At 34.6% G+C, this 1,052,139-nt stretch overlaps 84 protein-coding genes, 5 long non-coding RNA genes and 3 pseudogenes across 169 annotated transcripts; 43 read left to right on the top strand and 49 right to left on the bottom strand.

Moving 5' to 3' along the window:
- The first annotated feature begins 10,484 nt into the window (after positions 1-10,484).
- LOC114940853 (glucose dehydrogenase [FAD, quinone]) lies at positions 10,485-14,413 on the top strand. The gene is made up of 5 exons (XM_029315605.2): positions 10,485-12,039; positions 12,185-12,540; positions 12,889-13,239; positions 13,372-13,742; positions 13,887-14,413. The coding sequence occupies exons 1-5, from the start codon at positions 11,375-11,377 to the stop codon at positions 14,238-14,240; spliced, it is 2,097 nt and encodes a 698-aa protein (XP_029171438.2). The 5' UTR covers positions 10,485-11,374; the 3' UTR covers positions 14,241-14,413.
- A 57-nt stretch (positions 14,414-14,470) lies between these two features.
- LOC114940854 (uncharacterized) lies at positions 14,471-22,829 on the bottom strand. Of its 4 annotated transcripts, none has more exons than XM_029315608.2 (10): positions 22,627-22,829; positions 21,567-21,629; positions 19,078-19,625; positions 17,433-17,561; positions 16,671-16,811; positions 16,183-16,311; positions 15,632-15,892; positions 15,330-15,425; positions 15,168-15,239; positions 14,471-15,044 (listed from the first exon to the last, which is right to left on the bottom strand). In XM_029315608.2, the coding sequence occupies exons 3-10, from the start codon at positions 19,220-19,222 to the stop codon at positions 14,977-14,979; spliced, it is 1,041 nt and encodes a 346-aa protein (XP_029171441.1). In that variant the 5' UTR covers positions 19,223-19,625; positions 21,567-21,629; positions 22,627-22,829; the 3' UTR covers positions 14,471-14,976. The 4 variants fall into 4 exon arrangements, with proteins under 4 accessions (XP_029171441.1, XP_029171442.1, XP_029171440.1 ...); XM_029315609.2 differs by having other exon boundaries at positions 21,572-21,629; XM_029315607.2 differs by lacking the exon at positions 21,567-21,629.
- A 1,373-nt stretch (positions 22,830-24,202) lies between these two features.
- Positions 24,203-28,338, bottom strand: LOC114940881 (uncharacterized). Its single transcript, XM_029315651.2, has 7 exons — positions 27,971-28,338; positions 26,575-26,736; positions 26,301-26,435; positions 25,800-25,937; positions 25,304-25,573; positions 24,993-25,145; positions 24,203-24,878 (listed from the first exon to the last, which is right to left on the bottom strand). Exons 1-7 carry the CDS (start codon positions 28,098-28,100, stop codon positions 24,808-24,810), a joined length of 1,059 nt encoding a protein of 352 aa, XP_029171484.1. The 5' UTR covers positions 28,101-28,338; the 3' UTR covers positions 24,203-24,807.
- Positions 28,339-29,842: 1,504 nt separating this feature from the next.
- On the top strand, positions 29,843-32,191 carry LOC114940855 (uncharacterized). The gene is made up of 6 exons (XM_029315610.2): positions 29,843-30,009; positions 30,626-30,769; positions 31,156-31,284; positions 31,391-31,534; positions 31,808-31,927; positions 32,010-32,191. The coding sequence occupies exons 1-6, from the start codon at positions 29,940-29,942 to the stop codon at positions 32,084-32,086; spliced, it is 684 nt and encodes a 227-aa protein (XP_029171443.1). The 5' UTR covers positions 29,843-29,939; the 3' UTR covers positions 32,087-32,191.
- A 799-nt stretch (positions 32,192-32,990) lies between these two features.
- On the top strand, positions 32,991-33,929 carry mRpL51 (mitochondrial ribosomal protein L51). The gene is made up of 2 exons (XM_029315570.2): positions 32,991-33,124; positions 33,367-33,929. The coding sequence occupies exon 2, from the start codon at positions 33,368-33,370 to the stop codon at positions 33,842-33,844; it is 477 nt and encodes a 158-aa protein (XP_029171403.1). The 5' UTR covers positions 32,991-33,124; position 33,367; the 3' UTR covers positions 33,845-33,929.
- A 118-nt stretch (positions 33,930-34,047) lies between these two features.
- LOC114940823 (dipeptidyl peptidase 9) lies at positions 34,048-38,601 on the bottom strand. Its single transcript, XM_029315566.2, has 10 exons — positions 37,784-38,601; positions 37,559-37,693; positions 37,314-37,476; positions 37,004-37,245; positions 36,618-36,929; positions 36,253-36,539; positions 35,843-36,171; positions 35,512-35,763; positions 35,153-35,425; positions 34,048-35,087 (listed from the first exon to the last, which is right to left on the bottom strand). The coding sequence occupies exons 1-10, from the start codon at positions 38,398-38,400 to the stop codon at positions 34,740-34,742; spliced, it is 2,958 nt and encodes a 985-aa protein (XP_029171399.2). The 5' UTR covers positions 38,401-38,601; the 3' UTR covers positions 34,048-34,739.
- LOC114940826 (uncharacterized) lies at positions 38,402-102,030 on the top strand. Its single transcript, XM_029315571.2, has 5 exons — positions 38,402-38,875; positions 42,079-42,180; positions 73,799-73,890; positions 74,572-74,647; positions 101,704-102,030. The coding sequence occupies exons 2-5, from the start codon at positions 42,091-42,093 to the stop codon at positions 101,827-101,829; spliced, it is 384 nt and encodes a 127-aa protein (XP_029171404.2). The 5' UTR covers positions 38,402-38,875; positions 42,079-42,090; the 3' UTR covers positions 101,830-102,030.
- On the bottom strand, positions 50,448-172,870 carry msi (RNA-binding protein musashi). 6 transcript variants are annotated; one of them, XM_029315568.2, is made up of 6 exons: positions 141,130-141,757; positions 140,184-140,366; positions 128,334-128,456; positions 73,156-73,396; positions 57,458-71,318; positions 50,448-56,254 (listed from the first exon to the last, which is right to left on the bottom strand). In XM_029315568.2, exons 3-5 carry the CDS (start codon positions 128,387-128,389, stop codon positions 70,416-70,418), a joined length of 1,200 nt encoding a protein of 399 aa, XP_029171401.1. In that variant the 5' UTR covers positions 128,390-128,456; positions 140,184-140,366; positions 141,130-141,757; the 3' UTR covers positions 50,448-56,254; positions 57,458-70,415. The 6 variants fall into 6 exon arrangements, with proteins under 6 accessions (XP_029171401.1, XP_085344684.1, XP_029171400.1 ...); XM_085488558.1 differs by having other exon boundaries at positions 141,618-141,757; XM_029315567.2 differs by lacking the exons at positions 140,184-140,366; positions 141,130-141,757 and adding an exon at positions 172,057-172,870.
- Positions 172,871-173,993: 1,123 nt separating this feature from the next.
- Positions 173,994-175,438, bottom strand: Prosalpha2 (proteasome alpha2 subunit). Its single transcript, XM_029315600.2, has 3 exons — positions 175,338-175,438; positions 174,540-174,872; positions 173,994-174,386 (listed from the first exon to the last, which is right to left on the bottom strand). The coding sequence occupies exons 1-3, from the start codon at positions 175,376-175,378 to the stop codon at positions 174,056-174,058; spliced, it is 705 nt and encodes a 234-aa protein (XP_029171433.1). The 5' UTR covers positions 175,379-175,438; the 3' UTR covers positions 173,994-174,055.
- Positions 175,439-175,648: 210 nt separating this feature from the next.
- LOC114940847 (uncharacterized) lies at positions 175,649-177,427 on the top strand. Of its 3 annotated transcripts, none has more exons than XM_029315598.2 (4): positions 175,649-176,041; positions 176,145-176,414; positions 176,640-176,858; positions 176,947-177,427. In XM_029315598.2, the coding sequence occupies exons 1-4, from the start codon at positions 175,906-175,908 to the stop codon at positions 177,243-177,245; spliced, it is 924 nt and encodes a 307-aa protein (XP_029171431.1). In that variant the 5' UTR covers positions 175,649-175,905; the 3' UTR covers positions 177,246-177,427. The 3 variants fall into 3 exon arrangements, with proteins under 3 accessions (XP_029171431.1, XP_085344711.1, XP_029171432.1); XM_085488585.1 differs by having other exon boundaries at positions 176,145-176,447; XM_029315599.2 differs by having other exon boundaries at positions 176,132-176,414.
- A 351-nt stretch (positions 177,428-177,778) lies between these two features.
- On the top strand, positions 177,779-183,676 carry LOC114940835 (retinol dehydrogenase 14). Of its 3 annotated transcripts, none has more exons than XM_029315579.2 (5): positions 177,779-178,135; positions 179,932-180,201; positions 180,838-181,077; positions 181,519-181,901; positions 181,967-183,676. In XM_029315579.2, exons 2-5 carry the CDS (start codon positions 179,937-179,939, stop codon positions 182,069-182,071), a joined length of 993 nt encoding a protein of 330 aa, XP_029171412.1. In that variant the 5' UTR covers positions 177,779-178,135; positions 179,932-179,936; the 3' UTR covers positions 182,072-183,676. The 3 variants fall into 3 exon arrangements, with proteins under 3 accessions (XP_029171412.1, XP_029171414.1, XP_029171413.1); XM_029315581.2 differs by lacking the exon at positions 177,779-178,135 and adding an exon at positions 178,755-178,812; XM_029315580.2 differs by lacking the exon at positions 177,779-178,135 and adding an exon at positions 178,832-178,958.
- On the bottom strand, positions 182,244-185,549 carry LOC114940834 (esterase E4). Its single transcript, XM_029315578.2, has 9 exons — positions 185,442-185,549; positions 185,029-185,352; positions 184,676-184,801; positions 184,430-184,589; positions 183,900-184,273; positions 183,506-183,677; positions 183,219-183,412; positions 182,862-183,006; positions 182,244-182,734 (listed from the first exon to the last, which is right to left on the bottom strand). The coding sequence occupies exons 2-9, from the start codon at positions 185,296-185,298 to the stop codon at positions 182,439-182,441; spliced, it is 1,737 nt and encodes a 578-aa protein (XP_029171411.1). The 5' UTR covers positions 185,299-185,352; positions 185,442-185,549; the 3' UTR covers positions 182,244-182,438.
- On the top strand, positions 183,688-186,423 carry LOC114940837 (uncharacterized). Its single transcript, XR_003821545.2, has 3 exons — positions 183,688-184,585; positions 184,645-184,836; positions 185,004-186,423. It is a non-coding gene; the product is annotated as an uncharacterized LOC114940837 (long non-coding RNA).
- LOC146720421 (uncharacterized) lies at positions 186,101-186,990 on the bottom strand. The gene is made up of 3 exons (XM_085488479.1): positions 186,706-186,990; positions 186,522-186,618; positions 186,101-186,342 (listed from the first exon to the last, which is right to left on the bottom strand). Exons 1-3 carry the CDS (start codon positions 186,808-186,810, stop codon positions 186,104-186,106), a joined length of 441 nt encoding a protein of 146 aa, XP_085344605.1. The 5' UTR covers positions 186,811-186,990; the 3' UTR covers positions 186,101-186,103.
- A 422-nt stretch (positions 186,991-187,412) lies between these two features.
- Tsf2 (transferrin 2) lies at positions 187,413-191,728 on the bottom strand. Its single transcript, XM_029315582.2, has 9 exons — positions 191,515-191,728; positions 190,807-191,219; positions 190,576-190,693; positions 190,267-190,446; positions 189,512-190,185; positions 189,254-189,418; positions 189,056-189,144; positions 188,632-188,972; positions 187,413-188,512 (listed from the first exon to the last, which is right to left on the bottom strand). The coding sequence occupies exons 1-9, from the start codon at positions 191,576-191,578 to the stop codon at positions 187,869-187,871; spliced, it is 2,688 nt and encodes an 895-aa protein (XP_029171415.1). The 5' UTR covers positions 191,579-191,728; the 3' UTR covers positions 187,413-187,868.
- A 308-nt stretch (positions 191,729-192,036) lies between these two features.
- Positions 192,037-199,082, top strand: SF2 (splicing factor 2). The gene is made up of 3 exons (XM_029315596.2): positions 192,037-192,556; positions 193,214-193,598; positions 193,764-199,082. Exons 1-3 carry the CDS (start codon positions 192,387-192,389, stop codon positions 193,953-193,955), a joined length of 747 nt encoding a protein of 248 aa, XP_029171429.1. The 5' UTR covers positions 192,037-192,386; the 3' UTR covers positions 193,956-199,082.
- A 768-nt stretch (positions 199,083-199,850) lies between these two features.
- On the bottom strand, positions 199,851-202,311 carry LOC146720420 (dehydrogenase/reductase SDR family member 11-like). Its single transcript, XM_085488535.1, has 4 exons — positions 201,154-202,311; positions 200,777-201,041; positions 200,488-200,663; positions 199,851-200,126 (listed from the first exon to the last, which is right to left on the bottom strand). The coding sequence occupies exons 1-4, from the start codon at positions 201,283-201,285 to the stop codon at positions 199,953-199,955; spliced, it is 747 nt and encodes a 248-aa protein (XP_085344661.1). The 5' UTR covers positions 201,286-202,311; the 3' UTR covers positions 199,851-199,952.
- A 489-nt stretch (positions 202,312-202,800) lies between these two features.
- On the bottom strand, positions 202,801-204,709 carry LOC114940830 (dehydrogenase/reductase SDR family member 11-like). The gene is made up of 5 exons (XM_085488536.1): positions 204,285-204,709; positions 203,783-203,995; positions 203,341-203,594; positions 202,987-203,133; positions 202,801-202,885 (listed from the first exon to the last, which is right to left on the bottom strand). Exons 1-5 carry the CDS (start codon positions 204,370-204,372, stop codon positions 202,844-202,846), a joined length of 744 nt encoding a protein of 247 aa, XP_085344662.1. The 5' UTR covers positions 204,373-204,709; the 3' UTR covers positions 202,801-202,843.
- A 584-nt stretch (positions 204,710-205,293) lies between these two features.
- Positions 205,294-231,283, bottom strand: Rab3-GEF (Rab3 GDP-GTP exchange factor). 8 transcript variants are annotated; one of them, XM_085488534.1, is made up of 34 exons: positions 230,925-231,283; positions 228,522-228,746; positions 227,694-227,862; positions 227,144-227,309; positions 226,702-226,882; positions 226,290-226,447; positions 225,903-226,203; positions 225,419-225,751; positions 225,271-225,303; positions 224,797-224,909; positions 223,800-224,524; positions 222,938-223,176; positions 222,307-222,498; positions 220,693-221,076; positions 220,472-220,540; positions 220,184-220,384; positions 219,873-220,071; positions 219,508-219,603; positions 219,281-219,420; positions 219,041-219,199; positions 218,717-218,908; positions 218,469-218,556; positions 218,120-218,256; positions 217,639-217,779; positions 216,701-216,845; positions 216,323-216,452; positions 215,891-216,107; positions 215,553-215,825; positions 215,070-215,249; positions 212,311-212,319; positions 208,525-208,597; positions 208,316-208,362; positions 207,740-207,891; positions 207,428-207,494 (listed from the first exon to the last, which is right to left on the bottom strand). In XM_085488534.1, exons 2-33 carry the CDS (start codon positions 228,615-228,617, stop codon positions 207,781-207,783), a joined length of 5,697 nt encoding a protein of 1,898 aa, XP_085344660.1. In that variant the 5' UTR covers positions 228,618-228,746; positions 230,925-231,283; the 3' UTR covers positions 207,428-207,494; positions 207,740-207,780. The 8 variants fall into 8 exon arrangements, 7 of the variants coding, with proteins under 7 accessions (XP_029171543.1, XP_029171542.1, XP_029171545.1 ...); XM_029315710.2 differs by lacking the exon at positions 207,740-207,891 and having other exon boundaries at positions 205,294-207,494; positions 226,702-226,873; positions 230,925-231,280; XM_029315709.2 differs by lacking the exon at positions 207,740-207,891 and having other exon boundaries at positions 205,294-207,494; positions 230,925-231,279.
- Positions 231,284-233,113: 1,830 nt separating this feature from the next.
- Positions 233,114-246,327, bottom strand: bbc (choline/ethanolaminephosphotransferase 1 bbc). Of its 5 annotated transcripts, XM_029315588.2 has the most exons (11): positions 245,886-246,327; positions 244,932-245,079; positions 244,731-244,853; positions 244,542-244,645; positions 243,550-243,684; positions 241,385-241,519; positions 239,845-239,976; positions 238,354-238,512; positions 238,147-238,272; positions 237,920-238,061; positions 233,114-234,583 (listed from the first exon to the last, which is right to left on the bottom strand). In XM_029315588.2, exons 1-11 carry the CDS (start codon positions 246,120-246,122, stop codon positions 234,507-234,509), a joined length of 1,518 nt encoding a protein of 505 aa, XP_029171421.1. In that variant the 5' UTR covers positions 246,123-246,327; the 3' UTR covers positions 233,114-234,506. The 5 variants fall into 5 exon arrangements, with proteins under 5 accessions (XP_029171421.1, XP_029171417.1, XP_029171416.1 ...); XM_029315584.2 differs by lacking the exon at positions 243,550-243,684; XM_029315583.2 differs by lacking the exons at positions 239,845-239,976; positions 241,385-241,519 and having other exon boundaries at positions 245,886-246,326.
- A 560-nt stretch (positions 246,328-246,887) lies between these two features.
- mRpL21 (mitochondrial ribosomal protein L21) lies at positions 246,888-248,442 on the top strand. Its single transcript, XM_029315623.2, has 4 exons — positions 246,888-247,224; positions 247,564-247,689; positions 247,907-248,227; positions 248,298-248,442. Exons 1-4 carry the CDS (start codon positions 247,125-247,127, stop codon positions 248,396-248,398), a joined length of 648 nt encoding a protein of 215 aa, XP_029171456.1. The 5' UTR covers positions 246,888-247,124; the 3' UTR covers positions 248,399-248,442.
- Positions 248,443-251,361: 2,919 nt separating this feature from the next.
- Positions 251,362-256,785, top strand: Nagk (N-acetylglucosamine kinase). The gene is made up of 6 exons (XM_029315688.2): positions 251,362-251,561; positions 253,517-253,601; positions 253,843-253,941; positions 254,420-254,672; positions 255,284-255,582; positions 255,683-256,785. The coding sequence occupies exons 1-6, from the start codon at positions 251,362-251,364 to the stop codon at positions 256,016-256,018; spliced, it is 1,272 nt and encodes a 423-aa protein (XP_029171521.1). The 3' UTR covers positions 256,019-256,785.
- Positions 256,786-256,789: 4 nt separating this feature from the next.
- Positions 256,790-262,175, bottom strand: Hr96 (Nuclear hormone receptor HR96). Of its 2 annotated transcripts, XM_029315690.2 has the most exons (6): positions 261,480-262,170; positions 259,866-260,350; positions 259,008-259,787; positions 258,703-258,919; positions 258,194-258,613; positions 256,790-257,886 (listed from the first exon to the last, which is right to left on the bottom strand). In XM_029315690.2, the coding sequence occupies exons 1-6, from the start codon at positions 261,615-261,617 to the stop codon at positions 257,689-257,691; spliced, it is 2,238 nt and encodes a 745-aa protein (XP_029171523.2). In that variant the 5' UTR covers positions 261,618-262,170; the 3' UTR covers positions 256,790-257,688. The 2 variants fall into 2 exon arrangements, with proteins under 2 accessions (XP_029171523.2, XP_029171522.2); XM_029315689.2 differs by having other exon boundaries at positions 259,008-260,350; positions 261,480-262,175.
- On the top strand, positions 261,368-264,096 carry LOC146720419 (uncharacterized). The gene is made up of 2 exons (XR_014926095.1): positions 261,368-261,971; positions 263,976-264,096. It is a non-coding gene; the product is annotated as an uncharacterized LOC146720419 (long non-coding RNA).
- Positions 263,256-274,345, bottom strand: LOC114940908 (uncharacterized). 2 transcript variants are annotated; one of them, XM_029315691.2, is made up of 11 exons: positions 273,996-274,345; positions 273,316-273,415; positions 272,690-273,018; positions 270,476-270,538; positions 269,809-269,867; positions 268,518-269,122; positions 267,991-268,343; positions 267,769-267,901; positions 264,952-265,125; positions 264,453-264,588; positions 263,256-264,147 (listed from the first exon to the last, which is right to left on the bottom strand). In XM_029315691.2, the coding sequence occupies exons 3-11, from the start codon at positions 272,771-272,773 to the stop codon at positions 264,000-264,002; spliced, it is 1,755 nt and encodes a 584-aa protein (XP_029171524.1). In that variant the 5' UTR covers positions 272,774-273,018; positions 273,316-273,415; positions 273,996-274,345; the 3' UTR covers positions 263,256-263,999. The 2 variants fall into 2 exon arrangements, with proteins under 2 accessions (XP_029171524.1, XP_029171525.1); XM_029315692.2 differs by having other exon boundaries at positions 264,453-264,591; positions 273,996-274,344.
- Positions 274,166-275,900, top strand: Grx3 (Glutaredoxin 3). Its single transcript, XM_029315693.2, has 2 exons — positions 274,166-274,352; positions 274,853-275,900. The coding sequence occupies exons 1-2, from the start codon at positions 274,303-274,305 to the stop codon at positions 275,487-275,489; spliced, it is 687 nt and encodes a 228-aa protein (XP_029171526.2). The 5' UTR covers positions 274,166-274,302; the 3' UTR covers positions 275,490-275,900.
- A 1,009-nt stretch (positions 275,901-276,909) lies between these two features.
- Positions 276,910-309,587, top strand: LOC114940911 (Y+L amino acid transporter 2). Of its 4 annotated transcripts, XM_029315698.2 has the most exons (12): positions 284,260-284,614; positions 292,369-292,625; positions 292,870-293,116; positions 298,696-298,821; positions 300,442-300,580; positions 300,705-300,828; positions 301,208-301,408; positions 301,960-302,034; positions 302,799-302,958; positions 303,037-303,129; positions 303,437-303,495; positions 304,433-304,495. In XM_029315698.2, the coding sequence occupies exons 2-12, from the start codon at positions 292,374-292,376 to the stop codon at positions 304,433-304,435; spliced, it is 1,479 nt and encodes a 492-aa protein (XP_029171531.1). In that variant the 5' UTR covers positions 284,260-284,614; positions 292,369-292,373; the 3' UTR covers positions 304,436-304,495. The 4 variants fall into 4 exon arrangements, with proteins under 4 accessions (XP_029171528.1, XP_029171531.1, XP_029171530.1 ...); XM_029315695.2 differs by lacking the exon at positions 284,260-284,614 and adding an exon at positions 276,910-277,496 and having other exon boundaries at positions 303,437-304,500; XM_029315697.2 differs by lacking the exon at positions 303,437-303,495 and having other exon boundaries at positions 304,433-309,587.
- On the bottom strand, positions 307,712-333,309 carry Gprk2 (G protein-coupled receptor kinase 2). Its single transcript, XM_029315637.2, has 7 exons — positions 333,135-333,309; positions 321,303-321,398; positions 320,005-320,362; positions 318,716-319,622; positions 318,283-318,420; positions 317,517-317,645; positions 307,712-317,204 (listed from the first exon to the last, which is right to left on the bottom strand). The coding sequence occupies exons 1-7, from the start codon at positions 333,184-333,186 to the stop codon at positions 317,109-317,111; spliced, it is 1,776 nt and encodes a 591-aa protein (XP_029171470.2). The 5' UTR covers positions 333,187-333,309; the 3' UTR covers positions 307,712-317,108.
- Positions 333,310-349,758: 16,449 nt separating this feature from the next.
- On the top strand, positions 349,759-360,743 carry LOC114940867 (lysyl oxidase homolog 3A). Of its 5 annotated transcripts, none has more exons than XM_085488461.1 (9): positions 349,759-350,058; positions 350,394-350,749; positions 353,611-353,757; positions 354,501-354,779; positions 355,141-355,350; positions 356,127-356,424; positions 357,166-357,294; positions 357,471-357,594; positions 359,220-360,743. In XM_085488461.1, the coding sequence occupies exons 2-9, from the start codon at positions 350,539-350,541 to the stop codon at positions 359,250-359,252; spliced, it is 1,431 nt and encodes a 476-aa protein (XP_085344587.1). In that variant the 5' UTR covers positions 349,759-350,058; positions 350,394-350,538; the 3' UTR covers positions 359,253-360,743. The 5 variants fall into 5 exon arrangements, with proteins under 5 accessions (XP_085344587.1, XP_029171469.1, XP_029171468.1 ...); XM_029315636.2 differs by lacking the exon at positions 359,220-360,743 and adding an exon at positions 357,743-358,974 and having other exon boundaries at positions 349,761-349,995; XM_029315635.2 differs by lacking the exon at positions 359,220-360,743 and adding an exon at positions 357,743-358,974 and having other exon boundaries at positions 349,761-349,995; positions 350,363-350,749.
- Positions 360,744-360,921: 178 nt separating this feature from the next.
- On the top strand, positions 360,922-370,196 carry boss (G protein coupled receptor bride of sevenless). 2 transcript variants are annotated; one of them, XM_085488462.1, is made up of 9 exons: positions 360,922-362,806; positions 363,171-363,299; positions 363,982-364,461; positions 365,132-365,659; positions 366,718-367,206; positions 367,534-367,862; positions 368,057-368,278; positions 369,290-369,566; positions 369,879-370,196. In XM_085488462.1, the coding sequence occupies exons 1-9, from the start codon at positions 362,674-362,676 to the stop codon at positions 369,971-369,973; spliced, it is 2,682 nt and encodes an 893-aa protein (XP_085344588.1). In that variant the 5' UTR covers positions 360,922-362,673; the 3' UTR covers positions 369,974-370,196. The 2 variants fall into 2 exon arrangements, with proteins under 2 accessions (XP_085344588.1, XP_085344589.1); XM_085488463.1 differs by lacking the exon at positions 369,879-370,196 and having other exon boundaries at positions 360,927-362,806; positions 369,290-369,686.
- A 1,117-nt stretch (positions 370,197-371,313) lies between these two features.
- On the top strand, positions 371,314-375,784 carry LOC114940869 (synaptic vesicular amine transporter). The gene is made up of 8 exons (XM_029315638.2): positions 371,314-371,496; positions 371,574-371,783; positions 372,420-372,686; positions 372,789-372,829; positions 373,279-373,425; positions 373,727-374,048; positions 374,319-374,538; positions 375,259-375,784. The coding sequence occupies exons 1-7, from the start codon at positions 371,403-371,405 to the stop codon at positions 374,534-374,536; spliced, it is 1,299 nt and encodes a 432-aa protein (XP_029171471.2). The 5' UTR covers positions 371,314-371,402; the 3' UTR covers positions 374,537-374,538; positions 375,259-375,784.
- Positions 375,785-383,076: 7,292 nt separating this feature from the next.
- Pde6 (phosphodiesterase 6) lies at positions 383,077-397,678 on the top strand. 6 transcript variants are annotated; one of them, XM_085488575.1, is made up of 14 exons: positions 383,077-383,623; positions 383,738-384,815; positions 386,846-387,054; positions 387,612-387,940; positions 388,455-388,691; positions 388,941-389,298; positions 389,478-389,647; positions 389,902-390,124; positions 391,102-391,176; positions 391,248-391,286; positions 391,666-391,947; positions 392,681-393,057; positions 393,558-393,994; positions 394,325-397,678. In XM_085488575.1, the coding sequence occupies exons 3-14, from the start codon at positions 387,001-387,003 to the stop codon at positions 394,960-394,962; spliced, it is 3,219 nt and encodes a 1,072-aa protein (XP_085344701.1). In that variant the 5' UTR covers positions 383,077-383,623; positions 383,738-384,815; positions 386,846-387,000; the 3' UTR covers positions 394,963-397,678. The 6 variants fall into 6 exon arrangements, with proteins under 6 accessions (XP_085344701.1, XP_085344697.1, XP_029171462.1 ...); XM_085488571.1 differs by having other exon boundaries at positions 383,077-384,815; positions 386,862-387,054; XM_029315629.2 differs by having other exon boundaries at positions 383,077-384,815.
- Positions 397,679-400,573: 2,895 nt separating this feature from the next.
- On the bottom strand, positions 400,574-404,594 carry LOC114940886 (golgin subfamily A member 7). 3 transcript variants are annotated; one of them, XM_029315661.2, is made up of 4 exons: positions 404,372-404,592; positions 403,665-403,721; positions 403,244-403,408; positions 400,574-403,112 (listed from the first exon to the last, which is right to left on the bottom strand). In XM_029315661.2, exons 1-4 carry the CDS (start codon positions 404,576-404,578, stop codon positions 402,822-402,824), a joined length of 720 nt encoding a protein of 239 aa, XP_029171494.1. In that variant the 5' UTR covers positions 404,579-404,592; the 3' UTR covers positions 400,574-402,821. The 3 variants fall into 3 exon arrangements, with proteins under 3 accessions (XP_029171494.1, XP_085344710.1, XP_085344709.1); XM_085488584.1 differs by lacking the exon at positions 404,372-404,592 and adding an exon at positions 403,797-404,332; XM_085488583.1 differs by lacking the exon at positions 403,665-403,721 and having other exon boundaries at positions 404,372-404,594.
- A 48-nt stretch (positions 404,595-404,642) lies between these two features.
- LOC146720418 (uncharacterized) lies at positions 404,643-407,057 on the top strand. The gene is made up of 3 exons (XR_014926086.1): positions 404,643-404,756; positions 406,039-406,178; positions 406,776-407,057. It is a non-coding gene; the product is annotated as an uncharacterized LOC146720418 (long non-coding RNA).
- LOC114940887 (uncharacterized) lies at positions 406,746-409,949 on the bottom strand. The gene is made up of 4 exons (XM_029315662.2): positions 409,584-409,949; positions 408,487-408,816; positions 408,028-408,186; positions 406,746-407,333 (listed from the first exon to the last, which is right to left on the bottom strand). Exons 1-4 carry the CDS (start codon positions 409,910-409,912, stop codon positions 406,820-406,822), a joined length of 1,332 nt encoding a protein of 443 aa, XP_029171495.1. The 5' UTR covers positions 409,913-409,949; the 3' UTR covers positions 406,746-406,819.
- Positions 409,950-410,702: 753 nt separating this feature from the next.
- abs (ATP-dependent RNA helicase abstrakt) lies at positions 410,703-414,381 on the bottom strand. The gene is made up of 10 exons (XM_029315663.2): positions 413,966-414,381; positions 413,431-413,698; positions 412,988-413,333; positions 412,775-412,908; positions 412,461-412,617; positions 412,197-412,359; positions 411,782-412,082; positions 411,392-411,541; positions 411,127-411,309; positions 410,703-410,997 (listed from the first exon to the last, which is right to left on the bottom strand). The coding sequence occupies exons 1-10, from the start codon at positions 413,990-413,992 to the stop codon at positions 410,861-410,863; spliced, it is 1,866 nt and encodes a 621-aa protein (XP_029171496.1). The 5' UTR covers positions 413,993-414,381; the 3' UTR covers positions 410,703-410,860.
- LOC114940892 (TGF-beta-activated kinase 1 and MAP3K7-binding protein 1) lies at positions 413,939-416,978 on the top strand. 2 transcript variants are annotated; one of them, XM_029315667.2, is made up of 7 exons: positions 413,939-414,006; positions 414,101-414,399; positions 414,745-414,982; positions 415,198-415,330; positions 415,421-415,661; positions 415,737-415,993; positions 416,074-416,978. In XM_029315667.2, the coding sequence occupies exons 2-7, from the start codon at positions 414,312-414,314 to the stop codon at positions 416,530-416,532; spliced, it is 1,416 nt and encodes a 471-aa protein (XP_029171500.1). In that variant the 5' UTR covers positions 413,939-414,006; positions 414,101-414,311; the 3' UTR covers positions 416,533-416,978. The 2 variants fall into 2 exon arrangements, with proteins under 2 accessions (XP_029171500.1, XP_085344708.1); XM_085488582.1 differs by having other exon boundaries at positions 413,962-414,399.
- Positions 416,724-419,556, bottom strand: LOC114940891 (succinyl-CoA:acetate/propanoyl-CoA:succinate CoA transferase). The gene is made up of 6 exons (XM_029315666.2): positions 419,098-419,556; positions 418,627-418,779; positions 418,300-418,539; positions 417,714-418,118; positions 417,358-417,624; positions 416,724-417,204 (listed from the first exon to the last, which is right to left on the bottom strand). Exons 1-6 carry the CDS (start codon positions 419,264-419,266, stop codon positions 417,014-417,016), a joined length of 1,425 nt encoding a protein of 474 aa, XP_029171499.1. The 5' UTR covers positions 419,267-419,556; the 3' UTR covers positions 416,724-417,013.
- Positions 419,557-419,757: 201 nt separating this feature from the next.
- On the bottom strand, positions 419,758-429,478 carry LOC114940890 (succinyl-CoA:acetate/propanoyl-CoA:succinate CoA transferase). The gene is made up of 6 exons (XM_029315665.2): positions 429,073-429,478; positions 422,146-422,298; positions 421,546-421,785; positions 421,056-421,460; positions 420,693-420,959; positions 419,758-420,339 (listed from the first exon to the last, which is right to left on the bottom strand). The coding sequence occupies exons 1-6, from the start codon at positions 429,269-429,271 to the stop codon at positions 420,155-420,157; spliced, it is 1,449 nt and encodes a 482-aa protein (XP_029171498.1). The 5' UTR covers positions 429,272-429,478; the 3' UTR covers positions 419,758-420,154.
- Positions 422,472-424,764, bottom strand: LOC146720417 (uncharacterized). The gene has a single exon (XM_085488581.1). The coding sequence runs from the start codon at positions 424,456-424,458 to the stop codon at positions 422,713-422,715; it is 1,746 nt and encodes a 581-aa protein (XP_085344707.1). The 5' UTR covers positions 424,459-424,764; the 3' UTR covers positions 422,472-422,712.
- Vha55 (V-type proton ATPase subunit Vha55) lies at positions 429,457-433,975 on the top strand. The gene is made up of 5 exons (XM_029315664.2): positions 429,457-429,536; positions 429,965-430,470; positions 431,506-431,972; positions 432,090-432,755; positions 432,899-433,975. The coding sequence occupies exons 2-5, from the start codon at positions 430,383-430,385 to the stop codon at positions 433,163-433,165; spliced, it is 1,488 nt and encodes a 495-aa protein (XP_029171497.1). The 5' UTR covers positions 429,457-429,536; positions 429,965-430,382; the 3' UTR covers positions 433,166-433,975.
- A 357-nt stretch (positions 433,976-434,332) lies between these two features.
- okr (DNA repair and recombination protein RAD54-like okr) lies at positions 434,333-438,279 on the top strand. Its single transcript, XM_029315639.2, has 10 exons — positions 434,333-434,538; positions 434,767-434,988; positions 435,067-435,257; positions 435,373-435,575; positions 435,655-436,097; positions 436,170-436,431; positions 436,570-436,732; positions 436,801-437,206; positions 437,317-437,480; positions 437,564-438,279. The coding sequence occupies exons 1-10, from the start codon at positions 434,536-434,538 to the stop codon at positions 437,754-437,756; spliced, it is 2,250 nt and encodes a 749-aa protein (XP_029171472.2). The 5' UTR covers positions 434,333-434,535; the 3' UTR covers positions 437,757-438,279.
- An 815-nt stretch (positions 438,280-439,094) lies between these two features.
- su(sable) (suppressor of sable) lies at positions 439,095-450,798 on the top strand. Of its 4 annotated transcripts, none has more exons than XM_085488589.1 (9): positions 439,096-439,187; positions 440,467-440,721; positions 444,173-444,542; positions 444,689-444,950; positions 445,108-445,454; positions 445,575-445,779; positions 445,898-446,199; positions 446,321-446,519; positions 446,815-450,798. In XM_085488589.1, the coding sequence occupies exons 2-9, from the start codon at positions 440,678-440,680 to the stop codon at positions 448,638-448,640; spliced, it is 3,555 nt and encodes a 1,184-aa protein (XP_085344715.1). In that variant the 5' UTR covers positions 439,096-439,187; positions 440,467-440,677; the 3' UTR covers positions 448,641-450,798. The 4 variants fall into 4 exon arrangements, with proteins under 4 accessions (XP_085344713.1, XP_085344715.1, XP_085344714.1 ...); XM_085488588.1 differs by having other exon boundaries at positions 440,361-440,721; XM_085488587.1 differs by having other exon boundaries at positions 439,095-440,721.
- LOC114940874 (U6 snRNA-associated Sm-like protein LSm8) lies at positions 449,932-451,469 on the bottom strand. The gene is made up of 4 exons (XM_029315645.2): positions 451,247-451,469; positions 451,137-451,177; positions 450,671-450,798; positions 449,932-450,460 (listed from the first exon to the last, which is right to left on the bottom strand). Exons 1-4 carry the CDS (start codon positions 451,275-451,277, stop codon positions 450,370-450,372), a joined length of 291 nt encoding a protein of 96 aa, XP_029171478.1. The 5' UTR covers positions 451,278-451,469; the 3' UTR covers positions 449,932-450,369.
- Positions 451,470-451,630: 161 nt separating this feature from the next.
- Positions 451,631-454,512, top strand: LOC114940873 (uncharacterized). Of its 5 annotated transcripts, none has more exons than XM_029315643.2 (10): positions 451,631-451,651; positions 451,879-452,090; positions 452,188-452,392; positions 452,488-452,785; positions 452,862-453,015; positions 453,086-453,228; positions 453,299-453,477; positions 453,544-453,955; positions 454,032-454,226; positions 454,314-454,512. In XM_029315643.2, exons 3-10 carry the CDS (start codon positions 452,276-452,278, stop codon positions 454,394-454,396), a joined length of 1,581 nt encoding a protein of 526 aa, XP_029171476.2. In that variant the 5' UTR covers positions 451,631-451,651; positions 451,879-452,090; positions 452,188-452,275; the 3' UTR covers positions 454,397-454,512. The 5 variants fall into 5 exon arrangements, with proteins under 5 accessions (XP_029171476.2, XP_029171475.2, XP_029171473.2 ...); XM_029315642.2 differs by having other exon boundaries at positions 451,644-451,662; XM_029315640.2 differs by lacking the exon at positions 451,631-451,651 and having other exon boundaries at positions 451,658-452,090.
- Positions 454,513-455,107: 595 nt separating this feature from the next.
- On the top strand, positions 455,108-458,483 carry Pi4KIIalpha (phosphatidylinositol 4-kinase II alpha). The gene is made up of 6 exons (XM_085488594.1): positions 455,108-455,903; positions 456,057-456,175; positions 456,270-456,762; positions 456,893-457,158; positions 457,259-457,398; positions 457,517-458,483. Exons 1-6 carry the CDS (start codon positions 455,534-455,536, stop codon positions 457,608-457,610), a joined length of 1,482 nt encoding a protein of 493 aa, XP_085344720.1. The 5' UTR covers positions 455,108-455,533; the 3' UTR covers positions 457,611-458,483.
- An 80-nt stretch (positions 458,484-458,563) lies between these two features.
- Positions 458,564-463,165, top strand: LOC146720416 (uncharacterized). The gene is made up of 6 exons (XM_085488597.1): positions 458,564-458,923; positions 459,177-459,448; positions 460,535-460,855; positions 461,157-461,406; positions 461,510-461,784; positions 461,998-463,165. The coding sequence occupies exons 1-6, from the start codon at positions 458,846-458,848 to the stop codon at positions 462,248-462,250; spliced, it is 1,449 nt and encodes a 482-aa protein (XP_085344723.1). The 5' UTR covers positions 458,564-458,845; the 3' UTR covers positions 462,251-463,165.
- On the bottom strand, positions 462,660-474,865 carry Stat92E (Signal transducer and transcription activator Stat92E). Of its 3 annotated transcripts, none has more exons than XM_029315589.2 (10): positions 474,665-474,865; positions 473,181-473,332; positions 471,467-471,620; positions 471,033-471,364; positions 470,777-470,920; positions 470,239-470,707; positions 469,472-470,135; positions 469,211-469,369; positions 468,916-469,129; positions 462,660-465,680 (listed from the first exon to the last, which is right to left on the bottom strand). In XM_029315589.2, exons 2-10 carry the CDS (start codon positions 473,309-473,311, stop codon positions 465,488-465,490), a joined length of 2,460 nt encoding a protein of 819 aa, XP_029171422.1. In that variant the 5' UTR covers positions 473,312-473,332; positions 474,665-474,865; the 3' UTR covers positions 462,660-465,487. The 3 variants fall into 3 exon arrangements, with proteins under 3 accessions (XP_029171422.1, XP_029171423.1, XP_085344718.1); XM_029315590.2 differs by lacking the exon at positions 474,665-474,865 and adding an exon at positions 474,149-474,358; XM_085488592.1 differs by lacking the exon at positions 474,665-474,865 and adding an exon at positions 474,015-474,119.
- Positions 474,866-475,019: 154 nt separating this feature from the next.
- On the bottom strand, positions 475,020-501,871 carry rtet (major facilitator superfamily domain-containing protein rtet). 4 transcript variants are annotated; one of them, XM_029315676.2, is made up of 10 exons: positions 501,593-501,871; positions 500,908-501,104; positions 500,010-500,160; positions 477,913-478,068; positions 477,511-477,773; positions 477,138-477,429; positions 476,724-476,944; positions 476,533-476,623; positions 476,264-476,401; positions 475,857-476,179 (listed from the first exon to the last, which is right to left on the bottom strand). In XM_029315676.2, the coding sequence occupies exons 4-10, from the start codon at positions 478,058-478,060 to the stop codon at positions 476,085-476,087; spliced, it is 1,248 nt and encodes a 415-aa protein (XP_029171509.1). In that variant the 5' UTR covers positions 478,061-478,068; positions 500,010-500,160; positions 500,908-501,104; positions 501,593-501,871; the 3' UTR covers positions 475,857-476,084. The 4 variants fall into 4 exon arrangements, with proteins under 4 accessions (XP_085344721.1, XP_029171509.1, XP_029171508.1 ...); XM_029315675.2 differs by having other exon boundaries at positions 500,010-500,157; XM_085488595.1 differs by lacking the exons at positions 500,010-500,160; positions 500,908-501,104; positions 501,593-501,871 and adding an exon at positions 475,020-475,278 and having other exon boundaries at positions 476,102-476,179; positions 477,913-480,609.
- On the top strand, positions 475,841-477,726 carry LOC146720415 (uncharacterized). The gene is made up of 2 exons (XR_014926087.1): positions 475,841-475,906; positions 475,980-477,726. It is a non-coding gene; the product is annotated as an uncharacterized LOC146720415 (long non-coding RNA).
- LOC114940896 (small ribosomal subunit protein mS39) lies at positions 501,773-505,804 on the top strand. Its single transcript, XM_029315673.2, has 10 exons — positions 501,773-501,908; positions 502,230-502,344; positions 502,446-502,643; positions 502,863-503,113; positions 503,211-503,319; positions 503,451-503,784; positions 503,863-504,068; positions 504,250-504,588; positions 504,970-505,188; positions 505,305-505,804. Exons 1-10 carry the CDS (start codon positions 501,880-501,882, stop codon positions 505,455-505,457), a joined length of 1,953 nt encoding a protein of 650 aa, XP_029171506.1. The 5' UTR covers positions 501,773-501,879; the 3' UTR covers positions 505,458-505,804.
- Positions 505,805-506,004: 200 nt separating this feature from the next.
- Positions 506,005-508,960, top strand: LOC114940898 (uncharacterized). Its single transcript, XM_029315677.2, has 4 exons — positions 506,005-506,666; positions 506,912-507,242; positions 508,006-508,211; positions 508,454-508,960. The coding sequence occupies exons 1-4, from the start codon at positions 506,140-506,142 to the stop codon at positions 508,686-508,688; spliced, it is 1,299 nt and encodes a 432-aa protein (XP_029171510.1). The 5' UTR covers positions 506,005-506,139; the 3' UTR covers positions 508,689-508,960.
- mor (SWI/SNF- related protein mor) lies at positions 506,715-514,166 on the bottom strand. Of its 2 annotated transcripts, none has more exons than XM_029315670.2 (11): positions 513,708-514,166; positions 513,100-513,219; positions 512,894-513,007; positions 512,381-512,745; positions 511,979-512,203; positions 511,611-511,900; positions 511,143-511,449; positions 510,203-510,954; positions 509,792-510,093; positions 509,199-509,667; positions 506,715-508,195 (listed from the first exon to the last, which is right to left on the bottom strand). In XM_029315670.2, exons 1-10 carry the CDS (start codon positions 513,822-513,824, stop codon positions 509,206-509,208), a joined length of 3,054 nt encoding a protein of 1,017 aa, XP_029171503.1. In that variant the 5' UTR covers positions 513,825-514,166; the 3' UTR covers positions 506,715-508,195; positions 509,199-509,205. The 2 variants fall into 2 exon arrangements, with proteins under 2 accessions (XP_029171503.1, XP_029171505.1); XM_029315672.2 differs by having other exon boundaries at positions 511,611-511,897.
- Positions 514,167-516,252: 2,086 nt separating this feature from the next.
- D1 (D1 chromosomal protein) lies at positions 516,253-520,004 on the top strand. Of its 4 annotated transcripts, none has more exons than XM_029315729.2 (3): positions 516,253-516,336; positions 518,685-518,924; positions 519,079-520,004. In XM_029315729.2, the coding sequence occupies exons 2-3, from the start codon at positions 518,703-518,705 to the stop codon at positions 519,205-519,207; spliced, it is 351 nt and encodes a 116-aa protein (XP_029171562.2). In that variant the 5' UTR covers positions 516,253-516,336; positions 518,685-518,702; the 3' UTR covers positions 519,208-520,004. The 4 variants fall into 4 exon arrangements, with proteins under 4 accessions (XP_029171562.2, XP_029171563.2, XP_029171561.2 ...); XM_029315730.2 differs by lacking the exon at positions 516,253-516,336 and adding an exon at positions 516,377-516,553; XM_029315728.2 differs by lacking the exon at positions 516,253-516,336 and adding an exon at positions 516,661-517,021.
- On the bottom strand, positions 518,398-522,568 carry LOC114940922 (uncharacterized). 6 transcript variants are annotated; one of them, XM_029315719.2, is made up of 4 exons: positions 521,950-522,568; positions 521,296-521,803; positions 520,811-520,958; positions 518,398-518,626 (listed from the first exon to the last, which is right to left on the bottom strand). In XM_029315719.2, the coding sequence occupies exons 2-4, from the start codon at positions 521,683-521,685 to the stop codon at positions 518,541-518,543; spliced, it is 624 nt and encodes a 207-aa protein (XP_029171552.1). In that variant the 5' UTR covers positions 521,686-521,803; positions 521,950-522,568; the 3' UTR covers positions 518,398-518,540. The 6 variants fall into 6 exon arrangements, with proteins under 6 accessions (XP_029171552.1, XP_029171553.1, XP_029171554.1 ...); XM_029315720.2 differs by having other exon boundaries at positions 521,296-522,068; positions 522,156-522,568; XM_029315721.2 differs by having other exon boundaries at positions 521,296-522,059; positions 522,156-522,568.
- On the top strand, positions 522,153-525,597 carry LOC114940921 (mitochondrial S-adenosylmethionine carrier protein). Its single transcript, XM_029315717.2, has 6 exons — positions 522,153-523,288; positions 523,619-523,775; positions 523,864-523,973; positions 524,127-524,367; positions 524,466-524,604; positions 524,689-525,597. The coding sequence occupies exons 1-6, from the start codon at positions 523,220-523,222 to the stop codon at positions 524,798-524,800; spliced, it is 828 nt and encodes a 275-aa protein (XP_029171550.2). The 5' UTR covers positions 522,153-523,219; the 3' UTR covers positions 524,801-525,597.
- LOC114940923 (ras-related protein Rab-24) lies at positions 524,948-527,262 on the bottom strand. Its single transcript, XM_029315726.2, has 4 exons — positions 526,810-527,262; positions 526,017-526,105; positions 525,628-525,908; positions 524,948-525,553 (listed from the first exon to the last, which is right to left on the bottom strand). The coding sequence occupies exons 1-4, from the start codon at positions 526,921-526,923 to the stop codon at positions 525,432-525,434; spliced, it is 606 nt and encodes a 201-aa protein (XP_029171559.2). The 5' UTR covers positions 526,924-527,262; the 3' UTR covers positions 524,948-525,431.
- Positions 527,263-527,336: 74 nt separating this feature from the next.
- On the bottom strand, positions 527,337-528,731 carry Pglym78 (phosphoglyceromutase 78). The gene is made up of 3 exons (XM_029315731.2): positions 528,566-528,731; positions 527,816-528,313; positions 527,337-527,739 (listed from the first exon to the last, which is right to left on the bottom strand). The coding sequence occupies exons 1-3, from the start codon at positions 528,663-528,665 to the stop codon at positions 527,573-527,575; spliced, it is 765 nt and encodes a 254-aa protein (XP_029171564.1). The 5' UTR covers positions 528,666-528,731; the 3' UTR covers positions 527,337-527,572.
- Positions 528,732-529,765: 1,034 nt separating this feature from the next.
- LOC114940846 (uncharacterized) lies at positions 529,766-532,523 on the top strand. The gene is made up of 3 exons (XM_029315597.2): positions 529,766-530,588; positions 530,695-530,965; positions 531,052-532,523. The coding sequence occupies exons 1-3, from the start codon at positions 530,428-530,430 to the stop codon at positions 532,006-532,008; spliced, it is 1,389 nt and encodes a 462-aa protein (XP_029171430.1). The 5' UTR covers positions 529,766-530,427; the 3' UTR covers positions 532,009-532,523.
- Slbp (Stem-loop binding protein) lies at positions 532,206-533,939 on the bottom strand. Its single transcript, XM_029305269.2, has 3 exons — positions 533,682-533,939; positions 532,997-533,575; positions 532,206-532,845 (listed from the first exon to the last, which is right to left on the bottom strand). Exons 2-3 carry the CDS (start codon positions 533,530-533,532, stop codon positions 532,707-532,709), a joined length of 675 nt encoding a protein of 224 aa, XP_029161102.2. The 5' UTR covers positions 533,533-533,575; positions 533,682-533,939; the 3' UTR covers positions 532,206-532,706.
- mms4 (Methyl methanesulfonate sensitivity 4) lies at positions 533,331-544,432 on the top strand. 3 transcript variants are annotated; one of them, XM_085488447.1, is made up of 3 exons: positions 533,331-535,599; positions 535,709-535,762; positions 536,029-536,115. In XM_085488447.1, the coding sequence occupies exons 1-3, from the start codon at positions 534,388-534,390 to the stop codon at positions 536,044-536,046; spliced, it is 1,284 nt and encodes a 427-aa protein (XP_085344573.1). In that variant the 5' UTR covers positions 533,331-534,387; the 3' UTR covers positions 536,047-536,115. The 3 variants fall into 3 exon arrangements, with proteins under 3 accessions (XP_085344573.1, XP_029171395.1, XP_029171394.1); XM_029315562.2 differs by lacking the exon at positions 536,029-536,115 and adding an exon at positions 544,367-544,432 and having other exon boundaries at positions 533,333-535,599; XM_029315561.2 differs by lacking the exon at positions 536,029-536,115 and adding an exon at positions 536,241-536,373 and having other exon boundaries at positions 533,334-535,599.
- Rcd1 (Reduction in Cnn dots 1) lies at positions 537,317-544,202 on the bottom strand. The gene is made up of 8 exons (XM_085488446.1): positions 543,934-544,202; positions 543,550-543,842; positions 542,870-543,455; positions 542,515-542,796; positions 541,755-542,441; positions 541,194-541,542; positions 540,908-541,096; positions 537,317-538,563 (listed from the first exon to the last, which is right to left on the bottom strand). The coding sequence occupies exons 2-8, from the start codon at positions 543,801-543,803 to the stop codon at positions 537,491-537,493; spliced, it is 3,420 nt and encodes a 1,139-aa protein (XP_085344572.1). The 5' UTR covers positions 543,804-543,842; positions 543,934-544,202; the 3' UTR covers positions 537,317-537,490.
- LOC114940820 (phospholipid phosphatase 5) lies at positions 544,240-546,160 on the top strand. The gene is made up of 6 exons (XM_029315563.2): positions 544,240-544,488; positions 544,876-544,981; positions 545,063-545,210; positions 545,310-545,438; positions 545,601-545,771; positions 545,836-546,160. The coding sequence occupies exons 1-6, from the start codon at positions 544,406-544,408 to the stop codon at positions 546,000-546,002; spliced, it is 804 nt and encodes a 267-aa protein (XP_029171396.2). The 5' UTR covers positions 544,240-544,405; the 3' UTR covers positions 546,003-546,160.
- A 417-nt stretch (positions 546,161-546,577) lies between these two features.
- Positions 546,578-562,718, top strand: slmb (beta-transducin repeat containing E3 ubiquitin protein ligase slmb). The gene is made up of 9 exons (XM_029315648.2): positions 546,578-547,542; positions 557,201-557,435; positions 557,563-557,749; positions 557,883-558,339; positions 558,427-558,800; positions 559,158-559,236; positions 559,329-559,509; positions 559,614-559,661; positions 559,795-562,718. Exons 1-8 carry the CDS (start codon positions 547,489-547,491, stop codon positions 559,622-559,624), a joined length of 1,578 nt encoding a protein of 525 aa, XP_029171481.1. The 5' UTR covers positions 546,578-547,488; the 3' UTR covers positions 559,625-559,661; positions 559,795-562,718.
- A 1,999-nt stretch (positions 562,719-564,717) lies between these two features.
- LOC114940884 (uncharacterized) lies at positions 564,718-566,709 on the top strand. 7 transcript variants are annotated; one of them, XM_085488452.1, is made up of 5 exons: positions 564,718-565,005; positions 565,277-565,340; positions 565,799-565,817; positions 565,899-566,219; positions 566,564-566,709. In XM_085488452.1, exons 4-5 carry the CDS (start codon positions 566,003-566,005, stop codon positions 566,638-566,640), a joined length of 294 nt encoding a protein of 97 aa, XP_085344578.1. In that variant the 5' UTR covers positions 564,718-565,005; positions 565,277-565,340; positions 565,799-565,817; positions 565,899-566,002; the 3' UTR covers positions 566,641-566,709. The 7 variants fall into 7 exon arrangements, with proteins under 7 accessions (XP_085344578.1, XP_085344579.1, XP_085344577.1 ...); XM_085488453.1 differs by lacking the exon at positions 565,277-565,340; XM_085488451.1 differs by lacking the exon at positions 565,277-565,340 and having other exon boundaries at positions 565,664-565,817.
- A 6,258-nt stretch (positions 566,710-572,967) lies between these two features.
- Positions 572,968-659,756, top strand: LOC114940882 (atrial natriuretic peptide receptor 1). 3 transcript variants are annotated; one of them, XM_029315652.2, is made up of 22 exons: positions 572,968-573,248; positions 582,973-584,138; positions 600,903-601,298; positions 607,560-607,674; positions 610,825-611,162; positions 612,731-612,822; positions 613,080-613,218; positions 613,569-613,650; positions 617,022-617,157; positions 618,102-618,179; positions 618,902-618,979; positions 619,207-619,311; positions 620,205-620,442; positions 620,991-621,149; positions 630,151-630,227; positions 630,569-630,660; positions 644,600-644,749; positions 646,959-647,151; positions 648,703-648,877; positions 650,212-650,310; positions 654,261-654,352; positions 656,517-659,756. In XM_029315652.2, exons 2-22 carry the CDS (start codon positions 583,685-583,687, stop codon positions 657,120-657,122), a joined length of 3,894 nt encoding a protein of 1,297 aa, XP_029171485.2. In that variant the 5' UTR covers positions 572,968-573,248; positions 582,973-583,684; the 3' UTR covers positions 657,123-659,756. The 3 variants fall into 3 exon arrangements, with proteins under 3 accessions (XP_029171485.2, XP_085344570.1, XP_085344571.1); XM_085488444.1 differs by having other exon boundaries at positions 572,968-573,489; XM_085488445.1 differs by lacking the exon at positions 600,903-601,298 and having other exon boundaries at positions 572,968-573,489.
- On the bottom strand, positions 658,992-662,838 carry LOC114940883 (trypsin-1). Its single transcript, XM_029315653.1, has 8 exons — positions 662,635-662,838; positions 661,874-662,013; positions 661,630-661,760; positions 661,474-661,568; positions 660,865-661,174; positions 660,066-660,310; positions 659,553-659,713; positions 658,992-659,310 (listed from the first exon to the last, which is right to left on the bottom strand). Exons 1-8 carry the CDS (start codon positions 662,735-662,737, stop codon positions 659,149-659,151), a joined length of 1,347 nt encoding a protein of 448 aa, XP_029171486.1. The 5' UTR covers positions 662,738-662,838; the 3' UTR covers positions 658,992-659,148.
- An 11,374-nt stretch (positions 662,839-674,212) lies between these two features.
- Positions 674,213-676,931, bottom strand: LOC114940893 (uncharacterized). Its single transcript, XM_029315668.2, has 3 exons — positions 676,676-676,931; positions 676,141-676,307; positions 674,213-674,831 (listed from the first exon to the last, which is right to left on the bottom strand). Exons 1-3 carry the CDS (start codon positions 676,723-676,725, stop codon positions 674,518-674,520), a joined length of 531 nt encoding a protein of 176 aa, XP_029171501.1. The 5' UTR covers positions 676,726-676,931; the 3' UTR covers positions 674,213-674,517.
- A 7,940-nt stretch (positions 676,932-684,871) lies between these two features.
- Sema5c (Semaphorin 5c) lies at positions 684,872-787,492 on the top strand. 3 transcript variants are annotated; one of them, XM_029315572.2, is made up of 15 exons: positions 684,872-685,241; positions 723,702-723,814; positions 761,302-761,398; positions 779,255-779,462; positions 779,700-779,905; positions 781,097-781,196; positions 781,784-781,983; positions 782,485-782,970; positions 783,233-783,521; positions 783,698-784,064; positions 784,222-784,301; positions 784,429-784,737; positions 784,952-785,360; positions 785,516-785,721; positions 785,802-787,492. In XM_029315572.2, the coding sequence occupies exons 2-15, from the start codon at positions 723,724-723,726 to the stop codon at positions 786,003-786,005; spliced, it is 3,252 nt and encodes a 1,083-aa protein (XP_029171405.2). In that variant the 5' UTR covers positions 684,872-685,241; positions 723,702-723,723; the 3' UTR covers positions 786,006-787,492. The 3 variants fall into 3 exon arrangements, with proteins under 3 accessions (XP_029171405.2, XP_085344564.1, XP_085344565.1); XM_085488438.1 differs by lacking the exon at positions 684,872-685,241 and adding an exon at positions 700,528-700,593; XM_085488439.1 differs by lacking the exon at positions 684,872-685,241 and adding an exon at positions 703,669-703,748.
- LOC114940829 (cysteine sulfinic acid decarboxylase) lies at positions 786,939-791,829 on the bottom strand. The gene is made up of 8 exons (XM_029315573.2): positions 791,597-791,829; positions 790,234-790,418; positions 789,556-789,850; positions 789,014-789,202; positions 788,880-788,944; positions 788,297-788,489; positions 787,907-788,076; positions 786,939-787,847 (listed from the first exon to the last, which is right to left on the bottom strand). Exons 1-8 carry the CDS (start codon positions 791,738-791,740, stop codon positions 787,601-787,603), a joined length of 1,488 nt encoding a protein of 495 aa, XP_029171406.1. The 5' UTR covers positions 791,741-791,829; the 3' UTR covers positions 786,939-787,600.
- A 1,445-nt stretch (positions 791,830-793,274) lies between these two features.
- LOC114934452 (uncharacterized) lies at positions 793,275-796,548 on the bottom strand. The gene is made up of 8 exons (XM_029307113.2): positions 796,365-796,548; positions 795,900-795,989; positions 795,681-795,831; positions 795,423-795,494; positions 795,221-795,364; positions 794,552-794,939; positions 794,076-794,335; positions 793,275-793,826 (listed from the first exon to the last, which is right to left on the bottom strand). The coding sequence occupies exons 1-8, from the start codon at positions 796,513-796,515 to the stop codon at positions 793,412-793,414; spliced, it is 1,671 nt and encodes a 556-aa protein (XP_029162946.2). The 5' UTR covers positions 796,516-796,548; the 3' UTR covers positions 793,275-793,411.
- Positions 796,549-797,310: 762 nt separating this feature from the next.
- On the bottom strand, positions 797,311-798,582 carry LOC114934442 (uncharacterized; annotated as a pseudogene).
- A 260-nt stretch (positions 798,583-798,842) lies between these two features.
- On the bottom strand, positions 798,843-800,696 carry LOC114934457 (odorant receptor 13a-like). The gene is made up of 4 exons (XM_029307118.2): positions 800,556-800,696; positions 799,956-800,310; positions 799,456-799,824; positions 798,843-799,186 (listed from the first exon to the last, which is right to left on the bottom strand). The coding sequence occupies exons 1-4, from the start codon at positions 800,694-800,696 to the stop codon at positions 798,843-798,845; spliced, it is 1,209 nt and encodes a 402-aa protein (XP_029162951.2).
- Positions 800,697-804,043: 3,347 nt separating this feature from the next.
- On the bottom strand, positions 804,044-805,912 carry LOC114934451 (odorant receptor 13a-like). Its single transcript, XM_029307112.2, has 4 exons — positions 805,758-805,912; positions 805,156-805,507; positions 804,654-805,022; positions 804,044-804,387 (listed from the first exon to the last, which is right to left on the bottom strand). Exons 1-4 carry the CDS (start codon positions 805,899-805,901, stop codon positions 804,044-804,046), a joined length of 1,209 nt encoding a protein of 402 aa, XP_029162945.2. The 5' UTR covers positions 805,902-805,912.
- A 2,253-nt stretch (positions 805,913-808,165) lies between these two features.
- Positions 808,166-810,036, bottom strand: LOC114934458 (uncharacterized; annotated as a pseudogene).
- Positions 810,037-811,035: 999 nt separating this feature from the next.
- On the bottom strand, positions 811,036-812,527 carry LOC146720414 (acidic amino acid decarboxylase GADL1-like). The gene is made up of 3 exons (XM_085488566.1): positions 812,519-812,527; positions 811,841-812,135; positions 811,036-811,489 (listed from the first exon to the last, which is right to left on the bottom strand). The coding sequence occupies exons 2-3, from the start codon at positions 812,102-812,104 to the stop codon at positions 811,256-811,258; spliced, it is 498 nt and encodes a 165-aa protein (XP_085344692.1). The 5' UTR covers positions 812,105-812,135; positions 812,519-812,527; the 3' UTR covers positions 811,036-811,255.
- Positions 812,528-814,696: 2,169 nt separating this feature from the next.
- LOC114934459 (uncharacterized) lies at positions 814,697-815,995 on the bottom strand (annotated as a pseudogene).
- A 255-nt stretch (positions 815,996-816,250) lies between these two features.
- On the bottom strand, positions 816,251-818,087 carry LOC114934461 (uncharacterized). Its single transcript, XM_029307119.1, has 4 exons — positions 817,947-818,087; positions 817,348-817,702; positions 816,848-817,216; positions 816,251-816,594 (listed from the first exon to the last, which is right to left on the bottom strand). The coding sequence occupies exons 1-4, from the start codon at positions 818,085-818,087 to the stop codon at positions 816,251-816,253; spliced, it is 1,209 nt and encodes a 402-aa protein (XP_029162952.1).
- Positions 818,088-825,351: 7,264 nt separating this feature from the next.
- Positions 825,352-827,493, bottom strand: LOC114941505 (odorant receptor 13a-like). The gene is made up of 4 exons (XM_085488570.1): positions 827,120-827,493; positions 826,520-826,874; positions 826,020-826,388; positions 825,352-825,784 (listed from the first exon to the last, which is right to left on the bottom strand). Exons 1-4 carry the CDS (start codon positions 827,258-827,260, stop codon positions 825,441-825,443), a joined length of 1,209 nt encoding a protein of 402 aa, XP_085344696.1. The 5' UTR covers positions 827,261-827,493; the 3' UTR covers positions 825,352-825,440.
- A 577-nt stretch (positions 827,494-828,070) lies between these two features.
- On the bottom strand, positions 828,071-830,037 carry LOC114934443 (uncharacterized). The gene is made up of 3 exons (XM_029307101.2): positions 829,916-830,037; positions 828,503-828,811; positions 828,071-828,406 (listed from the first exon to the last, which is right to left on the bottom strand). Exons 1-3 carry the CDS (start codon positions 829,935-829,937, stop codon positions 828,348-828,350), a joined length of 390 nt encoding a protein of 129 aa, XP_029162934.1. The 5' UTR covers positions 829,938-830,037; the 3' UTR covers positions 828,071-828,347.
- A 310-nt stretch (positions 830,038-830,347) lies between these two features.
- Positions 830,348-843,993, bottom strand: LOC114934446 (uncharacterized). Of its 5 annotated transcripts, none has more exons than XM_085488634.1 (6): positions 843,303-843,993; positions 842,876-842,935; positions 842,370-842,788; positions 831,989-832,829; positions 831,311-831,604; positions 830,348-831,145 (listed from the first exon to the last, which is right to left on the bottom strand). In XM_085488634.1, the coding sequence occupies exons 4-6, from the start codon at positions 832,788-832,790 to the stop codon at positions 830,916-830,918; spliced, it is 1,326 nt and encodes a 441-aa protein (XP_085344760.1). In that variant the 5' UTR covers positions 832,791-832,829; positions 842,370-842,788; positions 842,876-842,935; positions 843,303-843,993; the 3' UTR covers positions 830,348-830,915. The 5 variants fall into 5 exon arrangements, with proteins under 5 accessions (XP_085344760.1, XP_085344759.1, XP_085344761.1 ...); XM_085488633.1 differs by having other exon boundaries at positions 843,665-843,993; XM_085488635.1 differs by having other exon boundaries at positions 832,001-832,829; positions 843,665-843,992.
- On the top strand, positions 834,781-845,364 carry LOC114934436 (cilia- and flagella-associated protein 43). The gene is made up of 18 exons (XM_029307098.2): positions 834,781-835,184; positions 835,261-835,432; positions 835,541-835,800; positions 835,878-836,208; positions 836,431-836,767; positions 838,192-838,457; positions 838,641-838,901; positions 839,114-839,385; positions 839,474-839,693; positions 839,771-840,117; positions 840,292-840,598; positions 840,789-841,138; positions 841,262-841,443; positions 841,584-842,182; positions 842,396-842,812; positions 842,885-842,986; positions 843,046-844,376; positions 844,949-845,364. The coding sequence occupies exons 1-17, from the start codon at positions 835,159-835,161 to the stop codon at positions 843,367-843,369; spliced, it is 4,773 nt and encodes a 1,590-aa protein (XP_029162931.1). The 5' UTR covers positions 834,781-835,158; the 3' UTR covers positions 843,370-844,376; positions 844,949-845,364.
- A 636-nt stretch (positions 845,365-846,000) lies between these two features.
- Tsf1 (transferrin 1) lies at positions 846,001-851,530 on the top strand. Its single transcript, XM_029307099.2, has 10 exons — positions 846,001-846,239; positions 846,676-846,902; positions 847,396-847,699; positions 848,227-848,570; positions 848,827-849,077; positions 849,344-849,579; positions 849,869-850,148; positions 850,361-850,422; positions 850,524-850,786; positions 851,281-851,530. The coding sequence occupies exons 1-10, from the start codon at positions 846,167-846,169 to the stop codon at positions 851,371-851,373; spliced, it is 2,133 nt and encodes a 710-aa protein (XP_029162932.2). The 5' UTR covers positions 846,001-846,166; the 3' UTR covers positions 851,374-851,530.
- Positions 851,531-853,088: 1,558 nt separating this feature from the next.
- Positions 853,089-858,093, bottom strand: LOC114934455 (uncharacterized). Its single transcript, XM_029307115.2, has 11 exons — positions 857,890-858,093; positions 857,297-857,640; positions 856,980-857,054; positions 856,146-856,312; positions 855,723-855,996; positions 855,312-855,411; positions 854,857-855,072; positions 854,422-854,583; positions 854,088-854,306; positions 853,832-853,995; positions 853,089-853,485 (listed from the first exon to the last, which is right to left on the bottom strand). The coding sequence occupies exons 2-11, from the start codon at positions 857,635-857,637 to the stop codon at positions 853,308-853,310; spliced, it is 1,896 nt and encodes a 631-aa protein (XP_029162948.1). The 5' UTR covers positions 857,638-857,640; positions 857,890-858,093; the 3' UTR covers positions 853,089-853,307.
- Positions 858,094-858,750: 657 nt separating this feature from the next.
- Positions 858,751-863,598, bottom strand: LOC114934462 (putative glutamate receptor). The gene is made up of 11 exons (XM_029307120.2): positions 863,351-863,598; positions 863,176-863,276; positions 862,848-862,931; positions 862,182-862,490; positions 861,895-862,001; positions 860,721-860,891; positions 860,177-860,412; positions 859,859-860,073; positions 859,316-859,581; positions 859,132-859,204; positions 858,751-859,019 (listed from the first exon to the last, which is right to left on the bottom strand). Exons 1-11 carry the CDS (start codon positions 863,541-863,543, stop codon positions 858,795-858,797), a joined length of 1,980 nt encoding a protein of 659 aa, XP_029162953.2. The 5' UTR covers positions 863,544-863,598; the 3' UTR covers positions 858,751-858,794.
- Positions 863,599-865,471: 1,873 nt separating this feature from the next.
- On the top strand, positions 865,472-866,464 carry LOC114934454 (uncharacterized). The gene is made up of 2 exons (XR_003820294.2): positions 865,472-865,588; positions 866,205-866,464. It is a non-coding gene; the product is annotated as an uncharacterized LOC114934454 (long non-coding RNA).
- A 4,219-nt stretch (positions 866,465-870,683) lies between these two features.
- Positions 870,684-872,395, top strand: LOC114934445 (uncharacterized). Of its 2 annotated transcripts, none has more exons than XM_029307103.2 (3): positions 870,684-870,910; positions 871,087-871,318; positions 871,680-872,395. In XM_029307103.2, the coding sequence occupies exons 2-3, from the start codon at positions 871,216-871,218 to the stop codon at positions 872,159-872,161; spliced, it is 585 nt and encodes a 194-aa protein (XP_029162936.2). In that variant the 5' UTR covers positions 870,684-870,910; positions 871,087-871,215; the 3' UTR covers positions 872,162-872,395. The 2 variants fall into 2 exon arrangements, with proteins under 2 accessions (XP_029162936.2, XP_085344563.1); XM_085488437.1 differs by having other exon boundaries at positions 871,023-871,318.
- Positions 872,396-873,154: 759 nt separating this feature from the next.
- Positions 873,155-876,855, bottom strand: Nemp (Nuclear envelope integral membrane protein). Of its 2 annotated transcripts, none has more exons than XM_029307111.2 (8): positions 876,664-876,855; positions 875,938-876,050; positions 875,561-875,780; positions 875,328-875,494; positions 875,018-875,227; positions 874,783-874,907; positions 873,729-873,881; positions 873,155-873,646 (listed from the first exon to the last, which is right to left on the bottom strand). In XM_029307111.2, the coding sequence occupies exons 1-8, from the start codon at positions 876,752-876,754 to the stop codon at positions 873,526-873,528; spliced, it is 1,200 nt and encodes a 399-aa protein (XP_029162944.2). In that variant the 5' UTR covers positions 876,755-876,855; the 3' UTR covers positions 873,155-873,525. The 2 variants fall into 2 exon arrangements, with proteins under 2 accessions (XP_029162944.2, XP_029162943.2); XM_029307110.2 differs by having other exon boundaries at positions 873,729-873,890; positions 876,664-876,854.
- A 216-nt stretch (positions 876,856-877,071) lies between these two features.
- On the top strand, positions 877,072-879,839 carry LOC114934448 (tubulin epsilon chain). The gene is made up of 9 exons (XM_029307109.2): positions 877,072-877,266; positions 877,398-877,630; positions 877,717-877,832; positions 877,913-878,101; positions 878,202-878,453; positions 878,520-878,666; positions 878,752-878,901; positions 878,985-879,159; positions 879,351-879,839. The coding sequence occupies exons 1-9, from the start codon at positions 877,242-877,244 to the stop codon at positions 879,495-879,497; spliced, it is 1,434 nt and encodes a 477-aa protein (XP_029162942.2). The 5' UTR covers positions 877,072-877,241; the 3' UTR covers positions 879,498-879,839.
- Vps60 (vacuolar protein sorting 60) lies at positions 879,574-881,099 on the bottom strand. Its single transcript, XM_029307100.2, has 4 exons — positions 880,889-881,099; positions 880,379-880,696; positions 880,064-880,291; positions 879,574-879,921 (listed from the first exon to the last, which is right to left on the bottom strand). The coding sequence occupies exons 1-4, from the start codon at positions 880,955-880,957 to the stop codon at positions 879,871-879,873; spliced, it is 666 nt and encodes a 221-aa protein (XP_029162933.1). The 5' UTR covers positions 880,958-881,099; the 3' UTR covers positions 879,574-879,870.
- A 1,661-nt stretch (positions 881,100-882,760) lies between these two features.
- orb2 (cytoplasmic polyadenylation element-binding protein orb2) lies at positions 882,761-1,032,158 on the top strand. Its single transcript, XM_029307117.2, has 8 exons — positions 882,761-886,048; positions 898,961-899,072; positions 965,679-965,732; positions 1,010,033-1,010,287; positions 1,010,381-1,010,493; positions 1,010,583-1,010,975; positions 1,011,259-1,011,369; positions 1,011,627-1,032,158. Exons 1-8 carry the CDS (start codon positions 884,903-884,905, stop codon positions 1,011,741-1,011,743), a joined length of 2,301 nt encoding a protein of 766 aa, XP_029162950.2. The 5' UTR covers positions 882,761-884,902; the 3' UTR covers positions 1,011,744-1,032,158.
- An 866-nt stretch (positions 1,032,159-1,033,024) lies between these two features.
- Positions 1,033,025-1,049,907, bottom strand: LOC114934463 (proto-oncogene tyrosine-protein kinase ROS-like). Its single transcript, XM_085488527.1, has 21 exons — positions 1,049,318-1,049,907; positions 1,047,470-1,047,560; positions 1,046,840-1,046,918; positions 1,046,658-1,046,707; positions 1,045,334-1,045,961; positions 1,043,686-1,045,083; positions 1,043,408-1,043,506; positions 1,043,020-1,043,234; positions 1,042,262-1,042,732; positions 1,041,645-1,041,999; positions 1,040,897-1,040,924; positions 1,040,062-1,040,266; positions 1,038,859-1,038,997; positions 1,038,327-1,038,408; positions 1,037,751-1,038,197; positions 1,036,925-1,037,191; positions 1,035,198-1,036,648; positions 1,034,922-1,035,020; positions 1,034,534-1,034,748; positions 1,033,777-1,034,247; positions 1,033,025-1,033,514 (listed from the first exon to the last, which is right to left on the bottom strand). Exons 6-21 carry the CDS (start codon positions 1,043,969-1,043,971, stop codon positions 1,033,152-1,033,154), a joined length of 5,193 nt encoding a protein of 1,730 aa, XP_085344653.1. The 5' UTR covers positions 1,043,972-1,045,083; positions 1,045,334-1,045,961; positions 1,046,658-1,046,707; positions 1,046,840-1,046,918; positions 1,047,470-1,047,560; positions 1,049,318-1,049,907; the 3' UTR covers positions 1,033,025-1,033,151.
- Positions 1,049,908-1,052,139: the final 2,232 nt, after the last annotated feature.

The raw sequence follows: 1,052,139 nt of genomic DNA, 5'->3' as shown, positions 1-1,052,139 counted from the left end.
GCTGCGGAGGAGACCGCGTTGGAGAGGACTGCGGCGAGACGGGATGCGGCGGTGCGAGGGCACGAGGGCGCCTCGTCCGCTCTCCTCGGAAATTTAGAACGCGCCGAGTTAAATCTTTTGCGGAGAGAGAAGGATCTGTGGGAGAGAGAGAGAGATCATTTTTTCAAAGGGAGAGAGAGCTGTTTCGCGGCTCTTCGGTGGCATCAGCGGGATCGTCCGGTGGTGAAAGTTTTAGGGGTGTCAAGGAGTTGTTGCCGGAATTCGACGGAAGTGAGAATACGTTTTGGAGGTGGAGGAGTCAGCTCGGACTTCTCAGGGACACCTATCGTCTTGACGAAGGCGCTACCAGGATCCTGATCGGCTCTCGTTTGAAGGGACGGGCATTGACCTGGTTCTACTCCAAAACCGAACACCTTGCATTGGGAATGGAGGAGCTGCTGGAAGAAATGGCGCGAATGTTCGACTTGCGTCCGGCGAGGATCACGCTCCGGAGAAAATTTGAGGCTCGCATGTGGAGGGGCGACGAGCCATTTAGCAATTATTATCACGAAAAGGTGATTCTTGCTAATCGTGTCCCGGTGGCTGAGGACGAGCTTCTTGATCATGTGATTGAGGGCATTACGAACGTGCAATTGCGGAACCAGGCGCGTCTGATGAGGTTCCGGTCGGGAGCGGAACTGCTGGAGGCCTTCGAGAGCATCGTGTTCGAGCGCAGAGACAGGATGATGGGGCCGCCCGGAAGGAGCGAGACCCGCTGTCGGCGAGGGACTAGGAGCGGCGTTGGGCCCGGGACGGGCGGAGAGCCGGGGAGGCAGGGTGAGGCCAGATGCGGATGGTGGAGCCGGGCGACCGGGATTAGAGCGGACGCGGTGTTTCCGCTGCGGTGAGGTAGGCCATATCGCGGCACGTTGCGGGCGGCCGCCGACGGGTCGCGCGTGTTATGTTTGCGGGGCGTCGGGACACTTGGCGGCGGGGTGCCCTGGGCGTGGACGGCCGGCGGTGGCGGGTCCGACGGCGGGATCGACGGAGATCGTGTTGGCGGACGCGGTTCGGCCCTGCCGCGCTTCCTGGACCGTACATTGTAAGTGTGGATATTTTAGCGGCGGATGAGGGCGCAGATTTTAATTATACCGACGGCGCGGTGGTTGATTCGGAATCACCGGTCAGCCTAATAAAAGTAGTAGCGTCCCAGAAAAATTGTGTTCACTGGTCGATCAGAGCGCAAGTCAATTTCGCGGTATTAACGGCTCTTTACTCCGCATAAATAGTATTTTTTATAGTATTGTAAAAGTCTGTGGCGTCCAAATCAAAATAAAGTTTTACACAGTACCGGACGACGCAATGACGTATAATGTTCTTCTCGGAAGAGATTTTTTGATGTGTCCGTCGATACGAGTTACGCTCGGAGAAACAGTAGAAATCGTAGCGATTGAGGAGCCGAGTATTTTTGGAGAAATTATGACGATTGAGAGTGGTGACGATTCAGTCAATATGTGTGGCGAACTCCGAATCGACGAAGATATTGGCGAAAAGAGCGTTAGAGAGATCAGCGAGGCGCAGACAGGCTCTTGAGTGATGGAACCATACGACACAGCGATTCCCCGTATGCGAGTCCCATCGTGCTCGTTAGGAAAAAAGACGGAAGTATTCGTTTGTGTATCGATTATCGCGAACTAAACAAAATCACGGTGCGAGATAATTTCCCTACGGAATTGATCGACGATAATATTGATCGCTTGAGAAGCAAAAAATATTTCTCGATTTTGGATTTAAAGGATGGATTCCATCACGTCAGGATGCATCCCGCGTCGATAAAATATACGTCATTTGTGACGCCGCTGGGGCAGTTTGAATGGCTACGTATGCCGTTCGGACTGACGAACGCGCGGCTCTGTGAAGTTGGCACGGCTTTTTTCGATTTTCAAAAAAAACATATGAGTTCTAGTAGCACTTTTAAGAGTTCTAGAGTTCCTGATAGGTTTCGCAAATAGTTCTGTCAATTTGAGGTCAAAAAACGAATTTTTTAAAAATGTCGTGCTAACTTCCCGTAGCACGACACTTATGCAAAAAAAATTTTTTATTCGTGTATATCGATAGATTTCGACGAGATCTAGAGTTCCTGATAGATTTTAACAATAGTTCCGGCGAACTATGCATTCTACGAGTTAAAAAACAAAATTTAAACGATATTTGTAAAAATTTTATCTTGTTGTGCTAATAGAAATATTCATTTCTCACGGCGCAATTTGCGAGCTCTAGGATAGTTCTGACCTCCAAAATAATGTTCGACAATAGTTCTGTCGATTAACCATAATTAACTTAATTAATTAAATTAAAAATAAATGTGAGACGACCCAACTGGCTTAAATTAATTCTTATTATTATTAGTTTGATGCCATGTACAAGAAAAGACAACGTTTCGACCTTAGGTTTAGGTCCTTATCAAGTCTAAAATTAACATTAAAAAATACAATAGATGTACATACAAGAATTTTTTAACTTAGTTCGTCTTTACCATCCATACCGAACGTTTACGTGACACAATATTTATATTGAAATATGTAAAATGGAACAAAATTAATTATATATTGCACTTAAGAATTTGTAAGGTACGTTTAAATTGTTATTATAATCTTGGTTTGCGCTTTACTTTCTTAAAAATCAAAATTCTTGTATGTACATCTATTGTATTTTTTAATGTTAATTTTAGACTTGATAAGGACCTAAACCTAAGGTCGAAACGTTGTCTTTTCTTGTACATGGCATCAAACTAATAATAATAAGAATCAATTTAAGCCAGTTGGGTCGTCTCACATTTATTTTTAATTTTATTCATCACTGGCGATACAAGATATCTACTATTAATTAATTAATAAGCTATTATAGCACGACATCGCGGAAGAGTGTCGTGCTGGAAGAAATATCTATTTCTCTGGGCGCATTTTACGAGTTCTAGGATAGTTCTGACCTCCAAAATAATTTTCGATAATAGTTCTGTCGATTAACAGTAATTAACTTAAATAATTAATAAGATAATTATAGCACGACACTCGAGCAAAGGGTGTCGTGCTGAGTATATATCGCAGTTCTAGGGGGAGTTTTGGCTAGTTCTCGTAGAGTTCTATGCTCTGCAATTATTTTTAAAAATAGTTCCGGCGATTAAACGTTTTTTAATAATTTTTAAAATTTTTTAATGTCCGATTTCAGCACGACACTCGAGCAAAGTATTTCTACCAGCACGACACTTTTCCACGATGTTGTGCTGGTATCGTACATTTTAAAAAATGTTTACCCGCCGGAACTATTTTTAAATATTCTTACTATTAACTTCTTTAGCTTCGAAATATTTAATTGTTTTTACTTTGAATTATTTGTTTTAATATTTTTTTTTTACCTTTTTAAAAAAATTCTATTAGAAATTTTTATTTAAAGTCTCAATATATTAAGTTTTTTAGTATTTAATGTTTTTTATATTTTTATAATTTTAAATTTTGAAGCAATAAAATAATGAACTTGTATAAAAAAACCTAAATAATTTAATCGTAGATTACAGTATGCAATTATAACAATATATAGTATTAGAATTTCTTGGATATATGTATATTTCATTAAATTGCATTGAAGGTGTTTTACTTTTTTTTACTTTTTTTATCCATTTTTAACCTTTTACGGTTTAATTCAATTAAAATTGCATATTTGTTATGTACTTTAATGATAGTTTATTTATATAAAAAAATGTAGCTCGATATCTTAATATTTATGGAGTTAGAGTCCCCATTTTTAAAAAAATTTAAATTGCATTAAAATTTAAAACAACATACAAATTTTTATAAAAATGACAGTAAATAAGTACGTTGTATTGTTTTAATTGTTATTCAAATTGGAGCGCTGTAAGTAAAAGACTTTTTTAGATATTTTCCACCAGATATTATGTTTAAAAAAATATATTACAAAAAATATTATAAAATTAAAGAAAAACTGAGTTATTGTTTGAATAATAATAAGTATAAATATCTGAGTTTGATAATTTATGTGCCTATGAATAAATTTAGACATAAATATAATAAATAAATAACAAGAATCAATTTTTTTTAATTGAACGGTGCAAATGCGAAATAATTAACATCAACTAAATAATTTTAAAATATCTAAATTACTACTTGAAGAAGTGCATGTCTCAAAAATATTTTAATTAAATATTTGCATTCTTTACAATATAAATCCTTATATTAACATTGCTTTCTACATCACAGAAAAAACAATATCCTTGAAAGAATGCAAATATTTATCCTTAAAACAAAGTGCAAAATATTCTTGGTTAAAGCTGAAATTTAAGAAATATTTTATTGTTTAGAGGTTCCGTTTTGATTCTAGAGGATTTGACTCTTATATACGGTCTCAAGAAGATACTCTACAATCTAGCAAAATATCCTCTGATCAAGAGATACTGGATTTAAGATTATAATTCTCTTAATGCTAGAGTATGTCTTCTTTTTATTAATTTAATAATATTTTTATGTAAAACATTTAAAACAATACTTTAAGACAAGTATCCTCTACTTTCAACCTTACTGAGTATTAATTTAAAACTCAAATAATTTTAACAATAAAATATTTAATTTCGTTCGCCAGGAATGAAATACTAAGGTAGTAGATATTAAACTGACTACACTGGCTGTCTATTAGATTTGTTAAACTATATTTATTGACGTTTCGACCATACGGGCCACTTATTTTGAAAAGGACCACAGCCCGTATGGTCGAAACGTCAATAAATATAGTTTAACAAATCTAATAGACAGCCAGTGTAGTCAGTTTAATAGCTACTACCTTATCAAATAATTTTATTTATAGAATATTAGTTTTTTTTCAAGAGGAATCTTCTCTCTCTTTCTCTCTCTCTCTCTCTCTTTGTTTCACACATACACACGTATAAATTTTTAAATATTTTTCAGTTACTTTTTTAAACCACGTAATCTTGAAATAAAAATTATTTCAAGCAGTTACGTAGTTTTTAAAAGTAATTAAAAAAATACATATATGTATCGTAAAAAATCATATAATTAAGCATATAATTTTACAAGAATATATATGAAATAGGTATATTTGTTTTTTTAATGAAAAATATTTGAAAATTACATGTTTACAAAAAAATTACATGTACTTCTACATTAAATAATAAATTTCTAGAAGTATTGATTTCCAAAGTATTTCTTCTGCTAAAAAATTCAGCTTAATCACCCCATTTAGGCAATAGTTCCTCAGCTTTTTTAGTTGATACTAAAAGTAATCGATCTATGGTGGTTCCCCTATTATTGCTTCCCCTAAAGACACAGAGCATCATATATAATTATAAAGTATTAATTATAAAAAGTTAAAAAAAAATAGAAGACTCAAAACCTGTGTGTGTGTGTGTGTGTGTGTGTGTGTCTTATGTTTAATTATACACTCGCTTCGTGTGCCAAACTTTCGCGGCATCATTGTTTCGCGATTAACGTAGAAAAATTTTCCACCAGTAAACCGAATGCTTGACTTTATTATTGCGAAGTGCATGTCCTTCATCAACGTTAAAGGAAGCGTAAACCAGCACAGAAAAAAAGGAATCATTGATTCAAGTATATTTTTATTCTTGAACGCTATTTGATTGATTTAAGCATAGAATGCTCTTTGTAATCACAAATTTTCATTTGCCTTAATAATAAATAAGTTTGTGTAAAGTATATTTTATTCTTAAGATATATTCTTGTTTTAAAAATCGCATATGGTAAAAACAAACTTAGTCACATTTGAACTAAGAATTATTATATATATTTGAAAGTACCGCTTATATCCGATGCACACTTGTCACTTGTCTTTGCAATATTTATAAGTAAATTTCAGCTTCAACTAACAATAAGAATATTTTGCACTTTGTTTTAAGTTTAAATTATCTTTTAGAAAGACAGGGCCAACTATAACGAGCATATTAAATTAGTGAGAGATGTAATGTCAACACATAATTGATTTATTTCTTAGTAGATACAATGATAATAAAAATAATAAAACGTTTCGGCTGTTACCTCAGCCTTCTTCAGTAAATATAAAAACAATAAAAATTCTTTTAAGAAAAATTATGACATATTACGCATTAGAGTCTATTTTTTAATGAACATTTTGGTTTAATAAGTCGATGAATTTAAATTGGGTTACGCTTATAACATTTATTAAATTAGATATTTTTTCTAATCGGCTAACCATTTTTTAGTTAAGATGGTAAACTTTTTGATTATGTCAAAAAACATGTAAACGAATTCCCTGTTGTTAGTAGAACAGGTTGACGGCCCATTCCACGTCATCAATTCTTTTGAACATTATTAGTTAAAATTATCGTCAGAACCGCTTGATATGAGAATTGAAAACAATTAGATGTTATCCAGCATCAAAAAGTTAGTCCCCATCATCAAGGATATTTCCGAGTAAGTTCGTCATTGCAGTATATTTCACCGTGATTGTCTAAGTATATTTTTATTTTTTCGGTATATTAATTTATATTAATAAGTTATTTTTTTATGTGAAAGATCTTAATTGTGTTTAGAATTGCTTACTTAAATTGATGAGTAGTCAAGATTCCACCAAGTTGATGTGTTCACTTTACAAAGTCACAGTATGATGTGTCGAGTTCAAACTGTGACTCCTATTATTATTATTATTTATTTATTAGATAATTCTTCTAGAATGTCAAAATATGACTCGTCAAGCATATCGGTATCTTTTTTTAGGTTTAGACCGTTTTTTTGTTCCTTTATATGGATCATTTCAGAAACATTTCTCTTCTGGAAATTAGATTCGGAATCTAAAATTTTTATGTCTTCCCAATTAAATGAGTGTTGGTAATTAAGGATATGTTCCGAGATGACCGAATGCTTTGACGAATCTAACTTTATATTATTTACATGTTCTTTAACTCTCGTTTTAAGATGTCTTTTGGTTTGGCCAACAAATTTTCCTAAGTCCTCTATTGATCCTAAGTCCTCTATTATTAATGATATTGACCCATTAAACAAAACTAATAATAAATGGTTCATTAATTTAACGAACACAGAAATCCCACTAAAAGTATCCAATCTTTTACAAATGGGTAGTAATTTCAATCTTCCCATCTCCAACAAAAAAACTGCCATACATGAATTTATCAAAGATTTGGAAGCTAATGGAAAAAGAAATAATTTACAAAACCTCAGAACTATTAGGAATATTGCAATCCCCCAATTTAATCATTATCTACATAATTTTCACAAAAAGAATTTAATAAACGAAAAAATTACTGATATGTACAATACCACAGTAAAATTTTGCAGAGAAAACAACAATATAATATTTACGCGATCTGACAAGGGTAATGTGACAGTTGCAATGGAGAGGGATTTTTACAATAATAAAGTGACTGAACTTCTTACAGATGTTAACACTTACTGCGTGGTCAATAAGAATCCAATCTTAAAAATTGAAAGAGAACTCAATTACACTATCAAAAATTTGCTAACAAAAGGATATATTTCAAAAAAAGAATATTATTTTATGCACTCTAGTGATTCCATACTACCGAAAGCTTACGGTCTCCCTAAAATTCACAAACAGAACATTCCTTTTAGAATTATTGTATCATCTATTAATACGGCTCTTTACAATATAGCCACATATATTCACAATGTATTGTCACGAAGCCTTCCCCCACCAAAAAGCCATATAAATAATAGTTTTGAATTGTGCAGGATTCTTACGGGAAAAAAGTTAAGGAATTCAGAAATAATGATATCATTAGATGTTATCTCTCTCTTCACTAATGTACCTATCAACCTTGCGATTAACAGTGTTAATAATAGATGGGAGTATATTAAGTCACAGACAAAAATTCCAAAAGAACAATTTATTAAATGTATAGAATTTGTTCTGTCATCTACATATTTTACATTTAACAATATAATTTATAAACAAATTTTCGGCACCCCCATGGGATCACCATTATCGCCCATAATAGCTGACTTAATAATGGAAGATTTGGAAAATTCTGTTCTTGACTTGATTAATATCGACATCCCATTTTATTATAGATACGTTGATGATATCATTATGACAGTTCCTGAAGAGAAGGTTGATTTGATTGTGGATTCTTTTAACAAATACCATGACAGACTCAAATTCACATTGGAATATGAGGATAACCGTTGTTTAAATTTCTTAGATGTATCATTGAAATTAATTAACAATACCATTTTTGTTGATTGGTTTCAGAAAAAAACATTTACTTACTCGGAAATATCCTTGATGATGGGGACTAACTTTTTGATGCTGGATAACATCTAATTGTTTTCAATTCTCATATCAAGCGGTTCTGACGATAATTTTAACTAATAATGTTCAAAAGAATTGATGACGTGGAATGGGCCGTCAACCTGTTCTACTAACAACAGGGAATTCGTTTACATGTTTTTTGACATAATCAAAAAGTTTACCATCTTAACTAAAAAAATGGTTAGCCGATTAGAAAAAATATCTAATTTAATAAATGTTATAAGCGTAACCCAATTTAAATTCATCGACTTATTAAACCAAAATGTTCATTAAAAAATAGACTCTAATGCGTAATATGTCATAATTTTTCTTAAAAGAATTTTTATTGTTTTTATATTTACTGAAGAAGGCTGAGGTAACAGCCGAAACGTTTTATTATTTTTATTATCATTGTATCTACTAAGAAATAAATCAATTATGTGTTGACATTACATCTCTCACTAATTTAATATGCTCGTTATAGTTGGCCCTGTCTTTCTAAAAGATAATTTATACTTAAAACAAAGTGCAAAATATTAAATATAAATTATCTTTTATCCAAAATTATTTATATTTGACGCTATTATAAGGATAAAATATACTTGAATCAAGGCATATTTGCATTCTCTCAAGGATACTGTTTTTTCTGTGAATATAACTATACAATGTAATATATGTTATATTAAAATGTTACATCTATGAGTGGGAAATTACAACTAACATGGATGTTACATGTAACGTACACGTTATATTACCTTGTTATATTCCGTTTTATTATAGCAATGTAACAATTATATATCGGTGTTTGCTGGGTTTTTTCCTTTTCTTTGTCGTGACAATGCGAGAATCGTATCAAAATTTAAATTTTTTTCTTGACGAAAACTGTAAATTAATTTTAATTTCCATACATGGACGTCCGCATAGGGGAATCAAAAAGTTTAGCATTTATTGCTTCTCCTTTTGAATATACACTGGAATTTGTTTGCATATTTAATATAAAAAAATAACAAAAAAATTAAGTTAAAAAAAATTTTTTATGAATTTAAAAAATAGAATAAAATATATAAGAAAAAAATTTTGCGGACACCCATACCTCCATACGATATTGAATCTCGACATCACTGCACATTATGTAACTTTGTTATCGTCTTCGTACAGTATAGGTGAAAATACAGAAACGCTCCAACATGTACCATATATTTCGTAATTGCTTATGTAGGTCACACGAAACTGGTTTCTTCGTAATTTTACATTGCATACCTTCGATAATTTCGTCACATTTAATCCGATGTAATGCCTCGGTCGAACATTCATCTGACATTGCCATTGGAATTTGCCCTCAATTACTCGAAATGAGAATATTTCCTAGATATTATAATTATCTAAAAAAATTTAATTGTGGAATTTTATTCTGAAATATTAGCATTAAAATTTGCAGTAACTTATATGGTTTAATTAATATTTTTTTTCAAATATTTTACAATTGTCACAATTATTATTTATTTTACAACTTTTCCAATTTTCTTATTTGTATTTTAAAATTGATCAGATAAAGGAAAGTAACAACTCTTAAATAGAATTAATTAAATTTTTATTACAGAATAACATCAAAACACTTGAGAAATGTACACATTTCACAGCAAAAGTTTATAAATATATTTTATACTTTATGTACGCTTCAGTTTAAATCAAGTTACATCGATTACATTTACATATTGCATATCGTAAGCATACGTGTATTTCTAAAGATTACGTCAATTGATATCGTAGAAAACATATATATATTTACAATTTGTGTATACATAACAAGTTAACATCGACAATTTGTATATACATAAATTGACATTATAACAAATTATCATAAAGACAACAATTTTAACATCAACAAATTGCAATGGTACTTTCTATTTTTTATTAAACACGCATGACAAGCGGTCGACCTTGTCGATTTTTCTTTCAATCACTTTAGCAAGTCAGAAGAGACCACAGAGATCGAATAATTCGATCTCACGATTAGTAGTTAAGTGAATTTTCGAGCAATAAACACGAATCGATATATCTCTCTTCGAATCATTTCATTAAAATTTTACTTTATCACTCAAGTATCAGCTCGCATTTTCAACAAATTTTGTTAAAAGCGAAAAGCAACAACGCCATTAAAAGCACGATCCATAACAAGTATTTTTATTTATTAAATAAAAAAAAGGATATAGGATTGATTTTTAGTGATCATCTATAATAAGTGTCCCATTTAAATTAGTTCGTCTATTTCAATTTCGTATACAATCGAAGATGTTTCAAAAATATAGGTACATATAATAGAAAGATTTGAATGATAAAAAAATATATAAGTTTGAAACGCATGAAAAAGCATGAGAAAACTTTTCGACTATCCTACATCTGTTGAAGATTTCTTTAAGATTACGTCTTAAAAGAGTGAGATTGAAGATTATGTCTTTGAAGAGTGAGATAATCAAGTTAAATGACCGAAGATAAGAATCGCGTCGGGACAGTTGAAAGAAAGTTCGGTACATGCGATTATAACAAGATCTTCTTGTCAGGACTTTTTCAATTGTGACTTTAAATGCGCAAAAAAAGTGTTGTTATTTTATTTTAAAAACCGCTGATTAGTATTCACCTTGCATTCTTTCATTTTATATTATTTACGTCACGCAACCGTGATCGGAAAAATGATACCACAGCTGACTTAGTTGACCCTGATGTTATTTAAATCTATTGTATAATCTTAAAATACTTGTATTACTCATCTCAATTGCATTCTATAAAAATGTGACAAAATGCTGTAAACAGTTTTTCTTTGTGCCAGTCGGATCGTGTGTCTTTGTGATATAAATTGTGTCTTATTTAAAATAAGCAACTGCATAAGATCTTTCAAACCAAAAATTCTCGAAGAACGTCAAGAAGTCATCTGTATTATCCTATACTTCGACTGTGTTTAATATCAAAATTCTATAGCTATCTATAGAGAAAGAAGTCGACAAACTACAGTACAGACAAGATTGATAGAATGCGAATAATGTATTAAAACTAGAAAAATATCGGCATGTATATATTTGAAAGAAGATCTGAAGATTTGAAGAAGACCAGAAGCAAAGATTTATATCTCACACGTGATAAGCACAGTTTTACGATGCTCAGGTTCTGCTTGACGATCATGTTCCTGGGATACGCCGGTGGAATGTCACTGGGTATTCTCGAGATGATCTATCACTTCTCAGGCTTCCCGACACTACCAAGGAGTTGGACGTGGCAAAACGAGGTACCCGATCACTCTGTTCCCTTCGACTTCCTGGTGATCGGCGCCGGCTCGGCGGGATCCGTCCTCGTGAATCGCCTGACCGAGAATCCCGACTGGAGGATTTTGGTCCTCGAGCAGGGTAACGACGAGATCTTCCTCACGGATATTCCTTTTCTGGCGCCGATCCTCTACAAGACGGACTACGCTCGCTTGTACAAGAGCGAACCGCGACCGCAGGACGCGAATGGCCAAGGTGGATACTGCATTTCGATGGTCGACGGCCAGTGCAACGTGATGTCTGGGAGGGCAGTCGGCGGCACCTCGGTGGTGAACTTCATGATCTACTCGAGAGGAGCACCGGCCGATTACGATGCCTGGCAGGCACTCGGTAATCCCGGCTGGAGTTACGAGGACGTGCTGCCGTATTTCATCAAGTCCGAGAGGTGCAAGCTGACCGATAAAGACGTCAGGTATATATTTTCAAGTCAGAAACAATTAATTAATTTTTTTTACACCTCACATAATTTTATAATCGTATGAAATTTTTTAACAATATTTGTAATATTATTTATTTCTGTATTACACATTTCTCTTATTTACGTTTCTCCTCATTAGATATCATGGATACAATGGATATCTGGATGTGACGATTCCTCCTTACTCTACTCCGTTGAAGGAATCTTTCTTGAAGGCCGGTCAGGAACTCGGTTACGATCTGGTAGACTACAACAGCGACAGACTTATAGGCTTCTCGGGCGTGCAATCAACTCTGCGAAACGGACGCAGAGTTAGCGCCGGCAAAGCCTTCCTCAGACCGATCCGCGACAGACCAAACTTTTATTTATCTAAATTTGCGACGGTCACGAAAATTGTTATTAATCCAAAGACGAAAACAGCCGTCGGCGTTGAATTCATAAAGAATCATAGAACGTACTTTGTCTCCGCCACTAAGGAGATTATACTCTGTGCAGGTATATACGTTTTGAATATCGTTATGGAATAAAAATACGTGATTTTTAATTACAAAGTAAATTTACTTTAGAAATATATTTAATAAAATATTTGGTAAAGAAAATTAATTTATATTAAAAAGTAAATTTTAGATCAAATTAGAGAAAGAAATATTTATTTTTCAAATATATTTCAAAATTTATATTAATATATATTTATATATATTTTAATAATTATATTTATATTTATAATATATATTTAAAAATTAAAGTTTATTTTATTAATAAATAAAAAGCTATTTTATAAATTAGTTTGTTACTTATACCATATTTACGCAGATAAATAGAGGCTTCTTTTTTATTATACAGGTGCTCTTAATTCACCACAATTACTGATGCTGTCTGGAATAGGCCCAAAGGACCACTTGAGCTCCTTAGGCATCCATGTAATCGAGGATCTTCCAGTGGGGTTTAATTTACAGGATCACGTGAGCATGTCAGCTTTAACGTTTCTAGTCAACGAGAGCGTGACTATTGACGAACCACGTCTAAGTTCTAATCCGTCCATTTTTCTGGACTACCTGATACAAGGCACAGGTCCTCTGACGATACCCGCAGGCGCCGAAGCATTAGCTTTCTTTAATACTAAGGCTCATTTGAATATGAAAAAGTCCAAGTTTAATTCCATTGTCCAGGATGAAAATATATACGGATATAGCGGTAAGCTTTTTATATTACTGATTATTTTTAAAATTTTTACAAAATTTCTACAAAATATATTAATAAATAATTGCAAAAATTTTCTCTTTAAACTTAAACGAAAAAATGCAAAAGTCACGTTATTTCTTGCAGCTTGGACTGTTCCCGATATAACTTCCATCACCGTCGATCGTGACATCTTTAAAACATATCCTAACGGGAACAAATTATTGACAGAAGACGATTATCCCGACATCGAGGTGGTGTTAGGCGTATCCTCGTTAGCCGGTGATGTTTCCGGGGTTTATCGCAATTTGCTTGGATTATCGGACAATTTTTATAAAGAAGTTTTTAGCAATTACGACGGATTCAACGCTTTCACACTCGTGCCTGTGCTTCTGCGACCCAAGAGTCGCGGCAGAATCACCTTGAGAAGCACCAACCCGTTGGATTTGCCTATCGTGGACCTCAATTATTATGATAACGAGGATGATCTGAATAAAATGGTGCAAGCTATAAAGATAGTAAGAATCTTTATGTACATTTATATATTCTACGTTACATCTATCGTTATACATTTTTTTATTTTTAATTTATTCTTAATTATATTATACTCGCTAATTATTATATTTCTCATATTTTTTTGTCGCATTTTTTTCAATTTCCAGGCGATGGAAATTGCTTCCACGAGAGCGTTTAAACGTTACAACGTCACGCTGCTACCAGTATCGTTTCCAGGATGCAAACACATTGCTTTTAAGAGCGACGCATATTGGGCCTGCGTCGCCCGTCACGTAACGACGAACGTAGGCCATTACTCAGGTACGTGTAAGATGTCCACGCGGAAAAATTCGGGCGTGGTGGACCACAGATTGCGAGTGCATGGGATCAATGGTCTCAGGGTCGTGGACATCAGCATTATGCCGACCATAATAGCCGGTCACACGACCGCGCCCGCGTACATGATCGGCGAGAAAGCCAGCGACATGATCAAGGAGGATTGGAAAGATTTTGCTCCGTGAATCACACACACACAAACACACACGTATACATCTACATACAAGGTGTGGGAAGCAAGGAAGTGGAGGATGTTACGAAGTAAAACATGTGGGACGCGTTATCGTGAAAGTGCGTAGACTGTGATTAAATGAAAATCATTTTTAGGTTCAAAGCGAAGCGCGATAAATACATTGATCTTTGCGCCACAAAAAATCGTTGAATTTTTAAGGGGACTTAAAGGAAGCGCTGCGTATTTACATAATAGAGATATATTCAAATATTATACACACAAACTTGTTGTAGAATTTTTCTACTTTTCGAGTAGAATATTGTTTTCTATAGGAATATAGAACCTAATTACGCAAAATTATTATACGTTTAAATTAAAAGTGTAGAAATGACGTTCTGCTCTCAAGTGTATAGTCCTAGTGTATAGTCAAGTGTATAGTTCAATGACTATATATAATATTATTCAGTTAATATATGTCGGAAGTAAAAAAAGAACAATGTCGTTATTGCGGTTTTCTCAAGTTGAAGAAAACACGCTGATTCTCTTTGGCTGCTTATAGTTGAATTGCTAGTTAAAATATCGGATTTACATTGAACAATCACAATTTAAATAAATACAGCGATACACCCACGTTTAAACTATAGAGATAAATTATTAAAGCTCTACGATTATATATTTAAATATCTTAAGTTAATAAATCGATGAGTTTATAGATTTATGGAAAACGCTGTTGGACAGATCCATTATACTTAGCACATAAAAAATTTCGCGATAAAGATGATGAAGAGTATTCCGTACGCTTGCCATCTTGTTGCACCTATAAAAAAATGAGACGAGTCAAAGTAAATTAATTTTAACATTAATAATTAAAATAAAATAAATAAAATTAATTTGAGACAAAATATTGATTCAAAATGTTAAAAATAAAGTATAGATATACCATTATCACTGAATTGAACGCAGTCCTGCAGCTCCTCCATTAATGTATAACCATCGGTACAAGTGCAGAAACCTGCGCATGAATAAAATCACGTTTATTTTACGTTGTTGCATAATAAATCGCGATTAAATAATCGCGTGTATTTAACAAGCAATTACGTACCGTCGACACAATCCACTTTCAACTTCCACGTCGAATTGGAATCCCTCAAACTTCCGGTGATACAATGATGGTGAGTCTCGCAATGACCGCCAAGTTCTAAAATTGCAAAATTTTTCATGCGTTAGTATAAAATCAGCTTGAATGATATAAAACTTGCAAATATATTTTTTTCTCTCATTTAATCATAATTTTAATTTTAAACTGTATTTATGTCGCACGGAAGATGTCAAGCTCTGTGATCTGTTTCGCTTCAAATTAAGGTAAATCAAGATCGAATCAACGTTTAGGACAAATATACTCGCCGACATCAACGTAACATCGACGGCCACGTCTGTGAGAACCGGCGACGCAATCGCACGTCCCATTTGCACATCGGCTGTGCTTTAGGATCAGCTGGCACTGGGACTGCTGCTCGCATTCCTCGCCGATCCAGGAAGCGGCCTTCAGACATCGTCGACTGCCCTCGACCAGCACGTAGTCCACTTTGCAGTCGCATCTGTTGTGCATGCACTTCGAATTCTCCACGATGCATTCGTCATCGTTGTTGCAGTATTCGTCCAATTCTAAAAAAGAAGACAATATTATATAGGTGCGTTCCAAATCTTATACATGCTTTTTATTTTACAAAGTAGTTGCATAGTAGATGCGTAATTCCATTTTTTATTTTACAAAGTAGTTACATAGTAGATTGGCTATCTTTTGTTTTATACTTTATGTATGTATGTTATATTTTACTTCGCGTGTCATCGTTAAGGAATAAAAGGTAAGCACGAGCACGGTTTGACGAGCTTGAAGAATTCTCGCAAAAAGTTGAATTTATAGTAGTTTCTATCGATTGAATTATGATACTTACTAGCGCTTGGTAGACAGCCGGTGTTGTCAGGATTCGCGTGATGACGCAAACCGCAAGTGCAGAAACCGTACTCGCAAAAAGTATTCCTGATGTAGCAATTGCGATTCGATCGGCAACGTTTACCCAAACCTACGATCGAATAGAAGACGATACTTTTGATTAATCGATCAACTATACGTATGCGCATATACGTATATGGATATTTATTTTAATCAATTCTAATTACATCATAAAATATGCACAGACATTAGACAAATAAATAATAGGTGCTTCACCTGTGTAAAAATATCGGTAAAAAACAGGCAAGCCATATATTATTTAGAATAATCAGTCATATAGTTTCTTCTCTGCTTGCACACCGAATAAACTTTTCCCCATTGTTGTCTCCTCCACCCTATTATTCTCGGGATATTTATTTTTCCCATAAATATGCATAATGAGAAGGGGGATCGGCTTGAAACGTTTCTCAGGAAAGAAGCAACACTCACCGACGGACTCGTAACACCTTCCATCCGTGAAGTGAGAATCGTGGGCGCATTGACAAGTGCCTTCTCGACATTCCGACTGCGATGTAAATGTAAACTCGCATTGGATGTCTTCCTCGCAGGGATCACCGATACTAGTAGCCACTGTCAAAATAAGATTTTTCCCATGGGTATCCGTTCACAAATTTACATGTTTCACGTTACGTACTCGTTAAAAGTTTCTTATATATAGATAAAAATTTCTAAATGCATAGCTTTCTTATTTACATCTCGGAAATCTATGACATTTGATGAACGATAATTTAGCGAAATTTCGAGAGCGCAATTCAGATATTATTCGTCGAAGAAATATCTGTAGAAGGTTTCGCAATTCGCGATGTTAATTTTCACGATCTGGAATTTTTAATTTAAATTTCAATGAATTTTAATTTAATTTAAATTAAACTGCACGTTTCGTTGCACGCCGAAAGGGCAGTATCTAGGGACGGATTTACGCCGTTCTGACTCATTCATAGAAATTATTCGTGATCTCTGTCGGCTCAACGAGCACGACGAACGACACGCTCCGGGTGAGACGGGATCGTGAGAAAGGAATAGGGATGGACGAGTATCTTCGCGGGATCTCTCGTTTCTCGAGGTCGATGACATCGCTCCCGAATATTCAAGTAATTACATTTGAAAAGAGGTGTTTATCTTATCTTTAATTTTTTTCATTTTTTTATACGCAATATAGAAAATTGCTATATTATTGTTAAGAAGTAGTACCTTTTAAACATCTGTAGTTGTTGTTAATCCTAAACTCGATGTGATTTTCTTTGCACGAGCAGGTTTGTTGGTTCTGGCAATATGCATTCGCGATACAGTCGACATCGTATTTACACAGTGAGAAAGTTTCTGGAAAATATTCATTTCACTTACATAAAGCGATATTTATTATTTTACGTTGTAATACTAAAAATAATTATCAAAATTTATGTTTCTATGTAAAAGACTCCACATCAAATACATAGGATTTTGACTTTCAGTGTAATTGGCTGTTTGTTTTTCATATGTTATAGCTGAATAAAATATGTAATAGACTCAAAGTTAAATAATAGATTGTTTACTGAGTTATAGCCCAGTCAAACAATTCGTATATAGAATCCAAGTTTTTCGTATTTGACTGGCTGTAAATCAGTATTTGTTAATTTAGTTTTGAATCTATATTACATTTTTTGTTCAACAGATTAAGCTATAACATGTGAAAAAATCAGCCGATCTTATCAAGATTTAATTTTATATGATTAGTACGGGGTTCTTGAACCTATATAAAACCTAGATGAAATTGAACCCCTAATTGAAAATTTGCTGATTTTTTTTACATGTTGTGACTTATGACTTGCTGAAAAAATGTAATAGGTTTAAAACTAACTAATAGATGGTTACTGATTTACAGCCAGTTAAACACGAAAAATTACGACTTTGTGAGTTGTTTGACCATGGCTGTAACTCATTGTCAGTAACTATCGATTATTTAGCTTAAGACTATTACATTTTTTGTTCAGCAAGTCCTAAGCTACAACATATGAAAAAAAACAGAGGACATCCAGAAGACATCTAGAGAATATAAAATATCATCCGGATGTTTCTGGATGTCCTCTGAATGTCTTTCGGACATGGATGTTGGGGGATCCTTTTTAACTTAAATTAAAGTGTGAGAAGATAAAAAAAGAGACACTAACCATTTTATATATTAGATCAAATTGACTGTGACATACTAAATGTTCCTCAATTAAAAGCAATTGAAGAATGCGTGGGAGGAAAAGATCTACGTTACGTATGTCGTTTCAATTTGTTACTTTCATTGTTAATTCGTACAATGAAATGTCAATCGCGGAATATCGCTGATCGCAAATGTCATTGACAGGGTTACGTAAGTTAATGAATTTTAAAACCATGTTAAGTTAAAGTTAATTGTTTATAAAATTAATTTAATTAAGTTAAAAGTTGCATGAACAAAAAGTTAAGATTAAATTAACTGAAGTTAAATCAAAAGTTAATTTTTAAAAACATTTATACATAATTAAATTAGAATTTTGTTTGTTAATTCTTTAAAAATTTATAATAACACACAACAAAGAAATTTTAATTTTTATATAGAAATATATTTTTTTGGTAATTACAATTAATGACAAATGGACATAAAAATTAATAATACTTTATTTTAAAAATAATAAAAAAAAAACAATAATGGTATTCAGAGATAAAAGAAATTTAACTTGAGAAAAAAGTTAATAAGTTTAAGGATAAAAATAACTAGTTGAAATTAAAAATTAATACAATTGAAATGAACTAAGCTAAGTTAAAAGTTTTTAACTAATTAACTAGTTATTACCCAACCCTGGTCATTGAAATGGTAAATGTTGCTTACTATTGCTAGAGCGATTATTATTACTGCGATCGTTGCATCGCGACGGGTCCTCGTTGCTGTTGACGTAGGTGATCGTCGCGCAGACGGTAACGGGTACGAGGACGAGGAGCCCCGTGAAGCCGCTTACCGTCCACGTCTTCGTCATCCTCGCGATGACGGCGGACAAGCACCGCGTCCGGAAGGTTTCATCACCAAAACCGCCGCTCGACTTATTGTCATTTTCGGTCCCCGTCACGGGACGATCCGATCCGATCGCTCGAAGGCCGCCACGTCACGATCGAGCAGCGGGACCCCGTTTAGCTTTTACGACGATGTTCTCATTGTTTCCTCTCGATGCCCGATGCTACACGTTGCGCAATCGCAATATAGGCAGAAAACAAGCTACACCCTCGGAACGGATATCATCGAGGCGTATCCCGCATAATCATCCTCTCTATGCCTGTGTATCCGCCTGTGTGTCCGATCGCTTCTTCGTCCGTTCGAGGCGAGACAAATCGAGGTGAACGAAAAAAATACTTGAGCGTTTAGTCGAGCTTGGATGAATCAATCTGGAAATTTTGTCCGAATCATCATACGTTGTTATAAGAGTATTCGAGAAAAATTACGAGATCCTGTTAATTTCAACTCGCGATTAATTCATTTTTCACACATTTGTTCGCGGATTCGCGAATTTTTTTTTTTTTTTTAATTAATTGTTTTCGATATATCGAATTCAAAATTCGTTTCGTCGAACTTCAACCTTGTTTCTACGAACGACTCGATTAATTTTCCGCGCACCAAGAGACCTTTCTTTCGTCACAATGAAAAAAGTACGTCTTTTATTTCAAGTTTAAAAGTTAAAGATCACGATATTTTTCAATCTTATTGTACTGTGATTCGTTCTTTCTTCTGGTCACACGCACAAGCCTAATTTGAGACGTTCTAGTTTACAAATGATCGCGTGTGAGCGAGCTCGTCGCTATAGAATCGCCTTGTTTCGTCGATTTCTCGACAGGAAGTTGCAGTTGAACACGCACCCCGTAGAGAATTGACTCCGATTGAAAAAAATTATGTGCAAATAGTTGCGCATTCATATGCGGAAATCATTATGAATAATTTTATGCGCTGACTTGTCATCGGCGAATAACAGATGCTAAACCGTTCTAATACAATCTTGCGATCCCGTTCGACTTCCGAGTTAAAATAGCGTCTAATCAAATAACATCCTCTAATACAGTAACCTCCTCTATGGTAACATCCTCTAATAGTAGTTCTAATATTTATTATTAGAGCATGTAAATTAAGATAACAGCTCTTCGATACCGATTTAAAAATCTAAAGCAGATTTTATTATTAGAGCATGTAAATTAAGATAACAGCTCTTCAAAAAATCTGCTTTAGATTTTTAAATCGATATCGAAGAGCTGTTATCTTAATTTACATGCTCTAATAATAAATATTAGAACTACTATTAGAGAATGTTATTATAGAGAAGGTTACTATATTAGAGGATGTTATTTCATTATATATATATATATATATATATATGTGTGTGTGTGTGTGTGTGAGTGAATTTATGCGCGCGCGATTTAATTTAATTTTCAAAATCTATATCTTGTTTCGTCGCTAACTTTATTTCGACTTACTATGCAAATTCATTCTTTTTTTTTCAAACAATGACCCATTGTAGCATTGAGCGGCGATTTAAACCGTGGTGAGTCCACGTCATAAAATCGTGGGCGAAGTTTCCCGCTTTGGATTTCAACAACGATCCCGTAAATGCTCGAAGGTCGATCGTGGTGAACACATACAAACACACACATACAAACGAGTTTAGCGCCCTTTCTATAGTTTCAGTTTGGTTGCGCAACACACGCGGTGCCTATAACAGCAGAAGCCATTGTTGTGTGTCGATTTACAGTGCCGTATTTAGGGAAAGCTATATTCAAACCCGAATTGGGTATTTGTTGCATACATCTCCTTATTCTCGTTCGAAACTACCCAAATAGCACAGCGAATTCAAAAAGAATTCATTTGTATGTCACCAATTTTAAGTCCTTTTTTATAAAATGAATTCTATATGTATTTGAAAAAGGACTCAAAATTGATGACATACAAATGAATTCTTTTTGAATTCGTTGTGCTACCTGGGTACGCAATTGACACCAAAATACGAGACCTATCGATTGAATAAAGCGATTGTCTTCGAAGGAACATGCGCATCTTTCACGCAAATTGCAATTAAATGTGATAATTATGATAATGAATTTGAATGGCGATGTTAATGAATGTGTAATTATGATGTCGTTTGAAGTGATAACGCGTCTGGCGTTATTTGCACAGAGCGGGAGAAGTCTGTGCAACTGTAATCTTTTGTCGAGGACTCGGAATGTTGTAATCCCTCTCGCGTCCAAAACGCATTGTTAAATCGGAATAACAGAGACGAGCGAAGGAAACGGGGCCCCCTTTGTTCTTTAATTATGATCGCGTATTCTCCACTCGACATTCACCTAACTGTGAGAACCAGGAGCGTAGATCCGGTCTCCGTGACTCGCCACGATCTTCGCGATTCCCTACGAAGGAGAAGAACAAATTACTGGGTCATAAAAATGCTATCCTTCAAACATTCCGCGACGTGCTTGTGATCATCTTTAACGTGACAGAGAACGCGCGATTATATATTTGCTTCAGCAGTTAAATATCGATTAATCGATTATCTCTAACACGCGTGATTCGATGCTTTTTTTCAGTTAAAGCGATATTATATTATTATTATTATATCTTCACGCGTTTCTATAGAGTTAAAACGTAAACAGCTCCGATATCGATTCGGAAAATAGGACTAGATATTGAAAATTTTATTAAGACACTCTCTTTTTTGTTGCACTTGATTCATGATTATACGAGATAATTTTATGACACTTTACTATTATATAAAATAATAACTTGAATTATAATTCGATAATTATAATAGGATGAAACACTATTCTTCATTTACATTTTACATTTGTTATTAATAATGTTACATTGCGTTAACAAACGTAACGTTATATTATAATTTCATTAATTTTGAAAATGTGGAAATGACGCTCGGCACGATGAATTCTTCAAGCTCGCATGCTCTTTAGACTTGTGATTACGGTTTTAATTTTAATCTGCATAATTTTCACTGAAAATGTCTTTCAATATTTAACATTTTGCTCAGTTTATACACCACCGTTATTGTATTATTAATATTCATTGTGCATCAAAGCATAATTTAATTATGTCCTCGCTAAAGAAATTCTCTCGGCTATATCTTTTTTTAACTCACGATATCTCGATATTTTCCATATTTAATGAACTTGTTTCACGTGATGATTTTATATCGTTTAAAAATAAAATCCTCCATCTTTTTAATTGTTTTTAAACGTTTTAACTTCGATACTCTTCAATCATATTTATTTTATGACGCTGCGGATACTTTTTTTAAAATAAATTTAATTTTTTGGTCAAAAATCTCGATATTTTCCTTCGCTTGCTCGCAAAATATCCCGCGTGTCGTACACTCGAATTTGATTTGACACTCACGTTGACGATGCTTGCGCTGGCCGTGCGCAACGGCAACTGCGAGGCAAAGCGCGATTGACAGCACAACGAGCCGCAGCTCCCTCACTGGGGGCCTCCTCAGCTCTCCCGCCATTTCTTCAAGATTTTGCTCCTTATATCTCAGAATTCGAGGGAACTCTTCCTCTTCAGACGCAATCGCTCTAGAGACTCTTATCACGCAGCGGCTCAATCGCGTCTTTTAACTTTCTGGAAAATAACTCTTATTTATATCCTTTCAGCGATTGAATGAATAAGATCCGTATGTGATGACAGTGTGAAGCTAGAAGAATTGGACCTTCCCTCAATGGATGGCATTGTACGATAAAATGACAAATAAAGGTGCGTAGATGTCTTTCGTAAGAATTTTTTTAACGCGTCATTCTATTATTATGCTTTTTTCAGCCAAATTACAAATTGTTAAGGTTGTCTCTTTGCTCGAATTTTCTATCGGAAATGTGTGATTTGAATGTCTCTAAACAGCAAAATTATGAGTTAAAGATAATGCAGAACACATGACAAATATATATTTTATGCTGTAGTAAAAATGATGGGATTTTACAATTGCATTAATAATTATTATAGAATTCCGGGCTTAATCAATTTTATAGTTTCATCATATATGTATAACCGTACTTGATGATATTGGCTATTTGTTTGAGTAAAAGAAAAAGAAAAGCGAGATTTATACAGAAAAAGATTTCATATGAAAAAATAAACAAAAAATGTTTTTAATATTTTTAATGCCAAAAATCGTGCGTGCTATATAATAAAAATACAATTTTATTTTTAATAATCTTTCAGTAAAATACTTATTAATGCGTAAGAGAAATTTTACTCAATGCATTTAATTGAAGATGTTATCATTTTCAAATAATAACTCGAGAGAATATCTTGATATATATTGGATAAACTTCACAAAAGAGAACTTCAAAATTCACATTTATCGTTTAATTCTATTATAAAAAAACCAATACCAAAATCTTCCTGATACACAATTTATATTATTGCGTATTATGTGTAAAAGAAACTTATACATATAATATGCAATATATATAATCTATTCTGCACAAAGATTTGGCATTTGACTTTTTAGAACCGAGTTTATTTTCCTGATTAATTATTATTTTCTGAATTTTTAATAAAAGAAAAAATGTAAAAAATGTAATAAAAAATTATCGAGATATTGGATATACACATATCTGTGACTCGAGTTCAAATGGGCGGAAAAAAATTAAGATGTCAAGTTAGAAGCTTTCTTACACGCGCTCGTGAATTTTATCCAATTTAAGAGGCAGCAAGAAGCGCTGTAAAGCTATACTGTCAGCATCTGCATTTTAATAACCGCGTTAATTAAATGCACGCTAGAGTGGAAGGCTTTAAAACACGCCGGTACGGCTAGCTCAAGCTGTCGCCTTCGCTGAGTTTCGCTGCGCAATTACACAACGACGTTTAATATTGCAATTCCATTTTCACGCCATTTTCTCTTACACCCCTTGTTTCTCTGTAATTATTTTAGAAAATGAAGCCTTTGGGTTTAACGTGAAAATAAAAACAACCCTTAAAAACAGCTGAGTTTTATATTATGCGCTTAAAGGAAAATCGCGATTTATAAATATATAAATATGTTACTATATTCTAAAAAATATCACAACTCACTAAAAATACAATCATCTAAATCTAATATGTAACATGATCTTCTCTTATCCAAAGAGCGACATCATATGTGAATTTTTTTGGTCTTACTATTTTTTTTTATCTTTCTTTCTCATTCTTGAACTGTCATCACGACAGTTCTACGAACACGTATACACGCATACTTTATATACAAAATCCGTGCAATCGCATGAATCTTGATTTGTGAGGTATAGTAGTGTTGTGACCCAAATTTGGCGCACGTTAAAGCAATATTTCTGTTATTTGTAAGAAATTTGCGACTCTCCTCAATAATACAAATAATCGCAACCCTCGCAATAAAGAACGCGAAAATATTAGCCGTATACGTACAACACATATCTTTTTGCGTTTCGCAAAAATAATTTATATATTATTTTCTTTAAATTTTTCTTACAAATATACATAACGTTATCATAAGTTTATCTGTTGACTTGCAACAATACCTCGTGGTTTTTTGCGAGGAAATTGTACTTTGCGGCTAACAGCGCTTTACAAGATTAAAATGCTACAAAATAGCATTATCACAGTGAAAATTATTGATATTCCGAGCGACGACGAACCTGCAAATAAAATCAAAGCAAAGTCTCCTGTACGCAAAATTAATTTAATTATTAAACTAATTAATAATTAATTTTCATCTTATATCTAGGATACATTAAAGATCATTCACTTACCGGCGCTGACGCATTTGTTATCTTGCCTGACATAATTTTCGGCGCACGTGCATCTATTAGCCTCGCACATTATAGACTTGATCGGCGGATTGTTCTCCTCGTAATCCTCGGCCTGATAACACTCGTAATTATTTGCGCAATCGTCGTCGATCGCTATAAAATAATGTAAACGATTTTCTTTGGTATACAATAATTTTTTTGTATACAATAATTGTTTCTTTTCGACACAATTATTTTATAATCACTTGTGATATCTTGCGGCAAAGCGCGAACGCAAGTTCATCAAAAGTGAATGAAAGATGTGTGATTACCTTTGTTGGGAAAACACCTCGCTAAATCGTGCTCGTAATGATAATCCGATTCACACTGACATGCATTGTCGAGGCACGACGAATGCTCGAATGTCACTGTGCACTGGATTGATTCCGTGCATTCGCTCTGAATCTTTTCCACGGCCATCAGACATCTCTTGCTATCCGAATTCAGCACCATTCCTATCGCGCATTCGCACTTCATATTGCTGCAAATCACGCCCTCAATATGCGAGCATTCCTGATTTTTCGTGCAAGCTTGGTTGTATCCTGCGAAAATAATTGCGTCAAAAAGAAAATTTCTAAAGAATCTCTTTCTCTTGCGATTACGTTGCATTCTGTGAACAAAGCACGAATGCTCGACGCAATCGGAAAGATACGAGAAATTGAATATTGTTAAAGTTCCGGATCATACAAAAATTCATAACTTTTATACTGTCGCTTTCCGTATAATATAATTTTATAATAAATAGATGAATTATTAAATAGTACTTACCAGCCTTTTTCCAACATGCATTGTCTGCGTAATGATATCCGGATATGCAAGCGCATTTGTTATTCTCACAAGTGGTGTTTGCCAGAAACGCTAAACACTGATTTTCATCATTGCAAAAAGCGTCGATCGAATGAGCCTCTATTATATTTAAAAAATCAATGAAAATCAATAATATCAATAGGTATTAGAACAAATAAAGTCTACTTTAGATAGTCTTTAATTCACGACAGAATTTAAGATAGAGTTCTATTTACAATTTTATATGCAGTATATGTATTCTAATTATTCTAATATATGAATAATTTTGCAGATTTATTTATTCTATTTTTTCAAATGTTTTTATTGTAAATAGAATCTTCTATCATGAAATATAGCTTGTTTAAAGCGGGCTCAGTATCAAGATATTATAAAAATTTGTACTCAATTTGAAAGAATTACCAGAATATTTATTCTTATTTTTATTTTTTTTCCAAAATTTTTATACTATTCTTCTACACTTACTTTTGACACAATGTTGCTTGTTCTTTGAAGATACATAATCTTTTATGCAATCGCACTGACTAATAGTTTTGTTGCAAAATCCGCCCTCAAATTTGCAATCCTGATCGTGTTTGCACGTTCGATAGACCAGCGGACCTAAAAGAAAATACTTTATTTATTATTTACACAGTTATTTAATCGGAGAGTTCGGTAAAAAAAAAGAAAAAGTGCAAAAACATGAATACACATCCCTTTCTAAAAAAGGTATATTAAAATCGTGCCAATTATATATCACCTGGTACTTTAGTCTGGTGCATGAATGCATTAATGCTAGAACAGATTTTAATTCCGGTATCTTCTTTCGGGCACATGCAATATCCATCCTCGCAAAAAGCATCTTTCGAAAGTGTCAGCGTGCTCCTACAATCTGACGTGTTTCCGCACGGGATAGGTGTGTCTGCAACCGGATCGTTTCAGAAAGGACGTGCGTCATAAACGAGGAAATTTGTCAAGGATAAGATAAAGCTTCCATCGGGTTGCCCATTATTATATTCTTCGTTTTAGGAAAATCATTACAAACTAAGCACGTGGATATTCTTGGCCAGTTTGTGTTTTCTGATTTGATTGAGACAATACGCGCGTTTCTAGAAAGGGATAAATTAATTGCTCCGATTTGTTCATAAAACTCACACTTGCAAAAGACAAAAGTTCAATCAGAAGCTTACGCGATCGCAGATTTGGAGAAGTCAAGAAAGACTTTCGGCAGCAAATAAGATAAATAACACCGTCTTATAGGTATTCGACGAAGGAAAAATATTTGTCTGAATATTCTACACAGATGTTGTCAAGTATGAAATAATAAATTTTAAAGATACGCGTCAGTATTTTAATAAACGACTGTGCTATAATTAAGATGTGTACGTGTCGTGATTAGAGCAATGTGGACAAATTTAATTAACATATGTGCCAATAATGTATTATTCTGCGACATGTTAAGAAGTCTCGAAAAGTATAATTAATATATCTACCTGCGTAGAGGAAGCAAGTTATTTATTTGACGGCTACTTAATTAATAAGGAAATGCGAAATTGGAAAGGTAAACATACTTGACGACGAGATGAGCAGAAGCTTTATATATGTATAAGAAAGTATGTTATTATGATTCACGTACCTAAAGTCAAAACCGTTAAACATATATCAAGTATTATGCTTGAATAATTCAAATGTGACTAAAAATTATTTGAAGAATCTCAGATTTAATCTTCAAAATTCATTAGTCGACTCGAAGTCGCTTTTTCCTTAGATAAATAAATCAAAGTCTAATGTAGTACAATTTTTTTTAATTACATATAGAAACATTCTAAATTCTTATTGCTTTAATATCATAATACAATCAATTAGTTATTTAATAATTATAACACATTACGCAAAGTGTATGACATTCAAATATAGAAAAAAAGAAGAAAAGAGAGGCAAATTCCATGAGATCTCTCTTTCTCTCTCTTTCGAAAGAAGAGGTCACTTTGGTCGTTACATGATGTTTACATGGCAGCGTAAATGTTATACTTTATCATTCCACATAATTACATACCAAGCGTGAACGCGAGAAATCTGAGCGTGCTCAAACTAAATTAAAATTAGCAGAGCGAATTAATAGGCGTGATTAAAACAAGTGATTCATTCAAACTCACCGATTTTGAATTGTATGACTTCATCCGCATTGATGAGACCAATCATCAGCATAATCGCGCTTGCAATTAGAATTTCGTACGTTCTCATGCCGAATGGATTCTTTCCTCTTCTGGTCGAGGTCGATGTCATTATGATACGTCTTCGCTCTCACCGAGAATCCTTATTGTTAGCTCAGTCTGTCTTCGTCCGGACTGTCAGACTTGGATCATCGGTCCGCGATCAGCTTGTGTTCGAGCCTTCGCGCGCGACTGGCGAACGCGAAACCGAAACGCCGAAGGCCTCCTTGTCCCGTTTATTGTTGTCTCTCAACCCCGCGACCATCCTCGCACAAACACATTCTGGAGATTCGTCCCTCTCTGACTCTATCTCTGCACACTCCCCACTACGAAGTCGCTAATTTTCTCACGACTTCGAAGCGATCCAGTGATCGGTCTTTACATAAATATACCATTGTATTATTTAAACTTCTGACATCATTGACTGTTGCTATACAATTGCGTCGTTTTATATAGGCGTCTATTACGTCCTTACTCCGTATGTAATTCTTTTTTTTTATCACGGTAAATACGCGCGCGTTTTTAACTATCCTGCTGATTTATTAAGTCGTATCTTTATAAGAAGCTATAGAAATAATTTTGAAGTAAACGTACGAAGCGGAAGCATATCTGTATGTTTGTACAAATAAACGCTTTGTATTTCAAAATATTTAATTATTATTAATTTATGTTGTTATATGTATTTATTAACTTGCTTACTTCATCATTCGCAGTTCTTCTTCTTTAATCAATTTTAATTCTTATATTGCAAAAACCAGACGAAACTAGATTTTAATGAAATTATAAGTTGCCACGTCTCGTGATTGTCATGTTGCTAACTATAAATTAATAATTATTACATAACAAATGTTATATCATAAAAATTGTTTCTAAATAATAAATATATATTTTAGATATGTATATATATTATATATTGTTTGTAAAAATTCTAAGTGTACAATATGCCAAAGTATTTATTTATCATACTTTATTTTCTCGTAATTTTTGCATTTTAGTAGGATGCATTTGATATACATATATTTTACGAGTTATCAATAAAGTAAGAGCATGCTTTTGTAGAAAAATGAATGCTTGTGTGTTAAGAATCGCAAGAGTATGAATGAGTACGTAAGGCCACATTTCACATAGTAATCATAATGATAATGATAATGTAAAAGAACAAAGGTAATACGATGAGGTTGAATTCGCAAAATTATCGCTATCACGGCACGAAATTTCGTTGAATGAACTTAGCCAATCATTTCAACGTAAAATTAATAAATGTGTTACTCGATTATGACATATCTTATTTCAACATAAACACTTTCTTAATTAACGAAAAAGAAGTTTCATTAATTAAAATTTAATTAGAAAATAATATTATACACAGTAATATCACTTATAATATAAATTCATACAAATAATATGTTAATTAAACGCGAATATTTTTCGCTGTTTTCAGCTTTATCGTAAGATATGCCTTCGCAAATTCGATAAATCTATGATGTGACATATTTTATGTTTTTATATAGTATATAATAACTAGAAATGTGACAACGATAGGCGGTTTGATATATCTCATAAGGCGCAATTTATTGCGATTCGAAGAATAGATTATCAATGGAGAAATAAGAGATAATTTATTAAATATAGAGAGAATAAGAGAAATAATTTTTCCCTTGTTTCTCCCTTAATTAAAAATAAATTAATGCCTCTAATTATATATTGGCCACTCTTAATGCCAACGACGAGAGCGTTTCACTCAATAAATGAAACCTGTGATTCATTTTCACTTGCGATATCGCTATAGATAGGCTTAGAGATAAGACGTTTATCTGACGAAGGTGTCGTAGTACGAAAATGTATCATAAGTTCTCTATCTCGTTCAGTCACCTGGATATGTTTCACGTTTGCATGTGATTTTGGATCTCCAATGACGACTCTCCTTCGCATCTCTCTCATCCTGTGCGCGCTCTCCGGTTATTCCCGTTGTCAGCAGCCTCGTGAGTGGTCTCTTCACGTAATTTATCGCCTTTGTAAATATTCTCCGACATGAAACACGTCGACGTAGCAGAGTCACAGGAGATAACGTTGCGTTCGACGATATAACAAAAAATGTTTGAAAGAGCAGATGTAAAAGACATCTAATTACGTAGACTTTCATCTTTTCAAATGTTCCTTCAGAAATGTTTAAAAGATAAATAATAATTTGGATGTCGTTCTTCCTCGCTCAGCATTTTTTAAAAGTTTTTTTTAATCTTTTACATGTTTATATAACAATTTAGACGGTGTTCTTTCTCGTTTGATATTTTTACAAAAGCATTTTATTAATTCTTTACATGTTTCTCATACACTTGAAAAAAAATTGAAATTTTCCAGGTATCCTTTATTCTAATCTTTTGGCCATGTTTCAGATATCTATTTATTAGATACTCCTTTTAGAATATATGAAATCAATATCAAAATATCTATGTGTGTGCACTGATAGCTAATCGCGTATTAAGAGTAAATAAAGCTCTGTCGCGTCATTTTTAATAATCCGTGACTAATTTCCCCTCAACTAATTGATTAATTGATTAATCGTTTCTTTTTGCTAATTAGAACTATTACTCGTTTTAGCGGAGCCAGCTATAAATGTTCAAGTAGGCGGCAACTGCGAGAGAGACGCCGAATGCATCGAGAATGCATTCTGCCGCTGGCAGCAAAACTGTTTGTGCGAACTATATTACTCGCCGAGTCCCGATAAATCGATGTGCATCGCCAGTGAGTGTTTGTTAAAACATCTTTTTCGCGTAAAGCTATGTCCTCATTGGACATCAACAACGAGCAATTTTTTTAAGAAACATGGAACATCAACAAAAGGTTGCTCGTTGTTGCTCCAGTGAAGACGCAGCTTAAGAAACTTTCGGCAACAACTATAGCAACTTTTTATATTAAAGAACCGTGGAACATTAACAAAAAATTGCTCGTTGTTGATGTTTTTCGAGTTTTCCAGATTTTTGCGTAAATTTGTACAATTACATGCGTGAAGATAAACTGCGTTCTATTAAATCTATTGAATATGTGCGCACTGATCTTATATGTATATCCATTTATCATATCTCGTTCGTCGGCGCTTATATAGAACTTCTTTTTTTTTATTCTTCTAGCTGTGGGGTTGCGCTGCGAGAACGATGACACCTGTCGAACTATGGCGAATGGCGAATGCAGACAAGGCACATGCACCTGCAAGGACGAGTTCTTTTTAGACAACTTGAATAGATCGAATTGCATTCCCAGTGAGTGATTTTTATCGTTACGAAAAATTACAAAAATGAAGAGACATCGAAAATTATATCTTGTGATTTCAAATTCGACAAACTATTGAAAAAAAAAGTATTACAGGACCTTCCCAAATCGGCGATCGCTGTACGATTACGACGATATGTCAGGAGAGTTTCAATTTTGCGACGTGCGTCAACGAAAAATGTCAATGTTACACGGGATATCATTTTGTAAATGAGACGAAAACTTGCGTTCCGAATCAAGGTAATGTACAGATTTGATTCTTATGAAAGAAGGAAAAACGTACATTAAAATATTAGAGATCCTATAACAGCATATCCGAAAGACGTTCAAAGGACAGCCAGAGAACATTCAGAATCCAGAGGTTGCTGAAATGTCTTCTGAACGTCTATCGGATATATATTACGCTATTAGGGGAAAGAGAGAAAGAAATATTAAAAAAAGAAAATATCAAAACGCTAGAAAAAAATTAATAAGTTAACAGTTTTTCGAGATTTTTAACGCACATTGTTTCAGCCTTGTACAATACTTGTACCAGCGACCACGAATGCTACGAAGACAACAAGAACCCGGATATCTTGGAGTGTAAGAATGGTCAATGCGTGTGCAAGGAAGGAGAGCCGCAATGTGCCGGAGGTTAATTGCGCTTAATTGTATCGTTACAAAAGCTAATTCGGCGAAGCCCGCGAATTGTTTTTACCTCTTTTTTTGTTTGCAGGTTCGAGAAGCAAAATCGCCGAAATGATGACAATTTTGTTAGTGCTCTGGATATTGTTAATGAATCCATCAATATAGCAAATTAATATCAAATGTCTATAAATATCTATAAATATTTAATTGTTCGTTTGATTTTACAATGGCATTATTTAACGCGCAAAATAAACAAACTCACATAAGTCATTTGCTTACACACTTTCAAATTTATACATATGTATATCATTATATCTAATAAGATTTCAATATATTTTTTTTTGTATTGTATTTGTACTTCTAATAAATTAATTTTACAGTCAGAGAGAGAAATAAAGCACACGTAAATATGATCTTGTAAAAAACTTTAAGATTGTTTTTAAAACAAGATAAGAAATAAAATGTGTGAAATATCTATTTGCATATATATATATATATATATATATATATATATATATATATTTGACGATTGTTTTTTTCAGTTGTATTCTTTTTATACTTTCTCTATAGTCTATAAACTCAGAGTATTCTGCAATTTTCTAATTGCAAATAAAAAAAGAGAAAAAATAGATATAAGAGATACACATCTGATCGGAATGATTGTGTAAATGTAATAATAGATAGATATAAATTAAAATAAATTTAAATTTTCTTGCATTTATTATATTAATAATTTATTTCATATGATCTTGAAACTTTGATGAAAGAAAAAGAAAAAAGGCTTATACGTTTCGATATAAACCGCCATTATTAAGAAAAATCATAATTATAAAAAATATGTAAAATTACATAAATAATATATAATAAGCGTAAAATTACACGATAATTAATGAAAATGTATACATTGTGTAATTTTATATTTATTATTTATGTAATTTTATATTTTTATGTAATATATAGTAAACATTTTTTTATAGCGTATGTTCATTCATTTATACGTCACAAATCATTGATATATCGCCAGCTGAAGAAAGTACAGTCACATTACACCGCGCACGCGCATTTAACCTTCTTCCTTGGCTACTAATCAGCTGATAGCTGGTGACCTAACCATACCGAATATACTCGGAGACTCGTAGTCGCAAAACCGAATGTATCACATAAATAACCAATTCTAGCGCATGCAGTATATAATAAAAGAAGGTAAGCTTTGACGTTTAATGAATAATTTATAAAAATCGGCAAGCAATATATATTCTACGCTCAATGAAGAATATATAATGAAAAACTCAGATTATGTTAAAATAGAATTGTACATATTTTTCTCTATTATTATCGGCACATTTCTGCATCACAATTGAAAGAAATTGTATGACAGATTATCTGCCAAAGCGTGTTTGTTCGTTATCAGTTTATTTCCTTTCAATATATATTTCTCTTCTCAGGATGTCTTGGATCGTGAATTCTGTGCGCGCCGTTGTAAACACATGGACACCGCAGGTGACGCCGGTGCGATTTCGCTATTACGCGGACAAGGTGGCCAAGGGCCCTTTCATAAGGCGACATGGATACGAGGATCCTATAGATATGCGGGGCCTTTTACCGCGTCTAAAGAACGCTGAAAGACTACCGATGCCGGTCTATCGGCCGAGAGACGTCTGGTCCGAGAAGAGGGCACTCTTCGGACAAAATGATTATATTGATATATTAGGCTCCGATAAACTCCATCCGACGAAAATTCTTTACAACGTGCCCGCGTGGTTACGCGGTGTCAGGGGTAATGAGTATCAAGTCTTGCTGAGAAAAAGAAAGATATGGTCGAAAGGGATATTCCCAATCGCGAGACCAACAAAGTGGAAAGAGCTAAGTAAGAGAATAACATACTTGTACAAATTCCTAAATCGTAAAACGAAACAAAAGTAAAAAGTAAAGTTAATTTAATCGTGATATAATTGTGTAATTAAATCTTAATTTGTCTGAAAATATATACAATTGCTGTGTTTTGCAACCGTTTCTGAATATTCTATCAGCTTTCTACGTTTCCTTTATGATCCACTTTACGACATATACTTAATATTAATTATAAATATAATTCATAATTTCTCAATAATGTTATTATGAAAAAATATAAAATAATGAATTTATTTATTGGCAAATAATTATCCATCGGATATACGATTATTTCACAACATTGAAGAACGCAAATACTTTTTCTCGCTGTAGAAAGATGAGAGAGGTACGTGATTGCGATCACGTATTATGTACATAGTCACAGTTGGGGTATTCATAGTTTAATAATTCAACATATATTGCGGAACAGAAACGCAATGTCTCTGAAATAGTCTTTCTGATTAACTATTGTCAATAAATTGAGTATTGTCCATTCCCTTAAAAAATAGTCACGAGTAACCAATATTATCATGGTTGTAAACTTCAACAATAGCTGATTAAAAAGGCTGTTTCGAATGTATGTTATTACGCGCATGAGTTTTTTTTACATTGCCATTGAAAATTTGCATAGCTCAGTACACATGTGTGCTAGTTACACATTATAAATTCCTCACTAGAAGTTCGTCCCAATATTACTTATATGTTAACAATTCACATCGCGCTACCGCGAATACCCTTTGCATTGAAGTTGTAATACTATCTTAAAAACCTCATATAGAGGTACATATTTTTTGTACAGAAATTAATACAGATACTATTTGAAAGTATCTTTTGGTTAGTTTAAGTTTTCTGTGTGTACATAAATTAATGGCAGTAAACTTTGAATGACTACTACCAAACGCTTATAAGAGAAAAAAAAATGATCGGTTCATAAGTGATTTTGCAAGAAGGACAGCAAAGTTGTCTCGTAATGTTTGCTAGCATCCAGATTTCTCAAACTGTGCCTCTCGTTAGGATAAATCTGCAACTGATATGGTTTGCCGATCTTCACGAGGGCATTAATTAGCTGGCTAGTGTGATAGAAATGTACATTCTCGTCTATGAGACCATGAATGATCAACAATCGATTCTCTTCGTCGGGAAATTTGTTAACATATGTTAGGATTGATCCGGCCATGTAACCATGAAGATTGTTCTGCGGCAAATCCATATAACGCTCGGTATATCCGGTATCGTAAAAATTCCACGAGGTAACCGGAGCACCAGCAATGGCCAGCTGTGCAGAATAAAAATATTTTTCAATATATACATTTTTTAATAATATGTAATAGAATTCCATACCTTGAAGACGTCGGGATACTGTATTAAACCCATGAGACTTAAGTATCCGCCGTAAGACCAGCCGTGAAGAGCCACACGATTTAGATTTATGTATCCGGTAGTTTCTGCTAACCATCTTAACACTTCTACTTGATCGTTTAGCTCTACGGTTCCCATTCTGCGTCGTAAGTGACTTTCGAATATCAGACCTCTATGCTGTGATCCACGAGAATCGATTAAAACTACACAATAACCTTGAGCAGCTAACATATGCATCCGTAAATGCCTTAATCCCTGCAAGAAGCATTAAATTAAATCTTTATTTTACATATTATATACCTCATACAACACGCATCTATTTATAACTAAAACATATTTACCTTAAATGTATTTGATACAAGTTGTACTTCGGGTCCTCCGTAAACGTTCAATATCGTAGGATACTTAACACCAGGTTGGAAATTATGAGGTTTGAATATCATTGAGTAGATCGTATCACCTGATTTTATTCTATGCGTAAAGATCTCTGGCGCGAACAACTCGGATTCAGGGGCCGATGGTTCTAGAAGGTAGCCTACAGGTGTGAGCGATATACTTTCCACCGTCCAATCGGTTTGCGATATTTTAAATACCTGCAACGATAAAAAGAATAATTACTAAAAAATAGTAATAAATGTAAATTGGCGGAAATTTGTTCGATGAAAGACGTACTTGGCAAGTAGGCAACGTTTTAATGGAACTATAAACAGTGACCAACATCGTGCATTCTTTATTAAAATAAACACTGTTGTAACTGTAACCCGGCCGCGTTAAGAGCCGTATCTCTAATGGTCGTCGCAGGGAAACCGCGTAAACATGTTGCTCCAAAGGTCCTTCTCGTAATCCGCAAAAGTACACGATAGAATTGACTTCGTCGACCCAGATTTTCTTCCCCAACACTTCCCAATCGCCTTGTGTCAGGGCCACCTTAGAAGTGATACGCGGCCGAAGAAATATGCTGTCCATCCTGTCCAAAGGTTCTTCCACACCATTACTCAAGCCTACAATGAGAAAGATAGTTATATTAAATATACAGAATGTGTCGGAGAATGCGAAAAGAATAACGGTAATCCCATTATAACCTGCTATACTGGATGCTATAAAGTATAAATGTCGAAATTCGGATTCTTCGCTGCCCCAGATAAATTTCACTTCGTTCGCATCGTCGGACTTGAGAAAGTATAACAGATCGTTCACATTGATCCAAGTTGGATTCTGTTCCGAATAGATCACTTGAACGCTCGCTGACGTGGGCGTAAAATGATTTTCCGTATTATACGTATTCGGTGGCGGTTCGCAAAAGTTGTCTATCGACAATAGGACTAACTCGAGTTTCTGTTGCTTTCTGTCCAACAGTTGCACCCAGACGCTACGCATCAAATAAAATAACGCATTACCAACTCTTATCAATTAATACAACATAGTTTTTTTCGTTCTTTGAACTTACTATTGAGCGTCGGGAGTCCAACCCACTCTCACCATGTATTCCATCCAAGGGAACATTATGTGAAGAGGATACTGAAGCTCTAGTATTTCGATATCGACGATCTGTAACGATTCCGTCAAACGAAACTGCACCATCTTCAACTTACTTCTAGCATTCGGCATACCGGCTCTAGGAAATCTAAATTCGTCCACCTCATACGAATTCGCCGAAGGGAAACAATATATCTTAACGTCACTCTCATCCACTTCTTCGTACACTATTCTGTAGATGCCATCGTACATGGACTTTGGCTGCCACCAATAGCCGATATACCTAAGGCAAACGAAACAGTTTATCTAATTTTCGCATTTTTTAGTATGCGAGTGTCCAGTAATAAAGGGACCAACCTTGTAAATTCTTCCTGCATGACGTAAGAAGGAGTGCCGGCCGAAAGTGGATCATCCATGAGATTCTTACCTCCTTTCTTAGCATGAGTTAATCGAACTGAGGATCCTGTGATGCTGTGAGATAAATATAGATCTCCCGAACATGTGTGAGCAATCAAAGCGTTGTTCCAGGGACATATCTGAGGACATAGTTTTGCTCCTGTGGTAGACATTCTGATCTCCGATGGAAAAAGTGGTCCAGGCTGGTGGAAAGATACATATGGTTTAGATGTTTTGTTCTATTATATAATCACAATAATACATATATTACCATGAATCCAGTGTCCACACATTGATAAAGACTGCTAGCAGCTGGAAAGACTAATTTTCCACTCTCCGCATGAATCTCATAACTGGTTATGCCCCATGTAGCAAGCCTTTTCCTTTCCCACAACAATTGTTCCTCCTTCGATAGTCTATTTGTGCTTGATACACTGAAATTATTGCACGACAAACTCTATTATCTCTATACGATAGATAATACAGTCAAATGTCTTAATCTATAACAGTATATACCTTTGGAAATTTGCTTCGATGACAGGCTGCCAGTGTAGACGATAACCATTGGCATGATCCGCATGTGCAATGTCTACATACAAAAGCGTGGTCTCCCATCCATTACTCGGAGTACTAAGGAAATAGATTCTAGTTCTGAAAAAAAAAAAAAAAAAACAAGAATGAGTGCGTTGCGAAACTTAAACTTCTAGGCTTCTAGAAAGGATCTCTACGCGGATTCCTCACCGGCCATCCGGAAGTGAACGGAAAGTTATGGACCCAGGCACGGAGCCAGCGGACACGCCGGACAGTTTCCTCCTGAGATCGCTGACAACAGCGCGGAGCTCGGACCAGGACTTCCTCGGTACCGTGCTGTCGGGAGTAGCTTGCTCCCCGCCCGCCTCGTTGCCGCTCGTGGTCTCCATATTCTCCATACGTTGCCGCCCGGTCTTTATCGCGAGGTCCCTCGTCGTCGAGCCGGCACGTCCGTCATGTCGAGCGAGTCGGACGTCTCTCCTGACGGAGGAGTCGACGTTGGGAACGGGAAAAAAATGTCTCGAGCGCTGTCGAGCGCGAGATGTGTATTTGATTTTTAGGTTATGCACCGTGCGTTGCCGCGCCGTGACAAAAGGCTCGCTTTCACCGTCTTCTCGCCCGGCCTCACGCTGGCCTCCTCGCTGGCCTCCTCGGCGCTCCGTCTCTCCCTTCTCTTTTGCTTCAGCGCGCGACGTAAAATTCCCAAAATCGAGTGCTCGCACCGAATCGCCGTCGTCGTCGTCGTCGTCGTCACCACCACCACCATCGGCATCACTACCACCACCTCCTTCACTATGTGTATCCACCACCACTATTATTGTCATCATCGCCACCGCGCCGCCACCGCGCGATTTCTCGCGTGCCAAGAGCGGCGAAGCGAAGATTCGTCAAAGATCGAACTGTCATATCGCAGATATGACAGCGGCATGACCCACGTCGTCATCCTCGGTTCATATCAGTCGAGGAGGTGGTGCGTCGCGACGCAGCTGATTCGCGTATGTCGCGGGCGGCGAAACACGTGAGACGGCGAAGCACGTGAGGAAGCGAAGCATGTGACAGATGTGTATGTGTGTACGTACACATGTGACGCATCGCGACGCCGCACGAGCGGAAGTGATAACGGAGGGAATAAGCATTCTGATCGCGCGCAATATTAATGCATTCGTGTAAATCATCTTGAAAGAATATATGTTTTTTTAAAATGTTATTAACGTTCCGGTTCACATCGATCTATGCGAAGCTAACCGCCTTGCTGCTCCTTTCGGCATATTCGTAAGATTCAGAAGCTCCTCCATTATTCTGGTTAGTAAATTGTATATTAATTCGTATATATCGATTTTTGCGATTAGGATTGACGCAAAATTTATTGGGTATTAATTATATACGCATTGATTTATGGCCACTCGATATATATGCTACTGACGTGCATTTGATTTATTGTAATTGTGTATGTAGCCGTAAAGATATCCATCTTTAAAGAATAAAAAAAGTTTTTATTATTTAATAATATTAATATATAAATATGTATATATATATATACAGTTGAAAATTTTGTATTCTCTTGTTAAAAACGGTCCCCTTTGAAATTTTTGTGTTAAATAATAATTAATACATTCATGTTTTTCATTTTATTGCTGTTGTGTTTATTAAACTCAATTATTAAAACAATTAAAAAAAAGTATAAAAAGAACACGTATAGTGCATCTATTTTTAATTTTACACTATAAATATGTTCTATATTTTAGTGTCAAGATTTATCTGTTAAAATTTATAAAAAAAATCTTAATTTTAATTTTATATAAGTATAGGGATGATAAAAAATATAAAATTAACATTTTTTAGTTTATTTTTACATTACAATCATGTCAATTTTACACAAAACTTATTTTAAGTTTACTTGAAATTTGCATTTATTTTATGTTAAAATATTAACACTTTAACATATTCGTATGTTAAATTATTCGTATGTTAAAACACGCAAATTTCTGTGAACCGTTTATACATCTGATATTTATTTTTAACACTTTAACTGTGTACAGAATATACATATGTAATGTTTTGACTTTACGGATCACGTAAATGCATTTTTACGAGAATAATATAATGATATTTAAACGAGAAAAGACTTTGCATGCAGAGAAGTATTTTAATTAATTTTAGATTACAATTAGATTAAAAAGAAGATAAAATACAATTGCAGATATTTTTTTAATCGTAATCTCTAAAGAGAGAATTCTCCACGAGATATCAAATTTTTATTTACATAAGAGTTTATTTAAGCGAAATTAATATGACAGTTATCTCGATTAAATTTATACTAAAATCTCTGATAACATGTGTAATAAGATTAAAAAGTAATAGTATTTTTTTCTTATTTAAGGGAGGCGTCTGCTTTAGGAAGCTAAATATAAGACATTTTTTGAGAATTTTTAAAATAAAAACTGCATAGCGGATTATTCTAAAACTTTTAAGGATTTATTATTAAATATTTATAGATACAAAAATTTTTTTAAATTAAAAGTATAGTTCTATAGAGATCGCTCTATGAAAATCTTCTTGCAGCCTCATTGCCGGAGCAAATTTACGAACATTCTTATATTTCTAAATTTTACTTGAAATTAAAAAACCAAAAATTTTATTGTTATTTATGAAATTATATCGTCGATGAACCAATAAAATAAGACAAAAGTATAAAATTGTGATACCATATAATGAAACTTACAATTAGAACAAAAAATAGTATGATTTTCACACTTTTTACTTATTTATGCAAAAAAATTGTTTAAATTAATTTTTTTATTACTGTTAAAGGTTTATCGACAATATAATTTTATATAAGTAATAAGAAAATTAGTTTTTTAAATTTCAGACGAGATTTGGAGATATAAAAATGCTCGTCAATTTGCAACTTTGACGGCGAGAAGATTCTTCAAAGGCGATCTTTGCAATCTATATTTTCAACTAAAAAAAATTTTTATACTTGCAAATATTGAATAATAGATGCCTAAAAGTTTCCAAATAATTCGCTGTAAAGTTTTGCCAGAAAAATTCTTAAAAATCAATCATATTATTTGGTTCTCTAAAGCAGGCTTTCTCCTTAATAAAATCGCATTATTATGTTAGAATGTCACGAATTCATGACGTATGTTTGAGGAAAAAAACATTTCCAAGGAGAGGACAACTTTTGAACTCTGTACGCGCTCGCGCAGTCACGTTGGCATTATTCTTACATATTTTAATAACTAGTCGGTGGCGGCCTTTCTTTGTCGTCCCCGCGTGTTTTTGAATAATTTTCCTCGTCGGCAGCAACCTTTCGCGCGATTACGTGAAAAATCCAGTCGCTACAATATACTAGATTGGTTTTTCCTCGCGCGCGCATCTTTAAAGATAAAATTTCTTCTTGAGCAGGAAAAAACCATGATGATTAACGACGAAAGAGAGAGCGTTAAGTTTCCTATAAATCTATCCAGGTCACTATATTTGTGGACTATTTCGATCCGAGTACAGAACGATAAATACTGTCGAGTCGTCTGATAAACGACAGCTGAAATGTATGCGTGTACGTTTCTCGTTACATGTTGTTTCATAGAATATTCACAAAGATACTTCTCAGATGCGTGTATGTATGTGCACGTGTATCTCTTATATATTTTATAAAATATTTAATTTTAAATCTTATCATAGCTTCCTCTCGGGAACTTTTTTCTCTATTATTTGCAATAAAAATTTTATTTTTTTTTATTTTGAAAAAATTCGCTCTTTTTGTATCTGAAGTTTATCTCTTCTTGTTTTGAAGAAGATATACTAGAGAAATTGGAATAAAGAAATATCTATGTTCTGAAATGAATTGGTATATAACAAATGATCGAGCAAATTCCTTTCGCGCTGCAATCGAGAATTTACTTTGCATCTAATGCGGTTTCATTATTACTTATTACTACATTCATTATCGTAAATATACGCAAGTTATATACATATACCGCGAACACGTGCGAATTGAGGATAACCGCGACAGAGAAGAGTCGCGATTAACAAACGAGAAATGCGCAATCTCTTTGACAAGGCGTATGTATTCGACGTATCCAACATTCGTGGATATCTATCAGTTTATATCAATTTTATCGAAATTCATTCGTCTACGTCATCACGCAAGCGTGACATTAAAAACTCTCCACTAACAACTCATTCCGGGTAAGCAAAATATTATATTTCGATATCTCATCACTTTACATTTCACAGAAAATATATATGTATTGGTGCAATAAACAACAAATTATTAAGTCTGTTTCGGTGCAAAACCGCTGTTTATGAGATGAGAAAATATTTTTTGAATAAAGATTATAATTGAACGTTAAGACTTGTCATAAAGTTATATTTAAAGGCTGAATTAGAAATTTAACGATTATATACATCGTGTACATATGTCAATTTACATTTTCTAATATTAATAAATAATTTTAGTAGATTATTTCCAATCAATTTTGATACTTCATTTTTTTTACCAGAAACACGGTGAAATGTTTGGTGGTTCTGGATTATCGAGATGTGGTCGCGAAGCTGTTAAATCCAAGCTGTTTACATTCGAAGGTTTGAAGAAAAATTGGGAGGTGAGCCGCGTTAATACGATTTATTATTATCTCATCACTAATTTAAGAATAGAAATTGGATATTGAATTGAACTTTTAAAGAATGTAATTCTAAAATCTGCCACTTTCTTTCTTTGCCAAAAATATATCCATTTAAAATAGCAATTTGCATCAATGTTAAAGCAATATTTTTATTTTTAACGTTGTTTTGCACTAAAAAAGTGTATATATATTTATAAATCCATTCTTAATTTTCCGAAAGTTCGCTTTCATATAAAAGTATGCCTTTTAACGTTAATCAATTTAATTCTAATTCACATTCACGCCGATAATTAACAGAATATTCACTTACCTTAATCTTCTTCCCTCATCGCGGGAGACGGGGATAATTGGATTATCGGGAGATTTACCTAACAGGGGATTTAATCGCTCAAATATACGACATGTATGTACATATATATTATATAGTCCGCTCGCGCGCAAAACTGTCTCTCTTTCCTTCCTCAATTTTTATCCCTAAATGAAATTTTTATTTTAGAGAATTGTTTCGCTCTATACTCTGCACGTAACGGGATCGAATGTCTCGCTCCACACGTAGGTAGAATTCTCCGAGCAACTCCCTCGTTTGCACGAGGCCCGTATCTTTCCTGAGATACGTTCCGGCGGTGCCAAGCACCGTCCAGAATTCTCCCGGGATAGGCCGAATCCCTTTTTCTCCCTTGTCCTTTAAGTATTAACGTGGCGAATTTCGTAGGTGGTGCGGTGAAATTTTCATGAATTAATTCGATATGTAACTAACGCCTCTTTCTTTGATTCTATATAGCGATTCTGTGTTTGACAGATGACAAATAAATGTATTTTTGGATCCTTTTTGATCGAACGAAAAAATAACACGATCTCATAATAATAAAAAGATATGTTTTTATATATAATTATTTCAGAACGTCGACTCGCACAATAATTCAACGGTGAAAAAGTATCGAGCTTGAAACTAGATATCGGCCGTATTTCTCGATTGAAACGATCAAACATTTAGTATGCGTATTTCGCTATCCCTGTCGCGTATTCTTTACTCACGGAGAGAAAATCACTTGGCGTTTCTACATCACACCTTCTTTTTATTTCGTTTTCCATTGGAGAAATCGTGGAGCGAAACTATTCGACGGAAATACGAGGAGAATTACAGCGGTTGTTTAGTTGGAAAATAAATAGACAGGTGCATTTTAAAAGCAATATCGTTCTTTCCAAGAGCGCGCATTTACGAGATAATCCGATGAAACCAGAGAATCTACAAAAAAAAAGGAAGAAAAAAAAATTGAAAAGAGTAGAAAGAGGTAACTCTTGCGCAATGGTACGTAAGTGATCAATATCGACGATACGCGATATTTTTTTCGTTGAAAAAAGGAAAAAAGAAAAGGGGAATTATTAGTCGCTTTCCGATTCTCGAGGAATGCTCGCAGTCCTCCGGAATCACTGGCTTTTGGCCTCCAGCGAGGGATCTCACGTAGTAGTTGGCATGCAGAGCCGACCCGCGGGCGTACTTTACTCACTTCAACTTTTTCCCCATCCCTTTCTCATCGTCCCCGTCGCTCGAACACCCTGTCCGAGCCCGCTGTGTAATGCAGCCAGCGCTTTATTGAATATTTCGCCGCGGTAAAATGATAAAGAAATCCTCGGCAAGCTTCCTCGGACTTATGTGGATATAGAGCCGCCACGGCTTCCGAAACGAAGAGATGGAGCGTGCTTCCGGTGTCGGCGAACAGCTGCCGTGAGACCTCGATCGTTGATTACGAGTCTAGGAGAAAAGCGTTTTGTGTGCCGCTTTATGCATGACAAAATCAGTTCTTATATATTTTATATATAAATTCGAGATAAATAATTTAGTCTGAAATTTTTAGCCACTCATCACATGGATTGTTTGGAAGATACGCGATTAAACAATTAATTTCTCAGGAACATGAAAATCTCTGTTTGTTACATGTATCTCTGCAACCGCACACGCGCGATTAAAAAATTAATTCCTCAGGAACATGAAAATCTCTTGTTACATGTATCTTTAATAAGACGTATATTTGACGCGTGTTATTATATAAAAGTAAAAAATGTATACAAAGTAAAAATTTTATACGAATCTCTGAATATATAAAAGTAAATTTCTTCGTCATAAAATTTTGATATCTTTGACACGCACGTTTCATTTTTTGTGTAAAGAATATTCTTTTTATATAGACTGTAGTTTCGTTATTGTTTGGTATCTGTGCAGTTGTTGATAAATTTCATTTCTTTCTCTCCATATAAATGTATAAATAATATTCTCTCGCATAGATAATATTCCTTATACCTTCCAAGATGTAACGTGAGTGGAATGATAGCAAAAGAAATTTCTCCTATAAGTCTTTACGATTATGGCTGCAAGACCATTCGAATGATGTGGCGGTGCAAATTTTTCCAACGTAATTGTTGATACAAAATTTAATATTATCAACATGATGTATATTTTTAATGCTTTCGGTGTCGCATATCAATTGATTACATTTGTGACATATTATATGTATACTTATCAAGGTATTATACATATGTAAATCTCGAGACGAAATCAACTCTTAAATTCTGATATCTTCCTTGACTTGAAAATATTATTACTGATTATACTTTGGTAATTTAGACAATCTCCAATATAAAATACGAAAGAATATTTTCGCATTGTATGACATTCTAATTATATCCATGGCCACTTGGAATCGTCTCATTATTCTAATGAACCAGCTACTCGCTGCGATGTCGGCGTACGTCCAAAGAGAATATATTATGTGAAAATTTCAAGGGTCTGGACGATGCTGTAGAGAAGACGACATTTTCCGCAGCACAGCGAAACGTTTCAAGCGCCTAGACTCCCAACGGTATCCACTTCAGGTATAACACGTATAGTCTCGTGTGTAAAGCGATTTCAATATCGAAGGATACAGACACTCGTGCGCCAAATTAGAAATTCGTCCCATTCTTCTTGCACCATTGTTCCTCGATCTACCTGTAATTTTTTCTGACGAAAAGGAGAACTCATAAAAAAAAAAAAAAAAAAAAACAACTTGAGGTAACAATCAAATATGGGGCTGGCGTCGATTTTCTGTTTAAGGGGAGACGGAATTTCCGGAATAGCTTTTGGGTACGGAATAGGATAGGGGCTGCACTTTAGTTGACACGGGCGTATGTAACGCGTGCCCCTAGGGAGTCGCAATATCGATCTCTCTTCTTTCCCTCGCAGCTTCCCTCCTCCTGCATCCGTTCGTTCCGCGGCATATCAACAGCGGACAGCTAGAATTGTGCAAACCTAATGGAATATATGCCTTCCGAGAAGCCTGTCGTTCTTTCAGCGAGTATGCTAGCTGGAAATCCGCGCATCCATCGATTAAATATTCAGGTCTAAAAGGAAAAAGAGGAACCTTTTTGATTAAAAAAGAACATGTACATTTTTCAATAACTGGGGATTTTTTTTTTTATCCTTTTGAATCTCCATTTATGATATTCGAGTAACAATAATGAGAGGAAAATTAAGGGATGTTTTAAACTGGATGAATCTGGCTCTGAATTTTCATGAAATTTTTGACGTAAACCTGCAAAGCTTTTCTCGATTACAAAAGTTCCCTGAGTGTTCCAAATTGAAAAATCGAGCGTATCTTCAAAATCTACCAAATAATACAATTTCATTCAATTTCATCGGATTCAAAGGATCGTGGGAGCATAATAAAGGATTTTACACGACATATGTTGATTAAAATATATGTATATGTATATATGTACATATTATTTATAGCGATAATAATAATATTATTGGTATAATAAAATTAATATACGGTATAATAGGATAATATCAAGTGATTCCCTCACGAAAAGGGAACAGTTGACGATTCGTTGCTACTGTGATACCTCCCGAAGACGACTTATAGGTGTGCTTTAGCTAGCTCTTGCTCTTCTCGTTGTTCTTCACTTTCGTCGCGTTGTAGAATCCTTGGAAAGGGTAGACAGGTAGGTGTCTTTTTTTGCGACACTTACAGCCTCTCTGCGACGTACGCTGTTACGATTTTGAAAAAAGCCCTTGATCATCTCCAGGCAGCTAAAACTTTGATTAAACTTGCAAAAGGTATCGATCTCGCCGGCGATATATATTTATATCATTTAGAGAATTAAATATCACTATTGTATAGAGCCCAAGACCTCGCAGGGTTCGATATGCCGTGATCTGTACAGTTAACACGTCGACTATCCGCGATCGCAATTTACGGGAGAATTTTGCTCCTCCTTATATAAACAATCCTGAATGTTCTTGCGGGATTCGTTCTGCTGAACACGAATACACATATCGGGATAGTCGACGTATCAATGGAGACACAACCACACGCGCGCACAAGCAAAGACTACTATTACATATTACAGTCTATCATTACAATTACTTTCCGTCGTTTTAGAGTCAACGAGCTCGGAATCTCTTTTGTATCGGGTACGGTAATATTACCGGCCCTCTACGAGGTTTCAGTTTATTCAACTTAGTTAGTATATCATCTAATCTAAAATCATCTCATTCTCATATGCGCGAGTCTTATGAGTATGGTATATTACTATTGTATATGCACGATTTGTACTTGGAATAAATATATCAAAGCGTTCATCTATCACTAGCTCCCCTAGTGCTTGTGAACATGATGCACACGACGGATGCATCGAGAAAATATTTAGAATCCTTGGAGATTGTTCTTTTTCCGCGCGTCTCGGGTCTCTGGCGCCGTTTTTATCCGTGAAAATACAATATAACTGAGTAATACATAGTTTTCTACTTGGTGGTTCACAACGCGCTTTTCCTTTTCCCCGATGCGTTCTTAAGCGTGATATGGAAAATACAATGCAATTCCTGTGACAGACGTCGTGGTGATTAACAAGAATAGGATTACTACACTGAAAAACAAATTTATTCATTTCGAATATTTATTTCAATACTGCCTAATAAATAACTTATTTGAAACTAATAATATTGATTTGATGTGAAAAATATTTATTCGATATAAGAAAATCCCTTTCAAAACAGATCAATATTTACTTGTTTCAAATAAATGATTTATTAGGTAGTATTGAAATGAATATTTATTAATTTGTTTTCAGTGTAGAATATAAAGTATCCAACTACGAGTATTTATCGATATCTCGCAGAATCTATCACAGGCAGACGACGCGTCTTTGATTTTTCTTCGACATCGAAGACGATTCTTCTCGATTAGAGATACGAATAAAAAATGTCAAATCTCGTTGTACAATTTTCCAAGTATCCAGGTAATTAAACGCTATTGATCAAATTTAGTAATCGAAGTTAGATCATAGAAATCTGCCGGATAAAAAATTTAGCATCTTATGTGTTTCTCTATTTTTATGGATTCTTTAAATGTATATATATATATATATTTGTATATATCACATTGTTTTTGTCTCAATAAGAATTCCTCAAACATGCTACTTCTGCTCAATTTAAATTTCTAATTGTCTACTGCTTGTCTACTAATCTACTATTGAAAATTCTGTAAACCTTGCACAAATGTTACACCGATCATGTTGACCTTCACATATATTATAATTTAGTGCTTTCCCCGCAATCTCACCGAAAACATTATAATTTAACCCAAATTATATGTAATTTCTGTTTCTAAAAAAAATTATTTAGATAAGGTAAAAATTTTTTTGTAGTAGACATGCAGGAAAAATTTTCATTTGGAATAAAGTGTTGCAAATTTATATGAAATAATATACAATTATAATACTGAACATTAATATTTTTGAACATATGTCAATATCCAAGTTATTAAAGCTGATAACTTAAATTTACATACATTTTACATATAATCTATTTTTTGGGGTTTAAAAGGTACAAAACTTGAAAGTGTCATATATCTCACAAACTAGAAGAGTTTGCAACAGGATTCAAAGTGCGTGCGTATGTGTGATTCAGAACTCTATCCATTATAATATGTATTGAAAATCAAAGTGATCGGTGTAAATTTTTCGCAACTTTTTTACCAAAGTCTTATAAAACGTTTACTTTACACAAAAAATTCTACTAATTCGTCCTAATGTTGGGAATTCTTGTTTTGCATTAGGCCACGTCATAAATGACGATATCGGCGATATAAAAACTTGACTGATAGTTCATTAAATTTGCTTCATTTTGGTCTTATTAAAATAATTCTTCCTGATTTGCACTTATTCATAATCGTTCGTTGACAAGTTCGCAACATTATGCGATTCTCATTCCACTCTATCGCAATTTAGCTTCGGTGATCTCGATCTTTTCTTCATTCGAGATTTGTTATCTCGTAACGCGCAAACGCTGATACACGAAAATCGATACGTGGCGCAAAAGGTGCTGGTCAACGAAGGGATTATTTCAACATTAATTAAACATCGAGTCGTATCAAATCCTGATATTATACACGGTGCTGATGTTTTTCATACGTCTATATATACCATTGAAATGTCAACGTTATTAGCGGTACATTATATCAGTGTAAACGCTAAAATGTGAACAACAACAACGCGCGATCAAGTGTCGCGATATATTTGTTCGAATAATTCGAAATTATATATACGGGTCAGCCATTAATGAAAATTACGTGCATCAAAGGCGCTCGGAGCCGCATCATGAATAATCGTTCTCGTGGAATTATCATCGCATCGTGACGAATGAATTTCGCGCGAATGAATTTCTGTGACTTCTCGAAAGTACCGTACAACAATATTCGATAATGCGACGGGAGCACCGGCTGCCGCGAATAATTTGCGCGATCGCAATTTGCGTGTGTTCGATCGATCTTAACGACGAGCGTAAGGAGGGGAGAATTGCGCCGAGGTGTCGATGAGAGAGAAAAAAAATTATGTCAAAAAAGAAAAAGAAATTTTCATCTATCCCGCCTCTTCTCTGACGTCGACACTCACCTCTGATGTTCCTCGCTGCTTCGGAGCACCCGCGAGACAGTAATACGTACTCTCTTTTTTTCTATATACTCTCGCATATATATATATATATATATATATATATATATATATATGAAGTAAAAAACATATCTCTCTCTACTATATCAGAAATCTACTTAGATATATCTTGTAAAAAAATGAAGTACAATATAATTGAAATATAATTACATTAAAAGAGAGACATGCTCCTCGAATAATTACTCCGATTTATACTCGGATGTTCGCAGAACGAAGATCTATATAAGGCGGAAAGGGAGGTAGGAGTGGATAATAATATACGATATACAGGATATTAATTAGCTACTACAGCAAGAGATATACTGATATTTATATATGTAATGTATGTACATATAGCGAATCGATCGATCCACACGTGTTGCTATGCGAATTCACACGCAACTTCATTTGCTTTTATATATAGGTAAATTTAACTCTCGTTTTAAGGTTCGACACATTATTCCCGGAATAAAGTCGATCAACCTAATCCCAAAGACATTTTCTCTCTCTCGGAGGACTTTACCGGGAATAGACGCACGTAACAAACAAGCCGATATATATCTACATGTACAAGTTCGATAGGCACGATTTCAAAGATACGATGGGACACTGTAAAGTGTAAAGATACTATATATGTTGGTACGAATATATCTTACTCCAGGCGCTATAATAGTAAAATTATTTCAAAAAATCTATGTAGGATTTATATAAATATAAATATAGATAAATATATATATATATATATATGTAAGATCACTGTGTCTACTTAGCTACGAAGAATACTCTCTACAATACTCCGGATACACGGAATAAACGCGTTGACCGTTCCAAAAAAATTAATTGTACCGTACATATTTCTTACGTTGTTCATAATGCAGTTAATTCGAGAAAATTGATAAAAATGTTTATTTATTCATTAGAGTTAATTTTATTTATACATTCAAGGTTATATAAAAAAAAGTTTGTTGAATATTTAACATAAAAACAAGTTTTTCCTTATTAATATTTTATACCAGCAAGATCTTGTTTTAATCAGTTGTTAATAAATCTGGGTTAAATTTAAATATAATATCAGATAAAATAGCGTAAAAAAATTATGCCAGAAAAATTTTCTTATTTATCAAGAAATTATTTCAGGTTGATTTATTCGCATTTATTTCATGACCCGGTTTCGATTGTTCAAGTTTGATTTTAATTGTAGGACAATCACTTGTATATATAAGATGTGGACAACAGTGAGGGGTAGGGATGAGGGGAGAAACAAAGTTTTAGTAAAGCAATTAGCGTGGAATAAGAGTATTTTTAATGATTTCAACAACAACAGGTACAGTAACCAGTGTTTACCTGCAGTAAATACGTTGGTAATTATTTTCTTTCTCACAATTCTCTCTTTTTCTCTCTCTCTCACTCTCTTTCTCTTTCTCTCTCGCACGATGTTTGTCTCGCAATTATTCTACTGTCGCTTAAATCTAATCTTTATTACCGTCTTTTGCGCTTACCCATCTATATATTACGGATAACCAAATTATTTACGTGATTAACTACGTATCTTTACTAGTCGGCTGTCTAGCTAGCTAATCAAACTATTCTAGTTTGTGTGTACGTATGTGTGTTTTGCATAGTTCGGATTTTTCTACTGGCAATGATCTTATCATTTTTCTTAGTCTTTTTGTCTCGTTTTATATGTGATCTGCTCGATGATAAGATATATTATTCAAAAGATGCATCTCTCGTTCGAAATAAAATGAGTGTATTTAGTACCATGCGGATCAATAACTGTGTTTCATCCTTTTCGCGTTAAAGTCGTATCTTTTTTTTTTTTTTACGAACACGTAGCGAGATTCGCGAAAGAAAATAATGAAATCATTGTCAGTGGACTGGATGAAAAGAGAATGCGCTGCATCGAAGCTTTTCCGAAAAAAAAAAAAAAAAAAAAAAAAAAAACGAGAGATCGACACAGAAATATATCAATCTCAAATTTACTTTCCTCTGCACAATTAATTAATTTACTACGGAATTCGATTCCTTCTCAAACTAAACAAATAAATAATGATGAAATGATCATTGCGAACGTGCGATATCGCGCACACATCGCATCACCTATTCACTTCGATCTTCTTGAATCGATATCGAAACACGATATCGAACATACAACGATCGTTGAACAATACTATTAATAATAATCATAATAATAATAATAATCAACGGATATATCCGATGGAAGAATATATGCTGGAGGCTGTTTGATCGATAACAGAGTATATATGCCTCGTACAGAGCTAATGATATAGTTGATGAAGTAGATCTTTTCAATTTATATCACGTAAGATATATTGCTACTAAGCTACACGCTACAAAGTACCAAAGCAAATCCGGATTTCGAAACGTCTTTTGTCGCCATCGACACGTGAACACGCAACCCATATATATATATATATATATTTTTTTTTTTATTCGAAGAGGAAAAGAAGGGCTTTGCCTCTCCTCTGGAAGAAGATATAATCGACGTTCACGTCGCGTTAAAAGCGACAGAAAGATTTTCGAAGATTCGGATTTCGCCCCCCTGGTTATTTCGTCACCTGTCATCACTTGTTGTCACGATACGACACGTATGTGAAAAAGTCGATCGACCCGACACACAATGTGTTTGCGTCCCAGTTTCGTAATATGTATATATTGCTGATTATACTGCGTCCCTTAAGGAGAGACTCTTGCCAAAACGTGTGTGTATGAGTGTGTGTGTGTGTGTCGCAATAATTTCGTTCGATATTTTTCGAATTGAATAAAAGAGAAGAAAATTGACGTATATAGCGAGCAGCAGCTCGAAAGTCCGATCGCGAGATTCGGTGCACTGAACAACAAGTTTGTCAACTTGACTAAGTCTCTTCCAACTAAATGTTATTTCGTTAATTGAACATATAAAAACAAGATAGTAATTTAGTTGAAAGGTTTGGTCAAGTTGACAAATTTGTTTTCAGTATTCCGACTGCTACGTATCACGTTCTTATAACGCCTTACAAAATTAACAAATCTTACTAATGCTCCCTCTCTCACCTGATTCTTTCTCACTCATCTCTAAATACCTAAATATTGTTCAGTATCACGAGAGGAAAATATTTACACCTTGTCCCTCGTATAATATTCGAAGAGAAAAAGAGTATTTACAAGTGTGAATCATATATAAAAGAATAATACTTCTCTCTCTATAATGCTCTCTATATAATCACGTGTACGAAAAATTCAACGTGTGAAAGTTAAGGCGGTGCGATAGGATAAACGTAAAGCCGTTCTTGTCGTGTTTCTTTTTTTCTCTTTTTTTTTCTGGAAGACCGCGTTTTTTGATTGATTTCCGAATATTGCGCGACGAATCGTACCGACTCGTCATTCGAGATAAATGTATAATAGTTTGATATTGTATATGTAAAATGTTTTATGCGTAACACTCTTATGATATATATATATATATGATTCGCAGATAAAATTACAATCACGGTAAAAAAAATGTCTTATGAAAACGAGATTGTCAAAGTGACTTGGTGGATTATCACGCAAACATTAGTATTGTAGTAATTCAAATATAATGAGAATTAAATAATTACATAAATGACACAAAAGCGCAAAAGTATCAATAAATGTCTTTTTAAACTTGCAATTGTTTATGCACGTCGTCGTATCGATTATTAATGCATCGTTTTCTTTAATGTAGAGCGTGAAAAATTGATCGATAACATTATATGAAGATATGCCGTATCATTTAATATTTTCGCGTTTATTTCTATTGATTTTTATAAATGCTTTCGCAACAAGATAGCGAGTAATAAATTAGACAGAAGGTAAGTAATTCTTCGCGAGAAAATTATTCCTTCGAATTTGTTGCTTGTTCTCATTTTTTTTCAAAACTATAAGATGATAAAAACTCGAGTTAAAATTATGATTCGGAGCGAATTATTCATCGCGCCGAGAAAACTAATCTGACAATGAGTTATGTAATTCATTGTCAGATGTCGAGTAGACGAGCAAATGTCGGAAATCTCCGAAAATCATAAATCTGTAATTTTAAAAGTATCGTGTCGCGAGCATCATTAAAATCGCGCGCGACGCTTCGTCAATTTAATCACAACACGCCTTAGTTACTTTTATCTCGCTTATTAAAATTTATTTCGCCCCAAATCTACGATGCGCCAGTATCTATCGATACTTACAGTTATATGAAATTCTAAATTGTAAATGTATTCAATATTACGACACTATTAACGACACTATACGTGTGTGTGTGAACGTGTCAGAATATATTATCACAATATTAGATATCATTAATATCGACCTTATACTGACCTTCATTTACGTTATTAAGACACATCTCTTCGCGTATATAACGGAACAGCAGTGAAATCGCTGATGTGAATGTATCAATCGGTGATTCGTACCAACAAATGCTCCAAATTTCCCAGGGAACAATCTCTAAATACTTGTAATCTTGCAAGAAATATTCACGTAAAAATATTCAACATGTTTCGAATGAACTACTGCATACTTTTGATATATCCTTATGGATTTTTATCGGTCGATTAATGCATAGAATGCTTTAGTATCACCGAACTAGAGTTTTATGAGACGAACAAAGAAGCACAATGTCGATTTGTTGGCGAAGCGTCGCGTATAACAAGACGATGTTGACACTTTATTTTTATGAAAAATCGAAGAACCAAATTCTCTTTCGTGAAATCTACATTTACGTTCTAACGCACACTCGGCTTCTTCGCCTTTTTATTAATCGTAAAACTGTTATATACGCATAAAAGTGTATATATATATATATATATATAGATCGATTTTTATAATATATCTTATATACTTTATATATTTTTGTTTTTATAAATATACTTGTGTGTATTTGTAATGTATATGCTAATGTTTGTGTGTGCATGCATATGCAGATGTGTATGTATGTATATATAATATATATACGTATTGGAAGAACAAGACGCCGTCACGACGCACGTGTCCGGCCTTTAAAAAAGCGCTATGAAAAACGCGTGGGTCCCATTTCGAAAAAGTCACTCGAAAAGTAAAAGAGCAGTCATGGTGCACGCTCTCGTGTCACACGATTCGATGCTCTTTCTCGCGCTTTTTATTGTCGTGTATTGCGACAATACGTCTTCGTCGGTCTCTCGCGTCTCCTCCTCGCCGAAGCGTAAAATGCAATAAACACTCTTGATTCGCGCATCATTCTTACAGGGTGATTCGTCATAGGAATTCCGTCTCTCGATCGCTGCTCGGCATATCTGCGTATCGCGCGATAAATCGATCGAGCCGCCCGTTCAATCGGTCGGTCTATGAATCAATATATCGTACACTGAACAAAATTTGTTAACCTTTCGACTAAATATTATTTTGTTAATTGTACATAGAAAAATATTTGAATTAAAACATAACATTAAATCTGATAAAATGTATATTTGACTTAAATACTAATATATGTTCAATTAACGTAATAGTAATTTAGTTGAAAGCTTTTAGTCAAGCTAACAAATAGTTTTTTCAGTATGTATGAGTTTCTTCTCACGTTTAAGCGCTTTAATAGGATTTTCATTATCGTAGGAAATCTAGGAGTCTTTGATTTTTTTTGCGTAGATATATGACGAAATAATATAGATTATATTTTTTTTTTTAGATTTACACGAGAGGTACTTAAAATAAAATTATTTAAAAAAAAGAGATTAGAATCACGTCCGATCACCCATGTAAAAATCGATGTGTGAGTGCACCACGTGAGTCTTTCACACGAGATTTTAAAATCGATTTCTCCGACAATCCCTTTTGCTAGTAAATGTATCAGTGATAATGAGACTGACGATGATGATGATGATGATGACAATGATGGTGAGAGTGTTGGATAACGATGAACCATTACAGATATTCAATGATATATATTTTGGTTTAAATCACACATGCGATTATGTAAGGCCTCATTGCCTCTTACGACGCGACTGTCTCACATCGTGCAATAGAATGCAATTATTATGGCTTTATGACACATACATTATTCGTCAAGTTTTTTTTTAATAAATTAAAAATTCTCGTAACAATTTACGTGAAAGACTATTCGAAAATGTTCGAAATCGTAATTTTTGATAATTGCACTTTATTATCATGCGGATATAATATAGTGATGGAAGAAAAAAATAAATATATATATATATATAATTCTCTAAAACTCGTCTCCAAAATTATTCCAACAAAATGCAAACAGTTTCCGTGATCAAACTTTTGAGACAATATTATATTGTGATATGAACAAAGTACGACATTGATTATTTATATATTGACAGGTTAATCGCGAACGCGAGACAGCCGCTCAGAAATATGTTAATATATACAAATCGTTACACATGCACGGTACATTCTCGTATAACCTCGATATAGACGTCTCTCCGTCAACGAGAATAACTTTCCGACATTGTATATTATAATAGTAGACTATCGGCGTAGGAACGATATACGTCTCGATCGATTATCGTATATGAATCACAAAACTGTCGAATCGTGCTGATAGCGCGACAAAAAATTCAATTATAAATATATATAGATGTTATACGTCTCACATTCCGATTGAAATTTAATGCCCTGCATTTATTTAAGCAGATAATATTGCGATGCAAAATTTAACAAAATTATTACACGTTTTACTTGTACGAAGTCACGATTGAAACGCAGTCGTCTCCACGTTGTATCAGTCAATAATGTAATACCCAGAATCGGATTCGAAAAAAGTCAGATCCTATTTTTTTTCTAAATATGTCTTTCGCGATTGAGAGATCATTTTATCACAAAGAGGTATTCTTTGGTAGGTATTTTTCGACGAAGAATCTTCGCGATTCACGTCCACGCGTAACTTTTCTCTCTCCGACGACTTTCGAGTCCGATCCTGCCGGATTACTTCAAAAGTCGCACATAATAATTCTGCACATAACTACGCCTACACCATCGACGATTCTATATATCGCTAGTGCTACAAACGACATTTATATACTATACAATACGTGATACATCTTCTCTTCGTGTTAACAGCGAGGAGTAAGGTACACTGGAAACGATATTGTTATTCGATAACACCAATACTCGCTATAGAGAGGCCCGCGCGTGCATCGCATCCGTCCTTACGACTTCCGGAAGATATGTACGCTACTTTATACGATATTCGAGTTTACCGAGTACACCAGACATCCGTTGATCAACAATGCCGAGCATTAAAAGGAAGAAAAAATACGATCTATTTTTACGAAGAAAACAAATATATATATATATATATATATATATACAGTGTCCCAGAATTGGCGAAAGTTTTTAATAGCAGATTCCTGGTATCATTCGGAGACGATTTTTCCTCCGCGAAAATGTCGAGACACCAATAATTTTCGAATTATTAGCAGTTGAAGATAAAGGCTTTTTTGGAAACTAAGCCTTGTGAAAATAAAATGTAACAGATAGAGAGTTTGCTTTAATAGAATTTTAATATAAGGCTTAGTTACTTATAAAGATATATAATAACAAAAATTAGAAACATGCTGAAAATGATGGCTTTCCTCAACATTTTCACTAAGGAAAAATCGTCTCCAAATGATACCAGGAATCTGCGATTAAAAACATTTCCGCCGATTCTGGGACACCCTGTATATCAGAGAGATATTTCATGTTCAGCACTTTGCAGGGAATTAAATTACATGATTAAAAAATGTTATTCGAAAATTACATTAGTGAGAGGCTCTTTGTCTTTGCGTAAAAAAACTTGGAACGGAACGCGAAATAAAATTGTATGATGTATATATGCGAAACGGCGCCTCTGGCGAGACGTGACGTACTGACGGATGCAATGTTCTTTCAGAACTCCAAACACATTAGTTCCGTAATGTCCGAACGCAGTGTTTTTCAAACAACTATTCCCCCGCACGAGAGAACTCTTCGTTTTCAAGTAGTCCGGGTAGATAACAATTCCGCCGCTCGTTCCACTTTACACAATTCGCGTTATTATTTTGATACCGTGTAATTTCATGCTTTTACATCGTTCGTTACACAAACAAGAGCGTCGAATATCTATCTTGAAAAATAAATCAATATTTTGTTTCAAACGTGGATTTAAAAAAGTTTCGATTGAAAAACACCAAGCTCGCGACCTGTGTGTCTATAGGATAAGATCTACGAGGATAATATCCAAGTATAAGATGAAACACAAAACAAGATACGCGAAGGAGGAATAAGAAAGAGAATGAAAAGTGAAAAGTAGTCTTACCTGATTCCGCCGTCAGCATCCCTTTGGTCCTCTCCTCCGGAAACAGGTCCTGGTTCTCCAGCCTTATGTTCTCGCGCGTTCTCTCTAGCAATCGACACTCAATTCTACTGCCTATAGAAATTAATATGCGTCTAAATCGCGGGCGTTCCGAAGCTTTCCTTTCCATTTCTTTTCTCTCGTTGGATATGTGTATGTGTGTGTGTGTGTGTTATATATGTGGGTGTAAAGGTATGTATGGAGAGGAAGATGGGCATAGAGATCGGATTAAGGCACTCGGGTTATATCAAATCGATTATTACAATCGGGAAGAGTGGGAAAGAAGAGAAGAGGGTGAAGGTAATTGCACGGAGAAAGTGGTTCGAGTGAAACGGGAGATGTAATAAAGGGGAGGATGTTATATACTTTCCAGTGATGGGTAAAAGATACATTTAAAGTGTATCTCGAGACAGATACAGAGATACGTGTAAAAAATTAAAATGTATGTACATACAGATACTTTAAATACTATTTCGCCATGGTATATTAAAATTTGACCAATGTTTAATAATCGCTCAACCAGTGTCGATGACGATATATGTTGATAACTTGCAGTTTTGATTATTTAAAATTTCAAGAATTGGACTGTTCAAAAAAAGATGTGAAAAATAATGTATTTGAAAAAAGCAATTCAGATACCATGTTTTGTATCTCGATACAGATATTTCAATTCGAATATATCTCAGATGCACAAAATGTATCTAGACACCCAACACTCGTTTATTTCTACCCTGGATACGCTTCTCAAAAAATCACACTATAAAGGAAGAGATATAAGGAGGCGAGTGGAAAGAATAATCGTGGGAGAAGAATATAGCCGCTTCCTCGATTCTTCAAACATACCTCTCTCTCTCTCTCTTTTCGGCGAATAATAAATCTTTCTTTTTTCTTCCCCCTTCGGATGAAGAAGTGAATCGAGGTCGATAAGCATACGGATAAAGCAGTCGCTTTAATCCTCGGCTCGCTGCCTTCGGCTCGCTTTTTATTGCTTCTACAACGTCCGTCGAAGAGGATAGACTCACTCTACTATCACATTTAGCGAGAATATTCTTGGCTCTCGCGTGCCCGTACCCCCTATAAACGGGGGAAGGAAGGGGGGAAAGAAGTGATACGGAGTATATCATCGTATGTTATATCGACACGCGCGCGTGTGTAAAAAATTCATTACAATCTATTTAGAGTATCCCCGGGTCGACTAATTATTTTTTTTCTTTCTCTCTTTTTTTTCCGCTAGTTGTTCTACTTACGATTAATACAAGATTGACGAGATCGCGGTGTACGCGTGAGATCACTCTTTTTTTTTTTTTAAAGGCAAGATATATGTATATGTATGTACGATCTCTCTGTGATATATCGTGTCTGCTCTTGATCGTCGAGGAAGACACGAGGACTCGCGTAAAGTATCGCGACAACTGAAGGAAAAAAAAACGCAGTCGCTTCGCGAGTAAATTGTGTTCCCTTTGTGTTCGGAAAACAATTTAGACTCTCTCATTCTGTCTTGTTCAAAGTGATACTCGGGAACTTGGAAGAGTTCTTTCTCCGTGCTGTGGTGGAGCTTCGTATCGGCAAAGCGCATCTCACGATGGGCGGATTCATCATCCTTTCTCTCTCGCTAACATCGAATAATGAAATATTTATATATTCGCTGCTCTTCTCGATTCCGCGCCGTTCTAAGGATTGCAACTGCGGTTCTCACCTCAGACAGCTAATCGATTATGTCTGTCATATTAAAAGAGAAGACAAAAAATTTCATCGTATTTTCTTCATAAATTGTAAGAAATGTTTTATTAACAAAATACAAAAAAAAAATATATATATATATGTACGAAATAAATCATCTGTATAAAAAATATATTAATTTTGGTTTGGCAAAGAACAAATTTTTATCGAAAAAAAATAAAATATTTCGCACTCATCGACAGAGACGCTTTTCTGATCGAGCTTAAGTGAGAATCCGTGATTCGAGGGTTGGAATGTTTGAGGGATAATCTCTGGCCTTTTCATATAATGAAAATTCATACGCCTACGCGCCTCCAAAAGCTGTAGAACGCACATCTACTTTTATATAATGTTGCAAACTGTATACGCGTCATCCGGCTATATGGACACGTATTTATACTCGTTAAGGGAGAAAGGAAATTGGATACGTATTTTATTTATTTATACCCGTTAGGGGAGAAAATAGGAAAAAGGAAAAATATGGGAAAAAACTGGGACAGAGAAACGACAATATGAGGAATATGCGTATAGCTGCGTATAGCATAAATCGATTAATTCTGTATTTTTTCGTACAGAATATTCTACGTATGTTTTTTTTAAAACAAAGTAGATTTGTTTATATCATTGCAATATTCACGTTAATATATATTCGTCCTCTTTTCTTTTCAGATTTTAATTCTATATTTGTTTTTATATATCCATTTATTTCACTGTAATTTAATTTTTATCAAAGTTCTATTAACGCATTTTATTCTAGGCAATTTTTTACACAGGATTTAATTAAATTTGCAAAATTTCATTAAGTTTGCAAAATTTAATTAAATCGTTTTTACGTGATAAAGACAATTTCATATGTATGTATGTATGTATAAATACTGATTTTTCTACTACTAAAATTTTATAAAATTTTGAAATAGATATGTGAACAATTAGTTACATCTCGTTGCAACTATATCAGTTTTTTTTTCCAGAAAAGAAGGATGATTCTTTGCTTGCAATCGGTATTAATGTTATGAAAGAGCGAGATGAAAAACTATAGTTAACTGCGTTATTTTCACGCAGGAAAACTAATGGGAAATCAAAAAGGGATTTTAATAAAAATACGTCGAAAGATATACTCTTACTTGCCGATTAGAGTGCGCCAGAGGTGGTCTAGCTAAGATGCATGCGCTACAACAAATTCGCCGACTGTTTTAAACCACTTAAGAAGCGTAAGGGATGACAGGGAAACGGGAGACATAATCATCAAAATGACTATCTAGAGAAAAAAATGAACGCTATTCTCTGGTTGGCCGAAACAGACATGGGAAAATTTTCGCAAACAACTTTTCTCTTTGATCAAGTCCCTTTGATCGTAAAAACAATGTATTACGTGTGTCATACATGTGAATCAATCAATATGTACAGAATGTTCCAAAACCATCCTATGACTTTTTTTCGCCGGAAATTCTTCAGCAACAATTTAAAATCAATTTCATTGAAAAAGAAAAATATAATTAAAACTTGTAATTTTTTGGTAATTAACTAAATGGCTTCTAGCGAAATAAATTTCAACGGCGAAAAAATACATGACGAAATTAAATTTTCGGTTATCAATGAATCAAATTTTAAACTTTAAATTTAATTACAAAGATTAGATTTAAAAAATTAGAAAATTATATGCGAGGTAAATGATAATTTTTTCTAATGTTGTCGCTGAGGAAAAGTTTTACGGACGAAGCTAAGATTGAAAGATATTCTGGAACACGCTGTGTAGCTTGCACGTCGGTAGTCCTCTTTACACACGGAACAGCAAATAAAGCAACAAGTGATACCAAAGTTGAAAGTCGGTCGGTGTTACCGAAGTAAATGTAATATTCTTCTTTACGAGATCTACGAGGGTTTTTGATATTTCTCATATATTTTCAGAAATATTTCATGACAGAGAAAAGTCGCGATCGAAAATACAGGAAAATTTATTTTCCACAAAGTCTAATATTTCAGAGGTGCAACACACGTCGCGAGATGATAAATTCAATAATTAAATAAATTTTACATCATCTCGTTATATATAGCAATCGTATAAATTTATATTGCTATGTATTTCGACAAAGTATAGAATGCCGATCGCGTAATTAGATGATCGAAGCCACAAAGTACCAAATATATAGCTTGTGTTTTTCGACAAGATTCAACATTTTAATTCCACAGAAATTATCTGAATTTTTAATAGCTATTTGTGAAGAATTTATTAAAAACAAATATTATTATATTTCGGAAGAGTTAAAAATCACTAAAAAAAAAATTAAATAAAATTAGACCACATATAATCTATATTTAAAAAATTATTTTTTGCAATGTACTAAAAAATTTCATTTTTTATTCATGCACCTCAGTTGCGAAAATTGAATAAACCTGCGCTTTGCACTTGAGAGTGCTTCGATCCGGATTCCGTTTCCGGAGAGAAACAATTTTCATCCTTCAGTCTTGACCTCTTGACGAGAAACGCGAACGTACCACGAGAATTTGGACCAACCAGAGAGCGGCTTGAAACGAGCGCCCAGCGGGGTTAACGAGACTATAATTACGATTTAATATTAATTAGCCAATTAACGAGTTGCCACCCCCGCGGGGCGCGCGAAGCCGCATGTTCTACCGGGTCGTAAAAAAAAAAAAAAAACACAGGCGTTTGATTGAGCGAGTTAGTGATAAGAATTCAAAACACAATGATTATTACGAGGAGTAGTAATAAAGAAGGCCGATATTTGTACAATGTGTATACGCTATATGTATAATACACACATACATATATAGGTATAGGTATGTATGTATGTATGCGATGTAACTCTCTATATATGTATATATGTATATTCGACTAATAAGAAGACAGTAGGAAAAGGAATATAATAATATATAATAAATAAAAACGTATATACGTATATAAGTAGATAGAATAATCAAGTATATATATACAGCACCAACGTAATTACTTTTTGCCAACAAGTTAGGCAAGAGAGATACGAGGTTTATCAATAATAAATTACAAGGGCTGGAATTTGCCAATATGGACCGGGAATTCCTGGGGAGATCTATATAGTTAAAAATGGCGGAGGATATTTTTGGGGGGCGGCAGGGAGGGGGAAGACCAAGTGAGAAAATACACAAAGGAGAAATACACAAATAGAGTTAGCTACAAGTTTTAAATGACTACTTTATTGGCAATTTTTCTAGGCATCAACCTATACTAATTTTTACGTTACGTTTTCGTTCGTGTTGCTGTCATTCTTGGCGCGCGCCATCGAGCGTACTCTTGCGTTTAACGTCGTATATTTTCCTGTCCTTGTGATGTAATGTGTGTATGTGTGTGTGTGTGTGTGTGTGTCGATGTACACGCGTGTTCATCGCGCACGTGCTCTGACGCAAACGTAAAAATCATCGATAACGTATCGAAGATAAATCAGAATAAACGAATCGAAAGGAGGAAACGAGAGTAAACAAAATAGAAACGCAAATATAAAATGATAGAACTTAAGCGTTACGTTTACATCAGTCTCGCAATTATAAATGATGATTCTCACGCACCCTCTTTTCGTCCTTTTCCTTTCTCTCTTTTTCGAGAAACGATAAAGTCGATTTACATCCGACAGCGATGCGTTTTTCTCAGCACAGCAGCCCAACAATTATCCCCTTTTTATGGCACGCACGTGTGTAGCTGGCACTAAGAATATAACAACGATAACACAAAGTAACGATAAATAAGGGAACAACATTTTCAGAAAACTGCAGTTCACGGGCACGCACGTGATGCGCCACGTATCTGTCGGTGTGAAGATGAGTGTATATGTGTGTGTGTGTATATATATGTTTTGCATTTATGTAAGAATCGCTAATAATAATAATAATAATCATAATCGTAATAATAATGACAAGCACAATAATGATGCTGATGCGTAATAATAATAATAATAATAATCAATAATAATAATAGTAGTAATAATAATAATTGTGAGATAATGGCGATACTGATAATGAGTAGTAGTAGTAATAGTAATGCGATTCGAGTATCGAGTATCAGCGCTTACGCAATTAGACGTTGGGAGAGTTCAGAGGCGTATATGTATATTTTTATATACATTACACAAGTTTCGGTTTCGTTTTCCGTCTTCCTCTCTCTCTCCCTCTCACACACACTCTCTCTCTCTCTTCCCTTAAATTCTTTTCCCGCACTTGATGTATATCGATCTTTCGCGAGACAATCGAAACGACAAGTTTTGCTGCGATCGTCTCGCGAGTATACTTCTCAATTTTTCGGTTCGTTTTTCGATCCACGGAAGTTGCTTGGGAGTTTTTCACGGATTTCGGGGAAGGGAAAATTAATTAATCAGATAGGAAGTGAAAAGATCGCGAAGCTATACTCTGCGCTGAGATATCCGGATCTCCTTCAACGATTTATCGCTGTGACCGAAAATATAATCTCGTCGTCGACGACCCGTTGATCGATTGAATCTTGCGCGAGAAAATTAAACGAGAGGCAAGAAAGAAGGTTCAAGAACGCGCTCGTAATTTCCGAAGAGTGCCGAAATCTCGCGATTAATCGATAAAGAGCGAGAGATGACGATGAAAGGCAAATTTTGATGATGGAAAATCGACGAAAAGATCGAAGAAATCGCGCGATTACGAGTTTTAAATACCGAGAGGATATATATCACTGGCAGTTCGTTATCTTCTTTTTTTTTATTTTGCCATTTTTTATTTTTTTTTCTCCCTCCAAAATATATTCAAGCAATTGTTGACGTTGTTATCGAATGGGGAAAGCGGAGAATTGCAAAACGAATCGTAATGAGAAAAGCGGAAGGCGGGAGAAGGAAGGGTCAAAAAAAGAGATGGATGACAATCAGGAGGAAAGATATTTCAACCAGCATGCTTCACCTACGTTTCATACACAACTAGTGATGGTTAGAGCGCTCATCAAAAAATACCAGCTACGCTAATAATTACTAACAACATTCGCAATATATATATATATGTATGAGATACACAATTGTCAGACTGAGATACAAATATATATATATATATATATATATATATATATATATATATATTATGTATGTATATATACATATATACTAAGGGTTATTATGTGGAACTGGAACAAATCGGGAGAGATCGAAAAAGGGAAGGAGTTCTAATCGGGAAGAGAAGAGGTGGCTTTTGCTGTGATGACATTTTCTTCTTCTTCGATAATGAAGATGTTATCTTTGCCACTGAGCAGATATATTAATTAGAGATAAAAACACCAGACAAGGCGAGAGAGACTCGATCATATTCGATATCGACGTTGATTTCGCCGCGCGAAAATCGCGGAACTTATTTGTCTCAATGACGACGGTGAAAATTGCAAGAATTTTTACACGGAGAAGGAAAATACGCGACAATTCGCGAGACGAGATTATCGGCAGACATAAAAATCCTCAACCCTTTATAAGACATCGATATATAATTATATTATTTAATTACGAATCATTTTCTTTGCCAGTTGCGACAAAAAAAAAGTGCTACATAAAGCAATTATAATATAAATTAAACATAAAGAAATTAATTATATATTTTTTCCTCAAATAAAATATTTTTAATTTCTCTCAAAATTATTCTCGATTTTCTGCCCTTTAAAGAGTCATATTACTGAAGCTACGATCAATCTCGTCTCTAGAGCTTTGATGCCCCAGACTTGTTTGCATCTCAACAACGTCACAATACATCGTACGTTATGGGCTATAATGGATTAGACTACATATGATTTGACTCTAGGTCGATTGTACGATTATGATTTCATATACTTATGATTTAATTATAATTGCATATTCAAAATGCAAGGAATACTAGCGCGTGTCGCGCGGAACGAATTGACATGAGTGCGATATCAACTTCTCGCGAGTTTTGCGAAAGCGATATATCGGATTGAAAACTCCTTATTATCATAACGCTCATAACGCTTCGCTGTTAAGATCCGCGAGATCGTTACGGGAAACGCCCGGAAAAATCATTTCTATTACACGTGCAGGCAATGTGGCACTTTCGGTGTAGGTTTTCTGTGCCGAAAGCAACCGATTTCCCTCGCCGCCATCTAGCGGCGACTGTGCGGTGAGTGAATAAGCCGGTTTCAAAGCCATTATCTACGACTGAGCCGCGTTAAAAGTCATTGTATACGTCTCAAGCCGTAGGCAATGTATTGAACACGGCTATTCCCCCACCGTGCCGCGGCAAGATGGCGGCGTGCGATCGGCCGCCTCGCGCACAGAAAACGCGCTGAAACAGCCACTTTGCCTGCACTTGCAATACAAAATAGTATGTGTATCAAGTGCGGATTGACAATTGTTCACTCGTGTGGGGTGGTCCCTCCCCCCTCCCCCCCCCAGTCCATCCCCCACACTCGAGACCAATTGTCAACTTTCCGCACTTGATACACAATATACTATTCTTTCTCTCTCGTCGGGGTACTGGTGATAAGATTCTATTCCGAAATATGAACGTGACCAGAAACGTCGTACTTGAATGTTTCACGACGCGACTCGTACGGCTAAATTTATTGCTGAGAAATTCGACGAGAAACCTTCCTTCGCTCCCTCTCTTCGTCGAGCTGAGAGGAGTAAATCGCGTTATTTAATAATACCGGATATACGTCGCCCTGAATTTCCGAGTTGAGGCTTGTTTCAACCCGTAATGGAACATATATGGAAACTATAGACGGGATACTTGATTTTCGGGGAGGAAAATACGGTGCAAAAATCTCGAAGATGAAAAAATCTCGATTTTGAGTAAGTGGTGGGGATCCACAGGTGGTTTATCGTGTTGAAAAAGATTGAACCTACCGAATGAAACCTCGATCCCCGGTTCTCGTATTTCGAAAAAGTTTCGCAGAACGCGAGACGTCGAGAATCCGCCTGGAAATTTCTTCTCTTCCAAAAGACAACTTTGAAAATAAATAAGGTCGCGTTTGACGACACCGACTCGGAAAAAGGGAAAAACACCCCCAAAATAGGGCTCCTCTTTCTCTCTCCATCCTTTTCTCCATTCATGAAAATGCTAAAAGGAATACTGTAAACGTTCGAACGGATGTTCGCGAAATTTGGTTTTCCATTTTCCGCGAGAAAAAAAAGAGAGAAAGAGAGAGAGAAAGAATGGAAGAAGAGGTACGATGGATCGAAGACGGAGAAGGAAGGCGGGTGATGTTGTTCGCGTCGATATCGCGGAGATATCTACCCATGGGGGAGAGGTTCGTCAAATACGCACCCATTCCGCACGTTATTGACGTACACAGAGATTTAGCGAGAAAATGAAAAACTGCAACAAGACGTACGCCTCTCAAGCCGATCCTCTCGCTCGTCATCGTGGCTCGCGCTCGCGACTTTTACTGTCTTACTTGTCATCGTTTCGTGTTTCGTCCGTTTCTCTCTACGTGCACTTAAAATGTTACTCGTTCTCTCACTTTTCGTTCTTATTATTTTTTTTTTGTATAATTATTCCCTTAATACGTCATAAATATCACTCGCGAGTTTTGTTATCCTTAACGTATTACGGTGTATGTATATAATTATATTTTTTTTGTTCATATATATATATATATATATATATATATATGTATATTAAAGTATATATATGTAGTATCACTAGAGAATATTACTTGTTTCGGAAGGATCGGATCCTTCCAATCCCCAATGCGCTCTCGGAACCTTCCTCGCGCTTTTACCACTCGTTTATTATTATCCAAATCCTTTCGCATCTCGAGTATTCGTTTGCGTATATTTATTTATATATATATATATATATATATATATATATATATATAAATATATATATATATACCTAGGAGATTATCTCTCTATCGATTACGTGCGCAAATAAGCGCAGACGCACTTTTGTAGTTTCGTTTAATAATACTCGTAATAATAGTGTAGTTTAAAGTTTGAGTCAATCGCTTATTGCTCGAAATTTCTCACATCCTTCATACGACTCCCTCGTTAAAGGGTCGCCCCGTGTTCGTCTCGCCCCGGCGATCATCTTCTCTCCTCATTCTAATTCACTCTGAATTCTACCCGGAAAAACAGACTATTGAAAATATTCGCGCGAAGATATTCGGGATTCGTCGATCGCGTCGATCGACGAAATGAGATCATTTGGGGCAAATAAATGGCCCACTCGCATCGCATTCAACACTCTTACAAACTATCGATAATATACGAAATAAAAAATGTGATAGAGAGTAAAGAAAATAAATTAAGCAAAAAAAAAAACTATTGAAAAGTTTCTTACAGACTAAAAATACAAATCGACAATTTTCGTAGTAATACGAATAATTTAAATAAAAGCAAAAAAATGTAAAAGGGACGGGATAGATACTGATCGAAACTTGTATTTACACGAAAGCTTGGCTTGAATGACGAATACCCTAACGCAAATAAAAAATATTAAATGTTAATTGTCGCGGCGAGTCGATCTCGGGGCGAATAAATTAAATATCCATCTCTCTCTTTCTTTTCCTCTCTTTCGCGAATTCCTTAACGAATATCTTTATAATACCTTCCTCACACGAATGTGACTTAACTTACGCGATTACTTAAAATTTAATCCCTATTTTTATCGCTTGAGTTACACGTGAGCTAATCTCAATCTTGAATTCCCGTTTTCTCGCAATTTAACGCACAGTCGCACAAATTCTCTTAAGTAAGTATTTTTATAAAGATGCGTAATATATATATATAATATCTCTTAAGTATCTGTCTCTTTCTCTCGCGCACTTGCCGAGACCCTCCCTCCACGTTTCTGGAGGGAAAGGAGTCCCCTTGTATTCCTTATTGTTACGAATTTATTCGCTCATTAAGTATCTATATCCGCTATCATCAATATAATGCTATCTGCTTAAGATTAACTTAAATCAAACTGCCGACTCGCCTTCTCTCTACTCTCTTAGGAGCTCATTAAGTGACGTCGACGTCGATCGCCCGCGGCGTAACGTATTTATATAAATAAATAAATAATACGTTACGTCGCGGGATAGTACGTGTGATACTGTCAATCAATTCTTAACACAACTACGTAGCGCAATTTTTCTTTTTTTTTTCTTGCGCAGATTATACATTATATCGCGTTATACACTCGTATGTCGCTAAAAGTCTTATTTGTTAACGCAATTCGAACTGAATCGAATTACGCTCGTATGTATGTGTGTGTGTCGCTAGTCTTATTTTTTATTTAACGCGATGGAGAGCGGAGAAATATTGTCTTCCATTATTTGAAGAAAAATATATATGTATATATATACGTGTGTATATATCTATACATTATACATAGTTATATACGTGTTCCTCTCGTGTTTCTTACTCGTGTGTATATAATATCGTACGTATGTAATCTCGAGAGAGTCTGCTCGCTCGCGGATACCGCCGCGCAAAATGGATTGTATGTATTGACCTGTTGCCTCTGGAAAGGCGAGAGCCCGGCCTAGAGAAAAGCGACGAAGCTTCGGAAGCGCGATGCAACGAAGAGGAGATAAGGTTGGTTCGTCGCCCGGACCTTTTGGAAAAAGATGCGAGACAAAGTGAAATGCGCCCTCTTCCGTTTCGTTTGGCACTTGACGCGAATCTAGTCTTTCTAACGTTACGTCATTCACTAATGATTCGACTCGCGCTGACGAGAGGAAAGAGGGTCCGAGCGAGTTTGGGTTTTCCTTGGAGAATTCCGATACGAAAGTGACAGTTCTCGGAATATTCTGTTTATTAAACGCCTATCTCTCGTTCGATGCATCGCGATACTTTCGCTAGGTCGAAGGCGACTCGACAATGTATTGGGCGAATATGTATATATGTATGTGTACCGTTATCATTAAGGCATGAGAAAATAGATAAAAAAAAAAAGGTGTATGTAACTCGCGAGAGGCAAGAACGGAAATAAAGAAGGTAAACGACCGAATTTTTTGTCTCGAAACTTTGCGTGGCGGAATAAATTGTTCGCGTCGTTTTTCACCGCCTCTCCTTTTATTGCTTCGTGGCCGAGAAAACAGCCGTTGGGAAAACAAGTAGAAAACTAAGGAACTATCGCGAACGTCATATGTGTATATGTGTGCATGTATGCATGCGTGTGTGTATTTGTGTCGAAACAAACGTCGCTGATGGATCGCGTTAATTAATCGGTAATTAACGTAACGGGCGCGGCGACGTAGATAAAGCGTGATGATTCGTTCAAGTCTATAATGCGTACGCGTTAATCTAAATAGGAACCAAAGTGTATGCTGAAACGCAAATGACTTGTGTGATAATGAGAAATGTATGTGCGCGGAGAGAATCTTTTCTTACAATTTAACCAGAAAATCATGATAATCGTGGGACAATATTGAATTTTTAAGAATTCCTTAACTGATTAATATTTATCGCAATAAAAAAATATTAATATCTCATTGTGGTAAATATTAATCAGAGAAACTCTTACCACATATCGTCTCACGATTATCATGATTTCGGAGGTAAATTCTAAGAGAAAATGATCTCGATGTATGAATCCGAGCGCGCGATAACCGAAAGACAAAAGGGATTTCAAAGAATAATAATAACGCATGTAGTAATGAGGTTTCGTTAGCCTCGATCCTGCGACGCTCGTAAATAAATTATTTAAGTAATTAAGTATAAGTGAACCCAAAATCCATATGTTCGATGTGGGAAAAAACGATCGAACAGAATATACAATTACACACAGATTACTCTCCTTATCCTCCTGCTTATAGAGCTTCGCCTCGCTCGTACAATCTTATTCATCGTTTCGTTAAATTTTCACACAGTCGGATAATCGTTCATTCGCTCGACAATATTTGCGCTCTTCGCTCGAAATTTCAGCCTTCTTCATTGGATCCATTCTCCCTTTGTCCGTGTATGTGTGTGTATATATATATATAGATATATATATATATATAAGTATGTGTGATTCCATTCCGTAACAAAAGAGTATCGAAGAATCCATTTCTACTAACATCGCTTCCCGGGGTGATGCGAGAACGACTGGTGGTGAAATGGCGAATCGGAAGCATCAAGTCGGAAGTTATCTTCGTCGAGTATCATCTCATATTTGCAGGGGAAGAAGAGGGGGAAGATGGGCCATTTTCCAGAGACACTTTCGAATTCTTCTAGGTATCCCAAGTGCCAAGGTCGTGGTGGTAGGGGCAGGGAAGATGCGGCATTTAAACGTACATTCCCATCCCGTACATGGATCCCCAGTCGACGCCCTGGAAGCTCGACATGTCGACGTTGGTGAGCGAGTAACCCTGATAAGGATTGCCGGGCGCCGCGGCGGCGGCGGCGGCCGCGGCCGGCGAGGAGGCCGCCGCTGCGGCAGCCGCCGCGGCCGCGGCCGCACCGGGTGTCGGAGCCGGTGCCGGCGGTGCGGCCGGCGCCGCCGCGGCAGCGGCCGCCGCGACCGCCGCGGCCGGTATCGGATATGGCGCGTATCGATACGCCGAGAGGGCCGGATAACCGCCGGTAGCGGCGAACAGCTTGCCGTAACCCGCCACCGCGTTCTGCACCTGCGCCGCCGCGGCCGCGGCCGCGGCCGCCTGCACCTGCGCGGCCTGGGCCTGCGCGGCCACCAGCTGCGAGGCGGCCGCCGCGACCGGCAGCGGCGGTTGTGGCGCGATTCTCACGCCGAGGGCGCCCAGCACCACCCGCTTGCCGAGGGCGAGCGCGCCCGGTTGCACCGCCTCCTTCGGCTGCGCCTTCTTGCACTCGACCTTCTTGTTCTTGATCGTGTGGAAGTGTATCTCGCACACACGGTCGACCACGTCTTCGTTCTCGAACGTCACGAAGCCGAAACCGCGATGACGCTTCGTCTGCTGATCCATCAGCATCACCGTCTCCTCCACCTTGCCGAATTGATTGAAGTAGACCTTGACCTCGTCGCTGCTCGTGTCTTGACTGACACCGCCCACGAAGATCTTCTTGGTGCGATTGGCCTGTTTCGCGCGGTTCTTCGGCGTCGCGTGCTTCGGATCGATCTTCTTGCCATCCAGGGTGTGGATGGGACACTTGAGGACTTTGTCCACGCTGCCGGGCTCGGCGAACGTGATGAAACCGAAACCGCGGCTACGCTGTAACCGAACAAGCCGAGAACCGGCACGATGCACATGGACCGTCTACTGCGTTTCGCCCTCTTTCTCTTGCGTTGTTTTTTTTCTTATATTTTTGCTCTCTCGCTCTCGCGATCAAACCGCATTTCACATCCGACGTGTGGGTGGGATACCGCGCGTCTACATCTCCACCTTTGCTCGTTTAAGGGCGAGTTTTCATGACCACGTAAAAAATCATTTCAGTTTCGCGTTACAACGCAGTTTAATTTTCATCGTTATTCGAAATAAGAGTACTTATTTATTGTTTTAGTTTTTATTTTTAGCTTGTCAGAATGGTCACTAAAACTGATCCGTCTATCTCTTCTCCTAACGTAGCGCTTTCGCTTCCTGATTTCTATTGCAAAATTATCCTAATCTTCGAAATCTTTATCCTGTCATTGGTGATCTCGTAGCTCTTGTTATGAACGGTTAACTAGTGCTACCAAACTACCATTTGCATGCAAGACTGTCCAAGCCAATGTTTAAGACAAACATTCTAATGTTACGTGAAACAAAGACTGCGATAAGATTCAAATCCATTACGAACGTTAAGGAGCTACTGATATATATATAAATATATATATATGTATACGTATTACATCTTTCTCTCTCTCTCTCTCTCTCTGCCCCACCCTCTCGTCGCGAGAAATCTCCTTTATTCTACCCGCATTCGACATTTTCTCCCGCCCGCAAATCCGACAAGAAAAAGAAAAAAAGGAACTTCTTCTTGCCTTTCCCAACTTCTTTTAATATAAAATGCGATTAATGCGATTAATAAATACCTAATACAATCTACTCTTTTTTCTCTTGATACTTTATATCAGCAATTAATTACACCGATTAGTACAACTTCTCATCTACTACGGTCTACTACGGATATATAGTTTCGTGCAAAAAGTGGAAGGAGAGATTGCTTGGTGCATCGAATCCTGTCGAGGTTAAAACTCCTTTCTCTCGCGACTTCCTCGCGACCGTGCCCCGCCGAAGACCGTCTTTATACCGGCACAAATCAGCTGATACGCGACATAGATACGCGATTTGGAAACGCGTGGGCAACGTGTGTGTATACGAGGCTGTTTTTCCTAATCAATTTTAATAATGCAAACTTAATTATCTTGAAAGCAACGCGCGTTTTGTTTTATCAATCATCTCCAAGCATATAAATTGTACCAAACATTTGATAACTCTCTGACAAATATTAAATTAATTAAGAGAGAACCGCCTTTATAGAGAACCAAAAAGTAAGATTGGTTTTTGAAAATTTTTTGGGAAAAAACTTTGCACTTAATCATTCCGAAACTTTTGGCCATCTGTTATTAAATATTTACAAGTATAAAATTTTTTTAGATAAAAATATGGAATGTCGCCTTTGATGACAAGAAAATTTTTAGTTTTTTAATTTCAAACAAGATTTGGAGATACGAGAATGCTCGCAAATTTGCAATCGGCGGTGCGGCTTTTTATAGAGCGATCTCTACAGAAGCTATATTTTTAAATAAAAAAATTTGTTTCATGTTTATAAATATTTAATAGTAAATGCCTAAAAGTTTTAGAATAATCCGCTATATGCAGTTTTTATTTTAAAAACATTCAAAAAAAACACCTTATTTTTAGCTTTCTAGCGGCCCTCTTAAAAAATATCAAATAATCTCCCGAAAAATAGCGAAAAAACTAGAAAATTGCAAGAAATAATTCTGAGATAATATAATAAACACGTCGACCAAGCATTGGCAACAGCCTCGTACGATGAAATAATAAAACCGTAAATTGATCGGGCGAGCAAGCCGAGAGTTGTGCTCTAGGATTTTGGTAGACCGACCTGCGTAACCGGATCCTTCATGATGAGAACATCGGTAACGGTGCCGAACATGCCAAAGTACTCCCGCAGCTTCTCGCTGCTTGTCTGCCAGGAGAGGCCGCCCACGAAGAGTTTGCCCGGCGCCGGGTCGCCGCCGTTCGGCGTACTCCTGCCGGAGCTGCCCGAATGGCTACCGTTTATCGGCACCAGGGTGTTGTGGAAGTCGTGCTCGATCGCGCCGTTCGTCGCCTCCATGCCGGCGCTGCAACAATCAAAGACAGATCGATCGATTAGGGAGAGTCATGAGATCCCGGATGAGATTTTTCAGAAAAATTACAAGCGACTACTTTTACTGCGATTTTTTCGCAAATAAAATATGCAAAAAAAAATGTAATTAATTTTACTAACAAAAATGTTATACATTTTTCAATTTTATGACAAAGAGATTTATATTTAATTTAGCAAAGCACCTGCGTTAGTAATTAACGTAGAGAGCTAGGCAATATTCATGCGCGATTACATCGCATTGCACAACAGCTGTGACAACTCTCTACTTATCACGTAACTAGTTTGTGAGAAAAGTGTTACGTGTGTACGGCGATAAGCATCTGACAAATATCGGCAACTTTATTAAGAGTTTGTGCATTTTTTTTCTCTGTTTCAGTTAATACCGCTCGCCTTCGTATCAACTTGCGTGATGCTCGCCATACCTTTCATGACCTACCATAGATTGTTCGTTACCACGATTGACGTTCAGTAAGTTTCTCTTCTAGTACTTTTCTACTACCAAGTTTTCTCCCGCCAACGATAAAGTGAAATATAAAAGTCCGTCTCGCGGTAAGACGTAAAAATAATATATATCGTCATTTCGCGGAATGAAATGTACGCCAAAACTTGAATAAAAAATAGCACTCGGTCAGTTTATTCTTGAAAATAATCTACATATAATATCTTAAGGTCACTACATCCACCGAGACAGGGTTAACGACCTTGGCATTCCATTTTACATCCGCTAAATTTTACTTATGCCACGTGTTACAGAAAATCGCCCGCTTGTTAAAAAAACGCGAATAATTTCGTAAAAATGAGCAAGTTTTGCAAATTGTATACATTTTCTCGTTAACATATTTACATCGTCAAGCCATTATTCCAATTAATCTTTCATTTACGCCGATGGAATTATTTTATATTAGTTAAAATTTACATGTGTAATATCGCACGTGTAATTATTTTTAAAATGTTAAATAAAAATATTAATTTTTATAATTTTACTAATGTATATTTTGTTCTGTTACGCTTTTCTGTTATTAACCATAGTCATAATTTTGCAAATGTAATTAAAAATATTGTACATATTATATCGATAACACATCATATCGATACGATGGCGCTGCTGAACGTGTCGTAAGTAAGCGTGAAAAAAATGTCGCCTTTCAGACTAACCGATTATCAGAGATTCGAGATTCCGTCTATTCCGAGATTTTTCGATCTACGAAATCCACGTTCTTTAAAGGTAAGATGCTTTTCTTATTCATGTCGTAAAAATTTCAAAAAATATTTTTTTATTATTTCTCAAGATTATATCGATTATTCTGTAGCTTGAACGAAACAAGAAGTGTGTATATGTACGATCTTATCTTATGAAATAGAATTATTTATATCTAGAATAATCATAAAAAAATTATATTTTACAAGATAAGATCCTATACACATACACACACATTGCGTTTCGTTCAGCTACAAAATATATAATCCTTAAAAAAATGCAATATCTATATCTATCCACCTTGTCTCTTATAAATGTCCGAACCAATCTCAGTGTGACCCCGAATGCACTTACTTTAATGCAATTAATTAAAAGGCAACATTGATAAGTATCCTTATTTTTATTCATACGCACGGAAAAAGGGAGACAAGATCCCGACGATACCTAATCGTCCTTAACCTGTATTAATTATTTTTACAATTATATTGATTTATCGCGTATCGCCGTTATCGTTGCCTTGCCTACGTTCGTTTATATTTGGCGTCGCTAAATAATTCACGTTACGACTGCGTTTCGCGAATTGCGGCAGCCGCGTAATAAAATCGCGCCGAAAAATCCGCCGTATGCATATGTTTTACTTGGAAAGCACATCCTCTTTCGGGAAGAAGCTTTCGCTGTAATTTTCCAAATTGAACGCAAAATGTGCGACGAGACATCGGTCGACAACGCGACGACTTTGTCCTTCGCGTGTATATATACAATCTATATATATATTGTGCTACGTTCGCAATGACAATGACAAATGTTATTATACATGTCGCTGCTCGCCGCAAAGTGAGACAATCCGCGCCGGATATCCCGCGCGCGCATTACACGCGTCGGATGGTACATCATCCTCCTTTCTCGGTCAGAGATCTCTCGTAGACAGAGAAAGAGAGAAAGAGAGAGAGGGAGCAAAGGTAACAAACCAATACCACCATCTAAGACAGCTCGCAAGAGGGATAGGCAAACGTAACCAAGAGAGAAGCTACGGTCGTTTCTCGTCCGTGTATATCTAACCGGAGATATATACCGTGCCGTCGCGATGCCTTTTCCCTCAGGATCCACAACGCGTCGTACATTCACCAGCACCAGCGGCGGTGGCTGTGCGCGCGGAAAGGGGGTTGGCGAATGGCGAGTGGATGAGACGCGGCAGGTCGGGAGAGAAGCAGGAAAAGAGAGAAGAGAGAGAGAGAGGATTGTGCGTTAGCCCGGTTCGGATATATCGCCGCGAGCGGCATGGTCGACATGCGCTGTAAAGGGGTGTCGCAGGGGGTATCGGACAAGGGGGTGGCAGAGAGAGAGAGAGAGAGAGAGAGGGAGAGGTCGAAGCGAAACGAGCGAGTCGTTTGGGGTTGGGAGTGGCGCGGTGGGGCGCGTCGCCGACGAGAACGCGCAGCTGGTGGATCAATACACTCCTCCGCGAGTCCTCTCTCGCGGCTCGGCTCCGCTCCGCTCCGCTCGGCTCGGCTCGACTCGCTCGTGTTGTTGACTACCCTTCGCGAGCGATCCCTCCTCCCCATGTGCGAATCTCAAAAAGGCTCAATACTGGTGCCAGTACTGGCTGAGGTTTTGGGCCAGTATAAGTTGAGATCGGGGTCATTACTGGGACAATGTCGGAATGATAACACGGGTCCCAGTCTCGGCCCTACACAGAGTAATTAGTACAGAGGCAACGTTGATTGCCAATGTTGGGCCAACTCTTGATGCCAACTTTGGCCCGACACAAAGTATACTGGGACAACATTCATTAGTATCAGTATTGGGCCAAATCTAACATTAGAATAACCGATATGTTTAAAATCATTATAAATTAATGTTTCAAAATAAAAATATTTGTTGTCATACACCAACGTATGGCCCAATGTATCTCCAGTGCTGATCCAATATATACGATTTTATCCAACATAACTTTTCTCATCTCAGTACTGTTTCACGTCTCGCCCCCAGTGCACGCCCAGTACTGATACGATATTTGACTCGGTATAGAAAATATTTTGTGTCAGTACGATACACAAACATTGGCCCAATTTTCTTCCAGTATACTTGAACCGGTACTCGTGCTGCAGACAAAGTTGCTTGCTTCCCAATAATCCGACACGAGTCGACTCTCAATACATGCCCAGTACTAAGACGATTCTCGGCCATCGATTAATACCATTTTCGGCCTTATACACGATCAGTACTGAGACTCGGCTCGGAACAGAATATGATTGCATGGGAGTATTGGTACAGTACCAATTACCGAGACTGGTACAGTATTGATCTGGTGGTTTATCCGTATACTGGGGCAGTACCACCTATCAAGTCTTGGCAGCCAATATTGTGCCACTTCTGGGCCATGTTGACAACTCTGGCAGAAGCCCGACATTCGCACATGGGTTCGCGATCGGCGCGGAAAACGTCTTACGACGCCGCCGTCTGTCACCGGGTCCTCCATGCCTTCTACGACGTGATTATTAAACTCTTTCTTCTCCCCCTTTCTCGTTTATCGTCGGAGATATCGGGAAATTTCTCTAGACATTTTTTTTACTAAATCTGCAGATCGGAGAAGAACAGTTTCGAGGACGTCAGAAAAAAAAAATCAATCGATGAATTCATCCGTTCCGTCTGCAAGAAATGTGGAATAAAGTTCGAAAAAAATCACGGTTCCATTCATGTTGTATCATTTTCATCGATGAACGGAGCTGTAAAATTTCCGTGATTTTTCCATTTTTTTTTAATCGCGTTCTCTCTCGATCACGACATCCGGCATGCATTTCGCTCGGACCCTCGTTATCGGATCGTTACACCTCGTTGTTTTACGCCGTTTACGAATTTAAACTCGCGCTGCGCGAGGTAATAATTCCACGGTTGCGCAGATTTAATTTTCCCGTTGTAAAGCGTTGCGCGCTTCGCGGTTATCGAACGTCGCGAAATTGAGATATCTCGCCCCGTAAACTGCGAGATTAAAAAACGTTTAACGCCGGGGTAGGCGCTCCGGAATGCGAGTGAGCAATCAGCTGGCGCGATGCGGCTCGTTGATTGTTTAATCAAACCGCATCGTTATCGCGAGAAATCGATACACATATATAATACATAAATACATCAGTCAAATAAATCGCCCCCGTGAGACGAAACACGTGATCGCAGTTATCGAAACGCGCGCATCAATTCCGCGAAATTCGCGAATGTCCCCGACAAGTATCCTCTTTCTCCTCCATTTCCACCGATGACCTCGATCGTCTTACACATCACAACGAGGACGAGGCGTACAGGTGTAACGTGTAAAAGCAAACGATAGAGACAAAAACAACGGTGGAGAAAAGACAAAAAATAAAAGAAAGAGAGAAGGGGGTTGGGGGGTTGCGAAGGGAGGATGGCGGCTGGGCATTGTGAAAGGGAGCGCGTGTAGTTTCAGTATTTTCAGTATCGCCAGACATATCCCAGTACCTAGCAGCAGCAGCAGCAGCAGCAGTCTCCGCGTCCGCCCCCAGCAACGTCGAGGGGTTGTACTCTCTCGGTTCCCCTCTCGCGCCAATGCTATTCTTCTCCGCGCCCTGAACCCCCCTTGTTTCACCCTGATACACGTACGAGTACACACACGCGCATCATCGTCTCTCCGCGCATGCGTACGTACACGCGACCGAGAGAGTCATATCGAAGGGGGCAAGTTTTCCCCACTAGGTAGGAGAGGGCTCCAAGAGCCCCAGTTCTAGTGGGGGTGGGGGGGGGCGAGTGGGTGGACGGAGAGAGGGTGCGGAGGCGCCGCCGCCACCGAGCGACGCAGTGCCGTCGGGACGCTCGACCGAATGATACGGCCTTCGCAAAGGGGTGTTTTTCGCCGGCCGTCATATCTCGCTCGGCGACCCGCTCTCGACGGTCGCAGCCGAGAGTCGTCGCGGGAAAAGGAAAGAGGGAGACAGAGACCCCCTCGCCAGAGGGGGTGAGGACAGCGGAGGGAGAAGAGCGCAATATCGCAACCTGCTGCGGTCGAGGAAGGAAGATATCTGGCGAAAAGAAATCAGCCCATCGGCCGGGGATATTGTCCTGTCACAGCAGTACGCCTTTAAAGAGTTACTGGTGTGATGGGACATTGTCCTCGTCCTGGTGCTCCACTTCCGATTTTTCGTCGATGGTACAGAATGTGGAAAGTGTGTCCCGGTTTATTATATATATATATATATATATGTCGTCGATATCTCGGTGTCGCGCGCTTGCTTCGACGTGAGTCGCGGTCGCAGGAAGAGGTCGGAAAGGGTGAAGAACCGGATAGTGGGGCGACGTGGACGAGGGATTTTGCAAACGACGATGACGATTACGATGACGGTGGATTATCGCGGCCGGAAACGCCCGATTTTAGCTATTGTGCCACGTCGCTTCGACGACCCCCGAGAAAGGATTAAGGGGGTTGAAAAAAAGGTCGAAAAAGCGAGTCCGGAGCGTGGATACGCCATGGTGGCATATACGAGCGATGGTGTTTCCAGTCGATAAAGCAGCCTCCGAGAGGCGCGGCTGCTGCTCGCCACCGTGGTCGATTGAAGGACTCTCTTTTCTCGTCGTCAGCTTCATCATCATCCCTCTTTTTCTCTTTCTTTTCGTTTCCCTTTCCCGGCAACTTGAAACGCGGGACTAGCGAAATCATCTTCGCGATTACTCGCTCGGCTCTCGCAGGTGGATCCTTCGAACTGTCAGAAATAAAAACAAATCACGGCGACCCGGAATGACAGAGGCGTTTCGTTATCGGGAGACGCATCTACGTTGTGCCTCTACGTAGCCCGCAAAATGGCCGGAGCGCGTCCGCGAATATTCCTGCGCGCGTTATCGTCGCGCAGTCACCCCCTCGTCGAGAGTAATACACGTATCGCGTGTTTAAAAAAAAAGCAGGGAAAAAATCGCAGCTTCGTCGCGACCCGAAAGCTTCCTGAAATCGCGCCGCCTTGGAAATTCTCGGCCGTCGTCGATCGTCAACGTAGGAAAAACCATCGTCGATCGAAAGTCGAAAGACCGGAGGAAGAAGTTTGTAATATAGTTTCGGTGGAGGTCGAATATGTCTACTCGCGCCTCCTCGTGCGAGATCGATACCCAAATAGACGGAGGATTTCACGAGGGACAATATATATCTTACCGATTGGTGATTCGCGTGAAAAAAACGAAAAATGAACCCAAGATCGTGTGAAATTCATCGGCAAATTTTTACCTCCAATTATTTAATTATTGCACACGCTCTCTCTTGCTCATTCGTATGCGCGTTCGATACTTATTCGCCGCTAATTGCGATTAAAAAAGGCAGTACGGCCTATATAGTTTGTGCACGCGCGCGAAGTTATTTGTCTTCTTCTATTAATTCCGCGCCTACAATAACCGCGCGACCATTTACTGAGTAATGAATCGGCCTTGTTTCCGTTTACGACTTAGCACACGGAATTAGAACGACGCTACGCGAAGGGGTGGCAACAACGGGGTCGATGAAAAGGTTAACGCTGGGTTGAGGTCGATTGTAGGCCTTCTATCTCTCCTCCTCCTCCTTCCTCGTGTCTCTCTCTCTCTCTCTCTTTCTTCTGTTTACTATCTTTTCCGTCTTAATTAAATTATTTCAATTTTGATGAGGAAGAGTGTGTTTAGTTTTTTTTGTCTCTTCGATCCGAGTTTCTCACCTCGTAGCCTATTTATTCTCAAAGTGTTTCTGAATTGCTTGATAGCGTCATGGAAAAAGAAGAACGAAAATATCATCAGACACTGTAAATAATAAGCCTTGGCACAGGTTTACTGGTGAAACCGAAGCGGCAAAGCAGACTGTATCTTCTCGTTTAACGCGACTTGGTCGTTCTTCTTGTTCTAGAACGTCGTGAAATCGAGATATTTTTCATCGCTCTACCGAAAATATCATTGATTATCCAATTTAGTTCGTAACCTTTCAGTGTTCTAGAAAGTTTCTGTCGATCGAGTTAGAAAACAGTAAATATTGATTGTTACATTTCCATAAGTGTCGCTGTAAAATGGGTTAACGCGAAGGAAAATATTGTTCTTTAATAATGCAAAGATACGAAAAAAAGTATCCTCTCTTCAAACCAGAACTCATTCAATTTAATCGGATGGAAATTTTTTTTTTTTTTTTCGTGATCCATTTGAGACGAAACTTGGAAAAGAAATTTCTAAGATCACAGAAAGAAGCCCCGGTTCATAAATTCGAATATCCGCGCAAATTACTTTAGCTTCTATCGCGCGAATTCAACACGATCATCAATCTTGCTTTACATAATCCTTGATATCGTATACAATATTTTTACGATAATTCAAAAACACTTATACGATTCTCTCGGATGATGTATCTAATCTCATTTTTTATTCAGTAGTATCGAAGTGTTCCGTCGTGTGTCAGATATTCATATGTACAGGGAAATCGAAGTTATTAAGGTCGATTCGACATAAAGTAGAAGGTCGGAAGGGCTAAATTGGAAGAAAAAGAGCCGGCCAAGCCCTTGTCGTTTCACGCAACTCGCTCGTTCGTCGTCCACCAAATGTGCGGCTTCGACATTCGCTCGTACTTGCCGTGGTTACATTAATAGCTGGTCGCATTAGTCGAACGAAGCGTGTCAGCTCCGGTCGAAGGAATCGAGCAACTCGTCATCGTCATCGTCGTCGTCGTCGTCGTCGTGACGCGCCGGTGGAGCTGAATTTCGTACGGTAGTGGTGACGCGATAGTGTGTTCGTTCATGATGCAAGTGGGGGTCGTGGAGCGACGGGGTGGGTTTACAACCCTCCGCGGAGGGAAGGGCGCGAAGGCTCAGGGCACCGCCGCTAGACGGCGCCACTGCCTCCGTCCACGAAGGGAACGCGTGGAACTCCAGGAAGCGGAGAATCGCCGCTCTCTCGTCGGAGAGACATTCGGGGGATGAATTCCAAGGGGACGAATTCTCTCTTTCGGGCGGAGAAAGCGGATAGGAGTCCAGGAAGAGCAGAGAAACGGTGATGAAGGATCGATCAAGGATGGTGGACTCCCGGCATCGCATCCTCATCGGGAGAGAACGCGGGAAAAGAAAGACAGGGGGAGAATGCCTCGCCATGTTTAAATCCTCGTGAGAACCTTTAGATAGAGAATCCTATAAGTGTGTAGCGTATAGAGTACATCACTATCTGGCATTCGCAGATGTGTTTTTTGTGTAGCCTCTTAGATTACTATTATATATATATATATATATTTATATTAGATATTCTTCGCTGTAAAAAAAAGTTCTGTACTATATTGAATAAATTTTAATCGATCGGAATTTTTGTTGCTCACTAAGGCGCTTTATAACACCGGCCGCTCCAATTCCGCTTTCGATTAAACTCGATCGAATTATCGATAACTCGTTATCTCTTAACTCGATTTCATCAATCGAGCAAACTTGATCCGCTACTAGAGAAAGTTACTCGTTTCGCGAATTATAGTCTTTATTTTTAATATAGGTAATTTTAAGCGTAATGTCACAAAATTCTCTGTGAAAATTTTCAAGATTCGTGTTTCGAAATATATATATGTTTCTCTGAAAGTTTATGCACATAATAAAAGAATAGGTTCAAGATGGATAATATATAGATGATAAATAATCTCGATGAACGAAACAAGCAAACGATGTTAGAACAATTAATATGTTCACCTTCGAGCAATATGCATGCTTGCACGTTGCGATCAAAGTTGCAATTAGACTGTGCACATTCCATAAATATGTCCGACACCATATTCTAAAGCAATGCACATAACCCCTCTCATTTTACTTTACATTTCTTACCTGCATATTTCGCTAATCGTCTTTCTATTCGATAGAAAAAGAATTATACCGCTGGTTATTTAACAGGAAAGAGTCGGACCATAAACGCACGAAATATCACAAGAAATTCCACAAATTTTAATAAGAAAAAAAAGAGAGAAGGAAAGAGCGAGATTGAGAAAAAAATTTCGGGGGTGATCTTCGAAGCGTGAAAAAATGCAAGAGCGATTACAGACTAATGTAGATCTCTCTCGTGTGTGACAACTCGCGCGTGAAAATGTCACGTACCTGCATGTTCTTCAGCGCCGGTTCTTTTAAAAAGACGGTCTTGAAAAAAAAAAAAATAAAAAAAATAAAATAAAATAAACGACCGAGTGCAGCGGAAACGTGGAGCGAAGAGCCGCCGACGGCGCGTCTCAATTTATTTTAATTTGGGGCGATATTAGTTTTAATTACGACGTGAAATTAACGCGAAACGTGTCGCCGGCTCGCGACACGATGCGAGAGACGAAGATAATTCTGGCATTACGGAAGAGCTTCGAGGGAAGTCGTGTCCGAGGGGTTCAGAGAGCGTAAATACTAATTGCGCTACGCGCACTCGTTAGGACGAAACATTAAAATTCGATCGTTTTTATATCACATTTTAACACTCGATCCTATTGAAATTTCCTAGGAATTTGTGCGACGATTATCGGCGTATGAAAAAAAAAAATGGTTAAAACGCGAGAGACGTGTCGACTAATATCTCGAAAATGAATTTTACTTTAAAAGACACGATGACGCGAAATTTTATTACACGAGAGGAAGAATCGGTGAAAAAAGAGATTAGATCGAAATGATATATAGCTTCTTTCTCTGTTACCATCGCAAGACTTTGCATGCGTCAACTCGATCTCTTTCGCGTGTAACAATAATTTAATAAACTTATTCGGTCCATTTCTATTTCTCTGGAGTAATCGCGTTATAGTCTCTTTTTCTTACATACTTTGCGCGAACGTAACTTAACGCAGTAACGTCGAGAACTCGTTCCGAAGAGTTTCCGTATCTTTTTTTCCACCTTTCTCCCGGGTATATCCCTCTTCCCAAGTTTTTCCCTCTCTCGTGTATCCGGCACTCACGTTATTGGATCAATACGCGAGGTTCCAATTAATCCACGGGGGGTATTCCCCTCGACAGATGGCCAACGGAAAACACTATAGCTTGCCATACCAACCCTCCCAAAACCACATTATCGTCTTACGCGTTACTCAGTCCACGGTATATATGTCTCGAAAAAAAATATCTTCGTGTCGAATTATATATGCAAAAATTGATAGACAGCTTAATGCACGATATATGTATATTGATATACCTCATTTTTCTGCCTTTATAAACTTAAACAGCGAAGTAGAGCGTAACATTCGATAAGCAGAATAAAATATTACAGAGTAATATATATTACTTGTATTGTTGTATGATTGATGTTCTCTGTTTGATGTTTTTTTTTCTACTTGATCCGTGTTGTTTTTATAAAAATGTTTCAAAACTGTTTCGAGTTTGGATATAATGTGACGTGTGCGACTGGAAAAACTTTCGCGTGAAAGAACTGGTGCTTAAATAAATAACATGAGAGGAGCTGAATTTAAATACTAAAAATTATTCGCAGTCGCAATTTAAATCGCCCATTTTTGTATTTTAAGGGAATAAAATTTGCGAAAGAGATTCTCTCTTTTTCTCTCTTTCTCTCTCTAGATAAATTTTATAGATAAATGCGAGGTAGATTTTGATCATTATAGTTGACTGGCGCGAATGCAAATCGCGAGAAATGCTTCGATTCTTTTTCAACCGAAATTGGCAACAATCTCGTGCTAATGGCATCATTAAGCAAATCGATCTGAGACGATTTTCATCCGCAATTCTCCGTCCTTCTATTAGCGGCTCTTCCATCTAGGCGAATCTCATGATCGAGTACTTAAATACATTATTTTTTTTTAACCGAATAATCATCGAGAAAATTCTCCGGAATCCGCATATTATAATGCGAAAAAATGATCGTTCAAAGATATTTGCCTTCCCTTTTCTTCTCATATTTCGCGTATCTGCTCTCTACGTACACGGAGAGAATTTACCCTGAAAGTCATGGTAAGTAAATTTTCTATCTTATTGTGGTAAAAATATTAATCAGAGAAACTCTTATAAAATTCTTCCAATACCACGATTACCATACAATTTTCAGGGTAAATTCTATAAGAAAAAAATTCTCTCTACGTATATATATAAAATTTGCACAGAAATCTCAAACTATGTTTATTACTCCAGTCTAGTTAAAATTTCGCGGTATCACTTTTCATTTGAACGGCGAGATTTCATTCACGCGGCAGGGCGTGCATTTTAAGACTGATAAGGAGCAAAAAGGGAAAGTCAGTCACTCCCTCGAAATGACACGATACCGGCCCACATTTAACGCGAGATCACGCGTGTCCCTCGGAGAATCGCGGTGGCATCACGTGTCGCCAAGCAGTTAATACGACCGCGCACGGTTACATGTATATCATCCACCACTCGCCGTACGTGGGCGTGGCAGTGTTTGCATTTAATTAATCATCTTGGCGCGGCACAATACCACCGGCGTAATTCTATCGATCCGCCGCGTCTGTCTCGAAATCATTTATTATCCGGCATTATACACACCAGCTCGCATCCGCGGGTATTTTGCGGCTAAATTTAATTTGCCACGTATACGTATATATATATTATATATGTCTTAAATAACTTAAATTTCCGAATAACTACTTTCAAATTTATATTTAGCAAAAACGAAATAATTAAAATAATTATTGCGTACGATACTTTTCAATCTTCTTCCAGATTTTATGTATTCTTTTTTTTTTTTTAATTTTGTATCTCGCTATTGAAAAATAATGTCATATTTATTCTCTCGTACTTCAATTATCCTCTAAAAAAAATCTATTCTAAAAGCAGATGTTTATATAAATATCAATGCATCAAAATAGATCTTGATTCAGCTTATATTAATATACTCTCCGCATCCTGAGAGAATCGTGCATCTATATTAATTATGTCATCAAAGTAATACCGATCGCAACGAACGATTTGTGGTAAAAGGAAACAGATGCGTGTTGCGGACATTCGATAAATAAAGATACTTAAAAAAAAAAGAGAAAGAAACGCGCGACAGGAAACAGGTAATAAAATTATCCGTAGCAGGTAAGGTATAACGCCGGCAACGCGTTGCTGCGGTCTTCCTACGTTGCCGACGTAGTTCCGTTTTTGTTGACGTAGTTCCGTTTGTATATACCAACCGAGCGATCCTGATAAACATCGAATGATATAAAAGTTTTTTTTTTTATTGTATTTAGATACGCACCCATTCGCACACAAGTGATAATGCGTGTGACAGCGTATACATATATGTATTGTTATATTAATAGAATATTACCGTAGCAATGAAAAATTTATTTTTACACTATTTTGAAAATTAATGTCCCAATTAATTTGATGATTAATATATTAATTCCATAAGTTAATGTATATAACTATAAATTTGTTATAGATTATTTATAGATACAGAATAATTTATTTGCGATTCGATTAAAACTATATTAACCGAGCTAGAAATCACTGATTGATAAACATCTGGAACAAACGCGCAGTGGCAGGATTAATACAAGTTATTCGAAATAGTTTCCCTCAAAGGAGATTAATATCGGATACCACTGCGGGAAACTGTAAGCTGCTGTAGCTACCCCAATAGTCATTCGACTATTTTGGTTATATCGATTCGGTTATAGGCATTCTTCGGCTGTTATTGACGAGAGAATTACGAGAATGCAATTTAATTAAGATTCGATTTGAGCTTGAAGAGGTCGTATTAAAAATGTCTAATTTACAAAAGAAATTTTCTGTATTATTTTACATTATTTAACAAAAATTCCCCTTCCTGCTCTTTACGAAAGAAAATTGATTTGATTGACTGTAAATGATGACATCAGATTATTAAGACTGTCGCATCGTTGATGAAATTCTTTTCATCTTTATGTAAAATACCTGTCAAATTTAAATTCTTGAACTCTTTGATATGTAATTTCACATAAGCCGCATTTTTTCTTAAAAATAAAAAAAAAATTTATTGGATGAAAGCTTTTAAATATTTTTCTAAGGATTTTTTTCTCTTATAATAAACATATTTTCAGTTTTTGTTATTGTATTATATTAGCATTGTGTCATTGAAGGCAAATATTGACGCTAGTCCCGGGGAGGAACCCGAGCACAAAAAGGGATAATCTCTGTTGCTCTAATTGGATGTATAAACATTTACATTCCTCGGAAAATCGTTATCACAAATGGGTTAATAAAAATAATGCTGAATCACTGAAGCAGAAGATATACGCCAGAGTTACCTACCACTTTTTAGACAGAAACAATAAAACTCGTATTAATTAACGCAATGCTTGATCAGGATTGGTTAACATTCATTGATCGACTCGCAGCGCGTCGCACTGGTGTGTATTTATGTGTAACTAGAACACACACAAAGAAATTTCAGCGTTATCTGTTTTCCTTTCCTCTCCACGTCGCTATTAATTGTTACTATGTTCTTGTTTTTAATGTGATAATTGTCATTAAATTATTTTCGAGAACGCACATTATTATTATTAATTTTAGAGTACTTATTAAGTATTAGTAATATTTTCACCTTTATTTATTTCTGCACAATTAAATTAAAATAATTTTTTTTATAGATGAGAAGTTTCTCGTATAAAAAAAATGAAATGTTAAGATTAAGTATGTTGAAAAAGAACGTTAAGGTTTCAAACAGGCTACTCATTCATACAGTATACATAACTATTTTCACCTAACGATCTAATTTATAAATAAACTTTTGTTCGACTAATTCAACTAACGATCTAAGAGAATCAACCAATTCTTTGAGATTCATCTCTCGCACAGCTTAAATATTACTCGCTACGAAGCCTACATGAACGTGGACTTTGTGACAGATAATAAGGAAATGACAATTAAATGTATTGCTGCATATTCCACTTACTGTATATAAAAATTGAATCTATCTAAAATACGATATTCGATAATAGGAGCAAAGAAAGAAAAAGAGAGAGAGGAAGGTAATAAAATAAATGGGAAAATTAAAAAGAAAGGAAAATCGATGTTAAAACCATTCATAGCAAAATCAAACAATGCGAACCAGATATACAAGAGAGAACATATAAAAAAAAGAATGAGATAGACTACTCGATGTACGGTATTATAATTAGTCTGTTGAAATCGATGGAGCTACTGTTCAAACCTAAAACTCTGCGAAACAGAGAAAGAAAGAATGATACAATTGCTACAACTGCCAAGTCATTTGCCTGCCTGCTTGCTATGATGCTTTTACTGACCTACCCGATGATGCTCTTTCGGCCAATACAAGTATTCGTATACCCGTGTCATCGTCCTCTTCATCTTGTCTTTTTACACAAAGAGAATTTTCCTTTAGAATTTATCCTAAAAATCACATGGTAATCGTAGGACAATATAGAAGAACTTTATGAGTTTCTCCGAGTATTATTTACCACAATAAAAAAGATTAATGTTTACCACAATAAGATATAAATATGTTCGATTAATTTTACTATGTACATACATTAATATTTTTTATTGTGCATGATAAATATTAATCAGAGAAACTTATAAAACTCTTCCAATACCATATTGCTTCACGATTGCCATGATTTTCAGGGTGAATTCTTAGAGAAAATTCTCTCCGAGTACTACACGTGATCTTCGACTCTCGATCGAGCGCGCAAAAAAAACGTCCTCTCTCTTTTTTATGAAGATCGGGAAAGAAGGGTGTGTCTTCGTGTCTGCTCAATCGTGGATCTCTCGACAATCGTTTCCGTGCTTTATCACGCCGATCTACAACTCCCTCCCTTCTCGCATTCACTCGAGTTCTCGAATTTGCCCGGGCTATTTCGTGCGTATCGAGAAGATTCGAACTTTGTCTTTTCTTTCTCGCGCGTCCTTCTTTCTTTTACAATCCGGTGAAGCGAAGTGTGCAAGTCGTGAGAGATAGAGAGGGAAGGAGGCCTTGTGTCAACCCTCTTACAGGGAGTAGAAGGAAATGAGTCGCGCACGAACACCTTCTCTTTTTCTTACAACAGACTTTGTGTACCTTTCTCTCTCTTATATAGCGCGTCCTTCATCAAGTCCAAATAGAAAATCCCTTTATTGGATACTAAAAGTTAATAGCTAATTATGTGCCGTGAGAACTTTGCTTGTTTTTCGAAAAAATAAATAGATTTAGAAGGGTTATTTCGACACACCTATAACATGCTTCGATCCATGTATTGTGTAAGACGAGACGCATAAATGTGAACATCTGTGTATATCATCTCCTGTGTCACTTATATATTATAAATATAAATGTTTATAAAAAGCTGCTCGGGGAAAGAGACAGAGTCGCTCAAAGAGATAATTATAGCGATGGAAAAATCTTGTTGAATATTACACAACATATTTTGAGAACTTTTCTTACGTAAAGTCTATATAGAGTTAATCTTGAAATTTTATAAAAAATACGCGATGTTTTGGAAAATTGAGACGACTGTGCGACGCATAATGTCGATTTCGAATTGATCGAGGAATGTTATTCAACGATATTAAAATAGAAACAAATCACCAATCTAACTGTCGAATGAAAATTATATTCTCACGCGTCTATTGAAAAAAAAATCATAATAGGTGCTCCTTCGATTTTCCCGCTTGAAACTGATTATCGGTTTAAATCACGCGGATCGAAGCGGGTCGAGTACGGAAATCGTGCGACTTTCTACGATCTCAGTATTTTTCCTTGATCTCTCATCAAACTCGCGATAGTCGACGTGCACAGCGCAGTGGCCTTTGAAGAGAAGCTATCGTTACGATCTAATTGCTCGGCACGAAAGAATCGATTCTCAGAGGGAGATTTTATAGAGATATAACGCTAAATGAGAGATTAGAAAGAGAAAGAGAAAAGGAGAAAATCAATTGACGTGACAGGAAATGTCAGACGCGCGAATATATGATTTTTGCATTTCTAAGTATACTGCTGTCCAAGCTTTCTCAGCGGAATTCAATAAAAATGAACGAAGACGGACAAAGGTAATAATGAAAGACGACATGATGCGCGTGTTGTTAATAATGAATTAATAATATTGATAGTTAAGAGAGGCGCGCTATTATATTTCACCTTTGGATAAGGAGCGGACGGCGTACTAATCCGCTTTGAAAGTCGCTTAAGGGAGAATTAGCTTTTCCATGCGTGAACTCAGAAATAACATTTGCAAAAGTCGGGGACGCGTCGCGCCGGAAACTCGCTCTCTCGCACGGTTCCCGCGTTTCGCAGTTTCCCCGCTCGTGGATATTGTAGACAAACTCGTTATCGGAGAGCCAATTAAACATACTCGCGCGCTCTCTGTGTAAATTTTGTGAGTGTGGGTGCGCGCGTATGTGCATAAATGTTTGCGCTGGCACGTGCAAGCACATACAGCGCGCAATGTACTACATACTCTGTTCGATCAGATCTAACGGTCCATAATCTGGGTCACTCCAAGATGATTCTCATCGCTATTTTATGTACACGGTGTCCCGGACCTATCAAGCGCGATCTAATATATATTTATCGATTCCGCGATTAATTGCGAGTCGAATTGATCGCGGAGAGTCGGGGGACCAGAGAGTTCTTTAAGCGACTGATTAAATTGATCGATCGGTCCCCGAGACTTTGAAAAACGGATGGTATAAAGTTATCAGACACTAAAGAGTTAAAATTTAGTTTATTAAAATAATTAGTATATATATATATATATATATATATATTGCGATAAATGATAAATCTTGGTAGATAAAAATGATCTCGCTAGATCTGAGACACCTTATATATCTAAATAATCGTAATTTTTTCTACGTTATTAAAACATTAGCCTACTTCGAGGATCACGATAAAGAGGAAAATAAGAAAAAGGAACAGGAGAAAAAGATATAGAACGGGGGAACCAGGAAATTTAGTGCACGTACATACGCGAATTTATGTGAGGGTCAAAGATATAACTGCGACAAACTGCAAGAAAGCAGATGAAGAGAGAAAGGCAAAGAAGGAAATTAAAGAGAGGACAAAGACTAGTGTGAAAGCGATCAATATGGCGATAAGAGCAATTGGAATCCTGATATATTGCTCACCTAGCTATTGTAGAAAAAAAAAAAAAAAAATTGGCACTAATCAAATTCGGTCGAGTGTGCGATCTCATCGAGAGATACTCTATATATCCTATACTTTATTCAAGTATAATTAACGTTTCGTGCTGCAAAAATTTCAAGTTCGCATCGGCGAATGAACTAAATCGCGGTCAACTAATAATCCTTCCATTCATTTACACTTTCGACGCAACAATGCAATAATACTTGGCGCAGTTTAGAATGTACATTTCACAACGTAGAATGTACATTCCAATCTACATAGGTTGCGATACAGACTCCGATTCGACTGATGTATAAAACTTATATAAATGTCTTCAACCGCGCGTATATATAAACGAAAATTCTCATTAATTAAAATTAATTTTCATTATTGATATTTAACGAGAATTTCTTGCACGTGTAGCGGGGGTTAAGCAAGGTTACAAAATGTTGATAAAATCTCAAACATGCTCGCGTATATATATATCCGCCTGCACATAACGGAATAACGTGCACGCGAGATGAGAGAAACATCGACGACGCGGCGGATGAACAGCAAATTACAATGTTGCATAGACGAGATTTGAATCCGCAGAGCGGTCAAAGGATTACAAACGCGCGTGTATGATAATCGGTGTGCAATTTGGAGCGAATTCGTTTGCATCTAATTGCTTCCGAGTGTCCAAGCGTTCTCCGCGACGATCCCACCCCGACTTGCCTTTCTCTCTTTACCTGGGATATAGATCAAGAGTCCGGGGGTCTCTTGGCACACAATGAATTAGGGAACTCACGAGAGTTAATGCACCGCGTCCCGATGGTCACCGATGATCCGTCGCCCGTTGTCGCACCTGATGGTCCACCGGCACGACTTTACCAGCAGGCCCGGCGACCGGGAATCGTACCTGCATCCTTAAAAAAGAAGAGACAACAGGGATTCTCAGCGACTTTTCAGTGCGGTGCCTCGTTTTGGTGTCTTCTACGTCGCGTCGCCGTCGCCTCTCCTCTTTTCGCCAAAAAAAGAAAGCGAGGACAAGACAAGAGAGTATTTTCCTCTTGCGCGCAAAATCATCGAGCGATAATAATTCGCGACACGCGTGGAAAAATCGTCGAAAAGAGTGCGGCTCTAAAATATATACATATATGTATATCATGAGAAAGAGACAGAGAGAGAGAGAGAGAGAGATGCTAATAAAGTGGCTGCGCTGAATTAATAAACACATCGATCGCTAATCAACTACTCAATATACGGCACGTATTCAACAGTATCACGCGAAAACAATAGCTTCAATGCCAAGCGATATATTGTTTCTCTATACCATTTTGCCGCACTACCAGACATATAGTTTGTGTACACAGGGTGTCCCAGAATTGGCGGAAAAGATTGTAATGGCAGATTCCTGGTACCATTCAGAGACGATTTTTCTTCAGCGAAAATGTCGGGACACCAATCATTTTCAAATTATAAGCAGTTGAAAATAAAGATTTTTTTTTTGGAAACTAAGCCTTATGGAAATAAAGTATTAACAGAACTGTATTCTTCAGTTAATTTTAGGTAGTTTGCAGACTTTAATAGAATTTTAATATAAGGCTTAGTTATATAAAGATACGTATGATAACAAAAATTGGGAACATGCTAAAAATGATGACCTCTTTCAACATTTTCACTAAGGAAAAATCGTCTCCAAATGATACCAGAAATCTGCCATTGAAAACTTTTCCGCCAGTTCTGGGAGACACCTATTTCTATATATATATATGTATTATATGTGCATAATTTCGCCAATACTAAATTACCAAGGAGACTCGCAGATCAAAAAGTAAAACACAATTCTCTCAGCTACAAGCGATATTTCTACAGCAGCGACTGTCCTTTTTTCGTATCTTCATCGCTTACAGTCACATTGAAATGTTTTTTCTCGCTATAGTTTTCGTCAGTCGGTCTTTTCTCGCTGGACAAAGCTAACAGATCGTATACTAAACACTCACGATCGCAGCACGCATATGCAAACTAATCAGCGTTCTACAAGAAGGAATTTTCGTCAAAATTACTGTACTAATGGACCTATTTCTAGAAACCCGCCTCCTCCTCGTCTTCCTCTGGCAATCGTTCAACTCGATATGCTTATATTGATTTGTGTGCGCGCTTGTGTATGTATATACGTGTCTGTATGTGCACCCAAAATTATACTACGACAATTTTTGCCTAGTCTCTAAACTACATAAAAAAACGATGACCACAGAGATTAGAAAGAAAAAAAAACAAAGAGAAAGAGAGAGATCTTAAAATAATTCATCAAAATCCTAAATAGATTCAAATAGAGTTTCGTGCGAAAATCGATGGGGAAAGGTCAACCGTTCGCGTTGCCAAATCTCTGAAACATGTATAAAGCATAAATAATGTCGTCCAAGTGTATTAAACGTACGCGAGAGCGGAATGAAATCAATATATTCCTAATAAGGTCGGGTGGATTGCGAAGCAACGGGACAAATTACGGCGAAATAAATCGCGATCGCGTTTCCCACCGACCCTGGAATAATACCGTCGACGTTTCCCGGAAAATCGGGGTCATCCGGGAGAGAAGGATTTTCCCGGACTCTCTCTCTCTCTCTCTCTCTCTCCCGCCGCCGATGCAAGGTCGGAGGAGGCGAATAATGCACGTGGAGCGGCAAACCCACGCGCCGCTGCTGCCTACGCGGCCGGTTATTCCCGGTGGTGGCTAAGGTGGAGGAGAGGGTGCAGAAGGGGTTCAGACCGCACCGTCGGTCGGGTCGATACTCCTCGGGATCGAGGAAATTCCAGTCCGTGACTTGGCTAATCCACCGTCCGACCGACGGAACCGACTTCTGGCCTCCCGACAGTGTCCGTCAAACTAGCTCCTAAAAGGACTTCCGATTAACTGACATCGAATCTCGCGTTTCGCGATCTGCCCGCGCGCAATCTTGCGGGATTAAGGTGCCTTCTCATATATACGCAGCGTGCTGCAGCAAATCAGTCACGTGGTCAAAAATTATCAGAGCATATTTCTTTGCTCTCTTATTATGTCAAGATTAAAATTACAACTTTTGCTTTTATATTCTCATATAGTAATCTATCTTCGAGTATTAATTTTGACACTTACAACAATTGTTCGTCTCTGTTAAAAAAAAATTAACCGACATGAAAAATTTATAATCTATGTTAAATTTGCAATCACCAATGATCTGATTCTATCTGCGTTTGATAAGGGGATCACAAGCAGTGGTTGAAACGTTATGTAATTTGTCATACAATAAAGTGATGCCGGTTTTAGTCAACTGAATAAATTAAAAAATAATCTATTTTATTATTAAAATCCATTATTTAATTAATATAATATAATAATAATAATAATAATTAGAATCAACTAGTTGCGTGTGTTCTTCTGCTTTGCTGTTCGTTCTGCACATGAAATGGTACCTTTAAGCGATCAAGCGTTTATTTAAGGGAATCCTAAACGCCGTCGTTCTCTTTTATCGATAAACATCATTTTTGCGCACCCTTTTCTTTTTATTGACTGAATAGTATAATATAAATGCTTTTCCATGATTAAGATAAGTGTGAACAAAGCGCGAACCTACCGATTTTATGTTAAGAACAAACAAAAATTTTTAATTTAATTTTGTAATTTAAAAAGTCACCAATCAAAAGTAAAAGGATGCGTAAAATCGCGAGAATCGATTCCTATTCACAATTGGATTTCAGAAACGAAATGTGATTCATTTTGTGATATTATTAAATTCTATTAAAATGAATAGTAGAAGTAAGGTTTCATATATATGATTGAAGAGAAAGAGAGAGAAAGAGAAAGAGAGATATAAAGAGATCTTACATTATAAAAATGAAAAACTAAGCGTTTAAACCACCTATAAAGTCGACTGAAAGGATGAGATAAGTTTTTATTCGTACTAAACTATTTATTGAACGTTGAATCGCCTTATCGGTAAATTTCGCAATGATAAAATTCCATACACGCACAGCCAATGACGTTGATCATTTCCTTGCTATACGTATATGTTAATGGATCTCATAAACTTGCAAACGAGTATACGCAAGTTTGCTGCGCGCGAGTGCTTAAATTATTTTATAGAAAGAAAGAATTTAATTATGTTTAACATTAAAATGGAAAACGACTTGTGCGAAATAATTTAATTTTAAACTCGTGTTATACACTTTTTGCTGCAGAACTCGCAAAGTTTTTGTTTTCCCTTAGGAAAACAAATGTATGTAAAATAAAATAAGTCATCAGATATTAAAATATAAATCGTATATTTTCACCGTTCGCAGAGAAATTCTGCGGGAGAAGAAAAAAAAACAGTTTTTCACGATGTAATGTATATTTCATCAACACATTCGACTGAAAATAATTACGCTCGCGCATGTATAGTTAATTCGAAAGCTCGTTATCGCTAATTTACGAGTCCATCGTAATTCAACATATATCCAATTTAATAAAGTGAACAAACACAATTAAATGGCACGTGTAATTCAAAATTTACCCGGCGAGAGTGCGGCGACTGCTGGGAAATACATCAGGACATTATAAATTATGCACCGTTTAACGTTATATCGATCACAAAAATACAAGGCGAATGCATCGTGGATCGCATATATGAACGAACTTGCGCGATCGCGGCTGATTTCTTGCATTATACAGTTCTTTCGTTCTTTTTGCGAAAAGAATCGCGCGCGAAATAAGAACAAGCGCAAATACAGTCTCACGAAGAGAGGCGGCGTTTTCTCGTGTACTTGAGATCTTCGCGATTCGAAACGTGACGTACACGCAAGATACGACGGTGGATTGAGAACCACCTGCGGATCTGTCTGATTCCACCCTCTGCTCCCTTATTCGCCCTCTGGCAACAAAACGTTTCCATTCCCCGCGTGCTTCCTTCCAAGGCGAAAGCAAATACATGTGAACACACGAACACACACAGAGATAATATGTACAGTTGTGTGTACGAACCGCCATGCAAAAGGGAACGGCGACTGTATTGCAGATCTGTAATACTCCTACTACCCCTTCTGAGAGAACAGCGGGCGAACTCGGTTTGCTACCTCTTCGTTCTCGTCCTCCTCCTTCTCGACCTCCACCCACCCTGGTTTCGAACCACCCCCATCGTCGACACCGCCGACACCGCCTTTCCACCCTCCAACCTCCTGACGAGAAGCCGACTTCCTGGTCAATAACCTCGGCGGCGATATACGCGACATAATCGTCAACGTTCGCGATCGGGATAAGTATGTCTTTCGGAAACTTACCCCATGTTTTAATCCGACGGTTCTTCGAAAGTGACAATAGCCGCGTTCAGCGGAAAAAGCTGCGTATTTACAACTGTTGCAAAATTCGTGAATCTGATTATTGATGAATGAATGCTCTTGGATTCAGCTATAACCGCAGTATTGTGCTTAGATGATTTTAAAATTATAGTTAAATAAAGATGAGATGAAAATATGTCAATTTATCTTAGAGAAGATGAAGATGATTTTGTTTTAAATATATCTAGATAAATAATAAAATTATTTGGCGGTATTCAGCTAGATAACAATTTGTAAAACTGCTTGTATCAACACAGGTATTACAATCGTGTAAATGATGATAAAAGGGATATAAAAGTATATTATATGTGTTCATATTTTTATTTAGAAATTTTTACCTACTGTTTAAGTTTTACTATTTAAGTATTTTTATGTGCTATGAGTTTCTAAACCAAAATTATCTGAGAATTATTTTAGATAATTTGATAAAGAGAATACTTTTTTTCATCTATAAGATGCAGATATAGAAAATAAAAATGACGCCACAAAGAAATTCATCTAGATGATCATCTATATAATTTTAGTTAGACAACAGCAAACACTGCAGCTAACAATAAGATCACTGGAAAAAAAATTTTGTTGGATTAACAAAAATTCTGTACGAAAATGGACGAAACGGAATTACTGGTTGAATCTACCAGAATTCCTTTTAATGCAACAAGCATTATGTTCTTGTTATCTTGTTTGTACAACAAATCGGTTTGTCGGTGCAAACAAGATATTTGTTGTATTAAAAGGAATTCTGGTAGATTCAATCAAAATTCCGTTTCGTCCATTTTCGAACAGAACTTTTGTTAATCCAACAAAATTTTTGTTTCAGTGCGGATTCACGAATGCTACAACAGTTGCAAAGCAGCTTTTGCTGCTGAACACAGCCAGTCTTCGTACATTTGACGCTGCAAAAATTACGCGTCTCATCGGTCTCGGGGGTTGTCGGTTAAATAAACACGTAGGGATTATTCCTGTCCGTTTATAGCATCGAATTATGAACTTGCGAGATATAACGGCGCTGTGTGTGCGTTTCGCGCAACCATCGTTTTTCTCGTTCTCCCATATTTTTATCGCGCGACGTACAATAAGGACCTCTCCTCGGAACTTTGTAATATCGTGCCATGCGAGAAGATAATAAAAACGGCTTCTCGCAAGGTGAGCTTTCGAAAGTTTGCGCGGTACATTCGGAAAGTTTTCTTATTTATGTCTGTCTCTTATTAATTATTATAGAATGTAAGCACGAAGTTAATACAAAGTTGGCCGCGAAGAGCTCGTAGTAAAGCGCCGACGAGAATTTTATACAAGATAAACACTTTTCGTTTTTTCTTTTTTTAATACCTCCAAGTACAAAGTGCTACCGTATTCTCCAAATCCGATAGGACATAAACTCTCTTTCTCTCTCTCTCTCTCTTTCTCCGCATAAAATCTACTGCGATCAATTAGAAGCACGATGAAGAGAGATATATTCACGTTGAAGAAAAATTCGTACACTTGAAAATGATTTTCAAGTAACATTTATATTTACACGATATTCAACCCGGAAAAATGTGCAACATTTCGGATCCGCGGCAACGCAATAAATTCGAGGGTTTTCCTACTAGGGAACCGTAGTTCGGTTGCAAGGTGATGCCATCTGTGGCACTTGGCGGGAAACTCGTCTTAAAAATCATCCCCCCTGAGATCAATACGCCGTAGGGGTAGACAGCGGGTCTGCGAAATACAACGTACCGCTGCTGCACTCCAGGAATCCAGGAGGCGCGCGTTTAATCCTTCGCGCAAACGAAGGAGCGAGGGATCAAAATATCGCCTATATAATTCTCATTATTTATTCAATTAAATACACCCTTCGGTCAAATATTTTTTCTCTCCCTCCCTCTTTCGAGCGAACGCTTCTCGCAGTCTCTCTCTCTCTCTGCGAGACACGTCTCTCTTATTGGCTCTCTGGAGATTAAAAACTTACCGCGCGCGATAGAACCAGCCTGACAGGCGTCGGGACTGCATCGAGTTTTCAAGTACGTCGCACGTGTATTATAAAGCAACGCGACTTATCGGGAGAGGGTGTATGTGCATTTGGGTGTAACGAGGCGGGTACACTTGGGGACACCCCGAAAGTACGCAGTCTCATATCTTGGCTTCTCTCTCGACGGATATTAGATATTTAGTAGAGTCTATCGGAATCTGATCGGCCGATTCGGGACACACGTGTACACGTCATCGAATCTCTTACGAAGTGTGCGTTAGATTTTATGCAGGGAGCAAACAACGAATCGACCGCGTGCATATACGTTATTGTGTGTGTGTGTGTGTGCATAAGCGTCCGCAGGATTTTTTCCAGGAGAGAGCATTATTAAATTTTGTTAATTTCATTGTTTTTTTATTTTCATTTTTTTTTTTTAATGTGAAATATACAAATAAATTCCAATGTTTATTCAAAAGGAGCGCTTAATTTGTTTTATCGATTTCTCTTGCTCTCCTCTGCGGACACCCATGTGTATGTGTGTGTATGATTACACAATTTACACAAGATAGTACTGTTTTCCGCATACTTTAAATGAGTTGGAAAAAATTTTATAATATATTGTACGCCTATCCTCGAATCCGAGCCATTCTCATAAATATTAATTAACGTTAATCATGATTTTTCAGCGATTTTCCGCTGGAATATAAACGGAAACCAAACAGAGAGAGAGAGAGAGAGATTGATTAAATCCCAATTAACTTAAACTAAAATTTATGGAAACGCAAGCCGGAATAAGGGAGAAAGTCGCGCGATTTCCGCGTATTATACGCGAGCCTTTAAGACTTTAATTGCGAAAACAGATTAAGTACGAAGGTGGGCAAGGTTACGCGATCAACGGGGATCGATTAAGACCCCGCTTTCGAGAAAATATGCTAAATTCTCGCGACACTCCGCGGATATTTGTCATTAATTTAATAAGAGTTGAAAAATTAAGTCTACCCCGCGATTTAATTCTCGGAGGAGAAAATAATTTAGATCGTACTGTAGTCCGATCGGAGCGAAGGAAACCATAAAAAAAAAAGAAAAGAAAAGAAAAAAAAAAATATAACAGCGATCGAATGACTCGGCGAAGACCCGGTGTGTATTCGGGTCAGGCATTCGGCTTACGAGCAAGGGTTTTGCAAAGGTTTCCACACGAATGATGTCTCCTTTGTGGCTTCTAATGAGATAATTCGATTTCCGCCGTGCCGCATTAAATCCATATTCGGCGATGTTGCGCGTGCGCGCGCCTTTCGCCATGCTTCTCTCTCTCTCTCTGAAACTACCTCGCTAAAAACGCCTTTCACCAAACGCAAATCCGCATTTACGCGAATCTCGCTCCTCCTCTTCCGCCGATCTATGATCGTGCTTCCGAGCTCCGGGTTTCGACAAACGATCGCCGGTCACGCTTTCGAAAAAATTCATTCTCCGCCCGTGACAAAAGTAGGACGCGTGTGCGCGCTTCGATCGCTCCGTTCCTCTTGATTTGCGTCGAAGTAAACTTCGCGGAATTAATTAACGCCCGCAAAAACGGCAATGGCGCTCTCCCTCTCTCTCTCTCTTTTTCCTTCCAAACTGCGCGCGAAAAGCTCGAGCTTCGACTACTGTCATTATTTCAACAATAAAGACAAGCCTTTTCGTGACGATGAAACTCGACGATGAGAGAGCAGGCTACAACGAATCTCGTTTAGAGAGAGGGGTCCCCGACGCGAAGTCGGCGGCGGCCATTGCTCCGACTCCGGGGATGGCTTTTGTGCTTTTTGTTCGACCGGGGGCCCTCTTTCACACCGCGCCATCCCTTCGCGCGCACAAAAGAACTCGAGTAAATACGAGAAACGCCGCGCGGGCACGTCGCTCGCACGTCGAACTCGAAAAAATCTCTTATCGATAACGAATGTCGATGCTTTTAAAAAGAGGGCTGCGACCCCCGCTGATGCGATCGCGAGATAAACAAGACTTTCGATGATGTGCAACGGAAGAGAGAGAGAGAGAGAACAGACAGGGTGTCCAGCAGACTCAATGAAAAATTTCCCCGACCTTTTTTCAGATTTTCCAAGACCAGAAATTCATTTTTTCCCTGACTTTTTAGTATTATTTTTTTCCAAATATATACATATATGATAAATCATGAAATCTCTGAGATATTTTTGTCAATGAAAAGGTAATTCGAAAGGTAAAAAAACAAAAATTTTAATCAATTAATCTGCATTGTGTGCGATAATCGAAACAAACATGTCACTATAAACTATTTAAATAATCACCTCTTTTATTTATATTATTTCAAATTTTTTTAGTTTTATCTCTATGGAACATATTGAAATAAAATAACACGACGATGAAAATATAAATTAATGAACATGCTGTAGATGAATCGAATTTTAATACAAAAAATTAGCGTGCTGAGAGTCAAGGAGAAGTTTATATTTATTTAATAAAAAAATTTCAAATTATTGAGACACAAATGTATAGAATAATGTGAAAAAATTCAGATAAATAGTAAAATTTCCTGACTTTTCCCTGACAATTCCAAATTTATAAAATTCCCTGACAATGCCGATACAGAGAGAATTTTAGAATTTACCCTGAAAATCATATGGTAATCGTACGACAATATGGTATTGGAAGAATCTTATGAGAGTTTCTCTGATTAATATTTACCACGATGAAAATATTAACATGTAGTAAAATTTACTACGTACATATTAATATTTTTTTTGTGGTAAATATTAATCAGAGAAACTCTTATAAGATTCTCCCAATACCATATTGTCGCACGATTACCACGATTTTCAGGGTAAATTTTAAGAGGAAATTCTCTCCTTGCATAGTTTTCCAGATTTCCCTGACCGCTAGACAGCCTACGAACAAATTCACGAAAAAAAAAAAAATAAATAAAGTAGAAGAAATATGGTGGCATTTGCGACAGCTTTCACTTCGCAAACAACCATCCGATTATCATGCAACATTTCTGTTCGATCCCACGACGAGTTAATACGCGCGAGAGACTGTAGAGAAATTCGCGATGATTTTTTTCCGCGCGTTCGCGACTGCCGAGCGATTAATGTCGCTTAGGTCATAATGGCCCTCGTAACTATTGTCGCCATCGGCGCACGAGACGCGCGGGTCGGTTTAATATTGACAGCCGCAGCAACGAGAAAGTTCATAGCCTGGAGGGATAGGACGGTTTGCAAGAGAGGATGGGAGATACACGAGGTAAGCGGCTTATTGCGAGCGACGTCGCCGGGATTTTCGGTAACGAAACTGCATGACTCTGTCACGTCGACTTTTCAACGATAATGCGCCTCTCGATGCTCTTTTCCCCGTCTTTCATTAAGAATCTTCAGCGTCACATCGCAAGATGGAACATAAATATATTCAACATATTTCAAAGATGAACGGACGATGATATTATATATAATCGTATCGACAACCGAGCGATTTAATTATTAAAAGAGGTTGATTTTAAAAAGTTACATTTTTAATTAATCGGTTTCTTATATTCTCTCCGTTGTTATATAATTGTATAACAATTCTGTCTGCAGTCGCGTTAAAAATGAAATAGCGTACATATAATCATTGTTAGAGACGCGAGCTGACATAAAGAATAAAATTAAATCTGCATAATTTATTGCGAGAAATGTTTGCTCTCGCACGTTGCTGCTAATTATTTCAACACGTTGACATTATAAAGTATAATAAATCTTACGTGATTTAAACGTTCATAAAAAAAAAAATATATATATATATATATCTTCTCGTATCTCTGTTTCAGCTGATAACATTCACCGAGTACAAACCGGCCATCCATTTGGACAATCGGTATAGATTAATGAGGCACGAACCGATGTTAGACGCCGATGGCAATAAGACCGATAAAATTGGAAAAGATCGTGAATAATCAAGCAACGAGAAAACATAAAAAAAAAAAAAAGTCGCAAAACAAGAAGAGACCTCGAATTAAATACCTACATACATGTATGTTTGCGTTTGTTGAAACTATTCAATAATTAATAGCATTTAACAACAATAACAATCAAATTAAGCACTTAACAATAACATGTGATGGGAATTTTTTTAAACGAATAAAACGAGATTTGCAACCTATTGAGATGTATCGTTTATTCCTCATCTATATCTCTCTCTCTTTCTCTCGTTCTGCGCATATATCGAATATTATTTGCAAAGGACGTCAATCGAACGCGATACCACGTGAGTCGTCTCTTTGACTACCGTTTGAGTTTGTTTATGAATCGATTCGTCCCTACCCTCAGCCGCGCCCCATTGCCCTCCCTCTTACGAAAGATACGATGCAAAAATACCGCATACCACTTTCAGGATATTACGAATTTTAGCGATCACTCGCCCTCATAAGCGGATAAAGTATTTCACAGGTAATTGTGCGAATAATACCGCGCGCATGTAACATATAATATTTATATTAGTATTTAAACTGACATATTTTACTCTTCATACACTTAATGTGAAATATAATTTCAGTCTCGCATTCTCTCTGCAGCTCAAAATAATATATATATATATATCCGTGCTCCATTTCTAATTATTAAAATAATTATTTTAATTGTATTTTAATAAGAGTTTGCTCTCTCTTCCTCCGGCATATTCGCCACGTTCGTTTCGAAGCTAAAATTGAGAATTCATCGCTCGCCTAGGAAAAAAACTTGATATAATTCGCTGTTACCACTTCTTGAAAAACAATGACGACATTGCTTGGTCTAGCTCGCAGTACAGTTGGTTGACATACACGTTATACACCCGAGAGAGCGAGGGAATAAGGCGCGAAAGCGCGACCGGGATCGAATCGAATCTCCGACGATAACCACCACGTGCTAATGGAAGCCTGGTGGTCTGCGTCGAGGGCCAGCTGGGTAAGTTCATGCGGATCCAGTCGTCGTGCGACCCTTACTGCTCTCCCCTAATATAATACACGGACAGCCACGCGACAGCTGTTGATCGTCGTTCAACACACATACAGCTAGTGAGAGAGAGAGAGAAAGCGAAAGGGAGACTGTATGTCGCGCACGGATTTACTTACAATTAGAGAACGAAAAGGATCGGGCTTCTCCAGGGTGTCAATAAAAAAATTCCCCCATTTTTTCAGATTTTCCAAAACCAGACATTCATTTTTTTCCTTGACTTTTTAGTGTTATTTTTTTCCAAATATATGATTTGCATATATATCTATATCATAAATCAATGAAATGTTGAATCGTGAAAAGGTTCGGAAGTTAAAACAAAAATTTAAATCTGCATTATGCGCGATAATCGAAACAAACATGTCACTATAAACTATTTAAATAAGTACCTTTTTTATTTAGATTATATCAAATTTTTTAATTTTGTCTAACACAGAAAATGGAAGTCGAGGAAAAGTTTATATATTTATTTAATAAAAAATTTCAAATTATTGAGACAAATGTAAAAAAATCCAGATATAAATAGTAAAACTTCTTGACAATGCCCGGTTTTCCAGATTTCCCTGACCGCTAGACACCCTATGAATTTACTTACAATAATTAGAGGAGAGATCGGTACTTCTCCGGGATCGCGGGCTTCTCCAACTACTGTAACGACTTGTCCCCTTGAAACCCTTCTTCCTTGCCCCCTTACTCCCGGTTTCCCTCGATACACGGGAGAGACACGAAACTCCGAGTGTGTGTGGAAGGAAGTCGGTGTCGGCGCCATCGCGCGGTGTTCATCATCGAACGGGCCGACACAAAGGGCCCATTCAACGACGTACAACGATCCTCTCTGGGGACTGTTCTGCCGACCAGGCCACCGCCTGTTCTTGCTCAGCCACAATGCGGCCTTTGGCAGATGCAGCGCGATGCACTGGGATGCATTTTCATAAAACTCCGCTTCTTCGCGGAACGCGTTCCATTCCGACGATTTCGTTTGCTTAACGATTAACAATCATATCGTGTCTCTAACACGTGTGTTTGAATCCTTATAAAAATATTATCCACTCAACAAACGCATGGTAAAAGCGTATGCCGCGATTAATAAACTTCTGCGGATTTGTTATATTCTCGTGTTAATCGCCGTGGAATTAAATGTGATTTCGTGAATTAATCTGCTCGCGGTAAAAGAAAGTGCTAAATGATTAATCGCGCAAAATTCTGGTCTCTAGCTAAAAGAAGCTTTTCAAGAATAATTTGCGGTGCTATGCATTTGCTCGCAAATATATTTGCAGAGAGCAAAAATAAAGAAAGAATGGAATGAGATAAAAAAAAACGCTCTATGAGGGAGAAAGTAGCAGATTTAACTGTGGATAGGACAGATTAAATGCAGTCGATGTGTGTTAGCTTAATCAGCGATAGCGCGGAATAGAATCGCGGCTGTGCAATCGCAAGTTACGTACCTCGTATAAAAAACGAATACGTTTAATGACCGAGGAAAAAAATAGCGCGCTTTCCTCTCTCTTTCTTTTGTAAATGTGTGTCAGGTAATATTATCTCACGATTCAACGTGAAATTCGCAGTAATTTGATTTAGCAGATCGATTTAATTCAATTATTAGTTGGTAATAAATTGTTAATTAATGACTGCATCGATGCAGTTACACACGCAGGCAGGATACGGAAATTAGGAAATACGAATATCCCTGTTTCCTCTTAATGATGTAATCGATTCGATTTACAACGGATTTCCCTCGGAGTCATCGCGGTATATCTCCCGACAGACACGATTTAGGCACTTTCCGGAGCAACCGTACGCTCCTGCACCGGAAGAGACCGTGCCAGCTAACGAGTAAACGAGGCAGGTACGCGGTTCGTGTTCAACATCGAGGATTGGTAGACTTTCGTTGTAATTCAGAAACATTCGCGTGGTTTATTGGATCTCGAAATTTTCTATCGAGAAAAAAATTTTTTTTAAATTATTTTAATCTCATTATTTTTACGTAGCGTATTTTCCAGAAAACGGGAATATGAGAAAAGAGATTATATATGATAGTCATATCGTCCTTATTTTTAGAAAAACCACGAGAAAATTATTTAGTAGACTAAAATATTTAAAATAAAAAAAGAGATTGATAAAAATAAGTCTTATAAAACAAATGTCATGCCGATAACTTTGCATATTTTATATATAATTAAGAAAAATTGTGCGAATTAATATTCCATAGCATCCAATATTTTCCTCATACATATGATTTGTACACATATAAATCGTTAAATTTAAATCTTATAAAGCAAAATTAGAACACGGGGAATATTTTCTCTTAGAATTTACCCCAAAAATCATGGTAATCATGGGACAATATGGTATTGAAAGAATTTTATAAGAGTTTCTCCGATTATTATTTATTACAATAAAAAAATATTAATATGTGCATATATAGTAAATTTTACTATGCACATAGTAAAATCAATCAAACATATTTTACCATACATCTTATTGTGGTAGATATTAATATTTTCTATTGTAGTAAATAATAAGAAAAACTCATAAAATTCTTCAATTAACGTCATTTTCAGGGTAAATTCTAAGAGAAAATTCTCTCTCTATGTATTTTATATGTATATTTTTTTATATATTCTACAATTAAAAAAGAAAAGATAGAGAATTCAAGTATTTTGTAGAAATGAGATGTATATTTCCTTCTTCGTGATTTATGCAAACGACGAATGGTTCGCATCGCAATGACTGTATCATTACGTTTGGGTGGAAAAATGAGCAAACGGCTGCGGCGAAGTGCGGCGCCTCGGTGGGGCGATAAATCTATTTCGCATTCGTCATCTTTAAATAAAATGCATCTCGCGCGCCAGCGAGTTCAGAAAGAAGTTTTGCACGTATCCCCAACGCGGCGAGAGAGAGAGCAGCTGTTCCCGCACACCTGGCAGAGATTTTGGAGCCCCCGGGGCCGACCACTGGTTGGCTGCTCGTAATTCCTCCGGAACCCACCGCCGAAATTCTGCACGCGCCTCGAGCTTTCCGGAGAGCGAATCGCTTGTATATCGTATCCCCCAATACCCGTCTCTAATCATGGCACGAAATGTATTAATCCGCGTATACATTTTTCATCGTGTTGTATCCGCTTACTATATAAGTCTGCGCTAGCATCAAATGTTTCCGTCAATACAATTCGCATTATTTCGTTGCAGTGTCTTATAAGAATAATTGTGGTGTATAAATTTATTAAGTATATTAATTATATATTACATATATAATAAATATATATAAATTATATATACAGAGTGTCCGGTAACTAACGGACCAATGATTAAGGGCGGATTCTCTGGCTAATTTGGAGACGATTTTTCCTTAGCAAAAATGTTGAGAAGTCAACAATTTTCGAGTTATAAGCGATTGAAAAAAATGGGTTTTTTGAAAACTAAACGTTTTGGAGTTAAAAGTCTAACATAATTACATTTTTCAGTTAATTTCAGGTAGAGTTTACTATAATAAAATTTTAATTTGAGGCTCAGTTATAAAGATACATAATGACAAATATTGGAAAGTTGTAAAAAATGATGACCTTTTTCGACATTTTCGCTGAGGAAAAATCGTTCTCAAATTGACCAAAGAATCTATTAGTAATCGTTGGTCCGTTAGTCACCAGACACCCTGTATATATATATATTAATATATATTATATATTATACGTTATATAATATATTTTATATTATCAAAGAATATTAAAAAAATATAATATTAATTTTATTGTAGTCACTTAAAACAGCAAAAGCCGTATATATAATATTAATACTTTTGCGAAGATATACATATATGTATATAAAATAAAGTTTACATCGCGTCCACTGTCTCAAGATACGATTTTTATAAAGTAATAAAAGTAACTCTCCAAAGATCGATTATTCTGCGCGCATCGTCGCATAAGAGAGACTTGGAAATTATTAACAAAGTGCATAAATAATAGAGAGCGATTAATCTACGCTAATTGAGAATCCTTCATAAACGCGAAATCCGAACGCGCGGTTCGTTTCGATGTACGCACGCGGACTTATAATCCACGTCCCAGGGAATAATTCGCCATAATTGGCAGCCATCAAGTATCACAATGAGAAATCGGATTATCGTTAATTACGAGAATATAATTGACACAAAGCGATTGGGCGAATTTTCTTTGACGACGATAGCGACATTAAAAGAGATACTTATTGCTCATTCGCTGCTTATCGGATTAAAATCGCCGATCACTCTCGCAGCAAAAAAGCTCTTGCGAATAGTTATCGCATTCATGTAAATTAAGTAAGAACTTATCAATTCATTAAGATCCGAGAATAAAAAAGAACAGTTAAATCCGTGTCTTCAGCACGATTTTATAAATACTCGTTCAAAAGGTAAAGATCCAGTTTCGGTCTCTGATTCGGATGTTATTTCTCGCAATATTAAATTCTCACGATAATATTTAATAGCTGGAACATAAGATTAGTCTGTGCAACAATATAATCGCATTACGCTCGAATTAATCTATTCTCCCTTTCGGACAAAGTTGTCGTCTTTGTTAGGAGAACGAAACGAGATCTCATTGTTTCAGATATCGATTCATCGAGAAACGGCTCGGAAGGAAAGGAAACGCTAAATAAAAGAAAAATCGGTGAGAAGCGAGGACCGTCTTATGGTGAATCGAACAGAGAGATGAGGAAAGAAACGAAGAAACGAGAGACGGAGAAAGAGAGAGAGAAAGAGACAAAGGAAAGAGACGATGAGAGAAACCGGCGCGCCGCAAGAGAGGCAAATAAAGCAAAAATCGAGCGAGGTGAAGGAATGCTCGACCTTGGCGTCTCGTTCGCGAAGACTATGGCACCTCTCCTCAACGAAAGACCAGATGAAATCGAGAGAAAGACAATGCTTTTTTATTGCGATATATCTCGCTTTTCAGCATTTTATTACGATTGTCCAGTACAGATTGCATTAACGATCTTTTATATAAGTTTTGCTTATTCAAGTATATTTCTCTGTAAGCAGCAAGCACTTGCATTATAATTTATAAGTGAATTTTATTTTTATAAATATTCGTTCACACATCTCTAAATTGAGATATTATTTCTCGCGATATTAAATTTTCATAACATTTATAATAACTGGAACATAAGATTTTATGCAACAATAATAGCATTACATCGAATTAATAATCTATTGAATTATATTTCTGAATACGAGAGCAATATCGAGGGTCCTCGGCAGTTATTAAATTTTGGTTAAACTTTTGATATATTTACATATCTCTTCTCCACTTATATGCAAGGTACAATTTTTTCCATTTTATTAATTAGCAATATTTTTGTTTATGCCACACACGGTGTCCGCTGCGAATTAATTAAAACTGTTGATGCAACTGGGCTAAATTCCAACGAGAGGAACGGTGAATGTTTACACGTGCACGTCGGTTGTTTTTCGCGCCGCGCCGTATATACGATTCTTGCAATTGTACAGACATATGTATATAATGTATATATAATAATTTCGACGAATCTCGCGCGAGATATTTCGATATTAAAAACGGCCACATTTTCGGCGACGATTACGCGATTTAATTTGCCGTTGATGCAAAATATCAGCGCGCGTGGGAAGCGATTGCGCGATGGACAAAGTGTGGCGAAATGTAACACATATGCGTGCATATACATATATATATATATATATTTGTGTGCGTGTATGTATGTATGTGCGTGCATGATCAGTGCACGTGTCGTTTTTGACCAGCTGTACGCATCACTCCGCGAACTAATCTCTCCCACAAGTGGACACGTGGGGAAAAAAAACCGCGTAGCTTCATAAATCATTTGACATATGCGAAATAGTTCAAACATAGGCCATGCACGGGGCCCTCTTTACCCAGTTCGCTCGTTAAAATGCCACATTTTTGCAGACGCGACAAATGCAAATTGCATCGTCGGAAAAGCGTGGGAGGATAAAAACGCGGCCGAAAATTTCCTTTCAGGGATACACGCATATGCAGATTCTGGGTTTTTCTCAAAAGAGTATCGATCGCGCGATTCTCACTTTCTGCAAATAAAAAATAAAACGTCTTCGCTGCAAATAAAAAACGCAAAGATCTCTGGCAAAGCTCCGGTCGATGTAAAAAAAAAGTTGTTAGCGATTTCAAAAGCGCATACAATTCAGAAAGATAAAAAGAGACTAGAAGGAAAAAGAGAGTACTGTAATACGCACTCGCTATTCGACATAATTCGAACGATGAAAAAAAAATGTGCCTTCGTCGAATGATTTTTGACGATATTTATATGCCGCGCAAAAATGCTATCTCGATAGTTGACGCGAAAAACATTTATCAATTATTAATTCCGCTTATTATATGTTGTTTCCGCAACATTGTTTTAATTTATTACAAGTTAATAATTATTCATTATTGGACATTGCATTATTTCTTAGTATAAGCCGCATCGTTAATCAAGACGATCGCGCGCTTCGAAATAAACTGGAGTGTAGAAAACACAACGAAGAAGTATGAAGCAAATTCGTAGTTAAAATATATACGAATGCGAAAACGCCAAGGAATTTTGCAGTACGAAACAGTGCTCGTCACGTGATTGCATAATATCGATCTGCTCCGTGTAGTGTAAGATTGTGGAACGTACGTGCAAGTTACCGAAGCCGTGCCGAGTAACCCGATGCTCGGTAAAGGTACCATACCATCGAGTCATGTTTCCAAGTGGCATTACGCAAGAAGCGACGTCGTCGTCATGACAGCTTTATGATCGATAAAACGAATTCGATCAAATAAACATTCAAACTATGCCGGTCCTGGACTCGACTAATTTCAACTGGGTCGCGAAGCGAGTTTACAAGGAAATTATCCAAGTCAGTCGAGTAGAAGTGACACGAGGGAGAAAGAGAGAAAACTCTGCCTGTCACGCGTGCTTCGCTGAATAACGATATAAATCTTCGTTAATCGATCGCGATTGCGGACATTTCTCTCGAAATGTAGCTCGATGGAGAAAAATTCTCCATCCCAAGGTAAGTCAATAAATAAATAAATGTGGTTTGAGCAATACGTATATTACTTCCGCGCGTATATCTATTCATTCTACACTGGAAAAGTTGACTAAATCGGTCAACTATAAATATTATTTTGTTAATTGAACATATATAGAAATATTGAAATTCAATCTAACAAAATGTATATTTGACTCAAAACCATATATGTTCAATTAACAAAATAGTAAGTTAATTGAACGGTTTAATTAACAATTTTTTTCAGTGCATACAACGTACAAGTTTTGCAAAATGCGAAATTATTTTTAGGAAAAAATTTGTACAAGACATTAAAAATTTTTAAATACATTTTTTAAAATACTTTTCATGATTGTGACTGCCTATTTTCAATATTTAATTTTCAGATTAATTTATCTTAATCAGAATCTTAATCAGACGAGAAATCGTATATATATATATAAAAACCTGTTTCGTGCGGATAATGTTTTGCGGTAAGATATTGAAGGAAAGAACGTTGCGTATATGTATATAAAAGAGTGCGCATTTATTAAAATCGTGCTTTGTGTCGCGAATAAAACGATAAAATAGTTTAGTGGATCGACATATTTTGTCGAGCGCTTGTTACAACTCCAATTAGTCATGGGGGTGTCCTACGACTAAAATACAATTAGAGATTAACCGCGCGATTGTAACGTTATATGTAACACCGACGCATATAAGCCGATTAAATGACAAAATCTCATATGTCAATTATAATTTAGCGTCCTTGATATACAACAACGTAATTTCAACGTGTATGAGCACATCAGGTAAATGCGTTGCAACTCTCCCATGATATTCAGGGTATTAACGTTTAGCTAATTGCTGCTTCCCAATTCACGGCTTAATCATATATGTATACACGCACGTATAAAATTCGATGCAAGTTTAAGATACAACTAATGTACTAATATTAGGTGTTATTTAATTATTATCGGTGAAGCATTGTTTTCGATACGGGCAGATCGCGTCTTGTAGATCGTAAAAAAATAAAAAAAAATAAAAAAATAGCAAGAGGAAGCAATCAACGGAAGAAGCAAGTAGAAGCGAAACTCCTGAAAGTGGAGGAAGGAAAAGAGAAGCCGCAGAAAAAGAAGCCCCAATAATGTTGCGCATCGACCAAGGTCTATGTCATTGGAAACTGATGAGATCGATTTCCCCGCCCTGTATTCTTTTTTTCTTTTTGCACGGTGAATTCTTTCTCTCTGTTGAGAATAGCCGAGAATATCGCATTTCGAAGGACTCTTCTTCGATGCCGGGCAAAAGTCATCGAGACGAGAAGCGTCTTTTGTCGCGCGATAGAACGAGCTCGCGAAATATCGTTCGCATTCAATTTTCAGTATCCATATCACGTATATAAAAATCATGCGCGCAAAACCCTGCTCAACAGTCGAAACCGTGAAATGCAAAATATATTTTCTGTAAGATTATATATAAATTGCGCGTATCGTGCTCCGTATTCACTGCATCTCTTTCAAAATTACAAGAAATGTTTTCTTATTTAAAAGAGATATTACTCGTAAAAGAGATGTTACATTATTTTAGCTTAATATTATTTTTAACTAAAAAGTAGAATATCATATTCAATGGTTTGTTGTGTATGCTTATTCACAAAACATATAACAAGCTTGACAACAACAAAAAATCCGCTCAACAATCGAAACCGTGAAATGCAAAATATATTTTCTGTAAGATTATATATAAATTACGTATATTGTGCTTCGTATGCAATATTATCATCTCTTTCAAAATTACAAGAAATTTTTTCTTATCTATTCATAAAAGAAATATTACATAATTTTAGCTTAATATTATTTTTAACTGAAAAGTAGATTATTATATTCAATAGTATCATTATGTATGCATATTCACATAACATAAGCTCGATAACAAAAAATCCGCTCAGTAGTCGAAGTCGTGAAATACAAAATATATTTTCTGTAAGATTATATATACATTTTGCATATCGCGCTCCGTATTCAGTGCATCTCCTTCAAAATTACAAGAAATTTTTTTCTATCTATTCATAAAATAAATATTACATTAGTTTAGCTTAACATTTTTTTTGACTGAAAAGTAGATATTATATTCAATGCTTTGTTGTGTATGCTTATTCACAAAACATAACAAGTTCGACGATAAAAAAAACCCCGTTCGAGAGAAAAAAGACGAAAGCGTTGCCTATCTGATTTGAATTGCTAGTAAGACTGGTGGAGAAAAATAAAAATATAAAAAAAAAATGTGTTAAGGAGTTTACAGACCCGATGTGATGAGTGAATCAAATGTGATATTAACAAAATATTTTTTCCAATTCGTAAAGTAAGCGCTAAGGTTATTCGTTATCACTGAATATTCCGTGTCAAGCGTCTTGTTTTGACATCGCCATGACGACCCGATCTCGCAATGAACAGGAGAGAGAAAGAGAAGAATGAAAGGAGTTGCCGACCTAACCTAACCTAACGTGATCGTGACAGCTCGTAGTCTCGTGCTCACCTCCCCCTTTCTCCCGTCACCAAGCGACGTCGCGTTCCCATGACAACGAAGGAAGCTTTCGACGAAAAGAAGCGAATGTCGAGAAGAGAGCAATCGCCGGCGTCCGGCAAAAGAGAGAGATAATATATGTGTGTGTCACACTTTTTCTCCCTTTTTTCCTCTTTTTTGTACAGAGATCAGCATGACGACTGAACGATTCGATCCCTGTTTCCTATCAAATCGATTTAATCACGATTCGCTTACGAAGCGCGATTCTTCGAGGAAGAGCATCGTTGAGAAAACGAGCCGCGCGTGCAAGAAAAAAGCGTATGTTGGCAAAAAGACGAAGAAAAAACAGACGAATATTGCCAAGATGAGGAAAAAACAGGCAAGAGAAGCAAGGACATGAATTCCGAATTACGAAGCATATACAGACCGGAGAGCGCTTTAATATTATTATTATTTTGCCGTATATTAATTAAAAATGATTTCTATATATTTTTTCATTTCTTTGAAATCGCCCAAGAAAATTCACGATTAATCGAAAGCTCACAGCAGAATTTAAATAATTGTCAGTTTTAAGTGCAAGAAAAAAAAAACAAGCGGATTCTTCAAATACGATAATAAATAAGATGTGTTTATATCTCGCAGATAATCTTAATTGAAATGCGGTAAATTTGTAAAAAGGTTCAGCAGCGGAACATGCTCGAAGACTAACGTACTTCTCGAAGAAAGTAAGCTGTATGAGCGAAATACATCGACAATGAGCGGAAACGTAAACAAAGCCGGGGATTCGAGAGCGTGACAACGCGATAAAAACAAAGCAAAGAAAGGTCGAGGGGAATTTCAAGGAAAGCGAGCGACTACGTCTCGTCTTACGAACGCTACAACACGACGTTAAATACGTGATTCGTGTGTTTAAACTTTTTTTTTTTTTTTTATTTAACAAAATGCCGTGTTTAACCAGTTCTCCTCTTTCTCTCCGTCATCTTATTCCGCCAACATCACGCTCTCGGACCGGCCAGCGGGAGTGGTCCATTGTTTCCGAACAAAATATATAGAAACGCGTCTCTCGCCCGAAGAGAGACACGAACGTTTCACATTCCGGAGAAATAATTTCCGAAAATTCCATATATTATCCTTGTGCGAAAAAATAATATTTATCAAAGTTGGCTCGCCTGGGCGGACGAGAAATCGGTGAAACAAAAAAAAAAAAAAAAAAAAAAAAAAAAACTGATAAACGTGAAACGAACCTCTTTCGTCGAAATCGGAAAAGAATCCTTGTCCCGAAACGCACCTGGTCGTCCGACGTGATATTAAAAAAAACGCGCGCATCGAATATTTCGTCAGGCGGCGCGAAAATACGTCGCTGCCGCGAAAAATATCCCCGCGGAGAATATAAAAAAAAATATCCGCCGAATATCGCGGATACAGAGAAATCGAAGAAAATTATCTCCGAAACATTTCCGCGGAACGAAATTAAAGAGGAACTTGCGCGAGATTGCTTACCCCACTGGGAAGGTTGCGTAGGAAAACATCCTTGTTCACATCCAGAATCCGACGTCGCCGAGTCTCTCTTTCTCTCTCTCTCTCTCCCTCGTTCTCCCACCCTAAGCTGTCTCGTCTCGAGGAGAGGGCGATCGGCCGTGGAATAGGCACACAAGTTCAAGGTCACAGTAGGCTAAGTAAATCGTTTACCGTTCGCACGAGATACTCGGAGAAAAATTAAAAAAAAAAAGTTGAACGGAGAAGGTACACCGGTTCTAACAAGCGATTTGGACGCGAGGCGTCGCGGCAAACAAAGGATCGTTCTCTCAACTCAGAGCACCACCACCACTGTCAAGCGACGCACCACAAACACGTTAGACGCCGGGGTGGTCCACGCCGGCCGATGGCGTCTCGTCCGGATTTTTAGGTTAGCGGCCGACCGGCCTAGACAGTCGGGAACGACGACGACGACGGCGTCGATGCGCGGTCTCGCGTCTCTCGCGACAGGCTTCGCGCACTCCGCGACGTAACAGCAGCTGTAAACGCTCTCCAGACGTCCGTACGGTGCGATGGTGGGGCGGCGACTGAGGGGAGCGGCGGGGATCAGCCGGCCGAAGGGACTCCGGTCGCGTGGTGGGGGTAGGGTTAGGTTGGGTGGGGGAGATCAGCGCGCCCTTACGCGAGAGCGGCAGTCGAGCGTACTACGCTGCGAATGGCACACGTGTGTGTGTGTGTGTGTGTGTGTGTAGGTAGGTAGGCTTGTTGCATCGCTCTCGTCGATCTATTTGTGCATGCGCGCGTTCGCTTCGGATATATATATATATATATATATATATCTGTATGCGTGCAAACGGAATAGAATGTGTGCCGATACCTATATGCCGACAACGGTTTGCACAATTTCGCTGCTCTGCCCTTCGCTCCGGTAAAAAGACTGGCGCGCGCGAACCTAAACCCAAGGAGCCCTCGCAGTGGTGCTCAGTCCTGAATTTTCGGTCAATGTCACGCAAGATCGAATTTTCGTCTTTCAAATACCCCGGAAAATAAGTCAACTTGACCAAACCTTTCGACTAAAAATTATTTTGTTAATTGCACATATATATATAAATATATTTTATTTTTTTAATTAAATATAACATCCCAGCACCCCAAATCCAAAATCGGTGCGTAAGATATCTTTAAGCTGTCTTGGATATCATGTAATAAGATTTCTTATATGTAAAACTGTCTTAAATATTTCTTCATGATATCTAATGCATTATTTTGGACTTGGTGCTGTCTGGGATATTGAATCTAATAAAATGTACACACATTTAATTTAAATACTAATAAATGTTCAATTAATAAAATAATAATTTAGTTGAAAGATAGAGAATTTTCTCCTAGAATTTACCCTGAAAATCATGGTAATCATGGGACAGTATGGCACTGGAATAATTTTATGAGTTTCTTTGATAAAATATTTACCACAATAAAAAATAATATGTACATAGTAAATTTACTAAAAACTACATAGTAAAATTAATCGAACATATTTAAATATTAATATTTTTTATTAATACATATTTTTTATCGAATTTTAAAAGAAAATTCTCTGTGTATACTTAAGTTAAAAATGTTTTTTCAATGTACATCTCTTTAATTTCCTTTTAGATATTACTATTAATGGAAATAAATATATAATCTTTTAAAATAAATAAGGTTTTTGATGTTAATGTAGAAATTAAATTTTACCTCTCTGTCTCTCTTTCTAACGTGCGTTTTTATATACAAGAACGTAAAATATTGCGACGTTTCTGTATAAAAGCGTAACACAAATATATCTCATAATATTTGCTAATTAATAACAGGCTTCAATTAACCGGCCTGCGGCCACACCTGCCTTCTTCCCCCTTTCTGCTCGATTACATACTAGAAAATCGATAGTGGATAAAATCTCCAATATCCCTCCTAGAGCATAATCAATTTTACAATATCGAATGCTTAATTAGGGCGAGCACAAATCTATATAGGATATTTTCAAGTAAAGTTATTCCATAAAGAGCTCTCGCTTGTATCGTCTTGGAGTTAAAAAATACTCGATCGTACGGTGTAATATTTAATTAAGCCCAATTAAGAAAATAGCCGTTTGAAAATACTAAAGTTCAACAACTTATACCGTCCGTTATGTAGCTCACGATAGTTTTCACGAAGCAACGACTCGAGAAAATTGCCGCCACCTCGGTGTTGTTGCAAATCCGGATATGCGTGCGAACACAAAGGGACGTGGGCCCGACGAGTATAAGAAACCAGTATGGAAACCATGAAGCGAAAGGATATTGCCAGTCTGACACCATTCGTTATGCAACTACGAATGTACACATTGCACGATATATAAACGACAAACGCCGGAAACGTCGAATCGAAAATTATACGATCAACGTCAAGACCGAAACCAATTTTCCGAAAGTATTTTTAACTTAATTAATCAACATTGTTCTCGGTGTAAGAATCTCATCCGTTCTTCTTAAAATGGATAACATAATATAATCATTCTTCACTACTAATTAATTTGTAGTCTCTGCAAAGTGTATTTACAACGTAAACTTTAAATTACAACACTACGCAAACTGTCGATCTTTGTTTAATCTCTGGTTTTGATAACGACTTTATCTGTATCTTCTTCATTCATACACGGAGAGAATTTTCTCTTACAATTTATCTTGAAAATCATTATTCGTATTATATAAATTCAGGATTGAGAACTCGTTACTTGTAACAAAGTTACAGTGACAGTTAAATTTTTTGGTAACTATATAATTTAACTTCGCTCCTTTTTCTGTATCTATATAACTATAAGTTAACTTTGTTACATATTTTCGTAACTAGTAACTAGTTTAATAGTTTATTTAAAACTTAAGGCTAACAATTTTTCGGAAAGTTACGACTGTCTGAAATTTTATAATTTTTTTAACTGAAAAATCTGAATCCCATATATGGGATAATAAAAAGTATACTTTTTATTCTAAGTAAATATTAATTATTATGTTAGAAGAAGTTAATTCATTACAAATTATTAATTTAATATATTAAATACATTTTCATTTTTAATTTAAAACAGTTATAATTTATTGCATATAAAATAATATAGCACATAATCAAGTACGTAATATATAATTTAGTAAAATTTGAAATACATAAGATTATTATATTTAAAATATAATAGAGACTGATTGCAAAAAAAGCAACTGAAAAGTAACGATTCGTTACTTCTTGAGTTATCACAACTGTAACTTGTTATTTTTCAGAGTCGTAACTGCTAACTGTAGTTACCTTTTCAGTGAAGAAAAGCTAACTAGATACTTTTATAAAATAACTTTCTCAACCCTGTATAAATCATATTTATCACAATAAAAATATTATTTAATATCCACTACAATAAGATATAAAATATGTTCGATTAATTTTACTGTATATGTATATAGTAAAATTTACTATGTACATAATAATATTTTTAATTGTGGTAAATATTAATTAGAGAAACTTTTATCAAATTCCTTCAACACATCCTATTGTCCCGCGATGATTTTCAGGGTAAAAGTTCTAAGAGAAAATTCTCTCCGTGTATAAAAGCAAGTTTGAAAAATCTGTACCGCATTTTCCCCACGTGTTTCAGTAGATAAGAACGAGAAAGAGTTATATACGTTTTACGAAAGTGTCACTTTGCTCGCTCGGGCGATTTTGCATAATCGGGAACGTAAAAACCGGAGCAAAGGAAGAAGAGGAAGGATGATAGCACCCGGTATGAACATGTTCGTAGATGCAGGACATGGAACAACAATGACTTTATGCGAACAACCGGCCTGCCGTTGTAGACAGGCGGTTATATCGGTTTGACTGGCCGTTTTTCCGCAAAACACACCCACGTAATCGCTTTCGCGCGTCTCTCTCTCTCTCTCTCTCTCTCTCTCTCTCTCTCTCGTTGCTATTTCTCCTCGCGGGCAAACTCGCGTGGCACGGGATCGTACGAGAGAATGTAACGTACGAAATGTGTTGCGCGCTACACGGGAGCAGGTCAGGATTCAGCCCAGTGTTGGCTCCCGTCCAAATCGCTGCGCCGATCAGATTCTGGACGTGAATGTATCGTATATGGTAGACTAAGAAACCGAGAAGCAAATGAGCCACCCTCGTTGAATTGAACGGAGTGTGTGTGTGTGTGTGTGTATATAACCGCGGTCAAGACATTTAAATTCTTTCGTATATATACAGAGAGAATTTTCTCTTAGAATTTACCCTGAAACTCATGTAATTGTGGGACAATGGTATATTGGAAGAATTTTATAAGAGTTTTAATTATTAATATTTACTACAATATATAACAAATATTAATATGTACATAATAAAATTAATCGAATATATTTTATATTTTATTGTGGTAGATAATAATATTTTTTATTATGGTAAGTATATATAGTAAGTATAGAATTTTTACCCTGAAAATCTTGTTATCGTATAGGACAATGGTATATTGGACGAATTTTATAAGAGTTTTGATTATTAATATTTATACCACAATATATAAAAATTATTAATATGTATATAATAAAATTAATCGAATATATTTTATTGTGGTAGATATATTAATATTTTTGTTATGTATGGTAAATATATAATTCTAATATAGTGTCCCACGATTACCATGATTTTCAGGGTAAATTTTAAGAGAAAATTCTCTCTGTGTAGGATAATATTTACGAATATATTTCCATACATATAAATTAAAGGAACGACGAATAATAATTGTCGTATTAAGTGGAGTGGCATTTCGCTGTTTCGGAGTAAACATTCGGTATGTTTCAAATTTGACTTGTTAAATAGAAAGTGTCTCGCGATTATTCCAGACGTCGATTATGAAACAGTGCGCAAACGATGACTGTTTCTCGAGGAAATATCGTTTCTTGCAAAATAACATTTTGCCAACGTCATTACGACGAAGAAACGCGATCAAGTGTCTCGTTGTAACAATATTTTCGCAACATCCAATAACGTAATAGCTTATGCGAAAAACGCGTTATATAAAATATAACCGAAATGTTTATAAAAAAAAAAAAAAAGAAAAGAAAATGAAGAAACAGATATTTCGCTCGCTGGGTTGATGTCTGTATAACTTATATATAAATCTTGGAACGCGGCGCTTTCGGCTCTGACTTTCCTCTATTTTACATCTCGCAGACGCATCTGCAGCACGAATCGCGGAAGGTTTCCCCAGTCGAAGGCGGAGTCCGCATGCAGCGAAAGGATTTCGCGGATCGCATCACGCGGCTAACAGACTCGCGAACACGCGACGGCGGTTTGCCCGCAAACGATTTCCGCGCGAATCGTCGAAGACAAAGAGCCGGAAATGCCGGCTCCTCCGTCAGCCCTTCGCAGCCCTCGTAACACGACGCCAGTCGAGATGAGGTAGACACCTGGGATTTACTTCAGCAGCACTCGTAGCGCTTCCACGGTTCGTTCAAGAGGGAAGAGAAGAGAAAGAGGGTTTGCGACGTAACGCGAAGAGAGAGAGAGAGAAAGAGAGAGTCTGCTTCCGTAAAGGGCGCTTCTCTTCCCGCGAGTTTGCGAGTTCCGAGTTCTGAGCTCCGCGACTCCGGGACAACGGAATCGCGCAATTTTATTACGTAAATTCAATTTGCATAGCGCGACCGGCAGTACGGATAGCTCCTTGAGAAGAGGTTCCCGATGTCGCTATATATAACAACCGGTTCTTTCCTCCGGGAGATAACAACGCGCGTCGAACTAACGAACTATACTTAAATTGATTTTAGTGAAACGAGAGAGAGAGAGAGAAAGAGAGGATGCACCTCATTAGAGAAATATCGGATTGCTGGCCACGAAGTGGCAGTCGCGAAACGTTAAAAAAAAAACGCGATTTTAAAATCCTTATCCGATATACATGTTTTCACAAAATTATATATATCATTGTCTCCGAGTCCAAATATTTCGAATTACACTGAAAAAAAAAAATTATCAAACTCAAATAAATATTTACTTAAATAGTTCCACTTACACATTTCTTTGATACAAATAAATATTTATATGTTTTGAAAAAGGATTTTTTTATATCAAATAAAATTTTTTCACAGAAAATCAATATTATTAGTTTCAAAATAATGATGTATGATATAAAATAGTATTGAAATAAATATTGATTTGAATAATTAAATAATTTTTGTTCAGTGCTTTTACTCACTTTAATCACGCCTACACTCTGCTCTTAAATATCGTATATAGGACATGTATGTGTATATATGAAATATAATATTAGTTTTTGAATTAATATTCTACCGCTCTGCAGGCACACAAGTAATATGCTGTAGGTATATTTGGCAAGAATTGTGTGCCGTATTGTGTACGTACTCGCTTCACGAAAACTCCATCGATATCGTTTCTAGGACGCGCACAGTCCGGACTACAATGTTTTGATAAATATCACGACCCGTGCGCGCGAGAAAAGTGGAGAAAAGCGACAATTATCAAAGATATACAAAACTGGTGGACTGTAAATTCAAACAAAATTAATTCCACAATAAACATTCATTTGTGCGATTTAATTTTTTATGTGTATAACTGCAGATATTTAATAAAAATATATAAAAATTCACGATTTAAAATCATTATTCAATAACAGAGTATACGAGAGGAGAAAAAAAATACGTTTTATTGTTAATTTTATTATTAATGCATTCAAACCGATGTGTGTATATACACTCACAATTTTCTAGATTTTCAAAATAGTTTGCATAACAAATTAGAATGCGCGCAAATAATAACAATGGCACGGTTATTTTATTATGCCACGTTCCGGAATAATAAAAAAAATAAAAATAAAAAAATCGGCAAAAATTGTCGCGCATGCGCGTAAGCAAACTATAGACGACGAGTGGCGAGGATTTTAAGCCGTCGAGTCGTTTAAATATCGCGGAAATTGAACCTATAAATTTCTGAGTGCCATAAATTGGCCGACTTACCGCCCGTAAACGCAGAAAGGCCCTCTCTCTTTCATCTTTCTACCTATACGTTTCCTACCTTCGAGAACAGATCGCAAGATGTGCCGAGATACCAAGGCGAGAAATACGAAGGCGATGTGTCGTGTACGGGTACCGCAAGCAAACCGAGTAAGAGACCCACAAATATCGCAAAGTAACAAATATAGAAGCTGACATCAAGGTAAATGTGCATACAATACTTAGAAATGTTTATTATCTTTCGCACGTTTCTCCCAAGTTACGTTACAACGCTTACATTACAAGGAATTCGAGACTTTTTCAAAGTACGGCTTTATAAAATTTCTTTCAGTTTCAATAAAATATACATAATAAAAATTTGAAATAAGGCGCGCGCAGAAAAATATATTATGCGATTTTCTAAAATAGTTTTAAAAAATGCCATCATACAAATTGCGTAAATAATTCAGAAAAATAAATTGCAAAAATATCGTCCGTTGAAATAGAATATCATAGTCGTATTTCATTCATTGAAATACGACAGATATTTGAAAAAAAATAAGATGTTAAAAAAGGCATAAACTGATCGTGAGAAAAGAGCTATTAGCAAAGAGAAAAACAGGAGTTTGTTAAGTGCATTGAAGAAAAAAAAACGAATAAGACGCGCGTGCTTAGTCTCTTGGCAATAATACAGAGTGGTTCGTTCGCGCATCTCTCTCGTAAAACAATTATTTTTCGAAATTGGAGCTAGTTCGCTATTGTCGTTATTTAACAAGTGTTCTTGAGAGAGAAAACTCGCACTTGATGGCAAATCCTGAGGAAACGTTTTAATTTTTTAGAGATAGAAAAACGAGTATTACAAATAAAAAATGAGTTAAAGAAGTTTCGAATATTTTCTAGAGCAAGTCTCTATACGTCGTTTTGCATTAAATTGGATTTGATATATCGGATCTTGCGAAACTCTCCAAATTTAAATAGCGATCATTCTGGAACCGGACGCGATAATGATCTGTGACACTTCGCAATATTAACTAGGCTAGATTAGTTGGCAGAGATTTGGTACTACACGTCGTTATAATCAATTTAACGACTCGCTCGTAGTGTGAGATATGTACATAAATTAAACGTAAAACGTAAGGCGGTAAATTTATTGAAAGAGATTCTTTTTATATTGTCGCATCTTACTCTCTCCTTACACTGAAAAAAATCCATGTACTTTTACGTAGAAATTATTTGTTCAAAACCGGAAAAATTACTTAATTATCACTGTAATTTTTCCCCCATGTTTTTTAAAGTAAAAATACATATTAGTATAAAATATACGTAAAATTACTATTTTAATGCAAATCACTTGTAATTTTAAATTTAGTATATTTTCATCTTATTAGAACTTTATTTTATATAAGCATTGTCCATTTTATTCATATTATTTGATAGCATTTATATATTAGCTAGCACTTCGTAGGTGTAATTCTATGTTCAGTAGGATATTTTCAATCCTGAAAATATATTTCATATGACATTACATATAATTTGTAATCTTCTATATAGGTAGCAATGAAAAAACCCAGCATAATCACGTACTTTCACGCAAATATTTTTTTCAGTGCAGTTAAACGCAAAAGTAAGGCGTAATAATGGGTTTTCAATAATGAAGAGAGAAAAGAAACGATCACGAGCGAAGTATATAGCGAAGGAGATGCTCGCAAGTAGTACAACCATGTGCCTGGCGTGCCAGCTGGTACACATCGCGGCGAGTTTTCCCTTAGGGACAGCTATTCATCGCGTTCTGGTATCTTCATTGTATGAAGAAACGAAAAAAACATAATTAACGGTGCCGTGACACGAAACAAATAGACGATTTATGCTTAAGTGGAATGTTTTTAGTTTGCGATTTCATTTATAGAAGCGTTCATCAATAGCACAATATTAAAAGTCGATAACCGAGACTAAAGATCAAATGGCTAGAGAATGAATTCCCGAAATACTTTGCCGAAATCCAGAAACTAAATATGGATGCCGTGTATTTTTGTAGAAAAAAAAATAAACAAGTTTTATTATTGTCATACTTAAATTCACTTGTTCTGTGTAACTCTTTTTAAATTACATTCAATAAGTCAATTTAAATTATAATTTATATTTAAATGGAAAAGATAATAATTTTAATACACAGAACGTGTATTAATAACAGAAAGACGATATATTGAAAACGGATAACGCTCCTGTTAATTAAGAGGCATCATAGAACACAATATAGTTTAACGTCTTATTTTTCGAATTTTTTAAAATAAAATCCTTTATTATTAACAACGTCATCGAGGCGGATTATTCGCGTGTATCACGGCTACCATCGGTTTTTGATATCCTGGCACCGATATCACTCGACGAAAAATCGTTACCAAAAGCTCGTCGTAACACGGACTCCTTGTTTCACTTGTCAAGCTTGAGATATCGTATCGACCTGAAAGGTCACCGCAAGAAATCGGAACGGATATTCTGGAACTTCCGTGATATTCTTACGGAACATGACACGATAGTCTCTAATTTATTTTTACTCGGCACTCTAATGCGATATGTAGTGCGCGCGTTTGCAATATTAAGAGTATTCGAGATATATTAATGTAACAGCTGTCTTATTTATTATGGACAATTTTTGGAACATAAATATACATATATATATATATATATATATATATATGTATCATATAAATTCGATTAAGAAAGATATAAGTTGTTTTCCATTTAGGTACATCAAAACTCAGATAAATCTCACTTCTGTCTGTCTTCAACATCCATCTTAAAAAAAAAAGACAGAAATGAGCTTTATACGAGTTTTGATGTAAATGGAAAGCAACTATAATTTCGAAGCAAGCAATTTCTAATATAATAAACGGCAAAGATGATTTATGATTACTTGATTTAATATGTGAAACGAGCTCGTTAAATGATAACGAGGCAATTAAAATCCCGATTGGAACGTCAATTATAGACAGGCGACACGAATAAAACATCGAGATATCGTATATCGAGTGTATCGATTATGTTCATCGGTGATTTTAGACACCGGGGGATAATGCAGAACAGATGCGGTGTCATGCGGTGTACCGTAGCAAAGGCGTTACCGGCTACGGCAATCCTGCAATACCGGAAACTCGTGGGTTGCGAGCCACTTCTACCGAAACTCGTTTATACGACCCTGCCGTGCGGTATGTAGGGCCATCGCTGTGGTTTCTACGCCGGGGTGGAACGAGAGTGCACGATACAAGAGAGGCGGGATTCACCCTCCATCTTGAGCCACAAAGATAGTCCCGAGGATTGTCCCAGTGCGCACGGATTACTCAATAAAAGTGATTTTACGCAATTTGCCCACAATCTTGATATAAGATTATATTAGAAATATCGTATCTTTACATATACCTCATTTATTAACATCGTAGAGATTACATGCTTATTTCATGCTTATTTTTTATCGAAATTTGGATTCTTCCTATTTATTTGTTAAACACAAAAGGATGGTTATACATTAAAGTATATTTAGCTACTTATTTTTGCGATAAATTTTAATTGTTATAAATTGTCGTTGTTCTCTCTCTCTCTCTCTCTCTCTCTCTCTCTCTCTCTCTCTCTCTCTCTCTCTCTCTGCGAACATATTGAGCTATCAGGCGTGGTACCTCCATTAAAACATAGCTTTATTTTCACGGTAATAAATTTCTTTGGCTAGTCAACGCACGGAGAGTGCTCCATTTGGCTACCGGGAATTCTTGTTCCGGATTTGCTTTCGAGCTTTTGAGGGATTACAAATGGGCTTGTATAAAATTCAAGATAATGATACCGCGATGTGCAAATCATAGTCGAGCGCGAATTAATCTCATCGCGCTAATAGAATTCCTGACGAAGATCTTATACTCCGATATGGAACAAAAATCGATCGAGAGATAAAGACTTTATCTATTAAATATTCCAGATATGCGAAAAATGTTCTCCTTTCGAAAGTATTAAAATCATACGTTATTCAATATTAGATAATATTTCATTTAATATGTTACACAGATATTATTAGATATTATTTTAATATTAAATATTAATACTTCGCAAGAAGTCTCCTAAAATATCAATATCCTAAATAATCTCAACAATTTGCTTTATATAAATTAATGTGTCTACGTCAATAATAGTTGTCAGAATAAAATTGGCAGCAGAAATTGGCACTGAAAAAAAGTGGCATAAAAACAGACGAATAAAAAAAGGAAACGGAAACAAACATCTACATATATCGTGCATTTTGTCGATACGAGATAGCCGTAATAGATTTAAATAAAAAAAAAGACTATGCAACGGAAAATAGCGCGCAATATACATACATATATATATAAATATATATATCTGCGAATTTAGCAAATATTTAAACTCGTTTAAAAGTTCCTCGACCGAGTTCGAATGCGAGACGTCGAGTTCGGCTGACATCGCAACACGACTGACCGCTTCCAGTCGCCTCCGTCGCGTCGCGCGCGATCTCTCTGGAAAACTCGGCCACGGCAGATATTTCAATCTCCATTTCCGCCCGCCGTCGCGCAAATTAATTCCACGCGCCCGGTAACAAAAAAAAAAAAAGAGAAAGAAAAAATCCGAACGGTTTGTCACCCACATGACACGGCGAGAGACGCGCGTACGTCTCTCGCCGTTGGCGTAATATCAATTTATGACGTACGCACGCGCTAACATCGTCTAATTGTGGCCGCCACCCACTCTATCTCGTCGACCAATATACGTCGCGTGGGCGACCTCGCACCTGCCGTCATTTCGCGTGCACATATGCATACGCAAATACGTGCGTATACGCAGTCTCGAAGTCGCGAAGGAACCGTCAACGCACCCGCGGACTGTCAACGGCGAGCGCCGATTGTCACCTTTCTCTGAATGAACTGTCCGAAAATACGAGCAAGCGTTACCTCTTCCCTCGAAACTCGCCTCTGTATATATATTTTGCGTTCGTCATTTAATATCCAGTCATTATATCTACGTTCGTAACGAGGAAGCACTCAAATGCTAAATGTACCAACCCACGTGGGAGGATGCTGTTGTAAATAGAAACGCAGTTCGCAAATGGACTGCTATTTGAGGTCTGAAGAATGTTTTAAGCCAGATAACGCCATTTTAAAACATAACGTGACTAAAAATACATTACAATATCGTAGAATATAATGTCGCGAAAATATAAGGGTGTCGTCATTGTTGGGAAAAGTAGAAATAGCAATTATAGAACGCGTTTAAATACATCACGTTCGCTTATTTTTTCTTTTTTTTTTTTTTCGTTATTATACCCATCCCCGAACGGCAGATAAATCTGCGAGGCGTATTACGCGAAATCTATTATTAAATTCTTTTAACGAGAGATACCGACTCGATATATAGCGGAATTCGAATCACCGCGAATCAATCGCGGTGAATGATATATATAATCCTCCACGCTAATTCAGCTAATCGATATTCGAATGATCGTTATGGCATTTCATCTAGAATGAAAAGTGAAGCTGCACATATATAACTATTATAAATATCGCATGCATATTTCATGCGATATTTATACCACACATAATGTGTATCCGTACAATTAAACACTCGCGATATTCTCTGCCCTCTTCTCGAATCCTATTTCGAGACTTTCAATTAATGTGCCAAAGCGTTGACATTTTGTGTGTAATATTGATGCCTCCTACTTGTATAGATGACTTCTGAATTATCAATAATCCACGCGCTCTCGCGAGGGCGAATCGCCATATGGTTCTAGTTCGCGAAAGATGTTCCTGATACACAAAGCGAGCCTGGCTTCTGATTATTATTTCCCCTGTTCGATCTTAGGCGTGCAAGGTTCACGGGTCAGGAACAAAGGACGCGCAAGAAAGATTTGTAATCGCAAATACCGCGGACTTGCCTATTTCCCTTTCGGCTAGAGGAATCGCGGAAATATAATGGGAGAAAAGACTGCGAAAGTACGTGCGTGGCACGCGAATTCTCATCTCGGTACGGATGTGTGTGTGCAAAGAATCGCTATGTGTGCTCGCTCTCTTCCTAAAAGGAACTTTAATCAAAACTGGAAAATAGAAGAAACCTACTTTTCATTCCCCGCCGGTGCAACCATTCCATTCCGGCCGTGACGGGCGGACGATAATACGGCATCTGACCTTCCGTGCAAGATATCTTGCACGGAAACGTGTATACAACAATGCCGCATTGTCTAAGCCACTTTATTGTGCCTGACGACGTACAAATATCACGCTCGAATCTCAGACTCGCGCGCGATGATACGCGGGATGATTTGCGACGAGTAACGTACAAAACGTGCGACGCGACGGGTAGATTCTTTAATTAAGATTAAAGAACGAAATTAATGGGAAATGAAAATAAATTCTTCGCGAGTTCGAGATTGCTCACGCGCGCGCGCAAATTAAGCGGCGGAATTTTATTCCTCGATTAAATTCGAATAGAGATTTCGCACTTTAGTTCAATTTTAATTCGCAGAGTTCTCAACCACCGACATATTTAACGTCGAAAGTTGAATATAGTTTCAATGTAAGATAAAATGATGATGATGATGATGATGATGATGATGATGATTAATGATCTCTCGCAACATTCTTGGCAAAGTGTCAGAGAAATGGTTCGCTTAATATTATAGATGCTTGCATATTACATATACATATAAAGATAATGTGACACGTCTACGACGTGTTTGATTAGGATAATATTCAATAGATTGAGATAATATTCAACATGGTAACGCGAAGATGCAAATTGAATGATCTCGTTAAGCTGGTTGAAACTCAATATCGCCATCTCATCGTTGACACGAATGTATATTTTTACAGTGTATATCGTGCACTGTGTATACAACGATCGTAAAACAGCTTGAAACAGGAAGTACAGGTTTACGCATTACCGACATGCAGTGAGACATATAGCATAAGCCTACTCTATTTGCTCGATTAAAGCACTGAGTTATCATGCATACGAATTAATTATATCCTCGGTGACCGCGTTTACAAATTGATATGGCTCTAAATACCATATTATTAATAATATAATATAACTATTTATCGCTACACAACACGAGACAAATTTCGAGTCAATTTATCATTTATTGCAACTCTTTCTTTATCCAGTGTTAAGCATGGAGACGATCGAGGGCAATTTAAATAAATAAAAATAAGTTGATTCAAAAATAGAAATCTGTTTTAGCAAAAATTCCGCTAATAATTTATTATAATAAAAAACTCAGTTATTGATGTGTCGAAGCTTAATATTTTTAGAGCATTAACTTTATAAAATTGTATGACATAAGTAGGCAATATCAAAACAACCTACTAATTTATGAAACCGCGTCCAGACAAAAACTTTTTCAATATTCACAGACTCGATTTGTAGTGAATTCGATTGATATATCTATGTATATATAATGAGCGATATACAGAAATAAAACTTACCAATTCTCTAATACACCAACGTTGGAGAAGTTTGGAGGAAAACTCGCGGCCGCCATCGATGGTCGCGATTAATGCCCGCTAGTTTCGTCACTTTCGGATCCTCTTCACAGCCTTAACACGTCACTGAAATAGATAAAGATGGCCTGATTTAAAATAAGAATTCAAAGTTTAAAAACATGTTAAAGTGTCGTTGAATTACGACTTCGAATAGAATAATAATAAATTGTCACATTTAGCCATGGCTGATGAAAATAAAAGCGTACAGTAATATAATAATGTAAAAACAGTATAGATTTCGCGTTTATAAAAAAAAATAAAATAATTAGAAGAAAAAAAGTAGAACTTTATATTCGCCTCTTTCATGCTCGATATTTTAATGCGCATCCATTTATAACTGCTCAGTATTCAATACTAATGATCCCCTTTTCACGTTCTATGTTTTTTCAATGTATATGTATGAAGCGTGCGCGTATGATCGCTATGATTAAATTGTCGAGCGAAGCGATTAAAAGAAGCGGGCGAGCGATTTTACATTTAGAGCCATCGGTTACGCGATTTCGCCCGTAATTGTGATCCGAATAAGATATGGAGATCCGAAGCACCGCCACCTCTTTTTACGCCCGTCTTTTTCGCGATACTATGCCGTGTATGCATAACCGCGTTTGCGAAACACACATACACGCGAATGCAACCCTGCACGCACATATCTCACTCACACCCTCTTTCTCACATTACTATCTTTCCGCTTTTCGGGCTCCGGTATCGGTAATGAACGATCTATTGTGCCGGTGGATGCTCTTTCAAGGAGGAAGACGAGAAAGGAGACAGAGAGAGGGATGCATAGTCGGCTAAGAGTGGGTGGCGAGGATTGAAAAGGAGAAAGAAAGGAGAAGCACACGAGTGCACGAGAGAGTGGAGCATGGAAAAGATATGAAACGGCACTCGTTAATGGATTCCCGGGACTACTACTTTACTCTCTCTCTCCTTACACTGTCTTCTTCCTCTTCCCATTCCTATATCACTCTTTCTTCCCGTACCATTTCGCTGGTTTTTAACCACTCACGGCGGTAAAAAGAGAGAAAGGGATTGAGCTCTCGTTAAACGCGTAAATTCTGGAAGTTTCGTGGAACATACATTGCCACGTTGTATTTCTGACTCGCGACAATCGTAAGACAAACGGCCGAACAATTCTTGACAAGCCATAGATCTCAATGCCCGGGGAATATAACGGGGCGAATTATTCGACCGTCTATTCCACCCTCTTCATATATTAATAACGAAGGGGATCATGTCTGCCGCGCGGAAATCTCGTTGAGGCTTCCCTGATTTCCTGAAGCAAGGGTTAACTCTCGATTAGTTGAATTAGTAGGGACCACCGCGTACATATATTGTTTCATGTCACAGAGCGAGATACAAAAGATAAAATCGCCATGAGATATTTGAATAGAATTGCGGAGGAAATTATCCGAGCGAGAGATACCTCTGAAATTTTCAAGCGGCACTCGAAGGAATTTTAGAGCGAATGATGAAAAAAAAAGTTGCGCTCTAGCTTCGACTTCATTGAATGCAAACGCTTGTGGTGCGCGCGATTCGACGTGCAGAAGCATCATCATCCATCCCGCAGTTGGAAAACGTCATATTCTTGCTAATTAGCGAGAGACGTGGATTAGAGAATGCGACAAAATCCATTGTCGTCGATCGAGCACTGCCATTGTCCGCCGCCATTGTTACCGGTTTATACGGTAATGATAAGGAGCAGGATTCCGCCGGCTCGCAAATAACGACATCCATTATCTCCGCAAAATGCCTGACGAAGGAAGGAAGATGCAATCCGCGCGTCGTCGTCGCCGTGGAAATAGATTTTCGACGACAAAACATTTCGAATATAATTGGCGGCGCAAAAAACAGCAAGAGAGAGTCAAACTCTCTCTCTGCTCCGTAAATCGCCGCGAAATTGATTTCCCACAGACTAGAAACTTAAAGAAAGATAGATCGAGGTATGTTTTTGCCTTTAGGAAATTAAGAAATATGAACGGGAAAAAATTTTTAGAGATATTTCTAAATTATATAAATTTGAAAATAAAAATGATAACTAATATTTTTACTATAATTTAACAGCAAATTCTTTATTAAATTATAGCTTAAAAATATTAGTGACCGTATCTAAAATTTGGCAAAGCATGAGAATCAAATTTCAGGTATGTAATATAGGGATACCAAAAAAATGTAGCTATATTATGGTAACTGTGGTATTTTTTTCCATAAAGGAGAAAGCATTCGCGCGTTTATTTTCAGTTCCGGAAATGCAATATCCCGTGACGAACGTCCATTAAAGCCACCGACCGTCATAATTCGACGTATTCCTCGCCGAATGGATAATTTCCAACCCGCATGATTATCCGCGTTTATCAATTTTGTATAGGAATAGCTCGCCCAAGTTCCACGCTGCGGACTTTGCTGACTGGCGAACGGAAATCTCAATGCGAAACGTATGCACGTGCGAGAAACATAAGCTCGGAGCGTTCTAATCAACATTGACAGTATCAAAGTGCTCTAATTAATGCAGCCGGTGCGCACCTCGTATGTATACATACATACATACATACACATATATATATATATATATATATATATATATATATATATATATATATATATATACAGGGTGTCCGGTAACTAACGGACCAACGATTACAAATGGATTCTTTGGTCAATTTGTGAACGATTTTTCCTCAGCGAAAATGTCGAAAAAGGTCATCATTTTTTACAACTTTCCAATATTTGTCATTATGTATCTTTATAACTAAACCTCAAATTAAAATTTTATTATAGTAAACTTTACCTGAAATTGACTGAAGAATGTAATTATGTTAGACTTTTAACTCCAAAACGTTTAGTTTTCAAAAGACCCATTTTTTTCAATCGCTTATAACTCGAAAATTATTGACTTCTCAACATTTTTGCTAAGGAAAAATCGTCTCCAAATTGGCCAGAGAATCCGCTCTTAATCATTGGTCCGTTAGTTACCGGACAGCCTGTATATATATATATATATATATATTAAAAATATCTCTCCGCGTCGATTCGCCAGCGAAAATCGATCTCGATGCGAAACATCGACAGTCAAGGACGGAGACAATATCTTTTCAATCGTGACAAAATTCAGCGCGACAAAATAGAAACGATCGACACGCTTGGATTGTAACGTTTCGACGGGAATAGACAAAAACGGACACCGTGAGAAAAAAATAGCGATAAAAGAGCCGGCGGCTGCGCGTCGATATTATAGTCGTTAAGACGAAACAGCCATTACAAGCCGGCAGGTCCGCTCGCTTGACTATAAACGGAAGACGGTGCGAAACAGCGCGCCCGCGTCTGCTACCACTACTTTCTCCATCTCTCTGGGTTCGACTAGGAAGTCGTAAATCCTCTTTTGCCATTTGCGCGAGACGCAGACATTTTATGCAGTGTATACCGCGGGGCAATAAAGCGAACGAATGCAATTCGAGAATCAGTACCAGGACACGAACGACGCGCCGTTCTTTCTCCCTCTCTCTCTCTTTTGCAATCTTGTATCGCGTGTCTCGCAACTTTTCCGTAGACAAGAACGGATACGGTGAAAGAACGATAAGTCGAGATCGACTCTCGCGCAATTCAGTAACTTTCGGGTGAAATTTCACGCTGTCGCGATTCATCATCTCGCGTGAAATAATATAAATGCACGCGACTCTGTCGGGAGATTAAAATGTGTTAAAAACTATCGTGAGAATTTATACATGGAGCGAACGCGAAGTTGCATTTTTCTCATGCGCGCATATAGATCTTTACAGCCGAGCGCGCGAAGTCGTTCGCTTGCGGATAACCGTATAAATGCCTCCCTTTTCGAAAAATCCCTGCGACTATAAATAACGACAGTCGTGGGAATCCGTTACGAATTTACAGACGCTCTTGCGAGCACCCTTTTCATCGAACATAAAACCTCGCGATACGACAAAATTGATTTTATTTTACGTAACTGAGATTCTTTCGCCGTATGAAGTTCTATGAAGTTTTCACAGATACGGATGATCTCTCAAATCCTCCCCTAGACCATTTCACCCCCTCGGTAATCGCCTTTGTCGGCATTCTCATCCCCATCCATCGGCGGAGATGGACGTACGCAAGCTTGGAGAGCTCCGCTAGATCGCTCATTGCTCCAAATTAGCGTAGCGAGTATATTTGGATTTAATCTTCTGCTGTTTGAACGGAATCGAGTGCCGCCGCTGCCGGCGATCCATCATTGGCGTCGCGAAAGTCAACGACAAACGTTCGGTCGCGGTCGGATACCGTGCCAGAATCATCATCGTCGTCGTCGCTTTGTCACGTGGGCGAACCAGAATGGGCACGGTTTCTCGTTGGTCATGGTCCACGTACCACGCGGCCCAATTAAACGTCACTCCCGATCGTAGAGACACGCTCTCTCTTGCCCAAGCTTCCTCCTCTCCTTCCTCTCCTACCCTCTTCTTTTCCTCATCTTTCGCGCATATAATTATTTCTACTCGGCAGCATCGCGACGCAGCTATTGCAGTTCGGAGGGACGCCTGCTTTATACAGGGTGTCCGGTAACTAACGGATTAATGATTAAGGGCGGATTCTCTGGCCAATTTGGAGACGATTTTTCCTTAGCAAAAATGTTGAGAAGTCAATAATTTTCGAGTTATAAGCGATTGAAAAAAATGGGTTTTGGAATTAAAAGTCTAACATAATTACATTCTTCAGTTAATTTCAGGTAGAGTTTACTATAATAAAATTTTAATTTGAGGCTTAGTTATAAAGATACATAATGACAAATATTGGAAAGTTGTAAAAAAATGATGACCTTTTTTGACATTTTCGCTGAGGAAAAATCCCAAATTCCCAAATTGACCAAAGAATCCATTTGTAATCGTTGGTCCGTTAGTTACCGGACACCTTGTAGAGAACTAAAATATAAGATTTTGGAGAATTTTCTTTGGAAAAACTTCACAGCGAATCATTCCGAAACTTTTAGGCATCTATTATTCAATATTTGCAAGTATAACAAATTTTTTTTAGTTAAAAATATGAACTGTGAAGGCCGAGCCTTTGAGGAATCTTTTCTCGCTGTCAGAGTTGCAAATTAGTGGAGCATTCTTATATCTCCAAATCTCGTTTAAAGTTGAAAACTTGTAAAAATTGTTTTTAACAATTAAATTTAACCATTTTTTTGCATGAATCAGTAAAAAAATGTACTTGCAAATCATACTATTTCGTTCCAAGCTTCACCATATTGTCAATTTTATACTTTTTTTTATTTTGTTGGTTCATCGCTAATATAATTTCTTAATTTCAAACGAGATATGGTTTCTTAATTTCAAACGAGATATGGTTTCTTAATTTCAAACGAGATTTGGAGATATGAGAATGCTCGTAAATTTGCAACTCCGACAATGAGGCTGCAAGATTTTCATAGAGCAATCTCTCCAAAACTATACTTTTAACTAAAAAAAATTTTTTTGTATTTATAAATATTTAATAATAAATACCTAACAAAAAGTTTCTAAAATAATGCAACCGCTATATGCAGTTTTTATTTTAAAAACATTTTCAAAAAACACCTTATTTTTAGCTTTTAAAAGCAGGTGCCCCCTTTAATATACGAGTAATGAATATCAAATGGATATCAAATAGAAATAATTAAAATGCTTTAAATTAACTGAATACTAATTATTTCAATTAACGAATAGCGAAATTTGAAGTTTCTGCGTATTATATTATAACATTTACGCTTGATTTATCTTTCGATTCGCAAGAGAACAAAAAGGCTTTTTCGGATAAAAACATATTTAAATATGTTGCGTAAAATGTGTGCAATTTGAAAAAAAAAAAAGTAGATTGTATACATATTTGCGAATAAATTCTGGCATGTGGCACAGAGAAAATTGCGGCCGCAAGTTTCGCGGCTAAACGGCCAAGGGACACCCCCAACTGAGGGAATCGTGTGAGTAATATTTAATTTTAGAAAATTTGAAAAGCCGCAGGAACTTTAATGGATTTCTCGGGTGCGCGCACTTTCGCCCGCCGTTTTACCTCCGCAAATTGGGTTAGTCTCCTTGGTCGCTCGCGCGAGCAACTCCCCGAGTCCCACCTGTCGTCTTCGCGACGTCGTTCGCCGTCGACGTAACGAAGTGGACGCGACGAACGGGTAAAGCGAGAGAAAAAGAAGATCGGAGAGAAGATCCGCCGACGATCCACGCCGATTTTTAATCCGGTAGCCGTCCCGCGACGTCTATTAAAGATGAGCGATTAAGACCATTTAACGAGGCTTATATAAATGAATGAACGAGCAAAAAATGAGAGCTATGCCAGTCTGATTTCCTGATCTCTTCCTCGTATTTGACGCGACACTCGTGTCTTTCTTGTATCGCGAAACATCGATATATAGAGAGACTTTCTTCTCTAATTAACATCTTAATCTCATCTCGCTCGGAACTTGAGAATTAATGAGATTCGACAAAGTGATAACCTTTGATGAACTTGATTAAGTGCTTTTTGTTCTTACCTCGGAATAGAGAGCGCGTAAAATGAAACACACGATCCGCGTATAAAGTAATTGCTCTTCAGTAATAAAACCTGAATTTATGAAATGTTACTTGAACGGGAGGAGACGCGTAAATAGAGATAAATAAGAAATTGGCAAGACCGATAAAGCCATCATAAATTTCCCGGTCTCGGTAAGCCGCATCGTATCGTAGCGTCAAATAGTAGCTCTTATAGAGCTATTAAGCGCGGATAATAATTATGAAAGCGTGTCATTTGCACTCGATCGAAAACGACACCGACGGTATATCGATCCGATATTCGCGTCTTCCCTCTTATCGAAATATCATCCGAACGATTCACGTTCGAATCGGGCGTTCTCTGTATATTTATGAATATGTTTTCTCGTTTTAGTGGCATAAAGAAATTCCTACGGATTTATCGTCGCGAATCTAGGCTCGCGGGAAACGCGAGTAGTCGCTGGAGAAAAAAAAAATTGGCACAAGCCAAGAAACTGTTCAAATGCCAGGTCGAACTGGATAATCCCGCCGTTTTTGAATATCTGCCAAATCTTTCGTCCAATGCACAAGCGCGCATTTAATTTATACAGATTAAAAAGAGATAGTCGCTCCCTCTCCGTTTGCCCCCAATAGTTTCCCCATTATTTTTCGTCCTAATAAGATATCGAAGGAGTACGAGCTTATATGTCACGGGTCTGTGGCTGGCTACTACTAATTTAAACTTCATCGGTTCGCGGAATCTCTCTGTTCGAAATGACACACGAAACTCCGTCTCAAGGTAGGAAACAAGACGAGGCAGGAACTCGATGACGTAATATTGACACTTTGTAACCTCGTTTTAGTTACGTTCAATCTCAGCAGAGAGATATGACCGAACAGGAATGGCGGAGGAAACAAGAGAGAGAGAGAGAGAGTGCACAACTATAGAGGCGGAAAACTCTTCCTTTTTCCAAGAATCTACGCGACGAAAAAATCGTCGTTGTGTCGAGCATTGTCAGTACTCATCGCGGAACAATCGCGATAATGAGAAAGCTACGCAGTCGAAGATTGTTTCGCTCTTCCGCTCCCTTTTTTTTTTTCACCCTCTCAACTTCTTCACTCGAGCATCCATCTGCAACCCATCTTTCTCGCGTTGCTTTTGTCCTCGAAAACCGACAACTTTCATCACGAGCACGTCATTGGAAACTGCAAGAAACTAACTATTGCATTACCGCGGCGCGCATTTAATAACGATCGTAAAAGACGAAATGACTCCCGCGAGATTCTTTACTTCTAACGCGATATATATCTCTACGGGATTCAGGAATGCTCTATCAAATATTGCATACTTGATGATAAGAATTAAAAATGTCGCTCATAATTAAAGATTCGTGTGTAAAATTATACATTATGAATTTATTATTTGGTCAAATAGATATGTAACGTGAAAGTTCATGAATCTCAAAAAAAAATTTTTTTTTTTCAACGAATAAACTTTGCTTTATAAAAGCTTTAATAAATAATTGACATACATAATAATAAATAAAACACATTCTACAATTTCTGAATAAGTATGTATTGTGAGAAATACTTGCTTTGAGAAAGATAAATAACCAATTGTCTCGAATTTTATCAATCGCAAAATTATTTCGCGATCTCTAGTCGTTCGTGAAGAATAATCGCGTTCGGTGTCTCCTGATACATACTTGTCGCGATCATATTTCAAAAGTTAATGCGACAACATATCGAGCCATGTTCCCTTGAGTGTCGCCAAGCAAATGACAATGAGATGTACATTAACAACAATATATCGGAAAATCCAGAGCTCGCTTTTTACGGTGCTGTTGTTTATGAAAATTGAAGTTTATCGTCCAAAGCGATTCACTCTCGCGATCCATAAAGATTTACTGCGACAATGATTATTTATTTTAAAATAAATATTTATGCCGAAATATAGTCACATTTGAAGTAGACAATCAAAACGACAGTAACGCGTTTTGAATATTTCGCCGATTTAAATGTAATTTGCCTGATCAAAGTTTTGCAATCATATATGAATTGCGCTGAATTGAAAGAAAAACCGTCGTTTATAAATAATTAATTTAAAATTCAAAGAAAATAAGTTATTTGCATTTTGTTACATAAAATAATGTTTAAATATTTCATACAAACGATGAATAATTATTATACAATATCCGATGTAAAAATTTGCGTGCTATTATTTACGTGTCTTGGTTTCGTTATCATTATTCGAACGGCGAGACTCGAGCAGCGAAGTCACAAACATGTCGAGCTCCGTCTATCGTCGCATTATCCTTTGGAACGTGATCGCGATAAGTATGGAATGATACTAAACGCGTTGTCATACGATTATTCAATGGCCAAACCGATTATCAATCGGCGTGATTAATTCTCGTGACTAATTCGCGTAGGCGTGTCGAGACACGACAAAGAAATCGAGGTAATAGGCAACAGAAATTATAAATCAGCGTTTTATTTTACTTGTCTTTACGCGGGAAAAATATTTATTATTTATTAATAACGAAAGTAACGTCGCGATCAATGACGCGTGAATTTCGCGCGAATTGTAGCTTTGTAGCGGAGATAATTCGCCATTGTAATGTAATAAGAGTCATGTGTGCATTGGATATCATCGATAATGCAGTGGCAAAGTGTCATATATTCTGCTAATTAGTGCGCGATTGTAATTAACTATGTTTTCGCAAGCGAGTGTCGAGTGCTCAAAACAAAAAACCGCAAAGAATGAAGAGAAGAACAAGAGAGAAGAGATCGAAGGGGCAACGAACGATGATGGAGCCAACCATGAGGCAAGCAATTAATAATTTATTCAGTTTATTATTTGTGAAATTAATTACTCGGTATTCCTGCGGTAATGATCCATTTTACATCATTACGTAATATAATATATGTAAAATATATTCTAGGTTTTTTATTATAAAATATATGTATTGCTATAATTTATTATAAAATTTATTATAAAATATACATAAAGCATGAAATATTTATAATAAATCTCCAAATATTTATAGTACTAAATATTTATTTGTCATATAATATTTTTAATATTTTTATGTATAAATATGTATAACATACTTCAACATATTGTGTTTAGATTTATGATATATTGAAAATGATATTATCTGTATCATTTACATAACAATTAAATTCTTGTTTATTATATTGTATAAAGTTTATTTATTAAAAAAAAAAAGATCTGAATTTACAAACTTTCGTATTAAATAGCTACTTAAAAAACAAATAATAAATTTGAATAAGAGAATAATAATTATTGTTTAATGTATTAATTATTGTGAGTACTGCTTCATAATTTAAATATATTCATATTTTGTGCATGTATTTCAACTCTCTGCCGATCAGTGAGTTTAAAAGGTATTTTTATATTAATCTCGTGTAATGCATAAAGTTGATTTGTCGTTTCGTGTAACAATAAACTTGAACGTTCGATTCGACCGATTTTATCGGTAAAATACCAAAACGGCAATAATCGTCTCTCGACTTGGCATCGCCAAGATTCGGCCCGGGGTTGGCGGCCTTGCACGCACATATAAATACCTAGGAAACAAAATTGCAGCGAGCTTTTCATTACTCTTTGTTTTATCTGAGCTTAACAAGGCCCGGTCTTTCGGCGTAAGATAAATGATAATTGAATAAATGCAAGAAGACGCGACGAGACTGACAATTCGCATGCGCAAAAATGTAAAAAAAAGAGAGAGAACCAAATTCACAAATTGAACGAACATCATATCGAATCACTTCCTATTGTTATTTGTTCGCATCGTGTCGATAAATATTTTATATAAAACAAAAAATAAATCAATACAATTTTTCAAAAAAAACTTTATCTAATGGGTTATCTAAATCTAAATAAACGATCCTTTTATAGCTCGTTATCGATCTATGACGCTAAACTGAAATGCGAAGGTTTGACATATATGTCGCGTCAATTTTTCGATGAAAAATAATGACACATGTGTCAACAATGATTATCGTAATTTTAGTGTACATTTTCCCATCCCTTAGAGATCTTCAATATAGCTAGAGAGAGCTTAAATATAGCTTCGTTCCCTTTAAAAGAGACGATAAAAATTTCGAAATAGGAATATATAAAAAAATCATCGATTCACTATTCGAATCCCTAGAAATTCGACCTTTTCGAGGCGCCGAGAGTACGGAGCTCTCTCTCTCTCTCTCTCTCTTAACCGCTTTAAGAAATACTTCTTATGCCACTTGACGTTCCGCCAGAAATATACACGCGCTGTCCGTCGTCACCGCACGCGCGCGGTTTTACATTGCAAATGCGGCGAATAAGCAGCGAGATGAAGCGCGATAGATCCGTCAGAATCCATAATGATCCGCTGTTATTCCTTTAATACCACGCGTTTGCACGATCGAAATACTTTTACTTTTGCGTTTTGCACAATTCGAAAAAATCAAGCGCAAAATAAAGATGACAAAATTGATAAACAATAAGGTTGTTCCTCCATTCTCTTGCTCTATAAAAATCTTGAAATGTGTTTTGTCGATACACATCTTAGTTTAGATAGAAGGATAGGAGTCTTTGGATATGTTTTGGCGATGACAGCCATCAGTAGTAATAAGAGTGGTAGTAGTATAGTAGTAGTAGTAGTAATAATAGTAGTAGGGGATAGAAAATGGCGTTGTGCATGGTGGTACCGAGAAACGCAAAGGAGGAGGAAGGGCAAGAGGAAAGGATCCATGTCGGCGGATGGTACGGATTTAGACAACATCTGGTCCAGTCTGTTTCGCCGGTTCGGCGGGCAAAGCACCACCGATCGGATTCGAAATAACTATCATCTCGTCTTCGTGTGTCCCGCGATTCCGCCGGTCTGTGTGTATACGCGCGAACCAATCCAATAAGACACGTCCGTCCCAACGGAGGATACACTTCCTTAATCGGAAATACCGAATGCACCGAAAAGCTTGTCCTCGGCCGAACGAAGCGGCGAGAGAAGAGAGAGAGAGAGAGAGAGAGAGAGAGAGAATTTGACATTTCATTAAGCTCGTCTCTCTTGCACAATGTAAAAATTTATTTTTAGCTGTCAAATAAAAACTCGTGGCTTTTTATATAAATAAAAATGAGTTTTGTACATATATATATCTATAAAAATTTTTTTATACACGTGAAACGTGCGGCAAACGGCAATCAAACAATTACACAATTGCAAAATTCAATCTCCTTTCAAAGAGGTCCACATATATACATACATATATGCGCGCGCATTATAACGAGTGGCTTATATTATATACCTACATAGGGATGATAGAACGATGTTGGAACAACGTGGTGGCGACTCTCGGAGCGCCGAGATGCATCGGAGCAACTGGGATTGCACCCGGGTTACGATCTCTCTGTGTATGCGTTGTACACGTCGCATGCTTCTCCCTCGTGATTCTCAGTTATGCGGACCGATATCCGCGATCGTCATACGCATTCCTGGGAAATCACACGCCTTTCTGTTACCTTCCTAGTTTATCGCCCGTATTTCCGCTCTTCTATTTATTCGGCACATCAATCGGATCTTTGTGATCTAATAGATCGTTGCACGTACAAACTTCGTTATCCTATATCGATCGAACACGTGACTCGTTATCTTTCTCTCTCTCTCTCTCTTACTAGGGTGCATCAACAAAAACCGGAGGCAATTTAGCATGTCACAACGCGAAGCCTCGCCGAGATTTGCATAGTGTTCAGGTGTCAGACTGCAAAGTTGATTTTTGCGTTTATATTTAGTCCTTGCATAATTACATATTACATAGCGATACAGCAATTTCGCGTTAACCAATCAAAAGGCAAACATTATCGATAAAATTGCGCGTTTGAACCCTTAGATTTGTAATAATCTGTCGTGTACATAATTTTCGAAACAATGTCCGCTCGATTCTGGAATAACTCATGCAAAGTTAATTAATATAAATAATTAATGCACGAAATAAAATTATATAAAATTAATTAATATGAATAAAACCGCGTATTTTAGTATATTAATTATTGTATAATCGCTTGAAATAGAGAGATGTAAAATGTAAAATAGGGAGAAATATAATCTTTATTTGAAATCTCTGAAATATATATTATATTTGCACGAGCAAAGAGAGAGAGAGAGAGATAAATGTTCTTCCGTGTTTCATCTTCTCCTGATCTCTGCTCGATATTAGAGTTCTCATTAAAAATTGAAAAGGGTTAAACGTATACGTACAACGATCCGGTGTCGCGACTCGTGGCGTCGCGTCGCGTCGTGTCTGCCAGAACGTTTCGTGTGTCTGCCCCCACAGGTTATCGATTTCGGGCTCACGCACGTATACGAATCTTCCGTATATATATATCCCCCGGCTCGCGAGATTGGAAAAGGACGAAAGCGCGTTTTCTCGTCGAGAATTCAGCGTCTCGGGGCTGGATCATCGATATCGGATACCTCGAAGTTTCCGAATACTCGCGACTAACCGCCGGCGTGAGTAAGGTATCGCGGAAACGTTACATACATATATATGTACATATATACACACACGTATACACGAGGAAATCGCGATATACAATATCGAGATATCGCGGGAAAAACCCGTTCATAGGGATATAACGATTTTTATGTTGCGAGGGAGACCGAACGATCGCAAAAATGGAAATAAAACGAATTTTTCGAAGGGAGGAGAGGATCTATAAATGATGAGAGATGAATCTGTGACGTGCCTCTTTCTCCTTCTCTCTCTCTCTCTCTCTCTTTGTCCAGCGTTCTTATTTTTCGTCTTATCGTATCGCCCGCGCGATACGATGATAACGCGCGACGTCACGTCACACGAAACTACAAGCGCGCACGAGCGACACGATATTCGGCTCGCGACTGAGTTTGACATCATCGTCGTCGCCGAGGGTGTCCCACGGAAGAGGAGATAGAGAGAGAGAGAGAGAGAGAGAGAGAGTTCTACCCCCACCGGCATCGCGCTCAGGCGCCACATGGAGCCTGGCGCTGGAGTGAGAGAGCCCGGGGGTGGAGACCACCCTTTCGATAGAGAGTATGTATAAAGCCTCCCCCTATCCACCCACCCACCCCTCGTTACTCCGTCGAGAATGATATAACGTTACGTTGGCGCGCTTGCGCACTCGCGTGCGTACTCTCGCTTGTCTCGCACGTCCGCTCGCTCGCTCGCTCGCTTCGCTTTGCTACAAAGTGGCAACCGGTGGGTAACGGGCCGCAAAACGTCGCCGGGTATTTATGTAGACGATGCACATCGACGTCACGCTAATGGGCCCGGCCGCAAACCGATACAGTCGCGAAGCTCCCTTGTGTAGCTGCTGCTGAAGACGCCACAACTACTTAACCCTTTATTTGATAACGTTGCTCTCGGGTTTCTTATCTATACCTTGTCTACCGCCCGCTGCGAGCTGTCGCGCTCGAATTTTGATCCATGTTGCTGCCAAGTTACAAGCTATTACAAGCGTACGCCGCTAGACAGTCGGTTCTCTAGCTCGAAAAATAGCGCGTTTTTAGGTCGACTATACATCATATTCTTGTATGTATAATTAACAGGCGTGATAAATTGAAGTGGGAATTTTCAAGGATGTCAAAAAGCGTTGCCCTTTACTTATTAATCCCACACGGGGAGAGCATTTTCTCTTAGAATTTGCCCTCAAAATCATGGTAATCCAATATAGGGTTGGAAGAATTTTATAAATAATATATGTACGCGTAGTAAAATTAATCGAATATGTTTCATATGTCTTATTGTGGTATAGATATTAATATTTTTTATTAGAATTGTCCCAATTTTAAGAGAAAAACATATTTTTATTCGAAAGAGAAAATTTTCGAGGCAAACTTGAAGATCGGAATCTGAGCGAGGGATACGAGCAAAAAAAGAAAAAAAATGATTTCAGCACCTATTGGCGGACAGTCTGTATATCATAATATATCGAGCAAGTATGACGTTACCACATGGCGTGCGTATACCGTATTAATAAATCAATGCGCGAGCATCGATTTGCTGTCCCCGTCTAGCTGCCAACGACGTGCAACACGACGTCGGCAGCTTCACGCACAACAAACTCATTCGTTACTTGCTGAGAGAGAGGAATGCGACTTGGACTCGCGTAGAGACAGAGTGAAACAGATAAAACGGCCGCGAAGATAAGTGCGAGCGTTTCGACGCTGCCAAACACGTGGAACTTTAAGCAGTGAAACCGGGAGAAGAGGCCGACCGTTTGGCACAGCCTCGTCGCCGTCGACGTCATCGTGGCCGTATAAATAATGAGAAACGGGGATGAGAGAGGTGCATCAACGCTTTTTCGATTCCCCGCGTCACAAGAGCGTTACAAATGACGCCGTTTATTTTTCCGAGAATTGCGACACCTCTCTTGCGCATCACGATGATATTTTTCCCTTAACGGTTTGCATTCGCCGTTCTCTCTCTTTTTCTTCTTTTCGTACGACAGACAACGCAAAGCGAAACATTTACAAATTCCAAGAAAACGCAGCTGCAATTTCCCATGTCGAAAATTGTCGGGCCCTTTAGTACGATAATATCAGTTTTGAGTAACTAATTTAATGTATGGTATGAAAAAGGAAACCAAAAAGGATCCTGATAACACTTGATAAAGGTAGCAGTTATTAAAATAAATTATGATATTTTTAACTTATTATTTATCAAAACTCGACTAAGTTTTAAAATAAATATCACAATACATATATATATATATATTAATATATTATAGGGCCATCTTAGGGTAATATAAAGGATTTCATAAGGCAACACTCAAGGCCCTGATTACTTAACCTTTAAGGGCCCTCGAAAAGCGTGACCGATCTTAAAGGGTTCTTATTGGGCTTCCACGTTAGGACCCTAACAAAATTAGGAAAAATTAACAGAGGCCTTATCAAAGCCTTAACACGATTTCCACATGGGTTACAGCGGTCGGTGCGCGTCGAGTAAAATTGCAGCCAATCGTCGTCGAGAAATTTCATCCCTCCACTAGTCCCTTCCCTTCCCGCCGGGGAAATACGTCGTTTCTCTCGACGCAACGTCGACCATACACGCCAATAACATCCCTATACGTGCCATGTCCGTATTCCCGATTACGCCGTTATCGCGGATGCAGCATTTCGTCGTTGCAGCGCGATGTTGCGTCGAGGGCGGCTTCTCGCTGCCGTTATCGGTCTTCCACTCAATAAACCGCCGCTCGCTGTTGAACGCGTGTGCGTGCGATATTATATAGGCTCCGAGTCTCGCCAAGTGTTAAAAGGCTTATCTGTCGCCCGATGGATATACGCACTTAACGATCGCTAACAAAAAAAAAGCTCGCAAAAAACGCAATGTCGACGAACGGGGCACGATCGATGAGCGCGAATGACCCGCGGATACGCTACTTGCTAAAGGAAATTAATATTTAATTTTCTCTGGAAAATATAAGTGAAATTTATAGTAAAACTCCTCTCTCGGGAATCAGATATACGAGAACGAAATTCATGTTCTTTTCAGTTCTGAAACTGTATTTAGGAGTGCGACCTTGTTTCGTGGGTATCTTACTGCGTAAACTTTTCACATATAAGGCATGTAACAAATCTATACAAATAAATTTTGATAATTCTATTTCGAGTAAAAAAAGAGGTAATAAATTGAAAAAGCTTTGATATATAAATAGAAATTCTGATATAAAAAGGAAATAAAAGCCAAGCACCAAATTATTTTTAAATATTTTCTCTATATATACTTATTTTATTGCAAATAAATATAGAGGAATTTAGAAATAATTTTACTGTGCACCTGTAATATTTAGCTTTTATTAATTCTTTTCATAACTGAATTTGTAAAAAAAAATAACAACAGTAAAAAAAATTTCAGTTAATAAAATTTAATTTTTAAAAATAAAAGTTTGTTTTACATGTATGATTGAATTTATACGTGTGAGAATTTTCAACTTTATCGCAAATACCTAAAAAAAAAGAGTTTCATTTCTACGTCATTAGATTCGACAATCAACATTTTCTTTTAGTATAGTACCAATCTGCTGTGCCGAAAGAGTTTCGTCGAAAGACGCTCGATACGCGACGTAATTTTCCTCTTCCTTTTTTTGCGAGAGATTTTCTAGACGATCTTCCAAGAGCGCAATAGTGCAATAAAGGTGAATACTCTCTCTGGCTTGACGACCGTGTGAAGTACCCTACGAGGCGTGTACATAAGTTGCCGCGTTGTTGCAACAGGTGCACTCAATTTGTAACCCTTCGCGCGACCTGCTTTTATATACATATAACTTCTATACGACGCTCGCCCTGTATAGGGAAAAAAAATATCGAAGCGCGCGTGTTATTTTTGAAAAATCGCGAAGATCAAATTTACGTCTCTTTTTTTCCCTCCCGGCAGAGACGTGACGGAAATCGCATCTCTCGCAGGAATCTCGCGTTTTTATTCCCCTCTATTCCGAAGAAGCTCGCCATTATAATAAAGCGAGCGCTTTCGATATCACATTTGTCGCTCCCATATTATATAAAGCGCATTCCGACCGACGGCGTTAAAATTCTCGCGAAGACGCAAGATGGGAAACGAGAGCGAAACGCGCGAGGGTTCGCGAGCGTAAAAGAGAGACAGAGAGAGAGAGAGGGAGAGACCACCTGAATACCGCATACATCACGCATATTCTTACATACGCAACGCGTGCCGGTAATTCCGTGATTCGGTGGTACAGGAACCCGCCCGCGTTCGGGTATTGTTGCCGCGTTAATTTACGAGCCAATTAATTAGCGCCGCCGCTGTGCTGAGATATTTCGTGGTCGTCGGAACGCGCGTTCTATACGCGTACGAACGGGGGAAGAGGGATGCTGTATTTTCGGATGAATCCGCCGTTCGTGTGATATATATTTTAACATTGTAGGATAATATCGACGTTTCGGCCAGTAACTCTTGGAAAGTTTCTCGGCTGAGAGAGGAATATCGGAAAGAGCCGCACTTAGGCGACGTCGAATCGGCTACATTAATATCGTTTATGTGTGAGTGCGCGCGTGTGTAGAGTTCACTTTGATTCATCAATTTTCTTCTTCATCTATATCATCGATGAGAGAATTACAATTTGGAAGAAAAACAGCGAGTGGGCAGACTCAAGTTTATTTAATCCAAGACACTTCTCGCCCCAATTATTCTTACACCGAATGAGAGCTAAAGTAATTTTCGCGCGCGGCGAAAAAAAGGTCGCGTAAAAGTTCTCCGGAAGAGAGGGCGAGGTGAGTGAAATTCTTTCGCGGAAAGAACGTCGAGGGTGCAAATGTCACTCGCGCTCGTTGCGGACATTATGGATGACACTGTCAGCGGCAGAGGGTCGACACGGTAGACAGGATAACGTGGCGTCAGTGTCCGAGGGTGCAGAGTGCAAGAGACAACGAATAATTCATCCCTTGCCCCACCCACCCACCTACCCTTCTTCGTCCTCTTCCTGCCCTCCGCTGTCTCGAAAAATGTGCTGCACATGCCGTCGCGGTGATGTAGCACGCATCACGGCGCGTGCATCACCGTATTAAAGTACAATCAGTCGCAGCGATTTTTTTCCACCAGACAATTTTAATCAACTGTCCTCATTTAAGATACTCTCTCTCTCTCTCTCTCTCGCGAGATTAGCCGACACATTCATAGATACGGTGACCATACTTTCTCAGAGAAAATAAAGGATAAATGTATAAAAGTTTTAGGATTTTGTTTCAATATGTTTTCAAATTAATTTGTGAACAAATTACAAATCGACGAGTAACAAAAAAAATTAATTCTGTGACTATCAGAAATCTACACGGAGAGAATTTTCTGTGAAAATTTATCTTGAAAATGGTAATCGCGAGACAATGTAGTATTGATACAACCAAAAATATTAATATGTATACGTAGTAAAATATTAATCGAACATATTTTATACCTTATTGTGGTAGATAAAAGAAAATTATCTTGTGTTCTTATAATTTGAAATTGATTCGATTATATGTTGAAACAAATCCTTGGTTTCTTAAATAAGTTCCGTTATTTTCGTACTAATTCTCTGTAAATAAAAAATTAAGGACAAAATTGTAACATAAAATACATTTTTAAAATAAAGCACAAAATTGAGTTTTAAGAAAATAAATAAATTTAAAGCACAGCTGCTTGAAATAAAGGACTATTCTTTAAAATAAAGGGCGGATGGTCACCGTACTTGCAAATGAAAGAAGACAAAAAGCAAGTCTCTCGTCGACGCTCTTTATCATTAATTTAATCCGATCAAGTACGTTTTATCTCGAGATCGCTCGTTTGCTCGTCGACAAATATTCTTCGATCGACATGTCATACACTTTTCGGGAAAATAAATCTCGCGATCCATTAATCACAAAATTCGCGATCGATTTACCTTCGCGTTTATAAAACGACGACACGCAGGTCAGGAAATCAGATCGCTAAATTTTGACTATCTGACAGGCAGAGGCGCGTATATACACGTGAATTTGAATAAATTCTCAGTTGCAATTCTTCTTCATCCCCAATCTCACCCCCCCCACCCCACCCCCTCTTGTTCCATCCTGTTCTAACGGATTAATTTTCGACAATGGCGAGCGTGGTCGAGCGCGTCAAAGGTCGTAAGCGCGAGCAGATAAGCGGAAGATAAGCGATAACGCTCGCGGGCCGATAACGACGGCTGCCGAGCATGATTATTAATCATGTGCAGGTTGCGCGTGCAACTGTCAGCGCTGCTACGTAGGGTGATCTGACTAATCGTTTCGCCATTACGGAATAATATACTCGCGCCGCCGATATGGTCCTTTTACTCTCGCCTCCCGCATTCGTTCCTCACTCGCGTTGGCTCTATATAATACTAATCGACGCGCGGCGACGTGCGTCATTTTGCGCGTCGCTGCCCTCGAGAATCATTTTACCGTTTTCATGAAAATTGCGTCGTCGAGCTCGCATATGTGATGAGTGCATAAAAAATGGAGATGGAATTTGAGGTCGAAAAATTGGAAATAATTTGAACTTTTTTTTTTCCGTGGGCGAATGGCATAACGAAACGCTGCGCACGTGAAATATAATTATATGAATATTTTCACGCGTTTTCAAAAGCAAATTTTGGAATTTTTTAAAATAATTTGTTAAATAAGCTATCGCTTTAAATTTCGGGAGTGCGATTGAATTGTGCATTTCTTCAAGAAACAACGTGGTTCTCTTAAAACGATTGTTCCGTAGATTTCCTATTCTTGCTATTCAAAGTATGTTGTGAATCAACAATAATGTACTTGAATAGCAAAATTCTTTGAAGAAAGAATTTCACTGTTTTCATTTTGTGAAAGCTATGCAAAGAGAAAGAGAGTCTTTTCATATAATTGAACCGTTATCATAAAAGAAAACAAGTGCATTTTGGTGTAGTTTGCAGAAAACTATCTATGAAGATGCTTCATTGCTCATTTTTACGAAAATCGAAATATTGTGTTGCGAAAGAGGAAAGGAAGAATAGACGGAGAAAGGGAACGGAAAAAGTTCAAGCCTAGGGGATCTCGGTCGTTTCCAGTAATGCGAAAACGCGAACGACGAGCAGATCCTCGAGACAGGATATTTCACGGAGAAAGAGAGAGAACAGAGAATCCTCCGGTAAACCAACAGAATCCAACCCCGGCACCTCTCGTCGGAAAGTACATATATGTATGCGTGTTTGTGTATATATATATGTGTGTGTGTGTGTGTGTGTACGGGGTAGTTTTAACCCCTCCTACTCGTCTCTCGCACTAATGCGGCAATAAACATGCATCTACATGAGGCACGGGACCGTAAACTGCACGCCACCATTTCAGGGATGGAAAGAGAAAATGACACGTGGTACGAAGCAACCGCGAGACTTTGCGCCACATTCGGAGGGTCTCTCTAAATTCACCCCCGCACCTGTAGTCATGGGCGAGCCCCTCTTAGAATCAGTAAAAAAATTAAGCATTTTTATTTAATACACAAATATTAAAATAACAAAATAATAAAAAAATTGAAAAAAATAATAAGAAACAAAAATGTTAATCGGATGCCTATGGTCAACGCTCGTTTGTCATTGAAAAGAAAAAGATATTAATATTATATAATAGCAAAATGTAAAATTAATAGAAGAAAAAATAAACTAAAATTCTATCTCTCTATGAGGGAGCGAAGAAGAAAGAGAAATCTAAGAGCAAAGAGAAAAATTGATGAGTTTACAGTTTAAAGCTCTCCGGGACGTCATATATGTAAGGGGAACGTACAAAAGGGAAATATCAGTCAGCTTGATAAATAAGATTGCAGGGATTCTTGTGATGCAACGCATTTCTGCCGATAATGGCGACCGCTTTAATATAAAAATTGCTTTCGCGTGGCGTTCGCGACGAACTGCCGGAATCGGGGCTGTTCCCTTCCGGCCCGATGGACGACTTTGTCGACGAGGCTCTGCGTGCCGAGCATTTCAATCCTCGCGCGACTTGCAAAACGCGCAGACAGCTACGAGCACGTCCCGTCCGCTCCTCTTGCAAATTACACGCGGACGCGCGGTTATTTTAAAAGACTGTCTACTCCAGACCGACGTCTTTAATCTCGTGATGCGAGCGCGCCCGTTTCCACTTACGAGAAGCCCTTCTTCTCTTTCTCTATCCCTCTCGAATAAGCGCGACGATCCGAGAACATCCATATCCTTGTTTTCCGTCAGCGACAAACGTCATCTCGTATATATCCCGAAATTGCATTCTCGAATGTTCATATCGAAATTAAATTGTAAAGAATAAAAAGTTTTACAGAGAAAGCTGAATCCAAAGCGCTTAATAAATTATTATATTTTCAAAAAGGGTCCACTAAAGTATAAAAGTATATAGGAATATTCTGTCAGAGGTATTTTGTCGATATATATATATATATATATATATATATATATCTGATTTTTCACTTTTATCTTATTTCTATTATTCATTTCAGATAATTAATTGAATAAACGCTTTTCTCCATTCATATAAAATGTCATCTGAAAATATTGCATTCCTGACATCTAAAGATATTGCATTCGTATGACGTTATTCAAAATAAATGATTTTTTCTCTATAACCAAGAACTCGAATTATCTCGAATTTACGTGAATAAATCAAATGTACAATAAAGGTTCAACAATTCGTGAAAAGATTAATGGACATCAACGCGATATAGCTATATCGCACAATGTGTTATCGCGCTCGATTTCGTTAATTCTGCGTTAAGCGACAAACTGCCGTTGTGCGTTTCTTCTTGCTTTCTTTTTGCGGTTTGTCACGACTGGTCCGGTTTGCGAGATCTCTCCATCGGCGTCGTGTGGCGAACCGTGGCACTGCGTCCGACAGGCGTGTAATTCACCTACCACGAAAAGTCATCACACCGGAAAAAAAAAGAACGGCCCGACGAGAGTTCCCGCGAAACTGGCGAAAGAAGAGAGAAGAACAACGAGTATTCTCGCCCGATTTCACGAACATTATTAGAACGACGGGAAAATCGGTCTCTGTCGGATAAAGTAGTTTATTTCAGGCGTAATAGCTGTTGAAAATACGCGTCATCTCGATATTAATCCTTTAAAAAATTCTTCAAAGTATGGCTATAGATTTATAATAGTTTTTCATCTACATAGATATTTTAGATTTATAATTCAGCTAATTTTTTTTTTTTTTACATTAAAAGCTCTGTAATAGAGTAACGAGTTAAACGATTAATTAAAAAAAAAGGTCGTTTGTATAATTTTTTTTCTTTTGTATAATGTATATATTTGTAAAAATTTTTAGACGTACGAGAGTCCGTCTTTGTCCGGTGTCTTTGCCACGACTAATCTTCGCATAATACTCGGTTTTCCTAATAGATAGATTGGGAGATTTATACATCGACCGCTACCGAAATTAATCTAGCGAAAAGCTGAGACCCGCGGCAAAAGGTCAGCAAGGTTAATATAAGTTGCGGCCTTCCGCGCCGCGGAAAAACGAGCACCTGCGGCTACGTCGAGAAATTCCGTCCGAGATGGAATTGGATCTAGATGCGAGTGCTGCATATCCAGGCATATACATAGCTATGTACCTATCTACTACGTTTAGCGTTCCTCGGTATATATATATGTCTAATTTCGGTGGTAAGTTCCACCGAAAGTTGCGCGGAATTGCGAGAATGCAGGTGTAAATTTGCACATTTTTATTAAAAAAAAAAGATACGATATTAATAAGAATTATTAATTCATCTCTCATAGCGTTATTAATTTTTTGTAATTGCAACTTTTGCGTTTGAAATTGTTGCTGTCTAAAATTTATGACAACACACATTTTTTTTAATATAAATTAAACGCAATCTAAATATAAAAATATATCTAATTACACAGAATGCAAGATTAATCAACCGCGGTTTTATTCTTCTATCCGCGTAAATAAATAAATATTTTTAATTTGAAAACGGAACTGTTGTATCTAATCATCGGAACGACGTCTCTTTCCTCTATAAAAAGAAAAAATTCTCTGGTCTGATTCGAAAAAATGTTGCGGTGTCCCATAACAGACCCCGTTCAACAACGCGGAACAATCTTCGTTTCCACCTCGATCATTGAACGGCCATTAAAATTCGCCTCAGTGATATCCCACATGTAATCCGACATTCCCGCGGGAACAAATAATCGTTTTTGGTCGATTCAATTGATTCGAATGCCAGAATAATTTATCCGAATAATCTCTTGGTTGGACACAATCCTATTTCTAGCCAAAAGAGCATGTCGTTCGCATTTTTTATAACGAATCGAGCATGTAAAAAGCAAAAGACACTTGTTTAGTATAACAGCGTCGTCGTTTATAAAAAATTGAGCGTCCCGAGAGTGTTAAAAACACGAAAATGCCGCGAACCCATGAACAAGCAAGATTTCTCGAAGCAAGCCGAATCACCTCGAGAAATTATATAAAAACCATTATTTCTATTCGAAATATCCGCTGACCCGTATTATTCTCACTTGCGAAGTCGACCGCAAATTGGCCAGCGGTTTTTCGTCAGTCGATATCGGTTTCTCTCAATCTCTCTCTCTCACCCCTCTCACTTTTCTTGCAATATTTCATACCGCAATGCCCTAACGACCGTCTTTGACCATGTGTCCAATATCCGTGGACGGATAGAACGATAACAAAGAAAAAAAAGACGGTGAAAAAGGAGAGCCTGAGCCTGACGGCTTCTCGCACGGTTGATTGAGCCGGATAGCTCGTATACGATTTAATGGATGACACAAAAATTATCGTCACTTTTCCCGCAACCGCGTAGCTCATTGTCCCCAAAAGGCCGAATTTATCGATCGGATCGAATCGGTCGTTCGGTCGGGATAACCACATCAAGGTAAATAGATGGATGCATTCCCGTATACCATAGTGAAGAGAGACTTCGATTTTCGATGCGCTTGACGCTACCTTTTTCCCTCCCTTGCGCGAGCTAACAAATATTTTTCGATTCTGTCGTGTAATCTACTTACGATTTAACGTCGTTTCGCTCGTTCGCTTCGAACAAAGCTTTGTAAAATAGATCGTTACGGCGCGTTTATTGCGAACGCAAATGTTTCCATTCGGGACTTAGAGCGTACGGTAATTATTAAATTCTTCGTGACAAATGGAAAATCATTGTGGAATTCCATAGTAAAATTTACGGAAAACCAGAATTGCCCCGGACTTTTGCGTTGCGCATTACACGTCACGTATATAGATATCTCTCTTCCGCCTGTGACGCGATTTTCACGGACATGTTCGTCCGCGCCTAAAAGCCGCGCACATTTTTTTTCGGAAGTACCGGTAAGTCCTAAGCGGCGCGCTTAGATTGGAACTTTGCCAGGAACAAATAACTCGCGTCCGCGCGCGTGCGATAGCTTTGTAACGTGAGTGATTTTCGGTATTTCGAGAACATTGTATGCGCCTCTTTTGGCCCTCCGGCGAGCCCAGCGAGCCCTGCAAGTTCCACAAGCTTCGCCGTGGTCGTGGTACACGTACACGTATGTATACGTATATGCATATATATATATATATCTCTCTCTCTCTCACAAAGCTGCAACAGAGAGCAGCATGCAAATTGCGTTCTCCTCCCCCATCCGTGGGAAACGTATGACAACGCGCGCACGTATCGCTCGTGAGTGGCTTTTATGGTAGCTCAATAATTGAAACAATGTTTCATTACGGAATAAGAATCGATTAACATTGGAAAACGGGGATGAAACTGTGACGTGTGCGAAAATTTTGGACCAAGTCGAGCAGTGTTGGGTAGTATCTATAGATACATTTTGTGTATCTGAGATATATTCGAATTAAAGTATCTATATCTGTATGGTATATCTGAATTGCTTTTTTCAAATACATTTGCAGATACATTTTCACATATTTTTTTTAATAGCCAAATCCTTTAAATTTTTAAAAAATCAAGATTGCAAGTTAGAAACACATCGTCATCAACGCCGATTGAGCAACTATTAAGCATTAGTCAAATTTTAGTACCATATGGCGAAATAGTTTGAGTGACGATATCTTTGAGGCATTTTTATATATATAAAGTCGTAATATAAACAAAAATATTAATAAAGATCAAAGAATTCAGTACATTTTGTGCAAATTACCATTATTACACGGAGAGAATTTTCTCTTAAAATTTACTACCCTGAAAATCATGGTAATCGTGCGACAATATGATACTGGAAGAATTTTATAAGAGTTTCTCTTATTAATATTTACCACAAAAAATATTAATATGTACATAGTAAATTTTACTAAAAATTTACTATGTATACATATTACAATATTTTTATTGTAGTAAATATTAATCAGAGAAACTCGTAAGATTCTTCCAGTACCATATTTTCGCACGATTACCATGATTTTCAGGGTAAATTCTAAGAGAAAATTCTCTCTGTATATATATAATAAAATATAATTTAAAAGTATCTGATATGTATCTGAGATATTTTTAAAGTATCTGAGTATATGTATTTATATACATTCTAATTTGTGTATCTGTATCTGTATCTAGATATATTTTTTTTACACGTATCTGTATCGAGATACATTTTAAATCTTATACCCATCACTGAAGTCGAGTTTGGGTCCAAGTGTATTTCGTGTTGTCAATATCGTTTCGAAATTCATATTTCTGTTTTTTTTGCAGAAAATATGAGACATTCCATATAACATTATTAACTTGACGTAAAAAAAAAAAAAAAAAAAAAAAAAATTGCCACTGCCACCCCGTTCTGTTATTGTTGTTCTGCATTAATATAATAGAATTTTTCTCGCACGTTCACGCAAACGTGCGTTTGTATATACAGAAGAGAAAGCTAGGCGAGATATTTTTGACATTTTCAGTCTTTTCTAAAATAAAATTGAGTCAATTTATATCTAAATGCGTTCCCCGTCAAAAACCACGCAATATTGCAAAAAATAAAACACAACGAAAAATACGGTATTTTTAGTACATGAAAAACTATATCTCTTCGGCAGTCTCCGAATAGACAAGGAAACAATGATGAATTGACAATTCTCCCGTTTGTTAATCTAATTAAACGGTCGTTTGCAATTGGCCGTTTTATCCGGCTCGGCGAATAAAAGCCACCAAAAATGCTCTATACTATACCTATATTCGCCGAGTGGATTCGAAAATGCTGGAGAAGAGAATGGAAGAGGCGAAATCGTGCCTAATCTACGACAAGCATGTTTAAAGCCAAGAGTCATTCCCGTGAAAACTCACGAAGCGCAAACAGAGATCGGTTACGTCGGTATCTAACTATTCTTTACAAACGACGAGGAGTAGGAAAGAAGCAGAAGAGGAAGATGAGAAGTATAAGAAGGAGGAAAAAAGGAAAGAGTCGGAGAGCGCCGAAAAGCTTCGTGAAATTGCTCGTAAAAATCGACTGTTTCGTCGCGTTGCAGAATTTATGTGTACACCTACATGCGATATACTCTTTTACGAGCGTCAAATTTTACGGCATCTATGCGACGCGTTATATAGAATTCGTGAACGTATCTGTATAAGAGAAAATGTAATTCCTTCTATACATATACGCGCGATAATACCTTGATTGAAAACTCGACTGAAAAGTTTTGCTGCGCGAGCAGATTATTTCGCGCGTCAACGCGATGATTCATTCAAAAAACGGCATTACGCAATCGAGAACAAGTTCGGAACAACTTTTTTCTCGAGCGATAAAAATATTAGCAAGTCGTCTTACAAGCATAATGTTTATTTGAGATATTTATATATGAACTCGAAAAAATATACAGGGTGTATCTAAGCAAGTGCGAAACATTTTAGGAGATGATTCTTTGTCGAAAATTAAAGGGAGTTTCTTACATCTCTCCCTGCGAAGTTACACTTTTCTAAAGAGGGATGTAAAACTTGGGTTTTTATTTTATCTAAAATATTAATAAATATTCTCTTTAATAGTGGAAAATATCCACTTTCATTTTTTAACTTGTCTGAAATTTGAGAAAAAAAAATAAAAACTTAATTAAAATTAACATAGATAATAATAAGAGTATATGTTTATATATAAGAAACCCTCTTTAATTTTCGACAAAGAATCATCTAAAATTTTTCGCACTTATTTAGATACACCCTATATATATATGTGTGTATGTGTGACGTAAACGATTACTTCATACGCGGAACTTCGAAAATAGTCGCAAGCGGAACATTTGAGTGGTGGGCCATATTTCGGCATTCTTCCTCTCTCTCTCATCCAAACGTAGCAATTTCTCGCGGCGAAATTGCGCCACGCGTTCTCTCTCTTTCTTTCTTTGCTCTTCTTTAATGGATCGCGCGGTGAGATACGACCGTGGTACCGGTCGAGGGCCCGGCCGGAAGGGAAAAAAAAAGTACCGTGTAAAGAGTCTTTGTGGATGACGTAATAAAATCTTCCTGTCTCTCCTCGAGTATAATGAGGGCGACGTTCCGGCTACGGGAGTAAGAAAGGAGACGAGAGACGAGGATGACGCGACTGGGAATTAGATTTAGCCTCGCGCGACCCGGGAGATAAAGGACCGACTCGGAATGGAAGGGGAAGAAGGGTTTTATCTCCTCGCGTGATTAAGCCGCGAGGTAGTATATCATCGATTATATTCTCGTTAGACTAAGTAGTCTAACGGACGGGTGTAACCCCCCAACGCAGACGGAACCCGAGCGGAGATTCGCCTTTTCCCGCGCGTGTGCTCACGCGGAAAGATACGCGTCTCGGTTCGCACCCTTCGAACGGGCTGGCTGCGTATCATATCTCGATTTACGCTGCGGATAATCGACGAAACCGAGAGACGGTGTATTTATTTACTCGTTTATTACGACGCGGCGTCCCATTTCCATTTCCGAGGAAAAAAACTATAACTCTTCTTCCCGACCCCCTTTCGACGCTACGAAAAAATTGATATTAAACGGTGTCGACTGTAAAACATTTTAAAATATGCGCGCTGAAATGTAACTAAATTTTTTTCAAGCTCCGAAACAATGCCAGGTATTTAATAATTTTGTAATATAGGTACTTGTGAACGTGGAATTAATTTTTGTTGTTAGGTTTTTCATCTAGAAATATTTTTTTTCAACGCGCAAGATCGAATCCATCGCGTAACGTTGATAAAATTTTGTTCGTGTTACGTGTTACGAAAGTCGATTGAATTTTACGCGAGTTAAGATTCGACCGACGATGACGCGTTGCGGGAAATCAAAGAGGAAGAAATCGCACGAGAGACCGAAGAACCCTTCGAGACTTAAGCACTTTGCTTCTCCCCCAATGCATGCGGTACTTATGGAATCCATGGCTCAGCATTTTCACTTACAGCATTACTTTTCCGAAGAGTCCTTCAACGCGGTGAATAACGAACGATGGTGCTGATGAAACGATGACGCAAGACATATTATTAATATGTAGAATTTTGAAAATTTTCCGAAGAATTTATGCGAAGCCTAAAATACGCCCGAATAATTATAAATATATAATTTTAATCACGATGCGGCAGTTATTCATAAGTTTATTTATTTAACGTTTCCATCGATCATCAGGCTTGATTGACTGATATATTAATATGTAGAATTTCGAAAATTTTTGGAAAAATTTATGCAGAGTCTAAAATATGCCCGAAATTAAAATTTTAATCACGACACGCCAGTTATTCACATGCTTATTTAACGTTTTCATCGATCATCAGGCTGTATGTATTTCTTGTAACATTTAAGATCTGAAAAAGCATAGGAGTTCGCTCTTTTTACAATGGATACTTCAGCTTTTCACAGAGAAGTCGAGATAAAGAATAAGGGAAACTTTTCATTCTGTACTCGAAACTTTTTTTTTTCCATTTATTACGATACAACCGGCATCGTTTATCCGTCTTCGTGGAAAGACGAAGTTGCGTCGAGACAAGTTTCCCAACTGGATTAGTCGCGAGACGGATTAAGTGGCGAAGTCTATTGTATGACAAGATTCACCAAACTACCCGGAGAGTGGCAGAACCGTCCGTAGAAAGAACCGGAGCAAAATTCATCGCGACGTATCACGCTCGACGATTAGAAATGCGCTTTGTCATTTATTACCCCCATTATGTGCTAATGATGAAAATATTAATGTAATAATGACCAATATTGATTTTCGAGTTTCAATATAATTGCCTTTTTAAATAGATTTTTATTATTTTTTTGCAATAAATTTTATCAACAGATTCTACACGGAGAGAATTTTTCATTATATTTTACCGCAAAATTCACTACAAATTTTATCATGTTTGGTAATAGGTCGAACATTGCCATGCTGTAAAATGTTGTTAAAATTATCACGAGCGATTAAGTCGGATTGAAAATATTTTGCTGCATTGTAAAATTTATATAAAATATGTATTTTGTTTACCATTTTTTGCATCTATTTTATTTTAAATACTTCAAAATAATAAATTTTTAATATATTTTAAAATTGAAATTTTACTATTTCAGTAAAATTAATCAAACATATATATTTTATTGCAGTATAAATATTTTTTATTGTAATAAATATTAATCAGAGAAACTCATAAAATTCTTCCAATATTAAATTATCTTACTATGCATAATTTTCAGGATAAATTTTAAAAGAAAATTCTCTCCGTACGTGTCCTAGAAAAAAAGTGTACCTTTTTTGTCGAAAAAATTATTTTTATATTTCTCTCGTACAAATCGATAAAATGTCATAAAACGAATTCTCTTTTTCATTAGTTTATTTAAAAAGACAATACCTCCTGGAAAATTCTGTTCTGCGAAGGTAAGACCTTTTCGAAACATTCATTAGGGACATTCTTGAATCGTGTTGAATCGTATAACGGAATTCAGAGGACGCGTTCGTCAAGATAAATCAGGTGACGAGAACAGAGCGAGTATACTCGATGAAAGAGACAACCGTGGAGGCGAAAGAGGGTGCGTGCTTCATATAAATTCTCCTTCTGTTGCTTTTTCTGTCGTCGGAGCGGACATCGAACGCGAAAGGGGCGGCGATAAACTTCACAAACAGATTGCACGCACGATCGTTTGTGATATACGTTCCAAGTTAGCGGCGCCAATAAACGCGAGACGACAGAAAATTGATGTCTCGTAACGGCTATATTATTATATTATAATTTTACGCGCTTATATTATATCAAAGCGAACGAGTGACAAGCCCGTCAAGCTCGAAATTAATTATCACGTTCGTTAAATAAAACGAGCGATCACCGATCTTGCATCAATATTATTAGCGTCATTACCGTAAATCGAAGACAATATCAATATTGCTATCGCGATCGTGTCACGCTCGTAGGCGATTTATCTGAAATTTTTACGAGTTCTATTATATTGCATGACCGACACGTATCTCGAATGTGTTTACGACACATTCGCACGGCAATTTTGCGCTAATTGTAAGACAAACATTTATGTTCATAATTTATTTTACTTTAATCCTGCACGCCCACACAAACTTTCCGTAAGATGCGCAAATATATTATTATGCCACTTTTAATTGTCTTTTTTTTTCAATTACTTTTTCTTCCTACCGTTGAGGAACTTTACATCTCGAATAGCCAATCGATATCATCAATAATTAGAGATGCTCGGGATAATAATAAATTCAGTAAATTCCATCGTATTTGTACACGATACGATCATGTTTTAAGAAAGTTAATGCAGCCCAGAATAACAAACTGTTCCCTATATATAATTAAATCGGTAATTAGCTTAAAATTAAAATTCTATAAACGCGCTCGTTTATATTAAAACATTAGTGCAACGGATATAGAGACTAGAATTTAGACACGAGCATGTAATTTCATTCGGCGAAGGGATCATTTTTAACGGTCGAAGTCAATTCACAGACCGTTATATATAATAATCGCGTGTGGCCGCACTTTTAATAACATTTTTCCCTAGATATGGGACCGGTATCCACCTCTCTCTCTCTCTCTCTCTCACTCCCTCACTTCTACCTTCCCGTCCCACCAAACCGCTTCCCACTTTTTACATATTTTCCCAACAGCTCTGGAATTTTTATGAAAGTAAGTCGAAGGGCTTTTATACAATACGGCCTTCGTACGATAAATTGTTATATTAATTACAAGGGTATATCGATCTCCGCGTTCCGAATTTTTCGCCGGAAAAAAAAAAGAATAATCGTTTCGCATGATCGATAGCTCTTGTAACTTTCGAAGCATTTTACACACTCGATCGTATTTTCGATCCTGCATACATAAAACCGCGACGATAAGTCCTAACTAATTTACCGCTAATATCGAGAGTATAATATCATTTAACTGCGACACGACAACTCCAATCGACACCGGCGATGGCGACCGATGAACAACACTTGCCGCCGCGAGTTTGCGTGTAAACCGTCGAGTTCGCCAGCTGATTACGCGCCGATTACGCTAATCTCGCACGCTAATCTACTTTTGCGCGAAATCGCATGTCACACGCATCGTCCCGAGCAAGAGCGAGAGTACGATTATTTCTATATAACACTATAAATACGCGTTCCACGACGGTGATTTGTTTGATACGCATCATCGGAGATTTTTTGTTGCATCGACGAGAGGGATGGATAAATCGGGATAAGGAGAAAGATGGACAGGGTGTCCAGCAGACTCAATGAAAAACATTCCCTGACTTTTTCAGATTTTCCAAGACCAGAAATTAATTTTTTCCCTGACTTGTTAGTATTATTTTTTCTAAATATATAATTTGCATATATATCTATATGATAAATCAAATAAATGTTAAATCATAAGATCTTTAAGATATATTTTTGTCTACAATGAAAAGGTTCAAAAGTTAAAAAAAAAACAAAAATTTAAATCAATTATATAATCTGTAAACTATTTAAATAATCACCTTTTTTATTTATATTATATGAAATTTTTTAGTTTTGTCTCTATCAAACGCGTTGAAATAAAATATAACACGACGATGAAAATAAAAATTAACAAACACGCTGTAGATGAATCGATTTTTAACAACACAGAGAATTAGCGAGCTGGGAGTCACGGAAAAGTTTATATTTATTTAATAAAAAATTTCAAATTATTAAGACAAATGTAGAATAATGTTAAAAAAAATCCAAATAAATAGTAAAATTTCCTGACTTTTCCCTGACAATTCCAGATTTATAAAATTCCCTGACAATACCCGGGTTTCCAGATTTCCCTGATCGCTAGACAGCCTGGCATCATCGAAGACTTTTCGTTGCATCGATGAGAGGGATAGATAAATCGGGATAAGGAGAAAGATGGACAGGGTGTCCAGCAGACTCAATGAAAAACATTCCCTGACTTTTTCAGATTTTCCAAGACCAGAAATTAATTTTTTCCCTGACTTGTTGGTATTATTTTTTCCAAATATATAATTTGCATATATATCTATATGATAAATCAAATAAATGTTAAAACATAAGATCTTTAAGATATATTTTTGTCTACAATAAAAAGGTTCAAAAGTTAAAAAAACAAAAATTTAAATCAATTATATAATCTATAAACTATTTAAATAATCACTTTTTTAATTTATATTATATCAATTTTTTTAGTTTTACCTCTATCAAACACATTGAAATAAAATAACACGATAATAAAAATAAAAATTAACAAACACGCTGTAGATGAATCGATTTTTAACAACACAGAGAATTAGCGAGCTGGGAGTCACGGAAAAGTTTATATTTATTTAATAAAAAATTTCAAATTATTGAGACAAATGTAGAATAATATGAAAAAATCCAAATAAATCGTAAAATTTCCTGACTTTTCCCTGACAATTCCAAATTTATAAAATTCCCTGACAATACCCGGGTTTCCAGATTTCCCTGATCGCTAGACAGCCTGGCATCATCGAAGACTTTTCGTTGCATCGATGAGAGGGATAGATAAATCGGGATAAGGAGAAAGATGGAAGGAGAGAGAGAGAGAGAGAGAGAGGGAATATCCGGCCAGCTAGAAAGGAAACTTGGCGATTCTCAATTTGCGAAGCTTATATAGAGTTCTCTCCGCGAGAGTAGCGGCCAAAGACACCTGGGTACCTTCGGTAAACGGGTGAAAACTTTAGCCAACTTCCGCTCTGTGTGTACTCAACGAGAACAATCGAGACGCATAATATCTACGTTAGCGAATACACGGGAGTGTATTCTCAAAAATGCACGGAAGATGGTAAACTCGGAAAATCGCGAGGAATTTATAGTAAGACTTTCCGCGTTGTGAGTTATTCGCCGCGAGCAACGCCGGAAATGCGAAGAAGAGAGAAAAAGAGAGAGAGAGAGAGAGAAGGAAATTCGGTATCAAATCCGCTATATATCACGATGATGGAGTTCTCTGAGCGTGCATTTTATCGATGTAACTCAATATATACACGGTATGTTACTCGCGTCAAAGTATAAACTCCACCCGTCCAAGAAGTATGTACCAACTACGTACTTGACACACTGTATATCCCGCCTCTCGTGTTTTAACGTCAAACAAGCTTGTCTTGATTCTCGGCCTGAGTCTTCACTCCCGGCCAAAAGTGTTAAGAGACAGCGAGTAAACTCTCGTACGTTGTTGCAGTTTATATAACGTGGAGACTTACAACGGGAAAACGCGCGGATCTCACCCTCGCGATCCTCTTCCGTTTCCTCGATCTCTCGTCGGATCCGCCTTTCATTGTTTCCATCCCCTTCTTTCATTCTTTGGTCCCTCGCTTTTTGTCTCACCGTGTTACGTTTTATACTAACATTACACGTCGCGGGCGTAACTTACACGTAGCGTGTCTCGCGTCTCTATTTTTCCCCGAAACGCGCATCCTCCTTCCTGAGGATTCGAGGCCCGAGGAGAGAAACGCGTGGAAATAAGTCGATGCGGATACGTTCCGGAGGACGCCAGCGCGGCCGTAACTCACGATTTCGCGAGGATTCGCGGATCGGTAAGCCGATAAGATCCGCCCCGGTAATACTCTGGAGGATCGAACGCAAGAAAAGAATATATATGTGTAAAGCATATGTGGGACAGAGTCGAAGTGTCGGAGGATTTCAACGCCGCCGCGCGTTCCTCGTACATTATTTTCGAGGCCTACCTTTTTCTCATTTTTGGTCTTTCTCTCTCTTTCTTTATACAGATATAATATATAATTCTTCTCCTCTCTCTTTCGTTTAGTTTCGTTCGATAGTTTCATTATATTTCCTGATGCTAACGGCTTCCGTCTTCACGCGGAATAAGATGCAATCGATACAACAAAAATGTAATTCTACGATATTAAGAAGAAATATCGCGTTGTCTCATTATAAAAGATATACTTCTCCAATTCATACGCGGAGAGAATTTTCTCTAAGAATTTATGAAAATGAAAATCATGATAATCGTGGGACAATTGGAAAAATTTTATAAGCGTTTCTCTGATATTTACCATGCACGATAAAAAATATTAATATGTACATAGTAAAATTAATCGAATATATATCTTATTGTGATAAATATTAACATTTTTATATAGTTATATTTATACTTTGATACACGAATTAACAAATATAGTACACTGTGTGTAAATATACGACAAAAAGCAATAAATAATAAAAATTAATAAAAAATTTTATCATTTGACAAGAAGGTGTATTGACAAGAACGCGGTGCTATCGAATTTTTTTCTTTATTTTTACACGAGATATGTTATTTCTGCTTTTTTTCGCGCGAAACGCTTTCTCGAAAGTACAATTTTTACACCAGTTGCAAAATTTATTATTTTTAATAAAAGCGAATGCAATATATCGCGACAAATTAAAAAATATAAATCGGATTAGAAAAACGAAGGACGATGAATCTCAAAAGCAGACGCAATTTCCTAGATTCACTCGGATATGGGAAAGCGGGAATACGGTGACTGATTAAGAATGCCTGCGAGGTGCTCGCCATAAAGACTCCGCACGGCGAGTGGCGGAAAATTAATCTCACACGTGGTACGCGTCACGAGATGGGGAAGGAAACTCGGCTCAATTACGAGGGTCAAGTCCCGGAGGGGATGATCGGACGGTGAATATGTCACGATCGAGTCCGCCTGCAAATTGTTTCCCGCCAATTGAATCTTCCTCCTTACCCCAGCACGATTCGACACTTCCGTAACACACATCGTGCCAAGTGTTTCTAAAAATTCTATTTCATCGAAAACGGATTTGCGAATGATCGAAATATAGTGCGTGCATTTCCATTCCAATATAGAAGGACACCGATTATTTAAAAAACCGAGTTTTAAACTGATAAAATATATCTTACGCGGTTTCAAACGCATGTCGATTCTATTTGAAATGCCGATAATATTGATCAGTTCGTTTAATTTATTATTCTCTCTCTTAAAAAAATAATACTAAAAAATATGGACTATATAAATAACAGTATATAATACGATATTAAAAAAAAAAAATTCGATGTACACTCATCTGGTTATTAGATATCGACAAACTCGTTGGCGAATATATATTGAAATTCAAAAAACGACAAGATATGTAACTATGTTGGACCGTTTTCGGCTACATTTGTGGACGAAAGCATTCGGGTTGTCGTCAAGGAAGCAAGGTGCGCACGAGGGGCAGATGGCTTTAACGACAGCTCGAGTTACTAAAGGGTTTGGGTTTTAGCGTCGTCGACCTTTCGCCCTGTCGCATCATCGTGCGCGGGTTCTCTAAACAATAAAGTAGCCGACTAATCGTTCCTACGCGACTATACCATATCTCGTGCGGAAAGGAGATAATGCACCGATGTGCCACGTGATGCAGAAGCGGCATACAGAATAACTGAGTGCAATATCCCAGGATACCCGCAAATACACAAGATATTCGAGAACTGTGAGAGCACGTTATGTCATATCTTGGAGTATATTTGGAGTCTGGATGCTTTTATCGGTGACAGTAATATTAATCCTTTCCATTATGATTTAGATCGAGAGCGAATTAAACTTTAGAAAATTAAGTAATAAAATACAACTCACTTGCAATTAGTTGAAAGTAGGTTAATTTAATCAAATTCTATTTCGAAATTATTGGTAAGAAATCAAAATCAAATTTTCAATTTAATTAAATTTGATACCATATTTGGCAAATATAGGCATCAAATTTTAGCAAAGAGACGACCATAATTATCGTCACAAATATTCTGTTATTCTTGGAGATTCTATGTAAAGTTCAAAATACGTTTATTTGAATAATGTTTAGTGGACAATTATTTTCAAGTAACTGAGGAACAAAACATAAATGCGTACTTAATATATTTAGAGAACAAACATTTGCTACCGGAAATTATATATAAACGATATTTGATTTTGCTCACGCTTTTAACACGATTGCGCTCCGCTTTTTTTATGAAAGAAATAAAAACAAGCATTCCTACTTTGACAATAGTCGTAAAACGGCAAAATTTACCATATATCCTGGATTTTCATCTCCTCATATACGTGGACATCGAAAACATTCTCCGCGAGCGATGCTTGGTGCTCGGTCCGAACTTTCGCGACCCGAAATGCTATAATTTAGAATCGCAGAGAACAGTTTACTGCACGCGGACTTTCCGTCGCCCCATCGTCGGTTGTGAAAAATCAATCGCGCTCTCTGAGATGCGACTCTCTGGCAATTTAATAACTGATTTACTGAAATATAATCGCCGTTTAAAATAGCGTTGCACAAATTAAAGAATAATGAATTAACATATTTAAATCGTCTGCCGTTATTGTATTTCCTGCTGTTAGTTTCCCTTTTAATATACGATATATATATATGTATATATACATGTATATATATATATATATATATATATGTATATATATATATATATGACAATCACATATCATTTGCATATATCTACATGATAAATCAATTAAATGTTAAATCATGAAATCCTTGAGATATTTTTGTCTACAATGAAAAGGTTCAAAAGTTAAAAAAACAAAAATTTAAATCAATTATATAATCTGTAAACTATTTAAATAATCACTTTTTTTTATTTATATTATATCAATTTTTTTAGTTTTACCTCTATCAAATACATTGAAATAATATAACAGAATAATAAAAATATAAATTAACGAACACACTGTAGACGAATCGATTTTTAACAACACAGAAAATTAGCGTGCTGGGAGTCAAAGAAAAGTTTATATTTATTTAATAAAAAATTTCAAATTATTGAGACAAATATAGAATAATGTGAAAAAATCCAGATACCTAAATAGTCAAATTTCCTGACTTTTTACTGACAATTTCAGGTTTATAAAATTCCCTGACAATGTCCGGTTTTCCAGATTTCCCTGACCGTTAGACACCCTGCATTAAACTGAAGCCAGGAGTCGTAACAAGATTGAATAGTGGCAGGTAAATCGTTTGACAAGAGCGACAGGCAAGGGAGAGATGAACGGAAGAGAGAACGGGTTACGGAGGAAGAGAGAGAGAGAGAGAAAGTGGTGGCCATTAACGTTCCTTGTAATTTGACATTAGCTGTCTCCCATCAGCAACGCTAGCTTAATTACATTCCACAATGCTCTGACCGCTTATTGTATTTCTTGGACGAAGTTATGTTTCCAACCAACGTCGCTGGCATTACGACACGACAATGACGTGTGCGGACCCGACGTATCTACATAGATATGTCATGTGCGATATCTCCAAAGGAGAAAATCCAAACGAATTATATATACTTAACGGACAAACGTATGGAGAGTTGAAGTGTGCATAAAACTCGTTGGTTAAAATTACGAGTTAAATGGCTTTATAAGAAACGCGCCAGTCTGTCGTCTCTTATTAAACTTATTGTATCTCTAAGAATAGCAAAAGCCCACGGTTTCTCATTAGGTAGGATTACGTAACAAATGTGAATTTGGCTAATACAGTAACACTACGTAGATTTTCTGGGAAGCACGGTTTATAAAATAAAATAGATCATATAGAATAAACAAACAAATATTTTAGCAAATAGTATTATTATCGGAAATGTATATCGTAATAATATATTTTATATTTTAAAAATGTGTTGCAATTACATATTTAAGCAGATAGTATATATTATCGATAAATATGTAAATATATATTGTTGTGTAATTTTATTAATATAAATAAACATAAAAAGAAAGGACAGGCTAATAAGAGCTACAACGCTATAATTAATACCCGCAAATAAAAGTATATTTTCGAATCAAAAAATCGATATCGGCTCCAATTCAGGACTAATTACAGCAGCTCTTATTAGTCTCTTATTAGTCTGTCCTTTCTTTTTAATATTCGTTAATTTATGGCAGAGTCCATAATGTCTTTTAACATAAATCGTTATAATCTTTAAAAAAAATTATTATAATCTTTAAAAAAATTATTAATTTAAAAAAAAAATTAATTTTTTAAATGCGCAATTTTTGAAATACCGTCTTTCTTCTTGATATAAATTTTATAATTAAAACAATCATATTGAAAAGTAATTGCTTTTTGAAATCAGTATGAAGGAACATATCTGCTTCGATCAGCGCAAAAAGTATAATTCAATTTTCTTCGACATAAATACAGGAGGAGTTTAGCTCCGTAAGCTTGATTAAAAAAATGTCACGAAAGAGTCTTTAGCTCGTCACGCGCGTCTCGCCAAATTGTCTGATAATGTAGAAAAGGAAAAGGATAGGAGGTCTAGAAAAAAAATGACACGTAGTGAGAAGAGAAACGGATAGATCGGATCGGTAGCGTCGTCGATCTAATTTTATCCGTGTCACGGTGGACCGAACCCGAAGAGGGAAAATTCTCTCGCTATCTATCTATCTCTATCTCTCTCCTACACCATGAAAAGGGAAAACCCCCGTGCTTTTGCGCGATCTGCCCACAGCGGGCCGGGATGGAAAAAGCTGCTCATCGAAGCTTGCGACGACGACGGAAAACAGAAGCGATCGACGTCATCCAGAGGCTCGTTAGGCCTCTGGAAGGCTTTGATCGCTCGGCCGGAGCTCGGCCATTTCTCACCGAAGAGAGACAAAGAGATGCCCTGCCGTGTGTACATAGTGTCATCATCCGTGTATCGGCGTAAGAGGATGTGAAAGTTTAAATTCGGTCAAAATTTCCTACAAATTATTTCCCATATAAATCTCTTGTTTTACATTTAATACAATTTAATTTTTTTGTCACGCGCGCACAGAGACAGCTATAAAATTTATCAATCTCGCGAAAATATAATTACGGCTTCGTGCAATCGAATACTTAATTCGCCCGTGATTAAAAAATAAATCTTATTATTCGAGCTCTTATCGAGTTACCTGCTAAATCACGTCAAACTGATAGATTGAAATCTAGAGATATAAAGCAAAATATGAGAGACAACTAATGACTAAAAGTACACGACGCGTCGCGATAAATTGCTCCGTCCATTCCAGTTTTTGTTCATGAAATCAAGAACGATGGAAGAGCGCGCCGGATCGTTTTCCGTGACCGCGCGGATGCTTTTTGCGACGCTCAGGATGATTAGGATCAGAGATAGGAGGAGTTCGAGAACAGGGGGATACGATAAACGCGAAGACGTTCTCTCCCCGTGTAACCTAGCAAAAAAACTCTCGCAAATTACGAGAGGAAAAACGGCGAAGCGCGTCGTTTCGCGGTCGCGAGAAACTCGCGGTGTGAGTAATCGGGGAATGAATGCGACAGATTTCCGCGAAAATGTCAGCTGGCCTCGAGATGGCCATGTCCATCTACATTTCCGATATATATTATGCGACTGTCTGAGTCAGTCGTTTCGGAAAAAAAAAGTATATAAGAGAGTCATCACCAGAGAGAGGTAGGTATAATCTTTTAAGGAGAGAAAAATTGCAGCAATTATGCGCTACTGAATTTACGCAAGTTATTCTAATGCGATGAAAGAATAGCTGTTACGCGGGGGAAATCTTGTTTTACATCGAAACTTTACCGCGTAGAGATTCATGAAGCTATTTCAATTTTCCCGACTCTTTACGACATGATTCTTTACTTCGTAAAAAAAAAAAAAATAAAAAATAAAAAAATAAAAAAAGGTGAATATCGCATCCTTTTCGAAATGACCGACACGCGGCGATGTGAGAAAATCTCGCGGATATTTATACAATGTATGGGAGGGTCGGTCATCAAAACGACCCGCCACACGCTCCTTTAGCCTTTTAATCGTCGCCGACGCATCTCCGCGGCTACGCGAATCGCATGACCAGCACGTAATTAGCCCGTCTGTAATTTCGTCTCGCCATAAAGCGCATAAAGGCCGTGGACGAAGGACCAGATGGTGGCCCTAAAATAAAGAGACGGAGCGAGAGAAAAGAGGGACGAAAAAAAGCGACGAAGAATACCGGCGGGAAAAGGAGGTAGATATGCTAATATGGTAATTAGACTCGAGCGATGTTAGACTGACGCGATTCTTTCGCGAAACGGTAAACACGGCCGTTTAACGTTCGTATCGTGAATTAAAACGGCGAAAAATGCAAAGTGCAACGCGAATCCATCTTCTTCGATGCTACTACTTGTCGACAAGTAATTTCATTCTTGTTTTCTTTATCATATTATTTTTGCGCCACGCAAACATTTTATTATTTCCGAATCTTACTATAGAATATTGCTCGACATCTACAACACGCGGAGAGAATATTTATATTAATATGCACATAGTAAAATTAATCAAACATATTTTATATCTTATTGTGGTAGATATTAATATTTTTTATTGTATTTTATCTTATAAAATTCTTCCAATATTGTCCCATGATTACCATGATTTTTAGAGTAAATTCTAAAAATTCTCTCTGTGTAAGAATCGGATTTCAATCGCGGAAAAAAAATGATAGAGACAACTGAAAAAAATGTGTTAACATGACTTTCAACTAAATTATACTTACTATTTTATTCATTAAACATTTATTAGTATTTCAATAAAATATACGTTTTGTTAGATTTAACATGTTATATTTAATTTAAATATTTTTGCACGTTCAATTAATAAAATAATATTTAGTTCAAAGAGGTTTAGTCTCAAGTTAACAATATTTTTTCAGTGAAAGCGTGTCTATCGCGTTTTTATGAAAAGGATGAATCATCGATTACGAATTTACGATTGCCTCTTAGAATTTTTAATAAGCGATATCGATTTTTTTGCAATAGGAAGATACGTAAATCTGCAGGTGTTTGCTCCGATTTGAACACAAGAACGGGGGAGGAAAAATAGTCGCTCGCAATGTCGAAATTAAAATTGCAAAGCGCGCGCGAGCAGAGATGTCCTGCGCTCCGCTTTTCTTCGATATCTTTCCTCTTTTTCTCTCTTTCTTTCTTTCTCTCTTGACGTTGTTGGTCGCGATTGTCCCCGGAGATCCGCTTCGACAAGTAACACTAAATGAAAAACCCACCGTCTGTTGTTAAGACGCGTTTGCGTTCGCGGATGCGTTATATTAAAATCCACCATTGTTCGACAATGGTACTGGATGCGCGAAATGCGGAGGAATGAGAAGGAGAGAGAGACCAGAGGAATATTCCTTTATATACCTCGCGAAATCGTTTCTCTGACGAAGAAACGCCGAGTCGCACGCGGGCGCGAGAAATTCAGACGTAATAAAGATAATGAAGACCGATAAGTCGATAAAGCCGAAAAGGCTGATAAACCAAACGGCGCGGACAAGAGAGTTATTCGGCGGAATATAAAGTTTCACTTTGAAATTTCCTTAGGAATTGCTTGAGATATATATCTAACGCCAGTCTTGAAGTGAATTTTGATTATAATAGTTAAGGGGGATTGTGCGGGTGACTGACTACTCGACTTCCGCCAAAAGTTACGAATACAAGAAGAAAAATGAAGGGAGTCGCACCCGCGAGTAAGGATTAGAGTAGAGTCCATAATTTGTAAAGTCCTTTTCGAGATATATCTTTCTGTATTTAAAATAAACTCGAGCAATTTCGGAGTTGCTCTCGCTCTCGCTTCCAACTCGTCGAGTACGACTCGAAAATATTAAACGGATATAAATCGATCATATATTAGCTGCATATTCATGAATGCAATGTAGAACTAAAAGATTGCTAAGTATGCGTAAAAATTGAGAGATGCAGATATCGTAATGGGAGAAAAAAAATTATGTACATAAAAACATATAAATTACGTCACTTTTAAAAAAGACAGTAAATTCTAAAAGGTAAAAAGTACAACAATAAGAATCTCTGTCGTAAAACAATCACAATCAAGTGAAAGTCCTTATAAAACTATTATTGTAAAAACCAAGTAATAGTGATATAATTTCTAAATCGTTGTTATATTTATAATCGTTTATTTTCGGGAAAATAAAATATGAAATTCGAGCAGCTATTTTTTAATTAAATTAAATTCTGATTGTTAAATAAAAAAATTTAATTTTTAAATTTATGTAGAATAAAAATCTGATCTTTGCACAATACATTTTGCGCAATTCACGATATTTCAACAGCCTGAATTTTATGATGATTCATCGAACAGGATCGCGAATTTTCCGATCGCGTAGCGTTTACCATAGTAGCCTCTCGCCCCGCGATTACACCGGGGCTCGCTTGTCGGACCTGAGAGAGAAAGATCGATGAAATTTCGCGCAGAGTGCCGAGTTCCGGCATACCGAGTCCGCGAAACGGACGAGCCGTTGCGTATTTCGGATAGTATCGGCGATCGAAATTTATGGCACGCTTAGAATTGGGCCGCATCGATCGCGAGCGATTCGCTGCCTGTCGCTTCGAGAGATGAGATTAGATCGTTGATCGAGATCTCACCCACAACGAACACGTTTTATCCCGATCGAGAGATATCAATCATATTTTTGCGCGGATCAATTCATTTTGGTCATCGGATTATTTATATACGCTCTACTTTTTTATTTTTATTATTGTTATTATATTATCCAATCGTGATTATATTATCCAATTCAAGAGATGGCTATTTTCTAATTATCGCCATTAATTATTGTTATAAATAAATAATTCTAAATTCTATGAAACTAAATTGTTCATATATTTGATATACCTATGTATATTTAATAATTAATCTGAAGTTAATTAATACCTTTTCTCTATGGTGCAGGCAGAATTAAAATATGAAAAGGTAGGTAACGCACACGTACAATTCGCTAATCTAGCGTTAATTAATTCGCTTTATTGTCGGTGTACCAACGCGTTAATTACTTTTCTCGTTCGCCCAAATATATACGGTGGAACATTATATTAGTTGAATTTAAAAAATAAGAAGTACGAAGCAAAGTGAATGACGCGCGCGCATGTATGTGTGCTAATTAAAATTCCACAAGATTGCATATTATCATACGAAATGTAAAAGGAAGAGAGAGAGAGAGAGAGTATCACGATATAAAATGTCATCTGACATTTGACAGTTTCAGTTTTCCAGGGGCAGCTAAACGGTCAATAATCGAACTAAACTAGCAAATTTGGATTTTCATCGCGATAAGAGGCTCGTTATAAATTGTCAAGTCGATGGCAATCGACTATCGGAATATATGCTAGTGACAGGAGAGTCGCTTGTAGATTCAAATCTGTCCATTCCAGTTACACACTTTTATACGACACTCGTTATCTCCTCGCCATTTCTCTCTCTCTCTCTCCCTCTCTCGTTATTTTCCTTTACACGTAGAAACATGTATACATACATGCGCCTCGCGAAACCGAGGGTTGATCGCGTAAGTAAGGACGTGGGTCCTACCTTTTACGAACATTCGTCCCTCCAGGATGCGAGGATCCGAGGCGAGCCGCCTGTCAAAGAGGCTCGGCGAGCGGGCGAATCAGTACGAGCGATGCGATGACAGGTGCATGGTAGCAGTCTGATGACAGCGCGGGGTGACAACGCGACGACGCAGGTAGATGTGGACGAGCCGGTAGGCCAGACAGCCGCGTACCAACTGCAATAGTCGCGGCAGAGGCAGCGACATCCCCGCGACACTCGTCGCCCACCTCCAATCACTTGTCACTTCGCGCGCGCGACTCGCCGAGCATCGCTCGATCGATACACTCGCGCACTTCGCCGTATGTGGCGGTCTCTGCTAAACGCGGCGGGTAAGTCGTTCGACAATATGGCGACAATATGGCATTACCGACCGGAGTGTCGAGTGTGACGTCACGACAAAAAAAATTCGGAAGAGCTAAAGATGCTGAAAATATGTTAATTATGCGTCCTAATTAGAGTCCCCGTACGTCAGACGCGCGCGATACTGTAGATTTGACGTATGACGCGACCCAATCGCGCATCCACGACGAGAAAATCCGCCACGACGATCTCGATTCTGAGTCCTCGCCGGGCAGTCAAGGTCGAAGGCCGACTCGCGTCGAAAGCCAAGTTGGGGGTATAACGACGATTATACGCGACGACGACACGTTACTCGACCAACACTCGACCCTTTCGCGATACACTCGCGATATTTCGTCTCACTTTTCACTTACGAACGACAATTAATCGCGAACAAAGGTGGATCGACGCGGAGCGATTCGGAGACGCTGTGTAATCCACCGGCGCGTTTCACTAACTGAGGCGATTCAAACTGCTTGCGATTCTCGAAGTACTATATCGATACAATCGACGCGTCGTGTCTCGAACTCTCGTCGATGCGCGCGGGCTATTTGAAATTATTTAAGAAATATATTACATATATATATATAAAATATATATTACATATTATAAGTATAACAATAAAATAAAACGTTAAAAAAGATTCTAAAGATTTATATTCTCTTGTCATGATTAATAAATATCATGATCTAATATCTTTCTGAATAATTGGAATGCAAATATTGATTTTTTTTATAGTTCTTGTATGGATTATAAATATGATAATAAAATAATGTTAACGATGAATTATTAGTTTAAGACAAAAATGGCCCTGCCAGGCTCGCAATAATGTCTTTAACTTTCACTTGCCATTGTAACAGTGTAGCAAAGAATCGCTGACAAGCTTGTTTTACGTAGCATTGACATTTCGCTATGATTAATTTGTTTTGATACATGGTAGTCATATTTTGGTAAATGTATTCTAATGCCTATATTATAAAAATGATTAAAATAGTATGAAAAAATTAATAGTGCAATAATTTATATAATTTAATATAATTTCAATATTGAAAATATTATTAAAATATTAAAACGTATAATAAAATTCGATATTTATCTATTATTTTATATATGTACTTCAAAAGTAAAATAATGAAAAATCATGATACATATGTATATATATATATATATATATATATAAGAAAGTAAAAGAATATATATATATATATATATATATATATATATATGTGCAAACATGACTTTTCTTTTCGATTTGTATAATTATGTTATTACACTTTGCCTAAATTTCATATTGTTCAATTATACTTGTATTAATTTTCAGAAATAACATAATTTTACTATAAATTTTAAATATGTTGCAGACTTTCTAAATTTAACTTTTTTTACAAAAAGTCTAGAGTGTTCATAAAAAGCTAATCATTCAAGATTCAATGTTATATAAAAAGATTAAGTTTTCAAAAACCTGCAGCATATGTATGCATTATAATAGATAATTGTTATAAAGTTTAAAATGGTTTTTATTGAAAAAACTTTGCATTTTTTTATATTGGATAAGAGAATTTATTACAAGAATCTGATTTGAATCCATTAACGTCTGCAAAGCTTTTACTTCCATAATACATTTTTAAAAAACTTAAATTTAAGGGATATTAGCGAGATAATCTTTAACGTTGGAGGGATCCAACTTTCTGAATCCGTTTGCATCACAAATGCCAACTTCGATATTGTCTGCTGTCATTTGACCTTCAAAACCTTCTTTCAGCGTCAGAATGGCAGTGTGAACAGCATCATCCAATTCCAGATCCTCGCTATACCTCTTTTCGAGGAATGTTTTGCCATTGATGAAATTTTTACCCATTGCAGTTGCTTTCCATGCGAAATACGTGCCAGATGGATCACATTGGAATAGATAGGGCCTGTCATTGTCCCAACCACAAATCAGAAGGGACACTCCAAAGGGCCTGACACCTCTGTAAAATAACAAGTCTATATTACCTCTTTGTAACTATATCTCTTTATTTTTATATCAATTTAAATATATCTTGAACAATTAAAAGCCTGTATAATTCTTAATTTAAAATAAATTACAAACTGCAGCGATCAAAAACAAGGTAATAACTCACCCAGATTGTGTGTATTCTTGCATGACCATCGCAACACGTTGCACCAGCTGCGCAGTTGGGATAGGTTCCCGATAAACCAGAAGATACTGTTGTGCCATTTTTCGTGCTTGTTTCACCAATAATCTATAGTCTGGACCCATGCCGCTATAGACCATGCCAATGTGCTTTGTGATCATTTCAACCTTACTAACGCTGTGCTCATCATAGAGGATAGATTTGTGCTTATTCTCAGTAGCCAGAACGACGCCGTTCAACGCCTTGATACCCACACTTGGTGCACCAGCTGCTACAGCGGCCAAGGCATATTCTATCTGTACTAATTTGCCCGATGGACTGCAAAATACAAAATTTTCATTAATCGATACATTGCACATATCTGAATATATTATATCTGAATTATTATAAATAATTATAATAATTATATCTAAATTATTATAAATAATTATTATGAATAATATATTATTATACTTGTTTTGACATTTGACAAATATACATCACAAATTTGACGAGTCATTCTGTCATGTTATCCAACGTTATACATATTTCAGATAAAATTTATTCGTGATTATTAATTGTGTATTGATTGACAATGTATTATTATTAACAAGATATTATTGATTAAACTAAACATTTTCATTCACAATGATGGAAAAATATGCCGAGTGTTAGACGGACATAGAGGTTAGATTATCGTTCCATTCATTTCCAATGATATCCATCTCTTATTACAAACACAAAATATTGCTTGAAAATTTATTGATTCACGCGCGATTATTACGTGGCTGCAAATATATTCACCTGAAAGTCGTTAACGAAAAACTGTACCGCTCCGAAGCCATGACTATTACTTTGCAACAATACGAAGCACTCGCGAAACGAATGTCGAGAAGGCTCGTCAACTTGTGACAATCAGACACGAAATGTCCCTAGATGGATTTCTAGAAATAAAGCAAGAGAGATTATAAAATAAATATATAAATAATCAATTATTTTCTAAAAAATGCTTGTTTATTATTCATATATTTAAATCGAAATATTTTAACCCACATTCCTATGCACGACTTCTTTTTATTTGCACTTTTTAAATACGAAAGGTGCAATATATATTGTGTTGCACCTGTGTCGGGGTCACGTGTTTTCTTGAAGTTCGATTTTTTCGAGATTGATTGATTGATGGACAACTTCAGTTTGAACTGAAAATAAATGAAGATTTTGCAATCGAGGTCGAGATTACATCGCTCAGGTCTCGATGAAAGGTTTTGTGTCGCAAGAGAAATCAGATGACAGCATGGTTCCAAATTTCTTCATCGGTGCATTGAAACGCGAAGAATAATAATTATTATATAGGAATAATATATAATGACAGATGATCATTCATAAAAGGGAAAACATGATTGGCGACACGACGCAGAGTCAAATGGACAAGGAGCTGATCGCGTGGATTGACAGCATCCCTTTCTCGAAACCTGCGAGGAACTTGACAAGAGACTTTTCGGACGCCGGTATAAATAAATTATAAATTTCTCCTCTTTTTCATATTTTTCATACTTTTCGTGTTTTTTTTTCTTAATAAATAAATTAAATATTATCAGTGCGAATTTTTAGTTCTCATGGCGGAGATTTTAAAAGTATACTATCCTCGATACGTGGAACTGCATAATTACGTGCCAGCGAGTAATTTGAACACGAAGAAGGAGAATTGGAACACGCTGAATCGGAAGGTACTCGCGAAGATGGATATGAAATTGAGCAGGGATACGATTCATCAATTGGCGAACGCGTCACAAGGCGCGATCGAGAAGCTCTTGCTGGAGCTGAGGATGAGAATTCTGCGAGACGACGAAGAAATGCACAAGCTGAAGGCCAAAGTGGAAGGTATTCGTCGCAAAGATATATCCCAGGTAGCAAGCATACGTCATTTATTTATGATATCGTTTGACGTCATTAAATGTCAAAATAGTATGTCATTTAACACAATTTAATTGTCGTTAGGTGTAAAGATGATTACTCGACATATCTCAAATAACATAAACTGTGACGTACTAAACGTCAAAATGACAATTAAATATTGTATTTATTTCTAAATATATTCGCACACAGAAGAGAAAATTGGAGATTCGTCAACGAACGGCCAATTGAATTCATCGGCAGAAAATTCAAATAAACTCAAGACCGATAAGAAAATTATTGAAATAAATCCGTCGAAATTTGTGCGTCTCAAACGAGGATTTCTCCTCGTCTTCAGTTGGATTATTTGTCTTTTTTACATATGGAAAATATTTAGCTACTGCAAACTTCCACGTTTTGGCAAATACAAACGTGAGATATTTAAATGAATATAATTTGCATTCTTTGATTTTATTATTGCGTTAAATTGATAAGTTTTTGTTTCAATTTTTATATACAGGCAATGAGCTTGCGGACATCGCGACAGAGCAAATTCAGGATGTACATGATGAAACCGTGCATCGTGCAATTTATACACAGCTGAAACAAGAGTTACGCGAAAAAGAGGAAATAATATGCACTTTAAACCATAAAATTGCCTATCTAGAAAGTTCGATGAAACTGAAAGATCTACGCATCTCCAGCTTAACTATGCAAATCCTGCAAAACGCTGTCGAGATGGAGCAATCGACGAGCGATGATAGTCGTGTTAAATTACGCTCGCGATTCCATAATTTTCACGAAACCAAATCAAATTAGAAATTCGTAGCAATTGCACGGAAAATTGCATCATTATGAAAAATTGCATGTCACGTTAATTTTACTATATCGCATATATAGTAGCAACACTTTCCTTTCTTTTTCTTTTACATTTACATCGTAATTATAGCAAATAAAATTAAAATATGTCAAAATTGAATATTAAATTGAATTGAATTTTACGCGTACTTCAATTTTTTAAATAGTCAATTTCACAGATAAATAAACGGTCTTAATGAAACATTTTTTGAAACTTCTATCTTTTTTAATGGAGAAATATCGCTTATTTTTCGCGTATTAAATTGTCATTCATTTTTTTTGTAATTTGATTAATTATAATTAATAATGTAAATTTCAATCGAGAGAAGATTTCATAATGTGAGCGTATACTATACAGTTTAAACTTTATACATTTTATACTATATATTTTATATACTACTTTATTATTATAATATGTACTAACATCAACTGTCTAAACACTTATTATTCTTTGCGTCATGGTTTCAAAAATTGCGACGTATTAATAATAGCATTTATGGATATTTCAAACTTTATTATTATTTGTTTTTCAAGGAGATAAAAAATTACTGACGCATTTATAGATATTTCAAATTTTCTTGTTATATATTTCTTTCAAGGAGATAAAAAACTATACTGACGATCTTATCTTTCATTGGATGTAGAGATGCTAAGATAAAATTACATAAAATTAAATATTAAAATGCATCAAGGCCACTTTGCTGATCATCATTCTTCATCGCGAAAAGTGGGGGTATAGTTGTCTGCTCACTCTCACCTGGAAGACTCTGAAGAAAGAACTAACATCAGTAGTGCATTGGCATGTGGATTGTAACGGCATGCGAGAGCTGGTAATGAGGACTCTGTTATATGTGAGTAAGCAAGTCTATAAAATCAATTAATGTAACTTTCTAATTTATCCTTGCATTTTACTATCAAATTTATAAGAAATTTTTATTGTACAAAAATTTAAAAAAAATATATAGACATAATTTCATTAATGGCGAATATATATCATTTTTAATCACAACATTAAAAAACTATCATTATTAAAATCGTATCTGCAATACGACTTTAATCATGGTATTTGAAAATAAAGTATATTATAAAAAATATCAAAAGCATTGGAAATTATAGGTTTGTTCTCTATTCTTATGCTATAATGACAACTGATGACATATAACATATATAAATATATTTTATCGCAATTTAACTTATATGACACCAGTATGTGCATGCATTCAGCTAGTGCAGGAATAGAAGCCTCTATGAATAATATAGGTGCACAAAGCTCTATGAATAATATAATAAGTGTACGATGCATACGTATAGCAGAAAACTTCTGCTGTAAATCAATTTATAGGTGTAATGTAGCTCACAGCAAAACTAGAAATAAATTCACATCTGAAAGAGAAACACTGATGCGATTATGAAGTCGGGGAACAGGGTACAAGGTGGGAGAAAAATTCCGCGAGAGAGGAGCCAGACTAGTCCAAATAATTCAGTGACTGCTTTTAGGCTTCAGTTCGGCAAGGTCGTGTTTAGTCGTGTCAGTTTTACAGCTCTGTAATACAATATAAGATTATCATATTTTCAAATTGTTTATACTTATTAATTTTTATCGACTAATGAATCTTAAGAGTGTATAATAAGTTATCGGAAAACGTGCCATACCACACGAAGAAAATCAATTCAGTAAATCAGTATTAAAATTCATGTTAAACTGTTTGTCGACTTAGAATTAATTTTTTGCGAATTTTATTATTACGCATAAGTACGCATAATTATAGACTATATTATAGTTATCTGATGATACAATATGCATCTTTTTCAAAGCTTAATTGTTCACATTTCACATGTTCCTATTTATAAATGTTTATTACTTTGTATCATCCGTTATTAAATAATATTGTTTAAAATGATTTTATGTATTATGTGATTTTGCTTTAAATTTGTGAAATTTATAAGCTTTAATGAGAGAAACATTACGTGAGAGAATCAATTGTTCTTGATAAAATTACATATTTATCACGAGAAATCGGTTTTAATATCATGCATACATATTTTTGTGCGTTTCAAATACAATTGTTTCAATTCATTTTGTCTGGTTTCTAAGCTTTCCGGAAGAAACACGATGTAAAGAACAAGTTCAATATCTAACAAACGGTATGCATGGTCAATGACCTTCGTATACACGCTTCAGTCGTCGGAGAATCCGGACATCATACTTTCGAGTTCTCTTGGCTGCAAAAATTGTGAAGATGCGTCTTCTTGAAAAACAGAGAATCTATATATATATATATATATATATATATATATATATATATATATATATATATATAGTGAAATTTAAAGATTTTTAAGAAGCGCACCTTCAAATTTTTTCTAAATAAATGAAGCTTATTAATCGAAGAATTAAAAAAGTTAACATAAGTTTAATACATTTTGTTATATTAATTATCATTTAATTTAATTGTTATTATAATTAATTTAATTGTTTTGTTGATTTGTGTCGTTTTAGAAATGTATATTTTTCCAATTATTATTTTTCTTTGTTTTCTGTTTTTTATATTTAATTGAAAAAAATATACTCTTAAGTAATATTATATATGATGTTCTAAAGAACATAAAAATTCACATTATATATACTCTTATTTAATTTTTTTAGATAATATGATAAACATCCACTGTACAACAGTGCTTTTTTTGGCTGCGGCAATTGTCCTCGGCGGTGCGCTTTTGCTTTTGGTGGCTCTTCGTCTTTATCTTACCTACACTTCAGGCGTTTGTAAAAGTAAGAGTAAAATGAACGGAAAAACGGTGATAATCACTGGATGCACTTCCGGCATCGGCAAGGAGACAGCAAGGGATCTCGCAAAGAGAGGAGCTAGAGTGATTATGGCCTGCAGAAACACGGATGCCGCTAATCAATTGAAAGGTGCGTTTTTGCTACTATATATATATATATATATATATATATATATATATATATAATGGATTATTATTGGCGCACAACTATAAATTACATTTTACTTGATTTAATGATTTGATTATATACATTCTGTTGCAAATAAATCGATCTAGGACTGTGGGGTTCACATACGTATATATTTTTATAACATATAATTATAAACAATGAGATCACTTTTATAATTGCAAATGTTATTTTGTCATCAAATAAGACATTGCTATGACTATATATACCTTTGTTATATGTATATGCTGATTCTTCGAATCATATTATCTCGATCGCTAATGCATTTCCTGACATATATATAAATGCCTTAGGATACATATAATAATTATATAAATCAAATAATTTTTACAACACTAAAATAAATACAAAATATTACATTTTTTAATATTATATTTATTTATTTAAAACAAAAAAAATTTTGCAATCTTTATCTATTCCAAAAGCATATAACTATTCATATTCAGTTGTTTTTTCAATATTTAAATTCAAAAATATAAAAATGTTTAATATATAAAATAATAAATATTCTACATTTTTTGGCGAAGACAAATTTTTTATTTATTTTTCTCTAATATACAAATATTTTTTTATATATAGACGAATTTGTGAAAGAATCGAACAACAACAATATCGCAATCCGAAAATTGGATTTGTCATCGTTGCAATCAGTCAGAGAGTTTGCACAACAAATAAATCAAGAGGAAAGCAGATTGGACGTATTGATTCATAATGCTGGGACTGCGGAGACTTTCAGGAAAAAAGTCACTGAAGATGGATTAGAAATGACTATGGCTACCAATTACTTTGGTCCCTTTTTGCTGACGCATCTTTTAATCGGTAAGAAATTATAATGTGTAAAAGATATATGCTAATTAATTTACTTGTTGCAACATATACGACAAATGTAAGTGGAACAAAGATTATCTTATTCAATCCATTGTTGCTAGCAGAATTAATTTAGATAAATGATTAGTTCGGAATAGTACAATATTAAATAATGAGAACAAGAGAGTTTAAAATAGTGTGTGATTTTTAAATTTAAATCTTGAAATTATATTCAATTTGATTTATACTTTATTATTTATGTATGTAACATGCATATATCACTCTTAACAAAATGGATGATGCATGTATTCAAATGCTAATTGCACAATTAAGTTTTTTCATGAAGTTTTTTCTATGCTTATAAGGTTTTTATAAAAAATATCAGAGATACGTTTGTGTAGAGTACAGTTAGCAAGAATAATGCAAATAAAAAAATCTCGTCCGTATTTACAGACTTATTAAGACGATCGAAACCGAGTCGTATTGTAGTAGTTGCGTCAGAGCTCTATCGACTCGCAAGTTTAAATCTCAACAATATCAATCCTACATCAAGCCTGCCAGCGTATCTGTATTACGTGTCAAAGTACGCGGATATAGTCTTTACGTTGGAGCTGGCGCGACGATTGGAAGGCTCGGGGGTGACCGCAAATTGCCTGCATCCTGGAATGATCGACAGCGGAATCTGGCGAAACGTGCCCGCCCCGTTATCCTGGTTTGTGTATCTAATCACCAAAGCGTTCTTCAAGACACCCGTGCAAGGCGCGCAGACGACTATTCATGTTGCGGTTTCCGAGGAACTTAATGGAGTCTCGGGAAAATATTTCATGGATTGTGCTGTAAGAATCATTTTTTAATCCTTTTCAAAACTAAATTTGTATTTTAATTATATCACATATTTTAGGAACATAGGCTATCGAATGCCGCAAAAGATCCTGCTAAGGGCAAGAAATTATGGGAATTAAGCGAACCTCTGGTGAAGTTGGAACCATCGGATCCGATGATCTAAATATATATATCCTTCTTTTATGAATTTTTTTAAAACTTTTGTATTTTGTTATACGTGTGATGGCACTTCATTTTCTTACAATTAACATTTAATTATAATTGTATAACTTATCGTTCTTAAGAGAGTATTACTTTATCTTTTATATTAACAAATAATTTTATAAGTTGTAGTATTATAGCATATTTGAAGATATATCTTTTATTAGAAAAAAGACATTTTTTTTATTAAACATGATACTTATATATAATTGCTTGCATTTGCTCGAATAGTAGATTTGATATATACATTTTTTGTTCAACAAGCTTGACATGATCATATTTATTACAACTTATAGTATCGCGATTTTGGATATTATATAAATCGGTTGCTATTTTGAATTCAAAGGAAACAGGCTCTCCCACTTTTGCATTCTATTGGGATAAAGTCCTGTCTTCATTCCCGGTATCTCGGAAATTTCTAAGTAGTTGTCAGTTTCTAATAAGTATGGTTCCCATGTGACGTTGTTTGCTAAAGCCGATGGTATTGGTTGTCCAGTTGCAGCGAAGTTCGACCACATACTTGTCATAAGTTCCACCGTAGGTATTTCCGGAGCATCGTTCTCGAAGAAGGGAAATTTGAATCTCATCAAGAATAGATATTGCAAATCATCATGATGCACCACTCCTAAAATGATAAAATAAACAACGAATTAACTCAATATAATTCATTGTGCAATTACAATTTTTTTCGCAATTCGGATGGATTATATAAAATAATTTTTTAAATAATTAAAGAAGAATAAAAGTCTTACCGTACGGCGTAGTTTCGTTCCACATGACGAAGCTGTATCGTCCTTGATAAGAAAATACGTAAAAGTAGATTGGTTGATCAGTATTTTCTGCGAACAATTTTACGGTGCGATGCAAAGGAAATATAATTACACTATCGGCTTTGCTCTGCAAGAAGAATTATACAAGATATAGTCGCACAATTAATTTTATCCTCCATTAAATCGATATTTTGCAATATGTACTTAACATATATTGTCACAAATTTGCTAATAATTAATATACTTATTTATTATACTATATATTATTATTTGTATATATACTTATTTGTTATATGTATCTACATATATGTAATACTTTTCAGAGCAATTTTTACTAACATGTGCGATACCGTCATACATGTCTGGACCGATTGATTGGTTGCCAAAGTAAAATTGACGTAGTTCGGTGCTTATGTATCTGGAACGGGGTGTATCCCGTTCGTACATGAAATTGATGGGTGCGAGTTTGTACCAGTCATTGTTTAAGTCGTCCAAGATTGAGTTATTTCCGAGTTCACGTTGCTTTTCGATAACTAGAATTATGTAGAATGTATTAGCGCATTCTATTTCGTGTAATTTCAGCAATCATTCTTTTCATTTGGAAAAAAATTAAATAGATTTGTTACAAGCGACCACGCCGCCGAATTCGTCCTTGGTGACTCCTGCGATCAGCGGAACCTTGTGGAACTTTCCCTTTTTAATAAGATCAATGGGCTGTTCAGGCAAGAATCTCTCCACGCCGTGAACCTCGGGTTCCACTACGGGTGTCCATACCAATATCGGATTCCCATACCATTCCTGAAACGTGCTGCGGTGTGTTTAACATCTTCTCTTTTTAATCTTAATTTTTTTTATCTAATTGTTTTTTCTAATAATTTTCAAAGATTCCTCATCTCTCTTAAATTTAATTTTCTATATCTATAGAGAATTTATTTTCTATATATACATATATGTATTTATTAATAATAACTTTGTAATTATAATTTCTTTTTGAATGTACAATATGTTTATCAAACTCACAAAAAACTTGGGAATAGTGTCTGTGAAGTTCTCCACCGGTTTAGAATTCAAGCAGATCAACATAGATCCCGTGGTATCGGTCGGGCAGTTCAATAGCTCGGCTTGCTTCTTCGCCAAGTGTGATTGTTCGGTAGGAAACTGTTCTAACATCGTCGAGCCACTCATCATGATTGCGCGATGGAATAATCCTTCGGACATCGGCGAAACCATGTGCAGCATCACGCTCAATCCACCAACGCTGTAGCCGGATATCGTCACGCTGTCAGGATCGCCACCGAAGGTGACTATGTTTCTCTGAATCCATCGAAGAGCCACGACTTGATCTTTCAAGCCCAAATTGCCTGGTGCCTTCGAGTCACCGGTGCTTAGAAAACCTGAAAAGCACAATATTTTTTTTCTTTTAGGAAAAACATTATACTTTGATATAAAAAGCTGTATTTGGCTTGTATATTTTTCTTCAAGCTTCAAAAATTTATCGTTCATGATTTAAATTATCTATATGAAGAATAATGAAACGTCCGGAGATTCACCTAGAGACGCGAGACGATAATTAACGATGACGAGAACGATATCTTTGTCCAGCAAGTATTCAGGTCCAAAATTAGAACTTTGACCTGAGAATACATAAAAGCCACCAGGATGAAAGAATACCAATACGGGTCTCTTTACAGGATCGCTCGCTGATGGTAACTATATATATATATGATCGAGACAATTGTTCAATTAGTAACTTTATTCCTTTCAGCGAGAATACGGAACGCATTAGTAAAGCTCACTTTCGTGGTGTAGACATTCACACGAAGACAATCCTCCATTATATTTTCCGCGTGTATTGCTGGACAAGAGGGTCCTTCTTTGGTCGCATCAAAGACACCATTCCAATCCGCCGCTGGAATGGCAACCTACGAGAAATGGAATTAAAAGGATACAAAATAACGTTTGTATTATGCAAAAGCTTATTTTACTATACATATAACAAATCTTGTTTAATTTTTAAAATTATTGTGGACTAAATTTTTGCGCAACAAGTATATATCAATACTGACTGAATTTTAAAACACATGTATGATAACTTTAGCTTTAATTGTTGTATTTCATTTTTAGGTGTGATAAAATTGCATTGCTTTACCTGGAAACGTTGCTGTCCGGTCGGTGGCTCGGCATATCTCACACCACGAAAGGAATAGATCTCTTTTCCGAGTCTGGAGGTCAAGATGGAACCGCGAATTCTCCCGATGGGTGCGATCACCTCAGGTAGCTGTTCGCCAACGGGATCGCCGCTGGCGAACGCAAGGACGACGCTCAGAAGGACAATGAATAATGGACAACGTTTCATGGCAGCGAGAGGATAGCTCGTATATTTTGTCGAGCTTAACACACGAGAGCGGAGGAATCTCATTAGCAGTGAAACTGGTTAAGAAGGAACGTTGAGCGCGTGCGTTACACCGGAATACTAAAAGCATTTCAAGGACGATACGAGGCTTTTTATACTCATCAGTACAGGCGCACTATACAGTCGCTAGGAGGAAGAAGCGCAATTACCTTTCTGGAAAACTCAAGTGTGTCATATACACGTGTGTGTATTTTCTCAGACGATCATCAGATGTGTGGTAAGGTCACGCGTAGTTTTGTAATTTAAATCTACGCGTGAACGGGATTTTTTGAATCGAGATAAGGAAACGCGCGCGCGTGTTACTATTTATTACTCAACGAGAGATACAGATCTATCTGACGTACAAAACTGAACTGTTTACAACATGATCGCGGATATTTTCGTTCTTTTCCCAGACAGCACCAAGCAGAAAATTGGCGCATAAGATATCATTAAGAAATCTTTAAGACAGCTTAAGAAATCTTATGATATGATATCCGAAAGACATCTTAAACATATTTTAAAGATATCTTATGCGACGATTTTGGATTTGGTGCTGCCTGGATTCTTCAATGCATTTTTCAAACGCTATATATACAGCTGACTATGCAAATTAATTTTGTCGAGTAGTGATGTAGGTCATACATTTTTCTCATTACGAGAAAAACGCAAGACTTGCTATGCAGAAAAGATACCAAGAATATACATAAAAAAATATAGTTCCTTCTTTCATAATTTTATAGAGAGAAAGATTTGTATATTTGATATTTCATAGAAAAGATTTTAAATGTTGTTTATAACAATCTATAATTTTTCAAGCATTGTTTAAATTTTAGTTACATCTTTTCTCTATATGACCATAGTTTAGATCAAAATTCACTAAGCAATCATTTTGATTGCTACGAACTTGTCTCTTCGGTTTAGCAAGTTCACGCAATCGTTTAGGACATCGTTTATTATTCGTAGCGACGATACGGGCATAAGTATCGAGAAGAAATGCCTTTTTATCAGATTGATGAAATGGCCCTGAGACTTGTTTACTGTCCACTAATTTACGGATCTGATGTTTACCTGAAAATTTTAAATATATGCATATATAGTTGCGATACTGGAAATGGCTTAATTCACAATAGAACGAATAATAAATTAATAATCGATAATTAATTATAATATATTAATGACTATAATGTATTATTATGATGTATATATTTTAGATAATATATAAATTAAAATTATTCGCTAGATTTTACCTGAATTTATATTTTTCGTGGACGTCGATGCCAAAAAACTAGAACTAGGTTTCTGTTCAGTAGATTGATTCAAATTGTTAAATACTTGACGAATTACCTGAAACATATCATATGATTACTTAAATTTTAACGTTATTTTTCGTTTTTTCTATTTCTTAGGATTATTATAATATATATATATTACCTTTGAATCATCGGTATTATTACCCTTATATATTTGTGCGTTATGTTCTTTTTTCAGGTTTTCGCGTTTAGACGTGTTATTTTTCATTAAAATGTCACTATTCATATCGCAATTGCGCGGACTCTATCTCTTTTCCTTTAATAACACAAACTTTATTTTCTCTGATTAATAGAAATGTCTTAATGTACCGCGTGAAAATTTCAATTAAAATTAGATTATTCGAATGATTAGATTGAGTATTATTAACTTAAAAAATTTTGATTCAGATTTAAGATTTGACGTGAGTTTTGGAAAGCCAAAGCAATGATCTTTTTTCTCACGTTCGTTATTCAATTGTAATTTCGATTCTTCCTGTTATCGTGTGACAATCTATTTCCGGCGAATTATCTCGTCAGCGAATGCTGTCGTTGCGACTTATTTGTCAATCTTTTTTATCAGAACAATTATTTATCAATTGCTTTATCAGAACAAGTATTTTAACATTAATTATTTCAAAGTAGATTCGTTTAATGAAAATAATGATTGAAGTAGTTAATAGGCTTCTAACGAGGTAATGTAATGACATTTATTTAAAGATGTAAAATTTTCTATATATAAAAAACTTCTAATTGAAGAACTATACGTATTAGCTACCTTAATATAACAATTATTTTATTAACAATTATTTTATAATAATATATAAGATAATAGGATAATAGGAATGCGCATTAAAAACTTGATAAAGATTTATTTCTATAAAAGTTGTTAATGTGTGGACGGTATATAAAATATTCAATTTATAAAAGTATTAAATACAATAATTCTTAAAATTAACATATTGCTAAAATTCTTATATAGATATATGGACGGAAACATTTAGAGACAGATCGTTCCGTTGGACGGACGCAAAGGCAGCCATGAAATTTATTAATATATCTAGATTCTATCTCTCAGCACTTTGTACTGTTAAATATATATAGACATAAAATATAAAATATTTATAAAACAATATTTAGAATAAATTTCAGTTTACAACTTAGCGATGAAATATATATTATCATTATAATAAAATGTAGTCTATCAGATTTCTTATCAGATCTCTAGTTTTTCTTTTATAATAGCTTAATATGAATTATTCAAATATTTATGTAAAAGTAAGTAAAAATTGTGCTATAGCAATATACTTATCTACCAAATGCGAAAGTGAATGTTATCATAATTATCGTAGCTAGCAACGAATACCTTAAGGCTGACGCTCCAGCGTTACAATCTACAATTCTCCTAGCTCTCATAAAATCTGGTCCAAGATACGCGCTATACTCTCGCTTTTCCGGCGGAATGACTATCAACTGCTGAGTGGCGTCCTGAAAAATGAGATCGCTATAAGGGGACACGCTGTAGTACATGCTGAAGCTGAACTCGTCCTGCTCTTTCCGGCCGTAAAACTGTTGCGCGTATATGAACAGATTAATGTACGCGTTGATCTGCGTCTCGTTGTAACCGTAATCGTTACCGCCGCGCGTGACTATAGCGTTGGCGGCGACTTTGCCCAAGTTGCAATTCTCGTAGTCTGCGGTACGACGACGCGTACCATCCGGACAGAGCAATTCGAAATCCTTCGTGAAGGTGTTGCGCGCCCAAAATTCCTTGCGTTTGCCGTCAGTGTTCTCCGCAACCGTCGTGTGCTTGACAAAAGATACGTCTCCGCCGCCTTCTACCAGACATCTGAAGGCGCCCGTGTACCCGAAATAATCCTCAGAAGCGTCTCTTCGGCAATACCTATAGCTCACCCCGTGACACAAATCGCACATATTATCATAAGGCACGCCTGTAATCAGAGGAAAAAAGTTTTGTAAATGTTTTATGAAAGCTTGTTCCATTTTTATTAATTAATTTTAAAACCGCTAAAAATTTAGAATGAATTTAAAATTACTTAATTTTTTATACCTATATTATATTCGGTACTAAGCGCGCCCGGCACGCAGGATTTGCTAAAGTATTCTGCGGCGGCGCGCACAGAATCGCAACCGTAGCCTCTGATCCACTTGTTAGAAATAAGATAGGCCAATGGATAGACCCAGCCCGCAGCAGTGTTAATACCAGTGTGACAAGTGTTTTTGTTTTTCAGATATGTCAGATCTGTGTTGTCGTCCTCCTCCTTAGCAACAGCGACGACATAATAATCCGGTGTGCCGAGATTATATACTTCGGATATGAACGGAATCAGATTAAAACGTAATCCAGCAGTATAAACGTCACTGGCGTCCAACACAGTTACATCGGCAATCCTATAAAAAAAGATAATGCATGTGATTTCATCAAGAAATATATATATATATGCAAGTATATTTGAACATATTTTTATACGTACCCGCTCTGTATCGCCTGCATACAATTTATTTGGCTGTGGCCTCTGTGACAAAGTAATTCTGGTTTCAGCAGTTGAGCTTTCAAAGCAATCTGCAATAAATATGAAGGATATTAAAATTCTCTCAATGTATTTAAATAATTTTTAAAATAGATATAAATATAGTTTTTCAAATATATACATATGTAGTATAAATCGTACCTTCATCTTCACACATTTTTCCATTTCCGGATCGGATGTAACGCATAAAGTCATCCGATTTACGGGGCAATGACGTACTTCTAATATGTGATCCATGGATCTTCCTAAGTATCCTGTGTACGTTTGATCTTTTTCAGGTAGTTGCACGAAATCGCGAGACGAATCCTGGAAGAATAGAGTACATAACACATCCATTATTATATTTACATCAGGCATATATATAACAATGAGAAATAAATTTAAAAAAATAAGTCTTACTGAAAATATTAAATTATGCTGTATGCCATATCTAGGCGCTGACTCGTACAAATCGAACACTTCTATCGGTTGTATATTCGTAGATTCGGTGTGGTCTCTATTGTAATAATCGAACGTGTCGTTGATCGCGGGTTTCTCCCACGAGTTGAATCCGCCGCCGCCGCCGAAACTTCGATCGTATCCATTGCGATCCCAGTTATCTGTGTTATATTCGTTCGGATTGTTAACGCCATCCCTATTAAAGCCATCCTTACTGAAGCCATCTTTACTGAAGCCATCCCTATTGAAGCCATCCCTATTGAAGCCATCTCTATTAAAACCATCTCTATTAAATTCATCTCTATTAAATTCATCTCTATTAAATCCATCTCTATTAAAGTCATCCCTGTTAAAGCCACTCTCGCCGAATCTGTTGTTGTAACCTGAGCGATTTTCATAGTTTCTCTGAGTATTATCAAAACGATTAAAGCTCGTCGTGTCATTTTTCTTGTGGAATATTCGAGCCGCTTTCTCCAGAAATCTTTGATACATTCGACGAATCTCGAAACTGGTCGCTGAAGATGTTACTATTGCACGCGATGGCACATTACCCCAATTACAGACTTTATACTCGTCCACGGATTTGCGAGTACCATCCTTGCAGAGGAGTTCGAATTGCTCCTTCTTCACGGTACCTAACAGCAAAAATTGAATAATAAATACTTTATCATCTTCTTTTTGTTACAGATTTAATTCATTAGTTGCCGACTGCATACTAAAGTCAAATGTCGTTGAAGTCATCTCTTGTACAGTTGTATGCACCAGGAAAGCAATTTCACCAGCTTCGACCAAACATCGAAAAGCCCCTTCGTATCCTGCATAAGGATCTTGATATGTGCACTTGCCACCAGGTATTTTGCCAATACATAAATTACATAATTGATCAGAATTATCACCTGTAATTTAATTCGTGAGAAATTACAATTATAAAAAATGGTAATTATCGTCTGGTGACCTTGCAGTTTTGTATCGTTACAATTATAAAAGTCAAACTATGCCTATATATTCTATTATAATAAACTTACCAAGTGGATTGTATTTGTCAATCAAAGAGTTTACTGCGCAACTAGGACCAAAGTATTTAATTGTTGACTTTACATGATTGTTACAATCAATGACTTCCATTCCTCCATATCTCATAAGCTGAAAGATTTTTTATTATATATAAATATATATATATATATATATATATATATAATTTCTCTCAGATTAAATATATAGTAATTATTTAGGAAAAATCCATAAATTTTACTCACAGTATTAATTGGAATAACCCAACCCGCTAAAGTTCCAACACCAGCAAAACAGGCTTTCCTGTATCTAAGATCATGTAAACTGTTTACATCTTGTAAAGAGCCTTTCTTAATCACTGCAACGGCATATTGATAATTCAGCCCACTTTCATATATCTCTTGCATTATTGGTACAAGACTATGATATCGTCCAGCAATAAAGACCTCTCCAGCGTCTAATGTTGTTATCTGAGCCTTTTCATGATCCAGCATAGTCATACATTCTTCCTTGTTGAAAGCTTGCTTGCAATGTACTGAAAAGTAGTTAAACCCAAAAGATCCTATCTCACGGTCAATCGCCCTGGAAAAGGCTTTGCATTTATTCTGTTCGCCATCGGAAACTGTACACCATGTGACTGTGTTGTTGAGACGTTGACCTATCAAGAATTATAATTAACAAATCATTAACTGTATCTTATAATATCTTCTACAGTGCAAATAAAAAAATTAAAGTAACAGTGCAATAAAAAAAAAAAAATAATAATTGGATAAAGAAATTAAATTTATAATTTAAAAAATTGTAATGTCACTTTGGTATGATTATTTCGAGAATTAAAGTTTCCTCTGCAGCGAAGAAGAACTATTTCCAATTTAACGCAATTTATGTTTTGACATGCAAACGAAATTTTATAAGATAATTATTAATTCCGCGCGAATAAAAACATGCAGTACCCTGAATATGAAGTAACGCAAAACTGCACAGGGATAGCAGTATCGCGTAATGCTCGAGCCACATTTTAAATACAATCTTTTTAAAATCAATCAAGCACAGACAACACCCTTCTTGACATGACTACTCCGAATTGTAACCGAACTACACCCAACGAAGAGTAGTGCGTACAAACGCGTGACGTAATCCATTCATTGAATAAAGATAGAATGAGCGGTATGACGCGCTACGAGATACGCTAGAGTTTGTTCATTTTAACTGCACCTTCGTGCATCAAATTGTCACAGCCTTTATTACAAACACACCGCATCCCACCATAATAATAATTTATATGTGGATATTTATATGTGTGTTTTTATTTACTTATAAATATTTATGAATTGATTAAATAATTAATTATAATTTATTTAATTATTTAATAATAAATAATAATATTTCTAGGAACTCTAGTCCGCTATCCAATGGGAGAGCTCGTTTTCTAGTAAATTTTCCAACAATGTTTTCGATTGGACGTCGTGACGTAATATGTACGTCAAATATCGGAGAGTGAACTTATCTGCATTTAGAGTTCACGCATTTTCCATTGAATATCGATTTAGAAATGTCTTCGTTTTCCGATGTGATATTTTTGAATCGGACGTAAATGTGAATTTCCCTGGTTTTCAAAGTCGGAAGATCCTCTCGGCCTCGATTACGAGTCACTCTCCCTCCTACCCGGTCTCTCCAATATCTCCATTTTGTTTGTGTTTCTCCGGCAGAACGCGCAGAAGAACGGAACGTAACTTTTATTCCGCTCTGAAATCACGTTGCCTCGCAAGAATTTCTTTTCGGTGTATATCAGGTAGTTCCTCAGTACGGCGAGAAAATCGATATTATGTCTCACGGAGGTAGAAACGAGTGTAGAATATACGTGGGAAATTTGCCACCCGACATCCGTACGAAGGACATCCAAGATCTTTTCTACAAGTTCGGTAAAGTTACTTTCGTTGACTTGAAAAATCGCCGCGGGCCGCCCTTCGCTTTCGTTGAATTTGACGATCCAAGGTGAGCTTCTAGTTTCTAGACTGGAAAATTATTTACACGTTGAAAATTCGACGTATCATTCACACACACAACATACAGTATATACACACAGACACGCATATATATGTACATGATTACATGCATGAATATACATATACATTTTATTGTAATATTGCCACTCTGATCTTTATTATATATGTATGACACTGTGAATTTAAAATGTGTTTTATTGTAGAGAAGAAAAGATAAAAATTTATTTTTTGTTTACGAGCTATAAAAGATAATCAAAACGGATATTATTAAATTATAGGAAAATAATAAAAAAAAAAAAAACGATTATTATTTTTTTGTGATAAAAATATTTAAACATTCATCTTTTATTATTTACTAGAGAAGAATATTTTTCTTAAAAAAATGTGTAAATCTAAATATTTACTGGTCTTTACTTCCTGTGTATAGAATTTTAACTGATATTTGTACAATTTCTTTTGCTTTTATATAATATTTATTATATAATAATATATATATTTAATGTTATAAATATCATTTTTATAAATTCTATATTGTGCATAGATTTATAATTAAGCATTCTATTTTCAAGACATATTACATAATAGCATTATTACAGAAAAGAAAGTTGTATATAAGCATATTTCTAATCTAAACATTCACTTTCAGAGATGCGGAAGATGCGGTACACGCGAGAGATGGTTATGACTACGACGGTTATAGATTAAGAGTTGAGTTTCCACGAGGTGGAGGCCCCAGTAATAATTTTCGGGGTGGACGCGGAGCTGGGGACAGCGGGAGAGGTGGCCGCGGTGAAATGAGCAACTCTCGCGGTCGTGGTCCTCCAGCACGACGATCACAATATAGAGTATTGGTAAGCGGTTTGCCACCGACTGGAAGCTGGCAAGACCTTAAAGATCACATGCGCGAAGCTGGTGACGTATGCTTCGCAGACGTTTATAAAGATGGTACTGGTGTCGTTGAGTTTCTGCGGCATGATGACATGAAGTATGCTGTGAAGAAGTTAGATGATTCACGATTTAGATCGCATGAGGTACGATCTGCTCTTGTTATCCTTAAATTTATGTCTACTGCTACTCTCACATTGAACTGTTTTTAATATATATAATTTAATATATATACATGTATATTGCTTGTATTGTCTATTGTTGTACGTTGCTTTTAATATTCTTTGATTGTTTAATTTAACGTGATTCAGGGTGAAGTAGCTTACATTCGTGTCAAGGAAGATCATAATGGTGGCGATAGAGGACGCAGCGAAGACAGAGAAAGAGGCCGTAGCCGTTCTCGTAGCTACAGCCCGCGACGTCGTGGCTCTCCTACTTACTCGCCGTTGCGGCGTAATTATTCGCGATCAAGATCTCGCTCCAGATCTCGCTCATACGACTAGTGTGTACGTATGTGTTTCACATGATAACATAAGTACAGGTTTATATTGCCATTTGCCCCTTTACCACGTTTCATTATTGCTGATTTCAATTCTACTTGATGAGAAATTTTTTTTACAATCCAAGATCATAGACTTTGTAAAAAAATTCAAATTGTTTCTTTACATTGTTTAAATTAATTTTCATTGTATTTGATATATAGTTAGAGAGAAGCACTTGTGGCATATATATATATATATGTATATATATGTATATATGTATGTATGCTATAGTTATTCTTCACGTTTTTGTTTTTAAAGTAACTATATCTATCATTTGGCTTATAACCAAGTTAATGGTTTCACTTTTTAGTCATTAATAAAAATTTTGTAACATTGAATTTTTAAAGCTGATTGCCTAATACAATAATTCTATTGAATTTTATTATTCTTCGAAAAAATATCATACTTGTGAACGCTTGTGACTGTTTATTTTATCCAAACTGTTAGAATTATTCTTCTACATTTAAAAATACATTCCTCCACATATTTGCCAATTTGTTTTGTCATCACTACCACTTGTAAAATGTGTAACAATTTTGAAGTATTATTAATGAGATTTTTGGCAAAATACTAGATTTCAAGCTTTAATGTATCTATCAATCCATTTTGGCTTGGCTGTAATATAAGCACTAATATCATTGACATCTATTGTGAATATTTTTCATTGACAATAATATATTCTGATTCACTTTCTACTAAGAGATATGATACAAAATGGTGATCCTGAATGATCGCATTGAAATCAGCGTTTCCTGTAAATATCTTGGTTTATTTGAGTCTATATTTAGATACAAAACTCGAAATTTTACATAGTGAAACATTATATTTTAAAACTTGCCTAACAAAGATTTTTTTATTATAAGCTACATATTACATATTACTGCTACACATTATATAATACTTTTTCTTTACTTTCTCTTTCTCTATAACACATTTTTATAATCAAAATTATCTTCATGAATTTGTTAATATTTTACCTGGCATAGATCGTACATCAAATTTTATCATACAATAAACGTGTATAAGAATAAAATATGTTACAGGCAAATTCTTATATATATTATAAGCAAACTCTTATCTACGAATATATTTATATAACATATAAAACAGGGCTTAAATTTTAAGATACTTTATCTTACAATTAGCTAAAAAAATGCCTTTCTCTTGTCATAAGTTTTAAAATTACTAATATAATGATAATTATACTAAAGAGAGTACTGTTTGTTTTTATACTGTATATTGCTAAACTAACAGATATATCTAATATTGCTCGTATTGTCATAATACTACATAGTTAAGTAACTTTTGCTTAATATGCAGTAAAGTTATTCATTCTATCTCTTAGTTACAAATTGTTTGTGGGGGATATTAGAGTCAACTTTTCTATATTATATCTTAACTTTTAACTGTTAAGTCTATTGGTAAATCTGTACTTTCAAGAGGATATGCAACATTTGATACATAATACATCCTATTTACACGCGCCGTTAACAATAATAAAAGTATATAAATTTAAAAACATGCTATATATATATATATATATATATATATATATATATATATATATATATATATTTACTATATAACATTTTTTTTTTTTTTTACTTAGATTATAACAGATAATTCCTCTATGTACAGATAAATACCTCAGGATTGTTTACACCGTTTAATTTATTGTTTGAATCAAAATAATTCCGGATCGTGAATACGTAGTGATGACAATATATCGCGCATACTCTATAATAAAATATATGAGCATGTGACAGAGTTTATTATATAATATACACAATTATATTGGCGTAAAATTCTTGCTACGATCACATTTTCATACACACTTTCTAATTTGCTTTACGAATAACATGTATTTAATAATAGATTTGAGTGATCTTTAATTAATGATGATTTATAAATCTTGAGTAATCTTTAATTAATAATGATTTATAGATTATTTTCTGATTTTGCGTTGAATATTACTTTATATTACTTCTTAGAACAAAAGAATAACTCGTTCAAAATTCTTTAATACTTGTCAGTATGAAAACATACGATATAATATTATGAGTATAAATCTGGATATATTAACAATATATTCAAATTAAAATAAATTTCAAATGTGATACATAAGATAAACTCAATCAGATATATATTATATACACAAAATAGCGTTAATGGGTTACTACTTGAGAACGCAGTAATCAAGACCAAAATAACTTTTTTTCTTCAAATATGATTAATTAATAATACCATCTTCGACATCAATCTTTTTGATAACCAATTAATAAATCATATTTTAAAAAATGTATTATTTTATGTCTTGATTATCGCGCTTCAATTAACTCGTTTCTCTTATTTTGTGCATATTTTTTGCCAGAGTCTTCAACTTTATTTCAGATATATGAGTTACGATGGAATAATTATTAATTACTGATATATTGTCTTTTGTATTTCTCTGCGTGTTTTCCTTTCTCGTATATTTCGGCATTATGTGTATAATTATTAAAACTGTATTTTTAAAACTTATTATATTCTATAACTGCACATTTGAAAGGAAAACATTTGATATCGTGTATTTTATCCTATTTTTGCAAATTAATCCTGTGATTTTGCTTTATTTTGTATATTATTTTATAAATTTTATATTACAACTGGATTGGAATGTTTATTTCTTGATAATGGAATGTTTAAAATCTCTTGTTATATATAAAAAACAAATCTATGTATTTATTATATATGGATCTCTTTACTCACAAGGATTACATTTGCATTGATAAATTGTATATCTAACATTAATTTACATCATATAAGAAACTAATGTATTTTTTCTTCTTTTGTATATTGGATTGGATTGTAACACAATGAATGAAAAACTGAAATCAACACGATCTTTCTTCTTGGATGGATATAATACACATTCGCTTGACGTTGGGATGAGATGGATTGCGTTTTGGAGAACATAAATTAAAAAAGGATTAAAAGACATAAATGAAAATGAGAATAGCGAAACGGGATACTTTCAAGAGGAAATTCAGGATCAGGAGAGAATTTTGGAGAGAGAGAGAGAGATATGAAAAGTGATTCGTTCAAGGATTCTCGATTGCTGGATCAGGAAATGTTGGCAAGTCCATTACGAGGAGGCGAAAAATCATTAATATTTTTTTAAACTAGTAGAATTCCAGTTTGAAGCTCGACATTTTTGTGTGTCGCTGTTTTAAACGAAAAACATAACAAAAGAGTGGGACTTCCTCATTATATGTGCTTATCAGGATAAAGTGCTTCGAGCGAGTAATTATTTCTACGTAATGTTAATTGATAAATAAACATGCCGCGGTTATTAATTCATTTATAATCTGAACAGTCAAACTAGTAATGGATTGTCAACTGCATGGTCAACTGGATTCTGTTGGAAGGATTTTGTTTATAGTTTCAAAGTTTCTTGAATTAAGAAGATTAATTTTTCGGATTGCTCATCTTGAGGATGGATTTTCAATATTTATCTTATTGATAATGCAACAGATGACTTTAACACTAGATTCGATTTTGTTAAGTTTTTTTGTTCAGTTATTATATACGCATATAAAATAATTCGCATTTAGTGTTAATTTCAAAGGTGGAAGTGATTCTTTGAAAAAACTGTTGCATCTCTAATATCGTATATTTTATAACATCGGATGATTTAAAGTCCAATTATCAGAAAAAAAACGTATCTCGCAATAACTACGGCCATTTTTCCGATCGTGTCCGCCGAGTGTACATCTTTTCGTTGCGTACATTGTAATCCACACAGTGCGAGTCTTCAGGATTTAACTGGCAGGATAAACAAGAGGATGGTACGCGTTTGAGTATAAAGCAAACTCTCTCTGTCATCTTGACGAGAAACTGGCTCCATAGTTTTAGAGGAACGATACAAATGGTACGACGGACAGGATTCCGGATTATGTCCGGATTAGGACGCTGACAGGATTCGGATACGGGATAAATTATAGTATGCATGGACGGATATTTTTGGATAAGGATAAAAGAGTTGCCTACATCGTATTCATCGGATCGTATCGAACGGATCACTCGGATTCATTAAGATGAACGATATGCGCAATATGGATAAGGATATGGATTTGGATATATCGTTCGCGCTTCATAGGGTTCACCGATTTCTCTCCTAGGTCGGATACGGAATTTGGATTCGTATTTAGCGGGGAAAAACAAGATGGATCGGATGTGTCATTTTTCTCACGGAGAGATGAAAATATGGATATGATGATAAGGTATTTGTAAACAGTTTATATCTGAGATATACTATCGATATTTATTTCTCTGCATGCTCTTTTTGAAAATATTCTTATTATTCGTATTTTCATTTTTGTCATCACAAGGCAAACGCAATTTAGTAACACGCCTGTGCCTCGAAAAAGTCTTAATATTATATATTTGCATTAATAATCTTTTCTGTGTTCAGCTTTGTGCACATTGTTATGAAATTCATCTTTAATGCAAGAGAGATTTCGTAACAATAGCAATAACTAGTTGATAACAGTTTTGCATTTTTGTTCAATTAACATTATTCTTTTCTTATTTTCCTTGAGTTATATCGTTCTTCTATATATTTGTTATACGAATGAAATATAATTAATATATAAGGAAACATAAATACAGCGTCGAATCTATAACGTTCTCGCATAGTGTGTATTTATCCACAAATACCCGATTGTCGAAATTGATAACAATTTCTATTGTTATTATTATTCCTATACACACATCCAATTTTAGGTATGTTTATATATTATATATACATATATGAATATATATATATATATATATATATATATATATATATATGTACAAAATTATCATTTGCTGATTTTATTTATTTATTCTGTACAATATCATGTACCTAAGTGTGCTACGTTATACAGGATTATATTTCCTCACATTTAGGCACTAAATAACACCGATTGCTTCACACCTTCATTAAATAGAACTGTCCTAACATATTACTTTTTTTTACAATCTTTTTCTTAATATAATATAGGTTTTGTGAATTATTAGATTGGTAAATGGAATAATTAAAAATAAATACTACGTCAATGTAAACATATGGCGTTGTTTTATACAATCTACCTTCAATCATTTGTGAGCAAGCAACTTTTGCGATCTATATGTTCGGGTGTATATAAAAAACTTATTTAGTCAAATGCAACATCACGCATTTAAAACATATTCTCTCTATTGTTTTTGTAGACTTTTTAAATTTACAAAAGAAATATTATAAATGTTTTCAGATAAACGTTATGGTGAAATGGAGATCTTAAATAGAAATGTTAATTATGTCTTATTCTTATAGCCTACAAGCAATAGAGAAGCGAACTACTTAAAGGTCAAGCACGAGAAATGTAAATTTTTCTTGTTAAATATTATTTATTATGTACGTTTCAATTATTATCTGATTTTAGATCATTATCAGTAATTGTTAGATACAGGAAAAATTTTATGTGTATATTATGAACTCAAAAGTTCATATGCAGATTATATTTTTGTCTCTTAATACATGTTATCTTCGACAGACACTCCTCAATTGCTGGTTAAATATTCAATATTAGAATTTTCTATTTTGATTTTAATTATTTATGTTATCTATCTTTTATTTGACTTGTTACTAATTAATAAGTTTCTTAAAGATGCAAAGTTACAAAAAAAAACATAATTTATTACGAAAATTTGTAAATAATGACATTAATCGTTCTCATAATAAAAGATTTGAGAGAGATTTTCTTATTTGAGAGAGATTAACGCTTTCTATAAATAAAGCGTTAATCTATTATTAAGAGGATCTATTATTAAGGAATTTATGTACAATATACATTATTTTTGAAAAATGCAAAGTGTTTTATTTGATTTGCCACTCAATATGTATACTAAATGTTACAATATTCATCGTAGGCAACGATTTCGTCCGGTATTTGCTTAAATAATCTCACGAATGGGCGTAATGATGAGATCCTTAATAAGCACGTTATCTGGAGTTTGCAGCGAGAAGAGAATAGCATCTGCCACATTCTTTGGTTTCAGGGCCAATCGAGGATTTTCTTTTAGCCACTGCTGGGTCAACTCAGTCTCCACCAAACCCGGGCAAATATTCTGTCATACGAGAAAATAAAAAAAAAACAATTAATACCCTATTTTTCGAAGAAAGCACGTTAAAATAATTTCATTGTTTTATGTGGATTTTTCCTCCAAAGTGTTTTTTTTCGCAAAAATTTCAAAAGTTATAATTATCAAGTAAAATGTGATTTTTGCAATATTTCATTTAAAAAATTTTAATATTGTCACAAAGAAACTAGAATAGGAAGTCTACAAACTATGTTTTAGTTGTGGAATGTAAAAAAGTCGCAATTTAAAGAAAATTATAACTTTATGGTATAATAATAAAATTAGGAAATTAGGAATAATTATTTTATAATTATATGTTATTATGCAATTTCTTTTCAAAATTACTTACGATTATTTTAATGTTAGACTCGTTTTGCGCCAGTTCATAACGAAGAGACTCTGTTAATGCGGTCAACGCTGATTTACTGGCAGCATATGCCGGGGAAATAGGACGATCGGAAGCAAGAGGCAAACTCTTAATTCCGCATATGTCATTAATATTAACAATGGCACCGTTATCGAGTCCTGCAATTATTTCATTTGTATGTCAGCGATATAAAAATAATTTTTTATAAGTTATTTAATATAATATATGTATCTGCGTGCTTCTCTCCAAAAACACGCACATTAAAACTTACCCTTATTCTTCAATAACTGCAAAATTCCTTTAGTGATACATGTTAAACCGAGCAAGTTAATGTCGAGAGTCTTCTTAAACTCCTCTATTCCGCCGCTGATGGTGGACCAATCGAGATTGATAGCCGCATTATTTATCAGAATGTCTGCAGCTCCCAAATTTTTTTCTATCCACTCCAACACGACCTCGATATCATTCTGAAGGCTCAAGTCGCATTGAAGGGGATAGAATTTACCGGGTTTGCCCTTTAATTCTTCCGCGAGCAACTACCAAATTTTACAAGTTTTATACATTCTTGTTTTTCTAAATAATACTTTTATTCAGTCTTCAGCTTTACATATTTTTTAATTGTTAATAGCTTATTTAAACAATGTATACCTTCAGCTGATTCATGTCGCGGCCGAGACCGATGACTTTGAGACCCTTCGACATCAACTCTTCTATGATTGCCTTGCCGATTCCGTCGCAGGCGCTGGTGATGAGAGCGGTCTTGTTCAACAGAGGATTCATTTTTTGGCTGACAACAATTGAAGAATCGCAAGAGAGAAAATACTGCTTGCACCGCTTCTGGGAAGCTTCTGCATGCCAAACCTCGTCCACGACACCTTTTTATACCGCGCTGAAATTGTGGCTCTCGCCGATTAAGGGGTCGGTCGCGCGTAATCTATCAGACGTCTAGATAGTTCGTTGTGTTTTGTTGAATACTTTCTGGATGAGATGATGCATACCCGCGCGATTATTGCATATTATTTGCACCGATATTACCGCTTGTTTTTTTGGCGTACAAATCTCCGGATGATATTTAACACTACCGCCACGCTCGCTCGCAGATAATGAGTAATCGTGTTTCATGTTGTTAACGCGAAACGAATTAATAAAAAAGATAATTAATTAAAGGACGCGATATATTGTTTGTCGACGTATAATTTATATATGCACAATGAAGCTAAATTATCATCTATATATATATAGCGTTTTCTTTTTCTTTGACTTTTGCATTCTTTAATTGACGCAAGATTATTTATAATGAAAAAATTATAATTGTCAGTTAGTTGTAGAAAAAACTATAATATGATACACATCAAGAATTAATTGTATTAATATTGAAATTAATGAGATATCTCGATATGTTTAGCATCTTTGATACTCGACATATAATAATAATTAAATATACTTTCTCGCAGTATATTAGAATTATGAAAATAAAAATTAAATAATAACGCTAACGCTTATAAGAGAATCAATTATTCAAAGTTAAATTTTAAATTGCTATAGCTATTTTCCGGTGCAGTTGATGTGGCTATTAAAATGTTCTGTTGTCTCTCTCTGTAATTATATATATCATACCTCTTATTGAGCTTCCTAAAATAATTTATTAGTGCAGATTACACGTAATCAAAATAATATTTAAAATATAAGATGTACAGCATTGTTGCTATAAGAATATTTAAATTAGAAAATACTATTTGTTATTTTATAATTCGAATTAAATTTTCTAAATTATTTATAGATTATAAAATAGAAAAATTACTTATTTTATTTAAAAAATATGAAATGAAAAAAATAAAAAATTTTTCAAAGAAAATGTTATGTTTAATAATATATTGTTGTAATACTCTAAAAAAATAGAAGAGAGAGAGAGATAGAGACGCAAAAATCTATACAGTTTTCTTCGACTAATTATCTACGTAATGTAACATTATTAAACATTAAAATTTAATCTATATTTATAGAATAAATTATATATCACAAATTCGAGAGAAATTGAAAAAATACAAATTAAAGAAGTTTTGAATTTGATTCTATTTAAATTTTCTGCAATCATAACTAAACCTTTATTGCGAAAATCTAATTTGAATACAATATTGTATAATAACACTTTTGAATAAATATAATTAAGCTGAATATATATATGTAAATAAATCTTTATAATTATTTAAATGCTTAAATGTAGAGCACTAAAATTTTTGTTATTTTCTGGGAGCCAATTACTGCAGTGACTTTTCTTTTTTTTAATTAACTAATATTAAATATAATTCATTATGCATGTAATTAACTTGAAAAATGATTACCACGATTCGCCCAGAGGTCTCAGCACGATATCTTGTATCTATTGGAGAAAGATCATTTTTTAATTTACAAATTTTTATATTTTCTTTCATAAATATGAAAGGAATGTTTCAGAAACATATACATGTACAGATGACATACCAGAACGTGAGGAGGATTGGATAGCACATAAATCGCAGCTGCCGCAACATCATTCGGATCCAAAGTCAGCATCATCGCCATTGCTTCTGGAGAGAACATGCTGTAAGAGGCCATGAAATCGGTCGCGACTAAACCGGGACTGATGTTCTGTAATAAATAAAAAATGTAAGTAAAAACAAAGAAAGAAAAATCTGTCAATTATCTTTAAACTCATATTTTAAAATATATATTATTTATACGTATAAGGATTAAATCATCATGTATAATTAATAATAAAATATAATTGTACATTAAATATATCACTTACAGTATTAATAATACAGTTATATATTAATATTATATCGAGTATCTCACCGTGATCCGTATATGCGTGCCTGCAAGCTCGTGTCGCAAAGTCTGGGCAAGGCCGGTGACAGCGCGTTTCGACCCAGGATATACACTGAATCCTGGTACGAAAGGTATCCTCTCGGCAGCCAAACTATTCACGTGGATCACCACGGCATCCTCAGCAGCAGTTTCACGCATCGTACGAACGGCTTCGCGCGTGCAGAGGCAAAGTCCCAAAACATTCACGTCGAATACAGACTGCCACTCGTCCAAAGTGCCGTCTGTAAAAAATGCATTAATTTTTTAGCACATTGAAAAAAATTATTCTTGCAATCGCGTATTCAACATTTAAAAACAATTTTTTAATGCGTTTTAATAAAAAAAAATTATTATTCTTGTCTATTGAAAAATAAACGTAAAAGTTCATATTTTTATCGGACGTAAAATTTTGTTAAGACTTGTCAGGTACCTATAAGCGAGGATTCCTTAATGATACCGGCGCTATTCACGAGAACGCTTAATGGTCCAAGATCAGCATTAACCTTTGCAAAAGCCGCGATTACACTCTCTTCCTTAGTGACGTCGCATTCCACGGGATAGAGTTTTCCCGGGGAATCTTCTAAGTTGTCAGCAATTTCCTTAATTCTCTCCACTCTCCTTGCGAGACCCGCCACTATCATACCTAATACAATAAAGCAATAATACGTAAGAATGCTTAAAAAAACTAGAAAATTAATTTTTTTATATTACATAATTTTTTGCTAATATTTTAATGCATTATTTTACAAATAGGACGAATAATATCAGATCTCATTTTCTTACGAATATAATGCAATTATTTTTCAATTAGCAAATGATATTATGACAAATTATTTCGCGCCGCGCAAATTGAAATAAATTGCGAAAAAATCTGTCTCTCAATCAAAGTAAATTTTAATGCATTTATTTCTAAAATTCCAGTTCTGACTTACCTTGTTTAACGAAACTTCGAGCGATTGCTGCACCGATTCCAGCACTGGCTCCAGTAACCACAGCCACTTTTCCAATCCATCGTTCCATCCTTGTGCAATGAGATTCCAAACGCGACTACAGACCACAATCCTGAAGTAATAAAATCACGCTAATGTGTTCCAGACAGTGAAAGAAAAAAAACAGACGTCCGATCAGGTATGTAATCCAATAGTCCTTATATACAACTGACATTATGTGGTCTTAAATCAAATACGATTACAACTGTTCGATTACATCATGTTAGATTGAATCTCAATCTTTCCGATGAAATAAAAGATCGAATATATTATTACTAGAAACTTAAAACTTAATACGAGAATTTGATCTGAATAAACTTGATTAATCATCTTCTTATATTGTCACGGAAGATAAGTAATTATCTGTATGCTAGTTACAGATAGAAATTTTAATCAACTTAATGACATTTCTTAATTTATTTATTTATATCGATTATTTCATTAATTGATATATTTATTTTTATTTGTTAATTTATTGGTCAATTTTTAAAAATTCATATATTTATTGATGTTAGAAAATTTAAAGATTAATTTCTCAACTAATTAAGTTGCATATATAAATTAGTTTTTAATATTTTCTCTCGAGATATTAATTAGATTGCAAAGATAATTATTGCGAAGATGATAAACATAATACAAACAAACGCAAACATTTTCTGCCATCACTTTAAACATATGTCTCGAGTGTATTTATCAAAATTGAGCTTAATAAACGGTTATTAACGTCGACATAATTATTAGACCACATGCGTCCATATATGTATATATATAGTCTGTTAATCTTTATTGAATGACACGAGTGTGTCATTTGTTAAATTACACAATCGAATGTAATCTTCAAATGCATTCTCTTTTTCACGTAAGAAATTTATATTTATGCTAAAAATTCAAAATTATTCGATCATCAAAGATTTCGCAGTTAGGTGAAGGTAAATATAAATATCAATTAATATCGATTTGGCTACAAGTATATTTTGGGTATAAGGCGTCTACATGGATGAGTACTATACAATGCGAGGTAATAATTTCTCTTCTAGAGGTCTAAAGTTCCTTTATAACCATGATATATCTCGGAATGACTATCAATCAATCGACGTATCGTCTAAACGTGTCATCGACGACGGAACTTCTAAACATCGGGATTTAGACAAATTTGGTACCAAGGATCGTGTACATGTTTTTTAGATGTTTAGAAGAGAACATATCCTCTCTTTCTCTCTCTCTCTCTCTCTCTCTCTCTCTCTTCCTCTCTTTCTCTCTTTCTTTCGCTCTCTCTTATTCTTAAAAATGCACTTCTCTCCAACTCAGCTGGTGAACGAGCTCTAATATATATAATCGTATTAAAAGACGAGAAATCAAAAGAGATGCTGGTCGTACCGCTTACTATATATCGCCAATTATTATTTACAAATCCTATACCTTTTTACAAATATCTATACGCTTCTTACGTTACAAGAAAATATATCATTTCTTCTGATATCTGTGTGTAACGTACACTACACGGTCTATTTCACGCTGAGTTTGCGACTAGTGTATCTATCTTCTTTCCTAGACTGGTCTTTCGTTTCTTCTTATATTTGTCTTTTTTTACGCGTATACCTAATGTAACGAATATAGAAAAATGCGGCAGAGAAAAAAATGCAGTAATAATTTTCGCGAGACATATCTTCGCACTCTTAGTGCCGATTCCAAATATCGCAATCGCGATTTCGTTGCAGATCCACAGTTTCGATATACCTAACTAACGTTTCGAGTCGTAGGAAAAACGCAGGATGTAAATCTTCACGGTATCAGAGATGTGTCAGCTTACGTTTCGAGAGCTTTCTTTCATAGAATTACATTATATTACATATAATGCCTACTTTGGGAACATTACATGTACCCTAAAACGAGCTCTACGAGCTACCGAGAGAAATTCGCTTTTTCTTCTGTATTCGAAACCGTACAAAACAACCGTACATGACCACCCGTGCAAGTTATGCGAGAAGACAGAACGACAGTACGTTTTTCTACACATCCTACACACACGACAGTTTTTCCCTAACATTGCGACATTTCATTCAGTACATTCGATTTAAACGAAAGAAAGTATAAATTACCGGCTAAATTCGATTACAGACATAAAAGAAAGAGAGATAGCGAACAGATAAAGCCACTTTCTGTTATCTATGTTTCAGTCACGATGTTCAAGTACCTAAAAACGACAGGAATATTTCGTATGCGCAGTAATGAAAAAGTTTGCAAATTAATCGTGCATTAATTTGTCAATCGACATGAATCGCACTCTTACTTTGACACGAGCTAAAATAAATAATTATTTACCATCGTGAACAATCATAATTATAATCTCTGTACGCGGTGTTTTATATAAAATTGTACCGCCAATTACGAATAGTTATTGTATTTAATTGCTTTAGGTGTGACGTGTACACGTGTGTGTCCACGTGTACTCGAATGAATACAAGAATACCGCACAAAATATCACTATCACATTGACTACACAAGACTATAACCACCGAATAAAAATTTGCGCCGTAAGTCTATATTAACGAATTAAATTCAGAATAGATATGATTCTTTTCGTATATTCTAAGTAGTTACCATTTTTTTGCAAAGCGATTTCACTTCCGTAAAGGAAGAGCGTTAATACGGCGCGTTTGAACAAGAAAAAGAGATCAAATTATTTCTTCGAAAGGAATAGAACGTTACTATTTTTTTTTACCCACATCCGATCGCGTCTCCAAACTAAATCTCTCAGAAAGTATAGCGCACTTATACCCAGGGTAGACAGGCGTAAGGGGCGCAACTATTCTTGTTGTGGATGCTAACGAAGGGAAGCGAGTGTCTTTGCCTGTGTCAGTGTTGACGGGGATAAGGATCCAGCTGTGTATTTTTGTGCATTTGGGTTGTTACATTGCTCGATTGGGGTTGCTCTTGTCTGTGTTGCTGATGGGGATGCCGGCCTTGATAGTGTTGCTGTTGCTGCTGACGCTGTTGTTCATTCGGTTGCAAGGTGTGCTGCTGCTGTTGCTGTTGGCGTTGTATGTGTTGTTGCTGTTGCGATTGCTGCTGTTGGCCTTGTTGCTTTCGTTGCTCCGAACCTGCCGCCACGTAAGAAAATACGCACAGAACAGCGTAGCAGATATCAGATGCCTGTGAACGAAAAAATATTATACGTCGTTATATAAATATTACGCAATTTTTTCAGAAAAAAAAAGTTTGAAACTAATTTGTTTTGAGAAAAAAAAATTCAAAGAAATATGTATTAATATTTATTATTTTATTTTTTTTTAAACAAATTTTAAATCATGCAATATGTTTAGAAAATTGATTTATAAAAAGCACTCTTCTCAACATAATTTATAAAATTGTAAATAAAGGTTTCAAAAAGAACTTACGTGAAGTGTAAAAAATGATAAATAATTTAGAAATTAGAGCTTCATGCGGTGTCATTTTCGTGTTTATGTTTTTGATGACTCTCCGACGGGAGTTTATGAAGAGTAAATGCAACAGAAAATATTCTATGCAAGCAGCGAACCGCTTCTTCAGCCTGTCACATAATATGTCACAGATATATGATAAATGCAAACAAAATTAAAAGCATAATTTTATTTAAAGCCATTTATATAATCAATTAAAAAGCTCCTATATAACTTTACATATAATCATATTACGATATCGATATATTTTACGTATTTATTAAATGCTCTTTGACATACAAAATATCACGAAGTTGCAAAGTAATGTTGTATGCACTCAATAAAATAAATGTTAATTAATAATGTTAGTCGATTAATTCGAATAAAATAAATACGACTCTGAAATAATTAAATTGCAATTTTCTCTTAATAAAAATGCAGACATTTTATTTTACTTTTTTTCTTTAAACGCAAATATCTTTATTTTTCTTATTCTCTTTTATCGCGATAATTATTCTATATTTTTGCAAAAAGAAATATGAAATGCGTACTCACCATTTGTGACTTATATTTACGTTGAATTACTTGTCTAGTTTTAGGATCTGTAACAGAAATGTACTGATAACATATCGATGCACCGAGACTAAAATTAAATTGCAGCGGAAGCGTAAATCGCTATCGTGAATCTCTATTTTTCACGAGATATCTCTACGGCGTATGTAAAAGCGTATGTTAATCGAAACAATATTCGATGTGTCACTTACTGAATTCTTCCAAAACAAAGATTCCATCCTTTTGAGTAAAGCACTTGCGGATATGATCGAGTCTTACAAAAAACTGCAAATAACACAATCGGTTTGCGTTAGTGTTCTGCGCATCGCGCATTACGGATCTACTCGATCATGCACACTTCTGACGATTCTCTATGACCTATTTTATTATTATGCGCCGATATCAATTGTGTGTGCAAACAGCTCTTGAAAAGGCGTGACGACGATTGCTGTAGAGATTGTGACGATAAGCTCATTCGACGACAGAAGCGTCTGCTTCACCCTTCGAGCGCTATTTTTTTAAATTGATTATTCTATGTAATATTTAGTAGATTTATACATTTTTGTAATTGAGATTTCTTTATTATGCAGTTTAATTTTAAATAACTTTTTAATGAGAATTTAAACGCGCTCGATGGATGTTGCACAAAAAGTGTTTCACATACTCTCATATTATTTGTCTTATTTAATGTGCGTCATCATACAAAATTACATGTTATTCTTGTATATAATTTTCTTAATTTAATTTAAAAATTCTTAATTCAATTTACAAAAATTGCCTTTTTTAATATATTGTTTTTTTTTAAATATATAGTATTATATAATAAACCAAAGTTATCTTTTATTTATTTACTAATGTATTAAGTACGGTGACGTACATCGAACAAACAATCACTTATTATACGTCGCTTATACGAGACACAATAATTAAATGTGACTTGCACAGATTAAACGCGAAGCAAAATACTCGTATAACATTATTGCCGCGAAGAAAAAAAAATTACGTTTCTTCCATTTTTCTAATAAAATATACGGATGCTTTGTTCTCAAATAAATTTAAATTCTTGCATATAATTTTACTTCAAAGATATCGTTTTCTCTCTGTGCAGAACAAACGTTTTAAATTTCATAAAAGATTCTCATTTTCCTTACACATTATAATATTCTTTTCGAAGAATTTGACTATCTCAACAATTCGCGTTCTTGATTTCAAGCACACATAACTCTATTTTCTCGAGCTATCTTGATTACAAAAGGTCTTTGTAAAGACAAAGAATATTAAAAGATAATCTCGTGACAAGAACGGCTACACGTGACAGACATCGAATCGCGTTTTACGTAGAGAAAACTGTAGAAAATTATAAATGTTACATTTAATATTAAAATATTAACATTAAATCGAAATATACCCATTACATATGCAAAAATATACGAGTTCCAACTGTAAACGAAAGAAACGAAATTGCAAAACTTAAATCTTAAATATATTTTTTAGCAAACGTATATATTTTTATTACGATAGCAGTATAATCGTTCTATAACAGCATGCTCAATGTCGCTACATTATAATCGCAAATTTAGCAGCAAGCAATAAATAATAATTTCTCACAAAACTCAGTTTTTGCATATATATATATATAATAATTTTAAAAAATATATTTTACGACTTATCTTAAAAAACGAAAAATGAAACAAGATTAAAACTAAATAACATACAATATTAAAAAAGAATTTGAAGAAAAAATATATTCAAAATTCTACGTTTATATATAAAATAGAGTAACAATAGTATAATCATATCATATAAAAATATTGACACAAGTGTATATTCTTGTGTCAATTATTTCTACAGAAAAATTAAGCAGATTAATAAAGTAAATTAATATATACCACAAAATATAAAATTCAACAACAAGAAAATTATGCTACTACTGAGTTTTGCAAAAATAACTTATGGTGAAAGAGCCAAAGCGACGTATAAGCGATCTAAGATTTATTCTACGAGTAAAAATGCGTCAAAGACACCATGCATCATTTAGTAGTCATAATCTCGATATATTCGATTTGTAAAGAAGAGATTAGCAGCAGAGCAGCAACGACGACAAACAGCAGCATCAGCGGCGGCAGGCGCAACATCAGCGAAATATAGCGGCAGGCAACTCTGGAGATGGCCTAAACTCAATCGTAAAATGTCACTGATTGCTTAGCATCGATAACTTGCTAAATGTGCAATTGTATCATCTAATACAGACCGACGTGGACGTGGTTCGATCGACAATGATGCACGGTTGTGATTTACATATCGATCGTGGGTTGGGGGATGTCAATAGAGATCGAGAGAAAAGGGGTGAGAGAGATGATATAGAGTGATAACGAAATGTTCACTCTTGTCGACAGGGATATATATATATATATATCAGAGAGACTCTCGGTATAAAATGTCGTAAACAAGAAACATTATGTTAACAGTGCCATGCCAGAGAAGTGTCATAATATCGAGATTGAGAGGCTAACGCGAGTTTTCGTTACGATGATCTCGAAGATGATCCCCTTTCGATACGATGTGTTGACCACTGTACAACACGAGGAAAACCATTGCTCTACTATACATAACTAGCAGTATGTAGGTAGATTCTGAGCGATATACGTAATCACGACCTTATAAATCGGGTAGCATATATTCTCTATTTTATTGTCTCATTTATTTTGCATATCTTTAACATATACAGCTGAATTTAAAGTTCTAAATTATTTTTTTACTATTTTGGAAGCCGCGGTTTTCAAATCCACGCAAAAAGACGTGGAAGATTCTCTCGCAATCATAATTATTTAAATTATATATGTTATCAAATTAGGCAAAAATTATTTGTATCTCGAATAATTATCTTAAATCTCTTTCTTCACATTGCATTCTTTTATTATGTAATTCATTTCTTTTGTGTAATTAATTTTAACGAGCCAATTTAATTTTACGTAACTCTCTCGGAGACATCTAAATTTCTCTTGAGAAATATCACCCCCGATTCTGCTGGTCGACTACGACATACGTAAAAGATGGTTGAGAGGCACTACGGGTATATATATTGCTAAAGTGTGAAGTTTATGGTCTCTGAAATCTTACACAAAAAGTAGCTTTTATAGACCATAAATTCTACAACTTGCCCTTACGAGCACAGATCGATTTTTACACGCATCTACTTGCGATCTCGTTTCGCTTGTCCTCTATTTCAACTCCAAGTTTCAATTGAAAAAAAAAAACAGAGATTCGTCGAGCAGAATTATTTTCAGAAATTTGGTAAAAAAAAAATAAACCAGAATGTATTTTAGCGTTATTGATCTACCGATCTTTTTTCTGGACATATTAATCTGCGAATACCGAACGATACGGTGTGTAAAAATATAGGTGGAAGCTGTAAATGATGATCGTGACATAATGACTGTGTATACTTTCATGTACGAGTGATTAGGCTATATAGATATATATATAGTTGCATTGTGTGTGCAAATCGAACATCGCTCTACAAGTTGCACTAAACACTACTTACAAATATTTCATCTAAACGATATACAATATATAAAGTATGTTGTCGGACTTTTGATATATATGCGGCAAACACTGTTCTGCATTTCATCGTTCATTACTGATTACCTGAATTTAGGTATCAGCGCTTTACGATATATATATATATATATATATCGTAACGAAGATACATATACGTATATATATATATTACAACTAACACCGATCGATCGTAGAAAAAACAGTAAAGATAGACAGAGCAGATCAGTGAATTCGAATGCAATTTAAGAATGTAGGTAGATATATATAGTATATAATGATAATAATAATAATAATAATAATAATAATAATAATAATAATATACGGCCAAAAGTAATGGTAAAAATAAATAAGCATCTCCGGAACACGGCCAACATTGAGTATATTAGTCATATATACTGAATTTATATAACAAACAATGATTTATTGTGATTTGATACCTCGAAATCCTGTTTGCCCAGCCGCGCAGGGCAATGTCGATGGACGGGGACAAGAAAACAGAAAACAGAAAAACAGAAAATTAAAACCCTTGGTAACAGCAGTTATCCACTCAGTTAAGATATAGTATATATATATGTAGTATAAGAGAGATAGAGATAGAATAGATAGATAGAGCTGTACACGATGATATTACAGCTACATTTTATCACCTAACGTCATGGCCAATCGGATAAACAGCAAGGGTATATATATATATATTCATTGTTCAAGGACCATCTCAAAAGTTCCCCAAGCTGAGAAAAGTCTATCATCCCGATCATCCAGAGAATGAATATATGGTATAATCGAATCCCGAGCGCGTAATATCCCACGGATATTTCGTCATTCGCGCGAGAGATTCTGCCAAATATATATATATATGTATATAAATGTGCATTTTTAATGAGATCCGCGATCCTTTTATCGGACGCGATAAATTAAGCAGTCGAAGTAAACAGCGATCTGTGTATGGTCGCAATATTTTGTCGCTACTTTACATCTTCTGTTCTCTTCTTCTTTTCTTTTTTTTTTTTTCTTCATCACGAATAGACTTTCCTCGCGTTATTATATATGACCACGACAGATAAAAGAGTTGTTAGACTTATGGAAAAAATATAATAGCATCCAACATTCAATACAAATGATAAGATATAGGAGTATAGTGTTCAAAAAAGACAATCTTATATATAATATCGCCCTATACCTTATTTCCTATATATATTCATATATATATATATATAAATGTATAATGATATATAAATATAATATAATATATAATTATATATATAATATACAGATAAAAGAGTCTGCAACTGCACATCGAGCTTCCATGCAAGAAAACATTGATTATATAACGCCTGAACACAATATTAAAATAACCGCGTGGATATCAGTGTCGTTATATCAATCACGAAAGATTAATTAAAGATTAATCAGAGATTATTCCGGAATGTTTAACGACAAGTAAAACAACTGTTTTTCCCGCTGAAGAGTTGCATGTGTGTGTGTGTATATATATGAAACGCGTTATGTGCGTGTAAATAGATAATCAGACTTGTAGATGATCCAATAGAGCCTATTTTTATATATGATTTGTGATTTTTCTGCCATCTATGAGATAATTACAATCATATTGTTTCGTCTAAATTATACAATTAATTGAATATTTTTATTAAAAGCAAAATAAAATAAATTTGCAAAGCTTAGGTGGACCATATTCAAGTGAGATATCTTGACGTGCATATACAGAATATATACCAAAATAAGCGTGCTTTCGTTCAAAATTATAGATTCCTTGATCAATTTTGAATCAATTTTTTCTTTCATAATTTCTGCATTTCTAGATCACTTTTATAATCTTCTCCTTTTCAAGACAAGTTAGACATTTTAATGTCAACTAGACTTGAAAATTAAATTTTATTAAAATAAGTGTACCAAAAAACATTAACAAATTCAAGAGACTTTAATTGGTTGAAAAGACTTTCATTATTTATCGCGTGCATAATTAAGAAATAAGTGATATACAACACATACATTTTTATAAGAAAAAAATTGACTCATTAAATCTGCTCGAGGAATCTGCAATTAAAAGAAAACACGCGATCATTGTGCAACATTCTGTATATACGCGTAATTATATGTTTGTAGTGTCCGTTTCTCTTACTAAAATAAGAAAAGTTCTGCTATCTCTTCATTTCTTGTACACAGTCTCTCTAATTGTATCGATACAGATTTATATTACAAGTACGTGCGTACGTAATTTTCGCGGATTATTTCTTCATGAGATATACTGGTAAAAATCCTGATATCACACACATGAACTTTTTTTTTTTTACGAATTTGGGAATAAATCAAGTGAATATTTTTGCCGGGTATAAACTACCTTTCGACGAGCCCAATTTGTCCTATCACCGACCACGCGATAAATCACAGTACAGAGATACAAATTAATTAAGCAGATTGTAATGGGTAGCAGTGGGAGATAATATTGAGTGGTCCTTGCATCAATGCAATAATGAAAAAAAAAAACACAGAGAGAGAATATTCAATGATCGAGAGAATATGAATGGCAAAAAGAGCGGTACAGAAACGACGACGAGATCTATTCAATTCGAGATTTAACGTTGTCGCGTGTTTGCACATTTTTTCCCCTTGATAAAAAACTGTGCCATTTAAATATTTATTCAGTATCGTTATCGAGCCGAGACAAAGGATATGTTTTCTCTCTTTTTTTCGAACCCGTAGCTCGTGGAAACATAACATATTCTCTGACATATATTCGATCTGGCTGAAATAAATATATCATATATATTATACGCATTGATAAAAAGAGTAAAACGTTAAAACATCGGCCAGAGAAAATACATTTTATATATATATAATTGAAATATGGTATTTTATTATGCGCGAAAAATGATATAATAATTGTCAAATCAAAGTCCTAAATAAGATGTCAAATGCGATTCAACATGACACAAACAATTGGACGTAAAAAAATTATATATATATATGTATAAATATATATAAATATATATATATATATATTTATATATATATTTATTTATATATATATATATATATATATATATATTTATAAATGTGAGTTTGCACAATCCTCGTGAAAGAGAAAGAGAGAAAGAACCGAACCTTTCAATTCTCCTCGCAATAATCACAGCCGTAAGAGGAGTGTGCGAATTTTACACGAATGTGCGGGTCATACCTTGCTGTTCGCGAAGAGGAGACCAACGCCTTCCATGCAAACCTGCAGGAGTCCACCCTCGCCCGTTCGCATGTCCTGCACCGGAAATTCGCCCCCGAGTTCGTAGCCTACATTCGGGCCTCGTCCGCGAGCCGCCGCCTTTTCCATAGCATCCTTTATGCAATAGTACACATCCTTACACTGCAAAACAATCGTTGCATCTTCATTACACATCTAATATTCTATAGACAGCATCAGGTGCAATCAGTCTTGACAGCAAACATTCATCTAACTTGAAGTTTCATATATATATATTTATTGTATATTTTATTTTTTTTCTACGTATTTAGAAAAAATTATACACGTCTTTAGGAAATTTTATACTTTAATTTTTTTTTATTTTTTGTTCCCACAAATAGATATTTAAAATTATTAAAAAAATGTTATACGCGAGGTATAGAATTAATTTCTTCTTTTGTTTAATCTCTTTTTCAGAGACCGTACCTTCTTGGTGTAATATTTGTGTAATTCCGTATCGCCTCCGCTTCTCCTCCACAAGCACAAAACCTTATTCTTTGGGCTATATGTCATATTGACAACGCGTTCGTACCACCAGCGTTCAACTATCACACCGTTCACCGATCTCAGGACGAGACCATCGTGGCGGACCTCGAGAAATCGCAGTTCACCCTCAGCGTCGACACCCGAATGTACGGTAAACGACTGCCGATGCATTTGTCGTGACGTCAGAGGCTTCAGATCGATGTCATTTCCGTGCTGCGAAAAAAGAAGAAAGGTACGTTGATGACAGTTTTTTTGACAGTCGCTGACAGAACACTTACGAGATTATTTATTTGATCGAGAAGTAGATTCAATTCCTGGCTGTAGATGAGGCCGATGTGACTCTTGCCCAACAATCTGCGTACTTTCCGTTTCAATTCGTTCTTTTCAACGTTCAGCATTACCAGAACGGCGGTGAGATTGTGCAGCAGAGTGCATAATAGTCTATCTTCCTCGTGCTCCAATCGTCGTCTTTCGCTTTCGCTTAAAGTCTTGTATCTGTGTCGCACATGTAATATTTTAAAAATATTTTTGATTATTTTTTATCTTTTTTATTGTACCATTATAATATTTTCCTTAACAGAAATGTTGAACAAAATCAACATTTTTTTACCGCAATTTTCTAATCTTTTATTTTAAATTAATCGAAGAATTTTTTTTCAGAATTTATGTTGTCTCTTATTTTTGTGAAATATTTTATGGATGCTTCTTACCTCTCCACCATCTCTCCGGGTCCTTGATCCATGCCCATCATATCGCGTTCCTGCGACACCGCATCTAAAAAGGCGTCCTCCCAGAATTGCATTTCGTCCCATAAAGACGATCTCTCCTTTCCAAGCAGACCTAAAAAATTGCGATAATAATTTTGATTTCAAAGTTTATTAATACGCAAGAAAATGATTAGCTAAATATAGAGTGTAGAAAAAAAATATTTTAAGCGCATTTAGTATGCTCAAAAGTAAGTTGAAAAGTCTTAATAAACATAAGTTCGCGCAAATAAACTGTTTAATAAATCTTAAAATATTTTACCTTTTTTCAACACTCTGTATTTGTCTGAGATACTTTTATTCGGTTAAAAAAAAAATGTATACCTTCGAAGAGATACGTTCTCGCAGCTTCTGGGCTTGGTAAGTTTGTAGTAGGTATCAAACTTCCGCCATGATAACGGAATCCCGTACTCAGAGATGATTTGCTAGACCATACGCTGCCGGAACGCTGCTTACCTTGCCGAGGAAACTAGAATCACAGAATCGAGTAAAAACGACATTAATATAGCCGTGACAAGGATAAAGATTTTTAAATAGAAATCTATAAAAATTTTAATGAAGCAATAATATATTTTTCAAAGAGAAATATCTCTTTGTTCTTGACTTGTTTGTTCGATTGACATTCACCATAAAACATTCAAGCTAGAAATTTATTTAAATATTTATTATAGCTAATTGCGACGTAATGCCATCTCTCTAAGGTCAAAGGGTAACTTGTAATGAACGGAAGAGACACCTAACTGTGCATACAAACAAAATTTTTTTTTTTTTTGATATCATAATTTTTATTATAATTTAAATTGCAATGAACACGTCAGCATTACCCTTCGATAATTCTCTATGCGATCTATCAGCGTCCATTCGTGTTCCTATCTGAGAAATGCCGAGATTGGTGCGACTCGAGTGCTCGAAACTACGGGAAGCTCGTGTTGCATCAAGTGCATCGACTACACATCCGAGATGGTCCAATGTCAAAGGACGAAGAAACTCTATACTTATTTTTTTTCTTGAAGTGCTTATAGGCATTCGAGTGTCATACAATTTCATTAATTTCGCTAACACACAAAATCAACATACATGACACATTCGAGATTTACGTTACACGATCTGGATATATGGATCGAGTTGAACTCTATCGTTGATTAATTTTACGGGAATGGACGATGCTAATTAGCGTTGCGTTGCATTGCGCACTACGAGATAATTACATAACAACTATATAAATGTACAACTATATGTAACTAATTCAGTAGATAATTTACATTGCCTTGCTCGACCTCGCTATCAGACACGGTGCTTCGAAAGGAAGCTTGGTGTGCTTGCCGAAAAGCAGGATTAGTGATAATGCTACCTCCATCTGTGGATAAAGCTTCGCTGCTTCCCGTTCCACCACCCCGCCCACTCTAAAAAACACATGACACGTGTGCGTTGCAATCAAACGTTAAACATTTATTGTATTTTTTCTTTTTTTTTTTTTTTTTTTGTTACTGATTGTAGGAGAAATTGCGCTAAAAAAAGCCGATAGCGTGTACAATTCTATTAAAAATAATAATTATTCTCGTCTGTTTTAGGACGGGCGGAGGCGTGTTTTTTTTTTTTACCAGTTTCAAAAAACCGCGCCCTTGCGGTATTATTGCGACGTCTATTATACTATGGATCAACTTGAAACTCGAGCTTAAAATAAGGATTAAAATAATATCGTCCGAATAGGTTTGAAATATATGAATCGGAAATTCTTTCTACCTCCGAATCGAACGAGGTGAGTTTGCTTAGAAATTTTCCCTTCTTCGTAAACATGTCCAGAAATATGTCCGTAGTCGATTGGCCCGTATCCCCTGTCGACGGTGCTTGCGGCATGTCCAGATGCACTTGCGGCGGTTCTGATGTTTCCCGAAAAATATTATCAATTATCAATTCGTTTATAATATGCATTTATTTAAGATGCGTGTCAAGCATCTTTCAAATCGACAAAGTCGATGTTTATTCCAAAAATTTAACAGAAATATATAATTAGTCCCAATTTATAGCAGTGCAATGAGAATTAATAAAAATTTTCTCGCAATTCTCTTATATATTTAAAAAAAAAACATACCCGATTTTTGCGAAGTATCCGTAAAATCTGGCTGATTTGGAGATTGCGGTGACTTCAAGTTTTCTCTACTGCCGAATGGGCTAGATGCCTGTGCAAAACACAAGTGTACGTGTACCTTCTTAATAATAAAAAATTGTATATATGCAAAAATATAAAAAATGAAATTTTAATTGTTAAATTCTTAAATTATAAATTTAAAAATTAAAAACTTTTTATTTTAAATTAAATTATCATATTCAAAATTATACCTGCGACATCAAAGAACCGTCGAAACCACCTTCGGACAGATCTTTGCTCCAGTAGTGAGTGTGAGCGATTTCCATCAGTTGGAAGACAGAGGCCATCCCGCCTAATCCGAAATTATTATACGTATGCGCAAGACCATGCGTTACTGCTTGAAGGCACTTTAACATTCCCTTATACACGGGTTTCGATATGGGCTATAAAAGATTAAAGCAAATAGTATTTAATTGCGCGTTTAATGCGAGAATGAATACAAATTAATTTGACAAACGCGATAATTCACTCTTGGATAATTTGTATCTAAAAATTAATAGTAATTAAAAGTTTACCACATCATCAATATGATCATCTGGGCTAATCTTTCTATTTAGACCCTTATTCAGCTTTGTCACGACCAAATCCCTATAATTTTCATCCTCCATTAGCTTCTTTAATCTGTTCAATTTTAACCAACCAACGCCTTCGCCGGCCAACACTTGGGTTACCACCTGAAAAAGATTCGTCAGAAGAGCGTAAAATTGAGTGGAATTGTTATATCACGAATTAAAATAACATTTACGAATACTTGCATCGTTTAAGAAGGCTTGATTGTCACTATTTGTGCTAGAACGTTCCGCGTTTTGCATTCTCTGCGCGTCTTCCTGATTAACTTTGTGCGAAGAATGCTTTATTAACGAGGAACGTTCTACCAATCCCGTCTTTCCTGCAACTGTTAATATACATTTATATTATATCATGCTGAACTTTATTTTCAGATTCAACAAATTAATCGGAAACGTCTCAACATTGCTCGTACCTTTAGGAAATGGTGCAAGAATCGGATTTATCTTCTCTTTTGACTTCTGATTCTGCGGGAAGAAGCTACTGCCTCGATTAGAATTATTTTTGCTACCTGTAAGTTAAATATCATTTATTGTTCTTTCTTTGAATGATCTTCTTCCTCGATGCATTAAATCTAAGGATACAATTTTTTTAAACACAAGAAGGGAGTCTCAAAAAAATTAGTAACGGAATAGCACAAATTTTAATTTTTCTTTCCTAGGAAAATATATATTTTCTTTTTCTAAATTTCATAGAGGCCTATCACGGAATATTTGACATTACAAATTCTTAATTATTATAATAGTATAAAAAATAAAAATAGAAAAATATAGAACATACCGAACAAATCGCTGAACATGCTACTAGTCTGTGCGGCAAAGCCATTCAGATCGCTACTAATATTGCTGAAGAAATCCCGTCCGACGCCGCTTCGCGTATCTGATGCGACCAGCTGATTGCTGACCGAATCTTTTCGCTGCTGCGTCATATTGGGAGACTGTGGTGTATGTATTGGCGCTTGTTGCGTTTCTCCGAGGCCCTAATTAAAAATAAATAGCGATTATACGGCTAGATATCTTAGATAAGATAGATTTCTCTTCTCGTATATTTTATAGCGCGAGTCTAAAATTTTAGATTCATCTTTCCTGTACCTTGAGCAAACCCTTCTTCGCGGCGACTTCTTTGGCACTTTTCGTCAAATCTCCGAACGTACTCTTGCCGACATACGTCAAATCGTCCAAAGTATTTTTACTGACACCCGCAGCAGTTTTGCTCGCCTCTAGCGCGGTCTTAGACGCTTCTTGCACCGACTTGGTGGCCTCGCCCATTGCTTTCTTAGTTTGTTGCGTTAACTAATTAAAATTAGAATGTAAAAAAATCGCAATTAAACATATATTAATTTTATCAACGTTATGTAGAAATGTTAAAGAAAGACATACTTGCTCCAGCGGCGCAAACAGACTATCTTCGCCTGCCTCCGTAATTTTTTCTTTTGCCTGATGCTTGAGCTACAGTAAAAAAATAAATGATAAATTAAATGACTTATATTACATCAAGATAAAAAAAAGGTATAACTGTAGTCATTTGATAAAATTTTAGAAAATGAACAGTTTGCACCAGGATATCTCATCTCATCAGCCCACATCTTCCCAGTAAATACCTTGTCCATGTGCGCGAGTAGCCCATCCTGACTGCTCTGCCTGGTGGTCTCGCGTACCAAGTCCTTGGCTTGGCTGGCAATCTGCTCGAACAGGGAACCTTGCGAGCCCTGTCGAAGAACACCGTTTCCGGTAGTGGTGCTGGTGCTGGTGCTGCTGCCGCCGCTGTTCTGCCGTTGCACCATGCTACCGTCGTTCTGTTTCTGCGCAACTGGCGATCCCGCCGACGTCTGACGTTGAAGCTGAAGCGATTCATGATGATGATCGGTGACGGCGCTTATCTGCCGCGGCAGAAGAGGCCCGCTCGTGGTGCTGAAACTAGAGGCTCTCGCCAGGACATTGCCAACGCTCGGCTGACGTTGTAGACCTGGTCCGGTGGGTGGTACCTGAAAAAAAGTACACGAGCATTCACGACTGTTATTTTTTCTCTTGAAGAGAGCAAACATTCTTCTTAAGCAATCGGTTACGAAAGTCTTTTCTCACCCCGCGTAGCTGGAAAATTTTTATATTGTCGAGAGAGAATGCAAGACAGAAAAATATATCCTGAAAATTTTATTATTAATAAATTAATATTAATATATAAATGTTATTAATAGTAAATTTTTAAGCACACAAGATTTTATAATAGAAGACTCGAAAATTTTTATAAATGAACTTTCTTTTTCTCTCTCTGAAACGTTATGCATTAATTAACGTGTAACACTTATAAAATATTTATACGTGATATCTTCAAAGTATAATAATGTTTAGTTTCATGCTTCAACAAAAAACGTCACGTTAAAACGTACAAGCTTAATATCACTATAAGAAAAATATATCGCACTTAATAATATATAAATTATATTTTTTACTGTAGCTTAAACAGTGCATCAGTGCATCATTTGTGTATGTGTATGTATATATATCGAAAATATCGATCGTGTTTCTGGAAATTATATATATTTAACTCATAATAATCGAATTTACACATAACAGTTTTAATTTGTGAACCTGTATCGTTAACGGAGAGATGAGAAAATGTATATGTAAATGTACCTGTATATTTCATGTGTAGATGGCATTTACGTGAGAAAAATGTGCACCTCTTAATATGCAATAACATCACACAAATATCTTGAAAAAATAAAATAAAAAAATATGTGCAGTTTAATAAATTGTATTCAGGCTGAGGAAGAAATTGTGGTGCGATCACACAATACTAGAAATCAAAGACAACTCAAATTTATACAAAACTACATTTAGTGCCGAATATGATACGCGAGTAAGATCTGATACGATCTTAAAAGACGAGCGTGCAAAGGATAAGAAATGATAAAGGTGTCTAGAAAAACGTCTCGAAGCAAATGTAAAAATGACTTACAAACGACGATCATGGAAATAAAACGCAAATCAAGGATAGAGAAGCTAACATTCTCTTCAAATAATATATCCTTGATTAAAAATACGCAAGAAGAAGAAGAGACGAGACGAGGACAAGCATTCCACATACTTTCACAAATTCCATTTACCCCGCTGTTCAATTCATCTATCATGCATCGCAGCCCGGAGTGTAAAACTCGAGCGTAGAGACATTCGAATGACAGAGTAGTTAAAGGTAACATGAAGATGAGACTCACAGGAGTGACATATCTACTGACACGTGAGGTCCTGTGAGGAGCGGCAGGACGTTCAGTGTCGTTGAGCGAAGATTGAGTGCTTAAAGATCCCATCCCTGTGAACTGTCCTACCGAACTTTGTGCGCTCAGGATTGTGCGCGGTGTTATTGTCGACGCGGAGTCTGACTCAAAGCTACCACCCTCCTCTTTATCCTATGATCAAGTAATTCGTTAGCGTACTAATCCGATTTATTATTTCGTAAATTACTCGCTTACGCTATGTATCTTTTTTATAGCCATCGCATTTATATATGAATCACCTATTATGCGTGTGCCGATTGAGCGATTTAAAAAATGGAGCAATTACGATGGAAATTATTCTGATGAATATATTATTTTAAAATTGTTGATGAATAAAAATTACTGTTATGTGTTTTTTATAACAATAATTATGAAATCGATTATTTTTAATTTTTAGATTTTGATGTCGCATGTGTGTATATATATACGATTGCACAATGTAAATCGTAATTACATATACATAAGTTATTCGTAATGTATTATTAAGCAAAAGGTAGTGCATATATAGAAAAAGAGGAGAGACAGATAGAGAAACAAGAGAGATTGCAAAGAAAGAAGCTGATACACTTACATTAGTAGACTGCGAGCCTTCGTGAACTTTCGGATTTAATTCAAGTTCGGAATCCCTGTTAAAGCTCGGACTGCTCAGATCGCTGTGACTAGAAGAAGTGCTCGGTGGACTCTCGGGTCGTGCCGGTGAATCTTCTTCCACTCCCGGATATTGGAGGGAACTCGGAGGGTTGTAGACATTCTTCGGATCTACCGAAAGCGACATTTGTTGAGGCTGGGTCGCTTGCGGACAATTGTAACCTACGTGCAAAAAAGTAATCAATATATTAAAATACTAAATAATTATAGTATTAAAAAATTTTTAATATTTAATCATATATAATTTTCAAACATTTATATCGGTAATATGTACAAATATATACATTTTATTAAAAGTATTGTACACGAAGGGAATTTTTCGTTATACCACAAAATTCACTACAAATTATTGAATCATGTTTAGTAATAAGAAAATTACCATACTACATAAATTATCGTCAGCGATTAAGCTGGGTAGAAAAGATGCTGCATTTTAAAATTTATATAACATATTTTATGTTTATCACTTTTTTGGCATCTATTCTATTTAAAAACATTTAACGAATAATATGTTTTTAACATAGTTTTTAATATATCTTAAAATTGAAATTTTACTATATATTTTAGTAAAATTAATCAAATGTATTTTTTATATCTTATTGTGCTAAAAATATTAATCAGAGAAACTCTTATAAAATTCTTTCGATACCATATATTGTCCCACGATTACCATGATTTTTTTCAGGTCAAATTCTAAGAAAAAATTCTTTCTGTATAAAATTAAAATAAAAATGTTTACAAATTTTATTACAGAAGAAAAAAGGACTTCCCATGGAAATACTCGCCTGGCGATAGATCGGAAGAGGCCATCTCAGAGACGAAGTCGCTCAAGGAGGAATATGAGGAACTCGTGCTCTCAGCACCCTCCGAATCGGAGCCACTTTCATCCGTAGGTTGACTCTCGTGCTCCCTCATCGCCTTCAAGGCGTTCGCCAGGGAGCTACCGGAGTCCCAAACGGGAAAGTAGATCGGTTCGAGGTTCGTCGCGTACCAGCGCGGCTTATCGCCGATCTGCGCGGGATCAAACACCCCCGTTTGCACCCGGAGAAAGGCCACATTGCTCGGCGTGAGGGACCACTCGGCCAGGAACTCGACCGCCTGCGTGCGCGCGAACTTGTTGAGGAAACTGCTCTTCCTGGGTCGCGAGCGGAGGAACGAGTTGATCTGGAAGGCGACCACCGGCCGGGGATACAGCCTCAAGGTGCGCGTGTGCTCGGTAAAGTTGGCCAATAAATTTTGCGAATTAAAGAATCGCACTATGGCGACTCGCGTGGCAATGTCGACCGAGTCCACGTCATTTCCGTAGATGAACGGATTGAAGGGTGCCGGACTTTGTCCGACTGCCTTCAACGGATGCGGGCCGGATGCCGGCCCGGATCCTCCGACCGTTGGTGACATCGACGGCCTACGAGGAGGACTCGACGACGAGCTCACGCTCGGCGAATTCAGCGGACTATGCTGAACATGCGCGCACTGATCGATGCTGGGTCTGTGTTTCGTCGAAGCTACGCTGTAAGGTATTATTGACATCAAACATATTTTAGTAATCGCTGCAAAAGTATTAATGAGATTACAAATAGTAATATATAGCACAACTACAATATACAGCCTTTTACAATTAGTAATACACATAATAATTAGTAATATAATAGTTTCCCAGACATGTCCAAAATTAATGCGTAAGATATCTTTAAGATTTTTTTGATATTATAAGATTTGTTAAAGATGTCTTATGTTACTCTAATAAAAATGTTTTAAGTTGACGAGGAAATTAAATCGTACCTTAAGGTAGAGTGATGCGATGCCACGCTTTCTCTTCTACTTGGTGCTTGAAAAGAGAGACGTGGCGAGATGTCCTGCGGGAGCAATGGTGGGCCTGCCATACTGGCCATTGCCTGGAAAATGCATTAAATGGAATCAATTGAATCAATGAAACTGCAGCTTGTTGCAATGCTCATTGCTTTATTGCGGTTTTACTGCTCTAAATTCTACTTTCATTAATCTACAAACAAAAAGCGGTGAGGGCCATTACGAAATAAAATTTTTATTTAACATTGTGAAACAATTTTCAACTTTTAAAAAAAAAAGAAACTACAAATTTATTCTTTCTACTATTGCTATTTACAATTTTTATTTTAATACTTTGGTGAATGCGTGTGGCGAATTCGACTCTTTACGTGATAAATCATGCATGCCGTTAACTACAAAATAAAGAATATGCCACCAAGCGGACTGAGAATTGTAATAAATATTTACACTAGAGCCAACTTGATCCATCAGTTGCATTGCCTGCGGTGAGGGTAACGAGTCATTAAATTACATCATTTTATTCTTCATCGTTTAATTTTGTAATTACGAAAGTTTACGACCTTGGTATCGTCAATTACTGCCGATATTATATTACCTGTTTCAGATGATTCTTCAATATGGTACCCTCCGGTTCCGGCAACGGCGGCAGACAGTCCTCGTTCAAAGAGCTCGGTGCCGTTATTTTATTGCTATCCAAATCCACCAGCCAGATATCGTCGGGCATCTTGAAGTTCTTCTTGTACAGCAAGAAGGACGCGGGTATCCCGATCACGAAGGGCGTTGGCGCGAGCAATAATTGTTCCGCGCAACTCATGCATGTGGGTAACAAGGGTATCGCGGGAAACATATATTCTAAGGGATAGATCATCGTGACAAACGCCATCACTGACATGGACAGAGCGTTGTAATCTCGAGATTGAAGTACGATCTGAAAATCAAAAGTGTCAATCGTGATTCTGCCCACTATCTATATAGGTGTGTGATTTTTAATATAATCATGCATATCCAAAGTACATGTATATTTTTTATTAGATGTGTTCAATGATATATTTCTTCAATTTATATCTGCGTGTTCGCACCTTGTTCTCCAGGAGGATCAGCGTGAGGACCTTCAGACATATATCGACGCCGAGTAACTCTAAGGGTAGATGCAGAGGAAAGTCGACCAGGGTGAACCTGGTATGATCCGGCAAGGCGAAGCAGAGTGGGGGCTGCAAATTGGGCGATATTATCTCGACCTCGACGCGCGTCTTCGCCGGAACAGGAACGGGACTGCTGAGCAAGCGCAATATCCACGTCTCGATCTCGCGAACGTCGTGAAGCACGATGGACGGCGTGTCTCCCAGAGCCTGACCCGTAAGAACGCTCCACACCGTGTCTCTGTAAGGTAGGATTCAATATGAATACTTTCGTAAATTCCCTCAAAAGATTATACATCGGAAAATAAAAATAAGATCTCGACGCACCTGTTGGTTTGTCGAGAGGCTCCCACTTTTTGCGGTGAGAAACTCTCGTTGCACGCGTCGATGATCTTCTTCAGAACGAAAAGACATTCCCGGAACATCGTGAAGAACGGATGATGCGAGATGATGCAGAGCGAAGTCAAGGAATGATTGCGAACCCTCTGTCGAAGACATTATAAAGAATTGATGTTAATACAACTTTAGTAGAAAATTATTGACACTAATGCATTACTGAAGCATTAGTTAGACAAGAATTTAATTAAAAACTTGTCTTTAATTATTCTGACATTTTCTAAATTAATTAAATTGGAATTTAAATGATTAATTATAAGGATATTGATAAAAAATTATTTCAAGCGCAAAAAAAAATATATATATATATATAAATCGATAAAAATAATTAAGAAATATCGACCTGACGTCTTCGAGAAGCGCGTGGCGATGGGGAATGACTGCCTCCGCTTTCGCTGTCTCCGCTCGGTGCGATGAATTCCAATCTCGGAGCGTGGGGGACTTGTGGGGTGTCCGAATCCCTTCTGCTGCTGGAGCAATCTCTCTCAGAATCACTAGGACCTACTGCACTGCTCCTATAGTCGCTATAACGAACGGCTAGAGATACAGTCTTATAAACGGAACTCTCTATCGAGTGTGTATTATTACACCCTGGTCATTTAAATCATTTTTTTTTCGTGTCAACGAACTTTTAATTTTTAATTTTGGGAAGTGAGAGGGATTTTTTATTGTTATTATATGTCGGAAATATATTTGGCAGGAATACTGATTTTTATACTGATTTTCGTCAATCTCAATTATAGAGATTAAACGAAGAAGAAACAAATAATTATAAGCCATTTCACCTAGAAAAAGCGGAATCCGTGCTTCTCTCCATACTCTTCCTCCAACTCTCCCTTCGAAACGTGGTGTTGTATTTTTCCCTTTTGAGCGGAATTCCTCCGCCAGCCATCATCCCCGCTTTTTCGATAGGTCGATAAAAATTCACACAGATCCCGTAACGCGTTTTTCCTGCATTTTATCGAATAATTTTTATAGTATTTTAACAATTTTATACAATGTATATACAGGGTGTATCTAAATAAGCGAAAAATTTTAGGAGATGATTCTTTGTCAATAATTAAGGGAGGTTTCTTTAAATTAAGTTTAAAAAAATATTAATAAATATCCTTTTTATTAGTGGAAAATATCCATCAAGTTTCATTTTTTTTTAATTTGTCTGAAATATTGAGAAAAAAATAAAAACTTGATTTTGATCTCCCTCTTTAAAAAAGTGTAACTCCTCAGGGAGGGATGTAAGAAACCCTTCTTAATTTTCTACAAACGTTTCTTAAAATTTTTCGCATTTATCTAGATACACCCTGTATGTACGTATGTGTGTGAGAGATTCCGCACCTGAATCTTTATCAGTGAGGGTGAAGGTGAATGATGTCGCCTCTCGTAAGGCCGTGCGTTTTGGTCCCATGTTACTGCAACCTTCCGGTTGGCAGAAATACACCATATCCAGAGGCAGAGGAAAATCCTTGTGATCCTCCACCGGATATCTGCGCAGCAATTCCGGGACCTATCAAAGAGCGAAGTTATTATATACATCTTCTCTTTTTCAATCAAATTCTTTTTTTATACATTCTAATTTTTTAAGAGATTAACTGTATAGATTTAGTGTAAGCTTCATCGCGATATCGATGGATGTAAAACCTTGCAAACGAGTTTATTCCTATAGGTGCGTTGTCGCAGTGTTTGCTGTTATCTAAATAAAATTATATAGATGATCATCCAGATGAAATTTTGGTGTCATTTTATTTTTATGTAGATAATAAAAATATATATTATTTATATCTGCATCGCGTAGATAAAAAAAAGTGTTATCTTTATTAAATTATGTAGAATATTTGGTTTAGGGTCATAGCACATAAAAATACTTAAATATTTTTGTCAAGTAGCAGAAGTAAGCACTAAAAAAAAAACTTACAAATAAAAACAGAAATATATATTTTTATATCTCTTCTATAATTTATATTTTTTAAATAAATGTGTTTACGTGAATCTTAAAAATAATATTATTTGGAAGGTTATCTGGATGTGAATCGCCATATAATTTTATCTAGATATATTTAAAACAAAGTCATCTTCATCTTGTCTACGATAAATTGACATATTTTTATCTCATCTCCAGCTAATTTTAAAATCATCTAAGCACAACACTGGGTATATTTATTGTACCTGTACGGGCTGACGAGAGGCAGCGGGCGTCCTGGCCCCCACAATGGCGAGATAATCCACCAAACGGGGGCACAGGAACTTCTTCTGTATATCCATGATTGTGATCTGTACGGCTGTGTCACCGCTCTACACAGTGTATATAGGACAGCCGAGCCTCTAAACTCTCTTCAGGATCGTTTTCAACTTGAATCATGATTGCACCATTCTCTCGCTTATTTATTCCACCTGCGAATAAATAAATTTGAATGTTTGCCTAGTTAATTAACGCTCCCGTTTTTTATTTGCATTTCAACTTTTCCGACTAATTAAAATTTTTGCCCACCCACAGGTAGAAATTAAATTTTCACAAAGAGATGTCCCGCTTTTTTTAACGTCTTGTGATTATTTTATTTATTATCTTTATAAATTCTATATAAAAATTTTATCAAAGTCAGGTCGAGAGATTAATAAAAAAAATTGTAATTATTTCAGAATTGCCGGGACGTGAGTTGATTTTTTGAATCACGAAGAAGAGGGCAGAGCCACGAAGGGAGGCCGTAGGGCAGTAGTCGGAAGGAGAGATCGATGATTCCGAAGACCCAAAAGGATATCTGTGTCACCGTGTCGAGAGAGCGAGGCCGCTTATTGCACGCGCGCCCCGTTTTTTAATGTGCGAGATATCGAGCCTTCTCTCGTATTTTCGCGCCGCGGCATAACGCGAGGAAACGAACGTACGTCATGTGTGCAGACGAAGCCACGTACTTCCGTGTGATTACATTGCACGTCAGGCGATTAACGGCAGGGACAATGCATATGTATGTCGACTCAACGTCTTTGACAACGCAAAATCTCTAAAGAATGTGTCTCTTCAGCGTGTTTCGCGTTCTTAAACAATTCAACTACTTGACTGAAGAATTGGCTAGTAATATTTAGATTCTTTTCAGTTTTTCTCGTTTTTTTAATCTTAGTTTTTCTGTATTATTTGCTTGGATGCACTCGTTTGAAAATTCAGTGCGACAGTGTAATTCTTTTCTCGAGGAAGAAACTCGAGAAATTTTAAAATTCGAGAGCAATATTTGAAATTTGAGAAGTTGAGAAAGTTACATTTAAAATTCATTTCTTCGAGTTTCTAAAAGTAGACTACATCATTATAAATCTTTCAGTTTTAGAACGATAAAAAATTTGAAAAGGTCAAGTTTTTAAATTTATATGATGGTGACATTAAAATTTCCAATCTTGACGAGACATTTATGCATCATTGATACAGCTTTTGCCTATATAAATTATTTATTCGTGATACTTGAAATCAATATACAACATTAAAAGGGCTTCTAATCTCATGATTAAAAGTTGAATACGAGCTTTCACACATTAATCTGAAAGATTATACAACATTCTATAAACGGAAACGATACATTGACACGAAAGAAATAAATTACATATATTTTTATATATGAGCTATATAAATATATATATATTATATATTTGTATGTATAAACCATATAAATATACAGCAAAACTGACTATAAAATTGATCGAGATAAAAGTCTTCGAGAAAAGTTTGTTATTAAGTTACAAATTACATTGAATTATTCATAAACATTTCGCAAAATTTTCCAACTTCTCGAGCGCACTTTATTTACAATTACTCGATCCACGTTTCTGAAATACGAATGGAATCGCCGAAAGAGGTGCGAAGACACCTAATTATGTTATCCAGAATTTATTTCCTCTCGTAGGTCGTAAATTTACACTCAGCTGCGATATTAAATAATACCATCTGCGACCAATCTGTTTTGATAAGACACACACGATAGTACTGACCTTGTCAAGCAGCTACTCCGAAGTGAATTCGATTGTAATATCGACTCGAAGTACGTCGATTTTAATAAAATCTACGTGGAAAATTTGATTAATTAATTTGGAAAAATCTTAATTTTCGAAAGAGCAAGAAAAGCATAGTCGCAAATATATCGATAATTTTTTATCTCGCGATTCGAAGGAAAAAATATCGATTATTTTGGAGATCTTACCTCAATCACTTGCGCGCGAAAAAATTATTTATTAAAATGAACTTCGAGTTCCCCCCAAAAATACACGACGTCAATTAAACTATCGATCCCGAACCACGAACGAGTTCTATCAGGGAGAAGAAATTTTATCTTTCCGATATACCCGGGAAAAGCTTTTCAATCGAATCGATCGCACCTCGATCGATTTTTGAGTACGAGAAAAAAGAGACGCGTTAAATTTACGTCGAGCTTCATTTCGAAGTTTTTTTCTGAAAATCTCTCTCATCCTCGCCGAAGAAGAACGTCCACTCGTTACTCCCCAAAAGTAGCAAACCGACGCGATTGAACGTGAAAATGACGTCATTAGACGTGAAAATGACGTCAGTTTGCTGCTTGGGTCGCTTCCACTTACATTTTGCAGCGCACGTTAACGTGGAGAACGACCGCACAACGTCCTCGTCCGACCAGCATGTCCGCACGCCGACGATATTCCGCCCGTATCAGTCGAATGGCGATATCGCACTGGCGCGCCCCGGAGATCCCGCAGCCGCGTCGACGTCGGCGCCGTCGCCGATCGTTCGCCGGAGATGGTTCGCCAGGCAGGCGCAGACGTCTTCCTCCGCAGGACCGGCGCTAAACGCCCCCGATTCCGTTCTTCGGATAGTGAATTTCCGTTCTCGGCATTTTTATCCTTTTTTTTCTCATTATCGTCGCGTTTCCCGATATCTCTTTCCCTTTCCGTCACCTGAGTCCACCGAAGCGCGACTGATTAATGAATAGGGCACGTTGGCTCAAAGCCAGCTTTCAGTTCTGTGAATTGCCTTGAACTCTCTCCTTCGTGTATATATATATATATATATATATATATATATATATATATATATGTGTATATAATAGACCATATATTGATTTTTTCGTATAGAATATATAGAATGTATGTAATATACAGATCGTACATTTCTTCGTATAAAATGCACAATATGTAGAAAAATATATGGACCACATCCATCATTTTGCATATTTTAGATTACGAAATTTTTATCTCCTATAAAAGATTATATATCAATTTGCTTGGTGATACTAAGGATTTTAAAAGCACAATATTTCATACGACCCTACACTAAAAAAAATTTGTTATATTTAATTTAAATATTTTTACAATTTGCTTGTGGTGATACTAAGGATTTTAAAAGCACAATATTCCATACGACCCTACACTAAAAAAATTTGTTATATTTAATTTAAATATTTTTACACGTTCAATTAATAAAATAATATTTAATTGAAAGGTTTAGTCAAGAGTTAACAAATTTTTTTCAATGTAGCTTTCGCATAATATATATCTTTAGTTGATATGATTATCTAAAAAATTTTTTAAATATCAAGTCCAATTTTTTTCCAAGTTTATTTTCACGAGGGAATAAATGTACTATATCTCATTTTTCGTCTTGTTATTTTTTTTGCAGGAGCATTTCATCTCAATCTACCAGTCATCCATGCAGTAAGATCAAATAAAGTCGGCAAATCATATTTCTCGTATTTCTTATATATATATATATCATTGGCTAATATTTCATATCATATTTCCACTTGACATTTGAACAGAATAAAATCCGACGAGGTCTCTAGATCTCATCAACATCATAATTTTTTTTTTTTTTTTTTCGTTTCCTCGTTTGAAGAGTTAACTCTCAAATCACCACCTAAATCCAATCTACTCAATAAAAAAAATTAAAGTTCCATCAACACGTGTCAGAAAATTAGAGCAAACTCGTAACGAATTGAAAAGCGCGTTGTCTTGATTTTTTCTCCTCAATATCGCTTTGAACGTCTCCAATTATGAAAGCTTAAGAGAAGCTTTAGACAAAGCTTCTTAATTTGGCCCTGCGTATCCAGAAATACGTCCCTTGGCCCGGTTGGCGTACTCCCGCGGCGTCACCAGCCGGATCAATAACGCCCCGTCAGGTTCAGCTGAATGTCTGGGGGTGCGTGGAGGAAGACCGAGGGTGCGGAAATGGGGCCAGAACCTTGCGGGCGTCGTCGACTGGATATCGAGTCTGACGATACGTAGAGACGTGCGGCCGAAGGCAGATGACGAAGGACAAGGTTGCCGTCCTTTGACGTTTGCTTTCAGCTGTGTACAGAATAACTCCACGTGGAAATTCTTTAACGGAGGGTCGACGGGTCGTGACCTGGTTCCGAAGCTTATGCTAATGACGCGACGAATAATAACAGCTCGCTCATTTCTGTGCGATAATTTGTAGACATTAGTAAATTTACCTCGCTACCTCCGTTTTAATTTAATATAATTTAATATATTATTTAATATATATATATATATATATATATATGTATATCTCTTATATATTCGATGTAACGCATATATAAGCGAGAGATTAGAGAGATTAAAAGTACACGTGTGGAATTAAAAAATCCATACAAAAGAGTGGAATAAAATATATTTCTCTCTGTTACGAGACTTAACAAATTTTTCTGAAAAAAAAAAAAAAACAAACTACTAGAAACTAATTTGGAAAATTAATATATTCTTTCGCTTTCCCTTCTTGGATATATTTTGAGGAAAATCCTTAAAAGAGAAAATTCATTATTACATTCGTATAAACTTTATTAAATAGTGTATCAATTATCAATAATAAATTACGACTTGCGTTAAGATAAAAATATCTTAGTACCTGTATTTACAACGCGACAGCAAATTATCTTACGCTGTGCGAACACCACAGATTAGGTCGCAAATATTTCATTATTTCGCCGATGAGAAATAAAAATCTAACGTTCGTTTGTTAGATTTAATTTTTGTAACTATAAGAAGAAAATTTTCACGTGCAAATATAATCAAAATAGAGATAGAGATAGATATATTGCTATATATAGATTCGCAAAGTAATTAAAAACTATAATTAATACATATAATACTGTAGTGTTCGTTCATTTTACCAGCTTACATAAATATTTAACGATCTCCTGCAAGCTTTCGGAGAAAGCTTACTTTTCCTTACGCACATTACTATATTATTTGTATAAAATATATGTGATCTATTAACAATTCTCTCTACATGATCGCTGCCTAAAAGATTAATCCTGCATTACAAGCGATCATATTAAAACGGCGAATCACTAAATCAAATATTGTTTTAATATTTAGTCAAAATACTAATATTTCCATTTAGTCTTATGTAATATTATATATATCATCACACTTAATTTTTAAATTTCAATTAATTCATCTAAGAGACTAAATATCGATAATATTTTATCTCAAAGATTTAACAAATCTCTTTTTTTTAATATAATATCAACGCGACAATTATTCATTCATATATACATTTTCCTCAGAATACAAATGCAATATTCCTGCAAGTTTCTTCAAATACCGCATGTTACGCGAAAAGATTGCACCTATATTTGAAAGCGAGTATATATGAAATACATCTCTTTTTGCTCCTATACAATAGTTTAGGTAGTATCCTTTAAGTATAATACCGATTCAACAAATGCAAAAAGCGATTTTAATTGCAGCTCATAAATGCAAACTCGGTACAATTGTTACAAACACGTCGGAGAGTATCATATCATTGTCATCGACGACGATTCAATTGTATTGCTAAACTTGCGCACTTTGTACTGTTTTCGTTAAAAATTTCATTTCTAATCTGCATATATTATATATATCATTTAAATAATGTACAAAAAATATTGCGATATAAAAAAGATGCGAGATAATCTTTCTTCTTTTTATACGCAAATACGTATGCAAAATATGCGTCGTACATTCGTAAGACGAGACAGATAAATCTTTCCTTCATGTATCGTCGAGTATTCCTATTTCGGTGATCATTTGTAACATCGTTTGTAACATTATCGGACGATAATCGCGCGCGAAATGAACGCGCTTTATTAATCCGCCGATTACAATCAATCTAATGTTATTGCAGTTTAAGTCGTGTAGAACCGAGTAACAATAATTAATGTATCAGAGGTCTACGGTCGTATCGGATCCATAATGATGATCCTCGTCTAATAGCGGCTCTTCCTCCACCATCATGTGAACTGCGAACAAAACTTGTCATGCATACCAACGAATACAAACATATTACGACACATATATCCTAAAATATGTTCTCTATATCTAATATCTTTGACAACATTTTTTGGCAGATATTTAAATTTGGCGGACTTGAGAATATGTTCACATAACGATACAGAATTGAAGCGTTATAGAAACGAAATTCTCCGCTTTTCAGATTTCGCGATAAAACTGCAATATTATTTCCGCAAAAATTTGCGTGAACATTTTTTTAATGAAGAATTAGCTCGTTTCTTACAAAAAGTATAAAAGAATAAAAATAAAAATGGAACATTCTTAAATGCAATAAAATCGGAGAATATAAATTTCTTTCATCTCATAAACGCTTCTATAATTCTCAATTCCAGATACGTTCATCTAATCAATTTTAATTTTTCTGCAAAACACATGGAAATATACACCACTCTATTGTATCAATATTATACACCATTTCTGGAATCTTTCATATGTATTGTTCTCGCAATAACTTGAAAAAAAAATCCAAGCAGCAGGCAGAACAACATGCAAAAAATAATTCTGACATGTATAACATGCTACATAAAAAGCCATGCAAAAATTCTTCGTATTTTTATACGAGGTAGAAAATTTATAATTTATTCATAATATTAAAGAAAATATATTAAAATAAAAAAAAAGAATTTCTTTTAATTAAAGAAATGAAAAAAATAAACTTTGCCATGCAACTATCAACATAACTATCATTGTTTATTTTACATTGATTAAAACTAAGATAATATTATTTATAATATAAAATGAATAAGATAATTTATAATATAAAATTTATAATATGTCAACTTTTAATTTGCAATTTTCTAGTATTTTTTTATTCGTATTGAAAAAATAATATATAATAGTAAATGTAAAACATTAGTTGCCCGCATTAATTTTATTTTGCAGATGTATTTTTGCGAATTAACTGAAGTTAATCGTTCAAAAAAAAACAAAAAACTTAATAGCACATGCAAATAACAATGAGAACAAGAAGCTGGTAACAGTTCACTATTCGTAACGTGCACACATAATACATACTGATATTACATTAATATATATAAGATATTTATATCAGTAATGCATTTTCCTAATATAAAAGGAAATATTTATATTTGAATCCCAATATATAGATCCCAATATATAGATTCTCATAACGATAATCACATTACCTTCTCATGTTACGTCTTAAGCGAGTTTTGCAGAAATAACAAAGATTTTAGATGAAGCAGAAGAGCAGAAGACATGCACACATTAACTTTTCGTGTGATATTTATGTATAATAATTTTATATTTGTTTCTTTTATTTTTACCAATTTTTTCTTTTTTTAAGCATGAAATACACCGCAATATTAAATTTTTTTGTTGTTAGTACATATCCAGCGAATAAATTTATTATTTTTTAATAACACTATTTTCTGGACATGGCGTGATACAACAGATTAGATTTGTTGCGCGAGTAAGACTTGAATAAATTCATTCTTCCAAAAAAAGTTTTTAACGAGTCTGGTTAAATTAGAATAAAAAATAATATATCACACAGTATAAATTCATTTATCCAAAATATATAATACAGTGAAGAAACAAAACTCGACAAATATGGTACAGTTTGCTAAAATTACACATTTCATTCAATGTAACGTTTACAGTACTGTCTTCAAAGGAACATAATTATAGTTAGAGTAGTCATTTATATCTGCTCCACTTCATCTATTTACAACAATAATTTGTTTAAATGAAAAAATAAGATTTTAATCTTAAAGAAAAGCTATCACAATAGAGATTTTGTCAATAAAAAACCATTCCCTTTGTTATATTATTTCCTCCTAAAGTAATATTTCTTTAGAGAAAGGAATACTACAATAGAAAAATTATTAACATTTCACATTTTGAATATCTATCATACACTAAATTTTTGCAGTTTATAATATCTAATAAATTTAATATTATAAAAATTTAGGTACTTATTATTTAGCACAAGAGGAAATATTCTAATAAAATTACACATGTAATATAATATATAAATAATAATTAAGCATGTATCTGCCATTTGCTTGTAACGTTTCGTGTAAAATGTATATTTATACACGCTTCTCAGAATGTGACAATTACGTAAAGAATCTCTTAATAAAAGATTCATCTTAATCGTATCTATTGTCGTAAAGAAGTAAACAAACGTATCTAGTGCAAAACCGTGACTCTCTTTAGCCTCTTTGCATTAATCTGACATATCTCGCACAATTCAGTACCCTTTCTTCATTTTAAATTGTTCTTTTTATCAAATACACAGACACACGCATAAAAGCAGAAATAGAAAATGTTCATGACGCATTTCACGTTATCAAGATATAGATTTTGAAAGAAAATTTGTACAATTTGTTATACTTAATAAACATCATATTTTGAAAAAAGCTGTTTGTATTCTCTACAAATACAAGTAAATTTATATATTCCCAAACATATTAATTCTTTCTTATTAATTACATTCTTTGATAAACTGAAGTAAAAAATTTAATATTTAATAGACATCTTTAAAAACGTATTTTATAAAATTGTTATCAAATGATGAAAATAACTCCATAAATCTCTTTCATCATCTTGTTAAAAAAAAGAAAAAAACAAACAAATTATTGATCTAGCATTTAGAAAACAATCTGACCTTAATTTTCGAACGACTAGAGTTATTTATAAATGATGTTTTCATTTTGATTTTGAATCTTGCATTTGATGCATAATTTCTATTATGTTATAACGAGTATCCTACAGCAATAAAGAAGGTACATATATCAAAATGAAATAATTAATCGATATTTAAAAATCTTTGATTAATAATAATCAATAATGCAATTGATATAAAAAAAACATCTCATAACATCCTCATCTAGATGTACATCGTGCCTCTTTGCATATGGGATATAGAAGTGATATAATTTATCACTTTCTTATCTTAGATGAGTACGAAGTGAATACTATTCTTGTTACACCATCGAGCGACGTTTTCTTAATTTGATCATACATTGTATTGAAAGTTCATGATAATTGCTCTAATCAGTTTCAATCAAGACTTTAATCATAAATATTATTCGTACTAGTCTGTGTGAAACGCGATAGATCATAAATTAAACGTGATAATAAATGAACTGTACTATTCGAATATCTATATACACGAACTTGTCAAATGTTTATATATGTTTGTTACAATCTCTTTTATACAATACACGCGTCAGACGAATCATACAGAGCATTCATTATCACTAGTTAACTCTAGTGATGTTTCTTATGCAATCTGTTACGTTGTGACCTATTAGTACCATTTTTCTCGGCGGCGTTAGAAATCTGCATAGTGCTTGTATGATGATCGCATGGTATCCTGAATAGCTTGATCTTCATGTGATCGCATATTTCAAGACATACTTGAGCACTATAGCGGAAGAGATCCAGAGTAACCCAGATCTAAACATGTATAGTACATTACTTTAAAAAAATCGACATGTTTTGTAAAATCGAATCGTCAACAGATGTAAAATGCACAACTTACGAAGCACAGCCAAAGAACGTAATACTCCTTGATAAAAAAATTGAAATATTGATTGAGGAACAGCATAGCTGGGCCAATCAGGGAACTGTCCAAATATTGCATCTCATTTTTGGTCATATGAGCAACCTGATAAAAAAGCAAGAAATATAAATTAATGATATTCATATAAATATTATTCAATAAAACAAAATATCAATATATACATACCACTAATCTATTGGTAACTTTAGCCGCAACCATTCCAAACGCAAGTATGTACAAGGCTGGATGATTTTCATAGACGTGTTCAGCACTTTTTCTATATATTATAAAAGCTGGTACTATCACGAAACTAAATGGTATAATTGGTGATAAGACAGATGTTCCCTGAAACAAAATTGAACTTATGCAGAAAAGTTCTAAAGCAAATAATATCTGTATACAAAGATTATTTTATATTGTGTAAAAAACGACGAAAGAGTCGGTGTTTGGATCAAATAATATTGTTAATTAAAAATATCTTTAAAGTTAATATCTGCCGATTATAATATGTTTATATCTACATCTATATAATATACATAAATATATATAATATTAAAATTTTTTATTTTATACATTGCTTATAAATGTATATTTAATATATATTAATCAAGAAAAATACATACATATCCTACCATATTATTTTATATTCAAAAAAATTTCTTTAAAAATATAATGTAACATATTGGTGCTATACAATTAATACAATTATAGTGTCAACAATACTCTACTAAAATACTCTACTGTTGCATGTGCATTCAACAAGAAAAAAATGTTGCCAATATGAAGAAAGAAAAATACGTTAGTTAATGTTAAATCTAATATATATAGAAATTAATATAGTATTTACTTAAATTTTAGTGCAATAGAAAAATTATTCTAAATAAATACATTTAAAAATGTATTAAATAAAAATTGTTGAAGAAAAATATATATAGAAAGAAAAGATTTTTAATTATCTTTATACGATATAAAATATTAGCTTCATTTGATGCATGCAATACATTCTAATAAACATTAAAAATAAATTCGCAATATCGAAATATTGTGATATTAATATTTTAATTATAGCAATAAGCGATACATAGTACTTTTTATTATCAATTTTTAATCTATATTTTTTCTACAGCTTTGTAACATGCATGCAAGAGAATTTGGCCTGGAATAAAACTTGAAAACACAATAAAATTAAATATTATATATATATATATATATATATATATATATATAATTGTATATACATATATATATATATTGTATATATTTCAATATAACTGCAAAATATAATAGAGGAAGCAACAGGTAGGGATGTACATCTCTGTAAGGAAGAATGTAGTATAACAAATATATCAACAAAAGTGTAAAAATAATGTGATAAATAATTTTATACGACACTGTTAGATTTAGACCCATCATAATACATATATTTATAGGAATAAAATTCTACTATAATATTATTTTTACGTGTCTTACAATTTGCCATTTAATCAAAGAATATTTATATGTAGGTATATATATATACACATATACATACATATATATATATATATATAAAATAATAATATTATATATATATATATATGTAAAATATATTATTAATTTACATGGGCCTAAATCATATACTAAACGAAAAAAAGTGCACTACACAATGTGATCCCACTACTTTTTCAGCTGACTTACTGCGACGGTGGAGCCATTTTTTCCGACACCACCGGCGAGAATGACGGATATGCTGCTCTGTGCAAGTAAAATAGCGATGCCCACAGCAGCCCATAACGGAAACACCTTCACCTCTGTGCCAGTGTATGGCAACTGTATAAGCGACACGAAAGATCTTTCGATTAGAGTTGTCAAAGAGGCTACCCTCATAGGACTTTCTATAATACTCCGCATCCTTGACACTTTAGTTAAGTTTACTAATGATTGTCAAGTTACAACTCAGGAACTATACGTTGTTCGCTTTTGAAACAATTTCTTTTCTTTTATATTGTTAATTAATCACAATTTATGTTATCACAAAACACAACAGGAACATGTACAATAAAAAGATTGTTATATATCCCATATTAATTAAAATATATTCATAGCTAAACGTGTCGATACACATCCTCATTCTATAGTTTCTTATACTACTTTGTACTCTTTCATTTTGTGTGTGCAATATAAAGTACTTTCTCTTTTGTTAGTCAGAAAATCTAGACTAATAGATTCTGTAGAGAATTTACATATGGAAACTTAAGAGTTTTTTTCTTTTTATTACATCAAGGGATTACCTAACGCTACAAAATGTAGTTAATCTTTTAACAACCTCTTGATCGAAAATAAAAAGAAAATATTTCTTCATAGAGATTTATCTATAAAAAATAAAGGTGCGAGTGTGAGAAAAAATTCACTGTTGTTTTACGAATATGTGATTTGGATAAGTGCGAGGAACAATATACGGTGACGCGAAACCTAAATTTTCTGCACGTGTGATCCAAGAAGAGAATCGAAGAGATTAAAATTCTATCACTGTGCGGCATTCGATCATACACAAACATGTGTTTGCTATTTTCTTGTTTTACATATGATGTAATACACACACCCACCACACGTTCCTTTGCAGGCATCGCTACTCTTCATAAAAAAAAGGAAAAACTACATATAACAAGTTTCAATGAACAAATTCGCACATATGTGAATATCTCATTCTTGCTTAAACGTAGCTAATGTCATCTACTCATTGAAATCAGTCATTTAAAAATGCTGTCTCGTACAATTAAATGTAATCTTATTTCATAAAAAAACTAGTAACTTGACATTTTTTCTCTTAAAATTAATTACTTTAATGCAGATTACAATTATATATTCTGGCATCAACAGTACGTAATAGCAAGTAACAATAAATGTTTCGAACAAAAAAAATTGACAGAGTTTGTTATATGTTAAGCTTTTGATATATTAGACAAAACATAAGCATTTATAAAAATTGTGCGAAATATCGAAATATAATCACTCTGGTAGCTTAATATGCAGATGGGCCATACATCGATATTGTTTTAGTAACAACAACCGTACACCCAACGTGTAAGTTTCCCAGTACAAGAGATCAATAGAGAGGACAGCAAGCAAGAAGAGAAGAAATGTAGGAAACAGACAACATTTCTACTGTAATATAAAATGGCAAAAGATATAAGAATGTATTGCTCTATATTTTCAACGCCATTTCTTGGGGACTTACTGCAATTGTGGAACCATTTTTTCCAATCCCACCAGATTCAAAGACTTTACAGAATTCAAGGAACACCTGAACGTAGCCTGCATAAAAGAGCACTGCTACGAAGTTATTGAGTGTGCCTACACCGAGCACAGGGATCTAAACAAAGCCACAAGATCTTCGTTCGTGATGAAAATTGTTCGTTACAAATGTTCTCACATGTATATACATGTATGAGTATATAATATCTATTTTATATAAATCTGTAAAGTTATATCTCTCGATACCATTGCCGCAGTATAATACTGCTACAGGTGGGCTTAGTTCTATCTGTGGTCGTATTTATTGCACATATCAGGATGTCTACTCAAATTTGATAAAAAAATTCCCTGATGTTCAAAAAATTTTTGTTCAAATTCAGAGAATATTTTAAAGATATTTTTTATGCAATTTTTCTAAAATAAGTTTTTTGTAGTATGCATTTATAGCCTGCATTTTTAATTTTTTTATAGTCGTATGAAAAAAACTATTAAAATTTTAAGTGCTACGTTAGATTTGCAAATGTACTGAAAAAACTAAATTGCTTTCGTAAGATAAACTTTTTTACTGACATAACATTTTCATTTTTTTATCATTAAAAATTACAATGAAGAATATGTATTGTATATTCAATATTTTATTAAAACGCTGAATATACGCAAAGATAAATATATATTTATATTTTATCATAATTCACAATTTGGCTTATATTATCGCGAATGCTTATAATATAAAAGCAAAATTAACAGATAATTTTTCAAATTTCTCGAGTCCTAATAAAATTTTATAAGAATTTCATAATTTTTCCAGATACAAAAGAAATTCCTGAAAATTCCAGGTTTTTTATGTGTTTTTTATGTGAGAGTAGACACTCTGATATAAAAATAAAACATGCTTTTCTTTTTCGTTGTAACGAAAACAGATGGTGAGGCACGAGGGAGCAGCTGATTAGTGTATCATGAATCACGAATGGTGAAGATTATCTTACTTTTTTTATATATTTAATGCACCACAGTATCCGTCAGCAAGAAAAATAAATTCTTTGTGTAAAAACCAATGTCCACGATGCTAGAAATCGATCCGAGTTCTCGGATCGAAAAATGTGTAGCTAATAAAATTGCTGCCTTTCCGTAAAAACTGCATATTAATGGGCTACACATTTCTCGATCCGAGAACTAGAACTCATTTTTAGTATCGTGGACATTAGCTTTTATACCTCATGCACAAGTCTCGCACAAACTTAGTATATTATCTCTATATATAAATGTACTGTATATATATGTAAACTATATATATATATATATATATACTGCTACAGGTATATACATATATATATATATATATAGAAATATGCTTACTAATTTCTTTAAAAAGTATAATGTAAAAAAATATCATGTATATTTTTGTTATAAATTATTATTGTAAATGTAAAAATTTTTTGCGTAATTTGTTTGCAATTTTTATTTACACAATAAAAAAATATATTTGATATATAAATATATAAATTATTTATTGTAAATACATATGCAAACAAATATTGCAGTTTTATTACTCGTAATTTGTTCTATAAATCTTTTAAGCAACATCACACTATATTTACACCTTTTGTTAAAATTTTGCTAAAATTTCTAAAATATATTTTTGTAATTTTGAAATTATTCCAATTTTGAAATTGTTTCAAAAGAGCATTGTTATGCATTTATAAAAAAATTGATTGACCACGCGATTTTTTATCATAAACATAACATCAAAATAACTACAGAGAACTACATCTACTTTTTACATTGAAAAATAATAAAGATTTGCATTACCGAAAGTTTTTACAATTCCGTGTTTTTGTACAATGTACTGAAATAACTAACGACTTGTTGAAAATTTTAGAAATGTGAATTTACATATAAAACAAATATAATTATCAATCATATAATGGCACATACAATCCATTATGAAAATTGCAGGAGATGTAGGGGTTGTCAAAAATGAGGGGGCGTAGAGGGGAATGTAATTTAGTAAGGGATATAGAAGTAAAAATGCGTGTTAAAAATCAGTAAATATTTTGCAGTAAAGAAGTAATCTTAGCGCCGCTCCTCATGCCATGCTGCTCCCATTTCTGCATGTTCAACAAAAAACAATCTAATTTACGAACTTACAGCCACAGTGGAACCATTCTTGCCCACTCCTCCGGTGAAAATCACCGAAAATATGGAATACAAATTTGCCAGTGCACACACCACTGTCATAACTCCTAATAAATACTTAAACATAAAACCATCTAAGAATGGTATCTGCAAAAAATACCCTTATTAAACTTGTGTAAAAAAATAACAAAAATTTTATTGCAACTTTATATGTGTATCAGGGAGGCCAAGTTTAAAGATAAAATCTTTTGATTAAGAAAACAAATTTCTTTTTTAAAGCGTCCAGTATAACTTGTCAATTGTTATGTATCTGTGTGAACTTGAAGCATGAAAAAGAGATATTGTGCGAGATGTAAATTGTGAAAAATCAAATTTAAAACACATAAACGCGATGTTATTATAAATAATGCAATTTTTCCGTTGTAGATTTTTAATATAATTAAATAGAAGATATATTAAAAATTCGAACAGAAAAAATAATTTTCTATATTAGTCATATGGAATCAGCAAATGTAACAAAAATAATTTTGAAAATTATGTTGTATTATTTTGGTCAAGTAGTAAAGAGAGTTTACTACTTTTTTATACATATTTCATAATAAAATAAATATGTTGTAAACATCAATAAATATAAGCTATTAAGAATTTACTTACCAAGTAAAATGTGAAACGCATGGTAACATAAATTACAAATTTATACTTTTATTTTGTACCATGAGTAACACAGTTTAAATAAAAATATACAGGACTATTCAATTGTTTTCGATAAAAAAATGCCACCATACAAATCATTTTCATAGAAATTGAATCGTCCTATATACTGCAAGAAGCTATAATAGCATAATTGCGGAAAGTTGAAATTTATGATTATGATTTAAAAGAAACAAAATATATGGAATAGATTGGCAAACTATAATCATATAGAATGCTAAAAAGTTATGTAAAACATGATTTACTACTACACAAGATATTTCTATAATAAGCGTAATTAAAAATGATACAACCTCCAACATCCAGATCTCAGGACCAAAGATAGCAGAAATCAGGTGAATAGCTATGATAGTAAATTGTGCTTCCGTTACATCCACCTTACCAAATCTCAAGGAACCTATTTAAAAATGAAATAATGAAGTTTTACATAATTAAATTCATTATATAGAAGTTTTAACAACTACACCACTTTATTGAAGTACCTGAAACATAGGTTTGCCAATGGGCACAGTAAAACAACGTCATTGCGCAGAAACACTGGAAAAACATCCACGTTGGATAGTATCCTAATTGTACTGCTATACATGCCGACAAAGCAACAAACACTGAAAAAATACAATACATATTATATATTTAAATGTTTGTACAAAGCAAAAATAAAATAATATAAAAATGTTATCTACCTGTTGATATCGAATCACATCCATGATCAAACAATTCACCCAATGGTGTAGATGTCCCAGTTCTCCTGGCTTGTTTACCATCAATAGCATCTAAACTTTGATATATAAATAGACCAAGTGCACATAAAAAACATGCCCATCTAGGTGCCTGAAAAAATAATGCAATGTCATTCAATTCCTATCAAAAATTGTTTTGTATATATCATATGAGTTAAGGTATTTTAAAATTAAAGATGTTTTATGTTTCTTTAATGATTTCAAGATTAAAGTATGTTTGATAACATTTGTATATATTTATAAAGAAAGAGAGAGAAAACATTGTTTTATAGTATAATGTAGTCAGGTCAGATGGTTATATAAGATCAAACCACAAACACACATGTCTCTGTTGCAATAACAATTGATGAATCATCATATATTCATATACTTTTACATTTTGCATTGCATTGCTTTAAAAAACAATGATACTGCAAATGTGTCACTCGTAAAAAAAAAATTAAAACTCGTAAGAAAATTAATTCAACCAATCTTTCATAAGCGTTCTAAAACATATCTCTCCTTTTTATATATTGAATAAAATTAAGATTTTCTTTATAGCATCAAAAATGTGGCAACCTTACTAAACAAAGTAGCCTTTAAATATACAGAATATTTTTACTGACAGTTTATCAAATTTGACAGTACAGAACATTCGTGTTATTCAAGACATTGAAATATCAATTTGTAAAATTTTAAAATTAAAACAAAAAAAGATTCTTACAACATATACAAATTTTGACATTGGACATAACGGAGAAATCAGCTGTAAACTTTGCTAGCGAAGAAACGATGAAAATAAGCTCAGAGGATGTTATAGTAGTACGCAAAGTGTTCTCATGTTTTCTTTCAAGCAACGTATTCCTCCAGTTCATCGCTGAACTTTCAATGAAGCAAGGTTAGACTTCCACGACCTACCTCGGCCCTCGCATCCGGACTATAGTAGACGAGGATGAGGGTGGTGGCGATGTTGACGATGAGCCCGAGCACGGTGATGAGATTGGGCGCGAGCCAGAGCGGCACTTTGCTGACCAGCCAGTCCCACCAGGGTTGCAAGAGGCCGTCTAGGAGGCTTTTGCTCGTGCAACTGTACTTGTGCTCGCTCAACCGTTTCAGCTGGCCCGGCGACAGCAGCTTCTCTTTGTAGAACTGCATACCTTACGTGGGTACGGAGCGCGCGCGCGCCGTTTTAACACCGCTGAAACCGAGAAGAGGGTCGCGAGGATCGGTCCTTGCGAGGAGACGCGACGATACGCTATCACCGAATCGTGAATACAACCGCGGCGGTACAGTCAAACATGACAAGCGATCGTCGTCGCGTACACGTACGTCTCTGCGCGCCCGGCCTCCCCACCACATCGCTCCGGCTCGCCGGAAACTGGCCACCGCGCGACTGTTCCGCCGTCCGATGCGCATGCGCGAGAACACATTTCAAAATAATGTTATTACGAGAATTTTAATAATAATGTATAATAAAAATCATATAATAATAATAACGTATAATGTAAATAGATGTATATAATAAATAAATATAATATATTATTATATATAATAATAATATTTATTATTATTATATTACTACTATTATTATATATCACTATAATCACTATTATTATATAACTATTATTACTAATACTATTATTATTACTACTACTACTATTATTATTATTTTATTATATTTTATTTTACTATTTTTACTGCTACTATTATTAATGTTATTACTATTACTATATTATTATTATTATTATTATATAATAAAATATATACATATAATAATATATGTAATAATTAACGTATACAATAATACATAATATAATTATATATGTAGAGGAAGAAGATAAACGGGGTATTTTACTCAAGAATCAAGAGATTAGAGGAATCGAAAACGATGATTTGAATATTCCCGCCAATTGGTTTCAACATCCGCAAGTAGGGCGCATCGCTCCCTACTTGCGGAATATATAGTGTGTTTACTTCAAATCTAATTTATATAAATAATTATTTTTTTTTATTTAATGATCGCCGTTTCGCGGATAACAAACCGTTTTCCGTGCACTAGAGATTGACTATTGATATATATATTTTTTGTATACTTGTAAATACATAAAAAAGTGGAATTACTTGCGCGTGTGTTTTCGAACAATCGCTGCGTGCGCGATGGCAACTCTACTTAGTTTTTCAAGACTTTTTTATTACGCCGCGAGTAATTGTTTGAGAAGAGTGACACCGATCGCAATTTGCAAGCAACACAATCCGAGTATGTAATTTTAATGCAATTATATCTGACGATTTTGCACAAACGGCGCAGCCGGATTTAGATGTAAACTTAACCTCTCCCTCTCCCACATTTATTCTGATATATTTTTAAAAACTTACATTTTTAATTTCGATAAATAATATCGATGTGTATCTCTTTATATTTATAATATAATTTATAATATAGATTCTGTATAACAAAATTTTTGTATAATAGAGAAAAAGTACATGACATATTTCTCAGCAGAATTTTCTACTTGGCATAAAGTTAAGTTAACAAGAAGAAAAATGTTTGCTAGCTTATATCAAGAAATAACAACTCTTCCAATCTTTTGTTCAGCATTAAAATTATGGGACATACCAGTAGCAGAATATCGGACAGTTAGGCCACCATGGATGGCAAAAATCCCAGATTACCAAACAGAGGTGCGAGAGTGGGATGAAGAGAAAGATAAAATATGCGCAGGTTGTTAACATAATTTTATATATATATATACACAAATGTGTATAACTATTATTTCTACATTTATGTAACTGTTATATACTTTATTTTAAATCTTAATTAAGATTTATTTTTTTCTTTACATATATATACAAATGTGTATAACTATTATTTCTACATTTATGTAACTGTTATATACTCTATTTTAAATCTTAATTAAGATTTATTTTTTTCTTTACAGATGTGACAAATGAAATAAATAATCAGATAGCAATGGATAGAATCGGTCGTATGTTTGCGGTTGTTCAAGTATGTGGAAAGCAGTTTAAAGTAACAGAAAACGACATTATCATTATTGAGGGATTCTGGCCACCAAATATAGGCGATCGTTTGAAGTTGGAGAAAGTGTTGCTCGTCGGCAGCACAGATTTCACTCTTATAGGAAGACCGCTCTTAAATAGAGAATTGATCTCGGTGGACGCAACAGTTATTGAGAAAACTTTATCTCACACGAAAACTCGCTTCAGGTTTCGACCGAGGAAACAATATCGCCGTATAAACTGTAAGATACTAAATGATATTCTTTTTTCTCTATCTTGTTTGTCTCCATACACCTAATTTCTTTTCTTCAGTTTACAGAATACAGCATACAATGTTGCGAATTAACTGTATAAATATAAATGGAAATATTGATGAAAAGAAAGAAGTTGAAGGGTTAGATAGAGTGTATTAACAATATAATATGTATATATAAATAAAACAATACAAAGAAGTTTATATATATATATATATATTTTTTTTTTTTTATATATTAAGAAACATGAAAGGAAAAATTATTTAATTTAAAATACATCACATCAAAACAAAAGTTCTATCAAAAGTAATATTTTAAAAAGACATGAATGTTCTTGTGTTTTATTATATATGTTTTATTATATATTCTTGAGCTTGAATGAATCTCTATATCTCTTTTTATACATATGATCAGAACTAAAAATATTTTTCATTAGATATATATTTAATATATTAAAAGTGATACAGGTGATACACGTAGCTCCCAGGAAATGTCATTTTATTTATAAAAAACAATAAAATTGAGAACAAGTGTCAATTATTCTTCTTTTAATTCATATGAAAGTCAATCATTAAAGCAAAAGATACACATATATAAAATATGAAACCAATGTTTTTGATTCTGACACTAGAATAGCATCAACCAATCAGCGAATTCTTGACACAGTAGCTGACAAAGATAGCACTCCAACCAGCATTTAAACATATCCTTTTCTACGAATTGAGTCCATTCTCTTACCCTTGAAGTTGAAGATTGTGAAAACTGCGAGATTGCGCGATCAGTCGAAGTAGTGACGTCGCGCGGTGCGGTCGATTGTTTTCTCTCCCGCCGTAGATCGATCGGCAATTATTGCTGTCGACATTCCTATAATTCCTACAGCTGGACTCGCACACACTCCGTTCAGAAAAATATAATTTCTCACGGAATTTTTGCAAATCGCGTGAAAATGTTTTTCACCATCGGCACACATACCTGAACGTTTTTTCAACCTGTACCTTCGACGCCGAGGAAAAGCGGGAATTTTATAGTAAGTTAATGAACCCGGATAAAGACGTTGCCGGAAAATCGAGATAGCATCGCGGGCATGTTATTTCTTCGAGAGATTTTTCATCGAAAAAATTTCAAACTGGTTTCAAGGACGCGTGATTGTTCTCAAACAGATTTTATTAAATACTTTCGCCACGCTTATATTGGCCAATCCGCTTCAGACACTGAGATAAAGCGAGAAAAATTTGTAAGGAAAAAAAATTATTTCAAGTTTATCGCGAGATATCTATCTATTCTACAACTTGCTTAAGTATTTTCTATTCTATATGTCACAGCGCAAGAAATTACACTTACGATAAAAATATTGAAAATTTACTTTTAAATTAATATTATTCATATAATAATTTTTGATATTGTAATATATAGATTAATTTGATGTGTTATTTCTTGTTAGTCTTATTTCAAGTTTGAGGATATAACTATATATATTATTTAATTATCACGTATAAATGAGCGAAGTATAAATATATTTGTCAGAAAACACTGACATTCGCAAATTTATCACGTGGAAAAAAGATCGATAAAAGTATTTTATAATACGAAAATTAATTAAAATTATATACCTGTGCATAATCAAATAATTATGTTATTTATCTTTGTACAGTAGAGCCTCCTTAAAATTCGGTCTCATATTAATTTTGGTACCTCTCCATGTACTTTCACAAATGTCAATTCTTTATGTTATAATATAATGGTCCACTGGATCATTATGCACGCATCTGTATTATTTACACTTGACTGCTCGTAGTGAAGTACTTTATTCAAAGTACTAATCTGCATGCACACGTGGGACGACTGTTCCGTGTGTATACAAGATATTTGATCATATATATAGTTTTTCTTTTCCAAAATTTTTCTCCTTTTGTCCCATTCGCAACCAAAATTGTCGAGACTATATACTATATTTTTTTATCTATACAGCGGAAATATTTATCTCATTTGTCTCTTTTATTTCAGATAAGGCTGAATTTTTTGATTCATGATTTGCAAAATAAATGATAATATTATTTAATAATATTATTAATATTATTTAAGTTGTTATTATATCATGCTTCAATATAATTTATTAAGAATGATATAATATCCCAGATAGCACAAGCTATTCGAAAAGAATTCATTTGTATGTCACCAGTATGTCACCAATTTTGAGTCCCTTTTCAAATATAGAACATATAGAATTCATTTTTATAAAATTTTATCTATAAACTCTATTTTTTAAAATGAATTCTATATGTATTTGAAAAGGGACTCAAAATTGGTGACATACAAATAAATTCTTTTCGAATATGCTATCGGGGATTTCATTAAGTCAGCAAATTTTAATGATTATATAATATCACTACCTAATAAGCAAGAAATATTTAATCAACATTTTAAAATATTGATTTTATATACATTTTTCAAACGTTATGATATAATGTTTTATAAATATGTTTAAAATATTATTAATAAATATTTAAGAAAATATTTTAACTAGTGTGTTATAAATGTTTTAAAAATATTATTTAATAACATATTGTTCTCAAAATATTAATAAAATATTTTAGAAACGTTAATTTCAACATTACCGAAACTTCTAAATCGATGTCAAGGTTTATTCATAATGATGTTGCATACAATGTTAAAAACTACATACTTGATAACAATAATAACGTTGTAGCAATGATTTTTTGCTTACTGGGTAAAGATAATATAATTATTATAATGTTGTAAAAATAGTTGAAGATTAATGTTGCTAAAATGCATATTAAAATAGTGCAGTTTGAATTATAATCTTATAAAAACCAAATAATGAAAAGCTAATATATAATTAAAGTTTCAAATTGATTTTAAATACATCTGAAATCATAATATTTAGAGCGTTATTTTTTCTAATTACATGATTAATTTGCTAATTATATGATTAATCTACTAATTACAAATTTATCAACTAGTGATAATAAATTGTATGCGTATACATTTTCCTATAAATCATCCTATTTCATCCAGATCCTGTCGAATCCTTGCAAAACATCTTGCAAAAAAAGAGTTTTAAAAGTTCTCCTCGCACGACTCTGAAAAAAAAATTTTGAAAAATGGCAGGAAAAAGGAAGACCAAGAAGACAAAGAAGACGAAGATCAAGAAGCAGAAGATCGTAGATGAATTTCAATTACGCAGGGATCTGAGGGATCTGACAAAAATGACGGAGTCCACGGACCTAGTGCAAGAAACTGCGATACTCGCGCAGGACGAACCAAAGTATTCCGAAAATATTAGAATCGGTGGCATAGAAGGGTAAGTCCGATCCCTTTGTAATCAAACATTAACTATATCGCATTTCAATAAATGAGCAAGTTAAAATTAAAGAAATATTTGCGGATTATAATTTTAGAGAATATAATTAGATTTGCCAATTGTTTTCCACATGATAGATTTTGATTGAATTAATCTCACGATAAACAATAATAATATACTATATCTATAATAATTTTTATAGCATACCAAATTAAATGAGCGTTAAATATCTATAGTAAGATAAATTAATTCATTGCTGTCGCATTTTAATACAATATATAAAATAAATTTATGCGAAAAATATTTTTGTGTATTTTAAATTTGATATTAAATAATTAATTAAACGATTGATAAATTATTACTATTACTATAATCTGTTTAATTTAATTACTTTAATTGATCTTTGATTGATCTGTATTAGTATGCAATCTTAATCCAAATGTGACAAATTATATTTAGAATGAAAAACTTGAAATATCCAAATATATTTGATTTCAAATTGTTAGAGAAACAATTATTGTTCATAAAAGAAATCACAACGAAATGATAATTTACAATTTTTATCTTGTTTTAATTTTTATTTGAATTAATAAAATGATCGCGTATATATGTGCTTCGATAAAAATCTATCATCACAATATAATTAACATGTTTATCAAAAATTGATTAATTATCAAATATGCAAGTAATGTAATTATCAATTGTAATAATTATGGAAAATTATTTTCCGATTTGATCGCATTTTGAATAGTAATTTAACAATATATATGAATCATATTGCAACTTTTACTGCTCAAGTGTTGTCCAGTGTCGTCCAGTGAATGATATCGAGGTCATGATACATGTATAATAAGCAATAATGCGTTATACGTTATCGAGGCCGAACACAAATTAATTTCAATGGACCAACATCGCATGTATATAAAGTCTGACGTTTATACAAAAATATATTTTATCTTAGCTTGATCGAGAATATTTATCCAATTAATTTAATATTATATGTTATGCTAAATATTTTCATATTCATAAGAAGATCTTTATATAAATTTAACATTTTTTAAGCTATTTTTGTAGCTCATTAAATAATATGTGACATAAGAAAATAAATGAGGTGCGCTTTAGAATATTTTAGTGTAATCAAATCTTAAATAAAAATTCTGCTAAATATATATGCATATATATATAATAAACATTTTAATAAATATATAATCTTAAGATATTATTGCAAGTAAACATGATGCTCTTTGAGAATTTAAAGTTTCGTTTTCGTCTTTGTTATGACATATTTATATCTTATCGTAATGCGATTCTGCTAATTTAAATAAAGTGGCCGTTTCCGTTTAAATGATGAATTGTGAATCGATTTTATTTATGAATCGATTATATCTAAATATTAAAAAAATATAAAGTGCAAATTTGATATATTTTTCTATCTTATCTGATTTAAAATAAAATCTTATATTACACAATCAGAAATCTGGCTTTAGTAGTGAAAATTTTAAGATAAAAAATATTCTCAGCAATGTGAATATTTGAGATTTATTATTTTTTTATTATATAATATTTTATAATTTTTATGTAATTATGTAATATTTCATAATTCTTATGTAATTTGTGATTATTACTAGTTGTTGTAGACAGAGAAACAGAGCTTAGGCAATTGATAACAGTAATCACATTAAACTGCGAACTTAACTTTGATAAGTCACATGCATTTTTTAACTGAACCAAGATAGCTCTCAATATGTACATGCTTTCTTTCACTAGAAATGAGTCACTTAAATAGAAGAAAAGATAAACAAATGATCATATAAATTAACACGCTGTACATGCAGAGTGATTTATAAAGAAGAGAAATTTAGCAGCATTATAATATTCATTCGATGAAATATATTTAGAAGAATTTGCATTACTGTTGTATTTTAAATAATTCTTATAAAATAATTTATTTTCAGAGGTGGTACACATTCTACGCTTGTAATACTCGACGGAAAAGGTGCGAAACTAACGGAAATTAAAGGACCAAACACTAATCATTGGGTGATTAAAAAGAAAAAAAAATTATACAAAATGAGCCGTTTATATCTTTAAAGTGCTGCGAGTCCAATTTAAAAAAATACATTATAAATCTCGATGAGATACACGAAAAACATTAGAAAATCTTAACAAAATTTAACTGCACTCACAGCGCTTTGAAGATAAAAGAATATGAATAATTAAAAAAAAATTTTGCTCGTTTTGGAGGAAATGATAGATTACCTAAATAATTTGCTTCTTCTAGCAACTTGGGATAGATGAAACAGTTGCTAGACTCAGCGCGATGATAGAAAAGGGAAAACAAGCATTAGATATACCAGAATCCGTTCCTTTAGATTGCGTAGTGAGTATAGAGATATAATTATTTTTATTATATTACATAACATTACTATAAAATATATACATCTATCTCGGCTAATAGAGCCAAACGCGATGTTATTGTGAAAATTAAGAAACTTAGGAATTCGTATCTTATGAGATACGAATTCCCAAGTTTAATTTTCACAATAACATCGCGTTTGACTCTATTGACCGAGATCGATGTATATATTTATTTATTTCGAGAGCTGACTAAATATTCTTAATATTATTACTATAAAATGTATACTTTTTTAATTATGAATATAATTAAAATAATCAAAATAAAATAAGAATGTACAGTAATGATGAGTTCGAGATAAATGAGACATAATTTTTATTTTATATTTTTTGTTCCAAAGTTAAATAATTTTTGATTATTATTATTAATTGACGTTGCTATAATATTGAAATGCTTTTCGAAAGAAAGAGAAAAGGTTTAAAATTGTTTCTTTCATTGATAGGGGCTCAGTTTAAGTGGTTGCGAAGAGGAAACCACTAATCGTCAGCTCGTAGAAACTTTGCTGCAAAAATATCCAAACTCTGCTAAAGATTACGTTGTCAATTCGGATACTCTTGGTAGTCTTCGAACTGGTTTAGAATCTGGTGGAATTGTGTTAATCGCCGGAACAGGTAGCAATGCTTTGCTCATTAATCCTGACGGGAAGAGTCATGGATGCGGAGGATGGGGACACATGATGGGCGACGAGGGAAGTGGTACGTATTTTTTTTTGATTGTAAGAAGAATAGTGAATTTTAAAAAAGTCACAAAAACTTTACATGAACAAATAGCTTTAAAAATTAATTTTTATTTTAAATCAAATAAAATTTTTGAATGTAATTTTATTTTTTTCAGACTTCTCTGATTTTAGATAAAAATTCTTTAAATAAATTGTGAGTTTTTTTTCGCTTTTGTTAGAACGTAATATTAAATCTGAAAAATTAGCAGTTATCTATTTTGTGAAAAAGTTGAAAAACTCTTTGATATACTTATCTCTGCATGTAAAAGATGTTGTATCTATGTAAAAGATTTACTGATAAAATTTATTGCGTCTATATATCTTTGCATTCTTTTACAATAGGCTTGTTTAGCTTTCTCTTTTCCTTATTTTGTAAGCATTTGAGAGTTATATTTTCTCGTATCTGAAAGAATTTATTTCAGAATAAATCACGCTTAATAAATAATATTAATAAATTTTTAAATTAAAAATCTGATTACAGAGATAAAAAAATGTAACACACATATAAAATTAGACTTAAAATCTAAATACGTTAATTAATTTCTTATAAGCTACGATTAACTAATTTGCTCTTGTTAATTTTCCTAGCTTACGGGATCGCTCATCGCGCCTGCAAATATGTATTTGATGATATTGATGACTTAGCGAAAGCACCAGAACCCATAAGCTACGTATGGCCGGCGATGAGAAGTTATTTCAACGTGACCGACAGAAATGGCATATTGCCGTATCTCTACGCGAATTTTGCCAAGAATGTCATCGCCAATTTCGCCAAAGAAGTCGCGGTCGGTTGCGAGAGAGATGATCCTCTCTGCCTGAAGATCTTTGAAGAAGCTGGTCATCTTCTGGCGAAGCACATTATTGCTCTCTCGAAAAAGGCACATAACGTCAGTATATACTAACGATTAGATTTATTATATATATATATATATATGTATATAAAAAAAATGCATAATGGTTTCATCATTATCGTTCAATTTTTTTCAGGACCTTAAGTTAGCTCATGGTGGATTAAAAGTGATCTGCGTCGGATCTGTGTGGAAGTCGTGGAAATTCATGAAGAGTGGTTTTGTGAATGAGATTCATAACAAGCGCGTCATAGAAGAATTGAGTCTATTGCGTTTGACGACAACGTCGGCATTGGGCGCCTGTTATTTAGCCGCAGAAAAAATCAATTGTCCATTCGTTAAACCGTACGACAGCAACGTTGAAATCTTCTTTCATTATAAGCGCGACAATTATCTGGAAAAACAAATGACGGAGTCAAAAAATCATACGCTAGCTTCCGATGTCCCTGTTTGCGAAAACGGAGGGAGTACATGATAAAACATAAATAAATATTTTATATAATACTAAAGAATATCTGTTTTACTCTGTGCTGAAAGAAGAAAGCTTTATCTATAAATATCGCGCATTGTAAAAATTAGATTATCTCTGAATGATTAAAAATTCTTTAAATCTTAATATCATTAATTGACGATTATAATACGTCGTTGTAATACGAATATTATAATATATGACGAGCTAAATAAATCTGCAAAAATATAATAAAAATATCAATATAAAACTTATAGACTTTATATAAATATCGATTTATAATGTGTATATAATTTTTATGAAAATTGTGTAATAAAATCATGAATATTTCTACACTAAAACTAAAACAAAGAAGTATTTTTTAACCAGAACTATAATCGAGTTATAATCGAAACGTGAATTTTGTTTCCTTCCAAAATGTGTATAAAACTTCATACAGTATTGAAAGAATGGGATTGAAAGCAATCTGCAGTGTGGCATGCGGTTGCATATTATGGGTCTTCTCTCTAATCGTTAAAATTATATTATATTTGCTTATATCTCTCTTCAGTCTACTAATCTTGGGAGGTTGTGCCTTTGCAATAGTAATTCTTATTTTGTATGCTCTTGGCCTCCTGCCTACAGACGAACGCAGATGATTAACGGGCCCGAAGATGTATCCAGTAAGTGACGTAACAATTATCATTAATCATAAATTGAACAGATATATAGTATGAGATAAACTTCATTTGGACATCCTAAGGAAATTATCGTCAATGTGAAATTACATATGGCACATATCTTTGAAAAATATATTTATATCAGGATATATCACAATATTTATCTCATATACATTGCAACAGTAACATGCGTACATACAACATGCGCACAAATATAATATTCTTCTTATCTCACTTAATTATGGCTAAAATTTATAATCACCTTAATTCATATAAGGTCAGGTTTGCATTGAATCTTGTTTTTTCAATACATCCCTCAAAGCACAAACTTTTAACAACACTTACATGATCTTATATATACATATATAGATTTGTGAGATGCACAGGCCTTGCCATATAAATAACATATAATTATTTAAATTGTAAAATTTGATTGTTAAAAAAAATATATATATATTTTTAATATATATTAACTATCCCCCGAGAAAAAACATGAAACTCACTTAGAAGTTATTATGCTGTCGTTGTACGCGTACATTTATTGTTGGTACGCGAAGAGAATGATATAAATTGAAAGGATATTTTGCGAAATGCGTTTAATGATATAACATTATATGCCTATTACGAAGCAAAATATTGCTATATTAATTATATTTTTATCCCATTCTTAATCAACATTATTTATTTAAATTGACTGCGATAAGAGCTACTACTAAATTGTCATAAAATGTTGATATCACTTCCATATAGTCATGCAGAATGTCTACATTGTATATTGGCTTTATTTCTTCCTGTTGTAATTTTTTTATATCGATTATTTCGATATTGTATTAAACTATTTTTATATTCTATATGTGTAGAGTCTTCGTTTTATCACTCAAAGATATTTAAAATTGTATTGCTATACAGCTACATTACATTTTTATAAACAGGCAATGCAGAGAAGTTCAATTTTATTTTCCATTAACAGATATTCGTAAATTTCTAAACAATAGTATAGCTGATGATAATTAATCATCAGTGCTTTAAGTCAAATATTTCTATAAGGAGTGGCTCTACGCTGGATGGATTGACATTCAAGTAAACTCCCACAACCTCATCATTCAATTTATGGAGTTCCGAAATCTTCTGTATCAACTTGAGAAACGTGGATTTAGCCTCACAGCCAGGATAAACACTTTCCAGATACCGTCTGAGCAGATAATAATATGAATTCTAAAAAGAAAGGAAGAAATACATTGCAATGGAAAATATAATTTAAATACAAAATCTGTTTTGTTTTAAATTTACATGATATCTCAAAAAATATAAAAAAGAAGTCTATTAATATTTTATGAACTAATTATTGACTTTTAATTCTGTTTATATACATATATTGTAATGTAAATAAACTTAAAAAATTATAAGAGAATCGTTCAAAGATTGTATTTTTGATAGTTAATTGACACTATTATAAAAAAATCGTGCTAAAAATTGCAACCCCATTTTAATATATTTTAAACTTTAAAAACATTCTACTGACCTGCTCCAATTTAATAACATCACCATGCACAACCCTCGGTCTATCGGGAGTAAACAAAGCGATCGCACTTAAAATTAGGATGATGTTTTCGTCCCGCCATCGCGGATCGAATGTTCTGACGAATCTCGCGTGCTCCGCATACAAATTTCCTTTGGCTTCCTTCAAAACGTCAACTTTGATATTGGACATACTTTCTTGGCTATGAGGTATCTTCCACATATCTTTATCTGGATCGTAATTAATGGCCGATCTTAGAATCATCATTTCCGTACAACCGCCTTTCAGTAGAGCCAACTGATCCTCCTGACACATGTTTTTGAAGGCATTTATTTTCTTGGACATCTTTATCAAGCGTCTAATCGCTATCGCCGTTAAATTTATAACATCCAACAACATTGGATCAGATTGCCCAAAATTATTCTGCAAATAGATATCTCCTATTATATATAATTTACTCATCTTTAACAAATGCAATTCTGCATATAAAATTGAAAATTTCAGCCTTATACCTTAAATTTACATTCCTCGCCAACCAAATTTGTTATGTCATCGTCTAATGGAGCCAATAATGCCTTATTAGCAACTATCAGTTCATTTAATTTCGCTCTTTCGGCGTCATTTAATTCTCTACTGCTTTGATTACCACCAAAACTAGAAAATGCTGAATATTCCAATTTGATAGCTTCGCATAAGATAGACTCTATAGAATTGGCAGCGATGGGTATCCTGAAACAGATATTTAATTTCGATAACGACTTTCATAACATTATGTAAACATATATTAATATATACTTATTATTAAATAGTCTCATACCTTTGAACATCTTGAAGAACATCTCTAGTAACATCGGCTGTATTCTTATTCCAATCCGTGCTTACGCTAGGTTCTGAATTTTGATTTTTACACTCTTCCGTATTACGATTCGTAATCAGATCTGTCAGGATTGGATTTTCGATGTGACCCTTTTTGGATTTAGGCGTATATCTAGCGATATTATTATTCGAGCTATTATTCCACGGAGTTTCTTTCTGAGACTGATTTTCTGTTTTGTTGTCACGACCACGCCCGTCGCTCGTATCAGTCGCGCCATTCTCCTCTAAGAATTGCGTGATATGCGGATCCGCCGCCAAGCACGTGGCCATATCGGGATCCGTCATAATCTTCATTATTACCCTTTGATCCTGAAGTATCTTGGCGACTAAATTTGGATTGTTGATGAATTTTGTGAACAGATTGGGATCTTGCTTGAACTTGGCGACTAGATTGCTTCCGCTCGAACACGTCTCCTTCGACTTCTGACATATCGTCGTTTCTGCCTTTGCTTGTGAACTCGGATCAGATCGACTCGTCCCGCTGTTCGACATGCAATCGACGAAGACGAAGGAATTGTGCTCGTTGCTTTGCTCAAATTTGGAATAATTGGGCGCGTTTTCGTCGAACGAAGGACTGTATCTCGGTTCGTTATTAACCGAGTTTACAAACTCAGAACTTAGTTCTAAATTCTGTTCGTATTCCTCTGAATTTGATGGCACACTCTTATCCTTTCCTGTGTCCGGAAGTGCTACGTTGAAGTCAGTGAATGATCTCGTGCGGCTACAAACAGACAATTTCAATTTAATCTTTATTGATTCTATCTCGTTATTCTCTACGTATAAAATAGTTTGATTGTACCTTGCGACATTAGACCTTGAACCATGACCGGATTCCTTCAACATGTCCAACGTTTTCGTTTCAGCGATATTCGTGCTCTCCGGAGGACTCGAAGGACTAGGTACGCTAGCTGCTGTCACTGGGCTCATACTTTCGACGACATTCTGCCTGTTACCGTCCAGATCTGTGTATTTCCTGTCCGACTCCCAGAAATACGTCTCCGACATCGGTGACGCGACAGAGTTGACCGACATCGACGTGTCTTCAAACGTACATTCATCCACGCAATCCTTCTTGATCTTGGATGCTTTAGCATTGTCGGATTGAGATCGTTTCTTTGCACGATTCTTCTCGATCTTCTTACGCTTCAGAACTTTGTCCTCTTCAGACATAATATAATCCTTGCGCATACCAATACTGAAGCATTTGTCCAGACGACATTTTTGACAAAAGCGTCTGGTTACAGATGTGATGTTACAGTTTTGCGTAAAGGGGCATCTAAAGTCCTGCAAAGAAAAAATGTTTCTTATGTTAATCGAATCTTTTTTTTTAAGTTTATGCAATTTTATTTTTAATAATAATACTGTTATAAATTCCTTACAAATAAATTACAATATATTCTAAATTAAATAAGTAAAAAATGCTTTTAAAAAATTGAACACATTGGTCTCTTTATCTAACATTCTTAACAGTCCATTCAATCAATAAATTTCAATATATAGATATCACTTTCAAACTTGATAACAGCAGGTAAAAACAATCAATCATACATAATTAAAAAACTCGACATTAATAGTCTTATTCTCCTAAGAACTTTTATAAAAATTAGATACAAATTCAAAGTTCATCTACATGTTAAAATTCATGATGCAGATTGAAATTGATTTCTTCTCAAGGAAAGTTTATCGGAAGTTTACAAGTTACAAAGAAGAATTATAAAGTTCAGTACAACAATCTGATTCGTTTCTTTAAAAACTCAAACAATTAAAAAATACTCTACACTAATCTTATGTAACATAGATTATTGTTGAATCAGCTGATTTTCAATTGGTGATCTACAGCCAGTTAAACACGAAAAACTCGGATTCTGCGAGTTGTTTGACTAGCTGTAGCTCAGTAACTGTCCATTATTTAGTTTTGAGTCTATTACATTTTTTGTTCAGCAGATCATAAACTACAACACGTGAGAAAATCAGCAGATCTTAGTAAGATTCAATTTTATATAGAAAATTAATGGAATTTTGGAATTTATATGAAATCCTAGATGAAATGGAATCCTGATAAAATCAGCCGGTTTCCTCATATGTTATAGCTTTTGATCTATTGAAAAAAATGTACTAAGCTAAATGATACAGTTAGCAATTTACAATCAATCAAACCTAAAAAATTGGAGCTTTGCGAGCTGTTTGACTGACTGTAACTCGATAATTGTCCATTATTTAGCTCCAAGGCTATAGAATCTTTCTCAAGAGTATTTCATAAGCTTACAACAGATGAAATCAAAGTCCATTTCACACAAGATTAGTACAAGGTACATTAAACTTCAGATTCTCTTAATTTATCAATCTTCCCCAAGGTGTGCATCAATCAGCTGGGAGTTAGAATCGAGGCAGAAGTGACAGAGAGAGAGTTCACCTTATTCTTCAGCGCGTTCCTCCTGAAGAAGGCCTTGCAGCTCTCGCAGGAGACGGCGTTGAAGTTGTAGCCAAGCGCGCGGTCGCCGCAGACACCGCAGATCTTGGTGGCCTCCCTCGCCGGCTGTTCATCGTCCATTGCTCCTGGGGCGGCGTTCTGGCGAGCGGCGATTAGCACGTCGTTATCTAACGCAGGCGGAGTAACATCGTCTCTCTCCCTTTTTTCTCTTTCTCCCGTTGCGCTTTCGCTCTCCCTCCGTGACTCACGTCAACATTGTTTATCTGCATTCACGAGCAGGAATCCGTCCGCCTGGGGATCGACTATTTATCGTCCGCAGCATCGTCATCTTCTCTCACTGCAAACGGCGACCTCCTCTCCGCGGTCCAACGCCCCTTCGAAGATATTCCGCGCATACAAAGGCTCCTTAAGTGACCACCGGACCGCGTTCAATTGACAGCTCGGTCAATTGACGACAGTTAACTGCGAGGCACGGTGCGTATATGTAGAATTCGTCGTAAAACCCGTTCATGCCGTTCGTCTCTCTTGTCCCCTCCTTCTGCTCCCTCCATGTCGCTTACTACGACGCTGAAATTGTAGCTAGGGACCAGCGACTGCTCGCCCACGTGACAGCTGAGAGAACTCCCGCGTGTGACGTCACGTCTTCAAAAGCGTTTCGGAGGAGATTCATTTTTTCTCTTATTCGACAAATGCGTCGAAAGTTTTCCAGCTGTAACATTTTTCAGATACTCCTATAGTTTTTAGATAATTTATATTTTTTGCTAAATTTTGTATTCAAATAACATTATTATATCTCAAGCAAACTGATATATGTGTATATCACATTTAACGTCAAAATGATATACACTTATTGCTATCTGAGATACAATAATCGAAAATTTGCAACAAACAATGCAATATTTTCAGCAAAATTAAAATACAAGTTAGTTGAAGACTCTGTCTCAATCTTTAAATTAAAATTCTTCATGTAAAATAAATAAACGGAATATAACATCAGCTGATCAGCTTTTGCAAGCACTCGATTTTTTATCGAATAAAAATTATTGTCGAGTAACATTTGATAACACACTCGAAATTGATTGACTACTTTTCAATAATTACTTTATGATAGAAATTTTTTACTAACAAATGTTATTCAGTTAATTATTGCAAATATTTTGTTTTCGAGCTTATTGAAGTTTTATGCAATTTTTTAAAGAGCTATGTTTAAAAATATACTGCTAAAGGCAGAATTAAAATGCAAAACAAGAAGAATATATATAGAATATATTAACGAACTCGTAATATCATGCATAAAGAATGTCCTATTTTAATTTTATCAATTAATATAGATTCAAAGTTCAATTACATCTATATTGCAATCGATATCGGCACGAGAACAAAATATGTACATTAAACGACTATGATCAATCGTAAAAGATTTCTCATTCAGAAATCAAATTCGCATATTATATATTGCTCTGCTGGAGACGTCGCGGTCATGACTTTAAAAATCATTTATCAATTTGGTCGGCTGGTCAGTTGACATTATCATTCGTATTCTCGTAAGATAATCGTGGTATCGAGATGCGTGTGCGTGTGATGATTCATGTTTACAAAAGTGGATCGCGCGTAAACTTGATTAACGCATCGGGGTGGAGGGAAAAGGAAAGAGCGCGACTAAGGAATATAAACAGTCGCATAAGAAGAAAGTGATAAGACTCGTAATATTGCGTGTGCTATTCATAGGCGTGTACGTATAAGAAAATACAAATCTCGTTTTCTAAAAAAAGATTTAATTAAGTCTTGCAATATATACACACATATATGTCATCACATTGATGCTTTCATGGGCCAAGAGGCTCATAGAGATAACCCACACGAACGATGGATCACCACACAGTCACTTTTATATCTTAGATTAAAGAACGATATATCTTAACTATTTTTGTGCACAAAAATATATAAATACTGATACAGAAGAGTAACGATACACAATGGTATCTCCGCTCAAAAGAATATTCTCCATTCTATCATATAAGATTATTCTCTTAGAAGCATAAATCAGCCATAAATATATATATTCTACATTAGTAAAAGATTGAATGTATGTATATATATTTAAAAATATATTAAATTCCACAAAAGAGAGATCCGTTGCTCAATAATTGAGCTTATTATATCACTTTATCAAAGGCACATATGTAATTATTATAATAAATTGTAGATGAACAGAAAATTTATCTTAGCATGATAAAAAGAGATATCTCGCACTAAATGTGATTTATATTATTTTAAATATATGAAAATATCCAAGAGGCACCGTTTAAAATTTTGTTCGTCAGTCTATCTTTCTAATTATCCATCTGTCCTATATTAATCTATCTATCTACGTATTTGGATAGATTTGCAATATCTAGTAAAAATGTTTGCTCGGCAGTGTTGATATCGCATAAAATTCTTATATACAACGAGATTGACAAATATTTCTCCTTCCAGTAGTAGAATTGATCATAGCGGAAATTACTTTGGTGGAGTGTCAGTCAACTTCGTGCTTCCGGTCTGCACACCACCGCTGTGAAGCATCAATTCCTCCTTCGTATAAAACGCCACGATCTCTTCGACTGTCGAAAAAGACAGCTCGTTCACCTTCGCGGAGCCCAGTGCGTATCTAAATAAGTTAGCAAATATTTTTTATACCGAACTTTGTTAACAACGAGTTAATAAAATATATTTTTGTATACGAGTTATTTTTTCATATTTTTCTTTTGTTAACAAAATAAAAAAATAAGTGGAAGTATTAATTTTCCTATAAAAAATCCTATAAAAAAACGATGATTCCATACAAATTGATATCCAATTGTTAAAGAGAGGAAAGGAAATTAAATTAATATATTTTTCTCAAACATAATGTGGAACTTAGACAAAAAATATTTTAACAAAGTTATTAAGTTCGATAAAAATCAAAATGTGTACCTGTTGTCGTTTCTCTTTCTAACTGGAACATTGTAAACTCTGTCCCTATACCAAAGGACCAAAGCTAAGGGATTGCCGATATTCGTTGTCGATGGTCTCATTAAAAAATATCCATCTTGCGGATTACTGTAAGTACCTTCTGAAAACATAGTGTTACATATCTATTAAACAGTTGCTTCATATCAAATACTATATTTGTATTTTATATTATCAAATATTATTATATTTGTATTTTATATTATCTTTCCATAAGTAAAGAAGCATAAGATATACATATTTTAACAAGAGATATTTCTATTCTTATGAAACATAATATGTCTAAACTCATATTTACTAAATATAAAACTAAATATAAAATTTTATATAAATTCAGAATATTCTGTAACTATAACGATTTCTCTTATTTGCGATAATTTTCTATCAAAATTTGGAAAATTTTTTAATAATATATTTTATTTTTAAATATAATTTTTATTTAACAGAATGGTCTAATACGTACGTTCTTTGATGAGTGTAGCCGCTTGCTCCCTCGTTACATTATGGTACCAGGGTTTATCGACAAAAGATTGTGTGTCAGGCGGCGGTGGTAGCGGTCTCGTGGCTCTTTCAGTTGACAGTGAAGTGCTACTGCCAGCATGAGGTAATGTGGCTGATTTTTTATCTGGTGATCGTTCTGTAAATATATAAGCAAACCAAGATTAATACAATGTTATAAATTAATACAACAAATATTTTCAACGGCTATATATCAATAAATTTTTACATTCATTATAATAAAAATAGCTCGAGACATTTTATATGTAATGAAAATACAATGTGGAAAGTATTACATCTTTTATACAAATTAATTATATAAAAGAAATATAATTCAATATTATAATATAAAAAAATATTAATTTATATAAATGAGAGAAAGAAACACTCGCATATAAAATATATAATTCTAAGCGATTATACAGAGAGATAATTTATTTTCATTGAAACGAATGGATCGAAATCGCGTTACTAACTTGCTAAATTAAGTCGAGCTTGCGTAAGGGCCGCCTGTGTCAAACATTCTGAGAGACTCGCTTGTCGACGTACTGACGTATTGAGCGACATATTTCGCTTCGTATCACTCATTAAATTTGCCATTATCGAATTCGTCGCGTATTTCTCGGAGGATCGCGAATACTATCGAGAGTACAACTGTATCATTGATTTCTCTTTATCCTTCATTCTATAATTAATCTAATTCTATAATAAATATAATTTATAAACTGTTTCCAACTATTTCGTACGATAACAATATTATATTGCAGCTACTAAAACTCGAACGAACGTAAATGAAATAATATTATATAATAAAATCAACGCTTATCCTCTCCGCGTGATTCACTGAAACAGCTGCGAGTCTTTGGAGCCGCACTAATACATGATGAAGAACGCGACGTGATCGTTGCAAGAATTTTGACGAAACTGAGATTGAACTCTCTGAGGCGCGTCTTTTAAATCGTCGCGAAAAAAAAAGAGCTTTGGTCAATCCGTTGGTCTCTCGGCGTGAGACGTAGATGAATCCAAATAGCGCATTTAAGAATACCTTCCGTAAATCAGAAGGGTCAATGATCTCTTATAAGCAACACAGAAAATATGATAAAAATATCTTTTACAAAAGAAAAGCGAAATTTTTAGTATCCTAGTTATTTTGATAATTATTTTTATTTTGAACATTGTCGAAATGTCATGTTTTCAGAGAATTTAGATATAATATATATCTATAAATTAATATAAAAAATTGACATTTCTGTCTCATATATTATAAAAAAAAATTTAACAACGCTAATTAATCATTAATACAATATTTTAGTGTGTAAATGTTTTAGATATTTAAATAGCAGCTTTATACGAAATAAAATATATTGCAACATATTATAAATTATAAGATATTGAAAATTGATGTATGCAAAAAGCGCAATGGATTCATTCCCCAAATCTATTCCCGTCTCTCATCGGAGTTCGACGACCTTCGACGAGCAAAAAAAGAACAGATGTTCTATTAGCGCACATTCACGTTGTGAGTGCACATATAATCGCATAAATACATACCACCGTATCAAAGCAAATGCAGTATATCACCGAACAATGCGTTTTATATCTACCTGGCGGCTCAGGTGGCTGCGAATAACAACATGTGGACAGACCTCTCTTCATTCGCACGATCATATCGGCAATCTCATCGATCAAACGTGTGCCCAGACCACTTAAGAGCTGTTTGCTCAGCCGTAAATAAAAACAGGAACACATTCCATTACCCGCTTTTCGCTCTCTATCGTCCTTTTAACAGTAATCGTTATCGTGCCTTGTCACACACGTGCGCTTTATCTTCAGACACGTCGCTTGAATCGCTTAGAAGTAATGTATCCTATGTAAAAATTTATATTCCACTTTATCATTCGTCTTCGCTCTTTGTCTTTCTTCTCTTAAAATTCTGCAAATGTTATTCCAATTAGAGAGATTATTCCAATCTTGAGCACGATATTCCTTTTCTTTCCCTGTTGCTACGACACTTTACCGGAAATAAACTCTATTTCTTCGCATCCTAGTCGAAACCCTTAGGCGATTTATTTCATCGATCTATAATATATCGATCGATATTATATCGATCTATATATATCGAAAGTTAAAGATCTGGCCCCAATTTCCGCATATGAAAAATATTGCGAGCATCGTGAAAAATTACAATGTCGGGACATTGTTCTGCGTTCGATTCTATCGCGAACAGTGATATTTATACAATTTATAAGAATCGGACATCAATGGCGGCGGCCAGTACGCAACTACACGCAATAACGCAATAGCAAGGCGCATCAGGTTGCATGAGAACTAACGAAACAAGCAGCATTTGCCAAACACATGGTTCGTGAGAAGTTCCTACGAGTGATTCTGCACTTGTCACAAGCCCAGAGTAAGCTTGCACTTTTTTTTTCATTCATTGGACCGCATGTTTGGCAACGTCTTACTGTCTGGTTTCGCTTAAATATCCTATCAGCTTCGTTTGATATAGCAATTAGACGAATCACGTCCGAGCAAATAGTTTGTGTCTAATCGTTTCTCGTTCTTTCCTTCATTCGGCAGAGTGTATAAAGTTTTCCAATCGATTTTAGATTTAGAGAGATAATTACAAGAATTTAATCTAATACACAACACAATTATCATATCCAATAATCAAGATAATATTCTTATACTTAATATTACACTATTTGTTATATTTTTTAATCGTGCGAGGTAGATTATAAGCCACTATTGATAATTTTCGATAATGAAAGATTACATATACCTTTGTGTTTCTCTTTGGTTCTACTAGGAAGAGTCGAGGGTTTAGTCGGCGATGGTTTGGCGGGTAAGGGAGGCGGTTCTTGTTGAACAGCGCTCGTCCTTCGAATGGGACTCAAGTAACCATTATCCTCTGGCTAACGCAATAATATGTCATAAATAATTCTCAGAGTCTCTCTCATGATTAATTACAATTCCAAAAGTACATTCATCGATAAAAACTCACCGTTTCCGTAATAGATTCATAAATCTCATAATCCTCCTCCTCTTCCTCATGACTCGCGGCGCTGAGCGCCTTATAAACACTCTCGACTGATCCCTGGCGACCGCTGTGTAACGACTGTTTGCTGTCGACCCGCGAGATCTCGCTCTTCTGTACTTGCTCGATGATGTTCTCGTCGAACGTCTCATACTCGTCCTCGCTTTCCTCCGTTCGCGCCGGCAAATTCGCCACGAGATCGAAATTTCTTATGGTGGCCGGCGGTTTCGGTAACTCCTTGTCGGACCCTTTCTTGATTTCCACGGACGTATAATCCTTGTTCTTCTTAGGTTCCGGCGGTGGTGGCACGGTCATCCTTCCTAGAGACATGATTCATAATATACATATATTACTTAGATATCGCTATTTGTTTAATCCTTTCGTCGCAAAGGAATTCGAACAATGCAATATTTATTAACATCGTGTTACTATCGATCAAAGAATCGCACGTCGAAAGGATTAGTAAAAGCGACGCGTTAATCTAATGAACTAACTTTGCGCTTTGCTTTGATCATTGGGAATTTGTTGATGCGTCGTCGGCGCATTGTGTAGAAAAGATTTCTGCGGGGGTCTTTTGCCAGTTATTCGCGACTGTATTGTCTCCGGTTTCGGACCAATCGCTGGTTTCTGTGTCGGCTGGGGATTCCTACGCTTCAACTCCTCCTTCAGTTTCTCGGCCAGAGTTTTTTCTAGCTGGCTATGCAATCTCGAGATATTTCTCGTCGGTGATATCTTCGTCTCCTGAAAGTTCGCATACATATTTTCCCCTTCAACTTGGCAGGAAGACTCGCAATTAGCGTAAGTCTCTTCCTCCTTTGGTTTTGCCATTTTCTTCGACGATCGTGTTGGTATTCTGCTAATTGGAATCCTATTGTTCTGCAAAAACGGAGTTTGCTTGTTCTTGATCAGACTCGGTTTTACCATCTCTTGCGTATCGTCCAAGGAATTGTTTTCTTCGGTCGCCTCATCATCGAAATCGGTGCCCCAGGAACCGCTGTCGCTTAAGTGATCATCGTTCTGTAATTGCGTTTCTGTAATTTTATTCGGTAAATATTTCTCCGGACACTTGTTTAATTCTTGCACAAAGGCCCACAATTGTCTGCAACATACAAATTTATTTTCGATTAATAATTAACAAGAGATCTTAAAATTAAAATGTTAATATTATATAATAAAAAATTAACTGTTAATATAACAAAATAATAAACTATAATAGGCAATATTTTGAAATATACGATCCTACGCAAGATTAAATCATAAGGCGGCCGTAGAGTGAAATGATCAAACGCGACCTACGCGGTAAAATTATGCACGATATGCAGTCATCAAGTAATTAAGTAGTGAAACGATGAATATTCTCGCGAATGGAGAACTCTTACAATGGTATATTTCTAGAAAACGCAGAAGTTTGTCCGTATCATTAGCCACGTAACACATTCTTCACCGTCTCATCATGTGTCAGCATTTTTTTCAACAGAAATTTATTTCGAGAAATATACAGACAGATTAAAAAATGTAAAAAAATTTTTAAATGTAAAATTTTTAAAAAGACAAGACAATATATAATTATAATCATAAAACCGTTAATTATTATATTACGTGATGCTTTTCATTTACTCGACTCTAACATACATATACGAACACAAGGAGCTATTGAAGTACTGAATAATCAGATACCGTTAAGAACATGCTATGGGACACGATTCCGCGAAGAGAAGAACAGAAGAGATACATATATAGTATAATGCGGACAGAAATAAAGCTGGATTTGCCTCGTTCTCTCACCCTATCAGCGGACGCGTGAGGTCACTCTTCCAGAGAGCCAGCTTCCCATCCGTCAAGTGCTGGAATAATTACAATTAATTAAAGCACGGTTTAGGAGCGCACGCGCCGCGGTCGGTCGTCTCGAAATATTGCTGCTACAGCCGGAAAAAAAGCAACCGGCAGCGCGTTATCAATGGAAGTGGGTAGATAACTATTGTTGGTGTCAACGAGTATCTCTCTTATTGCAATCGAATCAGCGATTTCGAAACATTATGTCAACGGTATATTTTTTAACTCGATAAAAAATATTTCTTCCAATCGCGTTAAAAGAATACTTTACATAAATAAATTTAGAAATCTTGTATTATAAATCAAAATCAATATATCTTTGTTAAAAAATTGAATAATGAGTGAAACGATTAATACTCAATAATAAAAAAATTACGTGTATTATTTATAGCAGAGTTAAGTTATTTTAACAACTATGTTAAAATATAACCGATTACATCGCGAATAACGTGAAATTCTACTATCGCAAGACGCAGCTCCATTTTTAAGACACCCTATACATTCAGAGCTACTCAGGGGTCATCGACAGAAACATCAGTGAGGCATCGCGAGCCACCAAATGAGACGTAACCGGGAAATCGCTCGCTCCAACGTCTTCATATAATAATAATTCACTCACTAGCAACTCATCGCCGTCGATTTGCCGTTTCACCACTGCGTTGCAACATTCCTCCAGTCCGTTCTGTAAAGAGGAAATATTTTTAGTTGACAGGATGTGTAGGCATATGGCTGATAGTGAATAAACATAAACGCATATAGAGTCTGGTATCTCTCACGTATCAAATGAGACCGTAACAACCGATAAAAAAAGGAAACGACTAAGTTATTAGTGATAATAATGTATCAGCATAAAATGTCTGAACACGAATATATATATATATATATATATATATATATCTTCTTGATGTAACAAAGGAAGATAAACCAAAAGACTTAATAAGATAAAATAAACGAAACAATAATCTTTTAGTTGTATGTTTGTTTTAGACAGATTTCAGTTAATGTTACATCTTTCTCGTGACTCTCTCGGAAACTAATGGGGAAAATAAAATGACAATTAAGAAATGATGTCGATAAGTGGCACTTAATTGCGATGTTGAGAAATTCGAGAAAGTTACGTAGAATCCAGAGCGTACATGAAGAAATGTAAAAAAAACGTCCCTTTCGCCGGCCGCGTTCTTGGAAAATAAGTATTTCTAACTTTCAATAGTACAGAATAAATTGCTTTCGTTATATGTAAAAAAAACTTTTATACGTTCATGTATCAGGAAATTTTTTATATAATTTTTATAATTATATATTTATATTAAATATTACGACCGTCTTGTGATCGTATATTATTTTATAGCAAAAGAGAAATTTCAAAATACCTTTATCTGCATTTCAAAATATACCTCGTTAAAATTTAAAACTCATTAAACACGAGATAAACATTAAATTTTTCATTCAAAAATTAATTATTAACCGCAACTCTCTCCTGCATACATTTTCGTACATCAAATAAATGGAGTGGACATGTTTCTACTTTGGGAATAGATAAAAAGTTATTGATGTAGAAGAAAATGTAGAAGCGAGTGAGAAGAACAAACAGAAAAGCTGAAAATTCAATCGCCAAAAAGGCTCTCTTTCCACTACATAGAGAGCATTTTCTCTTACTTATTGTTAGTAGGACAATATGGTATTGGAAGAATTTTTTAAGAGTTCCTCTGTGATTAAATATATTTACCACAATAAAAATATTAATGTCTATCAATAAAATATAAAATATGTTCGATTAATTTTACTAAAATATATAGAAATTTCAATAATTTTAAATATATTAGAAACTATACTAAAAACTTATGATTCTTTAACTGTTTTAAATAAAATAGATGCCAAAAAATGATAAACATATATAATATTATATATATATATATATTTTTTTTAATGCAATATATTTTCAATCCAGCTTAATCGCTCCTAATAATTTTAACATATAGCACAGAAATTTTCAGCTTATTACCAAATATGATAAAGAACCTTTAAAATTTAATTTCATATGATTGGTATACGAGATTTTTGAATCTTTAATCTTAAAATCTCAGATGAAATTGAATCCCAGTAAAATCAGCTAATTTTTTTTCTCACATGTTGTAACTTATGACTTACTGAACAAATAAGGTAATAAGCTCAAAGCTAAATAACAGATGGTTTCTGATTTACAGCCAGTCAAACGTGAAAATTGAGGACTATGCGAGTTGTTTAACTAATATTTAGCTTGAAGCTATTACATCTTTTGTTCAACGAGTCATAAACTACAATATATGGAAAAAAAGTCAATTCTATCGAAATCCTATGTAATTTGGTGCGGAGTTCTTTGTAATAAATTTTGCGATAAAATATAACGAAAAATTCTCTCCGAGTAGAAATCCTGGATCCGCGCTTTTTCGGCCAATGACATTCTCCTGGCTATAGAGAACACCGCGCTATAAATACACGCACCTCGTGTAATTTACCGCTAACACACGCACGTGCGTCTTACGTCTTTCGTGCCGTGTCTAGGTGTTCCCCAGGCATTCCCCGCGATTCACCACGTCGCGCCTTTGACAGTCGGTGGTCGCCACGAAGCTGTCTCCCTGTTTTCACGTTCCACACTCTATACATCTTTCTTTTACATTTTTCCACATTTTTTTCCCATACTTCTTACTCATATTCCTCATCTTGTACGTGGATACTACTATGTTTATACCTTTTTAAAGTACAATAACAAGGTATGAAAGGTGTATAAGTTGCGACGTGACTGTCATTCATATGATTCACGACGACGTCAGTCGTCGAAGAACTTTTGGCTCACCTTGCGCAGCAGGCACAGCACCTCTTCCGTGTCCCAGACGGAGATGTCGTCGAGGGCCTCGCTCCGCGACGGCTTCTTGGACATTGCAGAGAAAAAAAAAGGGGAAAAAAACCATCACACGTGCGCGCTCGCTGCCTCGCGGCATCTGTATCGGCTGTTTTTGCGGCCGTGCAGCCGTCTGTCAGACGATTCCCCCATCCTCTTGGCTGGCAGCCACCACCCTCGCGAGAGTTAATGGTCGTTCGTGCGATTGGTCACTTTCTCATGGCGTACCTGCGCGCCAGGTCTCAGTTTCCAGATCAGATAGGAGAAGCCCGCGTTTCACATTCCTGTAAAAATGATGATCCAGAGTCAGTATTGCAAATTTTATGCAAAATATAAAGAAACATTTGCTTTATTTTTGTCTTCGACGTATATAGAGAATACTCCACGAATTGCGACTTTAATTTATTGTCTTTTGATAAGAATGTCGAGATTGCAAATTTTATGCAGAATATAAAGAAATGTCTGTTTGCATGATTTCTACCTTCAATATACAGAATATTCCATAAATTGTGGCCTTAATTTTTCTTTTGATAAAAATATCAAGATTGCAAAATATAAAGAAATGTCTGCTTGATTTTTACCTTCAATATCCAGGATATCTCACGAATTGCGACCTCAATTCCAACAAATTTCGTCAATTTGGAGTCGATTTTTCTTTTGATAAGAATATCAATTATGATACTGAAATTAATATAAAATAAATGAATAAATGTTAGTTTATTTTGGAGCAAAATAAATGTTCTATTTTACAGAATGTATTTTTTTTAACTACTGAAAATAAAGAAAAAATTTTTTTTAAAACAGGTTATAATTCTTATTATTATCGCTAGCAAAAATGTGAATTTCTCTTAATTGTTATCAAATAACCATGAAGCGATGACCTTCGTATAGTATATTAGCATTATATATATATATATATATATATATATATATATATATATATTAAAAGTTAAGATTATATGATCTTATAAAAATAAAATTACGATTAACAGATAAAATGCATATATATTGATATATACTCCAAAAAAAGTCTATATAAAAAAAATATATATCTAGCAATTAGTTCTTATTCTAATAAATAAAATCTTGGAAAAAATGAAATAAAATGAAATGATTTTAGCGACAACATGCGAAAAAAGGTTATAAATTGTATATTCATTTCCTTCTAAAATTTTTAGTCGAGCAAATCTTAACCTATATAACTATGTGAGATCCATAATTTTAAGTAAGATTCCGTATCTAGCATAAGTGAATTTCTTACAGACGATGAATATGTAATTCCTCTCAAATATCTGGAGAGCCTGCGGCAAACATTTTCCCTCTAATCTCCATTGAATTCCTTCACATCTCGGGACTCATATTCATTCGGAATTTCCCTCCGCGAGATCTCGATGACTGCGACTGCGCCTGCGCCGAAAAGCAATGGAAAAATTCTGCAGCCATGAGTGCAAAGCCGGAGGTCGCGTAGACGCCAGAATTCGCTGTCCGTGCGACGACAGTCTCGTCTGCGAATATCGTTTTCCGGTTTAATATCGCACGAGAAACGATCCACGAGGAAGGGTGACGCGATGGCTGTCACCGAGTTGACCACGCTGCAAGAATTCGACGACTTCGTCAAGTGAGTAATCGGAAATACTGCAAAAGTTTTATAACCTCCTTTCGCACGTTGCCTCTAATAAAATTGGTTGAAGGCACATTAAATTAAAAAAAAAAAAAAAAAGTTGCCTCTAATATAATTTTATTACATTTCACGCATTTTTCAAAGATTTTTAATCGTTCAAAGAGCTCTAACTGCTAGATATTCATATATCCTTACGGTTTTATAAAAGAAAAATTTATCCTCAGAATAGTTTTTTTTTTAATGATATAAATCACAATATATATTGTAATTTTTGTTTTACTTCATGTATTTATCTTTGTCAAAGTTCAAAATTAGCATATTTTTCTGTTTAGGAACTGACTTTTCTTTTGATAAGAATATCAATATATGAAATTAATATAAAGTAGATGAATAAATAGTTCAGTTTCCTATTGTGTGCTAATAAATTTATTGGTATGTGAGAGAGATGCCCTCTGATCTTCCATGAATTTTTACGATATCTATTTTTGTTCTTTAAGGTCCAAGGAACTTACTGTCGTTCACTTTTTCGCACCATGGGCACAGCAATGTTCCCACGTGAATGACGTGCTCAACGAGATGACTAAGCTGGAGCAGTACAAGGATGTTAAATTTGGTAAAATCGAAGCAGAGAATGTGCCCGAGGTGTCTCTAAAGTCTGGAGTAGCTGTCGTACCTACCGTTCTTTTACTGAAGAGCAGCAACATTGTAGATAGAGTGGATGGTGCTAACGCCCCTGCGTTGACTGAGAAAATCAAACATCATTTGAATAACAAAGACGCTCTATTAGTGGATGTGGCCAAGACAAAGGAATCCCTCGAGGAAAGACTGAAGAAACTGATAAATCAAGAATCTTGCATGCTCTTCATGAAAGGAAATCCCGCGAATCCACGATGTGGTTTCTCCAGAACAATTGTTTCCCTCCTAGACAATTACAATACAGATTATAAGACATTTGATATATTACAAGACAACGATGTTAGGGAAGGACTTAAAAAATTTAGTAACTGGCCAACGTATCCACAATTGTATCTGAATGGAGAACTAATCGGTGGATTGGACATAGTGAAAGAGATGGATGAGTCGGGCGAACTAGAAAGTATGCTCCCGAAAAAAGATAGTGCGGAGAAAAAGTGAATAGTTAAATATAATTATAAGAAAATAAAATTTAAGTTATATTTCTAATTTAAATATCCGTGTTAATTATGGGAAATAAATTTTACATAGAGGTAAAAATTATTTTCTGTAGAGATATATTATTTGTGAAATGTGTAATTAAATATATTACATTATTTATAATGATTCGAAATAATGGATTTTTTTATTCACAAATCATAAGTTCAATTTAATATTGAAATATTAAAAATTTTGTTGCAAAGTATAGTAATTATAATTAGTATGCTGCTATTATTTTAACATATAAAACAATAATAAAAAGTGCTCAACGGACTAAACATTTGTTTATATAAATTTTGCATAAAAGAACGATGTATCATCGGAATTGCAAATAAACAGTCTTTGATTAAATAATAAAAATAATTTGCTCTATTTCTCTTTTTATATTAAATTCTTTAGTAAAATACTCTTATTGCTTATCTTAATTTATTGTATGCATAATCTGTCACCTTTAACCTTATATTAATGACGTATGTGACAACTCTCTCTCTGACAACACTTGACAGATGACAGATATCGAATAGTCACTGTGTATAAATATCTAGACTGGCACCACGTGATAGTAACTTTGAAATACAGCGTACAGATGTCGCTGCAAATCAATATTTACAGCAAACAATCTTTCAATATTATTATTATAAGAATTGTCATCGTGAACGTTAACAGTTTGACAGTTGTGAAATAAAAAATAAAAATAATATCCAATGGCGGCGCACGCTTGTGTCGTTTAGTACATAACAAAAATTTAGGCATTAAAATAATATACACAACAAATTCGGCAAAATAAAATTATGTACATAATAGAAATTTGGAAATTAAAATTACATACGTAAGGGCCATTCTACTTAGGCTACAAATATTCTCGTTGCTAGTTGATAGTTGCGAATTAACCGATCAGCTGACAAGTTGCTTTGCTCTGATCAATCGGCAATTGTCAGCTGGCAACTAAGATATTTGCAACTTATTGTAGAAATTCGATGAATTCGACCGACCAATCGGAGACCGAGGATCTTTGTCCTGATTGGTCAATCAGACGTTTCACTCTAGGTGAGTATATTCCGAACACAATCTAGATCGATAGATGCTGCCCTCTAGTGGACTTTCGTATTGTTCGTGGTCAACGGTCGTACGCTTATTATTGTCCAGTTCATGAAAGTACGAGTATGAATTGTGAATATTAATATTATTAATTAGTGCCGTTAATTATTGTACAAATGCGATCGCGTCGCGTGCACCGACATCGTGATCGCGATCGTACGCGCGAGATTGATCTCGTTTGCCGCGAATTTGGAATCATCTCAACGTTTGTTTCTCCGAAAGAATCACGTGAAGTTGGCTGCGACTCGAGACTTACGCCGACACTTCGTTCACACAAGTTTACGGAGGCGGATCGCGAGTGTGACCGGGCGCTTTCGACGCGAAAATTTTGCGGGTTTTTCGGCGTTGTCGATCGTATACTAAGCGGGCGATTGCGTGTTTCCGGTAGTACTTTCGCGTCATTGTATCGAAGTGTCGCTTCGCGACGAATTAAACTCGTAATCTTCGTATAAAAATCGTAGATCGACCACGACAAGGTAACGCCGTCATATTGTTTTATTTCTCTTTCTCTTTTTCTTCTCTCTCTTTCTCTCTCACTTTTCTTATTGTTTCACTAAGCGCCGGGATTCTCGGAATCGTGTCAAGCGAACCTGGACAATCTTTCTCCGAACGAAGTGACTTTCGTGACGCCTCCGAAATACGCGCTTGACAATAAATAGTCGTCGAAAATGTGATATTTAAAACCCGGGGGTCGCCGTTCGTCGCGAATGAAAAAATAACGCGAGTGCAAAGTGTTTGTGTGCGAGCACAAGTATGCAAAGTTTTTCTGAGAATAGTTCCCGGACGCAGAGGTTGGTCTCCTACAGGAAAAATGGATGGTACCGGCGAGGAATTCGGAGTACACCGAGATCGGAGAAGAATCTTCGAAATGTAAGTCGAATTATTTATTTCATTATTTATTTTGATGAAGCGATAGAAATATAAGTATAGTGACTGGATTTCGTGTCAAAATAAACTCGATATAGCACGTGGCAGTCGCTTTTCAGGCATTGAAAGATTTTCCTTAAATATCTATGAAGGTTAAGTTATGTTAAAAGTTAAAATAAAATTAAAGTTCAAATAAAATTATTTAAATTATGTTAAAAGTTATTCAAACTTAATATTTATAAATATATGTATATTTATATTTTTTATACTTTTTTTGTAAAAAGACTTCAATTTTTAATCGATTACAATTCTAAAACTATTGGAGTTTCTCCGTTTTCTCAAACCAAAATGTCTTCAATATTTTCGAGATGTTTCTAATTCCAAAAGAAAATCAAAATGAGTTTATACTTATAACCATTTCTACCTTTAAAAAATTATATTTTAATTAACATGTGTGTAAGTTGTGTGTGAAGTAGGTGTCTCATTTAGTTTGTTCGTTTCGTTTGTTAGTTACATATCAATTTAAAAAAAAAAAATGTTTAAAGTGACCAGCACCCCACTTTGCGCAGTTTATTTCAGAATCGTTTTTAGTGATTTTCGTTTCATTTGTAGTTTATAAATTGCACTTGTCTAAAAAAATGGTCAATTGTGAAATATGTCAATTTTAAAGATCTTTTAAATCTACTTTTTTCAGGAGATTTAGACTCGTTTGTAGCAATCGCAATCGAAATTTATATATTGATGGAAAAAGCAGATTTTAAAAATCTTTAAAATATATTGACGAACATCACTTTTGACAATTTTTTTAAACGATTGTAATTTTTAAACAGTGCAATTAAAAACGATACGAAAATAACTAAAACCAAATACAAATGATTCTAAAAGAGACTGCTCAGTCAAATTTGAGATATTTTAAATTTGAGCACTGATCATTTTTTCAATTATTTTATTTCTTAATTAACAATAGCCAAGATGCGAATACGGAAATATATACATAATTAGAAGATATAATTTATCTCTTGTTACATTAATCTATTTATCGCAATCACGCTGAACGGCTTGTAAAAAATAAAGTTATCACACGCGATGAAAGTGAAACCGATAATTGAATTTTTTGACTTTTCTGCGAAAGAGACGATAAAATACGCGGGAACGAAGCATTAAGTTTTCGCCAACAGTCGTGCGAGAGGTTTCCTTCTAGAAGTTAGAACAGATAATTTCATAAGTAAAAGTTTACTGCTTCTTAAAATTATCTCATAATTTATTAAGTACGGAAAACTATCGAGTTAATAAAAATTGAAATAAAATATAGAATAATTGAATGAATAATTGTATTTTGTTCATATAAATTTTAAAATCAACTGTAGGCATACAAATTTAACATTTGATAAATATTAAATATACATAAAATATCAAAATTAAGAGATATGATTTTTAAACAAAAATTTTTTATCTATAGAATTAAATATTAACTTTTAAATTAAATATATATATATATATATTTTTTTTTTAAAGGAAATTAAAATTTTATTTTTAAAGATACTCTCAGTAAAAATATATAACCTTTTTAATATAAAAATTTCGATCATTTTTGCATGTGCAAAATCTCTTTAACTCTTTATTCATATTTTGTGTAATCTTGTGTGTCGCGTCAGTAATTTAATGACAACGACATAATTACATTGCTGGCCTTATTTTATTGAGGGAATTCAACCTTTACCGTAAATTGAAAAATTGCCATGTCATAAAGAAAGCGTAATTTACTCGCGTTCCTCGAGTATATTACTCATGTTGAAAACTGTCAAAAAATTAGCGGTTTTAGTCTCAATATTCTCATTTAATTAATTGTCATTTAAATGACGGATATTTTCTCTCGATTGTGCGCAATCGGAATCAATTCGAAAATTAATAATTCATTCGTAACGTTTCTTATACGTCTAGATTTATTCAGCTGACTTCTCTTGCGGTTATTTACCCCTTGAATTGCACAATTGTGCGTGTTATCGTTCGTCACTAAAATGTATATATGAAATCGACTAAATTTCTTCTTATTTCCTGTTATATCCAGTTGGAACTCGCCAGATAGTGAGTAAATTCGCCTTCGTTTATTTATTTCATTATTATAGCAATCGACGAGTAATCGCAAAGATTTATCGCTGTTTAAATATACAGTATGACAGTACGAAAATATTTCAATTAGATTTTTTACAAAATTTGTAAAGAGATAAAAAGAGAAAAGAATGTTAACAAGTTATAATCCCAAAAAAGCGTTATTTTTTTGAAATTCTATGTATAGTATATTTATAAAGATTTATAAATATTATTATTATTATTATTAGAATTATTAATTTAGCAAAATATATAATAAATAAATAAATTATTTAAGATAAAGAAATGCTTCTTATTGTTAGAGAAATAATTTTCATCGCGACCCGATAATCTGAATTTCCCCGTCATTTACATTTCTCTGAAAAGAGAGAGAAAGAGATAGAGAGAGAAGAAGATGACTATGTCATTACGATGACGCAAGTGTATTTTGCCTCCGCCTTTCGCTATTGATTCTCTGACGTCATTGAAGGACATCCTACGCAACAGGAGTCTTTAATTCAGGAAGGGATTACTCTAAATTCTGCTCTCGCATACAGAATGCTCCGAAAAATTTGAACTATGATAGTGAGAATATTTACGTCCTTTTGTAAAATGTTTGGTATGTGTTTCTTTTAAAAATCGAATAACTCGTAAATAGCTTATACAATTGACTATTATGTCCTCGCTAAAATATAGATAGGTATTATTATCGTTTTGAAAGGCAATATTTGATATGCAATTAATTCAGACTATGTACCACTTTACATAGTAATAATACGTTTCTGATCGAAACGATGGTAAAGCATCGTGAGAATGCTTATTATCACATTTCTTTTCTTTCATCGTTAATGTCATCGTGTACATTTCCATATTCAATGATCCATTCCAATGTCTATAAAAACGATATAATAATGTTAGAGACTAAACATGTACGAGCTTAAGGATTACTGTTACGGCGCAAACACATTATTATTATTAATATCGATTTTATCTTGTACTCTCTCGTTCCGTATCTGATGAATTTTTAAATAATATTTCGTCATCTAACTCATTCGATTTATTTTTCTGCAAAGTATAATTCATTCAATTGTTGTAACATAATTTATAAAAAAAATCAAATCACGTTTGCTTATATCTTTATTTTTTTAATTTAACATATAATAAAATATAAAATTAAGAAGCAAAAAATAAAATTAGCTAGCAAGAAAAATTAGAATTAGTATGAGAAAAATTACTATATTAATTTATAATAGTTATAACATGCATAAATTTTGATTTTAATTTAATTTTTATAATCATCTCACACACAAACAAGTTGCAGATGAATCAGTTATTCATTTCATGTAACGACGTAAATATTAAATTGTTTTAATATCGCAAAAGTATTTTAACGGCTATAAATAATTACTTTCCATTTCCTCTTGTTTTGTCTAACTCTTGACAATTTTGGGAATTAATTTCATATATATACGAATTTTTACATTTAAGCAACTATTAGAGCCATTGCAGTATGTAATAAAATATATTTCTTTTCATTTTCTTATTTATTATAAATATAATTAATAATAGACTTTTCAACAATAATCGATTTTTCTATATCAAAAAATTTTCAATCAATTTGCTTATTTGTCTCATACGTACACAACTTATGTAATTATTGATTATAAATTTGTTAAAAACGCAACAAAAAGACATATAAAGATATATATTTCGAAAAATGCTGATTATGATCTTTTCATGTTATATAATAGGATAGGTACATATTAATAGCTCCCTTTTTTTTCTTTGTCTTATCTTCGGAATATATTTATAAAATATTTATATATAATATTTGAAAGCAAAATTAACAATATCGCATGAATAAAATGCAATAAGATATCCTGAAAAATGTAGATTAATAAATATCTTATTATTTGATCGCTTGTAAAGTCTCGCTTTACTAACGCAAGAGTATCACTAAAAGTAATTGATGCAACGAGATTGTGCAACCTACGAATAATTTATTTCGTGACATGAGAGATATGATAAATATATACTCACGATTACCATTCAATCGTCACGCGATATACCGAGTCTTTTAATTGTTTGATCTATGTGACATTTCTCGATTTTTTCGCGCGAGACTTGTTCTTTAAATCACTTGCATCAACGAATCGATCGGCGATTCGATGACAGTTTACTTAATCAGCAAATAAAAGCAGAATATTTTAAAAAGATAAGAAATTTATTTATGGTCATCGGGACGAAGAAGGATTGCTTCCTAAGAAGATAAAGTGATTATCTGTGCACGAGTGGAGTTGATCTTTTAATTTTTTATTGTTATGTTAATCGTGACACCCCAACAGCTATAAAATATCTTTAATATGTGCAATAATAATAATTTAATCTTTTAGACGCGATTTATCGTCGCCACGAGAACGAAGAACATAAATGTTGCGTAAAGCTCAGAATTGATGACTCGCATGTTTAATAATATTATAAAACTATTTTATGCAGAGAATAATACAAAGTAGCACATTTACTGCTGAAATAAAAACAAAATTGCTAGTATATCTCAAGAAAAATCAAATAAAATTGATACAGCTTATTTTTAATTCGTCTTCTCTTTATTACCTCATAATTATATATAGTAACATATTTTATTATACCCAAATAAAAAAAATGTAATTCTAAAAGAAATATTTATATATACGAATATATATATATATATATATATATATATATATTATATCCGTATATACATATATATTAGAATTGCAATTAATATATAAAATGAAAATACACGCATATATATATTTATATTTATATTTACGTGTTTCTCATAAATATGTATTTTCATTTCTTATATTACATCACAAGATTGCAAATTATGGAATGTGGATTTATGAATAATAGGAAATGTGATGCCCCTCTGCAAGGATGTGTCGAAATTTAACACTCTATGCGATCAGAAAAAACAACACAACAATATATATTGCATCATCGAAACGCAATAAGTTTTAATGAGAACCGAGAAAAGGGGAAAGAAATCGAAGAATCACATTTCCAGCAAGAAAAAGATACGTATCGTTTATTCGTAACAATGTCAATCTTGGATTTTTCGTTCGAGAAACTTTCCAATCTCGTTACTCGTAAATTGTGTTAATGTATAGTTTTGAACGAATAATGAAAGGACAACATAGCGTCAGCGAAATATAAATGTTCGCTTGTAAATTATTATTATCTCGCAAAATTTGAATTTACGTCACAACGCTTTATCTCTAAAGAAACCAAACACGGAAGTTTAATGAATGATAGAGTTAATGAACTATGAAGGGACCGTTAAACTAGAAAGGAACCCACGTCGACTATTCGTTAGGTCGCTCTCGCTTCGCACTGAATAAATCGTGTTAACGTTAATTTTCACAGGCGCATGTCAAGTTAATTCATAATTCGACACTTAAAAAATTGAATAAACGAGAAACATGAACAAACGTGGGTATCCTTATTTATTTTGTGCAAAGATTTATTTCATTTTTATTTTCGAAAAGTTTATGTTAATAATTACATAAATACTTCCTCTAGGAATAAATTAAAGTGTTAATTTTTATAATTATATATTATTATTAGAGCATATATATTTTTATCGAGAACCAAAAAATATATATATACAACATAGTAAATATATATAATTTAATAAATATTATAATTTTTTATCTAAAAAATAAATAAAATTAAATAGATAATCGTAGAATCTTTGGAAAAATCTCAATGTGTGAGAAAATGGTATAAATAAATTTTACCCCTCTAACGCGCGAAGTTATCTTACAGCAGATCAAATTAAATCGAATTGTGAAAGAAATCACTTGTTACCGTACATTATTATCTTGTTTTCGAGGTATATGTTGATTCTTGTCAAGGGATCATAATCATATCAACTGATCGTTATCAAACTCCATAATCGAGCAACAACATATGTACCGATCTCGCATGTACAATGTATTTGCACATAACAAAGATGTGATACACAACTGCAACTTTGCATTTTAATGAAATACAGACTAACTTCTGTAAACAATCCGATTGCAAAGAGAGTAAATCAAATGTACAGAAGTTAAAAACATTTTATAAGCATATTATCAATCATTCATATCATTAAAATCTTTTTTCTCTTGAAATATATAAATACGTAAAAGTTCTAAGAATATTAAGATGATTAATGACTCTTATCGTTCTAGTTTTTACGAAACTAGAGCAAATTATGAAATGCTATTATCAGTTTAGCCTTATTTAAGACGAAAATATACGAGTTGTAGGAAAAATATGCCGTTGTCATCAAATATAGTAAGCAAAAATAACTTGGTTTATTTTTTTAATTAAGTTTATATAAGATATGCGACTTTTTTAAAAAAATATCAAGATCTCTTTCGATTAATTTCGATTTTTTCGATTAGCTTAATGAAACATATCTTAAACATTTTTTTCTTTATTCTACATTTAATTTACCCCTTCTTCCATTTATATACTCATTTAAGTTATATACTTCTAAAGGGGAGAATGACGCTTCAGGGGCGGCCGATAGGCCGCTCGATACGTCGGTCCGGGGGTGGCACCGTCTGGATTTCCCTCACGCTCACGCACACACACATACACATATATAATCACACACCCGTATATTCGCGAGCGCGAGACTACGGATCGGAGCAAACGAAGAGCGGCAGTCATTCAGCGTCCGACTATCGCGCCGCGCGCACTTCCGCTCAGGCTCGCGGTTTCGCGCTTATACTTTTCGTGCGAGATCGCTGTTCAAATCATAAAACGAGAAGCGACATATTCGCGGTTGTGCTAGAGTTTCATCCAAGACCGGAGGGAAAAAAATAGGACGGGGAGAAACAGTGACTCCGGAAGAGGAATTCGCGCCATGGTCGGTGTCTGAGATCGATCCTCCGAGTGTGTAGTGAACGCGCGCGCGAATTTTTTCCCCGATTTCGTTCATAATTCTACATCTTGCGATCTTGCTGCGAGAACCCGCCACACGGAAAGCCGCGAAACAGGTGAGATATATAAGTGACACCGCGACGAACTCCGGAGCCATATCGCGCGCCGCCTGTTTCGCAACCCTCGAATGTTGAATGAAAAGTCTCGCGAAATTCCTCGCCACCGTGAGAAAACGTTAGGACGCGGGATGGAGTGGATACGCGATTGGAATGTTCGTGATATTCGCTCGGTGGAATCACGAAAAATGTATGACGGAGTCGACGGTTCCGTGCTCCATATGCAGTATGGCCGCCCTCGGAGGGTGCGTTTCGCAAGGGCGGGTTAGAACGGGGAAGGTTAAGGGGTGAATCCTGCTGTGTTGCATCAGGCGAGGTGATAAAGGCGTGTAGACAACGTATATATTTGTGAAACACGAAAGCCGCGAATGCAATTTGCGTCAGTACCTTGCAACTTTGTTATTAAGTTAGCCGGTAACTTCTTACGACGACGAGATATTTTTTAATCCAGAAAATCTTTTTTTTTTTAAGAATATATTTTAATTTATTAAAGTCGTGTGAGTTAATTTTTTTGATAAATATCGTTCTTTTTTTAAGGCTTGTTTCGAGAACACACACATTATATCAGAAAGAATATATAATTATTAATGAAAATAATTAGAAAATTAAATTATATAACTCGCAGTTTTATGCTGATTAAATGTGTGTGTGAGTGTCATTTAGATTAATTTAAAATAATAACATTAAACGTCTATATCTAAATTTTTGATAAAATAGACCTATACTTTGAAAGATCGCGAATACTTAATTTTCATTAATTTTTGCAAGCCGATTCCAGGATGCTTGGATGAAACACGTGTTAACAACGTTATATCGATCATATATTATAAATAGTAAACTTCGCAGTAGCAGTATCAAATATTTACCGTGTCTTAGATAGAAGGTAGAAGCGCGTTCATTAACCTAATTCCATAATTATTTTTTTATTAAAAATTACAAAATTTTTTTAGCTCTAAATTCGAACACAATTTAATTCTATTAATTATTTTTCTTTCTCTATAAACTTATAATTAAACTTATAATTCTTAATTCAAAAAAATTAAAGATATTTATTTTTACTGAGTTTTAATTTTAATAATAATTTTCTAATTTAGAGTGCAAATGGGGAAATAAATTTTAAATTCACGAAAACATGCATTTTAAAAAAAACAAAAACATTCAGAAAGTAAATTATTCAAATTTTTAAAGAGGGCATAAAATAAGTATTGTCAATTGTCAGTTGAGAAACGATAAAAGCGACAAATTAGCATTTAACAACGATCCTCTTTAAGGAGGATCTCGCAAACACTCGAATCTTCGTCATTCGCAAAAAATGTCTCAATAATTTGTTTTTTTATCACGTACGTACTCGATTCTTTTTGCAATATGTATCCGCATGTGACATCACACGAGTTCTTTATCGACATAAAGCGCGAATAATAATAGGCGTTCTCTTCTATTTGGTCGATTCGGTGCGGTTATCTTGCGACATTATCACAGGGTTGAAAAGTAGATTCGGAAAACCCGGTCGGCGACCCACGTGGCTTATTGATTTTCTCGTCGCGGCCACTGCCGCTGCTGCTGTATAAAACTGGCCCTTTCGCTTAAACGTCGTACTCGAGTACGTAGTATGTACACGAGATTCGATGGTACTCGAGAAGCGAGAGCGATATGCGAAATTGCGAACGGGAAGTCCGTCGCGCATTTAATATCGCTTATTAAATCGAGCAAAGAGATCTGCTCTCTTGCACTTTAGGCCCGTAATTTTCCTTGACGAATACAGCTCAATCGTCTTTGAATCTTGCGAAATCTTATCGCGATCTTATGTAAACGTTGCCCAAAATAATTTTTTTCTATTTGTACAGTTATAATTTTTTAATGATATTTAACAGCTGCATATAGAGATAGATTTAATAAGAGGTAAAGGTAATATTTGATACAATATTTTCGTCATAATATGGCGAAAATCAAATTAGTTTAATTTTCACGCATAATTTATGCAGATATTAATTTATTAATAGCAAGATAATTCAATCCTCAATTTTATCATAACGAGAAACCTCTTGTTTACTCTAACTTTAGAGTTACAAGTACATAATATTGTGCAATTCTAAAACCACATTTCACATACACACAAATATTTTCAATAATTTCTCTCTTTATTAATAACTATAAAAATAAATCCCACATCGAAGAAGCATATCAATTATATCTCGCTTTTAATAATATAGAAAAATTTTATTTATAAATCCTTCCAGAATAATAACTAGTTTTTTAAAGGCAATCTAAAAATACTCCTGAAAATTTACAATATTTATAATCATTTTTCATAGAAATTTTACACAAAAGTCTGAAAAATAAAAATGACCAAAAAATAAATTAATTCTAATTTGATTAGAATCAAAAATTAAAATCAATCTGTATTTTATGTTATTTTATTTAAATATTTTTAAGACGAATTTTTTGCGACAATCGATACATATACATTTATCCCAGAAAAATATTTTTTATATAATAACAATATAAAATTATATAGAAATATATATAATAAATAAGTATTTCTTCATATATATATAAATATGTTCCATATATAATTTGACATGATTATATATAAACCCTTATAATTTATATATACATTTATACAATTATTTATATGTATATAATTATAAATAAAAAAATTTCACCTGGATGATTGGACTATTTTAGATCTTTTATATAATATTGCATAATATTGATGTAAAAGGTGGTGGATTAATGGGCAACGAGGCAATTCATCATTCTCAAATCGCGATGTCGTTATGTCATCGTTCAATCTATCAAGAAAGGCAATCGATTTGGCATCGGTATCTTTGCTCTTGCCGCAGGTGCCGTTAAGTACAGTTCGTTCTAGACCAACGCGCGACCAGCAAACACGGAGGTCGGTTTAGGATCGATATAAAGCAATGATGCAACATTGGCGGGACTTTCATGGGTACCATGATATGGTCGTTTTGTCGCAAGCTTAGTCAGCACGCACCGAAACTTCAACCGAGATATCTTGTGTCTGATAAAATCACACGTGTGTGGTTCTTATTTATTATGTAATACCCTCTCGTTGCCCCTTTCCAAGCAATGCGAATTTAAAATTTTTTCATATAAAATTACGCGAAGAAGTTAGAAAATGAAAAATTTAACAATAAATTAATATTATAATTAATTAACGAATAAAAATAAATAAAAATCTGTATGAAAAGACATGACGATTAGAATTTAAATATTATATTGTATTTTATAATTTTTTAAAATTTTAATAAATTGGAAAGACATACAATGTGGGATTTTTAAATAAAATTTACGTGTGAAACGCGGTACGATAGATTTCGTGGAACGCTGTCGGGATGTCTGGTTCAAACCAGCAGTCATTTAAGAACCGGTATTGGAGGAAGGGTCCTAGATAATGCCTCTACGTTTGGACAAAGCGCTTTTTCGTATGTTTCTTTATGAATACTCATATACACACACGGTTGAGAAACGGAAGGGGAACTTTGCCGGTAGACAAAGTTGTATATATGTATATATACACAATTTCACGATGCATGTCACGTGTGCGTTTCGACAGCTGAAGCGGTACGAATGCTAGACTCACGCAAAAGATTAAGGGGGATTTGGAGTAAGGGGACTCTACGGTGTGCATAGAATTTGTAAAACATCGCGATAGAATTATTCTGTGTGAAAAAAATGTCGCCGCCAGTATATAAACACATTTATAAAACGAAAATTTTTGTAGATATTAATAAAAAATTATTCGCCGAAAAAATTATTTTATTACTATAATTAGGGGATTTTATTTTTAGCAAGACATGTAATTATTCTCAAAAAAAAAATAAGACAAAAATCTCTATTTTAATAAACATCAGTCTCTTTTCTCTGTCGTGTTATACGATTTTATCATCTTATCATGACATGGATATCTTTTTCTTCTTATAATTCTCACATTCCATTTTTTCATTACCCTGAAGAAGCTTTCTGAGAAAAAAAATGGAGCATGCAGAATGTATATGCAAACCCCTGCAGGATTTGTTTGAGTTGTAACAATACTCGAGATATGATAGACGACGCTAAATACTATACATCATATGATGAACAAGACGAAACATACGATGTGATTAAGGATAGACCCACGTGCCTTAGAGATGGGAACGAATTGTTTTTTTTAATGCTCAATTTGATACATTAGGATTGTAAATGCATTGATTTTGGAACAAGCATTAACAAGTCCAAATCAATTCTGTTTTAAGAATAGCTGAATATATATATATATATATATATATATATATATTAAATATAATTGTACATATAATCTTGTGACATGCACATACTTTCCTTACATTAAAAAAATAGATGTGTACGTGATCCTTATAAGTATATAAATGAACTGTCAGTTCTCTCTCAAATTATCCTGTAATCTTCTTATTAATTTTCTATAATCTTCTTTTTATTATTAAGAAAAAAATTGAATACATATATATTTAGAAAATTAATAATTTGTTATTTACTTAAACAATTTATACGTAGAATGAATATCAAGATAATATATTGTATACATTGTATAATATCGATGTGTTATATAATATGTTAATTAACGTATTTGCGTTCAAATTTATTCTAAAAAATATATGAAAAAAAATCCTGGAAATAAACTAGTACATATATGGTATATTCTTACCTCGCGTACAGATGTGTTAGGCATCTACGGAAAGAGAAGCTTCGCAATTTTCTTCGCGGGTCAGCTATTTTATTCGCTTTAGGACAATTTAAGCTTATCCTTCGTCGTCGTATATCTGCTACGTAAATTGCTCAATATGTCTTTCGAAACTGCTTGAATTCGTGTGACTTATTGTTAGTTATTATTTCTCACATTCGAGAAACTGTATCCAACTCTATTTCAACATTTAATTAATAAATATTAATGATAAGAAAGACATAATTTCTAAAACATGCATAAAATAAACAAAAATTAAGAGTAGTATCTGTTAATATAATCGCTAGTTAATTATTAGCGATATATTATTATGCCGACCTTACATTATCTTTCATAATGTATTATAAGCTTAATTGTTTTTTAATGTTTCCGTCAATATATTTAAGACACAATTTTAATTATAATTTTATATGTGATATATTTTAACATATTATATTATGTGTCCTGATATTTTTTTGCACATTTTCATCAAAGTTTTCTCTATTACACATAAAATATAAATAAACTTTTATCGTAAATTATGTTTACCGTTTAAAACGAGTTTAAAATTACCTCGAATATATTTTGGAGCAAGCAATGAAATTGAAGTGAGCGATAAACGTTCAAAATCAAGGTATGACTAAAATAATATCAAAGCGGTATGATACGGTAATCGATCGATAAACCGGAAACGATACTTGTCAGATAAACATGATATTGCTTTTTTTCGGTATTTTATTACTAATAAGAAACGATTAAAGAGCGCACAATCGAGAACAGATCTGTTACCGGCTCGAAATAAGTTGTTCACCAGGTGATCGTAAGGTGTATATCGATGATCGCATACGATTGGTCGAGATCACGTCCTCGATACAGGCGCATGACGCAGAATTCAAATTAATTCACGGTTGCTGAAACTCACTTTTTTCGTCAGTTTCATAACTATGTCCGCGACGTAACATTGATCCAACTGATCAAATAAAACGGAGCATGTATTAATAATATATGATAAAAATAAATGATAAAGTTATACGTTCGTAAAAGTGTGATAACGACATATCTAGTCATTTTTTTAATGATACAGAGTGACAAAATTTGTAAGTGAACATGATCGATAAATATATAATAATATTGACTATAAGTAACGTTCGTTATAAAATATAATAATATATAACTTAAAAAATAATATATAATAAAAAAATTCTCTATAATAATATATTTATATTACAAGTGTTAAAATATATATTACTATTTTATAATATTAATTATTATTATTATATATAATCAATATTATGAAATAGTAATATATATTTTGACACTTGTAATGTAAGCATTATTTTACAGTGAATTTGTTTACAATTTTCTCTTTCTAAATGCGACTTCTTTTTAAATACAGGCGCCTTTGTTATCTCTTATACATATATATTGCTATTCTCGCAAATTGTAATTTTTTTAATGATATTTAACGACGCGCGTTTAATAGCTAAATTGTGTTTTAATGGATTAATCGCTCTTCTGATTGATATCAATGGGAAAATTCAGTAAACTTTGTCGCAAGACAAACCTGTTGCCGACAAATGGAAAACATCTCATGCACACTATAAAAGTCGCCGCAGTTTTCTGTGAGTAACGAGGAATAAAAGCGATATTCCTCCTACGCAAAATTCTTATCCTCACATATATACCCTCGCACGAAAGAAGCTTTTTCTTGCTCTCGAGATAAATCAATGCCGTTAGCTGCGAAAAGTCATTCACTTTGCGCGATTGTCGAATGCATTATTCAAGCCAAGAATGGAAAATTCTCCTTCAGGAGATAGCGCTGGCCACGAAGTGCAGCTTTATATACATTTGTTTCGCTTTTCTCGCATCATTTAGAACTGATGAGAGGAAACTTGGAGATGCAGAGATAGATTTTCCTCTGTGCTTTATGGCCGCATTAAATCGCGCTCTCTTGATTTTGTGAGAATAAATAATCCTGTAAAATGTTGATCTTCAAATTGATATTTTAAATATACAAGCAATATCAAAAAATTCTTTATTAAATGAAAACAGAACTTTGATTTTTGTTTGCTAAAATTAAAGCCTGTTTGGATTTTATTATATAATATTTTATTATATTTGAAATATTTGATATTAAAAATTATTAAGTAAGCTTAATGAATTTCAGGAGTAGAAAAAATACGCGAAAAATAATTATACGATTTTATCATAAAGCGAATATATGTATAAAGATATAAAAATTGTAAAAAGCATGTGCAAAAAGATATTTATAGAAAAAGGAAGAATTCAATAAGAAATTTACATAACGTTGCAGAGTGTTGCATGACTGAATGCAACCGCTTCAATATGATAATCAATTCACTATTCTTGGTGAACTTTACAATAATAAATTCAAGTGAATATAAGTATAAGTAATCACACAAATGCACCAAAGCTGCTTCCTCTCACGGTTATTTTGTTACGAAACTGAAAAAGTCGAGTTGATAAGATACATTGCGCAGATATATGTAAATACATTGTGATTCTTTCATCGCAGCAGTTTTCAAATTGCTCATGTATATATATATATATATACTATATATGTGTGTGTATATACATCCGCATATATATGCAAATGAACTGTCAAATCAAACGATTCGATGGAATTTTCATCATCACGGTAGAATAATTGCTTGGCAATAAGATAATGTTTGTTTATTTGTAAACAAAAAAAAATAATATGATAGTAGCGGATTATTAATAATAAAAGCATATCTTATCATGAATATCACTTTCTTTAATTTTTTAAAACAAAAAAGCTGAAAATCACATTTTTAATTTAATGATTTATATTAAATTTTATGATCTTATTATCAAAATGCTCGATACATAAAAAATTAACAAATATATCTTAACAAACAAATGTATAAACAAATTAATAACACTATAATATAGATAAGTCTATCTCGTTTTAGTAATAGAAAACATTTATTTTGTTATAACGCAACATGAATTAATATAAATATAAAAAAATTTGATAAGTTAATAATAAATTACCTTTCGTTGTGCATTTCAGAAAAAATGTCGAAGTCAGGGAGCATCAAAGATGGCGAGAAGGGTCCCTACGACCCGGTTCCTACTAGCGAAAAAGGTGAAAAGGGCAACGACGAGATCAAGTTGGAGGCGAAAATGTCGCTTCTCAACGGCGTTACCGTCATCGTCGGTTCCATCATTGGTTCCGGCATTTTTGTCAGTCCTACAGGTGTACTCAAGTACACGGGAAGCGTAAACGCGAGTCTTCTCGTATGGACGGCGTCTGGGATTTATTCCATGGTATTTAATTTTTTTCTCGTTATTTCAAAAGATAATTTCGATTATTGTCAATGATTTTTTTTTCGTAAAAGATATAAGAAATTTATTCTATTTCATTATTATATCAGGCAGAACATAATGAAATAATAAATTGAAAGAGAGACATATAAATGCAAATTAATCTTTTGATAAAACTATTTTAATTTAACAAATATTTGTGTATTAAAATATTACATAATTCCTTTTCTCTCATGTCTTTCGATAGGTAGGAGCTTATTGCTACGCCGAGCTCGGGTGTATGATCAGGAAGTCGGGCGCAGATTATGCATACATCATGGAAACCTTCGGGCCTTTCTTAGCCTTCGTCAGACTATGGGTCGAGTGCATGATAGTGCGTCCTTGCAGTCAGGCCATCGTGGCCTTGACTTTCAGCGTCTACGTCCTCAAACCGCTCTTCCCGGACTGTACGCCACCAGATGAGTCTGTAAGAATGCTGGCTGTCTGCTGCATATGTAAGTACACGACTAAAAGTCGTATCTCCCTGATGAATTGAATAGATGACACACAAATCAGTAAATCTTAGAAAACACGAAACAAGTAGAAAATGAAGTAGCGAACAAGAGAAAATTATGCTTCTTTAAATTCGTGTGGGAGGAATCGAATAAAAATTTCAATCTATTTTACACAAAGTAAAATTAATATTAAATATTTGATCAATTAAAAATTATAACATAGAGTTATTTAATATAAAATTAAATTAATTATTTTCTTTTTTCGCATTTGACAAAAATAATAAATGACATTTATAATATGATTTAACGTATATAAATCGAGTATGGCACATATACAGATAGAAACTTTCTCTGTTCGTTATTCTTAGTTGTTATAAGCACGACTCTACGAGAGGATTTCGTGGTCCATATGTAAAAGAATATAATGTAACAGCAATTAAGCTTATCTGCCGAGACACTTATTGTACGTAATTGCAATCAAACAAGATCAATGTCACGATCCTCTATAACGAATAATCGTGATACAATACCGAGACCGGGAGAATTGAACTTCATTGGCTCGCTCGTTCATCGTACACTAACTATTTCAAACGGGCCGACAATGTGACCCTTAGAAAATTTGTCTTTCTCACAGCAATCGTGTCTTAGAATGTCATTTTCAAGGACTTTAATTCTCGTCTTGACGATTCTCTGCGGTGATAATATTTTAGCTTTATCATAGAGAGCGAACAGAATTAGCTCATTTGTCTCATCTTCATGTAAAACATTTATTTATAATTTAAAATATATAAAGAATTTATTATTATTATTTAAAATATATAAAGAATTTATTATTATTATTTAAAATATATAAAGAAATTATAAACGTATTTATAATACCAGAACTATAAAATTTTAGCTGGCCCTATGTTACAACCTGAAATTTAATTATCATGCCTAAATTTTATGTATAATATAGGGATATAATAAACTTTAGCTATGGTGACTAATTTTTTTCGGCGTACGATAACTAATTTTGTAATTCTTATTGTTGAAGATAAAAATTAGAGTCTCCGCAGTATTTTCTCGATTCCATTAGAAAAGTCTTTATAAGAAAATACGATCGAACGTCTTAAATTGCAAGAAAAGCACCTTTTCTCATGCGGAAAGGAAAATAATGCCTTGTCAGAAATATTCCTTCTTAGTGTAGCTACTATATTTCTATGTTGGACTATATATATATATTTTTGCGAAATTCCCAGAGCAGTATGATCAACAATAATCTCACAGTTGCGAGCAACTTTCTTATGCCATATTTTATCCTTGACGTTTTGTTTCCTCCGTGCTAATCTTCTAGAGAAGATTCAACTATTCTTTCCTCCTAACAAACAAGACATATATCGCAGTTATTAACCTAATGAGTTACTAAAAAAACCAATAATAAGAAGTCTTTTTTTCGAGAAATAATCTTCTTTCTTAAAATATAATAATAAAAAGAAGAAACTGGAGGAGAAAAATTAAATTACATTGAAAATAAATACTGAGTTAAAAAGCGCAAAAATGTTTCTGATTTTTAAACAATGAAATAATAATTTTACGTGAAACATTTGCATTTTGTGCAAGAATATATTTGCTCGAAGATCTCTTTAAAGACGTGAGTATGAAGAATAATGTCGCGAATCTGAAAGAATAAAAAATGGCCTTCAAATTAATATCTTCTTTTTACTTAATATTTTAAACAGCATATCGGAGCGTAACAAAGTAAAAGTACACATTGTAACACGTATCTTCGAGTATTCCGAGTATTTAATCCTAGTATTCCGACGTTTTTTTATCGGTATGCGACAATAAAAACGCTTCGCATTTCCTTCCCGTGCGGCAAGAAAATTATAGACGATTATATATTTGTATCATGATTTTCAATTTTTACCTATAAAGCCGATCTATGAGGGGAAATCTCTGTGCTGAATGTCTATGTAAATAATGAAAAAAATTCGTCCATGGTCGTCGATAGAAATAAATAGCTGGCAATCATGTCACGGAACGAGACGGGACGTATTCTCGTGGAAATTCGAGGACGCACGCAATTTTTCACGTGCTTTCCGCGATGTAACATTCACGTGTGTCCGTGTTGGCAAACTTGATAAAATATGTGCACTCTGATTGAGTATCGCACTGACATGATAAAGAAATCCCATAAAATGTCTAAATATGCTCAAGAAGGAAAAAAGAAAAAAATAATAAATAATAAAAAATATAATTGTTTAAATGTTTGCAATAAAAATAGTAATATTGATAAATATAAAAAATACTAATAAATAAATAACTATTAATAATATTAATCCAATGAGTTTTTTTAAATTGCATTAATTATCAGAGATATGATTTTTATGTAGAATAGACATGCGATGCGGGTTTTTTGCGCGTGAAAGAAAGTTATTTTTGACAAATTCAAAGTGCGGATAAGAATGCAACCACGAGGGCATATCGCCTTCCTTGCGGTTTAACTGTGCACTTTTTTTTGCTTCGATATCACTCCTGCTTGCTATGGATCGTTTTACAGATACGTAAACCCAACCGCATTTTAGCCCTCAAGAAACCATTGACGAAGCACTATCCTTGTGAATAATTACGCGAGAGATCCAGTTTCATTCTTTTTTTGCAAAACATGCTGCAAAAATAATAGCTTGAAATAGTTATAAAAATTAAAGATTAAATATATAATCTATTATATAAATTCTCGACTTAAATATTGTTGTAACGCGCGATTTGAATAAAATCCACTTATCAAATCGTGAAAATCGATTTACAATGAATTATTAAGTAACATGAGATATTCATGCACGCGTCTCGAGTGAAAAATTTAATCTCATTAACATATTAAAATGTCGCGTTAAGATAATAAGCACGACACAGTTCCGGGCTACTGGACCATAACATAAAAAAATCTCTTACATTTTTTTGGAGCGGAGATCTTTGAGAAAACACTACAAGCAATTGCAAACTAGTCAATTGTTCATTATGCATGACTTAATTTTCCTACCCGGAATAATTAATTTTTAAAAGAGTATTTTGCATATAGGATTAAACTTTATTTAAATCTGCCATATGAGAAAAATATGATACCTATATGCAAAGCAGCGAACAGCCGTCGGCGACAGTTCGTAAAAAACTCATCTGTCATTTTAAATAAGATTTTGCAATATATACACACATATATATATATATATATAGAGCTCCATTTATTCTTTCCGATAAATCGCTCGACGAACCGGAAATGGGTTTTTCTAAGAAGGAAAATGAAATACGAACACATTCGATCAATGGCGACGATGTCATTTGCGAATAAATGAACATTATGCATTTTCAGTATTCACGAAATCTATTATCAGATGTCTATTCTAAAAAAAATTAGCAATTAATAATAGAAAACTTCGCTTTTTTTTTAATAATTTACGGATCTCCGGTTTCTTGAAAAAATTCGCGATTCATATATTATTATTTTATCTCTAATCATTTGATATCAATAGTTAAATTTCAAGATAAATATTTCAAACATAACAAACTTCTCCCGATTCATTTAGTATTATCTCAATATTTAATATTGATGATTAAAGGTCAAAGTAAAGATAGAAAGATCAATTAAACTTCATACATAATTGCGAAAAATATTACGCTAAATCATATTATTCAATTAAGAAATTTGTATCACGCTAAACGTTTCATTAATTAAACTGGTGATTAAGATATTCGTAAAAATTCAAATTTTTTAATTATTCCATATGTAATTATGTTAAGTATATTCGATTTAATTTTGTTTCTTTCATATAGTGACAATTCGTTTCTATTCCATTCTACTTCAAGTGATAAAGATCGACGACCACGCGAACAAATCCGTAATATTTTCTCGATTTGTGCGCGATGCATTTCGCGACTAATTAATATTCTTCTAATTATCATAACATTCGCTAATTATGCGTTACAGTTTTATAATACATACTTATTATTTTTTAATTAATATTTAATTAGTAATTAATTAAGATTTCTATTTCCATTATATAGAAATGTTTCGATCTTATAGGTACAATTTAAATAACTTTTATATAATAGTATACTTTATTTGAAAAGATTCAAATATGTGAAATGTCACACATTTGCCGGGCACGTGACCACATAAATGGCCATGCGACACATGACACATGAACGGCCAGTGGAAAGTGACAATCGACGCAGACCGACTGGAAATGTCGAGATGTTCGTGGAGTCCTGCGAGTCAAAAGCCCGATGGCAATCACGCCTCATTGTGAACAAATGTAATTTAATAACGTGACAATTGGCCGCAACAGCATAATTCGCCGGTAGGGGGAAAACGATGACGCGAAAAGGAAGGATAAAACGGGTGAACGAAGGGAGAAAGAAAAGGAGATGAAGAAGTCTGAGGAAGAAAGGCAAAGAGGAAAGGGCATGGATTCTCGAAAAGTCTCGTGATATTTCTTCAAGATGTTGCATCAGTTTTCTTCTCTCTTTCCCTCTCTCGACATTTCTTCTTCCTTTTTATTATCTATCAAGGACAGCTCTAAAGTGATGTTGTAATATTAAAGTTTAATTAATCAGGACAAATCTTCATCTAATCTCAATATCTAGTTCAGCTACTAATTCTTAGTTAGTACTGAAAGAAACCGAGTTCCACAAAAATTAGCTGATTATAAAGCCTCTTATATAAAAATGTAAGATATCACAAATTTCAAAAATATTACACTAGATTATACATACTTGTCTAGTGCAATTTTATTAATTCCATTGCAATCATCCTGATCTATTCACTTTTCAAAATGAGGATTTATTTTTCACTTAATTTCCGTAATAAAGTAATCAATGGAAACGTATATAGAATCCATTACTGACTCTTAGCAATTATTCTGTTAAAAAAAATATTATGGGTGATCAACTTTGCCATTGTAAAGTTATATGTAAATCATTACTACGCCTCATGACTATGTTACATCAATGAGAAACCATGAATATATATTGCAACAATTTTCATTTTCATGGAATCCTTAATGGAAGAGAAATTATTGACTATCTCTCTCTCTCTCTATACTCACAATCATAAATGTTCTTCGTAAATTACGAAGACGTTTTTCTCAAAAGGATCGATAAATTGACGTGTTCTTATATACCCTCTTCGCCCTAAATGACTAGGTTGTTGAATTGGTGCCAGTTATAGTCTGAAAAGGAGAAATCGCACGTGCAATCGGTTCTATTGAAATTGGCACGTTAGAAAACTATAACGGATTCTAGTTATTATATAAAATTATGGCAAGATGCATTTCAAAATAAATGACACATGTGGAATCAGGTGGGGCCAAGTGACATGCGTGACTACGCATAATTCTTAATTAAAGTACGTACTTGATGTTATTCATGCGAGTCGTAATGGATTAATATCACTATTCTTGATGTAATATATGACAATAAAATATCATTTTTATTCGTTCTCATCAATTACAAAAAACCATATCTTTTAAATTTTTATAAAATATATTGTATACATTTTAATTGCACGATAATTAACAGCACTATTTACGTTGATGTTACAGGCATTCTCACTTTCATAAATTGCTGGGACGTCAAATGGGCGACGAGAGTGCAGGATATTTTCACGTATGCGAAACTACTCGCGCTTTTCATCATAATCTTCACGGGAGCCTATCAGCTGTGCACTGGTAAGTTTTATCGTTGAATACTTAAATTATTAACAAACAAAAGAAAATTTCACAAGAACTAGTCCAAGTGTATGAGTTTGAAGAAAATAAAGATATAAAGAAAAAAAATATAATATATATGTAGAAATTTATATATATGTATATATTAATAAAAAGGAAGAAGTATCGATATAAAAAATTATATGTTAAAAAATATATGTAAATATAATTAATAATTAAAAAAAAATTTTATTAAAATGTGATAATTTCACACGTTTTCAAAGAATTATAATTCAGAACAGAATGTTGCTGCATATATTTTCATATTGCATGTGCGTTCTCATAAAGACAAAATAACATTTTCGATAATCTGGTATCTCCGAAGTGGGGTAATTTAATTATACAAAACGGATAGGCTTGCTTAGAGTGCGTTACGTGATTAAGGGTTAATGACACTGTTGTAGAAGAGAACGATCGCGTGCAGTTTGGTGTGATTTCTAACGATCCCGACTAATGCTAATCGGTGCCGCGTGATTGCATTCTAACAATAAGTCTCTTATGCACCATACATTTTTGTTTCGTGTAACACGAACAGATTTCACAAAAAACGTGACAAAGTTTCCATGTATTTTCGATCAAGTAAAAAGAATCGACCTTGTGTCAGAAAAAAACTTTCTCTCCGTAGATGAATTGTCTATTCAGTTTGAACTTTTTTTCAACATAGTGACTTTTCATCTCTCCTTTCATATACTTGCTGTGTCATGGTGTTAAATTATATTGAAAGATAAAATCACGAATAAAAAATTAAGAAAGGAATTAAGAAACAAAACGGATAAAAATGAATCGTTCTATTGTCGAGGTAAAAATTAAATGTAAACCAAGAAAAAATTTTAAACAATTATAGAGATTATTCGTAGAATATTTTAAAAACAAAATAGATATAAACTTAAAGTTGAATATTTTCTTATCTCAATTGCAGAAATATTTTTAACATTAAACCTCTTGCAAAAAAAATACTTCTAAATCAATTTTCGTTCAAAAGTGGATCAATATCTCAAATCATTCGAGAAACACTTTATTGTCCATTTATACGGGTGAAACTGAAGAAAAGGACCGTCCAACCGGAAGTTGGACGTCTTTTCAGCATTGTACATTGCCGGACGAGACAATTACCCAATCAAAAAGGTGGGTTAAATACGCAGACGATGCGACGTGTAGTCGGTGTGCGTGCAAGGAATCGCTTAAATTAGACTATTCAGCGAACCAAATGGTTCCTTGACCGTGGCGTGTATACGACAATCATCTCGATTCTGACGACACATTTCACTGACCTTGCAAAATCGTACGCTCACCTTTAGTCAGCGACTTCGCTCTCATTTTTTTCTAAAAAATGAAATTGATTTAAAAGAAATTAAAAATAAATAAAATACCATAGTATCATAGTTGCATTTGTATTTTATGCACAGTTAAAATAAATTAATTAAATATTAATAAAAAAAATATATTAATATAAAAAATATTGATACTAAAATAATTAATATCATAAAAAATTGAGAATTATATAATTATTTATCTATCATGTTTATTTATGTCCTAGTTAATGAAACAATAATTCTACATCGACAATGTCTCTTTTCTTAGGACACACGCAGCATTTCACGTTCGACAATACTAACACGGAAGTTACATCTATAGCCCTTAGCTTTTATTCAGGCTTATTCGCTTACAACGGCTGGAACTACTTGAACTTCATCATCGAGGAATTAAAGGATCCCGTTAGGTGAGAAAATTTTTTACATCGCGGAGGAAACTAAACACAATATGCCAAGCATATTATAATTAAACTATAATCTAGTGATACAATAATTGTTACAAAATCGTTGTACAACCATGTATCTATTTAGAAATCTACCGAGGGCAATTGGCATTTCGTGCACTCTTGTTACGGTTGTCTACGTCTTCACGAATATGGCTTTCTATACGACCCTTAGCCCTGTCGAAGTGCTCGGCAGCGAAGCTGTGGCAGTGGTAATTAATCATAAATATGCTTTTCCAATTTTAAAACCGAATCTCTTCATTTTTGTCAAAAGAAATAATTAATTTTCAATTGTTAATAATTCATTAATCTATTTTAATCACATAATATACACATATACATATATGTACAAATATAATTTTTCTTTTTCTAATCTTTTTTCTTTTCATCTTTCTATTTATTATTTTTTTCTTTATTATCAAATAATTAAATATTAAATAATATTATTAAATATTTATTATTAAAATATCTTTATATTTAAATTTATCAATTATTTACTGTAGTCATTATTTTCTATGCAGATCGATACGATATTTTTCCAATTAATTCTTTTGCTCTTTAAAATTTCGAAATTACCCTCGTTTTTCGCAGACATATGCAAACAGATTGTTCGGCGTGATGGCATGGACGATACCAGTTTTTGTGGCTCTGTCCACGTTCGGTGCGGTCAATGGTATTTTGCTCACGTCCTCGCGGCTCTTCTACGCGGGTGCCTGCGAGGGTCAGATGCCGGAAATATTGACGATGATCCAAATTTCTAGGCTCACGCCCACACCCGCCATACTGTGCATGGTAAAAATCACTTTTCTCTTTCCGTAAATATCTTAGCCCTCCACCTGTTGAGATAAACTTGCTAAAGATATATAAATTGGTCGAAAAGACCGCGCTAACATTAAGTACATTATATAAAATGTATACATTAATATACTATTAATAACATTGATTAATAACATATTGAAAATTATAATATTAAAAAAAATATAATTTTTGTCGAATATAACATGGTGGAAACAGATAAATTTTTGTTAGTAAATAAGAGATTCATTTATTTTTCAAAAAGCTTAATGCAAAAGTGTTAATAATCTTTGTTGGAAATTATGTCATATTAAATAATATATCATGTCTTCTGTGAAATTATGAAACAATATAGATTTCGTGTCGCATCACAAGCGGATTTTCTTGTTTATTGATCATTGATTGCTGTCAGAGTCGGCAAACAAAAAAACAATGTAACTGGTAGATTGCTTCGAATCTTTATCTATAGTCAAACCAACTCTGTCGATTCAAGACCATCACATAGATCAAACAGCGTTACTTGAAAACTTGTTTGCAATCTTTTCTAGGCATTGCTCTCCATGCTGTATCTATGCTCTTCCGACATCTCCGCTCTCATCAATTATGTTGGCTTCGCCACTTGGGTACGTACAACGATTTTCGCATTTTGCTCTATCTCTTAGGAAACAATGCACGTATAAAGTCTTAAGGAATAATTTCACATTTGATTGACAATCAGATAAAAAAATGGATATCAGAAGAGATGGCTATTATATCTTATCGCCGCTAATGTAATTTCTATGTTCGAATTTTAATTTGCCGTAAACGCTAACGCGAAGCAGCAAGCTAATTTTTCCCGACATTATTATGCAAAAAAAGCCGAATGATGTTTCGTCACGAAGGTCATGCAACATCATGATCGCATGATCACTGCGAATTTATGTACCTGTCCTTAACGAAACATTAGCTCGTCCGGATGAATAATTTTTCAATTGCTCATACTACTCATCGTCAGAATAATTGGCTTTGAGTCACCGTAGAATTAATATCTCGTTGTGTACACATAAGTGCCTTTCTATTAAAAAATAATCACTTTGTAACGCCGCGCCGAGCCGATCCATTAATTTAGAATCAATTTTTGCGCGATGTATTTACTTGTCCTCTGTCAATAATTTTTTTAAACATTTTTTTAGTTTAAATATATATGTTATTATATATTAAATTAATATAACAAATTAATATAAGTTATATATTAAATTAAATATATAATTTAGTTTAATAATAGTATTTATTTTCAGCATCTTTTGCTAATATATTATTTTTCTAATTAATACTGTCAACCATCTAAATTCTTTTAATTTCTAAGATTTTCAATATAAAAATAATATCTTTTTAATTTGATTTGTAGCTCAGCATAGGCGTATCCGTGCTATGCCTTCCTTGGCTCAGATGGAGTCAACCGAACTTGCAGAGGCCGATCAAGGTGAATCTTTTCTTTCCGATCATCTACATCTTGGCCACTCTTTTCGTTACTATAGTTCCGATGTATGCCAGTCCCGTTGAAACAGGTAAAGATCTGTCATCGACAAATCGCATCGTGATTGTTATCATGAAGAACATTTTGTAAAAATAATTTCATCTTTCAGGATACGGCTGTCTGATGATACTCTCTTCTGTACCTGTTTATTTTGTGTTCATCGCGTGGAAGAACAAGCCGAAATTCTTCCAAGAAGGAGTCGGTAAGTCTAACAAGCATAATATGATTGCATACAATATGTTATCCATTAAAATAAATTATTATGTCGAAATATGTGGAAACTATAACAAATATCAGATCAGATGACTTTCTTTGCTTTACTTTGAGTAGTGTCGCGTTTAAGAATGAGAAGACAGAAATGAAGGAAAAAATATTGCGTCGGCTATTATGTCTCTCTTTCGTAAAATTTTAGTTATAGAATAATTTAAGAAATTTTTCATTGATGCGAGTTTGTGATTTTGCAATTTTGCATTTTCGTACATTTCTGTTTAATTAATTTATTCCCGCAGGCACCATCACCAAAACTTTGCAGAAGCTAATGGTAGTCGTGGGACCACAAAAGACAAAGGTTCAAAACACACTGTAACAATTTTACTCTTGCCATATGTCACGCATGCTTAGCATTCATCCATTTTTGTTGCACTTTCATCTAATCTATATATAATCTATATATAACGTTTACTCGTCTCTCTCGTCTTTCGAAATCACTCTCGATGCATTGCATGCCTTAATCAAGATTTTCTCTTGTTATATTATGCATCTACATTTTATTGCACAACATCTCTATTTGAACTATCAATATCATATATTAATATTTTGTGTTTGAACAAAATATAACAATCGAACTTTTGTTTGCCATCTATTCATCCTGCTTTTCATATATTTCTTCAGTTTAAAATACGACTCAATTTTTAGTGCATCACTGCACAATCGGATAATCCGTTAATTGAAATAGAATATTTCTTATATATATCTCTCTGAAATTTTGAAGATAAATTTTGAGTGCTTTGAAAATGACAAAAGAAAAAATTTTTCTTCAAAATTAATTTTTTTTATATTATCAAATTCTTAAAAATATTTTTTGTTGCACATTTTGCCGGAAATACTGATTCTCAAATTCAACCAAATTTTTCTCAGTTTCTCTTGAATCGGAGGAAGATGTACTTTCCAAAATATTCTCGTAAACAACATGAAAATGCCATCAATTTTATTTGAGAAAAATGTGTTTTATAGCTCTTATATAATCATCAATTTCACTTGAGTTGATTAGAACATTGTTGAGATTTGATTTTGCACATCTCACACACCAACACCGACACAAACATGCCGACACATATATTAACTCGAATCTCTCTTAAAGCTGTAACAACCCAAATATCAAAAGCAACCTATAACAACAGATCTGTCGATTAACTATGATTCCTTGCTAGAACCGCATTTGCATCCGAAGACTGGAACCACCGTAAGTCGAGTGTTTGTAACGTGTCATTCTTTTCCTGTTTCAGTAAGCGCGACGAAGTTGCTGCAAAAGATATTGTTGGTAGTCGGCAAATCGAAACCCGCTCAGGTGTAATCAGTTAAGACAAGTCGAATCGAGGTCGATGACGGACGATGACGAGCTCTCTTCGAAACAGAAGATCGGGAAGGATTTTCGTCAATCTTCGAATCGGTGAAGGATGTACCGGTTTGACAGATCGATTATTTCTTCTCTTCAAGGGAACGGTGTCCTAGGCAACAAGAGACAGCCATATTGTGTCAGGGCACCGACAGGGTAGGGAAATGTCAAAGTGCAGCTCGTCTAGATCCGGATCCGCCCGTTCGACTACAAAGTTTCGAAATAAGGCTGTTGTCTCTCGTTCCACGGCGAAGGGATATACGCGATGACACGACTGCACGCTTTTAAATTATATATTTTTGTTTAAAAGTTTGCAGTAAGAGAAATTTTTGAGCTCTTTGATGTAAAATATTAATTATATAATCTCAATATCGTCATTATATATAGATTATATTAATATTGTCGATATGGGACAGAGATGATTTCGATACAGTATCATGACGTAAATGTTACTTGTTTTCTAAGCAACAAATAACATTCGAATATTTCAACGCTTTACTCGAATAACAGGATAGAATAATTGTAAAAAATGGAAATGATTTATTATTTAAATATTTTTGAGATGTGTTATAACATATTGAATTTCCGCGTTAAACACCGATCATGCTATCACTACTAAATATATAAAATATTTTATTTATTGTACATATGTATATCACATTCGCGCCTGTGTGCGCGAATTCGACTGCAAATTTAAAAAAGATCGCTGGTATAAAAATAATTACGATCGTGATTAAATTTTACTTATTCATCTCATATTATAAAGATTTTAATTTAAAAATCATGATTCTATTTATCAAATCAATTTTTTGAATGAATTTTAAATAAGGAATTTATGCACATATATGAATTATATTTATTATATAAGCTTTTTCCCTCAAATTAAACTAATTGAGCAAAAGACTCATACTAATTATAAATTATACACAATCTGATGTATACATGTAAACATTATGACTTAAAAATTCACGTTTAAGATGCGTGTAAACTTCGAAATAACTTACGCGCGAGACACATATCGTTCTGAGATGGAAGGGAAATACGAGTCTCATCGCGATTATATCTCTCTCCGTGAGATGAATTCTGCGTTAGAACTAGAACGGAAGAGCCGAATTGTAGAAAGTCCGATTAGAACGCGCGCCAGAAAGTGGTTGAGATAACGATTAAAGCGTCACTGTAATTAATTATTAATTAAGCGCTGTTTAAGCTATTAGTTTTACTCATTGTTAGTCCTGAAGTGTTTCTTCGACTAGACGATGTTTGCTGTAAGTGTATCGCGATCCTCGCGTTATCTCAACTTCGTTAATTTCTGGCACTCGTGCGCAATTTGTAATTTGTGAACTTTACAACCTTTGAGAGATTCTACCATCTGGTTCCATATTTACAGGATATCGCTTCTTTTAGTTTCACAAACATCGATATTTAATTTTATAGTCAAACTAGGGATGCAAATATCCAAAAACGATATCGATATATTCGATATTAAAACGCTCGTGGAAGAACTATATTTGCAGAGACATTAGTGTTGTTTTTAATTAATGAAAATGCTAAAATATATATCGCAATAATCTTAAAAAGAGCAAGGACTTTAGAAGATTAAATTATTAAAAAAAGAATATATATAATACGTAACAAAACTGTGATTATATATAGATGCTGACAGCTACTTTTATTTCTCTGACATATTTTTAGCCAATTTATTGAAAACATTATAGAGAAAATGTCTGTTTATAATGTTTTATGAAAGTTTTACTAAGAAAAAATTTATTTATTTTATCTAACTTAATTTATTATTTATTTTATGAAAAAGAAAACGATTTGATGCGATAGTCGTTGCAGAAATAAATGCCTCGTGTCTTATTGCAAGGGATGTAGAAAATATTTTGATATATCGTTAATAATATCTTGCATCCCTAATAGAGAGAGAAAAATCTGTGCGCGAATCACGTGCGTGGAAGAGATTTAGACTCTTCGTTTCGGCAAAACGCACTTTTAACACACACGATCGTCTTTTCCGTTTAAGTTAATTCCTAATTTTAATTTAATCGTAATAATACGTCACGTTTCTTCTGTAAGACAGACAGGTTAAAAGTGCATTTGTTACGCGCTGACACTCGATTGTCAACGTCGCATAATAGTTTTACATTTTACTGCCACTGGTGAAAAAATTATATGCGTGTGTGTGCGAGTATGTGTGCAAGTATATGTGCTGTAATATGGAAAAACGTACGTGGATCAATCGAGTGAAGTCGGTTGGCGCGTTTGATACAGGGCGAAGAAAATAAATAGGGATTAAAAAAGGATCAAGAAAAATATTAATCTTCTGCTATTTGGAAGGAGGAATAAATAAGATTAATTTTAATGGAGGCAAACTCTTGTAGAGAAAAAAAAATTCTAAGAAAACGTTCTATACGTTTAATGCGAGTCGAAGAAAAAAAGTGACGTTTGCAGGCAAATTAATGAATGAAGAAGTAACTTGAAAAAATAATTATTAGATGAGTCTATAAGTTCATGCATGCTTTTGATAAACTTCAACAATAAATAAAAAGATGAAATACAATTTATTTTTTAAATCATGATATATATCTTCATTTTCGACAATTAATTATTTTCAATCGCATGAACTTATAAACGTTACCATAACGATTATATTATTTATCGAGTCTTTAAAACCCTCATCTACTCCAAGATTAATTACGAAAGAATCAAAGAGAAGAAAGAAAGAGAGAAAGAAAAGAAAAAATTTCGTCATCACATCGATTGCATGAAAATGTGTTTCCGTTGACAGGAATAATTTGTATGCATATTGCTCGATCTTTGGGCGCGTTTGTGCCTCTCAAGACGTGATTATACTTAAGTAGAGTCTCGATTTTGGTATATGATATTGATGGAAGCAGATAATAACGCTTAAAGTGATCGGGGAGCAAAATTCATTGAATAGAATTTCGTTTTTTCGACCGCTTTACCGTGATTAGCCATTTTCATTCTTAAATGACGCTTTGTTCTCTTTGGTGAAAGATCTCTTTTTTTTATTCGATGTAATATTGTATACTTTGTATATGCTTAGATCTTTGTTTCTCAGAGCAGAAGATAATCTAAGCGCAAGAAACTACACTGTTGCACATATCCGTAGTAAAATTTTTCTAAGACCAAGCTTTTTCTCAGGATGTTCTCGAGACGAAAAATCTCGCCTAATTGAAAAGAGCCGTCTTAACTTCCTACATAGTTTTAGTTATCGCAGTATCGTATTTAAGAGAGCAGCTCGGCGATTCGTCCGCTTTAAAATTTAAAAAAATTTTGGACATTTAAATTATATAAAATAGTTCCTAGCATATTAATCAAATATTAATAAATTTTTTATGACAAAATTCTCAAAACACTTAAGGCATTAACTTTCTTTCGCGAGCTTGAATTGTTTCGTCATAATGATCAGACGGATCGTTGATGTTACTCGTCATAAGAAGTGATAATTATATAATTCTTCGTCATTTAGCTATATTTTTATGGGACACATGTTTCGAGAATCACAAACACTCATCAACGCTCCTCAGGATGCCTGTGGGTACGAAATTACATAACAAAAATGAACTTTAGACTGAAGACTGTTGAACTTTCTCAGCTAGAATGTATTTAAGCAAACGTCCTTGATTATATTCTTAATATTTGAAACTTTGCCAGTTTTGTTGCCTTTTACTATGACGATAATGATTCAATATCATATTAAAGAGCGTGCACACGAATATTATTATTAACGAGAGTAAGAATAAGAATAATTTTAATGTTAAAATAAATTTTAGAGAACATTTTTAATTAAATTATAAATAATCGTTGTAATTAACTCAATTTTGATAAAAATATTAAATATTAACAGATACCAACAGGCATTCTGACTTGTGACAATAAAAGGCATCAATGAATTGATCGATGTAAAATTAAGTGAAAAAAGAGAAAACGACAGTGTGCGCGCGAGAAAGATGGGGAAGAATATTATTAATATGTGAGTGCATTTTTTATATTCGTTTTTATGTTGAAGCCTGTAATATGAGTGTGCGTTTGGGTCGATTTTCCGAGATTGACCTATCGATTAACAATGAACTGTGTAAAGTAATGCATCATTTTCTCGCATAATGCGTTACGGATTTAACAATCGAATCTAAGAATTGTAGCTTAGGATCTGAGCACGTGAAAAAAATGGAAAAGAGGAAAAAAATATATATATATATATAAAGAACGAACTGTGACAATATATATATTATATTGTGTATAAATACCGTGTATTAATTATGCAACACCCTCCTCTCACATTTACGACTGAAGAAAAATAAACAAGCTCGTCGAAAAGTATCGATGTTCTGATTTTTTCGCGAATGCGAGTGAATGAAAGAAAATCAAATGAAGACAAAATTAACAAGATCACGATGAGTCTGGTTATATACGTATCTATATATTTTGCATGTATAAACATATAAGTTATAAATACAGTAGGCCCGTGCGTATTTATAACTTACACACGATAATATATATGTATATATTTATAATATTTATATAATCTTTCTTTTTTTTCGCAGCAAAGTTGTACAACGTATCGAAGTTGTAAAAAACGAAAATATTCATTTGGCTCTCTCCGTGTAGAACAGAATACTATTTTACATTATCTCATTCGATATTCCCTTTCCAGGATTGTCCGTTTGCGTAACAAATCGTTTTCATCTACTTAGAAACTAATAAAAATCCGAATTTAAAAACATTAAATTATTTTACATCGCAGATTAATAATAATTAAAGAAAAAACATCGAAATCTGTCTCGCGTAAAGATTTCTCTGTACGTATATAAAACGAATGAATACCTGGCCTGTCGAATTATTAATTAATCACTGACTAACGTTCATTGATCCGATATATATTCTTTTTTTTTCCTGAAGCGGATAAATCGGAAGAATATAAAGCGTACAAATAATTGTGCGCGCGCATATACATCATTAATGAATAATTTAAGACGCTTAATTAGGCTCTCGTATTTTTACAATTTGTCCTTCCGTCGACGGGCTTGCGCGAAAAATTCGCGACTAATGATCAACTAAACACCTCTAACGTGTCTCCGCGTGTGTGTATGTATGTGTGTTTGTATATTTGTATGCATGTGTGAGCGCGCGAGAGTTCATTGAAACTCGCCTCGTTAAAGTATCATACGCTATAATCTACAATGGGACGACGTCGCAAGTAATTAGAATTACATACTAACTCTGCAGCGAGTTGATTCGCGATAATCTCCCGTTGCAATGACGCCACCTTTATCGTATAACGATAAAGATCTAGGCCCGCTTCGAGTGTGACGTCATATGGCGCGAAAATAGCTTACGCAATTAATCGCGAGATATAATTTGTAACATCGAAATGCGAAAGTATAAAACTAACGAGGGAAGTTAGGCAACCCGAAAATTTAAAAAAATTTGGAAACTTTGTCTACAAGTAGAGTAAGAGTTCATCCGTAATACAAAACTATTTTTTGTTCGTGCTAAAGGGGTGAAACCATCCCTCATAAGTAGAATGACTGTTTGCTTTTTTCAATATATCTCGAAAATTATTATAAGATATCAAAAAAATGTTGTAGACAAAAATTTTATGATAAAACGGACTTCTATTTAATCACGTTAATAAAATTTTTCAATATTATTAATCCTCAAAAATCAGCAGGAACAAAAAATAGTTTTGCGTCACGGATGAACCACTCCTACACAAAGTTCTGTAAGCAAGAGAAATATTTTTGGATAATAGAATTAAATGATAGAATGAAAATACACGCGCAACACACCGGTTCTCTTTTAAAATACGAAACGCGATCATCGTTATCATTTTCCAATAGTACTATAATTATCAATTTTTATCGCTGTGTAAAACATCGCGGTGTCACAATTATCTTATGTCGCATTCAACACTTGTCGAGACTCCCAGCTATACTTATATGTATACATTCGCTACTACTAACTACTATTACACGCGTTAATGCGCCACCGCGATAAGTCAATCAACGCCAAAGTGACGCTCCGTTATCTTGGCATGATGAATACGACATCACAACTGAAGCAACGAGGCGTTTATTACAGGTGATGTTGACACGGCAACGGATCGAGGATGAGAGAGGAAAGATGAATGAGGAGACGAGATACGCATAGAGCGATAAAAGCGTCGCTCCGTTTTTCGCGAATATACACGCGATCTTACATTCGCGCCTTACATTACTATAATATTCATATACAAGTATCTATTAGTCTGTGTGTCCCGTGCGCTTAATTAGTTCCTATCGATATTACTCACTGACGTATTTACACAGAGAACTGTCGGCCTCCTCTCGCGTATAACATAATGTTACTCATATATTATTTCCTATATATATATATATATATATATATATATAAATCCTTCGAGGATGGACGCTGAAAAATTATGCACGACAAATCATCTCAAGTCATCATTCGCGCGAAAAAATCCTTATACATTCTCGAAGCTTGACAATTTATTACTTTTATACTAATCTGTGAAATCCGAAATTTTTCATTCGGATTGCGTTGTATACAAAATTACAGGGCAGATCTCTTACAGGAGAAATAATTGTATCTGATATAAAATATAATCTAAAATCATAAAAAAATTGTCCATACAATCTGTTATCTATCTCTATGTCAATCAGTTCTAAATTATATACTGGCATATTTTGGAGACCGCGTGATAATTGAATCTGTCATTGTCTGTCATCGAAATTACAACCGACGACACGTAGAATCGGACGACTAATGAAAATATATCATCGCGATAATTTCACTCGCTTTCGAATTCACTCTCTTCGAAAATGTGAGTGCTCTGTCTAATACTTTCAATCTGTTTCAAAATACAGTCTCCTCTCGTACAACAGACATGACAAACTGGCACAGGCAAGCGTTACCTGCTCAGGCTACTTAGCTATCATCTAATTATCCTTCCAGGACCTTTCAGAATCCTGCAAAGGTATCATAGAAAAAAAATTAGCTACCATAGCTAAACTTTAGCTGTTCCTATATCACACATGAAATTTAATTACCATGCTTAAATTTTATGTTAACTAATCATTTTCTAGCTGTAAACTGTGGATAAAAAATATTAGTAACCATAGCTAAGCGTGATAACTAAATTTCAGATTATAATATACAGCTAAAATTGAGCTATGGTGGTGAATTTTTGTTCCGTGTCCGGACGAAGACTCGCGTTTCACACAATGACGAAATGGAATGGAACTACTACATGTTAGTACGACAAATATTAGTTGCTTTCCATTTACATCAAAACTCAGATAAATCTCACTTCTGTCTTTCTTTAACATAGATGTTGAAGAAAGACAGAAGTGAGATTTATCTGAGTTTTGATGTAAATGGAAAGCAACTATCAACGCGGAGGATATATCCACATTTCTTCTTAGGTCAAACATTTTTTTCCATTATTATCCATTAATTAATCTATCATCACTAGAGAAGATTTGGCCTCAAATTTGCTCGACGAGAATTTGCGTGCGAGTTTAATTATGTACAGGCAACAAGAACGATATATATATATACATATATAATCCGGTTTCCAAATAAGTTGTCTTCTCCTCTTTCGATGAGATTTTAATTACAGAATACCTAATCCATATCGCGTATGTAATCGCGTCGACGAAATGTTTACATACAGATTCATAATTTATATACGAATTGTACAGGAGAAGCGAATGCTAAATTTGCAAAAGTATATTCAGCAATCTATCGTTTATATATACCTATTTATATATCTACGTTACATACATAGGCAAAAAAATATATATATGTATATATGTGTACCTATATGTGAATAAGTTACGCGCTTATTAGAAAAATTATTAAATAATTTGGTATTTCGTGAATATATGTATATAATAATCGGACATCATCGTCTACAGTTTACGGTAGACTGTAACAGATCTCGCAATGGATCTCTTTAGATCGAAATATCTTATACCCGTGTTGTTATAAAACGATGAATGCGCGATAGGAAGTAACGTCTTAAAAGTATTTCTGAACCATTCGGTATAAATTAACAATGTAGCGTGATTAAACAGAAGACGCTTCGAGAAATCACAGTTGAAAGATGACGAGAAATTCTATACGCTAAAGTGTGAGTTCGTGAAGAAAGAGTTGTCGACGCGGAAAGAATTAATTCACAAATGATCACAAATTATATTGTTAAGTAAAATTTTTGCAAATTAAACATATTGTTGAATATCTAGCAACTTAAAGTATCTCCTCGCAAGAGTAGACGAAGATTCAATTCTGTATGAAACTATAATTAATTAATTTACGATTTATTGTACTAATAAAAAATCGATCTTTAGATTTCAAGATAAATTTCAAGTTCACAGAATTTTACAGAAAATTTAAGAAAAAAACTTTTTCTGTTTACATTTCAACGAATAATAAATGCTTTTGCGTCTACATCGATGAAAGAATCGTGTGACATGAACGAGTGGGTATATTTATTCAATGAGAGGGGTTTTTCACATCTGCTTTATCACACATCGATCTCGAGCCGATTGACATAATCGTTACATGCGATAGAACATAATAATATGTTTACCACATAAATTATGTATATCACTGATAAGAATCGAAATTTAACTTAAAAACCATTATTCTGTATATATCCTGTCATTTCAATGTCCGATATTACGTGCGCGTTAAAAAATGGACGTCAAATATCAGCCGAATAAAAAATAATGCCCATAGTTGTGAGAGAAAGAGATCTCGAATTTTTTGCCAAAATTTATTATTGCTTCTTAGGCCGGTGTTTTAAATTATCTGTGCACATAAAAAAAGGAGAGAATTTTCTCTAAAATAAAATAACATTTTTTTCAAATACAATATGTTAATATTTTAAATCCATATGTACGTCAAAAAAGAAAATATCTAAATATAAGACGAGAAATGATCAATTCTCCTGGTACTTAATCGAAAGACATTTGACCTCCATTCTTCAATCAGTCTCGCGGTCTCGGTAAATTAGTCTTACTTATTTCAGCATATAATCATCGTAAAGAGTAATTATCTTGACAATACATAGAGCCATGAGAGGAAGTTTGTTCGGACTATTGTTCGCGTACGATTGCTAGACACAATTTGTGCTTTGTTCCATCCTAATAAATATTTATATTCGGTTCATCAAGAGCAAAATTACTCAATTAAATTATATGAATGGGCAATTTGTAATTCGACTCATAAAAATTTATCCAAGTCCTTGCTTATCAATACAAAATTTAAAAAATTCGACTTAGAATGAAATATATACCTTTAATTCACATTAATGTGCGTTTGTGTGCGTGAGCCTGTTTGTACGATCTCGTTTGTGCACATCTTTCTTTCTAACAATAATTTCTTTACAAATGAAAATGAGACAAGAAATTACTTAAACACTTTTTGTGCCACTTGTAAATCTAGAAAAAGCTCCTCAAACATTAGCCTTAATTTAATAATTTCGTTCTAATTATCTCTCTTTGCAGCTTCTCTCTCCCTCTCTCTCTCTCTCACTTTCTCGAGAAAAAGCTATACTGTGACTGACAGCAGATTTTCAAGACTAATTACTATGTGTTCACACAACAATCATTGAGTCAATCCTTTAATAAATGACGGAGTTTCACATTATTATGTTAAATAAACGCGTTTCGCGTATAAAAAAATGTGAAAATAAAAATAAAATCTATTTTTTTAATTACTATTATTTTTAATATGTCGATCGATATTATTCTCCGTGCGAATCTGTCGGCGATATCGATACTTTTGTAACAGAGATTCTCTCAACGAGATTAAGAAGCACAATTTCGGATACATCGAGAGTTTACGAGATGCATTAAAAGGAGAAGCCACCAGACATTCTCGACACGATGGACCGCGACGACTATCTGCCAGATATGTAATACCCGAGGACTTCGACGAGGAAACTCCAATCGTTGGCAGGCAAAGATTGGAGAACCGCCAAAGTGCTCGCAAAACTGTCCGAAAGTGCATCGTTAATCCGATCCGTCGCGCGATTCGCGAAATCTTCTCGCTCGTTTCTCGGACTGTGTCGCGTCGCAGGGATTTATCTGTCACGCGATAGAAAATAAATCGTCAAAATTTGAGGTACCTACTTTGTAATGAAAATAAAATGCGCGCGCACGCTTTTAGCATATTATAACAGTAACCGTGTCTCCTTTCGATAAGTGGGATGGCCTGGAATCTTCGATTTTAATCTAATTTTAACGACAGAATTCTGCGAAAGATTTAAAACTCGACTTCCCTCTCGATACTCTGCGAAAACTTTGTGTCTGACTCTTTATTTTAGCATTAAAATTATATCTAATCATTATATATTCAGGTCGACTTTAATACTGGATTAACTTATCGTGAGATGTTTTTTTCTTTGAGAGATAAAAGAAGATTCTAAAAAAAACGCAATTATTATAATTTGAAAAACATGATTAAATTAAAGAATATCGGATATCGTCGAAAAATGCAATTTTTGTTTATTATCGTACACTCCTTGTTTTCTGATTATATCAAATAAATGAACCAAAATTGTATAGTGTGTTAAAAGCATCCGAGTAGACGAGCGAATTGTTATTTAACAAAACCGAAAACATTCGGTCAGTTTATTTTCATTCGTCAATTTAATTAATTCGACAAAGTCGCAACATTTGTGGCAATATCGCATCAATATACATAATACATACGCTTCTCGGCGCCATCAACTCGGTTGTCATCGTTTTCACATTACACGCACGTGCCTTCGACCTCTGAATATACAGGGTGTTAAAGAAAAGGATAAAATATTTAGTATGCCCAAAAACAAGTTAAAAAGTCTTAATAAATATGGATCCGCAAATAAATTATTTTTTATATTTTTATTTTTATTACTTCTTTTTATTTTTTATTATTTTATTCATGTAAATTTAGGTAGATTAAATGAAATTATAAGTAAGTTAAGTTATATTTTGAAAATGGGCTCATTTGCAGTCCCAGATTTATTAAGACCTTTCTTTTGACTTCTTTCTAGACATACTAAATCCTCTTAAAATATTTCAACTTTTTTTTCAACACCCTGTACGTATCGGGTTAACGTTTATAAACGGTGCACGCGAGCGTTTATTTGCTTCACTTTCCTGGTGTCGGGTGTCCGCATTTACCGGTAGCTTAACGTCGCAATACACCATCGCGGGAACGAGCGAGCTCACGTGCACTTTTATGACCTGTCGGTTCCACGTGCGAGCCCGCGTTATCGCGCTCACTCGTCTACGCACGAATATCTCTCCTATATTCTATTTCGACGAATCTCAGATCCCAGATCCCTCTATATCGAGCGCGAGATTCATAAATCATAAAAGCCATTCGCGCGCGAACGAGATCCCAAGTTTACGAGCCGAAGTTCTTGGCCATCTAGTTTAATCGCTTCCGACACAATACGACCTTATAAACTGCATATCGGGGTTGTCGTCGACGACCGAAAACTAGACCGGAGCGATTGCGATTGCCTCGAGATTCTCGGAAAGTACTTGAAACGATTCGAATATGAAATGAAGTTATACTGCGGTATACTCATACATATACGATTCCCCGTACTTGATTGAGCGCCAAGATGCTCTTCGATACGGTTCTCCGAATCGTTGAAAATAAAAAGATCTATCGTCTAAGTGCGACGAGAAAATTTTAAAAAATCAATCGTATCGTATAAACTAATTATATATAAATACGTAGTCTCAATTTAAAAAAATTTCGTAAGTACATATAAACATTTTTTACGTACACAAATATATGATTGCACATCCGCTTGCAGTTTTCTACACCTAAATGTATACTTGTTTTTCTCATCCCTCCTAAGTTGCTTCTCAACTTAAAATACGGCCGAAACACGAGATTGAAAATTTCGAGCATTTTATGATTCAACGAAAAATAAAATGCTCTTCGCTGCTGCACATTTTGAAAACTAAATTTCCCGTATTCTCGGAAAATGACACGTACCTCGTAATCACGTCGAATAAGATAATCATCTATCCATATGCCGCTCTGAATCCTCATCTGTCATTCATAAATCGAAACACATCGAGGCTCAATAAAGCAGGTCGATATACGCACAAAAGTGCGTGTCGTACTCGAGGAAGATATATTTGGTAACGAACGTATACCTACCACCTGACTGTATTCAATACTGGCGTATGTCGTGTATGGCTATGTATATGCGTGTAGAATCGCGAATTTCCGATCGCGCGAATTGCAGATCCGATCTAGTGAATCCAAGAGAATATGTCGGGGATTATGACACTTTCGACAGTTCGCAGTTGATTTCCTATTAAACGAGCCGTGTAACCGCGTTCGTACAACGATTACCGAGAAGTCGGATGCCGAGGGGAAAAATCGGAAAGATCGGCTTGCTTTTATCACAGCAGCCGCTGGCAACAGCAGCATCTGGACACACGTCATCGTCAGCCGCGGCAACAGTGTCGAAACGGCGACGACGTCGATCGATTCAGGCTGTTATTTGCATTCATCCTGGATCAGCTGGCCGGCATTTCCGAGCTCTGCGTCTGCGACAACTCTTGCAGATAACATTCCGACAACGGGACTTCCCTTGTGCGAGCGCTCTGCTTTCTCTGCGCAACATAATTATAATATATATAATATTGAACATTTTAATAACTTTTCGCAGCAGTTAAAAAATGAATTTTAATAACGCGTAAAAAATATGTCAAACAATTCTTCAATTATTCCTTCAGTATTTTAAATTGCAAATATAATATAAATACAAAATATAATGTAAAAAATATTTTAAATTCTTTAAACGAAGCATCTAAAAGATATCCGAATCTTTCCGATATATTTTAGATACCCTTTGCGTTGTTGTTCAAAATTACATTGAAATAAATTGAAAAAAATTTCTCAAGGATTCGTAAAACATAAATTACCTTTCTCCGAAAGGGAAAACATCCTCTGTCCTCATTGTTGGGCGGAGTATGATTTACCAATAAGTCTGCGGTGGGCGTGTTGTTAGGACCTAGTACGTTCAGCTCCTTAAAACACTCAGTCTCTATCATCTGCAAGAGAAGGAAACGAAGACGAGCGCGTCAGAGATTGCAGCTCAACGATCTCAGTTGGCGAGGTGCGTGATGAGTGATTTAAGATCGACAGAAGCTAAAGGTGGCACGTGTGTAACGCGTCCATCGTGGCGTGTACGCAGCATCGCGGCTTTAAATACACCCAGCCCGAATAACGCCAGTGATAACGAGTGCCTCTTGCGCTACCTCTGACGTAGGAAAACACTTTACTACGTATTTTTCGATCCAAGTGTTTGCATCGTTCATCCAGATGTTGCGATGCGTGTAATATTTTCGAAAAGTGAAACCGACACTTTCTTCTTTGAGTTGATCAGAGAACGAAGCTTCTAAATTCCAATTACAATAAATAACAAATTTTTATCGTTACATGGCTTTAAGTTCACGTGTAAAAAATTAATCTTTTAAATTTGTCAAGAAATTTGCGCATGGGCAGTCGACGAATACAATTTACATTCACATTACACTGAAGATGTTGTTAAGTGATCGTCTGCCGAGTGCCGTGTAGGATTGATATTATTTTTATGAGAAGGGTCAAAGGCCGTCGTGAGGCGCAACGTGTCTTATAATTGGTGATTACGATATGAATGTGTGATGTCTAGCACGGTGTGTCACTTACCTCATTTTGCCATGGAATGGACACGCTGCCGGTGTTGAACTTGCTATAGAAGGTATCGTCCGTGGCGTCTAAATTGACACCTTTTACTGTGGAGAACTGCTCGATGTCTAGAACGTCTTTGGCGTAAACCGCGCGAGGCTGTGACAATAGAGCGCAATGATTATTGATTTTAATTCACTTTTAAATCAGTATTTTTATTAGAAAATAGATTCGATATAACGATAATATATGTATTTTCAATGAAAAATTCCTCGATATTATCGTCACTAACTTGACGTGATTATTTATTCGTCGAAATTAAACTTGAATTTTCATAAGTAAATAAGTAAATGTTCAGCGCAAAAACATGCATTAATGAGCGCGAAACGAGAATAAAGCCAAAGAAGAGAAACCCAAAGTTTCGATAAGATAATCGATCACAACGCCTACTTACATCCGGCACAAATGGCGGTTCCCACATACCGGCCTCGACCCTCTTCCAGTTCAAACACTGAAAGAAACCATGGAGCTTCACCTCTTTCGCCCCGTGTCGGCCGCACTTGCAGCCGAGTCTGTTCTTCGGGCTCTTCTTCAGCAACTGCTGACACAGACTCTTGGCATCCTCGCTGAACTTGGACGAATACCTCTCCTGATCCTCCTTGACGCGTCTGTCGACCTCCTCCCGCTTGACCTTCTCCTTACGAGCACGAAACGGTGCTTGACCTTCGATCATCTCGTATAACAGGCACCCGAAGCTGAACCAGTCCGGCGAGAAGGTGTACTTCTCGTTGTCGATCACTTCAGGCGCCATGTAACCCACCGTGCCAACCCTACCGCGTACCATATCGCCCTCGGTGATCTCCACCGCGAGACCGAGATCGGATATCCTCACGTGACCGTGATCGTCCAGCAGTATGTTCTCTGGCTTGCAATCCCTGTAGACGATACCCTGAAGATGAAGATGCTCCAAGCCGCACACCACCTCGGCCGCATAGAATCGGGCGCGATTGATGTCGAAACCTGGCTCGCCGCCCATGTTGTAAATGTGGAACTTGAGATCGCCGCCGTTCATGATTGTCAGCACGAGACAGAGCGCGTCCTTCGTCTCATACGCATACGCGAGCGAGACGACGAACTTGGAGTTGATCTTCTGTAGGATATTCTTCTCGATCAGCACCATCGACTCACCCTTCCGCTTCTTGATACGCTTCTTCTCCAGCTTCTTGCACGCGTACATTTTACCGGTGGCGCGCACTTGGCAAGCGCAGACCTCACCGAAACCGCCCTTGCCCAGCACCCGATACATCCGGAAGGTCTTGTACGTTACTGGCTGCGCCTCCAGCCATTTCCACTGGAGATACCTGAAGAAACATAAGAAAGAGATGCTTTCAAAATATAGAAATTTTATCAAAAATCTCAAAAATTATATATTTAAATTATTGTCTTCATTAAATTTTCATGGAGACAAATTCACTCATTTCTTACAAATATAATAATACTAGGTGTTGGAAGAAAAGGATATAATGTTTTAAAGGGATGTCTCAAAATAAATTAAAAAGTCTTAATTAGCACAAGCCCGCAAATGAGCCATTTTTTAGATATTTGCAATATCTTAACTTACCTATAATTTAATTTAATAAAATAATAACAAATAAAAATAATAAAAATAAAAATTTAAAACAAACAAAAAAAAAAATAAAAATGATAAAAAATTAAAAAAGAAGACTTTTCGACTATTGTTACCTGTAGAAGTAAAAACTGCTGAGAAAGGCCGAGAACGGCTCGCCGGCCAAGAAGTTCTTCACGGTCTGCGCGACCTCGACGAAGAGCTCCTTACCACCGGTACTAAGTCGTTCCTCGCATTGGGAAATCAAGGAGTCGTTCAGAATGTCGACCACTTCCGAGCCTTCTCGCTTCAGATATTGCTCGAACAACTCCTTCGCCAGCTCGATGCGAGTTTCATCTAGCTCGATCTCGTACTTCTCGATCGCGTCCAGAAACAGGTTGTAACGATGATAGGCCGGTTCCTTGTCCTGGCAGAACTGTCGAAAGAGCAGCCGCCCGATCGGCTGCTGGTCCACCACATAGCCGTACCTGATGTCTGTTCGATATCACGAATTATATGATGGAAAAGCTAATAATATTTTAGGAAAAATAAGACTTGCACTTCCAATTGCAGATTTCATTCAATCGAAAATTTGATATTTGATTTTTCTTCTTTCTTTTTACTTGGTCCTTATGTAAAAGCGGATTACGTAAATCCTGGAACTCATCCCCAAAGAGATTTCATCTTATCTTTTTTCAAAAGTAGATGAAAATATATTTCTAGATATATTATACTTCCAAATATAAAAGGTAATTTCAAATTGAATGCTTTTTGAATATTTAATTTGAATATTATTTAATTATTTTATTTTAATTCCTTGTGATATCAAAATTTATATATTAATTCTATATATCGTAAAGCAATATCTATTATTTTCCGTAAAAAGTATTTAGACTTCTACATTTTCATTTCAAGTTTAAATTAGAGAAATGTCATATTTAAATGTCATAATTTTAAAAAATCATTAATATTCTGTTAACGATATATGTTTTACTGTAAAATAATAATCTATTGTAAAATAATTTGTCAAAGTTTTGCAATATTACAGATAATTTAAAATGATGATATGTGCAGAGAAATCATTTCATTGAATATTTCAGAGTAGTGGCTTATTTACATATATGAGCGCATAAGTGAGATATATTCATCCGCGAGTTTCGATTAGTTGGAAGAGCGTTATCGGAGTAGGTTAACGGGACACGCAACGAGCGATTGTCTCGTTTCCTCACCCCTTGCAATTTTTTTTCCAACAACTACGCTGCGTGTCGAGACTCTATAACGACGATGCTATCAAGCGACCCTTGCACGGGACGTTCATTGTCGCGAAAATCGCCAAATAAAAAAAAGATTTATAGAGAGGTAAAATAGTTTCTCCTCTAAGACTTCTCCATCTTCCAACTTCTATAATCTCTAATTTGATTTCTGAAAGACTCACCTAGTTTATCTTTTAGGCCGATGCATTGGGAAATATGCGGGAACTGAAGTATCTTCCGCCATTTCTTACTCTTGCCCTTGTTGCTGTCACCACCGCCTATGCAGAAAGAAGTGTGGAAATGTTTAAAAATGCAAAAGCAAAATCAAAATATATGCGAAATACATAATAATATATGCGATTGTAATAAGTCTTATCATCGTTTATATGAATATATATTATGATAACAACTTGTTTTATTTATTGTTTTATTCATCTTCTCGCTGTCAATTTTTTTTCTGCGTCACCGCAAGCCGTCTCAAACTCATCAGAAATTTTATCATCGTGCAGATTAAAAAAATTTCCAATTTCCATATCTGCGCCGCTGACGTTAATTAAAAACGAATACGCATGCATGGTTTACTCGTATGATAGCCATTAATTAGAGATCGAGCGGAATTTATAGTAATCCCCAATGTGCGACTATATGCGTGCGTCATATTGATAGATTCCGAGCCTTCAAAGGCAGATTAAATATAAAATAAAATCATTGTTTTATTCACAACGTAATTTTTATTCGATGATAAAGTGACGAGAATCTAGAAACACAATCGTCTACTTCGACAAATCTGTATTTTGTATATAGGATAAAATTATTTTGCTAAATGTTTTTTCGCTGCTAATTATTTATTAACATTAACAGCACACAACATGTACATGTATATACATACGTAATAAAAATATTTACGAAAGCACACAGAAAAAGATGTGTCAAATCAATACTTATGTATATACGCAGCAATTTGCTTGAATGAAAATATTTTGTATTCAACCAAGAAAAATACATGAAAAGAATTTTCTTCTCTAATTAATATTTACCACGATAGAAAATATTAATATGCACATCGCAAATTTTACTATATACGTAGTAAAATTAATCGAACATATTTTATATTTTATCGTGGTAGATATTAATATTTTAAAATTGTGGTAAATATAATCAGAAACTATTATATGAAATTCTTAAAAATCCAATATTGTCATGATTGCCATGATTTTCAGGGTAAATTCTAAGAGAAAATTTTCTCTGTATATTAATCTTATTATATATTTAAGAATAATTTTTCTTCAATGAAAAAGAAAAATGTTGGATAGCAAATAACTTATCTTCACATAAAATAATATATTTCATTATATTCTTCAGATGACAATATATAATACTAAAATAAGATTATAATATTGTTGAAATTTATATTTGACAAATATAAAAAGATTATAGAAAAAATAAAAAAAATAAAAATAAAATAAAAAAATAAAAATAAAATAAAAATAAAATAATAAAATAAAAATGCAATTTAAGGAGAAAATTGTACGCGCGAAGATCCTTTACGTCTATTCGATACTGGAGCAGGTGCTTCGCAATCGTCTTCACGGCGGATGGACAACGAAATACCGGATTGAAAAGTGCCGGAAGTTACGGAATTCGCTCAGACAGAGATAACGGTATATTGGATCAGCATTACGAGATTTATCCCAGCATTTTGTAGAATTCGAAACGACATTCAACGCGAAACCTGTCACAGTGAAGAAGCTAAACGAGCAAAAAGTTATTTCATCTCGCTATTCATATAATTCGTCATCTTAAATACATACGCAATATTCCCGCATTTTCTCCTATGGAAAAAAGTTCGTCTCTTCATTCAATAAAAGATCATAAAAATTTCACGTGTTATTTCTTAACAAAATTAAATTTTTATATATCTCTGATAAAATAATAAATAATAAAATAAATCGCTAAAATTTAGACCTTTACGTATAAAGACAAATTAGCTAAATTAATGTATTTCTTTAAATGCACACATATATTTTAATTTAATAAAGAGACAGTTGTTTAACAAATATACAATTTAAAAAATCGTAAATATTCGGATATCAGTCTACACAATTGTGATTTTTAAAACTGTAACTTATCTATGATGTTTTAAAAGAGAAAAACCGATATTGTCCGAGTTATGAACGATCGACAGGCTTTCAACAAACTAAACTTCTGATACGTTTCATCCTTTTTCAACCACGAACCGTGAATTGCCTCATGTACAAGGCGTTACTTGCGACGGTAAACTCTGACAGCAAAATACTATCGTTCGAGCTAACAAAAACTTATTAATATCTTCAACGTGAACATCATAACGTTAGATAATGCATCGCAATATTTTACGCGATTTTATGCATTTGCAGATTTTTTTTTTAAATATACGATCTCTTTAAATATCCATTACTTTACCTACCGGATAAGAATTTACATTGCAAATAAATACAATGGTTTTATATTTTGCTTTAATCAATCTTTGAACATGTTAATGCATTGCGAAATTGTGCATTGCGATGCATGTTTTACGCGATATTACCCTTGATATGCAGAAATAATGATTTATGGCATACTTATATATCATCACATTGAGAGATTTATTATCGAATAAGCTATAAAAATAGCATGACAAATTTGAAGAATTTATTACCGAGAACTAAAATGCGAGAATTAGTCTTGGAAATCGATAGCATACAAAATATTCATTTGTATAAACACTTGTTTTCTATATGCATTTCTTTAATCAAGTTACAATCAATTTATTCTTAAGATAAAGTATAAGTAATTGAAACATTAATATAACGTTTTAATACTTCTTGTTGTACATATATTTAGAAATCTTTAGAGAGTTACTAGTAAAATGCAAATGAATGACAAAAGTTTACCTATAATTTCAAGTAAATTTTGATGCATTATAGAGTTCAAAATTTAAGGGTTAATTTGAAATATGAAACCGATGGAAGTATATATAGAAAATTTCCAAAAACTCGGTATTTTCTGTGTTTGCGTAAACGCATTCCAGGAACAACGTATAGCCTTCATCGCGGAAAATCTCCCGCGCGACGACGGCGGTATCGATCGTGCGGAAAAACGAAAAGCATACGATTAAGCGAAGGAAAATGTACGGGGGAGAGATGCATGATGCTAGATTCCAAGTTTTTCGCTTCCGTGAACGCCTCATTGTCCACACATATACACACGCACACATTTCAAGAAGGCTAGATTTCTGTTGTGCCGAGATAATAAATTATCTGACGGAAAGTCGATTATATATATACAATATATATATATATAGAACCATATATCAAGGTAAAAACTTTCTTCTATATTTATATCCGCGAAGTGCGTTTGACGATACGTTAAAAACTTTGACGAATAATAAACGGAAATGTCCATTCGAACGATAAAAATGCACCGGATAAATTCCAATTCCATGCAATCAATACCATTTACTTTTATTGTATTATTTTATGAATAATGCATGAGAAATAATTACTAACGCAATCTAGGATAAAATTGTACTTTTCTCGTTTTGGTGAAGAAAAAAAACAAAAAAAAAAAATAAATAAATAAATAAATAAATTGTACATTGATAAATAAATATTCATTCTTGAGAGATAAAAAAAAAGGTGGCACTCGCACAGAGTGCCTCGAATATGGAACATTCGTTAAGATCGACGCGAAAGAGTCAAGTAGAGAGTCCGGAGTATATCGGTTTATGCTCTCGAAGAAAAAAAACGAAAAAAAAATAATAAATAAAAATTGTACATCGATAAATAAATATTCATTCTTGAGAGATAAAAAAAAAGGTGGCACTCGCACAGAGTGCCTCGAATATGGAACATTCGTTAAGATCGACGCGAAAGAGTCAAGTAGAGAGTCCGGAGTATATCGGTTTATGCTCTCAAAGAAAAAAAAACAAAAAAAAAAATTATAAATAAATTGTACATCGATAAATAAATATTCATTCTTGAGAGATAAAAAAAAAAGGTGGCACTCGCACATAGTGCCTCGAATATGGAACATTCCTTAAGATCGACGCGAAAGAGTCAAGTAGAGAGTCCGGAGTATATCGGTTTATGCTCTCGAAGAAAAAAAAAACGAAAAAAAAATAATAAATAAATTGTACATCGATAAATAAATATTCATTCTTGAGAGATTAAAAAAAAAGGTGGCACTCGCACAGAGTGCCTCGAATATGGAACATTCGTTAAGATCGACGCGAAAGAGTCAAGTAGAGAGTCCGGAGTATATCGGTTTATGCTCTCGAAGAAAAAAAAACGAAAAAAAAATAATAAATAAATTGTACATCGATGAATAAATATTCATTCTTGAGAGATAAAAAAAAAGATGGCACTCGCACAGAGTGCCTCGAATATGGAACATTCGTTAAGATCGACGCGAAAGAGTCAAGTAGAGAGTCCGGAGTATATCGGTTTATGCTCTCGAAGAAAAAAAAATAATAAATAAATTGTACATCGATAAATAAATATTCATTCTTGAGATAAAAAAAAAAAAGGTGGCACTCGCACAGAGTGCCTCGAATATGGAACATTCGTTAAGATCGACGCGAAAGAGTCAAGTAGAGAGTCCGGAGTATATCGGTTTATGCTCTCGAAGAAAAAAAAATAATAAATAAATTGTACATCGATAAATAAATATTCATTCTTGAGAGATAAAAAAAAAAGGTGGCACTCGCACATAGTGCCTCGAATATGGAACATTCGTTAAGATCGACGCGAAAGAGTCAAGTAGAGAGTCCGGAGTATATCGGTTTATGCTCTCTCTTCACGAGACACCCTGTACTTTGTCGACGTGCCACGGGCCCGCTCGTTCGATCCCCAACGAGCGGAAGTCGGGGGTCGCGTAGCTCCACCTTCTCTTCCACATCGCGGTGGAGGAAAAGGGAGGAAAACGGGGGAGGAAACGCGCGACGCGGTGCTCCGATGCGTGTGAATTGCATTGCGCGGAACGAGGGCCTCCTGTCCGATGCACGCGCTGCATCCTGCCTACGCGGAACGAATCTGTCGTATTTCACCGTCAATCGCTAAATACGGTCCGTGAAAAATATTCGTGATAATAGTGCGTGAGTTGTGGTAGAACAATGCCCGCATATTTTTTATCATCGAGTCAAATCTTTTAATTAAAATTTTATTTCAATTTTTTATTTTAATTTTTTTTTAATTAATAACGCGGAAAAAATTACCCATAGCTCAATTTTATAGCTATCACTCTATATATATTTCGACCTGAAATTTAGTTACCTAATGCCTAAATTTTTGTTATTTTTTAGCTATGGTTTAACGAAGAATTCTATACCTAAAAATTTAACTATCATAGCTAAAATCATGTGTAATATAGAGACAGCTAAAATTTAACTATATGGTAGCTATTTTTCCGTGAAGGCTAACAAATAAATTTTAAATAATTATTTTAAGTAGCATCTTAAGAAGATAAAAACTTAATTTTTCACTAATTATTTCAATCTCAATTATCAAAGGAAAAATAGCATGATTCCTTTGAAAAAACAATACTAGAGATCGTTGAAAAAAATTCTATATCATATCTTTTGTAATTAAGATGCAATTATTTTATTTATAATGTACCAACTTATGCAACTGTTGATGTTATCTAACGAATATGTAGTCACGTTGTTAATGTCACAAAATAAATTTTTATTTGATTAATTGCATGAGAAGAAAAATAAAATAATCGATCATTTGTGCGCATCTTCGAAAAATACACAAAAAAAGATATCTGATAAAATTATATAACTAAAAACAATGTTGCAGAATTGTCGAAGCAAGACTGCCTGTACTTAAAATAAATTAATAAAATGAGTTCCGATCTTGTGTTCTGATATTTTCTCGATTCAATTCATTAACTTGAATAATTTCCTGACATTTTCACGAAAAATAGACAAACGCGTCGTGTCGCGCATTTATATAAATATTTACACTCGTTCGCTTTAAAATTTTATCAAAACACTCGCGATTAAGTATACAGAGCGCGATTTACATCATTACAATGTAAAGTATAATTGTTGTTACTCCAAGCACGTGATAATTTATTCGCGATAACTCGTGTTCCGGTCGTGGAATTTTCTCATGCTTGCCGTCATCACGTAATTATGTCAGTGTGCGACAGCTATTCTCGCGTAATTTCATTTATGATAATTGCATTGCGCGTATCTTCTTTGCTATCATTATGATAATTGAGGTTCCCGGAACTCGATCCGAAACGTAACTTTCGATTATACGAACGCGGGTATGTATTCTATGTATACATCCATCTCGTGAAATACATCTTCCCGCAGACAGCCGTATAATGTATCATCTCGTTATTGCATTTTTTAACTTGATGTTACATTTTATCCACAAATAGCATCCCGTATTTATTACATCATAAATTATGGCTTCGAAGAGGTTGTATGTGTATATTGAAATTTTTTTTAAATTTTTTATTACCAGTTTCTTGGAAATTATTCATGAATAAACATGCATGATTATTAATCTCGTCAGAATTATTATATAAAATCTAAAATTAAACTTCAACATTTTTTCCTGCAATGCTAACATTTTCTTTAATTGTTAAGAATCCGAGAATTTTCTCTTTACCTTGAAAAAACTCGCGGCAATCGTGAGACAATATGGTATTGGAAGAATTTGATAAGAATTTTTCTTATTAAATATTTACCGCAATAAAAAATATCATAATAAAATTAATCGAACATATTTTACATCTTATTGTGATAGATATTAATCCAAAGAAACTCATAAAATTCTCCCAATACCATATTGCGTCGCGATAATTTTCAGATTAAATTCTAAAAGAAAATTCTCTGCGTAGTATCTCCGAAGAACAAAAAATAAACTGTTGAAAATAAAATATAAATTCGATAATGGACGCGTTGACGTTTCATTCTGTAAAGGCGCTTTCGTCTATAGGTATCAATCCCTACAGTTGGTGAAAAGAAAGCCGGAACTCTAATTGGCACTCAAATCGGACTTCGAGGAGCTTTGCGTATGCAAAAACGGCGTGTCCTTTATATGGTTAATCCGAGATTAACAACATGTCGGGACACACCTCTCGACACGCGAACGCTTTGGGACGCGACGGTTTCGCAGACGCGACAAAGAGGCCGCGCGCGATAAAATTGACATTTCGTAAGCTGGAAAGTTTTTCGCCGACGCAACAGATTGATTACAGTCATTTGTCGATCGAGCGCTCCCGTTAATTACGTCGCCGCACGATAGACCGCTAATTAACCCGTTACCCCTGTAACTATCGGCTCTCCCTGTATATTTACGTAATTCGCGCGGCTCCTCCCGAGGCTTTCATTTGTAAAGTTTATCAAGGCGATGAGATTACAAGGCTGTTGACGTAGTTGGTTCTTTCTCTCGCTATCACGCGAATCCATTTACCTACTTTCCGATTAACATCATATGGCGCGCCTGCACTCTCTTCGACAGGACGTCGTTCGTAATTTGCTAATTAAACGCCGGCCGGTGGTGGTAACCCTCGGCCTGGGCTGGTTGCCAGCCGATCGTAATTTGCGGTGATCGACAGAACTCCAGTTTCGAGTTAGGAGAGAACGTAATCATTTCTATGCAAATTTTATTCCGAAAACTCCCGGAAAGCCTTCAATCCTAAGAATTTAATTTTCTTTCGGCGAAATCAAATTCATTTCAAGATTTTAAAATACTGAGCCATTGTCGTCTGTTTTTATCTCTGAAATTTAACGTGAGATTTTTTTAGATTCTTTAATTAAACTCTGACGTGATTAAAAAAATTTTTTATTTAATCTTCAAGAAAAGTTTTTTCTTCGATCGGAAGATAATTTTTTTTTTTCTCAAAAATAATTATTAGCACACAAAATAAAATCTTCAAACATTATCCTTTTTTTTTACGACATACATTTTTTATAATTATCAGAACTTTTTTATAATTACAACAAATCTTTTGTAATTATCAGAAATTTCGTTGCGTAAGAAAAAATCGTTGTTAAAGGAAAAATCGAATTCTCACGTGAAAAACACAACGTGGGAAATTTCGAAATGCCTATACTTATATGACATATCCTGCGGGATGCGTACGCGAAGCATAACGAGAGGTGAAACGTCACGTTTCCCTGTCAGCGGCAAAGTTCATTGTACCCTGTGACGAAGCTAAAAATAAACGGCAACAGAATCGAATCGAGCATTTGACCCTGCAAAAAATCTCTCGAGTCCCTACCTTTTTGGTGTACACGTCAGAGGTGCGCGAAAGATGCTATTTTCGTCGGCTCAAATTTCCCAAGTAATCGCGAAATGCCACTAATTATATGAGAAATCGAGCTCTCATCATGTACAATTTTTTATAATAACATAATTATAAAAAAGAGGAGATCTTGTGAGTCGAGATGAATCAAGATAATTATGATCTTTTCTTTATTCCATAGATGAATCCTACATCCCTATATTCAATTCAAAATTAATAATGCTAGCTATTGAAATGGATATTTTTTTTTATAACCTTTTATATAAAATACGTCAAAGTATAGTTTAACATATAAAAGTGGAAAAATTATTTAATAAAAAAACTCTCTCTGTCTGGACAATTCTGATGCCAATTATAGATTAATTAGTACAATTATACACGAAAATCATAGAAAAGGAATAATTAGTTTAGAAATGAGGATGTTTTCCAAATTATTTCAAAGGAGTATGTTAAAAAGTAAATGATTTTTGCCCCCAAGCCGGCAAGTAAAATTGACATTGCAAATTTGGCTAATCTGATGTGAGGATTACACAATTCAATGGTGGATCTAATATGACGACCGCTAATCAGCTAAAAATTTAAGGCCATTTTGTCACAATCAAATGTCATCACATCATTCTATAGTTAAAAAAGTTATAAGAAATTCGACGAATTTTACTTCCTGATTGTGACAAATTGCCTTAATTTTTAGCTGATTAACGGCCGCTATATTGGATCCATCATTGAATTGTGTAATCAAATTAGCCAAATTCGTATTCAACTACCTTGACAATACACCCCTCACTTTTTTTGTAACAAATTATGTTGAATTAGAAGAAAAACTGGGAGTCACAAATGAGCCATTTTTTAGATTTTTATTTATTTTTCCTTCACTTTGAGAGCAAACAAATATTACTATGTCATTCTACGGCCAAAAAACTATAAGAAATAATGTCAATTTTACTTGCCGGCTTGGGAGCAAAAATCGGCTTCTTTTTAATATACTTTGTCATATTGTTCTACAACTGTAAATATATATATATAATCTTTTGATATTGCTGTCAAAGAAAAAATACACGCAAAGTGCTGTCATAAAAAACTTTGAAGCAAACTCACGCGACTGACATATCGCACCAGTGATATTTCATACACAATTCGCTTTCTCTTTCTTTTCTCTTTCTCTCACTCTGTATATTAATTAAGTACCAAATATACAACGAGTGATATCGGCGCGATACACAACGTAATTTCGCTTTTAGTTTACCAACGTTAGAGTTCGTGTTTGTCCCATGGGCGTCGCAACGCTTATGGATGCTTGAATTAAATATGACTATCGCTTACTTTTATCTCTTTGTATTTTGTAAGTAGTCAATATTTATTGTCTTGCAATCTATCACATCTATTTTTTTATTTCAAAAATATTTGACCTTCCAAAGCAATAAATTAAAAATAAACAAAAATAAACATATTTTTCTTCAATTTTTTAAAATCTCGTAGTTTTCTCTTGTACGTTGAATTTTGTAATTTTTTCTGATTTTTCAGAATTTTTCATTTGTAAATCCTATTATATTTTTTCCATATTTTTTAGACATGTGTATAACATTCGTAAAAAGAAGAAACGAAAGATGTCCGATTAAACGTAGGTCCACAAATCAATTTTGATGGGGATAGAGCGAAATAAGAACCGATGTTTATTTTATTTCGTGTTTCACCGACGCCTTATGACGAGAGATAGGTGTGCTAAAACATGCGCGGCCGAAAGCGAAGAGTGAAGGAAAAAAAACGATTTTCTCTCTTTCTCTTTCTTTCTCGCTGTGAAGATTTTTTACTTCAATCTATCGCCCGCGTTACGACGTTTAAGCTGTCGACGCGAGCATCACGATCATTTTTACACGCGCATTAAAATACGGACACCTACACAAAGCCGTCATAAACGCCTTCGCCTCCTCCCCGGATAGGCGTTCTTCGATTCAACGTCATGTCTAAACATGTATAATGACAACTGCAAAATCCTGCCGTCTTTCAGTTAGCGACATTATTATAAATGCCTCCGACGGATTTCTTTTTTAACAATAACAATGACCCAAATTACACACGCAACAAAAATATCAAACGCGCAAGTTTCTCTCGCTATTCTTGATCAACAATTTTTTTCTGTTGACGTAAATTTCAAGTAGAAATTGAAAAAAAAATTACAAAAAAACAAATTTTATTCCGCGAATGTAAATTTACATTTAAATATCCTCGAGAGATATAAGTAATTACTATTATGTAAATATCATGTTTATTCTCGTCTACGTCGAAATAAGTTTAATTTTCTCAATGATAGCGAGATGCATTTTAAAGTAAGCAGAAGTAACGATTATGAGAATAAATATTGCGCGTTAAACCTGAACGCTCAATCTCGCGGTTAAAATTACGGGACGATTTTACACGCCTATAATAAATATCGCCCAGCCGAGCAATAATAACATTGTACAGAGTGTTCCGAAAAGATTGTATATATATGCATACGTGGGTACACAACACCGAAATTGAATGTTGTGCACTAATCGAGCGAACTCGATAACTGCTTTTGACATGGTAAGTGACGCGACATTAATTATTATGTGTCATAAAGCGATTCATGCAACTACATAATAAACATCCACAGAGTCGTCATTTTCAACAATAATCTCGCGATAAAACGATAAAGTTCAGAGCACTCATGAACTCAGCGTGTATCAATTGATTAAAGTCAAAAGAGTTTTCAACGTTGTTATTTTACCCATTACAATTCGTATACCGCTAATTACTGTGTCGTAAAAAAGCACATTTAAATGAAAGTTACACCAATTTTTCGATTACGTAATATTTTCCACTTTCAATAGATCGATCGACATAATTTATTTATTCACTTATTATTCGAGATAGCTCATTATATGTGTATATAAAAGAGAAAATTAATAAAGCGAGACTGTCAACACGTTGTTTGTTTAAAATTTTTCGTATACCGTATAATTATTGTGTCGTAAAAAAGCACATTTATATATACAGAGAGAATTTTCTCTTAGAATTTACCCTGAAAATCATGGTAATCGTGGGACAATATTGAATTTTTAAAAATTTATAACAGTTTCTCTAATTAAATATTTACCACAATAAAAAATATTAATATGTACGTTGTAAAATTAATCAAACATATTTTTTATATCTTATTGTAGTAGATATCAATATTTTTTATGGTAGTAAATATTAATCGGAGAAACTCTTATAAAATTATTCCAATACGATATTGTCCTACGATTATCATGATTTCAGGGTAAATTCTAAAAAAAAAATCTTTTCGTGTATGAAAATTACATTAATTTTTACGTAATATTTTTCTACTTTCGATATATGCGAATGTCAATGGACGTATATCATTTATTCATTTTTTTCATTTCTTATTTTTCTCTAGATTTCTTATTATATTAAGAGAAAACAAAATTATTCCGATCGGAAAGTTTTCCGAACAGTTTCATAAGAGATACCCAAAATAGCTCATTTATATGTATAAAAAAGAATATAAAAGAGAAAAATAGCCAAGCGAGATAGTCAACACACACATTGTACGTTTAAGATTGATGCGATTGCAGGATAATTAGTTGTTTAGAATTGAATCGTCATTGCGCTTGGCGAAGCGTTACTTCTCCGATAAATAGACACAGGTAAAAAGAAAAAAGGCAATAGCGATGCAAATAAATGGCGACAATAAAGTTAAGGCTCACCTTCTCTCGCTTTCAGGTACACAGTGTTCGCGACGATGTTCTCCAACTCCATCAATTCCAGCTTGATCGGATTTGCGCGGCCGAATCGGGTGGGAGAAGAAGGAACCTCGTGGTCGACGACGACGTCGGCGGGCGACGTCGATGGGGAGGAGCTCGTCCGATTGTTGTCTCTGCTGCTGCACGGGGTTGATCACCCTGCCGGGTCCTAGCAGACCAGCTCCCATCTGCGGCCCCGGAACACCACCACCTGGGTCCACGATTGGTCCCCTTTCGCCAAGGACCAACGAGCGAGGAATCCGAGGTTTTTGCTCAAGAGTCTTCTCGTTCGGTTTCACTTGCTCGGACGACTCTGTTTATTAATTTCTCCAAAAAAAATGGCACCTGCGATCAGATGACGCGAACAAGGATGCTGATGACTATAACTTCGAGGTTGTTTTCCCTCGTTAATGAAGCCAATCGACGACAGTTTAGATGTACAATCTCATGAAAGGCGACGTTTTGCTGAACTTTGATCAAGATTGCATCGATGGCGTTGGAACAAACGTTGTTGAAGTGAAATCCGGCGTCACGGCGGATTCCGTTTCAATCGGTCGGTCGGATATTTTATATCAGTCTAGGATCTCTTCTATCTGTTAATAGGCGAGGTCAACGGGGGTCGAACGGCTGTGCGTGCAGATGCGAAAGAGAAGCTTCAGATCTTCCAATCCGACCGGATCTCGCTCGACGTTATTCAGGCTCGTCGTACGCGTTGATCGCATAATCGACGCTCGTCAACCGGCGGATTCCGCGCGATCATCCTCGGTGTCGAGCCGCGATTCACGATCGACCGCAATCGTCGACGATATATTCCTTCCTCAATCGAACATTCCATCAATTCCTCCCTCGACGAGGGCGTCCCGACAAACACGGCGCTCTTCCGCTGTCGTCATCCAGATAGAATTTGTCCTCGCTGTCTATAGTCGCAGTCGGATGAATCGGGCTGTAAACAAGTTTCACGAAGAACGACGATCGATCGAGAGTGATTTCTGTATTCCCGCGCATCCGCGAGAGAATGTCACAAATGACGCAAAGGCTGTCTTTTATAGAATCAGACGGCGAAATGCGAGGCGTTAATGGACGACGAGAAGTCTTCGAAGATATATATACGTGGATGTTGCGCTCCTTTAAGTGTGACCTCGCGAAAATATCCGAGATGCGCTCGCTCGGAGAGAGGCGCCACGTGTGGCGAAGTGCCTTTCACTCTTCTAGCGGAGCCGAAACGACGAGATGAAACGAAGCGCGCTGGCTGCTGCTCGCCGAAACACGAGGATTCGGAACGACGACGAATTACGCGGGAATGTGCCGATTTCACTTCACTTCTCTCTGACTCGATCTTCTTCCGCGCCGATTCCCTCTCCTTCTCCTTCTGCGCGCCTCTGTTTCTTCTTTTGCTTTTTTTCTTCTTACGGTGCGCGCGAAGGGTGAATGACATTCGTCGAGGGCGGTGGATTCCTAGTGGCTCCTCTCGCGCATTTCATTTCTTTCTCGCGTTCACCGACGCGTTACTCTCGCGCATCGCCTCCTGGATCCGCTCCCGTGCACGGGCATGCTGAAAAACAATCACGGATTCGATTACTTTACACAATTGCGAGAACGCGAAGAGTTTCGGGCTCTGATCGCAAAGTCAAGTCGGCCATATCATACGCAAAAAAAATATATTAGCTATCACAGCTTAAATGTAATTATGGTAACATAATTATGGTAATTAATTTTTTTAACTATATATAATTTAATCGGGATATCTATACTAAATTATAACTTACAAATATATTTATTTACAAATTTTAGGCATGGTAATTAAATCGTGATAATCGTGGGACAATATAGTATTGAAAAATTTTATAAAAGTTTCTCTGATTAATATTTACCACAATAAAAAATATTAATATGTACATAGTAAAATTAATCGAACATATTTTTTATATCTTTTTGTGGTAGATATTAATATTTTTATTGTGACTATTTTGTGGTAAATATTAATCCGGGAAACTCTTATAATAAAATTCTTTGTCCCATGATCGTCATGATTTTCAGTTTTAAGAGAAAATTCTCTGTGTATTACACCTAAAATTTAATTATCATGTATCTAAATTTTAATTATGATATTTCTTTTAAGTATGGTAATTAAAATTCCAATAATATACAAGAATACCTGCAATTTAATTAATATTTTTCCGCGTATTAATATTAAATACAATTTATTTTATATTATTGTCATTGTTATTATATTATTATTATGCAAAAATATAATAAAGAGTAATGACTTTGTTTACTATTCCGAGAAATCACTTCATCTACCAAATTTATTCGATATTCAAACAAATATGATACTTAAAATGATAATTATTTGCGTAATCGCAGTATAATAAAAAAATATATATATATACGCATCAGCTAATTTTAGACAGGCTATTTTGTATACATATATTAATAATCCTCAATTAACTTTCAAAAGCGGACACAAACCGGATCACATCTCAGCATCCACATCACGCAGTTCAATAAATATTCTCTCGGAAAGATGTGTAAACTTGGCGAGGGTATCTATATACGTTTCTCGCCGGCGGTGTGCACTCATTAGCACGACACCGCCGTCACTGACGCACATGTGCGTATACGCGCGTGAATGGCGGTGCTTGGGAGCGAACAGGTGCATCGAGGGAGAAGGGACGATGAACGAAGGAGAGAAGAGAGATGGAGATAACGACGTGCCGCGTCGACGACGGTAATCTAATAAGCATCGAGCAGAACACACGCGTTATTTCCACGTTATTCATATCCGGCCGAGGCTTTTAATGGGCGATCCGCTTCCATACACACACATATATAGGGATATAAATTCCGAATAACCGCGGAAACGCGAGGATTAGAACGCCGTGGAATTAGATGGACTCTCTCTTTCTCGCTGCCGCAAATTGAACTCGCGCCCCGTCCTTTTCAATTATCCCGCGAGAGTCGACCGGCCGAGATCTTTTTAATTCTCTCGATATCGCGCGCGCTCGTCTCTCGCTGAAAGCCGGTTCGATTAATTTCTCGCGTAACGAATCGCCCGAAGCTAGACGAGCCACATCCGAGAAAGGCGCTTTTAACCCCGGAGTATAAGAACGATTCGACGTTAACGTAAATACCGACTTTTTCATACCATGCAAGCCTTTTTAATACATCGAAAGAATTTGTAAATTATTTTTATTTTATTTTATTGCATAAATTATATATATATATATATATATATATTTATTATATAAATTATATATAAATTTATATAATGACAATATTTATTAATTATATATATATATATATATATTTTTTTTTTAAGTATAATTGTATTATTTTACATTTATAATTTTTAAAACGAGACATCGTCACATATATGTATGTTACGCTCATTAAATGTCATGAAATTAAATGACGTTTGGCGCGAGGATGGCGAACCGCGCTTTATCACGTTACCTGCTGCGAGAAGAATTGTTTTCGAAGAAATGTGATTGGCGGAATAATTTCTGAATGGCAAAGACTGTGTGTCAACCACTTGCGAGAACGCACCGCGTCTCCTCGCGCACGCACTGGAATGCGAGCGCGGTTTTCGTGCTATTGTTCGAGATATACCGCAATATACGCGGCTGCAAATTGACGACGCGACGATGCGCAACGTGTCCGGGGGTCTGGATTCCCGACCACGCCAACACGCAGTATCTCGCGCTATTAATCGCGCGATCGCATTCCCTTTCAGAACCGTTCAATCCGCAATGCAATTTCGTTTAATTGCCCCTTTCAAACATAATTCCATTTCACCGCTGATATTTGCCTCGTCGAAAAAGAGAGCCGCCTAGGGCATATTACGTATATACCTGTACGTTTATCCCCGTTTTTTACAGATCTTTTTATACCGATCAACATTTCTCAGAATTATTTTCGTCAAAATCGCCGCTGTCGATTTTTTCATCATTTTTTTATCGCGTTTACCGCAATTGCGTGCGTTTTTATTTATATATAAAATGAGGACCAAAGGATTCACATAGCAAAACGAAGAGACAGAGAGAGATGTTTGCAACTCGATGCGAGTTTGCACGTAACCCGCAGCACATCGGTACGATAAATCAATTTGAACGCTGGGATGACCGCAAAAACGAGAAAACAATTTCAACGAAAAGAAAGACAGAATAGAAAAAAAATAATCAGAGAAAGAGAGACACCTTTGAAATCTTCGTGCCTGCTAAAACCGAGAACGCGACGATTCGCAATATATACATACACATATATATACATATATATATATATGTATATATACATACAGCGAAATAGAAATTGCCAATAACGACGCGACGAACAATACACGCGCCGCTGACGTTGATATGCATTAGAGGCGTTCGCATTGTGTCAATCAGTAATGCAGTTTATACGTGATTGACACAGTATCATAGTAGGTACGTACGTATATAGGATGTCCCAGATATAGTGAATGTTTTTCACCATTATTCGATTTAATTTCGAATCGAATATTCCTGTACAAAAATATGTCGATACGATTTTAAATTAATAGCGATTAAAGATAAGGAATATTTTACATATGATTTTCTGACGATCTCAAATCGATCTTATTTTATCACAGAAAAATAGGTTTGAAAATTTATTTTATCGAGATTAAAAATTATAAAATTATAAAAGGAATTTTTGGTTTTGCCAAAATTTTGAAAGTTTAAAATTGGCCAAAGAATTCACATAGCAAAAAAATAGTTTTAAAATTTGATTTCTCGAGATTCAAAATTTATAAAAGGAATTTTCGAATTTAGAGATTAAAAATCGAGATTAAAAAATTATAAAAGGAATTTTTGAATTTAGAAATGATTTTTGAATTAAAAATGATATAAAAGAAATTTTGGTTCCGTCAAATTTTCGATAAACTCAAAAGTGGTCAAATTCGCTGGAATTTGATAAAAGAAATATATGGTTAACATGGAACACTGTATATGTATATATATACGTGACATGATACATACGTATTATATATTTATATACCTATATGTAGGTACGATGTATCATGTGCGAAAAAGGGGGCGAGAAAGAGAGCGTAGGAGGAGAATTCAAGAGGGATGGAAAAAGCAATTCCGCCGTATCAGCGTAAATGGCTATTGGCCGACAGGAAGGAACGCGCCGTGCGCGCTTCTCCGCAGAAGACGATAATAATAAACGTTTACGATCGGCGAGCTTCAAATTGGAGCGCGCGGACCAAGGGTTCCTTACACAATGGGCCTTAACCCCCGCGGTACGATATTTCAATATCCGGTCCCCTTTTTCGCCCGAGTTATGGATCACCTCCGTCGTCATCTCTCTCTCTTTCTTTCTTTTTCGTCCGATAATTCGTAACGCGCGGAAGATGAATTTTTAGAGGAATTTTTACCGAAGCTTTCAGCGAGATAAATTATCGGTAGCTTAAATTCATTGCGAAACTTTACGATTGTACACGTGCGAAATAAGGCTACTGCTATAAAAAAATTACCAACATTTTAAATTATTGCAACGGTCTAACATTATTAATCATACTTTCACGAGATGTAAAAATGTAATCATACTTTAATGAAAGCGTCTTTCAAACGCAAAGACGCTTTCATTAAAAACTTGCGCGTATGTACCTTATCTAAATCTCTCTCCACATTTTTTTTCAACAGCCTACTTTCGTCGACATACTTGAAAATAATTAAGCCTTTTAACTTCGTCTACTTTTAGAGATCTTAATAAATATTTTATTAATCTCGTGAGTATTTAATTAATCTTATATTTTTATATTTTTTTCGGACAAATAAAATCTCTCTAAAATTTAATAAATATCAAGCTCACATTAAGAACAAGGAATGGCCTCGATGCAACAAAATAAAGTGACTTTTTGAATGAACACGCGCTATTGTTGTGCACGGGATGCACAGCTTGCTTTATTTTCGGCTGACAAGTGCTCGATATATACGCGAAGAGAACGTTGCGAAATTAGTTTAAGCTAGACGAAAGTTGCACGCTTCAACGCGAGCGACAACCATCTCGACCAAGTATTGCGATATAACGTAGATTTGTGTGTTTCATTTACGTTATGTGCTAGAAGAACATAAATTAAATTTATTTTCAATTCTTTTCTTTCACGCCAGACTCAATCTACACTGCAAATAATATGTAAAATTACATAAAAAATATTGTAAAATAAATTTAAATTACATATAAATAATTTAATAAGGTTTATATTATAAGTGTAAAATTACACGATAAATAATGAAGCTATGTATATATATTTTCATTATTTATCGTGCAATTTTACATTTATTATTTGTAATTTTACATACTTTTGTGTAATATATTACACATTTTTTTAAAATGTTTAATTAAAAAATTATGTCGAAAGAAAAAGATGTTATTTATTTTATTGAATTATATGAAATTAATCAACGTTTAGAATTTAAATATATTATAAAATTATTTAATTGTTGACTGCACTTTAATATTTTAATTATTATTAGAATACAATTTGCAAATACATTCTACGTTTCAATGGCATTTTAAAAAAAAAAACTAAAGAGTTCGTCTGAGAAGGGTTTTACATCGTGCAATTTACGTTAACGAGGACAGTTAGGAACATTTTGCCGATATCGAAATACAGTATTCGAGATACGATAACGGATATCTCTGACACCGATATTTTAACTCCGGCGAGTTAGTTAGCGATGTCTGGGAAAAAGTAGAGTCGATTTTCGTACGATATTCCGTAACTGCATTCAATTTCAATCACGCGTCGTAGCAGCTGGAAGTTTCGAGTTCCACAATCTCAGATTCCAGCCCCTAATTTGCAATCTGTGACGTCCGAAGACTTTATTAAAATAACTTTAAGACGGTATATATTATCGTGCAACGATTTGTGTTTCGTCATTCAGAATATTAGCGTTATATACTCGACGGCAATTTATGACAGAGACCGGTCGTGATGCGGAATCGTGAAAAATTATTTTTCTCATTTGTAGCTCGTCCACATATCTGACTGCGTGAGTCGACGTTTCTCGATATCGAATTTACATACGTAATATCCACGTAACACGAATGAAAAAAAAGCATACGCAGATATATGAGAATACTTAATACAAAATCCGGTTTCTTTATTACAATATTTTTTCTCTCACAACGATGAGGAGAAAAATTTTATATTACGAAACAACATAAGTGGTATGCGCACAAAAAAAAACGTGTAATTAAAAACCTTGAATCATCCGTTATGATTATTAAATCTATCTCGAGTTTCACGGCATGCGCGCGTCTTTCCTTTTACACATATTTCCGTTTTCCTGCAAATATATAGATTTCCTCTGCACATTATTATTGTATATCAAATTATACACGGAGACTCGGAGTTCTGTCGCGAATTACACGCTGCTCAAAACGGATTGCAGAGAGAGAGAACGGGATTTACTTCATGTGTACTCCGTATAATCCCCATCAACGTGTTCGCAGAGAAGAATAAGAGCGCTTTTGCGTTGACAACTGGCCGGTTGGCCGGCACGTGCGCGCGGAAATATGTACATAGTACGTTCTTCCGTATTACAACGCGGCAGTGAGCGCACTTTAGAATGTAAATGAATATTGCAAGTTCCTGTCCCTTCCTTCCCTCCCCTTCTCTGACTTCATCAACACGTCATGCGTCGATTGTATAGAAAAAAGAAAATATTTAAATATATAAAATATATATAAAAAGAAATGTTTTTTATTTATTTCATTGAATTATACACAGAACTTTTTCTTAGAATTTTTCTTAGAAACCCCGAAAAAAATATATATACAGTGTTTCTAAATAAGTGCCAAAAATTTTAAAAGATGATTCTTTGTCAAAAATTAAGAGGAGGATTTTTATATAAATATATGATTCCATATCTTTTCCACCAAATTCCATTTTTTAATTTGTTCAAAATTTGAGAAAAAAAATTAAAAACCTCATTTTCACCTCCTCTTTTAGAGAAGTATAACTTCTCAGGGAGAGATGTTTATGTGAAAAGTTCCCTTTAATTTTCGATAAAGAATCATTTCTTAAAATGGTTCGCACTTATTTCAAAATACTCTACATACATATATATGTATTTCCGTACTATATTATTTAAAATAAAGTTCAGAAAAAGCTTTCGTTAATAAATATTTAATTATATATACATATATACATCTTCTACCTATCGCTCGAGAAATTTTGTTCGACGATCTTACGAGGCTCTCTTTTCTCTCTCGATCCATCCGCGCTTTTCTCTCTTTCTCGCCGAATAAAAATCAAATTTTCAAACTAACATTTGAGTATCGCAATTTATTACCCGCCCCTGACTTTCGTCTCGTGTGTCATGATGAGTGTCGCGGACAAAGTTACGTGTCGAGTTGCTGCAAAATATCATTGCAACACGACGATTGCACTTAATATTAAACGTGCAGCGAAGATAAATAGCTTTTGGCGGACTTCGAAATTCCTATTCACTATTTAAATCGGAGATCCGTCCAATTGCAATAACATTCTGATTTTCCTCCTAAATGTGAAAAAGCTTGAAGCAAAAATTTGCACAGTTTGAAGTATTTTTTTTCCGTACAATATTATTTAATAAAATAAAATTCAGAAAAAAGAGCTTTTAATAGATATATAAAAATTTATATCAATCTGTTCTCTTACTATTTTGAATTTATTTTATGTATATGTCTGGTTTAAACTCTTATAAATATATTCTTCAAAAAATGTGTGTATCTCTACATTGCGCTTTAACATGTTATGCAGATTTCTATGTGTGTGCTTGGTAAATTAGCATAAAGGCAGATAGATAAACAAAGGTGGAACGACGAATTAATCGCGCAATCACAACCGATAAATAGAGTTATCAACCAATGAAATATTCGACTCTCTCTCGCGTTCTCTAAAGATCCGATCGGATTCTCTCTTTACGTGGCAAACACTCGGGGAATCGTATCTAATGACAGCTTAATATGCCTCCTATTTGTTCTCGTCGGCAGCAAATAGAGGAAGAAACGCGCGCATGAATCGAACACATGTCGTGCTAAAATCCCTTGTTAAACCCTCGAAAAATTTAAATACGTTTAAATGTTTGTCCATCATTACGTGTTCCTTTCATTATAGATTCTACGACCGATTTAAAATCGATTTTTCGATTTATAGAGCCTTTTGATCAAAATATCAAAAGGCTCTATAAATTAATTAATGGCTGGAGTAATTAATTTTGAAGTAATTAACTATTAAATAAGAAAAATATAATAAATAGAATTATAAATTTAATTTCTAGGAAACTACATTTCAGAAGAAAAATAAATAGAAAGTTATTTTTCAATTAATTATATCGTTGGATTAACAAAGTTTTTAATTTGATGTTTGATAAAGATATTTAACTTAAAGATATATGTAATATATTGAAAAACTTCGATGAAATATAACTCTTCTCGACATTTTTATTAGAAAAAAGATCTTTAAATTTATCTTCAAAGAAGTTATGTAGCGTAAAAGATAACATTCGTGACTTTATATATGACCTTCTGTAAAAGCTATTACGATAATAAAGATATCGATTTCAATAAATTATTGTATTTGATCAAATATTGCTGAATGAACATAAAGGCTCGTTATATATATATATATGTGTATATATTTTTAAGTAAGTTACATCTCTAAAAACTTTTATGTGAAAATCGAAAATATAAACGATACATTGAGTATTTATCTCGGAACATGTGTAAACAAAACACTCGTGTATACATACACATATTGAATAAAATCTGTTGTTATACTCAATGTTGATATTTGATGCGATAATTGAAATATATGAATGACCTTGCTCCAACGTCACAATACACTGTATATATAAAAAAAAATATGTAAAATTACACTTGTATATTATTTATGTAATTTTACATATTTTTATGTAACATATTACAAATTTTGTCGCACCGTGTACAATACTTATATAGTCTGTGCCAGAGAATTCGGAAATGAACTCCCTCCGAGACAAGCACCTGCACTCGACAACCGTGAACTTGAGGAAACACGCGTCCGTGCGTAAGTCGCGGGAAACGCGGGAGCGATCACTCCCAGAGTCGCGCTCGTGATCGAAACGTGAGCTTTCGTTCCCCTTCCTCTCTTCCCAAAACTTGGTGTCGAGCCCTCGACGCCGGCTCGAGATCTGTCACGCCGGCCGCGAGCGAGCCTCGAGGTTCTCGTCGAGTAAGACGGAATAAATGTGAGCGACACGGAAACGTGTCATCCGTGATGTCAAAAAAAAAAAAAAAAAAAAAAAAAAAAATCCCAGACAAAGAGAGAAGAAGGGGAAAGAGAGAGAGAGAGGGAAAATGGCATCGCTTTACCGATCGAGTCTCTCGTTGCGTGTCACGCGAGGAGAGACGCAGGGACGGGAACGTGAGAAGCCGAAACTCGTGTCTGACTTACCTCGATACTGGGCGACCGTGAAAGAAGACGACGGTGACAGGGGAAGGAAGGAGGAGATTGTGTTCGGCAGAGATGACGAGATGAAGCTCCGATATAGTAGCCGGCGTCGCGCTCTCTCTCTCTCCTTCGTAGATACCCGGTATAAGCCGACGCACAGAAGCAAGAGCACACACCGCGAGAGATTGACAAGCGGTCCTATCGGCGCGACACGCGAAGAAAGCACAATGGCCGACCGCGCACCTCCGGTCTCGCGGTCACGATCCGCCGCACGGGGTCCACGAGGCCGCGCTTCTTCCTCTTCCTCCTCCTCCAACGCTCTTCTCCGAGTAAGAGAGAAAGAAAGAGACACGCGCTCTTCTTCCTTCCGGGACGCGCGAATTTGCGACGCGATATTATTATTATTTATTATTATTATTATTATTATTATTATTATTATTATTATCAATCGCGACGCGAGATACCGAACGAACGTCTGCGAGACACGAGGGTTCGTCAATGTGTCCGATCGCGTTCTCTGTCGCTGTCTTTCTCTCTCGCGCGCGCCGAATCACCGCGCACCGTCACGCCCGATGGACAAGAACCGACTGACTGCCGCTCCGCGGCGCGGCGCCAAGAATTCGCGCCGGAGTGGGGCGCGCGAGTGGTGGGGGAAGAGAGATGACGTAGGGGAAGGGAGACGCGGTCGTGCTTACTGCTAACTTCGCGCGTGGCGCGGGTCGCTGCGATTGGGTGTGGTAGAGTCCCTAGACTCGTGCTCGTATCGACCGGCCGAAGGCTGTTCGCCATTGTTCGTCACGTGACTGGCGCGCGAAATTCAATCGTGCGCTGATAAAGCAGTTTAAGAAACGATACAATTGACAGTTGGTGCAATTGTTTATCACTCGAGTTTCCTTCAATCATTTTTCAAATCGAAGGTTTTTCATTGTTATACGGGACTTCAATCAATTTTCGTAATAATTACTTGAATTTTTGATTTACAAAGTAAACTGTAAAAGTGTATATATATTGTATATAATGTATATGTTAGTTAATGTAATGATAATTGTTATTAAGATATTATTGAAGGCGCACGCATAATGTAAAATTATAATTAATGGATTATAATATTGTTATATTAAAAATAAATAATTATTACTACTTTATTACACACACCATATATAAAGTAGTACTAATTATTTTATTTTAATATAATAATATAATAATCTATTAAATATAATTTTGTATTATGCTTGCGATTACAATAATTATTTTAATAATTATTATTATTACATTAACCAACGTATGACAATGTCTAAATATTTAAATTAAAATAATAATAATTTCTAGATATGTTGTATATTGAAAAGTTTTATAAAAAACTAGCGAGGTGTTAATAATGATAGCCACTAAAAATTCTTTCTCTGTAATAACACGCAAGAAATGCGAAATAAGAAATGTTTGCACGACAAAACGCTTGGAATGTCCGGAAGAAATCACCCAAATAGCACCATGTCCAAAATGCACCCATAAGACATATTTAAGATGTTTAAAGATGTCTTCGAGATATCATAACATAAGATTTCTTAAAGACGTCTTAAAGATTTCTTAATTATGTTTTATTGGCATTTTGGATATGGTGCTATCAGGGCAAGATTTTTTTCAGGTTTCTTAGCAGATTTCAAGCATAATAAAACGAGTGAACTGTATTGAAAAATCGCTCACAGTTGGAAATATGTCGCGAAATATTAATACGACAATGATTTAATATAATAAATGTCTAATGTAATATAATAAATGTCGTAATAAAAAAGAGATACATATATTTACGCAAAAAAGTTCAATAACGAATAAAAATAAAATAATGCGTAAAAATGATATACTTCACTTCAAAGGCTAAAACTCGACATAAATATTAAATTATATCGCACATATATCTACGTTCTATACAAATATACATACGCAGAGTGAGAGATTTATGCAACAAAATAAATTTACGTAAACTTTAACCTTTTTTTATTTTGTTATTTATTTCGTTAATTTTACGAAATAAAATTAAAGAAAACAATTTTTTAATGTAAGACAGATTTATACAACGAAACAGATAATAAATTCTTAATTGTTCACAGTAGATAAATACTTGAAAATTTTTTAAACAACTCCTCAATCCTCCAATTTTAATTTAAGTGCACTTTAATTTAAAATAAAATGCTTTAATTTAGATTAGTCTCGCGATAAAACATAACGATTAGTGTTTGGAATTACGAGCAAATTTTAATTTGCAAAAAAAGCTATTAAATAAAAACAATGTCTAATTACAATATAATTAATTATAGTTAAAGATTTTTTAATTGCACTTTTCAATATCCAGTTATTCGCTTCCGATCTTTATGAAATCGAGCGCAATTATTAAATTAATTATTAATTACTCGTCAAGTGGACAAATTGAACGACAATCGCGTGCTTAATCGAGTGCATCGGCGAGACGATGCGATCAGAAGAAGACCGCCAATCGCATCCACACCTGCCGCATATACACACGATTTATGATGTCCATATTGTCGTCGTGGGCGCGACAAAAAAGCGCTCCACTTTCGCTTCTCCATATTCAACTCTTTGTTACATCAACCCGATACTCACACACAACATTGCTCTCACCAGCCGAATAGGCTCTAGTGCCTGTATCGATTGGATTAATAATTCAGCCGGGGAATGCTGATATATTTAGTAAACTTTTACTTATTCATTCCGCGTGACACTTTTTTGCTCGTCTTTGATTCACCGAATGATAAATCGATATTTAATTCTAGTATTTGCAAGAGTATGCATTAACAAGAAAAAATACAAAAATACGTGTAATCAATAAATAGTTTTTTTCATTTTATGAATAATATTCCATCAATTTGTTTATGAAAAATATAGATATAAAAGTATGTATAATTATGTAAATAGAATCGCGTAAATCAAATATTTGTTTTAAGATATGTCATATCGATTTGTGCGCGCTCTCTCTTTATAATGTGTGCGATATTATTGAATATCTGATTATATATTTTACATGTATAATTAGACTATCAAATATTAAATTGAGTACTTTTTATTAAAAAAACTTAATTTATTGTTATAGAAATATAAATAGAAAAATATAAAAAATTTGTATATTTATAACACCTTTGTTCTATATACATACAATTAATTATCGTCTAGTAAAAAAATTAAATAAAAAATCGAATGATTACGTTTGAATTTAATGACGAAAACGACGGCTATTTGTGGACTGTGCGAGAAAAAATATTTTTTTTATCGCAAGAATCCGTTTGAGATAACGTCCTCTCATCCCTTCATCCCTCGACATTAGAGGCGTCTCACGACAGAAGTATGTCAAGAATTTAGCTGTGGGTCGTTTTCTCTAATAGCACGTGATAATTACTTCGCCACGCGTTCATTCACGCGATTACGCCATAGAATGAAGCGTGTCAAAAACGCGGACTTACATGAATTATATAATTTTTCTTTATGTTGGCCTCGAATCAACCACAATGATCAAGTCATGATCAATCGGCCAAGGTAGATAGAGAAAAAATAATACACGCACATAAAAGCTTCCAATTTGCTCGAATTATCATGCCCGATATATATATATATATATATATATATATATATATATAGCAGTTTTAATCGAGAAATAAATAATATAATAAAATACTCTCGAAAAATAGAAATCTCAAATGTAATATAAACTATAATAAAATATAAAATTTCAATTTATAATTGAATAATCAATAAAGCTTTACACAGTATAAAAACGTATTGTACATATATAACGTAAGAGAATTATCGTGTTAATTAAAATGTTATTTAGAATTAATAATGAATCGCGAAGATATCTACTTACGATACTTCGCGTACGCTGAAATGCCACTCAAGAGGCGACTTAATTAGGTCGATTAATGCAGTAACGAATTTGATAGTTTCTTCGCGGCGTTTCACTTGATAAAATAAACATGTTATCCGATGATGCTTGCGCAATGATTACGAATGATACGGAACCGATGTATCGGATGACCGGGACCGTAGGCTCATCTCACCGAAGGCTTTCTAAACTGCTTTTTCTCGAGATGAAGCCATCTCTCTACTCGACAATAAATGACGACACTTAAACTCGCGTTCGATTCATCGGTGAGCAAAGAATTGAAAAAAAAATCCCATGAGTGCACTTACTCATTTCCACGGAACGCGCGTCATTATCACAAAAACCTACTGATAAAATGAAGAAATGGGAGGTAGGACGAAAAACGTCCGTATGCGCGATAAGAACGTTCGATACAGCACAATTAGATCACATAATTCGAGAAAGAAAATTCCTCGGAAAATTCCTAAATAAAGTATAACTAAATAACTATACTAATTTGTTTTTTTTTTTTTTTTTTTTTTTTTATTAAACATAAATAATTAATAGATAACATTAAAATATACTGTTGGAAATAATGATATGAAGTATATAGCAGATTCTCTGCTTTGTTACTTCACAGATTATTACATCTGTCTTGAATTTTTTTGTTGTTTCTTTTTCTTTCTTTCCACACCTATAAATTTTAATGCTCTTCAAACTGAAGCAATGATAAATTGCGGAATATAAAATATCCTATCTTGAGAAGCCGTTGCAATGTAAGTATATAAACCTGACGGCTTACTATATAACGGGGTCAAAGCTATTGCGAAATTTTGCAAAGATTATCAGAATGAATGCCTGAGTCATTAGAGCTTGTTAATTTTTCTTTCTTTCTTTCCTCAGACCTTCGTACAAAAAAAATAACGTTCTCCTACCAAAGGTAAATAATGAGTTGAAATTGCTTTCCATACACAGACACACACAATTAACGTAATTTATTATTAGGCTGAATGTGATCTCATCATATAGTTACCCAAATTTAACCGTGGTAATTGAGGGTTAATCTAGTTGATTCTCATCTAGAAGCACGACGAAGCAATATGCCGCGAGTTTCCGGCAACGCTCGAGTACCGAAACGTTATAAATGGCCGATTTCAACCGCACGCAAGCCAGTATATTAATCATCACGGTAGATCACATCGTTCAAAATCAGGAAGGTCCGTCGAAACGACTTCTGCCGATACGAGTGAACGCATAGTGGTTCGGTAAATCCTAAATGTCTCTCAATTAATAAGCAGCGCTGACCTTTTCCTCCGAAATGAAATGTGATAGAGATTCGTAGAAAAATAATTTTAACGCGTGCCAGTTTTAATTCCGCTGTTATTAAAATTTAGCTCGTTGAACAAGATCGCTCTCTAAATTTACACTCGATACCAAAAAGAATCTCTGCGGTAAAAATATTTGAAAGCCTTATTATTATTTAATCTCAATAAAGATCTATATATAAGAAATGTGCGTATTTCTTTTGGAATATTATTTCATTGTTATAGACTTATTCAAGTCACAGTAGACAAATTTGTTTTCTTGTTAAAAACGATTTCCGTTGAAATTCTTGTGTTAAATATTTAACACGTTCATTTAAGTTATTGCTGTTATTGTGTGTTAATTGAACTTAAATGTTAAATTAAAGCAACTGAAAAAAGATTTAAAAATAAGACAATAGTGCATCTGCTTTTAATTTTGCACAATAAATATGTTCTATTTTGTTAGTGACAAGTTTATCTGTTAAAATTTACAGAAAAAACGTTGATTTTATTTTATAATATAAGTAGGAATGATAAAATGTAAAATTAACATGTTTTAGTTAATTTTTACATTAAAACTATGTTAATTTAACATAAAATTTATTTTAAATTATTCGTGTCTCTATTTAACATATTCATATTATGTCAAATTAACACAGAAATTTCTGTGGATGCGGACAAGTATAATATCTATTAAATTTAACACAAATTTTTCAACTGTGCACAAAATAAAAAAATGAGAAAAAATTATCATTATCCAGTTGAAACTTCTTTTTAATTGTTTGACCATCTTTCCGTATGGCAAATTAATCGCACGTCAACGAGAATAAGGAAAGAAAGATTGTGAAATGAGCCGAAAATCCCGAGATGAGGAGAGAAATTCTCTGCCGAAAATAAATTGGATATCATCGTGGGTATTCTAATCGCCCCGACAGCAGGCTTAAGCGGGTCATCGAGGCTAATGAATCGTTCGGGAAGAGATCGACGATGCGGAAACGAAGCAATCCGCCATCTGGATCGCTGATGATCTTATAAGCCAAGGCGATATGTGCGTTAAGTCATCGCGTTGCGTGCTGCGCGATCAGTAGAACCCGCGGAATCGTATGCGAAATGCTAATGCATCACTGCGTATGCATTCGGTACGATGTGACTTTTCGATTCTTCTTGAGGATCCGGAACAAGAGAACAGTCTGTGATTAAATCGTAAGTGTTCGCGAAACACTCCAATGTGATACACCGAATGTACACAGACAGTATACATACAGGGTATTGAAAAAATATATAATATGAATTGAATTTTTTAAATTGAACTTTTCGCGATTGATTCTTTTTTAATAAAAATACTATTCAACGTCATTTTTTACAATCTTTTCATTTTTGTGAAATAAGTTAAAATAAATAAAATTAAATGTATTTTAAATTTTTTTTTTAAATATACGTGAAATTAAATAAATTTGTAAATTACAAATTGCTTATCACTTAAAAATAAAATACTTTTAGATCTATCTTTTAACACAGTTTTAAATTTCAATAGAATTATAGTCTGTATATTATTTTATTAATTTTTCAGCGTCCTGTATAGCATATTTGGTGATTTTCAGATACATTTGTTAAACAGAATAATGTGCGTCGAAAATCCTAACAATCCTTTTGCATTAATTTTTTCACAAAAAATAGACAACAAACTGCAATAATTGTGTTCGGTCCCGTAACTGGGAACATTAAAGTTTTCATAACGCAAGCAAAATGGGAGTGCAACTACGACGAATTAGAATCGCGTTTAGTTTGATAGTGCTGTTATCCGTATTTGAGTTTTGTATGAGCAACAACGACACCTGGACCAGGAACCGCGACGGGAAGATACGCGTAATCAAGAAGTTAAAGAAGGATTTCCGGAAGCTGAAAAAGCAGGAGGGAGCATTACAGTTGATAGGAAGCGAGAATGGCAGTTACGAAGGTGCTACCATTAACTTTTTTATACATAAAATTTAATTCTCGAAAAATGGGAAAGAGTAAAAACGACAACGTCGAAAGTTACACAGAGAGAATTTTCTCTTAGAATTTAAATCATAGTGATCATAGGACAATATAAAAAAATTTATAAGAGTTTCTCTAATTAATATTTACTACAATAAAAAATATTAATATCCACCATAATAAGAGATATAAAATATATTCGATTAATATTTTACTGTGTATTAATATTTCTCATTGTGATAAATATTTAATCAGAGAAACTCATAAGATTCTAAAAAATCCAGCATGATTTTTAGGGTAAAAGCTAGAAGAGAAAAAATTCTCTCCGCGTATATGAATGAGAGAAAAATGAATTTCCAATTTGTCTTACAATAAATAGTACTAATAAAATGATAACAAAGTGCATCGTATGAAAAAAAATTTTATCGCGCAGCATCCCGCGTGTCGCATAAAGTCACATGGAACAAGAGAACTTTATTGTTCAAGTCGGATCAATTGATCAGAATTTTTTCTTAGAATTTAAATAGTGATCATAGGACAATATAAAAAAATTTATAAGAGTTTCTCTAATTAATATTTACTACAATAAAAAATATTAATATCCACCATAATAAGAGATATAAAATATATTCGATTAATATTTTACTGTGTATTAATATTTCTCATTGTGATAAATATTTAATCAGAGAAACTCATAAGATTCTAAAAAATCCAGCATGATTTTTAGGGTAAAAGCTAAGAGAAAAAATTCTCTCCGCGTACATATATGAATGAGAGAAAAATGAATTTCCAATTTGTCTTACAATAAATAGTACTAATAAAATGGTAACAAAGTGCATCGTATGAAAAAAAAGTTTTATCGCGCAGCATCCCGCGTGTCGCATAAAGTCACATGGAACAAGAGAACTTTATTGTTCAAGTCGGATCAATTGATGCGACAATCAATTACGCGCAGCATCCTCTCTCGATTTTTCTTACCACGACAAACCGAGCGATGCGGCGAGCGTATCGATTGCGTGCACCGCAACCAGTGCGCTGCCGCGCGACGCATGTCGTCTCGTAAATCCGGCCGGGATAAAAGCTCGACTCTCGTTCGGGGTTGATATTTTCCCCGCGATAAAGCGCGACTGCAATATAAACGGGTTATAAATCTCGCTCCTCCTCTCTCTCTCTCTCTCTCTCTCCCTTTTTTCTCGCGGAGATAAAGAACGAAGCGCGAGTTTTATCACGCGGTTGTGTGCAGCGATGAGTCTGCGCGCACGTGTGCACGATGACGATTAAAAAGGGGTCAATTCGGGGAAGATTTATGTCAACAACCATTTGTCAGCGCGTATATGCGATACCGGGAATCGGTCATCGGATAGCATGGTCAACCGTGAAACCAGACTGTAAAATAGGGTCGCGATCCGACCGGTTTGTCGCTTTACTTCACGTATATGTATATTGTTGTTATTAAGACAGAAGGCCGCGCGCGTAAGTCACGTTTTTCCGCACGATTTTCTCTTCCTGTGTAACGCGACTTTTATTGAGTCGAGTATATCTTGGTATATGATATCGTATGTAGTAACTGTTATGCAGTTACTGACGCACAAACTGTTATGGCTAAAGTTTGTCACAGCTAAAGTGTTTAAATTCAGCAATTTTAAAAATCACTTATAATGGTGTATTAAAAGAAATGATTTCTTGCAACACATAAATATATCTAATAAAAAAAGATATTGAGCACATCTTTTCTTTAATTAATTTTTATTAATTAAAATTATTTTATATATAGGATGTCCGATAATAATCGCCCTATCTGTCGCGTGCAGATAGAGCAGATTAAACTGATTGTGAGCAGAAAAGTCCTCTATTGTTTTACGATCTTCGCAGTAATTAATGTAAAATTAATTATAAAAGATCGACCAATCTGCGCGAAGTAAAAAGAGACAGTCCATTGTTTTATTATTGCTAGAGGTGCACTAAATAATTAAATTTGATTATTAATTCCAACACTTTGTCGCACTCCTGTCAACCGTGAAATATTGAGCTGTCTCTTCTCGCTAGTGCTCGCGCAAGTCGACCGATCTTTTTTAATTAATTGCTCATTAATTACTGCGAACGATAGAGCACTTTCCTATACTCGGCTTAACTTGCTCTACCTGTATAACACGATAAGTGGGGCAATTATTACCTGCCAGCCTGAATACAAATATATCTCTTCACAAATTAATTAATTTTATATCTAAAAATAATATATTTTAAGAGACAGAAGAAAATATACACAAAGAAAATTTTCTCTTAGAATTTACCCTGAAAATTATTTATATTTTCTCTGATTAATATTTATCACAATAACAAATATTAATATGACACAATACACAATCTTTTACGGGATGTTTATAATTTATGTGCATATTAAAATTAATCGAACATATTTTATATCTTATTGTGGTAGATAATAATATTTTTTATTATGGTAAAAATATTAATCAGAGGAACTCATAAAATGCTTCCAATACCATATTGTCCCATGATTACCATGATTTTCAGGGTAAATTCTAAGAGGAAATTGTCTCTGTGTATAATTTAAAATTTAAGAAATAGTTATATAAATCGTTACATTTATGTGTACATAATTTCTTATGCAAGATATATCTTAATTGGTTTTGAAAACGTGAATTTTTTCGAGAAATGTTAAACGTTGTATAAATGTCATTTTGATATTGTGTTATCTGGATGTAATAGTTTCCGTATGGCAAGTCGGAAGTTTGTAAATCGATCGTTTCCCCTTTGTTGAACCGAGTCACCGCAACAGGAAAAAGTACGTATAAGTACGAGATTTTATTGCTATATGTGCAGGAAACGTGGAAATACTTCACGACGGAAAGTGGGGTGGTATATGCGACGACGAATGGGACGACTTGGAGGCACGTGTGGTTTGCAGGCAATTAGGTTTCAACGGTGCAATTAAAGCGACATCGTACGGCCACTTCGGTCAGGCCAGAAGTGAGACGAGATATTATTGTCTTTTCATCTTAAACCGCTGATCTCTTTCACGGTCGAGTGCAATCATTCGCATGAGACGAGCAATCTATGTGTATTAACAAGCTATTCATTTACTCTAATTTATCTTCAAACGCGTGTCATATTTTTAGCGCGTTACGCGTCACTTTATTATTCTCTGCAAATCCATAGTAATAATGTCATCTATATTATATATCTATCTTCTTTCAATTGAATTTATTTTATATTATTTTATTTCGTACTCTATATTTATTTTCCTTCACACAGAGGGAATTCTTTTCTCTTAGAATTTACTCTGAAAATCGTGATAATCGTGGGACAATATATGGTATTGGAAGAATTTTATAAAATTCCTCTGATTAATATTTACCACAATAAAAATATTAATAATGAAAATATAATATCTTACAATAATAAGAATAAAAATATATATTAATATCTACCACAATAAAATAAAATAAGATAAAAAATGTTCGATTGATTTTACTAATGTATATATATATAAATATTTTTTAGTAGTAAAATATTAATAAAAAAATCTTATAAAAGTCTTCCCACACCATATATCGTCCTACGATTACCATGATTTTCAGGGTAAATATTCTAAAAGAAAATTCTCTCTGTGCATATACGCATGTGCGACATTATCTTTTCACAGTGGACAATTAGAAATTAGAACAAATATAAGTGCATAACTTTTTTTTATGATCGAAAACACTTCGAAGGAAGATACTGGATGGACAACGTTTACTGCGACGGATCCGAGGACGAAATCGCGAAATGTCGTTTCGACGGATGGGGTGTCTCCGATTGCGGCAACAATGAAGCGGCCGGAGTCGTTTGCTTGCACGAGGAAAAAACAGAAGCATCATCGTCATCGATCTCGCAGGAAGAATTGCCGAAAGCCAAAATAAAGGACGTGCATAAGCAAGGCATAGCGTTGCGATTATTCGGAGGACGCGTGCATTCCGAGGGTCAGGTGGAGATTAAATTGGGCAGTGGAGGTAACGCGAGAAAATTAGAATACGAAGATGGAAAAGTTCATTGCAATATTTTTTTAAATATAATCTGTCTCTTCATCCATTATAAAATTTCCGAGAGCTTGTAATAAAACGCGTAGATAGGATAGAGGAATTAATAAAAAGAAGATAATGTTAATACAAATGGATAAAACAAATGTTTTTTCTCACAAATTTTGCACAACCCGCTAAAATCATCAAAATATTCATGTAAAATACGATATTTTTAAATTTTCATCGCAGTTTAAATATCGCGACTTTTAAATGTCATTCACAAGATTATGAATTTGACATTAAATTTCCGCGAGATACATAAAGTTGACGCAGCCAGATCTCTCGATTTCAGATTGGAGTACCATCTGCGGCGACAGTTGGTCCATTCTCGAAGCTGCTGTGGTTTGCCGTCAATTGGGTCTCGGTTACGCATCCGACGCGATACAGACTAATTTTTTCGATAATCGGGAGTCAATGCCAATGTCGATCAGCGGAATAGAATGCAATGGAAACGAGGAAAATCTGGCTGAGTGCTTGCACGACAAGGTTGTAGACTGTCCAGGTATCTCTCACACAATCTTTAACGAGATATTTATGAATTATTAATAATATTCATGGAAGAGGAATATAATAGCATTATTACGAGATCATTATCTTATTCATAGGAAGTATAATGTTTTCATGGAAATTAGTAGCAGCTCTACAGATTTTAATTATCTATCGGAGAAATATTTCATGAATTATATATATATATATATAAGAAAAATAAGAAAAGTTTACGAAAATCGATTCTTTATTATCGGATTTGCGTGAGCAATCAACTGTGACACAGAAAAGAGAAAAAAATGTGAATCTGTAAACAAAGCGGATATACAAACAGTGTCCCTTCCAATCTATGTCCTAATCCATCTTTTATGGAAATAAGCCTTGTCCCAATCTTTCTTTATCTAGGACACCCTCATACAATATACAATGCTCCCTTTTAAAGATATACTATCATGTACTATAAATTTCAACATAAGTTCGAAATAAGAAATAATGCGACACATAGTCAGTTGATAGAGCGACTACTTTACCATATTTATAATATTACACTGAAAAAAAAATTATTTATTTATTTAAAATAAATATTATTTCTTTTAATGAAACTACTTTTTATATACATCATTGATTTGCTGTGAAAAAAATATTTATTTGATATAAGAAATCGTTTTTTAAAACGAAAGATAAATATTTGTTCGTTTCAAACGAAGGTGTAAATGGAACTATTTAAAGAAATATTTCTTCAATAATTTTTTTTCGATGTACGTGTATCGCGCGAATGTGACGATTTTTTAGGAACGGTGGAAAACGTGGCAGGAGTGATATGTCAACGGGAGATGGCCGATCTCGTGTTCGATCACCTCGAGCTGATGCGCACCGCGCATCTCGAGGACCGTCAGCTTTACTGGCTGCAGTGCGCGATGGAGGAGAATTGCGTGGCCTCGCAGGCCTATAAAGTGCAACGGGAAACCGAAAATTGGCATCTAGAAACGAGGCGATTATTGCGTTTTACGGCGAGGATCTTGAACGCGGGTACCGCAGACTTCCGTCCGTCTATACCCAAACACTTGTGGGAATGGCACATGTGTCACATGTGAGTGACGTTATATATTGATAACGGCGCAAGATAAAGCGATGATTATCATCTTTGATCAATACCAGTGAATTCATTGTTCTTGCTCGTTAACGTAATAGTAACTAATTATATTAGATTAAAATGGCAGATTCTAAAATAACATTTTACTTAAAGTTCACAATAGTTAGATTTATATGCAAAATGTAAAATATCTTTCTTAAAGTAAAATAAGTTAAACGAAAAAATGAATCTTGTAATAAATGATTTTTTAATGAATTTTTTTAATTTAATCGTTTATTGCATAGTTGAAATATTTGTGTTAAATTTAACAGATATCATACCCGTTCTAAACAGTCCACAGAAATTTTTGATAAAATAAAAAAATCAACATTGTTTTTGTTTTAACAGATAAATCTTGTCACTAATAAAACAGAACATATTTATTGTGTAAAATTAGAAACAGATGTACATATTGTGTTATTTTTACATCTTTTTTCAGTTGTTTTAATAATTTGACATATAAATTCAATAAATACAACAGCAATATGTTAAATTAACACATGAATGTGTTAAATATTTAACACAAATATTTAACGGGGTTTTTTTTTACCAAGAAAACACAAGTTTTTCTACAGTATATGATCAGTTAAAATATTGAAATAAAAATATCGACAATAATGTTTTGCATAATTATTGTAAGACACATTTTGACGAGAGACCGAATAAATAAACAGTAACATGATTGTTTTCCCTTTACAGGCATTATCACTCGATGGAAGTATTTGCTACTTTCGATGTAATCGATTCAAGCGGCAATAAAGTAGCCGAAGGCCACAAAGCGTCCTTCTGCCTCGAGGACAATCAATGTATTCCCGGTGTACAACCCAGGTGAAAATCCTGATGGCGCTTAATCGATCACGTTTCCCTTTTTCACGTGACACGCAATTTGTTGATTTAATTCGCTTGATTTTATCATCCTCTTTCTACGCGCTTGTAATTACACGACTGCGCGCCCGTAATCCTATTAATAAAGTTTATAATTTGACACGTCGTTGCTATTTCAGATACAAATGCGCCAATTACGGGGACCAAGGTATTTCCGTTAATTGCAGTGACATTTACAAGCATAATATCGACTGCCAGTGGGTGGACATTTCCGAGCTGGAACCAGGACATTACACGCTCAAGGTACAGTCGTAATAAAGCTACATTTCGCGCGAATGCAAGAAGCAAGAGATTTCCCATTAGCCCTATCCTCCTTTCCTTCGATTTTGCGGATATCGCGAGTTCCTCGAATCCGGAAAATTTCGCGAGAAAGAGATTTCCTTATTTTCAGGTCGCAGTAAATCCCGAATTCAAAGTTGGCGAGATGTCGTTTGATAACAACGCGGCGATCTGCAGCCTGCTTTATACACAAACTTTTGCAACTGTCCACAGTTGCATAATGGGACGTCCTTGACACGCTGCGCACGATTGCGGGGATTTTTCTGTAGACAAATCTACGGGGGTGAGAGATTAATGCCGACATCGGCTGTGTGAGCATGAACAAGAAGCGAGAACGCATTGCGAATTTAATAGGACAATTTTGCAATGTAGAATAGATTTTTTGCGTGAGTGAATTCAAGAAGAATTCAAACACGATATGCAAGATACATTATTATGAGATTTCAAAAATCATTTTTAAAATGGATGGAAGAAAAATCTGAATGTTGTTTTAACATTATTATGCTCTAGTAAAAATCCAATATGTAGAAGTATACAGTATAATGTTATAATATATTTTTACGACAAATATTTCCATAATAAGATTATAAATTTTAAGAAAGAAAAGGTAATATCTTTATGACATTATTTCTAAACTGCTATTAAGAATTTAGTAGATTTGAATCTAACAATAAGAACTATACACAGTTGAAAAATTTGTGTTTTCTTGTTAAAAACATTCCCCGTTAAAATTTTTGTGTTAAATATTTAACACATTTATGTGTTAATTTAACATATTGCTGTTGTGTTAATTGAACTTAAATGTTGAATTGTTAAAACTATAAAAAGGTGTAAAAATTATAACACGATGTGTATCTATATCTAATTTTACACAAAAAATATGTTTTATTTTCTTAGTGACAATATTTATCTGTTAAAATTTACAGAAAGACTTGTTGATTTTTTAATTTATAATATATAAGTGAGGATGATAAAATCCAAGATTAACATATTTTTAATTAATTTTTACAGTAAAACTATGTTAATCTTACACAAAATTTATTTTAAATTATTTGAAGTTTTGCAGTTGTTTCATGTTAAAATATTAACACAGTATTCGTGTCTCCATTTAACATATCCGTATTATATTAAATCAACACGAAAATTTCTGTGAACCGTTTGGAACATGTGAAATCTGTTAAAATTAACACAAATGTTTCAACTGTGTATTTTATTTCATTAAATAACTATATTTTACAATAACACGAAAATATAACATTTTGCAAAGTGCAAAAATTACAGAAATGTATTATATAATCATATAATAGATTTAAGGACTCTTCATCCTTCATATTTTACAATTTATATCTTCCATCTGACATTTCTCTCTCTCTTTAATACATTATATTTCACATTTTCATATTATGTATCATGTTTTATTATTCCACGTATATTGTATTATATTTTTATTATTCCCGCACTAAAATCGGACGATGCTGCGACGAGAGACGATAAATCTGCGAAGAGACACTCTTCGGCCATTGGAAGCATATCTCTGCTTTCCAAACCCTATATCGTCTCCATTCACACGACTTTTCGGATAATTACAGAGCACCGTGAGGCGGCCCGGGGATAATTACTAACCCGGCCTGCGGTTCCATAGACGTCTAGACCTGCGCGCCTAGCGTAAAGCAACCCGGTGTGAAGCAGATCGAAGCTGCTTGCCGCTCCGGTCGGCCGGAGCTACCTCCTCGGCTGTCATGTTGGCCGCGTACGGAATCTCAAGTTTTGGAGTCTAGGACCAAATTTATAGAGCGGTTCCACGTTCCGACCGCGAACGTGGAACCGCTTGTCGCTCTAGATTCGCCGCGGTGGGGATCGATAGCAAAGTTCCTCCTAGACGAATAGACGAATTTTCGAAAAGGATGCCTCGATGCGGGATTCGAGGAACGTTTGAGTGCCGTCCCGATGGCACTCTCGCTCGCTCGCTCGCTCGAGAGAGAGAGATTATTGCCTAATCTCGCGTGCACGCAACGTTAATTATGGAGAACGTCTTCGTAGACTATCGCAGGTGTAGCGAGGCTTTCAAACTCACACACTCTCTATAGGCCTAGAATATAGAGGCGCGTTATGACATCACGCCCGAGTGCCTGCCTAGTCGGCTACCTGTTCGCAGGTGTTCATATGCAGGTATATAGCTAAGCTAACTAGTTCTCGTTCCTGGGTGCAGTCTCTCGATATTATCATTGGGTTGGTTATAAGAATAGCAAATGATCAAAAACACACACAAATATTTTTACACTGCGTGAATATCTTATTGTTAATAATATCGTTATTAATGAATAAGAATTGTTATAGTGATTAGGAACACTCAAATGAAGTAAGATTAATTTATATGTGTGTGCGTTAGATTTAAAATTTGTATGACTTGCATACAAATTATTTCGTATTTGTCTGATACTTGAGAAAAAAATTGAAGTTTCAGATTTCTTCGTCGCATTTATAAAACTATCACACTGAAAAAAAAAATTATTGGATTCGGATAAATATTTATTTCAATACCGCTTAATAAATTATTTATTTGAAACTAATAATATTGATTTGATGTGAAAAATATTTATTTCATATAAGAAAATTCTTTTCAAAACTGATAAATATTTATTTGTTTCAAATAAATGATTTATTAGGCACTATTGAAATAAATATTTATTAATTTAATAATTTTTTTCAGTGTTATGCATTTGAAAAAGAGAAAAAACGTGATATATACCGAATACATATGTAACAGAGCTCGAAGAATGAATCGACAAAAAGGCTTCCTTGAAGACATGTCATGTTCATTTGCAGAAAAATAACAGATTGTCTCGAGGCGTATAAAATATTTATAATGACCGTCGTATAATTTGTCCCATATTTCAGACAAACTAAACCCGCGATCACGAAAATGCAATGTCGGAAAATGTGCTCGCGAAAATTAAGTTAACTTTCGTCGATTCTCGATCTTCTCTGTCACGAAATTCTTTCTCGAGATTCGATCTACAAACAATTTTACGGCTCAAAGTGTAATCAAATCGATGTCAAAAAATCAAATAAAATTAAAACACAAAAAACCAAAAAAAGTTACATAATGTTTTGATTATTAAATTACTGTCGAGCAAATAAATAAATTGCATTAAATATTAAAATAATTATTATAACAGATAGTCGGATAATTAGATTCATGTAAATGATCCGAAAATTATAGTTTACTTATTATGAATTTTGGTATGATAGTAAAATCTAATGACAGAGTATTTGCCAAGTTCGATCTTGAAATTCTCATTTATTTTTCTTCGCGCGACGTTTCGCATCTCAAAAGAAGCCGACTGTCAACTGTCAATTATATTGTACTTTGCGTCCAACAGCAACGTGACCGATCACGTAATTCGTTTAAAAAAATATGGGGATGATCCGACAAGAGTACGGCTTCCGTCGACTTCGCGTCGTACATCGCGCAGTATCGCGGCGACTTTTATCCTCTATATCACAGAAAGAAAGAGCGCGCGAAACCTGAAGCTCGAAATTGCTGAAGAAAGTATTATTCGACAAAAGCGTCTAGAACTTTTAACAAACACATACTTGAGTGGTAAAATGTCTCGAAATATCGAAACTTTTCAAAAAACTTTTCGACGACATCATTCGAAGGATAATCAGTCCCAAGGATCTCAGCAAGAAGATCGCGTTAGCGGAAAGTGGAATTTTTCCGAGTGATAAAATTTCTCCGAAGGATAAGGATCGATAATGGACTTGAGACTTCTGGAGCTTTAAAGTACATCAGCGAGCGCGAGATAGGCCTTGACGTACGTCGTAAAATCGTAAAAATTGGAACAGCAGAGAGGTGACAGAAAAGAGGAGCGCGTGCTTCGTGCCGATTGTTAAACACCGAAGTGGCGCTTGTCACGCAATTTAATAAATGCCATCAAAATTAATGGCCAGGAGAGACTTTCACGGACGAGACTTTCGTGAAGCCCTATGCGTGCTAACGACGCGTTACGCCCTGACATGATGTCATCTAGAATCATGATTACTAGATTACCTATATCGTTATAGTTAATTACAGAAGTTACCAAATTAAGTTTTTAAAAATATATATAAAAAGTGAAATACTAAAAAAAATAAATTGCGAAATAAAATTAATAAAATAAATTAATTAATATTAAGGAGCTTCTTTTTAGAAATCTTATATAAATCGAGAATTATTGATTTCTTTGTCAGTTTACGAAAAAATCTCAATAATACAAATAGTATCGCAAACACTAATTGAGATGCAGCTATCGTGAAAAAATCGCACATGTAGAGTAACTTGGCAGATATATAACAATAAATTCTTATTAATTTGTATCAATATGTGACAGATTTGACCTATATAATATGTTGTACAGAAAAGTGGACGGACCGCATTGTCCTGGAACAGGCATTAAAGTTGAGTAAAGCAAGTAGAGAGACCCGAGCAATTAATATTTCCATTAATAATGTTACGAAGAAAGACACAGGATCAAATACGTGCCAACGATTTTTCAAAGAAAGCAATTTAAGAGAGTGCATCAGACGCGAATAATCATGGTCATATCTGTGTTCATGGAAAACCCCATTTAAAAAAAAATCTATTTTAAAAACTTATGCTGCACAGATTCAATCTGTTTAAAATACTTGGAATAAAAAAAGGACACAGACATATCCAAGATGAGATCTAACAAGAGATATAATAAAACGAGTGTGATAGAATCTTTAAATTCATTAAAGACTCGTTTAATAAATTTTTAGGGCAAAGAGAATTTTTAAGATAATATTAATTATATACGTTGTTTATATGGATTGCATAAGATAAGGATAAAATTCAATAAACTAATATAATAATGACTAATATAATATGCCAAGATAATAATGACTAATAATGATAATAAAACGTGTACAGAAAAAAGAAGCAAAAAATTTCGAACACTCTTGTCAAAGTTTAGACATAAATAAATTAATTAATTATACATAAATTATTTAATTAATTATATTTTAGAAATAAATTAAATAATGGCGAGTAGTATAATGATAAAAATTTCATTCTTGTTGAATATCGTTTTGTTAACTTTGAACAAAAGCGAGCAAATTCTATGCTCTGAAAATAATACGTTATTGGAGACCATGGGTGATGCTATTTTAACTGGTAAGTCGTTAATTAATAAGATTCCAGTCATTTGAACAGAATCTGAAAATTATTATGCATAATTTATATTTACAATAAAATTAGTTTTCTATTTACAACATTTGTATAATTTTTAAACGATAAAAAGTAATACATATTTAAAGAATTTTAAATAATATTAGGCAATTAATTGCCCAATCAAACTAATATTATTTCCTCGACAAATTCATATAAATCTCACTCTGTACATTCAAACTGTATATTTTTATATATGTTATGAGTCAAAAAATTTTATATCAAAACTTTTATTTTGACAAGAGTGATTGAAAAGAAAACTTGCATGATATTTTCTAATTTTTAATGACAATTATCGACATTTTATCAGTCTTCGTAGACGTCAATTACGGACAATATTGCAATATATCGTCATCCAAGGGTCTCCAGCAAATCTCGACGGTACTGGATGTGGTACGAACTTTAAATCAATATGATTATGTACCGGATATGAAGTTGGGTAAGTAAATTAAATTATTTTGCTTAAGTGTATATTAGTTCGTGAATATTATATCGTGCACATATTACTTGTAATAATTATTATAATTATATCATGTAACAATAAGCAAACATTATTGCATATAAAAATAAGTATGATAATCTAAAATTAATCAGCTAAAACTCAATATAAAAAATTAATAGTATTTGTATTTTTATTAAGAATTTAGTAATTACCGAATCCATTACTACACAATTTTTTCTTATTTATTTATTTTTCAATAATCGGTTGCAATCATTAAAAATAGCTGACTATATATTAAATATTAACTATCCAGTTTGAGTTACGAAATAGTCAAATATAAATATCACAAGTAAAGAGTAGTAGGTTAATTAAGAGTCTAACACGGTAAGCAAATTATTCTTTCTATTTCGACGAAATAAATAATATTTTAACAAAAAGTATTATTTGCACACTGTTTACTGTACTTAGGTTCTTAATTAACCTGCTACTTTTTACTTGTAATATTTAATACTGAGAACCTTCTACCTCGATCTAGTATAAATATATTGTGTAAAATAATTTTAATATTATATTTTAATGTAAATTGTAGTAATGCATTTATGTCTTTTAAAATCAAGGTAATTTTTGTCAAGACACACCTATAAATTCCCGTAAATAAATACATGATTTCTTTACACAGGGGTAAGAGTACTCGACACGTGTCACGACAAGATTATAGTGTTCAAACAAATCTTGAGACTGATACTCGAGCAAAATTGTGCAAACTATGAAATGGGTGTACTGGTGCCATCCGAGTACAGTTCCATGGTGAATTTTTTTCACGATTATTCAGACGATCTACCGATCGTCGCTTACGGGGAACCAAATTTCACGATGCCCACGATCGACATCTTGGCGCACTATCTGAGTACCGAGTACGAGGTCATCGATCTGGTCCACGCCAACCTAAGTTCAATTCTCAAGCGTTTTCTGGAAGTCACCAGAGATGTTGGTGTATGCGTGAAGCGACATGACAGGTACGAGAACATTGCGGAAGAGGTGGTAGTAGCGATCGGCGAGAGAGATGACATACAACGATGGCTGGGAGAGAGCGAGGACTCGAAGGATATCAGTGGGAAAACGTGGCTCCTGCTGCCGCTCGATAACTCGGATATTGATGGCAAGTAATTTTATACGTATCGACAGACGAGACGATAGAGATATTGCAAGCACGAAACAGTTTGATCCCTGCGCGGCTATTTTATGTAAAAAGTGAGAGAAGATAAAAAGAATATCTTCTCTTTCCTTATTTTATTCAAAAATTTTCCTTTTCCGATATCTCTACTATAATTCTACAAGAGTGGAGTCTATTTATTTGCTGTAAGCGTAGATAAGTCGATCATTTCCTGAATTACAACAGCTACGTTTAAATGTCGGAATCGGAGATTGGGACTTCGTAACAATAGTTACGTTACTCGAGTTTAACCGTAGTAGTTGGGAGTTAAGAGGGTAGTTTCTCACCGATGTCGCTTAACTTCTTAGTCTTGGTTTGCACGACCCTTTATTTCTGTCCATAATTATAGCTAAGTCGAGACAACGGGACAATTAAACTATAATTAGAGTCGACCGATGTTGTTAAAGCCATTAAATAGATTAACTTGCGCAAATTTCAACATAAAATTTAAAGAACTTTTGACAAATGTATACCAGAAATTTTTTTTATTTTTGCTAAAAATTAATCCTACACCAACTTAAACGATAAAAATCTGAATATTAAAATTAAAATAAATTCGAATATGACAAGTATCAATCTAATTTTAAACCTGACAACGTCTCTGAAATGTTTGCAGATCTTTTACCACCTGGATCGTACGTTGTCAAACCGAAAACATCTGACTTCGATCTCAATAAATTCTCAAACGTAAACGAATTCCTAGAGAAGACCGGAGACTCCATGAACAACTCGCCGTATCTCCTGGGCATTGGCAAGGCTATCGTCGAGCTAGCAGAAGTTTTCCAGGAAGTTCAGAAAAGAGGTTGCCCAACTGACGATGATAATGACGGGAGCTACGAGGAAAACTGCGTTACGACGCCATTTCGTTCGCAATCGCAGCGGGAAATACGCGATTCCGATGTCTACGAGGCTTTGCGGATGCAACCGAGCTCGCACTCGGTGAGATACGCGATCGCCATGAAGACGCGTCAACACGAGCTAGTCGACGTCGCTCTCTACGAGATCGAGGTGTCCGAGTTGCGCATACTTCCCGCGAAACTGACATCCGGAATGCCGGGTCTCTGTCTAGAGAGTCTCATCGAGAATTGTGAGAACTGCGCGAATTTCCAGAAACGCTCCGAGGAACGAAAGGTCATCACGAAAGGTAGAAATAATATAAATATGAATAATGTAATATGAATTTTTTAAAACTCCATCTTATTTATGAGTTGCTCATCCAGCTGCAGAAAAATAGAAGCAAGAGAGGAATATAAATTTTATGTACGATGTGTATACGATGTTAATTACTTGTGAAGTATTATTTAAAAAAAATCTCGATGATTATAATTATCTGTGCATGTATATTAGATCCTATATTACTTTCCGAAATTTTTTAAAATTCTTATCAATCTAATTGTGTCACTTTTATGAATTTTGCACCGCGAATATTTAACATCAGTAGTTATCCAAATTTACTCACATATCTCTAAAATGCAGTGATGGGTAAGATACATTTAAAATGTATCTCGATACAGATACAGATACGTGTAAAAAAATATATCTAGATACAGATAAAATGTATATAGATATAGATACTCAGATACTTCAAAAATATCTCAGATACATATCAGATACTTTTAAATTATATTTTATCATAATAATGGTGATATGCACAAAATGTACTGAATAATTCTTTTATTTTTATTAATATTTTTGTTTATATTATGACTTTATTTGTTAATCTTAACACGTGAAAATGATATCGTCATTTAAACTATTTCGCCATGGTACTAAAATTTGACCAATGCTTAATAATCAGTCAACCGGTGTTAATAACTTGCAGTCTTGATCTTTTATAAATTTAAAGAATTGGACTATTCAAAAAAAATATGTGAAAATGTATCTGAAAAAAGCAATTCAGTTACCATGTTTTGTATCTAGACATAAATATAGATACTTCAATTCAAATATATCTCAGATACAGACTCAGATACACACGGTACACAGATTAATATCTAGATACATTTTGTGTATCTGAGTCTTGAGATATATTCGAATTGAAGTCTATATCTGTATCTACGTACATAGATACAAAACATGGTATCAGAATTGCTTTTGTATCTAGATACATGTATCTAGATACACTATCCAACACTGCTAAAATGTATAATTTCTTGAAAAAATGATAAACGCGTGAGAAAATTAATCCGATCATTTTGACAGATGTCATCAGTAGAAACATCTTGAAGAACAGCGTTTACGTTCCTATTTTCCTGATCGCCGTCGTATGCGGCACGCTTGTATGCTGCATCATTGTGATCCTCATCGTTCGTCGTTTCGGAACGGAAGAGACTTTCGATGGCAATCCGACCTTCACGATCGTCCTCGTCCTGGCAAATATATTTACCCTGCTGACGGTGCTACCCTTCTGCTTCGCGGACGATTATTTCGGCGCGCAGAAGCTGAACGCCCGAAAAATTCTTCACGCCACTCTCGCGTTCGGCTTCACATTCTCGATCATGCTCTCGAGAGCACTCTTTCTGGCCCTGTCCGCGAATGATATTTTCGTCGCTCACATCAACGGATATCTACACAGTCTCATGGCATTCTTCATGTTCGGCGTGCAAGTTGCCATTTCTGTCACGTATTTCGTTTTGAACACGAGAAACTCAGCTGTGATTGCCAGGAGTCCAATTTTTATTGCATTATTGGGTAGGTACATAGATGTTTCTTTATTAGCTTCGAAATATAATAATATGTATAATGTATATAATTCCTAAGTCTCTATAAATAAATAAGCTGTGATATATATTTATTCAAAAAGTTATAATAATTTCTCGTATATATAGATTGCATTCTGTGTACATACATGGAAATTTTTATTTTTTAAATTTTATTTTAAATTTTTATTTTGGTTCTTTATTTATCTTAATATTGTTCATCTTCTTACAGCTTCATATTTTGTGTATTTCACATTACAACATTCTACTAAAATTATTCAGAGTCAATTATAATATTAAAGTTCTAATATGTTCCCAGGATATGATATATTCCTATTACTCTCATTGTTTATCGCTTCCTGCTCCATCATCCAAATACAACGCAATTATTATGAGGGAAAGTGCTTCTTCAGCACTGCTATCGGTCTGCTGGTAGTATGGACGATATGGCTAATCTGTTTTATAGTGATGCAGTCAAAGAATCGTGACACAGTTGTCTGCTTCGGCATAATTGGCACGGCCTATTCTATAATTTTTGGTATTTTAATACCAAAAATTTATTATATGATCACACCCCTATTTAGGAAGAAAGATATCGTGCAAAGATTCAATCATGTCAATCTACCGACCGATTCGATCGCCAAGCAGGTTAGAACATTGCGTTTCTATTATTTTTTTTAATCATTCAAAGAAAAAAAAATTCTGTGAATTGTCGGCTATTATAATTTTAATTAAAAATTTTTAATTAATTTTTTATAATTGATTATATGATGTGACGAAATAATTTACTATATATCAAGTAATAATTTTATAAATAATAAAAGAATTTTTGTTCTTTACAGTCATGTTCCTCCTACGAGTATATTCATCCAGTTCGAGAAAATCAGATTTTACGGATGTCAACATATTCAGATTATTACGGCAATCTAAATCCTAACTCGAAACGTCTCGATCGATGTGAAGGTCCACATCACCGTGAAATGTCTGGATATGGTAATCATGGATTTCAGACGGAAATGAAGGAGACCGATGCTGTTCATGTCGCACCGCGAATATGCATCGAGGTGAATAATCATTAAATTGCGCTAGTTTAATTGAATATGCATTTTACAGATGTAGCTGGTAAATAAAAAGATAAAACATTGTTTTTTTATAACATATACGGAATTTCTCTTTGCATAAAATAGAAAAAAAATAATAAAATTATTAAATGATAAAAATACTGCAAAAATACTGTTTCAGTCTCTAAGAAATCTCGAAGTAGCATCAAATAATGTCATCTACGCGCAGCCAAGGATCTATAAGTCTCGGAGGATAGCTCTAGGAGAAAAGAGCAATGCAGAAGCCATTTGTGATAGAGATAATTCCTCACCTACTCTCAGAATATACAACGAAATTTATCCCATGAGATACGCCAGTCCAACGAATATGATAAGGGAGCAAAAAGATCGATGAGGAGGGACGAGAATGAAGACGAAAAAATGAAGAACAAAAGTATCCAGAGAGGACGAAGATTCATGTTTACTAAAAAAATTCTGTGAATTGTCGGCTATTATAATTTTAATTAAAAACTTTTAATTAATTTTTTATAATTGATTATATGATGTGACGAAATAATTTACTATATATCAAGTAATAATTTTATAAATAATAAAAGAATTTTGTGTTCTTTACAGTCATGTTCCTCCTACGAGTATATTCATCCAGTTCGAGAAAATCAGATTTTACGGAGTCAACATATTCAGATTATTACGGCAATCTAAATCCTAACTCGAAACGTCTCGATCGATGTGAAGGTCCACATCACCGTGAAATGTCTGGATATGGTAATCATGGATTTCAGACGGAAATGAAGGAGACCGATGCTGTTCATGTCGCACCGCGAATATGCATCGAGGTGAATAATCATTAAATTGCGCTAGTTTAATTGAATATGCATTTTACAGATGTAGCTGGTAAATAAAAAGATAAAACATTGTTTTTTTATAACATATACGGAATTTCTCTTTGCATAAAATAGAAAAAAAATAATAAAATTATTAAATGATAAAAATACTGCAAAAATACTGTTCCAGTCTCTAAGAAATCTCGAAGTAGCATCAAATAATGTCATCTACGCGCAGCCAAGGATCTATAAGTCTCGGAGGATAGCTCTAGGAGAAAAGAGCAATGCAGAAGCCATTTGTGATAGAGATAATTCCTCACCTACTCTCAGAATATACAACGAAATTTATCCCATGAGATACGCCAGTCCAACGAATATGATAAGGGAGCAAAAGATCGATGAGGAGGACGAGAATGAAGACGAAGAAAATGAAGAACAAAAGTATCCAAGAGAGGACGAAGATTTCAGTTTTACTCGGCTTTGATAAATTTATTTAATTTAGTATTCATACTGTGCTATATATGAAAAATTTATAGAATTTATACAAATGTATAAATTTTTCATAAAATAAATAACTAATGCAGAGATATATTTTTGAAATAATTGATAGATTTAAAAATGATAAAGTTGTGACTAAATAAGGATATTTTAGATGTGACTCTTTGTTATTTATTCTTATTTTTTTAATGACTTGACATTTTGCTAAACATCGAATTCTGTAATAATTATTGGCGAGCTCGGTGGCCAATTGCACGACGGAAGTTCCTCGTTACATTAAGCGAGGAGAGACACGAGCGGAAAGCTGCACCGTGTGCGGCGCAGAATCAATTTGGCATGTACCTCAACCCCGAAATTGCATTATGGTCGATCGTAATTTCGCAAGCAGGGCACAGGTGTGTGCTTCGCGGGAATATCGATGACGAGATAGCGAGATAGCGGGTACACAACAAAGGGACTCGCGAAAATGAAGTTTGCGTTCACCACAGTGCGACGTATGAGAGAACAATTCACCTTTTGGACGAATTATTATCTTTTTTTCTCATTTTTTATTTTTATTTTTTTTTTAACATAGCCATATAAAATAATTTATATTTTGCTTTATAGATCTGTATATATATATATATATTATCCCAATCTCTCAAGTTTTAATAAACTCTGAACAACAATAAATTATGTCATACATAAAATATCAATATTAATAATATACCAATTATTCATAAGTTATAAGTTATTCATAAAATATCTAATTCAATAATGTTAGAATTATAAAAAAAAATAAATAAATAAATAAATAGTTGCATAAGAGCAGACAGAGTTTCTGCAATTTAATAATAACATTTAACTTATTTATAAATTCACGTAAATTTTATTTTCCATGGAATTTTATTTCAACAGAAATTTGCAATGACTGAGATATAAAATATATGTAATAAATAATTTTAATCTAGAGAAATCGGGTGCACTTGTGCTTGTATAAAAAAAAAATACGTAACCCTCTCGAAAAATTCTATCAAACGCACGCAGCCCCTTCACCTCGATCTCGTTGACGATGTTCTTCCACGGTTTACGACCACCGTTCGCCATGGTTTATTTCCACATCATGAGACCACCATAAAAACCGCTAAAATCAGGTCGGCTGGCGACGACCGATAAGCCACCATAATGGAGATAAATCGAAAAGTGCATCGGCTCGTGAAAGGATGCGCCATCCGGACCAATCTTCGCGTTGCCCCCCATGAAAAAGCTTCTGCGCAAGAACGAGCTTCAAGCGACTATAAAAGCCCGCACGAAACTCGTCCGCTTTCCAGTCACGTTTAGAGCCGTCTTTCAAGTGACGAAAAAAAAGAAAAGAGAAATACGGGGGACTTACTTGAATTACGTGCGCTTATCATACCGATAAAGAAAGAGAAAAAGAGAGGATCAATCACGGAATTTTTTTGACGTTTGAAGAAAAGAGATTCGCCTTAAATAAAAAAAACTGAAAAATATACGTTGTTATAAATAGCACAGTTCTGGAAAAACAGGGCCTTCTTTCTCCATTTGGATTTTGATCTTTTTCTTATCGTGAAATCTATATTCGAAATTTAATTATTAAATCATGCAAAATTCCAAATTTTGATTTATATTTTATTTTAGCACTTGATCTCTCTTAACAACATTATTTGGCATATCAAGATATATTCTCTCATTATCGAGAATTAAGTATTTAAGTTACGACGCGTAAAATTTCGCTAAAAACGGAGCTCCGCTAATAGTAACTTTCGATTTTTCTTTACTCTATCCGTCGAGATCGATGATCAAGGATGAGTTTGGGCGATTTGAGAAACAGTCGCGCGATCACCATCGCGGTAGTCTATCTCAGTCTCTTCCTGGATAATGTCCTCTTGACTGTAGTTGGTAATTAAAATAAAAGAGAAAGAGAGAGAGAGAGAGAGACTCGAATCGAACAATTTGCTAATCCGGACATGTTTCAGTGCCGATTATTCCCGATTATCTGTGCACGCTCGATGCGAACACAACTACGAACGCCGAGAAAGACGAGAACGGTCGAGTGGGATTACTATTAAGCTCGAAGGCTCTGGTCCAATTAATTTTGAATCCCGCCGTGGGCACCCTCACTGGCACCCTGGGCTACGCCAGACCCCTCTTCCTGGGAAATCTGAGCCTCTTGCTGGCTGCTTTACGTAAGTTACGGACGCGATACTTTTATACGCATTAGCGTTTTTCTTCGACAAACAATCGGAGTCTTTTTCTCGTTTGTGCTTCAGGAGATGTTATCAAAATAAAAGTTAAAATTTTAGATCCCGGGAAAAAATTTTTATATATAATTACATATAAATAATTGTACAATTATACATATAATCGTAAAATTATATGTGAAATATGTCCATTTTTATACATAATTATATAAATAATTATATAAAATATATATATATATATATAAAGAAATATTTATTATATATATATATATATATATATTTATATAATTATATATAAAAAGCAATTTATCTAATTATGTATGGACATATTTCATATATAATTTTGCGATTATATGTATAATTTTATATATTTCTGTATAATTTTATATTGTTACATATAAAATTTTTTTTCCCGGGAAGTATTACAATAGTATGAATGAAATGATATAAATATTTTTACTAAAATATTTATCAAATTATGCAGTTGTTTTTAATTTCTTGTTTTATTTGTTGTTTAATTTGTTGAATTTTGGTATGAATTGTGTTCGCGAAACTATCGTTTGTTAATTTAGTATGTGAAAACATAATTAAAGGCGCAATATATCTCCGTTGTTGTGACAGTGTTCGCTTTTGGACAAACATACGAGGTACTGTTCTTGGCTCGGAGTATTCAAGGTGTAGCCTCAGCATGTATAGCGGTCTCCGGCATGTCTCTGGTCGCCTCTCAGTATTCCAAAGAGGACGAAAGATCCAAGATTATGGGTTTCGTCCTCGGCAGCATCGCTCTGGGCGTGCTCCTGGGTTATCCGATCGGTTCCGTGCTTTATGATCTCGAGGGAAAAATGGCACCTTTTTTATTAGTATCTTGCCTCATCGTTGTAATAATTTGTGAGTACCTAATTTTCCGAAATTATAATTGTATGAAAACAAATTTCTCCATGCGCAAGAATATAATAAAATATTGATGATGAATGTATTTCACTTTTTCAGGTTTGCAAATTTTGACGTTAGACGTTCAAACAACCGCCGAAGTGAGTGCAGTGTTTTATCATTTGATGAATAAAATTTACTTGAATACTATATTGCTAATTACGGTATACCAAATATTTCAAATGACGATAGATTCATCATTTTTAATATTTCACATGAAAATGCATGATTTCATGTTTATTAATTTTCGAGAGGGTTACGTATTTTTTTGTACATGCTTAAGTGTACGCGATTGCTCTAGATTAAAATTATTTATTACGTATTATTTTATATTTTAGTCACTGCAAATTTCTCTTAAAATAAAATATGGGAAATAAAATTTACGTGAATTTATAAATTAAATGTTATTATTAAATTGCCAGAAACTTTCTTTGTTCTTCTGCAATAATGATAGATTTATTTTTAATATTTTATATGAAAACGCATGTGTGATTTCATGTTTATTAATGTCAAATAATTTAATTAAATTTTCCCATTCCGTACATATCAGCCGAACGAGCAACAAAGTACATGGATGCATTTATTATCTAATCCACATATCCTCATCATCTCCGGTGCTATCTGGTGTTCGACATCGCCGATGGCGATACTAGAGCCGTGTCTGCCCATTTGGCTTCGAACCCACATAAAACCCGAGGTTCGTATAACAAAGAACTATTTTTTTATAAAATGATAAATATCAATAAAATAAAAATTGTCCTAAATTTGATTATCACAATTCATCGCGTGTAACTGACACTTTATTACAATGAGTCATTATAATATGTTGAATCAATTTAATTAAACAACAATTTAAATTAATTAACATCGACTTGAAATCAAGTATGAGAAAAGTTAGAAATTCAAATAAACAGTTTGATAAGCTAAATTGACATCATCGATTCCAGAAATTTTCATGAAAAAAAGAAGATTAATTTTGTAATAAATTTATCTGGCAGAAATGGCAACTGGGCACGGTATTCATACCAGACAGCGTAGGCTACTTAATCGGGACCAACTTCTTCGGCGTGATCGCGTATCGTTACGGACGCAGCAAAGTGGCGATTCTGGCTGTGTTCGTGGTTGGAGTTAGCGCCATTCTCATCCCGTCAGCCAACACAATGTCAGAATTGATATTACCGCATCTGGGAATGGGTTTGGGTATCGGCGTCGCCGATGCAGCTCTCGTGCCGCTGCTGGCCAGTTTGGTGGACCGAAATGGCAATTACGGACCAGTTTACTCGATTCAACAAGTAGCTGTCAGTTTAGCTTACTCCTTAGGTAAAGCGAAATTAAATTGGTTATTGGTATATAAATGAATTAAAGTAAATCAAGAGAAAAGAGGGATAAAATATACAAGGCAAAACTGCCTTTACATGCGCTATTTATGATTAAAGCTATAGAACACACAATCAAGAGAAAAGAGGGATAAAATATACAAGGCAAAACTGCCTTTACATGCGCTATTTACGATTAAAGCTATAGAACATTATAGAGATTATATGTATGTCGTGTATGATTCATTAAATAAATGACGTAATCTTTTTTAAGGTCCCATTGTGGGCAGCGAAATGGTCAGAGCTATTGGATTCCCATGGGTGATGCGAGTCGTGGGTATCGCGAACATGGCGTACTGTCCACTGCTTATATACCTCACGTTGGAACGAAGAAAGTTGTTGACTAAGATAGAGGAAAAAAAGGATTACGACACGTTTCGGAAATCCATCGCGCCCTACGAAAGATTTCACGATTCCGACGACGATCTTTGACGGTAAATCAAAATACTCATTTAGCAACGATCATATAATAAATCATATACACAGTGTTGTGCTTAGACGATTTTCAAATTAGCTATAAGTAAAGATGAGATAAAAATATGTAAATCTTAGATAAGATGAAGATGATTTTGTTTGAAATATATATCTAGATAAAAGATGAAATTATATGGCGATTCATGTAGATAATTTTCTAGATAATAATTGTTAAGACTGCTTATATAAACACAGTTATAAAAAAATGTAAATTATAAAAAAGATATAAAAATATATGTATGCATTCATATTTTTATTTATAAATTTTAAGTATTTTTATGTGCTATGATTCTAAATCAAAATTATTTGAAAATTATTCTAGATATAATTTAGTAAAAATAATACTTTTTTTTCATCTAAGATGCAGATATAGATAATACATATTTTTATTATCTGTATAAAGATAAGATGACACCAAAGTTTCATCTAAATAATCCTCTGTATAATTTTATTTAGATAACAGCACACACTGCGTATAAATATATCTAGAATAGCTTCGCTCTTCAAAATTCGAATTCTTCTAAATTCTATAAGAAAAATATCGTCGCTATCATTAGCTAATTATCACAAGCCATTATTTCTCGCTTCAATAGACAACCGCGTGGTGCGAAATATCGTTAAATCCGCTTTCAGACACTTCGGGGGTAGCGTCTAGTAATGTTATTGTGTCCTCAATTAAGCGCGTCATGCAGAAACGGGTCCTCGTCGTAACTGATGAACCGAAGTGAATTATTGATGGAACAGCGTCCCCGGGACCGTCATCCGTGGCATGGCGACGTTCCTCGGATCAGAGAGGGCAGGAATCCGCTGAATTCGGAGACACAGCGAATGCACGAGACGGACAAGAAGCGCGCGCTCCCGATAATGGAAAACGACCGATCGATCGATCGAACTGCGCGACGCAGTCCTCTGAAAGCTTATTAATGCACTCAATCTACAGTAAAATTCATTTACGTTGCATTAACGGTCTCGCCATCTGCCGCAGGCATTGACTCGTCATATTAAGTTTACGTAGATCGCAGTAGCACTTGATCGATGCGCATCTCACGATCGGTTGTGCCCAAAATCAAATGTTATTAGAATCCCGAGAAAAACATTTTTATATAAATAATTGTATCATTTTTTCTACTGACCAGTCAGGTCGAATTTTAATAAATCACTTCGAAATTGTATAATTATACATATAATCGTAAAATTATATGTAAAATATATCCATTTTTATACATAATTATATAAATTTATATATAAATTATAAGGATTCATATATAATCGTGTCAAATTATATATGAAATTTATATATTTATATATATAAAGAAATATTTATTATATACATATATATTTTATATAATTATATATAAAAAAGCACTTTTATCTAATTATGTATGAACATATTTTATATATAATTTTGCGATTATATGTATAAAATTTTATATATTTCTATATAATTTTATATTGTTATTTTTAAAAATATTTTTTTCCGGGATTCGAACGTGGAATTTCAAGATCGGGAATAAAATCTAAGAATTAATTATTCATTTGCATCTGCAAACGCAGATAAAGAAATTCTACAAAAATTTGTATATTTATTAAATATTTATATCTTCTGTGTTTAAGTATTCGATTTGCTAAAATAATTTTAATTGCGCATGCGAAGCTTTCTCGTAACAACATTCATGTAAGACAGAGAACCATTTTATATATATAAAATACATATATACGTATACATATATACGTTTTCTATCAGATTTCTCCGAGGATAATGGAATTATTCGTAACAAAAATATAAACTTGCTCTTTCGTTTATTGTTATTTATCGTCGGTGAATTTAAACACCGCGCTCTATTGGGATATAAATTGAATTGTGATGTTATTTCCGATCTCTCTAAAGTGAAATTATATCCCGACCGTATTTATCCGTCGAACGGCCTAATGATTTTTCGACTTGTCCGATAAAGGAACGTAAATATTGATCGTAGAAAAGCTCAAACGCATAGATAAATCCCACGGTTGTTTTCTTCGAGAAAATCGGAGGCAGTGGCGTAAACAGGATAGCAAGGACGGTGGTGCCGTCATTGTTCGGAGAAATTTCTAAACGGAGAGATGAGGCGCGAGAGAGGAGACGAAATGGGGACGTAACTTTGCGCCCTGGGGTTTATTCGGTGAACAACACCGATCGTCATTAGTAGGGTTGTTGGATTAATCGCGTCGCGAGGGAAGCTAAATGCGACCCTGTCAACGACGCACACGCGGATCTTTCTAAAAATGAAGTGTCCCCTCATTGGGAACTTTGTACATCAATTTGTGTGCACGATATTGAATTATTAATAGCGTACAATTAATCAATATTGAGAGTTATTGTTAACAAATTGTATGCCATTATAACAAGCATTCTCTAAAACATAATCCTATAATTCCCCATTCATTCTCTCGAAGAACAAATATCTATTTCTGTTGCGAAGTAGATAATAAAACGGATTTTACTAGTAAAAAAATATGAATGTAACAATAACTTTTGTACATCGCAGATCGCGTGTCAAAAATTGAGGAGATATAATATAATTGATATAATTCTGTTTGTTCTCTTTTTTGAAGTTATGTATAAAAGTCGAATCTTTGTTTTATTCTTACTTCATCCGCAAATTCACAATCCTATTCTTAATTTTGTATAAAATTAATAATATCACTCTCTCTTTTATTTATGGCAGAAATTTCTCTTTAAGGATAATAGGAATATTTATATTATATAAAATGAATACTCTTTTCCATTTATTGTTCTTATTGTTTGAAAGCTCACGCTTTGCTCTGTTTAAAATCAATAATAGACATACTTTCGTAATTGACCGAAGAAGTAAAATCCCGCATGGTTCTCCGCGGCGAGTCAATAATTAAGGCTGGTTAAATTATACCCTATAGATAGAAAATCGATACGTATATCGTTTCTGGGCGACTCTAATTCCGCACGAAATAAAACGCGTCAGGCAAAGCTTGTGCGTCGCACAAAGCTCTCGGTTGCGTCGTTAGGCAGTGAGGATTAGGTAAAGAGAACCGTGATAAAAGAAAAACAATGACGAAGAAAAGTCAACAACTGAAAGGACGAAAAAGCGTCACGTATATTTAATGGAAGAGCACGATGATGATCCGGTAATTTTCGACCGCCTCCGCGCAACGTTGATGGTCCTCATCTCGTGACGCAAAACTTCGAAGTAACATCGAGATAACACGGTAAGGTAAATAGTAAATATTGCAAGCTATAATCATCGCATTAAATGAGAAATTATCGTTTTTCTTCTATAATCTTAACAGATAATTATAGGATAATTCCCTTGCAAAAAATTTCACTATAGTAGATTTTTATAGTGGATTTATAGTAGATTTTATAGCAGATTTTTTATAGTAGATTTTATAGTAGATTTGTAGTAGATTCTTTTAATAAATAATTTTGGTACGTATTACAAAATTCGTTCATATATTTACTTTGGCATAAAATTAGAAGCTCTGTTTAATTATAGGATAATTCCCTTGCAAAAAATTTCACTATAATAGATTTTTATAGTGGATTTATAGTAGATTTTATAGCAGATTTTTTATAGTAGATTTTATAGTAGATTTGTAGTAGATTATTTTAATAAATAATTTTGGTACGTATTACAAAATTCGTACATCTATTTACTTTACATAAAATTAGAAGCTCTGTTTAATACAAACTAATTATAATGATTTTTACGTGTATTCTTGTAGCCTAAGTTCTTACATATGCATAGATATGTGTATATATGCATACAACACGCGCGTCGTGCTCGTTTGACCTTCGCGAGCGACGTCTTCATTATCTTTTCCTCCAGCAAAGGAGCCTTTTCAAGCTTTAAACATCCATTGCTCTCTCGCGCGCTGTCCCAATTCCACCATCTTTGTATTCGGTGATGTGGCAGAGATTAGTTGCGCGACGTTGCATGAAAGATCGCGGAGCAAACCCCGCGATAAAGCTCGCCAGAGACCTCGTCGTCGACCCTGAGCGAAATTTAACACCCGTCCGCCAGACTGCCGACCTTTTTCTCCTCGTCATCACTAACGAGTCATTCAGCGTCCATCAAATCTCGATGGCCCTTCTCGCGCTTTTTTCCTCCCCAGTTATTTTTTTTTTCTCTCTCTCTCTCTCTCCGTTTTCATCCTATTTTCGAAACCATAACCCTGGCGGGAATCCAACGAGACCTTTCACCTTCCGTTTCTCCACGATATCGGCGTCCCTGGCATTTCGTCCACTTATGTTGACTATATTACATATATATATATTTTATCATGACGCGCAGGCTTGATCGGCTGACACGCACAAATCAAAATTAAACTTGAAATATATATAAGTATATATACATACGTATATACATATATACATATTACATGAGTATCCTCGGAATATCAAATTCTCCTCCATATTTTAGCATCATTAAGGAAAAAGCAGAGAAAATACTAGAGAGATACAAGGCACGTATTACGTTCCATTGTCCAAAACGATTGAAGCATCATTTTTATGAAAATATGGCAATTCAAGAAAATTTTACATTTTTAGATCAAATATAAAAATTTTACAGAAAAAAATCGAAGCTCGTTTGCGTGGTTGAATCTTTAATAACGAATCGTGCACGTCAATATCTTTATTATTTTTAAATTGCGAATTAATATCGGAATATTTCCTTTTATTTATTTTTATGTAAACAGGCTAAAATATGTTAAATCTTTATTCTTAAAAAACAAAGGGAAAAATATATCGCATAAATGATAATTTAAATGTCTCTCTTTGTTTTCATATTTAATAAACGCGTTGGTAGAAAACAGGTATTTAACAAGCTTTTCAAATGTCAACAGGAGTTTGTCCAAGTGTACAGTTAAGATTGTAAGTTTGTGCGTGAAAATGAGAGAGACATTAGATCTCTCATTTTAGAGAGATCTCTCATCTTAGGAAAAAAAATTCTTTTTATACTTTTATTCATTTATTCCTTTTCCAGTACCACTTGTATTACGAAGTGTTCTCGCTATATCGAATCTACTTTTATATTGCAGTACCGTCGCAAAGTAAGCTTCTTTGTTTTAATATTAAAAATAAAGAAAATATTTTGATATAATTTTGCAAGCAAGAATCAGCTTTTGCAAACTTTCGTAAAGGGAACGCTTCGTCGAACCTTTATCTGTGCTATCTATTGATTTCCGTAACGTGACAGAGAGCAATTCAATCCCGTTGCATTAATTTCGTATATTACGAAGAAAATTAGAATTGAAATTAAAATCGAATTACGGATAAACTGCGCGGATAATAAAAAGGGGAAAACAAAAACAGACTCGTAACAGCTAGATGACCTCGATGTTCCTGTTATTCGCGAAGCTCGCGCTTTAAATAAGGACAGTCAATCGTCGACAATCGTCCTAAAAAGGATCCCGAGAAACGGAAATGCAAAAACGCATCATTCGAATTCTCTCATTTCAATAAACTTTGTGAAAAGATTACACCTGATCGATCGCTTTAATTTTCATATATATTGTAGTGAATAGAGTTGTTTTTATACGCACTTTGAATCACGCAAATTCTTCTAGTTTCTGAAATATATCAGTCTTTAAAGTTTTATATTTTTCAATCTAAAAGTAATATACATGTTTTAAGTGTAATGCATGTAAATAATTCGATTATCAGCTTTAATAACTTTGACCTTTATCATGTTCAAAAATATTAGTACTCTCAGTATTATAATTGCATAATTTCACACATGTTTGCAATAATATTTTATTCAAAACGAGGATTACATATAAAGAAAAGTAAACTTACAAATGTGAAAAATGATGCATTTTAATGTTTTATTTTATTGTAAAATACAAGCGTAGGCAGGGAAGAGGCTTTATTTTCTCTCCTTGCACTTTTCCCTCACTCCAAAAAAATTTTAATTTAACTCAATCTCTAATTTTTATTTAAAAAATAGAAATCTAATTATTATTTAAAAAATAGAAATTAGTTTGCAGTAAAGTAAAACGAACAAAATACAATTTTTTTGTACGAAGGAACGAATGATAAACACTATATATATATGCAGGTATTTTACTTCCATGAATAACTTTCCAATAAATAAGAAACTCTGTATTAATTTATCTTTATCCTTAACAAATTTCAAAAACTTGTGTAGTCGTATGTCGAAAGCTGTCTAAGAACTCGCAGAAATAGATGGAATGTTGACAATAGTGTAACAGTCATAAACAAAAGATGTCAACAAAGAGGCATGAATAACACAAAATACGAAAAGCAGAATATAATCAGGAATAAAAATACAATATTTTAAAGTGTCATATTTCAGAAACTAGAAAAGTCCGTAACGTAAATCACAGTGTGCCTGATTCAAGACTCTCTATCCACTATAATGTATGTATATGAAAATTAAAGTGATTGGTGAGATGAAACCTTTTTGCAAGGTTTATCCTCATTTCGTGGGCATTTACATAAATACATGGATTTCGATGGCAAATTATGTCACATAGGTCTCACAACAGAAATTGGAGCTGATGTGTAAGATACAATGTCAAAACATCGTTGCATCGATCTATTTTCGTAAAGGAACGAGCAAGACGTTCATTATCTTAAAATCTTTGTGAGGATAAAAGTTTTAACTTGCAGATAACAATAATAATAATAATAATAATGAGAAAACAGATTATGCAACAGTGTTTAGCTGCGTATAATCTTTATTACATTTTATTCAAAATCGCTTCAAGAAAGAACACATGTTTTCGGTTAGCATATCAACATTGTTCGGAAAAGGATCAAGTACCATGTGACATCTGTATATATAGAGTGTTCAAGAAAAATGCATTTTCTCGTAACTGCTCGAACTATTTCAAATTTTCTAACGAATTCACAAATGATATTTTTCAGATACAACTTTAAGAAATCTGTAAATATCTAAAATATGTATAAAAGATTTTAAAAAATATATTAAAATATTTAAATAGTAAAAAAATATATTAACATTTAACAGAAAAATAAAATTTTAATCTCTTTATCAAAAATTTTAATTTTAATTTCTTTATCAAAATATCGAAAATTTTAATGCTTTGCCCAGTGATGGTTCCAATTAATTTTTTTACGGTTCGAAGAAAGATAAAAGTAGCAATCGCAACTTGAAGAATCTGTAGAGAAAAACATAGCACACCTTGTATAATACATCGATGTAATCCGATTTTACTTTGGAATAGTGGACATACGTTCCACGTATGTTGCATAATGAAACATGAAACGATTGTCAATTAGCATTGATAAGGGTTTAAACGTAATACCGGATGATTATAAGATACCAAGAGCGACGAAGAGAAATACAATATACTCATTAGCCGATATAAGTACAAAGAACATACCGATACTGCTTGTTCCGTCGACAATACCGAAACTAATTGAAAGTTCGTAATCCCCAAGATTTGCTTTTAATGTCCTATAGATGGTTTCTATTAGAATATATTTGTGGAATTTCTTTATAATATCAAAAAAAAAAAAATTGATTATATATAAATTTATTTTCCCCTCGCTCATATATTTCCCAATATTTTACGACATATTAAAAAGAAATTCCCATCGATATATCCCTCATAAGCGCGCGACCAAGATTTATTAAAGTCTAGAAACAATCCCCATATTGGTGAACGAAGAATTAACGTTTAAGAGACCATTACAAGGTATCTCTATACCCAATTATTATATCCCATATTATATATCCAATATGAAAGGGCATACACGTGTGTGAAGGAGTATCTCATTAATTTTGATACTCCATAATATCAATACTCGATGATATCGCGCAGTAACTGCGGCAATTGCACGAATATATATTCCAACAAAAATATCGTCGATCGCTGCTATCGCGCGCCGACTCGCTCAAGGGTTGAAAATCCAATCGTGCGCGTATACATTGATCGCATTAATAACGTTCATACGTGTATATATATTTGTTCTCGAAACACGCATTAGACCCAGGTGTTCGATATTATCGGAGAGGGTGGAGAGAAAGGGACGGTTTTTCCGCGCTCGTTAGTTTCCGCAAAAGCGCGCGCGGCTATAACAGCGAGAAAGGAAACGGGTCGATCGATCGAGCGCGGCATCATCGGCATATCGCCGCGCCGGCCGGCGCTCGCGAAATTCCGAAGCCGAAAATCTCTCATCAGGGGATGCTGCCTCTCTATGGCCTGCCTGCCTGCCTGCCTGTCCGGGATACACTCTCTCTCCGCCGGCCGCTATCGATCTTTCCCGGAGGGTTGAGAACGAGAGCGCGCGAGAGAGAGAAGACGTCTCTCTCCTCGGCGTCCCTGCCGCACGTGCGCGCACACATACAGCATATCGGAGATATATACATATACACACGGAGAGATGTACATACGCGCGCGCACAGCATCACCCACACCAGCTGTGGGGAAGATAAGCGCACACGCGCACATCGAGCGTGGTGCTGTACCTCTTATATACCACGAAGACGCGAAGGCACCACGAGAGAAGACAACTATATTCGCGAGTACGATAAAACGTCACGTGTCCCGGTACAGAGAGAAAGAGAGAGAGAGAGAGAGAGAGGTATATATTCGCGTGATAACGCGCTCTCTCGGGTTCGATGCGACGTGATAGTACACCCCAAGACGGTCGACGGACGTGGAGAAACCGTGGGAGGCTCGGACGCGTAGCCAGCCAGAACCAGCCAGCTAGCCAGCCGAGCTCCGCGCCGCGCCACTCTCCTCCTCGAATATACCCGCGTCCGCCTGACCCGAGAGGGAGACTCCAGTAAGCTCGGAGCTTTCAACCGGTCCGCATCATATCCCGCGCTTGATAACACCGCGGTCGCGTCTCGCGTCCCGGCGCGAAACGCAGCCGTCACGCGATTATAATATAGTACACCTGCGTGATCCTCTTTCGCGAAATTATCCTCTTCTCCGGACTTGTTCTGAAATTAGAATGAGAAAGCTCGAGTGGGGTCTCTTCAGGACACAATTTGCGGAGCTGGGGATCTTGCAACGTGACATTAACAAGACGGGGTGACTCCAGGGGGATGATTCCAAGATCTCGAAGAGATCGATTCTAGACGTCGGTCGCCAGCTGACCTGTGCAAAGATCCAAGACCTTCGTCTCTAGATATTTTTCTCTTATAGGCGAGCAATATTGTGATTCGATGACGGGAGAAGGATGAGAACGAAGAGGAGCAGTTCGCGAGGAAGATGCGCCGACGATCGCGCGAGAGATCGGAGCGATTCTACGATAAATAACTCATCGTGGAGAGAAGGAGCGAGGGTAGGGCTTTTCTATTTGTGAGGCCGACGACGTGGGGACGATCGAAGCCGCGTGCGGAGGAGGCGATGATCTCGCTCCCGGAAGCGCTCGGAGATCTTCTCGTTTAGAGTTCACAGCGATCACGCGCGATCGCGACGATCTGCCTTTGATGGAGGATAAAAGGGGATTTTTCAATCAGCTGATCAGTTTCGCACGTAATACGCTTAAAAGGAAATTAATTGACAGAGCGAAGGAGCGAAGATTAAAATTTAATTAATTTCGGAAAATAATGCAATAAGTAGGTGGCTTTAAGGGAAGATCGCGATTTGGCGAACGACATCGGATCGAGATGGAGAACACGCCGTAACGCGGATATAATATATCGAACGTTGCGACGAACTTGAACGTGAAAAAAAAAAAAAAAAATACGCGAGTCACACGAGTATATGCGTCTGCGTGTTCGCACGACGGCGTTTCGCGTCTCCGAATTTCGCTAAACGGTGAGACGGTCGCGCTTTCAATTCGGTCGATCGCGATTCAATGCCTTCGGCAACGAGAGGAAAACGTTACGAAAATACAGTACTTCCACACGCTTGCCAAGAGAGGAATATCGACGCGACTACAGGAATATATGCTTGCTATAAGAGGAAATTTCAAATAAAAATGAAACAAGTGCGCGACTTTTGTGCGACATTCCATGTGCGTTCGATGACGCTTATTTAAAAAATTAATTAATTAATTAATTAATAGTGAGTTGAATTTTTCCCCGGAAAATGGTCACGGTCCGCTGAAATATAATGTCCCTTCGACGAAGGACTCGCGATTGTATGTGAAGAGGAACGAGCTTTCACGTGCAACGGGAAACCACGAGTGACATTTTGCAGGAGTGATGGCTATTTCGGGCCAGACACGCGGGTGTACTGCATTTATAAGACGATCCTCACGAACGGTTTACCGCAGGTGAGCGATGCAGGTGTCTGTGTTTGCGTTTTGCGGTCGAGTTGGCGTATTTACTCTCGGTATTATGTAAGTAAGCAATCAAACTCGCGTCCCAGAGGAATTGATTCTCGCAAGTCCTTCAATGCATATTAAATGTATAGAAAAAATATATGTTAGATATCTCAAAATTATTACATATTTTATATTTATACATATATGTATATATATTTTTTTTTATTTACATTTATATTTCTTGCAAATTAATTTGAAAAAATTAACCAATAGCCCTTTCAAATATAATGATATCGACGATATATAAAAAAATATATTATATCGGAATAAACATATTATGAGGTACATTGTAACATGTAATCCGCTAATAGCTTTCGAGAGTTATAAGTTATAAAGGGCTTTTATTAGATCAAACTTTATGACGCAAATAAGCCGCGAAACGTGCACTATTTGTCATTTAAATATAATTTTAAGAGAAATATCTATATATACATATATTGCATATAAAAATATGTATTTTTGTTTGGTTTTTTTTTTTTTTCAAAAAAATTGAGTTAAATCGTAATATAAATTTAAAGCGCGTTCAAATATACTACGTGTTTTAAATATCATAATGGCTTATTTATCGAAATGGCTTATTTATATATATCAAAGTGTAACTCGATTTCATGCGACGCATTTCATAAGAAAAAAAAATAATCGAGGTGCTTGAATATAATAACAAATTCCATATATATATATACGTATATATATATATGCATTGAGTTCATACATACGCATGTCGCTATGACATTCCAATTATCCGCAGTCTCGGTTCCAATTTAGCGGCTAAAATGTCGGAGTTATGAGAGCGAGAGATGCGCGCGGGAAGGATAATCATCGACAGGAAACGTATTAACAAGGGACTTAATGCGAAGCGGTTATTCTCGTTGAGAATTGCAGACGACGACAGCAGCGGCGGCGGCGGCTGGGCGGCTTCTTCATGAATATTGAATCGCATAATTTCATAATTCAGTGATTAGACGTGGATTTCCCCGGTGGGTCGTTGCCTTCGATCCCCCCCGCGAGAAAGAGAAAGGTGAAAGAGAACGAAAACACGCGAGAGAAAGAATTAAGAAGATGCTCGATATCATATGCGAATTGCACAAGTCGCAAAAGACCGATTAAACATGAAATTCGTACGAGAAACTCGCCCTCGATTCTTGAAATCCCTATAGACCACACATTGGCATATCATAACAATTTTTTATATATAATTATATATAAATAATTGTATAATATATTATATACATATATAATCGTAAAATTATATGTGAAATACGTCGATTTTTATATATAATTATATAAATTTATATATAAATTATAAGGGTTCATATATAATCATGTCAAATTATATATATTTATATATGTATATGAAGAAATATTTATTTATTATATGTATATATATATATATAATAAAGCACTTTTATCTAATTATGTATGGACATATTTCATATATAATTTTGCGATTATATATACATATAATTTTATATTGTTATATATAAAAATTGTTTTCCCGGCAAAGCCTTCTGAAACGTTTCTTTCAACAGTTGTATAAAATTTGATTATACCTGACGGATTATTCGAGACGAATGAGAAGTCGCGAATTATATACGATAGCGTTAAATTATTGTATGTTATGATCAAACGCAAAGCGATAATATGGAAAATTGAATTCTCTACGTATTATCACTGCGTATACATATTCATATATTAAAAATCGATATGAATTGTTGAGAAGAGCATTCGTCTATAAATAAAGTAGCAGCTTTGCGCTACACAACAATAACAATCATGTGGTTGGTGGTCGCGTATAATGTAGCGAATTGTTTATCAAAGTTAATTTAAATTACGTTACTCGATATGTTTCTATATTTACTGATAAATCACAAAGAAACAAAGAATAATACGACATCATCAAGTAGACTATATATTGTGGATATAAAATATTCAAAGGAAGATATTTTGCGTTACAAAGAAACTATGAACTTTTTTTTCAGATTCGAATTTTTTCAGATTCAAATTTTCGGGACTCGCAAAGATAACACCGGAAAACGATGAGATGTGAAGCCTTTTCATTCGCACGGCTCTCGCGGCAGACATAACTGAACGTTCCTATTGCGCTCGATGCACGTTACATTAAGCTCAAGGTGATATGGAAGCGGAAGACGAAGTGGATGACGAGTTGTCGGAGGCTGCCGACACGGAAGTAATTAAACAAATTGCATTAATGCTTTTGTCGTCATAACCGTACAATTGAGTTTAGATAATGCTTCAATAAATCGAGAATATTTTGTGATCAGAGCCTGAATATTTTAACAAATGATTAAAATTATTAAAAGAAAATGTATTAAGGATAAAAATGTTTGAGTATCGTTTTAAATACTTTGAACAATTAGCCTAAAAATATAAATAAATATTACTATTTATTTTTTAAGAATTATGTAAATCTGTATGATGTACAACAAGCTCACTTTAATATGTAAAAATTCTCCAAAATTACACATGTTAAAATAATATCCAAATAATTAAAAAAAATAAAGAGAATTAATTCGGAAAATAGCTTTAAAATTGTTTCTTTGAAAAGTATATTATGAAACTACAGGTTTTGCTCGCGTAACAACAGAGTCAATATTGAGTGCAATTTTTATATATTTTTCATTTCATATCGCAAAATAATTTGAAATATGTTACAGATTAAAAATAAATTTTATATCGCGTAGGAACAAATAATTTCTTTTACAGGCGTTATAATACCTTTTACAGGCGAATCACAACAACAATCTCGAGAATTTCGAGACGATGAAGATCTCTACAAAACCGGTGTCCGAGAGGACACCGGAGAAAAACGACTGTCTTTTAGTGCGCTCGTCCAATCCCGAACAATCGGAAAACGTCGATTCCGTCGACGATAGTCCCGGAAAGTTAAAAACGTCCGCGCGACCAAAATCAAAAGTATCTCTAAGTACAAGCACAAAGACTGACGTAAAGGAGGCTGAAATTGTCAAGCTGTGCAGAAGCAAGAAAGTCAGCTGTCAGGACACCATACACGAGTACGATGAGGACGACAACCTCACTATGGATAGAGTTGGAAGGTAATCAACTTATATATTAACTTAGCTTGTCTTCCCTCCTCAAGAATGGCAATATTATTCAATTAATTATTTCTAATAAAAAAGAATTTTAAAAATAAATGTTGTCAAAATATTAACGTAAGTTTTATCAACACATATTAGGTTTCTCACAGATTATTTTTAATGGTTTTACTCTTTTAAATTATTTATGAAATATGTAACTCATATGTTTCATTATTTTAAAATATTGTAAAAATATAGATATGATATATCACAGAAATATTTAATATTTAACTTTTATATGTGGATGAATTTGCATATATAAAATTTCACGAAGAGTACTCTAGTTTGACAAATCTTTATTACTTTTTTATATATTTATAATATCATATTATCTCATTAATATAGCATATTATATAAGCAAGATTAATGAAGATTTGTCAAACTTGAATACTTTCAGATTTTATGTATGCAAATTCGTCGAAAACTTCCATATTTCACACACATTACGAAATGACATTTTTCAATTACAAAGGTACCTGGAGGCGAATCCCGCTCTAGTCGAAACGTGGATGCGGGAGAAAGCGAGCCTTCAGCTTCGGCAAAGATTACAAAACACGTATATGCTGCAACCGATAACACCAAGCGCGCCGCGCGTGCAGCAAGAGGAGAGTCTTCTCAATCGGGGCAAACGCAACAGCGTTACCTCCGATCTCTTTCAAACATGGTTGGCCTCGAGTTCACCTGCGAAGCGCAGCAGGAGTCCCAACAGGTAATCCGTGTAATAATGATAAGATAATATATCACAATATTATCTCACATCTTCATGTTACACTATTAAATTGCTGCACGTGTATATTAAAATAAATACTTCCATAATGGGTCTCTATATATTTTTTCATATATATATTTTTTAATGAATTATAATCGACATTTAATATTATAAAAATTGTTTTCGGATCTCCATAATACAAGACACGCTTTACAATGATTTAAATCACGTATTACGTATCTTTTATAGAACTCATACGTCGATGAAGGGTCGTCGCGAGGAGCTTGGCAAGCTGGACGAGAGCGATTTGTTTATGGAACTAATAAGGGACGTGGCGAACGAGCTGGACATAAATATCCTCTGTCATAAGATTTTGGTGAATGTCGGCCTACTCACTCATGCCGATCGCGGCAGTTTATTCCTGGCTAAGGGACCCCTGGACGAGCGATACCTCGTGGCAAAACTGTTTGACGTCAGACAGGACACAGAGCTGGAGGAAGCCATTCAACGGGCGAAGAACGAGGAGATCAAAATACCGTTCGGAGTCGGTATCGCCGGTTACGTGGCGCATACCAAGGAAATTATCAACATTAAGGATGCTTATAAGGTCTCTCGCATCTCCGAATTACTAAATTCTTCTTCGGCAACAATGATTACGAGCGATAAAAAAGAATCGCGATTAAGCTCTCTGAATAATTCCATCTAATGGCCGATTAATCGATAATGAGTCCTACGCCTTCGACGTTGAGATTAAAATATGAATATTTCTGTTCACATTTCACATAGGATCCGAGATTCAACAGCGCCATCGACATGCGAACCGGATATAAAACGACGTTGATCCTATCGATGCCGATCTGTAATTACGAAGGCGACGTCATCGGAGTCGCTCAAATCATCAACAAGACAAACGGCAGCAACGAATTCACCGACAGAGACGTCGAGGTGTTTCAAAGGTAAGGCAACAGAGGCGAGATTCGTGTAGAAAATACATAATCGCATTTGTAATTATAATTAAGTATCAGACGCTTAAGCCCTCGTTCGGAGCAAAAGCATTAACTGATTGCATAAGTGATGTAAGGCCAGTTGACAAGAACTATGTTGTAATTGCCGGGTATATACGCAATTATAATGGGCGCCGTGCACGATCAATGTGTTTATTAATACGATCGCGCATCTAATTTTACCCAACATATATCGATTGTCGTAGATACCTCACGTTCTGCGGTATCGGCATACAGAACGCGCAATTATTCGAGCTGTCCGTGCAGGAATACCGGCGCAATCAGATACTTCTCAATCTGGCGAGAAACATATTCGAGGAGCAAAACAATCTCGAGTGTCTTGTCACGAAGATCATGACCGAGGCGAAGGAGCTCCTCAAGTGCGAAAGATGCGCCGTTTATTTGCTCGACTTGGATTGCGGCGAAGCAGTAAGTGTGCTTTCTGTTTGTGAGATAGATTTTAAACCCTTGCGCGATATGTGGAATATATACGGCGTCGTTGAACCGAGATGGTGAAGTAAATCTAGAGAATGATTCTCGAAACCATCTATATGCAGGGTTAGCATAAACAGAGTGTCCAGCAGATTCGATGAAAATAATTCCCTTTTTCAGATTTTCCAAAACCAGAAATTAATGTTTTCCCTGACTTTTTAGTATTATTTTTTCCAAATATATAATTTGCACATATTTATACGATAAATCAATTAAATGTTAAACAATGAAAAGGTTCGAAGTTAAAACAAAAATTTAAATCAATTATACAATCTGCATTATGTACGATAATCGAAACAAACATGTCACTATAAACTATTTAAATAATCACCTTTTTTATTTGAAATAAAATAACACGATAAAAATATAAATTAACGAACACGCTGCAGATGAATCGATTTTTAACAATACAAAAAATTAGCGTGCTGGGAGTTAAAGAAAAGTTTATATTTATTTAATAAAAAATTTCAAATTATTGAGACAAATGTAGAATAATGTGAAAAAATTCAGATAAATAGTATTTCCTGACTCTTCACTGACAATTCCAGATTTATAAAATTCCCTGACGATACCCGGTTTTCCAGATTTCCCTGACCGCTGATAAATGATTCATCAGCAGACACCCTAATAATTGATTCATCGGGTTTCAAAACACTTTTTATGTAGAAGTATACATCTTTTCATGCGTATCACCCATCTTTGTAAGTCTTATACTTCTAAATAAAAAGTAAGTATTATGAGAAGTTTTGAAACTCGATGAATACATGTATGCTAACCCTCGATTTATGCTAACCCTGTATATATATGTATCGGAAAAAATAGACGTACGTTCAATTAGTTGGATATGTTAATATTCGATTAACTAAACGCTGCTATTAAGAGCACAATAAGAGATGCTAAGTTTCGCGTTCTAGGGGCATCTCGAGAAAATCGTCGAGCGGCCCGGGAAATCGGTGCAAGAGAGCAGAAAGCCGTTGTCGAGAAGAGAGGTGAGTGGCACCGTCACGTGTTACTCGAATTCGTAAGTCTGATGATCTTTTTCTCTTTCCTGGCGGCTCAGAGCAACAACATCGACATGGAGGACATTTTTCAACAACACGTAAGTGATCAAATTAATTTTACAAAGAGATACACGTGAATAAAAATCAAAATGTGCGCAGTTATTTTTCAGCATTCCCGATGAAATGACCGTATTTCACCCGTACTTGCGTGACGTTAATCAAATTAATTTAAAAATTGAACCTTTCCAATAACAGGAAAATCTATAAATTATTTTTTTCTAGAGAATATCTTCAAGCTTTTAATTTTATCTTGTTAAATATGACTTGTTAAGCTTTAAAACATATTCCCATCAAGCTCTTAAAAATAACACTATTTGAAAATAACGTTGACGGGATATAAAAATGAAAGCGACAAAAAAATATTGTTAAATATTTTTTTTATATAAGATGCAATTATATTATTCTTATTTTTCTCAGACATCGACCGAAGGCACCAAATTCACTATGGTCTTCGAGATGGAGAACGAAACGCAAGAGGCCCGAGTCTATCGACCAAGCAACAACGACCTATCGAGTCCCTTGGGACAGATCGCGAGATACGTCGCCGCGACGGGGCAGATTCTCAATATTGGTGACGTCGCCACGTGGTTGAAGAAAGACGTAACGGAGAGCGGGAGGAAACCCATTAGGAGTATCCTGTGCATGCCGATCGTTAACGGACAGAGAATCGTCATCGGAGTTGCTCAATTGATCAACAAGGTCTGAATTGATAATCTACTTCGCAATTTATAAATAATACTTGGTAATAATCTTGAATAATCTATATAATCTGTTGTTGATAATTTGCATGCATCAAGATACTTTGCATTTATAATCCTTAATAATCTGTTAATATAATCTGCACTCTATGTTACGCAATTATTATGTTCCTGATTTTTTAAAATAATATATGGCTTGAGTGTGCAAATCGCTAAGTATCAAACGATAATTTATTGCGCATATACGTATATATTTCCATATTTTTGCGCGCATGTGCAATTAAAATTATATAAAAACAGTTTTTAAGGCAATTTATTCATACTAGTAATATTACTATTATCGAATAGATTTCTCTAAAAAAACATTCATCTCATTTCAAAAATGACATAAATATATAATATCATACATGTAGAGAATTTTCTTTTAGAATTTACCCTGAAAATCATGGTAATCGTGGGACAATATGATATTGAAGAATTTTATAAGAGTTTCTCTGATTAATATTTACCATAATAAAAAATATTAATATGTATACTTAGCAAATTTTATTTTAGTAAAATTAATAGTATACGTATTTTATATCTTATTGTGATAGATATTAATATTTTTATTGCAGTCCCACAATTACTATGATTTTCAAAATATAAATTCTAAGAGAAAATTTTCTGTGTACATGGTAAGAGAATTGTCGCACGAGTGTCTAATTATTAATGATGTAAAAAATTGTTTGCAGGATAACGGCACGTCTTTCACCGATTCGGATGTGTCGATATTCGAGGCGTTCGCCATCTTCTGCGGTCTCGGCATTCATAATACACAAATGTACGAGTCCGCGTGCAAGCTGATGGCGAAGCAAAAGGTGGCCCTCGAGTGTCTGAGTTATCACGCGACCGCCAACAACGATGACGCCCTGCGACTTGTCTCCGACACTATACCGTCCGCAGAAATATATAATCTCTACAGTTTCACGTTCATCGACTTTGATCTCACCGACGACGACACGTGTCGCGCCACCATCAGAATGTTCAAACAGTGCGATCTCATACAGAAGTTTCACATACCATACGACGTCTTATGCAGATGGATTCTTAGTGTGAAGAAAAATTATAGGTGAAAATATCATTTCATTCTTGTTTTTCATCTCGTAGATTTTTCCTTGTCTTTTGATTACGTTCGTCATGCTAAATTTGATTTTATCAAAACAATGTTTTTAAAGGTACTAAATGCATTAATGCAAATTTAAAAAAAAAGAAAACAAGTAGTGACAAAAAATAATAATATAAGTAAATGTTGCAACTTGTAAAAAATAAAGACACGAAAAAAAAACTTCAATTAAATTTGAAAAAAAACAAGCTGCATTAAGTCAAAGAATATCTTAAAAGAATAGTAAAGATCGTAAGATAGAAAAAATAGTAAAGATAATAGAAAAAAAATAATTTTTAATAATAAAATAAATGTTTTCAAAGACCGATTGTTTCACAATCGCTCGCTTCATATTTACGAAAATAAAATCTAATTAAACATCTCAACATTATTTGATCGAATTGGACACAAATTCAAATGCACGATTTTAAATAAAATTGTGAGAGTAGAAATGATATTTTTGACAGGCCAGTAAAGTATCACAATTGGCGGCACGCGCTAAACGTCGCGCAGACAATGTTCGCGATGCTGAAGACGGGCAAGATGGAGCAATTCATGACCGATCTGGAAATTCTCGGCCTTCTGGTCGCCTGTCTCTGTCACGATCTGGACCATCGCGGTACCAACAACGCATTCCAGACGAAAACGGAATCGCCATTGGCGATTCTGTACTCGACTAGCACGATGGAACACCATCACTTCGATCAGTGCGTCATGATCCTGAATTCGGACAGCAACAATATCTTTCAGAGTTTGTCTATGGAGGACTACAGACGCGTAATGAAGGTCGTAGAAAGCGCTATCCTATCAACCGATCTGGCGATGTATTTCAAGAAGAGGAATCGTTTCATGGAAGTGATCGACGAGGGTGAATTCGATTGGCAGAGCGAGGAGAAGAAAGAGCGTAAGATAATTTTATATTTAATTTACGAGGTACGATCAAAAAGTTCGTGCAATTTTTGTTTATTTGAAAAAGTATCTTTTCATTCATCTATATTAATTGAGAATATAAAATGAACATAAAAGAGTAGAATCTCACTCTTTTGGAGAAAAATTCCACTCTTTTGGAATGAGATTGTTCAGTTTTCACTCCAAGAAATTTAGAGAGTAGACGAATAAAGACATATTTTTTCAAATAAACCAAAATTGCAGCAACTTTTTGATCCCACCTCGTATTCCAAAATCTTTCGTCGTCTGAAAATACGACTAATTAATCCTGACTGTTCCTTTGCAGTACTATGCGGCATGATGATGACAGCGTGCGACGTGAGCGCGATAGCGAAGCCCTGGGACGTGCAGCATCGCGTCGCGAAGCTGGTTGCCGACGAGTTCTTCGACCAAGGCGATCTAGAGCGTTTACAGCTCAATCAGCAACCGGTGGCGATGATGGACCGCGAGAGACGGGATGAATTACCGCAGATGCAGGTCGGCTTCATCGATGTCATTTGCCTGCCGCTCTACAAGGTCCTGGCGGAGACGTTCCCGTGGATATTACCGCTTTACGAAGGTACCATGGAGAACCGGAAGCACTGGCAGGACTTGGCGGAGAAGGTCGAGATGGGACTGACGTGGATCGATCGCGACACAATCGAGGAACCGGTGGAGGAATTTGTCTCTTACGAACCCAGGGATATCGAATTCACGGTAACGACACTGAACTGCGCTCACCCCGACAAAAGGGAACAAGTGCCGGAGAAGTCGACGCTCGGTAGATTCGCTTCATTGAGGAAGAGCGGGCGTACTCTGAGCAAAGGAGTCCGACATCGCATCAGCAGATCTCTCTACGCTAGAAGTAGCTCGGAGGACGCCGGTAAATCGAAAGCTTTGCTTCCGGAAAGAAAGAATCGGAACAAACTGTGCCTGCTCATTTGACGGCTAACTTCAACGACGCTCGAAAGTATTCCCGAATGATGCCATGTTAATGGCCGATGATATGTATTCCCAAAGACATATTTCAATACACGTCGCAGCTTCCAGATTGTGGAAAATGATATCTGTCGGTGCGACTGTTTGGAAGAAATTTGACAGATACTCTATGGATTAATGTGACTATCCTTGAGAAAAAAGCTTTAGAATGAACTTCTTAGAAATTGCTTTTAAGGGGATAAGACTATCTGCTCCAATAACGCAATCGAATTACTCTCGATGAGTGAATAATGCCGAAAAAATTGTTTTAAAAAATGTTTAAGCTACTTTTGTAGTAGCGAGATATATTTATGGGAAATGAATCCTTTTCAAAAACTTGCAAAAAAGAAAAGAATATAAATATAAAAGAATGTCGATATCTGCAAAGTTGTCATTTACTTTACTTATATTTTTGCAATTTAAAATAATCGTTTAATAAATTTAAAATTGATCAATATAAAAAAAATTTTTTAAAAAGAGAGAAAACAAGTAATGACAAAAAATAATGATGTAAATGTTGCAACTTGTAAAAATTAAAAACACGAGAAAAGAGGCTTTAATTAAATTTGAAAAAAACAAACTGTATCACGTCAAAAAATATCTCAAAAGAATAGTAAAGGCCAAAAAATAAATAAGAAAATTTAAATTTCTTATCAGAAAAGAATATTCTAATTTTTTAAAGATCAATTGTTTCACAATCGCTCGCTTCATATTTACGAAAATAAAAACTAATTAAACATCTTGATATTATTTGATCGAATTGGACACAAATTCAAATAATCGAAGAAAAGCTGGGCATATAATAATACGAAAATAACACGAAAAAGAGACAAGATTATATAACAAGAGGGACAAATGCAAATTGACGTAATTATATGAGGAAGGAAATATATATTCTGAAAAAGTATCTTATATTGACTTTAACTTCTTCGCTATGCCTTTGTCAGATGACGAATCAAAATCTGCAGTAATAATATTAATGACGAAAAAAAAGAAGACAGAAGAGAGACGAGAAGAATATCCGAAGTGATATCTTACGCAAAAAAAAAACCGGATCTTGAGAGAAGACTGTTGTCCGTAGATCTTAAGGCGATAATACATAGACACGGTATTACGTAAATATGTACATTTAGTCGATGGCTAGATAGTTAGAGAACTTGACGGTCGGTCGTTGCACCTCACAACGACATTGCTCATAATCGCAATTCCGTAGAGCGCGAGGGAGTGTGCTATGTGTATGCATGTGAAAACGTTGGACGTCGTCGGATAATGATAACACGATGATGACGAAGAATTCAATTTTGACAATCTTTTTGTATCACATCTCGATGATATTCTAGGCTATATGTATTATTCGGCGGGCGAAGGGATCGATGACGTGATGCTTTGCAGATCAAGGACGTGCAAAGTCGGACTCGCGGACACGCTGCTCCACGATATGCAATTCAAATTACTAACGAGTGCAATTTTTAATGCTTGTGTTATTCGGATCTCTCCTTGCAAAGCGATCTCCGCGATAATGAAGATGAGAATTAAAAATTGATACAGTTAAATAAAAAAAAAATGAATTTCTTAATTTGAATTGAATTTGGTGTTCTTCAATATTTTAGCAGTGTTTCAAGTAAATAAATTTAAAATATTTTAAATTCTACACATAAAAAAGTCTTAAGTAAAAATGCGTTAAAATATTTTAAATTCTGCAAGTAGCAAAAAGCATTTCGCGTTTACAATTTTGTAAACACAGAATCCGAAGTAAGTAGAGAATTAAAGTGTTTAAAAATCGTGTAGATAAAGAATTTTAACTCTAACAATAAGCGCAAAAATTTCAACGATTTTAAATATTTTGTAAGAATATAAAGAATATATATTTTAAAAAAAAGAGTAAAGCACACACAAATTACGCGCAACATTTTCAATTTCGTATGTGAGAAAATAAAAAATTCCATCTTGCGAGAAAGAATTCTTCTTTTATGGAACTTACAGCTAGCTTGAATATAGTTGCGAACACGATCGCATAAATATTCATCATCAAATCTCGTCACACACACACACACACATATATATATATATATATATATATATGTATGTACATAACGAATCATATATATGGGTACATAGCAAGAGGCGGCACTTTGGTATCGCGGTTAATCAGCGCTCGTAAACGGAGGCAATGATAGGATTAAATCGTACATGCATGCACGCATGCACATATAATCCGTGACGCAAGCATGAACGCGAGTCCACCGCGATTATTTCCAGTTCGAGTTTTGTACATTGACCCTTCGAAAGATCGCGACAAACGCGAATATTACGTTCACTCATTCATTAGCATTTCCGTTTATTCGGCCGTTTACACATATATGGACATACCGATCGGAAGATAACTCCGATCTCAAGGCAATATTTCAGTACGCCGTAAATTTTTTCTCTCTTTTTTTATTTATTCAAATTATCGCATCGATTAAATTAAAGGTCAGATATCTTGAATGGAAAATTTGCGCGCACAAAATCGGTGTTATTTCCTAACAGAATTTCTCAAGCGCATTGCGTTTTTGGATGTGAGTCTGAGAGTTAAGCAACATGAGAGTGAGACTGGTTTCTAGTCTTTTGATATAGCTGCGAATCAATATGCCTATCAGAAATTGTTGCACACGGTCAAATAAAATCTGGATGTGCTCAAACAGCCGCTCAAATGTGCCGCATTATTTTACCCTTTCAAAATTACTATTTAAGCCCTTTTATCAAATTTAAAAACAAATTTTTAAACATGATTCTTCAAAATATGATTCTTAGAAAAATGTAATTCTTATAAATTTATTATTTTTATTTAAATCTTGTTTTAAGCAAAATTAGATATTATTCGAAAATTATTATGTTTATAGAAACGTATTATTTTAATATAAAAACTTTAATATGACATAATCAGACAAAATATCGTTAAAAAATTTATTTTAGGAATATTAATTTGTCTCTATCATTATTTTAATTAAAAAATTCAATATTACAATCTGAAGAAAATATCGTTAAAACTCATTGTAAAAAATTGTCAATTTTTTTCCTATAATTAAGTATTATAATTTATGAACCTCATAAGAGCTTAGATCTTGATTTGTTTATTAGGCACTAAAAGTAAAATATTATCCAAAATTCCTATCAAATATTTTTTTTCCTCTCCTTTACAGAGGAAAGATATCACTTTGATATCACCGATTATCGGTAATTAATGAGTATTGATGCAAGTTTGCCACGCAAAGTATAAATTTAATGCATCCATCACAATTCACGGCTTCATTGCCGACATGAAAGATACATAATTATAACACTTACTTGGTGATGACACTTACTTAGTGACGATACAAGGTGCAGTCATTGCACTTTCACCATGTATTTCGGCAAATGGAAGATTCGAAGACGAGAGATTTCAGCGAATCTTGATGAACTCCACAAAGGATGAACACAGGAACAGATCTCGATGCTGAAATAAAAAAATATATATATGATAATAATTTCAAGCGACACTTGGTGTCCGACTTTATAAAAAACATTCACAATAATATAATTTTTCTCTTTCAAACAGTAATAATCGCGAAGAAAAATATAGGACGAATTGAAGACGACTATTTTGCAATTGATTCTTTAGAATCTATAGATTCTATAGAATTCTATAGAATCTATAGATTCTATAGAATTCTATAGAAAACTCAATATTGCAATTCTTGGATATTAATGAGTCAATACTTCGATCGCGATAATGACACAAAGTAATGAATCATTTGAAAAAATATAATCGTTGCTGCTTATTATGAAAAATCTTACCTAATAATAATTTTGTTGCGTCTTGGCGGGAAAATGGCGCGATGAAGTGATATGTGACATCGAAGCAATATTCGCCAATGTACGAGATCACGATACTATATTGACGAGTAATAGCGATCGTACGTAATATTCATATGACAAACGCCTCATCAAACACTCCCGATAATTCTTCGCGCGCGAGATTCACTTGTAAATAACAACAATTGCGGAAAACATGCAGATCTTCGTTGCGATACGCCGTGCCCGTTCCGTGACTGACTACGATTTGAAGTCCGTCGAGAATAAATGATGCTTGCGATTCTCGAAGTATCGAAGGGAGATGCGAGACTACGATGTTCAGATGAGAGGGCGTAGTGCACGGTAAATTTTTACGCGGGCTTTTTAAATGTTGTTGTCGGTACGATACCTTCATAGACTACACATGTACATGTATAGTTACAAATTTTGTGTGTGTGTGTGTGTGTGTATACCTATATAATTTGTAATTATATGTATAAATTACATATTATTAATAAATATATAATTTATAAATGAACATATATAAATATAAATATATATAAATATATCAATTTATAAATAAATATATAAATAAATATATAAATATGGAGAATATATATATATATATATATATATATATGTGTGTGTGTGTATAATTTCCATATTTATATGCCTATATAATTAGACAAAATAATGAATCATTCGAAAAAATATAATCACTGCAGCTTATTGTGAAAAACCTTACCTAATAATGATCCAAGTAGTTTCTATGTGTCTTGGTAAGAACATAGCGCGATGAAATGATATGTGAGATCAAAGCGATTAGCCGATTTACCGTTTGCGATATTATACTAACGAGTAAAAATGGTCGCATGTAATATTCATGTAACAAACGGTTTATAAAACACTTCCGATAGTTTCACGCGCGCAAAATTCACCTTTTAATAACAATAATCGTGGAAAATATACGGACATTCCTTGCGATCTGCCGCGACACGTTCCCTGACTCTACGATTTGAAGTTTGTCAATGAGAAGCAATTCTTGCAATTCTCGAAGTATCGAAGCGAGACTCCAGTGCGCGGTAAATTTTTTACGCGGTTTTTTTAAATATGAATTTAGTACAGTACTATTATAAATTATATATGTACAGTTATAGATTGTATATATATATAAATCTGTAACTATACATATAGATTACATACATATACATACATATATATAATAAAGTCTTCATATTTATACATTATGTTTATATACCTATATATAAATATATAAATATAAAGACTAAATTCTTTATTACTATATTATATATTGTATTGTTTATATATGTAGAAAAATCAACATGTCTATATTGTGTAGGTACATATTTCATATATATATATATATATATATATACATATATATATATATATGTATATATAATAAATTCTCTACATTTATGTGTTATATTTATATAAAATATAACATAATATAAATATATTATTATATATTTATATTATCTTATATATTATTTTATATATATACATATATAAAATAAATTCTCCGCATTTATATGTTTATATTTATATCTATAAACATATAAATATTAAAACTATATTTTATATATACATAATACATATTTACATATTATATATATAATCTGTAACTGTACATATAAACTACATAATATATGTCTATTATATTTATGTGCTACCATACTTATATCGATGCCACGCGTGAAATAATCGACGAGGAATTAAAAACAAATTTCTCCAAAGCAAGATATACGAGCTCTTACGCCGGTTTAATTATTAAAACATTTAGAAATTACACTCGTAACACGATGGTGTCCTTTACAATTTACGGATCATCAATCCAATATTGGTCCTACTAAATTAAATTAAGTATAACAAACGATTTGCTTCCTTTTCTTTTATACTCTTCGTGTGTCGACGATTAATCCGCTATATATACATTATATGCACAAACATGCGCATGTTGCATGTAATCAGAGCACCGTGTACGTGATATTGCGACGTGCAAAAGAATTGGATAACAAAAAAAATCCTTTCCCTAATGTCACTTCCTGTTTCAAAAATCATCTTTCTTTCGTTTGAGAAAATTGGCAGATTTCCTTCAGTCATTTCTCTTTCTCTTTCTCTCTTCAATTTTCTCTAGCTTGTACAAGGATTTTTTTTTCTATCCGTTCGTCCACACTAGGATATCGTACGCCGAGGCAGTGACACGCTGATTTGGCAAGATTCTTTTAGCAATACGTCGCATTACAACGTCGAACAGGCGCTCCGCAGCATTGTGATCAAGAATGAAAGAGATCGTTCACCATTTGTATGCGAAATACCGCGATAAGTATATATCATAAATCGAAAATCGTAATCTAAACTTGGTTCAACACGTTCGCGATTTATGTCAATACCTGACAAAGTGATGCTATGCAAAAAAAGTGTGTTGTTCCTGACTTATTGCGACACTTTAGGCTCCCAAAGTGCGAGTAAGAAAAAGTAAATGTAGACATGGTGTTGCGTCGTTGTATCGTTTGAGATCATCATTTACAACTAATTAACAGAGTAGAGAAAATATCCAGTGTATCGCGAGCAGATCTCGAGGACTCACGAACAGAGATCGGCGACGATAGCCAACGGGCGTTCCAGTTTTCACTAAGAGAGCGTACTAAAGTGACGTAAGAAATTTTTCATGTAGCATAGCAAATGGTTTCGGCTTATCCTTGATCACAATGCCAATCGATTTGAATTCGTAATCTATCTCTTGTATCACTGTGTTTATGCATTTTTTTAAAGCCAATCCTCGGGTTTCTTTATAGCGCAACGAGTGCTTGTGTTAGTAATTTCGATCGAATTCTATTTTCTTTTGTTGTCGAGAGACATTTTTCGCGCCGAAACACCACAACCGATGTATATACGTAAATATGCGAAATTACTTGTTTTTTTTTGTTTTTGCACGCGGACACATAAGCGCAATGGAAGATATATCGCGGAAGATAGAAGAATTCGGAATCTCATTCGTTTGAGCGTTCATCGAGAACGAAATTCATTAAAGTTTTCGGTTAGGTTTTTCGGTGGAATCTCTCTGAACAAAACGCACGTATCATAGACGATTAAAATCGAATGCCATCTTTTCGCTAAATAATTCACGCAAACACGCATTTTTCATTCACGTCTCATTAATTAAATGCAGATGATACGATAAAGTCATAAATGAACAGTAAAAAAATATGTAGACCCCATCGTATACATGACGAATCAACGTAGTGGCTCGCGGTAAACAATTCGATTATTTAAATCACATTTACGATTTTATTTTCCTTCTCCGCAATCCTTGATTCGCCACATATACTTCATATATACTTTCGTATGTTACATGTTCTGTACGCATATAGAAAATTGAACTTATAGAAGTGCCACGGTTTCGTTACACATCCACGCGCTTCGATGCATGCTCTTTCTCGCCTTTGAGAAGCTGCCACTTTAGGATCGAGACACCACGAACGCCAATGAACGTGAGACTCTCTCGTCGCAATTAGGCCAACTTTGTGTAAGCTTGTTATTATAATTAGATTGACAAGTAAATCTACGACAACAAAATCTCCGACGAATTATTTGCCTCTGTAATACATATCTCCGTTTCCTGCGAATTTCGACGCACGTATTTTATCGTTATTTACGATATTTTACTTTTTAGGGCTAAGTACGACTAAGTTTGACCCGATAACAAGAGAGTTTCAGCTCATTCGCGCATATTCGGCAAGATTAATCGTACAAGATACACCTGAGCGACCTACGGCCTGCAAGATATCATCGTTGATGTAAAACTGATTCCCTTCAGCCTCGCGCAGGGTTCCTGCACACTGCGTAACCGGCTCAAACCAACCGATATGCCTCGTAATCGTGCCGACAGGCACTCACGAGCGCGTGCATGTCCGTGATTCTAACGAGGTAATGTCCAGAGTGCTGCGCGGGGGTCACATGAAGAACTCCCTGGATCGGCTAATATGCAGTCACGACGCAGGTCTATCCAGTACCGAGATCTCTATTAGCCTAAGTCCGCGGGTCGTTGGATCTGTCAGTAGGAGGCCGCGCGGCTTGTACACCCGATCATTCTGCTCGCTGACAAATTTGGCGACTTTGCGTAGACATTTTTCATAGTGCGTCTCGGTGCATATGCTTATCAGATAACCCGTGAGACAGTATAGACAGCTCTCGCAGTAAGTGGAACAGCTCGCACGCTCCGCTTCCGCGAAATAATTGTTCAACTGATTGATGGTGTACTCGAACAATTGTCTATCCAGCTAAATGGGAAGATATACCGTAATAAATATATTTTAATATCTTATTTTAGAAAAAAAGTTTCTTTTCCCCACAATCTCCAGAAATTATATATCATAGAAAATAAAATATTTGACTTATTTAAAATACTCACCCTACTTTCCAATTCTGTTGGAAATCGTGTTTGAAACTTAACCATTGTTCCTTCGCTGTAGTCACGCTGTATAAAAACCTTCTGACAATTCTGAGGAGGCCCTCCACCTGCTTGCCCTCGTCCTGCAGACATATCTTCCAATGGTGTGAGGGCAGCATGATTGCTCTGAAAATATGATATAAACATTTTTATTTTCATATTATGCTAAAAGTATATGATTATATCTGTATTTTACTACTAATTTGTAGTTTATTTAATTTTTGACAGACATAATAATATATATATGTAATAAATTTTTATTCATATTAAGAAATAATCTATATTAACTTATAACAAATAATAAATATTAAAAATGATGCTGCGTATGATTTCTGATTTTGATAATAATATTAATATTAGATTCTTTTGTACACTAACGTACTTTTCTCTCGTGAACATCTTCAGGCAGTACGCATAATGACTTCTTCGAACTTGTGCTCTATAAAATAAAATTTAACAATGATGCATCGTAAACAATCCACTTTCAAATCTTTTTGTATAAAAATTCAATTACTTTAATCGATCCCCTTTCTTTCGCAGACATCATAACATGGCATATCCCTGATATCTTTTCTCACATATTAATTACTATAAACTAATCAGTATTACTAATATTATACATATAATATTGTACATATATTACTGATATTGAAAATAGTCATTATTTTGACATTAGCATCATTTGCATACATTGACATACTTTTCTCTCATTGTTGACCCATTTAAACTGTACTCTCGACAAACACTTGAAATCGTATCGTTCACAAAGTGCAACTTAACATAAACTCTTGGAGGTCAGATTCTCGCTCGGAAAGACTCGTAATTTCCTTTATTTTGCTTCGGACTAACCACAAAAACCGCACCCAGGTCTCATTTTCGACAACCGCGAGGACGAACAGTGACATTCTCGCTCGTTGATTAAGAACCCGAATCGAGGGGTATAATGACATTTTCGAGAAAGAAATTGTCAAGAAAAGAGCAGAGCGGAGAGCTCAAGGAACGAGGAGCATTCTCGAGCGAGAGACTTGACAGTCAGGATGTGCAATGAGAAGCTTCCGAGCGAGAGGGAGCAAAGGACAGAGGACTCACCAGTGGCATTTTAAGCTTCGTCTTGCCGGCTGTGCGCTGAACGCCTTCGACGAGAATCGAGCTCGACCCCTGGTCGTCGCGCTCGCGGTTTCCCGGTGGACCGGGTTCCTCGGATCGACGATTGTCCGCCGAGATAGCCGCGTAGGACCAGCACCGCGCACACAAACGGATCCACACGACTGGCGATCGCCATTGAGCAGCGCGCATGCGCGCGCAGATAAGCCGTGCGGTCGGACCGGACCAGCTGTGCGACAGTGCGACTCCACTTTGCTCATTTGCTCGCTGCTCCTTTTTCCTCCACGGCACTCTTAGATTTATATTTATATTTATATATAAATATATATTTATATATATATATTTATATTACTTTGTTAATTGTCATGAGGTAAGCATGTATTTTACAAGAACGCGAAGAAAGCGTTGAAATTGTAGAACGGTATGGAAAATATATAACTAAATCAATTCTACTTCTCTCTATAATAATATTTCTAATATATATATATATATATATATATATATATATATATATATATATTCTTTTCTGTATTTAAAATGAATTTATAAGACTAAGGGCCGGTTGTTCCAACTCTTGATAAGTTTTACCCAACAAGTATAGCATATCTTTGTCTCTTTTTTTAGAAATTATCTGAAAAGAGACGAAGCTATACCTATCAGGTAAAACTTATAGCGAGAAGTTGGAAAATCGGCCCTAAAGCGTTTTAATGCAATAATTTATATGCACTTTCGAGGAAGAAAAAGAAGAAAAGATATTGCAGAGGGAGAAAAGATTGGACTTGTGAGGCTTTTTATTCTATTATTATTAATGTTGTTGACACAGAAAAAAGTATATCTAATTGTAAAGTTTGCAAAGTTGGTGCCGTCATATTTGATAAAATATTCGAACTTACTCAGTCGATAAAATCGTTTAGTTATCAATAATCGATCATATACCGGTGACATTTATCGTATAATGAATAAATAATGCAGCTATACTGACTCGAAGTAAAAAGGGTTGCATAACAAAGGAGTAAATAAATAAATAAATAAATTGTAAAAATAGTGAAAAGGAACTGTTTAAATAAACTTCTAAATTGCATTATTGAATAAAGTCGTTTCCTGTACTACATTTTATTGATAATGAGATCAAACAAAGATCGAAACTATAATTACAAGTATAGTACTACATATGTATAGCCAGAAAGTTGATGTTAAAAATAAAAATAATAATATGTTAATCTTTTAGCTTTACGACAATATCTTTCCTCCGTTTGTGTTAAAATATTATTCAGTTGATTTTAAACATATATATTCTGATGCTCGAATAAAAAGTCGAGAGTTATTCTTCAAAATTTTGAAAAATAACGAAATAAGAATATAAAGTTTATTTACAAGAAATAAATTAAATTTTGCACGATTAATATTTAGAAATATCACTATTTAAAATATTGTACAGGTACTGATTTTAATTATAAAGTATCATATGATGTGGGGAAGTATCGTATAAATATAAGTATGAGGATGTGATGAAGGACTTTTCGCGCTTTATTTGCAATCGTTTGACGATCGTCCTCTGCTCATTAGATCTCATCTATTTTGCGTCCCTGCAAACAAATTGTTCCCAATATAATATATTCGCAAGAATGATCTCTTTTAATCTGTTTATATAGGAATTTGATCGTACCATTTTCTCTTCTCTCGAACATCTCGGAAACGAAGGTCTATAAGTCCGTCTACAAGTCTACGACAAACATACACAGAGAGAATTTTCTCTTGGAATTTACCCTCCTGAAAATCATGGAACAATATGGTATTGGAAGAATTAGAAAATTTTATTAGAGATTTCTCTGATTAATATTTACCAGTGTTTGTGCTATATAGATGATTTTAAAATTTGATAAAGATGAGATGAAAAAATGTAAATTCATTGATAAAAGATAAAATTATATGGTGATTCATCTAGATAATTTTCCAGATAATACTTTTTAAGATTGCTTATGTAAACACAATTATAAAAAACGTAAATTATAAAAGGGATACATATCTATCCATATTTTTATCGCTTACTGCTTAAGTTCTACTATTTAAGTATTTTTATGTGCTATGATTGTAAATCAAAATTATCTGAAAATTATTCTAGATCATTTATAGTAAAGATAATACCTTTTATCTAAGATGCAGATATAGATAATACATATTTTTATTATCTATATATAAAAATAAGATGACGTCAAAATTTTATCTAGATGATCATCTATATATAATTTTAATTAGAACACTGTTAACACGCCACAATAAAAATATTAATATCCACAATAAGATATAAAAAATGTTCGATTAATTTTATTATATGTAATTTACTATGTGCTATGTACATATTAATATTTTTATTTACCATGATTTTCAGAGTAAAATCTAAGAGAAAATTCTCTCCGCGTATGAGTCAAAGGATCAAGGACTCTCGAGACGAATGAGATCGGATACATCTGGCTCCGGACAAATTCCTACTCCGCACGGGGCCCAAGGATCCTCCAGCTCCCAGAGATCCGGCGGCAGATGCTCACGACCCGGTGGAGGTCCGCGTGGAGGACTCGGTGGATATCCTTCCACGTCGAAGAATCTCTCGAGCTCCTCTGGATCGAAGGTGGGATATCTGTAAGGCGCCTCGCGCCTCGGTATATCATGCAGAATTGTTCTCATCCTGGACGTGACCGGCATGTCCTCTTCCTCCTCCCAGGATATATCGCCCTCGCGTAAAAACTCTTCCTCGAACGGCATGTCGAAGAGCAGATCCTGCGGCAACGGTTCCCTAGCTATTCTCTCGAACTCCTGTTCGGTCCTGCGAGCTGCCTCACGTTCTCTGATGCCGGCCATGCTTCTTTGGGCGAATTCGCGAGCCGCCACGACACTCGGATGTTCCAGACCGTATTCGACGCGGAACATTTCGCTTTCAATGTCGGGAACTCTGCATTAAATGCAAATGTTATTTCCAACCGTAAGCCTAACTCTCTCACTATCTATATACAGGTTTCTTAAACATATGTCAAAAGTTCAAAGAGCGATTCCTTATTAGGTCATTTTATGAAAATTTATACCTCTGATAATTTTTTGAAAATTGCTTCGTTTTGAAGATATACGTATAGGCGATAAAAATTTATAAGAAAATAATTATTACCTATAAAAGTTATTAATGTAATGTACAAAGAACTTTGTTGTTACCAGTGATGCCAGAATAAAAATGTATTTCTTGTAAATTTTTATCGCTCTGTATCTTCGAAACGAAGTGATTTTCGAAAAATCATCAGAGATATTTTCATAAAATGACCCAAAGAATCACTCCTTGAATTTTTGACATATGTTTAAGAAATACCCTGTATATAAAAGCAATGAAATATTTTCGGAAAATGTCTCTTTCTCATATTTTTTAATTTGCATAATTCTTTGCAATCAACAAATTTTATTATAAATAGAATTCTTTGACACACTGATTGTTTTTATATTCTAGGTTTTTTCTATTTAAGTTTTTAATTTTATTTCAATTCATCTTTCAAAACTTGACTAAAGTCGATCGAAGATTATTGATTTATATTGATTGCATGTTTCAAAATTGTAATTCTTTATCTTTTCTTATTTTCATAATATTTTAATATTATGTATGCCTGTGTATATATCTAGGCCTCTCTTCTTCCGCGAGTTGTACAGCGTTACCACCAACATTTGCCACTGCCATGACAAAGTCCCGTCTTGCCTGTTGCAATCCCTCTAGCTTAGTATTCACTGTAACTGCTTCCGCTGCATCTTGCTCGTCAAGAGTTTCACTACCGAACAATATTCATCATTAATTCATACAAGAAATAGAGAAATTAAACAAAAATATATAAGAATTATTTATTTTGTAACAAATAAAATTCTCAATATTTAAGTCAAAGATTTAGCATCAACAAAAAAGCTCGTTTCTACTGAAATTCTAACTAGAAGTGTATAACATTGATTCTTCGACGCAAATCTTGAAATATGTATCAAAATAAATTATTTTTTATATTTTACATTTTTTCAGAAATCTTGAAACTAAAAAGAAATAAAAGAGAAAACTCTTCAGTTCCAGAAAATTAAGTCACCTAATCACTCTGATCGAGCGGTTCGCCACTTCGGACATCGGTGCCTCGGCAGATGGTTGCGGGATGGTGACGATGGTCATGCGATTTTCGTTCACCGATTTCGGTGGTATCACGACGCTGTCGATCGGACCCTCACCAACCGGTTCGGCTAGGATCACCTGGGCATTCATGCTTCTCGCTAATTCTCTGGTTCTCTCTGGAATAGTCGGAAGTGATTCCGGTGGCCGTCTATCCGGTGCGACTCTCCTCTCCAGCGGAGGAGGCCTCCTCACCGGCCTGATAGGCGGTGGAGACGTCGGAGCTCGTCGTGATACCCTCTCTCTACCAAACCTAACACAGATGCAGATATATAAAAAAAATTTAGAATGTTAGAATGTTTAAGGTATTAAATTTTGACAAAGGACTGTGCACCATACATATATATAGGATTTTGGCTTTCGGTGAAATTGGTTGCTTTTTTATATGTTGTAGATTGCAACTTGCTGAACAAAAGATGTAATAGTCTCAAATATTGGAGAAATAGTTACTGAATTATAATTAGTCAAACAACTTGTGTTTTTCGTGTGAGTTTTCGTTGACTGACTGTAAATCAGTAACTATATCTATTATTTAGTTTTTTGAGCTTATTACATTTTTGTTCAGCACATTATAAGCTAAAACACTAAAATAAGAAAACCAACTGATTTTATCGGAATTCAATTTTATTAGGATTTTATATATCAAAAACCTCACGCATTAATCTTGTATAAAATTAAATCTTCGTAAGATCATTTCAACCACGAAAAACTCGGGCTGTGCGAGTTGTTTAACTAACTGCATATGCATAACTCAGTAACTACTCAATATTTAGCTTTGAAGCTATTACATTTTTTGTTCAGCAAGACATAAGCTACAATATATATAATTAAAAGAAACAGTCAATTCTATCGAAAGCTAAAGTCTTACGTATTTGGTGTAGGATCCTTTACTTCAGAAATTTTATAACGCGTAAAAAAAATGACCATTCCGAATCGTTTGGAAAATTCTTTTTAAATAACAAAACACTTTTTAAATAACGACAACAATAACGCAAAAATCGCATAATTTTGAAAATTCACCTAGGATCGCCGCCGATTGGCGCGGGTGTCCTCCTTGGCATCCTTTGAATCGGCATTGTTTCTTCACGCTTACGCTCATACTCCTGCTTGAACTTCTCCGCCTGCTTCACTCGTGCCATCATCGCCTTTGTCACTCCCGGTTTGGTAAATTCGACCTTTTTCGGTTCAGCCGGGGTATATCTGCGCCTTCTACTAGGATCTATGCCAGGCTGTGGCTGTGGCTGTGGCTGTGTTTGCATTTCCTGCTTTCGCCCAAGCTCCTTCACCAAAGCGGCACTCCTCGCCTGTCTTAGTGCTTGGGTCTTCGTAAGTCGCGGCTGGCTCGCCATCGTCAATCGTCGTCGATGTCAGATAATTCTTGACATTTCATAAAATTAATACGTAATACATATTATTTTTAATTTCACATAAAATTTTATTTTACCATAAAAATAATATACGAGCTCTATACACTTCTTTCCATATTAGGCTTATGAAAGATTCCTTAATTAAACAATTTTTTTCAATAAAAATATCGAAGCAAGGATAATGTTTTGCACTTAATGATTGCAAAGTAGCTGGGTGTCATATTAAAAACGCGATAGAAAATTGAGCACGCTTTATACATATTTATACGTATTAACAATAGAAACGATGATTATTTATAGCTTACAACACTTTGCACTATAACAGATAGCTTAATGACATTTTAGAAAATAATTAGAAATAAACAATAACTTTAAGATAAATAACTATAAAAAGAGCATAAAAAACCTCTTAAAAATGTATTTTCTAAAATCTCTGAAGAATAAGCTTTTTCGATCAGCGCGATGATTTCCCTTGGCGCCTGAATAATGGATCCAGTACTTTTTCATGTTTCGAAACTTGCGATGTTAATAACCCATTCTGGGCAATACGCCCGGCACTTGATTAAGGCCGGGTAGATTAATTCATCATTATTAACAAGAATTTTGAATTATTTTGGGCCTGAAAGGTTTATGTGAAAAAGTCACCGGTGACAGATCTGCGGTAGCTTTTGTTTCACTTTCGCGAAATGAATGAATCTCTGAAGTTAGCAAAGAAAAATAATTTAATAAAGTAAAATAATTTAATTTTTATAATGATTGAGAGTTTATACTGTTGTTTAATTTAAATATTTATTTTATTTAATATTTTTTAAATATGTTTTCATTGCTATTCTAACTATAAGACACATTTATTATCGTGGAAATTGAATCTCGATATGTATATATATTTACAATGAATACATAAAAATTATTTTGTCTAAAACATGCTGCTTAATAATCAGCAGCATTGCTGGCCAAATAATCGCGACGTCCGATATTGGACGCCTGCTTGTTTTGCACAGCCTCTAGTTTCGGACACTCTGTAATTCTGTGTCCGAGCCCACCGCAATAACTGCAACCGCGTTCGTCTGCAATAAAGCAAAAAGAATATTAAAGTTCGCAAGAATATGAATAATATAAATATAAATATAAATAACGACATAAGAGAGGAAATAAACACCAATTAAAAATAGATAAATTGATGATTATTATTTTACCTCCTAAATTGAGGTATTTTTCGTTCTCCGAGCAAAGTTCCAGCAAGAACGGCGGCACCTTCTGCTTTGCTTCCATCAGCAGATGTTTAAGGTCAAGTAATACAGATTCATCGTTCGCTTTATTGATAAAAGTCGTCGCTATTCCGGTACGTCCGGAACGACCGGTTCGTCCTATCCTGTGCACTGAAAGTATATATAATACATTAAACATCTATTTCACATTTCTTCATCCAATATTATAATTTTGCGTATCATGATATATTACCATAATTTTCTACGTCATCTGGCATGTCGTAATTGATAACGTGTTGCACATCGGCGAAATCAAGACCTTTCGATGCGACGTCTGTCGCGACAAGCACATCTTTTCGACCCGCACGAAACGCTTCCACCGAACGTGATCTTTCTTCTTGATCTGAAAATTTTAAAAATGAACGATACATTTAATTCATTTTAACAATATTCAAATATTCTCTCCGAAATACTAATACGATTTATTTGTTTTTAATGCTAGATCATTTTTTAGCATTGAAACTGTATTACATTGTATAAAAAATATATAAAATCATGAATATGTTAATATATTTAATACGTTTAATAATATTAGATTACCATGTTATAATTGAAAAATTATATTCGCGAAAAATAACTATACCTATTCCTCCATGTATCGCGACAGCTTCCACTCCTTTTATAAGTAGATATTCGTGAATAGCGTCCACATCGCGCTTCTTTTCCGCGAATATTAAAACCGGTGGCGCAGTCTTTTGAAGGCATTCCAAGAGGTAAACAATTTTAGCCTCTTGTTTGACGTACTCTACTTCCTGTATCACGTTCATCGATGCAGCACCGGCACGACCGACATTTATTGTCACGGGTTTTACCAACGCCGAACGTGCAAAATTTTGAATTCTTTTTGGCATAGTAGCAGAGAACAATAGCGTTTGCCTCTGTCCCTGTAATACAAAATATATACAATAAGCAATTTTTATTATTCTACTAAATAAATACTAAAAATACTTGATATTTTTTTCGCGGATTTTCGTATAGATATTGAGATAAATAATTACCCTAAAGAATGAAAATATTGTTCGCACATCCTCCTCAAATCCCATGTCTATCATACGATCTGCCTCGTCCATGCAAAGATAACGACATACGCTTAAAGTGACCATCTTTTTATGCAACATATCCATCAGTCGTCCCGGTGTCGCTACCATTATGTGCACGCCTCTATAAATATAGAATTTATATTATAAATTTATGTATATGACACATACATATATATTAGAAATAGAAATATCGAAAATTAAATGACAATAAAAAATATTAACTTGTTGATTATAGCTAATGATTCCGAAACTGGTACACCTCCAATGGCCAAGCAGCAACGTATTTCTGGGCAGTCCACTTGCCTTAAGCTATTGGTATAATGTCGGATTATGTCGTAAGTTTGCTTAGCTAATTCTCTTGAAGGACATATTATCAAGCCTGTGAATTGAAATATATTAATATTAATATATACATAGTATAATACGATATTATCTAATATTATACAAATATTAATATCATATATGTGATATGTATGTGATATTAATATTTGTCAATAAAATATCAACTCTACCTATTTACTGTTATAAATATTTACCATAAGGTCCCTCTTTCTTAATGAATGGCATGTCGAGCTCTTGTTCCAAACAAAATTCAATAATAGGTAAAACAAACACCAAAGTTTTACCACTACCAGTAGAAGCTATACCGATCATGTCGCGACCAGACAACCTGTAATGATATAACATTTGTACTTTTTGCTCAATTATATAATTATATAATTCGTCAAAATGATAATATGAAAACTAACACTGTAGGTATTCCTTGAACTTGAATTGGAGTTGGCTTGATAATGCCTTTTTGGTCCAATCCATACAAGATTCCTTTATGAAATTTCATTTCCTTGAAAGTTTTTAAAGGTGGTGGTACTTCGTCGCCCTCCACAAGTATCCTAAGCTTCCTTCTTACTCTTTCATGACGTATCTCGCCAAAACTGAGTATCGCTCTCGGTGGTTGCCAATTAGTCTTGATAGGATCTTTGTATTGGATACCCTTGGCTAATTCAGCCACACCCATTAGAGCTTTATTCTCAGCAACGCTTTCTAGAATTTTCTCTTCCTCTTTCAATTGCTTCTCCATAGCACTCTCTTTCTTGGCTGGAATATTACAATAAGAATTTTACATAAACAATTTCTCTAAAATTAAATTACATTGTTTCTTTGTTTGCATAAACTCATAGAACAGGTTTCACACCTTCAGCCAACTTTTTTAATTCAGTATGTTGATCGAGAAGAGAGATGTTAGACTTTCTCCCCCAAACTTGTCCGTCATCATTGTCAGCATCATCTTTTTCATTCTCACTGCTACTCTTTCCAACACCATTAGCACCTTCTTCTTTTAACTCTCCGAGTTTACCCAATTTTGCCAGCAATTGCTTTTTACGATGTTTGACAGATACGTATGGCACATAATCATCATCTGTATCCAAAGGACTGTCCTCTTGCTCCTCCCTTCTATATCTCTGCATTTAAAATAATTACTCAACATCAGTAAAGATAGACATATATTGGTATGACAAAAAAATATGTACGTATTCAAAAATTGAATATAATAGAATCTATTATAATAAACAATTTATGTTGACAAACAATTTTTAAATAATTACTCAATGTCAGTAAAGATAGACATACATTGGTATGACAAAAAGTATGTACATATTAAAAATTTAATACAACAGAATATATTATAATAAACAAGTTTGACAAAAAGTGCATCTAGGTTTACTAACCTTTACCAAAGGCTCGTTGTTGTCCATTGGAACACTGATCAGTAACTATTGTTTACTACTGCTTTTCACCAAGTATAATTGAGTTTTAGTATTGGTTGCTCTTCGATTCCTTATAGTTTATCCATTTCTCGACAGCCTGGAAATTGCGTTTCTCTCAGAGGATAAAAATCTGCGGAGATCCGTGGAAAAAGAAGTCCATTCACTATTTCTTTTGCGCTGCTCGCGCCATTTATGTAAACCTACGCATACGTGTTTTTCGCTGCCTCGTGCGATGTATCCAGGACCAACGATGCAAAATAATTATCTATCAAGTTTTGTCGATTGTTAGTTGAAGTGGGGAAAAAAAATGTCTGCGGGGGAACGTCCAGCTTCGATGCTCTTTCAGGACAGTCAGTATAATTGGACAGATGATTTGCCAGTCTGCAAACAGTCCGGTATATTTTTCATTCATTATTTTGATAGTAATGATCTAAAATCTCAATAAAAATATATATATTGATATTATTGATTATAGAATTAATTTTAAAAATTATATATGTAAAATAAACACAAATCCATTTATTATCTTATATTTCTTTTAATTGAATAAATTAGAATAATAAGTAGTTTTTTTTTTCAAAAACAATTGTATCTCTTTTAAGTAATCTCCTTCAATTTTTTATATAATACTTTACAACATTGCAAATTTATTATTATTTGATGGATATGTATATTAAATAATAATGAGATAAATGTAGAAGAGAAAGAGAGAGAGTTATTGAGATTCAGTGATATTTTAGGAGTGGGCTTTTCCACTAACCAGATCTATCGAGAGGATGGATATCGACAAGAGGAGCATCTATTTGAAGATCGTAGTTTTCACTGTAAATATGACGACTCCACATTTCTTTACGCAGTATTTGATGGTCACGAAGGCACTAAAGCAGCCAATTTTGCTATGCAAAGAGTGACTGCAGAAATCCTGCTGGGACAATTAAACGGGAAATCAACTGATGAGGAAGTAAAAGAAGTTCTTAGGTAAAAATTCTATTAACATGATATAGTATAAAAATGAATAAAATTAAAAATTGATTTGATGCAAATTTTATGCATATTTTATGCTCCAATTTACAAATATATTAATTATGCAAAAATACTGAATATATGACAGTTATATATATATATATATATATACACACATATAAATTGCAAGTAATTATAAGTTCTCTACATACAAAGTATTTATTCTATAGACAAGCCTTCATAGCAGTTGAAAAAGGATATCTGGAATCAATTGGTGATTTGTTAGCAGAACGAGCTAGTCTACAGTTTGACATACCTGATGGACTGAATTCTTATGAAACTTATCAAAAATTTCCAGACCTGGTTAGTCATATATCATATTAAAAAGTATATTTTTATTAAAGGTTATTATATTAAAGGTATATTTTTTTAATATATATAATTTTTTTGCAGGTTGACAAGCTAAATGCGTTAAATTGCGAGCTTTCAGCTGGGACCAGTGCGGTAGTGGCTTTGGTTTATAGAGGAAAACTATACGTCGCGAATGTCGGCGACAGCAGAGCACTGTTGTGCAAAACAGACAGCAATCAAGTTTTACGAGTCATACAATTAAGCGTGGATCATGACTTGAGGAACGAAGATGAGCTTTTACGATTATCCCAACTTGGCTTGGACGTCGAATCGATCAGGCAAGGTACATTTCATTTACCGACATTTATCTTACTAGGAAGAGATTTTGGTAAATAAGAACAGATTACACATCTTGCAGGTTCTCATCTTGGAAATCAGGAGAACACACGCTGCCTTGGCAACTATCTTGTCAAGGGAGGCTACAGAGAGTTTGAGGAGTTAACAGCTTCCATAGCGGAACCGATCATCGCCGAACCGGAGATTCACGGTAGTATCGAGCTGGACGATTCCTGCAGATTTCTAATGCTCATGTCACGCGGCCTATACAAGTCGTTGGAGGAAGCGACCGGTACCGATCAAGTTAATAAGGAGCTAGCTTTGATAGCAGTCGAACAGGTAGTATACTTTGACCTAAATAATGTTGAACTAAGCAGTTTCCACATACAAAATCTCATTTCTCTCTTTGCTTGTTTCAGTTTCGAGTGCAATCAACTTTAACCGGCGTCGCCCAAGCAGTTGTTGATAAAGTTGTGAGGATCCATCATGATGTGAATATGAGTAATACGCAAAATACCATGATCACCAGTAAGCGCGACGACATAACTCTCCTTGTGCGAAACTTCAACTTCCCATTATCGCATGCCTTGAAGAGTCCTACTAGTCAGTCTGTCAGATTCAATCCTGTAGTGCAAACCGCGTCGATCAGCATACCGGATAACGAAGATCTCTCGAGCACTAGCACCGGCATTACTGACGACAACTTTGACGACGCGTCAACGACTGAAACATCAACTACGTCGGACATGTGTCCGTCTGGTGCCAGAATAACGGATCCAAACGCCAGAATCAAGCCTTATGTAGATTTTTCAGAGTATTACGAGAATGTCGAGAAGAGAAGAAAAGAGGGAACTCTGCCGGAAGGTATAGATTTCTAGCACATGTTTAGTTTATTTATTGTGAATATATTTGAACTATCTATATATATCAACTATATATATCAAAAGATTGATATTACAGTCATGTTACATGTGAATGTCTACGAGTGTGGTATTTTTAATGAACTTTTTATTCATTAAAAATTAAAAATTTGTTAAATTATAATGCAGTACTAGTCTTTTTTCATCAAAATATATTTATTATTCTCCCATTATTAATTTAGAAATTTTGTATTATGTCATTATATCAAAATTAATTTATTATTTTAGCTTGTTTGATATAAAGCTAATAATATAAACAATTAATACACATATTTAAAATATCTTTGACACAGCATATTTATGTGACATTAATTTAATGGATTCGAAACTAAATTAAGCTTGGACATGTACTTGAATATCTACCTCTCTCTTGTGTATGCACTTAATACAGAACTTGAACATTATTATATAATTTGTATATATTTACACATCACAAACGTTACAGATATTTCGTCGGGTTAGATTTTAAGCGATCGAACGCGGCTTTTTCGAGGCATTCTCTATGATCGGGATGCGCAATTTGAATCAATGCATTCGCTCTTTGTCGTAAGGTTTTACCGAAGAGATTTGCCACCCCGTGTTCCGTGACTACGTAATGCACGTGAGCTCTTGTAACCACAACTCCAGCTCCTAAAAGATCAGGATATATATAATTTTACCAAATAATTATTATTTAATTATATACCATATAATTATTAATTAATTAGTATTCAAAATTATATACTAAAATACAAAATTTATTTGCAGCAACAATTTCTAATTAAATCTAATCTCGCTTCGTACCGAGTTTAAGCACTGGTTGTATTTTACTCTCTCCTTTGCTGGTGACCGAAGGGAACGCGATGATGGCCTTTCCACGACCGTCCTGACTAATCGCCGCACCTCGAAGAAAATCCAACTGACCGCCGAAGCCAGAATACATCTTGCAGCCTAAACTGTCGGAGCACACCTGGCCGGTGAGATCCATCTCGATGCAAGAGTTAATAGCCGTCATCTTCGGCTGCATCGAAATCACTCGTGGATCGTTAACATAATTGATCGCTAACATCTCTAGATGATGAAGCAATACAAAATAATTTACAAATTGCAAAACAATACAGGGGCGCAATCAATCAAGATAAACCCATTGTCATAATTACCGACAAACGGATTGTTGTGCAGAAAGTCGTACAATCGTTTCGTGCCGATGCCGAAAGAACCGATCATACGTCCTCTATGCTTGACTTTGCATTTATTCGTGATGTTGCCGTGCTCGACGAGGTCGACCATCGCGTCGCAAAGGATCTCCGAATGTATTCCCAAGTCCTTGTGATTAACCAGGGCGCAGAGCACCGCGTCAGGAATATTACCGATGCCGAGTTGCAATGTCGCTCCATCCTCGATCAAGCGTTGCGCGATGATCTTGCCGATTTCAGTCTCGAGCTCGTTAGGTGGTGGACAGACCACGCAAGGTAGAGGACAATCGTATCTCACCGCCCAGTCAAAATGACTCGAGTGGATGACCGTGTCACCGAAGGACCTTGGCATGTGTTCGTTTACTTGCGCTGAAGAAAGAGAAACATCTGTTTAGTTTTGCAATTAACGATTATACATAAAAGCAATTATTTTATTAATCAAAAATCTGAACTATCTCGCTGACCGAGATGGGTCAGGATAGCATAGTTTTTTTCCATCTTGTTATCACATCTTAGTATTGCCGTTATCACATTATTAATGATTCGGTACCAATGAGAACTTTAGCGGTGCAAATAGCCGCGCGGGTACAATCCGCGCTCACGCCGAGCGAGCAGAATCCACGTACATCCGGCATGCTGACGTGAATCAGGGCGATGTCCGGCACGATTTTCTTCTCGAAGAACAATCTCGGCGCCTCGTGCAGGAATACCGGAATGCAGTCCGCCCGTCCCTCGTTCACCGCCTCCCTGAGATTGGTACCCACGTACAGGCTGATAGATCTGAAGTGCTCTTCAATGTAACATCATCGTAGAGTGTTATTTTCCATCATCAGATATGGGTGTTATGAATGGAGATTGCAATTACGCGAACACTTACTCTCAAACTCGGGATTAGCGAACGGTGTATCACCCTCGAGGCTCATATGCACCAACCTGACGCCGCGTAGATTGTTGCATACCCCGTGTTCGGTCATGGCACGTACGAGCTCCATCGGCGTGGCCGCACCACCTTGTATGAAAACCAAATGTTCTGAAAAAGAAACGGTTGGTTTGTAAAAACATATATTCAGAATAACGATTTATATTCATCGGATATTTAATGAAAAATCATTCTGCTTTATGAAATTTTCTGATATATCTATGACATATGTACGATATTTTTAGAAAAAATTCCAAACTATAATTCATTCACATCAGGAAGAACTAATTAAGTTAAAAATGTTATATATTTTTAACTCTTAATGAATTTAAATCGATTAAAAAATTTATAAGACAATTTCATATTTTTTCATTGAAAAATACAGAGTTTAAATATCAGTCTGAACTATAATAGAGCTGTAATAAATACCTGAATTTATGATCTTTACCGCGTCTTCTACGCAAACCCATTTTGGACATCGTTTTAAAGGTTGAGAAGGTTCCCTTAAACTTTGAAAATACCGCTGTCCGCATAAATGGAAAGATTTTGTTGTATTTTGTCGAATTTTGCCAAAGACTAATTTCAGATTTCGGAACATTATTCCGAAACTGTCAACACCAAATCAGCAACAAGCTCTCGTACGATAATAAATGTATAAACGATCGTATAAAAACTTATATGATACATAATCTAAAAGAGATTTCGCTGAACGTATACGTCAAACGATATGAATCCGTTGCCATCTCCACGAACTGTTATTTGAACATCTGATTTGGCGGCGTTCGATTTTTCGAGATAACATTTAATATAAGTAATTGGCGGATGCACTATATCGATTTGAATTTTTGTAATATATTCGTAATTCGAATATATTTTAAATATAGATATATAAATACAAGTGCACTATATAATTATCCCATTTCTTTTAACATAAAAAATATATCATGCAATGAAATATCAACAATATCAATTGTCTTATATATATATTTTTTTTTGATTTGCGTATTTATATTTCGAATTTGTCGTACAATGCGGTAACATACGGAAAATTATACAAAGGAACGTTAAAAGATTTAATATAAAAAATGCTTACATCTCGGAATGGCACTGAATAATGCCATTTTTATTTATCGGAACTGTGTTCGAAAACGCGAACACATCTCTTTCTCTCTGACAATATAAAACGTATGACTTAATTAGTATCTATATCTATGAATTCTCGCATTACGAACTTCTATATACGTAATGTTACAATTTAGCATATTAAGTTCTCGGTCTAATTAATTAGCACGTTTTATTCACCATTTCTCTCTTATTCTAGGAGGCCGACAATTGTCTTCCGGCAAGAGAGCGCGTATATCGTATAAGAAGACACGACGTGACTCTTCGACGATTGGTCGTTATACACGCGACCAAAACACGCGGACGACCGATTGTAAAATGCTATTGAATATGATTTTTCTGCGTTGCGTTGTTGTTTTCAGGCTTATGGCGCGGGCATCATTTTCAAACGTTCGAACGCCGCTTTTTCGAGCGCCTCTCTGTGATCGGGATGAGCCACCTGGATCAACTCATACGCTCGTTGTTGAAGAGTTTTGCCAAACAAGCTGGCGATTCCTTGTTCGGTCACGACGTATCGCGCCACCGCTCTGTTGGTGACTACTCCAGCACCTATTAACAATATATAGCGTAATGAAATAACGATTCGTATATATATATATATATATATATATATATATGCGAACACGTTGGATCAATACAGAAGTAAATTCAAAACTAAATTTGATATTAAATTTGATATGTTTAAATTAAGAAAAACTGAGTGTACACAATTTATAATACATTAAAACAGTATGTATTGTAATTCTTCAAATTATAGATTTCTTGCATATTTTTCAGCATGATGTGTTAAGCATATAGTAACTTTAAAAATTGCAATTACTTAAAGATTTATACTTCAATATTATACTAATTATTGAATTGTGAAATTATAGGATTATTTCGATAGATATCTGTCTATTTACCTAACGTTAAAACTGGCTGTATTTTGCTCTGACCCTTAGCGGTGACCGATTGAAGAGCTATGATCGGCTTTCCTTGTCGATCTTCACTCATTGCAGCGCCTGTTATGAAGTCCAATTGTCCACCGAAACCGGAATACATTCTTGTACCAATGCTATCTGAAGAAATCTGACCGGTGATATCCACTTCGATACACGAGTTGATGGCGGTCATCTTAGGTTGCTTGGCGACTATTCTAGGATCATTGACGTAATCCACAACCAACATCTCTGTTAGAAACAAGAAAAACAAACCATTGAAACTTAAAACTATCGATAATCAACCAAATAATTTCAAACACGTGACAAATGCAGACGCGAACCGACCTATGAATGGATTGTTGTGCATGAAATCGTAAAGCTTCTCCGAGCCTACGCAAAACGAACCGACGATCCGGCCCCGGTGCATCGTCTTTTGATTATTTGTGATACAGCCCTTGTTCACGAGATCCACTACACCGTCGCTGAACATCTCGGAATGGATTCCCAAGTCTTTATGATTTCCCAACAGCGACAGCACGGCGTCAGGAATACTGCCGATTCCAAGTTGCAACGTGGCGCCGTCCACTACTAGATTCTCAGCGATATTCTTGCCGATCTGCTGTTCGGCTTTAGATGGTGGCTTCACCGGGTGAACCGGTAACGGTTCATGATGCTCCACAGCGAAGTCCAGATGACTTTCGTGAATAATAGCATCGCCGAAGGTCCTGGGCATATATTTATTGACTAGCGCTGCGAAAAATTAGTCTTCCTTTAAATCTTGCCTTCATACGACGAAGAATGTAAGTAGTATTCGCGAGATTCTTCCGAGATTTACCTACGATGCGTTTTGAATGGCTCACGGCGGACCGAACGGAGTCTACGCTAGTGCCAAGCGAGCAGTAACCCTTTTCGTCTGGCGGAGACACGTGGATGAGCGAGAGGTCGGGTTTCAGGTAGCCTTCCTTGAAGAGACGCGGGATTTCGTGCAGGAAAATGGGAATGCAATCTGCAGTGCCTGCATTCACCGCAGGCCGTACATTACCGCCAATGAACAAGCTGATAGATCTGAAATGTTCTGAACAGAAACATAAATTTAAGTATTTAAGTAGTACAAGTTTTTCTTGAATTTTCGTTCGATTAATTTAAAATTAATTCTTTTTTAAAAAAATGTAGTTTTTTATTTCATATCCAATTTTATGAAAATTGATATTATATTCGTATTCAATTTTATGAAAATCTTAGGACAATTAAGCTTCTATTGAAACAAAACGAAAAATGCAACTACAAAAAGAAACTAAAGTAGCCTCTTCAAATAGAAACAAAGGGAAGCGGGAAGCGAATCGTATGGCGCAAAAGAACGCGAAGAGCAAAACAACACTTGTTATTGAAATACTTTGAAAGACGGAAGATTACGTCGAGTTTCACCGTAACGTACTTGCGTTTTCTGGTTTAGCAAACGGAGCCGCCCCCTCGAGATGCATATGATACAAACGGACGTTTCTCACATCGCATCGTACCCCATAATCAGTCATCGCCCTCAGCAATTCAACGGGGGTCGCCGCCGCGCCTTGGACATAAACCAGCTGATCTGCAAATAATTAATTGTAAGTGAGAGTTGAAAAAACATCTTTGTACAATATTTACTTCTTGAACTTAAGATTTTAAAAAAATTTTAAATCTACATACTATTGCCTATAGAAGTACGTAGGGATTTTTTATTTTATCAAATTTTGCAGAAACGGTGCACTTTTGAAAAAAAAATTCAATTTTATGCCAAAAAATAAGCAGTAAATTGTTTATAAAATAAAAAGTTTACATCGAATCGAAAAACCCCTACGTACTTCTATAAAGGATGTAATTGTGAAGCTACTGTCAAATTTTCAAACTGATCCATGCAACCGTGTTGAAGTAATGTGTTCGCTAAGATTGAAAAAAGTGGTTTCGAGAAAAACGCGTTTAAAGTTTCACGAGCACTTAAAATGCTTGAAATTTATGTTTACCTTTAATCAGCGATGCCTGCACCATACATTTGGCCATCCAGATTAATACTCGCCTCTTCTTCTTCCTTCCTGGATGATTTTAAAAGCAATCGGGCCTCTTTTGCAGCATTAGTCAGCGATCGCTCCGAATACTTGATGCGGCGCTCGTCCGTTTCGACGCAGAAATTGTAGCAATTCGTCCCAATTTTCATGCCTAAATTTTGCATGAGCCTCATAACACTTGATAGGCCATCATTATATATACCTACAGCGATATATATGGCAGTATCAAGCACATGCTTGCCACTGGAGGTCGATTTCGGAGCCATTGACCAAACTGTCGAATTGAAACTCTCGTTGCTATTTTGAATATAGCCGCCGATGCAACGAGTAAGCAGATCGTCGCTGCTTAATTCTTTATAAATTGGTAAAATTGCTTCAAAAACTGAAGTCGAGAGAGGTGGTTTATGCTTGTAATCGACATTACCAATGGCCTGTGCTTTTTGCCATGAACACCACGAATTTTCTCCGGACGGGCATTTTTCGTGCTGCGGTTTTTCGTCGGTTGATATTTTATGGAATAGCGTCGCATAAATTTCATTCCGCATTTTTTCTACGGAATCATGATTGCGGCGTATAGCTAATCCATAATAAATTGACAACTCGTCGATCAATTTACCTGTCAACTTGCCTTTTCCTCCGAGTCCTTTTGTATTTTTTTTTAAATTGCGAAGGCGAGTACCCATTCGCTTTTGTACGTGGTCGATGCACTCTTTCTTCATAACTGTGAAATCAGCATAAGGCTCTGAATCCATGATACCTTTAAAAGTTTTAGAATCTCCGTCCCCCACGTAATTTGCATATTTTAAATTGTGCAAAGAATTTGAGCGCTGGAACATTTCTATGACGGCGTCCACCTCCATCTTTCCGGCGGAGCCCTCGTGGTTAGCTTGGCATTCGTTTTCATGCGTTTCGATCCATTCCTTGTACTTCTCAGTGTCTTCTTGTTTCTCCCAAAATTCACAAGATTTACAATATTTTGATTTTATAACAACATCAACCACTTTGCCGCTAAGCCATCCAATAAGCGATACGAATCCGAAAAGTGACGAAAAACCCCGCTTTCTCCACGAACCATCACCAGATACAGTAATACCATCTGTATTCTCTTTCTCATCACTTTTTTTCTTCTCTTCCTGAGCTGCAGTTTTCATACTGAGCTGACAAACCGCCTCTGCTCCAATAGCGATTCTTTTAACGACTCTGTCGTAGAATGATTGAAAAATTGGTCGCGGGAGATCCATAAACGCGCAAAATTTCATTATTCCATTTAGTCCTACTCCGAGTAGCCGCATAGCAAGTACAATTCGACGATTAATCTCGTATCCTTTTTCAATAAATGGAGAACTAGGAATATAAATTTTGTCACATTTTTGACACGAAATCACAATTTTAAAACCCAAGCCACGCTTTGCAGATTCGGTGAATGTCACTTCAGATTTGCATTTTTTACAGACAACAGCTTGCGATATAGCGGAGAAAACGGCTAAAAAGTTTAAAATTCGGTATCCAAATCCTTCTTCTACTTCAAATTCTTCAAGATCTATTTCTGATAATTTGCGAGCCGATGTGCCAGCCTTCTCGAGATCCGGCATCTCCAATTCGTAACGGTTCAACGGTCGCCGCTTTGAAATTCTCGGTCTCTTCGAATCGTTAGCACTCCCCATTGAGCCTTTCTTCTCCTTATATATTTTTCTTTTATTACTCATCTTGTTAAGCACTCAGAAACAACTAAATGTATGTATAGAAAACAGAGAAAGCAATGAAAAAATCAAAAATGTGCGTGTGCTTGGCGTCACATTGCCAGCTGTACTGAAATACAAGTTTATTTTGGCAGTAGCGTACCCTGGTGATCTTTTGAGTAACTCAAGCATCTTCTGCACTATAAATAACAGGGCCACTTATTATCCTGAAAGGTAAAACAGGATGACAAAAGCGATGAATCCGAACGCGCCGCGTTAAGGCTCAAGCGGCGCTCCGAGGCGCTGCGGAAAAATCGTTGGTAGAGGCTTTTAAAAAATTTTTTTTACTATAAAACCAAGTGCATGTTATTTTATGATGTTAAAGCATTGTTTAAAGCAAAAAAAAAAAATTGATTTTTTCAAAATCCTAGAGTGGTGTTAAGGGGTAAACTCAAAATAGAAATTGCTCGAGATTAAATTAATATTGAAATTATAAATAGTATCCTTTTGTAATCAATTTGCATACATCAAGTTTAAACGGTTTCCTATTTCAATTGTTTCTAATTTAATAATCTTAATTTTTTTTTAATGCATTTTCTGCTGTGTGGAATATCAATATATATATATATATATATATATAAAATTCTAAAATAAATTGAACATAACATTTGTAATTTCTCGATCCTACTTTAATATTGTTTAATATTGTTAATGTTTAGACAAAAAGATGATTTAAATCGTTAATTTATACTATATAATTTTAATTGTATCCCAATTTAGAAATGGACGATAAATATTTATGCAATAAATCAATTCTCTCCAAAATATTATTATGTTTCTGTGTACTATATTATTGTTGAATATTATTAATACATGTAATCATATGCAACTACAAAAGTCAAGAAGAAAATTTTTTTGCCGCGCTGATAGGAAAAGTTGACACGATTCAGAAACTTTTGTACTTTGTACTTTGTAGTATTTCACAACAACATATTACAGAAAATGACATGCATTGCTTAATGTTTACACTGTTTATCACACATCATATATATATATATATGTTAGTAAATATACGAAAATATCTCGACGATTTCATGCATACTATTTATCTCATTCATTATTTACGATACTAGACTAGGTTTGATTTTCCATCTATATTTCCCACTGTGAAAGATTTCTAAAAATTTTACAGGGGCAATAAGGCCATATTATAAAATGTTAGAGTTATCTATGTGCGAAAAAATACGTCTGTCTTATCAAATCAACTCTAATTAACTAATACAGACGTTCTTACTGCATTTTATCCGAATTCTTATTAAACACAAAAACATAATTTTTGTTTATGTTGCCTATAACATTCTAACTACACACATTGATATATTATGCGTTATTATTATTATTATTATTCGATGCACTTAAAATGTATATTAAATATACAAAATTATTATTACCGTATAATCAAAGTAATCTTCAAAATAGCAATTCTTATATTATTCATATTACAACTGCAATTTTATAATAGTATAATAGTAATAATAGCTGTAATGTTAGCTCTCTTAATTTGCATTATATAACTAAAGATACAGTTAAAAAATATACTATATGCAGTTTTTAGGAAAACATTTTTAAAATACAGAAATTCAAAATCATATAGAAATTATTATAAAAGTGAATTTTTTTATTCTTCCATGTAGAAGATATTTTATCCAATAAAAAATAGTAGGTAATAGAAGATATTTTTATCCAATCTCTTATCAGAAAGTGCTTGTTACACAATATGTTATATATGATGATATTTCTCTATCTATTTATATCGTTCAATATGTTTTATTTATTCATTTACTAACACAGGAATTTATTAAAAATATCATAAAAAATCGTGAGATTGAGAAGATAAAAATTACAATTCCGTGTATAAAAAAAGCGTAGCATATATTTTTATATAAAATACTGCAAATATGTTAACATCACAGGGGGAGAATCGGGAAAATATTTACAACGCGAAAATCTTTCTAATCGAAAATAATTCAGTTTATTGTGTTGGCAAATTTTTAGTTGATGCTATAGTGGCGGACTATATTTAAACACGAGAGCTAGATTCAATATGTGTGTATACATATACATAGATTTGCGTATCGAGGTCAATGTTGGTAGTTGGAATTCGTTCACTATTTTATCATCTCCACAGCTGCCAGCTGTGTGAAATTTTTTTTTTATCAATTCCATTCGAAAAACATAAAATTGATGTTCGACCGAGACGAGAAGGTCATTTGTAAATTTAGTAATGAGAAACAATGGGAAGACAATCGAAAAGATAAGATTTGAAAGCTTATTTAGTTTAACGGGAATCATTATAGAAGAGACATTAAGTCACAAGGACATCTTACATCATTCTACACATCTTATATCACAAGGACGAGACCCAGTGTCGTGAATGAATTATTAAATTGACTCTACACGTGCTTCACATTTATATTATTTGCGTAAACTTATCTTGTAGATTTTTTCCTATATATTAGTGAGATGAATAAAGGGTAAAATTATTGTTTTCAATGCTTTATGATTGTATAAACAAATAATTTTGTACCAAAGTCATGTGTTATTAACAACTAAGGAGTTGCAGCTGCTTAAGTCGTCAGTCGATTATCAGTTTTCTTGACTGGCAAAAAAACAAGTGTTTCATGCCTCTTGTGACGAATAAAGCAGCATAAATTAAATACACACGATGATCGTACGCGTCGAATCAATTTTTATCAAGCTTATCAAATAGCTGTGTAAATACGTAAGTCATAAACTTGTATAACACAACGTTAGCAGAATTCTGTTTCAATTTGTTAATCGATGATAAAAGTATGAAAAAGGAAAAATATATCCAATATAAACCGGTATTTAAATCAGCAGGAATAAATAAAAAAAAAACTCTGCAAAACAATATTTTGTTTTTATGGCTGTTAAATATGGTTGTTAAATTTCTTTATTAAGTTTAAATTAATAATAAACCTATTAAGTTTAAATTATCTTTGAAAGAATTTTAATTTTCCCTAATGACTGATTTTTATCAATTAAAATTCTTAATATTTATGTTTTGGATGGCTAAAAAATGCAGCTCTAAAACCTATTTGTAATATGCTTAGGAAACAATTATTTTAATTAAAATTAAAATTAAAAATTTATTCAATAACATTTTCTAAGCTTTATTTTTTAAGCATATATAAGTATTAGCATTATATGCGATATAATTAATTCATAATGAATACTAATCTAAATGATAAAATATTATTATGCAGTTTGTTATTACTAATTAGAATATATGCAGAATAGTTCGATTGTGAAAAATAATCGCTAGAATAATATCGAGTTCATTTTTTCGGCACGCTTATCTGGAAATAATTCTATAAGAATTCTGTGAGAATTGTACGGCAAAACTAATGCCCTTAATTCAAGACGATTTGACTAAAAGTATATGTTATATTCCTGGCTATAGTACTAGCAATCAATTACCTTGTAAGTGGGCTTTTGACGTGGCGCGAAATTTGGCTGAGTATAAATATATCGATCGACCGAATTGTTTTGCGAAGAGGTAATAAACAACAATATTTTGCATTAAACTTCCACACAAATTCATTCGATCATATATCGATCTATCTTAAGATTTAAATATTTATATGCTATGATAAGATTTAAACTATTTGTTTTTTTTTAATAAAAATATAGAATTAATTATAAAATATGTATTATGTCTGTGTAATTTTATATGCATACTTGCTCCTAGTCAAAATTTTATTCTACATAGATGTAAAATGTTTGCTTGAGATATGTATGTAAATTTCCGAATCAAATCAAAGAAGAAACTTGCACAAATATTTATAAAAATTAGATATATGTAAAAAGAAACTTCGCAACGTACACCTCGTCGCTTATACGTAGCTCATATTCAATCGCGGGCGATAAATAGCTTGGTTAAAAGGGAGTGAAATTTAATAGAATTCACTCTTGCAAATAGTCAATGAAGTGCGTATCTGCATAACTGCTCTAGTAGTAATTTACATTATCCGCCTCAGAGTTAGAGGCTGTATTTCACTATAAAATATTTATGGAGAAAAACAAATATATGATAAACCATATTATTGTTTACCATATGGTTCAACTGTTGTGTAAAAAAAGTAAATCCTATTGAAGTAATATAAGGTGAAATATAAGTGAAATATATAATATTTTTAGGATAGTAGAAATACTAAATAATGATAAATATTTTTTAACGTCAAAAAAATCAATTTTTAAACAATTCCTAAATTGATTTTCCAGAAATTTCCCAAGCTCTTAAAGAAATGATAATGCACATCCGTGACGTTCAAACCACACGTCATCAAGGCCCACAATCAAGATTTAGTTACGTCAACAATGTGCGCTTGTATAATACAAGCCTCTGATTCAGCGATTTGCTATCTTCTATTTCAAGTCATAGTCTCACCTATGATACTGACAGGAAAATAAAGGTGGAATAATATTAAATCAATCGGTGCATTCGACCATAAAAATAAATTCGATAAATCCACGAAATATCGCGCTGCTCTATTTCGGCAAAAGACGAAAGAGCGAGAGAGAGAGAGAGAGAGAGCGAAAGAGACTGTCATCGATTACCTGAGTCAAGTTCCGCTTGCTCGATAGCTTCGTCGGCGGTCTTCAGCCAGCAGGGCTCCTTGCCGGGGATCGGCATGGACGGTTCGTTCACGTACGTGAAGTAGGTGTTCCTCGAGGCGCGCTGGAAGCAGGGCCGCGACGCGGACGTCGCCGTCGCGAGCGCCCGGGTTAGGCTGGTGATTCTCTTAAGGGCCGCCATCGCTTCTTTTCTCTTCGACCGACGTCGTCCAGCGGTTAATTGTCACCCTGCCGCTCTCGACCGACTGACGAGATTCTTTCGCGCCGAGAAGGAGTCGTCCTGTCCGCGGGAAACGTGGCCGACCACTACCGCCACTGCCCCACCGCTCTCGGCCGCGCGCGCCTGTCACAAGAACTGTCAGTGGCGGAGCCGCCTGAACGTAGCGTCGTACCGCGTGACTCGCGCCTGACTTCTCGCGACAGCCGCGCCACTGTGGATTAGTAAGGTTAGTTCCTGCATCTCCTGCAATATATATCCAAATTTTCATCTATTTTCAGTCAAAATTAATAAAAATATACATTTTTATATCATATATATAAATATTGCATATAAGAAATATTTTTATGTTGTAAGAAATGTCATAAGAAATATTTTTAGAAATTAAGATATAGATTTTTATTACATTCGAGAAAATAATTTATTACATTCGAGAAATACATACTTGTATGTAAATAAGTGTCGATAGAATAATTTTCTCACCGAAATAATTTTATCAGAATCCGGCAATTAGACTATATCTATCTATATAATCGAAAAAGCTGCCATCTTTCATCACTCGATGTCGAGAAGTATCGAAAAATCGCGGACATTATTTCGAATTTTATGAATAATTTTATCAAAACTTGTCTTAATTTCACGTGACTTTATTTACAGGTCGAAAATAGCTCCTAATCACCTCGAGCTTCGTTCAAAACGAACGTTCAACGACTCACGTAGTCCAAGCCACGTGATTGCACGTGCCTTTCGTCTTCCATCCTTCTCTCCCTCTTCCAAAGCGCGCATCGCGTTACGATAATTCCGCAATTTACTCGAAAAAAAACGATTTATCCGAAGACGCGAGTCTTCATATCGTCGAAGGACAAAAATTCTTTCTCTCTCGTCTTGCGTTGTTAAATATTTCCCATTTCGCGTCTATAATATTTTCCGATCATCCCTTCTCTTCATCTTCTCTCCTTCTCTCTCCCTCCTGTCGCGACGCAGAGTCAGTAGTTTCCTCCGCTGTTCGTCGGAGTGACAGTAGCGGATAAGGTGCGAGTGTGAGATTACCGAGTCGGAATATCAGGTATCCGAGATGTATTCCAAGAGCATTAGCAATCACCAGGCGAACAAGGAACACGTGCTCGCCGTGTCCCGGGACTTCATCGCGCAGCCTCGTCTCAGTAAGTAGATAAATCCGTTGACGACGAAAACGAGGGAAGAATATCGTGACTCGAGAACTCGGGACTCAATTGGGCGTAGCATCTGATCGATCCTCCTGACCGCATCAGCTGATCCCCGAAATTCACCTGCGATTCCTCGAATTGTTCAGCGAGGGATCCCGGACGACGATCCAGTCGTCCCGGTTTTCTCGCGGATTTTCCCGGGGAACGAGAACCTCTTTCCCGAGAACGTCCCCGGATATTTGTCACTCTCGAGATCTCGTCATGTGACTGCAGACGACGATTTGCGTTCGCGCGAATGCTTTTTGTACAAACGCGTATTTTTGCTTTTACATGCTTTTAGGAAATGTCGAGATAGCTTCTCGATTAATATTGAGAATTATAGAAATTACCGAGATGTTTTTTTAATCCGATTATTTCAATATTTCATGATATTTTCGCCTACGGGCGTAACTTGTGTCGTCGGTATCTGGGATATTATGACATAATATAGTGCAAAAGAGGTATAAACGATGAACAATATGAATGTTACATAATTTACCTAAAGTTTTAATCATTATTTAATTGATAATGCAAGTTCTTTAAGAAGTCATGAATGTAGATCAAAATTCTTACAAATTTATTTTGTTAAGAAATGTGAAACAAAATTTATTCTGTTTACATAAATGTTAAATATAAAAAAAAATATATATATATATATATGTATTTTATGGATTATTTATTGTATTTAAGTATTGCACATATATCAATTTTCCTTTCTTTTTTATACATATTTTACATATTTATATAAAAGACATTTGTAAAGTACAAAAATATAATCTTATATATTTAAAGATATTATCAACTTTAAAAAGTCAATTAATACATATAATTCTCTATCTTTTCACATGTTCCTATTTTTCTATTTAAAATATAATTACAATTTTACCTTAGAATATAATCATAATTTTATCTTACTTGAAAAAGAATAAACATATTGATATAATAGAAAACATCAAGTTCAATAATTAATTTTCTATTATTTGCTTCTTCTAGCTTACAAGACAGTGTCTGGAGTAAATGGTCCCTTGGTCATATTGGATGAAGTAAAATTTCCAAAGTATGCTGAAATCGTACAACTAAAACTTGCCGATGGTTCTCTACGTTCTGGACAAGTATTGGAGGTCTCTGGCTCCAAAGCTGTGGTTCAAGTCTTTGAGGGCACATCTGGCATCGATGCAAAAAACACTCACTGCGAATTCACTGGTGACATCCTGCGGACACCAGTGTCTGAGGACATGTTGGGCCGTGTATTCAATGGATCAGGAAAACCAATTGACAAGGGACCGCCAATCTTGGCGGAAGATTATTTGGATATTCAGGGACAGCCTATTAATCCATGGTCTCGTATTTATCCAGAGGAAATGATTCAAACTGGAATATCAGCCATTGATGTGATGAATTCTATTGCTCGCGGTCAGAAAATTCCCATCTTCTCTGCCGCTGGTTTGCCGCATAATGAGGTATTATTTAAATTACGTGTATAATTTTACTCTGTATAATAAAAGTGTTTTTTTTTTTTTTTTTTTTTTTTTTTTTTAGATATTTTTAATCTAAATTTTATTTTTATTTTCTGACAGATCGCCGCGCAAATCTGCCGTCAAGCAGGACTCGTAAAGTTGCCAGGTAAATCCGTCCTCGACTCACACGAGGACAACTTCGCCATTGTATTTGCGGCCATGGGTGTCAACATGGAGACTGCACGTTTCTTCAAGCAGGACTTTGAAGAAAATGGTTCTATGGAGAATGTATGCTTGTTCTTGAATCTGGCCAACGATCCAACTATTGAAAGAATTATCACGCCACGTCTCGCTCTGACGGCTGCCGAATTCTTGGCGTATCAATGCGAAAAACACGTGCTGGTCATCCTCACGGACATGTCCTCCTATGCTGAGGCATTGCGCGAAGTCTCGGCCGCTCGCGAGGAAGTACCGGGTAGACGTGGTTTCCCCGGTTACATGTACACCGATCTGGCCACCATCTACGAGCGAGCCGGTCGTGTAGAGGGTCGCAACGGCTCCATCACGCAGATTCCGATTCTTACTATGCCCAACGATGATATCACTCATCCGATTCCCGATCTCACTGGCTACATCACCGAGGGTCAGATCTACGTAGATCGTCAGCTGCACAACAGACAAATCTATCCGCCTGTGAACGTGTTACCGTCCTTGTCGCGTCTCATGAAGTCCGCCATCGGCGAGGGCATGACGCGAAAGGATCACTCTGATGTGTCTAATCAATTGGTGAGTTATTATATTAAATTAGAAAAAAAAAATAATTTATTATTAAATTGCGAAATCGAATTATTATATATACTTTTTTATATATCTCATCTTTTTTCTATAATTATTTTTTATAGATATTTTATATAAATATATCTTTCTAGTACGCTTGCTACGCCATTGGAAAAGATGTACAGGCAATGAAAGCCGTTGTGGGAGAGGAGGCATTGACGCCGGATGATCTACTGTACTTGGAATTCCTGTCAAAATTCGAGAAGAACTTTATTTCACAGGGTAGCTACGAAAACCGCACCGTCTTTGAATCATTAGATATCGGCTGGCAACTGCTGCGTATCTTCCCCAAGGAGATGCTCAAGCGAATTCCAGCCAGCACCCTTGCGGAATTCTATCCGAGGGATTCCCGTCACTAATCACCTTTTTATTTATGTGTCTCGCCTTACGCGTAAGCTTGTTTCAATTATTATTAAATGTCAAAAATCGTGCGTATAATGATATATCTTTTTATTGACATTAATTGGAAAAATATATATCTCTATTCTCGCGTATTTGCGAGAATAAGATTGACAAAAAGATTGACATGACGTGACAACAAAATAGTTTAGCGACGTGTCGAAGGGAAGGAAAAAAGAATGGAAGAGTATATCTTATTTACGCTCTATAAATATTAACGTTACAAGCTTACAAGGATCGTACACGTTTTTTGATGTTGTGCAATGAGAGTGTAAAGTAAATAACAGTGATACTGATATGTAAAGTAAATTAAAAATTATAACAGATTTATTATGGAATCTTGCGTGTGCAAATGTGCAAGTTGCAGATTCAAAACTACGCATGTTATTTATCATGAAAATAATAAATTGTGAATATATATTGTTTCAACATTTGACGCATATATCTCTCGTGCTTTAGAGCAACAGTGCTCACTCACACCAAGCGACCATTGTAAAGTGTAATATATCATTCAGTATTATACATAGACAAAAAACATAGAGAAGTACATCTATAATCACACTGTATTTTTGCGTTCCCTACATTCCATTGTGAAATTCACATATATAAGATTCTTAATATGTTTAATTGAAATGAGAGAAACGTTTAACATAATATGTACAGTTATTTCTAGAGAATATTTTGAGCCAACCATTATATCATGTATTGTCTTGCGAGAGACAAAATGTACATGTTAGAAATAGAAAATTAAAGAAGAATTGTTGTTTGAAGCACTTTGTTTGTCTAAATGGTGCTATTTAATCCATCACCATGATGCAATTATTATTCTGCTTCACTAATTGTATCTCAATATATTAACGTATGATTAACAATTTCATAGTTTTTTTTTTTGTAATTAAATGTTTTAAGTTCACACATTCTGATAAGCAAAGATTTTCATTTAATAATATGTCATTTCTCTATTTATATTTTTAATATAAATAGAGAATATATATTAAATTTATGTATATATAAATATATATTTATATGTTTAATATATATTAAATTTATATATATAAATTATATACATTAAATATGTATATTTAATATATATTTAATATTGAAAAAAAGAGAATTTTATTAAATGTGATTTGAATTTGGCGCCTAAACCATATTCACTGTGTTCAAAAAACACAACGTTGTGTTGCATCTAGCATCGTTTTATAGTTTGTGATCATTTAATTTTTTTAGTCGAGGTTGGTTTTGTTAGCGGTTCGCGCCATTTTCGTATTCGGCAATAATTACGAGATATTTCGTTGATTTTCCAATAAAATGAATAATTGAAAGTGAAATGGTAATAATTATAAAATATTTCCATTTTGTTTGTAAATGTACTCTCTTGAAAAATGATGTATCTCAACGTATGGAGTATCATAGAATTATGTCATTCACGTTGCGTGTGTTTACATTGTGTTTATTGATAAAACGAACTTCAGTTTACTTGACAAAATAGATTGAAGTATCCATTTGTCTTACGAAAAATTAAAAATATAATAATGTGTGTACCTTTGCGTATTTTAAGATTCGGTCACTGGCTCCTAGTCAACGAGGGAAACGTCCTTTACTCTTGGATATACCGGACGATATAGCAGCATTAACTCTGTCTCGATCTGAAAATTGTCCACCAGAATCAAAAAGAAGGACTTCCAAAAAAAATGTCAAAAATATACAAATATCGGAACGCAAAGCTATTCTTCTTTCTGATGATGGCATCCACACAATGCAAAAAATAGTATCCGAACATGTAAGTTTATTTGTAAAAGATTTTATTTATTAAACTTTTTGCTATATATAAATATGATATATAAGTGATATTAAACAGGAAGAAAGAGTGAGAAAACTTCTTAGCAAACCATTTAAAATACCAGTACCTGGTTATCAATTATCTGGACGAGTTCTTGGGTTACGTTTAGCAGGACCACGTAGACCATTACACGATCCTAATGATGCCAATGCATTAATCGTTTATTCACCGCCAGAATTATCCGAACATGAAAGACTGAAAATTGACCCGTATGTACATATGTATATTTCTAAATATAGCATATTTTTTAATGTTTTGATCCAATCTATCATAATATGTATAGTTTTTAAGATAGTTATAATTATATTTGTATAATTTTTGCAGATGCAAACAACTTGTACATGTAGTTGTGGATCCTTTATTGTGTAATGTATTAAGGCCGCATCAACGTGAAGGCGTGAAATTTATGTATGAATGTGTAACGGGTAAACGAATAGAAGATGCATATGGTTGTATTATGGCAGATGAAATGGGTCTTGGCAAGACATTGCAGTGCATAACACTATTATGGACATTATTGAAGCAGGGTGAGATATCTGTAAAATTATTTTTTTTTTAAATTTAGACTAGAAAAAATGCAAATATAATTTCAAAATGTTTATACAGGACCAGAAGCTAAACCATTAATAGACAAAGCAATTATCGTCGCACCCAGCTCTTTGGTAAAGAATTGGTATAATGAAATTAATAAATGGTTGAATAATATGGTGAACACCCTTGCTATTGATGGAGGCAAGAAAGCAGATATTGACACACAACTCCTCAGGTTTATGAAAACTTACGGCGGTAGATGTGTAACTCCTATTCTCATTATAAGTTATGAAACATTTCGCTTACACTCACATGTATTACATCAAGATGAAGTAGGCCTTTTACTATGCGATGAAGGTCATCGTTTAAAGAATTCCGAAAATCAAACATATCAATCTCTGATGGGTTTGAAGGCTAAGAGAAGAGTGTTGCTCAGTGGAACGCCTATACAAAATGATCTTCTAGAATACTTTTCTCTCGTACACTTTGTGAATCAAGGATTACTGGGAACTGCACAGGTAAATGGAAGAATGTATATTAATATAAAGGATGATATAATTTTCTAAATTATTCTAACTTTATGTTTTTAGGAATTCCGGAGAAAGTTCGAAACGCCCATATTACGTGGTCAAGACGCAGATGCAACAGACGAACAACGTAAACTCGCCCAGGAACGATTGGCCGATTTAGTATCAAACGTTAATAAATGTCTTATTAGACGTACGGCCGCTTTACTTTCGAAATATCTGCCACTGAAACACGAACTCGTGGTATGCATAAAAATGGGAGAACTGCAAACGCGTCTCTACAAGAATTTCATACAAAGTGATAGTATAAAAAGGTCTATGGAAGGTATGTTTTTAAATTAAATTTTAAATTAAATCAAAATTAAATTACATTTTAAGAGAAAGAAAAAGTAACATCTCAATATGTAGACTCACATAATATATAATAAAGTATATATTTTATATCCTTAAATATTTTATACAGACAGTGACAATCCAAAGAATGGAGGCCGTTTATCCGCTTTGGCTGCCATAACTCTTTTAAAAAAACTGTGCAATCATCCTGACTTAATATATGATAAAATAATGGAAAAGGCTGAGGGATTTGAGAAAGCTGCACAATTGTTGCCGCCGCATTACTCCACAAAGTAATATTAAATTTTACTTTAAGAACTAAATGGAAATTTATCATTTGATGACAGAATCTTTGTTACAGGCAGCTGCTACCAGAATTATCCGGCAAATTGATGGTTCTGGATTGTTTGTTGGCATCCATTAAAACCACAACAAATGACAAAATAGTACTAGTTTCTAACTATACACAGACCCTCGATTTATTCGAGAAACTGTGCCATAAACGTGGCTACAATTACGTAAGACTCGATGGTACGATGAGTATCAAGAAGAGAGCAAAAGTGGTCGATAATTTTAATAGCGAGAGCAGTAACGATTTCATCTTCATGCTCAGTTCGAAAGCCGGTGGCTGCGGCCTGAATCTCATTGGTGCGAATCGTCTCGTCATGTTCGATCCGGATTGGAATCCCGCAAATGACGACCAAGCGATGGCCCGAGTTTGGAGAGATGGCCAAAAGAAGCCGTGCTTCGTCTATCGTTTTCTTTCTGTCAGTAGACTATACTTATATCTCTAATAAATTTTTTTTTTTAATTTATATTTTAAATCATGTCTTCAAATTATTTTTTTCTAATTTTATATAAATTTGTTTTCTCTCAGACGGGGACGATAGAAGAAAAGATATTTCAAAGACAAGCTCATAAAAAAGCATTGAGTTCCACGGTGGTTGATCAAGAGGATGATGTAGCGAGGCATTTTACTATAAACGATCTTCGCGATTTATTCAAAATAGAAGAAAATACTGTTTCAGACACGCACGATAAGTAAGTGTGATAGGATTGTTTTTAATATTTAGAATGATTGGTGGAACAAGAGTAATATTTTATTATTCGTATTATTTATTTAGATTCAAATGCAGACGCTGCGTTAATAGAATCGAGGTGAAAGGTCCACCGGAGCAATCCGATTGCAATTCCGATTTATCCGAATGGCGACACTCGTATAATCCGCGGAATTTACCGGATATACCGTTACGTCAATGCTGGGCTAGCGGTATTTCATTCGTTTTTCATCATCGTTCACATGAACATGTAAAGTGATTCTGATTAATAATTAATTGATTAATATTTTGTTTCAAAGTTATTTTGCAACAGTATTTTGATAAATTTGCAATATTTTTTCACTAAAGCCATTAACACGAAGGTGCCAAATATAATAACTGCAGAAAATTATTTTATGAAATTTGTGTACCAAATTTATTTACAATAATTTTTTTCTAAAAGTAAAAATATAAGAGCTTGAACTTTCAAATGCATATGGAAATAAAATATTTTTATTTATATATATAATTATTTAATCAACTATGCGAAAGACTGTTGCAAAATATTTTTGCTTCAAGAAGCAATTACAAATCTAATGTGATAAATTATAAATGTGCCTCAACTTGTTTAGAAATGAAGGTAAATTAGATACATATGAAACGCATAGTTATTAATAATTATTTTTAATATCTTCAGGTATGTGTACATAGATGCTAAAGTAATACAATACCTAGGATGTTAAAAAAAATTAATAGAGAAATATTGAATTTATAAGAACATAAAAAAAAAACTGATATATTTATTAGATCATCAGAATCACAAATTTCCCGATAACTGATCGTTTCCTCTTATCAGTTCTACAGTTCGATAAAACTGTTTTTTTACACGCACACACATGTGCGTTTATCTAATCAAGGAGAAAACAAATTTATCATCACACAAGACACGCTTGTTAATCATTTTAATAATAAGTAAGAAAGGAAAATATCAAAATTTTTATTTAAATAATATTGAGCGTCCGTAGGATATTTTTTCCAGAAGGGGGCATAATAATGTTTTTTCATCTCTTATCTGTTGTTCTTATTTTTTTATATTTAATACGCAAATAAATTCCAGTATTTATTCAAAAGGAGAGCAATTGCCCCCCGGACGCTCACGTAATGTCATATACAAAATCAATAAGTATTTGAAAATATTTGACAGCGAGCGCCGTATATTACATATACAAGTTTATACATAATTTATCAAAACTTTCCGAGAAGGCATCCCTACATTTCAAGCCGAGCCCGACGTTTTCAACTCGGTTAGTAGTCGACGCATCGCATCTCTCTCTTGTAGAAGTTCCCGCGCTAATAGGCTACTATAGCGAATATATATTCAGGAATCTCTTGGCGCGACGCGCCAAGAAATCGCGCACGAAGAAAGAGAGAGAGAGAGAGAGAGAGAGGTGGGAGATGACAGGTGACAGGTGAACGGGACGTAGGGCGTGCGAGTCACGTGGTCCCGCGGCGGCGCGCGCGATTGGCCGACGAGCGTCATTTTATCCCTCCTAAGCCGCTGCTAGCTTGTTCTGGCCGCCGCCATCCGAAGGTTTCCGGTGACGGGCGTCTGGCTCAGAGGCTCAGAATAGTTCCAGATGTGGCCATGTTTAGTTTGATCTCCGAAGTTTCGCTCACCGTCATTGACTGGCAACATTTTTATATTCTACTTGTATAGTAAACACGCATCTTGACCGATCGCGTACTCTGCGTCGTCTTTGCTTTGCGGCTAAAATAATCTCGTTTTCTTTCGCTGCAACCATATGTTTTATTGTTTATAAACGCTTCTTGCCGAGAGATCAAAGTCGAGCTGAGAGAACGACGCGTGCGAGAAAGAGAGAAAAGCACGCGCGTTCGCACGGACGTTTTTCTACGTTTCACGCGTTTTCTCATCGTTCAGGGAAAAAGGGTGCGCTTGACAATCCGTGATTTGGACATTCAGAAACCCGTCTCATTTTCCGAGCTAACGCTAAAAATCTCTCGCATCATCCTCCGTCTCATCGATCTCTCGGCAAAAAAGGGTCGCGCATTAAACGAAAAAAAAGCTCCCTGGTATCTCTGTCTCTCTCTCTGTCAAACGAAACAAAAAAAAAAGAGGAAAAAATATAAACCGTTCGTCGTCGTTATTCGAGGGAAACCATATTCGTCGTTGCCGAAGAATATAATCGTGCGGTTGAAAAATCGCCAGGAGTGAAAGCGTCGTTATCAAGAGGGTTGAGGCAGAGAGAGAGGGGGAGAATTGCGCCTCTCTCTCTCTCTCTCTCTCTTCGAGAGACTACTCCCGAGGTTTCTTTTTTTATTCCCCTCTTTTTTCCGCCGAAGTACGCAGGCGCGAGCGCGCTCCCATTTTCATCGCGTCGCACTTCCGGTTCGGGCTGCACAACGACGTAACAAACACAGAGACACACACACGAACGGTGGGAGGCAGGCAGATGGGTGGGTAGGTAAAGAGAGAGAGAGAGAGAGAGACGCCTGGGTCAGCCATATGCCACGTCAGCCAGAATGACGTCGTTCTCGCGACGAGAAAAGGAGGATCGCGCGATCTGACCGAATTCCATTCTGCTTGTCACGGGCTTTTTGGGAGAGAGAGATCGCGAGGTCGCTCGCACTTAGTGAAAAATAATATATATCCGCCGCCCTCTCGGCGAGAGAGAAAGAGAGAGGAAAAAGGAGGGTAAAAGAGTGCAAGATAATTCCGCAGATTTCATTCAGTTCGGTAGGAAAAACTTTTTCCAACAAGGACCTCCCGCGAGAGGTCCTTTTGTGACAGAGAGACAGAGATTAAAGAAACGAGCGATAAAAAGGGCGTTGACTGTCTGTACATAAAGTTCTTTTCGGGATTTAGCGTGAGAAAACGAGAGACAAGGAGAGAGAGAGACACGTATATATAGTCGGTTCGTTCTCCACACGAACCGGCGGGTTTGATTAAAAAAGCTCTCCTCGAATGCTAGCGTCCATTCGGGCAGCGCGATTATTCCGCCAGAGCAAAGACCTGTCGAGTGCGGTCGGTCGAATCGATCGTACGATCGCCGATCGGATGACATATCGGCGGATCCAGTGCTGATATAGAGAGAACTCGCTCATACTTGTTATTGTTCGCTTCGAGAGAGCCGAGAGACACGAAACAGATCGTGATCGATCTGCGGAACCGAATTACCGAAAATGGCTGTAGAGAGTGTTTCCGCGCCTGAGACTCTAATCCAAAGGTTTGCCTTCCTATATATATATACATATACTACTATGTATACATATCTCTTTCTATTTTTTATTTTTTTTTTATTTATTTTTTTTTTTTATTCGCTAATGGGACGGAAACGAGGAGGAAATATTTCGCGAGTGACCACACATCATCGTTTGACAAATCGTAACGAAACTTCCTCTGCGCTCCCTCCATCGCCATTCTTTTCTTCACCTAGCCCCTCTCGTTCTTCCTTCTTCCCTCCCCCTCCCCTTTCCTCCCCTCTTCACTGCTTTCGACCGATTTCGCAAGAGACCGGAGATCGTTACTCCGATTTTTGACGCATCGTTTTTTTTTTTTTTTTTTTTTTTCTTTTTCGAAAGCTCTCGTATAGAATCTCGTAGTTTTTCATCATCCGGGTTCGAGAGAAGAATGTATTTATTTATTTATTTATTTTTTTTTTTTTTTTTTCATGCGTTATCGAGTCGATCTTCGGACGAGAAGAGGGGATCAAGGCTGTTCTCTCTTATGACGTTTCGAATGACGCCGCAATTATTTCCGAATCGATATTCCCAGATGACTTATTTTCGGATTTCAGATCGGAGATGTTTTGGCTCTTTTCTATTTATAGAAAATGATCGGGACGAGAATTGAGAGAGCATATTTGAGCTTTATTTTATTGCGAACGTATGTGCGATATAAAAGTAATTTATGCAAAATTAGATATCCGTGCTTGAATTATTTGATTCGTGAATCGAGACGATAAAACGTCGCGGTAATACGAATCGATTGTTTGCGGTCGAGATAAGAACCTTTAGCTTTTTTCCCTCCTTTACGACAGACCGATTACATTCACGGACACGATATAATGGATGTAAGCAGGACGGAAAGATATACACAATCCTTCAATTTCTTTCTCCTATGACATATATATCGGATTTATCGCGCTTTATTTTTCCGACGAATATTCCGATTAAAATAAATTCTTTCTTAGAGGGAATAAGAAATATCAGTATATTTGAGATATTAAAAAATCGATCGATGATAAAGAATTTAATAAATGATTTACAAAAGAATTAAGAATGCTTTAAATTAAGTTCGGAGCAAATCGTGTTTAAATCTCTTGTCTGAGAGAACAATTATATATTTTATTGCAAGAGAATTTTAATTATCGCGATATCGATAAATTAAATTAATCGAAAAAAGAGAAATCAATTATAAAAAAAATTATATAAAATTATTCCATTCGCATTCTACATGAAAGAGAAAATTTTCTTAAAGGTCACGGATGAAGCGCGATAGATCTGAGTCACTCTGTATAAACATCTCTCCTACGCCGGAATAATCAGACGCTCGCGAGACCTTTTAGTCTTTTCCCTCTTGACACACGAGACGCGCACATATATACAGCTGACAGAAAGAAAGAAAGCGACAGAGAGAGAGAGAGAGAGAAACCCTTCAATGAACGAGAGTCGACACGCGAAGAGCTTTTGGACATAATGTCCCCCATTTGGCGTCATCCGCTTTAATGTCACCCTTTAAATCGACAATGCTGCAACGACGACGATGTTGGAAAATGTGAAACGGTTTCTCTTCGATGCATATAATACTATGATGATTATGACGATTCGTCGTAATGACGAAGCTATGAATATGATGATGATGATGATCATGATCTGATGATGATGATGATAATTTATAATGATATGATGATGACCCGATGAGATGCGGTAAGGCAACTCCAATCTTTTATTTCCATTCCGAGATCCGCCATTTTTACGCGGCGACGTATCTCCTATGCATAAAAATTGAGATTCGGTACAATTAATCGATGATTAATAAGTAATTTTATATTATTAAGGGTTTAAGGAAGGATCACGGTATTGATCTTGGTGAATTCAATCTCCGATGTACTATATAAATATTCCAAGTAGCAAGCATACGTCATTTTGACGTCGTAAGATGTCAAAATAACATCATTTTGACATTTAATGACATTAGTTTGCTACTTGAGATGCGAGACCTCTTTTGTCGCAAATTTTCATATTATAAATCAATTCATAGTTTCCAAAGGTGTATCTATTTTTACAATGAAATTTTATAGTCAACTTTGATTGAAATAGAGAATCGTTTCTCTTTTTTTCAGAGCTTGAAAACTCTTCAAATTTTCGATATACCATTATTATATCGAGATATCTTATATCCTCGATCATTAACATATGTTAATTTGATCGGAGTTTGGACTCATTCTCGATTTGATACCGATATCGCTATATTTTTTTGTTCTCTTCGTTCACGATCGGATATATATTTACGTAAAACTGTGATTTCGACGCGTCTCTTTACGCGACCTTTACGTATACGTATATAGCTGCATGATGTTTCCCCACCGGAGATTGTCATCGATCGGCTTCTAACGGGTGCGCAACTTGGTTTCGCGCTGAATATGCGCGGTCTCTTTTTTTCTTCCCCGAAGACCCCACGTTTTCGACACGGTCAATAGCTTCGGATACCGTCACGTTATAGTCCACTCGAGTCGAGTTTCACCTCTCGAAAGAGAGAGAGAGAGAGAGATATAGAATTCTCCACGATGTATATAGCACTACTGCGCTATCAGTTTGTCCTTGACGAGTCAATGACGAGTCTGCCCTCTTCGCGATCTCCCTTTTTAGCTCATTAATAAGACGCAAAACACGCGCGATATCTCGGCAGGCTATTATGAATTGTGATGAGATAACGTAGCGTCTCGAGGGATGCGTTTCTTTCTCGTTTAGAGCTTTACAATAGGATTATTGTCTCCATATGGGAAAGTTTGATGCAATGCGGAAAATCCATGCCTCAATTTTGTAATAAAACGTTTGTTTTCTCTAATGTATTTTATAGTATTCTCAGAAATAAACATCATCAGATCTTGCTTATCTTCATCTTACATAGAGATATTAAACAATGCAATGAAACCATGACAAAAATTTGCATCTCTTATTTTAGAAGCTATATATATATATATATATATATGTATGTGTGTGTGTTTAATAATTCATTATTATTATTATATGCATTAAAAAGTCGCAATTATATGATATATATATATTGCAGACTATATCTATATTTTATTAATTATGTAGCTTACAATAAAAATATGCATACATCCTCTCATATAGAACAAAAAATAATTTGATATCTCAAAGTAAAAAAAAAAAACTTAGTTTTTAAATGAAAAAGGTAGTATTGTCTTCGTTGCAGCCATTGAATTTAAATATCTCGTTATTTAAATTCCACAATAGATATCAGTTTATGATTTATACATATAATTAGTAAAATATTTTATATAATTTGTAAACATTAACATAATTATATTATTAATAACGTAAATCAGTACGCAAGGAATAAGTTACAATCTCATATTTCAGAGATTAATAATACTTATTAAGTTAAAATTAATACTTTTATTAATTCTAAATAATTTTTTAAATATACAGCAATGATAACGATTTGGAAGATGGAGAAATTCCATCAGATGAAGACGACGAGCCAGTCGTCCGGGCAGCAAATGATGCATCAGAGGCTGCTAAACCAACACCCAAGTCAGATTCTGCAAAGAATAAAAATTTCGATGCAAAGTTTAACAAGAATAAAAAGCAGCAGCCTACACAGGCAGCTGGTAAACATTTTTTGAAGTACAAAGGTCCAACTGAAGATTGGGCTGGAGATGTTGAAAAGGCCATCAAGGCTGCTATGGAAGAGGATGGAGGGAAAAATCAGGAATCCAAAGCAAAGAACAAGAGTAACAGGAATAAAGTTCGAAAAAGAACTCGTGATGAGAAAGAAGTGGATCGCAATAAAGAAAAGGTATGTAAAAAAAGTGCACGAGATAAATTTTATTTATACAAATGTATTAAATATTATTTTTATCGACTTCTTGAGATTGCTTTTAAAGCTTGGCTATCATGTTGTCCTTATTTTATAACTTAATTAGTTTTTATGATACTTTACAGAAACGAAAATTGAGCGAGGACGAAAACACCAACGAGGATGAAGATGAAATGCTATTCGTACGAGGAGCGTCGCCGATCAGGAAAGATTCTCAAGAGAATAATAATTCTCCCAGACGTACAAATGAGCACGAAAATTTCGATAGTAATTCAGATTATGAGGAAAGACCTAATATAAATCGACACAGAGAAAATGATAGCAAACGCGGCACTGGACGTGGAGGAGGAGGAGGAGGGGGTGGCGGAGGGGGAGGGGGAGGAGGAGGTGCAAAAATATTTAATTTCTATTTTTCTCAATTGTTATATAACTAACACTATATAATCCTTCTTATTTTCATTGCATATAAAATATCTAATTTATAATTTTTAGAAATTTTATTATGTTAGATCGTGCTTCTAACACTTTTGTGAATGTATAATAGGACGTCGCGGTGGTAAAAATGAACGTGGTGGTAAAAACAAAACTCGAGGCCAAATCCGAAACGAGCGAAATGGTCGTCGACAGCAAAATAACGACCAGGAGACAGATACAATTTGCGTATATTATATGCAAGGAAAGTGTCATAGGGGAGACGATTGTCCATATTCGCACAACGCTTTACCACCGAGAAAGATGGAATTGTGCAAGTTTTATCTTATGGATTGTTGTGCTAAACGTGACAAGTGCTTGTACATGCATCACGATTTCCCTTGCAAGTTCTTCCATACTGGTCTGAAATGTAATCAAGGCGACAATTGTAAATTTTCACATCAGCCTTTAAATGAACAGGTATATTTTATACAATTATTTATAATTGCACGTAAAAATTGAACAACGCAAAAAAAAATTAAGTAAGATATGTCTAAATTGTTTGCGAAAAATATTTTATTTATATGTATTGTGTTTCAGGTAAAAAATATTCTTCTGAAACATTTAGAAACTGCTCCAAAGGAAATTCTTGGTGATTTTCCAAGATTAAGTAGAGAGGGTGCAATGTTAATGATAAATAATACTGCACGTTCTCTAGCGCAAGGCCAAGATGCGACAAATCAAAAAATTCCCAGTCTTTTCGAATTGAATCTGTCAGCACCTACTGACGAAAAAGAAGACAAAGGTAAATTATATATATGAAAATTTTAATGCATTTTTGTTATTAAAATTTTTTTAATGTGTTTTATTGTGTAATATTTCAATCTTTATATTAAACTTGAAATTTAAAATTTATTAAATAGAAACAAGTTCACAAAAACAAGCCAATATGAGGGAGAGGAAACCTTCTGGAAAGAAGACGCGATGGGGTTCGGATGAGGATCGAGTTCCTTTCGAGCAGATTATGCTACTACAGTCGGCAACTAAAATGAATCTTCAGCTTCCAAACGCTGCATTAGGTTTAGCTACGCAACAACAAGCGCAGGAGCAATCTGCTGTACAATTAGATTTCTATAGCGAAAGAAATGTAGAATCAAATAAAACTGTACAAAAGACGAAAGAAGACTTTACGAAGGATGTAGGAGAAGATGATATAGTAGACAAGGTATAACATTATATATGAATTTATATTATAACAAGTTATTATTATGATAAATTATATTGGAAAATTTAAATTAAAAGTTTCTTTTAATATATCATGATTTATTCTATTTCTAATATTGTAGTCGAAAAAGAGAAAAGACGTTGATTTGAGGCAATTACTGAATAAGAAGAAACCACCACCTGTTTATCTAGCCGATGAAGTAGCGAGTATATCGAAAAATAAACCCGATGATGAGAGCGATCAAGACGAAGAAGCGGAACTCATTATCGAAGTACCAACTGAAGATGAAGAGAAAGAAAAGCATCTCGATAGCGAGCAAAGTAAGAATAATTACTTTTTCTTTTTTACTTATATATATATATATATATATATATATATATATATATATATACAAAATATATATTCGATTTTATGAAAGAATGATTAATCTCCTAATTTTTTGTTTAGTAATATTTCTTATCTTATGTATGCATTCTTCCTTACTTCTATTTATAATTATAATATATTTTAAAAAACGTGTGTATAACATGAATTATGAATGATCGAAAAACTTAATCAAACATGATATAAAATAATGGCATAGAGCAATTATTATTTATACTTGTATTTAAACAGATGAACATGACTGTTCCTTTTCCTCTACGGACGAACATGAAGCGGTACCGTCTCATTTGCCGAAGAAGGCGCAAGAGTTATTCATGCGAATACAGCAGCAGCAACGCGCGGCGCAAGACAGTTTCAAGAACATGGAAAATGATTCCAGTGCACGAACCGATCAGATCGTCGAGGATTGGTATTCGGATGACGAGGACGTTGATGACGACGATGACGAGGAAGGTGGCAATCTTACTATAGTGGACAGTTCGAAGGAAGAGATCGAGATCTTGGAGAAAAAGCCGAACGTCGTTGTCAAGGAAGAGTTTCCGTCCCCGCCACCCGCGCCCAACGTGCCCCAACCGGCCGCTATTGTGGACAAATTGGGCGACTTGAGCAAATTCGACATCAGTGCCCAGGTGTCCAAGTTATTATCCACTATAAAAGCTCAGAGCTCAACGAGCAACAAAGCGCAAGTGGCCAACTCGAGCCAAGACGCATCCAAAACTAAATCGGCGCAAGATCCCAAACAGCCGGACAGCGAGTTGTCGTCGAGCCCGAGACTATCACCGGGCTTGAGTTCGGTCGCCGCGCCCGTGTCTAGGGATCCGCGCATGTCTCGAGATCCCAGACAACGCCGAGAAGTAGAACAGAAGCCGAGCAGTCCGAGCATATCCGACGCTAAGAGGGAATCGCAGAAGCCTCTTAGGCTGGAAACGAGTATCTACAGTTCCGGTATCACCGCGATGGACGCGAATATGGACACCGATCTTCGGACCAGAGCGGATCAGGATCTTAGGCGGCAGGACATGGACTTTCGACAGCGTTTTCAGGCCAGCGAGTTCGGCGACACAGATCTTCGCGTGAAATCCGACGTGGATCTGCGACAGATACTGAGTCTGCCGTTCAAACCGGCGCCCGCGCACAAGCCATGTACCGAGATCGACGCGAGTATCGCGTCGCATCCGCCAATGCCGTACAAAGTTTACGTAGTGGACATACCTAGGCCGGATTATACCGGTCTCAAGCTAACAAAGGAGGACGCGCAGGTCAAGTACGATCCGCGCCTTCGTAAGATCTTCCGTATCGTCAAACCCGAGTTGGCCGACTCACCAATGTCGCCGCCGCCGCAACAGATCAAGCAGGAGACACCAAAATCGCCGCCGCAATGCGCCGTTCGTACGGATCCGCGACGGAAAACGCTCGAGGCAGCCGCTTCCAGTCAGCAGTCATCTTCGCAAAACGTGATTAACGTTTCCAAGGGAATGCAGCCGATGGAAACGATGGGACCCAATATGGGTCTCGGTCCAGGCATGCAAGTGGGACCACCTGGCATGCCCGGACCGCCACCTGGTCCCGGAATGCCGGGTCCACCACAGGGCATGATGGGCCCGATGGGTCCGAATTACCCGATGCCTATGGGCCCGATGAGGCCCATGATGAATGCCGGACCGATGCCGCCGCCTATGGGGATGCCGCATGGTATGAACGGGCCTGTTCCGATGCCGTCCCAGAATCAGATGAATTTTGATCCGCGTTTCAATGTGCAACGTAACAACGGAGCTGGACTGTTGGGTCCCGCACCCGTTACCTTTGGGCCGGACAATTCCTATGAAGGGGGTCCACCCCCTTATCCCTGCGCTGGCAGCTACAACAATTTCGGAGGACCCGGCGGTGGCGGAAGTGGCGAGTCCGGTATGATGGGATTTAATCCAAACGGATCGAATGGACCCAGTTTTGGTCCTCCTATGGGCGATGATTGGGGTCCGGGCAGCAATAGACAGCGTGGTGGTCGTCTTCGTCGCAACAGAAATCGCAATAGGACCAATATGGTGACTAATAATTAAAAGAACCAGCAGAGTGAATGAATATAGATTGTGAACACCTGATAAAATAATTCTCATGAGCGATCAAGCTGCATGTATGTGTGTATACATATATACATATACATATGTGCGTTCATGCAACGTACTCGACTGTTTATTAGTCTTTCCATTTTGTTTTAACGCTATCGATACGATGATTATAGATTTATTATTGCTACAGATTTATTCTTAAATTATAAATATTTATGTAAATATATATATATATATAAATATTCGTCATTTTTGTTACTCACTTTTCGTTTATATAGAAATAAATCTGTAACTGCTATATTTTTGAAGAAAGTTTTGATTCTGAAGATTACTGTATTAGTAATGATTACAATCGACAAATTAGAAACTAGTGATGAAAGGAAATCGAGTAGTAAGTCATGTTGAACGTAATTCATTTCAAATCATTTTAATAAATACAGCAGGAGAAAACTGCATCACATGCAATGCTTATAACAATACGCGATTTTCTTGTCTGAAAATCTGCACGTTCTAAGCATTCAAAAACACTACCATCACTTTGATTGTAATGTTCTGCATAAAGTTTTCAACAAGTTGCTAGTGAAATATATAATATAATTATAATAGTAAAATAAAGGATATATATAGATATATATTCGATGCGTATCCGCTAGTTTATAAATATAGAGTCCATAAAAAAAGACACTTAGCATAAGTTATATCGAAATAAGAGCAAACGAGTTGATAAAGACGTTAATCAAGTTGATAGTTTTGTTGTCTTCCATGCAAATATGGCACGTAAAGTGCCTGCGTCCATTATTGTCTCTTCATACAACTTGCATCCATTATTGTCTCTTCATACAACTTGCGATCTCATGTATCAAGTAACTCATCGTAAAGATTGATGCACGATCTTTAATCGCGGAATTATAAAAAATCTAACGTGAAATGCAATATTTTGTAAAGAAATTGATATATAGCACTCGATAGAAAAAGACTTTGTGGCATGTATGACACGAAATACTTTTCTACATTTAAAAGAAAAAAAAAGAAATATGCGCAAGCATGTAAATTCCGGTATTGAATCGATTCATGTTCAAAATGACGCGACATTCAATAACATTATATTCTTACGCATTTTCGACGTAAATTATTATTTAGCGTCTTCACTAATTTCTTCTTATAAATTTGCGTGTGACTTTAAATAATAATAATGATAAACTCTAAATATATAATGCTGCGAGAAAGCAGACCAATTTCTCTAGGTGTACGTATTTTCTTTAGGATAAATTTAGAAATAAAATACGAAATAATTAAATCTTTATTGAATTATTTAGATGTTATTCGATGTTAATCTATGATGCAATTATATTTTCATCTATCGCTATAATATTATATTATACAGAGCAAAATTACATTTGTAAAGAATAAGTTTACTAATATATAGTAAGTTTTTTGTACAGATGACAATTGTTTCAAACGCAAATTCTTACTGCTTTATCTCGATGATGTAAATATTACTATATTAATTCTGTGCACTTTTTGAAATACAACTATATGATAACTTATGTATATATGTATATATATATCTCATATATATATGAGAAATGACAAATTTTTATATGATATACAACTTCTAAGAAGAGTTGTAATCTTCTTTTTTTTCTAATGCCATCAATAGTTATTTCAAAATTAGAATGAAAATGAGCGTCGATTATAATTACAATTCCAGGTACATTTATCAATGTATAATAGAACTTAGAGGATCAGCACGTATCGATGATAGATCCAATCGTGCATCCATCTCGTCATCTAACTCTCCTACTATTGCTCTGAAAAGAAGAAAATACTTTATAATTAAGCAATATTTTTTACAAATATGTTTTATGTCCATTATTTATTTTCTTACAACCAATAATATAAAATAAAATTATTTTTCTATTTATATTGTGAATATTGGTGTATCAATAAAAGAAATAATCGCATTATAACACGATTATTGGAGCTACTGTTTGTGAAATTTATTTCAAGAGACTACTAACACATTATCTCCTCTGATAATATGTAAACCCAAGACAACTTGTTCCACCCCCTGTGTTGTACTATATACCCGTTCATGTGATTCATCAAGAATTATGTTGATAGTCTGATCGAAACCTTTTAATGTGCCCTGAAATAAAAGCTCGATTAAAAAATTAAGCCAAATTATTAATTGCATGGAAGATGCAATATCTTGATAATAGAAATTTAGAGTATATTAATTACCTAGTATAGTATAATTACGATTAATTTCTTAAAATATAAAATAATTACTATATAAAAGTAAAATATTATAAAAGAATTATTAAATTTAATAATTTTAATACATAAGGGAGCAATATAAATATACGACACTAAGGTCTACTATATTTATTATAATCGAGAATATACATTTCCATGCAGTTTAAGATAATTGCAGATTACTTATTCATAATTTCCGTAAATTCGTTCAAATATTTGTATACTTACAATAAAATTTCTACCATCCGAAGTGATAATTGAAACCGTATCTATAGATGGTGCTTAGGTTAATAAATTTTTTTGTGCTTTTGAGAGGTAAATAATATAAAAAAGGATACGATTCATGTAGCTTTCCAATCCTGACGCCATTATATATTAACAATTGTTTAGTAAAATATTAATATAAAACCACATAAGTAAATTAGCGAGTCATCGGCTTCTTCGACAGATGCAAAAATTCGTGACAATCATAACAAGCTTCCGCAGAAACTCTAACTATAAAATGCACGCAGAACGCAAACCGCATTCAAACCAGACCGTAGCATGTAGCAGAGAGAAACAAGAGAGCGGCCACCGGGATTCAGCGGCCGCGTGTGTGCCCCCTGTCAAAGTGGACATAAACTACGTCGTGACGCTCGGTAAAAAGCACGATAAATAGTTTGATTCCGTGATATGGTTAACGTTTACTTTCTCAGTGGGCGCATTAGTACACGCGTTCACTGAATCGCGGTGGCCGCTCTCAGGTTTCTCTCTGGTTTACATCGATTGCTTTAAATTTATTTGGCTTCATCAATCTAAAAATTATAATTGTTATTAAAAAATTACACGGTCATGCATTGTGTTTTTTTACAGCCTGATATTTGCGAAAAGGATAAAAATATGAATAATTATTTTTAAAAAGATCATTTTAAATGATAACAAATGGGAGTTTAGGGTTATCTGTTTATTATTTATGGTTTTTTTTGCACAGGTATAACAATGGATCTATTGTTGCTGAGAAAATTTCGTAGAGAAGACATGAAGTTATTTCGCATTATGCATTATGTAAAAAAATTACACGAAAATTCTATGTAGAATTTTCCTTGAAATTACCAACGTTTTGTATACAAGAGCTAAATATGTTATTTGAGGAAAGAATTTCCAGTTCCACAGTTGGAAGAAAATTCTTCTATAATCCAATCTGTATGTAAAAAAAAATTACCGTTGTAGAAAAAGTTTACCGTTATATTTGTGTGTATATAAATATACAATTTTTTAGATAATCAAATGTTTTGTATAGGTCAAACACACATATTGCCACTTGTGTAATGTAAATAGATCATTGATGAAACAAACTCGAATCGAATTTTTATCTCTACGTAATTATAATGAACAGATTGGAAGATAGTCATATTAGATTCATTAGATCATCCTTTTATAAAAATGTATGTTTGCTCACACAAATGGTACTACCGTCCAATGCATTTCAACAACACTTTAGACAGGTATGGTCATATGTTGCAGAGAAAAATTTTTCTTTTGTTGATTTTATATAATGTAAGTTACAAATTTTTAATACAAGTATTTTTTCTCCTGAAAGGGTATGTTTGATAAACCGAATACGGCTGGTTTCCTGCATGTATCTCATTATCTGTCAATTGTATACGACACAACACTTTTTAACCAAATCGTCAATTGGCCGATATTGTGCAAAAAGGATGAAGTAACATATCGTTTTGAGATAAAGAACTTTCTTTCCATTCTTTCGCAAGACAACCCTGACATCAACTTCCCATCAATATTGCTATCTCATCTGATTCAATCAGGAGGGAGCAAGTTTCTGATTATCATGTGGAAGCTGTCGCAAGTCGCGCTTAAAAGTTACCTTAAACGAGAATGTAAGCAATATGATAAACATGTATGAAAACCAATAGTTCCTATATAATCACAATTTATCTAACCCACATTTTTCAGTTCAAGGAGAATTGTGCGATGCACCACGCACAGGTCCAGTGGATGATGTAACTGTAACATACTTTAATAATGTAATTGCTAAAAAATGTAGTATTATAACAGAAACTCATGAGGAAACACAGAAAATTCTTGATACTGCAACTACCTTTTACAAGTAAATTCTATATCAATTATTATCGAAAAATAGATATATATCAATTTATATATATCAATATATATTTCAGGAACGAGATTGAAATATTAAATACGTATAAATCGGAGATTTTCGATAGAAAAGAAGACATAGAAAGACTAGCTCTTAATACACTAATGTCATCATTCATTCAAAAACGATTGATAGATGTAGAAGATATAAATATCATAAGTTGTCAGTACTCAAAACATTTCTGTATACAGTCTGTATTTATTAATAATTATCACAATATTTTATATTGCAGTATGGAGAAGAAACATTTCTGAGAAAATGCAATATATATACAAAGAGAATAAAAAATTAATTATATTAAAAGAATCCTGCAATCGTTTGTACAAACTTGTCCTGAAGATGAATACAAATTCTGGAATACTTGATGCAAATAAGTTTCCCAAAATTAACTACAATAATTTCTTATTAGAGGTAAGATAGAAATCATATGAAAATCTGAAATATGCAAAATAATTTTTTTTAATTTTTAAATTTAAGCAATCAACAATTAATACAATCAACAATTTATATACGGATGGTTCCACTATTTCATTCTTCACTTTACTTACATTGCTCTATCTAACATTTATACGAATGTTATATCATATAAACGCTGCTGATTTCTCAGATCTATCGCCATGTTTATTATTTATTCAGAATGTTTGCTATCAGACAAAATTTCTGCAAATGCTGTTTAATGCACTGAACAATAGAATTAATAGTATATATAGGGACGAACAATATTATTCTCGAGAAAATAAAAATGCTTATACCAATGCTGATACAATTAACAAATTAGTATCTGCAAATTGCAAAATATTGCAATCTCCCAAAATTAATTTTAACTTGAATAAATGTGTGGATGATAATCTTTTATATGAAAAATTGTGCTCATCTGTTAAAGAAAAAGGTGTTGTTTGTAAGAATGCTATTATTTTAGAAATGAACATCTGAACATTTGTCATAAAATTGTTAATAATTTCCAGATAAGGATTTATTTAAAAGATATCGTGCACAAAAATATCGTCCATCCCACGAGTTGTCTACAGCATTATCAGACTTCAACAATTCTTGGAGCAATATGAGTGGATGGCTATCTCCCTGTAAACATTCCATTAAGCGTAAGCAGGTTTTGGTGAATGGAAAACCATTGTCGCCCTTGAATCTAAAACGTTCAAGAGGTTTGTTGCAATTTTCAATATTTTAAGATGTTAAAATTCTCATTGCTCAATTGTAATTTAAAACTAAATTAGCATGTTTGCTTTCAGAAAACATATTGTACAGCTCGAGTGTGAGCTATGAAGGACTGAATTTAACACCAAGGAAACGACGCTCGATATCTAAAATCTAAAGATGAAATAGTGTATAACTGATCCTCTGCTTCGCCCGTTTTCGCTCTTCGTATAGGTGCTCGGATTGAGAAAATTGAAAGAAAAACTGAAAATATATTATTTTTGTCGAAAATAATATCGAATATTTTTAGTTACTTTTTTTTTAACAAACAATTTTAAAGTTTGAGAAAGAAATTGATGGTAACATAAATTTTTAAAATATAAACATTGTTATAGTTGTTTGAGTTTATTAAGAGTAATTTATATAGTTATATGCATGTGATAAACTGTTTCATGATAATTTAACTTGATGATTAATTTCACTATCGTTCTTCCATATTTATTTACATTTAGTTTGAATTTTCACGAACACATGAAACAGCCCTATATCTTATTGTTAGTCTTGCTTATATAATGTGGACAAAAAAAAATAAATTTGTAATCTGTAAAACTGTTTGAGGATATAATATCTTCTACGATTCCCGAAAAAAATATATATATCCACATTGAACCATAACCCTTCCAATATCTCCGACACACGTGTTCTCACCGGAAGATAATCTTTAATCTATTCTCAAAGTGCACTCGCACTTGTCAACATATCTTGTCATATCTTTATTCTCTGGCATTAAAAAATTCCCGCGGTTGAAGATCAATGATAATTTCGCAATGACGTTAAGAGTATACCGCAGTATATACACATATAACATAAGAAAGAGAGAGAGAGAGAGAGAAAAGTGCATACGCGTCGTACAAGTATGGCGGTAATCCTATCAGCTGATAGTGTCCGCGGTTGGGATGACGGATGAAAATTTGGTTAATCAGTCAAATCGGAGCAAGTGTCCCCTTCCCTGTCAACATCGATGACCACAAGTCGCGTATTCCTCTAGTCCACAATACGTACGTACATACACAATACATGAGACAGTGATCTGGATGACGCATAGACGCATAGGATATGCTGATGCATCTGTCATTACGTTGGCACGAGACGGAACTGCGTTATCGAGGTAGAAGAACCGAGGACGAGGAACACGCGGAAACGAGGAGAGCTCGCGGGCATGTCGCAAGGTATAGACAGGCTCGAGTCGTCGAGGTGGTAAACTGAAAGATTAAGAAGGTCGTCGACTTCGGCACCGATCAGGATCAATCCTGTAATGAGCGACTCGGAACAGCGGCAATTGCACGTGCCTTATCGAGAGTACCAGAGTCAGAACAGCATCACCGGTCCCGCGGTCACTCTCGTGGAGACCGATGCCCTGGTGGATCTGTCCATCGGCAACAGCAGCAGCAGCCATCACCATCAGCAGCAGCAACCGCGTCTGTCGTCGCAGAACGAGCGACAGTTAACGCCACCTCCACCGCCTCCGCCGCCGCCACCGCCTGCGGATCTTCTGCCTGACGTCGAGTTCATTCCCGGTCTGAGCAACGACCAAACCCTAGCCATAGATTCCTCCGGGATCGACCGGGAGAGCCAGCCTCTCCTGGGTCGCTTGGAGCTCGATGTTACCTTCAACAGATTTCCAGGTTCGTCGAATTATCTTTTGTTTCTTTTTTTTTTTTCAAACAGTTTGTGCGTTCTATATATGTTTTGTGTGCATATTGATGCGTGACTCATTATCTGAGTGATAGTGTCACCTTGTATGCAGATATTAAGTTTCTGTATGTTTTGCATTGTAGATGACCCTCAGTTCACGGAATTGGTGTGGCAGGCTGAGTGTGCGATAGACAATGGGGTTTATCCGGAGAGGATATATCAGGGTTCCAGTGGTAGTTACTTTGTCAAAAATCCTGCAGGGGTAAGATGTTTTTTTCTCGTCTTCTTACAAAAGTAAGGAGCTTGCGCAACAAAGAGATGTACAAGTATCGCTGATCTTGTACTGTTCTTATTAGAAAATAATAGGTGTATTCAAGCCAAAGGACGAGGAACCTTACGGCAGGCTGAATCCAAAGTGGACGAAATGGATGCACAAGCTCTGCTGTCCCTGTTGCTTCGGTAGGAGCTGTCTGATCCCGAATCAGGGATACTTGAGCGAGGCAGGCGCGAGTCTAGTCGATCGCAAACTAGGTCTTGGCATTGTACCAAACACCAGAGTAGTGAAACTCGTCAGCGAGGTGTTCAATTATCCACGTCTGGATCGTCAGAAGGCGCGCATGAAACAGGCTATCATGGATCAGTTTCCTACAGTAGGATCGCATTTCAATCGCATCGGTCTGCCGCCGAAGGTCGGCTCCTTCCAAGTCTTCGTGGACAGCTACAAGGACGCCGATTATTGGCTGAGGCGATGGGAAAACGAATCGATGCCGGCGCGTCTGAGCCGAGAATTTCAACTTCAGTTCGAGCGTTTAGTCATTCTGGATTATATCATCAGGAATACAGACAGAGGTAAAGCCGATTGAGCCGCTTGCTTGATATCATATCTTTCCAAGCAGCAAACTGACGTCATTAGACGTCAAAATAACGTATGCTTGCTACCTGGATTGTTTGTATATACAAGATAATCTCGATCTCGTAGGTAATGACAATTGGCTGATCAAGTATGATACTAGTGTCAGTAAAAACGGGTCCGAGCAGGGTGAAGTGAAGATCGCGGCGATAGACAACGGCCTGGCCTTTCCTTTCAAGCATCCGGATTCTTGGCGGGCGTATCCTTATCATTGGGCTTGGTTGACTCAGGCGAAACAACCGTTCAGCGAAGTCACGAGAGAACTAGTCCTGCCGCAACTCTCGGACCAGAACTTTGTACAAGATCTCTGCGATGATTTATATCAATTGTTTAAAGTAAGTTACATTTATTATTTGCAGAAATTGTTTTATATCGTGTGTATGTGTCTGTCTCAATTATATGCAACAATTAGTCTAATTTATTCATCTATTTCAGCAAGATAAGGGTTTTGATCGGCATCACTTTGATAGGCAAATGAGTGTGATGCGTGGTCAAATCTTGAATCTGCAACAGGCTCTGAAAGACGCCAAGAGCCCCGTACAATTGGTACAAATGCCGGCTGTAATCGTGGAAAAGTATATACTTTTATTTATGTTTATTTAAAAAATGCAACAAATTATTATATATTAGATATATATAATGCTTGTCAGCTTGATCTTCTTGCAGAATTTCACACGCGTTATTTTATTCCAGGGCCAAAGGAAACGGCGCCCCCAGATTGTTTTCATTCTCTGACACGTTTACTCAGCGCTTCCAGAACAAGAGTCCGTTTTTCTCCTGGTGTTGAAGATGGGGGAATTAAATCGAATGCTTGTGAATCAGTGTCAGTCAGACGATGGAACTGTCCTGCGAATAATGTGTAATTAATTATTTTTCTAAGTTTATTCTATTACACATTTCTACCTCTCTTCTTAAGTTTTATTTCTGTGCGGCTGCAGATCGATCGGGAGGAGATGGTTATCCCTTTTAGGCTGTCTTATATATTTATAATTTCTCCTTTTCTCTCAGTTTTGAATTGAGATATAAGATATTCGTATAATTATATATTGTATACAGTAAATACATACATATATATATAATGTTAAAAAAAATCACAAATTCTTTTAATGCGCTTAATGTGCGAGGAAAGTATAAATTAGGCGCGTGTGAAATTTAGGTATACATAATATATAACTCATAACGAAAACAAGGCATAAGCCAAATTGCACGCTTGAAATACATCTCTCGTGTCTTCCACATACACGTGCATACACAAAAGTAGTTTGTGCCAAGAATCGATGAAAAGAATAATGCATAAATCAACGTCTAAAAAATGACTAATGGCATACAGCTACAGTTTAGAGAAGTTGAAAGATAAAATATCCTATATTCTTTTATATTTGAATATACGATATTTTCTTTTTTTTTCATCTTTCGCATCATAATGTGACATCAGTTTGTCACACACAAGAGGTGTCGATTATTAGATACATAAAACGCTGTATACAATTTTTTAAAATTAAACTGTGATCTTTCGTGGCAGACATGTCGTGTCACATATGTAATTTGGTGAAAAATTCCACGTAATTATAATAATATGCTCTAACAATTAAGTACAAATTAAATTGCTACTGAAATACATGAACGAAATAGAGTTTCTAGTGCAATTTTTGACATCGTATTCTTGCCTATTTTCTTTTTTTCTATTACAAACATTTTATCCACGAGAGAAAAAGAATCATGCACGGTCGTATTCGAATCTAAATTGATATCTCGAGCAAATCTCGAAGATATATTTTTCTCGGCGAGAATATCACGAAGTTAGTTTCTGTACCATGTTGTGTTGTATGTCAAACATATTGTATTAGATTTTTACAATGTTATGAAAAACTTTGACTCTATGAGATATATAATATTATTTAAAAATTTTTTACATTTATTACAATATCGTTTTTTATGCAAAAGAATATTAATGTAATTCTGCATTGCATGCATACATATACATATATGATACGGTGACAAGGGAATTCAAAGCTGATAAATATGGAGGTTGTTGAATCGTGTTCAAAGAGGAAAGCCTTATCATTTGCCAAAACAATAATGTGCCCATGCAAGGCTAAAGTAATGTTCACCTCATCTTGCAAATAATTATTACTAATCATTCTTATACACAAAGCTAAAATCACGATTGACATTCCGTATGCTATGTTGAATTTTTCATTACAACAATTCAATCGATAGATTGCCTATCCAATCATTAATAATGTATATTTATAATTTAAATTATTAATAATTATTATTGCACAATATCATATGTAATTTATATACTATTTTATATTTACGATTATTATATAATATTCGTACGCGAATTCAGTATGCGCGTAAAAGATACGTGCAGCCTCCGCGTACAAAGTCCTTCGCACCAGAACGTTTGTACGAGGCGCCGTCAAAGCGACTCGACACCAGCACAACTTATCACTTGTCTTATCTGAATGCGGATCGACGTTACGCGCGACCTCAACCGATTCGGCCCATTCACAGTCTTCAGAGAAGTACCGGAAGATTTGTCGATGAGACGACGAACCAATTATCCTACAAGCCTATATGGCAGATCGTTAAAGCGGAGTCTATTGTACCAAAATGTAGGTGGGTAAGAGAAAAGGATGGAGAAATGTCTTATATCTTTTTGCACCGTTACAATATATTCCAAGTGTATAAAAGAAGGAAATTATTTTTAATGTCGAGTACGAACATGTTTATTAATGAATAAAAATACCAAAATTTTACTATATTTTTGTATTTTTTTTAAACAAAATTTCAATTATTTTAATTAATTTTTGCTAGTATTATTACGATACTTTAATTTTATTATTTTTATACTTTTACTCTATACTGTATATTAAAATTATCATAAATTCTAATATATAAAAATAAAGATTGAAGATAATAATTATTAATTATGTATACATAGTTATTAGTACTTTTAATATAAAAACAAAATTTAAAGAAAAAATCAAATTTACTAATGATTTATTAATTATACATATAATTATACATATAATTATTAATTTCCTAAAATATATATAGTCTTTGATATATTAAGATATTATATATTATATCTCTCTAATTCTAATAAATATACAGACTGATTAATTATTTAATAGTTATTAATTATATAATATAAATTAAAAAATAAATATTAAAAATTACAATTCTGAGCATACAAATATCTTATTTCTTCAATAGATCAAATATGAGTCATGTTAAAATAAAAAAAGTCGTTTCTAATAATAGCAAAGTGGAACTGAAGTATATTGCTACGACTTTTATCAATCCAGATACACCAATGCAAAAAGAATCCCGCACTAATCATAGAGTAAAATCTATCCCGGTCAAATCAATTGGTTTTTTCATAAGCTACAACATATGAAAAAACCAATTAATTTGACCGGGATAGATTTTACCCTATGATTAGTGCAGGGTTCTTTATAGATCAAATTAATAATTATATTTTAATCAATTTTGTTATATATTCTATATATATAATAATTATCTAAATTTTATATAATAATTTTTGGATTATAATTATAATAATATAATTATATATAACATTAAATATAATCATCATATAATTATTAAAATAATATTTAAATATTTATTATATATTCAGATGCGTTATTAATTAAAATTAATCAATTAATTAATAATATTAAATATTATTTTGTTTATCAGGCTGATATCGCATCCGGGTACAATGGAAACTGTAACAACAGTTCGTCACGATTACATGGCAAAACATGTTGAAAAACCAGACATGATTATACCTTGCGGAAGTATCCGCACAAGTTCAGCGCCTTTGGATGACAGAACGATGATGAGACTGTCATACATGTCTCCTGGACCTATTGAACCTGCAATCAGCTTTAAACCGATAACAAAATACTGCCCATCAAGTCAGCCGCTGTTCAAAGAGACGACGCACAAGTTGAGCTATCAGCCCTTCGTCGTTGACAAGAAAGAATTATATCCTTGGACGCAGAAAGGAGTATATAAGTATGTAATCACGCGCAAAAAATCTGATTCTTATAATTTTGTGATACAGTAATAATATGAATTTAATCGTCATAATATAAATTATTCTTCATTCAACATGTGTATCTGTGTAAAAAAATATCGATTTAAATCTTTACACACAAAAAAAACTCTCTTGAGAATATATCAAGTAGCACAAACAATATATTCTCTATAAAAAAATATTATAATTATATATTCTCTCTCTACGTTAATTTTGTTCTCTTTCTGTGTGTTTGTATGATATAACAAATATTAACGTATTAAATTCGGCTTTATTCAGATCGCCTGATGTTGCAATGTGTGGCAAAACCACTTATTCCGAGAGCTATATGGAGAACGACGCAGTTTCCGTGGAAAAGCCGTTTCTTCCTACGACAGGATACGTTTTACCTTACGGCGCCAAATTCGCGGATAAAACCATTTACAAAGAGAGTTATTTGCCGGGTGACGCGAAGCGCATGGAGCCGTTTCTTCCCCGCGGCAGCATTTCTATCCCTGACGTAAAGATGTCCGCTGATACAACCAGTAAGGTGATATCTCTTCTCTTCGATTAATCTTGAATAAAAACGAATAATCGTTTTTTTTTTATCTCGACATGATTTATATCTTCTAATGAGCGGTGTCGCCTTGCAGCTGAGCTATCAACGAGTCTGGACCGAGAGACGGAGGCCGTTCGTGCCGCCACGTGCTAGGGGTGTAACAGCCGGCAAAATGCAATCGGAGACGACGACTCGTCGCGAATACATGGTGAAAACGACGTCGCGTCCGGACCTCGTCGTCCCATTCGACAACATCCGCATCGTCGACGTACCGTTTGAGGGAGACACCACCACCAGGTTGTCTTACGTAAAGCCTGATGCGATAAAACCTGTTCACAGTTACAAGCCCATAGTTATGCAATATCGCAGGTAAGAAGGAGAAGCGCGAAGAGAGACGTCGAATAAAAAATAAGACCACAATCGTTTATAAAATATAAAGACAAAAAAAAGAGAATAATCTCTTTTCTCTCGGAGAAGAAATCTGTTCTTTCTATAAAACGAGACGTTTAATTAAATGATATTCTTACGACAATGCTTAGCTCATTTTTTCAGATGCAATACATTTCATTTTATGTTCCACAGGCCGGAAATTAAGATCGACTCCGAAACGATAAATAAATTATCGTATCAGGCGTGGACGTCGATACCTAAGGAAGAACTCTCGTGGGCCCAGAAGAGTAAATATCGGTCGCCCGAACATCCGATGGCCGGCGACACGGTCTACCACATGAGCTATCCCGCACCAGGTCACTACGTCGAGGACGATACGTGTCCGTGTCCAATCGATCAGCAAGATGACATCTCTTCATCTACTCCGGCAGGAGTAGAATCTTAAACGCTCTTAAATTAGATACAATGTACACTTGTTGATATATTATACAATATATTATTTTAATTCATTACCTTTCTTGGTGACAAAAATTTTATACATTAAAAATAAAATTACTTTAGAATGAGACAAAATAATCAAAATTTTTTATAAATCTTCTAAAGGAAAATATCCATGTATGTTTTTCAAATGTACTAAGAGATTTGTGGAAAAAATGTAGGAACAACTGCTCCAATTAGAATTGTTCAATTAGAACTGATACTAATTCTTATTATATTTACATCGTAAAGATTCTAACGAGTTAATATCAGAGATGAATGAAAGAGCAAGAATGAGCAGGTTTATACATTTTGCTCTTTGATAATAATCGTATGATAATTCTATTCTAAATACATGGCAATAAATAGCCGGTATATTGATTTACAACGTACTTTATTGCGTAAACATGCATGTTATGTCAAATTTACGTAGTAATATAGTAAACAAGATGTGCATAGCAATAATATAATAGTTATTTCTCGCTTAAACGTTCTTGATAAAATAAACTCTAATTTTCGATAAAAAGATCAATAGATGATTACGTCTACATTTACTCGAAACACACATACTCGTATAATAATATATAAGGACGATGTGTGTGTATATATTTCTATTCCTGACGAATTCGTGTTTTACATTATGGGTACATAAGTATATATAACAATTGACAGATTTTCTCTTGTTAAAATATGTGCATAAGACACATATGTATATAAGGAAGAAAATAGACATCATAGTAAGTTTAACTCTAAGCTTACGATGTGTATACGTGTGTCCAAAGTTAGGCATATGCTCTGTTTACATCTCCTTTACTTTTTATATTTTTTATTCTTTCTTTCTTTTCTAAAAATTAGATTATTTCTTAAATAACGTACATATAAATCTCCGCGAAAAATAGTTTTTTTCCGATAAAATCATGTATATGTATATATAATAAATCATATGTGTGTGTGTATATATATAAAATAATCTAATATTGCGGAGAATAACGCTTAAGATATACATAAAATAAGAACTAATTAAAAATTTGATATTCTTTTATACCGGCTAGAATCTTGAAAAATTTAGTACAAGGTTTAAAGAATTGTAAGGCACTTAAAAGATCATATCACATTGCACTCTTTTCGCGATTTGATCTCTTTTCCTAAAACTCAAACCAAATGCGTCTACAAATCAGATATTTTTAACTAGTTCTTTTTTTTTCATTCGATATCCTTTTCAAAAAATCTGAAAGACACATTCAAATGTAATTTGACTATGTGATCATGTATTATGTGAAGGTGATTGTCTATTTCTTGTTTAACATCTTGTACTCTCAAAATCTCTTCGATTAATATCTAGTTTCTATATCTAATTCTTAAACATATTTAAATTTGAACGTAACAGTAACTTTGCTTTTTTTTACAGTTCTCTAAAAGTATAAAGAATTAATTTGTCAAACCTACGAATTATTATTATTTAAAAAAAGAGAAAAAATGAGCACGTTTCACAGATTATCTGCTAATTTTTCCTACGATGTAAGCATTTGATAAAAATAATTGTTATATATATATATATATATTATATGTCATACAATGTATAGATATTAATTAAATCGCTATTTTTATATATATATATATATAAGTGTGCAATTATATTTATAATTACACAAGTCCTCTTAATGCTTTGTATATCGTAGATAATTCAATAACAATCTTTGTACGTAGATTTCTTTATAGACTACAAAATTTAAGCTAAAATTGTTAAATGATAAATGGAGGTGACATGAAGAAGTCAAGAGAAAACAAAGATTTGATAAAATATCATCAAAACGTCAACTATAGTGCGAACACAAAGAAATAGTTTTTGGTCGCTTTCTCACTAATATAAATTCATTATATATAAAGTGTAAGAAATAAAAAAAGAAAAAGATTAGACGTAGTAGAAAGAAAACATTGACCCAACGCCGAAGGATCCTCCGTTTTTCAATCCAGAAAGTTACATTTACGGGAAGAATTCACAATTTTCGTTTACGAAATATTGTGTAAAAATAAATACAAAGATATATTTTCGTACATTCACGCGTATCAGTATGTTGTGCAAAGATCCTCGGCCTTTATTGCACTTATGCTACTATTTTATGTAAATATATATACACAGTGATTCCCGATTGTAAGCACACATTGCTTGGCCACTTTCCATTAATAAAGCAGTGGCTATTTTCAATCTTCAGAAATTGTTTCTCATTGTTATCAAAGCTTAAGCATCTCTCGATCGAGAATCCGAGACTCGTTTGCTTACAACGGGATCAAAAATCGTATCTGCAACCGGGAGTTTCTCACTGTATATATAAATATATATATATATATATATGTGTGTGTAATAGAACACCCTTCTAATTCTGGAATGATCGAATTCTCCTTTTAATTTGAAATCTTCCCTCAACTCTAAATGGCACATGTGTAGAACGAAAATACCAACGTTCCGCGTTTTTTATCTTTTATTCGCTTTCTCGCTTTACGCATAATTAGATGACGAATGCGTAGCGGGAGAACAGCGTAAGAGGGAAATTCCAAATCACGGCTGATTCAAAATAATGTGAAATTTAGAATAAAGAAGATGATTGAGAATAGCGGGGTTCTAATATATAACAACTCTCTGCTTTTTACAATTTTCTAAAAATGTAAAAAAGCCAAACTTCTCTCGTAATTATGTGATTGTGTGTCTGTGTGTGTATGAGTACAGTGAAAAATATTATTAAATTAATAAATATTTATTTCAATACCTATACCTAATGAATCATTTATTTGAAACAAATAAATATATTTCATATTAAATCAATATTAGTTTCAAATAAATGATTTATTACGCAGTATTGAAATATTTATTCCAATTCAGTAATTTTTTCAGTGTACCAATTGTATTATTATTTTTAAAAAGCGAAAAAAAAGAACGTAGTTTACATATTTTATTTTAGGATACATTAGTATCCCTCTCTTTAAATAATAATTAACATATCACTGTATATATATATATATATATATATATATATATATATATATATATATATCCTGTTGTTTCATCAATTTGTGTAAACCGTCTTGTTTGTGTAAAAGTAAAATAACAGAGATCGAAGAAAAATAAAAAATTAAGATCGCATTTTGCGACCATCATAATTCATCGGATCTTTCTCAAACGATAAAAGATATACATTTCGCATACCTCTTACTGCGGCTTAATAGCGTTGTACGACTGCATGAAGTCATTAAAATTCATCTGTTGTATATTTTCAAACTGGTTCATATTTCCCATCTGTATTTCCATCGGCAGATTCATGTGATCCATGGAATCCATGGGTTCCAACTCCAAGTTGGTCGATGGTCCGATGCTTGACAGGCCGAGACCCGTAGCGTAATCACTATCACAGATCAAAACACATCTCCAATCACTGGCAATTCGTTGGTAATAAAGTATTACAAGCTTAAAAATCTCTCCCTTTCTTTCATATTTCTTTCTATTTACAAGTCCGAGAGAAGTGCGTGAGCTTCTATCTACTACTTTTTCTTTTGGAGGTGACCGATTATAGCCGGTATAGCCGGTACAACACGGCAAAAAGGGGAATATGAATGACAATCACAAGAGAACCCACCCGAACCAAAGTAATTGGTTGTTAGATCGGCCATTTGTTCTTAAGAAAAGCAAAAGAGGAAGTCGTGTGAGTGGTTTGTTTTTTTTTTCCTTCAATTCCTTGACTCGTGCGTAGCACGAGGCAACGAAATGACGATACACGTATATTCCGATGAGTTTGCAAATAACGACGTTACTCAATTGCCAGCTGCGAGTGATTGGAGCTGTATTTCGCAGGATAGTATCAAATTTTTCGTTGGTGTTGTACCGGCCGGTGTAAAAGCCGGTGCTTTTGCTCCGGCTTTTTCGGACACAATAATTAAATTAATACTAAAATTGGGAGGTTCATCATCTATTCATATTCTATTCATCATAAATGTGCATTATTTTTCAACATACAAATATTTATACTGTATGCACTTTATATATACAACATCATATGAGCTAGTAATGCGCAAAAGTTCATAATACAAAAGCTATATATTATATATTAAGCCATAACATGCCGTTGCATTCAAAAAGTGAATCATAGAAAAATACTTGGCAGTCGAAAAATTAATTACGTATTAATTAATTAATAATATTTCTGATTGGTCCGCAATTTAGATACACAATTGTACGAGTTTTATACAATGCAATGATACAAATACAATCGATTCTTTTTCTATTCTATATATGTACATATATGTACATATCATCAGAAGGTCGATTGTGTATCTTGGGTGAGTTATTCACGAGGTGAAAATTATAAAAATGAGCAAATTCCTAGAGTATCTACGGTTTCATTCGAATCTAGTAAATCTGTTCCATTGTAATTTTCATCTCGTGAGCAAACTCATCCAAGATACATACTCGACCCCTAGAACCGATTTTCCTCTATTCTAAAACATTCCCTAAAATGTCATTGAACACACTCTGTAATTTTCACATAGTTATATAATTACAAGGTAAATTTGACAATGAGTAATAAGAGAACAGCACGAAAAGAGAATTCTAGAGTTTGGAAGAAATTCTAGATTTTAGAAGAAAGCGACTGATTCGTAATAAGGGAAAGACCGAGAATAGAGGAATGCTAGAAGAGAGAAGAAATCGATGTGTCAATTCCATCTGTTAAAATGAAGTATATATCTTCACAATAATTCACAAGAAACGGACTAACGAGAGCTAAGCTCAGAAAATAAGGCAAATAATTATTTTCGAAAAATTCCTTTAATTATTCCGAAAAGAGATCGAAATGTTAATCTGAATAATTAAAGTAATTTATTTGAAGATAATTAGCTATTCTATCTTCTATGCTTAGCACTGATTAGATTGTTTTCTTCTTGTTTTAATATTATTTATTAGAGCCTCACACATTTTAGTTTTCTGCATAATATAAATTTATTTATAAATTTGAATTTCTTGTTATAAATCTAATTATTCGTACAACACAGATATTTATACATATTAACGTTAAAAAATAAACAATAATAAAAATTTCAGTAGAAAATCAGAGATCGAATTTTTAATTTATCAATTACACAACCTAATGCATTAATTGCTAATAATATCTAAAGTTAAAATATAATTGTATATAAAGGCACTTATATTTGTAATAATGTATAGAATATATTCATTTTTTGTGCAAATACTACAACAGTTTGATAAATTAATATTTAATGTACGTGCCACTGGCCTAATACTGACTTAATATTGCCCGTTAATACTAAATTTATAGATAGTTGATTCAATTACTGTAACTATTGGACGAAAATACTAGGACAATAAATAATCATCATGAAAAATATACAAAAAAAAATAACAAAAAAAAGAGAGAAAGATAAATATTAACAATTTAACATGATTGTCATTATGTTGAATAACCGAATCATATATATTCATACATTCTACATATTTTGTATATTTTCAAAAATAATTGTTATTTGTATCAATACTTGCGTTAATGAGAATGCAAATAACGGTTATGCTTATATATATATAGGGAATAATCTCGTCCAATATATACAGTATTATTCATAAAATCAATTAGATATGACTTGTATATTTTGATGTATATAGATTTCTTCTGTCATAGCTGAATTATAAAATATAAATGTAAAAATGTCTATACAAAAAGTATCCGTGCGCGTACGTAATTACCACTACATTTATTTCTCTACAAAGCTTTGTCAAAAAATATTTACGAAAAAAAGAAAAAATGAAAGAATGATTATTTCTGTATGTAATAGAGATCCAGAAGATATGCAGAGTATGAGCTAGTCGCAAGGAATGTTTCACAATTCTTGTTTTCAACTTTAAAGATTATGCATTTTGAAATAAGCTCACACACATATCATTGTCTTCGATAGTGCAGCTTTTAGGACACATTTTGCATATTCTGGTATTACGTAAAATGCATTTACTAATAAAACAAAAAATGAAATCTTCTTTGTCATCAAAACAATTCACAAACAATATTAATTAACGTCTCTTACATATTTAACTATTTAAGTATAATACATATGTATAATGTATTTGTGAATATGCACACAATACATATGTATATGTATTTATAAATATGTATTATACATAAAATACATATTTATACATATATACGTTTTTATATTTATTTAATTATACTGCGCATTTTTTAGAGCGGCAATTCAAAGATATCGAATTTCTATCTTAGATTATTGTTCACAAAATATAAATAATGGACCATTCGGGAATTCATATTAAATTTCACAACCAACGAAAGGCGATTTATCGAAAATACAAAAAGTGAAAAACATAGACTATTTTTCCTATCCATATAAAAAAAAATTATTTTTTTCGAAAAGTGCACAACTAGTAAAAAAAAAGTTCTACTTTTTATTCGATTACTAAACATCTCGTGCAACTTGAGATTCGTTAAAAAAATCGAACATGCGTTTCAATAAACGTATCTATATTATATATCTATCTTAACATACGATTAAGTTATCAATCGGAATCAATTTGAAAAATTGAATCAAGATTGTCGATTAGATAATTGCCAAGGAACTGACCTTGGTGCTACAGACGACGTGTCCCTTACAGAAGGATCGGGGCTGTGTGCTTGAAACATATTTGGGGTGGCGGGATAGCTTCCTGGTCCAGTCTGGCCATTATTATTCATGCCCGCTAAGGAGGAATGAGATGGCGTTTGACTGCCTGTGAAACAAGCTGGCACTTGCACGACTAACTGTGGCTTGATATACCCGTTCGTCGATGTTTGGGTGTCTGTGGAAACCAATTAATTATTATTAATTGACTTATTCAATAAGATAAATAAATTGATTCATTGTAAAATTCAAAACCTACCATTCGGTGGTGTGCAGTATCTGGCAAAAACTTGGTCTTTTATTTGATTTGGATAGAGATATAACAAGTGCTGTAGATCGTAAACGCGATCGCCCAAGCTACGAATGGCAAAGTCTTTGCTCGTAAACGGCTGCAGCATAAAAACTTGATCCGTTTGATCTAGAAAAGATTAAGATACAAGAAATTAACATAATATTCCTATCAGCGTAAACATCACACAATATAACGTAATATAGTTTCGAGTTTTCAATAATATTTTACCTCCAACCCATGCAATAGTAATACCACCGAGTTCAGAATCAGAAAATCGCATCAAGAAAGTGCCTGGTGGACAGGTTGCCAGTATTTCTTCCGCTTTCTTCTTCCGAATAAATCCAAGAATGCACCCATCCATCCATGGATTTTTTAAATGTTCCCTGGTCAACTTCATGATAGCATAAAACCATTCCCAGAACGTAAAGCTTCTCTCGGGCAATGGTTCCTTACAAAATTGTGCCCAACTCAGAGGTGTATTCGAGTAATCTGGCAGGACAGTGCGAAATGCCTTTTCCGCAAGAAATTTGAGATTTTCTCCGGTCAAAGCGCGACCGGTCGCCGAGCGAAATTTCATATTTAAGGCTTCTGCTACTTGTCGCCATAATACTTTGTCAGGCACAACAAATGGCACTCTGCCTGCTTCAGCGAAAGCATTGTCCCAAGTAACTGTAGCCCAAGCATGTGGTTCCTGATTCCCATGTACAATTACGACCACAGGTAAACTTAGAGTCCAAACTTGGAATACTAATTCGCCGCCGCCGACACTGAATTGCGATTGGAACAATAACGAAAATTTCTCGTCCATCACGGATTCTGTGCCCTTCTTCTCAGCTCGCTTAATCTTTTTCAACTGCATGTTGCGAAAACTCACTGAAAGTTGTCCAGCCGCCTATTAAAGCATTACAAAATTATCGTCATATTATTTAATTATCTGTTTTATATTATTACATTTATAAAAAAAAATATATTTTTGTCTCGTTAAATATTCAAACCTGATGATACTCCATCGTGCCAGTGTTATTTAAAATCTCGCCGCTGGCTTCGCCATTCTTCGCCATTTTGTCGTTCTTCAACAAAGCATTCGCTTGCGATTCGCTGATTATGCTCACTTTTACTTGCGGCGGTGTCATGTGAACGTTTAATTTGGCGCCAACGAGAAGACGTACTGTGCTCGTAAAACGAGTATTGGTTTTCATAACTTGAGGCGGTTGTTTTTCTATGATAAAAGTACTCGTAACTAACGAACTGAGTAGTTGCGTAATTTGGGTGTTTAAACTTGGGAAAATGTCGGGTATCATTGATTGTTCATACGAGAACTTGTTCTTCAGAATTTCCGCCTCTTTGATTTGTTGCCGAGTATGCCAAATTATATCAGCAAGACTCTCGCACCAGTTCTGAATGATATCCAAATTACTGCTGAAAGTTGCTCCATTGCCCGCTAACTGTTGATCTCTCTTCCAACTGAGTAAAATATTAAAATTATATCAAAATTTGATAAAACACACATATTTTATATATGTTATATTTTACCTAATAAGTTCTTCATCAAGGACTTTCGATTGCAATGAATTCAAACTATTAATGGTCTCTTTCATTTTATCGATAAAGTCCATGCGTAAGTGTAATACAAGAGCTAATTTGCTACTCAATTGCTGCTCCATAAGTTCTTTTTGTCTGTAATTTAATCAATATATTTATATAAAATATCTAATAACAAGATTTGACAAGTACTTTGCAAAATATGAATCTGAATATCTGAATAGAATAACTGTTTGGATTATTTTACCTTAGGAGTTTTTCCTTTACGTCCATATTTTGGTGATTCTGTGGCTGTGTATTAAGATGCTGCAAAGTAGCATTTAGCTTTGTACATTCATGATAATGAAGAGCAAAAGCTTCTTGTTCCTCTTCAATCTTTCGTAAACTATGCATGTTCTCGCAAAGTCTTTGCTTCAAGAATCCGAGTACGTGACTTATTTCAGGATTTGTGGGCATCTTCTTGTCGTTACTTACAAATGTGTTTCCTAAATTTTCAGCTTGTGCCACAAGTTTCATCTCCGTCCCAAGGCAATACCTAATGGTATGAAACAGCCTGAGGGGATCTTCATCATATTTTTGCTGCAATGCAAATATAATTATTTAAGAACAAATATAACATTTTCATTCGATTAAATTATGAGATATAACACAAGACGACGTGAGAAAAGATATGTTACTTACCCGAAATAGTTTAACAGCCTCTTGTAACTTTAATTTCATCAAAAACAGATCTCCACCGTGTATATTATTTATTTTTGTTTCTAACTCTTGGATCAAAGATCCAATAAGACCAGTTATATATTGTTCGTTTTGAATATTTGGTTCTACAATATTTCTATAAAGTATAACTAAAGTTATATATATGTATACATGTATGTATTCAGTGCTTTAATTTAAAAAATAAATTTAAAGAAAAATTAAAAATCGATATTAAAGTGTATACATATGTGTATAATGTAAACTAAATCAAATAATTCATTTTTTAATTAACTATTAACTAATAGTTATTAATATGTCATTCATACTATCATTCATTCATACTATGTCATACTATCATTATTATTTTAATTGTAAAATATTAAGATAATGATCTAATATATATAAATATAACATGTATAAACGACATACAGCATGTATAAAATACACAGTTGCAGCCAGTTATCTCAGATCACTTCTTATAGTTTAGGAAACAAATATGTATGTATATGTGTGTCTTATTTCACACATTTCAGTCTTATATTAAAGTCATACTTAAGATACGTTAAATGCTATGTAATTATAATATTAACTTTACTTTAAATGTACAACATACAAAGACCACATCAAACCAATATCATACAGATTAAACTAAACGATTGTAAATGATGAGAACGAGATATCGTACTATTTAATAGATTCGGTTTTCACATTAAGTTTTTCTAAAACATTATTCTTAAATATATTTTACGTATACACGCATATTATTTTAAGGATTTATCGAAGCAAAATTTTCAAGAATATCAACTAAATGATTGAAGAATATGAATATAAATTAGAATAAATTAAGGTTCATAAGGTTTCTTAGTACGAGCTTTCAGACGAATTTCCGATCGAGCATTGTCATCATTTAATTGACTCAATGCCTCGTTGTGAAGAATTATTCAGAAACGCGTTACTGAGAATGTACATATGTAAAACTTTAATATATTCTAATTTATATTTGCATTCTGCAACCATTCGGTTTAATTATACGGTAATGATCTGGTTTTATTGTTGGTAGTTGTCCGCCGTTACAATATGATATAATAAATTGTTAAAAATAAATTATAACATTGTAAAATGTTTAAAATAAAATTATGTTAATAGTGTACTAAAAAGTATTTAATATATCTTAATTACGACTTCAATGTAGAAAAATTGAAATTTAAGATATATTTATTTCGCAAACTAAAAAGTAGGCTCAAATAGCGACTAGTTACTTAAGACTTTATTTTATGGTGTGTGTGCGTGTGTGTATGTAGAAAAAAATACAGGGCGGTAAAAAGAAAGAAATAGAAAAGGGAACATATAAACATATGTGAAAAATAGGAAAATAGAGAAGTTGCAAGTAATGAAAAAAAAAGTTAAATAAAAAATGCACAGAAAAACTGAAGGTCTCCTGGGGAAACATTAAAATGAATTGTATAGCATTAGGCGTGTGCATGTGTATGTCTGTGATAGACTGAGCTTAAGTTTAGATTTTAAGTTAGCTTTAAGCATGAGTAGTAAAATAATATAAATTATTGTGTGAGCTTAAATTAAATAGAAATAAACATTAAAGACTAAATGTTAGTTTAAGCAAAATTGTAAGGCAATAATATAAGCGCATCATAAACTATCAGTATTTCTATAAATTGATTATTTGTATCTTACTTACAATAGCTTTTCTTCTATCCATTGTGACAAAAAATGTCGCACTTCAATTGGAAATGTATTGTCAGTGTATAGAGAACGTACTTCTTCGAGTAAATCTTTCGGCAATTGCTGTGCTCTCGCCCACAATGCCATACTTTATAATGATGTCAATCTCTGATAAAAATAAACATTATGTTACATTAATTATACGTGTTACATTGATAAATAATTTATTTTTCTCATATAGAGAAATATATTCTTTTTAGTGTTTACAGCTTCATATAGTAATGGAAAGATTTAAATAAATTATTCAAATTGTTAAACATTATTTGACGTTAACAATAAAGGACTGCAGTTTGCTACTGCAAAGTTTAATCAAATATTATAAAAACATTGTACAATTATAATTTGTCTATTATCTAATAGAAAAATGATATAATTATCTCATTGTACAAATATATAGGGTGTCCTGTACCCAGCAAATCACTGATATAGTTATCCAAGTAGAACAGAAAGTCAAAATGATGTCAATTTGAATTCCAAATTTGATCAGTATGACATTAAATTGACATTATTTTAACTTTTCTGTTCTTGGATAGATTCTCGACGTCATATAATAGTCATATACTAGTTTTTCATTGTACACACATTAGATACAATACATAAATACACTTATCTGTATTTAACAAGCAATTATATAGTAATTCAAGTAGGAAACCGAGACTAATAAGAACCAAAGCACAGAAAACTGCAAATCTTCAATTAAGTCAAACGGACTTTTACTCAGTTTCCTACCTAAATTTGTATTTATCTATCGGCGCCATTTAATTTAATCATTAATTAATAATTATCTCACATTCAACCAGAGAGAGAGAGATGGATATAACATATAATTTTCTCGAAATTACGAGAACCGTTAACAAAAATCTGCGAACAATCTTGCGAGATAAAACGAATAAGAAAACAATGGAAAAATAAAAATCTACGAACAATCTCGAGGAATGCGACTTATCACTCGCAATGCCGACATGCTCATCGGAATGGAGGCACGTCTGCGCTTTATCGATAGATGCTTGGCTGCTCCGAGAGTGAGAGAATAAAAACGGAGATGCGTAGAAACTTAACGCGCACGGATTTCGCGCGGGAGTGGAATAAAAAATCACTGGAATAAAGAATCAGGAAGGAATCGCGTTGCGCGCGTTTTCAAAGTCGCTCTTTCCCGGCCTGAATTTAAAAAAAAAAAATAAAAATAAAAAAATCCCACTGCGTAACGCGTAGATAGATAAAAAGAACCGGGAGCACACGTACATATAGAAGAGGAGGAGGGAACAAGGAAGAAGGAAAGGATGATGGGAGGAGGAAGAAGAAGGAGGTGGGGAGAGGAGGGAAGGAAGATGGAGCAAAGAAGACGAGCAAAAAGCTCGCGCAACGATTACTCGACAAACAATCCATTCTCAAAAGTCCTTATGAATAATATATAATATAATATATGTTCATCTCGCTTACCTTCTCTCTCTTTAATTTCGTAACAATCTCACGAGACGTAACACGCACAATTGCGTGTCCGACGTCGTCGCTCGACGTCCTCTCTTACTTCCACCGTCACCGACGAGGTCGACGTCGTCTCCTGAAGTTCGCCTTCTATCTACCGTTCCGTTCCTTCGCGAAATGCGCCTTTGGTGTCCGCGACGAAGTGACTCAGGAATTAATCAGGCGAGCTGAAATAATAGGGAGGGCGGTCACTCGCGTTATTTATCAGCACCCATCAATAAACGTAGACGGGAGTTGGGAGAGCTCGCGTCCCTCCTCCCGACCAAATTCGCCTTACCACGAGACGTCGTCGTTCTCCAGCGCCGTTTCCTGCTCCAATCGTCGTTTGCTGCCCGCGAGCCCCGCTGCGCCTGACAGGCGACGTGGGTGACGACAAAATGACGGCACGGTAATTCCCGGAATCCGCCGCTACCGTAAATGGCGCCGGTGGAGGGGCGAGTGGGAGGAGTGGGGACGGCCACGTGATCCACCGAGAACATGCGCACTCGCCGCGCGAATGTGATTTATCGATAAACAGTGCAGACAGCTCACTTTTTCTCTCGCCCGCGCGCTACCTCATCATCTCCATCCTATTGCATATATAAACCGACGCGTGAGATGTTTGTACGGAGCACATCGCAAAATTTCAAAGAATTGTCATTGACTGGAATACAAAAAAAATTTTGCTCCCAATGCTACTGGCAAACAAATAAAATGAAATGTAGTTTATTCGCGGTATCAAATGTCAAGTGTCAAACGCATCCTGAGAAAAATCAAATGTCACCGCGCGCGAATGTCGCGCGACAAGTTAAATTATTCCAAGTAAGAATAATAGATTATCATATGTATATGTATTACTTATTGATAAATCACGGTGGCGGGATTCCAATATTGTGCGCAATATATGTTTAAATATTCGTTTTCTTTTTTTTTTTTAATACAGGAATTATATAACTATATATAATAAATAGAATTAATGTTAAAAATAATATCAAAGTGTAATTCTTTACATAATTTATATAAATCCTTGTATAAAATTATATATAATTTGTGTATATATATATATAACAATTTTTTAAAATCTTTTTCACAAATTTAAATAAAATTATATACATATTATATATGTATATATTTTTTTCTGTAGAAATATATATTTTTTATAAAATATAATATGTAATATCAATAAGGAATATGCAAAGTATAAATACAATCTCTATAGTAAGTATAATATGCATTAAATATTTGATAGCATTTTTTTTATATGCTACTATATATTAATTATCTTTAAAAGGCAGCAAAGGCAAAAATATATAAAAATATATATATAAAAATACTGTTGATAAAAGTAGAAATTGTTTAGTACAAATTATAACATAATATTTGACTATGTCAAATATTATAAGTCACGCATACCATGCAAAATAAGCGGCGGTAGTGTCAAAAGTAGAGCACCGGTTAAATAGGTCGAGGCACTTCCAATACACCAAAATGCTGAAATAGAAATGTAGATATAGTCGAGAAACCGTGATCGACGAAATAGAAGCATTTTCGCACGAATTTGATTCACTTTAATACCTGAAGACGCAACGATAGGTCCACAAGCGCGAGCTAATGCACCAAGAGAACGAAATGTTCCTGTAATTACGCCTTTTTGATTTTCTGGCCCAATACGTGTCACTAGAGTCATCATACAAGTAACAACCATAGCAGTGGCTGCAAAAAAGGACAAAATATAGAATGATAGTTATTATTAGAAATGTATCATAGTGTATAGATATATGTATGTGCTTAATGATAAACTCAAGTAACTTGTAATATCAATAAAAAATAAATATAATACTCACACACTGCGAAAAGAAAAATCCCTATGCATAAAAGCGATACACCAGTTGCAACACCGATGCATATAAATGCTGGAATTATCAACCATAAACCCTAGAATAAAAAAAATATTTAATACAAAGATATTATTTGTAATATTAGAAACGAGAAAATCGAAAAAAAAAAAAAAAAAAATTAAATTAGGCTTCTTTACCAGTTCACTGATGGCTTTTGTTCTATTTGGAGGAATATGTCGTACCCAACCACCCTGTAAAATTGCCATAATTAATCCCATTCCAAGGAACATCCATCCCTGTTGCATACTTGTAAATCCAAATGTATGGTGTGTTAAGAATGTCAGAGTAAACTCTAAACCACTGTAGATAAACAAATATATAAAATATGCTCGACCCAGTATTTTTAAATCTTGTTGCTCTGAAAATAAAAATTACAAGTATTAAAACTCATTACAGTTCTCATTCTTCTCTGCTATATTCTTATGATTTAATATTTACAACTGCTACAACTTCTTTGATAACTATTATAAAATTATTAATAGTAATATTATAGCACTCTACCATGCATTATATACACGATGCAAGTTGCTTTCTATATTAGAAATATATACCTTGCTGATTCAAGTTGGCCACTCCATTAAATTGGAAAAGATCTATAGGATTGATGTATGAAATTGCCCCAGATAGTCCTTTCGCTAATGTGGTTGCTCTATATTTTAATTCTAGACTCTCTTTGAGATAGTAAGCAACAAAAAATAAGTCACTTAAGGCCAGGAAAAATGCAAATAAGGCCGGTATCACGTACCATGTGCCTTCCCTATTACCACTCGAGATCCAAGCAAAAAATGCCCCTATCATTGGTCCCACCACAAAACCTATGGAGAAGGCTATTCCTACAAGCGCCTGCAAAAAGAAAAAAAATTTTAAGTAAATAGTATTCATTTTATATGTATCATTTATTTAATATTCGTTTATCTATTATACCATTGCTTTGCCTCTTGTTTTTGGGCAAGTAACATCGCTGATAATAGCCATTGACAGACTAATATTGCCTTTACTGATGCCTCCCACAAATCTTGCAAATACAAATAAACCAAAATTTGTAGAGAAAGCCCATAAAAGATATGAAAGCGAAATGCCTGTTAAACATAAAAGCATTAGAGGTTTTCGTCCGTAAATATCAGATAATGCTCCTATGATTGGCGATCCCAAAAATTGTAAGAAGGAGTACATAGAGCCTAGGAAACCTGTAATGAAATTTATATTATTTTACACTGTGTATCATGTATTTAATAATTTATACAAAAATGCAATTTTAGATAAAATATGTAGATTACTTCAATAAATTACATATGAATAAATATTTTATGCATATTATATCAATACCTCCATAGAGAACTGTACTGACTTTATCCGGTGCGTCAAAGAACACTTGCATGCTCTTTATATAGGTCAAAATAGTGGAGTATAAACCATGTCCATTTTCTATTTCTTTGTAATGATCCAATAGTGCCGGCAACAGTGGTAATATCATTGTAAATGCTAAAAGATCCAACAGCAAAGATACAAACACCACTCGCACTGTATTATTTTTGGTTTCAGTCATGTCTCTTAATATTTAATATATATATTTTTTATAAATTATATATATTTATATAAAATTTAAATATAAAAATATAAACATATGTATAAAATATAAACATATGTATAAAATTTGATAACTTCTTTCCGAGTTTATGAATTATTCGTGTCTGCGAGATAAATGCGAGTTTCTCGGTTGATAGACTGTTACGCAAATTTATCTAGGATCTCTCGAAGGCCCCAGGAAGTGGTTTATACTGTAATTTGCGAAGTAACAAGTATATTCTCGCGAATTTAATTGGCACATTTGTCAGACTACATATTTGACGTAGATATTGTAATTCGACTGTCAGGCGTGTTTCTCAAGTATGGTTCTATTTTAAGACACAATGAGAAAAGAACGCTTTCTGATCCTGTCCCTGTCATCGCGACACCAGATCATCGGAATAGATTCGTGTCGCCCAGAGGTGAAAGGCCCTCACCAAATATACAACATCCCGTTATATGCACACACACATATATATGTATGTATCTCGTGCAAATGTCAAAAAGCGTAACTACGATCGATAAAGTAGGAAACATCTGTATCTAATGTCGATAAATCGATAATTCATTCTTTCTCCGTTGGATGTCTCTTCATTCAATTTCAACAATTGGATGAAAAATAAAATTACAATATATATATTTATAAAAAATTCAAAAAACTACATCCGGCCTCGTCGAGTCGCCAAGATGACGTCATTTACGTCATATCAGCATTTCTAGATCCTTTTTCACATTTTCGTGAATTTTTGCAACATAATAAAAATAGGTGAAGAAAAGGCGGATTTTCTCCTCGGGGCGAAAATCTCTCGCGATAGGAAAAGCGATGAATTTTAGCGAAGCGTCGAGAGTCGCTCCGCTAAAATCCGAGATCGTTACATTGTTTTTATTTGCCAGTGAAGCGAAAAATAGCCAGCCACGCGGCGCACCCAGGAGCATTATTACGTGCGTTTCAACTTCCGGCAGCGCTTTGCTCGCGCTCAAACATACATACGCGCGCACACGCACAAATATGTGCGCGCGCGCGCAGAACAGACCTACTTCCTCGCTCTCGCGAACGCGAACAAAGCTTTTTCAAAACTCGTCTTCAACTGTAACATCTCCTGGCCGCGTGATCGTTTGTAAATACACGCAGCGATTCAATATTCTCGACATTATTTTCTCTCTCTCTTTCTCCCTTTTTCTCTCTACCTTCGTTGCATATATATATATATATATATATATATGTATATATATATATATTATATATATACGCACGTGGAAATACGAGTTACGCGACGTGGCAGAAGGGAAAAAAAATCGAAGCGTGAGAAACGGTCCTCACGCGATTGATCGGACGCGAAGTGGAGAGAATGCGGTTCTCTTTAGAAAAGAAAAAGGATTCCACCGCGACGAAAAAGGGGAACGCCTTCCGAAAGACGAGTAAATCTCGAGCGACGATAACATACTGATGAGACTGACGATAATAATCGCCTCTCTTTGTGTTGCGTTGAAATTTGTGTACATCGTATATATAGGATTATATACTATCTTAGCAAATGTATAATATTAATTAATATTAATAATTAATTAATCACTGTTCAACAAAAATATTAACCAACGAGATTAGTCGTTTTTGGATGCTATGAATATGAATATCTGATTTCCAAATTATTCTTTGTGTATCTATATGTATATATTATAGTTACAATATGTGACGTGCTATAGAGAAGTTTTATTGCGATCAAAATAAAAGTATATTGTTAGGATTTTCAACCCTCGAAAGAAATTTTTGGTCGTAAAATATATCCATGGTTAAATGGGATGTAAAAGTCACTGACGATCTACCAAATAGATTTCAATTGTAATATATTCATTTAATCTTGAAGATTTTTTAGACCACTGAATACGAATCCAGTGTCAAAATTGCCAAATTTAAATGGTAATTTAAATTTTGACATTTCCATATACAGGGTGTCCGGTAACTAACGGGCCAATGATTAAGGGCGGATTTCTGGCCAATTTGGAGACGATTTTTTCTTAGCAAAAATGTTGAGAAGTCAATAATTTTCGAGTTAAAAATCTAACATAATTACATTATTCAGTTAATTTCAGGTAGAGTTTACTATAATAAAATTTTAATTTGAGGCTTAGTTATAAAGATACATAATGACAAATATTGGATAGTTGTAAAAAATGATGACCCTTTTCGACATTTTCGCTGAGGAAAAATCGTTCCCAAATTGACCAAAGAATCCATTTGTCATCGTTGGTCCGTTAGTTACCGGACACCCTGTATTGATGAGTACCATTTTGAATCTGGAAATTTTTGTAGTTATAAATATGATGAAATAACTTTGTGTAATTTTAATTAAAAATTTCTCAAAATTGTGACATGATAGAGCAATTTGGAAACCAGATTCGTATTCAATATTCAAAAAAAACATCTCTTTCCGGTGTTTGAAAAAAGTCATTTCTCGTTAAACAATATAATATTAATTAATATTAATAAAATATTAAATTCAATATTCAAAAAACGTCTCTTTCCGGTGTTTGAAAAAAGTCATTTTTGTTAAACAATATAATATTAATTAATATTAATAAAATATTAGATTGAGAGACATATATCTACCAAAATAATTGTGACCAAAGAGAAAAGAGGAAAACGCAAGTTGTAGAATTTTGCTATCATAATTCAAGCGAAATATGATTGATTAAGGAGACAATTTATCACATCGAAATTGCGCTCGTGGCTGTCGAAAATCGTGACGTTTATAACGAATAGTGGCCCAGCCGTCTCTCTCTCTCTCTCTCTTTCTCTTTCTATATGTACGTGTTCAGCAGGTGGCACGAGGATCCGGGCACGTCGTCGTTGGTAACCGCGGTCAAAAATTTAAGCAAGGGATCGGGCGCTTGCCATCTGTAGGCTCCTGCCTACCGCGCAAAGGTCCATACGGTGTACCATCTTGCCGTTGCCCTCGGAGATTTTCGAATCACATAAAGCGATAAGGCCCGAAATTGTACGTCTTTACGACGTAACTGGGGCGCCGCGACAACTCGATCGCGATCTCATTAGTCTGACATAAGTTTCATGTAAACGCATGATATTATTTAATATTTAAGCAATATTCTAGGCGTATTTTTAGAATTTTTAATATTCTAAGAATACGCCTAGAATATTAAATAATATGATGCGCTTATAGGGATCGCGTTTAGCGCACAGAGAGAATTTTCTCTTAGAATTTATCTAAAAATCATATGCTAATCGTGAGACAATATATGTATATATGGTATTGGAAGAATTTTATTATATTTAAGGGTTTTTCTGATTAATATTTGTCACGCAATTAAAATATTAAGATTTATCACAATAAGATACGATTAATTTTATTATATATATGTACATATTAATATTTTTTGTTGCGCTAAATACTATGAATCCGAGAAGATTTTATAAAATCCTTGATTTTCAGGGTAAATTCCAAGAGAAAATCTCCTCCATGCAATAAAAGTTATGAACAGTTATTAGATATAAATATTAGATATAGTTATCTGTCAGTCTGCTTCTGAGTGATATAATATAATTGTTGTATTAAAAACGATATGATGGTTCCGCAGTTTTTTTCTCGTTTAAATTTCAATTGAAATTTCATACATTTTGCGTCGAAATTATACTCGACATACTTATATAATTTCGTCCCGATTAAAAAATATTTCAACGTCATAATTATCGAGCCTGCGAACGGAAAGGGGCACGCGCCGATGACATTGGACAGGTGTTGACATTGAATAAACTTGGTTCGCCCCTACATTTTTCCTGCGTTTTCTCCGATATACCGTTCGATGTTTATTCTTTGGAGGTGACTCCAAAATCGATCAAACATCGAATTTCGGACGCACGATTCTGCTTTACGATTCTTTCATAAACATTACTTTGAATCTCTGTATATATAGTCATACACTGAAAACACATTTGTTAACTCGACTAAATCTTTTAACAAAATTTTTACTATTTTGTTAATTGAACATATATTAGTATTTAAATTAAATATACGTTTTGTTAGATTTAATAGGTTAAATTTAATTTAAATATTTTCATATGTTCAATTAATAAAACAGTATTTAGTTGAAAAGTTTAATCAAGTTAACCAATTTTTTTTCTGTGTACTTTCTACATAATTATAGACAATATTTCAGAAAAGATGCCTCTTTTGTGTAAAATAATAGTAACTGACAATATAAAATAATAGTCACTGGCAATATGTAATAACTTATTGTCGCCAAGGGAATTCTAAAAATTTTAATTGGACAATACCAACAAAAGACTATTTTCAGTATATCCTACAAATTCTATAGAAACTAAAAATAAAGAAAATAGAAAAAAGAAAGCGAAGAAAATGTGTAAAATATTGATCCTTGAAGGTATTCGTAAAAAGAGAAAAAACCGTTTCAGAATTGAAAAAAAAAATTACTTGAAAATATGCAGTTACGATACTCTTTGTTTAGTTTCTATACATACAATGTTATACAGGGTGTCCGGTAACTAACGGACCAACGATTACAAATGGATTCTTTGGTCAATTTGGGAACGATTTTTCCTCAGCGAAAATATCGAAAAAGGTCATCATTTTTTACAACTTTCCAATATTTGTCATTATGTATTTTTATAACTAAGCCTCAAATTAAAATTTTATTATAATAAACTACCTGAAATTAACTGAAGAATATAATTATGTTAGACTTTTAACTCCAAAACGTTTAGTTTTCAAAAAACCCATTTTTTCCAATTGCTTATAACTCGAAAATTATTGACTTCTCTACATTTTTGCTAAGGAAAAATCGTCTCCAAATTGGCCAGAGAATCCGCCCTTAATCATTGATCCGTTAGTTACTGGACACCCTGTATAAATAAATCTTCGCGCGCCCCATTGCTAATTCTATAAAAAATACATATCTTCGAATTATAAAACAAAATTCGAAAAATAAATGTATCAGCATTCTTGATTCGCATATTTTACTTGATTCCGCATCACATAAATTCGCTAATGTACAGTTATAGAGCGGACAGATGAACAGAAAAAGAGACAGATGCACTTTTCGAGCAATTTCGGTGTAAAAATTATGTAAAAAACTGTGTGCTAAAAACTGCAACACACCACAGTTTTTCTGCAAAGAAATCGGAAAAACCTCAAAGCACGCAAATTCCGGAGACAGATCGTTTCCGTTTAGGTTATTGATGGGATCCATTCAGACCACATACGCATCTAACAAAAACAGACATGTTCAGGTCCAAAAATCTGCTTTTGTATCCTCGAAATGTAAAATTTCAATGCGGATCTTTTCTTGTGAATAATTATTGCGACAAAAACTCATCGTAAATAATTTATTTCTGATTAAAAGTTAATTATTCCACATCACGAGCACGAAAAAGAAAACGTAAATGAATTATATGAAATAAATAAATATAAAATATTACAGAGATTTGAGAAAACTTTTATTGAAAGAAATTGAAAAATTTACGCTCTCTCTTTGTCTCGTAACAAATATACATATTTGAAAACAAATTATAACATTATGGGAAAATATTTGAACCAATATTTTTCTGTATAATCGATGTCGAAGAAAAGCTTGGGGTATTTTTCTTTCGATAACTTTCGGGATCAATATTTAATAAGATTTGTTTTCCAAGTACTTGAGATAATTTTTGTTGTCAGCAAACAAATTTTTCTATTAGCTCATAAGTTTCACAAATCATTGGAAGGAAAATATCTAAAAATATTTCTGAAGACGATTCTAAAATCATCCTTGTTAAGACACGATTAGAGCTCTCGAAAATGATCAGCAATATATTTTGGATTGTAATTTAAACATTTGAATATTTTTCTTTCTGTTTAAGAAAACTCTGTCAAATCGACTCGAATATTTTCAAATATAAAAATACAACCGCGGAAATATATGTAAAATAAAAATGCCCTTGGAAAAATGAAAGGAAGAAGGATGTAATAATATGTAAATTCGCGTTCTCGAACTTGAATGCTCGAAATCTCGCGACTTTTTATCGCTTCTAACAATATACTTGGAGGAATATAATTTTAGAGGAAAAATGTTCTCAAGCCAAATTTTTGCACAAAAATTCAGGGACAGAATATACCCAGCAAACATAATATATAAATGTTATATACTCAAGCATGTTACATGTAACGTATATGTTAGTTCTAATTTCCCACTCATAGATGTAACATTTTTAATATTACATATATTACATTGTAGTTATATTGTCATTATATCCCAATATAGCACTGACTTATCAATACATCAATGTGCTATTTGGTATATAATTACAATATAACTACAACGTAATATATGTTATATTAAAATGTTACATCTATGAGTGGGAAATTACAACTAACATGGATGTTACATGTAACGTACACGTTATATTACCTGTTATATTCCGTTTTATTGTAGCAATGTAACAATTATATATCGGTGTTTGCTGGGTACCTACTATATACAAAGAGACAAAGGATCTGCGGGTTGATGAAGGCAGGCAAGAGTGTCAGCGGAAAACGGTTGAAGAGATAGAAAGAAAAGATAGAAAACTAATAATCGAAAAAAAGAGGAGAATATAAAATAGAAAAAGGATACAAGAGGACAGGAGGCAAAATTCGAAATTTTCTCGGAAGCATAGACCCGTGAGCGTCACACGATGAAAATCCTACAGAGACTACAATAGGGACAAAGAAAATTTTCGGTGCCGGTATTGTGCATACCGGCTGGCTAGCAAGCTGCACCGCTCGCACACCATCACACTGGCGATGCGTATATGTGATCCACAAAGTCCCACATAAGCCGGGCGTTGCAGCAGGCCAGGTATACAGGGTGTACCGACAATGCCGATATTTTTAGAAACAAAAAAGGTTCTTTTTATACTAGAAAAGAAGAACATTCCTGGTCGAAACATTCCAAGAATTGAAGAATTCTGTCAAAAAGTTTTAGCCTCGATATTATATTAAGTGTAAGATATATTTTTACTTCAGAGATTTTATGCTGAATTGTCAAGATATTTTTATTGTACAACATTTCCTAATGTAAGAGAATTATAGGCTCTTAATTATGCTTGAATATATGGTCATTATAAAGAAAAAATTAATTAATAGTTATATATTACTAAAAAAATTTATTTTTGTTTCAAAATTCTAAATCCTCAAAGTCTAAAGATTCTTTCTACTAAAAAAAAGAGCATTCCAGGTCGAAACATTTCCAAAAGGCTTCCAAGAGTTATTGAAAGTTAAAGAATTCTCTCAATAAGTTTTAGCCTCGATATAATATATTATATTAAGTAAGATATATTTTACGTCAGAGATTTTATGCTGAATTGTCAAGATATTTTTATTGTACAACATTTCCTAATGTAAGAGAATTATAGACTCTTAATTATGCTTGAATATATGGTCATTATAAAGAAAAAATTAATTAATAGTTATATATTACTAAAAAAATTTATTTTTGTTTCAAAATTCTAAATCCTCAAAGTCTAAAGATTCTTTCTATTAAAAAAGGAAAGCATTCCTGATCGAAACATTTCCAAAAGGCTTCCAAGAGTTATTGAAAGTTGAAGAATTCTCTCAATAAGTTTTACCCTCGATATATATATTATATTAAGTAAGATATATTTTACGTCAGAGATTTTATGCTGAATTGTCAAGATATTTTTATTGTACAACATTTCCTAATGTAAGAAAATTATAGACTCTTAATTATACTTGAATATATGGTCATTATAAAGAAAAAATTAATTAATAGTTATATATTACTAAAAAAATTTATTTTTGTTTCAAAATTCTAAATCCTCAAAGTCTAAAGATTCTTTGTACTAAAAAAGAAGAGCATTCCTGGTCGAAATATTTGGCCCAAAAGGCTTCCAAGAGTTATTGAAAGTTGAAGGATTCTCTCAATAAGTTTTATACCTGATATTACTAATTTCAAGATTTTTATTTCAGTGATTTTATGTTGAATTGTCAAAATATTTATATCGTACAAAATCTCCTAATATAAGAGAATTCTAGACTCTCTCTCTCTCTCTTAATTATGTTTGAATATGACCATTATAAATAAAAAATTAATTAATAGTTATTACTAAAACAATTTTATATTTTAGTTTTTAAATTCAATATCAAAAAAATTATAAAATAATGATAAACGTTGTCTCAAATTCCTTTTGTAATAATTCATTGTATGTAATGTATATTTAGAAGATATATGTATAAAAGTTTAATGGGATAAAAAATTAATAATTTGCATACTTAACATTTCTAAAAAGAATTTTCTAATCTGTTCTAATTTAATCATATTTTAATATTTCGAAAAATTTTAAACAAATCTCCAATAAAAATAAATTTAGAGAGAAGAGATGCAATAGCATGCAATAGTATTCCAGATAATACTCAAGATATAGGTATTGTCTTCTAAGATGTACGTATATAATTTGAGAACCACAGATAAAAAAATATATTATATTTATCGAAATTGATTAATTAAATTAATTATCTCGCTAATAAAAAAACAAAAATTCTCCTTGTTTAAAATTAAATGTCAAGTTCTTTTTGTACACTATTTTAATCGGCTAGATTAAAACTATTTCGATATTCTTTCAAGAGGATTCTCGTATATATGAGATTCAGATGATGGCTAATTGCCCTTGAACTTTCAATTTTAGTTTGCGAATCACCCTATACACAAGAGAGGGTCACGAACAGGCTTTTGAACAAGAACAGGCGAATGAAAAAGAAAGAGAAGGAGAAAGAGGGATGGAGGGTACAATGACGGTTTATATGCACTATAAACGAGATCCTAGGTCTCGTTTCTTTGGATAAACGAAGATATACCAGAGTTCCTCGGAGTAGGAATAAGAGGGATGCAAAATGGCGTCCCGCTAACCCTCCAATCACAGAATAGAAGGAATTGATATTTTCTGAATATTTGCAATGCTCGGTCATTTTGAATTCGGACGCCACCAGGAAAGAAGGAAAGAGAAGCATCGTGCAAGCGAAGCCATCTGTGCAGTTTCCAGAAGCTGGACCGAGAGGTGAGTTTTCGGGGTTCACAGTGCAGGGAAATAGAATAAGGTATATAGTTTATGTGACGTTTTATAGCGTAAGCCACTTTATAAGGTCAAAAGAATAATAATAGAATAGAATGTTACAAGTGTAATATAGGCTTCAATAGAGTTATACAATATCTCCTCTTTAAGAGGAACAAGACAAGTGTATACGAATTTAATATGCTCATGCAAAAAACATTTTATGCTTTGAGTTCTCTTTAGCACAGAAATATATACAGGGTGTTCCAGAAATCGGCCAAAGAGCCAATGCGCGGGAAAGTTGCTTTTCGCGAATATAAAAGAAATTCGCGCCAGTTCTGGGACACCTTGTATATATATTAAAATTTTCGTTATATTAAAAAGACAAGGGAAGAAAACGAGATTAATACATAGAAAGAATTTTCTCATAAATTTATCCTAAAAATCATCCTAGTATAAATCGCGAAAAATTTTATAAGAATTTCTCTGATTAATATTTACCACAATAAAAATATTAATATCTACCACAATAAGATATAAAAGTTGGATTAATTTTAAAAATTTACTATGTACATATATTAATATTTTTTGTCTCATAATTACCATGATTTTCTCGATAAATCGTAAAAGAAAATTCTCTCCGCGAACAGAAAAACTATCTTGATCACGCACAGTACAAAATACTTGAAATAAATCGATCCAATAATTTTTATCAATAAGATAGGTTACTCATTTATTATATTTTTTCTGTTTACGGAGAGAATTTTCTCTTAGAACTTATCGAGAAAATCATGGTAATTATGAGACAAAAGTATTAGTATATGTACATAGTAAATTTTTAAAATTAATCCAACTTTTATATCTGATTGTGGTATAGACATTAATATTTTTTAATCTACAAATAAAAAAGGCAATAAGAGCTACATAAATTCTATACTAGAAATATATTTGTGAAACGATTTATAACATAAATTATTAAAAATTATACAGAAGTAAGTTCAATTCGTCGTACGTTTTGGTTGTCTTTTCCAACCTTCTTCAGCACAATTAATAATTAAAATATTAGTATAAATTAACAATAAATTATTCTTCAATGTCATTATAATAAAAATAAATATTGCTTTATAAATGCGTTGATCTCGGGCGTTAGCATATGACTTGACTCCGGACATTTTTATTTTTATTATAATGACATTGAAGAATAATTTATTGTTAATTTATACTAATATTTTAATTATTAATTGCGCTGAAGAAGGTTGGAAAAGACAACCGAAACGTACGAATTGAACTTACTTCTGTATAATTTTTAATAATTTATGTTATAAGTCGTTTCACAAATATATTTCTAGTATAGAACTTATGCAGCTCTTATTGCCTTTTTTATTTGTAGATTAAAATTTTCTAAAGAGCTTTTATAAATTATATTAATATTTTTATTGTGGTAAATATTAATCAGAGAAATTCCTATCAAATTTTTCGCGAGGAGAGTAACGAGGCATGAGAAACGATGACAATAAAACTGAATGAATTACAACTCATTACCATGATTGCGTATCCCAGAAGAATATCCCGTATCAAGAGAGGTAGCGAGAGAATCCGAAAAAAGCGGGAGTAGAGAAAAGAAAAAAGGGAGCGAGAACGAAAGAAAAGCAGAAGAGGCATGAAAATACAGAGAGGGAAAAAGAGTGACGTGTAGGAGGAGGTGGCTCTCTTTCTCTCTCACATGTGCATGCGTGCACGTAAGTATGCTTTTCTCAGTGCGTAAGTGTATGTAAGCGCGTGCCCGTGCAACCGGCAGCAGATGCGCTCCCAGAGCGCAGCTGTCCTCCTACAAGTGGTTCTCAATCATCCCTTTTCTCGATTTTTCTTTTCCCCCTTCCTCCCCCCAGGGGTGCGAGAGTTTGGGGCACAAAGGAAATCGCTGTGCGACGATTGCACCGCTCTGTATCGATAAACACTCGCAGCTGATCGATTTCTTTCTCTCCTCGGTATGAAAAAAGCGCGAATGCACAATGTGCTTCTAGCTTTTTAAGAAAAGATGAGATAAATATATATGACGCATATCTCTCGGGGTGAGAGATCGCCGGTGAAAAAAACACATAATAACTACATAAATCTTTATGTAGTTATTATAATAATCCTTTTTTTTCTACGGTTTTTTTCCTACGAATTTTGAGAAATTTTGTTTTTATGCCGACCAAATGTATCGGATCGGAAGAATATACAGATTTTAGATATAGAGTATTATTATGTATATATAGAAATACGCAACAAAAGTTATGTACGTATAGAAATACGCAAACAAAAGAATAATACGCACGTGGAACATTTATAATGCTTATTTCATGAATTGTTAGAGATAATATATTATAAATAGTTATTACAAGAAAGAAAAGAAAAATAGATTAAAAAATCTTTTTTTATATAAAAGCATATTCTTTAAAAAATGGTTTCTCTATAATAAATATAGAAATTAAATATATGATAAAATGATAAAAATCAATCTATAATAATAAACGAAAAATAAATAGTCAAAAAAGGATGCAATAGAAAAATATCTTCACGCGGATTTCTTTGCGAACATTGACTATAGATAGTAGATTTAATTTTTTCCTTTTAAGTCGAATCAGTATAAACGCGCGCAATCGATTTAATAAACAAATGTCGATAAAATATATTATAATAAAATATAAGGTAGATAAAACTATAAAGTTAAGAAATGATAACACAGGATAATATGTGAGTGCCGGGAGAGGCATCCTGCTATAATAATGTTGAGGAGCGTGCCAACCTGTTACAAAGTGAAGCCTACGTTTTTAATGACACGAACACGTGGTGAACGTAGGTTTCAGCTGTTCCAGGTGATACCTGGACGTGTGCTACGTGCAGCCTGACAAAGCGCCGAACTGTTTGAAATCGATTTAATCGCACAATGTAGCTCCCGATTGAGCCCAATGTCATCGTTCTCCTAGATTTTACTTATTATTTACAATCCGATTTTTTTTATAATTATTAATGCTCAATTAATTTTAATTTTTTTAAAACAACAAATGTATTCAAAAGAGGCCAACTTATCGAGCAATATTTGAGATGTATCTAATTAAATTTTATTTCATAGAAAACCTTCCATATAATGGGAACCAGAATCTCATTATATGGAAGGTTTATGTAATTTTAATATATTGTGTATGAAATAAAATTTAATTAGATACATCTCAAATATTGCTCGATAAGTTGACCTCTTTTGAATACATTTGTTGTTTTATATTGTACAATACACGAGCGAATAGAAAATTTCAATTGATATTTTAATTTTCTTATAATTCCAGAAAAATTATTTCTTAAAAATTTACACAACAATCGAGAGAAATTCGGTTAATCAATCTTTCGATATGTTAATTTTTTAAGCTGAAAATAACTTTCTTCGTTCAAATGTTTACAATTAATAATGCTGTAAAATTAATTATTTCAATTGTTATTTTATACTCTGTGTTAATTTCGAAACGTATCACGTAAATTGAAGAATTCAAAGATAAAATTGTTATTTACATTTTTCGGGGGAGGAGGATATGCAGAGGCTGTCTCATTTACATATATTTATAAATGCATGATCAAATGTGGCGAACGCAAAACGAACATGTATATATTCTGCGATGCGTAAAATTGCTAAGTAAACAAGACTAAACACCTTAGCGAGATGACGAGGCAACCGCGGATTACAAAGCATTATTTATAAAGTACTAACGCAGAAGGCGTTTCATTTCCTAGCATGACAAATCGGTCTACGTTTTACCGCGTGATGAAAAGAAGTTTGCCGGAAAACGTATATTAAGTACAGTACGATATTCTCGCTGCGATTCAATCTATAAGAATAATAAGTATATATATTGTAATTTATCACTTTTATAGTTACTCGCTTTAATATTTCTATCATTCTTATGCAGTTATTCTATTGAACGAGAATATGTATATATTTATATTTTTTTTTAGAAATTATTTTAATTTCTAATTATACACAGTAAAAAAATTTATGTTAAATTTAACACATTTCACATGTCTCAATTTATCTACTCTAATTTTAATGTCATTTTAACAGAGGACAAATATGTAAATAAATAACACACGTAATATGTGAAAAAATAACACAAAAATATAAAAATAAAAATATAATATAAGCAAAAATTCGTACATTTTCATTTAATTGTGTTGTTTTAACACTTAAAAATAGTGAATATTAACTCAACAGACAAATGTCAAAATAACATAACGACAATATGTTATATTAACATAAGAGTATGTTAAAAATTTAACACAAAAATTTCTACACAAGATAATTTCAACAGAAATACGAAAAATGTTTTTTACCGTGTATGTTTATATTTTATTGCAATATTGTGCATCTTTATACAGGGTGTAAATAAGTGCGAAAAATTTTAGGAGGTGATTCTTTGTCAAAAATTAAGGGGGGTTTCTTATTAAATTAAAAGAGAGGTATAAAAATTAATAAGTTATTTCTTTTTAATATTTGTAAGTATCCTTTTTAACAGTGGAAAATATCCAAGTTTCATTTTTTTAATTTGTCTGAAATTTGAACAAAAAATAAAAACTTAATTTTTATCTTCCTCTTTAGAAAGGTGTACAACTCCTCATAGGGAGAGATGTAAAATATAAGAAACCCCCTTTAATTTGCGACAAAGAATCATCTCCTAAAATTTTTCACATTTATTTAGATGCATCCTATATTTTTTTCTCTTTTGAATATTTTTATATTATTAATTTATTCAAAAAAGAGAAAGAGAGAGAAGCGAGTTTCATGACGTTTCGTGATACTTGATGAGCTTGAATCATCAATCATTTGATTGATTCTTCTTTATCAAGGATTCAATTTAAACCACGATCTTGACATTTGATATTCGATAATCATATCTCTATAAATGTTATAATTTGCAAAAAAATTGGTCAATCATACATAGCGCTCTTCGAAGCTTTTATCTCAAGATTCTGAGATCTACCGATAAGCACAAAGCGTTTATCTGCTGTTTCTAAAATTTGTCGCACTTATTTTATATTAATTTATTCAAAAAAGAGAAAAAGAAAGAGAGAAGAGAATAAATTTTGCAAAAAAATTGGTCAATATACGTAGCACTTTTCGAAGCTTTTATCTCAAGATTCTGAGTTCTACCGATAAATTACAAAGCGGTTAATCTGCTATTCCTAACATTTGTCGCGCTCATTTAGATACATCCTATACTTTTTCTTTTGAATATTTTTATATTATTAATTTATTCAAAAAAGAGAAAAAGAGAGAGAAGAGAGCTTCATGACGTTTCACGATACTTGATGAGCTCAATTATTTGATGCCTTTGACAAAATCTTTGATTCGCTAATCTAGTCGTAACATCTCTATAAATGTTGATAAATGTTGCAAAAAAATTGGTCAATCATACACAGCGCTCTTCGAAGCTTTTATCTCAAGATTCTGAGATCTACCGATAAGCACAAAGCGTTTATCTGCTGTTTCTAAAATTTGTCGCACTTATTTTATATTAATTTATTCAAAAAAGAGAAAAAGAAAGAGAGAAGAGAATAAATTTTGCAAAAAAATTGGTCAATATACGTAGCACTTTTCGAAGCTTTTATCTCAAGATTCTGAGTTCTACCGATAAATTACAAAGCGGTTAATCTGCTATTCCTAACATTTGTCGCGCTCATTTAGATACATCCTATACTTTTTCTTTTGAATATTTTTATATTATTAATTTATTCAAAAAAGAGCTTGAATTTTTATATTATAAATTTATTCAAAAAAGAGAAAATGAAAGAAAGAGAAGAGAGTTTCATGACGTTTCATGATACTCGATGAGCTCAATCATTTGATGCCTTTGGCAAAATCTTTGATTCGCTAATCTAGTTGTAACATCTCTATAAATGTTGATAAATTTTGCAAAAAAATTGGTCAATCATACATAGCGCTCTTCGAAGCTTTTATCTCAAGATTCTGAGATCTACTGATAAGCACAAAGCGTTTATCCGCTGTTTCTAAAATTTGTCGCACTTATTTTATATTAATTTATTCAAAAAAGAGAAAAAGAAAGAGAGAAAAGAATAAATTTTGCAAAAAAATTGGTCAATATACGTAGCACTTTTCGAAGCTTTTATCTCAAGATTCTGAGTTCTACCGATAAATTACAAAGCGGTTAATCTGCTATTCCTAACATTTGTCGCGCTCATTTAGATACATCCTATACTTTTTCTTTTGAATATTTTTATATTATTAATTTATTCAAAAAAGAGAAAAAGAGAGAGAAGAGAGCTTCATGACGTTTCACGATACTTGATGAGCTTGAATTTTTATATTATAAATTTATTCAAAAAAGAGAAAATGAAAGAAAGAGAAGAGAGTTTCATGACGTTTCATGATACTCGATGAGCTCAATCATTTGATGCCTTTGGCAAAATCTTTGATTCGCTAATCTAATCGTAACATCTCTATAAATGTTGATAAATGTTGCAAAAAAATGGATCAATCATACACAGCGCTTTTCGAAGCTTCTATCCCAGGTTCTAAAATAAATGACAAAAAATCACAAAAGCGTTTAATCCGCTGTTCCGTCGAGCAGCCGGCGTTATAGGACGAAATAAACAGGACTCGTCCTGACGCGGCGGATATCTGTCACACATTCGTCGTAAATCACGTATACAGTACATATACATAGTCACGTGCGCAAGAGCTAAACCGTCTTTGCGTCGCGCGCGTGTATAATCGTGAAGCGTTAATTATAATCGTTCCCTGATACGCCAATGGCGTGATTTCTCCCCCGGATCCTTTTCCGGCGATTGGTCGACCCATCTATACCTGGACGGAAGAGAGCGCAACCTGGACCGGACCTGGACGGAAGAAGGAATCAAGGGGCGGTCGTCGATGCCGCTGAAAGGAGCCGCAGGCCGAATCCAGGACAGCTGATACAATTTTGGCGGGCTCCGGAACAATAATGCAGAAGAGAGAAGAAGAGAAAGAGAGACGCCCAAGGGACGTCGAGGACGAGGGAAAGGGAAGAAGAGAAAAGGGAGGAAGAGGGAGTTGGTTTCTCCTCGTCGTCGCTGCGGCTCCTCTTGCGTTGCTGTTAAATAAGAATAAGTCCCTCCCCACCATCCGGGGACCCAAAACGAATAAAGAGGCGGGACACCTGGTCCCAGCCGCAGTTTGCTCGAGGTCCTCGCGCGATCCGGTCGGTAAGTCTCCTCTTCGTCGTCTCCGAATCTCTCCGGTAAATATCCAGTTCTTCTTCTTCTTCTTTTCTTCTTCTTCTTCTTTTCTTCTTCTTCTTCTGCTCGTAACTTCTCACGTCGGGGAACAATTATTGTGTTGTGCAGTGAAGAAAGAGGTCGGGCGCGAATATTCCCGCCAAACGGAGAAAAGTGATCGCGCCGCGAGTGATGGGATTCAACTGGGACTCGATTTTTCGTCGGCGGCTTCTAACGTCGCGTCCGATTTATTTCCTGCGTGTGACGCACCTCGATCAAGCGCGCCGCGTCACGTGCCGAAGAATATACGAGGAAAGAGAAGAGAAGAAGAAGCGGCATTGTGCGCGGCTCGGGAGAGAGAGAGAGAGCCGTCACGGCGAATTGACACGGCGATGATTGTCGGCGGCGTCGATCCGCATCTCCGATCTCTTCTGCACGTCCGGCCCGAAAATCGACACCGCGTGAGTGACGAGACAAGTTTGCTCGAGAAATGGAGGATCTCTCGTAAGATTCGAATCTCTTCTTCTCCGGGTAAGATTAACCAACGACGATCACAAATCCAATTCACCTCATTTTTTATAATTATATATATATTATTAATATTATTTAGTGTAATTATTTATTAATAACATAATTAATTATTAAAATCAAATAATAAAATTTCGAAAAACTCAATTAATATTAATAATATAGACATATTATTAATAAGAAAAATATCGGAACAAAATACGATTTGGAAACGTCCTTTTCATCAACTTTCGAAATGAAAAGAGATGGAAAACAAATAGTTAAATTTTTTTCTCGTCCCGCGGTCGTCCGTTGTTTTCCATTTCTATCTCGCGTCTTTGTATTTATTTTGTATTCGAAATGACGGAACGGTTTCCGAGGGTCAAATGTAGGTCGATCGATCGAGAGAGAATTCGGTAGATCCTTCGAGAATATAATTTCACGGAAGGTTTTCGAGCGTTCCTCGATACAGTGCGCGAAGAGACATTGTTTACATTACACGCACCAAGTGCCGCGATAGAGGTCGAGTTACAAGTTCCGAAGAAATGAGACGCGAGCGATAAACACAAGGCATTTCTTCTCGGACGAATATATTATTCGCGTGCGACTCAGCCGTGAGAAAAAGTCGAATTTCGGAAACATTATATCGAAGGTTATTCTTGAAAAACAATATTCGTACATATATATTTATAGAGGTCGAACGTTTCTATTGTTCGACCTCGTCCCTTTTGAAAAACCTGCGTATTTGTTCGGTTAGTTTTGAAGCGAACGGTTCGACCCGTATTTGTGTGTGTGTGTCGGGTGACTTTGTGCACGGATATACGTATACAAGAATTAGCGCGCCGAGGCTCCGAGTTTCTCGTTTCACAGAAATTTCGACGCTGGATCCCTATTGTCCCTATTTCGAGGCCCTCATTTTTCGGAGACCTACGGTCCATGAGAATGGCGACCTCGGGCTATGATTTGTGATTCGAAGTATACGATGTTGGAGGCTCTACGATTTGGAGACTGACCGCCAAGGTCACATCGAGAGCCCCCCTGTGCGCGCGAGCGAGCGAGAGAGAGAGTAGGAGAGAGCGAGCGCGCGCATTTCTCTCCCTCATCAATGGACGAACGCGTGTTACGCCGCGGCGCGGCGTGCGTAATCTCTCGCGTAATCTAACGAGTTGTGCGTGTCACGCGAAACGCGAGCGCACTGCCTTCCCGCGCAATTTCCGCTGACGATCGTCGACAGACGCGACCGCGTTTCATCATTTCGCAGAATCATCGGCTCCAATTCATTCGCTCGCACATGTCTTCCAATTTTTCATTAGAGAATTATCCGGATGTAGACATTTTATTCATCGTTTCAATTTTTATTTTATTTTCTCGATGTTTTTCGCGTAAGATTCTTTTTCTAAAACACTTTTGATATTTTACCTTAAAAGAAATTCCTCGATAATAATTATGACCGAAAATTTTAATTGCATCATTTTTTTTTTTTTTAATTAAGTTCCACCCAAAACTTATATTTTTTTTCGTTTTACAGCTCTTACAAAGAGACAAGAGGAATACCGCAGCCGGGTCTACGGGGCCCTTAGACATGTTCGGCCCTGGCTTCGACTCGCACGATCCTGCATCGCAAATTGGAGCGGAATGACTACCGTCGAGTCGAAAAGTATACATATACCGTCGTTTATTCGGGCGATTCGTCGACGCCGGAAAAGCCGCGTCACATTTTGCATCAGAGATAGGTCGAGATGCGTGACAATATTCAGTGAGAAATATTTCAATATTGCACTTGTCCCGGCCTATCGGGATGCATTATGTCCCGTCGTGTAACTTGAAACAAAGGGATCGACCGACAGACGAGAAAGAAAAGGAGAGAGAGAGAGAGAGGGAGACGAAGAAGGATACAGAAATTTGTCTTCTCAAGTAGTTCGAGATGAAAATTATCGAGGATCAGGCAGGTGGGGATGAAGGCAACATTGTTGACTTTATATCCAAATTGCACTCGTCCCGGCCTGCTGGGTCTACTCGATATATCGTCGTATCGTCGGACATTAATTTCTGATATTAACGATTGCACATCTTAATAACGATTCTGATAAGAATGTATCTCCAGTGAATTCGGATCTCGATGCTATAACGGCACATTAATTTATCATATCGTTTTATCGAAAAATCCAAGTGTTGGGTTGCAAATTAGTTTCAGTTTTGCTTGACAGGTTTTACGAAATTTTTGTAATATATTTGACAAAGTTAGAAAAATTCATAAGATATGTATGCACGAGATTTTTTAAATTTTATTTTCCTTTGACAAAGAAGTTTTAAAAACAAAAATCTGTAAATTTTTTATTATCCTTTTAATATCTCGAATGTTTTGCAATTTCCATGTATATTTATACATTGATTTATAAATATAAATTTTCACGTCTCAGAAAAACAACAGGGAAATTATATTTTTACTATACGAATTTTATTAACCATTATATAATTTTATAATTTCATCTGTTGATTATGTTTGAAAATTGTTCGCGTTTATAGCAACGAAAACTCAATTCACCGAAATTAGTCTTCGCGGTCTTTGTTTCTGAAATGAAATCACTCTGCATAATAGTGCACAAGTCTGTACCAGTGAAAGCTAAATGTTAATGTGTAATATATGATTCTCTTATGAGGATATAACGTAACAACATTGTGATTTGCTCGTATCTTTTCACTTGGTTTTTTTCTCGGAGTAAATTAGATATAATTTCAAATGTATATGCGTGTGCATGTATTCACATGTAAATTTTAGTTTATGTTGTAATTGTCGAATCATTGACAGTCGAAAGCCGCATCCGAATTAATTTCTTTTTTATATTTCGATAGAATTCTTTTAAAGCATGAAAAATTAACGTGAATTCCAGCAATGTTAATATGTATGTTATTTTTGATTATCTAAATGTGTTATATACTTTTATACGTGTTTCAGCTGCAAAAACAAAGCGAAAAAGCGTGCATTTGTAAAGGACAAAAAATGGGAAGTACAATAAAGATTTAATAAAATTAGAATATATATCTTAAAATCGCTATCATTTTTAATTTCTTCCATTCCTTTTACTTGAGTACATCTTTCTTAAAAAAAACAAAAAAAAAATCAAAATAAACAGGTTGATTTTTTAATCTGATGGGAAAAGGATTAGATATAAAAAAATCTCTCCTATAAAAAAATCATTTTTAAATGTTCTTGTTTAAATTGAAAAGTCGCTGATCTAGATATACGTCATAGATTCGCAATAATACATTTATTTGCATTGCGATTCTCTGCGAGAGCTTTCGTTCTCCAGGATGTCATATCGGTTTTCTGCGCATTTCCGGCCGATTCGAAAGAAAGGCGAGCAACGTCCGCGTCACCTCGCCGGGCGCGGTTATTAACGTTCGTGCACGAATTCGGAAGGAAAGAGGAAAAAGAAAAAAAGGAAGTTGCGTATCCCTTTGTGAGCAGCGCGGCGCTCACGTAACCGTTTCGTGAAACGGTCGCACGGCGGAGGAAGAGGCAAGAAAAAAGGAAGGAAGGAAGGGGGAGAAACGGTCTTCTCTCTCCCCACAGGACCTCCTGTTTACCACGGGCTTACCCGCGAATTTGCGAGACGCGAGGATTCGGATTTCCTGTCCGCGAGAGAAGAGGGAGAGATGCGCTCTCCTGCTATAGATGTAGCATATATACATATATATATATATTTCTTTTCCTCGTTGCGCTCCCGTTTCTCTCCTTCTCACCCCGTTCCCTTACGGTGCCACGTGTAAAACGTACCCCCAAAACGCGGAGTGTTTTATAATACTCTCTCGATGGCGCACAAAGAAAACAGCGGGGAAAAAAGAAAGAGGAAAAACTCGATATATCAAAGGACGAAGGACACGGCCAAGAATTCGGCAAAGGGCAGGAGGAGGAGGAGGAAGGGAGGGTTACGTTACGTTCGATCGAACAAGGAAACACAATAAAAATAGTGAGGTCCCCCGAAGCGTGGAGGGACGCGAATCCTGTTTTTCTCATTCGTCCCTCTCCTACTTACCATCGCTTCCGCGAGAGAACGCGCGCGCGCTGCACTGCGTGACGCGCAAAAGCATCCCTCTCTTTAAGGAGAGAGTCCCACGGTTTGAAATAAAACACCTGGCTTCTCGCCCGCCCGCGTGTGTGCGTGTACGCACGTTTACGTACACGGATGCGCGGCGTCTCAGCCGTTTTTCGACTGCCGCGCCGGACGCGCATCACAATAGAGCTCTAGTTGCCTAAAGAAATATTTTTACTCTCTATCGTTTTGTATTCCACACGCATGACCAATTTTTTCCGAGATTAATCAAATATAAGTTTTTCAGCTCATATGTATATATCGGTAAAATTAAATCTCTGTGCGTATCTTTGCGATTTTTTCAAAAAAGATTGCTTCGCTTACTGCAGTTGATAAGAAACAGTAAATTTAAATAATGAGAAAGAAAGAGAGAGCAAAAGATACAAGTTCTATAAAATATATAAATTGAAAGATATCTAATATTATTGATTATTTCAAAGATATAAATATGCTACAAAATATCACACTACATTAAAATTGGATTACTTAATATTTGATGAAAATATGAGATAAAATATCTTGAAAAGTACACTCGTTGCGATAGAATATATTAAAATTGATCGAGTACACAGCTCTTATAGTTACTTTATATGAAAATAAATGTTTCTTTTAGGGCACTTTTGCTCCCCATACTGATGCGCGTAGAACTGCTTAGCTTAAGATATACACGCGTTCTCACGACGAGAGAAGGATCTGCACACGAGCTTTCTCTCTCCTCCTCTCTCGTTTTTCTCCGGCCGGAGACTGGTTCCCTTCGGGCTTCCTTATAAACTTTATTGAATTCTTTGTAATATGTCAAAGGGTTCACCGTGTGCAACCGTAAACGCGCGCTCGCGCCATTCATATGCTAAACAATAAATTCGTTGAAAGAAACGAATCTCTATCTACCGTTCTTTTTCTCTTTCTTTTTTTCTCTTTCTTTTCGACGAGAGAGAAGAGCAGCTGGTACATACCTACGTCGTCGTCCAGTTAAAAACCAAGGAGAGGATGATACCTTGAGCTATTTAATGAAGAGGGGTGCAAGATGTACCCTCTGCCTGACACAGCGGTGATGGTGCGGTGATGGTGGTGATGATAGTATAGTGGTGGTGAGGCCAGCTGCTGCTAGAAAGAAGGAACAATGCATTTACCGATGACGCACAATTCCGAACAAGCGCGTGTGTAAGTGGGTCATCGGGAATTCTAATATTATGCAGTGGGAATTTAATTTTTTTCCCTTTTTAATGGGATTAATTTCATGCCGCTGCGTAATAAATGTATAATGTATGTAACGTGTTAATCGTTCCTGAAATGCGCGACGATACGCACATATATATGATATTAGACTAAGAAAATTGAAGATAATTATAAACAACTTTTATATTTTATATTTATAGAAAGAAAAGATTTTTTATATTATATAATTGAATTTTATATTAAAATTGTATATATATACAATAATGTATATGAATTTTTAGTTTGTATATGTATTATTAACATTGCATTAATGCATTTTGCAAAATATAAAGACTATATATTTGCAACAAAATTTCTATATTATTTTTTAATGGTAGCTTTCTTGAGATAATTTTCGATATATAATTTTATATATATATTCTTATAGCTTCTCGCGAATCTTGTAAAGTAAAATATTTAATATATTATATAAAAAATATATTTTATCATTTTCTTTTCATCATAAGTAAAATTTCATTTTTGTCAATTATTCAAAAAGTATATAAATAATCAACGATTTCATTGATTGTTCGAAATATCGATTTCAAATTAATCGAAGAATCTTTTTCACTAGAGACACTTTGTATACATTACGCGATATATGTATATATATATATACACATTTCCGTTACGTACTTTTTATATTTTATATGAAGTAAAGCCTGCAGATAGGCAACCAACCAGATGGCCAAAGTATTGCTCTACAAGAGGTTGACACAAGTTGGTCAGATGATTCGTATCAATACGGACTTGTAAATGCATCAGGCCAGGTGGAATAAATAACAGTGCAGTCGAGTCGATTCACAGAGAAGTGGGAACGTCCGGCATTGATTCTGAAATTCAATCGCACACACACACACATATATATAGCAAATATTCTATACACGATAAAAATATTAAAGAAATAAATAATTTATCACGATGAAACTTTTTATAAGAATCAAAACTGTTTTTTTATGATAATTAAAATTGAAGTATAGGAATATTACGCAAAAAATTTATTCATTATTAATGCGCATTATTTTATATCATATACATTTTTTAATTAATTTTTCGTGTACGTAAAAATATATATTCGCCAGTTTTATTTTTCTTACACAGATAAATAAATTAAGTATATTATGCATGTAAAAAAGACTGCTTGCCAAGAGATATTAGTTACACCAATTGTTCTAACACGATTGTCTAACCACGTTTGTCGATTTTGCACGCGAATTGTTAACGCGAGCAATTATATTATGGTGAAAAACTTACTTAACTTGAAATTTCAACTGACGAATTTATATTAATATACGTTATCGATTAGTCTTACCAAACATACCTAATTATGCAACGAAATTGCGTGTCCTTGACATTAATGAAGTATATAAAATGATGCATTCGTCTCTGCTGCAGTTGATTATTCGCCACCATAATGTAATTATGGCTGTAGTCCACTTGTTGCTACAGATGCGTCCAAGTGGAACGCGCCGAATGATTCGTATGATTCGTATGATTCACTCGATGCCATGTTTATATATAATCCTAACCTGATTTAACCTCCAAAGTTTTCGTCGTAGAGGTAAAATAAAAGTTTAGGAAAAATTAATTAAAAAAAAAACTCGCACAATGAATTCTTTAGCGAGAATTTCACGTAGGTATGTAACGAGCTATTATTCACTCGATTTATGTACATTAATCATTTCTTCGAATAAAATCATGAAACTTTTATACATGTGCGTGCAGCTCACGACGAACGCTGATTTATCGTTTTTTAAAATAAATATATTGAAAGATTTGTTAATTTTGTGATTAATTCTTGTGATTTACTTAATTTTTATTTATGTGGCTTTATTATTTCATTCGGTCAAATATTAATGATATATTCAAGAATACACATTTGTTTCTAAAATAATTTCTGTGAAAATATTTATGAATTTTGTAGAAATAACTTTCATTTATACCTTAAATATTTGCAGGAAATTATATCAGGAGTTGATAGTGCGACTGCAATCAACAACAGTATCATCATCCTCATCCTCGGATATTTGCATTCCAAACAGGATAGAACGTGGCCCAACAGATATTTTAAAAGTGAGTAAAATTATTGTATTTTGTTTTACTCCTGCAAATAAGAGTAAATTTATTTCTTATGATGATGTTTCTCTAAATATATGATGTGATTTATCTTGTAGGCTCTTGAGAGTACGATAACCAGAGACTATACAGCGCCACATTATAAATTTCATGACGATCCTTATTTGATGCCGCTATCAAAAGGGCAAATGCGCAATTATGCTTTAGCAAAAGAGTCTGGGAAGAAAGCTGCGATGTGGATTCACAACGAGCATCGTGATTTGTTCCAACACAAAGTAGCAGATCCTGAAATTAAGGTAATACATTAAAAATGATTCTATTATTTGAATATAATATATTGAGCATGTTCCAGTATACACTGCCAGTAGTTTACATCACGTATATATTATAAATTTTCAGTACTAGCAGTGTATATTGAAATATGCTCATTTATATCTGTTTGTCAATTTTTATGATATTTTACATTTACTTGTCAACAAATACATTGAGTTAACACAATAGTAAAATATGTATAGGCATTTGTGCCGCCTCCTATTTATACAGAAGAAAGTAAAGTAACAGAGGAAACATTATTATATGAAATATCAAACGGCCATGTTTCCAACTCTATTTTGGTATATAAATTACTAAAAAACGTGACAGTGCCAACAAAACAGGCTCTCCTGGAATTGTTGTGTTTTCACAATAATGGTGAATCTATCAACACCGAATTATTGGAGACTCGTTGGTATATGTTAGGCGAGAAACGTATCAAGAATACATGGATGTGAGTATATGAAAATTGAATACATTAATACTTTTTCATGTATATACCGTTCTCACAGTGTTGACTTTAAATAATATTTTTGTATCATGATTTGCAGACATCATCCGGAAATCGATATATTATTTAAATTTTTAAAGGAACAAGAACCCGCGGTAGCAGCTGCTGCGTACAACGCGATGATATGCGGTCTTGCTAAACACTTCAATGTAAGATATCTAGCTCATTCTAAATCGATAATTATGATTATCCCAGATCGTAAGAGCAATTTAATTATAAAATATTTTTTAATTATAAAAATGTATATATAGACTTATTGGAAATATTTTTGTCTGTTTAGACGGATAAAGTTTGGTATCTGTACACAGAATGTCAGGAAAATAATATACCGTTATCTATCGATGGATATAATAGTATAATGTCAATAGTGTCACTGTTGAGAGAAGAAGACAACGCAAAAACACTGATAACTGATATATACAAAGCAATGGCGACGAACGGGATAATTCCAAATATACATACGTTTAATGCAGTTCTTCATGCAGTGTCTACCTTCAAAAATAATCGAGTACTTCTCGATTTAACACGCAATGTATTTGCCGATATCGCGAAATTCGAACTTAAGCCGTCGTTAACTACGTATTATTATGTACTACGAATTTTAAGTAGATTTGGTAATTATTCGACTCACATTTTTATTTTGCAACTTTCTGTGTCGATCAAAACATTCATAAGTTTATTCGGCGAAACAGGTGATGCGGCTTACAGGCCCTTTACACAAATTTTGAAGTCGTTGAAGGAGGAAACTCTTACCATTCAAAGTGCAACAGACTTAAATTTCTTCGTTACCGCGATGGAAATGGCTTGCAAACAGTTTTGCGAACGTCAAGTGGGCGAAATGGTTAACGAGCTTCTTCTCTCTGGTGAAAATTATAAATTCATCGGTGACAGCTACAAAGTAAGTATTCTGAATTAGGACAGTTTATGAAAATGTTATACGATAAAAAAAATCGTTTAATAAATTTTTTAATTTTAATGATTTCTTTAAATAGCATTATTATTTGGATAGAATTTATATTTAATTTTACACATTTTATGTTATGCATATTTAGTATAGTTATTTTTTCCTTGTTTTTCAGGAAAATTTATACTACCGAACGTACTTGGAATTAATTTTGGCAACGGAGGAATTTGAAACATTTTTCAAGGTCTATAGTAAGCTCGTACCACATGTGACTATACCGGAACCCGCCGTGATGAAGGCTATATTAGAAGCTGTTCAATTTTATCCTGCGGAGACCGTTACGCAATATATACCAAAACTCTGGTCGCACATGGTCATGTTCGGTCATCTGGACAGGGAAGGTTTATTAGAGGAGATATTGCACTTGATGAGCGTACATTGTAAACCCGTGTCCGAATCTGCGTTGAACGCGCAATATGCGGAGATTGCACTCACTGTCTGGGATCATATACAAGTAATTGAAATTAATTTTGTTAATTATGGATGTCTTTACAATCAATAATAGACGAATTTGGAATCCATTTTTCTTTAGCAAGACTGACGAGATACTTTCCGAATTACATATAAGTAATTAAAGAGTTTGTTTCTATGAAATTTTAAAGAGAAATTATAAATAACAAAATTAATATCCTCTCATTCAATTTCGAGTAAATTTTAGTTATAGAATTTTAACCGCGAAGAAATAGAGTGTCGAAAAAGAAAACAAGGTGCAATAAATGCGATGATTTTTCTTATTATTTTTGCTAAAATCGATTCCAAATCGGTGAATCTATAATTAAAATTAAGTTTGATGTAATAAGATGTGTTAAACTAATGTCTTTTGTAATCGATACAGGCACAAAATACTAAAAGAATACAACATGTTACGGTTTCCAACACAATAATGGGCAATATCATAATGCTACTTTTACGCGGAGATAAGTTCGACAAAGCGACGGAAATTATGTTGTTGTTAATTGAATCGCCGCATTTGATAATCGGTACTATTACAACAGATCATATACGTGAAATATTCGAGCTGTGTTTAGTTCAAACGCACGTGCCTACAATTTTAGTAAGTATATATAAATCTTTTTTTTTAATTTAGTTAACAGCGGTATAACATTTCTTTTTATTTAATTTTAATAACCGATTGATATCATATTAATGTCGCTACATCTATATTTTCAGAATCTCCTAACATACGTTACTGCTAACGATCTAGAAGGAGCCGGCGAAATGGCTAAAAAGTTGCAAAGTACTATACCTCTTACACCCGATCAAGAAAATGTATTAGTTACTTTAGTGGGTAACGATATTCTACAAGTCTTCGATGAAAATTAAATCAAATTAAATAAAGCACAAAGTGCTTTATTCATACATTTGGTCCTTGATTGCAATTTTGTAGAGTTAGTATGTGACAGCACAGTGTAGGAATAAAGAAGAAATATTTAAAATAATTATAATATAATAAAACATCGCCATGATATAAAAATATCTTGCTGAGATATATGAAAATTTATCAATAATTTTTTAACGTAATTATGCCTGAATCGATACACTGTAACGCAATTTTATATATATATATATAATATAAAATTGTTTTTAAGGACATATTTATGTATTATAAATACTCTTTGTACAAAACTGTAATATGTATCATTCGGGAGAAGAACTTACTTGACAGAAAACTTTTTGCATTATCGTTATTCCGTACCGCGTCACGCTTTGAAGAATTAAGTGGAGAACTTTTAAACAATCAGGCGTATGATTGACATGTACCAATGTCCTTGTCTCTTGATAGTTGGGGCTTAAATCATTAATAAATTAAGTCGGTTGCAGTGGGAGGCGGCAGCCCTCCAGCCGCTCAAATACTCATTTCCTGCGTCAGACAGCACAACTCTTCGGTCCGCTGTAAAGTGTAGAATGTTAAAGTTGGCTCTATCCGGAAAAATCGAAAAGGTATCATCGTCGAAGGGATCATCGTCGTAGAGATTGAAATTTCCGACAGATCTCTGTCAGAGTGATGGATAGCAGCGGCGACGGTAGTAATAAACTCACGCTCGACGCTGTGCGCGAGTTAATTATCGAAAATGAGCCCGACGTGGAGATTCATGATTTGGACGAAGAACCAGGATCGGGAAGAGGAGACAATTATACTTCGATGTTGTACCGGGTCCGGGCGAAGGGGCGTAAACTGTTGAAAAAAGAAGAATGGATTAATTACGAGTGCGCTATCATTTATAAGATTCTGCCGGAATCTAAGATACGTCGCGAAGCATTCAAAAGCGAAATGCTATTCAGAAATGAGGTCGTGTTCTACAAGCATGTGTGGCCTGCATTGAACAGACTTCAATCGAACGATAGAAGGGTGTTCAGCGGGGTACCCAAAATATATGCCGCTAGAGCCAATCTTATTGCTATGGAGGATCTGAGAGTGAGAGGCTTTAAAATGGCAGATAGACGGAAAGGGCTAGAGATGGAAAACTTGAGACACGTGTTGAAAGCTCTAGCGGGCTTTCACGCACTTAGCTTAACGCTAAAGGAATCTAGGTAAGTATGATTTATCTTGAGATTTTTGGGATTACAAAAAAATATTAATAAAAATAAATAAGTAATGTTTAATCATTAATCAGATTTTCGAAGAGATAAAATAAATGTGTTTGAGAATCAAGTGTTGCAATTAAAAATATTAATAAAAAGGAATTACTTTTTTTTTCATTAACAATCACGAGTTGTTTTGTCTCGTTATCTTTATCCACTAGTTTTAATGCAAAAAGATACATCACTCTTTGAAGGCCGGAGGAGTTCACGAAATTAACAAATCCGGAACACGATCAAAGTATACGAGAAACATTATTTCGACGAGACAATGAAGATTGGTATCGACAATATTATCGCGTTGCCGTGAATAACGCTATCAGAATGGTATCCGAAGCGCTACCTTTGCACATGGATCACAGGAGAGAGGAAATAATGACAAAGCTGCAAGCTTTCCTAAACGAAAACGTATTTTTTCGCACTATGAGCGAGCTTGTCTCTGCGCAAGGACCTCTCTCCGTATTTTGTCACGGCGATTGCTGGACCAACAATATCCTCCTTCGGGATGAACCAAGTTCGGATACAGAGGTGAATCTTTTATTTTATTACGAAAATGTGAAAAGTGCTGCGTACACAGCATATTGCACCCTTGTATTTCACCTTGTACATATCAACGATAAAAGATTGCATTTTCAGAAAGATAATTTATCGAGAGAGAGAGAGATGATACTTTGTTTCTACAAATTCTATCTATCTTTGTACGAGATAACGAGACGAAAAAACCATTTTTATTCCATACATTTTTATTATATAAATTTATAAGATTCTTATATATGATTCAAATGCTTTTCTTCATCTATGATCTTATTAAAAAGACTTCAGTTTAGCGAAATTGGTCACACCTAGACCCGTGTAGCCGCGAGTTCAAAGAAAAGATTCTTGCCTTATGTACAATTACACACAATTAAGATAAATTCCGACACCGACTTGCAGAGAAGTATAACGTAAAATTACATCATGTCTAAAAATATGAAAAAAAAATGTATATAATATATATTTTACTCGTTTTAGTTTTTAAACATCTGTCCTCCTCCGCTATTTAGTTTATTTTCAACTACTTGGTTTCTTCATTCACGTTAATTCATAAATAATATATCAGACATCGATTTCAATTATCTCATAAAAATGAACTACGATATACGTTGCAAGAATATTTATCCCGTGATATAGATATCGCAATCTATAAATCATATTCGAAATTCTGACAGAATGTTTGGCTGGCACGAGAGTGCGAGGTGCGCCGCACCGCGAAACCTCCTAAGACTTAACTTTTAATACTGTGCTTCTGCAGGCCGTTTATCTTGTCGATTTTCAACTGACGCGGGTTGGCTCCCTCGCTCTTGATCTTGCGAACTTGCTATACTGCTGCACAAGTGGTGTTGTTAGGCGGGCTTACATGACACAGCTTCTCCAGCATTATCATTCCCATCTGATGTCTTCCTTGCGTGTCCTCAATCCGAAACAACCACCGAAAGATTCATCTGTCGTATGGGAATTGTAAGTAAAAAAATTATTGAGATTTAATCATAAAAGCAATAGCTATAATCAAACAATTAACTAGCCTTAGAAATTTGTAAGTAATTTTATTCGAAGTTCCTATTTTTTCAAATTATCTTAATCTCCATAAATAAAATAAATATATTTATGCTACATAAAAAACTTTCCAATAATTTTTAATATGAATTTAAAACGATATTTTAATAATAAAACTTTCAATATTATTTACTTAACAATCACAGACTGAACGAAGAGATGCGAAGATGCGGACGATTCGGATTGGGATTGGCACTGGATATACTGCCAATTAGTACATGCGCGAGTCACGAAGCACCGAATTTGTACGAGACGAGTAGCGCGGAAACTAGTAGCGAGGAGAAACATGTTACGGTAGAAGCACCACCACCTGGAGGTGCCGAGTGTGCGCGACTCATGACTGACTTAGTGTTGGAATTAATAGACAATAATGCTTTGTAGATCAAAATATATATCGCATTATCCCTGGTAATAGTGTATATAGAATAATATGTTTAATACATATTATACATATATCTTATATTTATAAAATACATCACTCTCTTATGACGTTTCGTTTAAGAAGAATGATATAAAGAACTATAGAAGATTCGATGTACAGGTACAAGATGAAGAAAGAATGAAGAGAAATCATTTCTCACCGTGTGATTATATATATATATATATATATATATCTGTGTGTGTGTGTCCATATAATAGAAATCTTAAAATATTTTGTGGATTATTTATTCCTATCTCGAAACACAACAAAATTTTTCGAAAGAATATGAAATCATTTTGCATAGGAAGCGATCTATAGCTCAGAGATAGATAACTATCATTGACTGAGAATACAGAAACGAGGAAAAATTGAAAAATGATGTGGAAATTAAATAATATACGCGTCGATTCTTCTGTAAAAGTAATTACAACATTAACAATCGATTAATTATTCAAAAATTCAATACTCACGAAAAAGTTATGTCTGCTGCGGCGGTGTATGCGGCGGCGGCTGTTGCACCTGAGCCTGCGGACTCGGCGGTTGCTGTTGCTGCTGTTGCGTGCCAGGCGGTTGCCAAGGTGGATGCTGTTGATTCTGCTGTTGCTGCTGCTGTTGCTGTTGTTCCTGAGCCATTCGCTGATGAGCCTGCTGCCGCGCTCTGAACTCGGCTGCCTTCAACTGTTCCAAATGGAACTGCTGCCGCTCGGTGATGAGCTGCTGCCGCTGATACTCGAGACCCTCACGCTCACGCTCCATCGTAGTTTCCAATTCTTCGAAGTGACGTAATTTGATCTCTAATTTCTTCATCTGCGTCTCCACCAGCAAAGCGACGAGCGACTTTATTTTGCGTTCTTCCACAGCTGCTAAATGTTTAGCTTTAACAGCTGCAGCCGCTAATGCTGCTGCCGCCGCAGATTGAAGCTGAGCATCTCTTACAACCTGTACAAAATTAAGTTTGACGTACAGCACTGTCTAATTGTCCAAAAAAAATTTTAGACAAAACTTTTTTTTAATAAAAAATGTGATTAAATCGATTTTTTTTCAAATCGCTGTAGCATTTTACCTTATCCTTCTTTTCTTTTGCTTCCGCAGCTTCTGGATCAGTGGTGGATTTTACGTCTTCTTCACCCTCCTTCGATTCGTCTTCCTTCTTTGTGACGTCCACCTGAGATGGTTCAACGTCCATTGCGTCTTTAGGTTTTTCTGGTTCCTCTTTTTTTGTTTCGGGAGTTGGCACAGTCGAGTGAGGCGAACTAGCTGCACCCGTCGTGGGAGTCGCGGATGCTGTTGTGTCGTCAGGTGGTTCGGGTGGTCCTGTACCTGCAATACCCGATTGCGCCAAGCCCGCCGCTGGGTCAAATTTACCTATTTAGAAATATTTATTCATTATATATATATATATATATATATTACATTTTCTTAAAGAATAAATCATTAGAGCAGATTTAGACACTACGGTTATAAAAAAAATTACCATCCGAATTAGCGCTAGCTTGAACATTTCTTAAATGCTGATCCAACAACGCAGCCGGCACTTGGTCCTTTATCGCAGCAAATTCCTCCATGGCGGCCTTCGCCGCACTCGCAGCTACCCTAGGATCCACGACTGATGCGAGAAAAGCGACTGTGCTCATGACAGGATTACCAGCTTTCGAAAATGGTACCGGCTGATAAGCCAAAGGTCCTAATCCTTCAGGTCCACCTTCCTCGAGATATGGATCCTCTATAGGTAGACGTAAAAAGTGCAAGATACACTCGTCCTGTGTTCTCGAACCCACGTGTTCGCATACTTTGTTCCAGTCGTCCTTGTGCAATTCCAATCCCTCCAATAACAGGAGCGTTTCTTGCTCTGTCCAATCGCGCGTAGCGCCAGCCGCTTGCTTATTCTTCAGAACCGCCGGTTTTCTCGAATATTGATCGATCTTGAGAGCAAAATTTGCCATCGCACCCGCCGCAACCTTCTCCTCCGGACCTGATACAACTGTTGGTTTTTTCTCCAAATCGAGCAACATCTTTGCGGCGGACGGCTGTGGCGTTTTTGGCGGATTTGGATTAACTGGCGCCAAACCGGACGGCGTATCTGACAGAACATGGAAGTGCGACGTTGGTGGAGGTCCCATGGGTGTCGGTCTAGATTCCGCGTCCACTTGATAATTAATGAGTCCCCATTGCTCCAAAAATGCATGCACACGCATAATCGCGCATACATCTCCGGCCAAATTTCGTCTGTGAAAATACATATTATATATGTAAAGAGAGAAATTTTTTTTCTTTTTTATTTATCGCTAAAACTATAGAACAGTTGTATCAATATATTACAACAATATTGACAACATTTGTATAAGCATTATATTGAAATATAAATTAGGTATAGTATATGTATAAATTAATACATAGTTAAATATATACGTCACCTGCAGGCGGTCGATGTAATATATTCCGTTGGATTTAATCGATAGGTATCAATCATAAAATTTCTATATGCAAGATAGATTTCCGGAGTTTTGGATTTGTTTTTACCATTGAAAAATTCTGACAGAGCTCTCTTCTCAATAGTGTGAATCGAGTTATAATCGAACCAAGCAGAGTAGCTAGGAACAACAATGTGATGTGTTTGCTCTGTCACATTATCTTCTGGTTCGTCTTTGCCACCTTCACCTCTTTCTTTACTAGTATCTCTCTCCTCTCTGTCTTGACCGCCTTGAGAACTGCCTTTATCCCCTATGTAATATCGATAATTTTTCAATTCAGAGTTTGTGTTAAATTAATAACAAATAACTCGAAAACATTTCTAATTATTGTCAACATTATGATAGATTACGCATTACATAACAACATTAAACTATAGATTTAAGTTTAATTATCTAAATTTTGTTACATACCTTCCATTTGTTCATCAAGGTCGGTCAAATTGCCGGATTTGAGAGGTTGAAGTTCGCTATCTTGCTTTTTACTACCAGTAGATGTTAAAGTGGAATTTCCTGTTGTTGAGTTACCCTGACCAGTAATTGGTGGATTTGTAGGTGTAGCGACCACTTCAACGATGCGGGGTTCGGCGGGTGGATCCTCCATTCCCTGAGTTAGATCTTCCTCTTCCTCGCCGCCACGTGATTTCTTCGGAGCTGTTACTGATGACGCGGATGCGCTTTGAATACCCGATGGTGCTCTGCTACTGTAAACAACATACACAAAGTCGAAAGTGAGAAAAATTCTTTTTAAGATTCCAATTTGCTATCAAAAGTTTTCACACCTTTTACGTTTTCCGAGCTTTGGGGGTGGGCTGGGTGATCGTTTTCTCTTCGGTTTCTTTGCGGGTGGTGGATGAGACGGCTGTGCCATCAAATCTTCTACGGACAGTCTGTACTTGTGTACTCTCTTCTGACCGTTATCATCTACCTCATAATCTTCCTCGTTCATCCACTCGTTATATTGATCCAAATCTAGCGCCCATGTAGCTGATACTTTGTATACTGATCTAGAGAACAATTTACAAAATTTCTTTATTAACAAATACAAATATATCAATTAACAGATACATAATTAAAACTATATTTTACTATCAAACTTGACAATAGCAAAATTGTAATTCTCATTTTTCAAATAAATATTTCTTGATCAATTTATGTTAAAAGATTTATCAAATGTCTAGTACCTTGAATTTGTATTTGTATAAGTTCCTTCAGGATAGTCCCATGGAAGATCCACTGTCAACCACGAATCATAGCTGTCTGGGAAATAGTACCAATGAATTAGAACCGACCTCTCGCGTCTCATACAAGGACGCGCATATTCTTCTTCCATTGGATCCACTGGAGGATAAATAATATGCGTAGCATCTGCTTCATTTTCAACGACGGTTCCTTGATGTTTTCTAACTACTTCCTTGATTTTTGCAGCTGTGGATTTATCAACATCTGGTCTCACAAAAACACTTGGTACAGTCATACATCTATTCTGTACTAAAACACGTTCCGCTGCCATCAGCATATCTACTGTACGATCCATACGTGATCCTGACTGTAATAACAGTTTTTTTATTATTTTAATTATTTTATTTGTAAATTTTGTGTGTAAAATTTTTATAAAACAGAAGAAAACATTTTAAGAAAAACTGTTAGAAAGAATGTAGAAACAATTTTAGGAAAACAAAAATAAAATAAATTACTTTTCCCACAGGGAAATCGAATCGCCTCCATCCTTGCTCCTGTTTGAAACGATAAGCGGTTGCTAATATGTGACATACACCACCACCAGGTTTTAAATCTAAGAAACATTTCATCTGCAAAAATAAAATTGTCAATTTAAAAATATATAATACAGTATTACTTTCATTATATAAATGATATTGTATATATGAAATATTTCACATACTGGAAGCCTAGTCATAGGTGGCTTTGATACATTTTTTCCTAGATTATCTTCTTGGAACTGCAGAAGCTGCACCACTAACGTGGCTAAACTTTTATTGGTGGGCGGATCCGTTTGCACATACTACAGAAAAAATCATACAAAATTATCAAAACAAGAATCAAACGTCAATTTCCTCGCAGTCAATACAGGTTAACAAAATGTCGTTTCGCGTTGCTCCAATTTCCTCCCGTTTTTAAAATAACAATCTAATTCTCTTGTTAACGTTACGTCCAGTTTTCCATTTATTATTCCACGTCCATACAAAATAATAATAAGCGATAAATTAACCGTTAATTAATTCCACGATCGCGTACAGAGTCATCGAGACGAATCTCCGAATACGCATTTAATATACACTATTATATATCGGCGCATCGTAAAAATTCTCGCGAGATTCTTTTCGGAACGTCGTATTTTTCCACGAGAGACACGCAGGCGATTATCGGAAAAATCACGATCGACGCGAGTCACCGAGAAAAAAAGAAAAATAAGAAAGAGAGAAAGAGAGAGAGAGAGAAAAAGCGAAGCCGTGACGGACGCCGGGTCCATGTTCGCACGAACGAACGTACCTTTTTGCAATTCTTCAGAAGCCACTGCTTGACGCCGTCGAGCTGGGTGAGGATTTCCGGCGCCTCGAAGAACTTGGCGTTCGGCCCGCCGTCCTTTTTCGGCCCTAGCGACAGCATCTTTCATAGATTTTCGACGACGAAACTCGACGAAACCGTACGGGAAGTAACGCGCTGAGAGCGCAAACATGACACGCCTCTGAAGTTGGTGCTTGTTTGTCGGGGCGCACCACGTTTGCCGCGACGACGAAAAAACACGTGTCACTATGGAGAAACGTCACGACGAAAATGTGACGACGAGACGAATCGCGGCGAAATTTTATCCGCCCTTCGCGGCGTCCGGCTCTTCGCGGAAATTTTTCACGGAAATTTGCTCGAAAATGTTATTTTGACGCGAGGCGAAACGCGATGGTTGGTAAAACGCGTCCACGAAACATGGCCGCCGTACGCGCGCCTGTCATTGGTCGAGACGCGAGTCGCCATTGGTCGGCCGACCCGGTGACAGGAAATCGGAGGAGATTTCATCGACGGTGCTGCCTGCGGAATCGCGCCGCAACTTCCGGAATTCTTTCTCGGTAAAGTCACTAGAATATCTAGGGATTTTGTTGAGGACCCGCAGTTGGCAGCGCTGCGTAATCCGCCATTTGTGCCTCGGCGTGGATGCATAATTCACGTCGAAAGCGTCCGTTTGCGATGAATCTGCTCTGCGAGACGGTGTCCGAACAGGCGCGGCAGGAAACGTGGGTCGTCCTTGAAAATAATCGAGTCTATTTTTAATCGTCGTCCCGTTTTTTTATTCATTTTTATGTCATCATGTTCGACGGCGAGAGGAAATGCCGGATCGATATCCAGACGTCCGTTTTGCGTCACGTGTGCGTTTCCTGCACTTTTTCTTCTTGAATGGAAGGTGTAAGTGGAGGGTGCATAAAGGTACACAAACTATCGATGCCGATGACTTTGACATTTCCGACGCGTTGTATAAACATTTTTTTCGACGTCAAAAATCTCGTTTTTATTCGACGCGGTTTTTTTTATTTCGGTTTGCAATTGACGTATCTTTTTAATAATTTCACCCGAAAGCCCAGTTCCGGTTGTACAGTTTGTCATTAATTAGGCGCCATAACTATCCAGTCTTTCCGCTTTTATAATTAATGTATGCATTTCATCGAACACACATGTACGGCCCTAAATACGAATATATATTCGGATATTTGTAGGTTATTTTGCGGTTCTTATCTCTCGCGCAGATGCGCGTACCGTTCTTAATTTTTCTATTTTATGAGAAAGAAATGCAAAATTAAACGTGAGAGAACCCTATGTACGATCGATATCGAGTGCATTCCTTTTGGCTTTATAATTACAACAAAGCATGAATTAAAATGACGACAGATGTGTTCGATGCAAATGGCATTTTCCATCGCAGGCACTCGGACAAATCGATAATTATTCATCAAGCTGCATATAATTAACAAAATGTAAACAGAAGAAAATAAATTATTCATCGATTAATTATTCTCGAATAAATAATACCGCGATATTGCAATCGAATCGTCCACGAATAATGTGCGTATCATATGTATACATATTATACATATATATATATATATATATATGTATACAGAAGGGAAATGGCGGAAATTTCGTTACAACAACTTCCGCCATCGTAAGACTCATCGCATCCATAAAGCACAACAATGTATACACACATACCTATATATTCTCTCGTATATAAATCCGACGTATCGTATTGATTCATCGCAGAAATGATTTCAACCACGCCGAGGAAAAATGTATTCAAGTCGGCGTAGTCGAAAAAAAAAAAAAATACATGCAAATCGGAGATCGCGAGGTCAACGTCCTCCAACGCTTACAACCGGCTACTCGACGCGTACATGTGTGATTTTTTCTTTTATGTAACCCTGTGCACATCTATATACATATATATATACGTACACATGCGCATTGATAAACTATACACAGATTATTTTTTATTTCATTAATATATACATATATATTATCTCGCGTTACTTGTTTTTCCTCGCAACTTTGTTTTTTTCGAGAAAAAACGCGAACGAATTTTTCCATAATGACAGCCATATATCGATGACGCCATCGCCGCACTTTCTCGAATGTGCATACATGCATATACATATATATATATAACCGTAACAGTCGTCGTCCGCCATTACTCCCGTTCGCGCCAAATCGCCGATCGCGCTCGATCCCGCGCGCCAAATTCCTGGCGCGAAAGTCCTGGACGCCCTCTCCCTCTCCTTCACCCGCGAGAGAAATGACGGGGGGTGGGGGGAGGGGGAGGGGCGAAAGGGCGGCGGGAGAGAGAGAGGGAGGGAGGTGAAGGAGATTCCCCGAGCCGGGTCTCTCTCTCTCTCTCTCTCGCGCGCGAGGACAAAAGGACGATTTTTCGATACCGGGGCCGATCTTTTGGCGGGAACTCGTCGGCGCGTTCCGACTAGCTTGATCGGGGGCAGCAGGGGGGAGGGGGGAGGGAGGGAGAGCGAGAGAGAGAGAGAGAGAGAGAGAGGGAGACCGCTTAGGACGGCTCGACGAATCGCGTCGCAGTACATCGTCGTCGGTCAGTTGCGCGGCTCCGTGTGAGAGATATTCCTTCTCGGTAAGTTAACTTCGTATGTGCGTGCGTGTGTATTAAATCATAAGCGTATGTACATCGACGACGAGTCGACTTAACGACGACGAACCTCCCTCCCAGTTTCGCGCGCGCGAGAAAAACAGAGAGAGACGGAGATTCTCTCCTCTCCGGAGAAACGAAGCAGCAACATCGTTGCCGGCCGGCCCAGCGTCACAGACAGAGGCGAGAGAGGTGGCTGTGTGTGAGTGTGCGCGCTCGCGCGCGCGCGCGCGTGGTGTGTGACGGAGCGCGCGCGGAGAAGGAGAGAAAGAGAGAGAGAGAGAGAGAGAGTGCGCAGCGGCGCCTACTAATATACGACGATACGGCGGCGAAGCGAGCGAGAGTCGGGAAGCGTGCCGAGTGCACCATAACGCGAGTAGACGGAGCGAGCGAGTGGTGTGCGTTTGTCGAGCATCATCCCGTAGCATCCCGCGCGAGATACGATACGCACGATTCGATATATATTACACGAGATACGAGATAGACGCGACGTGACGTGACGTTACTCCGCGAGACATCGTCGTCAACGCCGCCGCCACGCCACGACGCGTGTAACCAACCGGCAACGCGAAGGAGCCCGCGATTATCGCCCTTTGTTCCGTCTCCGAAGAGGAGCGCGCGTGAGATTTTACGCGATTTACCCTACCTTCGTCGAATTCGCGAGTGCGAGGTGAGTGAGTGCGGTGCGATTTTCTCATATTTATCGCGGATCTCCCGAAGTAGGATTTTTTCCTTCCCTCGCGCGGGAGGGGAAATATTTATTTTTGGGCGAGAAGCGCGCGCGTTCCGCGACGCGAGAGCGACGTGAAAAATTCGTAGGGACCCCGAGGGATTTTTTCGCGACGCCCGCGGCGTCCTCCCGCCGTTACTTGCAGAGATACACACGCCGGTTCTCCCGGGAGCGCGCGCGACTCGTCCTCGCCTACCGCGGCCGAGACGCCGCCGGAGGCGGCCCATACGCATACGACTCTCGCGACGCCATGTTTCGCGCCTCTCTCATGGCGTCCCCGGCGAGCGCGGCCGACGCGTTGCGCCCGTCTCCGTGCGTTTTCCGCTCGTTTCCCGCGCGCGCGAACGATTACGGGGTCGTGAAAAATTCGGGAAAAATTCGGGGAACCCGTTGGGACCGATTTCGTCCTGGGAGAGGATCGTTTTCGCGTCGCCGCGAATCCCCGCGGTCGTTTCGCCGACCCGAGGCGGCCGTTGCGAATTTTGAAAATGGCGGGCGCGGGGAGAGAGAGACAGCGAAAGAGCCTGACGCCGTCCTCGTGATTTTGCGTCTCGAAGAGACGCGCGCTTTTATTTCTCGTGTTATTGGTGAGGTCATTTTTTTTTATTTTTTTTTATTTTTTTCGTTTGGTTGGAGTCGCGCCGAGTGAAATTATTATTTCGACCGCGAGTGTTAATTATGTATACATATATATATATATATATATATATATATATGTATATATGTATATATATGTTTCCTTTCGCGTCGCCGCGTGCGCCATATCGCGGCGACGAGAAAGAGCGTTTTACAACAACGCAAATTATGCGGACGCGCGCCGCCCGTAAACTCTCGCGGAGACGCGCAATTGATAGTACTGATTTTCGCGGCGAGTTTGCGCATCTCTCTTTCTCTTCTCGTCGCGATCCCCGATACTTCGAAGCGCGCGAGAAGAAAATATCGGAAGATCGATAATAGTCATGTTTGCTCTTTTTTTTATTTTGTTTTCTGTTTTTCTGAGATTCGAGACTCATTATCTGTCGCATTTCAATAACAACGATACCCGACCTTGTTTTCTCACATATAAAGTTAATACGTCCTTACACAATTACATTTTATATATACTTTATGCTATATATACACATACACATACACACACACACATATATATATATATATATATACACATGCACGTATGTATGTACCCAGCTAGCCACAGTAATTATTGACATCATTTTGATGTCAAAATGCATCATTTGCCATCAAAATGATGTCGTAATAATTACTGTAGCTATCTGGGTATGTATGTATAGTGTGGAATACATTTGCACAATATATATTTTCTATTATACTTTTTATTTATTTTATTGCCGATATATAGCACTAATTTTGCAAGTTGGAGAATAATTCGCGAATAAAGGACATATTTTTTTAATATCTTGATGGAAAGTATTAAATAACGTACTATTTTTTTTTCAAGTTAACACACAATATGCACATGTATACACAGATGAGTCAGAATTCTTCCGCTTTCTTTGTAGTTTATCTCATTGGAGATGATACAATCTGAAAAGAGAGAAAATATTTGTTGTATGAGTTTAACGATGTTGTTCTTATTTTACAGTGAAAGGGAACAATAAATATGTCGGACGACAATTCGCCTGTGGTAGAAGAGCAAAAGAAGAAGAGGGGTAGGCCTGCCAAGTCAGACAAGAATGCAGTAAAGGAGCCCAAAAAGAGGGGTAGGCCCGCCGCGGAAAAAAATAACGCGGTACGCCCGGCGAAATCTGATAATGAGGACGATGCGCCACCTGGACCTGTTAAAAAAGGAAGAGGTCGACCCAAAGGCTCCCACAAGAAGAAGGTAAACAGCGCTTGAATATATTAATAATTTACATACTTCAAAAAATATAAACGCGCGATTTTCTTGTACGATTAGGAAAGATATATTAAGTCTATGTGCATGTATGAGTATATATGATGAAATGAATGTACAATGAAATTCTGTCAACTTACAGCAAGGACCACCAAAAGGCTCTACTACGCCACGCGGTCGCGGCAGACCGAAAAAGACAGAAGAGAAACCTGAGATAACCGGCGAGGATGAAGACGAGCAAGAAGAGGAAGAAGAAGAAGAGGAGAATTGAAGAAGCATCTTCGGATGCATTAGAGGAGGATGAAACTAACACAGCTGACCTATCCTTCGAAGATCTTTAAACAAAGTCGATTTAATCAAAGTTAAGTTTTTTCAAACACAAGCTTCTTTTTAATCTTTAGTCTGACTCGAGAATTTCGGAGCAAATCAAGTGGTGGGCACTGTTTTAACTAATTATTGGAATTTTAAAATTCTGTAAAATATAATGTACATTGCCACACCCTAACAAATTGAAAGAGAAACGTTGGATACAAAAGTTGTGTTACTCGAATTTATTAAGTTCTTTTTATATTTACTTGACATTACTACTATTAATAATTAATAAAATCATACTTTTAAGTGCTAAGACTACGTATGTGTAACTTTTTTCAACAGTAAAGGACTGGATTAAAATACAGATCTCAAAACTTTTTTTAATTTACACGAAAAAAGTGAGATTTGATAAACTTATTAAAACAAAAATCTCACAGTATAGATAGTATTGTCACATATTTGCTACCTCCTTTTCTCCTACATATGTGTATTACAATTCATGAAGCCAAAAGAAAAAAAGAACTTCATACCAATTTAATATTGTAAGAGATAGAGAAAAAAAATACTTCTTATATGTAACATATGCAGGGACTATTCATTTCTAATTAATAACACTAATATTTGTCATATATTAGTGTTCTATTTCTTATCAATACATTTTCTTAATGAGTGTACATTACTGTCGTTTTTGAGGCAAGCATATGTGTGAATGTCAAATTTGTATTAAAGTAAATAAACTCAAAGTACTCTTATTAATTCTGCGTTTATATTTTTCCAAAAATTTTAATATATATAGTTTAGAAAAAAGTACCAATTTTTTTATATTGCTGCAAAATTGTAGCGATACTTTTACGAATAATGGTATAACATAATTAACTTCTAACTATATGTGATACTGTTTTTAAAATTTATTCATGCAAAAGAAAAAGTGAATGAGAAAAAAACAAAATTTTTAAAAATGATAGAGAAAGCTATAAATATGATTAAATTTTAACATATAATTAATACAGTTATTAAGGAAAACTTTGCATACTTTTATTTTTTTACTATAAAATTAGTTTTATTAAAGTTCAATGTAATATATTGATTGGTTAATATTTTAAAGTTTGTAAACTTGTATAATATTGTTTACAAAATAGTTCAAAATTGAATAGGATACGTGTGCGGTTAAAGTGAGATTGGATTGTAAAGTGGTTGAGGAATTAAAATTAGTAAATATATATTTCTAATATACTATTTTTTTTTAATAAACTTCAATTCTTTTGAAGAACTTTTTGTATAAGAAAAAATATTGCTCTTAATTTGAAGTTATTAATTTCATTAACGCTTAAGAACTTTGTGTGTGGTTCATATATAGAATTGTAATAAATAATAGATATTTAGCTTATGATAGTCACAGAGCATAAAAATGATTTAAATGTCATGCAAAAAATGTGCTATTAATGACCACTGAACAGTTCTGCATTCTCTTCGGTATCCATGGATTGGTATCCTTGCTGTAAAATCAATCAATTCTTATTTTCAAAGTACTTGCACGAGTCGCAAACAGTAGACAATCTTACACACTCGTCTCTGATGTGTACTGTAGCATTCGTCCAACAGTTCAGTCTCCCAGTCGTCCTCCTCCTCTTCTCCAGGGTCAAAGTTGTACATAGGCATTAGTCTATGTCTCAAACGCTCCAACTTGCGCTTCCTCGATATAATTAGCACCTAGAGACAAAATTATAAACAGAGTAAATCACAAGAAAAATCTTATTTATACCTAACAAAAAAGCAGGATATCAAGCTTTGCTAAAGAAAAATGTTGAAATTGTATGATTACACTTTGCATTTATATTCGCTTCTCTCTGATAAAATAATAAGATGATTACTTATAACAAAAAAAAAATATCAAAACATAATATATATACACATTTATAATGATGTATCTTTCTGATTAGTATTAGAGTGCTGTATGCTGCATATTCTTCTAGAACTATTGCTGTGTAAACGAAAACAGGGCAGGGGGAAAAACGTCACGAGGTAATGACAAAAGTGATATCGCTACCCATACCACAGCTGAGAGTATAATAACAGAGACGACCACACCGAGTGGTACGAAAATATATTCTACTCCTTCCGGTGGACCAAATTCGTCGTAGGATTCAGTTGTTGATGTATATATTGCAGTAGTTTTCGAAGTATTAAATGGTATCGCTGTGGGTGCAGACAGTGAAGTTACGGCTGTTTTAGACAGATTCCATAATCGTTGGTTACTTTCGTTCTCCTGCGACAATTCTACATACGTCGTCGTGGACGTGCTCTCGTTGTAGTTCGTACTCGCCATGCTCGTCGAGACTGTCCCGAGGTCGTTCATCAGTATAGTGTACAAAATAGAATCGGTAACGTCTGTCGCATTGAGCTCTCGCATATCATTTGTACCATTATTTTCATGCATCTTATTATAGAAAGCTTTGTTGTTAATTGTGTAAGCTGTTTAACTGTTAGAATTAGTGGCACCGAATAATCTTAGAAAAACTCTTTACAGATGTGGCACATATTTACAGAGTTTACACCTGCATTAAGACACAAGTGTTAATTAAGATTGGCAAAAGTTCTTGTTAGCTTAATGATCATGCATAAAATGAGGCTGTTTGCTCCTTTCGTTATTTCGCGAAATTGGTGTTATATATTATTGGACTATCGAGATAGGTCTACGTACGTAATTTAGATTTTGTGCAAGACGTGGGTATCACAAAGTCGACTATCTTTTTAGTAAGAGCTCTGTCAATAGACACGTGTGCTCTCAATGTAATCCCCCGCCACTGTCACCTGCGACAGCTGCACGTATCATATGCTTGTCGTAGATGCTCTTGTCATTCTTTCTTGAATATATATATATATATATGTATGTAGCAATTTACGCACGTGTCGAGGAAGTGGTCGCCGACGTCAATCCGCTCCAATCATAACCGATGGACTTATCAATAATTGTTCGCACTGCGATTGCAGACAGATAACTTCGTATATATCGGCTTTATTATCGTTAAATGGCGAGAGATCGCGTTGTAAGATTTTACGGCATTCTTACGGATTGTCAAATACCAAATTCCATCTTCCTGTCGCATTATATTCCGGCCGAATCGATACGGTGATCCCAGAGTTCTACTACCGTCCTGATCGTCGCTGCATCGTTAAACGAACCGTCCTTGTTGACGCTCCCCAATGTCTTCATCAACGTCGCGCACATCTCGACATCTCGACGATACTTCGGAGTATGTGTATTTGCTGCTGCGTATCGTTCTCGATGTTTGCGCATGCTGCGAAAATGGCGGCCGCGACTGCGCTTGCGCGAGATTCCTCCGCGGCTCCCCAGCGACATCTCGCGTTGGCGCGCGACAACTAGAATGACAGCTCCCTTGAGATCGGTCGATACTCTCTTTAAATTTTGAATACATGCAATTTTTTATTTTTCTTTACTTTTCCTTCGATGTCATGATAATTAATATCTTATTCATTTGCTTATATCATTTATTTAATTTCGAAAGCACAAGATCTCTTCAATAATTTCAATAACAGCTGATCGGGAGATCTTAGAGGTTAGAGAAATAAGTTTAGAATTTTTTTTTGTTAGGCTAGGATAGTTGTAGAAGTTAGGTTTTGTTACAAGCAGCAGACGACGGACTGGTTCACGCTTTACGTAATGTATGTATGCGAAACACGTGTTTTCTCGCCGACTTGCATCATTCGTTGTTCCATCATGAACGATACATGAAGGCTACGTACGATCCGAAATATTGAATATTTTATAATAAATGTTGCATCGATTGTCATGATTGTACGAAGTTCTCTACACCGAAAGATTTTGACGCGCGACACGAGGTAGTCTTTTGGTTGGAGACCACTTTTTTCTTTATCAGCTCGATGACGCTTCTTGAAATCTGTCTGCTCGGATCAGACACTGAAAGTATAAATTATTACATGGAGCAGAAATGCTTTACGAACAAGAGGAATCTGTTGCGAATCTCTCCAAAAGAGATGTCTTGCTCACATCGTTTATCGTAAGTGTCGTTTCATTTTTTTTACATAATTGCTGTCAATTATAATTATTGTCTGTAATTAGAACTGTTTTACTTCCTCTTATGCTAATCTCTAATTTCGCATTAGATTAATTATTGTGAATTTTGTTAATAAATTTTGTACATCTATATCTTTGTAAATTGATTTTTATTAAAAGTTGTTTATTACAATTTTATGTGGATCTGTTATTTGTGTTAAATTTCTAAATTTCTTAACTCTCTTGCTAATTTATATTAAAATTAAAATATACTTAAAATTTTAAAATAAAAGTCAGCTGATTTAATGAAAAAATAATCACTATTTGACGTCAGTCAGGTGCTCTTGCAGGAATTATTTGTGACGTGACGCTTTATCCATTAGACACGCTTAAAACGCGTTTACAAAGCCAGCATGGATTTTTTCAATCTGGTGGTTTCAAGCAGCTCTACAAAGGTGTTGGACCTGTGATATTAGGTTCTGCTCCATCAGGTAAAACTTAATCTTAAAATATAAAATTACACATGTTGAAAAAGAAATAATATTTTGTTTGTAATATAAATGAATATTGTTATTGCAGCTGCTATATTTTTTATCACTTATGAGGGAATAAAACAGTATTCAAAACCATATGTACCAGATCAGTATCACTTTTTTATGCACATGGCTGCAGCATCATCTTCCGAAGTAGTAAGTGATTGAAGTATTAATCATTGGATAATATATAATTTTTGCATTAGTATATAATGACACAAGTATGTATTATTGTAAATCATATATTATAAATTATATAATTTTAAGCATTACACAAGTATATCGAAAATTATTCAACTTTACATGTAGACTGCCTGTTTGGTTCGGGTACCAGTTGAAGTAATTAAGCAAAGAAAACAAGCGCTCTTGTCAGACACACATCGACTAGGATTAAGAACATTGTATCGCGGTTATGGAAGTACCGTTCTTCGGGATTTACCATTTGGTGTGATTCAAATGCCGTTGTGGGAATATTTCAAGCTTTATTGGAGCCAACAAATGCAGCGAGAGTGCACACCTCTGGAGGGTGCCACACGTGGTGCTGCATCAGGTAATAACTCGAATTACATTATTACTCGGTGAAATAATTTTCTTTTTTAATTATAATGAAAGCTGTACTTATTTATACACAATGTGTTTCTTTTTCAGTTGCTATATCAGCTGCTATAACGACGCCATTAGACGTTGCAAAGACTAGAATTATGTTGTCTAGTACGTCGGCGGAAAAAGAGGAAGTTAAAATATCTACTATGTTGAAAGATGTTTACAGAGATCATGGTGCTAAAGGGTAAGGATTGAGTGGAAGATATCTCTCAATCTAATTCTTAATCTATATTTGTTTTCCATGTTTAATCATGCAACTTTTTTTTAGGCTGTTTGCTGGTTTTCTTCCGAGAGTAACTGGCTTTACTATTGGTGGTTTCATATTCTTTGGAGTTTACGAGCAAGCCAGAGAATTTTGTATATCCTACTTCTCAAAATAGTCATTGTTAGATTAACAAATTTTAAAAAGTTAAAATATAGCGAAACTTTAACAAATTTTGCAAATACATTCTAACAATTGAACTTTCTTTCTTATTCAATGATATTTGCTGGGATCAATTTTAAAAGGTAATTATAAATTAATAAAGTTAGTCAAAATAAAAATTTTTATTGAATTATTACTAATACTCTGCCTAATAAAATTAAAGTTTAAACCTTCTAATTACAAATGATGACAGAAATGTGATTATAAGAAATCAAACATATCACTTAATGACAAAACATCAGTTTTAAACTAAATAACAAAGAATTATATATTTAAGAATATTTCTCGACTATGTATTGTGCAACACTTTAATTATACAACACTTTATATGCACACACATTTTTTTAAAATTGCTGAAATATTTAATTCAGTTTTGTAAGCTCATTGATTGTAAGCTATGCTTATAATTAACAATATTGTGATACAAACTTTGAAGCTATTGAAAATTACTGAGCAAAATAATATATCACAGCAATCTTTAACAATTATATTAAAATCTATTTTATTACATAGTACATTATATATAATCTCAGATAAGATGTCTGATAAAAAAACCGTACAAGAATATAATATCAATACTGATCTTGTTAAATCAGTGTACAACAATACCTTTTCTCAGATTCTCTGCTTAGAACAATTGCTTCTTCGGCCTGTTGCAAATTTTCTGGATTGGAGACGAAATCTTGTATAATTTCGTTGAACAATTCGTCTATAAAAAGAAAAAGGGTAAATAAAATTTTTTGCAAATAATAAGTGTATTTAGAAAGTACAATGCGTCCTTACCTACATTTTCTCCTGTCTTACTTGATGTTGTAAAAAATTTGGTCTGTGTACCCTTTGCATACCTTTCTACAATATTCTGCAGATCTGGATCATCTGATATAAAACCTTCGTCGCATAAGTCTTTTTTAGTAGCGCATAGATATACTTTACAATTTTCTTCAATACTTCTGAGTTCTCTCACCCAGTGTTTCGCTCTTTGGAATGTACTCATCTTAGTAATGTCATAACATACTATAGCAGCCTTTGCGCCACGATAATATGTTCGAGTCATTGCATCATATCTAATAATTAATTACAATAATATTAACATTTAGTATATGTTTAAATATTAAAAATTTTCAGAACAAACATATATATATATATATTTATATAACAAAATTCATGCTTACTTTTCACTTCCTGCTGTATCCCATATTCCCATAACAAGAGATATTCCATTTATTTGTACTTGCTTCGCTGCAAACACAGTGCCTATTGTCTGCGGCATAATTTCAACTGTGTTAATTTGTATATGCCCTCCCTTCCATTTAGACGATTCTCAGTGCAAATTTTAATATTATTTTACAATTTTCTTTCCATAATGTCACGGACTAAGAGAAACAATGTGCTTTGTTAGTGTTCACAATTGATTAGGTCTATTCTTCTTAACTGCAGTTTTTGCAACTTTCTGTTTTTTCTATTTGTCTTGACTACATTGATGACATTAATGAAAAATATTGACTTTTTAGAATTATTTACATAACAAAATTTTCTTTTTAATAGTATTTTATTTGTTCTTCTTCTTCTTTCTGATGTGACTGCTTGGGCTGTATTTTATTTGTGAATTATAATAACAAAATAAATTATAAAATAAATTCAAGATATGTAGCTTAGAGAGATTTTTACAATATCTTTCCGAAATGTATTGATAAATAGCACTGAAATGATTGTAACTGAAGACGCCCATCAAAATATGCATATGTTATATATATTTTTCATAAATATCTCGTCTTTTTCTCTCGTAAATTATATAATTTTATATTTAAGCAAGCTGAAAAGAATAGTCCTATTATCGGGAAGGATTCTAAAAATTCTAAGAACCATCATTTTCATCTTTTCTTTGTTCGAATCGTCTTTTTTATACATGTGTATGTATATATACACAAGTGTAAATTGTAATCGTATTCTAATGAAGGTACTTACATTTTGATAAGGTCTATTGCCGTTGAACGAATCATGCACATATCGTTCCATAAGACTCGTTTTTCCCACCATTGCATTACCTAGCAACACGATTTTTAAATCTACGCGATTCATGTTGGAATTATCAACGTGTGTAACATGTATACGATGAGGTTAGAGGCATCCATCAATCGACGCCTTGGAATGTACTGAGCAGTGCTGAAAGATGCTGGATGCTGTCGAGTCGATGATCGATGACGTCGTCGGAAGTGACTAATTTCAGATTACATGCACGTGAACACCCAGGTGTTGACTTAGTTTTTCACGCATAAATAATATCTCTTATCTTAATTAAATATTTTGTAAAGATATATGTTAAATATCTCTGATATATAATGTAATCATTTGTCGACCCTAGATAGCATATCAATTAATATAAATTAAATAGCGAAAATAAATATGAAGTTGAAAAAACAAATTTGATACATATGTAATGAGTGATATATAGGTGGACCTACAGATTCGATCACACAACAAAATCTCACAAATTTTATGGATATTTCATGATATATTTTACGTTTCCCATACAATGGGAAATTGTTTTTTCGAAAGAATGCGTCTATCATTCTTGTTCCAGCTACATTGTCGCGAAACTAATGGTTAATTATAAATACTTTTACACATATTAATACATAAATATACTTTTTTAACAGACATGTAACAGGTGTGTTCTTCACAGGTGTCTTGATATAGACTTGTTTTTTTTTTTTTTTTTTTTGTTAATTTATTTAGCCTTTCCTTGCGCAGCGACCGCAGCCATCGCTGCCTTGACTGTCTCTTCGTCACCCAAGAATTTCATAGAAACGACAGGCTTGAAATTGTCGTCCAATTCATATACAAACGGTATACCAGTCGGTAGATTCAATCCCATGATTTGATCATTGGTCAATTCTAAAAATGAGAAATCCCACTGATTAATATACAAATTATGTTGATACAAATCAATTACATAAGCAAAGTTTCTTACGATCGAGATGCTTTACTATGCCACGCAAGCTATTTCCATGGGCAGCTATTATGATTCTCTTGCCCTCCTTCAATTGGGGAATAATTGTCTCGTTCCAATAAGGTAATGTTCTCTCGATTGTTAACTTGAGGGATTCGAACTTGGGGAATTCCTCTGGTTTAGGACCATCGGCATAACGTGGATCCTTCACTATCGTGTCATAGTACTTGTGATCCGGTTCCATTGGTGGTGGTGGTACATCGAATGATCTCCGCCAGATCTGCACCTGCTCCTCACCATATTTGGCGGCTGTCTCTGCCTTGTTCATGCCAGTAAGACCACCGTAATGTCGCTCGTTCAATCGCCACGTTTTATGAACAGGTAAATCCTCCTGACTGATCTCCTTTAGGATCGCCTTGAGGGTCTCCTGTGCTCTTGTAAGCACCGATGTATGAGCCACATCAAATGTGTAGCCTGCATCTTTGAGAGCTTTTCCCGCAGACAAAGCTTCGCTTTTACCTGCAGAAAGTTTCAAATGTAAAAAACAATCCTTTCCATGTGTGTATTTATATGTCTGTTTTTGTGTCTAAGATTTTTTTAATGATGTTACTACTAATCTCTACAGTTTTCTTACAACAAAATATGAAGAATTTCAGAAGATATACGATCACGTTATTATTAATTCAAATTAATTCAAAATTGGAAGTTCGTAAAATCGCGCGACCTTTTGCCCTTGAAAACGATAGATCAACCGGGCGAAGATTTACGCACCTTTGTCCGATAGATTGGCGTCGTACCATCCGCAAAAGAGGTTTAATTTATTCCACTCGCTCTCGCCGTGGCGAACCATAACAATTCTGTATTTCGACATATTTTCTGTCAAATTGCGATCAAGGATAGGGAGACAATTCTCTGAGAGGAAAGCGCGCACTAGTCGATACTTCTGATCAGCTGTTTCTTCCTCAGTTTCCCCTACTCCTGCCCAGCCTTCTGACACTTTCCTATATTATCTATGAACGATGATAATATAATAATGATAATTGACAATTTAATGATGATTTGCTTATGAATACGACTAAAATTTTTATTCGTGCAATGGCCTTTTATTTTTTTTTTTTTTTCGAAAAACTAAGCGCACACAAATCTTGTATGATTTAAACGCCACTCCATTTATACACGGATGTCCATTTCGCAAACTAAAATGACAAATCTTTTTTACAACTGTTGATAAAATCACAGTTCAGTCTATTTTTTCTTTAATTTTTAAATATGTATATATATTATTATTAAAATATTTTTACACACACATGTTGATGACACACATAATTCTTGATAAAAAATCGATTTTTCGAAAACATCTTCAAAGAGAGAGAGAGAGAGAGAAAGATGCTTCTTCTCTCTCGCTTCGCCGTGTTGCGCAATGTGAGAAGGAGAAGGGGAGACTGGCGCGCGCAACTGCCCCTTTCCACTCCGACCTCCCCCACTCCGCGCCCGTCACGTGACACGTGACGCATTGCATACCAGCGCCGTCTAGAGGTCAAAGTCGATTCAAAGTCGCACGCACCGAGAACGCGCTCTCTCACTCTCTCTCTCTCTCACCACAATAATCAGGTATTGTACGAAAAATTCTTTAATTAAAGCAGGTGTTGTGCGGTAATATTAAACGCATTGAAGTATATGAAGTCCAATTATAAAGCAGAACGCGTGAAATAGTTTGATCAAAGCAATATTACGACTCGTAATAACTGTATGTATGTATATGACGATCCTATTGCTTCATTACATCTCTTTCCGAAGAATACATTATCTGTTTATACATATATGTGCGTATAATGCATCTTCGCGAAATAAATAATCAATATCGATGTTACAAATTTTGCGCACCATCTCTTCCTGCGAATTTCTGTTTCCAATTCGTTTTTATCGAAATTTTAATACGCGTGTGATTTAAATACACATTGAAATTTCTGAAGATTTTCATTGGCGCGAAATATTGCTAGCCAAATTCCCTAGAAAGCAAATTTCTTATTGGATCGCTCTAACTAGTCGTAATCGAATTCGGAATAACAAGTTTATGAATAGATAACCTATAATTCAGAATTATATATATAAATATAATGATAAATTAAATAACGTAGTGTTAAATAAGTAACGTAGATTTTAAAGACATTGCACTTATATAATATTTATTGCAATAAAAATGTATTGCATCTCTTATCTGTAAGAATTTTCATGCTTCAATGTACACGTACATCAAGAAAATTTTGTTATAATCTGTACTGTTTGACATTTGTGTCTATCATTTCGAGCGTTTTATGAAAAGAAGTTTTTGAGAAGAGAAATGTTCAACATACGGTTTTTCAAATCGGTGACAGTGTAACATAAAGTAACATCTACATCTAGCGCACATAATATCTCGTATAAATTCATAGAAATACATACTGGATATTATTTGGACTTTTGTCAAGTGATTATGTGTAATGTAATGCAATAATAAAGATTCCATAGAAAAGAATGCTTACTTTGCATAATCGCAGGCAGAATCGCAAGATTGCAAGATATAATCACTTTGTTCGTAAAAAGGTGACCATTAATTATACATTTTTTTTTATCACTTGAGACATATCGCAATTATGGAGATATTAAACGCTAAAGATGTCAGTGAACCACTCGCTTCTCTTTCCACAAAGTGTCACGAGAATTCCATACTGGTTTCGTGCAATTGGCAGATTACTAATAATAAGCAATTCATTGATGTTATTACCACTGCGTCGTTACAGCATCCACCTGCAAAGTAAGCAAATAAATTCGAAAATATTTGTGCAATTTCCATCATACGATGAATTTTTAGAATAACAAGTGATATTGAAATAATATTTATATATAAATTTTGCACACAGAATAAACTGTGAAGATGTAGCTTTTCTGGATACCTGTATTGCTCTGCAGTCATCAAACTTTGACCCATGTACATTGGACATCAAGGTAACGAGCTGTCAGAAAATAGCACGCATTGCTATTGTTTCCGAGAGCAATGTTCTAGAAATCTTCAAACAATATGGAGAATATGAAACAACAATATTCGCCGAGTTTATAGACGAGTATGAAGATAATACTGTTTACCTTGGAGAAACAATGATACAACCTCCTACAACAGAAGCTAGTATTAAGGTAAGGGAATTGTATATAATACTTTATATGATTTATACAGACACTTTATTTCAACATCTGATATAATAATTTTGTTTCTATTTTAGTTTATCAGAACAAAAAATAAAAGCTCTACCATGTGGGTATATGGTATAAGACTGTTTTTGATAGATTCTATAAAAGAGGCAAAACCCAGTGCCTTCAACCCTGACATTATTCAGACCTTTCTCAGTAATCGCAACAGTAAAATGAGTCCAGGAGCAGAAATGGCAATGAAAGTATTTGGATATTATAATAAACAAGAAATTGTGAATAAGGAGCAGTTTTGTCAAAATAATTTGGAAAACCTTGCTCCAAATTCACAATATTCCGAATGTAAAAATGGAATTGGAAGAAGAGATAATGAAAAAGAATGTTCAAATTATGAAGATAATTATGAAAAGTCAGATTCTGTCGAATGCAAAAGTGAAACTGAAAGGAAAGACAATGAAGACTGTCCAAATTGTGAAGAAGATAATAAAAAATTAGATATGGATATCAGATCTTGTACCAATAGTGAAAGAGAGTCTAAAGAGGCAAAATCAAGTGCCTTTAATTATAAAGACTTTATTCAGACTTTTCTCAGTAATGTCAATGGCAATATGAGTCAAGAGGCTGATATGGTAATGAGAATGCATAGACATTATAATAATAAACAGAAAATTAATATGAACAATGAGTTTTACCAGGGAAATTTAAAAACTCTTGCTTCAAACTCAGAGTATCTTGAATATAAAAATAAGAATGGAAGAGAAAATAGTGAAAAGGAATGTTCAAATCATGAGAATGAGCATGAAAAGTTAAATTCTTTCGGAAGTAGAACCAGGAATGTAGAACAAGCCAATAAAAAAGACTATTCAAACTGTAGTGAAGATAGTAAACAATCTGACATCAAAACTTATATCGATAATAAATTTTATGATATAGAGAATAAACTAATGGAAAGGCTAAATCAGATAGAGGTTAGTACTAATCAGAAATTAGATGCTATTTTGGAAAGACTTGAAGCATTGAAATTAAAATAATTGTTTTTTGTTAGGATTAATTTTTGATATTTAATAAAACAAGACACACACATACTCAAGTAGAATTATAACAGAAAAGTAATATATCTAATAATTAATAGGATTTATATAAAAATATAAAATAAGTAATATATTCATTCTATAAATGTTCTTTATCTGATTAAAAAAGAACAGAATTATTTTAACAAAATATAAAGTTTGTTTTTATGAGTTTTTTATTAGATAAGTTTATATATCATGTATTATTATATCGTCTCCATATTTTTTATCAAAACCATGTATAAAACATTGCACAATTTCAAGTTGGCAAATATTTTTAATTCGTGTAAATTCAATTTGTTTTCAAGCTGTTTATATGGCAATGAAAATTTGTAAACATGCTCCAAAAGACATTAATATACATGTATTATTGACGTACAAAGTTTATATTCATTAATATATAAGTAAGTTTTCCAAAATGCGATGAAACAAAATCACCTATGTAAGTGGGAACATAAAAATACTATTTCATAATAGTTTCTACATTGTTTAATCATATGATTATTTATATATTAACACAAAAATATATCATACGTTTTTTTTACTCTCTAGAAGCGATATGTGCTGAATTAACAGCATAGGAAAATTCAAAACAATATAATTGCAATATAAATTAAGAGAAGTGATTGGCAGTATTTTAATGGAATAACTTGAGTGTTTTAATCAGCCTTGTCATTCTCTTTAGGATCCCAATAATGAAGTTGTTTTCGCCACAATTTCACCATACCGTCCCACCCTCTCCTGCTATATTTGATATATTTTGGTGGTGTCCTTGGATGTTCTCGTGTACGATTCTCTCTAAAACAAAAATAAACAAAAATCATGTTATTTTGGCTTGACATACAATATATACAATAGATTACAGAATCTATCTTTTGTCACCTTAATTTTATATGGATCTAACTTGTTCTATGTTATCTACGTAGGAATATTGTATTGTAACGCTTACTTAGGGACTAGCTGAATGTATCTGTCATATCCGATAGTATTTTTGCCATAATCTATCTCCTTTTGTCTGCGCGCTAATACAACCGGATCTGTCTCGAATTCCAAGTGTTTCTTCCCACTTTCTGACGAATTCGTGGTCGAGGTAGAGTCACTGGAGTAACGTCTGCTACGAGATACCTTAGCATCCTCATTATCCATACTGTCTTGTCTCGCTCTCTTACGTAGCGTATGTGAATTTTCCGGTTTATTCTTTACATTAGCTTTGTATTCTATATACCTAATGTTATCTTTACTTTTTTTATGCTCCATTTGAGTATCGTCACTTTGTGCACTCGACTGTTCATATTTTTGCGTCTTCTCGTAAAGTTCCGCGTTTATTACATCTTCATACCAGGTATTAGCGTCCAAGTTGTCTTTTTTCGTACCATTCTGTTTCGTTTCGACAATTTCCTTACTATTCATACATATCACTGCGTCGAACAGTTCGTCTTCCTCAACTTCTATTTCTACTGACGATTCACGAGAAGATGGATCCATTTTTAATGGGTAGTAATTAGTTTCACTCACTTCGTTGAGCTATCTAAAAAGATCAAAATAAAAACAACAATAAATAACACTTCTCAACACACGTCATTCTCGAATTCGATCACTTCGAATGTAATGAAACTTATTCACTGTGCACGTACAATTTTCTTAAAGTATAACCTATCGAGTGCAGGCACTCCGCTTCGCTCGAAAATTCTGCGGGATACGAAACGCCTATTTATAGTTTGCATTAGCCGCCTCTATCGTTGCTTCGTCAAACAGTTACAGAACGGGAAAAACGAGAAATTCTCTCGTTTTCGAACCAAATAAATTGCATTCGTTGATCTTCGAACGTTTTCAATTCTCGTTCTACGCTTCGCCCTGCGCGCCTTTTTCACTACGTTATAATTAATTCGCGCTAACATCTCGATATCTCGAAGATCGCTGTGACGTCTTTTCGATATATTTTGAATCGCTTCAAATGTATATGTTCACGTATCTTTTATATAAAGATCGACAATTTATTTCTCAGGCTGATAAACTATAATTTCGCATTTTATTAAAACGAAATAAATATTTATTTGTTGGAGAGACAGAAAAAGAGAGCAAGAAATCTCACTCGAGTACAAAAGCAACACGAAAATAATCTCCCAATACATAAAGAAAGGTTAGATTAGATTGGATTAGGTTAGATTGAGAAACACATGTGGTTAAACATCTGATTCACGTGTCAAGTGTTGATGGATTGAAAACATAGCAATTTGAAGACATTTTTCTCGTAAATGATTAAATCAAATCTCAATTCAATCTGATTTTTGAGGTGATTTTAAAATTCGAAGTCACATATGTATACAGGGAAGAAATAGAATGTCGAGTGTGATTGTGCTGAGTGATTCGGACGAACCCTCGTCGCCTATTATAGACAGATGCAATGAAAATGAATTCGAAAACAACGAAGAACCTCGTTTTAATGATACAAGCTTCGACTTCCCGGAGGTACCATTCTGTCGCCAAATTTTAGAAAACTGGACGTCGCAAACTGAAGATGAGGATCTTCCCAATTTGAATGTTGACAATGGCTATAAACGTCCTGGATCATCGCATACCATGTCCGATTCTCACGATTCGGATGATAATCGGGTTGAAAAGACTTCGAGAAAAGCTGCTGCATCCAAAAAGGACAAGGTGACGTTAAAGGAGGAACGATTGAAACGTCAGCAGGCAGAGGCGAGAGAAAAGGCGTTAAAGGCGATCGAGAAGAAGAAATTTAAGGATATGAAGCCTGGGGAATGTTTGAAATTTATGGAAATTAATCTGGATCGAAATATCGATGCGTCGGCTTTTCGTACAGAAATTGAAAATGTACTGCGAAATGCTGATATTAAAGTTAACGTAACTACAGAGTTAATTTCGAACAGTATCACATGGCAGAGGAATATAGAAGATAACTACATTGGCGAAGATAATAAAGTACATGTAAACAAAAGTATACAGATGGAAGAATACATTATTGTGGTTTGGAGCAATTATGAAGCAGTAAAACATGTGGCGGAAGGTACTTTCTGTGCTGCAGTTTTACACAATAAATCCCTGATTCCGAATTACAATGTAACTCTGGTTATCTTTGGCATGGAAGAGTATTTTGCATATCGGAAGAAACAGAAAACAGATAAGAGTTCTAAAAGTAAAGGGTCGAGATGTAACAACAAAGGTAATCAGCATTTTGAAACATTCCCAATTATATCGAGGCAGCAGCTGGAGATGTGCATGACTGAAGTTCAGATAGTAGCCAAATGTAGTAGCAGATTAATCGAGAATGCACAAGATCTAGGTTTAATGGTGTATCAATATACAAAGTCTATTTCGGAAATACCATATAAATTAGAGAAGAGAGAAAGTCAGGAAAATAAATTTGACTGGTATGTTATGGGAGACAATAAGAACACTGTGCGAGTGGATAAAGATGGAAATGGATTGAAGAGATTGTGGCAGCAGCAGTTATGCCAATTTAACTTGAGTAGCTTGGAAATATCAGAAGCTATATGTGCAGTTTATCCTAGTCCAGTGCAATTGATCAAGGTATTATCAAATTTTATAATTAATATTTTATTTTAGTATGTTGCTGGAAAAAGACTTGTTCCTAATTCTAGTAAATGTGTAAATTAAATATTCTATTCTTTTTTTCTAGGCTTACAGAAATTGTACACCTGAGGAAGGCATGAATTTATTGAAAGACATACCGGTAAGTCTTATCTTGTTCTCTTCTGTATTAGTAAATTACTAATATGCTGTATTAGTAAATTACTATATAAAATAATAAAATTATATTAGATATATATAATATAATTTTATTATTTTATATAGTAATTTACTAATACAGCATTAGCATATATATATATATATATATATATATATATATATATATATATATATCTAATATAATTGTCTTTCTCTCTCTAAAATATAATCTATAATCTATATCAATGTCTATTTGTTTTTTATTTTTAGTTATCATTATACACATGAACGTAAATTTAATTAAATCTCATAATTATATTTTATACACGATAAAATTCATATAAAATATATTTATATAAGCCATAGTGCAGTAATAAAGAGATAATATAGTAACATTATTCATAATTCATTAACATAATAAATTTGTAAGTTTCGTTTTCTATATAGATTAGAGAAAGTCAAAAGTTTCGTTTTCTCTATAGATTAGAAGAGCGGCAGGACCTCTCACAGCTGTACGTAAAATCGGGCCCGAATTAAGCAAAAAAATGTACGTGATGTTTACGTCACAAAATGGAGACACTGTATTAGGGACTGAGATATAGATATTGCAATTTTTTTATAGAAATTTTATTTATATGTAATTTGTCATACATGTCGTTCATTTGTATAATCTTTTATATGTTACATAGAAGTACTAAATTGTATTATCTTAGAAAGTGTTAAATTTTACAGCTCTGAGACGTCTTTTTTGCTCTTTTGATATCGAAATAATTTCAAGGTTTTAATAATACATTTTTCAAAAGTTAGATTTTCGATTTAGAGTTATTAGATTCTAGATAATATTTAAATGAGATAATAAGTAGATACACATTTTTATGTAATTGCTTTTTATTTTTCTCAGAAATATGTATGAAAAGAAACAGCTATATATAAGAGAAATATTAAATAAAAGAAATTGGCACACATTCTAGAGATATACAATTTACGAAATAGCAGTGTTTTCCTATTATTTAACATCGCTTATTTTTCATCTTTTGAATTCTTTGGCTAATTTGGAGTAGCGCGAATATCATACTCAAATATATATATGTAGAATTTTGTAATACTATTAGGCGTTTTATATATATATATATATATATATATATAATTGAATTAATAAATATATTTTAAGTTTTTTGAATCTATATACGCACACGTATTTCTCACATTATATATGTAATACATAAAATATCGCATATATACTACATAAAATCTTAAGCTAAATTGAATTATAATCTCATTGTAACAACAAAGTACGTATTATCACTATTAAAGCTTAAAACCGTGTGTGTGACTTATATAATAATAAATAATATATTAAATTCTATAGTATTAGTTGTATTATAAATATTATTATAATTAATATATAGCGCGTCTACAACGTTTTAATTAATGTAATATAAAACTTTGTAGATGCATTGTGTATACTGAAAATATATATATTAACATATATATATTTTTTACAATATATTTATTATATATTTTATACAATATATATATAAATATATATATATATATATATATATATATATATATATGTGAGTGTGTTGTTGTATATTTAAAAATGGGTTTATACGGACCTATTAAAATAATATACGCCTTTTATAGAGAAGACGTCTTTTTCAGACGTGTTCTCGCATATTGCACAACATATCATCAAGACCTTATGTTACATAAGAAACAATTATATATTTTATATTTGTATTTCGCTGGCATTGTCAAGAATAGACTGTTCCGAATTGTATTTTTTCTCGTGCTCCAGCTCCGTTTCGTTCAAAATATCGCAAATATCATTGTCGACAGTTGCAGATGTAGCGTCGATTGTGGGCACGTATTTACGTTCGATGATATTGGTCTTAATAGCATCCTCGATCTCGAGTACGTTATCCATTAGAGTATCATCATAATTTATCGATGCTTTGGAAGATTGCGCTTGCACAAATCTATGCTCATCTTTCTCGAAGGTCAGGATTTTAGGTGCATTTACATTTTCCGTAATTTTCGTCGTCGCAGTCATCTGTTGTTCGCCTCTCTCGTTCTGCTGAGCTGGTTGCGAATTTCTCTTTGCCAGAATGATCTTGGTATATTTTACAGTAGGTTGTACCAGGCGATTTTCTATCGGCATTCTGTTCTTCGCTGAGATACCACTATTCTGGGATCGCGTTTGTAGTATCAGCTGATTTAAATTTTGCATATTGGGACATATAACAGATTTATTTTGCGTCTGTTTGTCTTGCTTATTGCTAATTAAAACCACTTTGGTGGTGCTGCTTAATTTGGGTCTTTCTGGAGGCTCCTTAGCTGGCGTCGCTTGTGTTACTATCGGTATTTTGTCGATGTTGCTTAAATTGTCATCGTCCTTGGCGAATATTATCGGTATATCCAATATATTTCCCAGATCGTCATCTATATCGTTTGTGACAATATTCTTTTTTTGAATACTTTGGGCGACTTTCCCTTTTTGAAGTCTCTGTAAATTGTTGGCGTTGACCGTGATCTTCGGCATTGTCTTCATCGACTTCTGAGACAACTTCAGCTTGTTGGATAAAGGTAAGATGTTTCCAGAGTTTTGGCTGTTAAATGGGACTATCATTGACGGAGGCGCATTTCTGTTGTGAAGAGAATTCTCGACAATGACTATGTTACCGCACGACATATTATGAGAATTGTCAGTATTATTCGATGCGGCTCCTTGTCGTGGTAAATGTGTCGACTTGGATATCTCCAATAAGTGAGAGTCACTGCTTATTCCCATCTCTTCCATCGCTATAAAATATAGATGTATATATTTGTCTCAGATCTTAAAAAAAGATATAAAATTATATATATTTTTTATTAACATGCAACAATATTTCGAAGATATTTCCAACACTGTATACCACGCAACACATTCCACATCCAACATATTGAATATTTGACTGTAAAACACTCGCTTTGATATTTAATCTTATAAATCTTTTACAATTTTATATTTTTAGCTTAATTGTGTATTTAATGTTGTACATTGAAATTATATATTATTTTAATAATCTTAAATTAATGCTAAAAGGGTAGCGAAGGACAAATAGAAATTTTAAACTAAGAGGATTTCTATCTTACTCGAAACAAAAGGTTCCAATAAGGAATGTTTAGTAATTCTTTTACAAAATACATTTGGGGCAAAGCCTTATTACTATGAGTATTTGTCGTTGTCCAAGACCTGATGTAAGTAAAGATATTAATTAAACATCCCAAAACCAATTGTTTGTATTCATTGTCACATTATATAAATTGATTAATTGTTTATATTTGATTCAATGGACAGAGGATTATAAGGTTGGAAATTAAACAAATTCGAATTATATATATGTCACAAAAAAATATTTATTGAATACAAAATAAAAAGCAACCTGATATTGTATCTACAATATTCCTTTTTGATACGTACTTAAAGATCCATGATGATACTTATCGCTCATCCACAAGTGTTAATAGCATTTATAAGACATAATATCATGTGCATATATGTCTAAATATATAACTATTTACATTACTGATTAAGAGATAAATGGAAAATCCCCTTAGTTTCATCCATGTATTTGAAATTTTTTGTCTAAAGATAATTAAATAATTGAAAGTAATAGAAGCACATGGTCTCGTTAAATACTTCTAATTAAGCTAGAAAATTAAAGAAACTATATATACAATAAGGAAGAAAGAGAGCTCTTACCAAGTAAAATAAATCTAGTATCAAATTAATATTAAGCAACTTTAGGAAAAAGGATATTTTTTGGTTTTATAGAGAAAAATCATGACAAATGTGAATTGAGTGAACAAATGTTTGTAAATTATAGTCTGTATTATTTGGAATCTACTGTTATGTGATATGTTTCTCTTATCAGCAAAAGAATTCATTTTTTAAAATATATGCAGTTAGCATACTAATATTATATCTGGAATTATTCTATTGTAATAAAAAAGCACTATATTCATATATATGTATGATTCCCATAATAATTTAAAGTATATACATGCAAATATATGTGCTATATAGCTTTTAATCCCTCTCCTCCTACGTGTATTAAAAGTTGAGGTCTATTTTTATGATAAAAATACTAAATAATAGACTAAATTGTAATATGTATTATTAATATATGTATATGAAGACTGATTATGTTGACTGATATTATGCAATATTTTAGAACTTGTAATAAATTTATTATAATTTCTAATACTTTTTCATGTGCTTCGTTTTAAATTTTATAGTTTATATATCAAATTATTAAATAGATTACAAGAAACTGAGAGAATTTTTAGTCTGTTCCCTTTGATACATTTTGTTATATCAGAAATACACGTAGTAATTTTTTGTTATATATCAGAAATACACGCGTAATTTCAAAAGTTAGATAGTTCGTGTCATTTTATATACAAGTGTAAAAGTTTATAAAAATGTATGTTATCTGTGTATATATGAATATATACTTTAAACGATCGAGAAATGAAAATTATAAAAAAAATTAACCAGTTTTTACTAGCTGTATATGATATTCATTTTATGTATATGCCGCATTAAATAAGTATTATAAAAAATATAAATCTGCTTATTTGTATTAAAGTAATTGGAAAACATAAATAGAAATAAATTCTCAAAATTAACGGTTATAAATATAGCAAATATATGTTCTTCTCTCATTAAGTGTATAGTCAATTTGCTAAATACTGTTTATTGTAAAATTATTAAGCTTAAATGTTGTGCTTATGAAGTTTCTCTTCAATTTGCACTTTTGTTTTAATGATACTCTATACGATGGACAAAATTGTCGTTTTGTCTTTCGTTCATTTTTCTACTCTAACATGGTCAGGTAATCACAAACAAATAGTGTGACAAATTCACGAATAATGAAAAAGCAGCGCTGAAGGAGAACATCATTTTACGAGCAAATATAATATTCTATATGAATTACTCGATTATATAAGAATAAAAATCCTAAATAGATCCACAAAACAGAAATTGTAACATCAAATTACTTAATTCGCGGTAGATACGTAAATTTTCTGTAGGCTATATTTATTTATTGCTACGTTTCAGGTAAATTATTAATTAATTGATTAGATAATAGTAATCTACCTTTTGGAGGGATCGTTGTGGACGATGTTACGTTATTCGCCGATGAATTGGTAGTCGTTAGTAAGATACTGGAAGCCGACGACACACGGGCGGAAGATGCACTGCTCGTGAGCGCGATAGAGCTCTTTCCACTTTGTAAAAGATTTGACAATGTGCCAGTTGTCGCACAAGTTGGTTTACTACTTCCCGCTATAATCGAGAAGGAAAAATATAAATATTTTCAGTCGCTCCCTTATGTATACATGAATTTGATAAATTTATTAAGGAATTGTAATATGCATTTTACCTGCAGTAGCTGTATTAACTCTAATTTGATTTCCCGTAGTAAAGACGTTCACTAATTTTGCGTCTCCACTCTTATCGGCTACATTGACTTGTCTGTAATTGTTCGACATCACATTCGAATACGATTTGTTGGTGGACAGTATTTTCATTTTTGGAACATTGTGCAGCGGTACATTTGAAATGATCTTCGGTACTTTGCTGACGGTTGTGGTTTTGGACGTGTTAGACGTTTTGGTGGGAGTGATCGTGGATTGATTCGTAGTAGGTGCTAAACGTATCGGTCCTATCGGCGCTAGACTCGCTAGTGTACCTATATTGAGCGTTATACCATTTTCTGCATTGACATTTGTCTGTAATAAATAATATATAATTAACTATTAAGAGTACTGTTATTCAAAACATATTGCAGAACAGTTATAAATATTTCAAATAATGATTCGTTTTTTCTTAAAAAAATTTGAGGGAGAATATTTGAGCCAGTATGTATCAACAAGCATGAGACGAATATTTTATAAATTATACATATTATAAATAATATAGTCACAACTTGTGTAATAATTACCTGTGCAGGAGGCTTAGAAGTCTTCAGTTCTGCGACTTGATTTTTCTGATTGTTCGTAGGTCGCTTCCGTTTTAGAGTAGATGTATGATTCGTGTGTTGTCCACTCGCCTGCACAAGGTTAGATTGAGTGCTGAACGTACCTGTTTTGGAAGGCGAATTTGTCGTTGTCGTGTTCATAGCGATTGATGGCGCGGAGGATACCGGCGTATTCGGCCGGGATTTTTTCACGGTCGGCGAATTAGGCTCGCTTTCCACAGAACTGCTGGTCGAGTTTCTTCGTTTGTGAGACTCCTTTTTGCTCTTGTTCTCGCAAGTAGTCGGCATCGTGGATCGCAACGGTAACGGATGCGGTTGCAATAGAATGCTACCGACAAAGTCGCCAATTTCATCCAGTATACATCTATCTACCATACTCTGCGTGATACCCTCTAGTATTTTCTTGGATGTGGATATTCTTAGATAATCGTCAGCTGCGCCTACAACCACTAGACTCGTTTCTACCAGCATCTTCTCTCGGAGATCTTCCAAATCGTCCGGTCTAACGAGAGTGGAGTTTTGTCCGATAATAAACATCACGGGAGAGCGAATGTCCATTAACATGTCGTCGGGCGCACCGCGCTTTCCTTCGACTGTTGCGAAAGGAAATCCGATGCAGACAACAGCGTTTATATGTTCCATCGGAGCAATCTATACCATGGAGTAAATAAAAATTAATAATTAATGAGAAAGGAGCAATAAATGAGAAAAGATAAATACTTACCTGACAAGCAAGTGCCGCACCAGTATTGAAACCTACGAGTACAATCGGTCTACCGGGACAGTCGCTCCTAACGTCTTGTATCTTGGCTCTCGTAGCCTGAACTAATTGATCTATGCATACCATCATGGTCATTCTGTTGGCTGCCAATCCCATTTGAGTATGAACAGTAGCAACTGTGCCTAACAATCCTAACTGTGTGATCCACTTATGTTGGCGAGAAGAAACAGTTGACGTGATACCAGAAGGTACTACTACTAAAATCGGATTTCCAGGCAGTTTCTTCTGCAATCAATTATGTTAGTTCACATACTTGACATAATAATATGCACATTAATGATTAAATAATTATATTTACGACTCGACTTCCGCTCAAACTCGGGGCGACTGGATCCCAAGATCGTTTTAAAAGTGATCCGAGTGTTTCCCATGTAATAGAACCTCCCCTAGCATTAATATTCGGTTGTACAGCAATCATCTTATCGATTAGCTGAGGAATTTTTTGTCTCAGAGTTTGTAAGATATCGAGATAAATTGCCAAGTATTCTTGAGGGAGATGCTCGAATAATAAATTATGCAGCCATTGAGCCAATCGCCAATCCCAATTAGTCGACGCTAACATTTCCCGAAATCGTCTCGCTGAGATATCTAGGGATGTTCTTCGAAAAATGGGCTCCATTGAGTTCTTAGTCTTGGCCAATCTCGCGAGTCTCTCCGAACTCAATATCCGAGTTACTTTGCTGAACACACGATTCTGAACTGAAGACCATAAAGTTTTATTTATATTCTCATCCCAATCCTCCTCTTTCTCAGGTCGTGCAAAACTCGCTAAACGTTGAAATTCGTCCATGAGATGTCGAGTTCTGGTTAAATCAAGGAGTGGTATCGATGGTTCGCTGCCAATATTTTCCACATCGATCTCTTCATCTTTTCTAAGTTTATTACTGAGATATAAAAGAAATAATATAGTAGAACAATTGTTATATCTATTTCATATTACATTATTTTAAAGCTTAATCTAGATATTATTAATCTTACTTTGTTCCACTGTTTTTTGAGAAAAACAACTTTTTTACAGGCTTGACGTAAATGCTTTCTGGTTTCCAGTTCCATGGTCGGGCATAACAATGATCTTTGAATATTACATCAACGTCCATCTCGTAATTTCCAGCGAGTTGATGTAAATAGACCATTACTCTGTTCGAATTGTCATCTAACGTGTCAGTTGTTGGACTTGGTAGGCCAGAACTGCCCATAGAGGTAGATGGTGTCGCAGATGCAGATGTTAACATTATGTTGCTCTAATTCTCTGAAGCTAAATTTACCAGCAACTACAATAAATACATACAATTAATACTTCCAATCTCTCCTACACTAATCTTATTGTACAGAATTACATTGTATAACGTAAAAACCTCTTACATGTATATTGGCAGAACAGGATTCTCTGCAACCGAATATTGCATAATTTTATACACTGTGTGCCAAAGTGAGCAGCTGATTGGTATAAACTGATTTCCACCACACCAGATAATTACATTACTACAGTACTTGTGACTAATTATATTTACACTTTTCTACAAATTGAATTAATGTCTAATGTGGCATAAAATATAGGTTGGTTTTCACAAAAGGAAAGTGAAGACCAACGAGTAATCTACAGTCGAGACTTATCGATTACTATCGACAACGTTCGAGTTACCATACATATGTAGTATCGACGTTTCAAATACCGGGTGTCCCAAATCTGACTGCACTTCCGCGTCGACCGTCGACCATACGCGTCGACGCGAGCTGTGTTATTACACGATGAATTGTTTAAGTTTAACGTTATGACTTATCCTTTGTTTAATAGAACGAAGCTGGTGCGAGTTTAAATGTGTAACATACTGAGATGACTAACATACGCGGATTAAAGCTTTCGGCGGGATTTTGTTTCGACGTTGTTCTACGTGTCTTTCTGGCAGTGCTATTCGTGTAAGTTGACGTTTAATGGATGTTTAATTAAACAAAATGTATTGGAAAATTAGCATTCTGCTATGTGTCATTAAACTTTAGTCTATATTTATCCGGGAGATTAATTAATGTTAATTAGCAAGAATATCTGCATGCAGTTTTATGCATATTCTATTCATATTCTTATTTCACGTAGAAACCTGTGTTTTTAGAGTTATTAATTTATTTTTTCCATTTAGCATATATATGTCATTTAAGTAGTAAAATTATTGTAATATATTTTTCTAAAAAAATCGAGGTTCGGTGTACATGTTTTATCTTTTTAATACAGTTGATAATGAAATGCCTTTTTCTTATCATTGTGGCGTACTATTAATCAAGTGGAATATTTTGAATTTCATGACTTAGGGAGCTGGAAAAAGCAGAACCATTTACGAGAAAAATTCATGAAAACGAATTGTGGTTATACAGAAACCCAAGAACAGATTCTTTTGTTCCAACCACAGTATTATGGGTACATATATATTTATAGAAAATATATCACATACTGCAGATAATGCATATATTAGATTAAATATTTTGCTTCTTTTTTCAGCCTCTTGTATTTATGATGCCGATTATTGTTATTTGTTTTTTTTTTATAATGCACAAAGATAAAGTTGATCTTCGACAGTCAGTATTATCTGTAACATTAGCTCTAGGATTTAACGGTCTTATTACAGACATTTTAAAACTTATAGTAGGTATGTTATATTATCAAAATGTTAGATTATAAAATGTTTGAGAGATAGAGAGAAAGAGAGAGTATTGACTATATTTATACTTTATTTTGTTACATTTAGGTCGTCCAAGACCAGATTTCTTCTGGAGGTGTTTTCCAGACGGACAAATAAATCCAACATTTAAGTGCACTGGAGATCCAATTGTTATTAGAGATGGAAAGAAGTCATTCCCAAGCGGACATTCCTCATGTATGTTAATGTTGCATATCATTAGCACATTTTTTTGCAAATACAATTATTTTTCTTTTTTCTGGACAAATTTTGTATAACTTTAATTGTGTGAAAGTATCAGTTGATTAAAATAATATAGTACAATAACATACATTTCTAATTAAAATGTTTATCTTTTAGTTGCGTTCGCTAGTTTTGGTTTCATCTCCTTGTATCTAGCTGGAAAACTACATACATTCAGTCTGGCAGGAAAAGGACAATCGTGGAGATTGTGCACATTCTTTTTACCACTTTGCGTCGCTCTTACCATCGCATTAAGCAGAACGTGCGATTATCATCATCATTGGCAAGGTACACAACTTTATTGTCAAAATAATTTGATCCTATCTTTTTATTAATTTATAATTTCTTTTAGACGTAGCAGCAGGATCAATAATAGGGTATTGTTTAACATATATTTGCTACAGACATTATTATCCTCCATTAGATTCACCATACTGTAATAAACCATACACTGCACTTACATTACAAATTCAATCAGACAGCAAATCAAACAAGAACGAACAAATTAAGTGGATATAAAAGTGAAGACTATTTCCTATATACGCGTAAAGTATTTTAATCACATTTGACATTTTGGTTAAAACTTTTGAAACCTGTATCAACATAAAAGAGAATATATCATCTCGGTATAAGATGAAGACAAATCCTTAAAGATATTAAAATGTGTACATGTTATACATCTGTTTGTTTTAGTTTTGTAATCCATGTTGTGTTTTCTTCTCATTTGCTTATATCTTTAAGATAGCTATTTCAAATTCCAATACATACATGCAAGAAAATAACTAATACAAACAGTTGTATTAAAAATAGAGTATTAGAAGTACAATACAAAAGTATCATTCATTCTTGTTTATTTGTTAATTTTTTTTATTTTCTAGAAGAATTTATGCAGTTACATATTTCGTATTTTCAATTCTTTTTAATGATATTAACTATATAAGTATTTTAATTATATAGTATATACATATATATATATATTTATATATATACTTTATTTAATTATAATTTTTAACAAACAAAAAATTAATAACGACAGATTTTTTTTTCTCTATAGATCATTATGTTATTACATTTGTGAAATAAAAGTTATCACGAGAATTATAGATTCAAATATCGCGCGCCGCAGGCGCCATTTTGAAAGTATCGTACTCGTCGACTGCGTTCGGAAATCTAGCTACGCTGGAGCAGCGTCTGATCGACCAATCGGAGCAAGGGGATCTCTTCGTCCCGATTGGTCGCTCGAGGGCGGCCTCCGCTCAACGAGGTAGCTTTCCGAACGCGATCTCGGAGCAGTCGATTCGCGACATCCGCGTCGGCAGGGCAGCAGGCGTTATCGCTCGCGCATTATCTCGCACGCAACCGAAACGAAAGCCACATCTCTCCCCGACCGCAATATCGTTGCGCCGGCCAATCGCGGGATCCCGCTCCCGGCCATAACGAATCGCGCATTCTCGGAGTCGCGTCTCGCGCGCGCGGCGTCCGTCATCGTCCCGTCTCGTCCGTCCGTTCATTCGCTCGGCCCAGTTCGGCACTGTCTGCGCCGCGAGGAAGTTCGCCGATCGCGATCGTGTGATCTCGGAGGAGAGAAAAATCAGGAGACTTGGATATACCCTGTCTCGCGACCGGATACGTCATCGCGACGCGCGGAAGAGAATCGAGGGACGCCCCGTGACTGCACGTCATTATTTTCGTTGATTGTGTTGGTTGATGTGAAAAAATGTTGTCCCGCCGACTTCCTGCGTGAATATGCAAGGCGAGGGACTTTTCGTAGCCTAGCCGTTATTATCTGCCGTCATCCGTCGATTAAAAGCCACAAAGGACGCGCCTCGTGGAGCCTCTCGCTCTCTCACCAGTCAGCCATTCTTCCGAGGAATTCCGAATATATACATATAATTCGTCGTCTGTATCGGGAGCCACGCGTTAACTCGGTGCGAGAAAGCGTACGGAGCGCCAGCTTTGCCGAGAGTCGCTCGACGGCGGACGTCTCGTCAGGACGAGATAGGAGATGATCAACATGGAAACGGACAAGATTATCGACGACACGAACACAAGTCAGCAGGTGAGTGAGCGAGCGAGCGAGCGAGTGAATGAATGACTGGGCAATCTGTCCGCGCGACGTTTCCTCACCTTGTGAGAAAAAAAACTATCATCGCCATCTTGTGCCTCCTCGCGACCGACCGAATCGTCCGTCCTGCACGTGCTTTTACTTCCCGAGATATTCGAGGTCAAGCTTGAATTGTACGAGAGCGTCGCGACCGATTATGTCCTTTATATTAGAGGAAGAGAGAGAGAAGGAGGAGTTATCGGATACATCTTGATTGTTTATACTTGTCGATCTGACAATTATCTCTCTAATTAAGGGGATCGTCCTTACAGCAATTTCCTGGCGAAATCATTTCTAGGTTCGCGTCTGACAAGTCGCGTCTCTCGATCGCGATTTTCTGTTCAATCTTTCGATTCTTAAAAAATGTTGACTTTTTTCATTTCTCTTTAAATGCAAAAAAAAAACACTCCGGACTCGTGGTTGGATGTTGACATGTCGATCGACGTGAAGGACGACGTGAGGTCTAGTTGTCATCGCGCATGTTATAACGGCTGTTGTTTGCAAATCATGGATGCAAATCGAAATCCTCGCGTCCCCTCTCTTTCTCGCTCCTTTTTTTTTTCATTAAAATCGTGAATCCTTGACGCGACGCCTTTTACAGATCGCCGCGCGATCGTACGATATGACGTATGACGTATGCACATTAGGTGTTATAATTGACATTCGTTAGACGACGCGTTGCATCTATAAATGCGTAACAAGAAAAATAGCCAATCATGCTTCGTTAACTGACTCTTTATTTACACGTCACCAAATTAGAGATATCGATTTTCATTTCGGAGCATTCGTAGAAAGATGGAAATTTTCGATCGTCCTCCTTTTGAGATTTAATTATTGTATTTCTTTCACATAAAAAATGAGAATAATGATAACTGAATAGAATATCTAATGTCTGGCGGGTAACACATGTCCGATTAGTTACAATGTAAAAAATATGTAAAATTACATAAATAATAATTGTAAAATTGCACGAAATGTATACGTTTTCATTATTTATCGTGTAATTTTACAGTTATTACTTATGTAATTTTATTAGATATTTTTATGTAATATATTACATATTTTTTTACAGTGTAGAATCTAATTGTTTTCAGGCGCGTTATAATGCTATAAAAAAATGTAGAATATTACATAATATGTAAAATTACATAAATATTAATTGTAAAATTGCATACGTTTTCACTATTTATCGCGCAATTTTACATTAATTATTTATTTATGCGTAATTGTATTATATATTTTTATGTAATGTATTACATATTTTTGTACAGTGTAGATTTTAATTGTCTCCAGGCGCGCTATACACAATCGATGCTTTAGCTTTGCCCCCTTCTCGTCCCTTGAGAGGTCTAGCAACCCCTCCTGATTCTATTCGATTCGATCCGTCACGACTTTTGACTTGGTGCATCCACTCTCTTATCCGCTTTCTTCACTTTTTCTGGAAAAAAGGCGTCGACGATAATAGCGAGAGTCTTGATAGCTTCGACTCGTGTTTAAATTGATCGTTTTGCTTTATACAAGGATAAACACGCTCCTCGATTCTTGTAATACAAGGACAGTCTTTGCACGCACATGTGCACACAATCTCTCCTACCTCATTACTTTCAGTCTATTTATTATTAAAAGAGAGAAGAGCAAATATATACGGATATTTACTTTCATCAGATCTTATTTGAAATTTTTTTTTAAATTTCAAATTTTTCTTTAGTGTTAATTTAATGTGACAAATATATACTTATATTAATTATGCCGAATTTTATTTCTTGTTTTACTTATCTCTCGAATGTTCGCTTGCATATTTTGATCCTAACGTTCGTGTAATTGCGATAGATTGATTGACGATTCAGTCGCTCGCGCAATTAATCCATATATGCAGCGCACCTTGAATTTGTGTGTATGTATATGTGACAGTTTTACGAGCGTGTCGACTTCTGTGGACTGTACACGATAACAGTCGTTATTCCTCGTAATGACACGCATTTGTTGCAACACGACGCACCGGAAGTGCACCTACGACTTCTTATCCCGCGCTTAGACGATGGTCCCTCCTACGCTCATTGCGCTCATAAATCATATCACACGCATTCGTTAATTTCTTCCTGTAATGGAAAATACGTGCGAAAATCTTTATTTTATAGACTAGAAAACGATAGAATTAATAAATACGATATTAATTTATACAATATACAAATATTAAACATTTTTTATAAGGCAAAATTAATTTAAAATTTGTCAAAATATATCCATCTTTCTTCTTCTTTCTCTTTTCTCTTCTCGTTTTTTTTTTCGATATAATTTAGATTTTTGTGTGATTAAAGAAATATATTTTTTAATATATAGATTAACAAAATTACATTTGCGATATCTTAATGTGTTAGTTTTTTATCTCAATTAACTCGGTTTCTTCATATCTGTTAAGAGGCTGTTTCATAGTTGATTAGATTAGTACACATTTGTAATTTCCGTACATTTCACAGTTGATGGATAATAATGCTGTTCCAATAAAAAATATGAGCAAACGGGCTTTCAAACGTCAGTTTGTCGATGATAGAGAAAGAAAAAGAGGGAGAGAGGGACAGATTGCGATCCTTGAGCGAGAAGGTCGCGCGAATTTACCTACGTCAATATATTCACGGATTTGGACATTATTATTCTCGAGTACTAACTCTCGATGTAACAAGCTGATATTCCAAGTTGAAAACTTCCATAACCTTATCGTCAAATATATCTATGTATATGTATGGCCATTCTCTCTCCTTTAGGTAAATTAAAATCCGATCAATAAAAATGGAAAGCTTGTTAACATAATACAGAAAAGTTATTTTTCTAATTATTAATCAAATTAATATTTGTCGCAGTTTTTAAGTAAAGAATGTTCCAAGCCAATTTATTTCACAAAAAAAAGAAATGTAATAAAGCCTTACTGAATTATTCCATTAATATGATAATGATTTATATAATTGCACGTAGTTATGCAACATAGTATAGCAATTTTAGAAATCAGCGAGACTTTGAACTACTTTTTAGGAAGATTTCACTTTCGAAATTAATATACTCTACACAAAAAATTCTACTTTTCTAAAATTTTATTTACCACAGCTATTATATGCAAAGCTATTAATAAACAAACATTAATAAAGTTCTCAATGTAATAACTATATTTGAATTTAACGAATTAATAAGGTAGCGCGTCAGTTTCGAGGAAGAATCAATTTTCTTTGAAATTAATTAGCTCTGTTACAGGGCACAAATTTTCTTCGATACGATACCAAGAAATTAAATAAATCTCAAACTAACAATAAGTTTCATTTAATTTCTTGGTATCGCGTCAGGAAATATTTGTGCCCTGTATACAGCGCTAATCAGTTTCAAGGAAAATTAATTCTTCTTCGAAACTGACGCACTACCATCCGCGTCTGGCTCTTTACTAGTCCATTGAATTCAAATTGACAGTTATTGTCTGTAAGAGCATTATAAGAGAGTATAATCGTTATAAAAGTATCTTCCGGATACATGTTTGTTACCATGTAGGGGATCGTAAACTCCAAAAGGATATACTCTTCCGTATTCAGTCACAATGGATTCAATTTAATAATAATAATACCGCGTATACAACACTCGACAGGTCATCGATGTTAATGAACTTTATATATACGAGAGGAGAGGACGAGAAATAAACGTCGAAAAAAGCGTGTTCACGATAACGGTAGCGGATCCATCACCGTTTTGCCATTCGCGAGTGAAGCGGTTTAGATTTGTACGCGGAGAGAATTTAGAATTTACCCTGGAAATCATGGTAATCGTGGGAGAAATTTTACAAGTTTCTCTGATATTTACAATAGAAAATATTAATAGGTACATAGTAAATTTTACTAAGTATGTACATAATAAAATTAATCGAATATATATTTTATATCTTATTGTGGTAGAATATTAATATTTTTTAGAAAGAAATTCTTATAAAATTCTTTCAATATCATATTGCCCCACGATTATTATGATTTTCAGGATAAATTCTTAGATAAAATTATCTCTGTGTATCTTGCCTATATCCATGGGTGTCCATACAGGATTTTTTTCAGGAGGGACATAATTAAATTTTTAAACAATTTTTTATTCTTAATTCTTTAAATTTTATTTTTTCCGTTATTTTCATTTTTTTATATTAAATATAAATTTCAATGTTTATTCAAAAGGAGAGCAAATTCTTATTTTTTTTTTACTGATTCCAAGAGGAAGCAAATGCCTTTTGTATTCCCATCTTTATAGCGCAAGGCGGAAGTCCATTCGTACGTCAGTGAAAGATAAAATAAATAATCAGGAAGTATACGTGTGCATGCTTGTACATGTGTGTGTGTGGCGGATATAAATTCGCAGTGCCCTTCCGCAGCTTTTGCATAATGACGTGTACACAAGCAATGTTAAGTAGGAGGTGTCTTTCCTTTTTAGGCGTCGCTGCAAAGTTTCGGTTTCGTTGCCCGAGATAAAAGAGACACTGCGAGAAACATCGTGATATCTGACCCTGATGTACTCGTGGAATCGGCAATATCGTGCAAGAAATCGATTCTTTGTTCGTAATAAATAACACCTTTCTATTTTTATTTTTCAAAGACTTTCACGAGAGAGGGATCTAACAATAAGTATAGATGTTTTCAAGTTATATATCTTATCGGGTTTTCAGATTAAAAATTTTCCATAAAAATTTTTTTTGACTGTATACTCTAAATTTCGGGACAGTTATCGTTGAAGATAATCGCTTGAGATGAGACAGTCTCTGGGTTCTTTCACAATAGATAAATCGATAAGCCGTTTTGAAATTCCTGGTTATCTATCTAGCTTCGAGATACTTGAATATTTGTGCGGTGTGTCAGAGTCCATTGTTAATTTTAATGTTCTCTTTACGCTTTCTAACGTCACGATCTCCGGCGGCCGCTTCTCTTAAACCTTCAGAAGTTGTCGACCTCTTTGTGCCAGAATAGACGAGCGAATTCACGGAGCAAAAACTTGTTTCTCGATTCATTCCGCGAAACATTCGTACATTTCGGGCCTTGCGACACTACTTCCTTATAAACGCATTCAAAGCATTAAAAGACAACGATCAAGTTTCAGCGAAATAAAACCTGCAGTTGCCAGACAGACAATTTTTACCTATTTCAAATATACTGAGAATATAAATACTTACGTTGAAATGAAGTAATCAATACCTGAAGAGAAATTAAAAAATAGAATTAAAGAATAAAAATAAAATTAATCAAAAATAATATTAAATAAAAATAAAGTAAAAATACAAAATCTAATTAAAATTAAGAGATAATATTAATAAACAAATTGCAGTCTAATTGCAGTGTTTTATATATAGAAAATATTGGATAATAAATAAATGTGATTCACGTGGCAATGTTTCTTATAGCGAAAATTAAAATATACAATCTCCTTAAAATAGATATTGAGACATCAAAGTCTTTTATAATATAAGCGATCGAAAAGGAAAGGAAATAAGTAGGTAACTTCAATTTTTTTTAATGATTAACGTCAATTTTTTTTCAGTAATTATAAGGAAAGGAAAGAATTAAATTTAATTTTTCCTTATTTCCGGACATTTAAGAATCTTTTCAAAGAGGAGAAAGATTCGAGTCACATTTATTAAAAATCACCTATTAAAATTTCCGAAAAAAAAAAAGATTTCTAGAGAAAAGTCAATCGATTCACCAGTCAGTGGATTTCCAGTATACATTGTAGATTTTAGTCGTGGCAACAGGCACACGGGGACGACATTCAAGAAGACAAAAGAATCAGGAGAGCGTAGATTCGACACGAGTTCGCGATACCGTTATTCGGGAGCACTCGAAGCGTTTTCAGATGATCGCGCGCACCGCTAGACTCGTCTCTCTCTTCGTGTTACAATAACATTATAAGGGACGTTTCTAGAAATCATCGATTTTTAAACGATCTTTTCAAAGATCTTTCAACACTCGTCATGAAATTTGATAATAACTCTCTTTAATTTCAAGAGAAATATTTCGTCCTAGAGGTGTCATATTTTATGACGTTTCTTTTTTCCAAGAGAAAGTGGCATTTTTTTTAGTTCAAAAATAATGGAGCGAAAGTCGGCGTAAAATTCGAAATTTTAAATGTCAGATATATGAATTTCTTGCAAGCTCGTCGATCGAATTTGTATTCTTAGAAACGTATAAAGTTGCTGTCTGTTCGCCGTTATTCTCTCTATAGCCATTTCTGCGATGCAGAGAGCTCATAGTCTTCATTAACGAGTATTTAACGCGATATGGGTCTTTTATGACGGTTTTCACTTCCTGGGGTAGGGGAGACGCCACGGCAAGTAGGTCAGGCGCGAAATATACGATTTCGTATTATTCTAGGTAGACTGCAAATCGTTGCTGGTCTTAGACGTATAAAACGGGATTTACTTGCATCTCGTGTGACACACTTCTATATTCAATATATATGACATGCGGTTATATTTTAGATAAAGAAATGCTCAACAAGATATTCTATAAAATCCGTCTCGAAATAGCAAACACGTATATATAGAATCGTTTATTCTTATGAAATCAATCTTGACAAAAATATAGATATAAAATATGGCTTATAAAGTTCAATCCAGAATTTAATGTAACATGGTTTAGCGTTTAATTTCTTCTGTCCTCGAAGTTTAGTTTAGGCAAAGAACCCTTTATGTTTAGAGATTTGTAATTTGAAAGATATAAGAAACACTTTTGCTGGTAGAGAATCAGAAATGTCATGAGGAGTAACCATTTTTCACCGATTCTTGGACATCTTCTGGAGAATGTTGCGCCGGACGAAGTTGCGAAACAATGTGAAAATGTTAAGATTGACTTGGCATTTGTATGGTTTTTTCGCTTTTTTTTGACTGTAAAATCTTGCTCTCGAATTGTGCGCATCCTCCTAATGTTGTGGCATTTCTTGTTGCGTTTGCGGATGCACTTTCTCCGCTCGCGCAAATGTAATTCAGCGTTTATAAAAATATCGCCCACTCGGTTTCGCTGTGTATTTATGTATGTGCATATACCTTTCGATTCCGTGATAAATCCATCGTTATTCTGTTAATAAGGTTCGTTGCACGGGGAAAAATTATGTAAACTTACGTAGGATGATAAAGCTCTGATAACGCTTAATCGACTGGGAAAGATCTTTTGAGTGTTAGAAGGAAATTAATATGGAGTATAAATTAAAAGAGAAGAATTAACTTGAAGAGAGAAATAATACTGAAAAAATTAAATATATGTTAAAGAAATAAATCCGTAATTTAATGGCATTGATACGTCGTTGTAGGATTTTATTTTTCATATCAAAACAGAATTACATATATGATATTCCATTTTGACGCTAAATACGGTATCCTTGAAATTAGATTAGCACGATAATGTGTTAGCATAGGTAATGAGTTGCTACGTCACATTTATTTAAATTATCTAATCTAATCGAACTCAAATATCGGGATGATAAATAATTTCTGATAATTAAGCACGAAATTTTGATAAGTTGAAAGTTATATTTGTAAAAAAAAGAAAAGAGAATATATATTCTTTTCCATTATATCCTCGCATATTATACATTTTATCATATATAGTTGACATAATTTTTATAATAAAAATGTATTTAATATTTTTAATGTAAAATTAAAATGTACAATACACACATTATATATTTATTTTGTCGATTTATTCTCTTTGTTTTTTAAATAGAAAATTTTTTAAGCGAAAGTGTGATAGAAAAATCTCGACAAAGGATATGCGAGGATTAGGTTTGATCAATACGCGTTCTTACATTCTATTTTTATCTATATGGCAAGATGTTCTTGATGATATCGCCTGCGACTAATATTATCGGATATTGGCGGCAAGTATCGACGATAAGGATGACGTATAAATAGTGAAAGTGTAAATGTGTGAGACTGCTTTCTTTCGCGAAAAGTGCATCTTGTGCGCATTTACGCTACGTGCCTGAATTTCTGTGTAAAACTTGATTAGTCATACTTGAATGACATATATGCCAACAATTTTAATGCTACGTGACAATGGCATAAATTTATTCGCATATTTTGTCACCGTCACTATTCGTTCATGTAATCGTAATTTATATTTACCTATATACGAATCGATTACATACGCGTTGACCTTGTTTAATTTCAATTAAATTTTATGCTAAAATTTTAGTTAAAACGCGTCTTATTAAAATGATTATTTGTTAAAATTGAAATATCTGTTTATGTGTTGCTTGAAATGTGATCACCAACGATTATATGATATTAACGAGAAAAACGAGATGCTCGACACAAACCAGGACGCACGTAAACGAATTAATTTATAAGAGCTATGAGATACGAGAGGTCAAGAACCCGGTACTTTGCTCTGTCTCGAGATACATCCACGATTCTAGCAAACGTATATTTATTTATCAGATCGCTCTAAGTCCACGTGAATTTTTTTTGCAGAAAAATTTTAAATCGTTTATTTTAAATGAATATATATTAAAATAAATAGTTTACTTAATTTTTTTCAATCATTATGACACGTCTTTTCTTGTATCAATAATTTGTTGCTACCTGGTAATGTTTCCAAGTGATATATTTATTTTAGAATTCGATTTGAATCGATCTGATATACCTATGAGAGTTAGATAAAGAGTAGATAAGCTATCTGATAATTTTTGTTGAATTTGATTGGCGTATTGTGACTTTTCAGATTTATCTATATATATTATTTCGAGAGATAAGTGAGATTAACGACACGTTGGCAGGAAATCGATTATCTTTACGATTGTTCTTTCTGATGGAAGAAGGAAAGCAATTAATTTAAAATCCTTGTATTTTCGTTTGTCTATCACTATATCGATCGACAACAGTATCGATAATTGTTGGTTTATGAAAAAAACAATAAAGTTAAATTTATATTTTTTATTAGTGCCTTTTTTTATGTAGATTAACTATTGATTTTGTTTTAGATAAAATATTTGCTCCTTATTTTTTAAATTCATTTTGCTAAAAATGTAAGACTGATTGAGCTACGTAGTTGATTTCATAATTATATTGATAAGGCATATTTGTACGATAACTTGAATATTTTTCTCTTGGAAATTGCATATTTGAACGCGAATGCTTTGCACAATTTGTCGATTTCCAATGCATATCATTTAAGCGATTAATCGTGAAATAACAATGTATAGACCGATACGATAATGTACATTGTACGACATGATATTTCTTAGTCACATTTATTTGCGCTCCGATTAATCGGTGATACAGTAAAAATAGATTGTTACATACGTGTATAAAAAATATAAAGGAACTCAAATATATATTACATTTTTACGATTTACGTATATGATAATTAAATGTAAATAAATACGCGATAATATATAAATAATGACTATTTCTCTGATAATAAGTCTCCATTAATTTTAATTTATTGTTAATAAAAAAAGAGATCTATATATCATCATATATATTATATTATAATTTTTCATAAATCGCGGTATGCATTTACAATATAGAATATATTGTGTGTGTGTGTGTTTAAACTTTATACTCTATGACATAGAAGAAAGTGTGTAATTGGTTAATATTCTGTTACAGTATCCCATGACGATACTGTACGATCCGAGTTGCAAGAAGGAACCATCTACAGGAGTAACCACGCAATATGTACAGGAAAAAGAAATTTGTATGAAGCTATTTGAAAGATGGAGCGAGCCGGAGCAAGTGCACTTTGTCGAACAGCTGTTAGCACGAATGTGCCATTATCAGCATGGACACATCAACGCGTATCTCAAACCGATGCTGCAGAGAGACTTCATCTCACTTTTGCCAAGTGAGTAATTAAATATTTACACTTTATGTATCCAATATTTTTTATCGACATATTCTTTAACAATATTTATGTATAACATAATTATGTATATTGTATTTCAACTTTAATAATATCGAATATTTTACAGAAAAAGGATTGGACCACGTTGCAGAAAGTATACTTTCATACTTAGACGCTAAATCACTCGTTTCTGCAGAACTAGTATGCAAGGAATGGCATAGAGTAATCAGCGAAGGAATGCTTTGGAAAAAATTGATTGAACGCAAGGTTCGAACGGATTCAGTCTGGAGGGGATTGGCCGAAAGAAGAGGATGGTGAGTAAATTTATGAGACATAAAACTCTCAATATATAATGATGCTAATGATACATATGCATAACATCTTTATAAATTATAATAAACATATATATATACATATATACATTTTTCTGTATATTTTTGTTTTCAGGATACAGTACCTCTTTAAACCGAAACCGGGCGAAGCATTTCCCAATCATAATTTCTATAGATCTCTTTATCCAAAAATTGTCAAAGATATCGAGAGTATAGAAAATAATTGGAGAATGGGTCGGTTCAATCTTCAGAGAATTAATTGCCGTAGCGAGAATTCGAAAGGTGTTTACTGTCTGCAATACGATGATCAGAAGATAGTCTCCGGACTCCGTGACAACACGATTAAAATCTGGGATAGAAATACTCTGCAATGCATTAAGGTGTTAACGGGACATACAGGTTCTGTGCTGTGCTTGCAATATGATGATAAGGCTATAATATCTGGTTCTTCGGATAGCACTGTGAGAGTTTGGGACGCTAATACAGGCGAAATGGTTAATACGCTAATTCATCACTGCGAGGCGGTTTTGCATCTTAGATTTAACAACGGCATGATGGTTACATGTTCCAAGGTCAGTGAAGAAAGAATAGTGGATTTTTATATATTTCTTAATTTATAAACAATTAGGATTATTGCTGATAATAAATATTATTCACAGGATCGTTCAATAGCGGTTTGGGATATGACATCGCAGACGGAGATTGCATTAAGAAGAGTTTTAGTGGGACACAGGGCAGCGGTGAACGTGGTCGATTTTGACGAGAAATATATAGTTTCCGCTAGTGGTGATAGAACTATTAAAGTATGGAATACATCTAATTGCGAGTTTGTGCGAACGTTGAACGGACATAAGCGCGGTATAGCGTGTTTGCAATATAGGGATCGCTTAGTAGTTAGTGGTAGTAGTGATAATACTATACGACTGTGGGATATCGAGTGTGGCGCATGCCTACGTGTTTTAGAAGGACACGAGGAATTAGTGAGATGTATTCGATTTGATAGTAAACACATCGTCAGTGGTGCTTATGATGGGTATGTATGGAAATCTTACATCTTAATTTTAATTTTGCATTAAGTGGAAGTAGCAATCTTTTTAGCAACTGTGTAGAAAATTTATTATGTTTACATTATATACTTGGAGATTTTTATCATTATTTATATAATTCTTATTTTTTCTTTTGTAGAAAAATAAAATTAACAAATTTTATTTATGATACAGTTTTAATGAACAAAAAATAAAAAATATTTTAAATAATTCCATGTTATTTGTTTAAAAATTTTTACATTAATAATTTAAAAATGATTTAAATGCTTTACCTTACTTCATAATTTTTTAAACATGACGAGAAAAAATATACCATCTAATTCATATTTATTATTATATTACAGAAAAATTAAAGTTTGGGATTTGGTAGCAGCTTTAGATCCTCGTGCCGTTGCTAGTACATTATGTTTACGGACCTTGGTGGTAAGATTTTATTTCTCTATTTTCTTTTATATATTTATTATATTCATCAGAAACAATTTGTATTAAATTCTAAACAATTATATTTTTAATAGGAACACACTGGACGCGTATTTCGTCTTCAGTTTGACGAGTTCCAAATCGTCTCATCCTCTCATGATGATACAATACTCATTTGGGACTTTCTTAATTACAATCCATCAAGTGGAAGTGTATGCAGCGGACGGTTACCAATGGATGGAGCACCAAATCAAGCTGATACTAGATCTCCTTCCCGTAATACATAATTTTAGATTTCTTTTAATTTCGCTATTAATATGGCTTTTAATATATGTTAATTAGTAAACGCAGGGAAGATTGAAATATTTTTTTATTTGTAGCATTTGAGTGACGCATCAATACGGAGATTCCTTTATTGTGATATAATTGTAAGTATATTTTATAAATTATCTCACTACTCTAGTAATAAAATTTGAAAATTTGATATGGATACCAATAACTAATATTTAAAAAAAATGTTAAAAATGAATCAGAACTTGATTGAAAAATTTTATATTTTAGACAAGTGGTTAGTGAGTGAATCCAATGTGTTCACGATAATGTACGCAAAGAACGAAATGTCTGATGATGAGTGTCCAGTGTGAATGACAATTAATCTGTCATAGTGACATCTGAAGGAAAAACTTAGTCGGTCATTGACTTTGATTTATGGTTTGCTGAGACAACAAAAGAAATTTCCCAACAAATAGGGAAGTAAACTTCGACTGACTCTTCCTGTATGAAACTATAAATTATAATTTATATATGCGCTTGACGCACTATGTTCAGGAACGAACAATATGTTTAAAAACGCCACATAAATACATCCCATGGATGTAAACGATTGTCGTCGTTTGCTTTGGCCATATCTGGAATTCTTCTACGCTCTATGACACGATAGAAGTCGAGACCATTTTCCTAAGGTAAAATAAAAAATAAAAAATAGAAAGACTTACAATACATAATAAAATGAAGCGTTTTTAAGAAGGCTGGATACTACAATTTAAAATAAAACGTTAGATGTGTTATAGTAAATTAATAATTTTTTATATAATTAATTTATGAAGTAAGAACATATTGTAAAATGTTTGATTGGGGTACTTATTTCGTGTGAATGTGTAAAAGGAAATTGTTAAATGGCAGAATTATTGTATTGCACCATTTTTCGCGAATAGCTGATAACAAAATGCCTATATATATATATATATCCACGTTTAGAATTGCAAACAATCATTAATTGTGAATATATAATAATTTTTAGTAGATATTTTCAAACTTTGAAGCTTATGTTATGTTATTTAAAAAGCTAGTAAAAAGCCAACATCTGCACAGACATTTGATAAAATATCATTTGCATTTAAAATATAAAAATCATTACATCAAGATGTAAATATTATTATTATTATTATTCTCATGCAAAGACATGTAGTGTGGTCCTAAAATAGTTAAAAAAGAAAAATCTATTATATCTTGACTATTGATCTCGTTTTAGATCATTTTATTCACATTTTTGTATAATATAGGTTTCTCATTTTTATATCTCTAAATTGTCAATTTGTTGAGAAATTAATGTATTAATAATATTACTTCTCTTGCTATATAATAATGTTAAATTTTAATGATTTGGTATTTCACTGAAATTTTAAGAAATATTCTTTTAACAAACATTAAAATGTATTATAAACGCAAATATATGAGTAAAACATATTGCTACTTCGATATTTATAATTATGTATATAGTTGAGTATATAAAGTTCATATGTAGTTGCATAGTATATCCATGAAACTCAAGTAGTTGTGATATTATGGAATAATTTGTATTTTGCAATTAAAAAAATATATATATAATATCGTAAAATATACATAATAATATTATAAAATTATGCACAATGATGTAATAATAATAATATAATAATGCAATATTATGGAATGTTATTATTATATTATTATGAAATTAATATTGTATATAATATTATACAATATTACTAACATCCGAAAATCGATTAAAATTCCATGATATCACATCTTACTTAGAGCGTTATCAGATATTTGATATCAAACAATGCTACAATGTTAATAACTACGTGAAAGTGAGATATTGGCAAGAAAGTGAAATACCGAATTATGTTTTGAATATGCGTTTTGTTAATAATGATTAGTAAAAATACGATCTAATATAATCGCTTGTAAATATTTATTAATTAACAATGGGTTATATAAAAGCGAATTTTCACGGAAAATAATACATATTACAAGATGTATAATTATAATCATTCAAATATTTCTAAAGCCCTACAATAAGATTTTCATTATAGAAGAAAGTATACATTTTGATTTCAATCGCGTATATATATATGTAACATTAATTTCGGGTTTTGATACGAGCTATGTATACAGAATATAGTTTACATATTATATTAATACACGTAAAAAAAATAGTAAGGAAGTATTAAATTAACATTTAAAATACAAGCGAAATTTCTTTACTCTTATAATGTACAGTTAAAAAGAAAAAGAAATATGTAGATATATTGCGGATATTTGTACACCAATTTGTTTGTATTACAAATGTTTCTGTGTTGGACAAGTGAAAATGAAATGGTAAATTAACGAATTGCACACGAACTGGGTACAAAGATTGTGATTTTTGAAAAATTAATACGATTTGAGATGGAAATTTTGTATAATTTTGAGGTATGTATATATTTATGTATATAATTACAGATATGGGAATGTACTATATATATATGCAGTATGCATAAAAAACGCATACTTTTGTAGAGTATTATACGGCATATATAATTTTTGAGTTTGTGACTTGTTTCAACAAGTAGGCGAAATAATAGTGATCGTAGTTAGGCATTAAACCGTAATCTTGCATTACAAACATTAATGTACTCCATCGTCCTTTCACTACTATCTACAGATACGCGTATGTAGGTATTATCAAAAGACATATAATTGTGTGTGCGTGTGTGTGCTCTGTGTCTTCCTTATTGGGATATGGAAATATTTTTTTTTCCCTTTTTCTCTTTGCTTTTTAAATTAAAATCTAAGATTTTGGTTGAGACCTCTTCTATCACATCTTGTATAAAAATAACGAAAACATCGCATCGAATCTATTCTTCGAACGAAGAACATAAGTAATATAAAACGTGGAATTAAATATTTGGAGATATATCGGGCATGTAATAATTAAGACGTAATTAAGAAATTGCATAAACTTACACCTCATTAAAAGCATTAAGCCACGCGCTGCGATTTGATCGTAGGATGTGGATGTTTGAGAAACTATTAAAAATACCAGTGAAATATATCCTTAAGAAGATATTGTGATGCTTTATTGTTAATATCGAACATGAATCTTCATATATGAGAATAATTGAATAGAGAGGATACAAAGGCTGTGCAAAAGCTATATTCGAAATATAATACCTACACAAGAATACTAGATTTTTTATGAGTAAAAAGCCACAATATTGTTATCCCTCTCCTTTTTGCATGCACTGTATAAATTAATCATGTTGTAAAAGCGTACTGCTAAATTAATCCAAGTGTAAATAAGCATGTCAAATAAGCATGTAAAGTCATTTAATTTAAGTGTCCTGTAATTAATAATTTAGAAAGTCTCTAGAGAGATTAATTATTTGTATCAAATTTGAGCAATTTTATTATTTTTCCAAGTGTATTGACATTCATAAATATTTTAGTGGAAAATTTATTCATCAATAAGTTTTTGAATTGGACAAGCTTTTTATGGCTTCTCGAAAAAGCGTCTTATATTTTATTGAAATGCGATTCAATTTAATACAATTAATTTCATTGTTGCGCGCCTTTTCTATAAGCTATGATTATACTGTAAGAATGAGATAGGAAAGTCGAACCTTCGGAATCGACATTATATGGAGCGCTGTTATTGGCTAGCGACAGCCATGTTTTCCTTGTCGGATGAAATCAGATGGCGCTCGGGGACACAATTTAAGTACTGACACGCGCGTCTAAATATTCGTGCGTTGTGACTCGAAGCTGCGGCGCGATACTTCGACGCTTGTAAGTATAGATCGAGAAATAAAAGTAATTAGCTTGCGCAACATTAAATTAAAAGTAGGAACATGATTTTGGATTGTTTTTTTAAGCGATGATTAAAATGGACGATTGCCTGTTTCGATTTAATGCATGTTTCAATGATTTAAAATGCGATCGCAGGACTCTCATTTCTCGGTGCGAAGAACTGATGATGCGCATGCGCGAGAGATTGATGGACTCGTCCAGATAAATATAAGTGGAATCGTCCTCCCAACATTTTGCCGCGCTCGAGGCTTCTCTCGAAATTCTAATATTTTTCCGTCCTAAACTTGGTAAGTTGATTTAGTATACCACATACGAAATTGAGAAATGTTGATGAAAGCATTAGAGATCATACGGCGGCATCGAGAAAGTCTGAAAGAGATATATTTTAAACATTTTTCACTTTACTAAATTAATGAGATTGCTGTGCACTATTAAATTGAAATATTCATATAGAAACGAGGATTCTAAGTATAATGTAAATAAGGTTAATATTTTCATAAAGTATTATTGTGTGTTTGTCTCATAAAATATTATCTTGTTTTTAGGAAATATTAAAAGCAGATTTGATATGAATATTAAGTGTTTTACTACACACACATCCACGAATACATTTTATTTATATGTAATAAAAATTTGGATATTGAGATGATAGCAATATAAATAAAATAATTAAAAAATACAAAAAATATATATAAATAATAAATAAAATTATATATATATATATATATATATATATATAATTTTATTTATTATATATAATTTTATTATTTATTATTTATATATTATTTTTTGTATTTTTTAATTATTACTTATATATATATATATATATATATATATATATATATATATATGTACCAAAAGCTTGGATATCGAGAGGATAGCAATTAATATAAATAAAATAATTAAAAAATACAAAAAATAATATATGTATAAATAATAAATAATAAAATAATATATATATTTATTTATATTGCTACCCTACGATATTCTATATATATATATATATATATATATATATATATATTTTATATTTTAATATAATAATATAATTTTAATGTCATTGATTTTACATTAATATTTTATTCTAAATATTTTAGACACATGCATACGGACTGTCGTGAATGAAATATCGCAGAGAAATGGTTTTCTGATGGAAAAGCATTTAAATGGAAAAGTAATATACAGCGAAGTCTATCTGCTATTACATGGGCAAACCTTCGAGTGAAGCACTATTTTATATGGCCAAGGAAACCCTTGAAGAAACTCGATCCTGCGAAAATACGGCAACCCCGGCGGGAGGGAGCTGACAAGTGAGTGTGCACATTGGAGCTTTCGATAACTACTATCAATCGACGCGAGATATCCGTCGTGATAATGACGGGGCGGTGAGATGACATTGGTGCTTGCTCGTCAGTAGGGCAAAACGGTTCGCGTGATCGAGGTGCCAGTGTATCCCCGGCAATCTCGATGTGAATCGCGGTTTCTCACTGTCGAATATTCGCAGAACCGCGCGATGACGCTTTCTCTTATAGTCACACAATCTTAATTATATTTTTTCGATTCTCTAAACGTTTAATCGTGTCACGAGGTCGGCTTTCCAAATCTGATTTGACAAATAACGCGTGAAACAATGTAATTTTTATACCTGTGCATCGTCCGAATGTAAATAAATATTAATGATCTTTGTCGGTGGTTTTAGATTTAGCAAAGTCTTGTGATAACTTATTTATAAAAATTCTTTGCATCGTACATTAGCTGATAAAATTCTTGAAGTACTTGGAGATGCCGCACGATATCCGTTTTAAAAATATTAGCGCGATATGGAGTATTAAATGAAAAACCACCGATAACATTTAAGTTGATATTAACTGTAAAGCAATTTTAATTATCTGTAATTTTTTAAATAATTTTTTTCCGGTCCTCAAAATTATAGATAATACAAATTAAATTATATTGGTGTTAAATAAATATATTATTTACAAGATCTGCAAAAAGAAGTAATTTTGACAAGTATCTATTCAGTGAAGTTGTATTTTAATTTACAAAATTGACAATTAAAGATACTTTTTTTATTTAAATTTAATTAAAATTTTTACATTATATTTTAAAATTAATTTTCTTTTAAAGATAAGTAAGTAATTACATATACATGTGTATATATATATACAGATTAATTTCTTCTCATTCTCTTAAGTATTTACTTACATTAATGTTAAATAATTACAAGCAATCAGTATTGCTTGTACTTTTATTATAATAAAGACAAAGATTGTATAAAGTATAGTACGTATGTGGATAATACATTCGTGTGATTCATTAGAGAATAATTAATTTGAGAAAGCGACAAATGAAGCTGCATATGGTTCTCTGTTAACGAAAGCTAGTGAAATAACTCGAATCCTGATATAGTTCGACATTGTGAAAATTAATAAGAATGCATTACGACGGTTTGCAGAATTGCAATACGCTGACAAGTGAGCTTATATGAATCAGGATTTTCTACATAGCGAGATCTTTTCGCGATGAGAAAAATATTTATTATGTGATTGTGACAGAGGGAGTGTATTGTACGTGACGTTGTCGAGACAATGATATTTCGCGATTTTCGATTCGGAGCGAAAAATCCGATTTAAACTGCGTCGTTTTTTCGTCCGTATCCATGGGGTCCCATTGGATCGTCATGCTGGCGATCTTATGGTTTATGCATCGAGTGGAGAGCAAAGTAACGTGTCGCGAAGTGCAACTGCATCGTGATTGCGAGGCGTTATGCAGCACGAGTCGCGATGGCGTTATTTCTTGCGAATTGAGAATAGCTGTTCTCCTACCAGCAGATCCAAGATTCGAAATTTCTTTACTTAAGGTTCTTCCGATTCTTGGTAAGATTATTCAGACAAACATCGAGATTAGTTAAATGTGCGGAACTGAATAATAAAATTAAGTTTCGCGCATAATATTTTTTAAATTTAATTTTACTTAAAATTAAACTTTATAACATATATATAATTGAATTTTTGGATTAAATTTTTTTGTATGTTATGTACAATTTGCGTGATTAAATTTATATTGCAAATAATATAACAATCAGAAGAATTTTAATTATTATTATTTTTTAAATGACAAACAACATTGAAATAATTGCATTTTTAATAAAAAATTGTACGTGTAAAAATTTTTTATTTAAATTAATAAAATGTATTTTAAAATATCGTTTTTTTTACAGATTTAGCAGTGTACGAAGCGAAGATCTCGAAATTTGCTGCCTCACTGGTTAAAATTGAAGTTTCTATCGCAAGATGACCATTGCGACGCAATGTATGCGCAAATTGGCGCAATTGATAGTTATTCGCATTGTGTGCACTTGTTTCTTGGACCGGCATGCGATTATTGCGTTGGTATGTTGTTTTAAGTCTTTAGAATTTTATTTTTTTTTCTTCTAAAATATAATTAGCTTATGAGAATAATGATGAGTGAAGCGCGGAGTCTGAAAATAAATGACTCTAAAATCTTGATATACCGCTTATACTTTAATCCACACATAAATTACGTCTGTGAGAGCTTATGTTTAATTATACAATATTTGCTCTAATATATTATACTGAAATTTTCGTAATTTTTCGCATAAAAGCTGCTGTGTTTCAAAATAATTTAATTATCAGATAATAATAAATGGAACATTTACTTTTTTTACATTTTGTATAAATATTTTACTATTTTTTAATATTCTGTAATTATATTCATAAAATACAGTAATATATAAATTCAGTAAATGGCATATTTCCTCTGAATTATATTTCTTTTCTTTCTGTTCTTATTACACTGTATATTAATTGAGGATTTTTTTGCGCAGCGGTCGTTGGCAGAGTCGCAAAATTCTTTGGCGCACCTTTAATTACTACGGGAGGCTTCACTTTTGATTTTACCGAAAAAAAGGTTGATTGTAAAGATGAATACTTTATGACTACAAGAATCGGAAATTTAGCCTTCAGGGACATCGCCCAATTTTTTGTAGCTATAATGGATCGGTATGTATAATTAGAGTGTTATAAAAATATGATACATATAAACATATACATATACAAATTGATTGGTTATATTTTTAGTGTAATAAAAATCATTTTCTAGTTTTATATATGTTTCTGCAGTAACTGTTTTATTGCAAATACAATTAATTGTTGCACGAAGAAATTAACTGTGTACCTAAATTCTTATTATTATTTCTCTCTTTTTCATGAATTAGGTACGAATGGCGTAAAGTGCATCTTGTTTATGCGACGAATGGACAAAGTCAAGTTGCTGGTAGGCATACGTGTCAGCTTATGATGAAGTCAATGGTGGAATTTATCAAGAAGGAGCATAACATCACTTATGGTACTTTCGATGTCGAAGCTACGACCCCGAATGATTATCCAGATGCTTTGAGAGATCACGTCGGCAATTTCTACAGTGGTGAGTGATTTTTTGTTTATTAATTATATTATATTAATAAAAGCCAAAAATCTTATATTCTTGAAAATATAGCAAAAAATTATTTATGAAACATATAAATAATTAAAAACAAGAAATCAAATTAAATTTGATCAGTTAATAAAAACATGCATATCAATGCATTATGAACATAACATAAAATTTTATGAAAATTGCAACAGAATATTTTTCTAGTCAATAAAAGGATATATTAACGCGTTATGAACATAATATAAAATATCAATTGATTAATTGATTAATATAATATTATCAATAGAGAAATAGAGATAAAGTAGACTAAAGACTTTCCCAAAATATAGTTAATATTTCGATACTATAATAATAATATCATTATATGAATGACTAATTTAATAATAATTATTGAAATATAATAGTGTCATTCATATAATGATATAATTATCATATAGAATCAAAAACGTCATTCTTCCTGTTATAAAATATCGCAATATCGAATTCAAAAGATATTAATCACCGTTTCGTGTTTATCCGTATTTATCGCATACTTCTGTCTTAACTGATTAAATCGTAGACAACGACGCTCCAAGTGCTGTAAACAAGTATTTAAATATAACTGTCGTTGTCTTAAAATGACGAACCAATAATAGGTATCTTACATTTAATTATTCTTTATAAGAAAATATATAGTTGCAATCGTATAAAGAACAATATAACATTAGTCTCATCTTTTCTATACTTTAATCTGATATTTCTAAAATTAATATGCATCTTATCGGCAATTTATGTCGACAGCAAATAACGATTTTTTTTTATATTCAAATGTTTTTAAACAAATTTATTTTAAAAGCATTGAAATATAAAATAAAAAAGTACAATTAAATACTATAATTCTAAAAAATACAATAAGTATATGAAATGCATAAGTAACATAAATAAAGCATAAATATATATTATATGTATACATTGTATTTTTTGAAGTTATAGTATTTTTCTATATAGTATACATATTTTTTATTTTATATATAATAATTGATGCTTGACATTAATTTATTGTGTGATGAAAATGTGCTCTATTTTTGTATTTTCGAATCGCTCCATAACGTTAATGGCAGCGTTGCTATGAGCACTCACTGTAAATTTGACAAGAATCAATATATTCCGAGTGACGTGAAGGAAAGATGATACATCCCGTACATTAATCATCTCGAGAGGTTTTACTTATAATTTCTGTCGTTTTTTAGTCTTTCGTTTCGATCTAATTGTTTTTCTCTTAATGCCAAATGTGTAATGTTGACATAAATCTTGTGGAACTTTATAAAGGTAAGCATTTCAAAAGAATAAAATTAATTATTCTTTATAATAACATTGAGACACTTTAAATAATTAAGGTTATCATATTATATGTACAAAGTTTGTTGATGCCTTTATCATAAAAATACTAAATAAAAAATTTATTTAGTAGTGTGGAAAATATATTCTATTAATAAATGATATCAGATATTGTGCTTGTTTATAATATTTTTAGCGAATAAGAAAGTATTTGCGTAATTTTTTGTTTAACTCTTTTTAATCATTAGGTGAACAGTGCCTTATCATATCATTTATCGTTATCGTGCAACTTATCGTGTTTGGACATTTCTATTATTGATATCTTCTCACACGATTTTATACGTCACTACATCTATATTTAAACATTTCCTTAATGAATTTAAAAGATTACCGATATCTATTTAAAGTGTTACAAGGATTTTCGTCCGGAATTATTTTTTTATTCAAAGATAATATCTGTCATATATATATACCTATCTATCATATGTACACGCAAAACTATAAATAATATATTGTGTGTATAAATGATAAACAGGTATATAAAAATTAATTTGATAAATATTATAAAGATAATTTTCGAGAAATAGTTATATATCCGCATTGTGTGTGCGTGTGCTGCATACATTTTATTGACATGTTTTTCATTAATTAAATATTTAGAAAAATGCTTATTCGATATTTTGGCAGTATCGGTGAATATTAATCAATATTTCGAGTGCCAAAGTATTTTATCGACTGTTGAAAGTACCGTTTCTTGTTACACAAAATTCACGAGAAGGATCTTACGCCGGTAAATTACGTCGGTAATAATTAATGCATTTACAAAAAAACAATTTTTTAATTTTCTAAAATTTATACTTTAAGTATGTAATTGAGAAATGTTATTATTAAACATTACGTGCATGTGCATATGCAAATATGCATTAAATCTTTACATGTCCCATATATGTCTAAAATAATTTACAATAGTTTTTATTTATATCCAATTTTATTTTGCAAAATGATATAGTTCCGCTATTTCCATTATTTTTACGGGAAATAGCAACTGATAAAAATTTCATTATTTCTAATTTTTCTGTCGTGCGTTTTATATTACATCGCGAGAAAAGTTACGACGTGCATAAGTTGCCGCAGAAACAAGAGACTAATTTTTTTGTTTGAAAATTGAAGAACTTTATAATGTATAAATTGAACGCGTCATTCGCACTCCTATGTCATCCTCATGTAAAATGAGTAGATATTTGTGAATATTGTCGATAAATTATACATAAAACACTTATTGCATATGCTCTTATAGTACTATATCGAACTACAATATATCATTCGATATATATGCATTGAGAGCATATACAAATAAGCGTTTATGACAGTTTTTTGACTTGCTGCATAAATATTGCAGTTCTGTGTGTAGCAAAGTTGAATGTTATAAGAGCATTAAGCTCGGAAGAGTAAGTATCATCGAAAGTGACATCTTTGATAATAAGAATATTAGCGAATGCTTTTAAGTTTTTCCGACTTATCGGAAGAAACAGCACTAACTCTTAAGAAAAATCTTCAACGACTATCGGATGCGACGTAATGCATCTACATATAAGCTTTGACATTTGTCTAAAATAGAGTGTCGTAGGTTTTTTGACATTTTGATTAATGATTTTTTTCGATTAATTTAGGACATTTGGCAAAAATTTGTTTGTTAAAGTAAAATGCACAGTTACAAAGTTTTTATACTTTTATTCTTTACTTTTAATTTTTTAAGGTTTTTTTGTTTTTCTATGCTGTATAAGTTTTTTTAACACTGTATTCAATTGATTTACTCACAAACAAATGTATCTACCGTTTATAGCAAATGTGTTTGACGTGATACACTTTTTCTTTCTCTCAGTCCAGTTAGAAGTTATTTTTGAACGATATGAAAGAATTAGAGGCAACTATTGCTCAATAGTTCTTTCACTTTAAAGATCAGAGAGTTGACTTTGTCTGTATGACAGATATGGAGAGAATGCGACATTTGAAACGAATAATTGCGAAAATGTGTGTTTATAATATTAGTATTGGGAATAATTTCGGGCTTAATAAATATTTGCACACGTTTTTAACGCGTAATAATGAAATCATACAAAATATTATCATTCATCTATATATTTTGTGAAGTATATTATATATGTATAAATGATTTATATGTATGAATGATAATGACTTTATTTATACCTAATCTAATATTGATACAAAAACTTTTACTTGAACTTAAGTATTTTTATATTTAAGATAACAATTCTCTATATATTCTTATGATTTTTATGATATTCCATTTTTCTAAAATATTTGATAATAGTGTTTCAAATACATATTTGATAATAGTTTTGCAAAAAGTATATGAGTCGGAAATTGATGAGTAATAGATTTATTCGGGAAGGAGGTACACACGCGTAAGAAATTGATGAGATTGCAATATCCGATTTATCGATAATTTCCACTGAGTATTATTGTCACGTATGTGACATTTCAGGCATTGTAAAATCTATTTTTCTGTCAATATTTGCGGTCATGCAGGCAGAACGAGTGGTGTGTTATCGATAAAAGTGTGCAATACGGATTAGACATCCCATTATTATTTTTGCTAAGATAGTTAGTGTTCTCCAAACTCTCTTTTTCTCGCGTTTTAAAGCACGCGATTTGTGTTTGCAAGATAAAATTTGCTTAGTCATCTCTAGTGATCACGATGTTGTCTCAATCTATAACATTTTAATTTGAACACTTTAGGGACATTGCATACTTTTTATAAGAAAGAAATAGAAGGGAGAAAAAATCTGAAAATTTATAGTAATAAAATTTTAATAAAAATATTTCACCCATAAAATATTATAAAATACTATTTCTTTTTCTGATTACTTCATATTTCATATTTTCTGAAAATATTGTGGGATTTAGATTCTATGACGTGTTTGTGTGTAGAGAGAATTGCTTTTCCTTTACTTTCTTTAACAAAGCCTTAAGCTTGTTTATTTGTCGCAACTTTGTTCACTCTTAGCTTTGTATGTTTTGGAACAAGAATATTCCGAATTTCTCATGAAGGATTATATATCGTTACTTAGAAATCACCCAAATTGTTTCAATCCATTAACACTTCTAAAGTTTAAAATTTGCACAAGCTTTATTTTATTTATAATATAAATACGCGTCTCTTAAACTTCGCGCTTCCCATAAATTTCACATAAAATTTATTATAAAACTTCTACTTCAAAAAATATATAATACTTTCAAGCGAATCTTCCCTCGAGGGTGATTTTTCGTGAATTTAGAGGGTATAATCGCGGGCGCGTATAATTTTTTGAGATAAAATAATACGTAGAAGAGATAACACGACTAATACATTTCTGATCCTCGAAGATCTAAACAGCCCGTCCGTGCCTCGCGGCGATTCGGTGCGGAATGAAAGGTGTGGTGTCCACGGGGGTACGTACGGAGAATCTCGACGCATGCGTTCCATTTCCTCGTTGTCTACCTTCGTGGAGGCGCACAACGACATCCACCTACACGATCTCGAAGTGGCGTATCTCGTGTTCCTAGAGCAAGCTGGCTGCGCGCGATGTGAGGGTGCGATAAAGAGAGACCGGTAAAGATAGATAGATTGACAGATCGGGAGATGGATAAGGACAGATAATAGAGGAGAGGGTGGCGGGATCGAAGGGAGAAAAAGAGGGACAGAGAGAGAGAGAGAATCGGAGGCTGGAGGAGAGAGAAAGGGAGAGGGTGAGAGAGAGAGAGAGAGCAGATGAAAACGGAGAGGAGGAGCGATCGTCGACTTTGGTGGGCGATTCGGAGCACAGTGCTTTCCTTCGGCTCGCTCTCAGTTTCAGTCGCGCGCTCCAAGCTTGCTCCGAAAGAGCGCGAACCGGGGATCGAGATAACGATCGATCGAAAAAAAAGAACAGATATCAGATCGCGGTGGTCCGATGGACTATACGGAACGATGAGTTACTTCGAGAGATGAGCATAGAGAGATCGCGGATGAACGATCGACCCAGTCGATCTCGATCGCGAAGCTGTCATTGATTCATCCCCGGGATGTTGAGAGATATCAACGCGTGCAACACGTGTCTCGTGTCGCAATTAAATAAAAATTCCGCGAGACGGTAATCTGGTTGATTCTGTTTGCAAATGTAGTTTCCGGATATAGTGAAAAAGTTGGTTCTTGTCAGTGAACAAGTTGCTTAGAGAACGTCATGTGGGGCAAACACGTTCTTGAACCGATTTCTTTATATCAATATAAAATCTACGATCGTGAGGGATATGATTCAGTACGCGCGTGTTTTTTGTCGTTAAAAAGTACACCTGTTTGATAACGATGGTGTGACATTTTCTTTTTTATATATGGTAAAGGCACCGAAACACCTCGAGCTCGAAATTGCTCGTCCGTGCGTTGGTAGTTTCTCTGCCGGCTCTCTCAATCGGAAAACACGTGACATTTCTCCGTTGGACGCTCCAGACGCTTTTTCGTATGGAAAAGAATTTGAAACCCTGATCTCTGTGCGACTTGATCAGTCTGCTCGGTTTTCTATCATTGAATCTTGTGTGTAAAGGGCAAAAGGGAGAAAAAACTAGTTTTAATCATAATAACATTTTGAATTTTTAATTCGATTTTCTTTTTTTTTTTTTTTTTTTTAATAGAAAACATCTTGCATTATCACAAAGAATTCGCTCTCTGTTCGACATACAATAATAATTATAGAATATGAATTATAATGAGTTATGATTGAAAAACTTAAAATAAAAATAGAGATCTATGATTTAGGCAAAATAGGCATATTATAAATTATGGTCTTATTATAAGCTAGACTTTTTAATTATACCTGAATTTAGAATTTAGCCCGAAAATCATGATAATCGTCAAACAATCTGGTATTGGAAAAATTTTATACGCGTTTCTCCGATTAATGTTTACCACAATAAAAAAATATGAATATGTACATGTAAAATTAATTGAACATATTTTATATCTTATTATGGTAGATATTAATATTTTTATTGTGGTAAATATTAATCAGAGAAACTTTTATAAAATTCTTCCAATACCATATTGTCCCACAATTACTATGATTTTCAGGGTAAATTGTAAGAGAAAATTCTCTCTGTGCAATTATATGCAAATTATCAAAAATTAATATCAAATTCTTTTATCATAATTTGAAAAAGATGTCAACTGACGCATTAGTTTATTTCACATGTTGTATCTTCTTCGATGATCGTACGGGATATTTAGCGAATATTCGAAATTGCGATCATCTTTGTATTCTGTTTTTCTTCTCACGAAATTAATCACAGGAACGAACAGATTATCGCGCAATGTGAGTTGTAAACGACCGCGATTCCTTTCGCACGAATTGACGAGAGAACAGCTGCTATGGTAATAAATTTTTGGGGACCTTTCGCTTTTTGCCTTTTTGACGCTTATATTGACCCCCGGAAATAAATGTATTCGTATATATGTATATGTATATACATATATGTGTATATACATATACACACGATATGTAGCTTTTATTTCCCTTCGAAATATCCCTTTTTCATCGCTATAAAGCGCGAACCGATCTCTATCTATTCGTCGAGCGGATATTCGTTATGCGAGTTTTATACGATACGAACTTGCCGTGTATAAAAGTTTTAAGGTAGTTTAGTTTCACTCTGCGAAGGTATCAGTTCGTGACTGTCATAAGTAGAGTTGCATAACACAATGTTGATGCTGAACGCTGCGTGCATTGTGCTTAATTATTAAAGTATCAATGAGAAATTAATTTCCAAAAATAATTTATTTTATTTTATCTATCAGCCAATGAAAGCGTAAATTTTTAAATTTTGTAACTTTATAATAAACAGCGTACTATCTGAAATTAGCAACAAAAACAAAAGATTAACGACTGTCAATAATCTATGAATGATTATTAATAATAGTGAATCAATGTTTTAATTTATAATTACATATATGTATAATATATGTAATAATCAGAAATTAATAGCGAATTTTATTAAGAAGATAAAATAATTATATTGCCTTATATACGAATGAAAGGATTATAGATTTTATAGCTTTTAAAAAAATTATTACCTTTATATCTTGAACACAAAATATCTTTTTCTCAGTCGTAGTATCTTCCAACATTGCGCATTCACTGGGTGATGCTGAGATTTTTCTTGCTACGCGAATTTTATGTAATTGTTATGTAACACATATGGCTCTGCAAGCACAACAGCCGACTGTAAGGACTGTTTAACTTAGCTGATAGAGGAATCCGTATGTGCTTTCCGCAAACTTAAACATGATTATGTAATTCGAAGCTTTTAGTTTAGTGAACGCTGCGCTTTGAACGCGTTTGCCAAGTGTTGAGTACATTTGAATGTCACAAAGGCTAAATCCGATTGTCAAATTGAATTAATCAAATGAGCAACATTGCTCATGAGCCTTGAGAAAAGGTAATTAAATTTTACAACGTGAGATACTGTATTTTCCTCTTGACAACCTTGCGCTAGATCCTAAACAAATTAGGCTTATTTGCGCTTCAATAAGAAACCTTAAGGATTTTCTTGTACGTGTCGATTATAGTAAATCCCATTAAACGTCTTATGCATTGAGGATTTTTATATGCGAGCGTGCACGTAGGGCAAGTAAAGTTGACCATGAAATTGAAACACAATTCATACATAAAGTTCGATATAACGCAATTCTAATTTAATTTTGATTTACGTGAATCTCATAGAACTATGAGATATCAAGGATACATCTTCTTTGACAGGACGAATAGAAAAATGTAAAAATATTTCTTTACTCAAGAGTGATGCTTTTGCGTTGCTCCAGCAGGTGCTTTTCGCGTTTTCCACATCTATTTCAAGAAGAAAGTGATAATATAATGACAAAATGTCAGAGTTACAATGGCATCCGTCTCGTTATTCCATCTCGTCGTGAGAATTAGTCGAACCATATAGTTATCAGAGAAATTCCCGGATTACATTCGCGTTGCGTGTTACATGATAAATGCGGACACGTGTAAACGTTGGGGTGCGATCTCTCGTTCGAAAAGTACGTGTGCCGAATGAAAATGCACATATATTCATACACGGGATATGAAAATGATGTGGTGGCAAGCTATTATTATGTACTTTGTGCATTTGACAGATTCAGAAAATGGACCGCGTAGATAAAAATTGCTGCAATCAGACTGGGAAAAGAAACGAGAACATTCTCAGCAGATTCTTTGCACTATTATTCATGTTCTTAGAGAAAAATAAATAGTAATAATATATACATATATAAAATATTATAGAAAGTTTTTCTTTTGTAAAAAGATTACAATAATAATTAAATTTAATTTAATGCAACTTCTATTGACATTCTTTGAAAAATATGCAGAAAACATGTATTCGCTTTTTACGAAAGTTCTCATATTTTATCATATTCTCATGTGTATATACCATATATACTATATATATATGTATTTCTTAGAACCTCTGTTTTATTTGATTTAGTATCTCTGAGGAAAGTGCTTTAGCTTCTTATACTTATACAATTTATTATATATCCGTTTTTATATTTTAAATAATATAGTAGATAAAAGTTCTTGAAAGCTCTGCTTAGATTCTTCGCATTTCCACGCTTTTTTCGCGTATCTCGCAATTTGATATATGCTGTCATTTTTTGTTCGATGGAAAAATCACTAACTATTATTGACAACAAGAAAATAACGGATTTTAGGGCAAATTGTTCTAATTTTTTATTTTAGAGCTTTATATAAGAAATATATAATTTATTTATTTATTAAAATAAATTAAGTGCGACAAAATATGCAAAAGACGTATATCTTTTATTTTTTTTGGTATACATATATTTTTTTTGTTAATTTAATCTTTTTCTATACTATATTCCTTTTCTCTATATTCGCGATTTCCATATTTATGAAAATTTCGCAGCATGTAAACCTTTGCGAATGTAGAACTTTTACCGTATATGCTAATTTCTTATTATACATAGTTTCTATTAAAATATTTATTAAATAGACTCATGTTACAAAAAAGCAGCGTTAGAGAGCTGCGTGTCTTTAAATGTTAGTCTTTTTAACGATAATTAGAGACTATTTAATAAATCGGGGCCTTACAAATTCTCTTTTAAAAGTATATTCTATGTAATCGGATTTTGCAAAATACATATATACATGACATTGTATCGGGCAGTGCTCAAAGAAAAAAGCATTCTATTCAATCCTGCAGCTACTTGTATATACGCGTATAATTTTTTTTTAAGTTTTTGGAAAAATAACTGACTAACAAACTATAATAACAAAATTAGAGGAATATTCGCGTGTTACATAATATATAGCATACATATATAACAATAAATAACCATTAATATAATTTTATGAGAATAGTTAATTAATCAAAAGATATACAATAATAAACAGCAAATTTATACAAAAAAATGTATGCATGATTGAAAACTGGAGCCGTCGATTATGTTTCGGAAAACTGAATGAAAGTTCAAGATGACATATATTCTCCCAACTTTTCTTTTGGAGCTATCGGCGTCGAGGACACACGTTTGCAACTATTCCTTGAGTTTGCTTCGTAACATTACATATTTGCTTCGGGATATCGTACATACCGACTCGCCGAGTACGCGATGAAAGATGACGGAACATTTGCGAGTAGAGAGAAGTTGTCGTGTCGAGATACAGACACGACAGATACGAGCGAAGTTGAAGAATATGGGACGAAGTCATCTCCGCGTGCGGAATTTTTTATGGTAAATGTAAATTTGAGTGCCAAGCTTTTTCAAGCGATTTTTCGACGTACTTTATGGTAGCGCGGCGGTCTAAAAGCTTTGCAACTTTCGAATATATCTCGCGATTATATGTCCCGTTTAAATGTGCAATTAAATTGCATTAAATTGCATGAGGCGCGCATCACGGTTAATATGAGTAGGGATATGACTATGGGATTAAATATATCGCGAACGATATGTGTTTGTATAGGTACTTTAGAAAATAATGACATTACTTAGCGCAACAAAGTGAGATTTGCCTAAACCACAATTAAAAACACGCACCTTTTGATCAGAAAGAGAAATCTATATTTAAAAAATGAAACATAAAAATGTTATATAACTTTTTTTACTCGATATACATGTATATATGAATCAGGTAGAATGATACTTCGAGATTGAATTGCTTTAGATTCGTAAGCATCGAGTTTTTATTCAAGTCTCAATCCATCAATGTAGACGCGAGGTAATTGGCGATGAAGACGGTCCTATAAAACAAAATCGATAACAGTAAGCATTTCTCTCAAGCTCTATCCATGTATGGTATATATGTATATTGCATTGGTGTGTTCTGCTTCTTTTGTGTCGACGATGCACATTCCGGATGAATGCCTGTACCAGTAGAGTACACCATTCAAATAATTCAAAGCTTTTGACGATTCGCACGTTTGATATTCACACGATATATACATACGGATAAAGTTCGCGCAAGCAGATGCATAAAGCGAAGCAATGTTCACAATAGCAATCTTTACGCGGTGGCATCACACTCGTGTTTCGCAAATTAATATTCCATTGGCATCGGACGCGCGATTCGCTTCGATATTGCATATTGTTTTGCAAACTGTTTGACGGATCGTGTTTCTTCTGCGGAACAGCAGCGTTTTAATTAAATTTATTAATGAAAACTACCGACGCGGATCCTTTCCCAGGACTCGTGATTGCGTTCTTCTGATTCGTTGATTGTAATATTTACTTTGGACGTCACATCCTCATTTTCGAGGAAAGAACGCAAATTCCGGTCTTTAATAAGAACTTCGTCAACTGTGATTTAATCAAACGACGCATTGCCCGGCAACTGCTAATTAAATTGTCCGTTCGCGATTACCGGTGATCATTAATCCACCGTTTTCCTCGCTTGAACTTCGACAAGCAAGTCCGGCAGTTTGCGCTAAGAATATAAGTGAGCTGCTCCACGATAATCGCAAATGAATGCCGCATGAAAAAGTACGATTATTTCCGAAGTATAAATCGGTGTTATTGGCAAATAGCTTTAGAATATAAAATTGAGTCTATGATAGCCGTAATTGTGGCCGCAATAATGCGGATAATTGCAATCTTCAATATTGTACATTAATTACCACAAATCCTTTTTATCTTTCTCTTTATATATATATATGTATATATATTATACGTAATTTACATTACACATGTATGTATAATACGATTATAATATTTATATAAATACCTTTCCGTCATGAGTAAATTGAATGACTTTAATGCACCCGGTCGGAATTTTGCGCGCAGAACGATGTAAATTATGTACAAAGGTGTTTATATTAACCGCATTACTCGTTTGATATATATTAATTAAATTTCAAATGCAGAAATATTAATAGATGGGGGGCCGATATTTATTTGCAATAATAATTACTATAATCGTTTACCGTCATTAAATGCGTGATATTTAATATATCGTTATAACATTTTACTCGTTAATGTCATTTTATTCGTTAATGAATTTCTTAAAAATTCTAGTTAAGTTGTGTCTTATCAAATCTGCGGGTAATGATTGCTTAAAAATGCTATTTGCATTTTCTCTCTATTAAAGAGTTTGCATTAGTAGTATGCTATTAAAACTTAAAATTGAAATTTTTGCTCTTTTCAAGGATAAGGAGTAGGAGCTCTTTTTGAGTGTTCTATTTCTGCCCGCGATATTGGTACTTGCTTTCAAAGAAGCTTACTTCTTGCATCGCAGATTTAAACTCGCTCATTTTTCTCGTTGCTGACGTGCCCGGTTTATATTATATTTCAAGTTAAAATGTTTCCCTATTTTTTATTCAAAATTGCTTACAGCAGAAGGTACACATCATGGGTTAATTATAAATCCCTTCCGCGATGGGAAGTTCTTTAACTGGAACGGTAATATTTTATAAATCGATAAAATCTCAAAGAATGGGAAAGCATTTTTGATAAAACTGCAATGCGCCACTTGTTGCAGCATTATCCGCCTTTTGCAAACTTTATGAATATTCAGTTAAATATTGAGAACAAACACGCACGTTTATTCCGCCTTTTTTTCATGATTTTTCAATGACTCAAATTTTTCAAGATACAAAACATTTCTATCCATCCTTCAATTCTTCATCAGTCTTCTTTTATCAGATTTATTTATTTTCGCGTATAGTTTTTATTGAACTCTCTATTATTCAAATTATTTTCTCTCATATATAGATTTTAAAAAAAACTTTTGTTTATTGAGAAAGAAAGATAAAACGAAACAATAAATGATAGAGTTGTACGCACATTCTTTATGTCTCATGTTTCTCTTAATAATCTTTTGTGAAATATACAAATAATAATTTTTGAAATTTTTTTTTGCGACAATGCGAAGTTAATTAATTTAGGGATTAGCTTCCCTTACGAGAACGGATGCTATTATTACTATTAACTTCGAATGAAGTGAATTGATTACCCGTTTCGGCGGAATAACCTGGGTCGGATTCGGGCTTTTGTCTCTATCTGTGATTAATTTCCATTTACGAGCGGACGCCTAATCCGTAATGAAAGCATTAATGGTCGTATTAGAAACTTCCGTTTCCGTGCGCTTTGATCGCTGAGCGAATATGGATCTTTCGAAAGTCATCGCTCTACGTCGTCTCTAAGATCGATCAGTGGCCATTTCGTAAAATGAGTAGAAATTTGCTATATGAATCTCCATTGAAAAAATAACACGTTGATTTAAAAACAAACGTTAATGCTTTTAACGTAGACTGTAACATATTTCGCTGTTGTTTTATTAATATCGCAAAATCAGTAAATACTCGAATGTAATGACAACAAATTTGATATAGGAAGATTTTGTGCGACACGCGTTTCGTTGCTACGCAATCATCTAAATCTGTATCATTTGAAATGTCTCTCGAGTATAGCATCCCTAGCGAATGCGCGTATATTTTTTATCGCGCAAAATTTATGCATAAAATATATATGTACGAGATTGAGTACGTGACTGGAATCAAATATTAATAGATAGATGAATCATCCTGCTGAATGATGTAGGATGTAAATCTATTCCCTTGTCGCCTTGTGCTGTATAACTATAATGGAAATATAATTCTGCTATTTTGCACTAGCGTTTAATGCGTATCCAGCGCGAATAATTGTATTATCGTAAAAACGTATGCGCAAATTGCATTAGGATATCGGTTGTAGGGAGAATAAAGTTATTACTTCCTTCATTATAACAGAATGATATAATTCGCGTCAATAAATAAGCGTGTTACACAATGTGTTACAATATCTATCGTTATCTGCACGATAAGTAACTTTAATTTTTTTTCAAACACAGTTTAGAGAACACATGTAGTTACGTGTTATATCTATATAAAGTTGTAAAAAGTTATCAGAAGATAAAATAATCACAATCTCTCTGAAAGCAAATCTTTCGCGCGCGCGCGCGCGCGTTGTTTCTTATATTTCCATGAAACATCCACATTCAAGTTAGATTATATTTTGCCGTAGCAGCTGCGGGTTAAAAGTTACATGACGCGCGTCCATCGCGGCAAATGGGGAAATTTTGACGTGCGCGGTCACGTACGTCTCGTTCGTCCGCACTTCGCCTGCCTCGTGTAATAATATTCTTCCATCTCTAATTCAAGAAGGTGCGATGGTCGCAATTCTGCTTTTGCGCGCGCAAAACCTGTAAGAGAAACCTCGGCGCGAAAACCGAGATAGAAGCCGGCAGAGACACTTTATCTACACCCTTATTACTTTTCCGCGGAATAAAAGGTCTGTCCTCGGCTTTCAGGTCCGCGTGTCTTGCTCAATATAAGAAAAGCTTCCCCGAAAAACATGCGGTATCCGCCGATTGAATTGCCACTTCAATTCCATGAGAAGCAACCTCAATAAAGCCTTCTAGCCAAAGACATGTTAATCAGCTACTTGTATTGTGTCAAGTTTTTTTTTATTGCGCGTTGAAATCAATAATTTATCAGTTACTTTAATCAAAATGTTGGATACGCACGCTCTATATGTGAATGTAACGAGTTCTATTTGAATGCCTAGAATAATTTTACACGCCTTTATGTGAAAATTCTTGAAAATTGAATTAATCCCTATAGAAGAATGTAGCTTTTAGAAGACTCTATGTACTAAGGTTTTAATTACCTTAAAAAATTATTTTTATCCGGAAAAGTGACGAGAATGTATATGCTTTTTCTCTTTGTTCTCGCCATTATTCGATATAGCTAACATTAAAAACAAAATTTTTTCTCTCGAAAGAATTAAATTGTAAAAATTGTAATAATACGAGAGACACAAATTGAAATTAAATATCTTTTGTGATACAAAAATATACTAATTTTAATTTGGAAATCAATAATATATTTAAACGTGCAAATATTTATGTGGAAAACTTGGAAAACTCCATTAGAGCCGCGATCATTAAAACATGACTTTACTTTTATCTTTATTAGAAACGCGGGCACGAATCCACTTACTCTGCTGAAACGCTAGGGAAACATTAGGGACGTACGTGGCAACGATTTGTCGTGCTATTGGAGGGTTATATCGGCCACACATTTTCCGAGGCATATTCTCTACAGGATAATACCGTTAAACTATGCTAAACTATGCGAAACAAGTTTTTGCATATTACGTGCAGCATTTTATTAGATGAAAAATGAACGAGATCTTTTTATTTAATTTTGCGAACTAAAATCTTGCAAATGAATGTCGAATCAAGTCGAGGCATTCCATATACGGGACATGATTATGCACATAGATATGTGACTTTTAATCATGACATATCTCTCATTTCGCAATTTTAGATACGTTTCGCAGTCGAGCTTCTAAGGAACAGGTATATTTCGTAATTAATAACATTATGATACTCGGGATTACTGATGATTATCGTTTCATCGAAGTTAAATTGGAACACACCGGAGACTGTAATGGACTCCTTTGACGGAGTATGATATCTGGCACTTCGGGAGAGAGGCGAAATTATCTACATTAATTTTCATATAAAGTAATTAATGCGAAAGCGCGTGTGACGCATTACATACATTATGCGAACGGCTGCAAATGAAGATGGACATGCATTATAACGCGTCTGTCGAAATCGCAATTGGAAGTGCAACAACAATCTTACTACTATTTCTTCGGGAAAAATATTGTTTACCCTACGGAAACCTCCGCAGGAATAGGAAATATTACGCAAGATATTGAACAACTTAAAATCCTGCTCATTATCGCGTGTCAAATGTTTAACGAGATTCAAATTATGTTCGTTAAAATATGATAAGGCACGTCGAAAGCGCGTTACCGTGAAATGTGTATCGCGGTTCGAGAGAATGCTCGAAGTGGTGCGCGAAATGAGACCAAAGTGCAAGGAACATCAGCTGCTAATCGTAGCCCGTAAGCAGCCGCGGGTGACTCGTTTCCTCTCGCTGTAGGAGACCGCGACCCGGAAAACTCGTCGCAATGTGCAATAATTATTAGAGGTGGAAATAATTCCGACGAGAGGTAGAAAGAGGAAATATGGCATCGCGGACGAGAAGACGGTGGTGCGCGAGTGGTGTTCTGGTGCGATTTATACTGCTCCTATCGAGCATGTACGTCGGTCGTTGCGCGGACTTCGGCGAGACGTCGACGATGACGTCGATAATGTTGACGAACACGACGACGACGATGACGTCGGCGACGGCGAAGACGACGACATCGGCGCCGGCTATTAAGGAGTGCGTCGACGGTGCACGGACGATTCAATCCAATCACAAGGTCGTCAAGCTGGCGGTGATCGCTCCGGGCGATCCTCACCACGAGCAAAGCTTGCCGAAGGTATTGCCGGCGGTGCAGCTGGCGGTGGAACACGTGAATTCGTCGAAGGGATCTCTGCACGGATGGGAAATCAAGGTGGACTATCGCGACTCGCAGTGCTCCAGCACTTTTGGGCCTCTCGCCGCATTCGAGTTTTACATCAACAAGACAGCAGGTCGCAACAACGCACGATCCGGTTTTTCATCCGCCATTCTCTCTCTTTCTCCCTCAATTCCCGATAAACAATTTTTTATATATATAACAATATAATATTATATAGAAATATATAAAATTATATGAAATATGTTTATACATAATCAGATAAAAATGCTTTTTATATATAATTATATAAATTTTATAATTATATAATTATGTATAAAAATGGACATATTTCACAAATATAATTTCACGATTATATGTATAATTATACAATTATTTATATATAATTATATATAAAAAATTGTTTACCGGCTTCCCATTCCTTTGCTTTTTTTCATTCTCTCGCTTCCCTTCATTTCTTCATCTCGACGTAATCGAGAGACACGACGTGTATTCTATTGCGATACGAAATTTTTATACGCGATCGTAAAGTTTTTTTTATATACGCTAGGTACTAAGCTGCTCTTTGGCACACTTTTTTTTTAAAAGGGTTTATTATTAAATTTTAATTGATTTGTTATGACATTTAAAAAGGTCACAGTATTTCGAAGAGATAATTAATACGAGTAGTATTTTAAATATGGAAATCTCGATTACGTTCAAGAAGAGTACTCAACATGAAATTTATTTTAACTTTTAAATATCTATTTATTAGATATTAAATATAAATTTTTTATACATAATTTTTTCTCAACTGTCTCTAATTAATATAACGTGTTATTAAACATAAAAAATTTAAAATGTTTGCACTTTTACTAGGAATTTATTGAAAGCCGTGGTAATCGATATTTTCGATATGAATTATAAATATATACGGTAGAGAACTCTAGATTGAAAAAATTAAAATATATAGAATAAAGTTTGAGAATTAATGGAACGCTAGCTTGAGCTCACAAACAAGCGCGGCATATGTGACGTAAATAAGGTGTACGATATATTGCATGCAAAGTCGGGAGGCCCATTCATCAAGAAAAGCGATCCGTAAAGTTGTTTGCGCCCGTAGCACGTCTAGCTTGTTCTCGGTTGTCGCGGAGAACATGGGCAACCAGTCGTTGAATGCTTGCTCAGGCTGCGCGATTTTATATTATTTATCACGAGCACGTCAAACTTCTACAATATAAAATATATGCGATAAAGTTCACGTGGCGTATCGCTAGCTCTGTGCAAGTTTCCAATAAAGCCCTGCCGCTTCTTGACAGTCAGCCGACTATTTGTTTCGAGAGTTTGCCTCGCATTTGATACTCGATTCTCGATATATAAAGAGCGAAAAAGTACGAGAGAGAAAAGGGAGAACACGCGAAAAGCATCCTCGACTCTCAACACGGTTTAATTTTCAGCGGAAAAGTCGATAAATTGCTCGCTGAGGCTTCCGTCTCTACTTGCACGCTTCGACGGTCATTTTTGCCTTCTTTCGAATTTGAAAAGCGGATTAGATCGGTATGAAAGTATAATTAATCCACCTCTCCGTCATCGGTGAGATTCATACATTTTTTTTGCATTCGAGAGCATTTCTCCGGTAACAAACGGATTTCATTTTTATATATTACGCTTATATAAGCGGATTTCCATTTCGCGGGAACGAATGCAGCGAGATGAGACAGGACAAACATATGTAATATGAATATAATACGTAATTGCAAAAATTGGAAAGAGAAACTGTATATCTGTTATCGATTGTTTATAGTGAAAATATTATTATTATGATACGTATACACATACGTATATATATTCATGCACATGTCGCGTCGCTACATTTGTTTTTGTGGAATTCTAAAATATTTTTTAACATTTCAGATATTCTGTTGTGAATATCATACTGATAAAAAAATATGATAAAAAAATTTTCCCTCCCCTTTAGGATAGTAGAAAAATAAATTTATTCTACATGAAATACATGGAATATAATATAATACAATATGAAATACGCACAGAATTGTATGCAGAGAATTTCGCAAATATGTGCAAAATTGTAAAATTTGTCTCTTCTAATAATTTTTCTATCAATTTTCATGATCGGCATTTTCCTCTAAAGATTTAATTAAAAACGAATTATTTTTCACATATTTATTCGTATATTAATGTAAAACATTTGCTGTGAATTCGCTGATGCAAATCTGATGTGACCTAAAGATATCGAATATGCGCGCACATTAATTAATAAATCGCTTCTCGACGACGGCGCATCGACCCTGCGATATCCCTCGCGAGATCCCGGTTGTCATCGCGGGATTCCGAGGATCGTGGCTTAAAGCATCATTGTACCAATTAATCAGCGACGATGTTTCTCTAAAGACTCGTACGCCGCGTGTTTTTAATTGGGGCCCCGTCTGCCGTCGTTAAAGCTGCACGGCGGCCGTCTTAGTAGAAATGCGCCTATTTTTATGAAGGGCTGACGTCAACTTGCTCCTGCTGTATCAATTTGCAGCTGCAAACCGTCGAAGCTGAACGACGAGAACGAACGAACGAAATAGTCGGTCAGTCAACCAAAGCCGACTCGTCGCGTCTTTTTTCGTCGAGCCTCCGTTTCGCATTTGCGCGCATCCCAGACTCCGTTAAATATCGTTTTAATTCGGCTTAATTAATCCCGCCATGCCGGTGGCTCGCTCTTCTCTTCGGATTAATTGACCCCGCGATCTCCGCTCGTAAGCGAATCATTTACTTTCTCAGGAGTGCGTGCAATCGCTCATGAAATGTCAAGTCTACAGGACAAGTTGGTGTGTTGAGGGAAAATGTGCCAGGGTGCGAGAGACAACAATAGAAATTATTTTACAAATTCTTTCACACAAAGATGTGTACAAGTTTGTTGAAAACTTTTTTTTTATTATAGATAATAATAAATATATTTAGTTTATTTACTTTTTTCATTAAAAAATTATAGAAAACGATATACGTGTACAAACTTCTTTATATGTAGAAATCTCGGTCAACTATCTGACGAAAAATTTGATCTATCGATATTTCTGACCCGCGTGTTACGCAAAATTGAAAAATAAAAATATTTTCTTAATGCGATGTATAGAGAAAGTGCACCGATTTTTCTCAAAATTATTCAAGAACGAAGTGATTTGTTGCAGCAGAAATTTTCAAATGTCGCGTTGTTACAACTGTCGTCGTCACGATAATCTTGATGAACGATGCTTTGAGTAAGAGAGCTTTGTAATCAGTTCCGTAATGAAAATTCATTATGAAATGTTGACGAGGAGAGTATTTTCCGTTAGTTTTCGTTCGATATTCGATTGATAATTCATTACAACTTTAATTCTGTCAACGTAACAGTTTTAGTATTTAGATTTAATGCAAGTTGAAACTACCTTCCCTTTTTTTATCTCGACAAAATTGATACTTTTTAACTTTTGTTTTTTTCCTCTCTCCTGTTTGTAAAATTACCAGGAGAATTTGCTATCGTATATTTCATGGCATTGTAGCTGCGATTCTCTCGCTCTCTCTCTTTCGTCGATTTCAATTAGGAAACTTATCGAGAAATGGATTTGAGCGCATTAACTCAATTTATCGATAGAAGTTTAGAACTTGCTTGATTGGTGTAAATCTGTCATGACCAATTCACTTCAATTCGAATATAAGTTTTTCTTCGCATTCGAGATTATATTTTTTTGTGTATAAATTTGGAAAAAACGTAGAAAAAAGTAATTATTTTTCTTTGTCTTACCGTTTTTTTTTAAGTTGCTTCTTAATAACCCGTGAGGTGGACTATTAAATGTACAAAGCACAGTCGAGGATGTTTACTCTTCTACAATTTTCATTCAACATTTAATTACCAACATCATTAAAGTTAAATGTTAAATAATTGTAACAAATAATAGCTTTTCCTTTTAGACGTTTTCGCGAAAAAGAAATTTACTTATCAAGATCTATCTTATTAATATTAAACGTCAAGAGTTTTTTGTGTGTCATTCTGTGAGGATAACAAATATAATACAATATTCAAAATTTCTCTCGTAATTAAGCATTATAATCGAAATTTAATCATTATTTTGATATCCACATTGATCATACATTTAATTTAATTTCTTACATATATATATATATATATATATATATATATATATGTGTATTTACATAATTTATATATACATTTATTTTTGAATAAATTTATATAAATAAAACACGCAATTTTAATTGCTGAGTAAAATATGTCGTTGATTTTGCGTTCAAAAATGTGTAATTGCGGTCAGGTTGATTACGGTGCCTCATTAATGAAGGAAAAAGGTTAATTCCATCGGGAGGACTTCTCAATTACGTCGGTACGAGAAGAATTTAATCTCTTAGCTTTCTTTAGTCTTTTTTTGCTAGTTACTCTTATTATGCCGCAACCAAATTGTAAGTTTGAAGTCGTAAAAACGTATGTGGGCGTGAATTTATTTTCTCTTCAACGGCAAATTTAGTGATAAATTTAAAGATAGCAGAATGTAATCTTTTTTTCTTACAAATACAATTTTTCGTCCTATTCGGTATATATTAGGCTCTCGTGTGATAATAATTTTATTGCAAATTTATGTGCTCGTAATGTGTCGACACCGTACGTGATTACTATTCACGACGGCGCGTTGAGAATTTACGAGATTGTAAATAATGCAGATCGGAGATCGTGCGAACGCGTTATAAAATGCATTTATCCGCCTGCCGCGAGAAGAGAAGATAATGTGATGATACGCTGATAAAAGTCTAAATTAGCCATTCACTTGTTGATCACATCAAGTATTACTCGAGAATAACTGTTTACTGCGTTTAATGCAGGTTACAGGGCTTTTACATTCCGTTTGAAGCTTCGTTCTCAGAAACGCAGGAAGAGAGAGAGATATATATGTCTCATTTTCTATGCTCTACTTGTAACGTGCAAGTAATTCGTCGCTATGATGAATTCATAATGATTACTTATGATCTCTCCGTCGGAGTGATTTGCACGTTTCAAGACTCACCCCAAGGAAATTCCCGTTTCGAGACGCGCACTAAAGAAATTCTCGTTTCCATTGCACGGAAAGAAGATAACGTATTTGTATGTGTAAATGCGTACGTGTGTGTATGTAGATAAGTTTTGCATAAAATATGCGATAAAAGGTCGCATGCGAGCTGCAGTAAACGCATCTGCTTTCTTATGGCGGTTGCCAGAGCTTTTCTCGCCTTTTCTTGTGCTATAACGCGAGGAAGAGAGAGAGCGAGAGAGAGAGGGAAAAGTGATGCTGCTTCAACGTAAATTGCTCTCGGAATAATGTCCTTTTTTTCTCTTTTTTTCTCACCTATCTTCCCTTCTCAGTGGTTATAGAGTTCTCAGATTATCACGAAAATAACGAGATTTCGCGCCGTTCATCAAATTGGCAAAAGAAATTTCTTGCTGAATAAATCGAAGCGCATGTATTTAAGTTTCGATACTTTTTTCCTTCCTTTTCTGTGACTTAATCCTGCGATCAATATATCGAGATTTTTTTATAAATATTTATACCGAGTGCGCGCTTTTAATTTTATTTTATTTCTATTTTATTTCTATTTTATTTTATGGAAACGGATGGATTTATAAATGATGTGCTTGCGCACATATTTTGCGCCCTTAGCACTTTAATAATTTATATATTCTATTCTATTATATATATATAAATATATGTGTAGAAACAATATTTTATAATTAAATAAAATTACATTATATATGGTCAATGAATTACATATATATAAGAGTCCAAGTATTTGAATCATTTGTCTCTTGCAACAGAACTTTTGCAAAAAGTTGCTGCAGAGTTTATCCTATATAAGGGTTATCTCGTGTATTTCCTCTTTAATCATGATTGCCGGTTTAAATGGAAAAAACGAACGATTTCAATCGGCGCGGTAAGTGGGTCGAGGTAAAAACGGAACGAAAGGGAAAAAAGGGAAGTGAAGTAGGAATGGTTTTAATGCGAGCAAACTCGATGGCCGACGACGTGTATGCGTTCTCGATGAAATTACTTCCTTCTGTTCCGCGTAGAGACGCTCTCTGCCATTCTCGCACAAACGACTCCTGCTACGCGTGTGGTTATCAATCTTATTTGCCTTATTTTTAAACTCCGCTTCGACGAAGAGACTTTAATTCTTACCTATATCTATCTAGCGAACAAGCGCATCTGGTGCGCCATTTTTACGTTGGGGTGTTAAATGCGCGCATTCACGTAAAATATATCGCTTCGAACACGTGTTTCCCGAATGACTTCCGGGATTTAGTATCACGCGTACGATTTCGTCAAATTAAATTACTTTTTAATCGAGCGGCGAATCGGATTCACATACTATTATTAAAATTAAGGATATACATATTTTATCGCTTCTATATTATCGGCTTTTATACGTGGAATTATGTACTCTTGGCAAATGTTCGAAATTTATTAGAGAAAGCTCATTAAATTCTCGATTTTAAATCGCCTTAATGTAGAATAAATGTGAACTCTCTTTGTCATTATTCATTTAAATAACAGTGTACAAACATTCCTCTCGCAAATGTAGATAATATGTAACTCATGTGAATACAGTTGAAATATTATTCGCAAATATTAGTAGAGCTAAAAGAGATTACTATTTGATTCTTTTGCGATTTAAAACATAATTCTTGATCTGTCTTTGAATGTGATTATAATTAATATATAATTGGCAAAATTAATCATTCAGATTATTCCATCTCCATATTATCATTTGCGATTTTTGCAAACTATTGCGTTTCTTTCGCGTTTGATACTTTTCCTTCCACCACAAGCAAAACTTTTATGCTGTCATAAATTCTTACGAGTTTATTACGCGCCGCGTGCGATACAATTTACTACACCGTTGAAAATAATTTTCCTGCATGCGAAAGGTGGATTCGTGTCATTACATCGAAGTTATTCCGAGCGCTTGTTGCGCCTGCAGTCCCGATGCACTACTGTGTTTATGCGTCGCGCGGCAATAAATCCGGTTTAATCGAAACAGGCGGAAGTCATTAGTAATCTTGACGCTTCGGACTGATATCCACCTAGGTGATGAGCTTCCTTGGCAAAGCTTCGAAAACGACCTACTTTTTTAACTAAATCGAAAAGTCATGCTACGGAAACTTCAAACTCATCACTTGAGAATTTCGATTCGATCAGTAAGACTGTCGGAGTAAAATATTTTGTGCATGAAATCGCCATATGCAGAATATGTTCTTTACTTTCTATTAATTTAAATGCTCGCAGTTTATGTTTACATCTTAATCTAAATGTTTGTAAAACAATATTTTATGATTCATTATTTATTAATTTTAAACACAACTTTTGATAATAAAAGCATCTAATGTAAATTGTATTTATGTACATTTCAATATTGGTCATTGTGTACATATTTTCCGATATAACTTGTGAAAAGCGGAAAGGATGTAAACATCATTTACTCAATTTGCTGATAAATTGAGTAAAAATGACAGCAATTCGATAATAATTCTCTACAAATGTCGGAATAAAATTCTCTGTGATTTTCATGACGGATGAGCTTACTTTCTATCTATGAAGCATATCTCATTTTTCATTGAATTTAAAGATGAGCGTAGTTTCTCCCATAATTTTAAAGTTGGGCTATACATATGTAGGTCATCTCGATAAAAGTAGATTTGAATTTAAAGCAAGCAATTGAATTGCAACTGAATAAAAACATTCGACAATTGTACAGACATCTTAATAAAGATACGATCTGTTTTATTGTTGAGCAACGCAAGCAAATAATCCTGATGTCACGATGATATATACAATGTGCTTGAGAATTTTTTTGAACTGCACACTTTTTTTGATACGCAAGGCCGCGTCCTATAATATTTGCGGTAAAAATAAAATAACGCAATCAGTTTTTTCGCACTGAAACGCACTATTAAGTTTATCATTGTTTTTGTAATCTTTTTCGGAAACATATTAATTTAAAATATAATCAGTACAATTATAAACATTGAAGTAGTACTGTAGAATATTTTAAATATTTAATTTACTTGTCCACACATTATTAATATTTTATTCTCTCATTTTTAATTAAAAAAATATTATTTTCTACATATAATATTCTTTTGGATTAAAACTAAAATTGTACGCACGCGGAAAAATATTCAACAGTAATATTATGTATACTTATGAATCTTTTATGAAATACTTGAATGCGCCGGAATAATAATATTCAACATCGTATTTTAAATTCTGTGCTTAACCTCGCATGAAAAATATTAAGTTTGACTACATTTATGAAAAATATGCATGTAACCCGAAGATATTTTTTTCTCGAGAAGAATACACTTATAACAGTCTTCACTATACAATATATACCTTGTTATGTCTAATATTGTGTGAAAGCAAAACAACCTTTATGTTAATAAGATCTTTTAGGTCATCGCAAACTCAATAGGTTTACTTTGCTTGTAGATAAAAGTTCACGTCGATCTAATTGTAAGCACCGTTTCGCTTCCCATCTTTGTTCATGAGTCGGGAAGGACAATATTTTTATTGGTTCGGAAGAGAGATATATAAGGGGAGATCTTATACGCTTTGAACGTAACATTAAGAATGACAAGGCTATATACGGTGGTTAATAACAGATGCAGTGTCGAATATTCTGTATATATTGTATACAAGTCCGTTATTCCTTTTCGGTGAATACGTCGTTCATATATGCACATTCATCTCCTTAGGTGGATATGAAAGTTCGCTTAATGAAGATGAGAAAGCATATCTTAAATCACGACTCTCGACTTCTTTGTTCGATGGAATTATATAGTGCAAAAGAGAGTTGATAAATATAAGGCGTCGCCTAATTACTAAAATGTGTTTTCATTCGCTCAATATATTTTTTTTTCGAAGAATCTTTTTGATTAACTGAAACTTGTGAAATGTGATTTTATTTAAACAGGACGCATCCATAATAAATTCTACGCGACTTTTCTCTCTTGTTTTTAAGAAAATCTCCATTTCGCTATAGTGTGTTCGCAGTGTAAATAAATTAGTTCGCGGTTTCGATGTCGCCTTAGAATTCAAGGAATAGGAAAAGTTGTCTTTTTTAACCCATTCAAAGTTTGAGACTCTAACTATATGCAGCAGAGGAAAGGAACTTTCTTCTTTTTGCCAAAGTTTCCGCAGTATTACGCAACGTTACAGAAACTTTTTCCCTAATCTTATTTCGGATGTGATTGTATTCTTCGGATAAATGACATAACTCTCCATTTATTTACCTCGTTTAAATGTTAATTTAATGAAAGAGTATACCTTATTAGATATATCGCATTTTTTATTGCAAAGAAAAATAAAATAACGCAATCAGTTTTTTCGCACTGAAACGCACTATTAAGTTTATCATTGTTTTTGTAATCTTTTTCGGAAACATATTAATTTAAAATATAATCAGTACAATTATAAACATTGAAGTAGTACTGTAGAATATTTGCAAAGAAATATAAGAAAAACAAAAATTATTGATGTCTTCTCACAATTCTTTTCGAAAATAAATATATTTTGTGATTTTATTTCATCACGCTTGTGCGGAAGAGGTATGCGCATAATATCTGACTAGTGTATAGGCAAGTCTATTTTTCTATTTTTCTACGCTACCGTGTTTGTTGGAGGCAAAGAAACATCGTGAATTGAATCGAGAGGGAACCGTAGGAGACACCGTTGTAGTCTTTAATGAGATATGTGGTCTCATGTTGCACGTTCTTTTAGAAACATTCTTTCACGGTTCACTATTCACTTCAAGAACTTGGCATTTCATTCTCTCGTCTTTGTCTTCGTCTTTTTCGACAAAATGGGAGCTAGGTTGCTTTTCATTTTATTGTACCTCTTTCAAAGCGTATCTGTAGTATATTTTCAATACAATATATGGAAGACATGGCAATATCTATTGGTTTTTTTCATCACTCACAATAGCGAGAAACAGACATTTTCTGGAGCAATAGATTTGAAATTACTTTTAGTCTTGTTGATATATATTTTCATGCGTGATACGAAATTTGTGATAATATATTCGTAATTTTCACTAACTATGTTTATCGTATTGAGATAATTTCTTTATCTTTGCGATTTTGCCATACAGTATTTTCGTATAATAGAAGCATAGTGCGCTTTTGTAATATTATTCGCTGGGTAGATTGCAAGAAGCTCGAGTTCATATATTTGCAAGATTTTTGCTAGCGCAGTTAAAGTAGATAATGCAGCACAAGTGCATAATTATTCCTGAAGTACGAGAAGATTCTTTCATCAATCTTGAAATACGAGGATATTCGAATACTTTTCAGAATTTTTCAATTTCGTTTAAAGAATAAAAAAGAACAATGTTTCTAGGAAAATATAATTTTTTTTTTCTTTTTCACATGCTGTTCTATAAATCTTAAAATCTCATGAAATTATAAATGTATCGATCAATTATAAATGGTAGACAACCTCACAGAAATTTAATAATTGTAGCAAAAATATGATATATTTTTTTGATATTAAAATGTATGGTATAAATGGTAATACAGATTGAATTAAATATGTTTTACGCGCGTAGATAATAAATATATGTTAATATTAAAACGGTCTGTCAATTATTCTAATTAAAAATCATGTAAATGTGTTATAAGAAAAATTTTCATGATTACATGTATTCTTTAAGCTATAAATAATAAATAATCAGGGGGGAATATAATAATATTTAATTCTCTGCAACTATTTACAACCGCATTGCAGTAATGCTGCGGCAGGTGATTGCGAGGTGATGATCCGCAATATTGTCTTTTACTCGATAAAAATCACATAGAGGCGTCAGGCCAGTAATAATGAAATTGACCCATCACGTAAAGACATATACGTGATGAGAATAATCTTATTTCGAAACCAATCGAGACAGATGAAAACAGGACTACATTCTCCTTCCCTTACTTTGGACTAGAGTTAACGACGGGTTCATTCCGAGCACATCCATGCATTTAGAGGGTAGATAACCCTCGTATAATATAACACTTGTTGCTCCGTTCTGAAAGGCTAGGCCCGGAAAGACACGAAAAAAGTTGGATGCGGGAGATAAATCTTAATAGTGTAGATCCATATGGAGCTTAAAATCGAATTTTGAAAGTATTACGAGTTATTTCTTTTCATTTTGAGAAATAAAGTTTGCAAAAGTTCCTAATGTGAAATTATTTTTTCTAAATATTTTTTACAATTGTTTTAAAGATGCAGTTTTATATATATACATGCGTATTAAATCAATTTTGTACACGAGAAAACATATATATATTTTTAAAAATATTTGTATTATGTTCTTTAATTAAAAAATTCTTATTTTACTGACTTTTTAATGTAGCTATATTCCTTAATCCGTAACCATGATAAATTTGTTTTTAAAAATAACCATTTCTAAAATTATTTATGATCTCATCTATATGCTCTCTCCAATTTGACATGTGAATAAATTGTAAAAGTTTAAAATTATATCTATATTATTAAAAGTTTAAAATTATTGCTATATAGAGTTTATATTAAGTGCATCTTTATGTCTAAAACCCCTGTCAATTTATATAATCTAAAACTACGCATATAAAAATATTGCGGTGCATCAAAATATTGCACATGACTGCAATAACTCATCATCGTTATCGGGAATGTACTTGTGACTTAATTTTCAGCTGAATTTATAGCCGAGTCATGTTTTTATGCTCTCACATTTTAGAGTTGCGCGGGACCGAGTTTTTACTCATCCTTTCCAACGAAAAGAAAGTTTCAATGGGTTATATTTCTGAAAAATGCGTTTCACATTAAACGATTGTGTTTATGACAAAATATTTACATTTAATAAAGAAAAATCTTTCTAAAAACATAAAAACGTCAGGTATATAAAAAAATAAAATTTAAACATATATTTATATGTAAATAAAAGTTTAAAAAATTTAAGGTATATATATTCTTGCTTTTTATCTTTTTTTTTGTAATGAATAATCTATGTAAACAAAATTCTTTTCTGCAATAGATTATTCGGAAAGTAGAATGTCTTGGCTCTGTCATTCTAACTCAATTTTTCATTGCACATGTCATTCAGATCGTGATAGATTTTATATTATATAAAAAGATCTTCAGACTATAAATATTCTAGTTTATTTATTTTAATCCTCTGATGGCCGATGTTAAATTACTCATTTCTTGAAACTGTTTATAAAATTCATAAAATAATTGAAACAATTATTTCTTGTTTGTGCGTACAAATTAAAATAAATGTTATTTATTTTTATTTTAAAATAATTTTTCTTTTTCCTTTAATCATTCAGCATACAAGTAATATTTTAAGAGAGAGAAAAATATTTTAAAATAATAAATTTAGATTCCAATGTAGAAATTTATTTTTAGATATTTAAAAGAAATTTTGTTATTAATTGAAATTTGTTACGCCGCTGTCCTCGGTTTAAAATAACATCTATGATATGTCATATGTTTCTATTTGTTATATTTTTACCTTATTGCTATAGGGTATATATCATATATATCCAAAGACATATTATTGGAAATATTATCACAAATTCATTTACCATGAAATAAAATCAAAATTTGTGACTCACCAGTTGATACGCAACAGCATTGAAACTATATTGATTTGTAACATAGAAATGGATATAAATTGTAGCAACGCCCAAACTAATTAATTATTGAAAAAGTTATTCTGCGCATTGAATTTTATTTTTGAGGCGTACAATAATAAGCAGATTATAGTATAGAGAATAATTTTATATACAAATAATTTTATACATTTTGGAAAGGTTCTACTAATACTGTATAATTACTGTATTACAAATATTAAATTATCTACTTAATTAATCGCATAATTTGATTTGTGGATTTAGACAAGAGAGAATTAGAGAAAGAAATCTTTATATGAAAACAGTAATCTTGTAAAATTTTTCTATTTTTAGAGGATTATTGTAGAGTTATTACAGAATTGTAATAACTCTACAATAATCCTACAAAAATAGAAAAATTTTACAAGATTACTGTTTTCATATAAAGATTTCTTTCTCTAATTCTCTCTTGTCTAAATCCACAAATCAAATTATGGGATTAATTATGTAGATAATTTAATATTTGTAATACAGTAATTAATTATTCGCGCGTACATTATTAATAAATAACTAATATAAATAATTAATTATTATTATTATAATTACAAATAATAAATTACTCACCGCAGGTGTTCTTCCGCTGATGTTTAAATTCTTCTCTAACAAGTTGCTAAGTCTAAAGCAAATAAGATGAATCGATTGACCCATCACGTCAATAAGATATTTAATTCTATCGGTATTGAAAACTTACAAATTATAAATTAGTATTGAAAAGTTACTAATTATAAATGCAAAATCAGGATATCACTAAAAAAGATGCGACAAATCATCCACAGAGCACAACGAAAATCGATAATATAATGTTTTAGATACTTATTAACTTTCCCTTTAGGATAAATTTTACGAAACTCTTTTATCAACGTCAAGTTACCCTTTCAGGTAGTCATATTTTATAATTTTGCAATCTAATATAATTTATAATATATTTTATAATTAAAAATTATATTTACATTGCATTTTTTCGTTTCGCTCTATCAGTATAAAAAATTAATTATTATTAATCACTCGAGCTATTCTTAATTGCGATGTGATATATATGTATATTCGAATCATAAATGTACATGTATATCTCATTTCTTATCGCTTAAATTCTTACTTCAAATAAATAAGTCGCTTAAATAAGTAGCCATCGAGATATCAAGTAATATAAAAAGCGTCTGGCTATACGATTATGATACGGCTATATCGAAACTGTCAAATAATTTCAAGTGTGATTTTGTGATAAGTTTAGAGTCAATTTATCTTTAACAATCGAAACGTGAGATTTGTCGCATACCTATATTAAATATATCCACAATTAAGCTTTTAATATTAAAATATAGTTTTAATGCAGAATTACATTTAATTTTATTTACGTAATTTTTAATATTTTTAATGTTATTTAACATTTAAGTAATAAAATTAAAAAATAATGAGTCAAACAAATTTGTACGATTAAACTGGGAATTAAACTGGATTAAATTAAACTAAAATTATTAAAAAAGCTACATAAAAGAGAATTAATACACGTGATTCGCGAGGGACGTTCTCGGACTTACAAGTTTCCCGCGGAAATCTTCGTGGCGTGTAGTTGCCATAAACTTGGCGTCAACTTTGGCAGTTTACCAGGATAAAAGCGACCGCATGCAGAGCTGTGACATTGGAGAGGGAGAAGGGTGGGAACGTATGCACGTTAATCGGCCGTAACCGCTTTACCCTGGAATTTGCAGCCACAATGACGCCGGATAATCTAACGCAGTTATTATCATATTAAACGGCGCGATCGATGAAGATTGAATGCCCTAAATTGGGCGAACCGCGATTTCGAAGATGTCACAGTAAATATATGCGAGCTTTACACATAGAGACCCACCGGTGTCATTTGGCTATTACGCGGCTAATGTTTGCCTTTATACAAGCGGAAACTACAGCGATGTAATATCATCTGTGATTGCTAATTAGAACCGCGAGTCCATAGAACCGCATTGCTTGCGGGTAAATACGAACGGGAATTGAGAATCAGTTTAGCGTGCTTTAGTCTTAATGAGTGAACACACAACAAATACATATATAAATGAAGCAAACGTATATGAGCTCCTTTATCTATACAGAATGTCCGGTAACTAACGGACCAACGATTACAAATGGATTCTTTGGTCAATTTGGGAACGATTTTTCCTCAGCGAAAATGTCGAAAAAGGTCATTATTTTTTACAACTTTCCAATATTTGTCATTATGTATCTTTATAATTAAGCCTTAAATTAAAATGTTATTATAGTAAACTCTACCTGAAATTAACTGAAGAATGTAATTATGTTAGACTTTTAACTCCAAAACCCATTTTTTTCAATCGCTTATAACTCGAAAATTATTGACTTCTCAACATTTTTGCTAAGGAAAAATCGTCTCCAAATTGGCCAGAGAATCCGCCCTTAATCATTGGCCCGTTAGTTACCGGACATTCTGTATATAAAAGCCAATGCAACTGTAAGTGAGAAAATATGTATGTCGGCATGCATTTTTGTTCGTATCCTTTGAAGCAGTTATTTCGCCAAAAAATAAAATGCAAACTTGGTGAAAATATTTGAAAAATACCTCTGTTTACTTCGTCCGCGCGACGTCTCGTTATGAATGCTTTCCCGCTAATTGTGACGAGAGCATTGTTTAGAAAATAATGAAATCGCTTTTGAGATCGCCGCGAAAAACAAGCGTATATATACGTATTTTTCTCCTGGCAATCAAGGCAATAACAATATATTTAATTAGATAACAGTCATTCTTTATTCCGGCAGTTTTACACAACACGTGTTGCACATGTTACATTTTATCTAACCAACCGCGAACTCGCGATATCGAGTCGGTTAGTGGAATTTTAATTGTGCGCGTATATTCGAAAAAGCATCGCGTTGTATTGTATATGCATGTGTGTGCATACATATAGCGGAAACAAGTCGTGAAAATCCACGTGTAAAGCGGACGATATAAAAAAAAAGAGTTATTTTTCCCTCGGACATTTGTTTTGCCAAATTCTGTAGCAGGGTTTTATATACAAATGTCACATATGAATTTATATCGCAGTTACAGCAAAGACATTCGGCGTATTATTAAATCTATAAAAAAACACGGATTTTATCGAAAATATTGCGTATCGACACACGTTTCGATATGTTGCGGTTCGATCTAAAGTGTATTCCCTCGTATCAGTGCATATGTGAGCGAGCACGAGATGTACCGGCTTAATTTAATTGCTCATATGTACCACCAATCGATACGTTAATCAACCACGTGACCTATGTACATTTATGCGCCTCTTGTAACCCAAGTTCTCCTCGATAAACAATATACTTGTTATCGGCGTATCAGATTATAGGTGACCGTGATAGGATTATAACGCGGAGTAGCCAATATTCGGATTCACCGGTAAATTCAGATTCGTGTTCTCTATTTCTCGCGCGTGAGTCTCTATCTCGTTATGTGTCTCATCACCTCGCTCCGTCAGTCCTGACACGAGTGTGGACTCTAATTTATGTACGAGTCAGACAGGCAAAAACTCTGCAACAAGAATCAAAATTTGATTTATACATCAACTCCAATAAAAGACCGAAATAATTTGTCACAAGAGTGCATTTTGTGATAAAGACGAGCGGATCGCTTATCTACTATGAATGTATATATACGGGATGTCTGACATAAAGTGTCACACCGAAAATATACAGGTACATAGATCTCGTTATTTGAAGACGATTTTCTCAGCAAAAATGAAAAGAGGCGATTATTTTTTGCATGTTCCCAATTTTTGCCATCATGTATCTTTGTAACTAAACTTTAAATTAAAAACTATTATTAAATTAAACTCTTATTGAAATTAATGGAGAATGTGCTTTTGTCAATATTTTATTTCCACAAGGCTTATATAGTTTGCGAAAAATCCTTTCTTTTCACTTGCTTATAAATCGAAAATTATTGATGCCTCAATATTTTTGCCGAGGAAAAGTTGTCTCCAATCAACAAGATCTACTTGTATATTTTTGGTATGACACCTTATGTCAGACACCCTATATATATACATATAAAATGTAAGCATAGAAAATAAAATGAAGGATTTGTGAAAAATCTTGGGCCTCCCGACACTGAGTGAGCGAAATGTTGAAACCTCGCGATGAATTTCCGGAATTTTCTTTCCGAATCGCGAGCAGACGCCTTTCTGGGTCCCGTGTGCGATTATGTGATCGCACCTGTGGCCAGGTACGCGGGCAAATGGAACATACCCGTGTTAACGGCGGGCGCGCAAGCGGAGGCGTTCCGTTACAAGGGCGAGCATTATCCAACGTTAACCAGGATGATGGGCTCTCATCGCTTGGTAGGCGAGGCGCTCAGACATATTCTACGGCGTTTCGGGTGGAAAATCGCCGGCCTTCTCTTCCACAATTACGCGGTGTCCAGCAGCAAAGGTAATTCCGAGTGCCATTTCACGGTGAGCGCCGTATATACGGCGCTCAACCAAACGCCGGTACACAGGAGCTTCAATCAGGAGACGACCAACGCCAATGATTACAAGGACTTGCTCACCTTCGTCTCCAAATCCGCAAGAAGTAAGTCTTTGTTCGATCCCGATCTGTGCGATGTCGATATTAATTTATTTTCTTTATAAGACTCTCTTTAAACGAAGAAAGATATAAGGCATCGGAAGACATATTCTTGCTCGTAAAAATGAGACTCTTACCGTATAGACATAAATCATTATTAAATAAGTATTTATAATCTATTATAGAAAATACACGTTCAAAGAGGTAATCAAATTTTTGAAATCTTCTTTCGAAAAATTATCTCATATTTTATGGATAGAAATTTAAACTCTACCAAGCGAGGTTTTTCCTGTAATCTTGCCGTCGTATCGTATAAGAGGAAAGCACATATTTCCTTTATATATTAATATCGGGTTTTCTAATAGATACTCGATGAAGACACGCGGAGACTCGTCTAACGTTATTAAGCGTTGCCTAAGTAGCCTTCTGCTTTGCGCAAGACTTTATATAAATCAATCAGCCTTTCCTGCAGTCGACAAAGTATGTAATGTGTATACCGTTGAGGGACACATCGTGTTGCGAAACTGTGCGCTTGATAATACGAACGGTGAATTTCGGCAACGTCAATTAATTGATATCGTTTACGAAGTTTGGTCTTACAAATGCGCCCTTGCCTTCCATTCGTTGATCGCGTTTAAGACTTTGAGCTCGTCAACCAAAGTTTAGATGTACGAGCATCAAATAAATTTCCATTAGCAGTTTCATCCTGTGAGCAACGCACCGCCATTGACGAAAGACGTTCTGACAAACTTTTACACTTCAATGTTGTATCTGAATCCAAGTAACGCCCACACGTGCGTTATAATTCTGATTAATTATTTTACATAATTTGCGAAAATTGAACACGCAGCAAATCGTATAATCAAGCGGAAATTTCTCTTCGGGGCACAGTTGATGTATTTCGGACTCGGAAATACCATAATTCCCGAGTTACGTCATGAATGGATTAATTGAATCGTCGTTCATATGTTATATTGTGAACAAAATATCGCATAGGTGACTTTCTATGTGAGCCGCATCTTGAACATTTCTCCGTGCTCGTTTCCCATCGCTTTCAACGTTTCCGAATCGTTAAATCGTATTACATATAGTTTACGATAGACTTATTTTCAATAGAAATGAAAGCTGCAGAGTGTGTCTCTTTAATTTGGTTCTATCCGCCCACTCGCGATTTCCGAGATAACGTACAAATATTTTTGACCTTTATTATCGAGTAACATTTGACATTTATCGATTGTGATAAATATATATTTATAACAACAATGATTACAACAATTATACAATTAAGGAGAATATTACATTATACAATTAAACAATATAATACAATTAAGGAGAATATTACATTATACAATTAAGGAATATAATATAATTAAGGAGATTATTTTTCTCGTATTTTCTTCTAATGAAAATTACTCTACAAAGAACGTATAAAGGTATATTTTAAGAAAAATTGAATTCAGAAATCAATCTCTCAAATTTTCAAAGATCTATTATTTTTGGAGATAATAATGATTGATAGAAAAAAGAAAATTGTATATTTAATATATCTCACATGCTCTATATTTTCTTCGCTTTTTTAGTGAATTATTGGCTAATAATTTATCATTGTGTAATTATTGATGTTATTAATAGATATGAGGTCATTAAATTATATTATTATTATTATTGCAAATGCTAATCGGTTGTTTGATTGCGAGATTCTTGGTGTAAAACCGCGAGGAATTCGCGGGTAAGATCGAGACGCCAACCGATTTTCGAGAATTCGACATTAACTCGAGAATGTGGCGCGTCATCATCAATATATATGCAAAATTATTAGCAAATGCCACAAATCGCTGATTGATTGCGATTTTTAAAGTTTCGTTGTCGCAAAAGCTCTTATCGAATTTTTGTCATTATTCGATGATTCAGAATCGTGTCGAGTTCTTCATTATTGTGCTAAAAATATTCAAGACAATAAACTCTGATAACAGAGATATCTACTTTATATTTAATTGCTTGGGTAATAACTCGATATATTGTGTAAAAACGTTTAGTCTTAATATTACTAATAGGAATAAGTACCATTAATGGTACGCTGTTATCGATTTTATCGTTAACGTTTTGCATAAGCAAATACAATCATACATATATGCGTGCATTTGTGGTTTTTTGCATGTACGGTTACGTATGTGTTTTTAAAAGAACTTTAAATAATTTTACATAACATATTTAATACATATTAATTATTAATATTAATTATTGCGAGCAATTATTTTATACGAATATTAATGATACGATTTTATGAAAATATCAAAGGACGCGGAAATTATATACTATCTCTTTCCAATATATTATATAATCAATTAATCAATTAAAACTTTTTTATACTTAATTAAAACTTTTACTTTTTTAACGGGAGAAAGACAAATAAGAGTCAACGCACTGCATGTAGGGTGCCAAAGATTTTTTTATTAATTAATCTTGGGAATAAAATTAATTTTATCTTAATATTTTATATTCAGAGCCCATTGAAATTTGTTTTTTTTTTTTTTATTTTTTTGCAATATTATTTTATGGTTAATAAATTATTTGTAATAATATTTCTTCCATTAGAAAATTTCGCGCTGCATTTCTCCAATTACCTCGAAACAGAATAGACGTTTATCGCGTCAGTATTATTACATTATCATGCTGGGAAAGAAAATTACATGACGAGTTTACATTTAACTCTATTCAAACGCCGTCTTGGAAACCCGTGTGTCTCGGAGTGGCGGGCGCGAAAGACGAGATATAAAAGAGAAGTAGAGAGATAGTTCGATCTATGTGATAATGAGGCTATTCCCGGCTATACAGACGTGCCATGTAACATCGATCCGCCCATTTTACTAGCGTAGACTGATATGAGCCCGTCTTGTCCTTTCGTTTTACGCCCCGACTGCTTTTTACTATCGTTCACATTCTCAGTCGATATAAGGTGTCACGTTCCCGACACCTCGATCGTTTATCACGATATTTTCTGTGCACCGGCGTGAAAACCTTTGAGTAGATTTTTATCACAATATTACTGCACGATGTTCAGCGATTGCTTAATCAAAAGTTCCTTCCTTACGCTAAGCAACATCCCTTATCTCTATTTAAATTTGCCTATCTAAAAGATCTAAAAAAAAGCGAAAATTCATTACATTTCAAGTCTTTTATCGAGCAAGTATTCAAGATACTTTTGCAATTATTATGATGAATCTTTATGTGCAAACTTTCAAAGGAATAATATATTTCAGCTTACTAATGTCTTAGGAAAAGTCTTAGGAGAATTCTCGTCTTTGAGAAAATATCAGCGATGATAATAATGGATAACTCTATAGTGATGATACGACAAAAAAGCTCCCCCAGAGTTAATCCACATTAAATCCGAGTATGGGGAAGTTTATGAAGAAGGATGTGCAACGAGATAACTAGATTACGCGATCAATATTCGCGACAGTATTTCGCTGTATAGACATTATCAAGGAGCAAATTAAATATATACTGTATTGTCACCCTATACGTACATTTTGTATCCAGTCAATTTTCTGCATTCTCTCCTAATTGTGGTTTTGACTAATTGAAACATTTTAAATGGGGCTACGGAAATATGGCTGAAAGCGCCATAGTCGACATCTTCTTATGATATCGGTATAGGATGCGTTTATATAATAGAGTAAACTTTAGCCTTTTGTATCACATGACTCTTGTTAGTCGTCTAAGTGGCCGGGTTAACTACAAGCAAGGAGCATTTCTAATGAGACACAGAGTGGAATCGACCTGTAATAATGCAACGACAACGTCGTTTCGCATCTTATTGTACGTATACGCCCAACGCTGTGATATAATGCATTTTGTTCGCTCGCTGCGTTCGCAAATAACGCATTAATATGACATAGAACGCGTTGTTTGTCGTAATATCGTTTCGCAAGTTTATGTTCATGGAAAAGCGACAAAACGTGGGAGCAAATTTGTATCTGACAATGTCAGAGTTAAATGAAATGTTTTATTAGATATCAATAAACAGAGTTCGGCCGGCATACTTTGATACATGAAATTAAAACACATTTTGATTGCCATCAATAATCTTCCTTGCATTTAGTTTCTTTTAACATTTTTTCTCAGATTTTCAAATATACTTCAATTATCTCTATTTTTTTTTTACGTCTATTATTATTTTATGCTTATTATATTATTGTCATATATATTGAGAAAAATGTTTAGATTGAGTAAAATTAATTTTGATGCAGAACGTTGCCTCATTTATAAAATTTTATAAAATTTCTTCAATTATGTCCAGATATAACTTGTACTATAGTTTGATAAATCTCAAGTCAACGTGACGTGTGCGAGCATTGCACCGATTAATGGCGTGTATTTGACTTGCTATAAAAATTGGATTACGACTTTGCTCGAATAAACGTTTATATTTCGCTTGGCATGTTGCGGTACGATAATACGGGCTGCCGCGGATTGTTTCGCGAAAGTGTATTTGTGTCTCTCTCTTAAAATTTATTTCCTCTATGTTTTTGTAAAAATTTATCTATCAATATATTCTAATATTTTCGTGACAATTTGACGAATTATAAATTTTACAAATTTTAATAGTTTGACATTGGGCATTTATGAGTGAATCAATCACTGACAGCGTCGCTGTCGATTCTCTCTTTAAAAAATTCAAACGGTCAATAAAACCGAGCGTAAATCTGAGTAGATTTTATTCCGAATTCTGTAAAACGCGCGCAAAAAATATGTTTGAAACTCAAAGTGAAAAAAAATCATCTGAAATCGTTCTATTTGATTTATAATTTAATCTGCGATTTCTGAAATTTATTTAAGCAATATAAGAATATTTTCAATATTTTCTCTCGATAAAAGAGATTATTGACTCTGGACGAGCTCACATATAATTTTTCCAATTTATGAACTTCGTATATTTTTAATACAAGTTTTCTTCGCAATATCTTCGTTTTATAAAATTCGGGCGATTTTACTGAATTCGCGGTTGATGTACGAGAAGGAAATGAAATGTTTGAAGAATGATGGTGTATAAAAGATTTGCTGGATTTACGCAGGATTTTATCGCATACGCGATATAACACGGATACGCTAGAAGAACATTCATCTTCGCGATACTTGCAGTGTATGCAAAGTTGAAGCTTGACAGGATACGTTTTGACGAAGGGGAAATATTCACGCGTTGAACAGCGATGTTTTTGAGTGACTTTGGAACGCTCTCGATGTATCTCGCTTTAAAGAGAAATCGAAATTTCTTCATCTTTTTCCCTCCATTTGTATATACATCTCTCTGGGTACCGCGTTGTATCGGCTGGGATTTACGTTGAGCCAGGATAAAAATGTCAAAGTAGAATATTTTGCGACGATTATAGATCGCTGAATTTTATACACAGTATAATTTGCCACTTTTTACTGTATTTTTTTCCCTTATGACGTGCTTTGTAATTTCTAATAGTTAAATAATTTGAAGATAAATTGATCTAACGATTCAGATATGTGATTTAACGTGCGTAATTATCCACAAATTGCATAATCATATGAATCAATCAGAGTGACCGATTATTCAATGTGTATTGATTTCTGTGAGAGAGAGATTAATCATATAATTAACTGAAACATCTATCCTACCTAATTTCAAATTATGTAAATTATTTTGCATCTATATATTTGAAAAAAATGTGGATATTAAGTACTTCATTATAAAGAAAACTCATATAGTAAAATTGTAAATATTTAATTTCCGCTTCTCTTTAAAATATAAATTTAAAGCAGCTTGGACACAATTTATTTAATTACGTCTTTCAAAAAAGATATATAATTAGATGTAATCTAATTAACTTAAATTTAATGTTAATTACAAATACAGGATGTATCTGGCATAAAAAATAAGAGCGTGATAAAAATAGTAATTGTATTTAGCGTTTTATTATGTAATATTATTTTTTAATCGGTTATTTACACAGATGTAGCTAGATTATGCGTCACGTATTTTAAAAAAAAATACAGCACTTGGATATATGTGTCGACACGCATAATTGTCTCTATATATCTTGATATTTAAAGAAAATTATATAAATACACACTTACACCTCATTTTATATAGCAAACTGCAGATGCAATTGAATCGATCGCGTCTAACAAAATGATCTGACGGCAATAATATTTGTACAGATCTTGACATATCTCTGTCTATTTTTCTCTCTCTCTCTTATTCTTTTTACAAGAAATCTTTTTTCCTTTTTTCAGTCGTGGTGATGTGCGCTAATTCAACAACCATCAGGGAAATATTGCTGGCTGCCGAAGAGCTCGGAATGGTGGACTCAGGAGAGTATGTGTTCTTCTCCATAGAGCTTTCCTCCAGGTGAGTAAACTTGCAATTTTATCACCATGAGTAATTGCGTATGTTATTCGTTACGGTGCAATTGTCGCACGAGTCGAGAAAAAAGTCATAGTAAAAATACACGTAACTGTGTAAAAGTACTTCCCAGTGCGTTTCAACATACAGAAATTAAAATATATTGCACGTGAAATAATTATAATAAAACATATTTTTTAAAACGTAACAACCAGACAGGTAATCGTAAAAAATCCGCTTAAAAAGAGAGGAAATTAATAGAATCGCGTATTACGGACATAATTATTTTTGTGTGGACTATATATATATATATTTATTGTTTCTATTTTTAAAAATTTTTATTTTTCAAACCTACACGAGTTACATATTTTAATTAAATCATTCCGTGTATGTTAATGTTAAAATAAATCTGTACATCTTATTTAGTGATTTAATTGGTGTTATTTGGAAAATTTTGCGCTATAAAGCAAACATAATAATGCATCCGTGAAAACCACAGAAAAACACAAGTTTCATGTGAAAAAGTAGAGCATAAGCAACGAGCGTGTACAATAGCATGCGGCTCGGACATATAAAGCCATTTTGTAATTAAAACGAATGTGAAGTCGTTGCTAGTACACGGCTCGAGCTCATACAGAAGGCACATTGGAGTGAAATACACCGCGTCTATTTTCAGTAACTCGGAAGGGATGAGAGGCAAATAAAAAGGGATAAATAAGAGATCTGACGACGCCGAATGTGTTTTTGCGGATCGAAGAAATATTCATTCTATACATACAGAAAATAGAGATTATTTCTTATCTCTCTGCAAAATCCACGAGCGTAAAAATACAATTTATCTATAAAAATTGATATTTTATTCTATTGTTGACTAGTCACAGATATCTCACGGTATATTTCTCTCCGACAAATTATTTCGACTAAATATTCAGAATTCAGTTTCCACGGTTGTCTAGAATAACGTGTACCAATATTAGTTTAGCGTAATAACACACACGATGCAGTTTACAATAATATTAGATACCTGTATTTATTTTACTTGTGTTCCGTGTTCCGTTTGCAAAGACGTCCCACGCGCCAAGTCAGATTTGAAAAAGCATTTGTAGCCTAATTCAATCTAATTTATGTCTCTCACCGTCGTCCACGCGGTCGTTTCGCATTAGATCGCGAAGCATTCCGCTCGCTTAAATAAACTGAGTATACATGTCTACTGTATGTACAAAGGGCGGACATTGTGCAATCGCGCCGTTTAACGAGCCTTTGAAAAGCGTCGTTCCGGGAAATTGCTAATTCCAAAACGCGTCGTAGTATACGTGATTTCTCGCGGTCGTAAGTTTCTTACGATCGTGTGTATTCTCGGACGCTGTCTTGTTTTCTTGCTTATCTTATCCGAGATGGTGATAGGATCTTGCATATCTGCAGCCAAAATCAAAGCGGACCAGGCGGATCTTGTAGAATTTTATCGATTCTGAGACGATATAGAGATTGTGTATTATATAGTCATAAATCATAAAAAAAAAGAAATATCCGGTATTTGGGTAAAAAAGAAGAACAATAAAATTATTTCCATTAATGAAGGATATCGCGCGATTTTGGGTCAAGTAAAATCCTCATTTATCGTATCGGAAACCACAAACCGCGATCCTTCATTTAGATTAGTAGAGTCGGGATAAGCAAATCCTCATGCTGATCTAATATTATCTGTATAAAACTATTGCCAGCCAGGGATCGATAGTAAATCTGTTTTTGGAGAAGAAAAACCAGCAAATAAAAATTTCCGCGTGAATTTATCGCGTAATCGGATCTTATAATTTTTCAGATTTTTCCGAAGTAAAACGATGAATTCTAGTTTAATGAGAGCTGTTTAAAAGTTTAAAACGCAAGAGAGAATGAAAAGTAGTTAAACTATTTCGTATAATTTGAGCAGCAGTGACTTTAGCAGTAATTGGAATTTTTATTCACCCATCTTCCGTGAAATTAATCGGGCAATTTTCCGATAATAGTCCGAAAAGCCTGTCGTGAATGATAAATCTCGCGCACAAAAAAAATAATATCTTTTAAAATTACGTTCATTAAATAAACAATTTAACTTTCTCTCGATTCTTCCTTGGATAATCGAGGAAACACTTATTGTCGATACTCCTGTGGTCGATTAGAAAATCGAAGAATTTCTAGAATGTTCAGAAGGAGAAAGAATTTTCTTGCGCGACTTGTGAGATTGCTTTTAAACTATACCGATTTATTCGGTTTTAAACATGAGAGAGAGAGAGTGAAAGAGAAAAGCGCGCACAAATGCTGGAACAAAAAAAATACAATAAGCAGTGTCGTTGGAGCAGACGCACACCAGAGTGTTTCGACATCACTTTATTTAATCACATATCCTACAGAAACGTATATTGCTCCCAGGACATCGTGTTTTCTACATGAACTTTCGCCCCTTTTGTAATTCGAGCGTTACACACTTTATATATGTATAGAATAGGTACTTGTGGCTTTTATATACATACGTCCCAATTATAATATAACGATCGGTCATCATAAAATGAAAGTTATGATCTCTGACACGGTATAAAATCGAAAAACTGTTCGGTCACGGCACATTCGAATAATTAATGTTTCATTGAAACATAAATTAATTGGGTCGTTTCACGATATGTCATTTTAATATAAACAATTTCAAGTAATTGTCAGAGAAACAAAATATACACATACAATGAAAATTGAGAAAAATTCAATAATTTTTCACATGTACGATGTACGTTTCTATGTATGAGAAAATCTATTTTTATAAATTCATTTCACTCAAATGTAAAAAAATTAAAAATAAGAAAAAAGTTAAAAAACAGAAATATTAGTTTCAGCTTCTTATCTCTGATATTGAATTTTATGCTGTTGTGCTGTTGTAGTTTGTATTACAATATAGCTTCTTAATATAAAATTTATAGGGTTGTATGACGCCCATCCGATTTTATTTTCTTTAATTTTTTATAAATTTACTATAATTTAAAATAATTAAGTATAAGCATTCTGGTGTAAAAATATTATATGTGATACATTATAAATTTATTTATTAGAAAATATTTATTTTCTCGCGTATAATAACGCGTATTTTTATCAAGAAACTTAAAATGAAACGCGGTATCGAATGTGTTTCAGTGATAACGACTCCAAAGAGCCGTGGAGAATCGACGGTGACACCAACGAGCGTAATGAGAAAGCCCGTAAGGCTTATCAGGCTCTGCTGACGGTGACAGCGCGCACCCCAGACAACTTGGAATACCTAAATTTTTCGCGCCAGGTCAAGACCTTGGCGCAAGAAAATTACAACTTCACCTTCGGAAACAGTTCGGTCTCCACCTTTGTGACAGCGTTTTACGACGCCGTGCTGCTTTACGCCCTCGCTCTTAACGAGAGCTTGCCGGAACAACCGGGTGAGGTCAATCGGTTAGACGGCGGTAATCTGACCAGGAAAATGTGGGGAAGAAATTTCAAGGGTAAGTTTTCATTTTGATTTTTCTTCATCGTTGCTTATATTTATAGCGAGATTGTAATCGTGTCGATCACCTCAGCGAAATTTCAATTACAATTTTTTCGACGGGAGTGAGGAGTCGACCACGATGAAATTTTGTATATCACAAGAAGAGACTAATTGAACACGGAAGTATACAAGTCTTGAGTCTGACAATGATAGAATATTTTCATTGTGTACTTTCGATGAGATTAATTCAAAACACGTCATTAGCAGCGTTTCCAGAAAGCGCGCATAGTTTGGATTTTTAGAGTTTATAATAGAGATATGTTTATCGCTTGAAAATCACATTATTGGCAATACTTATCGTGCCATTGCGTTGCATCGGGCATTTGTAATCCACATCGACAAAGTTAATTCTCGAATTCATAGAATGAGAATTAGAATTGGGGTTGTCAGCGTCGTTGGAAAAGCGATGATTGATGGTTTCGTCAGACGCCGTTTAATCAGATTGTGTTTTAAACAGAGTCAAATTGATTATCTTGAATTGTCACTCGTACAGATCTGTCACTGACATCCTCATGGCTTTTCAACTGGCTTCTGTAACTAATGAGTTCGATTTACTCATTATCACTGCTTTTCTTTCTCTTCTTTCGCATCTCTCCGTCTATTGCTCTTTCAAATTTCATCCGTGTGTTTATGACTCATATTTTTACTAGTGCTATGCATTTATTTTATGTTTTTATTTACTTTTTTTAATTTAAAAATTTTTTATTTAATTGTGAAGTGATTTTTTATTGAAATATTTTAATAGTGAAGTATTTTAACTTCTTGAATAATTTTAAAGTAAATAAATAATGTTTTCTGTGCATGAATACATTTAGATTTTTCAGTATTTGAAGATCTAATATCTTACTTGCTGAATATTTTGTTTTTATATACTTTTTTTAATTTTAAAATTTTTTATTTAATTGTGAAGTAATTTTTTATTGAAATATTTTAATGGTGAAGTATTTTAACTTCTTGAATAATTTTAAAGTAAATAAATAATGTTTTCTGTGTATGAATACATTTAGATTTTTCAGTATTTGAAGATCTAATATCTTACTTGCTGAATATCTTGCTTCGTTTTTACTTCGCAATATGAGAATGCAAATAGTTGATGTTGGCTTTAGCTTTACATCTCATCTTACAGACAATCTTTGAAGTATCACGCACTTCGTTCTGTTATATTATGCTACTTCATTTCAATCTTCGTGATCCTTGATTTTTCCGCAGCAAAACCTTGCGGTCGATATAGCTGATATGGAATGCGAGATGACTAGTTTATTTTGTATTTTAATGCGTTCTGTATTTTTGTCTTTTTATGTGCATATGTGTGAGAGAGAGAGAGAAGGTTATCTTTATCATCTCCAACTGCATCTCATCCAAGCGAGGTTTTATCACTGGGAGAAATATAGGTTTTTTTTTTGAGAATTATCGATTCAACAACTGCTATCAATTGTAATCTTTAACTCTGATTAAACGGCACCGAATAATCTGCAATATATAATGACATTTTATGTTTTCGCAATTACAAACAATTAATTCCAGGAATAACCGGCGTCGTAAACATCGATGAGAACGGCGACAGAATCGCGGATTATTCTCTCCTGGATATGGATCCGGAAACATCCAGATTCGAAGTAAGATATCCTCGAGATCTCATATTCTACGTATCTCAACGTCTGAGATGTAACTTTATCCAACGTCTCGTGTAGCAACTGAAGCAATTTAATCTGCGACAATGTACAATGCATTTAGCGTGTCATGCTAAGATTGAATGTAAAATCTTACAACATTTCTCTCTAAAGAGCATGTTATTTCGCTCTGTTACTTGTATGTTTGCTTCTCGCATCTTTGTAGTTGCTTTTTATCTTATTTGCGAAATAATTTCTCGCAGATTGTAGCAAATTACTACGGTGCTAACAAAACATTGGAGTATATTCCTGGGATGCATATTCATTGGGCTGGTGGCCGTTTAGAGCCACCTCCGGATACTCCTACTTGTGGATTCGACGGATCCTTGTGTCCCGATAATTGTGAGTTAATAATGCTGAATCTAAATATATGTATAAGTGATTAAATGGATCTTATATTTGTCTCCATAATTTAATGTACACTATGTACATTACGAGTGCGATAGAAATAGTATGCAGTCACGGGAGACGGAAAATATATTTTATATAATTGTATACTTTATTATGTTAATGTAATTTAATAATTGATTAGATAAACTGCGAGATATAAATGTGTACAAGTTTTTTCTTCTTTATAATTATATTGACATAAAAAAATTCTATGTGAATGTATTTTATGCACGGAGTCATCTGAGATTGGCTCTTGGAAAGTATAATATTTTCTCTCATTTAAATTACTAATGTTTCGACAGCTCTTCCGGGCTACGCCATTCTCTCCATGGTACTGAGCTCTATTGTAGTCGTTCTTGTCGTCGGTTCAGTATTTATTTATCGGTAAGTAAAGGTTTGCTTTTTGAGTAGTAGATTTCATATATTTCTTTATACCGGCGTGTTTTTTCGTCGGTATTAATGGAGATGTAAATGCTATTGAGTGATACGCAAATTGATATTTAGATATCGAAAAATCAATTCAATATTCAAACCGGACAAATATAAATGTACTTTGCGAAGAGGAAAAAAAGATCTAGAAAATCGGTATTATACGCGTGCTTCAATAAAAACAGGCGAATAATAATTTTTACTTCAATCACCGTTAACTGTGCATCTTTGATTTAAATTGTATGATGATTTAATAATGGCTCCCTTTTCTCTCTGTTTCTTTCGATTTTTTATTAGAGACGATTTTACTGTTTCGTGAATTTTATTATTTTTATTATAAAACGATTGTGTTATTGTGCATATTCAATTCCACAGTAATATTATATTCATATTAATTCGCCAAAATAGTTCGAAACAAGAAATGTAGAATTTTCACAAATTAAATTAACAATTAAAACGACATAAAATCAAATTAAAAATGTGCACAGTATTCAAATATTCAAAAAATATCGGTCAGATATATTATGCTGATTCATGCGAATTGATATGCGCATTAATAACGTGGATTCACTGGATTAGAAATTTAAAAAAGCTTGTCGCGCGCGTTTTTTGGTGAGAAGATTATCTCGATAATCTCGTGAGTAATATTCGTCAAGTGCACATACACATATTAAGAACGTATAGTCGAAACTTCTCAACTTCGAGTACGCTACCATTAATAGGGCAAAGAGACACTAAAGAAGGTAGAAACAAGTGGAGCGAGGTAACGAGGTAGACGCGAACAAGGCGCGATAATACTTATCTGTGGCAAAATTTCCAACGTATATTGAGTTAATCGATTTATCTCGCCTGTCGATTTTGCTACGCGATCTTTCCCAAGTGTCTTTGTCTGTAGCTTGTTGGCCACGAAAGTGGTTCAAAACACTTAAACGAAGTTGTTACCTTTCATTTCGCGAGTCAATTCGGATCAGTCGTATTATTTACGATATGATCTTAAACATTTTATTATGAGAAAAGATAATTCGTGTCTTTCATGGGCGCTCTTTTGTTGACAATTATTACAATATTATTCTTCTTCAATATTATTCAATATTTTTCGAGAGTCTCTCGACGTTTTCGCGAATTTATTACATATTTTGTCGCCTTGTAATTTGGTTTTATACATGTCGTATCTCTCTGCAGGATCTTAATCGGAGAAACGAAAACGCAGTTTTGTGTGTGTGTGAATGACACATTAAAACTTTCTTTAGGACGCATTAAAATCTGTCTATGTAATGGGATAAACTATTTTTCACACACACGGACGATATCTATGTTTATTTTCAAGCACGTCGAATTCTTCGATATTTGAAGAATTCGACGTGAAGATTGAAGACTTTTATCGAGCTTCTTTCAACGGAAACATCTCAATTTTACGTACCCAATCGCGTAAGGCGAATAAAATTATTTGCGTTTTCTATTATTGAGGTCAATTCAATTTATACGACATTAATAGAGCGCTGTAGAAACTCCGCGAGATAAATTAATCTTATAATTTGCGGTACGCGCGTGAATGACATATATTTTTGATATGATTCCAGTGTTCGGAAACGCGAGCGAAGTGCAGTAGGAAGTAGTTTAACTGCATTATGCAGTTTTTCGTCTTTTATTTTGCGGGAAATGCCTCTTTGATGAGTAATTACACGAATGTTCGCCATTCGTTTCGAACTATGTATGATTATTTATAAAGAAAATTATATAAGAAAGAAAAAATTGTATACATGTATATATAATAATTTTTATTATACATTACATATATATTTTTCTCTTTTTTATATAATTTTTTTTATAATTTATAGTTTGAGCACACATACAATCATATATATATACATATACATATATAGAGAAAGAAAGAAAGAGAGAGAGAGAGAGAGAGAGAGAGAGACAGAGACATATTTTACTTTTTCCTGATAATCAAATATTGCATCTTCAGAGTTACACACTCGTATTGAAAATGTAAATAAAATTATTTTATATCAAAATAATATATTCGCTGAGAGAGAAAACTTTTTAAAAAATGATTCGCTAAACTAAGATTAAATATCCGTGAAAATTTGATTAGAAATAACACAAAAAGTTGCCGGTAAATTTTGTTAGCGATGTATATGGTATTATTAGGTACACACTCGTATTGAAAATGTAAATAAAATTATTTTATATCAAAATAATATATTCGCTGAGAGAGAAAACTTTTTAAAAAATGATTTGCTAAACTAAGATTAAATATCCGTGAAAATTTGATTAGAAATAACACAAAAAGTTGCCGGTAAATTTTATTAGCGATCTATATTATTAGGTAACTGCTAATTATTGAAACACTGACGCATAATGACATTGAATTTAGTTGTTTGCGAATATTAAAAGAAATAAATATTGTAAGCCAACTAAACGAGCAAAATTACATAAGATCTAAAGATTTATTAATAATTAAATTCTCATTCCATTAGAGAAACATATACAACGTAAACGTTTCGACTGCACTATACAGTCTTCTTCAATACATAAAAATCATTTTAATATTTGATTTTAATTTCGTTAATTTATACGAGCCTTTCATTAATTAATTTGTTTCCGAATACATTTGCGTAAAAATTATTGTTCCTTCGAATTGATCAGTATCGAATGAATAATAAATCGTAATAAAAAATTCTGATCGAAACTTATAATACGTTGCGACGATTTTCGAACAATGATTGCGTTTTCGTTCGCAGTTCGCTCCTCGAATAGAACGTGCGTGTAAGGTTAATTCCCTCCCCGGTATAACTTCTGTTGAATATATCAAACTCATTTAATTCCAGAAATTCCATACATATAGGAAACCTTTATGCGCGGAATAATATCTCCCATGGGGACTGATAGGCACGTGGTTATGAGATATATGTCGGCCCATAATTACCTTTTGCGTTGTTCGATGTACGTTCACACACGGGGATTACGAACTTGTTCAGTTCTATACAACTTTGCACATTCGTAGATATCTGAACGTACGTGCGACACGATAGATTTAGCGAGACGTTGATCAATTACGTCTCTTTACAAAATACTGCCGTTACGACATTGCGATAATTTGCCGTTGATAAAAGGATCGTCGTTAATCGACGAAAAAAGCGCGGTGAAAATATTCTTTGTCGTGTTGGGAGAGAAAAGAACGAGAGGAATTAATTTTCACGGCACATACACGGTTTATCGCGCGCGCGACCGCGAAATATCTCGCAAATTTTTTTAATAAGCTTCCCACCAACATCCTCTTCTTTGTCGGTGCGATAATGCTGTCGTTTGTTTTCCAGACGTTTCAAACTGGAGGCGGAAATTGCCTCCATGACGTGGAAGGTGCATTGGGACGACGTAATCGTAATACCGAACGCGAAGACAAGAGGCTCCATGTACTCTCTGATTGCGAATAAGTTTCGCGGCAGCCAACTGGTAAATATGAGAGAAGGGGATTGCAATTCCCGTGTGAAATTGTCGCGCGAGGCAAACTTGTTTGGTTTCGCGAAAACGACGATTTGATTATTTTAGAATTTCAAGTAGGATAATTCCAACGAAACTTAGGTAAATATTCGCTATCGCGATAAAGCTACGGTGGATGAGGTAAACAACAGCGGCGACGATCAAATTTTCATTCCGAACCTTCATTCCAACAGCGATTCTGGTCTTAACGCGCTTATATCTTAGGCAGGAAGTCAGAAAAGAGAAAAGAAAACAATAATGGAAAAGTATCATCTCCCACGAATCAGCACTCTCTTGCTTACTTCCGCAGCATTCGCCATTCTTTACTCTATAGCGGAGCAGTAAAAAAAAACTTTTTATTTCATTATATGTTACAGCTATGTTTCTTATCGTTTATGGTGTGGAAACGGAAGAAAAAGCATCTATATATCTTATAATTGAATTTAATGTTGAAACTCTTATTTTTATGACGAAAAAATCAATTGCGGAAGGAATGAGAATATGACTTTGCTTTGACCTTCAATTTATTCGCATCCTCGTTTCGGAATCTTTGATCTTAAATTTAACGGAATTTAATGACAGTTTGACTAGCTTGCAGCCAAACTTTGTTTAATAGGAAAGCATACCAAGTCTTCGATTTTGAACGCTCGTGAATGGAGATCGTTTTAAATAGAGTTTTATTAAATGTATTGAATAACGAGAGGTTCCTTTAGTTAAACTCGCGTTTACTTTTAGTTAAAAGTTTTATACTAACTAAAGCATATTTAATCTTTAGAGTTTAAAAAATATAGAAAAATTATAAATTTGTCAGAGAATCTCTGTAAAATATTTTCTGGCAAGCTGAGATAATCTGCTTTATATGCGTAGCTCGCCTTGCATAATACAAATAATTATTGAAGGTATAATTTCTGTTTCAGACAATATATTCCGAGGATAACGCAAGTATGCCGGATGATGGTGATAAAAATGCGTATGTTCCAACGGGATTTTATAAGGTTAGACTTTATTTCCTTTTTATTTTATCGTATATATATATAGTGTTTAATTCGACGCAAACACGTGGCGCGTATCATCAATCATGCTATACATATATTATATATAGCATGATTATATATATATTTGAAAGAGAGAAAATAAGTCACAATAGACTATATCTGTATACATATTTTTTTTTAAATATCCGAATCGTCATTGCATTTTTCACTTCTAATAGGATTAAATGTCGGTAATAGGATTAAATATTATTTTATAATCAAAATATAGATTACGTAGTACAAGCGTCATATATAAGAGAAAAATGGATCTATTTTGTGTTTACACGTGCCAATCAATATTCATTTCAGTTTCTTTTGGAACATTGGATATTTTGTTTCAATAAAACGGTATATAATGGAGTTACAAGTGTGAATAAAATAGTAGCGAGATTTTCAATTTATTGAATGATTTTATCGCGCGGTTGCTACTTTAGAAAAATTTCTCATAAAATTTCCTATCGTGTCGTTATAATTTTTTTTTATTTTTCAATAAGTCAATGAGTTGTTTCCCATAAAACTTCTTTATACTGTCGAACAACAAAAAAATCAACGGATTTTGTCGACACTCAACGCTGATTCAATTTATATCTCTAGGCTAGATCGCCTTTTGTAGAGACGATTTATTTTTTTTTACTGACAGTGTCAATAATTCCGTTGATCGTAAAAATCGCAATTTGTTTCAGAACTCAAAAATTGCTATAAAAGTGATACCGAGAGACAAAGTCGAGATCTCCAGGCCTTTATTGCTCGAATTAAAGCGGGTAAGTAAATTGATTTTGCAAACAATGCGTATCTTTATTGCGTATCAATTTTAATATATACATTAAACGCAATCCACTGATAAAATTCCGAGATATACTTTTCTCTCAATAATAATCCTCGATAAATTATTTCTTTGTGAGTAATTTAATTTCTTCATCCAGCATACACGGTATTGCATGTAATAGGCTATAATTCATATGAGTAGTAATTTTGGTGACTTTCGCAGATGAAGGATCTTCAGCATGATCATCTTGTACGATTTTACGGTGCCTGTCTCGAGCCACCGCATTGTTGCCTCTTAACCGAATACTGCCCTAAAGGATCTCTTCAGGTGAGAATTGCATTCTGTATCTCTAATTTAAGTTTTGATAAGCAACTGCGGTAATTACATTCCGCATGTTAATTAAAACCAGATAAATACGTGTGCGTTCTTGCTAAATGTTCTTTGACTCGGAATTTTAATGTTAATTATATACTATCTATAAACTTGGAGAATTTTCAGTAAAAATATTGAAGCATCGTTTCAAATTTACAAATTGATTGACTTAATCTATTTGTACGAAAACTTTTACGGATATTAACAACCTTATTAAATAAATATGCTACAATGTTGAAAATGGGAGCAATGATATAATTTTGTCCTATTAATTTTCAATATTAGTTAGAATATTTGCCATTAATTTGTCACATAAATCATATTGTAATATTGTCGAATCCATAATATCGTATATTATCTATACATACAATATTGAGAGAACTATGTGTACACGCCCACACACATATACGTACAGATGCTTTAATGTTGGAGAAGGAATGTGCACTGACAAGCACGCGCTCGCACACCGTAAATGCATTCGTCTGTACGTTGCAAGCGTTCTATATACGAAACAAAGGTACTCCACTTTATTGGATATCTGTCTTGCCTTATGCTGTAACTTTAAGTTCTCGATTGAATCATCGCCCAAGTTTGCTTCGCCCGAATTGCAGTTTCTATTAGCAAGGATAAAAGTGGACCTGTATATTATGAGCTTTATTACTGTAACATATATGTATTAAACATTTGGGTTAAAACATAACACATATATCTATTACAATAATATTGAATATAACAATAATATTGTCTACGATGTATTGAAAGCTTGATCAAGATATAAAGTTACATCATAGGATCCAGCTTGCGCGTTACACCGTGCTTTATTATCTTTATCTTTTGCTGTCGGGCAGGATATATTGGAGAACGAGCAGATAAAGCTCGATCGCGTGTTCAGGGGATCCTTGATACACGATATCGTTCGCGGAATGGTGTATCTCCACGCGTCGGAGCTGAAGAGTCATGGTAATCTCAAGTCCACGAACTGCGTGGTCGATTCTCGATTCGTCCTGAAAATCGCCGACTTTGGTCTGCACGAGCTCAGAAGGACGGACGCGGATGCGGACAGAAATAGCTACGCTTATTGGAGAAGTACGTGTTTATATAGATCGAATTGTACATTCGTAAAAACAAGTTATGATTGATGATGATATTTTTTCGCGAGAATTTGCGAGAGTGAAATATTTTCCAAGCGCGTGCGGATAACGCGAGCGAAAAGAAAAATGTGTGAGAGAACACGAGCGAGGAACGGAGATAATATTTAGAATAAACGTACAGAATTTGATTTTGCGATTAAACAGTATTTGGACGGTTATTTCATCGCATATATACTCACAAACACACACGTATATACATACAGGTTTGCGATCAAGTGTATGTATTGTAGAAAGACATTTGTTTAGTCAATGGTTTACGTATATCGGGAATTTTGAACGACGAATATTTTTTACCTCGACGTTACTTTATTTTTGTCCGAATATTTGCGTATAATATTCGTGTTTGTGCAATAACCGTAAAAAAAAAAGAAAAAAAATCAATAAACAATAAACAAAAACGAAAAAAGTAGAAAAAAAGAATCGAATCGTTCTGGTGCTTTGATTTTGCTTTTTTTTAGAGCATAGGAAATTTGATATTTGCAGAACAGCTGTGGACAGCACCAGAGTTGCTGAGGACGGAAAGACGACCGCCCGAGGGCACTCAGAAAGGCGACGTATACAGCTTCGCTATAATCGTTCACGAGATCGTGATGCGCCAAGGGCCATTCTACTTGGGAGACAATAACGATCTCTCTCCGAAGGGTGAGTCTTTAACGTCATTCGAGATAATCGCGGAATACATGCAATTGGCTCTTGTCGTGTTTCATTTAACGCGACAACGGTGCAACAAAGGCGGCCTACTTTAATAATATCGTATCGTAGGCATAATTTGCATCACAGTTTAATTAGAACTGAGAGCAGGTAGATAAATTTGAGCGCGCAATTATGTGTGTTTTCTTTTCATTATTTAGATCATTGGTGCAGAAATCAAAATCGCTATTAATTTTGACAAGTGATTTTTTTAAGTTTTATTATAATATGAAGAAATATATATATTACGTTAATTAAAGAATTTCATTTTTAATATCAGAGATTGAGCTCATCTAAATGATTAAGATCTTAATATCAGCACGAGAACGATAAAAACCCGGAAGGATAAGATGTTTTCGTAGATGTATAATAATACATTGTTTCTCTTGCGCAACAACGGCGCGAAGAAAACCTCGATAAACAATGCTTAATGCATTTTACTATGTATGAAGGGAAATGAATTAAATAATGGGCAGGATAGATTAAACTTGAAGTCATAATTTTATATTACGATACTCGATAAAGCAGTCATTTTTGCAAACGCTCTCGCGTTTCGTTTAGCTTTAGATATTTAAACAATTTTAATGTGCGATCAACGGAAAAACTGGAATCCCGTACACGATATAAAACTACTTACACTCTACCGTGCAATATTGACTTTTTTGCCCTTGTTTTTAGAGTCAGAGTATGTTTCGGCATAATCACGAATTTTTATCCTCGCGTGACGTGATTCGTAATGGCTCGCACATTAAGATCTGGTTTTAATAAAGAGTGAAATAATCTTCTCAGAACTTTTACATAAGGCGGGCTGCAAAACATGTGCAGAAATTATAGCGCCTTCCCCAATATGAGATCGCAGACGTATCTCGCGTGTTGTGATTTTAGTTATTAATTATTTTTATCACAAGGAGATTTCGACGATAAATACTTTTCTTACGAAAGTTTTAAATTACGCGAGAAAAATTGTGTTTTTATAAAATCTTTTAATATATTTTATATTAATGAATATTTTTGACACAATTTTTTCAACATTATTTGAATTAATAATGAAGGCGTAATAATATAAGCCATGCTTAATATTTCTTTCACTTTTGCAATTAATTTTTCAAACGAGCTTTTTGTTTGCTGATAAATAAAGCTCACCGTTTTATCGGCCGCCAAGCTAGTATCAGGGCTTACTAAAGCTTCTCAAGGAATCTTATTGATCGGAACTGCGAGCTTGCAAGCTCTCGTTGAGGTCTATACAGTCTGTTATCGACAGTCGAGATATAATGAACAGAGAGCAAATGATATAGTTTAAATTATTTAAGGCAAATATATTCATTGTCGCACAGATTACATGTTATGAAAAATCGAGAATTTAAAATTGGAAATTATTATTCGATGATCTATTAAAATTGCATTTCTTATCTGGATTCGACTGCATAAAACTATTAAGAAACATTAAATTTTTTCTGCGAGAAATTAGCAACATCGACACAATATAAAATAGAAAGAAATATAGACTAGAAATTAATTTATAAATATATCTGATAAAAAGAGAATAAATATCTTCTCGGATAATATAAAAGATGAAATCAGAACTTGGTAACGCAGAGCTTGCAAGTACGTGTCGATCCGATCAATGATCTCTTCTCCTGAGAGCAGGCGAGATTCGTTGATAATCCGATATCAGTGATATCTGTGATATGAAAGAGATGAAAGCTCGAGTTCTCAGTGGATATCGATACTTTATGATCAGACGGGATAAAAGCCGAGCTTTACCGTCGAAAGCTCGTCGCGTTTCGCGTTCTCCAGGTACAGAATCGACGAGCTCGTCAATCGGTAACTGTGTTCTCGCAAAGCTGTCGGTTTGCGCGCGAGGATCGATCGCAGGATGGAATGTGTCGTCGAGTTCCGTAGCAGCATGCCGAAAGCTCAGTCGAGGCTCTCACGCGTCCTAGAACGCACACGGCTGTCGCGCGCGCTCCGCCGAGATCCTTTCGATATCGCTTTCTCTCTCTTTTTCTACCCCTTCTCTCTTTATCCTTCTCTTTCTCTTCGTTCCGATACATAAACACACTCTCGGCGAGCGACACGTGAATTCAGCGGGCACCACTTATGCCCGAATTTACGGCCTATTAACGGAGACGTACGTGTTGTTTGAAGGAAGAGAGATTCCTCGCCGAGCGGCATATCCGACAACAATGTGCGTGCATACCGTGCGTTGTGTTTTCATCCCCCTTCCCTCTTTCTTTTTTTCTTGCCTTCTTTTTCTTTTTAATTATGTGTAATCACGCGAACGTGACGTTGCGTGAACCCTCATTCGTATGATTTATCAGCGTTTAATTGTTCATCGGCGTAATATCGATTGCGAAAACAGAATCCGCAGAGGTCGACGTACCTTCGTTTAATATCCGCGTAACAGCCACGCGAAAGCAATTATTGTTTCATCGCAGCGGAACGTGAGGAAAACGCGCACCGAATAAATCCCGGTGACCGTGTTAGAGGGTCCTCGCTAAACGAAATGTATAGAGCTCACTTTTAAAGTTTTTCCCACTGAAGGGAACACAGTTCTAAAAGGATTGCATGGAGAAGAAACCTTATTAAAGAGGAAATACATCTTTAATTGTGTTGGAGATACTTTATTAGAAGAGCCAGAGAGAGAGAGAGAGAGAGAGAGAGAGAAAAGATCCGCGATTGTGTGTAGAAGTGAACTCACCGATGGAATTAAAAGTAAATCTTTAATGATGTTGGTGGAGATAACTCGGTGTCCCTCGGTTCTATTAGATTGAATAAACCGATAAATGTCGTGTAAATTCGCCGCGGGATTAAAAGTTTACTTCCAATTTCTGGTGTTTCCAGTATTATCTTACGATTATAAGTGGAAGTCCGATCATCCGTTTACCTGAATCACTGCTCAGATTTAACTTTTCGACTGTCATGTCATATATGCCGTGCAGTTTCATGGATTAGAGTGAACACGAGATCTGCCGAGATAGACTTTTAGGAAGAAACTGGGATCGGAGATCTCCAGGAGATAGTGCTCGTAATGATCCGGCAAGTGATACATCGCATAACTGATCAGACCGAGTCTCGCGTTCCACATTCGAGTTCACCGGCCGCATAAGCACATTCTTTGGCATTTTCAATATATTTCTTTTATTTCATATTTTCATTTTTTTTTATCCTGTATTGAAAAAAAGTTGTTGACTTGACTAAATCGTTCAATTAAATTACTATTTTGCTAATTGAACATATATTAGTATTTAAATCAAATATGCACGTTTTGTTAGATTTAATGTGCTATATTTAATTTAAATATTTCTATATGTTTAATTAACAAAATGATATTTAATTTAACGATTTTGTCAAGTTAACATTTTTTTTCAGTGCGTATATAATATATCCTTCTAGATATGTACATTTGTATTCGTCGTGATACAGATTCGCCGTTTATTTTGCTGTTGCTACGCGCGCTATATGTTCACGATAGTGTGAAATTGCAATGTACTTTAGTATATCTCCTTCTTATCTTCCTCTCTTATGTTCTTTCGTTATGTCCAAAGTTTTTTATTCAGGATTCTTATTTATGTAACCGCGATGAAAAGAAGTACTTTCGAGGATTTCCTCTGGGAAAATATAACTTTCCTTTCTCTTTTTAAAAAGAGTATTACGCACTTATATAAATTTAAAGTAAATATTTTATTCGGACAATGATTTTCTTTTATGTGAAGAATTTTTTTTTTTTAATACAGCACATCCGTAACTTTTTTATCGCTTCAGATTTTTATATCTGGAGTTTTAACGTTAAATATTCGGAATTTTTTGTAAAATTAAAAATAAAAATTAAAAATATATTAAGAAGTAAATATACATTATACATATATGTATATATATGGATATTATATAATAATTTTGCCCGCTTATGTTGATAAGATGTCGAACAAATCCTACTTCTTTCTCACTCGTGATTACTTAATTCACATCCCGACTTTATTTCTTGCGAAATAACTAGGTGAGGAACGTTTTCGCGCTAATTCTCTCGGTGGTGGAATCGAGGTTACGAGCTCGTGGCTCGCAGTCATTAATTCAACAAGACGTTTTCGGCAGCGTATTGTGCAAAGAGAGGAAGCAACCCGAGGGAAACAATTTCCTTCCTTCTTCCCTCGGTTTTAAAATTCGTTACGTCACGCGTGAAAAATTCGACGTGTCACTTGAAACTCAATTTTGCGATCGAAGTTAAACTCGGCGTGCGTAGCACGAGAGCAAAGTTCAATGGTGTCGGTTGTGTCATGAAGGCAAAGACCTGGAAATGGACCCGGCCGGGATAAAGCGACAGAAAGTCGGGGGTGTTTCTTAATGCGTCGAAATCCCACGTTAAAGTGGGAAGGAGAGAAAGAAGGAAAGTAGGAGAGACGCGACAGAGCTAGCACTTAGATCTTATCGGAAGCACGATCGAATGGCTTGCCCGCGGGACTTCCGGAAAGTTTTTCGCTGTTATCCGCGTCGAAGAGAATTATTTGCTCGTTCGGTGTTACAATCTAGCGATTCGTTATTCTTTCCTCGAGTTTGTTCGCTTTCGAAAATGTGTCCTCTCTGACTCGCTGAATTTTAGTTATCCTCAACTTTTTTATTTCCTTTATCCATTTAAAGCTAGTAGTGGCGATGCGAGAAAATCTTTCGAGTTATTTCAAATTTTAGGAGGTGGTTAAATTAAACAACGATTATGTAATTGTTTCAACGACCGCGTTTCTTCGCGGAAACGCGTCTTTCTTTCTCTATCTCTTTTTTTCATAGTAAAATATCGAAAGCAATGACCTCGTGAACTCAGACGAAAACAGGGTCGTTGGTCGTAAAACGATCGGATAGGGATGTCGGAAGGAGTTGATAAGAAGGGAAAAAATCAAAGTCGAGAGAGCGACGATCCAAGGTCATCGATATTACTTTAACAAAGTTCCATTGAATAAATCACTTATAATACCATTACATGTGAATTAAACTTTATGATGATCATTACGCTCGTTTTATGCACGAGCGCTTCGGGAAGGTCTTTCGGGTAACAGCTTCATTAATTAGGGGCGATTGCACATAACATAACTTTTATAAATGAGATTAGTAAGTCGCGGGAGATTTGATGCTCAATATTAGGTATTTTACGTATGCATATATTTAATCTAACAAAACAATCACTTTTCATGGAAATGTGAATTAATTTCAGCGAATTTGCATTTGCTAATTTATTTTAATTGCTGCCAGGATTGTTATTTGCAAAGTGTTCTTTGATTATTATAGAAGAATGATAACAACGAGCAACAATTGTAAACAATTATTCATATTAATCCAAATTAGAGAGATTAAAGAAATATTTGATATTTAAAAGAATAAAATATTTAATATTCGAAAGAATGAGAAGCACAAAATGCAAAATTCCTTATAAATATTTTCTTAACTCATCGCAGAGTAATGTAAGCCTTTAAACGAAACAAAGTAAATATATATTCTTGGAAGAAAATGGTGGTACACATTTTAATAGTTTATGCGGATACTGTTTACGCAATACGTGAGTATACTTGATCTTTGCATATTAAAAGGTCAAGAAAATTAATTCTGTGCAGAAATGTGCTTGTAAATGTCAGGCACAAATAAAATATGCCCGTTCAGATATATAATATACTTGAATATAATTGCATTTCCAATAAGTGTGATACAAATTTACGTGATATTGGTTGATATTTTATTGATTAAAATATTTGTCATACTATATTTTATATATATTTTATTTAAAAGATAAATATGTATAGCAAAAATACAAATACGCGATACAGATATTATTTATATAATATACAATCCACAAAATTATTACAGTATATCAAAATTATTATGACATGTAACATTCACGCGAAGATATACAATCTATATCTGTTTATATTCTTTATATTTGTTTTCGGTAACATGCTCCGAAAAGAGCATTTTTAAATGCCTCTCTTCTCTATCTATATTTATATTCCCCATCTTTCAACGCACGTCGCAAACGATCGGAAAGTATTTTTCGATAATTTCCGTTCATCAAAAAGCGATGCAATCACGAGTTAACTTTCTACACATACGATTTATTAACGCGTTCGAGCGTGCAATTTCGCGCAGATGACTAATTCTCGCCGTATGAAATTCCATCGTGTTGTCGGATATGCTGATTCAATGAATATTAATAATACGATTTCCGCTTCGTGCGTATACGCGTGCGCACGTAGCGAAATCGGGAATTTCACGAAAGAAGAAAGAGGAGACGAGAAGGAGAGAGATCGCGCAATGATAAATGTTTCAAGGGCTGTCCGGCGAGACAGTTTGAGTCTCCCTTGATCGACGTCCACGAGAGGACGAGGACGGAAATGGCGGAGAGAAGTAACGCTTCGAGCACGAGTAGTCTGACTTTGCCACCGATGTTGGGAACGAGTCCCGACGGCGGGGCCAGTCCCAGGAGAGCCGTCAGTCCCCTGCTCGAGGTCCGCAGGCCTCACTGCACCCTCAACTGCGAGTCCTGCAGCATATACCTCGAGGACATCTACAGGCACAGTATGTGTGGTTGCCTTTTTGCGTGCCGCGCCGCCGACGCGGATTTTGTTTCCCGTCTGAGGCCGCGATCGAATTCGATACCCAATCAATTACATCTCGAGCATATTTACGTCGGTTACCACCCACTCGAGGACGAATCCAAAACGGAATATATAACGCCCGATATTGACCTCGGATAAAATTAGATGCTTTTGCAATCCTATCGCAGAGAGTTCCCGTTATGAGAGATATATTTCGGGCGGAATGTATGTATATGTGTATATTATTATTTATGTCGATATTTTTTGCGTTGTCGGAGAAATTTCGCTAAGCAATGACGCATATGGACTCGTAATTATAAATAACTATAATTGCGCGGAAATGATTCACAGATGCAAATTTTCACAATGAATTTGTCATACTTTTAATTAATGTCGACGTGTTTTTCATATTAAAATTCATTAGCATCTTTAGATATTATCAAAAATATTATATGTAATATTTTTTATAATTAAGAGAAATCAATTCGAGTTATATTGTTACTATTAACAATTTTAATTGATCATGTTATACATATTATTTATATTTTTTAACAGGTTTTACACACTGTGTATATAATTATTGGTTTCTAACACAATTATTTCTTACGTCTTTTTAATTTTTCTCATTCGATCTTTTGCTTTCGACGAAAATGCGGATATCATTGATTGCGCAAGCGAAAATTTATGGAGCGTAACAACGCGTTACAATAGATATGCGGGAATTAACCTAGAATGTGTTTGAAGATTTTATATGTATAGTGCTTACAATTATATTCTTCCTTTGTGTGTGATTGAACTATTGAATCTCATTGAAGGCAAGAGAGAAATACAAAACCGTGTAATTTCGATGTTCCGTATTATTTGTATGCTTGGCATATCAAAGATTAAGTTAAATAAAACAAACAAAAATATATATTTTTACTTTAGATAAAAATATAAATTAATTAAACATAAAAGAATTAAAACTAAAGAAATATTAGTTAATACATAAAAAGCAGAAATATGATTTAATTACTAAAAATAAATTACATTGTTACAATCGTTTTTTTTTTTCAATCGTGACAACTTGCATTAATTTATGCAATAATCTGCAATAAAATAATGAGATTTGTTTTACTTGTAATAAAAAAGAGTTGATTGAGCGACAATATGATTTACAAGAAAAATTTATTGTTTTTTTTTTTTCAAATATACGTTATATAAATCACGTTATTATTAAAGTAATATCATCATCGTAAAACAATATCTTCTTTTGCATGTCGGCTTATCTCGATTCTATTTCTTTTTGTATGATACTTGAAAACCATTTACCTAATTCCACGATTCTGTAAAACGAGTATATCGATGTTACATGGGTAATCTTGACAGAAGCGTAAATATCGTGAATGCGTTTACAAGTTGATCGCTATTCCGTTCCGGTAAAATTCCTACTTGTCATAAAATCGATGTACATCATATATGTATGTACGTGACCGGAAACAAATCGTATTATTGGATTACGTTTTGATATATGCGGCTTTAAACGTTCACGAAATGCTGTTATTTTTCATAATTTGATTTAATCGACGATTTTATCTCGAATTTTCTTGTTAATTACGCTTATTAATTTTATATCGTCGTGAGTATACATAATCGCGTTCTACTGTTTTAGAGTATATAATTTTTGTATATGAAAATACATTTAATCCCGCAAAGTAAAAACATAAATTATGCCTTAAACAAAGAGCATTTTTATAATTCAGAATCAATCCGAATTACAGAAACAAATTCAGAATCAATCCGAATTACAGAAACAATCTCCTCTTTTGTTCTCGACGGAAATAAATATTATTTTTTCGCGACGAGAGAAAAAGAGTATTATAGTTTTATGATTTATCGAAATGTCTATAAATCTATAAATGTATCTCATTTATAAAACGTGTGCGATTCGGATTACAACGAGAGATGTGTATGAACACGACATTTTGCTCGAAAAGATCAAACGGCTGCTTCGCGAAACGACGCGTAGATAGTAGCGAGGCTCGTTAATAGGCGAACGAAGGGGAGCATGTCTCGCGCTGGGCGGACGGTCTGACGTAACGCAAAGCTACTTCACTGATTCGACGGAACAGAGGTATTCGCGCCGTTGCGTGCGGAGTTGCTTCAACTTTGAGTAATTACAACTTTGCGGGATATTTCACCGTATCTCATTAATTGTCTTCTAACACGTTATCACACATTGCCGCCCGTGTAACGGGGGCGTGTCGTAATCGATATCTTTATACTCTAAACAAGGGGAATTATTTCCGCGCTCTTTGCGGGAGAGATTTTTTTCCTCTTTCTATACATTACTTTGTGAATTTTGATATCACGGGACGCACACTTCCTCTTTGTTGCAGAAATAGTAGAAGGCGTTAGAAGAGGTGGCGGTTCACCTTTAAGACCCGTAATCGACGATGCTTCTGTTGAAGAAGAGGTAAATATCAACAAGCATTCTACATAGTGTGCATTCTACATAGCAAGCATTCTAAATACGTTCACATATTTGTGTTTATATTTCGGTATATATACGTATAATGTTTTATGCCAGATTTATTTCCATAATTATCAAATTAATATTATCAATTATCGCTATTATTATAAATAACGTTATATTATAACATGTCAACAGATATATTATAATATGTATAATAATAATATGTAAATAGATTATAATAATTATTTGCGAATTAGCCGTTTTCTCTTCTCTAAATCGCTTTTGCAAAAGCACAAATTTTCGAGATTAAATAATATAATACATAAATTCTTATTTTACAGGTAGCTACATTAATGAGACGATGCTGGGCGCAAGATTCCGCGGACCGGCCGGATTTTCCTGCGCTGAAGCAGACCATTCGTAAAATTAATAAGTGAGTAATCTTTTTACTTTAATTACGTCGCTCGGGTTGTTAATTTCCGCAATTTAGTAGACACAGCGTCAGTTTTTAATGACGCTTAAATCGACACCTACAACAGAGAAATATCACGTAATATATAATTCGGCAGGCAACTTAAAACAGGATCTCGAACGAATTTTAATGATCCTCTTTCTTTCTCTCTTTCTCTCCCTCATTAAGCTAAAAGCTCGCGTATCCAAGTGCGATAAAAAAAACGCGTATATCGCTCTTTAGAGCACCGATAAACTTCGAGTCGGGAGTGTAACGATAAAGCGTGCCGTAAAACTCAACCCGTAATGTTCGAACTATCAAGAGATTGCATTAACTACATCATCGAAATATTGTCCGTTTAAACGTTATTTCCGTCCTCTGTCGCTTCTACCGTGACTAGCGATTACATTTACGCGAAATGTCGATATATATGTCGGAAATGCTGATAAGCGTGAGGATTTTCTACGATATCACGCAGCCAGCAGCGGTGACGATCGGTATTGCTTGTATATAACACTGTTGTTTCTTAGATGCTGAATACGAATTTGGTTTCCAAATTATTTCATCACGTCACAATTTTGGGAAATTCTTAATTAAAGAAAGGGCTTTTTTCACGAACTTTGCTAACTTCCGCAACACAGCTCATATTTAACCAACTATATAATCGATACCAAAAATTAATTTTGAGAATTAACAGTTCCAACAACATACTTTATTTTGATTGCAATAAAACTTCTCCAACACGTCACATATTAAATTGTAGTTATAATATTATATGATAAAGTTCGTGAAAATAGCCCTTTTGTGCAACTTTAATTAAACATTTCTCAAAATTGCGACGTGATGGAGCAATTTGAAAACCGGATTTGTATTCAACATTCAAAAAACTACAAGAAACGATTAGTCTCGTTTCGATGTTTGAAAGAGTCATTTTTTGTTACAATTTTTTGATACAATAATCACTCGGGATTAAGGTAGCCAGATAACAATCCGTGTTCGCGCTACGATTCGGGATGATTCACCATTGTGATTTAGGTCGAACGAATTTGCGAGATGGCTGCGATCTCCGGCACGGTATGATATTGTACAGAGTCGTCGTTCATATTCAACGCGGCAGATTGTAGAGGCCATTGTGCCGATATAAAACGTCATCGAGGAGCAGAACTCGTGATATATCTACGAGTATTTCTTTTTCTTGTTTCCTGGAGGTGACCAGTCATCTTTTCTCGCTCTTTATCTCTCTCTCTCTCTCGCCTCTTTTCCTTTCTTCACCAGACGGATATTGGCATAGTTGTCGACCTTGCGGAGGCTGCATGCATCATCTCATACTCGTCCAGAGAGAATCCGAGAGGGAGAAACCGACCAATTTAGAGGCGCGTGGTAAACTCAGTAGGTCAATAACTGCATGAGAAAGAGTGGCTTCCGGATGGCTGAGCGCGTTCCATAAAGGAAGAGTAAACCAAGAAATAGGCGGAAAAGGTGAGAGGCCGAGTTAGAGCGAACGTGGAACGGTGAACCGGCTGAAAGAAAAAACTGAAAGAGCCGTTGTGACCGATAACCGCAATTGATAACCAGAAATAAAACCTAGCTCGACTTATTGTTCTTCTTCCTCGAGGAAAATTGCGTTCGCTTATGTAAAATGTCTCAGATATTTATATATAAATTACGACTAAATCTGTAAGATTTTCTTCTTTTTTTCTTCAGAAAAGCTATAGGCCGAGAGCGAGCGTGTTCTCTCAGAGGAGATAGAAAGTTTCAAATTCTTGATTGTTGTTTTGCGATAAAAGTCGACGGTGAGTTTGCGAGAAAATGTGTAGAAAAAGAGAGGAAAAGAGAGAGAGAAAGAGTTGAGAGAAGGGTATTAGGAAAATGAGATCGTTGCTTTGCATAATTTTTCTCATCTCGTTTCCATGTGCTGAAATCTAAATCGAATAAGGATTCTCATCTCATGGGAAAACGATTTAATCGACGTTTGTCCGATATCTCGACGGATAGCTGTTTCGACTGACACGACTCGTCGCCGCGGCTGATCGAGAGCTTTCGATCTCATTTAACTTTGACGTAGTTTTATCGAAACACTCGACAATTTTAATTTTTATTTTTGACAATTTTCACGCCCGAATGACTCGTGAATTAAATCGATGTGACGGTCGGTGATTGACTTTCATGAGAATTTTAGAAATTTGAGGAAGGCATACAATTCTCCAAAATTATTATTAAAATTATTAATTTGATATAAATGGAGAATATAATTATATATAAATATCATATGTATAATGTATATGTTGATAAAATTTAATATTTTAGCGCGTAGTAAATTGAACGCGTATTACATCAATAGTATAAATATTTTATTTATATTTTACATTTTTTTCTTTTTTAATATCGTAGATATTCAATATATTTGATGTATAAAGAGATACATTTAAACATATTAAATATTTTATATTTATAATTCGTTAATTTTGTGGTAAACATAATTTAAAATATAATGTATCATCTTGCAAGAATTAAATTTAAATATGTATAATGATAAGAATATTTAATATTAAGAATATTATATCGGCTCTTATTAATATAACACATATATGTACAAGATTTTTCTCAATTTTCTCCAGTTTCCTCAATTTTCTTAATTTCGCAATAACATCGCGTTTGGCTCTATGGTTGGTGAAGAAGGAGGTGTATATCTTGTATATGTGTTAAATATGTATGTTCTATTTGAACTAAAAAAATTCAATATACATATGTTGCTAGTGAAAGTTCTAAAAATGCAACAACATTGCACATTGTATGTTAAAATACTTATTGTGAACAGCGTGTTAAAACAAAATCTAAAGACTATACTTTTGATCAATTTAGACTCAACTTTTTCGTGCATTTATTAAAAACAAAAAAAAAAAAAAAACAATTTAACATATAAATGTGTAAGTTTTACGTACACATGAAAACAAATTTTCGTATCACGTGTAAATTCGCAGCAAGAGAATTTCGCGAATGCATGTTTCAAACTTTTCGGTGCCGGAATTATCCGCAGGCCAAATTGGTTAAATTACTACACGTGTTTTCATATACATGTTAGCATAATATATGAGTCAATTTGTCCTCATTATATATATTATTATTAAACATACATTTAGTTCGTCGAATGTAGTAAAGATCAATTTTTCGATCAAACACAAGACACTATATAAATAATGAAATCTTTTAATGATCGCGATATATTTCGCATCTTTCAATAATTTCATGAGATTATAATTTCATCATAATAATTATCAAGATGTGAAAATTAGAATAATACTAGAGTGTTTCGATATACGCGACAAACTCTTGATTATCTGCGTCGGAAACTCATCGTTTCGTGAATATAATAACGCCGCGTAATATTATAAGTAATGAACTATTCGAACTATTCTCGTAATGAATATATACGAAAACGTATTACAAACAGAGGCTGCTGCGAAAATCGAGCGCCCTTGCGTTATTGCGGATTAATAATTGAGCAATTAATTGCCTCTAACGAAATAAACCATCGCATATTGCGTAGCAGTTGACAAAGTTTATAGAACGCGGATCGCAAATGCGCGCGCAAGAGAGAAAAACAGAGAAGGGAAGAGAGAAAGAGAAAAAAATTAATAATCGTCAAACACGCGTTTTTCATATAGGTAAATTCCAAATATTGTTTCTGTCATTGTCGCTTGATGTATTTCGCGTATTTGCGAGAAAGAAATTTTTACGCACGTGCTGGGCTTCGCGAAAACGCGCGCTCTTTTCCAAAGAGCTTTCCATTACGTTCGCTTACTTGATATTACGGGAATTTGCCGGGAATCTCACGATTTTTCCGTTTTCGTCCGAAACTCGACGCAAAGCCGAATCCCGCGTACTCAATTGAAACGCGCCACTCCGTACAGCTCTCGAGCGAACACCGGTTTAAAGGCGATCGGATATGTGTGTATATAGAGCACACGAAAGGCATTGAGCGGCTTTGCTGTTCAATGCTACTGCGAGAGTTGCTGTGATTGGCAGTGGTGGATTAAAGCGGACGGATATCGTGTCGTCGAGATTCGTCGGCTTATCAGCACATCGGGAGCTGAATCGTTTTGGGACGAATTTAATGTCGTCGTTTGTGAAAAAAAATCCTTTTTATTGTTGAGACTTTGAGACATTTCTCTCTGGCGACCTTTGTCCTTTAGAAAAGTCACGTCGTACGATCAGAGACGATCGAGGGTACCAGAAGAAAATTCGTCGTTAAATAAGAGATAACGAAGTATATGTATATCCTTTGACCAATAGATCGGAAATTATTGAGGCCGGATGAAAAGTCAAGTATATACGTTGCAACAGCGTCAACTTTATGTACATGTTCTCTATATGCATATATTCTTTTTCTCGTTATATTTTTTTGCTCCTGTACACGCGAATCTATTTCCTAATGCGAAATATGTTCGCTTCTCTTTGATTTTATTCATATGAGTTATTAAATTACTCTGACAGAAAGAACTGAAAGAGGCCAAAAGAGAGAAGCAGTAAAGGCGGAAAAAAAAACAAAAATGATTTCTGTATAATCTAAAAAATATTAATTTCAAAGCACGACAGATATTGAGAGAGAGAGAGAGAGAACGATAAATTGAAATATGCATAAAGAGAAATAAAAATTCCGAGAACTTGTAAGAGACCATTTGTGAGAAGAGTAGAAAGAAGCAGGAAGCGATCACGCATCTGACAATCTTTCTTCGTATTTTTGTATATTATCGCCAGACTTGCACAAAGTATAATAATTTAATCAAATTTAAGGGTGTAGATGTATCTAACAATAAGTCGTGGCTAGATTTACACTGGTAATAAAGAATCAGTGAATATTCTTGTTTGAAAGACCAACCAGGTTACTCTCGAGAACTTTCTTTCTCCTTGAGATTTAATTTCCATCCATGAAACCTTTAAGACGAGGATTGACTCCCACGTAAGAAATCTTACGGTTTTATGCATAACCCTCGTTCCGATATTACATTATAAATCACGTCATATTCTATAAAGCCGCGTGGCAATGCGCGCGTGAAGAATATCTAATACCTCTTCACACAAAAGGGGGACTGCTATAAACTCGTATCTCTTGTATATAGTAATACAATATTATTTTCCGAGCTATAAAATCGATATCGAAAATATTTCATAACATTTCACAGAGAGTGCCTTGCTATCGGGTAGAAACGTTAATCTTTTTATTTTTATTTTTTCGCGTACATGCCAACCGGAAATTATAAATTTTTTCCAATTAAAGGTATTTTAATAGCGGATGTATTCGACGCGGAATATGGGATCGATATTTCTTTAGCAGGAATTTTCAGAACGTTGAAAAACTATTTTTTTTTATCATAAAAATCTTCCGTGCGAATTATATAAAAGTTTCAAAATTTAAATATAAGTTTTAAAGTTTAAATAAAACAACATTTTTATTTTTTTAATTAATAAAAGATCTACTTGTTAAAATAGGAACTTTAATTAAGACTTAAAAAATTTAGAAGATTGAAAAATAGCAAGTGATGATTTTCTTATGATAAATTTTTCTGAAAAAGAATCGTATAAAATATTTTTAAATCAATCTAATACTTAAAAAATTTAGAAGATTGAAAAATAGCAAGTGATGATTTTCTTATGATAAATTTTTCTGAAAAAGAATCGTATAAAATATTTTTAAATCAATCTAAGAGAGAGGCCACTCCACTAGCATTTCATTAATGAAATAACATACTGTGATCACTATGAAGACGAGTTTTCATCGATTTTGCTGCAGCACAGAAACCGATGCGCTTAAAGAGGAGCTATTGATCACGAAGCACGTCAGTGTATGTTCAATTCATTAGGTTTTTCGCTGATTAAAATGTAGTTCGCGTACCTTCAGACGAGGTTAACAAAGATAAAGAGGATTCGATTATACGTTTTGGCAATTTAATGAGCCTCGTTTACTCGGGGCTTTATGAGGTTGAAAGTAGCGAGGTTGCAGCTAACGTTGTTTTGTAGTTTGAATCAGTGGGAAAATCGCACGCGATAGACTCCTCGTTTTATTGGCGCATATGTATGCAACGTATGCTCCATGCTGCGAACACTCTATATTCGCTTTTGTGCAATGTCAAACATCGCTCTGTTTCTCCTTCGTATGCCACGCGACATACGTTGTTCGTACTCGACTTCAATGACGAGTTATAACTTTAATAGTGTCATATTTGTGGACGGTCAAACCCGCTTTTGCAAATAGAAATGCACGTTCAAAGCTGTTCATTATATATTATTTAGGAATTTAATTGGAGATTCTCGTTTTTGAAAGCGTCATTAATTTCTTTTGATATTTTCCGTGGAAAAAATGCCACCCAAACACATACATATAATATTAATAAATATAATTTTTAAAAATCTGTATTTCCGTCCGTTGGGTATTCCAAGCTGTCAGATATTTTTTATTACACATTTTTCGATCAAAATTTCAAAGGAACCTTCGATGTTCATCATCAGATATTCATGGAAGTTTTGATGACATCGGTTGCCATCGGCGAAAATTATTCGCAAGATTATTTCGCGATACTTTTTGCGACAAATAATTACGTCCGAGTTTCATTCTAGGAGCGTAGAACACCAATTTCTCCAAACTAACATCGTTACGGTGTCTCTTTGAAAGGCGATTATGTGGTGCGACTCTCTCTCTCTCTCTCTTTCTCTCTCTCTCTCTCTCTCTCTCTCTCTCTCGCTCTCTCTCTCTACATAATGCGCACACGTGCGTTCTATATACTTCAGTGATGATAGGCTCGGCATTAACGTTAACGCACGTGCGCTACGCTGCAAGTCGCCAACTAGATCGAGCGATAATTACGTTCGATATTTCATAAAGGAATTATGAAAACAGCTCCGTGAAAACTTCGAGCCCGACGTTAAGGTTGCAAAGGCGAGCTTTTCACGCGAACCTTTTGACAATGCATTTATGTAGGCAACAAAGTTACTGAAATGATTTCTTTTTGCTGTACGTTATTCTGTAAATTTTATAACAAAAAATAATTGCACAATTTATATAGGTACATTCAAAATTATATGATCACTTATAAACTTTATATTTGTTGACTAAGAGTATATTCTAATTTTCTATTTGATTTTATTTATTAACCATGTTTTATTATTTAAAATATTTGCTAATGATTACGAGGTTAAGTTATAGTTTGGAAGATTTTGCGTAGATATAATTTGACAAGAAAAAGGACATTTTCCGCAAAATTTTCCGTCTCATAAATTACGTAGTACTGCGACAGCGTAGTGGAACAATTTGCGTATCATTTCAGTCACGGATTGCGAGTAGGGCAGCAGGTTTTCTCGCTCTCGATTTGAATTCATCCACCAACAGAGAAATGTATATCGCTCTCTCTACTTGTTAAAGCTATTCTAGTTATTTATTAAAGCATCGAAGCAATACTTAATTTTAATTATAATTCTAGATAATAATAATCAATTCGCATGAAATCGTAGCTTAAATGCATGTTAATTATTATATTATGAATTTATTGATTCACGGTTGAATTTAGTAACATATATATAACAAATATACACATATTATTTATCGATTATACATAATAGATTTTTGAATTAATAATTTTTTATTTCGGAAGATGTTATTACAAATGCAAAATAAACACAGTTACGAATACCAATTATTATAAATGAAATATACATATATAGAATAAGTAGTTTATACTAATCAAGAAAAAATCTTTTGTGTGTGTTTGGAAAGACTTTTAGAACAATTTCTTCCTAAGACTCACAACAAGAAAAAAATTAGAAAAGATAAAGGAAATTGTATATATAAGTAAGTACAGTTCTTTTGAAAATATTGTTGAAAAGTAGTTTGTGAAAAAACTTTATGAATCTAGTCAGAAATTATCTCAGAAAAGTTTTGGCGTACAAAACGAAATTTACCTTGTGAACCCGACAAAAAGCCGTGCTAGCAATGCACTCAGCAACATGAATAATTAACAGCAAATTAACTCGTCGACATCTAAATCCTCTAGTTTTACAATTATTAATAAAGTTGGCCCATTTCATCTACTATAAATTTTATCCTAGATGAATTTGATCTGTCTTTTATACTTTACAATTTTAATAAAATATGATTAACCATTTTATATTGCCATAAAAAAGAGATAATTTATATGCTATATATAACATATATATATATATATATATATAATATAAAAAATATAACTAATTTTTTTATTATTAAAAAGAACCTAACAGATTAATATAAAAGCAATTTTTTAAATACACACAAATATATATGTATATGTAACTCTATTTATATACGAAGTCAATTATATTGTAGAAGTTTATCTGTTTTCCGGAAATAATTGTATCTGAAATGATACCGAACTAATCGATTAAATTAATTCTCATGCACACGGAAATGCTTATCGTGTTTCATTAAAGCCACCGAGATTAGTTGGAACAATAAAAGCATAGAAATTTTATCGATTTTTATTTCTTGGAAATATAATCTTCAATCTTCCGATTGTTTTAAATATTTCCTATGTTATTTTAATTTGTTTCAAGTCATATATAAAATTGAATTTTATTGAATTGAAAATATTAACATCTAACAGTTATCTTAACATTTTCCTCTTTATATTGATTAATGTCCGTCAATGTATAGAATAATTTTTTTACTATTGCATTTATACTATTGTAAATTTCAATTTTAGTGTAATCGCGTTAGAAGCCCAATATATTTTTGATTTTTTGTGATGTTTATTTTATATATGTGTGTGTGTACATATATGATTTTTACTTTGAATTTAAAATAAAAAATTACACTCACCGGTATGGTATCTAAGAAATTTGTTCGCTTCAGGATGGCTTCGCCTTCGTCTGCTGCTTTCCTGAAGCTTCTCTCTTTCTCGTTACTTTTTCGTGGCATACAATACTCGCGAAAGGATGATTACTTACGATTGCACTTTGTATGACACTTTCTTACTAAATCTTATTACAGTGTGATGATACTAATAAAAATATTATACATTTACTATAACATAATAGAATAAAGAAACAAATTAAAATCAAAAATAAATATTCGCGGACTTGTTTGAAAATAGTTGCACAGATTATTCGCACATATGTCGATCGAAAAATCTCGTATTTTGACAAATTATATAACAAAGTAAATGTCGAATTTGTGAAATAATATGTATATTAATTAATTAAACGTATCGCGATGCTGTAATCAATCTCTGTCTTGCGATATTTTACCAATCACAAAAATACATGAGAATGATCGCGACTTTTTATTCTGATATCGTGCGATATGATTAGAGTCGAGTTAATGATCAATTAAGAGATGCGTTATGAAACGTCAAAAAATACATCATCGAAATGCAATATTCCGCGAAGTATATACGTAATATATTTCTTAAATGTATACATCCGGAAGACCTATTATTATTATTAAACGAACCTAATTACGGCTTTTCATTACTTCAATCATTCGTGATATTATCACGCGGAAACTTGAAACATATTTATCGCACAAAATGTCTACCAAATAGCCAGCGTCTCGGCATATTTATGAGTCGTTAATCACGGAAATTAATTAATCAACGCTGATTGATAATTTCTAATTGGGACGATTGTAGAGAATAATCGTCGTTTCGAGAGATAGTATACAATGTAGAGTGTTCCTCGACACTGTCTGCTCGTTCGAGTTCTGTTGCTAACAACAAGGTCGCTGTAAGTATAAACAATAGCATGCGAAGGCCACAAAACGAACATATAACATTTAATACATTTGTTTCTTTCCACACGAAATGTTTAATACTACTATACACGCACAGTGAGTGTAAAAAGTATTCGTACACTAGAAATTTTCACAGAATAGCTTTATTCTGTGTAATTATAAATAATAATAAACAAATAATTATTTGTTTACTTTGTTATCATACAGAAATAAACTATATATTTTGCTGAAACTTTCTAGTGTACGAATACTTTTTATACTCATTGTAAATTTATGTGAAAAATATTCTCTTCTTTTAAATTAATTATTAATAACCAATTAATATAATTACTATATCTTTCTTTACTTGATTCTGCATGTATTATACGCGTTCGCAATTCGAATATTATGATCCATAAATGGTTTTTAAATTTAAATCGATGAAAAATGTTCAAAACGAGATTTATCGAACAAAAGCATCTTCAAAGAAATTATGATGATTCGTGAAAATGACAATAAAATAATAATTCGTAATTTCTATCTTTTGTCATTTTGGTTTAGACTTGAAATATAGATTAAATCGTGTGAAATAATTACTTTAACTATTAGTCGTCGCTTTGGCTCACAAATTTTAAATAGATAATAGTTAATATAAAATAGTTAATAGTAATATATAAACTATAAATATAAAAATAGTTAATCACATTTTATTAAAGTTGTAAAGTATAAAAGGCAGATTAAATTTATCCAGTATAAAATTATGATGGTTTGTAAAAATGACAATAAAACAATAATTCGTAATTTCTTCTTTTGTCTTGGTTTAGACTTGAAACGTAGATTAAATTGCGTGAAATAATTGCTTGAACTATTAGTCGTCGCTTTGGTTTACAAATGAATTGATTGATATATTTAATTGTTCATATATTTGTATATAGAATAATCGTATCTAGTAGTACTTGTCGTATTTCGAGAGATAATTCGACACACATACACGGTTCATGTACAGCTCATTCGACTCCCACCGTGTGATAATTAGGCAAATTAACATATTGCGTTTGTACGTAGGTCATGGTAGTTTGGTCATCTGGTCACGTGCGCTCGTTTCTGTCAACACTGTTATATGTATGTTCGCGTATTGTATAGTCTTATGTTACTAGAGAAGATAAACTCTCAAAAAAAAACTCTTCTATAATACAATTATTCTTCACAATCATTTTCTCTCACGATTAACGCATAAGAATATCAAGTTCGAGACGAAAGCTTTTATCAAAATATAGATATTTCTCACGATATAATTATTATGTACCATTTTACGGACGACGATTATTTTTTTAAATATATTTGGAGTCGAATATATTTTCAATCGCTCTTTCAATTTTTCGTCAATTCAAATACAACATAAATAAATGTGTAATATTTTTTAATCACTAGATAAAGTTGTTTTTTTTTTATATAGATTAGAAACTCTGTAAATCGGACTATAATCTTTTCTATTATATATCTTTGCTTGTAGTTTCGCGATAAGTAGCTTACTGTGTACTTTAAAATAAAGTAGCATAGAAAATGAGTTTTAAAACATTATGAATTTCAATGAATCGCAAATGTAAAGTAAATGCGGTGTATTGATGTAAGTGAGTTTTTTCAAGACAGAATTTATATTGGAGAAATAAACGAAATATTTGTAATGTCTAATGATGTTCTTTGCCACGAAAATTAAATGAATGATTGGTGAAAAGTTGCTTTTTATTCATAAATCAATTGTGTTTATTAATTCGATGTTCGTTACATTTTTTAATCCTTTTATAAGAGAAATTTGCATTCACACGCACATTATGTATGTAAGCTAGTGTGCGTGGCAGAGAATATTTCTATCAAACTTGACGTTATTTTATCAAATAAAAAATTCGGTCGAATAATCGATAGTCGAATGTTCGACACCGACTAAATGGTACTCTAGCGAAAGTCGATATTTCACGCGTCCCTTTCTATTATCCTCAGAATGCGTGTTATATTATATCAGTCTACCCCAATGACCTGAGAAGTAGAATCCATCGCTATCGAAAGCAGTTGTTCCGTAGATTCTTCAACAAAAGTATAAACAAAGAAATTTTGGCATTTCAAACATAGACATTTTCGATGAAATCAGTATTTCTATCAATCAAGTCGCAATCAGTTTTTAATTAGATAATTTTTAATTGTGAAAATTATATTTCCATGAGATATTAAGATAGCTATTATTCTTATTTTTTATCATTGTTTAAAACAGCTGCGAACACAGCGAAGTAGCACTCGCTCCGCGACTTCTCACCTTTTATGCATTTTAAATTAATTAGGTTATTTAAGTTTGTATATTTAATTACTTAAATTTTAAGTAAACTAGGCATAATATTAATTTGTTTTCCCTTTTTATTGGTTTATGCTAATTAATTTGCTATCATTCATTTTTCTGAATTTTAATTTATATTTAATTTTATATTTAATTATATCGCATTAATTTATCGAAATGTTTTTATGTTCGATTTAACTAAAAATATAAGCAAACTTAATATTGTTATTGCCACAATCATCTTTAGCTAAAGGTCGAAATATCGTGGCTGAGCAATTAAGCCAAATTGTATTAGTGGAAGTGATACAAACACAAACAAAAGCCGCGAATAAGTAAACGCCGGCGCTTATTGAATGATATTACTGCCTCTAGCGTTTGCTTTTATAATCATCACACGTGTCATAAATACTCGCAGCTTTGAATGAAAGAACAAAAGTCATGAAAGATAAAGAAAAAAGAAAAACGACAATCAAGCCGATTGATGATATTTTTGACCTTTTTCAAAATGCATTTTGTGTATTGAGACTGTGATGTAATTATTTTTCAAAAATGGTATTAACGAGATCTCAAAAGGAAATTTAAAACAACCGCGAGAATAAAAACGATAAGCGCGCATAATTCGAGGTAGATCGTTGTTGAGTTGCTATTTTAAAAATTCAAGGTAACATTTTATAAAAACAATTTTTTAAATTTGTTTTTATTGCATATTATAGTTTGTGTAAAGCAGATTAATTTTTACTATATAAATTTTTTTAAACTGCCGGAAACGTCTTAAAAATCGTAGTGATTATTACAAGAACTATCTTGTGTATTACATTGTAAAAAATATAGTTTTGTAAAAAATATATTTGTTACTTAATCGCTTTTTGCGAATAATTATTATATTTTTATCTTCCGTAATCTTAATATTTTTTCAAAAAATAATTAATTTCCATGCATTAACTGCAAGTTTTTATTAATAATTTTTAAAATTTGTTTCTGCATTTTCTGTCTTTGTTATATAATACATCTTGTTGTATATACAATATTTTAGTTAGCATCTTCTTTTAAAGCTTTTTATTTGTCTGATTTCCTGAATTTTGCATGAGAAAAAAATGCTAAATTTAAAAGCAATTTATTAATTGTGTATATTTCTTAGTCGAGATGTAATATTATTTTTAAAAGCAAACACGTGTCAAAGAGAGAAATGCTTCTTTTTCACAATTTTCTTTTCGTAATTTTTATTTCACTAAATGACGATTCTGTTTATCATAGTGTGAGAGTATTAAAACATATATACACAAGTACAATATTATTGTCGAAAAAATGCAAAATATTTGAAGATTGCAACGCATATATGATCGTCGAGAGAGGAGATATAATTTTTCGAATCATTTGATTTTCAATAATCTCTAAGCGAATTGGTTACTTTGGTTACGGCTTTCACGAGAATTGATTATCACGAGATCACAAACAATTCTCGATATTGGTCTCTCATACCTGCTTATGTGATATAGGCATGACATTTGACCGCAATCGCGACGATTGGATTAATTGTCTTTGTGATGGCTCTCGCTGTGTCTCGATTGCGGTTTATTCCATCCTCCGCATATCCGATCGTGGATGCTTCTCGTGAATTGGGCGATATAGAGTAGGTATAGCTCACGGGTTAAATTGAAGAAGATTCCAAGAGTCATTGTTCACGATTGACATTCAATTCCATCGGTATCCGATTGTGCGCGCGCGATATTGCAGTTTAATAATTTATATCATGATTCTCTGTATTTTCACACGGCGATCCCTACTACTTTTCTCATCCTCGTGTATCGAAGATACGATGAAATATTAAATATGTTTGGTCCGTTTACTCGTTTCAGAGACTACGAGAGCAGCAATATCTTGGACAATTTGTTATCCCGGATGGAGCAGTACGCCACGAATTTAGAAACATTGGTGGAGGAACGTACGGCAGACTATCTCGAGGAAAAACGTAAATGCGAGGAGCTCCTTTATCAGTTACTACCAAAGTAAGTTGCGCCAAAGGCAAATAACGCAAGAGCTGTCTTAGAAAGAACAAGATTGTCCGTCTTATATACTTACCGTGGGATCCTGCGGAGAATTCATTCCGAGTATACTACACATGTTTGCTACAAGGCAGAAATATTCAAATAGCTGTATTATTCAGATTGAACAAATTTGGCGTAAAAGATACCTGATTTCAAGAGTATTTTAATGTCTAAAGAAAAAGATTTATTTTTTATTATTTTATACATCTGATGTATTATTCAAGTTTTTCTTCCAATATTCAAGCGTTCTTATTGTTAATAATTTCATAAGATTATTTATTTATTAGATTTTGATTTTAATAGTTTGAATAATTAAATTATATTTAGAATCTCAAATTTTGTTATGACCAGCTCGATTGATTTTTTACTTGTTTTCGTGCCAGCGAGTCTGTGGTAGCTCCGCGTTTTTCTCATGTGACTTATTTATTGCGTTTTATCAGTAGAAATATGTTAATTTAACACCGCATGTAAATCAGTCAGACATATATATTGTATATATATATATATACATATATATATATAGAAACGCGCATGAGAGCCTACTTTACAAACATTAAAACGCTAATTACTACGCAGGCAATAATAATCGAGATATTAAATAGCCTTTATATCAAAATACGAAAACAGGGCGCGATGAAAATTAACGGTTGGAGAAATCCCTTCGTGTTGCAAACGGCGTAAAATTGTGTGTGCGATGGAAATGGCTCGAATATAATATCATTTGTTCGGTTCGGTTTGCTCACCCGCGGCGGAGCGCGATCGAACGTTAAAGGTTATCGAAAATTGGTCAACCTTGAAATTGTAATTGATTTGAAAAAAAAAAAAAAAATCAGAAAAATAAAGATCCGTAAAACGATGAGGAAACGAACGAAACAATTTTCCGAGAGCGCCGTCGGGAAATATAAGCCGCGGAACTGCGACGAGATTAATTATACGAGAAATTGTGTCGTTTTAATTTATTATATACGTCCAAGACTGCGCGACGGCGCTAGGGCGACGCAAAACGCAAGGAAGCCTCGAGAAATACATAATTTGTTAACCCGATGCAAGTGGCATGTCATCGGCATAATTATTATAGGGGGTCATGGCGTAATACAACACACTGGCTTTTCCATTTTCTTGTTACGTATGAACGCGACGGTCGATCGAGTATATCGTGATATCGATGCGAACGTATATAAAAGCATTTTTCTTTCAACATTTCCCTGATTTTTCTTCAAACGAGAGCGAATATACGCGCGACCGAAAGAGGCTTTACTCGCTTTTTAAACGAGAACATCTAGCTTTACGGTGTGTGCGCGGTTAAACATACTCTGTGTAACTTCTTGCGAGCAAGTGGATACGAAACCTTAATGAACTTTACGAAGATAAAAGGAACGCGCGAGGAAATTTTGTTGAGAGCTTCAGAAACTTTATCATCGCTCGTCCCTCGTGAGTGATAACTCTTTTGTCGTGTGCCAGTAATATAGTTAGCGAGCCATCTCTTGTCACGTTTAATCGATATTACATCATGATACATCATTGTGTCGCACAAATCGATTTTTGCAAAATGATTCAAATTTTGCCTTGATATGATTAATATAACTGCATTTCTTATGCACTTTGATGCAATGAATTTTTTTTATTGACAGAACTTTAGAACTAAGGTCTATATTAATATTGTGAAACAAAACCGTGTTAAATTCATTTGTGTTATATTATATCGTAAAGGTATGAAATTCTCATTAATTTCCATTAATCTCCGTTTTCATTTTTTTTTCATCTGGTCAAAGAAAAGAGTATATATACCAATTAAAACTTTTTCCACGTTTTAAATCTCAAATCTAACAGGAATACGCGCGGGAATCACTAATCTCGCGCTCGGACATTTTTTAATTAACTTCTGAAAACCCAGTTTTATATATCGTGTGTTAAAACCATGGTGTGTTAAAAATCAATTTTTCGTAAAAAAAGTTGCTTGCAAGAGAAAATTTATTTTTCCTATATTATTAAAAAAAAAACCAAAGAAAACATATGAATACGAATTTGATGATCAAAATTGAAATGACCAGAGTGCTATAGAAATCCGACTCATTTTGTCGTATTATCTTCCTTGAATTAATCTATTATCCCTTCGACTCTTTTCTTTTTACCGCCGTCTGTGAAAGACACGTGTTTGTTCTGCTCGCAGATCAGTGGCGTCGCAACTGATCCTCGGACAAAGCGTAATCGCCGAGACATACGACCAAGTGACAATCTACTTTAGCGACATCGTGGGCTTCACGAGTCTGTCAGCTGAGAGCACGCCCCTGCAGGTGGTCGATCTGCTGAACGACCTTTATACGTGTTTCGACTCGATTATCGAGAACTTTGATGTCTACAAGGTGAGTAGTATTGACCCGCTTTCAACCGTATCCGTAGCGAAACGACTCGACCCTTGGCCGAAGGGATGAATAATTTAAACGGGGAAGAGAAAGGATGATGAAGCACGCTATTACTCGTGAAATCGCTGAGATAAACTTTCCTCCGTTCATTTTCGCGCGCGAAATGAGAGATATCGCCGATATTCGCGCGATAGCACGTGACGTACTGCTCGCAATATCCAAGTTCTTCCGGCTTCCTAGTTTTATCGGACTCGACAGAGTTCATCGTTTCGACAAGTTTTTCCGTTTACAAGTGAAGGAGTCTGACTTCTTCAATTAGGAAACTTGTGCTCCGACCGGGTCCTCTCTCATTTTCTCCCGGTCGCTTTTTTCTCCGCATTTTTTCCCCCGGCAATTTCTCCAAGCTAAATGATCATCCCGTATAATCTATCTCAGCTCAGCCGACACGCCGTACTTCTCATTGAAATGAAGTCTGAGAAATCTTGATTCTATATATAAAGTACTTCACGTGGCGTTATTTGGAGCCTATCGTGATATTCGATATTTTAAGGCTAACGCAAATAAGACCGAGATAAACATGATAATTCCAAAGACCAAATTACCCTTGATTTTTGACGAGAGTGATTTTCTGTGAAAAGAACGGGATTACCGTGCGTGGAGCTGACTTTTTCTACTACTGATGAAATATTTATGTGCCGTTGCGATTGTAAAAGATTAGAACGATGGAAGAGGTATCGTGTAAAAATTTGCTATTAATATTGCGAGCGAGAGAAAATTATTTAATTGATTAGATCAGAATAAGTGTGTTAATCGAGTTCAAAAGTAGGTACGTATTTTTAATTTATGAAAAAGTGCCAGTGTCTTAGTTTCAGAGAACGTTGTTATAATTTTACAGCACCCTTTTTTTTTCTAAAAAGCACCCCTCGATGAAGTACGGGGTGGCCGTATGATTATCGTGACTATATATATATTCTTCTGTAGCAGCTTTTACTGAACTTTATTACTTTTTTTTAATTACAGATTAAACAAACTTTTTTTTTAATTTTCAAGACTTTTTTAATTATGTTGAAATGTAAGAGTTTTTTTAAGCTAGATAAATAAAATGGTTCTTGTTTATTTGTCTATAGTATTCTTGTATGTTCTGTTCCGTTTTACTTTTACATTTAATTTCACTTTAATCCATTTATCTCATTTCGATATCATAAACTTTTTAAGATCTTAGTGTTTTTCTTGTTTTATATATATAAACGCCGGTTAGAGAGTAAAAGAAAAACCTCAATTTTGCAGACTTTTCTCATCTTTAAAATTTTTTTCTATTTAATCTATTTAATCCGAACGAAAAATATAGTAGATAGAAATAATAAATATAAATATTTTACATTTCTATATAAAATAGATGTTTTATTCAATTTATTTAAAAATATTTAAAAATTTTAAAAGAAAACTTTTAAACTAAAATGTTCTCTCTGTTTTCTCTACGTTCATACATATACGTTTTCTCTTGAAATATTAAATTTTGTATCAAGGCAAAGTTTCTCTATTCTGTTTCAGGTGGAAACGATAGGGGATGCTTATATGGTTGTATCGGGATTACCAGTAAGAAACGGCATGAATCACGCCAGAGAGATCGCAAGGATGAGTTTAGCTCTCAGGGATACGGTAATGACATTCAGTATTCGTCACAGGCCAAACGAGCAATTGAAGCTTCGCATTGGTATGCATTCTGGTAAGTCAACACTTTATCATACATTTCTCTCTGCTCACGCAAAGCGGAAGAAGATTAGTCCCAAGATGATCCTAGGCTTTATGCCAATATTGGATCTTTGGTACGACTTATATACAGCTTATAGTTTATAATGTGTTCTCGAAAGTTTCCTAACTTCAATTTTAATGACAGATCAAAAGTTTTACACAACAGCTTGCATTATTATTTGTTTTCGAGGACACACAAAATTTTTCTTTTGTACTCTGTTACTGTAGTTTATGAATTCTTTCTCGTTATATGTCAGAAATATTTCCAATACACTTTAATGGACGGCGTTATAAATCGAGCGTTTTCGCTTTTTATTACAAATCGATTTTCGCTTGCATGTAACGAAGCTTGGAGCGCGATCTACAGAGATTGATATCACGCGAGTAGTATGAATTAAATAAAAAAAAAAAAAAAAAAAAAAAAAAACGCGGCCCGATATTTCGAAATAACTTTAACGGAATTTTTTTTCTCTCGAATTTATTTCCATCGTTCATTGCAAACAATATGATGTGATTGAAGCTGATGTGCAAATGAATTTGTCGAAAAGTCGACAGTTATACAAACTGTATAAATGAATGATTGTATTTCCCAATAAACAACATCATTGGGTTTTTCAAATTCCATTTTTATTCATTTTTAAATTCACGGCATGAGTGACTCGTGAGAATTCACCCTCGGACCATTACGTGACGAGAATCTCTATTTCTTAGACACTATCTAATCTCATCTTCCTGTAAAATTTTTCTCGATGAAATCGCGTCGTGCGAATGTCACCTCGTTTCCGAAACAACATCCAGTTTGTGTGGAACTTAGATTACGCTGTGTTCCCATGAGAAGAAGCGATTTCTGTATGATTTATGTCAGGCGGTTAGCTGTAATTGGCGAAGTTAATTGCTTTTTAAATGGACTCAAAATGCAACGTTGCTTTCGTATCGCCTGGCGAACAAGCATTCCAGAACGTAATTGCTTGTTAATTTTTTTTTCGATGCTCAATAAATGTGACGAATTAATCTTTTTGTTGTTAGCGAAAAACAATATAAAAATTACTTTTTCAAAGTTATACTAATGATACAAGACGCTTAACACTTAAAATAAACTTTTACAAAGTTTTATCTTCAAAAAGTTCTGAAGGATTAAACTTTGTCTTAAATGGCTAAGACTTACTTACGAGACAAGAATTTTGTCAGACATTTATCTATATTTTTTTTTTTCTAAATTGCCTGTCTGTTGTCCTAATGCGATGTCGGAAATAAAATTGGTGTATAGGGTCGTAATTAGTGGTGGGTCGTACACACGTTTGCTTACAGGACCATGCGTGGCCGGTGTGGTTGGTCTTAAGATGCCTAGATACTGCCTCTTCGGTGACACTGTCAATACAGCTTCTAGGATGGAGAGTAACGGAGAAGGTAATTAACAGCTCAGTCATTCTCGGAAAGGGATGCTGAGGGTTGTAACAGGGGAAACGTGAAGGTACAAAGTTACAGATGCGCGCGGTAATTAAAGGGAAGAAGTAAAGGTGCGGCGACGCACGAGAGCAAGGTCGTCGCTTAAGAGAAAATCGACCCTGGTTCAAGTATTTCCATAGAGATACGACCTCGTGGTTACCTCATTTTCAACGTAAACTATAAGTATTGATTAGCCATATAATCACATGCTAATCTTTCCGGCAGAGATTCATGTGTAATCATTCAAGATGTACCTTCGATATTTCAGTATATTCGATAATTAGAAGTCTGGATATAACGTGCGAATTATTTTTATCTCTGTATCTGGCTTAAAATGATGATCGTTCGACAATTTCGAGTCCTTTTTTTCAATCGGATAGACACCGATGATTTCGATCGCTGCTTGACACGGTGAAATTGATTGCAGGCTAAATCTTGTTTATCGACGCGCTTATGAGACATGCACGAGTATATGGTGTATCGCTTAATGCCGCGTGGGCGGTGGTTCTCCCTTGCAAGGACCTCTAGGTGCCGGCGTCGAGGCAAGGACGCACCGCAAGGCGCCACGCGGCTGTTTATCGAGTTTCTTCATATAGCACGTTTTGTGTGCGTCGTGAGAATTATACCACGCACGTTAAAGAGAGTTTCCGGACGATAGGTTGCATAACGACGCGTTTCACCATTTTTCTCTCTCTTTTTTTCTGGTTTTTGTGTTTGTTTTTTTTTTTTTTTTTTTTGTAAGCGTATGTGCGGTCGTCGAACGCGCGTTCAAGCACGGAGTGAACGTGACGATTTTTCAGGCAGCGTGTATTATCGTGTTTTACACAAACAAAAAGGGATTATTCGATTACAACTATAGCTGTCTCGCGAAAATACGGATTTTAATACCATCGATCGATCGATTTTTTAATCGAAATATAAAGAGATTGATTAACTTTTGAATTATGAAAGATTGAAAGGAATTGCTGAGAATGAAAAGTATTTAAATAATATATCTTAATTTTATCGTTTATTTTGTTTTCTTTATAAAGGGAGTTAAATAAATTTTTTTCAAGATTAAGAGTTTTGAAAAGCAATTACAAATAATACTTTATTCTCTCTCTCTCTCTCTCGATTCACTTTAATCGTATTCTTAATTTGAGTTTTAATTTTATTTTTTAAGGCTCTAATACAGAGTGATTTAATACCATCTGTGTTCAACTAGTCTAAACTTTACTTACGCATAAATCCAGTTTAAAATTTAAAAGCAAGGTTGTATGTAAAATATAGATGTGTGTGTGTTTGTTAGGGCTTTTGCACACATAATATGAGGATTTAAGTTATAAACTCTGTAAATGTCACATTTCTAGAAAGTCATTTTTGTAAAACCCATGTATATTAAAACAGAAGCTAACATAGCTTTAAAACGGTCCTTACTTATGAGAACATTTAATGAGAAAAACATAAATAACATTTTCTTTACGTATATTCTTTTAAATAAATCTTTTATTATTTTTCAGAGGTTTTTAATGCTAACATTTCATATGTCAAATCTCCATCAAATAAGTATTATTGATATGTTAAATTGATTATATTGATTGATTATAGAGCAACATGTCGTTTGTCCAAGCACAATATATCGCTGCTGAATATGCGTACTTAATCAATTATCGTTTCATTTATGCAGCACGGAATATTTATTATGCAAAATAATTGACATTACATCGCATAATTGTAATTCGCTGTAATGAAGTTACGTAACTGATTTAAAATAAAATCTTTAGAGCGCGGTATCGATCGTCGCGCGGCCACGCTATATTCTCTCTTTTTTTCCCGTGGAAAACGCAATCAGGTTGCTCTAGAAATAGGGGAGATCATACGAAAATTACGTATATCGGATTAGCATATTTACGATCGCTCGCGCTCTGGCCGTCGGCTCTGTAATCGAACTTGCGCATACAGTCACTGACGACGGAAGTTCCGATCAGCGTGCACATAACTTTATTATCGCTTTAAATTTCATTAAAAGTTCTCTTCTATCAACTAGCTCGAGAAAGCGCGATAGTGCCGATTTATTTATTTATTTAGTTAGGTTGTTCGCAATCAGATCAATTTGTATTTCTCGCATTCTTTACCCTAATAACACCTTGTAATTAACAATCTTGAGATTTGGAGAACATTTTTCTCATTTCGTTTGTACGTTATTTTTATCAAAAAATATTTAACAAATATTTGAAAATTAGATAACTTTTATTCAAGTTTCTCTTTTTAACAAACAATTTATCTGTTTCTTTTAAGTTTCAGATTAATTTACTCATTAGTATGTTTGTTGCATATATATATATATATATATATATATATATATATATATATATATGTACACATATAGGGAAAGAAAGAGAATTTAATACACAATTTTATAGAAATCATAAAAAGGCTAATCATAAAAATCGCTACATAAGACATAAAAGGTATGAAAAATCTGTAGCGATTTTTTTTAAATTTTTATGGACGGACTTTTATATATTCCTTGTTTTCGCTGGAAAGGAAATTGACAATGTCGAGCCTGAGTTTCATGAGTAATCATGATCTTTGATCTTTACCATATAAAAAGTTTGCAAGCGAAACTGTTGACGACAACAGCAAGTTAATTGGTAGTCAAGGCATTAAAGTATATAAAGTTTATATGATCAAAGAATTTTAAATTTTCTCTTCTCGCCTTAACGCGTCGACTGTTCGTCGACGCGTCAAAATAAATCTTGTAGTCCTGCCAGTCCTACAAAGGTCACGTCGGACCGCAAAATTAATGAAGGAATCATAATGTGACAGCTCAACTTTGTCATTCAAAACGCAAAGTGACATTTCGCGCATCTCTTCATTGCATAATTATTAAAAATTGCATAGTCTTTCCGAATAATGAATAATTTGTTTTGCTTTCTGCGCTCTCTCTCTGTGAAGGGAAAAACCTTCTATATTTTCTCACAATTACTCATTTTTTTTGCGCATAGAACTTTTTGTGAATTTGCAATATGCTTTTAATCTTTGAAATTTAGATGAACGTTATTTCTCGTGGAATAGATTTTGACGGTTTGTTTGTAAATGCGTGTTTCTTAAGGAATTAATTTACATTAAAAATTAAGGGTAAGTTAGAAGTAAAGCATTATTATAATAATTTTTTTAGAACATTTGTTCTCAGAAAAGAAAGCTCTTGAATCTTTTATAATTTGATAATCACATTAAATATACATTTGACATATTGATTATAAGTAGAATAAATCTTAAAAAATGTCATTGAAATTAAAATAGACGTTTCTGAAACATTCTGCAGTTGTCATCTAGTAACGTAGAAAATGACGTAACAGCGGGACAACTGCGTGAGCATCAAATGTATATACATAGAACTCGCGTTATTGTGCGATTGTCCTGTTGAAACTACATAGGTATATCCAGCCGCCTACAGAGTGCACTATCGCCAGAAGTGATCGGTTCAAAGCTTATTCGCGTTACTTTGAAAAGTTGCCTTGAACACGAATTTCAAACTGACGAAATTTATTTTTTTTTTGTTTTTTATTCTAATGCTTGCCAGTTGTCAAACGTCACGTTTCAGTATTTGAAGCGATCCACGGAAAAAAGGGCAAGTGCAGGCTTGCATCGAAATTGGATGGATCTGAATAAGTCAGTGTTTACGGAAATTCGAATATCGAAAAATATAATATTCTTTAATCAAAAATCAAATATAATGATTTAAGGTGAAAAATTGTTACACAGTATCTTGCAAAACTATTGTTATCTATGTATTTTTAAATTGACTTTATTTCCCGTAACAATAAGTAGTCCTTTAATGTCAAAGGGGAACGTTCCAATTAGCGTTATAAGAGGATTACAGAGGACGTGTGTATAAAAGAAACTGTATTTTCCTTTCTCTGCAATAGCTTTAAAGATCCACGTCAGCCCGAAGACAAAGGAAATCCTGGACACTTTTGGCACATTCGAGCTCGAGTGCAGGGGAGAGGTTGTATTAAAGGTACGTTTTCGGTCGATATTGTGGATTTTTCTCAATTTCCTTAAGGTCCACGTTATGTATCTACTTGCTCGACTTCTTATCTCGCAAAGCCAACTCCTCGTTCCCTCCTTTGGGGACGAGCGAGACTCTTCTTCGGAAGCTGCGCGAGTCGTAGTCGAGATAAAACGCGTCGAGCGGGATTGTCAAGTGGTCTCTCTCGTGCCGCAAACGTCAGAGTGGCGGCGACGCGACGGGAGAGTCGAAGGGTGGCTTTCGTGATTGGCATTTCGCGGTGGAAAGATGGATCCCGGTGATTATTGCGCGAGCGCCCGATCTTCTCTCGCGTCAGATATATACAATATTTTTGCATGAATTTTTTGCCTCCACAGCCGAGCGCGAAAGTCGAGTGGAATAAGTATAAGTACGCGCGATGCTCTTCATATTCCATTAATTTAATGACGGATACATTTGTATATTCAGAGTATTGAGATGTCTCCGAGCACTTGGTTATACCGCGGCTGTTTCAAAAATCTCTCTCTAATTAATTTCGCGTTTCATAATTATATTAAATAAAAATTCTCTATTTTACATTATATATTGTATGTGTTTATTTAGCGTTGTTATAAGTTTTCGTAGAAGCAGCATTTCGAAGAGAGCGTCTGTATTTGTCTAATTATGTAAATATTTGCACCTTTTGACAGTTTTAAAGTTCTCTTTCATAAAGTTCGTCGAATGTAATGTAAGCACCACTCTTTCGACGAGGGACTCGACTTTCCTAACTTTGGCAATCGTGATCTCCCCAGAGTGAGGAATTGTAAATCGCGCAATTGCAAACTGTGCCCGCGGTGCGGTTGCTCGTTTCACATATATACGTGATGCGGTTTCTCGCGTGCATATGCGCGGTGTATACTATTCACAGATGCTTGTATGCCGTACAATCATATACGTACATATACATATCGCGCAAACACCGCACCGTTGTCCGCAGGTGCAATCAGTCTCTCCGTTTTCCCGGAAGAGTGTAATTCGCATAAACGCGCAAACCGACGGCAAATTATTTCGGCATCGCCGAAATTGCATCCACCGTCGCGATAAAGTGGATAATACGATAAACATATAATGGCCTTCAGACGAATGCGACTAATATCTACGCTGAATCGCGGACGATTCTCGTTAATCTTCACGTATATATAGACCGGTGTTAAATACAGCTATTACGCGAGTCGAGAATTATGCGATTGGTTTGTGCTTACTCGGTCGCGCGACCGTGAAACCGTCGTCGTGTCGCTTGTCGTTAGACGATCGATTAAATATATCTGCTTGAGTGCAGACCCTGATGATGGCAGACGGAGGCACGATTGAATCGTTTACCGTGCAATTCGGGTCAAAGTTCAGCGCTCGCGAGCGAGGGTGAGAATGGCAGCAGCGTGCAGGTATGATAATTAATGAGCGAGGGAGAAGCGCCGGGAGAAACTTGGCTCGGCAATTCGCGCGTGTACGTACTATATCGAGCTTGCCTGCCGGGATTAAAATTCAAGTGCCACGTACCATCGGACAATATACGTTGCCGCTTGTTTGAATATTCACGAGCGTAACTGAGTTAAACGCATTCGCTGATCGCCATCGCGTAACGAAGCGACACAATAGTTCTGTTACATTGAACTCTGCCGCAGGATGACCTTAATTAAATTCTTTAGAACTATGTATATTGATTTTTCACGCGCTATGATTTTTAACCTTCAACTATGGCCACTGCAACTTTATCATTTATATCTTTTAAAGTATCAATATCATTAATTAGTAAGAACGTGGATATTTGAGAATCACCAGACAGAATTTAAAAAAGGTAAAATTCTTCTCTCGACCAGTACTGGCAAATATTATTTATTCAATCACAACGTTTCGACCCTTCTTTGAGTCCTTATCAAGCGATTTGTAAAAATGTATTTTTATTTTTTTATTGTATTTTTATTTTTACAAATTACTTGATAAGGACTCAAAGAAGGGTCGAAACGTTGTGATTGAATAAATAATATTTTTCAGTACGGTCGAGAGAAGAATTTTACCTTTTTTTTTTTATCATTAATTAGTTTTTTATATTATCTATCTCTTCGCATAGGAATCGAGTAAGGTCAGGATCGTGCGAAATCTCGAAATAATCCTTCGTTTTTGCCAACCTCCACAGGGTAAAGGTCCCATGACTACTTACTGGTTAAGGGGCGAGAAACCAACGAACAACAATGTGCAACAGGCGAATCCCACGACGACACTCGGACAGATATCGACCCTGCAGGATCAACCTCCTGCCGTCACCGCGCAAATCCAGATGACACAGCCCAAGCAATTGGAGCAACGCGCGCTTCCGTCCACCGGTCAGCAGCACAAATTTCAAGGTCAGTCGGATCAGCAGCAACAATCGATTCAGTCGAGGAGTCAGGAGTCGCGACCGCAGGGTCAGCAGAGGCCGCAAGAGTCGCGGGGCCAAGGACCGGTCCAGACCAATCCGTCGTCCGTCGCTCCGAATCAGATTCAGCAGAAAACCGCAATGGCCATGAATCCCGCTTGCGGTCTCGCCATGACGGGGAACGGCGCGCCGAAATCGACGATCGCGTCGCGGACCGTCGACTTCGTCGGCAACTCCTCGCCGTCTCGCAACCGCTCGAGCAGCTCGTCGAGCGCGAACAATTCCGTGCACCAGGTCTACCCGACGGCCGAGAGTATGCCGAATCACACCGAGAGCGGTCCCAACGCGCCGCTTCTTCTACCCGCGGGCGCGATTCCCAGGGTCTAGCTCTCTTAAAATCACGTCCGTCATTTATCCGATACCTGGACATGTCGATGGGAATTTTGTTCGAGCGTTACTCGTGAGAAAGAATTAGACGAGAGCATATACGGATTTGTAAGAGAATCAAAACGAAAGACTCTTAAGGCGATCAAGACTCAGCTTCTGCGATTCAAGAATTAGATCTCTTACGTTAACTTGCAAAGTCAATTTTGTGGTTTTCTCAAGAGTATTTATTGAATTGAAATTTTAATTCATTAATTGGTGGAACATTTGCTTTCGACACATTTTATTCGCGTTGTTAATAATAGATGTAGCTGACAAGGCGAGGCTCTATACAGAGTCGAGGACCAACTTTAAATTCGCAGAAAGTGATCTCTTTCTACAAGGTATTATGGAACCAACCTTTACCGATAACGATTAGCACAATTTAGGACAAATATGAGTGTCGCGACGATGGTTGTCATATCGTATGTAAGGATGGACAGCGAGAACTCGGATTTGAAGAAGGAACAATTAATTATAGAAGGATACACGATCGACGATACGCTTTTACCGAAGGTACTTATGATCTCTTGCATATGAAAACACAATATTATTACCGGTCACGTACCGGTGCGTTTTATTTATTCAAACCGAAACGAACATTCGACATAATACGATGCATATGCAACGGCATGTAAAATGCAACGGACTTAATTTAATGGCAATTTTTTCGTGTTATAGTCGCGACTGATACCCGCCGATCTCTATACGCCGAATTAAATTAAAGTATACGGACTTTACATACGCTACTCTATAAATTCTCTTTTCCTTTAAGCATTTCGAGAACACGGTTTTCCAATTTCGATTATTCTAATTATCAAACTTTTTTATATCACATTATTACAATTATTTAAAATGGGATAAAAATAATTGGAATTTATCAATGTGGGCTCGAGATTGATCAAAAACGGTGGGCTAAATTTTCATCTTATCTATACGTATACCTTTTTTCATAATGTATATTTTTCTATTTTTTTTCTGTTGAGATATTTTCGCCCTTTTTCGAAATTCGTCTACGATCGCGAATCACGAACAAACATCACGAGATCAGCCGTAGTGTGTGTTTGTCGTTGCATGCTGAATATAACAAACATTACTATTCATAATGCGCGCGTGCTTACAGAGCGCAACACGACATAGCACACATACAAACACACACACACACACACACACATATATGCAAAGTGTTATATATAAATATATATAAGAGAGAAAAAGAGATATATATGTATACACACAGAGATACATGTGTATGTTACGAGATTAGATTATATATATATATATAGATGTATATGGTTGCAAGAAAGCAAAAAGTTACCAGTAGCTAACGTCGATGTTTAGAGCCGCTCGTAGCGAACGGAGGCTGGGCCTCTCGCTTAAACGAGTCTATGGCGTGTCTGAGAAATAATACCGCGAGGGTGCGAGTGCATATATCTGCATACAACATATTGGAGAGAGAGAGAGAGGGAGAGAGCAGATATATGCACATGCGGTCGCAGTTGCATGTGTTTAATGTATGGACGAACGGTGCAGGTGATTGACGATTTTTCGCGGTTGCCCTATTGTAAACATGGTATGTGGCGACACGACGAGAGAGAAAGAGAATATGCATTCTCGTTCGCGAGTGCGATGCATCGTAAAGAGTGAAATTCTATCTGTGTCAATCTCTCTTTTAACGATGTACCAATGAATATTCCAAAAATAAAGTTTAATCGTTTTCAAAAAAAACTGTCTGACTAACTCGGCCCCTCCGTGTAACTTATTAACGTCACGCGCACGCGTCTTATTTTTATGCAGCTATGCTGCATTGTGATCGAAAGGAGAAAAAAATGGTTTCATTAGACAGTTTTTATTGGACACGTCGTACATAAAAATGCGCGATAAAAATCTTTAGATATGTATGTATGTGTAAAGGTAAAAAAAATCTTTGGTTCACACGCGAGAGCAGCGGATGACAGGGGAGAGAGAGCTGGTGACATTCACGTGACATTCAAAATACGGTATTCGCGAATATCCAATCGAGGTAAGAGCTCACGCGGGTGTATATCCCCGGGAATCCAGGTTCGCCGCAACGGATTCCCCAGGACACTATCCCGATGTTGACCCACCTGCCGTTGCCGAGTTGATGTAGCAACGGGCCGCCGGAGTCACCCTGGAAGAAGAGACTTATTGGACTCTGGGGTAATGTATATACATTATGTATGTAATAGATCCATTTTTTAAGACGCATCCATCTTATGTATGAGCTATCTTAAAATATTAACGGATCTGCTTTCCCGAGAGATGCGCCGTATCCATTAAGGATAAAGACTTTCGGATTAATGCACTGTTTAAACATTTCATCATCTTCGCGCGTTCGTCGCTTTACTTGTAGTGAATAAATCATCGTCTCACTTGACAGGCGTCACGACCACCCTCATAAGCGCCGGCGCACAGGGTAGTGTTCGAGATATGCTGCGTGAAGCTGCGGACGCATCTTTCCTGAGGCCATACCGGTATTGCGACTTCCATTAACACTGTACTGGCAGGTCCTCCGTAATATTGCGTGCCCCACCCTAGCAAAAATTTCAAGTAAAAGTTACAAGAATGTACATTTTACTTTCTTCTGAGTATCTCATTATTTACACAAGATGAGTCGTGAAAAGGGAGATGTGATTTCTTTTCGTGCAAAATTAAGTGGAAAATACAGAAGAATATTTTTCCTGATTTTATTTTCCAGAAACTTGGCTTTGCAAAAAAAATTACCTCTTTTATTATGCAAGTTTTGCGTCTAATATTTATAGTTTACAGATTTAAAAAGAAACATTCACCGAGTGATAGAAAGAATGAATGAAGAAATTTAAATAGAAAAAAAAATAAATAGTGCATAAGAAATAATATATAATATATTTGTGAGATTTCTCCGACCTGTGACGATGGCATTTTTATTCTCGAACGATTGTTGAATGGGAGGAAGACAGATGGGCCAGATGTAGCTGTTAAACGCGGTGGGTCGATTGATCTTAATAATTGCGATGTCGTTGTCGTAAGTGGATAACTTGAAATCCCTGTGTATTCGTATCTCCGAAACCGTGAAATCCAACGCACGCGTCTCCTCGGGCTGACTGAAATCGTACTCGCCGAGTCTCACCGTGATGTCACGCGGTTTGTACCTAAAAGAACGACACACGCGGAATAACTGTAGTTCGCATAACCGTTCATTTCATGGTTATACGACAAACGGATGCCGAGTGTATATATTAAACGTTAGAGTCTCAGAACAAAAGGCATAAGTGTGCTGGCACGCTAAAAGCATTATAAAGTCTAAGCGCGATCACCGCCAGACACCGGGGCCGCAAGAATATGAATGTCTTATGCTTGAAATATCGTCCGAGTTGTAATCGTCGTTTGAACTTTGAGGTGCTAGAACGCACCTTAAAATGCCTTGCAGCGAAAGTTTTAGTTTTATTTTCATTGTCATTTTTTTTTTTTTCAAAATTTTATAATTTGAACTTAATTTTATGATAACATAAAGAAAGTTTATATATATTATATATATATTTTTTATATATATTTATATATATTTTAGTTTATATATATATTTTTATACTTTTAAGTTGATAACTTTTCAATTCAAAATTTTAATTCGGTTAAATTTTTATTTGAAATACTTTTACAGGCCCGTTTTGCGTGCTAAAGGGTTATGAAATAAAAGATAGTAGTTTACCTGTAAACACAGTGCGCCGCGGTAAGAACATGTCTATCGGTGATCAGTACACCTCCGCAATATTGAATCGCGCCTTGTCGGAGAAGAGCCGCCATCCACGGCCACTCTTTAGGATCAGCCGGCTGACCACCCGCTATTCTGATCTTCATTTTCGTGGTCGTGCCGCAACCTCTGGGTCTTCGTGGTTTTCTCGTCGCTGCTTTAATATCGTCCGAAGTCGCGTTTTTCCGCGAAATTGCGTCCTTGTCGTCGGCAGATGGTCCATTCTCGTCCTCATTTTCATCCCACTCTTCCTTGTCGTCGTCGAGATCTGTGGGAAAAATAAAAGTATTCAAGTATATACTTTCACACACATACGCAAGCACGCTACCGTGAACGTTGACAAGTAGTTTAATCGAGAAGATGTATGTATGTAGCGTTAATTTAAGATACATTTACATAATTGATAAAGGCATCTGTCGCGAGTAAATCTGGGAAATGGACCTCATGATCGTGTTATTCAATTTCAAGAAAATTATTTTTCTATTACTGTCTTTTCAGATAAATTTTCCACGCAATTACCAATGAATAAATTAGTAGTTACAATAATTGTGGCATTAAAATACGAACTTGCTATCGCTGGTAACACGCTGGCTAGATCATCTTGGAACGTTTTATCCGACCGGGCTGTCACGACACTATCCGGGCAACATACACCGATGTACCTACGACGAAGAAAATATTTACGCAAAAATGATTAACGCGTAATATACAATATTAGCTTACGTCTGTTCAATTATGCACATATAATCCATAAATCGTGCAAAGTTCAAGCGGAATTCCTCAAGCTCACATCCGCTAAAATGTTTGCAGTGACCGCTTTGATTGCCCGGTGCGACGCAAGCTTGATATGATTTCTAAGACAAAAATTAATTAATATTATTATGAAATATATATATATATATATTTTCTCTCTTTTCTGAGTTTATAAATAAACCGCGATTATAAATAAATTACTGCGATAACACACCTGTTTACTTAAAGTTCCGGGACCTAGATTGATAAACCGTTTGTCGCGAAAGTACGGATGGGAAATGTTTTCCGGGAATTGGAACAGGTTCTGATGCTGAGGATGCGTCTGCCATTCCCGGTTCCCCACTATCGCCGGATCTGAGAAATATGAAATACATCATATGCATCGATGAACACGTTTGCGTCGCTGCATGCGTGCGTGTACGTGTGAATACGTGGTTTGATATGCCAAATTTAATGAGGACCACCGAGGATAGAGCGTCCGGCAGATATAATTATCAGTATAACGCGATTCGGTTATTTCCGTCGAAAGAATACGCTTTCTAAGTTTTTCTGAACGCAAAATGGATTTCGATTTGCCATTCAACCGCGAGTTGCAATAACAATGTTTTCTATTACGCTTGTTTGCAGTAATATATTTGCATTTAATGCATATCTGAAAAATGTTGCAAGAAGTGCATACATTAATCACCGATTTTATAGATATTGCAGAGTGCATTATTATTACACATGTTATAGTTTATAAAAAAATATCACTGATATTTCTCTCTTTATTTTAATGAAGATCCTGTATTACATCCACGTAGAAACAATATTTTTCCTCGATTGTTACGTTACTATTTGCATATTTATGTTATACAAGAAATACTCCTTAATTTGAAGTTTAAACTCGAACATGAAATTTATTCTCAATGCATATTTTCATTTGCATTAAAAAGAAAAACTAAGATATTGCATTTAATATACAATAATGTTTACCTGTAGCACTTTTGAAATCGGTAAGAAGACATCGGCAACATTGAAGGATGCACAATAAAGATAAGAGTAGCACAAATTGATAGATATTAGTAAACGTCCGCATTTAAATTAGTGTCGAGTCTTCTTGAAGAACAATGAGAGAAGAACAGAAACGCGACGGCGGCTTTTTAGACAGCCTCGACTGGAGAACGGACAATGACTTTGAAATACAGAAAACCGTCACTTATATATATATATACACGCCTGCGATATATGAAACCCAGCACACTCTTCTTCAAACTGAATTGCCTTCCACGAGGCGTTCGAAGAACGGATCTCACGGAAATATTTGCTGGAACGAAGGGAAATGATGATATCGGTATTATAATATCTTCGTGATTATTTAGGACGTAATAAGTTAATTATTTAATTATTTGCACTCTAATATATCTATTAAAAATATAATTTTTGTTTATGATATTTATTAAGATAAAATAGAGAGAGAGAGAAAATTACAATTTAAAAACTTCAAAAATTCCAATAAGTACTTATTAAATTAATGACGTTTAATTAAAATTTGTTTGCAATAATCGAGCGATATTTCTCACTCGTTTTAATATTTGCTGTGCCAAATTACTAAAAGTAATGCGTTGTGTCGTTTTATCGATTCGACACCATTTTCGGCTCCGACGATTCAATAAACCCATTACGTTAATACGGTCTAATTGTCACCAAGAGTATAAGGTCGCGGATCCAAAATTATTTCGGGGAAGCGTAGAGGAAGAAAAAAGGGCAGAAATTACACGTGACCTATCCGAACAAAGATTAATTCATGCGAATATCCCGGTGCATATACTTGTCGAAGCGACGAGTAATGGACGGCCGGTAACTCGAGAAATATTCGATTCCGTTTGACGTTTCATTAAACGCTCAATAACGCAAGCCTCGAGAGCCGAAGAAGGAAAGCGAGGTCTGAAGAACACGATGTGGAAGGAACGCGAACGAGGCGTGGATAAACGCAAGAAGGGAGCGAGAGAGGAAAAAAAAAATAAAAAACAAGGTTCTTTCTTTCTCTCTTCGCCGAGAAGTCGACAGATAAAATTCAGTGATCTTCCATCTTCGTTTCTACATATAATACCCGAGAAAACGGACATCACCCACATACCTGTCTAGGCCATTGGCTCCGTCGAGTCGCGCGTACGCATAATGTGCGTTTACCTACGTGGAGATGCACACGTGCACTTTGTGTGAGAAGCGGTGATTTTTTTCGGAATATTTAGACTACACAATATGCGCCCAATAAGCCATGAATTTAATAATAATTGTTTACTAATTTATATTAATTTTATATTAGTTTTATATTAATTTTATATTAAATAATTTTATATATATATATATAATAATTAAATTTAAATAACTACATCTAACATATGTTATATTAAATGTAGATATGCGTTTGTTTGATATGTCGGCTGTTTCAAAATTGCCTTAAGAAACGACTAAATGTAATAGACAATTTACTCTAGTATTTTACTCTATATGTCAGCTATTGCACGCGTCATTGATCGCTCTGAATGAGAGGAAATCGACTGTGCTGATAACAGGTCACGTTTTACAACTTTTTTGTTCCTAAAACCTCCTCCCGAAGTTTCCGAAATTCCCGGAAAATCCGCAAATTCTTTGTGAGACGAACGAGTAGAATAAAAGCGAGTGTAGAGAAACTGTGGTAGCTAAATTGCAAAACAAGAAATACTTGTACGGTGTAATTATTAATTTTCAATCTTTATAAAATCAAATAATTTTTTTACAAAGTATTTCACGAAAGAGAAGAGAATGCGATTGTCATATTAGGGTGATAAAGTATTTCGTAAAATATTTTTTTATAAATATTTTTTTCAACGCTTAAGAAGACGCGCACGTTTTTCATGCTCATTTTCAAATATAGTACATTCTGTGTGTAGCCGTACAAAAGACATATTCGACATTGAAAACATTCGACTTCGAATGTTTGCGAGCACTTGCCGGGCGTTCGTTGCATTGTGAGTTTAACAGTAAATCTGTCACGCCACTCATCGCTCGCGTTCCAGAATCCGTCTTTAATACTGCATCAAGAAAGACGTCATCTCTCGAATGCAGTTCTTCGTGGTTTTGAGAAACTTTGCGTTTCACGGGGCTTTGCGTGCAACCAAAATTGACTCGGCGCAACAGGATTTTACGTGGGAAACGAGGGCGTCGTGAATGTTTTCTTACGCAACGGGACAGAATTCAACATTTTTGGAAAAGGACCAAATATATGTAATTATAAAGAATGACTGAAGATGGGAAGAGAGATGTTGAAAATATCGAGGTTGAACAGCCACGGTGAGAAATTGTCATCACCCACATGCTTGGCACGTCTCGGTGAGATCTTCCGCGGACTCGCTTTGCCATACAAGATCGAGAGCACAGATCTCCATCCTGATTCTCTTGTGAGTAAGATTAATTTGACGTCGTATCGGCAAGCCTCTCGCATTTACGATTTTGGACGATGATGGATGTGCATAAAGTGATGCTTGCGAGATATGATTATTGCTTCGAGAAGATTTTTAGGACATGACTTATTCTTGTATTATGCATAGCTTTCACCGCGCATGTTATTACCTTCCGATATATGTCGTCTTTGTGATTTTGCAAAAATGCGAGTGGTAACGAAGATATGAAATTATTGATTTTTTTTCAAGCACAAATAGTGCTGTATTAAACTACATGACTCCTACGAACATGAACGTTCGCAGAGGAGTTTTGCTGTCTTTTTGAATAAACACTGGAATTTATTTGCATATTTAATATAAAAAAATAAAAATAAAATTTTTTTAAATTAAGAAGAAATTTAATTATGTTCTCCTCCTCTTGGAAAAAATCCTGCGGACGTTCATGTCTACGAGGCAGGTGTTGATGGATACCTTTAAAATAACACACAAGATTTTGTTAAATGCAATTACCTAATTTCTCGACGTCTCATATCGACTTTACGATCTTTTTTCCAAGATTCGATCGTAAGATCGTGCTTGATAGTCACCGTAATAAGAAGCGGAAGATACAAAGTGCGCGTGTACTTCTAGAAGAGAGTGACGGAAAAGAAAAAGAGAAAGGGAACCTGAGAGAGAAAGAGGACGAAATCTGGAGAGATGATGATTGGGGGCAAACCCGGGGCATTACCATTTAAGGTACCTCGTATATATTCCTTTTTTTATTCCGCGTGTCACTTTGGCACGCATAATCGCGTAACACTTTGCGCGCCGCTATCCACCCGTTAAAGACGCTTCTTCTATTTGCGATATATTTTTATTGTCTTTATTTTTGGGTGGGAGAGAGGAAAGATTTCTCGAGCCAAATGACACAAACTAGGCGAGCAACATTCGTAAAGTAGCTTCGTCGTTTCATTATGCATGGATTATTTAGCAGACGATCGACAAAGTTTAAATTTTACCCACAAAATATGATTATTTCGTTTTATCATTTCATGTTTATCATTAAAATATACGTTTTTCAATAATCAATTTTTTTAAATTATGCAAATGTTATTCATGAGATGGAAAAGAGAGGATATTTCTGTCATCTTGTTTGATTATGTTCTTGTTAGACATTTCAAGCGATTATTAACTACAAATATAAGAATCGATGCTGCACGCTTTCAATCTTACACTGAAATATTTGATATTCAAAACAAGAAGAATTGGAATATAAAAGGTCGGCGACATTACATTGCAATTTTATTCGAAGATTTAAAGAGCAAGAAGCGTTTTAACAACAGGTAATAGAAATGAGCACACTCTTTCACGATTCTGGCACAAAATTGACAATTATCTCACATCGACAGACTTAATCCCGAAATTGGTAATTATGAGAGCGTGTGGACGTTTTCTTTGGATGGACTTCAGGTGTATAATTCTCATGAAAATTTCAATGAACATGCCGATACGTTCTAACGGAGGATTGCGGTGCGGAAGCAAGAGACCGAGTACAACAGTCGACAATTCTACGAGGTAAACGAAAGGATCGATTTCTAATTATTGACTTGCTGGGAAGCTCACGCGACTGTAGTTAAAGAAAACTTAAGTTCGTTTTATTGCGCGCTCGCGAGCCCTGTTAAAAAAAATTGCTCGAGAGTTACGAGAAGGTTCGTTCACTTTAATACGTCACAGTGCTCTCTAATTGTGCAGTCGTACATGAGAAAAATGATTAATACAATTATTACATCAAACAAATGGGTTAATTAATGTTTTATGGAAAGATATCGCTGTGATCGCGTTCGCTTTACATATATTTCCTTTGAACGATTTGAATAATAGGTACGTTTAATTATTACACTCTAAAAGAGAAATATGTAAAATACATGATATATGTAAATTACATAAATAATAGTTATGTAATTTTTCATATTTTTGTGTAATATATTGTATTTTTTTGACAGTGTAGGCTGTAGACAAACAATTTTGATCTACATGAAATACAAAATATTACTATGACTAAGACACGGCGATAATTACTACTTCTAAATAAAGATAAATATAAGGGTAAATAAGATAACAATCATATATCTTTATTTACAAGATCATAATATACAATAAATAGTATCAGAAAGTATGTTGGAAAAAAATCAGAAATTGCATTATATTTTGATTAACGTGACAGGGAGTTTCTAGGAACCCACCGTGTTTATTAAAGGAAGATTAAAGGGGAATATAATAAACGAGAGAGAAGGACTCGCTAACGAGATTTGGGTTTCTACCTGTCACATCTTTCGTTTTTTCGATCTTTTGGATTTAATGGTAAACTAAATGCTGGCTAAATCTGACTTCTAACAATGTGAGAGGTTCTAGGTTTTCTACGAAATGCTGTCACTCATTTGAACCGATAATCATTACGATTGCCCATATCGCTGCCCAAATTTAATTAAAGATAGGTCTCCCAGAAAAAGGTTCGAAGAGTTGTTAAATGCGGAAGAATAAATAGAATTTATATAATATCTTAGTAAATTGCCAAGAAACAGAAGTATTCGCAATGAATTTTATTCAAAGGAAATTAAATTTGTAATCATTTAATTTCCTTCTCGAAAACTTTATCCGGTATTACAGGTAATTTAAAATGCAATTGGTTGCAGAGAGTAAATATGATTCGAATGTAATTAATTTAATTTTGAAGTTTGAGTAAGAGAGAGAAAGCGGTTGATTGCTCTTATTCATTCAAGATCTACACATCTTCATGTCAGATTGAAAAGTGTTTTTTAATAAACTCTCTCGTAGAGCAGGAGGATTATTTTTCGTAGACTTCATCCATGGACGAAATGAAGTTCGCAAGAAGAATGGCGCGAGGAAAAAGTTAGGGGCGCATTGCAAGTAAAAATATCACTAAAAAGTGTAGAATATATAAAAGACCGGAAATAGAAGACCGTAAAGAAGTTAAGTCATAAGAGCCGTAATAAAATCGGTGCCCGTCTCGCGGGACGAATGTTCTACTATCTCGGAAGTTTATAACCCCATAGTGCCATCGTAGATAAGAAAGTGCGCGATAGAGAGAGTGGTGACGCCCTTGAGATTACTCGTTGGAAAAAACAATTTGTCTCCTTGCGCCGTAGACTCGTCCATTTCCGCGGGAAACTCCGGCACTTTGACAATTTTTCCTGCAATATTCACCTCTTCCGGTGAATATATATGTCCTCAGAGTCTCGGTTTATGTTTACCTTGCATACTCTAAGAAAGTTTTATTTTTTACTCGAACTCAAATACAGTCAAATATATGAGAGCGCAAAATGTGCAATTTTTAATGCAATTTTTCTTGCCGCGCAAATCTTGAGGTAAAGATATTTCTCTTCCTGTTTTTGAATTTATTTCGCAACGCGATTAATAAAATTGATTTGAAACGTGAAATTGATTAATATACAATGTAATCTTTCTTAAATATATTTGTCGAATAATAAATTGTAAAATTACGAGCGGTAAAATTATTATTAACATAATGAAATATTGATTAATTTTGCTTTCATATATGTATTTTCTCGTATATTAAAGCTAATATATTTCGATAACGTTGTAAACTTTGGAGCGCAAAATGTGCAATTTTTAATGTAATTGTCTTTTCTGTTTTTAAATATATTTCGCAACGCGATTATTAATAGAATTGATTCGACGCGCGTAATTGATGAATATACGATGTAATCTTTCTTAAACGTATATTAGTCGAATGACGAATTGTCAAATTGCGAGCAGTATAATTAATTATTAACGTAATTAAATATTTATTAGTTTCGTCTTGTATAACAAAGCTAATATAATTTGATCACGTCGTAAACATTAGAGGGATGAAATTTGTATTCTAGTGGCGTGTCATTCTTAATGACACAAAACTTATCCTTGTCACGCTTCGGGAAAAAAGGAGGAGCGCGCATATGCGGTAACACGAGAGGCAAAAGTGCGATCGGAATCGACAGTGGAGGCCTTGTAAATTAACGAAACGTCGAAATCACGATAATATGGGCTATAATTCGTGACGAGTTACGAGACAAATAGCGTCGCGTATAGCGCCGTTTTTGCAATCGCGAGCTTTGAAATGGCATATAATTAAGTTGGTAATCGCGCGCGTCGGAGTGAAACTCCGATCTGATGAGAGAATCGCGGGAGAATTGCTCTCTGAAACTGGGATTATTGCTCGGCTGAATTTTTTTTTTTCGGCACGCGTGTTTTTCCGAAGGGTCGGTAAATTACGACACCATAAAGTCCGTATAAGCCTGCGATGATAAAACCGTGAAAAATACGATCGCGGCGTCGATATAATAGCGACGGCGCGTTAATAAGGCGCCGAGAAAAATATCTATAGCGATTATTATCAGATACACACGGCCAATAAGCGCCGACAGATTCGCAACAAAGCGACATTCGTATATGTATTTTTTTCTCGCAAACGCAGGCGGCAGAGAACGACCAAGTTTGAATTTTAAAATAAGCCCGCCCTCGAAAAAACAACTTGATTTTTTTATATTCGTATTCATCGCGTGTTGAAAAAAAAATGGTCGAATTTAGTGAATTTCTCTCTCTTTTCATTCACGGTAATCAAAATATGAAACATTTACGAGAACAAATGGTATCACGAGATTCAAATAATTAATTAATTAATTTTTGGAATACGATATGATCATATCCATCGGGAAAGTGGATAATTTCGAACAATTCAAGTTTCGAGATTTCAAAGCACAATATATCGCATCGCGATCGCAACGAGAGTAATATATTTATTTATTATTAGTGACAAACGCGTTTATATTTTGTCACAATCGGCATGATTTCGTATCCGTAACGTATCGAGTGAATCGAACTCTCTCAAATTAAGCCTCTTTCGATCTTACCTTGAGCCCAATCTTCTCGTCGGTGAAATCGCGCGCGATCCAAAAAGCAACGAAGGAGAAAAGGGGAGAAAGCAAGAAGGAAATAGAAATGAAAAGGAGCGCCGAGGCTGCACCCTCGTAAAGTAACGAAATGTCGAAAAGGTAATGCGCTGCATAATTTCCAAAGAGTTACGAGTCGCACGTACTTGGTTCATTTCTGTATTTTATAACATTACACACACACACACACAAATGGCATATAAAATAAAAATTAATATAGCGATGGTGACGCGCAAGTCGCGGTGAAATTCTGAAAAAATTGCATCTGGAGCAAAGATGCAAAGAGGAGAGGAGAAAAAAAAGAAACTGAGAAAAGGGGACAACCACGTGCACGCTGTTATTACCTTGAAGATCGAGTCAACTTGTATTCGCGATCGTTTATACACGCGTGTGTACGTGTGCGAAGCGCACATAAATATCCTTACCGTATCTCCGCAGTAATTAGCACAGCTATCAAGGCATTTCGATGTTAAAGGTTCTCGTGGAATGAAAACATCGTTCGAGTCATTATCACACACGTCGCGTAATCATCGCGTAACCGTAAAAATAAATAAAAATAATTGGACTGGTAGGAAATTGTCTTCTACTACAAATGGTACCAGGAAGTTCGCTTTGATAATTTTCATTTTCCGTCGAGATGTAATTTATAAGATTTTATTTTAGTGATATTATATCATAAAAGATTTAGAATTATCTGTAAATTTTCTGCCTCAGATATTTATAAGATAAAATTCATCGTGGAATGAAAACATTGTTCGAGTCATTATCACACACGTCGCGTAATTATCGCGTAACTGTAAAAATAAATATAAATAATTGGACCAGTAGGAAATTTTCTTCTACTACAAATGGTTCTCTCTGATAATTTTCATTTTCCGTCCAGATGTAATTTATAAGATTTTATTTCAGTGATATATCATAAAAGATTTAGAATTATCTGCGCATTCTCTGCGTCAGATATTTAAAAGATAAAATTATATATATAAATGATAAAATAAAACTATTTCACTTTGTTTTATAATTTAGAAGCAAAAGGTATTTATTTTATCGCGTTTGCGTTTGCCATCTTCGTATTTTCGTATATGTATCTATTTGAAAAACGAACACAAAGTTTGCGGGAAATTCTGTGACATTGATGAGGAAATCCATATTTCAAACGTTGCTTCTTACGGGAAGTCCTCTCTTTCTTCACGGAAAGAACTTTTTTCCCCCTGGATTTCTCTTTTCCGTTCGTAAATCAGGATTCCATCGCCTCGCGATGAATTCTACTCTTCCTCCCATTTCCGTTTACCACACGAAACGATCTTTCCTGGCGGCCTTTCGACGATTACCATCCGTAACGATGTATTTCGGGAACCCTGTGTCACCGGCCCTGACAAATTAGCGGCCTAACGAGACGCTCCCGTCGTAGAGATCTCATCTCGCCGAGTTTTTCGTCTCACGAGAGTCATGCATTTTAATGACTTACCGCGAAACTTCAACTTTACGAGCGCACGGAAGAGGCACGGAATAATCCCTTCCTTTTATTCGGACAACGATTTTTCCGCGATCCTTATTCCGTTCGTCACTCGCCAATTATTCGAAAGCAGCACTTACTTCGATCGAGGATGGGCTTCTTGCTTCGGAATGAAAGACACGCTCGTGACAAAAAAGCACGTCGCCGTGTGCGATGTACAGACTCTCGTTTTTCTTCCGAATAACTATTTATTTCGTGCATTATCTGCAGGGAATTTATGTGTCGTTCGATCGAGGAAATTATTCTTGTCATTGCATTTCTCGATGGGGCAAAACGCGATTTATCATTTATTTTCATGTCGATACAGATAATATTCGATGGCTGAAAGATACACTCTATATATACGGACATTTTAAAATAACAACTTCAAATATCTTGAAATACACTTTCTCTTTGAAGGAGAGACGTGCACAGTGTAGATCGATATTATTATAGCGTCACCGTTTTCAGATTTATTCGATTTTTATTCTTTTGATTCTCCATCTATTGTCATGGGGCATATACATATATTTTCTTGGAGTATATAAAATAGAATTAAGGGATCGAACAATATATATACATATATACCTTAACTCTATTTTATATGAAAAAGAAATTCTAAGAAAAAAAAAAAATATATATATATATATATATCTTGATGCACATTACACAATAATTAAATTTTAAGGGCCAAATTGATGTTTGGTGATCCCTACTATTTTACACCCACGTGTCTCGCGGTCATGGTCACGCGTAGACAATGGTCCCATATGCATTAAAAGAGAAAAAAATCGACCGAACGATCTCGTACTTAAACCAATGTGGGAGTATCCCTTCTCGAGAGGCGCGGATAGGGAGTTTCGAATTACGTATCCCTTTGTATGCATGTAAATCTACCATCAATGGCGTAGAAACGAACAGAAAAAGAAAGCGCGTTTATTACTCTTTCTATGAAAGTTCATGTTCAATAGCGAACTGCATAAAACACTACGACTTTCGTTTTTACTTATATCCTCGGATAATTTATTATTTTGCACGAGCAGAAGACATTTTGATACATTCTGATAATTTTCGGAACGCAACACTGTTCAATTATTATTTTTAACTATTTTTTATAGCAAGGCAAATATTATAAATATATATTTATATATATATATATTCTCATATCGTGTCGCTAAAGTTATCGAAATTTGTTTCACATTTGCATGCAAATATGGGTATAATTATATGCATATCTTTCATGGTTTTTTAATTTCTTGGTAATTTTCGTTTATCTAACCATGCAATTTATTTCTGTATTATGAAAAATTTCGCCAATTTAGATAGAACATTTATTTATATGTGAACAAAGTCGCGAAAATTGTGCCGTGATGAGCGTTATTTTACAACAGAACGCGAAAAATGAATAATGTGATGTTTTTGCACTCTTTAATGTGACTTTTACGAGCACGTTAAAAACTTCTATAAATATGATAATACAGTCTCGCGACGAAATGAAGTATTCTCCGTCAGACAATTATAGAAATATCGAAAATATAAACATAACATATAATGTAAATATTTTTATTATTTCTGATAATGCATTTATGAACATGATTGTATAATGTTGATAACGATATTTTTAATGTGATTCAGAGAATTTCTCGACGCCATTGTAAGGTGATAATATATATGCATCGTGTTTGTTATCCAGTACATGTATACATTCTGTATGTGCGTCGAAAACACGAATCCTTCCTTCTTTCTCCGCCTTAAAAATTTCGTAGCTGTATATCGTGACAAATGACTCTTCATTGGTTAAATCTTTTTCTTGTGCAAATTTTTTTATCTAATTTTGTATTCATCTTTCTTTTTCGCGCGTTTCATTCTCAATTGAACGATTCTTCGATACTTTATATAATATATTGTTAAAAATGATAGATTCTTGTATACATTATATGTATATACATAGATATAAATATGTATATCATAATTTATTTACGACGTTATCAATGTAAATATTTTCTCTCAAAAATATTTTAAATTATTATTTTTGTGCAACGAAAAATAGCCATTACTTAAAACAGTCATATTACTTATTGAGCTGTCATTTGTGTTTGTTTCTTTAATATTCATTTTTCGTAAAATATTTAGCAAAAAACTAAAGTTGTTATTGCCATTGTTTTACAATATTTATTAAACTTTTAAATAATATTAACTCTTTGAAACAAATAATGTTCTAAATTTAAAAAGAAGATAATTAATTTTACCAAGAAGCAGGTCAAAATACCTAAATTTTGATTTTATTTGAGAAGAATATTGTTTACCGTATTTATTTATTTATTCACAATATCACAATGAAGTTGAAACACACAATGTCGAATATTTTTTATTAATGTAAATGCTTATTTAATTGAATATACATATATAATATGAAACCGCGAGGCACAATAAATATGTATCAATATTGATATCGCAAGACCGATAACGTCAACGTGCATACTTTAATTAAAAGTTTATTTATTCGAAGTCTCTCTTGCAAGATCAGATTATTAAAAATTCACCGCTTGCTTATTTTGTCGGTTCATGCAACACGATAATTGTATGTTTTCCTGGTATAACGCATTTTACTGTCATATTTTACGATAGATCTACATTCTTGCCGGAATCACAGATAACGATATTTCGAGAAATGTGCAAAAAACTGTAGGTTTATCAAATTTATTGCAGAGTAATTACATCTTTTAATATTCAGATTAATTGCACGGAATTTTAAAATGTTCATAAAAATTCAATGACACAGAGATTCTAGGCATTTATTATGAATCATAATATATTTTTAGAAAATATCTAGTCAATTACATACTTGTATTTTTTTTTATTTTTATATTGCAATCTATTAATTTCTCACAGCTATAACATGACCTTTTATCGATTACATAAGTTATTTAATGTTTTAAGCCAAAGTATATAATATATAATATGGGATGTAGGAAGAAGAAACATTGCATTATTTTTCATCCTTTTTTGTATCCGTCTTTGTTTCCGTAATTATTTCCGGCTTGGAACCTGGTTTCGCGAGATCTAATTTCCACGCAGTCGTCTCGCTGACACCAGTTTTTGGAAAAGTAATAGTTTCATTCCGATAAAGCATATCTCCTATGCGTTTCTCCACAATATCGCGTATATACGGTTCCCCATCTTTTGTGTAACCAGTCGTAATTATTCTTGATACACCATCAATAATGGTTACATATTTAGTGCCGTTACCAGTAACGCTTATAACACTGCTGCCACTATCGCTTATTATATTTCCTTGTGCATCTGCGAACAAAGTTTTAGTAATACATTTTTTCACATATAACAACTGCATAAATAACGTATGAGTCTTTTAGAAGCCAAACTGATTAATGCTATGATAATGTTTTGGTGAAAATTTAAAAAATTTATAAAAAATCGAGTTGATCAGTTTGACATCAGCGAACAAAGTTTTAGTAATATATTTTTTCACATATAACAACTGCATAAATAACGTATGAATCTCTTAGAAGCCAAACTGATTAATGCCATAATAATGTTTTGGTGAAAATTTAAAAAATTTATAAAAAATCGAGTTGATCAGTTTGACATCTAAGAAGTTCATATATGCATATATTTAAAAATATTTGACATTATAAGATGCTCAGAGAATTTTGGATAAATAATACCTGACACAACAAGTGAAATTATATTTGAATCAGCCAGAATGCGAAGTTATGAAACATCTTGTACACACATTAATTGATTAATTATTAACTAAATTACATATATTATCATGTTCGATTTCAAGTGGATAATTGGAGAATTGAATTTTTACCGATACTAATCATCGATAACACGATTCGATACGCTCCAGAGTAAAGTTGTACGAGTTAATTGCGTAGGTAAAGATTTCGCGCGCGGAATTAAATGTCAGTATCGAATCAATCGAGGAAAATGATTCCAGTTGCCTCGAGACTTGAAAGAGAACGCAAGTGTCTATTTCGTATCTTGGTCGATAGTGAAAGGAACGTTTACGCGGTAAACGAGATGCGATTTCGGAGACGCAATTCTCTCGCATCTCATTTTGGGCGTTTTATCTTTTTTTTATAACGATGAAGAATATTGCTAGTCATAATTCACACACGAACTATTATGCAAATCCGTCGACCTCTCTTCCTCTCTTCTGTTGCGCGACAGGAAAAGGAAAGATTATATGTATATTTACATATTAAGATATCAATGTTCTCCGGGATTTTGCAACAAAATGATAACTGTGATCAAAAAATACTTATTCACGAACACTTGGATAAAATAAAGAAATATTAACTTAAAAGATATTAAAAATTAAGAAGATAACATAATAAGAAAATGATGTAATTAATTTGCTATATTGAGAAATTGATTAAACCTACATTTATCAGATTTTCTTGCATAATCATAATGTAAAAATATTTAATTTCACTCTATTTAAAATTATCTATATTTATATAAATCAAATGAAAATTAAATAGTGTTAAATGCGGCTGTTTGATTTTTATTTTATAGTGATGCTCTCGAGTTCTTGTGTTAAACAGACACCAATCGATATTGCATTATGAAGTATCTTGATTACCTCTCGGTAGATTCTGAATCGTTTTTGCAACATCTTTTTGAATATTTTTGGTCAAATCTGCTACTTCTTGATTAATTTGTTGAATCTGGCTATTAAGGTCACGATTGAGGTTGCTCGTGAACTCAGTGACCCAATCTGTGATGCTCGCTCCTTGAATGACACACGCACTACAACATAAATTCATAAGGAAGAATTGCCAAATAAATGATGAATTATACGCCTTATCTGTATATACGCTCAGGTGCATACGCAACAATAGCTCGTGCACCTATGCAGCGCTATGAATCATTGTGTATGAAGGCGAATGTAACGATATAAATGGTTCAATGTTATTATTACACTGACGTTGATACGCTTGCAATGTGCGTCGCCGGTAAACACTCGAAGCAGATGGAAGCAGGTTGCCCTATTAATGCTCGGCAATCGTTAATTCGTGATGATATATCAAAGTGTATGTCAAACAAAATTGCTACGTAGGGATCATTAATATCACCTTGGGGAGAGATGATAAGGCGCATGGATTATAAACACTGACCTGGCCAACATTGTAGCAATCAGTACGATGTGGTTGATTCGCTTCGCCATTTTCACACCCGCGTTTTTCTCTAGATCTCCGCCGATCGCCGGTTCGCGAGAAATATAAGTGTATACACGAGAAAAATAGATTCCGCGCTTTCTCGTACCGAAGGATCCGGTTAGGTACACGCCTTATTTCTCAACTAATGGTACTGACAGTTCAGTAACGCATATTGCACCAGCGCCGCTAACGTTCTGTCGTGTGCCTCGTCGATTCTCCGCACTTATATATACAGATATTCTCGTGCATGATGTTATCGAAGTAGTTATATGTTGTACGTGTTACGTGTCACACGACACACTGATAGTCTCGACCAAAGAAACGTGAATCAAGCTTAGTAGGAAAATCGTCTTGAAATTCTTAGATAACGTCACGATACCACATAAGAATTGTAATAAATAGTATAAATAATAGAGGTGAAGGAAGACGTTGAAAAATAAGAAAAAACACCTTATGTATAGCAATAATTATTATCATGTGCGATAAGAGAACATATAAAAAAATGCTACGCATATGTCTAAAAATAGAATACAATTTTTTCATTTATATTATTTAATAATTTCAATATTATTACAAATAATTTTATTATAAAATATTGGTTTGCTGATAACATTTATTTAAAAAATAATATTAAAAATAAATCGTATTTTTTGTTTATGATAATAAAAAAATAATATTTTAATTATATTATTTTGTTATAAAATATATTAGCATTGGTTTTTAATATATAATATTTTTTCAGTCGAGTGACATCATTTTCCGCGTGATCAAAGCATAATACAATACAATAACATTTCTTCAGAAAGTCCCCTTCAATCGCCGCGATCAATCATCGGGATCAGACGCGGATGCTAAACGAATAACACCAAGGTGTCAAATCGAGATAAATCGCATCTCAATTTTCTCCTAAATTTCACGAACTTTAACGATCGCCATGCGGAAGGGCACGCTCTACATCGGTGAGATTTATCGCGACACCTTTTTCAAAACTGCATAATTCCGTGGGACAATTTAAAGTCGTGCGGCCTTTTGATATATGAGTTCTCGTTACACTTCTCTTGCGCCGTAAAAAAAGAAAGAAACAAACTTTTCCGCGGTGTTGGTCAACGAATCGCACGCGAACACGAATCTTATGCGTGTTCAACGATTACGTGGCCGTACGGTAAATCACTGTTTCCTCAGCTGGAGTTAAGGATCGAAACCGGTATAAAATCGGCGAGCTCGAAATGTATTAATAACTAAAAAAAAAAATATAGCCACGATTACTCCAAAAATGATATAATTTATTCGACAAATATATCATCAAAATGACATAATTCATCAAAATGATACAAATGTAGGTGTCATTTATGAACGATCATATTCCGATCTTGTCTTCCGAATTTGTCACGTGTCGATTAACACGTGATAAATATAGAGATAATTTTTTTGCAGGGTTCTGGATCACACATGGCAAAATCTTCACAGTCACCGAACTTATACCGATTTCAATCTCTTGTTCCTGACTTGAACTGCGAGATCTCGCTGCGCGGCGTTTCTTTTTCTTATCGTTGTCACACGGTCGCTGCGCCCTAATCGTCCTAAACGTGGGTCGCAAAGTAACGAGATGCGCGTCGTGAAGCCGATTAAGAATGAACGTAAGAGGATCGGACGCAGACGGCGGTCGTAGGAAGATGTGATTTATTTCGGATAGACGTCAGCATTTTTCCGCTCGCCGCGGTCGGAGAATGCGTATATATGTATAATACATATTCGTTTTTTTCTCTCCTTTCTTTTTCCCTTTCGTATTTATACGATAAAGTTATAAGGTTACTTGCAGTATCCTATAGATTTTTTAAACGATTAACCTAATTGGCAATTAATAGATATTCATTATCTGATACGCGCGTACACTGGTATAATGTTACATCACTTGCACGCTTGTTCGATCAAATGATAGCTAATAGCGTTGTAAGTAATAATTATTTGATAAATATAGGATACGATAATTTCGCTGAAGGTCCATTCTCTTTATATCCGTGACAAAAAGCTGATAAAGAGGAGAGAAAAATTAATATCGTGAGAATATTAATTAATGACGCAGAAAATAATTTGCGTATTATGGATTTAAATTTACTGAATCCATAAAAGATTTCAAAACAAGGAGCACGTTTAAATCATCATCATTCTTCGAGAGCGATAATGCGCTTAATGTATCGTCTTTTAATATATTTTTTGCGCGTACATTTTTTTACACTCTTTTACCATATGCATGCATCACGTTGCGAAATGATGGGTAAAATTGCTGCGATCAATCTGCAACAGTACGAAATTCGTCTTTACTCCTCTTATTCGACGCGTAAAACGAAGTTCCAAGAAAATTACTTCCAATGATGGGGACTCTAATCGCTTACCCATCCATCACTATCGATATTTTTATCTTACAGCCTCGTTATGCACAGTCCGAGCTGCATCATCTTGTTAAACACGTGTGCTGTTATTCTCATTTCGCGCTGCATCTTCGTTCGAGAAAAAACTCATCTCAATGAATTACGCATACTCGAACATTGAATTAATTAACTGTGTAAAAAAGAACATTCATTATTGGAAAAGGTGTATTAAAAATTATTGTAAATAGGTATACTTCAAACACAATATATTTTCTACATTTAATATAGTCAAAGTTCTCTCTATCTTACGAAGATGAAATAACAAAATTATGAAATGACATTAATTCATAATGCAAATTTTAAAAAATTATTTTTCGTCAATTCACGATCATTTCGATAAAATTTAGTAACGTTTGAGAATTCTTGTCGAATTAATGTTCGAAGGAGAGATCCTTTGCTTGGGGGATTAGGATAGGCGCCTTAACTGTTTCGACTCAATTTTATATTCGGACTACTTTTACCAAAGTACTAGAAACTTGGAAACGCTATTATATATATATCGGCTCCTTGTTTCACCGCCTTCGACCTTGCGGGGCACGACCTTCCCTGCAATTATTTCTGTCTTTCTCTCTCTTTCGTTGTTTTTTTTTCGCCGTTTCCCCGACATAGAGCCTCTGGTTTGGGCCTCTATCCTCAACATCTCACGGAGCCTAATAGATTCCGAAGATACTTCGCGCCGGAGCTCTAACAGATATTAATCTTCATTACGGAGCTGTCTCCGACATGCACGATATTCCTGAATCGGCCGTAAGATTAAGCTAATCATTTTGCATTTCTGATACCGCTAGCTGTTACCTTCAATCAAGTTTAAGTGCACTGTTGTACATTAATATGACATTGCTTTATCTATCTATCCATCTGTCTATTCATCTTCATTCAATCGCTTTAACGTATCAAAATTATTCAGAGATAGGGATAATGCGGATGATCGTTCATTAAAGTGAAATTTAATGCAGCGAGTTGAATTTATTTCAGTCTTTGACTACTTTTCTTTTGTACCGATCTATTGTTCATTTGATAAAAATTATTTTATTTAATTACAAGAATTACAGGAATTAGAAAAATGAGAGATTATTGCTATTAATATTGTAAAATAAAATGATCCAATGTCACCAGTGAAATTATTCATATGTGTTGTTTATTGCAGACTCTGCGTGGTCGCATGCATGTATATATTGGTCGACGTTCATTACGTGTCTGTGTCAGAACGGAGTTCGGTTCACCGATAAGAGGCCGTAAGGTCATCTCTCATACAGTGAGACGCTTAATACGAGAAGCGCAATTATGACTGCCGGTCTTCGAGATATACACTGGCGAAACAACGTAAAAGAAAACTTTGGGATAATCGCAACGTACTTTATTTCGCTTACTAATTGTCCACAATCATCAGTCCCGAATCGTTTGACCTCAGCACTTTATTCATGATATTACTGTTACGTAACAGGATCTATGTGCATTAAGTGAAAGTAAGTAAAAGATATAATTAATTCTTCTTCTTATATACTTAGAGGATCGTATACGATAAGTTTTATTAGCTTAAATTTTTGCGTTTTATTAAATTTGTTTTTGGTAGAAATATTTTCACACATGCATACTTTATGTTTATACCATTCATATAATTTTTAAATAAAAATTTTTTGCGAATACTTTTTTTAATTCCTTTTTTTTTGGTATTAAAAAAAATTGCTCATTTCTTTATTTAATATCATTATTATTTTTTTTATAATTTAATTACATTCTATATATTAAAATTTTTTTTTAGATACCTATAATGCTTTTACATCTTTTTTATTTTCTTATTTATTTTCAAGATTTTATATGTGTATACGATGGCGTTAATTATCGATTAAAAAAAATTGTATTCTGATAATTTAAAAATGTGATATAAAAAGAGTTTTTTTTCTCACGATCATTACCCCTGGCAAATTATAAGCACGATACGCGAACAACGACCCGCATTATTTGAATGACACTCGACGAGATATTTAAAGCGACGCTTTGTCCCTTGCTTCTGTTCTAAAATTTCACCGCACTGACGAGCGTATATTATAAATAAAATAAATCGTAGACCTATATTCGTACGTCTCTCCTTTGGCTACCAAAGTGCAATTTTCCATTAAGGGTCTCTCAAAGGATTTCCTCGCATCTCGAACGTCGTGTATTAAATTGAATTGTAAAAATCGAACGAGAGACGAAATGCATAAAGCGCATCTCTCCAATTGATTGCGATCAGTAATCAACGTAAATGTGCAAAGTGAGTCAGACAAAAGGCAAATTGAAGATTTGTAATAAAGCGATTTAATACGCCCATTTTAGAACTTTAAATTATATAGAATATGTTCGTGATGGAAATTACAATACCTCCTGCGGAGCATGATTTAGACACGAGGCTGTCGAACGCCAATTTGTGCGCGAGAGAGTTCCCTTTAAATCCGAATAATTACACGTAAGGGAGCTGCTAATTGATTCGTCGCGGAATAAATTTCAGTACGCAAAACATGTACGAACTGCATCCTGCGGGACGTGATTGCAATTTGCGCCTGGAGAGAAAGTAACTACGTTGCACATCTAATGCACTTTTAATATTGCAAAATTCCAATCGCGCTGAGCTATATGCGTATGTATGGAATCTTTCGTAGAATTTTTTTTTTGCAGGAGAGGGCATAATTAAATTTTTTTATTTTCATTTTTTGTTCTTTCCTTTAAATTTATTTTTATTTTTATTTTTTTATATTAAATATGCGAATAAATTCCAATATTTATTCCAAACGAGAGCAAATCGCTCTCTCTCTGGTCACCCATGTATGTATGTATGCATAAACATAAATTTAAAATTAGTGCGAAGAGTACAAAATTTGCTTTATCCTCTTTTGACTTGCGATATCATCTGAAAAGTCTAATAAAAAATGCTTGACATTTATTATGTCAAGGAAAGAATTTTTTAAAAATCACTAATAAAATATTTTCAAGGACAGAGAATGTGAGAGAGAAACATTTCATAATTATTTCCGATATTTGTTTTAGAGACCTACCGCGTATCTGGTCGAAAAAAAAAAAAGAGACGATAGATTGTGCTACGCGTTTTTTTTCCGGGTCAGGCGTAAACATATCTGCCGAGTCATCTCGGTGCATTCACACCTTTATGCAACACTTCCCGCTTGAGCTTGGAATTTGCAGCGTTTCGGAGGGCACTCGGATAGAGTCATAAAACTCGGGGAAAATAACGTAACCACCGGCCACCGAGCACTTGACACCGGAGTTTATACGCGGGCTCGCGATGAAAGTGGCTCGTGCATCTGCTCGATCAGAGAGGGCGGATTGGGAGGGGGATGTAGGAGGATGTTGTTGTTGACCCAGGGGGCAGAAACAGGTTTCGAATTCGGATTATGCCGAGCCGAAACCGCTCCTCACGCACAACCGCGTTAAAGCGCGCGTATGTGTGCATATGCGTGTGAATGCGCGCATCGACCCCCCATACAAGCTTTCATATAGTAAAAGTGCCGATCCTCCTTCTTCGTCCTTGAACCCTCCTCTCTCGTCTCTGCCACCGAGGTAGCTCACGCGAGAGCGGCTACGTTATGTGAAGTGCCTTCTCAGGAACTCCTTCTCCCGATAATATATATTCACCTTCGACTCCAACCGAGCGGATAGCAGGTAGCGCGAGGAGCCCTAGATCGTAAACGCGTAATCATCCTGTTCACGAAATAAGACGCGCATAAGGACGAGGAAAGACGCTTCTTCCTTTCTTCTCTCGGAGCGAGTCGACTCCAGTTCGCGGAGGGTTATCGTCCTTGAAGCGAACCTTGGAACGGGACGTACTCCGTCACGGATGACAGGTCCCTTATCCCTCGCTCGCTTATCTCGCTTCTGTTTATCGACGGTAAGAAGAATCGGTGAGGAACGTTCTGAACACGATCGGAGCAGCAATTTTTCGCATGACGAAGTAAGGAAATCAAAAAAGTCATAATAGCATTATGTATATCTTATATACGATATTTCGGGTGAATGACTTCGAATTTTTGATATTTCATTTCGAAAAATCTCTTTTCCCATGTAATCCAATCGTAGATTTTAATATTTCGAGGAAAGGAAAAATATTTCTTAGAATAATATTTGTTTCTTTTTATTTCTATATATCTTATAGAAAAAAAAAATATATATATATATATATATTATGTATAGTTTTGCGCACATTAAGTTCTTTTTTATTTTTAACAGAGAACTTTATGACTTTTTTTGTAATAACAATTTACAGACACGTGAAATTTATACTCAAGAGCTCGCGTTTAATTATCTCGAATTAGCCATAAAACGTATGAGAGACTCATTTCCTTCTTCTAGAATGTGCAATTTGACTTTAATCAATATTCGTTGCAAATGTTGCTTCCTGAAATACACTCAAAAGGAACTGATGACTTAAGATAACACATAGATTTCAGAATTTTTCATGATATTTCTGCGCGTGTTCTCAGGAAAAATCCAAACAATACAGATTACTATAATTTCGACGTTGTCCAATTTTGTAACGCAATGTATATTTCTTTGCAGAATATTTTTTGCGGTAGAGTAACGAGCAGATGTCAATTCTCCCGGCATGTTAATAAGGCGAGCTCTCTTAATATGGTACGGACGACTAAGAGAGCTGGATCTCAGTTGTACTCTTGAATCGCGTTTCAAGGGGTCTTTTCTGTCGCTTGACGACGACTATTTCTTCAGCATACGTACTTCAGGTTTCTCCGTGTACCCGCGGGAAATTTCTAACGGTATGCTTCACGTATGTATGCATTAGAAATTATTTACGATTATTTCGCGTGAGGTCACCCGCGGAGTAAATGGAACTTGAATGACGAAAATATTTAATAAAGAATTTTTTTTCAAGTAAAAGATGTGCGAGAAAATACTTTCTTCTTGTTTCTTGAATATCTGAAAGCCAACATATCACACTTTAACGATACTCTAGTATTATAGTCATGGAATGTTTTACTGCTAATAAATTTTGAATTACGATCTGAAAAGGACGACTTTGTATTTAAGTTTATAATGCAAAATTTATTGCTCTTATATTTTATTTGTAAGCAATAATAAATTTAGTATGTTTATAGTAGAATTTATGATTAATTGCTTAGAAACAAGATATCAAAATCGACGTATTATTTTGTTTTTAGCTTGAAATTGAAATTAAAAGAAATTTATTTCCACAGAAAAAAGTATTTATATTGTGTTAAAAGATATATATATATAATTGTTTTTTATTTTTTCCTATTAATTTTCTTATTTGGTTTCTTTTTCTAATTTCTATTATATTTCCATACATCTCTATTATATTTCTGTTACATTTATTACTCTCAAACTTCTCAAACATATTTTTTAAACATACTTCTTATAAATATTTTTCTTAAAATAGTAATCGAGATGCAGCGCGAAATGTTATATAATTCCCGCTACTTTACCATGAATTCACTTTAACGCGAACAATGCACCATTATTTTTCTTGTCCTTCACAATCTTGTCAGTTTGTTTTTCTTTCAAATACCTTTCCAGGAGAGAATTAAACTTGAAGAACAATATAAAAGTCTCGATTCTTCGAACGTTTGGACGCCGCGCCGTCGCGTCGACTGGCGCCAACCTAGCGGCGACTGCGCGAACTACAAGTCGGCTCCCCTACTTCGCCGCGGGAGAGAAAGAGAGAGGGTAGACGCGTGGAGCTACGTTGTACGTGTCTCGCGTCTCGTGCTCTCAGTCGGCGTTTGGCTGCCCGAGTATCGGATGAGAGAGAGAGTCGGTCTCGCTCTTTTCGCGCTCGCGTAAACAAACAAGAGTACGACGCGCGTAGTTTCGCGTTGTTTCGTTTACGAGTGTAACCGAATTCGTGGTTTATTCTCGACGTTCGTCCTGTGTGATCGCATCGCCGAATTCACGAACGGATTCTATGGATTTCCGGCGCGACTCGAAGGAACAGTGACAAAACCACCGTGGCTTTCATGGTTCGTGCATCGAATACCGGTTCGCAGGACAGACTTTAGTTGTGTGCCGAGGATCAACGTCGCTATGGAGCCGCAGGATTGCTAATTGTGCTTTCTCTCTTCGCGAAACCGGTGAGTAATGCATAACGCGTATTATCGATTTGGCAACGCGACCGGTTGTAGCTGATCATTAGCGCGGCCATTGTGTGTATACCACGGGATTTATATATCTCGCAGCTTTCTTTTCTCTCGAGAGAACGAAGACAACGCGTGAATTTTGATAGCTGTCGATTAAAATAAACCGGCGTACACGTATACAAAAATTCGCGTTTTCGGAAATCTCGTATCAACATGGCGGCCATGATTGTTGTTTTCCTTTGGGAGATAAAATGCGCGCGAAAATTTGGGCGCGTTATTGTATTTCAAATGATCACGTGATACGGAATTGTAAAGTACTGTGATATGATTATTGTCACATCTCGTCGAGTACTTTTTTGCTCGGATAATATATTTATACGCTTCTTATGATCTGCGATCGATAAATCCCGTTGTGTAAACAATTTTACATCATAAATCGAATTTATAATGTCAGTGATTTATTTCCACTGGTAATAAAATATTTGTTACTGACTTTTTAATTAACAGTCTCTCTCTGAAATTACTGCGTGATGACTGTGCATTTTATTATTCTTATTATTATCAATATTGTTTAACGTTACAAGCACATAAATAACGTTATCGACATTTATTTGGCATTATTAATGCTACTTTATTGCATAATAATGTTACGAACGTTATTTAATCCACGATACGAGTTTGTGATATATTTTCGTACATGCGATTAAATATATCCGTACACTAATGTGTGAATGAATAGTGTATGTTGAAAAGTAAAAAAATAAAAATATTCTTGTTTCTCATCGGCCGAACACGAGACGTTTGTATTCTTTCGTCAACGTCGTTCTTGAATAAACATTCGGGGCTGAAGGGTAGACCCGTTTTTTACGTACATCGTATCTTTCATTAGCGCTTTTACATCCTTCGACGCGTCGTCGTTCTTCGCGTCACGCGCGCGAGATTCCGTCGTATACCGGGTGTCCAATATTCGCGTTCGTTATATGGAACGAAAGGAAAGGAGGAGAAAGAGAGAAAGAAAAAGCAGGGTTGGATAAGAACTAATTAATTAGTTAAAAGTTAAACTTTTAACTTAGCTTAGTTAATTTATAATGTATTAATTTTTAAGTTCAACTAATTATTTTTGACCTTAAACTTATTAACTTTTTTCCCAAGTTAAATTTTTTAAATCTTTGAATACTATTATTCTTTCTTTATAAGTTATAAATGTATTATTTTTAAATTAAAGTATTATATTAATTTTTATCTTCATTTGTCATCAATTGTAATGAAAAAGAATATATTTCTATATAAAAATCAAAATTTCTTTGTTATTTGTTGTTATAAATTTTAAAAGAATTAACAAACAAAATTCTAATTTAATATAATGTTTTTAAAAATTAAATTTTGATTTAACTTCAGTTAACTTTCATTTAATTTTAATTGAGTTAATATTTTGTTTAAACAACCTTTAACTTAATTAATTTTACAAGCAACTAACTTTAACTTAACTTAGTTTTAAAAAAAGCATTAACTTACCCAACCCTGAGAAAAAGAAAACACAGCTCTGGCATTTAATGATCCAGTTGGTCCAATTCCCTTCGGTCACTTTGTTTATGGCAGTGTATCAAAGCCTTGCCGCAGTTCATTGCGCATCTCTCTCGTTCTTTCTCGGTTCAAACGGAGCCGGGTCGCCTTCGGAGCGGTACAAATCACGTGCACGGAGAGGTCGTAATCCGGATCGGGCAATACGAGAGCCTCGAGGAAGCGGTATATATTTCCTCACGGGGCGTGGTGATTAGCGCGATGGTAATAATTTTGACGCATAGTTAAGGCGTACTTAATGTTGCGGTCGCGTGTTATTCGCGAACGCTTGTTGTACCCTGTTTTTTCGGAGCACACTGTATACGAGAGAACGTGCTATCCCTCGAGCATCGCGATCGTGTTATTCGACGATCGAGAAACTCAATGAATAATAGCGTAACGTCATCGTATTTTTCTTTCTTCTTCTTTTTCTTTTTAATAAAGATTCTAACTGGAGAAATTATTTGAATAATAGAAGATTAAGATTCTCGATCTGGAATTTAATGAGACTTACATATATCTTTGCTATTATTAAGTCTCGCCGAATATTTATCGACGCGCTCGTATTTTCAAAGCAAACTTGATTCGGAGACACTTGACATACATAGATACGTTTTTTTTTCTCATCTGTCGTTAGATTTTAAGACATCTCTCTTTTTTGTGTGACATATGATTATTATTCGATCATCCCATAGGCTACAGAGAATATATTCGTAATCTTCTACAAACAGAGCATATACATTGAAAATGATATGTGTAACATTAAAATCATCTCTCCTCTCGCACTTAGAAATAATAAAAACGATTAAAATGTTGTGTTTAGTTAATTTTGTAGCGTATAACAGTAAGTACTTATGCTGAGAGCACTCGTTTTGTTTTCTATATTAATTATTGACAATAGAAAATTACGTATACACGATGCATCGATCGATCGATACGAGGAAGTCGCGAGTCGTCGAAGGGACGTAGCCTCCTCGTTTTCTGCACGATCTATAAAAATTTATATAAAAGTCTCGGACGCAGCGCGACTTGTCGTGAGGTCATGAATAATTTATCGGAGCGCGTCCCCGTCGTTTCGTGCCTCCGTAGAAGAGAGAAGGAAGAAGAAGAAAGACGTCGTGTCGTTTATACGATCCAGAGGTCTGGATTTCAGGCCCCCTCCTGGGCACGACCCTTTATCGTTGAATAACAATAACAGACGCGGATTGCGTTTAATTGGTCCCACAGATTACGGAATGCGAGCCGCGTAAGCTCGAGCTGATTATGTTTCGGTCGTAAAATGTACTAAACAAATCTTTTACCAACTGTTAAATACGACGAGGAGAAGCGCGAAACGCTAATTATGCAGCTTTCGCGACACGAGAATGTTTAAAGCACTTGCTGCACAATTACACGGATATTTTAAATATTTAGTTTAAGCAAACAATTTTATTAAACGATTTTATCTCTTGTTATTATCATTTAAAATCTTACAATTTAAAATATGATTAAATTAATTAATATATAATATAAATATACCATATATTATATTTTTATATTACGTATAATATAATATATATAAAAAAAAATATATATATAAATTAATTATATTAATTGTATGTGACATTAAAAGTCGTTTCTAGAGCTTATCTACGTACGTTTATGCGTGAATCGAGACATTTACGTGTTAATCTTTAGCATCTATCTCGTGGACGCGCACGTCGCGTACGGGAATACGTGAGGCCAGATATACAATGTGAAGCAGCCCGATGTGAAATCCACGGCGAGATACATGCACAATTCGCGTGCAGCGTGTTCCGAACACGCTGCACGTCGTGTCGCACTCGGTCCGCATGTTGCGCTGCTTTAGTATTACCCGGCTGTCTAGATGTAATGGCCTGTCGAGACTGATGGGTACACGTAACGGCATGGCGGCCGTGCGAGATAAAAAGGCCATAATTTATACCATTCGCTTTACACATCCGTTTATTAACGCACGTATTTCTTGCTCGCGTCTGTATCTGATTGTGAGCGCGGGGAACCTAATGATAGTTTATACAGCTGAATAAGACGAAAGTCAGGACAGAATGAGAGCTTCTTATTCTTCCTAAATATTGTGGTGAATGGAAGGGCGGCAGCGGTGATTTTACATTTTAGATATATTTTAGAATAGGTATAGGTTGTGAGAGGTTTTTAGGTGTAAGATTTTTGATGAAAGAGTAGTTGTGAGAGATCACAATATTGATGAATGTTGAACCCAAACAGGTACCCAAATAAATATATCCAGGTCAAGGAAATACCTGAAAACGTAAATTTTAGAGTAACGTTTTACTATGCAAATAAAGATATAATTTTTTTCCTGTGAAATAAGCTTTATATAAAATTTTATGACGCATTATAAAAAATGCATAAAACATTCTAGAATTTATGATATATTTAATTGTATATAATTATATTTTTTACCAACATTTTGGTGCGCGCGTACTTTGCAGTTAACACACATAAGTTATTAAATTGAGATATAAATTAAAATTAATATTATAGGTATATAAATTAAGTTTAATATTTTATAAAATAAATTAATATTATATAAAATTAATATTTATATATTAATTATATATATTACATGAAATTAACTAGAAAATGAAATATGAATTACATTGAAAGATTCAAAAATAAAATAATTATTCAGTACGCATGAGAAACAAATAAAAGAGAAGCGATGCGATTATTTAGATAAATCTTATGCAGATTTTACAGAGAGAATGAGAGAGATAATTTAATACTAATGCAAGTAATTTTACGGCGAGAGATGCGACGTCGATGATAATTTCACCGTGCAATATATCGCGCGTGCATAAATTTCTATCGACGACGAGCGCGCTAATCGGACGGCGCACTTATCGCGGAAAAAGTAACGGTACGAGAGCGAAGAGACGAGAGGAGAAGAGACCAGGCGTGTCCAAAGTTATCTCGGCATGTCGAAGAAAGACTTTCGCAAGATGCCGTTCTCACGACATAAATTAAAATCAGGCACGAGTCTCTCGGTCCTTACTTCTATCTACCTATCTTGTACCTTACCTTATGCCTTATCGTTTTGAATTTTATGATCGCAAACACGTCGCGCGATGTACAATCTGACCGATTCTCTCTCATGACTCGTGCCGATTCTAATCTCCGGCGGGTGGACATTATAGGAGCATTTCGGAGTATCATAATAGGATTATATAGGGTATTGAGAAAACCACAAAGAGACAGTGTCAGCATTTCCTGCCGTGCCCTTATAATCTCGAGTAATCCACCGTAGACCTATACCTATACGCGAACGGAAAAAGAATTTTGTCAAAATTAGGGGTCGAGCATAATTTTTTCATTTTATATTCTTTTCTTTATTTTTTTTTTTTTAATAATAATTCGCGCTAATAGTTCTTTACAGGTAAAATTTCACTCGTAATTATACCCACAAGAATAATTTAAATTTAACGATGTTAATTTTTTTACATTCACCGAGTCTTTAAAATTGCATTACGTTATCATTTTTTAATTTCTAAATTTGAGTCACGTTGCAATAATCAACATTTCGATTTTCGATATTTTGTGCACTGAAAAAGAAATTTATTGAATTCGAATAAATATTTATTTCATTACTGCGTAATAAATCATTTATTTGAAAGTAATAATATATTGATTTGACGTGGAAAATATTTATTTGATATAAGAAAATCCCGGAAAATTCTTTTCAATACAGATTAATATTTATTTGTTTCAAATAAATGATTTATTAGGCAGTAATGAAATAAATATTGATTAATTTAATAATTTTTTCCAGCAGTATGTACAATCAGTATAGCAATTTAATTTAGTGCCTAACTCGAATCGTGATGGTCGTAATATTTATTTGTTTCAAATAAATGATTTATTAGGCAGTAATGAAATAAATATTGATTAATTTAATAATTTTTTTCAGCAGTATATACAATCAGTATAGCAATTTAATTTAGTGCCTAACTCGAATCGTGGTGGTCGTAATTACAATCCGCCTGGTTTTTTCTCGAGACCGAGGAAAATATCTGGTGTCTCGAAATCTCCGGAGCAACAGAGTTTCTCGGTCGCGTTCTGGTTGCGTAAAATTTTATCTTTATCCCGCCTAGAGATTAGGCGTGCGTTGACGGTACGACGAATTCGAGACGATCAAAGGGAGAAGCCGGTGTGTCGTGACGGGTATTATATTCCTCGGGAGTAGTGACGAATTTCTCATATTTGAGAGTGCTCGGGCTTGAATACCGTGGTGTCATGTAAATTTAAAGCCGTACGAAATTCACGCTCTCCCGTTTGTTTCGACGGTAATTTCGCTGACCGCTTGGATCCACGCTAATATATTCAACGTTGGAAAAAAACACATTCTGCGCCTCATTAATTGTAAGTTGCACGCGATAATTACGACGCTTTATGTGAATGTAACCATTTCGTCTACGATTTTCACAAGTCTGAGAAAAATTGAGAAATTACACAACAACTTCTTTTTCCCTTCTTATATATACATATTTGAACAATCTTTCGGAACAAGAATCGGCAGCGATATTCCGTCGTGTGTGTTTAAAGGATAAATTTATAACGGTATCTCTCTCTCTCTCTCTATAATAACGGTACACCATCATCTAGAATACATCTACTATGCTTTCGAAGTATTGAATGATTATTTTGTTGACGTTTCCTAAAAGTTTTCATATCGTATACTTTACTGTCCGGTTTATATATATATATATATTTTTTTTAGATTTTAATTTCTATATCAGATATATCATAAAGAGTTAACATAAAAATCATCGTAAAAATATATTCCACGCTTTCTCGCGTGAGAAGCTCGAGCTGTAAACGTCGATCGAAATCGTTTTCGGACGGGTTACCGATATCGACTCGCTTCCACGACGTGATTTAGTGTTCGTGACCCTCTTTGCGGCGACTACGCCAATGCGGTGTGTATGTGTGTGTGTGTTGCCTTGACGGCAAGATGATACCCAGACCTTACCGAAGGGTCGTTTTTTTTGTCGAGAGGGCTCGAAACTCGCTGTTCGGGAACCCCCGCGGTCAACCATTGTCGAGGTGGCTCGGATGTGAATCGAAGTTTTAAAAAAGTCGCGCTTAAACCACCTTCGCTGCGTGATTCCCGAGAAATCGTAAAGCGTCTTCCGAAAATCGTGCGTAGATGAAACAAGCACGTTCAACGAGAAACTCGTCAATAGATATAAAAAAAGGTCTTTTTCTTGCGGTCTAACCGAAGAATAATCCTGTTAATCACTGTAATTTCGCCGTCGTTTGATTTTTCTGCACTTTGCCGTTCTCTTCTTTGTAACGTTTTTTTTTCTTTTTCGTCGACGTATCAATTTCGCTGCAACACGAAATCATCCTAACGATCGCTGTCAATTCTTGTGTGGTACACAAGTCCTTTCTTTTTTGTCTTCCTCAATGAGAATATACTATTCGAGTAAGAAATTTGAAGTTCTAAATTGATGAAATGGACAAGATTTTCACTTTTTTCTTGATTGTATTTATTGGCGTGTCTAATATTTTAAAATAAGTAAAATAAAAGAGAAAAAATAAATTTCTTTAATAACTGACAAAAGTATATATGACCTAAACAAATTATTTTCGCATCCCATTGTTTTTTACAACACATGCTGTTTAAAGAATTGTATACTTATATGTCAAAATTGTTAAGTAAATATTTGAAACGTGACGATTGAAAAGACGTTGCCGATTTTAGTGAAAACCATGATGGATTATCATTGAGGTACAGAATACGAGTAATGACCTTAGGGATAGTTTCCGTTAGGAAAAGGAAAATTCCTTTATATTCGGAACCATTTTCCATTAACGTTTCTCAAAGTCATTGACATATCTGTTCAGGCCAAATTCGGACTTATTTGTGAGACATTTGATCTTGAAAAAATATTTCACAGTACGTTCCATATGTTTTTAGAACTTTTTGATTCAACCTATTTTCAAATCAGTTTGTAACCAAAGTGGAGATTGACGAGCAAAAAAATTCGGTAACTATCAGAAATCTACGCACTTTTATAGTTTGAAACTATGATTCGATTATGTCCAAACAAATCCCTGCTTTCTTAAATAGGTTTCGGATAAGAGGTTCCGTTTTCGTACAAATTCTCATGTTAATATTACATTAGACATTAAAACGCTAAATAAAAAATAAAGGACCGAATTGTAATATACAAGACATAATTTTAAAAACACAGAACAAAATTGATTTTTGAAAAATGAATAAATCTAAAAGACAACTATTGGACAGGTCCAGAAAATACACATCTTTTACACATGCGCATTCGGCGGCCTCTTCAAGGGCGGTAGCTGCAATTTTATCTGGCTAAAAGGCAGCAGCTTATCCTCTTCAAAATTTTAAGAGTCACACTCAGAGCCATATGTGTCGACTAGAAACGATTTTCCATCGGAGTTTGTTCGCACACGAGCGCGTAGCGGAATCTATTATCAGATTTTCGAGCGCGAACGACCGCGACGTATTTACGCGCCGGAATCGTCGTTGTTCGGTCACGCCTCCGTCCGAACGCTCGTAAATCGTTTCCCTTAGTCACGCGGAACGCGAGAACTCTTTGGAGAATGTTCGTTTGTCGCGGGCTCCGATAATTCATACGGGTTTAACATTTTTTTTTCCAAGCTCATCTCGCGCGCCGAGAACGTTTAAAATCGCGGTGTCTTAAATTTCGTAGGGGTACGCGCGCGAGTATTGCTTTCTCATATATACAAAGCTCGAGAGATACGCCGTGTGTGGTTGTTGGTGAAACACGACTTACGATTGATGATAAAGATTCCGAGTCGTGTCACACTTTAAATTTCGCACGTCTAACGAAGTATATTTAAGATCCATATAATAAATTTTATTTAAGAAAAAGAGAAGGAAAATTTATTTTTCTCTTTCATCGTTTTATGTTAAATTTATCTTAATTTTCGTGGCAGAAAAAAAAATATCTAAACTAACGTAAGAGTTATATTTAGATTCTAATATAGGTAAATATCTAGATAAAGGGAGTGGTTTGGTTTGTAGAACGTAGTTTGATGGATAATTATCGACCTTTTTAAAAATAATATCACAGAATCTTATCGTCGAGACACTTGGTCGTTATCAGTCGCTTGCGACAGAACACATTCGTAATTCGATGTCTCGATTCTGGCTCGTCTCTTTCGATTTGTGCGAGGGAGGGAAGAAGGCAGAGAAGGGTCAGGAAAACCAGTTTTCGAATTCACCCACACTTTTGAATAGCATGCCCATGTGTTGGCATATAATATATACATGCGTGCGAGGGAGTCGTGATTTAAATTTTCGAAGGTCGAAGGAGGCGGACTACTCGAGACTCGGGGGAAGAGAAATAAAAGGAATGGAAAGAAAGAGCTGGGAAGAGATAGGAGAGTGCAGTACACACACGTGGTTCGCATCTGCCTGCGTTTTATACACGCGCCGGTAATAAGGAGCGAAAACGAAATAAGAAATCTTTCTTCCTATGTTCGATGCAAAGCATTTCCTCTGCGTTTTCCCTCCTTCCTTTTTTTTCTGTCCGGAATTAGTACTGTAATGTTTCTCGGTTAATCTTTTTCATCATATGTCTGCATGATTGTTTTGACATACAGTTAGTCAATAGAATGTGTTATGTTTAATATATATATAAAGATTTCCCCTATAATTTATCTTATTGATATTCATAGATACCAAATCGATAATGTTAATCTCTTTTATCATTATTTTTTTTACTAATGAAAAAACAGTTTCATATGCCCTGTGATCAATTATCAGTTATTATATCTATAATATTATCTTTATTTTCTTACTTATATTTTTTTCTTATATGATATCTTTAAATTATTAACACGGGAAAATCATATATTTAAAAAAATAAAAAATAAAATGAAATAAAATAAATATTTGATATGCCGAGAATTTTATGACATATACTATTTATTTGGGGAATAAAAAATTTAGTAGTTTCTCGTAGACTGATTTCCAAGGAAGGTCGTTCTCTGCAAACTAACCGCGTATACGGGACATCACGACCCGCACCGGTCCTCGTGTTTCTCTCTTTTGGCCCGAGCAATGGTCAGAGCAACCTCTCCTCATCATGGACCGAAGGATCCGTATATGGTGCTGGCCTACTACCTCTTCAACACGCATACTAACGCACTTGCATACGTGTGCGTCGCTATATGGGAATAATTCTGCAAAATTATCGGCAACGGAAGCCTCTTTCGGAGACTATTATTGAGGGAACACAGTTTATCAAGCAAAATAAATTGAAAAACATCTATTTGAAATTGATAAAAATATAGGTTTCCCTCCCGAAATGTATATAAATCTCTCGTAAATAATTACGCAGCACAGATTATAATTTAAAATAATTGTTTACAAAGAGAAATTTATACATAGATTTACGCGTATATAATCATATACAATAATATACAAATGCGATGACTAAAATGGTATAGGAATGATATAAAGAAATAAATTAACATATGATAATTGCGGCATATTAAAATTAATTGAGTTGTAAACGAAAATTTTTTATATTCACAAAAATAATAGCGGGATACTACACAGCTCCTTCTGATTAGGATCTGCGTTTATTCAGAGTCTTATTGGCGACTAACGTGCATTCCGCGATATTCGTATGCATGAAACAGTTATGCTATCGTCATTAACTCGGTAGAGTATCGCTCGATAAACGCCGGCAATGTCGCGTAACGGAGTTTAAAATCTAAATGCAAAAGATACATATACGTATATATACTGGGATCCATTCTAGGCTTCTTTATTGTTCAGTTCATAAATTAGAGAGTTTAAGTTCGCACGGCGAAACTTTTGCCTATTCGTTATATCGACGTTATATTCTCCGCCCGATTCGCGCGAAGATATATTGCTCATTGTGTGTGACATTAGGTGTATATGCATGACGCGAAACGGTGCGAAAGTCCACGTTCACATTACGGATTATCATATTCGCCATTTGCTCTATCGTTAAAATATCTGTGCGAAGATGCTAAAAGAGTATATTGCGCGCGAAGTTTTCTCTATTAGATATCATCGGCGCGCGTAAAAAAATTCTAAACGCTCAAACGCTATTACATGCATCGCATATAACATTATATTATTTTATCTTTATTGCAGTTTAAATGTCGATGAGATTTTTTTTTTATTCATTTCTCGACTCTATCAGCAATCAATTTTCAATTTTGTATAAAAATCGAAAGAAAACCGACGTGTATCTCAAGTTGGTGAAAGCACACATTTTCTTTCCGCGAGGAAATAAATGATAAATCGAGTGAAGACATTTAACGCCTCCGTAGCGAAGGGGTTAAAGGGGCGAGGATTAAAATAAATGGCTCGTACATGTATGCATGTATATGTAACGTGGCGCTCTCGTATCCTATATCCTTATAGAGTGCATGCACTACTACGTACAACTTTGACATATACGCATACTATATATATATACATATATATGCACCGCGATACTTTCTCGCCCGCGGCAAGGCAGCCACCTTGGCGTAGTTGTGCCTATTGCGATCTCGACGATCTTTTCTTGGACGTGACAAAATGGTTAGCACAGTCTAACGATAATAATTCTCGCGTCTTTCGACCTCGCGCTTCTTAATTAATCGCCGCTCATCTTCGTACTTCGCGCGATTTTGCAGTAATTAATGTGACTTCTTTTGAGTAAAAAAAAAAAACACCATATCTCGTGTGCTTTTATAGTGCGACTATCTATACGTAAACAGGTGGGAGGGACATCTATTTTTTTGCAATATCCTTTTGGTTACTTAAGATAACGCTATGAGATAAGGGCGTCTCCTGATAAACTATCGATGTTGACGCAGTCGACTTTGCAATCGATTCACGTCGCTTTGATTTATTGACGTTTATACATTTCGAAACAAATTTCTCTTGCGAATCTGTCGAATGTTTTGTCGTTTAGTCGCGATGATTTATTTTTATTTCTCTACTTTCTGGAGCATTTAACGCTAACAGATTCTAGTCTGATTTTGCCATCAAGTCTCTTTGATATTATACGTATAATGTTGGCTAATTCAGAGTGTCTAGCGGTCAGGGAAATCTGGAGTACCGATTGTCAGGGAATTTTATAAATCTGGAATTGTCAGGGAAAAGTGAAGAAATTTTACTATTTATCTGGATTTTTTTACATTATTCTACATTTGTAGAATCTCAATAATTTCAAATTTTTTATTAAATGAATATAAACTTTTCCTTGACTCCCAACACGCTAATTTCTGTGTTAAAAATCGATTCATCTACAGCGTGTTCGTTAATTTATATTTTCATCGTCGTGTTATTTTATTTCAGTCTGTTTAATAGAGATGACACTAAAAAATTTGATATAATAAATAGTTTTTAGTAACATGTTTGTTTCGATTATCATACATAATGCAGATTGTATAATTGATTTAAATTTTTGTTTTTTTTTCCGAACCTTTTCATTGTTGACAAAAATATCTCAAGGATTTCATGATTTAACATTTAATTGATTTATCATATAGATATATGCAAATTATATATTTGGAAAAAATAATACTAAAAAGTCAGGGAAAAAATTAATTTCTGGTCTTAGGAAATTTGAAAAAGTCGGAATTTTTTTCATTGACTTTGCTGGACACCCTGAACGCGAGCTCGCTGACAGGAAATGTAGTCGAGATCCTAATTTGTTGGCACATTCGGTTTCTCTCTTTCTCTCTCTTTTACTCTCGGTTACGCGATCCGTAACCTCGGCACGGGAAACAGTGGTTAGCTTATTACGCTTTACGGGGAGAACAGTCGCATGAATATGCCCTTTATGCTGGCCAAACCGCTAACGTGTACATAAAACCCGCATAGAAAACGTGTACACTTTGCCACGCGTTCCTTTTCCTATTCTGTACTATTGAACAAACGAAATGTTTAACGCCTCTTGCTAAGACTTTGCGACAGCTTGAATGATTAGGTAACGACTCTCGTGAAATTATGCACGGAGTTTGTATGTCGTGGAGAGGAAATTGACAAGTTTCTTTCTGCGTATTTTTAAAGTCTATTCAATCTTCGTGCGAAAAATCTATTTGACGCACACTATTATTTTCTTTCAAAGTAAAGCTCTTTGAATCAACAATTTTATTGTAAATTTTATATGAAGAATGTAATAGGTTTTATATATTATAATAGATTTTATATGGATAAAAGTTGTCTTAAAATCACTATGTTACGAGCTAGCTAAATAATTGACCTTTGAAGAAATTTAACAATCTTATCGATTCATCTACGTCGTAGAATTTGATAATCGGATTATTAGAGACTATTGATTGTATCATAAAAAAATGGATATAAAAAAATATAATTGATAAGCGACAAGTGGTCAACGCAATAATGGCGACGCATAAACACGAGCAAGTAAGTGCAAGCACATCAGAAATGGCGATTGTCTTACGCTGTAATTGCATCGTATCACCATCATTTTGTTCCGCTCTGAAATTACATATCACTGACCTTTTGTCAGCGATTCATCGATCATTTTCAGCCAACTTGGCGGATCACGTAACACGATTATTTTGCCATTTTACGATGTATCGAATAACGGAAGATACATTTGTTCGTGACGTGCCTTGTTTTTTTTTCTTGCAGAGAGAAAAGCCATTATTCGTTTTGACTCTCTCTAAAAGTATGGCATATGTCGTCATCAATCATGTCATTTTTTCTTTTCGACAACTTTCTGTTATTATTTCATTACTAATTCCAAGCACGATTAGACCTTGCATCTTATCAAATGAAAAACTTTGCGCCGAAGGGGACAGAGAAAAAAGATTGTATTTTTATATAATTTTATTTTAAATTATATCATATTTTTAATTTCTTATTTCATTATTTCTACTTTTTTAAATCATCAATTCACAGCATAAAACTGCGTTTTTAATATCGTAATTTGTGTTAAATCTATAAAATTTCATTACCGAATATTGACTCGATTCTTGCGGTTCAAAAGAAAAATTAATTCTTGACTAGCGATTCGTTGATTCGCAAAAGATCTCGTATTTTATCGATCCCAGATTTCTCGAGAACTTGTAACTTCCTCATGAAGTCTTAAATTCTAAGAAAGGCACGCTCGAATGAGCATCCTCGGTTTCTGTGCGAACTTGGTATGCAAAAAATAGAAATATATCGATACTTGTGACAACTTTTAGTTGTTACAATGTCGTACCGAAATTAAAGTGAGAAATAATCGGTTGAAGTGTAAGACAATCGTTTATTTTTAAAGTTCAAACTGTCATTAAATTTTACGCACACGTGCGTTATGATTCCATTTAATCACACAATCTTATTTTGTACAATGATTCATATTCACGTATATAACGTAGTCACACTGAAAAAAAATTATTAAATTAATAAATATTTATTTCAATACTGCTTAACAAATCATTTATTTTAAACAAATAAATATTTTTCATATCAAATAAATATAAATATTATTTCATATCAAATAAATATTAAATGTCTTGCGTATGTTCACGTATATTTATTAAAATGGTTTTATGTTGGCGTATTATTACGGATAATTAGTATAATGTAACCTATTTTTGTAATGAATTCATAACTTGTTTCCATAATTTTTTATATAATAAACGATTCATTAATACGTATACAGTTATAATTCGCATCTTTTATTTTATAACAATTTCGCAATAAAGTAACTTTTCATTATATGCTCGTTGAGGCCTTATGATAAATATTAGTATTAAATATTATTAGTTTCAAATAAATGATTTATTTGGTAGTATTGAAATAAATACTTATTCAATAAATTTTAATAAATTTTTTTTCAATGTACGATATTTTCTTGAAAGTCAATTCATTTTGAAAACGCGCTTTCGCGATGTCAGAATTATCACTATTATCCCCGTTGTTTTTTTTTAGATTTCAGAACAACAAATCCTAATGAAATTGCTCGATGTAATACAAGTCGAAAAAAAGAAAACAAGGATTCTGTCGATGTGACAAAATATATTCAGCGTGCTTTGCTTCCTCGATCAATTGAGTATTATTGTCGGAAAGTAATAGTGCGTTTACGCCGAAAAGTATGCATTAACAATTTTCCATGCCTCTCTGATTTGTATCTCGCGTCTCGCGAAATATCATCGCGATTTATACCGTAAAGTTTCCCATCCGTTCGCCGACAGATTTCACACGCGAGAACGCATCATTTCCCGCGCTCTTCACCATGCGGCTATACACGGTGAGAGATGGACTTTTTGCGATATACGCGCTCTCGTCGTACTCTGTACAACCTAGAAGAGGAAGAAATTCGTACCGTTCGTACTTTATACTTTGTCGGAAGAGAGGAATTCGCGGTGATCCACGCCGCGCCGATGCGTGACGCGAGACCGCTTGACGCCACTTTTGTTATCTGGATTTCGCGCTCCTTCAGGTCAAGTCGACCTTGCGCATATATTGTACATATATATACATACAATATATATGTTCGACGAGCGGTACATGCGCCGCGTGTACACAACGGAAGTATTTGCACGCGCGCGTATCACCGGGGCGTGTGATCTTGCGTATATCCTTCTCTGGCAAACTCCTCTTCGTTGTATATACTATAAATAGACGCGAGATTAACGTTATCGATATCGTATGATTGCTACCTTTTTTTTTTCGAATATTACAGTCGAGTATCGAGAGCATATTCGCAATGTATACGCGATAGTTACCCGAGAGACACTCTGTCTGCAAAGAGAGAGCTACGTGAGTTATTCGAGAAATCTGATTGGAATTACGTCAAACTAGCGAAGATAACTGCAGCGTACAAAGTGTCGCGTTTAACTCTGAAAAAAACATGTCGTACTAATCCATTTGTATCATTGAGAAAAAAATGCTGTTGATTTAATTAAACGTTACGTCACGGGCTGCCATCAACATATGCAGTTGATTCATCAGTATAAACAAAAGCATGACATCTTGATTTGATTAATAATGTCATTGAATTAACAAAATACTGATGAATCAACTGCATATGTTGATGGCAGCCCGTAACGTCGACGTCATTTTTTTTCAGTGTGATAAATCAATTATTAAGTTGACGTTTAATGTCAAATAATTCTTTTTGAAATTTAGGGAATTTTTGCAATCGCGCTAAGCATTTTTTTATCATGATGCAAAGTTGTGTTTGTTGATGCGAACTCATTTCACTGTATTTATGTATCAGCTGTTGCGATGAATTGACATTTATTATCTTTCGAGAATTAGTTTTATCTAAACTGTTTGACATTTGCTGTCAGAAAATGTTCATCAGCATTATTGTTTCTTCCGCTATTTTTGGTAATCTCGGGAAATCATGTATTGTGTTTAATCGTGTATCTGTCAACTCTCCTGTGAGTTTTCAACACTGTATAACGTCTGTTTTATACTTCGTACCCTGTTATAGCACCCGCGGGTGAGGCTTAGCTGTTAAGTGCCCGTTTCGTGTTTATCGTAAAGCTTGGTATGCACTTCGCGCAATAAACGATGGTAAAATAAGCTGTGTTTGTATGATGCGGCGTATCCGGTGTTTGGATAATCCAGCTCTATCTCAAACAAGCATATCATGCTAGCGCTAATTGATTGCACGTTAGACATTTCGTTCATTATTTCAGTGGAATAGAACTTGATCTACAAGCATCTCGAGAAGTAATAGCTTAATCGTTGCCGATGTAATAGTTTTATTTTTATCAATGTTTCGTCATGTTGCTCTCTACATCGTATATTCTTTAATGATTTGTAGTAGCTTGGAATAATATTTTCTAGTACAATAGATTGATATATGCGTGTTATATTATACATTATTATATAATTTGACGAGAAGGTAGACAAATACGAAAAGGACTTTATACAATTTTCAAATGTTTCGATTACATAAGTATTTTTGCGAAAAAATGACATTAAAAATTTGCACTAAAGACGCGTTTTTGATTGCAAATCGAGCAGATCGAGTTTCATCAACGATAATAATAGATCGGGAAAATAAAATGATGAGGCGGGAAAAAATATGAAGCAGAGGAACATGCGCAATTTCGCGAACATATATAATACATATACATGCACAGCACACGATGTTATTAATTAGCGCAAACAATCTCGGCCATATGTCGAGATCCGCGACGTTAACGGAGAGATCGTGATTTATTTACGATGAAGCGGCGGCAGACACGCCGTTCATCTATGATCCCCTCTTCCTCACCTTTCCCTCAGCGATTGCTTGCATGCGAATGAATCATCGCGCCTCGACTGCGATAGATTGAGCGGTCGAGAGGATAAGAGAGACAGAGAGAAAGAGAGGAAGAGAGAGAAATTTACACGAGACGGATCTAGATCTACAAAAGGAGAAAATAGTAAATACTTTCATAATGCAAAACAAACATTCTATAGTAACTCGTCAGGAATAAACAGCGTGACACACTTTATCGCAATCTTTTAGCTCTTTTTTCTCAAAAAATTTGATATATTTTTTGTCAGTTTTTTTTTAAATTAAAATTAATTTAAAAAAGGTTTGAAACCTGAATATAAATATAAATAAACGGGGTATCTAGCGGTCAGGAAAATCTGAAAAATCGGGCATTGTCAGGGAATTTTATAAATCTGGAATTGTTAGGGAAAAGTCAGGAAATTTTACTATTTATCTGGATTTTTTCACATTATTCTACATTTGTCTCAATAATTGAAAATTTTTATTAAATAAATATAAACTTTTCCTCGACTGCCAGCACGCTAATTTTCTGTCTTGTTAAAAATCGATTCATCTGCAGCGTGTTCGTTAATTTATATTTTCATTGTCGTGTTATTTTATTTCAATGTGCTTGACAAAACTAACTATAGAGACAAAGGTAAAAAATTTGGTACACTTAATATAAATAAAAAAGATGATTATTTAAATAGTTTATAGTGACATGTTTGTTTCGATTATCGTACATAATGCAAATTGTATAATTGATTTAAATTTTTGTTTTAACTTCCGAATTTTTTCGCAATGTTGACAAAAATATCTCACGGATTTTATGATTTAACATTTGACTTATTATATAGATATATGCAAATTATATATATTTGGAAAAAATAATACTAAAAAGTGAGGGGAAAAATAAATTTTTGGTCTTGGGAAATCTGAAAAAGTCTGAGGGAACTTTTTGATTGAATCTGCTGGAAATACTGATAAATTTTTATCAAAATAAAATTTGTTTCAAGATAAAATAAAATGTTTCATGTCGTGCAAAGGTTTTAATTTTTGTTTCAAATTCAACGAACATTTTTTTTTTTTTTTATATTAATGTGTATGTTTAATTCTATGCATTTATCATTCCTAAGACAGCAAGAACATGCTATTTTCTCGCGAAATCTTTTCTCAGCCCATCTCATTCGCGTGTATAACACTTGCGTGCTCATTACCGCGACTGCCACCGAGATCGTTCGTGTTGAGAATTTAGAGATAGGATCCGAACAGATGTCCGCTACACTCGAGTTATTACCACTATAAATCAGGAATCGTTCTCTTTTTTTCTTGCTCGTCGCGCTCTTGTAGAAGAATTCGCTCGATATCGGCGGGACATTTATAGCGCGAAGGAGAATTATATCTGATCGGATATATATATGTATCTGATATATCGATAACATAAAAGGATATGTGCGCGAACGAAATGCATGTTGAATCAGCGCAATTTGCGACAGTAAATAAATCTCTCCCGCGTCTTCTTCTTTTTGGAAATTAATAAAACTCCGTTTATACAAATAATACAAACGATTTTGAATGTAATTTATTTTTATTTTGATACATATATTTCTGAATTTGTGTCGTACGTTACTATACGAAATGTAGTCAGAAATAACTTTGTGTCAACAAGGAATGAAGATTGTGATAATGAACACTCATGGTAAAGTATACATAGAGCTATATAGAGAGATATTTAAGTTACCTTTCCAGGCATATTGTAACCGTACTTTACGAGATTGCGCAAACATTTCAACATTTCACAACTTCCGCTAACGTATAACATTGAAATGAAGGAACTACGCTCGTAAATTAAGAAAAGCAGTGTATTTTCCCATCCCACTTGTAACGTATACCTATATAACTCGGGAGAAACTTATAATTCGAAACTTCATCAATGTTTTCATATGTACGAACATCGATCGTTGTACATATACACTAATTTGCTACACTAAACCAATTATGCATTATACTATTTTTACGTACATTCGCCGATTGTTTTTAATTTTTAATTTGCTCCATTTTCGCGGAATGTTTTGCGTCAAAAAGTGCGCGAAGTTCATAAAATTCTGATTTTCTCCGGGCCATCCATCTTCTTCCTCCTTCTTGGTTTTATTCGAGATCGAAACTTCGACCCCGTGATGAAATCGTCTCCGCGAGATTCCAAAGCGGAGGTCAAGCCCAGAGATAGCCCTATTATCAGTGATGATAAGAGAAAGCAAGGAGAAGGAGAGAGCGATCCGAACTACCTGTTGTTTTCCCTATTTGTCAAATATCTTCGTTTTTGTACACTGAAAAAAAGTTATTAAATTAATAAATATTTATTTCAATACTAATGCCCTAATCAATCATTTATTTGAAACAAGTAAATATTTATCTGCATCTTGAAAAGTACCTTCTTATATCAAATAAATATTTTTCACATCAAATCAATATTATTAGTTTCAAATAAATAATTTATTAGGTATATAGTATTGCAGTGAATATATATTCGAATTCAATAATTTTTTTTCAGGGCAGGTACATATATGATTCCTCGTGCAAAACCGCCGGCAGGAGTTATTTTAATATCCACGATGTGTTTGTGGTCGCAGGTGCGGCGGTAAATTGCGAACCCGTCGCTAGACATCCGCGCGATTACACGCACTTTATTCCTAAGCCGCACGCAAATTAATAATAGTAATTAAACGCGCGAAGTGCGTGGCGCGAACACGTGACCTCCTACTGCTCCTTCTCCCCTTTCCTCCCCCTCTTCCCACGCCCCTCGTCGATCTCTTTTCATCGGAAATGCGAGATTTCTTATCCCGTTCTCCTTTAGCCTACTCTTCGACTATAATTTTCACCTTCATTCCGCGAGATATATCCATAAATCGCGTTACCGAGGGGGTAACCACTAGCTAAAATGTTGTCCCACAGATTACATGATTTCATTTGATTTCATGATTTCATTTGATTTCATGATTTCATCTAATTACAAACGATTTCATCTGATTATAAATGATTTCATCTGATTACAAATGATTTCATCTGATTGCAAATGGATTTTTTTCATTACATATGAAATCATTTCATAAAAGTAATGATTTCATCTGATTACACAATGCATTTTCGTGATTGCACATGTAATCATTTAGGATTTTATGTGACACATAAAATTATAAATAGCATTTTATCTTGAATTTGATCGCAATTTACTACGAAAAGTGCTCGTGCCACACATGATTTCATCACAGATTTCATAATGATTACACATGATTCCAATGATTACACGAAAATTCAAAATGATTTCTGCTGACTACATATGATTTCATTATGATTTCTAATGATTCCGCATGATTTCATTTGACTTTATCAATTACATCTGATTGCAAACAATTACACAGGATTTCATAAGGATTTCATAAGGATTTCATAATGATTTCGGGGACACTGTCCCACGATTACATTAAGTGGTTATCCCCTCGCGCGTTACCATATATATACCGGTTCGCCATTTTCTCTCGAAAAAAGCCTTCCGACTTTAATGTAGGGGCGGAAGTTTGAAGACGAATCTTCTTTCTCGTTTGTTTGCTCGAGACAAATTACAAGAGTGCTTTCTGTATTTTCCTGCTTGTGAAACTTTTCTCGCATATATCAATGATCCTTGCGAAAAGTTTAAAACATTAATCTAACTATAACATATATCCCCAAATAGATATTATTGTCATGCTAGAGTCGCGTCAATTGGAATAGATATATTGGTATGTTAGAATCTCGCGATTTTGATAATTAATTTCAAATATTAATATTAATAATCTCTCCATTAATTTATTACCAGATTAATCATTATGACAATGACATGCAATAACAGGGTGTCTAGCGGTCAGGGAAATCTGGAAAACCGGGGATTGTCAGGAAATTTGATTTTGGAATTGTCAGGGAAAAGTCAGGAAATTTTACTATTTATCTGGATTTTTTTCACATTATTCTACATTTGCCTCAATAATTGAAATTTTTTATTAAATAAATATAAACTTTTCCTTAACTGTCAGTACACTAATTTTCTGTGTTGTCAAACATTGTCGATTCATCTACAGCGTGTTCGTTAATTTATATTTTCATCGTCGTGTTATTTCAATGTGTTTGATAGAGAAAATTAAAAAATTTGATATGATATAAATAAATAGGTGATTATTTAAATAGTTTACAGTGACATATTTATTTCGATTATCGTACATAATGCAGATTGTATAATTGGTTTAAATTTTTGTCTTAACTTCCGAACCTTTTCATTATTGACAAAAATATCTCAAGGATTTCATGATTCAATTGATTTATCAAATCAAAAATAATACTAAAAAGTCAGGGAAAAAATGAATTTCTGGTGTTGGAAAATCTGAAAAAGTCAGGGAATTTTTTGAATTGAGTCTGCTGGACATTCTATAGGTGATTATCCCGTGTAAATAGGAAGTATTTTAGAACTTGACCGCGGAAAAGATGATCATATCCGTATAGACACGCGTTTCTCTCGAAGAGATACGAAGGAAGGCCTCTGTGAGAGAGGTAAGTCGCGGGCATGTTACCATGTTTGGCGACCCGCTCCCATAAAACTCCTGCCTCACACGTTCTAATGCGTGCACGTGCACAGCACGCACACCGGCGAGAGATGCGGCCGCGCCGTATTTCCAGCCTACTCTCGCTGTGGGTAAGATAAATCGCATCGTCCAAGTTAACGCGAACGCGAAGCGCTCGCAATCGCGACTGCCACACCCCGCGAGAAGGAGAGCTAGAAAGGATCCATTTATTCGCGGATATATGCCCTCGGAAAAAAGCTACGAACATAAACGCCCTATCATTTATCTATCGCGCGAGAAAAATTCGAGTATAAATTAGTCTACCGAACAAAACGTTGGAATTTTTGAATTTTATTCTATCAGGGTGTCCTGAAAATATTCTGGAATTTTATTTGTCCTTTAAAAATCCTGAAAATGCACTTGAATTTTTCGTAGATCCTTGATTTGCTTCTAAACATTCAGCTGAAATTATTAAAGTATTTTATCTTTGTAAATAATATATTTTTTATTTATAAAGTCTAAAAGTATGCATAAGTTGTTTATAGAGTTTAAGCATTCAAATATAATATAAGAAAATATTGCATCGAATATTTGTGTCCTCAAATTTCATTTCCAAATTTTAGTATAAACACCTTGATATAGTCTGTGCATATAATTTGATGATTGATAATCATTTTATTTAAGAAAAAATGAATTTTTCAAGTACACCTTAAAACATCTATTTAAAAATATATGTTACATACTTGCTATATGACTTTGATAGATTATTAGGAAATAGATTGTAACACCGAACAAGATAATTGCGAGAAGATAAGCGGGTTTTTAAATCTCGCGAATTTATCTCGGCTTCATCCTCTCGGGAGGAAGCGCAATTTGGTTTATCCTTTCCCTATAACTTACGCCACGGCTAATACTGCGCGACCGCGATCGTGAATCAATTACGTGCAGTCGTCAAGCGTGCTTCGATATAACGCGCGGCATACGTACATTTCCAGCGAGGTTTAATCAGCCGGCGAAGATCGATTATCCGTCGGCTTATCCGCGGGTGGAACCGGCCGGAGCGAGAGAAAGAGAGAGAGATTTAAGAGTGGATCGTCTCGCGCGCGGTGAGAACTTAAATATAAGAAAAAGCGGACAATCGTAGAGATTTACGACGCTACGCGTGGAACCATATATGCGCGGGTCTCATTCTGCAACCGCGAGAACACTCGAGGACCGCAACGACTCTATGTCGAATCGCGAGAGGAAGTCGAGTTACTTCGGGCCGGACAACTGAATGGATAGATAGGATTTATCTCGGCGATGCGAATATCGCCGAGATAAGAAGGGCGGACGAACGTGGCAGAAATGACGATATAAAGCGTTTTAAGGCGCGACATATCGTCGCGGAAATCGTAAACTACGGGGCTGCCTTTAAAGAGCCCTATGGCGGACTTTTGTGTCGCACGGATGCATTTTTACTACGGCATTAGAGTAAACGGCGACGACGCGGGCGGTTATAAAAGGCGACGTGGCGATCGTTTTAATGCTGAGAAAGCAGGTGTCACCGGCCGGAAATGCTTACGATGCCTCGATAACATCGTACCGCTGATATATTTGTATCTTTTCTTCCATATTTTTTTACTTGGCCATTGTACGAGTATATGGGAGAATTTATAGCATGAAACGGAGAAACATTGTTATAACAAACACACGGGGAAAATGAGACCGCAATTCTTTTATATTTATTTTGACAATCTCTTGTAAATAATAAAAATCGAGACTACGTTGTTCACTTTTATAATATGCGTTAATTATTCTTTGAGTCTAAAAATAAAACGAAACATTACATTTTACTAAATTTTCGAGTGTTATTTTTAGATGTTACTTTTTTTTTTATCGGAAACAAAAGAATTTTTCCTGATGAATGGAACCACTTAACCCTTAGCAGAATCTTTAAAACATGACTCGAGAAAACCGATATTGCCGTATGATGTCTCGTTTCTCTCGTAGAGCCGAAGAATAAATACGTTTTCGGGATCCGTAGAATGGGGAGGGTCTTCTTTGCAGAAAGGCGCGATTAAAAAAAAGATCTTCGGGATGATGCCAACACAGTGCTCCCTTCTCCTGATATTTATAGACACTTTTGTGCGGTACACCAAGAATAAATTCTGTCCTTCGCAAAAGTGGTCCGATGAAAACACAGACGAGTGAACGCGAGAGTACGATTCTCCCGTAAGGATATATACAATTTGCATCTCTTTAGAATATTTCAATCGATACAGCATCCACCGTTGACTTGACGACTGCATCTCTCTTCATTGAAAACTAATTTATCGAAATTGAAATAGAGAATCAAATTTCTATGCAGAATGTTACAAAGATATATATATATATATATATATATATATATATATATATATATATATATATTAGAGTGGTCGTTAAATTGAACATCATGTTGGATGGTCATAAATCAGCTCCAAATGTAGAAAAAATAATTCTCTAATTTTTTCAGATTTTTATTTTTAGCCTTGAGTCTCCCTGTTTACACGTGTTATGTTATATTCTTATATCAGTTCATTTATTTATTCATTTATATGTTATTTAAATATTATTTATATTATATTTTTTATAATTTGAAAAAATACTTAATGTACTTCAGTTTTAGTAGTGAACAAAATTATTTAATTTTTCATAAAAGATAGTCATAAATATTGTATGGGCTATTCCGCTATTTATATTATTTAACTATTTTATATTATTTTATACTATATTTTCGGTATTTTCAAATAGTTTCAACTTTTTTTCACTAAAATTTCAAACTATTTACAACAAAAATTGATGACAGAAGCAGCTGCAGAACTGTGGTATTAATAAAATTATTAATAAAATTACATGCCAACAGGGAGACTCAGGACTCAAAATAAAAATCTGAAAAAATTAGAGATTTTTTTTTTCTACATTTAGAGCTGATTTACGACCATCTAACATTAAAATTTTGAAAAAACCTATATAACGACCACCCTAATATATATATATATATATCTTTTTTCTACAAAATTTATTTGTATAATAATTTTGGGCTAAACTTATTTTGGAAAGTGAACGACTGCACAGACGCTTGGTAAAAAAAATGAGAGAAAATCTTGCGATTTATCGCGCGGAGCAATCGATTAAAATGATTAAAAAATTCCGAATATATTCTCGAGTTTATTTATCCCTCCGGGCGAAAAGTCTTATTTACCCTAATCGTTTGTGGTAGTCACGTTTATGCATACAGTCGGCGCACGTATTCCTGGCGCAGACTCTCTCTCTGGCCATCGCCTCTCGCGTCGACGTTGGAATTAATCGAGCGCGTGATTACAGCCTGACACACTCTTATACACGCCTACGGGGCCCAGTCAAAATATTATGCCCCACGGGGTAGGGCTAACAATTCGGCCCGCGAATAAAACAGCGCGAAATCGCGCTCCGGCGAAACCCTTCGCGACGCTCAAGGTCGCTTGCCCTCTCTGGCCTTGCGGCCAATTATCGGTTTACACCTAATTATGCGCGTGTATGCGCGCGCGCGTAGATCGAAAATGATGATACCGCAAGCGCGATTAATCATACGTCCTCTTCTCGCGCCTGTATATCATTACATCTATGCGTTTCTGAAAGCTGCGATGAGAACGTCTTTCTTGCCCGCTCGTCGTGCTTTCGTGTCCGGCTTGTCATCCGGCTACTGATTAATGAGAAATTACTCGGTGAATTGATATATAGTACGTCGTTTTCTATTTATCATCCGATAGAACTTTGAAAAGCCGCTGTCGAAATTTCGAAATCGTATCCACTTCACGCAGACACGCACGCACTATCTCTCCATCTCAAATTCTAGACACCCATTAAGAGAGACATAATTAGATATTCAGGTAGAGGAGAGAGAGAGAAAGCGAAACGTTCAAGCAGACTGAATTATTACTTCAATTTCGAATTAAGCTTAATTGGCAATTTTTCTTTGAAGAAATTATGTCACTTTGAAATAGCTTTTCTATGAAAATGTTAGGACGTAAATTGAAAAGAAAAGAATGAATCTAAAGAATGAAACTAAAGCTTTGGATTAGTTTACAGGGTGTCTAGCGGTCAGGGAAATCTGGAAAATCGGACGACATTGTCAGGGAATTTTATAAATTTAGAATCGTCAGGGAAAAGTCAAGAAATTTTACTATTTATCTGGATTTTTTCACATTATTCTATATTTGTTTCAATAATTTGAAATTTTTTATTTTTTAAAGAAATATAAACTTTTTTTTGACTCCCAGCACGCTAATTTTCTGTGTTGTTAAAAATCGATTCATCTACAGTGTGTTCGTTAATTTATATTTTTATCGTCGTGTTATTTCAATGTGTTTGATAGAGATGACTAAAAAATTTGATATAATAAATAGTTTATAGTAACATGTTTGTTTCGATTATCGTACGTAATGCAGATTGTATAATTGATTAACATTTTTGTTTTAACTTCCGAATCTTTTCATTGTTGACAAAAATATCTCAAGGATTTCATGATTTAACATTTAATTGATTTATCATATAGATATATGCAAATTATATATTTGGAAAAAATGATACTAAAAAGTCTGGGCAAAAATGAATTTCTGGTCTTGTGGAAGATCTGAAAAAGTCAGGCAATTTTTTCATTGAGTCTGCTGGACACTCTGGTTTAGTTAATCCAAATTCGTCGTGCTTCCTCTTGCTGCCACGACGGCTTGTGTACTTTCATCCTTCTTCCTTCTTTGTGTTATTTCAGACGCGGTCGCGAATTTCGTGCGTTCTGCTTGGCAGGCCTGGTTTATAACCGTGCCCGGGTTTATAGTCGGTCCTTTGTTCGGCGGTTAACGCGCTGGCGGTGGTCGTAACGCGCAATGTGCACCGCAATTCATTATTTTCCTCAGCCTTTCGCTGTATGAAATTTTGCAGTAATTAATTTGGTATATAAAACTTATATTTTGAAACAAATAAATATTTTTATTAAAAAGAAAGAAAATTAAAATACTATTATCATATATGAATGGTAGAAATTTTCGGTCTAACGATATATATTCCCGGTCATCATTATTTCATTGTAATATTATATGTTTTTGAGTTATGTTTTTTTATCACCTGGAAATCAATCTCTGCGGTCGTGCACACACAAAACACACACACACACAATAATTCCGATAAAGGGACGGCGCTCACGAGTCTCGGGTTTCTCTCGCGACGCGAGAAAAGACGGTGGATAATTTTCGTTCTTATCTCGACGTTCATTCAATTACGTAATAAGCATGCGCGCACCGCCCTTTGATACCGTACGGATCGTTTTGTCGTCTCGTTCCCTTCCTCTCTTAGGCCCGGCTTCGATCGTGCCCAAGTATCGGTCACGGAGGATCGTTTACGCTCGCGTGCGTGTTCACGCCTAACTATGAAACTGCGCTTGTAGCCCCGTCTTATTGTTGGAGCCTACTTTACCTAGGATATTAAATATAACGATCATACGACCGGTGACGTCGTTAAAATCTCTTTAAATGCCATTGTAAGAAATTGATTATTCTTATAGCGAGTTCTCATATTTCTTTACTCGTTATGTTTATAATAAAATCTGTTGCATTACTTTTTCAAATTTTATTTCATTCAAACGGAAAGCAAATATTCATAAGTTTGATGCATGTATAATTTATAGATATTTGATCTTTGAAATTTAATTTACTTTTTATGTCTAATTAATAGGTATACCTATTATTAAAATAATTATTGATTTGATGTTCCACATGAATATTATCTTAATGAACTAGTCGTAAAGAATCGAAGACCGATCGATTTCGTGTCGTCGCATTCCTTTCTAATTATATCTACGACACCTTTATCTGGGACCAGTGAAAGAGGGATCTTCGACCTGAGAATATCGTTTAGTCGTCTAACAGTATCGATCGCGCGATTCATTGTCATCTTGTTAGCGTTCCGCTATAGAGATTTTTTTTCCAGTCACGTGTGACGAGATATCCTCCGTCCGTTGCACTTCCGGTCGTCGGCTAGGAGGTCCATATTAATTGGTCCCTCCAGTGATTGTTCTTTCCGTCTTTTCTATGCGTCTTGAAAACGAACGACTCTCAAGCCACTCGACGCGAATTAAATCAACCGCCGCTCGAAGATCTCTCTTCTCCCGATAATTTATTATGTCGCGAGTTTACGGCGACGATTTATTTCCTCCTCAAGTAACTATCCTCGGTGATTCGTCGGTACTCGTTGGATTAGTATTTGTATTGGTAACGAATAGCGTATGCATGTTAAATCATCCCGCCGCGCGCGCGGCCGATGAATCTTCGATTTGCGCAGTTTTGACATTAACGCACGTGTTTTGACACACTGATTTTGCGGCGAGTGAAAGCGACAGTATTGTACGTCTCCCGGACACATTATGTGCCGCCGCAATCACTTAGAATTCTTAATTTATTACTCAGAAATTGTTTTATAAATCATTTCTCGCAAACACACGGAATTATCTTTCCAGATAAAAATTAGAAGGTAAATGCACAAGATATATCTTCTCATTTTTTTAAAAATATATAATATTAAAAAAATTTCTATTTTTATATAGATTTTTTTTTAACCAGTATATCTATATATACACGTATCGTTGATCGTTATATGCAATTTTGTAATTTTTTTTTCTATAAATATTCAGGTATTCGGGGATAAATTGACGATATGTTTGATGTTCCCAAAAAACGGTAGGGATTTCTGCACGACCGTCAATCTGCGTTGCAACTGCAAGTATATAACGATTCGCGTGACCTATCGACGTCGATATTTATTTCTCCGTAGTTCACGCGAATGCGTGGGCGAGCGTTCGCGTGTAAAGTAGTCCCCTCCAACTCGCTCATCCTTTCTCGGACCCCATATGTACTTCTCTCTGTCTCTTTCTTTTTCTCTTCCATTCCTCTCCTCGCGTAAACGCCGCCGGTATCTTTCGCCGATGGAGCCTGCTTCTGAGAGGCAGCAGCCTCCAGTTGGAAGACGTGTTGCACGCGCGACTTTCCACGGCGGTTCTCTCGCCATTGTGAAAACCGGCTCTGTTTGGAGGCTGCGGACAGTGCCACCCACTGTCTTTCGCGAGGGCCCGTTGCTTTATCCTCCCGCGTCGTTCGTCACTCACGTTGCGAAAATATCGCATATATTACGATAAAGCATTTCTTCGCGCCGATGCTTACGTTACGTGGTATGCGCGACACTGGACACCCACATAATCGCGATCGAACGCTGTTGTCTTACTGCGTTTGATATTGTACAAGGTATCTATAGCAGTCAGGAAAATCCGGGCATTGTCAGGGAATTTTAGAAATCTGGAATTGTCAGGGAAAAGTCAGGAAATTTTACTATTTATCTGGATTTTTTCATATTATTCTACATTTGTCTCAATAATTTGCAATTTTTTTATTAAATAAATATAAACTTTTCCTTGACTCCCAGCACTCTAATTTTCTGTGTTCAAAATCGATTTATCTACAGCGTGTTCGTTAATTTATATTTTCATCGTCGTGTTACCATATTTTATTCCAATGTGTTTGATAGAGATAAAACTAAAAAATTTGATATAATATAAATAAAAAGGGTAATTATTTAAATATAGTTTATAGTGACATGTTTGTTTTGATATCGTACATAATGCAGATTGTATAATTGATTTAAATTTTTGTTTTAACTTTCGAACCTTTTTATTGTTGACAAAAATATCTCAAGAATTTCATGATTTAACATTTAATTGACTTATATAGATATATGCAAATTATATATTTAGAAAAAATGATACTAAAAAGTCAAGAAAAAAATTAATTTCTGGTCTTGGAAAATCTGAAAAAATCAGGGAATTTTTTTCATTGAGTGTGTTGGACACCGTGTGTGCGTGTTAAAGAGAAAAAACTTGATTTTTTTAAATTAAATTTTGTTTTCATATCTTGAATCGATTAAAAATTTTTCACACCCTAGATATTTTGAATTGAAGGAGAACCGTCTCTGAATTTTGATCGAGAAACTTTGATAAAAATACATCTTAAGTTTCTGAAACGTTATTTCTGTGTGTAACATCAGAGGCTCTACTTGTAAATTAATGCAGGCGGCGGAAGTTCGTAATTTCCGTCGCGATCAAGCAAGCGCAAGAACGATTCGCGAGATGGTATTGGTAACATTAATGCGCTACGACCGCCAAATCGTCCGCGAGAGCGAGAATTGCACCGTCTTTAACGACAGATCCTATTGAGGTTGAGCGCTGTAATTATTATGTCGCGGCTGTCACGTGGAAGGAATTCGTTCGAGCATCTTTCGAAAGAGTCCGATCGATTTCCAAGCACGTTTGTGAAAAAAAGAAATTGGTGTCATAAAAGAAAGGATATTTGTTAAAAAGCGCACGGATAATGTCATTAATATACATTTTGTACTGTCGCAAGATTGGCTGTCAGTTCTTGCGAACGAACGCAGATTCTTTCGTCTTTGTCGTCACTCGATAGTTCCTTCTTAGCTTTACGGCACAAAATCGCGACCGATCTTTTTTTCTCTTTTTCTTTCTCTCTATATAATGTAGGAACTTTGTGAGACGTTGGATTTTATCGATGTTAAATTTTCCGCTTCGTCGATTAATCTGATTGTCAGTTAGATTGCCTTTTATCGGCAATCGTAATTGACACACGGTATAATTGCGATTTCTCCGTCATTGACAGACATCGCTCGAAGAGACTGTCGCAGCAAATTAGAGATAAATGGTAATGCCGCTTGCGTTAACTTCAGAGATCTAACGGGTAGCGTACTTATGCATGCAACTTAACATTTTTTCACCCGAGCAACTTCCCGGATCAAGAGGTGGAATTTTCTTTTTTTTTTTTCATCTTCAGTATCCGTTTCTCGCGGAAACTCGTATACCAATTTAATTTCTTAGATTTATAGCTGATTATTAGATTATTAGCTGTCACTAGAGATGCGACAGCTTGTCCAAATATGTATATGCAGAAACTGATATTGCAATTTGCACAATTTTCCGTATATCGCGCATTATTTTTCATCATTATATAGAAATCTCGCGTTGCTATTTTCTCAAAGTAAAATAGCAATGGAACTCGAAGAGCTCTCGATCGAGAGAAACAAAACAGATATGTATGAGGGAACGGTATCAAATCCTATTTGCAGCCTCCTAGAGTCGATGACGCTCTTCATTTTTTGGGTCAACAGACGCGTTACATCAGACGCACTCGAGTTATCGATATACTCGGAGTATCCAGACCGAAAGATGCCTTTCGGATTGAATGCGATACTCGGAGGAGAGGTAAAAGAGGGAAAGCGCGAAGCTATAGAATCAACTATGATAAATATAGATCGGGATTTTTGCTACATTTCATAAAACAGGACGTGATGTTTCGTACGAATCGTGGAATGTATAATCACGGCAAAACCAATATATTGTACATACATAAAAATATTCAGAACAAAATCATGAAGAAGTATTTATTTCAGTTAAATTCATATTTTAAAATGGAATATATCGAAAATAAATATTCATGTGTAAAAATAATAAGAATAACAAAAATTGATAAAAAAATCATATTTAAAAAGTATGATATTTAATATTTATAATCTTTCATTTTTCACAATTTTATATTACTATGTCTTTTTTATTATAGAATTTTATAAAGTAGAATATTTTGAAGAACGAACGTGATACGAAATATCATTTGTAATGTAACATGTTTATATAGAGATATTCTCTCATTGAATGCCCTTTTTATTTCGAATGTCGTTTCGTCTTTGACAAGAAGAACATACCGTGATGAGAGATATTAATATTCGAAGGAACAACCGTGGCTATCTCTTTAAATCTTCGGGACCACTGTAGCGTTCGTGTATTATTGCACGGATCTTTTAAAAGGTTCGCTCAGAGGGACCACCGCGACGTCGTTCGGAATATTTTTATATAGGAAGAAAGGAAAATACACAGGAATTCCGTCGACTCCTTTCGTCTTGCAAAAAAACGAGTCAATTTCCTTCTTTTGTCTTGTCAGACATTTATATTCAAACGTTTTACTTTGCTTTACGTAGGATCACATTATGTTTGAATGCTACTTGGTAAACATATTTCAACTTAAATTTATTTATATAGATATTTAAACTTTATTAATTTAAAATCTATTTTATAATTAACAATTATAAGCTATTCTTTTCCAGAAAATTTGTGTACATTAAAATATTAAGCAATCTTTAAAGTACATATATGCGGAGTAAAATATCTTTTTAAGTAATATTTTTGCAGAGAGATATTTTTTTTAGTTGCCGTCAATTTAATTTAATAATTAATTTAGAAGAGAGTGAGAGACACTATCAATTATCGCTTTTTATTTACTAATATTAAGTATTTCACTTGTTTCGGGAAATCTTCAATAGTGTTAATGACTTTTATTTATCGAGTTATATTGGGTATCGATTTGAAGCTGTCGATAAGTCGGTTCGTTGATACGTCTGTGTAAATAAACGTAGGAGAAGGTATTGAAAGAGGTCTTCTTCCCTCTCTCTCACGCATTGCACTCGGAATAGGTAGGTAGACGCATATATCGTCGTTTTAAACCACGTGGGTCCGCCTATTCCCTCACGTCTTGTGTCCTCCTTTATGCCGCTATCTATTCATAGACGAGAAAGCAAGCTGTCATGATGACGGACGTCGAAAGACAAAGGGGATGCGGAAAGAGGAACGCGTGTCATGTAGTTGAATTTTTGAAGATTGCTCCGTTTCTCCATTTGTTGTATAATAAATCTTTCGGAGCTATCGAAAAAGATCGCGAGATCAGATTCATCCGATACTTCAGACGTACGCTTTGTTAATTTAATCTTCTTAAAACCCAGACCTTTCATATCAAACACTGTTCTAAATAATTTTCGTATTATAAAAAGTACGTAATAGCTATTACAAACTTTTTCACATTTCAATTTTTATGTGCATATATAAATACATATATTTTTATATGCATATATTATACGCATAAAATTTATTATAATATAATATTATAACATAATATAAATATTTAATATATGTATATGAAATATAATATAAAATATAAAATTATATATATATATATATATATATATATAAAATTTGCCTGTTAAATTAGGGTTAATATTATAACATAATATAAATATTTAATATATATGAAATATAATATAAAATATAAAATTATATATATATAAAATTTGCCTGTTAAATTAGGGTCGATCGTCTCTTACGTATTAAAAATAGTTTTTTCGCGTTTAAAAATATGTTCTTATCATGCGGCGCCGTCCATGGCATACGCGTCTAGCAGGAAAAGCAGATAGGATAAATCGATCAATCGCGACACTATCGCGATCGTTTTTGCAACGTCAGTCCCGCAGTCTCGATCCTGCGGCTGGTACAGGATCAGCTGCTGAGGTACCGAGTCGTAGGCGAGGTCGTTGACCTTGCCGGTCTCTACCGTTCGCTGATCGTCCGGTGCGGTCTGTTCCTCGTGGTCCACGACGACCACTCACGTAACAGCCTGCGTTCGTGTTCGTTGCATTATACACCTGGATCACCATACAGAAGGTGTCCATGACCAACCGCATTTTCTCCTAACCCTAGATCTCACGCAAGTAGCGTTTGTTTGAACAAATGTGATACGGGTGTTCGTGAATGGAAAATAATTATGGTTAAACAGTCAAAATGAATTATTTCGGTGCGACCAGGACGGTAATATTGTACGAAGATATCGTAGTTAATTTCTATTATCAAGATAGTGGTACGTTTCGGAAATAATATACGTATTACGGTTTCTTTCTGTAGACTATTATTTATTTTTAAAATACTATAGCATATTATATTCTTTCTCTCTTCACTATTTATCTAACATAATTTATATAAATATCGGAGATAAAACTATATATTTATGTATGTTTTTTATTAAAAAAAAAAACATTTAGAGCGAAGAATAAATAATTTTACGAGCGACCAGGAAAGAATTAAATTTTGCGCACAATTTAAATTAAAATATACTTCGTGGTTGAAAGGAATTTGATAAGATTTATTTAGAGAGTGCTTTGAGTAAATTAATTGAAAGTAAATATTCAGAAAATCCTACACGTATATATACATTACATATAAGAGTAACAGTCTTTAGGACTTAAAGGGCAGTTAACCGGCGATTATCCTGTAAATTAGCAAAACTATATATATATCTGTTTTTCATAAAAAAAATACATTTAAAGTGAAGAATAAATAATTTTACGAGGAACCAGGGAAGAATTAAATTTTGCGCACAATTTAAATTAAAATATATTTCGTGGGGTTGAAAAGAATTTGATAAGATTTATTTAGAGAGTGCTTTGAGTAAATTAATTGAAAGTAAATATTCAGAAAATCCTACACGTATATATACATTACATATAAGAGTAACAGTCTTTAGGACTTAAAGGGCAGTTAACCGGCGATCATCCTGTAAATTAGCAAAGCCCCGACGAGAGAGACTCGTACGTAAAACGATGAACGATGTACCCCATTCAAACTCGTTTGCGCGCTCTGTTCCGCCGAATGGTTTATACCGATCGGTCCATTGTGTTACCTCGTGTATCACGTAACGTCGGCTTTCGGATTTGCGTCGCCGTTCTGTGTGGTCCACATGCCGGACATAAAGTTTTACGAGTTTACCTCGCGGGATAACGCGTCTTTTCTACTTGACGCGTTTCGGGGATAAAATATAAGCCACGAAATACCCAATCTTTCGCTCTCTCTTTTCCTCGGATGTACATATTGTAGGCGTGTGTATACGGATAAATAGATTGGATAGATGGGTGCAGTCGAACGACTCCGAATATAAAATAGCAATAGATCTCGTCGGGTATAAAGACTAATGGCGTAGTCATAAATGTCCGCGTTGCGACGAGAGTTAAAGTAAACGTCGCGCGCAACGGCATTCTTAGATAGGCGAATAGAAACGCGGATGGATAAATGGACGTGTTACTCTGCTACTCTGGAGATCCGAGCGCGATACAGAGAGAGTTGGATGCTGCGAGAGAGAAATAACGGGTGGAGTTCGTAATATGCGTTGTGAGATACGAAGAGAGTGTACGGAGAGAATAGTAATGTTTAGTATTTATATATGTATATCGACATGTGCTTCCGTAAACAAACGATAAAGAAATGATTATGGTACGGCGATAGCGAAAACGAGACGGGATTAGATTGCGAGGACAAAGAGTGCATAGTGATTGCTCTAATCGAGTTTTGCGTTCTGGGAATAGACAAATGTCTACTATATACTGGACATAGATATACGTATTGAAAAATTCTAGGAGATGATTTGAAATGATGCAATTTTAAAACTCGTTACTATCAGTAGCGATACTCTGTCATGGATACTAATTATGAATCTCGAATGGATCAATAGAGACTAGAAATTAACTCTCAAGTCTTTACTTTGTCACTGACTTCTTTAAGGATAAAATAATATAGAGAAGTGTGGAATAAAGAAATAAATTTGATTTAAAAATAGACGAAAAAAAAATATCACGAGATATTTATCTATTTTTAATGAATAAATATACTTTTTTTTAAGATGAAATTCTCTTAGAAGAGAACTTTGAAACAGTAAATTGAATTCTGTGGCAGATAAATCACATTGATATATGTATAAATAGTCGTGTGCTTAGTACTTTTATACTTTGTATCTCGCACCGGTTCGCATGATAGACAGATCCACAAGAACACGATTTTCACTTGACATTAGCATCTGAAACGTTGAACACAAAGTCTAACAATTTATCGTGCGTATACATACTACATACATTTATCAGTTTAATTAACTAAATATTTCTTATTCACCATGTAAACGTCAATTTGAAAATAACCATATCTATCCCTTAGATATTTCGTTGGTCCATTCATCATTGCGCGAGCACGATAAATTTTCAGATACACTTTCGATTACTTACAAATTTATATGGGATGTTCGCTCGATTTGTAAGAATTCGCTAAACATGTTCCATCGAGATGCAAAATATCGCGCGATCAATCTAAATCTACAATGCGTTGTAACACAATTGCAGAAATGATTGAATATTCTATATTTATTGCGTGCGCGTAACCTGTCAAAGTGGAAAAGGTCTTTGACGATGCTTATAATTAAAGACTTTTTTAATAACACGGAAAAAAATTAATAATATTAAAATATTTTTCAGCTATAACATTCTCCGTTAAACTATGGCTAAGAAATATTAGTTACCATAGCTAAAATTTAGGCATGATAATTAAATTCAGGTTGTAATATATGGACAGCTAAAATTTAGCCATGGTAGCTACTTCTTTTTTTCCATGAAGTGTTTTTGAAAATTTCACGTATGTGACTCTATTTCATAATGTGTGTCTATTTAGATAATCTTTATCTACGATCGAGCGGATAATAAGCGTCGCGGGGGAGATAAAACATATATATATAAGGTCAATCTGTCAGAATCGCGCGCGGCCCTGCTGTGACATTTATGAATATCGACGCGTTTGATGTATACAAGAGACGTATGTATATATAAGCGTGCAGGAGAGAAAGAGAGAGATTTCGCCATAGAGTATAAGTATATATTCGCTTTTTCTCACATGCGGATCTCACGAGCGACGCCAAGACGAATAAATCATCTCGCGGTGTGTACGCGCGCATCTGCATTCCTCGGGAGCTTCGCGTGCATTAAGGCCGTTTTGATCGCTGCCGGGGTGTGAATGCTCACGTATATATACTTACACGTCCGCCCGTGCGGATCTTTTTCTTCCTTTTTTTCTCGCCACCAGGCCTCTGGAACGAATTGGGACGCGATAATCGTGCCTGACCGTTGTAACAGCGTTGTAAAAGGAGAGAGATCGCCCGAATTATCGGATAATCCCGGGCCGTTTTTACGCTCTTGTCGTTCCGCGGAATAGAATCACCCGTGAAACTTGGAGATTAATAATTATGTACTCTCTCCTTTCAAGGGACGATCACTCGCAGTAACATATCGTGGTTATTTTTTTTTACATTCCTTTTTTTTCTTATAGCAAAATGCAAAAAATCTTTATATATACAATGAAAATCATATATACACGGAGAGAATTTTCTCTTAGAATTTGCCGGAATTTACCCTGAAAATCATGGTAATCGTAGGACCATATATGGTATTGGAAGGATTTTATAAAAGTTTCTCTGATTAAAAATATTTATCACAAAGAAATATTAATATGTATAGTAAAATTAATGGAACATATTTTATATCTTATTGTGGTAGATATTAATATTTTTCTTGTGATAAATATTTAATCAACGAAACTTTAAAGTAATTTTTAGGATGAATTCTGAGAAAAAATTCTCTCCGTATATAATTTGCATTATGTACATCTACATAATGATATATCTACATGTAATATATACCTATATATGGATAATGTACTGTTTCATAAATTATTGCGGTTATTTATTGATGCTATCTGTATCTGTCACGATGCGCTTCCGCACAAGGAAGACGCGATGTCTTTCGCATGTTCGTTCGTCAGATAGAAAATGACAAGTTTTGTTTGGAACGGAGCGAGTAACAAAGGTGGACGTTAATTGACGCAACAGAAGCGTCATTATCGATTTGAGTGGCTCGAGTCACATAATTAATCACCGGCCATTGGGAGGGTTATCCCAGCCGGCGCGGCGTGTCCGGTCGCGATTTTTGATCGATCCCAAGGCGATCCGGTAATTATTCGGCGTAATGGTACGTCGTAAGAAGTCGGCTTCTCTGACGCGCTAACTCGGCCAGTCTTTAAATAGTCATCCCATGATAATTGGATGTGTGTCGGGAGACTTACTCTCTTTTTCCTGTTCTGTTACGAATACATTGAAAAAAAATTATTGAATTCGAATCAATATTTATTTCAATACTGTCTAATAAATCATTTATTTGAAACTAATAATATTGATTTGACGTGATAAATATTTATTTGATATAAAAAAAATTCTTTTCAAAACAGATAAATATTTATTTGTTTCAAATAAATGTTTTATTAGGCAGTATATTGAAATAAATATTGATCAATTTAATAATTTTTTTTCAGTCTATACGTTGTGTCATCGATTAAGGTTTTTTCGTTTAGATTCTCTCTGATGAGAGAAAAGAATTTCATCGAAAGATTTTTAATATTAGGAATATAAGAAAGTTTATTGCTATTATCTTATAAATATGTACGCGATAATTTTCTGCGATAGCAGAATACTTGTCAATTAATCTTAAGGCGAATTTAATGGCTAATGGCGGTATAAATTGCGGTAAAACTTTCGCGCGATCTTCACGATATTTTCGTACAGAGTTTTCCGTTATAACTTTCTATAGTTCCTCGAATTCATTTGATTTTATTAACTCGAGCGCAGTCTCTTATATCGCAACGAGCGGCAGTTTAATCGCCGTGCACGGCCCTTAATCGTCGCGATACGATTCGCATTAACGGTAAACGAGACGAGAAGCGAAAATGATCCCGAGACTCCTTCCGGAGTTCTCTCCGATCGAGCGAAGCCGTCCGTGGCTTAATTGGCAAACATTACGACTCGAACTACGACGATGCCGGTAATGCAATCGTTGTTAGCCGGAATCGTCGTTCGTGCGGATTGCTCGAAACAGTCGATCGATCTTAATCGCGCCATCCAGGTAACCACCGCGGTTTATCTCCGCTGCAATTAATTGCGACGTGTCTGGCCCGCCGTTCGAGGAAAATGTTCAAGGCCGTTTATTGGATGCTGCACGAAAGAGAGAGAGTATATACGCAAATGCCAAGGAAATGAACGAAGACGAAGAGCCTGCTTTCTTTCTGTCTCTCTTTTTCTCTTCCATTCTTTTTTTTCTCAACGTCCCGCCATTAGTCTAGCTTTTTCATCGATCGTGACAAAGCGCGTGTTAACCCGAGATGACATTTCGCGGCCCAATTAGAATCGCCCGATAATTGATTCCGGTTCGATGCCATTTGACGCCCGCGAAAGGTCTCGATTAAAAATAAAAAATCGATTCTTCTCATGTTGCAGAAGCGGGAATCGTACGGTCAATATGGAGCGATGGACCGTGTACATGTTGATGCTGCAGATCTTCGCTGCCGTCGCTCGAGCGACCGAGGATTTTCGGCACATCTCGTACGAAGGTAAGAACCGAGGAAAATCTAGAAAACCGGATATTGTGAGGGAATTTTATACATCTGAAATTATCAGGATATTGTACTATTTATCTGGATTTTTTCACATTATTCTACATTTGTCTCTAATTTGAAATTTCTTATTAATTAAATATAAACTTTTCCTTGACTAGACAAAACTAAAAAATTGGATATAATACAAATAAAAAAAGGTGATTATTTAAATAATTATAGTGACGCATGTTTGTTTCAATTATCGTGTACATAATGCAGATTATATAATTGATTTAAATTTTTGTCTTAACTTCTGAACTTTTTCATTGTTGACAAAAATATCTCAAAGATTTTACGATTTAACATTTAATTGATTTTTCATATAGATATATGTAAAATATATATTTGGAAAAAATACTAAAAAGTCAGGGAAAAAATTAATTTCTAGTCTTGGAAAATCTGAAAAAATCAGAGAATTTTTTTCATTGAGTCTGCTGGACACCCTGTAAATGCATGATAAAAAAACACATTCGTTCTGATATTTATTACAATATCGGATGATTGACTTATTGCGAGAAATCTCGTGAGTGTTTACTATTCGTAATTCTCTGAATACTTTAATGTAATCGCATATTCGCAGAATACTCTCTTATCTCACGTGATTTATCATTGAATCGGTTACCGCATATAAAATCCGCGATAGCCATAATCGTTACGTGGCAGCTCGTCGAGCAGTTTTTGCACATAATTCGTACCAGAATCATACATAATCTCGAATCTCGGACTGCATCGTTCCGCATGCGATAACCGTCCGATGTTGATAATTTCGCGATCCCGTTAATTGCTTTATCGCGATTAATTCGAGTAATAAAAGACGATAAAGCGTACACGCGCGCGAAACGATGATTCCCGCTGAGTTTGCATTACCTACGAACAGGATCGACGAGTCTGTAGGTCATTATCTCGAAAACGGAAGCACTCTCGCGACGTAAGGGTAGAAATGCGCTTCATTCATCTGGACGCGTATTATTGCATCGATTGATGCAATAAATGCACGCCGTTGACAGATCTGCGAACGTGCACTCTTGCACGTAGTCGACGGCTCTGCACTTGAGTTTTGAACGAAGATATCGATTTGTTAAGAATATTTCAGATGTTTCATCATCAACTATCTGATAACACAGTTCGACAGAAATAGTCTTTTTAAACACAGAAAAAAGATTAAATGACCCAGAATCTTTTAGAATGCTAAATACGACATGCGATTTCATTTTTCAAATTATTTCATTGCAATTTTGACAAATTTGCGGCTAAAGAATTTACAAAAAAGAACTATTTTATCGCGCATATTTTAAAATATAATGCGGTATGCGACGTATTGGAAAAATTTAAATTCAGATTATAGGTATTCAGCATAAAAAAACTATGGGAAGCGATTTATCTTTTTCTTATATTTTTTTGTTTGCTTTTTCTTGTTTTTTTATTTGAACTGTGTAATAGATGTTTCGATAGGATATAGAATAAAAAATAAAATATTGAACATAGATAGAAATATAGATAGAAATATAGATAGATAAAATAAGTAAATAGAAACACAAATAAAATAGAATTCGAGACAACTTTATTTATTTATTTCTCGTTTTTTTGCAGTTAAAGCGAAAGTCTGTTAATTAGCCTATCGTTTACTGCGTAATCTTAGAAGTCTTAATATATTAAATTACGCTCCAAGACTTCGAGCAAAATTTGTTTGAAATTAGTAGAAAACAGCAAAGTTTCCTCGCCTCGCATTCTTTCAGTCTAATTCAAAGAGAATAATTTCCGGTAGTAAATAACTCTATAATTATATTTTCCATTAAGTTCGGAGGAGAGAGAAGTCGACGTCGATTTCGTAAAAGAATGTTATTAAGAAGAAAGAGCATTAAAGAGAAACGTTCTTTATACGTCGTATCGAGAGATCGGCTGATGAAGGCGATCGAAATCTCCCCGTGAAATCATGAGAATAATCAAGAGAAGTAGGTGAATTTTCCCGAGAAGAGTAACCCGCCCTCCGACAAACGCGATTTCCGTCCCGGAAGACGCGCATAAATCCGTAGCGAGCGAATCGAGCAACCGGGGACGTTTATGCAAATTTAATTTCATCCGTAACCGCTTCTCTACGACGTCGACGTGTCGGATATAGGCATGGCTAATCGATAAAGAAAATATATACATTTACACGTATACATATATGCACTCCCGGGTAATTGTGTGTCCACACTCGAGAGTGGAGCCAGCCTATTAACATCTGGCAAAAATCTCGGACATTCAGGGCGCTACTTATCACAAGCAATGACCCACAATGTACAGTTACACGTAGGCGAGCTACTCGATTATCGCGCGTTCGCGGCCCCGGGAGAGAGAAAACGCAGATCGTGTCGGAGATGTGGGACGTGTGGTCCACCTATATGGAGAACAGATGCCACGCCCGTCATCAAACGGAAACCGCGCGGAAAACCTTCATCGAGCTCGACCCCGGCTCAAACTTAATGAGCTTAATGGACCGTTTATTATCGCGTAATACGCGGATTTCTTCTTCGATCCTTCTTGTTTTTCAGGTGTCTATAGCGGTTAGAGAAATCTGGAAAACCAAGCATCGGCAGGAAAAAGTCAGGAAATTTTATTTATCTGCATTTTTTTCATATTATTCTACATTTGTCTCAATAATTTGACACATTTTTTATTAAATAAATATAAACTTTTCCTTGACGTTAATTTATATTTTCATCGTCGTGTTATTTTATTCTAAGACAAAACTTAAAAAATTGATATAAATAAAAAATAATTATTTAAATAGTTTATAGTGACATGTTTGTTTCGATTATCGTATACATAATACAGATTGTATAATTGATTTAAATTGTTGTTTTAACTTCCGAACCTTTTCATTATTGACAAAAATATCTCAAGGATTTCATGATTTAACTTTTAATTGACTAATCATAAAGATATATGCAAATTATATATTTGGAAAAAATAACACTAAAAAGTCAAGGAATTTTTTTCATTAAATCTGCTGGACATCCTGATTGAATCCGACCCCGGCTCAAACTTAATGAGCTTAATGGACCGTTTCTTATCGCGTAATACGCGGATTTCTTCTTCGATCCTTCTTGTTTTTCAGGTGTCTAGCGGTTAGAGAAATCTAGAAAACCGGGCATCTGCAGGAAAAAGTCAGGAAATTTTATTTATCTGCATTTTTTCACATTATTCTACATTTGTCTCAATAATTTGACAAATTTTTTATTAAATAAATATAAACTTTTCCTTGACGTTAATTTATATTTTCATCGTCGTGTTATTTTATTCCAATGTGTTTGATATAGAGACGAAACTTAAAAAATTGATATAAATAAAAAATAATTATTTAAATAGTTTATAGTGACATGTTTGTTTCGATTATCGTATACATAATACAGATTGTATAATTGATTTAAATTGTTGTTTTTTAACTTCCGAACCTTTTCATTATTGACAAAAATATCTCAAGGATTTCATGATTTAACGTTTAATTGACTAATCATAAAGATATATGCAAATTATATAGTTGGAAAAAATAACACTAAAAAGTCAGGGAATTTTTTTCATTGAATCTGCTGGACATCCTGATTGAATCCGACCCCGGCCAAAACTTAATGAGCTTAATGGATCGTTATGTTATATCGTATACATAATACAGATTGTATAATTGATTTAAATTGTTGTTTTTTAACTTCCGAACCTTTTCATTATTGACAAAAATATCTCAAGGATTTCATGATTTAACGTTTAATTGACTAATCATAAAGATATATGCAAATTATATAGTTGGAAAAAATAACACTAAAAAGTCAGGGAATTTTTTTCATTGAATCTGCTGGACATCCTGATTGAATCCGACCCCGGCTCAAACTTAATGAGCTTAATGGATCGTTTCTCATCCCGTGATACGCGGATTTCTTTCTCCTTCTTGTTTTTGTTTTTCTTCGCCTAATAACGGGGGGATGTTGGAATCGTGAGAAGGAAGAGGAGATCTCTCTCCTCTCTTTCTCTCTGCAGCAGCACCGTATGATTTCCATTTGCACGTAAAACACTTCCTCGCTCGACGATGCGGTTTCAGAGCCCGCGGTCGCGGATGCCGCGACAGTTTCGCAATAACCGTGCGGTCTATATTAAGCCGGATCACGATTTCGTTACGGTTTCCCGCGGCACCGTCACGTTTCGTGTCGCGAAACACGGCCGCTATTGAGAAGAATGCTTCAGCTTTCTTATCGATTCGAGCAATACGAGAGACGACGGCCTAAGATAATTTTAATCATGGACATTTTTGCAATAATTTACATCTCATACGCGATGTGAATATAGAATACAATTTATGTTGGATGTCTTCAAATCTTTTATTGGATTAATAGACCGTCTAGACTATTATTAAGACGCCTGTTGCTGCAATGTTGATTAAAGTAATCTAGATTGTTTCGATAAAAATCATGTCGGCGTAAAATCAAAGATCGTATGTTTTCCTAATGAAAATTAAGACTACTTATCGTCGTTTTTTCTTCGTGCAAACGGCATTGATGATAGCCTCGGAATGTCGTTATGATAATTTACGAGCCTGGGGCGAATTATTTCATTTGATAAATATAGAGGAAGAGAGAGAGAGAGAGAGAACAATCGGCCGGGAGAGAAAATAAAGCAACACATATGCTCGCTGATAATACCTACGTAATATATGAGATACATATTTCCCTTTCCGCGAGTTCGCGCGATTACTTTCCACGCGCAGTCTGAATTCCTGCGGATTTAAATCTCTCGCTTTAATAACAGTGGTTATGGTAGATACCCAGGTTTATTGTTATTCGCGAAAGCGCTATTTGTACGCGTTATTGTATACTATTGTTGCGCTAATGAAACGAGATTAGAGAGTCAGCTTTTTTATTTCAAAAACATTTTGCTCTCAATTTTGTTTCGCTTCTATACTCAATGATATTCACACTTTATGTGAAACATACTTTTATTCGTGTTTATAAAATATTCTCGACCAATGCCGAGTCTTTTATTACGCGAAGACGCAAACATTATTTACCCTTAGTTATTAGCCTTTGTCTTCTCGGTTGTGAAATTCAATTGCACTGACTCACGCACACTTTTCAAAACAAACGATTCGATTGTCGAGAAACTTCCCGCGGGAGAGTTTTAAGTCTCGGTCTACGATAATTTCTCCCACTCAAACGCTATGATCAGCTGGCGAATAATAGTCGCGCGATACCGCTACGAAGTCTCTCTTTCTCTCGTCGATTATAATGGATTTTTTCGTCGTTGCGTGGGTATCGTCGCGGCTTAACGACGTAATGTAATTGTCCGCATTGTTACACACGGGAGAATTATTTATAACGGTATCGAATTGCTAACGCGCGGCGAACATCGGCGGATCGATATCGGATCTTGGAAACATTTTACGCGAGAACGGTTCCGCGAAAAAAAAAAGAAATTGTACGCAAAATTGCTCGTTTGTTCGTTAAAACACCTCGGAAGGCAATGACACCGGCTATATACGCGATACGCCTTATACGAGGACGACACGTTTCCGTGTAACGGTATTATTTGCACCGTCGAATAGCAACGACAGAATACCTGAATATGGTAATATGCATCTGGAAGCTAAACGACTCGCTTTGTATTCGGCAGAAGACGAAAGAGCGACATGTAAAATATGATTGCAGCGATATGAGAATCCAGGAAATTGTGTCATTCGCGTTTCTTCCAAGTTAGAGACATTTCGTAACGAGAATTTCGAGAAAGTCGAGGAGTTTCTTTTCTTGTTCTCGCGAGGAAGAGAGGCCGAAAAGTAAAAATCGAAATATACAGGATATATCTAAATAAGTGCGAAAAATTTTAGATGATTCTTTGTCGAAAATTAAGGGAGGTTTCTTAAACATATTTATATACTCTTATATTCTTCCTAAGAAATTACAGTTTTTTTTCTCCAATTTCAGACAAATTAAAAAAATAAAAAGAATATTAATATTAAAAAAAAACAAAATAAAAACGTAATTTTTACCTTCTCTTTAGAAAAGTGTAACTTCTCAGGGAGGAATATAATAGTACATGTTTATATAAGAAATTTCCCTTAATTTTCGACAAAGAATCATATAAAATTTTTATTTAAATACACCTTGTATAATATCTACAAAGTCATGTTGTTTCTCCGCGTGAAGCTTAATTACGTCGCGGAATGATGTGCGAGGCTCTAATTAAACTCCGAGACTTGCAACGGGAGGATGCGCGGATTGCGAACGAGCTCGTTAAGTGCCCTATCGCACGTCGAAAATGACAAAGCAATTCTCCTCTAATTATCCCGGTACAAAAGCTCCGTCGAGAGTAGCATCGCGCGGGCTCTCCGGAGGCGTTTGCTTTCGTTCCGCTTCTGAGAAGCCGATTGTTTGCGATTCGTTCATAAATCCGATCGATTCGCGTGGAAAAACAATTCTTCCCAGCTGCTGCTGCTGACCAAAGTCGTTGTCTCTTTCCCGCGAGATCTCGATTAAGCGGAAAGCGAGATATCCGCTCAAGTCACAATTACGCAATCCTATTCGTAGCTTTCGTATAACCAGAACGAGAACGCGGTTGTCAGAGATTTTACGAGATAGCGCACGCGTTTTTACGCGTATTCCAATATATGTGTATGTAACAAACAATTATTTGTTTATATCGAGATAATAATACGCATTTCGCGCAAAATTAACAACCTTTCGAGAGATAACCGGGAGCGTTTGCAAAGGGTGTGCCTCAATCCGCGGGCAATGTGCTCAAACGAAGAATGTAAACAGAATATAAAATGGCAATTACATTTAGCGATCGTAGGAAGAGAATGAAACGTTGTCGAGGGAAAATATCGGGTAATATTGGCAAAGAGTGCAATCCAATCCTGCCATTAATGCTTTTAATAATAACGCATACACATCAGGTTCAGCCATTAATGCGAACACATATAAATTACACGCGTCTCTGATCTAGGAAAAACGCTAACGTGATCGTTTAATCGTCCGGATCGAACCGTCAAGATCCATCCATCAATTTTTTCGTTTATATACATTTTGTAGAATCAAGATAGAGGAGACAGAGAGAAGAGCTGGCGCAAATATATTCTCGCGTAGAATACGAGTATATACCTAGCTTCGCGTGTAATCTCCGTAATTCTCGCGAGGATATAGAGAGAGCCTCTCGAAGGCCGATTTCCCAACAGAATTTTCATCACAGGACGCCGAGATTTTCCCGTCACTCCCACTTGCACCCTTTTGCTGATGCTGTCGCGCCGTGTCGCCTCGGGGGTTTATGGCGCATAAATTCATACCGCGCTCTCTCTCTCTCTTTCTTTCTCTTTATGTGTCGCGTGGCTTGCCTGGCGCCACCGATAATTACCGTTTTGCCGTTTACAGCTGCCGTTTTGCGCCGGTATTCAGAATGTCTACACCATGCACTCTTGCGAAGCCGTCGATTGTATATTTGTAATGATTTTCACGTCGCTATTGATAACACTATACCGGCTATATATGTACGTTCGATTCGTTTCTCTTCCCTTAAAGTGATATTAAACGTCCTTGAGAAGTCTGTGATTTCCGTTCTGTTTTATCGACAAAATGTGAGGTTAGATAAACTATAAATCTATTTATTGACTATACGAATTGTTTTTTACCTGAAATTAGAACGCTTCGCCCTTTGTTAATATTAATACTTTAATTTGTACAGGAAAAAGACTTATCAATCTGTATAGTCTCATATATCTTGGTTACAGAATTATGAATGTCTAGAATTCATAATTCTGTAACCAAGATATATGAAACTGTACAGATTGATAAATCTTTTTCCTGTGTACAAATTAAAGTATTAATATTAACAAAGGGCGAAGCGTTCTAATTTCGGGTAAAAACAATCCGTATAGCCAATAAATAGATTTATAGCTGAATCTAACCTCACATTTTGTCGATAAAACAGGAATGAAACTTAGGTTAGCTTAGTATCCCCTTAATTGCTATGCGATGATCCAGGGAGCTATTCAAGGCTCGTACGCCTACGCAAGAGATGAAATCGCCTCGCGTTCCACCATTTCCGTTTGTGGCGGACTCGAAAGCGCAAAGATGTTCTGTTGATTATCGAAGCGTGAATAAAAAACCGTTTTATATACCGCCCCCGTAGTAGAAAACCCACCGGGAACGAAATGGGACGCATATATTCTTCTGTATTCGTTATGTTGACATCGGAAAGCGGAATTCAATTTCGACCGGTGGCGCCTTAAAGGAATGTCACTCACAAAGTATGTCGGTTTCTTTGTTCACTTTTAACATGACGTAATTTTTGATTTTTCATAAAAGAGTACATTTGCTGCATCTCGCGAATTAATCTTCGAATATTTTCTTATTCATTTTTTAATCTTTTTTTTTCTCGATAGCTTTATTATTTCTGTTTTAATTTGCCTATATTTTTGTCGTTAATATTAAAAAAAATTTTTTATCTCACAATATTAAAATACATCCACGCGCATGCGCTCATGAAATTTTAAAGACGTACGAGGTAGAATTTACGAAGCAAAAAATCGGTACATCGTCTCTTCTCGAAAATACAACTATACGTGCGCGGGAAACCTTGCCGCTAAAACACACCTTGTGAAATATTCACGAAGGTTTCACATCAGCGAGACAGAGAGAGAAATGTCTGTCGAGAAGGGAGAAGCGCGGGTGGGTTGCGATTTGCAAAACGCCAAAACATCACGTAGACGGTGCAGATTTACGGAGCTTGGTTGCTTTTCTTTTACAAATGTGTAAGAGACATATTGTCACGTTTTAGCTACTTTAGTTATTTTCGGAGAGTATAAATATCGAACCACGCAACACAATATCGGCAAACTATTTTATACGCTTTGCGTTTACGATTATCATAAAATTCTATATAATTATTACTTTATATAATATTATATATATTTACATAAATATATATATATTTATTATTTTTTTATAGAGGATAATTGTAAATTTTTCCTTAATCTCGTAAAGATGAAGAGTTAATATGAGAAAGAAAAAGAGAGGGAAAAAGAACCTTGATTTAAAATCTTTGTATTATTTAATTATAAAACCGCAGGTTAGTTTAATCGCACTTCGCTCGTATGTATTCTTCCGCAGAACGAACTTGGTGTGAAGCTGCAATTATCTCTCCATCTACACAATCACGCGCGGCTTTCTTCATTTATAGCGACCATTTTCTCGCGAGATTTTCTCTGTAACTTAGGAAATGAAAGTTAAGAAAGTAAAACGCTACCTCTGTTTTTTTTTTTTTTTTTTTTTTTTTTTTTTTTTTTTTTTTTTTTTTTTACGAAGGAGGAGCGGCTAACATAACACACATGGACTATACCGATGAACAAGCGCCGTAAATCTCGGCGCAATGCGGTAACTCACGTATTTATTCTCGCTCCGCGTCTCGAGGAAGCTCGTGATATTTTTCATCTAGAGAAAGAGAGACCGATGTACATACATATACGTTCACGAATCCCGCGAATACGATAGACGAGTGATCTCGAACTGTAGAGATGCGATATTAATTGAGGGAAATGATTTATCGAACGACCACTTTTACATTTTTTTTTTAACGAGTGATTATACGTATTACATATATTAATACAGGCACGAGATATTGCTTATCTGTTTCGTTCGTTAGTCATGTCTGTCTTTTAAAATTACTTGTAGAATGTAGATACTAATGAATTCCTCTTTCTCTCTTTTTTTCTTGGCACACGGTACTTTAATTATAATATTCGATATATAAATATTAATTCCTTTATAATTAAAAATTAATCGATATAAATTTCGATATCTAAACTAATATCGATATCTTTTAACAAGACCAATAATAATTAATGTAATATTACGTGTTACATGTGTGTCTTGTATCTTGTTTAATATTTTTTTATTGTAATATTCTTGATTATAATTGTATTTGTCGATGATAAGCGTAACCTTTCGTAATATTGGCCCGTAAGTGCGCGAGAGAAAATTGCGACAATTATTTGCCTTCGAGAACGGGTTCCTTAAACGGGCCCGATATCATTATACGTTTATTTTGCATCAACTCTCAAGTACGTTCATCCACGATCACGATACACCTTTTAAACTGGTCTTATTTAATATAATTCTCCGCTAACGGGGCACCCTCTTATTTGCATATCAGCAACGTTACGTTGCAAAAGAAATCGAATATCTCGTTGATACCACTTTGATCGATAATTAGAAGTGCCATTTCTGATCGAACAAATGAAAAAGATCATGATTTATACTTTTAACGTACGCAGAAAGAAAAACAGTAATATACACTTGGCGACGTTTGTATATTAAGATTGGGAAAGAAATACCGTACGTGAAATTGCATTTATTACGAATTACGGTGTCATAATACAAGGCAATATTGCCGATATAATACGCTTGTCGTTCGGCTAGAAACTGTCGCGTGAAAATATACGATCGAACATTTTACATCGATTTATTTCGATTCTGAAATCAGACGTAGAAAATTCAGTGCGTAGGCCGGAAGGTTCGGCACGCGCCATAAATGTGTATGTGTATGTATACTGTCTATCAAGAATCGATTTGCGATTAAATGCGATCGCCGTACGTTGATCTCAGCAGCGGAGAAAATTCTCGTTTCTTTCGCGGCACAAATCTATGCAAGGTGATTACTTATTGCACTCACAAAAGCTCTACGATTATTTTACAAATTACAAAATTTAATTTCGATATTTTTTTTTTCCTAACATCGATCGATGACACGCGTCGTTAATTAATTGAGGGACTAAAAAAAATCTATCTTGCGCATGGAGAGAATTTTGTCGTTAAAATTAATGAAATTATTTTATATTTTTATTGCAATAGATATTAATATTTTTTTTATTGTAGTAGATATTAATCTCAGAGAAATTCTTATAAAATTTTTTTTTAATATCATTATTCCACGATTTACTACCATGATTTTCAGGATAAATAAGAGAAAATTTTCTCTGCGTGTCAGAAAATTTTAATTGAAGCAATTAACAAATAACGAAAAGTAAAGTATATTTCCCGCTTTGTGGTAGTGTAATAATTTTATTTTATTTTTTTGAATGGAGAGAAAAAGAAACCCAGAAGATCGAAGATAGAAAATCTTTCCACGTGGGCGACGCTTATGGCACGCGCCGACGCGCGCGAGATACCACCCTTTTGCTTTCTCGCGTCTCTCGTGTGCGTTAAAACGGAGAAGGGGGGGGGGGAGGGAAAGGATTTCTCTCTCGTATGGGGATTTCCCTCTCAGATCCGTTCACGCCGGCTCCGTTTTGTGCGCTCGACACCCGCGTTTCTCATAGCCGCTTTCTTGAAAGCCGTTGCGATGACAACGATGAATTTTCCTGCCTCGTATATTTCTCTTTCCTTCTCCTTTCTACTCTCCCATCCCAGGATCGAATACAGCGCAATAAGGGAATGTATCGAGAAGATCCTTGGTCAGACTTCCGCCTGAGGCCAAGCTTGTATTTTATTTGCGGAGAGAGCGACAGGAGAACGCGAAATTTGCCTCGTTGTATCTTAATTAACTCCGCGCGTTCATGGAATCTTTCACACTTCAGCTAGTCCGTATAGAGATTTCCATAGTGTATAATTTCTCGGTATTTTTGTTGTCTTCAGCATATGAGGCTTAATTCGTTATTTAATTTTTTTTAATAAGATACAATATTTAATGAATTTTTAAAATTTTTTCTTCATTTTCCGTATTTTTTTCTTCTGAATGCCGCTCAAGTATAATGACCGCACAAGCTCGAAGGCGGGCGTTTTTTTTTTTCAGTGGCTGGATTTATAATCGCCACGGGTGGCGCAGTATAGGAAATCGAGTCTATAAATTTATTGCAACACTCGTGGCTCGTCGAAGATGGATGGCGTATTAGAAATCGAAGAAGAATCTCTTCTCCGATCTGCATTGTCGCGATGAATATCGTACAATAATTGCGCTTTGATATCGTTCACGATTAATACCCGTTATCAGTTTGATTTTTTTTTAAGCGACGAGGAGAATATAAATTTTCAATATGTGATATCGATTTCACGACGTGTGATATCGTTTTAATATTTTATATAATTTTAAAATAACGAGACATTTTTTTCAATATTTATATATAATGATACGACGTATATACATAGGAAAAAATTATTAATTTGAGTAAACCTTTCGACTAAATTAATATTTTGTTCATTGAATCAATATATTAGTATTTAAGTCAAATATACGTTTTGTTAGATTCAATATGTATTTAATTGAAATATTTTTATATGTTCAGTTAACAAAATAATATTCCGTTGATTTAGTCAAATTAATTTTTTTTTCATTGTACATAATTATTATATACGCCAATTTACAGAATTTAAGGCATTTTATCCTTCTTTGTTTGTCTGGAAACCTCAATAAAAATTACGAAAACGTGCGAAGACTGGCGTGTGTGTGTGTGTTAAATTACTCCGTAATTTAATTTCGCTAAGCATTTTCGACGGGTTTCCCGGGTATCTCTCCTCGGTGTCACGAGCCTCAACGACTTAATGAAAGTAAGGAACACCGGGGGCGACCTGCGGGTTAAAAAAAATGTTTGTAACGCAATAATGGCGCAAGCCGTCTCTCTTAGGCAGTCAAGCCGTCGATGATCCTTTGTTTGGCACGCCTCGTGATTACGATCGTGTACCTTTCTATCCTCCAGAATCTATCTAGGATATAGAATTTGCCACGCGTTGAACGTGGCCTTCGGTACCCACCTACGTCATCGCGTACAAAAGCATCTAATTGCGCTTTAATCGCGTCGCGTCAAAGCTTTTCGATGGTATCGGCAAAGTTTTTTGCTCAGGTGTGGCCTCAGCTGCGGCAGCAGCTCGGATATGCTTATAATGTGCCTCGCGAAAAAGGCTTCGTTAACACGTCAGGGAGTTCGCCGAAAGGAACTCGAACCCGAAACTCAACCGCGAAGCCGAAAACAGCCGCTATATTCTTGGAACGTTGATTATTCATTGTCGCCTGACTGAATCGATATCATCCAATTTGCTCGCAGCAATTTTTTTTCCAATGAATTTTTCGTAGTATTTTTATTTGTCCATTATATATAGTTTCTCGAAATATTATACAACGCATTTTCGAGAAGAAATATCCACAAAATCTTTCTCTTGCTCTCTTTCCAACAGTTTTAAAAGATATAAATATATATGATTTTATTTTATATAAATTTTGTTTCCATTTTTTTCTAAGTTACTAGCTCTTCCAGAATAATGTATAAAAAATGCTCTTTGCTAGAGATTGTGCTGAAGCACTCCCTTATTCCTCTTACGAACCTACTGCTTGAAAGGATGCACAAATCTTCCTTGAGGAATGTACTATATCTTCAATGTACGCACATATATATATGTCTGCCATTTCAAGTTATACCAGCAGAACCACTCGACGTCAACTTGTAACGTGCTTCGTTAACATCTTCGAGGTGTTCCTCGAAGCGAATTCGACGCGGAAGCGACCGAGGTGGGGAAAGTGCAAAAGAAACCGGCTTTCACGGAACAAAGACAATGATTATCGATCATCGCGCGTGCGGCGCGAATCGATATCGACCGATTCGCTCGGAGCGATTTTCTCTCGAACGCACTATTGAGCTATCACGCGTGTGTAACTCGCTTAACACGTAACACGCCCGCACACGCGATTCTCTAGGCTTAGCCTCGAATTCTTTATGTACATACGATCGCCGTGTGACGTGGACCAACGTCGACGTTGCTTGCCGCAAGCAACACCTTCGCGTCTGCAATTTAATTAAGCTCCGAAGGCACGAGAGATATTCCGAGGTCGCGTTTATTAACGCGTCTGAGAGTTTCACAAAACGCAAAAAATTCAATCTCCCTACGGAGATTTCGCCTATCAGTGCGAGTGCGAAAAAAATATGCTATTTGCAGATGTAAATGTAAGAGTGAAGAATAAAGGAGCTCTTCAAATCACTCGAGTTAAGAGAGTCGCCAAGAAGGCACAATGATATGCGAAGAATTTCTTCATTGAGAAAAATATTCTGAAAAGTTAAAAATCTCTTAAATACTCTCTTTTTCATTTTCTACACATATACATACAAAATATACCGATAATAATTCGTATTGAAGTGCGTGGAACGATAGATAGCAGCCGGAACTTCTTTCAGGGTATCTAGCGGTTAGGGAAATCTGGAAAACCGAACATTGTCAGGGAATTTGACAAATCTGGAATTGTCAGGAAAAAGAGAGAGAGTCAGGAAATTTTACTATTTATCTGGATTTTTTCATATTATTCTACATTTGTCTCAATGACTTGAAATTTTTTTATTAAATAAATATAAACTTTGCCTTGACTCCCAGCACGCTAATTTTCTGTGTTGGTAAAAATCGATTCATCTACAGCGTGTATGTTATTTTATTTCAGTGTGTTTGATAGAGACAAAACTGAAAAATTTGATATATAATATATAAAAAAGGTGATTATTTAAATAGTTTATAGTGACATGTTTGTTTTAATTATCGTACATGATGCAGATTGTATAATTGATTTTTTTGTTTTAACTTTCGAACCTTTTCATTGTTGACAAAAATATTTCAAGGATTTCATGATTTAACATTTAATTGATTTATTATATAGATATATGCAAATTATATATTTGGAAAAAATAATACTAAAAAGTCAGGGAAAAAATTAATTTCTGATCTTCGAAAATCTGAAAAAATCAGACAATTTTTTTCATTGAGTCTGCTGGACACCCTGAGATTTACATTAGACAAATAATTCGTTTTAGCTCTAGTGTCGAGCGCCATATCGCGAAGTCGTTATGACCATAAACGCGTTTCTTCCATGCGTTTTTTTTTTTTGCCACGTCAGATAATCTCGCTGTATTCGTCTGTTGATCGCGAGGCGTGCCCACGTCCGACACGGACGTCCATCTTACCTTTGTGCGACTTATGAGAATGATCTGCCCACGCGATTTAATTTCGTCCCACCCTCTCTCGGGAGATGAAGAGCGACTCGTCTCGAGCGCGATAAATCGTTTCCGGACGGTTTTTGCACACGACTTGCACCCCGTCGACACCCCGTGGCCGTGTATGTCCCCCTATATACATCATAAGGGCATTGTGCGCGACCGACCACAATAAGAGTGGCCGATCTCTCGTCGAGAGCCCAGCTACCAGCTCTCTCAATCGCCCTCATCCATTTTCTTATCCATTTTCCTCGGCATGTGTGCACGCGTGTTATATTCTGCTTTATACTCTTTTATATAGACTACTTTTTTTCATATAGTATACGCTCATAAAGGGTCTTGTACGGTACGCTTTTATGCGTTGAAGCCAAACAATGTGTTGTTGAAAAATACGACGCACATTAATTAATTACCGTGTATTTTTAAACAAGCGGTATGCTCTGCTTTTAACCGGCTTTAACTCTTTTTAATAGTGAAAGTGCGCTCTTTTGTGCTCTTGATTTTTTCTCTTCCATTAATGCTTCTTAGGTTATACGGTGCTGTTAAATTAGCAGTCGGTCGCTAATTATAAAATGCATTGTGTTGTTGAATTTTGAGAGAGAACGGCTGAGCTTTGTTGAATTTTGTATCACTTGACAAGTTTGAAAATTGCATTATCAATATATAAAAAAATTGTGCTCTTTACATTTGTGAAATTATTATTTATTTATTTTTTAATATAATCGATTAAAACAATCTCCGACTATTTTTATCGAGGTATCATTACGTATCGTGTGAACCCATCGAGAGAAAGTTTGTCGCGTCAATGAGAGCCTTTTGAATATATACGAATTTTTTTATGATTAACGCACGTTGCCAGTAACAAGCAATCAAGCCGACACGCATGCTAGGCTTCGTCAGCGATACATCGTAAAATCGTAATGATGACCGAGCGCGCGCGTAGTTACCCGGCCGTTAACGACCTTATGAAATGACAAGCCAAGGTCGCGAAATCTGCAAGGTGCGCGATATCTGAATTGTCATTCGCGTCGATTTCTCTTACAAATGGCAGGATGCGGTGTGATAGAGCGTAATACATATGTGTCACTCGATGTCTCACGTTTGTTTTCTCTCGCGATCACTTGCAAAGGGAAGGAAGATTTATAACCCTTCGAACCATCGAAATGGAAGATCAAATGAGGCGAGGGAGAGTCTTATGAACGGGGATACATTTTCGTATATGAAAGTATGCTTTTATATATTCTCTGTTTCTAACAGACCGAAGATGATGAAAGTTATATCTCGTTATTTCGCGAAATAAAACACTCGACAAATTTCTTCTGCTCGTTTAGCTTTCCTTACTTTTCTCTTCGGTCAATCGGATTAGAATCAATTTCAGTTCGTTTCAATGCCGCTTGTTATCCAAGATCCAACATGTCAGAGTTCAGCCTCTATTATTCCACTTCTGGAACATCGCGTGCAATACTATCAGTTTAAGCATATACGAAAGTTTTAATAAAGTTACCCCACCAGTGTTTGTCGAGAGGCAATATTGCTTCGATCGTAAATTGAATTTCGAAGTTGGCAGCTGCGAAACGAATATTACAGAGCACTTTCATCTACATGCGTCTTCGAACCGTCGTTAAATCTGCAATAGCAAGGTCGACAGCAGTTCGCCCGCGGTTAGCGAGAACTGATCTTATTCTTTAGATTGCAGAGAGAGAGAAAGAAGCTGCTTGCTTTGCATGATCACCGAGAGCTTCTCGGTGAGACTCTGTTGCATCTTATAGACAACAGGCGTTCTTCTCGGTCGTCCTTTTTGTTTCTGCTTGTCTATCGTTCCGCGATTACTCCCGTCTTCTTCCCTTCGGCTCTCCGGTTCCTTTCTGCTCGGCAGATATCGCTCCCTCTCTTCGTTCTCGCTCTCGTTCTCAGAAACTCTCTCGTGCGCGAGCGTCAAACTCGCCCCGGCAATTAACCTATTCAATTACGCCGTCGACGGCCAGAATGCTGCTTTGTCATAGCGCGTAATAATGCGTGCCAGCGGAGATTGCGGCTTGATAAAATGGGAACATGTGGTTTAGGATTTACGCTTTGTGCACGCGTAATCGTGCGTGTGTTACTTGTAGGGTTTTCTCGCCGGGGATTGTATTAAATGTTGTAATTAATCATTCTCAACTATCCACGCTTGTGACCAAGATGGATTATCGGAACCCTCTTTCGAGAAGAGAGGTCTTTGTATATCCAATAATATTCACCGAATTAAATGTTCAAGCAGCCAGAACTCTTACGAGCGAAGCACGTTGAGACATATCGATTGCCAATAATTATCCTTTGTAATCGATTAGACACGTCTCTTGATTTCGCAATATTCTTTAGATCCCGCGCGCGAAATTATTCTATCATATTGTCATATAATAATGATTCGATAGATCACACATATGTGATGATTTTCTTTTCATTGCAATCGTGAAATCGTGATGGCAATATTATTTAATCATACATATGCTATGATTTTAAATGCATCTATAAAAAATTTTATGATACTATCTTTAAATGAGTTTCAATATAAATATCATGTTTTCTTTTTCTCTTTCTTTCCTGTTTGAAATAGGTATATTTATATTGTGCAGTTTCTATAAACTTTAAAGCGATCGTATATGTAATTTTGCATATAAAAATGTAAAGCTAGATTATACACTAAGTGACTATATACTCTAATAAACGGACAGCGCAAATGCGATTATTAGTCGTTAAAAGTGTAGGATATACAGTATAGAGTTGCTTGTTAAAATATCGATACTCATTCAGGGTTTTTATCAGATAGTAAGTATACGTCGATAAAATATTTTTAATAAAATTGATATAGCATATTCGTATTGTTTCTTCATTCGAGTGTATTGACGAGCAATATACTTCGATTCGCATAAACGTAATTCACGATTTCGCGGAGCTCACGCGGGATTGCAGCCGGCACTCGTCGCCGCGGGTAGCAAAACCGATCGCAATTGTCGCGATTACGTGCTCGCGATGCGGAGAGAAGAGATAAGCGGACGGGAGAGAGGTTTACCGTAATTACGCGTGCGGCATGTCAACGCGGATACACGCACGCACATCCGTGATGATGCATTCTTTCGGATTGACGGACCTCGGACGCGCGAGAAAATGCACGGAGAAGCAACCTGTGGCAATTAAGATGTTTATACGTATAATTGCCGCTTCTGCGAATGCGAATTAAGAGGAAAGTCGTTGTCAGGCATTAAAGGAAATTGTGGATGTAAATTTATTTTTCTAAAGAATATATTATCGATTATATATCGTATGCTTTCACAATTAATTTATACTTATACAATATATTAAAATCATACGTCATATATCACAAAAGTGGAGAATAAAAATTTTATTCTTGCAAAAATCAATTTTTTTATAATTTTAAGATCAACTTTTTTTTTTAAATAATTTAATCATACATATGTGACAAAAATGGAAAGTAAAATTTTATTTCTGTAGAAATGAATTTTTTTATAATTTCAAAATTAATTTTTTTTTCTAATTTAATCATACTTATATTAAAAATAGAAAGTAAAATTTTATTGCTGTAAAAATCATATACATATGCGTACTTATCAATGCGACAGATATCGCATGCGACGCGAGTGCATTTATAGCGAGGGACGCTTGATTTGCTCCACTGTTTATACGCCATTCGATTGAAAAGCGATATAACATGAAATGCAGCAAATGGCGGATAAAACAGGCCGCGCGTGATAGAACGTGTGCATTACCTTTCCTATTAAATCGTGGGAATCGAAAGCATCTCATCGTCGACGACGGCGTACCATATCGATGGTGAATATCGGCGGCGATTCGATACAAGAAAGGCAGGCCTGAAAGCGCGACAAGCAAAGCGCGCTCACGCAAACGCGCGAGCAGCTATAATATATTAACCAGGTTTTTATTTAATTACCGGGCTGTCACGGCATCATTACGCTTCTTAATAACTTTATCTCCGACGGGTTCCGAGTTAATACCAGACGCGCGATTGCGGCCGCGCGTTTCCTCGCGATTTAGAAAAAAAACCCGAGAGATGAAGAGGGCATGTAACAGAAATATTACTTCAGCTTAGCGCAGATATTAAAAATTTACGCACACAGGTTACGCGTGTATAATAGTTGCATTCACACTGTGAATTTCAAGGCTTTATAAGGCCGCACTTGTGTTATATTAGATCTTTTGAATGATCCTGGTAATTCATGTGGAATTAATGATTAATATATCTCTAACATTTTTATCAGAGAAGACGACAGAAGATCTGCATATATAATCATTAAAAATGGAAACATTTTTTACACTGAATCTGGGAAATAATTTATCGCAAAAAATGAACGATGCACGCGAGGAAAATGGAAAGTCATATATATGTTATCGCTGTGAAAATAAATTTTTATTCATAAATCATCGAATTTAAACCGTTCAATTTTAGTTATTTATTTTGTTTTTATAATCTCGATGTACAACGTCGAATTAGAGGCTAGCCGGTAGGGATCCAAACTTGAAAGGATCAGAGATTCTTCTCTCTCTTTTTTCTTTCCGTTTCTATGAGAGATGGCCGACCACCACAAAGTGACTTACCTACTTCGAGAATACAACACCATAAATTTCTCCCACGAATTGATAGCGTCGCGAACATTGCGAAGCTGCGCGCTCGTAAAATTAACGAGCGTTCCATTTATTGCTTTACGCGAACGTATTTTTCGTTTGCTCTCCGTTAGTGTGCAAGAGTTCTTGCTCTCGTTCCTCTTGGATGATTTTTCCGGCAGCGGCGACGCTATATCGCGTACATTTTTTTGCGATGAATCGCTATATGAAAGAAGAGATGTTACGCGTTGGAAGTAAAACTGCCGCGATGCTTGTAAGAACGATGTTCAAAGTTGTTTTTATCGTATTCAACATTATACATATATTATAATTACGGCGAGATTTTTTGACGATAACATTTTTTTAAATGTTAAAACGCGCCTCTACTTAGATAATGAAACATTGCAGAAATATCTGTAAACCGATATGGAATAATTTATTATTATTATAATTATTATAGATCTCTATTTATTATAGATTTCTCTCTCTCTCTCTCTCTCTCTCTCTCTCTCTCTTATATAGTTAACAAGAATTTCAAAGAATACTAAAAAGTTACGGTATGTGCAATTTTTTTTAATTTTCTTCTCCGTTAAGTATACACGGCTGTAAACACGAGGCGATGTAAGAACTTTTTTCTGGCAATTTTTCGTCGCTTTCTCTCCATAAACGACTCGTTGCCGATGGCGAGTATAAGGTCTTTCGCGATCGAGTGCAGTCTTCTACCTCTTGGTCTTACGTATATATCGTTTGATCGATCGATCCGATAAATAATAATCATTATCGCGATACGTGTTGACCTGTCAACTTGTTATATTTCATAAATAATTACAATAAATGCACGTTTTCGCGATTCGGCAGCCGCCGAAAGAGTAATCTCGAGATTCTTACAAGTTTCGGTGACATAACGAGCTCAAACGTCGCTAATGAGCAAGCGCACTCGTTCGAAAAAAAAAAAAAAATATCAAAACTTGTTGCGCATAAACACATTCATCACTCTTTCCTGAGAGAACCGGCGCGTAGAACTGCCGACAACTTCGACATTTATCTGCCGATCTGCTTGCGTCGGGCGTAAACCAGTAGAGACTGTCTCGTGTGCTTTATTATTATACGTGCATAAATCTCGGGGCTATTTTCAGCCAGTCGCGATCTATCTTTGGATCAATTTCCGATCAGTAGCGACCCGTGTGCAAGGAAAGACAGAGAGAAAAATATTAGAGCTATATTTATATTCAAATTTTCATACCAAGTGGCGCCTAGCGAGCAACAATTTTTCTCTCCATCGAGAATACATATTCTCTAGTCGCCGCGATATAACCTGCTGCGATATTACGCGAACTACGTTTAATTTATCGGTGTCTTTAACTTATTGAGAAACGTCACTTGTGTTATAATTACGCAGTAGAAAGTTGATTGAATCTCGTACGCATGATAAATCGTCCATTTTTATGATCTGGGATAATTTTTGTGACTTTCATTAAAAATGAAAACTGTTAAAAAATATTAATTAAGATCTCACTTTGAATATTATACGTAAAAGATAATGTAGATATATAAATTTTTGTTTAAAGAAAAATTGAAATCAATTATTTGAAATTGCATAATTTTAAATAAATTTAATTCTAATAATTTTAAAATATAATTTTTGATACGAAAATATAGTTGATAATATTGGAGAAATTTTCACTATTGCTACCGAAAACTTGGTCAAATACTTGCCGTTCTTTAGCAACCGTTCTTTACCTTGTAAAGTTCGACGACAAGATGTTGGAGGCGTCACAAATTTTGAAGCGGCCGACTCTGTGCTGCAACCAATTACGCCACTTAATTAATCGTCGTGCATAATCTAGTTCTCAGCTTGTCTACTCGACGGACTAAACTGAAACGTGTTAAGTGTGTTCGTTTTCATGCTGAGTGGATTGCTTAGGCAGATAAGGCGGCAAATTTGTGAGCGGCCGTATAGATATCCATATATAAATGCTAATAAATCTTCGGTCTGTATATTAATTTGCAATTATACGTTATAATAACACGATATAAAATATATTCTAGATCAAAGGTTACAAGCGTGAAAAATTTCTGATTACTTGCGAATGTACAGCGACTTGATAAATATCTCTATCTAATTTTTTTTCATATATCTCGCGTAATATAATACCGCGAAAATATAATAATAATAAAACACGAAAGAGTCGCGCGATGATTTTCTGGACATTTATAGACCGCGATGACGAGCTTCCTTTTGCGTCTTCAGGAGGAAAGACGCGTAGTCCTTCGTTCTCTCATCTCCGATACCTGTTCACCGTGTCGCGTCGTACTGTTTTCCACGTCGGTAAAACAACGGTAATGGCTCGAATGGTCCAGTACGTTTACGAGCTGGCCGGCGGTTTTCTAGCAAAGAAGCCGTTCGCTACCTACGCGCAAGAACAAGCCGCGTACGTGCGATGCATTCTTTGGGCGCACGCAAAGGAAGGTCGAAGACCCCCGCGGTTTCTTGCAGACTCTGCGTTTCGCATCCAACGATTTTTAGACATCGATTTTTATATTCAAAACGTGCGCCATCCACGATTCAAGTTTATTAAAAATTCGGAGCTTCTCGAGGGAAAAATAAAAGCGCGTGCACAATTTTCGATGAACAATTTTCTGCACCCTAGAAATCTATAGTATTTTAAGTGAGTGAGGCACATAATGTTACAATGTGAATTTTTTTTTTTTGTAAAATTTATCTTGTTCATCTTTTTCTTGTTTTTCTATCCTGAGAGACGCGCAAAGTCAACAATGAGTTTTCTTTCTGGAGCACTCTTGAAATGAAATGCCTTGTATGCGATCTTTCTTGTAGTATCTCATCGAGTTTTATTTTATCGAATTTCGCTAGACAAAATTTTATTAACCGTGAAGAATAGATATTTCGCAAAGAAATATTTTATACCCGAATTTTATCGGATATCGTAACTCGCGACTGCGCGTCGAGACGCCGCTATTAACAGATCACGGCAATTAAGTTTACGATGCGAATTATTGATTTGGAAACGTGCCGACTCGCGTATCTCAGAAATGTCAGCGTTTTCAGAGCGGGAATGAAACGAAACACGATATATCCGCAAACAATGCATCGACGAGATATCGTTCTTGCAGGGATACTATATACGGGAATCCGACTTGAAACTGACAGAATGGAATGCTGCGTCGATACGTAGAAACGACCACTAGGAAATCTCCCTCGATCGAACGAGATGGAACGTCAATTATCGCAGGATTGCAAGCGCGGACAGTCTAATTGATCGATGGAGATTTATAATAGTATCGTAGGAAAAAATTTTTTTCGAAGAGCTAATCGAAGATTAATAATGTGCGCTTTTATTTTTCCATCTTTTTTCTTTGCTTCTTTATTCTCCCTCTCTTTGATCAGTAACCTCGTGAGATAAAATCTCTTCAATTCGACGGACCGGCCACCTGTTACGATAAGAATTACGATTTGCGGGATTCTGTCTCGTTAAGCCGCGAAATTAAGGACGAGAAGAGACGCGACTTGATCCGCCTTCGGAGGATCAGCTGAAAAAAAAAAAAAAAAAAAAAAAAACGTAAAGCCGAAGGAGACCGATCGATCGATCCGCTCTCCGTTGCGGAGACTCTTGCCGCTTCTGGCGATCTGCGTTACACGCGGACAAGAAACATTCCGCGGTTTAATCCCGAGAATTATATGGGGGAACCCTTGACCGCGCCGGGTCCCACGAGAACATATGACCGTAAAAGCCCCCATTACCGTCACGAACTGTCAGAATAACGAAAATTTTCAAGGGTTTGCGGCGGAGAAGTGTGTCGCAACCCCACTCATTAAACTCTTCTTGGAATAAAGTTTTAACATACTTTTCTTTCTCTCTTATCCCCATCTCTCTCTATCCCTATATAATGATAACGATTCGCGGTCGAATCGACCTCGCGTGTCATTGTATCTCCGTCACCGAAAGGATAAATGTCCTGAACACCGAAAAGCGTTTACGGAGCGTTCCGCGGAAAGGATTAATGTGGATCTTGCGGAAAGAGAGAGAGAGAGAGGAGCGCGATAAGAATATACCTTCTTCAGCGTTAGCGGAAGTCTCGTTTTTGCCGGTGACAGGAGAAGAGGAACTTTTAACTTTACGCGTCAGAGTTAAAGTGAAAAGATCGCGGCGGAGGAAATAATTTCTCGCGAACCGCGATCGCGCGGGTGACGCGGGCTCCGTGAAAGGCGTCCATTAGCGTCACGCATCTTCAGAATATGAAGGGAGACGAAGAAGGACGAGGAGGAAGAAGGAGAACGGCCACCGCGAGAGCAACATCACGCAATGCGTAGCGGCGCGTTGAATAAAGAAGGCAAAAGGAGAAAAAAAATTAACGCAACCGCGGGAGAGAGAGATGAAGGAGGAGACCGGAGGTGGCAGATTTCGTCCGTAATTACAATCTCGCGAGAAAGAGAGGGAGAGAGAGAGAGAGAGAGAAATCCTCGCCGGCGTATCCCGACGATATCGAGGCACAATAATCGCGGGGACGAAGCCTCGCTTATAAATATGCGAATGCGCCTTCCTCATCTTGGGAGGTTCATTTTGTCAGCCGCATCAGATCGGCGGAGATCTCCGACGATCGGTGAAACGACGACGGCATATAAAGATGAATGAAATTTATGACCAGCTCGTCTTCAATCGAGTCGAGGAATTTTTCAAAGAAGTTATTGCGGTGCAACTTCTTTCTTCGATTTCGCGGTTCGTCGCCGAGAATCGAGTAAAATAAGGAAAATAAATAGTACCGAAAGTCTGTCTCTTTCTTATTCTTAAGGGAATGCTGACCATGTCTGTTTTACCATCTTTGAGTTCAAGGGCTTTTCTTTTTATTGGCTGTATAGATTGAAAAATCCTTCTCCACAATTGAAGTACTGATAATAATGAACGGGGAGTGCCGTAAATTCGTAAAAAAAAAAAAAAAAAAAAAAAAAAAAAAAAAAACAATAAAAGTTAAAAAATTACAGTGTTTTCATCGGCCTCTTGCATCAGCTCATAACAATACTTATTTAATATAAAAGTTCTGCAGTTTATTTGTGCACAAAATATGGCGCTCCCACTAGAGATGGCATGAAAGAACAATACAGAAGTAATAAAAATAAGATTAAAAACCTGTATCAAAAGATTCGTGCTTGAATTAATTATGTATATATGTATATTTGCGTGCGGAATTGATGATCGAGGTATAAAACAGCAAAAATTAGTTGCCGCTCCCCATTTATTATCATCAGTACTTTCGTTGTGGAGGATTTTTCAACCTGTATATTAAATAAAAAGCAAACCTAATCCAACTTAAAGTCGGTAAAAACAGAACTACGGCAGTAGCATCCCTTTAAAGGCGTGCCGGAATACGGATTCGGAGTTTCTCCTCGCCGATCCAGAATTACGGAGTTACGAATCGGTCAATGATCCCCGAGGTGATCAACTAGAGCGCGCGTTGCTCCACGTACACGCTTCTTCTTATCTAACTCGCTGGGTTCCGCGAACGAGTCCACGGCGAGTCCTCATCGACTCCACGCTTTTTCTCGCTGCGTCCTTCATCCTCATTCTCGATCTCGTCCCTCCTCTTCTCTCCTGCAGTTATTGCAGTCATCGTCGTCGCCGCTCTGTCGTTGCCTCTTCTTATTCCCGGCAAAGCCACCGCGCTCACGTTCCGAGAAACCGGACCGCATTTTCATCCGGGATCTGGTGCACAATGAGAGGAGAGATCCCTCGTCCGTCTCTCTCTCTCTCTCTCTCTCGCCGATCGGAGATCGCTGATTCCGATCGTAAAGTTTTTGCCGTTCGCAATCGGGCTCGTTACTCTCTCGCATCGCGTGGAAAAATGTCGATTGGATTTTCAGCCGGCGTAATACAAATATTGCGAAGATCACGAGATACACGTAAACGACGTTTTTTTTTTAGCGATGTACGTACAGTGAAAAAGATGAAAACGGTGCAGCACGTATAGATGCTGAAATGCAGAATGAACATTGAATTCTAATGGTATTTATTTAAGAGAGAAAACTAACATTATTTTATAATTTTTATTATAACTTATTAATACGCGGAGAGAATTTTCTCTTCGTGAACTAGACAATATGGTATTGCGAAAGAATTTTATAAGAGTCTTTTTGATTAATATTTATCACAATAAAAATATTAATATGTACATAGTAAAATTAATCGAACGTAGTTTTATATTTTATTGTGATAAATATTATCAGAGAAACTCTTATAAAATTCTTTCAATACTATATTGTTCCACGATCACGATGATTTTCAGGGTAAATTCTAAGAGAAAATTCTTTCTGCGTAGAAAATAATATCATGATTTATTGCCAATCTTAGATTTTAGAATAAACTTTTAATCAGATGGAATTTGACAATCTTAAATTGTATAATTCAGTTATAATTAGTTGGTTTCATTTAACAACTTAGTTCTTTCTTATGCGGATTATAGTTGAATGAGAAAATTCTCGTAAAATGTATGTTTGTTTAACCTGTAACACTGGTTGCCCGTGTTGCTGCTGTATATATCGAAACACCGGAAACGGGCTATTTACGTGGCACGCACATTTCACGCTCTCTGGTGCAGGGTATTTTTTTCTTCTCGCAATTATGCGAGAATATACCCAGCGTCTTGCTAATTCAGAACAGCAGTGCGCAGTCCGATGGACCGTTTCTCTAGTTCACTTCTTTCGCTGTATCTTTTACACATTTTCTTCTTCTTCTTCTTCTTTTTTTTTTTTACAAAAATGAGCGAATAGTAGCTCCATTACTCGGCCATCAATCTCTTGTTTCTTTTTCTTCCTCTTTCTCTCCTCCCTTTTCTGCGTTCTCTCTTCTTTTATCTTCTTTTGCTCAGAACGAATGATAAGGAGGGAAAGTCATGGAAGAAGAGGAAAGAGATGAAAGATACTGGAGGGGCCTTCGAGATCAGGTTATGCTAACTGGGCCTCCCTCGTCCCACACGTACTCGTTTATAAGCATACAGACAACTCTTCGACACATACATACGTACGTACGTACAACATAGTACGTGGAAATGCGTGGAGTCGCTTTTGCGGAATCGGTTCTCCGTGAAAAGAAGACGACGATGAAGAAAGAGAAAAGGAAGGCGAGGTGGAAGGACGACGCGATGCAACCTCGACCATCGCGAGAGCATATAAGGGCGTCTCGAGTGCACTCGCACATCATGCCTGCGTGCATGTGCAAGTGCATCCAGAAAGAACGAGAGAGAGATAGGGACGAAGAAGCCGGAGCAGCGCGTTCTATACGAGGCGTCCCTCGATCGCGTCCTGACGAGAGTGGTGCTCTGAATCGCAAATCGCGATATCGAGCAATCTCGAAGGCCGCCGCGCGGGATAATTGAAGTCCGTTCCAGAGGATGCTGCGCGGGGAGAATAATATCTTGAATGCCGGGAGAGAAATTCGAGCATCTGATGCGCGACTATAGTTGTATGCGCGCGTAAAATCACTTGCGTCGTATAAAATATGGACGATGTGGATTTGATGGGAACGTCGTAATCAGTGATGGATAAGATACGTTTAAAATGTATATCGAGATACAGATACAGAAATTAAAATGTATACAGATACAGATAGTTTAAAAGTATCTCGGATACATATCAGATACTTTTAAATTATATTTTATTATAATAAAATATGCAAAATGTGCATATTATTTTATCTTTATTAATGATTTTGTTTATATTACGACTTTATTTATTTTTGTCTTAAATTTGACCAATACTTAATAATCGCTCAACCGGTGTTGATGACGATATGTTGATAACTTGCAGTCTTGATCTTTTAAAAATTTAAAGAATTGGGTTATTCAAAAAAATATGTGAAAATATATCTGCAAATGTATATGAAAAACAATTCAGAGATCATGTTTTGTATCTATATAGACACAAATATAAATACTTCAATTCAAATGATCCTAATTGTAAAAGAACTTTTAAGTTAAATATATGTGAGGAACGAAAACAATGCCGACGTTAACATTCTTCGAGGAGAATCCACTTAAATCTCTTTCAAGATGGTATCTGAAAATTTAATGGGAGCGCATAGGAGAGAAGCATTAGGGAAAGATATTATGAGGAAAATTTTGTCTGCGTTGAAAGTTTTTAAGTCTAAGTATATACCGTTTGAAAATGGTTAGAGAGAAGGATATAGAACGAGGAATAAAAACAGAGATATGGGAGAGAAGGAAAGAGATATTTTTCCTTCCTTATCGCGATAGGATTTTTTCAGGTGGAGAAAGGAACGAGCAGGGACATTCTCGAGGATTAGGAGGCCATTAATTGTTCATTAACGCATAAACGTATGCGAACTTTTATGAACCTGTACTCTCTTGCTTCGAGATTTATACGTTTATATTTTATACCTATAACGCGGGATTAAGGTCTGCTTTCGAGTCTCTAAACACTCGCGTGTTTACGCGATTAATAACTGACTCGACTATTTTCCAGTACGGCAAATATCTTTTACGACCTCTTGAAACTCGGATTAGCTACGTCATAAACGCGGAACTCAATATTTTGTTATATAAAAAAAAAAACTCGAACTGCTCCATCTGGTTCTGTGATGCTTCAGATTTCACGCAGGCTCGGGCTCAGGCAGCCGAATGTTCGTTGGTTAGGTCTACTACGTTGTTTTTAGGTAGATGGGTCACAGATGAGAGACCGACTGGCATAACTCATGCATCGTTTTAAAAAGAGATTAAAAGGGGGATAACGGCGGTGTTTCTTACGAGTGTTATTCGCACTCTCAACGACCTTGGACCGTCTCTCGAGTAAAAGAACCGGCGAATTTTAATAGATCATGAGAATAATCTCAAGGATCAGGAACGTTCAAGTGTTTGCGCGCCTTCCGTTTGTGCCATTTTATTTATGATCTTTTTTTATTTTAATAAATAATTTTTTTTAAACATGAAAGAGCAAAGTATCTTTAATATAGCATTAATATTTTACATCCAGGATGAAGCGAAGTAATATTTATATGGTTGCTTTTTTTTGGAATTTTTTGATATATTTGAACAATCTATATCTAAATTTAAGCAAAAAAATTTTATAAAAAAATAAAAAATTTAGTGCATTATTATTAGACATGAAACTTTTTTTACATGCTATTTATAATTTAAAAAATTTTTTTGACAAAGGAGGGAGAAAGAGATTGTGTAATAATTGGCATATATTTTGAATGCGATACCTTACATATAAGAACTTGTCTTGTTAAAGCTAAAGTTACGGATATATTTCGAGAAATTATGCAGAAAACGTGACTCATTTAAATAAAAAATCCGGATATCGAAGAAATTATTGCTTGAGAAAGATTGATTTTTTTTTTGTACGCTATATTGTGAATTAAAATATAAAACTTCTTATGCGATGAAGGATTGCATAATATAATTCGCATGCATTTTCAGCACTACGTTACGTTACAAATAAATTGTTTGTAAATAACTTGTTTTAAAGCTAAAACTTTATGAAGTCTCGATAAGTTATGCAGAGGCTCAAAGTCACAAAGTCTTGGTAGAAATCGAAGGATATCGAAGAAATTATCGTTTGAGGGAGATTTCTTTAACCGCAACAGATACGCGGAAGTGTCTGCTTAGAAAGTATCACGTCGAGAGAACGATATCTCCCTTGGCGAGGACGATCTCACGATTCGCTTTTCTCTCTCGCTGCCGGAGATTGAGTCGTACCTATTGGATGGACGGGAAATTCAGACGTGATACGATTATCCCGGATATTGGACGTAGCGAAACGTGTACTTGGCATGCACACGTGACGTGCAGCGAAAATTCCAGCCTCGTAACAACCTCGGAATTTTTCGTTATGAGCTAGGTTGCGATGCCCTCTCGATTCTCTTATTGCACCGGCCGTTCATATTCTTCATATTTTAATATCATAGCGCGAAAATCTCAAAGTTGCGCGTTAACTCTCCGTCAGCAATCATTTTTTTTACTAACGTCATCAGCAAACTGAGTTTTAAGTTTACCCTATATTATTTTTCAGATTTTCCAAAAATTCAAAATAATTCTGGACTATTTGTTAATATCTCCATTACAATATCCAATAGATTTTAAAGTCAAATATTAAACCCAATTATGTATACAAAAAATGGAAATTTGCTTGTGTCTTAAAAGATCCAGATTGCTGACGAAGGGTTAAAACCGTCGCAATCGTATAAGTAAAAATTTAAATTCTACAAATATAATATAAAATTTAATATCTATAAATAATTAATCTACTTAATTTTTTAAATGGTATTTTAACTGCAAATTCCAAGTCTGTCAACGAAAGAATTATATTCATATAATGTTAAAACCGTCGCAACCGTATAAGTAAAAATTTAAATTCTACAAATATAATATAAAATTTAATATCTATAAATAATTAATCTACTTAATTTTTTAAATGGTATTTTAACTGCAAATTCCAAGTCTGTCAACGAAAGAATTATATTCATATAATGTCAAGCTTAACCCGCATGCTGTACGGGCTGTAATAAGTCCGCTCCTTTGAGAAACGGAAATAAATTCCACGAAATGTCTCTCTCTCTTTCTCTTCCGCAAAGACGTCGCGTTATAAACGCAGAGACATAAGGTACTAACGTGCGGCGGTTCGAGTAAACACCCGTCGCGTCTTATCTGCGCGATTAAGAGAGGCATATCTCTGGTGAAGAGATAAACGCGAAACGTGGCACAAACGTTGCGTGGTTAGGCACACGCACTCACGAACGACAGCTTCTCTTCGTGGCATCGTCCTCGTCTCGTGTGCATATATATAATACCATAATTAGAACTCACTTACGCGCACTATCGTCCGAGATCGAGTTCCCGCCCCGAAGTTATACATTATACGAGATATAAAACGGATACGCAACCCGGATTGCAGCGGGTTGCAACGATTTTCCAGGTTGTTGCAATTCCACGATGGCGCGATATCGGCCGATTTTTACGAGACTTGTACTTCAGCACCTCGCTCCGTTAATCATTTAATTTATTATCGGATGATCGTAAAATCGCTCGCAGCTCGTTTGCAACTACATGGAATGCATCGCGCGTCCAGAGATCCGTTATATGATCGCCATGGATGTCCGCAGAGGGGACATTTATCCCCCTTGGAATTAGTAACAAAATTAAGCTTTTGCTCTCCTTTTGAATAAATACTGGAATTTATTTGAATATATTTAATATAAAAAAAAATAATTTTTTCTCATTTTTCTATTACTGGCGACTTCAATAAATATACACATCAAATTAATTAAAATATAAAATTAAATTTTAAAAAATTAAAAAAAAATTAATTATACCCTCTTTTGGAAAAAATCCTGCGGACGCCCATATGATCGCTCATTGCTCGATAAAATATAATACATATTCGCTCGTATGTAATTCGAGTTTACGAAGAGAGCTTTCGACGAGAAGAATATCTTTCCTTTTTCTTGCGAGAGAGAAAGTAAAAAAAAATTCTTTTTAGCTTTTTTTTTTTCGTCGCGACACGCTTCATTCGCCGGCTCGGTCGAACTTTACACGATTTACGCGCGATTTCACATTTTGCCGCCTCCTCGCGACCAATTTCGAAAATTATCGGTTCCACGCGAAACCACCCACGTGTTGCTCCGCCGGCGTGAACGCGAGAGAAAAAAATCCGCGAGGTGGAACTTCTTCCACCTCGGAAGAGGAGAGAGAGATGGAGCTCGCTAAAAGAAGGAGGGTGGACCTCGAGGTGTACGGTTGCACGCGCGAAAGCGTTATGCAAGATCGGAGACCGTCGATGCGTCCTTATTTGCAGAGGGTAATTTTCGAGCGAGAAAGAGAGAGAGCGAGGGAGAGAAAAAAAGACGACGAGAAAGAGATGAGGGAAGGAGCAAATTGACGGGGATTATCGCGGGACAAAGTCGAGCCACCCACGTGGCTTGCAGAGCCAAGTGCGATTAAATAGCCGCACGTGGATAATGAATACGAAACGATGGAGCTTGAATCGCGTGGCGATCATTGATAAAACGCGACAATCTCCACCTACGTCATCGTCCCTTAAATCGGAGAGCGATGATTCTCGGTGTGTATTAACATTAGACCCTCTCTCTAGGGACGCTATAAATTTCACGAGACTTCTGGCAAAGGGCGAGGTCCTCTATACGGTCTCATTTAAGGAGATTCATTAAAATTAAGGGATTTATTAAGGAGTGACTCTACGCGACGCGATCCATCTGCGTCGCCCAAATTGTTCCCTTGTGTAGGGGATTCGGTGAACCAGCGACTGGAGTATATTAACTCTCCTCAGGTTCCATAAATTTTTGTAAGCTCTTGACACGGTGAAATCCCCCGATGTCTATACATTATTACAATTTTATTTATACATTAAAGTTAAAAGATTGGGTCGCAAGTTGCAATTAATATTATAATGGAGTTTATAAAATAAATATATGCGCAAAGTTTTATTGCATTATAATATTAATTGCAGCAACATCTTGCGCTGCCACGAAGTCTGGAAAATCCTACACCCTGTTTTTACTGAAATATACATCAAATTAACAGATAAAAATCGATCACGAATTATATAAAACGCGAAAATATTATTAATTAATGAACAATTATATTTTTCTGGAGAGACAATAAAGAAATCACATTGTTAGGACATAGATTTTTTTCGTCTATTTCTTTCGACTTAAGTGCCTTTTAAACTTTAAGAAATGGCAAAAAATATATAGAAAATATAGATATTCGTATTCTACAGAATTGGAGAAGGCTAATAATATTTTCGCTATTTTCATTACAAAATATCAAAAATAGCGTATAGCACTTTACATTTGTTGCCTGAGCAGCTCTTTTATTTTATCTAATCTTTCCGGGTCATTGCTCTCAGCAGGCACCACCGATTTATGCCACATTATTACTGTATTTATAAAAAGGTCAGCTGACGTAAGTCGCATCAGAATTAAATAACAGCTTAGACGAGCCAGCTCGGGAACTTACAACTGCAGACGCAATTAAGAGATCGCGTATCGATAAAGATTACGAGAGCCAATTAATATTAATATTTCGCCAATCAACGAAGCGAGCTCTTCGATGATATAACGGTGTCGCCTTCTTCTTCCTATCCGACCACCCAGACTTCACCGAAACGATCGATCTTGCGTGGAGACGTACATTCCAATTTAGATAAACAGATAAGTTTATTCGGCAACACGGGACATATCGACACGTCGACGCACACGCGCGATAGACAAGAGAAATCTCGGTGAAATCTTCGAAATTTTTCAAACAGTTACATCTGTTGTATACGATAAGGCTGCGATGAAAGAGAGAGAGAGAGAGAGGACGCTATTATTTCCTCCCTTTGAAGTCTCGGCGTACGCTAACGCACGTTAGTACGGCGCGTGACTCGTCTTTGATCTCTGACCGAGTAAGTAATTAGATGCATCGAGCATGCACGAAATTGTATACGCGCGTGCACAAGCGTTCTCTCGGAGGAAGGAGCCGTGCTTTATGCAAAAGCGGTTTCTCCTTCCTCCGTGGATGTGTGTGCGTGCAAATATGTTTGTCCCTTCGTTCCTATATACAGAGAAAACTTTATCCAGGGTTAAAATCTCTGAAGTCACCAGATGATAATTAAAAATGGTAGTAATTTAATCAACCAACTCTGGCTATTTAATAATCTTTATTTAATATTAGTTAATAACTATTAGTTAATTGTTTCACATTATATCATGTCACATTTTAAGATCAGAAATTAAGTTTCTATATAGAAAGTTGTGTTTTAGCACTTGATAAGGGCCGAAACCCATGGCCGAAACGTCGTAAATATTAAATAAAGATTATTAAATAGCCAGAGTTGGTTGATTAAATTACTACCATTGTTATCCAGGGTGTCTGGCGGTCAGGGAAAAAAGTGAGGAGATTTTACTATTTATCTGGATTTTTTCACATTACTCTACATTTGTGTCAATAATTTGAGATTTTTTATTAAATAAATATAAACTTTTTCTTGACTAGATAAAACTAAAAAATTGGATATAATATAAATAAAAAAGGTGATTATTTAAATAGTTTTTATAGTGACATGTTTGTTTCGATTATCGTACATAATGCAGATTGTATATAATTGATTAAAATTTTTATTTTTTTAACTTCCGAACCTTTTCATTGTTGACAAAAATATCTCAAGGATTTCATGTTTTAACATTTAATTGATTTATCATATATAGATATATGCAAATTATATATTTGGAAGAAATAATACTAAAAGTGAGGAAAAAATGAATTTCTCAAGGATTTCATGCTTTAACATTTAATTGATTTATCATATATAGATATATGCAAATTATATATTTGGAAGAAATAATATTAAAAGTGAGGAAAAAATGAATTTCTGGTCTTGGAGAAAATGATGGAATTTTTTTCATTGAGTCTGCTGGGTTTCTAAAGAGAGGAAAGGACGTTATCACATCCCGCAATTTATCGTTTACAACTTCGCCGCTTTGTCGTAACTTATATTTCTCGTGTAATCTCCGCGTCATCTCGGGATCTCCGACGGAATCTCCCGTGGATCTGGGAGACTTTTTACGGGAAATAGCACGTGCTCTCCGCGCGAGTGGCGATTTAAAGCGCCAACGCGCTTTAATCCGCTCGTTGGAAACAGAATTTAATCGGCGTTAAATAAGGCGTGGCGATCGGCGCAATTGGCTTTCATGTACGGTCTTCGCATTAATGATGCATAAGTTTTAATTATTATTCAAAGAAAAGAGCATTCCGGGAATGTGCGGAATATTTCAACGCCTACTTAAATACGTTATTATAAAGTCTAAATAAGTTTGAGATACCAAGGTGCGATAATTGCGCATTCTCTTTGACTCCATCCCACGTTTCTTATCTTAACATTATTATAATTAATAAAACCGTGTTCTTTCTCACTCTACTTACTTTTATATCATTTTCATGCTTATACATATTTAAGAAATATGTATCCGAAAAATGTTTCTCGTTTTATTAATGCATTATACATTATTTTAATACCTTTCTGGAAAAAGCATTTATATCATACAGTAGTATAATTTTACATTCATTATCACACTTTGGAGAAATTCCTTTCGCACTACTTTTCATGTATATAAGATACTGAAAAAAAAATAGCAATTTTATTTTGATCATACGTTGTCGCGAAACCTTGTATCGCGGTAATTTAATAAAGAATTGCCCGCACACGTAGTGCGCGATATTGCGGTGACGAAAGAGAGAAAGAGAGAAGGAGGGTCCAGTTCGCATAACGCAATTATCCGTATTAACATAGCGAGCCCGGTGGTCCACATCTGCGGTAGCGTGGCGGAACGTTGGGGATCACCTTTAAGTTGGTAGTAGTAATACTCAAGGTAGTACAAGGTAAGCACGGTAACGACTCCCTCTCTCTCTCTCTCTCTCCTTCTCGCCTCCTCTTCACAACGGATGCAATTTCGTCCCGGAGCGGTATTATCCCTCCCGTCAGCGCGTGGAAGAGACGGAAAATTGATAAAGCGAAGCGGGAGAACGCTACCTGCTGAAGGATCGTACGAGTCTCTCCTCGAGAGAGCGAGCACGATGTGTTCGCGATAAATGATGGGTATATCGAGTAATTGATATTTCTCATCGTTCATCGTCCCGTAACGTTCCAAGTGATATTCGATCGGGCGGGAGTGTTGCTTTACTTAATGTCGGATGAATAATGGCGCAAAATTGTAACGTTTCGAGTAACCGGATGCCGGTCGCATTTCTCTCACCGGTCCAATTCGAGGATTGATTGTTTTTAACATTGAAAGGAAAGATTTCGTAAAACATATTTCAAAACACTGTGTTACAAGATCAAGAGAGAGAAAGTGTCAATTTTTTTCAGTAATTACCCATGTGGAAATTGTGTTAAGGCTTTCATGAAATCCCTGTTAATTTTTCCTAACTTTGTTAGGGTCCTAATGTAGAAACCCAATAAGAACCCTTTAAAGTCGGTCAAGCTTTTCCATCGAGGGTTAAGTAAACTTAAATGGTTAAGTAATCAGGACCTTGATAATTGCCTTGTGAAATCCTTTATATTACCCCAAGATATATTATAATGATATTTATTTTAAAACTTAGTCGAGTTTTGATAAATAATAAGTTAACAATATCATAATTTATTTTAATAACTGCTACCTTCATCAATCAAGCTCTATCAAGACCCTTATTGGTTTCCTTATGCAGAACATACATTAAATTAGCTACTCAAAACTGATATCACCTAATTTGGCAGTAATGTGGAAATCCCTAATAAGAACTCCACGTTTAAGCCCTTAAAGGCCCCGACATTTTTTAAAGGTTGCTCTAACAATTTTCCACATTGGTAATAACTATTAAAGGCTGATGCTGTCTATTTAATTCGTTCTACGAGACTATCAGGGGAGCTATAGGGATGTTGTTATGAGATCCATTACATTCCATATTACTCATTTATCTTGAAGAATGCGCCGTAAAATCGCGCTTTCGCCAAGATAGATGTGCAGGGCGTGGCTAGTGAAAATAGCGTGAGTATATCGAAACGTAAAGGCGAGAAATGGCGGGAAAGAGATGGATGCGCCGAGAAAACAAGGGGGAGAGTTATAGAGGAAAGAGAGGAAGAATCTATCGGGATCGTTAACCAAAGGAGGAACGTACGGCATGTTCTTCGCGGCTGGCCTTTCCTTCTCTCAGCATCCTTCGTATTTTCGCTTTGCCCTTTGCCTCTTCTCTCTCTCTCTCTCTTTCTCGGCATGAAGATCGAAGGCTGCTTTACGAGGCAGTCTTGTAAGTCGATCGTTACGCCTCGATAGTGCCTCGTAGTCGAATGCATGTGTGAGGCGCGTATGGAATATTATGGCGTGACATCGCGGGACATAAAGTTGTCTCTTCCTTATATCCGACTCGTGCCCAGCGAAAAAGACAAAAAATATTCAAAGAAGAATCGAAGTAAATCGTGCCGCCACGAGCCGCCAGTCGTCATCGTGCAGGGTGGTCCACGTTTTGAGAATTCTTTCGTATTTGACAGGATTTTTTGAAGAACGTATGCGATCTTATTGCAACCGAGAATAATCGCCTAAAGAAGAATAATGCATTTTATCGGCATTTATCTTCTAACAATTATTAAATTTTATATTTTTATTACACACGCAAAATTTCAGTCGCTGCAGGACATATTTTAATATTTTATTAAAAGATATTAAATAATATTTTTTTATCAATGCGTGTATCTATATAAATAATGCTCAAGTGATTCAGAAGTTTACAAAAGACATAATAAACTGAAATTATATTTTTAGTAAACATTTTTATGACCGACTTGGTATATCGTAAGCTTAATAAGTTCGAGTTTAATTATAATATATAGAGAATGTTTCAAAAATTCTGGCGCCCATCTTTAGGTCATGTTGGCCTAAGCTGAATTTACGTGCTGCTACTGATATAAACACATGAAAAAGAAAGCCGCTTTCGACACGCTCGATTCAGTAATTATGACACCTCGCATCAACTTTTCGCACCTGTTCGCGTGTACCGGTTTTCGCATCCCAAGTTGAGGATGGAAAATCCGTACGTAACTGTACCTACTATAGTACTTTTTAATTTTTATCCCTTCACATTTTTTTTTTTCAAACTCGTTATTTTTATGCGTTTTATTTTACTTAAAACAAGGAAAAATAGAATATTTATAATTTTGACATTGAAACTTGGATAATAACTTAAATAGGAGATAAAAAATATTCATCGACTTTGGAAGTTTTTAGCAAATATAATGTCTTCGAGTTCACTTAATTAACCCATGTCTTATTATATGTTGCAGATTTAGCGGACATCAATATGTTTCGACAGGAGGGAGTCACGACTTACTCTCAGCTGCTTTTTGACGTCGCGCGGCAGCAGGTCGTTGTTGGCGCAAGGTATGTACTTTCCACGTCGCATGCTTTTCTTCAATTACTGAGTTAATCTTGCCAGCCTCAGGATAGTCGTAACTAACAGAGTGTGTGTTAACAGCGTTTAATTTGAAAATCTTTACAATGTTATTTTTCGATATCCTGAACATAAACGTATGTGGCACGACATGAATTCCTAGTACAGCGCGATAACAGCGAGAATTTAGATAAAGTCGAAAAATTCCATTTCAAAAAATTCCAATTTCGACATAAAAACAAATTAACTAACTAACGAATTCCTCGAAAAGTGAGCCTTTTACAATAAAATCGAAACAGTTACGAACATGTTATGGATAGTAGAAAAAACGTTGAAATTCGCGGATTCGATAGCGGATTTCAGCCTGTCAGTGGTTCTTCTCGATAATAACGAGTTTTAGAAAGTGTTTTGCAGAGATCAGAATTTAATGAGAAGATATTCTCGGACGACCTACTGCCTTCGATAAATATCATCTTCTCTCGATCGCCTTGAGAAAAAAAAATTCGATCGTTTGATTGTCACATTTTGACACGATAATCATGATTTTATGCTTCAGACTGACACATCACAAACTATATAAGCCTGATTTTTACACGAGTTATTTTAAACGTGTTTGAAACTCTTATAGGAATTTTAAATATTTACCTTATAATCATCTATGTCTTAACTACTAGAACGTTGTACAATAATTATAATCCTACGAGGTGCTGTTTCATTTACACTTAATATATTAGTTTCATAAACGTCGATCAGTTTTAACGAAAATTTAATTGTCTTGCGATATGAAGAGAGTCGAAATTATAAAGTTTAAGATGTATAAATAGGATACATCTTTATTTAGATTCCTCTTTAGAGAGTGTTTTGCTCGAATCGATGCGAAAGCTTCTATTCGAACTGTTCTTCACCCGCGAACTGGGCGAGCAAATTGTCGGAGAACGTGTGGCGAACGGAAATAAATAGAAAAGAAAAGAGAGAAAGAAAAGGCGAACCATTTCGCGCGTTGGCTTAGGACCGTCCTGTTATAGGACGCGCTCTTTGACGCGCGTCGACGCCACAGACGCAACACGACCCATTGAAGGCAGAGAAACGCGCTGCTGACTTCTTCGTCCGGCGATTTTCAGCGAGATGTCCTGGCGGTTCGCCAAATTGGCTAACATACGATACGCCGTCCTCCGTGAAGGCGCCGATCCATTTTCGCGCCAGACGAGACTCGACTCGCGTCTGGTCGGTTTTATCCCCCTCGTCATTTCACGACACATGACTCGCGATGAAAGAGAAACGTTCTCTCGTTGATGCTCTTTAAATCGACTCGCTCATTAATTGAGGCCGGATCGAAAAAGTCGAATCGCCAATTCACGACATGACGATCGTAATTGAGCCCGTGGCGTGTCTAAATTGCCGAGACTAATCGCAAGGGACAAATTTCACGATTTTTTTACTGCGCCATCTCATCCTCTCTTTCTATCGCGCTTTAAAATCTTAATCGATGAAATATTTAGGGATCGCGCGGCTTACAGGCGACGTGGCGCGGGAATCACGAGGACGAAATTACTTTTGGAAGTCATCGCCGGCGCAGTACGTGCTCGCGCCTAAGTAAACGCGTTTCTCGCGCGATTCATTTACTCGCGGCCGGGTTCAAATGGCGCGAAACGTGCTTGTAACATCGCGTTACTACGGATCGCGAAACTATGTTTGGGAACCCTCTATGTGCAGGGTATATCTAAAAAGTGTGAGAAATTTTAGGAGATGATTCTTTGTCGAAAATTAAGGAGGTTTCTTATTAAATTAAGAGGAAGGTAAAAGAGTTGAGTTTTATTTTTTTTTTTAATATTAATAAATATTCTTTTTATTGGTGGAAAATATCCATCAAATTTATTTTGTTAATTTATCTGAAAAAAAAAAATAAAAATTTTTATCTCCCTCTTTAGAAAAGTGTAACTCCTTAGGTAGGGATATAAGAATATATGTTTATACACGGAGATAATTTTCTCTTAGAATTTATCATAAAAATTATGGTAATCGTGAGATAATATGGTGTGGGAAGAATTTTATAAGAGTTTCTCTGATTAATATTTACCACAATAAAAAATATTAATATGTACACAATAAATTTTACTATGTATGTACAGTTTAATATATGTATGTACATAGTAAAATTAATCGAGTATATTTTATATCTTATTGATATTAATATTTTTATTGTGGTAAATATTAATTAGAAAAACTCGTAAAATTCTTCCAATACCATATTGTCCCACGATTACCATGATTTTCAGGGTAAATTTTAAGAGAAAATTCTCTCTGTGTATAAGAAACACTCTTTATTATTTTCGACAAAGAATTATTTCCTAAAATTTTTCGCACTTATTTAGATACACTTTGTACATGTATGTGATGTACAAATTATACGGCCTCTTTTCTATACACAGAGGCGAAACTAACTAAGGCTTCCACGGCTGGCGGAATCTTTTTTGCGAGACTTTCTCTAACCGATAAACACCGCTTCATTATAAGCAGGAAACGACGCTCGATATAAATATACTTATCCCAAAGTTTATATTTGTCGAGGAAAAAAGAGAAGAAAAATGTAGGAAAAGAGATCAAAAGGAAACGAGCGTGTTTGAGGTGACCTGCGTATCAAGTGGGCGAATATACCTGTCCCCACGAAATCGTATCTTAATAGCGTCTGTCATTAATAATATTCGTACATACATATGGCGTTTTATCGCGTCTCGAATGACTCGAGAGCGGAATCGGGAAACGTTCTCGATCGAGAACCATTTCACGTAGGAGACTGAGCAGCAGGCAAAGATCGAGTCTACTACCGGTTATCTCGATCGACGTATCTTGAACTAGGAGAGATGCGCGAATGCAAAGACGTTTTCTTCGAGGCTGCTCTCGTACTTTGTTCGCAGCACGCTCGCGAGTATATTGAGAAGATACTTGGATTACATTAAACTAGTTTTACAAGACTGGTCGGTCTTATCTATATCTGGCAACTGACAGCAAGTTAAATGATTAATTTAACTTAAGTAGCTTAATATATGTATAAGTAGTCTTTGCGAACAAGAAACAGAGGAGCGCGAATCTCAAAGCATTCTTCGAAATTATTCTTAATAGCAGGCTGATTTTCTTTTCTTCATTTTTCTTTTATATTTATTCTCAAGCATAGATGCGTAGCGATTTAATATAATTATGTAAACGAATAGAAAATTATTATCCAAGCTTGATCTTTTTAAACCGATAACATGCAATTTGTTGTAATAAAAATCGAATTTAAGAGAAATGACATTATTATGTTTTATTGACTGAATTTTGATTTGAGATTTAAAAAATATCGAAACACTTAATATCGAATTTCTAATTCTCGTCGCAGAAGGGTAACTATATATAACTATAACATATAAATTTAATGGCAGTAAATATGACTGGCAATCTTCCGTTATCAGATTGCAGGATGACATTCGAGCTGAGCTGATTAATGGATTTAAAATTAGCGCTGCTAATGTAGTTGTGCGCGCATATGCGCGACGAGCAGTCAGTGCTCTGCTATCGAAAAAAAATGCAGTCTACCCACGCGAAGTAAACGCGATTGTGCATATATATACACGCGCGATACGAGTGTCGCGAGATCGGAGTCGGTCGATCGATCGATCGATCGATCGATCGTTGGAAAAGGGAGTACGCCCTCGTGTACTTTCTATTAATAGAATAGTCAGTTATTAGCCGATGCCCACGCGTAGCCACGTCCGTGCGATTTCTAGAAAAATATCGATTACGGAAAAATGTGCGAAAGGCGCCTGCAAACTCACAAGTCTTCTGGTATTTCTAATTTTGGCAGATTGGATTTTTTAATTTTTTATTTGGAATTTTTTCTTTTCAACAGACGAGTACAAATGAAAGGTTTAAATATTAATAATTTTTTCTTAGAATTTTTTTTAATATATATTTTAATGAAATTATGTACAGAAATGTTAAAAAATTAGGCCGATAAGTGAAAGGAAATAGAAAACTTTAAAATGGTATGAAATAGGAGTTTGACTTAAATAATAAACAAATATATAAGTGGGCAAATTAAATTGTATTTTAATATTGAATAAAACACGGAACAAGTACATAAAAGTAATTCACTCTTTTTGCAGTAAATACTCAACCATTTTTTATTAACTTTAATACAAAGGTGACAAATTGAAAAGTCACAAACTCATATTTCATATCGTATAGTATTAAAATTAAACATTGAAAGAGAAAATTAGTATTAACAAAAAGTGTTTTCAAAGTTTGTCGGTCTAATTTTTTTATACTCTCTGTATAACTTACTTTACAAGAAATATGAAAGAAACTTGGCTAATACACTTTATATTTGGAGTAGTAGCAAATAAGTTAATAAGTAATGACATTACATTATAACTTGTTTGTATAATATTTCAATCAAACTTTCGAAATAACTGTTTCGAGATACATTTAATTTGTCTCTTTTATTTGACTTAAATTTATATACAGATGTTTTGAAGGCGAAGTGATGTACATGATGGTCTCGCATGGATATCATCTCGTGTCTTATAGCCAGGAAGTATTTCGCCAGGAAATTTCTCGCAACGAGATTATTTCTGCCGCGTTGAGCTTCTCGTTTTATTTGCGAATAGGAAACAACGGCAATGGGATATACTCGGGATAAAAGTTTTCGGGTTTATGCACGCGAGATTACTTGTGACAGCCGGTCGCAGGTGTTGGGAATTTCATAGACGGTCGCTAACGTGGTCGTATCGTATTTATGATGTTGCTCGAAGTACGAGGTGTATGAGACCTTTCTCGTTTTCCCGTATTGCCAGTTTTATCTCGTCGTCGTTTTCATATCGATGTTTGACGGAGAAGAGGAAACGTTTTCTCGAGCATTTTTCCTTCACGATTTAACGAATTTTTCCTCGTTTTATTATAATCTTCGGAGATACTCTTATCATCTCGCGATCGTGTCTTTACCGTTATGTGTTTAATTTAATTTTCAAACGCGCATTTTTATATAGGATCTCTCTTTCAGCTTCTAAATATACGCTCTTCTATCTATAGTTTTATATAAATTTAAAATAGACTGCGTGATATAAAAATCTTTGAACTGATTATCTCATACATGCGAATTAATATAATTTTTACACAGACTTCTTTTAAAATTCTTTTTATATTTCGGAGGAAAGGAATATAACATTTTCGCGAGTGAAAATTATGATTATTTTAATGAAACATTTATCTTTGCGACACGACTCATTTATTTCCGTCTAGATTTCTTTCAGCACGTGTGACGAAACGATTTCACCGCGACCGATATCTCGCATCGGTATACATACATATACAGACACTCTGTATGTGTCCCAGACCGTATCACACGATAATGGGAGATTCCTGAGGCGATTTGCAGACGATTTTTCCTGAGCGAAAACGTCGAGAAAGGTCATCATTCGTCTAATGTGTCCAATTTTTGAAATTATGTATCTTTGTAACTAAGCCTTAAATTAAAATTCTATTCAAATAAATTTTACCTGAAATTAACTAAAAAATGTAGTTTTGTTAATAATTTATTTTGACGAGGCTTAGTTTACAAAAACTTTTATTTTCAATCGTTTATAACTGGAAAATTACTGGTGCCTGGACATTTTCGCTGAGGAAAAATCGTCTTCAAATCGCCTCAGAAATCTTCCCATTAACGTGTGATACGGTAGGTCTGGGACACCCTATATACATATACATATGTATATGTGTGCACGTCGGTTCGGAAAGTTGTACGGGAGATTTTCGCGCGCTCGCTCGCCGTGACAAATCGTTACCGGGAGATTTATCTCGTAGCAAATAAGAGCGGTCTTATTTATAGGACGATGTCGATCGACGTGTCCGCCGTTACAGGTTGTCGCGTGAGATCTCGCCGGTCGTTATACGCCTACGAAACCTGATTTTGGCGTCGGCAGCCTCGCGTTTTTGCACTTTCTGAAGTCTCCTCCTTTTATTATTCAACTCGAGGAATCGCTGCTACATCCCGGGACAGCCTCCGATAACGGCCTGCACAAGGTTGTCAAATGACTGACCGCGAGTGAATATGACGATTTTTTTCTTTTTTTTTTTTTGGCACAACTTACGATGAAATCTGCTGCCATATATATGTCATGGTATATATTTACCATGGAGATTGGGTACGATGTATCTCGATAAAATCATACGCTATCTCGCGGGAATTACGTAAAATGCATACGATGTGTAACGGGAGAATTATGCATTAGCGAAAGATCATATCCTCGAATTTCTTGTCATATTTATGTGTTTTTTTTGCTTTACGCTTATCTCGTTTATAATATCTCGTTCTAAATTCATGTTCTTTAAAGCAAGTTGCCAAATTTAGAGCGAAGTAAAAGTCGCAGCGCCAATTGCTAAAAGAGAGGAAAAAATGCAAGCGCGAAGGAATAACAGAGACGTTCACTTCATCACGATCGTATAATAATTACGGGTTGCCATTTTTTTCGAGCATGCCGAGTTTTCGAGACGATATTGCTCCTCCACCGTTTCGGAAGGTCGAGTGGAAGAAAAGGGTACCTGTGCGAAGGGGTCCAAGAAGCTGGTGAAAAGTCGAGAGAATGTCACAGGCGGCGCCAGCCTGTCCTGTTCGTATACGCAATAGCTCTCTCGCTATATCCGTCAGCGATCATATACAGGGTGTATTTAAATAAGCGAAAAAATTTAGGAGATGATTCTTTGTCGAAAATTAAGGGAGGTTTCTTATATAAAAGTTAAGCTCTGATAAGAAATTAAATATACAGGGGTTGTTAGTTTCATCCTCTTATAGCGGATACAGGAAGATAAAAAAAATATTAATGAATATTAGTGGAAAATATCCACCAAGTTTCATTTTTTGGTCTGAAATTTGAGAAAAAAAAGAAAAAACCTACCTCCCTCTTGAGAAAAGTGTAACTCCTCAAGGAGGGATATAAGAGTAAATGTTTATACAAGAAACTCCTCCTAATTTTCGACAAAGAATGTCTTAAATTTTTTTGCATTTAGATTTAGATACTTATTTAGATACCCTGTATATATATATATATATATATATATATATACATTTGAACGTTTACATATATAGAATGCTCGTAGTTTATGTAATGCTTGTAACGGCCGGTCGGCGATGGAAAATGGGCGTGAAATACACATTACGATTCAGCTCGATTACATCGATCAATTGTGATTACTCGTATAGAATTAACCGCGCGGGTGTATATACGTGTAGTCATAGCGAAATATAGTGTAGTTTCCTCCGTAGGTTAGAGGCTATTCACCCGTAAAGTAAAAGTAAAAGCATTCGCTTAAACCTTTGATGCATCATGGATGAGCCCCTAGCTTCCGCGCGAGTCAATTCTGGAAAAGCGAGAAAAACACAGAGCGAAGTTTCTAAACAGAAACTTTTTTCCGTCGCATTTGCGATATTCTCGTGTTGTCGATGCTTATAACTTTATAATGTAAGGGTGTCTGCACTAGACTACAAAAGGAATAATATATTTTAAATATAAGAAGCGGCTATATAAATCTCATTCTTTAAATAAAAGAGCATTCTGAAAACTATTCATAAACTTATAAAATACTACATTATAATGCTTTTTTTTTTTAAATAAAGTATCTTTTTTATTGTAATAGAATTAACGTATTTTTTATATAAGATAATAATTTTTTTTTTTTACTTTATAATTACAAAGAAAATTTTACAACTCTTTCGCTTAAAATTAACTCGTGAAATACCGGCATACCAAGTTTAATTATCTTCACGTTAATTAGAAAAAAATACTACGCGTCGGAAAGAACCTCATTATTGAAAAGTTCGATCTTCAATAAAAACAGCTACTTCAGCGTTTGAAAATTATTCCACTCGTTAAAGCGGTATGCGGGAAGTGTTTTACTCAGACTTCTTCCTCTATGTTTTCGGAATAGAGAGGATCCCGGGAGCAATTTACGAACACATAGAAGATGTCGTTCCGCTCTTTATCTCCAAGAGAAAGAGAAAGAGATAAAGCTTTTTCTTCCCGTGCAAAAACGGCCGTGCAACGCTCGTATAGATCTGCTGCGCTGAATGAACCGGTAATGGGGGTAAAGACGGAGTCTTGTTGCGACGCCGTTCACGTTTACGCGATAGCCGGCGTGGCGAAATCACAGATTTCGATTCGGGATCACGAACGATGAGATCTTCGCGTCTCTCTAAACGGCGATAGAATTTATTATTCCACACGGCGCTGGAAGTGTTGCACAGTTGCCGCGCGACTCGTCACGATCCGCCGAAGAAGAGAACTCGTTGCACTTTCGACGTGTCTCGCATCGCGAGAGAGATCTCGTCTCTCAGATGCTGCTGTTAACTCCTCCGTGACAGAGAGAGAGAGAGAGAGAGAAGAAAAGAGAGGAAAGGGAGAGAAGAAGAGGAAAAGGCACGTCCTGTCCTGTCCGTGGATCTTTCAGCAAATATTGAACGTCTGAGATATCGGCAGGATTACAGGTATATACCGAGAGACTAGAGAGAGAGCGAGTTCTCTCTCGCCGAGTTAAGCATCCAATTTTGTACTTGTCCTTCGAGTCGAAGAGAATGGATTTGTGCGTAAGAGAACGAGGGCAGGTTAATATTATACCTACCATTTTGCTCTCTCCAAAACTTTCATAAGATCAAGGATAATGGAAAAGGGCTATAAACCCTCTTTTCATCGGGAACAAAATAACGAAATCCTTAATAAGCGGATTAATGTCACGAAACTTCTCTCGTATATTCTATGATTTTTGCTGTAAATTCTCGTCCATAATATTATACTACTATATATATTCTGGAGTCACTCTAAAATTATTCTCTCGGCATAGATATAATCTTGAGTCTCGCGTGTATGTGTGTATATATATATATATATATATATATGATTAAATGTCCTTATATACTTGTACAAGATATATTTTCAGGTTTTAGTGGTATAATATATTGCGCCGAATATTTCATGGGATTTTATGCATGTACGATTGCGCAGGACGAGGATGCCAAGAGCGCGGTGAACCATTCATGGGTATCAGCTGATAACGTCAGCCCGGTTTCACGGTTGAAATTCGCGTTCGCTCGATGCGATCAATGAAAATATCGTGTTCTTATCTTATGAACGGGGCCTGGTGGCACGTGTGATTGTGGGCTGCAACGCAGCCCACGGATTTTCGCGATCCATCGAGATATTGCATTGAAGTGCATTCGAGTCCTTCAAGGATTTACATGCCACAATCGAGAAAAACGCGTTCAATCGACAGATTAACGTCGGAAAATTGAAAAGCACGACAAGGTTTCTTTATCGGTTTCTACAGGAAAATTTTCTCTTTGAATTTACCGTGAAAATCATGGTAATTGATATTAATATGCATACATAATAAAATTAATCGATGTGTATCTTATTGTGGTATAGATATTATATATTTTTTATTGTGATGTAAAAATATTAATCAGAGAGAAAGAAACTTTTATAAAATTCTACCAATACCATATTGCCACGATTAAGAGAAAATTCTCTCTGTGTATGCACTGAAAAAATAAAAATAAAAAAAGATCGAGTAATTATATTAAACATCAAAATTAATTTATTTCGTACAAGAGATTGTTTCGTATTTCTTGAAAAGGAATTGCAACGAACGCAAAAGTTATTTAGCGCGTGGCTCAAATTTAAAATTCGATTCCCTTTTCAATCACATTCACTTGCCAGCTGTCCACGTGTATCCAGATCGTTCTCTGGCACCCCTCAATCTTGCTCTTTCTATAAATGCATACAGAGTCGGTGCACGCGTGCACTCGCTCGCTCGCGCGGCGCCACGATTTGCATTCCTACTTAATTCCCGTATGCGCCAATCGTGATGTCAACTTGCGTCCTGAAGCTTATCGAGCGGGTCTCTCTCGGGTGCTGACAGGTAATAGAGAGGCGTATCGATGGATTGGCGACCGGGTTGGTGGTCGTCTCGAGGGCAACCTTTTCCATATATCGCACGATAAAAAGAGGTTTATATATGCGAGGACGCAAGACGCACCGGCATCTGGTCCGTCGTAAATAATTATGTTTATCTCTCTGCTATGTTCCCTCGGACGATATTTCCACGGTGATGTATCGTTCGTGCGTAATCTTTTTCGCCGGACATTAGTTAGCTTCGCGTCGCGATCGCGACTTCTCATTCTTTGCGAAAAACCTGCAGGAATTCTTGTAGAATGCTGGCCGACCTGGCGGCGTTCCTTCTGACGTATCTCGAGCGATACCTAAACTCATGTCTAACTTCGTAACTTCGGAAACCTTAGATACAAGGGTTTCTCGAAAACTTTAGTATGTTAGATCAGATAATATTGGAATTTAATCAGAATCTGAAGTAATCTTATCCATTTCCGATAATATGCTCTTCTATCCTAATCGAGATTTTAATATTTCACAATATATAGTACAGCTCAAACTTTTATATACTTATCAAAACGAATTTTACATGTGTGATTTATCTTCTCCCATATTATATAATTAATTTTTTCTACGTCTCATAATTAAGATATTGCCTTTATTATATTTTTACACGCTGATCATAGTTTTTAATTTTCATATATGAGCAATTATTTCAAATATCTGACATTGCATTTTTTTAAACAATGAAATAAATGAAAATATATCATGTTAATCATAATGTAAATTAAATTAAGTGTCACGCAGTCGAAATTATTCTATCGAAGATGGTTGACATTACACTATAAGCAGTTACTCGGGTTGCTTCGATATTTTCTGAGCGAGCTAAAAGTTGAACACGCTTTATTATCCAGTTACTTATCGCGCAATATTTTCTCGCACTTGCGGGTTTCACGGACGATTTTATCGCAATGGTGTATACGCGGCAATTAGCATTTCCTCGAATCGAGTTGCGATTTATCGACAGACAGCATCCTTAACTTGTGTACACGTACACATGTCGGAAAGTACACAAATTACATTAAGTCGATTTCGATTCGCCATGTACACGCTGATTAAGTAGCTCTTTAATCTACCTCAAATACTGCGCCAATTAATATATAAGTGTATTAATTTATAAATATGTACGTGTAATATATAAAATAATAATAATATAAAATATTGCTGCGCGTAAAATGCTTATAAAAGATACTTATATATTTCACATATCATACTTAAATTTTATGGCTTGCATCACAATGCACTTTTACCGAGTTATGAAGTTGATGTGAAAGCCTCTCAAAGTGATGTATAAAAAGTTGTATGTATGTTGCATTTATTACTTAATTTAAATCGCTTGACGGCGAATAAATTTAAATATTTTGCGACAGAATGAGATTCTTTCAATATCTCGCGACAGGGGCTTCAAACGGGAGAACGCAGGATTGACGGGAAACGAGAAACGAGGGCACGTGGAAAATCGATCGGGTAACCGCGTCCGAAGTTAATCGTCGCAGGAGCCATCGCGCATGTCCATCCTCGCGGTTGTCACGTCGCATAATAAGTCGATTATTATGAAAGCACTGGACAACCTGTCCCCTTTCTTTCTCTCTTTTTCTCTCTCTTAGTCTCATAATTTTCTCAAGGCGCGAATTACGGCCGCGCATTGCACAGCCGGCACAATGGTACGACGACCATCATCGCGCTCGTCTACACGTCACGAGAAGAGGAAGGGAGACCAAAGAGGTATTTGTCCACTGAGCAGGAAGTAATCTGTTTCAATGTGGCCACTCGGCCAATAAACAACATACGAAGCGTACCTACCTACTTACGTTCACGACTCACTTAGGCTTATCCGTGGGATTAGAGCGATAACAAAACTCTTCTCAAGAGATTGAACTCGGGTATCAAAGTAAGAGAATTTAAATGAGCAGAACCGCATTTCTATATCGACAATTTTTATAGACTACAATTTTACGTAATTATTTTAGCGTAATATTTCTCCATTTTTTCAGAGAAAAAATTAATTTTCTTTATAATGAACTAGAAGTAAGTCGTCAGTATTAATAAATTTCTTATTATTTCTCCGACCAAACTGACCATCAATTTGATTAAAATTTGCACGACGTTTCGACTATCGGTTCTGGTCCTTATCAAGTGCTATGATTTCTATATACAAGATAAGATGTTAACGGTTGTTATTTAATCGCATTATTTCTTCATAATGTTTTTTCTCTAGAAAATCATATAGCACTTGATAAGGATCAGAACCGATGGTCAGTTTGGTCGGAAAAATAATAAGAAATTTGTTAATACTGACGACTTACTTCTGCTTCATTATAAAGAAAATTAATTTAACAATATTTTAATGTATTCTTTTGCAATTTTGTTGTTCTTCTTTTTGTCAAAGAAAAAATGACTTATACATTACTTCTTTTTATATATATATATATATATATATATATATCATCGTTATATTTCACACGTCGGTTGATATACGAGTCATTTATCTTGAAAGTGGTATAAGTCGAGAGCTTTGCCGATCTTGTCGAGGTAGATATATGAAGATTATTTATACCTGCATCCTATTTAAATACATTTATATTGCAAAAGCAATCGTGCGCCACTCTCGGAATAAACGATGCGTATGACAATACGGACTTGTATCTCGTTTACGTTCTCGCGATCGAGGTGTCTCAACGTGTCATATGGCGACAGTAACATCGGTTCGCTTTACTACCCGCCTACTTCGCACGCGGGATCCCCATGTTCTAACAAGAAAATATGAGAGACGTTGATTGACGCCCGTAAAACTCGGTGCGATATCCAACCGCACCGTTACCGTAAAATTGGGTCCCGCGCAAATCCCGTTGTACGTGATACAGCAATGTAATACAAAATTGATTGCAGTCTACCGTATCTTCAATCAGAAAAAGAATCACAACAGCTAAGTGATGAAAAAATTTCATTCAAGAGACAAGTTTCTTTTATATACATATATTTTTTTAAATTATACGCAAATGTGTGGGATGGAAAAGTAATCCTGCACTTTTCTAGCACTCGATAAAGCACTTTGTCACGCACTTCAGTGGAAAAATCGATTATTATCGAAAGTACTAATTGCATCTGTACAGAGAGAATTTGTTTCTTAGAATTTATCTTGAAAATCATGGTAATCGTTGGACAATATGGTATTGGAAGAATTCTTTAAGAATATTAATATGTACATAGAAAATTAACATAGTAAATAATCGAACATATTTTATATCTTATTGTTGCGTATAGATATTAATATTGTGTTAAAAATATTTAATCAGAGAAACTCTTATAAAATTCTTCCAATGGCATATTGTCCCACGATTACCATGATCTTCAAAATAAATTTTCAAACAGGATGTGTACTCCCGGGAAACTGGAAAACTTGGAATTCTCAGGGAATTTGAATACTCACGGAATTTATTTTGAGCTCAGGGAATTTTAAAAAAAATTGCTCCTTTGATTTTATTTTCAAAAATACTTATTAAGTTTATATGAAGTATATTAAAATATATTCTATTATAAATTTTCTTGAAAACTTAAATTTTACCTGGAATTTGAGCAAAAGTTTGAATAGTCACGGAATTTATTTTGAACTCAGGAAATTTTTAAAAAAATTGCCCCTTTGATTTTATTTTCAAAAATACTTATTAAGTTTATATGAAGTATATTAAAATATATTCTATTATAAATTTCCTTGAAAACTTAAATTTTACCTGGAATTTGAGCAAAAGTTTGAATAGTCACGGAATTTATTTTGAACTCAGGGAATTTTTAAAAAAATTGCTCCTTTGATTTTATTTTCAAAAATACTTATTAAGTTTATATGAAGTATATTAAAATATATTCTATTATAAATTTTCTTGAAAACTTAAATTTTCCCTGGAATTTGAGCAAAAGTGCCTGAAAAATCATGAAATCCTCAGGGAATTTATTTACAAGATTTGAGTATATACACCCTGTAAAAGAAAATTCTCCCCGTGGATTTTCGAAGTCTGCGATTTCGTGTTCGCGGACATATAACTTTGTTTTATCGGAACAAAGTCTTATATATATATATATATATACGCGACTGGACAATCTCCCTCTCGTTCGACGGCTTCTTTTCCGCGACATAACTCATTCGTGCCGCGCCCGCGACGACGACGGCCTTGTGGTGTCGCCAAAGACGCGAACGAAAGAAACAGCGTGGTATCCCTTCGGCGGGAGTGTCCCGATCCGCGAGAGCATTACGCGATTGCATCACGTTGGGTTTGCCGATATACATAGATAGAGCGACGCGATCCGGCATGCACGGTGCCGGCTTATTAATTGGCATGCGCAACCCGTCGGCCTGCCCGCGCTTGTGTACTCCACTTAAATAATAATTACCTGCTCCAAGTATCGCGCGACGCGGGCGCCCACGTAGGCGCCGTTTATGCTTCGTTGCGGGTTCCCGAGTCGCTCTCGAGCAGCCGGTGCGAGGAGGGAAAGAGTTTCGTGCCCGCGGAATATATTAGATCGTTATACAAGGTGTTTTTCGTAGGTAAAAGTCTTCTCGAAGATTTCAGACTTTCAGAAAAAATGTATGAAAAACTATTTTCTTTCGATGATATTTTCATTTGAATGTTTATTATTGTGCAAACAATATTTAAAGTTTTGGAGATTGATATTTATGTATTTTGATTACGTTAAATTCTCGAGGAATCTCTTGGTGAGACAAAGAAAGTATCACTTCGTATTAGAGCATCTCGCGGTATCTCAGATCAGACAGTATTGATCAAGCAGTTGAATAGGATTATTAATAGAGAAGTCTAATGAATGGCGCGAATCCGTGGCCCGGAGTATCGAGTAAAATGCAACATGACGAACGATTGTTATGCATATACGTCGGACGCACGATAAATTGCAAGCTGCGACGTGGCAATCGTATATGAATAAATTAAGTTCATCGATTTGACAAAAGGTCCGCGCGGAATATCGAGTGCGTAATTATCGACACGTCGAATGAAGAAATACTCGTGCATTTGTATTTCCGCGACGATATATACGTATGCGTGCGAAAGCGGTGTCCCTTGAGGAACGAAGATTGCAGATTGCAATGTTAGAGAGCGAAAAGGTTGTCGGAGGCGAGCGATTTCACATGTATAACAGCTGAACTCTTCTATCTGTCAAATAAATTAAGATCAATATAATTCACTAATTGTAAGACACGGATATACAACTTCTAATTAAACCCTGTTACAAATTGCTAGTGGGAAGAATTTAACGAGTTTCCCCATTTTAATTTTAATGATAGACTGTATAATTAATCCGAAATGTCAATCTTTAATTAGATATACGCGATGACAGTTTCTTCGAGTTAAACCTTTTTTTTTTTCATTACGGATCAGTGAGCAGAATCGCGATCGCGCGCTACTTCCATTTACATAAATCGCTACTTACAGGAACATAGACAAGTATTGAGTTATCCATCGGTAATCTACACTACACTTCCTGTTCCTGTCGTAATCGTCGTTGTTTTCCTCGTCTGGGGAAAAAATAGAGATAATTTCAGATCTTCACGGTCGTTTATAAATCGATAATAATTTACTTTACTTATCGAGTTTCCCTTGCGGCGATCTACAGCTACTCGCTGTCTTCCGGCACTGAGTTTGTTACATATACATATATACGTTCGGTAAATAAAAATTGCATCGTGTTGATGGATGAGCCGATAGTAATTTATCTTTCAAATATCGGGCTTTTTAAATAACTAGTAGAGAAGTTAATTTTTACGATACTTTTTTACGTATTTTAAAATATTGAAGAAAATTTTGAAGCGAAATAAAGTTCTACGTATGTTCCAACGAAAATCTATCCAAAGTTTCCGATCGGATTAAATCTGACGTTACATATAGGAAAGACTTTTTAATCTATCGATGACACGGAACGTGTTCACCGAGCGATCTCGCGTACTCGACTCGGCCAAGTACCGTCGTACGCACTCGCGAACATACGTACGTATATGCGTGAGTATATGAGTCGCATCTGAGTCAAGTGGGCTGCCGTGGAATGTCGTCCGAGGAGTTTTCGAGGGCTCCTCGAAGTCGCTGTCAAACCCAAGTACGCCTCCGTGACTTCCACGAGTGCCTCGACGAGATCGGCCGCGAGCCTCAGTAACACCCCGCGAAGTGAACACACAGAAAACGACGTTACTTTTTTTTTTTTTATCTACCGAACACTTCACCTCACCTTACTTCACCTCATCTTTCGCGAGCGGTCGCATTCCGGAGAAGGTAGCTGCACACGTCTTTTGCATGAAACCACCTTTCTCTCTCTCTCTCTCTCTCTTTCAGATCAGCTGTCTGCGAAGAACCTCTACTTCTATGAATCATTAATCATTTAGCTTTCTTTTGTCCGTTTTAAATATTTATAAAGACATTTCGTTTATTAATACTTCCTCTATTAACATTTAATAACAGAAGAACCTTTTTTTGGATTTAGTGTTTCTATTTAATTCATTAGCAGGCGTATCATTTGTTCAGATTTATTGACTCGTGTAAAACTATATATTTCAACTAGGCTTCTTGGCTTAATTTTTCATGAGAAATTTCATTCCTTTGAAAAATTTAAATCCTTAAATAGGATATGTATAATATATATCGGCGAACAAATTTTCTGACCATGTTGATTTCGTCCATACATCGTTCTGTACAAATTTTTTTAATCTGTCTTTGCTAAATTTAATTTGTATTATTGTATTCCTTATATTTTTCTTTTTTATTATTAATTTTTCATGTTATTTTTACTTTTGTGTTGATATAAATACTTTGTTTTTTACTTGCATCCGTTGTTTATTAGAAGGAGTATTTCCTGTTAAATTAAATAAATATTTAAAAAACGAGGAATGTGAAAATCAAGATTTAAAAAGTTTATTTGAAAGAGAAGTATAACTGATATATGATATATAATTTTCTGCCCCGCAAATACCTATAAGTGATAAAAGTTAGAGATCTAAAGAAATATAATTTCAATTTATTTCAATAATCTATAATTGCTTATGTCTTGATTTGCCCGTGATATTATTATAAACCATCTATCTGCGCCAATGAATATCGAATACTACGATGCATTTAAGAAAGTAAAGGATGAGAACTTTTTCCCTCTCGCGTTAATGTGATAAGCAATATCGCGAAGTTACGGTGATGCCTGTAAATGCACTCATTTAGATGCAGAATACGATGCGCGATACGTGTTTATTAGCGGATATAATTGGAGTGGCGCAATCAAGCGTGCCGTCGCTTGAGGAATTCATGAATATAGTCGGCATCGGGAATCGCAAGCGAACTTCGCGCATAGATAGACTCTCGGAGAGAGGCAGCATCATTCTCCGCCGACCGTCCTATGAATACGACGATACGATGTCGTCTTCTATGAGGGAAATCGCCGCCGTCGTCGCTGTCACTCGTCGCAGCTATTCTTCCTCGATTTAAAATTGAGATACGCATATCGAGATGTATCGCCAGTTACATTCCTCATTACCCGGGTTCTACGTGACTTTCAATCAGACGATCTAGTAACATTTTGATGAAATCCATCCAAAGTTGCGAAAGTTGAGTTCCCTTTAGTGGAGCTCCATTAAATCTCTTTTTTGAAAAACCTGAATTCCCGATTCTAGACAGAAATTGATTTATTGCATTTAGTGAAAAAATATATTGGCTAACAAAAGGCCCTGACGACTTTGACGGATGTTGCTACCAAAAATGTCGCGAACGCGACAGGCGGAGACAGCCACGTCAGCGGGGTCTTTTAATGGGTTAATAGCGTATGGGACGCGCTTAATGACACGCGGAGAGCACGCGATGATGGAGATGTAAATAAAGTGTGTCTTTTCAGAGATAATTTGTACCGCTTGACGCTGACGTCGCTTACGGACCTGGAGCACGCCACGTGGTCCGCGCCGGAGGACAAGGTCAACACCTGTCAGAATAAGGGCCAGAGCGTCGAGGATTGTCGTAATTACGTCAAGGTGCTCCTCAGCAACGGCAAGAGCCTCTTCACCTGCGGCACTTACGCCTTCAGTCCGTGGTGCGCGTGGCGAGAGGTGAGTTCTCGAAAGGAATCCGATTCGAACGAATATTATATCTTGTCCGTAATGTATAATGAACTTCGTGTTATTTTTTTCTTCGCTCTTTTACTTGTCGCGGCTGTCACCGTCGCGCGATGTCAATAAGATCAGATTACCGTCATTAAGCTCGACATTATATCCTCGATAACGGACAGTATAACGGAGGTTTTCGCGGGCGTACTTTCTATACGGTAGCAATAATTATGATCGCAGATCGAGAATATAACGAGCGTGACCAGCGAGATGTCGGGCGTGGCCATGTGTCCGTATTCACCGCATGCAAACGTCACGGCGCTTCTCTCGATGGGACCTTCTGGCGGCCTCTTCGCCGGCGCGTCGACCGACTTCTCCGGAGCCGATCCTGCGATCTACAGAACGCTGGCGTCGCCGAACCTCAGGACACGACAATACGATTCCAAGTAGGTTTCATAATTTAAGAGGATGCTTCATCTTCATGCTACATTTTTTTTTATATCAATCTGTCGTTTTAACTTATCTCAATTTTTATATACAGAGATAATTTTCACAGAGAGAATTTTCTTTTAGAATTTATCTTGAAATTCATGGTAATCGTGGGACAATATGGTAATGGTAGAATTTTACAAAAACTTCTCTGATTAATATTTATCACAATAAAAAATATAATCTATCATAATATGCTTCATCTTCATGCTACATTTTTTTTATATCAATCTGTCGTTTTAACTTATCTCAACTTTTATATACAGAGATAATTTTCACAAAGAGAATTTTCTCTTAGAATTTATCTTGAAATTCATGGTAATCGTGGGACAATATGGTAGGAAGAATTTTACAAAAACTTCTTTGATTAATATTTATCACAATAAAAAATATAATCTACCATAATAAGATATAAAATATGTTTGATTAATTTTACTAAAATAGTACTTCAATAATTTTAAAATTATATTATAAAACTATATCAAAAACTTATGAAAGTGTTTTAAATAGAATAGATGCCAAATAAGTGATAAAATATTTTATATAAATTTTATAATGCAGCATAATATTTTCAATACAGCTTGATCGTTCGTTATAATTGTAACATGCAACATGATCATTTTTGGTTTATTATCAAACATAATATAACCTGTAGTAAATTTTGTGATAAAATATAACAAAAAATGCTGTTCGTGTAGGATTAATAAAAAAATTATTAAAAAATATACTCCTCAAAATAATTAAGGGATCAAAAAATTGTCCAAAAAATAGGCAAACTGTATGTAGCTGCAACTTTGTTTCGAAAAATGAGAATTTAAATTTTAAAAAAGGGTTTTAAAGTTTGAAATCTCTACTTTCGAAAGGTTACAGCTTTTTTCATTTTCTTTATTTCTGAAATTTTTTACATTTTTAAAACCCTTTTTTAAAATTTAAATTCTCATTTTTCGAAACAAAGTTACAGCTATATCAAGTTTGCCTATTTTATCGAACAATTTTTTTGATCCCTCAATTATTTTGAGAAGTGTATTATTAAAAAAGTATTTTAAATATTAAAAAAAACTAACGACATCAATTATACTATGGTGCAAGATTGTTTCGTCTTACTTATCGCACCCGGAATCATGTTTTCTCTCGCGCTTTCCTTTTAGGTGGCTGAACGACCCGCAGTTTGTCGGCAGCTTCGAGACGGAGGATCACGTGTACTTTCTATTTCGCGAATCTGCCGTGGAGTACATCAACTGCGGCAAGGTAAGATCAATTCCGTACAGAGGAGCAAATCCGGCGTGACGTGCGTGCATTTTCCGTCATTCACCCGCGAGACACGCGAGGAGCCATTTCACGCGTGCGATTAGCGATCTCGTCTTCTCCGAGACTTTTGCGTCAGGCATATATAATTAACCGCTTACGGTGTTTGTCGAAACGAGCGACACGTCGCGGCATTTTCCTCTCCCGTGGCAGAAAAATATCATCTCCGGCAATCGTGATCTTGGTTCGCGCGATGTTTATCATTTTCTCAACCTATCGCCGCTCAAATTGCCGCCTAAGGGATAGCTTTAATAAAATATTCCGCATCCGGCCGCGCGAAGATGTATCTTGATCGTGATCACACAAGCGCGAGGTCGAACTCCGCTTCAATATGATTAGATGAATTTGTTAAGCTACTTGAGCGACACAAAAGTTTGAAAGACATTAAAATAGTGTTAAAAATTTTTTAAAATATTTATTACATTTTTTCGAACTTTCGGTTTCATTAAGTGGATCTTTAATAGATATGATAATGTGTGCATTGCAATTAAATCTTGTCCAAGCTCACTAATCGTACATCGCGATTACAGAAAATCTACTCGAGAATAGCGAGGGTTTGCAAGAACGATCGAGGTGGACAGATTATGATGAAGGACGTATGGACGACCTTCAGTAAAGCCCGTTTGAATTGCTCCCTTCCCGGCGAATTTCCATTCTATTACGATGAGATCCAAGGCGCGGCTTATCATCCGGAAGAGGAAATCGTTTACGCGACCTTTACAACGCCTATGTGAGTATCGCTCAGCGATGCGATTAATTCGCAGGCGCATTAATTGTCATCTGTGTTTATGTCTGTGCACAAACTCCAGGGAGATGCAAGAGACGGTAAATGACAAATTGATTATGCGAAACAAATGTTTGTCTTGTGTATATGGCGCAAGTTGTAGATTAAATATTAAATCTGTAAATAAAGCTTGTAGATCAAGTAAGCGTTACACCATGAACAACAATCTTCATTCATTTTAATTGAGCAATCCAAATTTAATTTGTTAATATGATCTTTTGGGTTAAAAATCATGAGTTTTATTCATTTTATCATCCATGCGATTCATGAAATTTTTGTAATTATTTTTTGTATTTAAAATTATATTTACTCCAACTTATACGCTCTTCATGCTTGATCACAGTGGAATGTGTATTTCGAACAAGCTTGGAAGCTGCAGTTTCTCTTCCCCGGTGAAGCGATCGGCTTTAATGAAATTCTTTTTTCTCTTCTTTTTTCCCGCCGCAGTAACGGCATCGCAGGCTCGGCGATCTGCGCGTTCAACATGTCGGCGATCGCCTCTAGTTTTAACGGGCCTTTCAAGTATCAGGAAAACGCGGGCGCCGCCTGGGAAAGGAGACCGGTCGCGCATCATAATCGACAACGTTGCGGGCCTCCGTCCAGCACCGCGCCGCATCAGATCATGGACAATCAGCGGTACCAGTTGATGGACGAGGCGGTCCAGAGCACGATGCTGGGTCCGCTGCACACCGCGACCCTCGAGCGATTCACCCACATCGCGGTGGACGTGACGCCGACCAAGCTGCACCGTAGCGTGACGGTCCTCTATGTCGCCACGGTGACCGGGCTGATCAAGAAGATCTCCGTTCTCCCTAGAACGCAGGAAACGTGCATCGTCGAGGTTTGGGGACCTTTGCCCTCGCCGCCGATGACGTTGCAATTCCTCAAGGACACGCAGAGCCTCTACATCGGCATGGAAATTGGCCTCTTGCGGTAAGACGATGGACATTATTTCCTTAGAAGTCGTGGAATTCAAAATTCGTCTCTCTTTCCGTTTATATTTCTTTTCAGTTATGATTGATATTGCACGTTATAAATATAATATATAATTAATATTATAATCAAATTGTGAATCACATTATCTAAAGTAATAAACACATTGTTCGATTGTTGATTATGTTTAGTGTAATAAATGTGTAAAGAAATATCTTTTTATAAATGTTTCGCTTAAATCATAATGTCTTTCGCTTTTTAGCGTACCTGCCGTTCAGTGTTATCGTCATCGGAACCGTCAAGCATGCCTGAACGCCCAGGAGCCGTATTGTGGATGGAATGAGCATCTTATGAAATGTGCGCAGGCACCGAAACAGAATTATCTCGCGAATCATTGGCATCAGGAGGTCACCAAGTGCCCGGTACTCACGGATCCTGTTGACGGAGGCTGGAGCGCGTGGAGTTCTTGGTCGCCCTGTCAACACGGCACGGTGGAACAATCGTTCGAACACGGTCACGTTCACTCTCACTCGCAAGCGTATGATGCGGAGGTTGGTTCGACATATTCGTCGAGGATATCTTTGATCTTGTTTAAAAATAAGCTGGAATATTGACAAGTTTATCGGTCTTTGACATTAACTAGATACAACTTTGAAATATGTGTGCTATTTTTAATTACGAATATTTTTTCTATCCATGAAAATGACGTTTTAAATCCGTTCTACAGAAGATTGACACGTGCCAATGTCAGACCAGAGAATGCAACAATCCTCCGCCGCAGCACGGTGGCGAGAGTTGCACAGGTGCACGCGTCAGAGTAACAAATTGCACCGTTCACGGCGGCTGGACCGCTTGGTCAGCATGGTCGGAATGCTCCCAGACTTGCGGTTTCGCGATTAAAACTCGCCGGCGAACCTGCACGAATCCGGCTCCCGCGTTCGGCGGACGCGTTTGCGTCGGTTACGATCACGACGATAACGTGTGCATCAACCAGCCGCCTTGTCCTGTCCCTGCTAAAGTCACTCCGCCGCCTCAAAGCGGACAGTGGTCGACCTGGGGTCCCTGGCACGCGTGTTCGCGACCGTGTAATGGCGGTGAGTATACTTAATAACAACATTGATAACATCATTGCATAATAATATCAATACAAGAATTATCTAAGAAGTGTTTAATGAAATATCTTGAAGAATTAAAGATAACAGCGTCTTGTCGATAACAGCGTTTGTAAAATCAACAATTTACATTTTATAGGAATACGTATTAGAAAGAGAACCTGCGACAATCCGTCGCCAAAGAAAGGTGGCGTAGAATGTCCTGGATGCGATTTTCAGGCAAGTTTCAATATCTCGTAAAATAATATAAGATAGTATAAGATAAAATCTTCCTTTGCTGATGTAGTTTTAGAATTTTTCTAGATAAAATTAGGTTGAAATTGCTTGACGAAAATGAATTTTTCAGATTGAGGATTGCAACACTTACCAATGTCCCGAGACGAGACGGTATACTGGATGGACTCCTTGGTTGGCAGTGAACGCCAGTTTGCAAAGTGGCAGTACGGGCTATCTGGAGAAACGTTTTCGATACAGCTGCCGCGCGCAGACAGATGATTCATCAACCGTGCGAGTGCAACTTGCCAAGGAGGAGGAGCGCTATTGTAGAAACGATGGGTCTTGTCAAAGAGGAAAAGAGGCGGATGAGAGCGGTTGGGGCGAATGGTCCTCCTGGAGTCCATGCGATCGTCCTTGTGGGCGGGGTACTCAACATAGAGTAAGTGTTTGTCGTAGTTTCATCGATGTCTTCCAATATGTAAATGTAGCAAGAATTTTTTTTAATTGTTGTTTATTGATTTAATTTCTTCAACTAAATTAATAATTAATAAGTTAAAAAATTTATTGGTCACAATAGTTTATTAATGCAACAAATTTACAAAGCATTGTATTATATCCAAGTATGAAAGTGAACATGTGCTGTGTGTTTATAGACGAGGCAATGCGAGTTGCCATTATGCGAAGGTGGTCCCACCACGCAGAACAGAGTTTGCAATTCGCATCCGTGTCGCTTGAATCCCAACGATGACAACATGGCGGAGGGTCAATGGTCGTGTTGGACGGACTGGTCAGAGTGTTCGGTGACTTGTGGCGTTGGCGTACGCACTAGGACGAGAGAATGCCTCGGTCCGGAAGGCTGTAGCGGTTTGCAATTGATGAAGGATACTTGCGAAATGGCCAGCTGCGAATCACTGATTGGTTGGGACACGTGGTCGCGCTGGACCCCATGTGACGGCGATCGTCAGCAACACCGAAAGCGAACATGCCTTCAGAACGGACCCGGCATGTGCGAAGGGTTGAGTCACGAGATACGTGATTGTCTTCCGGACTGCATAGACAACGGTGAGTTTATTGAAATAAAAGTTTAAAATGTTTCAAGAATTATATCTATAGCTATATATGTAAAACTGATTTATAAAAGATGTACGATACTGTTTCTTTACTACGATATTTTTGAAACGCAAAAACTGATTAAAGTATTATTAAATGTATTCCAGATGTAAATGCTTTGCCTTCAAGTGTGGAGAACGCGGGCGTTACGGTGGGTGCAGTGGTGGGCAGCTGCGTAATCGGTTTTTTTATCGGCTTGGCATTAACCGCAGTTCTGTGTTTTTTCTACTTGAAACGACGCAAACCGCGCATTCCAGGGAGTCCGCATTATATCAGTAAACAAAATCCTTATGTCACTGTGCCGTTGAAAGAGGTAAGAATGCTGAAGGAGCACACTCGGCCGAATAATTAAGCATGTCCTTGACACAGATAAGAAACTATTAATTGTTACAGGTGAACGCAAAGCGACAGCCCAGTTTTTCGGGCAGCACCAACGGAAACGGGACTCTACGTATTAAGAATAATCCCAACGTTAACGGTCTCGGTAGTCCCAAGCTGTATCCGAAGAGTCTCGATTACGAATCTGCCACCTTGAAACGTAACAGTCATGGTCAGCAACATATTCGTGCCGATCCTGATCAGGACAAGTACTACTGAACGAACCACCCGCATAAAGTAGTGCGTCGTGCTTGATTTGTGTTCTGGTCTTTTGGATCATGTGTGATCTTCGTGTGATTTATTTATACGATGAGTCATACGTAACGTTGCTGACTTTGAATGTTAATTCATTCCACGCATTTGGCAGCTACATATAAACTTTATCGATTGATTAGTGTTCGAACGTTGAAAGTGACGTGTGTGTGTGACTCGAAGATGGACTTCCGCGTTACAGGAAGATAACTACTTAATTAAATTAAGGCGATTAAAAGGATGCCTGTCTACAAGACTTTAATGTTCTTAGCGTTAAGATAAGTGATATACATGTTCTCCGGCGCATTTGGGAGTTAGCGACAATAGCGCGATTACTGCGATTCAATATTATGAACAAAGATTAAAGGAGTCGATACGTATTTTGATAAGGACATGACGATGTTTTTTTTGCAACTGTTGCAGTACAGATAGACATGCTCATAATCGATGCATCGTTTTCGGAGCGACGCAATAACTCGGTGCAACCCGCGGAGAAAGTCATTGTTTCAAGAGATTTTATAAGAGTTTATTTTTGTTTCTGTATATATATATATAGATATATCCCTCTCTCCCGCAAAAAAAAAAGAAAGAGATTAAGAATGCAAACGGACAAAATCGAGAATTTAATCCGCTCACATCTGAGCATTCGACTCTTTGATTCATCTGTACAAAGTTTCTCATAATTCTTCATCCCAATGAATTTTCACAAGTCATATACTTTATATAATGAAATAAAATTATTTCTGCAAGAGAAAGGAAAACAGGGAAATGCGTCTATTATGATTAGACGCTCAGTTATTAGGATTAATTGGAAGTGTTGTACAAATACAAAATGTGTTATATAGGTACATATATAAATACACATACACACACAGACACATCTTGAAGAAAAAAAGAAAGTTCGCTCTTTATGTTTTTATTTAGAAGAACTATCAAATATTTTATATCGAATAATGTAGTGCCATGATATACGGAGTTGTATATAAAAATGCATCTTCTTAAATATAGTTTTATAACGATGGAACAAATGCGTACATCATATGCGTGTATAATAAATGTGTACGATGAGCACACGTTGAACGATGATTGCGTTTATATTGGCTCACATTGAGTCACGTGTATGCATGCGACCATTAGAATAATTTGTTTCCTCTTTGCTTGCCAAGATGAGCGAAATTTTTCATTAGGAACTCAGAAGAATGTCTTCCAGAACGATAAATTAAAAAAATTTTTGATCACGTGTTAAGTATCTCAATGCTGTGGAGAGAATATAAGACAATATACGAAAAATGTAAGAATGCGAAATTTATAATATAACGACGTTTGATGTTATCTTGTTTAAGATAAAATATTGTTTATTGTCAAGGTCACGTGTATATGCGATTAATAAGTACTGTATGCGATGCATTTACCCTCGCACTCGTTTGCAATAAAGACAATATTCTTCTTTTTAATGGTTCTACGAATTTATATTTAACGAATATTCTTATATTTCGACAAAAAGAATGAGTTTTTAATATCTTGTATTAAGTTTGTGAACAAAAGAAATTAAGATAATTTTTTTATAAATCTGACGCAGTTTTTTGGATCTCTTTAATAACGTGATCCATGGACGATTCCGTAGGCGGTGGTTGACAGGTCACAACCATGCGAAAGAAATTGCCACACTCTCTATGCATTAAAGGTGTATAACCGATCATGACAGATCCGTCCAGAGTCAGACGTTTCTTTATCTCAGTTGTCATATTGTATATATCCTGCCACCAGTTTGCAGTTTCTGGCTTATCACGCATGCTCGAAGGTATATACCTGAAATAAAATTCATAATATTAATCGCGAATTTCACGATAATCAGTGAGATTGCTTACCAGAAACAAATGGTGCACAACTCAAAATCAGGCTGCACCAACCGGAAACCAGGAGTTTCTCGAATTTGTTTCAAGAAATATTTTGCACAGTGCATTGTCTGATCCACCAATTGTCCAAGACCTATTGTGCCGCGAGCTTTCCACATTAACCAAAATTTCAGTGAGTCGACCTTGAAAAATATTATCAAATGTTATGAATAAAAAATATATATATACATATATATATAATTTTTTTTTTTGCTCAAAATGTAAATGGTCATATAATATTCTAATTTTTCAGATATCTTTTTTCAATCTCTTGGATGAATTTTTGAGGTTTTTTAAAAGTAAAATCTAATTTATTATGAGATTAAATTTAATATAATATATTGGAAAGCTAATGGTGATTACCTTTCTGCCGCATTGCACGCTTTTATTACCTGTGTCCCAGCTAACATCGTAAAATTTATCTTGTTGGAAAAGGTAGTCCGCCTGATAACAATTCGCTTTGTACAATATTTTTTTGTCACCTTTGACCAGAAACAGTGAGCATTGTAACGGCGCTCCAAGCATCTTGTGCGGATTCCAGGCAACCGAGTCTGAGCTAAACCGATGACGTCATAAAAGAACAATTCTTTTAAAAACAAAGCAAATTGGTCCGTGCCAATAAATTCGTTTCAAATGAAAATGTTTCCAACGCACGAGGAAGGAAAGTTAGCTTTTTGCACTTTTTTTCATGAATAACAAATATTGTTCAACATGTCGTTCAGAGAACAAAGGTCTTTCAATAAAAGAATGAAAAGATATATAAATACAAAAATTCAATTAAGAAGTAGGCTAACGAGAGCCAACCACAAAAACGAAAATCCGTCTCAAATCCTCTTTATTTGATTCGATGACTATTCAATTTCGATTGTTAATAATCGCTACGTCAATTTTGAACACTTGTCACTTTCCTTTCTCGACAGCGCTGATAAAAAAACCAATTACAAACAATTCAATGCCGCATAGTTGTGATCGGTATCTCTCCGAAACCAGCAAACTACCACCCAGACAAGCCTATAAGAGATCTCTGATTAAGATTATGTCGCTTCTCGAGCTAACAGCTCTCATACTATTTATACGAACATCTACGTGGAACCAGACCGACGCGTTGCGACAAGCCTCGGCGATTTCCTTCAATGGATCGATAGCTCCAAGCACCGTAGTACCTGCAGTAGCGTTCACAAAAAAGGGTAAGCGTCCTTCATTCTCTGCTCTTGTCATAACTTTTTTTAGGTCCTCCACATCCATGCGACCATACTCGTCCGTCTTCACCTGAGACGAAAAAATGTATTCTCAAAAAATATATTCTGATACAATTAATGAGTATAATTTGCGCAATTAATGGACGTGTGTAATTATTAATTATAAGAAGTTGATCTAAATTGTTTGAATTATTTTTAACGTCAAAAATAATAAATGTCTTGGATTATATAATTATAATATTACAAGTTTAGATTCTGTAAGCCCAGAAATATTTTCTACGAACTAAGAAAGAGAGAATATTACATTAAATTTTTAAATAAATATCTTATTAGATATTAAAATTAAAAAATAGAATGATATTACTTGATAAAAATATAATATAAATTATGGATATAATATTCAAGAGATTAGAATGACATTACCTTATAAACGTTATCGGTGCCTATACCTATCCAATGGGCAGCTTTCAAGATCGAATAATGACCGTCTTCGCTGGTGAAACATGCCAGAGGTTTGTCCATCCAAGAAACACCCAATTTCTTGACTTCCGGTACCTTTTTATATCTGGCCAATATCATCGCATACATATTTGCTATACTGCCACCCGGACTCATTATACCATCAGCAGAATCCGCTGGATAATGTAGCAGTTCTAACGCCTTCGTTATTACCTCGTGCTCTATCATAGTAAATACAGGCGCGACTTCATATGTATATCTGGCAAGAAAATATTCTCAATATAATTGTATGTTGTTTATTTATTTTTTACTTTATTTTTAGATAGCATTATTTACAACTTGTTAAGATCATTCAGCAGAAATGAAAGCGCTGTAATTTTATTTTTGAAATGAAATCAAACTTCTTCTGGCGGTGATAAGGATTTAATATGTTATTTGTGGTTCTGCGATAAGACATACGTCGTCTAAAATGCAACTTAGATTAGTAACACTATCAGGTACTTTGGGATAGTTATGTAATAATTTTGATTATTTATCGCGTTGTGCCGAAAGAAGCAAACTTTGTTATGTTTCACAAACATGAAAAAAATATATGCCTATTATTCTTAAGTATTCCTTAATGAAGCGTGATAATACTCTTACTGGCTAGTGTTTAAGGCCTCCGTTATCCAGGAACCAGCTAGCCCATACTCGTCTAGACCACCGTAAAGTTGATTATGAAAATGCGGGCTGCTCGTTTTCACAGAGTATCGTATAATCTGACGTATCAACGTCTCGAGTTCCTTCTCGTTTGTTGCATTTTTATCCAAAGAAAGTGAGATCGTACTCTATACACAAGTAATATTTGATTAATGAAAAGCCATTATTATTCTATTATCAAAATTAGTGTTCTATATCACTAAAAAAACTAAATAATTCGTTAATTTATTATTTAAAATAAAATTATTATATCCGATTATGCCAATTAAAAGATTGATCGGAGGAATATTTTTTATTTTTACATATTACTTTAATAACAATCAACTTCGAGTGATGATACGTTGTCATGCATGTCAAAGTTCCTCGAGAAAAGAGACGATTCGTCTAGCGGACATTGCACATGATGATAACATGATATTATTGCAATCATTGACCTCGGAAACTTTTGCATTTCAATAATCATATCGCGTTAATAAGTTTCTTGAGCAAATATTCTATCGTATATATTGTGGAATATTTTTTTCTTCTCAGAATCTTGTCACTCTTTATTGTTGTCTACATCGATTACAAGTATTTACGAGATATTGATTAGATATGGACAATATATATAAAATAAAATAGATGATGATCTAATAAAATTTATACATTTTTAATTAATCTTTAATGATTCTTGTTACAAATTTGATCAAGAATAGCATGTTAATTGTGCATCAAGATTGAATAAAAAAAGTATTTAAACAAAATTTGAATTAAGAATGAGAAAACAAATATTCTGTCTAAAGTAAATTTTAATAATTAAGAAATTCAATGTAAATATTTTCGATTTTTTTTGTTTTTGAATAACGCTATATAAATGTTCTGGTCATTTTCAAACAGTATTGACCTTGTCAGAGCAATTGATACGTTGTTAATCCATTTTGATTGTTTTTGTTACTAAGACCGTTACAAAAAAAATATCAAAGTTATAATTGACAAATAATTGACTGTTACTTTGAAATAATAAAATCTATTCTTATTTCTACGTTATTTAATTGAGTCTGGTGAGATTTATTGTTATCACACGCAAAAAGAATAGAAATATGATATAAGACAGACATTTTTTTAAATGTATAAAATGATGATAAAATGACGCCGATAATAAAAATATACGAATACAAATGCATTAATATAATATTAAGATAATAAAAATTTACATCTTGGCGGGAATATAAAAAAGATTTACTAAAAATTCAAATACAACGCAATAGCGGATACGCATGAGATTGTACGAAAACTTTGTAACGTGATAAATGAAATTAATATTCACCTGTAATTCTTTGGGATGCAAAAATTCAACCACACGATGATCGCCGGATCGATCGAAGACATGTTCTTCTTTGAGAATTTTCAAGATATTCTCCAGCGTCGTGGCAATGTTGTTGATGCTTAACTCAGCCATCGCGGAAAGCATACTGCCGGAAAAGGTTCGATCTGTTCCCCTCCCGGGATGCGTATAAGAATGTTACATTCACTGAAGTAAACGTACGAGTATACCCAGAGCGCCTCTAGTCGGCAGCAGTCGACTGACACAGATTCTCGATTACGTCGAAATATACAAAGATGTCGATAAAAAATAACATGTGCGCGATTTAACACGTTAAAAAATATTGAATTAAAAATAACATTGAAATAATATTGCGTTATAAATATATACGATTATATATTTATAATTCGATATTATTTCAATGTTATGTTTTATTCAATACTTTATATGTACCTATAGGGAGTTCGGCAATAGGTAGGATAACATTAATTTAAGGAGTGATTCTACATGATAAAATAAGATGAAACTCAAAAATAATATAATTGTAATGGAGGTTTCGATTTTTAATTACAAATATTTAAAAATCGTATCAAAGGTGCCTGAAACACAACAATTCATCGATCTCTGGTGTGCTACATCAGTAAAGTCATTGTCAAAATACACTGTGGATATAGTACTATATAAAATATACTATAAATATAAGGATAATACAAATATTATTGTAAGATGTGCTATAATCATTAAATGTTTGATAACAGTATTACATAACATTCTACACTCACTTAAAAAAAAGCGGTACACTTAAAATTTGGAAAAATCACCAAATTTCAAATGATGATAACATTGTAAATAATAAAGGTAAAAAGATTTCTAAAAAATAAAAATAAAGCTTGGAATCTCTACTTTAAGAATCTATTTATTTCAATGTAGCGAGATATGTTTATTAAAAAAGGCAGATAATAAAACAAAAACACATAAAATTGAAAAATAATGTCCGAGTTTGCCAAAGCACATGATGTGAGTCAAATGTGGCAACTCAATGGGATAAGAAGCATATGATAGTACAGAGTTTCCCCTTTAAAATGCTTTTTTATTCATCTCGATACGATGATTTTTTGCAGAGTTATTCGCATTTGAATAAAAAGGCAACTTTTTACTTTAAATGCGAATAACTCTGCAAAAAATCATCGTATTGAGATGAATAAAAAAGCATTTTAAAGGGGAAACTCTGTACTATCATATGGTTTTTATCATATTGAGTTGCGACATTTGTCTCACGCCATGTGCCGTGGTAAACTCGGACATTATTTTTCAATTTTACATGTTCTTGTTTTGCCATCCGCCATTTTTAATCAATTTATCTCGCAATATTGAAATGTATAGATTCTTAAAGTAGAGATTTCAAGCTTTATTTTCATTTTTTAGACATCTTTCTATCTTTATTATTTATAAAGTTATCATCATTTAAAATTTGGTGATTTTTTCCAAATTTTAAGTGTACTGCTTTTTTTGGAATGAGTGTATGTTCTATAGACAAAAACTCGTAATTTGACTTTTATATTTTCTGTCTTAATATATTATAAAATGTATATATTATAATATTATAATGTACATAATAATTTTTAAAAATTATTTTTACGTGTATAATTAATATATGAAACTATAAATGTAATGTTGGTTGCGTAAAAGTTCAAAAATGTATTTTTATACTTTCTTAGAGGTTCCGTTTTATATTTTCAGTTTATTACATCATCGTAAAATAAAGATAATTGTTTCCTAAAGTATATTTAATCAAATTATATCAAAATCATACTAAGATCATGACAAAATTGTGTTTTTTCTGATTGCACGCGATGGCGTAAGAGATGGTGCTATAACGTCGAGAGGTAACCGAGGTACGATACCCTTCATGGAGGCCCATTGACCTTCACAAAGCTCGTGAAAGGTCAGACGCAGCAGCGATTGACCACTTAGGATACCAGGGCCTCTGCAAGTTGCACCAGCCCCAAATTCCCAGATGCTCCAATTTTCCGTTAATATCAAAGCTTGTTGTATTTGCAATGGATTGGTCAGATTCGCAAAGCTGGCGAATCTTCTTCGCAGCCAAGAGGCGATATAAGAGGTACGGCAGTCGCAGTGCCAAGGATTTCGACTCAAACGTATTTGTTGTATCATCGATATAATGTCCAAACTTCCAGCTGGCAAAAAAGAGAGGTCATTTGATTCCAATTGCCTAAAAAATACAATATAATGATTTATAAAATTGAAGAAAATATTACATCAGTCTTTTATTAATTTAAATTTCTTTGTAAATTATAGTTAGTTGCAGTAAATAATTAAAGCGGATATTCACAGATTGCAACTTTATTTATTTATTTCAATTTTTAACAATTATACTTTTTATATTATTAAAAAAAATTAAAAAATTAATCGTTTGATGTGAAATTCAATTAAAAGTTTGAAAAATTAAATATTAACTCACAACTTCTGCAATCTTGGCGTATCCTCGAAAACTCCTGATTGCACTATTTTTAATCGATTAGATTGCAAGAAAAGAGAGGTGACATTATACAATCCGCAAAAGACGCCTCTTATTAAGATTTCTATACGATTGCTATAGAGGATAAGACGTTCTAAAGACATAGAATTGTTAAACAATCCAAGTGGCAAGTATTTTATATGATTATGTCCTAGTCGAAGTTCTCGAAGCGCTGTCATGCTGAGAAAGGCTTTTGTATCAATCTATCACAAAAATCAAAATTATTTATTAATAAGAGAGAAATAATCCTTTAAAATATTATTATAGAATAAAATAAAAATTGAAAATATTAACCATATTATAAGGTACATATTTTTTATAAGGGAATATTTTTACTTTTTTACGCTAATATATATGTGTATTATAGAATGTCATGATTTTAAAAACAAAAGAATCATAAATAAATTTACGATATTTACACGAGATATTCTATTGTTTGATATTTCCAGAAGTTCTAGCTGCACAAGAGCCGACAATAAGTCCTTAGATATTTCTGTTAATCGATTATCTCTCATATCCAACTCTTTGAGAGAAGTTAGATTTTTTAATATACCATTAGGCAGCTCTCTCAGACGATTTTCCTCGAGTCCAAGGCGTCTGAGATTAATCGTATCTCGGAAAATTGGAACGGGTAATTCGATTAGCCGGTTTTTACCGAGCAACAGTTCCTCGAGATTTCCGAGACCACGAAACGCGTTAGGAGATAACGTTGATATGCGATTAGATGAGAGATCCAATAAAGCCAAAAGTCTGTTCCTCAAGAAGAGATCTTCAGGCAAACTACGGAGTTTGTTCGATGACAGATCACTAAATAAAATAATATTAAATATATATATAATTTAAGTTTCACATATACATACATATTTATAAAATATACCTAATATTTTAGATGTTCAATTAAATTAAAAAATATCTAATTTTTCATTATTTTATAATTGATTTCTTGTAGCTAATAATTTGACTCCTTGGAAATTTGATCGCAATTTTAAGTTAGAAATTTTTACATTTATAAATTTTCGACGTAATTTTCGATGTATATTCAATTTTTATAAAGATTATTTTTTGTTATTGTTAAATGTCTGACGTACAGTATTCGAAGATTCCTTAACCCGAAGAACTGATTTCGTTGTATCTCTTTCAACAGATTGTTACTAAGCCTGACATTTGCGAGACTATGCAGCGACAGGAACAAGTATGCTGCTAAATGCTCGATAAAGTTGCTGCTCAGATCTCTATAATTCGTGATCTCGTTAGAAATCTCATCTCGCAATCGTTACTTACATCACTTACAAATGATGCAGCCGCGTCATGTTCCTAAATGTGTCTCTGTGTAGAGCGTTAAGCCGATTATTCCCGAGATCCCTAAAACGACATGTCAAATAATCTTCACTCTCAAAGCATTTATGTTGAGACTGAAGTGGATATGTATTCTTTATGAAAAAAGTCAGAAATATCTATTCTAAAAAAATTGCAATAAAAGGATGAAGAGTAAGCTTTAAAATATGCATTTAAATTACGGCATTTTAGATTGTTGTAAGATACTTATACAGTTTCAATACATCGGCAGGAACCAGTTGTATCGGAGGTAAATCAAGCAAATCGTATCTCCAACAGGACACCGATTTCACCTCTGGTATGCATTTGCACGGTCCTTCGGCGCAAATCTCCCAGTCTTCTTCCCTCAGACCGATCTGCCAAACTGCGAGAGCATTGAATGTGCTTCCGTGTAGTTCGCCACTATTATTGAAAATCACACAAGGCTCTTACCCGGCTGCTCGACCGCTCGCAGTCTTCGCTCAAGACTCGACAATCGGTTCTCCATCTCTTCAAAGTTCGATTTCGATAAATGTTCCGTACCTGCGTTCACATGAGAGGTTTTATTTCAAGCTTCCAAGTTCCTCATTTTAAATCAGGCGATAGGAAAGATAACAAATGAATTATAGCTTTGCAAATTTTATGCAATTAATTTAGCCTTTTTTTATATATAAAAATCTCGTTTTTACAATTAACTTTTTTTCTCAATTTTTAAGAACTTTTGAAGAAACGTGAAACAAAGCGTATAAACTATACAAATAATATTTCGTAATTTCAGTATATGTAATAATCGACGATGTAATGCATAATTATCGACATTTTATAAAACTTTGAACAAATAATTTTTTTCATTTTTCTGGTATTGATTTCTATTCAGATATAATTTTCGACAATTATTTAATTCGCGCTATTAATTACCTGTAAATGTCTGCGTGGTTGTGGTCGTGCAGATGTTTGAGACTAGAGGATACGTTTTCGTCTTGCACAACAAAAAGAAAACAATTACACAGTAAAGTTTTGAAGATAAATCGGTCATGTTACGCATCACCCGGACCAGATGATGACACATTGTAGGTGGGACAAAATACACCAGACTGAGAACGCGGCCGTCATTCTTCATAGCGCGGGGTCGCATCCTTATTATCTTCAGCATTGATTTAAAAGATAAACACAGTACAACGAAGATTGACGAACAATGGTCCCGCCCGTACAAATTACGCTCTAACATGCACCGTTCATATGTGCTTAGCAACACAACGCTTCTGATATTTATGAAATTCATTTTTTTTCAGAATCTTTCTAAAGAATAATTAATTGTATAGATGTAATCCATTTTAACATTACATAAAGGAAAGAGTAAAAGATATAATTAAATAATTTCTAATATTACTATATATTTACTTTATGTTTGTTTAATTAATAAATTTAATAAAAACAAATAACAATCATGAAACAAGATCTATAGTAAAATATAAAAAAATACTTTATGAGATATTTAAATTTAAATAAATATTACAAAAATATATCATAATATTAATAAAAATATATCATAATATCTGATTTTGATCATTCATATGCGCCTCAAAATTTTAGATACAAATATAACAAATAAATAACAAGAATTAATTTTATTTTAAAGTAAACGATGCAAATACCAAATAATTTACATCAACTAAATAATTTAAAAATTTCTGAATTACTAAACGGAAGTACAATACATGTCTCAAAAATATTTTAATTAAATATTTGCATCCTTTACAATATGAATCTTTATAAAACATAACTTCCTGCATATTTTAATCTTATTATACACATTTCCACATACAAATACACACATATTGAGATGTACGCATCGCATTTTCACTCAAATTGGCGTTAAAGAAAGCATAAACCAGGACGTTGCCTATAACGCATAAAATATACCTTCACTTTCCCTTTGCAGAAAATCACCACCATAAGTAAGTACCATTGATTCCATTAAACAAAAGTTTACAACTAGAGCATTCTTCGCCACTTCAATGTGATTGTTTTCCATTAGGCACAAATTTATACGTAATCCTAAATGTAAAACTTTTCTTTAAACAAATAGAACAAGAGACAAAATATTTTCAATCTGACATGTATAATTAATTTAATAAGTAAAATAAAAAAAAAAATATATATATATATATATATATATATATATAATATTTATTATAAATATATATATATATCTATTTTTAAATATGTATATTTTTTATATAAATTATTTACATTATATTTACATTATACAGTATATTTATAAGAAAAATTAAACTTTCAAATATTACCTATGAATGCAAGAACAATCGTCATCGTCACGAGTTTGATTAATATAAAAAGATTGAAGGAGTCTTCCAAATTTTTATAAAATTCCATTAGCTTGCTGTGCCTGTTAATCAGGCGGATAAACTTTTTTCGATAATTTGCCTCTGTGTTTGGCTTGTTTACGAATGTCTGAAATTTGTTTTTGAGCACCTCGAGCTGACCAGCGAGATGCATGGTGATGTTGAAGAAAAAACTATTTTCGAGAAATAGCACCGAACACCCTATAACTTCTTGCACAAGTTAAATGGCAAGAATTATAACATATTGCGAACCAGTGATCGATTTACTCAATGGGTCACATGGAATCGAGAGTATCCAATTTATTGTATTAGCTGCACACCATGAGAATACAAAATATAAAAATAATGTTGCTTATGTAATATCTAAATATACAATTGCATTTAAGAAATTAAGTCAAGGAAAAATAATAATTTCATACTATTTAATAAATTCGAATCCGTAAAGAATATCTGCTTCAGATTGTTAAATAGAATTACTAATACGTAAACAGAAAAACATCCATAGACCGAATATAGTAACATAAGAGTCAGTACTTTAGCTCTGTAAGCATATTTTTTCATAATCTTTCGAGTTTGTTTGTTATTCTTAATAGACAACCAATCGTCGATAACACTATATATTAATGTTTATATTTAGTTTTTTTTTACTGAGACCGATACACAGATATATGTTTCATGATTCCAAGCATCCCGACCACGACAAATAGTATATTTTCTAATAGTATATCTCCTATATTTGCGTTCTGATTGCTCGATGTAAGATCAAACATCACATAAATATACGTAAAATACGTTATCGATATAAGACTTTATTGATGCAACTAAATAATTTTAAAATATCTGAATTACTGCATGGAGAAGTGTATGTCTCAAAATACTTTAATTAAATATTTGCATTCTTTATAATATAAATTTTTATATAATATTGCTTTCTGCATACTTTAAATCTTATCATATACATACAAACATATTCACATACAAATTGACACATATTGAGATGTACGCATCGCATTTTCACTCGAATTCAAAATTATTTTGTTAGTAGTGCTATTCGTAGAACAGAAATATAAAAATATGTTGTCTTGAGGATGTTCTTCATTGTTTCGTGATTAACGTAGAAAAATTTTCCACCAGTAAATCGAAACGGAATGCTTGACTTCATCATTGCGAAGTGCATGTCCTTCATCAGCGTTAAAGGAAGCGTAAACCAAGACGTTGCGTATAACATATAAAATATACCTTCACTTTCCCTTTGCAACAAATCACCACCATAAGTAAATATCATTGATTCTATTAAATAAAATATTACATCTAGAGCATTCTTCGCCACTTCAATGTAATCGTTTTCCATTAGGCACCAAATTATACGTAATCCTAAATGTAAAATCTTTGTTTTAAAAATAGAATAGGCGATAAAATATGTTCAATGTGACATGTGTAATTAATTTAATAAGTAAAATTTTTAAAAATATACAAATATGATATTTATATATTTATTATATAAATATATATATATATATATATATATATAAACATGTATATTTTTATATAAATCATTTACATTATATATACATTATATACAGTATATTTATATTTCAAATAAATTTATGCAATAAGAAAAATAACACTTTGTCATATATTACCTATAAATGCAAGTATAATTGTCACCATCATGAGATTGATTAGTGTACAAAGATTGAAGGAGTCTTCCAAATTTTGATAAAATTCTATTAGCTTGCTGTGCCTGTTAATCAGGCCGATGAACTTTTTTCGATAATTTGTCTCTGTGTTTGGCTTGTTTGCGAATGTTTGAAATGTGTTTTTAAGCACCTTGAGCTGACCAGCCAGATGCATGGTGATGTTGAAGAAAAAACTACTTTCGACAAATAGCAACGAAGCTCCTATAACCATTTGAACAAGTTGAATGGCAAGGATTATAACATATTGCGAACCAGTGATCGATTTACTCAATGGGTCACATGAGATCAGGAGTATCCAATTTGTTGTATTAGCTGCACACCATGAGAATACAAAATATAAAAATAATGTTGCTTGTGTAACATCTCAATATACAATTGCATTTAAGAAATTAAGCCAATAAAAAATAATAATATACCGATAAACATAGAAACAAATTTTATACCATCTAATAAATTCGAATCCGTGAAGAATATCTGCTTCAGATTTTTAAATAGAACTACTAATACGTAAGCAGAAACACATCCAGCGATCGAATATAGTAACATAAGAGTCAGTACTCTGGCTTTATAAGCATATTCTTTCATAATCTTTCGAGTTTCCTTGTCATCCTTAACAGACAACCAATCGTCGATCGCACCATTAATGTTTATATTTAGTTTTTTTTGACTGAGACCGATACACAGATGTTTCATGATTGCAAGCATCACGCCCGCGATAAATAGTATAGCTTCTAAGTTTATATCTGCGTTCTGATTGCTCGATGTAAGATCCAACATCACATAGGGTATTATCATAATCTAAATAATAATTTTTTGACTTAAAAGTTTATGTACGTGTGCGTAAATATTGATAAGTATAACAATAAGAAACAATTTTTGTAGTATATAATAAAGCATAAAATAGCAGATAGAAATTAAAATAAAAATTAGTAAAAAAGAAAATCTATTTTTTCACTATTATAAAAAAAGTCTTGAAACTATTTTGCATATGTTAATTCTCTTTTCTCATGTATATTTCATTCAGTTGACATGCATTAACGTACCTGCGCAATAAGACAGAAGCCCCATCGTATCCTCGTGAATAGCGTCTGCGTTTGCAATGGCCACATGCCGAATATACGTAAGAATATTCTATGAATGGAGAAGACATAGGCGATGTCGTCGTTCCAACGTTCGGTCGACATGATGGGATAGAAACACCTCGAATGACTGCCCCATTCGAAAGCACTTTGTTCAGTAGTTGTAAATAAAATTTTGTCAATTTAATGTCGTTCAATTTATAGTTATTTCATCAAGCATTATCGTGTGAATTATCAACCGTGTGTCGTTAACTTATTACCTCGATTAACTTAATATTTTATTAGTCTGTACTGTGAACTAATTACCTCGATGAACTAATATTTTATTAACCTGTACTTTGTACTCTTTTTAGGCAGGTAAGATAAGTGTGAAAAAATATCGATGTCTCTCTCTCTACACTGCCAATTCATGCGTAACAGCGAAGAATTTGATAAGGAACATATATATTTTTATCCACGTGTCGATTAAAATGTACAATTGCGCCTTTTGACATTTATTTTATCACAATGGTGGTAATTATAAACATTCATTCTTCGATTATGCTATATTCTTTTCTAATGTTTGGCAAAAAACATTATCGATATATCATTCAAGCCTGTTGATGCGTATACAAAATGAAATAAATAATGAAAAGAAAATTATGCGCACAATCAAAGATATCTCAGTCACAATTTAAAACCGTGTGTGATCAACCGTATTATTTTTTATTTTTTTATCTTCACTCTGAGAACGAAGAGGTAGGAGCCTGTAGCTTTCAAGATCTCTTTGAAGGAAAATAAATTCATAGGTAGGCATTTTCCGGTTGTTATTTGATGAGGAATCATTCTTCGAAACATTACCATTGGCAGATTTTTCATTATTTTCACTTTGAAATCGTACCACTGATTATCGTAAGCACTATACGCGATTTTTTTTACTTATAGATTTCATTTGATGCCAGCGTAGCAATAGAAGTACGGTCGCACTAGAATATTCAAAATCAAGACGTGTTTGATTACTGCGATTTTATTATTTATTGTAATCTCAACGAAATTAACAATTGCATGCCTAAAAGTAAATCTTAAAAAATTATATATAAATATATGTTCTTATATTTGTGTCAATAATTTAATAATATATAATATTTATAGTAAAGTCAAATATAAATAGAGAGTATTATTGTGTTTATGAAAAATTTTGAACTTTAAAGAATTTTTAAATATTTATCAATAATAAGTTTAGCAGCTTTCAATGAATGGACAAGTTTGCTTTTCGAACTTCTTTATCTTCGGAATATTTAAATGTTTTTACTTTAAATTATTTATTTTAATATTTTTTTTTTATTTCTTTAAAAAAATTTTATTAGAAATTTTTATTTAAAGTCTCAATACATTAAGTTTTTTAGTATTTAATGTTTTTTATATTTTTATAATTTTAAATTTTGAAGCAATAAAATAATGAAGTTGTATAAAAAACCTAAATATTTTATAAATTTAAAATATAAGACAGGCGATAAGAGCCGATCACGGAAGACAGTGCGTTATCTCAACAAAACTAAATTTTTTCATTAGGATTAAATATCTGTGCACCAAATTTTACTTGGTCACTGCCAAGATTTTAAAATATGAAATAATCTCATATATATTTGAGATTTAATTTCAATAATCCTTTAACCCCCCTACGGAAATAAATAAATGCAAGAGAAAAATATAGATTCGAAAGTCGCTGAATCGGGAACTTTTGGATCTATATTTTTCTCTTGCATTTATTTATTTCCGTAAGGGGGTTAAAGGACTATTGAAATTAAATCTCAAATATATATGAGATTATTTCATATTTTAAAATCTTGGCTGTGACCAAGTAAAATTTGATGCCTTGTGCACAGTTATTTAATCCTAACAAAAAAATTTAGTTTCGTTGGGATAACGCACTGTCTTCCGCAATCGGCTCTTATCGCCTGTCTTATACTTTAAATTTATATTTATATGACAGAGCCTTGTTAAACTCTTAACTAAATATTTTAATCGTAGATTACAATATGCAATTATAACAATATATTAAAATTTCTTGGATATATTTCATTAAATTGCATTGAAGGTGTTTTACCTTTTTTTACTTTTTTTATCCATTTTTAATCTTTTATGGTTTAGCTAAATTAAAATTGCATATTTGTTATGTACTTTAATGATAGTTTATTTATATAAGTTTTACCTTTTTTTACTTTTTTTATCCATTTTTTATCTTTTATGGTTTAGTTAAATTAAAATTGCATATTTGTTATGTACTTTAATGATAGTTTATTTATATAAAAAAATATAGCTCGATATCTTAATATTTATGGAGTTAGAGTCCCCATTTTTTAAAAAATTTAAATTGCATTAAAATTTACAATATCCAAATTTTTATAAAAATGACAGTAAATAAGTACGTTGTATTGCTTTAATTGTTATTCAAATTGGAGCGCTGTAAGTAAAATACTTTTTGAGATAATTTCCACCAGATATTATGTTCAAAAAATATATTACAAAAATATATCATAAAATTAAAGAAAAACTGAGTTATTGTTTGATTAATAATAAGTGTAAATATCTATGAGTTTGATAATTTATGTGCCTATGAATAAATTTAGACATGAATATGATAAATAAATAACAAGAATCAATTTTTTTTTAATTGAACGGTGCAAATGCGAAATAATTAACATCAACTAAATAATTTTAAAATATCTAAATTACTACTTGAAGAAGTGCATGTCTCAAAAATACTTTAATTAAATATTTGCATTCTTTACAATATAAATCCTTATATTAACATTGCTTTCTGCATCACAGAAAAAACAGTATTCTTGAAAGAATGCAAATATTTATCCTTAAAACAAAGTGCAAAATATTCTTGGTTGACGCTGAAATTTACTTATAAATATTGCAAAGACAAGTGACAAGTGAGCATCGGATATAAGCGGTACTTTCAAGTATATATAATAATTCTTAGTTCAAGTGTAATTAAGTTTGTTTTTACCATATGCGATTTTTAAAACAAGAATAAAATCTTAAGGATAAATATACTTCACACACACAAACTTATTTATTATGAAGTCAAATAAAAATTTGTGATTACAAAGAGCATTTTATGCATAAATCAATTAAATAGCGTTCAAGAATAAAAATATACTTGAATCAAGAATTCCTTTTATTCTGTGATATTTTAAAACTTATTGTGCAACCGGCGCGCGAAAAGTAGCCCTTTACGCACATGATGGAATTTTAGAAAGAGCTCCCTTTCCACGCACCGATCACACAAAATATTGTAGCCAACATGTGCGGGTCATAAATCGGCCGATCGCGCGGATTGTCACCCACGGCTTCGCCTCGTGTGCCAAACGTTCGCACTATCAGCCGATTTACGATCCCCCGCATTTGTTAGCTAATATACTATTATATATTGACATGTACACATTGCATATTCATTCGAATTAATTTGTTACTAGTGCTATTCGTAGAACAGAAACATAAGAAGCTGCTGTCTTGAGGATGTTCATCATTGTTTCGCGATTAACGTAGAAAAATTTTCCACCAGTAAACCGAAACGGAATGCTTGACTTCATCATTGCGAAGTGCATGTCCTTCATCAGCGTTAAAGGAAGCGTAAACCAGGAAGTTGCGTATATCGCATAAAATATACCTTCACTTTCCCTTTGCAAGAAATCACCAGCATAAGTAAGTACCAGTGATTCTATTAAATATGAGTTTACAACTAGAGAATTCTTCGCCACTTCAATGTAATTGCTTTCCATTAGGCACAAATTTATACGTAATCCTAAATGTAAAAACCTTTGTTTTAAAAAAAGTACAGGCGACAAAACATTTTCAATGTGACATGTGTAATTAATTTAATAAGTAAAATTTTTAAAAATATACAAATATAATATTTATATATATTATATATATATATATATATTTTTTTTTTTTTAAATATGTATATTTTTTATATAAATTATTTACATTATATTTACATTATATAGTATATTTATATTTTAAATAAATTTATGCAATAAAAAAAAATTAAATTTTTTCATATATTACCTATGAATGCAAGCACAATCGTCACCGTCACGAGTTCGATTAGTATACAAAGGTTGAAAGAGTCTTCCAAATTTTGATAAAATTCCATTAGCTTGCTGTGTCTGTTAATCAGGCGGATAAACTTTTTTCGATAATTTGCCTCTGTGTTTGGCTTGTTTGCGAATGTCTGAAATTTGTTTTTGAGCACCTCGAGCTGACCAGCGAGATGCATGGTGATGTTGAAGAAAAAACTATTTTCGAGAAATAGCACCGAACACGCCATGACCGTTTGAACAAATTGAATGGTGAGGATTATAACATATTGCGAACCAGTGATCGATTTACTCAATGGACCACATGGAAGCAGGAGAATCCAATTTGTTGTATTAGCTGCACACCATGAGAATGCAAAATATAAAGATAATATGTTACTTATGTAATATCTCAATATACAATTGAATTTAAGAAAATAAACCAATGAAAAATAATAATATACCGATAAATATAGAAACAAATTTTATACCATCTAATAAATTCGAATCTGTGAAGAATATCTGCTTCAGATTTATAAATAGGATTACTAATACATAAGCAAAAACACATGCAAAAGTCGAATATAGTAACATAAGAGTCAGTACTCTGGCTATATAAGCATATTTTTTCATAATCTTTTGAGTTTCCTTGTCATTCTTAACAGACAACCAATCGTCGATAGCACCATTAATGTTTATATTTAGTTTTTTTTGACTGAGACCGATACACAGATGTTTCATGATTACAAGCATCACGCCCACGGAAAGTAATATATCTTCTATTCCTGTATTTGCATTCTGATTGTATATAAGATCCAACATCAGAAAGGGTATCATCATAATCTAAATAATAATTATTTGACTTAAAAATTCATGTACGTGGGCATAAATATTGATAAGCATAACAATAGCAAACAACTTTTGTAGTTTATAATAAAGCATAAAATAGCAGATAAAAATTAAAATGAAAATTAGTAAAAAAGGAAATCTATTTTTTCACTATTATAAAAAAAGTCGTGAAATTATTTTGCATATGACAATTCCCTTTTCTCATGTATTGTATATTTCATTCAGCTGACATGCATTAACGTACCTGTGCAATAAGACAGAGACTCCATCGTATCCTCGTGAATAGCGTCTGCGTTTGCAATGGCCACATGCCGTATATTCGTAAGAATATTTTATGAATGGAGAAAACATAGGCAATGTCGTCGTTCCAACGTTCGGTCGACATCATGGGATAGGAACAACTCGAATAACTGCCCTATTCAAAAGCACTTTGTTCAGTAGTTGCAAATAAAAGTTTGCTAATTTACCCAGTGAGAAATCACTAGTTAAAACGTTGAATCATATACACAAAATTTGATGTAAAAGACGTCGATTCAACGTCTTTTTAACTAGTGATAATTTCTCACTGGGTAACATCGATTTATGATCATTTCATCAAGCATTATTGTGCATCATCAACCGCACCTCATTAGCTTATTATCTCGATTAACTTATATTTTATTAATTTGTACTGTGAACTTATTACCCCGATAAACTTATATTTTATTAACTTGTACTTTGTACTCTTCTTAGGCAGGTAAGATAAGTGCGAAAAAAGATCGATGTCTGTACACTTCCACGCGAAACAGCGAAGAATTTAATAAGAAACGTATATGTTTTTATCCACGTGTCGATTAAAGTGTAGAATTGTGCGTTGTGACAGTTATTTCATTACAATAGTGGTATAAATATAAACATTCAATCTTTGATTATACTATATTCTTATCTAATGTTTGGCAAAATACGTTATCGATATAAGACTGCACAGTTGAAAAATTTCTGTTAAATTTAACAGACATCACATGTCCCAACGGTCCACAGAAATTTTTATATTAATTTAACATATTATATAGATATGTTAAATTGAGACACAAATATTGTGTTAATATTTTACCACAAAATAAATTCAAAACTTGAAATAAGTTAAAATAAATGTTGTGTAAAATTAACATATTTGTAATGTAAAAATTAACAAAAATTATGTTAATTTTAGATTTAATCATTTTTACTTATATTATAAAATAGAAAATCAACATTTTTTTCTATTAATTTTAACAGATAAATCTTGTCACTAATAAAGAACATATTTATTGTGTAAAATTAAAATGGATTGTGTTATTTTTACATTTGTTTTTAGTTGTTTTAAAAATTTAACATTTAAGTTCAATTAACAAAATAATATGTTAAATTAACACATGAATATGTTAAATATTTAACACAAAAATTTTAACGGGGATAGTTTTTAACAAGAAAACACAAATTTTTGTGTGTTGATGCGTATACAAAATGAAATAAATAACGAAAAGAAAATAACGCGCACAATCAAAAATACCTCAGTCACAATTTAAAACCGTGTGTGATCAACCGTGTTATTTTTTATCCTTTTATCTTCACTCTGCACGAGGACGAAGAGGTAGGAGCCTGTAGCTTTCAAGATCTCTTTGAAGGAAAATAAATTTATAGGTAGGCATTTTCCGGTTGTTATGTGATCATCATTTCTCGGAATATTACTATTGGCACATTTTTCATTAATTTCAAGTCAAAATCGTACCACGGATTGTCGTAAGCACTATATGCGATTTTTTTACTTACCCAAACAGCACCAAGTCGACTATTAGTTGACTGTCAGTCGGCAGAAGAAGTCTAAAGTCGACTTTAAAGTCAGGCTAAATGTTGACTTATATATAGAAGTCGATTTTATGACAATTAGAAGTCAACTTTATGATGATTAGAAGTCTACTTTATAGCGATCAAAAGTCAACTTTACGGCGATTATAAAAAAATATTCATCACGCTCACCTACACGTCTCACGTCTAAATGCGACTGTCGTCCATAAGGAATAATTATGAACAAGAACGTAAGGCGAGCATGCGTGTCGCGACAATTGCGCTAGATGCCGAAAGTGAGACATCGGCCGGTATTCATCTTATTGGTATCAAATTATATAACTTTTATCAAAGTAAAAACGTGAAAAATGAAAAATTTCTCCCAATCACACATTGATATCATTTTAAAATCAATGCGTGATTGGTGCAAAATTTTCACTTTTCACGTTTTCACTTTGATAAATTGAAGAATTATATATTTAAGATCGTCTTAATAAAGCCCGAGTAAATATCTGAGTTTGATAATTTGTGTCTCTAAATAAGTTTAGATATGAATATAATAAATAAATAACAAGAATCAATTTCTTTTAAATTGAACGATGCAAATGCGAAATAATTAACATCAACTAAATAATTTTAAAATATCTAAATTACTACATGGAGAACTACATGTCCTAAAAATACTTTAATTAAATATTTTCATTCTTTATAATATGAATCTTTATATATATATATATATAATATTGCTTTCTGCATATTTTAAATTATCATATACATACAAACATATTCACAAACAAATTAACACATATTAAAATGTACGCATCGCATTTTCACTCGAATTGAAAATTATTTTGTTAGTAGTGCTATTCGTAGAACAGAAATATAAAAATATGTTATCTTGGGGATGTTCATCATTGTTTCGCGATTAACGTAGAAAAATTTGCCACCAGTAACACGAAACGGAATGCTTGACTTCATTATTGCAAAGTGCATGTCCTTCATCAGCGTTAAAGGAAGCGTAAACCAGAAAGTTGCGTATATTGCATAAAATATACCTTCACTTTCTCTTTGCAACAAATCACCACCATAAGTACGTATCAGTGATTCTATTAAATAAAAGAATACATCTAGAGCATTCTTCGCCACTTCAATGTAATTGTTTTCCATTAGGCACCAAATTATACGTAATCCTAAATGTAAAATCTTTGTTTTAGAAATAGAATAGGCGACAAAATATATTTAATGTGACATGTGTAATTAATTAATTTAATAAATAAAATTTTTAAAAATATACAAATATAATATTTATATATATGTGTATATATATATATATATATATATATATATATATATATGTATATATAAACATGTATATTTTTATATAAATCATTTACATTATATATACATTATATACAGTATATTTACATTTTAAATAAATTCATACAATAAGAAAAATAACATTTTTTTATATATTACCTATAAATGCAAGCATAATTATCACCGTCACGAGATTGATTAGTGTACAACGATTGAAGAAGCTTTTCAAATTTTGATAAAATTCTATTAGCTTGCTGTGCCTGTTAATCAGGCCAATGAATTTTTTTCGATAATTTGCATCTGTGTTTGTCTTGTTTGCGAATCTCTGAAATTAGTGTTTGAGCACCTCGAGCTGACCAGCGAGATTCATGGTAACGTTGAAGAAAAAACTATTTTCAATAAATAGCACCGAACACCCTATAACTTCTTGCACAAGTTAAATGGCAAGAATTATAACATATTGCGAACCAGTGATCGATTTACTCAATGGGTCACATGGGATCGGGAGTATCCAATTTGTTGTATTAGCTGCACACCATGAGAATACAAAATATAAAAATAATGTTGCTTATGTAACATCTCAATATACAATTAAATTTAAGAAATTAAGCCAATAAAAAATAATAATATACCGATAAATATAGAAACAAATTTTATACCATATAATAAATTCGAATCCATGAAGAATATCTGCTTCAGATTTTTAAATAGAACTACAAATACGTAAGCAGAAACATATCCAGCAATCGAATAGTAACATAAGAGTCAGTACTCTGGCTTTATAAGCATATTCTTTCATAATCTTTCGAGTTTTCTTGTCATCCTTAACAAACAACCAATCGTCGATAGCACCATTAATGTTTATATTTTGTTTTTTTTTGACAGAGACCGATACATAGATGTGTCATAATTACAACCATCACGCCCACGACAAATAGTATTGCTTCTAAGTTTATATCTGCGTTCTGATTGCTCGATATAAGATCCAACATCACATAGGGTATTATCGTAATCTAAATAATAATTTTTTGACTTAAAAGTTTATGTACGTGTGCGTAAATATTGATAAGTATAACAATAAGAAACAATTTTTGTAGTATATAATAAAGCATAAAATAGCAGATAGAAATTAAAATAAAAATTAGTAAAAAAGAAAATCTATTTTTTCACTATTATAAAAAAAAGTCTTGAAACTATTTTGCATATGTCAATTCTCTTTTCTCATGTATATTTCATTCAGTTGACATGCATTAACGTACCAGCGCAATAAGACAGAAACCCCATCGTATTCTCGTGAATAGCGTCTGCGTTTGCAATGGCCACATGCCGTATATTCGTAAGAATATTGTATGAATGGAGAAAACATAGGCAATGTCGTCGTTCCAACGATCGGTCGACATTATAGGATACGAACACCTCGAATGACTGCCTCATTCCAAAGCACATTGTTCAGTAGTTGTAAATAGAAATTTGTCAATCTAATGTCGTTCGATTTATGGTCATTTTATCAAGCATTATCGTGAATTATCAACCGCGTCTCGTTAACTTAATACCTCGATTAACTTAATATTTTATTAGTCTGTACTGTGAACTTATTACCTCGATGAACTTATATTTTACTAACCTGTACTTTGTACTCTTCTTAGGCAGGTAAGATAAGTGTGAAAAAAGATCGATGTCTCTACACTGCCAATTCACGCGTAACAGCGGAGAATTTGATAAGAAACGTATATATTTTTATCCACGTGTCGATTAAAATGTAGAATTGTGCCTTTTGACATTTATTTCATCACAATGGTATGGTAAATATAAACATTCATTCTTCGATTATGCTATATTCTTTTCTAATGTTTGGCATAAAACATTATCAATATATCATACAAGCCTGTTGATGCGTATACAAAATGAAATAAATAATGAAAAGAAAATTATGCGCACAATCGAAGATATCTCAGTCACAATTTAAAACCGTGTGTGATCAACCGTATTATTTTTTATTTATTTATCTTCCTTCTGAGAACGAAGAGGTAGAAGCCTATAGCTTTCAAGATCTCTTTGAAGGAAAATAAATTCATAGGTAGGCATTTTCCGGTTGTTATTTGATGAGGAATCATTTCTCGAAATATTACCAGTGGCAGATTTTTCATTATTTTTACATCGAAATCGTACCACTGATTGTCGTAAGCACTATACGCGATTTTTTTTATTTATAGATTTCATTTGATGCCAGCGTAGCAATAGAAGTACGGTCGCACTAGAATATTCAAAATTAAGACGTGTTTGATCACTGCAATTATATTATTTATTGTAATGTCAATAAAATTAACAATTGCATGCTTAAAAAAAAGTATCCTTAAAATATTATATATAAATACATATAGGTTCTTATAATCGTGTCAATAATTTAATATTTTGTAACGTGATAAATAAAATTAATATTCATCTGTAATTCTTTGGGATGCAAAAGTTCAACCATACGTTGATCGCCGGATCGATCGAAGACATGTTCTTGTTTGAGAATTTTCTAGATATTCTCCAGCGTCGTGGCAATATTGTTGGTGCTTAACTCAGCCATCGCGCAAAGCATACTGCCGGAAAAGGTTCGATCTGTTCTCTTCCTTAGATGCGTATAAGAATGTTACATTTACTGAAGTAAACGTACGAGTATACCCAGAGCGCCTCTAGTCGGCAGCAGTCGACTGACACGATTTCCTTCAATGGATCGATAGCTCCAAGCACCGTAGTACCTGCAGTAGCGTTCACGAAAAAGGGTAAACGTCCTTTATTCTCTGCCCTTGTCATAACTTTTTTTAGGTCCTCCACATCCATGCGACCATACTCGTCCGTCTTCACCTGAAACGAAAAAATGTATTCTCAAAGAATATATTCTGATACAATTAATGAGTATAATTTGCGCAATTAATGGACGTGTGTAATTATTAGTTATAAGAAGTTGATCTAAATTGTTTGAATTATTTTTAACGTCAAAAATAATAAATGTCTTGGATTATATAATTATAATATTACAAGTTTAGATTCTGTAAGCCCAGAAATATTTTCTACGAACTAAGAAAGAAAAAATATTACATTAATTTTTTAAATAAATATCTCATTAGATATCAAAATTAAAAAATAGAATGATAATACTTATTAAAAATATAATATAAATTATGGATAATATTCAAGAGATTAGAATGACATTACCTTATAAACGTTATCGGTGCCTATACCTATCCAATGGGCAGCTTTCAAGATCGAATAATGACCGTCTTCGCTGGTGAAACATGCCAGAGGTTTGTCCATCCAAGAAACACCCAATTTCTTGACTTCCGGTACCTTTTTATATCTGGCCAATATCATTGCATACATATTTGCTATACTGCCACCCGGACTCATTATACCATCAGCAGAATCCGCTGGATAATGTAGCAGTTTTAACGCCTTCGTTATTACCTCGTGCTCTATCATAGTAAATACAGGCGCGACTTCATATGTATATCTAGCAAGAAAATATTCTCAATATAATTGTATGTTGTTTATTTATTTTTTACTTTATTTTTAGATAGCATTATTTACAACTTGTTAAGATCATTCAGCAGAAATGAAAGCGCTGTAATTTTATTTTTGAAATGAAATCAAATTTCTTCTGGCGGTGATAAGGATTTGATATGTTATTTGTGGTTCTGTGATAAGACATACGTCGTTTAAAATGCAACTTAGATTAGTAACACTATCAGGTACTTTGGAATAGTTATGTAATAATTTTGATTATTTATCGCGTTCTGCCGAAAGAAGCAAACTTTGTTATGTTTCACAAACATGAAAAAAATATATGCCTATTATTCTTAAGTATTCCTTAATGAAGCGTGATAATACTCTTACTGGCTAGTGTTTAAGACCTCCGTTAACCAGGAACCAGGAAGCCCATACTATACAGATTCTCGATTACGTCGAAATATACAAAGATGTCGATAAAAAATAACATGTGCGCGATTTAACACGTTAAAAAATATTGAATTAAAAATAACATTGAAATAATATTGCGTTATAAATATATACGATTATATATTTATAATTCGATATTATTTCAATGTTATGTTTTATTCAATACTTTATATGTACCTATAGGGAGTTCGGCAATAGGTAGGATAACATTAATTTAAGGAGTGATTCTACATGATAAAATAAGATGAAACTCAAAAATAATATAATTGTAATGGAGGTTTCGATTTTTAATTACAAATATTTAAAAATTGTATCAAAGGTGCCTGAAGCACAACAATTCATCGATCTCTGGTGTGTAAGCTACATCAGTAAAGTCATTGTCAAAATACACTGTGGATATAGTACTATATAAAATATACTATAAATATAAGGATGATACAAATATTATTGTAAGACGTGCTATAATCATTAAATGTTTGATAACAGTATTACATAACATTCTACACTCACTTAAAAAAAAGCGGTACACTTAAAATTTGGAAAAATCACCAAATTTCAAATGATGATAACATTGTAAATAATAAAGGTAAAAAGATTTCTAAAAAATAAAAATAAAGCTTGGAATCTCTACTTTAAGAATCTATTTATTTCAATGTAGCGAGATATGTTAATTAAAAAAGGCAGATAATAAAACAAAAACACATAAAATTGAAAAATAATGTCCGAGTTTGCCAAAGCACATGATGTGAGTCAAATGTGGCAACTCAATGGGATAAGAAGCATATGATAGTACAGAGTTTCCCCTTTAAAATGCTTTTTTATTCATCTCAATACGATGATTTTTTGCAGAGTTATTCGCATTTGAATAAAAAGGCAACTTTTTACTTTAAATGCGAATAACTCTGCAAAAAATCATCGTATCGAGATGAATAAAAAAGCATTTTAAAGGGGAAACTCTGTACTATCATATGGTTTTTATCATATTGAGTTGCGACATTTGTCTCACGCTATGTGCCGTGGCAAACTCGGATATTATTTTTCAATTTTACATGTTCTTGTTTTGCCATCCGCCATTTTTAATCAATTTATCTCGCAATATTGAAATGTATAGATTCTTAAAGTAGAGATTTCAAGCTTTATTTTCATTTTTTAGACATCTTTCTATCTTCATTATTTATAAAGTTATCATCATTTAAAATTTGGTGATTTTTTCCAAATTTTAAGTGTACTGCTTTTTTTGGAATGAGTGTATGTTTTATAGACAAAAACTCGTAATTTGACTTTTATATTTTCTGTCTTAATATATTATAAAATGTATATATTATAATATTATAATGTACATAATAATAAATGGTAGTAATTCAATCGACCAATTCTGGCAAATAATTAAATTTATTGTATTTTCACAACGTTTCGGCCGTGGGTTTCGGCCCTTATCAAGTGCTATACCGTACATTGTGCTATGCCGTACAAATTACGCTCTTACATGCACCGTTTATATGTGCTTAGCCACACAACGCTTCTGATATTTATGAAATTCATTTTTTTTTTCAAAATTTTTCTAAAGAATAATTAATTGTATAGATGTAATCCATTTTAACATTACATAAAGGAAAGAGTAAAAGATATAATTAAATAATTTCTAATATTACTATATATTAACTTTATGTTTGTTTAATTAATAAATTTAATAAAAACAAAAGCAATCATGAAACAGAATCTATAGTAAAATATAAAAAAATATTTTTTGAGGTATTTAAATTTAAAAAAATATTACAAAAATATATCATAATATTAATAAAAATATATCATAATATCTGATTTTGATCATGCTTGTGCGCCTCGAAATTTTAGATACGAATATAACAAATAAATAACAAGAATTAATTTCGTTTTAAATTGAACAATGCAAATACCAAATAATTTACATCAACTTAATTATTTCAAAATTTCTAAATTACTAAACAAAAGTACATGTCTCAAAAATATTTTAATTAAATATTTGCACTCTTTACAATATGAATCTTTATATAACATAGCTTCCTGCATATTTAAATCTTATTATACACATTTCTACACACAAATACACACATATTAAGATGTACGCATTTTTACTCAAAATGGCGTTAAAGAAAGCATAAACCAACAAGTTGCCTATAACGCATAAAATATACCTTCACTTTCCCTTTGCAGAAAATCACCACCATAAGTAAGTACCATTGATTCCATTAAACAAAAGTTTACAACTAGAGCATTCTTCGCCACTTCAATGTGATTGTTTTCCATTAGGCACAAATTTATACGTAATCCTAAATGTAAAACTTTTCTTTAAACAAATAGAACAAAAGACAAAATATTTTCAATCTGACATGTATAATTAATTTAATAAGTAAAATAAAAAAAAGATATATATATATATATATATATATATATATATATATAATATTTATTATAAATATATATATATCTATTTTTAAATATGTATATTTTTTATATAAATTATTTACATTATATTTACATTATACAGTATATTTATAAGAAAAATTAAATTTTCAAATATTACCTATGAATGCAAGCACAATCGTCACCGTCACGAGTTTGATTAGTATAAAAAGGTTGAAGAAGTCTTCCAAATTTTTATAAAATTCCATTAGCTTGCTGTGCCTGTTAATCAGGCGGATAAACTTTTTTCGATAATTTGCCTCTGTGTTTGGCTTGTTTGCGAATGTCTGAAATTTGTTTTTAAGCACCTCGAGCTGACCAGCGAGATGCATGGTGATGTTGAAGAAAAAACTATTTTCGAGAAATAGCACCGAACACGCCATAACCGTTTGAACAAATTAAATGGCGAGGATTATAACATATTGCGAACCAGTGATCGATATTCTCAAAGGACTACATGAAAGCAGGAGAATCCAATTTGTTGTATTAGATGCACACCATAATAATACAAAATATAAAGATAATGTTGCTTATGTAATATCTAAATAGACAATTGCATTTAAGAAATTAAGCCAAAACAAAATAATAATATACCGATAAATATAAAAACAAATTTCATATCATTTAATAAATTCGAATCCATGAAGATGTCTGCTTCAGATTGTTAAATAGAATTACTAATACGTAAACAGAAAAACACCCATAGACCGAATATAGTAACATAAGAGTCAGTACTCTAGCTCTATAAGCATATTTTTTTATAATCTTTCGAGTTTGTTTGTTATCTATAATAGACAACCAATCGTCGATAACACTATATATTAATGTTTATATTTAGTTTTTTTTTTACTGAGACCGATACACAGATATATGTTTCATGATTCCAAGCATCCCGACCACGACAAATAGTATATTTTCTAATAGTATATCTCCTATATTTGCGTTCTGATTGCTCGATGTAAGATCAAACATCACATAAATATACGTAAAATACGTTATCGATATAAGACTTTATTGATGCAACTAAATAATTTTAAAATATCTAAATTACTGCATGGAGAAGTGTATGTCTCAAAATACTTTAATTAAATATTTGCATTCTTTATAATATGAATTTTTATATAATATTGCTTTCTGCATATTTTAAATCTTATACATACAAATATATTCACACACAAACTGACACATATTGAGATGTACGCATCGCATTTTCACTCGAATTGAAAATTATTTTGTTAGTAGTGCTACTCGTAGAACAGAAATATAAGAATATGTTGCCTTGAAGATGAACATCATTGTTGCGCGATTAACGTAGAAAAATTTTCCACCAGTAAACCGAAACGGAATGCTTGACTTCATCATTGCGAAGTGCATGTCCTTCATCAGCGTTAAAGGAAGCGTAAACCAGGAAGTTGCGTATATCGCATAAAATATACCTTCACTTTCTCTTTGCAACAAATCACCAGCATAAGTATATATCATTAATTGTATCAAATAAATGATTACATCTAGAGCATTCTTCGCCACTTCAATGTAATTGTTTTCCATTAGGCACCAAATTATACGTAATCCTAAATGTGAAATCTTTGTTTTAGAAATAGAATAGGCGATAAAATACATTCAATATGACATGTATGATTAATTTTATAAATCAAATAAAAAAAAATATATATATTATTTATATATTTATTATAAATATATATTTATTTTTAAATATATATATTTTTTATATAAGTTAATTACATTATATTCACATTATGCAGTATATTTACATTTTAAATAAATTCATGCAATAAGAAAAAATAAAATTTTTTCATATATTACCTATGAATGCAAGCATAATCGTCACTATTACGAGTTCAATTAGTATAAAAAAGTTGAAGGAGTCTTCCAAATTTTGATAAAATTCCATTAGCTTGCTGTGCCTGTTAATCAGGCCGATGAACTTTTTTCGATAATTTGCCTCTGTATTTGGCTTGTTTGCGAATGTCTGAAATTTGTTTTTGAGCACCTCGACCTGACCAGCGAGATGCATGGTGACGTTGAAGAAAAAACTACTTTTGATAAATAGCACCGAACACCCTATAACCGCTTGCACAAGTTGAATGGCAAGGATTATAACATATTGCGAACCAGTGATCGATTTACTCAATGGGTCACATGGAAACAAAAGTATCCAATTTGTTGTATTAGCTGCACATCACGAGAATACAAAATATAAAAATAATGTTGCTTATGTAACATTTCAATATACAATTGAATTTAAGAAATTAAGTCAATGAAAAATAATAATATACCGATAAATATAGAAACAAATTTTATACCATCTAATAAATTTGAATCCGTGAAGAATATCTGCTTCAGATTTTTAAATAGGACTACTAATACGTAAGCAGAAAAACATCCAGCGATCGAATATAGTAACATAAGAGTCAGTACTCTGGCTTTATAAGCATATTCTTTCATAATCTTTCGAGTTTCCTTGTCATCCTTAACAGACAACCAATCGTCGATAGCACCATTAATGTTTATATTTAGTTTTTTTTGACTGAGACCGATACACAGATGTTTCATGATTGCAAGCATCACGGACACGACAAGTAGTATAGCTTCTAAGTTTATATTTGCGTTTTGATTGCTCGATGTAAGATCCAACATCAAATAGGGTATTATCATAATCTAAATAATAATTTTTTGACTTAAAAGTTTATGTACGTGTGCGTAAATATTGATAAGCATAACAATAAGAAACAACTTTTGTAATTTATAATAAAGCATAAAATAGAAGATAAAAATTAAAATGAAAATTAGTAAAAAAGAAATCTATTTTTACACTATTATAAAAAGAGTCTTGAAACTATTTTGTATATGTCAATTCTCTTTTCTCATGTATATTTCATTCAGTTGACATGCATTAACGTACCAGCGCCATAAGACAGAAGCCCCATCGTATCCTCGTGAATAGTGTCTGCGTTTGCAATGGCCACACGCCGTGTATTCGTAAGAATATTCTATCAATGAAGAAGACATAGGCGATGTCGTCGTTCCAACGTTCGGTCGACATGATAGGATAGAAACACCCTAATGACTGCCCCATTCAAAAGCACTTTCAGTAGTTGTAATTAAAAATTTGTCAATTTAATGTCGTTCGATTTATGGTTATTTCATCAAGTCTTATCGTGAATTATCAACCGCGTCGTTAACTTATTACTTCGATTAACTTAATATTTCATTAATCTGTACTGTGAATTAATTACCTTGATGAACTTATATTTTATTAACCTGTACTTTCTACTCTTCTTAGGCAGGTAAGATAAGTGTGAAAAAAGATCGATGTCTCTACACTGCCAATTCATGCGTAATAGCGAAGAATTTGATAAGGAACGTATATATTTTTAACAACGTGTCGAATAAAATGTAGAATTGTGCCTTTTGACATTTATTTCATTACAATGGTGGTAAATATAAACATTTATTCTTCGATTATGCTATATTCTTTTCCAATGTTTGGCAAAAAACATTATCGATATATCATACAAGCCTGTTGATGCGTGTACAAAATGAAATAAATAATGAAAAGAAAATTATGCGCACAATCGAAGATATCTCAGTCACAATTTAAAACCGTGTGTGATCAATTAACGTATTATTTTTAATTTTTTTATCTTCACTCTGAGAACGAAGAGGTAGGAGCCTGTAGCTTTCATGATTTCTTTGAAGGAAAATAAATTCATAGGGGTAGGCATTTTCCGGTTGTTATTTGATGAGGAATCATTTTTTGAAACATTACTATTGGCATATTTTTCATTATTTTCACGTTGAAATCGTACCACTGATTGTCGTAAGCACTATACGCGATTTTTTTTACTTATAGATTTGAATTGATGCCAGCGTAGCAATAGAAGTACAGTCGCACTAGAATATTTAAAATCAAGACGTGTTTGATCACTGCGATTTTATTATTTATTGTAATGTCAACGAAATTAACAATTGCATGCCTGAAAGTAAATCTAAAAATATTATATATAAATACATGTTTTTATATTCGTGTCAATAATTTAATAATATATAATGTTTATAGTAAAGTAAAATATAAATAGAGAATATTATTGTGTTTATGAAAAATTTTGAACTTTAAAGAATTTTTAAATATTTATCAAAATAAGTTTAGCAGCTCTTAATGAATGGACAAGTTTGCTTGTCGAACTTCTTTAACTTCGGAATATTTAAATGTTTTTACTTTGAATTATTTATTTTAATATTTTTTCTTTTACCTCTTTAAAAAAATTCTATTAGAAATCTTTATTTAAAGTCTCGGTACATAAAGTTTTTTAGTATTTAATGTTTTTTTTATTATTATAATTTAATAAATTTTTTAATTATTATAATTTAAAATTTTAAAGCAATAAAATAATAAAGTTATATAAAAAAACTTAAATAATTTTATCATAGATTACAATATGCAATTATGACAATATATTAGAATTTTTTGGATATATTTTATTAAATTGCATTAAAGGTGTTTTACTTTTTTTTATTTTTTTTATCCATTTTTAACCTTTTATGGTTTAGTTAAATTAAAATTGCATATTTGTTATGTACGTTAATGATAGTTTATTTATATAAAAAAATGTAGCTTTATATCTTAATATTTATGGAGTTAGAGTCCCAATTTTTTAAAAAATTCAAATTGCATTAAAATATAAAACAATATAAAAATGACAGTAAATAAGTACGTTGTACTGCTTTAATTGTTATTCAAATTGGAGCGTTGTAAGTAAAATACTTTTTGAGATATTTTTCGCATCAGATATTATGTTTAAAAAAATATATTACAAAAATATATCATAAAATTAAAGAAAAACTCAGTTATTGTTTGATTAATAATAAGTATAAATATCTGAGTTTGATAATTTATGTGCCTATTAATAAATTTAGACATGAATATAATAAATAAATAACAAGAATCAATTTTTTTTTAATTGAACGGTGCAAATGCGAAATAATTAACATCAACTAAATAATTTTAAAATATCCAAATTACTACTTGAAGAAGTGCATGTCTCAAAAATACTTTAATTAAATATTTGCATTCTTTACAATATAAATCTTTATATTAACATTGCTTTCTACATCACAGAAAAAATTATATCCTTGAAAGAATGCAAATATTTATCCTTAAAACAAAGTGCAAAATATTCTTGGTTGAAGCTGAAATTTAAAAAATATTCTATTGTTAAGCGGTTTCGTTTCGATTCTAGAGGATTTGACTATTATATACGGTCTCAAGAAGATACTCTACAATCTAGCAGATTATCCTCTGATCAAGAGATACTGGATTTAAGATTATAATTCTCTTAATGTTAGAGTATGTTTTCTTTTTATTAATTTAATAATATTCTTATGTAAAACATTTAAAACAATACTTTAAGACAAGTATCTTCTATTTTCAATCTTACTGAGTATTAATTTAAAACTCAAATAATTTTATTTATAGAGTATTAGTTTTTTTTCAAGAGGAATCTTCTTGCGCTCTCTCTCTCTCTCTCTCTCTTTCTTTGTTTCACACATACACACGTATAAATTTTTAAATATTTTTCAGTTACTTTTTCAAACCACGTAATCTTGAAATAAAAATTATTTCAAGCAGTTACGTAGTTTTTAAAAGTAATAAAAAAAATACATATATGCATCGTAAGAAATCATAAAATTATAGTATCATATAAATACGTATATGTATCGTAAAAAATCATATAATTAAGCATATAATTTTACAAGAATATATATATGAAATAGGTATATTTGTTTTGTTAATGAAAAAGATTTGAAAATTACATGTTTACAAAAAAATCACATGTATTGTACTTCTACATTAAATAATAAATTTCTAGAAGTATTGGCTTCCAAGTATTTCTTCTGCTAAAAAATTCAGTTTGATCACCTCACTTAGGCAATAATTCCTCAGCTTTTTTAGTTGATACTAAAAGTAATCGATCTATGGTGGTTATTGCTTCTCCTAAAGACACAAAAAACAAGCATCATATATAATTATAAAATATTAACTATAAAAAGTTCAAAAAAACTAGAAGACTCAAAACCTGTGTGTGTGTGTGTGTGTTATGTTTAATTATATTATTAAGTTTTAGTCTCTTTTTTTCTTGATATTATTTTCTTAAATATTTTAACAAAATAAATACATAAATAATAATAGTCGCCCGGCAAGCGAAAGGTCTCGGGTTCGATTCCCGATTCAGCGACTTTCGGATCTATATTTTTCTCTTGCATTTACTTATTTCCGTAGGGGGGTGAAAGGGTTATTGAAATTAAATCTCAAATATGAGATTATTTTATATTTTAAATCTTGGCCGTGACCAAATAAAATTTGGTGCCTCGTGCACAGATACTTAATCCTAACGAAAAAATTTAGTTTCGTTAGGATAACGCACTGTCATTCGCGAGTTGGCTCTTATTGCCTGTCTTATATCTATAAATAATAATACTTACTTTCAAATGCGGGCCAGTAGTCGCCTAAATGTGCTTTAGTTAAAAACTTTTGTACGTTGTTCATTCTTTATACACGATAATCACGCATAACGCACGACACGCACGGAGCTCGTTAGTGTTTGCCGCCAAGATGGCACGTATATAGCTAGGAAGTAAATGACTATAATCAACAACTAAAAGGCAATAAGAGCTAATTAAATTCTATCGATTAGTAATTTATTTGTGAAAGGATGTATAACATATTAAATATCAGACAGAAATAAATTCGTTCGAACGTTTCGGTTGTCTTTTCCAATCTTCTTCTTGAGATTCAAGATAATAATAAAATTAATTTTCTCGACTTAACATTGATATTGAAAAATAATTACATTATATATGATTGGTACCATAAAAAAACGTTTTCTGGTAGATATCTGAATTTTTTTTCTCAACATCCTATGAGTCAAAAAAGAGGTACAATAATGGAACTTGTTGATCGAGCCTTTTTATTGTCAGATCTAGAATTTCATAAGAAAAATTTAGAGTTAGTAATTAATTTATTACTTGAAAATAATTATCCTCTGAAATTAATCTTTGACACAAATGAACCATAGACTAAAATATTTAATTGAACAACGTAATATTCTTACAAAAAATAATGACCACATTGAAAAAGTCTCGTATTTCTGCATTCCATTCTTACCGACGCTTAGGGAACAATACAGAAACATCGTTAAAGACATGAATGTTAAACTCTTTTTTTACAGTCTTAACAAATTGAATAAATACATAAAAGTACACAAAGATTCTATTCCTAAGTGTTCAAACACCAATGTGATATATAAAATAGATTGTAAAGAGTGTAATGCGTCGTATGTTAGTCAGACTAGTAGGAAATTATCTACTAGAATATCTGAACATCGATCTAATATATACAGAAATGTAAAAAAATCTGTAATCACTGACCATAGATTAAAATATAATCATGAATTTTGTTGGGACGATGTAAAAATACTTGATAAAGAATCACATTATAACAAAAGATTGATTTCAGAAATGATATTTATAAAAAGGTAAAATAACAGTCTCAATTTAAAAACAGATATAGATGGCTTGTTATTGTAGATGGCGTCTTTTTGAGAGTTTAGAACCATTTGTTATAGCAAGCTTGAGCAATTAACATCTGAAAGCCTTTACGTCAAAGATTTCATCTCACTTGATTTAACTGTAAGTCTATTTTTTATTTTTATTTATCTGCATTGTTAATTTTCGTACATAATGATTTTATAGACATATTAACAATGGCAGTTATCGAGATTCGCAACCGATTTCCTAACAGAACAATTACTGAGAGATCCGTTTCGCGACAATCACATATAATGACGTTTTGAAGAATAGTTTATATATAAATAATGCTCATGCTTTACAAATGCGTTGTTTTCGCTTAATTAAAATAAAATATCTTGACTCTGTATAGTTTTAGTATAATGACATTTATAAGTAATTTATTGTTAAAATTTATTAACCTCTAATTTTAATTGTATACGCTGAAGAAGGTTGGAAAAGACAACCGAAACGTTCGAACGAATTTATTTCTGTCTGATATTTAATATGTTATACATCCTTTCACAAATAAATTACTAATTGATAGAATTTAATTAGCTCTTATTGCTTTTTAGTTGTTGATTAATTTATTAAAGAGCTGTTACAAATTATATTAAATGACAACAATTTTCTAATAAATATATATTCCGCAAGAATCTTGCATATCCTTATCCTTTAAGAAGATATTCATGTTATTATAATAAAATTTCCTATAGAGGAATTTATTCTTAATCATAGCTCACGCATCCTTTTGTTTACAGATAAATATCTATGTATTAAGAGAGACATACTTTCTGTAAGATTTTCTGCTTAAAGGAACTGCTAAGAGGAATTTCCTGCTTGCGAGTAGAATATTTTTTTGGGGTGATTATGCTATATTTTTATGTAATGTTTTGCAAAATACGTTATCGATTGATGTAGACAGATGAAGATGATGATAAAGACTGTTGATGCGTATACAAAATAAAATAAATAACGAAAAGAAAATAACGCGCACAATCGAAGATACCTCAGTCTGTATAAAAATATTTTATTAGTCTGTACTGTAAACTTATTACCTTGATGAACTTATATTTTATTAACCTGTACTTTGTACTTTTCTTAGGCAGGTAAGATAAGTGTGAAAAAAGATCGATGTCTCTACACTGCCAATTCACGCGTAACAGCGGAGAATTTGATAAGAAACGTATATATTTTTATCCACGTGTCGAATAAAATGTAGAATTACGCCTTTTGACATTTATTTCATCACAATGGTGGTAAATATAAACAGTCATTCTTCGATTATGCTATATTCTTTTCTAATGTTTGGCAAAAAACATTATCGATATATCATACAAGCCTGTTGATGCGTATACAAAATGAAATAAATAATGAAAAGAAAATTATGCGCACAATCGAAGATACCTCAGTCACAATTTAAAACCGTGTGTGATCAACCGTATTATTTTTTATCTTTTATTTTCACTCTGAGGACGAAGAGATAGGAGCCTGTAGCTTTCAAGATCTCTTTGAAGGAAAATAAATTCATAGATAGGAATTTTCCGGTCGTTATCTGATGAGAAATCAATCCTCAAAACATTATCCCATTGGCAGATTTTTTATTATTTTTACGTCAAAATCGTACCACGGATTGTCGTAAGCACTATACGCGATTTTTTTACTTATATGTGTCAGCGTAGCAATAGAGGTACAGTTGCACTAGAGTAGTCAAAATCAACACGTGTTTGTCAAAACTCAAAACTCAATACCGAAGATCTTTTAATAATAATCTAAAAAATATTTATTTGGATATTTTAAAATTTGCGGAAGTTAGAGCAGCAACAGACATTTCTCATAAAATTTAAAATGATTAAAAATTTTATATTAAATAAATTCTTTCACCGATCTTCGTCCAATTCAATAGCAACTATCCTTTAATAATAGTCTATTAATATAAAAAAATTATCACAATATAAAATTTATGGAAATTATGCAACTACAATTTTCATAAAATTCACAATTAAAAGAAATCCTTTCACTGATTCTCTTCAAACTTAATACCAACTATTCGTTAATAATAATCTATTAATATATAAAAATTTAATATAATTTCTTGTAATTTATGGAAATTAATGCAACTACAGTTTTTATGAAATTCGAAATTATAAGAAATAAGCCCTTTTACCGATTCTCCTCAAACTTAATACCAATCATACTTTAATGATAGTGTATTTATATAAAAAAATATAGCTTGATATCTTTATATTTATGGAAGTTAAAGCCCCCACACATTTTTTGAAAAATTCAAATTGCATTAAAATTTAAAACAATATTGAAATTTTTATAAAAATAACAGTAAATAAGTACGTTGTATTGCTCTAATTGTATGTCAAAATGGATCGCTGTAAATAAAATACTTTTTGAAATATTTTCCACTAGATATTTAAATTTAACAAAAATATTACGAAAATATATCATAAAATTAAAAAAACTGATTTACTGCTTAAATAATAATAACTATAAATGTTTTTGTTTAATTAATTTATGTGCCTCTAAATAAATTTAGATATGAATATAATAAATAAATAACAAGAATCAATTTCTTTTAAATTGAACGGTGCAAGTGCGAAATAATTAACACCAACTAAATAATTTTAAAATATCTAAATTCTACTTGTCTAAGTACATGTCTCAAAAATACTTTATTTAAATATTCTTTACAATATGAATCTTTATATTAACATTGCTTTCTGCGTATTTTAAATCTTATCATACACATACAAACATATTCACACACAAACACACACATATTGAGATGTACGCATTGCATTTTCATTTGAATTGAAAATTATTTTGTTAGTAGTGCTATTCGTAGAACAGAAATATAAGAAGCTATTGTCTTAAAGATGTATATCATTGTTTCACGATTAACGTAGAAAAATTTTCCACCAGTAAAACGAAACGGAATGCTTGATTTCATTATTGCGAAGTGCATGTCCTTCATCAGCGTTAAAGGAAGCGTAAACCAGGAAGTTGCGTATAACGCATAAAATATACCTTCACTTTCCCTTTGCAAGAAATCACCACCATAAGTAAGTACCATTGAATCCATTAAACAAAAGTTTACAACTAGAGCATTCTTCGCTACTTCAATGTGATTGTTTTCCATTAGGCATAAATTTATACGTAATCCTAAATGTAAAATTTTTGTTAAAAAGAATAGAACAGGCGACGAAATATTTTCAATGTGACATGTATGATTAATTTTATAAATAAAATAAAAAAATATATAATATTTATATATTTCTTATAAATATATATATTTTTTATATAAGTTAATTACATTATAGTTACATTATACAGTATATTTACATTTTAAATAAATTCATGCAATAAGAAAGATAAAATAAATTTTTTTATATATTACCTATGAATGCAAGCGTAATCGTCACTATTACGAGTTCAATTAGTATAAAAAAGTTGAAGGAGTCTTCCAAATTTTGATAAAACTCTATTAGCTTGCTGTGCCTGTTAATCAGGCTGATGAACTTTTTTCGATAATTTGCCTCTGTGTTTGGCTTGTTTGCGAATGTCTGAAATTTGTTTTTGAGCACCTCGAGCTGACCAGCAAGATGCATGGTGACGTTGAAGAAAAAACTACTTTCGATAAATATCACCGAACACCCTATAACCGCTTGCACAAGTTGAATGGCAAGGATTATAACATATTGCGAACCAGTGATCGATTTACTCAATGGGTCACATGGAATCAGGAGTATCCAATTTGTTGTATTAGCTGCACACCATGAGAATACAAAATATAAAAATAATGTTGCTTATGTAACATATCAATATACAATTGCATTTAAGAAATTAAGCCAATGAAAAATAATAATATACCGATAAATATAGAAACAAATTTTATACCATCTAATAAATTTGAATCCGTGAAGAATATCTGCTTCAGATTTTTAAATAGGTTTACGAATACGTAAGCAAAAAAACATGCATAGGTCGAATATAGTAACATAAGAGTCAGTACTCTGGCTATATAAGCATATTTTTTCATAATCTGTCGAGTTTCCTTGTCATTCTTAACAGACAACCAATCGTCGATAGCACCATTAATGTTTATATTTAGTTTTTTTTGACTGAGACCGATGCACAGATGTTTCATGATTGCAAGCATCGCGAGCACGACAAATAGTATATTTTCTATGCCTGTATTTACGTTCTGATTGCTCCATGTAAGATTCAACATCACAAAGGGTATCACCATAATCTAAATAATAATTTTTTGACTTAAAAGTTCATGTACGTGGGCATAAATATTGATAAGCATAACAATAGCAAACAACTTTTGTAATTTATAATAAAGCATAAAATAGCAGATAAAAATTAAAATAAAAATTAATAAAAAAGGAAATCTATTTTTTCACTATTATAAAAAAAGTCATGAAATTATTTTGCATATGTCAATTCCTTTTTCTCATATATATTTCATTCAGCTGACATGCATTAACGTACCAGCGCAATAAGACAGAAGCCCCATCGTGTCCTCGTGAATAGCGTCTGCGTTTGCAATGGCCACATGCCGTGTATATCTAAGAATATTTTATCAATGGAGAAGACATAGGCGATGTCGTCGTTCCAACGTTCGGTCGACATTATGGGATAGGAACACCTCGAATGACTGTCCCATTCCAAAGCACTTTGTTCAGTAGCTGCTAATAAAAATTAGCCAATTTAACGTCATTTGATTTATAGTCATTTCATCAAGTATTATCTTAATCTATCAACCGCGCCTCATTAGCTTATTACTTCGATTAACTTATATTTTATTAGTCTGTACTGCAAACTTATTACCCCGATGAACTTATGTTTTATTAGCCTGTACTTTGTATTCTTCTTAGGCAAGTAAGATATAAGACGCGAAACAGCGGAGAATAAAGAACGTATATATTTTTATCCACGTGTCGATTAAAGTGTAGATTTGTGCGTTTTGACATTTATTTCATTACAATAATAGTATAAATATAAACATTCAATCTTTGTTTATGCTATATCTAATATTTAGCAAAATACGTTATCGATATCACACATACAAGACTGTTGATGCGTATACAAGATGAAATAACTCATAAAAAGAAAATAACGCGCACAATCGAAGATATTTTAGTCACAATTTATTATCGTGTGTGTTCAACCGTATTATTTTTCATTCTTCCATCATCACTCTGAGAACACGGAGAGGTAGGAGTTTGTAGCTTTTAAAATCTCTTTGAAGAAGAATAAATTCATAGGTAGGAATCCTGTCCTTTATTTGATGAGGAATTATTCCTCAAAACATTAAGTTTTTTAATATTTAATGTTTTTTATAGTTTTACAATTTAAAAATTTTGAAGCAATAAAAATATGTAGTTACAGAAAAAGTCGCAGTGTTGCAGAAAAAGAAGTGGTTATGTGAAACAAAATCAATATTTGCTCATTAATATTTATTAGATAGATTGCTTTTACATTGTATAATCGTATAGCATATAGTTTATCGGCCAATTTTATTGTCAGAGAGATTTTCTCGCGTAATTGTATCTAATTTTCTCAGTAATCCCGTCTATTTTATAACCATGGAAAGTCACATCGGATTACAATATATTACGATATTTTGCACAAACTAAATAAATTGGCGATAATAAGTCTAACAATTGATTTGACGGTCTACTTTACATATCTCGATGATTCTATGTAATCGAGCGATTTAGGACAATTTTACTCCGCCGGATCCAGGACACTCTCCTTTGCTCTTTACAGCCAATTCTGCGGTAAGAATAATTAACGTGTAATTATAATTATTTTTATTATTTATATAAAAAAAATGAATTAATAAAATTTTTTTGGTATACGTATACTTACTCGTTCCCATCTCGCAGTTGTGAACATCTAAAGCGCACTGCGTGCCGAAAGTCCTTGGTTTGAAGTTGGAGTCAGCAGGATCGTGAACGCAAATAGGATCATAATCAGTCCCGCATTCTCGGGCGCAGTCCTTCTTATTCTTCTTCGCCTCCTTGGCAGCCTTGATAGCATCTTTTATGTCTTTCGACGCGGTCGCTGCTTCCTTTATGTCCTTAGGTTCCTTTATTTCCTTCAAGGTGGTTGCTTTTGCGTCATCGGGAAGAGCATACGTGTTCTCGCAGAACGTAAACATGCTAAGGAATGCAAATGCTGAAAAAGATTAAAGGGAATACAAACTTTAATTTAAAATTAGTCACAAAAATATTTTAATCTATTTTTTTTACAAATTTCTAATTATTTTTTTATAAAATAATAGAAGAGATTTTTGTTTAAATTACAATCGCATTTTACGAAGTTATTTTAAAATTTCTCTCAATAAAGTTACTGATAATAATAATTCTTTAATGATCACAAAATATTATTCTTATCATTATTATGTTACTTTGAATGATTGATGTGATTTTCGGAAGTTTTCCACGTTGGCAATTTTTATAGAGAACGATATTACGTAAATCCATTGATAGTGGCTTAGCATCTCGTTGGGATGCTACGTGGCCTTAATACGCGTCTCTATTGGATGATTGCACCTTTATTGAAATCAAGGTTTATTTTAAATCGAGTTCAACCCGCTCCTTACGACATGATTGCGATGTTTCTTTGCTCAAGGACACGCCTACGCTTATTTAAAGATTTTCTTTAATTTTTTTGTGGTCAGAGATATCTTTGAAAACGTCAAATTTTCGCGTGAATAACAATTTTAATAAATACTTAATTCAAAAAATTGGAAAAATTTTTTATTAAATAGTTTTAATAATGTAACGCGATCAAAATTAAGCAAAATTTTTTAAATTAATATATGACCAAAGTGTGCATGTGTGTGCGTGGCAATAACACCTTTATTATAAAGACTTTATTATAAATCTTGATAAGCTTTCTCTTTTTTTATAGTTATGTATTTAAGATTTAACATTATTAACACACATTAACAAAAATCATGCAATACGTTCATGTCAATCTTTTAAAAAGATATAAATCACCTAGATGAAAGAATAGTAAATATAAAATAATACTTATATCATTAAATCTTATTTATAATATCTTTTAAATATACACAAGTAAATGATTACTAAATTGCCAGCAATTTAATGAGACTTTAAAATATTTATCTGAACTTCTTTAACGTCTTTATTTCAAAGAATTGCATATGTCAGTTAAATTTGATTAATAAAATTGTAATATATTTAATTAATCGCGAAAATTATCGCGATTATTTTTACTACAAAATCTTAAATAAAGTCGGCGCAGTTTTCGTACCAACTATAATTGCTACCTCCATCGTTCCGGTTGATCAGTGATGCCTTTTGGTTGAAATTTCTTGATGACAATTTCTTGACACGGTGAATGACAATCAAGAGAAGACTGACATATCGTGTCACCATGCTACGTTTATAAACCGAGTTAAATCCCCATCCCCACTTGAGAGGAATTGAGAGTAGGATGTATTATGCTTGGATCATGATAGTTGAGTTAATTATGCTTTATATGGTATATAACTTCCAAATTTCATATATTTTAATGTCTTAATATATTAAAGAAAATATAGATTGCCATCAATCAATATAACATTTATATAAAGGAACGTTAAATTATAAATGTACTTTAAATTAAATTATCTATAATTTTAAATTACAATTATCTAATCTTGAATAATTTAACTTAATATGCTTTTACATAAATATCCAACCTTAATTCTATTTTTATTTAAAATAATATATTTTATACATTTTTAAACGAAAATAATTTGCCGTCTCATACGGATAAATAAGAAACATATAAAATTACACTTACCATTTGCGTCGATATATCCATATATTTAATTACCTATTAAAAACTGGGAGCAAAAATACTTTTGTTCAGGTAAAACTTTATTTTCTAGCGCACTTGTACACTTCACTACTTACAATTAGTACGTAATAGCATCGAATAATCCCGGTGTCATGGCTGAAAGGAAAGCTCATTCCTGTAATCTTCCTTAAACGTCTCGTATGACGTCGATACAAGCTTGATCCGGATGACGTTTCGCAGCATTTTGCAAAGGATTTTTTAAATTATGCTTATAAGATATATATTTTTAAAGTTATCTTTTAATTATGTGATTAAAAATCGATCAGAATCAGGAGGATGAATTAAGCATTCAGCAGAGATTTCGAGAAAATATTTTTTTTATAAAATATAAATAAATAAATATAATAAATAATACGAGTGTAAAAAGATGAACGTGAAAATGAAATTCGATGATAATGTGAACTTCTTCTCACTGCTCTTTCTGTTTCGTTAGCTGTCTCTCTTCCTCCGTGTAGCTGTTAAATAAATTCAAGTAGTCATACCAAGATTCGTGAAACGTAAGCGCTTCAGTGATGCGACACGTAAGAGTCGTACATTTCTCCGTGGAATTTAAACGAGTGTTGTTTTGTGCCTCGTACTTCTCGACGGAACTTCTAACTACGCCTTCGAGCCTATTTAGTGTTTCTAAACTCGTAAAAGCTGAAAAATATACCATGTTATTAGACAAGAATAATAAAAAAAGATAATAAATCAATGTTTTAAGTTGAAAATTAATTGATTCCAATTAATCGCTGAAATTCTTATTATACATAATTAAAATAGAAAGTTCAGAGACACTTTCTGCAAATTAATCTAACAACTTACGCGATGATAAACTACGTTCTTCATCGTCGTCGTCTTTATTGGAGACTTTTTTCTTGATTATCTCAAGTTTTGGTATGAAAAGTAACAAGCAGATTACCGCGATAAATTTTACGATCATCTTGAAGATCACTAACTTTAATATGATTTTTGCAATGGTGAATGCGTTCAGTTTGAGAGCGAACGGCAAACCTAAATCGAAGCTCGGCAGAAGGGAAATAGAAGAAACATCCGGTAGTGCATAAGGCGCGCTGTAGATTGGAGTTGGAATGGATGTGTGTACAGAAGGGCCATATCCTAAAACAAATCAAGAAATAATTAGGTAAGTGATTAATTAATGCTAAAAAAATATCATGATCAAATAAAATGGGAAAAAATTTTGTTTGCAAAAAAATTTGACTTTGCATTGATCGAATGATGCATCTGCAAAACTTGCATCAATTTATTTTATGAGCATATATAATGTAACATTTGCAGTTTGCGAGATAATTTGTTACAAATTATTATTTGAATGAGCCAAGTACTAATTGTGAATTATTAATAATAATTATGAATAAAAAAGTAAAGAGAAAGAAATCATTAAATTTTTTAAACAATATATTTATAAATATTATTTAATTTTGTTTTCTTTAAATAAACTGTTTTCTTTAGCAACAAATGCTTCGACTGTCATAATAATACCTTTGGCCTCACCTTGTTGAGGTGGTGGATAAGAATTCTCGGGCGGTCCGTATGAAGGAGTTTGCGGATAATACGAGGGATTTTGCGACGTTCCGTACGGATTCTGTGGCGGACCATAAGAATTTTGTGGGACGTTGTAGCCCGTTGACGGTTTGAAAGATTGGGGATAAGAATTGCTAGGTCCTCCGTAAGTGACTTGCGGATTCTTGGGTGGGTATGACGATTCGGGCGAACCGTACTCCGTTTCCGGTCTGTAAATCGGTCCCTGTGTATATTCTCTTCTATTCGTCTTCGTCTTTAAGTCCGTCTGCACGATCCCTTCTCGCGGATCTTCGCTGTTGCGCGAGTGTCTCAGTGCTTCGAGATAGCTGTCTCTTTTCCAGGCAGTCTTCGGGCCTTTGCTGGCCAGATAACGACTATCGACGATGTAAGATCCTCGAAAAGTCTCATTTTTCGCGATGGAGGGTTTCCGGAAAATGCTTTTACTACGTTCTTCAGAAGGTATCCGATTGCCGATTGTGGAAGTTACGAGAGAATTAACTTTTGTGTGCGCAACATCGTCGGAGTTGCTGAAATTAGCGATGATCGTCGCTTTAGTCGACAAAGGTGGACCAAGAACGAGATCCTTTCCCAAAATTATCGACGCCTCGGATTCTCTGGCTTCTATCTTCAAGGTCGATGCATCTGGTGTACCCTGATGATTCGGAGGCACAACTTCGTGCGATGAGACCAAAACGAGAGAGAGCAGAAAAATTCCTGCAAGCCAGCCAAGTCGATGCTTTCGTGTTTGATAATAAGACATCGTTTTGACCGTGAGTTATTATTGAAAAAGAATGAAAATCTGTAAGAAGAAAATATAAATAATTTTCTGAAATTACAAACTAAATCTTTATTGATACTTTATAGCTAATGCTATGCAATAGAAATAAAATATCTGGTAATGTTGTTCAATTACATATTTAAATACACATTTTGTACAATTAACAACAAACCAATTATTAGAATAATTATTAAAAATTGACAAGTATTCTTTATAAATCTATCTTTAAACAACGCGACGAATTATATATTTTTAGGTCTTAAAAATGAGTTTATGTGGAATCGATGTTATTTAATTTAATTAGAAAAAAAATGGACAAGTAGTACAAACGAGTACGACATGAGATGCCTTCTAGATGAGTGCAAAAGATCCCTCTTGAATACGAAATGCAAGCAATTGCCGTGCATACTAAGTATATAGCGGTCTTCGCCCCTTTTCAGCGGTCATTTCAACAATGACCCTAATTTACGGATACAGAACGATAAAACAGCTGTAATTTGCAGCTCTACAACGAATAAATGTATCTTGCAGTATAATCTTATCATTATTGCTTTACATCTTTCACTATAAATTTTATTAAATCTAATATTTTTATAATATACAATTGTTAAATATTAACAGTTATATTTAAGTGATTATGCAAAGATAATAATAATAAAATTATTTTAATGAGATAAACAATTAGTATAAAGTAATGATGCAAAGCTAAATTAAATTGATGACTCTAAAATAATGAATTTTTAAATATATGTAATAATAAAACTTTGTTATTTTTTATTACAATATTAATAATAATAATTAATTTTTGTTTATATCCGAGAGAGTTCAAAATACTTGTTAAAGATTAAAAATAAGTAAGCAAAATTTACAATTAATGTAATCTTTTAATGAATATACATACGTTGACTAATTCCACTTAAAAATTTCCACTTTTGAGAATAATGGTGATTTTTAGCTGGTCATTTGTTCTTCAAGAATCTGAAGTGTTATGAATCTCTTCTTTATAAATCTGCTCATTCGCAACTCTCATTCACTTCCGCACTAAACACAGAAATCTATTCGAACAGAACGTTCTGACCGAATGGCAAGCTCACGAAGCTCTTGTCATCCTCTTAGTAGACACTCGCGTCGATCAACGCCCGTGAATAAAAAATCATGGCCTTCTCTTCCTCTATATATGTCGTTCGTATTCGGAAGGGGCACGAGGTTCATGTTATTGGGTTACTATTCCATCGTGCCCCTTTGACACTTCCATCACAACCGTCGATCGATCGCTGTCTGCCAACATTATTTTATTATTTCGTATCAGAAAAAAATGTTCTGATATTTTATGTTGCAAACAAATTCTGAATAATAAATAATTTTCTCATTATTACAATGAAACTGTTAATAAAATAGCATTATTATGCATTTATATATTTATTTTAAAAATAATAGATTTCTGATATTTTACTATCAATGACAAAATAAATAAATAAACATCTCTGATTTATCTTTTAAAGTAATTGCATAAGAAAGAAGGAAATTAAAAATCAGGAAAGGAAAAAAAGGAATTAAAAATCACATTTTTAAAATTTTTTATATCTATTTAAAGTGAAATATTCATGTTTCTGAGATTAATTATTTTTAAAATTGTTAAAAGCATTTATTGTTAGTAGAAATTCAAAGGTATAAGACCTATTATTATGTATTGGACGATGCAGTCTATAACGGTGTCACTATTTTTCGAGTCTCCTACAATACTTTGATCCGGTGGCATACTTTTAAATGGCATTAGTGGCATTCTTTTAGTGATTCTATTATCTTTCGGGGAAGTATGCAAATGTTTTGCTCGATGAAAGTCTTGACGTGTATGTTTGTCTATACTTCCTCGACAATCGAATACATGAGAAAAATGAATAAACATTCTGCTATATTATAGCTCTCTCTTGAAATAATCGTTTTTAATTTTTTTTAGAGTCAAACAAAGAGAGAAGTTAATTTTTTACGTAATTAACTTTATAAAAAGTATTTCTAGATTAATATTTATTAACAGCAAAATTAATTTATATTTATAATTTTTCATCAATCAACAAACGATTTATATAATTTTGTAAATTATAAAAATTATTTATTTTGCTATAAAAATATAGCAAACATAATACTTAGCTCTTTATGAATGCATTCGAAAAGAATGTTAAATGTAGTCTATATGGCCATCTGGATCGATACACCAGACTATCTGGGTCTCTGAGCAACCAAACACACTGGTTAGACGCGTGCAAGATTGACTTACCACACAAAAGTGAAATTTTAACTACAACAGTGCAAACAATAAGAATTTTCTAAAATACTCTAGCATTGAAAGAAAATGAATCTTTCAATAACCGAAACAAAGTGAGTTCTGTCTTTATATAAATGTAACACGGAAGTCAACTGCATTTTTTTATCATACACAATTGTTATTGCACAGGTGGGTAAAGTTTGGAAAACCTCATGACTTTGTTTTCATTGGAAAGGAAATCATTGCTACGGCTTCCGGTATTTACGTGAATTTTTTGGATCTGAATACAAGAGAAAAGCGAATCGAGCGTTTTGATAATAAGGAAAGGGGCGATGGCGCATCATGTTTGGCTGGACATCCGGTAATACAATTATAATGTTTATTTATTTAGATTATTAAATGTCTGAAAAATAGCAAATGTATCACTTTGTCATATATTTTTTTATCATATATATTTTTAATTTTGCAGACAGTTTCCATGTTTTCTGTGGTCGAAAGAAAATTTAATCCGAAAATATCGATATTTATGTACCCAACGCTACAAAGAATTTCCAGATGCGTGCTACCCGATCGAATTAATGGTTATTTATCCTGTTCTTTCGCTGGTACAGAATATCTCATAAGCCTGACTAACTTCCCTGATTTTCAATTGATTGTATGGCTCTGGAAAACCGGCAAGCACGTCGCTGTCCTTAACACGAAGATTAACGATCTCGTTCAAGAAATTTGGTATATAAAAACAAAAACGATATATAAACTTAATATCATTTTTATTTGTTCGAAAGTAGAATTAATAATTTTATTAGCTGTTCACCGAATTCTCCGTATTTGATATCACAACTCGGAATTGTCGACGGCACGCTCTCGATCTGTCAAGTACGCACGTGCTCGAAAATCGTGAGTATACATCACGTGGACGTGCCAGTTCCGGAACACAGAATTGTGTCTTCGTCCTGGACGCCGGAAGGAAACCTGTTTGTCTCGGACGAATTCGGTAATGTATGGCTCATGGCGATAGATGCTAATAAACTATACTCGGTGGTAAAATCGAAAACACTTGAATCACCGAAGAGCAGACCGATCGTCATCGCTCATAGGACTGGCGTAATAGTTGTGAATACTGATAGTGAAATTACAGTACGTATTGATTTGTTAAACTCTTATTTAATATAAATGGAAAATTAACAATATAATGGTCTGGTCTCTTTTAAAAAAGATTGAAACATATTTAACATTTTTTTTGTACAAAGGGATATATTAATTTTAATTCATATCTTTTTTCTATAAAAATATAATATTATTATTACATTTGTATAATTATTATAATATAATTATATTATATTGTTATTTACGTTTCAGTTTTATAAGAAATCGTTGGTAGACTGGAATGTGTCGTGGCAATTTGTATGGTCAATTTCGACTTTTCATTCCATTCAAGTAGGAAAGCAATATTGTTTCAAAGATGGAATTTTACTTCACTCAAAAAGCGGAGAGATTTTTGAAATAAATACGCAGTACGACAACGTTCCTCACATAGAAGTTATTTATACGGACGAGATAGAATACAAAGCACTATTTTCTATATCTCAACGCACAGATCACGTCGCAGCAATAGATCGATTAGATCGTCTTTGCATTTTCGAGGTATCGACTGGCAAACTGATTGGAAAATTATCTTTGAAACATCATGGTGAAGGTAAATTTAAATATATTATAGTATTTCTCTTTATGATCTAAGAGATCTAAGAGAATAATTATTCTAATATTCCATGGATATTCTATACTCTATGTAATAATTATTTATATAAAATGTTTATTATCTTTTTTAAAATAATACTAGACAACAGTGTAAAACTGATTCACCAAATTTCTATTATGTATATAATTTTAATTTTAATTAATCAAATTTCTATATATTATATGTACATAATTTTAATTCGCCGAAGTTCTATTGTATTAATTGAGAACTATTTTATTTATATATGTATCTCTTTATACATGTTTTTTTCTCGTTTTGTTTAGTTTAATCGAGTATAATTATATGTGCGCGAAACAAAATTATATTATTCTTTAATAATAAACCTTAAAAATTGCAACGCATGTATAAAAATTATTATTGAAATGCATATATAAATATATAGTTATTAATTATGTGATTCATATAAAAATTAAATATTTAAATTTTTACAGAAAACAAAAAAATAAAATTTTTTACAAGAATTTTTTGATCAAAATATCTACGCTTCCATTAAATTCATGTGTCTCTACGTTTCCGCTGCACGGCTTGCGTGAAACTGATCACGTGTTCAGCTCTTTTCATCAAATCAGATTAACATAACCCCTACATCTATTACGCTGCGCGGTTCGCGCGCGACTGGTTCCCGTGCGGGGTATTGCGAGCGCGGGACCGATGGTCACATGACCAATGATCACATGACCAGTGGTCACGTGATCATCGGTCCCACGGTCGCGATACCTCTCACGGGAATCAGTCGCGCGCGAACCGCGCAGCATGATGGATGTATGGGATGTAGACTTTTGCGCGAGTTTAATGAAAGCGTAGATATTTGATCACAAAAGATTCTTGTAGAAAATTTTATTTCTTTGTTCGTATTTTCTGTTAAAGATTTAAATATTGAATTTTTGCGTTGCATAATTAATTAATATATTTTTTATGCATTGATTGTAATAATAATTTTTGCATGCATGCGTCGCAATTTTTGAGATTTTATTATAATATTTATAAGCAGTTTTGTTAATACAATAGAAATAAGTAACAAGTAAAAATAATTGAGTCGACTTATAAATCAAACTCAGTTTTGTTATCATGTTTAATTATGATAGCAAATTATTGTTAGTATAGTAAACTGATAATAGAATACTAATACAAATTTAAGACATCAGTCAGACAATTTAATCAATCAGTATTGCGGAAAAACAACAATATTTGCGATAATCGACTTTGCATGCCTCTTTTAAAAAGGGATACATATAATTTATTCGATTTACTATTTTAATTATATTAATTTTATTCGATTTCTTTTATATATAGAATATTTTTCTCAGATTTTTGACAATTAATGGATATATTTATTAACTTAAATTATATGTCAATTCCAGTTGTTCGTGTAGATTCACATCCTACTTTACCAATACTTGCAGCATGTAGTGTTGCTGGCAATTGTATTTTTATCGATATTACATCATTACCTAAAATCATTAACTGTTTTCATCTTTATGGAGATTTCTTGGACAGAATAAAATTCTCGCACTATGGCGAACTTTTAGGAATTGGCAACTCTCAAACTGGCAAACTATTTATTATTGGCAAACAATTTAAACAACAGCCTGTGGATGTTCTTGGACTTGTAGAAATTGATGGACATGTAAGACAATTACTATATATACATATAATAATACAGAGATGTTAGCAATTATGTGATAAATTATACCTAAGAAATATTTTTAAATGTATAAATATATAAATGTATTTATATCTATAAATTTTTATAAAACATAAACGAAAAGAGTTTAATTTAACTTTGATTCAACTTTTCTCTCTTTTATAGATTGCTGACTTTCTGATATACAAAAGAAACAATAGTCGCTTCGAAATCTTAGTTCTCGCAACAACCAATCCTTCCATGGCTTCGATTGGTGGTAATAAAGCGATCATGTACACTTGCGAAATCTCGAATAATTTCTGCACACGTATTGTATGTACGGTAGATCTATCAAAACCTTACAGAATGTTTTATGGAACGAGTAAGCCTCTGAATATATTGGGTATACCCTCCTTATCTAAACAGTTACATCAAATGGAAATACAGGTATAAGTCGACTTACATTTCTGTTTTTACTTTTAACAAAAAAAAAGCAAAAAATGAATTATTTTTAATTGAATATAGATGTTTGTTATTTCAAAATATTCAAATTATATCGTACGATGCCAAAAGATCATTGCATAATCTTTATTTTAAAATTATTTTTACATTTTCCATTCTGATCTCGAAAAAAAGAACTTATCAAATTTTTGTCTCAGGACGATTTTCAAGAAGTTGTCCTCACAGAAGCACTCTTTTCGATGCATCAGATGAGGAATATCGGAATATATGTGACTGATTCTCGAGTCTTAACATATGGATACGATGGCTTAATTGTAGTCAGAGATAGCATGGAACTTCGCAAAGTGATTGCGATTTTTATGCCACACCATCGCAGTAAAGGGGGTATAAAGTATGCAATTTCTTCACGCTTTGGCGAAACAATGGTTTCCCTCGGTAGAAATGGAGATATCGTTGCTACTCGAGTTCGGTATTTAATTTTTGTTTCTTATACAATCGTATTTTTAAATTACTGAAAAAATGCAAATACATATAATTTATTTTAATTATGCGAACAGTTTACAAGAACCGGAAATAAAAACAAATTTGGCAGAAAGTAGAGATGCGAATATACATTTATCGATTGAAGACTTCGTTTCCGGTCCAAATAAACTGTACAGTTTAACAGAAGAAACCTGGTTGGACAATGTAATCGCTGCTAAGCTGAAAGCTGAACGAGACGAAGCTCTACTCCTACGAGCTTCCATCATAACTGATTTGGAGAAAATAAAGAATCAGGTATATAATGTCTTCTTTTCTCGGAATTTAATACTTTGAAGTTAAGATATATTTATGGTCTTAAGTAATTTTAACAGATACGCGAACTTCTCGATATAAATGAGAGCAAACCACCAAATGCTCGATTGCCGATTTCGGCTTTTGATTTAGATCGCAAAGCTCGGCTACAAAAAATAGAAGAGGCGCGACTTGAACGAGACGAAATGCGTCAAAAACTCGAAGAAGAATGCGTTCAACGAGATCAAATAGCATCGTATATCCGCGAATTATTCTGGGATCCGCTACAAGTAAAACCATGTGCAATTAAAACTATCGGAGGTGATACAATAGTTTATAATTATCCCCTCGTCGCATCGACTCGGAGAATGAATGACTTTAAAATATGGGATAGGCTGTCTTCGGATGCTGACGAGTTTTTGTACAGGTGTCGCGCGTTTTTTTTCTATACTGCTTTTTCTTAAAATTTTTTATATACATTTTACTAAAATATTCATTTGTTCAGTTTTTTTATACTTGAAATATTTTTTGAAATTTAATAATAATGTAAGATATATATAGTCACAAAATATGTAAACATGAAAAATAACAATATTTTTAGTTACGAGGTGTATAATAAGTCAGTAGATGAAGAAGACGATTCAAGACGAGGATCCGTAGCATTTGATTCTGATAAAGAATCCTCGACGAATAGTTATGATGAAATCAAAATATACGAGATAGCTCAAACATGGTATTCACTGGCGGATGAAGATGAAAGATTATGTATATCAGGTATTATGACGCATAAATGGATTGATGATGAAAGCATAACTTCAACGCATCAGCTGTTATTTCCTCGTGACAGTAATCTTAAAACTATTCTCGAAAAAGATACTATCATCGAAAATCGAGAACGTAAATTAAAGGTGACATTTATGACAAATCTATTTTTTTAATTTATATTATTATATGTTATACCGAAAACACAATAATACTCAATCACATTTATGATTTAAAAAAATTATACGATATAGAAATTATTTTCTTAGTTTCTCATTAATGCAAGTATTAAAATTATTCTAAAATATTTATAAATTAAAACTTTCTGTCAAACAGATGTATTTTAATGATCTTTTCGAAGAAATAAGACGCGCGAAAGAACGTGAATTAAAATGTACAAAGGACCGCATCGATAGACTTCGATATTGCGCTTCCGAGTTAAAGACAATGTTCGGAATAGATTCCGCTCTAGAACCAATCGATACACCGACGTGGAATGTCGAAGAGATACCCGATTATATAGTCACTGTAAAAGATCACGAGATATTTGAAAAACAGTCACAGCGAGGAGAATCTGAAATTGTGATGGTTGATAAGAATCCAAAAAATGAAGAAGAAAACAGAAGAAACAGTGATTTTTATGAGATAGCTCTCGAAAAGATGATGGATGGTGTATTAGAATCAAAGTGAGTTGAGTCAAAATTGACAAATAATTGCGTAAAAAAAATGATACGAGTAATATCTTGAATTTTTATTAATTAAAATCGAAACGTGTATTTCAAAATTAAAAATTCAGTATTTTATTCAAGATGGGAAGACGAAGTTAAAAAAGAAATACCTGTACCTAAATGCCTAATCGTAAAAGATCCTTCGAAATATACCGATGAAGACATCGCAGTTATCGCGTCGTACAAATCCAAAGTGCAAACGTTGAAAGAAGAACGAGAAAAATATAAAGCAACGCTGCATACGGAGATCGTCGAGACGAAAGGTCAGTCAGAAGCACACACACAAAAATGTATAAAACAATCGCATTTATTAAAATAAAATAATTTCTTTTAAAAATAATCTCCAGACCTTTTTTTACTGATTTTTTTTTCATTATAATCATATAATATATGCGCATTTCAGAAGCCTTACAGAGAGACGTCGCGGAATTCAACGACAAGTTAAAGGATCTTGAATTGAAAAAGATACAAATTGAATGCGCGATCTTGCAGGAGAGATTGATGAGGATACGCACGATCCGGAGACACCGGTCCGAGGTCGAAGGCAGACAAAAAATCGTCCGTTTCACTGAGGACGAACTGGCACCGGCAACGCGAGAGGCCCGCAAACTCGTCGAGGAATGCAACTCGCTCGAGGTAGTCGTGGCGGAGTTGAAGTCTCGTTACGACAATCTCATCAAGGCGGAGAAACGTCAGGAGGCCAAGTTCCGCAGCGAATTCGCGGACTTAAAGCAGCCGCTGGTGGAACACTTGCTCAGGCATTACAAGAAGCGACCCAGGACAGGTCGCCTCATCACCACGTCCGTCACGTATCTGACGGAAGTAGCGAGATGCGTCGCGGCCAGCGAGTTGTCGGAGATCTTACCGCGCGAATGCCTGGACTTCCTCAGAGGCATGGATGCGTTGGATACGATGCCCAGAAACCTGCCGTCGCAGATTAACGTCAATCACTGGCGAACGATGTGTAAGCTGAGAAGAGCGAAGGTCGAGACCGAAACGAAGGTGAAGTTGAAGATGCAGAAAGCAATTTATTTATATTCAAATTTCACGGTCTTATAATAATTGTATTATATTTTTAATTTATTATAATTAAAAAATAAGAAATACCTCAAGAATATTCGAAAAATCTAAAATAAAGAGACGCGTTCCTTTTTCATGTTATTAAAGAAATAGAAGATCATAACGTTACCAAAAATGTGAATGTCGGTATTAAAGGTGAGATGCTGCGCGGTAGAGATAGCCGAGGCGGAAGAAACGTTGTCGTTTTATCAAAAAGCGGTGCAATTAGCTGACAACGTCGTTGTCTGCAAGAAGGCCTATCTGGAGAACATAGAGAAGTCCTTGATGCAACGTGCTGAGAAAATGGAGATTCAGCTTGTCCTGAAAATGGGCCAGATCGAGGTGCCTCTGCAAGGTTGTCCATCCGACTACAAGAACGCCGTTCTTGTCCCGCGCAAAGAACTCTTGCGTGTCAACGATTGTATCCTCGAAGCTGGAAAACGCAAACTGGCGGCGATGCACAAATCCATGCACTTGCGAAAGGTCGTATTGCAACAGGAATGGGAGCATAAACGCGCGAAGATGGTACTGGACGATTTGCAGCAGGAGCTGAAAGATGTTGCAGAGTTCAAGGTTTTTATTTCTCTCATTCAGTCATTTAATATTTCGAAAATAGAGTATATAATAAATGCCTACTTGTTTCAGATCACGAGAAACGTCCTTGAATTTTTGACCCGTGATCTCTGCAGTGTAAATCTGGAAAAAGATTACGAAAAGATACAAGTCAATTTGCAAATATTTCGAAACGTGAGTATCTATCATCATTATTCCATTGTATAGATGACCGAATTTAAAATGTGTTTCAGAAATTTCGCGAGCTGTTATCACTGGAACAGGCGTCTTTGAAGGAAACGAAGCGAGTGACAGCTAAATGGAAGAAGAAGAACGATAAGATGTCAAAGGAGATCAAATCTAAGTCGTCGGACGTTGAAGTGTTTCGAGGGTTGCTTAACGATCCGTGTCGCAAGAAAGACGAAGAGTCTCGTAAGATGAGACTTGTTACGATCGCGAGACGTACCAAACTTATCATAAAAGCGGAGAACAATTACGAGCAGCTGCTAACCTTACACGCTCGTCTAGAAGTCTTAAAGTTGCGAACGTATCCGACCTTACAGTTTAAAACCGCATAATAAAACCGCATAAGATTTATATGAGGAAAAAGATTGTCGGTTTTTTTTACAAAATAGTGATGGTTGAAAATTTCTCGGTATTAATTTAATAAAACTGTTTCTTCTCCTACTAATAATAAACATATGTATTATTTATATCACGTGTATCGCACAAGCGTAAAGGTAGGTGTGAGAAAGAGAGATGCGTCAGACACTTCTTTAATTAATCGTCTTGCTCAATTGCAAATTCACATTTCCTTCTTCGTACGATAATGGGATAATTAAAACTTCGATCACGTTTATTACTAATACTTACATATATTTATTCCGATCTCGATCCTCCGCGTGCAATAAAGGAAAATTGCTGATTCCAAGAAGAGAATAAGGAAAGTATATAATGTTACTGTCATCATTATTTCATACTAACGTCTAAACATTTCTTGATAACTTGAAGACAAAAAGAAATATGTTAAGCCATGCTGCATTTAAAAATATGATTTTTTCTTTGTCAGAAAACTACAAAGAAATATTTTAATTGTCTCAAAATTAATTTTAAAAATATGTTATAATAATATTATCTGTCTCCTACATACTTCAAAATTTTATAAAATACTTTGAATTTTTAGTAAAACTCTTAGCTGAAATAGAAGCAGCATATCTTGTTTTATATTTCAGTATTTTATACTTTATCGTGTTTATTCGCGTCTGAATATGTTGTCACTGCTGACTATATAATTTTTTTCTAAAAAAAAGTCGCTATCACAGTAAAAACATATGATTAAAATAGATTATAATTTTTTACGGAGAATATTGTATTTAGCGATTACGATATCTGCTATAAAATAAATTACGATAGATGTTACTGTTTGGAGAGACTAATGTTGGAATTTCCGTCTATTAGTAATAAAGTTCGTGATAAATTATTTGTGTTGTGTTATGTGATCCATAATACTTTTTCTTCTGACGGTTCATCACTTATCACGAAAAATATTTATGTCCGTATTTCAGCACGTGCCAGATACCTACAAGTAATGAACTATGATATTACATACAAAAATCGTTAATCAGACACACTTTCTATATTTCAACGTCTACGTTTGTTTTTTTTTTTTTTTTTTTTGCAAGCTGAAATAATCCATCAATAATCAAGAAAAATCGATCACCTTCAGCGCATTTATTTATTCGATTGATATTTTTTAACATTAATGCTTATGATAATCTTTATAAATCGTTTCCTAGTTGTGAAAATAATATTACTTCATTGTCATGAAAATTAATAAGAAAAATGATATAAATATAATGATTAGGATAATCAAAGAAAATTTTTTTTTATATTATTAATTACTATTAAATTCTAATAATCACTTGTTATATAAATGTAATGCGATATTTTGTTTTGTAGACAATAAATAAATCTATAATATGTTGATAAGAATTATTTTTTCAAAGATTATTCTATATGAATACAAAACAACAATATGTATCACGACACCGCCCGTCTCTTATCAAATATTCTCATATTTATATTGAGTTCATTGCATACTTATCGAACGCTGTTTGTAACGGCGAGCATAAGTATACCCTCGGCTTATTTGTTCAGCTTGCGATCTTTCAATGATAGAGGAAAGAAGAGAGAGCTATAAAATGATCGCGTGACCCCAACAGGGGAAATTACCGCCGGTACTTCTCTCGTGTGTCAACAAAGGTCTACATATGTTAACACATGCGATATGCGTATCGCGTACGTGTGCCGCATCGCAAGAGCAATCGCATCGAAGGACACGCGGAATCGTCGGACATAGCCGAGGATATGGGTCTGTTAAACTTGAAAACACACGGATGAAGATTGGATCGGCGGAAAAAAATCGTCTGAAGAATTTTTTCCATGATGCTACCAGCGAGGAAAGCCTGTAAAGTCACCAAGAATGTTAATGACCGCGGCTGCTACGAGTCCGGCGATGAATTTAACGATGTTTAGCTCTTATATATCTGATAATAAACTTATTTTATAGATGACATATTTCAAAAACTTTATATAATTTCTCCTCTGCCACGCTATTATCCTTTTCATGACATCTGATGAGAGATGTGAAGATTTGTTGATAATTAAACTTTAAATTAAAACTTCCTCTGTTAAATTAATGTCTTTAAGATATCTCCTGTCCCAATTTTGGACATGTTTCGATTTTGGTGCCATTTGGACTATTATCTAATTAATTTTTCAATTTCTAATAAATTGTTTTAATTGTTTATGAATTAAAAAGTTTTATAATTAAATTTGTATATTTGCATACAAAACAAAAATTATCACAATTTTTATTCGTATAATAATTGTTATTGAATGTTTTGTATATTGATAAAAAAACTTGTAGTTGCAGTTGTATCTTGTAGTCAATATTTTTATGATAAAAATTAAAAACGAAAAATATGTTTTTCTCTTCGCGCGACAAGACACGGAAAGTGCCATTGCCGCAGGAGAGGCGAAGAATCGAATAAATAATGACGACGATGTCATTACGCGAAATAAACTGAAAGAGAGAGAATGACAGGAATCGCTAAACTCAAGAGGAAAAGAGATAAAGGGGAAAGAGTAAAACTCCCCTCTCCAGACTCCGAGATCCGAAGAAGAAAAAGACGCATCTATAAAAGAACGTACGTAGATCGCTTCTCTCGACGGTCTCGACAAGTTGTCGTCGAAGACACCATCTGTACCAGGTTCCTCTTCTTCTTTGCTTCACATTTTCGGTCCATACTTGTCTTGCGTTTTTTGGAGGTAAAAATTGCACGATACCGTAATCAGCGTGGTGCAGTAATCAAGATGCTGCACAGATTCGCGGTGTTCGCGATCTTCGCGATGGTGGCTGTATCCGCCACGAGTCCGCCACGAGTGCGTAAGTATTTCACGAAGCTCCGACAATCGATTCATAAAAATGAAGGAAAATTATTAGAATCACTTATTGAAAAGCAAATGTAACACGATGTACAAAAATTAATTATAATTTTTTCTAATTGTGTAAGTTTGTGAATTTAAAAGTACACAACATTATCAACAAGATATTCATAAAGAATAATGAAAACTATTTCTACATTTTTATGTTGATCTATAGAAAATTAAAGTGAATAAATTACATCAGTTTAATTATAGCAGTTTCAGTATCCTAATCTCAGGGATTTTAAGTTTAAAATCTCGAATAATATTCTTTCTATCTTGTTAAAATCTCGAGTCTGATCAACAAGGTTTCAAGTGTATTTAGATGTGCATCTGATAAAAATTTTATTGAATCATTAACTTGATTTTTTATGAAGCATGTTTTATTATGCGTACAGTTACGATGTGCATCCCAGTGAAGTATGCGAAGGAATGCGAGAAGATGATGGAGGATTCGGCCAGCAAAGGCATTCTGATATCGTGTATTTCCGGTCGCGATCGATACGACTGTATTGAGAGGGTTGGCAAAAGGGAAGCTGACATCGTTGCCGTGGATCCTGAAGATATGTATCTCGCGGCGAAGAATCATTTAGCTGGAAAAAACGGATACAGTGTCGTTGAACAGGTAATTAGAGATAACTTGAATTATTCAAAAATTATATTTCTAGTTTTAATGAATGAGAAAAATAAATCTAAAATAAATTCGAGTTGCAATAAGAGATCAAAAATAAATGTAATAGAATGTATGGATGCGTCAAAAGATTTAATATTTTATATTTGATAAAATATTATTTATAAAATAAGAAATAATTATAGAAGAAAATTATAGAAGAAAATTATATAACAATTAATATAACTAAATATAAGAAGTAATTATAGAAGAAAATTATAAAAGAAAATTATATAACAATCAATATAACTAAATACGTATTGTGTAAGAATATATTTGAGAGAAAAATTACTTTGAATATATTTACCTTAAAAAAATCTAAGATTATCATTCGCTGGTTTAAGATTTCTCGTACGTATTTCACGCTCTCTCGAGAATGGGATATATTTTTTAAGCGGGATGAATAATGTATGACGTGAATTCCTTCTTTTTGTACTTGTGCTATCAGGTGAGAACGAAGGAGGAACCCGACGCGACGTATCGTTATGAGGCGGTAGCTGTCATACACAAGGATCTGAACATTAACAACGTTCAAGGCCTGAGGGGTCTTAAGTCCTGCCATACAGGCGTGGGCCGTAATGTCGGTTACAAGATTCCCATCACGAAACTCACTGCTATGGGTGTGCTGACCGATATCAACAACCCGGAATATTCCGCTCGCGAGAATGAGCTTCGTGCTTTGAGCACGCTCTTCAACAAAGGCTGTCTGGTGGGCAGGTGGTCGCCCGATCCCGAGATCAATCAGAGACTCAGTAAGTGGCAGCAATCTACGGAATTTGCATCAATTATGTCCTATAGACGAACTGCCAGTAAACAATATTGTTAACTGTGAAATAACAGGTATAAATCGACTCGCTGTTATCTTTTTTTTTTTACACAAAATAATTTTAATTCTATATCTCATATTTATATCGAGATAAAATTATAATAGCATACACATTGATGCAAATAAGTAGAAATAATTGTATTGCATATCTTTTTTCAAATGTTCATTTTTTCTGATAAAATTTGTTAATATTTTTTTCTTTATTTAGATACACTCACTCCAAAAAACCGGTACACTTAAAGTTTGGAAAAAATCATCAAATTTCAAATGACGATAACTTCGTAAATAATTGTGATAGAAAGGTTTCTCATCATTTAAAATTTCGTAATTTTCATCACTTAAAATTCCGTAATTTTTTTTCAAATTTTAAGTGTACCACTTTTTTGGAGTAAGTGTATTTCGAAAATATCTTACCAAGACATGTATCGCTATTCTCATTATATCTTTTTCCAGAGGAGACATACAGTAATATGTGTGCTCTTTGCGAGAAACCAGACGTGTGCGATTATCCAGACATATATTCCGGATACGAGGGCGCGTTGCGCTGTCTGGCTCACAACGGCGGTGATGTTGCCTTTACGAAAGTCATCTACGTGAAGCGCTTCTTCGGCTTGCCCGTTGGGGTCACCCCGGCGGTGCCGACACCCGAAAATCCGGCTGAGTTCCGATACTTCTGTCCGGACGGTAGCAAAGTACCCATTGACGCCCATACGAAACCGTGCACATGGGCCGCCCGACCTTGGCAAGGATACATGATCAACGGGGATGATGTTCCGAACGCGATAACTATTCAGAGAGTGCGTGAGATTTATTTCTTAAGAGCTTATATTAAACGACATATTGAATGTTGTATAAGGATGTAAAAAAATATTTACATGATATTTTACTAATTGGAAGATGTAATTTTAATCTGATAAGCATAATGAAAGAGACAAGAAATTTACAAGAATTTATCATTGTAACAAATATGACAGATAAATTACTCATATCATATATTAAGGAGAAAATTATAGATTTAATTTAAATAATTTCTTTAATTTCAAAACGTTTTAGGAACTAACGGAACTAGGTCAGCTTGGCGAGACCGAGAAGGCAGATTGGTGGAAGGATCTCATGTTGCTTGACGAGAAAACCTTGGCTGTCGCCGCGCCACCAATATCTCCGGAAGAGCATCTGAAAAGCGCAAAATATATGGATGTGATCGAAAGAAATTCCGGAGCTCCGGAGAGGAATGCTCGTTGGTGCGTTTGGAGTCAAAGTGCGCTGGACAAGTGTCGCAGTCTCGCTAAAGCCGCATTCTCCAGGTAATTGCGCATAGAATATATATCCATTTTTTTCTTTTCCATCAGAGAAGAGACTTTGCTTTAAAATAAAAATTAATTTATTATTCACTAATAATTATTAACGTGAAAATTAAACTTTTTTTTGTCAATAAAGCACCACAAATGTAAATATACTATAAATGATAAAACTATAATTACCGTAATGGAAACTTCAGATTTAACTATCAACGCATTTGTTGTTAACAAAAAGTGGTAGATGCTCGTACTTTATGTTATAATTTCTATAGAGATGCCAGACCTAGATTTGACTGCATACTGGAACAGGATGAGATTGCTTGCTTGAAGGCTGTCAGGGATAACGGAGCGGACATAACTGTGATCGATGGCGGATCGGTGAAATTGGCAATCGACAATTATAATGCAAAACCGATCGTCGCTGAGACTTACGGCGAGGGATCAACGCAAGTCAACGAAAGACCGGCAGTCGCTGTTGTGAAGAGCGGTTCTTCTATAAATGGATTAGGTATACGAATTTGCGTATTTCAAATTTAAACATTTCGATCAAACCTCCGCATCTGCTCTGAAACAAGATTTTAAAATATATTCAATTTTGAAAATGAGAATTAGAATTTATTTATCTTAGAACTGAGACAAATTATAAAAGATATTAACAATATTTTTTATAGATAAACATTTAAAAAAATATATGTAAATTGCAAACAATTAAAAACAAGTTTGTAGAAAGAATCGTGTTTAAAGAAGCTTTTTACAAGTTTTCGTTATGAATTACCGTCAATAATTTCCTTTTCCAGAGGATCTCAGAGGCAAGAAATCTTGTCACAGCGGCTACGTGGGTGATTTCGCTGGTTATTCCGCACCGGCTCATATTCTTAAACAAAAGGGGCTTATTAATGAACCGGGAGAGATGGATGCCTTCTTCTCCGAGTCTTGTGCACCTGGCGCATCTCTCCAGTCCAAGTCTTGTCAATTATGCGTCGGCAATATCAAATCTGGTGACGATCAAGTGAAAGAAGCCACGAAATGCAGACCTACGAATGCGGAATATTACAATGGCGGAAAAGGAGCACTCAGGTAATTTTATATAAATCTTCATCGATAGTACGTGACAATATTTTCAGCTAAATTGTAGAAATAAATTCTACACACATGACCCTTCTTCTCAGAATAAAATTCATTATGTAAAATTCTTTTTTATAATTCGATAATAAAAATGTATATCTTTTGTCTATGAGACTTTATATTAGCTTCTATAAAAATGTAATTTGCATCTTATTCTTTCATAGATGTTTGAAGGATGGTAAAGGAGATGTTGCATTCCTACCTTTAACGTCTTTGAAGCAGCTCGGTGAGTATAATAAATTATATATGTGTATATAGTGAGTATAATAAATTATATTTGATTATATTCAATTATTTGCTATTTCATAAACATATATCATATTTTAGATAACGAGAAGGACGATGCAGGCAAACAGGAAGACTATGCCTTGCTTTGCCCGAATGGTGGTCAGGTGCCTATCAAAGAATGGGAGCGTTGTAATTTAGGCTTAGAGCCACCAAGGATAATTGTCAGTTCGGCCGAGAAGACCCCGAATGCCTTGGAAGAATTGAAACATGGCATTTTAGCCGCGAGCACTTTATATTCGAAGCAACCGCATCTGTTGCGTCTTTTCGGCGCCTGGGATGATAAGCGCAATGTATTATTCAAGGTAAGAAGATTAACATTATCTTTATTTAACTTTAAATTTTTTAATTTCCCCTATTAGATTTTAATTTTCGTTATTTAGTTTGAAGTTTAATTAACAGCTTTCCGCTGGTTTGGATTTTTTATTCATATTAACTATATTGAAAAAAATTAGATATTAAATATCATATAATTATTAAATGGCACTTGTAAATATATTAATTGATTAAGATGAATATAAATATATTAGTTGATTAATCTCATTATTAATAATATATGAAAATAATACAATAAAGTATCAATTAATTATAAAAATATTTTTCCTATGTAAATCGAAAGAGAAAGAGAGAGAGAGAGAGCTTAATCGTTATAATATTATAAAATAATTAAAAATGTTTATACATCTTTTTTCACAAGAAAATATCGTCTTTCAAATGATGAGACAATTGCATATAATTTTAATTTTAAAAAATTGTATAGCTGTATATTTTTTAAAGACATATTACACATTCTCTTTAGGACAACGTGAAAGAATTGTTATCCACTGATAACTCATGGGACAATAAGTGGGATACTTGGGCAAGTATTCAACGGGACTACGGAAATCATTAAATTTTCGCACTCGAAAATTTTAACAGCATCTGATTGCTTACGATGGATGTCGTACTATATATGTGATATTATTATTGCTGAGAAATTATCATTATTAGGTTATATATCAATGACTCGTATAGAGAACTGTTAGATAAATAAATACTGTTACAGTCGATGACCTCATTTATGTTTATGCAAATTGACATATTATCGCGATAGAGATAATACATTTTAAAATATCGACATTAACATAAGAAATCATGATTTTCTTCAATTGTCAATAATAAAAAAATATATATTTTTCCGAACATACAATGCATAAAATTTTACAATAATTTTTAAAACTAAAATAAATTTTAACACTTTTAAAAATAAATATTAAAATAGAAATGTTTGTAGGCATTTTTATATATTTTATTTTAGCCGTGTATAAGAGAAAGGAAAACGAGAGAGACGTTGATTTATTTTATTTATATTTTCGTCTACTTGTCCTTCGATCGGTTTAATTTTTAATGTGTTGTTACATTTTTATTTATTTGTGCGACCGTAAGCCGAATCTCTCTCGTTCGCCAAAGTTATTGTTTTTCGCGAAGACTAAAAACGATTTAAGCTGTTTAAATGAAAACTGCTCTGATTGGTCCTATACTTTGGGGTGGGAATACTTTGTGGACAACGCGTATAAAAATGGGGATCTTCGAGAGAAAAGAGATCATAATTATAGTCATCTCTGGCGGCGTTAACCACAGCGAAATCTCCGACGTCTGTAACGACTCTACGATATATATATAGAGGATCGCAATAAATACATTTTTAACTGGAACATAATACATATATATATCACTAATCCTTAATCCACATCCTGATTAAAATTAATAACCCGAGCGATATCCATCTGTGTGGAATCTGAAGACCGAGCACCCGTCGACGACGATATAAAAGGCCATCTTAGGCGCCAACATGTTAATAAACTTTCGGTTATTTTTAGCTAAAAGTTTATTCTTTTGACATTTCAGGGTAGAATAGATAATTTCATTTATCATATTTTAAAAATTATACAAAATGATTATGTTGACTCACTTTGTATAATATATTATAATATATTATAACATATTATAATATATTATACAAAGTGTCCGATTTTGTTCTCGATAAAATGAAGAAAGCTTTAAATTCAGTTAAAATTTAAGAGAAGTATTTTTTTGTATAATATATTATACAAAGTGAGTCAACTTAACTTAATCATCTTGTATAATTTTTAAAATATGATAAATGAAATTATCTATTCTACCCTGAAATGTCAAAAGAATAAACTTTTAGCTAAAAATACACAGATACAAAGAGAAGTACTTTTTGTGGAAAGCGTCAAAAAATTGTAACGGAACCATTTTTAAATAATAGTTTAAGTATTTTTTTAATTAAAAATAAATAAATTAAAATTTTTTATTATAAATAAAATACGCAAGATATACAAAATACAAACACATATAAGATATAAAAAACTTGTAATTAAGAAAGAAATCTTCCGAAAAAACAAATTCGTGTTATCTTCTGTTAATTTTTAAAAAATTGTATAATGTTAAATTAATTTTATATTAATTTTATATTAATTTTATATATATGTTGCTTTTAAAATATTTAAATATAATTAAAAAAATCTTTTAAAAATGTTATAGTATTAATAGTATTATAAAATTAATTTAATATTATAAAAATTATTTTATAATGTAAAAATTAACGAAATCTAACACAGTTTTGTTTTTTCAGAAAATTTCTTTCTTCTATTTTTGTTACCTATATGTAACCTATATGTGTTTGTATTTTGTATATTTGCTATTTTATTTATAGTAAAAAATTTTAATTAATTTATTTTTAACTAAAAAAGTACTTAAACTATTATTTAAAAATGTTTCCATTACAATTTTATAAGGCTTTCCACAAAAAAATACGTTCTCTTATATTTTATTAACAGAATTTAAAGCTTTCTTCATTTTATTGAGGACAAAATCGGACACTTTACCGTATTTACTGCGCAAATATTTTTTATAAACTTGAGTTGCACCAAATTTATTTAAAGTCAACGCTTGTTGTATTATAATCTGTTTTATAAAACTCAAATTTCTTTGTTCCCATCTGAAAAAAAACATTCCGAATTAATACAAATAATTTGCAAAATTTAAAATTAATTCTTTCAGAAAACGTGTCATTATTTTCTAGATTACAAAAATAATACATTATTCTTTTATTTAAGTTATTCTTATAATTTTTTTCAATAATTATTCTTTACAATTTCTTGCTTGATGATATATTTATTACAATAATAAACCTGACTATTTAAAAAGTGTTTGTGATTAAAGATTTATGTCTTGTTCTTTCGTGATATGATAAAAATCTTAAATGCTTTATAAGCAAGATGTAACTATTGTAGTGCATCTGTTTGAGATAAAAGAAAGATTTATTTAATCGCCAATTTACTTACTCTGTGAGCAACAATTTATTTCTCCATTCTTGGTAATTCCATGCGTAATTCAAATTAATAATGTCATTCGAATATATAAAACAAAGCGATAACTCTGCCGCCATTACGCACAGAACACATACTGACGTATCACTTAACTTTTCATCCAGCATGGATATATCGAGCTATAATATAAGAAATAAATTACTTATTTATCTGCAGATATAATAATTTACAATAAAAATTAAATTGTATATCTCTGTGTGTGTTCGCGTACCAAGTAACTACCACAAAAATAGATGCGTGGAACATCATTCAGATTAATATTACATTTGCCACTTCGTACCACATCTAATAAGTAATAGCAAAGTAAACTAAAAGGATCGCCGAATCGTAAGTTGAATTCAACAGCATAGAGAATCTTCTTCTCATACATTAATAAATCTTTCTCTCGATTTATATATAAATCCTTCGCTAATTGCAGTACCGTAGTTACCTAAGCAAATACAAAATATATAATAAATTTATATTAAAATTACTATTGAATTATTTAATAACAGAAGAATAGTCTTCCTCATCGAATATTTTCTCTGATTAAAAAGTTTTATTACCGATGGCATTTTATGACTAGTTACTTCTCGTTTGAGAGTTATCCATAGACACGTTAAGGCTAATAATTGGATATCATTCGTATCTACCAAAATTCTGTCAATGGTGACATCGAATAACTTGACAGTCTGATATATGAGATTAGATGAGTATTCGCAATGCACCTACAAAATTGCCATAATCATAAAAGTCATAATCAAAGTTCAATACAATTTAAATTCAAGTTTTTATTTTAATTTCCAACGCGTTAACGAGATAAAAAAATATCTAGTATTAATTGTCATTTTTGTCATTGTTTCGTAATTGATAGACATAAAAAATTATTTTTGTACGTTTATAACAAAACATGAGTTCACCAAAATTATATATGCTCCTTTAGTTCTTTATTTGTGCATAAACGTGAAATATTTATATCCGTAATTAAACTATATACTTACTCCAAGACGAATCAAATATCCTACGATGACATTTCTTTGACTTGCGTTTACATCTTGTTTTAGAAAACGAAAAGACAATTTGGGAGCATTGTCCTCCCTTTTGCGTTCCATGTACGGCACGTCGTCAAAGTAAGCATGCTCAAATGAATGAATATCATTGAAGACTTCTATATCAGTCGATAATTTGCATGTCACTTCGCGTTTCACATAACGTACCTTTCACCAACAAATATTTTTACAAATATTATAACAAATAAATGAATTAAAATGCTTCATAATCCAATTCACCTTATACAATTCTTACATATACTTGTACAACATTTTATTTTAAAAGTCTGATACGTATATATCAAACTAAAATCGAAATAAAATTAATATAATAATCTATACATTAATATTAAATATCAATGCATGTACATTTTTGTGTTTGTTTTACAAATTATATTTTATATTACCTTGGTTGGAGTTAATGGTAAGCTCGAAGGACCATCTAAGGGTGTTGCGGAAGTTGTAGAACTAATCAATGTGTTATTCGGTTGAACATTTCCAGCAATACTGTTTCGTAACAATTCAAAGTATCGTAAAGAAATTTTTCAATTATCGCAATTATAGTTCTAATTAATCAATTGATATAGACATTATGTTTTGTGATGACATAATAATTAATTCATAATTGAATAATTAAAAAACAAAAAAAAAATACGAAGGCTCTAGTATTAATTATCTAAAGTACTAACGCGCTAAAATTAATTAAAATTGTTTTTGAATTAAAAATTTAATGTAACACTAGTAAAATACGGATCAATTCCTATTTGCTATTAATGAATATCTATTTTATTATACAAATTGTTTTTGTTATGGCTTACTTGGAATTCATATCAAATTGCGGATATAATAAATTATTATCTTGCAGAATTGGCACAAATTCATTTGGTAAATGCTTAATTACAGTTCCCCAAGAATGTATCGTCTTGACATTTTCATTTTCATTTTTATTTTTGGGCTTAATTTGGTCTATCTTGGATTGAAGATTCAATCTTTGAGGCTCTAGAACGAATTCAACACTCTTTCGCTGCTTGATTTTAGTATGTGTTTTATGTACATTGGGATATTTGTTTGCCAAGTTTTTAGGCACAGCACCTGAAAAAATTGTACGAGTAAAAAATGTTTTCTCATATAAATCTTTTCGCGTATTTATAAATTATTTTGCTTTCGGAGCAAGATCAGGATAAAACACACACAATCGGTTATAACACATATTACGATATAAATCTTTTCAAGATACTAACCGTATGACTTCCTCATTTTGTCCTTCCACATTTCAATACTCGTAAGTGTTCGTTTTTTAACTTCAGCGGAAAGATGTTTAGATTTTAAGCGTGTAGGAGTATGTGACGATGCTGCTGCAACGCATTGTGCGTACTGTGGAGGAATTTTTCTAGTTTCGGAGCACGATCTATGGACAAAAAATCGGTTAACATTACAATAAATCAAATTAGGCAGGAATTGATTGACCAACACCGGCAAAGTTTAAATTTCTTTTATTAGAAAAGAAACGACGTTTCGACCATCAATTAGGTCCTCTTCAGGCTATAAAAATTACATAATACATTTCGGTAATACAATAAAATAAAAACAGCTGTGTTACAACTGACAGTTACCTGATCATTCGTTGATTGGAATATGTATTTTAATTCAATAGGTATTTACGTATATCTTATTATAATTTTGAGTTCTCTTATACATCGATTATTCACTAATATTTTTATTATTGTTTTTATTTTATTGTATTACCAAAATGTATTATGTAATTTTTATAGCCTGAAGAGGACCTAATTGATGGTCGAAACGTCGTTTCTTTTCTAATAAAAGAAATTTAAACTTTGCCGGTGTTGTTCAATCAATTCCTGCCTAATTTGGTTTTTTAAAAATTTAACTGGCGATCATATCACGTTTTTCTTGTTAATTACAATAAATATCGCTTGTATGATAAATAAATATATTTTAATATTTTTATACTTGTTTTTGTTTATTTATAATATTTTTTACTTTGTATTTTTTCTAGATAAAATAATTCTTAAATAAATTATATATACATTTATTTAAAAAATAATTTACATTACCTCTGAAATAATTTATTGTTCATGTTGTTATTATCTATAGAAACTTTGCTTCGATAGTTGCTTGAAGAACGTGCTCTACAAAAAATAAAATAAACTTTTTAGCACACATACGACTTTATTTTGTTTAGGTATCACTAATCTATCTAGTAAACAAATTTTTTAAATATATTTGTGTGTAAATGTCAGTTATGTATTTCTTAATTTTGACTTTTTAAAGTTTAAATTCTTTATAAAAATAAGAAAAAATATATTATGTTTAATAAGATATCATAAGAAAGTTTTTAGATAGAAAGAATTTTTCATAAAATGTTTTTCACCTATATAAAATGGCATCTGAACTTTTCTTTTTTTCGACTTTTGTTGTTAATGTATTTGTTTTTTCAGTCGTCTTATCACTGTTTCGCTTTCTAATTTTACACATGTTCTTTCGTTCGCGTGAGCGTGAACGGGAACTTTCCTTATCGTCATCGCAAAAGATTTTAAAATTTGTTTTCTCACAGCAAGTCTTGGGCAGCACTGTTGTGCAATTTAATATAGAACAATCTGCATTTACTATCAATCCTTTCTTGTTTTTACAGTTGCCGGAAAATTTATTGTGTGCGTCCAAATACACATTTTCTTTGTTCTCTGATTCCGACTGAGGAATATTTCCCGACATGATCTAATATTATTTAAAAATATTTATGTATTAATTAGTTTATAATCGATTAATATAATTACTTATAATTATTATACTAGATTTTTTATATATTTTTAAAAATAAAATACATATAATGTATTGTATTTTCTCGATACATATAGATATATTTCATTATACATACAAATGCGTGTGTATATATACATATGTATGTACATATGTAAGAGACAAATCTAAAGAGAGATAGAATTGAATTATATTAGAATATTATACCTTTAATGTAATTATTTTGAAGACTGGTTAACAATGTATAAAATAAGTTATATTCTCACAGAAAATTTTCACGGAATTAAATTAATAAAACTAGATTTTAAAGTACATTTAATTTAATGCACACTTTATTACAGATGTTTAGTTAATTTTATTAACACACGTCCTTTTCGATTTGCTTTCGCGAGGCAACTGCCACGAAAATCGGCAAATTCTATGACTTGCGTGTTTTAGCCCGACATCTATTTGTCCTACCGTATGTATATAATCAACACGTATAAATACATGTTATAAACACAAGATCACAAACATGACACGAAGAAAATCAGATATTATCTGTTATTTCTGTTCTGACTTATATCGAAATTAAAAATAATATAAAATTAAATGTAGAATACAGAGGCGGATGTGACTTTTCGGGGACTGACGCTAATAAAATTAGGGGTCCTTTTTCGACACAGAAAAGAAAATTACAATGACGTCAAAAAATGACGAAAAATTACTATAAAAATTAAATAACTTTTCTATCATAATTTAATTGTTTTCTTCTTATTTTGACATTATTATAATTTTCTGTTCTAGGTAACATTAATAAATACAACTTGAATAAAATATATATTTATTATAAATGATATTCATAAACACTATATAAGTATAATAACGATTTACAGAAACGTTTTACAGAAACAAATTAAATTAATAAAAATAATTGACATATAGTTGTAAAACATTATTCTATTAGAATAATGTATATCGCAATACATATACGTATACATATATGTATATTATGTACATGCATTATATGTATATATATATGTATTTTAAACTATTAAACAATTAGAAGATTCATCATATTTTATTAAATAAGACATGTAACAGCATAGAACATACATTTTATATTTATTTCTTCAATTGTTGTAATTTCTCGTTTTTTTTCGTTTTTTTGTTATCAGTTTTTTTGTTATCAGTTTTTTAAACTTGACCAATTTGCAACAATTTTTATAGATCATGCGTTCTATAGCGTAGACAAGAGAGCTAATAAACAAAGCTATGATTATGAAAAACAGCAATGGCATTATATCATTAATCTCGACTGATTTCCACGATGCTGTCGACTGCAATCGATAACGAATCTATTATAGATCGAAGACACAAATATGGTATACAATATATCAAATCACTTTTGTTATATGTATGATTAATAATATTTTGAGAAATTTATTGCACTAATTGTACTATACTCACTGTGGCTAACTGAACTGCCCATTGTGTTTCTAGCAAACGTTGCAAGACTCCGCTATCCTTCAACAATAGGATACTGCAATAATATTAAAAAAACGCGATTAAAACGAAATTGTACAAAAACAAAATTTGATTGCCTAAAAATCGTCTCATACTTAATTTACGCTAATAAAACTGCGACACGTACCGTTTATTAATAATACCGAGAAACGGACTATAACGTTGTACTGCCATTGCTATAGTAGCTGGTGTGATGACATCCAATGGTATCAATTTGCAATCGACTTTTGCTTGTAGTAACGTTGCCATACTATCGAGTACCACAAAAGCATATTTGTCTTCGCTGCAAACACGCTCCAGACCATCCAAATAATTGTCTGGTAATTTCTTGGCAATAGTTTCTTTCATTATTAACTTGTCAAACACTTGACTCATTATTTCGTCTTTCGTATTCTACCGTAACAAAATTAGAAATTATATAAAATTGCATCTTGTACAAAAATTATCCATAAACAAGATTTTTATTTCTTTAGTTATTATTATAAATGTTAAATTAAAATAAGTGCTGTTAATATATCGCGCGTAATTAACCACGTAATATTTAAACATAATTTTTTTATTTACACACACGTATTTAATTAATTAATAAGAAGCTTCTATAGAATATTTCAAATATAAATACGTTTTTTCTAGAATTCATGACTATACGGCAAAAACAGCATTTAAATACCTGAAGAAAGGCGAAGTACGCTGAATTACCAATTACGCCGCAACTATAACCCTCTTCTTTTAAAAGCCCTTCCATAGTCGTGAAAGGAATAAAGAATGTCTTGACAGTAAGAAAGCTAATCAAGGCGGCGGAATATGCGGCTAAGACGATGACCGCTGTCAAGTAAGTTACTAAATGCACCATTCTTACAGGATCTAGCGTGGATTGGTTCATACCTGATAAGATATTACATCACATGATAACAATTACACATTTTAAAAAATTACACATGTACATATAGCTTTAAGAAAGAAGTATTTATTTGAAAAGGAGCATTACCTTGACTGCAGAACGCTCCTGTAATAAAAAATACAATCTCTGTAAATCTTGACGGCGCGTTGTTGTCTTGCATATGTATGGAAAATGCAAAAAATTTTTGAATGAACACGATCAATGCACTCAGAATTATTATAAAAAAACCAATGATCCTCCAAATATTTATGGAGAAAGGCGCCACGTAAGTATCCCACTTTATTGTACTCCCTGCTTCTGGCCTTTTAATGTAGGCACGAACGCTAATAATTAAAATAAACAAAATGTGAATAATTTATCGCGAGTATCAGATAAGTAATTAATATATAAATATTATGTTGTGTGCATGTATGTGGATTGCATGAAATTTAATATAATAATATTGAATACTAATATAAATAATAATAAATAATAATATTGATATAGTGTTTCTACGTTTTATTAATAAAATTTAAATTAATGTTTCTATTATACATAGAGTTGTCTCAAACATTGAAATTGTCTGTATAAAATATTGTAGATGAGTGAAACGTTCAGTGCACTTAGAATATTTTATAAAATGAAAATATACTTGGTCGTGAAAATGGGTACTGTAAAACTGGCGTAGTCTAGTCTTTGCTTGGTCATCATGAATTCCGTCACCGCGAAGTCAATTTCATCGCGATGTAACATTCCAATTGCACCCGTGCACGTGCCGTTTGGTCGACACATGCCCCACGATTCTGAATCCCTAAATGTGAATCTGAAACAAGTATTCGTCATATGTATATGTATATAAATGTGATATAATTAATCATTAGTCGATATATTGTCACAACCTAACTTAAAAAAAAGGAATGAACAAATAATTTCAAATGACAATTCCGAAAGAACTTCACAGTGAAAGCTGTCAAAATCGCAGTCACGTCAAAACTATGTCCAAACAACATTAACTGTCACAATTAATCTTGAAACGAGCGCGAGATTGAAAATGAAGAATCGCTGACGACGTCATGCTACGCAATCTTGCTGCAAAATGGATTAATTTAAAAAGAATAAAGACAATGAAGTAATCCATTTTCAATGACATTATTAATTTTTTTATTGAGTTTAATAAACAGTTTTAAAATGACATTAATTAATATATTCTATTTATTTTGTAACTGATTATTTAAATATCAATTTAGTATGGTTATTATTTATAATAGATATTATGTATTAATATTTACATTTATTATAGCGATATCATATATTATATTATATACACCTTTTTCTAGCAAAAGACAAATTATAAAATAAATAATATTTTGTAATAAATAGCATAATCAGGTATTATCCATTGTACAATTCGAGAACGTATTCGGAAAGACGCCGAAGGAGCGGCGATGGTCGAAAAAGGGAAATCTTTGAGGAAAAAGGAGCGGCTAGCGAGGAGGAATATTTTCGAAAAGAAACCGCTAGGCAATTAAAAGAGCTCAAAGAACAGCTACAGCAACGTATGGAAGAGAAGAAAAATAAAATAGCAAACAAAAGGGATAAAATAGCGGAAAAAGACAGTGAGCAAAAGAAACGCAATCAAATTACGGATAAAACTACTTCAAAGAACTCTGATAAAAAGTGAAAAAAGACGAATACAATAAATAATAAACAGGCAACATAACAATTATTGATGAATCTGATAAATTATATTTTTCTTTAGAAATTATGATGCGCGGATAATAATTTTACATAATACTTACTAAATATCTTTTTTATTTAGTACTTACGTGCAATTCAATTCCTCCTGCAATAACAGAATTATCTCTCCAAAAAAGCCAGTAACTCCTATTATCTCGTTTTGTTCGTTACGTTGAAACTCACTGACAGGAGGGTCCTATGCGTAGAAAGTTGTTTATGCCGAAGCGAATATTATATTATTTACAAGCTCACAATTATATATAATCAATATTAATTTCAATATTATTAACATGGTTTTATCAATTATTAATATTACTTAATTGCTTATTATTATGATTAGAACATTTAGAGTGGGAAATAAAATAAGCGATCTTACGTGGAGCGACGCAATGCGCAAGCTCTCACCAAAAAGATTGTTCCTTCGTAAATATAAGCTTCCTGCAGGACCTTTCAGACCTCTCCTAGTATCCCACACACCAAAGTTATTTGATCTTAGTTCTGTATTTTTATGAATTTGATAAACTTCAGTGAGAATCTCCTTGTCAGTTTCATTGATGCTGCTTTGAGCCACCACAAATTTACAATTAAATGGCACATAAATGTTGAAGAAAAAGTCCGCCAAGTTGGTCTGGTTATCGAAAAAGACCAGCCAAGTAGGATGAGACATCAAAATCCAAGTAGAGACCTGTGTGCATTTTAATAAGTAATCACTACCCACAAATTTCCCACGTTTAATCCGATACAATAAAGTAAATACTTTGCGATAAAAGCTTGTGTTTAAAAAAATTTAGTATGCAAATGAATTTGAATAAAATGAAAAAATACTATATAATAAAATTATACATATACAAGTAAAGAAAATTGATTGTTTTTTTTTATTACTACTAGAAATTCACAGTGAGAGGAAAATTATTTTGTATTTTTATATTAGCAATTAATTTTGTATAATAATAAATGAAATCATATTATAGCAACAATCTAAAAAGACATTATTTTTTATAAGTAGTATCTTTAATTTTTTATATTTAATAAATATAATTACATTTGCCAAATTATTCCTTGTATCTTCATCGGTGTTTAATAAGACGAACAAAGGCCTCCTGATGTGAGAATAATTTTGTCCGATCTGCAAATAAGCAAATCTTTCCTTTTTAGTACAATTATATCGCTTTTGAAATATACAAAAGATTATTTTATGACTCATTTGTTTGTTACGATAAATTTTTCTTAAAATATAGAAGATTAAATCTTAAAGATCTTATAGTTCTCTAGATCTTATAGTATCTATATAATAAAAAATACAGATTGAAAAAAATATGTTACAAAATATAGATATAAATATATAAAAGAAATAGATTGTAAGCGCTCACTTGCGTTGTAAACATATGAAAATCCATAATTGCTGTGCGTACGTGAAGAGTCGAGCTTAAATATTTTTGAAGCCGCAGCAAGAGTTCGCCTTCCCTAAATCCTGCAAGGTAGTAGTTTTCAGTATCCGAAGAATCGATTCTGACAAATCAAATGTATCTCCATTCTGCTTCTCACCTTGCGTCTCAAGAGGATTACTATGTAGGACTATGATGCACGTATTATTGAAGTAGGTACGAATATCTCTGATGAGATCCTCGTACACCGAAATCGGTCGGATCAGCTGACTCCACGCGAGATCGAACATCATTATGGTCCATATGAGGACGATCAAACTTAAGATCAAGGAGATATCGAATTTGTGAAACATTCTTCGCCGAGTGTTTGCGTCGCACTGAAATCCGACCAATTTCACGAGCCAGCTCGACGAAACAAATCTCAATATTTTTTAGATCCGACGTATTTTACCGTATTTTATCGCATTCGTACTTCTCGCCGATCGCAACGGGGAGGCAATCAATTTAGATATCAGATAATAGCGGGATAATCAGCATCGTACGATTTTATTCGCATAGCCAAGTCGATATTAAAACATACGATTTTATTCGCACATTTGCCAATCGTGTTTAGGCAAACGAATAATGATCGTATAATAATTAACAATTTAACGGACGATTGGTTTTACAAGGAGAAATTTAATTGGGAACAACGCGATTTTAACACTTATATACGGAAAAATTTTAATGTCAAGAATGCCGATACCGAGTGCATGAGAGATCGACTGACATCGATTCCGTGAGTCTCGAATAAATTGTGTTTGCTCTCTTCGCGTATTTGTTCTCCCGTTTGTGTAAACTGAACTAGGCCACTGTTCAAACAATCTATGCATCGCCCGAGCGATGATTCCGAGAGGAATATTGTTTAATAAACAAAATAATTCACAAACTTTGCTGATAGATTTATACAAATTAAACAACTGATCTGTTTGTTGGATGTTCTCGTCGTAGGAGATGACGTCAATTGGATATTTCGGTTCAATAATCACATACATCGGATTCTAAATAGTAGCTTATTCTGTTATAAATAATCCTTCTAAATGGAAATTGGATTAATAATTAAATTATTTATACGTATATAATAAAAGCTATTATAAAAGATAAAATAATAAAAATAATTAACATTACTAGTTCTTATCAACACGGATTTTTTCAATTAAAGAACGGTTAATATGATTATGTACTAAATATACAATCTAAGCTAATTAACGAAAAGCATGAGTAAGATTATTTTTAAATATGGATTAAGTGAAATTTTTTATACACAATACAACATAATATATATAGGTAGATGTTATTGTCAAACTTTTCAAGAAAGCATTAAAATATATATATAAGAGATGTCAGTAGTATGATTTTTGTTGATAACATGAGTTGCATGTTGTGAATAATAATGATGATGTATGATCAATATAAATAAAATAACAATCTAAAAGAAACTATGGAATACAAAATAATCTCTTTTGACTTATATAAATGGAAAATCATATTATTTAATGGCAGAAAAATCAACATGTAAATTGTGTACCATATCGTTTGTAATAATCGCAAGCTAAACAAACAATTAGAAGTGGTATAAGAGTATAAAAATAGTGATAGTTCCGCAGCGCATGTATGTAATCTTTTAAATTATATTTGCTTTAAGAAATCGTTTAATGACGTCTTTATGTAGCTTTCCTTTCTAAAAAAAGTTGTTCATAAAAAATTATTTTAATAAGTAATTTATTAATTAATAATTAATCTTATGTATTAATAATTTATTAATTAATAAATAATAAATTACTAATTAAAATTAATAAATTACTAAATAAAATTAATAATAGTTTCGGTAAAAATATCTTATTAATGATGCACTAATTTACCTATAAAGCGTTAAATTTGAAATTTATCAATATTTTTCCTTCTTTTATTATTATCTAAGCATTTTTAATTAAATTTACATAAGATTAATATTAAAATTTATGAATTATTTATGTATTCTATTTCAGAATTGGTTTTTCTTTTTAAAAAGTCTTATAACGAGACAGAACTGATAACATTATGTAGTAACATCAATAATTTTGTACAATATATTGTAATTTAAATCATGTGACTTATACACAGAATACGTATACACACACACATATATTCTAGAATAATTAATTTTTCACAAGGACTTTTATTTAAATGCGCAATACATATCTATATGTTATATATGTATCTACATATTATATATGTATCTGTACCATGTCATAATATATAAGAATATGGTCTCAATGTAAGCATTTAGTTTTCTTAGTACGCTCGTAAAACATGTTACGAAAACTTGTTTACGTTGTTTTTACGATTCTCGTTTTAATAACGATGTCACGGACCAATCGTAAGTACCGTAATATAGTGTATATTTAAAAATATAAATTATATTATAAATAAAACAACCATATTATTCTTATATTATTTATATTATATTATTTTTAGCGAAAAATTGGATATATAGTAAAGTAATAAATAGAAAGAATATATTTTATATCTTAAATATTTAGAAAAGCTAATTTTTTCTAGTGTGTGCACTTGTTTTTTGATCAATTAATTTTTTTAGCAGACAAATTCATATGTGCTTTAAGAAAATGCACACACACACACACACAATCTCATTATTATAAATTAAATAATTAATTTAAAATTTTTAACTTTTAATTCTTTAGACTTTTAATTATTGATTATAACGATTGTATTAGATATAGATCTAAATATTAGATATAGATTTAATATTAATATAGATTTAATATTAGATATAGGTCTAAATATAAATTATAAATTAAATTTATGTTTATATATATATATATATAATTAAATATATTAAAAAAGATTAAAAATATGAATATATTTGAAAATTTTCTTTCTATAATCATAAATTTAAAAAACTCATATTTATATAAGACTTTTTAATATAAAATTCATAACTTTATACTTGATTAATAAATTCTGACTTTCAGCGATAAATTCGGGACCAGATGACAACAATCCAATAAATAGCCTCTTATCTAGCATATCTGCACTGTTGCCAGCTGGTGAAACCTCAAACAATTTTATAAATAATTTATTGAAAATTATACGAGAATTGCGTTTGCCATGTACAATAAATTCCGTCATTCCATGGGAATTAAATTGTACACAAGTCGAAGTCGAATAATATTACAGAGCACTTGATACAATGTGTTTATGTTTTATTAAATAAAAACTCTACAATACTTAATTATATTTGTTATATAACACAATACGTTAAAAATTTATATAATGAATTTTTATGAATCACGTAATTGATAAATATATTTCTATGCATGCATTGTAATAATAATAATTTTATACGTCCCTTATAGAAATTTATCACTAGTAAGTCCAATTAATCACTTATTTCGAATATTTAAATTACCGATATACAATTTAAGTGCTCGAAATAAGTGATTAATTGGACTTACTAGCGATAAATTTCCATCAGAGGTGCGTTGCAATTTTTAAGGTTTTATTATTAAAGAATAACATAATATAACTTCGCTTCGCGCACGTAATTAGGTATATTCGATTAAACTAAACAAATTGAGAAAAATATATAAAGAGATACATATATACAAAATAATTCTCAAACAATACAATAAAAATTCGGCAAATTGAAATTATGTACATAGAATTATAGAAATTCAATAAATTAAAATTATATACATAATAATGGTAATTCGGGAGTTAAAATTATATATATAGTAGAAATTCGGCGATATAGAATCATGTACACAATAGAAATTTGAGAATTAAAATTATGCACATAATAGAAATTTAGCGAATTAAAATTATGTATATAATAGAAATTTGCTGAATTAAAAATTGTGGTCATAGCATCAAACAACTGTCATTGCGAAGATTAACAATTTGACAGTAGTAAAATGAACAATAGAAATGATATCAAAGGAGTGCGCGAAGCGCGCGCTTGTGTTGTCTAGTATTATATAAAAATATAACAATAACAAAAGGAAGATCACTGGGCCGTATATATTCTCAAGCATTTTTTTATACGTAATTAGTAGCTGATAACAATATACGTCAACTTTGTTCCGTGAAAAATCGTTACTATAGTTCTACTAAACTTTTCAAGTAAACGTACACGCTTAAGAGTGCATGATTATACATTTCTATATGAAAACAAAAAATAAGAAAATAGATAATAAAATAAATAAAATAAATAAAATAAAAAATAAATAAAAAATATAAAACACACATAAAATAAATTCTCCACTACGTGTCTTCTTCGAACATCATTTGCCATTATTATCGTGCACACAATAGGTACCAATTTATGCTAGCTAAAATGTCAAGCTATCAGAAAATTGTATTATTAAACTAATTTTTATCAACAACCGATTAAAAAAAAACGATAAAAAGGAGGTCGCTCATCACGGCAAGGTAACTGTCCAGGAGAAACTTCGACAAGACAAAAGACGAGGCAAAAGTGTAAAACAAGGTTTTTACACTTTTGCTGCAAGGCCTGTCATTCTCAAAATGAAGAAAATTCTCGTTGTTTGTCTGATTGTGATAGTTAGAAGTATATTGTGCAAGACCTATACCAATAGAACAAATATCGATTCAATGGAAACTGCAGGTAAATTATATATTATAATATATAATTATAATTAATAAGCGGTTAATTAATATTGCTAAAAATATTTTAATCTTTTTTTGTGAAAAATTTTAATTATATAAAATTTCTCCAATTTTACACAATGAAATTTGTCTGTCAGTTAGAAATATAATCTTTTTTTAAAAATTATTATTTTACACGCTTTTATTTTTTATTATTTTTTTAATAAGTTAATATAATTCAAGTTCAAATAATTTAATCAAAAATTATATTACATTTCACAGATTTCATGACTAATTTATTGACTGGGCAAAACTTGTGTAAAAAATTACCTCTCATTGACTCGATCAAAGAGATATTGCATCCGATCCAAACAACCAAAACTATACTTTCCTATATCATCAATATTATTAATATAAAAATTCATGAAATTGTATATAAATTATTCGATATTTTTTTTAATCTTTTAAAGTTAGCATTCCTACTATCATTACAAATGATGTTAAATCGAATAATGGATATTCATATTTTACCTCAAAAATTCAAATGCTTAATAATTGATTTGTTTAATATATAATGTCTTAAAAAACTATCGGGATACGTTATAAAAAAAAATATAGTAAAATTTGATTTTTTCAAAGCAAATTGAAAAATATGCAATAAGAATGCATTATTTATAAAAGTTAAATATTTTAATAAATATAATGATTTAAAAATATATGTATACATACATATATATATGTATGTATATAATTATATTTTAAAAATATAAAGATGTTTTAAAATATTATTTATACATATATAATATTTTTAAACATATAAAATATTATATATATTTACGCTATAAATATTTTAAATATGCATGTTACGTTTTTATTTGATACATTGTATAATTTGTACATATTATGCTTTTATTTGACATATTGTATAAGTTAAATATACAAATAAATAAAATATATAAAAAAAAAAATTTGTTGTTCACATGTTCACGCTGTCTGTACATACATTTTTTGTTATTTATCTTTCTATTATTTATCCTATCTTTCTATTATTCTAATTCTATAATGTCTGCTCTATGCATTAGTTTTATTATGTATCAGTAAAAATAAAGTTTGTAAAAATTTACCATCGGAATATTCATTTACCACAAAAACAGTATCTATAGAAAAATAATAAATTAAAAAATAATTTTAAAGTTAATTACTATTTATGTTACTATATGAATTGAAGTTTACCAATATTACTATCATTTAGAATTGTTAAAGATATACCAACCAAAAAAAATATTTTATCTAGATATATACTAATTTTTTCGACATGATTAAGAAATTAGAAAGTAAGGCCGCGTTTTTATTATATATACTTACGGATTTATTTAATTAACTATATACATATAATAGAAAATTACGAAATGTCACTTTATTTATATGCATAATTATAATAATAATTCTGATAACTGCCGATGTTATTATATATAATTGACTCATCGGTATGTTAAGTTTAATTATACTATACCGAGGTCGTACAAAATTGCATATTTCTTTACATTAGGTATTATACAAAGACATACACGTATAATAAATTGTCACAAATATAAAAATAATTACTTTGTCCATTATCATATGGGCAAATAAATAACATTCGATTGCATAAAATACAATACGATCTGCAATAATTATTCTATAACTGTTTCTCACAACTGAATATTTGCTAATAGGTACAAGCTAAATCTGTTCTACAATCGAATAAAATCAGCTCGAAATTATTTAATTGCAATTTTAGATGTAAATTATTTGTAAAATTTTATTTTGTCTTAGCATGCATATGCTCGAAATAAAAAAAATAACAATAAGTTATACGTATATATATATATACATTTCAAATTATATATCATAATACTTTTTTATTAAATTATACACTATATATGATCGCTTTTGGTATTGTATTTAATATTGGAATAGTGCATATAAAATACAGTCAATGTTAAGCAAAATAAAATAAATAGTTCTCCCAGACTAATATTTCTATTTTTACTAGAAACATTTAAAATTTTTATTAATTTTCAAAAATAATTGTATTGATGTAATCAATTTATTAAGATTATTCTTAATTTTAATAAGATATTACGACAAAAAGTTTTTATAAAAATATTTTTCGCATTTGCGAAATTTATGATATAAAATTTTGTGATGTTGTAAAACGAAATATATATATATATATATTATCAATAACGTTGAGCGTACCTACTATCACGAATAGTTATTTCTTCGAACTCTAGCACGCAACTGTTAACTAATAAGTTAACGTTACTTATTTACAGGCATCTATATATATTTAATCTCATGCTTATTAACAATACTAAATTGAGACATCAGTTTTTCCATAATTTTTTTGCACTTCATGCTTAATGAATAATAGTTGTAATAAAATTGCAACCATTTTTAGATTATTATAGATTATTTATTTTCTGATATTCTAGCTGTGTGCTACCATATAATAAACTGCTGTATTATATTTTATATTTATTTTTAAAAATAGATAAGTGAAAATAAATAATTCAAATAAGCAAATATATGTGTATATATATATATATATATACATATATTTGCTTATTTGAATTATTTATTTTCACTTATCTATTTTAGATATATATATATATATATATATATATATATATATAATATTTTGTTAATATTTTTAATTTTTAAGTCTTATGTCTTGTATATTTAATAAATTGTTTGCCATCAGTTTTTTTTATCGTAAACGAAAACCAGGAAATTTTAATAATATTTACCTCACATAAAAATGTGACGGTAACAAAAGAAAAGTCACTGGGCCGTAAATATCCTCGAGTATTTTTACATACGTAATTAGTAGCTGATAACAATATACTCGTCAACTTTGTTCTGTGAAAAATCGTTACTAGTTCTGCTAATCTTTTCAAATAAACCAAACTCAAGAGTGCGTGATTATATTTCTATATTGAAACAAAATAAGAAAATAGGCCAAATAAAATATATAAAACACATACATAAAATAAATTTTCAATCCATTATTCGCAAACAATTGGACGTATGTATAATTAAAAAGCATAATATTAATTCATAAAATATTACGTGTCTTATTCTTTGAATATCATTTGCCATCATTATCGTACGCATAATTGATACCATATTTATGCTAGCTAAAATGTCAAGCTGTCAGAAAATTGTATTAAACTAATTATTTTTGCCAACAATTGATTGAAGAAAAACGATAAAAAGAAAGTCGCTCATCACGGCAAGGTGGCTATCCAAGAAAAACTTTGGCAAGAGAAGAGACAAGATAAAAGTGTAAAAAAAAGTGTTTATACTTATTCAAGACCAATCATTCGTAAAATGAAGGTATCAATTCTCGTCGTTTATCTGATTGTGATATTTGGAAGTATATCCTGCAAGACTTATATCGATAGAACAAATATCGATTTACTAAGAGCTGCAGGTAAATTATATATATATATATATATATATATATATATATATATATAGTGAAAAATTTTAATATATAAAATTTCTTTAATTTTACACAATAAAATTTTTGTCTGTCGGTCAGATATAATCTTTTTTAAAAAATGATTATTTTTTATACGCACGCTTTATTTTTTATTAATAAGTATTAATATATGCTCGTATATATTCGAAAGAGACATTAATTTAATATATTGCTACATTGATATATCTTAAGCAAATAGAAAATACGAATATATAATAAACATAAAAATTAACAATACATAAATAAATGCTTTATATATATACTTGTATCTCTCACAACAATCGTGTCTCATAATATAATACTTTTTCAGATAATGGGAATCACGACACAAGTGATTTCAATGTATCTTTGGAAAAATCGAGATACAGAAGTGCCAGTATATTATCTCCGATTACAAAGATAGGACACTTGATTGGAATTGATTCAAATAATTTTATCAAAAGTATATTACAATTCACAGATTTTATAATTGGTTTATTGACTGGGCAAAACGGCTTTTGTCCAGAAAAATTATCCATTGACTCGATCGAAGAGATAATATTGCATCCGATCCAAATGATCAAAACTATAATTTGCTATACCTTCAATACTATTGGAAGAACAAAGCGTGCAATTGTATATAACGCATTCGATTTTTTTTCGAATTTTTTAATGACGGTATTCCTACCATCATTACACACGGTGTTAAATCAAATAGCGAATACTGGTATTTTACCTCAAAGCCTCGAAAATGTAGTAAATATGTTTAATACATTATATAATATTTTAAGACTAATGGGATACGTTAAATAAAAAATGTAGTAAAATTTAATTTTTAATTTTTTCATAGCAAATTGAAAAATGCAAAGAAAATAAAATGCGTAATTCATAAAATATATTAAATAATATACATATATTTAAATATATATATATATATATATATAATTATATTCATGTACTTTAGTTAATATATAATTAAATTTAATATATTTATACTATATTTACTATAATGTAATTAAATATTAAATATTATAAAACAAATATAAAGACTGGTGTTTATATTATAAAACATTTCCATTTCCATCCAAGTGATGTGTTAACTTTCAAACCAAAGTAGGCTGTCTCCAAATATATATTGAACCCAAAAAAACTCGTATTTTCGAATATATGATATGCTAGACGTATTTCGAGCATTTTGTTTAAAATAATTCTCGTACAGTCCTGGGTAAGTACATTAATTATCCAAAGAGTTCTGACCCATAAAAATACTTAGGATATTTCATTTTTTAATTAGTTACAATCATTTAAAGCGATAATTTAATTTATCCATGTATTTTATAAATTACATAATTGTCTATAAAATATCCTAAGTATTTTTATGGGTCAGAACTTATTGAATAATTAATGTACGTGCCCAGAACTGTACGAGAATTATTTTACAATAAACATAATGCTCGAAATACGTCCAGCATATATCATATATTCGAAAATACGAGTTTTTCGTGTTCAAAAGTAAATTAAAACAGAAATTAAAATAGACATAAAAATGACTATTAAAATTAAAATAGATTAAAATATATAGATTATTTAAACAATATAATTAAAACATTCATACAATTTTTCTGACTTCTGCCATTTTGTTATACTAAGAAGGCGAATTACTTTATAATAGATTTTTATGTCCTATAAAATGTTGTATATAGAATATCTTAGTTTTTTAATCAGATGAAAAGATAATTTAAAAATATTTTAATAAATGGTGATACACAGTATAACATAAAAAGAGAATGTAGATTAATTAGAAAATAATTATAAAAATATTTTAATTCTTTTCCTATATACGTACACATATACATTCTTTCTCTATCTCACTTTTTTTCTCTTTGTATATAATCAAAGAAACATTATTGAGATATATAAATCTCGTAAAAAGATTATTTCATAGAAATACACATATACATGTTTCCAAAAAAACCTACACAGAAACATAATTAAATAAAGATATATTATCTTTAATTCCTATCTCTTAATCTATTTAATGAAAAAATTTATACAAAAATTTAAATTAACTTTTACAAAAAAAAGTGTTCTAATCATTATTGTGTTAAAAAAACTGTCATTAGAAAAACAGATATAAATTTCTACATGTTACTGAATCCTTATTCAAGCATTTGTACTTAATAAGAGTTATCATCATCATCATCATCTGTATATTCATAAATTTTCGAAACTTCCTCTTCGTGTTCTTCGATCTCACATTCAGACAAATGTGATTCCCCTTCCATAAATTTCGCAAATCTGAAAAATTCACATTCATGAGTTGATTAAAAAGATTTACTTCTGATATTAACAATATTAAGCATAATCGAAATTATATAACCTTATGGGCTCTTTTAATCTTAAAACTGTCTTCCAAGGATTACATTCTGGACTAGAGCAATAATTCTGTAATTGTTTTAAGGCTTTCTTAGTTTGTCGTATTCCTTCTTGACGATATTGATCCTCAGTTAATAATTGTCGTTTTTCCGGAAACCTAATTTGCCTCGTTTAAGAAAAAAAGAGGAGCGATATTATCTTTTGGTGTTCAAAAAGAATAAATTAAATAAATATAGAACACATTTAAAACACAAGTAAATATAGCCATACATAATATACATAAGTTTTTATTGCATATTTAAACAATTTTAGAAGTTCAAGTGTATGGAATTAAGTATAATATTAATGCAAATTATTATGTACCTGAACAGTCCACGAAGTTATTGTAATATTTCTTTTATACTTATGTAATGTTTCTTATGTACTTATACTGCTACTCGTAATAATGCTTTTAAATAAAATTTAATATAATTAATAGATAATAGTCAAAAAATATAATCAATTAATGTCTCATAAATGTCTTTTTAAACAAAGCAGATAGAAGAATTAACACATTTTATTGCAAATTATACAATTGCTATATACACAAATCATATATATATATATATATATATATATCATACAAAAAAGTAAATTCAAAAATCCTTAAATATGAAATAAGTTTATCATACACAGAAACCAAACAACTTAAATGAATATTCGGTTAAATATAGCGTTAGCAATAAACATATATAAAATGAAAAATACATGATTTATAATTGTGCATTAAATAACACTTACATTAAAAGTGTACTTAAGTATTAATTAATACAATTTAATGATATAATATTAAATATCTACAAGGTCATTCAAACTTATATAAGCTATTAAAAGAGAAAAGCAACATAAATAGAAAAGGTAAGAGGTATGTGCATAACGGACGCGCGTGAGATTTATTCAAATAATTCAATAATCAATTTTTATATCATTTTTCAAAAGCAACGATGCGTGTGATTATAGCTGATTGCGAAAGCAAAATTATTAATTCTAGTTCTATATTGATTGTCCTATATGCTTACCAATATCTCTTTCCTCGTTCGAGCGCGGCCTTTGGAAAATTATAAAGAAGTACGAGAACAATGCAACATGAAAAGGAGGCCTCATAATAATAACTGCTATTATATACCATTGCCAACCCCATAAACTGTAAAAGTATAAAGCCATTTTTATATTAATAAATTAAAAATATATATATTAGTAAATTAAAAAATTGTCAATATAAATTTGAGAAAGAAATATCATATGCAATCATACCTGCAAAAACCATTGTATTATTTGTTTTGTTCTATTATTGGTTACTGGACCAAAACGATAACAGATTACAAAGCTAATCAGAGATGTAATAAGAATGTACCACATCACCCATTCTCTGTATTGTGCTATAATTAATTGCATATTTTCCCACAATACTTGAGCAAGATAAAAGCTCATTGATGCAGCAAACACTAAATACATTACTTTTCCCTTAATAAATAAAAAAAAATATTTAAGAGATATTTTTCTTAAAAATTAAATTTTTTCTTCCTAGTTAAATATTATATATGTATTATGTTAAAATAGTTACCCGTGGTATCAATTTTCCTGCCATATATATTAAAATTAAAATGGATAAAGTGACACCAAATAATATGCCACAAGCATAATAAAATAATGAATTCCGACTTAATATCTGTGCAAACCAGAAAATGATGATACCAATTATCATTATTGTCAATCTCCAAACATTGATACCTGATAATAAAAATATGTTACTAATTATGTTAGTAAAAAGAAATAATCTTACATTTTGATACTTACGTGTTTCTGTCAGATTGATTATATACCCAGATTGATTGGAATCTGTGTAAACACCTATGCATATATTTTCAAAAGGATTGATTTTTAATTGCTTATGTTTTCCTGTGTCAAACAAATTAAGACTCCATGATTTCTGATTTTCATTGTGCTTTTGCTGTATTTCTTCAGGCGTTTTGCCATCATATAAGACATAGGAATCTGAATTAGTATTCAGATGCATCTATAATGTAATATTTATTTTATAATTATATATTAAAATATTCTATCTTTAAAGATATATATATTTTCATAACTATATAAAATTATATATATATATAATTCTGAATATAATTCTTAATATGAAATCATTCTTATTCTTATTATTAAAATTTTCTTACAGTCATAGTTCTCCACATATGTGCCAAGTATTTTGATATACCAATATGACAATATGTTTTTAACCCAGGATTATTATTTTCCACAGTATCATCTGCATTCAGAAAGTGTATTTCTGCAACATTAAATCAAATACATATACATATATTAAAAAAAGTTCTAATAATTAAAATGTTAAAAATTAATATTTATATTCAAGCAAATTCTTGCTTCATAGTCTTATTTTCAGAAAATAAAGTTTGTAATTTTTAATTTTCTCGTTAACAGGTGTAAAAATTTATATAATTACAGGAAAATTGATTTCGTATAAAAATTTAACAATAAAACATATAACATATATAATATAGGAAAGATTATTTTTTTTCAAAGCAAGAATAACATTCCATATTATAAGCTTGCAATGATAAAATGATACATGTCAATATTTATTTTATGAATTATTAACTTAAATTATTAAATTAATTCACAATTTTTAAATATATTCTAATAATAAAATTAAATTTCAAAATGTAAAAAGCATGCATCGTATCAGCATGTTGACAATATTACATGATGTATATACGTACATATATTAACACACGGTTATTATATCTCAACCAATATTTCCAATTACATATTATCGTTGTATAATTTAAACCGAATGTAATTATTAATGACTTTTCGAGTATGTAGTAATATAAATTTTGGGTATAATTTTTAGGTTAGATACATAGGTTAGATAAACTTACTTGGCCCTTCCACGAAACGTCCCGCATGAACACATTGAAATAAGCAGATATTTATGAAAATCCATTTCATTAATCCAGTCGCTCTGTTCATTTTCTTAATTATATACAGATTTTTCCTTCATACGTACGTTATCACGCTTGTCGCATGCTGACATTACAAAACAGAGACAAAAAATTTGAAATATCTCGAAATCTCGATACAAAATGGCAATGTATCGATTAATCGATCGATGCAAAATTTCAATATTGAGACGATTATAAGCGTAAAATAATATCCGTATAAATGTATACTAATATTTAAATTTTTTAATTAAACTCTGTACTTTTTTTTTATTTTTTTCATTCTCTTCTCTCTCTCTCTCTGTTTCTCGCAACATATAAATGTATATAGTGTAAAAAGTGTAACGTAGTGCAGTTAAAAAGAGTCAATTGCCAGTGTTTTTCAATTATCCTTGGATGCACCGCGGGCTCGCTTGATGTACACAAAAGTAAGAAAAGTTTGCAACAGGAAATAATTTTCGTCTTAGAAATCCTGACGATTTAATAACGTACAATACTCAGTTTAGATCCTGAATATAATGAGTCAATTTATTACAGTACAAGGTAAATATATGTAAATATACCACAAAAAAAAAATATATATATATATAATGTTTGATTTCGGTTAAGTAATGATTGTATAAATGAAAAAAAGACAATTTTTTTCTATTTTCTTACGTGAACTCTTATTTTAGTCGGCCAATGCGGAAATCAAATAGGATCGGCTTTTTGGCCCTTAGCCTTGCATGAATATGGTATCCAAACTACTAGTGGTGGTGTAAATTTGCTCAAAGTACAACGAAATCACGTTAAACATATGAGTGATCTCTCGGATGCGTTTCCCAGTTTCTTTCAGGTTCCAGTTAATACAAATAACTTTCATTTCCAAAATGTAGCTGACTTAAACAAGGCAAAAGTTAAAGCTAGGGTAAGGATATTTTTCCTTCTATTTTATTTCTTAAAATATTACAAAATATTTCAACTACTTTAATGTGAAATAATTTTCCAAAGCAGGCTGTTTTGATAGATATGGAAGACAGTGTTGTATCTAGGTTTAAGCAAGGACCATTGCATCAATTATTTGATCAAACATGTATTGTGACAAATTATCCAGGATCTGGAAACAATTGGTAATTTATGAAAGAAAAATGTTTATATATATATATCTATATGTAAGATAATTTAAAGTAATTTCGTTTTGTTTCAATAGGGCAGTAGGATATCATGTCCATGGTAGAGAATATCATGATCGTATAGAAGAAAGTATAAGACACGCAGTTGAAAAATGTGATCGTCTTCATGGGTTTTTATTAATGCATTCCTTAGGAGGAGGTACTGGATCTGGATTAGTCACAGCAACCTTAAAACTATTAAAAGATTATTATTCTCATGTAGAGAGGTATGTATTGTAAATATAAATGTTAATTGAATTTGATTGAATACTTGATCGTATGTATATAACTTGACAATGCAAACATTAAAGATATATCATATTTTAGGATTGTATCATGTGTATATCCTGCAAATATACAAGATACTATAACCGCTCCTTACAACACTTTACTTGCAACTCAAGAACTTATAGAACATGCCACATGTGTATTTCCAGTAGAGAATAAGGCTCTTTTAGATATATGCAATAGTCAAATGAACAAACGAGAAAATACAAATCAAATGAATTATAACGCCTCGTGTAAGCCATTTCACGATATGAATAGTATTATTGCCAATATGCTCTTACATTTGACCAGGTAATCAACTTTTCTCAAGCTATGATGTGAAACTTAAAACTCGTATATAGACAGTAATTTTTTTAGTGGATGCAGATTTCCAGGAAGTTTAAATATGGATATGAATGAAGTGGCTACAAACCTAGTACCTTATCCAAGATTACATTATATATTTAGTAGTATCAGTCCTATAACTTTATCAGCTCCAAATATGTGCACCATGCAAGAAACAAAGTAAGCATTCTTTTTGTCTATCTTTAATTTTTATTTTAAAATTAAGATACGAAAAAAAATCTGAATATGATGCAATTGTTTACAGGTTGCAGGATGAATTATTCACTAACGCATGGTCGCGAAATAATCAATTAATTAAATTAGATCCTCTTCAATCTACCTCTGTAATTCTTGCTGCTGCACATATTGCACGAGGAAATACTACTTTAACTGATATGAAAAGAAATATTGAAAGGTAATATTTTTTTTAATTTATATATTTTTCGAGGCTCTATCAAGTATTTTATATTAATTACGATTATAACAATTTGTTCATAGATTTCAAAATAAATCAAAGTTTACTTCATGGAGTAGGGATTGTATGAAAATAGGACTATGTTCCATTCCTCCAGCAGGACACTCTTCATCATTATTGTGTCTCCTTAATTCATCCGCTATGTCTTTATTATTTAAAGATATAATTCAAGAGTTTTCTAAATTATATAAGAGAAAGGTGCAACATATAACAATGCAACATTTAATCCAAAATTTTCTTTTTGAACAGGCACAATTGTTTCTATTTTCCGACATCATTTTTTTTGTTTCTAAGATTAGCTTTCTTTTTAATAAACACGCATTTCTAAATTTAAATTTAAAGATTGCATGATTATAAAAAAAAAAAATATAAAATATTGCATTTTTTAGGCACACATTCATCACTATACACAAGTACATGGATTTGAAGAGACACATTTTATTGAGAGCAAAGAAAATATTCTCAATTTATGTGAAAGTTATGCAGAAGTACAGAATATGGGAGAGACAAATATTTCTAGATTACAAGTAATTTAATTTATAAAAAAAAAAAAGAGTTGGAGAGATGGAACATTTTATATTATTTACACATGTTGTAAAAAGACTCTTAATATTTATTATCAATATTTATTTATTTTTTAAATTTTTATATCTATATATACAACATAATATTAATTTAATAAAAATAAGTAAGAACAGTAACAAAGTTTATTAGTATGGAACTAAACTTCTTCCGCACAAGATTTGTCAACAAAGCTTTAAAGTATTATCTATATCGCATCAGGAGTGTTTATTAGAAAAGCTTTATGTCCTGTAGTGTCTTGTGTCCTTAAAGGATCATGTTCTTTGGGTGTGCATGCAAATATATTCTTAAACTTACATTATCTTATCTACAAATTTTTATGTGCTCTTAGCTAGCAGGTATTTGTGGCAAACCAAATTCATCCACTGGAACTCCATCCTATAAACATTAATAATTTTATTTTGACTTATTGAATACTTAATGATTTTTATTTTAATATAAACTATGTCTTTTTCCCGACTTGTTATGCCATTTTAACTATTTTTTAATCATTAGCAAATATTCTTATTAAAATATAGACCTTGTTTTTGACAGAACTTGCTCCAGGTTCTTTATCTGGAGCACTAGGTGCTTTAATAGCATCATCTAAGAAGCTGGTGTCTTCATCCAAAGCAAGGTCATCACCAAGAGCTTCCAATTCTGCTGCAAGTTCGTCATCGTCAATTTCTGGCATTCCATAGCTACGACCCATTGCTTCTTGAACCTCATCAGCTTGTTCTAACATATCTGCCAAATCATCCTGTAAATCCTGTACACAAAAATGGCAGTAAGTAATAATTACGTCGAAATTTCAATCAAAACTTACGTTAGACTATTTCAATCTATTTCGACTTACTTCAATTTGATCAATGTTGATATTTTTGAATTCCTTTTGCATTTGTTTGACACCGTCTTTCATAGCAACTACAGTCGCCTGGGTATCTTTCAACGTTTGAGTGGCATAGTTGGCTTGCTCCATGTTGAATGCCTGTTGGCGCAAGTTGTCCACTTGGGCTTCGTACATTTTCCGTTGTTTCAATATACGTAACGCCTTGGCCTTCACCGCATTCTTAGCCGGCCCATCTCTCATCTTGACCATTTGGTCTTTGTATTTTTTCAACTCCACATCTAATCTAGCTATCTTCTTCTCTGCAGAGTCCGCCCTACTATCAACCTTGATAAAGGCATCATACATTTACCAAACAAATTCCTCTAAGTCATAAAATGTCTGTTTATTTATATCATATTATTTAGCGCGAATCCTATGAATTTTCCTCGACATAAGGATATATAACAGAACGCAAGTAAAAGAATAAAAAATAAAAAGGTATGTTGTTTTTGACAGCAAGAAACCTGTCGTTCTTACCCCAGCAATACAATCCGTGATACTTGGTGGTGGTTCCTTGGGCTTCGCACGTCCGAAAAGTCTATTCATTTTTGCGGATTAAAGCTATAATTTGCTATAATTTTCAAAGAGACAACTTTCGTGATATATTTTTCTGTCAAAATCTGAGATCTGACTAATCCCGGTAGTGCAGACAAATGCGACGAAAGACGGGTCTCTAGACGGAACAATTGACGTTTCTTTAGGCGGGAATACATTTTCCGGTAGAATCGACCTTCTATAGTAACTTTTACGCCGCGTTCATCTTCCCGCCAAAAGCGGGCGTTCAATTCACCAATCGGGACGAAAGATACTCTGTCCTGATTGGTCAATGGATCGCTTCCAGCGCTGTTGGCAAGACGATGTTCGGCTACTTTCAGACTAGCTTCAAATTCTCTGGTCGGTCTGCACTTTTGTCCGAAAAGATTCGAAAATTGAAGAACATAACTTTGTCATTGATAGAGCATATTATATTATTCAGGTAATATTTATTGCAAAATGGTATTTTTGAATGGAAGAATGTCAAATTATATCTCAATGCAAATACTCCCGTACTTTTGTGGATTCGTTTTTATTCTATTTTTTTATTTTCGCAGAGAAGTCAATCTAATTTTATCAGAGAAGTAGATTCAACTTCGAAATATACACTTCAAGGTTAGAAAGTGCAAAGAATCTTATTCTTCGATGAAATAATTCAGGTAATTGAGCTCTCATTGCGTATAAAAGTATAATAATACAAAAAATTATTCAAATATTGTAAGAAAGAAAAAAGAACAGAGACGCCAATTTTGCAAGGAAATTAATCTCGAAAATTTTATCGTTGTTTCGTTATCAGTAACGTCAGAAAATGATTAGATTAGCTGGCAGAAACGCAATATCGTTAGCATCTAATACGAAACATTATATGTATAAGTCCAACAATAAGTAAGTAAATGAGCATATGTATCAGGATATATATCGCAAATAATGCATCCATATTTATCCGCGCTTATAATTTGCTCACCGTAATTAATAATGAAGGAGATTTACTGTATATAAGCCTCCGATAAGACAATCCCTCGCGAGATGATACCACGATTACGAAGACACGCAAGATTCAAATATAATTAAAACTTTATCCCACGAGTTGCTCATTATTTCTCGCTATAAATCGTTCGTCGCCATATTTTATTTTAGGCGACCAATTCCTCGTATAACATGCGGCTGTCTCGTTTTTCTCTCTTTCGTTGATACGAAAACCGAACAGCTTATTATCAAGCAATGCTTATGCGTCAATTGTTGAGAAAGATTTATGGATGTCAAAAGTATTCAAAATATTTCATTTTTCGATCCTATATATAGATGGCTTTTCACCCGAGAGTACTTGAAATTGCGTTCTCATTCAATTTTTAAAAACATAAATTTTTTACTTCCTTTTTAATTGTTATGTTAAAGAAATTACAATTAAAAATTTAAATTATCTTTTTGATATAATCTTCATCAAAATTGAATTTGCTAAAAAAGTCAATCAAATAACTTTACTGCAAAAAACTCGTGAGACCTATAACTGAAGAGGACATTCAATGACTCCAAAAATCTATTAATTAAATAATAAAAAAAATAACTTAAACCTATAACTAAAGAGAGTATTCAATGATTTTAGGGCGCCCTGTATAACTCGAGGGTAACGAAGAGGAAGGTGACTGCCAGGAACGGCATACGTGGAATATAGGAAAGAGGGTGACATGCAGGCAGGCGTCGCGGTGGTGGTTTCGGTGCGACCGCGATGGCGGTGGCGACGTCGGCGTCAGGGCGCCTGCGTGAGCAGCACCGCCGACGCAACGGCGGCGACGGCGACGACGCCGACGACGGGGACGCCGACGACGACGAGGACGACGCCGACACCGACGACGAGGAGGCCGATCAGCAGGTACGGCCCGGCGAATATCGCCGAATGCGCACGGTTTGACGCGCGAGGTCACACGGTGACTTATACTCGAATACAGGGCAGTGGCAGTGGCATGCCCCGATCCGCGGCGCGGCCGCAGTGTTCCAAGAGTCGGCACGACGCACGAATCGCACCGCTGCGGCGCGCGCGCGCGCGAGAGATACACACGACGACGACGACGACGACGACGACGACGACGCAGCAGCAGCAGCAGCAGCGGCGACCGAGGAGAGACCACGAAGTTGCGTCGCCGAAACGTGTTCTGCTGACTGGAGTTTTCCGGGCCTCTTCCTCCTCCTTCTCCTTGAACTTCCACCAACCCTTCTCTCTCTCTCTCTCTTTTCTGTACTATTGAAAATCGCGGTCGACGGAGAAGACCCAGAGGCTAGACGACGGTGAAACGACACAGTGTACCGTCGAGGGAGGGAAATAGGGAAAATATGCGAACCGATCGGGTGCAACGTTAGACCGTCGTTCTAGTACCTCGTAGAGGAGGAGGTGGGAGAGACCGACGTATACGTGTGCGGTCAGAGGTGGTGCACGGATATCGTGTGTAGGCGGATCGGTGGCAAAGGCGGTGGAAGAGGCGAACCAGCGGTTTTGCCTACCGCGCGCGGTCACCGCAGTGTGCGAATTCGCTCCGATTGTTTGCTCCGATTTGTCCGGGTGGTGCACGTCGTAATCGAGGAGCGCGAGCAGTAAAGTGGTAGTAACCCTGACCTGACCCCCGCGCGCGCTACGCACCTCGGGCTCGCGCTCACGTTTTGTCATCAGTATCCCCGCGAGACTCACGGTGTGTGCGCGTGCAACAAACACATCGGCGAGTTCTTCTCCGTCCGCGCCGCGCCGCGCGTCTCACATACGTAACCGGGCTTATTGACGATCGATCGATCTCGCGAGCGCGACAACCGATATACGCGTCGCGTAATAATCAGCGATCGGTGACGGGGAGTAGTACACGAGTTATCGTTCCGCGAGTGTCCGCGGGGAATCCGCTGGCTATCATCGTTCTCGTACATCAGCCCTTCACGTGAAAATCTTGTGAGTTTTTAGTGCGACACCGCTCGCGAAGGACGTGGATTCTTCAGTTTTGTTTGGATTCAGGGTGGCAAAACATATCGTGTATACGCTCTACACGCTCTTCCCTCTTCCCGCCCTCCACCACCCTCTTGCTCCTCAGTCTCTGCGATACGATCCGCGGAGCGACCTCGTATCGTAGTCGTGTGTGTGTGGTAGTGGAAAGCAAAAGGTAGTCGCGCGCGCGCTGCGTTGCGTATTTGGGAGGATTCCAAGTGGTCCAGCAGTGTGTTTCCGTCGAGAAGATCGAAATTATGTTCGCCAGGGGGTAGCCCCCGGACAAAACGCATACGAGAACGGTGGTTCGAGCGACCGCGGGAAAGGTGGTCGAGAAGAGCAACTTCAGTTACGAGCTGCGCTTCGCGTTGAAGCGCCGTGACGACGATGACACTGTTGGTCGCCGAGTAAGCTTGGCAATTCTCTTCGACAATCGAGAGGATGCCACGGGGACAGAGTCGCTGCCGAATTGTACCGGGGCGACGCGACATCAGCGGGATCTAAAAGAGCATTTCCGAGTGTACGGTTTCGTGATAAGAAGACGTGGAGACACGAGAGCGAGAAAAAAGGAAGGGCTTCAGGAAAAATAGATCGAGGCGGTGAAAATAGAAGGTGAAACGCAGCGAAGAATAGGAAGTCTGACGAGAGAAATAAAAAGGAAGGTGCAGAGAGTACAGAGGGGAGACACGCGACGAAGAGGATCATCGCGCGACGTGGCCTCTCGATTTCCGGGGTCTCTCTCTCTTCGTGGGTGTTTTTACGCGTACGACCGTGGATCGATAGTTTGTCCCGCGAGCTCGTGCTGGACAGAAACGACGACGAGTCACCCTACGTGGAAGAGTCACGCGCGATCCTCTCGCGTTCAACGACAACGACACCCTCGTGCTGCGAGAGAAGAAGAAGAACAAGTTTCCGAACGGGCCTAGCTGAAAGTGCTGCTTAACGCGACGATTGAACGCAACGTCGAGCGGACACCAGAAGCTTCGCGGTGATTTATGGGGGACTACAGCACGACGAGTCTCTTTTCCAGTATCTTGACCAGCCCGAAACCTAGTGCGACCACAAGCAATAGCGGCACTGGCAGCGGTAATAGCAATAGCAGCAACAGCAGCAGTAATAACGCCATCGGCAGCGCCGCCGTCACCATAACAACATCCACGATGCAGGACGATCTGCTGATCGAGAAGCAAGCGACCGGCAAACCAGCTCCGCTCTCGCCGAGCAGCGCTCTGGATACAGTTGCCGGACAAGACAAGTCGAAGGACGCGATCGAAGCGGAGAATATCGCCATCACCCCGACGACGCCCTCGTCAACGGACAAGGACATTACGTGTAGCACGACCTCGGCTCTGCAAGGCTTCGCCGATCCCGGTGGTCGCGTGCCCAGCCTCTGGTCCGCACCGGACGACAGCGGGCTGCACACCGCGTTACCAGTCAACGGCTCGATCGCCGCTTTTCAGAACTTTCCGGCTGGTGGACCCGCGGGCCTGTTCGCCAGCACTGGTGCCGCTGCCGCCGCGGCCGCGGTTTCGACCGGCACACGTCGTGCCATCACGGCTAGCCATAATTTCCCTCAGCAACAACCGCAGCAACAGCACGGTAACGCGGGTGCACCCACGGGCACCAGGCACGGCGGTCTGCAAGTGTCCTCGGCGCAACAGCAGCAGCAGCAACAGCAGCAGCAGCAACACCAGCAGCAGCAGCAGCAGCAGCAACAACAACCGCCGCCGACATCGCATCCGGGAGTCTACCTGCCCGGGAAGGGCTACGCTGCGTGGTCGGGAGGTCCCCAGGCACCGCAGCAGTGGGGCGCGGGCCCGCAAGCGGCCGCCGCGGTCGCCAGTCCGGGCCTGTCACCTTGGAATCGCGGCAGATCCGTGCCTAATCTACCACCGTTGCACTCGTCCTTGCACGCTGCCGCGGCGGTGGCGGCCGGTCTTCAGGGTCGCAAGCCCAGTCCGACGTTTCCGGGCCATCCGGGCCCGGCAGCGGCGCATCCCTCCTGCATCAGCCCGGTCAAGTTCCGTCGGAGCACCTCGTACCCCGGCAAGGGCAACATATATCCGCCTCAGCCGGCGCCGACCTTCGAGGTCACCACCGCCGAAGAGAGGGATTTACTGCAGCTACCACCGTTCCAGCAGGTGAGTCGATGTCTTCAAATCTACTTTTAAGTTTGAAAAAGCCGTTGGATGCGGAAATTATGTACCGCCTGTGGTGAGGTGATAAGTAGGTTGATAAACTTTTCAAGGATTTTCCGTGTAATCCATTTTTCTAAGAACGCGAGAAAATTAATCTCAAAGTTTCGAGATTTAATTTAATTCGCGACAAAGATTTCACTTTTGCAATATTAAAAATTCATTCTCCCTCAAGCTTTTCTGAGAAAAAAAGCGAATTAGAACAATGAGTGCTCTAATGTATTCATATCTGGAATGAGTATTTTTTTCGCACCGAAATGAAACACTTTTGTGAAGGCAAACAGCTGCTCGACTGAGTGCTCAATTTCCCGAGCATTTTTAAACTAGTTTTCTCCCTTGTCTTTTCTCCCGGTGTTTAAGCAAACTCAATCATCTCTAATTGGTTAATGAATCAGTTAAAACCAACATGTTTAATTATCAACTTCATAGAAAAATATCTTTCGTTATTAACTAGACGCGCTAATCACATGGGCAATTAGATTGCACTCCTTTCTCCGCGCACGCCGCTCGATAGAGAATTGCAGCGAGCTCGTCCGGGAAAGGAGGAGAAAAACCTCGAAGAGAGCCGACCGCGGACTCTCGTTGTTTCGCTCGATTCGCGAGCGCACCGATGGCACAGACGTTGCCACGACTTTTTTAGCCGAGTAGCATTGCGTTATCGATCGCGGTGGAGAGAGCAGGTAGTATAGTCAAAGGTACCCGCTTGTAAAACTGCGCCGGCAATCATGCGGTCTCACAGGCCGACGAGGAAGGCACGCGCGCTCCGACTTCCGCAGTTTCGCGCTCGTTCGGTGTGCCACGACACCGCGCCACGCGTTCCTCGTGCCACCAGGAGTTATGCAACTGGCTAGAGGAAGAGACAGAAGAGACAAAGAGAGAGAGAGAGAGAGAGAGAAGGGGCATTTCTCGTATTTAAATTTAGCCAATACAACGACTGTTTCGGCGATTAGTTGCGCTACCGAGCGACCTGACTTCGTATAGTCTTTAACGGCGCGATAATGTCGCAAGTTAAGAGTATAACATGTGTAGTCGTGTAGGTGGATGCCTTTCCGTCCGCAAGAATTTTACACAGTCGAATTCAGGTTATCTCTCGCGGCCCGTCATTTCGCATATCTATTCGCGTGATAACGAAATCGTGCGTACTAGCGCTGAAAGAGCAGGTTGAAGCTGTACCGAGTATAGAGTGTTTTGGGAGTCTCTTTTATATTTTTTTTTATATTTTTTTCGGCGCAATCGGAGCGGCGTTTTATCGTAATTGTAATTAATGCATGTGTGTCGCGGTTGAATAGCGATTAAAAATAATCGGTAGCAATATGGAGATAGATAATGGTACGAATGGCGCGACGAAAATATGCGTTAGCGGTTTTTTTTTTCTCAATTAATATATTTTTCCACACTTCTCGCTCCATTTACGTCCGATGCACACTGACGTTGTGTTACGTTTGAATCGCGATATTGATCTTAAACGGGAGCTTTCATTATATGTATATATCTTGCACGCAATATATATGGTTAGCGAATGAATAAATAATTTCGTTTATATGTGGCCACTGGTTGTCCATTATAAGAAGCTTAATTCGAATAATTTAATATAAAGTCAATGTATATATATATATATATATATATATATATATATATATATATATATATATATATGTGTGTGTGTGTCTACTATTTTGATTTTATATTTTAGTAATGGATAAAATTCGTTTATGTGTCATTATTATTTTAATTATTTATTACGCGCTTTATGACAAATCTTTTAATCAATTCTATTTAATAATTCTCCGTAACAATTTTATGAGTAGCAAAATAATGTCCAAATGAAGAGAGTTTAGATTTATTTATACACACACGTTAAATTTCATTATTAAATTAGAATTGCATTTATAAATATAGATCTTTATTTTATAAAATAATTATATATTCTTATGAAAGATAACTGAAAATAATTATTTATCAATTATTAAATTATATGAAAAGTTTCTAAAGTTTTCTAATAGTAATAGACGCATGAAGAAAATGTTACAAATCTTCTTAAACATTTCTTACATATATATACATACAAAATTACCATATTTTAAGGAATTATTTTATAGAATTAAATACTTTTTTATGATTGGAATTATCGAGGCTACCATTAATAATTGATTTCATTTTTTTTGTTATCCGGTCGCGCTATCGGAAACTATTTCGCTGATACTTATTTCGTCGTTCAAGTCTGACCTAATTCCTTTCCAACGTAGTAACTCCAACAGTGTCTAGCAGAAGTTTAAGCTCAGCTATTTTAACCATCACTCGAAAATAGATCTGCATACTATTCGAGAGAAATGGCGGATGTCGTCATGTTGTCGTTCAGCTATTACCTCCACGTACCTCGTGTTCCAACATTTATATATTTGTACACAATACAATGCTTTCCTTCACTCGATTTCTTAATCATACCAAATAGTGGTATGGAAATAATGGAGTCTATGGTATAAAAATGCGAAAAAATATCTATAGTATTTGAAAAAATACGTGTTTATTAATATCTAATAATATATACACAGTATCGATATAATATCATGATGTATTTGCGCCAAAAAGTGTGATATAAATTTTTATAGAGATTTTAAAATATATATGATTACATATACTGATAACATATTTGAAAAATATTGCTTATGTTTTAACACTTTTCTGAGTACTAATTATTCTGATTGATTACATTTATTAACGCTCTATACTTTTATATATCAATTAAAGTTAAATATTTATTATTTGACGTTTTGATCGAAAATTCCATATTATTTCGACATTTTTCTGGCTGATATACAAAAATTCGACATTTCGTCAGATTTATATCGGTAGGCATCATAGCTGCGTTTCAAGGAACGAACAGGTGAGCCACATCGTGCAGTGCAAGATGTAGTATTCATTTATCAGTAACCTCAATATCGTTGATTCGACTGTACGTCGCCAAAAACAATTAGCTCGTACACAAACAAGTCGTGAATACGATTATACATTGATTCAATTAAACACTACCTTCAGTAGAAATTACGATACAACATCCATGGTTCTCGAGATGCTCTTCGGAAAATTTAGTTGCCCTGTTAGAAACTATAATTTATTCTCTCTTTTTACCTACATGTGTTATACAATATATTATAAAATTTAGAAAAAATAATATACAAGAAAGTATTGATATTTTTTCTTTTTACTTTGTTTTTTGAACATTTGGAGCGATGAATAATACCTGTATATAATATCTATATAGTTTGAGATATTGCTTTCGAATTTATATATTATATATATTATTATTATTATGAAATATAATCCCTTTCATTCACTTTAAACAAATTTGCATTGTATCAATAACATTAAGCACCATATAGCTACAGAAGCTTAAATTGAATATGAATCACCGTAGCCGATAATAATAGGAGATGAATATACGGTAACACGAGAAGAGCAAAAATAGCCGTACTTTTTCGACAATTTTCCGATTTTCGCCGTGGTCGATTCGCTTTCGACGCGACTGTGTAGGAACGGTCGATGAATAATATACTAGCACACAAGTGTCGTGGATTATATGTAGAAGTCGCGCGCGCACGCGCCCAGGTAATGCGGCAAAAGCGCCTAACAGAGCGAAGAAATGTTCGAGCTCGAAGTCCGATAACTCATTGCTCGTCATTCACCTTGAGAAGGGGAATCGGGGCACGTGCAGTAGGTCGCCTCTAGCCGATATGTCGAGAGGACCAATCGCCAGTGGATCGCAGGCATACATACACATGCATATACAATATGATCACAGGCTTGTATGTCAATAATCGCGTCGCAATACGTAAAAAAAAAAATTGTAATGTGATGGATACACGTATAGAGATAACGATTTTTTTTATTGGCGCTGAGTCGTCGTTGCTTTTACTTGTGCGGCAAACTCGAAACGTCATTACGAAACGCGGCCTCGCTGTCGAAATGGGTCTGACGAAACGCGAAGACTCCGCTCTGGCTGGCCCGCACGTGTTCCCCGGCCAATAGCGTTTCTATTTATGGCATTTTATCATGCAACTGGGTCTAAAACGATGTAATAACGCCTACAAAAGTGTCATGTGGCCGATGACGGAGCCTGCTGATCGTTGAAAAAACGGAGAGGCGGCTCGCGATATGTCGCGCGAAGGTCGACTCTCGTCCCGAGGGTTCGAAATTGATCTCCGATAGATCGAAGGTGCGCGAGGCTAATTTTATTCCGTGTGCACGATCGGCGGGAAGAAACACGAAAAGAGATTTCTTAGGAAACTTTTTATCCGCATGCGACAAGTCAGCCGCAGCTACTTTCAAAGTTCTTCGTGTGCATTCTGCCGAATAAATTTAAAGAACCCTCCCATATACATATACTGCCTGCCTTAGATTCTCCCGCGTTTCTCCTTTATTTACAGATTCTTTGACCAAGTTAAAGCAAACTTTCTATTGCCAAAAATATCAAAATACTGACAGCTTTAAAACTGTAATTTGTAGAAAAAATTTTAAAAATTTTCAGGTTATACAAACTTGAAAAATTTATTCTTTACATAATTTTGCCGGATCTTATTTTTAAAAGTCTTGTATTTATAGAATTTGTTACGTATGTATATTTTCTTGTGAGTGTTAAAAGGTTGTGAAAAAAAAATATGACTTCCAGCAGTCTGATTTTTTGTTTCTTAAGAAATGATTTATTATTCATTACAGCTTTCTTCTTCCATCTTGTACGATCCTTATTTTAATACCTTTATCCTATATTCTTAACATAGATAATAGTGATAATCTTGTCATTTTATATTATTTTAGTATAACAAGAACATATTTAAAGTTTGCTCTATTTTTGATTTAATTATTCTTAAAGAAATGAGAGATTAAAAATAATATTCTTTTCTACGAAATAAATAAACTATTATGCATGCAAAATTTTTTGCATTATGCGAAGTTAAATCGCGTGCCACGTACAACCAAAATATTAAACCAACATGCTTTGCGTGACTCGCAACGTGACTTGAAAAAAGGCAACTGCGGTATGCATAGCATGTCGGTTGGAAGTGTTAATTGCGTTGCACTCTGATAACACGATGCAAATTTGTCCTTGAAATAGGTACTAGTTGAGGGAAGACAAAGTATCACCTGCGGTGAGTGAAAATTACGTTCACTCGATATCTCGATAATAAGAAGAGCATCGATAATTTGTAAATAGTCTCAATCGATACCGCGAGAATTTTCTCGATAGCAATTTTTAATTAAGATAAAAATGACTAGTGAAATATTCAATTTCATCTGTTCCATTGATATTTATGATTAATAAGTAACAACTCATGAGCTTTAACATAAAATTTTTGTAGAATTTTAATAAAATCCTTTATGTTATAATATTGTTTCACACATTGTGTAAAAAAGAAACTAGTAAAAATCAAAATATATTTTTCTACGAGAGTTTTAATTCTGTTTAGAAAATCACAATTTTATATGTATCTATGCGGCGCACATTCAATTTTTGTATGGTTGCTAAATCAAATGTGGAGAGAGCAGAAAGTCAGACAAGGGAATTTTTCAAACATGCCATTCCATTATGCCATCTAGATGTTAACCTAATTTAATCACCGTCCTATTTGAATTCCGGACTGCGCCGGTGCGAAGTGACCCAGTACGGGGGTTTATAGGTTACTCCGGTTTCCTGCGATATAGATTTTTCGCGTGGGGTGCGTCCTTCCGCATAGCAGTTAACCAGACCTTACACGTGCAAAATCTTTGTCCAACTTCCAGAATAACGCTAATAATATAAGAAACAATTATTTAGTTTCGTTGCTCATTACCTTGTTGTTCGTCATATATAAGTAGTAGATGCAAATAATTAGGCTGAACCAAAATATCAGTGGTACAATGACAAAAGATAAATTATTTAAGTTATAAAAAAAACGGCAGCTCTTATGGATTATCACGTAGTTGTTCTCTTTAATTTTTATATTTATTTTAAAATGATGGGATGTACTTGTGCTCTCTTTCTCTTTGATATAATTTGATATAATACAACACGGAAAAAAATGAATCAGCATAGCTAAATTTTAGCTGTCCCTATATATATTACAACCTGAAATTTAATTATAAATTCTAGCTATGCGATATTTTTTAGCTACAGATTTTTTGACCAAGCTAAAGTAAACTTTCTATTGTCACAAATATCAAAATACTTACAGCTTTAAAACTGTAGTTGGTAGAAAAAGTTTAAAACATGTTTAAGTTATAAGCTGTTATTTTTAATAGAGAATTCTTTAGTTGAAAAATATTAGTTATTATAGCTAAAATTTAGCATGGTAATTAAATTTTATGTATAATATAGGGACAGCTAAAATTGAGCAATGCAACTAATTTTTTTTTCCGTGAACGATCTCGTATTGCACACGTAATATTTCCCATTGAAGCTTGTATCTTATGTAACGAAATAATGCGGCTAACCGCTTACAGAGGGGGATGGCCACCCGGTATTGAACGCTAGAAGTTACGATGGTTGTTTATCCAAGTTTTCCACTTACATCGTAGCATTTAATTCGATCCGTTCGATATCTTATGTAATTTTGTTGGCCCGATCCGCTTACCACGAAGTATGTTGCGAGCTAAGTGCCTTGGCATTTACGATGCGAGCATGATTTTTTGATAACACGAAGGGATCAAGATATTATCATCGGTTTATTGCGATATACGGTATTATAGACGATCATCAAAGATCCAGATATTAAAATCTGTTGTTACATTCTGAATCTTTAAAAGAAGTCCGATAGCAATATTAAAATAAAAGAGAAACAGATTAAAATATGTATAAAAAAATCTCTTTTGAAAAAGACTTTTTCGAGGCATTTTTTAAATTCTTGTTGTCTGGTATCACGAATCGCATTAAAATGCTAACTAAGAATTGTTTGCGTAAATACTTGGAATTAATTTAATCATGTTAACGACTCTCTATTCCTTTCTGGCTTGCAATTCTACAATAGAAACAGATTCGATCACTAAAGGTGTAGCCTAAAAAATCGAAGTGCATTAAAATAAATCATATCTTATCATTATATTATTTTTAGCTTGGCACTAGTAAGTTAAAATAATCACTTATTTCGAGTACTTAACAATCCCAGCAAACACAGTATATAAATGTTATATAACAAATTAAGCATGTTACATGTAACGTATATGTTAGTTGTAATTTCTCACTCATAGATGTAACATTTTTAATATTATATATATATTACATTGTAGTTATATCGTCATTATATCCCAAGATAGCACCTATTTGGTATATAATTACAATATAACTACAACGTAATATATGTTATATTAAAATGTTACATCTATGAATGGGAAATTATACAACTAACATGGATGTTACATGTACACGTTATATTACCTGTTATATTCCGTTTTATTCTAGCAATGTAACAATTATATATCGATGTTTGCTGGGATACGATAAATTTCTATAAGGGTAGAAAACAATTTGCGATACCCATCATTCCCAAATGAACTAAACCGAAAGTAAAAACGGAGGGTTGAACGATCACCATTCTAGCTCGCATTCTAAATATTCCGTACGCATTAGACAATAAGCTTTATTGTCCGCAACGATCGCGATACAACGATGATACCACGCCACATTCTCCACCCTTTGGCCGCCATCGCGGCGCGCCGATGTTGCCGTCTCTGTGTGTACGTTTCACCCCCTCCCTCGTGGCGAGAGCTCCATGGAGGTGACCTACTTTGTGCTAGCCGTTGCTTCCGCACACGCCTCGGGATTCAGGTTATGTTGCACCCTCTCCGCGTGCCATCCGCACCCTTCATCCGCGTTTGCGGGACTGGAAGAGAACTGAGGGACGAAAGGGGAAACGTAATCGGATCGGATAACGGGTGACACGGTTACGATCATAAGCGAAAAAAAGATGCAACTGCAGAAAGTCGAATTTTTTGATCGCGAACTTGATGATTCAGCTAAACTTGGTTCATTTTTCTTCCTAGGTAATTAAATGTTAATTATATTTGAAACCTGAATTTGTTATTTGGAGAACATACGTGCTCGTATCTTTTGAAATAATTTAAAATGCATAATTAGAAAATTTACATAACGCAAATATCGGTACTTGTACCGTTACGTATATACGTTTGGCAGAAATAATAGAGCAATGTCGATTTCTTTTATGCGATCTTTTTAAAATTACAGCAAAATCAGCCGAGTCAATTAGTCTACGTTATATGCAAAATATGTATGTACACGCGACGTAACAATGTATAATAAAGAAATATAAAATACAATTGTAATGTGTCGCAAGACGCTGACGAAATATCGCATCGAGAAATTCTTCGCTTTACACCCCCTACTGTGTAGTGTAATGCATATTCTCTCGCGTTATTATTTTCCAGCCGTTGCAACGTGACGACGACGACGTCGTGCTCGACATAATAATTACTCGTCGCGCGTTCGGATCCTCTAATGGATATTCCCGACGATCACAATGAGGACGCACCCCATCTCCTCCTTACAACTGTAAAACGCGGACGTGCGCGCAAAATAGCTCGCGCGAACGTCTCGCGAAAGCGGAATATAAGCGCCGAAAGAGAAAAGAGATCTATCTACATGCTACAAGGTAGATGCAGAGGGTACAAATATTCCGGACTGCATGGATACGCGACGAAAATGCGGAACTCGGGGTGGCCTGCTGCACACCTGAACACGTCTGTTCCCTTCCCTCGTTAGCAACCCCTTTACATTTTCTTCCCCTTTTCAGCTTCCTACTAATTTTTTACCGACCCTTTTATTTCTTTCTCATTATAAGAGTCGGGCCGGTTTACTTCCAAATATTACTTTCTTCCCTTTGTAAATTGCTTGAATTATTTATGACTTGACTTATTATCGTGCAATTAATCGCATGTTTTTATCTAAGAGCAAGGACCTAGTAATTTGTGCCCTAGCTATCTTAATGAACATTTATCAGTCTCTACTTTTCGTGCGTGGATATCATTATTGTGATATATATCTCTCTCGCCACTTTATTTGCTAATGTAAATATTTCCGTAACATAAAACCTGCTCGTATACAGGAATATTATGTTCCAAAATACAAAGCGAATGTACCTCAAAACACATAGAACGCAAGTAGAAGGTGAAATGCGTCCTCGCCTTGTTTGTCACTTCGAAGATAATCCGTCCGCACATATATCGCGCGAAAATATCGGATAATACTATATGTTAAAAAAACATGAATGAGAAAATTCTTTCTCGTCGTCCTCGACAAACGCAACCGGAATGCGTGTCGCACCGTGCGAACATTACGTCACACGCCTCGCCTATATGTGTGGAGACTGCGCAAAACGGGCTGACGCGCGAGATGTCATCCCCCTAGAAAATTTACGCGTTTACACCCATGTTTCCCGGACCACTCCTGGATTACATTCAGCACCTCTGCTCCGCTCGCCATAATTCAATCCTCGATTAGACCACGATGTCCATGACAGGCCACGGATTATTCGCAAACGCGGGGTCAACATAGAACTCCGATATAGTGCAAGCGCACACATGCGAACGCGTATACGTATATATGTATACACACGTGTATACGGAGCGGGAAGTACCGTCGCTTTTTACGAGCCGCCAACTTCGGAACTGGGCCAACCGCGACCGGGTCTCGCAACCGTGAAAGCATGCGGAGTTCTCTGGGTCGAACGCGGAATCCTCGTAACTGATACAAAGAGAAAGAATCGATACGAGTAGTCGCGTCTTCGAGTGAACAAGTTATTATGTTTATCCCATTGGATTTATTGTATTTTCATCGCGCGTGTATATATATGGGATGTATGCGTTCGCATGAATTGCATGGTCGAAAGAGATGTAGATATATGGGCTTCTCGCGCGCGCAGATAGGATAACGAATCGCTGGTGGTGCTACCGAAAATACATCTCCGTGATGTACAGCCCGAATCCAGCATTTCCCTGACGTGTACATACGACACTGCAGTGTTTTCTTCGCGTCTTCTTCCGGATCACCCAATTTCCCAGCAGTTTCCTTCTCTCTCTCTCTCTCCTTCCCTTCCCTCTTTCGACCTGTATACCTACTCCCGACGGTGGGGGAAGATTTGCGCAGTGGCCTCTTACCAGAGGGGTGGTTGCCGCGATAGTAGTGGTAGTCACGGTCAAGACGTTCCCGATTGTCCCCGGAAGACGAATGTTCAATATCGGCCAATAGAGAAAATCGCGCGACTTCATAAGAAACCCCTAATGATCATCGCGAATGAAAATGATGTTGCGAACAGTACTATGAGCGATGGCAAGCAAAAACGAATAGGGCACGGGGAAACAAATTGATGAGAGGGAGAGAGAGAGGGTTAACGGGATAAAGAGGAGAAGGGATACGCAACGAGAGAACGGCGAGTAGGGGTAGTGGTACCGGGATGGAGCCTGCACAGAGGTTGCTGTCGACGCCCTGCCGCTGCTTCCTGGTTTCCCTATATTGATTTTCCGCGCCACGAGCCAGACAGAGACGGAACGGAGCCGAGAAACATTTCCCTCTCTCTCTCTGCGTTTCTATGTATGTGTGGGTGTGCATGTGCGTGTTGTGGGTGGACGCGCGCGCGCGCGCGCGCGAAGCAACCCTAGAGAGGGAAGAGGGTTGAAATCCCCGGGTGGGGATCCGGAGAGGGCCCGTACACGAGGAAGGAAGGAATACCAGAACCAGGGGGATTACACAGAGGCGACGCGTTCGTGGAGAAGGTGGGGCCACCTTTTGCACTTCCACCAGCGTGGAAAGATGGGCACGATTATTCGACATCAGGGGCTCACCCCTTTCTCTCTCTTTCCCTCTGCTCTATTCGTGCGACATACACCCGGGTATCCGTCTCTTCTCCTTTTCTCCGTGCTCTACCACGTTGACCAAATAAGTGTCACGGCCGTTTTATTCCAGGACGACGGCTTCGAAGGCCGCGCTCGCTTGCGTCGACGTAAATTTCAATATTGGTCCAGGATGGGGAGGACGTGTGCGAATTATCACGTTGCGAGAGATTTATATAAACATCGCGTATCAAGTCATATATATATATATATGTATAATATACGCGCGAGATACACGGCTTATTAAACAGCAGTAGAACTAATGCAGCGTGAGTTATATTGGACATTTATATATACAGAAATTGTTTTGGACGAGAATAATAGCTTAAGAACAAAAATGTTTCTCGACAGTTGATTTTTCCTTCTATTTGTTTTTATCAAGCTCTTTGCGTCGTTGAAAGTTTGCGTTATTTTTGAATCATATATCTCACAATTATTTGTAAATACAACGAGAGCTTTTAAAACCAGATACATATAAAAATAAAAAGTTAGTAATTTCAACATCTATCCGCCCCAACATGTTACGAGAGGAAGCATTCCGTTTGTGCGAGTAAACATTTTTCTCCTGCATCGTGCCCGTTATTTTTCGTTACACCGGCCGTTCTTCTCAATTGGTCACCTTCAAAGATTCGACTCTCCTCCGTTATCCTTCTCACCCATTTCTTTCTCCCATAACTCCTCGTCTATTTCCTTTGCGAGACGCGCGTAGAAAGAAATCAGAACGAAGAAATCTTTTTAAAATACAGGATGATTTTTCGTATCAAGCAACGTAGAGAAACTCTTTCATTCAGCAATCTAAATTGAGTAAATCGATATTAATATTTAATTTTTATCTTAATATCATCATGATTATTGCTTAATATAAGAATTACTATTTTCAGTATTTGGAATTATAAAAATTCAAGAAACATAATTTTCACCAAGTTTTAGTTACTTTAAACATTTAGAAAAATACGTGAAAAAAATCATCAGCTGGACTGTATCAATAAACGAGATATCAATTCGTTAAATGACCGAGGCTTGATAAATTGCAGTTCATTGGAATCTTCTTTAAATTACGCATATATCGATCGAGATCTATGAATGACGGTCTAATCTGATCGCGGGAAGATTATTAATCTTCGGAGGTCGACTTTTTTATCGAACTTTCCGCGCGAGGAAGTCGGCAATTCCGTGGCGTGACGTCCGAAATAAAAGAGGTCGTCAGGCTTTATCAAACTTTCGTCGGGAACACGGCATTTCGGCCGCGCGGTAGCCGAAATAAAAGAAGGGAAACGGATGTGCATTAAGGGTGTGGCGACGACGACGGGGGAGAGAATAAAGGGGTGGGGATAGATGGAACTTTTGAATACGTCCCCCGCTCTCTTTAACTGCACTCCCTGATTCGTTACAAGTGGTCTATTACAGGCCTTTCTCTCGCGTCTTTTACCCCTGTACTTCTTTCCTACTATACTTAGTGATATGCTTCCTTCTGGCGAATTTTTCTCTGTTTCTTTCTTTATAACGCTAGAAATGTTATTTCTCTTATTGTTTTTTAAACTTCTCTTCTCGCCTTGTCGTCTTCCTATCTCGCGGTACATTCGCACGTCCTTAAAAAGTTTTTTTGTACCAGAAATAAACGAATATCTTATAAAATGGCTTGCAATGGAAATTGAAAAATCCAAAATTCATGGACTTTGAAGTATCTTTTCTTGCATTATAGTGACTATTGTTGATTTATTTTGATCTCGTGAGACGTTGTGATAAAAGTCTGAATTGTGATGTAAATAAGTGAAGTAGATAAATATTGCTTTACTACATTTTGAAAAGCAAATTTTAGAACAGTTATATTAATTTATGACGTCGATTATCACGTACATCGAACCGTTTAAAATAAATTTCGAGTATTGATTCACCTACTTTTTTCTGTCGCGAAATTTAACATTAATTATTAAAGAATTTATAAGGAACCATTACGAATATAAGATTCCCTTTAATGTTTTCCAGGATCGTATGACGGCTAATGGAAACTCACCGTTAGACAACATGAGGACCTTGGAACACTATCTGAGCGATATTATGCGAGCCGGTGCAGCAGATACTCCGGAGCATCTGAAAGGTATGTCTCATATCTTGCCCTAAGCTTCATGCAATTGAAACGATATGCAACGCGAGCGTGCAATATCTGCGGCCGTTCGCAAAATAACGACTCGAGATGCCGCATGTCAACACCGTTAAATCGGAAATGCGGGGAATCCCGCGTTGCAATTGCGAGAAATCCGTTCTCTTTCGCATTTACAACAACTGGGAATGCGTTGAGAATTCAATGAAGTGTCTCGCGCGAGCTATTACATCCTCGAGATAATATTATTCTTGAATCTACGAATTGGACGCGTCAGATGACGATGAATATAAATAGTTGCAAGAGAAGCGGAAAAACTTGTGGAAAGTTACATATATTATTGAATTTTCTCTTCATTTTAAAGAAAAGAATTGATTAAAATAGAATCTTTTAACTTTATAGAGATCCCTTTCAAATATTTGACAAAAGTTTTAACATTATTCGGTTTTCTACTTTAAATTTTGCGCGATAATATGACAGGAACGAGTACAAATATGATTCTCTACGATTTTATAAACCGACTACAAAAATAAGCATGTTATACGACGCAAGTTTGATATTTACGTCATTCGAATTTGTATGGGTATAGACTTGTATATTCTGATCATACGTCGGATACACAACGGATAAAACGTAGACATTGTCCTTCACATCGTACTTATTTACATTGTCGCAACATTCATAATCGTATCGCTATATATACATATATATTTCTCACATCGATCTTCAGTCGTAACGTTGCATTTAATGCATCGTTTGATTACGTCGCTTCAAGTCTATGTCTATTACATCGAGGGTGTACTCGAGGTCGATCGCCTCGTAACTGTGAACCCTCGTAAACCGTCCGATACCATGCTATTGAAATTGAAGAGTAATTAACGAGATAAGTGCAAAATCTAATGTAGAAAATATTCATTAGTGCCGTTTAAAATACTGCAATATTTTGTCAAATTTTTATTTCATGACAAATATTTATTTAAACAATTACATGATTCTAATCAATTGAACTATAATATATTAATAATAACAAATTATGTCTCTGCAAAAAGTATATATATATATATATATATGATACTTTTTGCAGAGACATAATTTGTTATTATTAATATATTATAGTTCAATTGATTAGAATCATGTAATTGCTTAAATATATATATATATATATATATATATATATATATATATATATTGTCATTATGATGGCACTAATTTTCTACACGACCGCGGCTTGCAAAGTGCTTATTGTACGACGTTACTACGTGACGATATGACCGAGTCTGATATGAATGGGCTTCGAGCCAGCTACCAATCCGATCAACCCAAGCGAGAGATGACTACTCGACGTACTCGAGTCCAAGTACTCCGCACCCTCGCACTCGACGCGACTCTATTCGCTTTACGTCGGCACGTAAAGAGACGACGCAACTACGCGGTGTGTATGTACGTGCGGCGTGCGTACGCAAGCACGTACGGGTGGACGCACAGAGCGTTGAAGAGAGCAAGACAGCGCAAGCGGCGGAGGCAGGACGCCATGCGTCTCGTCTGTTCTCTCCTACCCCTTTCGCACCCTATTTTCTTTTTTTTTTTTTACGCGCGTATTCGACCTGTCTGCCGGTAGAAAGAGAGAGAAGAAGAAGAGAGAGAGAGAGAGAGAGAGAGCGCTGACAAACCCCTCAGACGAGCATTCTCGCACCCTGTAGTCAAGGGCAAGGGTGCCATCGCCGAGCGTCTACTTCGTCGAGCAGTCTCCGTGTGATGAAACCGTACGCCAATCAAGAGAGCGAGAGAGAAAGAGAATAAGAGAGGATGAACGAAGTCGAGGGTTGGACACCCCGATGCAAAGTCTCGGATTTTTTTCGTAGCGAACTTCAAACGAACCCATACCTACTCGAAAGGGTCCGCCACGAAAGCTTTCTTTCGTCGCGAAACGCGGAGGTAGATGGTCGTGCAAATTCAGGACAGTTGCTGAATTCAGCAGAGTGTCTATAGTCCAGCGTCGTTGGGATTTATCGATCGCGCTAGTACTTCTAGAGTAGACAATGCGAAGCTCCGCGGTAGCTTTTACTGGCGGGTCACAGAGAGAATAACCTGGATTAGGTGGGTGTACGATAGTCGAGTATCTTTGTTCCTTGCAAGTGCATTACTGAGGTCTCGTTGAGGACATTTATCGAGAAATTAGGACAGCATGATAGAGAGTTAGTGTATTCTCTCATGAAATTTCAGTGGAATCATTCCTCTTTGCCTTTAATGAGTTGAAACTATTATAATCGATGCACGAAAGTGAAGTTTTCCTTTGTGAAAATTAAAAGCGTTGGCTCTCGTGTTCGCTTCTTTCAATTATTTTTCCATTGTAACGCGATAATGACTCTGCTCGTTAGACTTCGTTCATTTTTTTTTTCAGAAATAAGTTTTTTTTATCAAATTATTGATCGAAAAAGTATGGAAGGATGAAAATAAACTTAGCGCCTTTGATAGGTCGATATCTTCATTGTTTCGTATAATTATTCTGAAAATTGTGTGTCGGGATAATGTTGTATTTGTGTCAGCCGTCTTTGTGACGAGATTCTTTTGTTTTACATAATCCACTACGCGCTTGAGATCCACAATTAAAACCTGATGCATTCGGGAACAGAGTAAATAATGATGTATCATATATAACGAATGAAGCTGCATCGATCGCAATAGAAACCTATCAACTTTTTATAAAAAAGGAAAGAATACAAAGAAATATGAATGGCAAGCCTTAAAAGAATAAATAACAAAGAAAATGATTGATGAAAGTAAAATTTACCGAGAGACATTTTTTTCCAAAAAAAATATTTTTCACAAATAGATTTCTTTGAAATTTACAATAATTAGAGAGAATTATTATTTTGTTCTTGTTGTTAAAATTTTTAAATATTATAAAGAATATTAGGTTTTAAAGAAAATGTGTTTTAAATAGTAAATATTAATAATATACGTAATCAAAATTAATATCGCATTTTAATGTTATTCGACATTGAATCGATAGTATATGCATATGTAGCTCCACAACCTTCAGATGTGAAAAAATTTGAGGAATTAATCCTAAAATCCTGGCATTAACTTGCGCGAAGATACAAAGTAACCAAGTTAAAGTAGCATCTATCCCGGATTATAAAGTTTTAAATTTGTGAAGTTTATCAGCGCCTCCGGTTTCCGGTGTACAGTACATCTATTAGGAGAAAAGTTCTTTGAAGTTTTGCGGTAGGATCGGCCGAGGTGAGTAGCCCCGTTTTTCTGCGGAAATGGTTACGCGAACGAGGCAACTTCATCGGCCGTAACTGCTGTTACATCCGGATTTTCTAAAAACTTGACCTACTGTCGTGATGTTGAAGTGGCGCGATGACATTTTTTGCAACGGCAAGTACGCCCACTCAACGATGCCTTACAATGCTTCTGAAGAGCGGAGAGAGCTTTTTGCTCGAAAAGAAAAGGCTATTCTATATAACTAAGTTATTCTATAAGGAAACTAGTTTGCGCTCTCTTTGCTCCAAGCCTTTATCGTGTATCTTCTCGTGTGAAAAATAGCGCTTCGGATCTCTAATCCATCATTTGCGTAGATAATTTATCCTTATCTCCCTGTATCTTCTTGGGTCTCCTTTTTTACGGAAGATAAAAAATATCTATATCCAAATTGAAATGTATTACTTTAGACAAATAAACAAAACTATTCGAATATTTGTGACACACATATATATGCATTCTCTCTCTCTCTCTCTCTCTCTCTCTCTCTCTCTCATTCAAATATTTATCGATAAAATAGAATTGAAAGAAGCTCGAAGAAACATATAGAGGGATACAGCGCCTTGTAAACTTGTTTGTATACTCGAATTCAAACATCAAATACCTGATCCACAAAGCCAATATTTCTTCGAGCTTAGAGTAAATTTGTTATTATTGTTGTTCCATATTGATATTTCTTCTCATATTGGAAGCTATCGGGATATGTCATATCAAACGCTACTATACAATAATGTGCACAGAGAAAAATGAAGAAACGTTTTGCTCCTTTAATAACGTAAATATATTTTCACATTCATAGGTACGATCACCCTTGAATAAACGGCAATGCAAAACGTATAACACACCCGCTTTGCGCGTCCTTGAACACTGCTGGCTTTATAATTTCATTTTCTGACCTATATATGTGTATGACTGTCATGTAATCACTTAGTAACACGACGGGATTCGTAGAGGGTGGTTTTAACTGCCGCGTTCGCCAGCTACCTAGGGTTTCATTGGATCGTATATGTTTCACACTCTCTACCCTTGTTCTCTTTCTCTCTGCCTCTCGCTATACTTCCGGCTTTCCCTCTTTTCCCTTTTTCTCGAGTCGTATACATATAAGCGTATGTATATAATTGAAAAAGTTGAATGGATAACGCGCACACATGCAGGCTTATTACGCAGTCACAACCTTGAAAGAAAACAATTATATAATAGCTATTTTAAAATTAAACATGAAATTCTTTTCAACCGGTTAAAAACAATTCGCGAGAGTGAGGAAATTATCCGTAAGGAAAACTCGAAATACTATCTTTCAACTAGAAGCTATAAAGACGCACTTTTCATTTAACATATTTTACAACACAAACAAAACTTAGCTACCTCGATGTTACATTTGAATAAGTGATAGAATGAACAATGTGCAAGCAATTTCTTGCACATTTCTTGTGTCAAGATTGACACTTTTTTCATTAATATGTGCGCTTGCGAGATATATAATAAAAAATCAAGCGTTTATATTTAATGCACTTGAATGTGTGTAACAATATTTTATGTATCAGTAATATGTATGTCTATAAATATATCGTATTTTAGTACTCTCTAAATATATTATATAACACTAGGGTAAAAAGTTTTAATTTCAGTATTATAAAATCGAGCTATTTATAAGAGAGAGAAAGAGATCGTTTCAATTAAAACTCATCACGATATCAAAGATTACTGAATTCTTTATTATAATTGTAAGAAATTCTACATCGCTCACACATTATAATCGATTTTCACAAATTTGTCCAACATTTAAAAATAAGATCCCAAAAACATTGAATCTTTCTGATATTACCGAACTGATACTACGCGAACACGTGTTCTACTGAGCGTCTTTATCGATTTTACAAACTTTGACTGGGTTCCAAGAAACATGTAGATCGTAGAAACGCGGAAGAGTCAATGAACCTCATTCTACGATCCATTGTAGACTCGTGCGCGTTTCGGTGCGCGATTTTATTGATTTTTCACAATCCGACGCGTTGCTTTTCCAGTTAGCGGAAGTGACTACGCGCCCTTCCGTTGCTACCTTCTTTCTCTTTAAATTTAGAATCTGAGAACGTGTAGACGAAGAATACTATACGGGATCAATGAACTTCAAGATATGAACGCACTTGTACAATACCATGAAATGTACTGTTATAAAATTTGACAAATTCAGAAAATTTCCATATACCTACACACTTTTTCATCATTAATGATATCTTTATTTCAATTAACCATCTTGAGAGATAAAAAAATTAAGAATTGTTTTTATATATTGCTTTTTCTCATTCGTCCAAACTCGTTGATAGACTGTACCAGTCTCAAACCTTATATCTTCTTTTGGAAAATAATTGCGCGATCCCTTTAGTCTTCTCGCCTAGGCAGAAGGACACTTTTCATACAAAATGGAGAGTATCACACGCGGATTAGGGTCGCGCGGTCGTTTCATCAGCAGATGCGCGGTGTGCCTGTCACAAAGTGGCGCCATCCAGATACGATATTGGCCGAGATTATGTGAGGAACCGAGGATGCGGGTGGCTATCGATCGTAGTCGATATGAGAAAACTTGCTGAAGCTAAGGTAATAGCCGCGGCCGGTTTGATAGAGCCGATCGCGGTAGTCGGTCTCTTCGCTTTTTCTTCCAGCTTTCGAATCCTCGTTACTCGTTCCTCTTCTTCGTCGAGATGTTTCTCGTAGGAAGGAAAATATTGGATCCGTTTGTAAAACGTCGTAGGGATCCTCCTTTTACGGATTCCGTTATCCTTGCCTCACTGAGAACGCTAGAAACTACTTCCGCTTGTCTCTTTCCCGATTCGAAAGAAAATAATGTGATTTTCTAGATTCATAGTTGATAGTGCGTTTCTTCGATCCTCTTATTTTAGAATTTTTATATGATAATTTTAGATATTTATATATAATAATCTTTTGTAATATTTTGTTTTTTTATCGCCATGTGTTCGCCACAATTTACGTAATTTTGTTCTTTTTTATTTTTTTTCTTGCCATTGAATAGTTGTCATAGTTTTAAAGATTGTGTAACTTTAAATTCTCAAGTCAAATATAAAGAAACTATTTTGAATTGTTATAAAATTAATAATAATGAAAAACCAATATCGAAATGTTGCAACATATATATTTGGCCTCTTTATTTTGATAAATAATAATTTTAGTAGATTATTTTGATTTCTTAATTTTTTAAATAACATATCAATCAAATTTTTTTCAAGATGTAATGGTTTTAAAAATAATTTGTTTTACGTCACGATAAAAATATTAGCTATTGTGATACAAAAAAATTACACGAGAATTATTCACATTAAAAATTATTCACATTAATAATTTTAACGTCAAATATAATCATTACTTATCTGGAGGAATTTAATTATGATAGATAAAGCAAAGTGTTATTTGCTATATTTCTTTTCTTGGTGCGCAAAATGTTAAAAGTTGCAGATAGATCGTATGCAGAAAGAATAAATGTTAGAAATTGTTGATGAAGTCTGATCATCACGAAATTTCAGCGTTCTTAAAATTTGTAATTAGAATGCCTAATAGTAGGTATAGTTGATTGAATAACTTTCGACTTTTCTTGTCTTCCCTCAATCAGATCTTATCGCTTCGTGCGCTATATTACACATATCACGCGTTTTCTTATCAGACATTACTTCACTTTCTTAAGATCATTATCTGATATGTCATATTTGGTATGCTGTTCTGCGAATCTTAAAAAAAGTTGAATGATATTATTAACTGGCTGGTTCCATATTGTAACATTCGCATATTTAACTTTTATGTCAATATCACGCTCTGCTGATATCACGATGAATGTATAATCTCTATAACAGTGTGAATATAAATCGATATACCTTTTATTCTACATACGATTTGTATATAAAAAAATCGAGAAATTACTTTTTTACTTGAATTTATTTATTATTTATAAAAATTATTAAATTTATATTATAAAATTATTATAAATAATCATGTTTTATCTCATTTAATCTTAGTATGATCTAATTGTATGGAACAAGAGTACTTATACGTTTATAATCTAATCGAAACAGGAACGTAACTATAGCAAAACGTAGCAAAACACGTAATAGGAACATGTAAATATACATGCCGTGTGTGACGTATGACATGTACACTTGTTCTTACGTATTCGTTTCTAAATATAGTTTATACAATAATCAATTTTTACGATTGCGATTAGGTATTTGCGATCGCAATAAGAAAGTAACTCCAAATCAAGCAAGAAAATCTATCATTAAAATCAAACTTTTACTTTTTAAACAAATTCTGCAAAACTTTGCATGTCCAGTTTATTCAATTTTTATTGAATTTTTCTTATTCTAAAGAGCATTATAATTTTTTTTAATGCAAAAGCTCTAATCGAAAGTAAACGTTTCATACATTTATCATCATCATTAATTATTTGCGAAATATATTTTATCCTCGGCATCGGTGCATTCTCCTTTTAACTTCTCACATTTCGAATCTAGACTTGCATCTACAAAGCGTCGCGTTGTTTGTCATGTAATCAAGATCTCGTCGGAGTGGAAAATTAACAGTATAGCCGCGTGAAGGTGCGCGATCAGGTTGCCTCTTGCTAGGAGCCGAGCTCGTGCTATTCGTGCTGTTTCCCCGACTATCGACCGAGCGACCAGGTAGCTTTCAGGTGATGGACGAGTCAGAAAGGAGGAATGCTGCCATCTCTGAGAAGCTACCGAAAGATGACACGATCGGCCGACATCGCGGCTTTTAATTAAAATTACTTTCGTACGAGATAGCAAAAAAGGGAGATATTACAACAAACGAGTTCGCGCGCGAGTCGTTTATTATTTCTGCACGCGCGGTTTGTTCCACGCCTGAAAACGCCCGATCGTTTCTCTTCATCGGACAAAAAGACGGTATCGGAAACAGAATGGATTGGCGAAATCACAAAAATCGGAGAGAACGAGATATTCGACAAATATAGTCAAGCACAAAAACATTTCGATTACTTTTTAGAGAAAATTTTTACAGCAATATATTTTTCTGACGCGAAGAGAGTATCACAGAATTATATAGAAATGTTAAAATAATAACATATCAAAATAAAATTTTATCTGCGTGATTTCTTGCACTTTTTTCGTAAAATTGCGTATGCAATTCTCTTCACGCAAAATGGCACAACGGCTTATTTAGAAATTTGGATGGAGTTGGCAATGCGCCTATTGACCGAATGCCACCGTAAAGCCGCATTGCAGTGACCCGCGACAACGTGTCCTATAAAAATTGTATCGAGGGAAAGATAAACGCAATAATTTTACGAACGTTGTTAAATTCACTTGCTTTAATTCGTGTCATCGGATACATTATATTATTAGTGAAATAATTAATCGAATCTTTAATTACTTTCGATATTTTTTTCCACAACAACGATAGCAATATGTTTATCAAAAATAATCAACAAAAAAAGATTAATCAATTAACCTGAAATGATAACATATCGCACGTCAGATATAGATTTCTCTTGTAACCTTTTCCTTCCCTCTTCTCTTTCTCTCTTTTTTTTAAAACATAATTGAAATTTGTACACAAAAGAAATTTTAAATAATATTTTCAATTTTTACATGTCGGAAAATATTCATATATAATCAAGATGAAAGTCATTGTCACTTCAATGTAATATGAACAGCTCATTGAGAACATTAACGCATTAATAACTCATAGTAATCCAATGGATTTCAAGAGTCCTACATTTGACGTATGATGCGCTGTAATTAACATAAAAGCTCGTATTAGAGGAAACAAGACGTTTATTATATACGCCATTATTCACTGTTTTTCTCGGATCACGAACAAATTATAAATAAACATTTGACAGTATTCGAGTAGTCTTTTGTATCTTTCGCCACCGCGCCATTAGTGACGTACATTTAAGCCGTTATGTAGCCCCGACGTCAAAACAAAGCTCCGCAAATATCCCGGAGGACAAAAGACCTCGCATCAAAGAATAAAAAAAAGGGTGAAAGGCTAGGGGAAGAAGAGAAACGGCGAAGAGTGAGAATGGATGAAAGCGTTGGGCAGACGAATGAACGACACACACTCGAGAGATGGGAGATACTTCAGGGCGGCGAAAGTCCTTCTCTTGGCCTTGCGCTTTCATACCATCAAGGTCAGGTTTGAGCTTATAAATTATTGATCAATATTTGCAATTTTCTATCTCCTATCGTACGTAAATTCATGTTCGCGCGAGTCCTTCCGTACATAATTTCTACATATAAAGTCGAATTTTATTTGACTCTGTTAGGCGCAATAGTCGCGAGAACTCTCGTTAGAAAATAAACTTGTTAGTTGCGAAATGAGTTAAAGACGAACGAAGCACGCAGCCACCTCCTGTACTTTCTCTTCGCGCGCGCTACGGAATTTATTTTCGCATATTTATGAACGCGTTAACGTTGACGTCGGTCGTTTTTCAATCACAGTAAATTACACTAACAACGTCACGCCCTTGTCGGCTCACGATAATCAGCGGGTCAAACGCTCGGGCGAAAGTCAGGGCATGACTTATTCTCTGGAGAGTTTCTCGACCTGCTTGAGAGACCACAACATTTATTTCCGTGGTCCTGCAAAACCGCAGCAGAAAAGTTTTCGCGCTCGCTTGATTCGCAACCGGTAAAGCATGAACAGTTACAGTTCTTCTTCGAGTAATATGCAGCTTATTTGTCATCTTAAAAATTTTCAGGATATTCATTTTGATATACATTTGCGGTGAATTTTTTATTTGTCGAGGAACAATCGACAAAATTTGAAGTTTAAATCTCGCAGAAAAATCTGTAATGAAAATGATTTATATTTAACGTTAACTGTTGTTTCTAAAATATTATTCAAATTCTGCGATATTACTCCAATTCTCTCTGATTGAACGTCGTTGCGCGCGTTAGTGTTAGCTGTTACTAGTGTAAGCTATAACGTGATTACACACGTTTCGACGTATTCCAAATCAATGCGTATTCTAGGAGGTTGGCGAGTGGAGGGTAAAGGATGAGGATTGGCGAATGCCGAAACTTCAAAGCCGCACCGGATTAATTGACACTTAATCGTTCGATTATGCGAAAGAGCCGCTATACCTCGAGCTCGAGAGTGCAGCGAATTCATTAGGGAAATTAATAAGCAGCATCCTCGATGCCGCGCATTTGCAAATAGCTTCTTTCCCCGTGGGCGCTCCGTGCTACAATCAAATACCCGGCGAGATCAATCTCTATCATTTGCTGTGAACTGAATCGATATTGAATTGCGATTGCGATTGCGAAAGTATAGTCTAATATACATATAAATTACAGGCCATAGGTCGATAAATATATATACACGAGATTTATGCATTGCAATCTTTAGATGACTATTAATAGAACCTTTTTTATATAGATAGGAAAAACTCCAAAAACTAAAATTCTCTTTCAAATATTTAAATTGTTTAAAAACAAAGTTGGAATAAAAACATATGCACAAAAATTAAGAAGTTGAAAAAAAATACCGATATAGAGACGAAAATTAAATCATAAAATTACATAAATTTACATCTTGTATAAAAACTCGTAAAATAAATCCGTGTTATAAAATTATCTTAAAAAATATATTTTATATAAATAATTTTTCAAATGTAAAAAAAAAAATCTAAATATGATAAGCTCGTGTTGTATCTCTTTTCGGAATAACATAATAATAGACTTGAAGAAGACTACATAAAGCACAGCTATAAGAGAGATTCGTAAAGAGAGAACAAATAAGAGCACCCCGCGTTACAACCTTCAAGATTTTTGCTTTATCAATCTAACGATAGTATCTAATGTTGCGTGGACGCAAACGAGAATCAGAGTGTTCTGTCCAATCGAAGAGCAATTAAGACGTTTTTGCTGTCTTGAGCGGATCCCATTCTTTTTCTTATCCCGTTTCTGTTTCCCATATCGTGTTTCGGGGTCTTCCATTGCCATTCCTGCGCTGAATTCTTCCCTTTCCTATATATCCCTCGAGATCGATTCCTTCGTAGCGTGTGAGCGTATTTTCTTCTTTTTTTTGCCGCTCCTATTCGGAATTACCTGCGACATCTTTAATTGTATTTTTTTTTCCCGTTATCGGTAATCTATCTTTTTAGTTTCCTCGCCTTTCTTAACTTCTCTTTCTTCATTCACGTCATTCCCTTCTCGATATTCGCGAGTTTTAACGCCGTGATAGGTAAAGTTTTAATGCGTTCGCATCGCATTACATTTTATTTGCTCGATTTTCTCTAGAATTATAACATTGGTAAAAAGCTTTTTCCGCGATTGGATTTTTCACCGTTAAATGAACAGAATAGAATCAATAGATACGAATCATTAAAATTAAGATCGAATAATATACATCGCTTTACTCGCGATAAATTTAAATCTTCTTTAATTATTCCTATGTTTTCAATCTTGTCTTGTTGCGCAATATAATTAAACGTTTATAATTTTTCTGAAATTTAAGATTTTTATAAGAACTTATATGGGAAAATTGCATCGCAAGGATTCAAGGCTATTTCCGTGCTCTCTATCTATAAAACTCCGACAAAGTTATTTCGTTATCGCGCCGGAGTGAAATTTAACTCAATCAACCAGATACGTACCATGGAATCCTGGCGGTGCTGCATTGGCGAGTAGTTCGCACGGTATAATACACGCGCATATACAGCACTGTGCGTAAAAAGGCAGCTATAAATCTATCGGGAAGGTAAAAGAAAGAGGCAAGAAAGTAGAAACACGCAGCGATGTAAGAAAGGAGCGATAATCTTATAGGGAGAAGGGGTTGTTTTCAGCGATATCGAGGTCAGCGTGAGATGCGCGATTAAGTTAGGGCTGGTGGAGTGGTTCGGTAGGCTGTAGACTCATCAATCACCCCTGCTTCTTCCTCTCTCACACTTCTACCCTCTTGCCTCCCTCCTTCTTTTCCATGCCTCTAACACCATAGAACAGATCCATCAACGACGTCATTTGCGTGTATCTAGGGGTGGATCCAACCGCCGGTGCAGGGCATTGACCTCCTTTGGCGTGACTCTCTTAGGCCCCTTCTTCTCAACCTCGACATCGTTCTCCCTCGGGTTCCTGCTTTAAGAAGGCCGTTTATCGCCCCCGCGTTACGTTATGCGTCGGGGCCGTAAGAATGGCCGCCTTCGGGGACGGTCAAGTTTTGTGCGCCTCCAGAGAAATTAGCCGGTCGGCAGTCACGTTACGTACGAGTGTCACATAATGGCCGTATAAGGGCTGGAACGCAATGGAATATAAAAAGAGATGTTATAGGGGGAGTGTAGAAAACATAATTTAGTTTTATTGCTATTTTCGTTATTTGTAAAATATTATCTTCCTTTTTTCTTTTCTCTTTCTCTCTCGCCCCTGTTCAAAAATAAAACCAATATATCCACTCAATACGTTTCTTTCGTCATTTGAATAATAATGAAAATAATATTAAAGAAAAGAATTTCTTTCCCTTCTAGCAAAGCTTCTTTTTGCTTATCGCTATTTTCCTGCGTGTTTACGCGCAAGACAACATATTCAAATGTATTCGGAGATATTCAAGTGTTCTGTTTTAGATGCTACTCTATATATCATTTACATTCCCTAGTGTGCCACCAAAATATTAGTTTGAAAGTCTGCTACGGATACGAAAAAGTTCAAAAGTATATACGAAGATTACTGATTTATTGATTCGATATGAGCATAGAAAATGCAAAAAAGAAAAAACATGTTGTTCATTATGTTTATTGAACTACTTTTTTTTATATTTACGATCATATATTTTATTCATATTTTCACCAATCTCTATCGCAAAAGAAGATAGTCCATTGAAGGTCAGACTGCACCGCTTATATCGTAACGTTATGTAATTCCTGTCAAGATACGCGCGACATCCATGAGGTTTCCCAATAGCGTAATGCTTTCAAGATGTTACCGGGTGCTTTCAAAATGTGCAAAAGTTTGGCCACATCTGATACATCAGAGTGCACTCAACTTCTCCCGAGGCAATCGTTTCAAAATTCAAAACACGCGAGTTTGCTGCGCAATTTTGATAAGAAGGAACAACACATATATTATTAACAAAAATATTACAATATATGCCAATTTTTTTCTGATTATCTATACTAAATGGAATATGTACTATATTAATATACAATAAAAAATTGATATTTATATGGGAAGTCAGTCGAGGTTACATATACCTAACGATTATCTTTATTAAGATTAGATTTATATGGCTATATTTTTGAACAAACTCTGATTATAATTATCGCGTTGTTTATGCGTACAACGTATTTATGAACGGAAATAATAATTCACGATTGAAGATATATTCTGCCGTTCAGTCAGGGAAAATAGGCATGCCGCGGAGAAGTCTAACAAGTAATAGAGCAGTTTTCAAGGATAATGCGCAGTATCATAATTCTATTCCTTTTCCAACGAAAACATTATGTGGGTGAAACTAATGAGGCTAAAGCCTCGTAAAATACGATAAAATGAACGAACCGGATAGTGGATATACGTTAATAACGTGGTCTGTTTAGCTTTATACACATTCTGTGTATATAAATCGATATTATTGTAGTAAAATTAATTAATTGAAATATAATCTTCCCTTAACGCGTCATGTATAGACGAGTCGTATAGAAGCTTTGATTTAATATAATAAACTTGATTCATTATGACGTTGAATAACAGAGTTGCAATATTTAACGTTGATCTGTAAAATATAAATATATGTATATTTAAATTAGAAAGCAGTTCAAAGTAACGAATGTATCAAAAAAATTATTATTACCATTGTAATTGAATTTTATAAATATTTATTCTTCAAGTAAATATTACATTTTATTACACAAATATTAAATATTACATAATATTTAATGCAAAAGTTATTCAAATGCCAAAGAAATAACTTATTATATACATATATATATAATATAAATAAAATATCTTCTACAATGTGTGTTTTTAAATTTATGATTATTTGTATAATTCATATAAAAAATTAATTTGATTTTTTTATGTATTAAAAATGTATAAATTTTTAAAAATGTGGAAGAATATTTTATTTATATAAAATATAAAAAAATAAATTACTATCATAAAAATATCAAACAATTTCGCGTAAGTTAGTATTTATTTCAACAAAAAATAAATTAAAAATTTATAAATTACATACCTTTCACAACTGCTGCGCTTTCGACTGATATCTCTTCGAGGATCTTCCTCTCCTGTTCAGCCTTTTTCGTACTCATTCGTGAAGATATGGCTAATTAATTGCGCCTTAATCATTATAGAGTACGACTATAATATGCACCGTTTTATACAATACTATTGATTGCACATGACGTGCCTCTATTATTATATTAATCAACTGATCTATCATATCTTTCCGTTACTTTGGCAATTCATATGTGATTTCGCACTTTCAATCCAAGAATGATGGACATATAATATACTTAAATATGTGAAAATTTAAAGGATAATGCGAGATACACACATATGCGACTTTTAACATATTTACAGATAATATTATCGCCTGTAAATATCGCAATAAAACAATTTATGATACTTCTTCGAAAGATTATAAAGACGACACACACTCGTATCGTTCGAGTCTCATCGCGCGAATGATAACAAAATGAATGTAAACAGCATGTCATACGTCACAGATGCCATACAAAAGCAGACACCGAATTTTCCAATATAATAATATTGGACAAGGCATATCGTCGTAGTATCTTTTGAAGTATCGTCGCGACAAGTATTCTAGAAGATGCCGAACGCAATTAATCAACTCTCACGATTGATGAGCTCATAAGAGATACTTTAGTTAAGATATCAGTTATTTATTAAAGCAGATACAGATGCATGTAACATATACCATATGTGTTTATCTCGCGATATATTTATTTGAAATAGTCAAGAATCAAAACTACAGAATATGGAAATTATCAATTATTGTTTTATTTCGCTATTTATGAAGACGATTATTATTTTTAATATTATTTCTTAAAATAGAAGTCGAAAGTATCTCTCATCACTTTTCATCTTTCTATTTATAAGTACAAGTATGATATGCCTTTCGTTTTCGAATGGATAGTCTTCGAATTGCTTATTCAATTAACTTCTATGTGAGATAAAATCATTATTCTCGCATGCATATTTACAGCATCGATATCTCTGAACAGAAAGTGTACCAATCTCGCGCGCACATGATCTTTGAGAGAATAAAAGATTACAACCGCAATCTCGACGTATTACCGTTCTGCGACGCTAGGATCCTATTAAATCGTTATCGAGCCACGCGGGCCATAAACCACACAGTGCACATCTAGAACGTTTCGGATTAAAATGCGGAGATAACGCGAGGCCGCGTACAAATGGATCGACCCCGAAGCTCGCCGTTCGTATACATATATAATTGACGAGTGTATGCGACATTCCGTCGAGCCGCACGAGCGAGTATGTGAGAGATCGTGTGTTTTGTCACATATACATAAATAACTCACTCGGTATCAGTTTTTGGGCGTATTTCACCTTATCTGTCCGGAATAGTTTTTTTTTTCAATCCCCGCAGGGCGACGTCTGTTTTCCTCAATAAACGTGTTTTAGCGGCCGCGGCCGTGCGGCCTCTCGTTTTCCGCTTCGAGCGTGGAATTTACACCGCTGCCTGGCTGACGCGGATTGCAGCTGCACCATCAGCGTGAAGCAACGACAGCTCTCGGTTCAAAATTTCGTTCGTCGAAAGCTTTGCCGTTCCCGGAAATATGCGGGGAAACATCTCCCTCCGTTTCGCGTCGAGTGCAGCGCGGGAGATGCATATTCACGGAAGTTGCAGCGAGAAAATGTAAAAGATCTCGAAAGTCTGATATGTACACGAAAATGCATCAAAGGAGAGTTTGCGCGTCTCTTCTCCGATTTAAAACGAATTTTTCCTTAGTAAAAGTTGAGTGCTATGCATTTTTAACTCTTTTTTTAATGTCACTCTAATTTAATTTTCAAAATAAAAATTGAAGAATAATTTATATAGAACGGAAACGTTCTACATATGTACAAATATATCAGAATGTTGGTCCTCTATGTTCGATAAGTGGAACATATATTGCATTATATATCACTCTCAATATAGTTGCCATCTGTACTTAATAGATGTGCAAAATTTTGTAGGGAAATTAATATTCCCTCCGAGATGTGTTCTATATATAGGAGAGAATTGCAAATAACTAGGATGTATAATGTTCTCTGCTCGTTTTATTCATTTATACGCGTCTTCTTTCTCATATGATATTTCGCACATTTTCATACAAATATATACATATATTATTAATTATTATAAATATTATTCATAATGTCGAGATTGTGCTAGCACAATTCGAAAGTTGATTAATAATCGATTTATACGAAAAGAAATAAAGTATCGCGTATATGCTCTAAATAATGACACAAAATTTAATTAATTAATTAAATTTTTTGTTTCGATTTCATATTTGCGAGAGTTTAATTTTACACGTGAGAGTGAACTTTTAAATTATTTTAATGTAATTATATCATATGATAATTAGACGTTTACAAGCTTTTTCATTTTACGAGTTGGTAGTGTCGAAATAATTTATAAACTCAGTCGTGCGTGTCAAATTAAAGTTCTCGTTAAATCATCGCGTCAAAAACTTGTAATACACGACAAAACATTTACATCAATGCGTTTTACATAAAAAAAAAAACAAGGATCCCATTTCTCGTCAGTGTGACGGGTCAATCGTGACGCGATAGTCCAAATCCGGACGGCTAAATCAGCCGAGGCTAAAAGACCTCGGCCAAGCGCCGAGGAAAGACTCGATGACTATAATGCATCATCGCGCATCACGCTACAGATGTTTTGGCAGTCAGCTGGTCCTCCTCGTGCACTCACACACGTATCCTCGTTACTTTGCACGTACGCTCGGTCAGGTCAGGTTAACGCGTGAACTCTTAGACGTGTGCATGTGTGTGTACGCACGCGACGAGATATGCAACAACAAGGCTGAACGTAATAGAGGCAAACTGAAGGATGAGCGCACGCCGCGATGGTCTAAATTTAGATCTCCCCGACTCGTTACTTACTTCCGCTTATTTTAGTTAAAGAGGTCGGCGTTTCGCCCGAGGGATCTCTCTCTCTCTCTTTCTCTCGTCTTGATTTTTCTCTCTCTTCCTCTCTCTGATTCCTCACAAACCTTGCGGACGTGTTGGCAAAAAAAGTGTCACTCTCGAGGCCAAGAGCTTGCTCGTACAATATTTGTTCTATCACTTATTTAAGTCGCATTTGGCTTCGTTTTTAATTTTACGTATATACGAAGTTTTTCGAAAGATAAAATCATGAACACGTTATTGCATGCGACGGAAAAAAAAAACAAATTGTTTCTCAGAAGTGTATATCCGGGATGTAAATTAGTAGCAGTGATACACATTTTGAAATCCGACGATGTGTTATTTTAGCTTTACGTAACTTGTCGTTCCACAATTGCAAAATCATACAGTCGCGCTCGTTCCCTATACGGACTTGTATACTGATTTCTTTGCACCCGCTGTGTTACAAAAAAGCGTTTTTTAGCTTGCTGCTCTTATATTTAAAGATTTCATTAACAACTTGTTATCGTGCGCGCTGACAAGTCATTACCAGACCGATATTACGAAACACGGCGTACGTTATTGTCACACTTGATCTATACAATTGACATCGGAGAAAGCGTAACGTGTAACACAAGAGAGGCATGAATATTTTAAAAATTCTCATATTTCATGAACACTTTCCGAGCTTCTTAGTCGTATCTCTTAATAGTCCACGTATTTCGTTGCCCTTATTCGAAAGAGACTTATTCGTTAGCATTTCATCTTGTTTCGAAATAATATAAGCAGAGAAAGGCTTTGAGCTTAAAAGACTTTAGGAAGAGGACTTTATAATTTCTTCGTTCTCGTATAAGATTGATATTTTCAATACGAAGAGTTTCATTTCTTCGGAATAAGCTTCTAATTGTAATTGAATTATTGGAAACGTATATAGAAAATTATTAGGTCAGTGATTTAAATTTCATCGAAGTTTCATCGATGAAAGACTTTATATTTTCTGTCCGCGTTCACACGGATTGCAAATGATCTTTTCGAGAGATTTGTGAAAGTACCTTCAGAACACCATCGATGTTCGATCATTTAAATAATATACAAGTTTGTCGCGGCAATCAGTACACCAACAAGAGATTGAAATACATTCAGCCGAAGGGGCGTGTTTTTCGATGGATTGACCTATAAAAATGTTGTCGCGCAGTTCGAATTATCTTAACGAATTAATTAGGCGGTTCGGATATATCAATATTTATTTTTCGGATATTTTATTATTCATAGACTTTTGCAACGGATCAGATTTTTATTGCACGGACGCGTTGAAAGTTATGAAGTATATGTATATGTGGCGCTGACAAAAGTCTCTCACGAAAGGAAATTTACGATGCTATTAACCTACCGTTCGGTAATCGATATCGAAAAAGACATTTCGCGAGTTTTACGTATACTCTCCGAACTCGCCGGACGAGGGAGAGGACAAACTGTTAAGATTCACGAACCGTCTTGAGAACGAAAAAAAGGAAGACATATCCCGCTATACTAATACACGCGAGATCTCTCTCGCATGCGGCGTACATGCAAATTTATGCAGTTGCGCCGTCTCGGGTCGTTCGTATGAGCTCGTTGTATCGGCGATTTTTTCCGCTGCCGCTCTCCTCGTTCAAGGCAAAAGGAGCTGTTGCACGTTGCACAGAATTAGGAACGTTATACCGCGACGGGAAATTATATATCCCACGGATACTTAACTTAAAACGCTTCACGCGAGAGGCAAAAACGACGCGGCGATTTTACCGATCGCTTCCTTGTCTCGGCGGGTTCGTTCGCCTTCGTTGAATGAGACGACCTTTACGAAAAGTATGCGGAGAACCTTCGTCGAAAGATGTGCGTTATGTATAGATTCACTCGCGCGCGCTCTGGCTCGTCATCCGTATTATATAATTCGTAACGAACCCAACCAGAATTCGCCGAGTAGTATATCGTCATTCCCCTTCTATCTTTCGCGATTCATATTCATGAGCAGTGTGCGTATAGTGATATTAATTAACGGGACTTTCGTCACAAGTTCATTTTACGACCGAGCGAATTAGTTGTGTGTCGAGTGATAAAACCGAGGAAATTTCGACAAGTTTATTTAGAGACGCGAAGAAAATGAATCGCACTCATTATTATTGAAAGAATATTTAACGACGCGTTTTAAGAAGATAAAAGTAAATTGTTCACGGCTCTTTTTTTCAGCAAAAAACTAATTTAATTAATCAATCTAATAATACTGCCGCCTGGTCATTGAATAATTAATTGCGTAAGAATTATCGATATTTTTGTTAAGGCAAAATGTCAACTTTAATTTAGTGAAAATGGTTTTCTACGTAAAAAGAGAAGTATGAGAGGAATCTAGGACACTTCGCTGACCTGCGGTAATTAATATTCATCCTACCAGCGATGAGGCTCATTTATAGATAGCTGCCATTTATATAAAAATGTCATTGAGTAAAAAAAATCACGAGTATAAAGGGCAGCGTGCTTCCAACCCTTTAAACCCTTTGAATCAGAAAGGGAAAAGAACAATCGCTATATATACGTGTATACTCGGATTACAGTGCATCACAAGTGGTCGGGGTACTCGCAATTCGCGCTTGCACGTCTGGTCCGACACACCACGTCATTATGTAACGGGTGTGCGTCACAAAACACACACACACACATACACGTACACGCATACGTATCAGCGCCAGTATTGACACGAGCAAGCGAACGAGCGAGTGTCGCAACGAGCGCGCGCTAATAATTGTGCCGCTTAACCTTGGACATTGATTAAACCATTCTTCATATCGGTACACCTCTCTCGCGCGCGTGCGGGCGGACGGTATAATATATACGTATATATTCGCCGCCCTTGTACGACGGTGACGCGGCTACGCTGCTAGAGACACTCCGAGAGATTGTACTCTACGCGGCCTGGAAATCTAGGAACTTTCCGCCATGTGACCGCCGAGACGGCGACGATTTTTCCCTCGCTCTTTTTATTAAAAGGACCGAGAGAGGAACATGCGCGCGCTTTAGCCGAAGGTGTCGAATGTCACACGTACACCAGGGTATATGGTTCCCCGTGTATGCGTGCTATCCTGGTTTAATTATTCGCGATAGCACAACCAACGTCGTTCATTATCGAGCAGTGTACGAATTACGGTATAACACCGTCTTTGCCGCGTAATTTCATGCTCGTGCGTTCGCTTATATACATATATAAGTCGCATATATGTATATAAGCGCGTGCATGCATATTTTGATTTAGGACCCCGAATTCTATACGCAACAATATCGTTATCGCGTCCTCTCTCGTCCGTCTGAATTTACTTTACAATCGGCGCTTATGATACACACGTTTTGTAAACGCGCCGAGTCTATAGGAAATCGCAGTAAGCATGATTAATCGGTTTCGCTATTCTTGCATCATTAAACGTAATATCGCGTCATTCTTTTCATCTTGTAACGAGTCGCAATTGACTAGAAATTCTCTATAAATATTTCTGAATTACCTCTACTTTATATATTATAACTATAAGGAGATAAGCTCTGTCATAGAGCACTGATATAATAAAATGAAGATTATTATTGCGCATGTTTTAAGTACCTTAATTTAAACGCGTAATTGATTGCTAATATTAGACATTAATTTTGTTTTAAATAAGCAAAAGGAAATAATTTTATCTTCAATAAAATAAAATACTTTATCGGTGAACGGATTATTGTCAACGCGCTCTATATGCAAAACGACAGACAGATTAAAAGTGTTTCTCGCCCCCTTCTCGCACACGAGAGATTTACAAGGAGAGATCGCGTGATATCCAGACGGATGTCTCGGCTTATATTCCTAATATCAAATTTTTTTTACTTCTACCGATGGGGCTGCTCTTTCTCCCTCGAACCCCTTTTTGCACGCTCGGCACGACGCGACAGTGGCTCGTCGGGGTTTCTCGAAATTATTACGAAGAGGGAGGCGGCCGGACAAAATGAATACAGCGGCGTGCATCATATACATATATGAAGGGGCGGCCCTGCGAATACGCAGATGCGTTAATGGCTCGTGATTCATATTTTTCCGTGCGGTCTCTTTTAGTCGCCGTCGTATTTGGCGAGTGCGTGTGCGGGGCAAATAACTGGCATCCTTCTCTGTTCCTCCACCTCTTCGTCGACGAACTCGCGATGATATATCTCCGCGTGTCCGTGAAACTGTCGAACATATGCGATGTTATTTCAATACCGACTAACTGAGAGTCCCGGCGGAACGAGTCGCCTGCTTGTTATACGGATAATTTGATATCCGATGCTCTCGAATTAAGATAAATCGCGCACGCTACGCATATATAGCCTTTTTCAATTCTTTACGTGAATTTTATTGCTGGTTACATATAGCTATTTAATATAATAATGATTAGTTCATATTATTGTCCTTTATCTAGCACGAGCTTCAAAATTATTGAACATTATTTAATAAATTTATTTCATATTATATATACGTGAGCTCTCATAAGTGACGTGGCATAACAGCTGGTTTTGTTTGTCCCTACTTATGTTAAATTACTTGTTACGTTTTAATATTCTTGAACTCGCTGTTTACACGTAGACGCGTATTGTAATTAACTAGGCAAGAAATGAAATTTAATTACAATACCAATTGCGGAAATAAGGCGCACATGCGAGCGGTGCACGCGCGTGTTTGTTACGTTGCATAGTAGACGCAATGGCGTCGTGAATATTTACGAGAGAGATACTTATTGCGATTATAAAATAGTTTCCACCTTAGTTTAGATAGGAATTTCCAGATACGACGTACTGTTCAGCATATAATATCAAAGATACATGCCTCGACGGGAGTATCTGACGCTAAAGTATCTCTTATCGTTTTGTCAGCACGAATTATGCACAAAGTCATATACACTATCTATTATTCATACTATATTCGAAGAAAATTCATACACTCCTTCATTTAACATTTAACACATATTCGTGTCTATATATACATTGAACATTACATTTTACAGATAAAAATAGACTCGCTTCGTAAGATCGAGCAATTTTAGCAATTTTTCACGCTCTTCGTTATCATAAAATATGAATTTTTTTATTCAAGTCTCTCGAGGAATTTGGTTCTTCTTGCCTGGTTAAAAATTTACTTCCGAGATACCTTGTCCCGATATATATCCCCGAAGTACGCGATTCCCAGATCGTGTCTGTCGAACTACACGTCGACGATAGATAACATTCACGTATGCACCGTGTCACGTGCTTATGCAGAAACGTGCGCATAAGCGAGCACATTCGCGGGCAGACAGCCTTGAAGACGTTATCAGGTTGCTTCGCGCAGTCGTCGTCATGATCTGCCTGCACGCGACAAGGTGCTAGAACATTTTTCGTTGTTTTGTCCGTGTTTGCAGTTTCACTTTTCGCGTCGATTATACGGACGTGCAATCCGGACGAGTTACTCTACACGGTCGTTAATTAGTTATCTCTGAAATCTATTCATTAATCCGGGGAAGGTTAACGTAAATTACCGCTAATTAATGCACACATACGGCTTCTGCGTGTTATAATACCCACAAGATTGTATATGCGCGCACATATATATATATGTATATGTTTGGCATATCGAATCAAATAAACCGCATATGCGAATATATATTCTAATATGATGATTATTAGCGGTGAATTGTAAATGATATTTATCTAAACCGTATTTGATGACGCGATATTATTACGTTACAATATTTCGTCTATTCGATCCGATCGATATACATGTGGGAATATTGCTCTAATTTTCGAGAAAAAAACTGCTTTAAAACACAGCCAGTTAGCCGCAGGCGAGCCTTCAATCTAGCCAGCAATTCACATTGAAATTCGCGCTTTCCGCTAATTGCGGAACGCTACACAATGTACAATATAATCTAATAATGATCCCGACTACGTGGTATTCGGCATTCGGGATAGAGAGAAGTTCGATGGCGCGCCCGGCATTGAATTTAATTCCAACGCACGCAACGTTCAATTTCCGGGATCGTTTTAACCCATTAAATATTAGTGCCAGTTAATCCGTGATTCTGATTTTAACCGGTGTCGAAGAGACAGACATCGCTCGTACACGATAGTAGTGTCGCTCGTGTTCAGTTTTATTTTCGGAAAGACCTGACATCGCGCGAGAGTGAAATTTCTTTATATATATACATCGGTTATTCATGTTAATATTTTCATGATTCTTTATATATAATAGCATTTATTTATAAGGATAAATTAAGGAATTTGTTTTTCGTTTTTGAAGCTCGCGATGAAACAATCCGTCAGCTTATTTTTAACGAATTCAAACAAGGAAAGAGGATTCGCACGCGTCATCATATTTTGAAAGAATATCAAGTAATCCAACAAATTGAGATGGAATATTTCGAGGCTTATGTATGCGAAATTTTAATTTTTAACCAGTTTTACTAAAGTATTTAACTCAAACATTAAAAATTAATAATTGTACACAGAGAGAATTTTCTCTTAGAATTTTCCCTCAAAATTAACATTTTTTTCTGTAAATTTTAACAGATAAATCTTGTCACTAATAAAACAGAATATATTTATTGTATAAAATTAGAAATAGATGCACATTGTGTTATTTTTACATCTTTTTTTTGCAGCAGTTTTAATAATTAACATTTTAAGTTCAATTAACACAACAATATGTTAAAATAACGCAGGAATGTGTTAAATACACACAACAATTTTAACAGGAATTGTTTTTAACAAGAAAACAATTTTCCTACTGTGTATATACATACATGTAGTAAAAATTACTATATGTACATTATTGTCCCATGATTTTCCGGGTAAATTCTAAGAGAAAATTCTCTCCGTGTACAATCCATCCAATACTTTATAATATAAAAAATATTTTTGAAAAAATAATACAACGTGCTAGATTCTTTTTAATTCTAAACATAATATCGGAGTAAAATTAGAAATAGATGCACATTGTGTTATTTTTACATCTGTTTTTTCAGCAGTTTTAATAATTAATATTTTAAATTCAATTAACACAACAGTATGTTAAATTAACACAGGAATGTGTTAAATACACACAAAAATTTTAACGGGGATTGTTTTTAACAAGAAAACAATTTTTCTACTGTGTATATACATACATATAGTAAAAATTACTATATGTACATTATCGTCCCATGATTACCATGATTTTCAGGGTAAATTCTAAGAGGAAATTCTCTCCGTGTACAATCCAACCAATACTTTGTAATATAAAAAATATTTTTGAAAAAATAATACAACGTGCTAGATTCTTTTTAATTCTAAACATAATATCGGAGTAAAATTAGAAATAGATGCACATTGTGTTATTTTTACATCTTTTTTTTCAGCAGTTTTAATAATTAACATTTTAAGTTCAATTAACACAACAGTATGTTAAATTAACACAGGAATGTGTTAAATACACACAAAAATCTTAACGGGGATTGTTATTATTTTTGAAAAAATAATACAACGTGCTCTAGATTCTTTTTAATTCTACACATAATATCGGAGTAAATTTTGCAGCATGCGCCGCAAACCTCGCGACGGATGATGCGATCGATTCGACATTGCGGAAAAATGTGGGATGTTATCTGACATCGATTTGAAAAATCAATGTGTTACGATTTCTAGCGTTCTCGTGATATACTTTAGCACGCAGTTATTACGTCGCGAGAGCGAAGCCCATTGATTTCTTCTCAACAGCTGGCCGGCAGCGCTCGCGCACAATCGAGCATCGATAACCGGGAGAGGAAGTCTAATTGGCGACCATTTAAATTCGCGTGGAGAATCGAAATCGGAAGGGGAAGCCCCTCTCGCGACTCGAGGGGTAAAGGGAGGTTATATACGACGGCGTGTGTCAGAGACACGCACGGGGCGGATCTGACGTTAGATGGGTAGGTGTAGTACGCATATATGCATTACGTAGTAATATTACCGCCAGGACACGCGTGAGTTTTTTTTTTTTTTTTTTTTTTTTTTTTATTTGAGTCATCGTGTCTCAATATTGCGATTCGTCGCACATACGCGAGTGCGTAATGTGCAGGTATATACACGCACAATTTTTAGCCGCTCTTTTGCGTGTGCTCGTGCCACGCACATGCGTATATAACAGGGTTTTCTACCTTTTTTTTATCTCTCTCCACGCTCACCTCCCCTCGACCCCTGCAACGCACCCCACCTTAACCCCATGGCAACCACGAGCGTAGACCACCACTCGAGGACAGTGACGTAACGATTTTGTGTTACACCCGTGAGTTAAGCCAGTGACGTAAGTTTAGCATTTCGCAGGAATGTAAATATTGTTTCTTATGAAAAATTTAAAATTTATTAACTCATATTTAAAAATCTGGGGTACTAAAATAAAAATATTCAAAGGACAAAGAATGTATTTTTATCTTATGGCAATATTTGTGTCTTAAAAAGGGGTGCAATGCGTTACTATATATAAATTAATTTTAATAAAGTTTTGGTAATTCTCTGTCGCGAAAATATTTTTTAAAAAATATTAATAAATATCTTTTTTATTAATGAAAAATTTCCATCAAGTTTTTTTTTTAAATTTGTCTGAAAAATTTCAGAAAAAAATAAAAACTTAATTTTTACCTTCCTCTCAATTTAATAAGAAATCCTTCTCCTAAAATTTGTCGCACTTATTTAGATACACCCCGATTAAAGTGAACTGTCCTACAAATTCTTCATCCCCGATCGATCCGCTAATAAAACTGTAATGAATTAATGAAAGCTATCGATTTACGGTCCTGAAATACACATCTCCCGCTTCGTAAGCGTACGATCCTGTCCATCGCGCTCCCTCGCCCGTTTATTCTCTCTCTCTCTCTCTCTCGATTCTCTCTCGTACCCATTTACCATCGCTTCCCGTTTCTCCTCTTTCCTTCTCTCGCTTCGCGTATCGGTCTCGCCTGTTTCCGTCATTGTCTCCCGCTGCTCTTCTCTCCTCGACCATCTTCCACGCGTGTAATACGCACACGTGGGGAACGACGTGCGTACGTACGCACGCACACGCGCGCACTGCCAGTCGCTGGCACATGTACGCGATATATGTAGAGGCTCTGCTTTGCTCCCCCACCACTCGCCGCGCCCCGCTATACCTCCCACGCCTCCGGGCCGGGACCATCGCGGAGCGGCCATTCCTTCACCGAGCTCCGAGTAGCGCGCATCGCGCGACGTTTTTCGCGCAGCCATCGCAAACCACGCCTTTTTCGAGCACAACACAAACACGAGGGATCGGGAATTCTCACTCCGGGCTTCGTGGCGAAAAGTGACAACGAACGGAGGGAAGACCGATCCGGGGGAAGAAAAAAAAAAGAGAAAGAGAGAGAGAGAGAGGAAGTGAATACAAGCCGGTAGTCAGTCGAGCGCGAGCCTGCCAACCTTCTCGCCGTCTCGGTTCCGGTCTTATATCCCTCTCGAGGAAAGCGAGGTAACCTGCCGGTGCGGCGCGGTGGCAACAAGCCTTTTTACGTTCTCAGCCGTGACGTCGTCGTCGGCGGAGTGATTCGCCGGTCTCTAACGCGCGCTCGAGGTATATATCCAAGTTTTTCGCCGGCCGAGGACGACGGGTGGACGCGCGCGCTTAGCAACGCCGTGAAGTGAGCCGCGTTCTCTCTCTCTCGATTCTCCTTATCGCGCGCGCTCGCCTCGCGATTACATCGAGGTGTGCGATTGCGCGCACGGTAGTTGCGCCTTCCGAGAGGATCGGAAGAGAGAGAGAGAGAGTGAGTTAGTGAGTGGTGGCGGTCACACACTCCCAGCTAGCCTCCCGTATCCATGACCCTCGCGGTGACTTGACGGGATCGTGAATGTCGCGAACGTCGCGGACAACTTCGCGCATCACCGGCAGCAGCTGCTGCTGCCTTCAGATCCCGAGCGATTATTCGGCTCGCGCAGTCGTTCGCGTCTTCTTCCGCCGCTTGTTTCACACCGTCGCGGAAATTATATAGATGTGCGCGTCGAGTGTATCCTTGTTTCTCGAACTCCCGAGGCTCTGAACGAAAAACAGTTGTGTGATAACGCGATAATTGTGTCCGATATAACCGAGTGAGATCAAAGTGTACGCGCTTAGAGAGAAAAATAGAAACGAAATAGGAGATAGACGATCCAGGAGGGTGGTAGAACTAGAAGAGACGTTGACTGCACTTCCGTCGAGCAATCTCGACGGACCGGAAGCAACCCGAGGAACCTCTTCGTCTGCTTGGAAGATGTTTCGCGCGTACGGCACCGCGCCAGCCGAGACAGCTTCGGGCGCCGATCTCTATTCCTGGACGACGCCGATCTTCAATAAAGGTCTGTGCGCGGTCTTTCAAGCCCCCCATTCGATCGTTTATATAATACACGATTTTTTTTTTTTTTTTTTTTTTTCGTCTCAATATATTCTCGCGGCTCATTTATTCGTGTCGCGTATTTTTTTTTTTTTTTTTTTTGCACGTGACGCGACGTAATTTCGTCGTCCCTCGCGATCTCGCGTGACGCAATCTTCGCGACGATCGGGCCGTTTTCGGATCGAGGGGGAGTTCACGACGACGGCGTGTGTCGCGACCACGTGATCGTATTTTTTTTCTTCCATCCGCGGCGGCCTCTCGCGACAGTCGCGCGGTTTGCGAGCGATATGACGACGCGGGTGCAATATTGCGCCGCCAGCGATGGCGACGTCGTTTTTTTTTTCGAGCACGTGACACGGGGCTGTTCGGGTGGGATACGCGAGGGGGAGGGAAACGGGGGGGGGGCGGAATTGTTGTTGGAAATTGCCTCGCGGCGATATGGCTCTGCCTAAAGCGGATTCGCGTGGCGAATTTCGCGCGGAGGTGTATCGATTTCCGGTCTACCCGCCGGGCGAACGTAAATATCGTCGAGGGTGAGGGGGGGGGGGGACTGGCGAAGAGGGGGATAAATGAGTTGTCGAGAATGAATGAGAATTTTCGAGAGAAACTCGATTTTAGAGAGCGACGATGTAACTCCACGAATATGGAGGAAACTCGAGATGACGAGAGGTCTGATTTAAAAAAAATATTATCTTGAAAATATAGTATGGGGTATATATTTAAAAAGTTAATTGATTCATATATGCGTCGAGAGAGGGAGATAGATAAATGCTGGAAATTCCGGAATAATCACATTTTTCCTCTTCGTATCTTCTTTCATCGTTCACCACCGTATACGAATAAAAATGTTTTTGTCATCTTCCTGGAATTCGGAAGAATTACGCGTAACATCCGCTTATACAAGTATTTTCGAGAACATTGTTATATTCATAAATTACTACATACGTTTGCGCGTTGTGAAATATTGCCTAATCGAATTAACGCGCAGCTGGAGTATTTATATTTATGAGCGAATATTCGCGTTAAACGTTTCGCTAAGCTTTAATAGATTTTATGTATAAGAAGACGCGACAGGTATTACGTTACAACTTCGTTGTAATTAATGGACTATCAATTTATCTCCCAGCGCGAGATGCTGCTCGCGTTTCAAAGTATTATTTTTTTCCGGCAGAGTAACAAGGCTGCAAACACAATATATCGTGTTGAAAACACGTTGAATATTATTGTTACATACGTTGTCTTAAATAATGACCTGCCACATATGCCATGTGTGTAACTTTTTAAACATTACGCCACCGTCAGGGTCACCTTGACGTCACACGTCGCTCGCGTCAATGTTGCGGCGACACACTAATTTACGAGCAAACCGAGAGAGAAACGTCGCGTATCTAATACTGTGCATATACGCAGAACAATTGCAGAGAGAAAGAGAGATCTTATTCCATTTATTATTAGCAATAATCGATATGGTTTCTCACACGGACAAATATTTCTCTTAGAATTTATACTCTATGAAAATCATGGTAATTATGACACAATACGGTATTGGAAGAATGTTATAAGAGTTTCTCCCTGATTAATATTTAATAAAAAATATGCTCATAATAAAATTAATCAAACTTATTTTATATTTTGTTGTGTTAGATATTAATATTTTTGTTGTGTGTAAATATTAATCAGAAAAATTCATATAAAATTCTCCCAATATCATATTGTTTCATATAATTTTGAGGGTAAATTTTAAGAGAAAATCCTTTATGTGTGTAGAACTGTACCTAATTCAATAAATAATGCTCTAGTTGAAGAATTTATTTCAACATTTTTTGCGGCATCTAAAATTTAATTCCTTAAAAGCCCCACTCATTTTGCGCGTTCTTTTATATATTTTTTTCTTTTTCTATATATTCTTTATTAAATCCCGTCTTTATATATCTGTTTTAGCCTTTCCTCGATATCTTTCAATTTTCCTCCCTCGCGCACCTTATAATCCCCGCTTTTCTTCATCTTCTCTCGTTCCTTTTCATTACTGCTTTTTGCTTCTGGTCACTCGGGTCGTATCCGGATATCGATCATTTCCGGACGATAGTCCTACGAGCGCCTGCGCTCGAATCTTTTCTACCGCGATATGTCGTCGAGTAGAGAAGCGTTATCGAGGGGACGGAAGATCCTTGAAGAACAATCGCGACCCCCCTGTACGAGCAGGATTCCTGTCTTTCGTGTAAGGCCTGGACTCTTTAAACTTTAAAGGTACTCGCTGTCGCTATATACCCTTCGGTAATCAGATGCGCGTGCTCGGTCGCCACCTGTCTTACAATAGACGCACGCGTTCTCCCGGTCACGCAGCTCAGTTACGACCCTCGAACCGATCGGCTTTCTTGTCATTTTCAAACAAAGCAGACGCACCCCGGACTTTAATCGAAACGCTATTCACATCGTGTGTGTCCGCTTTAGAATTGAAAGCCATGCAGAAACAAAACATGTAAAGCTGTAATTTTCGATATTGAATTAGGGCATGTTTCGATATATACTGCCAGTACTGAAAAGCTATAGTTTACGGTACATATATTTTCAATAATGGTAGTAATGTCGGAACATGCCCTTAGAAGCGCGATTTTATTTTGTGATATAATTTTTTTATATGTAGATATATCTTAAATTTTAAATGCTACATTATTTGATTTTTATTATTCTATTTTATTATATTATTTTTATTATACGTTTGATAAGTCTTACTGCACATTGTTTGCAAGCAAATAGATATCATTTTAATATTAAAAATTCCAGGTAAAAAAGTATTTCAAGTAATTCATATAAATATATATATATATATATATATATATATACACATATATATTGCGCGCATCACAACGTATATATTTTTCAATTGCAAATATATTCACGAAAATTGAGATTATAATATAACATATATTAATAAGATTTTTTTAAATTTATAAATGTGTATCTCATGCATGGTCGTGTCACGAGATGTAGTATATATATATTTTCTTACGTAATAGATGAAATATACACATTTAAATTTATCTCTTGTAAAATTATCCCGTATACTTGATATACTCGCGGTTTGTTCGATGCGCGATGGTTTGAGATTTCGCTTATATTACATCTCTCGACGAATCGACATTTTACCTAAAAAAATACGCTCGTCATGGATAACGGAAACTTACGAAAGAGGCTGACACCTGATACCTCGCGCGAGGCTGACGGTGGTGTCGTCACACTACACGTAGCGTTGAGCTCGCACGTGCGTAGATACGCGTATACGACGACGGGTCCATGAAACGCGCGCAGAGCTAGGTTGGGTTGGTCGCTTGGTTGGTGGTTGGTTGGTTATTTCGTTCGTTGTGGCGGAGAGAGAGAGAGAGAGTGCCTTGACCTGGCCTGGCCTGACCTGCGCAACTTTGCACCCTACCCTTACCTACCTACCTATCTACCTATCTATCTATCGCACCCCCTTCTCTCATATTGCCCGCCTCGCCCTTTTCCCCTCTAGTTCCCTTTCCAGCGGTCGGTAGCCCGTTTTGTACCCCTCGGGAAAACCCACCCTCTTCACGTACCTACGCAGCGTGGAACGTGGAGCGATGTTCCTACTGGCCCATCCTTTCTCCGCCTCTTCGTCATCCTGTCAGTCCCGTAATCCAGGAGCGCTCGTCTTACTATGCTGCTATAAATGTGCAATTTATAAAAGTATTCTAGATATAGATAGATATTTACAATTTACGGGGTATATATGTGTATATTTATTTTTTTATTTTTTAATTTACATTATTTAAAATAAAATGTAAATATTTTTTTTTTATAGAGGACGAGTTATGTTTAATTTATATATTATATAAGTAATTAAAATTAGTAATTACAGTACGTTTACCAATGTAATACGTGATAATATAATGAGCGATGAATGTAAAAAAAATAATTTTGTTTTTCTACATTTAAAAATTATATCAACTGAATTATCTCCTTATATTTGCCTTCATTAGAAATTTTACAGAATCTTTTGATTATATATTTATATAAAATGTAAAGAGAGGAAACTATGTTTCCTTCTGCAGAAACGAGAGCAAAGTGATTTTCTAATAGCGAAACGAACTTCATTCCGTTGTACTTACGCGCTCCGTCGTAGAAAGTAATTGCGCGCAAAATTTCCCATTAATTATGACAGAATTATTTATAATAACCAAGACAGATAACTCTCATTTAGTATTTGCCAGCCGTTGCTATAACGAGAGTTTTACGCGCATAGCTCTGTGGAACCTGATTAAATTTTTTCGCGTATGACTAACATTCTGCGTTCCCAGTATGGACACGGAATTGAGGGTGGATGCTTTATATTCACATTTTCTCACATAACATGTTTTTCATTAACTTAAAATTGATATTTTTTGCAAATATTCAAACATGATGCGTGAAAGAGTTTTTATCCAGTTAAAAAATATGTAGAATTATTTTTCTTATCTAATTATATTTTTATAATTATATCAATTATATAGTTTATCTAACTCAAAAAAATTAATAATGTTAGTAATATATTCTTGTTCAATATAATTGCGAATTTTGCTAAATTTTATTAATTCGACTTAAAAGAATAAATTTTACATATTATTAGGAATAAAATATCGACGCGCGTTAAATTTAAATAAAGTGTATATAATTAATCTATCTCTCTTAGCACCCCTGTTAAATAATATAATATATACAATGTCACGACGTCGTAAAACCAAATCTGCTATTTCGTACGAGTCCTAGTCGAGAGCAGGTGTTTGTTTAATTTTAAAAAGACAGTCCAATCACTTTCCCTTCTTTTCCTCCCTTCCTATGCTGTGTTTTGTATTTTCACCCCTCAGTCTCTCTCTTTCGCTCGACATGTATGTCTCTCTATTGTGACAACGATGAATACGCGCGAGAAGGAGAAAAATACCGTAGATCGTACGCATGCACAAACATACACGCACATACGCTCGTATAAACACAAACTCGCTGACCAGAGTTAGAGAGAAGAGGCTATGTCGCGGCAAAAGCAGCCCGGTGGTAATCGATAGTGTCCTGGCATCGTTTGTCTATGTCTACCACCGCCGGGCTGCTTGATAGACAGAAATGGGACGTGTTTCTCTTTCGCCGGACGCGGCGTGGAGGGTATCTCATGGACAATTGAAAATGTCATTGCTATTGCCGTGTGTATTCCTACCTACGACGAATTGGAACATAAAGAGGACGGAGCCGTCGACATGCACAATACTCGCTCCGCGGTGTTATTTTTACGGATTATGAATATAGCGGGATATTCAGCTCAATTAGAGACAACACGTTTATATATACTTCAGACAATATTTCGTTTAATCCTATTAATTTTAATTTATATAATATTTACAACCGGATTTATATCGTGGGATTTATATATTAATATTTTATTTAAAATGTGTGTGCAAGAATATTTTTTGAAATGTTATACAAATGAATTATTACGAATTTAACATATTAATTAGATCTTCGCGGATTAATATCTCGTATTATAATAATAAATGTTCGTGGTGACGCTGACGTAGATTAAATGTCATTTTTTAAATTATTATTAAAAATTAAAGTTATCTGTCTGTGTCAGAAAATTGTACATGGATTAAAGATGTCATCTTCATAATATGCAGAGTTTATACTCATTACTCTCCGACACAGATGTGTCCGGATACTGTCATGAGGATTAACGATTCTGCAAAGTCGTGCAATATTTATCGGTGTATTTTCCCGATAACAGTGATAACTTTTATTTGTCTATTTGCTTTTTTAATCTTTTTTTTTTTTTTTTAGTAGAAAGATTTTCAAGAAAAGATATAATTTGTTATATTATCTTTTATCAGGAAATAAACGCCTCTCTCTCTCTCTCTCTCTCTCTGTCGAGAGAAATACTCTTTCGTTATTAAAAAAAATTGATGAGGATATAGGATATCGCGTCATCGATCGTATGCAGATTGCGAGTAGGTAGGACGCATGCGAAGCGCTTTTGCAGCGAGCAGGAAATCCGCAAGAGTTGCGGAAGATAAAGCGACGGGTATATTTTGCGATTTTTTTGACGTGAGAGAGAACTCGAGCGCAAAAACTATGCGACCCACATCTATCACGGTACGGTAATTAGCATCGTTACGGGTCAGCTTTCGGAATTGGTCGTTTATATTCCTCTTATAATCGTCCCATTCGTTGCATTATAGATCTAATTAGAGGACAAAATTCTGCTATATTTTTTCGATGCTTTCAATGATGGATTTTTCGGTCAATCGATTGGTCTCGATCGAAACGCATTCTGAACTTTATATTCGGCATCATATAGTCAATAATACTTAATTTCGTCGTCGCGATGATCAAATGTGCGCGCGCATGTGACCTATTTTAGAAACGCGATACGAGCGTTTTTTCCCCTAAAATTGTATTTTCTCACATAACACGCGCGGAGATGCGCAATATAACGATTATCTCTTTTTGAAACGCGATAAAATAGTTGCAGTTACGTCGTACATTATCAAGTTATTAAATATTTTTGTCTCATGAAAGATATTAATTAAATCATTCATAATAATTAAATTGTACTTGTAAGATGTGGTAATTGCATTTTCAGTGGATACGTAATAAGGTAACTTGATAAAATTAGTAGATAGTGCAATTGATTTCACGCGCGTGGAGCTGGAAAATTCAGCTTGGAGGGTGGAAATCAATGGGGATCCGGCGATACGTATTGCAAATATATCAAATAAGAGCTGTCCGGATTTCTATACTATGTGGCACTCGCGTATCACGGGAAATGACAGTTCTAGGTCGCGTTGCATTTAACGACGCGACGTACTAACACCGTTTTCGTGAAAATTATAACCTGCCTGGGAAATGACACTTTTAGCAGATAATTCTCGCTCCAGGAACGCCAAACGTATTATTTTACTCCCGGTTGCTTTTTTTGTTTTACACAGCGACACAATCGCGTGCGCTTTGTGCACGCGAATAATGAGGCAAAATTGTAACTTTGATATTATTCACCTGCTCCTATGTATAAATTATCATTTTATTTTAAACATATATTTATTTTCTCTCGTGATAAAGCGACGACCGTGTAAACCAGTAATGACTCGCGATTTAAATCGCTACGATTGTTTATCTCGCGGATGCATACATTGCCGCTTTATGCCCAATTTATATCGGAATCGTAATTGCGTGCATCGATTGATCGTTACCGTTGGTGTATATAAACAATTCTGTCCCGTGTCCCTGCATTCGCGTTTGCCATGCGAAGTATTTGCGCGCTCTCGACCGACATAGATCGATTGACGTCAACAGGCTGCTCTGTGATGACATAATAGCTACATCACGAGATATCCTGCGCGTTGGAATGACGTTCGCCGTGAGTGCGGCTCATTTCTTCTATCGACCTATTTTCCTCTTGCCTCGGTAATCATTTCGCCATCGATATTTTTTTTCTTTCAGAATTTGATACAAATATAAATTGAAATAAAATGGCATTTTCTTGACGTGCAGATATGGAGATTTAAATAGAGTTATTACTTTTATTATTATTATTTGTAAGCTTTTGTGATATGATGGTAAAAGATGTGAAAGATATCTTTCAAAGAGAAATATTTGTGATACTTTATATATATAACTTATAATACTTTATTTCGCATTTATTTTATGACGCTTATCGATATTTTCAAAGGTCGAATATACTGATGGATGACAATTCGATGATATCTGTTGCGGTTCGAGCTAGATTAAAAAATTGCAAGATAAGCGTGATCTAGAAAAGATCGTGTATCTGCATAATTTATGTCGTGCAAATACAAGTAACTTCAATGACGCTTGACTATTTTAAACAAAATTCAACGAGATCTCGAATTCGCTTCGAGGCGTGGCATCTTTTGGCTACAAGGCAGATTTTTCATTTTATTTATTCGAAAATTACGACAGAATTAATTCATGATCGATTAAGATTATATCATAAATATTCTTAGACTTGAAATAAATAAGTGTGATATGATGATGATGATACAATCAATATCGTCATTTACATATATTTTGTAAGCGTTAATATCGTGTTCTTTTTCTTCAAGTCAACAGTTTATAAAATTGCGATATATTATGGAGAAACACCCCTGATATTATAGTAGAAATACTTTTATATAACGCAAAACAATGAGATATTTTTTTATCGAGAGGTTTCTTTCTAAAAAAAACTATTTTGCACCTTTGACGTTATTGATCGGAGTCGTAAGTTAATAAAATTTCAAACTTTAATCGTTACCAATCTTACGGAGAAGTTTTGCTTTTTAGAAACATCGATCGTCTCTAAAGAATGTGGCGTCTCTGGAAGAGAGGTCGACGTTATCGTGAAACTTCGATAAGATATCGATTTTAATCGGCGCTTAGCTCGGGCCTCTTTATAAACGCGTAATAAAGCGCCGCGATACGGTTGCAGATTATTATTTATATGTTCCGTTCTCTTCTTCGTGTCCAACGCCCATTACATTCGTCGTAACGCACATATGTATACGTACGATCACGAGCGTCCGCAGAATTTTTTCCAGAAGGAGGCATAATTAATTTTTTAATTTTTGTTCTTCTGCAATTTAAAAAAAAAAATTTATTTTAATTTTTTATATTAAATATACAAATAAATTTTAGTGTTTATTCAAAAGGAGAGCAAATGTTTCATTTTTTTTACTGATTCCAAGGGGGAAGCAAATGGCTCCTCTTACCTTCTTCTGTGCTCACGCATACGATGTAACTTTGGTGGAAGGAAAACGCGAAAGCCTCTTCCGCCGATTAGCGCGATACGACACAAAAGAAAGACACGCCTTGCGGCTTTCATAATTCGCGAAAAACAACGTATTCCTCTTAGTGCTACCGCGCAATTTCACCGTCGCGCTCTATAAAGGCACGTTAACGGCATTTTCGTGCTGCACACGTTAAGAAAACTGCGATATGCGCGCTAAAATTATCCTCCCGACCAAGCCTCGTATAAGACTTTTTAAATAGCAAATCTCGTCTTTAAATTGAAAAATTATTGTAACACGCGATCTCTCTTATTCAAAGAGATGACTTATTATATCGATGAAATTATCTGATGCAAAATTCTATTTTCGTTTTTTGGTTAATAAACGTATACCTACTTTTACTCTTATAATGATCCTATACTCTCAACAATATTCGATTAATCACAATAGAATTCCGATAATTTAATAATTAGTCCTATTACAGTATCACGAGGCATTTTAGCTTTCATATACTGATGATTGAACAGCTGAATAATCGGTCTCTCGATATGAATTTCAGAATGACTAGCCATTATAACCAAAATGTTATACTTTATTCGATTATAACACGAGAAATAACGATATTCCTCAATATGTGATTATATCTTAAATATTGAAGATATCAAAATATGTAATCATTTTCTAGAAAGGCATAGGATAAGATTCAGTATCGTGTAAAAAATCGTATCGACATATATCAGCGAAGCCGAAGCTGCGTCGTGCGAAGAAAATTCGCCGATTCGATTTCTATCCGATCGCATCCAATACGTTTCGCTTTTCTTTCCGTCTCGTCGATTTCGTCGATGTATCGTTGTGAAAATTCTCTCCCTTTCCTCCCCCACCTCTTCTAATTGCGTACTCGAGATACGATCACTTTTCGCGCGAGCATGTGACACGGAAGGAAGGAAAGAGGCTCCGATGGGAAGAGGAGAAGGGATGCCGAGAGCAGGAGGAAGAGTTATCACGGCCGGGCTGTGTAGGAGATAGGAGAGCAGGTAGGGGATACGCATGTCAACTGGAGGGCATTCAACTATCGATCGCATAGTTTCCGCCACCCTCGAGAAGAGAAGAGAAGGGAGAGATATACCGCTCGTCTTGTCTCTCTCTCCGTCGACCTCGCGCTCTCTCGCTCGTGCTAGCTCGCTTTCGTTCTTCAAAATCCTATCTCTCTTTCTCTCGCGGATGAATCCAGCAACGGCGGTTGTGCATCACGCGCGGCCCTTCCAGCAAAGACTCTTCCCGTCCCTTCTATCGATAGCCGGTTGCTTTGGCCTCTTCGATTATCCTGTCCCTTCTTATCTGCTTTTTGCCCGTCACTCTATCGGAATCTCGGTTCAGGAGGGAGCTCGGTTTTCAAGAAATATAGTCTCCGCGTATAGAGTGTGTTGGAAATTGAAGAAATATTAAAATTACATATACCCATGTGGGAATCTCAAAAAAGCTCGGTACTGGCTCAATACTGGTGCCAGACTCGCCAGTACTGGCTGACGTTCTGGGCCGGTATAAGTTGAGATCGGGGTCATTACTGGGACAATGTCGGAATGATAACACGGGTCCCAATCTCGGCCCGACACAGAGTAATTAGTACAGAGGCAACGTTGATTGCCAATGTTGGGCCAACTCTTGATGCCAACTTTGGCCCGACACAAAGTATTAGTACTGGGACAACATTCATTATCAGTATTGGGCCAAATCTAACATTAGAATAACCGATATGTTTAAAATCATTATAAATTAATGTTTCAAAATAAAAATATTTGTTGTCATACACCAACGTATGGCCCAATGTATCCCCAGTGCTGATCCAATATATACGATTTTATCCAACATAACTTTTATCATCTCAGTACTATTTCACGTCTCGCCCCCAGTGCACGCCCAGTACTGATACGATATTTGGCTCGGTATAGAAAATATTTTGTGTCAGTACGGTACACAAACATTGGCCCAATTTTCTTCTAGTATACTTGAACCGGTACTCGTGCTGCAGACAAAGTTGCTTGCTTTCCATAGTAATCCGACACGAGTCGACTCAATACATGCCCAGTACTGAGACGATTCTCGGCCATCGATTAATACCATTTTCGGCCTTATACACGATCAGTACTGAGACGAGACTCGGCTCGGAACAAAATATGATCGCATGGAAGTATTGGTACAGTACCAATTACCGAGACTGGTAAAGTATTGATCTGGTGGTTTATTTGTATACTGGGACAGTACCGCCTATCAAGTCTTGGCAGCCAATATTGTGTCACTTCTGAGCCATGTTGACAACTCTGGCAGAAGCCCGACATTCGCACATGGGTATAACAGATGTATGTGCGAAAGATTTTGAAATTTGATTGATGTTATCCAAATGCAACAAATTATACGTTAAATACTCTTTTTCCATATTTATCAAAATATTATCGTTTCAACGCTTGCACTCTGTCCTATTTTTTGTAGCGTGCATTCGCTCGCGTGTGCCTCTATCGAGCACGATGACGGAGATAGAGCGAAGAGAATGAGCCTCCTGCTCGCAAGCCGCGCAATGATTCCATTCAAGAAGTCTCGCGTGTATTTGTATATATATACTCGTCGTACATACACGACGCCGGAAGTTTCGCGCGTTTTGACGCAAGTGCGCCGGAAAACGAGACGCAACGGCGGACGCGAGGCGTATCTGCCGCTCTCGCGTGATTGTGACGTCGAATATCGCGGTCGCTCTTTTCGTTTCTTCGTCGTCACGCGGGGGAGAAAACGCGACTCTGATGCGACGGTATCGGCGATTGCGTTTCGATTCACCCGGTACTTAGTTCCACGGTTACACAGCTGTCTGAAAAGTATTCGTGCGTCTCGTGTTTGCGGAATCGCGGAAGTGTCGTGGAAAACACGCGACGCGGTTATGGTCTATAGACGTCTCTTGATATTTCACGCGACTCGTGCTCGGTTGATGCTGCAATGACGGATGAAATGATCGAGCGAACAAGCAAGCGTAATTAAAGACATCGGTATAATATAACGGTAGATGAAAGATTTTATTATTTCGCGGTCAACATTTGCACGATATGCAACATCGCACGTATATCGATTTAGATAATTGTATATGAAATTTTTAATATACATACATTATTTAATGCGTATTTTAATTTGTATATACGGAGAGAATTTTCTTTTAGAATTTACCCTGAAAATTATAGTAATCGTAGGATAATATGATGTTGAATTCTATAGAATTTTATAAAAATTTCTCTGATTAATTACCACAATAAAAAATATTAATAGGTACATAGGAAATGTATCTACTATGTACATAGTAAAATTAATCGAGTATATCTTATTGTGGTGGATATTACAATAATATTTTTATTGTAGTAAATATTAATCAGAAAAACTCTTATAAAATTCTTCCAATACCATATATTGTCTCACGATTACCATAATTTTCAGGATAAATTCTAAGAGAAAATGTTCTCTGTGTACATATATCTTGAGATCGATATAAAAATTGATAACGCTTTAAAAGAATTTATTCCTATTTGTTTTTTTTTTATTTTATGATAAATTGACATGATAAAAGAGCAGGTAATCAAAATCATGAATCGTTACAATTACATCCGATTTGAAAAATTATATTCAATCTGAAAACAGAAAAAAAACCGAGAAAAAGAGTTACGCATATCGCGATAAAAGAGTACTTCCGCAAATACGGACATAAATGCGCGTGTTGTACTCGCAACGCGTTAAATCCCGCATACGACCGAGCGCAATCATGAGCAACCGTAATAACACGCATAATGACGGCGGAAGGGCTGGGAGGAAACGTGTACAGTAGTGAGGAGGGAGACCGCTCTCGGTGGGGTGAATTTTAAAACAACCTTGGAGAGAGTCGTGCGAACCACGCGGCGATATATATCGATATGGTTTGGCGACACAGTGGGGATGACAGATACCGGGTCGAGAGATCGGAACGATCGCGGAACGTGAGGGAGAAAGAAGGCCCCCACGATGATGCGGGCCAGCTGATCGGTAGGACGCACGTGTAACGCGCGTCCCACACGTCCGTTCGCCGCTGCGGATGCATTTCGTTAATGATACACGAGGCGGTGTATTTAAATTTAGCCCCCTCGAAGGGGCACCCGCATCGCTCGCGCTCTCGCTAACTGCGATCTACAAATCGGCTGACGGCGGCCACGTGGCGACTCGCGCTTGTGCGTTTCGAGGTGTCTTTCACTTTCTCGCCCGCCTCGCACCTGTATCCTGTTTCGCTCACTCACGGGCGATTGTATTCCCGACACTTTTAACCATCTGTATTTTTCTCTCTCCTTCTCCCTCGGTCTCTTTTTAACGCGCAATTATTATATTGATCGAATCAGAGTTATCTGAAGTATCTTGGATTTCTTTTATTACATTCTGCAATTGCTTCATAGTTAATGCAAACTTTTAACTTACATTAGGTTGTGTAACTTGTTATATGGAATGTCAATATACACAATTAGTAAACATGCATTCTTGATTCGAGGAACTTTAATCATTACGCAATTAAAAGTTGCGAAGTCATAATATTTATTAGCGCTGTCGACGTTTGTAAAAGCAAATTGTTTATTTTTGCTTTATGTCGAGCAGTGAAATGGTATATTGAATTTTGAAGATACACGTTTACGTATTAAAAGATAATATATACAGCAATTATGTACTAAGTATAATCTTTGTAGAAAGTTGTTGAAGAAATATCGAGTTCGCGTAGATTCGCGTATCACGATTATTCACGAATTAATAATAGACTCTATCGGTGAAAAAGGATCGCGTATTTGCATTCTGAGATTTCTGAGTTATGATGTGGTCATCTTGCGCGTTGTGCAATGTAACGTTTGCCGCGTCCCACGTGCAATTTTATTGCGTTATCCTTGTATGTAAACGTGTCATCCGTAGAAAAGTTACTTTATGAACCATCGTGTCAAATCACATTCGATCTCGGTGAGAATAGCATTTATGAATCATTGCCTAAAATCGAAATGTCATACAAATGCAACAGATAATAACTTATAAACTTCAATTTATTCGTTTATATCTACCGATTATATCTATGTATCTGAATTAATTTACATCGATACACTCAAACTGAATCTGTATATAGATATTTCATTTATTAGTTTTTATATAATCTTGATGTCTCCATTTTTTTTTAATGAAACATCGGAGGGAACTGAACTGTAATTATGTTTAAAAATCTAATCCATCGCTTTTCACACGCTCAAGTGCTTTGTTAAGAGAATTTATGTCCATAGCAGTTAATAATTTGCATTTTTACGCGACGCATCCCATCCGGCTTTTATCAAGCTGCAGTCGTGTGATATAAAAATAGCTTCCTCGACACACTTCGGTATGCAAATGGCTGGCAAGGACGGGGGTCGTAGCCCCCACAGTAGCAAGAGTTTCAAACGAAAAAGACCGGCACACAGGTGGAGTTCCTTTTACGGTGGTTCCAACCGTGTCCCGTTCATTTGTATGTACGCGAGAGTATACGCGGATTCTATCCTTCTCTCCCTCTTTCTTTCTCTCTTTCTGTCTGTTGCTGCTGGATAAAACGTGGGAAGGCCCATTGTGAGATAATTCTACACTTGCTAACGGTTAGAAGCGCGTGCTCATACGGCACTTCCGTTTGACCGAGTTCATCCCGAAGCGCAATCGTTCGGACAATGCAGGCAACCGAGCAGGAAATTAAATTACACGAAATCTCCGTGTCACATGAGCACGCGGTCCATATTTCTCGCGGCCGAGATATTGTTTTTGTCAAGGTGAGAGAGAGAAAGAGAAATACCAGAAATGACCGTTTGTGTCTTTGATGGTTGGTTGCTGCTGCTGTTGATCGTTACGTGAAATCGTGGATACGTGCAGCTCATAATGTCGTGTTGCGCGTCGTCGCGGTTGAGCAAGACGAATGATATTGTTGTCAGAGTGCATCAAGATTCGCGAGATACGTAATTGCTGATAAACAACTGTTCGTCATCCGATAAATCATTTGGACGGTTATTTATTCGATGTTTAGCAATAAGTTGACGTTTCGGTTTTCTTGGAAAGATATTTAATTCCGAAATTTATTTTTTTTTTTTTAATTTTAATTTTTTTAGTGAAATATATGCTGCATATAATTTGCATCAGTATTAATGAGTATTTATGAGCATATATGATTATATTTATGAGTATATATGATTATATTTTCCAATTAGCATAATAACGAATAAATTAAATTGCTGATTTGAGGAATATTAAAGTTTGACGTAGTGGAAAAAATTGATCGGATAATATTGCGCGAATTGATATCGGGTTTCTAATATTATGCCTTCATGAATTACGACCGTTAAGAGAAGAAAACGATGGCAATGTTTATATCGTATCGATACACGTGTCTCTTGGACGTACGTTGTTAGGAGTTCAGTGAAACTGCATATTGATTCATATATGAAATACGTCATTTACGAAAAAAACGGTCAAAGAAAATTGTCGAGCGTTGTTGAATGCGCGTTCGCGATGGAAACTTCACAGATGACTAAATCGACAAATCGATACTACAGTATAGACCGATTATAGAGCGACGACGATGGTCTAAGAATAAAGTTTACTATTCGTCGTTGTCATAGCGAGCTAGTTTCGCGCGTTTTTCCGTGCACCTATTATACAGGGTGTTTTAGAACTGGCGGAAAATTTTTTAATGCCAGATTTCTGGTATTATTTAGAGATGATTTTTCCTTAGTAAAAATGTCGAGGGAAGCCATCATTTTTTTGCATGTTCCCAATTTTTGTCATCATGTATCTCTGTACTACTAACTAAACCTTAAATTAAAATTATATAAAAATAAACTTTATCTGCGAAATTAACTGAAAAGTGCGATTTTGTTAATATATTTTCTTTCCACAAGATTTAGTTTGCAAAATAGACTTTATTTTCTACCGCATATAATTCGAAAATTATAAGTGCCTCAACATTTTCGCTGAGGAAAAATTGTCTCCAAATGACACCAAGAATTTATCATTAAAAATTTATCCGTGAATTCTGAAGCACTCTGTATATGTGTATATGTGTGCATGCGTGCACCGCGTTTCAAACGCACCGGTAGCAGCAGCAGCAAGTGAGTCGTTTAGTCTTACGGTCAAACCGGTGGAATGACTTTCTACGTGAACCCGCGTTCTTCTCCTTCTGCTTTTTTCCCCTTTCCTCCTCACCTCGCCCCAGGAGAGACCGGAGTCTCTCGAGTATAATGAAATTGTAATTCCCAAGAAGACATTACAGTTCGAATAATCGATCGTGGTCGGTGACGTAACGCGAAGCAATACCGCACGATGTGCGAAAGTAAACGATGGTTGGTGGTAATGCAACACGTACATAATTTTCAAAACTGGTAGCTCTCATCTCCGCGCCGCGGGGTGAAATAACTCGGCGTTCGCGATAAATCAGCGCGTGGGAATTACGCGTCGCGAATTATGCCGTAACGTGACGAGTATCGCGTTAATAATGTTAACGGTGGTGTAATTTTGACGGTTTGATGCGCCTCATAAATATACGGCCGTAATGGCAAGTTCTAGCCTTCGTTACATTAGTTTTTCATAAAAGAGTATTATACACAGAGAGAATTTACCCTGAAAATCATGGTAATCGTATATAGAACAATATGATATTAAAAGAATTTTATAAGAGTTTCTCTGATTAATATTTACAATAAAAATATTAATATCTACCACAATAAGATATTAAATATGTTTGATTAATTTTACTATGTACATACATATTAATATTCAATACCATTATATTGTCCCACGATTACCATGATTTTCAGGGTAAATTCTAAAAGAGAAAATTCTCTCCGTGTATCTAATATATATGCATATATAATTCCTAAAATATACAAATAATTTCATATACATATACATATGTATATAAATATATTTTAGGGATGTTAATTAAATATTATTGCGCAAACAGATGGAAGACATTGATTAGTCGTCGTTATTCATCCGTCTAAGTAACAACAGCCGTTTATCATTGCCCGTTAATGAGACGACGTTTTCAACAAATCGAACGAGCGAACATTACAACGGACGGCCGAGCACGATTCGCATCTCGGAACACGTTCGGTGTCTCCCTTTCCATTTGTTTATCTTCCCCGATTCGGCCGAGGCCACATGCGCGATGGTGCGCGCACCATCGTCTTACTCGCGCCGGCCTTAGTAGGTACATGCCTCCTTCGTGCGAGCATTGCATACGTGTGCCACGTTGCATCGGTACGTGATGCGCGTCTCCTCTTCTTCGCTTCGCAAGGACGGGAATAGAATCGAAACCGGCTGCAAGCCGCGACGTAAGCGCGCACGTCCGTCGATGACTTTTTTCCCTTTTCCTCTTTTTTTTTTTTTTTTTTTTTTTTTTTGCGCTCTTTCCTTTTTAAAGTCGCGTCCAGTGTCGAAGAGGCATTCGTTCGTTCGGAACGACCGAAGTGGCGAGACGAGAGCCATATCCTGTGAAGTAGCAACGCCGCCCGTGTCAAACGGGCTGGTGGATCTTCCTCGTCGCTTTCTCTCTATTGTCGATTATGCAATACCGATGCGATAAATTGTCCTTAAAAACCTCGCGCGTCTCGACGAAAGCTTGGGAATCGCCGTAGCACTTGAGTTAAACGCTCCTCAATTTATCGTAAGCGAAATCCATCTCTTATCCTGCACTGTGGATTTGATATTTCGTCGATTCTGAATGTAAACCGATAAAAGCTGACGAATCTTTTTTGAAAATCGAAAATACTTAAATATTCTATATATAATATTTCCACAAATATGATTAAATGATTTTAGATAAGGAAAATATGTGTTTAATAAATATGCCTGTTGGGAGCCACATTAAACTGTCGGAGATCGCGAATCGTAAATCATATGCATATATCTATTGCATTTTTCTCATATATCTCGTCGTTCTTTCTAAATAAGAATCGGTTACTAATGAGCAGCGCTACATTGTCCTCTATTTGCTTCCGTATAGGATTACAGTATAATCATTCGTTATTATATGCGATACTAAAGTATTGCCGTATTAATTGCCACTCGTTCCGTGCCTTTTCTCCGAGGTTAACCCGCGGGGTCTCTGTTGAAATGCTCGAGGATCTGAACTTTGGGTAACTGCGCGATGCGATGCGCCGCGCTCTCTTCTCATGTGTACATTAGACCGGAGATTGTGATTACTGACGTAACGTGTTATTTCTGCGATATCTTTCATATGGAGAAACGTATGCGCGACCGAAGTTGCGCGCTTTTAAGATTCCGGCCTCGTCGGGAGCAAAATCACAGTAAGATGAGGAAACGGGTTTATAGATGAAAACGCGGGTCTTTTTTCCTCTTGGCAGACGCGATCTTCAAGTGCTCCGATTTCGCGCGAATCGATGGATTCGCTCGGTCGACATTTCTCTCGCCGATTCGCGCGAGATATTTAAAAGCGGCGCGTGTGTCTTTATTCGCGCGGCTGCATTTAGTTTCCACCTGCATAATTCATCGCGGAACTGCAACTCGACGCGGAAATTACGGTTGATATGCGGTTTGACAGTACAATCGACGCGCGGCAAAGTAAAGAAACTCTCTGGCCGAGTATCTTTACATAAAAAGTTCTCCCGTGGAGAATACGGTTTCCGACAATTAGTCACGTTTTCATATAGGTACTATACGATAGCGTTTGATCGAATCGAAGAGACTTGGCTCCGTTCTCTAACTTCTGTCATATAATTCCTAATTAGAACATTATTTAATCTTACATAAGTGATCTATGTGTTTAATTGTTAAACTTGAAAAAAACCATACATAATTTATTGCATTTTATTGCACGAGTTCTTTCTCGCAAAAATTCAGTTTTGACTTTTCAGCGAAATTATCTGCTATCGTGTTATTTTCTGGCGAGAGAGGAGAGGAGGACCGTGTGACGTGCGAACTTGACCGTGATAAAAACCAGCGCGATATCGTTAGACAACATCCGCTTTATCCATCATACTTGTTAAGAGTCACGACAGAATAGTGTTTTTTTTTTTTTGTTTTTTTTTCGAGGGAAAAAGTGTTAAAGTCTATAGATATTCTAAGATAAAAGGACACATTTGCGCGTGTCGACTAGTGTCATCTTTGCGATTTTACGTAAGGCGTCTTCGCAATAATAGCCGGATTATGTAAGAGGCAGGGCGTGCATGTGCGCGATGATGATAATAATAGCGTCCTTTTCGTAGAATTAATCGCTGGCGCACGTGGTCGTGTTCGTTGGACCCAGCTTATTCCCGTATTTATACGGGTTAACAATCTGGAATCGCCATAACATGAACTTTAGGACGATCCTTGTCGTATACGCGAGTGTTGAAAGCGATAACGATTGTTGCTTATATATTATAATACAGCAGAGGCAGCAACGTAGTTCTCGTAATCTTCACTTTGTATTATTCTCTATACATGAATTTCTCTCTTCTTTTTACGAGAAGATTTCTCTCGTTGCCTCTCGTTCTCTCATATGTTCTTTTTACGCGAATAATGTTATCAAATCATAATCAGCTAACTTTTAATATCAATTATTTGTCCTATTTTCATCTATATTGTTTAATATTACATTATTATTTTTAAGATACTTTTATTAACACATTTTATATTTATTGCATTGTAAATTCTTCCTTTCTTCTGCCTTTAGATATTTTTCTAGAATATGATGAATAATTCTTTTTTTTTCTCTCTCTCTCTCTCTCTACCTATTTTCTTTTGCACGTCTCTGTTTTTCTGATTCGAGCTCTTGAAGACTCGTTCGACGTTGTCGTTGCTACTATTCTTAGTCGCTCGGGCTCGTCTTTTCTTTCCGGCCAAGTTCCCTACATCGTTTCCTTTCTTAGTCACGTTTACTCGAGTGTTTTCGTCGATTCAGCCTCGATAATCGCTTAACGTATGCAATTTTTGGCGATAGAAGATTCTTGTCTGATCAGTTGACAAATATCCGCAGTATGATCAACTATACCAAGAATTATATTTAAATTTATATTACTGAAGAGTAGAGAAAAAAGAGGAAGAGAGGGAGAAGACTCAATTTTTGATTGTCGTTCGATATATTTGAATTCCATAAAGTCCCATTTTACGTAGCATTACATATTACATAGTACGATGTTATGTCATCGAATGTCGAGTCACTCTGAATGCCATGACATTGACTAATACTGCATACTAATATGAGAACTTCACTTCCGATGAATTGACGATAAAAATTGTAATGGAAAGATGTTATGTTTTCAAGAATATTCCTTTATGAATATTTAGTTTCTTTCTTAGAACAGTTTTTTCGTGTAAAGTATATCAGATAAGGTTCGAAATTTTCAAAATTACAATATGAACATAAGCATACGCACTTAGCCCTATTCAAATGAGCATGAACCTTGACCTTATCTACTTAAGAATGTATTCTCTTCTTTTCTATAGGCAAAGCCTATGGAAAGTGTATAGAAATTTTTCAAACTCTACAGAATTCGAAATAAGTCAGATAATCTTGAAATTAAAATTTTCAAATTTTTGTGGATTATATTGTAAATATATTGTTTGTATTATTGTTCGTATTATTTGTTCGTATTATTTTCTATATATTCTCTACATTTTTCTTTACGCATATTATTTGATATACATATTTCGACTTTTCTAAAATTCTTATAACCACAATTTTTATCCGCAAGTCATATTGAAATAAATATATTAGTGTTTCAAATTATATAATAAAAATGATCTTTATAGAATTAATTTTTTTCACTTTGTATAATTAAAATAATTCGGATTTATATTTATATAAATTAAAATCGCAAAACACGATTTCAAGTAAATACGAAAATTTGACATTTGTCACGTGTAGATCTTGCAGCTGCGTAAAATTCGAGGTATAAAATTTTAAAGATGCAAAATTACACCTGGTACGATCGGTACAGTATTGTGCGATTGCAAAAATGCGCGACGTATACCTTGAGCGTGCAGCGAATGGGCGTGAAAGATTTCCTTTCTTTTCTAATTACACCGCGCCGCGACGAAGTCGCAACGAAATTGCGTCGCGTTGTGTATACATACATACACACACCGGTATACAAATTGACCGTAAAAGGAAACGTTAGTTGCGAAACCGTCCGCCCCCGTAATGTCGTCTTTTCTCATCGAGGGCTTAATCCCGGGACCGATTATACGAATTGCGCAATGTGTCGCAGCGTTCGGACTCTCGCGCGAGTTTCCAAGTGTCAGGCTTCCAAATTCGAATTTCTGTGCCACCTTCCCTCGCTCCCGCGCCCGTAATCCTATTGTGACTCGATTGTGTGCTGGCACAATCAGCATAATCCCATTCCAAGTTCCTGCAATCCGGCGTGCGGCTTATGTGGGATCGGGATGAAATTTCGGGATTCGGTCGGCCGGAGCGGCGCTTTTAATACGCGAGCGAGTAATATCGGTCGTCGTCGTATGCTGTATGTCGGCGATCATTTAAGCACTTCTCTTCATTAATGCGCACGTGTGACAGCCAAGAAACCGTACGGCTTATGTGATTATGCGTGCTTTCGTATGTAGATTTCATCTCGCGCCGCGTCGAAAGCAGACGCGAGGATGCATAAAACACAATTTTGAGCACACTCGTAACGTTGCGTCATGACAAACGGTATATTTCTCCATCTGCTTAAGAAAAGAATTCCTCTCATTCGTATTTACTTGAAATCGTGTCTTGCAATCTTAATTTAAATCCGAATTATTTTAATTATATACAAAGTGAAAAGAATTGATTACATAAAGATTATTTCTATTATATAATTTGAAACACTTTGCAATATATATTTATTTTAATCGCTTTTGCGGATAAAATTCCAATACAAATTCTAAGAAAATCGTTAATGGAAAAATATTAGTTGAAAAATAATTTATGATTTATGTCTGTCATATAATATTACATTTTCATGGAATTATAAGCAATAAATTTACACATGTTTACGTGGGGATGAGATCGAGTGACACTCATATATGAACATCTTTTCATGTCGAAACTTTAATTTCTTCAAGTTGCGCATAGCGTCAACTTGAAGAAGTGGCCGTATCTATCAATAAAACATTCGAGCCGCCTTTTCAGCGAAAACTTCTGCGAAATTTCTTGAAAAATTCGCATCCGATGCGCGCTTTATGATAGAAATCATTGGCGCTTTTACTTAGTTAATATGCATAAGCAGGCGGAGACGCCTCGCCGTGTAGTTGTCGCATAGAAAGTCGCAGGAGAACGTTTTCAAGAGCGGTGTATGAATATTAAAAAAAGAAATTAATTGCTATCCGCCGGCGAGTCTCGGAAAGAATATATTTCTTCTTCTTCTTCTTCTTCTTCCGTCTTCGTTGGAGATTGTTGCCAAGGATGGACGATGTTATCGCGAGGTTATCAACGATCGCACGATCGTTTGTGAAGTTCTCTCGTCTCGTAAAGTGTGCGAGATGCGATGCTTCAATGTTCCTTTCTACCAATAATAAGCGCACCTTAATCGCGTTGGTAACACTTAATTGAATGATGGCTTCATCGTATCAGGTGCCTTTCATCGAAAGTGGTGTCAATTCTCGGATAGTTCTTTTTTTTTCGAAAGAAGTGTGCCGAGTTCTCTCTCCTCCTTGCCTCTTCCGTTCGCATAAATCAGCTGATGTCTCCTTGGCTTTTTTCACGTTTTAATGCGAAAACGTTATTCGATAATTCGCGAGAATTATCGAAGGCATTCATGCACGACGCATGTAAATCGCGATGAAAACATGTTTCCTATCCCTTCCGATCCCTTTTCACTGTGCGTGAGAGTTAATAAACTTTAATATAAAAATTTGTCCAATCGTATGAAAAACATACAATTTTATCATAACACTTTCTTAGAAGTGTAAGCTATTTTTTTATTTTGTACTTTTACGTAAGACTGGAAGAAATGATAAATAAATATTTAACGAGCTGAAAGTTTTAAAACACAAAAGTTTAAAGCGCCTTCCGGCGATTAAGTTTTATTTCAATTTATTACACTTTATACAAAACCCTCTTCCGTTATCCATTTCAATGATTGACATGCCTGCAGTAGCATGTATCCATGCATTGACCATATGTACCGCAACTAAGTGGGTCAATATGCACATCCGTATATCGTAGTTATGACACTGATGACTGCCTAATTGAATGGACTATGATCCACCGGGTATTTTCAGATTTAATAACCCGATATTGAGCATCGTATTGTGTCTTAAACAGGCGTGTATCGAATTAGCCTTTTTGTTGTTGAAGATGCAGTGCTCCCACAATATGCATTTTGTGCTCACTGTACTCGAGCAGTTAGCAAGTATAATCAACCAGATGAAACGAACGAATTGTAGACTGCGATACACGTGTGTGTGTGTGTGTATTGTGTGTTACGATATTATATATATATATATATATATACACACATATATATATACACATACATTTTATTTAATTATAGAACGTGTCATATATATTCTATAAAAAAATTAATTAACATTAGAGTATATTATACTTTGGCTTGTATTTTATATTTACTATTTTTAACAATTTTTTTTCATTCACGAAAAGAAGCCGTTGGCTTGCATAATTCGCGTAAAACATCTTAAAATTTACTCTCACTATTACAGTGAATTCGCACGTTATATAAGACGCGTGTTAGCGATAATCGCGAAAAGAATCAATTAACTCGACTCGGTGAAAAAACCGGCGGGACGACTTTCATTGCGTTCCAACGAAACAAAAAGTACGAAAGTACGCACGAAAGTAAGGTCACTTTCGGTGGTTGGTTCGCGGGACACACACTCACATGTATGTATAACCGCGAATAAGTAAGCCATCGCGGGCCGCGTTTCGGTAGGTTTCTAGCACTTTCACCGGACTACTGTTGATTTGTTTGACACATTAACAGATCCAGATTTTATTACGATACGCTTCACAGATTTAATTCGACCTAACCATCCGACCGAGCGATTTATATAGCCGCTTATCGTTTTCACCATTACTCGTTTTGAAATAAACTATCTTGCCGCTTAGCTTAATTTTACTTAATATTTCATTGTATTTATTGATATTGTTTACGCTGAAAAAATATATATTTTTTATTAGCGTGAACAAAATTTGTCCCTATCTATTTTTAGCACAAATAATCTTAAATATAGATTGGACGATTCACTCTCTTTGACGCTTATTCTTTTTGAGATAAAATTTATTATGTCACACGTTATATGAGTCAGAAAGTTATTTTAGGATTAATAACACGCAATCATTATCTAGCATACATAACGACTATTATTATTATTCCACGAATAGCCAAATGTTTTTAGACGTCCCTGACACCTCGGGCCATATATAATAACGATCGGTATCGGCACGCATTCGCTATATACGAGAATATTTACTGCCTTGCCATATCTAGAGCATTAATAGCAGATTACAGTATACACGCGATATTGGCACGTGACTGATGCCTCGGTTCGAAAGTGCAACTCCTGAATCATCCGCTCCACAAACGATTGATTTCTTAACCGCATTAAGGATTAAACAGATCTCTCTTCTCTTCGATCCGTCGATCGATCAAACTGGAATCCACTACGGAACAACTATACGGACGATAATGTCTTTAACCGGTTGACGTTTTCTCTTCCAACACCTTGCGCCTTCCTTTCTCCATATATTAATTTATCTACGTTATTATCAATTTAATTACGTCCGAAGGCAGCCGGGAAGTCGCGTTTGCTTTGTGCTTTCAAGTTCGAGAACGTTGTGGCCGTTTCTATTTCGAGCCACCAATACAATAATCTTTTTTCCAACGCTACAATCACACGTAAGTCAGTTCGAAACGATTGATTCCCACCGCTAATTGCTTTCGCGAATTCCTTCTGCAAGTCGACTGCAAGCGTCAGAGCCGATATGCAACTATTACAAGGTCCGAGAGGGACCTTTGCCATCGCGCATATTAACGTATATGCGCTGCGTATGACAGTTCTCGATGCACACGTCGCGGAGACGTGCGCGACACGCTTGTAACGAGAGATATGTAACCTTCGATCGGAATATCGCAGAGACCGGACGTTGGTCATCGATCGCGTCCACGTCACCGGCCTTATTAATTTGTGCCAACAATCAGTGTCAACTTCGACGCCAATAATTGGCCGGCTTGCCGAGCGGAACGCGCGTTTCGTCGGTTTATACCCACGCCGAGAGAGTCGAGTTTCGCTTATTATTTCATCCGATCGCGTTTGAACTCGTTACAAAGGCCACGATAATTATACGTAGTTGGAAGCTCGGCCGCAAATGTGTATCTACACATGCAAGATAGCACGACGGAACGGTTGTTACCGCAACTATTGCTACATTCATGACCACATTTGTACATACTTAGGCTACCATTCGCGAAACAGATATGGAAATTTATGTCGAATGCGCTGGAGGGACACTGCGGTTAATTAAAATTCAAATCATTCGACTGCGCGACTGCGTGCGCGCGATGTCTGTCATGCCATAATTATATATACGCCGGCGATAAATTTAATTAATCTCGTATTAATTAACGCGGAATAAACCGAGAGCCATAACACTTCGAGAAGGAATTTCCATGCTTCGAAGTAACGGAAATCATTTATTTCGGCACGAGATCGTGTCAGTTATAACTTAACCGTCGAGGAACCTGACTTTGCACTTTCAATAATATATGCTACTTTCTTTAAAGATACGTATCCGTTTTTTGTGGAGTTTATGATAGAGATGCTTAGAGGAAACCTCTATCCTACTTGAGATATTTTAATAATAAATACAAAGGAAAAGGATAATCACATCTTGCCGTATCAGAAATGGAACCAGATTTTTAATTATTATTCATGTTTTCGCATACGATAAACAAAATTGTGAAAGGTTACTTGAAGAACGCCGTGCGGACGGAATGAGTGGACGAGATCGGGTGAGATTTTCGCGGTCGTTGATTCCGCGTTAAATAGACCACATCGATGCACCGTTTAATCTTCAATCAACTGCCAAAGTATTATACCATTGGCGCATTCGTTTGCCAGCTAGTCGGTGCGAATGGACGCGCTCCAAGGAAAACGGGCGTAGAGAAAATTACGATTGTCCGTGCAAACTCATTGTGACAGGAGTGCCGAGTGAAAATTGATTACTGTAGAATTTCTGCCAACGCCTTTCCATTTCAATACCTGCAGATAATACCCCCGTCATTGCCAGTTTTGGATTAAATCCATTCCGGAGAGTCGAAGAACTCAAAATGCGAAACGACAGTTTCGCTCGGTGACAAATTCCGGCCGAAATATTCGCGAGATAAGGCGGAAAAAATGTTCATTCCTGTACGCGATAATAATTGATGAAAGTTTGTCAGAAGATTTTCTTTTTTTTAATTCTAGTTTTTTCTTCTTTAATTAAATTATTAATTATTCGTACAAATAATTTAATTAAATTTTTTTGTACAAATAACACTTTCATCGTAATAATATATGTATATTTCCTATAAAAGGATGCACAGCGTCAAATTGATTGAAGAATCGATTAAGATTAGGATCGAGATTCATGGAACATTGTGTACATCGATGCGACCACCAAGAGAGAAAATCGCGTGAAAAATAATTTGTGTTACTCTCCTCGAGCAAAGGGTTACTCGCCAGTCATTAACTTTATTCGACAAATAGCCGAACTGCAACAATGGACCATTGTATTCTTTGGCCATTGTGCTCTTTGTTTTCTTCGTGCCAATGATCTCTCTTTACCGCGACGCACCGTAAGCCGTAAGCATCATCATCCGGGTCTCTCTCGGACGCGTAGAAGACGAGAAGAGAAAAGCGAAGAAAATACGCGGTTGTACGGGTATGCGCATGTGCGGCGGATATAGACAGGGAGCGAAGGAACACACAATACGGGAACTGGCTGCCGCGAGATCGCTCGCATAGGAAGCCCGCGGGCTCTTCTCGGCTAGCATCTGTCGTTACTCGGCGCGAGTGCGCTATTATCGCGCTTAGAACGCGCGCTGCTTTCAAGCACATGTCGGCCTTCGTTTGTCATCGTGACAGTTTACGGTGCTCTCGCTTGCGATTCGTGCCTCCGGAGAAGCCCATCTCGCGAGGATCTCGCGCGCGGAATCCTTCCGTCTCTCCTGACTCTCGCGTGTCATCGTCCCTTTTAACATTCTGCGTTTCATCTGCATTTCTCTATAGAAGGCCACGTGCCTTCGACTCATTTCCGACGCGTTTGTCCGATCTCCGCGGATATCTCTCGACGAGAGAAATTCCTCTCGGCGATTTGCCTGTGTCTGCCTCTCTACCTGTCTCATCTCGTCATTGCGAAGTGCTCTCGATTACCGCACGTGGTGGTTACCTTGTCCGACCCGAGTCGGTGACGAGAATAACCGATCTGGCCGTTTGACATTTCGTTAATTTCGAATGCGACGCATCGAGGTTGAATTCCAATATCGATTCACGTAATAATAGGTGTCGTGGCGTGCATTAATCATTCGAAATATTGCCCTACTTTGTAACGAATTTATCGTTGTAAACCGCTAATAAACGCTCACATTTTTTGTAATTATACTTGCCAGTCACTTTTTTTAATATAAAAAAATACCGTGTTATTAAATCGCACGTTAGAGTCTCTATAATTTGCGATAAAATTCGGGACAGAATTTTATTTATAATTTCATGTATTATAGTTTTATTTTTTAATAAAAATTTACAAACACAAGGAAAGTAATATAGACACACGTACAGAACATAAAATATGCGGATATAAAATCTGCATATAAATAAATTCATTTTGAGTTTTGTCGCAAATTATAGATCGTTCAAAGTATATTTCGGAAGAGGAATTTAGTACTTCATGACTTTTAAAGGTTTTACTGTTGACAATTTTACATCGTCCCGACAACAGTGACTAATACTTTGTCACACTAATGTACAAACACTCGCTGATAAGAGACGCAGATACATTTCTGACGCCATTTCCTTCTGTAGCTTTGTTTATCGAGAAACGTAATCGGTTTGTAATTTAATTTTTTTTTCCTCGTTATTTTGTCTTATTTATTTCTCATCACACTTCCAGAAAGTATTTATTTAAGTCGAGAACATGCACAATACACACGTTAATTACTCTCGAAATCACAATCCATATCGCGAATGACAATAATTAAAGCGCGCGATTCGTGCTTACTAGGGATGCACGAAATACCAAAACTAATCTTGGTCTTGTCTTGATTGTCGAAATTCGAGACAAGATCAAGACAGATTTTAATTTAATTGTCAAGACAATACCAAGATAAAATTATCAAGATTCTTGATCTTGTCAAGAAGTCTTGCGGTTTTTAAAAAAAGTTACTTAATTGTTCCCAATCTCCGAACGGAGATCCTAATTACAAAAAATGTGGAAATGGGCGAGAAAAACAAAAAATTGTACTTATTGTTAGAAAATAAAAACATTTATATGTTGATAAATTTAGAAACAGAAATTAATACAGTAATAATCAGTATAACATTTTACGCAAATATATAGCTAAAAAATATTAATATTTTTAATATTCTTTTCTTATAATGTTAATTATATCTTTTATTATGAAATTAATATCCTTAATATTCTTTTAAATAAAATAATGTCTAAAAGAAATATAACACTTACAAATAAAAACTGCAAATTTTTAACATTAAAGATTTCACCCACGAATTAATACATATTAATGTAGATAAAAATTGTTAATAAAAACCAAGACAAGACAAGATCTTTGGTACAAAAATCCGCTCAATACCAAGACAAGATTAAAATTTTCGAAACCAATACAATATTTTCGCGAATATTGTCTTGTCTTGTGTCTTAGGGAACTCTAGTGCTTACATTCGTGCAAAGAACTGGCTGATTTACACATAATGTAACGACGTTCGGCTCTTATCTGGTTACATCGTCGTTGACGCTTCTTGGCTCGCTCGCGAGTAACTTTCCGTGAGAATTACAATTTTTAATCAGCTTCGATTACGGGAAATACTTGGCGACATGCCGCGGTACACGAGTAAACACACTCTGTGATCCGGCTCTTTTTTTCTACGGCGATTCTTAGCGCAACGCGATGAAATAAACGTCGCTTTCCACGCTCATTCGAGAAATGTCAAACGTTGCGTTAACGACATTCCTGCGGGCGCGATCGACGATTGCTACAAAGTATCGGAACGAATGGCCCACTGGATAATGACAGCGGAATGTTGCGCATTTTTTTCTTTTTTTTTTCATCGTAGCATCTATCATTTTTTGAGCGAATACATCGGTGCTCATTTGAGCTTAACTTGAAAGCCATTTTGAAGAAAATCAATATTTGCATCCGAAACTGACTCTTCTTTTTTTTATTAAAACGCGCAATCGAAAGATAACGTCAGATAACTCGCACGCCAATTTTTGATCGCGAACTTATATGATAGCGCGTTCTTATATGTATGAACGACCAATCTGCTGCTGTTTATCGGAGGCATAATCTCTGAGTATACGACGAGAGAATATTTCTCACAGAATACTGGAAAGACGGAGCTTATCCCCGAATACGATGACGGTAGACGAAACCGAGATATGAGTATTCATTCGCGGAAGTCGGATTTAAGGTCGCGGTACTTGAACCGTCGAGCGACGTAGTCGAGTTCTCACGATATAAGTTGCCGACGAAGAAAGAAAGGTAGAACTAGAGAGAAATTAATTTATTATATCGAAGAGAGAGATGAATAATTGCTTTCCGGATTTCCCTCTAGATATCGATAGAAACTTGAAACACGACGATAAATATAATAAATAAACGAAAACTTAAGGCCGAAATAGATAATTAATAATAAACAAGAATAAATCGGTGAGAAAATGGTTAAAAAACGGCAATAGCGAAGGATGGAAAAGAGAAAAAGTAGTAAAAGTAGTTTTCTCATCTCGGATGTGCGTGTGCGTGCAATGGCAATAATTCGTCATATGAATAAAAGATACAATTGGTAAACGGATAGACAGGAGAGCGTGACACCCGTGATTGGCGTGATGACTCTTAACGTTAACGCCATAGGCGATATACCGCGACTGAGATATGCATGAGTTTTCGAAAGTGATGCATAAACGATCCGTATTGTCTCACGGAGAACTTTATTTGCGACCAACGAGAGAAATTGACGAACGGAGGAATAGGTTTCACCATATATTCCAAAGATGGGAGATATTGTAGAATAGAAAGCTATATATCGATTTATTTTATATATCAGTACATCGACATTTATATCATAAAAATTATATATATATATATATATATATATATATATATATATAAATAAAATCTTTAAATATGTGCTAACATTAAATTTCTTATTGTGTTGTTTATAACAAAGAATTATACGATGAACATATGATTTATAGTATGCTTGTTAAGCGACTCTACTGTTATATACAAACAAGGAATAAATTACACTCTATGGCTAACAGCTGGTAATCGCTGCAGCGCGCTAATGAGCGAATTTATCGTCAGTCATCGATGTGTCAAATCGGACATGTTCGAGTATTTCGTGAAACGCGCATTTTGCTTGTTGCAACGAGGATTCTCGCGTCCATTTATTGAGCAACGGTGCCTTGTTTGTCGGCGCAGACGATTAAATAGTGTGTACAGCTGTGAGTGGCAAGTGTGAAAAAATTCGATAACTCTGCATCGTCCAGGTAATGGCTCGAATCCGCGATCGGGAACCGTGATTCGCGTTTAAGACAAGCGCGGCGTTTACGTACCGCTAGTTTACATCTGGCGCGCATCATAGATCGATGTACGTAAGAGGCTCGTAAATCCGCGGAGAATCTGACGGCTCCTTGTTCCCAGTCGTTTCCCGGTAGTCGAATGAAGATGAAACACGATATCGAGATTAGTGCAAAAAATTAAATTGTAAAATAATATAAAATTGCCAGTGTAAATTTAGAGGCGCGAAAAAATATGGGAAAAAATTAAGAAATTTATCATGAAGAAATATTTTATATTAAAAATTTCAAACGTACATTTAATATATTTCTGTTATATTATATTGTATATCATATTATTTATTAGTGATGTTTTACAATTTTTAGTCAGAATCGTGTAAATCACATAAATTTAATAACTCGTTTAAAACCGTGAAACAGACCAGCTGTGATCCTGAACGTGATCTTATAGCATCGTTGTTCGTCGATCGAGCTTCCGCGTTCGAAAGCGTCTCACGATCGTGATTCTAGGTGAATCCTGACGCGAAGATCTTATACAGGCTTAGTATTTATTTGCGACGGGATAATCTTGCTCATTGTCGAAGATTGCCAAAGATTAGGCCATTAGTTGCCTCTCATTAAATCGGGGTTTCAACACATTCCACATGAAAATCGAGATTTCGGGAGACACGATCGTGCTTTCTTTCGTTTTCTTTTTATTTCGTTACCAAGTTTAGCAAAGTAAGACTCGCTCGAATAAAATGATTTTTCGATAAAATTATTTACTATGTAATTTTTTTTAGATCGAAGCTGTTAGCAAGCTCAAAAATTAAAAGCAGTTATCTACCAATTGCTGTAATCCAATTCTAATTATATCGTATTTGCCGTGTCGCGATGAATAATAAAAGTATCAAAACTTATAAATATTTGTTTGTCGTTGATAAATACAATTTAATACCCGAGGGAGACAGTTCTTGAGATATATTTTAATTTGCATCGAATTTTATATAACTTTCCTCGAATGATTCACAACTCCACGTGTATTTATTACTCCCTCTTTGTTTATAAGAGATGAACAACGCAAACAAGTCCAAGTCTCTTGCGTAGTAATTTCGGAGTCGCTGTGTTCTCGACGACCAATCGAGCGCGAGGAGAATGAATCTGTAAAGATTTTTAAACATCGAAGAAGAAAGCGTTCGGAAATTTTATCCAAACAGACGATGTGGGGACAAAAGGACCGTTTGGCAAAAAGTCAAGTCGTCATGGTGTCGCGGTTCGGGCTATTTTTCCCTTGAACGAGGGGGAAAGTGAGTCATAGACTCATGCTACGTGTATCTCCGTTCATTTCGTCGCCGAGATCCCCTGCAAAGGGCATCGTCCTGGAGATAACGCATCGAAAAGCTCATTGCACTCGGGATCTCGTTCGTCCTTTATCGTTTGCTATCTGCGAACATTCGGAGATTTGTTCGTATCGACACACACGTCTCGAATTGAGGAGACTTTCGGATAGGCTTTCGATGCGAACGAGAATTTTATTATATTCTCGGTGATAGGTGAAGGGTTGAAAGGAAAGAAAAAACGCGACAAATTGAGAAAGACAGAAAAAACTCGGCTATTTGCTGGATTGACAGTCTGATCGATTCCAAGAGCGAATCGATAATAATTAATAACGCTTTCATCCTGATGAAATTGCAGGGAACGGACAAGGGTATATATATATATGTATAATTTCTGAAATCATCCTGCCACGCGCACACGCAAAGACGGAGAGGGAAAGAGAGGTAGGAAGACACATGTCGTCACACAATTGTACATCTTCGCACGAGAGTTCGCTCGTTTCGCTCGTATTGCACGATTTTTGCATATTTCGTAAACGCGTATCCCTGTAGCGAGAACAACTGTAGCTCTCTTCCACGCCTGTGCTTCTTCACTTTCGGTACTTCAGATAATTAGGCAGATGCTAACGCGTATTAATTTACGCAATTGAAAGTTGTTTAAGATATGACGCAATTTTGTCGAGAGATTGCTCGGTGGTCTCGACAGATATGTGTACATATATATATACATTATGCGTGTGGAGTACCTTCCGCGAGCTATTGAGGAACTGGACTACATCGCTTGAGTTCGATGCTCGATGATATATTCCGTAAACGTCGTGAGAGAGCGCGATGAGACGTATATATATTACTTTCATTATTATCACGGGATAAATATTTATCAGCAGATAAGGGTCTGGAACTTTTGTGCGCGAAGAAAAGGGAAAGGAAAGAAAATATTATCGCTTTCTGCAAATGAATTTACTTAGCGATTTCTTGTCAGAGACTCGTTATGCACGTGTCAGCGTGAAAGTTACGAGACATCGATTATGATAAATATACACAAATATATGCGCACTAGTTTCCCGCGTTGTATAATTGAGGAAGTTGGCTAGATAAGGATTCACTTTATTCATAGTAAATTTTTGCAATAAAAATTTTTTAATAAGATATATTGTTTTTACATTAATCCTCTGATTCAAATACGTATCACCTTATTCCTATTAGGAAAGTTAGAAAGTTACGAAAAAAAATCTTTGCAAAAAAGTTACTACCAGGAGAACCTCAATATCGCTTTTTTTGCCAGAATTGCGAGATTCCCAACGTAGCCAGAGGAAATCTGTAAGATTTCGTCAAGATATCTCTCTGGGAAATGATAATATCTGCGAGATATCTCACGTAAGCACGGGATATATCTGGGGAATAGTATATCCTTTTGAGATATATTAATGTAACTGCTTGCATACACATATATGCTTTTGCTATAGCGTTCATGAGATAATCGCAGCATGTCCTTTGTAATATCCACATCCCTGAGATCTTTAAGCAAGAGCACACTTCGCGTAATACTCGAGAGATTACTCTCGTAATATTGCTAACACTCATAATAACGTTAATAATATTTTAAGGAAATTTTTTCGTTAGATATATAATAAAGATAATTTATGTGACACATCATCGCGCAGTTTTCAATCGCTCTTGTTGCCCCTGAACATTGATGGAAGACAATAGAACAATTAATGTATATCGTATATAACACTCTGACAATCTCCGATCTCGAAGTGTTTACATAATTCGAATTGTTCGAGTATAGGATCCTCTCATACCTTGTAGGAGTAATCGATCGTACTTGGATGCACGTGGGCACATAATCGCATCGAATCGAACCTCAATCATTAGATTTCACATGTCCCATTTCAGAGCGTCGGCGTTCGGGAGAAAGCTATACGCTTCTATTTTTCCTTGCATTTTTTTTATATTCTCTCTTCACAACACCATATGCTGATGGCTGTTTTCGATGCGACAGGGACATATTACAGGGCGTATTATGGACAAAGACCTGCGATAGAACGTTGCGCAACGATATTGCGGCGAAAACGCTATCCTTTTGCACGCGTCGAAGGAATCAATCGCGGTGTATGTCACAAACAGGGGAGCGCCCATCTCTCCCGTAAATGCCTGTCATTTTCGATATTCAGCACAATCACGCGATCGCGTCAGGTATGCTGAAATTTAACGAGCGATATTGATACCTTCGTTTATTCTGCGTCAGGTTAGCTGGTTAATCATTGTTTATCCCGATAATGCAAATATCTGTAATATTTGATTGTCGCATCGATATAACGGGAAATATTAATAAATTAATATTAGAGCATAAATTAATAAATAAATATTTTATTTTATATTTATTTACTATTTCTATATAGGTAAATAATTATAATGGATATTATATTTATTTAATAATAATTTATTATAATTATTATTAAATAAATATAATATCCATTAAAGTAAATAAATGAATTAATTTATTATATATATATATACATATATTATTTGCACATGAGATTTACAAAAAATATACAAGATGTTATCTTAAAAATGCCTTTATTCCATTTTTGGAGACCGACGTTTTCATTCAACACTGAACTGAAAAATGATCCTCTATGATTATCTGAAAGATAAGATATACGATGATACGGGAAAGACGTTGAATACCACTAGTATTTTTTACTTTTACGCGCATGCATAGAGCGATGTGCGAACGCAAGTACGGTTATCGGTGAACCCGCGACGAGATAAGGTAGCTCGCTATCGCAAGAGTGACGATGTAACCGGAGGTAGCCAAGCCCTGCCGTCCACGCGAGACAACATCGTCGGCTTTTTTCCGCATGGCCACACAACGCGCGTTCGTTGTCAACGCTTACCGAGGCTCTCGTCAACCGGATTCTTCAGGAGACTTCGCAATTAAGCGTATTTTAAGATACGCGCGTCCGCTGATTGCGGATTAACAATTAATTTCTTCGCGTTTGAAATTTACAGCTTATACGAAAAAGTTTACCGTCTCATAAAGTTTCATTAATATTCCTTTCTCGCCTTTTATCATCTCGTTCGTTATCCTGCGCTTTTTTTGATAACGAATGTACACATTTCTTCCTTTTCCGCGTATAATCGCGATAGCTATTGAGGAAAATAATATTATTATATCTAAATATATTAATTATAGTTTTTAGGTATAATGATAATTATTTTAATGAAACATTTATCGCTTTTCGCATTCGAGAAAAAAAAGCATGTGTATAATAATAGTTATTAAAAATAAATTGAAAAAATAAATAGCAAGTGTCGTTAAAAATGAGAGTTCTTGATACCTTAATGACAACTTTGCGTAGTGATTCCGTTAAGACTCGGTTTCAATTTCCCGATTACTTTTTTCTATAGCTGGTACCGCATAAACGAGTTTACGCGCGCACGTGCTGATCTAGTCGCCGATAATAGCGATCGATACAGGTATAGATGTACCGTGAAAGTAAAATCTATGGAGCAAATTGACTAAGCATAATGTTATTGCTGGCACGAGTACGCTAACTTTTTTCTTCTTCGGCGGTGAATCAACCTTTAAAGAGCGACGCGATTTCGCAAAATGTGAAAACGAAGTTTTCCGCGCCCTGCCCTTTTCTTCCCCCTTCCTCTTCTGTCATCAAACACGCGATCGTTGACAGGTCTCTTTATTAAACGACTCTCAGACAATCAATATTTATTGTCGACACTCGGGATATCTACATACAATACACATACCTTTCGATTTCATTGGCTGATAAATGTGATAGAGCTCGACTTTCTCTCGAGAAAAATTTGATTACGTCTTGTATTATTTCGCAACCCTACGTTCAAACATTTCTATTACATATATTAAAAATTAAGATTATATTTAAGCTATATATGTTTGACATTTTAATTATAGAAACCAGTTAGAGGAATAAATAAATCAAAGAGCGTGCGTTGATAAAATCTTGTTATTCATCTATATTTTTTTAAAGCCGTACTCAGATCACGCATATCCCTGCAATCTTGTAAATAAAAGATGATTGACGTTTCGATAATCTTGTTAAGAACGATTTTCCTGAAAGTTTCCGTAGCGCACGCGACGTGGAATGGTATCACTGCTTTATTTGCCATGCGTAAGTTCATCGACCGGCCGCACGGAAAATGTTTTTGCGCTTGCGCTTGCTATTATTGTAACGGTGTAGAAAATTAGTCACGATGCCATGGCCTGCAGAAGAATACACTGCCGAGCACGCGCTCGGTGCAGCATAGTTGTCATAGTGCGACACGCAATCTTAGAATTCAAATTATGATGCTACAGTTCATTCTCGTTTAGCTTCGAGTCATTAGGATATATCGATCCATTGAGAGAAGATACGAGAAATTTTTGCGAAATTGACTTTTATTGCCATACAATTCATTTATATTCTAATGAATGTCTCGGGAATATCATCTCTTAGATTTCTAGATATAATAAAAATCGCATATCTGCATTTTTTTTATTCTCTGCTATATGGTTTGTAATTATCAGATCTCTTTTTAATACTTGAAGAAAGGGCCATGTTTGCGAAACATGTAAAGTCAAATAAATCAGTAACATGATTCGACTCGTCGAAAGTTTTCCACGTTGACCTCAAATCACGTACAAAGATACGGGTATAGATATTTATTCCAATCGATCGCTTTTCGAGAAATTTGTCAGAGAAACTCAAGACTCTTGTTTAATTTCATACGATTGAGTTTTCGCGACGATCTTGGAAAATAAAATACCGTGTTCCAGAAGAGCTATTCTAATCAGGAAATCGACTAACCGGTTTTCCAACGTTTTCCCTTTCCCCCGGGCGTCGTTCCTGCCAATTGAGCAATCGCGAATATGCTTTAAACAGGGGGATAATTGCAGGAAAGGTTACATTGTATGTATATATCGACGTTTGCGTGACTAGATCCTCAAAGATGGGATAACGCGCGCTCTTTGCCGTAAAGCCGGCTCGTTCGTTATTTATATACTGGTCGAAAGATGATTAGGGTGAGGGCACGTCGATGACATGCACGGATTGCGAAACGTATCGCAGACACTTCCTAGAATCGCGCCGTTTATCGCGATTATATTCCACCACCCCGTTCGTCTAATCTGTAATTGTAATTCTTGGTTGTTACGCGGTCGCGAGACATTTCCTCGCGTATACATCGATAAATCCCACGTTTCGCGGATCAGGCTAATCTTATCGCGTGTGCCACACAAACAGGAACTGTACCTTCTTGGTCAAAATTTTTATTTCGACGCTTTAAAAGGGAAACCCATCGAACGCGTTGAATAACTATTTCGATGAGCGATGAGTTTGCAAGTTTGTGAAAATCTGACAGTTTTATATTTGACAGATTACTCTGATATTTTTATAATATATTATTTGGCATTCGACAAGTGTAACACTTGTCATAAATATATCATAAGTTGAACGAAACATTTATTTGATAGGTGTGTTAAATTACAATGATCCTTGATTATTTATTGACCTATAAAAGTTTCAAGGACCCTGCACAAAAACGTTTCTATATATATATATATATATACACTCGAAAAAATTCTCGAACCGACAAGCTATTTAGCATGTTTAATAAAGTCGTTTGACAACAATTATTACCGGTCGCAGTTCCTCCTCCTTCACGAATAAAATATGTGCTAATTAACGTGAAAGTCGCCACGTGACATCGCGCTTTCATCATCGACTCGAAACGAGACAGAAACAAATTTACGGTAATATATAATATTAAAAATTCAAGTCTCAGTCGCGATAGATTCGCCGAGGAAAGCGGAAGGTCGTCGGAGAGACCGGAAATTTGGCGCCGCGACTTTACGTTTCGACATTCCTTAAATCACAATGTTCCATCACGGGTGCGAGCGAGTTCGTGTGAGGGGCCCGACCGGTCTTAGGGGTCCAAAGGTTATTTTATGTCATGGGAATATTCGACGAAAGGTTTACATGTGTACACGGTATTGAGTTGCAAGATACACGCAAGTGTGCGTGAGACCTCGCATATTGTTTAGGCGCGACTGTCTGCGTGTTTCCGTAAAATTTCTCGCAAAGCAACGCGCGGGTCTTTCGTATTTATTTTTATTTTCCCCGAATTTCGATAGCAATGAATATGAGTGTGAGTGTCGGAACAATACGGGAGGGGCGACATCGAATCAGCCGATTCTTCTGACTATAATATTTCCTGCGTTCGAGGTAATAACAATACGCGCGATAACACGACGAATCAATTAATCAATTTCCCCGATAAATTGTCAGATAGCCGTATGTCATTTTGCAGCTTAATTACGGTTCATCATATGCGGATATATGGCTATTACTAACTGTATAACACTATATATCTTGCAATTTCTGATAGGAGATGAAAGCTCAGCGTCGTGTTATTTTCCATGAATACATCCGTAAATTTTTACGTACATATATACGCGGGAAATTAATTTCCAGATACATTTTCATTTTTACAACGCACACCATTTTCACTGTTGCACAGCACGGTTCGCAGATACTCGGTTTATAAACAGTATTATATACCGTATTATATTTTATGAAAAGCATCACGAATAAATTAACACACCTTGGGATCTCTCGATTGCATAATACGTCATTATTTATATACGTCTGAGTTTTAGAAATAAATTGAAAAGTCATTACCTGCTCTAGTAACATATAATAAATATGATCAAATGCAGTGTGATGCACACACACAAGAGACCGAGAAAATTAAATTATATATCTTAATCTTCAATCATACGCCTTGTCGTAATATCTTATGCGAGTATTAAGTCACATCTATCACGGTTAATTTAATTTTTAACGTCATTCACCATATATAATCACTCCGTTTAATAGTGAGATTATTTTTCTAACGAAGAATCCTCTACTTCTGTTTCAGGATTCATCAACTGTAACGCCGCCAACACTCTGCAGTCGCTCGCGCAGCTACATGGTGAGTGAAAACTAGTTGTTAATCCTTCTTCTTCCCTTTCTCCCTCGTGTACATAGATATATTCCCGCGTTACGTTTATATTGCCAGACGATGATCGTCTAGAGGTAGAGGAGAATCGCCGCGGATTCAATTAAAATTCGCAGTTACGTAACGCGTCTGCGCGCAAGAGAGGTGTGCGCGACTTCCTGGCGCGACGACGATGGGCAATCGCGGCCCTCCTTCGCCGACGTTCACTTCCGCTTTCTTCATCGTAATCACCATATCGGGGAGGGAAGGTCTCTCGGCAACCTGTATTTTGTGGCGAAAATCCTGTTTTTGACTTTAGCGCAATAAACATCTCCAGAAATCTCACGAGCCACGCGCAATTTTTTTTTGCTCGCGAATCCAGCCGGCAAACCTGTCCAAAGAGTGCGGACTTTGACTTGCAGATATAGTCGATGCACACAGATAATATCAACAGTCTATAAATTATTTTCTCATCCTTCTCATTAAATCGCGGAAATATCCAAATAGAATGCATTTTTTAATAACATTTGTTATTTAATATTTATCTTTTTATAATTTATTTTCGTTGCATGAAGAGGTTGTTACCCGAAAAATACTTCTGTGACACGATTGCTTTGGTTTTTTATACCGTAATATCCCGCTGACGTGCGTTTAGCCGAAGAAAACGCGGAGGAATTTTCTTAAACAGATTGTATTACCTCCGAGGGAGGGATGAGGGAAGGAGGAGGGTGGGCTGATAAATATACATCGGGGCACTTTAATTAAATCTGGTAATGTGTGTCGGCGCGTCTGCGCTCGTGTCGTTGATCTTGAGAGCCTCGCGCGCACCCAGCCTCTTGGATCGTAAAGATGTCCCGGTGCAATTTCTCCTCGTGGTGTTGGCCATTAACACCACAAAAGCCCGTAAAGCGGGAAAGCGGCCGCAAGCGCGCGAGCGCAAGAAGGACGGATTTATTTTCGTGACGTCGCGAATCCAAAAGTAGCTGTCACGCTTCTCGTACTTATGGACGAGTCGGAGACACGCGTTTCGAATTTCATTTTCCAGTCCAGGGGAATGTCGTTCCTGTAGAGAGATCCGTGTATAAAACGTTGCGGCATATACGTGCGATCGCGTATCGTAGGCGACACTTATTTCTTTTTATTGACCGACTCAGTCAGGAACTTTTTATGTCTTCGTGGCCTCTTAAAAAGTTTGGCGATATCAGTTTCGAGATATTAAAAAGCCAAAAATAGCAAATGCACGCGGGAGTTTTCGAGGTAACATTTTTTTCAATTTTTTTATATTGGTAATCGTAAAAGTTTGTAAAGAAATTCGAAAAAGATATTTGAAGATATTTTAATTATACATACATATACATATACCTATCAAATTATTTATATACAATACATTTGGAAAAAAAAATGTTTATTATTGTAATATATTATTAGTGCATATAATTTTGTTTAGAAAACTTTATATACGTGAATATTTGTTGATATTTTATTATAAACCATTAAAATTTATTTAATATATATCACAAAGACATTTGTGTCTTTTTATAGCTCATTACGGGTGCATCGACGCGCGTTAACACATATCCCGGAAATTTCGCCTTTTGGGGTCAAAATTAATCGAATTAAGCAATCGTGTCGTCATTATACGTTGACTTAAACGAACGAAAAAAGAAAAAAAAAACCGCATTCAGTATTTCGATCAGGAGCTGTTTTTTTTTCACTCGAGATCAGACACGAATTCGATGGGTTAATTAACTTTCCGATGAACTTTGGGAATCGAAACGAGTCGATAAACCCGCATTTGCACACACACACACACACACACACACACACACACACACACATTACGTGCTGCGTATAATGTGCTTACTGCGTATACATGATTTTAGCTGACATGAGCTGAATCGCTGAATGAGAGTTTGATTATATTTCGTATCGATTGTATACTAACGCAGAGAATGGGGATATAAATATTTCATTGTCGCGTCGTTGAATCATACATACAGTGAATGCGATAATTAATCATCTTCTTTGGAAACGTACGCAGTCTAAAATTGTTCGAAGAAAGGGGGCCGTCAGAATATCAATAAACTTTCTTTATCACATAGTGCTACGTCTCGCGAACAAGACCTGCTGGACTGTCATAACTATATGTACATATTCTTATCTTAATTTCTCTCGGCAATGTTACATAGATAAATACACGTGCACGTGTCTACGATACGCGTGTATAAATATTCCATAGGCCACGACGCGTAACATGTTTATTATATGTGCAAGATAGAGGGAGAAAGAGAGAGAGAGAGAGAGAGAGAGAGTGGGAGAGAGAAGTCACGTATCGCGCGCATACATAATACAGTTACGAGCACGTTGCACGTTAAGTCGCCTCGCTACCTGTATAACCGACTATACATTACCATATATATTGATCCAACCTAGAAAACGCGCCCGTAGAATCACCCTCCGCCAGACGTTCTCGGCGCTTTTTGACAATGTCGTCCCCAGTTACGCTCCTCGGCTTTTTTTTCACGGTCTGCGAATCGCCTCTTTCCTGTGTCGCGTTTTTTTTTCACCCGACATTGAATAATACGCACCCGCTTCACGTCAGTCCTATTTGTCACATATAGTTTCTATAAATAGAAATGCCATACGCATCTCTCTATATAATGCCATAACTCTATATATTATTTCGTCTCTACGTGTCATATGTAATAATAAGATTGACGGGACGTGTCGGAAAAATTCAAAGTCGTGAAAATCTATTGTTTTTTTATACTTGCAAAAATATTTCTCTCCATATGCTGCAACGAAAGGAAAAAAATTCTATTCATTTATTCATTGAATTTGTTACACCGTAAACTTTTGTCGCATAATTCGTGATTTATATTTCAACGAATTAGTCCTGTTATCACATATTAATTGCATTCTATTGCGATCTCTCGCGCGTGTGATTTCTCGACTAATCGACAGACGTGTGTTATATTACGGCCGAGTGGTAAAAACGGCACGTCGGTGTCAAGTGTTAAAAATGAAATGTTAAAATTATCATACACGAACGCACACGAATCCTCCTCTCGCGGATGCACACTCGCGCATTCGGTCGAAAGAATTTCGCTGATTACACATTCGCGTTTCGCAGGTGCAACGCAAATTCCTGCCGCCGCAGATAGTTGCGTAATTCGCGATCCGCGTCCGGTTCTGAACCGGAGAGCCTTACGTCGCGTTAGAAAAAAAAAATGTATCGTTTGTTAATTTTTTTTTCTTCATAAAGACTTGCATATATAAAGAAGACGGACGCGAGGATGAAAAAATGCGGTAGTCATTAAAATCATTGCATTATTTATCGTGCAAGACGGAGTACGTTGCGAGAATCTGTTATATTTTTGCACGCAAATATGATTGACATACGAGGAAATTCAATTAAGTATTCTCGCGAACCGGGAATGATTTCCGATGCAATTTGTAATCGTAATAAAAGCTCTGTTACAAGCTCTACGAGATACGGAAACTTTCAATCTACAGATACGCATAGAGACGTCGTGATTATTCGTTTATGTTAATCGTCCTTTATGCTCGCTGTGAGACATGAATTTTAGTCCAAGCGGAGATCTGAATATTAATACACCATAAATATACATTATGCGTTATTTCAAAATGTCGCGTATATAATATATTCGTAAAAATTCACGTAATCGAAATTTGACATTCTCAAATCGCCTTTCGAAGATCACATTTGGATTTTTTTTTTTTCCACAAAATTTATGACTGCAGCATAACTTTATAATTGCGGAATAATACAATTAATAATTCTTTAAATATTTTTGACATCATTTTTATTTAGGGAGACTTTTATTATGCACAATTTTTCTTAATTTTTAAATTAAGGTGGAATTATATATCGAATTGAAAAATTCAAGTCATCCCGCGAATCTATAACGTCGTAACGTTCTTCTCTCTCGTTCTACCTCAAAGATACGAGCGTTCCTCGGAGAGCACACGTCGAGAATTTTCTATCGGCGTTTCCCGGCGGTGCTATACTTCTTGCCGGGGAACGAACGTGGCCTGAAATTACGCGAGCATGCACGAGGAACCGCATGCGTGACAGACATGCCCGAGGTCCTCCGGTGATGGGACGACGATTGTGTACACACGGGGCTCTTACAGCGTGAAAGACGCAACCGTGTAGGAGGAAGAAGAGAGAGAGGCGATACATTTCGTAATTAATATACCGTTTTCGATCGGTCTCTCTTCTTCTTCATTTTCTATGTCGGAACGCGACAATTATGTGTGCGAATCGTCTTGAATTTTCACGTCATTTTTATATTCGTAGGTTGACTCGAATTACTTGATTAAATAATTCGCACAAGATTAACTTCTCTTTTCTTATTAATTATCAACAATTACACGTTGCGCTCTTCTCTCGTGTCTAACTTTCTTCTACCTCACGTGCTCAGTTTCGCGCCTATGTGCGTTTCGAAGAATCGACGCGGGTTTCAAAAGAATGGTCATTAGACTCTCGACAATAGCAACCGCGGGTAATTAACTTCCTGGCCGGATCCAGTGTTGTTGCCTCGACTGAACGTATATAGCGCGGAGATGTAATATTGTGCAAGAATGTGTGCTTTTGCGTCTTGAATTGAACACACGAGCGGAACTTCTTTTTTGTTAAAATCCTTCCGCAAAATCTTGAAATTATAATTTTATCATAAATTATTTCGGAGCATACGAATCTTATAAAAATAAAATAATTATAGGTAGCACTATTTTCATATATTTTGCGAGAATTGACACATACAAAGAGATTCATTACAATATATCTATTAAAGCTTATATTTTGCAACCACGAATTATCTTTATCGTTATCATACATTTTTATTATACGTGAATCGTGGATTTTCTTATAGCAGATTTTCGCGATTATATTCCAACGCAGACTTCAATTAAAGTTTACAAATTGACATAAAAATCGCGTTCGGTGAAACGACTTCTCGGAAGAAACTTCGTATTTATTCTTGTAAGACACGTCAGTGTTTTATTATAGACTTACAAATTTTTCGTAAAAATTATAGTCATTGAAGAATCGTGTCTCTTCTCGGAGGAAACTTTTACGATCCGCAGAGTGGTTCTTCAGAGAGCTCGAGATCCTAACAGCGAGTTGTTTTCGCAACGACTGCATAACTACCGGTGGAATGTTAACGCGTCCGTCCAATCGCCGTTCAGATAATCGGTGCGAACGAGGTAGCGCATGCTCGCTAACAATTCAAGCCTTTGACCTTTAACACAAGGCGTAAACTCGTAAATCACGTTATGCGACCGTGCAAAATCACGTCTACACGAAGTTGTCAAAAGACCGAGAGAAGGATGGTGCGCGTCGTTTCCATCGCTTCAGCATCCTTCGAGAATGATGTTCTCGGCGGTGAAAACATTTTTTATCATCCATTATGACACACAGAATTCTTTTTATTATCTCACGCACATATCGCAGAGCCGAGAGGCCACAAAGTTATTATCTCAGCTCGCTTGTTGTAAATCAATTTTTTTTTACGTCAACTTTATCTCTTGTAATTTTTTTTTCGCATACAGTTCTTGAAAATATTTCCATGGAAAATATTCCATTCAAATTATATGTAAATATAATGCGTAGTAATATCACACACGGTGAATTTCCGCGAAGTAGAAAACGTTTCGGGTCACCGTTTCCGAGCCGAAAATCGAGGGGATGCCGCCGTAATCGCCTATTGCCCCTCTTATCTCGCATCCGGTTGGGCCGCGGCCTTTTTGTGTCGCGAGGGAAAGTCGATAGATATGCATAGAGCCACACGAACGCGGGTTAGCTTAGCGAGGTCCTGGGTCTCGTGGACATTGCATATTCAGCGGATGCAGATTCCGGCGCGCGGACCGCAGCCGGTGAAACAATACATTAATTAGCCGGTCTTTCGCAGAGCGAAGGGCCCTCCGAGAGAGAGAGAGAGAGACCCTCTGGGAGTACCTAGCTACTACTACGGTTTTAGGCGGACACCCCGTATAACTTCCTCCTTCGTGTAGCCGGGGCGTTCTCCGGTGCGAGACCATAAATCCGGGCGACGTTCAATATTTATGGGTGCTGCGGTGGTGGCTCCGGTGCGCTTACTTTAATCTCTACTAGCCAGGCGAAATGCCCAACCCCGCAACGACAGATGACTGCATCTGGATACCCGGGATAGATATATGTAGGTCTCGCGATACGAACCCACGTGGCAGCTAACTTTAAAGTTTCTCCGTTTTTACATCGCCTATATACGAGCGCTATAAAGCCTCGGAAATGAAAAATGCTCCGATATGCATCGATCTAAATAATTCCGGACAGGCATCTGTCACAGCGCGCGCTTTACGAAATATTTTTAAATATTAATGGAACGCTATAACTTTTTACTTCTGTCGTATTTCAATTTTTTATTGTGCCAGAGGAGTAGAAATATAATAATCGAAAATATTTTAAGAATTATAAAATGACTTTGAATAAATTATCAAAGAATCGTCATATTATCTGATTTTTTTTTTGTTTATTTTGTTTGATTATGGTTCTTGTCAGTTTGATATAAAGTAGCAGCATCACATTTTTTTTTCTAAATAGTAGAATATACAAAATTATCTTTAGAAATTAATAAATATTCCGCAATGAGTCTTGGTCCTGCTGGCTTCTCAAGAAGATAACGTGACGCAACAATCCCGCAATTCGACCTCGTCATTTCGAAAAGATCATGTTGTTTGTTATGTTCGTATCGCATCGCAACGAGTTTATTGCAACAGTGCGCGTGGAAAGATACCGTATTGCCGCGGTTTGAGAGTTGAGATTTGAGAAGCAACCGCCAGTGTTTTGCGCTCGTTCCAGTTTACTTGCTGGAAAATCTCGCGTAAATCGAGAGGATACCTTAATATCGGCCTTCGTGCGCGCGCGTGCGGTGCTAAATGTCACGGCATTTCTAATCGCGTCCGCGATGTTCGATGTCATGATACAAAACCGCGAACATATATGCGCATATCATATCGCGCGCTCGATTTCTACTCTCCATAAATATAAGCTACGCCGTTCTAATATAGGAGATCGGCCAGCTATTACAAGTAACACTTCATTATTCTGAGTGGAGTGTAATGAGAAGTTCCTAGCCGCGATGGTAAATTGCAGTGCAGTTCATCGGCTTGATTAGACTCCGAAGTAAGAAAATGTGAGACTTCGTTACTTGGCGTAACAGCTAGGCTCAGATATGCTTTCAGTCAGGTGGTGATTAATATGGCGGATATTTAATTAAATCGTCAGTTTTATCTTGCTTGGCGTCCATCGTCGCGTCACAGATATCATTTATTACGTATTTAGTCTATAATTAGCGCTCTTGATTATTTTACACTTATTACAATCTAGACATTAGCACATCTATATTATCTTAAGCTTGTGAGTTAAAGATTCCAACTTGGCCAGTTAATACGTTTTTACGACGGTCCCATAAAGCGATGAAATAAGTTTTCATAAGTCACAGATCCCTGACGCCATATAAACGCGAAATGGACAGGAAGGCGAATTGACTTCCAAGCGAATTTCACGCTTATTAGTGTCACCAGATCGATTGGAGGATTTTACGACTTTCGATTAAATCGATAGGCGTCATTGTGTCAAACCCGGCTTAAGTCAAGGTACGAAGTTTCCCTTGTCCCACATTCTCCGCATCCTTGACGAAGTTTCTCGTGATCGGTGTCACTTCCTTGCACAATACATATTTATCTATTTATTAGTTTAATTCAGCGGTGAACATTAAGCTATAAAGGTGTGTTGTCGCCACAAATAATTTAGCCTCGCGCCTTTTCATCAGTACAGAGTTTATTTACTCTAATGACCTGAATTTTTTATTAATTACATTTTTTTTCTGCGTGCGATTAGTTTAATAAAGGAGATTGAAATTGCTTAAATTCGTACACGAGTGATTTTACACGTCACAGTCTACATTAACTATTTTATATATCATTATTTGTAAATTGCGCGTTTAATAAGTATTTGTTTAAATATTTTTATTTTTCCTTGTGATGCTTAATACTTGACTGCGTTAAAGTATATATTCGACGAAATTTGCCGCGTTCTCGGAGAATCAATCGAGGTGCGAAATGCATCGGCGTTACTTGACGTTAAATTGCAATTACGTATCGAGACGGAACTCGGACCCCGATGCTATTATTGGCAGTCTTAGAAATCGAATTCCGAAAATGTCAACGTTGCAGTGCATCGCGTGAATAACACGGCGTCTCGCGTGCCACGATTGTTATAGTCGAGTAGCAGGGGAATGTAATGGATCTTTCGTATGGCATCTAAAAGATCAACCGTGTTTCGTGAATTTAACTTTGATAGACGAAACACGAATGCCGTACGTCACGTGCGTGCCTGACTCGAAGGGATCTCGATTTTATCAGAACGTGAAAATGACTAACGTGCCATATTATGACGTGAGCTAATTAATCTCGGGATTGCTAACGATATTTTCGTGCAAAACATGCAATTGCATTAAAGAAATTGCACAGGAAACGTTTTTAGATGAATTTTTCGCGTAAATTGCAAATTTATTTTTTATCCAATTTTATTTTAATTACGAAGACGTATAATTAGGAAAATATATACTGGGATCATCAATTTATAGATATATTTATAAGTGGTAGATTGACAAAGGAGAGTCATCGATCACGAATGAAAAACTCGAGTGTCATGAATTAAATAGCTTCCATTTAAATCTCACGCGTCTCATTAATAAACAGTCATCTATCATATACCTATACAATATATAATAATTATATATATTATCAGGAAGCGATTCAGGGAGCATATTAAAGTAAGATTTTTCTGATATCATCGAGAAAGCTAATTTTAAAAAACAATTAAATTAATTACTACTATGCACCAACCTCTTTCTCCTTGTGCATCTCTTTCGTTTTCTTTCTTTTTCTCTTTAGGACGCGATTAACTCGCTTCTCGAAGGACGGTAAAACGGACCTTTGGCCAATTAAAATCGACGATTATAGCGGATTTTATCATAGCCGCGACTCAATTAAAGTCAATTACCGCGCGGTCCTATTCGTGTCGCCGATCACGTGACACAATTTGCATCGTGAACTACTTTTACCGTACGAGAGAATAGGCATCTTAGATGACGCGTATATATATGTATGTATATACGTATATATATATATATGCCGTAATACGCCTCGGGCATACGTGTGTCCGTGGGGAACAAGTGCATAGGCTCTGCTCCTGAATTGTCTCCGTTTCTCTTGTATGCGCGCCGAAGAATGGTTTCTCTCGATACCATACCATCGACCTTGATAACACTTGTGAAACGCGACACGTGTCACGATGTCAAGACAAGTCTCTACGAACGCGACGGATTCTATTCATCGACGACAAAAACGGCGTTAAAAAGAAATCCCTACAAGGTTGTCAGTCACAATCGAGAAAGCGTTATAATTTCATTCAATTCAAATGATGCCGTAGAAATTAAAGAAGAGTTTCGATTTTTATGTTTATTTTGAACGAAAATGTCTAAAGCATTAAAAATTTATGCTATACTTGTCAAAATTCTATCAGTTTTAATTTCTGAATTAATATTTGTATTTTAAAATATTATATTATATATACATTTATATATCTTACGTAATGATATCACATAGTAAAGATAAATATTCTCAGATGCGATGAATATTAATATTTAACGTAACATGATTTATTATTTATATAAACTGTACGTGTGCATATTCTTAAACAATTGTAAATATCGCAGGCACAGATACATAAGATATTAGATGTCGTTGGATTAGGGTCAATTTTCGGGTTCATTTTTTGCATATGTAGAGTACAGCGGAAACCAACGTAACTTCTTGCCTAAGACTTTCTTTCCGTTTAACTGGCTTATGAACGGACAAATAAATCAGGCGTGTGAGTTATCGCGCGCTTTTTCTCTATTCTCCGTCTCCTTTTACTTTGCTCAGCTATTATTTATCATTTGATCTTATATGTCGAAAGATAGAGAGCGAGAAGCGAACTTGGCAGATCCTTCGATCGATTCGGATGAAATATGCGGTAAGGATACGTTGCTAGAATCGTTCGTAGAGTAAAACGTACTTGCGATATTTACAATTGTAAGGATATAATGGAGCTCTTACGGCATAGTCGCTTGATAGACAAATAACACATTTGTACAAGTATTTCATGTCTAACGTTTGCATCCAAGAAAGCACACATTTTTTAAAGCCGCGAATGAAAGGAACTTAAGCCGCATAAAATTTATTTGATAAAAGAAAGAAATTTTTAAAATATATAAAATTTTATAATATAATAAAAAAAGAACAAGCTAATGTACTGGTTCTCTGTTTCACAAGAGGTGCTGTTTAAAACAGAAATTTTAATCCATCCTGATTATGATTGTTTAATTCTAGTGCGTATAGTCGTATTTTTTTAATCGTTCTTTCATTATTTTCCGCTTTGAAAATTGTATAAAGTAAAATTAAAGCAGATAATTGGAACGCTATTGTTTCACGCGATCTCTATACTTGGTTCGGTGCGCGCGATAACAAGAAACACGTTCCATCGATACGAAAGCAACGGTTAATCATTCCGTCTTGATTTGGTAACTTTCTCGGTTAGTGGGGAATTAAAGGAGAGAAAAAAGAAAGAGAGAGAGATAAAGCTACGCAATAATGGGAACTGCCTTTTCAAGATCTGCGTAAATGAGTAACGAGATTCGTTCGGTATTAAGAGCAGCAGCGATCATTTTTGCCTTTGAAAAGATGCTTTTCAAATTGCTTAAAAGAAAGCTCTATAACCTAACCGTGTTCCTCGCTCGTGATATGTATGATTTGACGAAATTAGAGAAAGTCGCGCACGTGCGAAGTAAATTTCACGTATCTTAACCAAGGTACTTTCCGTATAGTGATCATATCTCGAGTCGTGCCTTGCATCGTGCCTTGAATCATTCGAACTGAAATGTTAATTACAATAATATTATTAATATATCTTCGATAAATCATCGCGATTTTGCGATCATAATTGAGAAAGTCTATATACTGATAATTAATTATTTAATTTCCTGTTTAGAGCAACGATTTCATTTTTTACAATTATTATTTATTCGAATTTCGAGGAATTCTTTCGTTAGAACGCGATGATGTAGAAATTTATAGAAAATATATTCTTTTACTTTCGGACTGATCTTCGTCATGATTATGCAGTGGCGAGGAAATTTGTTCGCGGTCTCGAACTCGCGAGGGTGAACGAATGTATTCGTGGTAACCTCGGAATATCGCTGAAATGTCGCATCCCGCCCTTCTTCCTTTCCTCGCGATGCAAGATCGAGGCAGTTTCGGTTGCACAAGACTTTCGAAAGGTCAAGAGTGCAACGCGCGCGCCGAGGATTCCCCTTTCTTTAGGTGTGGGCGCCCACTTGCGCTATTTGAACTAGAAACTAATGCGCGGAACATATAATACAGATTTAAAAGATTGAATACTTTCTTTGTACAAAACTTACATTTTTTTACAATTTTTCTTGATACTTCTATCTTTCTTAATTCTAGCTCCTTCTTACCGGGGAAGTTAATAAGATTGTTTCAATTATCTTTCATTTCTGCATCTTAATTAAAACGCGGTGGAAAAATTGTCTGAAGTAACCTTATTACTCTTATTACTCTTTAATGTACTTTTAATTTTGAAATTTAAATAATTTTTTTTTATTCATTTGCGTGTGTACCTAGATTTAAATCAATACACATCATTAACGATAATTAAAATTGTTATACAATAGATTTAAAATTAGAGTAATAAGATCACTCCAAAGCAAAACTTCTTTTCCGTCATACCTTAATTTCCGATTGAGCAGTTCTCGTTGTCGTAGTGACGTGTAGTGTACATACATATCCGTGAAAGTAAAACCCGGGATGAAAATGATTTACCGGTGATTAGAACGCGGTAGGAAAGCTGTCTTCGGATATAATCTCATTACAAGGTAGTAGAAGAGTTAGGGGTATTTTTCGTTAGCTTTGGCTAAAGTGTTGCGAACGCGCGGGTCATCCAAGAGAGTCCTCCTTCAGGCGGATATTATCCTCGATAGCGCAGGCCTGTCTTGTCGGCCGTCCGTCAAGCGGTTCGTGTTTACTGCTGTTTGTAAATCACACGGCGGACAGGCAATTAGCGGGCCTCGCGAAAAATCGAGCCCCATCGTGGGAACGCTTTATTAATCGCGACACCGAGTCGCGATAAACACCGCGACTATGTTTGGTAGAACGCGACGCGCTAAATCGCGCTATCATCGTTCAGACGATTCCGGGAAAGTCGTTTGTCGTTCTTCGATCGTGACGCATAATCACGCTCATTATCATTGAAATAAAAATAGCGAATTAGATTTTTTTCAGGAAGTTATTGCGCGTGCAATGCTTGATAAGAAGTCTCGGTACAAGTATAGACATTGAAAAAAGTTTTGGAATTATTTTATACAATTTCAATTAGCGTGATAAATTGTAAGTTTGATTTTATTTCTGTGGATAGAATTTCGGAATTACGATAAATATTGTAAGAAAAATTTAAGTAATCTATACGCTATCTTAAAAAAAAAAAAAAAAATATCTAAACAAAACGATATCTTTGATCGTACGAATTGACATCGTTCATTTTATGTCTTCACGAAGAAAGGATTTTGATAGAAACAACAGATTGAAAGGAGGAATGCTAGCAGTAAAAGCGGGAAGGTTTGTAGATCAGTAAGTGAAATTGGATGGAAGAGAAAAAGGTTCTGCTCTTCGTCGATTTAGGATTGTCCGAGAATGCAAATTTCTATCGATTACAACATTGCAAGATATATCTTATTGTAGAGTAATGTTATTCAATTATATCTTTTTTCTTCTTAGCTTCTTAAAATTTTAGATCGTGTAGCTGTGTAGCTCGTTATAAATTTCGCTTTTCCTGATGAAAAATAAAGAGAAGAAAGTATACGTTGCTGTAGTAACGACGGAACGGAAATGCAAAACCGGGTTTTAAATTAAAGACTCGCTCACTAATTTACCACCACTCGTTTCAATTTATTCCGCCGACTACCTCGTCTTTAACGAGCAATACTTTTATTCAGACTTATTATGCCTTTCTCGTAGCAAGATTTTAACTTGAAATCGCCGTGCTCTTATATTTATTCGTTATTAATGTACGTCCAATTTACTTGAGCTTCCAGAGAATAAGGCTTTCTTATATCTTGACAAATGGAATTGTCTTTTGTACCTATTAAGAAATATCTATATTTATTATACTTATTGGATGAGAGAGATAGAGCAGTTTTCAATTTCTTTCTTTTTGTTTTTTGTTTTTTTTTTTTTTTTTATTTCACCGATTCGCTATTATTTTAAACTGACTCGACCCTAATCTGATACCCTCTGTCGTTAGAACAATTACGTTTAATTATCTCATAAATAATAATTCCCGGAGTATCAGTTTTTGATGTTAATTCCATTCAGTCTTCTCGAGATCTCTCAACTTATCCGCATAAAATATTTCTAATTCCCTCGAGCGAACGCGTTAACGACGTCGTAGACGAATCGCACATCTGACGCAGTCTTGTTGCGACATGACGGAAGAGGGGTGGCCGCGAAATCGAGGTTGGGGGAAGTACTTCATCTAGGCCGAGTAAAACGAGAAGGGTGGAAAGGAGTCGAAACGTATAGTCGAGAGAGACAGAGAGAAACGGCGAGATGCAAGCACGCTCTTGAGACGCGTACTCGTTAATTCGCAGAATTTTCTCAAGTTGCAGATAAGACCGTAATTATAAATTCCTCATAATTCGTGCGGTTGCCGCGCGACGAAATTACTGCGAAATTTTGCGAGAAAGAAGGACGTTGGAAGTGGTTCGTATCGACGGAAAAAGTGACCGATGTCGCGTCGCTGGTAACATTTTTAATTGCCGTTTCGCCTCTTCTCTCTTTCCCTGAGCCATTAACGCTAGGGGTTGAGCGAAAATCCTGAAACGACCGACCTAACGTTATTACTTCCTTAACCATGTCGTTAAAAAAGCTTCAACCGCACCGGGCGGGATTAATTAATTGTATGTCGCACTTTAATCAAGACCTAACCCGACCGACCTCGACCTCGGCCTAAAGAGTCTTTTTCAGCGTAATATTGCGTACCATATAATTTTAACTGAAATTTTAGGCGCGTCAGATGTCCCGCGGTGACTAAATGTCGACCGCAGTCGCGACGAACACGTATATTAGTATCGTGGCAACCGCGAATATGGCTTTAGGAAGGTAGCTCCCTCGGGGAAAGTATATAGTGATCGGAAAGTAAGTTGAGGTGAATGGAAAGAACAGAGAGTTGATGTGTGTCCGAACGACTTTTCAATCTATTTTCAATTTACCCTTCAATCACATTCACTCGCTATTGCTATATATATATATATATATATATATATATATATATATATATATATATAAAATATATTCGTTTCGCGTTAAATAAATTTGCTTCGCTATCTGTCAAAAAATATTGACGATACGTCATAGATGTAGCGTGTGACAATTAATATACAATAAAATATTCGTAATATATTACATTTGATCATAATTTACAACGAATCGATTTGCACGCGCACAATTTTGCGTTTGCAAAATTTTATCTAGTTCAATCAATTAATTGCGGATCACGCTTATAAGCGTGAGTCGTTTGTCGCATCGATCGATACGTAGCCATTGTCACGTTCTCGTTGTTTCCACGCGCGTTGTTTCCACCGTTACATCCGGTGCTCTTCTTCGTGGGAACACCGATTCGCATAGTAGCCGCTCTTTCAAGCGATTCTTATTCTCAAAGACGACGGTGACGTCCGTCGTTTCGTTTTTGAAGGAAACATTTTCCGCCTCGACTGGCTGCGCGCGAATGTATAAAATGTAACGCAGAAGGGAGCTCGAACTATCCCGCGTTTCCGGTTCACGGTATTTGAGTTGTCGGGTTCATTTGCGACGTCATGGAGACCCTCTCGTAGAATGACGCGTCGCACGGTTGCGAAAGAGATCTCGAATAACCCTAAGGCGCCATTCGCCGCGCGTTTTTTTTTCCCTTGACAACGACGACGACGACCTCGATATGCCGGCTAATTAATCGACCGGGAGATATCGATCCGGTTAACATCTAGCACGGAGCGAATCGATGTTCGCGCTTGACTTCGGCGTTAGAGATGAGCGATGATGCCTGTAGTTTGGCGCTATTATCGAAATGTAAAAAGTCCCACTAAATTTTAGTATGCAAATTATTGGCGGTACATTTTACGTGACTTTAGATTGTACATTTTTACGCAAGATTTTTAATACACCGAAATCGTCCTTTCAATTTATTATCATACTTAATAATATTATGTGACTTGTATAACTTTTAAAAAATTGTAGTATTATATTTTTATTAAGTTAAATTTTATATCATAAAATTTTATTAAATTTCGCTGAAATTATATAAAATTTAGTATAGATTTAAAATATATTAATACTTACTAGTAGATTATAAATTTACTATATATTTGTTTCCGTAATAATAATATAAATACAAGTTTTCAACTTGTGTGTCAATATCTCAAGAGTAAAATCTACTTCAATTTTTTTTAATGTGTAATGCTAATATTTACCTTTTTTCCTTTGTCGTTTTTTTTTAATTTGGTCTTTGCCCCGGTGTTATCTTTTCAACGCAATGCTTATCCCGCCCTTCACGCGTCACAAAACTTGATTCGCAGTCGAGGGACTTGCGAGGGCCGTTTCGACGCTCATCGTTCTACCGAGTGTTTTTCGCTCTTTCCGCCGCGCCGGGATTCATTGCGATGGTCGCTGTAAACCGAAAACGACTGTTCACACGAACGTCGTCAAATACTAACAAACATCGTCTAGCCGTTGCGCGATTTCATCCTCTGCGTCCCTCTATAACTTTTTATCCTCGCGCTGATGAATAGAAGCGATTTGCTACAAATCGGAGTAGAATGAGACGATTTAAATTGTTTTTTTATTTATTTTTTTTTTTCAAATTGCTTCGAGCAATAATTAAGACTGACCAGGAATACCGGAGATGTGGATCGTGAATCAGTGAGATAAAATCAACAGGTTGTTCTATTTAATGTACCACGAATATAAATAAATGTTCCATTGAGATATTTATATTCGAGGTAAAATAATACGTGAAATTTCCGCAGGTGAAGTCATTTTAATGAATGAACAGTTTGGAGCAAAATTGCATAAAGTTTATTATTCATGTTTATTTTTAGTAAGAATTTGTATATAAAGCTTTTTTGGAACACCTTCGTGGATATTTAATTTTTTGAGTAAAACAATTATACCAAATATTTGTGAATAATACATAGTTTTGTAGATATATATATATAAATACGAGCTTATTTGAAATAACGAGTTTCTTGACAAAGCGAAATTTAATTTAACGAAACGAAACGCATTAGAGAGAAAGAGAGCAATTCGCGAAAAAAACACGGACAAAATAAATGCGTATTTATGCGCTCACGGACAAATTCACGATAAGATCGATTACGCTACAATTTATTTTATAGCCGTATAGACATTCTGCCGTCTGCGATAAGCCGTTTCCGTAAATCGTCGCGCCGTCTGGTAAATTGAATTTCTGATGTCACGGGACACGAGAGACGAGCGCCCATTTGACGACCGGCTGCCTCCGGCTAACAGACAGTCCTTGAGAAGTCAATCCCTTAAAGCTTATCTAAAATTAAATCGGTAGCCGAAAGAATAGATATATATATATATATATATATATATATATATATATATATGACAGAGAGAGAGAGAGAGAGAAGGTGAGAAAGAGGGGAGAAACTGGGGAAACGAGAGCCGACAAGTGGAATTCCGGGGTGCTATGTGTCTGTCGTGAGGGCAGAAAGGACACAATGAAAGAAGGACGCCAGAGGCGTCGCCTCTCTCCATGAGAGACAACATTCATTATATTCCCTCAACAATGGACGATTATTACGATAAACCGGATTCCTCCTCTACCACTTGCTCCTCGTCTCAAATTGGATTAGCCGCATCGGAGCCCTGATCCTTGCATGTCCTCCGCGATTTCACCCTATACGGCTTTTCTGATGGGAACGAGGAAATTTTTAGCGCGCCTTTATGGAGATAAACAACCGGGCCGGTACTTTCGACTTCGCGGAACGTAAATCGCGTTATATGGGGATTCTTTTACGGTCAAAAAGGTCTACTATATCATATGGTCAATTTTAGTCTTCAGACGGTTAATTTATTTTGTCGATCCGAGAAGAAAAGCGACGCGATACCGCCCGGGTATCGAAATCGGTGAACTTGATAGAGTAGGAGCGTTGATCTCTTTTTCATCCTCAAATCGAATTTTTCAGTATAAAACGCGCATGAAAATATTAAAAAAAAAATTTTTAGAGATAAAAGTGATCAAAAAGGGAAAACAATTTTTTTCTCGAAAAGTGCAATAACGAGAAAACGTTTTTTCTATACGTGACAATTTTATGCCGGCGAAATATACACAGCGATTGATCGATCGAACTCGGTGTTGATGAAACAGCGTCGACGAAAATAGCATTGACGAAGCATCATCGGTGAAATTTTTGTCAGCAATTTCGGGGGCGATTCCTCTAGCGAGGGAGAGGAGGGTGATACACAAATAGCCGTATCCGTTGAATCAAACGTCACAGCGAAGTGCGACTGGTGCAATTTGTCGCGCGTCAGCCGATATAACGAGCCAAGTCATTCCGTCGCCACGCCGCGCCGTCGCGCGAATAACCGCGAGATCGTAATTGTTTTTCAAGCCGATCGACCGCGCTCGGTGGTTTATGACGCCGGTATCAAGATGGGAATTTGCGGCGTCTGCGGACGGGGTGAGGTCGGAAGGGGTGGACGGGGTGAGTTTATCACTAGATGTGGCACACGCATTTGCATGCGGCTCGTAAAACAGAGTGTTTAGCGGTCAAGGAAAAACCGGGCATTGTCAGGGAATTTTAGAAATCTGGAGTTGTCAGGGAAAAGTCAGGAAATTTTCTGTGTTGTTGAGCACAGTTGTTAAAAATCGATTCATCTACAGCGTGTTCGTTAATTTATATTTTCATCGTTGTATTATTTTATTTCAATGTGTTTGACACATTGAGACAAAACTAAAAAAATTGGTGTAATATAAATAAAAAAGGTGATCATTTAAATAGTTTATAGTGGCATGTTTGTTTCGATTATCGTACATGCAGATTACATAATTAATTAAAATTTTTTGTTGTTTTAACTTCCGAACCTTTTCATTGTTGACAAAAATATCTCAAGGATTTTACGATTTAACATGTATATAATTGATTTATCATATAGATATTTGCAAATTATAAATTTGGAAAAAATAAAAAAATAATACTAAAAAGTGTGGGAAAAAATGAATTTCTGGTCTTGGAAAATTTGAAAAAGTCGGGGAATTTTTTTCATTGAGTCTGCTGGACACCCTGAAGGGGTGAACAGAGAGGGCGAGGAAGGAGAAAGACGGGGTGAGTTTATCACGTAGATGTGGCATACGCATTTGCATGCGGCTCGTAAAACAGAGTGTTTAGCGGTCAAGGAAAAACCGGGCATTGTCAGGGAATTTTAGAAATCTGGAATTGTCAGGGAAAAGTCAGGAAATTTTCTGTGTTGTTGAGCACAGTTGTTAAAAATCGATTCATCTACAGCGTGTTCGTTAATTTATATTTTCATCGTCGTATTATTTTATTTCAATGTGTTTGACACATTGAGACAAAACTAAAAAAATTGGTGTAATATAAATAAAAAAGGTGATTATTTAAATAGTTTATAGTGGCATGTTTGTTTCGATTATCGTACATGCAGATTATATAATTGATTAAAATTTTTTGTTGTTTTAACTTCCAAACCTTTTCATTGTTGACAAAAATATCTCGAGGATTTTACGATTTAACATGTAGATATTTGATTTATCATATAGATATTTGCAAATTATAAATTTGGAAAAAATAAAAAAATAATACTAAAAAGTGTGGGAAAAAATGAATTTCTGGTCTTGGAAAATTTGAAAAAGTCGGGGAATTTTTTTCATTGAGTCTGCTGGACACCCTGAAGGGGTGAACAGAGAGGGCGAGGAAGGGGAAAGACGGGGTGAGTTTATCACGTAGATGGGGCACGCGCATTTGCATGCGGCTCTCGTAAAAACTCGCGTGACCTGACCAGCTGCCTGTTCTCCTCCCTCGAAGAATCAGTCGCTTCGAGCCGTCTCCTTCGTCATCCGATCCAAATGACCGGGAGAGGGTTGCTCGCGCCACGAAAGTTTCTATTTTTACATTGACCCAGCCCCTGCTCTTTGAACCTCGATATAACGTTTGTAAAATCGCGTATCCTTAAAGTGAACTATAATTTCGTATATATATAGTCGCGACTAGTAATAACACCCTTGTTTGCAATCTGGGTAAATATATCTATTGGGATGAGATGTACATTTTTTACTCGCTTTAGAAGGGAAGAAATGTTATTTTTATCAAGCTTAAAATATCAAAGTAGAGAGATACGAAATATATAATAAAGTAAAGTAAGCTAAATTTATATTTCCGCTAAATCATTGAAAAATCTGATATTCTTCTATGATATTAAAACCCACCTCGGTATGCTTCTGTCCTTTTATAAAAGCATAAATTGTGGATAAAATCGTCCAAAGGACAATAACAACCGCTTTAAAATCAATCGGATTTTTCGAACTTTTTGGAGAATACGGTTAATTAGTCGTATACGTCAATTGGACATTCGACGTCAGTTTCGCGACGATGGTTCAATTACGCGCAAGCGTGTATTGGTGGCGGAAAATGCGATAATTCCGTCGCGGAAAAGGCGCACAACGAAATAACGTGCGGCCAGTCATTAATGAACTTACGAGCCCGACGAGTCTGCAAGGGGGAGATGGCAGAATGGGGACGAATATTGAGAGTGAAAGGGAGGAAGCTGTTACCGCTTTGTGTTCATTCCGATGCAGAGGGTGAAATGCGCCGGCCGTCAACAGAAGAACAATTCAGTCCTATTCTCTCTTCACCGTGGCTCTCTTGAAACGTATATTACGTCGAAATACTTTTCGTGCGATAGCTGGTCGCAGCAGGGACGCAGCTATCCTACAGCACGTATATAAAAAAAAAAAAAAAAGAAATGTAAGATATAAATTAAAATTCTGCGAACATAAAATTATTTTACATAAAGATAAGACGCATATCTATATTACTTTAAAAAGAATTTTTTTATTTTATAATTTAAGCTTGTCTAATAATTTATAGGTCTATAAAGTAAATATAAAATTTAATTTGTGTAAAGCCTATTTAACGTAAGGGTGTTCTATATTTGACGCTATAGTAACAAGTTTTAATTACGAATTCCAATTACGCTCACTGTGTCAGCGGCACTATAAAGTCTGTTACTTTCCTTCACTTAATTAAATAGGAATTAATGATTCATACCATTATTTACGATGTCATTAATAATTTTAGATGTCTCCGTTCGAGCATTTGAAGGGGTCGCGCAACTTTCCTGGGATAAAACGCAGGCCGCACTAATTATTCCTGCGTAATTACGGGCGTTACAAATTCATGGTTCATGGGCGCGTTTCACCCTTGCGACGATTTCGCGGAACACCCTTGGAGCTTACATGAAAACGCCAACCAACCCTCTATACATATATATATATATAGTATACATGAACAATATAAGTATATAAAATATATACGGAATATTTAAAGCGCTATCGGTACTTCTCATAGTACCTTCCCCTCGATTTGCAGTGGAATTATGCGCCCGCGATAGTAAAACTCGTCGGCGATATCTGGCCGAGATTTCGTCGAGAATTTACCAAACGCGATGCACGTGCCGCGTTTATCAGCTTCCGTGCAGTGCCCTCGCGATAGGTTAACGACGTCATACTGCATCGTGGCCCGTTGCACAGGCGTAATACAGTCGCGTGATGCACATCGTAACGGCCATGAGAAGAAAAAAGCAGGGAAATGAGAAAGGGACGAGAAAAGGGGAAAGGAAAAAATGCGTTCGGTTATATCCTAAGATCTTAATGTTCTAACAATCTACATCTCGCTGTAATAGTATATGCGCGCGAAGAATGAATTGCAGGAATGCAAAATTAATTGCTTGAATTTTATTAATCAATTTCGATTTTTTAAATTAATGTTTTGAATTTTTTTTCCAATTAAATTGTTTTCATTCATGAGAGAGATAAATAACTAACTTAAATGAAGAGGAAATAAGACTATGGGACGAGAAAAGGGGAAAGGAAAAAATGCGTTCGGTTATATCCTAAGATCTTAATGTTCTAACAATCTACATCTCGCTGTAATAGTATATGCGCGCGAAGAATGAATTGCAGGAATGCAAAATTAATTGCTTGAATTTTATTAATCAATTTCGATTTTTTAAATTAATGTTTTGAATTTTTTTTTCAATTAAATTGTTTTCATTCATGAGAGAGATAAATAACTAACTTAAATAAAAAGGAAATAAGACTATGATAAATTGCATTAAGATGAAGCAAGTTATATGAAGATGTTGACGGAGTTGGAGTTTATTAAAGAGAACCTACTTTGGATTTTTTGTATCGCATACCGTATACGTTCAATTACTTTCATTATTACATAATAAAATCCTTTTCGCAAAAATGGCCACTGCTGCGAGAAGGAAAATAAGTACATTATCCTTTCCCATAATTGTCTAATGTAGACTTTACGTGTCCGTCCATTTATATTTCCATTAGAAGCGGAGGAGCTCGCGTCGCATTTAAGTAGAGTAGACAGACAAAAGAGAGAGAGAGGAAGGAAGAGAGAAAAAAACAGGATCTAACCGTAACATAAAAAATTAGGTATGCACGTAAAAAGGGGGGACTCGCGCGCAGAAGAGAGCGTATATACGCGATGTCGGCAGGGGTGCCGAGACGCTAGGAAAACACGATGGGGTTAGCGCGAGGGGAATCACTCCCCGGAGGGAATGGATGCCTGGAAAAGGGCATTCACCTCGGTACGCGCACGCGTTTCCTCTTCCATTGCTTTATGTGCAGTAGCACGCACACAGACACGTGGCGCGCGCCGCGCTATTCCATTTCGACCATTATACATATTTCGGGTAGTGGTAGTGGTTGGTCAAATATTCACCTAGGGCATCTCCGGCGAGAGATGAGCGAGTCCCCGTTTTTCGTGCATACGCTTCAATATCCTCGGCTCTAGACCATCCCCTGCTTTCTTCGCGATGCTACGAATGGGCTCTTACGCATCCCTCCGACCTATCCTTCGAGGCTTTCCGTGGGTTTGTTTTGCTTGTGTATACACAAGGTCGACTGTATACGCGCGAGTCGCGATCGATTTGTCTTGTTTTAGAAGGGATTTATTCTTGAAAGAGAATTATAAGAATGATAACGAAGATAAATGTTGTTATCGTTCAGAGGAACAATAGAATTAATTAACATGAGAAAGAATTAATCAGGTTATTTCTCTTGGATTTATTCTTCTTGTGTTATCATGTAAACATATAAAATACCGTGCGCAATATAGGTATTGCTTCTATAAGAATGAGAAAGTCTTTCCAATAACGCTCTGAAAATTGATTCCATATTTTCCCTTCCTCTCACAAAGGAGTATCTCTTTTAGGCGTGCAAAATATCTCTATGGGGCCGTAAACCACTAACACACATTCGATGGTTTCCGCGATCTGCGAGATGAAGCGGGATGTGTGACGTACGCGAGTCACATAACGTTCTCGTTATAATGGAACACCACGTAGGAGCGATCCTTCATCTCCCCGGGTATCTACCTACTACGTTTTTCTCCCGTTTTCTCGGCGCAGCAGCGGAGCAGATAAGACGGAATTAAATGACGGCGCGCGCGTCTTCTCTCCTCGCGGCTGATATCCGCCCAGGATTCAGCCGGGTGAACCCTGGTGCGCTGCTCGTCGTCGCGCTAACGGGTGGCCGCGGAACGGCCGTTTATTTCAGCCGCGCACGAGCCGAGCTGAGATCCATTAATCCCGTTCTCGTGAATAATCGGTGACGTTGACGAGTGATTCAAGTTAGCGATTTCCCGCAGCGTCTGCCTCGGTCCAGGTCGTTAACGCGCTCGCGAGATCTCGCAAGCCGGTCATATAGGCGCGATAAATTCGATCTGCTTAACTTATCTCGATTTCTCGGAATATAAATCTTTTTTTTTTTTTTTTCCTTATATTATGTCTAGAGAATTGTAACATTTATTTTTTGTGCGTCTGCTCGTGATTAGTGATTCTATCTCGAGATATTTATTATAATGTAACGATTAATTAAAGTTATTAAAAAAGATTTCATAGCTCAATATATATATATGAGGTTTGCGTGCCATTATATGGCGCATAAATCACGCGTGCAAATTACGCGTTCGCGATAATATTGCTTCCGTTAAACCTCTAAGCCACGAAATTACATTACAATTTGACAATAATAATCGTTAATACTTCGCCGGTATATACAGCCGATGGCTGTAATTTCTCGGAGAGGTTCGATTATAGGTCTCCCGACCTATTTCCATATTTCAGACAGCGCGAAGCCCGGGTTTAAGGAAAATTGCCGGTTATTCGCGGAGAAGCGCGCGCGAAGAAAGTTTTCCGCGGAGAGAGAAGAGATGGTTTCTTCTCTTCGGGATACGATACTTTCTATACGCCGTATTTATTATTTTCGACGAAAATCCGGACGGCAATTTCGCAATACCGTTTCTGAGGTTTCTTATAATAACGTAATCGACACCGGCGTCGTTTAAGTGCGCGCGCTCCTCGTATCTCGCTCTGCGTTGCGGCCAGCGGAACACGTGCTCGTGACACATGTTTAGCAACCCTCCCTGTACACAGAGTGCATAACACTATCGCTCACGCTGGCGCGATATACGCCCACACGTATCAGGTCGGCCGGCCGTATCATCTACCTGCTCGGCTTTATCGGTGCATACCGTGTCAGAAAAGGTACACTTCCTGCCGCCTTCGGTTTCTGGGTTCGACGAACGATCACCGTAACTTGACGTTGTTATTGCTTAATCAAAAGCAGGGTGTCCAGCGATCAGGGAAATCTGGAAAACCGGGCATTGTCAAGGAGCTTTATCAATCTGGAATTGTCAGGGAAAAGCTAGGAAATTTTATTATTTATCTGGATATTTTCACATTGTTCTACATTTGTCTCAATAATACCATTTACAATTTTTTTTATTAAATAAATATAAACTTTTTCTTGACTGTCAGCACGCTAATTTTCTGTGTTGTTAAAAATTCAGCGTGTTTGTTAATTTATATTTTCATCGTCGTGTTATTTTATTTCAATGTGTTTAGTAGATAAAACTACAAAATTTGATATAATATAAATAAAAAAGGTTCTTTAAATAGTTTATAGTGACATATTTGTTTCGCTTCTCGTACATAATGCAGATTGTATTTGATTATAAAATATTTGTTTTAACTTCCGAATCTTTTCATTATTGACAAAAATATTTCAAGGATTTCATGATTTAACATTTAATTGATTTATCATGTAGATATATGCAAATTATATATTTGGAACAAATAATACTAAAAAGTCAGGGAAAAAATTAATTTCTGGTCTTGGAAAATCTGAAAAAATCAGGGAAATTTTTTCATCGAGTCTGCTGGACACCCTGAAAAGGCAGAGCGCTAATACCGACGATATATTTTTACTCATACGTTGAAATCAATTTAATTACGGCAAAGTTGACATTTAAATAATAAAAGGAAATTCAATCGAAGGACATTCCTTTGCGAAATTTATTTCATGCATTTCCAGTAGCGCGTCAGTTGCATAGGATATTTCAGTGGATGACGATTTGTTCTATCGATGTATTTAATGTTTCTTTCATGCGTTTGCGGCGGCTTGCCAAACGACGAGCGTTAAACTGCGTGCATCAGCGAGCGTTTTGTAATGCGTTTAACATGCATGTCTCGCCTGCTCAAGTTCACTCTCTCACGAATATTCGCAATCGCGTAGCATTGTAAATTTATCGCGTTTCGTAAAAAATTACAGACTATATATACCGGGTGCATGCATCAAACTGCAACACGGCGTCGTGCGTGATGTACCCAGATGCACGTGAACATGCAGCTAGAGCACACACACAAAACACACAGACACACACACACTTTACCTATAGCTACCCACGCGAAGCCGGGCATTATCGGGTGTTTGAGGGGGGTTGAGGAAGGGTGGAGAAGAGGGATACAGAGCACCGGGAAGTAGAGAGAGCTGCTACCTGTAATATTGATCCGAAGCCGAGCGTCCCTCCTTCGCTCGCTCTCTCTCTCTCTCTGCGTTAGAGGGATGTTCCATAACTGTCGTTGAGCGTTGAAACGAAAATATCGCCTCTTTCGTGCGTATCACTTCTACTTTCATAGACGGCGGCCTTTGGGGCCCTTTTTCCCTTTTTTTATTTCGGAGCGATGAGACGGAGCAAAGGGTGCCGATCAGGTCTTGTGAAGGGTACCGACTCGATAAAAAGGAAAGCTCGAAAACTTTTTGTCTCTTCACAGAAAAAACAGTATTCTTGAAAGAATGCAAATATGCTTTGATTCAAGTATATTTTATCCTTATAATAGCGCCAAGTATAAATAATTTTGGATAAAGGATAATTTATCCTTAAAACAAAGTACAAATATTCTTGATTGAAGCTGAATTTTATTTATAAATATTGCAAGGACAAGTGACAAGTGAGCATCAGATATAAGTGGTACTTTCAAATATATATAATAATTTTTAGTTCAAATGGGACTAAGTTTGTTTTTACCATATGCGATTTTTAAAACAAGAATATATCTTAAGGATAAAATATACTTTACACAAACTTATTTATTATTAAGGCAAATGAAAATTTGTGATTACAAAGAGCATTCTATGCTTAAATCAATCAAATAGCGTTCGAGAATAAAAATATACTTGAATCAAGGATTCCTTTTTTTCTGTGTTCTTTTACGTGGAATGCATATGGTCTTCGAGCTGATTTATCGTTATTTTCGCGATTAGCATGGACAAGAATAGGGTGCTTGTATTTTTTCTATAAATTTATTTTTTTTATATTATTAGGTAGGTACACTTGTGTCGTTTAGAAAAACATTGGAAAAGGAAAAATAAAATAGACTGTGGGGCAAGTTGGTACTTTGGAAAAAGAAGAGGAAAAGAAAAAAACAGATGCTAAATTACAAAAAAATGAATCAAAATTTTTGTACGAGTTCTTCAGATACTTTTATGTTATGATAAGGTTTAGAATTAAACGATAAAAAAACTTTGACTTTTATATCTCTCTTTTACTAAATTTACAGTCACATGATATTATGCAATTTATTAATATTCACTCGTGGATTCTTAAATACAGGAACAGAAATATGCAGTAGAGTACTACGCTTTCTCTTTAATGCGATATTGAATTATATTGACGTTGATCTGTTATGAGAAAAGATAAACATATGTGTCCACACGGCTCACACGTCAAATCTCCCTATCTAAAATTTGATTGCACAGAAACAGGAAAGTTATAATCTATGCCTCTTCTTGTAACTTATAACATTCGCGATCGTTCGTTAAATACAACGACTGACTTACAGAAACTTCTCGTTAAACATGACGTCAAAACTGCTGATACGACATAAAGGTGAAGCCTCTATTACGAAATCACCTGCGGCGTCCTTTCCCAGAATTGTGACGATTGTCCACATACATATATAATACCATTTCGCTTGGATGGTCGAAACACGGCTTTCCTAAGACGGATTATATATTTGCGCCGACGTTAATCGCGTTTGCGTGTCTTCTCGTGTAAATTAACTGTCCGTTTACTTAGCGAGTATTCTAGCACAAAGGGTGAAAAACGAGAGAAAGATCTCGCGTCTCGGAATGTAAAATCCTCTCTGGCCGCGCGTCGCGAAAGAAAATGTCTGAAAGACGTCAAGCGCGGCTCGGGCATTAAAATGACGAACGGTAACGACTGCCTGGAAATAGCCTCGCTCTTTGACCCGTGGACCCGCTCGGCGCTGTAACTCAACGCTCGGCAATCGATCGCGGGCTGGATGCGACGAGGATGCAGCGTCCCGGTGCATCACCGCGAGAGGACACCTCTCGATGGCCGTGCATTAGCATACAATGTGCATCTGCATCACGTTTCTTTCCGCCGTCTTTTTCCTCGTCCGAAGGCGAAAAAATTCAGACGCTCTCCCGCGGCCAATTAGCAACAATTTGCTCTTCGCCGACGTGAAGCTTTCCTTCCGTCCGACAAGCCAATTATTCGGGGTGTCTAGCGGTCAGGGAAATCTGGAAAACCGGGCATTGTCAAGGAGTTTGACAATTTCAATTTGAAATTGTCAGGGAAAAGTCGAGAAATTTTACTATTTGTCTGGATTTTTCACATATTATTCTACATTTGTCTCAATAATTTGAAATTTTTTATTAAATGAATATAAACTTTTCATTGCGACTGCCAGCACGCTAATTTTCTGTGTTGTTAAAAATCGATTCGTCCACAGCGTGTTCGTTAATTTATATTTTCATCGTCGTGTATATAATATCTCAAGGTTTTCATGATTTAATTCATTTATCATATAGATGTATGCAAATTATATATTTGAATAAAATAATACTAATATAAAAAGTCAGGGAAAAAATTAATTTCTGGTCTTGGAAAATCTGAAAAAGGCAGAGAATTTTTTTTATTGAGTCTGCGGGACACCCTGTTATTTCAGTTATTACCTCTAATTCTCCGATAGTGGTATAATACGAGTATAAAAAGAGAGCGAATAATATCCAGCCTTTTCAATCGCATTTTTTCTATTTTCGTTTTCAACGTTTACTTCTATAAACAATTCAAAATTTATTAAGAGAGATAGCTTTGTTTGATATATTTATTTCATAAAGAGTATATATGTATACTTTCAGTATTAAAGCTTTTTTCTTCTTGATTTTTTTTTTTTTTTATTACTTGTAGCTATTTTTCTATAGTAATCGATAAATGTTTTTATACCAGTATAATTTTTGCAAGACTCTCTTAGGAGGTCACAAGGCTACACTTATAATTATTCTTGCTAGAATTAAAAGATACGAATCTTGATTGGCCCGCCGCGATTCGTAGTCGATCGATTGGAGCTATATTCCGCACCTCGTTATCCCTTTTCGGATCGGACACGCGTTGTATTTTCGTACATCTATTTCGCGCCGCGCTGTAAATGTCATTTACGCGAGTCGGGATCGATTTTCGATAATCTCGAGCGAAAACAGGGCTCGAAATTAACGACGGCGTTAGCACTATAGAGATATGCCAATCCATTATTAAAGTACGGGCGATAATAAGCATGTGCCATTTTCCAGCCACCGAATGTCTTTTACTCGAGAGTCCTCCATTACATAGTAACTCAATAAATTCCCCGTTCAAATCGCACGCGCGCTCATCCTCGCCATTGAAAGAGAGAGAGAGAGCGAGAGAGAGACTTCTGTTTTCACAACAACCGGTCGTCCTTAAGAGCCGCCTTTTCAGATGTAATTCCGCGTGATGAGGGCACCCGCTATACACACAGACGAGAGGCCGTCAATCGCGCAACTCGACTGGGGATTCACTTTCCTTCGCTTTTTCATGCCTCGTTCTTGAGACAGCCGCGCGTGAAACCTTTCTCTGTCAGGTGCGTACGCGGCACGCGTGCACGTTAAAAGCGCGTACTTAATACGACACGTGCCCGCGCGAGAACAGATTGACGGCGCATTACGCTGTACCGAGATGTTTTTACGCACCGACATCAGTTTTCCAGAAAATATTCCAAAGTGGCAAAAATTGTCAGAGGTCGGCGATTAAGGTCGTACGGAATATCGCCGCCGCATTTACCGTGCAATTCTTATTACGATGTACGAAGCAACGCGTGTGTCGAAAAATCAGCTGTCTTATTAGCAAATCGTCGAGAAAACCTGCGCGTTATCTGGAGCGGCTTTTCCAAACCCGATATATTCATGCATGATATACTATTTCTTTAAACATAATAATTATTAACAAGAGGGATATTGCAAGAAATAATTATTAAAGTAAATACTTTATAATGTATTACAAAATTAGAAAGGAAGAATAAAAAATGTACTTTAATATTTCTTTAATAGCGACATTTGGGAAATAACTATGTTGAATATTCAGTGGTAATTTTGACCTTATAACATTGTTTTTAAATTGATATTAAAACGGTATCAAATTATTTATTAAGCTTCTATCTTAACTCTTTTTTTAATTCGTACATACTTGTGTTATATTTGCTCCATTTATGTAACATCGTATCTTTCTATCAAGAATGCAAATTGCATGCGATTTTCATTCAATCGCTGCTCATAATTGAATCCACTACGAACACGTTATTCGAGCTTGACGAGCTTGAGACTTCATTAATTTAAATTGGCAAAGAAAAATGAACGATGTTATTCGAGTTACGTCTCAATGTGCTGCGCGCGAGAGGCGAGAGAGAATTAATAATTAAATAATTTCGTGTTGAATGATTGAAACGAGACGGTCCAGGCCCAAAATTATCAAAGTAAACGATATTTGTCTCGAAAATAATTTCAGCACGTTGAGATACGAGCAGTGTTTGCTGTTATCTAAATAAAATTATATAGATGATCATCTAGATGAAACTTTGGCGTCATCTTATCTTTATATATAATAGATAATAGAAATATGTATTATCTGTATTTACATCTTATCGTTAGATGAAAAAAAAGTATTATCTTTACTAAATTATTTAAAATAATTTTCAAATCATTTTGGTTTAGAATCATAGCACATAAAAATACTTAAATAAGAGAACTTAAGCAGTAAGTGATAAAAATTTATAAATAAAAATATGAATACATATATATTTTTATATTCCTTTTATAATTTACATTTTTCACAACTGTGTTTACATAAGCAGAAAATTATCTAGATGAATCGCTATATATTTTATCTCTTATCTAGATATATTTAAAACAAAATCATCTTCATCTTATCTAAGATGAATGTACATATTTTATCTCGTCTTTATTTAACTAATTTTAAAATCATCTAAGCACAACGCTGGATACGAGCAAACGAACGAGAAGCTTAACATTTCCGAGAGAGTTGCCGACCCTCTTAATAATAACCCTTTACTTATATACTCCACCTCGTACGAAATTCGCCCTCTCTCTCGAATTCCAATCACGTATATACATCGATTCGCGTTTGCCGTGACGCGATCGTTAGAGATGACTAAAGCAGCTCTCTCGCGCTAACCTGTCCAATCATAGTCAATCCCCATGAGATGATTCCCCTCGAGCGTGGATTGAAATCGCGAGGGGCGCATTAGTGCCGTTGCCTCTTATCCCTACTTATTTCCCTTCCCTCTCTTCCGGTCTCCCTAGTCGGGCTTAAGTTTCTCCCGACGTTAAAAAATTGGAATTTAAACATGCAGATTATTTCCAAATTCTGCGTCTGGTTTTTTTATTCTCTAAACTTTTTTCAATCTAAATTCGGTATCAGTGAAGATCTTCCCGCGAGATTTCACGCGATTATATACGTATAAATTAACATAAGAATTGAATCGCAAAATCTAAGCAGTTTATAATAATACCGCAAAAGAAGAAAGTAATCTCGCCTGTAAGCTCTTGTTCATATATCGTTGGCAATGAAATTGCGACTCAAAAAATGGCAGACAGTCAAAGTTCAAATATCTTCGCACGAGATTCGTTACAAGAGTGCAATTTGGTGTAAGTGTTGTGTAGCGTACGAATTTAATTGGGTAAAGAGAGCATCGTGAGTTTTCACGTATCCCAGAAAAGCCCGAGACCATCTAAATACGCCAATAACGAGCTTAATCGGCTTGGACACACACACACACACACACACACATTGCATATATAGTCTAAATTAGCGGATTACTATTACACAAGTACTATCACATTCGTGACATTGTTAGGAAAGATGTTATCGTTATTGGCACGCGGGATCCCCATAGCTAAATCATGCCGATCGCATGAGAACCTTTCTCCTTTCGCTCTCTCATCTCTCGGATCGAAAATCGGGGGAGATTAACTAAATAAAGCGTAACAACGTGACCCAATTTCAAAATATATGTATCGGAAAATAGAATGTACGGTCAGCAGTCGCAAAAGTAGATCCGATCTGATTCAGGGATCCACTGACGAATGGTATTGTTTCTAGTCGGTCGTTCAATCTCTCTTCTACGAACCCCAATAAAAGCTCTTAATCACCTATCGTTGCAAAAAGCGACGAGGAAAATCCACAAAAATTTACAGAAACATACGCGTACGCATGATCTGTTGAAGACATTTTCTCTGCGTATCAAATAATTATATTATCGTTCACGTGCTGTTAACAATTTTTCTCTCTGTGAATCTCTATTCTACAGAATATAATTTTAATAAATTTGTCCAATCGATTCATAATATACAAAACATACATTCTTGAGACGTTTTATCGGTATATTTTTGTTACATTATAATTCTTGATAAAAAAACTTATAATACCTCATTATTTATAAATGCTACGCAGTTAGTTTGAAAATGACTCACGTTTTATCGTAAATATGCCATTTAGAGAGAACGATCTTCAATTTAACTTTATATGACGTGAACGGGGCTATTCAGAACGAAGTTTCTCATTGAATGAAGTTTACGCGCAATTTTTCGAACGAAAATCAAATAATTATACCTCATAAAAAATTTGTCTTCGGCAGCAAAAGAAAGAATCAGCAAAGACCTGTATAGATTTGTGAGCACGCCGAATTATTCCGGCAATATTTGTCTATTTCGACGGTGATAAAAACGCCGTCCGCGAACAACTCTCTCTCCCTCCCATTTTCTTTTCATTCGACGTACCTTTCTGTTGTCACGGAACCAACACGAAAGCGCGCCGGGCTTTCGCGAATCCGATGGCGATGATGTGCAGCGTACCAGCCAGCCGAGCTGCACTCGCGGTGCACGCGGTAAATCGATAGAAGACGGAAGGGGGATGGGGACGTGGGGGGGTGGGAAGAGGACGAGGGGGTTGAAAACCGGGTAAAGGCGCCGGGATTAGAGTGCCGAACCCCGGGCTCTAAAGTCTCTCTCCCTAGCTCTCCTGCACTCTGTGTCTATCACGCGCACGTACGTATATATACGGACCCACACTGTGTACCGGAGACACTTCCACGTTCTTCCCCCAGTTCGCGCGATATCCTCCTACGTGTTTCCTTCCCTCTCTCACTCGCGGCCCGTTTCGAACGAGAGCGTGCGGCTCTCGTGTGTCACGAGTCTTGCTTAGAGCCACTCGAAGCCACGGTCTGACGCTACCCCGACATTTTTCACTCCAGTTAAATTCATGTAATGCAATATTTTTTTCACAACCGGAGCTTGGAAAACAAATCTCGTCTTTTAAGAATCTTAGATATATGAGTGTAATTTTAAAGCTCAAAATACGCGGTATCTCCTCAAGTTTTTGCTTTCATAGATCTTTTTTCCTTAGTTTTTTCTTTTAATAAGGCTAAAATTTAATTGAGTTTGAAAAACGTATAATATATTTTATTAAATTCATGTAATGCAATATTTTTTTCACAACCAGAGGTTGGAAAAAGTCTCGTCTTTTCAGAACCTTAGATTTACGAGAATAATTTTAAAGCTCAAAATACATATACAATGTAGCTTCAAGTTTGCTCTCATAAATTTTCTTCCCTCGTTTTTTAAAATAAGGTTAAAATGTAATTATGAGTTTGAAAAACACATAATAAAATATATTTTATATGCATGTATTTAATTTATTAAATTCATGTAAGGCAGTATCTTTTCACTACCGGAGGTTGGAAAAAATCTCGTCTTTTAAGATATAATTTTAAGGCTCAAAATACGTATACGATGTTTCACCTCAAGTTTGCTTTCATAAATCTTTTTCCCTCGTTTTTTAAAATACGGCTAAAATGTAATGATGAGTTTGAAAAACATATGATAAAATATTAATTTTATATACATGCATGTGTCGTACAATGATCAGATCGTGGAATAAAAATTTCTTGGTTTCATCGCGAATTTAAAGAGTTGCGAAAGCGCAATTAGAATGACGATTGTAATCAGGAACACAAGTCAGACTCGGCCTCGCCCTTGATGATCTCTCTCTCTCGTCGGAGTTACGGGATGATTGATGGCAAATCGAGGCCCGGGAAACCGAGCCGCGGGCCTGGGCCCCGGTTACGTTCGTGTCTGATCAATACGAGCGCCAAGTGCCAGGTTTCTCGCGTCGATATGTATCGCTGCTGTGCGAGCCCGGTGGTATGCGACCTACAGATCCGAATTTGTTGACCCGTGATAGAGAGAGGAACGCCTCATCTAACCCCTAATTCCCCCTCTCCTTATCGATCGGCGATCGAGGGCACGGAGGACTCTGCTCTCGAAATCCTGCGGTTTGCAGGGAATTCGGTGTTCCCGGTTACGATGCGGCCGCCTTCAACTGCGTGGCGCAGCAATTGCAGGTCTGAATAGAGTTGTCGGAACAAGAATTTGTTCGAAAATTGAATCTAAGTTGCTAAGCTGTAGTTTAACCGCAAATGGAAATTTATCCGAGTTTGAGCGTAAGGAGCTCTCGCGAATATCGCTTAATTCTATCTTGTTATATAAAATAGATCTCCTACATTAAAGCGAGATTAAGATTTTCATTTTTTTATTATTTAAAAAATTATACTTACGATAAGAAGAAGATAAGAACATCTCTCTTTCTCTTTTTAATCTTTACTCTAAGTATTTAACTCCGAACGTTGGCTCAATCCGTCGTTCTTAAGTATTCCCTGATATCGACACGTTTCGAAAGTCGCTCGAATATTACAACCGATAAATGGGAGAAATGAATTGATTCAGGCGAAATTAATTAAAAGCAATTAGAGATAAGTGCGGTCTAGCCGAAGTTTCTAGCCGCGACGTTTCTCCGATCACTATCACGTTATAGTAAAACGTTCGATCGAGAAGAACAAGAGAGTAGAGAGATGTACGTGCGACCGCGAAGATATATAATTTCCCTTAACCCCAGCCCGAGCGTTCGCCGCGAGTATCGATTGTGACCTATATCGCGTTGACCGATATTACCCTCCTTCGTCCTATAAATAAACGATCCGAACAAGTGCAGCTGCGCGGCCCAAGCCGACTATTTCGCGATGACTATTTGCCCATTCGTACATTACGATCATTATTACTCCGAAACACACCTGTGTTTAGTAACAAATATTTGCGCGTGTGTTTAACAATACATATCATAATTTAAATGTCAATCTGATTGTTGCTGCGATCGTTACGAGATGAGCCGGAATCGCGCTAATTGTTTATTCGATACCACGTGTGTCGATATCTAAATTGCCCCATTTTACCTTCGACTTTAATTTCGGCGACGTTTATTTCATTAATCGCTTCTTCGATCGCGTAAATAAATACATATTCATGCGCTTTCAAGTTATAATACAGAGATCCGTATAACGTTCCGATTAGTTTCATTACATGCAAATTGAATGGATTATTACCGCGTAACTTTCTTGTAAAAGAATTGTTTTTTTATAAATAGAAAAATTAATTTTTTTATTAAAGTTATAAAAATTAAATTTTAGTATCTTCATCAATAAATTGAAATATATAAAAATAGTCATACGACATCTACAAAGTGTCAGTATTTTGAGAAATGAAGAAGAGTTAATCGATAAAAGCAAATTGAAAGGAAGAGATCGACGAGTTGTAACTCGTCGATCGATCCCCAGGAGCGTCGTAACATATTTTTTTTTCTACGAGACAGGATAATCTCCGTGTGGTCCAGAAAGGAGAGCGCTATTTGCGAACTTAATTCCATTTGTTCGATGACGGCACGGTTTTACATCGTCGCTGTTGGCAGAACGAGAAAATAAGAAAGATAGAGGGAGAAAGAGAAGGACACGCGTGCCTTTTGTTGATCGAAACCGTACTCTAAAATTACCGCCGGTAGTCGTGTCACCCTCGCAAATTCGCTTCCCGCAATCGAGGCTTCTGCAAAAGTTGCGGAATGATTGATGACGGATCACGGAGAGAGAAACGGGAGAGAGGTTCCACGTCGTTTTCCCTCGTCGTATCTTCGGGCATGCCGAGTAATCGATCCTCGCATGACGACAACGACGACGACGACGACGACTACGAGGTCGTGAAATTGTACGGTGAAGAAGCCGGATAAATCGTGAGCCCGTTAAACATGGAAACTGAATTACGAGTTCGTCGAGTTTTGCGAGAAATGTTGAAAAAGTAATGACGATGCGTGACGCCGAGTTGGACCAAACCGAAACATTTTCCCCGTGTGCGCGATGATCAACACAACCGTCTGATATATAATTCATCTTACCGTCCTTCTCTCTCGCATATGTATCTAAATATACACGCGAAACATTTTAGGAGATGATTCCTTGTCGAAAATTAAGGGGATTTTCTTATTAAATTATAAGTTTTTATTAAAAAATATATATATTAATAAATATCCAATTTTTTAAATTTGTCTGAAACTTGAGGAAAAAACTAACTCTTCAGGGAGGGATATATAAAAGTATTGTTTATATAAGAACCCCCTCTTCCCTTAATTTTCGACAAAAAATCATCTCAAATTTTTCGCAATTATTTAGATACATTCTGTATATCGATCACGAATTATCGAAACGCGCAATATCAGATTAAACGAAGCGGAGAGCGATTAATTATACATTCTCTATATATAATTACTAATTAATGATATTATTTTTAGTATAATTACGCGCAATTTATTTGCACGAACGTGTAATTAAATATTGCATAATTAAAATGTAACTCGCGTAAACTCGCTGAAAATAAATCGAAATTGCTCGCATCTGACGCCCGCGTGCGCGAATAAATTACGCAATAAATCACCACGCGCGGAGACACAGAGGGAGATATCTCTCGCGCAAGAATAGCGCGTTTACCTGAACATGCATCGCTTAATTTTGCAGCCGTCGTTCATAAATATCGCGGGTTGCGTCGCGTTCGCGTGCTATTAACGTCGCGGGTTTATTTTTTTTTTTTCGAGGACCGGCAAGGTTGCGACTTTCTTCGTCCGCCGATTGGCAAAGGATGCACACGCGAGAGAGCCCGGGCGATGTCGCGCGCATACAAATCCGATCTAACGAGACGACACGGCTGATTTTAGATTCACGCAAGCGACGCGAGCATTATTCAGCGCGGCAAACGCGAGCGTTACGTAAACTGCACGTCCGAGGCAGAATTTAGAACGCATTGTGCGGGACAGGAGCGCCGTTGTTGCACTCTCTGCGTTCAGGCGACGTTCGAGTTTAATTTCTGTTGCAAGAAAATTATACAGGGTATATATACATATATATATGTACGTGGCGGAGTGTACTCTCTCGTCTTTAATTTGCACGGCAAATTCTTTCGAGATTGTTTTTCTCTTCTCTTCGCCTTAATTGAAGCGTTTGGAGTACAGACAGTACCTGGTAGTTTTCGAATTATTAGTCAGGATGTCTAGCAATCAGGGAAATTTGGAAAACCGGGCATGGAATTTGATAAATCTCTGGAATTGTCAGGGAAAAATGTCAGGAAATTTTACTATTTATCTAGATTTTTTCACATCATTCTACATTTGTCTCAATAATTGAAATTTTTTATTAAATAAATATAAACTTTTCCTCGACTGCCAACACGCTATATAATTTTCTGTGTTGTCGAAACTCGATTCATCTACAGCGTGTTCGTTATTTTATTTCAATGTGTTTGATAGAGACAAAACTAAAAAATTTGATATAATATAAATAAAAAAGGTGATTATTTAAATAGCTCTTATAGTGACATGCTTGTTTCTATTATCGTACATAATGCAGATTGTATAATTGGTTTAAATTTTTGTTTTAACTTCTGAACTTTTTCATTGTTGACAAAAATATCTCCAGGATTGCATGATTTGATTGATTTATTATATAGATGTATGCAAATTATATATTTGGGAAAAATAATACTAAAAAATTAATTTCTGGTCTTGGAAAATCTGAAAAAGTCAGGGAATTTTTTTTTCATTGAGCTCTGCTGGACACCTGTCAGCAATCAAAGACGAAGCTGTTCAGCTTGAAAGAGAACGCCTTTTCTCGTAAACTATAAACTTTGAAAATACAATTAAATATGTAAAATTTCAATTCGATTTTAATTATCGAGATACCTGATACTTAGAATATTAAAGAGACTATGCGGTAAAATAATATATCTATATTTTCTATGAAAGAAGAAGAGAGAAAGAGGAAGCATCGACCCAAAATTCTGATGTTACGGTACCCTGTTGTGTTACTTACGTAAGCCGTTACCTAAATTATGACTATGCAATTACGTTGCGTCTGTTGATTCTGGTGCGAATCTCCGTTAAATTCCTCGCGGACATAAATCTGGACGGAGATGCGCTTAATACCAGTCAATTCGTAATATCAAATTACGACTTTACTTTTCTAATTCCATCGACTGATCTCTCTCGACAGAAGATGACAGAGCACAAGCGGTAGCTTAAGTAAGATGAACTAGGGAGTTAAGAAGGCTGCATGATTTAAACATGATGGAAGCGGGACTCGCATTTTTCCAGTCGCGAAAATACTTATTGTTGTAAAGTTCCTTTGTAACAGAAATATATATGTATATAAACTCGATTCTAAAATACATTATATAAATATCATAATTTTTAGCGAAACTTTTTTACTTCGTTTCGTTCGAACAGCTGGATTTATTATTAGTTAATAAATTTGATAAAAGGCTGTTAAGAGCAGTAAATATAAAAATTCAAATTATGTTAGAAAGAAAGTCATATATAAAAATAATATTCTTTAATATAATGTCTACTAATAAATTACAATAAAAGGTGACAAAAAAGAATTAAACATAAATTATTGTAATTTATTAGTAGACATTATATTAAAGAATATTATTTTTATATATGACTTTCTTTCCAACATAATTTGAATTTTTATATTTACTGCTCTTAACAGCCTTTTATCAAATTTATTAGAATTTAATAAGAGCCTTGACTTACTACGATTTATTATCAGCATTTATCGAGATAGCTAATTGTTATAATGACATTTTAATGAAATAACGTTATTAATATGTATAAATATTTATAGTTAATTATTATTCGCATAGTGTTGCTAGCTATTTGTTCGAACAATTATTTATCATTGAATTGCGCGCAATGTAATACTTGGTGCAACGTGCGTGGAAACTTAATTTTCGAGCTACGTAATTCAGGTCTCGTCAAAGGATGAACGCACCTGCTGCTAATCCAAGCACGTTCTTCCTATGCTCGCTGAGGATAATCGCACAGCGTCCCTTGATCATTGTCATACGAATTTTCATCTCTCCGCGTCGTGAGACATACCGAATCCACTTCACGGGCGAGAGACGGCAAACGACATAAATGCCCCGGTCTTCTTCCTCCCTCGTTCTATATCTCGACGAGGGAAGTCTTTCTCTCTCTCTCTCTCTCTCTCTCTCTCTCTCCCTGCTTTCGTCGTCGTGGCAATCAGATTGAATGCGCGTCATCATCGTCCTCGTCGTCATAGTTGGCTTCCCGTTCGTTCCCAGATTATTCCCTTCTTACCGTCTCTCGCTCTTCTCTCGTGTTTCCCTTGGTGACGAGAAGGTGAAACGACCAAAAGGGGAGGAAAGAAGGAGGGAGAGAGAACGGTCTGATTGCGAGGGGAAGTCATGCAAATTTATCGAGAATAAAAAAAAAGCAAGAGAGAAAGAAAGAAAAAGCAGCGCGCGTATATCATACGCGGAAGAAAAACAGCTGGTCGCAGTTTTTGACTCGCGGCAAAGTCCCACGGGGAAAGATATACAAATGCAATGATACACTAGAACCGCGTGATGGGAAAGTCATTGATCCCGGTAGTAATTGGACGCGTCGTCCAGAGTTGAAGACAGGCCGGCGGCATCGGGTCACTTCTACGGATAACTAGATGATGGACTTCCGACTAATTTGTAAACTAGCAGGACGTGCCAGTGGATGAGAGAGGATTGGATCCTCTCTCGTTTCCTCGACTTGGAATATGCGCAGGGACTCTTCTAATCGTTGTCCGGCTTCCGTCTCTCATGCAGATGTTGCTCGAGTTATCGAGTCGCGTATTTTTCCAGGTGCGGTAATCTAGGACGTAAGATGGATCTTTAGGTTTTTCTCTTCATCCGCATCATTTATCTCTCTCACCTTCATTTCCTGCGCTTTCATCCGATATTTTTCTTCTTCTAGATCCTAGGCAATTTTTAGATACGTGCTAACCCGAGAAACTGTGTTATTCGATTTAAATTTACTCCAAATCACCTCTCTTTTTTTTATCTTCGTTCTTGTCAATCTTCGTTACGAGGCTATGTAATATTGAAAAGGTGTCAGTCCTACATTTCAGTCTACATTTTGCAAAAATGTCGCACTAATTTTGTCTCGGTTCCTAAAATATTTTTCCTAACCTGATGAGATACTCCACATATTGTATAAATTTACATCGAGTTTTTAATATATTTTTTCGATCTGAGATACATTTATATACCACATAAATGCAGACATATCGTATGTGTATTCGAAGCAGATGCGATGCCGGTTACATATCTCGATTTTACATTTTGGCGAAACATGAAAGGCTGCAACAACCAATAATATCGTGAAAGTATAATATTGTATTGCGAAATCGTTTGAAATTTAAGTAAGAGAGCGAGTATCAAAAGCTTAATATCCGACGTAATATATGTTACGTGTATCTATTTATATACTGCAAAATAATCGCAGATATCGAAATACATATTATTTCCGACAATAATAATAAGGTCCGGCAAATAACGTCGAATATTGATTCTACGTATGTTTAATACTCGATTTCAATATTTCCGCGAATTCGAGCGATATATTTTTGCGCTGTTATACTTTAATTTCGCCACGAGTGCGCCTCGCTCTCTTAAAACTGCCATCGAAGCGCCAGAACGATTGACCCAGATATCATGGTCCGAATGGAGTTTCCTTTACAGGCGGCGAAATCGCGAAATCAAAGGAAGAATTTCGAAACGCTTCAATATGTATACATATATTCGTCTTAACAAAAGCAACGTGTCACGGTTGCCGAAAAGGTCGACGAGTAATATTTTATGCAAACGGATATTCCTAGAATCGAACGGCTAAATTGAAACTGGTCGCTAAAACAGGAATTATCCAGGGTCTAGCGATCAGGGAAATCTGGAAAACCAGGCATTGTCAGGGGATTTTATAAATCTGGAATCTTGTCCATTTTTCACATTAGGGATTTTCTCACGTTGTTCTACATTTGTCTCAATAATTTGCAATTTTTTATTAAATATATATCAACTTTTCCCCTTCACTCCCAGCAACGCTAATTTTCTGTGTTCAAAATCGATTCATCTACAGCGTGTTCGTTAATTTATATTTTCATCGTTGTGTTATTTTATTTCAATGTGTTTTTAATAGAGCTAAAACTAAAAAATTTGATATATAAATAAAAAAAAAGGTAATTATTTAAATAGTTTATAGTGACATGTTTGTTTCGATTATCGTACATAATACAGATTGTATAGTTGATTTAAATTTTTGTTTTTTTTAACTTCCGAACTTTTTCATTGTTCACAAAAAATATCTCAAGGATTTCATGATTTAACATTCAACTGATTTATTATATAGATACATGCAAATTATATATTTGGAAAAAATACTAAAAATTCAAGGAAAAGATTAATTTCTGGTCTTGGAAAATCTGAAAAAGTCAGAGAATTTTTTCATTGAGTCTGCTGGACACCCTGAAACTAATCGCTAAAACAAGAATTATCGAGAATTGATGAGGGAAGCACCGAGGCAATTTATGCCTGATATTTTGTATCGCGTTCTACTCGTGGCGTAAATCAGAATATATAGATTAATTGCACGGGGAGTGCTGTTGGATTTCTAAAATATCAGTAGAATCGCTGTTAGATATTTTCGAGCGCATTTATTCACTTTCGCACGCACGAGTTCGTAAAGTTCATTTACGTGTTATCGATTCAATGGTAAATTATAGATGCGTTCGCTGAGTGTTATTTATGCTAATGTATGTAAGATACAGAGTCGAAAGCACCGTGCTGCCGGTATATCAAGACACATGGCATAAAATATCGTTCACGAAAGAATTAGCAGTAGTTGCAATGTACTGGAAACGTGGCATTAATAAATCGAGATAACGAGCGAGATAAAAGAGGATAATTACTGGGAATTATTAATTTAGTTTAAATATAAATTTAGCTTTCTGCAGCGTTTCAAACGTACAAATCCCTCAGCACGTCGCGATAGAGTAACACAAATCCGTTTTCATTGATTTATAAACAACTAGAAAAATAGGAGAATAAATAAATAAATATATGAAAATGTTCTAATATAAAGAGGAACGAAATTTTTTCTACTACAACTAATCGTTCTTATAAACGATGCGCAAAAGATACGCGACTATAGAACAATAAAATTCTGTAGGCACATACAGTCGTAAAATAGCACCATAAATTCTTATGCAAACGCATTTAAGATGCATGAATACGATGTATTAAAACAGCGCGGATCCGATCGCTCGTGTCTCAAGTGTCTTACACCTGAAATTACGGGTGTAAATTGCACACGCCCGCGAATGTATCGATTCTTACGTAACTCCTCACTCTGTCTCTTGCATACGAAAGTTGAATTCATGCCGCAATAAAGCGACGATAATTTCGAGCTCACGGCGCGTTAAACATCGACGTAAAAAAAAAAAATATTGATTGATTGTTACCAGGCTGCGTGTACAAGAATGTTTCCGCCTGTGCTCTAAACAATCTCGGCCTGTGTTTTTCCCCTCTGTTCCCATAAATATCAATTAACGCTCGATTAACTTCGACCGATATATTTACGGTAAGGGTCCCGTAATTTTCTTCCCTTTTCTTTCAATCCCACGAGACGTATCACACTCGACTTGAAATACTCTGTATATTATCGACCTGTATTCGTATTTCATGTTTATCTACTTATATCTGAAATAATTATCAGCTCATGTAGGCATGTGTGTGATAGACGATATTACTATCGCTACACAGAGATAATTTTCTCTTAAAATTTACATCGAAAAACATGGTAATCGTGGAACAATTTGGTGTTTGAAGACTTTTGTAAGAGTTTTTCTGATTAATATTTACTACAATAAAAAATATTAATATCTATCTCATAAGATATAAAATATGTTCGATTATTTTTACCATGTATGTATGTACATACATAGTAAAATTTTCTATGTAACATGTAACTATGAATATTTTTTATTAGATTTTTCACCATGATTACCATGATTTTTGGGGTAAACTCTAAAAAAGAAAATTCTCTCCGTGTACTCGTAAAAAAAAAAAAAAAAAAAAAAAAAAAAAAAAACCGAGGTCACGTTTCTCGTCGAAGCGATATAGGTATGCAAAATATTCAGGGGTGGGTTTTTCACATTTATGTTTCCGATTAGATGCGCTCGCGATCTCGGAGCAGTGCGGAAACGGAAAAAGATGAGCGTGACGACGACGCAGTTCGCTTGTCCTTGTCGGGACCGGCGACGTCTTCACGCGACGACGTCGTGTCATTCATGTGTGCGTTGCGCTCTGTTTACTGTTTGTCCTTTTTTTTTCTCTCTCTCTCTTCCCTGACGACGACGAGAGAAACAAACAGCGCCTCCGAGACAGACAGGACTGGTGCATATATACGCGAATATATCGGCTCGCGATCTCGATTATCGCGCGCGGGTCGATGGCGACGTTTATAAGGAGAGCGAGATTTCCCATCAGGAGGAGATACAGTGAGTCCGTTATGTTTTTTTATTGCCTACCTTCTCCTCCCTTCTTCCTCTTCCTCTTCTAGTCGCCGATGATCGATGAGGGCGACTTTCCTTTCCGCGATCCTTCTCGCTGAATTATATCGAGTTCCCGGCGATCTGCTCTCTTTCACGTTTGTCGACTATCCGCCGATTATCCGCGCGAATAATTAATGACCGGGGGCCGCGCGATCTTCCGTGTGCGCCGCGTTGCGTTCCACGTGCATCTGCGAGAGTGCACGCGAGAGATCATCCTGCTCCGAAATGGACGCGCGCGCAAGTTGCCGTCAAATTACCGATATTTACGATGTCGGTCTCTCTTTTTCGACCCCGAGGCGCTCAATTTTCAAAGTCCTTCCCTCTTTTCTCTCTTTATGAAAAATCCATATAATTTGATAATTATATTTAACTGTAATTTGACAATTTAAAGAATATTACACGTAATACACCGTGCATATACAATTACGCATTACGTGAAGTTTTTGAAACGAGGTAAATTAGGGAAGTATTTCTTCTAATAGCTTTAATATCGTCTAAAATAGTTAATACTTGAAAACATTTTTGTCGATATGCAAGTTTGAGTATTGGTCAAAAATCATTTTGAAATATGTGAACACATAATGTAATTTTTTAATTATTTTGTATTTTTAAATTTAGTTTGTATCCTATTTTTATTATCTTTTGCATTTTTATTTATTTAATTTTTAATTGTATTTTTTAATTTATTTATTAATTGTTGTGACATCTCGAATCTCTCAGTTTTAAGAGAATCTCCGCGGGATCAGTCGACCGAAGACTAATCTCCTGAGATTGATATTATAAATATTTATAATGTAATATCCCCGAAACATGAAGTGATTTATTCGTGCGATATTTTAAAGAAATCTTTCCTTTTTTCTTGGCGAGCCTAGATACGAAAAGATTACGTAAACAGCATTATTTATGCTTTTACGAGGCTGTATTTCAACTGTGCAACGTCAAAACTTCCGGTTTCAAAAAAAAAAAAAATTAATGTTATGTCGAAAATGGCTACCATCGCTCTCGTACATAACACGTGATTCTCTCGCAGCTTATTACGTGATTCCGCACAATTGCATAATGAAACATCCGGACGGGGGGAATGAATGTCAGATCCGGACCTTGATTTCCGCGGACGATTTATAACGATCTTTCGTTTCACGCATGTCACTCGAATCGCGCACGTAATTTAAATTTATCGTGCATATCGCATCGTATAAAATCTCGTATTTATTTCTTCTGGCACATCATCCTGTTTTTTTCTCTTTCCGTTAATCTCCTATTAAGGAGATTTACGTGCTTCTTCAAGCACTGTTTTGCCAGAGACCAAGATCGCTCATCGTGGAAATCTTTTTTCTTTCCAGGCAAATCCCCGTTCTTCCCGAGTCTCGAGGAGCAAAGCGGTACCTTGCTAGAAGATCCGAATGCGCCGAGTCAGCTGGACGGCGTCGGAGTAGGCGTCGGAGTTGGCGTAGGCGTAGGCGGCGGCATAACGGCGTCCCAAGCGGCGCCTCTATCATCGCCGAGTCGAAGCAGTCCACACAGTCAGGGCAGTGAAACTGGCGAACGTTTCTCCAGGAAAGTCTTCGTCGGCGGACTACCGCCTGACATCGACGAAGGTACGTTGATCGTCATATATATGTGAGTATGCTGGAAGAATCCTTATCGTGTAGATGAGATTACATGTATAATGTATTTTTTTGACGTGACAGATGAAATCACAGCCAGTTTCCGTCGCTTTGGTCCGTTGGTCGTAGACTGGCCACACAAGGCAGAAAGCAAATCCTACTTCCCACCGAAGGGCTACGCGTTCCTGCTTTTCCAGGTATGTTACGGACATGTATTAAAGTGTTGCAAGTTCGTTATAAAAGATTTATTCGCAATTCATACGATGTTGTCACCCGGTAATTTCAGGACGAGGGCTCGGTGCAGCAGTTGATAGACGCCTGCATCCAGGACGAGGACAAGCTTTATCTGTGTGTGAGCTCGCCCACGATCAAGGATAAGCCTGTGCAGATACGACCATGGCGACTTAGCGACGCCGATTTTGTGCTGGACGCCTCCATGCCGCTGGATCCGCGAAAGACGGTCTTCGTTGGCGGGGTACCGCGACCTCTCAAGGCCGTGGAACTTGCCATGATCATGGATCGGCTTTACGGCGGTGTCTGCTACGCCGGTATCGATACCGATCCCGAGCTCAAGTATCCCAAAGGAGCCGGCCGAGTCGCTTTCAGTAATCAGCAAAGCTACATAGCTGCCATCTCGGCCAGATTCGTACAGCTGCAGCACGGCGACATTGACAAAAGGGTACAGACACGGAAAAATTTTGTTACTGGTTTTCTTTATTCTTATATTTTTATTTATTTTCTATTTTTTTATATTTCATATTTTATTTTTTATATTTTTTTTTGTAAGAGAAGGTGGATAAGATCATAAGTGCGATGAGAGCACGCGATTGGAAGAAAAAAGTGAGTGATTTTTTTGTTTGATTTTTTTTTTTTTATATATAAAGTGTCCGATGACTTTTTACAAATTTTACAAGAGCTTTTTTTGTTCACACTCTTTCACTAATCGCAATTTTTTCAAACAGGTCGAAGTCAAACCGTACGTTCTAGACGATCAAATGTGTGACGAGTGTCAAGGCCAGCGCTGCGGAGGCAAATTTGCACCGTTTTTCTGCGCCAATGTCACCTGCCTACAGGTATATTTAACTGATCGTTTTATAACGCGCAACTCATCACCGTTACTATTAAATAGCAAAAGAGAAGCTGTGAGAGAAATAAAAGTGTGATTCAAATGTTAGATTAACGCAAGGCTACAATTTTAAGATTTTTACATAAATATTAAAGAAGTTTTTCTAATTACAAATATTTTATTAAATTAATAAAAAAAGTTCCATTATATTAATAGAGAAAAAAAAATACAAACTGTTGAATTTATAATATTTTCCGTTTGCAGTACTATTGCGAGCATTGCTGGGCAACTATTCACTCCCGCCCAGGTCGGGAGTTCCACAAGCCGCTGGTGAAGGAAGGCGCGGATCGGCCTCGGGCCGTGCCTTTCCGCTGGTGTTAACCCCAGCTGCGTTGTCCCTAATTATCTCGCAGCCCTAGCTAATTAACTACCACTTCTACCAATATTCCCCACCCTCCCTCACGTGCCCCAACCAACCCTCACCTCCCCCGCCCCCTGCCCTTCTTTCATTACTTACTTATTTACCTACAAGGAACACAGCCTCAAAACCGCTATTACTACTTACGCTATTACCACTCGATCGTCACGTACTACCACTACTCTATTCTACTACCACTATTACTACTACTACTACTACTACTATTACTACTACTACTACTACTACTACTACTACTTACTACTACTACCACAACTATTATTCTACTACAAATTACTACTATTACTACTACTCCACTGCGCTACTACTTCAAGTTATACCGGTTATACTGGAGGAAGAAACCAGCCGCTGCTGCCCGCCAGTCGATGCGGGCTTTCGGCGTCGCTCCGACCTTTGATCTCACATCCGCAATGACTCGCTGACGTGAACGACCGCACCGGTGTCATATCGTCGGATCAAACTTTGTCGGACATTCGGCGGAAGACAGTCGGAACAAAGAGAGTGAGAGAGAACGATCGGAACCACGCCGAGCCGACATCGTCGAGCTGGAAGAAAAAGAAGAAGAGATATATACGCCGAGACACACAGGATTCAGAAAAGGAACGGACACGGATTCTCAGTATATCAATTACTACTCGTACACGTATAATCCTATCTGTCTGCGCTGTAAAATGCACCGGTTCTGTCTGAGAGATCGAGTATCTTAGTTACCGCGAGTCTCTCGAGGAGCGAATTAGCGAGTAAGGGAGGGCCGCCGCCCTCGCCATCGGCACCGATCGTCGGTCGATCCTCCTCGAGTATTTATCGAAATCGTGCCAGCAGCGTGATTGCGATTCGGATCCGCCTCGCGCGTCTCGATCCGCCGCGGATCGTCTCTTCCGGGTTCGACTGCCGCATCTCGAGAGAGAAAAACGGAGGAGTTCCTTGCCTGTATCGTTCACCCAGGTTAGCGGAATTTTTGGCTCCCCGAGTGGACACAGGCGAGTAATTTCTCGGCGAATGTTCCAGAGAAAACTAGTAATGTTTGCGTGATGAATGTATCGTAAGAATTGTGAATACCTGATCTGATGCGAACATGTATGCCAGAGTGAACGAGCAAGAGAAAAAGGGAAGAGAAAATGAGAGTGAGAGTTTGAAAAAGAGCGAAAGAGAGAGAGAGAGAGAGAGAGAGAGAGAGAGAGAGAGAGAGAGAGAGAGAGAGAGAGAGAAACAAGCGCGAGATATCGGAAACCGATATGAGCGGCGGTAGAGAAAACGCGGAAGAGAATGATAGGGAGAGGATAGAGACGACACCGAGAGAGGCCGAACCGTTCGTATTGGATGTTAATCGATAATGAAAAAAGCCACGCTTCAAACTGCTGTGTATTAGGTAATTCTCTGTATCTCACACACACACAGTCTCCTCTAGTTATTAAGAACTTATTAAAAATATGTTACATAGATGCGTTGTGTAATGCGTTTCTCGTGCGGATAAACGTAACCGCGCGCACGTAGGGAGGCACTTAAGAAAATGATTTTTTACTAATTAACTTATTCAAGTGAGAAAGAAAGAGAGAGAGAGCGAGAAAGAGAGAAAGAGAGAGAGAGAGAGAGTAGTGTAGAGGAAAAAACATGCGAAAAAGAAACATAAACGACGGGGAAAACGAGGGTTTAGGGGGAAGAAAAAAAATGTGTCACTTAGATGAAGACGGAAGAAGGGTTGTAAACGGAAATCGTTGAAACCTGTGGAAGTAGTTCAATTTTTGATGCGCGCGCGCGTGCGTGCTTCGGGTGTTGTCCGGGTCTGTCTAGCCTAGTCTAGTCGTATCGGATTCTCTGCCAATATTTTCCCAAAAAACCGGTGCGAGCGACCTTAATGAGCCCTTCGCGGGAAATGAAGCGATCCTCGCGCGCGCAAAAGAGAGAGAGAGAGAGAGAGTCAGGAACAGATGGAAAGAAAAAAAAGAAATTGATCCGTTACTCGTTCGCGGAGAAAGAGGAACAAAGTGCGCGAGAGTGTTTAGGACAAATTTTACACTCTGACTTTACTACTTTATGTGCAATAAACGATCACTCTCCGCACGATATTCACGAGAGACGATCGACAAACGCGAATATCCACGAAACGCGTGCGCGATTCTCCGACAACGTTCGATAATAAGTGGAACGTATCGAATATCCACGTATAGGAACCCATATGTTCCTTTTTCTCAGGAAACGAGCAGCGGATCTTTTCTAGGGTGGAGGGAGGGAGGGAAGGGATATCGTTTTCTCGAAAAAAAAAAAAAAGAAACCAAAGCGATATATAAAAAAATCGTGATTTGCATAGGTGGAAAATTGAAGCAGCGATATATCTAGAATGATCGTACCTAATTATTCTCTTCATACGTCCGATAGATGATTGGAAAGTGTCGCGGCGCGTCTTGAAGGGTCGCGTTTCGCGTGGAACACTATTTAATAGATTCGTATATTATATAGAGCCCGTATGTTGTCGCTCCCTGTACATACATACCGAACCCCCTCTTTTAACCAAGATTAATCAATTAACTGGCGTTTATTAATCGCGACCGCGAGTGTGCACGTTTCTTAATCCCTTTTAAAGTAAACGAACTTCTTCGCTGGGTGTATATAATCAAACGCAATCGCCGTAGTTCAAATTGACGAGGGAGAATGTTAGAGAACGAGGAAAGCTCTCGCACCTCAACCGAGACGCCGTTTATCGCAGATTCTGTTCTCCAAGGTTTCGATATAAGGAGTCTCACGGATGAGGCAAATCGGAGGATCTCCGTAATTTTAAGTCCAACGTTTCCCGACGCGCGATCCTTCTTCACCGAATTCGACAGTTGACCCGGGCAGATTTAATCGTTGGGATTTTTCGACTCGTTTTATCCGCGAAATACAGCTTCCCGAACCGATTCGATGCCATTAGAATCGAAAATGTAAGATATCTTTGGTACATAACGTTAAGATACTTTTGATAACTAAGCAATAGAGAAAATGGAACGTTTGGCACTTAGATACTGGATGTTGGACACCTTCGAGTGACTCTTTTGTTGTGTAAAAAAGCATGTCTCACGCAGTACTTTCGACAATAGCCGGGTCATTCGGTCGACGGTATCGCTTTTTCTCGGGACGGTGAAAGGTCGAGGGCCGGGAAGCGTTGTGCTTCGGGATTAGTATGCAAACGTTGTGTGTTCCGCTTCGTAGATGACAAAAATAAAGCCACATTCTGTACGTAGCAGCATCAGCAGCAGTCGGAAGACGTAGTTTTAACCTCGCATGACGAGTCTCTCTCGCGATACTCTTCTTCTGCACACGTATCGGACTTTGTGCAATCCACGATATACAGACACGCATACACACACGACAAGGCGCACACACACACACACACATATATACACGACAAACAGGCGACCAACGGATCACGAATCGCGACGTCGCGTGCGAATCTAACGAGAAAGGGACAAAAAAACAGAAGTGTAATTTCCACATCTATATATACACATATATTTATTTTTTTGGTACTCCTTTTTGTATATAATCTCGCCGTGTTAGAGATTATAGGCGGCGTTTATTAGAACACCGCGCGCGCGCGGGAGAGAAAACCGCGTTATCATATATAAAGATGAATGGTGCGAGAAAACTAGTGAGAGGCGGCCGCGTTCAACGACGACCCTCCGTCCCTTCTTCTAAAACAAATTTAAAAAAATAAAAAAATAAAAAATACACGTTATTCGACCCGCGAAGACGTGCGCTCGACAGGAGTCGCGTGTAGTAAAAAGGAGAAAACCCAATAAAACAATGAGGAACGCAAAAGAGGAAGGATATTAAACATTGGCAGAGACGGAAGTCGTCGATCTGTTGAGGCGAAACAACGCGGAAGAAAGAAACTCGAAGGATAGAGTAGAAAGTGGAGGACCTCTCGACTGCGACTTGGGGGCAAAAAAAGGGGCAACCGCATTAGGGGGTATATAATTGTACACATATAAATTAGTTGATATAGAGCGAATACAATATTGAATTTTTCTATCCGTTACTATCGCAATATTCTAAATAGACACATTTGAAACCTTTTTCTTACGCACTCGACGAAAGTTCGAATCAATGCGAAAACGGAGATCACACGAGGGAGACTTAGAGAAAGAGGACGCGAGTTTGGGGAAAGGGAGCGAAGAACACGATGATGAGAAATGAAGAATGCGAGCAGTTAGTTAGTGCAATTTTACATACGAGTCATCGTTCTCGTAAATCGTATGAAAGAGAGAGAGAGAGCGAGAGAGAGAGAGGAAGAGACCGGAAATAAGAAAAAAGGGAGAGAGAAAGAGATGGAAAGAATGAGTGGGAGAGAAAGGGTGCGAGTGAAAGAGAGAGAGAGAGATAGCGGCATATAATCTGTGCGGCACATGCGAAGAGTAAAGAAATTGAAACGCGGGCCGCGATGGGGCATATCGCGTGTATTTATCGCGGACAAATTTATATATATATATACATATATATGTATATGAGAAGGCACGCCGGTGCTTATTCGTGTGCGAACCACAAAAGCACGAACCGGCGCAATATATATTAGGCGAAAAATTTTCTTAATCCCACACACTTTTCGCGAACACGCGAGATCGAGGGCGCTCGTACGCGGTCACAACACACACACACACACACACACACAGACGTAGAAAGCATATACATAATACAAGACACGTACACACGCTCCACTAATCGATCGATATAATTGTGTAGCGAAACTTACCTAGGTACCAATTCACCTAAATCAATTGATAACTAAAAAATTATATATATATATTGATATATACATATATTATATACATATAAATATATATTATATATAGAGAGTAGCGTCGTGTTCCAATACTTGAGCGAGCGAGTACTTGGACGAGGACCGAGACCGATTTTTCTAGACAAATTTTTCTATAATGTTCAAAAAACGGATAAAACGCGCGAAAAAAAATGAAATAAGTGAGCGAGAGGAAGGAGGACAAGATGTATCGCCCCCGTTCACGCGAAACGTCGCTTCGGATTCTGTTCCGGAAGTGCGAACGCGCACACACGCGAATTAAGTACACTTAATCTTGACTTCAAAATCCACACGTAATATTCAATTACAAATTACAAAGAGTTTTAGTCTTGAGTACACGATTTTTTTTTTTTTAATTAATAAATTACACTACACATACACGAAAAATAAATCATAAACGCAAGTATATAATCCTTTTTGTGTCACACGCAAATGCACAAGGAAATCGTGAAGAGATTTTAAAAAATATGCAATCTTTTGAAATCACAAACATCCTTCGCACGCGCGTACACACACACACACACACACATACACACAGTGAGCTACGGTCGTGTCTCTATGGATGTCTAGCTAAATGTTCAACTTCACTGTTTGTACTCGGGTCGTTTCGCAGGTTCCCTGATTCCCTTTCGATCCCCCATTCCTCCCTCCAATTGATATTCTCCCATTCTTTACCCCGACATTCATGTCATCTCTTTGTGCGAAACACTTATTTTTGTGCTAGCGATATTTAAGGCGCAACGAAGGGGAAAAGAAGCATTATTATGTATATTCCGTGTTAAAACCGTATGACGTGTCGACGCTCGCCTTTGAGATTTTCGGGAATCGACTAAGATGATCCCGTTCAACCAACGCGAGAAACTATGATCATGTATCCCGAATTTTTACAACACTTTTTCCTTTATTACATCAATTTACATATAATAGATTCTCATTTAATCGATATTCCGAAATTTGGAAGCTGAGAAATATATACAGTTATTATATTTATAATTATAAATGCACGAGGAAATCATAAAAAAATCTATAATCAAAAATTTTTTTACATTAATGCAAATTCGTTTTATATTATGTCGGTTCCCGCAGATCTTTACTCCAAACCGTCGCTGAATAAACTCTTTAGAAAGTCAAGGGTTTCGTGCAGTAAATCCAAAGTACGCGGGAACAAATTTTTTTCTTTACATTTATAGAAACAAAAATTATGCCGAAATTTAGCAAAAATATACGAAGCTTTTGAGTAAATGAGAATAGTCAAAAGTAATTGCAAAGCCATCTCTTTTGAGAAATTTTGTAAATAAAAATTTCAAAAGATTCTTGCACTAAACCCTTCACACAACTCGTGTCTCTACGAAAACATCTAATTTCATAATATTTATAACAATATTTTTTTATTCGGCAATACTTTTTATATATGTATATCGAAAGAGAAAACGAAATGATAATTTGCACGAGATATATTGTCGGGAAGTGAGAAAAGTGGTTACGCGATATTTAAGTGAGTTGATTGTTGTTTTGAAAAGGAATCATTCAAATATCTCGCAAAGAAATGGCGAAGCATGCATATTTTAAGCATATGCGCTCGCGCGACACGAACATATCAATTGCGATCTATCTGATTGATAACAATCGATAAAATTGGACGGAAATGTTATCGCGAGATACGGGAAATTTTTGCATTGTTTATGGATGTGATATGAGAGAGTCTTGATATCCTTTCTTAAATTTTTCTAATTAGAATCTGTTCTATTTAATATTCAAGTTTGTATAAATTAAATTGCATTGTATTTTATAATATTTAAGGCGCGCTGTTATATGTATAGCTAGAATTTGAGCTGTCTTGTTTCGTTATTTGATTGTCAAGACAATTTCTGACTTTTTTTCTTGACGTATGCTTTGAGAAAAAATAAATCACGCGGATTCATTGTAGATGCGAGATAACGTTAAACTGCAAGTTTTTGTGAAAAAGATTTATTTTATACGAAATAAAATTTCACGCTGTATATATTTTTTACTTGAAAATTGAATCTAAGAGAATTATATTTATAATCAATACCTTCATTAGTATCATTAAACGCATTTTCTCACCGGAGAAGCAACTTATCGAAATTCTGATTACTGTAGAGATTCAAAAAAATTCGAGTTCAAGAGTTTGCGTGCGCGGCGAGGAAAGAGGCGAGTAGAGAGAAAAAAATAATTCCGCGACACTAATGGTGTAACATTGTACGCGCATATATACATATGATATAAACATCTCATATAAACGTCTAACTCATTTACACAAACAATACACACACACACATCAATCAAATGGCCCTGCGCAATAAATAAAAAAAAAACAAAGTAACCGCAAAACTACACCCGCAGTACGGAGTTAAACGTTTGAGGTATGCCAGTAACAAAAAAGTAACAACAAAATAATAATATGTTAGGTGTGATTCTTCACCTCCTTTGTAATATGTGTGATAAAGCATAATATATAATAATATAATGACAATTATATAGATTAAATATATATATTATATATATATATATTATATATATATATATATATATATATATATATATATATACATACATATATATATATATATAAAAGTACACTAATATATATAATTGATAATAACGATTGAAATATATCTAATATATTGTGACAGACTTTGAAAAAAAAAAGAAACGGGATGTAATTGAAATTAGAAAAATGGATATTGCGCGATACGACAGTAAAAAGTGAGAGAAAGAGTATAAAAAAAAGAGTGAATACGGAAAAGAGGCAAGCGCGTAATTAATAAGACACGTGGCGCGCTTGATCGCACGTGATCAGACACGTAGGGGTTGCGATCGGACCCATTTCCGGTTCGCTCGAGCTCAAGCGGACCTACTGTCGTTCAAGTAATGCGCGTACAATTAAAGAGACGAGCGTAAAAAAAAAATACACACATTAATAAAAGTGAAAAAATGTGGGAGGGAACGAGTAACAATGGTAGTCATTTACGATAGATTTGTATTTTTCAGTGTTGAAAAGTTTTTTATACCGCTGTTATATTCTTGTCTAAATATCTTAGTTCAGAGAAGTTTGCGCGAGTGCGTGTATATGTGCGGAACGTTTCTGTGTATCTGCATGTTGCGGGTCCGTGTATGTTCTGTGTGTGTGTGTATATGTATGTGTGTATGTATGTATGTGTGTGTGCGAAGCAAGGGGGTAGCGTTGCGGAAGAATAGGAGAGAAAGAAAAGGAATAATGGGGTGTAGAGAGACGGAAGTAATCTAGCGAGAAAAGTGCCGAGATATAGAGGAAGGTGATTTATTCGCAGAAAATCGACGAAAATACATCAGCGAAAGAGCGTATGCGTAATTATGCGTAAATTTCTTTTTTTTTTTTATCGAAGTGGGAAATCCTGACGCAAGGATTCGTGTCGCTAATGTCGAAGGAAATCGAGATCATTAAGAGAGAAAAGCAAAAAAAGTGTATGATTTATCGAAAAAAAAAAGAAAAAAAGAGGCTCGATTTTCACGATCCCTTGCGTTGGGTCTTTCCTCGAGACGTGTCTTTGTGCGACAAAGGTGATCTCGAGGAACGCTAGAATAATTGTCGAAAGATCGAAACTGCGCGAGAAAGGTGCGTGACATACGTAGGATCCTATAACTGCTTGAATCATTATGCGAGAGAAAGAAAACTGTAAACCGCGTACACCTCCTGCTCACCCTCTGATGTACCGTTTTCCGAGTATGATTTAATTAATTTTTATTTTTTTAAATAAAGTTATTCTTATATTTTACGAGATGCTATTAGATAAATCTTATATATAGTGTTTTTTGTAAATAAGCGACACAGATCTTTTTGCTCTTTGTTTTTTCTTTTTATATCTATACACATATACATATACATATATGATCGAGTCAAAAAAAATGGTACAACACACTTTTTCGACGTGTGATAAAATTAAGTTTCTTATAAAATCATACTAATAGCTTATTACAGAAAATCATCTATTAATTTTATAATCGAAAAATGATTGCATAGGTTTAATTACTTTGCTTGATCATACACGTATACATGTGTATGTGTGTGTATGTACATGTGTGATTGGTTCAACGTGATGACAGTGGATAATTTCACTTTTTAAAGATTTGACAAGCAATTTATCTTGCACTAAATTTATTAATATCCTCGAATTCTCGAAGAAATAGATAGATCACTCGCTGTTACAGATGAACCTTTCGCGTTTATGTATACGTAGACGTAATAGATGACACACATATACATGCACGCACACATATACAGAGACCAACATCTCGCTGTCGACCGGCGCCAACGTGGGAGACAATGTAAAATGAATTTTGTAAATTTTTATTATAAAACATCGTCCGTCTCTCCGCTCTTCCACGTGCGCGCGAAACCGCACGTCGGACCGGTTTAACGAGATTTCGGTTTCGAAGCGCGTAGGTGCCCTTTTTTTAATCTGCCTCCAACGAGTCGATAGACGCCGTGGAGTGCCTTCGCCTTTTCCTGCATTATGCGAATCGACGAACGTCGTCGACGAGAGAGTCGGCATCAATCGACATCATCACATACGACGACGGTCGATTCTCACTATTAGTTCGAAATATTATTATTCCGCAACACTATCGACATTGCGATTTATACTGCGATTTATCAGATTAAGATTATTCGTATTATTATTACTATTATACTATTATTATTATTACTATTATTACGATAGAGTCATTATTATAGACATTTCTCTTACGTACCAAAGAAGTAGAATACGTCGGAATGCATACACACACACAATCAGTCAAACATACACACACATACACACAGACTCAAGACAGATAAGTTCAAAGGCCGAGCAAAAAATGGGAACGAGAGGGAGCTTCGTCGACATCGGAAACCTGATCGAAATTCTCTCCTCGATTCCGTCGGGTACGTCAGTCAGTTTTTGTTACCCGAACGATGAAGTCTTGAGCGCGAAATCTTGAGATTTTTCCGACACAGACGCGATACGAATTTACTCGAGATGAAGGGATATTATGCTGTTCTGCGCATTTGATGTGATCGCGCTAAGACGATGCAGTAGGAAATGAGATATGACCAAGATTCGTAAGATTCATTTTCGGTACAATCGCATATTTAAAGAGCGAACTTAATAAATTATATAGTCCTCTTGCGTGTATTAAAATTTCTTGAAGAAAGATTCCCGAAAGACACCGTAAAATCTAAAAGTCGCGACAATCGGCTTTTGAAATCTGATTTATCACGCGTCTTTTGAATCCTCGCGTTATTCGAATGAAACTCTTTTCTTCTCTTATTTTATCTTTTTCCTTATATATTAATCGATTATTGGGTACATGTTGAGAGCGAGGTGAGGCCGCCCTTGTGTTCGCGGCTTAGCCGATCGCGTGCTTAGTATAATTCGAATTAAATGTAGACTTGCGTAATATTGCGTAAGAGAAAGAGAGAAAGAGAGTGTGTGTTTGACAGAGAGCGATAAGCTTAAATAATTATTAAACGGAAAATTTCTTGGAGCGTACGAAGGTAACGCGACAAGAATAAAACGCTAATTAGCGAGCAGCTGGGCGCAGTGCAATGAATTGTGTAAAACGGTAAACGAGGGGAGAGCGAAAAAAAAGCGACGAAGGATACGACGACGTTCGTTCCTGTATATTTTTCGTTCTTTTTTTTTTTTTTTTTTTTAATTCCTTTTTTCTTTTCTTTTTCGAAGGCGACGATTCCGAAAACGGATGCGCCCGGGTGTTGAGTATAATAAACGCGCGAAAGGATATAGCGAAATCGGAGGTGCTCCAGTGTCCCAGAGGCGGGCAAAACGAAGAGAGGTATGTGCTCTTGGAGAAGGAAAAGTGTCGGGAAAAAATCTTGCTCGAGATTCTCCGAGGAACCCGAGGGGGTCGAAACCTCGAATCGATCCCATCCCTTCCTCTCTGTATGTATTAGCGATTCGCTGTCCCTTTCTATAGATGATAGTGATCCTCTCTTATCCGTAGCACCAGAGAAACGGAGAGAAGGTGAGAAATTAAGTTGATCTTCGGGCTCATCGGTGCGTGAGCCCGAAATTAGTCGAATTACTTCTATTGCGAGGAAAAATTGAAAAAAAAGCAGATATTATAGTGTCCCTTAATAGGTGCGAAAGTAGCGTGTTTTCTAATACTATTCTCGAATTTCTACGAAACCTCGATTTTAGCGAATCCTGTACCTGCATTAACTAGAAAAAAAAAGTGAAAAGAACTCCCGCGACGGCGTGGGCGGTTTTTTTACATAATATAGAATTGAAGTGCCGCGTCGAAAGGGAGAGCGAGCGTTTCGTCATCGTGTATTTCGTCAAGTATTTGTAGAATCGGCTTATTGTTATTAATCTTTAATATATATATTTTAAAAAAATATATATATATATATTTAAAATATATAAATATATATATATATGTATATATATATATATATTGTCCTAAGCGTGTAATTGTGAATACGAATATTTCTATGATCTTGTAATATATAAATTATATATACGCAATTATATGCAATTAATACCGGGGAAAAAGTCGGAGATGCAACTTTTACGTAATGAGTTATATAGTTACCATCACGCATTGGAATGATTACCGCACCGCACATGGGCTAATTTTTTTCAGAATGCTTGTATGTATGTGTGTATATGTTTCTCTCAGTGCGTGAGCCGTCAGGCTCGCTAATAAAATGTCTATTAATCTTCCGCATGTGACACAATGTATGCGTGCGAGTGTGTATCTGTATGTGTGTTTTGCCCACCTCTGAGTAACCCTGGCTATAATCTGTGTCCCACGCGAACGCGATTCTCTTTTTCTTGATTTTTTTTTGTTTTTAATGCGAATCAATCAAAGCCGAGTGGGATAATTGCTTACCTCTCGCAATAAAAGCTTATTGCGTTGATCTTTTCTATTAACTTTTGTTGAAAAGTGCAAGTAATTTTCTATTTGATCTTCTACGGATTTTATATAAATTAGATATTATAGAGAAATTTTATCGAGTGATGAAAGCGTTATATACGTTTTTTTCGATGAATCGAGTTTTAAATTGCTTTCTATTTTCTGTTGTATAATTAAAATTTTCGATATTACATTCTCTCCGTTTGAACGACACTTTCTCGCGTTTTGCGTGGCTAATCGTTTCCTGATTTCGACGTGTTTCTCGAGAATAAAAGGTGTATCTGAATAAAATATTCTTAAGAGAAAAAGAAGGTTACGAAAACTCTAAAGAGAAAAAAATTTCAATATTAAAAAAAAATACTCTTACGATTAATTAAATGTTTTCACGAGATATATTTAAAATCTTTAGGAAAAATAAATAAATGGTATTTTCAAAGCATTTAAAACTTATAACAGAGTTTCAAAATTAAAAATTAAATGTTCAAAAAAAAAAGGATAAACTATTACGATTAGTTACGTTTTTCACGAGATATTTTAAATCTTTAGAAAGATATGATAGACGCGATATTTTCTCAAAGCATTTAAGATTTAACTCGACTCTCATAAGGGAAAGAGTCTGAAAGCTCCAATGTCGACGAATTTCGATGGAGATAGCGAAATTACCGCGGGATTACATCGGGGACACGATGATCCCGTGGATGTAGCGAATGACAAAATAATTATATCTTTTAGAGAGCGTAAATCGTCGCGTCCGATCAGGCTAATCGCGATAGTATTTCGCGAGATTAAAGATCGTCTCTCTTTATACAATCGATCGATATATTATTATATATATTATATATATATACACGAAATGTATGCACACTATACACGACGGCGAAAGTATTCGCGCGTGTTACACAACCATAAATTACACACATTCCCGATACATTCGCGACACACTTACATGAAATACACGACACCCACGTGTCACTTCTTATTTGAGTGATATGACGATAACTAACGTATATAGTAGGCTCTTCGTTTTTTTAACGTGTACATTTTCAGAGGATATTTGAAATTTTGTGATTACGCGTATTTTAGAATATTGAGGCACAGAAGGGAGAAAGAGAGAGAAAGGGATGAATGCAAGGGGGTGAAAGAAGAGATTCGACAGAGAGAAAGAGTCGAAGGGAAAAGTATGCTCGATGCCGATTTATTGATTATCCTTAGCAGCTAGCGTGTAGCGTATCGATATTGATATATAGAGATACTAAAATGATTAAAAAAAAATCACGAGCGCGCCCGCGATTTTATTAAGTAGAGAAAATAAAAAAAAAACAGCGGGGGAATATATATATATATATATATATATATATATATTATTATTATTATTAAAAATAAGAGAAAAACGCGGCGCGCGATCTCGTTGCTAGCCAATTTGCTCCTATACCAGTCCTTTTTGTACCAGTTCTTTTTTCTAAATAATATCTCTTTATATTGTAATATGTATTCTATATATGCTTAGAAAAAACGAGAGAGACTTTTGTATTAAACACGCGACACTCGATGCGCGCGTCCATCACGAGACACGAGTTAAATTAGTAGCGAATTTTTTACGACCGCCGAGAGACGATCAAGAGATTCTCGTCGGGTCGATTGATGATCTTAGCTCATGAACGTAGGCGTTCCTTCAATGCTACAATCGTGACGAATAATAATAATAATAATAATAATAACAATTATAATTATATAAATAAGAGTAATAATGATCAGACACACACACACACACACACACACATACACTTGCAGATAGAACCTTCGGACAGACGAGGATAGAATTTCGTTGTCAAAGCGACAATACGCTGTCCTAGTCGTTGATTGTCGATCGAATTACCGTGAAATATCGCGGATCGATCAACGAGTGGATCATTCGTTTCACGATATTTACGGCTGTGAAATGCGACAGACATAATATGCAGTTTGACATACATTATTCGAGGCTCGAGCAACACGGATGTCTAAGAAAGTTGGAGAATTTTCGTCTTTTATGGCATTTCTCTGAAAGTTTGTTTTGTCTGTAGAACATTGCTCTACGAAAATAATATACTATTGATAATAAAAAGTCTGGGATATAAATCGAACAGAGAGAAGACATTTACACACAAACACACACATATCCGGTGAGCGCATTTTCGAAGCCGAGCTGTTTTTTGTCAGCGGTTGAAAATCGTCGTAATTTCTCGTCGCAAAATCGTATCCATCCGTGAAATAGCGAATTCCTTCATTTGCGAGAAATTTCGTAGCGTGTCACCGTCAGGACGCTCGAATTTTGCTGATGGAAAATCGATATTCTTATTATCACCTCGTGAAATGACTTCGATTCCCGCAGAAATTATGTCGCTCTTTCAATAGCTGACAGATTTTTCAGCTCACCGATGTTTCTAACGATTCGACGAGAAGAAGAGAAAGGGGGTGGGATCTGGAGGGTGTCGACGAGGGGAACAAATGAAGCAGCCTTTTTCGTGCATTAGATATTTTTTTATATGACGGTCGTGCGTTTTGCGAGAAAACACGCGCGAATTCTCGACGCTGCGTTCTTCGGGACAATGTAGGAGGAAGGGAGGAAAATGGAGAGAGAAAGAGAGAGAGAGAATCCTAGGGGAGGAACCGAATGATATATAGTGATGACATGATGTGAGTGTGTATGTGTGTGAAGGACGAATGCAAAGTGAATGAGTCGAATCGTGAGGATGAGAAGAAAGGGAAACGCGATAATCTAGGATGATGATTTTTTACCTTTTTCTAAAATTTGTCAATCGATTTAAGGTGTTAGCACACATGTTAATGTTCGATATAATCGCGGATTTTGAAAGCGAACGCGTTTGTTTGGCAGAATCAGAAATTTTATGCAGCGTGAGTGAAGAATCCGAAATAAGAGAAAGGAATGCGTGACAACAAAAGGAAAGAGTGAATGCGAAAGGAGCAATTCTTCATTAATTATGCACACATACATCCACACACACACATACACATACATACACCTAGCAAAAAATACGTCACAGAAATATATTTTTAGTTTTAACATATGAGAAGGGGAGGGAGGGATTATTATATGTCTAATTACTAGTTTTTTATCAAGGCGAAACATAAATCTTCCGGATCTCATTTTCCAAGAAAGGTGATAATTTTGATTCTTCGTGATTTTCTGTTTTTTTTTTTTTTTGTGTTCACATTCGTGATCACGAATTTATTTCGTGAACAGAAGTGACTTTAAAATGCGAAAATCAGGTAATGATCGCGTTATTCAATCGTGCGATTAAATGTAGCAATTAAAAAAGCGCTCTATATTAATATGTTTCTCGCATACGATAGCGATAGCATCGCTGATATATCTTTTTGTAGGAACTCTATGTTTTAACATTTTACACTGTCACATATATAATGGAACTGTAACAGCACCCACCGTGTCAACCGAACGTATGATGAATACTAGTAGGTTTGATATTACATATGAGAGGAAGAGAAGAGAAATTATTTAAAAAAATTTTTTTAGATCTATATCTTTTACATCTTTTTGTTATCGAAATTATTATTTTTGATAGTTGTATTAATGCGGGCGCTTTAAATGATTATCTATTTTTCTGATTAATAAGTACTTTATTAATTTAATAAATGAAATATACCACACAATATCTCACAACACGATATATCTATATATCTTATAGTAGGAAATAGTAGAAAAACATTTTTTTTATCTATTCGTCGTCACATTGTTGTTTACTCTTGATGTTTGTATTAACGTGCGATCTAAATCATTATCTCTATCTTTTTAATTTTAACAAAACTTTAATAATTTAAGTAATTTAATATATATAAATGGAATATTATAAATTAACAATTATATTTTATAAAATAATATCTCTATTTTTTTAATTATAACAAAAATTTAAAACTTTATTAATTTATATAATATATAAACAGAAATACACTATATATATAAATTGTCGATTATATTTTATAAGAATATTTTATAATGTAAAATATTTTTTATTTGTACGAACTATATGTTAAACACGAGACACGAGAATCTCGTGAAATGGAAATAGAAATGCATTGTATATTATATCGTGCGACTATGTAATTTTCGAGCTCCCGTCATTGTTAACTAATAGCGCAGTATTATTTATTCATAGAGACGGCCATCTATTCGCATACTCTTCGATCGAGGAATCGTGTAATTTGTATCATCGACGAAATCGTGAAGACGATCCATTTGCATCGATTTTGTCAGACGAGATACATTTTCTATTAATTTTGCAAAAATCTCCACTCTTTGTCGATCGCATCTTTTGATCGCTCCTGTCTCAACTATGCTCAATTTACCCAATTAACTTTTTAGCATCGTTCGTACTCGTTGTTGGCGTAGAAACGAGAATACAATCTAGTAGCCGAAGGGATACTCTCGAGGAGCAATAGAGTCCTTTAACGATTTTTTCCACGTTCCCTTCCGCTCGCACGTATTTATCAATTTGAAAAAGGACAGATTCCTGATATAATCAAAGACGGCATTACATTGATCATTCGAATTAACGATTCACTTAGCGATTTTTCGATTCTCGAGGACATTATAATGACTTTTGCCAACTTCAATTCTAAATTTAGATCGAGAGCAAAAATCTTCTATAGATCAAGAGAGTCGAAAGACTCAGGATTAAAAAAGAATGTAAGAAAATAATTTTTACTTAAAATTAATAGGATAATATACGACGTTGAAATATTGAAATAACTTTTGAAATCACAAAACAATTTTTTTCTTTACGATTTTCTTTCCGCAGGGATTTAGACCTCAAGTTCTAGATCGACTGCGGTGCACAATTTTCGACTTTTTCGTATTGATTAATCTCCCGCGAGAACCGCGATAGTCTACAATTAATCGGAAGGAAAGATTGAAGAGCCGCTCATTGACGCATAAAAGCACAAATGCATAAATGCGAAAGCGACGCGTATCTTCGCTTCGACGGCGACTCCTCGTTTTTCTTGCTTTCCTTCGAAAACTCGCTCGAGTCTCGTCCGGAGGAAGCCGACGAATGATAGGAAATTTAAATAGAAAATTCATGAAAAAAAAAAACCGAAAGATAGAGAGAGGGGAAACGTGCAAAGTATCCTACGAGAGCCACCGCACCAGGCCAACAAACCAAGCAACCCACGCAATACATACATACATACATATATATATATATATATATATATATATGTATATATATATATATATATACATATATCTCTTTCGGGGTCGACAGAACCTTCGTAAATGTAAAACATAGTCGTAATCGTTTGATAATCGTAGCTTAATTAGCGTGTAACACATAATAGAGTTTATTTTTTGGTCGCAGAATATTGTTATAAATATATTAGCCGAGAGAAGTGCGAGAGGGACATTTTATGTGTGTGCTTGTGTACCTGTGCGTATTCGTGTGTATATGTGAAACGAAAGAAAAAGAGGAAAAGATATTCGAAGACGAACGTAAGAATAAAAAAGATTGGAAACGATCTGTAATCGGGCGTATGCGAAAATCACGTGTGTGATGCCTGTGTACCTACGTGTTGTATACGTGTTTGTTTCGTGCATGATGCAACGAACGAGTGCGCGCGCGTTTCATTCAACGTGTGAATGTCAAATGAAAATTACTAATTGTGTGTGCGATTCCGCGCGATAATGTAAAGCAGCCGCTACGACAGATATAGATCTTTCGCAACAGCGCGTATCCGGTAAACGCTAAACGTGTCAAATGATAATGATAAAGAGGATCTAGGATGAAAATTCTACTGCGCTAGAAGATATGATGCTAATTAATTGACTTTAGCGTTCACCGTGTACGAAATATACGGTATAACAGGAAGATGAGATTTGACGTTTCTTATCGCGACGATTCGACGATACTTGACCGTCGGAATTTTTTCCGGATATCGCGAATCGCGATTTTGAACGAGCTGCTATTTAACGAACGCTCGTTTGTTTTTTTTTAACGAAAGATCATATGAACGGCTTTTAACGATCACGCTCGGCGATAATTGGCGAATGGTCAGAGTTCCCGCGCATTTAGCGCTAAATAGCGATTTCTCTGGCTCGCGCGCGTGTATCTAGCAATTTCTCGCGTTCCAGATGAATGATAAAACGCGCGGAACGGATAAATATTTCCGGATGAATACGGAAGAAAAACGTAGACTGTCTTTCTTCCCTGTATACGCGAACGTTTGCCGCTCGCTCCAGCTGATCGTTCGAATCGCGCGGAGGATATATATCGTGGCATTAATAACGTTAAGATATAGCGGGCATATAAAAGCGAGAAGGGCCGTGATGCGTGCGGGTTTCGCGTAGGGTAAGCATGACCTGCTGTCATTGCATTATGAAGATCGTATAGCTCGCATAAATGCTTTTTGAGGATTTTATCGAATTATATATTCTTCGCGGAAGAGATCAAACATTCATTCATTTGCGCGACTTTTCTCGATTTGTAGCGAGAGATTTTTTTATGAATCTTCACGATTGCAAATCCCGTGAGTTTATATGTAGTAATAATATTTAATATATGATTTTTCTAGTTCTTCTTTCTTAGGCTAAAGCGATCACGACATGACATGATGCAGTTGCAGCAGGGCAGAAATCATCTTTGCGTTGATATATATGCGTATACATAAATAAATGTATGTACATATAAAGAAATGTATAGACCTGCGAAAAAAAAAAACAGAATGTGAGAGAAATGTGAGAGTGAACGAGAAAGACAGAAAGGAAACGCGAATAATAAATGAACGGAAGAGGATACTGTTGTCAAATACATGCACAGGATGGACCATTGTCACGCAATATTTCGTTAATGATAGATATGTTCGGAAGAAAGAAGGAAAATTCGAATTTCAAATTTCGATATTGCAAGAGTTTTTAATAAGAAAGCTTTTTTTGAAACTTGCAAATTTTTTGGTTGCCATTATTTTGATTAATAAAAGAACTATTGGACCCACAATCATGTTATGTGTAAAACTTTTTATTTGATTCGTTAATAAATATGTGTTATATTTTACACATTCTATGTGTACATAAAACAATGATTGTGGATTAGATAAATATTATTAATATTATTCGAAAATTTAGTTTTAATTTTACAGAATAAGTTTTAAAAATTGAAGAGAAAATGTATCTGTCATTAGTTGAACGATCAGTGATAATGGGACATCCGATGCCGATGTATATGTACGTAGGCAACGATATATTAATATATTTATTAATTATTGGCGCGCGCGACATCCTGTTAGGACGATTTTCCACAAGGAAAAAGGATCCTTTGGGAAAGTCATTTGCGGCGGCGCGTTCCGACCCGTCTCGTTGGAACAATTTATCAGTAGGCTCGTACTTTCATGCTCGTTTCTCGGTCACATGTATACACATATACACTCGGTAACACATATAAAACACACAATTACACGCATACACTATTATAATTACTCAAAAATAACTTGTACTATGTAACTATTACTATTTTTATGAATTTTTGTACATTTTTCTAATTATTTTGTATAATAATCGTTAGCGGAAAGAGAGAAAATGGCAGAGTCTGGTACCCACCTCCCCAAAAAAGTGTTCAAAGCGGAGAAAAGGAGCTACATCGACGACGAAAAGAAACGTAGAGAAAAATGATTAAAAAAAAAAAAAAGAAATTTCGGTGTGTGAGTGTGCGAATGTGTTTATGCGAGTCGTGTGCGAACGTATGCGCGCGATCATCGTGTGCACATGATCATATTTGTGAGTATGTATGTAAAGAGAGAGAAAGGGAAAGAGAGAAAGAGAGATAGAACGACGAGAGGAATGAAACATAACAAAAAAGTATGCAAAAGGGATAGCGTGCACGAAATTTTGTGAAAGTAGAAAAGAAGAAAAGGAGAGAGAAAGAGAAAGAAGAAAAAAAGGAGAGAAAAAAGAAGCCGCGACTGTCGACAATGTAGTCCATCGTTTGTCTGTGTAATCTTGTCTTAATCTGTCTCCTTGTCTGTCTGTCGGTTTGCCTGTCTGTCTGTCCGTACTGTGTTTTATCAGGGGAGGAGAATTCGTTAAGATCCTAAAGACGTAGTGTTAATTTTTCTCTGGATCTATGACGATGATGACGACGATAATGATTTTTATGTTTTGTATCAAAAAATGAAAAAAGAAAAAACGCGCGTGTGCGCGCGCGATGAAATTTCTTCGCAACAAACCTACTAAAAGGTATATGTATGTGTGTGTATATGTAAATGTACACATACACACACAAATATATTTTGTAGGAAAAAACGAGAGAAAGGGGAATAGAAAGAGAGCGATACCGACCGAAAGGAAAGAGAGAGAGAGTGAGTAAGAGGGTGCAGAAGTATTGGGGAAATATAATTAAAACAAAAAATACGGTTAAATGATGTTCAAAATGATAACGATAAAAACAAAAGGAAAAGATAGAGGCGGAGAGGATTTAATCTCGCGGCTCTTATTAAGCAGGCGCTGCGAAAGGTCGAAAAAAAAGATGTGTGGAAAAAAGATCTACTTCGTATTTGACGACGTGTTTGTTATAATTATAAGAGAGTCACCTTTTCTTTTTTTCTCAAAATGAAATGCTATAAAATAGATCAATTCTTTCATGGATACGGAGTCTCCTGTTGCTTTCGTCCAATCCGTTTCCATTCCACGAGAAGTATTTAATATCCGACTCGGAGCAAAGCTAGATAAAAAGTAGCGTAAAAGTTCGCCATTCGTAAGATTTGTCTGGGGTATGATTTAAAATAAATAGTACAAAATTATAGAATCTATATTTGTTCAGAATTATATCAGATTTAGTTTATATTGTTACTCCGAGTCGTTCGAATCTATAATACTTTCTGTCCTCTATTCCTCAACGAACGTTCCCAAAAAATATAATGCCTCGAATGCAGAGTCTCTGCGAACCAAAAGACATGATCGCGCGCGATATAGTTCGTACTATTACTATTCTATTCTCGATATTTATGTGCAATTTTTCGATTTTGTTTGTTTCGACCCTTTTTAGTATTTTAATAAATGAGTTTGTTAAAAATAAGTTGATATTTTATTTATATTACAACTTTTCTTTTTCTTTTGTTTTTTTTAATAGTAATATTATATTAAATCGCTCTAGAAATATTATGTTAAGATAGGATAGATAATATATCGCAAGATAATTGTTCCAATAGTTTTACAACCGAATGTTTGATATGCTTCGATAAAGCTAAAGGTAAGTAATTTTAAATTAGTAAGTAAACAAGTAATAAAAAAAAAGCCAATCTATATATTTTTCTTTAAATTGAATTAAATTTAATATATATTTTTAAATATCTAAATGTTTAATAATTGTTTGAGTACTTAGGTTTCCTTTTAGAAAAAAATAAGTAAAAGTAATTGTGTCGACTCATAAATTAAACTCAGTTTTGTTATCAAGTTTAATTATGACAGCAATTATTGTTAGTGTAGTAAACTGACAGTAGAATACAATAATACAACTTTGAGAAATATAATTCAATAATTTTCATTAAAAAATAATGCAGGTATAATGATGTTACGATATTGTAATAAACAATTATGCAAACACTACTTTCTCCTTAAAATATATACATGTACGAATAATTAATTAATTGTGCCAGCTAGATTCATTGGATGCAATTTTGCATCCTCTATGTCGCTTCTCAGATCTATAATATTGTTCAGACAAAGTTTAAAGTTTGGTCTGTCATTCGCTAGAACGCTCCAGCAACGTTGCATCAACTGGTATAACGAGGATGGACAGTTAAGAGGCATCTGCAATCTGCCTCCAGTGCGTATGTAATCCATCACTTCGAGATTAGTTCTGGAGGAATAAGGTTGCTCGCCTAACGATGTAATCTCCCACATTAGCACTCCGAATGACCAAACGTCACTGTGAGAAGTAAATATTCCATTTACTATAGATTCCGGTGCCATCCAGCGAACAGGAAGCAGACCTTCTCCTTCCTAAAACAATTTTAGCGAAGTTAAATCTTTTATTCAAATTTTTGAAATAAATTTTCTTAAGTAGAAAACGTTTGCTAATATTTTCCATGATCATATATATAAATATAATAACTATATATATGTAGTTTTTATTTTTCTTAAATTCTATTTGACTTATTGTTAATAATATATAATATTTATAAAAACGCCAAAAATATATATACAATACATATAGAAATTAAATTTGAAAAAATTTTATTTGTTTTTAATTAATTGTGTTTACCTTGCGATAATAGTCATCCCTATAAATATCTCTAGCAAGTCCGAAATCGCCGATTTTAACGATACGATTTTCGCGATCTCTCGCAGACACTAAACAATTTCGGCACGCAAGATCTCTATGTATAAAGCGCAGCTCTTCCAAATAGCAACAGCCTCGCGCAACATCTTCGCACATAGCAAGCAAGTCTTGTACACGCAAAGCGTGCAAATCAGAAGATTGTAATATTTGATACTCTCTCAAATATTTTTGCAGATCATTCTCCATTAATTCCAACACAAGTAATGGAGAATCCTCGTCTAAGCAGACGGCTAGTAATCTTAGCACATGTTTATGTCTAAAGAGATTCATAAGCCTTGCCTCTTGCAAGAATTTCTTTTTCTCTTCTTTTGAAGCACATTTTTCTAACGTCTTTATGGCAACAGATGTCTCCGAGTCCGATTTTTCTAAATCTTTGACAATCCCTTGAAACACCTGCGAATTATTAAAAATGAATATAATCTTAATTAAAAACAACATTAAATTTTAATTCGTGTAGCATTAAATCTTGCTTTAATTTTAAATAATTTAACGAAAAGAAATAAAACGCATATACATATATGATATATTGTTTCATATAAAAGCTTTGTGTAACTTAATCTCATAAAAGTTGATTTATATGTGATATTTCTTAAGAAATGTGTAGGAGTGTAGGTATTTCTCATTTATATATATAAACATTTATGGTTTAAAATATGACGTTAAGAAAATTAGTTCTTACCATTCCGAATGCACCTCTACCAAGAAGTTTTGTTAGCGTGATTTGCTCACGTTTTATTTTGGTCAACATATATTTATTGGGATTATGTTGTAACGTAGAACTATATAACGTATTGAGATAAACGTTTCCGATAGGTACCTCATGTAAAATCGTTAATTCTGCGTCGGGCATTGTCGTAGTCAAAACTTGATTGTTACTTTTTCTGCGCCGAGACACTATTATAAAATTACAATATATTTATTTAATAAAATTCATTGCATATTTTAAGTAACTTTTTTAATAAGTAAATTAAATTTTTTTTAGAAAATCTTTGTATTTATATTTGTATATATTTATCATAATCTGTAATTAAAAAATAAATATGTATCAAATACATATATGTACTTACAACGGTAAAAGTAGTTAATGCAGATTACGATAAAGATAGCGACAAGGCTTATCGCTAATAATAGATAATATTTCATAGCTAGAGTACTGGAACCGTCATCTTTTTCATAAATATATAGTTTTTAATTTCTTTTTTTACTTAAAAATTTACTTCTACTTCTACTTCTAACTTAAATTTATTATTGAAAATATTTAATTCTTAAAATTTTATAAACATAAACATTTTTATACTTATAAAATACATAGATTATACTAAAATATTATCAAATTTGTTTACCAAGTGTTTGAAAAGTAAAAAATTTGTCTTCAGGCGGCCATGTAAAATTCTCGTACTCGGGATATGTCATTGTCAAACGAAACTTGTATAAAGTTGCCGGTAGCAAGTTTTCTATATAGTACATTACTGTTTCATTATTCGTTTCAAAGTTGTCTGCAATTTCCCACTTTTGCATCACATCATTTTTGTATTCTAATATGTAATGGATCGTCTGATCGACGGTAGGAATCCACGAAATATTCATACTGTTAATGCTAACTCCGCTCAAAGTTATGTTCGGTTCCGAGTACATGTGCACAATTTTTAAACTGTCATTATAAAGATTGCTGTAATTGGCTGGATACACACGCACATATACCAAGTATTTCTGTTCTGGCAGCAACTGCTCAATTATTGTGAAAAATTTGTTGTCTGCCTTACGTTTATTAATAAATGGTTCTTTTATCGGTTGCGTGCTGTTCGTCGAGCTAATGGATTCCCAATATACTTTATAAGTCACTATTGCACAATTCAGTTTCGTTGGTGGCGTCCAAGAAACTGCCGCTATAGTAGGTGTCAGAACCTGAACCGTTACATTTTCCGGTGCATTTAGCTTGCCCACGTTAGTTCTCACTATTTGTTCCGAATCAAATTGCAGATCCATTGATAATTGATCAGAATAAAAATTGCTTAGGGCTAGTTTTAGCTTGTATTTTGTAAACGGTGTTAAATTCTGAATTTCATAACGCCGCTCATATGTGTGGATATTAAATTTGTCGAACTTGTTAAGATTATTGTCCAAACAATAGCTTATAAGGATGGTATATTTATTGGATGGTAGGTAGTTTTTGCATCCGCGCTTAGGAATCGGTTCTGGTAAGTTCAAGACGATACTGTTTGCTGTTATTTTTACTATTATGAAAGTATAATTTTTGTCAGGCGTAAGACATTCCATCCGAGGGTAAGATTGTAATGATTTACTGAAAGGAGTAATGTAACGAAAGTAATTGAAACCTTTATTATCGATATTATTGATTTTTTGGATTTGTTCTATTTTAAAATCATTTTTTTCATTGTTGAGATGTGTATACTTTTTTTTAAAAACATAGAGAATAATATTTGGCGTAAATTCTGTCAGATAAGATGAATATACGTAAATGTATGTCTTGTCAACTCTTATATTTTGAGAGTTTTCATACAATCTATAGTTTTTATCTTCGTATGAAATCCATTTGCATGTATTGAAATTAATGTCTGCTACAATTAATGTATAGTTTTGTATCCAGTATATTAGCGGCTCTGTATCTGTGGTATCAAGTATTATGTTATGAGTTTTTAAGTGTGATATTTGATATGGACAGGAAGTCATATTTTTCGCAATTTTTATGTTAGATTGCACAGTTTTTCCATCAAGATCCGATATCATTGTTACAAACTGCATATCTGATAACTTTTCTATCCAGTAAAAATATCTGGAAAAAATATATTATAATAATAATAATAATTATTATTATTATTAATATTATTATATGTGTATATTATAAAATTATTTTAAGCACAAAGATAAAAAAGATAATATTTTTGAATACTTAAGTTCTTACTATTTTATGTTAATTATAATAATTTTATAATTTTTTATCTTTATTACAAAATCATAGTAAATTACTGCAAAATTAAAAAATAATATAAATTCTTAGTTAAAAGTGACAAAAGTATTCATTTCTTCCAATATATAAAAGTTAACATACCCCTTAGATGGTTGTATAGTTAAATAAAAATCTTTTTTTTTGCTCAAGATTTTATCAGGATTCACTATGCCATTTTGCCACATTGTTAAGTCCAGCTTCATAACGTAATAGACTGATTCATGATTTTCCACCCAATATAGATTTCTTGTTATCCAATCGATGCAGAGATTATGTGAATTTATATTAAGGCTAGTTATTTTTGTAATATTATTGTTATTCATATCCCATGTCATTAGCTGTCGGTCATTAACTGTTCGGTAACCAGCACTATAGTTAATTAGTTAAAAGTTAAAAAAAGAGTTAAAAAGTATTTTAACTTTTTTTAATAACTTTTAACTTAGTTTAGTTAAGTTAAGATGTATTAACTTTTAACTTCAACTAATTATTTTTGACCTAAACTTATTAACTTTCTCCTAAGTTAAATTTTTTTATTAGTGAATACAATTATTGTTTTTTTATATATTATAAACGTATTATTTTTAAATTAAAGTATTATTCATTTCTATGTTTATTTGTCATCAATTGTGATTAAAAAATATATTTCTATATAAAAATCAAAATTTCTTTGTTATTTGTTATTATAAATTTTAAAAAAATTAATAAAAAAATTCTAATTTAATATAAATGTTTTCAAAAATTAACTTCTATTTAACCATAACTTTAACTGAATTAATTCTTTGCTCATGCAACTTTTAACTTAATTAAATTAAGGAAATAAATGCGAGAGAAAAATATAGATCCGAAAGTTGCTGAATCGGGAAATTAATTTTATAAGCAACTAACTTTAATTTAACTTATTGTTAGTTTTAAAAAATCATTAACTTACCCATTCATGTGTATGGATTCATGTTCATTTATGTATTCATATTTCATTACATCGCGGATCCAATAAATTTTATGCTCTGCTACAGAATAAACAACATCTAATACTGAATTCAAATCGTGATTAAAGGTATTAAAGACATTAATGTAAGTTTTTAAATCGACATCCCACATTGCAATACTTTTACGAAATATAATCAATAATTTAGGTATCGGATTTTCGTGCGTCGTTGATACATTCTTTAAATTCGTATAAAGACCAACACCAGTTTCAGTACGCGCTCGTACGTGGAAATAATACGTCGTGTTAGGTTTTAAATTATGCTCTGTGCACTCCATTGTAGTTAAGATAGTTTTGTCGTTACAGATTTGAATATCTTTTAGATTCTCGATGAACCAACATTGCACTGTATATCCTTGTATATTATCCGCAACTTCAGGTTGGTTCCATCTGTAAGATAAATTTTAGCTTTTTCATATTTAATGAATTTTTAACAGAATTAATATGTTTAAATGTAAATGTAATTTTTAAAAGGAAGCAAGCAGGATATAAACTAAAAGTTAGATTTAAATCCTTTACCTGAATGTTGCAGAAATATTTAGTTTTTCATTTAGGAATCCATCAAACTCTACGAATGCTCTTAGCTCGCTCGGAATTGTTCCTAGAGATTTAAAGATGACACATATTGATGTTTTTAAACATTAAGTTGATTAGTTTAGTAAATTAGGGAGATAATTTAAAATAAAAATAAAGAAAAAGAAGAAATATAAACATATATTAAATACGTATATATATTAAAATTAATATTGCAGTTTTTAAAATAATGAAATAATATAAAAACCTTTCCAAATGAAATATAACATAAAAACCACAAATGAGAAATATATTATTTGGACTGATTTAAAACAAATAAGAAAGATAATAAAATTGATGGTATTATCTTAAATCTTGCTTTATTTACAGTGCATTTTTCTCTTTTATTCTTGCTATTGTAAAGAATATTTTTTAAATTTAATTTCTATTCTCTATTGAAATTTAAATTAGGTTTACAACTTTTTTGTAAATTTTTTGTAAACTTTTATTAACGTTTTATGCATTTATTGCATCTTACCAATAGATTGTAGGTTCATGGACATATTTGAAAATGTAACTTTCTCGACTTCATTTTGTATAGTCACTCTATCAGAATGATTCAGATCAGACTGAAGATTTTGTACAATGTGATTGTTGTTTTCGGGCACTGGCACATCCTTAATAAAATATAACATATAAAAAAATGAGTGAAGCAGTAAAACAAGAAATTCCGGTATTTTTTATGATAAATTTTTAATGATAAATTAAATAGTATATGTATAGAAATATATATAAATATTTCTTAAAAAATCAATAAGCACCAAATTCTGTCTGTTTATGAAGTTAAATTAAAAAAGAAATAAAAAAAGGAACAAAAATAAAACCATATAACATTCATCTCAATAACATTAAAAACATTTTAGTACCTGTTTCACGAAAATTGATCCACAAATGTAGGAGTAGTTCGCGATTAAACAGAGAAAATTACAAGTAAATAAAAAAAGTCACATGCAGGCTGTAAGGTCTGCGCTGTGCGCGAAACGCTTGTTATATAAATGTATATAAATTCGAGCGGATAACTAATGATTGCTGCGTTACGTTTATTGATCATTCATCTATTAGCTTAAATTAAGGTTCGTTGATACAATTCGAATTCATTGTACCAATTTAATCGACATTTCATTACATACAAATGCAGCTATTCTTGATACAAAAAATAATGCTGACATTTAAATTAATTTTGTTAAATATAAATTAATTTATAAATTTTAATTATATAAATAATTATAAATATCTAGAAAAATTAAAACAGTTTTTTTAGGAATTGATGAAAAATCACATAAAACTCAGTTTAAATGTTATATATGTGTATTAATGTTTACCGGAAAATTAACAGAAAATCTCATTAATATTAATAATTATTATACTTAAAGAATAGCAATTATAAAAACACAAAAATATGTAATACAAACAAGTTTTAATTATCTAAATTAAGTTTAACTTTTGTACTGTATACATTTATATTTTAAATATAATAAAATTTCCAAGATTTATACATCTGTTTTATAACATCGCATATACTCTTTAGTTTTGTAATAATTTTATTTTATTATACAATGTGTAATATATTATTTTATAACACATTTTAGTTTACTTAAATAAACACCACACTATTACTTATAAAATCTTGTAATATAACATTCAATTGTTATTATTTAATAAAACAAAGGAAATCTCATACCTGCGTGAAATTTAAATTCGGGCACATGTCCGAATGGCATTCTTCCTGAAGATTATCCGAAACGGCATGATTTTTCGTCAAAATCGCGATAGCTGCCTTCGTCAGCATTAAACTTTTCAATAAAATATATAATCTCATCCCAAACATAATAATCTTCTTCGATGAACGTTTGCGCTCAATATTTAGTAAGCAGTATTCTTTTTTACTTTATTATATGATTCAGATTTGCTAATCCACTCGATACTTTTTTATAATATGCTCGATGAATTCTTTAGAATCCAGTTTGCGAATTGCGGTCTTTTCAAATATTACATTTTAAGATTTTTTTTATGATCAATTCACAATATATGTATATCTTATTAGATCAAATGAGAGAACTTCTAGTAAGTAAATAGTTTTTATAATTTTTTCGATGGGAACCAACTGCAATACATAAAGTGATACATATTCACTTGATTGTATCGAAAACAACAATATATCTTCTTCTTTTGTAATTTTTCTTAATATTTCAATATAAAAAGTAATCAATAAAAAAGATAATCAAACAATTTACAAACTGAACATTATAGAATTATAGATTTTTTATTTCCCTGCTATTCAAACGTAAAATATTATCCACACGATTATGTAATATTTTTGTTTCACTAAAAATATAAAAAATTGCAACTATTCTTTTATGCGTATATTGTATATTATATGTGCTTTTTAGAATCCACTATTCGTGCACTTTGCTATATAATATATTTATATCACACGATTTGAACAATTAAATGACGCGTAACGTTGTGGCGATCATAATAATAACTGACTCCGAAGACTATTGATCGTATCTTACCATGTCATTGGACCCGTTTCAATCTGTGCTGTAATATAGACGCAGCGCACCCAAGCGGTCGTCGACATATCTTGTTTAAAAGTACTAAATAAAAAGGAACACAATTGAAAAAAGTTTTGAATTGTAGGGAGAAATTAAAATAAAGTTTGATTAATTTATAATAATTAATAATTTTCTTTTCGCGAAATATATATTTATATACATTTGTCTCAATTTAAGTTCAATTGGTGCAATGTTTATTAAGGTATTCAAATTTTATTCCGTAATTCTAAACCGTAATATTAACGTTTAATGTTCGCCTTCTAATAATTAAAAAAACTATTGAAATTTCACTTTATACACATTATGATATATTTGAAAAACTGTTCTGTCAATTAGAAAAGGGCGACGTAAGGGGGAACATTCCGCGCTCAGACGCAACAAGCCTTTGAAATGGACCTGCATGCCATGAAAGCTCCATTCTTAAAACATTTTTCTTTACGCTGATGTGTTCGATGTTACTTCCAACAGTTTACGTGAATAATTAGATTCTATTATATGTACGATTGATGTGTTTATATAATATATATGCATGAATGTGTGTGATCAAGTCATAAAACTTCTACTAAATATATAGTTTATTACTTTTTTTAAAAAATAGTACTAACGACAATCAATTTACGTATAATACAGACACATTTCCAAATATGTCCAAGATATGCAAATACTCGTTTCTCCTTAAAATATACATGTACGAATAATTAATTACTTGTGCCGGCTAGATTCATTGGATGCAATTCTGCATCCTCTATGTCGCTTCTCAGATCTATAATATTGTTCAGACAAAGTTTAAAGTTTGGTCTGTCATTCGCTGCAAAGCTCCAGCAACGTTGCATCAACTGGTATAACGAGGATGGACAGTTGAGAGGCATCTGCAATCTGCCTCCAGTGCGTATGTAATCCATCACTTCGAGATTAGTTCTGGAGGAATAAGGTTGCTCGCCTAACGATGTAATCTCCCACATTAGCACTCCGAATGACCAAACGTCACTGTGAGAAGTAAATATTCCATTTACTATAGATTCCGGTGCCATCCAGCGAACAGGAAGCAGACCTTCTCCTTCCTAAAACAATTTTAGCGAAGTTAAATCTTTTATTCAAATTTTTGAAATAAATTTTCTTAAGTAGAAAACGTTTGCTAATATTTTCCATGATCATATATATAAATATAATAACTATATATATGTAGTTTTTATTTTTCTTAAATTCTATTTGACTTATTATTAATAATATATAATATTTATGAAGACGCCAGAAATATATATACAATACATATAAAAATCAAATTTGAAAAAGTTTTATTTGTTTTTAATTAATTGTGTTTACCTTGCGATAATAGTCTTCCCTATAAATATCTTTAGCAAGTCCGAAATCGCCGATTTTAACGATACGATTTTCACGATCTCTCGCAGATACTAAACAATTTCGGCACGCGAGATCTCTATGTACAAAGCGCAGCTCTTCCAAATAACAACAGCCTCGCGCAACATCTTCGCACATAGCAAGCAAATCTTGTACACGCAAAGCGTGTAAATCAGAAGGTTGCAATATTCGATGCTCTCTCAAATATTTTTGCAGATCATTCTCCATTAATTCCAACACAAGTAATGGAAAATCCTCGTCTAAGCAGACGGCTAGTAATCTTAGCACATGTTTATGTCTAACGTGATTCATAAGCTTTGCCTCTTGCAAGAATTTCTTTTTCTCTTTTTTTGAAACACATTTTTCTAACGTCTTTATGGCAACAGATGTCTCCGAGTCCGATTTTTCTAAATCTTTGACAATCCCTTGAAACACCTGCGAATTATTAAAAATGAATATAATCTTAATTAAAAACAACATTAAATTTTAATTCGTGTAGCATTAAATCTTGCTTTAATTTTAAATAATTTAACGAAAGAAAATAAAACGCATATACATATATGATATATTGTTTTATATAAAAGCTTTGTGTAACTTAATCTCATAAAAAGTTGATTTATATGTGATATTTCTTAAGAAATGTGTAGGAGTGTAGGTATTTCTCATTTATATATATAAACATTTATGGTTTAAAATATGACGTTAAGAAAATTAGTTCTTACCATTCCGAATGCACCTCTACCAAGAAGTTTTGTTAGCGTGATTTGCTCACGTTTTATTTTGGTCAACATATATTTATTGGGATTATGTTGTAACGTAGAACTATATAACGTATTGAGATAAACGTTTTCGATAGGTACCTCATGTAAAATCGTTAATTCTGCGTCGGGCATTATCGTAGTCAAAACTTGATTGTTACTTTTTCTGCGCCGAGACACTATTATAAAATTACAATATATTTATTTAATAAAATTCATTGCATATTTTAAGTAACTTTTTTAATAAGTATATTAAATTTTTTTTAGAAAATCTTTGTATTTATATTTGTATATATTTATCATAATCTGTAATTAAAGAATAAATATGTATCAAATACATATATGTACTTACAACAATAAAAGTAGTGAATGCAGATTACAGTAACAATAGCGACAAGGTTTATCGCTAATAATAAATAATATATAAGAGCTAGAGTACTGGAACCGTCATCTTTTTCATAAATATATAGTTTTTAATTTTTTTTTTACCTAAAAATTTACTTCTACTTCTACTTATAACTTATATTTATTATTGAAAATATTTAATTCTAAAATTTTATAAACATAAACATTTTTATACTTATAAAACAGATAGATTATACTAAAATATTATATATCAAATTTGTTTACCAAGTGTTTGAAAAGTAAAAAATTTTTCATCAGATGGCCATGTTAAGTTCTCATACTCGGGATATGTCAAACGAAACTCATATAAAGTTGCCGGTAGCAAGTTTTCTATATAGTACATTACTGTTTCATTATTCGTTTCAAAGTTGTCTGCAATTTCCCACTTTTGCATCACATCATTTTTGTATTCTAATATGTAATGGATCGTCTGATCGACGGTAGGAATCCACGAAATATTCATACTGTTAATGCTAACTCCGCTCAAAGTTATGTTCGGTTCCGAGTGCATGTGCACAATTTTTAAACTGTCATTATAAAGATTGCTGTAATTGGCTGGATACACACGCACATACCAAGTATTTCTGTTCTGGCAGCAACTGCTCAATTATTGTGAAAAATTTGTTGTCTGCCTTACGTTTATTAATAAATGGTTCTTTTATCGGTTGCGTGCTGTTCATCGAGCTAATAGATTCCCAATATACTTTATAAGTCACTATTACACAATTCAATTTCGTTGGTGGCGTCCAAGAAACTGCCGCTATAGTAGGTGTCAGAACCTGAACCGTTACATTTTCCGGTGCATTTAGCTTGCCCACGTTAGTTCTCACTATTTGTTCCGAATCAAATTGCAGATCCATTGATAATTGATCAGAATAAAAATTGCTTAGGGCTAGTTTTAGATTGTATTTTGTAAACGGTGTTAAATTCTGAATTTCATAACGCCGCTCATATGTGTGGATATTAAATTTGTCGAACTTGTTAAGACAATTGTCCAAACAATAGCTTATAAGGATGGTATATTTATTAGATGGTAGGTTGTTTTTGCATCCACTCTTAGGAATCGGTTCTGGTAAGTTCAAGACGAGACTGTTCGCTGTTATTCTTACTATTGTAAAAGTAGAATTTTTGTCAGGCGTAAGACACTCCGTCCGAGGGTATGGTTGTAATGATTTACTGTAAGATGTCATATAATATAAGTAATTCTTGCTTTTTACTATTTGCACGTGTCTTAATGCGTTTTTTTCACTGTCAATAAGTGCGTATTTCTTTTTTAAAATATAAATGTCAGTATCTGTTAGTTTGCTTTCAAATGCGTAAATGTTTTCTTTGTCAGTTGTTAAGAGTGAATGAAGCTGTGCGTTTTCAGCGATTAAAATTATGTTGCATTTGTTTAACTTAAGGTCCACTACAATTAATTTATTTGTTTCTATCCAATATATTAGCGGCACTTCTTTTTTTGCGGTGTCAAATATTGTTTCAAATTTAATATGAAAGATTGGTATTTTATATCGACAGAAGGTCATATTGCTTTTTAGAACAGATTCCACGTTTTTTCCGTTAAGATCCGATTTCATTATTATATACTGGTTATGTAAACCTTCTTCTATCCAATATAACAATCTGAAAAATATATGAATTATTCTATATATGATTGCTGTAAAATATTAGTTTAATCAGACACATAAATGAAGATAAGATATAAATGTTTTAAATTTTTACAAACTTATAATGATTAATGATTTTATGATTTTCTATTATGATCTTTATTACAATATCATAGTTAATAACTGCAAAATTAGAAAATAATAGTAATTCTTAACTGAAAGAGACGAAAGTGTTTACTTTTTCAAGCGAATGAAAATTAGCATACCCTATGGATGGTAATACTGTTAAATAAATATAATTTTTTCTGCTCAAAATCTTGTCATATTTGAATATGCCATTTTCCCGCATTGTTAAGTCCAGCTTCATTATAATGTTGTTTTTTGGTTCATATTCTATCCAGTATAGATTTCTTCCTATCCAGTCGATGCACAGATTGTATGGAATATTTTTGATGTTAATTATTTTTGTGCTAATGTTGTTATTTATATTCCATGTCATTAGCTTTTTTAAGGTATAATCGTTCTCGTAATCGATCCAATAAATGTTATGTCTCACTATCGAATGAATGATTTCTGGTATGTTCATAAAATAGTTAAAGAGATCGACGTAGGTTTTTGAATCTAAATCAAATATTTGGACACTTTTTTCCGATCGAATCAGTAATTTAGGTATCGGATTTTCATGTGTCGATGATACATTCATTAAATTCGTATAAGGACCAACACCAGTTTTAGTATGCATTCGCACACGGAAATAGTACGTCGTGTTGGGTTTTAGATTATGCTTTATGCACTCCATTGCAGTTAAGATCCTTCTATCATCGCAGATTTCAATCTTTTTTTGATTCTCGATAAACCAACACTGCACTGTGTATCCTTTTATCCAGGTCTTGTCTAGTTAAAGTTAAAAAGATAAAAGTTAAGTTAAAAAGTTAAATAATTTTAACTTAACTTATAGTTACATTTTTAGACTCTTAACTTTTAACTTAATTCAGTTATATTTTATCAGTAACTATTAACTTTTGATTGAACTTTTTTGAAGTTTTGTCCTCATACAAAACGAGCGATATTTCATGTGAATTCGATTATTTCTCGATCTCTCTTTATTACACCAAACGTTGGTTCTGGGTCTCAATTCTTGAATTCATTCGCAAGAGAAACGTATGCATAAATTCAGTTCTTACAGAAAAGTTGCAAGTTGATTGGCTAAAAGCCATGCAATAGCCAATAAACTTGCAACTTTTCTGTAAAAACTGAATTTACGCATACATTCCTCTTGTGAATAAATTCAATTTTTGAGCTCCTGAATTTGCAATTTACGTGATCGCGAGTCTCTGAAATTTTGTGTAAAGACGCAATGAGTGTTTACATTGTGGACGAATCTGATTCGTCTACGTCGAATGAAAAAGATTTCGATTCGATTTTAAAACAATTTTAATTTTTAATTTTTTAATTATTTTTTATTATTAACTTAATATAACTTTTAATTCAATTAATTTTATTATGAATTGACTTGCATTTTAACTAAGTTAAATTTTCAAGACAGTTATATAACTATAACTTAACTTAATTAAGAAAAAATTAACTTACCCAAATTTTTTGCTTGTATCACTTCTTTTGTAAATTCAGGTAGGCCCCATCTATAAGATAAATTTTAGTCTTTTTATATATAATAAATTTATCACTATTAATATTTTTATATGTATATATATTATTAAATTTAAGAAAAAGGAGGAATATAGATTATAAAAATTTAGATTTAAATTCATTACCTGAATGTCACAGAAATGTCTTTTTTATTTAGAAATTCGTCGAACTCTACAAATGCTCTTAGCTTGTTCGGAATGATTTCTAGAAATTTTAAGACAATATATTTTGTACATATTAATATGTACAAAAACATTAAGTTGATCAATAAATTAGATTTATAAATTACAAAGATAAAGTGAAAATAAAGGAAAAGGAAAAATGAACGTATATTATAAATTTAACAGCAAATATTGATTTTTAAAATAATAAAATAATATAAAAAATGTTTTTGTGTGTATTTCGAAATTTAGAAAAGTAATTGTTAATCCAGAATCAAAAGAAATAGAAGCTTTCAATAAAGCGCTACACGTTTTTCTAAAATTTTCTATTTATTCACAAAAAATATATTATTTGCGACTACTTTAAAATTAACAAACGAATAAAATAATGAAATTAATGGCGTGATCTTGAATTTTACTTTTATTTTATATACAATATATGAATTTTTTTGCTCTTAGCATCAGAATAAATTATATATTGTCTTTGTTATTAAAAACTATTTTAATATTTTTAAAAATTTTTACTCTTTCTTGAATTTAAATTATATATCGAAAAAACTTTTTTTATTGTTCTATGTATTTATTGCATCTTACCAATAGATCCTGGATTTATAGACATATTTGCAAATGTAACTTTATCGATTTCATTTTTTATAGTCACGCTATCAAAATGATTGTGATCAGGCTGAAAATTTTGTAAAATGTGATGATTGTGGTTTTCGAGCATATCCATAATAAAATACATAGCATATAATAAAATGAAGCAGCTAAGTATAATTCCACACGGTATTTTTAATGATAAATAACATATTATATGTAGAAATATATATAAGTAAGATTCCCAGCCAGAAATAAATGATCAAATCGACGTCGAATCGATATCCAATCGCCGTTGATTCAACAATGAATCGTCGTCGAATTGACGTCGATTTGATATCATTTTTGGCTGGGGTTACTAAAAAGAAATAATATATATATCGAAATAAGTAAAATGAGCATAACATTTTTCATTTTTGCAATATCTGCTTAATACTTATTTTTAAACCTTTTATTCTTAAAATATAATGTATTAAAATATTGTATGATTCTATTTCTAAAAAAATTTATTCTTATTATTTTTCAACACATTTTCTTGTGAAATGACAAACATAATTCTTATATCAAAATGACAGGCAAGCAAAATAAGCTAATACGGATTATTTGAAAATTCATAATCGTTATCTTTTGACAAATGATATATTTGAAAATGTTACTCTCTTTGATTATTGAAGTAATTTTGCTAATGATTACAGATTACAGCTAATAATTTGTTTTTTTCTTCAGAGTAGTTAACTTTTTTAAGTAAGCGAGTTTATTTTTTAAGAATCCGTCCATTATGGTTAAAATTTCAATAACGTTTGTATTTCAAAAATGAAAATATTATCTTTTGTGTGTGTGTGTAAACTACTCCTACATTTATAGGTCGATTTTTAAGAAATCTGTACCAACATTTTCCTAATTTTCCGGGAATTGATCTTACGTGGCTTTTTTGTTACGTTTTTTTTCTTAAAAAAATCAATAAGCACCAAATTCTGTCTGGAATTAAATTAAAAATGAAATAAAAAAGAAGCAAAAACAAAACCATATAAACATTCATCTCAATAACATTAGAAATATTTTAGTACTTGTTTCTCGAAAATTGATCCACAAATGTAGTAGTTCGCGATCGAACAGAGGAAATTATAAGTAAATAAAAAAAGTTATATACAGGCTTTGAGGCCCGCGCTGTGTGCGGGCCGAAATTCTAGTTATATATATATGTATATAAATTCGAGCAGATAGCTGATGATTGTTGTTACGTTTATTGATATAATTTGAATTTATTGTACCAGTTAATCGACATTCCATTACCTACAAATGCAGCTATTCTTGATACAAAAATAATTCTGACTTTTTGAATTAATTTTGTTAAATATAAATTAATTTACAAATTTTAATTATATAAATAATTATAAATATCTAGAAAAATAAAAAAGTTTTTTAGGAATTGATGAAAAATTACTCAGTTCAAACTCAGTTCAAATGTAATATATGTGTATTAATGTAGCGGAAAATTAACAGAAAATCTCATTAATATTAGTAATTATTATTCTTAAAGAATAACAATTACAGAAACACAAAAATATGTAATACAAGCAAGTTTTAATCATCTAAATTAAGTTTAACTTTTGTACTATATACATTTATATTATAAATATAATAAAATTTCCAATATTTACATATCTTTTTTATAACATCGCATATACTCTTTAGTTTTGTAATTTTATTTTATTATACAATGTGTAATATATTATTTTATAACACATTTTAGTTTACTTAAATAAACACCACACTATTACTTATAAAATCTTGTAATATAATATTCAATTGTTATTTTTTAATAAAACAAAGGAAATCTCATACCTGCGTGAAATTTAAATTCGGGCACATGTCCGAATGGCATTCTTCCTGAAGATTATCCGAAACGGCATGATTTTTCGTCAAAATTGCGATAGCTGTCTTCGTCAGCATTAAACTTTTCAATAAAATATATAATCTCATCCCAAACATAATAATCTTCTTCGATGAACGTTTGCGCTCAATATTTAGTAAGCAGTATTCTTTTTACTTTATTGTATGATTCAGATTTGCTAATCTACTCGATACTTTCTTATAATATGCTCAATGAATTCTTTAGAATCTAGTTTGCAAATTGCAGTACTGTCTTCCCATATTACATTTTAAGATTTTTATGATTAATCTCACTATATATATGTAGGATGGCGGATTTCGGAAATTATTTATTTCAAATAATAAATTATTATTAGCTGGTCTCTAGCACTTGTATTTAATAATATATTTCTAAAGATATAAAGGGCGCGTATACAGTCTCTAATTTCGTATGACTGACAAATAGATTTTTTGTTGGATTTAACACGGTGAGAAACACGTATTTTGTCTTTCGCGCGACTCAGTCTTCTGTCTCGTCGATTTTTCGTATCCTCGCTTTCGGTTAGCATACGTGTCGATTATTCGAAAAGGTCGTGACAACTAACTATTCCCTTTTTTCTTTTCGCTCACAATACAGTATTGTGTCGATACAAAACAACACGCTCAATAAACATGAGATATAACGAAATTTCGACAAATAACCCGACTCGAGAACACGCATAACATCGGTCAAATATATAAATATTATAACAATAAAAATTCGATTTCTACATAAATATATGTACATCTTATTAGATTAAATGAGAGAACTTTTAGTAAGTAAATAAGTAAGTAATAAGTTTTTATAATTTTTTCGACGGGAACCAATAACAACATATGAAGTGATGTATATATTCATTTGATTGTATCGAAAACAATAATATATCTTTTTCTTTTGTAATTTTTCTTAATATTCCAAAACAGTAAAAAAAATAATCAATAAAAAAGATAGTCGAGAGAACAATTTACAAACCGAAAATTATAGAATTATGGATTTTCTATTTCCCCACTGTTCAACCGTAAAATACAACATTATTCACGTATATATATGTAATATTTTTTGTTTCACTAAAAATATAAAAAATTACGACTATTTTCTTTTATGCGTGCATTGTATACATATATATTGTATAAGTTTTTTAGGATCCACTATTCGTGCATTTTGCTATATAATATTTATATCACACGGTTTGAATTAAATAACCCATAATGTTGTGACGATCATAATAATACTGACTCTGGAGACTATATTGAACGTATCTTACCATGCCATTAAGGCCGTTTCAAACCGTGGCGTAATAATTAAGCGCAGCGCACCCAGGCGGCTGTCGACGTCTTGTTTAGAATAAATTGAAATAAAAAAGAACAAAATTGAAAAAAATTTTGAATTGTAGGGGGAAATTAAAATAATGTTTGATTAATTTACAATAATTAATAATTCTCTTTTCGCGAAATATATATATTTATTTATATTTGTCTCAATTTAAGTTCAATTAATGTTATGTTTATTAATGTATTCAAAATTTTTTTTATTCCATAATTCTAAACCGTAATATTAACGTTTAATATTCGCCTTCTAATAATTAAAAAAACAATTGAGATATTTACTCACATCATCTTATATTTGAAAAACTAATTCTGTCTTTTCTAATTCTGTCAATTAAAAAAGGACGACGACGGAGCATTCTGCGCCTAAGTGCAAGCCCTTGAAATGACCCTGTATGTCATATATGAAGCTCCATTTTTATAATTCATTTTTCTTTACGCTAATATACTCGATTGTTATGTCCAACAGTTTACGCGAATAATTAGATTCTACATATATATTTAAAAAAAGTTATTTTTTCTATAATATATTGAACTGTACGCTTGATATGCTTATATATAAAATATTTCAATAGATACAAAATATTTCAATTTTGCTGAAATTAATAGCATCAAAGTTGGGTAGTATTATAATTAATAGTTAATTTGTTAAAAGTTAAATAAAAAATTATAATACCTTTAAACTTATCTTGATTAATTTAAAATGAGTTAATTTATATATCTTAAAACTATTATTTATTTTTAAACTTAAATTTATAAACTTTTTTCCTAAGTTAAAAATCTTTTTCATTTCTAAATGCCATTATTTTTTTCTATAAAATTAAACATTGGACAATTAAATTTTTAATAACGACTAAATTTTAATAAAAGATAATTATTTTATAATGTATATCATTTTTACAAGATTTATTTAAAAAAACTAAAGGTACTATTAATTTTCATTTTTTTTCATAAATTTAATTACCAAAGAAAAAGGTACATTATCCTATATAAAAAGCTAAATTTTTGTTAATTTTCTGTTATTTTATATATTTATGTTTATTTGGTTGTTTATTTTATATAAATTAGGAAATTAATATAAATATAATCTCTTTCTAAAAAAGGCATGTTATTTATACTCGAATGTATCGAAGAATTGTTGCCTTTAATCCGTGATGCCGATTGATTCCGTCACAGCGTTTTCTTCGTGAGCGGCTGTCATTGCATAATTTGACAGTTGTATGTATCGAGGGATTAGTGTAGTGATAGTAATGTATATTAAAGAATTTGGTGTATATAATAGTTAAAATCTGATAAATAAGTGTTTATTAATTTTATGATTGAGTGGTTTTGACTACAGTTTCTCAGTTAGAAAGGAAAATAGAAATTCGGTAAATTAAAATTATGTATATATAAAAATTCAGTTAATTTAGATTATGTACATATATTTC

The sequence above is a fragment of the Nylanderia fulva genome, unplaced genomic scaffold (assembly GCF_048542155.1).
Source record: "Nylanderia fulva isolate GAGA-0341 unplaced genomic scaffold, ASM4854215v1 Scaffold7, whole genome shotgun sequence".
NCBI classification, from domain to species: Eukaryota; Metazoa; Arthropoda; class Insecta; order Hymenoptera; family Formicidae; genus Nylanderia; species Nylanderia fulva.
Note: the sequence above shows the minus strand (reverse complement) of the source record. Positions and strands in the feature narration are given on the sequence as shown.

What these genes read in the sequence shown, in the direction of transcription:
- LOC114940886 (XM_029315661.2), bottom strand. Translation starts at nt 404,578, where the DNA reads ATGCGCGCTGCTCAATGGCGATCGCCAGTCGTGTGGATCCGTTTGTGT. An exon ending in AAGATGTTCACGAGAGAAAA is followed by an intron (nt 403,409 to 403,664) that starts GTACGTTAGTGT and finishes TCATATTTTCAG; the next exon opens with AGCAATCATGCTGCCCTCAC. An exon ending in CAACAGAATTGGAAAGTAGG is followed by an intron (nt 403,113 to 403,243) that starts GTGAGTATTTTA and finishes CTTCCCATTTAG; the next exon opens with CTGGATAGACAATTGTTCGA.
- mRpL51 (XM_029315570.2), top strand. Translation starts at nt 33,368, where the DNA reads ATGTCTTGGATCGTGAATTCTGTGCGCGCCGTTGTAAACACATGGACA.
- Gprk2 (XM_029315637.2), bottom strand. Translation starts at nt 333,186, where the DNA reads ATGGAGTTGGAGAACATCGTCGCGAACACTGTGTACCTGAAAGCGAGA. An exon ending in AGCAGTTTTTACTTCTACAG is followed by an intron (nt 319,623 to 320,004) that starts GTAACAATAGTC and finishes ATGTTTCTTCAG; the next exon opens with GTATCTCCAGTGGAAATGGC. An exon ending in CCATTCCATGGCAAAATGAG is followed by an intron (nt 317,646 to 318,282) that starts GTAAGTGACACA and finishes CTTCTCTTGCAG; the next exon opens with ATGATAGAGACTGAGTGTTT.
- Vps60 (XM_029307100.2), bottom strand. Translation starts at nt 880,957, where the DNA reads ATGAATAGACTTTTCGGACGTGCGAAGCCCAAGGAACCACCACCAAGT. An exon ending in TCACGGATTGTATTGCTGGG is followed by an intron (nt 880,697 to 880,888) that starts GTAAGAACGACA and finishes GCCTTTATCAAG; the next exon opens with GTTGATAGTAGGGCGGACTC. An exon ending in CAAGTTCTGTCAAAAACAAG is followed by an intron (nt 879,922 to 880,063) that starts GTCTATATTTTA and finishes TAATGTTTATAG; the next exon opens with GATGGAGTTCCAGTGGATGA.
- LOC146720416 (XM_085488597.1), top strand. Translation starts at nt 458,846, where the DNA reads ATGGAGGTTGTTGAATCGTGTTCAAAGAGGAAAGCCTTATCATTTGCC. An exon ending in TGTGCCCATGCAAGGCTAAA is followed by an intron (nt 458,924 to 459,176) that starts GTAATGTTCACC and finishes ACGCGAATTCAG; the next exon opens with TATGCGCGTAAAAGATACGT. An exon ending in ATAGTTATGCAATATCGCAG is followed by an intron (nt 461,785 to 461,997) that starts GTAAGAAGGAGA and finishes TATGTTCCACAG; the next exon opens with GCCGGAAATTAAGATCGACT.
- LOC114934457 (XM_029307118.2), bottom strand. Translation starts at nt 800,696, where the DNA reads ATGTCGACCGAACGTTGGAACGACGACATCGCCTATGTCTTCTCCATT. An exon ending in GCTTCTGTCTTATTGCGCAG is followed by an intron (nt 800,311 to 800,555) that starts GTACGTTAATGC and finishes ATTATTATTTAG; the next exon opens with ATTATGATAATACCCTATGT. An exon ending in AATTATACTTGCATTTATAG is followed by an intron (nt 799,187 to 799,455) that starts GTAATATATGAC and finishes TTTTACATTTAG; the next exon opens with GATTACGTATAATTTGGTGC.
- LOC114940896 (XM_029315673.2), top strand. Translation starts at nt 501,880, where the DNA reads ATGAATTCTTTAGCGAGAATTTCACGTAG. An exon ending in ACGAATTTTAAGTAGATTTG is followed by an intron (nt 503,785 to 503,862) that starts GTAATTATTCGA and finishes TCGGCGAAACAG; the next exon opens with GTGATGCGGCTTACAGGCCC. An exon ending in TCATCGGTGACAGCTACAAA is followed by an intron (nt 504,069 to 504,249) that starts GTAAGTATTCTG and finishes CTTGTTTTTCAG; the next exon opens with GAAAATTTATACTACCGAAC.
- Rcd1 (XM_085488446.1), bottom strand. Translation starts at nt 543,803, where the DNA reads ATGTTAACATCTGCATCTGCGACACCATCTACCTCTATGGGCAGTTCT. An exon ending in GTGCGGCACTTGCTTGTCAG is followed by an intron (nt 542,442 to 542,514) that starts GTAAGTATTTAT and finishes TCCATGGTATAG; the next exon opens with ATTGCTCCGATGGAACATAT. An exon ending in CTTCTAAGCCTCCTGCACAG is followed by an intron (nt 541,543 to 541,754) that starts GTAATTATTACA and finishes TATTTATTACAG; the next exon opens with ACAAATGTCAATGCAGAAAA.
- mRpL21 (XM_029315623.2), top strand. Translation starts at nt 247,125, where the DNA reads ATGGCAACTCTACTTAGTTTTTCAAGACTTTTTTATTACGCCGCGAGT. An exon ending in TTGCAAGCAACACAATCCGA is followed by an intron (nt 247,225 to 247,563) that starts GTATGTAATTTT and finishes TCTTTTGTTCAG; the next exon opens with CATTAAAATTATGGGACATA. An exon ending in GAAAGATAAAATATGCGCAG is followed by an intron (nt 247,690 to 247,906) that starts GTTGTTAACATA and finishes TTTTCTTTACAG; the next exon opens with ATGTGACAAATGAAATAAAT.
- LOC114940829 (XM_029315573.2), bottom strand. Translation starts at nt 791,740, where the DNA reads ATGCTTTCCGCGATGGCTGAGTTAAGCATCAACAACATTGCCACGACG. An exon ending in TGCATCCCAAAGAATTACAG is followed by an intron (nt 790,419 to 791,596) that starts GTGAATATTAAT and finishes ACTTGTGTATAG; the next exon opens with AGTACGATCTCACTTTCTTT. An exon ending in GCGTGCAATGCGGCAGAAAG is followed by an intron (nt 788,077 to 788,296) that starts GTAATCACCATT and finishes ATATTTTTCAAG; the next exon opens with GTCGACTCACTGAAATTTTG.
- orb2 (XM_029307117.2), top strand. Translation starts at nt 884,903, where the DNA reads ATGGGGGACTACAGCACGACGAGTCTCTTTTCCAGTATCTTGACCAGC. An exon ending in GTCGCTCGCGCAGCTACATG is followed by an intron (nt 965,733 to 1,010,032) that starts GTGAGTGAAAAC and finishes TTTTCTTTCCAG; the next exon opens with GCAAATCCCCGTTCTTCCCG. An exon ending in ACGGCGACATTGACAAAAGG is followed by an intron (nt 1,010,976 to 1,011,258) that starts GTACAGACACGG and finishes TTTTTCAAACAG; the next exon opens with GTCGAAGTCAAACCGTACGT.
- Stat92E (XM_029315589.2), bottom strand. Translation starts at nt 473,311, where the DNA reads ATGGCATTGTGGGCGAGAGCACAGCAATTGCCGAAAGATTTACTCGAA. An exon ending in ATACTGCACACCACCGAATG is followed by an intron (nt 469,130 to 469,210) that starts GTAGGTTTTGAA and finishes TGGTTTCCACAG; the next exon opens with ACACCCAAACATCGACGAAC. An exon ending in ACGTCGTCTGTAGCACCAAG is followed by an intron (nt 465,681 to 468,915) that starts GTCAGTTCCTTG and finishes GATCTGTGATAG; the next exon opens with TGATTACGCTACGGGTCTCG.
- LOC114940881 (XM_029315651.2), bottom strand. Translation starts at nt 28,100, where the DNA reads ATGACATCGACCTCGACCAGAAGAGGAAAGAATCCATTCGGCATGAGA. An exon ending in GCACCAGACTAAAGTACCAG is followed by an intron (nt 26,436 to 26,574) that starts GTGATATATAAT and finishes ATTTTCTTTTAG; the next exon opens with GTCCGCTGGTCTATCGAACG. An exon ending in CAAGCAACATTGTGTCAAAA is followed by an intron (nt 25,938 to 26,300) that starts GTAAGTGTAGAA and finishes TAAATATAATAG; the next exon opens with AGGCTCATTCGATCGACGCT.
- LOC114940830 (XM_085488536.1), bottom strand. Translation starts at nt 204,372, where the DNA reads ATGGAACGATGGATTGGAAAAGTGGCTGTGGTTACTGGAGCCAGTGCT. An exon ending in TCGAAGTTTCGTTAAACAAG is followed by an intron (nt 203,996 to 204,284) that starts GTAAGTCAGAAC and finishes TTATTGTATTAG; the next exon opens with GTATGATAGTGGCGGGTCTC. An exon ending in TAAGGAATCCTCGCTTATAG is followed by an intron (nt 203,595 to 203,782) that starts GTACCTGACAAG and finishes CATTTTTTACAG; the next exon opens with ACGGCACTTTGGACGAGTGG.
- D1 (XM_029315729.2), top strand. Translation starts at nt 518,703, where the DNA reads ATGTCGGACGACAATTCGCCTGTGGTAGAAGAGCAAAAGAAGAAGAGG. An exon ending in AAGGCTCCCACAAGAAGAAG is followed by an intron (nt 518,925 to 519,078) that starts GTAAACAGCGCT and finishes GTCAACTTACAG; the next exon opens with CAAGGACCACCAAAAGGCTC.
- LOC114934451 (XM_029307112.2), bottom strand. Translation starts at nt 805,901, where the DNA reads ATGATGTCGACCGAACGTTGGAACGACGACATTGCCTATGTTTTCTCC. An exon ending in GTCTCTGTCTTATTGCACAG is followed by an intron (nt 805,508 to 805,757) that starts GTACGTTAATGC and finishes ATTATTATTTAG; the next exon opens with ATTATGATGATACCCTTTCT. An exon ending in GATTGTGCTTGCATTCATAG is followed by an intron (nt 804,388 to 804,653) that starts GTAATATATGAA and finishes TTTTACATTTAG; the next exon opens with GATTACGTATAAATTTGTGC.
- LOC114940873 (XM_029315643.2), top strand. Translation starts at nt 452,276, where the DNA reads ATGAACAGATTGGAAGATAGTCATATTAGATTCATTAGATCATCCTTT. An exon ending in AGATATAAATATCATAAGTT is followed by an intron (nt 453,229 to 453,298) that starts GTCAGTACTCAA and finishes TTTATATTGCAG; the next exon opens with TATGGAGAAGAAACATTTCT. An exon ending in CTCATCTGTTAAAGAAAAAG is followed by an intron (nt 453,956 to 454,031) that starts GTGTTGTTTGTA and finishes AATAATTTCCAG; the next exon opens with ATAAGGATTTATTTAAAAGA.
- LOC114940874 (XM_029315645.2), bottom strand. Translation starts at nt 451,277, where the DNA reads ATGGCGTCAGGATTGGAAAGCTACATGAATC. An exon ending in ATTGGAAAGCTACATGAATC is followed by an intron (nt 451,178 to 451,246) that starts GTATCCTTTTTT and finishes CACCATCTATAG; the next exon opens with ATACGGTTTCAATTATCACT. An exon ending in CGGATGGTAGAAATTTTATT is followed by an intron (nt 450,799 to 451,136) that starts GTAAGTATACAA and finishes CTTTTATTTCAG; the next exon opens with GGCACATTAAAAGGTTTCGA.
- Nagk (XM_029315688.2), top strand. Translation starts at nt 251,362, where the DNA reads ATGGCAGGAAAAAGGAAGACCAAGAAGACAAAGAAGACGAAGATCAAG. An exon ending in AGAATCGGTGGCATAGAAGG is followed by an intron (nt 251,562 to 253,516) that starts GTAAGTCCGATC and finishes ATTTATTTTCAG; the next exon opens with AGGTGGTACACATTCTACGC. An exon ending in CCGTTCCTTTAGATTGCGTA is followed by an intron (nt 253,942 to 254,419) that starts GTGAGTATAGAG and finishes TTTCATTGATAG; the next exon opens with GGGCTCAGTTTAAGTGGTTG.
- Hr96 (XM_029315689.2), bottom strand. Translation starts at nt 261,617, where the DNA reads ATGGACGATGAACAGCCGGCGAGGGAGGCCACCAAGATCTGCGGTGTC. An exon ending in GGAACGCGCTGAAGAATAAG is followed by an intron (nt 260,351 to 261,479) that starts GTGAACTCTCTC and finishes TTTTCTTTGCAG; the next exon opens with GACTTTAGATGCCCCTTTAC. An exon ending in GTTCTTCAAGATGTTCAAAG is followed by an intron (nt 258,920 to 259,007) that starts GTATGAGACTAT and finishes TATCTGTTTCAG; the next exon opens with GATACCCATCGCTGCCAATT.
- LOC114941505 (XM_085488570.1), bottom strand. Translation starts at nt 827,260, where the DNA reads ATGTCGACCGAACGTTGGAACGACGACATCGCCTATGTCTTCTCCATT. An exon ending in GCTTCTGTCTTATTGCGCTG is followed by an intron (nt 826,875 to 827,119) that starts GTACGTTAATGC and finishes ATTATTATTTAG; the next exon opens with ATTATGGTGATACCCTTTGT. An exon ending in GGATTCAAATTTATTAGATG is followed by an intron (nt 826,389 to 826,519) that starts GTATAAAATTTG and finishes CATGGTGTGCAG; the next exon opens with CTAATACAACAAATTGGATA.
- LOC114940883 (XM_029315653.1), bottom strand. Translation starts at nt 662,737, where the DNA reads ATGCGGACGTTTACTAATATCTATCAATTTGTGCTACTCTTATCTTTA. An exon ending in CCGGAACTTTAAGTAAACAG is followed by an intron (nt 661,761 to 661,873) that starts GTGTGTTATCGC and finishes TTTTTGTCTTAG; the next exon opens with AAATCATATCAAGCTTGCGT. An exon ending in TAAAAATGCCATCGTCACAG is followed by an intron (nt 659,714 to 660,065) that starts GTCGGAGAAATC and finishes AATTTTTGCTAG; the next exon opens with GGTGGGGCACGCAATATTAC.
- LOC114934455 (XM_029307115.2), bottom strand. Translation starts at nt 857,637, where the DNA reads ATGTCGGGAAATATTCCTCAGTCGGAATCAGAGAACAAAGAAAATGTG. An exon ending in CAATTTGATATGAATTCCAA is followed by an intron (nt 855,412 to 855,722) that starts GTAAGCCATAAC and finishes GTTACGAAACAG; the next exon opens with TATTGCTGGAAATGTTCAAC. An exon ending in AATAAATTGTTGCTCACAGA is followed by an intron (nt 853,486 to 853,831) that starts GTAAGTAAATTG and finishes GTTTTTTTTCAG; the next exon opens with ATGGGAACAAAGAAATTTGA.
- LOC114940835 (XM_029315579.2), top strand. Translation starts at nt 179,937, where the DNA reads ATGATAAACATCCACTGTACAACAGTGCTTTTTTTGGCTGCGGCAATT. An exon ending in GCTGACGCATCTTTTAATCG is followed by an intron (nt 181,078 to 181,518) that starts GTAAGAAATTAT and finishes CCGTATTTACAG; the next exon opens with ACTTATTAAGACGATCGAAA. An exon ending in AATATTTCATGGATTGTGCT is followed by an intron (nt 181,902 to 181,966) that starts GTAAGAATCATT and finishes CACATATTTTAG; the next exon opens with GAACATAGGCTATCGAATGC.
- Nemp (XM_029307110.2), bottom strand. Translation starts at nt 876,754, where the DNA reads ATGAACAGAGCGACTGGATTAATGAAATGGATTTTCATAAATATCTGC. An exon ending in CAGGAAAATTGATACCACGG is followed by an intron (nt 875,228 to 875,327) that starts GTAACTATTTTA and finishes TTATTTATTAAG; the next exon opens with GGAAAAGTAATGTATTTAGT. An exon ending in GAACGAGGAAAGAGATATTG is followed by an intron (nt 873,891 to 874,782) that starts GTAAGCATATAG and finishes TTCTTAAACGAG; the next exon opens with GCAAATTAGGTTTCCGGAAA.
- LOC114940853 (XM_029315605.2), top strand. Translation starts at nt 11,375, where the DNA reads ATGTATATATTTGAAAGAAGATCTGAAGATTTGAAGAAGACCAGAAGC. An exon ending in GGAGATTATACTCTGTGCAG is followed by an intron (nt 12,541 to 12,888) that starts GTATATACGTTT and finishes TTTATTATACAG; the next exon opens with GTGCTCTTAATTCACCACAA. An exon ending in TGGTGCAAGCTATAAAGATA is followed by an intron (nt 13,743 to 13,886) that starts GTAAGAATCTTT and finishes TTCAATTTCCAG; the next exon opens with GCGATGGAAATTGCTTCCAC.
- okr (XM_029315639.2), top strand. An exon ending in AAAAAATAGTATCCGAACAT is followed by an intron (nt 434,989 to 435,066) that starts GTAAGTTTATTT and finishes GATATTAAACAG; the next exon opens with GAAGAAAGAGTGAGAAAACT. An exon ending in TATAAAAAGGTCTATGGAAG is followed by an intron (nt 436,432 to 436,569) that starts GTATGTTTTTAA and finishes TATTTTATACAG; the next exon opens with ACAGTGACAATCCAAAGAAT.
- Tsf2 (XM_029315582.2), bottom strand. Translation starts at nt 191,578, where the DNA reads ATGTGGCTCGAGCATTACGCGATACTGCTATCCCTGTGCAGTTTTGCG. An exon ending in TGACAAATACAATCCACTTG is followed by an intron (nt 190,447 to 190,575) that starts GTAAGTTTATTA and finishes ATTAAATTACAG; the next exon opens with GTGATAATTCTGATCAATTA. An exon ending in AGCATAATTTAATATTTTCA is followed by an intron (nt 189,419 to 189,511) that starts GTAAGACTTATT and finishes CTATTCTTCCAG; the next exon opens with GATTCGTCTCGCGATTTCGT.
- LOC114934445 (XM_029307103.2), top strand. Translation starts at nt 871,216, where the DNA reads ATGAAGGTATCAATTCTCGTCGTTTATCTGATTGTGATATTTGGAAGT. An exon ending in CGATTTACTAAGAGCTGCAG is followed by an intron (nt 871,319 to 871,679) that starts GTAAATTATATA and finishes ATACTTTTTCAG; the next exon opens with ATAATGGGAATCACGACACA.
- LOC114940921 (XM_029315717.2), top strand. Translation starts at nt 523,220, where the DNA reads ATGCTTTACGAACAAGAGGAATCTGTTGCGAATCTCTCCAAAAGAGAT. An exon ending in CACACGTGGTGCTGCATCAG is followed by an intron (nt 524,368 to 524,465) that starts GTAATAACTCGA and finishes TTTCTTTTTCAG; the next exon opens with TTGCTATATCAGCTGCTATA. An exon ending in AGAGATCATGGTGCTAAAGG is followed by an intron (nt 524,605 to 524,688) that starts GTAAGGATTGAG and finishes ACTTTTTTTTAG; the next exon opens with GCTGTTTGCTGGTTTTCTTC.
- Sema5c (XM_029315572.2), top strand. Translation starts at nt 723,724, where the DNA reads ATGGAGCGATGGACCGTGTACATGTTGATGCTGCAGATCTTCGCTGCC. An exon ending in TCGGCACATCTCGTACGAAG is followed by an intron (nt 723,815 to 761,301) that starts GTAAGAACCGAG and finishes TATATGTTGCAG; the next exon opens with ATTTAGCGGACATCAATATG. An exon ending in CGTGGTGCGCGTGGCGAGAG is followed by an intron (nt 779,463 to 779,699) that starts GTGAGTTCTCGA and finishes TTATGATCGCAG; the next exon opens with ATCGAGAATATAACGAGCGT.
- SF2 (XM_029315596.2), top strand. Translation starts at nt 192,387, where the DNA reads ATGTCTCACGGAGGTAGAAACGAGTGTAGAATATACGTGGGAAATTTG. An exon ending in GTTGAATTTGACGATCCAAG is followed by an intron (nt 192,557 to 193,213) that starts GTGAGCTTCTAG and finishes ATTCACTTTCAG; the next exon opens with AGATGCGGAAGATGCGGTAC. An exon ending in CACGATTTAGATCGCATGAG is followed by an intron (nt 193,599 to 193,763) that starts GTACGATCTGCT and finishes AACGTGATTCAG; the next exon opens with GGTGAAGTAGCTTACATTCG.
- LOC114934452 (XM_029307113.2), bottom strand. Translation starts at nt 796,515, where the DNA reads ATGTGTCATCATCTGGTCCGGGTGATGCGTAACATGACCGATTTATCT. An exon ending in AACCACGCAGACATTTACAG is followed by an intron (nt 795,990 to 796,364) that starts GTAATTAATAGC and finishes ATGTGAACGCAG; the next exon opens with GTACGGAACATTTATCGAAA. An exon ending in CAAACAATAGAATATCTCGT is followed by an intron (nt 794,336 to 794,551) that starts GTAAATATCGTA and finishes TTTTTGTGATAG; the next exon opens with ATTGATACAAAAGCCTTTCT.
- LOC146720421 (XM_085488479.1), bottom strand. Translation starts at nt 186,810, where the DNA reads ATGAATAGTGACATTTTAATGAAAAATAACACGTCTAAACGCGAAAAC. An exon ending in ATAATACCGATGATTCAAAG is followed by an intron (nt 186,619 to 186,705) that starts GTAATATATATA and finishes GATATGTTTCAG; the next exon opens with GTAATTCGTCAAGTATTTAA. An exon ending in CACGAAAAATATAAATTCAG is followed by an intron (nt 186,343 to 186,521) that starts GTAAAATCTAGC and finishes TAAAATTTTCAG; the next exon opens with GTAAACATCAGATCCGTAAA.
- LOC114940823 (XM_029315566.2), bottom strand. Translation starts at nt 38,400, where the DNA reads ATGATGACAATAATAGTGGTGGTGGATACACATAGTGAAGGAGGTGGT. An exon ending in CGTTCACTTCCGGATGGCCG is followed by an intron (nt 37,694 to 37,783) that starts GTGAGGAATCCG and finishes TTTTTTTTTCAG; the next exon opens with AACTAGAATCTATTTCCTTA. An exon ending in ATCGAAGCAAATTTCCAAAG is followed by an intron (nt 37,477 to 37,558) that starts GTATATACTGTT and finishes CAATAATTTCAG; the next exon opens with TGTATCAAGCACAAATAGAC.
- LOC114940854 (XM_029315608.2), bottom strand. Translation starts at nt 19,222, where the DNA reads ATGACGAAGACGTGGACGGTAAGCGGCTTCACGGGGCTCCTCGTCCTC. An exon ending in CAACTACAGATGTTTAAAAG is followed by an intron (nt 16,812 to 17,432) that starts GTACTACTTCTT and finishes TTATTTTGACAG; the next exon opens with TGGCTACTAGTATCGGTGAT. An exon ending in CGTTCAATTCAGTGATAATG is followed by an intron (nt 15,045 to 15,167) that starts GTATATCTATAC and finishes ATTTTTTTATAG; the next exon opens with GTGCAACAAGATGGCAAGCG.
- Tsf1 (XM_029307099.2), top strand. Translation starts at nt 846,167, where the DNA reads ATGCTGCACAGATTCGCGGTGTTCGCGATCTTCGCGATGGTGGCTGTA. An exon ending in CACGAGTCCGCCACGAGTGC is followed by an intron (nt 846,240 to 846,675) that starts GTAAGTATTTCA and finishes TTATGCGTACAG; the next exon opens with TTACGATGTGCATCCCAGTG. An exon ending in CGAGATCAATCAGAGACTCA is followed by an intron (nt 847,700 to 848,226) that starts GTAAGTGGCAGC and finishes ATCTTTTTCCAG; the next exon opens with AGGAGACATACAGTAATATG.
- LOC114940898 (XM_029315677.2), top strand. Translation starts at nt 506,140, where the DNA reads ATGGATAGCAGCGGCGACGGTAGTAATAAACTCACGCTCGACGCTGTG. An exon ending in AACCAAGTTCGGATACAGAG is followed by an intron (nt 507,243 to 508,005) that starts GTGAATCTTTTA and finishes GTGCTTCTGCAG; the next exon opens with GCCGTTTATCTTGTCGATTT. An exon ending in TCATCTGTCGTATGGGAATT is followed by an intron (nt 508,212 to 508,453) that starts GTAAGTAAAAAA and finishes TAACAATCACAG; the next exon opens with ACTGAACGAAGAGATGCGAA.
- LOC114940867 (XM_029315636.2), top strand. Translation starts at nt 350,539, where the DNA reads ATGGGAGTGCAACTACGACGAATTAGAATCGCGTTTAGTTTGATAGTG. An exon ending in CGAGAATGGCAGTTACGAAG is followed by an intron (nt 350,750 to 353,610) that starts GTGCTACCATTA and finishes CTATATGTGCAG; the next exon opens with GAAACGTGGAAATACTTCAC. An exon ending in GAATGGCACATGTGTCACAT is followed by an intron (nt 356,425 to 357,165) that starts GTGAGTGACGTT and finishes TTCCCTTTACAG; the next exon opens with GCATTATCACTCGATGGAAG.
- LOC114934463 (XM_085488527.1), bottom strand. Translation starts at nt 1,043,971, where the DNA reads ATGCACTCGGAACCGAACATAACTTTGAGCGGAGTTAGCATTAACAGT. An exon ending in GGGAAGACTATTATCGCAAG is followed by an intron (nt 1,042,000 to 1,042,261) that starts GTAAACACAATT and finishes AAATTGTTTTAG; the next exon opens with GAAGGAGAAGGTCTGCTTCC. An exon ending in AATGAATCTAGCCGGCACAA is followed by an intron (nt 1,040,925 to 1,041,644) that starts GTAATTAATTAT and finishes TCTATATTACAG; the next exon opens with CACAGATTGAAACGGGTCCA.
- LOC114940884 (XM_085488450.1), top strand. Translation starts at nt 566,003, where the DNA reads ATGGGGTCCCATTGGATCGTCATGCTGGCGATCTTATGGTTTATGCAT. An exon ending in TAAGGTTCTTCCGATTCTTG is followed by an intron (nt 566,220 to 566,563) that starts GTAAGATTATTC and finishes TTTTTTTTACAG; the next exon opens with ATTTAGCAGTGTACGAAGCG.
- LOC114934436 (XM_029307098.2), top strand. Translation starts at nt 835,159, where the DNA reads ATGAATCTTTCAATAACCGAAACAAA. An exon ending in ATACTGATAGTGAAATTACA is followed by an intron (nt 836,209 to 836,430) that starts GTACGTATTGAT and finishes TTTACGTTTCAG; the next exon opens with TTTTATAAGAAATCGTTGGT. An exon ending in TTGTAGAAATTGATGGACAT is followed by an intron (nt 838,458 to 838,640) that starts GTAAGACAATTA and finishes TCTCTTTTATAG; the next exon opens with ATTGCTGACTTTCTGATATA.
- msi (XM_029315567.2), bottom strand. Translation starts at nt 128,389, where the DNA reads ATGGCGGCCGCGAGTTTTCCTCCAAACTTCTCCAACGTTGGTGTATTA. An exon ending in GTTGGTGTATTAGAGAATTG is followed by an intron (nt 73,397 to 128,333) that starts GTAAGTTTTATT and finishes TGATTGTTGCAG; the next exon opens with CGCCGGCATGGAGGCGACGA. An exon ending in TGAAGGATCCGGTTACGCAG is followed by an intron (nt 71,319 to 73,155) that starts GTCGGTCTACCA and finishes GTTCGGTTACAG; the next exon opens with CGTAGCCGCGGTTTCGGTTT.
- mor (XM_029315670.2), bottom strand. Translation starts at nt 513,824, where the DNA reads ATGCTGTCGCTAGGGCCGAAAAAGGACGGCGGGCCGAACGCCAAGTTC. An exon ending in CACCTATGACTAGGCTTCCA is followed by an intron (nt 513,008 to 513,099) that starts GTATGTGAAATA and finishes TTATTTTTGCAG; the next exon opens with ATGAAATGTTTCTTAGATTT. An exon ending in AAGCTCGGAAAACGTAAAAG is followed by an intron (nt 511,901 to 511,978) that starts GTGTGAAAACTT and finishes TGTTGTTTACAG; the next exon opens with TAGCAGAGCACCATCGGGTA.
- abs (XM_029315663.2), bottom strand. Translation starts at nt 413,992, where the DNA reads ATGGACAACAACGAGCCTTTGGTAAAG. An exon ending in ACAACGAGCCTTTGGTAAAG is followed by an intron (nt 413,699 to 413,965) that starts GTTAGTAAACCT and finishes TTTTAAATGCAG; the next exon opens with AGATATAGAAGGGAGGAGCA. An exon ending in CGCGATACATGGAGGAATAG is followed by an intron (nt 411,542 to 411,781) that starts GTATAGTTATTT and finishes TAAAATTTTCAG; the next exon opens with ATCAAGAAGAAAGATCACGT.
- boss (XM_085488462.1), top strand. Translation starts at nt 362,674, where the DNA reads ATGGCGAGTAGTATAATGATAAAAATTTCATTCTTGTTGAATATCGTT. An exon ending in TGTACCGGATATGAAGTTGG is followed by an intron (nt 363,300 to 363,981) that starts GTAAGTAAATTA and finishes TTCTTTACACAG; the next exon opens with GGGTAAGAGTACTCGACACG. An exon ending in CGATAACTCGGATATTGATG is followed by an intron (nt 364,462 to 365,131) that starts GCAAGTAATTTT and finishes AAATGTTTGCAG; the next exon opens with ATCTTTTACCACCTGGATCG.
- Slbp (XM_029305269.2), bottom strand. Translation starts at nt 533,532, where the DNA reads ATGGATCCATCTTCTCGTGAATCGTCAGTAGAAATAGAAGTTGAGGAA. An exon ending in TACATTCAGCTAGTCCCTAA is followed by an intron (nt 532,846 to 532,996) that starts GTAAGCGTTACA and finishes TTTTTGTTTTAG; the next exon opens with AGAGAATCGTACACGAGAAC.
- LOC114940893 (XM_029315668.2), bottom strand. Translation starts at nt 676,725, where the DNA reads ATGGCGAAGCGAATCAACCACATCGTACTGATTGCTACAATGTTGGCC. An exon ending in ATTGCTACAATGTTGGCCAG is followed by an intron (nt 676,308 to 676,675) that starts GTCAGTGTTTAT and finishes TTTATGTTGTAG; the next exon opens with TGCGTGTGTCATTCAAGGAG. An exon ending in GATTCAGAATCTACCGAGAG is followed by an intron (nt 674,832 to 676,140) that starts GTAATCAAGATA and finishes CTTTGTTCGCAG; the next exon opens with ATGCACAAGGAAATATAATA.
- LOC114940855 (XM_029315610.2), top strand. Translation starts at nt 29,940, where the DNA reads ATGACGACTCTCCTTCGCATCTCTCTCATCCTGTGCGCGCTCTCCGGT. An exon ending in TAAATCGATGTGCATCGCCA is followed by an intron (nt 30,770 to 31,155) that starts GTGAGTGTTTGT and finishes TTATTCTTCTAG; the next exon opens with CTGTGGGGTTGCGCTGCGAG. An exon ending in AGAGCCGCAATGTGCCGGAG is followed by an intron (nt 31,928 to 32,009) that starts GTTAATTGCGCT and finishes TTTTGTTTGCAG; the next exon opens with GTTCGAGAAGCAAAATCGCC.
- LOC114934446 (XM_085488634.1), bottom strand. Translation starts at nt 832,790, where the DNA reads ATGTCTTATTATCAAACACGAAAGCATCGACTTGGCTGGCTTGCAGGA. An exon ending in TCAACAAGGTGAGGCCAAAG is followed by an intron (nt 831,605 to 831,988) that starts GTATTATTATGA and finishes GATTTGTTTTAG; the next exon opens with GATATGGCCCTTCTGTACAC. An exon ending in AGAACGTAGTTTATCATCGC is followed by an intron (nt 831,146 to 831,310) that starts GTAAGTTGTTAG and finishes TATATTTTTCAG; the next exon opens with CTTTTACGAGTTTAGAAACA.
- Grx3 (XM_029315693.2), top strand. Translation starts at nt 274,303, where the DNA reads ATGGCTGTCACCGAGTTGACCACGCTGCAAGAATTCGACGACTTCGTC. An exon ending in GAATTCGACGACTTCGTCAA is followed by an intron (nt 274,353 to 274,852) that starts GTGAGTAATCGG and finishes TTGTTCTTTAAG; the next exon opens with GTCCAAGGAACTTACTGTCG.
- LOC114934461 (XM_029307119.1), bottom strand. Translation starts at nt 818,087, where the DNA reads ATGTCGACCGAACGTTGGAACGACGACATCGCCTATGTCTTCTTCATT. An exon ending in GCTTCTGTCTTATGGCGCTG is followed by an intron (nt 817,703 to 817,946) that starts GTACGTTAATGC and finishes ATTATTATTTAG; the next exon opens with ATTATGATAATACCCTATTT. An exon ending in GATTATGCTTGCATTCATAG is followed by an intron (nt 816,595 to 816,847) that starts GTAATATATGAA and finishes TTTCACATTTAG; the next exon opens with GATTACGTATAATTTGGTGC.
- Vha55 (XM_029315664.2), top strand. Translation starts at nt 430,383, where the DNA reads ATGTATTCCAAGAGCATTAGCAATCACCAGGCGAACAAGGAACACGTG. An exon ending in CTGGTTTGCCGCATAATGAG is followed by an intron (nt 431,973 to 432,089) that starts GTATTATTTAAA and finishes ATTTTCTGACAG; the next exon opens with ATCGCCGCGCAAATCTGCCG. An exon ending in CTGATGTGTCTAATCAATTG is followed by an intron (nt 432,756 to 432,898) that starts GTGAGTTATTAT and finishes ATATCTTTCTAG; the next exon opens with TACGCTTGCTACGCCATTGG.
- Pde6 (XM_085488575.1), top strand. Translation starts at nt 387,001, where the DNA reads ATGGAAGCGGAAGACGAAGTGGATGACGAGTTGTCGGAGGCTGCCGAC. An exon ending in ACTATGGATAGAGTTGGAAG is followed by an intron (nt 387,941 to 388,454) that starts GTAATCAACTTA and finishes TCAATTACAAAG; the next exon opens with GTACCTGGAGGCGAATCCCG. An exon ending in CGCAGCAGGAGTCCCAACAG is followed by an intron (nt 388,692 to 388,940) that starts GTAATCCGTGTA and finishes TATCTTTTATAG; the next exon opens with AACTCATACGTCGATGAAGG.
- Prosalpha2 (XM_029315600.2), bottom strand. Translation starts at nt 175,378, where the DNA reads ATGGCTTCGGAGCGGTACAGTTTTTCGTTAACGACTTTCAG. An exon ending in TTTTCGTTAACGACTTTCAG is followed by an intron (nt 174,873 to 175,337) that starts GTGAATATATTT and finishes TGTATTTTGCAG; the next exon opens with TCCATCGGGCAAATTAGTAC. An exon ending in CAAGAATACACACAATCTGG is followed by an intron (nt 174,387 to 174,539) that starts GTGAGTTATTAC and finishes GTTATTTTACAG; the next exon opens with AGGTGTCAGGCCCTTTGGAG.
- LOC114940891 (XM_029315666.2), bottom strand. Translation starts at nt 419,266, where the DNA reads ATGTTCCGAAATCTGAAATTAGTCTTTGGCAAAATTCGACAAAATACA. An exon ending in CGCTAATCCCGAGTTTGAGA is followed by an intron (nt 418,540 to 418,626) that starts GTAAGTGTTCGC and finishes GTTACATTGAAG; the next exon opens with AGCACTTCAGATCTATCAGC. An exon ending in ACAACCAGTGCTTAAACTCG is followed by an intron (nt 417,205 to 417,357) that starts GTACGAAGCGAG and finishes CTGATCTTTTAG; the next exon opens with GAGCTGGAGTTGTGGTTACA.
- LOC114940834 (XM_029315578.2), bottom strand. Translation starts at nt 185,298, where the DNA reads ATGAGATTCCTCCGCTCTCGTGTGTTAAGCTCGACAAAATATACGAGC. An exon ending in TTATCGTCTCGCGTCTCTAG is followed by an intron (nt 184,274 to 184,429) that starts GTGAATCTCCGG and finishes TGTGCTTTTCAG; the next exon opens with GTTTTCTAAGCACCGGTGAC. An exon ending in GAACGAAACTACGCCGTACG is followed by an intron (nt 182,735 to 182,861) that starts GTAAGACTTTTA and finishes TTATCATTTTAG; the next exon opens with GAGTGGTGCATCATGATGAT.
- LOC114940826 (XM_029315571.2), top strand. Translation starts at nt 42,091, where the DNA reads ATGTTTGGTGGTTCTGGATTATCGAGATGTGGTCGCGAAGCTGTTAAA. An exon ending in GTTTGAAGAAAAATTGGGAG is followed by an intron (nt 42,181 to 73,798) that starts GTGAGCCGCGTT and finishes TCTCTGTTTCAG; the next exon opens with TTAATACCGCTCGCCTTCGT. An exon ending in GTTACCACGATTGACGTTCA is followed by an intron (nt 73,891 to 74,571) that starts GTAAGTTTCTCT and finishes GTCGCCTTTCAG; the next exon opens with ACTAACCGATTATCAGAGAT.
- LOC146720420 (XM_085488535.1), bottom strand. Translation starts at nt 201,285, where the DNA reads ATGAATCCTCTGTTGAACAAGACCGCTCTCATCACCAGCGCCTGCGAC. An exon ending in GCAGTTATTGAAGAATAAGG is followed by an intron (nt 200,664 to 200,776) that starts GTAAGTTTTAAT and finishes AAATAATTGCAG; the next exon opens with GACTCGATAACGGTGCCATT. An exon ending in AGTCTAACATTAAAATAATC is followed by an intron (nt 200,127 to 200,487) that starts GTAAGTAATTTT and finishes CTCGTATGACAG; the next exon opens with AATATTTGCCCGGGTTTGGT.
- mms4 (XM_029315561.2), top strand. Translation starts at nt 534,388, where the DNA reads ATGTCGAGTGTGATTGTGCTGAGTGATTCGGACGAACCCTCGTCGCCT. An exon ending in GTCCAGTGCAATTGATCAAG is followed by an intron (nt 535,600 to 535,708) that starts GTATTATCAAAT and finishes CTTTTTTTCTAG; the next exon opens with GCTTACAGAAATTGTACACC. An exon ending in ATTTATTGAAAGACATACCG is followed by an intron (nt 535,763 to 536,240) that starts GTAAGTCTTATC and finishes TTTTCTCTATAG; the next exon opens with ATTAGAAGAGCGGCAGGACC.
- LOC114940847 (XM_085488585.1), top strand. Translation starts at nt 175,906, where the DNA reads ATGATCATTCATAAAAGGGAAAACATGATTGGCGACACGACGCAGAGT. An exon ending in AAGAGACTTTTCGGACGCCG is followed by an intron (nt 176,042 to 176,144) that starts GTATAAATAAAT and finishes GCGAATTTTTAG; the next exon opens with TTCTCATGGCGGAGATTTTA. An exon ending in ACGTTTTGGCAAATACAAAC is followed by an intron (nt 176,859 to 176,946) that starts GTGAGATATTTA and finishes TTTTATATACAG; the next exon opens with GCAATGAGCTTGCGGACATC.
- LOC114934448 (XM_029307109.2), top strand. Translation starts at nt 877,242, where the DNA reads ATGAGTCAATTTATTACAGTACAAG. An exon ending in ATGCTCTTACATTTGACCAG is followed by an intron (nt 878,454 to 878,519) that starts GTAATCAACTTT and finishes TAATTTTTTTAG; the next exon opens with TGGATGCAGATTTCCAGGAA. An exon ending in CTAAATTATATAAGAGAAAG is followed by an intron (nt 879,160 to 879,350) that starts GTGCAACATATA and finishes TGCATTTTTTAG; the next exon opens with GCACACATTCATCACTATAC.
- LOC146720417 (XM_085488581.1), bottom strand. Translation starts at nt 424,458, where the DNA reads ATGAGTAATAAAAGAAAAATATATAAGGAGAAGAAAGGCTCAATGGGG.
- LOC114940890 (XM_029315665.2), bottom strand. Translation starts at nt 429,271, where the DNA reads ATGGCGGCCCTTAAGAGAATCACCAGCCTAACCCGGGCGCTCGCGACG. An exon ending in GCAAGCGGAACTTGACTCAG is followed by an intron (nt 422,299 to 429,072) that starts GTAATCGATGAC and finishes AATTATTTGCAG; the next exon opens with ATCAGCTGGTTTATGTCCAA. An exon ending in GCACAACAATCCATTCATAG is followed by an intron (nt 420,960 to 421,055) that starts GTCGGTTCGCGT and finishes TGTTTCTAACAG; the next exon opens with AGATGTTGGTTGTGGATTAC.
- Pi4KIIalpha (XM_085488594.1), top strand. Translation starts at nt 455,534, where the DNA reads ATGAGCGACTCGGAACAGCGGCAATTGCACGTGCCTTATCGAGAGTAC. An exon ending in TACCTTCAACAGATTTCCAG is followed by an intron (nt 455,904 to 456,056) that starts GTTCGTCGAATT and finishes TTTGCATTGTAG; the next exon opens with ATGACCCTCAGTTCACGGAA. An exon ending in CCGGCTGTAATCGTGGAAAA is followed by an intron (nt 457,399 to 457,516) that starts GTATATACTTTT and finishes ATTTTATTCCAG; the next exon opens with GGCCAAAGGAAACGGCGCCC.
- LOC114940923 (XM_029315726.2), bottom strand. Translation starts at nt 526,923, where the DNA reads ATGAATCGCGTAGATTTAAAAATCGTGTTGCTAGGTAATGCAATGGTG. An exon ending in GCAATAGACCTTATCAAAAT is followed by an intron (nt 526,106 to 526,809) that starts GTAAGTACCTTC and finishes ATTATGCCGCAG; the next exon opens with ACAATAGGCACTGTGTTTGC. An exon ending in GATACAGCAGGAAGTGAAAA is followed by an intron (nt 525,909 to 526,016) that starts GTAAGCATGAAT and finishes ATTAATTATTAG; the next exon opens with ATATGATGCAATGACTCGAA.
- LOC114934443 (XM_029307101.2), bottom strand. Translation starts at nt 829,937, where the DNA reads ATGGAGGTAGCAATTATAGTTG. An exon ending in GGAGGTAGCAATTATAGTTG is followed by an intron (nt 828,812 to 829,915) that starts GTACGAAAACTG and finishes AATCTTTTTCAG; the next exon opens with CATTTGCATTCCTTAGCATG. An exon ending in CAACTGCGAGATGGGAACGA is followed by an intron (nt 828,407 to 828,502) that starts GTAAGTATACGT and finishes TTCTTACCGCAG; the next exon opens with AATTGGCTGTAAAGAGCAAA.
- LOC114940869 (XM_029315638.2), top strand. Translation starts at nt 371,403, where the DNA reads ATGAGTTTGGGCGATTTGAGAAACAGTCGCGCGATCACCATCGCGGTA. An exon ending in CCTCATCGTTGTAATAATTT is followed by an intron (nt 372,687 to 372,788) that starts GTGAGTACCTAA and finishes TCACTTTTTCAG; the next exon opens with GTTTGCAAATTTTGACGTTA. An exon ending in CAGTTTAGCTTACTCCTTAG is followed by an intron (nt 374,049 to 374,318) that starts GTAAAGCGAAAT and finishes ATCTTTTTTAAG; the next exon opens with GTCCCATTGTGGGCAGCGAA.
- LOC114940882 (XM_029315652.2), top strand. Translation starts at nt 583,685, where the DNA reads ATGGCATCGCGGACGAGAAGACGGTGGTGCGCGAGTGGTGTTCTGGTG. An exon ending in TTCCAACGGGATTTTATAAG is followed by an intron (nt 618,180 to 618,901) that starts GTTAGACTTTAT and finishes AATTTGTTTCAG; the next exon opens with AACTCAAAAATTGCTATAAA. An exon ending in GATGGAGAGTAACGGAGAAG is followed by an intron (nt 650,311 to 654,260) that starts GTAATTAACAGC and finishes TCTCTGCAATAG; the next exon opens with CTTTAAAGATCCACGTCAGC.
- rtet (XM_029315674.2), bottom strand. Translation starts at nt 478,132, where the DNA reads ATGACTGAAACCAAAAATAATACAGTGCGAGTGGTGTTTGTATCTTTG. An exon ending in AAACAAGAGGCAAAGCAATG is followed by an intron (nt 477,430 to 477,510) that starts GTATAATAGATA and finishes TTCTTTTTGCAG; the next exon opens with GCGCTTGTAGGAATAGCCTT. An exon ending in ACCTATCGTTGCGTCTTCAG is followed by an intron (nt 476,180 to 476,263) that starts GTATTAAAGTGA and finishes TTTCTATTTCAG; the next exon opens with CATTTTGGTGTATTGGAAGT.
- LOC146720414 (XM_085488566.1), bottom strand. Translation starts at nt 812,104, where the DNA reads ATGATAGAGCACGAGGTAATAACGAAGGCGTTAAAACTGCTACATTAT. An exon ending in GCACCGATAACGTTTATAAG is followed by an intron (nt 811,490 to 811,840) that starts GTAATGTCATTC and finishes TTTTCGTTTCAG; the next exon opens with GTGAAGACGGACGAGTATGG.
- LOC114940820 (XM_029315563.2), top strand. Translation starts at nt 544,406, where the DNA reads ATGACTAACATACGCGGATTAAAGCTTTCGGCGGGATTTTGTTTCGAC. An exon ending in TTTCTGGCAGTGCTATTCGT is followed by an intron (nt 544,489 to 544,875) that starts GTAAGTTGACGT and finishes TTCATGACTTAG; the next exon opens with GGAGCTGGAAAAAGCAGAAC. An exon ending in TTCCAACCACAGTATTATGG is followed by an intron (nt 544,982 to 545,062) that starts GTACATATATAT and finishes TTCTTTTTTCAG; the next exon opens with CCTCTTGTATTTATGATGCC.
- LOC114940846 (XM_029315597.2), top strand. Translation starts at nt 530,428, where the DNA reads ATGGAGATATTAAACGCTAAAGATGTCAGTGAACCACTCGCTTCTCTT. An exon ending in TTACAGCATCCACCTGCAAA is followed by an intron (nt 530,589 to 530,694) that starts GTAAGCAAATAA and finishes TTTTGCACACAG; the next exon opens with AATAAACTGTGAAGATGTAG. An exon ending in CAACAGAAGCTAGTATTAAG is followed by an intron (nt 530,966 to 531,051) that starts GTAAGGGAATTG and finishes TTTCTATTTTAG; the next exon opens with TTTATCAGAACAAAAAATAA.
- LOC114934462 (XM_029307120.2), bottom strand. Translation starts at nt 863,543, where the DNA reads ATGTTTCACAAATTCGATATCTCCTTGATCTTAAGTTTGATCGTCCTC. An exon ending in TAATCCTCTTGAGACGCAAG is followed by an intron (nt 863,277 to 863,350) that starts GTGAGAAGCAGA and finishes ACTACCTTGCAG; the next exon opens with GATTTAGGGAAGGCGAACTC. An exon ending in TTCATATGTTTACAACGCAA is followed by an intron (nt 862,932 to 863,175) that starts GTGAGCGCTTAC and finishes GCTTATTTGCAG; the next exon opens with ATCGGACAAAATTATTCTCA.
- bbc (XM_029315588.2), bottom strand. Translation starts at nt 246,122, where the DNA reads ATGCAGTTCTACAAAGAGAAGCTGCTGTCGCCGGGCCAGCTGAAACGG. An exon ending in AGAATGGTTCCACTGTGGCT is followed by an intron (nt 241,520 to 243,549) that starts GTAAGTTCGTAA and finishes GGCTTTGTTTAG; the next exon opens with ATCCCTGTGCTCGGTGTAGG. An exon ending in TAACGCCGCCGAGAAAAATG is followed by an intron (nt 234,584 to 237,919) that starts GTACTAATAGGT and finishes TTTTGTTCGCAG; the next exon opens with TTCACATGATGGTGGAGGAA.
- LOC114940911 (XM_029315695.2), top strand. Translation starts at nt 292,374, where the DNA reads ATGTCGAAGTCAGGGAGCATCAAAGATGGCGAGAAGGGTCCCTACGAC. An exon ending in CGTCTGGGATTTATTCCATG is followed by an intron (nt 292,626 to 292,869) that starts GTATTTAATTTT and finishes GTCTTTCGATAG; the next exon opens with GTAGGAGCTTATTGCTACGC. An exon ending in CACCCGCCATACTGTGCATG is followed by an intron (nt 301,409 to 301,959) that starts GTAAAAATCACT and finishes AATCTTTTCTAG; the next exon opens with GCATTGCTCTCCATGCTGTA.
- slmb (XM_029315648.2), top strand. Translation starts at nt 547,489, where the DNA reads ATGATCAACATGGAAACGGACAAGATTATCGACGACACGAACACAAGT. An exon ending in ACACGAACACAAGTCAGCAG is followed by an intron (nt 547,543 to 557,200) that starts GTGAGTGAGCGA and finishes ATTCTGTTACAG; the next exon opens with TATCCCATGACGATACTGTA. An exon ending in TGATGGTTACATGTTCCAAG is followed by an intron (nt 558,340 to 558,426) that starts GTCAGTGAAGAA and finishes TATTATTCACAG; the next exon opens with GATCGTTCAATAGCGGTTTG.
- Rab3-GEF (XM_029315709.2), bottom strand. Translation starts at nt 228,617, where the DNA reads ATGGATATACAGAAGAAGTTCCTGTGCCCCCGTTTGGTGGATTATCTC. An exon ending in TGGATCAAGTTGGCTCTAGT is followed by an intron (nt 224,910 to 225,270) that starts GTAAATATTTAT and finishes TGCATTTTCCAG; the next exon opens with GCAATGGCCAGTATGGCAGG. An exon ending in TACTCGCGCACATGGACAAG is followed by an intron (nt 220,541 to 220,692) that starts GTATTTACTGGG and finishes TTTTTACTGTAG; the next exon opens with CTCAAGCATCAGGCAAAAGA.
- LOC114940892 (XM_029315667.2), top strand. Translation starts at nt 414,312, where the DNA reads ATGTCTGCGGGGGAACGTCCAGCTTCGATGCTCTTTCAGGACAGTCAG. An exon ending in CGTCGAATCGATCAGGCAAG is followed by an intron (nt 415,662 to 415,736) that starts GTACATTTCATT and finishes CACATCTTGCAG; the next exon opens with GTTCTCATCTTGGAAATCAG. An exon ending in CTTTGATAGCAGTCGAACAG is followed by an intron (nt 415,994 to 416,073) that starts GTAGTATACTTT and finishes TGCTTGTTTCAG; the next exon opens with TTTCGAGTGCAATCAACTTT.
- Pglym78 (XM_029315731.2), bottom strand. Translation starts at nt 528,665, where the DNA reads ATGTCGAAATACAGAATTGTTATGGTTCGCCACGGCGAGAGCGAGTGG. An exon ending in CGCCAATCTATCGGACAAAG is followed by an intron (nt 528,314 to 528,565) that starts GTGCGTAAATCT and finishes AACTTTCTGCAG; the next exon opens with GTAAAAGCGAAGCTTTGTCT. An exon ending in CATAGTAAAGCATCTCGATC is followed by an intron (nt 527,740 to 527,815) that starts GTAAGAAACTTT and finishes TCTCATTTTTAG; the next exon opens with AATTGACCAATGATCAAATC.
- LOC114940908 (XM_029315692.2), bottom strand. Translation starts at nt 272,773, where the DNA reads ATGTCCAAGAAGCCGTCGCGGAGCGAGGCCCTCGACGACATCTCCGTC. An exon ending in TGATCAAAGCAAAGCGCAAA is followed by an intron (nt 268,344 to 268,517) that starts GTTAGTTCATTA and finishes TCATGTCTCTAG; the next exon opens with GAAGGATGACCGTGCCACCA. An exon ending in AGAAAGAGAAACGACAACAG is followed by an intron (nt 264,148 to 264,452) that starts GTACACATTTTG and finishes TAACTTATTTAG; the next exon opens with ATACGCACTGGGCTCCGCGA.
- LOC114940922 (XM_029315719.2), bottom strand. Translation starts at nt 521,685, where the DNA reads ATGCATGAAAATAATGGTACAAATGATATGCGAGAGCTCAATGCGACA. An exon ending in TACTCTCAGCTGTGGTATGG is followed by an intron (nt 520,959 to 521,295) that starts GTAGCGATATCA and finishes TTTTGTCTCTAG; the next exon opens with GTGCTAATTATATCGAGGAA. An exon ending in TACACATCAGAGACGAGTGT is followed by an intron (nt 518,627 to 520,810) that starts GTAAGATTGTCT and finishes CTCTCTTTTCAG; the next exon opens with ATTGTATCATCTCCAATGAG.
- LOC114940887 (XM_029315662.2), bottom strand. Translation starts at nt 409,912, where the DNA reads ATGGCGAGCCAGCCGCGACTTACGAAGACCCAAGCACTAAGACAGGCG. An exon ending in CGCTCGATCAGAGTGATTAG is followed by an intron (nt 408,187 to 408,486) that starts GTGACTTAATTT and finishes ATTGTTCGGTAG; the next exon opens with TGAAACTCTTGACGAGCAAG. An exon ending in AGGCCTAGATATATACACAG is followed by an intron (nt 407,334 to 408,027) that starts GCATACATAATA and finishes CATTTAATGCAG; the next exon opens with AGTTCCCGACATTGAAAGCG.